Source organism: Pogona vitticeps, chromosome 4, assembly GCF_051106095.1.
Source record: "Pogona vitticeps strain Pit_001003342236 chromosome 4, PviZW2.1, whole genome shotgun sequence".
Classification (NCBI taxonomy): domain Eukaryota; kingdom Metazoa; phylum Chordata; class Lepidosauria; order Squamata; family Agamidae; genus Pogona; species Pogona vitticeps.
Window position 1 is genome coordinate 205,872,139 of NC_135786.1, and position 909,188 is coordinate 206,781,326.

At 40.4% G+C, this 909,188-nt stretch overlaps 8 protein-coding genes and 8 long non-coding RNA genes across 24 annotated transcripts in view; 10 read left to right on the forward strand and 6 right to left on the reverse strand.

The window, feature by feature from the left end:
• Positions 1–14,678, reverse strand: part of LOC140706401 (uncharacterized) — a 100,704-nt gene extending 86,026 nt beyond the window's left edge. Inside the window, exon 1 of the long non-coding RNA XR_013544740.1 lies at positions 8,170–14,678. This is a non-coding gene — a long non-coding RNA (uncharacterized LOC140706401). The remainder of the gene's footprint in view (positions 1–8,169) is intronic.
• A 72,967-nt stretch (positions 14,679–87,645) lies between these two features.
• Positions 87,646–102,862, forward strand: LOC140706402 (uncharacterized). The gene is made up of 4 exons (XR_012086043.2): positions 87,646–87,707; positions 87,886–91,509; positions 91,666–91,756; positions 92,365–102,862. It is a non-coding gene; the product is annotated as an uncharacterized LOC140706402 (long non-coding RNA).
• Positions 102,863–124,525: 21,663 nt separating this feature from the next.
• LOC144589258 (uncharacterized) lies at positions 124,526–128,503 on the forward strand. Its single transcript, XR_013545292.1, has 2 exons — positions 124,526–125,825; positions 128,304–128,503. It is a non-coding gene; the product is annotated as an uncharacterized LOC144589258 (long non-coding RNA).
• Positions 128,504–296,813: 168,310 nt separating this feature from the next.
• On the forward strand, positions 296,814–356,732 carry PKIA (cAMP-dependent protein kinase inhibitor alpha). Its single transcript, XM_020787567.3, has 4 exons — positions 296,814–296,954; positions 297,532–297,682; positions 352,842–353,019; positions 355,226–356,732. The coding sequence occupies exons 3-4, from the start codon at positions 352,869–352,871 to the stop codon at positions 355,303–355,305; spliced, it is 231 nt and encodes a 76-aa protein (XP_020643226.1). The 5' UTR covers positions 296,814–296,954; positions 297,532–297,682; positions 352,842–352,868; the 3' UTR covers positions 355,306–356,732.
• Positions 356,733–366,062: 9,330 nt separating this feature from the next.
• Positions 366,063–852,292, reverse strand: LOC144589259 (uncharacterized). Its single transcript, XM_078393548.1, has 2 exons — positions 846,848–852,292; positions 366,063–371,362 (listed from the first exon to the last, which is right to left on the reverse strand). The coding sequence occupies exon 2, from the start codon at positions 370,401–370,403 to the stop codon at positions 366,852–366,854; it is 3,552 nt and encodes a 1,183-aa protein (XP_078249674.1). The 5' UTR covers positions 370,404–371,362; positions 846,848–852,292; the 3' UTR covers positions 366,063–366,851.
• ZC2HC1A (zinc finger C2HC-type containing 1A) lies at positions 382,970–420,615 on the forward strand. The gene is made up of 9 exons (XM_072999059.2): positions 382,970–383,133; positions 399,772–399,848; positions 400,269–400,385; positions 402,186–402,327; positions 404,676–404,824; positions 405,646–405,721; positions 407,079–407,184; positions 415,614–415,724; positions 417,463–420,615. Exons 1-9 carry the CDS (start codon positions 383,118–383,120, stop codon positions 417,635–417,637), a joined length of 969 nt encoding a protein of 322 aa, XP_072855160.2. The 5' UTR covers positions 382,970–383,117; the 3' UTR covers positions 417,638–420,615.
• On the reverse strand, positions 419,148–460,744 carry LOC144589260 (uncharacterized). Of its 2 annotated transcripts, XM_078393549.1 has the most exons (6): positions 454,460–460,744; positions 440,333–440,460; positions 433,298–433,339; positions 426,832–426,888; positions 424,375–424,500; positions 419,148–423,396 (listed from the first exon to the last, which is right to left on the reverse strand). In XM_078393549.1, the coding sequence occupies exons 1-6, from the start codon at positions 455,142–455,144 to the stop codon at positions 423,250–423,252; spliced, it is 1,185 nt and encodes a 394-aa protein (XP_078249675.1). In that variant the 5' UTR covers positions 455,145–460,744; the 3' UTR covers positions 419,148–423,249. The 2 variants fall into 2 exon arrangements, with proteins under 2 accessions (XP_078249675.1, XP_078249676.1); XM_078393550.1 differs by lacking the exon at positions 433,298–433,339.
• Positions 452,357–556,655, forward strand: LOC110075902 (uncharacterized). Of its 2 annotated transcripts, none has more exons than XR_012086932.2 (4): positions 452,357–454,345; positions 544,473–544,604; positions 546,414–546,512; positions 547,792–556,655. It is a non-coding gene; the product is annotated as an uncharacterized LOC110075902 (long non-coding RNA). The 2 variants fall into 2 exon arrangements; XR_012086931.2 differs by lacking the exon at positions 452,357–454,345 and adding an exon at positions 494,148–495,477.
• On the forward strand, positions 581,760–587,904 carry LOC144589261 (uncharacterized). The gene is made up of 2 exons (XR_013545293.1): positions 581,760–581,913; positions 587,601–587,904. It is a non-coding gene; the product is annotated as an uncharacterized LOC144589261 (long non-coding RNA).
• On the forward strand, positions 636,605–683,920 carry STMN2 (stathmin 2). Its single transcript, XM_020787578.3, has 5 exons — positions 636,605–655,575; positions 678,660–678,755; positions 679,730–679,902; positions 681,561–681,752; positions 682,380–683,920. Exons 1-5 carry the CDS (start codon positions 655,557–655,559, stop codon positions 682,437–682,439), a joined length of 540 nt encoding a protein of 179 aa, XP_020643237.1. The 5' UTR covers positions 636,605–655,556; the 3' UTR covers positions 682,440–683,920.
• Positions 701,131–708,439, reverse strand: HEY1 (hes related family bHLH transcription factor with YRPW motif 1). The gene is made up of 5 exons (XM_072999061.2): positions 708,007–708,439; positions 707,119–707,194; positions 706,953–707,036; positions 706,729–706,810; positions 701,131–704,758 (listed from the first exon to the last, which is right to left on the reverse strand). Exons 1-5 carry the CDS (start codon positions 708,366–708,368, stop codon positions 704,175–704,177), a joined length of 1,188 nt encoding a protein of 395 aa, XP_072855162.2. The 5' UTR covers positions 708,369–708,439; the 3' UTR covers positions 701,131–704,174.
• LOC140706960 (uncharacterized) lies at positions 708,588–719,611 on the forward strand. The gene is made up of 3 exons (XR_012086935.2): positions 708,588–709,032; positions 715,940–715,990; positions 717,440–719,611. It is a non-coding gene; the product is annotated as an uncharacterized LOC140706960 (long non-coding RNA).
• MRPS28 (mitochondrial ribosomal protein S28) lies at positions 766,661–809,524 on the reverse strand. Of its 2 annotated transcripts, none has more exons than XM_020787558.3 (3): positions 806,400–809,524; positions 799,655–799,824; positions 766,661–767,610 (listed from the first exon to the last, which is right to left on the reverse strand). In XM_020787558.3, the coding sequence occupies exons 1-3, from the start codon at positions 806,541–806,543 to the stop codon at positions 767,460–767,462; spliced, it is 465 nt and encodes a 154-aa protein (XP_020643217.3). In that variant the 5' UTR covers positions 806,544–809,524; the 3' UTR covers positions 766,661–767,459. The 2 variants fall into 2 exon arrangements, with proteins under 2 accessions (XP_020643217.3, XP_072855166.2); XM_072999065.2 differs by lacking the exon at positions 766,661–767,610 and adding an exon at positions 788,811–794,567.
• LOC140706961 (uncharacterized) lies at positions 806,448–835,948 on the forward strand. The gene is made up of 3 exons (XR_012086936.2): positions 806,448–806,585; positions 831,024–831,749; positions 832,413–835,948. It is a non-coding gene; the product is annotated as an uncharacterized LOC140706961 (long non-coding RNA).
• Positions 810,775–853,518, reverse strand: TPD52 (tumor protein D52). Of its 6 annotated transcripts, none has more exons than XM_020787553.3 (8): positions 853,241–853,518; positions 853,062–853,126; positions 824,856–824,971; positions 821,570–821,718; positions 820,135–820,236; positions 815,421–815,462; positions 814,056–814,104; positions 810,775–812,168 (listed from the first exon to the last, which is right to left on the reverse strand). In XM_020787553.3, exons 2-8 carry the CDS (start codon positions 853,093–853,095, stop codon positions 812,052–812,054), a joined length of 609 nt encoding a protein of 202 aa, XP_020643212.1. In that variant the 5' UTR covers positions 853,096–853,126; positions 853,241–853,518; the 3' UTR covers positions 810,775–812,051. The 6 variants fall into 6 exon arrangements, with proteins under 6 accessions (XP_020643212.1, XP_072855163.1, XP_078249677.1 ...); XM_072999062.2 differs by having other exon boundaries at positions 853,062–853,133; positions 853,241–853,516; XM_078393551.1 differs by having other exon boundaries at positions 853,062–853,511.
• On the forward strand, positions 852,355–879,887 carry LOC140706962 (uncharacterized). Its single transcript, XR_012086937.2, has 4 exons — positions 852,355–852,477; positions 871,142–871,252; positions 878,073–878,161; positions 878,355–879,887. It is a non-coding gene; the product is annotated as an uncharacterized LOC140706962 (long non-coding RNA).
• Positions 879,888–909,188: the final 29,301 nt, after the last annotated feature.

The following is a 909,188-nucleotide window of genomic DNA, read 5'->3' on the forward strand; positions in this document are numbered from 1 at the left end:
CAGTTATGCCCATGCAAATCCACAATAGGATTCTAGCCATAGTGGTTTTAAAGCATTGTAAACTACCCTGAGTAGAAAAATTGACTTGTTGTTACATGTGGCATTCTTTTTTCAAAGACACAAAAACTTCATGCCACACTCTGTTAGAACATTTCCTCCAAGTTCTTCATCCTAGATGCAGAAAATCAGATTAAAAGCTTCTTACACTTCTCCCTTTAATGTTTTGTCTTTTTCTGCTCCTGCTCAGCACAGTGCTGCAGTTTAAAACAAAGAATTCTTTCTGACCTTCCAAAATTAGCAGTGGTTGGAATGGACTGCAGCTCATTTCTTCCCTTATTTGGTTTTGCTGGCCATCTACAAGAGCCAAAGGATGGATGCTGTTTCAGGACTGTTATTAAGAGGGTCATTAGGGGTGGTATGGTTGAGGAGCTTAAATCTGTTATGCAGCAATTTGTTGCTGTTGTTATTTTAAAGTAAAGACAGAAGTCAAAACTGTTTGTGTGCTTTTACAGGTTATCTGATTTCTAATTGTAAAAATCTAAACACTTCTGTTAAGATCACAGAGCTATGTAAAGTTTTGTTCCACTGTATCTGAAGACTTAGGTCTGGTTCAAGATGAGAAGGAAAGGGAGGATTAGATGCTTAAAGGGCAGATAAAAATAAGTTTGAAACAAGCTTACTGACAGAAAGGGAAACAAGTTTGTCATGACCTTGCCACAGGGAAAAGAAGCCATTTACCAAAGATTTCTAACAAAACAAAGACAAAGGACATTTTGTTTGTGATCCATCCATCTGCCCACTTTACCCTGACACATTTTCAAATGTATCGGCCATCACTAAAGTATTTAAAAAGGACCAACTTTGATTTCTTCCCTAAAAGTGCCAGTATTAAAACAAATACTGGCCTGATTTAATTTTTTTCATTGGTGTTATTTTTGTAGAATGGCATACTTAGCTTGAAAGCAACTGTGATCGCAAGGGTTCTGTGATGTATAGCCACAATAAAAAAGCAGGAAGTATCAATATTCTACATTGCTGCAGCACCAACCTTAAGAAAATAGCCAAGAAAAAAAAGAGAAAGGAGAAAACATCTCATTTATATTGTTATGTTGTTGGCTCAGGTTTCTGCTGACTTAGATTAATCAGCTGTGGTCATCATATAAAAGCCAAAATGGGAATAATCTTTCTAACTAGACTTCCCCACTCTTGATAGCCATGGTAGCTGTCTCAGTACAAACAGGATTACATAAGGATTTGGATTTTTCTCTCTTTTTATGGCGAGATAAGGAAAAGACATTGTCTCTCACACACATATATTGATTGTGAGCATTTCTTTTGCTATCTTACACTTCAGTTATGGTTAAATCTTTTAGAATTGTGGAATCATAGAACTATAGAGCTCAAAGGGATCCAAAGGATGGTCAAGTCAACCCCTGACAAAGTATGAAACCAACAGCAAAAGCAGCTGAAACAAGACCTGGGGCCCATCCTCTGTTAAAAAACTTCCCAACAAAAAGAGTCCATCACCTTCTGAGGTAGTCAATAGTCAAACAGCTCATGCTGCCCAAGAGTTCTTCCTAATGTTTAGTCAAAAATCTCGTCTTCATTGATTAATAACATTGTCATGCAGCCTTGCTTCTTTTGACTCTGTTTCATCCCAACCCCAACTTTAAACAGTTCACTTGAGCTGTCTTACAATAAAGTGTGACAAAAATATATGGGATAGAACACTTATGTCCCCCATGATATAGCACAAGTGCTGAGAATGGGGAGTTTTCTCTCTCATCCAGTAACATGTAGGATCAACTACTCCATGTTGTGACAGACTCATATTGGGTATCTTCATGCTTCTACCATTGACAAAAATGATGTAGAGTGGGAGTGAGACATCACAAAATGGGATTGTGCTTGTTAGAAGAGAAAAGAGAAGAGATTTGCATGTGATGACCTTTTCTTAGGGCATCCTTATAATAGCACATCGCTCTTTAAAGTGCTCCAAGCACATCTCAGGCAACCTGTGAACTAGACTTGGGCTATTCTTATTCGTATCCCTGGGGATATGAATACAAATATCAGTATCACGGTTGCCATGGAGATACAGCCCCCCCTTACTGGTTGCCACACAGCGCATGTGGCCATCATCTACGTCATTGCGCCAATTGCAGAAGCAGCTGAGTGGGGAGACTCTTCATCCCACCTCCTTGCTAGAGTGGTCACCTGCACAGGGAGGCAGGCAAGCACCATCCAGGCTGCTTCCATGATTGGCACAAAGACATGGATGATGGTCATGCACACCACATGATGACCGGTGAGTGGACCGTCTGGTTCAGGATGAAGGGCTGGATCTCCACGACACCTGTAGTGCCAATATTCATATTCGTATCCCCAGGGATACAAATATGAACAGCTCAAGTCTATTGTGAACCATGTAAATTATGACACCACTACTATTCTGTGCTCTGCACCATAGTTTTTTGAATGATGAGAACATTACTCATTGTTCTCTTTCCTTTAAATAAAGTTACTCGAGACTGAAATCCATTTTGGAAACCCTGCATTTATGTATGCACATAAGCATAGATGATGGAGCACAATTATGGCAAGAGATACCCCAAATGTCTCTAGTTTTCTAGGAGTATTTCTCAGAGACATGGCCAGCTTCAAGTGATGCCAGCTTTCAGAGTCTAAATCTTGGCCTGTCACTTGCTGTCTGAAGTTGCAATCAGAGCACACAAAGGAGCAGAATAATTAAAATTCCCAAGAAGTTGCCTTCTCCAAAGACTGGAAAAATTCCTTTTGGGGACTTCAGACTCCAACAGGCAGCAAAATCATGGAAAAAATTGATTACAAGAGTTACATTTTTAAAAAGTAACTTTGGCTATCTTTAGTCATCTTCCAGAACAGCCCATCCTTTGGGAGACATATTTTATAAAGCAAGGCACTTGACTGCTCTGGTAGAGCCACCAAAGCTATCTCCAGAAGCCCTACTGGTTCTATTCTGTCTCCTGGTGAAACCTTTGTCTTCCAAAACCCTTGTTCGGGATCCTTTAAAGGTTATTTAGACCAGCTCCACATCTTATCTCAATACACACTTTAGGCCCATATTAACTTAGCAAACAAGGATTGTTTCTTTACACAAAATCCTAGCATATTTAAAAGTGTAGGATCATACGTTTATGTCTGTAAAATGTTGTGAAGCAGATTCTCTTGCATAACTCAAGAGATGAAATAGAGATGGGGATGACACACCAAAATAGCACTTTGTCTTGGTTCGTGGCTCGTCAAACTTGACAACCCACAAATTGCCCCCCAGTGACCCAAAGAACAATGAGTCAATTCATCATTTGTTGGGTCACTGGGGGGCACTTCATGGTTCATTTTAGCACCATTGCAGCTGCGGGATTGCTTTGATTCCTTCCCCCCTCCTATTATTAAGCCCCGCAAGGCTTAGCAATAGGAGGGAAAGCAGGGATCAAAGTGCTGCAGGATCACTATGATCCCTGCTTTCCACAGGGCATAGCAAGAGGACAGAAAGCAAAAAAAGAAAAAGAAATTACCCAATGTATACAGAAAGCAAAAAAAGAAAAAGAAATTACCCAATGTATGACAGCTTGATTCATTGTTTGTCAGGTCACTGGGGGGGCAGTTCGTGGTTCATGGGTTGTCAAGTTTGTGGTTCGTAGGTCATCAAGCAGGGATCAAGGCAACCCTCCAAGAGTACTGGGGCATAGCAAGAGGAAGGAAAGCAGGGGTCAAGGTAATCATGCAGTGGCTGGGGTATCCTTTTGATACCTTATCCCCTCCTCTTGCTATGCCCCACGGGGCATAGCAAGAAGAGGGAGAGCAGGGATCAAAGTGATCCCACAGCAGCTGGGGGATCCCTTCGATCCCTCTTTCATCCCTTCCCTCCTCTTCTTATGCTTCACAGGCATAGGAAGAGGAGAAAAGGGGAACCAAGCCATCCCCCAGCCCCAGGGGTGGGATTTTCTTCGGGCAGGCCTTAGCAAACCACTGGAAGTGAAAACCCCTCTCTGCTTATGCTCCCAAGGAATAGCTGAACAGGGAATGAAGGGACAAATATAAAAGGGTTATATTCATTGCTTCATATTCATTGGGGTATCTGGAACCCAAGAACAAGAAACAATGAATATCTGATGAATCTGGGATATTTAACAAATATCCTGATTTGTTTTTATATTCGTCCCCATCTCTAATATGAAACCACAAAAAATAGGTTACATTTGCTATGGTCGTGGTAGATAATGCTATATATTTAACTTGCAATATCAGTAGAGGGATCTGATTACAATGATCATTCATCAGAGAAGCACTTTCTATGATGACAAATTTCCCCAACAATTCCACAGCCGTGTACTGAAAAAAAAAGAGCACCCCAAGCTAGCTCCTTGACTAGCAGATAGCCGAGTGGTAGATAGGCATCTTTATGCATGTTTGAGCTGATTACATTAGCGCGGTGCACCAGGACCTTGTAAACTGTCTGCTCGTACAGAGATGACAGTGAATTAATGCATTATTTAATAGTAACACATGACCCTCAAATCACATTCTTTGGATGTAATGTGCAAAAATAAACAAAACACAAGATAATTCCTTGTCAGTTTTCTGCCTTTCTTTCTGATCCCACACAAATCAAGGGTAATTTTTTATAATTTGAAGTAGAAGTTCCTAAATACATATATGGGCAACTGATGCTGAAATGCTGCAAGAGTTAAATATATTAATATCTAAAGAGTGTGATTTCTGAGAGTCCTTGACAGTAAATATGAGGTAGTATGGAACCAATCCTGAAAAGGTGCAGCGCTCACATACCAGTGCACCTTTGTGAGCATAAATTTGAGAACTCTGATTTTTTTTAAAAAGTAGTGAACTGACCATGCAATGCCAATGTGTATTTGGTTATTATATATGTATCTACCAAGAGAGATTTATATAGCTTGGAGGATTTGAATGGCTTACCATGAAGCCAGAGGGCTAGGAGTTAAAACCCATATTGTTCCTCCCAGGAGAGGGGCCAACTGAAATCACTCCGAATGTGTCTCACTGGAGGGGTGGTATACCTTCTCCCTGTGTTATCTTGGACAAGGTGTATGGTCTGATGTTGTTGCTGTTTAGTCATTAAGTCATGTCTGACTCTTGGTAACCCCATGGATCAGAGCACGCCAGGCCCTCCTGTCTTCCACTGCCTCCCGGAGTTTGGTCAAATTCATGTTGGTAACTTAGGTGACACTGTCCAACCATCTCATCTTCGGCCGTCCCCTTCTCCTCTTGCCTTCACACCTTCCCAACATCAGCGTCTTTTCCAGGGAGTCTTCTCTTCTCATGAGATGGCCAAAGTATTGGAGGTTTGTTCTCTTTGCAGTCCAGTGGACTCTAGAGAGCCTCCTCCAGGACCACAAAAGCATCAATTTCAAAAGCATCAATTCTTCGGCGGTCAGCCTTCTTTATGGTCCAGCTTTCACTTCCATACATCGCTACTCGAAAAACCATAGCTTTGATTATGCAGACCTTTATAGACAAGGTGATGTCCCTGCTTTTTAAGATGTTGTCTAGGTTTGTCATTGCTTTCCTCCCAAGAAGTTGTTGTCTTTTAATTTTGTGGCTGCTGTCACCATCTGCAGTGATCATGGAGCCCAAGAAAGTAAAATCTGTCACCGCCTCCATATCTTCCTCTTCTATTTGCCAGGAGGTGATGGGACCAGTGGCCATGATCTTAGTTTTTTTGATGTTGAACTTCAGACCATTCTTTGTGCTCTCCTCTTTCATCCTCATTAAGAGGTTCTTTAATTCTTCCTAACTTCCTGCCATCAGAGTGGTATCATCTGGATATCTGAGATTGTTGATACTTCTTCCAGCAATCTTAATTCCAGTTTGGGATTCATCCAGTCCTGCCTTTCGCATGATGTATTCTGCATATAAGTTAAATGAGCAGGGAGACAACATACAGACTTGTTGTACTCCTTTCCCAATTTTGAACCAATCAGTTGTTCCATGTCCAGTTCTTACTGTTGTTTCCTGTCCCACGTATAGGTTTCTCAGGAGACGGATAAGGTGGTCAGGCACTCCCATTTCTTTAAGAACCTGCCATAGTTTGCTGTGGTCCACACAGTCAAAGGCTTTTGCATAGTCAATGAAGCAGAAGTAGATGTTTTTCTGGAACTCTCTGGCTTTCTCCATAATCCTGCACATGTTAGCAATTTGGTCTCTAGTTCCTCTGCCCCTTTGAAATCCAGCTTGTACTTCTGGGAGTTCTCTGTCCCAGGATTTCAGGATTTTTGAGGTAGCAAGTACTCCAAAGTGGTTTACCACTCCCTTCTTCTGGGAGTATCCTGGGACTAGGTAGCTGGCCCAAGGTCACATAGGCTGGCTCTTCTCCCTGGAGGCACAGTGGCAATTGAACTTCCAATTTCTGGCTCTGCAGCCATACATGCTACATATAAAGAACAGTATTTCCCAACCTCAAAAAAAAAAACAAAAAAAACACACACATTCATATCAATCTACTCCTTGAAAGTTCTTATTAGGAAAGTTGGTAGATGCAATAGATGGTAGATGTCAAGTTCACTATGATTTGCGATCCTCCTAGGGATTTCTAGGCATACTCAGAAATGGTGAAATCCTTATGGGCCACCATAAGTCCTAATTGATTTGTTGGCACACAGTTCTTATTCTATTATGTATAGTATATGTAGCCATAAAATTGATTTTTTATGAAATTGTTGTGTACAAAACATCTATGGTGATGGTTGGTCAAGCTCCCCTCCTTATTTATTTATTTATTTATTTATTTATTTGTTTGTTTGTTTGTTTGTTTGTTTATTTATTTATTTATTTATTTATTTATTTATTTATTTATTTATATGCCTCCCATCTAGACATAGTCTACTCTGGGCGGCTCACAACATAAAAGATAAAAACAATTTAAAATATACACAGTTTTACATTAAAAAACAAAACAATATAAAATGTAATATCGTACATTTACAATTTTAACAATTAATTTAAAGCAAACAGTCCCAAGATGGCAAGCCACTCGGACACACTGCTCTTGCTCATCCTGTGGTGGGAGCACCCTGAGTAAGTCAGATGTGGAGAAGACTGTGGAACTTTGACTGGAACTCTCTCACACCCAACACATATTTATTCTCCCAGATTTCAAGGTGTTTCAGAGAGTGTAACACAAAAAAGAAATTCCCAAAGCTAGATACTGAGAACTAGTGCATCAGCTCTTTCCAGACCAGGTTTGAAAATCCATTGGTCCTAGCATTTCTATGTCTATGTGGTGGAAAAATAGAGAAACTGTGGGTACAGGCTGTAAGGAAGTCTCGGTCTTTTCTTGTGGATATTCCACTTTCTGGTTTTTTGGACAAGAGCAACAGTACAACCTCACCTCTTTACTAACACTAGGCCAATCAGAACACTAGACATTTTAGCCAGAATTCTCTTAACCCCCGGGGGTTCAGCAAAGGCACAGTCATGTGCTAGCCTCAGTACTTGCACCCTGTAAGTCTCTGGGTCAATCAACTGCTTCCAGGAGCCCTAAGCAGTTTGTCCACTTCTTGGCCAACTCACAATATAGCAGGCCATCTTCCCAGAAAAACCTTACACTTACTTTCTTAGGCAGTTCAGTTGGGACATTGTCTGCTCTGGCCAAAAACTCCAACAGAATGGGGTCGTTTCTCTGGCACCTCTTGATAGTATCTAGAATGTGAGTCTGTTATGCAAGAGTCTCCACTTTTTTACAGGTGACTTCGCAGAGACAACAGCTTCCTTTGCCCTCTGTTGAGCCTCTTCCTGCCCCACTCCCACTTGCTCTGGGGTAATGGGACTTCTCTAAGCTGACAGCAGCTTGGTTACACCTGCTGATCAAGACCCTGGAATACAAGCTATCTGTGCCAAGAAGGAACTTTGGCTTTTGTGGGCCAGAATGGAGGAGGACTCACTTCTTTCTCTGCCATCCCTCAATTTCAATGTCCAGCAATGCTTTCTGCACATATTCAATAATGGGTTTCTCCTTCACAATTTGCTCATCCCAGAGGAGGGACCTGTGCACACTATTTGTATCAGCTCTGTTATCATTACAAGCTTTAATTTCCAAACACCTATCTTCATAAAAAAATTACTGACTTACAGTTATCTTCCTGTACCCACCTGGCTTCTTCTGATGAGATGGGAGAAGCTCGGTCCATGATTTTAAAGTTCTCCCTAACTTCCAGCACTCATACTGCCATTTGTCATTTCTGTGTCTGCTCAGTCACCTTCCTGATACTGGTTTCAAATAATTTGCATAGTGTATTAGAACTGGAAAAGTAAGAGGGGGAAAGGTCAATTCAAAAATAGGAAGAACAGTTCCAAATATAAAAGCAGATGTGTGTGCAGGATTACAATATACAAAACAGAGACACATCAGAAAATGATAAACTTGCAAGCAACCTTGCAAGATAACTGCCACCACTCCCACACACAAACACTGCAAAAAATCCTGGTATCTGGTTGAGGAAATGACTAACTTTAGCTATTAACACTCTCAGTAAAATTCCAGACAGCCCTGTGAAAGGATGGTCTAGTATGACCAGATAGGCGGGATAGAAATAAAATAAATAAATAAATAAATAAATATTTTTGTAGTTTAGTAAAAAGAAAAAAATACAAAAAAGATAAAAGGGTACAAGAAGCAGGCTTTCAAAATACAGGAGCAAAGTGGAGACAGACTTTCATGAATTCAGGAAAAAAACACACCATAAAATAATAAAAGCTAATCTACTCTATTACTCATATTTTAGCAGAGAGATAGTGTAGTTCTTGGCACAGCTTCATCGGACAGCAAATGGGCCCAGGTTCTCCTTGTGAATGAGGCTGAGTCCCTGAGCAGCAGGGGAGTGAAGCATTGTTCTCCTCAGAGATAAACTAGGCTAACTCATTTTCCCTTACCCCCTTTTTTGAAAAAAAGTAAATGGGCCACTTGCACACTTGTTGCCAACCACATCTTAAGGTTCTTTCATGTTCCTTGAGAACAAAAGGCACCTTCCTGACCTGCTGCCATTGCCCCCATTAAATCTGCATAACTCTCTGTGGAGAAAGCAGGCTAACTTCAAGAGTTGCAAATAAGACATTGAGGTCCTTGTGGGGAATGCTTTGATAAGCCCTCTGATAAAGATGAACATGGAAGCATCTATCTCTTTACTTAGTCCTTCTTTTGAAGTGTTCAATAGCATGAGATGAGTTGAAGGTGTGAACTGTCCATTTCCACACTAATCTCTGCCTATGAGGTCAGCTTCCCAGGTTCACAGAATCATAGAAGAGTCCAGGAACTGAATTTCACATTTCATACTCCCATGTTTTCAGTCTTTTTCCATCTGTGTACACAGATACACACACACACACACACACACACACTCACACACTCACACACACACACAAAATTGCAATTAATTAAATGCCTTCAATAAATTGCTGTCATGAGAAGGATATTATAAGAACAATGCTCCATTCGTACATTCTTTGTACAGTAGGGACGTGGTGGCGCTGCGGGTTAAACCACAGAAGCCTCTGTGCTGCAAGTTCAGAAGACCTGCAGTCGTAAGATCGAATCCACACGATGGAGTGAGCCCCCATCGCTTGTCCCAGATCCAGCCAACCTAGTGGTTTGAAAGCATACAAAATGCAGAATGTGAATAGATAAATAGGTACCACCACGGTGGGAAGGTAACAGCGTTCCATGTCTAGTTGCGCTGGCCCCGTGACCATGGAAGATTGTCTTTGAACAAACGCTAGCTCTATGGGTTGGAAATGGAGATGAGCACTGCCCCCTAGAGTCAGACATGACTGGACAAATTGTCAAGGGGAACCTTTACCTTTACCTTATGTTTCATACCCACATCACACATCGATTTCTGAAAAGCTATAAACTTGGAACATATATCAACATATTAAATATATTGTCCTTGATGTTGTAAAAAAGGCTTGTCCATAGATACGTTTCTATTGACTTTTTTAAAAGAAAAAAAGCATACATTATGGGAAACAATAAGTATGACTGAAATCACTATATCTCATATGTCATCATCCAAGCAACAGACAATTACACTTCTTTGTCATCTACTGAACTCTTCCCCAAGTACAAGCATTCACAGGCTTATGAGAATATGTTGTAGAAAGGAAATAAGAAGAGCTTTTAACAGTATGCATAATTAACCTGTGGAACTCATCATGTCAAGGTATTATTAAGACCCAGAGCTTAATGGGTTTTTGTAAAAGGGATAAGACATTTATATAGGAACATCTGAAGGTATATTAAGTGGGATTTTTTTAAAAAAAAAACATGAACAGGGATAAAAACATAAGCCAGTCACTAACTACTGCCCTGACAATGAAATGTCTCCTATATGCCATATCTGTCTGCTTAGAATTTTTCAAACAATTCCTAATATCAGTTTTCTCCAGGAAAATAGATCAGTCACATGTCTCCTTGAGAAGCTTTTCTGAGATTTACTTTGGTAGCTTGTTGGCCTTATGAAAAATCCTGTATGTGCTGACCTCTGTTAAGGACTTTGACAAGCTAATTGTATGCATCCAGTGGCACAACAAGATTCAGCTCCAAGTTTGTATTGGCCGGAGCCAGCAAAACTATGGAAATGGTATGCAGCTACAGATATTAAATGTACTTGAGTGTGATTACATTGTTATCAGAAGTCTGATTTCTAGGGACAGAGGAGCAAGAGCTATGCTGTGTCAGACCACTGGTTTATCTAACTTAGCATTTCAATGCTGACTCACAGTTACACTTTATGATTTAAGCAAGAGGCTTTATGAGTCTAGGAGAATTTTCCAGATGGTTCAGTATTCCATTTGTTTCAAAAAAAATTGCAATAGCTTTTCAAAATCCACAAATTTCTGAATAGAAAGTGTTTGAGATTAAAATAAATTTGAAGTTAGAGAAACCAGTATGTAGATGACATCCGACTCTATCTCTCCTTGCCATCTATCTCTATCTCTCCTTGCCATCTAAATCCAAGGAAACTGTTTCATTTCTAGATCAGCATCTGGTGTCAATAATGGACTGGATGAGGGCAAATAAACTGAAACTTAATCCAGACGAGACAGAGATGTTCCTGGTCAGCCAAAAGGCAGATCAAAGAAAAGGGATTCAGACTGTGCTTGATGGTGCCTATGAAATTATTTATTTTTAAATTTAAAAAATTTATATGCCACTTTTCTCCTATGCAAGTAGATAAATAGGTACCATCTCAGTGGGAAGGTAAAACGGCGTTCCCTAGTCACACTGGCCACATGACAATGGAAACTGTCTTTGGACAAGCGCTGGCTCTACGGCTTGAAAAACAGGATGAACACTGCCCCCTAGAGTTGGACACGACTGGACTAAAAATGTCAAGGGGAACCTTTACCTTTTCTCCTGAAGAGTCCAAGGTGGCTTAAAGTATTTGAAGAAACAAAGTTAAAAACCAAATAACGACTTGCAATGTTAAAAATGCATAAAACAAATACCATATTAAAACTCATAACAAGAAAAGCATTAAAAGCACAAGTAAAACACAAAATAAAATGTTCCCTTTAAAAAAATCTCCTTTATCAACCAATCATTTAAAGGAAATCCTGCCTGATGAGAAAGGTCTTAGTCTGCTTGTAGAAAACAGGAAAGATGGGGCATGCCTAGTCTCCCATGGGAAGGAGTTTCAAAGCAAAATTGGTGGATTCACCCTTGTAAGGTTCTGAGCAAGGAGGAGTACTCAAGCCACAGGATTCGCTGTCAAGTCAGTTTTAAGTCACACTGGTGACTCAACTTGGAGTTGACTTGGTTTTTTTTTCCCCTAGTGACTCAGACTCAACTTGCTACTTGGAACCAACCCACATTCTTCCATTTTTTCTGGGGGAAAAAAAGGTTTGTTTTAATATTCTAGGTAAAAGCAAACTGGAAATAAAAAGTTTTTAAAAAGACAAAAATGTGGTGGCAACTTAAAGATGAACTTTTATGTTTTTAACGTAAGCTTTCATGGAAAATCCACTTCATCAGACATAAGAACTTGTTTTTAATAGGGACTCAGACTTGGGGCTTTAGACTTGGTACCAAAGACTCAGATTTGGACTTGGGATTCAGACTCAAAGTCTTGCTAACATCCCTGGTTCCCTTAGCTTGTCAAAGTCTAGTTTTCAATCCCTGGTAATTTGACCATATTTGCAGTTCTGAATTTGGTCCACCTCCTGTTCTGACCAATGACTTGTTTTTAACAGCTACGTAGAAGGCAGATATCACAGGATCCTTGCCACACTGGGGAAAACTGCATGCATTGAATGTGACCGATGTAGCTATGGTTAAAAGGTTAGCAGCACCCAATTCCTTTGGGATTCCAAGCCAAAACATGAGACCAAAAATGGCCTCTTGTGATGTCATGGAATACCTATGGATTAGGAAGGCATCAAGCACAACACACATATAAATACTTTCTTCCTGAGCCATCTGGGAATGAGTGGAGAAAAGGCTTTAAAGTCAAAGGCAACTTTAAAAACAACTCTCCCTCTCTCACACACACACACACACACACACACATACACACGCACATGCATGCACACACACACACACTTTATCTTCCTCTGTCATCACTTGGTCTGAGATCTGACTGTCCCCAGGAGAGTCAGAGAAGCTTTGGTATTTTGAAAGCTTACAGTCAGAATCCTAAAACCTGGCAACCCTAGGTAGGGATGATAGATTATTTCATTCCATTTCAAATTTCCCAAATCCACAGATTCTTCTTTTTTAAAAAATCAAATACATTTTTGACGAAACATGAAAGAAAGTGAAACTAGTGGATTATGATCCATCTTTATTTGGTAAAGTCAGGGATTGAAGCTTCCATGTTCAAAGCATGTGAGCTACCATTGAGCTATGATCATTCTCTGTCAACATGAAGTCAGAACTAGGGGATGTATTCCTTGGGGTTATTCCCCTCCCCCAAAATACCCACTGATGGGCACCCTGTGCTCCTTAACTGATATCGTTTTAAAGAAACAAATGACCACCACAAAATATTATGGGCAGAATTATGCCGAGTAAACCTGGAAGTAATATCCTGGGGCATAGTCCTCCATGCAATTTCTAGTTTGCAGTTGTATAAATCAGATATTGCAGCAAATATCCCCTTGCACACATGAATTAAAAAAACAATTCCCATGACCGGAATACAGAAACTGAAGGATATAAATTGTTCAAAAAGAACAGAAAGAATATAAAGGGAGGTGGAGTTACACTATAGGTCAAAAATACACACTCTTGAACAGAAATATAGGAGGAGACTGGCTGTCCCATTGAGAGCAACTGGATCAATGTAGTTGGGGTGAAAAACAGAAGGAACATGGTAGTTAGGGTCTACTACCAACCACCCAATCAAGAAGATGTTGATAAAACATTTGAAAAACAAACTGCAAGGGTTTCAAAGAGACACAAGGTAGTAGTGATGAGAGATTTAATTATCCTGATATTTGTTGGGAGGCAAATTTTGCAAAATATGGCCCTTCCAAGAAATTTCTGGCTTGTGTGGCTGGTAATTTTCTTCTACAAAAAGTGAAGAAAGAAACTAGAGGACTAGCTGTCCTTGAATTGATTCTAACCAATAGATGTGACTTGGTGGAGGAAGTGGCAGGAAGGGGAACTCTGGGTGAGAGTCACCATGTTCTATTAGAATGCTTTATTTCAAAGGAAACCAAAGCAGTATGTAGCCACACATATATGCTGGATTTTTAAAAAGCCAATTTTAATAGACTCAGAAAAAGGATAAGTAAGGTCCCATGGCAGGAGATCCTAAGAAGAAAAGACGTCCAAGAAGAGTGGGAGTTTCTAAAGAAAGAAATTAGAAAGGCACAAATTACAAACAATTCCAACAAGGGGGGAAAAAAGACAAGAAACAGCAAAAAAAAGGCCAAGGTGGCTTCACAAAAAGCTCAGACAGGACATGAAAACAAAAAATGACATGTATAGGAAGTGGAAGGAAGGCCAGGCCACAAAGGAAGGCAAGTAGCAAGGAATGGCATTAGGAAGGCAAAAGCTGAGAATGAGCAAAGCTTAGTTAGAGACACTAAAAGCAAAAAAAAGAGAGCATTCTTTACATATGTGCATAGCAAAAGACAAATAAAAGATACAGTGGCTCAGCTATTCAATGGAGATGGAAAAAGGAAAACAAAGAAAAGAAAAGGCAGAAGTGCTCAATGTCTATTTCAGCTCAGTCTTTTCCCAAAGAACAGATTATGACCCTCCAGAAAAAGGTGAAGTGCAAGTGGATTGTATGCTTCTATGAAAGATTAAAGCTGGAGATTGAAAAACAAATAGTCAAGGAATACCTTACTACCTTGAACAAGTTCAAATCTCCAGGGCAGGATGAACTGCACCCAAAGGTATGGAAGGAACTAGCTGAAGAACTCTCAGAACCACTGTCCATTATTTTCTTGAAATCGTGGTAATTGTTGAGGTTCCAGATCACTGGAAGAGGGCTAATGTTATCCCTATCTTCAAAAAGATCAAAAAGGAAGAACCTGGGAAGTACAGACCAGTCAGCCAGACATCAATCCCAGGGAAAATGCTGGAACATATTATAAAGTGGTCACCTAGAAAACAATGCACTGATAACTAGAAGCCAACATAGATTTATCAAGAGCAAATTCTGCCAGACTAATCTGATCTCATTTTTTGATTGGGCAACCTCCCTGAGAGAGGAAATGTTGTAGACATCATATATCTTGACTTCAACAAAGTTTTTGACAAAGTGCCTCATGATACAGTGGTGCCTCGCTTAACGAGCGCACCGTACAATGACGAAATCGCATAGCGATCCCTTTTTTGGGATCGCTAATGTGATTGCTCAACATTTTTTTGATAGGGCAAAATTCGCTTTGCGAAGATCGGTAAGCGTTTCGCTTACCGATCTTCGCAAAACGAAGCCCGATGATCAGCTGTTCAGCGGCCAAAATGGCCGCCGGAAGCCCGGAAATGGCCCAAAATGGCCACACGCAGCGTTTTCGCGTCCTCGTTAAGCGAGGGGAGGGCGCGAAAATGGCTGCCGGCCATTGAGAAGCATCGCTGAACAGTGAGTATTCGGCCCATTTGGAACGCATTAAACCATGTTTAATGCGTTCCAATGGAATTCCCTGCCCCGTTCAACGATGCTTCAGCATAGCGAAGGTTAATCCGGAACAAATTAACCTCGCTATGCGAGGCACCACTGTATTCTGATTAGCAAGCTAACCAGGTGTGGGCTGGATAGGACAACTGTCAGATAGACACCCCAGGGCTCAGAGATCTTCAAAAAAATTTATTAATGACCTGGATGAAGGAATGGAGGGAGCACTAATCAGATTTGCAGATGACACAAAATTGGGTGGAATAGCTAATACCCTGGAAGCCAGAGACAAAATTCAAAATGATCTAGATAGGATGGAGCACTGGGCTGAAAACAACAGAATTAAATCTAACATGGATAAATACAAAGTACTGTGTCTAGGAAAAAGAAACCAAACACAAAGTTACAAGATGGGAGATACCTGGCTCAGCAATACTACGAGTAAGAAGGATTTCAGAGTTGTTGTAGATCACAAGCTGAATATGAGCCAAAAGTGTGATGTCGCCACAAAAAAGACAAATGCTATTTTAGACTGTATAGTCTTCAAATCCCATGAAGTACTCGTTCCCCTCTATTTGACACTAGTTAGGCCTCATTTTGAGTATTGCACTTCAAGAAGGATGCTGACAAATTGGAACAAGTTCAGAAGAGGGCAACAAGGATGATTAGGGGACTGGAAACCAAGCCCTATGAGGAAAGACTGAAATAACTGGGCATGTTTAGTCTTGAGAAAAGAAGACTGAGGGGAGATATGATGGCACTTGTCAAATATTTGAAAGGCTATCATACAGAAGAAAGGCAGGATTTGTTCTCAATCATCCCAGAGTGCAGGACATGCAGCAATGGGCTCAAATTACAGGAAGCCATTTTTGGTTGAATATCAGGAAAAATCTAACTGTTAGAGCAGTATGGCAATGGAATTAATTACAGTACTCAAGAAGTGGTGAGTGATCCAACACTGGAGGAATTCAAGAAAAATTTAAGCAGCCACCTGGCAGATATCCTATGATTTATATTCTTGCATTGAGGAAGGGGTTGGACTTATAGGCCCCTTCAAACTTCATGATTGTATGCTTCTATGAAATGGTTCATTGCCTCTCAGTTCAAACAAAAAAGATTTTTAGTCTATATCACATTCTTCTATCTTAGATGTACGTATATTTCAATGAACCACCATTATTTCACTGAGGAGAAATATAATTTATAATATAATCATATCATTCATTTTGAAAAAACAATCTTTCTTGAATTCTGACTAGCCTTTTGCTTCACAAGATTGTGAATTGCCTCAAGTGAAGTATTTGCATTTGTGAGACTCTGCGCTGAATTCTTAATTTGTGGCTATGCACAACCAAGGTTTATGCCAATTGTGCTATGTCTACAAGTATAATGAAGACAAATTTGGCCATTGTTTCATTATTCTAATTATTTACAATCTGGCTTTATTTTGGTTTACATGTATGGCATCCAGACAGAAGCATCTTTCTCTTTATTTGTATACATTTAAAATGCAGAACACAGTTTTGGTGTCTGTAGTATTCCTCTGAAAGCCAGGTTTGGCATCAAGTTCAGTACATGTTTCAAAACTGTGGAGATAGAAGGACCTTTGGGAGCTGATGACTTGTACTGTCAACCTGTCTGCTTAGATCACTACAGATTTATAAGAATTGTGTTCCTTCCCCAACTCCAATAGCATAATTTATGGGCATAATTACTACCTTTCCATTTATATGCCAAAAAGGGGTCTGAATCAAGACTCCTTCACATAGTATCAGTGGGAAAGGGGCAATGTGTGACTCATGGAACGGCACTCCTATTGTGCATCCAAGGTGATCCGTGCAAGGTGGTTCTATTACTGCACATTCACAAATAAGCTCATCTGCAGCAAATAAATCTGTACAGTATATGCAAATAGAACAGATTATGCATAGACTTTCTTGCAGAGGCTTAGCAGAGTATCCTGATCATTTGAAAGCTGATGCACAAGCAGATGCTTCTTTGTAGCAGACAGATCACATTTGTGAGCAGGGACATGCACTTGTTTAGAACAGTGTCCACGTATGGCAATATGTTGGAGGAGAAGCCCAAGAAGCCCACACTGGTTGGTTAGACTGCCTCTACAAATCATTGAAGTGTTTTATGATATTTTGGGGTTAAAACTGTGAAATGTAAACAAAAATACTTGCTACTGTTGCCATAGGAAAAGAAGGAGGCATCAATGCAGACAGAGACTGATAGCTGAAGCCCCGCGGAAAACCAAAATTTCTCATGGAAACTCCTATCAATGTGTCCTCAGATTAATCTTCCTGAATTTTATTTATTTCTCATCCACCTGACCATGAAGTCGTTTTGTGTTGAGGCATGATAAAGAGCGGGCAGTCCATCACTTCTTAGACTGGCTGTGTCCTAAAAATCTATAGTTTTTGTTTTTAGGAAGCTACATTGAATCTTCATTGCACTGAGGATTGACTGTATGCACAAATATGGGATGGACAACTGACTATCTTGTATGAGCTTTGACTGGATAGGTCAAAGCAGTGCTAGAGACTGTCATTTTCAACTTTCTTTGTGTGTTTTTTTAATGCCTGCTGCTGGTATTTACTTGGAGAAAACTTTTTTTCTTTGTTGTGTCAATGTATTTTCAGAGTGGATTTAGTTTCAGTATATTTGCCCTCATCCAGTCCATTACTAACACCAGACTCTGATCAAGAGTTGAAACAGCTTCCTCAGATTCAGATGGAGAGCTAGAGTTGGTTGCCATCCACATACAGGTGACACTGAAGCTCAACACTTCAAATAATTTCTCCCAGCACTCTCATGTAGATGTTAAATAGCATAAGGGACAAAATGGAACCCTGAGAGACTCCCATAGGATGTCAAACAGAAATCCCCCAGCACCACCTTCTGAGTTTTCCCCTCCAGGAAAAAACAATACCTCCATGACTCGTTTTTTTCTTTGTATGAATTTCTTTATGGCTAATCACAAAGCAAAGCAAGTTAATTTACAAACCACAGCAGGTGTAAAAGCTCCTTCCATGACAATCAGACATTTTCAATGCTTCTCTCTTGTAATAATGGACTGCCTGTCTGCAATGTGAAGCTTGATCCAAAATCATATGGGAATATTCATTTTCCTAGTTTATTTTTATTAGGTATGGTTTTATCTTTCCTTTCCTCCCATGATCTTGAAGTAATGTATGTGACTTTCCTCTGTTCCACTTTTTCTTCAAAATCCTATCATGATGCAGCCAAGTAGAAAGACTATGGTTGGTCACCAGTGAGTTTTATGGCATAGTGAGGACTAGAAGCTGAGTCTCTTGGACTAGTCCAGTTCCATCAAATGCATGTATGTGAGGATATGGAGGATGGCAATTGTCCCTTCTACTTCTGCTGCTACCTTCAGTACATGCAGCCTGAACCAGCGTATTCACATACACTTTGTACAGTACTTATCTTCACTCTGCATATATGATTGAGAACCTATTTTTTTGTAGATGGCTTGATGCCATGGAGAAAACTTTTGTATGTACAATCAGGAGATTTTTCTCAGCAAAGAAGTAAAGTTGCCATTAAATTGCCTTCTGTAGCTTCTTAACATTACATTAGTAGAGTTGTGGCTTTATTACCTTGATATAAATTTATAACACACAATTGTCTTATATCTAATTGATCTATGATGGTGAGACACATTGCATGCATTGAAATAATGCATGGTAGAAATGAAGGTAGTCTAGGGAGCTGAATGGATTTGTCCATTGACATACAGCTCTAGATACAAATTGTATTGGTTGTCTTATATTAATCCAGTCACATTGTGCATAGTAAGGCTATATATTTGATATTATATGATGTTTGAAAATGTATACAGTGCTTAAGATTTAGCTACTTATTTTAAATCATCATATTTATTCTCCCTGATCTATTTTCCCCCCAAATGGGCCACAGTTCCTCTTCTCTCCAAACCATGGGTTAATATTTGCTTCAGTTTGTGTTTGTGCCTTTCCAGCATCTCATTTTCCATGGATCTGCTTCTAATGCTAAAGCATTCCTGTGCTACTCATGCCTTCCTAATCTTCAACCCATTGTGGGGTCCAACACAAACCACAACCTTATTATTTCTTTCAGATTTTTAGCATTTGGTTAATGTCCATAACTCCACAGCAATTAGGACTCCCTGTGAATTGAAACGCAACTCCCCAAGGCCCTCAGAGATTTCTGTGATAACAGACAGAAAGAACAAATGGTCTTATAGTTCTCAGACTTCCCAGGCTTCTGAATATTTGACCAATGGGCCTCAAAACCAGGTTTCTGGTTCCATGTGGACTGGTACATGTCTTTATACACCTTAAATTTCTGCCCCAAGTGACGAAAGACATGGACATGATGTACTCTATTGTTTCAGTAAATAAGCTGAGTAGTAGCTACCCATCCGGTGATGGGTGCTGATATTGGTGGGCCTTGTTTTAATGCTTTGTGTGAGCATGACAAAACACTCTTTATGCAAAAAGTGGTTCTGCAAGATGAAACAAGAATGAACTGTTGAATGCAATTGTGTCGATTGACCTACAGGAATATATTGAGTTTTGCAGAACTATGGAGTATTATGTAGATCAATAGTTCCTGATCTTGGTAACCCAGATGTTCTTGGACTAAAACTCCCAGAAGCTTTTACCACTAGCTGTGCCAGCAGGATTTCTGGGAGTTGTAATCCAAGTACATCTGGAGGCCCAAGACTGGTGACTACTGATGTAGACAGACTTGTACACCATTGTATATATAAAGAACACTTTCTGTGTGAATACTCTATAGCAGTGGTCCCCAGCCTTGGGCCTCCAGATGTTCTTGGACTTCAACTCCCAGAAATCCTGGCCAGCAGATGGTAGTGAAGGCTTCTGGGAGTTGTAGCCCAAGAACATCTGGAGGCCCAAGGTTGGGGACCACTGCTCTATAGAGTCAGATACTCATTTACGATTTGGCTGTTAAACTTAGGACACTTATGCATTAGAAGAATAGCTCATTCTTCATGCACATACGTGAAAACCACCCCACCCCTTTTTATAGCTATCTCACTCCTTTTTGGAAGTTTTATTTCCCTACTCTGCATCCTAGGAGAAGAGCCAGCCTGTGTGGCCTTTGGCAAGCTGCATAGTTCCAGAGTGCCCCAGAAGAAAGGAACAGTAAGCCTCTTCTGAGTATTCAGTACCTAGAATATCTTAATATCGGCTACCATACATCAAAATCGATGTGATGGTTGATGATGATGATGATGATTGGCAGGAGAGGATTCTTTTCTTTTCTTTCAGAATCCAAAGCATTCTTTCACCCTTCTAATGTCATGGTGGCTTGCCTTTGATTACTCCAATATGGACAAAGGTGGAGAATGAGTGCAGTAGAATCATACAACTGTAGAGCTGGAAGAGACCAAAGGTCAAATAGTCCAATCTCCCTGTTCAACAGAGGAAATCCACAACTAAAGAATCCTCAAATCAAATCAAAATTTTAAAAACCCTGAAGAAGGGCCGTCCACTACCTTCTGAGACAATCAGTTCTACCATTTAACAGCTTTTACCACCAGAAATTTCTTCCCAATGTTTAGCTGGAATCTCTTTCCTTATAATTTTAATCCACAGCTCTGGATTTTCCCTGCTGAAGTAACAGAAAACAAGCATATCCCATCTTCTCTGTGACAAACCTTCAAAATATCTGAAGATGGCTACTCATCACTTCTCAGTATTCTTTTCTCCAGATTGAATATGTCCAGCACTCTGAAACATTCAACACTCAACCACTCCTGATTTTATCAATTGTGTTATTTCAGTAGTCAGTGACACACTTCCATTTTACCAAAATAAAATGTAGAATGTCTTGTGCTGGATCATTAGAAGGCTTTGTAGGCCTTCAAATCTCCACATAAACCAGTAACACTAAATTCAACAGTTTTGGGGATAAGAATATCACCCAGTATACTCTGGGGTTAGTATATTTGTCTGTCTCTCTGTGTGTGCATGCACTATAGAGGTTGTGGACTTCCCTAGAAACCTTAATGCAGGCAACAGCTGACCGATTGGAAGAGCTTTTCAACAGGTACTTGACTTTCTGTGCTATTAATTTGCTACAGGTTCACTTTCAGTGTGACAAATCTAGCCTAGTTTTCCTGTCGCACTCGCTAAATCTAGGTCAGAAATAAAAGGTCTAAGTGACTCTGAAAGGGGGGGGGGGAAGCAGGTGGTGATTTTTCAAGCAGTTAATCGAAATCCAGTTAATTGTCTCTATTGTGCTCTCAGGGAAGGAGCTGGGTAAAATGAGAAGCAGACTACTTAATAGTACTAGTGTGTATAAAGCCATTTCCTTTCCTGTTTACCCTGACATCAGGAGTGGGGTGGGGTAGACCCTGTTACTGTTCGGAAGGCTACACTGGTTTCAGCCATTAGGCGATTCTCTGGATTGTAAAAATGTATGGAACTGAATTCAATCCACTAACTCTAATTGAGTTCTTTTGCATTATATCTATCTATTTAACTGGACTCAGAACTTGGTAGAATAACTTTGTACTATCCTTTTGCAATTCAAACTGTACCTTATTCATCATAGAGAGGAAGAATATCCTTCTATACTCCTTCCACAACATAATTGGGGGGAGCAGAGAAAAATACCTGAGATTTGTGACTGTATGAATTCAAAGCCTTTGCATGCTAAAGTTTCTTTTCTCATGACCTGAGAATTTATTTCAGTTATTTCATGACAAGATTCCCAGTACCATAACTATACATCATTCTTATGTCATCCACACCAACTAGTTCCATCTCCGCATTGAGGAGATCCAGGAAAAATCTATATAAAAACAGTATCTGCCTACTTTGCAGCCCTGGTACTGCTTGCTGAGGAGTGCAAATGAACAGGTATAAATGAAGGTCAATATTCTCTCTCTGTCTCTCTCTCTCTCTGTTTGTGTGTGTGTGTGTGTGTTTTGTGGGAGTAGTTTCAGACACCTGCTTTTATAGCCAAGTGTATGATTATGGTCATTCCACACAGCTCTATCAATATAATTCTACTGGTAGTAGGAGCTGAGAAGAATCAAACTGATATAACATTGTTCTCACTTTAAATGATTACTGGAAAGTAGTAGAGCATGACCATTATCATCAAGAATAAAATGATTTGGATAAATTACAAAAGTACCATCCTTTTCTTGCAGAACTTCATACATGTTGTGAGTATAATAGATATTTCTTGCATGAGACCTTAAAAACATTTCTGCTTGTATCCATGCCCCTGTATAAGGTAAAGGTAAAGGTTCCCCTTGACAATTGTCCAGTCCTGTCCGACTCTAGGGGGCGGTGCTCATCCCTGTTTCCAAGCTGTAGAGCCAGTGTTTGTTCATAAACAGTTTCCATGGTCACGTAGCTAGCGCAACTAGACACAGAACACCGTTACCTTCCCACCGTGGTGGTACATATTTATTTACTTGCATTTTTACATGCTTTCAAACTGCTAGGTTGGCGAGAGCTGAGACACACATTAAGTGATATGCTATTTGTAAGGCCTCGTTGGACAGCCACTTTGCTTTCTTGCATTTCCTTTTCTTTGGGATGGTTTTTGTTGCTTCCTCCTGTACAATGTTACGAGCCTCCATCCATAGTACTTCCGGCACTCTGTCCACCAAATCGAGTTCCTTAAATCTGTTCTTCACTTACACTGTGTATTCATAAGGGATTTGGTTTTGAGTATACCTGACTAGTCCAATGGTTTTTCCTCCTTTCTTCAGTTTAAGCTTGAATTTTGCTATAAGAAGCTGATGATCAGAGCCACAATCAGCTCCAGGTCTTATTTTTGCTGATTGTATAGAGCTTCTCCATCTTTGCCTGCAGAGAATATAATCAATCTGATTTCGGTATTGCCCATCTGGTGAGGTCCATGAAGTTTTCTTGGCAAAGATACTGGAGTGGCTTTGCCAGTTGCTGCTCCAGGTGGATCATGTTTAGTCAGAACTCTCCACTATGACCTGTCCATCTTGGGTGTCCCTGCATGGCATATCCCATAGCTTCTCTGAATTACTCAAGCCCCTTCGCCACGACAAGGCAGCAATCCATGAAGTGGTCCCCTGTATAGGTAATATCAAAAAGTTGTTCGGATTGTTGAACATTTTCAGTCTCACTAGATTTGTATAGTGAGCTGCTTCTTCAAACATGTTGGCTGAATTCCTGTTGCACATTTATGCCAGTGGCATAACTTTTGAACACAAATCACTATAAGTTGAAAAATCTTCATAGGCATTATCTGTTGCACATTGTATCATGAAACTCAGTATGCAATAGATAACATTTATGGAGATTTCTTAATTTATAGCAATTTGCTTCCAAAATTTGCATAACTGCACAAAAGGATTTAAGTTATTAAGTGTGGGAGAACATAACAAATCTTTCAAGGATCAGATATAATCTGATTATATTGACTGGGGTGGCTCAGGACTTCATGACCGCCATGAAAACCATGAGGCTCTCTCAATGTGTCATCGGCCCGACACATGAGAAGGGCCACACCTTGGACCTGGTTTTCTCAACGGGACTAGAAGGTGGTGGTTTGGAGGGGCTGGTCGTGACCCCATTGTCATGGTCAGACCACTTCCTGGTCAAGTTTAGTCTATTAGCTTCTTCTTCCCTCTACAAGGGTGGGGTATCTATTAAGATGATCCACCCCCAGAGACTAATGGATCCTGATGGTTTCCTGAATGCTCTGGGGGATTATCCATCTGATATGGTCTGCGCTCCTGTTGAAGCTCAGGTCACCCTATGGAATAGGGAGATGACCCGGGCAGTTGACAAAATTGCGCCTAAGCGCCCTATCCCTGCTCGCCGAGCCCAGACAGCTCCTTGGTATACTTCTGAACTGCGGGCGATGAAATGAGAGGGGATACGGCTGGAGTGCAGGTGGAGGAAGTCCCGCTGGGAGTCTGATTGAACACAACTTAGAGCCCATTATCGGGCCTATTTTGTGGCAATACGGCTGGCGAAACGGGAATATTTCTCCAGCTGTATTGCTTCCTCAGAATGTTGTCCAGCAGAGCTGTTTCGGGTGGTCCAGGATCTTCTTCAACCGGGAAATCCAGTGGAGGTCCTGGACTGCTCATCAGCTCACTGTGATGAGTTTGCTATTCATTTTGAGGGGGAAATCGCTCAGAATCGCAGTGGGCTGGACTCCACTGTTACTGCAAAATCGGAAGATGTGTCCAGTGTGCTGTGCTTAGGTCAAATATTAATGGATGAGTTTCAATTGTTGAGACCTGAGGATGTAGACAGGGTGCTTGGATCTGTCCGTTCTACCACCACTCCGCTCGACCCTTGCCCATCTTGGCTAATTGGAAGATCTGCCAGGGGGGTTCGTACTCGGGTCCAGGAGGCCGTGAATGCCTCTTTGAGAGAGGGAGTGGTCCCTACTGCCTTGAAAGAGACGGTAATTCGACCACTCCTTAAAAAGCCTAACCTGGACCCAAGGCTGGTGGCTAACTACCGACCAGTGGCGAACCTCCCTTATTTCAGCAAAGTGTTGGAGAGAGTTGTGGCCAGGCAACTCCAGGCGCTGCTGAATGAAACGGATTTTCTGGATCCATTTCAATCGGGTTTCAGGCCGGGTTTTGGAGACTGCCTTCGTCGCCCTGTATGATGACCTTTGCCGGGAGAGAGACAGGGGGAGTGTGACCCTGTTGATACTCCTGGACCTCTCAGCGGCTTTCGACACCATCGACCATGGTGTCCTTCTAGATAGGCTGGCTGGGTTGGGAGTTGGGGGCACTGTTTTACGGTGGTTCCGCTCCTTCCTGGCTGACCGTGTCCAGAGGGTGGTGCTGGGGGACAGTTGCTCTGCCCCATGGCATTCATGTCATGGGGTTCCTCAGGGCTCGATACTGTCCCCCATGCTGTTTAACATCTACAGGAAACCACTGGGAGACGTCATTAGGAGGTTTGGGCTGAGGAGTCAGCAATATGCTGACAACACTCAGCTCTACCTCTCGTCTTCCACCAATCCAGGTGAGGCGGTTTCTGTGCTGAACTCGTGTCTGGACCTGATAATGGACTGGATGAGGGTCAATAAATTGAAACTCAATCCAGACAAGACGGAAGTGCTGTTAATGGGTGCTTCGCTGGACAAGTTGGAGGGCCATTCCCTGCTCTGAATGGGGTTACACTCCCCCTAAGGGACAGGGTCCACAGCCTGGGGGTGCTCCTGGACCCCAGTCTAACTCTGGAAGCCCAGGTGGACTCGGTAGACAGGGGGGCCTTCCTTCAGCTGTGGAAATTGTACCAGCTACGGCCCTACCTGGATGAGCGGAGTCTCATGACAGTTACACACACACTGGTAACATCTCGTATAGATTATGCAATGTGCTCTACATGGGGCTGCCTTTGAAGACAGTCCAGTGACTGCAACTGGTCCAGAATCAAACTACGCGGCTGATGAGTGGTGGGGCTGCTCGGGGACATATCAAGCTGATTCTGTTTAAATTACATTGGCTACCAGTTGCTGCCCGGGCCCAATTCAAAGTGCTTGTTTTGACATATAAAGCCCTAAACGGCTTGGGCCCTGGATACCTGAAGGACCGCCTCCTTCCATATGAACCTACCCAGCAGTTAAGATCTAGCCAGGGGGCCCTTTTGAAAGAGCCATCCCTTAAGAAGGTAAGAGGGACGGCTTGTAGACAAAGGGCCTTTTCGGCAGCTGCCCCCAGACTATGGAATGCCCTCCCGACTGAAATTCGTCTGGCGCTGACGCTGATGTCATTTCGGTGCCAGGTAAAAACCTTCCTGTTCCAGAAGGCTTTTAATTGAAATAATATCAACTGTGGGTCCTGATGGCAATTTTTATTGTATTTTAATCATTTCATCTTTTATTGTATTTTAGTTGAATTTTAATTGTTGTAAGCCTCCCAGAGACCTTTGGGTAGAGTGGGTAGCGTATAAGTTAAATAAATAAATAAATAAATAAATAAATAAATAAATAAATAAATAAATAAATAAATAAATAGGCAGGCAGGCAGGCAGGCAGGCAGGCAGGCAGGCAGGCAGGCAGGCAGGCAGGCAGGCAGGCAGGCAGGCAGGCAGGCAGATAGATAGATAGATAGATAGATAGATAGATAGATAGATAGATAGATAGATAGATAGATAGATAGATAGATAGATAGATAGATAGATAGATAGATAGATAGATAGATAGATAGATAGATAGATAGATAGATAGATAGATAGATAGATAGATAGATAGATAGATAGAAGGCAGGCAGGCAGGCAGGCAGGCAGGCAGGCAGGCAGGCAGGCAGGCAGGCAGGCAGATAGATAGATGATAGATAGATAGATAGATAGATAGATAGATAGATAGATAGATAGATAGATAGATAGATAGATAGATAGATAGATAGATAGATAGATAGATAGATAGATAGATAGATAGATAGATAGATAGATAGATAGATAGATAGATAGATAATCTGACATTTGCAACAGCATTAATAGACTACTTTTGGTTCTAAATGTATAAAATTCATAGACATACATTTTAGGTTAAAATGCATACAGAATACTAAAAATTTATACTCGCCCCCCCCCAATTTTTTTATAAATAATTTCACTCTTCTTATTGCCAGGATCTTGGTTTATCAGTGAAAAGCAGAGGGGGAGTTCAGAAAAAAACATGTGATCGGTTTTACCTCTGATTGGCCACAAACTTCTATCTATACCTTTTGGACCACAACGTTCACTGTGCTCGTAGTCTGGTAAATTATGTTTAAGATTTCCTTCTTGAAGAGTAATACATTTAGATAGGTGATAAAAGAAATAGGAAAGGAAAGTTTTGAGAAAAAAAACTTTGAAAACAGATTATATTGTCTAGAAGTATGTTAGAATGTTCTTTAGCAATGAGTTCACTCTGCATGTAGACATAGAAACCCCGAACTCAAAATGTTCTGGACTGTTACATGGAATGGGGTAAGTTGATTGCTAAGAATAATTAGATATATGCATATCTATGACAATGAATATGTAATTATATATTTCACATAACATAGATATACGTTATACAGAGAGAGAGAGAGACAAAGAAGTAGAGATAAAATACAAAGTTAAGAATACAAATAAGTGAATATACTAAAAACAAATAATACAGAAAGAATATTAAATGTATAACAGTTCCTCAATAAACATGAAAATAGACCTATTGTATTGTAATAAATCTTAACTGTAAGTCCAAGCAAGCTGCATTATGATGTCTTTATTGACAAAATATTCAAACAATGTGTATGTCATTCAGCCTAAACTATTCAAAGCACTTGAAAGTCAGATATGTTTCTAAATTCAGTTTTGTTTCACCTTTGTTTCCAACATCTTACAATATAACATAGACATTCATTGTCCCTATTAACAAACCTTCTCTAGGATGCCTTTTTAAAGTCCATTTTAATCTGTCTAAGAGCTCAAGTTCTTTTTACCAATGTCTACATCGGTGGGGGGAGGACAGAATGTTAGAGTAGTATTTCAATAAAATCCTCATAGACCTTGTTATTTTACATATGTCAAAGCAGACTCTTATTTGACTGTCAGTCCACTTGTTATATTTAACAATTAGTTCAATATACAGGCTCCTTGAGGACAAAAGGCAGAGGGGCTGCCAATTTTCTGTATGGTTGGTAGATCATTCATAGCCTCAGGCTAATGAGTGGTCGTTTATTTCTTTGACCTCTTCCTGAAATGCCAGTAATAGTATTTGAAGTGAGGTTCTGGGGTAGCCATCATCCATCCCTGATTTCACATTTCTAATTAGGCCAAATGTATTCTAATATGAATGAAGGAAATGTGAAAACAGTCTAGTGAGGGAACAGTGGCCATAGCACCAGAGACCATGGTTATAAATAATATAAGCATAATAGTAATGATGATAACAATGAAAATGAAATCCTGCTCCTGAAGAGAATCCCAGCAGGCTACAACACCTGCTGTTCCTGAATGGAGGAGTATCTAATAAACTTGGGGTGTTCCATTGAAAAGGGGAGCCAAAAAGTGAGAAATAGTGCCTCATACAAAATAAAGAATATTTAGAATATGTGTTAAATGACACTGATTTTGCAGCGTGGCAGGTTTAGTGGAGCAAGGCTATTGTTAAAATGCTATCTAATGTTGCTTAGAAGCAGAGCTTGAGAAATATTTGTCACAGTAACAATAACAACTGTAACAAATTACTTTTGCTGGAAAAGTGGGTTGTACTATTGTGTTTATCAACAATGAAAAAGTTATTTGTAGCCTTCTCCCTCTCTGCTAGTAACAAATTTTATGTGCTGCCATTGAGGGTGGGAGACATGGGCATGCTTACAGTTTAAGGTAGCAGAGGTTGGACCAGGTCCGTAATTAGGTGACGAAAACCAGGGTTTTAGCCCAGGGTGCCAAATATAGGGGATGTGCACCTTCCTAGCTGTTTGTAGCAAAAAGCATATCAACCAGACTTCTTGGGTTGACTCAACAGCCCAGTCTACCACCATAGAAAAAGACTTTTGGTAGGCCATGCAGGTGAGTAGACCAGACCACTGTGGGGAGTGGGGGGGGGGGATTGTCAGTATATCAGGCCTCATTGAAGCAGGAGAATTCAGGCCTACCAAGCAGGGGAGGTCAGGTCTGGCCTGGATTTAGAGGAAGAAGGAGAGGAGGTAGTGGTGAGAAGGTATCCACACAAACAGTTAGTCTGCCAGAGTTGTGGAGAGTATGGAGGGCAAATCTGCTCAGAGCTCTGAAGACTATGTCTCTGGCTCAGATTTCGAGGAGAAGGAGATGTTGAGATGGATAGCTGGTCTCCTTATATCTTGGGCACAAGAGGCCTCCACCATACAGCTTATCAGTATATATATAGGTGTTGATTGCTGTGATATTTTCCTATATTAACTTCACATGCTGACTTACAAAAGTTGATTTGGAGGCATATTTTGTGCTGCATGTTCCAGGTGACAAAATAATTACATACAGTTCTAGGCTGAGCTTTTCGTTGCATTGTAAAACAATACCAGCGCAGGACTGTTTTTTTCTCTTTTTTCACCCTGCAAACATGGCTGCATCCTCCTCAAAAATGAGGCATCTGACCAGGCACATAATGTATTGGTTTGTGTTGAGTTATGTTTGAGGAAGATGTAGCTTCATTTGATCAATAAAAAGAGGAAGAACAAGATCCTGCATTACTTTTTCTCCTCAGGGAGCACGGACACTAGAGTTCAACTCTTTGGAAGCAACCATACTGCAGAAGGTTCATCTAGTAGGGTGTAGGATGTTTGGATTAAACCAGGGGTCAGGGAACTTTTTTACCTTTTACCCCCCCAAAAAAATTTATATACGCCAACATTGCCCTCTTGATTCGAAAGGAAGGAAATAATCCATTATTTGAATTAAAAAATATTATTGAATCTACACAGGCTGTGTACTGAACTAGCAGGATGCACCAAATTTGATAAAGATGTGCACTATTTTTGCTGGAACACATTGCACTCCAGTCATGGTGTGGTAGGGAGTAGTAAGGTGTCCAACGTGCCTAGCAAGTTGCATTAAATTTTTGCTAGCTTGCAGAGGATCATTAGTGGCTGCCAGAGTGGTGCTAGCAATGACATGCTTGCTAGAGACAGCCAAAGCAGAATTGGGGGGGGGGGGGGGACAAACCAGGCTAAAGGTCATGTCACCCAACCTGGTGCCACAGCCCAATATCAAAGGACCAGTGTGCTTTTTTTTATCATCATCATCAATGGAAAACTCAGCAGTGGCCAGTGGATTGGAAAAGATCAGTCTGCATCCCAATCCCAAAGAAGGGAAGTGCCAAAGAATGCTCCAACTACTATACAATTGCACTCATTAAGTGATACACATTTTCTGGCACCTTCTTTCTATAGCAGTCTAAAAAGTGTGTTTTCGTACACAGAGAATTAAGTTCTGCCAGCTGAAATTTAGGGAACTCTGAATACTATATGAGGGAGGAAAAGGAAACTGACATTGTGGTACTAGTGCCACATTGGACTGAGGCCTTAGTTGTACAGGCAATGTTACCAGATCCATCTTTCCTCTCTCCCCAGTATGTATCTCTGTAATAAAACTTTACGTTAAGTGAAGACAGATCTCTGTTGACCACCTGCGGGCTAATGGTACTGCACAGCACCCACCCATGAACAACGTCAGTGAATATTGCTGAAGTATATGCAGTTTTAAAAATAATAAATGGCAACAAACCACACAGGCTCTCTGAAGCACTCATATGTCACAGCGAATTTTAATTTTAATTGTTTAACATTTCTTTCTTGCCTCCCATGCAAATAGATACAGGTATCAAGAGGTAACAATACTTACAGCTTCCAATAAAATCTAAATAAATAACCTGTGAAAATATAGAAAATGGTGCATTAACATTGTTGCATTAAAATTAAGCCTGACAGCTAAATCAAGCTCAATTTATTTGTTTAAAGCTGAAGTGTCTTTTCAGGAAAACACGTTAAGCGGTATGTAATTAGTAGAAGACAGACACAGAATCCACATCCTGTAACAATAATTTCACTATATAACAGTCAAATACTGCATTACGGATTTTTATTTTTTTTTTTTGGGATGGGCTTTAACCAGGGCTACTGCAAACATAGGTGTTTTCTAAACAACCTCCTTGTTACCATTTTAAACCAAATAATCAGTTATTGTGTAATTTCAATCAGTGTTTGCATCCTTTCAACCTTGTTTAAACCAGCAACTGAAAGATCTTGTCAGAAAACACCATAGCAGTGAGGTTCAAATGACGGGGTGGGAGGGGTGGGAGAGGGTTTGGGGTTTTATTTTAATCATGTAAGAAAGGATATCTATGTGAAATTATTAAAATGAATACACAGCTAATGCTGGGAATAAGGATGAGTTACGTAGGAGGATGTCAACCAGCAACAATAAGAAAATGGGTTTAGCTTACAGTCCAGCTTTCTCATGGATGATACTGAGGCTACATTTATGGTTGTCAAATCTCAGAGCACCAAGTGAAGTCTCGCGGAACTGCTGTGCCTCTTCCACTCTCACATTTTGTGTGCATTTTTTAAGACAGTGGAACAGGAAGTTCATATTTGTCTCACCTTCTCATGCCCATGCCTATGCATATCATTTTGCAGGACTTACAAAAGATCCCATTCCTGTGGCATCACAAGGGCCTGCCCTATATTCTCGCATTTAGCCCTTAAATCTCAGGGAAAGGGAAGTTGATGAGCTGCCCCCCCCCCCATAACTGCAATCCTATATTTAGTCACCTGGAAGTAGGCCCCACAGACCTCTGTAAGCTTTGATATCAGGTCCAGGAGTCTTCACTCTTCAAGTCCTAATCAGGCCCACTGACCACTGCTAATGGAAAGTAAATGTAAGACTTGCTGACCAAAACTGGAGAGCTCAGTGGTTTAGGTCTCTGGCTGCAGAGCCATAGGTCTGGGAGTTTGATTGCCCATGTGCCTCCTTGACAGGGACTGGACTTGATGATCTATAGGGTCCCTTCCAACTCTGTAGTTCTAAGATGACAATAACAATATATGGTGTGAAAAGATGTGGCTGGAATTCTGTTAGTGTTTGCCTAAGGGCTGTGTAACTTGCTGCAGCTAATTACTGCTAATTGTTGTGCATATTGAATGAGGTGCTGGGGCACATCTCAATAGCATAACTAGACATGTGATATTGCCAATTAGCCACAATTAGCAGCAGCAACCTTTAATCAACCTTTAGAAGAACAAGAATGAGACTCTGGGCTGTGTTAATCAGAACTTCAACAAGTTACTTTTTTGGACTGCAAGTCTCAGAATTGCCCAGCCAGTATGGTCACAGATGGTCATTGGCTGCAGGACTCCAGAAACAGAAAAAATAATGTTTCCAAATTCCGTTTATTTCCACCCCAGCAACTTAGTAATTCTTGTAAACTAATTTCAGTCCAGCGGGAGACTAAGCTATGGCTTCCAGTTCAGCTCTGCATATTCTTAACTATTTCTGGATGAAGTACCATGCACAAGTGCTCTTCCATTTATTATCCTTAGACCAACTGGAGAATGCTTAAATCAGGTTTTAAAACTATTTGCAAGGGGCTGACCTCAAAAGAAAACCCTGGAAATAATTTGCTACACATATTTCTACAGAACCTCTAAGCAAGAGAGCAGGTCTGAAACCAGATGTGTTTGGCAAAACTTTTGTGTGGGAGATAACACAGAGAGAAAATTAAAGAGTGAAACCGGGTATTTTTTAAAGGTACAACTGATGTTTCCCCCAAGTATTAGAAGAATCTAGATAGTGCACAGATGTAGATGCAATAACATTGAACATTATTTAGATGTGCAGTGTGAGTTGTTACAGATGTTTTAGTTGATATAAGAATATAAGGAAACAAGAGACTTGTTGGAATAGACCAAAGGCCCCTGTAGTAGAGTATTCTACAGTGGCCAATCAGATGCCTCTTGCAAGCCCACAAGTACTGTAGACCTGAATGCAATAGATCTCATCTCTCCCACAGTTGATATTCAAAATCACTGTGCTTTTGAGGTGAATATTCTGGTTCCAGAACTTGGAAGAGTTGCATGTGAGCTGGTCATTGGTTGTGATGGCTGGGGGATTCTGGTACATGTAGTCCAAAACATCACTGTTCCACAAAAGTGCCTCTGCCCTGAGAAGTGCTTATTAAGTCATCCAAAAGAAGAACTGATTTTAACTCGCAAAAACACTCCTCTTCTCTCGCTCATCATTATTTTGTTTGATTATATTTTACATTTACACTTTTTAAGTGATCTGATCAGCCTATGGATATTTGTATAAATCACATGAAATTGATAAGCAAATACAGTGTGAATGAGTCATTAATACAACCACCCACAATGAAAATATTAATGGGAGGGGAAACACGTTTTCCATTCCAAACAAACATGCATCATTCCATAAAAACTCTACCTACCCTCTGGCAACATTCTGCAAGCAATAACAATATTTATTATAACAATCACCATATCTTATCACTCTAAACATTCCAATACAGTTCAATCACAGACTTTACCTTTTGATTCATACTTACGACATTTAATATTACAGTCCTACAGAGATATAACATAATCATGAAAATTTTACATAGATACTGTAATTAAACGGCTACTCCATAGTCCATTCAGGTTTATTCCCCCATTAGTCATTTGGCCTTCAAGGCAAGGTACCAGCACCCACACTCTGAGTCCCTCTCATGCTGTGGAATACAAAGTCCAAGTCTTGCGTGCTCCTGCTGTCATCTGCTTGGTACAGCACCTCTCCAAATCCAATACTCGATGTATCCGTGAGGATGGTGAACTCCCTGCTGTAGTCAGGTACACTGTGGAGTGGTTTGGTCCTTACCGCCTCCTTCAGCTGGTCACACAACAGCTGGCACTCAGGGGTCCCTCTGATGATCTCTGGCTCCTTCTTCCATGTTCTCTTCGGTCGACTAGCAGTCATCGGGCCCTCTGATGTCCACTGGATGTCCTCTGCTTGCTATTTTCCAGTGAAGCCTGCTTTCTTTCTGGCACAGGGATTCATTTTCTCAGCTGGGGAAAGAGTAGACAGTTCCCTCTCCTCCTCCCAAACATCTCTGGATGCGTCCTTCTTTAAGATGTCAGGACTTACGCCTTCCTCCTCACTCACAAATTCACCCACAGGTACTTTTATTGCAAAGTTTTCTGTATGTAGGGGACCACTATCACGGGTCATATCCAAACTCACAGGCAGGTTTCCTTTAAGTGCACTCTCAAGCACTTGGTTTATTTTAGATGCACAGAGGTTCTCCTCTGGTTCTGGTTCTTTATTCATTGATAAGCTAGGTAGGGGTTTGTCTTGCAAGGTTTTAGGGTCTATTTGAGCTGCAGAGCTACGAGACTTTCCCCTCTAGGGCTGGTGCAACACATCTATAGGTTCCGACCTTGCCAAAAGCAATTTACTCCCCTCTATAGATCACAGTTTCACTAGTTTGTCCTCAGGACAGAATGATCTTTCCTGGGTCTCATACAGCCTTTTTTCCTTTTCAGGAGTACTTCCCAAGCTTGGCTCTGCCACTTCTAAGGACTTCCCTTTATACAAAAGATCCTGGCAAAGTCTCTCAGGACACTCAGGAGTGGGGGTACTGGCCGCTTCAAAGCAACTATAGTGTTCCCCTTTATGATGTCAATGGTTCATGTTTGTTATGTTAATTGTTCATGCATATTCATGTTGCTGAGAGGTGGAGCCAAGAGGGATGTGATAAGAGGCGGAGTCTGAGAGAGAGAGAGAGAGAGAGAGAGAGAGAGAGAGAGAGAGAGAGAGAGAGAGAGAGAGAGAGAGAGAGAGAGAGAGAGAGAGAGAGAGAGAGAGAGAGAGAGAGAGAGAGAGGGAGAGAGAGAGAGAGAGAGAGAGAGGAGTATGCGTAGTGTGGGAGAGTGGAGAAGGAGTTAGAGTGTGGAGTTTGGGGAAATAGGGAGGTGATTAGTTAGGAATGTATTATCAAGTAGAAGATTGTTGTTAATAATAAATTTACCTATAGGAAATATTCATGAATCATATCAATTTCTATAATCAATAAACAAAAGTTATATTTAAAAGACTTTGAAGTGTGGAACTGAATCTTTGTCTTCCTGAAGTAATGGTGATTTAGTGATCACCTGGTGGCAGCAGTATAAAAGAGGGGATTGTTTGCCTTCGAGTGCTCTGAGTCTTGATGGTCAAGCAAGGGGGCACGAGGGTGAATGCCACCAAGCTAGTGTCCTCCTTCTGCTCCTGGGCAAAACAATTTTTATTAGGATTCTTTAAAAGTATGAGATCAGTTTCTGAACAGCTTTTAAGCTGACTATCCAAGAAACTTTCTCCTTCCAGTCATCCCTCTGCTACAGTATCCATTTCTGCTGCAGTGAGTAATTTCTGGCCCTCTTATGAGTAGTAAGTACAAAAGCACTCTTAACATGCTCTATCAAGTTTAAACCTCTCTATAGGTCAGGTCTTTATCAGTTATAGACCTCTCTAGGTGTTCAGGGGTCAGTGGAATGGGGTTCTCTCTAGCTTTTGTAATACAATCATTTAAAGTACTATCTTTCTTTTGTTCACCAATACAGGAAGTATCATTAGGGGTTTTCAATATAACCTCATCAGCCATTTCTGCTTCCTCGGGGTTCTTCTCTAACCTGGGGCATTTCAAGTTTGATTCAGAGGTTAGGGATTCCATTCTTCCCTCAGGGATTGTTAACTGCTCTCCCAGGGAACATGTTACTTCAAAAGCACTCTGCAAATGCTTAGTGAGATCTAGGCCAATTAAACAAGGTGCTGGAATTTGATCAGAAATTGCCATATCCCAAATTCCGATGTGTTCAATCTCTATAGTTCATCTTTACTTTAGGCATAGGTAAAGTCACTGGAGTAGAACTTATTCCCTTGATTGTAACAGTTTGGTTTGGAAGTATTTGTTCTCTAGGAACCACATCAGTATGACACAGGGTTATGTTGGCGCAGGTATCAACCACTCCCACATAAAACTTCTCATTAATAAGAATCCTCTTACCAGGTTTCTGTACTAAAATATATTCTGTGTTTACAAGATAACACTGAACAACCTCGGCTAGTGGCAGATCAGAATTTTCTGTGTGCTAGTTGCTATGGAGACAGAACCATTGTTACAACTTCCCTCAGTGACTTCCACCGTTTTTAAGCAGTATACTTTTTTAGTCTGTCCATCATCTTTTCCATTTTTATTCTTGTTTTTAGTACAATTTGACTGAATATGCCCAAACTCTCCACAGTTATAACACTGTCTAAAAGTCCTTCTCTCACTCTGAGGAGACCTATTAAACTTTTCTTCAGGGTTCACTCTCTTCAGCGGGCTAGGCCCTGACAACTCAGGTGAGGTGCTACTCTGGCCTTCCTTCCCTGATGTGTTTCTGGGGTAATTTTTATTGAAGGGTCTCTTATTGTTGCCCCAGTTTTGCCTGTTAAATTTCACCAACTGCTACCAGTGGATCTTTATCCACACTTTACCAATAATGTTGCATAGACACATGTTGTCAAATATAACTGATTATTTATTATTTTGTTGTGGAATCACACAAGTAGGTTCATAGATGTTTTATTAGGTTGCACTCATTAAACTTGGATATTAAACACATTTCTTTATTTGTATTACTTCACATCAAGCACTGGAATAAGATCTGATGACTGTGTATCTATTTTATTATACTTCTATCCTTTAACTATTCTTTAACACATCAATCAACTACACCAATGGTTGTTGTGGGTTTTTTGGGGCTCTTTGGCCGTGTTCTGAAGGTTGTTCTTCCTAACGTTTCACCAGTCACTGTGGCCGGCATCTTCAGAGGACAGCACAGAGTGCAGAGCACAGAGTGCTGTCACCAACCTTCCAATCTCTCTCAGTCTCCAACTGTCTGACTCCCCCTCCTGTCCCCTCATAGGCTCCAGCTCTAGAGCTCCACATGATGGACAGGTGGGACATGGGCATTCCGCCACACTACGCTTTCCCACAAAAGCTGTAGCAGGTCACCCACTTGTTTACCACAGACCTCTGACTAAAAGGAACCATTGACTCAAAAAATTTCAATTTCATCTCTGGCTTTACTGGATTCTTTCGTATCCCACCGCTGGGCACCAATTGTGATGTTTGCCCCTCATGGCCCCTGCTTGTCTCCCCAAACACAGAGCTCAAACAGGGAAACCAAAATACCACTTGACTCACTGTCACCAGATGATCTCCTTATCAATGTACTTTAAAAAGATGAAGGTTCATTCAGTACTGACTTTTTAAAATAAAACACATTTATTGATTACAGATGGTTTCTAGGATAATGCATAAGTATATTTTTTCAGTTTCACCAAGCATCAATATTAATCTTCTATATTAAATATCATAGGTTACTAATCACTCCTCAGACTAATCACTTCTCAGATCCCCAAACTATCGCTCTCTCTCTCTCTCTCTCTGATTCCAAACTCTGACTCAGACTCTCTTACTGACTCCTCCTCTCAGGCTCCACCTTTTTAACATCTCTCTTGGCTCCACCTCTCAACCACATTAGCATAGAACATGAATAATGAATGACATTACCTAACAAAGGGTGAACACTACATTGCCCATCAACAGTTAGCCCCTGGCCAGCAGACTCAGTAGGCACACAGGTCATGTGGTCAGAGTATTCCTTGGTCAAGTGAAATGAATTGTAATTCTGTATAAACTAGAAAAAATGATTTCTAATTTTGCACGAAGACATATAAATTAGCATATGCAGATCCAAGCAAATCAGCATCTTCTATTGCTGTCTTTTTCAGTGACGGAGGCCTTCATTTTTGGAGACAGAAACATAATGTCTCCACAGTCATACCCCACTGTCAGAGATAGGAACAGAGGGGTATGGGAATAGAGACCATGAGAAATAATCATAGAGCTCCCCTTGTTGCCTTACAACAGTTGCTGCCTGAGATGGTTGTTTTAACGTCTCTGTAGTGAACACCCTGCCTTCCCATAGATGTAATGGTATTATCCTGAACCAATGGGAATTGTTGGGAGGTGGAGCCGGAAGGGAGGGGTGAGTTGGAGTTAGACAGTTGGAGTCAGAGGCTTGAGAGTTAGAGAGTTAACTCTGAAGTGGGGAGTTATTAAGGAATAAGTTATTAAGAAGCCAAAAATGCCTTTAATGTCATTTAACAATGTATTCAAATCAACTGTAATCAATAAACCTGTTTTATGTTGGAAGTCACACAGTGTACGGACCTCAAAGTTGGTAAAGACCTCAAAGTTGGTAAGGAGATATGCTGGCTGTGCTCAAAGAAACATCACTGAAGGAGCACAAAGTTTTTTTCTCTCTCTCCAAACACCATATTGGGCACAAATGCAAAGGCTTAGTGGTTCCCTTCCCAGTTCCTTGCTTTTTTTAGTGCTGTGATTCTAGGCACATTGCACCATTTAGAGCAAGGTAGGGAGTGAAACACCAGCATTACAACTCTCACCTGTCCTATCTGTATGACATCATAAGTGCCTGATCTTCTGACATCACAAGGGTTGGCCACCAATCACGGGGAATGAGATGTGATATGGGAATATCTACACCTGCTCTCTTTGCCCTGTGTATTGACTTTTATGCTTGACATGTGATCAAGCAAGGGATCAATGTCTGCTTGAATAGATACCATATGGCATGCAGGTTTTGGAACAAGGAATGGATGAAATGTACACACACACACCCACACACACAGAGAGAGAGAGAGAGAGAGAGAGAGAGAGCGCTATGTTACTAAGACTGGGTTAGCCCAAGACATTTAACTGTGTCCATATCAAGCAAAGGGCAAAGGTGCTCTTCCCCCATGGTGTATAATAAAGCTGATTGAATTGCCAGTTCAGCACTGAGGATGAATTAGCACCCTCCTTCACACTTGAGGACTTCAGTCTGGTTTAGAGAAATTGGACAGGCTGCATGGCACAAATTGCCTTGTCCTCCAGAACAGTAAGGGAATAACCAAAGGAATGCCACTGCTATCCTCAGCACATGTCACGTAAAGTAGTTTCCACAACCTGCCTAATGGTAAGGTTGGCTCTGCCTTGATATTAACCACTAAGTATCTTCTGCTCTAGATGTTCAAGAGCTCTTTGACTTAAAAAAATTGTGTAACCAATGACCTGAAATGGATGCTTCTTTCCTTGAGATTTGCTTAGAGTGACAATCTACATTCTTTTCATGCTTGTAAACCACATCCTATGGCCAATTTCAGGGATATGATTTCATTTAACAGCCAACAATGGTTCAGGTTAGATTTCTTTGTTGTGCTTTGTGCTTTGATTGCAGGAACCATTTTAATAATCTAGTTTATACATTACAATTCCAGTTTTTCTTCCCTCCCTACCAGTGATACACAGTAAAATAGTCACCAGCTTCCCCTGGCTTTTTGAATTTGGCTTTGCAGCTACAGCTGGGTTCATAGGAACTGCCTGTGGAGTTGATAAGGAATCTGCTGATGAGCTACCTTTTCTCTGAGTGCAATTTTCCCTGTGAATGGCTGTTGATTGAGAGACATTTCCTTTCCTTTATCTTTTCAAGACAAAGGTCTTTTGCAACTTGTCTCCTTAGATCTATGTCCCAGGCAATGTGTATTTAGGAAGAAGGCACATTCCCCTCATAAGCACACTCCTTTGATATTCAAATAGAATTTTGCTTGCCCTCTCTAGTAACCCTTCTCCATATGAATGTTTCCTCTCGCCTCTCCCTTCCCAGCTCCCAGGACTCCTGTAGTAAGTTTGCTAATGTCTCATCCTCCATGCAGCAGTCATATGCACCCCCTAAAAACAGTAGAAGTGAGATGATGGGAAAATTTGAGAGGTGGGGAAGAAGTGCCTACAATTCCCTCTATCATCTGCAACTGCACTTCCATCTTCCGATCCAGTGGGAACCTTCCAGGAGGCAAAAAAAAGTATGAAAAAGCTTTTATTTTTACTACAACTCCCAGAATCCCCAATCCATCATGTGCAGTGTGGGGAATGAACTTTCAGGATGTGTGCATGCATATTGTTGCAGTGGGCAACTTTTTCCCTTTTCATTTGTCCAATATCTTTATTATCTATTATACATCATCTGTAGTATATTATATTTCTATGAAAATCTGTTATTCAATATTTTTATAGGAATAGTGTAGTATGGAAATTCTGGAATTCCAGAAAGTGAAATGAAAGTTGATCTGAAAGCACCAGGAACAAATAAATCACCAGAGGTTGATGAAATAGTGCTAGATCTATTTCAAGTCACAGAGACTGAATCTGTCAAAATCCTAACAAGAATACGCCAGCAAATATGGAAAACAAAACATTGACCCACAGACTGGCAACATTCAATATACATTCCAATCCCTAACAAGGGAGGTGCCAAGGAGTGCAGTAACTGTAGGTCTATTGTTCTGATTTCCCATTCAGGCAAAGTGATGCTCAAAATGTTGCAATAAACGCTTTTATCTTATATAAAGCAAGAAATGGCTGATGTTCAAGCTACATTCCAAAAAGAAAGAGGCATGTGCACGGAGAGGATATATGCAAATAGCTATAGCAGTTCTTTGTTTGAAGAGCTGACTGGAAAATTCCACCTTAATGTTACCAGGGGTGAAGTTTCAAACCACACCCCATAAGTGGTTTGCAGCCAAAATTTGAATGCATCTTAAGAAGCATACCTGGCAGGTGTCTACCATGATTTTCTGGAACTCTCATTTACAGTAATTTTTCTACAGTATTGGTGCATGTCCTGATGAAGTGGGTTTGAGCCACAAAAATGTACAAATTGATTTTTAGTGATCTAATAAAGATACCACCTCTCTTACATTTGTACTGTGCAAAAATGTGGGCAAAGACTTAAATCTTTGTTGTTACTATGTGGTATCAAGTCACCCCCAACTTACAGCATCCCTGTGGATGAATGATCTACAAAATGTCCTGTCCTCAACAGCCCTGCTCAGCTCCTGCAAACTCAAGGTTGTGTCTTCCTTTATGGAGTCAATACATATTACATTTGGTCTTACTCTTCCCTGCCTTCACATTTTCCCCTGCATTATTGCCTTTTCCAGTAAAGCTTATCTTCTTGTGACATGCCCAAATACAGCAACTTCAGTTTTGTTCATGTTGCCTCCAGAGACAGTTCAGGCTTGATTTGCTCTAGGACACACTTGTTTATCTTCCTGGTGGTGATGAAATTTAGGAATTAGGCTCTGTTAAGATCTTTTGGTGTGCATTTTATTTTTAGTTTTTCTTAACTGTATGGATCTCTATTTTATGTGCAGAAAATGTCCCATTAAAGTTATTGATGAGCTGAAAAGCTTCTCTTTTTCCAATAGCAATATGAGAAATGTTGACATTATGGATTTCATATAAATGTTCAGAGTTGGTGGCATCTCTACGTTGAAATTAATTTAGCAACTGATCCAATAAGGCTGAATATAATTGCAACCCACTCTGCTCCACTCCTTGATCTAAATACCTGGGAAGACCTGGATTTGCCTTTTATACTGATATAGATAAGGTGTCCTGCTTTATATATAATGCCTTGTGTGTTGTTATTCATTAGTGACTAATTATATATTAGTGAACTGAGGGCACTTATCAGAATGAAATATGTTGAAAACTTTCTTCCATATCTCTTCATGAGTTTTCTCATTCCACCCCTACCTGCCAATATATATGAGCAAATTTTTCAACAAACTGAATAACATTCCATTCCTATGGGTAGATATCAACAGGCAAGTTATTTATTTACTTGTTTATTTGGATTTTTTTAATCTTGCCTTTTCATTTTCAAGAAAACTACCTGCAAGGCGGTTTGCAAAGAGAAGTATGACATAAAATGTCACAATAACCGTAGTAAATCACTATACAAACTCAGTAAAAAATAGCAGATCAATAAAACCAGCAGAAAACAACAATTACTGTAAAATCATACTGTAGATAAAGTTCAGTAGCAGTAATAGATACAGTAAACAATTATTGAAAGCATCAGCATTTAAAATAATCCATATGAATGGATTTTAGCTTGGTGTATGAAACTAAGTGGAAGTGGCATCCAGCAAGGAAAACAGGGGATTTGGCATCAGAAAATGCCCTTAGTCCTCAATTGAACACAGAGCTTAGAAAAGTTACTTGTTTTAATCTAGGTTGGTGTACCACTTTCTGCCAGAGACCAAACCAAAGCATATTTGTAAGACAGCTGGATCAAAATGGATCAGATTTGGTTCCTGAGTGAAGTGAAATGTCCCAAAGGGATTCAACTGGGTGGCTAGGCAGTAGCTGGGAGGTTGATTGGGCAAGACTGGGAGCTCATCTGTGTTACATGCTTTTTCAGAACTGTATTCTGGATTTTTGAAGTTGGATAGTATACAACCCCCTTTTAAAAATAACTTTCTGAAATTTAGCAGGTGTACTCTTCTTCTGAGGGCTTATCATGTCTCTAAATGTCTTGTACATCAGTGTAAGAACAAAACAGTTATAGCCAAGTTGCTTTTCCTATGCAAGTCAATGGGAGGCTAAAGATCTGAATTTACAGACTGATTCAAACCATTCCATAGTTCTAGTTTTAGAAGAGGTAGCCATGTTAGTCTCTGCTAGCATATCAAGCAAAAAAAAAAAATCAAAAGAAAGATAGAAAATAAACATTTTTGTCTTCTTTATTTTTTTATTTTTCTTTTGTTTTTAACCTGATTCAGATCAGGGGCACGTATTGTATTAAACGTGATAAGGTTCCAAGAGTTTTAGCCTCAACTGAGTTTCACCCTGGAGTGACAAACTGAGGAGGGGAAGCTATGCATAGCTCTAGTTTGCATTATACTTCTCATAAACGCTAGTCAGCATGATTTCAGGGAATTTTAGTTTAAAAGGTAACTTATCTGAACCTATCATCCAAAGATAGGAACCCTTGAGGAAGCACTTTGAAAATTATCTTAAAAACTTTATAGGTATTAGTTTTCACCTGTGGCAAAATCTGTGGGGTTTAATCTATTTGTTTCACTCACAGATTTCCTTGATGGGGTTAACAGCCTATAGATGAAAGCTTATCTAGGCTCTATTATGGGAGGACCTGGTAGACTCAGTAAGGTCATTTCAAGCTGACCTGTCCTCTACCTTTGTGATAAAGTAACAGAATGGCTGTTTTGCTATAGAGCCAAGAGTGTGCATCTGGCAAATTCTTCTCAAAACCAAACTGAAACCAAGTTCTCTCACACCTCTACCGTAGAGCACCCTGTAGTCTGGATTCTGGAAACACTAAGTTCCAATCTTGAAATATTTCTGTCCAAGCTACTGCATAAGATGCCTGTCCTAAGGCTCTGTTAAAGCTTTAAGTTAAGTTTTGCTAGTAATTTTAGCCCTACCAAAATGTGAGTAGGATGTAACACCTCTGTCAAGCATTTATCTCAAATTCAATTTGGCCCTTAGGCTAAAAGAGGTTCTTCACCATACTTCTTCAAGTGGACAGTTGCACTATGGTTTATATCCAGGTGGCAACCGTCAGGTTATTATGGACTACATGGCTCCATCCCTGGCTCTTTGGAGGACTCTTCCCCAACTGCTAGCCCCATTCTCCTGCAAATTACTCAGAATGGGCACCTGCTGAAGGGCTCAGGACCACATCAGAACCATGGAATACGTGTTGGGCCAATGGCCAAACTGGCATTTTGTTCTCATCTCTAAAGTTGTCTGAAAAAGTAATGTTTCCAAATCCCTACTTGTTGAATGCTCCTACAATGAGCTCCATAAATGCGCTGCTAAAACAGACTAGCCAGCTTATGTATATGTGAGAAATATCCCCTAAGTTTAAAATCATGCCCTATGGTGAGCCAAAAGATTGGCTTGCTGTCATGAAGGAACAATTTTATATCTAATTGGAGATACTGGAAAAACAGAATCCGAAAACCAGGAAGAAATGGTCTACGGCTTATGAGAACGGAGCAGTGTTATTCTATTAATGTATTATGCCACAGTAACATGAGAAATTATGATAAATCACAAAACAACGATGGCCTTTGAACTCCAGAGGCTGGCTCTGACTTTTTATGGGTTGTGGGAAATCTTGGGATTGTGACTGGAATAACCACAGGGAGAAAAAAAACCACATGTGTCTCCCTCATTTACAACTGAAATGCAAATCTGTGCTTTCACTGCTGGCTGCGTAAAAATAGCATACAGATATTCCCTTATGTTCAGGACATAGTGTTCTTCATAACATTGGTTTTTCATGTAATGAAGCAAAAAGGATTGGTATAGGGTACCCTCTCTGTGTGCGCGCGCGTGTGTCTGTGCGTGCCGCATTTAAAAACTTGACTAGTGCTGCCAGTTTTAAAAAGCAGGAAAGAAAGGGAAGGGGTGAAGACAAAGGAATAGGAGACCAGGCTTTTGTATTTTCTTGAAAGCACACAGGGGCAAAGAAGAAAATCCAAATATCTGATAATTAATAGGTGAGAACTTTGGCTCCTGGTGTTTTTTTGTGATTTTTTTAATACATAAAAAGAGTGCTACCAATAACGGATGACAGGCTTTTGTCCAAACTGATATTATGTAGATAACTCTCATACTGAATGTCCAGCAGCAGTCAAGTGAAGTGGAGTGGGGGGTGGAGGGGAGACAAATGCAGTCATTTTGGCAGGCACTGTATATGCATAACCCTATTTCACAAGTATTTGCATGTAGACAGCCAAATACTGCACGCTGGTCTCATGACTTGCCTTAGAAAAATGTAAGAATTGGTTTACTATTTTCTGCACTGCATTCTCTGCGTTGTTTTTCTCTCTTCCCCACCCCCCCCTTTTTTTCTTTACAAGCCAGCTCATTTCTTCAGCACTGTGAAATACCTTAAAAGGTAACGTAGCATTCTGACTTGGGCAATAATTTATTACACCAGTTAATCTTGTAAAATTGCCCTCTGGATGTAATAATTTGTTATTCTTTTATTAGGCCTTCTTCTGCATACTGTGTTTATCATAAAGATGTCACCGTTGTGATGCCTGGCAACCAGTACAATTTTCTGGAGGTGTTTGCATACATTTTCCTGAGGGAGAGATCCGCTCCGTCCCTGCTTGGGAGAGCTGTCAGTGTATTCTGATGTATGAGGGATAAAAGGAGCCCCTACTGCAGACTCCAATAAGATGAAGTCACGGGCCTGAAAGCAGTGACTTTGGCATCACTATCCAGAGTTAGGAAATGTGTCAATTATCAGATGGACTGCCTAAGGGGATTGCCTGGGTCTAGGTCATAAAACCATCAGGATTGAGGGTTGCAGAGGGGGGTCGAGAGAATTGATGAGGAAGTAAGTTGAATTAATTGATAACAAGCAGGATTTCATGTGAAATATTCCATATAACCAGCAGCTCAACGTTCTCCTTGTCTCTGTCTCTCACTTGGAGGCTTTATTTCAGTTTGTATTATTTTTTTTAAAAAAATGATCCTATGGAAATTAATATTCTCTGTGTTATCATTTGCTTTCCCTAACCTCACACTCTGTTGCCGCATAAGATACGAACCATTCTTTGACACACTCTTTAGTCATTTCTTCAGAAAATGGTTGTAGGGCTAACTGGGCAAAGAGTTTGAGTGGAAATAAAATCATGCTAATATTTTAAAGCTATTTGCCTATTATTGCAGTTCTTAATATATGGTGCAACCAGCTATGGGTGTGTGCAAATGCAGCGGGGACCACTTAAGCATATAGCCCCAGGCGTGATTCATAAAAGCTTTATATGCCATTTATGTAGGTTACTGTGGGCTTGACTCAGAAAACAGAAAGAATGCATATCTTCGTTTTTAAGTCCACCCCTGTGTTTTCTTCATCACATACATACAGATTGTACTCTCTGCATAGCAGAAGTGGAAGAGCTCTTGGGGTAGCTTTGATTTGTACAATATGGATAATAATAGCAATAATACATTGTTGCAGTATAGGGAGAATTTATATTAAACTCTGTCATTGAACATTGGGTTACAATAATACTGTAATAATAAAAACTGTGCATTGTCAAGTCAGATCTGAGTTATGGTGAACCTTTTCAGGGTTTTCTAGGAATAGAGTATTCAGAATTGGTTGACCACTCCCTTCGTCTGGGGGCATCGTGGCACTGTGCAGCTTGCCCAAGGGCACATAGGCTGGCTGTTCTGGGATGCTCTGTGGAGAATTGACATTTTAACCTCTGGCTCCACAGCCAGATGCCTAACTCACTGAGAATAAAATATGCGTAACATGTGTCCGAATGTAAGTCCCATGCAACTCAATCCATGTTATATCTTAGAAGACATGCCTGGGAATGAACTGTAAAATATGTACAGTATCTGATATTTTTGATGTGCTTACAGATGTTATTATTCATAGGCCTCTAACGTGAATAACTGGTAGATTTTCATGAGTAAATTGTCCTCAATTTTTATGAAGGAAATATTAATCACTGTACAATTATTTCTAGATATCATTGATTAATAATTATATCACAAAAGTCCTGCACATTTCAAAATGTTGAGATTGCTAGACTATTCATCGGATCAGAATTTTCTATTATTTATTTATTGCATTTTTACCATGCTTTTCTTCCAAGCAGCTTTGAAGCACATGCGTGTTTTCCTCCTTCCATTTTGGCTTTACAATAATCCTTAGAGATACATTAGCCTACCAGACAAACAAGTGAGCCAAAGAAGATCCAAAAAGTCAAAAACCAAAGCAGGCCCAGACAGTGTTCAAAATCTTGTTGCTTAGTATAGTAAATCACACTAGAGTAGGCCCGTCAAATCAATGGGTATTTAGTGAGTCAACTCTTTCATAAATTTCATTGATTCAAATGGGTCTACTTTAACTATGACCTACTATGCTAAGCAACAGGATTTTGGCTAATGAGTCATATAGTTGATTGGTGAACTGGTCTCCTTAGTCTGTGATGGAATTATGATAATTGTGCTGCCACAGCATCTGTACATTCCACTAAGTTAGCTCCACAGCTGTAGGACATCAGTCAGTACACATGCCTCTCTTCTTTCCACGAATACATGTGAACCTATAATTTTGTCCATTTCTCATGCTACCTTTCCTCTGCCCCATGTCCAGTTAGCAGTTCATATGCACATTTAATAATAATACTTTATTACACACAATAGATCAGATGTGAATAACACAGAACAACCGCACAAGAATAAACAGAATCAATACAACTATAATATACATTATGTTCGGCAGACTCTTAGGGAAACAAATTCCATAAATAATTGTTAGGAGCATACCCCTACCCCCAGTTCATACATATTCATATATGCATACGTACATGTATACAGTATATCTACAGGATTAAGGCACCATTTCTCGCCTGCAGACTAGTGCTGCTGCACAGAAGCTGGCCACTTTAATCGTTACTGATGGACACTGGTCTGCCAGCAGATAACATGTATAGTACTCATCATCTCTACCGGGGATGCTTTGCAAAATTGGACGAATAAAAGTGTCACGGATACCAGTATAGAAGGAGCAATACAACAGAACATGGCCAACCGTCTCCACCACACCAGCCTCACAAGGACATAAGCACTCTTCATAGGGAATGTTCTTGTATCTACCTTCCAACAAGACTGAAGGAAGTACATTAAACTTTGCTAATGTAAAAGCTTTTCTATATTTTGGAAGGGTCAGAATATTCAAATAGCTAGCAGGTAAAAATACCTGACCATAATCTATGTAAGTATCCCTAGCCAGCTAAGGAATCACATGCACAAATATCTACTGTTTATCTGATTCTCTGGCATAAGTGATTCTCCTCCACCTTGTGACCTGAGACGTTGAAATGTGTTTATCCTTGCCAAGTCAGATCCTCTGTCTGGAAAGAGACTTTGCAAGGAAGAAGCAACCAAAGGGAGGAGGTGTGTCCAATCTTTCATCCATCTTCCATTTCCCCTCATAAGTGCATGTTCAGTTACAACACTGGATCATTTCTGGAATACTGGGGTGGAGGAGAAATCACAAATCATAGTCATTCCATTCAACCACCACCGTGGTTAATTCATGCAAAACAATGACTAGAACACTATTACACATTTACGCTGTGGCAACACCATTGGCATAAATTCCACCACTGAATTTCCAGTGGGTTTTTTTTTCCTGACCAGGTAACAAGTTATACAACTGCTTTATGCTGGGAAAAACAAATCCCACCAATTCACTGCTGAAATTTATGCCAATGAAATTAAGCGGGTGAAACTAACATGATTTAGGCCATTCCCTGTATGCAGATGTTGGGAGAGATTTTAGCTATGAAGGCCTTATGCTTGGAAAGTAACCAGCAGCAAAGTACAGCTGGCTTATGCTATATTGCCATATGAGACAGCAATCACTGCCACCATCACTCCTCATGCCTCCCACCACTGCCAGCTGCTACTTAATAGGGTACTGAAGTCTCATAGATCAGTGATCCCCAACCTTGGGCCTCCAGATGTTCTTGGACCCCAAGATTGGGGACCACTGTCATAGATGATCCTGTCCCAAAATTTGGAAGCTTAACTAAAGTCTCTTCATGAGACTGAGCTAAACACTGCAAGATGCCACTAAATACTGGAAGAGTTTACAATGTCTCATCAGATTTGGTGAAATCTCCTGAGACCGGGCAGTGTCACACAAAACATGATTGGGCAAAAACTCTCTCTCCATTTGGCTTCTTTTTTTTTTTTTTTTTTTTTTTTTTTTAGTCTCATGACTGTATTTTAAACAGGAGATTTAGTGACCCACTAGTAGCAAGGGTGCCTTGCTTCTGCTACCCTTAACCATCTGCTGCCTGAGATAAGATCTTCAGTGTGCCCCGTGGCAGTGCTAGCCCTGTAGAATATACAAACTTGCCTGGGAATGTTTCTAGAAAAATACTGGGTGCAGCTGAACTTTGAACAGGCATGCATAGGACAGAATGTGAAGGTGTGCCGAAGCCATGACCACTACCCTTTGGAACGTCATTCTTATCTGAATGTTGTATTCCAGTATGTATACATATTTAGTTTTTGCCCTCTGTAGTTTTTGAGACATTTTGAATCCTTGTCCTAAACAGGCCACAATTCAGATATAATTTAAATAACAAAAAGCATGCATTTCAAACTGAAGTTCAGTATCAGATTTAATGCTTTCACTGAAAATCTGAAGTGCCATTTTATCTTCTATCATTTCAGCTAGTACACCCATCCATACAATAAATGAGGACAGCAGGGAAGTGCAATTTTGAGACTGCCTAGTAGAAAATGCAACTAAAAATCTTTATGTTGTTCTTATAAAAAAGAAAGGTCAAATGGTAGGCTACTTTAATAAACAGTCCTTAATTCTTGCAGGCAGGAAGTAATAAAGATATGAGACAGACAGACTGACAAATATATAAGTCTCTCATGGGGGGGATAGCAAAAGAGTAATATTCAGTTTTAAAGAAAAGTCAGAAAACTGTCTTTTCTTACTTCTATAAGAAACTATGGTAGATTGTTTTAATGCTTAGCATTCGCAACTGGAACCTTATGGTCTTTTTGTCTAAATTGATGCAAGGATATAGCTGTCTAATTGAAAGGAAGCTAACACTGACATGAACCAATCTGGCCACAATTTGCTAAGACAATGTTTACGTTTCTTTATCCTTAAACAAAGAATTTGGTATAAATTGTCTAAGCCCTGGCTGCAATATAATATCGGGTAAATATGGTTGCTATTTTATAAAATATTGCTGTCATTTTCTTTGACTTAAAACTTACACAAATTCTTTGAATTTTCTATCAGGGACTAAATTTATAATGGGAAATGATGTTTGATGGTGTTTAAATGCAAAGTGTGTCACTTTATAAAGCATGGGACTCTTTTAAGTTTCCTTTTTTTTTAACTTCTTGACATGTGTCACAATTTGGAATTCTGCTCTCATGGGATAAATGCCAGATTACATGGTGTAGTATTTTTATCCTCTGTACTTTCACTGTAGAAGCATACAACATCAAAGAAGAGGCAGATCACTCACATCAGCAGAAAATGGAATGGGACTATAATATGCTTGCTTTGATCTTTCCTTCTAATAATTATCTTGGCTACATGCATACATTGGAAGTAAGATTTGAATTAATAAGGCCAAGAGACCCTAGCAAATGTAAGAAGGATCTTTGAATACTAACATGGACTATCTTTAATAAGATAAACTGCAATTGAGCTTACAAAGTTGTGGATTGTTCTTTTAAAAGCAATAATCCTGACATGTTCTTCCTCCACAAACTTGTTGGCACTTTGTTCAGTAAATGCGATCTATGCACAGAAGCCATTGTTGCTTCAAGTCCACCTGTAGTCTATAAGGGTACTCAAGTACAATTAATTTTAATTTAATTATGAGAACTCAATAGAAATTTCATGTCCAAAGGCAGTATATCTCTGAATAAGATGATGCTGAGCTTCACAGAAGCATCTGGATGGTCTCTGTGAGGAACAAGATAATGGATCAGAAGGGTTCTTTGTTGTGATCAAGCAGGCATCTTGTTAGACCTTTGCATATATTTTCAAGTACAATTCTTTGAAAATTACATCTTTTTTTTAAAAAAAGGAGGTTGTTTTCCACTACATCCTGATATTCAAACCTATTCTGATACAACCTAAAGAAATATATTGCTGTTGATATGAAAAGTAAACAAAATGATTCACATCTGTATAAGATTTACATGTAAGGAAAGAGTATATTGCATTCTGAGCTGATTTGTTTTTGGTTCATGGTTTGCGGTTTCTGTGGGACAGAGTGAAAGGGGGGGGGGTTTCTTGTTTTTGGCCTTTCATCACTTATTCCTGCATAGCATTGTTCTGCAAAACAAAGTCTTTATAACTTATGCATGTCAAAACTAAAATACAGGCAAGGTGAACATGCTTGAAAACATCCCAAGATCAATTTACAGTGCAATGTTGTTTTTGGTTTTTTAAAGGATAGTATGCTGGTTATGAACATGTATTATCCATTTGTTTTGTGCCTGATCATCATCTTTAGAAGCCAGCTGTACACAAAGATTGCTAGAAATCTGAACATTCTTCCTTGATAAACTGAAGACACTGTCATAATAACATGCCTCAGAATATGGTACATAAGAGAAATGTGTAATCCAGTGGCCAGGCTGACTTGGAAGACAGCATGAATTAAAGAAATGCCTCCTCTTAATACAATGAATGCAAGTCTCCAAAAATTGTTTGAACAGGCCCTCCCTATCATAACAGCAGAGGCTGCTGTTTTCCTTAGTATCCTAGCCAAAGGTTAAGAAAAGCTCTTTTAATAGGAGGTTACCAGGGCATGAATGTAACATACCAATATACCAAAAGAAAGAGCTTTGAAGGAACACTCTCCACATCGACAAAAAGCACACTGTCTTTAATCTTCTGAACCTACCTGTCAGTGGACAGGGAGTTGTGAGAGAGAAAGGTTTGAATCAGAGCAGATGGCTAGCAACCGCTTTGTTAAGTACTCTGCACTTGTAATTGAAGCAAAAGATAGAACTTAACCCTCCATGCATTCCAGTGTCTGACCAGACAGAGGAGCAAAAAGGGAGTATTTCTGAGCAGGTGTACTAGCAGCAGCTGAAATCCCCTAACAAAGAGCTCACGTTGTAGTAAAAGCCTGATATTTACAGAGACATAAAAAATGTGCCTTGGCGCTCCTAATTGGCCTTCTGCCCTGGGTCTCAAATACGCTCAGTAGCTCACAGTCTTGCCAACCCAAATTCAGAACTCTGGAGGGATTTTTCCCTCTTGACTAGCCAAGTTCCTTTTAGCCTTTAGTGAAGGAAAGCAAGGTCACAGGAGTTCAAAGTCAGTGGCTGGGAGATTTTTGTACATAAGCACAAAAATAATATATATAGTCAAAGCGTGCTGTTTAAGTCCTGATTTCTTTGCAGCTTCACTGACAATCGCTAAAAGAAATATAAGACAGTCAAACCGGTTGTGGAACAGGTAAAGTTTCCACTTGCTTTCAGGCAAATTTGTGTCATATAAAATAAATTTGGAATTATCCTGAGGATGTAAAACAAGTCTCTTCTTTACACATCGGCCTCCAAAAAATATAGTTCTGAATAGAACTGTTAGAGAGCAGTCAGAGGCACAAATTATTCTTATGTGATACTTATTTATTTTATTTGTAAACACACACACCCCAATCTGGTCCTACGACCACTCTAGGCGGCTAACTTTTGAAAGAAAGGTAGGTAACTTTTAAAAGAAAGAAAGTGATGGTAGAAAGTAAGGAGGAATTAAAGAAGCTCTTAATAAGGCTGAAAGAGGGGAGTGCAAAAAATGGTCTGAAGCTCAACATAAAAAAAAAACAAAGATCATGGCCACTGGTCCCATCACCTCCTGGCAAATAGAAGGGGAAGATATGGAGGCAGTGACAGATTTTATTTTTTTGGGCTCCATGATGGTGACAGCAGCCATGAAATTAAAAGGCGCCTGCTTCTTGGGAGGAAAGCGATGATAAAGCTAGACAGCATCTTAAAAAGCAGAGACATCACCTTGCCAACAAAGGTCTGCATAGTAAAAGTTATGGGTTTTCCAGTAGTGATTTATGGAAGTGACAGCTGGAGCATAAAGAAGGCTGACTGCCGAAGAATTGATGCTTTTGAATGGTGGTGCTGGAGGAGACTCTTCAGAGTCCTCTGGACTGCAAAGAGAACAAATCTATCCATTTTGAAGGAAATCAAGCCTGAGTGCTCACTGGAAGGACAGATCCTGAAGCTGAGGCTACAATACTTTGGCCATCTCATGAGAAGGGAAGACTCCCTGGAAAAGACCCTGATTTTGGGAAAGTGTGAGGGCAAGAGGAGAAGGGGACGACAGAGGACGAGATAGTTGGACAGTGTCGTTGAAGCTACCAACATGAATTGGACCCAATTCTGGGAGGCAGTGGAAGACAGGAGGGCCTGGCGTGCTCTGGTCTATGGGGTCACGAAGAGTAGGACATGACTTAACGACTAAACAACAACTTTTGAATATATTTCAGAGGTGGAAATGTATTAGGGCACAGTCCTAACTAGTTGAGACAGCTGAGGACTGGCTGAAATGACACTAAAGCAGGTCAAGCTGTCCTGAATCGAAAGTCTTTCAGCCTGGGGATTTTGGAAACTATTGACAACTGCACAGACCCGGCTGTATACTTGTGCCAGCTGAGAGTCTAGACTGAGAGGGGTTTGCATCTGATATAACTCCAATCCTTGTCTTCCCCACCTGCCCACCTCAGATCTGAGTTCAGCCCGTACCAGGGCAGTTATGCTGGCACAAGGGGCCTCTGCCCATTCCAAGCCCACTATAACTGGCATACATCTGAGTATAGGTTGCACTGCTAGTCTGCAGCAAAAATCATAATGAGTTTATTGGCACCTTAAAAACTAACAGGTTTTTATTTGACATAAGGTTTCATGGATTGCAATCTTTTTTAAAAAACAGGTATCGAAGTTGTGACAACCCCAGACCTACTGGAGTATGCCACACTATAACTAAGCTGCCACCAACCATTCCCTATAAGGAGTCACGCAGACCAGGAATGGATTTTTAACAAACACAAGAACAAGGTTTATTTAAATAACAATCAGGGTAAATAAAAAGATCAAGTAAATAAGATTCTGTAACGTGGCAAAGTCCCAAACATATACATATAACAGTTTGGTTCCCACAGAACCCTTTAAAGTAAAGCACAGACCCTGAACCTATCAGTTCTGGCTACCTATAAAGAAACCTGAACCTATCAGGTATGTACAAACTGACACACAGTTGTACTCAGTCTGACACACAGACTCCCACTCCAGCTTCTAAACTTCTCCACACAAGCTCCACATATATATACAGTACAGCACCTCCCCCCTGATGTCCCGCCTTCCACTCCCCATAGGATGGAACTTTCCCTCCAAACCCATGACAGACAGGTACCATCAGTGCTGTATGTAATACCTCCCCTCTTTATAAGTTGTTTTGTAGGGGAAAAGCTAAAGTGCTTGTCTCCAAAAAACAACCAGGATCAAAACACACAAAAACAGTTATACAATAACACAATACCATACTTACTCATACTTACACTCTAGGTTAAACATATCAATTAGGCATTTAAACATTAACATTTACAATACATTAAGTCACCTTTATTAATACAAACCAAGCCTGTTCAAAAAAAAAACAGGTACATTTAACTTTTGGTCACCAAAATATACATAGTCCATGGTTTCTTCGCCGTCTTCACTCTTCGGGTCTTCTTGACAAGGCGTCAGCAACACAGTTCATTGACCCTCTGACCACCTTCACTTCAAAGTCATAGTCTTGCAGGTTTAAAGCCCACCTCATAAGTTTACTATTATGGGTTTTCATTGTCTTTAACCACTGCAGTGGTGAGTGGTCAGTGCACAGAATAAAATGTCTTCCCCAGATGTAAGGTTTGGCCTTCTGAATCGCGTATACTATGGCCAGGCACTCCTTTTCCACAGTTGCTAAATGTCTCTCACCTTTCTGGAGTTTCCTACTTAGGTAGGACACTGGATGCTGGTCACCATTTTCATCCTCCTGGCAAAGAACTGCTCCTACCCCGCTGTTAGATGCATCGGTGTAGATGATGAACTCCCGGTCGAAGTCTGGAGCACGCAGCACTGGATAATTGATGAGCGCCTCCTTCAACCTCCGGAACGCCTCCTCACAGTCGCTGGTCCACGGGATGCGGTCATCAGTCTTCTTCCGCGTCAGATCGGTCAGCGGAGTCGCCCTCTCGCTAAACCTCGGGATGAACTTTCTGTAGTAGCCCACCAACCCAAGAAATGATTTGACTTTTTTCTTGGTGTTGGGTCTGGGCCAATCACGAACGGCTTCTATCTTGGCCTCTAGGGGTTTGATCACTCCTCCCCCTACTATGTGACCCAAGTATTTTATTTCTGGGCTACCCAGCTGCAGTTTGTTCTCTTTGCAGGGCCTAGGCCAAAGCACTTCCTCCCCTGGGTTAAAGTGCCTCTCCCTGGCTTTCTGATCATACCAGGTTTTCTGTCTGACCTTCTGAGCTTGCAGGTTTTCTGCTGCTAGCTCTAGGTTTCTCTTCAGGTCAGTCATTAAGGTGTCTATATATGTCACAACATCTTGTGGGTCATCCTGGGTGATCTGCTCCCAATTTTGTTTGATTAAATCAAGTGGCCCTTTCACCCTTCTCCCAAACAAAAGTTCAAACGGACTGAACCCGGTACTGGCTTGTGGCACTGATCGATAAGCAAACAAAAGGGATTGCAGCTTCTGGTCCCAATTGTTTGGATTCTCTGCCAAGTAAGCCCTAATCATGCGCATCAGAGTCCCATTGAACTTCTCCGTTAACCCATTACTTTCGGGGTGATAGGCAGTGGTTTCCTTGTGTTTAATTCCACAGATTTGCCATAACCGTTTCATGAGCTTCGATGTAAACGATGCGCCCAAATCTGTGATTATTTCTGAGGCAAATCCCATCCTGGACATATACCCCACCAAGGCATCTGCCACTGTGTTAGTTTCAATGTTAGTCAAGGGTATGGCTTCGGGGTACCTCGTGGCATGGTCCACAATGGTGAGAATGAACCTGTTCCCCCTCTTTGTGGCCTTGGGCAAAGGTCCCACAATATCCACGCCTATACATTTGAACGGGGTGTCAATCACAGGCAAAGGGCACAACTTCGCTTTGGTCCTGTCACGGTTATTCCCCTGCCTCTGACACACATCACATTGTTTACAGAACTCCTTGATCTGCTTCCCTATTTCAGGCCAGTAAAAATTTTGTGTGATTCTCTGCTGTGTTTTGTTCACCCCAAGTGCACAGCAAACATGTCAGAGTGCCCCCTTTGTAAGATCATGGGGCGATACTTTTCAGGTACCACTAGCTGACTTCTGATTCCCATCTCCCCCTTTTGAGATATTCATCAGGGTCTCTCTATATAAAATTCCCTTTTTCTCACGAAATCTCGCTGTGGTTTCAGGTGTTAGCTGGGTGTCTGTCACCTGTTCAAAACACTTTTGGAGAGTGGCGTCTGCCTTTTGCTCTTGGCCAAATTTGCTGTCTGTGGTTAAGGTTTCTACCACAGCTTCGGAACTCCCCTCATCTGCTTCCGTCTCGGGCTCTCCAGTACCCCCCTGAACTGTCCCCGTGGTGGCTTGTGAGCGTGTAATCACTAGCACCCGTTTCACATGTTCAGCCAGGTCATTTCCCACGAGCACGGCTGCTGGCAGAGTCGATGAAATCGCTAGCCGCCAAACTCCCCTCCAGCCTTGAAAGCTCACAGGTACCTCAGCTACTGGCAGTGAGATCACCTGTCCCTCAATCCCTGCCACCTTCATGCTCTCATTTGGGATTATATACTCCCTAGGAATAATGTCTGGATGGCACAGGGTCACCTGGGAACAAGTATCCCTTAGCCCCCTATACTGATGGTCAAGTATTCCTACGTCCACCCCTGCGGTCTCAAACAATTGCGAATCTGTCCTCACTAGTAAGCAGCGCTTGACCTCCACAAGAGGACCATTTTCCCCAGCCTGATCAGCAGATGTAACTGTTCCAGATTGAGTAGCCATGGTAACAGGCTCCCTCAGTGGCAAGGAGCTTTGCTCTTTCTGGACACAGAACACAGCTTTTGGCTTGGTTCCACTCATGAGGCAAATTTCCCTTTAGCTGCTTTAATTTCTCACACTCTGAGATTAGATGGCCCTTTCCTTGACAGAAATAATATTTTCTGCTGTATTTTGAGTCTTTCTCATCTGGTTTTGGTTTTCCCTCCAAAATCTGAGGTCTTTGTGGTTTCATGTCTGAGGGCTTCCCTTCAACATGGGCCCCTCCCCCTTGCTGGTTTTTCCCTGGTCCCTGAGAGTACTTGCTGTAGGTTTCTTTGGGTTTACCTACAGATTTCCCCTCAGCACCGAAGGGCTTTCTTATTTGGTAAATAAAATCTGCGATCTCGGCCGCTTCTGTCACAGATTTCGGTTTCCTCTCCCTCACCTGGAACTTCAGTTCCCCATGCAGGACTGAATAAAACTGTTCCAGCGCTATCAGGTCTTTGAGCTGCTGGAAGGTCTCTGTCCCCTCCTGAGACAGCCATTTCTCTAGCAACCTCACCAGTTGGGCCCCCACTTGGGTAAAAGTCTGCTCTGGTTTCTTTGTGAGTGACCTGAATCTTTGCCTCAGCTGTTCCGCATTTATCCCATGTCTGGCAAACACCAGTTTTTTAAACTCAGCGAAATCTTTCAGTAGTTCCACTGGCATCTCTGCATAGACTTCTGCCAGGCTGCCACTGATTAAAGATCGCATAATGGTCATCTTCTCAGTTTCCCTTACTGAGAAGTCCACAAACGCTCTTTCCACGAGGGAAAAGAACACCTCAGGGCAATCTCCCTTGTGGTACACAGGGAATTTCTTCAGGTCAGTTTTAGACAATTGGCCCACCTCAGAATCTCTATTGTTATTATTGTTCTGGTTCATCATTTCCAATTTTCTTAACTCAAACGCCATCCTTTCTTTTTCCAGAGCAATTTTCTCTCTCTCTAATTCAAATTGCCTTTGTTTCTCTCTTTCCCTTTCCTCCATTTCAAATTGCCTTTGTTTCTCTTCCCTTTCTATTTCCCTCATCCTCAGTTCATGCTGTTGGGCTAGGCGCATTCTACTGAGTTCTGAGGTCTGTTCTCCCGTGTTCTCATCCTGCACTGAGCCATATTCCTCCTCAGAACCTTGGTCTACCTGTGGATCTTTCACTTCACCCATTTCTGCCATTTGGCTTCGAGTCAAGGGCATAATCCCCCCCCCCCAGAACAGGCTGCCTTCAAAAGTTAAGCCTCAAAATAAAGCGACGACTTTTTTCCTTTTTGCCTCAGAAACAGCCTTCTATAGATTGCTGCTGTTCCTTCAGCACTAACTTGCAACTGTTGCCAGGCAGAATCCACCCCCTCTGCTAGGCCTCTCAGCAGACAGGCTAGATCACTGTTACTTCACACAGCTTGCCTCAGCCCTTTCCCGCCAAAACGGGTTGCCTCAGAGCTCCCTAATCTAGTCCCCAATCTGAGGTTACACGTTCTTCCACTAGCTTACCTCCCCGTGAGGTAAGCCTAGAAGATTACCTACACGCTCTCAGATTTTCCCTGACTAGACCCCCCTTGCTCTGGGCACACTTGCCAAGGCTTTGCTGGACCACTGGACAACTGGATCAGTCATATCCCACACGCTGGACACCAATCAATGTGACAACCCCAGACCTACTGGAGTATGCCACACTATAACTAAGCTGCCACCAACCATTCCCTATAAGGAGTCACGCAGACCAGGAATGGATTTTTAACAAACACAAGAACAAGGTTTATTTAAATAACAATCAGGGTAAATAAAAAGATCAAGTAAATAAGATTCTGTAACGTGGCAAAGTCCCAAACATATACATATAACAGTTTGGTTCCCACAGAACCCTTTAAAGTAAAGCACAGACCCTGAACCTATCAGTTCTGGCTACCTATAAAGAAACCTGAACCTATCAGGTATGTACAAACTGACACACAGTTGTACTCAGTCTGACACACAGACTCCCACTCCAGCTTCTAAACTTCTCCACACAAGCTCCACATATATATACAGTACAGCACCTCCCCCCTGATGTCCTGCCTTCCACTCCCCATAGGATGGAACTTTCCCTCCAAACCCATGACAGACAGGTACCATCAGTGCTGTATGTAACAGAAGTCTTGCCTTATTTGAAACAATTGCATACCTGCTGGCATAGAGGGGAAGGGAGAGAGAATTGGAACACAAAAAGTACAAATGGTGATTGATAAAGGAATGATTATTAAAGAGTTTTTATTGACTCTGGAAATAATAATTAGACCAGAAAGCATCAATAAGAAACTGGAGCAAACTCAAAACAAAACCCATAACATAATTAAAGCATAAATTACCCTTCTATAATTTGTTTCATGAAAGAAGAACATAAGAAGAACCATGCTGGTTGAGACCAAAGACACACCCATGCAAACATTACGTTTATAGAGTGGTGTGAGGCTGACGGTGAGAGCAAGGCCCCTCTCACGGGAGTGCCGTCCCTCCCGCTCTCTGCCGACACAGAGGTGCAAACATCACCCATTCCCCCTCCCGGGAAGATTAGACCACCTGAGCAAAGCCTGGGGAGCATGGAGGAGGAATTGAGAGGAATGTCCGTTGGAGAAGGTGGGAATATTTTGGCGGGAAAAGAACAACAGCCCCGGGTAGAAGTAGAGGCGGGGCTGGGGGATATAAAAAGGGGGAAGGACAACTTGCCTCATGGTTGGGAGTAGATATGGCTAGAGGACCCATGGACTGGGAAGGTGGAAAAGCTGAGGGTTCCAAGAGAAGAGGCAGATGCCTGGAGAAGAAGTGAGCTTACACCTAAGCCCATTTATTGAGGGGAGCGGGAGACGAAGGAGTGGAGGAAGAAGTTGAAGGAGGAAAAGGAGAGCCTTGAGAGGGAAAGGAGAGAGAGAATGGAATGGCTGATGATACAGCAGCAGCAGAGAGGTTATTTGGGAACTTTGGCCAGACAATGCCACCCCCCAGGACCCAATCTGGACAGATGACCGGGACGAAGACACTGTACCACTGTTGGAGGGGGAGAATGGACAATTATTCAATGCAGACTGTACCCTGGACTGGCTGGGTCCCTGGAATACCCAGGAGACTAATCCGTTCAAAGTTGAAGATTGGAAGCCCCCTCCTAACCCATTGTTAGGGGGGTGGCATTGTCTGGCCAAAGTTCCCAAAGTGGTTGGAATACGTTTGTAGATATAGGCTGTTTGTTAAATAATCCAATGTGACTCCTATTTCCAAACCAAGGAAGTCTGTCTATTTATTTGAAGAAAAAGTGGACTCGAACCCTCACAAGTGGCCAATCATTACTCTATGAAAGTCCACCAGGAGGACGTAAATGAAATAGCCCTGTCTACTCCTCAGAAGTTGGTACACAGAGGCATATTGCCTCTGTTATATTCTTTACAATCTGCAGACATCAATAGCCTAATTTGCCATGAATTTGTTTTTTCCTGTTATGTGCTGTCAAATCACTTCCAACTTATGTTGACCCTATGAATTAATGATCTACAAAAGGTCTTGTTGCTAAGAGTTCCATACAGTCTTGCAAACTCAAGGTTGTGGCTTCCTTTACTGACCCAGCCTGTATTACTTTTTGGTCTTTTTCCTGCTGCTTTCAACTTTTTCCATTATTGTCTTTTTCTAGGGAGTGTTGTCTTCTCCTAATGTTTTGAATTTGCCTGCTCCCTATTCAACATGGTCTAGGTTGCCAGCATTGGCTACATCCCGAGATATCACATTTCACTGTTAGACCATGGATTGTGTAAAGATGCATTTTCCATCTCCTCAGACTTTCAGCAAGAAAGCATCATCAGATTCACTCTACGTCTTTAAGATTCACATTGCTTACAGTACTTGCAAGCAGCCCGCCTGCATCTCAGAGACCCTGCCTTCTTCTGCAAGATGCTATATGTTCATTCCTCAAGGAATGGCTTCCTTCTAGGGGATCATTTTTACTCAGAGTGACACTTTCCTTCCCTGAACCTCTTCTTCTTCTTGACAGCAAAGGAGATGTCACCTTGAGTGTGAGATGCCACTGTCACCCTCTGGGGACTATGCACTTCAACACCTCAGTCTTTCTCAGGCTTTCTAAAGTAGTGATCTTGATCTCTTTGGCGCGGGGGGGGGAGATCTGGTTCCTGAGACTTAGGAACTCCTTCCACCAAGCATTATTCCTGCACAGTAGGCAGATCACAGAATAATAGAAGCACAGAGTTGACAGGGACCCTGGGATCACTCAATTAAAAAGATCCATAGTTACAGCATCTATGATGATCCAACTCTGGTTAAAACACTTGAGCGAAAAGGAGATAATCTGTTCCACAAACAGCTCTTCCCATCAGGAAATTGGAATCCACTTTCTTGTAATTTGAATTTCTTGACTTGCATTTCTCCTTTCTTATCATTCCAGATCCTGCCTCTGGAGCAGCAAAAAAAAAAAAAAAAACAAGGTTGCCCCATAGTAATAATGTGCACTACATGGGTTTGTCCTTCTTGCTATTGATAAAGTCATATGGATCTTTCATTTACCTGTCTGCTTAATGTGATGCTGCCTCACAGGCTGAGACAGTTGATGAACTCAGGCTGTCTCATAAGCTTATAGAACTGATACCATTTTAGGCACATCCTGCTGCTATAGCCTTGGCTAGCCTCTCTCAACTGTTGGTACAATTATATGAGGAGAGTCTCATTTGGGGGACAAAATAAACAAAAAACAGGCCATGTATGGCTTGAACGATTCATTGTACTGGAGTCCAGTAAGTAGAAATCTAGGTCAGTTGAGCCCCCTGGGAATGGGGCTTATTATCAAGAGAGAGGACAATGGGTGAGGATTAAGGCAAGGATGTAGTCAGAGCTGCCCTGGGAATACAAACTGATGATCGTCATCACATCACCCTATTCCTCAATTTGTTTTTCATCCACAGCCTCTACTCAGGGTAGCAGATGGCTGCTCTGTAAAATGCTTGTCCTCTTCTAGTTATGATCTCAATGATCTCTGTCCATATTCTTGCATTAACTGTTGATTTGGGTAACAGGATGCATTAGTCCTCTTCCTCCTAGCGCTGAATGCTGCCTTTTTAATTTGCCTTTCTAGCTGAAGGTATGTGACAAATGACATAGTAATTTCCCCATTTCTTCATGTTCATAAAACATTGATAATATGATTTTTACCTTCCCCTTTGTCTCAGTTAAACGAAATGTGCAGATACAATTAAGGTGCTCCTGCAGTTTAGTTTTTCTTTAGAGGTTTCTCTTGTCTCTGATTAACAGCATTTCCTACCTATTCAGAGGGACACACATATTCAAGACACACACACACACACAGAGAGAGAGAGAGAGAGAGAGACTGCCCGAACTCCAATTCAGAATGTTTCATTATGCCTGCCAGCTATAAATACAATTGTGAACCAATACCATTTTAATTGTTTCACTAATAACTTGTTTTAAATGATGCAACAGTCATCAGGAAAGATAAGTGCTCTTGTACCCTGCAGGCTTGTACGGATGATGGTATGAGGCAATGAAACAGAGTGCTGTATCAGAATAATGAAACGGTATGAGCAAGATAATGACCAAGCACTTATACTGCTGTAAAGATAAACGAAAACAGTAGATCCTTTTTTAAACTGTACTATAACGACCATGTCTATCTCCCATTCCAATTGTTAGGCCTTGAACATTAAAATACATGCACACTGTACGTCCCATCATCACGATAACATGATGCCCCTTTCTCTCCACAAAGATGGTGAATGATGGACTTAATGAGCTTTACAAATGCTCTTGTTAATTAACCAAAATTGTTACTTTCCTATTTGTGGGGGGAGGGATACACTTATAAATTAGACTTAATTATATCCGATAATTGCAAGTGATGGTTCGTGTACAACATGTTTGCGTTCTTTTGTTTTCTTCCTTTTTTTCCAATGGCAAATCAACAGTTGCAACCCTTGCTTATTTATGTAGACAAATTTAATAAGCAAACAGCCCTCTTATGTTAATGGCTTACTGGCATCCATGGGCTTGGCAGGAGAAATGTGCTGGGGGAGGGTTTGCTAATGGCAGCACATAATCACATTAATTAAAATATAACGGCCATTTAAAGATTTGTAGTGTGGAATTAGAGCATGTTAGGAACTGAGAAAATCAAGCTAGAGTGCATATTAGCACCATTACTTGGTGCTCCCTGTACAGTAGTCAATAACCTCATGTGTCATAAATGTAATTTATGAGTACTGTTTTCTTTGAAATATATGTTTTTAGCTCTCCCATTAGAATGTAGAGTTTTGCAATATCTGCTTCAGAAGGTTCAGAATAAATTTACTAAAAGCTGAGACTGGTGTTCTGGTTTTAACAAATTCCCCCAACAATGAATTTTTTATTACTTGTGTAATTTCTTACACTCAAAACCAAGTATCCCTTCCTTTTGAAAAGAAGCCCCATGCTTTATTGCAAATGGAAGTCACAAGTCTGCTATAAATTCTACCCTCTTAGCTGCTTCCATAATTCAGCATAATTTTTATTAGGTTTCTAATAAATACATGCCTTAATTTGATCACTTTAGTTCTAGAAATAGTGGTGAAAAAGTTAATGGCATTGGAGTCAGTTGCCTGGGTCCTTATCAGTCACTGCCAAATATGATATAATTATACCCCATTTCAAAGTATGAATTGAGCTTCTCATAGCTCTTATTCACAGTAGATAACCAATCTATTTGCTTAGGATTCATTAAATATCAGAAAGCTTTTCGAAGTCATTGACATTATAATCCAGTTCACATAATCCTTTTCTTTATTTTCTTTATCTTTTTTTTAAACTTTTACGACCTTACCACCAATGTCTCTTCAACTTCTCTCTGTCATCACAAAAACCCTGTATGGTAGGCCAGGCTGAGACACTGAAGTTGGTCCAAGGGTAGTGAATTTCATGGCTTTGTGAAGATTTGGACCCCTTGCTCCTAACTACTACACCACACCGGCTATCTTTTAATCATGTTCATGACTTCACATAAGCCACACATGACCTGCAGTCTTAAAGAGCACCGGTAGTGTGAACTGACGCATTGACACATGCAGCAATAGAAAGCAACTCTTCCATGTAGATAGCAGAACCTGCGGGAGAGGTGAAACACTGTGACCACACCAGGCAAAAATAGTTATCTTTCCATATCCATTGCGCACGTCTAAGAGTGTGTCTCCTTTATAGATCTTAGCTAAGGGAGGAAAATTATGTCTGACAGTAAACTAAGGGATGAGAAGAAACTTCCCATTCTTTTTGAGACAGGCTGTCTCAACAGGTCAGAGCAACATGCTGTCTGATTCCAGTGTGAAAATGAGACAAGCAGTATGTGTACTTGTTGTTGTTGAGGTTTCTGCATTTTACATACAAAGTCACAGTGCAATATTAGTGTCATTTCCCTTATTAAACAGAAACAGAAACCACAGGACTCAGAAAGGCACATGCAATGCTTCTTATTATTTTGATTTTTAAGAGTTTGCACAAGGTATTAATGTCGTCCAGTTACACAATTTGCACAAAAGTCATTCTCACAAATGCAAGGAAGGCAAGGCAATAAGAAAAACATTTGCAATTGCCCGTTCTCACTTCAAAGCACAAGACAGTTGAGGATGTACTATCTTACTTTAAACTGAAAAAAAACCCCACAAAAATATTGAGACTATCACAGAGATACAGTTGGAAATATTGCAGCATCAATGAATAATGCTCTTTAGCCAGGTGCCTTGGATAGTGTCCTACCCACAGTGGCTATTTCTTAGTTAGACCTTAAGGACAACATCAGATGTAGGAGTCTGGCCATACCCATCAGTGCCAGACACAGGGTAGAACTCAGTACCCCTATAGGCTACGCCTTTTGGCAACCAGGCTACACCACTAGGGAACCACCTCTTAGCAGCAAGAAAGGAAAATATATGGAGAAGTTAGTACATAAATATGTTTACTTCCCAAATTAGGAATTAGAGAAGAAAGACAAGTACAAGGAGGATAATAAAATGGTCACATAGGAACAGGCCAGAACATTTATAGGTAAGCTGACTTTCTATGCTTTTTATTTACATGGGAGTGATACTTTGGACGCAGCCATGGAGGGCCCTGTTGCTCGTGCATGCATGGACATGCATGGCCCCTCTGTGACAAAGCATTTAGGATGAGATGACAATCCACCCAACCAGCAGCTATGTTTGCAGTTCATGTCACTGGCCTTCACTTGATGAACATTATAATAGTGGACGCCTTGTGCAGCATGTAGGTCAGTCCAACATCCTGTGCATTCACAGGGCAGATGGTTCAACCTCACTTACTATGTTGGGAATTCAGTGCCTAGGGCTTGAGCAGCAAAAAGCCACGTAGTTTTAAGCATGAATGCTTCATCTGTGGTGGTCCACACTCCTTTACTGAGTGCCTCAAGGGGCAACCAAGTAAGAGAAGTGGTAAGGTTAGGCAGAAGGGTCAAAAAAAGCCCCCAGGGTGAGCTTTAATCCCCCAAAAGGAGCTCAGTACAAGTAGAGGTATGTAGAGTTAAATGTACAGATCCTGAGCAAGGAGAACAGTGTTAACAGAAGGGCCATTGAAAGTACAATGATTGCCAAATTAATTGCCTTGCTGCAGAGTGCAAGAAATGTATCTCACCTTATGGTTCAAAGCAAACAATTTCTGTTTTTGGACTACAATGCCCAGAATTCTGTAGGTATTTTTTACTTGTATTTCAAAGTATCCATGCTTCAATGCAACCACTGTGGCAACAATACCCTACAGCTGAAAGGATCCATACCGATAGGCCAGAAGGTCTCATTTTTAAAATGTCTGTGTATTCCCAAATCCCAACACGATATTAAAAGGGCCACCAGTGTTTCTAAAGGTGAACTGTAAAATTATCATTTGACTAAATGCCAGTGGCTAAGTCCTTAGCAACATCCGTGAACTTCCAGACTTTTACAGCTCTCACAAACTAACGTCTTCTCCAGTTTTTCAGCCTGCTCCCAAGCCTATTACATACTGGGAAAGGTCTTTAACAAAAACCATGAGTGGCAGCTAAAACCACAGTATAAATGTTTACAAATGAAGAAACAAGGAGTGCTTGCAGAGTAGACAGTCATTTGATTAAGGTCTGCTGGGAAGTAATTGAAGTTACTTCCCTGCAAAAACTTTAAAGAGCTGGGAGAAAAGACAGGCACTGTCGAGAGGTATTAGATCTAGGGCACTGGAGGCTGATGATTCCAATTTCACTGAGGTGGTGAATCTGCTCCAAGTTTAATCTGAACTTTACAGAACCTATTCAAAGTGCTTAACCTGACCCTCTCCCTAAAATAGGTTCAGCACCTTGGATACCTCCTGTGAAGTTCAGACTAAAGTCTATTTTGGATTAAATCCTGTCCCCAAGGAATCAAAGTCTTCACTGTCCGAGCCACTGCCCCACATTCACTGGTCTAGGGCAGCTAGTTTGGCAAGAGGCTTTTGAACCAAACTCCTAGGACACCACAGCAGACATGGGTGGCAAAAACTGGTTCAAAACAACAAGAACAACACCCTCAAATTTTTCCCATCTCTAAACAGTTATTGATTAGAAGAACAGTACAATCCAAATCCACTTTAAACAAAACCAAAGAAAATGAAAACATAGGAAAGCAGGGGCTTCAGAGGTACCAATTCACAATTAGAACCTGGACAAAAAAAATGAACAAAGCACGCACGCCTTCTGGTCACAGTCCTTCATTATGTGAAATCAGAGCATGGCTAGTTACTTTGTAAAAGTAATCAATTAGCAATTATATGCTGGAATCCCATTGGCGTAAGTTATGCCACAGAACTCTGGTGATGTCTTCAGCCACAGCCATGCTGCTGGCATTTGGAGCAGAATTAAAGCTTCCCATTAACATACACTCGAGGTTCCAGAAATCCCTAGAGATCCCCTTTGTCCTAGGAGCAGGGTAGAGAATGATTTAAAGCTGGAATGGCTTAAATTGAAACTGCCATTCCCGGCTGGGAGAGTGGGAAGCTTTTAATTCCACTGAAATGGCCATGGCATGGCTGCACCTGATGATGGCATCAGAATTCCATGACTTAACTTATGCCAACAAGGTTCTGGCCTGAATTAAATGCAGTTATAATTTTGAAAAGCAACTCAGTTTCCCCATTTCTCAGAAGTAACTGAAGTACTTTGAAAAGCTACCCATTTCAAACAAGGGACGTGGTGGCGCTGCGGGCTAAACCGCAGAAGCCTGTGCTGCAGGGTCAGAAGACCAAGAAGTCATAAGATCAAATCCACGCGACGGAGTGAGCTCCCGTCGCTTGTCCCAGCTCCCACCAACCTAGCAGTTCGAAAGCATGCAAATGCAAGTAGATAAATAGGGACCACCACGGTGGGAAGGTAACAGCGTTCCGTGTCTAAGTCGCACTGGCCACGTGACCACGGAAGACTGTCTTCGGACAAACGCTGGCTCTATGGCTTGGAAACGGGGATGAACACCACCCCCTAGAGTCGAACACGACTGGACAAAAATTGTCAAGGGGAGCCTTTACCTTTACCTTTTTCAATCAAATAAATTCGATTGCTACTCAGTGCTCCTCTGTGTCGCAAGGGGAATTCTTCTCCCATTCATGACACACTCCCCTCACCCACAAAGCATAGCAGGAACTGCAACTTGAAACCTGTGGTGTTCTTCTTCACTATTTAGTAAAACATACCTGCTTAACTATGAAAGTAATTAAAACTTATACCACCAAACAGCTGAAACCTTGTTGGGCAGGTTCTTTCTGCATAAATGGAGTGATATCATCAGGAATGGCATATTTCTGCTGATTAAAGGCTAGTTTCTGTAACTTTAAGATGAAAACAACTTTACTGCATTGTATACAAGCTGTGTGTATTCTGAAATTGTAAAAGGAAGACTTTTACCGGTGGCAATCTTCCACTGTCAGTGACATGATTCCCATTGGTAGGGAGGAACTACACAACAGGATTTCAGCTATAGAATGAAATTATCCTTTCAGCAAGTTACAATCATAACATTGCTCATTAGTGTTATTATTGTTGATATTGCTAGCAATTGTTTTAAATAATAATAATATTCACTGAAAGCTGTCAGTGAAATTAATTTAAGCCGTTAAGGTATCACAGTGATTTCATTTTTGTTTTTACTCTATGATGATAATGTAATATAGTTACACTCCTTTTACTGGAAAAAGAAGCCTAGTACAACTCAGTATTTTAATGGGTTACTTCGAATCTATTGGTTGCCACTGTCTGCTTCTATTAACTCCTCAGTGTATATATAATTATCCATCTTTTACCTCACAGACTGCTGGCATGAAACATCAAAATGCTACAGTAGCAACAGTACTATGAGTACTATGCTAAATTTTTCTAAAATGCTACAATGGTCCCTTTCTGTTATTTTACACAGTCCCTCTCCAGGAAGTTTTCCCCTCTGCTTTATTTTCCTGGGATTCTGCCTGTTTTACCAAGGGGCATGCGAGAGGATTTGAAGAAGTGTTAAAATGCTGGCACGTTGACTACAATGCTGCTGATTGAAATGAAAGATGCAAGTAAATTGTTTATTTCTGTGTAAAGGGCTAGAGAGAATAAATGGATAAATTCTTCTCCACAAATGCACATTTATACTGTTTCTGGACATACCACCACTGATTGAAATGAGATAATTTTTTTCCTGTTAAGAAACCAGCCCCACAATTAGCACAGTCTGCGTACTAATAGGAATTGGACAAAACACCCTTTTGAAATAAACCTGAGATCAAGCAGATGAAGAAGACATTAGGTGATCACATACTGTCTGTTGTAGAGGGCAGTCCTCTATTTGCAGGTCTGCTGAGAACAATCCTACACTTGAAAGTTTCTTCCTTTTCTTAAAATAAATTTTAATAAAAACAAGTCATTAATTTAGTAACTATTTTTTAAAAAACATACATAATATCATGTATTACAGTATCCAGTGTGTTTGCAAGTCTTGATAAAGTTTCTTCCATTTGGAAGGCTATCCAGTCCAAGATTAGGAACCATAAAAAGGGAGAGCACACGAGTCTTGAAATTGCCCACCCATAATTAGCACAGGGGCAGCAGACTCAGAAGGGACAGAGATCATCTGCTCACAGTTTTCATCACTTGGATGGAATGCTTTATAATTCCGTTAAAATTATTTATTTAAAAAAAATAGTTCTGATTTTGCATCTCTTCATGTAAATCAACATACTGTATACAATTTTGTTCAAACTAGTGGTCTTTCCTTTTTTATAAAATGAGAGGACTTGTGTCCTCTTTTTCTAATATTTGAAGTGGATATCTCATTATAGAAAGAGCAAAGAGGTCCAGCATCAGCATCTGGCTTGAAATAGATCCATTCATGCCTCTGTTCAGCGTGCTCTCCTTCCTTTCACCTCATTTTTTAAAAAAAACATTGTAAAGATAGTGAGTGGCTAGCCAGTCATATGTATGGGTTACAGACACTAATTGTATGCTCCCTCCACACACACACACCCCTTTAAAATGCATTGTTCTTTTCTGTTATACAACTATGTAAAGGTTATTAGCATCAAGGCAGCAAAAACATGTTTCATGTTTCTTTTCCCTTTTAAAATTTACATTAGTTGGAAATGCAAAGCTGAACAACCTCAGAATTTTGTTGCTGTTTCAGGTCAGGTAAACAAGTTTGCTTTATGTTCTGTTTTTGTCTAACTGACACATCATAAGAAGTCAAGAATGGTTGTGCTAGATGAGGCTGATGGTCTAGGGCAACATTCTCTTCACAACCAGTTGTTAACCAGATGCTTATGGGAAACCCAAACACAAGATACAACGAATGGCTCCCTTCTGTTCCCCAGTAACTGGTACTCAGAAGTATAGCACCATTATGACTGACAGCAATTGATACCCTTATCCAAAATGTTAAAATCTCCTTTTAAAATTGTCCTGAAGTCACTCTTGGAGAAAGCCCTTAAGAAAACTGTCTCACCTGTAGGCTCAGAGAAGGAGGCTGAGCCTAAGAGAGCGATTTGTGTTGGTAACAGAAGAGAAAAGCATGGGCAGCTTCTCACTGATGAAACATATGCTTAAGGGTCAAGAGACATATACCTTCTTTTTTGTAACTAGAGTTCCTCCAAAGTAAGAAGACTCTTAAAAAGTAACCTCTTCCAGCATAAAAAGTAACCTCTTCCAGCATAAAAACAATGCTGGTTTGGATGAGCTTCTGAAGGAACTGCTTCTTGTTTATCTCCTAGTGAAGACTGGACATCATCATAATGACTGTTTATTACAGGCCTTATCTCTTTGTAACAGGAATGCCTGGTGAGACCTCCTCCCTCTTGGCATGAAACTTCTAGTACTGTAGGTTCTGAGCTGACTGGTTTTCTTCGTCTACCTGCAGTGTGTAACCTTGGCTATGTTCTTCACTCTTGGCTATGTTCATGCTCAGAACCAGACTGCTTTTCTGGAATTAATCTCATGCTGATTGAATTTAGCAAGCCGCTCAGGGCTGCCCATAACCCCCAGACTGCAGCAGGACACATGGCAGAACCACTGCCAAACTGTGTCCAAGGAAAACAGCAGAAGCAAGACCTTCATTGCCAACAGCTGAAAACAAGGACTGTTGACTTCACAAACCATTAATGAATCTAGTTTCATGTCCTTATCCTTTATTAGCTGTAACTAGAAATAATAATTCAGTGAGTAAATAAGCATGCTTTCCTAGCTTTCAGCAAACATAAAAGCCATCAAGAGAATCGTTGCTCCGCATTTGCTCATAGACCATCCATTATCTCTGTTGCTGCAAATACCAATTATAAAGGATTTCAAGCAAATACTGTAACATTTTTTTGTATTTGACATTAATAAAAAACATTTAAAAATACTTAGAGCACAATTTCAATTATTTATATCTATACACTCTATAAGTAATTTCCCAATGCACCTGTTTACTGTTCACATTAATGCCACACACATACTCTTATCCTGTTGATCCACTGCAATTTGCTCACTTTTGTGTGTGTGTGTGTGTGTGTGTGTGTTTAAACATTCTCATATTTTCATATTTTTTTCTGGATGGCATGAGGGAAAACTTTTAAAAATATATGTTTGTTTATCAAGATAAAAAGCCATGCAAGAGGTGTAATAGTGCAAGGGCTTGGGAAAGGAAGAGTTGGCCTTAGTGCTTCAGAACATTAATCACCTCTCATCATTTAGATTAGTGTCACATGTTCTCTGTGTGGCTTCCTTTGAAAAGCATTTGCAAGCTACAACTAGCACTTTGAGAAATGTAGTGTGAACCATTCGCTGTTGTGTTGATGGTTAGACCTAGAGAGTTTGAAAACAGGTTTAGAGAATTCCATGTTTGGTAAATCTAATGATGGTTACTAATCATGATGGGCATAGGAAACAACCACACCCAGAAACAGCAGGGCACAGAATATTGTTTGCCTAGAAGCAAGCAATGTGGAGGGAGTATTCCTGTTTGTCCTACAGCTTATCAGCTTCACATAGGCATCTGGTGAGCTTCTCTGGTCCATAAAATGCCGGACTACATGGATGCTTGACTAAATCCATTAGAACTCTTATTTCCTTCAGATTTGGTGATTCGTACAAAACAAGGGGGGGGGACAGAAAGATCTAGAACAGGTTCATGGATGCAACTGCTGAATCCTATTTTCCATAGTTTTGACTTACTGTTCAGCAGTTCAGTCAATGGATCTATGCTACTTGGGATTACCAAGATGATTTAGGCTGTCATGTTTGTGCTGAATTCCCCCAATCAATAATTTATCACATTGTTCTTCATATCAATATAGTTATATTTCTTTGTTCTCCTTTCATATCTCTTCTCCTTGCATGGCTACTGAATTTCACCTGGTTTTCTTGGTTTTGCTTTGTTTCTCCTCTTTTCTTTCCTGGCTTCCATTGGCAAGTGAAAAAGTCACTTTTTTTTTCAGTGAACAACCTAGGTTTGTGAATATATATGGGTCTGCACAGCTTCAAATCTACAAAGCCAAGCCCATTCCACAAGTGTCCTGTCAGCTGCTTCGAGACAGGATGGGTGAGAATTACATTTTTAAAAATAAGTACTTTCCAAAATGTGCTTCCTCACCCCCTCAAATAAGACATAACTTGAGTTTTAAACTATTAAATGTGGGGGACAATGAAACTGAGAGGTTTATCCAACCAGCCAGAGGGCTTTGATTCTTCTGTTCTTAAACATGCAACTTTGCATACCTTTATATTCCACCTCTGATGCTGTGTTAAGTTGCTATTTCTTTTTCTGACTCACTATTCATCTTTAATATCTTAAAAAAAATTAAATTTGCCTTTGTTGTATACTTTATTATTTTTGTTGACTGGTCAATGACTAGAATTTGAAGGGGGGGGGAGAGAGAGAGAGCGAAAGAGAGACTCTGCTAAATGACTTCCCTGCAACCTCCTACTTATTACAGATTACTTCAGGATACCAAAATGAAAAGTAATGTATAAATGCTTTCAGTAAATAAATGGCTATTCTCTGCATTGGTCTAGTAGTGTAGGACACTGTGAATAAGAAGAGATGTCTATGCTGAGGCCCATTTTCCCTTCATCCTGTATTCCAGTACTTATTTCTTGTGTATGTGCTTTAACAGACAATGCTAAGTGCTGACACAGCATTTAGAGAAGCTACAACAATAAAACTAAATATCCTTGCCATTCATTTATCAAAGTGCTTGCTGTTCCTACTTTAAGGAAAGTAAAATGGTAATAAATAATAAGCAAAGGAGGTTAATTGGCATTCAGAGTGTTCCACGAAATAAACTTTTTAAAAAGGTAATAGCAAGATAAGCCTATTGAATCTAGTTTAATGGGATACAAAATTCAGAAGTGCTTTTTGCTTTTTTCATTACATTGGCCACCACACCAATCCAGCTTTTCTTCACAGGTACAAGATGTACTGCTGCTCATCCTTCTTCCCTAATGTAGCTAAAGTGTTATAAATAAAAAGTATCTGTTCAACCAGAGATATACTAGGGAGGAACTAGTAGTCATCTTCCATAACAGGAAATGGTAAACAGCCACAGCTTGATTCAGTGTGGGCCTATGGGATAGTTTGCCTAGTCAAAAGGTTACAGTAGGTGATCTCCAAAATTGTTGAGCAATTAAAAACGAAAATCATTCAGATTATGATAATCTCTGGGGAAAGTTTCACAATCATATCTATGGATGGTATCCAGCTGAGAGACATCCATCACCAGTGAGGAGAAGGAAGGATTTTTTAGAATACATTCTCCACACATATCTGTTCCAAAAAGTTTACCCAGGAAATGAGACCTAGATACCATCCTGAAACTCATGCTCTCTTCTCTTCTAAGTCTACAGCAGCAATGGGCAGCTATGGCCATCTCATTCCTTGGGGGCTCAATGTTGATCACATCCCTTACAGTTGGTTACGCTGCCTCACAGGAGTTGTAGGCCAAGCACGCCCAAAGGGTCACAGATGTCCAGTCCTGGTCTCAAGACACCATGTAGTAGCCATTTTTGTGTTTTCAGCTCTTACTGTACTTCCTACTTTAGACAAGGCCAAAATCAATCTGTCTAGAATATATGCCTGTATGGATAAATATATAAAAGCTGACAGGTAACCACATTTATAAGAAGACACAAGGTAGAAAATGAAAGTACAAACTTATTTAGCACTAAAAATTTCTACAGTTTAGCAACATGGCAGCATGCTTTGACTCCTTTGGGGTGAACAAATGGATATGAACTGAAATTTCTGAGCCACACTGTGCATAGGTTAACAGAACAGCTGTGACATTACACAGGTTTTATACTCTTGAGAACCTTTTCCAACAGCAGCATAACAGAAGAGTGTGCCCACAACACATGCCACATTAACCAACCCATTTTCCAGGATTTAAAAATGCCTTTTGTAATAGGATTTTGTCCTTCTTGGGTCTTCTAATTAACAGATCATATAAAAATATGAAGCCTTGAAATGACTAAATTCCAGGAGGCAGGCCTGTGGGGGGTGGGAAAGAGACAGGGAAACAATGATGGGAAACAGCAAGAATCCACACACTCACTAACTCACTCACACACACACAAGTACACACAGACACAGACACACACACACACACACACAGAGAGAGAGAGAGAGAGAGAGAGAGAAATGTGATATGTCTGAAAGAGGCCATTTCAAACAGTCTAGCTTGAGCTATAGAAATAATAATGGGAAAAACCTCTGACATTTCACAATAAACATCAAACAGAAGCATGGTTGACAATTTTCAGTACAAAGTAACAATGTTATTTTAATGTTCCCCACACTGGCTTTGCTTGTTTTTAGAACATAGGAACAGTAAGACCTTCATTCTAAGAAAATGCCATCTCTCATTGACTTCTGTAAAGTATGATATTTTGGAACAAAAAGGGCTAAAGTGGGAAATATCTTTAAAAATGAATGATTCTGGTTAGGATTTCTAGGAATTCTCAAAATATATTCCTGCAAGAATGCTAGCTTTCAGTGGGTGCTGTGAGTGGTAATGCCAACTCTAAAAAATTCTGTCCAGAGCTGAGAAGTCTCTAAATAGCAAAAATGGAATCCGGCAAAATCCAATGTAAATATAATGGCATCCGCCTAATAGAGACCCAACCCTTACAAGAGGTGGAAGAAGATTCCAACCGACAGAATGGGCGGTGGCTAACGTGGGGTCACCACCCATTCTGGATGGTTTTTAATTCTCCTCTAGCTGAACTACACTTGGGCTATACATTGTACACCCTCAAAGAGAGCTTAGAAATATATCTATTCCAGGCTGCCTTTCCTTAATTTTATGTTATTTTCTTCTTGTTTGTATCTCTATTTTTGCTGCTGCTACATTTCGCTTTTGACATTTTGGAACTTCTTAATTATACAGTGGGGTCTCTACTTAAGAACGTCTCTACTTAAGAACAATTCCACTTAAGAACAGCTCCATTTGCTAAATTTTGCTTCTACTTGAGAACAGAAATCCAAGATAAGAACAGGAAAAAAACCCTTTCCTGCTCTTTTTTTAACCTTAGGTCATCTTAGATTAAAAAAAAAAATCTCCCCCTAGTGGTAGAGTACGTATTAACCAGCTTCAATGTACGAACGCACCTCTACATAACAAAAAAACAGCCAGAACGGATTAATTGGTTTTCAGTCCATTCCTATGGGAAATTTTGCTTCAACTTAAGAATGTTTCAACTTAAGAACACCATTCCAAAACGGATTAAGTTCTTAAGTAGAGGTTCCACTGTATGTCTAAGCTTAAATTATTTAACCACTGGTATGTCAAGAAAAATAAAAAATTTGTGTCACTGTATTTTTTAATAATAATAATAATAATAATAATAATAATAATAATAATAATAATAATAATAATAATAATAATAATAATAATAATAATAATAATAATAATAATAATAATAATAATAATAATAATAATAATAAGGGCAAACATGCAAGCAAATCTACCAAAGTGGTAGATCACATTCGCCCCTCATTTATCACTGCAGCAAATGACGATGTGCCAGGCTATGCGACAGGCATTGAGAGAAAGGAGAAACCCACACATGTAATTTTCTCCAATAGGACTTTGGCCAAAGAAAAATGTGTGGCATATTAAAATCTAATGAGCTTCATTTTGCATAAAAGGCTGTGGATTGTAGCTCAGCTTATGTCATACACAACATGTTTGTGTTTAGTGCGCCACAAAACACTCTGTTATTTATGATTGTACATATGCAACTTCTGTTGAATGTATGCTGGAAGGAGCTCTCTTACGATCGATACTTACCAAGGAATTTAAAGAGGTTCAGATTTCCTGAATCTCACCAGGTAATTTTGATGGAATGGGACCACTCCCTAGCCATTGTGAAGTATATACGTTACATAGTTTATATGAAACAGAATAACTGCTAATTTGGATTGCTAAAGCATGGGTGTGTGTTCAGTTTAGTTAAATCCTAGCTTGGTCAACTGTAAGATAGCTGTGAGGCAGACGGGGGGGGGAGAGGGCACCCAGCTTATTACCTAGCCTTACAGCCCATGTGCAGTAGAGTCTAAGGCCATCACAGTTGGGTAAAATCTTTTTTAATGTTTGTGCTGCAGGCACTAATATGGTGAGGTGAGGCAGACTTGGAATTAGCACAAACCAAGAATCCCCAGTTACAGACTTCATTGTAAGGAAAGAGGGAATAGGGACAGCTTTAAGAAGGGGTTCTCTGATAGAGCAGGCCTCATGTTCTTCTCACAATAGGAATGCCAGGCCTACAAAGGAAAGTGTTCAACTGGTAATTAAGTGAGTAAACACTACCTAAGATTTTTGGACAAAGTGCCATTGGAGAGTAATTTTGTGCTTTAGTTAACTATGAGAAAAAGCATAGGAGTGGTATGAGTCCAGGAATTAAGTGAAAAATAATCCCAAAGTGAGTAATGGAGAAACTCATTACAAGCTACAACTGGAAGACATATGAGACAGAGCCCCTGGAAACAAAAGAGGTATGAAACTTGGAAGAGATATTCCGGAAAAGCACAATCAAGACGTATTCCTGTGTAAGAAACAATGAAGCACATACATAATTCCATCTGATTGCAAGGCAAGAAAGAGCAACATGTAATAATTCTCACATGTAGTCCATGCATGCAATAATTCTTGCATGTGATCCCTAGCTTTGTGTATACTTGGATACATGCAGATGGCCAAAATGGGGCCTTCAATATCATACCTGCCCAGGGCCCCATAAACTTTCTGGGTTGTTCAACAAAGCTGACTGTGGGGTATGTTTGTGTGCGTGCGCACGCACATGCGTGTGTGTATGTGTGTGAAAGCACTCCTCATTAAGGATGTCATTTATCTTACTCCCAATTAGACCACACTTGTGGTATCAATTGCTAAACTGTAAATCAACACATAATCACTACAGATGATGACAGCAGCCACAAAATTAAAATACCCCTGCTTCTTGGGAGGAAAGCAATGACAGACCTAGACAGCATCTTAAAAAGCAGAGACATCACCTTGCCAACAAAGGTCCACATAGTCAACGCTGTGGTTTTTCCAGTAGTGTTGTATGGAAGTGAGAGCCGGACCATAAAGAAGGTTGACTGCCAAAAAATTCATGCTTTTGAATTGTGGTGCTGGAGGAGACTCTTGAGAGTTCCCTGGACTGGAAGGAGATCAAACCTATGCAGTCTGAAGGAAATCAACCCTGAGTGCTCACTGGAAGAACAGATACTGAAGCTGAGGCTTCAATACTTTGGCCATCTCATGAGAAGAGAAATCACCCTGGAAAAGACCCTAATGTTGGGAAAGTGTGAAGGCAAGAGAAGAAGGGAACGACAGAGGACAAGATGGTTGGACAGTGTCATCAAAGCTACCAACATGAATTTGACCCAACTCTGGGAGGCAGTGGAAGACAGGAGGGCCTGGCGTGCTCTGGGCCATGGGGTCACAAAGAGTCGGACATGACTTAATGGCTAAACAAGAACAACATCAATACTAATGCAAATCATACTGATTAAATTGGTTTACTCATGTTGAGACTTCCTTCTACCCATTCTCTCTCTCTCTCTCTCTCTCTCTCTCTCTCTCTCTCTCTCTCTCTCTCTCTCTCTCTCTCTCTCTCTATCTATCTATCTATCTATCTATCTATCTATCTATATCTGTCTGTCTGTCTGTCTGTCTGTCTGTCTGTCTGTCTGTCTGTCTTGGAATTATTGCACTCTCATACTGTATGTTGCTGTAGCGAACAGCCCTGATCTCACCTGCCCGTCACCGTGGAACATTGATGCAGGAGCCAATGAAAGAGTGGAAGGGCGGAGTCAGGGGGGAAAGGAGCAAGATAAAAAGACCGGTGGAGAGAGTCTGAGAGAGACTGTGTGTGGCTTAAAAGAAATGAAGAGTGAGTTAGAGAACTATAAGAGTGTAGAGTGAAGCAGAGGGTTAAAAGAGTTCTGAAACAATATCCTAATCAATTCATATATAAGTGATTTGCAGCCTATAATTTACCCTATGAGTATTTATTGATTATTAACTTCCCTGGTTAAATAAAAGATTTATGTTTTGACATCACACGTGTCTCAACACTTAATTGATATTAAATCATTAATATCTGGTGGCAGCGAAGAGGAAAGGAGAGCAAGAACCTTGTGAAGGCCCGGGGAATAAGGACTTCAGAGATGATTGCAACAGTTGCCTTTTAGAGGTTTTGGCTGGGAGGGACCTTTTCTGGACTGGAGTGAATGTCAATCAAACCAGTAACAGCCAACTGTTCCCTTTCTGCATCAGAATTTTGAAAAGAGCCATGCCCCTCTACTCAAGTCTCCCCCAACCCGACCTTTTCTCATTCAGGAGTAGGAATTTAGTTAGTATCTGTGGTCAGTTAAAAGTTAGTCATATAGTTAATCATGAACCTTTTTATTCATGTAACGAAGCCTATTTTTCTATGATATGCTTTTAAAAAATCTATTCTGAAATGTGAATAAAATGCAACTCTTTTATTCTTTTCTCTTACTTTAGTCTTTGAGTGAATTATCGAGAAAGTAAGTGCCAGTTGAGGAAAATTAACCATAAGGGGTGGTTTACTGTAGGGAGACTTCAAGCTAATTCTGATCCCTGAACCTTTTCTGCTGTGCAGTTACAAGGCTTTTTTAAGCCATAACCTTCCACACTCTGCCCATATTTCTTTTAACCTCAAGGACAGAAATATTTCAATATCCTCTTATTATGCTGAACATTTTGTCTTATCTTGGCAGTCCATGTCATTTCAGTGCTGTACAAGCATACCTAGGTTGACGAATGCCTTGGTTAACGTGATTTTCAGTTTATGAACCAAAATCCGTTGACAACAATGCCTCAGTTTATGTTTTTCCCAGGATGCATTGTGCCTGGAGGTTTCTAGCACTGCCCCAGTTCCTTTGGCAATCGGTGTTTCGGTTTATGAAATTTCTGCATTACGTAATGTTCCAGAGAATGCATTAATTTCATAAACCGAGGTACTACTGTATTCTAATGATATAAGCAGGCAAGACATCACAATGAACATTTTAGGCCAAGGTGCTCTAAAACTGAAGCCTTCTGTTTATTATTATATTAAAAGCAACATAAACCTAACCAAAAACACTTCTATATTGCATTACATTAATTCATTTCTCTTAAACATATTACATCACCCATGCCATCTTCACCCTTGGGGCTAGGTTCTCCTCTTGATATTCTTGCACTGCTTTCTGCCCAATTTCTCTCCAGAAACACATTGATTCTCCTTCTGGTGTATTCCCCCTCCCATTCCAAAATACATATTCCAGAAATAAATTTCATTTTTTTTTTTAAAAAAAATGCTTTTTAATAAACCTCTTTGTAATTTCATTTCACAAATCAGTTTATCATTAATTGAACCAGGGCCTTCTATGGGGAAGGAATTGCAGAGGAAAAGCTTCATAATAATGGACCACATTCTTAGTCAGATTGCATTATTGATAATGTACCATGCGAAGGCCTGGGAGTTGCGCTGAACAGCAGACACAATCCCATCCTTCCAAATATCTGACCATATAAGGCTTGTTTCACAAGCCCATATTTTCTTCTTACATGCAACAATATTTTCATCACCCAATAGCTGTTGTCTTCTTCTTTTTAAAATCACCTTATTATGCTCCTTTCATACTGCGTAGGTTTGTAGCTGTGGTATTTACATTTTTATGGGCCTTTTGGCATTTCAGCTGATGGGCCTCTCTGATTACAGTTTTCACTCTTAACAACTCTTTATTTATATCTTCTCTGACTTCTAATGTCTTTCAGGCCTGACCTAAGTACATTTTACCACATGAGCACGGAATTTCATTTACTCTTGAGAGTCCTGATGACTCATTAGCCAAGATGGATCCCTAACTCTCATTAATGTACTTCTTACTGTAATTTGCAGACGATTAGATAAGTGTCTTTCCCCCTTTCTTCCAGAGCCCACGCAGTCCTATGATGAGTCTGGAATGATTATAACAGTTGGATGTTTTAAATAATCCGCTTCCTTCCACCCTTCTCATTTTTACATGCATGTCTCCTTTTTCCTTGCTCACCCCACCCTTTCAGAAGAAAAGGAACAAGAAAACTAATGTGGTTACTTTTTAAGTGGGTAATCATTTCTCACCATGGTGCCTCTTGCATATACAGAATGCTGACTCTAATTCCTTTAATACCCTGAGCCTCACAACTCATTTCAGGATTCACTAAACTTTCTGTGCAGGAGCCCATTTATAAGAGTAGCTTAGGAACAATGTATTTTCTGTTTGAGGAATCAAAATATGCATACTGCCTTACTATCCCTGATTTCTTTAGACCTGTTTTTGATTACTGATTGAAAAATCCCCTCTGTTCTTTGTTAAAAGACTGAGATTCTTTTAAAATGCTTATTTACGGTGGCAGTCTTGAGGGATTGGCTATGCATTTAACTGCCTACAGCCCCAAATTTCTTTCAGCATCAGACTTGGCCTCTCCCTCTCTCCCTCCTTTCTTCCTCCCTCCCTCTCCCTCTCCCTCTTTCTCTCTCTCTCAGGTCACGGTCACACCTGCAAAATGTTTCCTAGTTAGTCCTCATGAATTTAGAATTTGTTTGTTATGTTCAGATGACACACAGCCATTACCAAATCTTTTGCTCCTTCCCCCCGTGCTAGCTCCACATCAAATCCAGCCTGCTGGGAGGCATCTAGTATATTTGTCCCATGTTTCATTGTGTATTACAGCCAAAATTCCACCATGTATGCACTACTAAACCAATTCTTTCTCATGAAAGCTGGCATGTGGTCAACCCCTGCCTGGTTGTCGTTCAAGTCCCTTTATTTATTTATTTTTTCAAAAATTCAAACTGGAGAGCCAGCGCATTGGTATGCTTCTGCTAAAGATGGCTTTCGTACTCAAGGTGGGGGGGGGGAGTTGTATAAAGAATTGTGAATCCCAGAGGATTGAAAAGGAAGAGGAAGATTGATGGTGAAAATAGAAGGCTATCTGAGAAGTAAAAGGGACAGGGAGCATAGTAGGACACTCCCCCAAAGTCCTCCAGGAATACCTTAAAAGTAAGCATGTGGAGCATCATTTCCTCTATTATCTTTGGACTGCCACTACAGTGAGCTGTGAGTTCTCCACTATTGAGGGTAACACAAAACAGAAACAGTGAAAACCCCCCAGATCAGTACATGGCCAGCAAGGGCATTTTGTTGACATAGCAATACACCTGCACATTTTTTTAAAGGGGGGGGAAGGGGGCAGACACACAAAAAGAAGAAGGGGTATACCCTGCTACAGGTGTGTAAATGACTTAATTTACCTTAAAAATATGGAATGGTTAAAAAAAAGTATGAACCACTAATGTGGGATATATGTCATGTGATGGCAATGCACGACTCCACAGGGGACGGAAGACATGAGAAAACGGGGGGTTTCTCTAGTGTGACCAAGGCCTCAGTTAGTCATGGATTGAGCAATGGCCAAATTTTGGGCCCACCTATGATCTGTTATTTGACCAAACTTTGGAAGGCAGTGGAAGACAGGAGGGCCTGGTGTGCTCTAGTCCATGGGGTCACAAAGAGACAGACATGACTTAACAACTAAACAACAACTAATTATCTGTTAATTTCTAAACAATAATTAATGTCAAGGAGTATTTTATTTATTTATTTCTTCATTTGATTTATATACCACCCATCTGAAAGCCACGGCCACTCTGAGCGGTTTACAACAGATAAACAACAGAACAGCATAATACAACATCAATACAATTGGTTCATCTTGTGAGTGCACTTCTGGATTCAGCCCTGAAACTGGATTCCAAGGTTTGACAATGGCTGGAAGTCCATTTGAAAAGTTAGAGCTACTGTACCAACTGCACTCATTCATATAGATCTGATCTGGTCTTGGTGATGCATGCATTGGTCATTTCACCTTTGGGTTAATGTAATAAATTCCATGTGGTGCTGCCTTTGAAGAATGTTTAGAAACATCAGCTGATCTAAAATATGGCAGGCATATGGTTCACTCAGCCCAATTACAAGGACTCCATGATGACCCCCTTGTTACAACATATTCACTGACTACTGATCTGTTTCTAGGCACAATTCAAAATGCTGGTTATGATCTATAACATCTCCTACATCTGTGGTTCCCAACCTTGGATAACTCAGGCGTTCTTGGACTGCAACTGCAGCAGTTGGTGATGAAGGCTTCTGGAAATTGCAGTTCAAGAACACCTAGGTTACTCAAAGTTGAGAACCACTGCCCTACAGACACCTTGGGTCCCTGTTCTGAAGAGTCCTGCCATCTTCTGATGTATATTTGGTAGGGACAGAAAATAAAACTTTCTTGGTGTCTACCTTCAGGCTCTGGAACTGCCTGTGGAGGCAGACTGGGCCAGCACCTTCTCTGTTATAGGTCTGCTGGCAGGAATTATTATTATTATTCATGTGGGCCTTGGACAATGACTAAAAAGATTGTTAACTTGGTGGCTGCATCATATTCTTTTAGTGGTGTGTTTAATCATTGCCTACCCAGATGGGACATTTTGCTCCCCAAAGAGTTGTGTTTTGTTGTAGAACTAGCCTACAAAGATACACATTTTATTGCCATCTAAAGAAGTATAAATAATATTCCTGATTTTCATCTGTTTACACACGCAGTGTGTTTTTGTTATAGATTTTTTTAAAAAAAACAACTGGAACAAAAAATGTCTCTGTGGATTAATTGCTTTTTGCCACTGTCATGTTTTTTCATCCTGTCCACTGTAGCATATTTGGGGGGGGGGGATATCCCACAATTTCTTTTGGCAAACCATGATGCGTGAAGCAGAAATGAGGCACTCTAGTTGGTAGTAGGTCAAGAGGGAGACTGGAATTGTCAGTAGTTTGGGGAAATGCAAGTCATCTAAATGTAACTCCGTCCCTAACCCTACTGCTAGCCTAACTCCAACTGTAACCTTATGGCTAGCCCCAATGTATTAGAATTCACATGAGAGTCAGAAAATACCTGACAACTCACTCAGTTTCTGTTTTGTTTCTTTGTTGCTGTTTTTTTCTTTGTTTTTGGCATCCAAAAGAATAAGGGTTAAACTTTGTTTTAATGTTTAACGCTTTTATCCATTTCATATTTCAACTGTTTTTTCCCTCATTTAACTGTAAGCCAACTTGAGTCTCATTCTTGGGCAAAATGTGGAATATAAATAGAATAAATGAATAATAAACCATACTTCAGTAACACAAATGTGATTGCATAAACAGGAAATAAATGCCAGAGTTTTAAGAGCAAAACGTTCAAACCCCTTTAGTTGGATAAGCACAACAAACAGATCTGTTTTCTACCACTTTCCTACCATTAAATTTATGAAGAAATTTTGTATCAGACAAGGAACCAAACAAAATATCCATCCTATTTTTGTCAGTGCAGAAGAGTTAGGGAAGGAAACTCAGAGCAATTAAGTGCTGGGGGTGGGGAGATTTTTATTAAAAGCATCAGGACAGAGTATGCAAAGGAAACTGGTTGTAAGTGCTAGTTTTAGAATGGGACTACTTTTGTCAAATACAGTGGGATTTGTTCCACTTATAAAATGGGCGAAGGCAAAGTATTTTGACTGACCACGTGATGCAGAGGCTGATTCAAATTGGTTCAGCCTCCCCCCCCCCCCGAAGCCTTTTCTCTCTGCTCAGGCAGGGTGGGGCTTCTAATTTTTCAAGCCGGAACAATTTGAATGGGCTTTTCCCCATGTGGTTGGTTGTGGCACGGTTGTAAGTATGGACTTGTAGGTGGTGTTTTGGTGATGTAAGTAGTTCCGGTGTGATGTTCAAGCCTGGGGGGGGGAAGGCATGCAAAAGCAAAGCATTGTGATTTTAATGCGGAGGATAGTGTGCTAATCCTGAATCCTGTCAGATTGCTGAGAAAGCGCTTTTGTTGTGAAGCAAAAGCTTAATGCTTACTTAATTAACAGGTCTGAAAGTGTCATTAAAATCACCTTCCCCTTCCCATCTGTTACTCTTTTGCCTTACAGTACTTTTAAGTAACATATGTAGGAATTATCTCATTTCTGTTCACATGATTTTAAACTATTGGCATGCTAAACTGCAACCAGAGATGAGGTAATTCCTGCATGCATTACTTGAAAGTAAAGAGGGAAAATAATGGATGGGAAAGCGAAGATATAGATCTCTTCTTATGGAAACATCCTGATGTGTGAATTGCAATGTATTTTACAAAATTATTGTTGAAACTTTTGATTTTCTGGACTCTTAGTCTAAAGTATCTTTCCATATTATTTTTCTATAGAAAAGTTTTTGATAAATGGGTAGTCAGTAGCTCTCAATTAGAAAGCAGTTTCACAGTGAACCATAAAAGGTTGACAGAGGCAAGACCGCAGGAAGGAAGGATCAGCAGAGGTGGGACCAGAGGAAGGACGAAAAGAAGGGGAGCTGTAGACTGGAATGCAGCTCACATTGTATCCATCATAAAGAGTAAACTTTCAAATTAATCCATAGCCCCTGTATGAACACTGATTGCAATTTCAAATGTAATATGTGTTGTGAATCAAATTTCATCACAGCCAGTTTGGAACAACATGGCTTTCCAGTGTAGCTGTAAATGTAGGCAGGTAAAAGGACTGGAAACAAGGGTTCTTGATCAAGAGTGTAGCTTTGCTTCCTTTTGTTATCAAAGCAGCAACTGGGGAACCAGACCTCAAAGGAGCTTCTATTAGGATTATATGGCAATTTCATTGGCAGGGTAAAGCTGTTTAGTTGAGAGCTTCTAGCGACTGATGATGAGTAGTCACTCAAGAGATTGGTACTAAGAACAAAAGCAAATTTAACTTAATTTTTATTGGAAGTGCCTTTTGGGATTGTGTCAGAGGATAAAGATACTAATTAAACTGTAGAAGTCCCTAAGATACTAATTAAACTATAGAAGAGGCAATAAAGTGCTAAAAGTAGTGGTGAAACCCCTAGCACCACATCCTCATCACCTAAGCTTGATTCTGCATTGTTCCAGTCATTAGCTTTGTATGTAGCTCAGCAGCTTCTTGGCCAGATAGTTTAATGCCAGGTTCTGGTGGCACTCTGAGCAAAGATGTTGGGGAAGACCACAGTTAAAGAAATCATTAGAGGTGCTGGCCCCTTCCTTTCTTCCTTCTTTCCCTCCCTCCCTCCCTCTCTACTTTCCATGAGAGTTTCCATAGGGCAGCCATGGTGACAGAGGGGCACATTGGCACTTCTCTTTTTGTCTTGGGTGGTGGGAGAACTTGTGCTGGCCCCAGGTTTCCATAGGTGCAGGTCTGTCTAGGTAAGGTGGAGGAGCAGACATCAGAGAGAGAGAAGAAAGGAAGAAGTGGTATGGATACCCCGTGCAAAAGACAAGAGGGGAAAACACATCTGCCTACCTGCCTATTTTATCTCTGCCCACAAAGCAGGTCACTTGCTAAATACATTAGAACACTATTCCAACAGTCTCATAGGAGCCATCAGTGAGTTCCAAGATGGAGAAGGGCCAAAGAACTATTTCCCCATTTCTTTTGCTTGATAAATGCCTTTGTAAACCTAAACAAAAACGAGAACATCAGAAATGGCATGGCTCTAATGATGGGCATTTTGTTGAGACTCCATGAACAACAACACAGTCATTTGGCCATCGACAGGGGACTAAAAGGGTTTGATCTAGCTGTCTCAAGGTCATTGCCAACATCCCAGGGTCACCATGAATTGAAATGCAAGGAGTGAAAACAATAGCTCATTATTTTAGATGTGGAGCCTATGAAAGATTAATGGAAAAACAAATGCTGCAAAACACAATTATGTTAGTTAATTTTCCAGTTTTTAAAAATTACATAATTGAAGTTCAAGCCAAACAGGAGGGGCAAAAGAAATCTGAGTCCTATTCAAGACTATTATCGCTCTGATAAGGATTTACAGTTCAAGATGCAGTGCCCAACAATGCTTGAAGAATGAGGTCATTTCTTAATTATGTTAGTGTGTAGTGGATATACATCAATCCCACATCTTCATATATTCAGAATTTACTGTGCCCCTTCCATGACCCTGACTTTTTTTTCAGGCAACGGGGGGGGGGGAGAGAGAGAGAGAGAGAGAGAGAGAGAGGAGGAATATTCAAAGCAGATTTCTCTCTCTGATATTCACTGGCAACTCAGACACAGATGGCAGAGTTTGAGCTAAGTCTTATTTCTAGCTGTGCATCAAGTGCTGTAGTTGCTGTGGGATTTAGCCTGGAAGATGCTGATCTACTTCCAAGTCTGGGAATGAAAAGGGACTTATTCCACCTCATGCAAAATGGAAGTAAGAGCAACATAAAAGAAGCTGGCGGAAATAATGTATCTGTAGTATTCTGTCCTGCTAGTTCATTAGAGTTTACATGGAGTTTTCCCTCACTTCTGTTTAACTTCAAGAATAGTTTCAGATCCATTTATTACTAGTCATTATTTTCTTGTTACATCTACATGCTGCCTTTTCTCATATGAGCTGACACACAGGGTTTGTCTTCTCCCCTCTTTCTCCTCAGAACAATATCCATGTGAGTGAGGTCAAGCTAAGAGTGAGTGACTGGCCCAGTGAGTTTTCATGGCTAGGTGAGAAACTTTAAATAAAGAAGTGGTTTCACAGTCCTGCCTCTGCTGATAAAAGGATCAGCAGAGGCAGGACCAGAGGAAGGAAGGAAAGAAAAGTTGGCTGTGGAATCAGTGGTTGGAAGTTCAATTCCCACTGTGTTTCCCAAGAGAAGAGCTGGTCTTGGGCAAACTACTATAATCCCAGCGTGTTCCCAAAGAAGAGAACAGTAAATTCAAGTACATTGTACCTAGAAAACCCAGAGGACAATTGCTATGCTGGAGTTACAAATATTTTTGAAGCCATTATCTTCAACACTAGGAATTAGCAAGGTGAATATCTTCAGATATTACTGGATTGCAATTCCCATAATTCCTTACTAATGGCTACACTGGATAGTGCAGATGGGAGCTATAGTCCAATAACATTAGAATGCCTCATTTTCTCCCTATACCAATTGTTTTCATTGATAATCCATTCAATAAACTTAACCCCAAGATACAATCTGTTATTTTGAAGTGATTTATAGTCCATGTGCAGATTGTAGTAAGAGACAAGAAGGTTTTTGATGTGACTTTAGGGGTTTTATTACCATTCTGTTTCCTCAAGACCACTGAAATAGAAATATAAAGAGATTAAGCTTTAAATTGTGGGCACTATTGAAGGTAAAAGTCTGAAATCTCTCACAGAAGGTCCAGAAAAATAGACCAGAGCAATTCGATTTCTACCCCGCCCCTCTAGACAACGTCTACTCGGGGCAGCTTACATATCTTAAAATATATTAAAACAGCTTATAAAACGTATATAGTGCAATTATTATAATTAATAGTATCCAAGATTTCTCTTCCTCTTGGAGAAACTGAGGAAAATCATTCTTCCTATGTCTTTTACCACAAAGTGGTATGAATAATTTTGTGTGGCCTCTTTTGCATACCACTGAGAAAGACGGAAGTCTCTGGGCTCCAATCTTGAATGAATCTTGGTGAGCAGATTGGGATGGTAGGGATAGAAAAGGAAAAGAAAAAACCAGCCAGACCTTGGAAAAGTTACACTTTGGTATAAGAACTCTTGCCATGTTGCCTGACAAACCTTGAGAGCTATGCTTTGAAAATGTAGCATTTCCAAAGAAAAGTTAGGAGAAAATTTGCTCAGGATGCTTCCTGAGAAATGCAGTAGAGGACATTTGCCACAGAAATTTAAAACACCCTTGGTCTCTTGTTCTGGTTATTTTACACTTTGGGCTTGTTATGCATGAAGGCTTCCCCCACTTCAAGGTGGGAGAACAAAGAAATATTTCAGAATTGGGAGGTTCAAACTGCGGTCCTGTGGTCTCAAAAAACGGAGGCTTTCGATGGGTAAAGAAAAATGCTAAGTCCCCAGGGAGCCTTGACCTGGGTTCTTGTGCCAGCCAGCCTATCCAAGTAAGCAGTGGATGGCTGCTCTGCACAGCACAGCACACTCAAAGTATTTTTCTGTTCAACAAATTTCTGAGTCATTAATATGAGTATGAATGGTTTATTTGGGGTTGTTAACCCAATCTTTTCTGAGTCATGTGATGTCAGAACTTCTTCCTTGGACTTCCCTCTGCACCAGTCAATTTCTTAGCTTCTCCTAAAATACAAACATCAATTGAGGAAGTCTTAAAGTATGAATGAGAGTTACATGACAATAGAGTATCTTACTCCCCATTTGCTTTGTCTAGTGCAAAGTTGTTGTCTTCAAAATCACCTTTACTTCTAAAAACATTTTTAAATGAACCATTATCTAATTGTCAGCACTGAATCTGATTGATTGATTGATTGATTTGTTTCCATACAGAAAAAAATTCTGCAGACACCTTGAACATTGACCAATGGAAATGAAGTCCTGCTTTTCCTAAAGTACGTGCTATACCATGAGCTGTTCACTTTGATTTGTGTGCAATTAATGAACATAAAAAATACCAGATGTTGTCTCTAGCTTATAGGAAGGTACAAATCTGCACCCAAAAAGGTTACTTGCATATTTTTTCATGTATTCATGTTACTCTCATACTGTGTATTAATCTTTTTCCCCCAGATCAAACCAGATGGTTAACGCAAAGCATGCCATGATGCCAGATTCTATATAAATGACCACAGCTGTCTCTTTGCAGCAAATTTTGCTCCACCAGGTGTCCACATTTGGTCACAGAGACATTTCAAAAGCATGTGTGTATTGGGTGGGGATGGGGGAGAGGGATGAATAAAAATGTTCTCACTGTGACTTAATCTCTATTATTGTACTCCCCTAATTGATGTCATGCCACTAGAGGAATAGAGAGTAGCCAAACTCAAGTATTTTGAACTACCAACCATCAGTATTTGGTGGAGCAAGATATACCTCCTTTCTTGGAAAATAATCTACATTCAGTGAGATTTGTAACCTTCACTGTATGAGAGCAGCTCCTATAGTTGCAGTGTCTTGGCTAGGCATGGTGAAATCCTCCAACTGCATTTTCTTGGAGAATCTCATTTTTTCTAATATTTTCTGCTCACCCATTTGGATCACATAAAAACATTATTAGAGCACAGAGCCACATAACAAACCTTAAAAGCATTCCAATGCTATGTTGGTGCTAGAAATGTAATTTGGGTAGTCTCACATTAAAATGTGTATTGAGGAACATCTCCCTCATCTCTAATTTTGTTCTGAATATTCCATATGCCCTAAAATCAATACAATTTGGCTCAGGACTGTGAAATTTGATACTGGAAGTTTATTTCATAAGGGAAAGAATCTGTTTCAGATTTGCAAAAAAACAAACAAACCAGATGAAGTGTATCTGAGTTACAGCTCAAAAGATTTTACACTGAGGAGCATGTTTTCTTTACATTTATTTTAAACTGAGAACTTTCTCCTATTGCCATTTAAGATTAAATCGGCAGTTCTAGTGTACTACATAGTTCCTTGCTCTTGTTGGTGAAACTCTGTGATATATTCCTATCACCAATTTTCCAGAGCCAGAACATTGTGCAGTTTCTTCATTAGGCTCCAGCCTCTGAATATCCCCAACCACTGAGTATGGTGGCTGAGAAATTCTGGGAGTTGAAATTTGGAAACAAATGTTTTGATGCTCTAGAAATGTTTCTGTGTTTCAAAGCTTTAGGATGTACTGCAGTACCTACTAGGTAGGGGTTGTGAGAGAAAGAAAGAAGCATTGAAAATTGTCCATGTGTAATATTATGATTTGAGATTGTCTCTTCTGCAATGGAATTTGCTTTACTAAAAGAAAAGTGGCAATTAATAGATAAAAAGGGGTAATCAATTGGAATCTGTGAGATGGAGAGCTTTCTGCATTGATGTGTCTGTTTCTTTGTATTTATGCTTTTGTGTGAATCTATCTATTGAATCAACATTTATTTAATTTTAGAATGGGCTGTAACTTTTCAAACATGACTGGGTGGGGGGGGGATAAAGTGAAGTCCCACTGCTTTCTGCTGGGGAGCCCAGGTTTGATTTTATTCCTCTTTTCACTGTGAAAGCCATGGGGCTTTTAATTCTTAATTTTGTGTGGAAAGGCTTCAAAATGTAGTAATCCTTATACAAGGAAATCTATGAAAACTTTCCTTCAGCAACATCTGATACCAGCTGGTAAGTTCTCATCAAGATGGGCTACAAAATGTGCCTGATAGCAAGTCCACATGTTATTTTATATAGGAGATGTTCCCAATAACTGCTGCTTACCTCTAATGGTAAAAGAAGTAATTAATATATGTAAGCTGAACCTGCACAGAGACAAACTGAAACATTTTTATTCCAAGCAGTGGAACAACTGCTGCATTCTGAGACTAGAAGTAGTTCTTGCCAGTAGTCTGGAAGGATTTATTTCCACACAACTCTGCCATATGACACGTTTGGACGATGTTTAAACTTTCCCTCTGTGTATGTTCATTTTGTGTATTTTTATTGTTCTTTTAATTATCCACACATACATATTAATTCCAGAAAGTACAAACAGACGCTGCTGTTGCTCTTCTACCACACTTTATATTATAACATTGCTCATGAATGCTGGTTACAAGTTTCCAGGCAGACGTGTGGTTGATCTAAATTTGTGGGACAACAACGTTCAGATATCTGCTTTCAATTTGTGTGCATGTTTTCTCCTGTTATTTTCTTTTTATAGTGGTATTAATTGTTCCCAGACCTTCCTATGAAACCAAGCAGCAGGATACAGCACATCAGATATTGTTGTTTTGGCTGCAGATAGTTGGAAGCAACAAGCCTATATTAATAATCTTTCCTTGCATACCTGGAGAAATGCTAACTTTCTGGACTGGAGGTGGGAAATAATTTACTTTTTTTAACTACATCTCCCAGAATCCCTTGCCAGGATGGTTTGTGGGAGTCTGCAGGAGTTGTAGTCCAAAATACCAAACCAACACAAAGCATTTTGATCTATGAACTGGAACCCCGAAAGTATTTAGTGTGTCATTGCATTAGGGTACATGTCACATCCAATATGTTCATATGGCAACCACATATGCAATCTGTGCCTTCCAGTAAGATGAATTACACAGGAAATACATATACACCACTGAGCCACACACAGGTGTGACTTTTACTGTGCTCACAATCAGTCCCTTTCAGAATCAGGAACAGCATAAGTATCTCATCATTTCACACCTTTTTGGGGTCTTTTTTAAAAATTAGTTGATGGTTGAGTAAGGGTGGGGGGTTGTGCTGTCTGAGCATGGTTTTTTTTTCTTTCTTATATATGGTTGCTTGTTTTTGGAGTAGATTGATCATCTATTGCCTTGCCTCTCTGCTTTCTTTGAATAGCTTTTAAGGGCTCTATAGGGTTTTTGGACTGCCAGAAATTTTCTTTCATGAAAGGGGAATCCAAAATGAAAGAATCCAAAAGAGTTTTTTCTTTCACATAAAGCAAAAGAACTGGCACACACACGCACACACAAGACACTCACAAAAGAACCCCAAATGAAAGAAATATGAAAAAGCTTTATTTTGCGTATCCCTAATGGATAGTCAAGGTAAACAGCATTCTAATTGCACTTAACTGGAGATACAAGGAAAGTTTGGAGGCATCCCAAGACTGAAGATAGCTGTAGGATGCATCCTGTACCCATCTCAATTGGGGTGAAGTCTCTGTGAGGGACGAGGTGCAATAAATGCTCATTCATATCTCCAATCTGAGACTGAAGGGTAGCAGTGGGATTTTGCCTTGGGTTCTACACTGTGTCCTTGTCTTCTACTTTGGAACCCAAGAACAGTGGTGAAGGTGTACCTCTGTTATCTCTGATCTGAGATCAAAGATAGGAAGGGCATCCTCTTTGCTTTGTGGCACAGTGGTTAAACTTAAGGCTTTGCTCATGACTTGAGCAAGAAATAACACCAAAGAGAGCAGAGCTAGCTGATATCATATGAACTGGGTGGGTCTTACAGTAAGGCTCTACTTTCTAGCCTGCCAATCTTGCCCCCAGAACCAAACCTCTTGGGTTGAATACTTGTTCTGTTTAGGTGTACAACCACACTCTCAGATACTCCAATAACAAGCCTTTATGCGCAGAAACTTGACATAATCTGTCCCTCTGCCTTTTTTCACACTGATTTTGCAGTTGCATTGGCTCCATTTACATCGCCCAGCATCGACCAGTTAGATTGTGTGAGTCAGAAGATTAGAAGCAGCAAGTGGCTTGGGAGGTGAGCTCTGGGAGATGAGAAGACTTGATGGGAATCTCAAAAGGTCTATCAGTTTTCCATTCCCACATGTTCTGACGTTTGGTTCAAATATGTGATTTCCAATTTTTGGTAAATTCTCCATAAACGAGCTGAAAAAAGGTATTCTCCTTTGTTCAGTAGGCACAGCAGTCACAAGCACAGAGATGACTATTTCACAGCTGCCTGCCAGATACATGTTAACAACAAGGCACCCCTCAGAAAAAAAGAGGTAGGAAGCTGAATTCATCATTAAGTTGATTTACATGAGTTGAAATTTAATAGTAAGTTGCAACTAGAGTAGGTCCAACAAATCCCCGCAGATTCAATGGGCCTACATTTCACTAGAATTTCTTTAAATCTCAAATTCTTTTCATTGTGAATCTGAGAGAACTTGACATTTTTTTTATAAATTCTTATCAAAAATGGCTAGAAGTAAATTCGTTGCCATCCCTAGTCTTCTTTAAAACTGAGGAAGGACGCAACAAAAGCTGGGACAAGCTAGGGAAAATGATAGCTGGGTCAAGAACATTCAAAGTGTGCACCTCTCCTGGGCTGATTTCCAGCTCACTTCTGCTTCCATTTTTACTATTCATCTGCTGCTGGTAATAGAGGAACCTCTTGTGCCACTAGTAATGGAGCAACCCATGGTCTCTTCTTCATTGAAGGTTTTTAAACAATTTTTTAAGACAGGAGTTATGTGGCCACCTATCGATGTCCCTTGGGGTCCTTTCCAGATGTTCAATGCTATGACTCTCACCAGTAAAACAGTGGTGTTGAAAACAGAATTAAGAAAATGTTTCTGAGATTTCCCCCCCCCCCCTGTTTCTTTCTTCCCAGGGCACCATCTTCCCAACTGAGATAGCCCACATCATAAGGTACAATATATGAGTGGAGTACCTACTTTTTTACTGTGCAAGAAGAAAAACTAAATCTGCTAAGACTGTGATGCATGTGGTTTTTATTTATTAACTTAAGCGAAACAAAACAGCAGCTAACTGTTTAGTCCAAAGGTGGAGCTGTGTGTTTGCCAGCACTCATTGTGAACACTGTCCAAAATTTGAAAACACTTCCAAAATTCCTCCAGCGATTCCATTTTCTCCTCCACCAAACTAAGGATATAAATATTTGCTCATTTCGATCCTGTGGGCAGGAACAAGGAATTGCATTTTTTTCTCCTTGCCTACGGGATGAACAGTTACTTTCTGCCAGTATCAATGAGAGTCCTTCCAGCTCCAGGAATCTTTTTGAGGCAGCATGGAAATGATATAAATAGATAAACAAACATAAAAATGATTGCAATGCAAATTGCATAAGATACAACATCAATGTAGATTATGCACAGAACTAGGACTGCTCCCTTGTTTCATGATTTCTAAAAAAAATAGATGTATCATAATGCATGCTTGCATGCATTTGATCAGTTGCATGCACATGCTGATAGGTATGCACATACACAGAAACAGGCTGCTGTCTTAGCAGATGGTGGTGGCAGAGAAGGAAGAAGAGGAAGCAGCAGGACCAGGTAGAGAGGCAATGGGGGCAGTGAAAAGGAGGCAGGCAGGTAGCAGAGGGGGTGGGGGTGTTAGGTTCCCCTCCCCCCAGGCATGAACCAGAAAAATGAACTGTGAACCAGTTAATTTTTCTGGGGTTCAGGGTTGATTCATGGTTTGTGAATACCCATGAACCACAAACCAGCCCTATTTGTCATTCCACCATCTCTACTCATAACCTCTTGCTCTTAACAAAAACCGAGGTGGAAAAAAGTTACTTGTCTCTCCTTGCACTAAAAGTTCTTTGCCTGAGATCTCAGCTACTCACATGGAATTAGTGTGGGAAATCTCAAAGGATTTCATGGAAATTCCTTGGTCTTTTTTCTTATTTCAAAGGATTTCATGGAAGTTTATTGGTCTTTTTTCTATTTTCTGGAAGAAATGGCAAGCTGTGCAAGATTGCAATTCCTGTGTAGAACAGCTGCTTGCCTGCACAGGATTCATCTGGAAAGTGCAGAACCAATGCTTGTTGTGCGTTATTGTTACAAGTCATGCACAGAATGGCGTATTTCCTGTGCAGGATCGACCAGAAGGGGCACTGAGCACTGCAGAATTTGCCAGTTTCCTGTCAAAGCAACAGCTGAAAGATTAAAAGAAAAACAAGTACAGAGAGGAAAAGGAATCCAAGCTCTTGTTTTCTTGGGAAGCTGGGAAATCTTACTGATATAGGGGAAGCTCTTGGCAGAGAGTCTTCCCATGATGAGGCTCAGAAAATCAAGAATTTCTTCAACTGCTCATTACATGCCTAGACCCAACTGGCAATTGAAGCTCATTTCAACGAAAGCTACTTGAAAGTGGCTACCTCATCATGTTCAAGAGCCACAGGCTTGTATAAGGAATTCACAACTGGCCAAGTACCATATGAAGCTTTTTTTTTTCTTAAAAAGGTTAAAGGACTAGAGGTCTCGGGAGGAACAGCTGAGGAGTCGCTGTTGCTACTTCCCAGCATTTGTCACCTGAGGCCACTGCCTCTCACTCCCTAATAGTAGTGCCAGCTCTGATCTTCACCCAAATGCCAATTGCTTTCCCTTATCATAGTTTCTATTGAATGTTTTTCAAGATATACCTACCTGTGGTATGTTATGTTAACTTTAGGAAGGGCTGCACAGCCTCAATCACATAGATTATTTCAGCTGTTGTTTGTTTAGAACACTGTCCGTGTGCATTATTTATATAAATTTATATTTTCCCTTGTATATATATTTTTTCTAACGTGGGTGTGTGTCTGCATGTATCAGCCAATTTTTTCTGGCTATGCCTGGTTTAGGGCTGTGGCTCTAATGGGAAAGACAGAAAAATAGCTTGGATACACAAGAACCGTGTATACATTTTCCCCTAATGAAGTGCTGGAATGAAAAGTTTGGGCCAACACCAGAAAGGAATATAGATTATTATTATGTTACAGTTAACAGTTCATGCTGGGGAAAAATATTTTTAAAATAATCATTTTTCAATTAGAGCATCTAAAAAAAATTACTACATTATTTGAGACATTTCCCTCTCTAAATATAGGAAAGTGAACTAAAGCCACTGTAAAGTTAACACACTGCATTACAGTCTATGGAAAACCATTATTGTAGTTTCCACTTTGAATTGTTTCATCTCAAAATGAGGTGACAAAAATGGTGTAGTCTTTAAAATATACTAGATAACAAACGGTATAGCAAGAAACCCGCACCTGCTGAGTCAGGAATAATACTAGATAGCTACTATGTGATAGTGACAGCTTTAGCCTAGGCCGCCAAGGAGAAATGTCTTTTGTTTTTAAAATCTTAGAAAGAACTACAGTAAAGCAAACATAAACAGTGGAACTGGAGCCTGGAAGGTATGTGTATGTGGTGGTGGTGGTGGTGGGAATCATGAATATTAATCCAGGCAATCAACACAGTAGATGTACAACGCAAACTATTTACAAAAGAGGCAAGAAGCCACGAAGGTATCATGAAGACACTTGCAGAGCAAAGACAACAATGGCACAATTCAAAGATGCAAAAGAAAACACAGCAAAGAGGGCCTGTTAAAAATACGATCCTCTTGTAGTGCTTCCTGCAATCCCTCTGCTTCCTGCAATGTGCTATTTTAGAAAAGCTTAGATCACAGCAGATCTCTGAATGTAGATCAGGCTTTATCAAAGCCTCTTGCTTTGTCTGTATGTTGAACAGGCAGACATATTTTAACAAATGCAGAAATAATGAGCGTTTCAGATTTCCAGCATAAGCACAAAAAAGGTACAACCTGCTCTCATCTTTCAAAGCATTAGAGTTCACAACTTATCATGCACCGACACAGCACAGAATTCCCATATATCATTGCCAAGGTTTGTGAAAAGTAAAATTCTTCTTAGCTATCTCTTTCAGCCTCCCTTCATTTTCATTTTTAACATAGGAAAACTTTTTATTTAAAAAAAAAATCTTCAAATGATTTGGAGGACGACAAGAGGATGGATGGAGGATGACAAGAGAGAGAACACAACATTTTCCAACTTGCCTGTGGATAAATTTGCCTATTCCAAACTAAATTGAAGAATGTATACCAGATTTTATTTGGCGAAATAATCCATTATTAATCAACCTTTTTTTTTCTTGGTGCAATTATCAGAGTTTAAATCATAGTGGCTTTTCAGTTTATAGCAGTTAAAGAGATGCTTTTTGGTTACACACAGTGTTATAGCCAAGCAGAAAAAAAGGATGTGTCAACCTGATGTGTCCTCTACTGCCATACCATACCATGTTGTCAACAGTAAATGCATAATATAGGGCTGTATTGAAGAAGAACATATAGTTCAGGAAACCATGGCACTCCTTGAGTGTTGTTAAAACACTCAAGGCAGTATCTCTGGTGATGAGAATGATGGGAATAACCATTCCTCAATCAGCATTTGGCAGGCTGAAGGTTCCCTTAGAAGATACTTCTTCTTGATTTTGACATCACACCAGTGCATTTCCTGATATTGGTAAAGAAATCTCCCATGTGATGAGGAAGGAGGCTCTTTGGGGCTACACATGATGATGGTGGTGACAGAGATGAAACATCCTGAACAGATGTTTCAGCATAGCATCTGTCCTTTGTAAAGCAGTCCAGAGTTAGTAGCCCCCAATGATCATGTGAAATATTTTGCAATACCTGTGGTATAGACATTTGTGAATCAATCCCCAGTGTCTTGATATTGGGGGCAAATTAGTGAAGATGAAATAGTATGATCAGCAGCATGCATATTCTCTACCAAAAGATTGGCTTTCATGCTCTAAGGTTGTGGAGAAAGAAGGATGGTGGAAATTGAATTAATGATCTTCAAAAAGGATGGCTGAGATTAAAAAACTAAAATGTGACTGAAAGAGGAGGCTGATATATCTCCCCAAGGAGGTGGGGAAATGCATTATATGTACCCTTCACTATGAGGATACATGAGCCCTAGAAACACAACCAGAGTAAGTTCTAGTGAACTGAGAGTTTTTTTCCATGAGCAAGTGACCACAGAATTGCAGCCTCATCAGTAAGACAGAGACTTAGAAGCTTCAAATAGTTATATTCAGGATTGTACCTATGTGTGATCACCAATGATCTCATGCTGTGATCATTGCTAAGGTATCCGTAATTATTATGAGGTATTCTTAAAAGCAGCCACAGTGAAATTATACAGGGACATATTCCATACATTGTGGAACAAGGTGAGAAGCCCCTTATTATATTGAAATCGGTGGTACTAAATACATACATCGGATGTTTTAGTGTTGTTTTACAAGCAAGTGAAATTGCTAAAGACTTGCCTTTGAAGCAGCCTAGTTACTAACATCTTCTACAGGATAAGTCTCTTGAAGATTCTGCGACCTGAAGAGGCCCGTTTTATGTTCCAGATCAGGTGTACTCCTAAATATAAGCTGGCAGGGTTCAAATGAGAACAGCCATTCTTATTTATCTGGTAGGACTTCGGAGAACACTCTGAAGTCCTACTGGACAGCAAGGTGGTTCTAGCAAAGGCGATCTGAAAACAGCAGTCCAAAACAGGTTTCAAGCAGGCAGAATCCTTTAAAAAAAATCGAGTCAGACAAAGGCAAACCAGAGACAGAATTAGGTACAATTTAGGTACAAGGGGGAGTAGAGTCAAAAGAGCAACAGGAAAATGTCTGCTCTGCCAGGGCACTCTCCTGCCATGGTGGGGACGCTTTGCCCTCCTGTTTGGAAAGCAGCGTTGCACAGGTGATGCTGCCTTTTGAGTTTTCAAAAAGGCTCCATTTCCCTAGGTCAGCCTCTTTTGCAGGTTGAGCAGTGATCCCTCCCACTCACCCTTAGTTTAAGAGTGAGACTAGCTGGCTGCCTCTGGAGCCGGATGGGAATTTTTGACCCACATCCTAATTGGCCTAAGGTTGCAGGTGTGTTTTCACCCATCCCATTCTTAACTACAGGGTGTGGCATTATAAATATGCCTGTAAATAGAGTTCAGTTAATGTCATTTCCGGTCACAGCCTCGGCTAGTGCGAGGAAAAAAGTAGAGGTGAGGACAAAAATTAGGACATCTTGCTGGCAGATCAAGCCTATCGACTACCAGGTGAGAGGTGTCTTATATGGAAGGACCTCCCTGCCAGCTGCCCATTTAGGGTCTTGAGGCTCGATGGGAAGAGCTGGTTGGGAGGTACCATTTCATAGAGCAACTGAAGGTGTGCTGTCCAGAGGATAGCATGATTCAGTAATAGGAGCTCGCCCTGCTAGATCTAGGATTATCTGGACATAAAAGGAACTTGCACTATGGTAGGCCCCCTTGTATTTTGGGGGATACAATTTAAATAGTTAATAAAGTTGTGGCCCAAGTTTTAATCCAACAATCTGTGTCTCACCTCATTATTTCCAGGCTGGGAGGGCAAAGGAAGGGCTGACAAGTTTGAGTGATTTTCAGTGACATTCCCGGCTCTGGATTTAGGCTTGTAAATCTAAGGTCCCTGGGCCTCAGTATTCAGTGGTAGGTACTTGGACAAACATTTTCCCTAGAAAAAAGACTTACCTGATGAGAAGATTCCACCTTCCAAAGTAGTCTTTACTCTTGAATCCTCTTTTGTAGACAGGCAGTCTGTTGAGTAGGCAATAGTGTCACCTGTCAGAATAGAAGAGGTCCCTGACTGTGGACAAAACCTTCCCCATCTTGGTTTGTAGCATCCCATATGGCCAGCTGTTTGGCATTTCCTGCTCGTTGCCAAAGGATTCTTTTAACAGGGGAATGATGGCTTACTTGGTGGCCATGTCGGAGGAAACATCCCTTGGTGTTGCTCACAAACTGTGAATGTACCTCCTTTGGAATTATGACAGTCAGCCCTCACTTTCACTGTTTTTAGAAAAGAAGTCAAAACTACTCTTCTTAGTTGGACTTTTTGATAAGTTTTAGTGGGTTTACTGTAGTTTTGTGCTTTTATGTAGGTTGGTTTTGATGTTTCTAGAAAGGTTACTTTTTGGGGCTGCTATTTGTAAAGTACCACAGCCAACATGACCATGCAACGGAATATTCTGGGAATTAAAGTCATAAGAACGTAACATTTCCCATCTCTGTCCTTTTTCATGATTCTGTTCCTCTGGATATCACTTCGGTTGTTTTTAAGAAAGCCGATTTATAAATAAGTAACAGCCATTAGCCTTTTATTTGCATTCCTGTTCGAAAAGAGAGACATAGTCACCCAGTCCCCATGATTCTTCTTAAATTTAGGAATGGCACATCTCCTGGTTTGTGTTTCTAATTACAGTACACAGTTACAAACTTACATTTTATTAGTGCCCATGCTTCTTCCAATTGAGCATGACAATTACATAAGACAATCAAGAGCTTCCCTTCTTACCACTTGAAGTTTAACTTGGGAGCTACCTCCCACGATGCTGGCCTTGTTGTAATTCATTGCTATGCTCGACTCTTTTCCAGCAACAAAGGCAACAGCTGTGACCCAAGGCAGTCAAGTTTGGCAGTTGTAGGACCCAGATGACAACCTCTGGCAGGGTTCTGTTTGACAGCAGCAGCAGCATCTGGAACTCTCTGTAGCAGTTTTTCCCTTGGCCAGGAGCCCTCCAAACAGCTGTAGAACTGTCTCTGCTGCTATCCAGAGTCTTGGATGTGGTGAGAATGAGAGGCTTGCCTGTCCACCTCTTTTTCCTACTAGTGGTCTAACCAGTAGTCACTGACCTCAGTCACATTACATTTTGTCAACATAATCTTTCCAGTTGATTGTCTGTCTTCCCAGAATAATTTCTTCTTTTACCTTGCTGTTAGATGGGGCCACTGGTGAATCCACTCCTGCTTGATTACTGGGAAGACTTCAGTTGCCTCTGGTAGATAATTAAATACCTACTTATCATGTAGCCTGTGCCTTTAAAAAAAAAACCTTCAAAAAGGCTCAGGTACGTGTATATCAAATTTAAAATCCCAGAACATCCTAATATCTGACTGTTCTGACACAGAAGCAACCTGGACTATATAGAATTCTTGCAATCCCAAACAGAGAGATTGAAAGATGGAGATTATATTTTGTCTCTAATAGCATTACTTATTAAATACATGTGCCCATGATCAAGTTCTCATAGATGAAAAGGGGTACAATCGCGAAGGAGATCTAAGCTCTTGTACTAAATTCATGTCTGTTTGTTGCAACTAGTCGCAGCAAAATTTATGTGCATATTTAATATATATAGAAGAATCCACACTATATGGCCTGGAATTGTTTCCCCTGCACTTAGAAGAGATAAAGGCACAGGGTCATGATGACACAGTATTTCCAAGATGCTGATGTGGGGACAAGGATTGAGGATTTATATGCCATTCCTAACTCTGGCCTTTTTCATTCATGATTAGAGATCAACTGCTGGTTTGGCAGTTTGTGCTGGTCTGTTTATTGGCCGAACAGATGTTTGGTGCTTCAAAGCCCCAGTTCCTCTGGTGGGTGTCGACTTGAAGACAGCATCCTGGCTTCCCTGGCCCACCTCCGCTGGGCAGCTCCTCTATGGGGCTTTGAAGCACAGAACACCTGTCCAGCCAATAAATGAACCAGCATAATCTACTGGCAGTTTGCATCTATCTCTGTTCATGATTATTGTGCCCACCTATCTTGGAAGCCAATGCAAAGTTTACTGGTCACTTTGGGGTTGAGTAGGAATTTCTGGCCTGGTTCACCTGAATGGTATATTAACATCTGTGAACTTCTTTGCCTGTCTTACACTGATTTTTACAAGGCCTTCTGGAAAGAATTGGACATGGGTCACTTTAAACAGCAGTCACATGAGTTAACAAAACTGTGTACGGACAAGGTAGGGTTGACAACACCCACATGGTCACCAGGTGATGTGGGGCTCAACAGAATGGCATCTCTCATCATGGAATTCAGGGGCTGTATTGAGGGACAATCTCCGAGGCAAACCAGATCATGATCTCTTTTAAATGATGGGATCTGACAGGGAAATAAACCCAGTCTGTTCTCCCTGAATAAATAAAGACTGGCTGTGCTCAGGCAGTGCCTACTGCAAGACTTTGAGGCTGGAGCTTTATCCTTGAATTGCAAAGAAAGCAGCTGAAGAAGAATCTACAATAGCTTCTGTACTATGTTGGAAATTGTTGAAATTGTTCCCCTGCACAACTTTGCAAATCACTGGGAGTCCTTGTGACTCCCATGGTACAGCAGGGAACTTTTCTAATGACTCAAAAAAGCAGTGCAGAAAATGCATAGAGATGAGGGACAGAGGGAAGCTATTTTCCCTCTCATGCAATACCAGAACCAGAGAACATTCACTCAAATGGAGTGTTGGGAGAGTGAGAACAGACAAAAGAAAATACTTCTTTATGACAGAGTTGCGGTATTACCAGGATGCACCAGGTGGCACTAACCAAAAGAACTTCCCTGAGAGATGAAGACACCAAGTAATAAAGCAGTGTTGATAGCAGAATAATTGTATTATTTACAGTATATATACATACATATACAGCTTGGTCCTTGTTTCCAGTCCCAAAGTCATACACAGCTGTTTCCACAGAGTTCAATGCATATATCAGAGTCAAAGTCCTTATAAATTAGTTCAGCAGTCAAATACCATATGTTCAGTCCAGTAGTCAGAGTTCTTCTCCCCATATTCAGCACGAAGACACAGTTTCTTCCAGGATACTCCAGCACAGCAACACAACGACAGCAACCCATACCACCACAGAGTGTGTGTACTAGGTCTGCTAGCTTTATCCCAGGGTTAGCCAATCCTGGGATTGCTCTCTCAGCTGTTACAATTTAATCAGCTGGACAAATTCTAGCTTTGCTTGTTTCTTTAGTAATGATCCTTACAAATACTTATTGCATAGTACAAAACTGTGATGGTATTTGGCCTAGATCCCGTTAAAAGAGTATTGGACAGATTCCTGGAAGAAAAGTCCATTGCAGTTTACAAGCCATGATGGGGATGTATAATCTCCAGGCTTAAAAGGAAGGTACCTCAAAATGCCAGATGCAGGGGAGTGGTATCAGGAGACAGGTGTCTTGTGTACTCCCAGAGGCATCTGGTGGGGCCACTGTGAGATACAGGAAGCTGAACTAGATGGGCCCTTGACCTTATTCAACAGGGCTCTTAAATTCCTAACAAAAATCTCAACATTGATGGTAGCTGTCTGTGAGCAGTGATGCAAGTCTGCTTGAGGCTGCTGTCTTGAGCAGCTTTATACTCTAGTTGGAATTTTTACACACTGCTCTTAAGATCAAAAGAGCTGAGTCTTGTTAATTCTTGGATATGGTGACGGGGGGAGGTTGTAAGCAAATGCCATGGATTTCTAGCCAGGGCTGGGAAAGAATTTGGCCTGAGGTTCTGGAAAGCCCTTGTCAATGAGAGTCAACAATACTGAGCTAGTTTGGTCTGGTCTTTCTCAGGATAGGGCAGTGTGCCGATCACCCTACTTTGGCTCATGCATGCTATTTACATACACCAGTGAGAGCTCTTGGGAGGTGGAGCCAGAGAAACTAGAAGGGAGGGGTGAATCAGTTTTGTCAGTTAGTTTGAGTCAGAGATGAGAGTCTGAAGTGAAACTTTTGTCTGTGGAGTTAGAGAGTGTGGCAGAGTTAGGAGTTAAGGAAGGCAGTTAAGGGTGTGGAACTTATAGAGTGTTAAGAGAGTTAAGAGTGAAGCAAGTTATTATTAACTACTTTGAAGAACCTGTTTATGTGATCTGTAACTAATAAACCTGTTTTGTTTAACTCAGCATGGACCTCAATCTTTCCAATTAAGCATTGTTGATGGATCAACTGGTGGCAACATAAAGGAGGGAACATGTCGTAGGCCTCAGGCTAGTGAAATAATCTGGGGACATGTAGGGGACACATGTCACAGGCAGTTTCCTGTGCTTCCAGGAAATTATGCCAACAAATTTGGTTCAAAATACAGAGATTGTTGTGAGTTGGCCATTGTGCCAGTAATCTAGCACTCCATTCACATTACTATCAAGATGCTTTTTAAAGCAAGCATTGAAGACTTGGCTCTTCCATCAGGCCTTCCCAGAGCATTAAGATCTCGGCCTCCCTTTTACCATCCTTTCTGTCATCCTCTCCATCACCCTTTTTACTACCTTTATTGCCGTCTATTTTAATTTACCCTGTTTGGCTTGTATTAATTTTTATTTATTTTTATCATGTTTTAATATTGTTTTTTATACTATTGGTAGCCACCCAGAGTGGCCTGGTTGCCAGATGATGCAGGGTACAAATTCAATCCATCCATCCATCCATCCATCCATCCATCCATCCATCCATCCATCCATCCATCCATCAATTATTTAACAAACAAACAAACTCATGCTGCATTTGGGTGTGCCTCTGCAAAACAAAGCAGTAGATATTGGTGCATGGAACTTGGTTATTTAACTTCTTAGATCATTGAACATTAAGTCTTAACACATCCTATCTGTATTATGGGTTTTAGTCCCAATTCTTGACCTTTTCTGTGGAGGCTTTTTGGTTCAGGTTTCTCATTTCAACCTCTCCATGGACCTTGATGTCTTAGTTTAGTTTTGGTACCCAGTTGCTGAGAAGTGCTGCTAATCTTTGAATCACCTAGTGTTCCCAATCACATCTCTGAGATCTTTGACACTATCAGCATATGGATCTACTTGTTTTAAGAGGTGGAGTAGGAGCTAAAACTCAAGTTCTCGTCACCTTTCTCTTCCAAACACAGGAGGCAGTAGGAGGTTAACATTTTAAACAAGCAAATAGCTTCTATGGACTTTCTTACCATGGGTTGCACATCTGGGTTCTTGTTAAAAAAGTTAATTTCTTACTGCCTCCTCTGTTTAGAAGAGAAAGGGGAGAACTTGAGTGCTATTTTCTATGGACGTTCTTACCATATATTGTGTGTGTGTGTGTATGTGTTTGTGTATACGCCTGCGCATGTGCATGGGCACGAGCTAAGAATATGTGTTAAGAACTCACAATGTTCAACTAATCATTGCATTTTTTTTCTCCTGCTTCTATAAAATATATTTGGGCCATCTAGCTATTTGCTATTTGGGTCACAAAGAGTCGGACACGACTTAACGACTAAACAACAAGCTATTTGCCAGGGGAGAACAAAGAATTTATAAAACTCAATTCTGTGTTTGTTCAAATTCCATCTTTCTCTTTTAGTTTTTACATTAAAAAAACAATCAGGGAGATTCCAAGATTTCTAATTTCCATACATGCAAATGTCTTTTTCTGAAGCCAAACTCAGCTTTGAATTATCAGTTAGATCAACACTGTAATAGTTGTAAAAATGAATGAGGACAAAGTCAGAACACATATTTACTTAAAAGAAATAATTATTTGATTGTTTGTTCTCCAAAACCGGATAAATTTCCCCAGCTACCCACCCCACCCAAGTTAAACTTGAACTATATTGATTGGAACCTGCATTGCTATTAGCTGTCAAGCTGCATTTAATTGAAACAACCTCTTAGCCTTTGGCTAAACTACTGAGGTGTTATGGAACATTGCAAGAACCTTCTAATTGTCTGACAGTTTTTTTAAAAAAACTATCCATGTGCAAAATGAAGAGTATAAGTGTTCAATAATGGTTCACCAGATGTTTCTGGAATACAGGCTTCATGATCCCTCACCATTTGTTGTCCTGGTTAGTGGCTACCAGGAGATGCAGACCAATAACACTTGAAAGATCAGTGTTGCAAAATCCTGCTCCAGAGAGAGAACCCAATCAGATGTTATCCAGTGTAGTATCATCAATGCAGATAGATCTAGGGAAGATCTAGGCTTTTCTCTATGTGAGTGATGACACCTGAAAAAGAGAGGTTTTTGCTCATGAGAAGATTTTTCATACAAGCAGCACTCTCTCCTCTTCAGATTAATCACTTGTGTGGACAAAATGACAATGAAGGACACTGGGCTCAACTCTTCCCTCTAACTGTATCCATGAGGCTTGATTAGATAGTTCTGGATAGGGCTGGAGAGACAGGAAGAAGCCATCTGAATAGTATGAACAAGTGTGTTCTGTACTTAAGAGAGACTGGATAATGGACATGGACCATACTAGCAAACAAAATAAATCTTGACTATAAATATTTGTGGGTCTCTCCACAAACATAAAGGAAAGAGAAGGAACATGTGGTATTAATTATTATGATTTTTTACTGACAGTGATCACCCTGGGAATGGGGGGTGGGGTGGGGAAAGGATAGCAGACAGGAGTAATAAAAATGGAGCAAAAAAAACCCCTGAATATTGTTAAGAAATAATAGATAAGGAGAATTAAATGAATACGTTTTAATATAAAACAGAAGAAGGACAGAATTGGAGAGGTTTTTTAAATATAATACTTAATAAATTAGAAGATCTGACAGGTTGCATTAAAATCACACAGCATTTACTGAGTAGTGTATTATTGCTGTATATATGATACATAATGCACTGCCATTCTAATAATTTCTGTTTGAATAGGATTTAGATTTTCATTTAAACTTTAGCTGAGCCTGAAGTATAACAAAGCTTCTTGCATCAAGAATCAAGGTAAAGAATTCTTAAAACACAGCTGACTTTCCCAGAGTCAGTCAAGAAATAAATGATTTGAGCCTCCCTGTGTGGAAGCAAAGTAAAGCAAACTGAATTGTTTCGCATACCTATTTTTGTATGAAGTTTACTCCCCAAAAGAAGAGTGAGAGAAAGAAAAGCATCACAGGGGGTACTGGTGTCCTACAAAGACCACAGGGGATTTGATGAAAAGAAAAGAAAGCTTTTCAAAGTAGGAATCTGCTTATGTAAACAGGGAAAGCCAAAGAAAATCCAAGGTCAGATATCTAGTAGATCTTCGAGTATGTCTTTGTTGAATACAATCCTGGAGACACTGTACATCCCCTGGCTGGCTACAAGCCATTTCTGTGTAACCCTTTGCAATCCTAAAATGAGCTTTGGAACAATTTATGTGCATGAAATATGTTTCATATCAATTGGCCATTCACATGTCATCCATATTTATAGACAGGAACCATAAACAGTTGGGGTTTGCAAGACCAGCCATGAATGGTCTAAAAAACTGGTCCACTGCAACATGGAAAGTATAAATGCAACCATGGGAAGCAATGAGGGAAAATTCCCCAATGGACTTCAATCCCTAATCCAGAAGTAGCCCTAAATCATATAAGTTTCTTCTGCAGGTCAAGATGCAAAACTCATGATGGGTTTTGTTTCCCTTTTAGGACTATGTTTTGAAGTTCATCCATCTGTTTTCTTTTTCTTGGACAGCTTATTGCAGTTTAGCTCATTCGTCTTTAGGGGAGGAATGAAGTTTAGCACTCACTTGAGTGACCATTCCTTATCTTCCTCCAGTAACTATAATGAGCCTTATTTGGATTACAGCCCAGGACTGATCAAACCAGAAGTTTCAGTTCCAGAATATTTCCACAAGTGATTGCCTTTTCTGCTGAAAATGTTAACACTTGTAAATGTCATTAATGTGGTAAATTAAGTGGAAGAGAGCAATCTTAAAATGTAATGTACATTAGAGCTCATTGAGACTGGAAACTTTTAAAATGATTTAAGCATCAGTTGTGAATGTCCCTCAAGCATGCTGTGCTATACAAAGCTGCTTAGAGAGTCTGAACCCCCATGCGCTTGAATTCCACTACAAATGATCACAACCAAATAAGGCTCTGTGCTTTTCTCAAGCATGATGTTCTGAGGGCATGCATGTTCTCACAGTGGTGAATTCCCCAAGTAGAACAGAAAGGTAGCTGCATGGTCCATGGGCAAAACCATGAAAATGTAAGCTTTCAAGTCCTGCAGAATTTTGTCAGCCTGGGTATAGCACAGCTTTGAAAAGAGTAGGTTAGGAAAATGATCTTGACTTCAACATCTGGACAGGATTATTTTTAGAGTTTTCTGTTTCTCTATACTCACCTTAAGGCCTGTAAAGTCCAGTCTTATGAAGAGTCCTGAAGAACATTTCATGATATTTCAATTATCCAATAGCACCCCAACCCTGATTTTGTGTTTTATCGAAACAAGCGGGCACTATATATCCGGGGTTCTAACACCAGGATCCTTGAAAGAGGGGAAGAGGTGAGCACCTCCAGTAGTAACATTGGTTGTAGAAATCTCAACCACCAAATGTTGTGGCTACATGCAACCAGAGAGAATATCTTTCTTTCGGTGGTGCTCATCCTGCTCTCCCCTTCTAACTGAAGTCTAATAATCACTTGTAAAGGTAAAAGGTAAAGGTTCCCCTTGACAATTTTTGTCTAGTCGTGTTCGACTCTAGGGGGCGGTGCTCATCCCCGTTTCCAAGCCATAGAGCCAGCGTTTTGTCTGAAGACAATCTTCCGTGGTCACATGGCCAGTGCGACTAGACACGGAACGCTGTCACCTTCCCACCGAGGTGGTCCCTATTTATCTACTTGCATTTGCATGCTTTCGAACCGCTAGGTTGGTGGGAGCTGGGACAAGCGACGGGTGCTCACTCCGTCGCGTGGATTCGATCTTACGACTGCTGGTCTTCTGACCCTGCAGCACAGGCTTCTGCGGTTTAGCCCGCAGCACCACCACTTGTATTGCCAGTTAAATAATCACTTGTATTGCCAGTTAAATAAAAATCATGACAGCCAATGATAGGATTTGGACTGAGAAGACACTCTTCCCTTCCTCTATGTGCCTGGATTGTGAAAAAGAAGTGCTTGTCCTCAACATCACATTCAAATTACTATTCATGCATACACAGACTGCATAAATAGAAATCCACAAAATACAACATTGACAACAACATATTAAATAATCAGGTAGATTATATCTTAGCACTGAAACATAGTACAGTTGTATTAAAGCAGTATAAAGTGCATGAAAACTTATTCTAGCACTGACATAAATTCAAGTTAGAAAAATGCATTAGAAAAAACATAAAAATTAAACAGTTAGCTGATGCAACCATATACCTGTATACTGTTGTTACAAAAGGGATTCATAAAGATATTAATAAGATCCCACCCTCATATAATTCATAGATAAATTCTTGCTCTAAATTGACAGATGAATAGGAGATGTGATGAACAACAAACTAGGAGATGTGATGAACAACAAACCCCAAAAAAAGAAAAGTGAATGGGGAAAAAAGCACACAACAGAAGAAATATTAGAACTAATAGAAGAGAAACAAAATGGAAAACTAAGGCCTCAGTCATACAAGGCAAATGTTTCCTACTTCTAATGATACTTTCCATACCTCTGTTGTACTGAATCATGGTCACGTGGTATATATACCGGGATGAACGTTCCAATGTGTTTTAATTTTACCAATTCATTTTCTCTTATTTGAATTGTTATTTTCTGTCTTGTTTTCTGGGGCACTGCAGCCCCTTATTTTATTTTATTTTTATTTATTTTTTAATTCCAATACGTCAACTACCTCTGGGTAGTTTGGGCGGCATATAAATTGAATAAATAAATAAATAAATATGTTGAGAAGGGGTTCCTGTTCAGGAAATTTTCCTCTGTTGCACCAGTGCCTCTGGAAGTACTGCATTGCACTCAATGGATCTAGCACACCCATCCAGGGCTGTGTTGCTTTCCAGGCAGTAAAGGTAAAGGTAAAGGTTCCCCTTGGCAATTTGTCCAGTTGTCTCTGACTCTAGGGGGCGGTACTCATCTCCATTTCCAACCCATAGAGCTAGTATTTTGTCCGAAGACAATCTTCCGTGGTCACGTGGCCAGTGCAACTGGACACGGAACGTTGTTACCTTCCCACCGAGGTGGTACCTATTTATCTACTTGCATTTGCATGCTTTCGAATTGCTAGGTTGGCAGGAGCTGGGACAAGCGACGGGCACTCACTCCGTCATGTGGATTTGATATTACGAAATAAGTTTACCTATGCATTGACATACAGGCCATGAAAAAAAATAAAATATATGTAGCAGGGCAGTCATACAGCTGTAACGGTGGCCACTTTCCCCAGTGACTTGGCTTCGGAAAAGAATCAATAGGGTTGTGCACACATGTCATACCACTAAGGAATATATCAACATACCATCAGAGCAAAATAACTGAAGCCTATTGGAGAGGGGGAAATACACTGCAGTTGCATCCCTGGCCAGGTAAATTATGGAATGTCTTGTGTGACTGGAAACTTCTACAATGATTTAATCATGGTATAGCTAGGGAACATACGCCTTGTGTGATCATGCCTTAAGGATCACATCAAATACAGAGATTGACACATGAAAACAAAAAAGAAAACTGGGGAAGCCAAAGAAAAATGATTGACAGAACAATATATAGGAACAGAAAACCTGAAGAAGATCCACAGCTTGTTTAACATGCTTATAAATATCAAGGAGGTGGCAGGCATATTAGAAATATGCTTACTACTGATTGGCACTTCTCTGATACTTGATGTCCAGGGTAAAATCCTAGTGTGGATTAAGTACATTAAAGAGGTGCTTGACAGTAACAGGCCAACAGATTTTTATTTTTTTTTTATTTTATTTTTTAGACACTGATACAGCACCAGAAATTCAGACCTTCAGGCTTTGAAATGCAAATAGAGCTTTAAAAAATGGACTTTGTGATGTTTTCACAGAAGTATTAAAGGTAATAGAAAATGATGACTTAGATGGTTTAATGAATCTTTTTAACCCAATCTACAAAATACCTGTCATTCCTGAAATTCAGCTGAGATTACCTTTATTACCAAAAAGGGAAAAGCCAAAACTTGCACTGACTACAGGACAAGTTTAATCAACCATTTACTTAAGGTTTTCTTTAAAGGTTGCATGGCAGAATTTATGAAAAGTGAAAACAAGGCATGAGACCCACTACATTGATTAAGTAGAGGATTTACAACCAAGGAAGCACTATGGAATTGAAGAGCAGCCAGTGTGATATAATGAGTAGAGTGGCAGAACTGGATTTAGGAGACGTGGTTTCACATTCCTGCTTTGCCACAGAAATTCATAGATGGCAGGGAGAGAATAGTAACATCACTCCTCAAAATACCCCAAAAGCCCTACTGGGGTGGCTATAAGAAACCACTATTGCTTGAACAGCTTCCCAGCATCCTTTGCCTTTAGCTCCTGGGGCATACTGAAACTGCTGTAGAGTATACAGGCAGTTTAGTCCCCCAAGGCCTGGTTAAATTCCTATGCCTGAAGTCATTGGCTTGTCCAGTGGGTGTCCGTTACTTTAGACACATGGCACATGGTTATGTTACCCAATGTGCTGAACTGAGAGGCTGACTCTCTGAGCCCTGATTGTCAGTAGAGAGAATGTATCTTGCATATGAAGGTATGAGCATACACTTGCAATGGGCATCACTATCTTAAGCTTGGAAATAGAAAATAGATGCAAAAGCCTGTTTTCAAGCAAACTGTAGATAGTTGCTATTTGTCATCTTCTAGTGGTTGGTGACTTCAGTTTCTGAGATGCTGCGAATCCACCCACTTAAGTTTGCATTTTACAGGAGTTATCCAAGTTGCTAAATCTATTTTGAGGTTAGGGTTTGGCAGCATCCATAAAGTATAGGGTAAAACTTGAATTTGCGGCACTACTGAAACTGAAGTCACCAGCTGCCACTGCTTCCCATCACTCTACAGAAAGGCCTATCTGTGTATGCAGCACTCCCATTTTCAAGAATGCCTGACAAACCGAGTATTTGGAAAGGCTGCAAGGGTAAATTAGGCACACAACTGTTGAGTTATGCATAATGGTATAATAGGGATGGCTCATATTATGTGAGGCCAAAAAAGGGATGTTTTTCTCTCTTTCTCTCTTTTTGAATTTATGTCTCCTTCATTAGTTTTACCAAGTAGTAATTAGTTTCATATGGAATGCAGGGCTTATGAATCTTTGATTTATCTGCAGTTGCTTGTTAGCCAGGTACTCACGACACACGTGCGCCACACACACACACACACACACACACACACACACAATTTCACATATATTGATCAAAATTTCTTGGTTTCTCCCACATAGCAAGCAAGGTCAAAAAGTACAAAGTAAGCACTAAAATGTTGCTTTCTTTGTAATTATATTTCCTTTGTGGAAATGTTAATGCCCATAATCAAAACTAAACATAATTGCCAGTTAGTGCCTTAAGCACATTGATTTGTGTTTATTATATGGAGACACCAGTCCCTTTATAGTGTGGTTGCCCTTGGGAAAGTCCATAAATACCACATTTTTTAAAAAATCCAAAAACAAAAACACACTTTCCTGACTAGATGATCCACTTTCATAAAAATGTTACATTCTAGTGGGATTCTCATTTCCCCCCTCTCTAATTAAATGCTGCCTTTATACACAAGATCACTCATACATGCCGAAATTTTAGGGGGTTTGACCTGGGCTGTGACAGAACACAAAGGCTGTTATTAAGCCCTGTTGGGCTTTATATACTGCATATCTCTGGGCCAAAGGCAGGAAAGCCACTGTGTTCCAGTGAGGGGTGGTTTATCAATTATGCTAACTACACTAAAAACGAGCCAAGCTGGAGGGTGTTCTCCAGCAAAATTACCAAGCGCTATCCCATCTGTTTAAAAATGTTTCTTTAAATCTCCATGATACATATTACAGGGATCTCTTCATGTATCAAACAACAGAGATCTAATGCATATGGAGAGCCTCAGTGCATCTCAGTGGATCTCTACTTCAGCCAAAGAATAAAAAGAATAGTCAGCAAGCTATTCATTCTCATTGATTCAAACTGTCTCAGCATAAGACGTCTTAATAAGGAACTTTCAAGCTCCATAAGATTTCATGCCTCCAGAGTGAGAGTGAGATGAGTGATGCTTTCCCCTAGTTTGCACAGAATAGCTATGTTGGAGCTTTCATCTCCAAAGAATGTAGGGTTCCAACAGTAGTGGGATGGCTGAATGCTTACAGGCTTGCTTTCCATGTCCCCTCTCCACCTGGGAACACTGCAGACCATTATTCCTTTAGTGTTAAGGTCTGCGACAGTGCTATAGTATCATTCAGTTACTGTGCTAACAGAAAGTTAGTGCTTCACAGCCCTTCTGTATAAAGGATATTAATCACTAGGGAGGTACATGACAAAACATTCAAATTTTATTTCATTGTGTGGTCTTTCAGGGAAGTGTGCCTGTTTTGTTTTTGTGCTTTCCATTTATCAATTCTTTTATTAAAAATGAAACTGAAAACTTCATTTTGGTTCCTTAGCCCCCTCCATTTGACACTCATCCCAAAGCCCTACAAAAATTGTAAATGGTACTCCAAAAAACATATACAAGGCAACAGAGAATCAATCTACTTTAAAACCAGGCAACAATATAATCAATCACCACCACCACACGAAACAATACCATTCCAACCCCCCTCAAACCCACCATAATATACACTTTTTACAAAATGAATACACAGTAAATTAACCAAACAACAAAGATTAAAGAAATAAGAAAAGGGTTCAAAGGAAGAACCAGGCAGAAAGACAGCATAACGTAGAGGGCACTAGGAGCTTGCACAAGGAACAAGTGAAACAGAGAAAGAACACTCAGTTTGGTTACAATCAATCCAGGCCCTTTCACAGCTTCAAAATTTCCACTCACTCTTTCCTGAATGTTCTGATTATCTGCTAACAGCAGCCCTCATGACACTACTGGATGGAAAATTTCCCAGGTGATTTTACAGACAAGGTTTGAATGAAAGAGAGGAAATAAAAGAAAAAAAAACTTCCAAGTACTCCTCTTTCAGTAACTCAAATCATTCCTGTTTAAGAGGCTCTCTTTTAGGAATCAACAAAATAATGCAAAAACAAAAATAAGAGTTTCTTTAATTTTTTTAATTACTCATATTAACATGAAACTACCATACTGAATAATCATAGAAATGCTGGAAATTCACTCAGTTGAATGTCCTTAAAAATTCCACTACATGAACACATGAAGATCTATCTGACTTCTGGGTGAAGTGAGGACATGGAAGTGAAATTTATCTGTATTCCTACATCATCACCACACTTCAAGCCCATCTAATTCAGGCATAATACCTGAACAGGCCCAATATCTTTACACAAAACTAGGTGTCCTTTACATTTGAGAAACAAATATGCACACAAGAACAAGCACAAAATGACCGGCTAATTGTTCAAGAAGATACAAATGATTCCTGAGATATGTTTCCTCCCCTAAAAGTCCATGCAAACCAAGCCATAACCACTGTATGGTATCTTGGCCTAACACAGAAGAATGGCAAGCAAGAATTTGCATTTCTACCTCAGACCCACCACCGTACTTGTGTAAAGAGTAACAGAAGTGATCCTTGGTATCATTCCCCCCCCTTCTCTATATAATAATAATCATATGCCGTCAAATCAGTTCTGACTTATGGTGACCCTTTTTAGGGTTTTCCAGGTAGAGAATATTCAGAGGTGGCTTAGCATTCCCTTCTTTTGGGGGGGGGGGTGCTCTGGGGCTCTGCAGCTTGCCTAAGGCTACACAAGTTGGCTCTTGTTTTGGAAGACAGTGGGAATCAAACTCTCACCTAACTAATTGAGCTATCCAGCCATATTAGATGCTATATACATTTAAAAAATGACTCAATTGGGTTTTTGTCTGTAACCCTGAATATAAAGAATGCATCAATTCTGTTAAAGTGTCCTTTCCCTATTTCAAAGATCTGGCTATTACCAGGGTCAGGCATACAAAAAAGCACTGATAGTCATATGAAAATTTGCATCCCTTGATATGAACTGGCAGTTTTTGTTCCATGTTCTATCCATCTGTGCACATACAGTGGGGTCTTGACTTGAGAACTTAATCCGTATTGGAAGGCGATTCTCAAGTCAAAAAGTCTGTAAGTCAAGTCTCCATTGACCTACAGTGCATTGAAAACCAATTAATCCTGTAACAGGCTGTTTTTGTTCCATTTTGGTTTTTTTTCTGGTCTGTAAGTCAAATCTCAGTCTGCAAGTCAAACCTAAATTTTGCAGCCAGAGAAGTCTGTAACTCAAAAAGTCTGTAAGTCAAGCCGTCTGTAAGTCAAGGGTCCACTGTACACAGGAAAGCTTGGGGGGGGCTGGTGGTGCTTTGGTCTGGTTGTCTCTGCTTACTAAATTCCATCACTGAATGTTATCTGTTAAAACTTCACACTGTTGGGGGCTCAAGGTTTGCAGTGTTACACGAAAAAACTCAACTCATGTCACTGATCATTCGTGAACTCAAAAATCGACATATCTTTATGTCAATGCTGAATGAACACTGAATTAACCCATTGGGCCATTGTTGTGTTAATCAGTAATGCTGACGTTGAAACCATGGACTTGAAAGAGAAATTGGGATGTGCTGTTTGGGTGCATACTGTTCACTCAACCTCCCAACACCATTGATTGTTTGTCTGGGTTGGAAAACGTCAATAAGGAATGATGTGTTTATCCAGTTAGAGAACACTAATCCACTGTAACACTGAAGTGAAGTGATACATAGCTACAGAGATCACTTAGTGAATCAAGGGTGAGTAAATTCTTAATGAGAAAAATCTGTCTCTAAGCATAGGCAGAACATTTTATGCAGTACTGTATAACTGTGTCCTCTACATCCCACCCACTAAGAATCAAGAGGCATTGTCTAACATCCATTTTCAATGGGGGCTATATGGCTCCCTAAGGGTCCCTGGTACATTTGAACGGGACCACAGATTGGAAACAATTCTTCACACACCACCTTGTAACGTTCTTCATGCAATTTATAAATCCTGGTTTAGCCTCTATTTCTCCCATATTGTATTTTTGGTTGTGGCCAAAAAAAGGTTGAGAAGTGTTTTGTAGGAGTAAAACAAGAAATGCTAAGGTTATTCCCTGGGACCTCCAGTTTAAAAAATGATGGAATTCCATCAACCTTATCTTACTGCGTCTTTGCTCAAAATCTCTAAATGTTACACCCTATAGCTAATGAAATAAAGGGAAGCTGCCAGGTTTGCACTTACTCATTTGGTTATACACTTTGCACATAGCCCAATAAATCAATATACCATACTATTGAACATATCTTTAGGAAAGGTTTTCATAGCGTTGAAGGTGCTGCATTTTAACTCAGCAACAAACAGTCCAGTGTCCAGCAGATTTTACTCCAACACAGAGGTTTATTCATTTATTAGGGGATCTTTCTCACCCACTTTTTATTTAATGAGCTCAAAACAGTATACATGGTTCTCCTCCCCATTTTATCTTTACAGCAACAACCAATAGGTGAGATAAGTGAAGAGACAGATTGCAGTCCATGAGCTTTCCCAGTCACCCTGCATCCCCTCTAACATACAGTAGTTGTATACTGTGCCAAATCTACTGCTCTTCTAGCAAACAAGTCCCACACATGCTCATTGTTATAAGAAATCACTGTTTGAAATTGCATTCACAATTCCTTGTAAGCATGCTTCATTCTCGACAGACTATGGTATCGTGCTCTGTATGGGGGTTGTGGAACAGTGTCTAGTGTGGCTGAGAAGGCCAATTCGAGAGTGACAATCTCTTCCACACTGAAGACAAATACAATCTGTCCCCTGTCCAGCCCTGATTTTACTTTTTTCGGGACTGCCTCATTGCCTCAGCCTACTGTACAAGTGTCTCTTCAAATTGGGAGAGGCCATGATGCACCACCTGCCTCGAGGCTGAATGCACAAATGTTAATGTTTCCCTTCTGTTGAGATCATTCCTAAGGCCTTCAGATCCCGCTTGCAGATGTCCTTGTATCGCAGCTGTGGTCTCCCTCTGGGGCGATTTCCCTGCACTAATTCTCCATACAGGAGATCTTTTGGAATCCGATCATCAGCCACTCTCACGACATGCCCAAGCCAACGTAGATGGGGCTGTTCCTGTAATGTATACATGCTAAAAATTCCAGCTCATTCTAGGACTACTCTATTTGGAACTTTGTCCTGCCAGGTGATACCAAAAATACATTGGAGACAGCACATATGGAAGGTGTTCAGCTTCCTCTCCTGCCATGCACAAAGGCTCCAGGACTCACTGCAGTAAAGGAGTGTGCTCAGGACACAGGTTCTATAGACCTGGATTTTGGTGTATGCTGTCAGCTTCTTATTAAGCCATACTCTCTTTGTGAGTCTAGAGAACATGGTAGCTGCTTTCCCAATGTGTTTGTCCAGCTCAACATCTAGGGGGAGAGTGTCAGAGATCGTTGAGCCAAGCTCCATGAAGTCATGAACAACCTCCAGTTCTTGCATGGAGATAGTAATAGAGGGAGGTGAATCCACACCCTGGCCCATGACTTGTGTTTTCTTCAGGCTGATTGTTAGTCCAAAGTCTTGACAGGCCTTGATAAAATGATTCATGAGTTATTGGAGGTCTTCAGCAGAGTGGGCAACAATGGCTGCATCATTGGCAAAGAGGAAGTCCCGCATGCATTTCAGTTGGACTTTGGTCTTTGCTCTCCATCTAGAGAGATTAAAGAGCCTTCCATCTGATCTAGACTGGAGAGAGACACCTTCTGTTGCAGTTCCAAAGGTGTGCTTCAGCATAACAGCAAAAAAGATCCCAAACAGGGTCGGCGCGAGGACACAGCCTTGTTTTACTCCGCTTCAGATGTCAAAGGGATCTCACAATTATAAGCACCAATATTTCAGCCCCTACAGCCTGAATTCTTTCCAAATCTTTTTCAAGAGAGGAAATATTGGTCCTTTCAACTTATGTGAGCTATTTTAAATCTGGGGCAGCTGGGTGTTGCCTCATTCAGAATGGGAGCTAAATCAGTTCTACATTTTTTTAAAAAAATCATCTCGTAAACCCATTGTCCAAATTTCTCCAAATCTGGCACAGAGCAAGAGCAGATTTCCCACTACGTTATTAGTTATAACTTTTTTTGTTTGGCCTACCCTCATTTTTAGAATTGCCTTGTAGAATGTTGATTTGTTCTGTTGCACAGTATCATTACTGCACTCTCATGCAGTTATAATCCCTGCTCCCCAAAAGAAATCAAGCAACATACTTTGTCATGAAGTCAGATGGTTCTGCTTTCAATTTTGCATTACCCTTACACTGGAAAAAAGGAGTAGACAGAATATGACTACTACTGCATGGCTTATCAGAGCCAGACATACAGCTCTTGCTCTCTCTCTCTCTCTCTCTCCCCCCTTTGTTTACTTATCACATTATGGAAGACTAACTTTTGGCAACTCTCAAATTCTTTCCAGCCCTCTCTTATTGCAGTCCCAACATTCCTAACTTCTCACAGTGGATGTTGTAGTATTGGCAATCAGCAAGTGTGAATGTTATGTTCTCAAGACCAGTCCTTTTCCAAGTGTTAAGCAGTTGTCCACTGCTTAAGTATCACAGGTCAAGCTGCAAGTCAGATCAATAAGCCATTCACCTTGTCAAACAGGAAACAGGCAGAAGCATGGCTATGAATCAGTCCAGTTCTGAGAGAGGTCCAATGAATCAAAGCAGATAGAAATCACAGAAATAGCTCTGTTAGGACTGTTGTCTTTACTGTGACCGCAGATTTTATAGCTTTCAACATGCCACTCCCAAATGTTCAGCTATTTCCATTTAGTTATCAGTCGCCTATTTGACCTTGTAAGGTTGTCTGTGTTTGCCTTTGGGCAAAGTATCAGTATCCTTTCCAGGCTCCCTCTCTTCTGTGAGTCATCCTGGCAGGGCTGGCCTCCATTCTTCTCTCTTGAACCTCTGAGAGAGTGCTGCTAGCTGCATCATCAAACTCCCTTTCTGCCTTGGCTTCCTCTGCCTGAGACAGACTATCTTCCTCTTCAAAAGATGAATCAGATGGGTGAGGTGTGACATGTACATTCTTGTGCCTGCATTTGAAACTTACAAAAAAATCCCTGAAAAGGAAGAACAACTTCTTATCAATTCAGTTTGACGTACAATTTGTTGGAATTTATTCAGTGAGGGTGTGTTTGACTTCCCTGAGTCTGAGGATGGTGTAGAACCAACTCCTTGCAGACCATGTCCTTGAAGTTACAGGGGGCTACTCCCCAAATGGAGAAGCCAGGAAAAGGTACCTGATTCCAGTCTGTTAAACAGCACCAAATGGAGGCATGAGCTTAGCCTGAGGTTATTAGCTGAAATGCTCAGCTACAAGGGAGGATTCCTTGGACTTCCTGAAGAACAGAATGACTCCTCATGGCCACAGTCATCCTTCTAGTGAGACCAGCTGCTGCAAAACTCATTTGCTGAGCACAGGTAGCTCAGCAAAATAAACCTCAACCTTAGGAGAACAAGACTGCTAGAAACAACATATATAGTGGGCTTTAAGCATTTTAGCACTATCTCTCCTCCTTGGCTCTTACAGTGACTGATCTGATGATGGTCAGCCCTTGACCTATGTTTGACCTGTGGGGCAGCTTCTTTGGTTCAGACCTGAGAAAGCTGCCTGATTCCTGATTCCTGATCATCCTTATCTGGCATGGTAGGCCTCTGTTAGTTTTACACAGAATAAAAGTAAAATGTTGATTTTAACACACTAACCTAAGATTTATTAATTGTCCCTCACAACAAACCAAAAATATCATGAGTAAATGTAGTGTGGTAAAAGTAATGTTTAACCTACCAGTTCTGTATGTCCTTCTGGGGGTGGGAGGCTGAAATAATAATTTAAGTAATGAATTAATAATGTTCATTTGATGAGAAAAATGGTTTCACTTTTACACATTAACGGCAATGAATTAATTCTTTAATTTTTACCTTTTAGCCCTAGTAGACTCCGTTTTTTTCTTTTTCTTTTTTTTACCATTCACATTTCAAAACTCACATCTGTTCTAGACTATGGTTTGACCTCTATTCTGCCTTCTGACTCTTCTGGATTCCCATCCATGGTTTGTCTGCTCAGTGTGAGTAACTTTGCCTGCATTGACCTTGGACTTTGAAAACCTAATTACTAGGACACACATGCCCCAGAACCAGGATACAGTCCTTCTCTGTGCACTCCATGAAATAGTCACAGCCAGCAACATATTCATCTAGGCATACCATCCAGTGAGGCCAGTTTCAGCGGCAATGACCTCATGTGGAGTAATACTCTTTTTTCCCTTTCAAAATCTATCTTTTTGTTGTTTTCTTTTTCCATTACTCATTATACAAATGCCTGTATCTCATTAATAAAAGAACTAATTTTCTTTTTGACAAACATAGAATTACAGCATACCCTGTACTGGTGTTTACATATTTTGAATTTAAAATACATTTCTTATTTTTATATTATTCCAAGAGAGTAGTTCAATGAATTGAGCCCAACCGGAATGATTTTTGTCAGTCAGGTAGATTTCCTTTTTGTTCTGTTGCTTTGATTGACAACTATTTACTTACATGGATTAACTAAAGGGAATGCTTTTGAGAGCAGCATTAAACCTCCCGCCTGCCCTTGTTACTCCATCTACTGCTTTTGCATAGGTTTACCCTTTCATCTGTAGGCAGAGTTCCATCCTGCGTTCTGTTGGTCACACAAGTGTGTGACTAAATAGTGAGAAGTGATCCATCTATCTGCCTATCTCAGCAAATTCACTGCTTGGCTGTAATAAATTTTTAGTCTCAGTATTTTCTCTGCAAAATGGGAATAGGATTGTAAGGATAAATGAGTTAAGGTTTGCTAGAGCACGTTTATATGTTAAATAGGCATTGTAATATTGAAACAGATAGGGTGCAGATTTCTTAACGCTTCTCCCCAATTAAGAATATTTGAATGTACACCTTTTGCAAATCTAGAAAGACTATTTGAGTAAATATTGTTGTCATGTCAATGGAAACAAAATACAGGGTGAGAAATCCATTTGCAGTACAAAGGAATATTTATTTTCTGTCTCATAAAATTAGTCAAGTAACACGTTTGCTATGCTGCTTTTCTAGATGTACAACAGAATATTGAGCATTCAGGCCACCACAGATTAGCAAACCTTTATACACATACTGTATGTACATAAAACAAGAAGAGACATAAAAGATACAATTCATCCCTATTTACTGAGCATTTTTCTTTTTACCCTAAGAAAAGATGGAAGGAGTATATAATATGAACACATCAAATTTACAGTGTATACAGTTCTTATGCAGGGGTGTGTGTTGCAGTGAGTGCTTGTTTATCACTCCATACTAAAGGGGGAGCAAAAAATAACACTATCCTAGAGACACATTGTAGTAACCCTAAACCAAATGGCAAACAAGATTATAATGAGCATATATTAAACTGTCTTGTTTGACATTAACAAAGCAAGCACCATAAGCTTTTACTCTCATCATCAGTGTATAAAACGATTGTGGTTTTGTGAAATCAGGTGTTCCCTCCTCCAGTTTAAAACATACAGTCATGCATGTGACCTAAGTTGTATCAATGAGGCTGCCCGTGGCATGTCACAGTAGGACTCTTAATGATCTTCTACAAGGATTCTGTTTGTCTTTGTCTTGTGATGTGTAGATGTGAACTATGCTGAAAATAATATGAGGCTAATTACCAGGCTTGTCAATGGCAATTCTCATATAATGATAAACCATATTTCTTTTATTTTTAAATCTCCCAATGATAATGACACTCGAACTAAAGGAGATTTCAGCCCCCGTTGAATTTCTTTGTTCCCAACAGCAATTTCTCTCTCTCTCTCTCTCTCTCTCTCTCTTTCGCTCTCGCTCTCGCTCTCTCTCTCAATCTCTCCCCCCCCCCGGGGCATGTGTCAGTGTGGATGAAATTAAAATAAGGAAAAGTCAAAACCTAGTCATTAAAATAGACTTGATGGGGTCCAACTTTATGCACACCAAAAAATTCTTGGCAGAGAGTTGCCTTGCAATTTAGAGGCCAAAAGACACACTATTCTTTAATGCCCCTCCTTTCCTTTGGCTGCTTCTGTTTTGTTAAACAAAGAGGCCCCAATTCATGTGCCTTTTTCTAAGGAGAAAGGCGGGATAAAATATTTTAAATAAATAAATAGATCCAGTGCTGCTCCTGGGCAATTCGTTGCAATAAAAAGCTGGCATGCATTAAATTGATTGGATGTTTTGATGTGCCTGATTCTTCATATTCATAAGAAATATATCTTGTCAGTTTAATGTGCCCCACATGAGCACAGGAAGCTGCCCTACACATAGTCAAACTATTGGTCCCCTATCCCAGCATCTTCAACTCTAGCTCGCAGTGAGTTCAGAATTTTAGGTAGTATTCTTGCTTTGACTTCCATGGAGATCTCTGGTCTTTGTCCAAGTAATAACCGGACCCAATTCTGTTTAGCTTCCATTATCAGGTGAGAACCCTTCATGGATTGCTGCCTTATTGTGGCGAAGGGACTTGAGTAATTCAGAGAAGCTATGGGCTATGCCGTGCAAGGACATAGTGGAGAGTTCTGATGAAATGCGATCCACCTGGAGCAGGAACTGGCAAGCCATGGCAGTAAAAGACCCTGATGTTGGGAAAGTGTGAAGGCAAGAAGAGAAGGGAATGACAGAGGACGAGATGGTTGGACAGTGTCATCAAAGCTACCAACATGAATTTGACCCAACTCCGGGAGGCAGAGGAAGGCAGGAGGGCCCGGCGTGCTCTGGTCCATGGGGTCACAAAGACATGACTTAACAACTAAGCAACAACAAATCACATGAGACTGGTATGTTTCAGATGGTATGTTGGAAGCAACTTAAATATCACCCAGAGAGAAGGAGGGAGGGAAAACAAAGGGGACAGAGGTCCACGTAAAACTGCATGCATGAATTTACACAGACAGTGAATCAGAATAGACTTTTTTAAAAAGTTTAAACAGAAATACAAATTACAGAATCTCTCAGTCCAGCGGGGATGATAATGACCAGGTGACCTTTGTACCTGTTGAGTCAACTTTCCAGGTGTTTGCTGTGGATGGGCAACTTTTTTCTAAAGATGAAGAACTTATGGTTCTTCATCTTTATAAGAGCCTTGGGGTATGCATCCTTTCAAATGTAGGGCAACTTCAAAAGGAAGATTGTGCTCTAGCACCCCTTCAAACAAGGGCATGTGGCCTCCTTACTCTTAAAGAAAAAATGTACTCAAGCAACTACAGTATTCCCAGTTTCAAAGGACTGAAACCAGAAGTTAATATTGTTCCCGTGCTGCTGCCTATGTACTCTCCAACATACCTTATATTCATTTTCTTTTTTAAAAAATCAAGTTATTTCCATCCCAGGTTTGTGATTTGAGGCATTTTTAATCTACAATGAACTAATACCCATCCATTTCTATATTCTAAGACAAAATCTTTTTGTGTTGCACAGTCATATAAAAGCAATCACACAAGCAATTCTACCTATATTGCGTAAGCCATCAGTAGTGCACCTGGTAATTCCCCACCCCAGGAGCAACCAATTGTGCACCTGGCCACACAGCATGCAGCAAGCGAAAAGGAAAGAATTGCTTGCACAACTGAATTTGTGTGCAGTTTTTCTCAATAGGATTCCTTCCTGAGAGTCATTCCTTCAATTATGTATACAAATGGATTCCTTTTATTCAAATTATGTTCTCAAAATACAAGGCAGCTTCCAAGACACATACCATGATATATTGGGAGGGCCAGGAAAAGGACATACACTTATACCTGGAAGGGCTATAGCGATTGCACTGTCTTGGAAAATTGCTTTGGAAAATTGTTCATCCCATGAAGTACAAAAGAATATTGTGTCAATTGTTAAACCACTTTGTGTGCCATGGAATCCATTACACGCAAACGGCTGCATATTACAATATTACACGTATTAAAGAAAGAGCCTCCTTGATTGAATTAAAGCAGCTGCTTTTATAGTCAACACCCCCGTAGTATTGAGCTTAGTGACAAAACAAAAATGAAGGGTAGTGCAATTGAAGCAGATGTTCCATGAAACTCTTCCTATAAAGAATACAAGGGTTTGGCATACAGCTCATCAGTAAAACATGAGACTCTACTTGAGTAGAAAAATCAAAATCTGGTACCCACAGGCAATTGCCTGCATCTCATGTAAACTAATAAATTAAAGATGCAGCACCATTTTTCCTTGTCTTCCCTTTGTCAAATGCAATCACTTAAACAAGCATTTTCATGTGGCCAAAGTTACAAAATAAAAATGTACTGGTGTGCACCTCCTTTATATGCACAGCTTTCATCTCCTATTATCATTTTGTTTTTATTTGTGTGTGTGTGTGTTTAGACTTAGAATAATATTGTTTATTTTGTCCCAAGGGTTTTCACTGGAGAAAAGAGAGCAAGTTTCAAAGTCTGTCTTCTCCTAAGCTTCCTCACAAAAGATATTCTACTGTGTTTTTAAAAAAAGGGAGGTAAAAATCCTTTGTGGTCATTTTGTGAGAAGATGTTTGTTTTCTATCAGCTTTTATGAAACTCTCCTCAGATAATGTGTTAAATACATCCCTCCAGACATTAAATCTGAGCATACAGAGTCCAAGCGGAAAGAGAATATTATTATGCTGCATGTTCTCTGCAGCGTTTGGGAGGGCTAAAATAATCAAATAAAGAAAGCTGGTGATTCTTATATATTCTGGCATTCTAGAAATCAGTGTAATGTGAATATGTGAATATGACTGGTAAAAAGGCAATGCATTTAAAGGGTTTGATTGCACTGAGGCTGCAATCATGCAAACACTTACTTGCAAGGAAGGGTGACTGAACTCAATGAGACAGACTTTTATGTAGAAATGTATGTAATTCTACTGTAAACACAGGGCATCTTCCAAAAATCAGATGTCTTTAGGATCTGTCTGCCCCAACAGGTGAACTTTAACAAGCACAGAAAATGGGGGTGGGGAGGAGAGATAGCCTTAATGTCCTCTTTGTTGCAACTAACAGTTGTGTGCCAAAGAGAGGCAGACATTGTGTTTCTTTTTAACCAATGGATCATTTTTTATTGTTTTTCATCTGTCTTCTAATTTTTTACCCCCTGAATTTTAACTATCATGAAAGTGTTTTAATGAAAATTTAATAAACTTTCTTTCCTGGTGTAAGGCAATTTGATGCTAAGTGGGACAAAATGCAAACAGAGCACTTCCCAATAAAATTTTAATGCCACATCCCAATTTTCTAATGGAGGTATCAGAATTGCAAAACAGTGCAACTCCACTCAAACTAATAATAAATCAGGTGCTAAGAGCAGCACCTCCTGTGAAACAGTGGATTCCAGCCAAGCAGCAGGAGACTTGCAAGGACAATTGGTTCCTTTCATTTAAGAACAGAGCTATCTCCTCCCCCAAATAACTGGGTAATGGTTGGAATACAAGGTTTCCTTTCTGTCCCTTACATTTATGTATCACAGTTCATGGCAGGATTTGAATTAATGATTTACTAAAGTTAGAAGAAAAGATTGGAGTTGATAATGTTGTCTTAGTCAACACTCTCAGGCTTGTCCAGTGGAAATGACTTGCTTGAGAAATGTCATCTGATTTAGTGTGATATAATCCTAATCTGTTGGTTTAATATAATGCAACTCTTTCACAAAAAAACTAGAAGTGGAGGATTCAGGCCTCTGGAACTATTTTGGAGGAAGTGTTCAAGAAAAATACTGTGGGAAGGGAGATATCCCAGTTGATACTGGATTTTTTTTTTTTTTTTTTTGTCATGAGAGTGGATCTCCAGTCATTACTTTATGGGCTTTGCTGGAAATGTTACTGGAGGATGATATTGTAAGTCACTGGTTAGCTCATATGGGTATGACCTTGATTTATTAAATTAATATATTTATATCAATGCCAAATTGAATGCTTATGAGTAGCTTTTTGAAAATAGCTCTTAAAATATCCTACCCAACATGACCACAGGCCAGGGTACTGTGCAAATTGTCATCCAGAAAGGTAACTTTTCCTATCCTTGATCCAGAATTGAACAATACTTAAGGGAGGGACGTGGTAGTGCTGCCGCAGAAGCCTGTGCTGCAGGGTCAGAAGACCAGCAATCATAAGATCGAATCCACGTGACGGAGTGAGCTCCCGTCGCTTGTCCCAGCTCCTCGCCAACCTAGCAATTCGAAAGCATGTAAATGTGAGTAGATAAATAGGTACCATCTCAATGGGAAGGTAAAACGGTGTTCCCTAGTCATGCTAGCCACGTGACAATGGAAACTGTCTTTGGACAAGAGCTGGCTTTATGGCTTGAAAAACAGAATGAGCACCGCCCCCTAGAGTCGGACACGACTGGACTAAAAATGTCAAGGGGAACCTTTACCTTTAAGTTCCTTTCATTTCAGTGGATATGACTTGGCCTGGACCCATGATGATCCAATCAATTTAGTTTGTAGCAGCTTAGAGAACCACTATGTCGTGGTCAGTGTATTTGACTAGAATGCAGGAATCCTCATGCAGTCATGAAGACTGTTTGATGATCTTGCATGCCTCACTGACTTCACTCTACAAGGAAGATTAGGATAACAATAACAGCATGGTTTTAGCAATTCATAGATGATGCCTTATAATATGGGTATAATATATTGCAGCCATTCAAATATTCTTGTAAGTGTACACCTGCCACAGGCCCTCTTTTTACCCATTCCTTCTGTGGTCTTGTGGCAAGCAGGACTCTAGGGATATTGCAATGGAAGATGTGGCCAAGGAAGCAATGAATGGATCTGACTGCCTTGCTTCTGCTTTTGAGATAGCAATTTAGAGTGATGTACTCTACTCTTATATATTAATATACAGTATACTAATAAGAATATCTAACTAATGTTTTAACAAAACCTTTTTGGCTTCCAGTTTCTTCATTTGCGATGGTAAAAGTATGTAATTTGCCATTGATCACTCGATCTATCTGCCTGCCTGCCTGCCTGCCTGCCTGCCTGCCTGCCTGTTTACCTACCTACCTACCTACCTACCTACCTACCTACCTACCTACCTACCTACCTATCTACCTATCTATCTATCTATCTATCTATCTATCTATCTATCTATCTATCTATCTATCTATCTATCTATCTATCTATCTATCTATCTATCTATCTATCTATCTATCTATCTATCTATCTATCTATCTATCTATCGATATAGATACAGATATAGATATATCCGTTTGGTGTCCTGTTTTCAAGGTTATATTTCTATGCCATAACAACTGTCCTTTGGGATAGTTGCATTTCGTTCCCAAACTCACTTGTTCTTTTGGGGTTTGCAACAACTGCTGAAGGGAGTGAACTGAAAGCAGTGGTAAATTTTGTGAACATTTATGTCTCTTGCATTTAGGTTTTGGGGACCTTGGAATGTACCCGTGTCCTGCTGAAAATGCTCACTTGAGAACATTTCATGCAGTTCCATGTCTTTCTCCCATCCTATAGGTGGACCAGAGTGTGTCTAACACTACTTTGAGGGACCATTCATGAGAGGTAAAATATTTATCTTGAATCACAAGTCAAGCAAAATTGCCTGACCTTTCTAGAAATATTAGAAAAGGCCCATTGTCTCCAAGGATGTGCAGTTAATTTGTAACCTAGTAATAATTGCAAACCGAGTCCTTCTGTCTTGTGTTTGCTGTCAGACATCCATTTTTTTTCAACCTACCATCCAGTTAAAATGGGGTATCATCTTCTCTGAACACCCATAACCGACAGAAAAGAGGCATTGTAGGTCAGATCTGAGACATATTGGAAGAGATGAGCAAAGGAGCTGTCCTTCACTTTCATAAGCATTAAATTCACTCAAGATTTTTTAATAATAAAAAATTCAGGGTTGTCTGACAACATTCATATTTTTTTCATGAACCTGTCTTTTCAAATTCTCTAACTAATGCTACACATAGTGACAAAGTCAGTGTCATCCACGTTTACCTGCATTGCAACAATCTGAGCTGTCTGTCAGACAACTGCAGTCAACAAACTGTCCTTTTAAAAACAAATGTATATACAAGCATAAGGACAAACAGATATACATGCATACATATATACATGCATACATAGAGGGACAGCACAAGATCAGTGGGGACAGAGAGATCAAACATTTGGGATGTAAATCCTTGCTTGTCTCATCATTGTAGGGAAGGGTGAGGAACTGCTATATTCTTCTCCATGACAGTAAGAATGGTGAGGAGTTTCCTGCTGCTCCTAGCAGAATACTTGCATTGCTGAGAAAAATGTTTTGCACAAAATTCCCCTTGTTTTGTTTATAATTGCCCATTTTGATGGACAAAATTGCACAAATGGCCTCAAACTAGAACAACTACTACATTAAGAACCTGAAATACTAGAAATATGGTTTGCATCAGTGTGAACAATCATCTAGTTTTTCTGTGTTTGCTGCATTTGTGCAGAGACATCCTGTGCAAATTATATTTTTGGGACAGAGAAGACCTCAAATTCCCACTTTCTATCCATGGCAAGGAATCTCGAAGGTTTAAAATTCTGTACTGAGGTGCTTCATCCTATCAAGTCTTAATCAGTGAGCATAAAGAATTTAGTAGGTATTCTCTCTATCTTTATGAAACATCACAGTAATTTTAAAAAAAATGCATTTCAGCTCATTTTCCAAAGGGGGGGGGGTTGTTCATGACCAGACCTTTAGCAGAATACCATTGAAGCTTTGCCTGAAAGCTTAGTCTTCTTGTTAAAAAAATTAATGGGGGCATAGGGAAAAATGCAATACTGTAAGTGTACATTGTGCTGTAAAAGATGCGGTTTTAACTAAAAGTCACTGCAAAACAATCAACCAGCTCTCCAGTCAAGTCTGGAACAAAGGTCAATGTACAATAACATTGGCTTGCAAAAGAATTGTATTCAAGGTGACAGCTGAATATAAATAAATGATAAATAACAAAACAATTGAGGGGAAAAAACTTATTTCATGAGAAACATCTTCCCTCCTCCCTTCTTTCAACTGAAGCCATTTTATTAATTAACTCAGTTCCAAGGAGAGAGTTCAATCTATCCTTGAAGTTTCCTTTCTCATAGAGATAAGGCACAGGTTTTTGCAGCCTTTCAGTTACCAGTGGGCAGTCTCCCTACTCAGTCAGCTCATCCTAGCCATGAACTACAAAGCCCAATTTTCAAAAAGAGCAACATAAACCATGTTCCCTCATTTTCCCAGTCTCTTGATAACTATTTTAGACTGTTAAACTCTGCGGACTGGAGGAACGCTTCAAATCACTACGTGGGGAGGTTATCCGGACACAGAAATCATCTCTCTTTTTTGTGGGGAAAAAATGAAATGTTTAGCAGGACACAATGGTAATTTGATGGATCCAGGGCCTGAGAGGGCCTCAAGAACATTCAGCACCTCACTTTCCCCATTCTTGGTTTTAACTATGTTCCACTAGCTGATGCAGTGTTCTGCTTTCCTTTTTGAAATATTCAGATCTCATGAAATGTTCAGATCTTAACAACGGGAATAAAAGCATTTGAAGAAGCAAGAAGGTTTCATAAACATGCTATAATTATAATTCTTTAAGGCAGTATTATTTAAAATACGTTTTTGAGATGATTTAGTTTTTAGTGATCAATAGGGTGACTCTGCAGGGAACATATTTTACCGAAGAGAAAAAACACACCCATATTTAGAAATTAAGAATATACTCTTCTAAAAATAATAAATAACAGACAAAAATCAACACCCACAATTTGTTTGTAAGTTATCAGTTTCCAAAACAGCAGAATGTAATAATCAACGGTATGGTACAAAGTGTTCAAGAAGACAGTACTAAAAAATAAATGCCTCTAGTACCCTACAGTGTACAATTCTAGAAGATTTTACCAGAGTCAAAAACCACTGTGAAAACGTTGCTTTAGGAATCCATAATCAGAAAAATTGCAAGGCCTACAATTCTTTGTGATGCATAGTAACTACCACTATTTTTGATGCTGAATCTTTTACAGAGCTGACATTGAAGATGCTGGATGAAAACAGTCTGTGTTCAGATATATATAAGCTTATGACTGAAGCAAAACCTTTGACCTGCACCACAACTATCTGTGAATCCATGTTCAATTCTCAGCTGTATCAATTAGCTACAGAGGATTACAGTGAGTCCATTAATATTGGCGGCGGCGAGGAGGGGGAAATCTGAAAAACAAAAGACAGCTAATCTCAATCTTTACTTCAATTCAGAAAAAACCAAAAGCTAAAACTGTGCTGAAGTATGATTTTTCAATGTTATATAGTTGAGTTTTTCCTCCATTTATGTCTGAAAAATGCTTTTTTGCATGTTTGTCAGATAAGTTTTTAAAAGGAAGTCCATTAAGCTGTAAGTATTTTTCAAAGTTAAGGACTCTGCCTCATTAACTTCAACAGTAAAGTTACACTTTTTTTCAGCATCACACTAACTATACTTGAACATGGGTACACTCAAATACTGTCTTATTCTATGTCTAAACTTGTTTTAACCGATTGATGTTGTCATGAGGCAAGATTAAAAGTGAATTTTTGAGAAATACACTCCACACAAGTTTTCGACTTCTCATTTATATCATAAACTATTTTCTTTCTTCTATATCTTTCAATGTCCCATGGAGTAGATGTGGAATGAAAGGTCATGGCCTTCGTCTTCCCTGGCCTGGCACTCACATACCCCATCTAAAAAAGGAGTCTGGTCACAGCTTCTTTTCAGTAATGCACGAGTATTTTTATTTTCACAGAATGCATAGAAGATATCTCCTCCAGTCAGCTCAATTGGTTGGTGTTATGGCCTCTGTTAATTTGCTGCTTTAAATTTTAAACATTTTGCATTATGATCTATATTTTTCCTACATACTGTCCTAGAACACCAAGCTAGAATCAATGGACCAACAATGGTACAGTATTTATTTCCACAGGACAGAGGTTTATGAAATCTTTTTCCTCAAATGTTGCAACCTTATGAGGAAGCCAAGTCTGGTGTCAATAATAATAATAATAATAATAAACTATGATTCCTTCTCTGAAACAATCTCTTTTATCAGTCTTCTAGGAAACAGCAAATACTTTAAAGATAAGGGTTTTGAAGAATGTTGTGTGAAGCTGTTCGACATTCTGTAAAGGTCTACACATCGCTTGTGAGGGGTTTTGCCTTTTTGAGGACAAAGCGTCAGTAAGACACTTTACCTCCATCAGAAATAAACTGGAATAAAATAAAATAAAATATTGTGTGTGTTTTTATTCCCCCTCCCTCCCCCCACAGTCTCCACATTGGATTCTGCCTGTAAAGCTACCAATTTCACAAGTCTGATATCATCCCATTTCAACCAACAGGTTGCATTGCTTGACCATCATTTTCCTTTTTATAGCCTGCCAGCCTATAAGAGTGTTCATTAGAGTCTTTCTCCCTGTCAAAGAGTCACTCTGAAAGCTTATTAAGGTTAAAGCATGAGCACTTATATGGAGGCTATAATTGCATTCCCCATACCTTTGTATATATGGGCATATTCTTGCCATTCACCAATTAATCCCTCATAATTGGAAAAGACTGAAAGCGTTATTGGTAATGGGCCAATTATTATTTTACAGCCATGCCAAATTGTTTCCCTGTACTCAATTTTTTTCCAAGTATTCATTAACTCCTTTATTAATGGTCCTTCTTACACTCAGTCATATATTGACATGCATATCAGCATAATTTAAACTTTTACAGGTCATGGACACCAAACTAGGGATGCAACAAACCCAGATTGTTTTAGTTTGAACTTTAGTACCACAGGCTATCTGAATTCGTTCCTCTAGTGGTAAAGTTGAGTATCAAAGAGAGAAAAGGAGGAAGATTTCATCTGATTCATTAACAACTTTCCCACAAATTTATCCATAAATTCCACATAAAGAACTTGGGATAAATAAAAATTGAATGTTGGAGAAAGAGAAACAGACAGCTTCTCTTCCATCCTGTCAAAAATGCTCAGCACCTGATTTTTGACTCGGAATCTTTGTCTGTTCAATCATATTTGGAATATTGAATTAGGGTTACCAGCTCTTCTTTTTTGATAGGATCCTCATTATTAATAGTTATATGACATGGTGCTCTCCATTCTGGGAACAGCTGTGCCTATTGATTTGTCCAATGTGGATGGCTCAGAATTTTGTCCAGTTCTCTTTTTATTTTTTAGCCTTTAAGAAACTAAGAAATTCAATTTATGCCATACTGCCAATGGAAAGAACATGAATTTTTTTTAAAAGAATCGAATGAGAATATGTAAAATATGAATATGCAGCCATCCCTAAGCAAAAAGAGGTGTTTCATTCATAAGTGAATAGTTGTGTGCTGTGTTTCTCCAAACACCGTTTTTGTGTTTCCTGCTTCAGTAAAATGTTAGCCCTCCCCACCACCCAGCATTTTCTTTTGAAGGTAATATTTAAGAAGTTACTATTACTTCATCATTCATGAATTCTTATATTTATGAATTTTACATATTAAAACTGCCTCTTAGACTTATGTTTTCAGATGAACATATTTCAGATTTCAGTACGGCCAGCAAGATTCATCAAGGTCCAAAGGTCTCAAAATGGATATATTTGAAAAGAAAAAAAAGGAAAAAAAAAGAAATAACAGTACATTTTGCTCTGTTCTTTTATAATATTTAATAAGAAGTATAATAGTGTTAACAACTCATAAACAATTGTCATTTCTTTTTATAAGCAAACAAATATTTGCCTCTGTCATGCATATTTACTAGGTAGGTTCATTAAATGGTTGGGGGAAACAGTTGCCTAGTATCTCATACCAGTTATATGCCCTGAATCATAACCACATGTGGTTTGAAAAGTAAGTCCTGAGTTTTCTATTGAAAATGTTGAAATGTACTGGCTGGCTTACATAGCCAATTCAAAGTCCAAACAATTTATTTTATTTTATTATCATTTATTTAGATGTATACTCCACCCATTTAGCGAATAAGCCACTACAATCCAATGTCTAATTAATTCTGAATACATGGTATATTTCCACACGAATTTCAGAATATGTGTGTTTTGTGCTGTCAAGCCAGAAACAACTTATAGTGCATTTAATAGGGTTTTCAAAGTGAGATATTTACCAGTTCTACTTCCCCAGTGAGTTCCCATGGCTGAGTGGAGATTCGAACCCTACATGTTATATTTCCACATGTATCTCAACATATAGCAGCCTAGAAATAACAGCCAGGTTTGTATGGTGGGCTTCTGCTATCTCTTGCTGTTTCTGCCTTAATTGGATCTTGCTAATTCTTCTTTTCCCCCTAGCACCCGACTGTGCACCCTGAGAACCTTTCCCAGATACTACCTGGGAAACCCTCTAGCAGCACTGAAGGCTGCAGTAGGAGAAAGAGCGGAAGAAAGGCAAGTTAATCTTTCTGCTTAGGAGGAACACAGCTAAATTTCCAACTGTTTCTTCAGCTTTAGTGCCGCAACTGTGAAAAAAGTCAAGATGGAAGAAAGAATATTGATAAGAAAAGGAATCCTGTTGTGTGGTAAAATCCACTACTGGCATGGCTCCTGCTTGTGTGCAGGCCACGCAGTTTCTGCTGGACTTCTAATTGCTATGATTGATGGTTTGAATGGAAACAACCCCAGGGAACGATCAAGTCCCAAGTTCCATATGGATAGACAGGGTGACCTAACACCCTGGATGGTGGAGAATTTGCCAGGGGTCATCTGATCTCCAGCCAGGCCTCCTATATCGACAGCATCCTTCGGCTCGCCCAATGCCCTGGTGCTGGTACACCTGCCAGATTCCTTTTTATGGAATGATTAATTGGCAGACTTTACTTACAACCCACATACTGATCACCTTTCTCTGGGCATTATACAATCTGCGAACAGCATAAAATGCCACAACAAAACAAAGCATGCCAACAGCAGAATATAAAACCAATCTAAAACCACCAGCAGAGAACATACCAATGTAGCTTATTAAAAACAAGTTAAAACAGCAGGCAATAGTGCAAGGATATAATACTGTTCTTAAAATGCCTGGAAGGTGCCAAAAAGTCCATAACTAGGAGTGACGGTTTACCATCTGATCCAATTTATATCCAGATATTTTCCATACAAAGAGGACTCGACCCAAGGTAATTTGGTGATGGCCTGAAATGATTTGTTCCTGGGCTTCTGAAAATATTTGTTGGAATTTATATTTTTCTAGATTGTGAGGAAAAAAACCCTAAATACATGGAAAGTAAAGGTCTATGATGTGGGGGACCCTACACAGGGTGACCAAATTTTACAATGGGACTGACCTTTATTTCATAGACAAACTTGCCAAATCAATGTTTAGGCAAAGCTTGCTAGGTTCCCTCCTTCCTTCCCACCCAGGAGCCATTCTCAGGGAATATATATATGAAAAATATTGGGGGTCAGGAAGATGTCCCTTTAGTGTCCCCAGTCAGTGTCCTGGCTTATATCATCATCATCATCAGAACTGCAGAACTGGAATGGACCGTAGGGATCATTGAGTCCAGCCCCTGTCAAGGAGGCACAGTGAGGAATCAAACTCTCAGCTTCTGGCTCTGTAGCCAGATATTTAAACCACTGAGCAATCCATCTTGCTCATATGTGCTCATCCACTGCCTAGCAGAAACCAGAGTACTTCCTGTTTGGCTCCCACTCATTCTGGTACACACATCCTTAGCAAGAAAAAAGATGGTTCTGTAAATAAAAGCCACTTGGCAGGCATTCAGAAATAAAATAATGTTGAAAATGGCAATGGTGGGGGGGAAAAATAGTCCATAGTTATACAGTACCTACCCAGTCAAAGCCCATACAAGCGAGTCAGCGATCAATCTCACATTTATATGAACATCAAAACAGGCAGAAAACTAACTGGCAAATGAGTCAGGGAAGGCTGATAGCTACTCCATCCCTTCCCAATTAAGTGAAAGGGGAAGGAGAAGAAATCGTGAACATTGCCATTTGAGTGGAGTTTGAGCTGAAGTGGGTGTCAGTGAACACAGGGGGGATCACTGTGAGAAGCCTATTCTAGGCTTCCAGTATCCAGAGCTAGACCTGATGGAAGATAAGGAGCTATCAATCTGACTGAAGAGTAAAGAGTTAAAATACCAATTTAGGAAAACATAAACTATAATAATGTTGCCACATGTTTTTAAAAAATCAGTACAGGGCAATGAAGACTCATAAGGAGATCAGGCATTAGGAGGATGAGGAAGAAAAAGCATAATTTGAATTGTGGAGAAAAACACATATTCCACATATGGGTGTTCCTTGTTTCAGAGGTTATACAGGAAGCACAGGAGACATTAATATTGCTTCTTCCAATGCATTACATAATGTCTGTATCTGTAATCATCCTTTCGCAATACTTGAGTCTGCTAAAAGATCTCATCCCGTTCAAGACTGTGGGTGGGAGATAATCATATAATTTATTCTGGCCTTTCCAAAGGAAGAATGTGAGATTGCAAAACAACACTTCTGAAGACAAGACACATACACCTTTCTTGTGTCAAGAATCAAGGAGTCATGAGTAACAGCGGGTGAGAATTTTGGTTCACTTCATTTTTTTTTACCAAAATGTGCATTCCTCCCACCCCCACCCCCAAAATGCTGAAATAAATTATGAATGAATCCAATATAGGAATCCAAAACTGAAAAGGTTGGACCATCTAGGCACTAATGCTCTAAGTGCTTAACTCTTTGAAGTCTGGATTTCAGCCCCTTTATGTTCAACAACAATATTGCTGCAGTACAATTGCTACCCCCTTTTCCTAGCAAGCTGCTCATCATAAATTCTTATTTGACAGGCAGGTACAATGAGTCTTCTCTACTCTCAGAATGGCTGTGCCTATTGAATTAGGACAATGCACATAGGAGAAAATCCCTTACCCTCATTAAGATGTTTCAAAAATGATGAATATTAATTTTAAAACTGAAAGAAATTTAATTTAAAGCACTGAAAGTTTTTCATATCCCTGACCAACAGCTTCCATCTAAAGCAAAGAAGTGCTTTGGTAAGGAGGCAATCGTTCTTTGGGGGATAAAACCCAGGGATGGGGACTTGTGACTTGCTGTCAAGTCACACTTAAGTTGCGCCAGTGACTTGACTTGACTTAGGGTTTTCCCACAATGACTTACATTTGACTTGTGATTCAGAACCATTTTTCTAGGTCACTTGTCAAATCCCTCTACCTGCTCCTGTCAGTGCTACTGCACACACCTGTCCCCCAAAGCAAGCAGCAGGCTTGATTTCCCTTCCAGGAGCCAGACCCCCCATTTCTGAGCATGCTAACCTCTAACCCAGAAGCTGCAGGCCATTCTTCTGGAAGGGAAGCTGAGCTTACTGCTTGTTTTTCAGGACAGTGGTGTGCGGTGGCAGTGGCAGGAGCAGGTAGGCAGTGTAAGGTGGCAGGGCTGGCAGATAAGTGGCAGAGTCATGACAGTGGCAGGTAGGGAGTGGCAGTGGGGGTGGCAGGACATGAGCAAGTAGGCAGCAGGGAGACAGAGGACAGGCCCACTACTTCTGAGAATGTGCAGAGGTAAGGGCCTGCTCCAGGAAGGGAAGCTAGAACTGCTGCTTGCACAGGAACATGTTACCTCCTAACCTCCATCCAAAACTTCGGACTCAGATTTGGGACCAAAGACTCAGGGATTGACTTGAGTCATTACAAAAGACTTGGACTCAGACTTGGGACTCAGGTCCAAAAATTTACCAACATTCCTGGTAAAACCACGCCTCCAAGGGCACTTGCAAAAGCAGTTTCTACATTTTCAGGTTGCCACTCATGACTAGGTGACAGCTTATGCAACCAGAAGAAGACTGGGAATATGGCAGACAGCTGGAGAAAACCAACACTAGCCTGCATTGTTATGGATCATCATGATGGTCTAGAAAACTAAGGTCTCCTCCCTCATGGTGCCCATCAACAACATACATTCATTTTTCAAGACCAGAGGGGCAAGAGAAGCACCCTGCATTTCTCATGGTTCACTGAAAATAATGACAGAAAATAATGAACTATAATGAAAAGAGCTTCCAAGAAAGACAGGAAGACCTGATTTTCTCCCTGTCTGTCAACAAGTCTAGTTTTAATCAGTTTTTAACCTGTATGGGTGAATAGGGCTTGAAACATATGGGGATGCCCTATTCCCCCATCTTTCCCAGCTAGAAGTTAGACAGCCATTGTTAATGACATTTATATATGTTCCACTGATTTCAATGAGTCTACTCCAGTGGGAATGAACATTTGATTTAGCCTCACATGTATTGAACTGAGCAACTTTATCACACAAATGTGATAAAGGAACTACCATTTACTAAACTTGCAGACTGAACTGGGCTGCCTTCAGGTACATTAAATTGGGGTAGACAGACTGATGTTATCCAAACTTTGGTGCCATTAATGATTAGTAGTAGTAGTTGCAAGTAACGTCTAACTTATGGCAACATTTTCCAAGGTTTTCTACATACAGAGTACTCAGCGTACCATTCCCTTCCTCTGGGGATACTCTGGAACTGTAAGTCATCTAAGGCCAGACAGGCTGGTCCTTTTCTCTGGAGCCATGGTGGGAAATTGAACTCCCAACCTCTTGTCCTCAGCTAGATACGTAAGTCACAGAGCTAAAGAACTCTGTAGGCTTTGGTGCACACAAGCATCAGTGTGCTGTAAATATACATGACAATTTGTAACCCAGCCATCTCCCACATAAACAGTCCAATCTATTATCTGAAGACAAGGTGGTTTCTTTTTTGACACTAGGTTTTCCTGCCTTTTGTCCCCCCCCACCACCAACAAAAGATCTCTTTGTTTTCAGAAACTGTAACAAATCAGAGAATAAGTAATTTTTCCTGAAATATTTGAACCTGGTTCAAAGCTCATTTACTGAGAGGCTACTAATGAAATCATAAGGAAAATATGTTGGCGTGAAAGCAAAAATAAAGACAAATGACCGAGAAATTATTGTTTTCCGTAAGTTCTTTGCTCCATGTGCTAATTACAGGGCCTGAGAGTGATTCAAGTATCTCTTAATCTATCATCTCTTTCACTGCCAGGAATTTTACAAAGGGTGTGAAGATAGAAAGGACTGGGAGTAATTTCATTTATGATTGAAAGAAAATAATCAGAGTAGCCAGAATTTAATATTTGGAGCTGGATGATCCTATTTGCACGGCTTTGAAGGACAAATACATTATTATCAGAGATGTTAATGAAAGGGAAAATGGGATCTCAAGCAGATGTATTTATTTATATCTAGACACAAAATAATCTCATCAGGGGAAAACTGACAGAGGAAAGAAGCCCATCGGGATATGCCTTGAGGAGATGGCCATTCTGTTATAACTATCACAGTTTTTCAGAGGACAAAACTAGGACTTCATAGCCATTAAGTTTGGTCAGATATCTGATGCACAGAATGTGGAATACATGATGATGGTTTCCAAATGCAGCTAGCTCAATTTCCAGACTAATAATAATAATAATACTATAACAAGGAGATTTACCTTTGAAACAGTAGCTATTGGAAAGTGCAAAATGTCTCAAATTGGATTCTCAGCATCCTAATAGATAACAGAAATCTATTGAAGAGTCATGATTGAACCCCTTTGCACCTGGTTTTAGGATCTTAACTCTTGAAAAACAAGTCCTGGCTTTTTATAACCAGAAATTAGAAGCTAGAGACAAACCCTTTGTTGCAGGTATCCATGGGGCAAGAACTTGAAAACATTTTTTAAAATGTATACCACACTTTCTGGAATCCAAGAAGCCTATGGTCATATTAACTGGATGATCCCAGGATTTATAGTCCCACAAGTAACATGTCAAGACTCTAGGTAAGCTACACATGTACTGTATGTTGTGATAGCCAAGAAAATGGCATTACATTTTAAATGCTCTGGCCTGTGAAGACTGATGACATATTGCTGTGTGCTGGCAAGTCAGTGCTGACTTATGACAACTCTTTCCAGGGCTTTCTAAGTATAGACAAGTGGTTTACTATTCCCTTCTTCTGGAATACCCTGGGACTGTGTAGCTTACCCAAGGCTACACAGGATGGCTCTTCTCCTGTGAGGCATAGTACAGAATTGAACTCCCATCCCCTGACTCCACAGCCAGGTACGTCACTCAGACACTTGTTAACATACTAGCTGCTTAAGTTTACCAACATAAATTTACTAACATTCTACCACAGAATCTAATTTTGTGATGGTGCTTCTTGGTTAGGCTTCTGAATCAGTTTCTCTTAGCTCAGAGCCAGTATTCTCTGTTGTCTTAGCATTAGGTTTTCTTAGCACATCGTTCTTATACTTCAATTCCTGCCCTGAACACCCATTAAATCTAGTATTACATATGAAATTGCATTGCTGAGCTTCAAAGGAATGCTCCAGTTTAGTCCTGCTTAACTTGCAAGCCCACTACCTATCAATTTGCTTCATCGTTCCCTAAGGTCCTACCCTGCTGGTCTCCAGTCAGCCTCGTGTTTAAAAGTGAACGGCTTTTGCTCTCAGGCATTTCAATTTCCGTGCTCCTTAGTCTTGGACTTTTTTGTGACTAAAGGACCAGAAATCACTGCTCTTCTTATTTTCCTCCTTTCTGTTTGAAAACACACCTTCAACTCTTATCCTCTCTCTTTCTCTCCCAATCCCTTTTCTACATTTCACTAGGTGTGGTTAAAAAGAAATACTGTAAGATTTGCCTTCTCTGCTTTGAAATTGCAATTGCTAAGATTCATTTTTAAATGCAAAATAGTCATCTGGATGTTGGTGGAGGTGACATCTGAAGGATTCTTCCTTGCCTACCATCTTGGCATTGTTCCCGAGTCACTTTCAAAACTGTCCTGTTCATTCAAGGAGACAATCACCTCAGGAAGAGTAGGGGCTAACATAATCTGTGGTGGAACATTTTCTTTCCTTGTCAGTGTAATAAGGAACTGGGGAGGGGAAGGAGTGGCTGAGCTTTACATGCCAGAATAAAGAGGTGTAAAGAAGGAGAATTGGATACTACTGTTATTCCATCCCCCCCATGTGCACTGAATATATCTTAAGGAAAAAACATAGCTAGTATGGTCTATGGCCATGTATAGGCTTCAGAAAAAGCCTGAATTACTAACTAAATTGGTTTGATGGGTCTTTGTCGGGCAGTTTCTTGTGATATCTCTCATAGACAAGGCAGAAGAGAGAGGGAAGGAGGGAGAAGAGACTGGTTTTGGGTCAGTTGATTGTGCAAATAAGCAAAGGGGTCATTTATTTATTATTTCAGAAATTAAAGCAGATGGCAGTAAGATGGTGGAAAGGGTGATGAAGAGGATAGCAAAAAGAATCGTAAAAAGGGAGGGCTAGATCCTAATGCGCCAGGAAAGCTGGGCGGAAGAGCGAGGTCTTCAATGGTATTTTGAATCCATCCAGCAAGGGTATTGAGAATCTGGGTATGAATCTTTTGTTCATACTAAGAATCTTTTGTTGTTGTTTAGTCGTTAAGTCATGTCCAACTCTTCGTGAGCCCATGGAGCAGAGCACGCCAGGCCCTCCTGTCTTCCTCTGCCTCCTGGAGTTGGGTCAAATTCATGTTGGTAGCTTCGATGGCACTGTCCAACCATCTCATCCTCTGTTGTCCCCTTCTCCTCTTGCCTTCACACTTTCCCAGCATCAGGGGCTTTTCCAAGGAGTCGCCTCTTCTCATGAGATGGTCAAAGTATTGGAGCCTCAGCTTCAGGATCTGTCCTTCCAGTGAGCACTCAGGGTTGATTTCCTTTAGAATGGATAGGTCCAGGGGACTCTCAAAAGTCTCCTCCAGCACCACAATTCAAAAGCATCAATTCTTTGGTGGTCAGCCTTCTTTATGGCATAGCTCTCACTTCCATACATCGCTACTGGAAAAACCATAGCTTTGACTATGTGAACCTTTGTTGGCAAGGTGATGTCTCTGCTTTTTAAGATGCTGTCAACGTTTGTCATTGCTTTCCTCCCGAGAAGCAGGGATCTTTTAATTTCGGGGCTGCTGTCACCATCTGCAGTGATCATGGAGCGCAAGAAAGTAAAATTTGTCACTGCCTCCATCTCTTCCCCTTCTATTTGCCAGGAGGTGATGGGACCAGTGACCATGATCTTAGTTTTTTTGATGTTGAGCTTCAGACCATTTTTTGCACTCTCCTCTTTCACCCTCATTAAGAGGTTCTTTTATTTCTCCTCACTTTCTGCCATCAGAGTGGTATCATCTGCGTATCTGAAGTTGTTGATATTTCTTCCGGCAATCTTAATTCTGGCTCGGAATTCACCCAGTCCAGCCTTTCGCATGAAATATGAGTTAAATATGAGCATATGAGTTAAATAAGCAGGGGGACAATATACAGCTTTGACGTACTCCTTTCCCAATTTTGAACCATTCAGTTGTTCCATATCCAGTTCTAACTGTTGCTTCCTGTCCCACATATAGATTTCTCAGGAGATAGATAAGGTGGTCAGGCACTCCCATTTCTTTAAGGACTTCCCATAGTTTGCTGTGGTCCACACAATCAAAGTCTTTTGTGTAGTCAATGAAGCAGAAGTAGATGTTTTTCTAGAACTCTCTGGCTTTCTCCATAATCCAACGCATGTTAGCAATTTGGTCTCTAGTTCCTCTGCCCCTTTGAAATCCAGCTTGTACTTCTGGGAGTTCTCGGTCCACATACTGCTGAAGCCTACCTTGGAGGTTTTTGAGCATAACCTTGCTAGCGTGTGAAATGAGTGTAATTGTACGGTAGTTGGAGCATTCTTTGGCACTGACCTTTGGGATTGGGATGTAGACTGATCTTTTCCAATCCTCTGGCCACTGCAGAGTTTTCCAAACTTGCTGGCATATTGAGTGTAGCACCTTAACAGTGTCATCTTTTAAGATTTTAAATAGTTCCGCAGGAATGTTATCACCTCCACTGGCCTTGTTGTTAGCCATGCTTTCTAAGGCCCACTTGACTGCACTCTCCAGGATGTCTGGCTTAAGGTCAGAATCTTAGTTAAACCTAATAACCCAGGACAAATCAGAATTGGGTATGTGTGTATAACATTCTGTATTCCTGCCTGGAAATCTTTAAAAAAATCATTATAATTGTCTGAAAGTTCTGTTGGAGGCCTGGCAGCCCTAACTCTTACCTGCATTGGTAAGCAGGCATCAATGGCCTTTTATGCCCCTAGCATAGAAGGAGCTGGTCAATTCAGAAAGATCTGATTCATGATGTATTAATTTAAGGATGTCCTCTTACATTGTGGTTGTTGTTTTGACTGCAACCCCCAGACCTCTCCCAACAGCACCTTCCAGAATTGGACTGCAATTCCCAGAATTCTCTGGGCAGAATCCTGGAAGTTGCAATCCATTTCTGGCAAGTGATGTCTAAGGAATCAGGAGACTGCAGTAAAAAAAAAAACCCTATAAAAACCATGCCTAAGTTCTGTCCATGGCAGGTTCCATCAGTGGTCTTTCTAAAGCAGTTGACTTGTCTTCCTCCAGGTTGGAGTATTACGAGGAAATGTCCTCAATGATAAAGCATCTGATTCAGGACAATGTTCTTGCTGTTTTCTGTTTTAAATGTAAATATGCTGGCATTTTTTGTTTCTACCCTTTTGCCTTTGTTCCTGTCTGCTACTGGGACTTTACCCTGAGGAGAGCTCTCAAAATTATTTTGACCCTTGGGCTGAAAGAGGTTTCCTACCCTTGGTCTAAAACAAGATGTGTTGATGTTGGGGACTGCATTTAGAGCCCATTCTTGTTCTTAAGATGATGAATGACTTTATATGTTAGCCTAGGAACCTATCTTAAATCCAGTCTACCTCCACCTCTAATCTAAGACATTCACATCATGACGCCCTCCAGATATGCTCTCCCACATGGTTAAGATGGATAGGTATTGTATTCAAAAACATCTGGAGGACATCAAGGCAGGGTAGGCTGTTACAATCCGGCAGATTAATATTGGTCCATCTAGTTCACTTTTGTCTATGCATTTACTAGTAGTGGCTTTCCAAGGTTTTGGGCAGTGTTCTTTCCCACTCATAACTGGAAATGTCAACAACTGAGTCCAATAAATGTTTGTATGCAAACCAAGCACACTGCCATGAAGCGAGAGTCTTCCCCCTATGAATTATCAAAGGCCCAACTTTTTGCCCAAGCAGTAGACCTTTCTGTACACCTGGACTTCAGCAAAGGGCTTTATGTAATTGGCTATGCTTTACATCAGGCCTATAATCATATCTGTCAAGAACTGACCCAAGATATTTTACTGGTAGACATGAAGAACAAGATGATATCCACAATTCCACATATAGGAGCAAACAAGAGCAACAGCTGATTCTTCCTTCTACACAGTGACAGCAGGCTAATTTAGGAGTGCAGGACAGACCATGTGGCACACACATCTCTATGTTCCAGCAAAAGTGAATATATAAGGATTCACAAGGAATGTGTCGGTGTGTCGTCCAGCAGAGCTATTTCGAGTGGTCCGGGACCTTCTTCAACCTAATGGTTCGGTGGAGGTCCTGGACTCCTCAATGGCTCGCTGTAACGAATTTGTTACGCACTTTGAGGGAAAAATTGCTCAGATTCGCAAAGATTTGGACTCCACTGTTGATGCAGAGCCCATGGTTGTATCCAGTGCTCCGGACTTATGTCATAATTTATTGGATGAGTTTCAGTTGTTGCGACCTGAGGATGTGGACAGGGTGCTTGGATCGGTTCGTGCCACCACTACACAACTCGACCCTTGCCCATCATGGCTAATAAAGAAATCTGCCAGGGGAGTTTGCACCTGGATCCTGGAGGTCATCAACTCCTCGTTAAGAGAGGGAGTGGTTCCTGCCCCATTAAAGGAGGCAGTGATTCGCCCGCTCCTAAAAAAACCTAATCTGGATCCAGGTCTAGTGAACAACTATCGTCCAATAGCAAACCTCCCTTTTCTGGGCAAGGTGTTGGAACGTGTGGTGGCTGAGCAGCTCCAGGCTCTCCTGGATGAAACGGATTATCTAGATCCATTTCAATCGGGTTTCAGGCTGGGTTATGGGACGGAAACTGCCTTGGTCGCCCTGTATGACGACCTTTGCCGGGAGAAAGACAGGGGTAATGCATCCCTGTTGATTCTCCTGGACCTCTCAGCGGCTTTCGACACCATCGACCATGGTGTCCTTCTGGACAGACTGGCTGGGATGGGAATTGGAGGCACTGTTTTACAGTGGTTCCGTTCCTACCTGGCTGATCGAGTCCAGAAGGTGGTGCTGGGGGACAGTAGCTCTGACCCATGGCGGTTGCGTCATGGGGTTCCTCAGGGCTCTATACTGTCCCCCATGCTGTTCAACATCTACATGAAACCGCTGGGGGAGGTCGTTAGGAGGTTTGGGCTGAGGAGTCAGCAATATGCTGACGACACCCAGCTCTACCTCTCATTTTCTACCAATCCAGGTGTGGCAGTCACCGTTCTGAACTCGTGCCTGGACTCGATAATGGTCTGGATGAGGGTCAATAAACTGAGGCTCAATCCAGACAAGTCTGAAGTGCTGCTGGTAGGTGCCCCGCCAGATAGGTTAAAGGGCCATCTCCCTACCTTAGACGGGATCACACTCCCCCTAAAGGATAGGGTCCGCAGCTTGGGGGTGCTCCTTGACCCCAGTCTGACCTTGGAAGCCCAGGTGGACTCGGTGTCCAGGGGTGCCTTCTTACAGCTGCGGAGAATATATCAACTTCGCCCTTACCTGGATGAGCGGAGCCTGGCAGCAGTCACTCATGCACTGGTAACAACCAGACTGGATTACTGCAATGCGCTATACGTGGGGCAGCCTTTGAAGACGGTCCGACGACTGCAACTGGCACAGAACCGGGCTGCGCGGCTGGTAAGTGGTGCCGCCGCAAGGACTCATATCACGCCGGTTCTGAAAAATTTACACTGGCTGCCGGTTGCTGCTCGGGCCCAATTCAAAGTGCTTACTTTGACATATAAAGCCCTAAACGGCTTAGGACCTGGTTACCTAAAGGACCGCCTTCTTCCATATGTGCCTGCCCGTCCTCTAAGATCAGGCCAGGAGGCCCTTCTGAAGGTGCCATCCCTGAAAGAGGTGAAGGGGATGGCATGTCGGAATAGGGCCTTCTCGGTTGTTGCCCCCCAACTTTGGAACACCCTTCCTAGAGAGATCCGCCTGGCTCCGACACTCTTGGCCTTTCGGCGCCAGGCAAAGACCTTTCTGTTCACCCAGCATTTTAATTAATTACTTTTAATGTTTTAATTGTTTTAAGAAATATTTTAATATATGGTATTTTATACTGTTTCTTAAAATGTTTTTAATGTTTTTAGATTTTAATGTTGTACGCCGCCCAGAAGCCACTGGCAATGGTGCGGCTAAAAATATTGTAAATAAATAATAAATAAATAAATATCAGAAAGCCCGAAAAACCCACAACAACCATTAGATCCCGGCCGTGAAAGCCTTCGTGAATACAATATCAGAAAGCTCTTTCAGTCCTGGCCTTAGATAAAGGTAAAGGTTCCCCTTGACATTTAGTCCAGTCGTGTCCGACTCTTGGGGGCGGTGCTCATCCCCGTTTCCAAGAGCCAGCATTTGTCCGTAGACAGTTTCCATGATCACGTGACCAGCGTGACTAGACACGGAACGCCATTACCTTCCCACTGTGGTGGTACCTATTTATCTACTCGCATTTGCATGCTTTCAAACTGCTAGGTTGGCAGGAGCTGGGACAAGCGATGGGAGCTCACTCCGTTGCATGGATTCGATCTTACGATTGCTGGTCTTCTGACCTTGCAGCACAGATGCTTCCGCAGTTTAACCCGCAGCGTCACCACGTCCCTATGGCCTTAGGCATCTGTAACTTGAACCAGTTTCCTTGCTTGTCCTAATGGCAAGGCTGGGATTGTACTTGCTTCTCTTGTGCTGTGCTGTCATCTGCTTCCAAGCACAGCAAACTGCAAGTGAACACTAATAGTATATAAGCAAAAATGAGCTTCCATGTACACCAAAGCTTGTACTGGGGTTGACTTTAAGTTGACATCAGGCTAGGGATGTTAAGAAATCTTAGTGTTCCTGAAAGTTTAGGTGAAACTGACTAACTTGGCATGGTGAGACAGCACTTTAAAGATTCTCTGATCTCCTCAGAGATCTCAGCTGTGGCACTAAACTGAACGCACTCAAGATTTTGCTTGCTTGCTTGCTTGCTTGCTTGCTTGCTTGCTTGCTTGCTTGCTTGCTTGCTTGCTTGCTTGCTTGCTTGCTTTGGCAAATTTGCATGAAACTTCTCTTTCTGTACAAAGCAGTGTCCTTCACCTTTGAGAAGCCAAGCACATAAACATACACAAAGCAATCACAGGGAAAATGATCAGAAAGACCCAAACAATCCACCCAAAGCTATTCTTTTCAGTAGTTCATGCCATACAACAATAGTTAATGCATTTTCCAGTACTGCATGCCTAATGGGGGTGACGGGGATGGGAGAGGACAATAACTATAGCCAGAACTAGGCAAAATGTGCTCTGACCAGCCAAAAAAATGTCACTATCTCAGTTGAGCAGTCTTACAATTTACTGTGCAAGTACAAATCAAATTATGATTTATTTACATTGCTACTTAGAGCACACTTGTAGAAAAAAGGGGTGGTTTTTTTTTTGCCTTACATTGAACTGCATACCCTCAGAAAGAGCCAGAGAATCAGTAACTCACGTTGCAAAATACAAAGAATGTATATTAGCTGCTAGCTGTGTACTGTTCCCCGAATAGTCCAGAAATAAAGGTGGAGAAACTGCCTTGGCTAACACAATTCTACTGCTTCCTTCCACCTTAACAAAAAAAAGCGTTTATAAATAAATGCAAGTTTGTGTGGGTGGAGCTCATTTTCTATACATGTGATTCTTGATGGAAAACATCTGATTTATGCTGGCACATGTGGGAGAATGCTTTTAGAAAGCTCCCATTTTCATGTGGAAATTAAATATAGGCAATGGGAAAACACTTTCTGTATATACAAATCTTGGTCTGCATAGTTAACATCTGGAACGCATTCAGTTTTTGTAAACTACACATGCCTTCCTTTCTACCACATTCCAAAAGCAGCAAGCAGGAGAGATACATGGGGATATTAGTATGCGTTTAACTAGCTTCTTCCCATTTTAGACAAAGTACTATCTGCCGTATGCCAATAGTATGTCACTATGCATGATGTAACTCAGATCTCCCTTGGAAATCTGAAAGCCTTATTTTACTAGCAGTGAGGACTAGCAATTTAAAGGAAGTTAATTCTAAATCCTTTTTTTTTTTTTTTTTTTTTTTTTGGTGGATTGAATCAAGGTTGGGCAGACTTTAGGTTTATGAGATTTCTTCCATGCATATTAAAATGCAAAACCACACCAGGCAGAGCCAGGTAGAAAAGAATTGCCCAAGAAGGCAGCCAAGGGTTGCATCTGCATGGCATAATAATGCCATTTGAACTGTTATGGCTCTATGCTACAGGTTTCTGGGACCTGTCATTCAAGGAATTATCTGCTAGAGCATTCTTATGCACTCTACTAAACTACAGGACTCAACACTACAGCTCTCTAGCAGGGATTTCTAAATACCTTTTAAAAGTTAAAAAAAAATTCCCAGGATTCTATAGGACAAAGTCACAGCAGTTAGAGAAACTCTGGGTGTGATCAGACAGGTATTTGTCCTGCTGTTTAGTCCACTTCAGGGATGAACTGGTTCACTCTTTTTTCTGGCAAGCACACTGTATAATTACTAGAGCAAGCCAGCTCATTCCCAGAGCATTCCTGCCCACATCTTTCTGAGTCCCTGTCAAGGGTTTCAGTTTTTTTTTAATGTGGGTAGGATCACTCCATTTTGGTTCATTTCCAGCACACACAATTGCTAGAAACAAAACAAAGCAGATCACAAATTGCCTTCTGCTGCCTATTTGCCACTATTGTTAGGTGGCTTAAGAAGTGAGCTTAGCCGTCTCATCCTCTTGGGAAATTAAACAATTCATCTGCTCCATGTAAGGGGAGAAGAACTAAAAGGGTTTTTTTAAAACTCTGCTAGAACAGTGCTGATGCACTACATCACTTTGAAAAAATAAAAGAAAAATTGAAAACTTCTTTACAGAAATGGGAGGAAACAGAAGGGGACAAGGAGGAGGATTTTTTTAAGCTCCTGTAAAAATTGATCGAAGTAATAACACTATTCCATGAATATAGTTAATTGAAGGCTGTGAGAAACAGAGAAATATTATAGCAACATCACAACTAGATTCTTGATATGTTATGACCACACAAGACAACAGAATGAAAATTGTCTGTCCAAGATTATACCTTGACACAGGAACATACAGAGATAATACATGCCAAACAGAAAAATTAAAAGCTTCTATTATCTGCTAATCCAAAAAAGGATGAGCAGTTAATAGCAACAACAAAACAAAACATTTAGGACAGTGCTGATGCACTGTATCACTTTGAATTTATTTTAATGAAATCTTCCTCCCAGAAGCAGGAAGAGTCAAGAGAGTTCCGCCACTACCATTTTAAACCTTCTTAAAGGAACTGGACCAAATAGAGTTGCTTGAGGTGCATATTCAGTTTGGATGCAATTATTACACTAAATAGCAACCAGACCTCTACCTGACCCCCAAGCGACTCTATTTAGCCTGCCCTAGAACATTCCAAATTAGCCCATATAGGTAAGCCCTGTGTAGATTCACAAAACAAGGTGCTTCAGAGTAAATGCTTAGCCTAAGAATTTGTTTCATCTCCTGTCAAAGACAAATTTATTTTTGTTTCCTCACCCTGCCACATTCTTCATCTTCATATCCTAATAATAATAACAGTCTTATTTATTTATTTATTTATTTATTTATTTATTTATTTATTTATTTATTTATTTATTTATTTATTTATTTATTTATTTATTTATTTATTTATTTATTACATTTCTATCCCGCCCATCTAGTCATTTCAACTACTAATGGGTGCCTTGCTGATGTAATGCATATTGTTTGATTGTAAAAGTACCGTATTTTTTGCTCCATAAGCCTCTTTTTCTCCCCCAAAATGTGGGGGGGAGTCTATGCGTCTTATGGAACAAAGACAGCAATTTCATCCCCTCTGGCCCCATGGGGGGGGGGAGCGTCGCAAGGGTCCGGGTGAGCCTTCCAGGACCCTTGCGACACTCCCACCACCACCCACGGGGCCAGCGCAGGCGAAATCACCAGCTTCCAGGTGGGGGGAACGTCGCAAGGGTACGGGAAGGCTCACTCAGACCCTTGCGACACTCACCTCACCCCCGCTGGGGCCAGCGCTGGTGAAATCACCAGCTTCTGGGAGTCTTCTGAAGCTTCCCAAGCCTCAAAAGACTTCCAGAAGCTGGCGATTTCACCCCCCTGGCTCCATGGGGGTGTGGGGGGGGAGCGTCACAAGGGTCCGAGTGAGCTTCCAGGACCCTTGCGACACTCCCCCCATCCACGCATGGGACTCTTTTGAGGCTTGGGAAGCTTCAGAAGAGTCCCAGAAACGATTTTGCCCCCTCTGACCCCTGGGGGGGCAGGGTGAGTCTCTAAAGGGTTCTGGAACACACCCTAGGACCCTTTGGAGGCTCACCCTGCCCCCCGCCGGACCAGAGGGGGCAAAATCGCCACCTTCTGGGACTCTTTTGAGGCTTGGGAAGCTTCAGAAGAGTCCCAGAAGGTGGCGATTTTGCCCCCTCTGACCCCGGGGGGGGCAGGGTGAGCCTCCAAAGGGTCCTAGGGTGTGTTCCATAAGATGGACCTCTCCATAAGGCTCACCAATTTTTAGGAGAAGAAAACAGATTATTTTTTTCCTGTTTTCTTCTCCTAAAAATTTGGTGCGTCTTATGGAGAGGTGCGTCTTATGGAGCAAAAAATACGGGTATACTGTATGTAATGTGTTAAAAAAGAAATGTGAACAGATGCTGTCCTCTCATAGTACAGAAACAGTAGTGTAAATTCTACCACTTCAACCACCCAGAGTGGCCCTGGCTGCCAGATGGGTGGTATATAAATCAAATGAAATAAAACTAAGACTAAAACTAAAACTAAAACTAAAACTAAAACTACTACTACTACTACTACTACTACTACTACTACTACTACTACTGCTACTACAACAACAACAACAACAACAACAACAACAACAACAACAACAACAATAACAATAACAATAACAACAATAACAATAACAACAACAATAATAATAATAATAATAATAATAATAATAATAATAATAATAATAATAATAATAATAATAATAATAATAATAATAATAATAATAATACATTTTTCATCATATGTTATGACTAACTTCAGGAAACTATTCTCAGTTAACATGTCAATTGTTGTTGGTACCATATAATGATATCACAATCCACAACTAGAGATGGACGTGCACACACAAAGGTATGTTTTTAAGAGTTGTGCTTTGAATTGGTAACCTCAGCTCTATTGTAGTTTCTGTACCCATAGCATATATGATTCTGATTAGGTAAGAATTTCATTTTATCTGTAGGTAATAAAACGCATGTGAAACACACTTCTCAGGTCTGCTGAATATGTGGGGGCAGGTGAGCCATATGCATTAGTACATAGGGTACCACATTATGCTATATCATTCTGACAGGTACCTCCAGCATGCACGTACACACACACACATCACTGACAAAGGCAGTGACTGACAAGTTACCACAGGTTCATATGAGAACAGAACAGAGTAAACTTTGGAAGGCTTTTCCAGTGATCAGTATGCTTTGGATTGACAAGTTGATTAGGTTTGATTAGTAGGTTTTTGCTCTTCTTCAAACTTTTGTAAAATTGTAGTTGCTTGTCAATGTGCTTTCTTACTAAGATAGTTTCATCCGAATGCCCCTATTCTTATACCTAATGATTTTTCTAATCCCTGGATTTCATCATGCACCTTCTTCCAGTGTTAATTAAATTCTAGTCTTAGGAAACTGTACTTGATGCCCATGTTTTCCTTCTGTTTTATAAAAATCAGTCCTCTGTTTGAAGGTGTCCTCTGTCTGAGAGGATGTCCAGTCCAAGTCCCATTTTAAGTGAAAGAACCACAAGAGGAAAGGTCAGGACCTTTAAAGATGTCCATTGACAATTAGCAACTGAACAGCAGGCTGAGCTGGAAAATTCATAGTCTTCCCCACAGTTGTGAGTTACACTGTATTTCAATACAAATTATAGCAATTATTTCTAATTTTACATCTATACGCATAAATTACTTTGTGCGGCTTTTATGGTAATGTCTGATCTATTGTTTCCTTTTTAAGGTTATCTATAAGTGCCCACTTACGCAATCACTAAAACATGCAAAGCAGTTATGCCAATCTTCCTTGTTCCTGCTCCCCTCATCCTCATCCTGAAAACTAAGCTTAATACAGAGCTGTGTTACTTTGTTGTATAAATGGTTGACAGTGGGTACGATACAGAAAGAGGGGTGGTGCTGAGGCTAGGCACCATCCAAACACATCCACACAAAGCAACATTTTCTAGAAAATTCTCTGTATCTTAATGAAAGAAAGCATTTACCACAAGACACTGTGAGGCTCACACAACCATGAGGAATAAGCACAAAAAAAGTCACATATAAACATAACCTAAGTTGTCATGCCTACCCTTGCAGACAAGGAAGCTATTAAAGCACATTTGTAAACAGCAGATTCTAAATAGGTGACATATTAAAAGGATTCAAAATAAAACGTTTCAGTGTTGCCTTCTGCCGAGGTCGATTTTTGAACTAAGACCTTGTCTTTTGTCTAGGAAAACTAGGGTGGAGAAAGCATTAGAGAACTTTTTATTGCACAAAGCGAAGAAAGTAAAAGCTAGACGCAAGAAGGCTTCCTGAAACATGAGTAATTTGTAAGAATGCTGTAAACGTCTTCAGGAGGTATTATCTGGCTCACCACCATCACCACAAAATTAAGGCACTGCAGCTTGCTATGCCGAGGGAACTTGCTGAACTCTGAGGAGCTTCTCCAAAAGCAAACCACCTCTTTCTGAAGCAATCAACTCAAACTGAAAAAGCAACAAAGGTTTCTAAGCCACAAATGGAAGGGCCACAGTCTTCTGCAAAGCAACTCATAAAATTTACTTGAGGAAACTCAAGAGGTCATGTCGTGGTATGGAAATAATGGATAAGTTCTGCTATTTCTAAAGTAAGTCTGCACAATTTGTACAGTAGCTGGCTGACTGGAAGACAACTAGGCTAGTAGTTTTGGGTTGTCTGTCCATCATTTCCACAATGGAAGAAGGCTTCTGCTCCATCTAGGGTTCTTTCCCTTATCTTAAGTTTTAATTGTGTTTGCTTTTCTGTCTATGGTTTGCCAATGTAGGACCTATGCATCCACTCCTTGTGAAATTCAAATTGCTGTGCCATTTTCTGGTGGCCTAGGCCTCTCCACTGAGAGTGGAAATAAGAAACAGCTTTTCTAATTATAAGCTTTGAACACTTATGCTCTGCAGTTTCTGTATGTGGCTAGTCTTACTACTGGGAGGAGCAACTCAAGTGCCTCAAGAGGCAAATGTTGCTTCAGCATTCTAGGAGGACAGAGCCGGGTGTACAACATAACCTATCCTGCAGTCCCAGCACTAGCATGCTGCCCTCAGATATGATAGGGGAACCTATCCCACTGACAATGTTAAGGTAGTGTTCAAAAGTGAGTCCCATCAGCTTTTGTATATGGAATATCATCTGGTGTTACAGTATGCTTCGTACAACAAAATTCCTAAGGCCTGGTCTGTTGTCTGTGTGAGTGTTTGTAGCATTGTGGAAGAGAACTGTTACAGATATTATTATAAAATGCCTGTGTGTTTGTGCATGGGTACACATGTGTCAAATATTTAGTGGACAGCAAACTCATTGCAGGTGGGTGGGTGGGACATATCTGTCTGGCTACAGACACAGAAACAAAGTGAGATGCAGACTTCAGGAAGCAAATTGAGTTGGAAGACCATTCTTGGTCCCATAACCACCACGCACTATTCCTTACAAAATGGGTGGGTATAGACTGAATAAGCCCCCTTCTGCCTTCAAGTAGCCAAATAGGGTTGTGGGGTGTGAGGAGCCCCTTAAAATGTATCAGATGTGCTACTTGCACCCCATAGAGGACAGAAAGGGAATTTCTGAGTAAAAACATTTTTAATTGAGTTGAATTCCAGAAACAATAATCAGAAGTGAGAAAAGTTCACAAAACTTTATTTAAGAGTCAATGGAGTAGTCAAAGCCACAGTAGAAAAACCAGACAGAATGAGTAAGAAAGTGATACAATGACAGTAGCAATATGATACAAAACCATCATACAAAATAATTCAGTGAAGAATAGGACTAATGCAGCAACAGACAAGAAAAAATCTTTGTTCACAGATCCACAAGCCATTCCTGGCTTCTCCCAAGCAGGTGTATAGCACCAACCCAGGAATGGCCTATGGGTCTCTGAACAAAGACTTTGGGGTCCTTATATACCTTTATTTCTGTTGGCACCTGCACACCAGCTAGAACCACATTGCATTCTTTTTTTTTAATTGGCAAAATGATAACAGAAATGTCTTCAAAACATTGTATTTTGTTTATTTATTTATTTGATTTATATCCCGCCCATCTGGTAGATTCTACCACTCTGGGCGGCTTCCAACATAAAATATGAACATTAAATCAGTACAAACATTATAATATTTGACTAATTTGACTAATTAAATTTGACTAATGAGAAAATGTTACCTTATACAGTTCTGTACTTTCAGGTCCAGGCGATGTTAGGTTTTGGCCTAATCTAAACACAGTCTTCATACTGGACCTGATATAGCTGGGACAGATGCATGACTTTCCCAGACAAACTGTCAGGTGAGGTAGAGAAGCAGAGTGTGAAACAGAACTGGCTTCTCAAAGAGACTCCAATTAAAGATATTAGCAAATACATGTAGAGCTTAGAAAAGCCTGGGCACAGAAAAAAATTGGTCCATACCACTACACCTCTTTGTTATGAAAGGAGTCTTCCACAATGATACTACATCCCCTATAGGGACTGTATCTGAGGACCTGGAAGGCATATGTGGTCTGTGGCTTCACTGTATTTTCTGCATGAAGGGGAAGGAGGAGCATGTTCTATCAAGTCAATTCTGACTTATGGCAACACTTTTTAGGGTTTTCTTGGTAGCGATTACTGAGAAGTGGTTTGCCATTTCCTTCTTCTGGGGTTATCCTGGGTCTGTGTAGCTTACCTAAGCACACACAGGTTGGCTATTCCAGGATGCAAAATGGGAAATTGAACTCTCAACCTCAGGCTGCACAATCAGAAACCTAACTCACTGAGCTATCCAGCCAGTTGTCTACCAAGTATATGTAGTTCTTTTTACAAACAACACATTTGGCATCTGCACTGTGTTGGGTTGACATTCAGTAACTATAGAGACACTACAGGTGAACTGTATTTTCTGTACAAGCTTCCCATTTTTGTGTGTGTGTGTTTAGTCGTTTAGTCGTGTCCGACTCTTCGTGACCCCATGGACCAGAGCACGCCAGGCCCTCCTGTCTTCTACTGCCTCCCGGAGTTGTGTCAGGTTCATGTTGGTTGCTTCGCAGACACTGTCCAGCCATCTCATCCTCGGTCGTCCCCTTCTCCTCTTGCCATCACACTTTCCCAACATCAGGATCTTTTCCAGGGAGTCTTTTCTTCTCATTAGATGGCCAAAGTACTGGAGCCTCAGCTTCAGGATCTGTCCTTCCAGTGAGCACTCAGGGTTGATTTCCTTTAGAACTGATAGGTTTGTTCTCCTTGCAGTCCAGGGGATTCTCAAGAGCCTCCTCCAGCACCACAATTCAAAGGCATCAATTCTTCGGCGGTCTGCTTTCTTTATGGTCCAGCTCTCACTTCCATACATCACGACAGGAAAAACCATAGCTTTGACTATTCGGACTTTTGTTGGCAAGGTGATGTCTCTGCTTTTCAAGATGCTGTCCAGATTTGTCATCGCTTTCCTCCCAAGAAGAAGGCGCCTTTTAATTTCAGGGCTGCTGTCTCCATCTGCAGTGATCATGGAGCCCAGGAAGATAAAATTTGACACTGCCTCCATATCTTCCCCTTCTATTTCCCAGGAGGTGATGGGACCAGTGGCCATGATCTTAGTTTTTTTGATGTTGAGTTTCAGACCGTTTTTTGCACTCTCCTCTTTCACTCTCATTACAAGTTTCTTTAATTCCTCCTCACTTTCTGCCATCAGAGTGGTATCATCTGCATATCGGAGGTTGTTGATATTTCTTCCGGCAATCTTAATTCCGGCTTGGGTTTCTTCCAGTCCAGCCTTCCGCATGATGTATTCTGCATATAAGTTAAATAAGCTGGGGGACAATATACAGCCTTGCCGTACTCCTTTCCCAATTTTGAACCACTCAGTTGTTCCATGACCAGTTCTAACTGTTGCTTCCTGTCCCACATATAGGTTTCTCAGGAGACAGATAAAGTGGTCAGGCACTCCCATTTCTTTAAGAACTTGCCATAGTTTGCTGTGGTCCACACAGTCAAAGGCTTTCGCATAGTCAATGAAGCAGAAGTAGATATTTTTCTGGAACTCTCTGGCTTTCTCCATAATCCAGCGCAAGTTAGCAATTTGGTCTCGAGTTCCTCTGCCTCTTCGGAATCCAGCTTGTACTTCTGGGAGTTCTCGGTCCACATACTGCTGAAGCCTACCTTGGAGGATTTTGAGCATAACCTTGCTAGCGTGCGAAATGAGTGCAATTGTACGGTAGTTGGAGCATTCTTTGGCACTGCCTTTCTTTGGGATTGGGATGTAGACTGATCTTTTCCAATCCTCTGGCCACTGTTGAGTTTTCCAAACTTGCTGGCATATTGAATGTAGCACCTTAACAGCATCATCTTTCAAGATTTTAAATAGTTCAACTGGAATGCCATCACCTCCACTGGCCTTGTTGTTAGCCAGGCTTTCTAAGGCCCACTTGACTTCGCTCTCCAGGATGTCTGGCTCAAGGTCAGCAACTACATTGTCTGGGTTGTCCGGGATATCCACATCTTTCTGATATAATTCCTCTGTGTATTCTTGCCACCTCTTCTTGACGTCTTCTGCTTCTGTTAGGTCCCTCCCATTTTTGTCTTTTATCATGTTCATCTTTGCGCAAAATGTTCCTCTAATATGTCCAATTTTCCTGAACAGATCTCTGGTCTTTCCTTTTCTGTTATCTTCCTCTATTTCTTTGCATTGTTCATTTAAGAAGGCCCTCTTGTCTCTCCTTGCTATTCTTTGGAAGTCTGAATTCAAGTTTCTGTAACTTTCCCTATCTCCCTTGCATTTTGCTTCCCTTCTCCTCTCTGCTATTTCTAAGGCCTCGTTGGACAGCCACTTTGCTTTCTTGCATTTCCTTTTCTTTGGGATGGTTTTCGTTGCTGCCTCCTGGACAATGTTACGAGCCTCTATCCAAAGTTCTTCAGGCACTCTGTCCACCAAATCTAGTTCCTTAAATCTGTTCTTTACTTCCACTGTGTATTCATAAGGGATTTGGTTTAGATTATACCTGAGTGGCCCAGTGGTTTTTCCTAATCTCTTCAGTCTAAGCTTGAATTTTGCTATGAGAAGCTGATGATCAGAACCGCAGTCAGCTCCAGGTCTTGTTTTTGCTGACTGTATAGAGCTTCTCCATCTTTGGCTGCAGAGAATATAATCAATCTGATTTCGATATTGCCCATCTGGTGATTTCCATGTATAGAGTCGCCTCTTGTGTTGTTGGAAAAGAGTGTTTGTGATGACCAGCTTATTCTCTTGACAAAACTCTATTAGCCTTTGTCCTGCTTCGTTCTGAACTCCAAGGCCAAACTTCCCTGTTGTTCCTTTTATCTCTTGGCTCCCTACTTTAGCATTCCAGTCCCCTAGAATGAGAAGAACATCTTTCTTTGGTGTCAGTTCTAGAAGGTGTTGTAAATCTTCATAGAATTGTTCAATTTCAGTCTCCTCAGCAATGCTGGTTGGTGCATAAACTTGGATTATTGTGATGTTGAATGGTCTGCCTTGGATTCGTATTGACATCATTCTATCATTTTTGAGATTGTATCCCATTACAGCTTTTCCCACTCTTTTGTTGACTATGACGGCTACTCCATTCCTTCTACGGGATTCTTGTCCACAATAGTAGATATGATAATCATCTGAGCTGAATTCGCCCATTCCTGTCCATTTTAGTTCACTGATGCCCAGGATGTCGATGTTTATTCTTGCCATCTCCTGTTTGACCACCTCCAGCTTCCCAATGTTCATAGATCTTACATTCCAGGTTCCTATGCAGTATTTTTCTTTGCAGCATTGGATTTTCCTTTCACTTCCAGGCATGTCCACAGCTGAGCGTCCTTTCGGCTTTGGCCCAACCACTTCATTAGCTCTGGAGCTACTTGTACTTGTCCTCCGCTCTTCCTCAGTAGCATGTTGGACGCCTTCCGACCTGAGGGGCCCATCTTCCAGCGTCATATCTTTTAGCCTTTTGTTTCTGATCATGGGGCGTTCTTGGCAAAGATACTGGAGTGGCTTGCCATTTCCTACTCCAGGTGGATTGCGTTTAGTCGGAACTCTCCACTATGTCCTGTCCGTCTTGGGTGTCCCTGCACGGCATAGCCCATAGTTTCTCTGAGTTACTCAAGCCCCTTCGCCACGACAAGGCAGCAATCCATGAAGATCCATTTTTGTGAGTTACGCTCAGTTCTTGAACGCCGATACTCTATGTATTGTACTACTCTTTGCCCCATCAGCTCCAACACCTTGGCATCCCTTGAGTTTACTGAGTCTCTCAAGACCTTGAAAAACAATCATATGTAACTGATTAAACTGAACAAAACACGTTAAACACAAAAGGCAAACTGCCCCAGAATTAAAGAATAAGCCTATTACAAGCCACAAAATATGGCTGGAGGCCCAGTATGGAGGTGCAGGCCTAGTATGGAGGACTTGGTGGTGGAAAAGTTGCAGAAAGGTAATATATTAATTTTTCAAATGAGATTTTTTTTTTAAAAAAAATGTACCAGGTAGTAGCGTGAATAGCTAGCTTGATAGTCCAGTGGTTCCATGGTTATAGGTTGGGAGTTCAATTCCCCACTGTGTCTCCTCTGAAGTAGAGTCTGCCTGTGTGACCTTGGGCAAGCTGTACAGTCCAAGGGAAGAAGGGAATAGGAAACCACTTCTAAGAATTCTCTACTTGGAAAACCCTGAAAAAGAGCCACCACAAATCAGGATTGATCTGACGATACATGATTATTATTAGTAGGCTACAACTAAAGACTGAAAATCTGTGTTTTCGAATAGTCAAACAATTTTGAGCATCACTTCTCTGAATATGTATCTAGGGAAAGAGTATTGATTTTGTGGTGAATATATTTTTCTTCACAACAAATCACGTCTTGGACCACTTAGAACAGCAGGTTCTGATATTTCAGAACCCAACACAGTAGGCTGTGTTGTTGTTACCATGACTTTTGGTGGTCATGTATTCACTTCAATATGTCTGATTGTGATGTCGCCTAGTGAGTGACATCCAAGCTTGTAATGCATGTTGTTTGATTGTGAAAGTATATGTAATGTGTTAAAAAAGAAATGTGAACAGATGCTGCCCTCTCATAGTACAGAAACAGTAGTGTAAATTCTACCACTTCAATACATTTTCCATCATATGTCATGACTAACTTCAAGAAACTACTCACAACTAACATGTCAATTGTTGTTGGTACCATATAATGATCCACAACTAGAGATGGGCACGAATCACAGTTCAGTGGCCCATGCCAGTTTGGCCCACCAGCCTCACAGCTGTTCTGCAAGTGCCCTGGCTTCCCAGCCCTGCCTGCTCCAGTGGGCACCCACTCAGAGGCAGCAGCAGAATTTCATGTGGCCGCTGAGTGGGCACCTGCCAGAGGAGGCAGAGCTGTGAAGCCGCACCAATGCTTCTGAGTGGGTGCCTGCTGAAGGAGGCGGGGCTGGGAAGCCGGGGCACCCACAGAACACCTGTGCACCCAGAGGGCTGAACCAGCACCAACTGCCAAACTGACGGTTCACGCCCATCCCTGTCCATGACCATAAAAATTGTCATCTAAGCACTCTAAAATATATCACAGAGTAACACTTTAAACATGTAATAACATGATAATGTATTTAGATATAATCCATCACACATTTGAAAGGGACCAAAGACTGGAAACGAGTCTTCACTCACCACCTTGATAAGGTTCATTATGCAACTTATACATTCCTGATTCAGCCTATATTTCTTTCATATTGTGTTTATGGGTGTGGCCAAAAATGGCTGGCTTAGATGACTGGCTATGCGACTGAAATTTCAGCCCCGAATGAAACCAGTATTTCGCCTATGGTGCCAGTTGTGACAGACTTGGCACATATCATGTTCCAAAAAGGGTTTTTTTTGGTGCAGAAACCCAACTTCCATTTCCTCTACACTACAAAATACTGTATTGTAAATACTTATTATATTAATATCAGAAAATCCATAAGAGACGGCAACAATTGCAAATATGAAATTCAATATTTTCTTGCACAAAGCAGTTGAGTTAATGTGCATTTCAGAATTCAGTGAAAGGCCTCCATTTGTTGAAGGAAGTTCTACACTGCATTCTAAGTGCTCTCCAATCAACATAACAGATTAACACATACACATGATTTTTAAGACTGTATTTAACCATCCAGCAATCTCTTGTATTACTTTTTGCATCTAGCTTCCTTACTAGAATGATTTCAAGCAAGAGGTAATAAAATGCTAATCAAATTGTAATTGTCTGTGCAATCTTTAAATAAACATAACAACACAATTGCTGGATTTGGAGGATCTTAACACTTGGCTTCTAGATCTTGTTGCTTTGGCTGCTGAAGAGCCATAGGGCAAGTTTGAGATACAGGATTCTGTTCATATGCTGGTCTCAAGAAAGCCCTACTGCCAGAAGAGAATAAAATGGTCACTATTGCAATAATGCACACTTTAAATTGTGCAACGCTCAAACATACAAATAAAGAAATATCATTTTGGACACTTGACTTTCTCATCATTTGGCAGGGTGCAGAATATACAGTGGTGCAGGAAGATATAGAAGCAAATAAATGTGTGTGGCTTTAATCATTCATCTTTATGCATTTTTCAGTTTTGTTGATTTCAGTTGGAGAGTTGATTAAGCTAGAATAAATGCCTCATTCATGCAAGCAGACTTTCACTTTTGCAATGAGGTTTTTACTCCTCTCACCCTCAAGACACTTCAAAATCCCCCAGGCCTTCTGGACAATTTTTGAAGGTGCATGTGGATTTTAGGGTGGAACAGAAATTGCTCTCTTGAGTTTCTCAGCAAGACAAATTGCCTAGATATAACCTTCTATTGGTTCTGAAATCAATGAGGTGTGCAATGGAGTCCTGTATGTGTTACTTACAAATGAATTCCCCTGAATTTGAGAGGACTTCCTCTCAAGCTAGTATGCATAAGATGGCAGCAAGCTTGAAAGACTTCACTTCAGAAAGAACATGTCCTGTGTTCCTTGTGTTGTCTTGTATGTGAGCAGGTTGACTTGGTAGGATTTTATTACTTTCTTCTCATTTTCAAACTGCCCAATATGGTGAAATGAATAGCACTAAAATATGTTAACTTCTACCATACTAGAGGGGGATACATAAAACCAGTTTGCATTTTGAAGGATGAGGAGAAGAGAAAAATTCACCACATGTGGAATTCGGCCTCTTAAAAAGGAGATATGAACCACATCTAATGAAATCTACAGCTGTAAATGCTGAGCTCAGAGGCCACTAAAGAGAAAAACTGATAATCATTCAAAAAGGAGAACACGCCCAGCTCAAAAATGCAAGTGGTGTGAGTAGGTGTAAGTAAAAACACACGCTGCAATGTTAAAACAGTAATCAGTCATGAAGAAGGCAGTGTGTCTAGAAAAATACTATTGGAATGTTTTCTTTTACTTTGTTTACTGAACTGTTGAAGAGCCATTGTGTTATTTCCCATATGGTTTTAGTGTAATAGCAGTTTAAACTCTCATTTAAAACACTGATTCAATAATCTAATTTTAAAGGAAAAGCAGAATAGCATATCCTTCATGTTGCTCTTAACCTTCATACTGGGAAGCTATCCATATGTTCAAAGTGCCCTTGGTACATATTAAATTAACAAACAAACCCCTTTCTGTTTAACATGTTGTGTTAAGGGCTTTCCATGTTCACTAAAGCTCCAAAATGCCAGGAAAATGTACCTGTCAGGGGCCACACCCTGTATATAAATATTATTTAGGCTTGTGGTGCTTAGTATTATATGTAGCACTGACATGCTAGCAGTAACTTTGGACCTTCACTGCTTCTCTTAGTCTCCTATACTCCTTTGCCCTCCAAACCACAAGTAATTAAATAAAAGAATATAATCATATAAGGACTTTTGTTGCCTGAAGCAGAGTGCCAAAAGGTACCACCAACTGCCCAAGTAAAAAATGCATAGTATCCAAAACTAGCCAAGTTATTTTGGTGCAAGAGGTAGGAAATCTTGCAGGTAATTCTCCCCACTCCTAGCAGTAAAATGCAATCACGACAAATTGAATAATTAACCATTAATAATTCACGATCTGCTGATGGAGACAGGTGCCTCACTCTGCGTCATGGTCAGCCTAGTACTACCACATAAAATGGTAAGCGGCTCTTAACCTTCACATTGGCACTTGAGATATTTAGCTTCATGAAACTCAGTAGGTGACCTTAGGCCAGTTACTATCTTGCACCCTTCCACACAGGGCTGTTATTGTTGTGATGATCAAAGGCAGAGGATTAGACCTTTTATGCCATTCAGAGCATCTTTGGGGAAAGGCAGAGGTATAAATGTCATTGTGAGTTCTGCTGGCCTGTCTCAGAGACCCACCTTTTGCCCCCTGCCTGCTGTGGTATCACCCACCTCCCTCGGGTGTCTCTGCCCCAGTGTGCATATGCACATCCCCAGCCCTGCTGTCTTCCAGTACTGACTTATTTGTGAGCTCTGGAATTTCTTGGGTCCCTGAGTTTGGGCAGGGGGCAGATAGCTATTTAACAGCTGAACATAGAGTAGCTGACAACTGCTGGTTACAACTACCAGTTAGGATTGGATTGGCTTTTTATGTAGCATAATATCTAAACTTACTCTCCTGTTTTGCTGATATAAAGACTGCTATGTTGCTTCTCCTTTTTCTGGTCCAATCCAACAAATATGAAACTGAGGCTTTAATACTTGACCCATATCTTTATAATTCACTGGAAAATACAATAATTGTTAGAGTTATTTTCAAGCTTGTATACTGCATCTGGTGGATTTGGCTGGGAGGGACCTTTCTGGGTTTGGTTGAAAGTCCAGCAAAAACCAGTTGTGCCTTCCCGCTTCTCATTTTGAAGAAATCCACCCCTCTCTGTTTAAGTGTATTTTCCCTCCTATGTAGTCTATTGGCAGTTAGTTATACAGCTATGCAGTGAAAATGTAGTCTGCTAGAAACAGACAGCGAGTTTGTTGAGGCACACTATTATAAGCAGTCATTTTTTTACAGTTTGTTATTCTGATCTATTCACTATGAGTGAATGAAAACTTTTTATTATTTTTCTCTTACCAGTGTCTCAAAGTGAGTTGTTGACAATGTAGGCACTAGTTGATGAGAACAATGTTCTGCCCTGGGGAGAGATGAAGCTAATTCTGCTCTGTAAGTTCCCTCACTTCTACTGTGCACCTAGAGGAGGTTAACCCAAAATTCAAAGCTCTGCAACAATAATGGTAGGAAAAGCTGAAGGCAGCAGGAAAAGAATAAGACCAAAATATGAGATGGATTTACTCCATGAAGCCTCAAGTCCACAAGAGCTGAGTAGAGCTAGTCATGATATTTTGGAGACCAGTCATTCATAGGGCTGTCATAAATTTTACACATTACAGGAACAACAAGCCAACACAGCCGGCATGCCACACTGGAGGCAACTGACATATGGATTATAGGGATCTGGCCAGGCTTCTTTCTGGAGTGAGGTGAGAGACAGCAAATTGGTTCCTTGATGCCTTTGTTTTCTACTGAATTTGTAATCTCCATTTTGCAAGTCAATCTGTCTGCACATACAATAGCTATTACATCTGGACTTTTTGCTTTTGTAGTCTCCCAATTTTGTACCATTTGTGCAAGAAAATACATTATGGAGAATTCAAAAGCTCACCTGGTTTGTTATGCAAAATGCTGCTCCCAAACACAGTTCACAAAGCTACTCTTGTCTTGGAATACATCCCTTATCTTACATAACAAAACATTTTAGCTTGCAGTTTACTTCCTCCAGAGCAATCCCATTCACTTTGCTGTAGTTTTCAAGAGCAGGCATGCTAGCGGTTACAGTGCACTTTGGTAAACTGTAAGATGGTGGTGGGTGGGGGTAAAATGCTAACAAAATCGTTACAAATAAGATGCCCTTATAATTGTCCTCTTTTGGACCCTCGTACTGCCTTAAAAAACATATCTCAAAAATTAGCGTATAATTTTGCATTGTGGTCAGAACAAAACAGGGCATCTTTTCAGGGACACCTAATCTTAATAAAGCGGTTATTTCAAATGTCTCATTTTGTTTATGGAAACACATTGTTTAAAAATAAAAAGTGGCTTGAGGTTTTGATCTTCTGTTTCAAAGGAAAGGGAAAAAAAGAAATTCAATGGAATTAGTAACACTTGCAACATATCAGCCCACTCAGTTAAAGAAATGCAATTTAGCAAAATGAGTGTGGTTGGAAAAGCAAGCCAGAATAACAAACTACTTACTTCAGATCCACCCAAGACTTGTAAGGGGGCCATGGCAATTAACATAATAGTTGTGTTAGCTGGGATGTGAGGTCTTTGTGCTTGAGATGTTTCCCAATTAAAGAGCTGTGTTTGAAGTGGGAATTAATTTTAACATTTGCAATGTCAGACTATTTACTTCCCGAGACCATTCTTATTTCAAGTGATGCCAGCATAACATTTTCAGTTCTGCACTGTTATCACCAAGTTTTTCCGTGGCTTTTTTGTTTACTAAAAGAGAGTGACAGAAGAATGATACTATGCCAAAAAGAGAAGGGGGAAAAAGCCAAAATGATATAAGCTTCCAAAGACATAGATTGGATGCAGCCAACCAGCTGCTACCATTACTGAAAGACTTGCTTATGGAAGAAGTAGGGCTGTTTCAATAAGCCTTAAAACAGGGTGAGGAGGCACATATGATATAACTCTTCAGATCTCACTGAACTATAGATTTTACCAGCACAAGGAAGTCTAGCCATTGGTGAGGGATGATGAGTCTAAGAGAATGTGGAGAGCCAGGTATTCCCTGTACCTTGTTACAACCATTTCTGAATATGTCAATCCAATGTGTCAAGTGACCTAAATCCTACTGTGTAGCAATGCAGACAGCATAACATTTGGAGGCAAATTGGCCCAAGTTAAAAAATCACTGTAGACACTGTAACTGTTTTAAACTATAGAAACTGAGCCTTTTATATAAACTGATGTGTTAGGCTGCATAACAGTAGATACTTATCGGGAATCCTATTGGTACTGATGTAAAGTCTGCATAACCTGCCATAGCTAATTACAGTTAATTGATGAGGTGCCAGGATGTATCTTGGTTATGCAGTTAGGTGCATGACCAGCACATGACTGAGACATGCCCTAGCATAGTGGTCCCCAACCTTGGGCCTCCAGATGTTCTTGGACTTCAACTCCCAGAAGCCTTCACCACCACCTCTGCTGGCCAATATTTCTGGGAGTTGAAGTCCAAGAACATCTGGAGGCCCAGGTTGGAGACCACTGGCCTAGCACCTAGTCAATTAGCTATAACAATTTACACAAACCTGACAGTAACACTAATAGGATTCTGGCTGCTATTTTATTTATTATTTGCTCTGAGTTACTGGTATTTTGTTTTAAAAGAAGACATGGCACAAATTCAAAGAGGTCAAGTCAGTCTCTACCAACTGTTCTATTTAGCCCTTTAATATTTCTCTTTTGATATAAAGTCACAAATTAAAATGTTTGACTAGAGTAAGTCTTGCTCTTTACATGTTCCTGTCCTGCTCCTTCCTTCTTCAGAGTAGAATTCCTTAATTCTCAAGGGGCTTAAATTTAATTACGGTGGCGGGAATGGGTTCAAATCCTGGAAGATAATCTGGTTCAGGCCATAGTTTCTTATTTGTTTGTTTGTTTATTATACTTATACCCTGCCCATCTAGTCATAGACTACTCTGGGCAGCTAACAGCAAGTCACTCTTGCTCTGTCAATAATGGGATTTTTTTTTTTAAAAAAAGAATTAAATAATAGACACATTTCCATTTATTTATCATGCCACTTGAAACGTAGGCACTAACAGCAGAGACTGTAACAACTCAGAATTTTGGGGGTTGCATTGTCCATTATTGGCCTAATAGTTTGGAAATCATACTGCTTTTCTGTTGCCAACATCACAACCAATTGAACATACACACACTCCCTTCCTAGATGTGCTATGTTAGCCACTTAGCATGGACTGGTTGTTTCTTCAAGCACGGGATTTAACTTCTAAGAACAGAATTGCTGCATTTCCTCTTCCTGTAATTCCATGTCATTGAATTTTATTATTTTCCAAATGTTCAGAGGCACTTGTAATGGCATGTTGACATGCTGTCATCATACAGCCCTCACAGACCTCTTGATTCTAGAAACTTTTGTTATAGGAACTTTCACCCAGTTGTCTGGTGTAACTATGAGTTTTCTAATACTGAAGTAATGAACTTTAACTCAGACTGCAACTACACAGGCAAGTTCAATACTAAATGGACAGGTGGTAATATTTTAAAAACAGCATGACGTTCTATACAGAGCTAACAGGAGTTCTGGGAAACCAGATGATCAAACCTAACTGCACCTAGAACAGTGGTGTCCAACCTTGGCCCTCCAGATGTTCTTCTACTTCAACTCCCAGAAATCCTGGCCAGCAGAGGTGGTGGTGAAGGCTTCTGGGAGCAGTAGTCTAAGAACATCTGGAGGGCCAAGGCTGGACACCACTGACCTAGAAGATAGCATGACACAACTGTGCACATTCTGATAGAGATGAAAAATTTGTGAGAATTAATTGTTTAGTGAACCTAATGCTATTAAAAGCCACAAATAACATAGCTAGTTTGAGAAGATGGACGTGGCTAGATCACAGTGGTTTAGGTCTCTGTCAGTAGATCCAGAGGTTGGGAGTTTGATTCCCAAAATTTATATGCACATTGTTCAGAAATAACAGGTGAAAAATCTTAAAATGTTCACCATAACTTGGAGTTTCTTTGGATGGGCAACTTTAATGTGAGTTAGCATGATGATGGAACAGAGATCACAGCCCTGAGTTACAGCAACCTTATGAGCCATCTCCAGAACATCCTGTCTTCTCAAAAGCCCTGCTCAGCTCTTGCAAACTCAAACCTCCGCCATCCTTTAGGAAGTCAATCCATTATTTTGTCTTCTGTTTAGATACCTGAAAATCATCAACCTGTTTTTCTGCTTCATGCAATATAAGAGAAAGAGAAGCGGAAGGAGACATTATATTGTTTTTATTCTCCAAGGTGTCTAGAAAATAGAGGCCATAATGTTAAATATCCAGTAGTCCCCTTCGGGCATTATTAAACTAATGAACTTATTTAAATCCCTGTTTCACAAATAGGGATGCAGGACAGTTAGGGATCCTAATTGTGATGAGAATTCTAATATATTCTGCTCCATGCCCTTAGAACTGCCCCCCTCCCAGAACTTCTCATGTAATACAAACCATGGGTAGCAGAGATGGCATGGATTTCCCCCAGGCCCTTAAACATTGCTGGTCAGGCTGCCATATATCATACTGTTTTTCCTTGCAGTGCCACAAGTTAAGGATGCCTGAAGAAGGATGCCATGTACTGTATATACGAATAATTCCAGCACTGGAAAGGTAGTCACCGTGTTATAATGAGTGATAAATGAATATTTGTTTGACACAGTATTATGTGTAACAATGATTACCCTACTGCGACCCTGCCCAGCACTGTAATGAGACAAATATTTTTGAAAAGAACTTTACAAGCTCAGCTGTAATATTGCAAAGGATCAGATTTGTTGAGGAAAAGTTGGTCTGGCTTGAAAAGCCAACCCCTCACTTCTCCTTTTAGAAATGAGGAGGTACTTCTCCTTATTCCTTATGAAGTAGTCCAGGCTGATAGTCATTAACATTTGACTCTAAAGATGGTAGCAATTGCTTGGCTGGCAAGATGCAGTTGCCTTTTAACTAATGTAGGGTATGCACATGTTTTGCTAAAACTACATGCAGTGCACCCATTTCCACATGTGCTTCTTTGCCTGATGGGGAACACTGTGCAAAAGGATTGAATCATACACGCAAATTCATGCAGGGACTGAACCAACTGACAGGTTGTCTTAAGTGGAAAAGGAAAGCTAAATGCTGGGGGTGGGGGTGGCGAACCTTTAAAGAATCAACAGGAATGTGTCTGGCTTTTGAAAGGGAACAAAGAGAACTGTCAGACTGCCAAGCACTTCAGGGGACAAAAAAAAGGAGTCTTATGCTCTCAGGACAAACTCAACTTGATACTGCTTCAGTTAATGCAAAATTGTTAGGATATTTTTGGATGGTTGCTGATACCAACCATTTCAGAGCATGGGAAGATAATCAGTCTGGAATTTAATTAGGCCACATTTGAAACATCGTGGCATTTACATAGCATTAGGAGCAGGAGTTAAATATTCAGACTGTGCAATTGTATCTATTCAGTTTTTCCACCTGCTTTTGATGTTAGCGCTTAACAAAGAACTCTTCCTAAAAACTATATAGTTGAAGGTAAGAAGAAAGATAGCCAAAATAAATGGAGACATAGGACAGACTGATTTGCATAGGTGTCATACCTCATAACTAGGGTAAGATAAGAAAAGTAATGAAAGCCATGTGTAGGAGGAGGGGCATGTGTAGAAGCCCTGAGTCCATGATATTCTCACCTTGATACAGAAGATCGGAAGGGATTTTTTCTTTTTTCTTTTTGTCTTTATTTGTTTGTTTGAACATGGTTAGCAGTCTCCACATAAAGAACCACAAATGTCCCGTTGACCTCTAATGCATTTGTTACATTAATTGGGGTTTGCATCAGCTTTAGTTGAATTACAAATTAAGTCTGCCCATTTCAGCTTCAGTTAAATTACAAAGCAAGCCTAACCTATTTACAAGGTCCAGACCAAAGCAGAATGGCAAGAATCCGTTTCAGGGCAAAGCAAAAGGGGCTGAAGCACTTTGCACTGATCTGAAAATTTGGGCACCTAAAATGAGCAGTGGAAAGCGAGAGAGCTAGCGTGTCTTCAGCAAGGTGGTCTGATCATGAGGGAAGGTGGCTTTGCTCACTGACAGGTCTAACATGAGATCTGAGGCAAAAATCTCACCAGTACTCTCCAAACACCGAGTAGGGATTATCAGAGGTCACTAAAGTTATGCATTCAATTATCTCATGCAGCTTTTTTGTCAATTCTTTAGAGAGGTTCAGAAATGTTAGTAACGGCCAAATAGAAAGACCTCAAGAACACAGTTGGTTTGATTGCCGTCTAAGCTTAATTGGAATCATCTCCCTTCTTTTTGTTTGTTAATGTGATTCCAGTAGCCCTTTGCCTAATATTCCTTTTGACTATGTGTTTGAGGGATGACAACTATTTATTTTGTGTGAGTCTTTGTGTGTTCTAGGTAGTGGAACTTGTTCTGTCTCTCCTGTACTTTTCTGCCTAGCATCCAGTGCCCACTGTGTTGTGTTTCAATGCCGTGTGAGAACTCATCTCTCAACTTTTGGATTTCGCTTTGTTTTTTTGAATTGCCCCTTTGGGTGCAGTCCTCCAAGCATTAACCTGGGGATTTTCTAAGGGCTGTAGGAAGATGCTGCCAATACAAAACAGCATGAATGGTCAAGACTGAACACTTAACTGAGTGCTTTTCAGAATTGTGCTTAGTTTATATATATAAATAGCAAAGTTTGAAGATTTAAACTCCTGAAGTAGCTGTCTGACATTTGGAAGATTTACTCCCCTCTTTAGATCCTATGATAATTCCAAATGTCACATACATCAAGGAAGAAGATAAAAATGCCATTTCGGTTTTCCAGTGTAAGTCAGTGATTGAAATCAGCTCGTTATCTAAATTTCCAAATAGATCTGGATCCAGAGCCCAGACCAAATCAGATACGTTCCAGATCCCCCCAGACTGAATCATGATTCGAACTGACTTCCAAAGTGAATTGGGGCATCCATAAACAGCCCTAATTTTAAGGTACACAGGTAGACATACTAGCGGAAATCCTGATGCTTAGTGTAAGAAAAATAAAACATCCCTGCTCTTCAGAGGCATGCATACACCAAACCAGCTTGTGTGTGCACCCCCAAACATCTTTACCTGCCAGGAATGAACTGCAAGTTACAATTTTTCTTATGCTAAGTAACAGGATTTCAACCATAGTTTTATAGTTGCATGTTCTATACACACAGATTATGCTAACATACAGCTTCCGCTGCCTCTGGAAGAATCCCTGCAGTCACCCTTGCAGAGAATCTTGATAATGCAAAGTTCCTACAAAAGCTTCCATTTATGTGATTAAATATTACAATAAAGATAGAAATTACTGATTGAATTTTAGTAAATAGATCATTGTTTCATGAATGTGTCTGAAACAGAAATAGTCATGAACCTCCAAGCCTGCAGTTTGTGTCAGTTCGGTTTTTGACTGAACAAATGTTTGGCACTTTCCAGCCCTACATCCTCCAGTGTGCAACTCACTCAAAGATGGTGCCTGGCTTCCTTGCCATGCCTCCTCCAAGCACTGCCTCTGAGTGGGTGCCCACTGGAGTAGGTGGGGCTGGGAAGTACCAAACATTTGTTCAGCTGAAAAACAAACTGGCATAAACTGCAAATTTGGCAATTTGTGCCCATTTCCATTATGAAATAACAAATTTGATCTTCATAATATTTTATGACTGGAAAAATAGAAGCTTACATTTTTAAAAAGATAATGGAGTGCAAAAATACCATAATCCATTGAAAAGAAATCTAAACCAAAAATGTAAAAAAAGGAAAACTATGTAATAATCTAATTATTTGCTGGCCAGTTTGAAAAGCTGCAGGGATGCAGTGGTGCTGAGGGTTATACTGCAGAAGCCTCTGTGCTGCAAGGTCAGAAAACCAGCAGTTGTGAGATCAAATCCACGCAATGGAGGGAGCTCCCGTCGTTTGTCCCAGCTCCTGCCAACTTAGCAGTACGAAAGTATGCAAATGCAAGTAGATAAATAGGTACCACCACGGGGGGAAGGTAACGGCGTTCCATGTCTAGCCGTGCTGGCCACATGACCACAGAAACTGTCTACAGACAAATGCTGGTTCTACGGCTTGGAAACGGGGATGAGCACCGCCCCCTAGAGTCGGACACGACTGGACTAAATGTCAAGGGGAATCTTTACGCTTACCTTGAAAAGATGCACTGAGTTTTGAAAAAAAAACAAAAAAACACTGTCCACCCAACCTAGATTATTTGAAATCAATGGGTTTATGTACCCTCTACTTCTCTATCATATTGACCAATGCTATGTATGTCTCTTCTATACAGTTATAGTAGCCTCACATTATTTCAGTTGTCTCAGGTCCACTCTATAGAATCCTGACATACAGTATATAGTTTGGGGAAATAAGAATTTTCTGGTCCAGGACTAAGTTACAACACTAGAGCTGGGAATCAGAGAATTCTACAGTAAGTAGCTCAACAAAACTACACCTCCCAGAATTCCATAGGATAGAACCATGACAGTTAAAGTGATATCAGCCTGGTGTTAACTGTGCAGTGTAAACATATCCTTAGCCATATTGGGTCCCTTACAGAAAGGCATGAAGTAAGTTCCCACTGGAGTTGTCCTCTGCATATCAGCAAGAATAGGATTCAACAAATAATGTTGTCTTTGTGGGGCAGGGCCACTGTATTTCTGATGAAGGAAAACAGAAAGATACAGTGTCCGTGTATTAAAGCAAATACCTAAAATGGTGAATAGCACTCTCTCTTTCACCACCACCCCTTAATTTCTATTGCATTGTCGCAGCATGACAGTAGCTCCTTGAAGAAAACCCCTCAGACACTTTGGGGTGATTATAGTGGCACCTTGTGGTGGCAGCTCCACCAACTATGGGCTTCCCATTGCTTAGCTGAACTACTAACTTTCATTGTTACAGAAGGCGTGCCTTATTTCATCTCTTCTCATTATTCAGCACACAAGAAGGCTTGTAAGATTACTCTCTGAAGATGCAAGAATTGGTTAATTTTGCACCATTTCTCCCTGTCATTATAATCTTTGCCACAAGAATAGCTCCATTCTGTGAAATGTTCTGTTCTCAGTACTGCCTTTGTCATGTGAATGAGCTATCATTGAAGCCTAATGCCCGAGATGCTTTATTCTCACATTCATGACATTTGTATTTCAGTGACAAAGATGGGGGGGGGGAGAGGAAGGGGAATAGGACTGAAAGAAATTTAATCCAAGCTCTTGATCATTTTAAAATTCTAATTTTATGGTCTATTCTTTCCCTTGATGCAATAGCACTTTCCTTCATTTACTGTTTTTTAAAAAGAAAAAAATCTTTATTTAAAAGACAAATGAACACATGAAACTAAGCCTTGGGATGTTTGCATCCTAATGGTCTCCACATTACAGATGGAATATCAGTGCAAATTGCTAGTGGTGAGAGACTAAGAACCCTGGACATTCTAATTTTCACATATATGATGTGTGCTTTGTTTGAGCTGTAAAAGGAGCAGAGCTGTCAACGGTGAAATATATTATGATCCTGATGATACATACATGAATTTAATCTGGGTATGCAGTAGAGGTCTACATGCTTCAGAGTTCCTAGGGGAAGGATTCTTTAATATAGGACAAATGTTGAGCACCAGTGCATATTTTGGCATCCACATGGATCCAGTTGCAGTTTCTGACCTTTTATGGCAGGTGGGTGGGAAAACTCTTGGGTGACATCCTGGTGAGGTACTGCCAATTAGTGCAGTCAATACCAAGCTACATAGACCAATGGGATTACTCAGCATAAGGCAGCTGCCTATGTATTTTGTCTAAAACTTTTAGTTGCAAATTGCATCAAGGAAGGCATTTTGCTAACCCTCTTGTAGTTGGGAAAGAGCTCTAAAGATGTTTGGCTAAGTTATGACAATGAACCTCAAACAGGAGACTATTTATTGCTCCACCAATGGCCTGTCATTAAGTTGTATGCTTTTTGTGTGCAACAGTTCGTACAAAGATAGATGGACATATCTGTGTCTCTCTAGGTTAGGAATGTGCATTTATACCTGTTCATCTTTGCATATAAATTTTGGGGGTCCAAATTGTGCTGTTACACAGAACCACAACAACTTCTGCTTTTGTAGCATGGGCTTTTCAGAATCAGAAGTGGCATGCTTGCATCTATTAAGCAAGCAGTCATTCCACCTATTTTGCTTCCTAATGGGGACAAAGGTCCGCATAGTCAAAGCTATGGTTTTTCCAGTAGCAATGTATGGAAGTGAAAGCTGGACCATAAAGAAGGCTGACCGCCAAAGAATTGAAGCTTTTGAATTGTGGTGCCGGAGAATTCTGGACTGCAAGGAGAACAAACCTCTCCATTCTGAAGGAAATCAAACCTGAGTGCTCACTGGAAGGACAGATCCTGAAGCTGAGGCTACAATACTTTGGCCATCTAATAAGAAGAGAAGACTCCCTGGAAAATACCCTGATGTTGGGAAAGTGTGAAGGCAAGAGGAGAAGGGGATGACAGAGGACAAGATGGTTGGATAGTGTCATCGAAGCTACCAACATGAATTTGACCGAACTCCAGGAGACAGTGGAAGACAGGAGGCCCTGGTGTGCTCTGGTCCATGGGGTCACGAAGAGTGAGACATGACTTAATGACTAAGAAACAACAAAAATGGGGAGAAGACAGTAGTTTCACATTGGGAAATTTTTGGTAAATTGTGGAGTCACAGGTGAGAGGGTAGTGCTCCTTATCTTTGTCTCACACTGGAGGCAGGAAATATCATAAGGCTTGAAAATTCTATTACTAATTACCCACAACACAAACTTGTCCAGATAATAAGACTTCTTGCCAAAGGTCCTTCTCTAGGTTACTCATTTTCACAAGTAATCAAGGTAGTTACTAGAGAGAAAGGGCATTACGCTGGTATTTCTCATTTGCGGAATTTCCTGGCTAGGTCTACTCAGAAGTAATATCCACCTAATCTGTCAGCTGTGAATTCTGATGAAAGTTTTATTGAAATTTGAACAACAATGAAAGTGATTTCATTGCTAGTTTTTATACTACTTAATGAGGACCTTCATCTGTCATATACTGTTTTACAATTGTTCATTCCACTGGTGAGCTCTTCGGCAGAGTGGTCCACCATTATCCCATTCCTGGGATAACACGAGACAAGCTAGTCTCTCAAGAGCAGCTTGAGAGTACTGGGGGAGAGCATATTTAAAGAATAGCTCTTTCTTCTTGGCATTCAGAGAGGAAGGATGGAGCCTTGTGGTCAGGCAATTCTTGCTGCGCCACGCTGTTGCAGTCGCCATTTTGTTGCAGTCACCATTTTGTTGCAGTCACCATTTTGGATGGGGGATTGCATTGGCACCCCCACACACACACAGTTTGCGTCCGGCTTCGGCTCATACTTACTGTGCCAATTGCCAGATTGGGTTTTAATTAATTGAATCAATATATTTTTAAAAAGAGAGAGAAGACAAGGGAAGAGGTTTGGGGTAGCAGACAGGCATGCTGTGCAGCTGTTTGGCCGGCCCGTGGATCTACTTTCTTTATGGATCAATAAAGGAAAAAGTTTTAAGAGGATTTTAGTAAGGGCGGTTCAGTGATTTAAAAATATATATAGAAAAGAAAACAAACAAATCCCAGCTAGTTAGAGTGGGTGCCCTCCTGTCCAACGCACCCATTCTTAACCCCCCCATACCCTCTACTCTCCAGGTAGCAGATACTGTTCCCAAAGCTTAGTAATTACAGGGGATATTAAGAATTAATCATCATCCTTTAATTGGGTTGTATAATTTGGTAGAATTTTATTGGAGTGGGGGACCTTTATTGGGTTCTATAAATGGATAAGTGAATAAGTAAATTAATTAAATAAATAAAATAAAAATGTCAACTATAGAACATTAATTTTAGTTAGTTAAATAAATTGAAGGAGTGCCCAGTAGAGGGCTCCAGATATGCACATGCGCATGCACGCATGCACACACATGCGTGCACACACACATGCATGCGCATACACACACACAATATTAACAAATAAAAAATAAAAAAATTTAAATTAATTACATTTGTTATTCCTTTAAAAAGGTACATTTACTACAATCATAGCTACTGGTAGGTGATCCATAGTTAAGACTAGATTGAAAGGGGCTATAGGGCCTAGCTGCTTTCATGAGCAGTTGGCTGGAGTTTGTGAGTTCAAGAACAGAGATGGCTTCTAAAAAGGGGCAAGGGAATAAAAAGAGGAAACAGCCGGTGGGGAATCACATGACTCTCCATCTTTCCCCTCCTCAGTCATCTTCAGATGAAGAGGCATGGCCCATATGACAGTAGTTGCAAGAAAAATTTGCGGCACTGGAAGCCAAAAGGGCGACTTGTCAGGCTTTGCCAGTTAGTACACCAGAAAGATGTCATTCACCCAGGGAATATAGCCACAGGATCTTGCTGAGGATTTACTATCTTGCTTTTTTGCTTTAGAAGGGGATCACGAGGCTGTACATCAGTCCAGAAAGGTGGCGGAGTCTCTGGCAACTATGACACAGTGCAAGGGCAAGGAGGAAGAGCAAGGCTGGGCCCCATGCAAAAGGGACGGCCAGCAACTCTGAGGCAGAGCCGGCAGGATGAAGGGGACACAGCCATTTGCATAGAGGATGTTGAACCAACTACATTGGATGTAGCACATGTATTAGAGACCGCACCCAACACAGTCACTCCTTGCACAGCCTGGCCGTGGCCATGCAGTGGTCAGTTCAGTACACCATCACACACACCACATGGCACATTAGGAGCTGGGGTCATGGGTACACAGTGGCCCAGTAGCAGTACTCCAGTATGTAATTGGACATCTCCGTATACATCATCCCCCCTTGCCAATGTATTTAGGTTAAACAGCAGGTGTAGGTGTCTGGTTATACATGTCTGTCCCTAATATGGGATATAATACCATTCCTCTGAAGGCCTTGCCTTTTGGGGACCACACCATGCCTTTGGGTGACCATCTCACCCCAGCAATGAAGGAAAAGAATTTGAAAAGGAAATTATGTAGACCTTTTTGAGTTACTTAGTAGAAAAGTGGATAAGAAGGGCATTAACAAGGACGATGAGCAAGAGAAGGAGAGATGTAGAAGGCGCAGGTCAGACAGGACATAGGCTAATTGGTTAGTGGGCTTTCTGATCTATGTGGGAGTAATTGTGTGAGCTCAGCCTTGGAGAACTCAGGCTTTGTTCCAGTATCTGGATTTAATCTATAGGGCATACTTGGACTTTGCGGGGCAGGCCTATGATGAGTCATTCCATATAATAGCACGATTCATCCAAATATTCAGTGGGATGAGCCGCTACCAGGCCTGAGGTTGCAGGTTATGATGCCCGCCAGGCCCAGGCCCAGAGAGAGGTTTGATAGTGGTCAACTTATTCAGAAACCAGGCCTGAATTTGAGTTCCCGTACTGGCACACGGCAAGTGGTTCAACCCCGCTTGCTCTGTTGGGACTACAATGCTAGGGGCACATGCTCATGGAAAAGATGTCATTTCTGGCACGAGTGTTCAGTCTGGGGGGGCCAGCACCCCAGTACAGCCTGTTTCAGAGCACGGGCACAGAAAAATGGCAATAAGGATTCCGGAGGTCCCAAAAAGCCACCCGGGGTGGCGGTCCCCCTAGCAAAGGACCACAGCCCAATTAGATTGGAGGTATTGGACGACTGGTTAGCGGAATACCCGAGACCAGCAGATGCACAGTATTTATTAGAAGGTTTTCAGTTTGGTTTTAGAATACCGGCAGTGGGCAAGCATAAGGTGTTTTTTGCAACAACAAAAAATGAAGTCAGTAAGGGATATAGAACATATTGTGCAGGAAAAAATTAAAAAAGAAGTGTCCTGAGGTAGGGTTTTCAGGCCTTTCCAACATCCCCCTTTAGATAACCTTAGAGTATCACCCTTGGGTGTCGTACCCAAGAAGAATAGTGGTGAGTATAGGCTCATTCATCACCTGTCTTACCCAGAAGGGGATTCAGTGAATGAAGCCATCTTGCAGGAGCTCTGTACTGTACACTATACGTTTTTTGACGAGGCAGTGTATATGGTGCGTAGATGCGGAATTGGGGAGGAACTGGCAAAATGCGGCATTAAATCAGCATTTCGCATTCTTCCAGTCTACCCCTTAGACGTTGACCTCCTAGGTTTCTATTTTCAGGGTTCTTACTATATAGATCGGGCCCAGCCAATGGGTTGTTCTGTTTTCTGTGCTGCATTTGAGCAATTTATTTCATTTATGGAATGGAAGCTCAGATGTAGTGTAGGTTGCAGAAGCACCACCCATTATTTGGATGATGACCTTTTTTGTGGTGCCACTAATACGGGACAGAGTAAATTCATATTAGAGTCATTTCAGTCATTGGCCAGGGAATTAGGAGTGTTGCTAGCTGAAGAGAAAACAGAGGGTCCTACTACTTCACTTTCATTCTCAGGAATTGAATTGGACACTAGACAGCAGGCGTCTAGGTTGCCAGAGGACAAACTAGATACCTTTAGGGAACGAATTCGGCTCTTGTTATCATGCAATAAAGTGACTCTGAAAAAGCTCCAAGAAATTGTAGGTCTCTGAATTTCACATGTAGGGTTATTGCCCCAGATTGCGCATTTTTACGACGTTTGTGTGAGGCTATGAAGGGACTTCATCGCCCTTTTCATAGAACCAGAGTCACCAAAGGTATGAAGCAGGACTTGCAGGTGTGGAGCCAGTTTTTAGAGGAATTTAATGCTGTATCCTTTTGGGGGTCCAAACTGCAACTTAAGTCAGAATTTCAGGTTCAGACTGACGCAGCAGGTTTGTTAGGTTTTGGAATTTATTTTAAAGGGAGATGGTGCACCAGGCTTTGGCCCGAAGAATGGCACCAGCAAGGTATCACAAGGGATCTCACTTTTTAAGATTTTTTTCCCAATAGTAGGTGCCTTGTGGCTGTGGGCGCATGAATGGGCTAATTCTTCAGTACGCTTTTGGTGTGACAACCAGGCCTTGGTTCACATAGTGAATAACCTCAAGTCAGAATATGTTATGCCACTGGTGTGTGCATTTACACTGCGTGCCTTAAACTTTAATGTTCTAATCCAAGCAAAACACATTTCTGGTTTGGATAACAGCTTGGGTGATGCCCTATCATGCCAATAGATCACCCAATTCAGGGAATTAGACCCAGCAGCCAGTGAGTATCTAGAGAAGCTCACGGCAAAGGTTTGGCAAATTGGCACAATGACACGGAGAGAGCAATAGACTTGTCCTTGGCTCTGAGGATACCGAAGGCATACCAGGCAGTGAGTACAGAATTTCAGGAGTTCAGGAGAGCCATGGGACTGGACCTGATTTGGCCAGCTCCAGTCGAACAACTAAAAGACAAAAGCCTATCTCACAGCCATAAATACTCCACTCCCAAGCAAACTACACCAGAGCACAGAGTGTTGTCCTCTGAAGATTCCGGCTACAGAGACTGGCGAAATGTTAGGAAGAACAACCTTCAGAACATGGCCAAAGAGCCCGAAAAACCCACAGCAACCATATGCCAAGAGAACATTCACCTTTATAAATCAGTAATAACTCCTTGCCTCACCATAGCCTATTCTCACAAGGTGGAATAGCCAAAAATGAAATAAATACATACCATGCATATCTCATTGTAACTATACATAGGATTGTGTAATGAGGAGTAAGTTCCTTTTATACTTATATCATCAGGAAGTAGATATTTAGTTTTGCTGATAGCACATGATATCGTAAACCTCTTTGAACCAAGACAACACAGGCTTTAAAATGACTTCTGAACATCACATCTCACTTCTGACAGTCCAGTTTACATTTTGTCATTTTCCCCACCTGCTCTCACCTACCTTTCAAATGAAGCTCAAGCTTACCTTGCTGTTTTATGAGCCCTACAGTTTTTTCTTTAGCAGGTAATTTCACAGAGGAAGACAGAGTATTCAAGATACTTATCAAGGGGGCCTTTATTAAAGTATAGCAAGCAAAACATTCCTATTGGAGACATTTTATTTGCAGTGATTTCTTGTTCCTGACCATAGATACTAAGTAAATATATATATGATCTTTCTTATAATATAACAATAAAGAACTGAACTGTCAAAGTGATATCTGGAGAACTGACAGGGATCCACCGTGCCGTCACTTTGGGAGATTTTAATTGCATTCAAACTGCTTACCACAAGTCAAAAAGGCCATCCTCTACAGTCGAAATTCTTCCTGTAAAGTAACACGTGTGTGTGTCTGTGTCTGTCTGTCTGTCTGTCTGTCTGTCTGTCTGTGTGTGTGTGTGTGTGTGTGTGTGTGTGTGTGTGTGTGTGTGTGTGTGTGTGTGTGTGTGTGTGTGAGAGAGAGAGAGAGAGAGAGAGAGAGAGAGAGAGAGAGAGAGAGAATGATGGGATATATATATCATATATGTCTTCTACTTTCTTTCTGTCCCTCTTTAAATAAATGTTTGCAGATTCCACTTCTGATGCCCTGAACGGCAAGTCCTCATTATTTTCTGTTTCTAGAGGTTACGGAGTTTTAATGTCAAAATGAATCTTTGAGATAGTTTCATTTGCCTAGCCTAACCTCTTTGATCAAATGAGCACTTTTTTTTGCTTTTCAAAATACTACACTCTCAGGATCCATGCATTCTCTTAATCATTGCTCAATTTCTTTTATCTGTGCTCCTTTTTTCCCTGCACTCATAACAAGACTGCAGCTCAGACCTACGAGATCTGAACTCTAGTCCATATTTTTAATGTCGCAGTTCTATAGATAATGTATTTTTTGATTTTAGTTCACAGGTAACCTACTTAAAGATATCTAGATATGTATTTTAAAATTCTTAGATAAAATGTTCAAGTACTGTAGTTGATTTCCACTTGTGACAACAAAGACCTTTTTTTAAAAAAAAAGACAAGTATAAATCCATAGGGAGCATGCCTAATAAGTACAGGCCTTTGCTTTCCCCCCATATCACAGGATTTCATTTTAGATTTCCCTTATTTCCCTGTATTCACTTTTGCCTTCAATTTTCCTTTTGTTGCTTGCTTTTTAAATGCTACCAATTTTTTTAAAAAAATAGTCCACTAATAACTAGACAGATCACAGCTGTGGTATTAATTATCTTTTAAACTGGGACGGGTGTTCACAAGATGTAAGCAGTGAGGTAAGGGCAGAGAAGAGAAGATTTTTTTTTCTGTCACAAACACCACTAGTATAACTGGTGCTGCTATTATTATTATTACAAAAGGATCCTTTGCTTAGGTGATGTACGTATTCATTGTGCTGTACACAGACACACAGGCCCAACTGCCTGAAGTCTGTCAAGAGGACATATACCTTTATAGATCACAAGTTCTTTCTTGCCTCACCACAGCCTGCTTTGTGTCAACAGACATAAAGGAGGACAGACATTCTGTACCTTTCTTAGTCATATGCAGGAGGATATCTTTCTGTGCCCATCTTTCTTCATCAATGCAGATATGTGGTAAATATATATGCAGTGATTCACTGTATCTGGTCAATCTAACACCAGTTGTGGGACCATGGGACTTTTCATATTTACAACAGTCATCCATTTGAAATGCTGTAGGGATGTTCCTCTGTTTGAAGATATCCTCTGTCTGAAGGTCTGTCTGGCCTTGAGCTTACCCATCAGCATTTGTGGGTAAACAGGTGATAAGGTCACAGTCTTTCCCTTTCTATAGAGATGCACTACATTTCTATTTTAAACAGTGCCTGGAGAGGTGGATCGCGGTGGAGGGGGGAGGGCATGGCCATGATGGCGGCCTGGGCCAGGCTTAGCCTCCCGGCACCTGGACATCACCACTGCCCCATGCCCTGTCCCCATTCTCAGAGGAGCCCATTGGGCATAAGCAGCGCACACCCGGCTACACAGCTTTCTTCAGCGCAACCTCCACACCAGCTGGCCAGGCCTGGCAGAGCCTCTCGCCCCCCGTGCAGCAGCTGTCACGGAGGTTCGTCGGCAAGGCCCGCGGGAGCTCTGATGGTGAGGCCCACCATGGCCACCCTGGCGAGCAGCCACCGGTGCCAGAGCAGTAGGTGGCATTGGGCGCCCCGGCAGGTGAGCCACCTGCTGCTTTTCGACGGCTGCCCAGGAGCTGCCCACCAGCGGAGAAGAGGAGCCACCCCCGCGGGGCCAAGGACTGAGCACGCCCCCCCCCGGAGGAGGAGGAGCGGCTGCTGCCACCACCACACAGGCACAGGCAGTGAGGCTTCAGCGGCGGCACTCAACTGGCTGCGCATGACTGAGGTCCTTCCTTTCAAATCAAGGGGGTAATGTAGGTGTATATAAATATTTTTGGGGGGGAGGTAAAAAAGTTTCCTGACCCTTGATCTAGTGCAAATAACTTGGTCTTGGGCTGAGCGTATGAATCCCTCAGTTTCGGCCTGAAGATAGTCTAATTTAAGCAACAGGTTTAATTGTTGCTTATCAACATTATCATCCAGGAGGTAACTGGGGTGCTGTCTGTGCAATGGCTTTTCAAGCTACGCTATCCCTGCACTATGGTCCTTTCATTAATGTAGGTTGATTGGCAAGTTGTAATACTTTTAGCTCTTTCTTCTTTTCTCCTGAGGATGAGGGACCATGCTCCCACAGAAGTAGTTTCAAAGTCTGACTACTTGACTTACACAGAGATTCGTGACGTCAGCAGCAGGCCTGTGTCCACCCATTCTCCATGGCAAATAAAGTCACTCCACACATGCCTTTGGATGATGACACCATTAGTTTGACAGAAAGACTTAGGGTTATTTTCTATTTAAATCCTCCAGATCACTGTACTTCCAGACCACAATTCCAAAAGCATATATTAATACTGGGGTTGCCCACTTTATTAATAGTAGTACTAATTTTTCCTTTTACATAAAGGACTGTTTTGAATACTGCCTTCACCCTGTCAAAGTACTTGTTCCTGAATCATGACTTAAGTTCCTTGTGGTTTATATTGAGTGTTTTTTTTTTTTTTGGATGCCTAGATATTTATAGCATTTCTGCTCCTCAAAGCACTGAATAAACTGTTCATTTGCAGTTTGCAGTTAATGCCCTCTGAGAATTTGCCTCTTTTGATGTGCATAACAGCACATTTATCAACACCAAAATTTATTTTGATATCTGTACTGCAACACACCTTAATTTTGTCCACCAGTTTGTCATGGATTTAGATAGTAAAGTAATAATTTATTGCCAATTTTGTAAATCCTTAAAATCTCAAGGAGCTATGTGTGCTATAAGGTACAGAATCAAATACGTTTTGGTAATCAATAGAAGCAACTGATGAATTCCTGATGTTCCTTAGAGCTTGATTTAATATGAAGGGATCAACAGTGAACTATTATTTGCAACCATAGGATTTTATCATCATCATCATCATCATCATCATCATCATCATCATGTGTGCTAATTATAACACCTGTTTAGATTAGAGATATAAATCACAGGATTATTCACAAGGATTGGAAACTCTTACTATTATGATTTATTTGCAATATTTTTCAGCCATAAGAAGTCCAAGGCTATATGTTGTTGTTCTTATGTATCATTGTGACAGCCTCCTCTCACGTCACAAAGGAGCTGCCACGTCACTCTCACACCTTCACTTTATTCACGCTGCCACCAACCATTCCCTCATAAAATTCTTCAGACAAAAGTATGATTTTTAATATAAAAACTTATGTTTATTGATAATAACAAAAGGAAGGATAAATCACTATAATAATTAAAATAAAAGGCAATCAGTATAATAAAGTACCCACACACATACTCTCTCTCAGACCTTCACTCTATATATATAGCACAGTACTACACAACATGTACAAGCCCTAACTCCCTAAGTCCCTAACCAGACCCTATCAAGTCCCTATCTGACTCACACCTCATTCACTGCCCCTTAAACACCCTAGCTCCACCCTCTTATGTTCCACCTCCCGTCACGCTATTGGCGGATGACATACAGCCACAGCAATGACGGGCAGATGACATCACCGCTACTGTAACAATCATCAAGTCATTTCTGACTTATGCTGGCCCTATGAACAAGGGATCTCCAAAATGCATTGTCCTCGACTGCCCTGCTCAGTTCTTATAAACTCAAGGTTGTGGCTTCCTTTATGGAGTCAATCCATCTCATATTTGGTCTTCCTATTTCCCTGCTGCCTTCGGCCCAACGCTATATACATGGGGGGGGGGGGGTTAACTGCAAAAGGAAATGAACAACAATTCCCTCGCTCTAATATTATCCAGGTTAACTGGGCAACTGAACACATGTATTTAAAATGTTGTTGTCACTATTTTTGCCACAGTAGTATTATATTACTATGGCAGTTCATGGTAACATACAGTATTTGGCACTTTGCACACACCATTTTCTCTCTGTGGTGGTGAACACCATGAATGCAAAAAGAAAAATTATCACTAAGGAAATTTATATCTAATGGAGTCATTGTTAAATTAATAAAATGTTTAGGAAGAAATGAGAATACAGCTGAGAAAAGAAGGTGAATGACATGGGAAATTATTATAAATAGGTGAAATTATAACCAGTAGTGTCAATGAAATATAAATACATGGTAAAGGTAAAGGTTCTGCTTGACATTTAGTCCAGTCATGTCCAACTCTAGGGCGCAGTGCTCATCTCCGTCTCCAAGCTGTAGAGCCAGCATTTGTCCATAGACAGTTTCCATGGTCACATGGCCAGTGCAACTAGACACAGAACACATGGTGGTACCTATTTATCTACTCACATTTACATGCTTTCGAACTGCTAGGTTGGCAGGAGCTGGGACAAGCGACGGGAACTCACTCCGTCATGTGGATTCGATCTTACGATGACTGGTCTTCTGACCTTGCAGCACAGAGGTTCTGTGGTTTAACCCACTGGTTCTTAACCTTGGGTTACTCAGGAGTTTTGGACTGCAACTCCCAGAAGCCTTCACCACCAACTGTGCTGGCTGGGGTTTCTGGGAGTTGCAGTTCAAAAACATCCGAGTAACAAAGGTTAAGAACCACTGGTTTAACCCACAGTGCCACCATGTTTTCAGACCTATTATTACACTAGCAGCCTTTCTCTTACCTCTCTCATAAGCATTTAATACCTATCTTTTGATCACATCCAGGTGGCTCAAACAAAGAGAGTAGTTAGTGCCAGACATAGAACAATGTGAATGAATACAACCTCTTTTCATAAGCAACCACCTCTAACTTCTCTATCTTTGTTTAGAAAAGGAATAGATCCAAAACCTTTGAAAAATTGTGCTTGAAAATTTATAGCCATGTTGGCTTTCTAAAACAATGGGGTGACTATAATTCACTTTGGGACAGAATCAAAATGATCTGTACCTCTCTACTAATCACACTATTGACAACTGATGAGAAAACAGTATTTGCTTAACGTTGCAAAGAAATCTGCATTATTTTCTCACCAATCCAAGGTGGTCCAGTTAAAAGCATATTATGCCTCAGCTATTTCTATTCTTTGTTAATATCACACAGTGGTAGCAGTCACATCCTACAACATGCCAAAATAATGTGTTTACCTTTGCTCTTTTGGGGCTTTGAGTGCCTTTCTTTTGATTTGTTCTTCATTAGTTCCTGTTCAGTCCATTTTCTGCTTGCAAGCTGCACAAGCAAACAATAGAAATACAAATAGAAACGGTTGGTATCTGTTACAGACAAAGAAATGTCCTCATGAGCAGACACACACATAGGGAAGCATTTTAGTCTTCTGCAGGTAGGGGAGCTTTCTTGTGACATATCTGTTTGTGAATAAATGACATTTCAAACAAAAATAAATTTTCAGGAGGCTGGTCTTCGAAATGGCTTCTGAAGCTAATACCTGATAGGCCCAGGCTTCAATTATATTTTGAATGAAATTAATATCTCATAGAGTGTGTTCCTATTCACATGTCATATATTACTTATTCACACATTGCACATGAACATGGTAGTCTTGAGATCAGAAGGACTGAGCAACCTGAGGACTTTCAGAGCAGAGGTGAGCAATATTCATGTAGTCCTCAGTCCAAGTTCTTTGGTCATCCGTCCAATTAGGCCCTTGGCCTAATTTCAAAAACGGAGCTTGGAAGTAACATGGTACAAGTAACATTACCTGAAACACATTGCTTTGGGGGGTAATAACAGACATAACTGTTTTCCCTAGAAAATGACTAGTAAAATTGTTACTTTTTTGTGTGACTGATAATATTTATCCATTACACCCAACATCTTGTTTTGGGGAATTATTGGGGTGTGGGAAAACTTAAACATTATTTTAATGAAAAATAAATCAAAAAGTACATTAACACATTGTGTTAACAATTTGTTATATGTAAACTAACATACATGAATAACAAATTTATTATTATTAAATTGTTATTGTTATTTTGAAAAAGTGCTCTGGAATATTAACATTTAAAACAATGTTCCAAGCTGTATTCAAAAGCTGTTGGCAAGCAACCAGGCTTTCCCCTTGTGATGATCTGAAGGAGAGTGGGATTTGTAGTCAGAGAAATGGAGTCGGTCAAGTTCTGTCTAACATAATTTGGAAGGTATTGGAATGTGATAGGCCATGACACTGTTTTTCCACTTCACTATTTGCCTCGTACAGAGAGAATTCAGATAAGCATGCAAGGATGAGGAGGCCCAAGAAGACCAAACATACATAACATCCTAATTGGGAGAAGATAACAACACCTGCATCTCATGAGAATCGAGGTGGAGAGTCATGTTACGCCTCTTTGAAGTTAATTGGTTTACAGCTATGAAGTGTCAAGAAGGAAGAGGTCTTAGACATGTAGAAAAAGATGGAAGATGGGATGTGTTTATGCTTCTCTTAGCTACTCAAGTTTTTAGGAGTTTTCGGAATGGGATGTGCTGTGTGAGGAAATGCTTATAGAATGTAGCATAGAAAGGAGGAGGAGGAGTTGGGGATAGCCCACCTTGGCTTAGAATTTAGTATTTCTTATTTCTAATATTGATTAACATCTTGTGATTTACCTATATTATTTTATTAATCAAATAAACAAGTTTTAGTTTTGAAGCAACACTTGTCTCCTTAACTAATTGATACTGAACTGAAGTATTGGTGGCAGCAACTGAGTGGAAGAGTGAGCACCTCCTGGAGGCCTGATATAATAGAGGCTTCAGCGTGCTCGCTACATAAACTATTATTGCTTCCATTAAGAAGTCCTACCTTGCTGAGCTGTTGTGCATTCTGAGAATCACAAAGCCTAAGCTTAAGGACAGAGTAAAGTGTTCTTTAATGGTCAGGCTTCTCCATGGCACAGATGCTATGCACTGCTGAGGCTCAAGTGAAAAGTGGGAGATTTGTGGCCAGAGTGACTCCCTGTCCAGATCCCAGACACTCTTTAGGGAGAGCTGGGCATTACACCCCTAGAAGGCCAATGGATAAAGAAGAAGAGGAAGAGAAGGGGTTGCCGTAAGAGATAAGAGAGACAAAAATGGCAGGAAACACAGACTGGGAAAGTTTCCAGCCCTTGGCTTGGACTTGACCTACCACTAGCATGACATCCTAGACAATCTCCTCCAAGGGAATGAACCATCCACCACCCTATTCTTTAGGGTGCTACCAGAATTTAGTTGCAGCAAAGTAGCAGCTCTCCTTTTTTGCAACCATGAAAACAAATGGGCAAACCACCCTGGGTGATGAGAGACTTTGTGTCAAATTAACTAAAAGAGAGTCCAGCTAAATTTAATTAAATCATTGTACAACTACACTTCAAACTGCTATTTACAATAATACAACCTCTCTCGGGTACCAAGACTTGCTCCACGGAGCTGCCTTGAAATACCAAGGATAAAAGGTTTGATGCCTTAACAAAGTATGCTCAGTGACCTGCAGTGGTTAACTATGGTGGTAATACTATGTTTAAACAGTGGTATATATAAAAAATGGTAAATACTATAAACAGTATGTTCCGCTCCAAGAGTTATAACCTGAAAACTGCTTTCTTCTGCATAATTTGGGGATAAATTAGAAAGCTCCATATTCCTTTTTGTTGGAAATCTGAGCCACACTTGATTACAAAGAATTGTCCATATAAGGTGTTGCCAGCAGTGGGATGAAGTTCCACGAAAGTCCATCATAGGTATTTTTCTCTATCTAGGACAGCCTAATGGACAAAGGTGAAAGTCTAAAAGTTCAATGGCAAGCTGGGCATCAAAAGGAGCTCTGTTTCACATCAATAGATTCTCCAGTGATGCCAAGGAACTACCATGCAGAATGTACTATTGGTTCTGTTCTGAAAGTTGTATTCTGTGCCAGATGTTCTGGTGCCTTCAAAAAGTGTCTATCCAAAGCTCCATCCTCTGTAGTTCTAGGAAGGATTCCTGCCTAAAACCAAACAGCCACTCCCAGTCAGATTTGATACTATGGGATTAACCAGGCATATAGTCCAATTCATGACAAGACCTTCCTATGTTCTTACCATGGAATGAAAAACAGTTTCAGATGAAGATGACCTGATTTCTCTGAGTCTGTCAGAGTCACTCTTACTAGTTGAGGACACTGTCTCATTTTTTATCCTTTTGAGGCAGGCAGCTCTCTTAGTCAGCAGCAGAAAAAAACACAAAGAGTGTGATGGAATCCGGTGAATTTTATTTGGCATAATTTTTTGTGGCCTGTAACCCATTTACTCAGATGCCACTTAATGAAGGAAGTCTACAAAAATCAATGTCAAAATAAGAGGCTTCAAACAGCAGATTCAGGTTTCATTTTTTATTGTTTCTCCTTGCTGGGCATTCAGTTCAGTTGTCCTGCTGCCAAAGAGAAAGACAGTATGAAGTACAATTGTTGTGAAGCCTACCATCTAGTTAGCTTCTAATGAACCCAGGTTTCCACATACTGCTCATATGCCAGCAAGAGCATTCAAAGCCTTAATTAGCTTCTGGAACCAGGTTAAAATAATACAGGGTTCCTAATAGCATGGAAACAAATGTGCAAAACTGTGTATCTAAGATCCTCCCTCTTTACAAATATCCACACAGAGGATGGAGTGTTGGTGGAACACCAGAACATCAGGAAGTCTACTCTCCTTTATTATGTTAGGAGAAGTGCTAAGGAAAAGAAAGAAAATAATATATTAAAGCAAAAAAGAAAAGTTTTGTGGTATTAACAGGGACACACCACCTCCTGGTAAGTAAGTTTAGGACTCTTATTTAAAGGCAAAAATGAAGTAAGTACTCAGCCCAAAGGAATAGTTTCAAACCTGCATGCTTTTGAGTAGTGACCCCACCAAGACGAGTTCTTCCATTCTGGTGGATATTTATCAGATGAATCCCTCTGTTTTTGGCACAAGGAACAGGAGAAAATAATGTGGGGAATTAGGGTGGTAATGGGGACAGAAAGACACCAACAAACCGGATAAATATGGAGGTAATGAAAACAAACAAAGCAAGAAAGAGATCAGAACGAATGCGGGTACATTAGGAAAAAAGAGGAAAGATTCCAGAGTGCCAGAAGCCTGAGGGCTGCCTGGAGAAATAAAAACACAAGAAAGGAAAGAGGCAAGAAAAAGGAAATCTTGAAGACACTGAGAACAGCTGGGACAAATAAATAAGACCCAGAAACACACACTAATAAATAATAGTTTTCTACTAGCTGACACTCCCTGCAAATGGTATTTAATAAGTTATTTTCCATTTGCACCTTCCTGTCCAGCATTTGGGAAAGAGACAAGCATTCTACTCTAGCAATGAAATTGCTGTATTTTATTAGAAAACAAAATCAGTAGGAAATTAGAAAGTTGCTTTACACAAGGTCAAATTGTTGTATACAGCCCACCTTGTTGGTTGGCTCAATGCATTAGATATCTGGTTGCAGAGATAGAGGTTGGGGGTTCAGTTCCCCAACTGTGCCTTCTAAAAGACCCAGCCTGTGTGGCCTTGGGCAAGCTGCAAATGTGGCAATGACCATTTAATAATAATACAATAAAATAAAACCAAGTTTTGAGGAGCCCAGTTTAGAATAGAACCATGGTGCAGAGGCAGACAATGTGCCTCCTTCATCAAGCACTATGGCTCTGGATAAAATGTTGATGAGCCTAATCTAGGATGGGACCACACCAGACAACTGAAGGTTAAATCCATGCCTCCTCATTATGCACCTGGATTCTGGATAAAGTGCCTTCCACCACATCATAGGCACCCTTCAATCTCGAGAGACTATGGCAACCTGCTCTGTATGGAGGACTTGGAACAGCGTCTAGTGTTTTGATGCTGTACGCAAAGCTGGAGTGTCCTCTCCAGGGCACGAAGCCTGGGTAAAATAATATGGAAGATAGGCTGTTACCCAACCAGCAAATCCCCCCTCTCCACATCACTGAAATAGTCCAATGGAAAGGCAAGAGCCAATACAACTGGTTTCAGTGATGTCGCAGGAGTTGACAGAATGACATGAACTGCCTCCAGGGCTCCAGCTCCGGATTTTGCCTCGAGGTTAACTCCTGAAGCCTTTTCCATCAGTGGATATAGCCACAAGACAGTGGAGGTTTGAAGTCAGAGTTTTCCTTCTCCTAGATGGGCTGACGAGTCCCACCACAACCCCTGCTGTAAACTGCAAAGAAAGAAGATCCTGTTGCGAGCTATCCATTTTTTGTGGAAAGGGGATTTATCACTAACTTAGACCTGAGACACAATGCGTGTTTCTTTACTAGAAAGGTAAGGACAGAAACAAAGGGTTTTTTTTTAAAAGGCATACAATGTGATATGATGAGAACAGGAAGGTGTGAAGCTTTGATTCCCTTTGTCGCTATGCATAGAGTCTGCATTTCACTATTTCCAGCCTCAACATTAATTGGACAATTGCCATTATGCCTTTTTGCTCCCATTTTTCAAAGCCCAGCTGCTGCTGACTTGCGCCTTCCCCCAGTTCATTCAAGGATAGCTTTGAAAGGTGGTCCATGTTGACATGTACATCATTAGACAGGAGAAAGGAAGCAAGGTATCAATATCAGAAATGAGCAATAGCGGAAAGAGGCGCAAGGCACGAAAAGAAAACAATTAGAAACAGTTTAGTGTCCCGAAGAAGAATCATCCATGCCAAGTTGGGCTGACAGAATTCTCTCTGGGGGAAATGGGGAGGTGCATCAGCACATATACACCACTGGCTGCAACGCTTCTTCAAAGACATAAAAGAGAAGGATTTACCTTTTGTGCAAAGTCTAGCAATTTCAGGTGTGACTGCTAATGACCTCCTCTGCTTGCAGGCCAACTCTAAACCAGCCTGAGCACTTGAGCATTGCATTTGTAACTGTGAAGCCAAATTGAATTTTGTTCCGTGACTTGTACATCGGGATTGTGCTTGTTTCCATATTTCTTTGCATCAGCCAGATTGTTACACTGGCATGATTTTTTAGACTGACAAAGCTTGAGATCTGGTTTGGGGTTTTTTGTTTTTTTGTTTTAGAATTTACTTGACCCTCTTTGTGATCCACTGTGGAAAATTAAATTGCTTTGACCTTAGCTGCATGCATCATTTTTATTTAAAAGAAAGTGATCCAAATCCTAAATATTATCTTAAATAAACACTGACAGAAGAATATGTTGCAATTAATGTTAAGACCACAGTTCCAGACACACTTATGAGAGCAGAAGCACCATGGAATGCAGCTGGACTTCCTTCTGAGTAAACATGGGAAGGATTTCACTGCAAGAGTACATTTGTGGTGCCTGCTCGTGATAAAAGTTTTATCCTTCCGCCAACATCTTTTTAGGCAGGCTTTTAACAATCATAAATGAATACCTGAACATCTTCTTAGAGTTAAGATAGGTTTTAATGTTTACTTACTTTTAATTATTCAGTTGTATTTAATTAACATATAGTTTTACTGTTTTTTAATGTTTAACTTATTGTTTTAAATTCAGTTCCTTTTAATATTGTGAGCCACCTTGGATCTCCTTATGAGGAGAAAGGTGGCCCATAAATAAAATAAACCAATCAATCTCTGGGATCTTCACTTAAAGGATTTCAAGAGAGAAAAACTAAGAACAGGCTCCTATCAGAGATATTGGAAAACTGATATCAGCCAAAATATGAATTTGTAACTAGATGGACCAGTGGTTGATTCAGTATCTGGGTGGACTTAGTCAGACTAAAACTTGGAAAAAAAATTCTCTTTCAGACTTTAACTCCCAGAATCCCCCAGGCCACCTAACAAGTGGTTTTTCGGGAGACTAGACCCTTCACGGATTGCTGCCTTGTCGTGGCGAAGGGACTTGAGTAACTCAGGGAAGCTATGGGCTATGCCGTGCAGGGACACTCAAGATGGACAGGTCATAGTGGAGATTCGACTAAACGCAATCCACCTGGAGTGGGAATTGGCAATGGCACTCCAGTATCTTTGCCAAGAATGCCCCATGATCAGAAACAAAAGCCTAAAAAATATGATGCTGGAAGATGAACCCTCAGGTCGGAAGGCGTCCAAAATGCTACTGAGGAAGAGTGGAGGACAAGTACAAGTAGCTCCAGAGCGAATTAAGTGGTTGGGACAGAGCTGAAAGGATTATCAGCTGTGGACGCATCTGTCTGATGCTGCAAAGAAATAATACTGCATAGGAACCTGGAATATAAGATCTATGAACCTTGGGAAGCTGGAGGTGGTCAAACAGGAGATGGCAAGAATAAACATTGACATCCTGGGTGTCAGTGAACTAAAATGGACAGGAATGGGCGAATTCAATTCAGATGAATATCATATCTACTATTGTGGGCAAGAATCCCGTAGAAGGAATGAAGTAGCCCTCATCGTCAACAAAAGAGTGGGAAAAGCTGTAATGGGATATAATCTCAAAAATGATAGAATGATGTCAATACGAATCCAAGGCAGACCTTTCAACATCACAGTAATCCAAGTTTATGCACCAATGCCGAGGAGACTGAAAATGACCAGTTTTATGAAGATTTACAACACCTTCTAAAGTGACACCAAAGAAAGATGTTCTTCTCATTCTAGGGGATTGGAATGCTAAAGTCGGGAGTCAAGAGATAAAAGGAACAACAGGTAAGTTTGGCCTTGGAGTTCAAAACGAAGCAGGGCAACGGCTAATAGAGTTTTGTCAAGAGAACAAGCTGGTCATCACAAACCCTCTTTTCCAACAACACAAGAGGCGACTCTATACATAGAAATCACGAGGTGGGCAATACCAAAATCAGATTGATTATATTCTCTGCAGCCAAAGATGGAGAAGCTCTATACAGTCAGCACAAACAAGACCTGGAGCTGATTATGGCTCTGATCATCAGCTCCTCATAGCAAAATTCTAGCTTAAACTGAAGAGAGTAGGAAAAACCACTGGGCTAGTCCAAACCAAATCCCTTATGAATACACAGTGCAAGTGAAGAACAGATTTAAGGAACTAGATTTGGTGGACAGAATGCATGAACTTTGGATAGAGACATATAACATTGTCCAGGAGGCAGCAACAAAAACCATCCTAAAGAAAAGGAAATGCAAGAAAGCAGAATGGCTGTCCAATGAGGCCTTAGAAATAGCAGAGAGGAGAAGGGAAACAAAATGCAAGGGAGATAGGGAAAGTTACAGAAAACTGAATGCAGAATTCCAAAGAATAGCAAGGAGAGACAAGAGGGCCTTCTTAAATGAACAATGCAAAGAAATAGAGGGAAATCATAGAAAAAGAAAAACCAGAGATCCAGTCAGGAAAATTGGAGATATTAGAGAAACATATTGTGCAAAGATGGACATGATAAAGGACAAAAATGGTAGGGACCTCACAGAAGCAGAAGACATCAAGAAGAGGTGGCAAGAATACACAGAGGAATTATACCAGAAAGATTTGGATATCCTGGACAACCCAGATAATGTTGTTGCTGACCTTGAGCCAGACATCCTGAAGAGTGAAGTCAAGTGGGCCTTAGAAAGCTTGTCTAACAACAAGGCCAGTGGAGGTGATGGCATTCCAGTTGAACTATTTAAAATCTTAAAAGATGACACTGTTAAGGTGCTACATTCAATATGCCAGCAAGTTTGGAAAACTCAACAGTGGCCAGAGGACTGGAAAAGATCAGTTTACATCCCAATCCCTAAGAAGGGAAGTGCCAAAGAATGCTCCAACTACTGTACAATTGCACTCATTTCACACGCTAGCAAGTTTATGCTCAAAAATCCTCCAAGGTAGGCTTCAGCAGTATGTGGACCGAGAACTCCCAGAAGTACAAGCTGGATTTTGAAGGCACAGAGGAACTAGAGACCAAATTGTTAACATGAACTGGATTATAGAGAAAGCTAGAGAGTTCCAGAAAAACATCTACTTCTGCTTCATTGACACACTGAAAGAATGTGTAAGGGGGATTTCAGGGCCCTATGGCCTAGTTCCTTCTAAGTCCAAGCCCTGAGCCTTCCTTATACATGCATGCAGCACATGTGTGAAGGGGGTTTTCATGCACACTACTGGCACATGTTCAGATCTTACATACAGTAGGGGTGTTTTTTATTTGATAACTTGTGAAGAATTTCTTAGTATATGCGGTCATGTGAAAAAGAAAGTACATCCTTGTTGAAATCTATGTTTTATGTATCATGAAATAATAAAAACCATCTGGTCCTTAGCAGGTCTGAAAATTAGATAAACACAACCTCAGGTGAACAGCAACACATGACACATTACACTGTGTCATAATTTGTTTTGCAAAAATAAAGCCAAAATGGAGAAGCCATTTTTGAAAAACTAAGTACACCTTAAGATTCAATAGCTTGTAGAACCACCTTTAGCAGCAATACCTTGAAGTAATCATTTTTTTCTATGACTTTATCAGTCTCTCTTATCATTGTGGACGAATGTTGACTTACTCTTCTTTACAATGTTGCTTCAGTTCATTGAGGTTTGTGGGCATTTGTTTATTTATGCACAGCTCTCTGAAGGTCCTGCCACAGCATTTCAATCGGCTTGAGGTCTGGACTTTGACTAGGCCATTGCAACACCTTCATTCATTTCTTTCTCAGCCATTATGTTGTAGATTTGCTAGTGTGCTTAGAAATCTTTGTCCTTTTGCATGACCCAGTTTCAGGCAAGTTTTAGCTGTCAGATGTATAGCATCACATTTGACTCTAGAATAATTTGGAATACAGAGGATACAATGGCTGCAAGGTGCCCAGGTCCTGTGGCTGCAAAACAGGCCCAAATATCACCCCTCTACCACCATGCTTGACAGTTGGTGTGAAGTGTTTGCGCTTATATACTGTATTTAGCTTTCAGCAAATGTGACACTGTGTGCATTATTGCCTAACATCTCTACTTTGGTCTTATCTGTCCAAAGGACATTGTTCCATAAGACCTGTGGTTTATCCATATGGAACTTTGTAAATATAAGCCATGCTGCCATGTTCTTTTTAGAGAAAAGAGACTTTCTCCTGGCAACCCTTCCAAACAACCCCTACATGTTCAGTCATTTTCTAATTGTACTGTCATGAACTTTAACGTTTAACATGCTAACTGAGGGCTGAAGAGTTTGAGATGTAACTCTTGGGGGTTTTGCAGTTTCTCTGAGCATTGCACAGTCTCACCTTGGGTGAATTAGCTTGGACTTCCACTACTGCAAAGATTGACACCTGTCTTGAATGTTTTCCACTTGTAAATAATCTTTCCCACTGTAGAATGATGGACTTTAAATTATTTGGAAATGGCCTTATAACCCCAGATGGAAGGGCAGCAACAGTTGTTTCTCTATGATCATTGCTGATGTTTCACTCACCTGAATGCTCTAGACCAGCAAACTGCTAAAATGTTGGTTTTTATAGAGGTGGTCACAGTTTCTGATAATCAATTACTTGGTTAGCAGCACCTAGCTGCTGCTTAGTCTCTTAATTCCTATGGTCAAGTTCAAATGAAATTTGTAAATTCAGGTAAAATAATCAGAAATGGTTGGAAACAACATTGTTCTGTATCTGCCCTTCCCATATTCAATAGGTTCAGCTATTCTTGGCATGAACCAACTACACAGTGGTTGAATAATGAGGAAAATCTCACAAAAAGTGACATTCCAGATTCAGCACCAGTATAGCTAAATAGGCAGGGATTCAAACTCAAACTTTTAACTGTCATTGGAAGTCTTCATGGATGGATGGTGTATCCCATTTTCAGAAATCTTGTTTACTCTCAAATTCTTTGTGTTCCACATATGAAGAAATTTGCAAATGTTGGGAAATTGATACAAGAATGAACAGAAGCAAAATCCTTACCCCTAGTTTCAAGAGTTAAATATTAATCCTGTATTATACAGTACTAACCAATGTATTATACATTATACATTGTAAATATTACAGTTTTGGGCAGGCCAAGTCAATGTATTTGTAGCTACATTGATAAAGCCATTTGACAAATTGTAATGAGTTATCTCTCTTTTGTTCCATTTGCCTGAACATTTTAATGTTTGAGAATAGTGATGTAGAATTGCTCACATTCAAACTGCTACATAATCTGTACTTCTGATGAGAACATTCTGCTTGTAAAGAGGCCTTCTTGTTGACTTCAGAACTTTGCTACATAACTGTTTACTTGCACACCATTAACTAGAAAATATAACAAGGACTTGGATGTTTCTTGGAGCTATCTCAAAAAGGAGTTGCATCCTTATCAAGGTTTCATCTTAGAACTGCAGAGCTAGAAGGGACCCTATGGATCATCAAGACTAGCCCCTGTCAAGAAGGCACAGTGGGGAATCAAACTCCAGACCTCTGGCTCCGCTGCCAGATACCTAAACTACTGTGCTTTGTAGCACAGACCAGAGATTTCTGCTGTAAATGACAGCTTATATACCTCTAACACCATTTAGCTTTACAGTCTTTTGGGAACCATTGCTCAAAAAGCCTTTTGAACAAATTATCTGGTTGAAAATGTACTAGATATATAAACTGGATGCAATCCTGCTTGCACAAATCAATGACAAAATTAACATTAGCTGCAGTCAGATAAGTTCAGTAAAAGCAGATAAAGTGAATTAAAATATACAGGTTAATGAGTTGGTTCTAAAATTAACTTGCATGTCTCACGGAAGATGGAAATGTCACTCTAAGAACTAAATAGAGGTCAGTGTTTAAAGACCGCACTAATCACAGGAATTAGTGCATCCCGACATTGATTTATTTACAATGATTCTACAGGAATCAGAATGCTCCTGGTGCATCCTAGGCTAGCAGAATTCTTAGACCAAGATGGCTAACAGGCGGTCCTCAAGCTGCATTTGCGCACTTTGAACTCAAAAGTATGCCTCCTACCCATGTTAAAACCAACCCATATGGCAGAATATGACTCTTTCTGAGCATGTTTTACCAACAGGAATGGAAAAGAACTTTCCTGGATTCAACAGTCTTGCAAGTAGCCTTTCTGCATGTCCTGACTCACTGCAAATAATAGCACACTTCATACGTTTGTGAGGCTTATGTGGTCTTTCAGAGAATGGTTAAATTATGTACAGTTGAAAAACACAAACATGCTATGGTCAAGGGCAGATGCACACATTAGGATGAATATATAAATAAATGTTCACATGAGATAAATGTGGAAGAGTACAAATTTCAACTCAAGGAGCAAAAACAACCATATTTAAATACACCAGATTCAGACAAATCTTGAATTACTAACAGAATATCCCTACCTAGACAGGAAGTCCCTGCTAACACTAGTTCAGACATTGGTAATCTCGAGGATTGACTATTGTGATGCTTTATATGTGGGTCTGCCTTTGAAGGCAGTATGGGAGCTGCAGCAAGTACAAAATGTGGTGACCAGGCTAATTTCAGAAACTTCAAGATACTGTACAATCATATTTCCTCAGTCCTGACTCACCTGCATTGGCTGCTGGCCTGCTTTCATGCCAAATTCAAGGTACTGACATTGAAATGGACAGTAAACTCTTGTAGCTCTTTGCCAGCATAGCAGGGGCGATGTCACTTCAGAAGCAGATAGCCATTCACTGAGTCCCATTGTCAGGAGAAATTGCAGTAAGTAAGTAAATAAATAAAAATAAATAACTAAAGAGTGCTTTTCAGTCTAGGGTGCATGCAGCTCACATAGAATGAGGCTGTCACATGACCCTGTCATAGAAAAGGGAACTCTTTAATTTGCGCTGACCTTCAATTGACCCTCACAGTTAATTGTCAGCTACTTAATAGTTTTTCGCTATAGATTTGCTACATCAGTTCCTGCATAAGTTTGGAGCCTTACTGAATCCTCGAAAACAGTCAGATGAATTCAGTAGTGGTGGAAGATTTTACTGATGATGCTCAAGCTGAAAACCAGAGACAAGGAAGATAGAAAACAGAGCATTTGTCTGCAGTGCAAACAGTAACACATTTAGAAACACATGCCCATGAGCATGGAAGCCAAGATATTGATTATCAGATAGCATTTGACATCATTTACAGATAAGCATTTAGGCCAAAGTTGCTGGTTATCACATCTGTATCGCTATACGCTACTTCATTGCTAATAGTTGTGCTGAGACAGAGGAGAAAGAAAGAAAGAAAGAAAGAAAGAAAGAAAGAAAGAAAGAAAGAAAGAAAGAAAGAAAGAAAGAAAGAAAGAAAGAAAGAAAGATGTTTAATGTAGGAAACAGTCTTCTTTTGAAGACTTTCACATAAAGACATAAAACTCACCAAAACATCCTTCATGGAAAATCACTGAGTCCAAAATAATAAATGTCTCCTGGAATGAGTATTGTAGGTTGCTTCACTGCATATTCTGAGAAGCTGTTAATGATACCTTTGTTAAAGAATTTTAACCTGTCAGCAATATATGTCTTTTGTTCTTTAGTCCTTTAGGTTAATAAAATCAAGGCCAGAGATGGTTGAAGCTATTAGATATCAGTAAAATTTAATGTACCACAGGGAGTGTGTTAAAGGGAGGGGGGACTCCACTTAATTGAGTGTTCAGGGCCAGAGCCACCTATCCAGGCCCCCTCCCTTTGCTAGTGATTCTGGCTATTGAGATGTTATTATTGCAGGACTCCACCACAATGATGTTATAAATGCATTCTTCCTGAAAGAGTTTTCTGAATATGCAATTGAAAAGATGGCTATGAGCGGAAAAGCACAGTGCAGTGACTCTTTTGTATTTTTGTCATCTTCCAGGTCATTAGAAGTGAGATTATCTTTAAGAGGACTGCACAAATAACAGAATCAAAAGTAAAAGTCACACGCTGGGTGACATTTTTTTCAAAATGAGAGATGCCCTCCTTGATCTGGTGTGGAGGATTTATCTTGCGCATAAATAATTGTGCCTTTGTCTAAGATATTCACCTGATATTGTCAAAGTCAGTTTTGATCTCCTGTCTTTACGTTTCTAAGGGAGTGGAGAGGAATAAGCCTCTCTTTTCACGTATTTTCCTTTTCACTCGCTATCAACCATTATCTCCCTGGTGTTTCAAAGCAGTTATGTTGACAGAGGGTCTAAGGTGAAGGAGGCCAGTAAAGCCATTTTGCACTCTTTTGATATTAGCCAGGAGATAGAATCCAGTTGTTGTTATGTGCCATTGAGTCATCTCCGACTCATGGCGACCCTATGAATGAGCTCTTTCCAAAATGGCTGTCCTCAGCCACCCTTTTCAGCTTTTTCAGACTCAAGCCCATGGCAGCTTTTAGGGAGTCAGTCCACCTCATGTTTGGTATCCACTTGTGATACGGATTTCAGAGAATTCTGAGGCAGTGACGAGCCCCATGTCAGCTGACCTTTTTGGCAAAGGAAGGTACAATGGTTAAAAGCTATGATACTCACTGAGCACATGGGCAAAGCTTAGCTTAATCTTCACTCCAGGCTTCTACAGAGTTAAAATGAGCAAAGGGCATATTGTGAATATGAGCTGAGTTCTTCTTTGGGATTCAGTAGGGAAAAAATCCAAACAAAACAATCAATTGGAGGAAAAAAGTAAGAGTTTCCCAGTACATGAGCAGTTGGACAGTTTCTGAGCTTCTACAAGAGGTATCGAGCTCAGATGTTGCCTGACTGCTTGCACAGTGGAGCACTAAGTGACAGAAGGAATGATCTGGATTCTGCCCAGTTCCTGAGATTTAAGGAGAATTGTAATATATCTCACCTTAAGGGGGAAGACTGTTATCAAGGGACCTGTGTGGCTGTTCAGGATGCTGGCCAGGTACCAAACGCTGATGGACAAATTCAAGACCTTTGTCCTCCTTTCTTCAGAGTTTTCTGACTACAGCTCCCAGAATTCCCCAGACAGCATAAACACATTTGGGAAGGGCAGACTTTCCAAAAGAGAATGGCTAAATTCAAAGAGAGGACTCTTCCCTGCCAGTCCTCCAAACTGAAGATTGTCATCTGCAAAACAGAACATACAGACTCCCTATATAAATCTCTCCTCAAGCAATCTGAGAATTGTTAACATGTGGATTTGCTACTGGCTGGAGTGTTGCTGCTATTGTATTATTTGGGCATGTGTCCATCTGTTCCCAGGCATTTCAAGTAATTAGGACTATAGATTATCTGTGTACTAGATTGCAAATTCCTATTGATTGTAGAAATGCTGTACCTATTTTGATATTCCTATGGGTAGGTCACCAGGTCTCAGTACAATCTGATATACATTAAGCAGGAGTTAAGTCCCACTGATTACATTGGGACCTGCCCTCTAGACAGTGTCTAGATAGTCATACCCTTAGTGGGTCAGCGAATTCCAAATGAAGACTTTTCTTAATGCCTGAATGACACTGTTCAAAATGGAAACTTCCTTAGGTTGAACTCCACATACTCTTTGCAGAGGCTGGAAAAGTTGCTTCTTTGGACTACAGCTGCTGAAGAATTCCAAGGCTTGTGTCTCCAAAGTCATATTTCCAAGCTCAGCAAGTTTGGGATTTCAAGCCACCTTACCAAGTAACTAGAATGCTCCTGTGTACAATTTTTTTCCAATGCCTGGTGCAGCTGCTTCAAGAAATGCTAAGCAGACAACATGCATCCATGCTCATGTGTGCATGGAACATTGCATGCCATGTTGTTAAGACTACAGCAGAATTCGTAATACAACCAAGTATTCTACCAGCATTCCCGTATGCTTCCTGTAAATTAGTCAAGCACAGTACCTGTGTACCTTAGAACACCAGTCACAACATTAAGGTAATAGTGCTTCTATTCCTTCATGCTGATTTTGAGAAAAAGTTCATTAAGTTATGTGAAAAGCCTGAGACATTATGGTGATAAGCACAATAGGAAAAAAAAAGCCTATAAATAAGAGCCACTGAGAGAAGTGGTATTAGAATTCAAAATAAGGTATGTCAGAATGGGTAGGGGTCAGGACTGAAATAAATTTTGCTGGAGGCATTTCAATTTCAGGATAAGAGATGGCGAAGTGGTTAAGGGAAACTGATTAGATTAGTCATTTATATTCATTGGTAGAGAATGTTAGAATGGGTAAGGGGCATCTGCAAGGGGGATGCTGTTAACTCACATGTAACTATTAATAAAAGAAATGTCCATCATAACTGGGAAGTAAAAACACAAGACTACATCAAGTTCTCTCTTTTATTTTTGAGTTTCTGCAGTGCTTATCCATACTTTCCCCCCGCTCCGACTAGAGATGTAAAAACGTCACTGTCTCTAGGTCATGTCAGGTCAAGACATGTTGAAATTGTGCACATGTTTGCCCATTTAGGAAATGTGCACATTTATTTACACATTTTACTTAATGTACGTATTTCCCCCATTGACCAAAGTGTGCTTGTCTGTCTTCTCAGCTGGACAGGTTTTAAGATTTCACAGTTTATAAAAAATTATAATAATAATCTGAAAACTGCAGAGCTGGAAAGGACCCTATGGATCATTTAGTCCACCCCTTGTCCAGGAGGCACAGTGGGAAATTGAACTCCCAACCTCTTGTTCCATACTGTACCTAAATTGCTGCGCTATTATTTTCAATATCTGCACAGTTTTGTCCATAGTTATATCAGAAATCCAGATTGGAATGTTTATAAATTTCTGTAAGTCTCCTGGGGAGGCACCCGTATCAGGATCCAACAGTTCATTTCTCCTAAATCATGCACCAAACCTGCAAATATGCAGATTTTTGTGGTGAGGTGCATTACTTTTAACAACTCCCAGGAGGTACCAAAACACTTCTTTCTTTGAGACTGTCTAACACAATGAAATTCTTTTCCATCCCTATTTCAAGTTCTGTTCAGTTGCTAAGAGCTGAATTCTCTGAAGTATACTTATCTGAATGTAAGGTTCACTGAATTCAACACTCAAAATCCTGCTGAAGGAAACTACACAACTCAGAGTAACTGTGCAAGCAGTTTTCCCATTTTCCTCAGTGCTCAACTGGTGGACGTGGGGAAGCAGGACAGATGGATGACCTACAGACCAGGTAGACGGGCTAGTGTAAGAATGATGCTGCAGACTTTTTTCATAAAGCAACCAAACAGCCTCTTCAACAGCCAAATGCCGTTATCACTGCCAGCTGAAGGAGACCACAGTATCAAAATGCAACTGACATCATTATTGTTGAAGAGGCTTGATCTTTGGCTTTTTTATGCTTTTGGCGGTGGACTGATTGTTTTCTAAACATCAGCCTCTACAGACAATACTGGGACTTAGGCACTACGCTAGTGCTGCCTTTGAGAATTTTTTTTTTTGTTATAATAAAGGAAGTTATTGCACCCTTTGTGCATCTTATTCAAGCATTATTATAAAGAAAGTTATTGCACTTTGCTTTTAATAGCTCTATTTTTGTTCCACAAAATTTGTTTTGTTTCTATCCTGTATGTTTTTTCTTGTGTCCTCTGTATTATTTATCTTGCTTTTAGATCAGGATTAGAGATGGGCACAAACTGCCAGTTCGGCATTTCATGCCAATTCATGTATCACTCAAACAAGTGTTCGGCACTTCAAACCCCCTTCTCCTCTGTCAGGCACCCACTCAGAGGCAGCACGCAGGGAAGGCAGAGCAGGGAAGGCAGGCTGCTGCCTCTAAGTGGGCATCTGCCAGAAGAGGTGCCTAACGTCTGTTTGGTTGATACACAAACTTGCACGAACTGCTGAACCAGCAGTTCGTGACCATCTCCAATCAGGATTGATTGCTCCTTTTTGTTTGCACCTCCATGAATAAGGTACATACAACCTCTTCTCCTGCCTATCATTGGAGTCAACAGTAACTTCAGTCAAGCAATTTAGATCTGGAAAAGTGCATGCACGAATAAGATTTAGTTTTCTCCCAATGCTGCTGCTTAGATCAAATATGTGCCCATCAATTCGCCCTTGTCAATTATTTCACTGCAATTATCAAAATGGTGCAATCATAGAGTTTCTGTGTGATGTGCACTTTGGCTGTTTCTCATGAGAAGCATGCAGGAAGCATCAGATCAGAGCTTCAGAAATTTACTTTTTTATCCATGCTGGCTAGGTAATTCTGGGAGATGTACCCCAGGGCCTAGCTCCAGAGATATAAGCTTGCACAATCCCTGGATGTGTGTGCAATTGTGCCTTCTCAAAGTTTGTACAAGGAGGCAAGAGGGCATCCAGCACCAACTTGTTCAAGGAGTATTTCTTTTTCCCTGTTCTGTTCTCCAGCTCTACTCCTGTAATCCATGACAGTCACTGATCTGCACACAGGTGGCCAGGAAAACCCATCCATGTCATTGATCTCACCAAAATAGGTCAGCTCACCAAAACAGGTTTTCAAAAGACTTGGGACAAGATGGGGCACAGATGGTAAGAGAGAAAGCTTAAGTGCTGCTGATAGAATCTGGGTTGGGTACCTCCTTCCTCCTCCCTGAGCCTGAGATCCTCTGCAAGTACATCAGCGGGGCTTTTCTGTTATGTGAGTACCAGTATGACATAGTGGTCAGAATAATGGAGTGAAATTCAAGAGATCTGGATTCAAATCTCCAATCAACCATGAAACTTACTGAGTGGCCTTGGACTATCAATGTTTCTCAGAAGGTTCTTGCGAGGATCATGTTGGGGCCACACTGTCTGGAGTTCACCAGAAGAAACTTGGGATATAAATGCAACTAAGAAACAATGCACAGAATCATCATGACCCAACAGAGTAGCCCTTCTAAGCCGTGTTTCAGATTTCATCCCAGAGATCTCCAGGGAAAGCCAAGAAAACTCAATTTGTAACTTTAAAGAGCTGCTGCCAAACAAGATAAAACATGGGTTCTGCCCACCCAGGCATGTTCATGCCTCCCACAAGCTCTGTTGCCTACTGCTGCTGAAATTAGACATTTCTGCAAAAGAGTGTGTGTGTGACTTTTTCTCCCTCTGCTGAATTTTGGCAGCCAATTAGCAATGGCTACCAAATGTGATGGGGACAGTATGACCCCCAGTGGGTTGGATGGAACTATAGTGGTTCCTCCTACACTAGGAATTCACCTACCCATAAACGATGCTAAACTATATAAACAAGGGAGAGGAATTGCACCTCATGCCTCTATCTATTGCCAGCTCGGCAGACTCTGCCCCATGACGTACTCACATTTGGCACAACCATTAGAAAAAGACACCTGTTCAGGCATTAGCTGTCCACATTGCCTGTTGAGGCTCTATGATATTGTAACCTTCAGTTACAGAGGGAAATTCCAAATTGCACAAATTATGCTCACACAGTGCTATGGTAGATACCCTTTGCATATGTTGCACAGCAAGCATTTACTCCATGGAGTTAAGAAGGCATGTATTTGAAGGTCAATTCTGTCTGGAATTTGATAAATGCAGAAAAGCAAATTGGTTGCAAGGAAATGGCATAATTGTGCTGAAACAATGGTGACAAGTTGTGGAGTACCACATAACTGAATGTATACATCCATGTGATAGATGGTAAACAAATTACCTGAGCAGCATACAGAAATATTTGAAACAGCTTGATTTTTCTTCATCACTAATATAAATATTAAACTCAACTTCCGTATTAAAATATTTAAAGCCTTTTCTCTGCAATAATTTCCTTATACTGTGTAATATTTTTGTGGCTGCAATTGTATACAAACTCACATGGGACTAAATCCAATGGAATTCAATGGAACTTATTTCCAAATAGACATGCTCAGGACTATATTTTTCATCATCATAGATGTACTGACCATATCTCACTGGTTGTTTGTGGGGCTGGACATAATAAAAAGTATTGCAAACAACTTTGCCAATTTGCAGAGTGGGGTGGGGAGAAACCCCGTACAAAAAGTTGTATCCTGGTAAAGAAATGCTAACAGCTCCTGATAGAGTATTGGACTTAATGTCTATCATCAAGGCTGTTTCAGAACCTCTCATCCTATCATTGGTATTATCTAGTATTTTAAAATACAAATGAGCATATTTCTCAGGTACTGTACTACTTTTAGCTGACTTGGAAACTAAGGTGCTTAACTAGCTTCAACTCAGGCTTTAAAGCTTAGTAAAGCACACAAAACTTGCATCTAATTGTTAGTGTATGTATCTGTGTCCTACAGAATCAAGAAGGATTTTTTTTATTTTTAGTCTGCTTATGTGATAGTCGAGATATCAGCAAAGCTGTTGTGATCACTCCATTTTCTGATTGGTACAGGCATACGACAGCAGTACATTTCAAGTACAGAGGTGTTACAAGGGAATAGGCAGTAGGAATCTTTTTGAACAATGACTTTGTATGCATAATATACACAGCAGTCTCTACAAAGCCTCATCCCCCCTTGAATTCTAATGAGAAATTGTGGCCACATCCGATGAACAGTGTGGAGTAAAAATGAGACTGAAATAAGCTCATCTGAGGATGTGTGTGAGGGAGAAGTCACAGGTTAAATTTCCTCAGCTGCCTAACAAGTAATATGCATGTGTGTGCATCTGAAATAAAATGTTCCCAGGGCTAATTTTGTACCCAGCCATTTCCTGATTCTGCTAAACAGAAACTGAGGGAGTGTGCATTATTATCATCACTGTCATTATACTGACTGGTTTCAGCCAAAAGTAATTGTAAGAAGGCTGTGATACAGATAGGTGGACAAAAGGTTGTCTTTTGATAATTACAGGATAATTAGTCATGTCTAGTTGTTGCCCACTTCATACAGATGCTTTTCTTTTAAAACTTATACACATAAGGAGAAAGAAAGGTTGTTATCCAAACTAATACACTTTACATGCTTCTTTATACATTGTTAGTGGTGTATTTGCTTTTAAAGGTCATGACGGATGCTATTTTTGCTTAACCAATGTTGAATGAACCACAGGGGGTGGGGGAGAGAACTCATTTGTGATTTTTTTGCAAACAAGGAGCTAGGTTTATAATATAAACACACTGACATATTCCCAGTTTTGATTAAGTGATATTTGTTTGGAGAGAATGCAGAAGTAGTCATGTAGCGCCTAGGAGACAAACTGGTTTTTTTTTACTTTTCATAAGCTTTTGTGTATCTATTTCATTTCACTTGGTGACTATATGTGACACATGTGTGAATATATGTGGTAAAAATGAGGTACACAAAAGCATGCCCCAGTCATTGTCAGTGTTAAATAATATTTGGTAAAATTCCCACTTTATAACTGTCTGTGCTTGGATAGCCACCAGCCATGCTAGCTGGGGGATTCTGGGATCTGTGTTCCAAAAAAGGAATTTTTGAAGCTCTATAAATAGAGATGGCTACAGTGTCCTGTATCATACCTCTGTAGCCAAATAATGCAGTATAGAAACTGTATAGCTGTTCATACAAATTCCTTGTCATTTTATACATAATTCAACCTGGACAAGTAGGAGGTGCTGCTAATCAGAACAAGTCAGACTGTAGGACAAGGATTCCCTCCATTGTAGAGGAGTTGTGTTGAATTCCCAGGTGGCAGTGGTTACAATGAGTGTCTTAGCAAAGCCTCATTTAGTGCACTATCTGTGGCCTTGCCAGACCTGGCCTGACTTACCAACAGTCATCCATGTCTTTATGACATTGTGCCTTGATCACCGCAATTCATTCTGTGTGTGACTGCTCTTGAAGAGGGGTTTCAGCTGGTGCAATGTGCAGCAGCTGCACCACTAACTGGTATGTGGCATCAAGATAATTTGATTCTGATGCTGGTACACCTGCATGGATTGCCAGTTGCTTACTGGGCACAATTCAAGCTGTTGGTTTTATGCTTTGAAAACCAAAATGGCTCGGGGCCTAGCTATCTAAGGGTTAACTTGTCTCATTATGAATCTCTCCAATCATTAAGATATTCAAGAGAGGCCTGGGTGCCAGCAGTTACAGAGGCCCACTTGACAGTAGCACAGGAAAGGGCTTTTTCCTACATGTTTCCCCAATAATGGAATGCACCTCCTTCAGAACTGGGAACAGTTTCCACTCTCAGGTCTTTTAGGAAGGGTGTGGAGAGACATTTAGGGATATGCCTTTTCTGCTTTAATTAAAGGGAAAAAATGAAAGGGGCTCTTTTTTCGTGGTTGTGTTCTTTTGTTGAACTATAAACCATGAATGATTCCCATTAACAAAAAAAGGATATACAAAAGTTTCATGTCTTTTCATATTTCTTTATTTCATGCAACCTTTCTATCACTGTTCATCTGTCAAATTACCCAGGAAATTTTTCATCTGATAGTATCATAAAGGCTGCTGTCAGCAGCCAGTCAGAACTTCCAGAGAAGAAGCAGAAATTTTGGATCTATAAAAGGACCTAGATCAGTTGGAACCCATTGAGGAATGTACTCTGCTTCACTGTCCATCCTTTTTGGGTGGGATTACTGTGCACTGTTGAGGTCCTGGTTCTCTCCATCTTGAATTGTTTTTTGTGTCTCCCTGCATCTATGATCTCCTGGTTCATCAGCTGGAGTGGTAGACTGACAAAGCACTGGTGGTCCTGGGAGTCATAGGGTAATTGCCCATTAGATTCTGTAGAGGGTACCTTCTGAAGAACTTCAACTCCCTGAAGCGCCATGACAGGAAGGGGGTAGTTGTGAAAGAAAAAGAAGTTAGCATCAGAGGTCCATAACCCAAAAGCCCTTTTCCAAATGGGTCTATGGGGTGAAAGTTTCAGAATATTGCCTTGGGGATTTGTAGAGAACTCTGGGAGATGCAGTCATGAAAGTACTCACCCTTAATACTACAGCCATTCATGTTATCTGTGAATGATTGTCCTCGTTTTAAAAAAAGAGCCACTCATGAGGCAGTTTATTACAAACCATTAAACTTCCACTGTATCTAGTATTACATTGCATCCATACCCATATATTGTTGTGCTAACTTGACAATACTGTGAAGTAGCAGTGAGGACACAAAGCCTGTAACTGAGGTTCATGCCTGTTGTGGGTTAGAATATAAGTAACCCAAAACCTTCCAGCAAACTTTTGCTGACTTAACCAGATCTTTTTGTCTCCTTCTACTGTACAATATGATCTGCAGGTTACAGATGCTAGGCAGACCATCTACTTACCCCACTAAAATTTCATACTGTCCAAAGCCAGCCACATTATTTGGGGATGTGCAAGAGAAAAACCCACAAACCCTGCACCCCATCCTTTGAAGTAAACCAACTAAAGAAGTTAACAAAAATACCACCTTTTCATGACACCCCAATTATGCTGCCTGATATGGCTGCCTGTGTCTGGATCATGTTTAGATCCTTTCTAGTGTTGGATGTTCTTTCACCAGGCAGCAGAACTCATTTGGAGCTCTTGACTCGCATGTGAATGAATCTATATTCATTAGACAAAGGCATGATACATCAAGAATTGAGAATGACACAAGTGAATGTGTGCTGTGATTATGGTTTCATGACTTGAACCTGAGCACCCAAAGTTCCCGTCCACCATGCTGAATGATGATTGCACAGTCATTGCAAACTGGAGCCTAGGACCATTTGGACCAGATAGGCGGGATATAAATCAAATAAATAAATAAATAAATAGGACCTACTTTGCATCATTCCAGTAGAGGTATCCCCAGTGAAGATCTCCATCCTCAGTATTTACAGAGAAAGGGAACTCAACAGCTTATCCCAAGCTTTGGTAAAGATAAAAAACTTGGATTTAGTCAATTATTTATATTCCCCCCCACCCAGGCCAGGTGAGAATAATGGAATGATTCACAATGACTGAAATCATCAGTTTTATATATTTTCTTATCTGATTGCATTGCTATTGGAATCCACTGTTGTGGGTTAATCATATGAGGTGTGTATTCATAATCAGTAGGGTTGTTATATCTGTGAATGCTTTGATGAAAAGATTCCTAGTCTTCAACAGCAGAGCAGCAGTCAGTAATTAATTAACAGGTGGATAATTTGTTGCTGTGAGATTCAAAACTGTTCCCAAATGTTGGTAGTCCAGACCAACCAAGCTAACCAAGTGCTGACTTGGGTCTTTAGGGAATGACCTTATTTTCCTCCTACAATTTTGGTATGGAGTCAGCCTTTGGCTCTGCTCCTTATTATGAATGTCACAGCTTACTGAAGAGCAAGAAGGATGAGAAAGGTGTTAATCCATGGAGGAAAATGCAGCAAACAAATGAAAAGAAACAAACCCTCCACCATTTCAAAATACCCGTATACACAGCAAATACCCTCTCAGGCATTTGTTTAATGAAAGACACTTCACATTGGGAGATATAGGTTAGAAAACCAAGTTTAAGTGAAAATGTGTTTCAGCAAAGTTTGTTGTTTCATGTCAAATTATGCTATGTTGCTATGTTATCCTAAAACGATGTTATTTTGTTGGACCATGGGAATGTTATATAGCAGGGTATTATGAGTAAAGAGATACACAATTCAGTTTTTACTAACATTTTACATAATCTTTCTGAATAATCCATGTGTATTACACATGCAGAGAAGCAGTTACATTTATTGTATTCACAAAGGCTTTCATGGTCAGGATCTAATGGTTGTTGTGGGTTTTTAAGGCTCTTTGGCTGTGTTCTGAAGGTTGTTCTTCCTAATGTTTTGCCAGTCTCTGTGGCCAGCATCTTCAGCATCTGAAGTGCTGTCCTCTGAAGATGCCGGCCACAGAGACTGGCGAAACATTAGGAAGAACAACCTTCAGAACACGGCCAAAGAGCCCACAAAACCTACAACAACCAGTTACATTTATTATTGGGGAAAAGGAAATTGTGTAATAAGAAGTAATTCAGTGGTCTTGGTATGGAGGTAGGAGTGGCTTTAGGACACATGTTGTTGCCCACCACAATCTACCTCACAGTATCGTGAATTTTAATGAAGCTGGAGTTGTAAAACACTTTATTTACTGCAAATTTGAATGTTCACAACTATTGTGTAGGTGACAGAACAGTATCAGATCAGCAAGGGGAGCCAAAGTTTGAATTTAGGGACTTCAGAAAACCCATAAGGGTTTTGAAAAGACCTTGCAGAACAAACATGTCAAGCTCAGACTTTGCTAAGAGGAAGTGCTTGGTCTTAGTGGCAAATAGATAAAACACAGCATATGACAACACAGGTATCTTCAGGGCACATTGAACTGCACATAAAAATGACAATCTAAAACCAGGTCCTAGACCTGGCTTTGAGGAAGAAGCAAATGACAGTTTCTTTCTCTTGATCTGGTATACGTCTGTTGTTAGTGAAAACTGTAAAACAGTATTTACAAGATTCTGCACAGCATGAAACCATTCTTATGCAGCACAGAAGGAGGAGGAGGAGGAGGAGAAAGAGAAGATGGAGGAGTCTTGTTCTCTATACAACAGCACAACCTAGTGGATCCCAAAGGGGAATCTTTTTCTGAAAAACAGACAGCTGCCGTTTGCGACTTCGCTTGCATATTTCACTGGAAACAAGCACCTGTACAAATGAACTTCCCTCTTATTTATTTTTTTAAAATTTAATTCTCTCACTGGAATTTGCAGCATACCACACATGTATATTTGTATTAGCAGACAGACTTACAGAATTATAAGCATGCTGTAAGGAATTGTTAGCACTGATGGGTGCTTCCTTGAATTACTCCCCTCAAGCTTTTTTTCCTCAGGAGCCCAGTTCTTTTTAACTTACATGGGCTCGGTGAAATCAATAGGACTAACATGAACAAGAATTATTCTCTTGGACAGAGATTGTTATACCAGGGCCTCAACGTCTCTGACAAATAGTACTCTATTCCTTAGGTCTCTTCATCGCAACTATGGTTTGCAGAGTTGCAACAACTATACAGAAATATGGTTTCCAATGCTGGTGGGTCTGATCATGACAACAAAAAGGAAGTATCAATTTAGGAAATACATATTACAGAATATTGTGTCCACACAGAGCACCAAGACTTATTTCCCATATTAAATCTTTTATTTGCTTCCAATAGAGCCTCTAGCATCCCTCTGCCTCTCCTGCCCTTGCATCCGCATGCTGGACCATCAACTATCCCCCTCAGATAAGTGTGTGGGTGAGGTGTCTTCTACAAACTGATTGTCCATTAGAATGGAGATGAGAACAAAAAGCTCACTTAGTGTTGACACAATGTTTTCCAACTCAAACTAATAGAAAGAAGCAAGCCAGCTGTTTAGCCACATCATCTCAGTCATTTCGAAAGCATTTAGAATTCTCTTTAAGGGCAATTAGGACCCAGCTAAAAGCATCAGTGGTTCCTGTGGATGCCATCATCCTTTATTATCGTTGTTGCTATTAATTATTATTAACATGAAAATGGGATTTTGAAGGAGCAGGTTGCCTCTCTCTCTCTCTCTCTCTCTCTCTCTCTCTCTCTCTCTCTCTCTCTCTCTCTGTGTGTGTGTGTGTGTGTGTGTGTGTGTGTGTGTGTGTGTGTGATGCATGAGAGTAGGGAGACTGAGGGGAAAAATATAAATTTCTACTCAAAGCCGGCTGATAAATTTGAGTGATCAGAAGGATGCAGAGATGGTGAGTGGCACCACAGATCTATGTGTTACCTGTAGCCGTTTCTTCCCTTCGTTCCTTCATAGGAGTGCTCAGGGGAAGAAATCCTTCACTATTCTTGTTTATATGTGACACTGTAGTGAGAATTAAATGTAATTTACTGGGAGAATAAAATCCTCTCAAGTACTGAAATTCAGCACGCTGCCGTTGTGTTTCGGGTGGATTTGGAGATGATTAAATGAGTAAATCACACAGATCTGCAACATTTTCCCCCACCCGCCACCTCCTCCTCATATGGCATCTTGATCGTGCATGCACTGTGAACACCAGAAGCCTATAGGTCAGCCCTGAAATTATAGCTAAACCTCAGCTCCTAAGGTACATGGACTGTTTCTATCGATGAAAATTTATGATCTCTATACCCTAAATCCCTGGCCTCTCTTTTACATTGACTTCTTTACTATTTGCTGCTTTATTTTATGATGATCCCTTGCCCTCTATAAATACATCACAGTTATTTAACCCTAGATCTCAGCCTAGTTTTGCCTTATTTCAGGGAGGATCATTCATTACATATGCAGGGATTTGACAAAGCTCTGCTTTACATGCTGTTATTGTGCTGGAGTGGAAAACTTTTCCTTGTTTTTATCCTATTGTTTGCTATTTTGCCATGCAGCCAAGAACTAATTCTTTTCTCTGTCTTTCTCTCTCCCTCTGTCTAATGACGCATGTGTGTGTGTATACGTGCACGCGTGTGTGCATGCAGGCATGTGCACGCGTGCATGCACAAATACGCACAAAGAGACAGAGACATATATAATCTACATTTATAAAGGTTACCTGAAAGAATGTTTTTGCTTAACTTTTTGCAGTGATAGTTATTTTCTGTTAAATATTAATATTTTGAGAAACTTTGTTGTAACAGATAACAGTTTGGCAAACTTAATTGGCTGTTGTTATTTTTATTTATTTTAATGTTTTTAACGGTCCTCTGTATAAAAGTCTGGACTAACCCTGGAAATGTGCCACAGAGCGATTAACGTTTTTAGTGGAGACTGCCTGCAATAATTATCTCATTTTGACTGATATTTTTATTATTTTCAATCTTAAAAAAAAAAATAAAGCTGGGAAGAAGAGAAATATACATTTTCAAAACCTATTGTCTGATGTTAAAATTGTTCAGGGAAATATGAGGCAGTATTATGCAAATTCTGACCTAATCCAAGCAACATACCAGTAGGTAATTGTATTTTTCTTTAAAAGAGGACAGACCTTACAATAATTATGCCTTGTTAGTGTCCACATTGCTATGTTTTTGATTTATGCATTTTAGTGGGAGCTGACAGATAAGCAAGAAAAATTGACATATTATAAACTAATAAAAATAAATAATATTGGAATCTGCCTAGCACTGGTGCACATTGGGACACTATATCAATGCATTAATCACACAATTTTTTTCAGTAAAGGTTTTTTTTTTTGTTTGTTTGTTTTTGCTAAAGGAAAAAAACAACCCATACAAAACAAGAGCTAAATATTAAGCAAAAAAGAAAAATATCAAGTGGTCTTCTATGGGTCTTTTGCCTTGGGCACAAGTCATATACAAATTTAAGCAAGAATATTCTTTTCTATTTTGCAATGCTATCTTGTGGCTGACCCGGTTTTAGGAAATTTAATTGTAATGATGTCTTCCCTTGCCTTTAGTTTTGAGCTTATTTAGTAGGAAACCAAGACATAACATCTTTTCCTACAAAAAATGTTTTATCAAGGTTTATTTTTTTACCAAATATATATTTATATATTTTCTTAACACATTTATTTTATCACCCTTGTTCACTAAAATGTTCTTGCTTTTCTGTGTAATGGTATTGCCAGTTAAGTGAAGAATAAAAAAATATGCAATTTTCAGTATATAGTAACATCTAGTGCTGGGAGTTCTGCTCTAGTGCCCCAGTGCTGTGGACAAATTGACAATATAAATATTACAGAAATGAGCTTAGGGTTTGGTGGAATCTAGCAATTGATACTGTCTAACACAAATGGCAGAAACTGATGAACTGTGAACGCCGTGCTTTACTTCAAGCTTCTGCACATATAATCTCATTTTGGTGACATGCATGTGGATGTGCTGGCCCAATCCAGACCTAGTGGAAGTAGTCCTGATGCCACTAGTTAAAACATAGCTGAATATGTTCACATTTGTGTAGTCTGCATATATAGTCCTTGAAACAAATTCTTTTCAAACTGCTTTTGTCTTTGCTGCAATGTTTGAATTGCTGAAGAAATCCCCGGTTTTGAGGGTTTTACAACCTGACATAATATAGACTGAGCGGGTATGAAATGTGGATTGGGTTCAGACAACAGACAGAGACAACACTCGGATGCTTATTATTAATCTGAATGTACTGGTATATCACAATCACTGTCTGGGTTGTTTTTTAATAAAATATGTACTCCTTTAAAGTTTGGCAACATCAAAAACATAGGAAGAACCATGTGAATTAGAACAAAGGATATACAGGCCAACATTCCATACACACAGAGATCAACTAGATCAGAAGTTCAGAAGCAGGACACAGGTAGACCCCAATAATAATAATAATAATAATAATAATAATAATAATAATAATAATAATAATAATAATAATAATAATAATAATAATAATGTGCTGTCAAGTCTATTTTTATTTATGCTGACCCTTTTCAGGGTAGACAATGCTCAGAAGTAGTTTGTAATTTCCTCCTTCTTTGGATGCCCTGGGACTGACTGTACAGCTTGCTCATAGCTACATAGGCTGGCTCTACTTGCAGGAGGCACAGTGGGGAATCGAACTCTCAACCTCTGGCTATGCAGCCAGATACCTAAACCACACATCCCCACAAAACTGGTATTCAGAGACATGCTGCTTTAGCTATCATGACATGTAAGGTAAAGGTAAAGGTAAAGGTTCCCCTTGACAATTTTTGTCCAGTCGTGTTCGACTCTAGGGGGCGGTGCTCATCCCCGTTTCCAAGCCATAGAGCCAGCGTTTTGTCCGAAGACAATCTTCCGTGGCCACATGGCCAGTGCGACTTAGACACGGAACGCTGTTACCTTCCCACCTAAGTGGTCCCTATTTATCTACTTGCATTTATATGCTTTCGAACCGCTAGGTTGGCGGGAGCTGGGACAAGCGACCGGAGCTCACTCCGTCGCGTGGATTCGATCTTACGACTGCTTGGTCTTCTGACCCTGCAGCACAGGCTTCTGCGGTTTAGCCAACAGCGCCACCACGTCCCTATCATGACATATAGTTATCTATATATTTTCTTTCATATTTTTTTCTAATCAATATTTCTTCTCTTCAAGTTGATGGTCATCACTACATCTTTTGGGCAAATTCCTCATTCTAATGATGTGATACATGAAGAACTATTTTCTGAATTTATCACCATTCAACCTCATGGGATGAACCAAGGGTCCCGGTCTTAAGAGAAAAGAGGCAGAAACACTTCTTCCAGCCCATGCAAAACTTTCTATGCTTCTATCATGACTCCCCTTATTGATTCCTCTTTTTTTGCCCTGAGTTGAACAGCACCAAATGTAGAGTTGTTCCAGCTCCTCATCCACTTTGTGTAGCTTCTTCTGTACTCTTTCCAGTTACACCACAGGACAGTTATGACTGAAGCTTATGACCCTCCTGCAAAATTATGAGGTGAGAACTGCCTCCTAGGCCAAGGCTTTCCTATGAGCTTTATAGTATGAGCCTTTTTGAAATGGGGTGACTAGAACTATGCATAACATTCTATGTGCCCTTGCACCACAGATTTGGATGAGGGCAGTATGGTACTGGCATCTTTTCAATTATTTTCAATTCCTTTTTTAAAATTATGTCCAACAGGGAATTCTACTTTTACAGCACTGGCGAATGTTTTCAGTGAACTGTTCATTATAATTTGAAGACCTCTTTCTTTATCACTCATGATCAGCCAAGAGCTTATCAGTGATACCGCCTCAAGTATATCTGGGCTGGTCCTTCCTCTATTCAGCCCCATAAACTTACTGGGGCGGGGGGAGAGGCGGCCATGGTAAAAACACACTCATCTCACATATTTTGATAAACCTACTAAAGATGCCATGTCAGAAATAACTTGACAGTACATATCACTCTCTCTCTCTCTCTCTCTCTCTCTCTCTCTCTCTCTCTCTCTCTCTGTCTCACACACACACACACACACACACACACACACACACACACACACACACGGGGGTTGGACAAAATATAATTATGCATACCCTTTCAATAAGTTATCAAGGTAACTGAGAGCAGTATGAAGTTTTTCCACAAGTTTGGTTTCTTTGTTTTTTTTAAAAAAATTTAAACATTTGGGAAGAATCCCTTGGGGTCCCAGCCAACCACCTAAACTCTGAAGAGGAAAAACGTTTGCCACCCTCACACAGAGGGCACACTTTGCTTTCCAGCATTTCCTTTTCTTTGTTAGACTACAACTTTTGTTAGACTACAACACAAATCCCTAAACCAGCATGGTTATTTTCCAACCTCTCAGAAGATCATTAGAAATGAACTACCCAATGACCCAGTGAATGCATTGTGTCCCTGCCTATTGTGTAACTATTAAAGATGAGACATGTGTCCAAGGGAATTAGAAGAAAATATTAATTCAGACCTAAAAACATGGCTGAATATAGGAAATTTAAAGTCTACAGCATTAAACTGCACAAAGTCTTTTCTCTGCATGTGTGAATATATCAGCTCTTAAAAACCAACTTGCTCCATGTTGAGATAATATACTTCCGAGTACATGATTCAAATTTTTAATTTTGGCCCTGCTTTCACTACAAAATTTGAATTTTTCCTCACTCTTACCACTTCCTCTTCTACTGTCTTCAAGTAGATGGTGTTCAACATCTAAAATACTTTCACAAAAAGCACATTGTGGAGAATGGAAAGGTTTCTAGTTGTCCGTCGTAGTCCATTGTGCTATCCTGAATGTCACTCAAAAGAGTTCTCCACTACACACACACACACACACACACACACACACACACACACACACACACACACACACACACACACACACACACACACAAATCACAAATGACAGCCTAACTGCTCACATAGATACAAACAACCCATTCAATAATTCTGTTTTTTAATTGTTCATGTAACAAGGCAGCAGTTTTAAATTTGGCACATTTACAGAAATGTTGAGAGGTCAAGCAAAAATTATCTTGAAGACTGACAAAAGGGGGGGGGAATCACGTGGCAAGGAGAATTTTGGGGAGGTGAGGGCATGTTCTCATGTAACACATGAGGGTGAACTAGTTCACAATTTATACCTCTAGGACTTAGACTACTGAATTCTAAAACAGTAAGAACCTCTTCAATCTTTGTCATAGATCTGCTGCCCATCGGCTTCCCACAATTTATCCTTATAGAAACGATGGTAAAACTCTGGCCCTCAAAACGCTGAAGGATACTAGGTCCTGCCCCCATTGCTGAGTACACTGGCCAGGGCTAAACATACTACATTCATAGTATGTTTAGTGTAAAATTGTGTAAAAGCATATCACACTGTAACATTTTATGGCTGGGCTCACTTTTTCTACAAAATAACCATTTTCCCCATGGGTGACATAACATATTTTTTCTAAAACTTACTACATTCCGCCATCATTGAGTTGCTAGTGGCTCATGTTTGTCTAAGACTGTACTTTGATAATGGACATTTTGACAACAGCCGTGAGAAGCTTGGCCTTAGCATGTTAACAAATCATCTCCAGCTTTTATGAGCAATACAACGAACTGATTACACTCTACCACAATTGTCCTGGATGGAGCTTAAGCAGCAACTCAAGGGAGAAAGTGAATGAGGGAGAACACAAGCCCCTGTATCATTTTCCCAGCCCTTAATCCACCCAGTCCCCTGATGTATCATCATTTTAATTACAATTTTCAGCAAAGGGTGTGAGGTGGGAGCAAGTAAATTGCTTGGAATGATCTTTTCACTTTTAATAATCTAGCAACGGATGAAACAAATGACTTTGGAATATTATCAACATAGTGCAGCTAGATTTTATTTCCAAACATGATAGGGTCGTATACAACATCTGCAAAACATTGCTGAGAGTTCAAATTAGGAGGTAAAGGGGCTGTGAAATTACTCACACATCCAATTTAGGAATCTTCTCTCTGATTTTAATGTCCATTTAATATATTGTGAGATTAAAATCAGTACAAAGAGGAATGTCCTTCAGTGAAGAGGTATGGAGATAAACAAAAATGTTGAGTTAATGTTGCTAGCTAAACTCAAGGATTATGTAAAGAAAACCCACCAGCATTTGCAAATGTTTGACAGGTGAGGGGTAGTCTGTGTTTCATATTCCCTGTCATTTATTTGTTCACTGAAATATCTGTGTACCATACTGAAGCCAAACACTTACAAGAAAGCATTTCTTTGTGGCCTTTAAAGGAAAAGGTAAAGGTTCCCCTTGACATTTACTCCAGTCGTGTTCGACTCTAGGGGGCGGTGCTCATCCCCGTTTTCAAGCCATACAGCCACCGTTTGTCTGAAGACAGTTTCCATGGTCACGTGGCTAGCGCGACTAGACACGGAACGCTGTTACCTTCCCACCAAGGTGGTACCTATTTATCTACTCACATTTACATGTTTTTGAACTGCTAGGTTGGCAGGAGCTGGGACAAAGCAACGGGAGCTCATGCCGTCACATGGATTCGCTCTTACAACTGCTGGTCTTCTGACCCTGCAGCGTAGAGGCTTCTGTGGTTTAACCCACAGCACCACCATATCCCTAGGTTTGTGGCCTTTAAGTTTCCACAAATGCCTGTCTTAGGCCTGCTCATATCAGATAAATCACACCATCCCAAGAACAGTTAAGAGTTTTATTTACAACCTTGCATGCTATCTGTAGTTTGTGTGACTGGGAGGTACTTTTCTTGGCTGAGGAGATTGTCTATCTGTCCAGCACTAATCCAATCATTCCTTCCAGCCTTTGAATTCAAAGAAAGCCCCACCTCTCTGCTCAGTGCCCTTTCCCTCTTTTTCCTGAATTGGTGGCAGTAATTTTACACAGATCCTTCGTTAGTTATCAGTGCTGTATGTTTTTCAAGTCTCCTCCAATAATAACCTCTTGAAGAACAGGAAAAGCATTTGATATATGTACTTCATTCATGTACTTGTCTTTTCCCCAAGGGAACAATGTGTGCAGAGCAGTGTTTTTGTTCAGTAGGGATGGATAAATCTGGGATTTAATCTAATTGTGCTAACCCTTGAATGAACTAAAATGGTTCGATGTGCTCATCTTTAATTTCATTCTTCTGTTTCTTTGTTTGTTTGTTTTAAATCAGAGACATTAGGGGTGTCCATTTACTGTGTACTGATCAATTATTTGTGCACATAAATTCTGTAAGAATGTACATTGTCCATACTGTGTAGTTTGTACATTAGCAGCTATGTAGCCAGCTGGAAAGAGGTTGCCTTTTTAGGTGCACATGGATGTTGGCATAATACCATTTTATCTGACCAGGCTAGATCTATAAATCCAGATTTATCTATTCTTTCAATCTGATGAGTTATTATTGACTTGCAAATACCCTAACATTTACACTGTTGTAATGGGAAACACCCCTTCATGGATTGCTGCCTTGTTGTGGCGAAGGGGCTTGAGTAATTCAGAGAAACTATGGGCAATGCTGTGCAGGGACACCCATGATGGACAGGTCAAAGTGGAGAGTTCTGACTAAGTGTGATCCATATGGAGCAGGAGCTAGCAAGCCACTCCAGTATCTTTGCCAAGAAAACTCCATGGACAGAAACAAAAGCCTAAAAGATATGATGCTGGAAGATGAACCCTCAGGTTGGAAGGCATCCAAAATGCTACTGAGGAAGAGTGGAGGACAAGTACAAGTAGCTCCAGAGCTAATGAAGTGGTTGGGACAGAGCTGAAAGGATTCTCAGCTGTGAACGTGCCTGGAAGTGAAAGGAATGTCCGATGCTGCAAATAAAAGACCTTGGGAAGCTGGATGTGGTCAAACAGGAGATGGCAAAAATAAACATTGACATCCTGGTTGTCAGTGAACTCAAATGGATGGGAATGGGTAAATTCAATTCAGACGATTACCATATCTACTATTGTGGGCAAGAATCCCGTAGAAGAAATGGAGTAGCCCTCATAGTCAACAATCTCAAAAATGATAGAATGATGTCAATACGAATCCAAGACAGACCTTTCAACATCACAGTAATCAAGTTTATGCACCAACCACCGATGCTGAAGAGGCTGAAATTGACCAATTTTATGAAGACTTACAACACCTTCTAGAACTGACACAAAGAAAGATGTTCTTCTCATTATAGGGGACAGGAATGCTAAAGTGGAGAGTCAAGAGATAAAAGGAACAACAGGGAAGTTTGGCCTTGGAGTTCAAAACGAAGCAGGGCAAAGGCTAATAGAGTTTTGTCAAGAGAACAAGCTGATCATCACAAACGCTCTTTTCCCACGACACAAGAGGCGATTCTACACATGGACATCACCAGATGGGCAATACCGAAATCAGATTGATTATGTTTTCTGCAGCCAAAGGTGGAGAAGCTCTATACAGTCAACAAAAACAAGACCTGGAACTGATTGTGGCTCTGATCATCAGCTTCTTATAGCAAAACTCAAGCTTAAATTAAAGAAAATAGGAAAATTCAGTGGGCTAGTCAGGTATAATCTAAATCAAATCCCTTATGAATACAGCGTGGAAGTGAAGAACAGATTTAAGGAACTCGATTCGGTGGACAGAATGCCTGAGGAACTATGGATGGAGGCTCATAACATTGTACAGGAGGCAGCAACAAAAACCATCTGAAAGAAAAGGAAATGCAAGAAAGCAAAGTGGCTGTCCAATGAGGCCTTACAAATAACAGAGAAGAGAAGGGAAACAAAATGCGAGGGAGATAGGAAAAGTTACAGAAAACTGAATGCAGACTTCCAAAGAATAGCAAGGAGAGACAAGAGGGCCTTCTTAAAGAACAGTGCAAAGATATCGAGGAAAGTAAAAGAAAACGAAAAACCAGAGATCTGTTCAAGAAAATTGGAGATATTAAAGGAACATTTTGTGCAAAGATGGACATGGTAAAGGACAAAAATGGTAGGGACCTCACAGAAGCAGAAGACATCAAGAAGAGGTGGCAAGTATACACAGAGGAATTATACCAGTAAGATTTGGATATCCAGGACAACCCAGATAATGTGGTTGCTGACCTTGAGCCAGACATCCTGAAGAGCGAAGTCAAGTGGGCCTTAGAAAGCTTGTCTAACAACAAGGCCAGTGGAGGTGATGGCATTCCAGTGGAACTATTTAAAATCTTAAAAGATGACGCTGTTAAGGTGCTACACTCAATACGCTAGCAAGTTTGGAAGACTCAGGAGTGGCCAGAGGATTGGAAAAGATCGGTCTACATCCCAGTCCCAAAGAAGGGCAGTGCCAAAGAATGCTCCAACTACAGTACAATTGCACTCATTTCACACACTAGCAAGGTTATGCTCAAAATCCTACAAGGTAAGTTTCAGCAGTATGTGGATCATGGAGAAAGCCAGAGAGTTCCAGAAAAATATCTACTTCTACTTCATAGACTACACAAAAGCCTTTGACTTTGTGGACCACAGCAAACTATGGCAAATTCTTAAAGAAATGGGGGTGCCTGACCACCTTATCTGTCTCCTGAGAAATCTATATGTGGGACTGGAAGCAACAGTTAGAACTGGATATGGAATAAGTGATTGGTTCAAAACTGGGAAAGGAGTACGACAAGGCTGTATATTGTCTCCCTGCTTATTTAACTTATATACAGAATACATCATGCAAAAGGCTGGACTGGGTGAATCCCAACCCAGAATTAAGATTGCTGGAAGAAATATCAACAATCTCAGATATGCAGATGATACCACTCTGATGGCAGAAAGTGAGGAGGAATTAAAGAACTTCTTAATGAGGGTGAAAGAGGAGAGTGCCAAAATGGTCTGAAGCTCAACATCAAAAAAATTAAAATCATGGCCACTGGCCCTGTCATCTCCTGGCAAATAGAAGGAGAAGATATGGAGGCAGTGACAGATTTTGCCTTCTTGGGCTCCATGATTACTGCAGATGGTGACAGCAGCCACGAAGTTAAAAGACTCCTGCTTCTTGGGAGGAAAGCGATGACAAACCTAGACAGCATCTTAAAAAGCAGAGACAACACCTTGCCAACAAAGGTCCTCATAGGCAAAACTATGGTTTTTCCACTACTGATGTATGGAAGTGAGAGCTGGACCATAAAGAAGGCTGATCCCTGAAGAATTGATGCATTTGAGTTGTGGTGCTGGAGGAGACTTTTGAGAGTCCCCTGGACTGCAAGAAGAACAAACCTATCAATTCTAAAGGAAATCAACCCTGAGTGCTCACTGGAAGGACAGATGCTGAAGCTGAGGCTCCAATACTTTGGCAATCTCATGAGAAGAAAAGAGTCCTGGAAAAGCCCCTGATGTTGGCAAATGTGAAGGCAAAGGAGAAGGGGATGACAGAGGATGAGATGGTTGGACAGTGTCACCAAAGCTACCAACATGAATTTGACCCAACTCTGGGAGGTAGTGGAAGACAGGACTGGCGTGCTCTTGTCCATGGGTCATGAAGAGTCAGACACGACTTAACGACTAAACAACAACAATGGGAAACAGAATTTGAACCATTGATCACATATATCCTTATACTTCAGTCCTTTTCCTTTCTTTCTTTTTGCTCTTCCTTTCATGCATTATTAAAAGAAAAGAAGACAAAACACATCAGGATCTTAACATGTTCCCTTGGAAGAAAGTCCCTTTGAGTTTCAGCCTATGGCCATGTTTTTCTGTTTTAGTCTGGTCAAGAGCATAGGACATGGAAAAATAATATTTTTTTAAAAAGAAAACGCTCTACACATTGCAGAAAGTCACTTCTTGCAATTGCACAGAACATACTAGGCATGGAGAGTGGCAAATAAATTAAGAACACTGCCCTGGAATGTATTCACAAAGCAATAGATTTCAAAAGATCCATCTTTCCATTTGATATCCATGTTGTCTTCACAATTTGAAATCTCTTCCTATGCTGTATAACTCTACATAATATGACTCTACACACCATGTTGATTGGTGGATTCTTGGAGCTGTGGTCAAAAAAGTAATTTTTCCAATAATACATGGAGGAAAAAATTACAATATTTTATATTATTGCTGCAACCTCACAGTGTAGGTTGGGAATGTGTCATTGTTTTGTATTACAAACTCCAGAATTCTCTATTCTGGGTGTCCCACCTTTGTGGCCTAGTGGGGTTTAGCTTCATGTTCCAAAAGGAAGCTCCCAAAAGCACCAGGACAACTTCCTCTTTGAACAGGAAGCTAGTAGATTTAGGCTATGTAATGTCAGGAAGCCTTCGAGCTTAGGCCTTTTTCTCATGCGAGCCATGTTTAGGTGTCTGTGGGTCAGATGGGACTCACAGAACAAAGAATCTAAGTTTGTAGTCCAAAAAAACAGAAGAAGAAGAAGAAGAAAATGCTGAACTATATAGCCCACTTGGCTAGGTAGAGGATGGTAGGCAAAGGTAACAGTACTTATACCCGATGATAAAAGTGCAATGGCATTAATCTCAGTAACAAATGGCATCTAGTTAAGATGTTGGTAGTTGTATTTCCTGTTATGCACCAGTCGCATGACCTAGTGTGTGACAAGAAATGCAAAGGCTGCTGAAATTTACGATGTTAAATATCTGCTGGCATAAATATTCAATAGGATTCTGACCAGTTTTCTTTTGTTTTTAAGTGACACGATCCAGAATTCCACTGGCTCAGTCTGCGGTCTCGTTTTTGCATAACATGCAGAAACCAGTGTGCCACAGAGATTATATAACTTGCATTGGAAATTCTTCCATTGTCATGCACTTTTGATTTTTCATTCATTTAGAGGCAAAGGACAAGATGGCCCCAGACTCACCACCCTGTCACTCCACAAATGGAATAAAACAAGACAAGTAGTGCTTTTTAGGTGATTAGTTCTACTCTTTGAGAAAAATTCAGTTCTTAATTTTCTTTTTTTTAAAAACCTAACCATCTTAAAAAGTAAGAAAACAATCTAAACATTTTTGAAAATCACTGAAAATGGCCCCAAAAACATTTAAAACACCATTAAAGGGATAAGAAAAAGTAGCAAGTAACAAGTAACTGTTATTTATGTCATAGAAGATATAATGATGTTACCAGCTGTTCCATTATGTGTAGAAAGAATGCTGTTACACTTTCAATAACCCCCCAAAGTAAGGTGCAACATTTTTACATATAATGAATTGCTTCCATGCTCTGGTATTTCTATGAGATTCACCTGATGACAAGAAGGGTGGTGGGATGAATTTAGAACAGATAAAATGAATACACTTAGAAAACCCTTAGCCATTCTTATCAACCTATTTTGTGTAGCCTCTAGTTTTCTTGCAAATTTTCTTTTCTGCCGAGAATTATAGGCAAAAACAAAACCCACTCCTTGTCCATTCAGGAAAATAAGCATTACACCAAAATTTGTAATGTGTCGAAGCCATTACGCCAAAAACAACTATATCTTGAATGTTCCTTGTGGTTTATTGTAGGATTCTGTGATTCTGCAATTATTTTATATAGAGCTACCTATTCAATATGATGTATTTGTGAACTATTAGTGGATATTTTTTCCTAGATGTGCGGCTCCTCTAAAATGGAACAATAATTTAAATCCGATAATTGCTATCAAAATACTATTAGCTCAAGGTCAGAACTAAAAATATATGTTCTCACATAGAATGAGCATCCATATATATTAGGTTATATTACATCAGTGTACAAGATGACCCCCATATAAATATGATGATAACACAGAATAATGGTTACATTTCAAAGGGTAATACCCATTATCAAAGATCAGATACCAAGCATTGGGTTGGATAGAAAGTATATTTTGTGTGCTAGCTATTCATAAAAGAAGTAAGAGGGGTTATCCAGTAAATTAATATTATGGAATTATCTTTGATCAGAAGCTTTTTTCCCCCTCTGCCTGCAAGACCAGCATCATTTTTCTGAGAGCACATTTTAATTCCAAACATGATGCATTCTCACTGTATCTTTGTTTTCTCAATCCAGAGTGACAGGGGAGAGAAAAAAAAGAATATATATGAATGATGTGCCAGCTGGGACAGGACAAGTTGTTGTTTCTCAGCAGTGATGAGATAGATGTTTCATATGTGTCGTCTTCTAACTTCTGTCCTGGTTTCTTTACTGCTCCTTCTGTGACTGGTAGTAGATCATGAGCAACCTCAGTTTTGGGATGTAAAAAGGCATAGGAGAGATTTGGGGAAAGGAAGGACAAGCCATATAATGAGACAAAATCAACAGGCTTGAATGTCACGTAGGGTTAGCAACTTGTTTATTATTTATTAGTATAGCATTTTTAACTGCAATAAATGGAGGGATTTGTTTCTACTTCAGGTGCTAAAACTACTCCCCATAACCTCTACCATTGCCTTTTCCTCTTCTCTTTCTTACCCATGTTTTGTTTCCCACATAGCTATTTTCTGACTCCCAGACTGGAAGGCCCCTTAAAACCAAGCATCATTTTTTTTAGCTGGCTAGGGAAATTTCTTGAGCTGCCTCACTGCCGATCAAAACATGTCCAGCTTCCAGAGGCCCTGAGAGCTATGCAACACAGTGATCAGTGATCAAAGACAACAGTAGGGATTCCTCTGCACCTTTGGGTGAATGGAACCTGTTTAGTTCTGCATATGTTTATTACTAGTACTCCCCTCTTTGTGTTATAAGATTTGATGTGATGTTTTAAGGAAATGTCTCAAGAAGTATGTCATCCAGAGACAAATAAAAATCAAACCCATTTGTTAGCTGGTTAATCTTTGAAAACACATGTGTACTTTTCAGTGCTGGATATGTAACACAGAATGGTTGGCTGACACTAACTATTCTTGTAAAATATATAATTGTTTTGTAAAGCTTGCAAAAACCTTCTGAAAAAGCACAACTCTCCGCTGATGGAATTTGTATCTCTAGTACTGGCTTGAGGTTACAAAAGCGATAGATTAGACCATTTTGTATGGTCTGTATGATTTGGCATCATTATCATCCATCCAAACTGCTCTGTGAAGGCTAAGGCTCATTAGACAACACGTCATAAACACCATAACATTTTATGCTCTCAGGAAAACATTCTGTTTTAGGTATTTGTCTGTTATGTGCATTAAAATTTAAAACTTGACACAGTCTTATGCCCATCAGCAGCAAGCTCCCTGTGGATATTCAGCTGTGTTGGGATAGTGGGGAGGGGAGCTCCTATGGACTTGCATGTCATTTCCTGAATTTAAAGGGAGAAGAGCAATCATCAAGGTATGAGAGCATGATAACATCCATTTTATTATTCATGTCCTGTTCTTATCTATGTATTCGTTATATCTCATAGAATCACTTGTTAAAGAGAATGGGCCAAGTTCATCTGCAATACAGTTCTGCCATGTTCAGAGGAGTAATAGTTGAGGAGATGCACAAATACATCAAGTATTTTGTTTCCTGCCTTTAAATAACCTTAGAAATTTAATGTTCTCAGCTAGAGCTGTGCATTTGCTCCCCAATCAAAAATATGCTTAAATTTGGGCATAGTCTGATCCTTGCCTTCCGGGAGATCCTCTGATCGAATCCATGTGTGTATCAGTATTTGTGAGTTTCTGCATATCCAGGAAACTCTCCTCTCTTCGATCAACTAGAGAAATGCAAACAGCTATAACTTGGGATGGATGTGCCATGAATTTTAGGGACACCCTAGATCTTAAACAGAGGATTCAGCATTCCACATTGTACACATGGACACTCCCAGGGGGACCATCTCCCAAGTTTGCTTGGTTTCTTTTTTTTCTTTGTTTCCAGCTGCTGCTGTCGACCCTGAGACCTGCCAGTTCACAACAAGGTGTCTTTTTGCAATGGAGGTTAGATGGAAGGATGATACTATGTCCAGCTTCCATCTCCTTTCTTGTATTTTAATCTGAAGTAGTCTTCTTGTGATGCTTATGAGACAGTTGTGTTGCATATGAGGAACATTGGCAATGGTACACTGGTATCGCATTACCAAGAAAGACCTGAAAAGGCGGAAAAGACAATTATCTCATCTGATAAAATTGTCATTGAAAACCCATGCAACTATGGAAGCAAACCAAGCATACAAACACACACACACACACACACACACACACACACACACACATCTTATTTTCTTTTCTTTAACAGAGAATTTAAAATCACAATAGATAAAGCTAGGGTCTAGATATTATGTTGTTGACACTATATACTCTGCTGTCATTACTGTCCGTCATAGAGCAGTTATTGCTGAGTATTACAAAAAGCAGCCACAGAAGGACATATAGCCCAGTGACCTCAATAAAAGACCCTCCTCAGGCCTTGGAGACTGGAGAGGCCCTTAGACTTTTGGGGCTGGTAGTAGGCCACGTCTGCATCTTCCTTAGGAGGTATTGTTATTTTTCTTCCCTTTCCTAGTTTTTCATTGTATCACACTTAAAAAACAATTTTAATTTACGGATCTTGGATTTTACTGCAATGATTTCTGAGGCTGCTGATTTCTAAACCTGGGGCCTTTTGCTCTGATCTCTGGGGGAAAAAACTTTTCTGAGTAACTCCTATCTAATTGTTTGCTTATGCCTATTTCAACACAGTCACAAAGAATAAATGAGGAGAGGAAATAGATTTTGTAACAATATATCCTTAGATACCTCTGCTTCTAGTAAATTCTATATCCTTCCTAGATAAATCTTACAGAAAGTGACCACAATATCCAGTATCAGTAGTGATGATGACATGGGGATGGTGGAAAGAGTCAACCACGACCTGAGCTGTTGAGACTCATTATATCTCCTATATAGATAGTCATATCCTGTTTTACATTATCTACTAGATTTATCATAAGTAGCTGCAAAACCACAATAATTATATAGAAGGCATTCTGTCAGCCTTTATCTCTATCATACTTTACAGAAAAGAAAAGAAAAGAAAAGAAAAGAAAAGAAAAGAAAAGAAAAGAAAAGGGTTGAAACGTGACTGAATACTGAATGGTTTTTGAGAGTGTTAAGATATACTCCTGGCTGTGGTTAATTCTATTGTTTTAAATGCTAGCCATGTTGATTATAATTAAACAGAGACTTAGAAAAATAAACCTGAATGAATCTTTATGACTAGGATATTTTCCCCCTGTGATGTCTTTCTGTAAGAATCCAGCCTTATTTATCTTTACCTTTCTTTCCAGGTGAATTAGTTGGACAAGGTTTCCACAAATAGAACAATAGCAACTATGAGGTAGCAGGGTTAGAAACTGGCATTACAACTTATTTTACAGACACATAAGACTATGTTTTCTATGGGCAGACTGTTACATCTTGGAATATAAAGGATCTGACAAAATAGCCACTAGCCTAGGTCTTTCTGTTTTGCCTTTTCTTGCTACGAAAATTCATAAACACAATGTTATCAACCAAATCTTATACTGGATAAATATAAGCCCTATTCAACATTTTTCAAAAAAAGGTTAATCTGAATTTGTGACTAAGATGACTCCATTCTGTTACTCTCCACACATAGAAAACAGCCTGAAGAGAAAAGCTTTGGCTACATTTGGCTTGGGAATCTTAATTTTTCAGGATCCCCAACTACATGAAGAAGTAGGAGAGGCTTTCCTCTTCAGATTATCACTGTGGATGGGAAGGGGCAGAATTAAAACACTGTCACATTATGTGTCCCAATTACCCCTTTAAAGCTCCAGTTACTCTGTTGTCAGGATTAACCAACACCACCCATTCCAAGAGAACTGGCAAGGCATCTAAGATTCAGATTAATCCAGCTCCAGTTGCAATACAAAACAGTGAACTGTTTCTGTCTTCAGCCCATTGTTTTTTGATCCTTCTATTAAGGACAGAAAAGATTTTAATTACATTAAGATAAAACAAAAACAGCTTATTTCACTTATCTATATATTTACGGTAATTTCTATACCGACCATCTGGCAACCCAGGCCACTTTGGGCAGTTTACATAATACCATAAAACAAAGTATAAAAACAAACAAGACAAAAACGTACAATAAAATAAACTAATCAATACAATATTAACACATGAAAACAACAGAACATCAAAATAAAATAAAGCACGGCAGATGTTGAACATTAGCGAATTTTGGTTATTTTAGTGCTATTGTATCAGATGTTGTAGAGTCCCGGAAAGCCTGTCTAGATAGAAATGTTGTTAATAATTGCAATCATTTATTGAAATGACCACAAGTACCCACTCATCTGTCCCTTCATACCTAGTGGTAAGGAGAAATTTAAACCAAATCTGAAGCAGAGGTAGAATATATTCAACCGTACCCACAATCTTCCCTCAACCTTTTGCCAAAAAGGGCATCCCCACCCCACCCCAGAGAGAGCCACTGAGAGTGTATAAAAGCAAGCAATCATGAGGGCAAAACTGCTTCTATCTCTGGAAACATGAGGGAGAAAGTGTTGATTTCCCTCTTAGCAGCCCTTCCGGTACACCTCAAATCTTCCATGACCATTTTTTGGGTGGCAGCAAAGATTAGAGAGAGGAAGAACTTTGTGCCTCATGAGCAGCCAGACAATAGTACTGTACAACATTGAATTCAGGCCATAATTAGGATTAGGTGACACATCAGAGTGACACAGTCTGTGAAAGCCACCACAGCTGGAGTTTTAAAGATTTATTTTGCTGAGAGGCTATTCAGAAGGGCTTGATTTTTCCCCATTTATTAATAAACTCATTTATTGGGGTGCTGTTTTTTGTTTTTTTACACACTTCCTTCCATGTGTAATGAGGAACAAGAGCTAAGCATTTCTCAGTAATTCTAGCAGCAGCAGCTTTTCTCCATCTTGGCTGGCTTACAACACCTTTTATAATAAGGATCTTGTGGGCAGCAAAGCACCGGATATTCAAACTCTCCCAGAGGATCTATTCTGCTATTGCTGTGCGTGCATAATGGAGGATGAAGGATATGTTCCCTTGATCTTTAGCACAGTAAAAAGAAGAAATCAATTATTATGTCTGACTTTCTACCAATGTGCTGCTATTAATTACACTTAACAGTTACAGGACTCACACACACACGTCCCCAGAAAGGAATTTGTTTCCACCCCTTTTTCTTCTTTTCTTTTTTAAAGCTAAGACTGTGGGAGCCAACATAAAGCCTAAACATTACAGCAACATTGACAAGAAACCTTTCCTTAAATAGAAGTTAGCACTAATGAGGGTATGAAAAATATGCTTAATTGACAACAAAGCTTTATTACAACCCAACCCTCTCTCTTGGGGCTTAGAAAGGAAGTGGGTTCTTCTGTTAGGATTTTACAGTTTGTTTTCTCATTTTGCTAAGTAGTCATAGGCTAATATTAGACAGGATTTTCTAAATAGCTTAGGCTGATGAAGTGTTCATTTTCTCCATTGTTTGCTGGGAAGTCATTACAGTATCGTAATGCAAGTCATGGGCATTGGCTTCTAGTGCCTCGTAATTAAGCCCATTTCCAGAATTATTTTAAGCAACATCCCTGCTTAATTTGTTATTAATTTATATACCAAGTCCATTGGTTGTATCAATAATTATATCTAAGTCAGGGGTTTCTTTAAGTCTGTTAGACCTAACCTGTCCAAAGAAATTAAATCTCCCCATATGTTTTGAGGACAAAAAAAAAAGCAGGCAAAACTCTTTGTCTCTCAAGGTAGGCAATCCAAGATAAAGATGGTGCAAGAGCAAAGTTGCCTGAGCTAAACAGAACAAGATGTATAGGTGTAGAAAAAGGAGAGCTGAACTATGTAAATCAGCTGTAGCTCTTCCCTTCCTATGAGGAAAGCAAAAAAAAATTGGGAAGCTGAAGGCTGGGTAGGATTTTAAAAATTGTCAAATTATGCACAGTGCGAGGAAGACAGATGTAGAGGTTTTTGTTGTGTGTTTTTAAAAACCATCGCCCATAAAGCATTTTGGTTAGCCATTGACATTTACTAAGAGTGTGCAGATTTGTGGTTTTTGATGTTGGGGAGAGTTTTGTGTCCAAAAACACAAATCTAGACACCTCTAAGATCAAACAATGGTGGAACTATAACTCAAAGTTCCACTGGTTCCTGAGGGATAAGGAATGGGCAGAAGCCTCTTCTATAGTTAGATTTCTCCTTATGCTGACAGAACTGATTTATGTCTGGTTGCTGTCAAGGATCTGCTGGCAGAAGCATCTGCCAATAGAACTATACATCTGGATAAGGTCTGTCAACAGAAGAGTCAAAAGTAACATGGAGAAAATATGGAATGAGGGAGTTGCTGAGTTAAGTCATATCCAGACTTCCTCAAGCTGAAGGATACAACCACTAGCATTGGCACAAAGTTCATCTAGGGCAATGGTAGACCTAAGGGATTTCCAGCATCTCTTGGCTGGGAGGGGCTTGGATTCAGTCCAGTTGCGTCTCGTCTAGCCTTAGCTGAGCTAGCCCTCAGGCATCTTAGCTAGTTAGGATTGCAAACTATGAAGCAAAGGAGTGCCCTTTACAAATGGTGAAATTCAGCTTCTGCAGTTCATTGTCAGGAGATGTGATTGCCACTGAATGGAACACACAGTTTGAAAATCAACCTTGCTCCTATTTCTGTGACAGCAGCCCCACCCTGCTGTGAAATTTTACTGTGTATTGTGCACAGAGCCCTCAGGAGGCAGTGTGTCTTTGCTTCTCTTGGACTCTTTTGAACAAGTAGAGCATGCTGCCCTCCCACCCCCTTTTGATAGTAATGAACAAGTTAGCTACCAACTCAGACACTGGCCAAAGTTCTGTTGCCTAATGTTGCAAATAGCACTCGAGGGGCCCATTGAATCAATGGGGATTTAGTGAGTCAATACCTCTGTGAGTTCCATAGCAAACTTTACTATGATAAGGGAAGCTGCAATTAAAGTAGACCTGTTTGAATCAATGAAAATTATGGAGGAGTTCTCACTAAACCCCCATTGATTCAGCAAACCTATTCTAGTGCAACTTACTAAGAAAAGCAAAAATACAATCAAGCCCGCCCGCAACCAGAGCTACTAGAATATGTATTTCTCTCCCTGCAACAGTTTGTGCCTTCTTTTCTCTTCTTTGAGTACAGCAGGTGGCAGCAGACAGGACAGGCCCAGGAAGCAAAAAAGTAATCTAAGAAAGAAAAAAATGGGGGGGGGGGAGAACCTGACAAGAAAAACAGTCCCCCAAAAAAGAAAGAAAAAGTCGTAAAACAGGAAAGGATCCAAGATGGAGGCACAGAGACAGGCAGGCAAGCAAGCAGTACAATCCAAGATGAATGGCAGCAGGTGTTCAGCAGTACAGTAATCCCACTCACAAGGAATAATTGAAATAAAGAACCCTCCTCACTGGGTTACAACCAATCCAGCCCTAGAAACTCAACATTTCTCTACCCCGCCCCCCGTTCCTTTGTGGATGTTCCACCCTTACAATATTTAGGTGAAAAATTTCTGAAAAGACTTGACAAACACACATGAAAAAAGAAACACACAATAATCATGAAACATCCATGTAAACTGTTCCCTTTTGGCATCAACCAAACAACATGAATTGTATGAAAGATACCTTCTTTCATGTTTTGGGTCTTTCATTTAAACTTGAAAGGATACTTAGTGCATTCCTTCTTGATTAGTGGTAGGTCTCCTGTCACTGGTGCTAGATCCTGCCTTGCTGGCTATTCATGGTTTTCCATAATACAATAAAAGAATCAAATCTGTGTGGACCAAGCACAAAATCCAAAAACAACGTTGACTTTTCCTGGCCATGAAAATGCCATCAAAATATGAGATATCAAGTCCTACAGTTCATCTAAAATAAATTTGTTGTAACTTTGTGGAAGATAAGGGCAACATGAACACATTGTGTTGGATTTTATCAGTTTTACTCATGCTTAGAGAGGACTCATTAAGATTATACCCCATTCAATGGGGTCCCTCTAAACATGACTAGATGTGGATTCAACCCATTCTTTTTCCTTGCCTGCCCTTGCATTGCTATTCCCAAGCAGAGAGTAAATCACTCCACATAAAAGAACTCAGCTCATAGTTGGAAAGCTGATATTTCACAGCGTAAAATGTCTCTTCTGGAAAAAAAAATATGAATGTTCGTTTAGATAACCCCATGCTAGAATCAAAACTCTGCATGTAAATTTTCTGTCCTTAACTAAATATCTAGGGATGTTCAGGCAAGAATTAATTGGCACCAACCAAAAAGAAAAAAAGAAGTACATTCAGTGCCCCTGTGAATAATTTATAGCTGCTTCCCTTTCAACAAAAGAAAATGTTGAATGTTTTTGACAATAGCAGGTACATAATTGTTTTATGCTGGAGGCATTTACAGTAACTCATTCATTATGTCATCTTGCCAGTTTGTGTGGCATTTATTCATTCTCTTAGTGGGTGTATTTGAATGACAAGTAAGAGAAATACGCTTCTGTAAAGGGAACCTGGAAGGCAGCATTCAAAAGTGGACACTGAAGATGGGGCAAGCATGGGGGGGGAGGGGCAGCTAGGAAAGGAAACTCTCATCTCCTCTCTGTTTCCCTTGAGTGCATGCTATCTCTTGACTTCCTTTTACAGAAGAATATTTCATTTTACTTGCTATTTAAATAGGTGCACTACAGGGCTCTTCACACATTGGATAAGGGCCCAATACATTGTGAGGGAGTAATTGTGTTGTACAAGGAGATACCACAAAAACAAAAGGCTCAGTGGAGCTCCATTTCTCCTTTCCTACCTGCTTAAGTGTTCATGCATGGGAATGGATGCTAGTAGTGCAGTAGGCAGTGACAGATTTTACTTTCTTGGGCTCCATGATCACTGCAGATGGTGACAGCAGCCACAAAATTAAAAGACACCTGTTTCTGGGAAAGTGTGAAGGCAAGAGGAGAAGAAGATGACAAAGGATGAGATGGTTGGACAGTGTCATCGAAGCTACCAACATGAATTTGACCAAACCTCAGAAGGCAGTGGAAGACAGGAGGGCCTGGTGTGCTCTGGTCCATGGGGTAACGAAGAGTCGGACACGACTTAATGACTAAACAACAGCAAAGTGCAGTAGGTCTGTTCATGTATTGAGCATGGGTTATTTAATCTGAATGGCACTAAAGCCTAAAAAGGAATATGGAATTTGTGCCCAGCCAGAATCTTTTCTCCCTCTGACTCTCTCATAGTGCACTAAAGTGGTATAATACATAATTTACATTCATAGGTTGGATCTCGTGCCTTTCTAACCATAGCTGGAAAAGGGGTTTGTTGAGCCACTGCCAAACAATGCGGAAGACATTGGGCTAGATGGATCAGTGACTTGGTTCATTGCCCATCTCCACCCCTACCTAGATGAGGGTTCACTCAGACTGTTGGTACATGCACTAGTCATTTCCTGAATCAATTACTGCAGGGCTCTCTATGTAGGGCTTCCCTTCAGGCTGACCCAGAGACTAAAGCAGATCCAGAATGCAGCAACCAAACTGGTTCTGGCGTGAGCCAATTTGATCATATCACTCCAGTTCTGACGTGTCTCCACTGATTCACGCCATGATCAGCTTTGAGGTTTTTGACACTTACCTATAAAGCTCTCCGTGGTTTGGGACCACACTACTTCTTGGAGCATTTCTTCCCAATGTAATCTGCCCAACCCATCAGATACACCCAGATTATGCTCCTCTGGGTATCCTGAGAGGTTGGCCCTTCTTTGCAGTGGCACTGACATTGTCGTACCAGCTCCTGGTGGAGTTATGCCTGGCCTCCTCCCTGTCGATAATCAAAAGGCCATTTAAAACACTGCTTTTCAGGGAGGCTTTCCAAAGTGATCTTGTTTGATTTTACACCTCCTGTCCTGCTATCACATAGAGAATTTGCCTTTGGTGTCACTTGTTTTTGTCTTGTCAAATGTATTTAATTTTATTGTCTATTTAATGTTTTTTCATTATATGCTACATTTATTGTTGTAAACTGCTCAGAACAGTGCATTGCACTAATGGGGCACTATACAAATCAAATAAATAAATAAACATTCATTAGAAGGCAACTTCCTAGGCTCTGGCATTGTCTGTATACACACTAGTGAGCAAATTAAAACAGGGAAAGGGATTCTGCTGAACCATGTTAAAATCCATCCATATGTAGCCACTGTGCCCCCTCCCCTGAGAAGAACTGAACCCATTGTTATTTTTTTCAGAGTGTACCTATGATTTGAGAAACAGATGCCTAGAAGAAAATTTGAATCTGACAAAGAAGTTGTGCAAAATGCTTCACTTCAGCAGACTATTTGGAGATCAACTTCTTAACAGTTAGAGCAGTACAACAGTGGAACCAATGACTTTGGGAGGTGGTGAGCACTCCAACACTGGAGGCATTCAAGAGAAAATTAGACAATCATCCATCAAATCTGCTTTGAGTTTGATCCAGCATTAAGCAGGTGGTTGGACACAATGGATTTATAGGCCTCTTCCAACTCAATTATTCATTCTGTTATTGTGAGATTCATTGTTTAGCCATCAACAGTATACCTGAGTTTGATGCTGTGTATGAATGTGTAAAGCAGGAGTACTTTTCCGCCATCTTGAAATGCTATAATAGAACTGGCTAGATATATATAGCCAAAGATTGCAAACATAGCTGGGCCACTTTTTAATAACATGCAAGTCTTCCTCCATTAATCTCTGAATAAGAATGAGTTCTAAAATATCTTCATTTTATATAGACACAAGTTCTCTGTCCAGCAGTCCTGTCCCAAAACTTTGAGAGGCTTAAATGTGTCACTGTGGTCAAACTACACAACAAGTTTATTAGAACAAGAACTTTCTCTAGTGGTAAAAGGTGTCTGTCTATGATTTCCTCAACAATGTATTCTGTATTTATTTTGCTCTGTTTGAGAACTGGTTTTCTGGAAAGTACATGTAGATTTGATTTTTGGGTCTGATTGCTGAGGCATGGATCTTCTCTTACCTGGGAAATGGATTAATCTTGAGGAAGAAACATTCTCCTTAAAATGTATTTTGACTCAGACTTTTACTTAGCAATGTATAGGATTGTGCTCTGTAAATTAAGAGTATAAGCTTTCCAAATTTACAGAGCCCGCTCCTTTGATAGTTTAATTTCCTCCCCTTTTCTAAATGGAGATGCTTCTTATCTTAACAGTTTAACTCATTAGTTTTGGAGAGTTTTGTGGATGCTGATATTTGACGTTAAATTTCCTGTTTCGTTAATTGCTACCAGGTTTTTCAGATTTGGACATATATCAGGACAGATTCCAATTATCTCTCATTTATTTGAATCATAATGTCCTTGCACCTCGGCCCTTATGCAGGTTGTATTAATCTGATGCTTCTTCAAAGGTGCCATCTGTCAAACCAAGTATCTGTTGCGTGCCGTTCCTCAGATAATGAACTGTTCCCAAAAACAGCATAAATAAAAGAGAATTATCCTAATACCACTCCAGATATACATTCCATTTATCCCACAGAGCTCCTCCTCCCATATGTCATTTACCTCCCTTCCCCATTCATAAAGTATATATTTAGCATGAAGTTGCCTTATACTATTGTAAAGTTAGAGCACAGGGGTGAACAAAAGACAGATCAGGATCTAGTGATAGTTCTGTGGTAAATTTCCAGCAGATTAGAAAGGGTTGATAATTCACAATCTTTTAACCATAGGCATTTTTTAAAAATGCTAAAATTCTCTGCAGGCTTTAGCATCTAACCCCTTTCCCATCTACTGTGGCACTCTGTAGCTTCTTGTTTTCAGTGTTCTCTTGCACTTCCTGATCTACTCTTGGACAGTTCAAGCTGGGGTGGGGAGATATTTTGTGAACTAATGTGGCTATAAGAGTCTAAATGGTTCACCTAAGTCCCAGAACATTATATATCTCCAAATTCCACCTATTGTGCAAAAACAAAAAAGGGGGATAACCATTTCGGTTTTCCAGTGCAACTTAGTAACAGTCTGACAATCAAAATGTACAAATCAGATTAGATTGGGGGCACAAACTACAGCAATTCAGATGGAGCCAGAATTGTTTAAACCCATTTGGAATCCATCTCAAAGCACCAATTTGGGGTCTCTTGCACAGACATAATAGAAACTTTTCATAACACATGAATTAGCCACAGTTTTTGACTTAAATCCAATTGCTGGACCCAACTAGAGTAGATCCGCTGATCCAAAGAGCCTGAGTCAAATGTTTAAATCCCATTGATTGAATGGGTCATTCAAACAAATTGTTTCTCAAGTGTTCCAATTATTGCCTTATTTAGGACTACACATATCTAACATTTCTTAATACTTTCAAATTGAACTAACTCTTATTTCTGTGCATGTATCTGATGTAGTGTATTTACATCTTCTCTTTTTCCTCCTTTCTTACTGGATGTTGGATGTCATCATGGTTGTACTGATATTGGATGTGGCACCATTGAGCAATGATGCTGTGCTGTCTCCAACCAGTCTTCAAGGTTCATCAGACAATAAATTCTTCCTCCTCCTCCTCTTCTTTTCCCATTTATGTTATTTTCAATGATCAGCTATAACTATCTGTAGTTGTCATTTCACATTACATGACCAAACTGTTCTAGAGTCCTGTATTTGATGAATTCTGTTATTCTTTTTCATCTTTATTCATCTTACTACTTTTTCAGTGGTCATTCTCTTCACCCAATACACACTGTGACAAATCCACCCTTCAAATACTTCTGTCTTTCTTTTTATCATTCCCTGTGTTAAAAGACCATGATTCCATGACATGACAGTACAACCAAGAATAAACAGCACCCTACAGTGCACATTCTTCAAGATGATGTTGCAATTGTGTTGCATATCACATTCCCTAAAAGCTACATTGGGCCATCTGTGTTTTTCAGGATTTCTACTCAGCTCATTCTATACAGTTCATCATTCTAACCCATCGTTATACAGTTTTGGGCTTCCAGTCCAAACAGCTGACACTGAAATGTATAGTGTTTATCTAAGCAGGAAGTCAAGGTAGGCTGTTCAGCAATGATTACACCAACACATTCTCTGAAATGCAGGTTTTAACCCGAAATATTACTCAGAGGTTCACAGATTCAAAAGTAAACATACAACTGGCTAGACAGGGATTGTTGGCCTGTCATTATATTGCTGGCTGTTAATATCCACAATTAAGGAAGGCTACATATCAATGATTGTTTGTCTGGAACATGAACTTTCTAAAGCACGAAGGGAAGGGACACAGTCACTCATTTCTGTCTCCTATCTTCAGCTAATTAGTGCTGCTTTTAATGGCTTCATCTACCCAGGATCAATTACCTAATGGGCAATGGTACTCTGCCAGTTAATAAGGTGGGGAATTGTATAATGTGATTATGTCTGGCTCCAAAATTGTGCTTCAAATAACACTAAAACAATCATGTGGTGAAATAAGTAGATGGATGCTGCAGCAATGTTGGCTAATTCTGGAAAGGAAAAAATACACACAAACACACACTTGCACTTTAATATTGTTTTAACAGAAGTTGAAAATGTGCTTCATGGCCAGAATGATGAAGTACTTTGTTTAATTCAGACATGGAATAAAAGGGGTATAGGTCCAGCTTTAGTGGATGGAGAACTTCATTTTTATTTGATTCCCACAATCTGAACTCCATTTCCACAATCTTCCACAATCTTTAATACAGGAATGCACAGCATGCATTCCTAAAACCACAGGCCACCCAAAGGCTACAATTTCCCCAACCCTCTCTTTTCCTTTCTCTGAATCTTATGTGATTTTAGGATCTAAGCAGGGTTAATCCTGGTTTAGTACTTGGATGTTCCAAACAGAATGTGCTAAACGGGAGCAGGGATCTCCAGGGTGAGGCTAGGAAAAAGGTTGGTCTACCTCAGTAAATGGCAGGTTCCTGTGTTTCTGAAATAATTTGGTGCCTGAAGTAAATGGCATATCCATGCCATCAACCCAAATTAAAGTGTACAGTATCCAAAACCAGTCAAATTCTTTTGGCACATACTGTGAAGCAGAAAATCCCCATCCATCATAACTAGGAGTAACTAATGGCTTTGTCCCGTTTCACTTCACCCCAACTCTGGTGGCTATGGCAATGCCTCACTCTGCCTAATAATAGGACCGGCTGTTATGGAAGACCTGGAACCCTTACCTTCTGTGACTGGGATACCTCAAAAACAGTTTTATGATTTGTATTGTTTATTGCATTTATACCCCCACCTCCCTTCTTCTAAGATGGCTTATGATGATAAAATTTTTAAAAAGTCCAAACAGGTTCAGATGTGAAAACATTTTAAAAATCAAATAAAATAAACAAGGCTATTAAAAATGTTAAAATCAGTACATCTGTAAATTGTTAAAATTATCCTATTAGATTCAGCATTATCTTAGGCCAAGATGTGTTTTTGCACCCATTCCTAAATGCTGCAGAGTGAGGAATGTTCACAACTCTGAGGGGCATGCAGTTTGGGCTCCAGGGGCGCGATATGCTGTATGCTTCTTCTAATACAAGCGCTGTGATAGAATCTTCTCTTCCTTTGTATTTTCTGATTATTATTTCACTCTTCAACTTTCCAGCCAGACTGCGAAACTGGTATGGGTGGTGGTGGGGAAATGCAATCTGAATGTTCCTTGTAAGAGTTCACCTCTCTTGGTCTGTTTTCATAGTTTCATAGGAAAATACATGGTTACTTCAGCCACTACTGACTCTATGATCAAAGTAGGTGGGGGGCATTCATACATAGTGAAAAAAGGAGGACAAAAGAAGATACTGATTTATTGATTTATAATATTTTTAACCTGCCTTTCTCCTAAAAAAAGGATCCAAGGTGAATTATAACAATTGAAAGACAATATTCAAGCTAACAGCAGTGAGTATAGAAATACTAAAAGGATCAATGAATACAATAATTTAAAAAAACATAAGCAACACCAAAACACATTCAATGCATAAAGATACAAGAATCCATTTTTAAAACCTCACTCAGCAGCCATTCACGGAGGGAAAGCTTGCCTGAAGAGAAAGGTCTTTGCCTGTTTGCAGAAGGACAGTAAAGATGCGGCCAGCCTAGTCTTCTGTGGGAGGGAGTTCCAGAGTCTGAAAGCAGCAACAGAGAAGGCCCTTGCTCGTGTCCCAATACATCTGTGCAGGTGGTGGGGCTGAGAGAAAGACACTCGAGCAGGCTCAGAAAGGGATACATGGTACTTGAGATAGCTTGGGCCCAGGCCATTTAGGGCTTATAAGGTTAAAACTAGTACTTTGAATTGTGTCCGGAAACCGATTGGCAGCCAGTGGAGCTGCTGTAACATATGCAATGTAACAGAACAGTGCATAAGTTAATATATATGCTCAGGTGCAGAAATTTTTAATGGTTGGTCTAATTTTAATGGAGTAACAATTCATCTCATGGAGCGTAGAAAGCAGTGGCCAGGTAACTTCTCTGCCTGGTGAGTTTGCACTCCTGTTGCTCATTGTGGATTGGCCACATCAAAAGCTTGTTCCTTCCATCTGAAGCACAGTCTAGTCCAAGTCTGATTTAAAGACAGATTGTAGTTCAGATGGAAGAACCTTCAAGAGGATGGTTGTTCTTAGTTGGTCCTTCAAATAGAGGGCTGTCCGTAAATGCGGGAATGTGGCCATCCTAGTTGAGTACCAGAACACAAACTTTTACCCTCTTTGTTTCACCTCTGCACTCCTTTCACCTCCTTTGGTTTATTTTTGACATGGTCTATATTACTGGGTCTGTAACTGTATAATAAAGATCAATGTGGTCTATCAGAAACATGTCCTCATTGTTTCTCCAAATATGAATCAATGATTTTTATTGATTTTTTATTCATTGATTCAGTGAACTATAAAATGACCCCACAGACACCTAGAGACCCCAAAATTGCAGGGAAGCTTCCTCTGACGCTCCTCTACAGTTGCTCCAAATTTGGTCAAGAATGGCTTTCAGATGTCCAAGGTGGGTTTCAGATGATCCAGAAGAAGTTCTCCCCCAGGAAAGTTACACCCAGGCACCTAGAGACACAAAAACCCCAGGGAGGCTTGTATTGACTCTCCTCTACAATCCCTCTAAGTTTGGTGAAGATTGGGTTTCCCCAAGCCAGTAGCTAAAGGGTATTTCTTTGGGGAAATGTGTATATTTCAGATGTCTGAAATCTAATGTTCACCAACCTTGGAGGGATTGTAGAGGACAGTCAGGGAACGCTTCCCTGTGATTTAGGTGTTTCTAAATGCTTGGGGGGAATGTTTCATATGGCATTAAAGGCAAAAATGAACCAACAAATTTGTAAATTCATTCTTTGTAATTCATTGACCTTGATGAATCATGAATCAAAACAAATTCCCATTTTTCTGATTCATGCCCATCTCTACTTGCCACAAATTCATCAGTCATCCATGCAACTTTGAGTTACATAAGCATAGCTACTCAACAGGACTTGGGCCAGCATTTAAGGCTACCTCCTATGCCAATAAAGGTTACCGAATTGATTTAAGGCTACCTTCACAAAATTCCAGATTCTTTGCAAGCTTGTCAGGGACTCCTGAATGAAAAGAACAAAGTTTGAAAAAATTGAATTTTTCTGACCACATTTTTTAAATACAAGAGTTATCATTGCTGCAGTAGTTGTGAGATTCTGAGAACTCTAATCCATAGAAGAAACTTTTCCAGTCTCTGGTTGTGACACATTGCACACTTTCAAATTTTATGTGAGAAGTTCAGTCTGTGTGTGATTCTTCTTCTGTTTGTGTGAGGTGAACTGATAAAAATTACTGAAGAAAAATGAAAGCTTGGAGTATAGGAGTATATGCTAATTTCCAACATCATCTTATGGTTGATTTCATTGCTGTGTTCACCTGTCATCTACAATACTTCCACCATTATGGTTGATTAATTACATTTATTAGCTAATCTTCCATTTTTCACAATCTCTTTCTGTGGAAGTTCAGCAAAACAATGTATAAACATGTGCTAATCACACCTTCCCATACATTTCTCCTTTTGGTTAATTCTATACAATTTTGTTCCTTCCTCAAAGCCAAAACTACTCCAGGTTGTTACCTCAATTGTGAATTAACCAGAAGTGAAAAGTTGCAGGCCACTTTCTTTGGTGTATCTATTTTTAATAGACCCATGTCCAATCAATGACAGTGTAACTCCTTTTTAAACTGAGCAAAATAATGCCCCGTTTAGTATACCAAAAAATATTAACTCAGAGATATAGCTGACTAGCCAAGCTAACTAAACGTGACAAGATTTACATTTCTTATAAAGAGGGTGAGCATCCATGCTATAGAAAATGTAGTCCTTCAAAACATCACTCAGACTAAAAACAAGCATTTGAAGAACTACTTCCCACTCTTACAGCAGTGTTATCCTCCTTGTGTGAATGTGCCATCAGACATACCAAGGAACCCCATGTTTACAATTCAATGATCATTTGTGTGCATGCTGGTGAAGTCTCCTGTTATCCCAAGATTCAATTCTTCCTCTCCCTGTCTGTAACTCTCTCTAATGTTGTTATAAAAACCCTGTTATGTGCGGGGGGGGGGGGGGTTTGACAAAGTTTGTCCAAGAATATGTGAAGGACCTGGAGTTACCTGTCTTATTTCCCCAGCACTCTGCAAAACACACTGCTCTTCTTTCTGGACATCAATGGAAGAATATTTCCTTTTAGAAATGCAACAATGAATGCAAAGCATGGAGTGTTATATAGGTATACTGGTGTTTTCCAACTCTGTTATTTTTCTCTATGGCACAGAACTGATATTGGGTCTGGAAATTCAGCTGAAAAAAAACCCCCAGGGAAATACATAATGCATAGTTGTGAGAACTAATGTGCTTTAATAGTCAGATGTTCTGGAACATGAAGGAGGAGTGCTTTCTTGATGCAAGGTGAACATAACATGAAGTCCTTCCTAAAGAGGATGCTGTCATTACTAATTCAAGTAATATTTTGATCCAAGAAAGAAGTCAATGTGGTGGAGTAGTTAAGAGTGTTGAACTCAGAATTGGAAGATTCAGGTTCAAGTCCCTAAAAACATGAATTGTAATGGGGTGACCTTGGCACTGACTTGACATTCTCTCAGCCTGACTTACCTCAGAGCAGTTGATATGAGAGAAAGGAGAGAAGTGATGCACATTGCCTTCATCTTATTGGACAAAAGGCAGGAAATAAATGTAACTAATACATCCCAAAGATAAATATATGCAGAATATTGCACACACGATTGTCTGTGCAATTCCCCAACCAAATCCAAACATTATGTATACTTCGCTACCTCCAGATATAGCACTGATGCTTTGTTTTGGAATGAAGCAAGTCTGCTGTAACAGTGGGCAAAAATTTTGTTTCAGTTGCTCTTAATCTGAATTCATCAGAATTCACTCATTTCTTCATATTTGGAACAGAATTATTATTTTTACAAAAATAAATAGAGGAGAAACAAAAGCTGATAGGTTTGTTCATACAAGCTTAGGGCTTTAAGTGCTTACTTTTAAAGGGGTGGGTTTTATTCCTTTTTTTGTTTAACCATCTTGGTGCTGAATTGAGATTGCCCAACCAAGATCTTACGTTTTCTTTTTTCCCACCAGGCTTGTCATCCTTAACATTTGTATAGGAAGAAGGTACAACTTGGTTCTCTCTATTCTGGGAATACCTGTAGGTATTGAATTTGTTGGTGGAAATGAGGGATACATGTTTCCATGTGTTATTGAAGAATTCACCCACAGAGTTTTTTGACAGGGTTGTTTTGAAAGACTGGGACAAGAAGAATGGGATAAAAGCTTGTTCAAGATATATCCATAGGACCTGTGTCAATGACAGCCTTACAGCCTGACACTTACCACAATGGACCTGTAAGCTCTGGTATACTGAGCCCTTCCTTACCCCTTTGAAAGCCCTGCATGTATATGAACACACACACATATAAACATGATCATCAGCCCAGGGCCTATTTTGTCTAAATTATAATCTCATTACTCTTCATCAGCTCTCATTTTCTGCTATCTTTTTCCTATGAGACCTTTCAAATGTACTGTCTCTTGAAATGTACCTAGATGTACTGTTTATTTTACGTAAACATGGGAATATTATTTTCTGAGCAGAAGAATATGACATGCATGTAAATGCCATGAAGGAGATAATATACAAAGGGCAAATGAACAAAAGCCCACAAGCGTGATATTCAAATCAGAACAAAGTGAATGAACTTAACAAGGCTGGAACTTGGAACACAGACGCAAACTATAGCAAGCTGGTAAGGCTCTATGTGGTATCTTTGCTAAAAATCTTGATTTGGCAGATGATTCTTTCCTGAGGCAATAATTAATTCTGCTGCTAGGTTGCCTTGAATCACTCCATAGCAGAAACCTTCAGTTATGACAACTATCTCCCAAATTTATGATACCTTGACGACATAACAAAGCTTTACCCTGCCAAAATACACTCACACCTCAGGCACTTACTGAGAGAGGAAACAAGGAGATTGGATAGTAGTCTACATCTAACATGGGTATGGCCACTGGCGTTTGAGAAATACTCAAGCCTACCGGAATCATTATTGCAAGGCTTTCTGCCTTCAGGGTCACTGTGAGCCAAGTGAGGCTGGCAGGAAGATGTGGAGGCAAACTGTTTCTTTGTAGAATCTAGGAGTAAAGAAAACAGTTAAAATTTCTCCCTCAACGGACATTTTTAAACTTCATGTTCTTCCCATTTTGAATACGAAGTAAAATATGAGTGTTGTGGGTATGAGGGCAAATCTTGCCACTTCAATCCTGGTGTTAGACCTGGCCAGTTCTCTCACTGGTATATCCCATTGCCCACCTCTTGTATCCAGTTGAAGCACTTCACATAAAATATAGGGGAAGATATCATGTGGTAACATCCTTAATTTCAACCAGATTTTACTCAATTTAACATAGTGATTGTAACTATTCAACTGTACCCGGTTTGTACATAGCATACAACAATTGTTGTACTGCTAGATAGTTCTATGGTTTAGTATCTGGCTGTGAAGGCTGAGCTTGGGAGATTGATTCTTCACTGTATCTCCTTGCCAGTGATCCGTAGGGTCCACTCAAGCTCTGCAGTTCAATGATGGTGATGGTGATGATAGCTATATGATCTTGCAATTTCTTTATATTTACTTTCCAATACCTTATGAACTTCATGGAACTCTGTGAAGCCTTTGCACAACCCATGCCCTACTTTAGTCAACTCTCAAGTACCTGTAACTGAGTAACAGTACATTTTCTCCATTTCCTTCTGCTTTTGCTTTCCAGCCTCTATTGTCTTCCAGAAATCAAGTTTAATATCAGACCCCTTGGTTCAAGGATAACATTCTTGTGCTCCATAAGCACTATGCATTTTAATTCAATTTAATTTTGAAACCATTAATTAAAAGGACGAAATGTTTACTCATTGATTTCACAGATTTTGGTCTCTGATTGCCATTAGATCTAGCTGTACGTGTATGACTTCCATCGTTAACATTCTTTCCTTCTTTCTCTGTGGTGTTCAAAGAGCAATGAAAATCCACAAGAAATTCGTTATAGAAAAGATTCAGAAATAAAAAATAAAAAACACTGTAGAGTATCACAGGCTTAACACATTGTAGTACACAGAAGTCATTCCTTTCTAATTGGTTCCCAATCAAAAAGTACTTAGAGTTGAACAAAGTCATGGTTGCTTTCTGCGGCACAGCATGTTGTATAGGTTCGTCAACTTAGACTGTATGCTTGCTAAATTTCAGTAACCCATTATTGGCAAATGAGGTTTGTTTTATTTTCTCTACGCATGCTGGGGCCTTCATTAACAATCCTTTGGGGGGAAGAGTTTCACTAGGTTGCAGCGTCTGTCTAGAACATGGATTAATAATGGAAAGATTTAAAAAAAAAAAAAACAGCTTTTGGGGAGCCAAGGAGAATGAGGGGGGACCAAGTTCCCATAAAGTATGAACAATGCTATTTTTTAAAAGGAAGCATTAAAAAACCTTTGCATTCTCCAAGCACATTTCTGAGTGTGCCACTATGTCTTTAGAATGGCAGTTTAACATTGCCCAGTGGTCCCACAGGTGAGTCCCCAGCACCTCATGCTCAGCAACAACAAAGGCTGCAGATTTGCTCCGTTCAGATTCTTCCTCGTACTCTTTTTAACAAATATGCAGTGATACCTGAAGGAAGGTCTATCTGCATAATTTAGGTACAGATACACTTTCATACAGAGAATTCTTTAGATCATTCTAGCTTCAAAAACATCATGCCACTTTCTCTTGGGAAATGAACAAATTCTTTTCCTGCAAAAATTGTATGAAAAAGTGTAGTGCTTTGTTTGAGAGATGGTAGAACTGGTTGTTTGCAACTTATCTTATTTCTTTGATGGTGAAGTGATGCTTGCTGCCTCCTTTCGCACATTTTCTTCTTCAGTGTTACGAATTTCACTTCAATGCAGACAGCCTTACTTAACCTTTTGTCTTTATGTGTGTGTGTTTGTGTATTTGTGTGTGTGTCTGTGCGTGTGTACGTGTGCATGTAGACATATACACATGAATAAAACACCCCATTTAACCATAACTGGTGGAATTTCTTTCTTCGCCTTTGTAAGTGGTTTTTCTGGCTCTATAATACTGTTTTGGCTGCTTGTAATCTCATGAGTTATGAGTGTTATTTCCTTACAATTGCACATACTTTCCATATTTCACACAACCCAATTATTTATCACACACATATACATGTGTTTTGAATTACTTTTAAATTAGCTGCCTCTTATTCTATACATTTTTTAAAATTACACTCAGTATTTTTCAGCCTCAAAATAAATGATGCAGTCAGCACTTTATAATGGCTTTCCTATTTTTACAAGCTTGCTGCCTCTTTGTTTTCAAAGAACGCACAGAGTAGTTTTTAGCTGCTGTTGTGGGGGCTGCACTTTTCTGTGTACCTTTGGGGAACACATTATGAACCTTTGTTCCCATTTCTGTGCATTGCTGATCTTCTTTTCCTGTAAGGCCACCTTCTCTAGGGTGGTTCCTTACTGTTTCAAGACTGCTGCTCTTTTTATTCCCAAGCATACATACCAACATGCTTACAGTTCAGCTGAAGTTCTGGGAATATGAAATTACTCTCGTGGGCACTAGAGAGAAGTGTACCTCACTGACAAATAACCCAAAATTATAAATAAATAGAGGCCACCATACGAACAGACAATCTGAAAAAAAAATGTTCATGTCAAAACATACACGTGTGTGCACATACAGACACAAAATCTTGTGTTTGCTCCTAATATTAAAATAGTTGTTGCTATCAGCAGTAGAGTCGTTTGTAGGATGTTTAACACAAAACCAGGTACACTATTGGTAAACATTACCTCAATTATTGTAACAAGATTGTAGCAGATGGTCTCCATGACAGTAAACAATTATTGATTGGATAAATTTGTTTTCAACCTCAGAGGCAGTTATAGTCTTAAGGTCAAACTATACATTACAGATAATCTGCCATTAGAGCTCAAATCAGGTTAATGTTCAAGAGACGTGATGGAAGGATTATTTTGCTTCTGAGAAATCAAACCTATAAAGGAAAAATGTGCTTATGGCCAGAAGACCATTAACAAAACAGTGGCTGAAATCTTGTTGCTTAAAGTGGTAAGTCACATCTAAAATAGACCCATTTGAATCCATGGAATTTCTAGAGGAGTTTACTCAAAAAGTCCCCACTGACTCAATGGGCCTGTTCTAGATGCAACATACTATACTTAGCAATAGAACTTCAGCCAGTACAAAATTATTTTCAAATTACAGGAGGTGAGAAAATCTTCTGCTGTGACAATCACATGCAATTAGTCCTCAAGGAATTCACTATTCTAGTGACAAGTTACTTATAATGTATGCTTCACCTCACAATTGTGCACATTTCGAAGACTGATCTTTTCAAAACCAGATATTTTCCAAAGGCAGCAATCCTGAATTCCTGGAGAAGATCACTGAGGGGCTGTTGGAGAATATGGAGCTTCCTTGCCACTTAAGGAGAGTGATATCCACAGGCAGAGAAAGACTGGAGGCCTCTTCATTCCAGAAAGCTTCACTATGGATTCCCATTACTACCACCTGACCTCCGTAGGATTATTCTGTAAGAAAACAGACATAAAGAAAGCTGCATTGGATGATATGTCAATTATTTTCTCCCAGCACATGTAGATGGAATACCAAGGTCTGCATGGGAACACATAACGAACTCTCTTTGGGAATACAAGTAACCAACAGATTATAGTACAGACACAGTCTCATGTCTTCCAACACATTTGACTCCAGATTGAAATAGAACAGGTACAATTTTATTTCAGTTGATAGAAGAATGAACTAGGTCTGATGGGATTAAAATCTTCTGCCTGGGGCCAAGCTGGGAGCAATCATTCATAAATCAGAATCTGGACATACTCCTAGTAAAATGATTTTGTTTTGTTTGTAACTTTTGTCATTCAGTCAGTGTACAAGCATGTGTTTTGCTTTAGCAGATTCCAATCTCATCAATAAAAAGACTTTTAAAAGTTTCCATCACTGAGTAATTGCATTTTCCAAACATCCATGCTAGGATATGGAAAAGCTGCCCTGGAAACCTTTAGAAAAGGATGGCATAAATTCTATGATCTCAGATATTGTTAGACATTTGGTCCTATCATTCCTGCCCACTGGCCATGAAGCTGAAGCTGACAGGAAATGATCGCACAAACATGACAGGATATGCATATTCCCAAGCCCTACCTTCAACAAGGTTGTTACAGTGGGAAAACATAGCTTTCCCTTTGGAGTGCAGTTAATTTCTTGTGGTACTGATACATGAATTTTTGCCTGTGAGAATATCAGCCATATGGATATGAAGAATACTTCAAAAAATTCTCATTCTCAGTAATTGTCCAAATCTCAACATACTAATATTTCTTAGCCAGACCTCTCCTCCCACCAGTGAGATTATTTGAGTCCTTGTGAAAATGAGATCTTTGTCTCATCCTCCCTTTCATGCAGCTGAATGTCCATTCCAGGAAATTTCATTCAGGAAATATACCATTTTGCAAAGGACTTCCAATAATTCTATATGGATTGGTATTTATTTGAGGAAAAATGAGACATCTGAGAAGTCTTTGCACAGAGTAAACTTGCACAAAAAGGGGAGGGTTGTTCAGATAGGCATTTGCTCTGCTCTTTGGTACACTGTGGACAGATTGATTCACTCTTCTTTCTGGCGACCACACAATGTAATAGCTAGAACTGACCAATTTCCCCCTGCCTGAGCACCTTAACCTGCAATTTTTTGAACCAGTTGGAAGTTTCCACTTTTTGATGTGAATTGGTGCACTCTAGTTTCATCCATTCCCAGTGCAGACTAAAATTGAGCCTTACAACTGTCAGAGCTGCCAAGGCTCCTTCCAGGGTCAATATTCATTGTTGTGAAGTGGTTTAATAAGCAAACCACTTCAGAAGATCACCAAATTAAATACTTCTCCTGCTCCTCTGTGGAAGGGCAGCAGAAGTGATATTTTTTAAACTTTGCTAGACCATCACCATTTGTTTGTTTGTTTGTCTTATTTATCAGCCATCTTTCTCCCAAGGACTCTCTGATAAGCAGAATCACTCAGATTTAATTTAATTTTTTTCTTTGCTTTTTCTGGAATCTCAATTGAAACCATGGCTGTGGACAGTTTCTCAATCAGCACTATGCAGAAGACAAAGAAAACAAAATTAAATTTAACCTAAGTGATTCAATGCATCAGCAATCATCTAGCACAGACAAAAGTAATTATCTGTTCTTAAATGCCACATACGTATTTTCAGACAGGCAAGCTTCTGCTTTATTAGAACATTATTACACTTTAAAGTCTCCAGAAATGCCATGATAACAAGGGCCTTCCTTGAAACTCTTTGTCTGTGTGTGTGTGTGTGTGTGTGTGTGTGTGTGTGTGTGTGTGTGTGTGTGTGTGTGTGTGTGTGTGTGTGTGTGTAAAACACACGTTACCATTGTCACCATGACACAGATGACTCTCACATCTTCTTGGTGTCAACCTGTCTTTTCATTGACAATTAAAGAACTTCAACTCAGCTGATCTCAGAGAGAGCAGTTCATGTCATCCCAAAACACATGATTGGGCCATCATTCTCATACTTTACCCAGGAGGAGAAATCAATTGTATTGCAGAGAGCTCCTTTTTCACAAAATTTTCTTCCTCCTTTAGAACTTAAATCTGCAAAGTTGTTTACTACCTTGAGGGCAGGACTAGGTAAGGCCCTATTGTTAACATTCCTAATAATGCAGTCCCTCATGCTAACTATTTCTTCTTACCTAACCGGCCAAAGATTGAGTCTTTAGCATCTTCAGCAGTTTTAAGTAAGCCTTGCCCTACTCTAGCTTGGCTTGATATTCTTGTTAACAATACCAGGTGTTTTTTGGTTTCTTGAAAAGCAAATCAACTCTACATCTTCATTTCAATTCTCCTCACAAAATCATTATCTATTAGTTTATTGTAAGCTGCCAAGATTTAAAAGGGAAAAAAAAGGAAGGAGCTGAAAAAATGAATGGAATTCTTGAATAAGCACCATTTGAGATTTTAATTCTGTGAGGTTTTCCAGTTATACCAAAGACAGCTTTATAAATCTACACAATTTAGGGAAAGGGAGGCCACTGAGAATTTGCATTGTTAATATACAGGAAATGGCCAAGAATGTATAAATACAAGGAAGATTTGGCTTGATTTGATGTCTGAATTCCATTTCTCTGTGTATGTAAACTAAGCATGGCAGTAGAAAGGTATCAGATTTCAGGAGTGGTGCCTTGGAATTTAGCAAACACTAAAGAAGTGTATGTTTATATTTTTCATTTTTTGGTGCTGATAGTTGAAGTTGCCAAAAAAAGGTATTCACTTTTACTTTCTGTAGCTCTGTAATAAAAAGAAATATTAAAAGTGAAACACTGTGGAAAAGCCTTGTAAGCCCCAAGAGAAAATTTAAATTATGACTCAACTCACTGAAAGTTGAAATAAGCAGTCAAAGGAATATATTTAGTTGTTGTTGGATGTAGACCACACATGAGAAATCATAATGCCCTGTTCATAAGTAAAGCTGGAAATAAATAATTAAATAAATAAATAACAAATGCTATGAGGGATATATATAGTAATTTTTAATTTTGTGAGAGGGCTAATGAATGGCACAAGAAAGGGGCTTGTCTCCATTCATAGTCTGGCAGTTTTCGACATATACCACTTAATGCGCGCTGCTTATATATATCACACAGCCTGTCTCATTGAGAAACTGAGTTTATTTATTTTATTTATTTATTTGTTCAATTTATATCCCGCCCATCTGGTATATTCTATCACTCTGGGCGGCTTACAGAATATCAAAACAATATTTTGGGGGAGGTTCCTCTTTTTGCCTTGCAGAGAGATTTCTCTCTCTCTAGGTGTGGGCTGGTGCAGTCTAAATAGAGCTGCCTGACATTGTGGCAAGGAGCAATATGCCATTTTGTACAATTCTCACATTAAAATGGCATATTGGCCTCAAGCGATCCTCTGGCTCCTTCCACTATCTGTTGAATACTTCTCATGCTCCTCTGCAGGGGAAATGAGTGTGCAAAAGTCCAATATTGTAGTTTGTGGTACATAGTAGCATCAGAAAATTTATTTATTTATTTGAAATGCTTCATCAATTAACAGAACACCTTTGTTTTAGCAATGTTGACTAGTCTACCATGTAGATTCAGGGAAGCTTGCCAGGACCTAGAGTGTGTCTCAAGCCACACGAGACAAACAAGAACATATAGACATTAGAGCTTAAGTGAGTATTATAATTAAGAATTAGCACAGTTAAGACATTTACAAAATATCCTCCTGTATATTTTATAATATACAGAGGATCACTCTTTGTGCAATTAATCTCTAGTTCTTTTTTTGTGAGGGTTCATGTCAAGACACAAGCCAGGAGCATGCTCTTCACCTGTAGCCTGAAGGATGCTGGGCAGGAATGCATCATCACTCAGCTCTGTCCAGGGGAAGGAACTACAGTACAAGGACACCAGCTGAGGAAGCCTTGTACGCCAGTTGGCCAGACATTATGAAATATTCTGATCGAAAAATGCATGCTATTCTGAACACATAGGAGACCATCTTGCTGGTTGCAGGCCATCTTTAATTTCAGCTAGGTAAAGTTTGAGACAGAAACAGGGATTCAAACCCAGGTCCAGAATGCTGGGTATCTAATCCCACTAAACTAGCAAACATTTGTGTATCAGCCTATATTGTTCAGAGACTACTGTGTCAATGCACATTGCTTTAAAGGTATAGCTAGCCACTACATCTTTATCTTTTCCACTCACAGTCAACATGAGAGACAACTAGCACAGCCTGTTCGATTAGGTCTATGTAATGGGAGGTCACAATGAGTTGGACACGACTTAATGACTAAACAACAAAAAATGGGAGATCTACTCAGAAATTCTTTTCTTTATTATTTTTATACTGTACTTACCACACATAGAGGGGTGAACTCTATCCCTGCCCCGTCTGTCTGGAAAATTAGGGTCCTGACTCATATGGAGAGCCTCCCATGAAAAGCAAAGGAGACTCACTTCAGACCCATTATTGCCCACACATAAAAAAGCAATGAAACTGGAGCTAACAAGTTTGAGCTTGGAGTAGTCCCATTTATACATATAATACCGAGTTCTTAAAGAAATGGGAGTGCCTGACCACCTTATATATCTCCTGAGAAATCAATATGTGGGACAGGAAGCAACCATTAGAACTGGATATGGAACAACTGATTGGTTCAAAATTGGGAAAGGAGTACGACAGGGCTGTATATTGTCTTCCTGCTTATTTAACTTATACAGTGGTGCCTCAACTTACATACGTCCCTAGACAGCATTGTAAAAAGCAGAGACATCACCTTTTCGAGAAAGGTCTGCATAGTCAAAGCTATGGTTTTCCCAGTAGCCATGTATGGAAGCGAGAGCTGGCCATAAAGAAAGCTGACTGCCGAAGAATTGATGCTTTTGAATTGTGGTGCTGGAGGAGACTCTTGAAAGTCCCCTGGACTGCAAGGAGAACAAACCTATCAATTCTGAAGGAAATCAACCCTGAGTGCTCACTGAAAGGACAGATCCTGAAGCTGAGGCTCCAATACTTTGGTCATCTCATGAGAAGAGAAGACTCCCTGGAAAAGTCCCTGATGCTGGGAAAGTGTGAAGGCAGGAGGAGAAGGGGACAACAGAGGACGAGATGGTTGGACAGTGTCATCGAAGCTATCAGAATGAATTTGACACAATGCCGGGAAGCAGTGGAAAACAGGAGGGCCTGGCATGCTCTGGTCCATGGGGTCACAAAGAGTCGGATACGACTTAATGACTAAACAACAAAAATACCTGAATAGACTTGTTAATAAGGTGTGCCTAATATTGTTATAGATTCTTCCAGTTCTCTTTACACCTCTGTCTCCAAATCTGCAGTTGCTAAAATCTATCTTATATTTTGAGTAATGTTTCTGAGAGTGAATCTGGGAAGTGCATAATGCATGACACATGCCTTACATGCAGCAGACACAGTAAACCTCCATCATCATATTAATCTAAAATCCATAACAGCTGTATCTGGACAAAGCCAAGAAAACCTGTAATGCTTTCTCAGTCACTACTGAAAAGTAGCAAAGCTGGTGAAGGCTTTGGCTACTTTGATTAAATTTGAATGGGCTTGTCACTGGGCAACTAATGGTTAGAAAATCTAATGGAGGGACAGTCATAGTCTTTGGCAGCTAGAAATAGCTCTTTCTTGACATTGGAAGATGAGACACTTCAGCAAGTAAAAGGAACAGAGAAATGGTTTCCCCAAAGTTTTCAGTAAATATGTAAGTGCCACTGGGCTTCATAGTCTCACTTTGATGCCACACATGTGTATAGATGAATCTCTGGATGGAAGAAGCATACATACCCATATGTGTGCAGAGCCCTCCTTAGAAACCAAACCCTCATGCTATTGTGGTTCTGGCTCACCTGGAATACAGCAATACAAATGTGGGCTTCTTTCCTCCAGAAATGCACTCTGTGGATTTCAGGAGCAGAGCTATGCAACATGTTATCACTCATGTTATGTCATTTTGAGAATGCTTATCTGGTTTTGTACAGCATTCAAACTGGGTGTGAAATAGAAAGGAAGTAGCCTGAAATTAGGGAGGCGGGAAGAGTCCACACGGTAACCCTGGAAATCTGGTGCAGGATTGGTAGTTGTGCTGCCTCCTTTTTAAGAGTCTGCTCTCTTCCAGTAGGCTCTGTTTCTAATTTCTTTTAGAGATGGACATGAACTGGCAAACCAGTGGTTTGTGATCGTTCATGGTACATAGCTAACAATGAACCACCACAAACCTTCAGAAAAGTGAACTGGTTCACAGTTCATTTTTCCAGTTCATGCTGGGAAGGGCCTTATCTGCACTTGCCACTTTCACCTGCATCTCTGCCTCCGCCTCTGCCACTGCTACTATCCAATCAACTGCATGGTGGGCACATGCGCAGAGGCAGCAGCCATCTCCTGGCAGGGAACCTGGGCCTACTGCCTCAGAGCATGATGGTGTGGCGGTGTGGTGGCAGACAGCAGGTAGGCAGAGGCAACAGGGGCAGTGGGAAAGTGGTGGGCGGGCATCCCCTTTTGCCAAAACCTGTATGTGTATGACTCTGTTGATGGGAACTCTAGTTTTCCGGAATTCTAAATAGCCCAGCTAGGAAAGGTTTTTTGTTGCCTGGAACAGAGCAGCAAACTGCACCCCCATCTATCCTGGCATAGTACCCAAAGCCACACTAGTCATTATGCTATGTGCTATCAGTTCAGAACCAGCTAACGGCAACCCTAATAGGGCTTTCAAGATGAGATATTTAGGAGTGGTTTTACCAGTTCAACCCCACTGTGAATTTCTATGGCCAAAAGAGGATTTGAACCCTGGTCGTCTAAGTCCTAGTCCATCACACTGTCTACTATACCACACTGGGTATCCCAGAGCACCTCTCCCCATCTCTGGGAATATAAATTCCATGAGGGCAAATAAAATATCTAACAATGATACCCCTTTGTGTCACCTCCCCCTTCCCAGACTTTTCCATATGATAGTGTCTCACTCTGTCTAATGATCAGACTGGCCCTAATACAGAGTATATGAATATTTTTTGCAGACGCACAGGCTCTAGTCACAAATGAAGATCACAGGGTAAGTACAGCAGGTACAATCAAGAATGAAGAAGAGACAAGCAGTGATCCACTTCCAGTTAAGAACACATGAAAATAGCATCTATGCATGCCTGAAGAACAAAATCAAGATCCTACTAATAATAATAAAAAAAAGGATGTGCAGAATGGAGAAGCAAAACATTGCACAGCGCTACACAAAGTCACTGGGCCCAACTGTGGACTTCATACATGAGAGTGAAGATGCCTCCCCTGGCTTTAGTTGAGCCCAGAATTATCTTGCAAAAGCAGCTATATACATTTGCTGTTGATTGTATGGGGGCACATCTGGTCATTCTGTTTACTTCATAGGTGGATCAATAGCATAGTAATGAATAGTAAATGGTCACAAAATCAGCAATCAGCATTCATTTCTGATGTGGAAAATCTGAATTATCAATCGTAGGTGCTATAAAAGTCACTGTTACTATTACCTTCCAGAAAAGAGTGTTATTACTGACATGGACCCACTGAATGAATGTACAAATAGGAAATGAGGTACCCTTTATTGGGGTCACATCTATTGGCTGCATCAGACAAGCTTTCATGCTTCACATTATCTGGACAAGCACCCACAACACACAGCCTTACTACTGCTGCATAACAACCAGACTGGTAACTGTTGTGGATCTAGCAGCATATGTCACTGGACCAACACATTTCTCATACTCAATATACTCTGCACCCTGAACGATATCTGAAATGCACAAAAAACAGTATAGATTAGCCACTTTTATAAGAATCCTGTGACAGTCTGTACCTTTCATTTCTCTTATGGCCCACAAATCACTCTTCCAAAGAATTTGAGCCCCACCATAACAGAAGCAAAAGGCCACATGCCACCTTTTTTAAGGAGAACATGCTGCATGCCACATATATTCTGTTATTAAGCATCCCAGTGAAATGGTCACTGGTGGGTAGGAGAAAGAGGTGAATCAACAGAAACACTAAGTGTCTAGAATAATTGTTAAAATGCCAACATTTCCAAATAGATTATTTGTAGCAGGTATGGCAGGTGATACATCATACTTGGAATCACATAATAAAGGAGTTAGGAGGGGCCTATAAGGCCATCAAGTCCAACCCACTCCTCAATGGAGGAATCCAAGTTAAAATATATCTGACAGATGGCTGTCTAACTTTCTCTTGAATATCTCCAATGTTGGAGAGCTCACCACCTCCCAAGGCAATTGGTTCCATTGTTGTGAAACTTCCTATTAGAGCAGTATGACAACGGAACCAATTTCCTTGGGAGGTGGTGAGCTCTCCAACACTGAAGATATTCAAGAGAAAGTGCTGGTTTGAGGAAGTATGTTCTGGTCTCAAGTAGGTTAGGCTAAGAAATGGTGACTGCCTAAGGATCACCCCCTGAACTTCATGGGTGGAGTGAGATTTCACCTGAGTCTGCTGAGTCCTAGACCAATGCTGTAACCACTAGGGTACATTACACATATATATTAAAGAGAAAGGACTACACTGTTTTGCTGACTCTCAACTGTTGACATGTCACTATCTGACCAAATCACAAGTGTGCATGTTCTGATTGTAATTTAGAGCCTGTCCAGATGGGTAGCGTACTATTTGACTCCCTTTTGGTGTGGTTTGGTTCAAAATTAAATTATGGCATTCATATGTGTTTTGTTTTAGAGCACTCCATCCTGCCCCTTTTTAGAGGTGTCCAAGGTTCCTTTTTGACACAGCGCTAGGGCTTCTGTTTTGGAGGCACAATTCAGCATGTTCCTAATTATCCCATTATGTAGCCTGTACAAATGGTTAGTTTGCTCTCAGACGGAACTGTGGGTAATGTTATCTGAGGTGAAAAGTCTGTTAGATGGGTTGTGACATTTTAATGCATGATGGGAAACCTCTCTCCTTTATTTTCATTTTAGCTACTGTTTTATTTTTTTAAAAAAAATATTTCCCTATTGATGCTGTGCTATTCTAGACAAACAAGACACAGTGTCAGTATTATGTGTAACCTGCTAGGTAGATGCATTGTTGTTTCACTGTGTCACTTACTTTATTTAACGGGGGGGAAAAAGGAAAGTAACTGTGACTGACAACTGTGGGAAAAGACAGGGAAGAGGGCTATGCTGGCCCCTCAAATTCATCGATGACATAACCTCTCCCTCCTCCCACAATTATTTTTGGTTAGTGGTTGCTCATGGGGGAGGAGATGAATAGGAAGTAAACAAAAGCAACCACTGGGAAAACCAGCAGGAATGGAAACTGGCTCTTCTTGACACCCACAACACACACAACCCTGTGTGTTGACTCCACAGATGCACAAGACACACACCCTTGTGTGCCTGTTCAGACTCCACTCCCAAAAGGCAGCACAGTCCCAACAGAACTTCAGATGAGAAAAATGGTGGGAAGAGTTACCGCCCTTCCATCTCCGCAACCTTCATCCCACCATTTCCTCCTCTTGCTGCTGCTACTGCTGCTGTTGCTGCTGATCCTTACTCATGAATAAAACTGGGATTCAAAAGCTTCCCTTCTCACGGAAGAACAAACATCTCCAGTGTGAACGGAGGGATTGCTCAAGTGCAAGATAAAACAGATGACACAGAAGATAGGAACCTTTTAAGCATGAACTAGGCCACTCAAAATTCCCCCATCTGGAGCGGACCTTAGTTATTGGGGAAAGCGAATTAAAATAACTAGTTACTCGTAATTTGTTACTTCCAGACTGTGAAACCAATGTCCTGACCATAATGTCTGGATGCCTTCAGTCACTTTTTAATTTGTATTTCTATAGAATGGAACAGAGCAAGGCACTGCCCACCAATAGAGAATACACAACTATGTTTCCTCTCGCTGGAGCAATTTACACTGCGGAGAGAGCTCGCCTTCCCCGCATTGCCTAGCCACTTGCAGTGTTTGACATGTTGTTCATAACATGCACCACTTGAGGGCAGCGAAGCTTAATTAAACTTTAATAATGTAGAAGCTCAAAGGGACCAGGGATAATAGTATGGCAATAAAAAGAAGTTAGAATAATTTTAATAATGATGTTTTTGACTAATTAGGTCAGAAGTTATGTGTACAAAGCCGGGAGGTTTCATGAGACGTTTGGCAGCAAGCTCCCATGCTCAGGAGAGAGTTACCTGAGCTCTGGCAAGCCGTGCCGTTCCTAGCTTACAAATTAGGTCCTGCAGAATCCAATCACTGGTAAAATAAAATGTCGTAATGGTAGTTTTTTCATGATTCAGTGGACATGGAGCCCATTATCAGCCACAGAATTTATTCCTTCCTCCCCACTCTATGCTAAGTTGTAAAAAGCAGTACAAGCAGGAAAATAAGGAAACATCATATGAAAAATATTCTTCCCAAACCAAAGCCACAAGTCTCCGTGCTGTTGAATAGAGCTGTGGTTTCCCTTCATGCCCCAAAGAAAAGCGAAAAAAAAATACAAAACAAACACATTTAATAAATATGTTTAATAAATACGTGTCTGGCTCTGCATAAAATAAAAAGAACTCTTTTTTTAATTCATTCTGGACATAAATGATTCCCTTTGCTGTCTCAGTTTTATAGGCTGGGCTCTAACATCACCCACATTATAACTGCACACCCACGATATTATTCTGGCAGGATGTACTATATAAATAAAAGATTACCAGTCAGGAGAGAACAAAAGGGCAGCTGGTTTTTATAAGCCTGTTAAAATAATATTGTTTAAAATAATATTGCTATAATTCTCTACAAAAATACCACTTGAGAAAGGATATGTCAAAAAGGGAGGGGTTTTTTTTTTAAACTAAGAACTGCCTTTATGCAAATCAGTCTAAAAATGAGCTAAGACCTGGTGCTAGCCTAGCCTAGTCTATCCCAAAGGGAGAGGGGTTCCTCTGAAGGTATGACTACAACTCCCATCACGCAGCCATCACTCTCAATGGTTATTTTATGTAGAAAGGGTGGAGAACATAGCCCGGCATATCTGCAGGATACCGAGTTGCAGAAGTCCTCACTATGCTTAATGTACAAGAGAGAACGGCAACGTTATTCCAAGGGATTTGGATAGGCCACCAGGCTAGGTGTTGCTGGCTTTAAGAAGGTCTAAAAATATCTTTCATGACAAATTTATGGCTTAATTGTAAAGTTTATCAGTTTCATGTTTCAGTTATTTCTCAGAATTACAGCATATTTGCATGAGGAATGAATTGTGCTGCTTATACAGAAAGCTACTTTCATTAGAATCAGTAGGGAGCTAGGTCCTTGTATAATATGTGTGGAAAGACATCTTGAAGTAAGAGGTGTTGCTTACTCTCAGCAAATCCGGAACAGTTACCTTTTGTAGATGATATTACACCTCCAGGGAGCATGACAGTAAGTCCATGTATTGTGCAGGAAGCCAGCGTGGATCACCAGAGACCTAACTATTAACAGCTTGTCTTGCTGGGTGATGATGGCATGAAGCATTTTAGGGTAAGCTTTTTATTTGCATTCCACAAAGGGGTTAGTTACTACTGCATCATACTTGGTTTCAGGTGTTTGGTATTCTAGCAAATTTGGCACAGAAAGCTCTTCCAAACAGGCATGCCAATGGGCTGTTTCAGCATGTAGGTGAGTGAAAACTTGAAGGTGGACAAAGAGGACACAAGAGTGCTAGGAAGGGGATGGAGACACCAATCTGCCTGAGTGACAGGAGTGGAAAACCTCTGTGAAAAGAGGCACAGGAAAGGGATGATGGGTCTCTATTCTGCTATGCTATGAAGGTGTCATTACGGTCACTTGAGTGGGATGAAGAAGGAAATCCACTGCCACACACTGAAGAAGAAGAAGCTGCTGCCAGACAGCTTTGAGAGGCTTTGCAGAATCTGAAGAGAAGTGAAGAGCCTGCATTTTCCCATGTTGCATGGGAAACACTGGTTGTGCAGCGAGAACCATTCACAACACAGGTGTCAATCACAGTGACTGGGCCTCAAAAGAACCCTAGAAAAGGATGTAGTCAAGCAGACTCATGATCTGCTCCATAAGAACAGGAGGTGTCATGGACTTTCATTTATTCCCTACAGACCTTCTCTTGCTCAGTCACTTCACCTTATGGGTCATATTTCCAGGTGGCACACATCTGTATCTTCTGCATCCGTATTCCTTGCCAAAGGTCATCTCTCTCCAGCTCAGAACCACACAGGCCTCACCGTGGCTTTGTTTGCAGTGAATATAGGGACATCTGGAGAGACCACACCAAGGAAACTCAGGCTAGGAAACCACTTCAGAAAAGACATTACATTTGGATGGGCTGGTGAGGGCACAGGTCTCTCTAGCTGCGATCAATCTACCAGGTTTCTCAGAGACATGCTTTGCAGAGGATGCAGAAGTGTGTGTGGAGACAACTGAAGGAGATTCTTTGAGAAAACCTATAGCCTCATTGCAGCTGGAAACATGACAGAAATTAAATAAATGTACAATCAGCACCCCATCGTACCTCCTTCGTAGGCAACGGGGAAGAAAAGGACAGTAGCCCAGGCCACCAGCCTTTCACATCAATGCACAAACTCAACATTTCCCAGTGAGGTTCCATGTGAAAATTCCCTCCAGAATGTTGGCTGTTCTACCAACCCAGATCCTCATGGATCTCTCAGATACTTTCCTTGCAGAGGATGGAGGAAAGCATGAAGACACCACCTCAATGAGGCTGTTTGGTAAAACCCAGAACTGGATGGGGAATGCAGCACCACACTCTGAAAGTTAGCCCAGAACCTTGGCCTTTGCTTTGGAATAGGGGAGGACCTACAGAACTGGTGGAGCTTGGTCTGTCTAGGTGGAAACACTTGTCTGAGGAGGGGGAAAGAAACTAAAAATGTACACCTTCCTCTTGGGCAAGAAAAAAGAAAAGAATAATAACTTGGACCAGCAGCTTCTCACACCCATGCATGATGATCCAGTGCTGAAGAAGACATCTCTAACTATCCTTTCTTCTCCAAGCCTGTGGAGAGATGTTGTTCCTTTCACCAACTCAGACCTATACAGGCCTCTGAGCAGCTTTCATTGAAGAGAATGGAGGGACACAGGCAGAGACCACCCCAGCTAAGCTGTCAGACATTCCTTATGTCTGCCATCAGTGGCAAGAGTAGGACATCTATCAGGAATAAAAAAAACATGAGATGCAGATCCCTAAGTGAGATAGCAAGCCTTGGCATTTTTAAATTTAAGACCCTAGTGACAACAGCAAGCTGACTCGCTCAAGCAGCAGTAGGAGAGTGAAAAATGTCCAAAAAGAAAGAGAAAAAGAAGAAAAGATCTCAACAACAACATCTAAGAAACCATAGTTATTATCTATAACACTGCAAGAAAAATTCATTTCAGAGAATAATGTTTGGATTCTCCCTTGCAATGGAACAAGTGATTACACTAAATTGTTTCCTAATATCATAGTCTTTGTGTAAATGAAATTCAATGCTACAATGTCACCTCTCTGGGAAAAATGACTGTATGTTAGAGAAGCACTAAGGCTGAATCATATTTCTTGTCAGATACTCAAAAGCATTTTATGTCCTTATGGAATTATATTATACCCCAAAGAAAATAAATAGGCAATTTGTGCTGGAGAAAGATCTTGAACAACAAAAGAGAAGGGGGGAAAAGGCCCTGATGATGTTTGTATCTGCTTATGTGTTTCTTAGCTCCACCCCATTGCAATTGACTCCGTGTTGTCGTGGTGGCTTCCCATTCCAAGAAACTCTTAGTAGCAAGTGCTTAGAGGAGAAAACAAGAAAACAACACCATGCATAAACAAGAAGAGGCAACTGCCTCAGGGATATGGGCTGGGCACCATAACAACTTCCTCATCTATCTGATCTTCCTGTTGCCTTCACCATTTCCTTCTCTCAGATACTCATCAGCTGTTTTCTGTTGACTGTTATTATTATTACTTTTTTGCCTAGGCTAGCCATAGATACCGAGTCATCAATCCACAGGTATCTTCTTCAGACCTCAAAGTATTTGTAGGGAGGGGCATTGTGCTGCTCAGTGTTCACCATCTTTATTGCTACCCATTAAAGGTTTTCATGACGAGAAAGCTGCTACTCCTATCTCCTCCATGGTTTCCTCCAATTGCACTCTCTGTGTTTATAAGTATTATTTAAATTCATATCCTTCCCCCACTTCCTTTGAGGAACTCAGGTCAAGCTGCAGTGCTCTTTCCCAAGCTGTAAAGTAGCCTAACCTTCTCAGTCTCGGGCCATTTGCTGAAGTCTCAGGGAACTGATATGCTTCTTTGGGTTTCCTGGCAACCCCCACCTCAGGAGCATTGTCTGACATTTTGAAAGCCAAGCAGTCATGCCTGGTGCAGGTCTTTCAGAATCCAGTAATATGTTGGCAGTGTTAGACTTCATGACTAGGATGGATTGTTTTCTGTTTAGTTTTTTTAAAAAAAGCAATAGACAGAATTGCTTGTAAAGTCCTCAGAAGAGGACTGTCCCAGGGACAGGAAACATATGGCCATCCAGACATGGTTGGAATTCCAGTTTTTAACAGCTCTCCTGCCACGTATAATAACACAATTTGTCGTATAAAATTAAAATGGAAGAATCATGATAGTCAGGTGCACCTAGATTTCATGATGGAAAAAAGAGGCTGAAAAACAGAAGACGATCAGAGCAGATTCATCTCTTGCAGAAACTCCCCCTTTCCAAAGTGGGATTTCAAGCACATTTTCTGTTTTGCTTAAACCAGCAAGCAATAAAATAGAATTACTGAATTCACCAAAACAGATCAATGGCCTAACCCTATTACAGAAACTGTGTGAGCTTTTAAAGTCCCAAACATCTACTGTCGCTTACTTGCACAACTTGCACTCCTAAATGTTAACAATCCACCAGACCAATTGTTACAGATGATTTAGACATTATGAATAAACATGACTTTCCAGTCCACTTTGAGGCAATGAGATTAGAGTATGTTCAGACTCCTTTAGATCAGTATGAAATAGCTTTCCTATTTTAAACCTCAGGTTAAACAAAACATAATTTTAATTCCACCCCAAAGGGGAAGGTGCAAAGGAGTTCAGTTTTACAAAGTTACCACCATATCCGTACAACAGCAACACAATTTGGAAAAGTTGTGTTTTGGGTTACGACTCCCAGAATCTCCCAGCATTATGGCTGGTGGGTTCCTGGAACTGTAACCCAAATTCCCAGATTCTCTTGTTGTTATATGTATATGACTATAAAGCCAAGCGCTACCTTTATATACTATTCCTGTACTTTCCACATGCAAAACTTTCTTAGCCTGTATGAAAGCTGGCTTGCAAATTTATCAGTAAAGAAAAATACCTTTATCCAAGAACCATGTTCTATGGAGTGAGAGAAAGATAGGGTCTACTGTCACATGACAAAGAGATAATGAGTTGTACAGGAGAAAGTGATGTTAAGCCTGAGCACATTCGTCCACGGGTGGAGAAACAATAGAGCAGATAAAAGGAAAAGGAAACACATTAAGAAACTTGCACTTTTTACCTCTTTTGCACTACAGAACATTGTCACTTGTGAAAGCATGGTAGCACATTTTTCCACTTCCAACAAATTCTTCTGGGCACAGCTCTGCAGAGCAGGAGGGGGAATAAAAGGGGGAAACACAGTATATTCTTTGTATGTGTGAAGGCCACAAGCATAACTACTCCTGTATCACGATTGTTGAAGCAATAAAATTTGACATAATAAATCATGTCAAATATTTCATTCAGTGCTTCTTTTTAATATGATAATTGATGTAATTAATTTAATATCAAAATGGATTGCGTTTTTGCCTCCATCTGGTTTTGACTCATGCTGTAAACCACCTAGGGTCTCACATGAGGAGAAAGGCAGAGAACAAGCAAAATAAAACAAAATAAAGTAAGCAAGCATGATATGGCAAACCAAAGTGAAACCAGATTATCAGATATGTTGAGTTTGTGGATCTGCAGCACCGTAGTCACTATTACACCTTGATGTTGTTTAGTCATTAAGTCGTGTCTGACATTTTGTGACCCCATGGACCAGAGCACGCCAGGCCCTCCTGTCTTTCACTGCCTCCCGGAGTTGGGTCAAATTCATGTTGGTAGCTTCAGTGACACTGTCCAACCATCTCATCCTCTGTAGTCCCCTTCTCCTCTTGCCTTCACATTTGCCAACATCAGGGTATTTTCCAGGAAGTCTTCTCTTCTCATGAGATGGCCAAAATATTGGAGGCTCAGCTTCAGGATCTGTCCTTCCAGTGAGCACTCAGAGTTGATTTCTTTCAAAATTGATAGGTTTCTTCACTTTGCAGTCCAGGGGACTCTCAAGAGTCTCCTCCAGGACCACAATTCAAAACCATCAATTCTTTAGTAAATAGCCTTCTTTATGGTCCAGCTCTCATTTCCATACATCGCTACTGGAAAAACCATAGCTTTGACTATGTGGACCTTTGTCGGCAAGGTGATGTCTCTGCTTCTTATGATGCTGTCTAGGTTTGTCATCACTTTCCTCCCAAGAAGCAGGCGTCTTTTAATTTCCTGGCTGCTGTCACCATCTGCCATGATCATGGAGCCCAAGAAGGTAAAATCTGTCACTGACTCCATTTCTTCCCCTTCTATTTGCCAGGAGGTGATGGGACCAGTGGCCATGATCTTAGTTTTTGTTTTTTTTATGTTGAGCTTCAGACCATTTTTTTTTTTGCACTCTCCTCTTTCACCCTCGTTAAGAGGTTCTTTAATTCCTCCTCACTTTCTGCCATCGGAGTGATATCATCTGCATATCTGAGGTTGTTGATATTTCTTCTGGCAATCTTAAGTCTGGCTTGGGATTCATCCTGCCCTGCCTTTCGCATGATGTATTCTGCATATAAGTTAAATAAACTGGGGAACAATATACACCCTTGTTGTACTCCTTTCCCAATTTTGAACCAATCAGTTCTTCCATATCCAGTTCTAACTGTTGCTTCTCATCCCACATATAGATTTATCAGGAGGTAGATAAGGTGGTCAGGCACTCCCATTTCTTTAAGAACTTTCTATAGTTTGCTGTGGTCCACACAATCAAAGGCTTTTGTGTAGTCAATGAAGCCGAAGTAGATGTTTTTCTGGAACTCTCTGGCTTTCTCCATCATCCAGCACATGTTAGCAATTTGGTCTCTAGTTCCTCTGCCCCTTCAAAATCCAGCTTGTACTTCTGGGAGTTCTTGGTTACACCTTAAAACAGTATATAGACTATGTAAGTTTAACATGAAGTCTCCCCTGTCACATTCTTATTATAACATCAAGCCTGACGAACAGATCCTTGATCTCAAAAGTTTAACCATTTTCCTGTCTTTTTTTGGTTGGCCTTATTCCTTAGTGGGTTGGAGCACTTGACTGCAGAGTCAAAAGTCAGAAGTTCAGTTCCCCACTGTGTCTTCTGGGTGAAGAGACATCATGTGCAGGCTTGGGCAAGCTGCACAGTGCCAGAGTGCCACCAGAAGGAAAGAGAGAGATTATTTTATAGCTAGAAAACCTTGGGAAGGATTACCATAAGTCAGAATTGACTTGATGGCACATAAGTGTTACATTATAATAAGGTCTGGTATATACAGCTTAGATGTACCCAAGACAGAGTGAGGTTGGCTCTTCCCCAGATGACATTGTGGTTGGCTTCCTCAGTGTGGAAATGTGCAGCTAATTATGCATTTGGTTTTCACTTCTGAACATGGTCTTATTGTTCTCTATGTATTTATTTCCAAGTATCAAATTCTTTGAAAAAGAAAAGAAAGAGAGAAACCATTTCCCTAAAGAAATAAGACATAAAGAGCAGAGGCTTAGGTTTCATCTACAGGATTTTAAAAGCCCATATGTATAACAGCAGAAGCAACTTGCTGTTGTTATTTGTCACTACTCAGCATTTTTGCCTTTTTAAATGTTGACATCAGTCTCTCTCTCTCCTCCATTCTTTCATATACACCAATTTGTCCAGCTCCTAATGCCAATAGATATAAATGTGATGCCTTTTCATCCTGTATTTATTTTCAGATTTGGAGTGCTTCCCTCTGTGCCGGCATGGACCAGACAACCAAATCCAGGTACTTAGTGGCAGATGACTAGAAGCATTCATTGTTAGCCTTAAGGAATGTAGAAAGGCCTAACTCCATGTTACCTATGCATGGCTTGTAGCTATATCAGCGAATTCATTAATTTTACGTGAGGGACCTCCATGGAAATACTACCACATAAGAAACAGAGATTTAATTTTTCCCTCCCTAGTCACAAGACCAGCTCCATGCTATAATGAGTGGTTTTTCTTCTTGGAATCAATTAAGCATTCTATTTTTAACTTGTATGTCCAGGGAAAACTATTTTGGGGAAGATAGTTTATGGGTTCCCCTGGACTGCAAGGAGAACAAACCTATCCGTTCTGAAGGAAATCAACCCTGAGTGCTCACTGGAAGGACAGATCCTGAAGTTGAGGCTCCAATACTTTGGCCATCTCATGAGAAGAGAAGACTCCAGGAAAAGGACCTTGATGTTGGAAAAATGTGAAGGCAGGAGGAGAAGGGGACGACAGAGGATGAGATGGCTGGACAGTGTCACTGAAGCTACCAGCATGAATTTGACCCAACTCCGGGAGGCAGTGGAAGACAGGAAGGCCTGGCGTGCTCTGGTCCGTGGGATCACAAAGAGTCGGACATGACTTAACAACTAAACAACAATAACAAGTTCATGGGTAAGGAAATATTAAACTTCAATTTCCCTATTTATTGTTGTTTCCATGGAAATCCTTTTCATACATCTAAGATGTCATTACAAGCCATGCAACTTAAAAGAGGAACATGTTGTTAAGTCTCGAGCTCTTGACCCAATCTTGACTCTGGAACTAAAAGCAAAAGTATGGCTTTCCTTTAAGGATGGGCATTCCTAAGCTACTCTGTACCCAGATAAGGGTACAAAGATTGGTGCCTGATCAAGAGATATGCAGCAATATTAATCTCTCTGCCCTATGCTTAATAAGCTGCAAAATGGCTGACCGCTGAACACTGGCAAGAACATCTGCAGACCTTCTTGGACTAAAACTAACTTTGCTGGCCAGGACCTCTGGGAGCTGTAGTCCAAGAACATCTGAGGACCCAAGGTTGGGAACTACTGCATTAAAGGTTACTAGAGCTTAATGCTTAATGCTGGAAGTTGGCTAGTCTTTTCTCGCCAAATGACCAATTTGTTTATCCCAGATGTTCCTGGAGTGAGAAGTCTGAAAAGTGATAAAACATAAGCAGGTCAGACAATCCTAACAGATTTTATGCTTTGATGTGTGACACTGTCACTTTGTCATCTGTCGCTTGCTCATTAGTGAGATGCACTGTTATCATTTTGTCAATTAGTGAATTATAAACATCCAAGAAACTTGCCCATACAGAGATGTGTTCACAAACAGGAGCACTGCTCAAGAAGGTATCAAAAGGCTAGAAATGTTGGCCATTGCCCAGCTTCAGTGTAGACCATACTCTGGAGAGGTGCAGTGTAACAATAGACTTGCAGGGGTCACCACCTTTGTTCTTCAGGGCCTCCCAGAAAACAGAAGGGGCATGAAGTTTCTCTCTACTTAATTCTTTTACTCACTTAATGCTTTTTGCTTTACTTCCTCTTGACTCTTTAACAAGTTTTGTTTTTCCTTCATGGCTGCCCTCATTGTCTCTGAATCCTGGAAGAACCCTCCTTAGCCTTGACAAGAGAGTCTCTTTGTTCCAATCTGTGACCACTCTGGGAAAGTACAAAACAGAGATGTTTTTGCATTTTTATCTGAAGACAATACACTCCCCTAGCTTTGGTTATGCCCCTGTGATTATAAGGACTCTTTCAGGTCTTTACAGAAGAAGGGTTTCAAGGTACACAATAACTCTGGTGAAGCTAATCAGGTCTGCATCTAATCAGTGCTTAGATGGAAAACTGCCTGGAAACACCATGTGCTTTACCTTGAGGTCCCCAAGTGTCTGGGGGTGGGAGTGGGGAGTAGGGAGATGGGACATGAATGCAATCTGTAACCTTTGAAGTTCTTAACACTGCAACCTCTTTCCAGAGTCTGAATTTGATATGTATGAGTTCTGGCTAATATACATTATTTTTCTGTAGTTTAACAGATTTAACTGGGCATAAATACCCTTGATAAACAAAAATATGAACATATGTGCATTCAAGATTTGGTAACTGCAGCATCAAGTGTTGACCTCCACACATGAATAGCCATTGTACACTGCACACAGCATTTTCATATCTCTTATTTCATATTCTCCAGTTGTTCACATATTTAAAATAAAAACAAATGGGCAGATGACCCAATGTGAGGTATCCATTGTTGAGTCCTACTACTACACGTCAAACTGTTATTCTATTTTTTTTTATTAAAATTCTATGCTACAAAAAGTAGTGTTCAATGTGTTAAGGAACACAGATAAAAGAACATTGTCATCAGGATGTAATAACTCAAAACACTTTCAATAGAAACACAAAACATATCAACCAGAAAGGAATAATGCCACTCAGAAACCGAAGATTGTTTCAGTACCCAGCCAGCTAAAAAACAGATATATTGTTTCCTGCTAGTGGAAGGACAAGAGATAGAATTTGCCTGAAATTTAGTTGTGTGAAGAATGGATGGGACAAATCAATTTTAAAAATTAAATTTAATTATTAATTTATCACTCATTCCTGCTGAGAAAGCGCTCTCATGTTCCAACCCTATTTTGCCTCTGACAGTGGCAAGGTAGAAAGGAGAACCTTTTCCAGGGATCTCAAAAGCTGATCGGATTAATATGGGATTAGGTAGTCACTTAAATAACCTAACCTCATTTAATTTTGAATGACATTTACATATGCATGTTCATCATTTCATTCCAAAGATAGAATGTAATGTTTAAATTACAGGGTCTGAAATTCATCAGGTGGTACAGGCACTGTTTGGGGGATTTGGGGAATTGGGGTCCTAGGGATAGCTTGTCCAAGCTCCGATATGATTTCATAGAATCACAGAAAAGTGAACTTGGAAGGGGCCTACAAGGCCATCAAGTCCAACCCTGCTCAACACAGGAATACAATCAAAGCATATCTGCCAGGTAATTACCCAAGTTTTTCTTGAATGCCTCCAATACTTCGGGAGTTGGAGCACTCACCAACTCCCGAGGTAACTGATTCCACTGTCATACTGCTCTAACAATTAGGAAGTTTTTTCTGATATTCAGCTGAATTCTGGCTTCCATTAACTTGAGCCCATTGTTGCGTGTCCTGCACTCTGGGATGATCTAGAACAGATCCTGCCCCTCCTCTGTATGACAGCCTTTCAAATATTTGAAAAGTGCTTTCACATCACCCCTCGGCCTTCTTTTCTCAAGGCTAAACAGCCTTTCCTCATAAGGCTTGGTTTCCAGCCCTCTGATCATCCTTGTCACCCTCCTCTGAACATGTTCCAATTTGCTAGTGTCCTTCTTGAAGTGTGGTGTCCAGAACTGGACACAATACTCAAGGTGAAGCCTAACCAGTGCTGAATAGAGCGAGAGCTAGCACCTTGCGGGATTTGGAAACTACAGTGGTGCCTCGACTTACGAACATCCCTACTTAGGACCATTTCAAGTTACAATCAGCTCCAGCTGCAAAATTTTGCTTCTACTTGTGACCGGAGCTTCCACTTACAAACAGAAAAAGGCAGGGGGAAAAGATGGGAAATTCAAATTTCTAACTGTAGGTGGAGACGAGGCTGCTTCTTTGTAGCTCTTTCGCCCCGAGAGTTAGAGAGTGTGTGTTTGCAGGGAGGCTTCGGGCTGCCTGATAAGTTACGGTGCTGTTTTCTGCTTTTTAGAAACTGTTCTGGGTGTTTTTGCAGCATGGTTTTGAGCTGGGGGGGTTATGCTTCTGTGCTGTGATGGGTCCTGAGGGGGGTTGTTTGTTTTTTGGCTTCCCCTCATTTCCAATGGGTCTTGGGGGTGTTGGTTGCTTTTGTTTTTTCCCCCATTTCCAATGGGTTCTGCATGCTTCCCTTGCTTTTTCCTTTGTTTTCTTTGCATTTTCGACGTGCCCCCTTTGTTCTCTGTGCATTTCTGATCTGCTCCGTTTGTTTTCTGTACATTTCCAATGGGCCTTGCACACTTGATTGCACTGGCATTTCCAATGAGTCTTGCAGTGATTTTTGGGGGGCCGGGTGATTTTTTCCTTTGGCCAGAATGATAAATCGCATATCAATGCATTCCTATGGGAAATGGTGCTTCAAGTTACATCCATCTTCTGAAACAGATTATTAATGCAGCCTAAAATAGCATTCACCTTTTTTGTAACTACATCACACTGTTGGCTCATATTTAGCTTGTGATCTACAACAATTCCAAGATCCTTCTTGCTCATAGTTTTGCTGAGCCAGGTATCCCCCATCTTGTAACTATGCAATTGGTTTCTTTTTCTGAGGTACAGTAGTTTGCATGTGAAATTCACTGTTGAATTTCATTCTGTTGCTTTTGGCCCAGTGCTCCATCCTATCAAAGTCATTTTGAATTTTGTTTCTATCTTCTAGGGTATTAGCTATTCCACCCAATTTTGTATCATCTGCAAATTTGATAAGCATTTCCTGCACTCCCTCATCCAAGTCATTAATAAAAATATTGAAGAGCACCAGGCATTTCATACTCTTATTTAGAGTTCATGTGGTGGTTAACAGATGGACACACGAGGGGCATAACTTTTTCCATATCTTTGACCTCTGATGGCTTATTCTCTTTGCTCTGTGTGTGCATGTACCAGCCTTAAAATCACAAATCATCATAGAGTTGGAAGGGGCCTATAAGGCCATCGAGGCCAACTTCCGCTCAGTGCAGGAATCCAAGTCAAAGCAGATCTGAGAGACGGTTGTCCAATCAATGAGGAATAAGAACTCAAAACAATGGGAATACGTGGCATGAAGAAGTATTTAGATATTTTATTTTGTTTGGTCAGCTAGGACAAGAAAAACACCTAGTGAGCTCCCTGGATTATTGTTTTTATAATTTGCATTTCTATCCATTTACGTGACATTGAGACCCATGTAATTCAGCAGTAGTTACTCTAAATAAACATATTTGGAGACTGCCCTGTTAAAGTACTCAGGTAGAATTTTGTTGCATAGGTAATGTGGGTGTGTGTGCAAATAGGAGCCATAAGAGAAAAATCAGCATAGCTTCCTTTAAAAGATGAATTTTGTGGTTGGGTAACGCTGTTAGGGGCTTGCTGTAGTACTGAATCCCAAGAGATACCTTGATTGGTTTCTCTGACCCCCTTCTAACCATTGCTTAGAGGCAGGCATCCAGCTTTAGCAAAGGAAGTGAATCTAAGACAATAAAATACATACATTTTCCTTTGAACTGCAGGGTTAAAAACATTAGCGTAAATGGTGGCTGAAAATCTGAGATTAAAGCATGAATCTCATTCCAGTTCACTTGTGACTCTGAGTGGGGGTGGAAATGAATTGAAGTCTCTAGACCACACTGCCTTAATGCAATCATCCATACAGCAAATTACCTGGAATGATTAGATTGCTGAAGTGTACCCATGGGTCTCTGCCCATTATGTATTGGGGTGCTGGAATCTCCATTCTTTCAAAAGGAGAAGCTAAAATTAGATGAGATATTACCATTCTGAAACAACCACTAGAAAGGGTGATATATATTCCCACTATTGTTCTTCAGCTCCTTTCTTTTTCTCATCCAACCTCTCCCCTACCCCCCCCCCCCGAAAGCTTGTATCTGAAGCCATTTTACTCATTCCTTGCACAGGAGAGAAAGTAAACACAGCTGTAAGATTTTAATGGCCTGAAGATAAGTGTACATATTTTTCTTGGTTTCGGTATCGGAGGCTGTTGACTGAATTTCAAAGTGAGCAATAACAGCAAGAACGGTGAGCAATTGTTCCGATGCAGGGTGCATATTAATACCAAGAAATGGCATACCAACGGCGAAGCATTACAGTTGCCATCTTTCTGGGCAATAAAATTGCCACAAATCGCTAAATCGTCTAAGTGCTACACAGTTGTGGAGGGAGAGGGAGAGAGAAAGAGAGACAGAGGCAATTTCTAAGGTAACTGACCCACAATGCAATTATAACTGTAGCAGGCCTGAAGCCTGCATGGACTAATGCAGACAATGCAAACAGAAGGCTGAAATAACCAGGAACAACTCAAACAATGGTGTTTGGTATGCATGCATTCAAGAGAGAGAGAGAGAAAATTAATGGTTGCAATTTGTGTCAATTAGATCTTTTTCAAAGTCTTAGTTGATGTGACATTCATTTTCTTGGACAAGTAAATATAGGAGATTTTTGTCACAACTGCAACTGGAGAAGGAGAGGCATCTTTGTCATAATTAAAATCTTTTTTGCCGTACCTGTTATTCAGGTAAGGAAAAGAAATTGCCATGCTCCCTAACCATTTATTTAGCATCAGATATAGTTTTTCTGTTCTCAAGATGTTTTCCCACCCCCTTGGATTTTAGTTTTACTGTGAAAGAGATACCCAAACACTGCAGCTTATTGTGAGTTTAATGCCGTAAAGATAAAACCAAAATCCTTAGCATGGACCGAAGTCAAGGGATCTTTGGCTTTTCTTATGAGGGCCTCCACCTGCCGGCCAACAATGTAGTTGCAATGGCAGCAATGGATACTTTCGGGACACAAAGGTTTACTCTTCTCCCAGCAGACAAAGTAGGGAATCAAACCCCAATCTCTGGCTTTGCAGTCAGGAATCCAACTCACTAAGCCAGTGGTGGAGAACCTTTTTGGGCTTGCGTGCCCAAACTGGAAAAAAACACACAAAAAATGGGGTGGTATGCTGCCACCGCTGCGGCAGAACCGGAAGTGGTGGTGGTGGAACCAGAAGTGGCAGCAGAAGGGGGAATCCTGGGCACAGAAATGCCTTGAGACCCCACTCTGGATCCGCCGCCAGCACCAGCTGCTCCGGATCCTGACCCGCTGCCTGTCCGGGCACCAGCACCGCAGTTGCAGCCGCCTGCTCAGGTTTGGCTGTGGGGGGAGTAGCAATCCGGCGACTTATGGCTCACATGCCAGCAGAAAGGGCTCTGTGTGCCAGATGTGGCATGCATGCCATAGGGTCGCCATTGCTGCACTAAGCTGTCCAGCCAACTTAAAATGGCTGTTTTCTAGATTTGCCACCTATTGGTAGGGAAGAGGTATAGCTTGTCCATGAATCTGAAGAGTGGGTTGCAGTCCACAAATATGTGCGGCTTTCTCCCCACATAATTCTTCCTACAAGGCTTCACAGACTCTCAGAAATCCTCCCGAAAGCAAAGTTGGAGGCCTATTGAATGAAGTGGGGTAAAAGATTAGTACATGAAATCAGGCAGAGGCTTTTTGTGTACATATCCTTACTCTTCTAGGAGCATTTCTGAGAACTCTGGAATTCAGAGTTGGGTTTCTCTCAAACCAGCTGCTGAAGGGCACTTTCCCTGGTGGAGAGACCCACTTTGTGGTGTATCTTGAACATTCAAAACCCCAAGTTCACCAAACTTGCAGGGCTTGTAGAGGAGAGTCAGGGGAAACTTCTTTGGATTTTGGTGTCTTGAGGTGCCCGGGGTGCCATTTAATAGGATTTTAAAGTCAAGACACCAATTCATAAATTCATGGTGGCCATTTTTTTAAAAAAAAAATTGTGCCTGTCTTTAATCAATGCATATTCAACCATGGTTGTGAGGTTCCATCTGAAGTAGTGATGGGTACAAACTGCCTGGAGGTGAGCAAGTCCCTTGCTGCTGTCTTGGAAGTGGAAAAAAAAACCTCTTGGGCCTTAGCAACTTTTAACGGGCTTTTTTGGCATTCAAGACAACCTATCTCATTGGAAAAAGGCATATTTTTTACATATTTGTGACATCCCTATTCTGGTATTAGTTTGGCCTGGTTGGGGGGGGGAGTGCAGAAGAGGAAATTAATTTCAGCAGATATTTCCTGCATGACAAGCGACATCTGCTGAAATTAATTCTCTCTTCTACACAACTACAAAAAAAGTGCCCTCTTTTGCATGTGGCTACACTACGCATAGCCCAGACTTTAAAAAGTTATGTGTCTCTGGCTCCTTATTTTTGCCAGGAGAAAATTATGCTAATAGGAAGTTAGGGTTTGTTATATATTGGGATTTGCTGCCGCCTGCTGGATAGCTGAGGATGTTGTGAACTGTTGGCACCAGGCAGGAATAATATATATTCTGTCAGATACAATCTTTTCCCAGTGTGACCTCCTTGCTTTATTTTTTCTCAGTTGAGTTGGTGTAATTGCATGAAGGTTTTGATACGTGATGGCTTTGCACAAGCATCAACTAGAATTGTAGCAAATTATATCTTGCTAATCCTTACAAAGAAATTCCTTATAGAATATCTACCAATGTTGCAGTTGCCAGACAAGAAAGAAAGAAAGAAAGAAAGAAAGAAAGAAAGAAAGAAAGAAAGAAAGAAAGAAAGAAAGAAAGAAAGAAAGAAAGAAAGAAAGAAAGAAAGAAAGAAAGAAAGAAAGAAAGAAAGAAAGAACAGACTTTGATCTATTGTATTCCGCATCTGCTATGTATTGATATTACCCTTGCTTGTGATTATTTCACTTGTAATGCAGACTTATCTGGATCATAATATTCTGCTGAATTACAAAATGGTCACTATGTTATTGAAGCATCCACCCAACCAAGCCTAAGCACGTTTCTTCCCTGACAGTTTAAGTACTCAGTCAGCCTCTTAGTTGCCAGGTACACAGGGATGCCAGAGAATTGACATTTATATTAAGGACTCTGGCACCCTGAGAAAACTGCATTTCCCATATTCCCCAAGATACTGCCATACCGATCTCCAACAAGACCTAACGTTTGCTGCTTTCAGGCAGCTAGGAAGGAAAACTGCTGTTACAAGATATTTGGAAGAAGAAAAGTGATGGCGCCTTCTACCGTTCACTGAAGTCAAGGTGCACAGGACCCAAAGCAGCTGTCGAATGGCACTTGAGGCAGAAATCTTATGAACACTTTTCACTATTATAGACAGTTTAAAGAAACAGCAATAATAAAGTAAATAATAATATGTTGCCTTTTGCTGTAACTGGAAATCTATCTAAGCCAAATAGTATGGCTGGCCTTGAAAGGCCAGCCATACTATAGAACTGAGTTCTATTTATTTTTAGAACTGAGTTCTATTTATTTTGAATTTATTTTTAATGTCCTAGGGAGCATACGAGAATCTTTATAGAAGAGGCTCAGAGTGAGTAGGGAGACATTAACCTCCACCCAACCGCTGATATTGGAAATTATTCTTCGTCTGTAGAATCAAGTTAAGTTTGGGAGGATGAAGAGATCCAGAGATGAGAAAAAAAAATCTTTGGACTCTTAACTTCCAGAATCTCCAAGAAATAGCTTTTCTGAGTTTTGCTGGAAATCACCCACTATTATTTTTGTCATTCTCCCACCCCACTGCCATCATACATCTGAAGGGTTTTGCCTAAAATGCTAAATTTGCATTTCAGGTTGCATTTCACTAAGGTGGTAATTTGGAATTTAGAGTTCTATACATATCTGAGATGTATTTGATGTTGTTCTTTGTGGTATTGAATTATAGAGTGTGTGAAATATTTGGATCTTTCCTGCTACTGAGCTTTTCTAAATGTCCATTTCAACCCTTATCTTCCTTCAGTCATCAGGATCTACTTGATCTGCATGCATCTGTTGCTAGTGAGGAAGAATTCCTTTCCAAGATATCCCATTGTTTTTTATTTAGATTTTTGGGGGTTGAAAGCTCATGACTAGACACAAACAAAGCCTTTAGAAGGGTTGGAGTTTTGGCAGACAGCTTATGTTGGCTTCAGTCAACTCTTGATTCTGTATGCATTTCTTTCTTAGCTCAAGCTCATATTTCCAAATCAAAAGTTCACAGGGAAACTAATGATGGGTGTGCAACTGAATACTGTAGTTTCTTCTCAACTATTCCCTCCCCTTTGAGAAGGAAACTATCAGATTAGTGGGAATCTGATAATCGTAGGAATTCATTGAATCACAAGAATTTATTGAATTAGTTTGCTAAAATGCAATATTTAGTAATTCTAAAATTCCATAGATATATAGAATCTAATATTTTCCAGCTTCTTCACTGTTATGATAACTATGGATATTTGAACAAAATGAATGTCTTGCATTGATTTTAAATCAAATAACATTGGATCAGAAAGCTACAACACTGTAAACGATAAAATATCAATGGCTGTTCAGAGAAAGGTCAGGGTGTGTCTGTTTGTGAGCAAGCTCTTGCTCCAGGAAGGGGTGCCCTGCATTTTCAATATAAGGATCATATAACAGCTGATCTGAAGTCAGGGGCTACACAAACTTCTATATGCATGCACATATCCACATACATGAAGCTACTCTTCAAGGGATCCAAGCTATCTCAAGGACCACAACTTCCTTTATGAACCTGCCTGGATATTAAAACAATCAGGAGAGGCCTTTCTCTTGGCCCCATCACTTTCACTTGTGCATTTGGTAGGGACACTGGGAAGGGCCTTCTCTATTGCTGTACCCAGGCTCTGGAACTCCCTCCCACTGGGGGCCAGGTTGGCCCCATCTTTGCTGTTCTTCTGCAAGCAGACAATGACCTTTCTCTTCAGACAGTCTTTCCCAATTGGCTGTGTTATACCTTGTTGCTTTGAATCTGTTGTTAGTGTTGTTTTTGTTTACCATTTTTAGTGTGGTATTTGGTTTTCATATATCACCTTACTGTTTTTAGCTGTTAAAGGTGTGGTAAAACTATTTTAAATATACAACTAAAATTTTAAAAAAAAATGCTATTTTCTCTGCAACCAAGAACAAGCAAGTTGTGTGAGGATTGCTGTACAAGAGACTGCAGGATGAGAGAGATTTTGCGATGATGGGGAGTGTTATCATATCCCTGGCAGCCCTCCAACTAAGGCCTTGAGGAGCTCTAAGGAGATCTCTGCCCAACACAGTTTTCTTAGATCTGCTGCTCTGTATCTTGCAAATACGTGTGGCATCTTGCACTCAGAGTAACTGCTACCAAAGCAACCATCAGTCTAATTGTTTTGTTTCAATCTACATGTAAGGGAGAAGGTGATCCAGGCTTCTCTTAAACTGTGACATTCTGTTGTGTCTTTACTTACTCCTTCGTAGGCCCATTTATTTTCTTTTTGCCTCAGTTAGGTAGCAGAAACTGTGTAAAAGGTGAGGGAGCTATAACTAGGAAGCTTGGCTAGTATGGTTGCCTGAACAAAGATTGGAAGGGAAATGATCCTTCATGGCCCATATAGGTGGCCATGCTGATTAATCATTCATTACAGATCTTGCTGAAACCGGGGTTGCAGAGAAGAGGCTTATATGATAGCCTTTCCATGTCATTTTCTGGCAGCAAGATATTTGTCAGTTCTCTGTGTAGCTGCCTCATGTTGTGAGTTACCAGATCTCCAGTGCACTGGCAGTGAAGTATTCACTGAAACACCAGAAGATTAATTCACTGTTGTGAATTGTTGTGAATGGAAATGGAAAACATTGAATTAACTCATTAATGTGTTAACTAAATTGTTAATTCTAAAATAAACAATGGAGTTTACAAGGCTCCTCTTTTGACTCTTAATGGTGTGTTTGTTACTGGCTCCTTCAACAATATTCTTTTTGTCACTTTAAAATTGCCTTCTCTGATCTTGTGGTTTGTAATTAAGATGAACCACAAATCTCATCATACAATTGTTTGCTGAGGATGATGAGACCCCCAAATTTCTGAAAATGATGAGGCTGGAAAAAGCTATCTGCCTACCCATCAGGAATGAAATATCAACATTAGCTCTGTCTTGAGTCCCTACTCTCTTTCAAATGATCTTGTTTAGCGTAATAGTATCAAAGCTTCTCTTGAAAAGGATAGGCTTCTGAAGTAAGGTTCCTCCGCCCCCTTTTAGTTATTCTAATTCACAAGGAGACTAGGCTCATTGGAATCAATGAAAAGTATAGCAGAGCAGACTCACCAAATCCTCACTGTTCCAATGGGGCTATCTAGTGTAATTTACTACCCTAAAAAGCAGGATTTCAGCCTCTGGGTATGTGAACTGTGTACCTCCTTTCTCATGTTTGTATGGACATAGCCCAGGATTACAATAAACCATTAGTTTGAGTCATTGGACTACAACATGCATGGTTTGACACTTTTGCATGCAGTGAGTCATATAAGAGTGTAAGAGGAAGACTTTGTGCAAATGACAATTGCATAGTCTCAATGGTTATCATCACTTGTGCAACAGCAAGCAAAGGTGGCCTTACATTACTCTATACTGAGGCATTGTAGTGGATGAAGTGATAGACTAAGACTCAGGAGCCCTGGGTTTGAATCCATGTTTGGCTGCACATACTTTGAAAACCTTAAGGTCATTGTTAAGTCAAATCAGACTCGATGACATCTCTCTCCCTCCCTCCCTCCCGCTCTCTCTCTCTCCTCTCTCTCTCTCTCTCTCTCTCTCTCAAAAGACCATTGGTATCAATAAGAGAATACAATAAAACTTGGTGGCTTCTTGTACAAATGTCTCTAAAACTGCCTAAGAGTGCCTTCAAAAAGTAACTTAAGAAGTAAATTAGAAAATCCTGCTTGTTATGCAGCGGAATTACACTTTGCCCACTGTTTAGGTTACTCTGAAATGTGATTTCATTATACTGTACTCTTGTTACCTTGAAGAATAATCTGCTACAGGTAACTATGTTATCCGTGTGCTTATGTTTCTGTTCTTCATTTGAGTTGGGAAGCATTCTGGAATGTGGCCTCCACCACCAGCAGTAAATAGCCCCTCCTAGTGTCAGTAAGGATGCTAAATGAGATGCATATCTGGACTGACTCAAGAAACCTGTTCTTTATGTTCTTATAACTCCAGCCTACCACTGGGCTATGCCTTCCCTTTGAAATTCAGGATGTTTTGTGTCTTTGTATTTCATTACACACAAAATGTTCACTTTAGATTCACCTCCTTAGCAATTATGCAGGTTCAAGGACAGCATGTTCAGGTTTTGCATTCATAGTAACACAACTTCCTATGAATTTGGTTTTTGAAGAGTCAAGTACATTCAGTGTGTTCATATTCAGACACAAAGGAAGCAGCTGTTTCCTCTACAGCAAATCTGAATTTAGCATGTGAACATTTCTTCTCTTCCCATTCTCCTCTTCACAAAACCAATTATATTAATCTAGATGAAGTAATTTGCTGGAGGTAATTTTCACTGGAACCATTTGAGTCATCCTGCTTATTCAGAATGTGAACAGGTAACTAAAAATCAGTTCTGGTGAATTTTTATGGCTTTATTTTTTTAAAAAAGAGCATTCTAAATGGACTTATTATTGAACATTATAACAATTTGATTCAACCATGAGGGTGCACAATCTCTAGCTGGAGTTTTCCCTTACATAGCAGTTATCCAGCTTGAGGGACAAACCTAATAAAGGCAATTAAAGAAGAAACCAGCAGGGAACCTGAGCACACCAGTCTGGTGACAATAGCATTCCTGCTGCCTGGACAACAGGAACACAGCAAACAAGGAGCGGCTCTGTGAGGACAAGCAACCTGCAAAAATAATGAGTTTTAAATTATCATACAGTCTGACAACATCCCTTCTTTAAACAAAGCTCTCTTGCTCTCATTCTCTCACTTTCTCTTCCATATATGTATATGTGTGTGTATATATATATATATACAGTATATGAAGCATATAAATTCATCTATTAAAGATAGGGAAGGAGCATCTATAAACAAAGCAACAACCCCCTTCCAAAAGAGAAAAAAGGGGATAAAACCCACCCTGGAAAAGTTATTATAAAGGCTGTTTGCTTGCCTAGCTGTCAATGAAAATGTATTGCTGCTCCATTCCTACCAACCCCCCTTTGAAATTAAAATGCTCTGTCTGGGGACAGTTGTTGACTGATAAGGAGGGACTGCCTGAATTTCAGTGTGACATTATTTCCCCCGCAATTGCATGAAGAAATTAATTTGGATAAAGAAAAGGCACCAAGGCAAGATTGAAACAGAATGAATTAGCAGATGTTTTCTTCTCAAAGCAGGGTGAGATGGCTTTCTCCCCCCACCTTCCCTGTCCGTTCCGTCTTCATTGTATCTTGCGCAGAACAGAGACTGCAATCTGTGTTTTTCTAACCACTCCCTTCTGTTTTGGAATAACTGAGAAGAAATTATTGTGGGGGGCTCTATGTATGTTTTAACTGACTATCTCCGTTGAGTAAAGTACATGATTGTTATGCAATAGCCACACCCTTTGCTGTTATTTGCTTGTAACACCTAAGGATTTAATGGGATAGGATGCCTGCTGTATATTTTAAGATGTGCATTTTATAACATAATGAAATGGGACCTTTTTGGACACGCAGGATAAAAAAGTAAAGTATGAAGAAAATTTTTTCATTCTATTGCATATGATACAGGCCCTTATTAGATCCAGATTTGCTTTCTTCCATTTGCCCTAGCCAAAAGTATGATTTTGCCTTCATTGCATTACACAGAAGTATTCTAATTAATTATTGCCACAGCAATATTTTGGTGCTTGAATGTATTTCAATTAACTCACAGTCAAATATGAATTGCATGCTGGCTTGGAAAAAATGGATTAAAATTAATCTATTAATATTGCTATTACACTATACCACGACTATTAGTATGATTGTAGTAGTGTACTATTACAACATTCTATTCTGCAATTTTCACCAGTCCTCTAATCATCATCATCATCATCATCATCATCATCATCATCATCATCATCATCATCATCATCATCATCATCATCATGTGCTGTCAAGTCAATTCTGACATATAGCAAGACTTTTCAGGGTTTTCCAGGTAGAGAATACTTAGAAGGGCATGAACTGCTGGTTTGGCAGTTTGTGCCAGTTTGTTTATTGATGATCAGCATTTCAAAACCCTGCCTCCCCTGGCAGGTGCTCACATGGAGGCAGCAGCCTGGCTTCCCTGCCCTGCCTCCTCCTGGCACTGCCTCTGAGACAGCACCCACTGGAGGAAGCAGGGCTTTGAAGCACCAGATACCTGTTTGGCTGATAGACAAACTGGCAGAAATACTGAACCAGAGGTTCATGCCCATCTCTACTCAGAAGTATATATATATACACACACACCAAAAAAAGGGAAATGGCTGGTGTTTGGGTGAGAGCATTTTTGGAAAATAGGGTCTTTAGCAGTGTGAGTTCTACTGCCATTTTTAAGCACAGCAGCTTCCCCTGTCATGAAAATTAATAAAGAAATGTTTTGATTCATTTACATATGCAGCAAAATGTAGACTATTGTCTGTTAATCTTTCTCTTTTTTTAAAAATGAAAACAGAGAAAATATACAAAGAAAAAAATGGTTCACAATATTTTTGTGACTGGGCACACACCCCAGCAGCCATTTTGTGGTCTGTGAAAGATTTCATCTGATGTTAGGTAACTGTAAAATGTTAACCACACCTAGAGAGCACCAAAGGGCTCCTAACATTCTGAGTCACGTACATAATTTGTCACTCTGTGTAAATTTGTTAGGCCTTAATCCCAGAATTCTAAGCAAAAGTTTTCCCCGGGCTTTTTGTAGTGTAGGGTACTGAAACTAGTACACATATTGAAGCTGACTCCTATTGCAAAGTGTACAGATACACATTCCTAGCAATGTTTGCTCATAAGTAGGTGACAGTATTTCCTAAGTACGTATAGGATTGCAGCCAAATCAGGTTCATGTTTATATTTACATGGAATTTAACTGGGGCACAGTCTCAATTATGTATAGGAGACTGTCTTAGTTTCATAAGCAAAAAATCAATCAATTTAAATGTATGCCTTTGATTTCAGTAAGACAAAAATTTACTCATTGTTCTTCTGTGATGTGCCCGTATTGCAGTTTGCAAGCAGAAATGAAATCACTCTCAGTTAAAGAAGCACTTTATATACATAGCAGCTTCTATATCAATCATCTCACATGTCTCATGAATCAAATTCTTATATGGTAGAGAAGCAAAACCATTTTTGGCTTCTTGTACTTGGTTTGAACAGCATTTCCCTTCATTTGCTCCACCCAAAGCATAAGTTATCCCTGTCATGACTGTTTCTCTATAATAAAAACCAGGGCCAGTAAATTTACTGTGGTTAGGACATTCAGTTTGTTATAAAAGCTAAATCATCTCAAAACAAAACAAAAAATTCTGGAATAGTTTCATGTGTTGAAAGATAGGATTGGCAAAGTTATTCAGACCAGAGTAAGTTTCCTTTCCCTTTCTTTTTTTTATCTGGGCATTCAGTTTATGCTAAACAAAGCAAAAGCAAAGCAAAGTATGATGCTTATATACCACCCCTAGTGTCTAAAACACTCTTTGGGCAGTTTACAGTTTAATTATGCAGGCTACACATTGACCCTCTCCCAGCAAGCTGGGTATTGACCTCGGAAGGATGGAAGGTTGAGTCAATCTCGAGCCAGCTACCTGACGTGGGATTAAATTCAAGTTATGAGCAGATTCATCACCTCAGTACAGTACTGCAGTTGAACCACTGTGCCATGAGGCTCCTAAGCAAAAATCCTAAATAAAGTTACTTGGGAATAAGCCACATTGAGATGAGTAGGACCAAGTCCTGAGCAAATATGCCAGGACTGCACTGTAAGAAAACAGTATATCCACATTCAGTTGATCTCATACTTTAGTTCAAAACCACAGAACCAGTCATTAAACTAGATTTACCTTCGCAATACCATGGAACGATTTGTGTGTGAGATTTTTTGCCTTAAAGTCTATTTTCGAACCAGATTGATTTCAAGTCATTTAAACATATGGGTTTCTTTAATAAAATTAATTCACTTGAAATGTCTCTGTATCCTGAATAATTAGTTTATGATAAATATAAGACCCACTGCCATTTTAAGTATTTTTCTAAGGTCTTGGCCCCTTAAACTCCACTTTATTAGGGAGGTATAATAAGTAAAGTCTCAGTTACAAAGCATAAGAAAGCAACAACATGTGTATACGCTGTCCTCCATTAGTGTAGAATATGGGAGTACCATGAAGAAAAAACACCAGAAACTTGGGAGGGAGAAAACATTGGAAAGCTCACTGATAAAGATATCAAATTAAAGGTATGAATCTCTAGATAAAATGTGATACCGCTTTGCATTCTGTACGTTCTTGTATTAGTTATCCGTGGTGAGATGACACGTCATCCTACCTTTTCATATGATATGGGGGGATTCCTTCCCCAACCCAAGATTTAAAAGGAATTTCTTACAGTTAAAAGTTAGTCTGCCATCAGCCACTTTATCCTTGGAGTTTATTTACCACTTGCTGAGCAAGAAAATTCTGCCCCTTCTTATTTCTGATATATTAATTAATTCAGTTGCTTTGTTTGCTATTTCATTCATTCATTCATTCATTTCATTTTTATACTGCCTTTCTCTCAGTGAAGGACCCAAGACAGACATATATTTATATACCATCTTGGAAAATTAAGAGACAACCCAAGGTTTTGATTTGTCCAATGCTATGTGACGGTCTGGAGAACCTATGAGGATACCCTGAACATGCCTTACTCTCTCACTTCACCCTCTTCCAAAATTCATGCCTTGTGTAAGAACTGGTGTGCATACCTTTTCCAAAATTACAAGACCTTTTCATGGAATATAGTGCAATACAGTTTATGCTAAATAAAACTTTTAAGGTATCACAGGACTATGCTAAGTATACATAAACCAGCCGTCCTGTTACAGCTCGTTACTGCCTGTAACACAGGTATAACGTACTGCTTGGTGACATCAATTACCCCTCTGTAATGTGGGGATGGCAATACTAGGTAATTAACTTTTCTACTTGCAGAGGAAGCAGAGCAATTTTTTAAATGTGTAAACGTTTGCCTGTTTTAGCATATTAATATTGTATACAAATTCCTGGATTTCTTCACAGTTGTTTACAAGCTGTTGAAAACAACAACATATAAAAAATAACGAGAGAGATTGGACTGCAGACAAAGGAACTATCAGACTAATACTTCCTTGTGTCTGTCTCCTCACATGACACATACAGAATACTGGGTCCTAGAACTAGCAATATAACAGTGATTCCTAAGCCTACTGTGCCACCATGAGGCCAGACTGTAAAGTGTATGAAGCAAAGTTCAATGTTGTTTTCTTCCCTGCTTACCCATGAAATATCCCAACTCTTTTACACATCTGGAAATAGAGTAAAGAACGAAGCAGCCAAAAGAGGACATATGCAGAACAGATTTTAAGATCTGATGCCCAAATCAAATCCCTTGGGGATTCCAGCTAAGGATATCATGGCCAATGGTTTTAACAGCACTTTGCAACATACTGCAAAGTTGGACTATAAAACATATGTTTTGTATCCTCACAAAATGTCTGGGAAATGCTTTAGAGTTACATGAAGCCTAATGAATAAATGCCACTGTTAATTCTGTTATTTTGTTCCCATTGTTGATTCTGTTACTGCGGTTTGTTATTCTAATCCACGGTCTGAATGTTTAAAATCCATTGATTCCATGGGAATTTTTTTGTTTCTTATTGGTTTTCCCAAGAAATGAGAACCAATATGGAAGTGTGGCAAATAGAACTATTTTGAAATTCAGTTGAATGAACAGTGGGATCATAGCCACAAAATAAACATCAGAATAGAGATGGCCCAGAAAAGCTTCCTGGATATATAAGGAATATACTACGCAAAACCAAAACAAAAGAAGTAGCAAAGAATAACACACACACAGTTAGAATGGGTTTGGAGAATGCTCATTGTATAGTGTTCTGGATTCTCAGTTGTACTGTACAGCACAAAATCATGGACTTTTAAGACAGGTAAAAGAAGTATCTGGAATACAGATTTGGTACAGGACCTGTTTTTTTCCTCGAGGGAAAGGGTGGATCTTACCAAGAAATACCCGTGAATAAATAAAGAATGACTGAGAAACATAAAACAGGTAAAATAAAGGAAGCTGGAATAGCTGATCATGTATGTACACATATATGCACAAACACATATACTTAGCTTCAGAAAAAGAAAATGTGCTAGAAACGTTGTGTGCAGATCATGCAAGTTACCATTGGAGGGAAGGATGTGATATCTCGCTCATACACTGGAGGAGAGAACTCTCACAGTAGTTGGAGAATATTTGACAGATTGTCTTAGCATGATGAAACACTGTGTATTGATCTCTGCAGAAGTCACCAGCCGTTAGTCCTGAATGTTTGCCAGATCAGGACCAGATGAGCTGGGAGTGTGGACCTGAGACCAGGCCCCACACTAGTTGGGCAATTAAGTGGGAAATTAGAGGTGGTGGTCTGGAACCCCACCAGAGCTCATAGAATTCCTAGCAGGGTCTAGCCATGGGGTGTGTGTGTCTCTGATTGGCTTCTTTGGGCTGTAGCCTTTGGCATTACTTTACTATCACTGGTCTACTAGGAATCTTCACAAGAAGAAAAACAGGACCCTCCTGACTTTATTTCCCAACTTCATGGCTTCACTGATTGGATCCTGAACATATGGCTCTGAGGTTCATCCTCCTGTCCTTGGTTGTCCTCTGGACAAATGACTCCTTCTTGCTTCCTCCCCTGTTGTCAACCTCAGGGCAACCACAACTAGTATCTCTCAATGGAAGTGCTCCAGTCGCTTTGCACTTCCACAAATCCCCAGTAGTGCCATCTCACACTGTTTTTTATGACTACCAAGGTTCCTGCTAAGCTGGGCACGTGCATGCACATCTCTGCCTCCCTGCACACAGCTGTCTTCCTTCCCCATACAGCTATCGCATTAACCTTCGTTTGTGATGGAACCCAGCATGTGGGGAGGGCCGAGTTGCACGTGCACCCAGGGGTGACATCACGCAAGAGAGAGGCAGAGCCCTGCCCAGCTGGGCTGAAAACTCAGAGGGCACGTTGCTTCCTATTCCCACTTTTCTACCAGTCACTGCCTTGGCCATCCAGCAATTAAAAGGACTTGCATAAGACATCATCTGCAGGCATTGCCACAGCCAAGAATGCGCTCGCTCTTGTGTTCTTGAGCAACATTGGGGCCACCACCGTTCTGTAACTATAAAAAAGAGTTAGACATTGTGAGAATATTTCATTAACACTAATTGCTAGTGAGCACAGGGAAGTGGTTGCTACTGCATTTATATCCTGCTTCTTAACTTCCTATAGGCATTTGATGAAAAGAGTGCTGGACCAGATAGGTCCTTGGTCTTGGTCTGATCCAGGTTGGCTTTTCATATGTTCTTAGCCCCTACTGTTATCAAGGAGGTTCACTGTCAAGTAACATAGCTTAGACTATTAGTCATTCATTTGAATAAATCTTGGCACAGAAACATTGACAGAATGTAGGAGGTTGTTTGGCAAGAAATTATTAAAAATATTGAGGAAATAAAGATCTGAACATTAAAGCCTGTAAATTCCTGTAATTACAAAAATATTAGTATGCTTCCTAAATGAACATGTAGCAATAAAACAATGCAATGTTCCAGTAGGTATGTTAATCTGCACATTTGGTAGTTATTTCCCTTTCTAAGCAAATTTGGCATAAAATCATAGGCTAAAAATGACTTGCCTCAAAATAACCAGTGTGTTTCATGTGACCATTTTTGTATTTTATGTGCCATCAATTCAAACTCATGGCAACCCTAGTAGCATTTCCAAGGTATGTAAAATATCTAAGGAGTGGTTTTACTGTCACCTCTCCCATGGAGTTTCCATAGGTGACCAGGGATTTAACCTCTGTCTCCTGAGTCCAAAACTTTGCTCAGAAAACACTTTATTTCCTTCATATGGTCATGAAGGAACTTCAGAAACATTTCCCAAACCTCAACCACTTTTGTTTTTCCTCCTTATACTCATTATCTATGTTCTAAGATGATGATGATAATAAAATCACAGAATAATGAAGTTGGAAGGGGCCTATAAGGCCATCAAGTCCAACACCCTGCTCAGTGCAAGAATACAAATCAAAGAATGTCTAAATTTCTCTTGAATGTCCCCAGTGTTGGAGCACTCACCAACTCCCAAGGTAACTGGTTCTACTGTCGTACTGCTTTAACAGTAAGGAAGTTTTTCCTGACATTCATCCAAAATCTGGTTTCATGTAACTTAAGCCCATTGTTGCATATCCTGCAGTCTGGGATGATCAAGAAATCCTTCCTTTCCTCTGTATGACAGCCTTTCAAGTATTTGAAAAGTGTTACTATATCTCCCCTCACTCTTCTTTTTCTCAAGGCTAAACATGCCCAGTTCTTCCATTCCTTCCTCATACAGCTTGGTTTCTAGCCCCTGATCATCCTTGTTGCCCTCCTCTGAACTTGTTCCAATTTGTAAGCATCCTTCTTGAAGTGCAATGTCCAGAACTGGACACAATACTCAAGATGAAACTTAATCAGTGCAGAATGAAGGCAAACTAGTACCTCATAGGATTTGCAGAGTATACTTCTGTTAATGCATCCTATAATAGCATTAGCTTTTTTTGTAGCCACATCACACTATTGGCTCATATTCAGTTTGTGAGCTATGATGATTCCAAGGTCCTTCTCACTCATGGTATTGCTGAGCCAAGTCCCATCTTGTAACTGTGCGTTTCATTTCTTATTTCTAGGTGAAATACATTGCATTTATCCCTGTTGAATTTCATTCTGTATGTACAAATATACTAGAGCAGTCTCTTCAAACTTACCACCCTCCATATCTTTTGGTCAACCATTCCCAGCATCAGTAGCCAATAATTATAGCCCAACATACCTAAAGGACACTGTTGGAGAATGTGGTTCTTTAGCAGGGGTGGACAGGTTCAGGCTACGAATCCCAAATGCAGCACTTCAGAACTCCTGACTAGTTTTGCTTTGTGACTAGTCAAAGAAGAGGAGCTTGTAACTGGATCTGAGCAGCCTAGATTTTAATTCCAGTTTGGGCATGAATTGACAAGATTATTTCTGTTAAAGCTGCTCACCATAGCAAACTACCTCACAGAACTGCAGTCAATTTGGGAGGCATAACAACTTTGTACTTCTTTCTGAATGACCAAAGCAGAAGTGTGTGAGAGAGTGTTTAGATTTCTGCTACATTAACACACATTGTCATCATGTATGTCGCTACACATAAGTCATAAGGAAATTGTTGAGATTTATTCACATTATTAGTTTTATAGCATTACACTGTATTCAGTGCAGTGCCTGAAAAGCAGAGTGGAGGGGAGATTTCTACAGCAATGGGCTCAAGTTAAAGGAATCCAGATCTCGGCTGATTATCAGGAAAAACTTCCTAACTGTTAGAACAGTACAGCAATGGAACCAGTTACCTTGAGAGGTGGTGAGTGCTCCAACACTGCAGGCATTCAAGAAAAATTTAGACATCCACCTGGTAGATATCCGTTGGTTTGTATTCCTGCACTGAGCAGGGGGTTTGGACTTGATGGCCTTATAGGTCCCTTCATTAATCTATGGGTATACCTTTGCAATCTAAATTTCAGCTTGGGGACTGGCCAATAAAGAGAAGATATATTTCTGTGGACAAATGAAATTTCATATGCTTGGTTTTGGTTGATCAACAATTCTTCAAAGAAACACTGGATTTTGGTTTAAAGTTCCATCAATTTTGCTTTGATTTATTTGGGTGAAATTTCAGATAGTATATTTACGTATAATGTATACATGTATATAAGTATACTTGGATGTACATGAAGTATATGTGTGAAATGATACCAGTTTCCACAAATTTCAAATTTCAACAGCCCCCTCTTATGGACATTGTATGCAATGTATTTGAAAAGGAATGAATTTGGAGAGGTATAAGAAATGTTTCATTAAAGTAAAAGTCAATAATGCAAGCGTAACTTAATCAGGATTTAAAGCAAGATGGTTTAGCCATTGTCTCAGAGTTACAATAACATCTTTAAGAAGAATACTGTTCTGATTCAATTTAGAGGTTACACCTCCACTCATTGTGAGACAGAAATCATGTCCAAAGAATTAAATAAGGTTTCTGACCATCCCTGTCTTAAGACCCTAAGGATCAGAAACAGAAAAACATTGCTGCCAGACTTTTTCAAAGTGTCATATTAAGAGTCAGGTGACATTGATTTTTTTAGATGGATTGTTATGCATTACTGCTTTGACTAGGTTTTGTGTTTTCCATTTCTCAGAGTGGCATTTAGTATTTTCTTTTTTAATACTTGTATACTTATAGCTTTAGTATTGTCTTTTAATGATGTAAGCAGCTTCTTTATTATTCAGTGTATTTAGATATGTAAGCCACCTTGGGTCTTTTTCAAGGAGAAAGACAGGGTAAAAATATTTTAAATAAATAATAAATACATTTCAATTGGCTTCCAATGGTGGGGTGAAGGGACAGTATATTAATTAGGTGTCAAAATGTCATGGGTCAGCTGTGGTCTAGTATGAAGCAGAACTTGAAAAAAATTACTTTTTCATACAGCAGCTCTCTGAACGTTCCAGCCAGCATCCTTGCTAGGTGATTCTGGAAGTTGTTATCAGCCAGATTACCAATTATGTTAAATGTGTAACCATAAAATTCAACCTGTATTGTTTGTTTTCTTAAGCAAAAGATGCTGATGGCACCAACAGCATCCCTCCTGTAGCAAATAGCCTCTTCAACTGAAAAGGAATATTTTATTCAAATTGCTATTCTGGATACTGGCCATGACAAATCCTGGGGTCTTGACTAGGAATGAGAAGCTAGCCAGCATCATCTTCTGGGACAACGTCTGGGAATAGTTTGTACAAATGCAAAGATTTAGATATTTCTCTAATGAGGCAGCCAGATGCTGATCTGTAGCCTCCCACTTCTATAACAGAAAACTATTACGTAATGCATACATATCTATTGTCTAGATAGCATTTCCCCACATGAGGGCAGTCTCCAAATGTCTTTCAAACAGAACACACAGATTATTTCAAGACCTTTGGAACAGCTCAAATCAAATAGGGGAGCAACAGATTGTAAGATAACAAAGGGACAGTACTTTTGCCATTAAAATTCTTCTTTTTTCTTCAAAACAGCAACAGATAGATGTACTGGTCTGTGAGAATCCAAAATCCATAGCTGGCCAATATCTTAACAAGGAACAAATGAGACATTGACAAAAAATGTGCAAACTTTTTTTTTCAGAAGTCTTCATCAGCCTAGGTGGCACAAACATTCAGGATGGAGGAAAGAAACAAAACTAAAAAACATTGGAGGCAATGCTGTGGTCTAGGCCAGATTTGCACCTTAGTTTTGGCATCAATATGAGGACTGCAGGAGGAATGAGTTTGGTCACAGATGCTGTTACTATGTGCCTTCAAGTTGCTTCTGACATGTGGCAACCCCATGAACTAATGACCTCCAGAAGGTCCTGTCATTAACTGATCTGCTTGCTTTTTGCAAGCTAAATGCTCTGCCTTTCTTTATTGAGTCAAGCGACATTATTTTATATCTTCTTTTCTTACTACTAGAGATGGGCACGGACCAAACTGTGAGCCAAAAATACCAGTTTGTGACTCAGTTCAAGCATTCCATTTTGCCGAAGCGAAACAAAATGCTGAACTTCTTTCCCATTGGCGCTTTGTTTGCTTCAACAAATAAGGATGGCCCACCCGCCCCCTTCCTGCTGCCCAGGTCACCTGGCCTACTTGCTGCTGCCACCACACTGCCGCCTCCCCAGGTGCCATATTCTGAGGCAGGGACAGGACTCCTTTCAGGGAAGCCAGTCACTGTCTCTGAGCGTGTGTCCACATCCCAGCTGATCACAGCAATAGGCTGGGAGACGGGCTAATGCTCAAAGGTAGAGCCCCAGCTTCCTTTCAAGGAGCCCAGTCCTTGCCTCAGAATATGGCACCTGGTGGGGAGGAGGCAGCTGCACAACAGCAACAAGTAGGCCCTGCAACCAGGCATGAACCAAAAATTGAGTTGGGAACTGATTCAGTTTTCCGGTTGCTTTATGGTGGGTGGTGCTATAGTAACCAGAATGGACAGCTAAACCCTTAGACCTTGGTCTTAAATTGCTGTATTTGATGTTTTAGATACTTTACTTTCTGTATATCTGGTATGGCTCTTTACAGTGCATGCCAGTCTTTGAAGTTTTGCATTCAATTTTGTTTTATGTATGGCTTGATGCTGTAATAATAAAGTATGTATGTATGTATGTATGTATGTATGTATGTATGTATGTATGTATGTATGTATGTATGTATGTATGTATGTATGTATGTATGTATGTATGTATGTATGTATGTATGTATGTATGTATGTATGTATGTATGTATGGTGGGTTGTGTATGGGTCATGGCTAACCCCAAACCATCACAAACCACAATTTTTCAGGTCTATGTCCATCTCTACTTACTTCCTTCCATTCTTCCTAGCATTATTGTCTTTCACACTGCAGTAACTGATAGGGATAAATATATCTGTCAATTTGCCTTTCTTCTCCACTTGGTTCTTTCAGCTTCTTTCCATGCTGAACTTGGGTAAATTCTTATTTTTAAGATGTACTGCATTCTCAAGCATTTGCAAGGACCCAAGGCACAGCTTTTTCACTACAGTATTTGTAATTTTTAGCCAATTTTGTAATATTCATCAGTCTGTATGAAAGTAGTTTTAGAACAGCTAGCTGTTTTAGTCTGTGCAAGCATATCAGGCAAAAAAGAGAGAGAAATTAGAAATAATAAAAAATAACAAATAAAAAGGACCAAAATATAGTGGCATCTCTCTCTCTCTCTCTCTCTCTCTCTCTCTCTCTCTCTCTCTCTCTCACACACACACACACACACACACACACACACACACACACACACACAATTATGCTTTAGTTAATGGCTGTGTGTAAATTAGCTAATAGATGTAAATAGATGTATATTTTTAGGGAGAATGTGTAAATATGCAAATTGTAAAATGTGCAGAAAAATATACTTTTTTAGTGAGAGAAGCCAAAGCAAAGTAAAAAGGACATTAAAAATACAGGTGGGATTCAGAAAGCAAAATGAAATTAAGCTGAAGAGATTCTCACATTTCTACCTCACTCATTTTGAACATCTCTATGTCATGTTGGTTATAATTTCTTTTCTATCTGGGTAAGTAGACTATGACAGGATTTGGGGCACAATCCTAACTAGCCAAGAAGGCTGAGGGCTGGCTGAGCTGACACTAAGCCAGCTAAGCTGTGCTGAGACCAAACCTCCCAGTTTAGGGCTGCTGGAAATTATTTAGGATTACCCTTACCCTGGCCTCATTTTATGCCAGAATAGTTGCTGTTATGCTATTCTAACTGAGATCATAGGTGCAGAGAAGGGGAGGAGCATAGCTATACCAGATCCAAACCCCTCCTGGCCCAATGACCTGCAGTCCATTCAAGACAATACTTCCCTTTCCCAGGTGTTACCTACAGACACCCCTGCTTTGCCATAGTAAACAGCTAGTGATATTCAGAAGTCAACACATGGAGATGAAGACAGGAACAAGACACTATCACAAACCTGTATAGTTATTTCCCTCTTTTCAGGCAAGTATTCCCTTAGTGACTGACTACCTAAGTGGGATTTTAAAATGGATGTTTGTGTGTTACTGGTTTGAATATATTTTTGGTGTTCTTTCGTTTATCTTATTTTCTTGTGGCATTTGATTGATCCTTTTTAGTATTTGTATAGTTATTGTTGTTAGCTTTAAATATTGTCTTTTAATTATGTAAGCTGCCTTGGGACCTTTTTAAGGAGAAAGGTGGGATAAAAATTTTTTTAAAAAAAATCAACCAGATTCCAAGGTATTTATATTTCTCAACCTGTTTTCATTTTGGAACTTTAATTAGATTAAAATTTCAAGAATAAAAAACTATTTTGGATCTTGTTTGCCTTTACTATGAATCTGGTTTTCTTCATATTTATTTCTATATTATGTTCATTACTTTTCTTAATTACTGTAAAGTGGAAGTAATACTGTATTGTCTGCATATTGGATGCTTGTGCGACCATCCCAATTGACAATAATACTATTCTTTAAATCAGCAAGTGCCTCTCTAATGATGCTCCCAGCATACAAACTGAAAAGCAGCAGCCAGAGTACCCACCCATACTGCATCCCTTTCCATATCACTATCCACCCACTTTCACTGCAGCTTTTGTTGACAGGATGAGTTGCCAAATATACACTCTTTTAAATCAAGACCTTAGTTTATCAGAACCTCCATCAGTGTGCCATGTTTGACTTTTTCAAAGGTTTTCTCATAGTCCAGGTGTTCCCAACCATGGGTAACCCAAGTACACCTCGACTGCAACTTTCCAACACCCTGGCCAACACAGCTAGTCATGAAGACTTTTAGGAGCTGTAGTCCAAGAACACCTGGGTTATCCAAGATTGGGAACCACTGTCATAATCCTTAAATGATGCATATTTAGTCACATTCATGTCATGGGCCCTGTCTCCAAGTATATATACACAGAATGGAGCTTCCTTTGTCCACAATCCCCTTTTGAATCCAAGCTGCATATCTCTTGCCCTTTCTTTTTAATTTTTGTAAATTCTTCCATTTGTTATTTCTAAGAAATCTGTAAATGGCTCATTTAAGCTTATTATTCTGTTGCTACTACAAGCTTTGGCATAATAAAAATTGATCTCATTCAAATTTCAGGTATGTTTTAGATTTGACTCAAAATATTCACCAAAACATCTAAGTTATCATCTTCTATTAGTTTTAATACTTTTGCAAAGACGTCACTTAGTCTAATAGAAGCTTTACTGTTTTTTTGTTAGCCATACTGCATTCCAGTTTTCCTATATTTCCTGTACAATATTGACATGTAGTATAATACATTCACTTCTCCAAAATGTAGAAGAGTCTTATCTGTGTCACTGATACATTTACTAAGAGTACTTCTGCATAACATCTGTCCTTCAGGAGTGGGTTTGGAAGCTGTGCAAGCAGTCATTTGTATAGTTATAATTTTTACATGTGCCAAAGAAGCAATGAGAAATCTGAGAGTCTTTCCCCCACAATACATGAGAGCAAAGTGTGCTAGAGATTCCAATGCACACTTGCATTATGCAGCACAAGCATTTGGTCTAGAGCAACAAAACATCTTTGCCTAAGCCAAGTATTATAATATTAAATTCCTTCCTGAAACCATATGGTCAAATCTGCATGACACTAATGACCTTTGTGTCTGTGGTTTTATCTTCAAACATCATCCCTCAGTTTTAATGAAGTTTGCCACAATGAACCAGTAATGCAAAATATATATTCTGGCACAAATCATTTATAGTGGTACGCAGTGGAGCGACAAAGCTCTAGACAATACAGGGACTGTCTGGATATTCATTTTATTGTCAGTGTGCTAACAATAAACACATTGTGAGGCAAACAAGAGAGAAAAGAAATAGAGCTCTGACATCCATTTTAAAGGAAATGCCTGAGCAATATGATATGGTTTCTGCATGGCTTTGCTAGACACATGGGAGGCAGAGAAAAATATTAATTTGTTCTGAAAAGATAAAATATAGAAGAAAAACCAAGACCATGGATTTAAATAATTTGAACAGGTCTTTTGATACAAGTACTAATATCAGAAGCATTATTTATAAGGAATCATTTAGGAAGTATGAGGTGACAAGTTGATCCCTGCGGTTATGTTTTGACTCTCAAGTAGAGACTGGCAAGAATTAAAAAACTAATCACCAAATTCATTCAAGGGAGATGAAGTCCAACAATCCAAGGTCAGGAAGTACTGCTATAGAATCCTTTCGGTGCAAATCTATTCTTGTGTTTCACCAGCTGAGGGACTATTAGATCTTCATGGAAGCCCCACTACCAACAAACTTGACATGCAACCAGCAAAATTCCCTGGATCTGCCAGCGGAACCTTGTGCTACCAGAACTATTCTGTTGGTCAAGACATACTGGCAAAGTAGTTGAAATGGGGTAGAAGTATAGACCTTTTTTTGGAACAGCCTTCTATCAGATCCTAATTCCATGCACTCTAGGGCCACATTCCACTTCAGCATGACACCCCTTGTTAACATTTCTCTCCTATTGACTTCAGTGGGATGAGGAAAAGTACATTCACACAGTAATTTCAAATTTTTATATGTGCCAAAAGAAAGGCTAAGAGATATGTAACAAAAACCATTTTGACATGTCTTTACTCCTTCTCTCAGGATGATATCAATCAGACTCTTGTATTTCTGCTTTGATCAGTATATGGTTGCTTAATTTATCTTTAATAAAGCTGCTTAATTTTTTCACAGCAAGTTTCTTGGATTTTTTTGTAGCACGTACTCCAAACACGCAGCTTAAAAATCATAGAGGTAAAAGTCATTAAGGACATTATGATGAAACAGAAAATGTGGCTGTGTGAGCAATCTATACTTGTGCTTTTCATGCTGAGGTGTAAAATCTGAATAGGAAATTTATAAATCTCATTCAGTGGAGATAAAAATCAGTGAAACCAATTCATATGAATAGGCTGGCAGCACTTACAGATAATGTATAACAACTTGAAGTAGTACTGAAAATCTTAAGTAATGTATATTTTCTGTAATAAATGTATGCATAGTTCAGCACTATAGAGAACACAATCAACCCAAAGTTCTGTCAAGATGTAAGAGTCAAGTGATTTTCCACCCTTTTTGGATTTTACACACTACCAGAAAGCAGGGGTGCTGGTAAATCTTCAGGATTGAGTCCCAAATCCAAGTGCAAGTCTTCAGGACCAAGTCCGAAGTTTTGAGGGCTCATGTTCCAAGCCCCAGTTTTGAGTCTCTAATCTTCAGGCCTGCCCCTCAAGGCCTGGGACTCAAACTGCACATGTGCTGCCCAGCTGATAGACGGGCACATGCTAATGGGGGTTGTGTGTGTTAGTCTGTGTATATCTCCATGTGCCATACCATTTCAGGTTTCTTTAATACATATATAAAAATCTTCCATTTACATGTGCTGATAATTCATTTCTCTTTCTGTCCTGCTTTTCTATGCATGTCTATGCCACCTGCCAAGAATATTCCTCTCTTTCAAATGAGGTTGAACTGTGCTAATGTGATAATGTAGCAGGGGAAATCCTTAAACCATTTTTGGCAAGAGTGTCTATGTGTGTTGACACAGTCATACCATGAAATTCTAAAAATAGGCACCAAAATAGCAGGTTTGACTACTTGTGGTTCCTGAAATCTAAGTTGTTCACAAAATGGGATACAAGCCGTATACACACGAAAATAAAATATTGACAGCACAGTCGTTGGTTGTGTCTCTGTGCATAGCCACAAACAAACATGTGGGGTGGGGAGCTAGGTGTGAATAGAAATAAAAGGAAATTCATGGGAAATTTTACTGCAAATATAACAGACAGCCAATAGAAAGAGATGCCAAGATTGTTATAACTAGAATCTATGTGAAGAAGCTGCATTTTTTAATCCAGAGGAGCCACTTTAGTCTCTAAAGAATCTGCATGAATCAAATGAACTTTGAAAATAAGAGTGTTTAACTTGTACAGTAATGAAAGTATCACCACACAACCCCATCTGGAAGCCTTACTTCTGGATTTCAATGTCAAATATGTAAGTCTGTTCTGTGAGAAGGGAAAGTAACTCTGAGCATTCAGTAATGTGTCATATCTGTTCCTGACAACCTTTATGTCTTGGGCAATGGGGAACAGTTTCTTTGCTACTAGAAGCCAGCCTTCCACAAACTGGTGGCCTTCAGAGATGCTAAACAACTCCCATCATCCCCAACAGCAAAACCAGTGGCCTACTGGATGGGGATCTGATCAAACACATCTGGAAGCTACCACACTGCAAAAGTCTGCCTTATAATCTGTTGCATTTATTCAATATGCTTCTCATTCAAAATATGTTTGAAATGTGAATTTGACTAGTATTTATTCAGAAAGGCTGCCATTGAAGCAGGTAACTACTCCTGGGGTTGATAATGCATCTATGTTCACAGCTTGTGGCAGAGGGTCTAACAACTTTCTATTCATTTATTTGTTCATGCTTTTCTCCCAAAAAGGGACATAAAGCTTGCAAACCTTTTTTTCCAAAGCAATATTTTTTTTGTTACTCATACAGTGCTGAAACAATATTGCTCCTTACTTTCCGTTCCATTCTTTCATAATTTTGGGAAATAAGCTGGTGGTTGTTGTGTGTTTTTCTGTGCTCTGCTGTCCTCTGAAGATGCCGGCCACAGAGACTGGTGAAAGGTAGGAAGAACAATCTTCAGAATACGGCCAAAGAGTCCGAAAAATCCACACCAACCATTAGATCCCGGCTGTGAAAGCCTTTGTGAATACATTGTTTCTAAGCTCTTGTCTTTTACCATATCCATCTGGAATTCTAGCTGCATCTCTTCTTGAAAAGTCAGATCTAGCCTCGGTTGCTCATATTCTAATCACAGGGTGGATTACTGTGAATTTACTTCTGCAACTTCAATTTGAACAAGATGAAGAAACCAGAGTCTTGTCTCGAATTAGCAGATTCACAAACAGAAAAAGGAAGCTATAAAAGATTTCAGAAAAAGGACTCTTGCCCTTTTGAGGAGAACAGAACAAAAACACAAACTTTAGCAAAAGAAATTCAAGCAGACAAAAAAAAGATGCAGAATAAAAAAAAAGTGAGGAATATTAAGTGAGTCTTATCAATGTCCTGCTTTTCAATATACAGTACACTCAAAGTGGTTAAACCTCATAATATAGTTTAAATGTAGCAGAGGAATGCAACATTACAGAGATTGTTGTACTACAAGGAGCTAAAGTTTTGAAATGGAGGATAACACGATTGCAGAATGAATGCTTACACGTTCAAGAGAGAAAGATGCAGGGAGTCTTGATAACAGAGGCAAACAATGATAGCAAAAGACGATGCTCTAGACCTGAGGTGGGCAATTGCTGCTGATTTTTCCCAGTTTTGTCTTTTAAAGGCTCCACTCTCTGCTCCAACATGCTCTCACACATTACCCCTTTTGCCTCCTCCACTGGAAAGAGATGAGAGACCTCATTGGGAAACCTTAGAGAGCTGCATATGGCACAAACTTGCCTACACAGTCTACACCTTATTGATGAAGTAAAAATTAACAGGTCACTGGTTCCAAATAGCATTTGCACAATCACTCCTGCAGGTGAAACCAACGATGTATGTACAAATATCTGAGAACTGGGACTTAACAGGAGCTGACATTCAGTTGCACCTGGGGACCTGACTGCGGATACCACTTCCCACCAGCTGACACCTAGAAAGGAAATGGCAAGAGCAGTGATCCAGACATTTGGGACTACAAGTCCTGTAATCTCATACCACTGACTGTGCTGGCAATGGGTGATGGGAGCTGTGGGCCACCCGTGACCTAGACCCTAGAGGGGAAAAAAGAGGGTGGGGGGAGAAGGTGAGCAAGCAGGCAGTCACAGTTATATCATAAGCAAACTGAAATGCTCCCAGTGAGTAAAAGAGAAAAGACAGGAGACACAGTGGGGTGTTATGAATATAATGTCGGACTAGTACTAAGATCCAGGTTCAAATCAGAGTTCAGTCATGGAAATTAATGGGTGTGTGTGGCACCAGTAAGTTTTTATATATATCTCATATGCCTTGAAAACCCTATTACGGTTACTGTACTTTAAGTCACGTACGATTTGACAACATGAACCGTTGCTGCCTTCTCTTACCTATAAAAGAAGGAATAGGTGATTTCAGAGCAGTGTTAGGTGGTTTCTTCACAACATTGTTCCTCAGTCCCTGGTAGAGGGCAGGGAAATAGAAGAAGAATTGGCAATTTCCCGTTTTCCTAATACAGGTCATATACACCCACAGTTCTCAGTCACTGGTACCTTAAGCCTTACTAACCACTCTAAAAGAACCTTGGTCCCACTTTGATAAAAACAAAACCCCAAACCCTCATTTCCTAAGAAGGAAATTTCTACCATGTTTCCCTGAAAATAAGACAGTTTTGCTCCAAAAACGCATTAGGGCTTATTTTCAGGGGATGTTTTATTTTACAGTCATATCATCTTCTGGTTGCTGCACAATGCTGCACAATAGTGGAGGGCAGGGTTACAATTAACTAGGGCTTAGTTTTAGGACAGGGCTTGTATTATGAGCATCCTGAAAAACCATACTAGGGCTTATTTTCAGGTTATGTCTTCTTTTTGGGAAAACAGGGTATGTCTACAGACATTTGGTTCTTATAGGTCCCATTTATGGTAAGTTTGAAAGACACAACAATGGACTGAGGAAGTAGCAGAAACAAACACACACAGTAATTCCATTAGTACTTGAAAACTGTAACAGAAATACTGAATATAAATATTATTGCTGCAATTATTGTCAAAATACAGGTTAACAAAAAAAGAGCAGCAGTCCCATTTTAGGTACATTTGTTGCTGGTAACCTTTGGCTTTTTATCCTATTTTAGGGTTTGGGTTTCATTGTTGAGTCTAAAACACAAACAGAAGTGGTAATTCCCTGATATAAGCTCCATGAGCCACCTAGACACTCCATGTTCCACCAGTGGTCTGGGGACATCCCCCCCCCCCAGCTGAGAACCACTAGGGCAGAGTCAGGCCCTGAGCGGGAAGGGCCGGGCGGCCTTGGAGAGGGAGACGTTGTGACCCAGCGGAACAGCCCATTGAGCACCCAAAGCTGGGGTCGCAGCAAAAGGAGGTGTGGAATCTCCGAGCGCTGTGGCTTTCCGGAGAGGTTCTCTTTGGAAATGGGCAGCCTCGGGGGGGGGGCAATGTGGTGCTTCCCGCCCTTCCGCTCCGAAGCCTCGGGGAGGGAAGCATCCCCCAGCTCGCCCGGCATTTCGCGGGGCATGAACTCACCCTCTCCTCCTCCTCCACCGCCCCCACCTCCGCCCCCCCCCATGCGTAGGAGCTGAATGCGGTGATCCGGCGGGGGTGGTGGTGGAGGAGGAGCAGGAGCGGGATGACTTCATGCAGCCGGAGCGCTGTGAATTTGGGCTCAGCAGCTGCAACTGGACGCTGGCGAGGCGGCGGCTGCCAGCAGGAATCCTTGCCGCGCGCAAGCGCCCACCCCCGTGTGGGCTTCAACCCGTTGCTGGGGCCAAGGAGGAGGGGGGGCTAAAAAGGCAACGGGAGGGGGCGCCGCCACCACCGCTGTTGCTGCGCCTAGACGCAGGGCACTAACCGGCCGCGTTGGGAAAGGTGAGCGGATTCTCACGACACCTCCTCGGGGAGGAAACGTGAAGGCATTGGCGCTGAGGGCGAGCGGAGCGGGGGGGGCGGGACGCCCCACGTGCGGAACCGGGTGGGTGTGTGCCTCGTGGGTGAGTCCCTTGGAGGGAGAAGGCTGCGTGGGAGGGCTCGCAGGGACGGCCCTGGTCCACCGCGGAAAGCCCGAGAGCCTCCCGGTGGGACTTCGCGCGGCGCCTCCTCCGGCTCGCTGGCCAACCCCCCCCCCCGCGGGGCCCTCCGTGGCTCTCGCGGGTGGCGGCGGGGAGTCCTTCCCGCGGACGAGCGCGAGCCCCGGAGTGCGAAGCGCCCCCTCCCCTCGTGCCTCAAGGGGCAGCGCTTGTTTTCGCGGCTTCCTAAAAATAGCCCAGAGTCGAGGGGGGGGGGAGGGGGCTGCCTGTTCCGCCTGCCTTGCGAGCAGACAAGCCACGGATCAGGGAGGAGGAGACCTGGGGCTGTCTCTCTTATTTTTTATTTATTTGCTTTTATTTATTTATTATTATTATTATTATTGTCGTCTCAAACCACCACCACCCCACGCCTTCTGCAGGACACCTCGGGTAGTGGTGTGCTTCCAGCGATTCTATGGTACTCCCGTGTGATGGAATACAAGACAGGAATAAACTCGGGCACGATGGAATGAGGGCTGTCGGTGCTTAAAATATGGGACACGTGACTGCTCCGCTTTAGATTACTTAAAGGTAGGCTGAGGACAATGGCAGAGACTGGGTTCAGGTGGGAGACCGGTGGTGGTGGGGAGGAAACCGCTTGCCATGCTCGGATGCTGCACACAATGCTGTTGCTTTGCTCCCCCCCCATCCCTATCTTTCACCATTTCTATTGCCACCAACCTGCAAGTTGCTTTTAAATTGTAGTTGTCTCGTGTGCTCCCAGAGGCATCTGGTGGGGGCCACTGTGAGATACAGGAAGCTGGACTAGATGGGCTGTCGGCCTGATCCAGGAGGGCTCTTCTTATGTTCTTGTGTTTTTATGTTATTGTGCCACCATGTTTCCTGCCCCCAACAAGCAACCATTTTAATGTAATGCTCATATGTTCATGCTACTAGTTGCATTCATAGTACTCGTTACAAGGGTTATCCTAGCTTTTTAATAAACGTAGATGGCTTTTTCACCAAATGTTGGCTGTGTTCACCTCATGACCTTGATTTTGATCACCACCAAAATCACTGAAGTCGGAACCCTAAATGTCAAAATTAGAACACATTTTGGTAAAAGACCTACCAACCTATATTTGAAAAATGTCAATGATGTCAACAAAAACCTCAGTGAAGTAATTTTTTCCCCTATACGAATATGTATTCAAAATTTTGTTTTGGAAATGTATACAAGGATTTGTCCTGAAATGCTCTGGGGCTCGTGGGTCCTTTGAGGCTTTGGACTATGTAGTCTTATTGCAAGTGGTCACTTTTTAGATTGCAGAATGCACTTGTTCATTTAATAACTTCAAAATACGGTAAGTCATTCCTGTGTGGCATTTTGCTCCACTGGGCTTTGGAGCTTGGGCTACTATCCTAAAATCCTACCCTCCTGACATCTCTGCTCAAGGCAACCATTGGTTTGAACTGAGCCTATTTAGAACTAAGCAGAAGGCAAGCTTTCCAGCCCATTGTATTAGCAACCATTCACTGGCTTTTTAATCCAGGGTGTTCAATAACATAGGTTTCCCCACCACCTACTTTTTGGAAGATTTTTTTATGAATTGTAATGTGTGTTTTGCAACCATAGGGAAGATGCCAGGCAGAAGTTCCCATATGTCCTGTTGGGCGCCCTCAGTGATTAAAGCCTTTGGCTTAAAATCCACAGATTGGTAGCTGTCTAGTAATCTGTCACTTCGTTTTAGTAATGGAAAAAGCCTTCCTGCCCAAAACATGGGTTTTGTGCCAATAGCCTGCTGAACACAAAATAAGCTTCCTTTATATTTGTTAAAAGGAGATCACCAGGAATAAATAGTACACATTTGTGCTAGTCAGTCAACCTATAAAATAAAGAAGTGCTTACTGGAGGCTGTTCATAATTCTGTTCTCATCTTTTACTACTCCAGATGTTAAAGCTACACTAAAATCTTCTTGGTATCTTCATTCTCTTTTGATCAGTACCAATGGACTATCCTGTCAAGTCACCTCTCCTGTTTTGATTAAAATGGGAAATGATGTGTGGCAGAGTGGTCCTCAAGGTATCCTATTCACCTGTGTTCGGTACCACAGACTTCTGTTGCCTGAGACAGTATTTAATAAGATCTATGGCCTGTTTCAAGTCAAAATCTTACTTCAGGATAACATCTTGTCATTTTGTGTTTCTTTGGTGACACCGCCATTTTCTGAGTAACTGAGAATATGTTTCAAAATAGAAAGGCCTGGATGGTGAGAATTTACATTTGACAGGTGTGACTCTAGGTTTGTTGTCTGATTGTCCAGAGGTTCTTGAACAGCAGCTGAGACTCATTTAATAAATGTTTTAAATGCTAGTAGCATTATTTGCAGAATGAAAATATTATTGGCATCTGAATTCTCTATAGGGGAAGAAGATGGAGGAAAAGCATTTCAGATAACTGTGGCTAAGAAAGTGGGAGTTTTACTAAACTACAAAGATATATAGATAAAAATGGGAAGAGAGAATCAATATTGAGGATTGTACGTTTTTAGGACATGGCTGGTGTCCGGTGATATGTAGACATTTGACAGGCTCATCAACAAAGTTAGGTTATGCTTAAAATGTTTCTCTCTATCGTGAGAGAAAGTGGTGTATATTATGCACACATTTTTTTTAAAAAAATCAAATAGGTTTATATAAACAAGCACACACTTTTGCATTATAAACAGTTATAAGTTACAGCATCTGTTCCTAATTCATGTTGTGAACCATATTGGGTCTTGCATGGGATGAATATAGGATATAAATATGATATAATATGACAGGACAAATAAAATATTTCCTGCCTCCCTGATAAAATGTTTTGAGCGAGACCATTGCATGATAAAATCTGGAGGGATCCTATTGCACCCTCTCTCTTACAATACCAAAAAGCTTCAATTTGGTGACTATAGATACATAATCTTCCCCAGTCTCCCAGCTGCCACCATATGTGCTTCATTTCTCAAGCTGGGTGATTTGGATATGCAAACCATCAGTCTAAAAGTGGCTGAAATCTAATATGTTGCAACAAGAATAGGTTCATTGAATCAGTAGGGATTTGGTGACTCATAATTTCTGTACGCTTCACTGATGAAATGAGCCTACTCTAGTTCTGACTTAACTATTGGATTTTATCAATTGTATGTTTGGCACATTCTGAGATGAAATGCTATGTCATTTTTTACTAATGTGGTACATAAAATATCCTTTTTTCAGAGTCTAGTGGTAGTTCAGGAGCCTTACTTGTACGTGTCAAATTTCAGCTTTCTAAATGTTGTGGAGGTACCTTTGCCAACTGGGGTACAATTTGATGCTTTGACCTTTTATAGTAATCAAGATGCCTTGTGTAGTGGTGTCAACTCGATTTCGGTTTTTAGGTAGTCCAGCTTGAGGATGCACTTTAGAATCCTATATGCCTTATGTGTAGGAAGAAGGCTGCCTGTGAGTAATTGCTCCCAGTATCAAATATGCTGTCAGGCCTGCCAGGAGATGTCTGTGCATTAGTTCAGCTTTCCCCAACCTTCAGTTTGTGTGACTACACTTGCAGGCATCCCCAGTCATCGTGGTCAACGATGGAGAGAATATGAGTTATAGCCTGAAACACCTGGAAGTTGCCAGATAGAAAAAGGCCTTTGAGCCAACTACTGCTCATGTTTAGGCTTCTTCATGATCTGTATGAGCAGATGCTTTTTCGAGGCTTTGCCCATTGCAAACGGCCATGCAAATATGTGAATGTCTCTAGAAAGGGCCCATTGTGCATTCATTGCTGGGTTCAGATCCAAGAGACACAGCATAGTGATTAGTGTATTGGTTTAGGACTCAGGAAACCTGGGTTTAAATCCACTCAACCATGACCTACCCGACCAACACATTCTCTCAGACTGAGCTACTTCGCAGGCCTATTGTGAGGATAGGGAGAGGCAAAAGAGAACCTTACATGCCACTTTACATTGAAGAAAGAGCAGGATAGAAATTAAGAATGTTTCCTGTTTGCCCATTATTCTTAAAATGCCCCTTTCACATGAGCAACTCATGACTAACATTTTGATGTCCATCCCTTTTCTAGGAGAATTGAGATTGTCCCTGTTTCAGATTTCTCTGAATGTCTGTTGATCCTGGTGGCACGTATGTGGCAAATTTCAATTCTACAAGCCAGGTAGAGCTATTTAAGGAGTGGCTGAACTCCTAAGGAGTTCTTCAGATATTGTTAAACTTCAATACATGTGAATCCTAGCCAGCCTTTGTAGAAGCACTTCTTAAACATCCAGAGAGCCAAAGGTTCTCCATCATTAAGGTTATATTTTCAATGCCCTATTTGAAAGGAGAAGTGTATATAAATGTTGCATTTTCAGATATTTCTTAACACTGGCAGCATCTTGTGCTCAGCAGTTTTGTTTAAGACTTTCTTCTAGGCCCTAACTCGTGAGTAGAGGGTGTGTGACTCTCCAGGTACTCCAGGAGTGTAACTCCCCTCATCCTTTGCCAGTATAAGGAATGATGGAAATTGCAGTCAAATCACATCTGGAGGCCACATGATCCATGCCTCTGCTCTCATCAGAAAACATCTGGAAATTTTCAACGTCAAAGCCAATCTGAGATGAACAGGAATCTTATACTTTAAAAACACAACAGAAAATAAGCCAGGGTGATAAAAGAAATTTGAAGGTTGAAACTGAAAAAAGTACCATGAATGTAGTAACAACCAAATGAAACTGGTTCATTCTTGAAAATTATCTTTCTTTAGATTCCTTGAAATATGTTCAGTTTTATTAACCAACTCCAGTTCTTAGTATGTTCCTTCAAAATATCTAATTTTAAATAAATGTAGCTTAAAGGACTCAAGTGCAGTGAAGAAGCAAGTTTGTTTGTTTGTTAGACTTCTATACCACCGATCTGGCTGCCTTCATCTTTCTGTTTTGTTTTGTTTGATTGTTTTGAAAATAAAGATAACCTGTCTAGCATAAGTGAATTTTAGCTGATGGTTTATGAAGGCCATGGGCACATGGCTAAACCACTACCTGAACATCTTTCCAGAACAAAAGATGAGATGGCACTAATTTGAAGACATAGGATTTAATTCCATCGCCCTCATTTTGTAAAGTGACCCCATGGAATTGCTGAGTATCCATCTCATATTTAGTGGTTTTCCTTAAACAAAGCCTGGGCTCTTAAGGCCCCCTTCAGAGAATTTCAAGGTATGTGAGATAGTAGCTCAGTATTGCTCCCTCCCAGTGGGTTTCAGTTGCCAAGCAGGGATTTGATCTCAGGTCTCCTGTATCCTAGCCAAATGCACTGTCCCTTACACCACACTGGGCCTCTCTTCAGAATGAACCTTGCAGATACTAGGAGGACTTGTGCATAAACTCCTACCTTTACACTGTTAATTATATTCTGTTGGAGAGTTTGGAGCAAATGGTGTTCCAAAAGAATTTTATTGTAAGTAGTGACTTCTGTGGCAAGTTCTTTGTGGATATTGTTGATACCAGAATCATTTGACACTTTTGTGTAGTTCACCTTGTCAAAATATAATTTACTGGGTAAGGTTCAGATGAATGTTGAAAAGAAATCAACAACGTCGTGCCGAATTTGTCCTCTGTTTCTGTATTAATAGTTTACAAACTGCTTTGATTGATGGGTTGTAAGGGAGAACTAAAATGCAAATCAGAATGGTTAGGCTGAACATACAATGGCTAGTAGCTGTCTTAGAACCATTTCAAATGGAAATACCAGCAGAGGGAAGGTTATATGCTATTTTGTCAAAGGTGAAGAAAATTTGGGTGCTGAGCTAAACAGGGCCACTCATTGTGTGTATTTTGATCCTGAAGAAGAGTAAGTAGAGGTATTTCTAAAGCTGGAGCAGGAGAATCCATTCAGGTCATTGATTCTGAGTTCTCTTTTCTAGAAATGCTCCTGCGTCCTGGCGTGTCTTGTACAGTTTGTCTGTCTAAAGCAGATGTGATTGTGGGAGGCAATTACAGGAGATACGGAGAAGCTACTTCATACAGAAAGGAGGAGGAAAATAGAAAGGTGTTTGTGGGAGGACAAAGAGGGAAAGTCATCTTGTATAAAGAGAAAATGGCTTTAATTAGTGCACAGGGAGAGCTTCAGCTACCATTACATGTCTTGCTTATGTTAAGGCCTGAGATGAACAGGCAGCCTGGTTCAGTAATATATTCTCTGTAAAGGTTATACCCTTCATTGTCTGCTTTGCTACAGTATGTCGTCAATCATCTACCTACACTGCTTCCTTTCTCTCTCTTGCTCTGAGCAGCGAAATCCAGTCATGCATAAAGGGGTTTAATGAAAAGCATTTTCCCCTCTCCCTTTTTGAGTTGGGGGAAAGTAGACAGCGTTAGAGCAATGACGTAGATTTCTTACTGTCCTCTATGGCATTGAATGTTGAAGGGCTGATGTGAAACTTGGATATCAAAGCATGTTGATCTCATGTTGCAGGTTCCAGAGGTGCTTCTCTTTCCTGACTATTTAATGGATAAAAATGTTTGAAGGGCTACTAGATGGTAGTCTTCTGTTTGAAGATTTCCTCTTTTTGTCAGGTAGGGCAGTCAGGTGTTAAAGAGAAAGAACCCTTAGGAGGAAAAGCAAGCGCTTTGAAAATTTCCCATCTGCCTAGCTAGCAGACAGAGCATGGCAAAGATCAGAGTGTTCCTCACTGTAGTGAGGTATGTTGGGTAGGTTTGTTTCTTTGGTTCCTTGTTTTTGACAAAGCAGAAAAGCTCCAAAAAATTCCAATGTTTTGTGTTTTCATAAAGTTTAATAGTAGGAAGGAATCAATACCAATCAGTTAAAAATTCAAACCTGGCATTTTTAGTCATGATTAATGATTTTCTGGTGATTATTACTGCCAGGAACTGTATTATTCTGGCTTTGTTGCCTTTGTCAATGAATGTGTGTGTGTCTCCCAACAGCCTTGGTGAAAGCTAGATCCTACTGAATATCAGAGATGGTGAACCTTTGGCACTCCAGGTGTTTTCAACTTTTATCCAAATTTCAGCCTTTTATCACTGAAATACATACTAGTGATTCTGGGTGTTGTAATCCAAAACATCTAGCATGTCAAACTTTTGACACCCCTGGAAAATATAAGTGGTTGACAGCATATCATGCAGAGGACTTTGGGTTACTAAACATATTGTTGCAGTTTTCAAAGGTAGCTGTCTTAGTCTGTTTCAGTATTGTTCTTATGTGCTGTCAAGCCACTTCCAACTTCTGGCAACCCTATGACTGAGCAATTTCCAAAATATCCTGTCCTCAACAGCACTGTTCAGCTCTTGTGCCTTTCTTTAGGGGATCAGCCCATTCCATATTTGGTCTTCCTCTTTTCCTGCTGCTTTCCACCTTTCCCAGCATTATTGTCTTTTTCAGAGAATTCTGCCTTCTCATTATGTGCCTAAAGTAGGACAGCCTCAGCTTTAACATTTTTTCCCCTCCAGAAATAGTTCAGGTTTGATTTGATCTAGGACCCAGTTGTTTCTCTTTCTGGCCATCCAGGATATCCACTAAGCTCTCCTCCAGCAGCACATCTCAAACAAATCAATTATTTCAGAACAACCTAGTTTCTCAAGATCTACAATGTTACATGTTTCAGTGTGTATAATAAAAATATTGCACTGTGCAAGAGCAGCACGGTGGTCACTTATGCATGCCTGTCAGTTTTGCATAAAATGTACATATGCTAATAAACTCAAGAAATTGTCCTTTTCAGAAAATATTGCAGTTCAGACATTTCAAGACCAGGGGCTGTTTAAGGTGTAAGAATTATTTCTAGAGTTTACATATATATTAGCATATGTAAATTTCATGCAGATTTGACAAGCATGTGTAAATGGTCACCATTCTGTTCTTTCATACCACAATTATAGCAAAAGGTGTGAGCCATGAAGAAGCCACCTATGCAGTCTGGTCTCTGTCATGAGCTTGATAAGAAAACCATTCTTTTGCTTCTACTCTCACTATCTAAGATAGGTGTATAATACAGGTTTACCTTACAGGATTATACTGATGGTGTACAATACAATGTGCAGAGTACTTTATATGCTTGCAATGCATGGGATGAATCTTGCGGTAAAAGTGAACTCAATTGTGGTAATAGGAATAATAACAGGCTCTTTGTTTGTTTCATTATGTATCATTAAGATGACCAGTAATAGTAAGCTATGAGTGGAGTGGTGATTCCATCATGGCTTCCTCTGAATGTACTTAGCCTGAGAGTCTTATACACCTCCAAATGTGGGGGCTTCACTAAACTTACCCTTAAATCTTATTGTCGTGTATTGTAATGACCAATATCCTGTAACGAGTTGCAACTAGAGTAGGCCCACTGAATCAGTGGGGATTTATTGAATCAACTCCTCCATAATTTCCATTGATTCATACTCTAGTTGTGACTTACTACTGTATTACATAGTTCCTACTTTTAAATCATAATTTATTGAATTATAAGTACCAGGCAAATTATTTCTGTTGAATGTGAACCGATTCCTAATTTTTGGAGACTTGTTTTAAAATGAATCTGGAACGCCTCAAGTATTTGTTGCTCCAGTGCATGTCCCCAGTACTCCCCCCCCCCATTCTGACCTTGAATGTATAGTGAGCTTTTCATGTAAACATCTCTTATAGTTCAAGAGTTCTCATTTATCATTCTATTCTGGTCCACCATTATTATTGTTGTTCTTGTTATTTTGCTATATACCTTTAGATTTCCTCGATGGCCAAAAGGGATAGTTTGAATGCTTCCTCTCCCTCTACTGCTCCTCATAACTCTGTTGTCAACATATTTTCTGTATTTAGTTTTATTTTCTGCTGAGCAAAACACATTGCTGCAATACTCTTTCCCTTTCTCTTTGTTGTGTAGGACTCTCTAAGTAGGTACTAATGTTGATGCAGCGTTCATGTTATCAATGGAGCTGTTTGTCTTTGCTACAGAAAAGAAAGCAGTGTTTGACAAGGCTGGGGATAGGAAAGAGCAGGATCTGGACTACAGTGCAGTCTTATGCTTATGCATTCAAAAGTTCAGTGGGTTTTAGGCTTCGAATTTATTCCCCCATTAATGGACTCTATTGAGCTGAATTTCTACTCATGGGTAGAAAAGTTCACAAGGTTGCAGCAATAGCTTGAACATGTGAAGGTTTGGAGTAAGCAAAGGTGTAGTGAACAGATCGATGCATGACTGTGGCCTTGTGATTGTTATGTTCATCAGTGATTAAGTAGGAGACTGGTATGTGTTGGGGAGGCATGAAAGAGTCAGATTTAGACACAGATGAGAGACTTCAGCCTGATAAATCCACTGTAACCATTTACAGGGTATGTAATCTACAGCAGAGATTAGCACCTTGTGCCTCTCCAGATGTTATGGAATGGTAACATTCAGCAATGCTCACAGTTGTGTTTGCTACCTAAGGCTGGGAATTGCTCTCAACACCAGTTGGGGAGGGACACACATTGCCAGTCTCTGATTTACAGACAGGCACTAGGATACAAATCCAGATAGGCACCTGTATAATTCATTGTTCATATATACAGCTGTTGGGAAGTTATCATGGGATTGGGCTGCTGTTGACTTGTAGACTTACCAGAAGCATCTGATGGTCCACTGTGTGAAACAGGATTCTGGAATAGGTAGAGCACTGGCCTCATCTGGCAGGGTTTTTAATTTTGAGTTCTTACTACAGTGGTACCTTGATTTACAACCTTAATCCGTATTGGAATGGTGTTCATACGTCGAAAAGTTCGTACGTCGAGGCAAGATTTCCCATAGAAATGCATTGAAAACCATTTAATCCGTTCAGGCTGTTTTTCGTTCGTATGTCGAGGTGCTGTTAGTAAGCAGAGGCATTAGTTCCCATAGGAACTAACGCAAAGCCAGTTAATCTGTACTCTACCACTAGGGGGAGATATTTTTATTTTTTTCTTCTTTTGACCTAAGATGAACTTAGGTCAAAAAAAGAGCAGGAAATGTTTTTTTCATTTGTAAGTCAAGGCTCCGTTCACAAGTCGAAGCAACATTTTATGAATGGAGCCATTCGTAACTCGAAACGTTCACAAGTGGAGACGTTCGTAAGTCGAGGTACCATTGCACTTTGTTGTATTTTTGAAATACACGGCTACAGTGAATGCAGTAAATGCATAATTGAAAATTGAAAATAAGTGTATCGTGCAAGAGCACTCAACCAAGAGCAGACATTGGCTGTGGTTGCCCTGTGAGCATAAAGTTTCTTTTACTGCTCAGAAAGATGTGAAATAATCTTTGGTAGGAAAGCAGCATCACATTATGCTCTAGCCATGGTTCTGCATTGCAGGTTCCACTGTGTGTGTGTATTTGAGACAGAGAGACAGAGAGAAGCTACAGTTCTACTAGTTAGAATCAGGTTCAGCATAACAGCTTGGATGTGGAGTCACCTGAAATAGTGGTTCAGGGATGACATGCATATATTTCTGTATGAGTAACTAATAGCAAAGTGTCTTGTGGTACCTTTGAAATTAGGCAATATTATTTTAGCATGATTTTCTGTGAATTACAGTCCACCTCCTCAGGTGCACAGAGTGCCATTCAAATGTAACAGTACAGATGGTGGAAGTGAGATTGGAGTGAAACTGGATGTATAGACTGACAAGTGGTATTGTTATCACGGGTCATAAACTATTACTACAAACATCCTGGCAAGATATGTAGCCAGTAGTAGCAGATTATAGAAACTTTAGATATTTGAAAAGTGTTACCATTTCCCAAATTAACATCCACATATATTCATAGAATATGCATGTAGGCAATAATATTGTTGACTATACAAAAATATATTACGCTATAAAACCCAGGATATGTGTAAAACAAATCTCTAAATAAAATTGGAGATCATACAATCCTGGAATAATAAAGTTGGAAAACACCTATATGACCATGGAGTCCAACTCCTGATCAGTGCAGAAATCCAAGTCAAAGTAGATCTGACAGGTGATTGTCCAGTTTCCTCCTGAATGCCTCCAGCACTTACCACTTCCCAAAGTAATTGGTTCCATCATTGTACTGCTCTAATAGCTAGGATGTTTTTCCTGTTATTCAACTGAAATCTGGCTTCCTGTAACTTGAGTCCACTATTACATATCCTTCACTTTGAGATGATTGAGAACAGATTCTGCCCATAGCTTTCAAATATTTGAAAATTGCTATCTCGCCCCCCCCCCAAGGCAAAACATGCCCAGTTCTTTCAGTCTTGCCTCATAGGGCTTGGTTTCCAGTTTCCTGATCATCCTTGTTTGCCCTCCTCTGAATTTGTTCCAGTTTGTTGGCAGAACTGGACACAGTACTCACGATGAAGCCTAACTAGTGCCAGATAGAGGAGAACTAGGACTTTACAGGATTTGGAGACTCTACTTCTGTTAATGCAGCCAAAAATAGTATTTGCCTTTTTTGCAGCCACATCACACTGTTGGATCATATTCAGGTTATGATCAACACCAGTTTCAAGATCCTTCTTGCTCATAGTATTACTGAGCCAAGTATGTGTCTCACTGTGCATTTGTTGTTGTCCCCCCCCCCCGGTAGGACGTTGCACTTATTCCTGTTAAATTCCATTCTGTTGTTTTCAGCTCAGTGTTTGAGCCGATCAAAGATTGGTGTTCCGGTCTTCGTGACAAGGCATCTGCAAGATGGGAAAAATGCAACAATAAATCAAATAGAAAAAGAAGGGGAAAGGGTCAGGAATTGACTGGGGGGAAGGCCTGCCTAAACATCCACGTTTTTAATTGATTTTTAAAAGTGTCCAGTGAGGGTGTAGCGCGAATCTCCGGAGGCAGATTATTCCAGAGGCGAGGAGCCACCACTGAGAAGGCCCGGTTTCTTGTTCCTTCTGGGCCTCCCTTGGCGTCAGGCTCCTCAGCCTCACCTCCTGGCTCGCACGAGTGACACAGGTAGAACTAGGTGGGAGTAAGCGTTCCGCCAAGTATCGAGGCCCTAAACATAAGCATCAGGACTTTAAAGTCAATGCAGAACCGAATGGGCAGCCAATGCAGTGCAGCCAAAATAGGAGAAATATGGTCGAATTTTCTCACACCACTAAGGAGTCTGGCTGCTGCATTCTGCATCACTTGGAGTTTCCGCGTCAACTTCAAAGGTAGCCCCACGTAGAGCACATTGCAGTGGTCTAATCTCGAGATTATGAGCGCATGGACCAAGGTAGTGAGCGCCCCCACATCAAGGTAGGGGCACAGCCGGGGTATCTGCCAAAGATGGAAAAAGGCGGTGTGGACCACCGACGCCACCTGAGTCTCCATGGTGAGCGCCGGGTCCAGATGGATCCCCAGGCTGCGGACCCCACTCTTTGCGGCCAGGGTCACCCCCCCCAAACGAGAGGGAGTCACCCAAATCTCCGATGGTGGCGGCGCCCACCCTCAGAACCTCGGTCTTCTCCGGGTTCAGCCTCAGCCCATTTTCCTGCATCCATTGCAGTACAGCCCCCAGGCAGTGCTGGAGGGACAGAACGGCATCACCTGCAGTTGGTGGGAAGGAGATGTAGAGCTGTGTGTCATCAGCATACTGTTGACACGATGCCCCACATCCCCTGATGACCCCATCCAGCGGCCTCATATAGATATTAAATAGCATTGGGGAGATAATCGACCCCTGTGGAACCCCACAATTGAGACTCCACGGGGCCGAGACAATCTCCCCAAACTCTACTCTCTGGGGACGGTCCTCCAAGAAGGAACAGAGCTAGGCAAGCACCAGGCCACCAATTCCCAACTCGGAGAGCCTCCCCAGGAGGATACCATGGTCGATGGTATCAAAGGCTGCTGAGATGTCGAGAAGGACCAACAGGAATATTTTACCCCTGTCAGCCTCCCTCAACAGGTCATCATACAGGGCGACCAATGCCGTTTCTGTACCATGGCGCGGCCTGAAGCCCGAATGAAACAGATCCAGGGCATCTTTTTCATCCAAGAGAGCCTGAAGCTGGTCAGCCACCACCCTCTCCACCACTTTGCTAATGAAAGAAACATTGGTGACGGGCCTATAATTGCCAGTTTCATCTGCCGCCAAATTTAGTTTCTTTCTTATGGGCCTAATGAGTGTCTCCTTGAGGGCAGGAGGAACCCTGCCCTCAAGGAAAGACCCATTAATTATCACGGTGGCCCATTCTGTTGTTGTGGGCCTGGCTGCTTTGATTAGCCAGGCCGGGCAAGGGTCAAGGGAGGAGGTGGTGGCACAACAGCGATCAAGCACTTTGTCCACAGTACCCGGCGTCACGGGCTGAAAGTGATCAAGGATCACCGGGCAAGATGGAGCGCTGGACATCTCTGCTCGACTCACTGTGTTTAAAAAAGGAGAGAGTTCCCGGCGGATGGCCTCCACTTTAGATTTAAAAAATGCTGCAAATTGGTCTGGTGAAAAACTAGGGGGAGGTCCATCACTCAGACCAATTCCTGATAGGTTGCGAACTATATGGAATAACTCCGCCTGCTGGTTGGACGCTTCGCTTATCCGGGTAGCAAACTATGCTCGACTGGCAGCCTTTACCTTAGCCAGGTAAAGGTTAATCGTGACCCTAACAGCAATCCAATTGTGATCCTTCGGTTCTTCCTAAGTTCTGTTTAAATCTGAGTCTATTGTTGTTATTCTTATTGTTTTGGCTACATTTAATAGTTCAAGTTTTCCTTCTTTCTAGCCGTAAGATTCCAGGTGGTCATAGAGTTTAAACGCTGTATTTAAGATGTTTTTTTCCTTCTCTTGGGCTGGGTTGGGGGAGCTAATACTGAGAAGCTTTGAGAGTTTAGCAAACAGACCATCACTCCTTTCCCCTTCTCTGTTGATATAGCTGAAGCATGAAAAGGAATTTTTTTCTCTTTCTCAGGTTGGATGTGTGTGTGTGGGGGGGAGAGATTAGAACAAAAGGTTTTAAAAGTTTTAATTGACAGTCCTTTCCTCCCTCCCCCCCCCTTTGTTAAAAACTACAGCAGTCCTTGTTAGCAGTCAATTCTCCAGTTCTCCATGTCCATTAGTAATTTTCCCTCAGAGTTTTTCTCACCCCCTGGGAAGCTTTACTGTGAGATAAACTTTGTTTCCCTGCTTTACTTCTTTTTAAGAGGCGGCTGCATTTGCGTGAAAGTACTGTACAATAAAAGATATGGTTGTTCTCTTTTTTTAGTTTTTAAGTTATTTAGTTCTCTCTCTGTATACAGTCCTCCGGGGCTAATGTTCAATTCAGTTACTCACTTTCCTCCCTTGAGATAATGATGTTTCCTTCAAGGGTGTAATCTCCTGATCTGGGTGCGCTGTGCAGCTAAATCACCAGAACATGGTGCCAAGCTGGATCTTCTGTCTGGGGGAAAGAGAGTGGGTTGTGGCCCACTCCTCTTGAGATCTCTTGATCCCCTATGACACAGGGGGTGTTCTCCCACACCTCCCTGCCCTCAAAATTCTATGAGGAGGTCTTGGTCCTCTGTATGTAGCCAATCTTCCCCGGAGCCCCAAGGAGACCTGCTGCTTTGTTGCTTGCCCTGCCCCCTTGTCAAGACTTATCTTTCTCATCATGGCCTGTTCTTCTGTATTCTTTAAGATATTAAGTAAGGAGTGAAGTAAGATTCAGATGACTGTGGAGGTTTTCTGTTCTTATTTTCCTGTTTCCAGAGGTCTCTTGCTGCCCTTGCTGGATATGAAGGAAAAGATAAAGCCAGCCAAACAGAAACTAGAGCAAGACTCATTAAATCATAAAAGACTTGGGGCATGTGAAAATGTCAGTCTTCTTTTTAAAAAGTTTGTTTAAGAATGCACATGGAGAAAATGGAATAAATAGCAAGCTTATCCTCAGAATTTTAAGTAGCTTCCTTTTCTAATAATTTGTGCAATGTAAGTTAACTGCAGCAGAACTATATTGGTGGAAAGCACACTCTTCTAAAACCTACAGAATGGTTATGAAATTGTTTAGGTCTTACAGAACCTCTGATAAATTTACAAGAAGGGCACATAGAAACATATAGTAGTGTGGCAATTAATTGTTTTATTTTCTTGAATATTGGAATGTATGTTGTGGACTTTGTTTGGGGGCATGGAGTTACTTTAACACAGGCTGCTATAAAAACAATGGAAACATTCTAAATGTGAATTAATTACAGAATGCTAAGAGTGACAAACCAAGGAGGATGAAAATATAGTAAAACTTGTACCATTCCAAAATTAGAACCCTTTAGTCATGTAGCATGAAACAAGATTGTTACAGCTCATTATTCAAGGTAAAAAATGGGCAAAGAAAGGAAGAACTTAAATCAATAAACATTTTTAATAACTGGTTCAAATACAATACATCATCATTATTTAGACCTGCATCTGTAGCCAGAGTAGCCACAATGATAATCAGATACTGGTAGGAGAGGAAAAAGAATTTTGTGGGCTTAGGACTGGGTGCTGATATATTGTTGTCCGCAATATATAATTGTTTCTCATCATATTTATTGTAAATAATAATTAATAATAGTAATAATAATATATAACTTGAAGGACCGCCTCCTTCCATATGAGCCTACCCGGCAGTTAAGATCTAGCCAGGGGGCCCTTTTGAAAGAACCATCCCTCAAAGAGGTAAGAGGGATGGCTTGTAGACAAAGGGCCTTCTCGGCAGCTGCCCCCAGACTATGGAATGCCCTCCCAACTGAAATTCGTCTGTCGCCAACGTTGATGACATTTCGGCGCCAGGTTAAAACCTTCCTGTTCCAGAAGGCTTTTAATTGAAATAACAACTGTGGGTCCTGATGATGGCAATTTTAATTGTATTTTAATTGTATTTTAACTGTATTTTAATCATTTTATTTTATTGAATTTTAATTATTGTAAGCCGCCCAGAGACCTCTGGGTAGAGTGGGCGGCATATAAATAAAATAAAATAAATAAATAAATAATATATAACTATTTTCAGTGCACCTTGATCTCTACCACTTTGATACTTCATTTTTCAGAAAATAGACCAGTGCACTTCTGAATACTCTATACTCAGAAGACCCTGGGAATGCTCACCATAAGTCAAAATGGACTTGATGGCACATAATTATTATTTGCTGACTGGATAGCTCAATGAGTTGGGTAGCTGGCCAGAGGTTGAAGTCTGAGTCCTCACATGCCTCTTGGGAGAAGATCCAGACTGTGTTGACTCAGCCTTCATCCTTTCTAAGTGGGTAAACTGAGTGCCCAGTTCACGGGGGGAGGGGGGGAAGGGACACAGTTAAAGCCTGCATAAATAAATTGTAACCTCCCAGAAAGTGCTTTAATTACTGTAGTGCAGAATATAAGCAACACATTTTGCTTTAGCTTTAGACATTGTCTTAAGTCAAAAATTATCTGACAGCAACTTGTTGTTTCTTGTTGTCATTGTCATGAGTTGATAGCTCTAACTCCCACATCAGAAATCTGTAGATCCTTTTACTTGTTCATTCTTAAAGAGTTTTTTGGTTCCACCCACAGACACTTTACCCTCTTCAGCTGGATTTTCCAGAAGTCTGCAGTCACAAGGAGTAAGGCTAAAGAATCTAATCTTCATATTTTGTTTTATTTTTTTAAAAAAATGCATAACATGTCATGTACTGTAAAAGTTTCTACAGCAATTTTTGTAAACTGAAACATTGATTTAACTTTTAAAAGTTTTTTTTAATTGAAACTTACGAAGTCCCTCATATGCTCCATAGTAATAATTAAAAAAATTAAAACCAAAGCATATTTTGAGGCATGTGGCACCACAGGGGCTCTGTGGGCCCCTCAAAACATGGCTCCGAACATTCCCTAGAGCAGTGGTCGCCAATCATGGGCCTTCAGATGTTCTTGGATTACAACTCCCTGAAACCTTCACCACCACCTCTGCTGGCCAGGATTTCTGGGAGTTGAAGTCCAAGAACATCTGGAGGCCCAAGGTTGAGGACCACTGCCCTAGAGGACTCAAGGAGACTGTTTTGTCTTTTTAATCAAAATTTTAGGTTGTTGGGCTACTGAGAGACAGCATGCAGGGAGCTTCACGTTGCTCCCCATCTAGTATTACAACCACCACCACCCCTTTGAACTGCAGAGCTGGAAGGGACTCTGTGGATCATTGAGTATAGACCCTGTCAAAGAGGCAGAGTGGGGAACTGAACTCCCAACCTCTGGCTCCACAGCCAGAGACCTAAGCCATGGAGCTAGCAGTAAGTTCAGAAGACCATTTGGAGATTGAAGACCAGACAGTGTTTAGTGGTTGGATAAAATGATATTTGATTGGACTTGTATGCCGGGGACCTACAAAGCCTAGTGCAGAATACCTCAGTAAACCTGTTTTTCCTAGCTGCCTGACAATAGACAAGCAGGTTTGTGAAGTTCTGACATGGCCAATTAGATTTGGTCTGATTGTTTACAGGTTACGTAGTTCCAGCTTGTTTGATGAAAGTACAGGCCAGCCACAATCCTTTAGGTATCAACAGAATTACATTCCATATAATTCTGGCTTGTTGGGGCTGAAACACCTTGCTGCCCAATTTCTCTTGTTGCAAGCAAAAGTGGCTGAAGAACTTACAGACTTTCAGTTTGTGGTCTGCTGTATTGTCTGAATCTAGCCGTTTGATTTTTTTTTTCTCCCAAATAAATAATTCAGGTTTAAAGTGTGTTTGCTGCTTATATACCACCCCACAGCACTTAAAGCAGTCTCTGGTAGGTTTATGCAGGCTACAAATTGCCTCCCTCCTCAGTGATCTGGGTACTCAATCTACTGACCTCAGAAGGCTGAAAGGCTGAGCCTGTTGGAATCAATCTCAGGTCATGAGCAGAGTCTTGACTGCAATGTTGCAGTTTAACTATGGCTAACAAATTCAGTTGCTAGTTGAAACAAGTGTAATCCATGGAATGAGTGGCTGAAAAGGCAACATTTCTATAAATGCCGTTACTTCAGTGGTCATCTCTATTTTGGATAAGCAGCTGGTTTTAAAACTTTTGATTTATTCTTTCCATCTTTCTCTGGCATGTCGGAAGAGACAACCAGAGTTCTGGATGTAGATTTCAGAATAAACAAATCATAGACAAAAGGGGCTGTGGTTTGTTCAACTGTTCCCACTTGCACTGGAAGCAGTCGCCATGTATGTACCAGTAGACTGACTTATCCCCAAAACGTGTGTATGATTCTGGCTCATCACAGTTTGGAGACACACACACAATATTTAGAAATATTTTCTTTGGAGATCAAGAACCGATCATCCTGTTTACACATTGAAAAAAATTATTATCTCCATGTAACAACATTTTATCCTAGGAGATCCCAAAAGGATTTCAGTTGCAGTGTGTTTATTTCTGAGATGAAAGACTTCAGTGACGTACAGTGATTTTGTACCTATTATAATGTTCTTTTGAAATGGCAGAAAATTATTGTCTTTGATGTGCAACTGCAATCCCCAGCTGAGGGAATGAGGTTAGCTTCCAAAAATCAGTGACATCGTGTTGAACCATGTTGCTCTCCAAGCACAACTTCTCTCTGGCCTCAGTCCCACACACGTATTCACAAAGGTTACAGTTTTAACAAAATTCAGTGTCTGAAAAGTGGAGCAGCTGGAGGCATAAAATGAAGGGGGGAATCTGATCTCTTTTTACTATGTTACTAGCAGATACCCCGATTGACTTTTTGGATTCAATTATAATTGATTTGAAGTCTGCCTGGACTGGAGAGAGCCTTAGGCTTTGGGCTGCTCCATCCTTTTGCATCTAAATAAAATTGATGTGATAATGGGTAGTGGTTCCCTGATTAAAAGGTAATGTGGCTCCTGACAAAGTGCCCTCTATTTGGCTGTGGAGTTTCCTTCAATCTACATACATAGCCTCTTCTCAGAGGTTTATATTGTCAAGGCCCATCGATTCTCATAAGTCTTCTCTTTGAGTATGTATAGCCATCCTTTTTCCACCAGCGGTAATAAAATAATTGTCCTCCTCATTTGTTGGGTGTTGTAGGTGAGGGAGAAGGGAGCAAGTGTTACAGTGCAAGCATTTGCCAAGTTAATTTGTAGATTCAGCCTCTAAATTTGGGGATGGTTTGTAGAAACACAACTTTCCTTTAGAGAAGAAATCACATCCAATGTTTTTATTCTAACAATGTAAGAAAAACTAGTTTTTTTAGAGAAATACATTATGGTAAGAAAAGTAATAGGGATCCTTGTTTTAGCTAACAAAGGTGGAGATACAGGATGCCATGACTGCCCCCTCACACCTCAAGAACAAAGCCAAGACGTTTCCTTGGTCTAATCTCATAGAAGGTCAAGAATGAAATACAAGAAAGAAAGTGACATCAGCAATACTAAGAATATGTCTAGGTTGAACACGGCTAGCCAGCATATGTCAAAACAGATAGAGGACTTTCCAGGAAATCCAGGGATGTCCTTTTGTATTCTTCCCATGCAGATATATGCATTTTCATTAGTGTAAGCTGAGTTGCATGCAGTTGCCTCCAAGAGCAACATTCTCAAACTCAGTTTACTACGTAGTGTTAAGACCACCACCTGTGATAATTTGAGAGCTACTTGGTGTCCTTTGTAGAGACTCGATCAGATTGCAGTTGAGTGAAATGATCTGTTGCGAAAGTCTTGGAGCTGGCCCAGAGAATCAAATTTGCCCTGCATTTGTGTCTTCATCATGACCTGTAAAGTATGCTTTATGAGTTCCCCAGTGCCCATCCTACCTAGGATTTACAATCAACTGTTTTGCATTTTGTTTTTCAGAGTAGTATAGCAGTGGGGCCATCATGAGGCAGAACTTTCTTTGGTGGAACTCACTCTTGTAGGGGAGCTTCCATGTTTTTGCGTTTTAGGTGGAAGCCAAAAAATAATTCCCCTGATCATCCTTGTTGCCCTCCTCCCAACGTGTTCCAGTTTGTAGGCAACCGTCTTAAAGTGTGCTGTCCAGAACTGGACAAAGTACCCAAGATGAGGCCTAACCAGTGCTGAATAGAGGGGAACTAGTACTTCATGGGATTTGGAGAATGTACTTCCATTAATGCAGCCTAAAATAACATTCACCTTTTTTGCAGACACATTGCACTGGTGGCACATATTCAGGTGATCTACACCAATACCAAGATCCTTCTCACTCGTAGTATTACTGAGCCATGTATCCCCCATCTTATAACTATGCATTTGGGTTTTTTTCCTAGGTGTAGAACTTTGCACTTATCCTGGTTAAATTCATCCTGTTGTTTTCTACCCAATGCTCAAGTCTATCAAGATGTTCTTGAATTTTATTCCTATCTTCCAGGGTACTAACTGTTCCACTCAATTTTGTGTCAGCTGCAGATTTGATAAATATTCCCTCAACTCCCTCATCCATATCATTAATACAAATTGTAATAAATTTATGAAAGCCTGACAACCTTTTGGTACCAAGGCAAGTAAGGAGGAATATGCTATGGGAAATAATTTGGATTCTTTTTAGGAGAATAAAGGAAGTATGTTAGGATATGAAAATAGCAGGTGTAAAGATGATTATACTACTGCAGTAAAGTATTGTATAAGTAAAGTGATTGTATTGTATTATAACTCCAAGTTGTTTTGCTATGTCACAGTTGCCATGAGATACATGGATGATAAATAACATGAGAGGATAGTCAATAAAAATTATTAATTAAAAAAATTATACAAACTTTGAAGAGCACCAGACCCAGGACTGAGCCTTGTGCTACCCCACGTATTTCCTCCCACCAGTTTGAGAAGGAGCCGTTGATAAGCACTCTCTGAGTATGATTCTGTAACTAACTATATATCCTCCTGAGAGTTGTTCTATCCAGCCCACACCTAGTTAGCTTTCTAATCAGAATATTGTCAAGTACTTTGTCAGAGGCTTTGCTGAAGTCAGTATATATTACATCTACAGCATTCCCACCATCTCTACCAAGGAAGTTAACTGATGAAAAAAATGAGATAAGGTTAGTCTGTGCTGTATCTGCGAAGGCCGGGATCTAATGGTGGTTGTGGGTTTTTCAGGCTCTTTGGCTGTGTTCTGAAGGTTGTTCTTCCTAACGTTTTGCCAGTCTCTGTGGCCGGCATCTTCAGAGGACAGCCAGAGCACAGAGTGTTGAAAGAAGTGAAAGAAGTTGAAAGAAGAAGTGAGAAACACTTGATAGCCCTTGGTAATAAATTCGTGTAACACTTTGGAAAGCAAATCTCCTCTTCACCCTGCTTTTGATGCTGTAGTTGATACAAGTTCAGTGGGTGTTTGTTTGTTTGTTTATTAGATTTCTGCTCCGCCCCCCTAGACAGTATCTACTTGGAGCAGCTTACAAATATCATAAAATATAATAAAACTTCATAATCATTAAATTTGGTCCCTTCTTGTCCAATTATAATGAATACTTCTAAAGTTTTGACGGCTTAAGGGTGTGGTCAGAAGTCTGAGAGAGGTGATAACCTACTGCATCCCATACCTTTTCTGGTTTATAATAGCAGCCAAAAGGGGAGTGGTCAAGTGGCAAGATGTCGTTCCTAAAAGATATGGCGAGAACTAAGATTAGAAGAGAAGAATCTCCACTATGTTGAATAATTTCTTGCCAGTTTCTAGTATTCTGTGCATTGGCAAGATCTCAACTCCAAGGATTTCTGAATATTACCTAGATTCATTATATCTCTTGTTATGAAATAGAGGCTTTAATGAGCACCTTAGTGAATGATTTATGGTAGAAACTGGAAAGGGGAAATGTGCTCCTGGTGAGACTACTGGACCTGTTGATGATTTTCAGTACCATCAGTGAGAGTATCTTTCTGTGGCTTCTGTCTGGAGTGGGACTTGGAGGCATTGTTTTACAGTACATTTGGCCCTTTGCAGGGTGGGCATTTTGGAAGTGCTGCAGACGCCTGTTTGCTGTTTGCTCAGGGCTCCAGTTTTCCTTATGCCATTTAACATATATATAAATGCTGGGAGAAGTAGTCCATAATTTTAGTGCCACCACTGTGGTGACAGCATCCAGTTCTTGGATTTTAGTATTAAATACCTTTGACTTCCCCTTATTTTTTTTTAAAGGAGAAAGACAAGGTATATCTCACAAAAGTGTAATCCTATTTTTATATGGTTTACTAACCTGATTCTGTGTCACACAAAAAAAATTGCCATTCTGGATAAAGAGAGAAGAATCGTGTAGATCAGTATTAGTGACAGAAATGACTTACTTTAAAAAACAATAACCATATTGTGCAAGCAGTTTTGGATTTCACATTTAGCAACCATATTGTGGTGTGGACCACAACCATAGTCTCAGCTGATCTGCTTAGATATTTGATATATACATGATCAAGTTCATATATTACTCTAATGATTAATTTGCAGAGATGGTTTCTGCGTTTTCAGTGTCTTTGAGGTTGGCTGGACGATAAAAGACATATTAAAAATGTGTGTATACTGTATGACCTTTGGCTATGGAATTCATGCCAGCATGCTGTATTTCAGGAATACACAAGTGTAATCCACAGGTCATATGTTGCCTTCCATGGAGGACTCCTTGTGCCATCACTATTTACTCATGCACGTGCGTGCACACATCTCATCAGGGGCTGCCAGTTTCTAAAAAGCAATCTCTCCCCTCACCCTCTATGTAAAAAATCTTGGTCAGTTGCTTTTTTAAATTTGTGGTTCTCCCCGCAAAATATTTAGCCATTTTAAAGCTGTTTGTGGGCCTGGTGCCACCCATAGGGAATGCACTGAGCAGATATTTAGCCCCAGCCTCCACCCAGGTTGCCCACCCATTTTTCAGAGGCAAGTTGGAGGAGCAGGCATGATATAAAGGTTGAGAACTATTGCTGTTCTTTCAATGCTCCCCACATACCTAACTAGGAAGAAGATCTAGGAATCCTTTTGCTGCATCCATTTAATGTGAGAAGGGAAAGAATAGTGCAGACCTGGATCATTTTGTAATATATGTTTATTTACAAACTGAGTTTGGAGATTATAGTCCAATGCCCATTGTTAGTCACTAACTCACTCAGCAAAAGGTTAGAAGCTCTGAGTGTTCAGAGGTTTCTTCTCTCACCATCAGCTGCTGAACTCAGACCTTTTCTCTTTTTTTTTATAGATAAATTCTATGAGCCAAATATCCTGCAGCTTGTGATCGAGTGGTTTTTGGAAGATCTGTATTTTCCCTGGTTGCCAAAAGCAGTCTTCTCTTTTAAAGGAGAGTGATTGTTCTGACAACCTGAGAGGGACTATGTCTAGCCAGTATAGATTTTCCTGTGTGTCACTTTCAGTATTGCTCACCTATTTCATTGTCATTTTTGTACCAGGTGACTTCTCCCAAGCTCTTTTTTTCAAATCTTCTGCATGTCCTCTATATTGGATAGTTGTTCCAATTTTTTTTCTTCCTCCTTGGAAACATTTGTGTTAAAAATAGCTGTTTTATCACACTGGGTTTTCAAATTGTATCTTATGTTCTAAGCTGTCTAGAGAAATGGTATTATTAGACAGTGCTATAAAATATGGTAAAGTGTATTCCACGAGTTACTATTTAGCTGCAGGATCCTGAAGTCTAGGCAAAGAAGTATAGATTTTTCCCGTGTGGGAGTTGGAAAGTGAGCCCCGAGTGCATTAGAGAGTATTTCCAGTCTACGTTATCCATTGATTTCTACATTTTAAAAAGTGGTGAGATTTGTCATACTACTATTCCTCTAGATTCTCCCTGTTCTTCAGACATAGGCTAAAATCCTATTGTGTGAATCCTTATGCATAATAGTGATGATGTCAGCAGCTGCAGCTAAACATTGCTGATTAAAAGCTGCCTTTGACAGTTACAGTGTGCACTACTTTGGTGCATTATGTCTGAGTATCATGCAACCTCAGATCACTCTTTGCTATTAGCAATGATGTCATCCCCACTGCACATGCAGAGCTATATGCAACAGCCACTATGTAGTACATGTGATGTTGAATTACCATTCCACATAAAGTTTGATCTGAGCATACAGCTTTCAGCACAGCAGACATGGTGCTTATAATGCTTATAAGCATTACATCCCCTGTAAAGGAGCACAGTGGGGAATCTAACTCACAACCTCTGGCTCTACAGCCATATGCCTAAACCACTGATTGTACCATCAAGCAGCAATAAATTCACCAGAAGGACTCAATGCCTTTCAAACAGCTATATCTGTGTGGGCTTGTTTGTTTTATATTTTTCCTTTTCTGAATTAGTGCCACTTTAAACAAAGCTGGTTTTCAGATCATTCCATAGTGAGAAAGTAACATTCCTGTTTGTGTATTGAGGGAGGTTTTGTTCAGCTGTCATCATTTCCTGGAATCCAAGAGCTTTTCTGATGATTACATGTCTTCCCACCCCCATTTTGGTAGTGCCATAAGCTTGACTGCACACTGCCATGAGAGTGCAGCAGTGTTCATAACGGAAATCATTCCAGTGAAAATAAACGATCGATTTTCTACAGTTTTTGAACATTACAATTCTGATTGCCCTACAGTGGCTCAGCCATGAGTTTCAGCATAACAATACAAGAAACAAAGATGCTACTGTCTGTGAACTATAAAGACCATTTGTCCATCCAATTCAGTATCTGTTTATATCTAGGATAAGGACCATGTAGCCTCTCAGATGTTATTGAGCCGTAGCTTCCATAAATCATTACCAGCATAAGTAGTAGTGTGATCTAATGGAAGTTACAGTATGTACATGGAAGGCTGCACATATTCTGTTGTCCCTTGTGAATATCAATGGATGTGTTCCATATGTTTTATACTACAGCTCTCATAAGTCTTTATCAGGGTAGTCAGTGGTTGGAGATCATGGGCAATGTGGTCTAACACTTCTTTACAGCACCAGGTTGGGATAGTGGCTCTTAAGGGATTCAGGAAAGAGTTTTTCCTAGCCTTAGCTGTAGATCCACAGGGATTGAAGCTGGGCTTTTTTTCTAACAAAACATGTGCTCCACAACCAGAATGTGGGATGCTATCAGGGCCAGGTGGAAATATGCAAATTGTCTTCAAAATCAAGAGCAAGTAGGTTAGCTTCAACATAAACATTCCTCCACATACTTCTTTTTGCGTTTTGGTAAGCTAGTCAATGAAGGGCTGTTTTGGAATTGGACAGATATAGTTATGCCAGTCTTAAAATACATTAGTGTATCCCTAATAACCACTGTTTAAATCCTTAAGAAACTACCAGTTCCTCTTCCCTGCAACTGGTGGAACAAGCAGGTATAGATTGAAGCGATACAGTTTCAAATTCTTGTATTTAGGATTCAGTTCTCTCACAGACGGTAGGATCTCTGTCTGCCATCCTTTCTAAATCCTTTTGTGAACAATGGCTTTAAGTGACATACAAAACTTTTGAAGTATATGAACCAGGGGTGGAGAACCTGCAGCCTCTAGGATATTGTTGAACTACTAAAATGACGGTTGTAGGTTTTTCGGGCTATTTGGCCGTGTTCTGAAGGTTGTTCTTCCTAACGTTTCACCAGTCTCTGTGGCCAACATCTTCAGAGGACAGGAGTCAGAACTCTGTCTGTGCTCTGGTACAGTTTTGTGGGATAGTTGAGTATTTATAGCTGTGGGATCAGCTTTTGTCTGTTTCAGGAGATTGGGTGATTATGGTGATCAGCGTGTGTGTTTTTTTTTTTTTGCGGATGTATTGTTGTGATAAGAGGGGAGAGATGATCTGTCGCTGTGATTGATGGGTGTTGTTAACTGGTCTTTTATGTGCAGTGATCACCGGTCCTTGTGGCTGGGTAGAGTTAGTTGACCTTTTGCAGGCTGTTTTTTTCAGTGCTGGGAGACAGGCATTATTGACTTTTAGACTTTCTTCTTTTTTGTTGAAGCTCTGCTGGTGTTTGTGGATTTCAATGGCTTCCCTGTGCAGTCTAACATAATGATAGCAGGTGTTGTCCAGTACTTCTGTGTTTTGAAATAGAATTCCATGTCCAGCTTGTTTCAGGGCATGTTCAGCTACTGCTGATTTTTCCAATTGTTTTAGTCTGCGGTGTCTCTCATGTTCTTTGATTCTGGTGTGGATGCTGTGTTTTGTGGTTCAAATATATACCTGTCCACAACTGCAAGCTATCCTGTACACTCCTGCAGTGGTGAGGGGGTCCCTTTTGTCCTTTGCAGACCATAACATTTGTTGTATTTTTGTGGTGGGCTTGAATACTGTTTGTAGGTTGTGTTTTTTCAAAAGCTTCCCCGTGCGATCCGTGACCCCTTTGATGTATGGCAGAAATACTTTATTTGTGGGTGGCTGTTTTTCCTCTTCAATTTGGTGTTGTTTTCTTGATTTGATGGATCCTGTGATTTCATTCTTGGAATAGCCATTTGCCTGTAGGGCCCAATTCAGATGGTTGAGTTTGATGCTGAGAAATTGACCATACTAAAATGACCATTGGCCATGCTGGATGAAGCTAATGGGAATTGTAGTCCAAAATCATCTGGAAGCCATGTTGTCCCCAACTGTTCCTATCTATCTGCAACAGACACACTGAAAACTTGAGTTGTGAAAGGAAGTTGTCATAACAATCCCTCATTACCTATCTAAAAATTTCTGAGTTCTGAATATTCTTATTGTTCCAAACATGAACAATAGTTCTGAACTGAATAGCTGGTTGCAGGTGAGTCTGTATTGGATGTATACAGAGAAAATATCTGTGTTTGTGGAGTTAGTTTTTCATTTCTATGTCACAAGTCACAATTCATTATGGAAATCAGAAGCAATTCTTGTAATACTGACCCAGTTTGGGAAAATGTACCTAAATTTATTTCATCTTCATATTTTCACATATTTATGTACAGGATGAGCAAAGATGCTTGTCCTAGATTTATAATGATGCATCTGATATGTTTTCAAGACTTTGCAAATTATAGTCAAGAATATGATACTGCTCCATCCTGTGCCCAATGCTGCTGATTTCACTTTTGTGCCAGTTGAAGGGATGGGGAAGAAAAGGCCAAGTAATGGTGAAAAGAGAAGAGCCATGAAATACAGCAAGAATAGGAGGCTGGTTGCCTTGCATGAGGGAGATCAAATCCTTATTTATTGATTGTAATTAAGCCATTCATTACCTTTTCAAGAGATTCATAGTTATGGTTGAGACAGGGCCATATGTCTTCTTGAGCACCATGGAGGAAGAAGTGAACAACAACATAATACATAAAATAACAATGGACTAAAACTCAGCAGTCAGTTTTGTAGTGCTTGGGGCACATAGCTTCCCCAAGATCTACTCTCATGTCTGTAGTCCTTGGGATTGTGCTTCTAAGTGCCAGAGGAGGTGCAGCACTCCCCTCCTTCAGCTTCCCCATGGTTTCTTGCCACCACCAAATAACAACGGCTTGAAAAGAGAAGAATCAGGTTATTGAGGCTGAATATGTGGGAGAAATAATAGAGAAGAATTCTTTGACAGGTTATTGCTGAAGTCAGAGAAGACCCATAATACATGAATCATACAGATGAGTACTAGAAACCTCCTTTTCTTCATTTAGATTCATTTTTCTGAGTACAGAAATAAAGCTGAGCACCATTTTTGTATTTGTAATTATTTAATATTTATATCTGTCCAATAGTGCAGAGAAATTACGAACATAAAAATCTGTAATTGGGAGGCAGATTTTAGAACAACAATTAAACAATTTAACCAGGATTTTCTCATTTGAAATGAGCCAGAGTCCTCATGTTGTGCAACTTTGATTCGTGCATGCTGTTCTAGCAGGGAGTTGTAAATGAGAAAGCTAAAGTTATTGTGGTGATACAAAGCTGCACTCAACTGGATATCCAGCTGAGTGCATGCATATAAGTGGAAATCTACCTGTTTCCAGTAATCATGTTTCCAAGCCTAATTCAGAGGTCACTACCTACCTAAACACACACACACACACACACACACACACACACACACACACACACACACACACACACACACATAGATATAAAGATATAGATATAGATAGGTGTACAGGTTCCAGTTCCAGAAAAACATCTACTTCTGCTTCATTGATTATGCAAAAGCCTTTGACTGTGTGGACCACAGCAAACTATGGCAAGTCCTTAAAGAAATGGGCGTGCCTGACCACCTTATCCATCTCCTGAGAAACCTATATGTGGGACAGGAAGCAACAGTTAGAACTGAATATGGAACAACTGATTGGTTCAAAATTGGGAAAGGAGTACGACAAGGCTGTATATTGTCCCCCAGCTTATTCAACTTATATGCATAATACATCATGCGGAAGGCTGGACTGGAGGAATCCCCAGCCGGAATTAAGATTGCCGGAAGAAATATCAACAACCTCTGATATGCAGATGATACCACTCTGATGGCAGAAAGTGAGGAGGAATTAAAGAACCTTGTAATGAGAGTGAAAGAGGAGAGTGCAAAAAACGGTCTGAAACTCAACATCAAAAAAACTAAGATCATGGCCACTGGTCCCATCACCTCCTGGCAAATAGAAGGGGAAGACATGGAGCCAGTGATAGATTTTACTTTCTTGGGCTTGATGATCACTGCAGATGGAGACAGCAGCCACGAAATTAAAAGACGCCTGCTTCTTGGGAGGAAAGCAATGACAAACCTTGACGGCATCTTAAAAAGCAGAGATATCACCTTGCCAACAAAAGTCCGCATGGTCAAAGCTATGGTTTTTTCCTGTAGTAATGTATGGAAGTGAGAGCTGGACCATAAAGAAAGCTGACCGCCGAAGAATTGATGCCTTTGAATTGTGGTGCTGGAGGAGGCTCTTGAGAGTCCCCTGGACTGCAAGGAGAACAAACCTATCAATTCTAAAGGAAATCAACCCTGAGTGCTCACTGGAAGGACAGACCCTGAAGCTGAGGCTCCAATACTTTGGCCATCTCATGAGAAGAGAGGACTCCCTGGAAAAGACCTTAATGTTGGGAAAGTGTGAAGGCAAGAGGAGAAGGGGACGACAGAGGATGAGATGGTTGGACAGTGTCACCGAGGCAACCAACATGAATTCGGCCCAGCTCCGAGAGGCAGTGGAGGATAGGAGGGCCTGGTGTGCTCTGGTTCATGGGGTCACGAAGAATCGGACACGACTAAACGACTAAACGAATGAATGAGAGGTTCCAGTGTCACTAAATGGCAAAGAAATGCCAATGGTTAATCAAAGCAGCCAGGCCTGTAAAAACTGAATGGGCCACTGCAATAATTAATGGGTCTCTCCAGGAGGGCAAAGTTCCAAAGAGACACTCATTAGGCCCATTAGGAAGAAACCAAGTTTGGCGGCAGATGACATTGACAATTATCAGCCCATCGCCAATGTTCCCTTCCTTAGCAAAGTGGTAGAGAGGGTGGTGGCCCTTTTGGATGAAACCAACACCCTGCATCCATTCCAGTCGGGCTTCACGCCACGGCATGGAAACGGTATTGGTTTCCCTGTTTGATGACCTGATGAGGGAGGCCGACAGAGGCAAAACGTCTCTGTTGGTCCGCCTTGATATTTCAGCCGCCTTCGATACCATAAATCACGCTATCCTCCTGGGGAGGCTCTCTGAGCTGAGACTTGGTGGTCTGGTGCTTGCCTGGCTCTGCTCCTTCTTGGAGGACCATCCTCAGAGAGTACAGCTTGGGGAGAGTGTATCGTCCCCATGGAGTCTCAGTTGTGGGGTTCCGCAGGACTCTATTATCTCCCCAGTGCTGTTTAATGTCTACACGAGGCCGCTGGGTGGGGTCTTCAGGGGATGTGGGGCTTCGTGTCATCAGTATGCTGATTACACCCAGCTCTACAGCTTCTTTTTCCCAACAACAGCGGATGCCGTTTCATCCCTTTAGCACCTCCTGGAGGCAGTACTGCAGTGAATTCAGGAGAATGGACTGAGGTTGAGCCTGGATGAGACGGAGATTCTGTGGGTGGGTGGCCCCTTGCCTCTGGGATAGTCTGCCCACAGAGATCTGTTTGGCTCCCTCGCTGGGTGTTTTTAAGAGCAAACTTAAGACCTGATATATATATATATATAAAATAGAAGGAATACATGGTTTAAGACTTGGCTTGGGATTTGCTTCAGGGTGCTCTTTCCTGCTGTGTTGTGGGTAACTACAAAGATGGGCAGAAGAAGAATATATTTTATACTACATAGACCAGCAATGTGTAGCTTTATGAGTTTTTTTTTCAAAATGTAGGTATTTTGGTTACTTTAAAACCTTTCTTGAGTGGAGCCTAGCAACTATAACTATTTTTTAAATGTCTTAAAGTTTTGTTTCTAAAGTGTCTAAGGTCTGTTTCCAGTGTTGTTTATTTCTGCCTGTTTCAAATTTCTTGATTTTGCTGTGTAATTAGACCTATATAATTTACAGTTTTTTCATTTAGGTTCCTTATATATTGACTTGTAAGAACACTGAATAAATAAATAGTGGAAACAAATCACCTCTAAGATGAACAGTCTAAAAAAGTCTTGCAAGGAAACTGATCAATGCAGGGATAAGAAAAACCATATGTGGGAGGCATCCAATATCTATTTTATTCATTTTTATTTGAAATATTTTTAACCCTGCCTTTCTTCTGATAAGGACCCAAGCTTATGCATCATGATAGAGGTACTGTTCAGTGGGACTTCTAGATGCTGGCAGAAGTGCAACAATATTTAGAGATACAAGGGTGCTACTCCTGATAGTCCACATTAGCATTGTCACACAGTAAGGACCATGTTTCCTCACTGTTTCTCCAGCCCCATATTATGTTCCTGCTTATATAGAATATGGGATATTTTAATGCTTTTTGCATTTCCCACATCCTCACAAAATAACAATTCCCAGGATTCTTTGGGGACAGGGTATGTCTTTGTGTGAGTGTGTACATATGCCCAGGGGCATTACTTACACTGGCACAATATTAATGCAGCTTTGCAGTGTTTCAGGCTCCTTACTAGAAGATGGGGAAGACAAAATGTGGTCTGAAGAAAAAGCTGTCCTAACTGTTTCTATTTGTCAAGTTGTACATGTATATTTCCAGAATGGCAGAATACAGGGCTGTGTTAAGAATTGTAATGAATGACCCATACAGTACTGAACTCATGAAAGTATTCTGGCTAGAAACAGAGCTGAAATGACACAATCAGGACTTCCTGATGAAATAGTAATTGTTTTAACTAGGCTACATGGTTGCATAGCAACTGAAGCAAGAAGCCTTTGGTTTAATCATAGTTAACAAGGAGGACAGGCATAAATACAATAGAAAATGTCAAAAATATAAAGTCATCGCTTCCCCCTTGCCTAAAAACATGAATAAACAAGCGGTGCAGTTAAAACTCATAGATCCACAGGTTAAAGTGGATCTGTACTGGACAGAAGTTTTTGGGCCAACACTGTCACCCCTGTCTGGCACAACTCCCTTGTGCTGGCTGAGATCGGCTTTCAGAAGAACCAAAAAAGAGAGAAGGGCAGGATCTGAGTTACAACAGGTCTAAACCTCTCACAACCACTGTGCCTGCACAAAGTTAGGCCAACAGCCTTCGACTAGGAGGGGCTTGGATTCAGGAAAGCTTCAGCTGGCTTAGTGTCAGCTCAGCCAGCCTTCGGCCATCTTGCCTAGTTAGGATTGAGCCTTAAGTTAAAATGCATAGAATGTAGGACAAAAAGCTGTATAGCCTAATGATGAACTATAGTAAATAAATAAGTCTCTGTGTTTAGCATAGAGCCATAACCAGGGTGGCACAAATGGGATTTTGACTCAGGGCATCAGATGTTACCAGCCTCTGGAAAGGTGCCAATCTGCCGCTTCATACAGTAGATGCTATTGTAGAAGTATGAACCCACCTGCCATGAATGTATATGCTGCCTCTAGCTGCTTTTAGCCAGGCAGAAGGGGGAAAAAGTTGGACTCAGAGTGGAACCTGTATGGATATTGTATGCTCTGATCCAAATATTGCTCCATATTCTTTTGTTCTGTCCCCAGGTATGCCAGTCTCATGGAACCTGGCTTAACCAACAGGGGAGCAAATCCTTGGGTGCCAAAACTGATCGTTACTATTGCTAGTTGTACATGCCTTCCTTATTTCTTCTTTTGATCTGTATATATTCATAGGGTTTGGGCACTCCTTTATTGGAGTCCCTAGCAAGCTATCAAGAGATATCCTGTCCCTTAATACTGCGGCATTTGCCATGGCATATGGGTGGCAGCTAGCAGTGCACAGGATGGCATAGAGGAGGGCCCTTTCCAGCTCTGCAGTTAGAAGATGATGATGATCTTTTACATCTTTAGTGAATGCAGATCAGAGAACAGATAATAGGAAACTGCCTCTGCCAGATATCCTCCACTAACAAAGTAGACAATACAGTACTTACCTAGGGATGGGAAAATATTATTTTTTCATTTAGCATTCTTAAGAAAAGTAGACTTTTTGTATATCTTGTAGACTTATCACAAAAGAAGCACAGCTCCTCACAGATGTACACATTTGTGAGGGTTAAAGGGCATTTCAGAGAAATGAAGAGTACTCAGAGGAGTGGATACATTAATGGCTAAAATGTGTATAATTTGGAGGTAGGGGAAGTGCAACAACATGCTTTAGTTTGTGGTGAAAATTGCATAACTTAGATGTATAAATAGATGCACACCTTAGGAGAATGCGTGAGAAAAGTGCAGGCAAATTTTGGCACAGGAAGGAAACAGAAGTCTTACAAGCCAATATGAAATATGGATGAGAAAAAAATTAAGTTGCAATTTACACAGAGGAAAACTGAGAAATGTTCAAACCCCTGTACTTGCTAGATTGTCCTGTCTCATTTATGACTGCTGCCTATGAAATGAACTTATGGCTTTTCTCATTATCTCAGAATGCAGCTTCACTATGCCTGGGATTTTCTGTCTTCTTCCTTCTGCCATCAAATTTATATGACACCTGTACTGAAATGGTACATTTTACAATGATTGGGCAGACTTGTGGACTTTCAGATGACAGACTGCAACTCTCATTGTGCCTCACTAATTTCTGCACTAACTAAGGCTGATTGGAGTGATGCTTTAGCAACATCTGGAAGATTGACAGCTTGGATATTATTGAAATAAATAAATAAATAAATAAATAATGGATGCTAACAAGACATACAGCGATGCCTCACAAGACAAAAATAATTTGTTCCGCAAGTCGTTTTGTATTGCAAACATTTTATTCGTATCGCAAAATTTCATCTTGCGAAGCACGGTTTCCCATAAGATTTCATTGAAATTTAATTAATGTGTTCCTATTCATCTTGCAAAGCACGGGCATAGAAAAATTCGTCTTGTGAGTCACCAAAAAAACTCGCATAACTCTTTCTTCTTGCGAGTTTTTCATTGTGCGAGGCATTCTTCTTGCAAGGTATCACTGTAACCGTTCTTAACTCTTATCACATTCATCAGTGTCTTAGTGCAAATTTCCTAATTGCTTTCTCCAACAACATTATTTCCGGGGTGGTGGTGGTTAATGTAATTGCTCTCTACAGGTTGTGAAGGCAGCTCCTACTTTCCTGCTGGCTACAGACATCAACATCCTGATAGATAATGGTTTACATAAGCCCCAGGGCTTGCTTTAATCGAAGAGCTGAAGCCTTGCTCGGATAATAGTGCTTGGCTGGGACAAGAATGCCAAATACAGATTCGTATTGGTATGAAGTGAGATATGGGGAAGAGACATTACTCAGAAGTAGAAGGCATTCTTTACATTTCTGCATACATTTTCAGAGCCCTTTTCAGAAAATCCAGGATAGATTTTTTAAATTTTATTTTTATTATGGAAGAACTTCTAAACTTGATTCTAAGCTGGATTGTGATCACAAATTCTTGGTCCAAGCATGAGCTGGAAAGTACTGAATTTGCAACTGGCAAGGCTGCTGTAATTCTTTCTTTCTTTCTTTATTTTATTCATTTTCTATTGGGTCAGGGAATGGTCATAGGAAAGCGGATTTGGAATGAGGTACTGGGGTAAATAAAAATACAGAATGTGATAGAGAATAATATATATCATTATTACTTTTACTAGTATGTTTACTTACTAATCTTACTTTACAATAATCTTACCATTTTTAAAGCCTTTAATATCTACAATTATGTATTTTATCTTCTTTCTTATAATTTTAACCCATTCATATTCTCATCTCATTTGTACAAGGTTCCCATTTTTTCTAGCCTCGTCTATTTCTTTGTCTTTTAATATTTCAATTAAAATATCCATCTTTGCTGCTTCTAAATTTTTTTCTATTAACTTGTGGATTGTTGGAGTTTCCTCTTTTATCCAGTACTTGGAATATAAAATTCTTGCTGCTGTTGTTACATGTATGATCAAATATCTTTTTTCTTTTTCTGTTGAGTCTGGTATCATACTCAATAAAAACAGTTCAGGTTATAGAGGATAACATTTTTTGTAGAATTTCTGGCTGGGCTGTAATTCTCAAGGTAGTGGTAGAAAATACAGTAGATTTTGCAACACCTGCAACAGATAATCTTAGGCTAGACGTACAAGTGGACGAGACAGTCTCCTTGTGCCTGTAGGCTGTATCCAACTTAGCAGCAGGAGTATGAGTTATGTATATTTTCTCAAGAAATCAGAAGCAGCAAGTTGGATGTCTCTGCTGATCAACCACCAGATAGATGGTCTGCAGTAGACAATATTTTCTGAGACCAAGTTTATGCCATTCTGTCACAGTCTGTAATCGTTCTCTCCAATCATTTGTCTGGAGCTTCAACAAAAAGAAATATTGTTGACATGATTGCAGTACGAATGCTTTCCATTGCCCTGTATGTTTAGTTTCATTTTGTTATGTTTTATTTTTGCTATAGATAATCAAGCACAGAACTATTCTAGCAAAGAAGGCATGAAGTGCTGTGAAATTGCTTTGTTTTTGCATTGGAAAGGGCAAAAGAAAAATCTTGCACTGGCATCCAGTAGAAGTCAATTGCAGTTAATATGGTGCCTAGCATATAGGTTTTTGTCTGTCTGTCTGTCTGTCTGTCTGTCTGTCTGTCTGTCTGTCTGTCTGTCTGTCTGTCTATCTATCTATCTATCTATCTATCTATCTATCTATCTATCTATCTATCTATCTATCTATCTATCTATCTATCTATCTATCTATCTATCTATCTGGCATTTATGCTGCCCATCTAGATGAATCTACTCTGGGTGGTTTACAGTCCAAAAAAAAAAGTAATACAATTAAAAACATAAATAAAAAGACTAAAACAAGCATCTTTGCAGCCTTTTGTACTTCTGCTCTATGCAGATGCTTCTGAGGACTGGGGGGGGCTCTCTGTACTGGTAGTAGAGGGACTAGTCAAAACTGGTTTGGGGCAAAAGCAAGTGCTTTTTCCTAATTCAGGGAAGAGAACATATTGTCCTCCACACAGTGTTGGAAAGCACCACAGTGCTACAGACAACAGTGAGAAGTGATGGGAGCTGCAGAAATTTAGAAAATCCTTGTTCGGTCCTGTGAGAAATTGTATGATTAATTTGGATTTTAAGATTTTGTATTGAATCCAGTGATGGGTTTGCACTAACTAGTGCAGAGATGAGGAATGTGTGGCCTTCCAGATGTTTTTGAAATCCATGAAGGCAGACACATGTTTGACATCCCTACACTAGTGCAAATTCAGTAATGGGTACCACACCAAATCTTAAGATCTGAATCAGTGGTAGAATTCCTCATAGATTTCTAACGGCCCCTGTTTTATTATAACTGTTTCAAATAATTTGTTGAAGACTATTTTGAAAAATAAGACCAGGGAGCCCTGACTATACTTGTTCTTGTTTAAAGTGGAATGCAGGGGCATGAAATGGACTTGACTATTCTGTTTCATTTCTCTGTCGCTTTTCCTGGCATGTTCAGGCAATGACAAATAACAGTAATTTGCACAATACTGAAGGGCATTTGAAATCTTGGCAATCATTAGTTTGGTCATTCCAGGACCAAGCAAATAAAACGAATGCTACATCTTTGTTTGTCAGCAATTTCAAAATGTCTTTGGCAGGATTCTTCTCTGTAAGGTGCATTTATTGTTGTTAGGACCATGGCAGTTACCATAAAGTTCTTAGGAGGATTATTCATCCAGTCAGATAGCTCGTTTAGCTGAATACTTCTCTGCTTCAGACTGAAGAAGCTATGGTGTGCCAAGTCTCCCTCATCCTTTGGTAACGGTTAGACAATGATTTCTGAAACATTGTTTGGCAATAATAACATTTCTGCGTCTATGGCATCTGCATACATTCTCCATATTGATTGATTTAGTCTCTTATAAAAATTGTTTGCCATCTCTGTGTGTGCCTTTCTCTCCTTTTTCTCTCTTTCCTCCCACACAACATACAGAATTGCCTACTCAAATATATAGTTAAGGAACGTAGTTTGTCATTATCCTCCATATTCATGCAGCCTGTTGACAGCAAATTATTCGTGTGACCCAGAGTGTAGCTTCATATTTTGGTATTATTTTGAAAAACTAAGCACTGAGCTAAGGGTAAAGGAAGTAAATTTGAATTTACTTTGTTGTCTCATACTGAACCATACTGAATAGCCCTATCCTGTGTATCAGACTATTGATTCAGCTTCTTCCATATTGCCTATTCCTAATAAGAGCTCTTCTTGGCCTTAGCATTGAGTTACAGTCTTGTCACTCAGCACTGATACCAATACACTGCATCCTAGTAGAGTTGCTCCCAATTCACCAGTGGAGATTCTAAAAATGGCTAGAACAATGGAGGAAGATTCACAGTGAGTCTAACCAAATGTAGCTTTAAGCTCACTGCCAGGAGCATACACAATAAATACATTTGCACTTTTCCATGGTCATGAAGGGAGCAGTCTTATTTTTCTGCTGTTGTTCTAGCAAAGCATTACATTCCATGTACTATTCTTTGCGGAATCTTAATAAAAATGTTTTTCTAAATTGCCATCCACTGAATCTCTTCTGTGTGGTGTGCTTCTCTCTTCTGTGCAGGATTGCTTGGTAGCCTGCTGTGGCTTCTTTGTGACACATTTTTGTGACTTAAATTGCTGAGGTTTGCTTTGATATGTACAGTAATCTAGTTTTTCAGTGGAAGATACAAGGGATCTTGTTTGTCAAATTTGATTGGACACATTTCCTCTTGCTGGCCCTGAAGATTTGGGACAATATTTATAGAAAAGCGCAACAGCAAAGTTACGTTCTTATGCAGTCTGGCTGGTGAGGTGGTGAATTTAGGTCTGCACACTTGGCAAAGTTTCAGAAAATTACTATAGCTCTCACAATCCTTCAGTTAGCATGGCTGCTGACCATTGGCCGGGGGCTTTTGGGATCTGTATTTCACAAAAAGTAATTTTAAGAAGCTTTTTCTTTTGGTTTCTGAGGTAAAACATGCTTCTTAGATGATAATAATAATACTCTTATAACTGCAGAATTGGAAAGAACCCTATGGATCAAGCTTGGCCCCTGTCAAGGAGGCACAGTGGGGAACTGAACTCCCGACCTCTGGCTCTGTTTCCATATACTGTACCTAAACCACTCAGTTATTCAGAATTTTCTTATGCTTCAGTTGTATCACCTCTTCTGAAAATACTAATTTTGGATCCTTGTGATTTGAAGGATTACCTCCTTCCCAGTGTGACATTTCCTTTAGGAGGATGTGTGAGTGAGCACTGATGACACAGTTCCAAAGATATCTAGTTGAAACTGATTATCTCAACCTTCCATATCCCTTGTGTCCTCTAGATGTTTTGTGTTTCAACTTCCCTAGCCAGCACAGAAATAATAGTCCATGCAGATGGAGAGCACCAGCCTGAGGAAGGCTGGATAATCAAAGTACTTTCCAGCCTTGGCATTTGGCCTAATTTCAGAGCAACATTGGCTTGATTGCCTTAGTGAATGAGCTGAACCAGGAGATAGACAGCTGGTTCTCCTCTGAATGGGATTTGATACCATCGAATGACACTGGGCTCCGTCTCATTTACATCTGATCCTAGGAAAGTATTAGAAATACTGAGCTGCTGTTTTATCAGCTACGAATGACAGGATGGAGCAGAACAAACTGAAATGTAATCCAGATTAAACAGAAGTAGACAGAGAAGACAGTTTGATCTGAATGTGCATAGAGTTATAAAGTCCCTGGAAATTGTAAACCCATAGTGCAGGTAATGAGGTTCTTAATAATTTAACACAATTCATAAAGTTGTCATATACAGTATTGTTCTTTTTCGTGGCCTCTGTGAATCACACCTTTGGTGATCCACGCCTGCGCAGAGTCTCATAGGAAAGTGCTAGAGCTTCTGCGGTAGCAAAAAGACACATTAGAATAAGGCCCCTCCCCCTCATATAAGTACCTTGGAGCCAAGGTTCCCCTTTCAGTTTCTTTCAACCGCTGCGGTGAGAGCCTCATAGTTATGCTTCTGTGGGTAAAAGAGAAAGAGAGTTTATTCTTGTTTCCTTCCTGTTTATTTTTTTCCTTTTAACAATTAGAATACAGTGGTGCCTCGCTTAACGAGCACCCCGTTTAAGATGAATCCGCATAGCGATTGAGTTTTTGCGATCACAAAAGCGATCACATAACGATTTTTTAGATAGGTAAAAATCGCTTTGCGATGATCGCGGGGAAGCACTTCCCCAGGATCATCCCAAAGGCCCCGCCAATCAGCTGGGTTGCGAGGGGTGGAGAGAAAGAGCGCCGAAGCACAGCTGATCGGCGGGGGTTTGCAAAGATCATGGGGAAGCCATCATCGCAAACCCCGCAGGCGCAGAAGGTCTTTCTTGGCCAGGGTGGCGGCGTGGTGCCTCAGTCTCCCTGCCGAGGCTGGAGCTGCGAGGGGTGGAGAGAGAGAGAGCAGCGAAGCACAGCTGATTGGCGGGGGTTTGCAAAGATCCGCGGGGAAGCCGTCATAGCAAACCCCCGCCGATCAGCTGTGCTTCGGCTCGCTCGCTCTCGCTCTCTCCCCTCGCAGCTCCAGCCTCGGCAGGGAGACTGAGGCAGCCGTGCCACCCTGGCTGAGAAAGACCCTTCTGCATGCGCAGAAGGTCTTTCTCGGCCAGGGTGGCGGCACGGTGCCTCAGTCTCCCTGCCAAGGCTGGAGCTGCGAGGGGTGGAGAGAGAGAGAGCACCGAAGCACAGCTGATCGGTGGGGCCTTTGGGATGATCACGGGGAAGCGCTCCCCCGGGATCATCCCAAAGGCCCCATTTTCGCACAGCTGTGTGGCAGTTCCAAAATGGCCATCCGCTGTGTTGCCTCGCTTTAGAGGCACCGAAAATGGTCGCCCCAATGGAGGATTTTCGCATAAGGTGAGTTTTTAAGTCCATAGAAATGCATTAAACACATTTTAATGCGTTCCTATGGGCTTTTTTGTTCCGCATAGCGACGAATCCTTATAGCGACATTTTTTTCGGAACGGATTATCGTCGCTATGCGGGGCACCAGTGTAGATTTTTTTTAACCTTGCTCAGCCTCCAGCCAGAGCAAACCCCCCATCATCGTTTTCCCCCTCCAAATTATTTTTCTCCTATTCATGCCCCCTTTGGGCCTATTTAAACACTGTGTGGTCTGTGGTAACAAAATACCACTCTCTGACAGCCACACCAAGTGTCTTTTTTGCTTGGGAGAGGCACACCAAACGTCCTCCTGCCAACATTGTAAAAACTTCAAACACAGAGTTCTCCGTTCTCGCCTATTGAGGTTAAAACTCCGTCTTTGGGAACAATCCCTTCAACCAACCAAAATGGCCCAACCTCCTTGTAAGGCCACATCTCAGACCAAAGCGATAGAAAAGGCTCTTTCCGAAGCCTCAAAACAACATACATCAACCACACCATCCCACTCTGACGCTCCGTCCACTTCGTCTAAATCTTCCAAAACCCATGAATTGAAGCACTCGATACTGAAATATCAAAGCTCTCCATTAAACGCCAAATGTCCACCAAAGCCTGTTCGGTTCCAGAGCCTTCTCCATCTAAAAGACCTAACAACATAAATCTAAATCTGCAGTCATTTCTCAGCAGCCTCAACAAACATGCAAATCAATCTCTATTGGCTCACCTTCTGATGATGACGGAATCTCCTCTCATCAACCCTGCTCTCATTCACCGGAATGGGATGACAGAGTTGATCGATTAACATCTTCTCCTCCCAGTACCCAACATTCTGTTCTTTCGAGCAACCCTTCCATAGTTACTTCAACCGACATTCGACTCTGAACAACAACTAGAGACCATACCTTATTCTGTGACATCTGATCATCCACCATGACCTCAGAGACATCGGCCCCAACAGTCCCTGGAGCCATCTATTCTATCATGCATGGTTCAGACCCACGTTCAGCACTCTCACTGGCTTGCCATTTGCCCCAATCAGTGCTCGACCAGACAAATCGTAATCACTAATCGGCCAGTTCCTCTTTCCAGTTCAGTCGTACCTTCCCAAGGCAGGCCTCGATCTCGACAGCCAGTGGTGTTGAAATGGCCATAGGTTTTTAAAGCTCCAGCCTCCCGCTATTTTCCTGCTAATGCAGATGAGGGAAATCATTCCTCTCGCTCGGCATCTTCAGTGTCTGTATACTCCACTGCTTTGCCAATTCATCAACAACCTCCGTTTTGACACCACCGAGACACAGGCTCTGATATCGATGATCCTCAATATCCATCCTGGTCCATGGACACTCGTTCTGTCCCTCTGTCAATGCATGATTTCAGTTGCCCAATAGAACCAAGCCATCAAAGTCGACATCTCTATGACCCCGAGTTCGACACCAATGTTCAACCATATCAAACAACATCCATGGACACTCGGATGTCCATGACATCTCTTGATATTGAAAATCCTCAACACCGACAAATGCCCATGGACGTGCCACCTCCATCGAGTCACAAACGTCAATACTATGACGTTCAACCTGTCGACACCAACGTTGATCAACCATCCGTCGACTCCCAACATGACCCTGATTATTCTGATCAGGGATCCAGACCTCAAACGGCGTCAGTATTACTTACCTCACCAGAATCCTATCTTGTTGATGCTGACCCACCATCACCAGCAGAATACTTCCAAACTTATGCCCAACTTATGATCCATGTGGCTAAGTCTCTCGATCTCAAAATCCACCACCCTTCAACAGAACTGGCCAATCATCTACACGACCCAATCTCAAAAGATACAACTACTCCAGTGCACATCTCAATGCTTCCATCTCTACTTAGCACCGCTCAACAATCCTGGACAAAACCAGCCTCTTCCTATACCATGTCTAAATGAATTGATAACCCCTACAGAGTCCATGACATTATTTATTCAAAAACAGCCAGCTCCAAACTCTTATTTTTGTTGAAGCCTCACAATCCAGATCTCGACATCAACAGACCCTCATACCACCAAATAAAGACAGTAGAAGGATCAGCTCAATTGGAAGATGGCTTTATTCATCAGCAGCGTTCGCCATGTGTGTCACTAACTACCAGGGAGCCATGGGTGCATATCAGTGTTTCCTTTGGGACAATATGTCAACCTTTGTTGAATCTTTACCAGAATATAAAAAGGTACTCGCTCAAATCTTACAACAAGAAGGCCTTTCCGTTGCCAAGCAATGGATGCTTTCTGCTAGGCACAGGGTAAATGCTACTGCAAAGTCCATGGCCACTCCAGTAGCCTTGTGACGTTTCTCTTGGCTAAGGACAGCTGGCCTGGCTGAGAATGCCCGTGCATGTATTGAAGACCTTCCATTTGATGGGGCAGGTCTCTTTAATGCTGAAACTGATGATATTTTGGAAAACATACAAAAGAAAAGATCAGCAGCTAGGTGTTGGGCAGTTTATCCACCTTACCAACAACGTCCCAAACAAAATCAATGGAGACAACCATACAACTATCAAAAATTCCAATGTGATCCTCCAAAACAAACATCTTATACACTCTATTTCAGAAATCAAAGAAATAAATCTCATCAACAGCCCATTACTATGTGCAATGACTGCAAACCCAAACATCACGTTTGACACTCCCATGACCAAGATCACACACCACCCATCCTGCCCTCTGGAAACACCTACCTGTCTGGGAATCCATCACTACAGATGCCTGGGTACTGTCCATCATCTGAGATGGCTACCACATCAATTTTTTTCCAACTTCCTCTGGCAACACATGTCATCACTCTACCATCTCCAACCCTACAAGAGGAAATAAGAAATTTACTCCTCAGGGACACCATACAACCTGTCTCACAACACAACAAAGGCTTTTTCTCTTACTATTTCACTGTGCCCAAAAAGGACAGAGGTCTTCGCCCTATCTTAGACCTACGAGAGTTAAACAAATATATAATTACCACAAAATTCCATATGGTTACCCTCGAATCAGTTCTCCCTTTACTCTGCAATCACTGTCATAGAGCTCAAAGATGCATACTTCCATATTTCCATACACCCTTCACACAGGAAATTCCTTCAATTTCAACTAGGATCACAAGCCTACCAATTCAAAAGGCTTCCTTTCAGCCTTGCAACAGCTCCAAGAGTAGCCGCTTACCTCAGACTGCAAAAAATTATCATATTTCCATATATCGACAATTGGCTCCTCATAGCTCACTCCCGTCACAAGGCCCGACAAGACACTCACTTCACCCTTACCATCCTTCGTGATCTTGATCTTGCTGTCAACAAGCAAAAGTCAAATTTGTAACCTACAAAGATTATTAATGATATAGGCGCACACATAGACTCCACCACCTACTAAGGGTTGTCAGGTGACATCTCAAACTATATTTAGATGGGTCGCTTCAACCATTCACCTCGTGTATCAACTGGCACCCAAACCAGTCTCAAAGGTGATTCACCCTCACTCCACCAGAGCAGTGGCGACCTCTATAGCATTCCTACGCGGCATACCTCTTCCAGACGTCTGAGCCTCTGTCACCTGGGCACAGCCATCCACTTTCATCCGACATTAAAGACTTGATGTCTGGCAGAAGTCTGATGTGGCCTTTGGACGTGCTGTTCTATCCTCTACCTTGGCGTGACACCCTGCCTCTGGGTAAAACAACTTTTTAGTCACCCGGGGTGTGATTCACAGAGGCCGTGAAGAAGAACGACAGGTTGCCCACCTGTAATTGTAGTTCTTCGAGCGGACCTCTGTGATTCACACATCCCGCCCATCCTCCCCACTGTCACACCATTCTGCTTAATATAATGGCAGTTGACACAACTGAAAGGGGAGCCTTGCTGCCAAGGTACTTATATTCTAATGTGTTTTTTTGCTACCGCATAAGCTCTAGAACTTTCCGATGAGGCTCCACACAGGCGCAGATCACCCAGGGTGTGAATCACAGAGGTCCACTCGAAAAACTACAATTAAAGGTGGGTAACCTGTCAATATTCTAGTTGGTATATATTAAAAATTCAGATTATATTTATTTAAAACAGGCACATTTTAAGCTAAAACCCATTTCCAATTTGTTTGTATAAAACAATCTTATGTGTATTGACAAGAAAATAAGACCCATTTTCTTTAGTGTAGTTGTACTTTAGTTTTGAGTATGGTTTGGGCGCACAGGGGTTGCATGAGTGCTCCATATGCCCTGCCTCATGCTGGCACCGCGTCAGAAGAGGAGGCCAGGCAGGGAAATCCATGACACTGCTTCCAATTGGGTGCCTGCAGAAGGAGGCAGGGCGAGGCATTATCTGCTGATGAGATCATCTCTGGTGCACACATGGAGCTGCGCAGCAGGATATCAACAAATGCTGCTTCTTTAAAAAGATAGGAAGTGCTGCATTTTAGACATTCAAAAGCAACAGGTATGGCATTCTAGGTGTTATCCAATGGCATGCCTTTCTTTCCAGGTAGAGCCTGAAAGCCCTTTAATGCTGAGAACATAGAGGCAATAAGTGTTGCAAACACTTACTCAACATTTAATAGGAACCTAAATCTCAAAATACAGTAGATTGTTGGGCTCTAAATGGGAGGGAGGGGGGGAGAGTGGTGAAGGGGATCAGTAATTATTTCTCCTTTTCATCCCCCTTTCATGTGGTAGAGACTGGCTGACTGACTTCTGGCCAACTGCCTCTCAAGTCCTTATTAACATCCTCCTCCAATTTGATTTTCCTTTCCCCTTCCCTTTCATTGTTCACCAGGACATTCCTGTCCTTTCCCTTCCAATTCTATTCTTTCTTTCCTTTTGTTGGAAAATGTTCCCCAGGAAAAGTTTTTAAGAGGTATGAGATATTTACTTTTTAATTTGATACCCATTGAATTAGAGACCTGAAGCAAAATATTAATTTTATTTATTTATTTATTTATTTGATTTATTTGATTCATTTATTTATTTGATTTATACCCCGCCTATCTGGACCACCAGACCACACTAGGCGGCTTCCAATACAAAATAAAACAATGAAATACAAATATGTGCAAAATCATTCAATAACAATTATAATGAAATAAAATAAAATAGAAGAGAATTAGAAAGAAAAGTCAGTAATTAGCTGGAGGGAAGGCCTGGATGTACAACCAAGTTTTTAATTGGGTTTTAAAGATACCCAGCGTAGGGGCCACGCGAATCTCTGAAGGGAGAGGAGCCAATTAAAATGTTATATTTTTATTGCATTCCATAACTATAAATTATTTTCAGGGAGAAAAATGGAAGTGCTACTCAGGCTTGGCTTCCGCCCTCCCTTCTCCTCACCCCAAAGTATTGAATTGGGGAGCTGTGGCCAGAGGCTAGTAAGTCAAGGGGAGGTGCAAGTCAAAAATGGGGAATACTGGTTTAAATTGGTAAATAAATTAATTACACTTATTATTATTATTATTTATTTTATTTATATCCCGCCTATCTAGCCAACTCAGGACCACTCTTTCAGAATACATTGCCACCTTAGAGTAGAGAAAAAGACCCAAATGTTGTTATAACCTTAATAAGTCCTAGGATAGAGCAAGTATGCACTTAAACTTACTGCAGAGCTTTGATGCAGCATTTTAATTTTCTTTGTGCAGAAGTTGAATATAAAATATGGATAATGTGAATTTTATTCATGTGGACAATTAAAGTGATGCTAGTATTGTCACTGGAACATGTATTTTATTTGACAGCTACTTAGTTAACTGCTTGAATTTCTGGGGCAGTTGACTTGGGCTGTCAAACTTGAGGCAGCCAAATTATCATACACATTCCATAATTGGACGAAAATAGTATGGAAAGCCCAGTTTTCTGAAAATTAAGTGCAAAACCTATGCCATATTACAGAGTTTGATTGTCTTTCCATGTCCTCACTGGAGTCTGCTTATTGTTCTGCCCTTGGGAAATAATTCGAAAGCTGTTTCCTTAATTGTCCTGTTTTAAACTCTCACTCTTTCATGTTGATCTTTCCCTTTGAGCAAACTTGTACATTCTTTATTTCTGCTATGAAAGCTAGTCCTGTTATAAAAACATCTACCTGTGTAAAAGCATAAATGTCAGTAAATGCATCTGAATCCTTCTGCAGATACAGTAATAGTTCAACTGAGGCCAGTTAGGCCACATTTTTACTGTGTTCAGAAATCATTGCTACCCTTGATTCTCCTTAACTGTACAGCAGAGACCTTCTGGTATAATTTCAATAAAAAGCTCAATAATCTATTTCAATTGATTTCACCTGCTGTTTTAACATATTTGAGTAAGCATCACAGGACTAGATGTGCTGGAAGTGAGGCATGTAGTGGGAAGACAATCTTGTCATCCATTGAGTCTTCATTGGAAGGTCTGATCTTTCTTTCTTTCTTTCTTTCTTTCTTTCTTTCTTTCTTTCTTTCTTTCTTTCTTTCTTTCTTTCTTTCAATCAACTACAGTAAATTAACAATTGGCACCTCCACATATGCAGCAATGATGTCAGTAGCAAACAAATTGCTGCTGATTAAAGGTTGGGATGTCCCAAACAAAAAAATATATAGTTTTGGAACTGGACCACAGATCAGCACAAATTGCAGCAATCAATATGGTCTGTAGGATACCTTATTCTGCTCACTAGCATTAACACTTGTTGAAAACAGTCCTGACAATTGCTTTGTGTTTGGGTTAGAAATGATTAACTGATGAAAAAAGTCACCTTCTGAGATTTTCCCTTGAATGGTCTCACTTTGTGAATGGTAGTGAGCAGAAGAAAGTATTCTGTAGACCATCTTGACTGCTTCCATTGGTGTTGTCAACATTCAGGTTTTTCTTTGCTGTGTAAAGCTTGGAATCCTTTTTTCTGCTGGCAACGAGGGCACAATATTTTCCAGTAATACTGGGCCATTTTCTTGCATTGTGGGTACAGAAGCACAATATCCCATATTCATAAACTGGAGATTTGTGAAGAGTTGAATATAAATACACTCTACATGGAAAGACATGTTATGGTACTTCACTTATTATGTTACATCACAAGCATGCAATCACATTAGCATTTATGGATGGAGGTGCAGAAGTGTGTAATTTGCAGCTAGCATGAAAAAAACCCAAATATTTAATTGATGACTCTATAGTGATGTATTCATAGTTAGTTGCCTATAATAAGCACAGCAAAACGCTGTTTTCAGTAGGGCTTGGAAACAGGCCTTATGTTAAGCTTCCACATTACAAGATTGCTGTAAGGCAGCAACCTGACAGGGAATAATTAGTGTGTAATTCTGGATTGATGTTAGATTAGCATCAAGGGCCCAGTTATTCATTTTTAAGAGTAGCTCTTTACAGCTAGTCATTTGCCCAATTACCCAGTGACTTTGCACTTCATCTTAGAAATCAGATCTGGATAAAAAGGATCAGACAAACATGACTTCATCAATAGACAAATACGATATAGTAAAAGTTTACATGTAAGAGGTCAGAAATGAAGATTGGATGCAGGAGATCGTCTATCAGTTTGTTTTGACGTCATTGTTTTTACAGTGTCAGACATTTATTGTTTGTTATGTGTCCTGCTGCTTGACAAAACCATTCCCATTTAGGTGCAATCCATTTTAATAGGAGTAATCCAGTTACATTGAATTATACAAAAAGTATGTAATAGTGTAGTTAGAAATTATTAAATTCATAGAGATTGTTCAGTTGCTGTTGTGCCTGCTTGCTAGTGAAAGTTTTTATGCAACTCCTGAAAAATCTGCTCTTTCTCTACCCCCTCCATTTATTCCTACCTTTTGGGCATGTTGCACCTGTTATTTCCTTTCTCTGCCCAATTCTGTGCAAAAGATGTATGGCCTGTCACAAAGCTATTGTAGACAACAGGACCATGGCCTGGGCAGCTTAGGGATGCCACTCAACCTTATCCTCACAGCTGCTACTCAAAGCCTCTGTGGGACAGAGGGCACAGGAAGATCTTCTGTCCTTTTTTAAACAGAAGACAGTCCTCTGAAAGAATCCTACATTTGAAAGGATTTCCATTCCAAGTCTATTTAAAAATGCAGAACCATGCAAAGGGAGGGCAGCGGCCTTGAGTTGCTCATCAGCACTTAGCACCTGGCCGGCAGTCTCAGGCAACACACAGGTCAAATTCCCCCTCTGTTTTCAGATACTATATATTACTGTGTAAACTACTTATTTTCATATACGGATCTTTCACCATTGTTCTGTGTAGTATTTAGACATACAGCGAGAACTCCAACTGTGGAAATTACATTGGTGATCTGACAAGGTGTTGATTTTGTGTCTGCATCACATGCCTGATCGCATGATCCAGGGACTCAACTAGCAGTTCATCGTATTGCCATGGCATGTTCTTTGGTTGGAGCTCCATATGTTTAAAAATTGGATAGCTAACTATAAGTTATGTATAAATGAGCAAATACTGGCTTTACGAAAACCTGAGCGTTACTCTCTTTTCATAATGAATTTCTTCTTTTTGGTGAAGAGGGCACATTAATCTATTATTTATATTGAGGGACCTTGTGCATGAAAATACCCAAGCAAGTGACAACATGCTCTATCCTGTTTGTCCTGTTGTCTTGCTTCTTTGTTCAACCAAGAAGATACATAGCCTCCTAAATCCCAGTTTATGTGGCTGCCTATCACTGCGGGACGTGGTGGTGCTGCGGGTTAAACCGCAGAAGCCTCTGTGCTGCAAGGTCAGAAGACCTGCAGTTGTAAGATCGAATCCACGCGACGGAGTGAGCTCCCGTCACTTGTCCCAGCTCCTGCCATCCTAGCAGTTCGAAAGCATGCAAATGCAAGTAGGTAAATGGGTACCACCTTGGTGGGAAGGTAATGGCATTCCCTGTCTAGTTGCGCTGGCCACGTGACCATGGAAGATTATCTTTGGACAAACGCTACCTCTATGGGTTGGCAACAGGGATGTGCACCACGCCCTAGAGTCAGACACGACTGGAAAAATTGTCAAGGGGAACCTTTACCTTTACCTTTTTATCAGAGTGCTGCATGCCCGGAGTTCTACATAGTAAACCCCCAGTACCAGGAATTCACAGCCAGAACAGTTCAGTCCTTGTTTGTTTATTTTCCTCCATCTATCATTTTGGGTTTTTAATATTTTGATACTGATGTGTCTGATACCCACATGACCTTGGATGGATGGATATTGGCTTTCTCCTATGGAAAGGACAGCTTTCTCTTGAGTCAGAAAATACTGTAAAATGAAATTTTAAAGGAGCCAGGGTACTGCTTCATCATTTTCTCCTTGCAGCTAGTCAGCTTGCAAGCAATTAGGGACAGGATTTGCATAATCTAGGACTTCCAGTCCCAGAAGTCATGTAGAATTCCCCATGCAGACCTTTGGGATTTGGGAAGAAAAAAATAGAGGACAAAAGAGAGGTCTTTCTATGGTCATTGTCTGCTTCATTCCATGTGGTTTGACTGGAAAGAAAAAGGGAAGACCTCCTCAATCACACTGTTACCTGGGAGCTATAGCACTGCTGGTCCATGGGACAACAGTTCAGTGAGAAGCTATAGATCTGAATGGGTATCTAGACTACCATACTCATGACCAATGGTGTGATTCTTTGGAAGCAGTGCAATTTAGGAAGTATTCCTGTTTGCTTCCCAACTATGTGGAGACATGCAATGGAGGTACAAATACTTCTCTTTTGACTTCTGGTTTCTGCTCTTTGAATTCCAGAAGTCTACCTGGTGGAATTTAGGGGACTTCTGGGACTGGAAATCCTAGACTTACTAGAATTCCATTGCTACTAGCAAACTTGAAAAAGAATCGGTCATCCATGATAAGGAGAGGTGGCTCTTCCAAATGTTCCTATTAGACTAGTGTGCAGATCTGTAGCTGCCTGGGGAATTCTGGGAATTGCAGTCCAAAAATCTGACTCTTTATCATTTACCTTCCTATTATTGCACTCCAGCTCACTTCCTGCAAGAGGGATTTTTAGGGAGCCGGATTATACAAAGTATACTACCCAAGTGTTGTGTAATATATAGAGTGACAGATTCAGGAGAGCTGGTTTCATATCCTTACTCGGCCATGGAAACACATGTTGGTGGGTGCAGTGGCACAGGAAAAATCACTCCTTAAATATTTCACTTACCTTGAAAACCCTGTGAGGACCATTATTTATTTATTTATTTATTTATTTATTCATTCATTCATTCATTCATTCATTCATTCATTCATTCATTTACTTACTTACTTACTTACTTACTTACTTATTTATTTACACACACACACACACACACACACACACACACACACACACACACACACACACACACACACACACACACACACACACACACACACACATACATACATACATACATACATACATACACACACACCCCGGACCATCTGACAGCCAGGCCACTCTGGGCAGCTAACAACAAGACAGACAACACAATATTAAAACACAGTAAGAAATAATACAAACATTCAACAGATACAATAACTAGTAGGATAAATTAAAACAGAGGGCTATAGAGATGGTAGAAAGGCTGATGAAAGGTCGGCAGAAAGGATGTTAAAAGGGAAGCAGAGATATCAGCAACTTCATGCTCAGGGAAAGCCTGATGGAAGAGCCAAGTTTTCAATGCTCATTTAACCTATCCAAGGAGGGTGCCAGGTGTATCTCCATTGGCAGATTGTTCCACAGGCGGGGGGTGACCACCGAGAAGGCCCGGCTTCTTGTTCTTTCCTTTTGGGCCTCCTTCAAGGTCAAGGCCCTCAACCGCCTTGCCTGTGAAGAATGGATATTATGGACAGATCTGGCTGGAAGCAGGCGTTCTGATAGGTACCAAGGTCCTAAACTGTTCAGGGCTTTGAATGTTATCATCATAACCTTGAAGTTGATGTGGAAACGAACTGGTAGCCAATGAAGGGCGGTCAGAATGGGGGAGATGTGCTGAAATTTCTTCACTCCAGTTATTAATCGTGCTGCTGAATTCTGTACCAGTCATAGTCTCCACATCAATCTCAAGGGTAGCCTCACATAGAGAGCACTGCAGTAGTCTATTCTTGAGATTACAAGTACATGAATTAAAGTCAGGAGTGCCTCTTTGTCTAGATAGGGACGTAGCTGAGCAATCTTCTGAAGATGGAAAGGGGCTGGCCAGACCACAGATGTCACCTGTGTTTCCATGGTGAGATCCGGGTCCAGACAGATGCCCAAGCTGCAAACCTCATTCTTTGTGGGAAGAGTCACTCCCCCAAGGGAAAGTGGGGTTCCCAATGCACTGATGCCAGGACCGCCCACGCGCAAGATTTCCGTCTTGCCTGGATTCAACCTCAGTCCATTTGCCCTCATCCACCCAAGGGACGGAACAGCATCCACTGCAGTTGGATAAAAAGAGAGGTAGAGCTGGATGTCATCAGTGTACTGATGACACCAAGCCCCACAACTTTGGATGATCTCATCTAGCGGCCTCATATAGATATTAAAGAACATGCGAGATGATCGACCCCTGTGGAACCCCACAATTGAGGATCCACGGGGTGGAAGTCATCTCATCAAGCTGCACCCTCTGGGGATGGTCCCCCAAGAAGGAACAGAGCCATGTGAAAGTGAGGCCACTGAACCATTATGAGGTTCACAAATGCAATTAGATGACATATACCAGATTTTCCATGTATATGACCCCCCAATGTATAAAACAACCCCCTAATTTTGACACTTGATGGAGGTGGAGGAGCAGTTAATGGGCAACTTCTCCTCCACCTCCATCTCCTGCTGCTGCTGTCTCCGCTGCCCGCCCGATTGCCGGGGCTCACCTCCAGCTCACGTTGCCGCCTTGTCTCTGCCCTAAGGAGACGATCACTGGAAGAGGTGATCCCATGGCAGGGGCAGCAGGAAGAGGTGCCTGGGAATGCCAGAGTGCTCATTTGCCTCTGCCTCCTGCTGAGCCCTGTCCGTCCCACTGGAGGAGGTGATCAGGTGGGCAGGGGAGGCAGCAGCAAGAGGCACCCGAGCGTGTGCGACTGCTCCTTCACTGCTGCCTCTGCCACAGGAGGGAACAAGGCAGATGTGAGCTGGAGGTGAGCGCCATCAGTCCCACTGGTTTTATTGGGCGGGCAGGGGAGGCAGCAACAAGAGGCTCCCCAGCGTGTGTGACTGCTCCTTCCCCTCCATCTCCACCTCCTCCTCCTGCTGCGGCCGCCGGAGGGGACAAGCCGTGAGCTCTAGAAGAGGCAATTGGGCAGTGGCAGCAGCAAGAGGCACTCGAGCACACATGTGACTGCCTCCTTCCGTGTATAAAACGACCCTCAATTTTTCCTCTAATTATTTTAGGAAAAAGTGTCATTTTATACATGGAAAAATATGGTAACACAGAGACCATACAAAGCAGTATGTATGTATGAGGTAGGGATTTGATGTGGATTGCTGAAATTATTATTTGACAGTCTTCATGAAGTCACTGAGGTATCCAGCAGTTCTGGCAATGGAGGGTACAATAATCATGAAGCCACTGGAACACAGTAGGTTGCAGCGAAGAAGTAAAAGGGGTAAAAGTGCTGCTGCCCTATTTCTAAGGTTAGCCACTTCCAAAGATGGTGACCTTTGACCTTTAGTAGCACTGCAAAAAAAAAAAAGCTTGAAACAAGACTGCAAATTTTGGCTGCCATTTCATCTCAGCCATATACTGGGGTCTGGTGGCTATGTACTGTGTCTATAGCCTGACAGAGGTAATAGATAATTTGGTAGGGACATGAAGGGTAATCTTTTTCAAGGAAGGAAGGCTGAATAAACTCAGGAGCTCCATTTTAGATCCTGTTTTTAGCATTAAACACAAGTGTCAGTGTTTGGGCTGTTGGCCCTGTCACATGCCATTCCCAAAAAGTTCTGTCAGTCTAAACTAATGTGCAGATAAGTTGCTCAAGAGACATTCAATATGGTTATATTTAGCTGGTATAAAATGTTGTACCTAATCTCCTTCCGCCTGCTTCTCAAATAGCTGTTCAGTTGGCTCTGAGAAGGCTCGTATAACTATTTGTCTCTTGGCTGAGCTGAGTGCAAAGGAAAGCTCGCTTGGAGGTACACACAAGTCAGAAGGCTAAAAATAGACACACACTTGCCAACAGTAGGTTTATCTCAAGGGTGTGCTTCCATTTTGAGACTGTAGAGACATGAAGGCTGAAAGAATTATATGGTGATGGATCTGAACCGACTTTTCTGTTCTCTTCATTCTGCCAAGAATTTGGGATTGACTAAAAACTATTTGTGAGACTTCAAAAATAGTGTAGGAACTTCAGCTGGCACAAAACATTGTGACTGTCCATTGTTTGGGAATAGGTTAGCAAAAGCATATTGGGCAGGTGCTTCATTTGCTGCCTCTTTAATTTCAATTATGATTCAAAGTTCTAGTGACTTTGCAAGTCCTGTAGGGTTTGGCCCGAGCATATCTCAGAGAATGCTTCTTCCCAGAATGATACATAGAGGTGGGTGGATAGAAGAGGTGTCCACTTGGCAGGGTTTTTTTATTTATTTAAAATATTTTTAAATATTTAATGATATAAGGGCCCAAGGCAGCTTACATCATTAGAAACACAATGTTAAAAGCTAAAAACAGTAAATGATTCAAATATTTTAAAAATAACTAATAATATTATATTAAAAATGTTGAGTAAAAACATTACTAAAACAAAATATATACCATCCCGTTTATTGTCTCCTAAAGAGTCAGTCGCTACAGAAAAGCCTGCTTGAATATAACGGTATTGAGATAGCTTGGACCCAAGCCATTTAGGGCTTTCTAGAACCAGCACTTTCAGTTGTGTCCAGAAATGGATCAGCATTCAGTGGAGTTGCTGTAACTGGTGTGTATGTGATTCCTGTAACCAGTTCCCGTTAGCAATCTATCAGCTGTCTTTTGGACTCACTGAAGTTTCCAAAGGCAGCCCCAAGTAGAGAGTGCTTCAGTAATCCAGCCAGGATGTAACGAGGGCATGTAGCCAGATGAGACTTTTCCAGGAATAGATGCACATGGTGTATTGGTTCTCATTCATTCATTCATTCATTCATTCATTCATTCATTCATTCATTCATTCATTCATTCATTCAACTCCTATACCACCCATCTGGGTGGTTTACAACACAGTAAAAAAAAAATAACACTTAAAAAAAATATCAAACATAATACAAAATCAAAATAAAAAATGAAAATGAAAAATTACAGCATACAATCACAAATAGCAAAACAACATAAACATAAATGCCACTAATTTAAAAGACTGGATGGCAGAGCAGAAATAAGCCCTGAAAACTGCCACTGTGCTATGATGATGTAATCTCCGGAAAAGCCTGTCTTCAGGGATTGTTTGAAGGTTCCCAATGAAGGAGCCAGGCAGATTTTGGGTGGGAGATGGGGGATGACCGCCAAGAAGGCCCTGTTTCTAGTCTTCTCTTTCTGGACTTCTCTCAGGGTCATAATTTCAGCCACCCCACCTGGGAACATCGAATAGGTGAACTAGCATGGTGAGGGACCAGTGTCAAGGTAGGGACTTAGCTGGGCAATCTGCCTCAGGTGGAGAAAGGCCGCATGGACCACAGATGCTAACTGGGACTTCATCAATAGCGCTGGGTCAAAAAATACGGCCAGACTATGAACCACATCCTTCGCAGAGAGAGTAGCCCCACCAAATGAGAGGGAGACCCCTAACCTGCATACACTAGGAGTGCCCACTTACAGGATCTCTGTCTTGTCCTGGTTCAGCCTCAATTTCCTATGCAGCCTTGGGCACTGCTGAAACCTGGGCATCCAGGTTCAGAGATACTGTGCATCTGTGTTTTCAGAGAGAGTGTAACGTGATCCAGCACAGGTTGTATCCCTATTCCTTGATCTGCCTTTGACTGACCCCAGAGCACCTCTGTTTTGTCTGGATTAAGTTGTAATTTATTCACCCTCATCTAGCCCATTACTTGTTACCAGACACAGAAATAGCTTCCTTGGATTTTGATGGAAAGAAACAATCAAGTTGGGCTTTATCTGCATACTTGTGACAGCACACCCCAAAACTCCAGACAGCCAGTGGTTTCATGTAGATGTTATATGGCATAAGGGACAAAACAGAATCCCCTGAGGGACACCACGGGCCAGTGGCTCAGTTGAACTGAGCAGAGTTTTGCTGGGCACAAGCTAGCTTAAAATAATGTATATGCCTAGTACATGATCAGACCCTATGCATTTCACCTTTACCACATTTGCAATGAAGAAATAATATTTTAAAAACAGGATAGGTTGGTAGCACCTTACCAGTGGAACCTTCCCAATTAATTCTAGAGTATGAGCTTACATGAGATGAAAAAAACTGATAAAGTTGCCCTTATTTAAAAGGTGTTTTGGGAATGCAGTTGCTAGTTGTATAATTTGTCTCTCATGCTTTGATACTTCTGTTTAAAAATGTTATCTTCATTTTATGCTCTTCAATTATGCTTCTATTTTTATTTTTACCATGGTCTTTGGGCTTTGGTTTGAAGGATGGGCCAAATATAAGTTCCAAACATGAGAAAACAAGGTGAAAGCAAGGTTATTGTACCCTACACCAGTGGTTCCCAGTCTTGGGTAACCCAGGTGTTTTTGGACTGTAACTCAGAAGCCTTCACCACTTCCTGTGCTGGCTAGGGTTTTGGGAAGTTGCACAAGGTTGCATTGCATACGCTCCAGACCAGCCATCTCCAGCCAGATGCCTTCTGTCAGGGATGTTAGGCTACAGCTCTCATCATCCACCAACCAACACAACCAAAAATATTTCCATTCTAGGTTGAGGCAGTAACATGGCTTTTTGTCTTTTGAATATAATGTTATTTTCCTTCTATGCAATTTTATGTTGTATCTTTCTAAAATTACTTAATTCTTTGGATATGCAATAAGAGATATTGTGTACTATAGTTCAGTGGTTCTTAACCTTTGTTACTTGGATGCTTTTGAACTGCAACTCCCAGAAATCCCAGTCAGGACAGTTGGTGGTGAAGGCTTCTGGGAGTTGCAGTCCAAAACTCCTGAGTAACCCAAGGTTAAGAACCAGTGCTATAGTTAATATGTAGCAAGGCACTCAACCTTATTTAGTGCCACTGCCCTGTTCTCCTTTAGGTGAGACAATAAAGTTCTTATTTAGCTCCCTGACTGGTGGGTGCTCTAATCTTTCCCTCACATGTCATGTAAAATACCCTGCCAGTTGTTCATCGTGGGATATTTAAAGAATTTCCTATTTTTCTCCTTACTGCTGGGTGAGGAACATGTGTGCACCTGTTCATTTGGACTACAGTTCCCATTGGCCCAACCCAACATGACCAACAGTAACAAATTCTGGGAATGTCATTCTACACATCTAGATTCCCCAACCCTCCCTTACTGTGTGCCCTTTTAGTATCCAGCAAACAAATGTTCTTTGGTTTGTTTTTTCTCAGGTACTGCTATGTGGATACTTGTTAGCAATGACTGATGTGGAATCTACATATGCAGATTTCATTGCTTCTGGAAGAACTGGGAGAAGAAATGCCCTTCATGATATCCTTGTGTCCTCCACAAGTGGGAATTCTAGTGAGCTGTCCCTCAAGTTATCAGAACTTGATATAAATAAAACTGGTAAGTGCTCAGTTAAAAAAAAATAGAGAAAATCATTAGTATTTGCAAAGCAAGGTGGGATTGCCATGTCAGGTTGTTGCAATGAAATTCATTAAGTGATTTGGGCATCTTAAAGACCCACATGTATTTTTTTTTATTTTTGCAATAAATGATTTTGTGTTTTCTTTTGTTGTTGCTGTTGTCTGAAGAAGTGGACTGATGTCCTTGAAAGCCTGCACCAAATAAAGCCTGTTCATCTGTAAGGTGCAGCAATATTTTTGTTGTTCTTGTTTTCATTAATATTAAATACTATTAGTTGTGGGGGGGTGCTAGAAATTCTGTTGGGCTCTAATGCCTCCTCACATTTTTAAAAATCTAACTAGTTTATATTTTAAAAAATGTTTTCTTTCCTCATGAGCTGATGTCGTTCTGAGGGTCACAAAGCAGTGCCCCCTCCCCAAAAAACCTTCCCTGGAGCCCATCAAAATCCTTGACTCCTATATGTTTAAAAAAAGATTTCTAAACAACATCCAATGGCACACTGCAAACAGGAAGAACATGACAACTCTTCAACTCATGGCGGCTGCCAACCCAGTTGATTTGCCACTTCTTTGTCTTCATCACTTCTTCCCATCTCCTCCTACCATTATTATTTCTACAGTCCAATCACCACCTCATCTTCCCACTTTGTTTCCCTAGTTTTCAGAAGGCTCTGTGAGGGCCCCTTGAAGTCAGACACTGCTAGTGAACTTTCCTGGCTGCAGCACAGTGTTCCCCAGACAGCTCACAAAAATGCCCAACTTTGGAAGTCCTGTGAGCCAGCATTTGAAAATAGCCAGGTTTTGAGAGCTGCATATACGTAGCTCTCTGTGGAGTGCCATGTGCTGTGTGGAGAAGCAAAGTGACCACTTCTGGTGATCTGTCTTCAGAGACATCTCCCTCGATTTGAAAAATGGTAGGGCCAGCCCTGACAGACTCCTTGCCACAGGGGTCCAAGCCAGTTTCATCAGAAGAGCCTTGTGGCGCAGTGGTTAAACTGCTGTACTGCAGCCAAAACTGTGCTTACAACCCAGGGTTCAATCCCAGGTAGCGGCTCAAGGTTGACTCAGCCTTCTATCCTTCCAAGGTCGGTAAAATGAGTACCCAGCTCGCGGGGGGGTGGGTGGCAATGTGTAGCCTGCATAATTAACTTGTAAACTGCCCAGAGAGTGCTTGAAGCGGTATGGGGTGGTATATAAGCAGCAAGCTTTGTTTTTTGTAAACCTGCAACATTTCCCCAATGCTTCTTCCATCTTTCTTCTTACCAGAAAAGATCTGATAAGGAGGAAATGATGGAATAACTCCACCGTGCTCTTTGACTGGTAGTTCTGGAAGTCCTTTGTCTGGAAACTCCTTACATTGTTGCACTTTTTCCACCTCCACCCCTGCCTCCAGTGGTAAAAGGCTATCATATCTGTCATTGTGTTCAAAAAAAGTGTTTTGTCAATTACCACAACAGCATTGGAAGGACTGTCTCATGGCATCTTCCCAATGTGCTGCCAATAGCTTTTCTATAAGTTTCCTGTGAGATCAATGAAATCCAAATTGTACAGACGCTTGTCGTGGCATTTCTTAATTCCTTGCTCCCCAAAACATAAGTGGTCACAGTGAACTCTTGTTCTACCATTCATGATAGGATTTCCCTAACTGCATGAGGAAGAAGCGCAAAGTAACCCCGTCACTGCTCTAACAGGTGGAAAGCCTAAAACGAGAACATACCACTGTGCACGGAAATCATGAGGGAGAAGCTGCATGTATAGAGGGCTCTGTTCTCTTCACGGTACTGCTCTCCATGTGGAGAAAGTGGCAAGAGAGAGTAAAGGCCTACCTGCTCCCTTTCCTCACACATTCAGGGTAATCCTAGAGGCTGTGCATTTTTTTCTAAAAGACTTAGATGAATGGCTTGTAGTTGCAATTCTAAATGTCTGTAGAATAGCTAGGTAATTCTGAAAAAATCAGGACAAGGCCATATGGTTCCCAAAACAATACAAATTTAAGATAATGGTATCGCCTATTCCTGCACAGGTAATCTGATAAAAGTGAAGTCACTTGGGTAAGACTAAACTTTCTTTTGCACTCACCTTGTTCACTGGCCTTCAGTGGAGAAGAATTTACAAAGGTGACTTGTATTGGTTTGGGCATTTTTCACTCTAGCATCTTCACTTTTGTTTTTGTCTTTGTTTTGCAGAAGGGGAAGGAGATGCAGAGAGGAAACCCACTGAACCAACTGGGGAAACCCAGGGGGAAGCCACAAAACAAGAGAGTTGACATCCCACTTTGACCAACAGCAGCAACTGTGAGATGTTTTCCCACAAACGCCTGCTGGAAAAAGCTGGCACCTCCTGAGCAAGCCAATCAAACAACAACAGCCACAAAAATTAAGAATGGATGGGTCTTGCTATTGGTCCCTGCCTGACCCCCTACTAAAAAGGGGGAAGCAGGTCATAGTAGCAGACAGAACTTCCTTTAGTTTAGCTAGTGATGGTTGAGACTTTGTTGCTGATCCAGAGACTTTCTTGACAGATGGATCTTATTGCAAATGGCCACTTGACGAAATGCCCATAAGAGGTAAAGGAAACTAGATCTTACAGCAAATGGGCTTCAGTTCACTAGGGGCATGAAGGGCATTGTATGGCTACAGCTTCAGTGATCTTCAGAGGTTGGCTAGAGCATTCACCTATTAAAATCACTTGCAAAGGGAGCACAGGTTGTCTGTTTTGATTTTAAAGAACTCTGCTTCTGTATTTTCTGCTCTGATACTTACATTGTTTTTTATTGTACAATTTAGAAGCTCCATACTGTCCCTACTCAAAAGGATTCTGAAGGCAACTTCTATGACTGTGAATTTTTTTTACCATTTGTTTTGAAAGGGTTAGGATTTGTTTTTGTTTTGCATAGTGTGGTGGTGTGCACATGATAGATTATAAAGCCCACTGCTGAACTGATGAAATGGCTAACCTAAAGATTCATCAGCCTTCTTTCATATACAAGATGAACATACGATGTAACTAACGTATAGTCTGGTGTGTCTTGTGTTTTCTCGGTACAGTTAGGTCACCTTGCTTGTTGTTGGTTGGAAATTCAAGATTCAAGCAGAATCTTTTCTTTTATCCCACCTTTTAAGGGATTAAAAAAAAGAATGAAAATGCTTACTTTGTTAGTGCTAAAGTTTTAAGAATAAACTTGTCAGTACAACATAAATGGAGAAAAATTATGTTAGGAGCAGGTGAGAGATGGAGAAATCCCCCCAAACTTGGTAAATACTTGTTTCCCCAAAAGAAACATATATATAGATATATTTTCTCACCTGTCAAGTCACTGATTTTGGAGTGAAAAATGAATGTTGCTGTGGCAATCAAGTGGACACCAATCACAAGACTAGTTCTGTTTCCATCCCCAGCCCTGATGTGTTTCTTCTTACTAAGAAAGTGATGCCACATTTTCTGTTTCAGGTATTATGCACTTTTTAAATGTTTGTAAACTTTACTAAAGATTTAGTGTAATTTTGCTTTCTAGTAAATTGGAACGTTGGTTAATGAAACATTCGTTACTGTTGTGGCCATGGCTGTCGTTTCTACAGTATATACGTACTGTGGTTAGTTGTTCACCTAGAACTTTTCTTGGAATGAGATGTGTAAACTCTCTGATCAGTATTCAGCGCAGTAATTTAGTGTTAATAAATAACAAATCGGCAATATGTTTATGGTTCATCAACACACTTTGCTCCTTCTACATTCTTCAGTTGTGTAGAAGCACCATTGCTTTATAGCTCTACAAAGGATCAGACTGCTGTTTTGATTGAAGAATGGCTCCTCTTATGATCAAGGTTTTGACTTTGGATGTACACATCATAATTCACAGCAAGGCTTCCGTTATGAGAACCTTTCTCACCTTGTTTTCATATTAAGATACATATAATGCCTCCACCACCACATACATAAAAATAACTGAGCATCTTACCTAAATATGCTGCCATCCTATGCATGTCTACTCAGAAGGAAAGCTGTCTGAGCCCATTGACACTTGCTTACAGGTTAGTGCGTATACCAGAGGCTGGCAGTCTTCAGGAAACAAAGGGCTGGATACACCTATCCCTGGACCTTGGGTGGCTTCCACTCCCGTCATACCAACAATGTTTTCGGTTGAAAAAGTTTTAAGAAAAAAAATTGTGCCACCTGCTGGCCAAATATATACTTATAGCTCTAGTCTAGAACAACATCTAGATATAGATGGTTACAGTGGGTTGCAGAGTGCTAGGAGTCCTCAAAACATGGCAGAATTTCCCTCATGCATTGTAGAGGGTTGCAAAAGATTGTTTTTAAAGCTCCAATGTGCTTTTGAAAAAATATTTTGAAAGTTTTGGAGGGTGGGAGATGTACTGGGGATCCTAGTGTGGTGTAGTGGATCGAGTGACAGACTGGGACTCAGGAGGCCTGAATGCAAATCTCCACTTGGATAAGATAATCAGGGGAAGATTCCTTGTGAATTTGGTCTCTCTAGGTGCTTGGGGAGGGCATTTTATAGAGTATTAAAGTCAAAACCAGACTGATGAATCAATTCGTCAGATAAAATTGTAAATTCATAATTTGTGACTTGTTGACCTTGTCAAATCATGAATAAAAACAAATCACCATTTTTTCGATTCATGCCCATCCCTAGTTTTAAGTTTCCTAATTTTAGAAAACCTGTTTATATGAGATAAGAGATTCTGTCCATTGTGTTTCTTTCCCACACCATCAAAATCCAGATCTCAAGGAAAGGTATCTTCAACCCACATTTCAGGGATACCTGAAACTTCCCAAACCTGGTCCTCTCTAAATGTCTAGTAGATGATGGGGGTTGTATTTCTGCACAACATGAGTGCAACAAAAGGTTTATAGATAGGTTTTAATGTTGGTCAGTGATCTGTGGGTTGCTGTCCTGTTTAGTGTATGTCTCAGAAGCATAAGACACCCACAATGTCTTTGTCTCTTTTCAAGGCCACAAATGGTGAACAAAGAAAATGAGGAGGCCAATCCAGATGTAGAAGAATGATCTCCTATGCAACATTTTAGAGGGTCTAATCTTTCTCATCCTCCAGCTCCGAAAATAAGCAGTGACTTCTTAGGGAGGCAGAAAGCTGAACAGCTGATGTGATATAATTGAAAGCTCTGAACATAGCATACATGATCAAATTTGCAACTCTGCATTCTGGAAAATGTATGAAATCTGGGCTGACCACAAAGTACTTAGCAAACTTTATGGATGGATTATTATTTTAGACTGTGGATGCTTGCTGCAGGATCCATCCACCATTTGTTTTCAGATCCAAAACCTAAGTTAAAAAGGCAAGTGGAAACAGATGGAGCAGAAGAAAAAATGTTGTAATATATTTTCCATTTCTATTCCATAGATACTAATTGATCCTGCAAGGTAAGCAAACAAAAGTCAGACAAAAGCATATTTCCAAATTGGGCACTTTAGTTTTGTGAACTCTCATCTTTTATGGAGGGCTCAGTTTAGGCAACTTGCTGAAAAGCACTGCAATAGCTAGAATGTACAGGTTTACTCCGGAGCAATTTCTAAGGAGTTTAGTGGTACTTTCTTGGAGCAGATGATAGTTTCCACCAATACAATGCAAACTTCCACCTGTTTCAAAGGTGCTTATGGTTGGGTTGCTAATACTTTTAAATAATTAAATAACTTGCTCCCAAGTAATGGTGCACAAGATTTCTGACTAAGGATGCAAGATGCACACTTTGTCAGAAATCTTATGCACATACAGTACTGTATGTCCATTTACCAAACACACTTATATCCTGCTTTATCACCAGAAGGTTTCAAGGTAGTTCGGGGGGAAAAACAACTAAAATCCTACTGAGATTTTTATTCTAGTGGAACACAGTCAACATAAATCTCAGCAGTGAAGTATCCAGAGTTAAGAAGTAATTATAGCCTTTAGGGTTGTATGATCTTCTTACGTAACTAATATGATTTTAGCCAACGTTTTGAAAAAATTTAACAGGAGTAATAGACTGAAGCATCAACTGTAGTGGGATGACAATCAAATACAAGAAGTTCCAGGTTAGTTTGGGAATAATTTGGGAAGACACCTCACATATTTCCTTTCCCCTTTAGGGATGCAGAAGCATTGTGAGGGCTCTGTTAATGCATCAAGTTTGAATAATGACATGTAACAAGTACCAGCATCCCTGTAATCTGTTCATTTGCATTAAATCCCAATGTTTTTCATCATAAACAGTAGAAGATATAAGAAACCTGAACAAGGCCTTTACTTTCTCAAATGTTGTTTTCCCAGTAGACAGTACTAGAGATGGGGGCTTTGTAGTCATATACAAATACAAAGCCCGCTGGCACAGGGAGCTGTCTTGATGAACACCCACCGCCAGAGCCCACCAGGCTACATGGTGCATGTGGCTGGTGTCATCTGTGCCCCAATCACTGCAGTAGCTTGGCTGCCGCAGCCCCATCTCCCTGCTCGGCCAGCCACTCCACAGCTGAGCAGGGAGGCTTGTCCTCCTGCCCCCTTGCAAGAATGGCTGGGCAAGCAGGGAGGTGGAGCTGCGGCAGCCGAGCTACTGCCGTAATTGCGGCACAGAAGATGACATTGGCCATGCGGTCCAGCAGGGTCTGGCAGTGGGTGTTCATCAAGACAGCCACCTGTACCAGCAGGCTTCGTATTCATATACGAATGCAGAACTGTACAAAGGACAAAATCTTCTCTTGCATGTATCTTACAAAATGACACAAGGTTTTTCTCTTACATGAGTTCTGCCTTTTTATTTCATTATTATTTTGGTTTTAAATTATTAAGGTTATGACCAAAGGTAGTCTATAATCCAAGTAGTGTACATAATATGAAAACTCATAGGGTGAGTCCCTGATTTAAATGTGTTCAAGTGCAATCATGGGAATGGACCCCCTCTCCAATTCCTGTGCCAGGCAGATCACTGAAAATGCTACATGCCCTATTGATATATATGTATGCAGTATGCAGCCGGGAGGCAGTGGAAGACAGGAGGGCTTGGCGTGCTCTGATCCATGGGGTCGTGAAGAGTCGGACACAACAACTAAACAACAACTATGCAGTTGGGGAGAGAAGGATCATTAAAACTCAGAGGCAAAGAGAGTCATGTTTTTAACTGCTAACTGTTAGTGGTGGATTCTAGAACCCACCTGATCTTTCACAATCAGTTTTGCTTGTTACTTTTCTTTCTATCTATCCTAAGACTAGCTACTATAATGGAGTATACTATTTTATCTTCATGGGGAAATTTTTGCAGAGTTTTGAAATTTCTGTGGTTTAATTTTTCTCACCTGTGCAGCAGAAGTGCAAGGATTCACAGAGCATAATAATTACTAGTTCCTAAATAACCCACCCCCCTCTCATTAACTGGCATTTAGTCTCAGTGACATACTCTGAGAAATGTTCCATTTACTTACAAATGCAAATATATTAACAACAAACTAATGAACGGCATGACTGCTTTTAATGACTCTGCTTCTATATACATTTAACAGACATTTTTCCACCAAATGCCATCAACAGATATTAACAGACTCTCTGAATGAAAAAGACTCTTAGTAGAGAGGAAGTGCTCTCTTGGAATTCTAACAGGCAGTAGAGAACTATTGGTTAACAGATTGACAGTTACTCGCAGCCTATAAAGGTCCCTACCAGGCAAACAAGCTAGAAGGCCGCATGTGAGGTTGTAAACTCGAACATATACTTTTGCTACAGGTATTAAAGCAACACATGGAGTGGGAATGTGCATCTGTGGCTTCTGTCTTGGTAGAAATGGCACACTTATGTTCATACTCATGACTGGGGACTCTAGTGAAGCCATGTTTCTTGATCACACATGGTGGCCGTCCTGTCTAAAGGAAGTTTCCTGAGAAAGGTAACCTCTACTTCAAATGTATAAGAAGTCCATCTCTCCTACTGTGCACCAAAATGTCACACATGCCCCCATTTGCTGCCTCCAAATAGGAGGAAAAAGGAGGACCTATTTTGATCAGTCCTTTGCTATCTTCAATTTAGAAAATTAATTTATTTGTAGTCCTCACACAGGAAAACAAGTAATTAAAAAAGCAGCACACACATGCCCCCTGGTGGCCATATTGCCTATTTAAAAGGAGAATTTAATCTTTGAAACAATTTAACAAAGCAATGAAAACTTTACTTACCAGTCTTGTTAAGTCTTTGTCTATGTTTGACATCTTGTCAGCTTAAGGGAACCATTCAGGCCATTTTAAGAATTCAGATAGGTTTTTTTAATTAAGAAAGATTTGATCTTATAAGGTGTTGTCCAAACTATGACTATATCATCTTTCGTCTTCTGTAAACTTGTGTTTACACAAATCTTTTATCAAGCTAATTAGTCTTCCATTTTCCCTACTGTGGTGGTTGCTACTGGTTAGTGGGAAGGTAGGATAAGATAGGAAGAAAATACATTAGTTCCTAAAGTCAGAGCAAGTTACATTTTTATATGAGTTCCTTATAATCAATGTTCACTCCAACTATCCAAATCTTTCACCAAAACACAGTGCATTCTGTGATCAATGATAATGGCTGAATTTCCTCAAACACATTTTTCCCATTTTAGGTATGGGAAACATGGGGGGGGGTGAACTACAACTCCCAGAATTCCACAACAAGTTTGGCCAATGACCATACTGGCGGTAGAATTCTGAAAGTTTTAGTTGAAAAAGAAAAACAACAAGCCTCCTCCTCCTCTCTCCTACTAATATGGATGAACCTAGGAACAAGCAAAAGTGGCCCTCCAGATATTTTTTGACAGGAACACCAATAATTTCTCATCATTAGTTAATACTACATAGGGGCTGGTACAAGTTGTAGGCCCCAAACATCTGGAAGCCAGTTTCCTGCACTTGCATGGATCTATTGGTGGTTGCTTAGCCCAAAAAAGTCATAATGAAGTAGCTCTTAAGGGGTGGATTATTGCTTCCTTGAACATGTCCAGGATTTACCAGCTTACCTAACAGACAGTATTATGACAGAGATGGCATGAAAGAATTCAGATACAGAAGAGGGTGACTGGTTGCTCTGTTGTGCAAAAGACCAAGAGGTAGACAATCCTTCCTTCCTTCCTTCTTGGTGTAACATGGTAGGATTACAGTACCGAAAAATCTAATGGCCAACTTTTCTTGTCAGTTCAAGACCTTCTGCACTGTCATCAGTGCTGTCTTCCTAATGGTGCATACAGTCCGAAAGGGACACAAATGGATTCTTTATCATAGCACTATATCAGCATTTGGGGTCCAGGTTTCAGCTAAGTACTTTTCCAGTGGGCTACAATTTCACAGAGCTGACAACGTTGTTTCTTGTTTCTCTGACAGTGCATTGAGAGAACTTGGGGCTTGGCCTATGGAAACCAGAGCAGATAAAGCAAAAATGAGTTGTGGCACAGAGAAAATCTGTGTGTCTACTCATGAAAACTTGTGAATTTCTTCATAACAGGACAGTAAAAATCATTGGAGTTTTAAAAATCTGAATGTGAGAGAAAGTAAAGCTCATGGGGCTTTGAGTGCTCAGCTTTTCATAGCCAGGAAACGATTCACAGCATAGCCTGAAAATGGTGCACAGAGTTGCAGTTACAATAACGAAAGATACAAGTACAGCTATTACAAACCTCATTCCATACACAGACCAGGAGACGCTTATACAAGTAAAGGCAAAATGTTGTAGTTGTTCATGTCATACAGGTACATGATCCAAATACTGATAATGATAAGGAAAGCATAGAAAAATTGTATTGACTCAAAGCTGTTATATTAAAAAGCAACATCTAATTTTTATAAGTGGGGAAGGGCTAATGCTAAGAGAAGGAGCAGAGCATGGGGAAATTTTATTGAAAAACACGGACTAGGAACACAAATGGAACATGGAGAACAAGATATAATTTGAAGAAGAAAAAGAGCAACAACAGCAATTTACAATCACCAATTATCACGAAGGAAACTCCTGCAAGATTGCACTAATACCAAGCACGTCATGTACTGACAGTGTGAATCAAGGTACTGACAGTGTGAAATTGATGGAAACTCCTAACACTAACATGAATTCACATCATACACCTGTAATCATCATACAGTGGTGCCTCGCTTAACGTTTGCTTCGTTTAACGTTTTTTTCGCTTAACGTTTATTTTTTCAGAGGCAGATTGTGCTTCGTATAACGTTTTTCCCTATGGGCGATTTTCGCATAGCGTTTTTGGGACCATGCTTCGCTTAACGTTTTTGGTTTTAGGTCCCCTGCTTCGCTTAACGTTTTTTTTGTTTTCAATTTAAAAAGTGTCTTAGAAGGGTCCAAAACGGTTCTAAATGCTTGGATTCGTTAGAGGACCCCTTAAGTCATGTGCAAACCTGGTTTGGCTTTGATCTGACGTTTCGTTAATTTTTTGTGAATTTTTGTTTTTTGGCCCATAGGAACCAATGGACCTGTCAAAATCTGACAGCTCCATGCTTTCCTATGGGGGAGAAAACAATTTACAAAAAATTAACGAAAGTTCAGATCAAAGCCAAATCAGGTTTGCACACAACTTAGGGGGTCCTCTAACGAACCCAAGAATTTAGAACAGTTGCTGAGTCTTCATTAATTTTTTGTGAATTTTTTCTTCCCCCATAGGAAATAATGGAGCTGTCAGATTTTGACAGCTGTCAAAAGTTGGGGGAAAAAAATTCACCATTAATTAACGAAAAGTCAGATCAAAGCCAAATTAACTTTTGCATCCGTTTTAGAGGGTGCAGAAGCTAATCCAAGCATTTAAAACCATTTTTGACCCTTTTATGACACAATTTTGCAAAAATTGACTTCGCAAAGCCATTGAAACCTATTGAGTCAGCTACAATACATTCCAATGGAGGATACATTGTATCGTTTAACGATGTTTCCTATGGGTTTTTTCGCTTAAGGACGGCAATCCGTGCCTATTGGAACGGATTAACCGGTTTCCAATGCATCTCTATGGGAAATGGTGTTTCGCATAAAGTTTTTTTCGCATAAGGTTTTTTTTTTTTGGAACCAATTAAAAACGTTATGCGAGGCACCACTGTATTTTGCTACAGTAGTGCAACAGAAATGGCAAAATCATACGGGGTGATCTAGCTCAGGGGTCCCCAGCTGCCGGTCCGTAGCCTGGTACCAGACCGTGGCCAGAGCCAGACTCGGCCACGGAAACAGATCTCCCATCCCCCTGCACACATTCCCCCCGCACAGCCCCTTTGTGCATGTGCATGAGTGTGTGTGCACCCCCCACAAGTGCTCCCCGCACAGCCCCTTTGTGCATGAGCATGAGTGTCTGTGCACCCCCACAAGTGTCCTGCCCCTTTGTGCATACACACAAGCATGCAAGCTCCCAAGCAAAGGCCCTTGCCCTTTCGCGCATGCACATGAGCGCAAGGGGGTGCCCCGCCTTTTCCACACACAGACCCCATCCTCCCCCAACTGGTCCATGGTGTAAAAAAGGTTATGGACCACTGATCTAGCTTATATATTATTAAATAAGAGATTCATGAAGGCACTGGTAAAGTTACACATTCAAATGATCATATGGGAGGTGGGCACATGCTCTGAGACAGCATCCCCGGCTGCCCTGCAAGGAGCCCGGTTGCTGCCTCGGATCATGGCACCTGGGAAGAGGGCAGTGGAGGCAGTGTGGCAGCAGAGGCGGTAGCACAACATGAGTTAGCCCCCCCCCCACACACACACACAAGGCACAAACTAAAAAACAAACTACAAACCAGCTCAATTTTCTGGTTGGTTTGTGGTTAAGGCTAACCATGAACCATCACAAACCATATTTTTTCAAGTTTGTGCTGATCTCTAGTTCTGGCACTGTGGGCTAAACCGCAGAAGCCTCTGTGCTGCAGGGTCAGAAGACCAGCCGTCGTAAGATTGAATCCACATGACGGAGTGAGTTCCCGTCGCTTGTCCCAGCTCCTGCCAACCTAGCAGTTTGAAAGCATGTAAATTTGAGTAGATAAATAGGTATCACCTTGGTGGGAAGGAAACAGTGTTGCGTGTCTAGTCGTACTGGCCACGTGACCACAGAAACTGTCTACGGACAAACACTGGCTCTACAGCTTGGAAACAGGGATGAGCACCGCGCCCTAGAGTCGGACACGACTGGACTAAATGTCAAGGGGAAACTTTACCTTTACTTAGTTCTGGCAATTGCCAGTATTTCCCACTGGCAATTGCCGTAGGAAAGCTGTCCACAGCTCTATGTCAAACAGGAACCAGAAGTGAAGGTTGTGTGCCTGCCTGTCCTTGCCCCTGTGGAGGCAGTTGCCAGACAGCCTCATGAATTTCCTGCATCAGGACCTGGAAGGAGGTAGGCCCTCGGGGATATTTAGCGAGGGGGGGGAGGAGATGGGGTGGTTGGTAAAGGGTGTCAAGAGCCTGCCCTTGATGGCAGTGAGAGCCCTGGTGTCCCCTCCAAGCAAGGGGAGCTATGACCAGTGGTCAGCAAATCAAGGGAGCCACAAGTCCAAAATGTTTGGGAACCATTGCCCAACTCCTTTGGCCCGGCAGGGATGTCCACGTACACTTTTTCCGCACTGCTGCTGCTGCCGCCGCCACTACCTCTGACGCCTCCTGTGAGAAGATAGCACTGAAGCATTAAAGCATTTCCTTTTCTCGTGTGTTTTGTGCTGCACATTTTATTGTGCTTATGTTACTGACCTCCTGAATGGAAAGAATCGGCGTTGCATGGCAAGACCTCTCTGTGTTGATGTGACTCCCTCAGGTTGTGAGACCAACCAGAGCAAGTCGCAAAATAATAGCCCGGGAAAGGGAAATATACTCTTGGATTAAAGCAGGCCACCTCCAAGCACATGCTCAGCATAACATGTGTTTTCCGTAGCAGATTTGAGCACATTGTGCTGTCACACATAAAAATCCACTCCAGTTCCTTCTCACAAGAGTTCCTCGGTCCTAACAGCCTATCTAGGAAAGAGCGGGAAGGCTTTTGTTACTAGCATTGCAGCTGCTCTTTGTGACAATCCCAGACCTACTGGGATATGCCACAGTTTCACTAAGCTGCCACCAACCATTCCCTATAAGAAGTCACACAGACCAGGGATGGATTTTTAACAAATAAAAGAACAAGGTTTATTAAATAACACACAGGGAAAAATAAAAGGATCAAGTGAATAAGATACAGTAACGTGGCTTAGTCTGAATCATACATACACACAGTTTGGTTCACACAGAACACTTAACTTGAAGCACAGACCCTGAACCTATCAGTTCTGGCTAACCATACAGACACCTGAACCTATCAGGTTGGTACTGACTGACACACAGTAGTACCCTGTCTGACACACAGACTCCCACTCAAGCTTCTTCTCTCAGCTCTTCTCCAGCTTCTCCTCTCTTCTCCACACAGGCTTCACATATATATACAGTACAGCCCCTCCTCCTGATGTCCCGCCTTCCACTCCCCATAGGATGGAACTTTCCCTCCAAACCCATGACAGACAGGTAACATCAGTGCTGTATGTAACACCTCCCCTCTTTATAAGTTGTTTTGTAGGGGGAAAGCTAAGGTGCTTTTCTCCAAAAAACAACCTGGACCCAAAACATACAAAAACAGTTATATAATAACATACAATACCATACTTACTTATACTTACACTCTAAGTTAACCATATCAATTAGGCATTTAAACAATAACATTTACAATACATCAAGTTACCTTTATTCATACAAACCAACATGTTTAATAAACAGACACATTTAACCTTTGGTCATCAAAATATATACATAGTCCATGTTTCTTTCGCCATCTTCATTCTTCAGGTCTTCTTGACAAGGCATCAGCAACACAGTTCACTGACCCTCTGACCACCTTCACTTCAAAGTCATAGTCTTGCAGATTTAAAGCCCACCTCATAAGTTTACTATTGTGGGTTTTCATTGTCTTTAACCATTGCAGTGGTGAATGGTCAGTGCACAGAATAAAATGTCTTCCCCAGATGTAAGGCTTGGCCTTCTGGATCGCGTAGACTATGGCCAGGCACTCCTTTTCCACGGTTGCCAAATGTCTCTCACCTTTCTGGAGTTTCCTACTCAGGTAGGACACTGGATGCTGGTCACCATTTTCATCCTCCTGGCAAAGAACTGCTCCTACCCCGCTGTTAGACGCATCGGTGTAGATGATGAACTCCCGGTCGAAGTCTGGAGCACGCAGCACTGGATAGTTGATGAGCGCCTCCTTCAACCTCCGGAATGCCTCCTCACAGTCGCTGGTCCACGGGATGCGGTCATCAGCCTTCTTCCTCGTCAGATCGGTCAGCGGAGCCGCAATCTCGCCAAACCTCGGGACGAACTCTCTGCAGTAGCCCACCAACCCAAGAAATGACCTGACTTTTTTCTTGGTGTTGGGCCTGGGCCAATCACGAACTGCTTCTATCTTGGCCTCTAGGGGTTTGATCACTCCTCCCCCTACTATGTGACCCAAGTATTTTATTTCTGGGCTACCCAGCTGCAGTTTGTTCTCTTTGCAGAGCCTAGGCCAAAGCACTTCCTCCCCTGGATTAAAGCGCCTCTCCCTGCCTTCCTGGTCATCCCAAGCTTTCTTTCTGACCTTTTGAGCTTGCAGGGTCTCTGCTGCTAGCTCTAGGTTTCTCTTTAGGTCATTCCTTAAAGAGTCTATGTATGTCACAACGTCTTGTGGGTCATCCTGGGTGATCTGCTCCCAATTTTGTTTGATCAAATCGAGTGGCCCTTTCACCCTTCTCCCAAACAAAAGTTCAAACGGACTGAACCCGGTACTGGCTTGTGGCACTGATCGATAAGCAAACAAAAGGGATTGCAGCTTCTGGTCCCAATTGTTTGGATTCTCTGCCAAGTAAGCCCTAATCATGCGCATTAGAGTCCCATTGAACTTCTCCGTTAACCCATTACTTTCAGGGTGATAGGCAGTGGTTTCCTTGTGCTTAATTCCACAGATTTGCCATAACCGTTTCATGAGCTTCGATGTGAACGATGCACCCAAATCTGTGATTATTTCTGAGGCAAATCCCATCCTGGACATATACCCCACCAAGGCATCTGCCACTGTGTTAGTTTCAATGTTAGTCAAGGGAATGTCTTCAGGGTACCTCGTGGCATGGTCCACAATGGTGAGAATGAACCGGTTCCCCCTCTTTGTGGCCTTGGGCAAAGGTCCCACAATATCCACCCCTATGCATTTGAACGGAGTGTCAATCACAGGCAAAGGGCACAACTTTGCTTTGGTCCTGTCGCGGCTATTCCCCTGCCTTTGACACACATCACATTGTTTACAGAACTCCCTGATCTGCTTCCCTATGTCAGGCCAGTAAAAATTCTGTGTGATTCTCTGCTGTGTTTTGTTCACCCCTAAGTGCGCAGCAAACATGTCAGAGTGCCCCCTTTGTAAGATCATGGGGCGATACTTTTCAGGTACCACTAGCTGACTTCGGATCCCATCTCCCCCTTTTGAGATATTCCTCAGGGTCTCTCTATACAAAATCCCCTTTTTCTCTAGAAATCTCACTGGGGTTTCAGGTGTTAGCTGGGCGTCTGTCACCTGTTCAAAACACTTTTGGAGAGTGGCGTCTGCCTTTTGCTCTTGGCCAAATCTGCTGTCTGTGGTTAAGGTTTCCACCACAGCTTCGGCACTCCCCTCTGCTTCCGTCTCGGGCTCATCAGTACCCCCCTGAACTGTCCCTGTGGTGGCTTGTGAACGTGTAATCACTAGCACCCGTTTCACATGTTCAGCCAGGTCATTTCCCACGAGCACGGCTGCTGGCAGAGTCGATGAAATCGCTAGCTGCCAAACTCCCCTCCAGCCTTGAAAGTTCACAGGTACCTCCGCTACTGGCAGTGAGATCACCTGCCCCTCAATCCCTGCCACCTTCATGCTCTCATTTGGGATTATATATTCCCTAGGAATAATATCTGGATGGCACAGGGTCACCTGGGAACAAGTGTCCCTCAGCCCCCGATACTGATGGTCAAGTATTCCTACGTCCACCCCTGCTGTCTCAAACAACTGTGAATCTGTTCTCACGAGCAAGCAGCGCTTGACCTCCACAAGAGGACCATTTTCCTCAGCCTGATCAGCAGATGTAACTGTTCCAGATTGAGTAGCCATGGCAACAGGCTCCCTCAGTGACAAGGGGCTTTGCTCTTTCTGGACACAGAACACAGCTTTTGGCTTGGTTCCACTCGAATCCTGAGGCACAATTCCTTTTAGCTGCTTTAATTTCTCACACTCTGAGATTAGATGGCCCTTTCCCTGACAGAAATAACATTTTCTGCTATATTTTGAGTCTTTCTCATCTTGTTTTGGTTTTCCCTCCAAAATCTGAGGTCTTGGTTTCATGTCTGAGGGCTTCCCTTCACCATGGGCCCCTCCCACTTGCTGGCTTTTCCCTGGTCCCTGAGAGTACTTGCTGTAGGTTTCTTTAGGTTTCCCCATCGATTTCCCCTCACCCAAGGGCTTTCTTATTTGGGAAATAAAATCTGCGATCTCGGCTGCCTCTGCCACAGATTTCGGTTTCCTTTCCCTCACCTGGAATTTCAGTTCCCCATGCAGGACTGAATAGAACTGTTCCAGCGCTATCAAGTCTTTGAGCTGCTGAAAGGTCTCTGTCCCCTCCTGAGATAGCCATTTCTCTAGCAGCCTCACCAATTGGGCCCCCACTTGGGTAAAAGTCTGCTCTGGTTTCTTGGTGATTGACCTGAATCTTTGCCTCAGCTGTTCCGCATTTATCCCATGTCTGGCAAACACCAGTTTTTTAAACTCTGCAAAATCTTTCATCAGTTCCTCTGGCATCTCTGCATAGACTTCTGCAAGGCTGCCACTGATTAAAGATCGCATGATGGTCATCTTCTCAGTTTCCCTTACTGAGAAGTCCACAAACGCTCTTTCCACTAGGGAAAAGAACACTTCAGGACAATCTTCCTTGTGGTACACAGGGAATTTCTTCAGGTCAGCTTTAGACAATTGGCCTCCCTCAGAATCCCTATTGTTATTATTGTTCTGATTCATCAGTTCCAATTTTCTTAACTCAAACGCCATTTTCTCTCTCTGTAATTCCAATTCAAATTGTCTTTGTTTCTCTCTTTCCCTTTGCTCCATTTCAAATTGCCTTTCCCTTTCCTCCCTTCTTTCTCTCTCTAATCTTTCCTCCACTTCAAATTGCCTCATCCTCAGTTCATGCTGTTGGGCTATGAGCATTTTCCTGAGTTCTGGGTTCTGTTCTCCCGTGCTGTCACCCTGCACTGAGCCAAATTCATCCTCAGAACCTTGGTCTACCTGGAGGTCTTTCACCTCACCCATTTCTGCCATTTGGCTTCGAGTCAAGGGCATAATCCCGCCCCCCAGAACAGGCTGCTTTCAAAAGTCAAGCCTCAAAATAAAGCAACCACTTTTTTTTTCTCTTTTGCCTCAGAACCAGCTTTCTATAGATTACTGCTGTTCTTCAGCACTAACTTGCAACAGTTGCGAGCCAGAGTCTACCCCCCTCTGCTAGGCCTCTCAGCAGGCAGGCTAGATCACTGCTACTACACAGTTTTGCCTCAGCTTTTTTCCCGCCAAAACAGGTTGCCTCAGAGCTCCCTAATCTAGTCCCCAATCTGAGGTTACACGTTCTTCTACTAGCGCACCTCCCCGTGAGGTACACCTAGAAGATTACCTACGTGCTCTCAGATTGTCCCTGACTAGACCCCCCTTGCTCTGGGCACTCTTGCCAAGGCTTTGCTGTACCACTGGACAACTGGACCAGTCGTATCCCACACGCTGGACACCAATCAATGTGACAATCCCAGACCTACTGGGATATGCCACAGTTTCACTAAGCTGCCACCAACCATTCCCTATAAGAAGTCACACAGACCAGGGATGGATTTTTAACAAATAAAAGAACAAGGTTTATTAAATAACACACACAGGGAAAAATAAAAGGATCAAGTGAATAAGATACAGTAACGTGGCTTAGTCTCAATCATACATACACACAGTTTGGTTCACACAGAACACTTAACTTGAAGCACAGACCCTGAACCTATCAGTTCTGGCTAACCATACAGACACCTGAACCTATCAGGTTGGTACTGACTGACACACAGTAGTACCCTGTCTGACACACAGACTCCCACTCAAGCTTCTTCTCTCAGCTCTTCTCCAGCTTCTCCTCTCTTCTCCACACAGGCTTCACATATATATACAGTACAGCCCCTCCTCCTGATGTCCCGCCTTCCACTCCCCATAGGATGGAACTTTCCCTCCAAACCCATGACAGACAGGTAACATCAGTGCTGTATGTAACACTCTTAACCTGACAAAGAGTAAGAAATTCTTAGTTATTCAGTCCTCCAAAACAAACAAACAGAAAAACCCCCAAAACCTCTGGTTTATGAATGTGGGATATTGTGCCTCTGTCCCCACAATTTAAAAATCCAGGAAATGACCCAATATTGCTGCACAATATCATGCCCATGTTGCCAGCAGGAAAAAGGATGCCAAACTTTACATAGTAAAGGACAGCTTGAATGTTGACAGCACCAATGGGAGCAGTCAAGATGGTCTACAGGATTTCCTCTTCGGCTCACTACCATAAACACTTATTGAAAAACAGCCCTGACAATTGTTTTGGGCGAAAAGTGATTAAATGATGGGGAAAAAAAGGAGTCCGCTTTTGGGATTTTCCCTTGTGTGGTGTCACTTTGTGAATGGCAATGAGCAGAAGAGGGCATCCTGCAATTGGTGTCAACATTCAGGCTGCCATTTGCTTTGTAAAGTTTTGTGTCTTTTTTCCTGCTGGCAATGCAGTCACGTTATTGTGCAGCAATATGAGGCCATTTCTATGGTTTTTGCATCATGGATACAGAACTACAATATCCCATGTTCATGAACTAGAGATTTAAAGAAGAAGAAGAACAGAATACTGATCTGTATTTTGCCATTCCCAGATATATTTCAGCCAATCTGAAGGTGGAAGTGTCAAGAACACTGTAACCCAGATTCCTATGTGCACAAAGGGTATTTTGTGTGTACAAAAAAATACTGTATTCAGTCACATGAGTTTCTATCTCCAGTAGCACTGCCTTAAAATAGATTTACCATGTCTGCGAGTACTAGACCTCTGCCTCCTTTAACATTAATTTCGCTTCATGCAAAGTGCTCTGGGGATTCATACCAAGTACTCACAACCTATGCTGTATCTCTATAAAATATTCAGCTAGTTTTCCATGGTGCAACATTCTCTTGTCTTCAAAAAATACTCTGCCACATATTTGACTTGCTCAGAGAAGAGCTTCCTCCAACAATTGCTTATATTGTTCATTTACATGACTTTGAATTATCGCCTGTTTCTCTTTTTGGAAAGTATAGGCTCTGAAATACTGCTAAAATTCAAGTTATGTGCTTCAAAACATATATTCTCTCCATTCTAGCCGCCTAATTCCAAGCACATTTTCTGCACTAATCAAAACATTTTATGTAATACAGCTTTCCCTGTCCCGTTAAAACCTTGTTTTTCAGGATCTTGTGTGACCTGGGTTCAAACAGTGGAGGGGTAGGTGACAGGGAAGAGTGCCATACCCCAGAAAAAACAATTTCATATACTATTTGGTATTTAATTATTTGGCTTCTGCATTTCAAATCACTTTCAATTTTTGGGGGGAAAGTTACCTTTAAAAATGATCTTGTTATATAATTTGCTACAACCTTCAGGTAACTCGCTACTCTTAGTGTTGTGCATTTTACCACCTTGTTATGTTACTTCTTCTCTTACTCCTTATATTTACATAATTAGTTTCTCTTTTTAAAAGCAATTTTCCAAAAAGTAATAGAATGTCCCCAAATTTAAAAAAAAAAACTCAAAATGCCTCTAAAGAATTTTAAGCTTGCCAAACTAAGGAGGAATGAATAACAATTTCATTTTAAAAAATAATTTGTTTACATTATTTACATAAGGAATGTTGTTATGCCCTGCATCTCGCTCAAACGTAATGTTTCAGAAACAATCTCATGTAGAAGGTATTAGAATATTCTAGCTTTGATTTGAGCCCACTTCATTTTTTATCACCCAGAATTGCTCCAGCATCTGTTTAAGATTACAGATAAAGACAGGTCTTTCCCATTCTTAATGGCTTCCCTTTTAAATGCAGGTGCCAAGGGTTGAATTATGGAGATGAAGAATTTTCACAAAATTACATTTCCTCACTGAAACAGTGAGGCAACTGGTCAAGAAAACACTGACTCCTGCGAGATTTCCTACCGTTAGCATGTTTTTCCTAGGGTTCTGTCATCTACACAAAATGGTTCTGTGAAAAACTGGTTTCTTTTCCCTTTGTGAAGCAAATCATACACAGCAAATACAGAAAAAGAGGCTGATTGATCTAAAAGATGCAAACAACCAATCTCATGCCTCTCATTTGTAAATATATATTAAATAAGGCAGCAGTCTTCATAATTTTGCATAATTTGAGCAAAAACTATTCTCAAAAGTAGAGAACAGATTTTTTTAAAATATCAGAATAAAATTTTCTGCTATCTTTCAGGCAAGAATAAAATTTTGTGGTTTCTCACTCTTGTACACAGATAAAAATCATTGAACATACAAAGAAAATGAAAAGAGAAATCTCAGCCAGTGTGCTACAAAGAATCCTGAAGAACATACAGGAGTCAAACATTTCATTTAGCTCAGTATTTCCTTGGGTTCTTTTTAAGGAGAAAGGTGGGATATTAATTAATTAATTAATTAATTAATTACTTCTATGTCTAGCAGCATTTCTTCAGAGTTATTCCTACCCCTATTCATCTTGGCTGGATGTGCCAAACCTTCAAATTTAGATATCTGGCAGACAGTCGTATCTCCCATTAACTGAGCTATGGCCCGCTTGCAAAGGTATTGATCACATGTCCATATTGCAACATCACCCTAAAGCTAGCAGATATCCATAGCCAAAAGCCAGCTGAAACCAGCTGACAGGTTTATGATGGTGGTGCGAAGCCAACAGAATGCACATTTGGAAGCCAGAGCGTATCGCAAGAGGGAAACTGGCAGGTGTATATGATGTACTTGGAGACTTGCTTTCAGAAGCCACCTAATGGAAGCTTGGTAGATATCTCTGGATTGAAACTGGGACATGTCAGTGAAAGAGTTGCTGAAGTAAATGTGACTTGTAGACATTCTTGTAGATGTTGCCTCCGGTATGCCCATGCATATGAAGAACTAAAGAATGGGATTAAGATGGATATTTTACATATGTTATTCAGACACTTTAACAATTCGGAACATGCACAAACATAAATTGGTAGATACTGGTCTCCAAACACTGTGAGAATGAGACAAAAGAAAGGAAGTGAATGTTAACAGGTGGAAGCCCGGGGATGTTGTCACCAGACAGAAGTCATTAGATCACTAGACTGATGGTGGAGAAGGCACTGTCTCACTGACCATATACTGTATATCTTTGTTTTCCAAGGATGTTTGAAGGTCTTAGGAAACAAAAGCTTCTTCCCCAAAAAATGTAAAGGGGAAAGTATCTTTTGTTTTTCAAAAGCTTTTACTGTTTACTGGAAAAATACCAGACGGTTTTGAGTTATTTTTATCTTAAGAATCTGCAAAAATGTATCTGGTTTTAAGACAGAGAGCATCTGACATATTCTCTCCATTTGAACAGACCCTGCAGTAGGTGTTCTGCTGTCAGGTTAGTCTATTTTAAGCATAATGCTGGAAACCAAGCAATCTGGTCTTGAAAGACTTTTGAGCTGTCCATGGACAATTGGACTATTTTGTTTTCCCTTTATCATTCAGTTTGGAAATCTGCAGAATGACGTTGTGCCTTCCAAGAATACAAATGAGATACACCCACAGAAATGACGCAGCGTATGACCTTGATGCTATATGAAGTGAAATCCAAGCATAATCCCTTTCTCTGTGTGTAATCTCTTCTGCCACAGCAACGTTTGCATCCTTTTTCACCCAACACAGGGGATTTCCTGACAAGCCTACTCATTTCCCCCCGCAGGTCACAATATTTTAGGTCCTTTCCTAATACAGAAGATTTGCAACATGGAGGTTTTAAATTAATCAGTGCTACTGGATTTCATTTAAAGAACTGGGCAGGAGGATTTTTTCACATAAATAGGATGTCTGTCAACATTTTGCAGCCTTCTGGTACGAGTGGGCGTGGATGTATATGTATGTGAGAGGGAGGGAGGGAGAGGGAGAAAGAGAGGACACTACTCTGCATAAAATTACTTTTGCTAATATATGTGTATAAAAGCAAAATTAGAAGTGATGTACATAACTATTTTTAAAAATCACAGTGTAGCTCAGTTGAGTGGGTAAGATGTGATAATTGACTTTTGTGCCTGAGGAGTCTGCTGCACAGCTGCCAACTCTGGATGACCAAATGTCAAGATCTTGAAACTCTCTCTAAATGGTTCTTTACCTTTAAATCATACATAGGCTGGATAGGCCTTGTAATAATTCCTCCTCTTCTTCCTCCTCCTCATGTTTCTCCCAATTCTTTCCTTCCAGAGCATACCATACAGCTTTACTTCCACCTAAGCACCTACAATTCTGTGGAAGCTAAAAATGGAATTTGATTTTTGGGAAGCCCCATGATGTACATAATGCATTATCAGAGTCTACCGACATTCACTTTTTTTTTATTTTTTACTTCAGCTCCAGCTAGCATTCATCCCTATGTCTTCATGGCATTCTATTCTGTTTGCAAACAGCTCTGCAGTGAATTTAACTGTATGCAAAGCAGTCAGGACCAGACATTCCCACAACTTATTTATTTATTTATTTATTTATTTATTTATTTATTTATTTATTTGATTTTTACCCCGCCCATCTAGATCAATGGTTCTTAACCTTTTTGAAAGAAATGCCCCCTTGAATCATTGAGGAAGTTATCATAGCCCCCCCTCCCTGAGGTGATGATATCTTACCTACCTACCTACCTACCTACCTACCTACCTACCTACCTACCTACCTACCTACCTACCTACCTACCTACCTACCTACCTACCTTGTCTCCCTCCCCACCCGGGTGCGAGGCAGCGCTTCACGGGGCAAGGATGAGGACCCAAGAGACCCTTTCCTTCCCCCCGATCCACACTCAGTTCTCCCCTAAAGGAGAAAGGCGAGACGTGGCAGGTAGAAAGAGCTGGATCATCTGGCGGCGGCAGCAGCACTGGATCTACTGCCAGCACTGCAGCTGCAGTTGTCTTCACAGGTTTGGCTCACTCCAGCGCCCCCCTACTGCACCCTTCTGTTCTTTCGCCCCCACACCGCCCCTTTTTGTTCTACCGCCCCCCTGAAAAATGAAATCGCCCCCTGGGGGGCATTATTGCCCACGTTAAGAACCACTGGTCTAGACAACGTCTACTCGGGGCGGCTAGACACGGGCTTTACTCTTTGGCCAATTACACTTAAAGACTTGTTTCTCACAAAACAAGTGACCAAAACTGTTGACTACAGTATATGTTTTGCCTTATATCTGGCATTCTATGACAGCTCAAAACTTTTTTTAAAGTAGAAGTTCAAAATCACGGCCAGCCAAGCAAGTATACTGCAACCCTACATGTTACACTCTTGGAGTAAGGATGCTGGCTCCCTGATTACCTACAGGGTGGTTTAGATTTAGGAAGCTCATGTTCCACAGTTTTTCAGCTGCTGGAGTAATGGCCTGTATTAGGGCCTAGATCTGGTGTTCTTTTGGATAGGAGGTTTGGAGTTGTGGTCCTGATTCAGCTGGACCCAGCTAAACCTATATCTAAATCACTACTCATGGGACTGGATCAGAGACTGGAAAGGTTATTTGACTCAGGCATTTTATTACAAAGAACTTGTTAAACTCTGAACTGGATCATGATATTGCCGGTCACGCTTATTTTCATATTTATATATGTTAAAACTCTTATCAGGTAAATGTGTAAATATTAAATGGTTCACAAAATTCACAGTAGGTAGGTAGGTAGGTAGGCAGGCAGGCAGGCAGGCAGGCAGGCAGGCAGGCAGATAGATAGATAGATAGATAGATAGATAGATAGATAGATAGATAGATAGATAGATAGATAGATAGATAGATAGATAGATAGATAGATAGATAGATAGACAGACAGACAGACAGACAGACAGACAGACAGACAGACAGACAGACAGACAGACAGACAGACAGACAGACAGACAGATAGATAGATAGATAGATAGATAGATAGATATGTTGTTGTTTAGTCATTAAGTTGTGTCCGACTCTTCATGATCCCATGGACCAGAGCATGCCAGACCTTCCTGTCTTCCACTCCCTCCTGGAGTTTGGTCAAATTCATGTTGGTAGCTTCAGTAACACTGTCCAACCATCTCATCCTCTGTTGTCCCCTTCTTCTCTTGTCTTCACACTTTCCCAACATCATGGTCTTTTCCAGGGAATCTTCTCTTCTCATGAGATGGCCAAAATATTGGAGCCTCAGCTTCAGGATCTGTCCTTCCAGTGAGCACTCAGGGTTGATTTCCTTTACAATGGATAGGTTTGTTCTCTTTGCAGTCCAGGGGACTCTCAAGAGTCTCCTCCAGCACCACAATTCAAAAGCATCAATTCTTTATCTAAAACTATATCTAATGCTTATTCATCATCCTATAGCCAAAAGCTCTCAGAGTACTTGACAGCAAATCAGCATAAAAACAGAAGCAACAACAAGAAAAATATAACAAACCAATTGCAAAATACATTAGAAAGGTAAATGTGTGATACAAATGTTAATACCATATAAATTCTATTCATACTTTGAAATGCTAAAGGACCACTTAGAGCTAAGTACTTTGATTTCCCATCAGTTTCAAAAGGAGACACACCAGCAAGAGTTTAATACTCTGACCAGTACCAGAAAGACTTTAAAGGTCCTCAGTTTTGATAAATCCTCATGTCGTCTGATAACAGCACTTGTGTACAGTATATGTTTTCTAGAAGGCATTTAACACAAATGAAAACTTTGCTACTTGCTACAGTACTTGCAAGTGATACACACTTTTCATGGCCAGTAGAGGGAGTTCCAACTCTGTTTTTAATTGGTGCTCTGGTCCATGGGGTCACAAAGAGTCGGACACGACTAACCGACTAAAAAGCAACAGCATGAGTTTTATATTGGTTGCTTTTTTAAAAACCTATAACATGGTTTTGATTGCACACTTAAAAAAATAAAATAAAGGGCATGCGTTTGCTAAAAGTGTAGAATTTTTTCCCTCTGACCGTAGAATGGGTTCTAGCTAGAAACACGCTTCATTTTTCAAGACGAAAATTATACATAAGAAGAGCCCTGCTGGATCAGGCCAACAGCCCATCTAGTCCAGCTTCCTGTATCTTACAGTGGCCCCACCAGGTGCCTCTGGGAGCACAGGAGACAACTAGACAGCTGTCTCCTGATACCACTCCCCTGCATCTGGCATTTTGAAGTACCTTCCTTTTAAGCCTGGAGATTATACATCCCCATCATCACTTGTAACCTGCGATGGACTTTTCCTCCAGAAATCTGTCCAATCCCCTTTTAAACATCTAGGCCAGATGCCATCACCACATCCTGTGACAAGGAGTTCCACAAACAACACACTGGGTAAAGAAATACTTTCTTTTGTCTGTTCTCATTTTCCAAACACTCAATTGAAGTGGATGTCCCCTGGTTCTGGTATTGTGTGAGGGGAAACAAGCTTCCCTCTATCCACTTTATCCATCCCCTGCATAATTTTATACGTCTCAGTCATGTCCCCCCCAGGCATCTTTTTTCTAAAGAGCCCCAAACACTGTAGCTTTTCCTCATAAGGGAGGTGTCCCAGCCCAGTAATCATTTTAGTCACTCTCTTCTGCATCTTTTCCAGTTCCACTATGTCTTTTTTGAGGTGCGGCGACCAGAACTGTATGCAATACTCCAGGTGCGGCCTTACCAGCGTTTGTTCAATGGCATTATATGTTGGCTGTTTTATTTTCAATCCTCTTTTTAATGATACCTATCATGGAATTGGCCTTCTTCACTGCCGCTGCACACTTTCATTGAACTGTTCACCAGCATACCAAGATCTCTTTCCTGATCCATAACGGGCAGTTCAGAACTGATTTAGCTGATTAATAAAGTTTTGATTTTTTTTTTTGCCCCAATGTGCGTTACTTTACATTTTCTTATATTGAAACACATTTGCCATTTTGCTGCCCATTCTCCCAGTTTGGAGAGATCCTTCTGGATCTTGTCACAATCCCTTCTGGTCTTCACCACCCAGAAAAGTTTCATGCCATCTGCAAACTTGGCCACCTCACTGCTTATCCTTGTCCACAGGTCATTGACGAACAGGTTGATAAGCACCAGTCCCAAGATAGATCCCTGGGGCACACTGCTTTTCACCTCTCTCCATTGTGAAACTCGCCCACTGACACCTACTCTCTCTTTCCTGGTTCTCAACCAATTCTCAGTCCATAAGAGAACCTGCCCTCTTATCCCCTGACAGTGAAGTTTTCTCAGCAGCCTTTGGTGAGGGACCACGTCAAATGCCTTTGGAAAATCCAGATAGACAGTATCCACTGGTTCACCCACATCCACATGCCTATTGACCTTCTCAAAGAATTCTAAAAGGTTTGTGAGGCAAGACTTATCCTTACAGAAGCCATGCTGATTTTCTCTCAGCAAGGGTTGTTCTTCTATGTGCTTTAAGATTTTATCTTAGATGAGGCTTCCCACCATCTTCCTTGGGAAATTCATAACCTACTGTATTGTCATGAAATTATGATTCACAGAACCTTTTCCAGCTAGATGAGCCTTAATTGCACATTTATGATTCCTTCACCCTACTGTGCAAACTTGTCTCATGCAAATAGATGTACCAGCAAGATATGACTGTCAAAATATGGCGTGTGAGTCTTACTGGTAGAGCCACTGAGAAGCTGTGCTAGCTGGTGGCTCCCAGGGCCTTCTGGAGAAGAGTCTGTGAATATGTGTAACCATTACTTGTAGGGGCTGACCTTTAGAGATGTGTACATTCCTACCATAGCAGGAACCTGCCGTCAAGCACATGCTTTTGCAGAAGTTGCATTTAGATGTTCTCCTGCATGGCAAAGGGCAGCATTAGAGCAATAATTTGGATCAGAGGAAGGGGTGTCCCACAAGAACTCACAGTAGTGAGGCGGCTGGTGCTTAGCCAGAAGGCAGTGTTGTATATAAGCCAAATCTATATTGCTTAGTACATTCTTTCTCACCAAGTCTTTCCACATGACAAGACACGTTGCATCCACAGCCACATGTGGAAATTTATTTCCTACTCTGACACATGCAAGCATTTCAAAACTTCATCCCTAAAAAATGAACTGAACGAACAAAGTGAGAAAAAAAATGAGAGGGGACATAGTGTTAATCTGTTACAGGAAAAATAATGACATCCATCATCCAGTATGTAATACTAAACTATACAGGCAAGGGCTGACTTCTACTGTTAATGGCAACACAGCACAGCACACTTACTAATGCTAGAGAAAAAGGGAAAAGTTGAACCCTAGTGTGTGCCTAGTGGCTTTTTTGAATAAGGGAAAAATACATCACTTCATGTGGCTCATGCTTTGATGCACAACCAGATCTGTCAGAAAGAGACACCACAAAAGCAAAACCCATGCAATGCAACTGTCACTGTTTCTTTGTGCCAGTCATTTGCCCTCTCATTTGCAGTCTTTCCATGTACATCTATTTCTGCTGTCACACACAAATGTATCCTTGCCAAAAACTGCAAGCAAAAGTCTGGACCACACTAGGAAGGGGGGGGGGAAGAGGCAGAACAAAAGTGTGACTGCAATGAAAAGGGGAAAAAAAACAAATGTACTTTCAAGAATTAAACATTTAGCTTCCTTAGCTTTCAATGGGCCATATGCATAATGGATGTTCTCAAGCTTTTGGATACTTATACTGAATGAGATATAAAAGCTTTTGCTTCTCGTTCTCCCGGACTTTCACCTCTTTACCACAGATCTTGTCTTTTTTGGAGTGGGAGAGGAATACGTGTGTGCATGCGTGCATGCCATCCTAGCCTAGCTTGATGAAAAGGGTGAAATCTAAACACATGTTCAGAATAATGGGCAACTGGCTGCATCAGAACAGGAATTGAATGTGAACCTTTGCTTCCTCTCATACACATATTATTAGCACCCCACCCCAGTAAAGGTGCATAGTACACAAAGCCAGGCAGGTGACAAAAAAAATCTCATAAACATGATCTTGGCATTAAAAATACTATAGTGACAAACAACATTCCCTCTAATTTTCCACCACCACTGAGTGGAAACCCTGTTCTGTGCGCACAAAGTTCCAGCCATGACCAGCACCAAATGAGCAGCAGCACTAAGTGGGTGCACAGCACTAATATAGTACTGTGCAGTCACACACCCACACAGCTTAGAGAGAATATTGGTGACAAAGCAAATGATAAAACTGTCAATAGCTGATATTTACTGCCCTGTTATGACAACCAAAGCCTGCTGCCTGAGGCGGATGTTGCAATTTGGCTAATAGTAGGGCTGGTCCTCAGTTGTATTGTGCAATTTACAGTAAAATCACAGAGGCTATTTAGTTCCTTTGGTCAAATGGAAAGTCAGACAATCAGGGTTTCCCAATTTTCTCAGTGCAGGAAGAAGCAGGAGGGCCCACCTGGCATTGAACTGTGCCAGTGCTTCCTCCTGCCATCCTTCAACGGCAGCAGGAAGAAATGCAGCACATTCTCCTCATTGTTATATGCACCAGGCAGAGCATGGCTTTCCACGGCATGACCTGGCCCTTCCCTCTGTGTCCTGCTGTGTTGTGCTTCACGCTAGGGCAGGCCACACTATGGTCAGCAAGGAAGAAGGATAAAAGACAGACTGAAAGGAAGATGCAAGCTGGGGCTCCTGGACTCCTGTGGGAGACCTTCATCAACCTGGACACATTCTCCAGGTTGTCCTGGAATGCCTCCCTCTCTGTCCAATCTCCCATCCAAGACACAGAGGGCAAATTTTGCCAAAGAAATTTGTTATGGGAATTTGAATTTTGAATTCCCTTCAACTCCAGATTCTCAAAATTATGATGACTATATGTACATATGGAAATATAATGCCAAAGTGCCCTCCAAGAAATGTCACATTTTGCTAATGTCACATTTCTCAGAGAAGGGCAGATGGTTGAGAGGGGAAAATCCAGCCACAAAGGACGATTTTTCTCTTGACCAGCTCTGCGGAAAGAACAAGTGTTGTATTTCTGCCTTTCATTCTAACCACCACATAGTTGAGAGTATTCCCAGCCTTCTCGTGCCTTTACCAGTTTTGTGCCACATACTAACCCAAAAGGAATCACCTTTTCTCATCACCTGTTACTGGGCATACCAAGAAAATATTTTACATTTCTGTTTGTTACACCGCTGCTGCAAACAACACGGGGCTGTTATCATCATGAAGAACCTCGATAAATCTGTGACACTTAAGTAAAACTGCTCGTCTGCAAGGTGCCACATTTTTGTTATTTTTTAAATTTCGTTTTTATTATATATGCGGGAACAAACTAACACACGTACACCTCCTTGAGAATGAATCCGTGTGAATCATCTCCTCTCCATGTGGAAAGCTAGACTGTGATGGAAAAACGCTTGCCTACCAGAGAGGAAGGCAGTTGTCACCTGCCGTGTCTGCATATACGTACACGTGTCTGTGTTTGCAAAGGGGGAATCGTGAACCTAGATACGTAGAAAGGAGTATAAGAACCGGGGAGGCGTACATCCACACAATCTAGGGTCCCAGGCCGGCCTTGGGAAGACGAGCGCATCACCAAGAGATCCAGAAAGCGGCTCCATCCAGCCTCGCCCTGCCCATCCGCACTGCGTGCAGCACCGCCCCGCGCTCTCCCTCCGCTCCGGCCCGCCCTGTACTGTATTGGGAAGCCAATGGGCGCCGAGGATGTTAGGGGCAGGGTGGAGGCCGGGTTGCTACAGCAGCCGCCGCCACCGCTACCACCACCACCCTTGCGGCGGCCGCCGGGAAGAGGAGCCGGAGGGGCCGGCCGTGGCGCGCTATGGAAGGGCTGGAAGGTGAGGCGGCGGCGGCGGCGGCGGCAGGGACGCGGGAAGGCCCGGCTGTCTGGAAAGCCCCGCCCGCCTTGCCGGGGCGAGCGGGCGGGCGGACGGGCCCCGGGCCTTTGTGTTTATCCTGGTTTGTGGGAAAGGGAGACGCCTTCGCGTAGCGGGCAGGTCCTGCGGGGCGTGAGGTGACGGCGGTCGTGATGGGGACTGGGAGCCGTGCCGCGTCTCTCCCTGGTGCTCAGACCGGCTCCCCGCTCTTTTCCCGCCGGGGGAAGGGGGGCGTGGGGTGCGGGAGGAAGGGTGCTCGTCCTCGGCAGCAGCCCCAGGAGCGCGCCCTGCCCTCCCGCCCGGCCGGCCGGCCGGCCGGCCGCCTTCTGCGTTGGTTACAGCGGGGCGCCCGGCTCCCCCAGGGTTCCTTGGCAGACCCACCCTTCCCGGCCACTCCCGGTGAACCGCCTCCAGGGAGCTCGGCGGCGCGGAAGGTTCGGCTGTGGGGGGGGGGCGTGTGTGTGGCGGAGGGCGACTGGCCCAGAAACGTCAAGGCTGGAAGGAGGGAGGCGGGCGCAGGCTGAAGACAGGCAGGCCCTTCTGTCGGAGCGAAGGGTTTGCTTGATTTCCCCAGCCAGCCAGAGACACTTGAAAGAGAGGGGAACATACAGAAGGAGGCCTCTCAAGATATATACATATTAAATATGTGACCTATATGAGCATCCCTACTTCCAAGTTTTAAGGTTCAAGCTTTTCAAAGTAACTCTCATAGGTATGTGTATGTGACTGTATTTGGTTCAGCTGTTTCATAGCCGTTCGGACTACAAAGAGTGCATTTACAAGCAGCCTGTGAATGTTTTTAAATGGTTCCCCACCCCCAGCCCAGCCCCAGTGATGTTTTCAGGAGCCCTGCAGGGTTCTTTTTCCTCCTTTTGGTCTGGAATGCATTACATGGTGGATACTGGCAAAGAAATCCTGAGATAAATGCAAGCCTATAGTCTTGGCAGTGTAGGTTTTGCATTTCCATTACAGATGCAAAAAAAAAAAAAAAGTACCAGGAGGAAAATTAATTTCTGGGTTATTATGGGAAAAGGCCTAAACCTTTCTGGCTTGGAGTGAGGCCTTTTCTGGCCTCGGCAGTCTCTCCTTTGGTGGAGTAAGATTTGGCGGAGCTCTCTTGGCATTTCAGCGTTATCTCATTCCAAAGCAATGACCTTGTATGGCTAGTTTTGACTGTGCAGGACGAAGAGGGAGAATTTTCTGATCCTTCTAATACATATACCTATTAAAATATACAATGTTACACGTTATCGTGTGATGTTTCTCCATAGAGCATCTCTACTCTAGTTGACATTCTTGTCGACAGCTGACATTCTGAGGATGATGACAGCATTATTTAGACTAGAGTGCTTAGTCATCTTCTATTTTGTTCTTTGTCTTCAGCTGCATGTGTGTATTTTTCTCTGCCTTGCAATCACAACAGATAAATAATTTACTCATGTTTTAATGTTTGACAACTTGTGTGCAGTAGAAGAGGAAGCCATAATGCTGACTAGGTAAAACTGAAATAAAGTTGAACAGTTTGCCATGGGGGAGACATGAAAATTGGAGTAGAATCCTGTTCTTTGGGCTATTTAACTCTTACTAGAGTTAATACACACTGAAATATTTTCCCCCAAAACATTAAAAACAGCAAAAATCTGAAAAAGCAACAATATAGAAATAGTACTATGGTATTTATTTATTTATTTATTTATTTATTTATTTATTTATTTATTTATTTATTTATTTAAAATATTTTTTAGGCGCACCATTACCAGTGGCTTCTGGGCAGCGTACAACATTAAAACTTAAAGACATTAAAAACATAATAATAGATATAACATCTCTGTACGTTGCTGTGAAAGGCTTCCAACTAACTATCCGAATGGCCATCTACATGTTATATATTCATATGTTGATAGGATTATAACGTCCTCTGTAAATTGAATAACAGGAAGTTGTTATTCATAGGCAAATCATTTTCACATATTTTGGACTCCAGCTCCTAGAATTCACCAAGAATTTCTCCAGGCAGATTTCTGGGAGATGAAGCAAAAAATTCACAGGTTGAGTTTTCTCACCTATATTTGTGACTCTGTTGCCATCTTCCTCCTTTCAAAAAGAAGAGAACTGCCCTGGTGCTTCATGGGAGTCATGAAGCCTCATGGGGTTCAAAAGGCTTTCGTGGAAGAAGTCTTACTTCCCCTTAGGCTCTATAGAGAGCCTCCCAAAGAACTATCCCCCCATGAAACCTAGTGACTCCCATGAAGTACTGGGGCAATTTCATTCTTTTAGAATGTATGTAGTATCATGGTGATTGAGCGTGATTGGGTTCTGATACAAAGGTAAGCAGTTCCTCCCCTTTGACGGCATTAATCACAGGAGATGTAGTTTTGTTAATCAAACTTTTACTCTTAAACTGTGTAGGGGAATCAACAATAACTTCAGTGGGTCCAATGAGACTGGCTGCTTACTATATCCATTACATAGTAAGTCCATTGTTTATCTCACTATCCCACAACGTGGAGATGCTCCAAATCTCTCTCTGTCTGTTGGCTTTCTCATGGGACTGCTCCTCACTGCACAGATGGTCCCACAGCATGAGTGACACGCCCAGTCTCCCTCTTGAGGTGTCTGAGCCGCCGGAATTGGATCTGGTCTGATCACCTTCCCCAAGGACCTTTTCCCCGTGGATATACATATATGGTCCATTCCATTTCAGCCACAGTTGGGATGTATTTCTCATTAAACTTCATTACAGCTACAAACATATTTTAAATATATTTTAAACATATTTGTAACAAGAATGTTTGACCGGGAACAAATGGAAAAGAAGTAATGTAAATAATCAGCAATTCACAGCTGACAGTTTACACAGAGTAGGAGACTCTTGTCTTGGTGGCAGAGTGCCTACATTTAATACTTCTAAGTCTCTTACATCTCAGCTCTGTTGTTGGTCTTCATGTTCTCTCAGAGCATTCAGTTGGGCAGAGGAGAGACCAGACATAGTGTCATGAGTTCTGCTGAAGAAGATCTGGAATCTGAGGGGTTAATTACAGCTGGGGAGAATGCTGGGCAATCAGAATCACAGGCAGCTGAATCACTACCAGATTCTCCTCATCCAGTAGCCAGAGTGAGGGAGAAGCTTCAGCAAGGACTCATGACACGAAGATCCGAAGCCCACATGAATGCTTACTATAGGAACATCAGGTCGACCAGCCCTGAATATTAGCAGGATGAGGTGTTTAGTTGGCTGCTGTTGCTATAAAATCTGCACCCAGACACTTACAAGCTTGTGGAAGCAACAAGTCAAACACTTTGCCTCACATCCACCTTCCTGCTTATCCTGGACCCTATTCTCTGGACCCCTGGCTTTGGACTCTGACTGCTGACTATGGTTTGTGTTTTGACTTTGGTGTTTTGGTATCTGCTTTGCATCTTCTGGACTTCTGATATTGGACTGGCTTATTGGACTGTTGCCTGTTGAAACCCCCTGGGAATGTGACACATAGGGAAAATGTACTGTACAGTTCTATAACAGTAGTTCTCAAACATCGTTGGGAATCAGTCCCATTAAAATTAATGGGAGTTAGTAGCCTAAACTAGAAAAATAATGTTCTTTTCATAACTGTGGGTTATATGAATATGTGGGATTTGTATAATTTTAATTGATTTGATGCTGCAATCCTCTGTGTCTACCCAGGAGTAAGCCCCTGTTGAATTCTGTGCTCTTGGTTTGATGGCTCCTCTCATTTCATTCTTGGAATAGCCATTTGCCTGTAGGGCCCAATTCAGATGGTTGAGTTCGGTGCTAAGAAATTGAGCTACAATGATATATGCCTTAGTTACATCCCGTTTGGATTACTGTAATGTGCTCTGTGTGGGGCTGCCTTTGAAGATGGTTCAGAAACCGAAGATGGTGCAAAACTCTGCAGCCAGACTACTGACTGGGACCAGCTACAGGGGGACCCATCTCTCGGTCCCATTGCCAGGACAAGCACAGTTGATGGGGACATGGGAGAGGTCCTTCTCTGTGGCAGCTCCCAGCCTATGGAACATGGAACATTCTCCCTCAGGATGGTCCCTACCTTTTTATCCTTTCGAAAAAAGCTAAAGACCCATCTCTCCATGCAGACTTTTAACAATTACAACTGAATCACTGAACCCCATTTTAGCAGATAATTTTAATCTTTTTAATGTTCTCATGATTTAATCTTTTACAGTGGTGCCTCGCTAGACAGTTACCCCGCATGACAGTTTTTTCACTAGACATTGACTTTTTGCGATCTCTGTAGCAGTTTGCAAAACAGTGATTCCTATGGGGTAATTTCACTGGACAATGTTTGGTCCCTCCTTTGCAAACCGATTTTCGCTAGACAACGATTTTGACAGCTCCCTCCGCGCTTGCAAAACAGGTGTTTTTGGGACCTAAGCTTCGCAAGACAGTGATTTAAACAACTGATTGGTGGTTCGCAAAGCAGCTTTCCCATGGCCGATCAGCGCTAGATAACAACAATTCTTCCCCATTGGAACGCATTAAACAGGTTTCAATACATTCCAATGGGGAAAGGCTTTTCGCTAACCAATGATTTCGCTAAATAGCGGTTTCAGTGGAACGGATTATCATTGTCTAGCGAGGCACCACTGTAATTGTATTTTAAATCACATATTGTTTAATTTATCTTTTAATATTTAACTTATTTTGTTTTTAAATTGTGTGAATTTTAATGTTGTGAGCTGCTTTGGGTCCCTTGTTGGGAGAAAGGCAGCGAAAAAATAAAATTAATAATAATAACTCTTAGAAAAGTGTAAAATATTAGAAATGAAAGCTTATTGAATTACACAAAACAGTTCCCTATTCTTGGTATAGTGCTAGACATTTTAAAATATTGAAGTATTGCTTCAGTACTTACATTTATCTGTTAAAGAATTGACAGCTTGAACCATTGTTCTTACATTTTATTTTTAACTTGTAAACTGAACCTTTTTATTCCTTTGTTGTTGTTTTGATAAAACTTTTGATTTACAAATCCTGCTTATTATTTTATAGATAGCGTTATACCTGTGTATACTGCTGGTATACTGTGGTGTTACTAAAGCAAATCAAGCTATGTTTTAACAACATTCTTACTTTTTAAAAACGGGAGTGTGAAGTCAGCCTTAGCTGAAGCAATATCAAATTAACAGTGTAAAAGGGAGCACTGGCTGGATGATAGGAAGAAATCAAGGCAAGGTGTCCCTGTTCATAAATTTACAAGGCAGTTCCAAACTTCTTGCAGGATTTTGGGGGTTGTAATCACTTGGGCAAGATCACACAGAGGTCGAGAAAGTGTATGAGTAACTCGTTATTAATTTCTATAATTGAGTTTTTGGTCAGAGTGTGAAAGGCCTTGTTAAGGTGTGATCAGCTTCATTATTCAGCTTGGTAGTACTGGGTTTCAGTACCATAGTACAGGGGGTCCTTAACCCCCCCCGTCCATAGCCCACTGCCAGTCCGTGGCTTTCGCAGGACCAGGCCACAGAGACAGATCTCCCAGCCCCCCACATGCACTCACCCCACACGTCCACATACACACATGGCCTGTGTACCCGCACACACGGTGCCCCGCATGTGCACACGAGCATGGCATGCTCACCTGCAAGCGCCCCACACCCATCCATGTATGCACAAGTGCATCCCGCTCATCCGCACATACACGCCACGGCCACCTGCGAGTGCACCCCCACTGAGCGAACCACCCCACCTGCAAGCGGGGGTGCCCCCCACACATTGACCCCGTCCACCCACCATTCCGTGGTTTGGAAAAGGTTGGGGACCACTGCCATAGAAGAACTGATAGATTTGTGCATGCCTGTGTGCATGCACCTGCGCGAGTGCCCCTGCTGCTTTGCGCATACGTGTGAGTATTCACAAGTGCGCTCCCGCACCTTTGTACATGCATCCGAGTAGGGGGGGTGCCCCACCTTCCCCAACCAGTCCGTGGAGTTAAAAATGTTGGGGACCACTGTTAGAAGACACATTCTGTGCTATATAAGGAGAAAGAAAGCTGTTTACAGTGGTGCCCCACTTGATGACGATAATGCGTTCCAGCAAAATCGCTGTTAAGCAAAATCGTCATTGAGCGGAAAAAAATCCCCATTGGAATGCATTGAAAACCCGTCAGTGCGTTCCTATGGGGGAAATACCTCATAGTCCAGTGAAGATTGCCCGTGGAGAACCACCGATCAGCTGTTCTAATTCGCTGTAATGCGAAGTTTCTGTCTGGAAAGCAGCCATTTTGAGAAGGGAGGGAAGCCATTTTGCGGAGCCGGAAAAAAACATCGTTTTGCGAACAAACGGTTTGCGAAGCAGTTTCCTAATCAACGTAAAGCGAATTTTCCCCATTGGAACCATCGTTTTGCGATGTCATCATCAAGCAATTTCGACATATAAGGATACTCCTGCCATTCATAGTATTATAAGATTATGAAATCAGTACTTTTTTTAAAAAAAACCTCTTTTTATTCAAAGAAAACTTCTCAATCATTCAGAATATTTTATTTGATTAATTTAAGATTGGTAATATTGGCATAGAACAATTCTGGGAGATCGTATTGATTGTAAGCAAGCATGCCTGTGCCTGGTACCTGATAACTTTCGCCAGTGGGAGAAACTTCAGCATTCAGGGTCCCACTAACAAAAAATTAAAGCAAAGCAAAACAAATCTCAACATTATGCTCAAACTCAATTTTTGTGTTGTCAGTGGCAAACTAGTCAGGAATCCTGAGGTAATATCGAAACCTGGTTTCAGTCTTTGACTTGTTAGGTGAGTAGCAAAGTAGGAGCTCACCTCAGGGTGATATTAATTCTTTTCCTCTGGATGAATTTCTGGTTATTGAAGTTGCACTGATTAGTGAGGGAAATCAAGTACGAATGATTGGATTACCAGCACACTTGCTCATGAACACTTAGTGGGAATTATCATAAATTCTCACTTGCTCTTTTGTGTGAATACGGCTATTATACCTCTTTATTTCTCAATTTTCTTTCTTCGTGAAACTCAAGGCTGAGTGCATGTAGGTTTCACAAGTACAGTGGTACCTCAATTTATGAACTTAATCTGTCCTAGAAGATGTTCATAAATGGAAATGCTCGTAAGTCGAAGCACCATTTCCCATTGAAATGCATGGGAACGGGATTAATATGTTCCAGCATTTAAAAAAAATACTAAAATAAAAATAAACAGATCAAGTCCCACGCTGGGACTGCAAAAAAAAAAAAAAATCACCAAAAAACAAAACTGAGCCTCAAACCCCCCACCACCAGCAACAAAACAAAAGCCACCCACCCAAAACCTTTTAAAAAAGCAGCACGTTACCGGTCCTCAGCCTCCGAAGCCTCCCAAGCTTCCACTGCTGCTGTGACTGCCGTGACCAGGAGACTTGATTCTGGCCGGGGTGCTCCCTCCAGCTGCTCGCCTCCTGGCAGGCTCCAATGAGGCTTGGGGGTAGCGTTCCTCGCCGCCCTCCGCAGGCTGATACTGCCACTCCTCGCTGGGGCAGCTGCGTCAGTCCTCAGTGCTCCTCGCTGCCCTCTGCGGGCAGATGGTGGGAAATTCAAATGGAGGAGAGTGGCGAGGAGCGCCAAGGACCATCGCGGCCACCCCGGTAGGCAGTGGCGGCATCGGCCCGCGGAGGGTAGCGAGGAGCGCCAACTCTGGTCTTGTTGGAGCCCGCCGGGAGGCGAGCAGCCGGAGGGAGCACCCCGGCTAGACTCAAGCCTCCCAGCTCTTCGCCTCCAACAGTTAGTAAATTTAAATTTCCCGCCTTTCCCCCCTGCCTTTTTCTGTTCATAAGTGGAAACTCCGCTTGTAAGTTGAAGCAAAAATTTGCGAGCAGAGCTGCTCATAAGTAAAAATGTTCATAGGTAGGGGCGTTCGAAAGTCGAGGCACCACTGTAGTCCAAACACTCACAAACAGGAGGGGGTGCCAGATACATAATGGGGGCAGATGCAGCCTGCAGGCTACACTTTATCCACCCTTGACCTACAGTGTTGCAAAGAACTGGCTATAACCATTAGTTTCTATTGCCTTTTTCCAGAGATTGGTACCCATTAAGCACTTCTGGAGATGAACTATGTGGTAATGGACAGTAACACTGGATCAACAGAATATGAAGCACAAGATATTGTTTGAATCTCTAATGGCCTAATATGACTGTGATTGTCACTGTGGACTAATGGTCACTGAGACATGGATTTGTTTCATTTTGTTTGTTTTTGAATAGTATGTGCATTTCTTAATGATGGAACACTTTTATTAGTTTAACTAACTGAATATCTCTGCCAAGTATATAATGTTTAACTTGCACATTCAAGCAGAGACTCTTGTGAGGGCTTATAAAATGTGGAAGGCTCTGTCCACTAGAAATAACTTAAAATACAACTAATCTTAAAAAGTGGCTCAGCAGGAGACAATTTAATCCCATTTAAGAAACACAGATAATTGGACTAGTCCTGTGCCAAAAATCTCTTAAGCAGTGTTATAATGTTATAATGACTTACCTTGTTTTCATTTTCTCTTCAGAGACTTGCATTTTTATGTCCATCTGTTTTAAGAGACAGATGTAAAGCTTAACTAAAAATTAGCTTTACACAAATTATCAAATAGAAAGGCTAATAAAAATATTGTTTGATGTATTTAATATGTTATTTTTTTAAAAAAAAAAGTCAGTTCTTTCATATATGCTTACCATGTTTCCCCAAAAATAAGACAGGTTCTTATTTTAATTTTTGCTCCAAAACTGCATCATGGCTAATTTTCAGGTGATGTTTTATTTTTTTTTTCATGTACAACAGTCTACATTTATTCAAATACAGTCCTGTCATCTTCTTCTGGTTGCTGCACAATGGTGGAGGGTGGAATTTCACTTAACTGGGCCTTATTTTGGGGGTAGGGCTTATATTATGAGCATCCTGAAAAATCATACTAGGACTTATTTTCAGGTTAGATCTTATTTTGGGGGAAACAAGGTATGTAGAATGAAACAATGGGGGGAAACAATTTTCATTAGTTGTTCCTATTAGCATACCTATTATCTTTTTAGTTTCACATGTATTCACTGAAGTAAGAGGATTTTAAGTTAGTGACAGCGAACCTTTTTGGGCCCGAAAAAAGAAAAGAAAAACACCAGCGGGTGACGGTCCACGTTGGCAGAACCGGAAGTGGTGGCGGAAGGGGGAACCCCGGGCACACAGGTGCCTCGAGACCCCACTCTGGATCTAGCACCAGCTGCTTTGGATCCTGGCCCGCTGCCTGTTGAAGCACCAGCCCTGTGGCTGCAGCCGCCTCCTGAGGTTTGGCTGCAGGGGAGGAGTAGCGATCCAGCAACTTATGGCTCACGTGCCTGCAGAAAGGGCTCTGCGTGCCAGCTGTGGCATGTGTGCCATAGGTTTGCCATCACTGATTTAGGTATTTATTTATTTAATATGTATATCATTCCCATTTAGTGACACCCAGTACTCTGGGAGATTTACAAAACAGACCAGTGGAGTCCTTCCCACTCCAAACACCACCCATATACAAACTCGGAACAATATGGTGATGACCAACTCATTAAAATAATTTTTAAAAATCCTACATTTTAAAATTAAAAGTAGGATAGGTTCTTGAAGGCCACTTTATAAGGTTCTGTCTTTTATAATTTCCTAAAAGTCAAGAGGGACATAGCTTGGTGCACCTCAGTTAACTAGAAAGTATATAGTACAAGAAAATAATAGCATAGAACATTTTTGATACACAGTATGAAATATGCAATGTAAGGACAGCTCATATGTATCAGTCTAAAAAAATTATCTGCTCATTAATGAGCATGTGTCTTTAAGTTAGGGAGAGTAGAGGTTTTTTGTACACAAAACAGTATTTCTTAGTTCTAAGGACAATGTTAATGACTAAAGAGTTGGAATGCCATGGCTAGCTTATTTGTCATTACCTATGTCTATATCCCTCTGACATCTTAATCACCAGAATAATGGCCAAAATCCTGTTGACATAAATTTATGTGGTAGAAGCTAATGATGTCATCAGCTGGCACCAGAAATTTTTGTTTAAATTAATTATAAGGTTCCTATTCCCTCATTTTAGGTTCCTGTTTCTTTCACATTTAAAAGAGCAGGGCTCTTTTCTTTCAGTTCCAAGGAAATATTCAACTTTCTTATTAACTTCTTTTGCCCTAGACAAGCCTTTGGAAGCCTCAAGACCAGAGGAGGGAGCTGTTACCCCACGTTAACCCCAGATCACTGGCACCAGAATCAGGCCCACAGCTGGCAAATCTTCCCCTTGCCATTTCTAAGCTTCCAAAGGCTTCACCAGGGCAAAAGGGAGCCCTAGGGAGCTCCTAAACCTTAAAAAGGGGATACAAAACATTTAAGTAATTTAAAATATATTTTACTGGTGCCAGCTGATGAAAGCATCAGCTTCTACCGCATAAATTTACACCAACAGATTTCGCTCATTTATACCTAAATAAAAAGGGAATAAGAGGTACCAGGCCATTGCTTTTGAAGACAATGAACTCCTGAGATACTAGCTCCAATGTGTGTGAAATGTTTTTAGGATGGGTGATAAATAGTTAATAGATATTTTAATCACAATATTAATAATTACTGTGTGCTATTGCTCACCACATAAATCCAAAATAATTGTTGTTATTTAGTCTTTAAGTCATGCCTGACTCTTTGTGACCTCATGGACCAGAGCATGCCAGGCCCTCCTGTCTTCCACTGCCTCCTGGAGTTGGGTCAAATTCATGTTGGTAGCTTCGATGACACTGTCCAACCATCTCATCCTCTGTCGTCCCCTTCTCCTCTTGCCTTCACACTTTCCCAACATCAGGGTCTTTTCCAGGGAGTCTTCTCTTCTACTGAGATGGCCAAAGTATTGGAGCCTCAGCTTCAGTGAGCACTCAGGGTTGAGTTCTTCCTAAATGGATAGGTTTGTTCTCTTTGCAGTCCAGGGAACACTCAAGAGTCTCCTCCAGCACCACAATTCAAAAGCATCAATTCTTCAGTGGTCAGCCTTCTTTATGGTCCAGCTCTCACTTCCATACATTGCTACTGGAAAAACCATAGCTTTGACTATGCAGACCTTTGTCGGCAAGGTGGTGTCTCTGCTTTTTAAGATGCTGTCTAGGTTTGTTATCACTTTCCTCCTGCTGTCACCATCTGCAGTGATCATGGAGCCCAAGAAAGTAAAATCTGTCACTACCTCCATATCTTCCCCTTCTATTTGCCAGGAGGTGATGGGACCAGTGGCCATGATCATAGTGTTTTTTATGTTGAGCTTCAGACCATTTTTGCACTCTCCTCTTTCACCCTCATTAAGAGGTTCCTTCATGGATTGCTGCCTTGTCATGGCAAAGGGGCTTGAGTAATTCGGAGAAGCTATGGGCTATGCCATGCAGGGACACCCAAGATGGACAGGTCATAGTGGAGAGTTCTGACGAAACGCAATCCACCTGGAGGAGGAACTGGCAAGCCACTCCAGTATCTTTGCCAAGAAAACCCCATGAACAGGAACAAATCCAAAATAAAATGGGGTACTATTCAGCTCACGACCTGTTCAGCTATATTTATGGAAAGAGACTAGAGTTGGCTGCACATCACAGCACATCATTGCCAGATACAACAGCACACAATTGCTGAAGTGCTGTGAAGAGATCATCACCACTGCACTGTATGAAATCTTTTGTCTTTGCTGGAGTGAAGGTGGAGTACCACAGGACATGAAGGGTGCAAACATTGTCACATCGTATAAGAACAAAGGAGACAGGGGCGACTGCAATAACTACCGTGGCATCTCTCTTAGCATTGTAGGGAAGCTGCTTGCCCATGTTGTGCTGTAGAGGCTCCAGGTGCTTGCAGACAGAGTCTATCCAGAATCACAGTGTGGATTTCGAGCTAATAGATCCACCACTGACGTGGTATTTTCCCTCACACAGTTGCAGGAGAAATGTAGGGAACAACGGCAGCCACTCTTTGTGGCCTTCATAGATCTTACAAAGGCCTTTGATTTGGTTAGCAGGGATGGCTTTTATAAAATACTTCCCAAGATTGGATGTCCACCTTGACTCCTTAACATCATCAGGTCCTTTCATGAGGGAATGAAGGGCACTGTAGTTTTCAGTGGCTGAACATCAGATCCTTTTGACATATGAAGCAGAGCAAAACAGGGCTGTGTCCTTGCGCCGACCCTGTTTGGGATCTTTTTTACTGTCATGCTGAAGCACGCCTTTGGAACTGCAACAGAAGGTGTCTATCTCCGGTCTTGATCAGTTGGAAAGCTCTTTAATCTCTCTGGATTGAGAGTGAAGACCAAAGTCCATCTGAAATGCATGCGGGACTTTCTCTTCGCTGATGGTGCAGCCATGGTTGCCCACTTTGCTGAAGACCTCCAACAACTCATAAATCATTTTAGCAAGGCTTGCCAAGACTTTGGACTAACAATCAGCCTGAAGAAAACACAAGTCATGGACCAGGGCATGGACTCACCTTCCTCTATTACCATCTCCACACAAGAATTGGAAGTTGTTCTGTGTACTTTGCTCAGCGATCTCTGACACTCTCTCCCTAGATGTCGAGCTGGATAAACGCATTGGTAAAGCAGCTACCATGTTCTCTAGACTCACAAAGAAAGTATGGCTTAATAAGAAGCTGACGGCATATACCAAGATCCAAGTCTATAGAGCCTGTGTCCTGAGTACATTCCTGTACTGCAGTGAATCCTGGACCCTTTGTGCACAGCAGGAGAGGAAGCTGAACACATTCCATATGTGTTGTCTCCAACACAAAATTCCAAATAGAGTAGTCCTGGAATGAGCTGGAATTTTTAGCACGTATACATTACTGAAACAACGGCGTCTACGTTGGCTCGGGCATATCATGAGAATGGCTGATGGTCGGATTCCAAAAGATCTCCTGTATGAAGAATTAGTGCAGGGAAATCACCCCAGAGGGAGACCACAGCTGCGATACAAGAATATCTGCAAGTGGGATCTGAAGGCCTTAGGAATGGACCTAAGGAAGCAGTCCCAAAACTAGCCAAACTAGGGAGCTGGACAGGGGACAGATTGTATTTGTTTTCAGTATGGAAGGGATTATCACTCTTGAATTGGCTTCAGCCAAACTAGCGCTGAGAATATGCAGAGCACATTACCATAGTCTCTCGAGACTGAAGGATGCCTAATCTAATCATTGCCAGGCACAACTAGCAGTAGGAGGCCTTTTCTGTCACTGGGGCCCTCTGCTTCTATGTTACTTGATTTAATACCAATTTAAATACTGGCATTGATTTAATATTTAAAGGTTAATAATGTAAGAGTTCAAGTTACAATGTAATAATCTTAAGAGTTCAAGTTACAATGTAATAATGTAAGAGTTCAAGTTATAAAAAATTGGCTATTTTTAAGCAAACCTGGCTTAGTACTAGTAAATAAGCATCTGAGACATGCTGTCTGCCTTCCTTTCCCCACTTCCCAGCTATGTCCACATGGCAATTAGATATATAATTTGGTTTGTCAAGCCCAGGATGTTGCCTCCTTCTTTCTGCACCTTTGAGAAATTAAGGAACTAAGAAATTAAGCAGGCGGTCTCTCAATAGGACAAGCCTATTGAGTATATCAGTAGTCCAGAAGAAGCCTCCTCTCACTGCTACCACCACCACCAACAAAGCAGTTCTGATCCATTGTTAGTACGTAAGCAGCACCTGCAATGATTTTCCTTAACTGAAATGCTAAACCATAGTACTAAATGCAATTGTTAGTCAAGCCATTGAATCAACAGAATTTATAGAAAAGGGACTTAACAAGGGACTTAACAAGTCCCAGACATTCAATGGGTTGCCATAGTTGGGAATAATAATTAGATTTAACCCTTAAAGCACAGCACAGTGCAACAAAACATACAGGTTCTGGCACTGACAGGGTAACCTGCTTCAAAGAAAAACAGGCATTCTTTCTGTTTTGATAGTTCTACAGAAGACAAGTGTGACTTCTTATTTATGTATGTGGGAAGAATGCATTAGTGGGATGGCCTTTTGTATATACCTACAAAAGTTCATCCGTACCACCATCAAAGCAGTTTATGGAAGTTGTAGTTTTTATGGAAAGTGTTTTGGCTTTTAAAATGCAATCAGCTGGTAACAGGTTTCTCAGACTAAATTTTCATAATGATTTGAGTGAGACCAAAGTACAGCTAATTTAATCTGTATCCAACCGATTGTTAATGTGTAATTTGAAAGCTGATGTGGGCATTTGAGGGACTATATAAATTAAAACCAAAGACATGGAAAACTGCATTGTTCTTCTGTGCAATATAATGTTTTAAGTTAAGCAATCAGATTTTATTTGTACCTTGCTTGCATCTGTGTGCTTCCATAAGAAGGTTGCTGTAAGAGCCTGAAGTAGCCCTGATTGTGAGAAAGCATGATTTCCTTTTATGTCTATACTGTTTCAAAAAATAGTCATTTGTGTATGACCATAATGAAAAGAGTTAGACATTACTGTTTCTTATACGTTTAAAAGAGTAGGAAGTTTTTCTTTCTTTCTGTTGCTTGATAGACTTACAATGGAAATATTCAACTTTCCAATTAATTATTTTTGATAAATATTACTGCAGCCAGCTGGACATCTGCCAAGAGCAATGGTTGAAGGATAGGGACATTGGAAGGCAATATAGTATTCCTTTTGTTGGAACAATGGGGCATTAATCTTTGAGTATTGTGTAGTACTATCTGCTACCATTATTCCATAAAAACATACTGTACGTAATAAATGGCTAAGATCAGCTGAGAGTCATTACTATGTATTAAGTTTTTGAAAGGAGAGTTCTTATTTACATCAGTATCAGTATGTGAAGGATTAATTTATGGAAAATACTTGTTTCTGGGGAAAAATCTTGAATTAGTTAATTAGTCAAAACCAGCAATTCCATTTGCTGAGAAAGTCTGCTTTTTTCTTTGAATGCAAGGCTATTCATCGTCCAAGCTCTGAAAATTTAAAAGTGTGTATTCTGACTCTGAACAAGTAAGGTATAACTGATCTTCTAGTTTAAGGACTTAAGAGCCGTGCAGTATGATCAGTATCCACTCAGTTTTACTTTTCCCCCCGAGGATACCACCATAGTCTAGGTGGTCCACTACAAATTGTTCAGTAGCCCACTGCTGCTGACTTCACATTATTTGACAAGGCTCTGGTTCTTATTCTAATCCATTCCATGATGTTTTCCCTAGGTGCCTACATGCTATTCCATATAAACCTTTTGCAAATTATCCAGAACCATTTAATATACTTCTTATACATACTGGATTTACTATTTCATAATCTGTTGCTTTAGAAGTTTGATAGTGTGTGGTTCTGGTGATATTATGTACTGCATAATTTATATGAAAGATGGCCACTGATCCCAAAAAATAATAATCTGATAAATGGCCAAAATCCTTTTAGTTATGCCCTCCAGTGTAGTGCAATTCATGTAAATCTCATTGATGAACTGCCACAAATCAAGAAGCTATTGTAAGAATTAAGTCACACAACTCGGTATGCAACAGCAAGTGCCTCTGCTAACTTCTGAGCTTGCAGCAGTGCCTCTGCTAATTTCTTAAATTGCAGCAATTTGTCAACAAGATTTATGCCAATTGTGTTACACTAGTAGGTGTAACCAATGGACTTTGGCTATTGTTTTTTAATGAAGTGTGTCTGTCCATCTTGTTTTTCTATTCAGAGTGCACAGTGTATTTTACACAGCAGCACAGCCCTTCAGTTATAACAGTGGGACCAGAACATTGGAGGCTAAAGTTGTGCCATTTGGGATTTTTTTTGATCCCAACTCCTAGAATTCTCCAAGAATTCCCCAGTCAGAACTCAGGGAGTTCCAACCCACATATCTACACCTACATTTCACTCAAGAAGCTGCCCTGATCCTACCCGTGAGTCCTAGGGGTATCTCGGAAGTGAAGTCTCACTGTTAGAGATAGGGGCTTCATGCACAAAGTGCTGCTGTCCAGGTGTTTCTGATTCCTCTCCTCCCTCCCCAGCCACCCAGTCCACTTACCAGACTGCAAAGGCAGCCGGAGTCCTTCTGCATTGGCAGAACATCAATCAGCAAACTAATAAACACTGGAGCCCAATCAATACTGTTCCTACCTTCCCAGGCAGTCAACCACTCCTTGGCTGCATGAGGAGACTCTCCTTCCCATCTCCCCATTAGAGTGGTTGGCCTGGATTCTGCCTGGAGAATTCTAGGAGTTGGAGCCCCAAAAATTGAAATGACACATCCTGATCAGAGCCATCATCTTTATCAGTATTTAAATTCCTAAGGATTATAGATTGTAGGTTTGCTATATCGCTCCATGGAATAGAGAATTATTGTAATCTCTGGTGGAAAATGTGAAGCATTTCCACCTCTCTGTGTACACAATGGTTTGACTAAACTTCATGTGTATTCTTACTCAGATTTCAGTTCATTGTAATCTATGTTTTAAGTATATAAATGCAGCAGCCTAATTATTGCCACTTCCTGAGTGGTTGCAAGTAGATACACTATTGTATATTGTCATAATGTATGTGTATATGTTTCTTTTAAGATAACGAAATCGTGGGGAAAGCAGAAGATTTGTTACCATGCAAGATTTGTGGGAGGACTTTTTTCCCAAATGCATTAGTAAGTAAAAAATCAAGTAGCTTAAATTAAGAGTGAGAAGTGATTATGTTTGTTAAAATGAAGCAGTTTTGCACACCTTTTACCAGTTTGTCTTATTCTCTAGTGTTAATAAATCAAATTTAAATATTTGAATTCTGTGTGTGGATTATTTATCTAGTCAGATTTAGTTACTCTTTCCATAAAGCTGCTGACTAGCAAGTTCATTACATCTCTAAACACATGCAAGGAATATAACAGGAACTCCTGCGCTTGTTTATCTGTCTAGCAACCTGCCCAGTAGCTTTATCCTATATGAATACCGTATGAGCTTTATTCCCACCTCTCCTTCCCATTTTTCATAATAGGAATGTCTTGTAACTGGAGAGGAGAAAAACTCTGTCCAGATATAAGTGTTGCATTTATTTACTCTTCTGCTCACAGAGAAAACATGTCCCCATTTGCCAAAAATCTGCTAATAGAAAAAGGAAAACATTTGATTCCAGCAGACAAAGAGCTGAAGGGACTGATATTCCGACCGTAAAACCTCTGAAGCCACGGGTAAGTACATTAATGTTAAGATATCAATATTTTAAAAAGGGATCCCTTGTTCAGTGACTGGTTGTAAATATGCTGTTTACTTTGGGAACTTAGCAGTCAAAAAATATAATCACCCCAACAAGACTAAGGGGTGTATCTAATGTAATCCTCCAGTTTTCCACAGACATGAAATACACGTGTTTGTTAAGATAGATAGGGAGAGGATTTGTATGAGATGTCACACTTTCTCTGTAGCCTATACTTGAACCCACAAGCACATTTAAACATGTTTATGAATAACCTGCCTTTCTTATCAGATTACTCATAAACATGTCCAAAACCACTTATTATCAATGACATACTGGAATTGAAATATGGAATCTAAAATCATTGACCCTAAATCTAAGCTTGTTGAGTCATAAGTATATTTACTGAGTTCAATAACATGTACTTTCCTAATACTGGTACTATGTCGATTCTTATGTTACTGTGTTGAAGGTATGCTAGTCACCTATTATATGAGCCAATTCATATGTTCATACTTTTCCTTAGCTGGAAATACCTAATATTTCATACTAGCTAGTTGTTGTCAAGATCAATTGGATTAAGATTCCATCAGAATAGCCACACCACAGACTCCTGAAGTACAACAGGCAACTCTCCCTTACAGAAAGAAACCTTTTCCAGACCCTGGACCTTCATGGCCATATCCTTATATCTGGCTCTGATAATCTAGGAAAGGAGGAGGCCCTCCAGGAACAAAGTTGGACCCATGAGGGGAAGTCCCAGCTGTCCATATGGTTGGATTTGTTTCATGTCCTCATACTGCATCAACTGAAGGTGATTCCGAATAATTGAGCTAGATTTAGAATTAGACTTGTTGGTTGTACATGCCACAATAATAGTGTAAAGGTCACTGTAAATATGAATATTTTTGTCCTTAAAGTGCTTAAGGAAAAGGATGACAGCAGGTCTCCAAAGGAGCAACATCTTTATTGCAAGAGCAGGTATTAATAATAGTTCAGTAAGAACTCCACTCAGTGGTTACTTAAGCATACATTGAAGGCACTAAAATGAACATTTTTGTAGCCACGTAATAGGCACAGTTATATATTCACATGTGTATTTAGTTTCACACCAAGTCTTGTACCATTTTCACTGGATATCTTCCAGCCTTTTTCCTTGCTTGCATTTTCATGAAATACCAGGTTGCTGAACAGGTGTCACAGTCTAGAGAGGGTCTTTATTTATTTATTTATTTGTATCAGAACTTTGCACAATTTAAAATTATGGATGTATTTGAAATATAGGTAAAATGGAAAACAAAATAAAAAGTTATGATAATTAGACTGTTAGAAGTGTTGCACTGGAGAGGGTAATCAGGTGCAATTTTGTCCATATTCTTTGCACCTTACATTTTGTGACTAAGACCTCAACAGTATTGCCAGTTCTATCACTGGAAAATCTCCAGAGCACTCAGGAGTCCGATTCCATTAATCTAATGCAGGAACCAGTTATGTGTCAAACTATCAATAAAAACAGAAGGATGCAAACCTTTTATTTAGAAATCAAAAGCATGCCATAGAAATTTCTTAGGAAAAATTAAACATATTTTTTCTGTATTTGTTTACTAACTCTTCCCAACTTCCCTACCAAGGAGCTAAGTATAGATTTTATAGCTATACTTTTACCAAGAGACAATATGACTTTATGATGAAGGAAAGATTTATATTTAATGGTGTATTTATTATTGCATACAAGACTGGAGAAATCAGTTGGATTAGATTGTAAATAGGTATACTGTCTCTGTTGTCTCCATAGCCAGAGCCCGCAAAGAAGCCATCAAACTGGAGACGAAAGCATGAGGAGCTCCTAGCAGCTATACGAGCAGCCAAAGGAGTTGATCAGGTTCTTAAAGAAGGTGGAAAACTTCCTCCTCCACCACCACCTACATATGATCCTGGTATGTAAAGTGAAAGACTCACAATATGGGCAAATGGCAACATCTGTCCATGCAGCATGACTTCTGAGTGGCTAGAGAGGCACTTCCTGTGTTTCTTAAAAGCTTAAATGTTTGCGCTGATCACAAACAAATGCACCGTTGAAATCAGTATTCAGTCGTGCTTGTTGATGCAACATGAGAGTGCGTACTTCCTTCCTTCCATCCACACTTCTATTGTACTCTGTCTGTGGAGGTGATGGGTCTGAAGTAGAGATGGGCATGAACTGCAGTTTAGCCCGGTTCAGTCTTGAACCTTCACAAATATTTTGTGGGCTCTGCACACTTCCCTCCCCCGCCTCCTCTGGGCAATCACCCACTCACCACCAACAGCATACTTCCCTCCCCTGCTTCCTCCAGATGATTGCTCACTCACTGATAGCAGCATGCTTCCCTCCTCTGCCTCTTTCGGGTGATCTCCCACTCAGAGGCAGCACCACAGGCTTCCCTGCCTCACCTTCTCTTCTGATTGGGCGGCTGCTGGAGGGGGCAGAGAAGGGAAGCATGCTGCTGCCAGTGAGAAGGCGATCACCCAGAGGAGGCGAGGGAGGGAAGCCTGCTGTGCCCACAGAACACCTGTGCAGGTGCTGCATCAAACTGGACTGAACTGTGGTTCATGCCCATCTCTAGGAGGAGAAGAGCTTCTGCTGTCTATGAAAGCTTACCATGAGAATTAGTACCCTGGAAAATCATGGCTCTAATTCACATGGAGAATTTCCATGAATCGTGGAGTCTTCCTGGTTCAAAAGTACACTTTCCATGTATAGCAAAGCAGTGGAAATGATCAAGGAGGGGATGGGGTTATCATGCTTTTCCTCCTCCTATGTTCATTCAGTATGCTGGAAACATGGCTGAGTAGGACTTGGGGCTTAACAATATTTATCTATTTAAAATATTTTTACCCCGCCTTTCTCCTTAAAGGTCCCAAGGTGGCTAACAGCTGTATGATGTTAGCATGCTTGCTTGAGGTAACATATATCTGTGTGCATCTGAAATTTGTTTCTAAATTCGGAGAGTAAACTTGTCAGGAAGAATGGATGAAAAAATAGTTTAGAGTGGGTGCTACTATTGCTGCAACTCTTGTTTTCTTCCTTATTTGCAGAATTTTAATGCCTTTTTAATATGGACGTCACAGATGTGCATGGCTATGAACCTCCTTTGTTTTGTCATTTCTTCCATACTGAATCATATCTGTCTTCGAAATTCTGGAAAGAGTTGTATGTGTTTGCTTTTGAAGGGGAGAGAGAGATAAGCACTCAAAGCCACCTCCAGATTTCTTACCGCACAGTTTATCTGGACATTTTAAGACTTGAGATTGTCAAAATATGCCCATGGCGTTAAAAATGCAGAATTGAAAGAAGCCTGCAGTTGAACCAAAAGCCAAGGTTGATTTGCTATACATTTAATTAAGTTAAGTTGGGGGAAAACGTTGTCCTCTGGATGTTGTTAGACTGCCCTTCCATCAGCCTTAACAAACATAGGGAGTGGTGAAGGATGATCGGTATTGGAAAATCAACAACATACGGAAGATCATAGGTTTCCCATCACAGAGTTACATCTTCTTTTGTCTTGGAGTGAAGAGCGAGGATACAGAAAACTGGCATCAAGTTTGACAGAACACAGGCTCAGCGTCAGTTGAAGATGCAGACTTTACCCCTGTCTGATAGCAACTCCTCCCCTTTATTTATTAATATATATTTCTCACACTATATTGGTAGCACCATCTTTTTCAGGTAGTTAAGCATCTCTTCCAGTTGGGCTCTGAGCATGAACAGAAAGAACTTGTGTCTGTTATTATTTATTTGCTTTATATTTTGCAAATGATCCTCAAATCTCTTCCAGCTTCATTTCACATTGACTGTGGGGCCCTGTATTGGAAATGTAATTTAAACAGCATTTATGTTTATTTGACTAGGTTCCTGACCATGTTTTTTTTTAAAAAAAGCACAAATCTGTTACCTGCTTGCCTGATTCTTAACCAGCTTGGGTATCTGAAATTGTTAATGGATTGGATGAAGGTGAATAACCTTAAGTGCAAACTTACCTGAAACAAAAGAAAGGAGTTGGAAGTCTGGAAGCTCATATCTCTTGAAATAGCAGGTCGATAATATGGGGATTCTCCTTGACATGGGAGTATATCTGGATTCTGGATGTCATCTGTGAAGACAGTTGCCTTTTTCCAGTTTGGGGTAGTCTGTCATTTAGGCCCTCTTTCTTTATGTACTTTTAAAAATTATCTACCTCCCACTTAACTTTGTTTTTTATATCACCTGAATTGTTCTTGACTTGTCATATATTATTTTTGAATGTAGATTATATCCAGTGCCCTTATTGCCAGAGAAGATTTAATGAAAGTGCAGCTGATCGACACATCAGTTTCTGCAAGGAGCAAGCAGCACGTATTACTAATAAAGGAAAAGTAGTTACTGATATTAAAGGGAAGCTTCCTACTCGAACACAGGTAACATTAATTGTTCCTCCACATCAAATTTGATTGTTTAGCTGAATCAGTAACACTTTTCCCCATTGAGACCTTGCTTGAAGTTAGGTAATGCAACTTTACAGTTCTGATTCTTTCGGACAAATAAGAAACAAGAACAGGATTGACATGATCTAGGATGGGGAAAGACAAGCACCGGTAATATATGCAACACAATTACAGATCACTAGTTAAACCTTTTGAAGGAAAACAGAGAATCTTGAACTATCCATTATCTATTTTACAAGACTGAGGACCAAAGAATCTTAACAGGTTTCTGACTCATCAAGGATGTTAGCCCTTGTCTTTTGTATGCAAGTTTAATGCAGATTACAATCAGATTGCTCGTACATAATACCTATGCATAAAAGAAATACATTTCTGCATGTATTTATGAAGAAAAGAAGTTTTATGTCCAGCCATTAAAGTTTTGTGCTTTAGGGCTTTTCGAGCTTTTAAAAACAAAATGACATACTTTCAGTGTAAACAAGTGGACAGCCTCCCTGAAGCATGGGGATGAGATAAAGCCTAGGGACTGAGTCACCATATCAGTCATTGCTATGTATTGTCTTTTCCTTGCACATAAAGCTAGGCTTCCCTACTAGGGAGTTCAATAAATACAGATTTTTTTTGATCAAACGAAGAAAACAAGAACATGTTGGATATCACCCCCTCTGCATTTTAAGGTACATTGTAAACATCCTAACAATGAGGAGCTATCAATTTTTTCAGAAGATATAACTGTATTGCACTTAGTCTGATTACAGTATTAAATAATTGCTTTGGTTTTCATGTCATTTCAGTACAAGCTGCCAGCAGTAAAGAAGATGCCTTCCACTGGAATAACACCACCTGCCTCATCACGCTTACCCCAACCAAGTAATATGCTTTAAAAATGTTTCAGATATTGTATATCAGGGATACCTGAATAAATACTACTATTGGTCAATATCTAACAAGAGCAGCTATACTGAAAATGTAATCATAAGCAACTTGGAATAAGAACAGATAGATGCTTTTGCATTTGTAAAAGCTGAAATATGTGATCTTGAAAGGAACAGTACAGTTGTCATGGGTTTTGCTTTTCAGGCAAACATCTGTTATTTAAGGGCAAGGGTTGAGGAGCATGTGCACTGCAATTAATTCTTTTTTATTTCTCATTGTTGGCTATGCTCTCTGAGGCCACTGGAGTTGCAGTCCAGCAACACTAGAAGGGCTGCACATTTTTATTCTTGTCCTAGATGAGCGGGGGGTGGTGGTGGTGAAATCTGTTGTTTTGACTATACACGTGGTCACTCTTAATTCCATGTGCTGCCTATTATGGTGTCTTCTCCTGGTCAGATAAGACTGGTTTGAGCAAAGAACATTGTGGAGACTGGGTAGGAATGTGAATAGAAAATGAAGGCTTGCAGACTGTAAGGTGAACTGCTGATACATATTTACTTAGAACAGTGGTTCTTAACTTTGGGCAACTAAGGTGTTCTTGGACTGTAACTCCCAGAAACCCTGGCCCGCACTGCTGGCAGTGAAGCCCCAAGAATGGATTACCCATAGTTGGGAACCACTGGCTTAGAAGGCTAGTAATGACCTTCTAAATGAAGCAATCTAGAATAGGGAATCACATAGAGAATTTGACTTCAGTGCGAGAAAGTTGTTTGAAATTAACAAAGTTATGTGTCACCTTTAAGACTGGCAGATTAATTATAGCATGAGCTTTTTATGAGTACACAGCCAACTTCTTCAGTAGCATGGAGTCCATGCATCTGAGGGAACCATCTGCCTGGACTCCTATTTTCCTAACCAAAATACTCACTCTTAATTTCTTATGCTTTCGGAACCTTGGGTCGTATATGTTTTTTGGTTTTATTGTTTTTAAATTTGTAAACCACCCAGAGTAGACCTTTGGTCTATATGGGCAGGATAGAAATCCAGTAAATACATAAATAAATCTCCCAGGTTAGGGCAGTGGGAAAAGTGGACACAACTAAGGTATCTCCTTTTTATTTCTTCCAGTGAGGCTAATAATAACCTTAAATGTATCAGGAGTAGACAGAATTAAAGCCCTTCTCCAGCACTGCTCTTTCAACTCCCTTTATAAGGCTTTGTGTTTGCTTCTATTTATTTATTTAATTAGACTTCTGGATCTTCGCATCATGCATAGGTTGGCTCCATGAAGTGGGTATGGGGGATTTCTAGAGACAGAAATGATTGTGGTTTTTATTGTCTGTATTGAAAGGTACACCTGCAAATAAAATACCATCTCAAAGTGTGCCCGTGGGAAGCAAAATCCAGAGTTCCTCTCCAGCTCATAAAAATTTGGCAAGGAATAGCCCACAATCAGGGTAAGTGTATTGTGAGCACTGTGACATCACCATGCTAATGGAAAGGAGTTCCTTGAATTTAACATATCCACCTTCTCATTTCTTCAGTTACCCCTAGGGATCCCTGAAAATACTACACAGCAAGTTGGGATTTCCTGCTGAATGGGATCAGCTGTGGCCTGGGGAGGGAGACTGAAGGAAAAAGAATATTTGCATAAATAGAACCTCCACCAATTGGCTGGGGGGTGTATTTCCCATACCAAGCCTACCCCCCCTTCTTTGTAGTGGGCAGGGGGTGCTGCCAGGGGAAGGAAGGAGAGAGGAAGTTTCCTTCTAGAAACCCCTTTTTCACGAGTGTGTTACAAACTGCCGAGGAATTAGTAAACATTTAACATTTATTCCTTGTGATGTCAGCTTTGTGAAATATATGTCCTGACTTATTTGGATAAGAGTATTGTGACACCTTAAAGTATTATGTGACATAAATAAAATGGACTGCAGTCCAATTCATCAGATGGAAATGTACTGGAGATTTGCATCATGTACGTTAATAGTCCTGACACAAAACTTTTTTTTTGGCAATAGTCTAGCATTGCTATCCCCTAGGGAAAGTCTTGCGTATGAGAAACTATGTTTGGTAGAAACAGATCTGGGAAAAGAAGGGAAATGAAGGAGACAATGACTATGATACTGCAGAGCATCTTTTGCTGGGAAATGGAGCCCCCACCCTCTTAAGACTTAGAAGCAACGTGCCTCTGAGCATGTTCAGATATTATGGAGCAGCAGCAGCCAACATCTTCATTTGACAGTTAAAAATAAAGATCAGAGCTGACGGGTTGACTCTGTATCTTCCTTGTGGTCACTCCCATCAGCCAGCATACCTCCTTCCTGCGTACCTCCTTCCTGCCTTAACCTCTCCCATTTTTTCTTATTAGAAGCACACATTTATAACTAAGGAATGTTATGACCACAAGCACTTATGTTTTATTTCTAGAGGTAAACCCACCATTTTTTTACTCCATGCTAGGGATTTAAATGCTTCAAGGAACTGCAATGATCCCCCCCCCTTCATTCTGTGATTGGGAAATGTATATTCTTGAGCTGTCCATTTAAAAGTGTTGAATGTAAATTTTGTAGCTAGGACAATTAGTGTAAAATTACAATTGCTGATGCTTTGTTGCTTGGACTTTTAATGATCTGAAGCATCAGATGGGTTGTTTGTCTTTTTTAAAAAGCAGCTTGCCCTCTGGTGCTTGCTGTGTCTGTGTGTGATGTGATTCGCTTGTTGAAGGGAAAGAACACAAAGTTTACACAGACTGGCATAGAATATTATGCACAAATTCTATAAAGCTTGACAATGCAAAAAGTTCTCTTTGTCTCATTATTTCAGTGATGAATCTTGCAAAGGCTTGAAAATTTCTAATCCAGGGGTTTTGTCATGTCAAGGCACCCCTAATCAACAGGACAAATGTAGCCAGTGTTCTTCACATCCCTACTCCACGTGTAGTTCCACTCCTGCTGTCTAGTCAGTTTCCAAAAAGCAGGCCCTCCTGAGGTTTCTCAGAAAATAGGTCTGTCTGCAATGGGAATGAGTCAGCATTCAACAGGCAGTTACTGACTAGAAGGAACTTGGGGTTTCTTTTCAGGGTATGGACTGGAGGCAATAGCTGCAAAGTCTTTGCGACCAGTGCTTCTGAGTTCCAGGAAGAGACTGTCGCTGTGAGAAAGTTCAAAAAAAAGGCCATAGATTTGTATGTGGATAGGGAAGAGGCAGACAGACGTGGCACAACATTTAAAAAAGCGAGGCTACTGCTCTGTTCAGTAACAGAAATCCTTACAGGTACTATATGCTACAGAACACAGATTCCTTTTACCAGAATGCACTCCAGGTTTTACTAGGAGCACAATAAAATTAGAAGTATAATCTATGACTTCCCTCTGGACATGTGACTCTTGAGATTTCCTAATGATTGCTTTACTTTGCCTCTAGTATTGTTTGCTACTTCCATTATATGCTGTTCTTTCTAAAGGCACCCAGAATGGAGTACTACACAAAGACAATGCATATGCAGTACACTCAACAATAAAATGTTCTATATAAATGATAAAAAGCAAAAAAAAAAAAAAAAAAAATCTAGCCACAACCTAGATAATTTTATCTTATATACATTCCAGTACAGACATGCTTGCTACCTGAGTGCTGGAATAGCAGTTCCTAGCATCCAAAGCCTGCTAAAACAATTCTGCCTTATATCCCTTCCTGAATCACTGCAGGGAATATCCTATTTTGCAGGGACTCTGAGAGAGAATTCTAGAGCCTGTAGCATGTAAATGATTTTCTTTTGATTTATCATTTGGATTTCATTTTACTCTAGAGACAGCATTTCTCATTCTGTCATAGGTAGTGTTAATGTCTTTAAATTGCAGGTGCTTTCTGTTACAGCATTAGGTGAAATGATTCCAGGAGGCTCAATTGCTTGAGTCATCTGGCACCATCTGTTGTTTAGACACTCTGGGCATGTCTTATGAATGACTTCATCAGGGTTTATTGCAGCTCTCAGCATGTTGTAATATGGATTGTGTGGGTTAGTTTTAAAGGATTAATTCTGAAGGATTCTAATTCATTAAGGCAATGAGTTTGACCCGGTCACTTTACCTTTCTATCCTGTCCAGCTGGGCAGCCTCCACTGAAGAAGGAACTACAGTTTAGGCAGACCCCTGTGCCTTACCTTAAGTGGTTTAACAGCAGCAAAGGAAAATTGCTACATGTCTTACTTAGGCACTACTTCAGATTGTCACAAAAAGGTGACTACTAGATCTTTTGAATTTGAATTTACTTTATTGTCATTGTGTTTCCGTACAACAAAATTAAATGCCATCTCCAGTACACATAATAATAAAACACACAAGAACATAGTACAGTATCCATAACATGAAAACATGGCACATTACACATGGAACACATCCACATCCTTCACATTCAGTTTCCCATTGCACAACACATTAATATTGCACGATACAATGGAATTCAATATAGCTGCAGCTCTGGGATAGAAACTGTTTTTCAAACTATTTGTCTTTATTTTAATTATCCTATACTGCCTACCATATGGTAACAATTGAAAGAGGGGATGGCCCGGGTATGATGGATCTTTGAGAATATTTTGGGCTTTCTTAAGACAACGGGAATTATAGAGATTTTCGGCAGCCAATGATCCTCTGGGCCATTGTAATAATTCTCTGGAGCGTTTTCCTATCTGCATTGCACAGTTAGCAAACTATATACCAGAGCAATAGGTTAAAATACTCTCTATGATACAGTGGTAGAAGGTTACCAGCAGTTTTCCATTCAGTCGTTGTCTCCTGAGAAGTCTCAGGTAATATAGTCTCTACTGGGCCCTCTTAACCATTGCTGTAAATATGAGCACTCCAGGACGCTCTTTATCATCCTCCTTGATGAGAACGCCCAGAAACTTAAAACTGGTTACCCGTTCCACTTGCACTCCTTATAACCCAGGGCTGAATATCTGATTTATTTCTTCTATAGTCTACTATAAGCTCCTTGGTCTTCTTGATGTTAAGGGTCAAGTTGTTATCTTCACACCACATGAGCAGCCGATTCACCTCATCTTCATCCCAAGAAGAAGAATACCATATACCGTATTTTTCGCTCCATAAGACGCACCTTTCCATAAGACGCACCAATTTTTTAGAAGAAAACAGGAAAATATAATCTGTTTTCTTCACTCCATAAGACGCACAGACTTTCCACACACCCCGTTTTGTGGGGGAAAAGTGTGTCTTATGATGTGAAAAATACGGTATATTAAACAGCAAATGCCCTCACAAGACACATTAATAAATGCAAAATGAATATACTTTATTACCTATTGATTACAATTCTAATAAAAGGGGTCTCATACATTCACACCACATATATATTCACCAAAGAGAGAAGAATTTTTTATTTGCATTGTTCAAGTTCCAAAGAAAGTAGTTGGTTCTAAAAGCCTTTGGTTTCAGCAGATAAATTATACCTTCCTGGACCCCTCTTTTTATATTATTTTCAGGCAGGTTGCTAGCTGAGCATGTGCATTAGATGCTTCTTTGTTTTCCCCTAGATATATGGTCCTTATTACCTGTTGTGAAGTATGGAACTCTTTTAGATAGGTGTGGAATTTCCTTGCTCCAGAGGATCCTTGTACCAGGGTCTTCTTAATCCCTGAGTTTGCTCTACTCCCTCAATTAGCAGCAGATGGTTTTTGTCAATTTACTGAAAGCATAGTTCAAAAAGTTCACAGTTCAAGAGTTGAATTTCTCACAATGACGGCTTATAGCCAGAAATGTAAAGTCCCATAGTTCCTCTGGTCCTGCTGGTCTCCATCTTTTGTCCTTGCTCTCTCTCTCTCTGGTTCTTCACCTTATTCCAGGCCAAACATGCACACACCTTGCAAGATGGCCAACAGCAGTTTATTGTTGTTGTGTCCTGTCAAGTAATTTGTAATGTATAGCAACCCTATGAAGTAATGACCACCAAAAATCCTATTAACAGCCTGCTAAGTCCTGACAACTAAAGGGTATGGCATCATTTACTGCTCAAATCCTTCTCATGTTAACTCTTCCTCTTTTTATACTACATTCAGCTTTTCCCAGTATTTCTCTTCTTTCTCAGAGACCTGGTCTTCTCATGCTGTGCCCAAAGTACATTATCCTCAGTTTAATCTTTTTAGCTTGTAGATAGAGAGTTCAGCCTAGATTTGGTTCCCCATCATTGCAGATGCCATCTGGAGCTGATGATTTGTAAACTTCAATTTTGTCATCAAGCTCAGGTGTTTTGTTTCTTATCACCACTATCTATCTCAGTTCTTCAGACTTTACTTCCTGGAAAAGTCAGTTGAGGAACAGCTATCTGCCCTACATCTTCTGCACTGAGCATAGATATAAACATTTCATTAAGCTTTTATGCATATTTTTGTGTCTCCTTTAGTATACTTTTAAATCCCTTGTCATCTGATCCCTTCTGGCCTCTGAAGTATTTAAAGAGTTTTTTTTTTTTAAAAAATCTTAATCATATTGTTTTCAGCAATATGCTTTTCAAAATTCTTGTATCTATCTTGGATCCTTTATTGTCTTCTTCCATTACTTTTGCTAAAATGTATTTCTCTCCCCCTCTTCATTTGTATAGGACTCTATTTTCTGAAAGAGTCTTTTCTACTTATAGTACCTTCCTTGACTGATGTTTAACCATGCTAGTGGTTTGCTGGTACCCTGTCTTATCTGGGGCATATTTTGTTAGCTAGGCTTTTGCTATTGTGGTTTTGAACAACATCTGCACATTCTGAAAGTGTTTGAGCCTCTTGACATCAGTTTCAGATTCTTATTTTCAGTCCTTGCTGAGCCAGAGATTGGGAGTTCAGTTCCCCATTGAGCCTTCTGAGAGGACAGCCAGCCTGTACAGCTTTGAGCAGACTGCACAATCCCAGAGCAACTTCAGAAGAAAAGAAAATAAATCTCTTCTCGGTATTCTATACCTAGAGAAAACCCTGGAAAAGATTGACATAAGTCAGACTTGATTTGCTGGCAGCTGCAGGTGGTGATGGTGATGGTGGTGACAATGTTGTTGTTGTTGGGTGGTGTTGCTGTTGTGGCAGGGTTTTTTTAAGACAGATTTGACTGCAGGAGAAAAGAAGTTACGAGTGCTTATTTTGCTCTTTTCCTCTAGGTGGCAATATGTTTCCTCTGCATGAGAACTAGATAAATATATGAGCTGTAGTAGCTTTAAAAGTTTTTAAAAAAAAAAAAAAAACAGAGACATGACTGATATTTCCGACAAAGTATGAGAAGAACCAAAAGGCATTCCATGGTTGCTAGTAGAACATGTGGTGCTTGTATATTTTAAATTTAAGATAAAGTTTGTTTGTATGGGAAGGTGTTGCTTCTTTCCCAAAAGTACAGTGGTGCCTCGCTTAACGATTTTAATTGGTTCAAAAAAAATCATCGCTATGGGAAAACATCGCTAAGCGAAATGCGGTTTCCCATTGAAATGCATTGAAAACCGGATAATCCATTCCAATGGGAACGGATTGCCATCCTTAAGCGAAAATCACCATAGGAAACATCGCTAAGCGAAACACGGTTCCCCAATTGAAATGCATTGAAACCTATTCAATGCATCTCAATGGGGGGAAAATTACAACAAATTTAAAAAGTCGGAACAAAGTTGAATTAATTTAACAAAGGGTTTATTAAGTGCACTTATGATTTCAAGCATTCTAAACATTTTTAAACATATAAAAACAGCCAACATGAGGCTGTCAAAACCATCGTTAAGCGAAACAGGGGACTCAAAATTTAATCGCTATGCGAAGCATGGTTCCAAACATCGCTATGCGAAAATCGCCCATAGGGAACATCGTTAAACGGAGCGCAAGGTCGCTCCGAAAAAGTCATCGCTAAGCGAATTCATCGTTCAACAAAGAATTCATCGTTCAACAAAGCGCTCGTTAAGCGAGGCACCACTGTACAGTACTATATTACACTTTATTTGCTTTCCCATTTCTGTCGTCATTTGGATGTCCTTTGGGCGACCATGGGGAGCCTTAAATCTCATGATACAGGCAATCACATTATTGAATCTGGAACTGGTTTAAATAAATATGTTTGAGAAAAAATGTTAATTTATGTAAATATCAAAGTGGAGATTAGAGTTAATAATTGTTTGCCTGAACAGAAAACCTAGACCTTTTAACAGATCTTTCAAGCAGCTTGTGTACAAGAGATGCCCTGCTCACTTCTGTGGAAGGTATGTTCTGCTTCAAACAGGGTCATTAATTCTAAGAATTAATTTTAAGAACTGTTTCCTCCCCACTGAAGTCCATAGGAAAGATTGCTGAAATTCTTACTCCAAATACACATAGAATCATAGAAAAGTGAAGTTGGCCATCAAGTCCAACCCCCTGCTCAGTGCAGGAATACAATCAAAGTATATCCGCCAGGTGATTATCTAAGTTTTTCTTGAATGCCTCCAGTGTTGGAGCACTCACCAACTCCCAAGATAACTGGATCCACTATCGTACTGCTCTAACAGTTAGGAAATGTTTCTTGATATTCAACCAAAATCTGGCTTCCTTTAACTTGAGCACATCGTTGCGTGCCCTGCAGTCTGGGATGATCAAAAACAGAACCTGCCCCTCCTCTGTATGACAGCCTTTCAAATATTTGAAAAGTGTTATCACATCACCCCTCAGTCTTCTTTTCTCGAGGCTAAACATGCCCAGTTAATAGAGGCATCTAGAGCAGAATCAAAGGATTTAGGTATAGCAAAGCAAGTTGTATGTAAGTAGATGAGCCTGTGAATTTTTGTAATTTCTAACACAAAATCTAGTTGTCTTAGGGATTCCAGTCGTGTGCCCTCTGAAATTCTTCAGAGGGTTTTGCTCTCTTTCTCAAGATATGATCATTTCATGGTTCCCTAGCTTTTGTATATCTCCCTCTCCCATTCTAAACAGTGTAACTGCCTTGCTAAAGGCATAACTATTATCAGTATGTGTTCCAAGTAAAAAATTGCTAGTATTTTCAGTTCTGCCTTTTTGCTTCATTCACCTACTTAATAACTTATTTGAAATTAAATCTAGCCGTCTGACTGAAATAAGTTCTCTTTCTTTATGACTTGTAAAATTCAGTGTGTGTTCCTGGGTTTACCCCCTATTCAAAGGGGGGCTAGATGTCACCCATATATATTTCAGGGTGTTTTACAGTCACAAAAGAAAACTCTGCTGCTTCCCTGTTTGTGGCTTGAGAAGAGTTCGGACATGCACACTAACCTCACTAATTGACACATCCATGTCATAGTTGTGTGTCCACACAGTATGACTCTGAATGGAGGTGGGCAAACTGAATCCTACACTTTTATCTGCATCGGGTTGCTGCTTTATGTTCTGTTTCAATAGCTGTATGACTGATCTGTTCACAGATCATAGCATTGAAAGATAATATCAGCAATTAAGAAACATGTTTACGGTGAAGCAAAATAAAGAAGCATGTTCCGACTGGTTATCTATTTCACATCTTTGTCTGGAAAACCAAAACAGCCTTGATCTGGGGACTGATCAAGCCTTGCCACCTCTGTCATCATTTCCATCACACTGAATGTGTAGAGGATAATGAATGTGAACAGGAGAGCTGATTTTCCAGGGTTAAACTTGCTGTGAAGGGATTTACTTCCTCACTGTCAACTGGAAGTATTTTTACTGTAACAGTTTGGAAACATAAGCCATTCCTGTCCCCCATGTGATCTTGCCATTTGTGTTCATTGGCCTCTTCCAGACCAGTAGCAGCCCTCTCGTCATAGAACGTTGTATTTATGTTATTCATTAACAAGGAATTGAGCTCAAAGGGTTTTTCTGCTGTCAAATTCTGTCTAATCCAAACAATACTGTATTATCTTTTAGAGGGTCTCTGAAGTCACGGACAGTAGCACCTGGCAATGCGACACGGAATGCTACTATTGGTATGATGGCAAACAAGAGAAAAGCACACAGTTCTGAAAGCTACTTGAACAGGTAATTGACTTTTTTTTCAGAAATGTAAGGAAAAGAAGCCATTTTGGGAGTGTACAGTATCTTACAGATTCTGAATTGTGACTTCTGTGGGGTGCGAGTGGACAAAGGATGAGAATAGTTCAGAAACAAATGTGACATTTAGCTTAGTAAATGTTGGGGAATGATGACATCAGCAACAACTGATAGATACTGGCACTGGTCTTGGAGTAGGATCCTAAGAGGGATAGGAGACCTATTGAGATGGTTAAAAAAAGAATTAAGTTAAAAGTGTGAGCAAGCAGAGAGTTGTAGCCCCACCTGTCTCTGTCTCTACACAAAGAAGGAAAGGAGATTTTCTGCTATGTGTGGAGAGGCTCCCCATGTAACAGAAGTTTTTCTTCTTCTTCATAAAGCACTTGTCCCTGTAGAGACAATGATGGTCAGAAGCAGAATTGTCTCACTTTCCAATTAATCCATTCTTAAATGTCTGCGTAGGGGTAGAGTTGCAGAAACATATATGATTGCCAAATGAAAGAATAACAACTATATAAAAAGTGACTATATTTTAAATAAAACAGACATTTTCACCACTCTCTGTTAAAGCATGGGAAAAAGCAGATCATGATTCACATCCCCATGCCCAGTCCAACCACTTGCAGTTTGCAGCATTTGTTTCATTTCCCCAAGTTCCCTTGTTCACCAGTCCATGACTTGTCCAGAGGCATGGTGATCTTTTGAGTTGAGTAAAAGGCTTAGATAAAATCTAAAATTCCACCAGTAGCTTCTACCTTTGCTTTGGGAAATCAGCTAGTTGCAACTCCATGCCCTTCGTCCCTCGCCCCTTACATTTCATGTGTGCTGAAGTAAAAGTGGCACATGCCCCTTGTAGACAAACTGGAAGATCCGTGAGCAGACATAACTGGCGTTTGCCCTTATATCCTGCTTGTGCATATACCACAGACAGGTGCTTGGCCATTGGATTTGCCATGATCCAGTTTGTTTCTTCCTGTGCTCCCTCAGGGCGAATTCTAAGAAATGAAGTGTTTCTCAGGAAGAAATTTTTAAAGCTTCTTCCTTTGTTCTTTTCCACCCTACTTCTCACTTGAGAGGGTCAGATTCAACAAGCATTTTTTTGTATTCCCTTCTCCAAATCCAAGGAGCTAATGTGGGCTTTAGGGGGGGGGTCAATTTATATCAGGGAGAGGGTTAAACAGACTCGAAGTATCATATCACTGATCTTTAAAACAGCCTAGTGGATTTGCTGATTATCAAAAGAAGCAAAACAAAACAGGGCAGGTGATTCCAATCATGAAACTTCCATTTCAGATCCTTTTTGGACTCAGATTTCTCTCTTTGACATGAAGGTAGTGCCTGATAATTTTTGACTTTACCATTGAAAATACATAAAGGGTATCCTTGTTTGGTTCCTTGGTTAGCCAGTACATTCATAAATGTTTCACTTGCATTATGAAGTTGCTTTAGGATGTTTTAAAAAGTGCATGTATCAGAACCCTATTACTTGCGTACACTGATGTGAGCTAACCAGAATAAACTGCAACAGTAAATTGCCACGGCTAAGTTGAGGTGTGTTCTTGCATGCAGAGGTAGTGGGATTCTGGCCATTTAGAATTTCAAAGGTATTACATGGAAGAGGTTAGAATCAATACTTCATGAATTATGAATCATGTATGAACTATTAGTATTTATTTTACTAAATGTGGCAATGATTTTCATTTCAAATTTTCAATGCTTGCTGTAGAACTGGATATGACAGTGGAGACTGTTCATCTTCTGTCAACGGTGGAAGTTCAAAAAGCAGTGAGGGAAATTCACCTGCACAGTTACCAAAATTCTGCTATGAATGCGGCGCCAAATACCCAGTTGAGTCTGCAAAATTCTGCTGTGAATGTGGAGTTCGGCGAATGGTTTTGTGAATGCATTCTCTCCAGCAGGATAAAAGTTAGCCAGCTTCTCTGATTGCTGTGGCTGCATGGAAATCTGTGCTGCATCTTCCCACTGGTACTCGTGCTTAAACACCATAATAATTTTCCAAGAGCAATTCTTTTTGGTTGCAAAGTAATTTATATAGGTATATAAATGTAATGTATATAAGTGGTAGGTCCCTAAAACTGTGCCATTCAAGAAGGTTTTCTTGAGACACTGTTGGAAATACCTTTAATGGATCAAAATATTGACTCAAGAAGTAGAAATGATTTTGTAATCCTGTTTTGTATTATAGTTACATATTGTTCTCTTGCCATTCACCCATAATGTTTGCCCTGGATATTTTGGTCTAAAGAAACTGTTCTGATATATAATTCAGCTTAAACTGAGAACATTGACTGATGGTCTTGTAAGTCAGCTGACCACTAGTTGAGTTGGTCCTTACAAATTTTTATTAACAATTGAAATAGATTCAGTTCAGATTAGCTGATCCCTTTAACTGTATTATTCTAGCAGACTGGTTAGTGTTTTAGAACTGCATCTAGAACCATTACTATGACATTTGTATGCATATTTCGCTCTTGGTGCCGTGTAAGATTTCTTCTTGCCATTTTTCACATACCCTTTTAAAATCAAAGTTTAAATTAAACTCTTAGGATTCTAGCTTCTTATCTTCTCCTAACACAGCAAACATAAAACAAGTGGAAATGTATGTCTGGTGTGGCCTCCCTTCTTTGCCCTTTCATAGCAATATAAATAGTTTTTAATTGTGGTCACAGAAAAATAAATTTAATGCTAGGTCTTCAAATTCACTTTTTTGGGGGGCAGCATCTTTGTTGCTGAAGCCAACACAAAAGCACTTGTTTCAAACAAAGCATAGTACTAAAGCTCTTAACCTGCATCACTTTTGTATGTTTCCATTTTCACAGCCATTTTTTTCCTGTGAGTTATAGAGATGAGTTCTATAATATTTAATTGTGCCTTTCCCAAAAAGTAGCATGCTCTTTTAAAGTTTCAAACTGCTGTTTTAAGCCATTGTTGCTGCAAGTACAGTATTATTAATTACAGTTTCAACTCTCAACAAGATACTTGGCAACATTTGATCTCACAATCATTTTTACTTCATCGTAAAGCTTATGTTCAATGTTTTTAAAAAAGAACACACCATGTGACTAATGGCAAGCAGAAAAACCTTTGTGTGATCATGTTCCTCCCCCTACTGCCTAGTACACTTGATGATGGCAAATTGCAGCTCCTAAATAGTTGGAATTTAAAAGGTCATTGGTGTGGTCCTGTTTGTGGCTCCTGAATCTTTCTTAACCATTTTAAGTGTGGTGCCCCAATTTTTTTTCACCCAGTTTTAATTCTAGAGAATTGCCTGGTGCTCTGACTTTGTATAATGTCAGTGGATGTATCTGTAGTAGCTATATATAAGATAACTCAACCCATACTAGAAGCAAGTGGCCAAGATGTGTATAGGGCATGCACACATTTCCTATATTTCTTTTTTGATGCATTCTATCTGAATATATTTAAATCGTGGTATCATTTCAGTTTCTCTACCACTCATATTACAAAATTTGCATTCTATACACATACATAGCATTTATATTTCAATTGTAGGAGGATGGACAAAGTACAGAATTCTAGTGGCTGCACCTTTGAAGTTTGGATTTTTTTGTTAGTGGGCCAAACAGATTATATTGCTTCCTGATAAAAACTCTATGAGATGTATAGTAAGTCTAACATAGGAAGATTACTATATGAGTTGTTTTTGAATCTGAAGTTATCATTTTAAGATCATATTTGGGGTGATTCTTTTATATGGGCTTGAGTGTAGTAGAAATTTTTTTATGGATCCTAAACACTCATGAAAATTGACATTAGTGGAAGACTTCATCTCTTGTTCACCGTTTGGTTTCCAGAAAACTTTTCAGGCTTTTCATTGCCAAGGAAACCAGGTGAATCAACTTTATTCCTAGCATCTATCCACACCTAGGATGTAACTCAAATAATCAATGGGAGTTTTGCCATTAATTTCAGATAAAAGAGTGCACCCTTAATTCAGGACATCTGATAGTCCAGAGAGGGTATCACACCCATTCCCAAGCCGCCCATGCCGTTAATATTGTTTGTATATATGAAAGCTATTTAAAATACATGGTCTTTCTCATAATAATTATTGGCTAGAATCCTGTAGATGATTTATGCTTGCATAATTTTGTGATGAGAAATTGCTGCTCATTAATGCAGTGCTGCCATGATCTGGATTGCACAGTTGGGCACTCATTGTTAATGATAAGCAGTTTGCTGTCACATTCTACAGAGCTTCCCACATGGAAGTGTAAATTGGCAATAGAATTCCAGTTAATATCTAATTTGTTTCTCCTATTAAATATTTGAACATTATGTTTAGCAGGTTACTTTATATTATGCCAATAATAACCATCACAGAAAGACAAGTTCATTGCATTAAGATTTTGCTCAGGGTTGCTTCATGTCACAGGGATCAATTTCCATGTTTGAAAAATGTCTGCTTTCATAAAGAGAGTAGAGTGGTACAGTGATCATCAGTCTTTGCATATGAAAGGCTGATGTAAATTCATTGATGGAAATTGAGCTACATATGCTTTGTTTCAAATGTTAGGTAATTCATGGAGAGTTCACAAATATCTTCATTCACCAAAGACCCATTGTATTTGTTATATAAATGTTTTATTTCTATAGATGCTTTGTTATAGCCAACAAATTATTCTGAATTCTTATTGCAGCTGCTTGGAAACATCACTATATTATATCCTTGGTTTTAGTTTCATTCTTTTTACTAGCAATTCTAATTTTTGTTCAATAGTTAGTGGGTTTTTTTCTTTATTCTGAATGATCAGTTCATTTGCAAATGCAGTTTGTAAATGCTTGCTATATGTTATCTAGTGCTTTGTTAACAATAAAGCAAATGTTGCATACAGGATATTTACTGTGTGTTTAGGTGTTGTAAAGGATCTTTAACAGTTGGTGTTTCTGGCAGCAGCTATGTTACCAGAATAATCTTGGGTTTTAAGCCTTGCAATCCCATTTAGAATCACTGAGTTGGAAGGGATCTATAAGGCCATCCAGTCGAACACCCCACTCAATTTATTACTACCTAGGTGGCCTGTGGAGCAACTGAATATGAATGAAGTAGGATAATATATGTGACTTTGTACGTACAGTATTGAAAAGTTCTTCCTTCCCTGATCAAATAAATTCAGTCTTGACGTTACAGTAGAACCCCATGTCTGCATGGGATTGGTTCCATGATGTACTATGGATACCTGAAACTGTATATATGAGGGAGCCATATATACAACATACAAGTAGGTGGGACAAAGGCCAGAAGGGGGCACCTTGGGCTGTTCTGTATGACTGTGGCCAACCATGGGTAAGTGCATATATCAAAACTGAATGTTGATCCTACAGATACAGGGGTCTAACTGTATCTGAAATTTATTATCTTGATGTTATGTGAAATGCTATAATCGTGGAGTGCATAGAGGCTTATTCACCAAAGTATAAGCTTGTCATGTAAGCTTTCTACATACCTTCAGTGTTTAATGGGAACTGAGTTGTTTATCTTTATTATTTAGAATTACATTTAATTAAACAATATTTGTTTCTACATGGTCAGCTGATTTCACTTTTATCAATGGGACAGGTTTCTAGCCTTGTTTATGAAATTATTTCTTGGATTTCCACTTAAGTTTCCCAATGTTCAAATCCCTCTTCAGCTACAAAACTCACTAAGTGACCTTGGATACTGTCTCAGTCTGACCTACCTCAAATTGTTGCAGCAAGGATACAGTCTGGAGGCCAAGAGCCACATATGCCACCATGAACTCAATGGAAGAAGGGTCAAGTATTAATGTGAAAAATAAGATTAATTAGATGAGATCAGTGTTTATTGTCATAATGAAAAAGCTGTAGGGGAGAATGTTGTCTTAACTCAGTACCGGCAACTCTGCTACAAAACTAAATTTAATAACTTGAGACTAGGTACTTCAATGTAACAAATTATTAAAGTAATCGTAGTAGCAGTCGGCTGGTGCCCTTATTAATTGGATTTCTCCAAAGCTAAGGTCACACTAGTCAACAGACTTTCAAGTTTTGTGTACTTTTATTTAAACATGTATATACTTTTTTATATTAAATATACAAAATGGTTTACAGCAAAAAGTCAACCAACACAGTTTGAAAAAGCAGCACTAGTGAGGAAAGCAGCCTAAATCAGTTAAAGTTAACAAAACCCAAGAAAATCAACAGTCACTAAGGCCAGGATGCTATTGCTAGTCCCAACTACAGTAAAGCTACTGAATCAATTCTTGAATGTAACCCAACATTTAGGCAACTCTACTGAGTCAGTGGGTCGACTTAGTCGCGCATAGCAACAGGATGCTGGTCTGTCTAAAAAAGCTTGAAAATTTAATTTTTAACCCGATGTCTAAACAGCAAATACAGTCTTCTCCAATCTGGTGCTCTCCAGAGGTGGCTGATCAGAACTTCCATCATTCCAGAGCTTGTGGGAAATAACCTACTATTCTCAGAACCTATAAATTAACATGTATGTGGATTATGTAAAAAAAAAAGTAATTTCTAATTTCTGTTCCCCAGCCAGTAGCGATCCTGCTTCAAGGATCAGTTTGAGACACAAAGGGTTGCTCTCTTCGCTGCTAAAACAGCCACTCTTAGGAAGAATGTCTCTTTAGATGAGCCATGTAATGTTTTTATCTTTAGAAGTTTATTTTATTATGACTAATTGGCTGACTAAATTGTATATATAATTTTAGTATTATAATTTTAACCCTTGCTGGGCTTTTTGTTCTTAGTTTATGTTGTTGTATTTGAATTTTAAATGCTCTGAAGGCTTCTTCAATCAAGTATTTACCTACCTTCCCTACTTCAAAAAGACCCTGTTTCCCTCGTACCAGTTATCATCCCCTCTTCTTATCCCGTTCACTTGCCCCTTAACAGCAGTTACTACTGTCAGTTCATTCACAGACGGCTGATATGGCTACATGAATAAATCCCTATTTTTCATGATACATATAAAAGTGTTAGTTATATATGTCAGATTTGTACATATGCTTGCAAAAATCTGTTAGCAACTTCCAGCTTTTAGACAGATACTTCCCAGCCTCTAATATCTGCCCCAAGAGCATACTGCATCTGAACAGTCCTAAAAACTGAAATGCAGGATATATAAGAACCATTATGGATATATTAGATATATTAATTTAAAAAGACTGATAAATTGGTAAGTTGCCTTCTTGGTAGTTTTTAAAGTGCTGCTTTGCTCTTTAAAATAATGCAAAATCGGTAGTAAAAATGTATGCTAAAGACAGTCACCAATTCTAAGAAATACTGAAATGAAGACTGCCGTTCTCTGTCCCACATTTGCTTTCTGCTCCCATAGCAGCTGAGACCCTTTTTGAGACACTGATGGTCCGGCTTCTTCCAGTTCTCCCTCCATTTGCTTAGCAGTGCAGAGTTGTATGCAGGAAAACAGTTTACTCTGAAAAACCAGAGCACTGTGCAGTTTGTCAAGTTCCATTTGCAGCGTTCTTTCAAACTATAGGATAAAATGCCTCCAACAAGACATTAAGTCAAAAATTACTTTCTTTGTACAACATATGGGATCAAGCATTTTGCAGCAGCAGTCTGTGCATCGACAAGACTCTCTTTTTTGTGCTGTTGAAGCAGTGGTGTTGGTGTATTTCTGCATTAAAAACAATTGATGATTAAGCTGTGTACAATTCATATTTATGATTCAGCAGACAGTATTTCAAGCATATAAGCTAGATATCTGGAAAGCTTAGGTAGGCACATGTTACAATTATTGCAAAAACAACAAAAAAACTGTTCAATGAATTTTATTAATTCCTTTCTAAAAGAATTAATTGGCCAGTGCACACCAAGTTGTAACACTAGGAAAATAGACAGAACTGAAAAAATACTAGAGTTTATCCAAGATGTATATATGCCACTTTCTCTAACAACGTTAATGTCTAATTCAACTTCTCCAATAATTTAAAAATGTAGTATCAGGCCGGGTGTAAGTCAGAAAAAACCAGGTCTGGGATGAAGCCCCCTTCAGTCCCTTTTAAGAATTCTACTTTGGAAAGGGTCTCGAATGTAATGCAAAGAGCAGGCAAGGCGAAAGAGAAACACAAGAGAGGGCCTTCCCTGCTACTCCCAGGTTGTGGAATGTTTTAAATGGTTCTTTTAGTGGTTTTTAGATTACTGATTTTTACACTAGTGTGATTCTTTCTTTTAAATTAAATAATTTATTGTGCTTTTAATTTTACTTGTATTTTTAATTATTGTGACTTTCCTTGTGTCCCCCTTTGTGAGAGAAATATAGCATAGAAGTCATATATAGTAGATGAATAAATAATGGCAGAAGGTAGGGTTGGATCAAAAGTAACATCTGATCTGAGGATTGTATAGTATACTTCCAAGAAAAACTAAACATTCAGGAAAAATGCTAGATATCCAAATATGGGTGATATGGCAACAATTCTATAGGATTGTTTGTTATGGATCTGAATTTGGAGGTTTGAATGCTTTGATGAGCTCTGGATTTCTTAAAGGCATCATTCAGGTCAGTGTTTGTCACTGCACAGTATAAAGAGAACGGCAAGTAAAAATAGATGCAATAAAACAAACTCAACAAGGACTGTCTTGAAAAACCTACCTCCTGTAGCATCAGTGTAACGGTGGAAACGTATTCCATTCTTTGTTTTATCTCCTCCTTGGTGGAGATACATGATGTTTTGGACATTTTTTTAAGGTATTTTGCCATACACCGTAGGGCTCTCTCCTATTAGAAAAAATATCTTTATGAATTGAGATGCTGTGGGGTATTAATACAACATAGAATCCATGGACTGGTAAGCAGTAGGGTTGTCATACCATAATGCCCTTACCTTGGACCACATACCAAAAGATTAAAGAATCCTTGCAATTAAAAGACTTTTGGAATCTCTTTGAAACCTAGGTCTCAGAATACAGGTGAATCATCTCTGACCATCCAGATGTCAGATTATAACCACCACAGTCTTCGACCTCTGACAATGTCGGCTGGATCCTAAGAGAGTTGGGATCCAACGGTAACAAGAGGGCTACAGATTCCTTACATAAGCAGCACACTTCGCTTTTACTCAGGACTAAACTACATATCTGTACTTAACACCATTTTCCACTTTAGAATTTTGTCAATGTTTTATTATTTCAGTATCTTAATTCTCGTCAATCCTTCCAATTCATCTGACAATTGAGTCTGAGGATATAGTTAATAAATGTATTTCTAGTAAGGGAAACTTATTTATTTATCTTAGGTTTCACACTTAGCTGTCACATTTAACTACTTAAGGACCTACAAGAACTTAGCATGGCTTTAACACAGTTTCTGAGATGCAAGTGCAATATGCAATGATGCAGTGAGAGTTATTGTCTGAGGGCAAAAACAGATCACATTGTGTGCAATCAGAGCAGGCAGGACAGGCAACCCTGTACCCCTGCTGCTGGGGACTGGTCAGACAGCCGAAGAGGAGGAAGAGAGGAGCACCCTCTGACTGGTGAGTGGGTCATCGGCCAGGGAGGTGGGGGAAGGGAATGTGTGACACCTGTGGTGCTGCATGTACAAAACAGCATGAACTTCCAAACCAAGATTCATGCCCATCTATACTTGCCATCTATATATTAAAGATTAAAAAAGATACAGCAAACCTCAGTCAGTGCGTACATAGGGATTCAAGCCCAGACTTCTAAGAGTAAAGTATTCAAAACCCTGAACCTGGAAGGACCAATCTGTCTGTTTCATTCCCCACCATTTTTTGGAACTCTCAGATTATTTATATCATGAATGTGAAGAAATTTTTGAACATTCTGATAGAAAAATGAACAGAAATACATTTATCTCCCATTTTTGTTGCAAGCAAATACTTTCCATCCCAGGCCACTCCTAGACCCAAATAGTTATCCATGCCTGACTCAGAGCACAGCTGCTCCAGGCCTATTTATAGAAAGGAAGAACCAGACACAAAATGTCAACTTTTTGGCTAATAGTGGAGAGGAGGGGAGGGGACCTCATGTATCACAACTGCAATATCCTTTCCTGCTTGGGTTTACTTCACAGAAACCAGAGGAAGAAACAGCAACCACCACCACCACCATTAAGAGAGGTGCTAGCAAATGATGAATGAAATAAAGAAATACAGCACAAAACCCATTCACTTCATGGACACTTTATGGATTCACTTCACCCCCTAGACAACAGCTAAAATCAAGGAAATGTTTTCTTTGCACATCTCAGGCTGTAAACATTAAACAAGAAGCTAGGCTAAACCTATGAAAAACAAAAACAACACATCTTGCCAAATGGATTAATGCTGAAGAGCATCTAACACCAGGACAGGAATCTAGCTAGACCATATGGAAGTCGCTTAATAGACTTGGAAGCGATGTAGGAAGATCAGAAAATAATCAAGCAAAATGGGGCTACTTGGATACAGAACAAATCTGCTGTGATTGTGGAAACATTTAATCAAAGTGTATACAATTTATGCCCTACCATGTGTACAAAAGAAGATCTAGTAAATGGCTGAGATAACACTGTTGAAGTAGCCTGCCTCTGGTAAAAAGATAATCTAATTACAGTGACGCCTCGCAAGACTAAACTAATTCATTCCACGAGTAGCGCTGTCTTGCGAAAAAAGCATCTTGCGAAAAGCGGTTTCCCATAGGAATGCATTGTAATGCACTCCTTTGGGAACCTCGCAAGACGAAGAATTTTTTGTCTTGCGAGGCATCGGTCTCAAAAAAAAATCTTGCGAAACACGGCCATAGAAGAAGCCATAGCAATTGAAAAAACCATTCGTCTTGCGTTTTTTGTCCCATGAGGCCTTTGTCTTGTGAGGCACCACTGTACCTTAATATTTTAATTTGCTTTTCATTTTACCTATATTATATATAGGTCCATGATTATAAACCATGCAATGCTCTGATACAAATAAAGAAAGAAGATTAGAGAAGTAGCACTTGGAGGAGGGGAAAACAGGGTAATGTTTCTGAGTGGGCACCCGCTAGGGGAGGAAGAGCTATCAGCCATCAAACGCCATCCTTATCTCTAAAGAAGATAGATCATCATTACCTTATTTGATCTGCAACAGCACCTGTAGCTAGCAGCAATCTGTCCAGTCGAATTTTCCTGTAATAAATAATAAGCCACAATGCAATGTTTAAATGTTGGTTTTATTGATTTCTTGCCAGTGTAAATTGCTATTCAGAAATTCTTACTCATGCACAGACCAACATGTGAGTAGAGTGTCCCCAAAAACCTTTCCCCTTGGGGCCCTCGCATATGGCATGAACCTCTACAGCAATACAGCTTTCATACATACCCCTCCACAATGTATGTAAGAAAGCAGAAATAATTCTGCACAGTATGGAACCCTATGTTTTTGGGCTTCCACACAGCAGAGAAGCCTTTGTATATACAACTGCCCAAATGAAGACTACATCCCTACTAGCATTACAGGTGCCAAAGAAAAAAGCTAATTGGCACATTCCTGTTCACTTCTTGATCCATGAGTGAGTACTAATTTATGAAAGGAGCTAAACTCACTGTTATATTAGTAATCACTGACTTGAGTATATCATCATGGAAGTCTAAGAAATGATTCTGCAAGTATTCATGTACAATTGTCTGTCTAACACAGTTTCACTTAGGATTGTTCGGACTATTGGGGAGCTTTCCCAACAGCTAGCCTAGAGTTCTTCTGGGTAGAAAAGACCACAATGGATTCTTTAACTACAAGAAGCGAGGCAAGATAATAAAGCAGTAACACCACACAGCGAACTTGGCATATGGCTATTTCATTTACAACCATGCTTCATGTGCACATGGAGTAATCCATACATAAGTCGTTAAGCACATCACTAAAATTACAACTGGATTGTAGAGGTCAGTGGTCACCGAAGTGTGTAGACATTCTATTTCATACAGTTTTGTCCCCACTCTCAGGGATTTTTATATGTTAAGTCTCCTGGACCGTCTATTGCAGGGGTGTCCAACCTTTCACCTTCCCTGGGCCACATTAGAAGATGAAAGTTTGGTTTGGGCCACACATACATTTGGTTTGGGCCGCATGGGGGGGGTAGCCCTAGCCTTCCTCTGCAGCCCCGCTCCAAGAACACTTACTGGCAGCTGCGATCTCAGACAGCAGAGGCTGCCAGCTTTGACTCCGGTGGCACTGTGGGGTCTGGAGGGGGTCCACCTATTGACGGGGACAGCGCAATGCAGTCACACAGTCCCCCTCTCCCCTCCCCTCCCACTCCTTCCTTCCTTCCTTCCTTCCTTCCTTCCCTTCCCCCCCCCCCACCGTTGTGACGTGCCCCAGCCGCATTCTGGCCGCAAGTGCCGGCAGTGTAACTTGAAACTTTGGAATTTCTTTAAAAATAAAAAATTGCACTGGGCCGCATTTCGAGCCGACCTGGGCTGCATGCGGCCCTCGGGCCGCAGGTTGGACAAGACTGGTCTATTGTAAACAAGAATATCTGTGGTAAATGACATATTGGGGGAATTTACTGTGCACTGCTTCATGACTAGCATGACAAAACTAGCCAGTCTTAATCACAGAATGAACTGTAGAGTTCAAAAGGACCTTAAAGGTTAGAAACCAAAACGCTCCTCTTTCTTAGACTAAGTGAAGTGGGAAGAACTGCTAGATTGAGACAGCACATATCTATGATCTATGGCATCTTCTAGTATGAAAAGAGTTAGAGGTACCTTAAACACTTCTATCTACCTTTATCTAAACAACTTAGATGGCAATATTAACTTATTTTCAGTCTTATAATTGAAAAGGCCTAAGTGTCTTTGAACAAGCATTGTCAAATATTGTTTTAAGTTAACAATAATTAAATTAACTGTGTGCCACTCTGAATATTCAAAAAACCTCTGATGTGATATTGCTTTCGCATGACAATTGCTTTGTGTTTGGGGTGAGAGGTGGTTAACTGATGAAACAACTAGTCAATGTTCTGGGACTCTTCCTTGCTTGGTGTCACTTTGTGAATGGTAGTGAGCAAAAAAGGGCCACCTGTAAGCCACCTTGACTGCTGACATTCATGCCACTAACATTCAGGTTGGCTTTTGCTATATGAAACTTGGGTATCCTTCCTCATGCTGGCAACATGGGAACAATATTGGAAGGCAATATTGGCCTTTCCTGGCATTTTGGATTGTGGATACAAAAGCAATATTCCATATTCATGAAGCAGAGATTATTGGAAGAATTGAATTTCCTGGCTTTTTAAAAATGGAACTTGAAGTATACACACACTACACATACATTCCAAGCACCAATTTCCCTCACATAGAAGTAATAGTGCTACAGTCTCCCAAAATATTATCATCACATGATCTGTATTAAGATTGCTGGGGAGGGGGAAGGCAGAACTAGAAACCCAATCAGCTTGGATGTTGCTGCAGTCTCTGTGCGAAAATACTTTGAAGGAGTCTTTTGTACTTAATGAAATGGAGACACAAAGGCGTGATGAGATGCAGCATGTATAAGGGAGAAAACGTATACATCCTTTAAACTCTCAGGTATACTGTTTGTGCAGATATTTGCACAGCTGAGTCAGACAACATTCTGTAAAACAAAACTAAAATGGGGCAGCCCCAAAAGAAAAAGGTATACTTTTGAAACTAAGTTTCAGATCAGCTCCTCATTTATCACAGGAGTAGTACAGTACGTAGTCAGCCTGAAAACTCAGTGTGATGTAATAGACAGAGTAACGGACTAGGATTCTAGAGAACAGGGTTCAAATCCCTGTTTAGCCATGGAAAATCACTGGGGGAATGAAACTGGTAAAGCCACTCCTTAAATATCTCATTTACTTTGAAAGTCCTATTACGGTCACTATACGTCAGTTCTGACTTGAAACATAACAACAAAGTAGTCAGTCTGGTATTGCTCTGTGCCAAATTTGGGGCTGTTTGGGCAAACATTTTTACAGCTGTGATTTAAAAAAAAAAGAATTGCCCACACACACATCAATTGCAACCATTAAACGGCAGCAGGCAGCAAATTTCTAAAAGAAACTCAAAAAACCAGCCTTCCCTATATTGAAGCAGTAATCTTTCCACAACAATCTTTTAAAGACCAGCCATTGTCTTGCAATGTTCTTGAAGGGTAGGGGGCAAGTGAATGAAAAGCAAAAAAAGGGAGAAGGCAAGAAACAAGAGAGGAAAGGGAAAGGAGGGAGGTCTGCCTTTCCTCCCTTCTGATAATGGTGATTGTTCCCCATTTCCCAGTCTACTTTATAGCCTTTGGATACTCTCTGTCCCACAATAAGCTCTAGATCTGAAGGAGCTGTGTGGTCTCAGCAGTCCTTAATGCTATCTCGGCAAGGCAGACTGATTTTGTTTTTACCACGCTGCAAATGACTGGAGAGAACAACCACAAGTTGACAATTTTTCTGTTGAGTGTACGTAATCCTTCCTTCCCTCACTTGCTGCAACATCCACATGTCCTCAATGGAATTAAAACTCAGATAAAGGTGGTGAAACCAAAACAGAAGAGCAATCTTCATTTGCTAAACTACAGTTCTGCTAATAGCTGGAAGTGCCACAATAACTAAAGCTAGCCCCTCCCCCACAAACATGACAGAACACAGGGGTCTGACTGTCTGATCCTAGGCATAAGGGGAGAAACCTTCCCAAAACATGGTGGAGCCTAGACCTGGCTTGTTTTCACACACCATCAAGTCATTTTCAATTTATGGAGACCCTAACAGAGTTGTTGGTATTTACATGTGATCTTCAAGGAGAGTTTGCTCCTTGCTATCCTGCCCAGTAAGAAAGGTTTTGAACCCAGGTTTCCTGAGATCTAGCTCAACAGTCTATCCCCTACACCGCACTGGCTCTCATACTAGAGGTCCTGAGAGATATGAAAGATTCAGGTAGTGGCTTACCATTGTCGATCGAGCAGATTTCCAAGATGAAGCAGGGATTTGAACCAAGGTCTCCTGAGTCCGAGTACAACATTCCATCCATCTCTCTCTCTCTCTCTCTCTCTCTCTCTCATATTTCTCCATTTCCATCAACCTTCTTTTGCTGTAGTAAGGCAAAAGTTTGTATGCCATCTCACCTCAGTGAGACTCACTAGTTTCCTGAAATACTGTACTGGCAAGAGGTTTGGGCACTGGCTACAGAATATCTCAATAAGTACGTGCAGCCAAACTTTAAGAAAAATAATTCCTATGTAAAATAAGCACAATTATGGTTCTGTGTCTTCTAAACAAAAAACAGATCAAGTTCAAAGAAAGAAAAGCTTGTAGCAGGAATAATTTCACTTCAAGGACACCATGGTTGGCATTTGAAAAACAATGACCAAACATGCTACAAGCAAGCAAAAATAGAGCTTAAGTGTGAACAGGAGAATAGCAATGATTTTTAAAATCAGAAATCAAATCTCTAAAAGTACTTGTCCAACCTTCTCCAAATTTGGCACAGAGCACACCCATACTGTCTACAATCACTTTGTCAAATATGGTCCTGATTCAAGAACCTGCTTAGAAGTTGTAACATTTTGTTTGGATTACCCCTGCTATCAGAAATGCCTTACAGAATGTAGATTTGAGTGGTCACACAATAGCAGAGGTACACTCCCATGCACCTCTAACATGATCTGACTTAACTACCCCAATATTTCAGCCGTATAATGTACCTTGAGAACCACTGTGGTATAGTGAACAGGGTACTGAATTAGGACCCAGGAGACCAGGGCTCAAATCCCTACTCAGCCAAGAAAATCACTGGGTATATAGGAACAGTAATTCACTCCATGAACATCTCACATACCTCAAAAACCCTATCAGGGTTACAGTTCAGTCAGAAGCGATTTGATGGCACATTACAACAATGTGCCTTCCTGTTCAAGATTTCATGTACTTGGTACATAACCTGGACCATTCCACGGACAAAGACACCTGAACATCAAAGAAGATGCATTCTTATATTCTTTCATCATCATCTCAGGCCTGGTAACCTGTATTTAATATAACTAGTGTCCACTTCTGTAGTACTTTAAAATAATGCTCTAGTAAGTACATTTACTGACAGGCAGAAGTCAAAATGTCTCTCACAAATGTTCGTAAATCATGAGGTATAAATATGAGAGCAGCTGAAGTGTACTAGCCCTACTGTAATTTCTGTTACATTCTGCAGAGGATAATTTTCTGTCCTGCAAAGCCTTCACAGAACCTGTGCAAAGTTTATACACTCTATAGTGCTGAAAAATGAGAACTATAAAATGTATATACAGGCTCCATGAACAACAGAGTCTCTCTTTTTCACTCTCCCTGCATGCGGGGAACTAGAAATAATGACCAGGAGAAGAGCAGCAAATTCCCCCATCTTGTGTGCTTATTTATTTAAGAACACTTGAATATGTTTTACGCTTACACGCTTCCTTTCTTTTAAAAATATTAAAAACACCATAACAGGTTTGAAAAGCAGTATTTGTGCCTGAAATGATTAATTTGCAAGACATTTAAAATGCAGCCTAACACATGTGTTGGAAGATACCCACTGGCTTCAGTAAGACTAAAGCTGATGCTGTGTATAGGACTGCAGCCCAATGGGCTTTCTTAAATTGAGATAAAATCCCCACCCCTTCCCTGGCATCACCTTGAGCCAAATATGGGGCCATCTTGGATGCAGAGGGCAGCTTCTCCAAGATTAGTAGAGAACACATTGCAACTAACATCTTGCTGACATCGTGGATATAGCACTGCCAAGCCAAAGGGAAGAAAACCACGCCCTGCACTGGCATCCTTCTGCTCCACTGTATGTAGGCATCCTTCAGTCTCGAGAGACTATAGTAACGTGCTCTGAATAGGGGTCTTGGAACAATGTCTAGTGTGGCTGAGAAGGCCAATTCATGAGCGACAATCCCTTTCACATTGAGCACAAATACAATCTGTCCCCTGTCCAGATCCCTGATTTTGCTGGTTTTGGGACCGCCTCTTCACCTCAGCCTGCTGAAAAGTGTCTTTTCAAATTGGGAGAGGCCATGCTGCACCACCTGCCTCCAGGCAGAACACTCAGATGTCAAGGTTTCCCATCTGTTAGGTCCCTTCCTAAGACCTTCAGATCCCGCTTGCAGATATCCTTGCATCGCAGCTGTGGTCTCCCTCTAGGGCACTTTCCCTGCACTAATCCTCCATACAGGAGATCTTTTGGAATCCGACCATCAGCCGTCAACACAGACATTGCTGTTTCAGTAATGTATACATGCTAAACATTCCAGCTTGTTCTAGGACTACTCTATTTGGAACTTTGTCCTGCCAGATGATACTAAAAAAGCATCGGAGGCAATGCATATGGAAGTTGTTCAGCTTCCTCTCCTGCCGTGCACAAAGGGTCCAGGAATCACTGCAGTACAGGAGTGCACTCAGGACACAGGCTCTATAGACCTGGATCTTGGTATATGCCATCAGCTTCTTATTAAGCCATACTCTCATATTCAGTCATACCACTGAAACACTGATAAATGGAGGTGGGAGCAAAAAATAATCAAAACCAAAACAAAACCACGCAACTTTACCTTAGTTGAATTGCACGATGGGGTGTCCTGGATCAAATTGTTCTATAATAAATTAGAACACAAGCAGAAACATTTTAATTTAGGTGTTTTTGCATTTATCTTTTTCACATACTAATTGTACTTAAGCACTGCTCTATTGTAAAGCAGAAATTATAATCTGGGGTTGCTGTTGTCGTTTTTTGCCTTATATGAGATCTTCTAAATATGATACTATGTGACAACTGACAAGAAAATTCTCTTTCAGCTATGTCGGTTAACCAGAATGCCAGATTAAGGACTCTGGGATTGCTTTCTTAACTTTGCAGACCATTTCAAGTAACAAGCTATAACTTCATCATAGTTTTTCACTACCCATCCCAGTTGGAGATAGTCCCATGCACCTGCAGGTTTTTTTTTTTGTCTTTATTAATAACCATCCGGTGCCATCAAGTCAATTCTGACTTATGGTGACCCTTTTCAAGGTTTTCTTGGTACAGAGTAATCAGAAGCAGTTTACCATTCCAATCACTTAGGCCTGTGTAGCTTGCCCACTACTATACGAGATTGGCTCTTCTGGCATGCACAGTGGGGATTTGAACTCTCAGCCTCTGGCTCTGCTGCCAGATACCTAATTGACTGAGCTATCCAGCCAGGATTGCCTTTATTAAAGCAATTCCATATTAAAAGAAGGCAAACAAGTTGTGTGTGAGTCAGCTTCTGGGAGGTTCCTGGGAAAGTTAAGGGGCTCTCAGATAAAGCACACTTTATGTGTCTTGTTTTAATACAGAAGTGCACCATATAAAGGCAAAAACAGCAATAACAAAAAAGCCATGCAGAAATGGCAGCAGTAGTGAGGACCTGTGTGTATATCCATTTTCGCAAAAAACTAACCAAGAATATAATGTACAATTGAGATTCACAGTAACTGTTATTTGGAAGGCCTGCTGATTAGAAATCTGAATGATTAGAGGTGGAAAACAAGCAAGCTGGGTGAGTGGGAGGAATATAAATACTGTTTTAAAAGCCATCCATGTTTCTAGCTCACAAACTTTACAAAATGCATTAACAATGGATCTGGTGGGACTATCCTTCCTGCAGCTGGTAAAAGCTGGTATCATTTGCTTTCACTTTCCATTAATCCTGGCTTGCATATACATACCAATCAAAATGAATTTATCTTGTTTTGCTTTGAAACCAGTCTCCCTTCTTCACATGGAAAAACAAGCCAGCAACAGATATTGAAACTAAACTGACCCCTTCATCAGATCTATTAGAGGGGGGAGGGGAACTAAATCTGAAGAGGAATTTAGCAGTTTTAGAAAGGAAAATCTACCAACTCAACAAAGAACACATACAAACCCACACATTTCAACTGGATTTCACTGTATTAATACTATAATCCTCAGCACCTTTATCCAAAAGTCAATCTATGTCTGCAAACTCAACCATATATATGAGAAAGGAAGCATTACTGGATACAATGGAAGTTATTTCTAAGTAAATATGCATAGGAATATGCATATTTTCAAGGACCATTTCTAGCAAGGGAAGGATTCACCCCCAACCTAAATCAGTGAGGAATGGAAATTCAGCTAATATTATTTCCACAAGTCATACTTCCTCCTCCAATTCCCCCCCCCCAGCCAATACATGTACAGTAGGAATCATGCTGGGGGTGGGCCGAAACTATTGGTGCAAATAAATGTTTCTTTTCTAAACTTAATGGCAGAGAAAGTTTCTTCTAGAACAGGGGTGGGCAATTAATTTCTATAGGGGGGGGCACATGAAAAAATCTGAACTGTGTTCATGGGGGCCGAACCAACTTTACTTAAAAATAAAATGAAAGTGATATTATGATTGTTTTTATTTCAAACTTGTTAATCTTCACAAATATTAAAGAGGTTTTTTGCGGTATGTTAAAGATAAGCAACTGATCAACTTTAGACAAAAAGCTATAAATGGTTTTGATGTTCAAAACTGTCCACGGGCCGGACAGGAGTGGCTTGCGGGCCGTATGTGGCTCCTGGTCCACACTTTGCCCAGGTCTGTTCTAGAAGGAACAGTGAGAGAGTATAGTAGGAGAGGGAAAGAAGTGGGGAAGAGATTAGAAGATTAATAAAGGAAATCCTCATCCATCTCACAACCACTGTCAATGCATAAGTTCATAACATGCCGCAAAGCACAGATCAAAGAAAGAGCAACCTCCACGGATAAACAATTCACTAAACTGATCCATATTACTTAAGCAAACCATAAATTATGTTCCTTTTCTGTTTGCTTTGTCATTCTACTTTACAAAGGCAAGCTTAATAAAACACAGGTGACCACAAGATAGCAAACCTTGTTTCAAAAGCATTCAACAAAAGTCCAGTTTATCTTAAGATTCAGTTACAGTAGTTTCACTTTTCAAAATACATCACTTGTTCATTCATGCCTTGGCAGTTAAAATGAGTTTGTACATTTGAGTACACAGAGATACCAGTGTTTTTTATTTTAATAGGATTTAGTTGTTTTATTTGACTGTAATAATCTTTGAATATGTTCTTTATGCTAAAGCTTGAGCAATATAAACTGATTCTATGAAGCTCTATTTTACTAATAAAAAATTAATTATAAAAATCCTTACAAAGGACTGCTCTCTTAAACAGCAGGGTCTGGCTAAATCCAGGAGGTGGAAAGGGCCACAAACTAGCTATCATTGAGAGTCCTACCTAACTGAGCTGTTGTGAATTCTAAGGAATTACAAAGCCCATGTGTCTGTACTTGCGAAGTACTGGGTAAAAGTAAAGTGTTCTTTTAAGGGCAGACTTGTTCAAGGGGCTTACGCTACGCACTGCTGACGTCTTAGGACTTGCCTCAGTGCAAAGGTGGTAGGTAAGTGGCCCGTGGAACTCTCTGACCGAGTGCTAGGCACTCCTTAGGGAGGCTTGTGTACCACAGTGGACTGCAAATAAACTGGGGGAAACTCCATCTCTAAGGACAAAAACCAAAGGCATTAATTTCTATGCTGAAAACGATAGCTGCTATTTAATAAGCTGTTGTTGCTAGCAATGTGCTTCCTAGCCATATGCCAAAGACCATGACGCCTGAAAATAATTGGTGAAAAAGGTTGTGCTAAAACTGGAACAAGGACTTGAACACTTGCTCATCATTGATGACAAAGGGTGTGGTGAGACAATGTTGAAAAAACTGTCAGCTGTGAGATTTTTTCACTTTCACTTGAGAGCAAAAAGCTTTCTTTTTGTCAGTAGCTTGAGTTTTTTTTTTTTAAGTGGTTGTCCCAAGTTGTTGAATTTACTTCTGCGAAAGGCTAGGCTACCTGGATTCTCCCTGCTCAACTTCCATCAGTAGGTAAGTAATTTTCTTGTTAGGTAGAAAACAACTTGCTGGTAAGGAAAGATTTCAATGAGGAAAGCTTGTTGTTGTTTTTAAATCTTTTAAAATGTACTTCTAAATTACCTTAAATAGTTCCTATTCAGCAGGTTTAATTTGTAATATGTTTAAATTTTTGATATTGTATTTTTAGCTGTTAAAATATTTTTTTAAAAAAATGCTTTGAAAGCTGCAGTGAATCTTTTTGTAGGTGGAAAATAAGGTGTTAAATAAACACACAGAGGGAGAATTTGTGTGTATGCATGCACACAAAAATCCTTTCCTGCAAAGTTCATACCATGTATGCCAAAATGGGAAAAAAGCAGAGAAAAGCTTACAATCTCGGCAGGGGAGGCATGATTTGCACGATATCTGAAGAGATGCATCCCTATGCTATACAGTACAATGGTGCCTCGACTTACGAACGTCCCTACTTACGACCATTTCGAGTTATGACCAGCTCCGGCCGCATAATTTGCTTCTACTCGTGACCGGAGCTTCCACTTACAAACAGAAAAAGGCAGGGGAAAAAGGTGGGAAATTCAAATTTCTAACTATAGGTGGCAACGAGGCTGCTTCTTTGTAGCTCTTTTGCCCCAGCAGTTAGAGAGTGTGTGTCAGAGGAGGCTTGGAACTGCCTCACTTCTGCTTCTGAGTGTGTGTGTGTGTGTGTGTTTGAAGGGAGGCTTTGGGCTGCCTGGTAAGGCAAGGTGCTGTTTTCTGCTTTTTAAAAACTATTCTGGGTGTTTTTGCAGTGTGGTTTTGGGCTGGGGGGGTATGCTTCTGTGCTGTAATGGGTCTTGGGCGGTTTTATTGTTTTTTGGGTTCCCCCCCCATTTCCGATGGGTCTTGGGGGTTTTGTTGCTTTTTGGAGTCCCCCCCCCCATTTCCAGTGGGTCAGGGGGGTTGTTTGTCTGTTAGTTTTTTTCCGATTTCCGATGGGTCTTGGGGGTTTGTTTGTTGGCTTCCCCCCCCCATTTCCAATAGATCTTGGGGGGTTTGTTTGTTTTTTTGGGTTCCCCCCATTTCCAATGAGTCTTGGGGGGTTGTTTGTTTTTTGGGCTCTCCCCATTTCTGGGGGTTTGGTTGCTTTTGGGGGGTTCCCCATTTCTGATGGCTCCTGCTTACTTCACTTGCTTTTTCCTTTGTTTCCTTTGCATTTCTGACCTGTCCCCTTTGTTCTCTGTGCACTTCCAATCTGCTCCATTTGTTTTCTGTGCATTTCCAATGGGTTTTGTATGCTTGATTGCTTTTCTTCCCCCCCCCCCTTCTGCTGGAAGGGATTAATCACATTTCCAATGAGTCTTGCAGTAATTTTTTTGGTGATTTTTTTTCTTTGGCCAGAACGGTTTTGAGTTACAAATCAAGTCCAAGTCATGGGGGGGGGGAACACCTCAAGTCACCAATGTGAATTAAGTCAAACTTGACAGTGAGTCCCGCGACTCGGGTCCCCATCCCTGACTCCCTTACTCCCCAACCCCCATTTGCCAAATATCTCCTCTTGAAACAATGACAGTGCTTCTTTCTTTCTTTCAAAAGAAAGAAAACAATTATTGGCCAATTTATATTTAAACCGTGCATGGAAAAGTTACCTTTCTGGTCTACCAGTCCCAGATCCACTTAGCCAGCATGGACACATCCATGTGTCAGGGGGCCTCTGGAACCTGTAGTCCAAAAGGACATATTTCCAAGGTAGGGCACCCACTCTCCAAATCTTAGAATTCACTCACCATGAATAATACTGATTAGCACCCTCCACAACTTTCATGGAGTCTGAATCATGCCTCAAGAGGCGGATATCTCATCCACCCTTATTTTTGCATAATAATCATATAAATAGCAGCACTTGAATAGTCCACTGTTTTCTGTGGACTCATGGTTATCCGCAACATTCCATTATCACCAGACCATAGCTAAATGTATGAGTAATATAGGCAAACACTGGCAATAGCCATATGAAGAGTTGCAGCCAATTCAGAAGCTGAGACATTTTTCCTTCCTTGAAATAAGAGATTTCAAAGAAGTGCAAAGGAAATGGAAGAATGTTTCTTCCAAATTAACAATATTAATGTTCATTTCTATTACTCCACAGTGCTGATCTTATTATCCAAATACTTGGTTTCTAAGAGTTCTTGTCCATGAACATCTGGGGAACAAGGTTGGGAATCACTGCCCTTGAAAGTTCCCAGTGAATCCCCAAATTGCCTGCCCTGCTGAATCTCAAAATGGATAGCAATCAGAAATATTAGCTGCTAAGAACAAAGATTTTAACCCTTTTAAAAAATATATGCTTTACATTTTGAATAGGTATAGGAGAAAATGTACATTAATTTTTCCATAAATCCAGGGTTTGATGAATTTCCAGAAATTTGAAACAAAATAGAGTATGAAGAATCTATTAAGAAAAGAACAAATTATTAGGATAAAGGGTTGGCTGGAAAAGATGGGGAATAAAGAAAATAAAGTAAGTAATTTGAAAATACTGTAACTTGGTTTAATCTTATTCAATTAGAACAATGGACTAAAGATTGGGTAAAAAGGAATAGAAGTCAGAAGCAAGAGTAGCAGCAACTGCTGCAGGTCTTACAAATCTATGAATGTAAGTTTTCAAATAAACAATTGTCTTAATTCAGAACCAATTTATAGTGACACTAATAGGATTTTCAAGGTAAGTGAGATATTTAAGGAGTGGTTTACTAGTTCCACCCCCAGTGAATTTCCATGGCTGAGCAAGGATTTTAATCCTGTTTGCTAGAGTCCTATTCCATCACTCTATCCACTACACCACATTTGGAATCTCAAATTAAGGCACCTTATATAATCCTTAGTACTTAAAACTCTGTGAATAAAAAATGGAGTTAGATTAGAAACTGACAAGTAGAGGTTTCCTGTTCAAATGAACACAAGGGGGAAAATATTTCCAGTGAACCTTATTGAAGAAAACAGACAATGCAGAGATTGATGTCATATTTTGCATTATCAGATAAAAAATAACTGATATTATCATTTTTTCTTTTTTATATTGTCATCTGTTTGAAGGGTAATAGGTTACATGTCAAACACATAAGGGCATGAGATTGCATGTTACATAGATAAATGCATTTAAAGTAAATTCAAAATACTGCATTTATTTGAAGATATTGCATCCCCCCCAAAAAAATCTAATTTCCATTATGCAAGGCACTGAGGTTACCAGCATTAAAAAATAGAAATAAAACTGCCCACATAAATATATAATGTGGCCAAAATTCAACTGGAAACACTATGTCCATAAGGGAAATAGCACAGCAAATTTTATCCTCTGGTGGGCTGTCCTTGGCATGATTTGTCACATGTCACAATTTTAGAATAAGAATGAACCCAGTAAAGCAAAAGGAAGTATATCAATGCTGGGATGGGGAGAGAGACAGTCCTTCTGCAATCACAGCACTGAACAGCATTCTGGCTGCTAACTTCAATTCTCTTAAACATATCTATCTATCTATCTATCTATCTATCTATCTATCTATCTATCTATCTATCTATCTATCTATCTATCTATCTATCTAATCTATCTAATCTATCTAATCTATCTATCTATCTATCTATCTATCTATCTATCTATCTATGCATATATATGTGTATATGTATATATAATACAACAAATATAAATATGTATATGTATATATATAAAATGCTACCTACCAGGTAATTAATGAAGGGGAATAACACATTCTCATACTCTTCTTGGATTGCCTTCATGCAAAGGGATGGCGCATCTGGCACCAGAACTAGGTACAGGAGTAGAATCCGAAAGATATTCCTTAAAAGAGCTAGATTACAAAATTACACTGAATTAGTACCAACATGGTATGTGCTTAGTTTGCAGTCATGGCATTCCTTATAGGACATATGTAATGAATAACTGCTCAGCAAAATTATTCGGCCCCAGAAACAGGCACTGACGATGTAACTAGAGACTGTAACAAATAGCTATCTCGTATAGGGGGTGGAAAAATCTCCTGTTAAATTCTAGTGAAGGACAAAGAATTCACTTAACACATTTCTCTATGGATTCCACTTAATTGTTGAAAATACATTACCCATATAAAACTGGATTAATGACATTCTGTTGGTTCTGTTGTGACATAAAGTTAGATCAGCAAAAGCCTGCCAGGTATTACACCAGGACAGCAAGCATTGTGCAACTCAATTGCATAATCAATTGTGCTCCTGTTGTGACTCTTGATTGACACACATAGAAGTGCTTCATGAATAATATTTCCACCCTGCCCCATTTTTTGCTACTGTTGCCACAGTTTCACATTGTGCACACAGAGCAGCACAAGATTTCAACCACTGAATGATTTATTATTGAAGGTCTTAATTAAATTACACTTTGTGTGCCTTTATGCATTTATTTGTGTATACATTCTGTCCTTTACCTGAAATTTTCTGTCAAGACTGCCCTGAGTTCTTTTTTTGCCTTTGGGCATAAAGATATATGTTTCAAGAACTACAATACCCTTCATAAATGATGCTACCATAAGTGATTTACAGTGGGGTCTCTACTTAAGAACGTCCCTACTTAAGAACAATCCAACTTAAGAACAGCTCCATTTGCTGAATTTTTGCTTCTACTTGAGAACAGAAATCCAAGATAAGAACAGGAAAAAAAACTTTCCTGCTCTTTTTTTAACCTTAGGTCATCTTAGGTTAAAAAAAAAATTCTCCCCCTAGTGGTAGAGTACGTATTAACCAGATTTGCATTAGTTCCTATGGGAACTAATGCTTCAATGTACGAACGCACCTCTACATAGCAAAAAAACAGCCAGAACGGATTAATTGGTTTTCAGTCCATTCCTATGGGAAATTTTGCTTCAACTTAAGAACGCTTCAACTTAAGAACACCATTCCAAAACGGATTAAGTTCTTAAGTAGAGGTTCCACTGTAGTTTCTATGGACGGAAAAGAGCAGATACGGATTAAATGGTTTTCAATGCATTCCTACGGGAAATGCAGATTCAACATAAGAACTTTTCAACTTGAGAACCACCTTCCAATACGGATTAAGTTCTTAAGTAGAGACCCCACTGTATCTGTTAGAAAGCTGGCTTCAGATTTTAAAAAAAAAGCATGTAGACCAGAATCCTGTTAAAGCCATGGAGCAAAGAAGGGCAATCAAGGGAACAGTGTGGGCTACTGAGCAAGCAGTCCATTATAAGCCTGATCATGCCCTGGTACACGCCTGATCATAAAATCAGCTGCATACCCAGCTGCATGATGGAGAACCTACAAGACATGAAATTGCAATTATGTGCGCGGTAAACCCCAACAGGATTCTGGCCTGAGTCTGTTTATTTGTTTATTACTTTTATTTAGATACTGTCCCATTAGTGCCATGGCACAATTCTGAGTGGTTTACAGTTAAAACAAACTACACAAAGCTAAATATAACATAAATACCAAAGACATGATCCAAAAACTTAACAACCACTGGTGCCAACCAATTTTCAGAGTGAAGTAAGTCTGGAGGTGAGGCCTTCAACTGGGGTCAATGTGAAAGGCCTCCCTGGAAAGTACTGTTTTTAACTGCCGCCTAAATGAGTACATGGAATCAACTTCTAGAGGTGTAGCTCTTCTAGGAGTTTATTCCATAACATCAGTGCTGCCGTCAAAAAGGCCCTACCTCTAGTAAATGACTTTTGGGCCTCTCTCAGGGTAGCTACACAGAGCCAGGCCTGAGGTCTGATGAGTCGGACAAATGACATTGGGGAAAGATGCTCCAACTGGTAAGGTGGTCCCAAACTGTGAAGGGCTCTATATGTGACTGTCAGAACCTTGAACCTGAACCAAGGCACAATAGGTAGCCAGTGGAGGCTGGCCAGCATGGGGGTGATATGATCAAATTTTCTCACACCAGACATTAGTCTGGCTGCTGCATTCTGTACCACTAGAGTCTCCGGGTCAGTCTCAAGGTGAGCCCCACGTAGAGAGCATTGCAATAGTCGATCCAGAAGGTGACTAGCGTCTGCACCAACATCCTGAGGGAACCTCGTCTAGATTGGGCAGTAAGCCTAAACTGATTAAAAGCAGATCTGGACATGGCTGCAATATGGGAATCCCAAGAAGGAGCTGGGTCCAGAAGAACGCCCAAATTACAAACTTGATCCCTAACCAGGAGGCAATGCCATCCATTTTGGGAATGATCCCCCTCACACTTTTATTTATTTATTTATTTATTTATTTATTTATTTATTTATTTATTTATTTATTCATTCATTCATTCATTCATTCATTCATTCATTCATTCATTCATTCATTTATTTAATTTCTATGCCGCCCAATCTACCCAGAGGTCTCTTTCAGAGGGTCCTCCCAAGAACATAATCTCAGTCTTGTCTAGATTCATTTTGAGCCTCTCTGTTCTGGTCTATTCCAGTACCAAAGCCAGGCATCACTCTAGCATTTTGACAGCCTCCACTGAAGAGGTGGTAAAGGAGAGATAGAGTTACATGTCATCAGCATACTGATGACACCTTACTCTGAATCTCCTGATGATCTCCCCCAGTGGCTTAACATAGATATTAAACAGCTCTGGGGATATTGATGACCCCTGGGACACCCCACAATTGAGGGTCCAAGGAGCTGACAACTCATCTCCAAGCTGAACTCTCTGGACACAGTCCTTGAGGAAGGACTAGAGTCAACTTAATGCTTGGCCCCTGATCCCAATCTCTGAGAGCCTGTCCAGAAGGATACCATGGTCTTTGGTATCAGACGCTGCTGAAAATCAAGGAGAAGCAGCAGGGTAGAATGACCCCACTGGCCTCCCTTAAAAGGTCATTGTGCAGTGCAGCCATGGTTTTCTCAATACTTCACTGTGGCCTGAATGTGGACTGAAATTGGTCAAAGCAATCCTGCTCCTCCAGGTATGTCTAAGTTAAGTGACACTCAGTTTCTCATTATTGATGTCAGGGTGGAACTATCACTCACAACGTGGACAACAGATCATCCCAATTAGCTGCTAGGACTATTCCATCTGACTAAAACATGAACTTGCCTTTAGATAAATAAATTGCTTATTGGGTGATTATTTTCCTTGAATAGAATTCATATTATACTGAGATATTTCAACTATCCAAGAGAAACAGAAAGACTAACTCTAAATGGCAATACATACTACACCTGACATTTCTGCTCTTTAATCAGAAACACAGAAAGTCAGTAACAGAGGTATATAAATGTGTTCATCATCTAAGTCTGGCAGGGTACTATGCAACCTATATTTAGATCTACCAGTACTGTCAACTAGTGTGAATAGATATGAAACCACTGTTTCATCTAGGGTGCAAAACTAGCATGTGGGCATGAACTGAGAGATACATCATTGTCAAAGAGCACGTTATATATAGATTAGTGTTTACCAACCTGGGGGTCATGATGCCCAAGGGGGTCATGAAGTGTGTGTGGGGGTTGTGAGTCACCTTATATGTGTTGTAAGGTTAAAGGGTCCACTTGACATTTAGTCCAGTCGTGTCCAACTCTAGGGCGCGGTGCTCATCCCTGTCTCCAAGCCGTAGAGCCAGCGTTTGTCTGTAGACAGTTTCCATGGTCACGTGGCCAGTGTGACTAGACATGGAACGCCATTACCTTCCCACCATGGTGGTACCTATTTATCTATTTGCATTTTTATATGCTTTCAAACTGCTAGGTTGGCAGGAGATGGGACAAGCATCAGGAGCTTGCTCCATTGCATGGATTCGATCTTACGACTGCTGGTCTTCTGACCTTGCAAGCACAAAGGCTTCTGTGGTTTAACACACAGTACTACCACATCCTTATATGTGTTGTAGCCCTTCTTTAATAATTTCTTCCTTGACCTTTCAGAGTGGGATATTAAAATTAGCATGTATGTATATATATGAGAAACAGGCCCTTTGGGAGCTGGGGGAAAGAAGCTTTTACTTTCTGAGAAGGGATTATTTTACCCTATTAAAAATACCTTTTAATGCAAATATGAGGAGGGAGGTTTCATCACAGGTTACTTGGATATTATAAAAGGGAGTCATAACTCGAAAAGGTTGTAAAACACTGTTATAGACATATGATTTTTTTACAGTAGCTGTATATATATGCCTGCTTAGATAAACTACTTCACCAACTGTCAGTTCATCTATCTGTCAAGTCACAAGATAATCACTTTCAAAAAGGTTTGCATTATAAAATAGGATATTGTATTATAAAAATTGAATAAATGAAATCCTTAATAAATGTCCTGAGAAGTATAAAACATGTGATTTTGTTACAGTTTTAACATTTATTATTATTTGTTTGTTTATTTACAATTTTATCCCCTTTCTCCTTAAAAGGACCCAAGGCAGCTTACATCATTTAAAAAAAAAAAACAGTATTTAAAAGGTTTCACCAGCTCCTGCATTTGCATTGTTTCCAGATCAAGCGGCCTTTTCCTGATTTTATTTAAAAGCTGTTCATGAAGTTTGCAAGGTTACAACTAAGCAATATATTCCAAAATAGTGGGGTTACTACTTAAAAAGCTCAGTCAATTTCAATTTAACCAGTGAACACAAAGATCTTTGGATTTGTTGACTCCCCTCCCAGTTTAGCTTGCCCTTTTCATGTGGTTGGCCATTAGCAGGAAAATTTAGGTTTAATCTGCAAGTTTGATTGCTCAAGTATATAGCTCCAAGGGAATGCTGCTGCCTGCCTATGAGGGATTTACCAGTTAGGATAAATTTCATTTTTTGAGTAGTTAAATGAATGGCCAGGAAGCACGTGAAACCGGATTTTTCTTCACCAGATGGATGTTGTCACATTTGAACAGTAAATGTAACTGGACAGTCCTCCACAAAGAAATGAGGAAATAAATTTCTATGCAGAAAATTATTGCTGAGAGAGTATGCGTGGCACTCCTATAATGCTTTAAAACAGTCTAGTGCCAAGTCACAGACAAAAACATTATTCTTTCTGAACTGAACACACCTTTTTCAAATTCCAAGAATGAGAGAGGCATGAACATATTTGCAGTGGATAATGATTTACTACTGGAACTACTGTGGGAAAAGTAGTTTCACTTTAAGTCCACAGTGCAATCGTAGACATATCTACATGGAATTCAGAGTCATTTATTTCTAGAAAACTGTGCTTAGGATTGTAGCTGAAAGCTTTGCAGATGCCTTCTTACCTCTGGATATGTGCCACTGAACTCACTGGGGATGACTTCTGAGCAGACATAGGACTGTGCTACAAGCTACATAAATTCAGATATGCCACTGCGTTCGCATTGTAAACAGGTACATATCTAACTCAATTATAAAGACTGGGGTGGCTACACGAGGCAGAAGAAACGACTTGACAGCAGATAACAAAAATACCAATTATCTTATAGCAGTTGGAGAAAGTGCTGTGGAAAAGTGAAAAGGGCTAAGAAACCATCTCCATCAACTGTTTCTCTATTCTTGATCTCACCTTTTAAGGTAAAGTAAAAGTATATTATAGCCACTAGCAATTAAAACCATGAGCATATACATATACATTAAAGTGTACAATAAAACAAAATACATCTGATAAGCTCTATATCCTATACAGTGGCACCTCACTTTGTGATGTTAATTCGTTCCAAAAAAATCGCTGCTAAGCGATTTCATCACTAAGCAAAACGTGGTTTCCCATTGAAATGCATTGAAAACCAGATAATACGTTCCAATAGAAACAAATTGCCGTCCTTAAGCGAAAATCGCCATAGGAAACATCGCTAAGCAAAACGCGGTTCCCCAACTGAAATTCATTGAAACCTATTCAATGCATCTCAATGGGGGGAAAAAAACAACAAATTAAAAAAGAGTCAGAACAAAATCAAATTTGGTTAACAAAGGGTTTATTAAGTGCACTTTAGGATTTCAAACATTTTAAACAGTAAACTTTAACTTTATAAATAACAGAAAAACATTTAAAAAACAGCAAACATGAGGCTGTTTAAACCATCGTTAAGCGAAACAGGGACCCAAAATTTAATCGCTATGCGAAGCATGGTCCCAACCATCGCTAAGCGAAAATCGCCCATAGGGACCATCGCTAAACAAAGCGCAAAAACGCTCCGAAAAAGAGCACCCGTTAAGCGAGGCACCACTGTACCATGTCTCTACTATTTCCGATTCTATCCTTATTATTTAGCCAATTATCCCTTAGTTTTATCGCCAGCTGTCCAAATTTGGCCACTCTCTCTGTTACCTCTTTATTCTTATCCTCCAAAAGCTTTTGTAGGCACTCCTACCTATCTTTACCATCTAAGGAAGGTATACTAGGTTTAATGAGCCATTCCCAAATCTGCTCATAAATTTTACACTCTAAGATGAGATGACTCAGTGTCTCTATATTCCCCTCACCATATACACACAACCGACTCTTGTAGGGGGTATTGTTCTATCTTCCCAGCAGCATCAAAGATGGCAACAAGTCCATGCACAATGACATAAAGGCCCTTCTAGTTTCAGGTTATTCTAAATTGTTTAAGTATGGCATTGGTAACAATCTATTCAAGGGATTTATTTTAATAAATCCTTTGGCCTTATTTATATCATGTTGTCTTTCTATATCTAGGATCCTTTGCTTAATCAATTTTTTTGCCTGGATCATATTCATTGACAATAGGTTTGTTGTTGTTTAGTCGTTAAGCCATGTCCGACTCTTTGTGACCACATGGACCAGAGCACGCCAGGCCCTCCTGTCTTCCACTGCCTCCCAGAGTTGGGTCAAATTCGTCTTGGTAGCTTTGATGACACTGTCCAACCATCTCGTCCTCTATCATCCCCTTCTCCTCTTGACTTCACACTTTCAAAAACAGAAAAAGACCTTTCTACAACTGCAGAAACAGAAATCTGATGTAATTTGCATACAAGAAACCCATATGAAAAGAGCAGATCAGAAACTGCTGGAATGTTCAAGATTAGGGGAAAAATGTTTGCAGCTTCGGACATAAATAAAAAGAAGATGTGGCTATGTATATAAAGAAAGCAGTGGAACCAAAACTAATTTTTGCCTCAGACAATGGAAGGCTATTAATGGTGCAAACCCATTTCTGTTTGTTTCCGCATTGATTTCAAAGTGTTAATGATGATATACAGTGGTGCCTCGCTTAACGAGCGCACCGTACAACGACGAAATCGCATAGCGATCCATTTTTTGGGATCGCTAATGCAATCGCTCAACGACTTTTAGATAGGGCGAAACTCGCTTTGCGAAGATCAGTAAGCGTTTCGTTTACCGATCTTCGCAAAACGAAGCCCCGACGATCAGCTGTTTGGTGGACAAAATGGCCGCCGGAAGCCCCAAAATGGCCGCGCGCAGCGTTTTCGCGCCCTCCCCTCGCTTAACGAGGGCGCGAAAATGGCTGCCAGACATAGGAAACTTCGCTGAATGGTGAGTAAAGGAGCCTTTTGGAACTCATTAAACGATGTTTAATGCGTTCCAATGGCTTTCCCTGTCCCGTTCAGCGATGTTTCGCTATAGCGAAGGTTAATCCGGAACGGATTAGCCTCGCTATGCGAGGCACCACTGTATAAACTTGCAGTGGTGTCCAACCTTGGCCCTCCAGATGTTATTGGACTTCAACTCCCAGAAACCCTGGCCAGCAGAGGTGGTGGTGAAGGCTTCTGGGAGCTGTAGTCTAAGAACATCTGGAGGGCCAAGGTTCGACACCACGATCTACCTGTATCACTCGTTCTAGCCAGGAAGGGCAAATGAGGGGCCTAACGCCGAAGGAAGCCCAGAGGGAAAGAACAAGAAACTGGGCCTTCTTGGCAGTGGCCCCTCGCCTTTGGAACAGTCTGCCCCCAGAGATCTGTCTGGCTCCCTCACTGGGTGTTTTTAAGAGCAAATTTAAGACCTGGCTCTTTAGACAGGCTTTCCCTCCTGTCACCACTTGAATGTTTTTTTCCCAACTTCAACCATATTACTCTTGTTGTTTTTATTTTATTATATGTTTCTATTGTATCTATTATTGTTAGCCGCTCAAAGTAGACTTCGGTCTAGATGGGTGGCGTATAAATTTAATAAATAAATAAATTTTAAAAATCCAAAGAGAATCAAAGAAAATGCCAATTATTAATATTATGTTCTAATGGAAATCAAGATAATATCTTTAAACAATTACAACTAGAACTAACATACAAAGATTATGATCACTATTGTGGAGATTTTAATGCTGTTTTTGACAAAGAACTAGACAGAAAATCAAATATAATAACCAAAAAAAGAGAGAGAAGAAGGATCTCAAGATATTTTCTACAATTGGCAGAAGAAGTAAATATCTAGATGCCAGGAGGACATGTTACCGAAAGACTATACTTTTTACTCTGTTAGAGTAAATCATGGTCAAGAATTGATGCATATTGGATCTCAACAAGCCTAATGAAAGAATTGGTGCAAATAGATACATTACCTAACACATTTACCTAACACATTTGCAGACCACAGTCCCATTTCATTACAACTGGGTAGCAAATCAAGACAATTTAATTGGAAGCTCAATACTTCACATTTTAAAAATGAGTTTATCAAGCAAATAAAAGAAGACATGGGCATCTTCTTCAAACAGAACATGAGGCTAGAAACTCCAGTGACAATGATTTGGGAGGCAAGTAAGGCATTTTTAGAGGAGCAGCCATAAGATTCGCATCAAAACAAAAAAGAGAAAGACAGAAAAATATAAGATTTTGGAAAACAGATTAGCCTCAGATGAACTCTAGCTGAAACAAAATCCATCAAATACAGAACTGAAAGAGAAGATAAAGTTAGTACAACACCAGATAAATATACTGCTCACTGAGGAAACTGCAAAGAAGCTTCAATTTGCCAAGCAACATTTTTCTGAAAACGCAAATATGCCAGGGAGATGGTTATCATATAAATTAAGGAAAGAGAAGGAGAAAACAATAATACAAACACTGAAAGATGAAACAGGGACTGAGAAATTTAAACAAGAAGAAATAAAAAAGATTGTTCAGGACTTCTACAGAAATTTATACAATAATAAAAAGGAAGTAGACAAAGAATCTCAGAAAGAATATGTGCTGAAATACAATAAAATGAAACTGACTAAAGATCAAATTCAGTCTTTAAATGAGCCTTTAACATATGCAGAAATTATAGAAACCCTCAAAAAGCAAAAGGAAAAAGAAAAGAAAAAGGAAATCACCAGGCCCAGATGGTCTTCCAGCTGAATATTACAAAGAATTAGAAAATGTATTGCTTAAACCATATAATAAACTTTTGGAATTTGTTGAAGAAAAGGGAGAATTGCCAGCAACGCAGCAACATGGTCCAAAACGATAATCTCTCTCATACATAAGGAAAACACAGAGGGTAAAGAAATAAAAAACTACAGACTGATCTCATTACTAAATGTGGATTACAAAATATATGCAACCATGTTGGAAACTAGATTGAAAAGAATCTTAATACAGACAATACATCAAGACCAATCAGGCTTCCTTCCAAAAAGGCAAATGAAAAATAATATAAGGATAATCTTAAATACTTTGGAATACTATGAAGCTCACCCGGAAAAGCAAATGGCTATGATATTCTTGGATGCAGAGAAAACTTTTGATAAATCTGAATTGGAATTTTATGCTACACCAAATGGAAATGCTACAAATTGGAAAAAATATGTTTGAAATTAATTAAAGCAATCTATATCCAGCAAAAGGCAAATGTTTGAATCAATGGAGAGCTGACAAAAGAAATACAAATACAGAAAGGTACAAGACAGGGGTGCCCACTGTCCATTACTATTCATTCTTACTCTAGAAATATTAACTGAGGAAATGAGAGATAAAAAGGAAATAAAAGGACTGAAAGTAAAAGGTCATACTTTTCAGCTCCAAGCTTTTGCAGATGATCTAGCAAGCTTTTGCAGATGATCTAGTTATTATATTGGAGGATCCAATGGACTCAACTGAAGACCTGATGGAGATGCTGATGAATTTTGGTGATATGGCAGGAATGAAAATAAACCAAAAGAAAAGAAAAATACTTGTTAAAAATATGAGAGATCAAGAACAACAGAAATTAATAGAAAGGACTAACTTTCAAGAAGAAAAGACAGTCAGATACTTAGGGATCCAAATCACAAAGAAAACAAGTACATTATTCAAAGACAATTACAGTGGTGCCTCGCATAATGAGCGCACCGTTTAACGACGAATCCGCATAGCGATCTCTTTTTTTAGATCGCTAATGCGACCACATTGCGATGTTTTAATGGGCAAAACATCGCATTGCGATGATCAGTAAGCGTTTCACTTACCAATCTTCGCATTTTGATGTTTTTTAAACAGCTGATCAGCGGTTCCAAAATGGCCACCAGGTGCCCAAAATGGGCGCTGCAACCATTTTCACGCGGTTTCCTTGCTTACCGAGGGCGCAAAAATGGCAGCGCTATGGAGGATCTTCGCTGAACGGTGAGTTTGGGCCCCACAGGAACGCATTAAACGTTCCGTTTAACGATGTTTTCACATAGTGACGATAGTGATGATTATTCCGGAACGGATTAACGTCGCTATGCGGGGCACCACTGTATATGAATTTGACTAAAGAGATACAGATTAGCTTGGAGAGATGGGACAAATTAGAACTATCGTTGATGTAAAGAATAGCAACCATCAAAATGAATGTTCTACCTAAAATTTTATTTTTATTTCAGACAATTCCCATAATATTAAAACAGTCTTTTTTTTCAAGAACTTAACAAGATAATCATGAGATTTGTGTGGCAAGGTAAAAAACTAAGAATAAAATCAAAGTAATGCAAGATGCCAAACAAAGAGCAGGTTTTGGTCTCCAAGATTGCGTATTGTATTATACAGCCTGTGTATTAGTCTGGATAAAAGAACGGATAACTTTTCAGTGGTTCTTAACCTTGGGTTACTCAAGTGTTTTGGACTGCAACTCCCAGAAGCCTTCAGCACCAGCTGTGCTGGCTGGGGTTTCTGGGAGTTGCAGTTCAAAAACACCTGAGTAACCCAAGGTTAAAAACCACTGCTTTAGATAATGACAGACTACTCAATTTGGAAGGACATGATTTAAAGTTAGGTTGGCATGCTTTTCTATGGTATAAAAAAGATAAAGAGCAGAAAAGTTTCAATTCGCATATGATAAGAACAGCACTACTAGGGACACGGAAAAATATCATCCAGCAGATTTACCAAAAAACACCAGGCTGGGTATCACCCATAGAGGAGGGCTTTACACAATCTAACCTCATGACAGAAGCGAAACTTTTAAGATTTCAAGATCTATTAAAAATGATTGTGAGTTAAAGTCCAAAGAACAGTTAGAAATACAAAACATATATCTAGACTGGTGGTCCAGAGCACAAGTGGAATCTAGGTATAGAAAAGATAAAATAGAGGGCTTTTACACAGAACAAACAATATTTGATAAACTTCCGCTGGGCTCAAATGATAAAGTAATTAAGAAAATGTATTATTATTTGCTTGAAATTAAAATGCAAGATGAGATGGTAAAAGAATGTATGATTAGGTGGGCACAAAATATAGGACATAATATTAAACGAACGTGATTATGGTCCTATGCTCTTCCACACTGAACTTTTCTGGAGGTGCTGCCATGTTCACTTTGGACCTGAACATGAAAGATAAGTTAAAATCATAGGTAGTTGATTTTTTGCACCATTGAATCCAGACAAATTGGCCAATAAACCCTGCAATTTATAGCTTCCTAGCTCAATTTTTTCTGGGTAAGGTTCAATACTTGCCAGCACCCTCGTACTCTGTTACCAAAAATACTGCTTCGTAATGTTCCACTAACCCCATAATTGTTTTTACTGAGCATTATACCAGACAATGTAGATAAGACAAAGAACTACCTAGTTATATATATAGTCACTGCAGCCAGAATTCTTTATGCTAAGAATTTGAAGAAATCGGAGATACCAAAACAAGAGGACCTCATTGAGAAGATATGGGAAGCGGCAGAAATGGATGTTCTATCAGATGTGTTGAAAGACTGTCCAATACAAAAGGCAACTGAACGATAGGATTTATTATATAAATGGCTTGAGTCACCAGATAGTGCTTGAAAAACATAAAATTAAACTAAGATGTAACTGTAAGTTGAAACCTGGAGGGCAATAAAATTGTAGAAAGGCAAAAAGTCAACTTGATATTACAGCATGAACAGATCGGATGACAGTACATTTTGTGTTCTCCTTCCTCCTCTTTTTCCACCCATACCCCCCTCTACCTTTTGTACTCCTTACCTTATCCCTAGTTGTTAAAAAAAATAAAATAAAAATTAGACAACATTCAGAGGAAGAAGAAATGGAAGTACAGTACTTGCCTAGCAAGCGACCCTGTTGCTCCTATGAGCAACAGTCTGTACATAGCTGAAGATTGGAAGTGTTTATAGCACTGAATTCCTAACCCCCCAAAAATAAACAGTAGTAGATAATGTGCACACAGACAAGTGAGCAAGCAACAGGATTGGCAAGGAGATTCCTGGGAGGATTCCTTCATTGAATTTAAACCAGGGACACAGTTCAAACTGTGATGCTGTTTTCTGCTGGCAGCTTTTCTGTAGTTGTGAGCAAAGTCCACATGGGGTTTCTGAGAACTAGAAGCAAAGATCTGTGTCATTCAGTCTTTAGACCAAGAGACCATTATCAGGAATCCTGACAGCGGAAATACAATTTGCACAACAGCACTAGTACTACATCTTGGGTTGCTGCTTTTAAATTACCATAGGCTGGAATTTTGTGAATGGAGTGCCAATGAACTATCAAATGCAGCTGGAATGAGCTGTCTCAGAAGCAGGGTTAATTTTTATGCTCTTTTGGAACATCTTTATTTAGAAAAAGCTAATGTCAACTTGGTGTAGATGTTTGGAAGGACTGTTTACTATATAAAAATTGTGGCACATTACTTAAAAAGTTGTCTTCAGTAACACAGAAAAATCTATGGAAGTATTTTGATGTGAAACAACGCATATGTTCTTGGTGCTCTTTATATGTAAACGGAATAACTGCGTTTTGTCCAAAAGGTTTCTGGTAAATGGGAAGCAGCTAAAGGCACCTGCGGAAGGCAGGTTTGGACGCTTTGGGTGTCTTGCACCTTCAAAACGATGTGATAATTACTGGAAAGCTTCCCAGAAAGCTTTACTGGAAATTGCAGCCCTGATCAGCAAACAGGGGAAATGCCGGGAGTAAACAAACCATAACTTTTGGAAAACACGTCCCATCTTTTGCGAGCTGCAATTTAACCCGACGAACTCGGGAAGAGGGCGCGGAGGATCCTGCCGGGAGGCATTCCTTGTGGGCACAGGATATCCCCAGACTTGGGGGCAAGGGAGATCGCGCCGGCAGGGCAAAATGGTACCTGCCCCGGAGGCTTCTTGTTCCGACCCGCTCCAAAACACCTTTCTGCCCACCCGCTCCCCGGGCGTTCCCTTCTGCAGTATTCCGGGTAATACGGCCCAGTGTTTCTGGGAATAAGGCACTTCTACTTTCGTTCTGGAAAGGCCGGGAATTTCCCCGCGATACGCCGAGAGGATAAAAGGAAGCCACCAAGGAAGCCGGAGCTTTTTGCTCCGTTAGTGTGCTAAGCAGAGGGACGCCGCCGCCGCCGCGCCTGCCCGAAGAGGGCGCTTGGCTTGCCCGGGGCTGGAAAGAAGCGCCAGGTGGGTCGAAAAAAAAAAAGCGAAGCTGCCCGGCTCAAGGAAGGCGAAAGGCGGGAGGGTCCTCAGGCGGACGAGAAGCGCCTCTCCTCACGAGCGTCCACCCGGTCTCCTTACCATGGGACATGGTCCGCGCGGAGGCGTGCTGTCGCTCATGGTGGGGCTGCTGCCGTCGCGGTCGCGTCCATGGTGCTGTGGCCCCGGCGCCAAACCTCGGCAGCGGGCGGCCCGGCAGGCGTGGAAGCGGGAAATTAAAATGGCAAAAGGGGCCGCCGCCGCCGCCGCGCTCTCGTCTTCCGGAAGGGGCGAAGAGAAGCCCAAGCCGCGGCCGGAGCTCTTCCCTTGGCTTCGGCCGCGTTTTCCGTCCGGCAAACCGCCTCGGGTCCGGGTTAAAGTGATTTCGCTTTCCGATCGTGGTGGCCTGCAGCACGGTCACGCTCGGTCGGTTGCCGCCGCCGCCGCGGAGAGCCCTTCGCCACCTGTTGGGGGAAAGGTCGAAAGGCGTCCCGGTGTGGAGCGCGCCAGAAGGGCGCCGCCGAATTCTCTCCCCATAGGACGCAGCTGGGCTGCCGCGGCGTCTCTGTCGCCTCTGCGCGCGGGCGCTCTGGAGGAAAGCGCCTTTTGAGCGCTCCTCCGGGGTTCCCGGTCGAGAGGCGTGGACAGAGCAGCCGGGTGGGCTTTCTCCCTTTCCCGGCCAAAATGTCAAGGAGGTGGGATTAACTGGTGTCTCGCTCCCAGAGCCCTCTCGAGTGTTGGCAGGGGGGAGCCGAGGCTGCGCTCCTTGAGGGGTGGGAAGAACCATTCATGAAAAACCATTCCTGCAAGTGTCAGCTTGGGTGGGGTTTCCGCAAGGGAAACGAAGGGCGGGCGGGCAGGCGGGCGAAGGCTGAGTTTGCTCGCGAATTGACAAATATTAAACCACAGTGCTGGTTTGGTTTGGTTTGGTTTTCCCTTGCTGCGGATGTTAAGGCTCCTGCTCTCTGCGCTGTGCTTGGGAATCGAGAAAGAGTCTTCCGAAACTGCAGTGTTTCAAGGGAGGGAAGGAGTTGCCCCCTCACCACTGGTGGCTATGCCACACATTAATGCATCTGACATGTGTTAATGGTGCACGGTGGTCCTTTTCCTGTTCTGGGGCACCTCATTAGCTAGACACGTTTACCGAGGAAAGTTCCTGCCAAAAGGCAGGCAGGGGATCAGATATTTCCGTTTTACTACTGCCTTGTGCTATTGCCTCCAGTACAAGGAAATTATTACACCCCCGTATAAGCCCTCTTAGCTGGTGGGCTATAAATAGAAGGCTAAACTGTCGTGAGTGTTTGCAAGCGAGGCTTTTATTATGCAATCACCCCGCCTCATTCATGGAATTGTACTCGTGGTCGAAAAGACACTAGCCTTGTGCAAGCCTGACACTATGAATGGTGAAATCAGGAGTGGGATGTGGGGATGGACCCAAGCCCTTTGCCACCTATCTCTAGCCATCTGGAAGTAAAGCCGACCCGAGTGCAAAAGTTTTCAAACATACGGTGCTGCTGTATTTTCTTAATGGTTCGAACCTTGTAAGCACACATCTGGCTGAATGCATGTAAAAATGACTCAGCATTCTTCCATGCTCAACACTGGTTCTGGCTGGTGAGAAGAGGACTGAGGCTTGTATGTCTCCCAATACTACATCAGCTTTTCACACATTCAGGTATAACTCCTGAGTAGGGCCTAAGGGCTTTCCCTTTGAAAGTCTCTCATGTTTTCCCACTGTTCTTTCTGAGGGTTTTTCTTATCCTTAAGAAGCTTGCATTAAAGAAGAGCCAAAGATAGAGGAGCTGCACTGTAACTTTTGATTGATCACTCTTAATGTTAATACTACTGGAGGCAAACCCAGTGCGTGGAAGCTTCTTGTGTCCAGCAGACAATTTTGTCTCCAAAAACCTGCTGTGGGCCACATTCCCTGGAACACTAGACCACCACCCACACACCCATACTAAAACAAAGTCAGAGGCAAATTTCCACTCCTTTAAAGAGGGGTGACTCTCCTTTTGCAGCTAAAATAAAATAGATAGGCTGGTTGCTTCTAGGAGGGGCACAAAAGTTGCAAAATAGATTTACTAGCTTAATGCAATCTGTAGTCTGCTTTACTTTAAAGAGATAGCAAGTAATTATGCTTTTTTCTTTCTCTCTAAGTGCAAGAATATGGTTCTGCAGTTGGGATTTAGTAAAGTCATAATAACTTTAGATTTAATGGCATAAATTGGGTTAAATTGAATGGGATAGTAGTTTGTAACCCTTTTGATTTTGTTGGGGATCCAACTCGGACTGGGGCCTTTTTTTCTATAGTTATTAAAATGTGACATGATACTGTGATATGTACTGCATCATGTCAAAGGCTTGTCTTCAAGACCTGGAGCTTTAAGACAAGACCACAACTTGGGGGGGGGGAAGTGTAAAAATGGAGCACCGTGTTAAAATTTTAGTCTGTAATAGGGCTCAAATAGTAACAGCTATATCTCCACACCCCTTTCATTTTGTACAATCAAGAGTAAGAAAGACAAAACATATACCCCGATTCCCTGAAAATAAAACCTAACCTGAAAATAAGCCCTGGTATGATTTTTCAGGATGCCCTACCCCCAAAATAAGCCCTAGTTAACTGAAACCCCACCCTCCACCATTGCGTAGCAACCAGAAGATGACAGGACTCTATTTGAATAAATCTAGATTATTGTACATGAAAAAAAATCCCCTGAAAATAAGTCCTAATGTATTTTTGGAGCAAAAATTAATATAAGAACCTGTCTTATTTTTGGGAAAACGTGGTAGTTACTGGTGCAATTGCTAAGTAGGGTCACTGGTGAATTTCAGGTTAAGAAGTAAAAGTAGGCATTTGCTATCGCACATCAAGCTACATAATTGACTTACAACAGGGAATACTTATGCCAACTTCTTAACTTCATGTCAATTGAGTTCTGAAAGGCATAACTTGTAGGATTCCTGCCATTATTTTGTAACTGTTACACAAGGGACAACTTGGGATATCACCAGATTTCAGATTTTGGCACTGAAATATCAGGGAATCTGAAGCCACCTGGGCAACTCTAGCTATTAACTGCATTGTTAAAGTAGCATCTAATTTGGTTCTGTGGAAATGAATCAACTTAAGGGCAACAAGCAGTAAGAGACAAAAGATCATAATTCTTTATTTAAGATTAAGTACGTATAAGTTATTACAATAGTAAAATCCTGTTCCCCAGCTATGTGTGCATAATGTGGAACTGCAGAAGATTTAGAAAGGATCCTGGCAGGGCAGAAATAATGTACATGAAGCACTTCCACAGGCATATCATTCAACAGCCATAATTCCCTGCACAATCAAATTCTGTAATGCTAGTCATACTCCTGCAGATGGAAGTTTATATTATGCCAACTGGAACAACATTTCAGCCACTATGTGCTAAAGGACCAACCTTTTATTTCACGTTATCAGGAGCGTAGGTTCCACGTTTTAGTTGTTACAGGAGAACCCAGCACAGACATTGCATGGACTGGTAAAGGAAAAAAACTTTTGTTATTTTGTGCTATGACTCTCAAAGTTGCATGGGGAATTCTGGGAGTTGTAGTCCAAAAGATGTAACTTAGTTGAAATAATTGGAATTAATTGCTTAGTTGAAATTGTGAAGAAAATGCAAAGTGGCCTTGGCAGCCAGATGGGCTGTATAGAAATCAAATAAATAAAGTGATTTGTGAAGGAAAATGAAAATATGTTTTGAAATAAGGAAATATACTTATGGTGCTCCGCACTATTTTGAAACATTTGCAGTTGTCTAGAATATTTCAGTGTAAATATTTTAACTTAACTTGGCAAGGAAGGAAGGCTAAAGACATTTATGAATTAGTTATTATCACAATCTAGAAGCAATTATTTATATATTTAATTGCTTTTTTTGCAGTAGGCAAATCAAAATAATGAAGTAACATTATAATTTGGATGCAGCAAAGTACATGTTACTTCATTAGACCTGCAGAAATCTTGAATTAAGTATCCTGAGAAAAGCAGCTCACAGTTTGCCAGTAAATAACAGGGCCTGCAGCATTTGTTTTGTGGTGGTCTTCTTTCCAAAACACAAAACATATTTCAACTGAAAAATGAATGTTCATTCCAACATCAATCAATCATGAACTGCACCGAGGGACACCCAACCTGAACCTACCTTTTAAAACCGCCCCTTATAATTTCTGAGATATCCCCTTTACCCATGTTCTCCTTGTCTCCCGTATCTGTAATACGAAGTGCCTTTTAGCTGCCAGCTTCTTGTGGTGCCTGGCAAATACTAGTCAAAAGAAACAGCTTTGTGTGACTGAAGATCTCATTCTGCAGAAAAACACAGATTGTAAAGCTCACATTCTTCTCACATGGAGAAGAGTCTCTGGTTTTATAAGGTATACATTTTAATGACACACTTACAATAGAGGAAATACAGATTTAGTAGTGCAATATCCTTTCTGTACATTAATGATTAGGAGAGGAGATCCGTCTCAGGAGGGTCATCAGTTCTTTTATTTCTGGTTATGCTTATAGTAGCGTATTGATTAAAAAGTGACTCAACTGACTCAGCTTTAATAAATTGAAAAAAGACTTATCAGTATTAGTTAATTCATGAAAAACCAACAATTGGCATTGGCTTTACCTTTACCTTTTTTTTTTCCAGAAGTCTAGTTTTCAAAGCATGTTGGATTATGGTTTACAAGTGAGTTTGCAGATTATTTGGCATTTTTGTTGCCAGTGTAACAGAAACAAAGCCCTTCCCTTTTTTCTTTTCTTTTTTTGCGAAATCATCTTTCAATTTCTTTCCCTAAAGCTCAAAAGGAAGTATTTCAACATGTTCTTGACACGTAAGCACTTTTTTTCTTATTGTAGAATAGAAGGATTAAGTTCTATACAATACTGAAAATAACATTCACACTCTTATGACAAAGACTTTTGTTGTTGTTTAATCGTTAAGTCGTGTCCGACTCTTCGTGACCCCATGGACCAGAGCACACCAGGTCCTCCTGTCTTCCACTGCCTCCCGGAGTTTGATGACAAAGTCTAATCTTCTATTTAAAAAGTTTTCCTTTCTGTACACAGACATGCTTAAGAAATCTGTTAATGAGCTATACCGTGTGAGCTAAACCATTAAAAAGGTGTACAGTTAATACTTTTTTAACCTGGTCCCTTCTTTCTTGAAGTAGGTTATTGCTAACTTGAATGTAGGGCAGTTTGTAGCAATACAGTACTATAAAAGCTACTTAAGTGATATTTAAGAACATAAGAGATTATGTTGCAGTTTCATCTTGTTTATACCCTGCCCCAGTTCTTCAGTCGTCTTCTTTTTAAATAATGAGTCTCCATTTTGTAGGACACAAGAAACAACCATGAAATATTTAAGAAAAAAATAAGTTAATATTTTTCCCTTTCTTTTCTGAAGAAATTTCTAAAAGAATATGTAGGAATAGGAACTCTCTTTTTGTTATTATTAAAGATTAACGTATTAAACATTTGTTCTTCTTTATAATAATCTTTGAAATATATAGCACCATTTTGCTCTTTAAATAATAAGTTGAAGTGATCCCTTTTTTCTGATAATACTAGAAACAAGAATATTGAGATCGTTTTGGTTATTAATTCCTAAGTTGACACACCTATTTTGACTATAATTTTTCTGTAACACACATGCATACAATATTTACTTTTATGTTCATTGCTTTGCATATATTTTGTATATCTTTTTATAGCTAAATTCCATTTGGTATTCTTTAACACTTTTTAAATTGTTTAACATGTTTAATTTATATTTTTAAACTGTTCTTGAATGAATGGTATATAATATAATGCAGTAGGAATATGTATTATGCATAACTGAGTGTTCTTGTAAGAAAATAAAACTATTTATAGTATCTTTCCAATTTTTTTTCCTCATTCTTTGCTTGAAAATTGTTACTACCCTCTTTTGCTTTTTACACCTAGATCAACATAAAATAGAATAAATTCCAGCAAGACCTAATCTTTATACTGTTTTAAAATACTAGTACATAGTCAGCACTAGAGATGAGCATGAAACGAAAAAAAGCCCTGAATGGGGGCGGGGGAAAAGCCCTGATGAACAAGACTGGTTCAGTGTTTGTTTTGGGGTCCAGTTCAAGGATTGTGTTTAGCCAAAACAAAACAAAATGCTGAACTTTTTCCCCTTTGGTGTTTCATTTTGTGTCAGCAATCTGTATCACCCTTCCCCTGCCCCCCCCCACTGCTTCAGCCTACCTGCTACTGCCACTGCCACCTCCCAGGGTGCCCTGGTCTCCAGGTGCCATCCTCAGAGGCAGCAGCCTGGCTCCTAGGAAAGAATCTGGCTGCCGACTGTGAGGATGCACTTACTACCCAACTAATGAGGGTGATCAGCTTCCCTGGCAACCAGTTGGCTGGTGTGCGCATGGGCAGAGACTCCTCCGGCTGCCTTTTCCACCGCCACCGTCACATTTTCTGGCTGGTCTAGAAAAACCATAGTGGTAGTGGAGAAGCCAGCCAGAGGAACAGGGTAGCTGCCTCTGCACATGTGCCTGTTGGCCAGCTTGTTGCCAGGGAAGCCCAGAGCAAAGGCTTCCTTGGCAACCAGCTTGTCGACAGGCACATGCACAGATGATGTGACCAGGCTTCTCCAGCTGACTTTTCTGCTGCTGCCCTTGCCTTCCTGGGCCAGCCAGGGAGCCTGAGGCAATGGCAGCAACAGCAGAAAGTAGGCCAGTGGCAGGAGGCAGAGATAGGCCCGAACCACCTCTATTCATTTTCTGAGTGGTTCATGGTTGGCTACTGAGAGAAACAGACGAATCAGTGCTGCTTTTTCAAGTCCCTGTAAGGACAGGATGATTAAGTAAATGGTCATGGTAAAATAATCAGTGCATACTCTTTGTTAATTATAGCCAACACAAGGAATTTAAATAAGTCTGGAAAAATTATAAGATGAAAGTACTGTACAGATAACGGAGGTACCCTATTGTACTGACAAGAAGATTGAGCAAGTAGGCCTAGATAAGAATGAAGGAACTTAATGGGTCAGTTAGAATGACTGCAGGGAGCTTAGGAAAAGGGAACATATACCAAATAAGGATAGAAATAAATAAAGAGTCTGGGGTCTAGGTGGTTCTTAACCTTTGTTACTCGGATGCTTTTGAACTGCAACTCCCAGAAACTCCAGTCAGGACAGCTGGTGGTGAAGGCTTCTGGGAGTTGCAGTCCAAAACTCCTGAGTAACCCAAGGTTAAGAACCAGTGGTCTAGGTAAAGAGGGGAGTGGGAGATGTAAACAAAAGTGGGACTTCCTGTGATCGGTTTAGGTGCATCGGATAGGCTGTACACCTTGGAGTACCTAACCAATGGGGAAACGAGGGACCATGCGGCCGGGAATAGGGGATAAATATCGCGCTACCTGTATTGATATGTTTGCCTTCCCAGTTAGGATACCCGTTTTTGCAAAAGTGCTTTTTAATAAAGGAGAGCTGCTTGTATTCGTGGTTGTTTGGTTACTGCATTTAAGTAACAAGGTGTGAGCATTTTGCACAAACTGCCATTTTTCTAGTTTGCGATCACTTCGTCAGCACCTGAAGAATCACAACAGAGTCTTGAGAAGCAATAGCTTCTCTTAATTTAAAATTGTGGAAAATAATGATGGAAAATTTAAATAATTTTCTGTCGAATCCACAGTGTCACCAATCCACATTATCATATCTCTGTACATAAAGCATTCCTTACATCCTTTCTTTGTAACTAATTCTCTAAAAAAGACTCATATATATTCCCTTCTAAAAATGAAAAAAAAACATATTCTAGCAAGATTTTTGAAGGACAAACACAAGGAATTTTATTGCTGCTGCTATTTGTCTTATTGGTCTTTGTTGGTTTTATGTATTTACTTAATTCATTTTTGTTTTATTGAATGCAGCTTTTGCTCACAATATTGAGTGTTTTAATCTCTTTCCCATAAAGTGATAAATCTGCAACATATGAATAATCTAGGATCTAAAGATATTTAGACTGAATTAATTCCAAATGTCTATGTGCAAGGAAAAGCATGTCTGTTCATCCATGAGGAGGGTCAAGAGGGCAGCAGAAATGTGTTAGATGTAACCATATTAGCGGTAACCATTACAAATTCAACAAATAAATACAGTTAGATTAAATTTCAAACACAACTTACTTGATCTGCATTGTAATTTTTGTCATAAAGCTTCAGGATTGACAATATTAAATGTTCTAATGGCTTATTTTATGCAAGAGGAAAATTCCCCCTCAGAATTAATAATTTCAGAGAATGAAATTTAGTCCATCATATAGTTCTGTGATTTAAGTTTTTTATATGTAAAGTAGCCCCCAAGTACATGCAGAGTGCAACAAAAAGAACAAATCATGGACGTTTATCTGAAATGTTTAATAATCTTAGTTTGAATTGGTGGACTTCAAGAAGGTCTGATTTTCTTAAGAGTTTTCTACAGTACAGTAGTTGTGTGTGTGCAAATTAGATAAAAAGTAGTGTGCACACATGGAGGAGAGTTTTTTCATCCAGAGTGGCATCAAAAAGATGCAAGGTAGTTTTCACATCTCACACAAAAGCAGGATAAGGAAACTTCTTTTTGGGTTGTGTTTACCACATTTAGCACAAAAGGCTTTGTCCTAAGTGTTTGTTCACACACGTGCATACACACTAGAGATGGGCACAAATTTAAAAATGAATCACCCAATTTGTTCAAAAATCGCTAATTTGTCCATTTGTATTCATATGAATCAATGTCACAACGAATAGTGATTTTTGATTCATTGATTCGTTTGGTTATAAAGCAGCCACTTAGAGACACTAAAATTGCAGGAAAGCTTCCTCTGACTCTCCCCTACAATCCTTCCAAAGTTGGTGAAGATTGGGTTTCAGGTGTCTGAGTTATATACCCACAAATAGTTCCCCCGGGAAATTTTCCTCAGTTGTTCAAGTAACTCTGGAAGTTCTGGAAGAGAAGCCACTTCAGTGCTTGTCAATCTCGCTCTTCTCTGATCATACTGGCTAAGGGATCCTAAAGTAACTTTTCCAAATTGTGGCCTGGGGAAACATGGGGATAAAACATAAGGATTTGCTAGGGTTTAAAGGGGAGATGAGTTGTTCAAGCTTCAATTTTGATGCTGTAATGTCAAAGGTTTTACTTTACCACAATAGAGTGTCACACTTTCTCACATGATTTCCCCTCTGATTATTTTGCTCTCTTTCTGTTTCTCAAATATTAAAATTGTGAGACTATCTGTCTGTATCTCTCTTGATAAAAACCTGCTGATAAAATATTGCAAAAACTAAGAGGTTAAACATTTAAAAGTCTCATTATGTAATATGGTTTAACAATAGCATGATTTTGACTGGTTTGCAGTTACTGGAAGTTTCATCATAGACTTATCACAAAGTAAACATGTCTAAATGGGCATTAACCCTTATCTTAGCTGCTACAAAACAGACTTATGCTAAAAAGTCATACAAAATATGTGTCCATTGCACATTTCTTAAGTGAGAAGACATTTTATAAAATAGCATGAGCTTCAGTTCCATACAGATTAAAAAATATTTCCAGTACTATGCAGTACATTATGCGTTTGCTGTATGCACTGGAATATCTTCCTGTGTACAGCTTTCCTCCATTAGGTTTGCTTTAGGGACCAAAGTATATATTGAAGATAACTCACCATTAGAAAAGGGAATTCCTTAGGTTCTGATTGTCATATAAAGAGCTTTTAATGTGTCAAATAATTTGCAAATTTGATGGTTGTTGTGGGCTTTTCGGGCTCTTTGGCCGTGTTCTGCAGGTTTTTCTTCCTAATGTTTTGCCATTCTCTGCGGCTGGCATCTTCAGAGGACAGGAGCTAGAATTCTGTCTGTGTTCAGAACACAGCCAAACAGTCCGAAAAAAACACTGGATCCCGGCCATGAAAGCCTTCGAGAACACAATTTGCAAATTTATTTATTTAGTCTCATTTATAGGTCACCTTTGGACTGGTAAATGGACTCAAGATGGCACACAATGTTAAAACAAGTAATACTAAAAGAACAATAAATAAGTATTTAAAAACAATTAAATATCAGTAATAATTAAAAATCCATTAATTAACTGAACAGCATTTAGGTTTTTAAAAGTAAACTTGGAAAAAACAAAAGAAACCAGTATCCAGGGATGCAGTCACAGTTATTAAAAGCTTGCTTGGAGAGGTAGACTTTCAGCTGTAGGTGAAAGGATAAAAGGGAAGCATCCAACCTGCTCTCTTACGGGAGGGCTTTCCACAACCTGGGAGCAGCCACAGAGAAGGCCCTATTTCACATACCTGCTAAATGTGCCTGCAATGGAAATGGGACTGAGAGAAGGGCCTCCTGTGAAGAACTGGGAAGACTCACATGAGGAAATTCAAATTCACTTACTTTGTTTTGTGATTGTTCCTTGGGAGATAAACACAGGCTTTGTTTGCAAGCATGATTGCTCAGCCTGAAAAGTTTGCCTTAATCACATCTCTGGAGCAGTAAGGGATTTCCATTTCTAATGACAAGACTATTTGTGGTGTGTATTTGGACCCCTAAGAACTGCTTTGTATATGGTAGCTCTTGTAGTGCATTCAATGGGTGCAAATCAAAAGAAGTGGCTTAGCAGGAGCTGGATGAATACCACCAATGCATCTCTATACTTGTATCAGTAGCTGCCCTTCCTTTCTGTTGTGTGTATGGGGGATCAATCTACACATACGATTTCTACCTCATACTGCATACTACTACCAGTCCCCCAAATAAATAGTAGCTCATAAAAATTTTCCAACTTTAAAAAAAATTAAGTTGGACAACTGTGGCCCTCCAGATGTTATTGAACTGCAATTGTCCTCATAGACTTGGAAGTCTAGGTCTGGTGGTAATTGTATTCCAACAACATCTGAAAGGTTATCATTGATCTGCCAACAGTTGAAGACCCATCTTTTCAGGTAGGCTTTTAACAATCACAAGAGGTAGGCTGAATGCCTTTTTAAAATTAAGATAGTTTTTAAATGTTTACTCACTTTTAATTATTCAGTCATATTTAATTAGCACACAGTGTCATTGTTTTTAATGTTTAACTTATGTTTTTAATTCTATTCTTTTAATATTGTGAGTTGTCTTAGATCTCCTTATTGGGAGAAAGACAGCCTATAAATCACTGGTTCTTAACCTTGGGTTACTCAGGAGTTTTGGACTGCAACTCCCAGAAGCCTTCACCACCAGCTGTCCTGACTGGGGTTTCTGGGAGTTGCAGTTCAAAAGCATCCGAGTAACAAAGGTTAAGAACCACTGCTATAAATAAAGCAATAAAAATAAATAAATTGACCACCTCTCTCAGTTAATTACATCTGCATCCAATTGTCCTTTTTGGTGAGTTTTATATAATTCCTTGGCAATTTAATGAGCTTTTGAGATATTTCAGTGCTCCTTTATGCATATAACATGCAAGTTTAAGGAGAAGGCAGAGGGCACCTATACCTGACTATAAGTATTTAACGATTTATATAGTTTGTGAAATTGATGTGTGAAATTAGCAAGCGCTGAGAATTCATTGAAGCATTATTGTTTAAATAACCTCAGCACTGTCCACTGAGGTTTTCAGTGTGGTTTTCTTCTGTAATGGTTTTCCTGTGAACTTTATCAAGCTGTTCTATGAAATCATTTCTCAGTGGGAGCGTTGCGAAACATGGACGGGTTGTTCTGTGTTTTACAGTAGCTCTCATGAGAGGCCATATAATGTCCCTATAGATTTATATGTTTTCTTTTAAAACAGCAAAGTAAGATGTTCCTGCTAAATGACAGTAGATTTCCTTTTCTGAGTGCCTTTTTCTCTTTTCAAATGATACTTTAAGTCTGTCACAATATCTTCACCCTTTATGCGTTTCTGTTTTCCTTGAGTCATAACTCTTGGTATTTCTCCAGCCTAGCCTTAAAATTATGTGTAGTATTAATTCTCTTTTTTTTTCTTGCAGCTTGGAATGTTAAAGCCAGTTAGCTTGATTCTAGAAGGTGATGCACTGTCCAGTCACAACAACCATCATTAATCTACATATGAATATAAAGAATTGTTTTTGTCCTGCCTTTTGTCTTCTCTAAAAGAGCCTACAAGGCAGCTTACACAGTTAAAACTGTATAGTATAAGAACTAAAAAACTAGAGAATGACTGGGTCCTAGATCAAATCAAGCCTGAATGATCTCTGGAGGTAAAAATATTGAACCTGAGGTTGTTGTACTTTGGGGAACCTGAGAAGATAAGGAGGAAGGTCCCAAGTCAAGACACTTGTTTAGGATCATTTTACATATTAGTTTGGGGTAACTACTTGTGTAGCATTCTTAACATTCTAAATTATTGATAGTTCCATGTATGTACACTATGATATATAAGCTGGGCACAGAATATGGGGAGAAATTTCCAGAGACCTGGAGGCCACACAGTCCATTCCTTCAATCCTTGGAGGATGCTCCAGCCCTGAAAATATTTTTGTAAGCTTTTACTAAGTAAAAACGTCCCATCACATTTTGTAGTGGCTGCAGGAAACTGTTTTCCTGAGATCTTCTAAGTTTCTCCAATTTTTTGGAAAAAAGCCTCTTTGCCTAAAACATATTGGAGGGCACAGTATGGTGAAATCGCTTCATCTTGCCAAAAGGAAAGATGTGAAGGTTTTTTGAAGAAAAAGTTTTATTTTTCTTTTCTTTTTTCTTTCCTTTTTTTTTAAAAAAAATTATTTAACTATACCATAAACATAAAATACACAAACCAAAATACAATTTCACCGTGTTCCCCACCACCATAGATGGGACCTCTTGCAGTAATCTTCTTCCTCCATCTATATTCTTGTTCTTATTCTTTTATTTCCCTCTTCTCCAGAACTGCATTGATTCTTGATTTGGAGCTTCCCCTTTCTTCTTGCTAACACATATTCCAAAAATCAGCCCCATATATATTATTTTTCTTTCCTTGTGCTACTATCACTACTGAATGGTGGAGGAAGACTATCACATATTTCAAATGCTGATTTGGACTATACCTTCATTGGCTTGTGCTCCATTTTTGCCCTTGAGCTGACAACGAGGTGGATAGATGGGAGCAGATTGTGTTTGTTGATTGGTTTCATTGGAAATAACTGAATAATTTCCAATCCTGTATTTTTTATTGAAGACCAATTTTTTTTGCTTTAAGTCACAGAGTCTTGATAAAGAGAGGTTACTTACCTGTAACTCTGGTTCTTCGAGTGGTCATCTGAATTCACATCAATGGGTTTAGTCTGCGCTTGTGCAGAGGTTTCCGGGAGATTCTAGAGCTTTATAATGAGTTCACCAGGACTGCCCCCCTAGTACATGTGGTCCGCCCATCCTGGCGATTGCCTCAGTTCCCAAAAGCCCGCCGCTGAATCAAATGAAACAGACTTGGCGGACAGAGGGGAGGATGGGCAGGAAGTGTGAATTCACAGATGACCACTCAAAGAATCAGAGTTACAGGTAAGTAACCTCTCTTTCTTCTTTGTGGTCTCTGTGAATGTACACCAATGGGTGAGTAACAAGCTTACCTATCTGGAGGAGGGATGTCACAGAAGAACAGGTGACAGAACCTCTTGTCCGAAGGCTGCGTCCAACTTTGCCCTGAGGTCCAGACAGTAATGGGAGGCAAAAGTCAACTGAGTTGCCCAGGTGGCAGCCCTGCATATATCAGGAAGAGGGACACCTCTTAGGAAAGCTGTGGAGGCAGCAACAGCCCTTGTAGAATGAGCCTTAATGCCAGAGGGCAGAGGCTTGCGAGCAAGCTGGTATGTGAGGTGTATGGTTGCAGTTATTCATCGAAAGATGGTCTGAGAAGAGACATGATTTCCCCTGTGAGGTAGATGAGGGGAAATGAAGTCGTTTAGACTTGTGAAAAGAAGCAGTCCTGGAAACGTAAAAGGCCAGAGCCCACCTAACATCTAGAAAGTGGAAGGAATGTTCTAAGTCAGTAGATGGTGAGGGGAAGAAGGAAGGTAAAATGATGGGTTGCTTGAGATGTAACTCAGAAACTACCTTAGGAAGGGAGGAGACATCAGGATAAAGTGTAACTTTGTCAGGGTGAAATTGAAGAAATGGGGGATCAACTCGAAGAGCAGCAAGCTCAGAGGCTCTGCAGGCAGAGGTAATAGCAACCAGGAAAAGGGTCTTAAAGGAGAGAAAACGTTCAGATATGGTTGCAAGAGGCTCAATGGGAGGAATTATGAGCTGTTGTAGAACAGTGTGCACTGTGATGGAAGCAAGGGTCTATAAGGTCACATGTTGGAGACCCCTCTGAAGAATTGCTTCAGCGTTGGGAGGCAGAATAACATGGCAGTGTCAGAATCTTTTGGCTAATGTGCTATAATGGCAGAGGTATAGACCTTGAGAGTAGACAGAGAGAGATGCCAACTGAAAAGGTGGGACAGAAACTGAAGGAGTGCTTGAAGGTTTGTCAAAGCAATAAGACCACAGAGTCTTTGTGCCTGGTGTGCGGTGACTGTTGCGTGAGGGTGAAACAACTGAAGGATAAAGTGGAGCTTGGCTTCACCTTCTTGGGGAAGAAAGGCTTGTGCCTGATGTGAGTCCAGAACAGTGCCTATGTTGGTGACCTGCTGTGAGGGGGTAAGTATAGACTTGTCTCTGTTGACTTTTAGGCCCAAACTGTCAAGTAGGGAGAGTGTGAAGGCGACATTTCCTAGTGTTTGATCTCGAGAGGGGGCTACAAGCAGCAGTTGTCAATGTATGGGAAGACTGAAATCCTGTGAGTGCAGAGGTGAGCTATTATGGGTGCCATGCATTTAGTGAATACTTGTGAAGCTGTTGAAAGTCTGAACGGGAAGGCCTTGAATTCGCAGATAGTGTCTCCTAGAGAGAACCTTAGAAATTTCCGATGGTCTTGACGAGTTGTGATATGAAAGTAGGCATCACTCAGGTCAATCACAGCGAACTAGTCCTCTTGAAGGATGGGCAAAATGCGTTCTAGTGTTACCATGCAGAAACATTTTGTATGATGTAATAATTGAGGTCTCTGAGGTCAAGGATAGGGCACTTTTCCACTACAATTCCCATTTTACCTTTTAGCAAAAAAGCAATGATTTTGTAGCAGCAGAAATGTCCCAACTGGAAGGACAATTTGTTTACATATTACAGCGTAAGCACAGCTAGTTACAGAACTTCAACTTTAACTGTGGCATTTTAAAAGATATTAAGGTCTGTATTCACCAATTCTAATTTAAGATTTCACTATACTTAATTACACTCCATCTCAAAGGAGGGAATTCTATTAAAAGTCTGTCAGCAGAGGTGAATTATGACCCCGTCACTAACTTCCCTGAACTTACTTCTGAATTAGTAGAAGCTGGACAATTAACCTGTTAAGCAGATCATGCAGTTGTCATTATTTTTGCTTTTTTTTACATTTAAACCAGCACTCTGTGCTCCAGACTTCATCCAGAATCACAAGGAATTGGTCCACAATCAGCCAGTGTATCATGTGATGTTTTCGAGGTATATTTTAAAGATGTTTTGTATTTTAATCTGCAAATAAAAGCGTGCACTCCAGCTTTACATACTTCACCAGATACTCAGACCTCAGTACTATAAGCATTCACTTCCCTTACTTCTTGCAGACTATACTGACTGGAGTTGATGAAAAGTTACTATTCAGCAACATCAGGAGAACTATATATTCTTCATCCTTGATTTAAATAATAAGCATCACAGTAACTCCAGTCCAGAAAGGTCACTCTTAACAAAAAAACCTTCAAAAGGAAACATACAAAGGTTGCTAGTAATTCCAACATCAGTAATGCTTTGAAAGGGTCTTTCTTTCTTTCTTTCTTTTAGGGCAAAAGGAAATGAACCTGGTTTCAAACAAGAACTTCCATAAATGTGCAATAAATTAAATGTAACCTAAACAATCATGCATTTTCAAACCTTCATTTGAGGACAGGGAAAATGCAATGATCTGTGGCATCAGATGTGGGATCTAATTTTAGCTCTGAAGCCAGCTGGCCCTTGTCATATTTTGATAATATTTAAAAGGTGGGATTGGGAGTATAGATTTGCCAGAACTTCCAGTCTGGCCTTGCTCTGAGCCCTAGAGATTTCCAATGGAGACCAAGGTTTATGTGTAGGTCTGTCTCCCTTCTCCACATCTCACCCATTCCTCAAACTCAGATTTTGCCAAGTGCCATCCACCTGCAGTTGGCAGAATGATTAGGGAAGGTTCACCCACCCCATATCTTCTCCCATTGGGAGAACACAGCACAGGTGAAAGCCTAGAGGACATGATGTTGTGTGATCCTGTTTATTGTGTCAAGGGCAAAGTCATACACTGATGTGACCATGACCAACATTATTCCCCATCCCTGGATTAAATCATAATGGCATTTTGTCAAGCTTTAAGAATGACCACAAGTGTAGATAATCTTTTTTAAAGAGAGATAGATACTTGAAATATATCACAGCTGCCTCCTGAGACAAGGGATCTTCACCATTAATCTAAATGTGTCACTAAGAAAATTTAAATTCTGCAATTGGTATGATGAATTATGTTAATTAAAATATGTTCGTATTTTGTTCTACTTCTGGAGTATGTGCCTTGAGCCCCAACTAGCAAGAATATTACAGACAAGCTGCATTAGGCTATGGTTATTTTCAGCAAATCAACCTTCCTTTCAAATGGGAGGAGTAAGATACTCATGGTGGCATAGCATGGGTGGCCAGCACCAGGGGCAAGGCAAGTATTGCAGGACGTGCATCACATGTGGCACAACGCATGGATGGGGCCCGGTGCCCAAGCAGCTTGGACTCAGATTGCTGGGAGGGAGAAGAGGTGCAAGAGGAATGCGGCGAGCAGCTGCTGGAGTGCACCGGGTGGGATAGCCTGTACAACCCTAAGAATTTGGTGCCCAGGGTGGCCACCAGTGTAGCCCCCCCATGCTACGCCACTGGTTTGTGCCCCCTAAAAATGTGCATTCGGAACAACTGCTCCTGTAAGCCCCCCCCCCCCCCGCTATGCCATTGGCACAATCATGATCAGGAAAGCTAGAAACCATGGCATACAAAGAGGAAGGATTTTACCTTTTCCTTCTTCATCTCTCCCTCCCCCTCCTTCTGTCACACTCACACTCACTTTCTTTCTCACCAGCACATAATGTTGCTGTTATTTGGAACAAACAGCACCTTCCTTTCCAAGGCCAATAGCAATTTCCTGGGTGAATGGCAGGCCTCTTATCTGTTAGGATGAAAGGGTTGTTTTCAGTTACAGGCTTGCATTTGTCTATTTTATTGCTTTTTGTTTATTTATATTAAAATTCATGCTTTTTAATGTGTCTTCAGTAAATTTACTGCAATCTGCCTCGTGGTACATTGCACAAGATTTAAACACTTCAAATAAAATGTTATCAACCATAACTATTTTTAAGTAGATAAAGTTTACAAAACATAGCCAAAGTACTTTTAAGTCTCATGGCTTCTAAGGAGAGATATTCAAATACAACAGGACTTAATTTCTTTTAGTTTTAAAAAATGTTTAGACAGTTAATTAAATTTACTGGTTGTTGTAGGTTTTCCAGGCTGTTTGGCCATGTTCTGGAGGTTTTTCTTCCTAACATTTCACCAGTCTCTGTGGCCGGCACAGAGAGCCTTCAAGAATACAATTAAATTTATTGCTGTCTGAATTGTATGTTAAATAAAAGTATTCTGCACTTTTGTTTAAAGGGGATCACAGAGTGAATAAATTTCTAGTGCATTAGTAGTTCACACTCTGATGTGACACGTCAAGACTTGTTCTTGATCCTAGTGTTCTTTTTCTACAGTGTTCACCATGTGCTAAGGTTAAGAAGGGCCATAGAAAATTTCCCACTGTTGAATCACAGTACATCATGGGAGGGCAGTGGCTTTCCAAGGTTTCAAACAGGAGTCAACAAGAGATGTGGGAGATGGGACCTGAGAACTTCTATATGTCACTGAGCAATATGCAATATATACAGTGCTTGGAAACAGTTGTATTTTTGGATGACAGCTCAAAAATTCCTTCAGAATGGTTGGTGGACTCTGGGAACTATTGGTCGTAAGTCAGGACGTTCGTAAGTCTAGGCACCACTGTAATCGAAATACTGTATCTATAAAGGAGTATCCATGATAATACATGGAAGGTGAGTAGAAATTCTGTGTGAGGGGCAGGACTAGCGTACTCTTCTTCCTCACATATTTAACTCCCTGAATTGTACGCTGGGAGAAGGTGGGCAGCAGGATAGGGGAGAAGTAGAGAAAGAGAAGGTGTAGAGAGACTATAATAATAATGTTCCTATAATGAAGGGGAGGTATATACTGCGAAGCAACCAATGTACTGGCTTTGAATTGCAATTTGCCAGCTGCAGTACATGAGACAGAAATAACCATTGGGTGTTAAAAAACAAAACAAAATAAAACTGGGGCACAACGTTTATTAAAATGTCCTTAAAAGGGAAGACTGTCACAAATGAAACTATCCACCAGAGGGAGCCCAAACTATCTCTTGAATATTACCAGAATTTACTGTAAAGTGGGGTGTGGGTGAAAGACATTTCCCTCGACATCACAGAGTTCTAAAAACTGCAGATCAGAATCCATGAATTGTGTGGGGCAACTCATCAGCTGTGTTCAAAACATTTTTTTGGCTTGATCAAATTTCTATTCTGATTATGATGAGAAATAATAAACCTAATTTGCAAACATCTCTGTGAATGAAGATGGAGTTGTTAACAAGAATACAGACAGTACATGTCCAGTATTTTAATGGTCTTATTGGATAGCTCTTGATTTGTCATGGTAAACAGAAGCATATAGTTTTTGGTGAAATCATGTTTTGCATGCACAAACCTTAAATTGCCTTTGATCCGTTATTATTTTGCTATTTATGTGAACATCTGATCACCAAAAATGGGGGATAGAAAGCAAAGAAGAGTAAAAAGGGCATGAATAAGAATTCTAGTCTTGTTTTTTTTCCCCTTCTGGTTTTGCATTTATATCTAGAAACTGGTTTCAGTAAAGGCAGAATTAAGCTACAGTACCTGTTTTTAAAACACCTATAGAGACAGTCAGAGGAGAAATATACATATTTACAGCACAGTTGCCATCTTTTTTTAAAAAAAGAGGTAGAATATAATGTCAGAACAGCAGATTCTGGAAAGTATGTTAATAGGACTGTGTGGCACAAGCTCAAGATTCTGCAACTGACCAAAGTTTTCAGTTTTAAATGGTTTAAACCAGTGATATATTGTAGGATGGGTTTCTCAGTCCAGTTCATAGTGCTGTATTTGGCCTTTAAGGCCTTTCATAATTTGAGATGAAAGCAAGAATCCTCCTGCCCTGTTCCACGCAGGCAGTCCTCCATTGTACAAGTAATGGGGCTTTTTTCAGAGCTTGCACAAGGAAGTACATTTGAAATGGGATACTGCCTTCCTAGAAGATGGCCTTCTCAGTGAAATGCTTCACCCCGAAGAAATTTGCCTGAAATCTTTTGGCAAGAATAAAATGCATTTTTATTTCTTTGAGCCTTTTCATCTTCTGTAGGAATTGTTTAGTTTTCTTAGCTAAACTGTGTTTTTCTTCAATTTTATTGTCATAATCATTTTCATTCAAGTAGTATGTAAATTCCCATTACAGTGATGCCTCTCGCATGACGATGTTAATTTGTTCCGCGAAAATTGCTGTCAAACATAAACATTGTCATGCAATTTTAAAAAGCCCATAGAAACGCATTAAAACCCGATGAATGCGTTCCTAGGGGCCTGAAACTCACTGTCCAGCGAAGATCCTTCATAGCGCAGGCATTTTCGCTGCCCATGCAGTGAGGAATCCGTGTCAGAAAACAGTGGGCGGCCAATTTTTTTACCTGGCGGCCATTTTGAAACTGCCGATGAGCTGTGCGAAAATCATCGCTTTGCGATGATCGGTTACCGAAACTGGACCGATCATTGCAAAGCAAAATTCCCCCATAGGGAACATCGTTTTGTGATCGCAAAAACATCGATGTAAAGTGATTTCATCGTTAAACGGAGCACTCGTAATGCGAGGCACCACTGTATGTAAATATGAATGAAAATGTTATGCTCTTAAGGAATATTTATTGAAGACTGTGAAGGGTGCGCTGCTAATGCCAGCTGGCGAACTGTTTGCTCTCTCCCGTGCAGCTGTCAGACCCTTTGAGTCACCCCTGGATCTGAACAAGTACTAAGGTGGGTTAGCCAGCCTGGCAGGAAGAGGAGGCCATAGTAGATGAAAGGGACCTGGAGGAGGAGAAAGAGGGAGGCACAGCCTAACAGCTGGATGCCATAAAAGAGGTTTCAGAGGAAGCCAGGGGGGTGGTGGCGGTTCCAAGTGAAGGCAAGGGATACCTGTCAGTGGATACCAATAGGACTAAGAAGGAAGGGGCATGGGGAGATGCTTGCAAATAACCCAAAAGGTACTGAGGAGATGTAGGATTATACCTACGGGAGCATTAGTTTGGTCTCCAGCAGCCAGATTTGGTGCACCTTGGATGCCTTCCTTGCATGTGATTAAAGACTCATGGGCCTCGGTGGAATTAACTGGGACCCCAGACAGGGCTAAATTATGCCAAGGACAAATGCAGACAACTATGTCCTCTTGGAGGCTCCATGGAGTGGAGGGAACTTCTGGTCCAGATACAGGCCAGCTTGGATCTGTGGATGTAGGAATGGATGGCGGGTTTGTCCACCACCTCCACACTTGGTTGGGGTTCTGGGTCTGAGGGTCCCTAGGGCTTTCTTTTCTCCCGAGGAAGCATTTGGGAGCTTTGGGACTGTGGAGTGGAGACTTTAACAATCAAAAGTCACTACCAGTGGGATATCATCTGGTTTCCACCGCATAATATTATGCAAGAGGATTTTGCCCATAGTCCAAAAAGAAATAATGCACACAATATGGAGCTTTTTGCACAAAAAGCACTTCCATCAGATATTGCAAAAAAGAGAGGGGTGAATGTACCAAAAAAGTACAAAAAACTACTCTATACAATGGAGACAACTTTAAAAAACTTTCATTCTCATATGCAAGAATGAAAAACTTTCATTCTCATGAAATGTCTTCCCTGACAAAGCATTCTAATTTCTAGTGACCTTCTAGTAATATAGTGCAAAATTACACTATATTACTAGCAAACTGCATGTATATAACCTAAATGTATTATGAAAATCCGAAACAATGATGTAATGGGAACCTTGAACACACCAGTGGAACACTTTCTCTACACAAAATGAAGTGTTTTGACATTGATGTAAGACACATTTTAAAATTTTCTGGCCTGCTTTTTCTTAGATAGTCTCTCTCTCTCTCTCTCTCTCTCTCTCTCTCTCTCTCTCTCTCACACACACACACACACACACACACACACACACACACACACGAGAGAGAGAGAGAGAGAGAGAGAGAGAGAGAGAGAGAGAGAGAGAGATCTAAAAGTCAGGAGTCCCTCCAGAGCAGCACTTGAAGCAGTGTTGATTTAAACATGTACATTCCAGTCACTGCTGGTCTTTCATTCAATTTACAGGCTTCAGAAATGCAGAAGATTTTCGAAATGGACTAAGAGAATGGAGAATGGAAACTGCCAAAGTATCAATTAGTTTAAGCAACAGGCACTTTAGGGACAGAGGTTTGATTGTGTTAATTGACGGCATAAAATAGTTCTTCCATTTCAAGTACACGCCCATGAGGTTTTCTGCCATCCAAGATCACAGTATAATTCCATCAGGTTTTTTCTTTTGCCATTATACTCATGGATGGTGAACAAACAGATAGTGGGTCTAAGAACGGTGAGAATTCGTGTTTTTTTTAAAATGACAATATAGTATCCTAGTTAAATCAAGGTTAAAGAAAGCTGTCATGGTATTTAATAGCAACTGTGCTGGATAAATAGAGGATTCTTCAGAATAGCTTTCCTTTCTCAGAGAATTAGAATGACTCACTTTAGCTTGCTGTCTATATGTTATCTCTAAAACAATTCCTTTGGGAACAGTGAGTTACATTTGTAGAGTCCACTGAACAAGCTGCCAATGGAAACTTGCAGTTTGCCTCTGAAAATTCCCTTTGTCTCCTGCACACGTTCCGTCAGCTACTGTGTCTTCTGACCCTTTTTTTGTAGCTCAGTGCAAACAAGATTAGAAACTGCTGAGCAACCTCAGTAACAGAAAAGGAAGACAATTTTACTTTATCATCCTCGGTACAGGCTGGGATATAATGCTGAGAGTTGTACATCAAGGCATCTGTGCTGCTATCGATTCTTTGGGTGGCCTGTTTATATTGCTATCTGTTAAGCTCAGTCTCTTGCTTTCAAAAGGGAACAATAGCCATCCATCTCAGGTTCAGGCCACACACTGCCCACCCCACTCCTGACTGCCTCCTTACTAAAGGGGGAAAGTCTGGGGTGTGCTTTTATTTTCCTCTTGCTAGGCATATGTGTGAATGTTTGCTTGCCTATGTACTTATGTGTTTGTGTGTGTGTGTGTGTGTGTAGTCTTTCTAGCCCTTGGCTTTGCCTATTACCACTGTCCCTCCACACTGCCTTTTACCCCACCAATGACACCTGGAACCAGATGCCAGCTTTTGCAAGGATACCCAGATTTTTGAAGAAAACATGCTATAAAAGGGATGGAAGCATCCATCAGTTTTGGTTTTCTTCAGACTTAAATTCTTGGAATCTCAAATTCATTCCATGTGGAACACAAAGACCACAATCTAGGTGGCAGTCCAAGTGTTCTTAGCTTTAAATGTTGTCTTTTAATGATGTTAACCACTCTTGTATACTCACTGTTTTCAAATTTAAATATTGCCCTTGACTGTTCTAAGCGGCCTTTTCAAGGAGAAAGGCGGGGTAAGAAATATTTAAAATAAAATAAAATAAACAAATCTACTATATCTGCTGCTATTCCGTTCCTGAATGCTGAGCTGGCATTTCCATTGATATTACTGATTCAGTTATTCTATTCTAGCTGCAACTATCAACTTCATTCAGGTTTAAAAAAATTTGTTACTTTCAGTAGCTGTTTTAAAAAGCCATCAATCTGAAACTGAGATGTTCACCCTTTTCTATCATCCAGAACCACTAGGCATAGTAGATGTTTCCTGCATGGAAAGAATCTGTCTGCTATATAGATGTTAGAGACTTTTCAAAAAAGAAAAAGAAAGAAATGAAAAGAAAACAAGAAAAAAATATCTTAATTTAGCTTCACTTTGGTTGGATATACAGTTCTTCTGACACAGAATTTTGAAAGTTAAGCATTCAGAATCCTGGTCTTGAATGGATGAATATTCTAGCTTCACCTTCAACCACTTGAAATCAGAAGGAGCTCAAGTTCTTGTCATGCCAAATGTGGAGGGAAAAGTATATTTGGCTTAATTCTTCTAAAAAATAAACTGATCTGATCATTTCACCTATCTCAAGTAGCAGAGTATGAATAGCTAGGAGTCAACTATCATTCCTACTATGATATGTTAATGGTAATATTATACAGAATACTGAGATAATAGATTTCACCTGCCACTTCCAGAAAATATATTTGAGTGGCTCAGTGCCATTTCATGACACCTTTACATTTCAAAGTACCCAAGAGAGCAGAGCAAAGGGGTTAAATCCTGTTTCACAGAAGAACACACACAGTTTTCATTTTCTGCCTTGGGAATGTAGAAATATGAATGTGATGGCTATATGTGTCTCAGTCAATGAAAAATGGCCAACCTGTGATGAGCAAATAACATTGACAGAAGACACAAGAGCAGAGCAGACATATAATTCACAAGCCAGACAGCGAGAGATAAGATGCAGAATAAAAATAAGTGTGGGTGACTATACGTGTATAAGAATGAGTGGGTGGGGAACAGTCTGAATGCTGCAGAAGAGGAGAATGGCAGTGTTTTTTTTCCCTACAAGACATTGAAAATTGTCACTTTGTCTACTGGGGCAGCAGAAGTGTTTTAAGATCCTTCATCTAAATGACAGGTCCTGCTGTCAGGAAAAAAGAAATGCCAAGAGTACTGGTACAGAACACCAGCTTCTCAGCTGAGTATCTAGATTTTCGCTTTGTGTCACAGAATGTAAGAACTGTATTTTCTAAGCCACTGTCTTGCAGGAAAGGCACATCACCCTTCAATAACAATGCAAAACCAATATTTTTAAAACATAGAAAATGCCACCAGTTGTGACACATTAACCCAAGAGCCACTTTGGATCACAGTTCTGGGAGAAACACAGGAGATTAATCAAACAAATAAATAATACAGATAAGACCAAATCAATATTAAACATGTGGGGAGCTAGTTTGTACCAACACCAATGATTATTCTAAACACAAACTTCTACATTACTACACTGCATATGTCCCCTCTCCATTAGCAGCCTGCCACATATCTTCAGGATTGGCTTTTAAGAGGATGCATCATGAAAGACAGCTCCGAAAAGCCCTGTTGAATGGAACACTGATCATGTAGCATCTTGCTGAATCAAATCCAATGCTAATCAATGCTTGCACTATAGAAATAGTACAGAGGATGACAGGAGTACTTCTGAATTTCCCAAAGTTTATCAAATGATGAATAAAAAAGTTACAAAGCTATAATTCAAATACACCTGTTTCAAGTAGAGTGTCTGTATTTATCTGCTGCACCAAAAACAAGAAAGAGTTTTGGGTGCCTTAAACACTAACTAAATTTATTATGATATAAGCATTTATAGACCGGATCCTACTTTAGCAGATGTATGGAATATGGGAAGCTCCTTGCCCGTGTTGTGCTGAAGAGATTCCAGGTGCTTGCAGACAGAGTCTATCCAGAATCACAGTGTGGATTTTGAGCTAAAAGATCCACCACCAACATGGTATTCTCCCTCAGATAGTTGCAGGAGAAATGTAGGGAAGAACAACAGCCATTCTTTGTGGCCTTCAAAGATCTTTAAAAGGCCTTTGATTTGGTTAGCAGGGACAACCTTTTTAAAATACTTCCCAAGATTGGATGTCCACTTCAACTCCTTATTATCATCAGGTCCTTTCATGAGGAAATGAAGGGCACTATAGTTTTTGATGGCTCAACATCAGATGCCTTTGACATCTGAAGTAGAGTGAAACAGTGTTCTCACATCAACCCTGGGTTTTTTTGGTTTTGCTGTTATGCTGAAGCACACTTTTGGAACTGCAACAGAAGGTGTCTATCTCCAGACTAGATCAGATGAAAAGCTCTTTAATCTCTCTAGACTGAGAGTGAAGACCAAAGTCCATCTGAAATGCATGCGGGACTTCCTCTTCACCTATAATGCAGCTGTTGTTGCCTATTCTGCTGAAGAGCTCCAACAACTGATGAACCGTTTTAGTAAGGTCTGCCAAGATTTTGGATTAACAATCAGCCTGAAGAAAACACAAGTCATGAGCCAGGGCATGGACTCACCTCCCTCTATTACCATCTCTACACAAGAACTGGACTTTGTTCATGATTTTGTGTACCTTGGCTCAATGATCTCTGACACACTCTCTCTAGATGTGGAGCTGGATAAATGCATTGGCAAAGCAGCTACCATGTTCTCTAGACTTACAAAGAGAGTATGGCTTAATAAGAAGCTGACAGCATAAACCAAGATCCAGGTCTACAGACCCTGTGTCCTGAGTACACTCCTGTACTGCAGTGAGTCCTGGACCCTTTCTGCACAGCAGGAGAGGAAGCTGAACACATTCCATATGCACTGTCTTCAACACATTTTTGGTATCACCTGGCAGGACAAAGTTCCAACTAGAGTAGTCCTAGAATGAGCTGGAATTTTTAGCATGTATACATTACTGAAACAGTGATGTCTTCATTGGCTTGGGCATGTCATGAGAATGGCTGCTGGTCGGATTCCAAAAGATCTCCTGTATGAAGAATTGGTGCAGGGAAGGCTCTCCAAAGGGAGACCACAGCTGCTATACAAGGATATCTACAAGTGGGATCTGAAGGCCTTAGGAATGGACCTCAACAGATGGGAAACCTTGGCATCTGAGCACTCAGCCTGGAGGCAAGTGATACAGCATGGCCTCTCCCAATCTGAACAGACACTTGGTCAGCTGGCCAAGGCAAAGAGGCAGTCCCAACCAGCAAAATCAAGGAGCTGGGCAGGGATCAGATTGAATTTGTCTTCTGTGTGGAAGGGATTGTCACCGTCAAACAGCACATTACCATAGTCTCTCGAGACTGAAAGATGCCTACACATGGAGTATGATCCTGTGTTGCATGTGTGTGCATGCACGCACATGTGAATATTAGAGGTGGCATACAAAAAACAGTCTATGCAGCACAAATGTATGTAAGATGACACTTCACAGCAGCAGTAAAAGAAATACAGATATTGAGAGTAAATTAGCTCCTGTGCTATGACAAGATTTGTCACCATTTGGTCTTCCAGCTACAGTATTTTGAATTTCTACTTCCAGAATCCCTTACCACTAAACATGCAGACTGGGACTTCTTGGAGTTGAAGTCCAAAACAGCTGAAGGCTGTGAATGAGTGACTTCCAAAACTTCTAATTTTCAATAGCCTTGCTCAGTTCTTGGAAAATAAAGGCCTTTATGGAGTCAATATTCTGAAGGAAATCTCCATTCTGAAGGAGATCAACCCTGAGTGCTCACTGGAAGGACAGATCCCGAAGCTGACGCTCTAATACTATGGTCACCTCATGAGAGGAGAAAACTCCATGGAAAACACCCTGATGTTGGGAAAGTGTGAAGGCAAGAGGAGAAGGGAACGACAGAGGATGAGATGGATGGACAGTGTCATCGAAGCAACCAACATGAATTTGACCCAAATCCGGGAGGCAGTGGAAGACAGGAGGGCCTGGCATGCTCTGGTCCATGGGGTCACAAAGAGTCGGACACACCTTAACGATTAAACAACAACGGAGTCAATCCATCTCACAGCTGGTCTTCCTCTTTTCCTACTGCCTTCAACTTGTTCTAGTGCTATTGTCTTTTCCAGCAAACCCTTCTCATGATGTGCCTAAAGTAAGATAGCCTCAGTTTCATCACTTTTGCATTCAGAGAAAATTCAGGCTTGATTTGATCTAGGAGTCACTAATTCCTTATCTGAGCAGTTTACAGTATCTCCACAATGCTCTCCTCCATATTTCAAATGATATGTGTATTATAAAGTTCTGCCCTAAGTCAAGCATAGACTTGCTGGTAATTATATTGATAGTATCAACATGTACATTGATAAGCAGCAATGGCAATCAAAATACATCCACTCTCAATTTGCAACATGTTGCTTCAAGTTCTTTCAAGTGCAAAGTGGCAATGGCCCCCGTCAATGAATCTTCAGCAAGCTCACTGCAATGAAACAAGAACTGCAGGGATATCTTGGACCCTGGTTACTTACCCCTGGAGCTTCACATTTGACTATAAAATATGGAAATGGAGCTTAGCTTCATAAACATTGTAATTTTAGATTTAGTGCCTACCATAGTACATAAGTGCTCTTAGACATGTGTGGCCATAGAGGAAGTGAATTTGTATTGAATACTGTATTTGTATATTAGACTAAGTGTATTGCTCTGTCCTCGCAATACTGTATTTGATACGGAATCCCAATAGCTCCCAATAGTAGACTGAATAATTTATCATTTTATACCATAAAGTTTAATTGATGGGAGTGTTGCTTCTCTGGATGTTATTATTATTTAATGTTTTTGCAATATGCTGATATGATGCGGCTCAATTTCATAAGATAGCTTCCCTGGAATTAAATACAATTCCTGGAAATGAGACAGCCAAAAGCATTATCTACTGCACCAAATCTTCTTTTAGTGTTAAATAACTTTACTTTGGAAACCCAGCAAAAGGTAAAATGTAGATACAAGTCATCTTCTTCATGGATTGCTGCCTTGTCGTGGCGAAGGGGCTTCAGTAACTCAGAGAAACTATGGGCTATGCCGTGCAGGGACACCCAAGACGGACAGGACATAGTGGAGAGTTCCGACTAAACGCAATCCACCTGGAGTAGGAAATGGCAAGCCACTCCAGTATCTTTGCCAAGAACGCCCCATGATCAGAAACAAAAGGCTAAAAGATATGACGCTGGAAGATGGGCCCCTCAGGTCGGAAGGCGTCCAACATGCTACTGAGGAAGAGCGGAGGACAAGTACAAGTAGCTCCAGAGCTAATGAAGTGGTTGGGCCAAAGCCGAAAGGACGCTCAGCTGTGGACGTGCCTGGAAGTGAAAGGAAAATCCAATGCTGCAAAGAAAAATACTGCATAGGAACCTGGAATGTAAGATCTATGAACATTGGGAAGCTGGAGGTGGTCAAACAGGAGATGGCAAGAATAAACATCGACATCCTGGGCATCAGTGAACTAAAATGGACAGGAATGGGCGAATTCAGCTCAGATGATTATCATATCTACTATTGTGGGCAAGAATCCCGTAGAAGGAATGGAGTAGCCCTCATAGTCAACAAAAGAGTGGGAAAAGCTGTAATGGGATACAATCTCAAAAATGACAGAATGATGTCAATACGAATCCAAGGCAGACCATTCAACATCACAATAATCCAAGTTTATGCACCAACCAGCATTGCTGAGGAGACTGAAATTGAACAATTCTATGAAGATTTACAACATCTTCTAGAACTGACACCAAAGAAAGATGTTCTTCTCATTCTAGGGGACTGGAATGCTAAAGTAGGGAGCCAAGAGATAAAAGGAACAACAGGGAAGTTTGACCTTGGAGTTCAGAACGAAGCAGGACAAAGGCTAATAGAGTTTTGTCAAGAGAATAAGCTGGTCATCACAAACACTCTTCCAACAACACAAGAGGCGACTCTATACATGGAAATCACCAGATGGGCAATATCGAAATCAGATTGATTATATTCTCTGCAGCCAAAGATGGAGAAGCTCTATACAGTCAGCAAAAACAAGACCTGGAGCTGACTGCGGTTCTGATCATCAGCTTCTCATAGCAAAATTCAAGCTTAGACTGAAGAGATTAGGAAAAACCACTGGGCCACTCTGGTATAATCTAAACCAAATCCCTTATGAATACACAGTGGAAGTAAAGAACAGATTTAAGGAACTAGATTTGGTGGACAGAGTGCCTGAAGAACTTTGGATAGAGGCTCGTAACATTGTCCAGGAGGCAGCAACGAAAACCATCCCAAAGAAAAGGAAATGCAAGAAAGCAAAGTGGCTGTCCAACGAGGCCTTAGAAATAGCAGAGAGGAGAAGGGAAACAAAATGCAAGGGAGATAGGGAAAGTTACAGAAAATTGAATTCAGACTTCCAAAGAATAGCAAGGAGAGACAAAAGGGCCTTCTTAAATGAACAATGCAAAGAAATAGAGGAAGATAACAGAAAAGGAAAGACCAGAGATCTGTTCAGGAAAACTGGACATATTAGAGGAACATTTTGCGCAAAGATGAACATGATAAAAGACAAAAATGGGAGGGACCTAACAGAAGCAGAAGACGTCAAGAAGAGGTGGCAAGAATACACAGAGGAATTATATCAGAAAGATGTGGATATCCCGGACAACCCAGACAATGTAGTTGCTGACCTTGAGCCAGACATCCTGGAGAGCGAAGTCAAGTGGGCCTTAGAAAGCCTGGCTAACAACAAGGCCAGTGGAGGTGATGGCATTCCAGTTGAACTATTTAAAATCTTGAAAGATGATGCTGTTAAGGTGCTACATTCAATATGCCAGCAAGTTTGGAAAACTCAACAGTGGCCAGAGGATTGGAAAAGATCAGTCTACATCCCAATCCCAAAGAAAGGCAGTGCCAAAGAATGCTCCAACTACCGTACAATTGCACTCATTTCGCACGCTAGCAAGGTTATGCTCAAAATCCTACAAGGTAGGCTTCAGCAGTATGTGGACCGAGAACTCCCAGAAGTACAAGCTGGATTCCGAAGAGGCAGAGGAACTCGAGACCAAATTGCTAACTTGCGCTGGATTATGGAGAAAGCCAGAGAGTTCCAGAAAAATATCTACTTCTGCTTCATTGACTATGCGAAAGCCTTTGACTGTGTGGACCACAGCAAACTATGGCAAGTTCTTAAAGAAATGGGAGTGCCTGACCACTTTATCTGTCTCCTGAGAAACCTATATGTGGGACAGGAAGCAACAGTTAGAACTGGTCATGGAACAACTGAGTGGTTCAAAATTGGGAAAGGAGCACGGCAAGGCTGTATATTGTCCCCCAGCTTATTTAACTTATATGCAGAATACATCATGCGGAAGGCTGGACTGGAAGAAACCCAAGCCGGAATTAAGATTGCCGGAAGAAATATCAACAACCTCCGATATGCAGATGATACCACTCTGATGGCAGAAAGTGAGGAGGAATTAAAGAACCTTGTAATGAGAGTGAAAGAGGAGAGTGCAAAAAACGGTCTGAAACTCAACATCAAAAAAACTAAGATCATGGCCACTGGTCCCATCACCTCCTGGGAAATAGAAGGGGAAGATATGGAGGCAGTGTCAAATTTTATCTTCCTGGGCTCCATGATCACTGCAGATGGAGACAGCAGCCCTGAAATTAAAAGGCGCCTTCTTCTTGGGAGGAAAGCGATGACAAATCTGGACAGCATCTTGAAAAGCAGAGACATCACCTTGCCAACAAAAGTCCGAATAGTCAAAGCTATGGTTTTTCCTGTCGTGATGTATGGAAGTGAGAGCTGGACCATAAAGAAAGCAGACCGCCGAAGAATTGATGCCTTTGAATTGTGGTGCTGGAGGAGGCTCTTGAGAATCCCCTGGACTGCAAGGAGAACAAACCTATCAGTTCTAAAGGAAATCAACCCTGAGTGCTCACTGGAAGGACAGATCCTGAAGCTGAGGCTCCAGTACTTTGGCCATCTAATGAGAAGAAAAGACTCCCTGGAAAAGACCCTGATGTTGGGAAAGTGTGATGGCAAGAGGAGAAGGGGACGACCGAGGATGAGATGGCTGGACAGTGTCTGCGAAGCAACCAACATGAACCTGACACAACTCCGGGAGGCAGTAGAAGACAGGAGGGCCTGGCGTGCTCTGGTCCATGGGGTCACGAAGAGTCGGACACGACTAAACGACTAAACACACAGATACAAGTCATAAATGCATACAGGTAAATAAATACATTCACAAGCCTAACTTTCAAGCTTAGCATTAAAAAAAAACTTGACAAGACAATTGTATTCCTATCGTCTCAGAAATAAGTCTCATTCTATTTAATGGGCATTACTTCCCTGGCTTTAGCTGGCTTTATATCCACTTATGAATATATAAAGTTGAAACCAAAGTTAATTTTCTTCCTATCCAAGGTAATATTTTGTTGGAGAAATTAATAATCTTGCAAGCTTTGAAACACTGGATATCAGGAGGTTTTAAGATCTAAAATGGATTTTATCTTTTCCCACTAATTAGCAAAGTTATTTTCTTATGCCTCTGGCTTCCCCTCCCCTCTTCCTGTTTGTCCTGCTTGCTATTCCTTTCTCTTCATCAATCAGAGCAGATATGTAATTTTCTCCTCTGCCCCCCCCCCCGACAATTTGGCTGCATGGGAGGCTAAATCCTCATTTCCTTCTTTTATTCTTTTTGCTCTTCTGATTGTAACTGAAGATCAACCATATGTCAAAATGTTTTTCTGTTATACTTGTCACTTTATATCTGTATCTATATCTAAATCTATATCCATATGCAAAGGGCTTTTGTTTCACTGTGAAACAAAAGGACTGGGTGGAAGCTTGGATTTTTTTTATCTGTTCTTTCCTTCATGTTTTCCTTGTGTTGTAGCTGTTTGTTTTTTATATTATACTCTGCTAATTATAAGGGAATTACCAATTTTTTACAATATTGACGCTGTTCTGTGATGCATGAATTCTTTTCTTGGTGCTTTCGACAGGAAATTTAAGATACATTACGATTTCTCCTTTATGGACCTTATGGACGAGACAGATTATTCCCTTTTGTATAAGAGTATACCGGCAATAAATTTGTTAGGTGGGCGAGGGCAAAGTCCAGGTGGACAGACTGTGGTTATACACGAACGAAGGAATAATTAAGAAAATGTATACATATCTATTAGAATATGAGCTAGAGGATGAGAGGGTGAAAGAGACAATGATAAAATGGGCAAAAATTTTTGGGTACAATGTGGACCTTGATGACTGGACTAAAATGTGGAAAGAAAGCTATAAGATCTTTAAGCCAGTAAACTTAAGAGAAAATATACTCAAAATGTTTTATAGATGGCACTATACACCTGTAAGATTAGCAAAAATGTCAGAGGGTAATAGCAATACATGTTGGAAGTGTAAAAAAAAATGTAGGAGCTTACTATCATATGTGGTGGACATGTGAAAAGGTCAAAATCTTTTGGACACAGGTATGGGATCTAGCAAGAGAAATTACTCAGCAGAAGTTAGATATAAAACCTGAAATGGCATCACTGAATGTCATTTCAAGAGTAAATAATAATAAATTAAAGCATTGTCTCATGTATATACTCACAGCAGCTAGATTACTCTGGGTCAAAAAATGGAAAACGGAAGAGGTTCCGACGATAGAAGAGCTGTTAAAAAAGCTATGGGACATGGCAGAGTTGGACACTCTATCAGAAGCATTGCGGGAACAGCCAAGAGATTATGTAAAACAAAGCTGGGGACTAAAATACTCTTGGGCCCAGAAGAAGACAGGAGTGTAGGGCAAAATTTATGATATATGTATGATCATTTAGTATATATTGCAAATCGATATAGGGAGAGTAGAGGGGTCAACGAGGCTGGAATCTTTGACTCCAAAGGGGGGAGGGTTTACTTTAAATAGAGGGTTTAGCCAAGTTGTTTTTTTCCCCCCTCTTTTTTGATTACTTGGCTTAGTGTTTTTTTTTCTCTTGTCTTTTTCCTTTTTTAGTATGGTTTCTGTATGTTAGAAAATTAGTTTAAATAAATAAAATTTAAAAAAAAATTGTTAGGTGGGTAAGCAGCTTCCACTTCTCCAGACCAATACAAATTAAACTTTCAAAACTAAAATTGAGTTCCTTGACAACTCAGTTGGGTGGAATAGAATTGTTACACACAGATATATGTTGGAAACTCATAGGTCTATATCTCACAAACTATTTGTTATTCAAATAACTATTCATTAGGTATTGGGGAAATGAATTACAGTGGTGCCCCGCTAGACGATTACCTTGCAAAACAACGAATCCGCATGGTGATGAGTTTTTGTGATTGCTGTAGCGCATCACAAAACAGTGTTTCGTATGGGCAATTTTCACTATTCGATGTTTCGGACCATGCTTTGCAAGACTTTTTTTGGGGGGACCAATTTTCGCAAGACGACGATTTTGACAGCTAAATCCGTGACTCGCAAAACAGTTTTCAGGACTGATTTTCGCAAGACAGCAATTTTAACAGCTGATCCATGCTGATCCTATGGGCAATTTTAGCAAAACGACGACAATTTGTCCCCATTGGAACGCATTAAATGGATTCAATGCATTCCAATGGGGAATAATAGATAAAAAGATTAATGTCTATTAGGGCTAGGCTGAGGCAACATGGTGGGCAGGGAAGACAGGATTTTAACAATACCCTTTGCACCAGGCCTCCTCCTATGAAACACTCTTGAGACCTTTCCAGGGGTAGATAGATTGTCTTCCTGTCAATGGCCCCTAAAGAATCCAGACAACAATCAAGGAATATTTTTTTCCACTTCAAGAAAAATGGCACTTTACCAGCACTCCAACCACAAGATGGACTCAACTCACTAATCCAATTAGCATTTTTTTTTAATTCACAGTTAGCTTTCTCACTCATTTGGTATTATGAAGGCAAACCTGTAATACTAATGGACTGAGAAATGCAACACTTATCTACCACTGGATTGAAGCGGAGCCACAGCCACATGGGCTGAATGGTCACTGGATCTTAAGACCACCCAGTCTGAGAGCTGGGGAGAAGAAATAGAAACAGGAAGAATACCATATAAAAACTGACATTGTGTATTCAGTTCTCATGTGTATTTTAGACCACTGGCATGTGTGGTCATATCCTGGCCAAAAAGAGCTGCCACTACTTCTTAAAGGCTCTTACTGTAGCTGGTAGATCTTGAGTATAATAGTGATTTACTTAATATTGTTGCATATTTCAAAAGGAAAATAGCTCAATATTTGCTATACCAAACTATTTTTTTAAAAAATAAGACTACAATCTATCACATGTTTACAATTTTCAATTAATTGCTTAAACTATAACAACCACATTTTATTGAGTCTTCTGGGCTTAATGTTCAGCTCTATAAATCACTAGGACATCTCATAGATATACTGAATAAAAGAGATTATCTCAGTTTGATAAATGTGTTGAAAGCAGCCACCACATTTGAAACAATAAATAGGATAAAGAATTAACAGGCTTTGAAACATGCCCTGGAGCACTAGATTTTTATTCAAGTTTATCTCTACAGTTGCAGGAAGTAGAATTTAACTTTTTTAAAAAAATAGAAGTTGGTATTTTAACAACACGTTATATTGAGGGTACAGAAAAAGGACCATTGACAACTGATTCAGAATCTTCCAAGTTAACAAGGCCAGCCCTATCATTAGGCAGAGTGGGATGGACCCCTCTCAAATAGCAGTTGCTGGGGAACAGTGGTGGCAGGCTTCTGGCTCTTCATCAGGAATCTGTCTGCTGTTCCCTTGTGTTAAAGAACAGGCCACAGTAGCTGACACAAAACCTGTCTTCAGCCCCTTAAATTAAACTGGCCCATCTGATGTGGTGGAAGAAGCTATATTCTGTATGCAAACTGGGATGCTGCTATATCCCTTGCCACAGGCAACAAATGATGTCAGGTAGGCATTGCTATTAGCCTTGGAGGGCATGTAGTTGGACATAGGCCACAGTGCAGCAATTGAGAAGTCAAGATGACTAAGCTGAAGCAAGTTGCTGAAAGGCTAGAGAGATTCGCAGCTAAGCAGTGAAGAGATAGAGATCAATTCAGGAGAGAAGGGATGTGTTGTGAAGCCAAGAGAAATCAGACAGGCCCAAGGGAATAAAACTGGAGTTTTGATCCTGGTATCTTCTCTAGGAATAATGCATGAGGTGCCATGTTGCACATGGAGAGCTTACAGTCAGGATGAGATTATGAAAGAACTGCAGTGATTAAGGTAGCCAGATTTCAGGGCACTAGCTGAAGTCTCAGGAGACTGGTATGCTTCCCTAGGTCTCCAGATAGGGAAAGAAATCTCAGGGAAAAAAGGACTGGAGGAGAAAATGCTTCATTTTTCTTTCTGAGGTAGCTTTAAAGTTTGAGCACCTACCTTAAACTTAGTTATAAAAATTAATAAAGTAATTAAACTTAAATTATTAAACTTAGCTTAAGATGTATAGATGATATAATCCTACTAGCAGAAAGCAGCAATAACCTGAAATGACTTTTAGTGAAAGTGAAAGCAGGAAGTGACAAAGCAGAACTGCAGTTGAACATTAAAACAAAAATCATGACTACAAAAGACCTACAAAACTTTAATGCTGACAATGAAGAAATTGAAAGAGTGAAAGATGTTGTATACCTTGGTTCAATCATCAGTTCTAATGGAGACTGCAGCTAAGAAATCAGAAAGCCGAGACTTAGAAGGGCAGCTGTGAAGGAATTAGAAAGGCACATTAAGTGTAAGGATGTGTCACTGGAGACCAAGATTATCCATACTATTGTATTCCCCATCATTATGTTTGAAGAAAGCTCAATAGTGAAGAAGGCTGATAGGAAAAAAAATATTGATTCATTTGAAATGTGATGCTGGAGGAGAGCTTTCCAGATACCCAGAACCGCTGGAAGAATGAACAAGTGGGTCCTTCAGCAAATCAAGTATCGACTATCTCTGGAAGAAAAATTGACAAAACTGAGGCTATCCTACTTTGAGCACATCATGAGAAGGCAAGATTCTCTGAAAAAGGCAATAATGTTGGGAAAGGTTGAAGGCAGCAGGAAAGGAAAAAGACCAAATATGAGATTTATTGATTCAATAAAGAAAGGCAGAGCCTTTCATTTACAGACTGAGCACAGGTCATTAGGGAGATCTCTATTCATAGGGACGCCATACATCAGAGGCAATTTGATGGCACGTAACAACACCTATCTCCACCCATTCCCAGTTGTGCAGTGGTTCACTGGCTCAGCGCAACAGTGTTTCTTTGTGTGTTGTGCGAAACTGGTACACCAAAACGCCAGGATTGACAGGAGGAGACTGGGGACTGAACATGCACCCCAAGCCCTTTGGAGCAAGGCAAGGGAGTGCTAGCATCCTAACTCACAAGTTGTCTTCCTGCACACAATCGTGCAGCAGCAGCAGTGCATAACCTGGAAAAACAATTCTTGGAAAAGTAACTCACAAGTTCAGCCTGAAGAAACTTCCCACGTGCCATACAATTAAAACTATGCCAAATATGAACTGGAGTAGAAGTTTGCAGCAATCACTGAAACTATTGGGTAAATTTTGGCCCCTGTCATCAAGGAGGAAAACATCCTGAGGATCCCAAGTTGTTATATTACCTAGATAACTAGGTTTTATCTAAATTCTGGAGCCATTTTCTTAGACTCCTCTTGTGTGCATTTCTAAAATCACCTGGCCCAGAGAAGTTCTGCCCCCCCCTTCCCAACCTTTGCCTGACATACTTCTTTGACACTACAAGGGCTCACCTCTGAAAAGGGCTCACTAGGCCATTTGCAGGTATAATTAATGGAAATATTTATTTAAATGAAAGCAGATAAACAGAGAATAAGGTTTATTAAATGAAGGTGCAATATAAAAGAAATCAAAAGAAAATCAATGAATTTCTAACGCAATACCATGCAATGATGAAATGAAAAGTGCAAACCTGTATTAAATATCAGATGAAACTACAGTTATGCAAAACCAGCCAAAGTTCGCCCTTTGTAAAATGATACATTTGTCCCTAATCTTCCATAAGTCCTCTAGTCGAAACTCACTGTGTTCCAGCTGTTTGGCCTAAAGAAGGATGTATCTACCCCAAGCAACAGGTTTCTGAAGGTTCAGGAGAATGTGCGGAGAATCCAGATGGGAAAAACAAAAAGAAAAATGTAAAATAGGGTCATGAACTCACTGGGGGAGGGGGGGAGAGAGAGAGCAGAGCAGCCAAACTCTGCAAAAGAAAAAATTAGACAAGGAAAAGTGAACTGAGAAGCATCTGCATGTGAGTGTGAAAGAATGTGATGCTGAGTCTGAGTCCCAGGCAACAATTGTTTCTTGCTTCACTGATGCCGCTTGAGTTTTCTGCATTCTGGCTGGCTTCTTTACCTTCACCCCTAAAATTCAGTTCTGGGCTGGTGGGTGGCAAACTGGGGTGGGGGGGAATGCATTGCACCACTTTTTTTATTTCCAGAAAGTAAATCACTCCTTTATCCTACAGCACGTGATGTGACCATAGCATCTTATCAAGGTACACTCTGGGCCTGGAGCCACTGGAAGTATCCACTCTTGTAGCCTGTCCACATTGTTCCATTGTCTTCAAGCTTAGCCAGAGCCTTGTTGCCACACCAGTCATGCATCTGTCTTTTTCACTCATGCCATCATGCAAAAGTCCAGGCTGGAATGCATCCTCAGCCCTTCAAGCCAACAGGAAACAGGCAATTGTGCTGTGTATGAAACAAATAAAAAATTTCCTCAATACCATTCCAAAAGCAGGCCAGTCCTCAAGTCAGTAGTCCAGTCCATAGGCCATATAAAAAGGTAAAGTTTCCCCTTGACAATTTTTTGTCCAGTCGTGTTCGACTCTAGGGGGCGGTGCTCATCCCCATTTCTAAGCCATAGAGCCAGCGTTTTGTCCGAAGACAATCTTCCATGGTTACATGGCCAGTGCAACTTAGACACGGAATGCTGTTACCTTCCCACTGAGGTGGTCCCTATTTATCTACTTGCATTTGCATGCTTTCAAATCGCTAGGTTGGTGGGAGCTGGGACAAGCGACGGGCACTCACTCTGTCACGTGGATTCGATCTTACGACTGCTTGGTCTTCTGACCTTGTAGCACAGAGGCTTCTGCGGTTTAGCCCACAGCACCACCACATCCCAGGCGCCACCACGTCCCATAGGCCATATATCTGCAAGCAATTTCAGTCTATATGTCCACAGGCCTTTTATCCAGTGTTCCCTTGTACCATAAATGGAGGACCTAATTAACAATCTCAGCTCTGAAATCTGAGAGAATGAGATGCTGCTGACCTGGCAGTGGTTGCATCAAATCATACAAAAAAGAGTAGCAACAAGGTAACACAAATGAACTTTTCTTTAGGAGAGTGTGCACTTGGGTGTTAGGTACAGAAATCTTGCAGAAAGGTACGGCCTTGGTACCCCATCTGAGTGAGCATTCTCTTTGCTGCGTACTTTATCCTACCTTTCTAAGCTAATTAATGCAACAGGAAAGGCATAAGATTAAATGGAGAGGAATTCTCTGTTTATTCTGCATGCATGCAGGTGAAGACAAGTAAAACTAGGGAGGGGTCAGGAGGAAGGGGGCCAGTCTGGGCGAGGACTTTGGGAAGTGCCCAACTATGCAGACCCTGATACCAGTTGTGCTTAATAGTTCTATGGTGGCACATTGAACAGCTAGAGAACCTGGCAGGAGAATTCTGAGACAGTACAAATAACTTTATGAAGCTAGATGGCCTGTGGATTCTATTGTGGGGTAGAATCAGATATACAGCCTCCATTTTGGGGACACTGTTCATTCCTGCTCTTTTGCATCAACTCTTTTGCAACACTAAGGGAAAACACCGTCCAAAGGCATAACAAGGACTTGATATGTGGGATCCTTCATGCTGGAGTGACACCAATTCTTTCACATGTAGTATTTATTGTATGCATATTCTGACTTCACACACATATAAACACACACACACACACAGAGAGAGAGAGAGAGAGAGAGAGAGAGAGAGAGAGGCAGAAGCCATTTTTTATATTATGTGTCAAGCAGGGATATATTGAAAAAGCAGGAGTCACAAAACCTCATTTATTACACATCAGTGATTGAGGAAATGTGAATGCTAGCAAAAGTAACATTTCAAATTGAGGACAGAAAATATTCTGCTGTGGCTTATAATATTCTTACATGTCTTCATATTTACATGGTTTATGGTGCCAGCAGCTACTCAAGTTTAATTGGCTGTATGAGGAAGTGATGTTGTCATGAGCTGACTAGTTGATATTGCCTCTGGATAAAACTTATTTTGGCTACACTAAACTGCAAAAGATGTGGACATTACTCTGTTTTAACTACCTGTACAATTCAAAGAATTCCACACCCAGCATGGCTGCCAGTTAACTTTTCCCATCTGTGAAAACCACAGAGGAGAAAAATAAGGGCACATTTGTTTGCCACTCTATTTCTCATAGGTGAAAACCTGCCACACCTCTCCTGTCAAACATAAGATCATCTTGTTGACTTCTTTTTCCAGTACAAAAATTCTGGAAAAGCTTCTTTTAACTTCCTAGTAGATAAAATACCACTTTTGGAATTCCATTTATTCACCCCATTGCTTTCTGGACAAAAAAGTGCCATAATAGAGCCATAAGTGACAAATGCTGTATATATATTCAGTATTTTTATTTAAATTAAAAACAGAAACTACAGGGGAAGCCTTTATTTTCTTCCACTCCTAAGATTCTGTTTTGCTAAACTACTTTGCTATGTTTTCATCTTGTGTCACTAATTTGGGTAGGCGTTGCATGAAGTTTTAACGCACCCACTGTTCCCTCCTATCTGTGGAGTGAACAATATAATTGTAGTCTGAAGGTCCTATCAAGTACAGTTTCAATGAGGATCTTTTCTCATTCATGCCATAATGCTTATCAGGAGATGACATTAATGTGGTACTATTTCCTGTTCTCATGATATCCTTTGTTAGAGGGATGAAGTATGTGAATTTTAATTCTTCACAAGTTGTCAGAAATGGACTGATGTTCTATGCAAGTCTCATCTTTTCCATATTTCAAAGCTTGATTGAAATAATTCCATCATTCTTTTTGACAAGAAGTAAAAGAAGCAACCATGTTAATTCATTTGCTCTCACAGTCTTTCTTATTCAGTACATTTGTTATGCTAAGTATTTCTCAGTTATTGGACTAGTGCAAAGAGAAATATTTCATGCAGCTGATTCAGGAGATCCCAATTATGTTGTATACAGGCACTGTATAATGGAACGTTTTTGGCACATTTTGGAGCATGTGTGGCACTCCAGATGTTTTTGGTCAGTAATTTAGATCACCCTTCACTGTTCCCTAAGCAAGCTAAAGTGCATGAGAACTAAATGCTGGATGTGTTCTAAACTTGCAGTACTTCTAGGAAGGGAAGGGTTAAACCAGATAGCTAATGAGGCTTGTCTATCCGAGTTCAGGCACTCTGCGGAATGCAAGGCTTTGTCTTCTCCCTCAATCTCTCCCTATTTTGAACCTAGCAAGGCGCTTCCTAGGTCTTCTGTAGGCTGTTTCTTCAGCAGAGATTCCCAAGACAGTAAGAGGGTGACCACATTGATTAAAAATGTGGGAAATATTATGGGTTTGAGGCCAGCTGGGTCACATTCTTTCTGGTTGATTGCATGATGCAAAAGTAAAGGCTAATCAACCTGGGATCTCCCTACCAAATCTTTAAGTTTTCACCCTCCACAACTGGGGCTTCTACTTTTTCAAAATGGGATCCTTTCACATGAGTTCAGAAATGTGATCACTTGAGCTGATGCAGAAGGAGAGGATGACTCACACTTTTGAGGTTGAAATACTGGTAGAATGTCATGTCCTGATTGTTTTCTTTTAATATTTTAATATTTTCAGACCATGAATAAGTGAATCAGTGGATATTGATTCTACAAACAGAGGGATCCTACTGTATTACACTACTGTACTCTTCATCCCTCTTCAGCTCCGCTGGCTGCCCACATTTCCTGGTCTGAAAAGCTCTGCGGAAGGAATTACCTTCTGATATTCCCTAAGCTTTAACCCAATTCCCAAGAGATGATTGTACAATGAAAAACAAGGGATGCATGTGTAGCTTTCTCATAAGTAAGGTAAACACAAGAATTCTAAACTTCTCCCATGATCATGCCTCTGAGATTTCTCCTTTTCAAGTATTCTTTTTAGTCAGAATTTCTGTGCTCTCATGTTGATTGAGAATGTTTAAAATTCTCATGGGATAAGTTTTTGGCAAAGCCATTATCCTGAATAAGGCTTTTCTTTGCCAAGGATGCCTCCTCTGCTTGAAATATAGTGATGCATTTCTGTTTTAAATACTAGAAGGTCAAAATAAGCAAATACCTGTATTGTAAGACACAAATATCTATGAATGTGGAATATTGTGCTTCTGTATCTATGATTCAAAACATCAGGAAATGGTCTGATATTGCTACACACTATCATGCCCACATTACCAGCAGGAAAAAGGATGCCAAACTTTACATAGTGAAGGGCAGCCTGAGTGTTGATGACACCAAGGGCAGCAGTCAGGATAGTCTACTGTGCACCAGGCTTCATGGGACAAAAACACTCCAAGTTCACATAAATTCCTTGGGGATTGATAGCCCAATACCCTCCAGTTGCACAGACATGTACTTTAGCATACATAGTTAATCTGAAAGACACATTTCTTTTAGGTATTTTGCTTACTTTGTGGATCCAAGCAACAAATACCTAAATAACTTGTTGAAAAATAGCCCTGACCATTGCTTGCTCCTCTTGTTTTTAGAATTGCCTTGTAGAATGAGTTCCATGGGACCTGAGTTAATCATGAATTGAGAAGTTAATCATGAATTGAATCCCACTGATTTCACCCATAATTAAATGTAACTAATTTAATATAAATTCAATCTAAAACTATACAATAACTGCAGGCCCAATGCCTATTAATCTGTTTAACTGTCTTTACCTGCACAACTCAGACCTTGATGTTCTTTAGAAGGTAAATGACATTGTTTGCCTTTAAATCACAAGGTTTGTAATGTTACAAAGCCCAACTTCACATGGTTTTCTGTTAGATGAAATGATGAGCCCTTGGCAAGCAAGGAAGGCCTCCTTTGCACTCTGCAAAAAAACGGTCACTTTCATCCATCTGAAATTACATCAGTGCTTGCAGTGGTGATTCTACTACTTTTGTTTTGCTCTCTGGCTGCTAAGCTAGCACGGTAATTAGATAGCATGCAGTTTTGTGTTTGTTAGGTTTGTGTCAGGTTTGCTGTTTTCCTCTGTCTTCTATAAATGAACCTTTTCTTGACCCCATTCTTAGGTTTTACTTTTAACTTTGCAGATACACTTTGGACATTTTCAAAAGAGGTGATTTTTCAGGTGAAGAAAGGTGTCTGTTATAGCTCTTCACTTTTCTCAACTAGATGTGTCACATTCTAGCAAGCTTTGTTTGGAAGAGATGCACAGGCTTAATCTGCAAGATTGTCACAGCATGTATCTCTGAGGAGATCCCATTGTGGGAAAGAAAATGCATTAACTGAAGCAAATACTCTTTGCCTTTAATATGTGGTTTGATCCAGATTTTGCATTAAGTGAATGACAGGATGAAAAATGTGGGATGTTTCAGTATTCAGTAAAGAAAAGAACAGGCAGACATCACCTCAGTCCTATAAATACATTTTTTATTTATGAGGTGATACTACTACCTAAATTAAAAGAAACATGAGGAAGTCACAGAGCATCATGCCACCACGAAGGCTGCATATCCTACTTCGATTTGTGTGCATTCAGAGACAGTAGCGACAAGCCACTTGGCTGCCTGAGTGAGCCCCTAGACCACTAGACCACAAAGGTCGTCAGATTTTAACTGTCATTAAAACAGCTGCAGTTTGGCAAAAAAAAGAGAGGAAAAATGTCACCATTTTAAAACGATGCCATACACATTAAGAACATTGTTGTCTCATTATAGAAAAAATACTGCTAAGCATTTACATGAGAGGAAAAACCCCTTTCCTCTTGTATGCACAGCAAATACGGAGATGTAAATGGAGGTGTCGATATAGTGATCCATTGCTGCTCCTGTTCAGAAAACTGCCTGAGGTTAAGTGCCAGCACAATTTAGCCAGCTGCTCATTTTTGCTATAGAAATTGATCTGAGAACTGTTATCAGTAATGCTGTCAATAGGGAACTGATTCAACACCCTTGCAATCCAATCTAAACTAGAACAGGGGTTATAACAAAAATAGACAGATTTGGTTCAGGTGTCTAAATTAAAGGTATATAAATGAACCTTTAATGACCATGCTAATGATTATTATGGAAAGCTTAATAAAGCTATAAGCCAATTTAGATTTCCCCCCTTGCTCTTTTTCTTGTTCACTGCATACTGGGATGAATCATCAGTACAGATAATTCAGTGTTCATTATGCTGGATATTATACACAATTAGCAATTAACATTTTTATTAAGGTCAGGGACCCACACCAGCATAAAATGAATAACTTGCCATGTGTGTTACATGCATACAGCCCATTTTAAAGCAACTTTCTGTACCTGTATGTTTTTTCAAGTGCAATCCTAGGTGCATTGTGTCAAATTCTGTAAGACAACAATCACATGATTAACAATTACATGAAAGGCTTTAAAATAACTAGTAAATAACTCACCTAGCATGGTGTTGTCCTCCTCTGGCCTCCTCTGGATCACCAAGGAGGCTTGCCTACTATATGTTTGTTGTTTAGTCATTAAGTCATGTCTGAGTCTTCGTGAACCCACAGACCAGAGCACGCCAGGCCATCCTGTTTGCCTACTATTTGTACGACAAATAAAATTGCTATTCTTGACATTGGAAGCTTTTTCCCTCCAGTGCAAATGGCACCCTCACTGATGAAGGAGATTGAGGAGAGCAGTGCAAGGCAGAGTTAAAATCCCTCTTTTTATAAAGCTCTCCATGCATGTACTAATTGTGTGCATGTTATATTGATCAGCCCATCAGATTCCGCATCGACTTCAAAGTGTTGACGCTTACGTACAAAGCCCTAAACGGTTTAGGGCCTCGATACTTGGCGGAACGCCTTCTACCACCAAGATCTACCCGTGTCACTCGCGCGAGCCAGGAGGTGAGGCTGAGGAGCCTAACGCCGAGGGAGGTCCGGAAGGAAAAGACAAGAAATCGGGCCTTCTCGGCGGTGGCTCCTCGCCTCTGGAACAACCTTCCCCCTGATATTCGCGCGGCCCCCTCGCTGGGTATTTTCAAAAAGCAATTAAAAACATTGATGTTTCGGCAGGCCTTCCCTCTTAGTTAATTCCTGATCCCCCTCTCTTTTCTTTCCTAATGTTTTAACCCAATTGTTGAAAGATTCTATTATGTAATTCTGTTGTTTTTATAGTGCTATCCCATGTTGTAAGCCGCCTAGAGTGGTCTATCGACTAGATAGGCGGGATATAAATAAAATTAAAAAAAAAAAAGCTTGAAACCCCCAAGTAAATCTTGCTCATTTCAGTGGGATTTACTCCTACCTGAGTGTGCATAGAATTCCAGTCTTTGATCATTGTTGTGCTCTGATTAAACGGGCTGGATCATCAGGCTCTTCAACCTTCCCCTGGACCACGTGAAAAGAACCTGTAGCATTTCAGACATTGGACTTTCTCTCCCATCAGCTCTAGCAAGCATAGCCAGGGGTGAGGGGTAGTGGATGCTCAAATCCAACAACATCCAGGGTATCACCCTTTTTTCATACCTCTTCTACGCCTTTTGTTGGAGAAGGACCATGATTCAGTGGTAGGCCATTTGTTTGTTTGGAAAAGACTGGAGGGCTGTTATTATAGACAATAGTCATAGAGCAGTGGTGTGACTTATTACAGGCAGCTTTTCTGTTCTCTGCGTGCTGATAGATACAGTCACATGCATTTGTGCATAAATGCAATATATACTGGCAATAATTATATGGATTTAGTCATTTTAAAAACAGGTATAACAGAACCTGGAAATGTTAGTTGACTGGCCACGCTAGCGGGAAAATCCCTAAGAGTTTTGGTCAAGAAATTTAACTTTTTCAAGCCTTATTATATACAGGTTCCATTTGATCAGAGTTTGGAATTGCTACACTTTTGCACCACAACTCTCAGGATCTTCTAGCTAGCCATGTTTGGGGTATTTAAGGAGGTGTACAAAACATCTTTCAAACTCTTTGCTAATCAGCTCAATATGTCTTCCAGTTCTTGGCTACTTAAATACATGCAGCGTGCTTTCTTCTAATCTTATTGCCACAAACATTTGGATAACTCTTTCCAGCCCATTAAGTATGGAAGAATCAAGCAGATATAGATTAGCAACTGGGAAGTGCATTATTTCAGAATACTGAAGCAGGCTTAGTCCTGCTATTCGGCAGAGTTATCCTACTCATGCAACAGACTCTAGAAAGAAAAAATATTGGAAACGAGATGTGTCATAGAGATTGTACCCCCAAATAAGCTTGTGACCGTCAGATCTAGTTGTAGAACACCCTCACTTTGTTCTTGCTGAAGTCAAATGCTAAGCTAGTTGGCTTCTGTATGTGGAGTGAAGCCCCTCAGCTGTAATTCATCTTTTAGTCATGATGATGCTAAATTGTTAGTATTCTTTGGTTCTGTGGCAACCCACAGATGTGGTTGTCTTATTCGTCATTCTTAGCTTGATGCAATGGTAGGACAAAGGCTGTACCAGCAATGTTAGTGGGTGAAACTAGACATTAAGAATAATGTATATGTCCATAGTTAACCTTTTACTCTTTCTACAGTGGAACTTCCTCAGAGATTTGCATCCTGACAATCAAATTAAACCTATGTTGTTGTTTTTGAAAAAACAAAGTGTGCTGCTTATATACCGCCCCATAGTACTTAAAGCACTCTCTGGGAGGTTTACAAGGAAATTATGCAGTCTACACATTGCCTTCCCCCACGAGCTGGGTAATTGTTTTATCGACCTTGGAAAGATGGAAGGCTGAGTCAACCTTGAGCCAGCTACCTGGGATTGAACCTGGGTTGTGAGCACCATTTTGGCTGCAGTACAGCAATTTAAGCACTGTGCCAAAGACCAACCACAAAGCCTGCTACATGCAAGATGCATGACGGAAGGAAATCATGTGCTGTTCCTCTAAAAATATGCTGAGTACAATGGCTAACCTAACTCAGTGTTAGTGGACTCCAACAAGTAGGGATGCATGACTAATAGATGGATATAAAAAGAGAAGATAGGCAGAGTCAGCATCAACAATAATTTTCTTTCCAATCCAATGGGCAGGCTCGATCTATCTAACATAATACCTCATTATAATTCATTGTTTCAAGCTTATGAAGTGCAAAGGATAGAATCAAGACAATGGTCTGAAAATCCAAGCTACTGTATATTTTTCTTTGGGACACTAGCATATAGTAAAATACTGTGATTAGCTCCATGGAGAAAAATAAAATGCAAGAGATTCATGGGGATTAAAAACCCAGATATAACAGCCTCCTCTTTTTTGTTCTACTCTATAATGGTAACACTTGGTGAAATCAATTCATTTTAGAATCAATGGCATTTTAATGTGGCATATATATTAAATCAACATTGTTCATCAGTTAAGATCAAGAAGAAAACCATTACTGCTCACAAGGCAGAGAACAACACTCAATAATCATTGAAATGAAAGACTGCAGCTAATGAAATCATATTTCCCCTCTGAATTTATTGGGTTTTGGAAATGGGTACCAGTTTATAGGTAAATAGTCTGATGTGTTTTGTGAAGGGCCATATAAAAAAAGTAACCTACTTTAAAATTCAGTTTAGTAGCTGCTTTATGAATAATAACCATTTATTGATTTAAACAATCATCAGCCAATTTACTGTAAAATATTATTATAAATACTAGCAATGTATGGGCTGAAACCCTGCTGTGTAATATAAGCAAAGGGCTCATTCCACTGTCAAAAAGCCAGCTACTGGCTTATCCTTTTTTTAAAAATGATTTAAATGTTAACATCCACACGAGGTATGTGCACGCACAGAGCATTGTGTGCATTTTTCTGCTCCCCTGCCAGACATCTGTTTGTTCTGGGGCAGATGTGGAATCGATTCTGCATAGGTGAATGCCGCAAATATCTCTTTGTGATCTGTGCCTATTACTGGTGTAGCTGTCAAATTTGAAGTGCATTTATCATGACAGCTCCAACAAAGACACTTCCTAGGAAAGTTCTCAGATTCTCACATCTTTAATTTACCATTAGGTTCACATGGTGGCTTTTGGCCAGACACTTCATTAATGTGGCCTATCTCACAGGTTTATTATGAGCACAAATTATCTGAGTTAGGGAGGTTGAGTATGACACCATGAGGTCACTGGCGAAGGCTGAAAATTTAATATCAGAAATGTGAAGCTCTCCAAGTGTGCAGCCTGTAGTTTACAATGTTAATGAGGCATTTTGATTTGTTTATAGTGGACAATTTTCTATGGTCTAACATGTGTTTAATGTACACAACTGTACCTCCAATGCTCAACATTTCCATCTGTGTGAACAGCAGAATACTCATTGAGCAAACGGGTCTTAATCCTGATTTAAGGCCAAACCATCCCGAAATGCTTTGCGTAATGACAGGAACGGCTCACAATAATATATTCTCTACAGGAAAACCAATGTTTTGCCGGCCCCTGCCCCTCCAGCTACACTATGGATTGCTTGCAGTTTAGCTTAGAGGAAACCAGAAAAACTGGGCTGTGAGTAGATGGTATAAATCTCCTTGCAAAGGAAAGTCATGGTGTTTACACCAAGCCTTGACTCTGCTACAGTGTTGCTCTGAGAGCTTCCTTCTGTTTCAGTTCTTTGAGCAAGAGTCAACTGGACTAACAATTTATGATTACTCCTAGCAGTGTAGGATTTTTCCTCAGTGATGAGGTTGCCTAACTGCAGCAGTGCAAAAGATTAAGCCTAGAGATAGGTTCTGTAGAGCTGGGCTTAACGTAGTCATGAAGAAAATGAAATTTAATTCATTTGAACACTCTTTTCCAAAAACATAAGAGGCGACTCTACACATGGACATCACCAGATGGACAATACCGAAATCAGATTGATTATGTTCTCTGCAGCCAAAGATGGAGAAGCTCTGTACATTCAGCAACAACAAGACCTGGAGCTGATTGTGGCTCTGATCATCAGCTTCTTATAGCAAAGCTCAAACTTAAACTGAAGGAAGTAGGAAAAACCACTGGGCTAGTCAGGTATAATCTAAATCAAATCCCTTATGAGTACACAGTGGAAGTGAAGAACAGATTTAAGGAACTCGATTTGGTGGACAGAGTGCCTGAAGAACTATGGATGGAGGCTCGTAACATTGTACAGGAGGCAGCAACGAAAACCACCTCAAAGAAAAGGAAATACAAGAAAGCGAAGTGGCTGTCCAACGAGGCCTTACAAATAGCAGAGAAGACAAGGGAAACAAAATGCAAGAGAGATAGGGAAAGTTACAGAAAACTGAATGCAGACTTCCAAAGAATAGCAAGGAGAGACAAGAGGGCCTTCTTAAATGAACAATGCAAAGAAATAGAGGAAAATAATAGAAAGGGAAAAACCAGAGATCTGTTCAAGAAAATTGGAGATATGAAAGGAACATTTTGTGCAAAGTTGGACATGATAAAGGACAAAAATGGGAGGGACCTCACAGAAGCAGAAGATATCAAGAAGAGGTGGCAAGAATACACAGAGGAATTATACCAGAAAGATATAATAATAAGTCTGACTAAACCAGACTTAAAAACTTTTCAAGTACAGTTTTTAGGTAAGTACAGATTATTAATAACTTTAATAATCTGTGCTTTTCATTACATGACTGAAATATTCCAGCTTTCTGCATTTATGTATTATTTCTTAACCTTTATACATTCACTTTAGCACTTCTTTGTTGAGCACCTTCTTAATCAAAGACATTCTTAACATCCTGCAATAAATCCACTTTTCAAGCACTATTTCTTGTGAAAAGAGTCTGCAATTTCATGCCATACAGCAAAACTGGAAATATATAGGACCATACAACACAACTTCTCAAAGCCAAATGTAAGTTTGATCAGACCAGCCATGAATAAAATATCTGTTCGAATAACTGAAGCTATGGTTGTTTGTAAAGGCAGACTAATTTACCAAAAATGGGGTCAGGGAATAGTCATGTCATCCACAGCATTATTGAAGGAAGAAATATGGAAGTGGGAGGGAGTGCTATCTTGTACTCCACCTCAAGCAGCAAATGTTCTAAGTCAGTTCTGAGTCATAGCATTCCTTTCCTTATTTTCTGTGTATACTTAGACCATGCTTGTCCTATGTATTTCTTCTTTATTTCATGTATGAATAGACAGTTGTAATTCCAGATAGTTCTAGTTCTAGACTAAATGCTGAGATCAAACAATGATTTTTGCTTCACTTGTTTATTGTCACCACCTGTGTAGTCCGTTGAATCACTGGGACTCACTGAAGCAATTGGTTCAACGTTTCTGCTTTAGTTGCTACTAAGGCAGGAAAGAGAAACACAACCTAGAGTAAACACAAAACTACACCCAAAACCCAACAAAATTCTGTTTTTTGGCTTGAAAATTAATACAGTCTGATCAAGACAACTGAATCCTTCCCTAGGTGTGATAGCCTAAATAATTCAGTAACATAGTTCATCACTTGCAGCTTCAAGACCGGACATACAGTAGAGTTGATGCTTAAACAAGCATAGACCTTGGAAAAGTTAATTTTTTGATTACATTTCCCAGAACATGTTGTTCTGGCTATGGGCATCTGGGAGTCATAGTTCAAGCAGTCATTTTTCCAAGCTCTGGCCTTATAAGACTTAGTCTAGGTCTTTGAGGGCACAATGTGATGGATATATTGCAACCTACATAGGATACCTTTGAAAGGTGTTTGTTTGTTTGTTTGTTTGTTTGTTTGTTTGTTTGTTTGTTTATTAGCTAAGAGGGATTTTTCTGGACTGGAGTGAATATCAATCAATCCAGTAACAGCCAATAGTTTCCTCTCTACCTCAGATTCTTTTTCCCACCTTTTTTCCAGGCTGGGTTCTGTCAGGTTAGCAGTGGAGTCAGTGTTAGCAGAAGTGGACAATTAGACTGAAGAGTTCTGCCAGCTATGTAGCCAGTCAATAAATCAGTAATAAAGCTAGTTAAACAGTTAAGCCCAATGATGCAACAAGTTAACATTTTTGCACAATATGAAGTTTGGTTTTTTTTTAATCTATGAAGAACTGTACGTAAATGGAAACATTATATTATTTGTCATTACTGGAGTCATTGAATGAATGTATTGATACAGTAAGTGCCAGTTGAAGTAAACTATCAAATTATGGGGGGGGGGGGTCTGCTGAGGGAAACTTGTAGCTCAATCTGCTCTGTAGGTTTCTGACTGCCCCATTTTATCCACTGTGTAATAAGAGGAAGTTTATTTTATTTTATTTTAATTACAGCCACACTCAATTTCCTAACACAGTCTGCTCCCAAGACAATGCAATGCAGAGCTAAGCATGCTGACGATTACTGATTTCAATCTTCTGTGTTAGTTTGTGATCCACTTCATGCTTCTTTCAGAAAAAGCACTGATAGAGCTATCACACAGAGCATAAAAAGACTCTGAAGGCTGAACAAGTACATTTTCCAGTCCATATACCTAACAAATGGCTAGAAGTATCTAGAATAATGATCAAGTGAGTTAATGTACTTAGAAATACTCTGATTTATTGATATATCATGAGATGAATCAGTGTGAGGCAGTTCACCAGGAAGCCCATATGTGTCAAGAGATGGGAATGAATCCAAGATGAGTTACAAATAGTTACGAACAGACAGAAATTCAGAGGCTCCTCAGATTTGAAAATGTAACTGTTATTCCAAAGCTGAAAATTCGTTTTTCATCCCAGTTATTCTGTTTGTCCCAATATTGGTGTCATCCAATCAGCTAAGGGAAAGGTGCTGGAGTGCTCAGTGCTAGAGAGTCATGTGTGATCATTTTCACTGGGTTTTCAAACTGCACCATGAAAACACTACTTAGGTAGACACATATTCTGGAGATATGAAACTTCCAGAATGTCTGAAAGGAAAGGCACCAAGATAGATCTGTTGGTTTGTGTGATCAAATCTGTCTGTACACCTATTGGGGAATCATGATAGCCATAGATATGAAACACAGGTTTACTTTGTGTATGTGTGTGTGTGCTATACAAAAAAAGCAACATGGAGAAAAAGAAAGGAACTGAGACCTTACAGCAAAAATATCACACCCAAGCAGAAGTGAAATCACTGGGCTGTGCATGTTTTTTTTATTGTACACAGTCAATGAGCTTGCAATTTTCAAGAGAAGGCTCTTCTTCTTCTTCTTCTTCTTCTTCTTCTTCTTCTTCTTCTTCTTCTTCTTCTTCTTCTTCTTCTTCTTCTTCTTCTTCTTCTTCTTCTTCTTCTTCAGAGAATAATTAGGGTTTCTATCTTTTGCACTTGATAAGAGATGAAAGACAGGGGGCGGGCTACTGCTCCACTCTCATTATCTCTTGATTTGCAAACAGATAAATTGGGCTGTTGTAGCATTGGACCGGAAACTTCTATCCAGACTGATTCTGTACAATATCCAGGCTTGAGAGTCCACAAGGTTTCAACAAAGAAATGCATGCTTCCTCCCTACACTGTGGTTGCAATGAAATACACGGAGCATATCCTAATTTTCCTTGCATCCTCAGCAGCCTGGAACAATTACACTGAACTCTGGATCTGTGCAGTCCCATTTATTTCCTGCTCCTGAAGTTGAACAATTACATAAAGAACAAATTAGTGGTCAGATCCTTCCAAGAAGCATTATATTGCCATTATTCTAATATATGGGAAACATGGCTCTTATTCTCCATGACAACTGGGTATTGTCCAAACTAAAAGTGATAATAAAAATATTATGTGGGTGCTCAACTAGGTGGCTTTGGGGTTTATGGTGTCTGGAATAAATGGCAATGACTAATAAATTTTGTTTCCTCCTTCTTTCTCGCTTTACTATAACTGTCCTTGGGGCTACAGTCTGTGAAATATTCTTAGTGACAGTGATTTATGGGGATGATGTATTTATGTTATTAAATGTCCTTCACTGCTAGCTGTGTCGGTTCATGTTGCTTCATGGAATATAATCGTATTCTGCTAATGTTATTTTCCTTTTTTTCCCCCAGTTAGCCCTGCTGTTTCCATTCCCTGCGTTTAACCTTGCAAGCCTAAATAGATGAGTCTCTATTTGCTATAATTACACACATCTTCTTGATTCATTTTGGCTAAATATTTGTTGAAGGAAAGCTCTGGAGTGAGCAAAAATCTGGGTTCAGTGAACAATAATCAAGTCCTAGCTTATTGTGGCTTTGTTTCATTTGTAATTTGGCACAACCACATAATAAAGCACTGACAGCAAGATAATAAACTTTGCTGCTATGGAAATAGCCCTTGCATTATACTTTCTTCCGCGAAAGCAGTTGAGGGAAATGATATGGACAAAGTGCTGTTAGCAACAAAGAGAGATCATTTCAGATAACAATTCAGAGTGAATAGGATGGTGAGTGAATTTCAGAACTGTTTTGATTGCCTTGGTACCAGAGCATCTACATTGGGGTGGGTAGGTTTGGAGGCCCTCCATGCTAATTCCCCATGGCCATGCCCCACGCAAAAAACAAACAAAATAAAAAAACCTGGAAATGGCCACTATCTCACTTCCATTTTCACAATTGACCCTGGCACCACCAATGCTTGGGGGGGATAACTTTAATGTGTCACAAAATAGAAATTCTCCTCCTAGAGGTTTCCATGAGCAGCAGCTTTCCTTTTCTAAAAAAAATGAATCATATTTCAGGAGAGCAGGAGAGAGGCAGGCTAGGAAACACGGTTGGCCACAAAAACATTTGAGTGGAGGCATCTGTGATCTGGAAAGTTTGCCTGTTCTTGAACTGCCTTTTCAAGAAGCTCTGTTCCTAGTGCTCACACATACAATAACTACGCCCATGTAGTCCCTGCCTTCAAGATATATTGGGGGGAGGGGTTTGGGAGAATTTTTGTTTGTTTTCTTTTAGAAACATTTGTGTCACTTCTCCAAACAAACAGTTTTTCCCAAGACGGTTCAAGGAAAACATGTTTTAAAATATAAAAACAAAACATTAATATCTCATTAAAACAATGTGAAATGTCAAGGATGAAAGAGCAGCATCTGAGACATCATTGCAAAAGACAGCGTAGAATCATAATATCTATAGTTATTCTGCAAACAATAACAAGAGCAAGAATAAGTTCCATCAGTTATCCATATTCAAACAGTATCTATCTATCTATCTATCTATCTATCTATCTATCTATCTATCTATCTATCTATCTATCTATCTATCTATCTATCTATCTATCTATCTATCTATCTATCTATCTATCTATCTATCTATCTGTCTGTCTGTCTGTCTGTCTGTCTGTCTGTCTGTCATGCAAACATCTTTAAAACATATTAATTTTTTTCTTCAGCCTGAAAAAAAAAGAAAGAGAGAGAGCTTGCCCAAACCCAATGGACAAAATTCTCTTCTATAGTTATGCCAGTGTAATGCTAGAGTTTGGCCTTGAAATGTCAGGGAATCAGATGCTGCTGGTGCATGAGCCTTGTGGTGAAGTGATTAAACTGCAGTACTGCAGCCAGAACTTTGCTCACCACCCAGGTTCAATCCCAGCCTTTACTTGGCCTTCTGAAGTTGGTAAACTTATGTAGCCTGCATAATTAAATTGTAAACTGTCCAGACAGTGCTTCAAGCACCATGAGGCAGTGTATAAGCAGCACACTTGGCTTTTTTGCTTTGCTTTACAACTAAGCTGTGTCAGATACTCTAGTGGTTTTCACTTCACCTCAGTTCCCTACTAAAAAAGCACCTGAATGGTAATTTCAGCTATATTTGAAGTAGACTGGTACAGTTTATTATGAACTAGTGCATTTGCTGCATAGGGTCAGGTCTGTTTCTGTCTCTGTCTAGTGGCCATTGTTGTGCATCTGGCTTTCATCTGTGTCTCTTCCCACAACCCCCATTTCCTGCTGTGAGCCGTTTCCGACTAAAACCTCACAAGGCACTTGACAGCATTTGTAGTAGCCTGCTTTGCTCCATACTGAATGTGCAGCTGCTTCTGTGGCTTTGCTCGCTGCTTTGGGCATCTCATATGCTTCCGACAACTTTAAACCTTACCAGATGAAATCCTGAAGCTCATAATTCTCTATGGGTGTAAATCTACACTGTTTAAAAGATACCATCTTTAGTGTAGCATGAATGGAAGGCAAAATACTGTACTTCCAATTCTGTAAAATAACTGAAAATATATTCATACAGATTTTTTTTCTTCTTTTCTCCGGCAATGAATGGGCTTTTTAATCATTCCTGCTAGATAAACACAGTGAAGGGAGGCTGCACAGAATCTGAGGCTCTCTGATTTGGGGGTTCAGATTATTTAGTCTCATTTTCAAAATAGAACAGATGTCTTTGGAGTCCAATCAGTCCCTTTTTTATTTCAAAAAATAAAATTACTGGGAAAAATATTTTTGCTACAGCTCTCAGTCACAACACAGGTGACACATCTGTGACTGCAGCTATACTCTATAATAAGAGGTCACACACAGCTCATCAAATGGATGAAACATTGGCCACAACTTCATTGATTAAAGCTGAATAGCTGCTGTGTAATAGAGGAGGACCTGGTTGCCAGTCAATGCACCCACAGCTTGTTTACACCTACAGAAAGACTGTAGATGGGATGCTACTGGATGCCACTGAGTAGATGGTGGTAAAGGCCGGGAATGCCATGAACTAAGCAGACCCTTTTAACCCAAGATCCTGTATGGGGATCGTATCCTGAGAATATAGGTCTTTTCTGCAAAACTGTATCCAGCCCTGTGTCCAGTCCTCCACCCAAAGGCAAGATGTTTCAGTGTTAGCTATTTCCTGAAGCTACTGCAGCTGCAACCAAAACAATAGTCATTTTCATAAGTTTTGTAGCCACATCTTTTGCTCAGAGTTCAAAAGATGTACCCTAATTGGCTTAAACAAAATTCGTGGCTTAACAGAAAATGTCCTAGTGTCATATTCGAAGGCTTTCCACCACTGAAATGAGCTAGCCAACCAACTGTCGAGCTTCCTTCTGACAGCATCCCTTTTTCTAAGATGCCTGGGATCCCACCTTACTCATGTCTCCGGTAGCACTGACCAGATTAGCACTACTTTATGTAAGTAGGCCTGGATGACAAGACAGGTCAACTTCAGCTGCATAAGTAAGATCCATGTTTGAGTGATCTGGGACGTTGTTCTTTGCCAGCTGTATAATCATTATATCTGGCAGGCCAAACAAGTTGATACCGGAGACTCCCACTCTTCAGAAAATCCGGGTGACTTGATCCACTGCTTTTAAGTAAAATGAGAAAAACAAGAAACAAATGGAAAATGAAACAAAGCCAGCAAAATAAAAACTTGGGAATAAGTCCAAATGAAAGCAAAAAATTGTGCATAAATTGGGTTCTGCACCCACCTTAAAATAAATAAAAAGAAATTACAAACAATGTTTATCCCAATACCTCCCAAAGTCTGTCAACCAAATCTCAAACCTCTCATAACAATGACCATTAACCACAGTTGCAACATGGAAACCTAGATGTCACTGGATCAAACATATGTACAATAATAGGTTACCAACACTATTTGACAATTGCACATTGTTTTTGTTGTTTAGTTGTTAAGTCATGTCCGACTCTTCATGACCACCATGGACCAGAGCACGCCAGGCCCTCCTGTCTTCCACTGCCTCCCGGAGTTGGGTCAAATTCATGTTGGTCGCTTTGATGACACTGTCCAACCATCTCATCCTTTGTCATCCCCTTCTTCTCTTGCCATGTTTCAAAAGAATGCAAAACTCATGTCAACCTCTTGGTCTTTCTCGGTGGCTTGAAAAAAATTGTCAAATTTTGAGTATTTTTGTGGGTTTATTTTATTTTATTTTATTTTCAAGGCATAAGCAAAAGAGCTGTTCTATTCTGTGCATAGTTCGTGGAGGTAGTGGGGAGATAGTGCAGAAACAGCAGGAGTTAAAATTACAGAACTGGCAAAAGTTAGAATCATAGAATTACAGTGCTGGAAGGAACCCAAGGATAACTGAATCAAAAGCCTGCTGAAGCCAGAAATCTGCAGTTGAAGTATCTATGGCCATGTAACCTCTGTCTCCAATAAAGGAGAACCTATCATTGTTGAACAGCTCTTCTTCCAGGAAATTCTTCCTAAAGCGTAATCAGAATCTCCTTTTAGTGATCTGAAACCATTAGTTCAGGTCCTACCTTCTGGGGTCTCATGAAACAAGCCTGCTGCATGCTCCATGTGACTAGCCCTGCAAAGATTTGAAGAGAACTATCATATCATCTCCCAGTCTCCTCTTTCCCATGTTAAACAGATCCAGTTTGCACAATTCTGTCTCATAATGCTTCGTTTGTACCGCTTCTAGACAAGTTCAAACTTGTCAATATCCTTCTTAAAAGGTAGTGACCAAACAGAATGTAGTATTCCAGATCAGGTCTGATCCAAGAAAACTAGAACAGTACTATTTCTTCCTTGGCACTCTAGTTTTGTTGATGCCACTTCATATTGCAAAGGCTTTTTTCTGCTGACACATCAGGCTCATTTTTAGTTTGCAATTTATTAAGATGGCTAGATCTTTTACACATGTACTAATCAGTGCCAATCCAGATGTCACCTACTGTATGTTATATTTGTGCATCTCATTTTTTTTACTAAATTGAGAACTTTACTTTACTATCCCCAGAATGGATTTTGTTTGTTTGAGTCCAGTTCTGCAATCTGTGAAGCTCATCCCAAATTCTGGGCTTGTCTTCTAAAATATTAGGTCTACCACCTATTTGAGTACCATCTTCAAATTCAATGAGTATTTCCTCTACACCTTTATCCAGGTAATTAATGATGTTAACCACCGCGGTATACTCATTGTTTTCAACTTTAAATATTGTCTTCCATTGTTGTAAGCTGCCTTGGATCCTTTTCAAGGAGAAAGGTGGGGTAATAAATATTTTAAATAAATAAATAAATAAATAAATAAATAAATAATTTACAAAGATGTCAAACAGCACCAGACCACCAGGTGCATAATACTGTGGCACCTCACCTGCCTCTCCTCTCTGACAAAGGGCCACTGGTGAGCACTTTTAGCCCTCAAATCCACCTAATAGTGCCATCTTTTGCCCAGATTTTACCAGCTTGTCCACAAGGATATGATGGTTCGCCTCTCCTTCCCTTGTGTCTCGAGGCCTACTATCATATTTTTATTATTTATTTATTTATTCCTAAGAACATAGGAAGCTATGTTATACTAATTCAGACCCTTGGTCCATTTAATCCATTACTGCCAACTCTGACTCTCCAGATTTTCAGGTGGGATTGTTTCATAGCTCTTCCTGGAAAAAGCCATCACTGTCTGATGTTCTCCATCAAAGTCCTACCCAGGAGTGACCAAGCTTTGCTTCCAAAATAATGTAAGATCATTATTTTCATTATTCTCTCAAGATTAAAACAAGTACAAATTGTAACACACACATGCCCGTGCGTGCGTGCGTGCGTGCGTGTGTGTGTGTGCGCGTGCGCACACACGCACACACACACACACCAGAGAGAGAGAGAGAGAAAACAAAAGCAAAAAACGATCTCATCTATATTAAAGCAAGTACAAAAAGTCCAGCATGTTTCAAAAACAGGGTTTTTTGTTTAAAAAAAAAGCTAAAAGAAAACACATTAGTGTGTAATATACAGTAGTTCTGTAATTTCCTTACTAGAGAAATGAATTACAATAATTTTATGCCATCAAGTCAATTTTGATTTACGGCAACCCTTTGCAGGATTTTCTAGGTAAAGAATACTCAGAAGTGGTTTCCCATTCCCTTTTTCTAGGGGTGCCCTGAGGCTGTGCACCTTGCCCAGGGCTTACACAAGCCAGATCTACATCTGGGAGGCACAGCAGGGAATCAAGCTATCAACTAGCTCCACATCCAGATGCCTAATTCATTGAGCTATTCAGGCAGCTACAGGTAATGAATAGGAGATACACAATATACGGTAGGCACAATGTTTAGTTAGAATGAATTCTCCCACTCCACCATGCATCAGGGACACCAGAGGTCAAAGTCCTGTTCAAACCAGTTTGCAGCTTGCCTCTGGGATGCTCACAAGCAGAACATTCCCTGAGAGGATGGCAGCTGAAAACAGAATTTTCACAAGTTAAGCTAAACTATTAGGTTACTTTGATGGCCCTTTTTATTTTAATGTCACCTCTTTGTCAGAAACAAAGCCAAGCGATCCTCTCTAGTGCATGACTTGATGCTGAGTTTCTCATATACCACTACCAAACAAAAATCACAGAATGGTGTGGTTTCCATAGCAACTGTAATTTAATAATATGAAATTTCCGGTTTGATAGAGCTGAACAATTAATAATGTCAGCTTGCAATGTAGTTGAAACTAGGTGTTGGGAAAAACTGGCATAAAACATGAAGCTCCGACTGATCCATTACAGCATTCATCTTTATTGCCAGGATAATCTTTCAGAAGCCAATATTAGCATGATTTAAAATGCAATCTGATTTCCCTCCCTCCTATATAGTCTCAAGTAATATTGCATCAATGATCAAAATATGTTTATTGAAATCTTTCCATATTGTCTCAGGAATTATTCTGGGGCTTGGTTGTGCATCTAAGACTTTACAACAATTGTTCTGGCTAGGGCTAAAAAAAAATTGATTGCACTTTCCTCCTCATTTCCTGTCCATTTAGAAAAATCAGTTTTATTTGGTGTAGGTTTTGGGCAGCCCTACCAAGTTTTCCAACTGTTTTCAATGGCACTTTCTATAGGAGCACTGAGAATGCTTATTATAGGGTAGGTACCACTGCTTACTATAGAGTGAGTACAATTGCCACTCGAAGGCCAGTGGCTGCTGGGAGTTACTCATTAAAAACAAACAAATAAAAAGCACATAAGATGTATATAAAGCGAACACAGCTGAGGGTAGCATGAAAAAACAATATTGGGAAGAGGGAGTCATGGGACTATACTCAAAATTAAGCAAATTATGTAGAAAATGCAGGCGACGGATGGTGAAAGTGAGACAACATGAGACCTTGCAGTATTTAATAAAAATGCAAAGTACAGAATGAATCTCCCTCACTAAAATATAACTTTCACAGGTGAAAAAAATGAACATAACAAAAATTAAGTTAAGAATTTTTAATAAAAGCAAACTCAATTTGCACCTAGCAAATCGGTTATTTTTCACATTTTATGCATTTAAAGTAGAGAAAAGTATATGCACATATAAAATAAATACATTTGCAAGAAGGCTTTTTTCAAAACACACACACACACACACACACACACACACACACACACACACACCCTCTGCAGGTTAATTCAGAAATAGGATGACCACAAGGGACTTATAAATGAACATGTGCAAAACCAAGGGTGTGATTACATGGGGAGACAGATTGCATTTTGGACAGCTTGTGGAGCAGTCTGGTTTAATCTGTTTCCCAATGATCATATGACATACAGCAAAATGCCCTCCAGCATGATCCTGATGTGTAAGGATACTGGTTTTGGGGGCCACATTGGAGCAATTCCCCAGCAGATAGAAGGATTGCTTTAAGGAAGATTGCTCTGGTTAAAGCCACTCTTTCTGGTGTGACCAGCTACACACTTTTTCCAGCAATCTAATTGAACCATGAAACAGATTGAAAATAGACTGATCCTTTCCCTATTTATTGTGCTAACTACTGTATATGCAGATTTTACAGAAAACAAAGCCTTCCAAAAATGACAAAATATGAACAAGATTTCCCCATCCCCTCCTGATAACATGCAATTGTGCCTAACTTTGGAAGGTACGCAGGGCTGGGCCTGGTTAGTACTTGGATGGCAGACCAGCTCGGAATACCAGAGATCTCCAGTCGGGGCCATGAAAGGATGCTACTTGAAACACTTGAGCACTGCTGCCAAACACATATGATGATAGTGGGCAAAATGGACCAATTATCTGACTCAATCAAAGTCAGCGTCATATGTTTCTATATCATTTGCTGTAATTAACTTCATGCTGTAATTAACATGGACATATTGGGTTGCCTGCAAGTTGGATGGTGAAAATGATCCTCCCATGTCAGCCTCTCGAGTTCTCTGAAAATACAATAGAGGTTTCTCTGATAATAGAATGAATTTTGAAAAAATGGTCAGAGGGAGCTCATGAAAGACGAGACCTTCTGCTAGCAAAGGAAGAACCTAAACCCAACCCATTATGTTGTTTTCATTACGTGCTGTCAAGTCACTTCTGACCCTATGAATGAGCGATCTCCAAAATGCCATTCATTGAATCTAGATGGGCAGGGTAAAAGTCAATAAATAAATAAAATAAATATATAAAAATGCCCTGCTCAGGTCTTGTAAGCTTCAGCCTGTGGCTTCCTTTAAGAAGTCAGTCCATCTCCTATTTGGTCCTCCTCTTTTTTCTGCTGCCTTCTACCTTTCCCAGAATTATTGACTTTTCCAGCAAATCCTGCCTGCTCCAGATGTGTCCAAAGTATGTCAGCCTCGGTTTTGTCATTTTTGCCTCCAGAGGTATATTCACTGTGTATCACTATTCTTTCGTGTAAAAAACTGTCAAGATGGAGTGATGCCTGTCATCATATCAGTGCGTATGAAAAGGATGTGCTATTCAGGGTATTGCTAATCCGGAAAAAAAAATCCTAATGGGAATCTAAGTATTCCTTTTATATCACACTAGTTTGTCTGGAAAATAAGAAATCCATACATAAAATTCTCATTACACTGAAGGGAAGGGGAATTCCCCCCTCAACACCAGTTCTTCCTGTTAGTTTTTGGACACTAGGGTTTTTAGGGAACAGAACAGCTTCTAAAAGCAGCATGAACAAAATGTAAGGTAAAGGTAAAGGTTCCCCTTGACAATTTTTGTCCAGTTGTGTTCGACTCTAGGGGGCGGTGCTCATCCCTGTTTCCAAGCCATAGAGCCAGCGTTTTGTCCGAAGACAATCTTCCGTGGTCACATGGCCAGTGCGACTTAGACACGGAATGCTGTTACCTTCCCACCAAAGTGGTCCCTATTTATCTACTTGCATTTGCATGCTTTCGAACTGCTAGGTTGGCAGGAGCTGGGACAACTAACGGGAGCTCACTCTGTCGCGTGGATTCGATCTTACGACTGCTGGTCTTCTGACCCTGCAGCACAGGCTTCTGCGGTTTAGCCCGCAGCGCCACCATGTTCCTTTTGAATGAACAAAATGACTGTGCAATTAATAAATATATTAGGTAATTTTCGCTTAATAATGAGCAACACTTTTGAGCACCTAACATCAAGCCTTCCATGGAACATTTCAAAGGGTCCAGAATAAACTGACATAAAATGTTCCATGGAAGGCTATATGTTAGGTGCTCAAAAGTGTTGCCCGTTATTAAGCAAAAATTACCTAATGTGAAGATTCCAGTTCTTCTTCACACTCACAAAAGACATTTTCTCACATGTGTTTTGGTTCTGCCATAAACTATTATTTGGAATCCATGTAACCTAGTTCTCCATGTGGCCAAAGGTTAGACTTTCCTGGAGTTCCATCTATTTTAAGAGGTGAGTGGTTCTGTTTTTCCATTTTATATTCATGACACTCTCCACAGTTCCTTCCAGATTCATAGACATTCTGAAAAAAACTTATCCTTGATTTTAGTCTGTGAAGCCTGGCACAGTAGCTAAAGAGTGAAAACATACTTGATGTAGATGCTACCTGTCTCTGTATGTCACCAGGTGCAATGCCTGTGCCCCACTTTAAATGCAGCATTTGAATACACATTGCCCTCTAATGGCAAGACGCCCAAAGTACAAGCAACCTCAGTATTTCAGGCTGAGAAATTCTCTCAGAAGTAACACTACAATATGGGTGTACAAGTACTAGAGCTTTCTTGAGACCTCTGGATTGGTCACTGCAGAATATATCTCAGAATCAACCTAGTGTTCTAGTTAATAGTGCAATATCTTCTCCCATCAGTGTTGTTGAAGTCGATAATTATCTGGTTCAGAATGCAACTTTGTCCAATAGATTGAGGACAATTTACCCAAGCAGTTATTCTCAAGCTTAGAATGTTTACACAATAAACAAGATAATGCAAGAATGGTTCCCTTTGCTGCAATGCAATGATCTAATGGAGAAGTTCAATCTCTGAGGGACTTTGAACATTTTCAAGATTAGTTTTTGTGCATTTCTGCAAAATGCACAACATTTAAAACTGTAATAGCTCACCTTGTTGCATGGAGCAGTAAAAGTAGTAGCAGTTAATTACTTGTTTCTGTCTGTTTGATCAAGGAGTCAGCCCTTTTGTATCTGCTGCGGGTGTATGGGCTTGGCTTCACAAAGGAAAAAGGGTATCAGTCTGGGGTAGGAACATGTACAAACTGTAGAAAGCAGAACCGAAGTTTTGAGAGTTGGAAGACCTTGGCAGAAGTGAGATCTGTCCTGGGGCCTCGAGAATTCTTGAAAGACTGTCTCATAGTTTTCAGACAGCCTGTCCTGAACAAAATCAAAACAATGGTGGGAGTTTTGTTACATCTCTAACTTCAAATATGTCTGTGTACTGCTCTAGACTTGTCCTGACAGCTACCACTTTATTTGTTTTCCAATGTCCTAATTAAAGTAGATTCGAGTACGCCAATGTCTTTTTTTCATGTAGTTTCCTAGTTTGACTCATCCTTTTGGTATCTTGAGAGTACAGTCTCTAAATTTAATTAAAATATAATCAGTCCCATATGGAGGAAGATCATAATTACAAATGTTCTTGGATCAGTGAAGCCCCATTGATTTCAACTGGGCTCTGCCAGTGATCGTACATTTGCAATCACAATATTGTTATATTTCCACATGGTGCATTTAAGTAATGAAAGATAAAAACACGGCTAAGCATCAGGAACAAGGCATAAAGTATCCAAAGGGCAGTTCAAATAGGTGGCACTTCCACGTTGAACATAGGTTACTTGCTTGATGCTCATTGTGACAAATAGTGCTCAGGGGATCAGACACATCTGGCCAAAGGTAGAGGTTAATTTGGGAGATTATGCTATTGGAGGGATCAAAGTAAGTTTTAAATACTAAACCCATTTAAAAGATGTTAGTCCTGCTTCAAAAGAAAGAGAAGAAGCTCAGAAGCAGGGGATGCTCCAGTTTCTATGAGGAACAATTTCATAGAATCATAGAAAACTGAAGCTGGAAGGGTCCTACAAGGCCATCAAGTCCAACCCCCCTCTCAGTGCAGGAATACAATCAAAGCATATCTGCCAGGTGATTATCTAAGTTCTTCTTGAATTTCCTCTAGTGTTGGAGCACTCACCAACTCCTGAGGCAACTGGTTCCACTGTTGTACTGCTCTAACAGTTAGGAGGTTTTTATCTGATATTTATCCGAAATCTGGCTTCTTTTAACTTGAGCCCATAGTTGCGTGTCCTGCACTCTGGGATGACTGAGAACAGATCCTGCCCCTCCTCTATATGACAGTCTTTCAAATATTTGAAAAGTGCAATCATATCACCCCTCAGTCTTCTTTTCTCAAGGCTAATTGTGCCCAATTCTTTCAGCCTTTCCTCATAAGGCTTGGTTTCCAGCCCCCTGATCATCCTTGTCACCCTCCTCTGAAATTGTTGCAATTTGTTAGCATCCTTTTTGAAGTGTGGTGTCCAGAACTGGACACAATACTCAAGGTGAGGCTTAACCAGTGCTGAATAGAGAGGGACAAGCACCCCGCGGGATTTAGAAACGATACTTCTATTAATGCAGCCTAAAATAGCATTTGCCTTTTTTTGTAGCCACATCACACTGTTGGCCCGTATTTACTGTAGCTTGTAATTTATGACAATTCCAAAATCCTTCTCGCTCATAGTTTTGCTGAGCCAGGTATCCACCCATCCTGTAACTGTGCTGTTGTTTTCTTTTTCCGAGGCGCAGTACTTTGCACTTATCCCTGTTGAATTTCATTCTGTTGCTTTTGGCCCAGTGCTCCATCCTATCAAGGTCATTTTGAATTTTGTTTCTGTCTTCTAGGACATTTATTTTATTTATTTATTTATTTGTTATATTTATATCCTGTCCATCTAGGGCTGGGTACATCAGACAAAATAAACAATTAAAATAACATCGGTATCCAAGAATAAATAATCATTCAAGATGGAAAAAGAGAAAAAAGATCAAATAGTGCCTGGAGAGAAGGCCTGCCTGAATAGCCAGGTTTTTAATTGGCTTCTAAAATACCCAGCGAAGGGGCCATATGGATCCCTGAAGGTAGGCTATTCCATAACCAAGGAGCCACTGCTGAGAAGACCCGGTTTCTTGTTTTTTCCTTCCAGGCCTCTCTCGGCGTTAGGCTCCTCAGTCGCATCTCCTGACTAGATTGAGTGAAACAGGTAGATTTTGGTGGGAGAAGGCATTCCGTCAGATAGCGAGGTCCTAAACTTCCAGGATATCAGCTATTCTGCCCAATTTTGTATCATCTGCAAATCTGACAAGCATTCCCTGCATTCCCTCATCCAAGTCATTAATAAAAATAAAAATATTGAGGAGCACTGATCCCAGGACAGAGCCTTGGGGTATCCCATTTGTGACTTCCTCCCAGTTATAGAATGTCCCATTAATCATCACCCTCTGAGTACGATTCTGTAGCCAATTGTGTATCCACCTGGCACTTGATCTATTCAGCCCACACTTAGTTAGCTTGCTAATCAGGATATCATGGGGCACTTTGTCAAAAGCTTTGCTGAAGTCAAGATATACTACGTCTACAGCATTCCCTCTGTCTATCAGGGAGGCGACCTGATCAAATAAATGAGATCAAAATAGTTTGGCAGGATTTGTTTCTGACAAATCTGTGTTGGCTTCTAGTTATTACTTCATTGTTTTCTAGGTGCTTGCACAATGGCTGCTTTACGTTCTGTTCTAGAATTTTGTCTGGGATTGATGTCAGGCTGACTGGCCTATAGTTCCCAAGTTTCTCTTTTTTGTCCTTTTTGAAGATAAGGACAGCATTAGCCCTCCTCCAATCCTCTTGCACCTCACCGGTTTCCCATGATTCCACAAATAATGGATAGCTGTTCTGAGAGTTCTTCGACCAGTTCCTTCGGTACTCTCAGATGCAGTTCATTTGGCCCTGGAGATTTGAACTAGTTCATGGTGGTAAGGTATTCCTTGACTATTTGTTTATCACACACATTGTACCTTTATTGTTTTTGGCCATAGGCCTTTACAAGGGCAGACTTACATAAAAACGGTTAAAACAAAAGGATGCCCCAGGGTCAATAAACTCATTTGGGAATGGTGGCATAGTGTATCATACCAAAGTCACTGTATTCAACATTTATGTAATATTATGAACCTGAAAAAATCGAAGCCTCAACTTTTTAGCTGCCAGAGCAAATAGTGCAACAGAATACATAATATACAGCTGTGTATCAGCGAGTAGTCTTACTATTACTTCCATTGAAATACAGCTGAATAATGGGAGACAAAAATCTTTCTATGGGAATTCCATAGAGAGGACCAAGTAATAAGTAGTGAGTTAGGTCCTCAATCTGATTGCAGCCATAGACACATTTGTGCTCCTCCACTGGGATTCCTCTATACCTCCCTTCAAGATATGCTGTGGTATCTGCCCAGTTCTATGACTGCTCTGTGGATGTGAGGAAAAGTCAGTGACTCAAAGTAACTCGGTTTTGCATGATTCAACTGAGGTTGGGGGTACCAGATGGAAAAACAGAACCCAACAATAACAGCCCTGTCCTGATTGACATCAAAATCAAGAATCCAGTTTCTAAGGTCTTGGGGGCCTAGACTGAAGAATTTTTCCAGTGGGTGATTATAGACTTTTAGTTTTTGATAGCACTGTCATGCCCATCCACCAAACTATAGTTGTTCTAGCCAGCAGCACTTTGTCAAGGAGAGGTCCTCTAGGTTGTTCAATCTGTGCCAGAATCTAAAATAGGCCATGTCAGCTTTAGCGGCAATTGAGAAAAGGCCTAACTCAGCTCTGAGATGAGATGATTGAATTCCCAGAGGGAGCCCCAGTATTAGCCTCATGAATTTATTCTGCAAAATTTCCAGTTTTGGCTTAGCTGCTTCTCCTCATAATTCTGCCCCATAAAGCATTTGTGGTAAGATTTTGAGAGCGAACACCTTGAGTGCAGGATTTATCAGTTGGCTGCCTTTACTATAAAAAAATATTTTTAGTTGCCCTATCGATCTGGAGCTCAATAACATAGTGGCATTTAGATGTTGTTTCCAAGAGAGTTTCTCACAAAAGTGGACGCCCAAATATTTAAAGGACTATATCTGTTCAGTGACATGCCCATCCAATGACTAATTATGTTTAGGGGATCTCTTCCCATAGACCATGATCTGTGTCTTAGTGTAGTTGACTGCTAGCCGTTCCTCTTTACAGAGCTGCCCAAATTTAAATAGCATTCTTTTAAGGCCAATTTTGTTCAGGGATAGCAAAACCAGGTCATCGACATAAAGCAGCATTGAGATCTTTCTACAGGCAATGGTTGGGGAGAAAAAAGAGGGGGAAACCATTAGTGGGGTGAAGCTGTATATATAGAAATTAAAAAAGAAAGGGTGCTAAAATTCACCCTTGTTAACCCCATGGCTAATACAGATCTGCTGTGATAGAGCTCCTTGTAGACCAATACGCACCTGCATTGTATTTTCTGTCTGTAATTGCTGTATAAGCCACAAGAGTCTCCTATCAATGTTTGTTTTAGCCAGTTTACACCATAGTCCATCTCTATCTATCAGGTCAAAGGCTGATGAAAATCAATGTAGGCAGCATAAAATTTTTTGTAAGGTAGTTTGGTATATTTGCTTGTTACATGATGTAGGACAAAGGCTTCATCTATTGTACTCCTGCCTTTCCTGAAGCCTGCCTGTTCTTCAGACATGATCAAGTGTTTGCTGTCCCAATCTAGAAGCCTGTTCAAGAGATATCTAGCATAAAGCTTGGAGGCCACATTAAGAAGACTGATAGGTCTAAAGTTGCTGGGGTCAAGGGGTTAGCTTTCTTAAAAATTGGCACCACAATACTGTTTTGCCAGCCTGTAGGTAGATTTCCTGTGTTGTTAATGTAGGTGAATAGAGTGGCTAAAATAGGGGACCATCACACAGTGTCAATAGCAAAGACCTCAGCAGGGATCATGTTTTTACCGGGAGCCTTGCCTTTCTGAAAACTTAGGATCAAGTCCACAATTTGTACGGGGGAAACAGGTGGCCATTCAGGGAGATTAGAGGGAGTCATGTGTTTGAAAGAAAAAGTACTACTCCCAAATACATGATTAAAATGGGAGACCCATACTTCTAGTCTAATGGAGTTGGCAGTCTGAAAGGATTTCTGTGAGAAGCCTCTTTCTGTCTGTTTCCACAGTTTGGGCTCATTAGCCTCAATGAGGGCTTGGCCCAGAGATTTCCAATTATCAGCAAAATAAGCCTTCTTTTTCCCTCTAAGAAAAGCTTTATATTCCCTCCAAATATGTTGCAGGAGAATTGTGACTTCATCAGTGCCAATCCATTTCATCAATGTTGTTGCTCTGCTCAACTCTTTTTTCTTGGCCTTTTTTCGTTCGTTTAGTCGTTTAGTCGTGTCCGACTCTTCGTGACCCCATGGACCAGAGCACGCCAGGCCCTCCTATCTTCCACTGCCTCCCAGAGTTGGGTCAGATTCATGTTGGTTGCTTCGGTGACACTGTCCAACCATCTCATCCTCTGTCATCCCCTTCTCATCTTGCCTTCACACTTTCCCAACATCAAGGTCTTTTCCAGGGAGTCCTCATGAGATGGCCAAAGTATTGGAGCCTCAGCTTCAGGATCTGTCCTTCCAGTGAACACTCAGGGTTGATTTTCTTTAGAATTGATAGGTTTGTTCTCCTTGCAGTCCAGGGGATTCTCAAGAGCCTTCTCCAGCACCACAATTCAAAGGCATCAATTCTTTGGCGGTCAGCTTTCTTTATGGCCCAGCTCTCACTTCCATACATCACTACAGGAAAAACCATAGCTTTGACTTGTTGTCAAGGTGATATCTCTGCTTTTTAAGATGCTGTCAAGGTTTGTCATCACTTTCTTCCCAAGAAGCAGGCGTCTTTATATTCCCTATCAGAGCATAAAGGACACTCTGAGGGGGAAATGGCCACTTTCTGGGCTGTCATCAATTGTTAGAAAATCTACATATGGGAGCACGGAAGAGTAGCCTACAATGTAGTCTACCACACTGGCACCCATATCAGTTAAAATGTGTAATAGCCACTTGAGATATGGTATCTAGATAAGATCCATTTAGACTAGGCATGGGGACGAATATAAAAATGGATCAGCTTTTTCGACAAAAATAGCCAATTCATTAAATATTCATCCCTTCATATTCATGGGTTCCAGAGACCCTCAAGAATATAAGGGGATGGATATTTACCTGTTTTTATTCATCCTTCTTATTACCAAAAAAGCAACATTCTGCCTACTGGCCGCTGATCAGCTGATTGGCAGCAGATATGCAGCTACCCCACCACCACACAACCCCACAGCCTACCCCTGTTCCTTTCCCTACCTTAGCCCAACGACATGCTCTTCCTATTAAAAAAACAAAGCAAAACACCTGATCAGCTGATCGGCAGTCAGTAGGCAGAATGGTATTTTTTTTGTTTAATAGGAAGGGGGTGTCAGTGGGGGTGGGGAAGGGCTAAGGTAGGGAAAGGAAGGGGATGGGGGTAGTCTGGGGTTTTGGGTGGCTGGGGGTGGCAGCTGCCTATTGCCATCGATGAGCTGATCGGCAGCCGGTAGGCAGAATGGTGTTTTGGGGGTTTTTTTGTAATAGGAAGGGGGTGGCAATGTGTGTGTTGTTTAAATAACACCCCCACAAATCGATGAATAACTTCGTTATTTGTTGCTTCATGGGGGCAACTTCATGCTTCATGAGTCGTCAACTTTTGATGACTCACGAAGTGGGACAACTCGCCAAAATGGTGAGTCATCCCCATCTCTAATTTAGACTTTAAGATAAAATTTACAATTTAATGGAAAGAGGAAGTGGTCATACTTATTGATTACCTTGTCATGGGAAGTTCAGGAAATATTTCTATCTTCTCCAAGCTTTCCAACTGTGAGCAGCACACTTGTATGTACCATTTATGATGTGTGCTTTTTTTCCTACTGAAATTTGCCAGCACGATTTGCCATACAATTTGGCGGTCATAATTTTGGGATTGTGGGGAGGGGGCAAAATGGACTCGGAGGGAAGATCATAGGCCACACCTTGTCTATCCTCGGTTTACAGAGTCACTCTGCATTTCAGGACTTGGCACACTGGCTATTTCTCTACAGGAGTATTTAAAACAATTATTCATGAAAATCATGAAGAAACCAGAAGCTTGTGACAAGTGAAAATCAAAACACTTTCAAGTGATTCAGGGCTGTGACTTATGGGCAGCTCAAGAATACAGTGCTGGAAACTAAAACCTTTGAATCTTCCTTCTCAATTACAAGCTAGCTCTTGTTAAAATAAACCCAAATTGAGTGTTTTATCTTCTCAATTAACATAGGTTATTTCTTTTTAACAAGAAAAGGAAACTTTGCCATTCAGAGTACATAAGAAAATAGAAGGGCTTACACTGTAGGTCATGGAAACTTTTAAGCTCATATATTTGATATCTTAAGAAAAGTAATTTAAAAATTGACTGTTGTGCTGTGAAATTTTGAAGAAATATGAAGTATCATTGGTCTGCTGTTATTTCTCCAAGGTGCACAATTTATGAAAGAAAATTAACATGCAAATTGCTATACTATTGTTATTTTATGACACGTTGTCACATTTTTATAGCACAAGCTTCAATGAAAGACCTATATATCAAATATGGTATCACCATAATGTTAAACATGTGTTGACTTTCTTACCAACCAACCATGATCTCTGAATTTTGATATCTATATTTTGATGCCACGTATAAATATTTGCCATCTTAAATATCTTTGTCTTATATCTAAAGATGTGGACTTGTCCATGACAGTTCACATTAAAAAATACAAAAGTTAGTCTTTAAAGTGTCACCAAGTTTTTTAATTTTTAATTTTTTTATTTCTATTTTGCTTTTACTTATAATGTTTGCACAAACTAAGATGGCTACCCCTTCTACAAATACAGTTATTAAATATACAGGTTTTGGGTAAACCACAACGGAGTGATTTTGGACCATTCATATACTGCATCCACCCCATGTGGCTTGTTAAAGCCAGTATCATACATGTGGCTGAAATAAAAAATGGAAAGGGGAAAAAATAGCTTTACTCAGCCTTTGGCAAGATCAAAAAGTGGTTTAGTTTTTACATACATAGGTCACATACATAGAAATGCATTTTAGAGGAGTAGCTGTCTTAAGTCTGTGCATGCATATCAGGCAAAAACAAAAAAATTAAGAAAGACAAAAATCTTGTGGCATCTTAAATACTATTATATTTTAATGTAAACTTTTGTGGACATACGTGCATGTGCATATACCCACACATATATACTTTACAGAGTCTGCTTGTTGCCATTCACTGTTGACTAATGGCCCGCACTATACTTCCTTCAAAGAGACTACAAGCCAAGAGACTGCCATGATATGCTCAGTTACAGCATCTTTCTGTTCCACACACGCACCGTCATGCTGTGGAAAATCTCAAAGTACTAATGTCCCCCATGAAAATCTACACAGAGAGCCACCCAAGACTAGTCCAAAAGTGCAGGCTATATTTATCTGGATTAGGAACAAATATTTTACAAAGCCATGTGAAACACCAAGCTCCTCTCAAATGCTCAGGATTACATCAGAGATAGTTCATCACCATACACTGGTGACTGGAAGTCTACCTCCACTGCCCTCCCAGCTACTACTGTGAGGACGTCAAATAAAGAGAAGACAAATAAACCCAAGAGCAGAGGGAGATGATGTCTTTGTTGCTGCTAATCCAAGTGTCCCTGTGTTTCAACTCTGCAAAACCCAACTCCCATATATCCTTAATCCAAAATTAGCTGTTTATGCAAGAATAAAATAAAGACTGCTCTTCTGTCAAGTAGGAACCATCTTGGGTGGTCATTCCAAACCTTCCTTCCTTCTTTTATTCTCATTTGTCAGATGCAGGATTATGCCTATTAGATGCAGGAAACCATTATTAGTATTGCAAACAAAAATCTTGATATGCTGTGTTTCAAAATGAAAGATGATGTAAGATGCAGCCCAGGGAAGTCAATTCTGCAATTCTAAGCATGTTTACCCAGGCATTAGAAACTTAACAGTGTCTGCTTAACACTGCAGTAGTACTTGAGGAAAATAGAGCTGGGCTAAAAATCTAAGAATAGTATATAAAAATCAGATCCCATCAAGTCAATCCTGACTGATAATGATCCTTTTTAGGTTTTTCCAGGTAACAAATATACAGAAGTGATTTACCACTGTCTTCTTCTGGGGGCATCCCGGGACTGTGCAATTTGCCCAAGGCCACACAAACTGGCTCTTCTCTCAGGAAACACAGTGGAGAAATGAACTCCCAGCCTCTGAACCACTGAGCCCACTGAGCTACCCAGCCAGACTAAGGGCACAAATGCAAAAGAGAAAGAGATAGAGACTGAATCTATACATTGATATCAGACATGGGGGACATCTCCTGCGTATGCTGAAATGAAATGTACAGCCTTGCTGCTGAATTTCAGCTGCTTGTAAATGATGGCTTCAATGGAAGACTGAGTTGGCACTTGTACTTTTACTTTCAGCCAAGTTTTTGCATTCAAAAACTAAACTAAATGAAGCTGATGGATTCCCTGGAACACACTAGGACTGACAACAAAGCCTCCTGCAATATCAGCACTGTTTAGCAACATGATATTATAAATTCATTATAAACCACAGCAAGTAAACATTTCCCACAAATCTTGTGCAATCACACAGGAGAAAAGCAACTTTCATAATCAGTGTTACAATCAGTACAAACAAGCAGACAAATGCTTTTATAAAGTTATTGAGAACATTTAATATGCTCTAGGATTATAAATAAGCCCTGAGATCAGGGGCCCATAAGCAACAATGGCTGAAATCCTGCTGTAGTGAGTTGTACAAGAGTCGGCCCATTGAATTAGTGGGGATTTGCGAATGATCTCCTCTATAGGTTCCATTTATTGGGGCCTATTCTATTTAGGATTTCCCATGCTAAAATAAATCACAACTAGAATGTTGTTGTTTAGTTTTTAAGTCGTCTCCAACTCTTTGTGACCCCATGGACCAGAGCACGCCAGGCCCTCCTGTCTTCCACTGCCTCCTGGAGTTGGGTCAAATTCATGTTGGTAGCTTCAATGACACTGTCCAACCATCTCATCCTCTGTTGTCCCCTTCTCCTCTTGCCTTCACATTTTCCCAACATCAGGGGCTTCTCCAGGGAGTCTTCTCTTCTCATGAGATGGCCAAAGTATTTATTTATTTGTTTGTTTGTTTGTTTAATTTAATTTAATTTAAACCCCTCTAGGCGACCTCAGCTTCAGGATCTGTCCTTCCAGTGAGCACTCAGGGTTGATTTCTTTCAAAATGGATAGGTTTGTTTTCTTTGCAGTCCAGGGGATCTTCAAGAGTCTCCTCCAGCACCACAATTCAAAAGCATCAATTCTTCGGTGATCAGTCTTCTTCATGGTCCAACTTTCACTTCTATACATCACTACTGGAAAAACCATATTTTTGACTATGATTACCTTTGTCGGCAAGGTGATGTCTCTGCTTTTTAAGATGCTGTTGAGGTTTGTCAACACTTTCCTCCCAAAAAGCAGGCATCTTTTAATTTTGGGGCTGCTGTCACCATCTGCATGGAGCCCAAGAAAGTGAAATCTGTCACTGCCTCCATATCTTCCCCTTCTATTTCCCAGGGGGTGATGGGACCAGTGGCCGCAATTTTTTTTTTTTAAATGTTGAGCTTTGGACCATTTCTTTTGTTCTCCTCTTTCACCCTCATTAAGAGGTCATTTAATTCCTCCTCACTTTCTGCTATCAGAGTGGTACCATCTGCATATCGGAGGTTGTTGATATTTCTTCCAGCAATCTTAATTCCAGCTTGGGATTTCTCCCATCCTGCCTTTCACATGATGTATCCTGCATATAAGTTAAATAAGCAGAGAGACAATATACAGCCTTGTCGTACTCCTTTCCCAATTTTGAACCAATCAATTGTTCTATATCCAGTTCTAACTGTTGCTTCCTGTCTCACATATAGATTTCTCAGGAGATAGATAAGGTGGTGAGGCACTCCCATTTCTTGAAGGACTTGCCATAGTTTGCTGTGGTCGACACAGTCAAACGCTTTTGCATAGTCAATGAAGGAGAAGTAGATGTTTTTCTGGAACTCTCTGGCTTTCTCCAAAATCCAGTGCATGTTAGCAACTTGGTATCTAGTTCCTCTAGCAACAATAGAGTAGACTATTTGAACTGGTGGAACTAATGGAGGCACTGATTCACCAAATCCTCACTGATTCAATGTGCCTTCTCTAGTGTGACTTATTATGTAAGCAACAGGAGTTCAGCCAATGAAACTTTCTGCTTTAAGACTGCAGACATTGGATTCTCCCCCCCCCCGCCCACATCCCATCCTTTAGTTAGAGGGGAGATAGGGAAAGAATGTGGTACACAAAATGGAATGGAATAGGGAGGTTTGGATCCAAGGTCTGAAGCCCTTCCAGCCCATGACATGTCCTCCAACAGGTAGGAAATTACACCAGTCTTGGGAATGGTGTAGTTAATTTTGTTCCCCTTGTGAGCAATGGGAAGGGAATAATTGTAACAACAGAACAAAAAGCACAGTGAATGGAGGCTGGGAGTTTGGATGTCTCAGTCATTCCAACTTCAGAACACTCTAGCCAGTATCCCATTGAGCTTCTTACACTGAATTAACACAAGATTACACAACTTGTTTTTCTGCTTACAAAAAATTATTATCTTTGCAAATCGGGTTAATTCTGTTATTGGCAACTACATCTATGGTTGAAAAATACATCCCTCGGACACAAATGTTCAATAGCATTAAAATGTATTTTTGTAAATTTATTTGAACTGCAAGCAATAAATAAAAAGCAAGACGTCTGTAAGCATTGCCTAGCCTACTGGCTGATAATAAAGTCTAATCTGATAGGTGTTTACAGGTGGTTTATTGACTTGTCATGGGCACAAGAGATACAAGATACAATAGCTGTAGATAGCTTTAGGTCAGTAAAAACTCTGACCTCTTCAAAGGGAAACTGAGAGTCAGTGAAAGTTCTGAGAGAACTAAGAGTTCTGGTAACCATTTTCTGCTATGCAACAAATTGATGGGATAATATCTTGCAGGCATTGTCTCAGTGATGTGAGCATTTGTGTCTACCTCTCAGACCCTACTAAAGATCCAAAAATAGCTCATGTGCTCTCACCAATAACAGTTCAGCCAGACGATCATTTCTTGCAGGCAAAGACAATCTCTGACTCTCTAAATTGTATGTAGCTCATCAGCCATTCTATATTCGGTCACTGGAGATTCGATAAACAGCCATGTTTCAGTTCCTTGCTTAGTAGTACAAAATAGGTGAGACTGAAGTACTCCACAGGTCACAATCAAAACTTTGAAGAATTGTTTTGTTGTACTTCTGATCCCGGAAATCTGAAGCCAGCATAGCAAGTAAGCAAAAACTATACCTCTAATACTCCTGCAAATCGCCTGTATGCCCTTGGGTAAGCTGCACAGTCCCAGGACACCCCCCATAAGAAGGGAATAGTAAACTGCATCTGAGTATTCTCTATCCAGAAAACCCTGAAAAAAAGTTGCAATAAATCAGAATTTGATGGTAAATTATTATTATTTAATTCAGGGTTGGGCAACTTCTAGATGTTGCTCAGTTGTATCCCCCATGTCCCCATTGGACCAACTATTTACAGATTATTAAAGCAGTAATCTGAGGATATATAGGAGGCCACAAGGGGCCCAAGCCTTACATCGAAATTGACAGAAATACAGAGTCCACCAGTCTCCTCCATCTCAGAATGTGGCTACTTGTCTTTTGTCTTGTCAGACACTATATTCTGTGGAGAAAAGGAATATTTGTTAAGCAAAAGAACAGCAACTTTTCATTGCAAATTGGGAACTATTATTTCAGTCACCACCTGAAGTTCCACATTTAACCTGTCCTCTAGCTTGCCTAATATATTGCTTAAGCAAGCTATGCTAGTACCCCTTTCACTATAAGAAAAAATGACAGGTATGAATGACCATAACTGGGAAAGCTGAGGGATAATTGACTGGTTACATAACCTTTAAAAATGTGTACCTTAATGGCAATACGTACTTCTCAACTCATTGGATTGAAATAGAACCTGCTAATATAATATGAATATGTGAAGTTTTAATACTGAGTGAACTCTCTGAGATATTATTGGTTTCTCAGCTAGAAATATGAGTAGCCAGATACATCATGCATTTTCAGGAAAAGTAGTTGAAGGACGTTAATACATCAGAAGGAATATATGAACCTAATTAACTTCTGTGTAAGTTAATTACAATTCAACATGAGGTACATCATCTCGTTCAGTGGTTCTTAACCTTTGTTACTCGGATGCTTTTGAACTGCAACTCCCAGAAACCCCAGTCAGGACAGCTGGTGGTGAAGGCTTCTGGGAGTTGCAGTCCAAAACTCCTGAATAACCCAAGGTTAAGAACCAGTGATCTGGTTGATCAATCTGAGAAAAAAAATCAAACTGCCTTTTCTGTTTAGAGGAATAATAATAATAATAATAATAATAATAATAATAATAATAATAATAATAATAATAATAATAATAATAATAATAATAATAATAATAAAAGAAGAAGAAGAAGAAGAAGAAGAAGAAGAAGAAGAATAACAATAATAATAATAATAATAATAATAATAATAATAATAATAAATGTGCTGTCAAGTCAATTCTGACTTCTGGCAACCCTTTCCAGGGTTTTTTAGATGGAGAGTACTCAGAAGAGCTTTTCCATTCCCTTCTCCTGGGGGCTCCCTGGGTCTGTGCAGTTTACCCAAGGCCACAAAGGAAGCATGCACCTTCTTTTTAGAGACAAATTATGCTCCAGAAAGCTTCAATGAATCTTACAACATATGATTCACCAAACAACAATATTTCATCATGCCTTGTTTTGAAGCAAAAATACAGAAGTTTCCAGCAGCTGCTGCCTCCACCACCTTTGACATCACCATCACTGCTGCCATTGCTGCACCATCAGAATTTGTTTGTTTGTTTGTTTGTTTGTTTGTTTGTTTGTTCAATTTATATTCCGCCCATCTGGTATATTCTACCACTCTGGGCGGCTTACAGAAAATAAAAAACAATTAAAAAAAACATAAAAACATTAGCATACAACAATATCAAATAGTGCAGGAATAAATAAATAATAAATAGCAAAGCAAAGAAATCAGTAGTTGACAAGACATCCATGTTTTCAGTTGGCATTTGAAAGTACCCAGCATTGGGGCCTCGCAAATTTCTGGAGGAAGGTTGTTCCAAAGGCAAGGAGCCACCACCGAGAAGGCCTGGTTTCGTGTCTTTTCCCTCTGGGCCTCCCTCGGCGTCAGGCTCCTCAGCCTCACCTCCTGACTCATGCGGGTGATCTGAGTAGATCTTGATGGGAGCAGGCGCTCTGCCAAGTATCGAGGTCCTAAACCGTTCAGGGCCTTATAGGTAAGCATTAGAACTTTGAAGTCAATGCGGAAACGGATGGGCAGCCAGTGCAGTTTGGCCAGAACAAGAAATATGTTGGTGTTTTCTCACTCCAGTAAGGAGTCTGGCTGCTGCATTCTGCACCACCTGAAGTTTCCGCATCAGCCTCAAAGGTAGCCCCACGTAGAGCACATTACAGTGGTCTAGTCTTGAGATTATGAGCGCATGTACCAAGGTAGTGAGCGCCCCTGTGTCAAGCTGGGGTCACAGCTGGGCAATCTGCCAAAGGTGGAAAAAGGCGGTGCGAACTACCAACACCACTTGGGTTTCTATGGTGACCATTGGGTCCAGGTGTACCCCCAGGCTGCGAACCCCATTCTTAGCAGCCAGGGTCACCCCCCCCCCAAATGTGAGAAAGCCACCCAGGCCACCAACCCCAAGGGCGCCCACCCTCAGAACTTCCGTCTTGTCCGGGTTCAGCCTCAGCCCATTTTCCTGCATCCACTGCAGTACGGCCCCCAGGCAGCGCTGGAGGGACAGGACGGCATCACCTACAGTTGGTGAAAAGGAGATGTAAAGCTGGGTGTCATCAGCATACTGATGACACGAGGCTCCACACCCCCTAATGACCCCACCCAGCGGTCTTATATAGATGTTAAACAGCATGGGGGAGATAATCTACCCCTGTGGGCCCCCACAATTGAGATTCCATGGGGCCAAGACACTCTCCCCAAGCTGTACTCTCTGGGGTCGGTCCTCCAGGAAGGAACAGAGCCAGACTAACGCCAAGCCACCAATTCCCAACTCGGAGAACCTCCCCAGGAGGATACCGTGTCGAAGGTATCAAAGGCCTCCGAGATGTCGAGGAGGACCAACAGAGACACTTTGCCCCTGTCAGCCTCCCTCAACAGGTCATCGTACAGGGCGACCAATGCCGTTTCTGTACCCTGGCGCGGCCTGAAGCCCAACTGGAATGGGCCCAGGGCATCTGTCTCATCCAAGTGAGCCTGAAGCTGATCAGCGACCACCCTCTCGACCACTTTGCTCATGAAAGGAACATTGGTGACAGGCCTATGATTGCCAATCTCGTCCGCCGCCATATTAAGTTTCTTTCTAATGGGCCTAATGAGTGTCTCTTTGCCAGTGGTAAATTCTGCAAGGGGCAAAGGGTGTACCCCAGTGTTGGTAGTTTTGCAAATATGGCCCACTTACCAATCCTGGAAGCTAATCACTCCTGTCCTAAAATTAACATTGCAGAGGCTATATGTGTTGATCTCAAAATTGCTAACTGAATAAGAATTAGAGTTAATGGCCTACATTCAGAATTACAAATGGAATAAAAATAATAACCTTGACTTTTATCTAGCATATTAGTTAGCTAGGGCTCAGCTGTCTTTTTTTTTTTAAATCAGACTCAATACATGACAAAACCAGACATATCCAGCATTACTGCCTGCAGCTGTTAGGGTTCATTGAGGGCAGCAAGATGATTAAAGGAGCAGTGGAAGAAAATTAACTCTGACCCTGAGAAATACCTGTCTTTGGCTATTCTAACAGTTTTCTAAAGGAACAAAACTTGAAAGACTTTAATATAGTACAGCACACAAGATAAAGATCAGTTTACAGCTCTCCTTATGATTCACTGAACAACTTCCCTGCAGTTAAAATCTAAATGTCTAATATAAGTAAAGTTTGATGGCAACAGACAAAATAATAAGTAGGATGACCCACTCACACCAAATCTCGTAGACTACCTCTCTGTTACGCACCAACAATCCCACAGCACCGTGCCTTTTCAATTTTATTACTACAAGTAGAAAACTCATGTTTTAGAAGACACCATTACAATCTACTACAACAACATTCTGAGGAGGTACCTGGGTAAATCTGTTGCAATCAAATCAAGTCTTGCAGAACCTTTATAACTAATACAATTTACCTGGCATTTCTTCAGGTGCATAATACAGTGGTGCCTCGCTAGACAGTTACCCCACATGGCAGTTTTTTTGCTAGACATTGGCTTTTTGCAATCGCTATAGCGATTCGCAAAATAGTGATTCCTATGGGGGAATTTCACTGGACAATGTTTGGTCCCTGCTTCGCAAACCGATTTTCGCTAGACGACGATTTTGACAGCTCCCTCCGCGCTCGCAAACAGGTGTTTTTGGGACCTAAGCTTCACAAGACAGCGATTTAAACAGCTGATCGGTGGTTCGCAAAGTGGCTTTCCTATGGCCAATCTTCGCTAGACAATGACAATTCTTCCCCATTGGAACACATTAAACAGGTTTCAATACATTCCAATGGGGAAATGCTTTTCGCTAGACAATGATTTCGCTAAACAGCAATTTCAGTGGAACGGATTATCATCGTCTAGCGAGGCACCACTGTATAGTAATCAAAAGCCACATGCTTTTATACCCACAGATTTTTTTTATTTGTGTATTTATTTTATTTCTGTCTTGACTTTCTTCCAAAAAGGAACCCAAGACAGCTACTGTTGATACTTATATATTGATTTAAACCAATTGTAAATTTTAAAGGACTGGTGAACATAAACACCTTGGCAAGAGCAAGTCCAGTTATAAAATGACCCTCTGAGGTGTTAAAGCACTGAGTATGAGATATACCAGAACAACTGTTTGATGTCCCACAGAAGACAAAGAAAGGGTCTATATTGGTGATTGGCAAAGGTGGAGAATCTAATTCACTTTAATTAGTGTGAGATCTGAGTTTGGTATTTGCCAAACTAGATCTCAAGGGAGGGGACTGTTAATCAGGTCCTACAGTTATGGTACAAGGTACAGTGGACAAAAGGCCTGTGGACATATGGATATATGGCCTATGGACTGGACTAGTGACCTGTGGAATGGCATGCCTATGGAATGGCATTGAGGAAATCTTTAGTTTGCTTCATATACAGCACAACTGACTGTTTCCAGTTCGCAAAAAGGGCTGAGGATGCATTCCAGCCTGGACTTTTGCATGAAGAAATGAGCAAAGAAAGACTGATACATGGTTCCTGTGGCAATAAGGTTCTGGCTGAGCTGAAAGACAATGGAACTGTATGGACAGGCTATAAGGTTGAATACCAGACCCAGAGTATACCCTGATGTGATGCTATGGTCACATCATGTACAACAAGACAAAGGGATTATTTACTTTGTGGGAATAAAGAAGAGTGGTGAATGCACTTTTGCTCCCAGTTTGCCATCTACCAACACAGAACTGAATTGTAAGGGTGAAGGGGAAAAAGCCAGCCAGAAGGCAAGGGAATTAGGGGCATCAGTGGAGCAAGAAACAATTGTTGCTTGGGATTCTGCATCATAGTCTTTCATACTCACATGCAGATGCTTCTCAGTTCACTTTTCCTCATGCAGTTTTTACTTTTGCAGATCTCGACTGCTCTGGGGCCTTTAGGCCTTAGCTTGCATTGGTTTTGAGAGAAGCTTCAGTTTTAACAATGAGAGAGAGAGAGAGAGATTTCACTACTCTTTTTTACATTTTTCCTTCTGATTTTCCCATCTGGATTCCCCTGGATTAATTTTCCTGCATGTTCCCCTGAATATTCAGGTATTTGTTCCTTGGGATAGGTAGCTATACATCTTTTTTTCCCCTCAGTCTTTAGGCCAAACAACTGGAATATAGTGAGCTTCATCTAGAGGACCAGTGAAAGGTTAGGGGCAAATACAGTGCTTCATAAAGGGCTAACTGTGGCTGATTTTTCATAACTGTAATTTCATCTGACCTTTAATACAGATTGTTCTGCTTAGCACTCTTTATTTCACCATTGCATTATGCTGTGTTAGAAATTCATTGATTTTCCTTTTATTTCTTTTATAGTGTGTCTTCACTTCACAAATCTTATTCCCTGTTTATCTGTTGTGATTTAAACAAACCTTTCCATTAATTATACTGGGATAACAGAAACCTTATTTTCAGTGGTGCATTGGCCGGGAATACCTGTTTTATATGAAGCCATTTACGTGACAAAAAACCCCAAATGACCTGGTCGTATTGAAAAAGTCATTTGTGCTGCACACTGTTGGGTAATGATATATAGGCAAACTTACATGATTCAATTAATGTGTGACATGACATTTAAAGCTTTTGCCTTTGTTCAAGCCGAGAGAGATACAGATGATTCTCTTTCTTCTGTATCGTGTTACCTAGAAAGGTACCTTATTCTAAAACTAAACCATCTATTATTGCAGGACCAATTTATGTCTTCATTTTTATTTGTCAATTTCTAACTGACCTTTCCTCCAATGAGATTGAAATAGGACATTTAGCTCTCCTCCACTCTCTAGACTCAAAAATATCACGTGAACTAGATTGGGGGGGGGAACACATGTCTTCTTTCAGAGAGTTCTAAATTTAAAGGGCTGCCAGAAAACAATTTCCATTTGAAGGGCCATTCAAGTCTGATTTTAAGATAAAGGACTGCAAGAAAGGGAGATCAAGAATTACACAATTTATACTTCTGCATTTAGCATTTGGACAGCAGACCCAGCAGGCTCTTGTTCACTATGTGAGGTGAATTGTAACTCTGTTATAATCATACAAATCATTTCTAATGGTTGTTGTGGGTTTTTCGGGCTCTTTGGCCGTGTTCTGAAGGTTGTTCTTCCTAATGTTTCCCCAGTCTCTGTGGCCGGCATCTTCAGAGGACAGGAGTAGCACTCTGTGCTCTGGTGCAGTTTGTTTGGGAGTCAATGGTGGCACTTACACCAACAGAAGAGACCAAAGAATTTGACCTCTTTCATATCCAAATGTTACATACAAATACACAATTAGAAATGATTAGAAAATCATTTCTAATTTTGCATTTGTACATTTGGATATGAAATCTGTACATAACATTTGGATATGAAAGAGGTCAAATTCTTTGGTCTCTTCTGTTGGTGTAAGTGCCACCATAGTAACTAGCCCAAGATCAATGCCCAGCTGGGGATTTTAACCTTGGTCTCCTGAACCCAACACTCAAAGGCTCCAGGCCTTTGTTATCACCTGCTGATTTTAAAAATCGACTGAAACACAACTTTCCTTGGCTTCAGGTTGGCCATACTTAGCATCTTGCCAGCACTGGCCCACTAATGGTCTTTCTGGACAGAGAAAAATGGGATGGCCTCATATGCACTTACCTGAGCCCTGTGTAATGCTGGTGAGTGACACATGTGATGGATGACAGTAGACAGACAGACAGATCATTCAGCTGACAAACAAGGTGACAAACATCCGTATGATATTTATATGAAATACAGTATAATGTTTCATCTTTGTGGAAGTTCAATGTATTTTCATTCATCTCTGTGTCAGGATAGCTCTGCTTAAGTCATACACTAAGAACATTATGATATATGACTCGCTGGATGCACAAGGACATTTCTAGTAATTAAAACAGACCAGGGCATTCTACTTACACCATAAATCTGGAGATCAGAATTTTTTACTGGTTTTGAATAGTCACAGAAATATTTACTCTTTAATTTCTGAAGGAACCATATGATTAAATGGTTAAAACAGACATTATACATGCCGGTTATGACAGGATGACAACCCTGCCAGGGCTTGCTACATAATGTGGCTACATTTCTGTCCTGATTCCTGCTTATCTTTAGTGCTATGCTCAGCACATGGAGCATGCCTGGAATTAAAGAGTTTGACCTGCTGTGTGAACCTTAATTTGAAAAACAATTATATTTGCCAACCAGGTCTTTGTTTGTAAAAGAAAAGGGTCAGCTTTCAGGTCAAACCATTTAGCAGAAGTTCTCGCGGCACATATAATTTCCAGTTTTTGTAAGGCAAGGATGAAAGAGTGGGTCAATACTATGGGGCAAATATTTAAGGAAGCATGTTGCCATTAATTGTAAGTGAAAAATAGAAATATAGAGAAAAGAAAATGGATAGATTTGCTCATAATATCTATCCATTTTCTTTTTTCTTTTCTATTTTCATCTTTTCCCATCTTAAGTTTATTGCATTGTTCATTCTGTTGAAAAGGTAACATGAATCTACACTGTTGTTTTCTTGAAACTAACCTGGTCTGGATTTCCCGCTCCTTAGGGAACAGGGAATATGAAGAAATAATAACCAATAATTTGTATAAGCAGGATGCCTAAGGTGTGGTTTGGAAGAGTGATAAACCCTTGCTCCCTGGATACCAATGAAATAAAATGAAGGCATAAGAAAAATGAAGAACAAATTAAACTATATAGAGAGGTCACCTTTAGGTCCATGGCAGTAGCCATTAGGGAAAATACACTTCATTGGATGTATATAGCCTCTCCCACAGAGAGCAAATATTTCATATTAAACATTTTCATTATTTAGTGCTTTAAAATATCCATGGGAATAATCCACGATTGTGTCCCATTCGTACGCTTAAATGGTACAAAGGTAATAGAATGCAATGGAGATATACCGTATGTTGGTGATTCAAAAAATGAAGGCCCATAAAAATTAATGACCAGGAAATAATGAATAGTTGTAAATCAAGAACTGAATTATTAAAAGCAAGTGCAAACCCCTAACGTGTGAGGTATATCACAAAATAACAAGACAAAGAATCATGGCAACCCTTTAAGGCAGTTATAGTTTTACAATGTTGGCAATGGACATCATGTTTTCTGTACAGTGCTGGGTTATTTATTTTCATTTGTTAGCCTATGAGTTTTATTATATCAACTTAGTAGAAATAGTGCTGCATGGATAAATAGACCTGTATAGATAAAGCATATCATTTGATGATTTTAATACTAATAGAATCTGTGTTCTAAAATAATAATCATTTAAAGGAGTAACTGTTTCTTCAAGTTATTGATGGGATGTTGTTTTTCTTGGAAAGTTATCTTTTTGGAACATTCCGGTTAAAAGATTCTGGGACTTGTAGTTTTTTTAAAAAAAGGAATATTACCAATATCTGCTTAAATGAGTCCTTTGCAGTTAGAAGTAACAACTTTCTATTTTTACCTATTAAGATGAATCTCTAGTCTAAAATTGGACAACAAATACCAAACATATGGTAACCTACTGCATATTGTTAAATTGCTTCAAGATAAGTTATAATTTCTGTATAGTACAGTACCTTTCATATGCAAAGGATTATACATTTTTCATTTTCACAATAGTTTTATATGATGTAAGTAAATAAACAGATGAAGAACAGCACTGGTCTAATACTTTCTACTGGAGGAGATTGCAATCTGATGGAGGTACCTCTCAGTTGGACTCTGCTAGCAGGGAAGAGCTAAATAGCCTCAGAGACTTTTGCTAACCCTACAAAGAGCACTGCATATGCACAGTTACCACTACATTCACTGCCATCTTAGCTGTTAATAGAGGGGCCCAAAATGGGCCATTTCTGATGGCACAGCATGGATAAGTAAGCAGACCTGCATCTTCTGGATCTGAAGCCTGTTCTCTTAATGGTTTGTGCACCACTCTGGGCTCTTGCCTATGCTATCCAAGTGAAGAGAACAGAAAGACTATCCTACCAGAAGAAAGTGGAAGAAACCACCCCCAGTTTCCAACTTGGCTGGCTCATAAGACTGAAGTCTCAGGGTGCTGGTTAAGTTCTAGGGTTAGTCTTAGGGTTGCCATGTCTCTGCTAGCTGCCTGTGTTTCACCTAATCCCATTTATTCCATGTGCCCAAAAATGGTACAATCAATGGTGGCAAAAAGCAACTGTTATTCCAAAATTCATAGACTATAAATAATCAAAAACCAAATTAGTCTGGGGTAAGGCTCTGAAGGGCCAGGGTGAACAGACATATTTTGAGTTTTTCCCCCTGAAGACAAGGAGGGAAGGGGCCAGTTAGTGGCAGAGAATTCCATAAAAATGTGGCCACCACAGAGAAGGCCCAGTTTCACATTGTTGATTTCTGGGTTTCCCTCAGGGTGGCTACCCACAGTATCCATCCAGTATAGGAGGTGCAGATGGGATTAACAGTTGTTTTGAGGGAGAGGCACTCAGACAAGTAGCAAGGTCCTAAACCATTTAGGGCTTTAAATGTCAGCCTCAGTGCCTTGAACTTGGCCCAGAAGCATTCCAGCAGCCAGTGCAAACACACCAGGTCAGATGTTATATCATCGTATTTTGATGTTCCAGACATAATCGTTTTGCACTTTCTGAAGCTTCTGAACTGCCTTCAGAAGCAGCCCCATGTAGAGAGCACTGCCATAGTCTCTCTTAAAGATTACCATTGCATGGACCATAGTGGTGCTATAATGCGCCCTGCCTCAAGGATCACTTGAATCATGTATTAAGTGTTATGATTCTGCTGGATGAGTCTTCTGGTGAGGATGAACTGGAATCCTCTAGATCCAACATATATGAAAAATCCTGCAACCTTGGGTTTCCAGGAGCCAAAAGCCAGAAATGAGGGTGGGTCTGTGTCAGACTCAGAGGAGGGTTTGCTAAAGACAATGTGTCTTCTAGTTTTAGATCATACCTGTTTTGTATCCTGACCCTGCTGTTGACTTCCTGCCTCTATTTTGGACTGGCTTAAAGCTGTTTCTTGAACTCTCCCTGTTTGCTGTTTGTTCCTTCATTGACTGGCTTTTAGAGTATTACAGTGGTTCCTCGCTAGACGATGATAATCCGTTCCACTGAAATTGCTGTTTAGCGAAATCATTGTCTAGCGAAAAGCATTTCCCCATTGGAATGCATTGAAACCGGTTTAATGTGTTCCAATGGGGAAGAATTGTCGTTGTCTAGCGAAGATCGGCCATAGGAAAGCCGCTTTGCGAACTGCCGATCAGCTGTTTAAATCGCTGTCTTGCAAACTTAGGTCCAGAAAACATCTGTTTGCGAGCGCAGATGGAGCTGTCAAAATCATCTAGCAAAAATCGGTTTGCGATCCATTTGTCCAGCGAAATTCCCCCACAGGAATCACTGTTTTGCAAATCGCTATAGTGGTCGCAAAAAGCCAATGTCTAGCGAAAAAACTGTCATGCGGGGTGACTGTCTAGCAAGACACCACTGTATTTGGACTTTGGCCTAGTATATCCCACAGCTGGTTTACCTGACTGTCTAGTAGTTATCTGCTTCCTAGATTGCTGTTCACGTCTTGACCCTCATCTGAACTTGCTGAACTAGTCCATTACCATAGGTGTATCTGCCTGCCAAGACTTTTCACCTGGAGCCAGTCTTCCATGTCCAATGTTAGTACATTGTGATATCTTTAAGCAATAGGCACTGCAAGGCAATTCATTAAAAGATTCCATGGATTCATGTAAAAAAAAACAAACCCTTCCCTTTATTTTCTTGTTGTAACACAGAGCTTGATAATGTTATTTTTGGAGTACAACTTCCAGAATTTCAAGATTCCATGAAGCTGTACTTTTCCCAACCCCTAGTGTAACATGCACGCTGATGCGAAGCTAAGTATGAGTCTCCCAGGTTCTAGAACTCTAATCACTAGATTGCAGTGGAGAAATACGTGTTGTTTTAATTTATATATCTACTCCACTCCACTCTCTGGGCTTTATATACTGTAATTATGCAAACAGCACTTTGCCCCACAGCAAGTTGGGTACTCAGTTTACCAATTTATGGAAGACTGAGTCAAATAACATTGCATTATTGTCCCCTATTTAAAATTTTAAATTGTTAACGTATCCCTAATGTACCAGCAGGTAATAGTACCAATTTGCTGTAATAGGTTTATTTAGCCAACTTGAAAAAGGAAAAAAAAATTACTTGTGTAAGAATGCCAGTTTTACATCAACTGTAGTTACACATTCATTTCCCAGATCAATTTAATGTATTCATATGGTATGAACTTTGAAAGTCTTGAATGGTTTGAGACCAGCATCAGTAAAGGTGTTGTTATGTGCCATGAAGTCACTTCTGATCCTAATAAGGCTTTTGCAGTATCCAAGATGCCCAAGAAGTAGTTTGCTATATAGACACACACACACACACACACACACACACACACACACACACACACACACACACACAGAGAGAGAGAGAGAGAGAGAGACAGAGACAGAGACACACACACACACACACACACACACACACACACACAGAGGGAGGGAGGGAGGGAAGGAGAGAGAGAGATTCAAAAACTAAGCAGAGATTTGAATGCTGGTCTCTTAAATCCTAATCTGACACTCTGTTCTTAAATCACATCATCTCTCAGCGTCATCTGTATACTGTACAAAAATCTCCTTTTGAACCCTAAGACTATGTCCTGCTATAGAGCTCCCATTTGGTTGATTTTGCTGGGAAGTAGCAAGAAAAGGTTCCAATCATGATGGAATTTGCTCCACCTAAATTATGCTTGGCCTCTTCTTTGTGGAATTTTAGTGGGATTTAAAGTCTTATTTATTTCGCATATGTTCACTATTATGATTGCTGCCTGTGGCAATTCCTCTCTTTCATAAACCTCCAAGAGTATATGTCGTCAAGGAAATTGCAGAGTGTGTAGCTTCTCCAGGCTGTCCAAGTTCTCCAACGCTAGTGGAACAAAAACTCAGACAACATAGTTCCCATCACCAAAGTCTATTTACAAATAGACGAAGACAAATAGACAAACTGGCAGCATCCCTGCCTCTAAGTAAATGAGTTCTTGGAGCAGTTGAGTTCAGGATAGCATAGGCTCTCAAACTGAACCAAATTGTACATGTATCCATCCATACTTATACTCACTACAGCCAAGGGCAAATGACATTACACCAGCCTCTTAATTATGAATACATACATAAACACATGTATGTGAACAATTCTGAATGACTGTATGGTACATATACAGAGGCGGGGGGCTAGTGTGATTGGTATTTGAATGATTAAATGTGGTGGGTGTGATTGGAAGATAGTGTGGTGGAGTCTGGTCTGTGAACAGTTTTTTAGAGCAAAAAAAGAGATTCTGTTTTAGAAAACCTAAAATACATTTTTCAGAAAGTTAAAGTCTGTGAAGATGTTACCTTGACCTTGAATTAAAGAAAGAATATATTGCCTTTTACTGTTGTTTTCCCCTTCACCATTCATATATTCCCCTTTATACCTTTTCCCTTTATTACTCATGGTCGCTCAATAAAATTATTTTTGTTTGTTTAAATCAAACTTTCCTCTTTGTTTTATGTGTAAATGAGTTGAGCAAGCTACAAACAGAAAAAAAATACAATGTCATATAAAGTCATGTGTTATCATGAGAAAGAGAAGGTTATCTCAAGTAGAAAACACCTTCCACTAAACACCTGAATATAAAAAGACATCAACCTGAGGTGAAGAGACTCTGTCTGGGGCAAAATAGAAGGAACAACACTGAAATACTTGCCTTAGGTTTTGCGGGTGGTTGTCCTTTTAGACTAATTACTTTTCCTAATGGCACAAAGGAGTGGTGGCAATGTTTAAGGTGTGAAACAGTGCCGAGAAAATTCCTGTGGCTGCCTGAGGAGTGTGTAACCCACTAGTGTGAAGATTAGTGGAAAGGTTAACACTGCCTCAGGAAGTAAGATGGCTGCACTCCCAGTACAGTACCTGTATAGGATTATACTGGACTCTGTCTTCACTGTCATTTCTCAATTGTCTTGTTTTTCATGTTTTTATTTCAAGCCATAGCTTGCCCTAAAAAGTATAATTAAAAATGCATTATTTTTACAGTGAAATAATTTATAAGGAAATGGGTTATGGAGTAACAAAATAAATGTCTTGAAAATGAATACCCCCCCCCCAAATATGCTATTTAAAGATTTTTTAACAGTCTACTCAGCAGTCCTTCCACAGTTTTATGCATGAACTATGGTCTACTAAATCTATTTACCTAACTGCCAGATGTCTTAACAGAACTGAACGGTTAAAGGGCCTTTATTGAGCCCTCAAAGCTGTTTTCTTTGAAGTTCCTAATGCCATTTTCTGCTTGATTCTGTGCTACCTGGGATATTTGCCCTTATTTGAGAAGAACTGTTTCATATAACCTTGATGGTAGTCATGCAAGTGTTCAGTTGTAATTATGGGGCTAAGGCATGAAGGGATAAAAGAAAACTGTGATAATGGATATACAGTACTCAGAAAAGATGGAGGGTCACACGTCAGATTACATTGACTATGAGAAACTGTGCAGCACTGAGGGCAAAGTAATGATGATTACCATGGGAACCAATCATTCAGTGCTATAGTATGTCATACTATATATCAAAATACTCTCTATAAACAGAATAAATCTCTAGTAATGCACATATAATTTTAATATTGATTTTTTTGGAATAGCTTAGAATAGTCTTAAATTATTTTGATAAAGCCATTTTAAATATATGCCATTCAGAAGCAGAAATAGTCTTCTGTGCATTAATCTACCAATAAACATGATTGCTGATAATAACATAATGTAATAAGACAGCTTTCTTACACAGCCTTTCTTGCTTGATTTTAGGAAATTTATCTACTCCAAATTGATTTTAGGAAAATCAAGCAGTACCACCAAAAATTGCTGTCAATTAAGTATTGTACTTTATCATATGGTTAATTTCCTTCTCTGCCACCTACAACATGGACACAATATTGTGTAGCAATATCAGGCCATTTCCTGGCAATTTGAATCATGGATACAGAAGCACAATATCCCACCATTCGTAAATCAAAGGTATTTGGAAGGATTGAATTCACAATTGGCATATGTATATTCTATCCATTAGCACTGGTTATGAGAGCCAGTGTGGTGACAGACTAGGACTGAGGAGATGTAGGTTCAAATCTTTGCTCAGATATGGGAACTAATTGGGGGTGGCACTAGTAATACAAATTCAGAAGTACTGTATCTTATATACTTTGAAAAGCCTATGAGATTCACCATAAGTGAGATGTGACATGATGGTGTAGAACAAGAACAACAATACGGGTTATCTGAATAGCTCTGAATATGTTTCTAGATATGTAAAAACACATTAATTGTGGAGATATGTAAATCAAATTTTTGTAGCCTGTGCAATGCGACAGTATATAAATCTCAATGCATAAACAACAGCATAGATTTTTAAGAAATCACTCCCAGTGTGAGTTTAATTGCTTTTGAATAGCTATATGCAGAAATGCTTTTTGTAAGTAAGGTAAAGGTAAAGGTTCCCCTTGACATTTAGTCCAGTTGTGTTCGACTCTAGGGGGCGGTGCTCATCCCCGTTTCCAAGCCATAGAACCAGTGTTTGTCCGTAGACAGTTTCCATGGTCACGTGGCCAGCATGACTAGACACGGAAGACCATTACCTTCCCACCGTGGTGGTACCTATTTATCTACTCGCATTTACATGCTTTCGAACTGCTAGGTTGGCAGGAGCTGGGACAAGCGACAGGAACTCACTCGGTCATGTGGATTCGATCTTACGACTGCTGGTCTTCTGACCTTGCAGCACAGAGGCTTCTGCGGTTTAACCCACAGCACCACCATGTCCCTTTTTGTAAGTATAACTTGTCTTATCAAATGTACTCTTGTGGTTGGAAATTTTTCCAAATTGCTGGCCATTAGGGATGGGATTTTCAGAATTCAAGAACCCCCTGTCCCATAATTTGGCAGGAACTCTCCTACAGGCCAAATTATGGGAGATGGAGACCTCAAACTACAAGGAGGTAAAGCCTCTCTCTAACCTCCATGTCATTACTGCACTGCTTCTTTGAATCATTAGAAAACTGCCCCTCAACGCTGTGGGAGTTGTAATAATTGCCTGCAACTCTCAGAGGTGCATGGAGGAAAGAGTTCCACCCCACACTGATTCCCTATGAATTCATTGTACTGCTGACAATATTGTCCCTTTTCCTTTGGTAAACATGGTGCATGCTAGCCCCACTCCTTGTTTTAAAGAAAATCATGTTACTGGAGGCCTCCAGGAAGCACAGTTCTCCTTAAAAACTGTATATGCACATACACCTTGTGTACTTTGTTTATATATTTTAAAAACTAGTAAATTTGTTGCACATCTATGTAAGACAGTCATAGGAAAAAGCACTATATTTAAAAAGTGTAAACAAAGCATTATGGAGACCACAGTTTCTTTTCAAGGAAAAGCATGCTTCCTGAACGCCTCTGGGATGAACTCAAAAGGTTGTGCTTGAATTGGGGTGCCTCCACTATTGGATTCTGGGAAGTCCAGTGTGCCCCCTTAGTCCTGGAAGTTAACAATTTTTTTAAAGTCTGGAATCTTCATTTTAAAAATTACGTCATTTCCTGACTTATAGCAACCCCAAAATATGGTTTTAAATGAGATGTTTAAGGACATTTTACCAGTGCCACCTCCTCAAGGAGTTTTCATGGCTGAGCAGGGATTTGAACGCAGGTCTTCTGCGACTTAGTCCATCACTTTATCCACAACATCATATGGACTTCAAGATAAACACCTCTACTTTACTTTGCTTTGCTTCACTTTGCTTTGCTTCGTTTTATTTTAAACATTTTTAACTTTCTTTATATCGTGGGATTTCAGTACAAGTTAGCTTCAGCACCTGGTAAACAGTAAGCATGTCCCACAATCTTATACACTAGCCTCAATTCAAAGTTAGCATCCATGTTCCAACTGTCATCCTGTGCCAATGTTGTTGAGGAATGGAAGAGATCGATATTCAGAACACTTAGGAGAGACATAGATTAGATTAGAATTGGAGGAAAACTCAGTAAAGCTCAGACCTATGATTAGTTACTCATACTCTCCTCATCCTAGAGGGTTCTTGTGATGGATAAAATTGAATGGTGATGATCAAAATACACACCACTCTTAGAAGAACTGAGAGATATAATTGTGTGTAAATGCAGTAAATAGAATAAGAAAAATGCTTCTCCAGTCCTTGTGAAAGAAGATTTCTTCTTAACCTTGGAAATCAATTAGGAAAGTATAATATTGCTTGCGAAGGCTTTCATGGCCAGGATCTAATGGCTGTTGTGGGTTTTTCGGGCTCTTTGGCCATGTTCTGAAGGTTGTTCTTCCTAACGTTTCGCCAGTCTCTGTGGCCGGCATCTTCAGAGGACAGCAGAGCACAGAGTGCTGTCCTCTGAAGATGCCGGCCACAGAGACTGGTGAAACGTTAGGAAGAACAACCTAAAGAACATGGCCAAAGAGCCTGAAAAACCCATAAAAACCATTATAATATTGCTGTTTAAAATCTATGACCTCTCATTTTGAAATGAAATATGAATTATTGGCAGGGAAAAATCAAATTGGCTAAAGCACATTTATTTTTTTTTATCAACCATGCTGTTTGCTTTCTGCTGTTCTCAGGGAAGAAACAAATTAGAGAACAGTTCTTCACCTGACTTAGATTTATGGACATGAAATGATGGTGATGTGATCTCAAAATTTAACTGAACCAACTTTCTGGTAAGATTTATATTGATAGTTATTCAATCAGTAAAAGCTGGTAGAAATTGCAATTATTAGTTGGGTTTGCCCCATTTTTCACTTCCAAGCATCATACATAGCTACTGGGTTTTATTTATCTCACCTCTTGTTCTTTCTGTTGTCTCATTAGTTTGCTAATTACAGGTAATCAAGTGACTTATGTGACTGCAGCATAAAATGCAGCTATGTTAGTTTATCTAGAGAAATGTGTTGTCTGTGGATGTATGTGGTATTACTCCTGAATCATCTGCTCCCTTCCCAGTGTGGAACTTTGGCAGATGCGGACTGTGACTCACACTATCTCAGCCAGCATATCCAGTGGGTAGCTGAGGCTGATTGGAATTGTAATCCGGTAGATCAGGATTGCCCACCAGGATGGAAAAACTTGACTCATGTGCAGCCAGTTTCAACCCCTTCAATTCATGCCTATTTTTAACTTCGTTATTGAGCCAAATGACATCTGGTTTCAGAAACTGGCCAACAGTTGGCTAGTTTCCTCCAATGTTTCCTACATGGTACATGGTGCTTGTCACCCATTACAAATCTTGGATCAAAACAGACATGATCTTTGAGACTGCAGCATGCAAAGAAAGGTTATATTCTCTCGCCATGTATGTACTGATCTTACTAATTGTCACCTCTCAGTATGCTTCCCCCTCTCCCCGTTCATGGAATTTTCATTTTTAAAAATCCCAGTATGTTAGATGTAAGAACATGTCTGTGTTTCTGTCTCTCTGTCTCACAAAACAGAGAAGATATTTAGCAAAAATGAGAGACATGCGAGCCAGATCCAAACATCCTTCATGATTCCTGTAGGTCACGTGTCTGGGCCAGACAGAGTGGCTGTACTTCCACATGCAACTTTTATAAAGATGAATGAGTTCACCACTCCATCTTATGGCTAAAGCAGACCTGGTGTGGGAGACCCATGGAGAAATTGTCCCTTTGTGTTTTAAAGCCATGGGGTGGTTAGATCAGAGCTGATTCTGACAGGCCAGCCGCATCCGTTCTGTGATATTTCAGGGTCAAAATCTGAAACCTGGAGGTTGGGCAGGTAGACTTTGGGAGGGAGTGAACTGCTTCTAGGAGGCCAGTAAATTGTGGGAAACATTATAGGGGATAACTCAGATGAAACCTGGCCAATGAGGTAATATGGCAGCTCAGAACTGAGAGGTGAAATATATTTTCCCCACTCACAGCCAGGCATTTGAGAAAATCTGCCCAGCAACTGCACTAATTACCGTCATTGCTATTATAGCTTTTATCCTGCACAGGCTTTCCTACATGTCCTGCCATTGGTGGAGGTTTGCCACTCACTGAAGGAAAGGTGAACATAAATGTAACGAAGAAGAAGAAGAAGAAGAAGAAGAAGAAGAAGAAGAAGAAGAAGAAGAAGAAGAAGAAGAAGAAGAAGAAGAAGAAGAAGAAGAAGAAGAAGAAGAAGAAGAAGAAGAAGAAGAAGAAGAAGAAATTGCAGTGGCACTTCATTCTCTTCTTTCTTCCACATGGTTACCCAAACACATGGACTTACCAGTTCCTTCCCTAGTTCCTGGCTTTTTAGTCCACCAATGCTGGGTAAGCACAATACACTTAGACACTTTTGTACTGAGCCAGTGAGCCCTGATGACAGCTGGGGATAGGCAGAGAAGGGTGCTCAGACCACAGCAGTTCCTCCCAAGGTGGCAGTGGCAAGAACTAGCCTGTCCTGTGGTGTACCGAATTGCTTGAATGACTTTTAAGTTAAGGTGGAATTTTATTTGTTTTTTTTTTTAAAGAATGGCATTTACTGACATTATTTCTCACTTCACTGGGAACTAAGAGAGTATACTCATCCTTATTTGGATGTAACTCTTTTCTTGCAGAACAAAACTACTGATTAATGGCAGGGCTTCATGTGAAGAAATGCCTGGAATCATAATGGTCTTTAATAAACACTTGATGTGGGGAGATTGCACACTTTATTCTCCATTGTCAGTCAGTGATCTTCTCCCTTTTAGAACAGAACAGCAGGGTTCTTTACAGAATTACACATTTAACATTTTGAAGATGCTGTGAGATGGGGTGGGGGTGGGGGATTGGTCTTAATGTAGCAAAAGGGCTGAAAGATATCAATTTGCCTCACTTGCAGAGGTTGGGGGGAATTCTGCTGAATCCTTCAGGAACTTTATTTAGTGCAGAAGAATTCAGCCTTAACATTTATTTTAAATGTCTAAAAATAAACACATGGAGTTGTATTAAACATCCTTTGTGTCTTTTCTTCTGTCTTGCATTTTGTTATGTCTTGCAGTTCCAGTTTTAGATCGGAAAACAGAACAGATTAAATGGATATTTTCACGTCAGAGGATATTCTCTTTTATATTTACTACATCCCTTGACACATCAGACTTGTAATTTATTTTTCAAAGCAGTTCATTGATAGTTTATTTGTCATTTGAAACATGAACGGTCTGAAAGTAGATGTGGATCAGATGCTGGGGTGATTCGCAGTAGATCAGACCTTAGGAAAAAAGCAACCATGAGTGGATTTGGGTTGACAAAGCTTAGTATGTGCTGAAAAACAGAGGCTGTTCATTAATTTTAAGATTATTTTGCCCACCACTAAGCAAGTACACCCTTGCAAGCATGATGTCTGCCCACCACTCCATTACAGCTAAGGATGTAAAACATGTCTTGTCTTGTGATCAAAAACAGAGATGAATTGCAAATTGTTCTCTTTGCCCTTCAAGAGAGGAAGCCATTTTCTGATGCTATGGACCTAACAGTTATGCAGACTGTGTAACTTGTACAAAATGTCAAAATATGTGGCAGCTGTTGCTTTGTTTTATGGCTTCTAAAAATCTGAAGCATTTGTTGCAACTTTTTAACAAGGCGTTTCTTGCAGGACAAAAACAAGTGAAGGCGGGGGATGGAATAAAAACAAGATCACTAGTCTTGTTTTTTCAGGAAACAAAGAAGTCATGGTTTGATGAAGAGCCTTGTAATGACAAGACTTGTTAAATCTCTGAGGAAAACAAGATGTTTGAGCATTCTCGGCATTTCTATTGCCTATTCAGAAATAAACGGAAGCTGGTGCAACAGGGATTACTCTCTAATAAGTGCATATACTGTATGTAGAAATATAGCATTAATTGCATGAAAGATGAAAAGAAAAAAGTGTTCGACTACTAAGGTCAGAAACAGAATTTAGAGATTGCCCTTATTTAGATCTGGAGTTACTCTCATTATGAATAAGAAAACTAACTTGATTTGTGTGGTGGTGGGTCTTCAGAAGTAAAGCAAGGGCTTCCTCTGAAATCTGATTCTATAAGAACCCCATGACTGCCTCCGTTGTTACCGGCCAGTTTTGGGTTTCGGTTTTCCAGCAAGGAATCAGGCAGAGATGCAACCACTCTGAACCAAGGGTCTGATTTTATTTTTTAGAGCAAAAAGCAAGAAAGGTCAGCTGGGACTTCCCTTAAAAGCAGAGAAGATCCCAAACATACTGTATAGTGTACATACATTTTATAATGATACAGACAAAGAGCTATAAAAGACTAAGATTCTATTGGTCACAGTGTGGGGGTAGTAATGGCACATGTGCAAGTCCCACTCCCCACATACTCAGCTCCAATAAATACCTTGAGTACCATCCTTGTCACCTTAAGTGTCATGCTTTGATGGAAATGTGAATGTGAACACGTCAATTTAACATACCAGGCTATGGAAAAGTTACTTTTTAAACAGCAACTCCCAGCACCCTGCCAGTCAACATAGGCTCTTTTTTGAATATTTTTCCCCAAATTCTGATTCTTATATTTTGGTCTAAAGGAGAGTTGTGAGTTTGCTTGAATGATTACAGTACTTACTCTCTGTGTCGATGAAACCTGCCTTATTTATTGTTTCACTGATGTCCTGCCTCTCATCCAACAAGCTTAACACATATGGCTCTCATCATCCTCACAACAACTCTGTGAGACAGACCATTCCAATGAGTTTCATGGCTAGGTTGGGATTTGGACCCAGGTCTCCTGAGTCATTACCAACACTCTAAAGCCCATAACTAATTAGTTTACCAGGGTTCCTGATCACAAAGAGATTGGTATGCATATTCAGCTGACCCAAATGTTAAATGTTATTCCATGGACAGGAGACAAATACACTTTATTGCCATCCTCCTGCTCCCCTACATGCTTTTAGCTACTGCATACATGGGCAAATGCATACACAACACTGCTTTCTGTTCTATCTTCGTTCTCCTTCCCGGTAGTCCCAAATAAAGCACGCACTGCTACTGTGTGCAACTGTAATTCTTTAGCACGTTTAACCAAAACAAATCCCAGAGTGGTTTGCAAGGATCAGTAAGAAGACAGTGCCTGAGGCTTACAGACAAAAAAACAAGATTCACAAGGAAGCACAGATGAGAAGCAAGAGGCTAGCAGTTCCTAAAGGTTACAGTATAATGATTTAGCTGGTATGGAAACAGTTCAGGAGGTAGCATAATGGAACAGCAGCCATTATAGGTAGTGGTGTAGGTGTGGAGATGCCGCACCCCCATACTGGGAAGCATCACTCTTGCTCCAGTCACAAGCCCTGTATCTAAATAGGTGACCACTGAGGGGAATAAAAGCCGCTGGTCTCTCAGCAGAGGTAATAGAAAAGCCACAGTCTTTTTCTGTCCCTCTATTACATTATGTGAGGGAATGACACCCACTAGGGCAGTGATCTCCAACCTTGGGCCTCCAGAGGTTCTTGGACTACAACTACAAAAAGCCTTCACCACCTCTGCTGACCAGGATTTCTGGAAGCTGAAGTCCAAGAACATCTGGAGGCCCAAGGTTGGGGACCACTGCACTAGGGAACAAAAGTCAGCACTTTTGCCAAAGCATCTGCCATGACCAAGATCTCTTTCCTGGCAAGGGCCAAATGGCTTAGGTTTGTATCACTTTATGCTGACACTGAATCTCATCTGCCATTATGGTGCCCATTAAAATAAATTAAGAACTTGTTTCAGTGTTCTGAATGAGTCTGCTCTAACCATGGCCAAGCCTGGATCAAAGTCTATAGAGATAAGTTTTTAAGTGAAATTTTTCTAGATAACTCATGGATCAGATCCACATGAATATCAGATCACATAGCTAGGAGTAAGTAAATAATGATTATACTCATCCCCACAAGATTTGAAGAGTGGATGATTCTATCCCCTCTTTTCTGCATGGTGATTTGCTCCAAAAATTATTGAAGAAAATTTGTGCATTTCCTAGGTGATTTTCTTCTTTTTCATTCAGAAAAGTTTGCAGTATTGGAAAATTCAATAACTGTTGCATTATTGGCTGCATGAATAAATGCACTGGATATATTTTGTGCACTTTGAAATTGGGGTAGTGCTATAGTTCACCCCAACATTAATTTCTTAGGGAAAAAAACCTATTCTCATTTCCAGTTATTAAAGTTTTATTTCCACCAATCCACTGTGGGAAATCCAGCCTAAAACTTTGGCATCTTGATCTACCACTAGAACCAAGAGTTCTTAAATGTTGGCTGGTCTTGCTGTGCCATGACTGCCAGATTTGGAGGGGACAAATGGGAGAGAGGGAGACTCTTTCGCATCACTACATGTGGCCTCTGCATGCTGTTTTTTTTTCCCAAGTGGCACTTCCTGATTCTGTCCCATCCCCAGGCCACAATGAGAAAACACACTAGCAATTAAGCTCAATTAACTCCACAGACCATTCAAAGTAGTTACATTTAAGATGGGAGGTTTTATTCACTCAAATGAAGCATTATTTGAAACTAATTCCTACTGAAAATGAAAAGGAGAGAGACCGCCCAGATAAGGGATAAAACCATTAAGCAAATGTAACCTTTTGTTGAGCCTGATAAAATGCAGAAGTAAGTTTGTGGATCATTGAGAATTAAATTTAAAAATGCATCCATAAATTAGAAAGATAAAAATCAGGAATGATAATAAATGCATGCATTTTTAAAAGGTTATATTTTACATCACAGCTGAAAATTGTACACCTACATGAACACTGGCAATTTAACCTCTGCTCAAATCATTATGGCTTGTTAGAAAAAAAAAATTCCAACTCTGTATTCCATCTAACCTTAACAGTCACCTTGTAAAATGTGTTCCTTAAAAAGCTCCATTTTCACATACAGTAGATCGTTATACCCTTATAGTGAAATAATGGCAATCAGTACAAAGCTAACAGCCCAAGAAATGAAGTTAAAGATAAAAAATGCGAGTGTGAAGTATATTGACAAATATATGTGTAATGTGACTGATTGAGCAGTAGGATCATAGCCATACAATAACAGTCAGAATAAAGTTCACCAGAAACAGTTTCCTGAAGGTGAAAAATGTAATAAGCAATGAAAACTTAAAGGGACCAGACTCTGAACAAAGATATGCATTCTCAGTTCTACTGTATGGCATGGAATTGTGGACTTTAACATAGTTTCTTTTTTTTTAAAGTGCCATTTAAAATGTGTACTTATTCATTTGCAAGATATTAAGAATTTCTTGGAAAAAGAAAGTGACTAAAAAGAAGTACTGTACTAAGGAAAATGAAATCATAAAACACAGAATGCAGAAAGATGGAATAGTTTGGTGATCCAATTAGAAATAAAAATTACAGATTGTTACAGCTTATCATTCAAGGTAAATCAAATGAAGAATCTTGGACACTGGTTTGGATGGGAGACATTGTCACTGTTTAGAACTCCCACGTCCTAAGGCAGATGACATCCAAAACCCAGTGGAAGAGGAGAAAGAACTGAAATGTTAATCTTTAAAGGGAATAATTTCACTAGCAGCATATATTTACTTTATCTGCTTATCAATTAAATCTGTAAAACACACAGAGATGCACTATCCAATGCATCTCTCAGCTCAGGCTGACAGACTGGAAAGTCTCTGCTCAGGCTGACAGACTGGAAAGAGAGAAGATGCTGCTTTGATTAGTGGGTCAGATAAGGGGATGAATGGTCCCTGGGGACATAAGAACCCCAGGCATGCAGATCTGTTGCTAGGGAACCATATTGATCCTCTCCAGCATCTTCCAAGTCTCATCTGCTCTTGAACACCATCATTTATAGCAAGGCAGTAGTTAAAGATATGGTTTTAATATTTATGAAGTAAAATGTTTTTAACCGTTTGAGCTTAGATGTAGAATGTTCTTTTCTCTTTTGAGTAGTAAATGTGCTAAACTTCCTTGTTAGCTTCCTATTACCAGTTGATAAAAAAAACATGTGGAGTTTTTTTGGGAGGGGTTGCCTAAGCAAAGGCTACACTGTTTCATTGGAAGTGCAATCTGAGGATAGTGAAGGCAAATCCACATCCCTCTCTATCATATGGGCTGGTGCCAAATCCAATAATTCCTTCCCTCTCACCCTCTTTTGACACAGAGCCCGGGGCAGAATGAATTTCACCTGTAGGCTGTGTTTGGCACTGAGGTGGCTAGTTGCTGACAGCTCTCTGAAACTGCATACAGCAAAGAGATGGTTTTCCCAAATGCTTCAATTTTTCCTTCTCTCAGGTTTTTATACATAGACCCTTCATAATTTTCATTGATATTTCTTGCACATCTGTAGTCTAAATACATCCTGCATACCCTGGATTGTTTTTGTGGGCATTCTTTTCCACACTGTTGTTGAGAATGGCAAGGTTGTACCCTCCTTAATTGGCAGGTGCTGAATTATTTCCTTCAGTCTAGAGAGTTTTAACAACAGAAAAGTGCATAATGGACTGAGAACAGAAAGATGGTGTGTGTGAATGGATGCATTTGTCTGTGAATGTGAACTGCCGAGACATAGAAGCATAGGAGTCAGGAGAGATGTCTGTGGATAGCTACTGCATGCTTTTCTATGACTTTGAGATACTTTAACAGCCCAAATCATAATGAAATGTAATTCACATCTGGATTCTTAAACCTGACTTTTTGTTGTTGGCTGCTAGGTGCGGAAACAGCTCCTTGAGTACAAGTAAGAAGGATGAAACCATAAGAAAGAGTGAAAGTGTTAAAATGGATGTTGTTGACATGTTACTTAACAACTGTTAAAATTCCAGCTTCCAGGAAAGAGTTTGATCTTTTCCTTGGATTCCTGTCAACTACTACAAAATCTGGTATAAAACGGTCATACAGAAGAACTGTGCATTCTTTGAAAAAAATATGTTTAGCTGTCTTCTTTCAGTTTCACATAGTACTTCATACAGTTTTAACAAGTTTCTCTCTCTTTTTTTTTAAGGGTATCCAGGATATTTTATCCAGTTATTTCTACATTATATTTCTGGGTGCATTCTACAGATAACATAACAACAGATCTCTTTGTCCCTCAGACACCACCTCCAAGAGGAGAACTTCAGCCAGACAATATCCATATCCATATATTACATGAAAGCAATACAGTATTGGAAGAGTCCCTTAGACCTGGTTTAAATTATATGCCACCAAAGGCGCAAGGCTCCATAGATTCTCTATGATGCTTGATATTATATTTAAGAGAGGCTTATGCAGTGTCCCTACCCTTACAACTTGCAGTAGCTGCATGCTATCAATCTATGTTCTCACTGCACCTCACATTCGCTATTTGTACTGCAGCCCCTAATGCATATCTATTTGTATGTGCACATTATCCCTTCATGTGGTGCATGCATTACCACTGAGCCAGGACAAGATCTCTTGATCCCTTTTACAAACTGAAAGGATGTGTGAGAGGGCTGAAATGAAACCTGTGTTTAAGCACAGTCTGTCAACCCTGTGCACAGCATTTCTGATAATATTATTGGATAGTAATTAAACTGGTAGAGAATTGGGCCTTTTTGTATCAGAGAAATTACACAAAGCACTCTTGAGAATAATTGTGACTAAAGCAAACCTGTAGGAGCAGGCTGTTGGAATTTTCTTTATCTTTATTTATTGAAGGGAGATGGGACTTTTCTAAAATGCACATTTCAGTTTCTGACCTTTGCATTTATCTTTTCTGTTGTCATTTAATTGTTTCCTCAGCAAAGACTGCTAATTAAATATTACTCTAGGAGCTGCTACAAGATAAAAATATATAGCATTTCAGCAGCTTTGGAATATATACCATTACAACAAAAACTGCTTGAGGTTGTGACTGTGAATTTTCATGCCTATGAAAGGTAATAAGCAGATGATAGTCTGGGGACATAAAATGCTACTCTTCACATAAAAGGGGAGCCAATGAGTAAGACAAAGTGAAGTATATTCTTCATTCACAGCAGAAGAATGTGACTGTATGGTTTCAGAATAGATATGTTTATCAGCTTGGATCAAGATTAAAGTGCAACTACACAGCTCAATTATCCCAGCCTGGATAAGATAGATAGATAGATAGATAGATAGATAGATAGATAGATAGATAGATAGATAGATAGATAGATAGATAGATAGATAGATAGATAGACAGACAGACAGACAGACAGACAGACAGACAGACACACACACACACACACACACACACACACACACACACACACATACTGTACTTCATTGCTTTATTGCAGACTGTATGCAAGAGCATAAATTAAACGGGTCTTTAAAATAACATTTGAAATCTAATGATTGACCATATTGTATCTCAAGCAACCCTGTTATTTCTTCTTAAAGGAAAAAAACAAAAAAAAAACCAAATACGCCTCCTATCTTCTCCTCTGTGTTTGCCTAAGGTACTTAACAATCTTGAGAAGTGGAAAACATCCTTACCACTTGCCTGCAGAAGATAAGGATGAGGAAGTTTTCCATTTCTTCTTAACTGTTGTAAAGCAACATAGCACATTAGCAATGTATTGAAATGACTTTTAGAGATATGGCCTTTTAAAGTCTCTCTGATATCTTAGCGACAATTAAAAAGAAATAGAAAACTTCCTTTCTCTTCCTCTCCTCGGGGGAACAGCAAGGAAACTTTCCTTTACTCAAGATCATTGAGCAGTTTAAGCAAAGGCACAGCTTAAGCCACCCACTTTGGTTCAATCACTGTGATCACACATGGAGAGAAACAAAATTGAAATGGAGTTATCCTATTTCCGCCAGAAAACCAGTAGCTCCTGACTGGATCAGCCCATCACTCAGGGATGGGCTGATTCTTGATGACACATATGTTGTGAACCAGGCTGTCTCCAGCTTGGATCAAACCATAGGACAAATGTCCACCTAGTTGCTCCCCAAGTTAGTTGTATTTTGTGCCCACTAAAATCAATGGGACTAACTATTGAAGTCTATATTTCCATACTCTGGATTAGATTTTGCAGAATAACCCCAGGAAAGTGAAGATAGGAGTGCAACCCTAGTTAGCTATAGCTAACATTTCGCATTGATTTCCATGAGACTGAAATGAAGAGGTGATTCATGGATCTGAATGGGGGAGTGTCTTGCCCCAATATTTAAGGGGAGGTACCTCTCCTGCCCCAGTCAAAAGCCCCTCTCACTTGAGTGCAATTAACAAGTGCAGAGATTCAGCATATTGATTTCAATGGGGTTTTGTTGCCACTAACTAATACAGGGAGTAACAGTTTCGAATTATGGATCAAATCCATTATGCAGGCTGATATATTTGAACTAGCCTTTGAGTGTCTGTCATCACAACTAGGACAATGCTGGCTGGGAGATTTTGGGACTTGTAGTTCTTTTTTAAGGCATTGTTTCCAAGCTCTGGTTATTTTAACAGTGGCAACAGTGTCCCAATACTTTTTATTTCTGCTTCACGCAACATTAATGTCTTTGTAGAACCAGCACCTGTTAAATTGCTCCAGCACTCAGACCCACATTATCACAACTATACAGAGATGACATGATAATTTCATACCCACACCATTAAGTCCATTGGAAATAAATTGCAACCATCAGGCATGGTAAAACTGTCAGACACATTAACAGCATTCACAACCTCACAGAATGATGGCACTGTAAATGCACACAGCAACTTCAGTCACACAAAACATTTGTTATCCTGTTCACACGGCATGGCTTAATGCCTTCTCCTGAGTTAATGGTTTGTAGAGAAATAGCCCTGGACTATAACAGCAAGTGGAATTGTTTTTCCAAAGGATCTTGGAGCAAATACTGAGAGGTTAGACCAGATCTTCACACAACAGCCCACAGGAAAAAGGAGCTGAAATTCCAGGCCTCCACTACACAACACCAAACAAAATGGGGAGGCTGGTTGGTATGGTGCAGAGTTCCTTTTGGAGACTACAAGTCCCAAAGTATCTTGGCCAGCAATGACTGTACCATGTTGAGTGCAGGATTCAAAAAGCTATAGTCTGAAAAAGCAATTCTTTCCCCACCCCCATTTTTGATGCATGTGACTGCAGCCACCTAGTCCTAAATTGTGCAAAGTTTTTTGTTCCATTTTGGGCCAGCAAAAATTAAAAGACTAACAAGAAATCCAGAAATGCATTTATTTATTAGATGTGCCCCTCGGCTTTCTCCCTCCAAAACAGGGATGAAGGTGAAAAACTAGAAAACCTCATGTAATATTGTAAGTTTTGGTCTATTGTGTTTTTCAATTTATATTCGAACTGAAGAAACAAAGGAATGAATGTGTCCAATCTACAATTATTTTTAAAAAATTATAAGAGGAAGCATAACTATGTCATTAACATATGTCTGACTTCTAATGTAGGGCACATTACTAGGCCACTTTTCATCCTTATCAGCTACACATTAATGCTAATGAATGTAGATAATTCTCCTGGTAATTCTTATTACAACTGGATGAAAACTGAAAATAGGTATCTACATTGATAGATAGCTAGTTAGAAGGTACATAATAGAGGCATGGATAATAGATATTAGACGATAATGGATAATATGTGCCTATCTATAGATTCGTTCTCAGTGTGTGTTTCACTCACATTCATGTGTACACACACACTAGTAGATACACAATACTGTTCCAATCCAATTTCAATTCGTTCAAAGCACTCACAAACGTTGAAAAAAAAGTAGAGCATTTGGCACTGAAGAGTGGCCCCATTCTAGACACAGCCATGAGCTCTGCAAATCTGTGGGGAAATGGAAATGTATGTCAGAAAACGAGGACAGCAGGACTTAAGGAAAGTGAACCAAAGGCTATATATTAATGTTTTCTGTTTGCCTTACATACACACTTACTGTACTTAGTACCAAAGCTACCCTTCAAACCTATTCCTTCTTTCTACAATACAGATAGGCACCACAAGCCTCAGCGCCTGAGTTAGTCTTTAAGGTGCCACAACGCTTTTGTCTTCTTTATTTTTTATCTTTCTTTGGTTTTTGCCTTTTATTGTGGGAATGCATTTCCCTTTCAATACCTGGAAGACAAAAGCCTCAAGCCCTAAAGACTGGCTTTCTCAACTGGCATAATCTCTGATGCATGTGCAGGGGAGAAAAGGTGGCCGCAAGCCTGTAACCTGGAGAACAAGTACTTTTGTTTATATTGCCAAACAACAGCACAGATGAATCTGTTGCCATGACAAAGGTATGACTTCAGCAGCTTAATCTCAAACAGCAAAACCATAATAGTAATTTTTACATATCCAAATGGCTTAGAAAGCTTTATATGACTTCCCTCAGAGGCACACCAGCAGTTATCATCTCCATATTGCAGGTTCAGGTAAGAATGCGACTTGAACCAGGGAACATACCTCATATTTATAGCCACTGTGCTACACTCATTTTCCAGTATCCTAAAATAAAATCAGTATTAGATTGTCACTTGATGCAAGAACCTCTTTCCTAGTGGTGACTTACCCTTAATCTTCTGAACGTGTATGGATACTAGCCAATTTAAGTGCATTTGTTCTTCCAATATTGGGATTATGGAGGAACCTAGGATAGCATGTGGAAGGAAAGAACCATTGGAACAAAGAGTGCTTGTGGAAAAGGGTGGGCATCATAGATTTAACAATTGAAGTAGAAGCCAGACAGAATGTAAGGCATTCAAACTAATCTAGGGACCAGAGGCCCTATAAAAAAAAAGTCAGCAGATTCATGTCATTTATCCAAAAGCTTGAGAGAGCATCCAAATTTGACTGCTATTCAATTGTAAATTTGTGGAAGGGATCATTTTAAGTCTTGTCACAAATATCATTTTTGGCCAAGATATGGTTTCTCCAAGAACCATATCACCACTAGTTACAGAGACTGTTCCTAATCACTCAAAGTTACTCAGAGATGGCCAGCAAGGAACAATTGGTTGCCTAGTAGCCCACACTCTGAGCATGCGAGGACAGAGTTAACTAAGCCTGAAAGGTGTCAAAGACTGAAAGTTGCCCCGGTCTCACTCTGGCTCTTGAACAACTATTAGGGAGAGGCAGGATATTAAAACACTTGGGAAGTAGTTACCACATGCAGACTAGCTTCCACATGCTAACACAACTCTGCAGAGTAAGAAACAATTCTGGTGTCTCAATATCTCATGAACGCCTATGAAAAAGGAAGACTACGATAGCTAAAAAAGAAGGTGCAGTAGTAGAGAAAAGATGCACATGCATGTTGTATGGCTGTATTTCGCAGGTGAATGACACAGAAAAGATGAAGAGTTTACATTTTCATCCTGAAACTGAGTTTGATGCCTGCTTGCAATATTGTTCCCATGAGAAATTGTGTGCATATAAAACTAAAATGAAAAAGCTACCCATGAGTGCCATAAACTCAAGGCAAATAGCAAGTGAATGTTTACTGCTCTTATCTTGACTTTTGTTTTTTCCCCCTGTACAAATAAATAATGCATTGGAATGCCAATTGCTCTTTATATCTCTGTGCCACTGCACCCCCCCCCCCAAATGTATGCTTTTTGAAAATTTGATCAGGCCTTTACAAGCCTCGTGGTTCTAAAAAATATTTTAAAAATGTCAGCGTTCATTCCTGATCGAAGGATTTTATGGACCACTCTTGACTTGATTTTCAGAGATTGCCTAGAAGAAAACCCCTCATATTCAAACCCAAGAAAAAATCTTGGGGGCCTGATGCTCAGTGAAAACGCTAACCAAATGTCCTGATTGTTAAAAAGTATGTTATCCTTGTTGAACTTCCAACAATAGAAAATAAAACTGGTTCAACTGTAACACCTTTATGTCTATGGTTGTACTTGAACATCTTTATATCTATACATTTTGAATGTTATGTACTGTTGCCATATCTCAAAAAGAGTGGCGTGAAGTTGCAAAAGGCATGGAAAAGAAAACCAGAAATTACAGAGAGATGGAGCAACTCATCTGGGAGGAAAGATGAAAATATTTGAAACTTTTCAGTTTAAAAAAAGACAGCTTCTACATCTATATATAAATCATGCATGCTATGAAGAAAAACAGATAGAGGTTTTTCTCCCTCTTTCATAATACCAGAATGCAAGGCTAGCCAGTAAATCTGAAAGGCAAGGAGAAATGCAGGGTAGCAAAAAGGAAATAGTTTTTGCAGAGCACATATTGCTTCAACTTTGGATATTGAAGCGACAAGATGGCTAGTGATATAGTTGGCTTTGAAAGGGAATGTCATGCTGTATAAATCTGGCAAGGATCCTATGAGCTATCTTCCTTCCTTCCTTCCCCCCAAGAGTTGTTCTCAGGGAAATCATCTGTTGGGGTATGAAAAAATGTCCCCTTAGTGTCCCCAGACTGTAGCCTGATTTTGGTCTAGTGTGCCCACCTAGACCAAATCACAGTACTGTATATTTGAGACTCATCGACACTGGAATGTACACAGAAACAAATGTTTCTGCAAAAATGTCCAGCAACAGACATTAAAAATAAAGTAGAAAATTTGGAGTTCGGGAGAGGGGAGAAAGGTAGTCCAAAGCACTGCCTTAATTTATTCAGTCAAAAATTGCAGAAGAGATTCAATCACCTATCCCACACTCATGTGCACTCAGTCCTAACTGTAATGAAGTGTAGCTACCAAAAATTAAAAAAACAAGATTTTTTTTCAGAGTCAGTGTTTCACCCCCCTGGAGCCTGGATTCCTTCCAAATAAAAAAAAAAGTAACTGGGACTAAACATTTTCTTTCAATGAAGTAATTGGCAGTTTTGTGGTCATAACAAAATAAAATCCAAATGCAGAAATAGGTGATAACTTTATAGACCACATACAAGATTAGCAAGTTCGGGTTTTTCAATGTATTTCATGTGTTTTAAATCTGCAGACAAAAAAGGTTGCTGGTGTTTGTACAGGAGGGAAAGTGTTTTTCTTTTCAAAAGATCATAACTCAAAATCTGTTTCCTAAACTTCCCCAAATTTGGCATGGAGCAAAGGCAGACTGTCTGCTACATGTATGCCAAATTTGGTGTTAATCCAAAGTCCAATTTCAAAGTTATAATGTTTTGTTTGGGGTGCCCTTATTTTTAGAATTGCCTTGCGGAATGCTGATTTGCTCTGCTATAATACAGTACTCCCATGCATCAATAATCCCTGCAGCCTGCATCTAGTTCTTGGGCTGCCTGATCTACAGCAACAATTGTCTCCTCATGGGGCAGCCACGCACTGATTTATGTGTTAGGTTTATACGCTGTTTTTTCACAAGCATGTGTAATTATCATATAAATACCCCTAGTGTGTGCATACCATGAGTGAACCAAATGGCAACAATTGCTGGCTATGCCTGACATCCACTACTGTAGAAGTTGAGTTAGTATCTTCCTGATCACAGTGGTAGTTGACAGTCAGTACATATGACTCCATGTTACTTTGTTTCACTAGGCACTAGCAGAAGTTGTTCATAGGAAGGGGAAGAATAATAATAGTAGTCTAAACCAGCCTTCAGCATATCACAATACTGACCTTCAAGTGGAGAAGGTGCCAGTTAATCCTTGTTGGGGCCATTTCTAAAAGGGAGAAAAGATACATTAAGCATTATATCATAGCTCCCTAATCAATACTGTGATTTGGCCTTCATCATTTCTTATTTACTTAACTTAATGACTTTTGATACTGATCATTTTGTTTTTATTGAACAATAATGGAATCCTGCTAGCATTTTTGTGAGAATCAAAATCAGAATCAACATGAGCATTAACCCAATGTTATTTTGATCATTACTGTGTCGTTACTTTTGCAGTTTCACATCCTGCTCCACAAACTACAGAAGCTCTTTGAAAATTGCACATTCTGATTAATATGGATTAATTCATTCCAGTCAAAGTGGTTTCATTGGTCGACCTACTTAATGAAAAGGCAGTTTTGCATTTTAATCTCTTTATGTGATCTTTCTCGTGTAATCTCACTTAATTACAATGTTCTTTGGTGGGACCCAAGAGGAACTATACATGCTTGAGAATGGCATTTACCTAAGAATAAAGGTTAAACAAATCTACAGTAGAGGGACCCAATAAGTCATTCCCATAGGGATGTGGATATTTATTAGATCATCCTTAGCTGGATGAAGATTTGCACACATTGTTCCCTAGCACAATTTGCACTCAGCTGAGGCTTGTGTACATGGTCAAGGTTAGCACTTATTTGGGCCAGCTCAGCTGGGCTTAGTTGGCTTTACACTGTCCTCCCAACTATACAACTCAATTTGCCTATTTGCATGATCCTAGAACTAGTGGTGGCTAGTGACTTCAAGTTCCGAAGTCCAGGGAATCCACTGTGGGTTTTAATCTGCAGTTATTATCCAGGATGATTGGGGAGAGGTTTTAACATCTTGGACAAGTGTGGACTAAAATACAGGGTGGGTTTTTTGCACTTCCAAAACTGGAGTCACCACCAGCCACCATGTCCTAGAACGGTATCAAAATCGCAGCATTGACATTATTCAGGCTTATGATTAGAAAACCCACAATTCATTAGTGTCTGGGGAAAAACATATGGTCAAAAAGAAAAAGGAAAGGAAAAAAAACCTTTGTCCTTTAATCTAATAAAGACGATACTGAAAAAACATTTTGGTAGAAAAATAGATTTTTATCCCAAATCTACTACCAGGGACTCAGAAAAGGAAATGCTTCTAGCATGGTTTATGTATTGCTGGCAATATATGATGGATAAACTAATTAATTAATTCTCTCTTTGTATGATATTCATGTTTTTCTGCACAGGAACTAGAACTGGTTACACTTGTGGGTGTGCATCTCAATGTGTACATATGTGTAGCAGAGATGGGGGAAGGCGGGTTGGGAATTCTGGTGACTTGTTTTGCTTCCTTACAGCATATGGTTCACCAGATGCTTTATTACTATGGCAATCATGCTTATGAAAACATATTGCCATGTGAATAAAATTTTGATGGGCTGATTTAGACCTTTAGCTTAGTCTTGGGAGAAATAGATTCTATTATTCTCCTGGTAAAGTGTTTTCAAATTTGATTTACTGGATGTGCAAGATGTGTCCATGACTTTAAATGTTCTGAGTTACATGTGCATAAAGGCCAAGGCAGATTTTTAAGGGTTGCCATTAATTGACAGTTATGAAATGTACTAGAAAGCACTGTACTAGCAATAGTACACCTCATAATCAGGATCATAGCCAACCAAAATGTATGAACAAAAAGCAGCCTATCGTACAGCTATAATGAACTAAAATCCATAAAACTATGATGGATGTGGTATTTTAAAGGGACAAAACTTTCTCTAAAAATGAAAAATACGGTTTGCTGTGATGCTGTGCAAATGGGAGAAATGGAAAACATACAATTCTTTAAATGTCTTTTATGAAACTGGCCCCTCCTTGTTCTTTAATTTCTGCTTTAAACACAGTGAAAGAAAGATACTCCAAAGATCTGAAAGTCATTCTCCTCAAAGTCAATGACTGTTCTTAATGATTTAGAAAGAATGTCAAAATCCAGAACTATCAAAGTTAATCTACCAGAAATGGAAGTAAAACATGAAATCACTTCTTCTATGCAAGCAATTTGTAACTAATTGCTTAATTTGTCAAGGCATTTGTAATAAATAGTTAATAGCACCACCTCTTGAAAAGTCTTGCCAAGCAGCTTTGTTAAGAAATATGATCTACGCATAGCCTCAAGCAAGTACAATCTGATAATTCACTAAATAGTGCAAAAAGAGCGAGACACACAACATATGTCTAATGTTTCAGCTTCTGGTGCCTCAGGATGATCTGATCTTCACAGATAATTTTTTCTTCTATACCATCTATATTTTAATCTTTATGAATGGAACATAAAGAACAGGGCTCAATATTGGCAACTTCTTCATTACTGCTGGTTAACCTTTTAATATTTACATGAAAAAAGGAGGCATTTTCAGAGGTTCACAGTCGTTTGTTGTTGTTTTTCTTAAACTCCAATTTCAGATTTTTCCTGGGCAGAAGAGTATGAGTGCAATAGCCCAACAATTAACACTTCCAGCCTCTGTGCATTCTAATAATGCCAGGAAAAGTTGAAGGCAACAGGAAAAAGAAAAGAAAAGAAAAAGAAAGACTGAATAAGAGATCAAGTGATTCAATAAAGGAAGCCACAGCCTTCAGTTTGCAAGAGCTGAGCAGGGCTGCTGATGACAGGACCTTCTGGATATCATTAATTCATAGGGGTGCCATAAGCTGGAAGAAACTTTATGGCACATAACAACAACATGTCATTGACTCAGTCTGGCTCTGTCAAATTATAAATTAGTGCAGATATTTATAACTTCTCTGCCATTCCACTACTTGTACTTTCCATCCACATTCTTGCTCCTGTTGTCCCTCTTCTTCTCCATCAATCTCATTGTATTCACTGCTTCTTTCCACTTTTAAATCTCCCGCTCTGATGCTTCTGCCAATAACAGCATTGCTCTCAACCACGTTGCCTAGCAATTGCCTATTACTGTGGGTTGTGTCCATAACATAATTCTCACTATGCAGCGCTAATAAGGACAGAAGCCATGGTGACAGGCCTCAATAACTTCTCACATGATGATTCAGAGAGCAACACAATTTAGCAGTTTCTGACAACTAGTACAAAACATTTAAGGGTATGTCTTTCGAAGGAAGAAAGGAAGGAAGGAAGTCTTAAAAGACATACTTTCACGCTGAAACAGCAAACATATTAATTAATATCTTTGATCTCAGTGAACAGAAACTTAATTGAAAGTAACCCAGAACTAAGCCTTGGGTATGCAAGAGACCAAAAGATATTGAATATTTATTTGAAGTACTATAAGATAATTTCTTCAGGGGAAAATATTATGCTTCAAAAGATTTTCCCGCAGTGACAAACTGACTCTCTATTGAAATTTCAAACGAGTGAGGAATTAGTTCTGGGTGCAGATACTGAAATATTTATCACATAAGAGAGTTTAATGTTCACTGCAGCTTGATAGAGCTGAGCAACAAACACAGAGCTAAAATCTCTGTGACAGAGTCTACTAGTGCAATCCTTTACATCTTAACTCAGAGGTACCGCTGAATTCATCTCTTTATCCTACATAATCATTTGAGATGCTCCTCTTGAAGGATCAGGCCCAAGACAGTTTGCTGCCTGACTCAAAATAACAAGAAGGTGACTCACCACATTCTATGTGCACTAGCCAATTAAAACTGTCACCTGAATCTTCCACCCAAGGATTTCAGGCTTGTATCAAAGGAATAGAGCAGAATCTGTTGCACAGGGCAGATAGCCTGTGTTCTACCATCTTGTCATTACTTGGAGGAAGGAAGGAAGGAAGGAAGGAAGGAAGGAAGGAAGGAAGGAAGGAAGGAAGGAAGGAAGGAAGGAAGGAAGGAAGGAAGGAAGGAAGGAAGGAAGGAAGGAAGGAAGGAAGGAAGGCAGGCAGGCAGGCAGGCAGGCAGGCAGGCAGGCTCCCTGACACAGCATAATGGTTACTCCACCTAATGACAGAGCAGGCCCATCTCTTGCTTCCCTTTCTTAGATAAATCCTAGTTATTTTGTCCTATTTATCCCTCTATGTAAAATTGCAGAATGGAAATTTCACATGCTATTGAAGGATTCTGGTACTTCTGCCTCACATTTATTTACTACAACTTTGAATTTAAGTCCATTATTTCCTGCCCACAAAAAGAAAGAATATAGGATAGCACAGGGTTGTTACCTTGACTCTTGAGATACAGTGTCTGAAGTCCAGATACATCCTCAAACTTGGTTCCTGCCAAGTTATACTGTCCTTGTACCTGTGCCATCACATCATGTTAAGCAGTTCTAAATCATATATTTTTAATTTTTATTGATTTAGCCTTTGTACCACACATGGAGAACTCAGGAAGAACAAGGTAAATGCTAGATATTATTATTACCTATTGGGAAGTTGTGAAGTACATGGGTCAGTATGCCCCTTTTGTCAGTGTGTGAAGATTTTGATATAAAATTTCATCTGAGTCTGATGGCTGTGTTTGCATTAGATGACAGATACCAAGTGTGTCCTCAACAGCTCCACATCCTGCCTCTGGTGCAATGTGTCTCTGTGATGCATTTCTGAACATCATTATCATCACAGAGGTGCAGAGCTGGAAGAGACCCTATGGATCATCAAGCCCAACAGCTATATGGGAGGCACAGATGGGAACTGAACTCTCAACATCTGGTTCTCCTGCAGTGGTGAGGGGGTCCCTTCTGTCCTTTGCTGACCGTAACATTTGTTATATTTTTGTGGTGGGCTTGAATACTGTTTGTAGGCTGTGTTTTTCCAAGTTTCCCCATGTGGTCGGTGACCCCTTTGATGTATGGCAGAAATATTTTATTTGTTGGTAGCAGGAATAGACCAGATACCTTGCAGTTGTGTCCAGGTATATATTGGAACCACAAAATGAAGCATCCACACCAGAATCAAAGAACATGAGAGACACTGCAGACTAAAACAACTGGAAAAATTGACAGTAGCTGAACATGCCCTAAAACAAGCTGGACATGAAATTCTATTTAAAAACACTGAAATACTGAACAACACCAGCAATCATTATGTTAGACTGCACAGGGAAGCCATTGAAATCCACAAACACCAGCAAAGCTTCAACAAAAAAGAAGAAAGTTTAAAACTCAACAAAGCTTGGCTCCCAGCACTGAAAAATACAGCCTGCAAAAGGTCAACGAACTCTACCCAGCCACAAGGACCAGTGATCACTGCACACAAAAGACCAGCTAACGACACCCATCAATCACAGTGACAGAAAATCTCTCCTCCCTATCACAATAATACACCCACAACAAAAACACACTGATCACCCACCTCCTGATAAGGACCAAAGCTGATCCCATAGCTATAAATACTCAACTCCGAAACAAACTGCACCAGAGCACAGAGTGCTACTCCTGTCCTCTGAAGATGCTGACCACAGAGACTGGAAAAATGTTAGGAAGAACAACCTTCAGAACACAGCCAAAGAGTCCGAAAAACTCACAACAACCATTAAATCCCAGCCATGAAAGCCTTCGCAAATACATTGAACACATCTACGGGGAGGAAACAGTCAATTCAGATTGTCTAAAAAAGGATTAACCAAATATGGAGGCAGGGAAATCTGCTATCCCTGTCCCTTCCACCACCTTGTGTGAAATGAAGAGCCCCCTATATGATTGGAAACTCTCAATTTAACTCTGAATCATAATTTTCCAGGATTCTGGGTTGCCCAGAGGTGTTCATGTGTACAGGAGGCTCTCACTTTCAGACTGCATCCCTTCCACGTGATTAACTGGCTATGGAAGAGGCAGGGCCAGCATGCACATCATCTCATATTTTTGTTTCAGCCTTATTTAGGGTACACCTGTACATAGTTTATCTGAAGGAAGCAAATATGCCTTGAAATATGTGTCAAGCAAACACACTGTTCAGAGCTTCAGACTAAGTCAAAGAGGAATGTCAAAAGCAGTTGTGGAATATGCATTACACCTTCAACACTGTTAAAATCCCTCCCAACAGCTAATTGGAGAGCATGGAAAAGTTACCTTTTGAAATCCATCTCTTAGAATTCTCCAGCTAACTTGGCTAGAAGAAAACACACGCATAAAGTGTACTTAGAAGTTGCTTTGCTTTGCTTTGCTTTGCTTTGCTTTGCTTTTGAGCATCAGAGTTTAGAAAAGTAACATGCTGGTAGTGAGATTCCAGGAAATGTATTCAAAAGAAGGAGTATTTCTAAAGTCTTTAAAGAGCTAAGATCTAAGTTTAGCATCAAATTAAATTTTTAACTACGAATATGCTTTTGAGAACTGAAAGAACGTAAAGGATGGAGTCAGTAGCTATAAAACAAGCTTTTTCTGGACATATGGAATTTTGAGTTAAAGGATTTTGCGTTGTTTTTTCAAATATGAAAACTTTGGTTTTATATTCCAAAATAATCAACACCCCCACTTATCTCAGTCCCACAGCCTAAAAAGAAATCACTCTGTTTTCTGTAATTATACTGATCAATTGCATCATATTCACACAAAAATTATGGAAACAGACCTAAAAAGCAAATAGAAAGCTTGAACATCAGAACACAGTATATGGACAAAGATTATTTCAATGCAAACAGCTTCAGGAATAAACCTTGAGGCAAAATCTGGAACTGGAGTCCCGGAGGCAGCTCATGACGCTCTGGCAACTCCTGTGACATCGCTGGAACCAGTTGTATTGGCTCTTGCCTTTCCATTGGACTATTTCAGTGACATGGAGAGGGGAGATTTGCTGCTTGGGTAACAGTCTGCATATTATTTTACCCAGGCCTCATACTCTGGAGAGGACACTCCAGCTTCACATACGGCATCGAAATAACACAGGAAGTTGCAATTACCAGTTATATGTCTTTGCTCAATTAGCGTAGAGCGTGATGCCAGGGGCTACTTTCAACGGTGGGGGAGGTCATTGTACCTCACTAGGTAGCTAGTGCCTGCCTTGAGCTGGGCAGCCACCAGCCAGTAAGGTGCTACCTTGCCACGGTCTGTCTGTTAACCTCATGAGGTCCATGGTGTTTAGGGTGAAAGCCAACAAGCAGATCGATAACCCTGCACCACGTAACCATCATAAAAAACTACTGCCCTAAAGCTAGGCATCTGGAATGTTCGGACAATGACACCTGGCTTTTCTGACAACCTGCAAGAAATAGATGATCTGTGCAAGACAGCTATCATTGACATGGAATTGAGTAGGCTGCAGATGGACATTGTTGCCCTGCAAGAGACAAGATTGCCAGAATTGGGATCGGTCAAAGAAAAAAAATTCTCATTCTTCTGGCAGGGAGAACCATTGAATGAGACCAGGGAATATGGTTTTGGCTTTGTGGTTAGAAATACTCTGCTGAGATCCATTATTCCACCTACTGCAGGAAGTGAAAAAACCCTGTCTCTGCAGCTCCGCTGATCAACAGGACTGGTCACCCTTATTAATGCATACTCACCAACAATGTTGTCTACAGCAGAAGTCAAAGACAATTTCTACAACGATCTGGCAGCTACTGTCAAGAAAATCCCAGAGAAAGAGCCACTGTTCATTCTCGGAGATTTTAATGCTAGAGTTGGTGCTGATCACAGTTCTTGGCCCACTTGTCTAGGCTGGTATGGCATTGGGAAGATGAACGAAAATGGCCAACGCTTGCTGGAGTTTTGCTGTTATTATGGTCTTTGTGTCAGCAACATGTTCTTTAATACGAAGCCTCAACAAAGAGTCTCTTGGTGACATCCAAGATCGAAGCATTGGCGTCAGCTCGATCTGATCCTCACTAGATGTTCTAGCCTTCCTAGTATTATGATCGCATGCAGCTATCAGGGTGCTGATTGTGATACCGATCACTCCTTGGTGTATAGCAGAGTAAAACTGTGAATAAAGAGATTGTATCATATGAAAAGGGAAGGAAGACCACTTATTGACATCAGCAAGATTCACAATCAGAGAAAAGTGGAGGAATTTGCTCAAGCACTTTAGGAAACTCTTCCAGGCCTGGCTGGTGCAAATACACCTGAATGATAGGATCATTTCAAGAATGCTGTTTATAACACCACCTTGTCCACATTTGGCAAGAAGATCAAACAGACGGCAGATTGGTTTGAAGCCCATTCGTATGAGTTGATGCCAGCCATCGAGGAAAAGAGGAGAGCGCTAGCAGCATACAAAGCTTGTCCTAGTGAGTACAACTTGCAGGTTCTTTGAGCTGCTTGTAGCCAAGTCCAACTGGCTGACAGGAGATGTTCTAACAATTATTGGCTTCAGCTCTTCTCACAGATACAGACAGCAGTGGCCACAGGTAACATCAAGGGAATGTATGATGGTATCAAGAAGGCTTTAGGTACAATAGAGAAGAAATCTGCTCCTTTGAAGACTGCTACAGGTGTGATCATCCAGTACAGCATATGGAATGCTGGAAGCAACACTACTCTGAGCTAAATTCTATAGGGAACGTAGTAACCAAAGAAGCATTAAATAACACAGAGTGCCTGCCTGTCTTGGAAGAGTTGGACAGCAAACCAACTTTAGCAGAAATAAAAGTGGCCTTCAATTCCCTCGCCTCTGGCAAGGCACCTGGGAAGGATAACATCCCTGTTGAAGTGCTGAAGTACTGTAAAGAGATCATCACCACTGAGATGTATAACATCTTCTGTGTTTGCTGGAGGGAAGGTGGAGTACCACAGGACATGAAGGATGCAAACATCATCACATTGTATAAGAACAAAAGTGACAGGGGTAACTGCAATAACTACCATGGCATCTCTCTTCTCAGCATTGTAGGAAAGCTGCTTGCTAGTGCCGTGCTGAAGAGACTCGAGGTGCTTGCACACAGAATCTATCCAGAATCACAGTGTGGATTTCGAGCTAATAGATCCACCACCGATGTGGTATTTTCTTTGAGACAGTTGCAGGAGAAATGTAGGGAACAATGAGAGCCAGTCTTTGTGGCCTTCATAGATCTCAGAAAGGCCTTTGATTTGGTTAGCAGGGACAGCCTTTTTAAAATACTTCCCAAAAATGGGTGTCCACCTCGGCTCCTTAACATCAGATCATTTCATGAGGAAATGAAGGGCACTGTAGTTTTTGATGGCTCAACATCAGATCCCTTTGACATTTGAAGTGGAGTGAAACAGGGCTGTGTCCCCGTGCTGACTCTGGGATTTTTTTTGCTGTCATGCTGAAGCCCGCTTTTGGAACTGCAACAGAAGGTGTCTCTCTCCACACTGGATCAGATGGAAAGCTCTTTAATCTCTCTAGATTGAGAACAAAGATCAAAGTCCAACTGAAATGCATGTGGGACTTCTTCTTCGCTGACCATGCAACTGTTGTTGCCCATTCTGTCGAGGACCTCCAACAACTTATGAGCCGTTTTAGCAAGGACTGGCAAGATTTTGGATTAACAATGAGCCTGAAGAAAATACAAGTAATGGGCCAGAGTGTGGACTCATCTCCCTCTATTTCCACCTCTATGCAAGAATTGGAGCTTGTTCATGATTTTGTGTATCTTGACTCAGCAATCTTTTACACTCTCTCTCTAGATGTCAAGCTGGATAAACACATACGCAAAGCAGCTACCATGTTCTCTAGACTCACGAAGAGAGTAAGTCTTAACAAAAAGCTGACAACATATACCAAGATCCAGGTCTACAGAGCCTGTGTCCTGAGTACGTACGTTCCTGTACTGCAGTGAGTCCTGGACCCTTTGTGCACGGCAGGAGAGGAAGCTGAACATATTCCATATGCGTTGTCTCCGATGCATTTTTGGCATCACCTGGCAGGCCAATTTTCCAAATATAGTAGTCCTAGAATGAGCTGGAATTTTTAGCATGTATACATTACTGAAACAGCAATGTCTGCGTTGGTTTGGGCATGTCATGAGAACGGCTGGTGGTTGGATTTCAAAAGATCTCCTGTTTGGAGAATTAGTGCATGGAAAGCGCCCCAGAGGAAGACCACAGCTGTGATAGAAGGATATCTGCAAGCGGGATCTGAAGGCCTTAGGAATGGACCTCAGCAGATGGGAAACCTTGACATCTTAGCATGCAGTCTGGAGGCAGGTGGTGCAGCATGGCCTCTCCCAATTTGAAGAGACCCTTGTTCCGCAGGCTGAGGAAAAGAGGCGGTCCCAAAACCAGCAAACTCAGGGAGCTGGACAGGGGACAGATTTTTTTGTCTTCAGTGTGGAAGGGATTATCACTCTTGAATTGACCTTCTCTGCCACATTAGATGCTGTTCCAAGACCTCTATTCAGAGCACGTTATCATAGTCTCTTGAGACTGAAGGATGCCTACATCTATTTTAAATACATTATTGTAGCATTCACCCTGCTTATTAATATTTATGTTGTGATTTGCATGCACCAATAGGAATTGGGACAGAGTTAAGTGAGGTGAAGAGAAGGAGGGAGAGAGAGTTAGAGTAAGCAATTGAGAGTGAAAAGAGAAGGTTGTTTTAGTGGGGAGTTAATGATATTGACAGGACTGTTATCACTTGTAACAATAGACAATTTCTTAAATGATACGTCACCTGGACCTCTATCATTAATAGTAAATAAAGCTGATGTGATCAACTGGTGGCAGCTGAATGACAAGTTGCTTGTCCCTTTGTTTGGTGAAACAACCAAGGAACAGGCAGGAACATGACAAATTGGTGGCATAGAAGTTGGATAGAAAACAATCCAGTGTGAAACTGAATTTTCTTGAGACTGGAGGAAAAGGAGTTAGGATCTGTGGCATAAAGAAGTGGTTACCAGTTAGAGTCTTGTGGAAGACTTAGTTTCAGGGTTTCTGAACCCACGTCTGGGGAATCCCAAGAGGAGATCCTTTTGGCTCTCGTGTGGGAAAAAGGACCAGTCCAAGTTAATAAAAAATTGTATTGTTTACCCAAATGAAGTAAAAAGTTGATTGTGGAGGCACAGGTTGAGCTCCAGGGTTCTGAAGGAAATGGGAACCCTCAAATTCAAGGTGAAGAAAAAACTGAGGGACCAGTAATAATTGCCTCAGGAGGTGAATTATCCAAAGCTCCCAAGATTTGGAAAAATGGAAGGTAGAACAGGAATTCAAACTAAAGGAGTTAGCTATGAAAAACCAATTAGAATTGGAAAGAGAAAAAAATCAAAGAACTTGAAAGGAAAAGGGAATTCGAGCAAGAATTGGAAAGAGAAAAAATAAGAGAACTTGAAAGGTAAAGGCAATTTGAGCAAGAAACCAGGCAAAGAGAAATGCAGTTTCAAACTGAGATGAAGAAATTGGAAATAGCAGCCCAAAATAATTAATAATAATAATAATAATAATAATAATAATAATAATAATAATAATAATAATAATAATAATAATAATAATAATAATAATAATAATAATAATAATAATAATAATAATAATAATAATAATAATAATAATTCCAGTGTGAGAAATCCCTCAAATATCAATCTAAATAACTTTCCCCAATATAGGAAAGATTATCCTGAATCTTTCCTGATTTGCTTTGAGAGAGCTTGTTGGAACTTCGGGGTTAAAGAGGATGAGAGGATGATAATTTTAAGGTCACAGATAGGGGGAGTTTTATCTGAGATCTATTCACAGATGCCTAATTTGAAAACGATGGTTTGTCATGCTGCTGTGAAAGTTCACTTATTTAGTAACCCACATAGTCAGGAAGTTATGTGAAGGCTTGTAAGAGGAGTCTGCAGATTTTTTTTCTGTGAGAGTAGCACAATTTGGATTTATTATGATAATAAATACAGATATGATCACTAGTATAATCTTTTCTGTATATGATGACACTGGCCTCCTGCAGTTTGCAAAAGCAACTATTAAAATGACTCAATTTTAAAATAATTTGCCCTCTAGTTAATTAAGGGCATTACTTTTTTTTTTCATTGTTTAATCTCAGTTATGTGACACAGCCCTAATTATAATGAACTGGAAATGCATGTATGCATGTTTCCACATATACAGAGGGAGCAAAAATCTAATGATAAATCTCTTTGATTTGAGAAACAATTGAAAAAATAATTTTTACAACAAAACAAAATAATATTACTGCACATAACAATTGCAATTTTATTTTGGTCTATATTTTCAAGTAAGGGCTTGATCACACCTGGCAAAAGAAACCCAGTTATACCGATATGGCCATTTTTTTAGATGGTTTCATACATTTTCAAGCACACAATGCATGGCCAAGGTCAGCTCATTTTCCTGGCCAGCGATTTATTTCCACTTTATTTTTCACTCACCAGAAGTTTTATTTTGCATCAATGATGAATTGATTCATTCTTTATCATTTTAGCCTGTGTGAATGTTGCTGTCAATTTATTTCCTTTGCAAAGGGGCATCGTTTCTGGGTGTTGTAGCTACTTCATTACTTGTATCTTTTTTTATTATTATTCTTTTAAAGGTATATCGATAAATTGGCAGTAACAAATGCTGCTGCTAATAAAAACAACATGAATACATTGCTCAGAAGGAGGACGCTCAAAGGATACAGCCTCCCCCTTCTTGTGGGTGAAAAAGGAACAAACTTTATTTAAGCTCAATAAACCATCCAGAGCAGATCTACTATTTACAAGAAGCAAACTTACAACGTACATTTTCAGGGCTGCAACCTTTACACTCCCCTTAGCTCTCTACATATATAAAATGTCAAGCCTTGACATAATAAAACTAGATAGAAAACAAGAAGTCAAGACACAGAACCTTAGCTAACTGCTAAATATATGAAATAGTGCCACCTACTGGTTGGAGGTGTTGACTGTATAATTATGCAAGGTAAGGAACTTGAATCTGATATGACCATTAAACATGAGGAAATATAAAAGCAGATTCTGTATGAAATTAAATTGCTTATTTTACTGTAAACCATTTGCCGTGCTGATTCCATGTCAAAGACTTCTTTAAAATACATCTGATTTGATTTGGATTCCTGCATTGAACAGGGGATTGGACTCATTGTCCTTATAGGCCCCTTTCAACTCATTTATTCTATGATTCTATGAAAATACTAAATTGATTGAACATAGCTTTTTCTTCTGTGGCTTCACAAGAGTTTAGTTCCTCAGAGACTTGTGTTTCGAAAGGCAGGATGCTATTCATGAAAAGTTATATGACCTGGTGTATATAACTGAAACCTGGCTGCCATGGGCTTTTCCCAACATGCCACAGGGCCCAAACATGTTGCAGGTTATGTTCTTGATCTCATATTCATATCAGGACAGGGAAGGGAGGATCCGAAGGTGGTGAACTTTGAGTTCTACCCTTTGTCATAGTCAGATCATCTCCTGCTGAGATTTGGACTCCACAGAACTGAACCTCTGTGTGGGAGGAAGGACCTGTTATCACAATCTGCTGCCAAAGACTGATGTATCTGACAGGTTTCTAAAATGTCCCAACCTTTTTACTAGTGCGGATCGGGGGAGTCTCTGAGGGAGGTGGGGCGGCCCTTCACACTTGCCCTCTCTGATGCACGTGCAAAGTGGTTGGGGAGTGTGCACGCCATAGGCCCATGTGTGTTCCCTCACTGCTTCATGCATGTGCAGGAGTGCCTGCACACCTGTGCGCCCACCCCTCCCCTGCATGTAGGCGCATGGTTGAAGGGGTGATGGAGTGTGTGCTAGCAGCAGCGGCGGAAGCCTGTGAGTCTTTTTTTTTATTTTTATTTTATTTTACCCAGCTTTTGCCAACCCCCCACCCCCGTCGCCGCTGCTGCTGGGAGGAAGGCAGCTGGAGCACCTGGCTGTTGTCCTGCCTCCTGGCTCTTGCCAACCCCCCCCCACTCCCATTGCCACTGCTGGTGCTGCTGGGAGGAGAGCAGCCAGAGCAGCTGGCTTTTGCCCTGCCTCCCAGCTCTCCCCCACCCCAGTTGGTTGCCGCCGGGCCACAAAGACAGACCTCTCCCCACCCCCACGCACACATTCCCCTCCCCACAGCTGTTTTGCGTCCGTGGGGACCTGCAGGAAGGGGTGAGGGAGGACTCACGCCGGCTCCGGCATGCGCGTGCACAAAGCAGCTGTGGGGAGGGGAGTGCGTGTGGGAGGGTGGGGGAGGCCTGTCTTCGCAGCCCGGTTGGGTTCAAGCAACTGATGACCTCAACAACTATAGGCTGGTTGCCAACATTGGCGGCTACCCATCCCACTCACTCCTTGCAGTCCTTGATGTTTAAAATTGTGATACCTAGGAAGGTGCAGCAGGGTGATGTCAGGGAGTGGCGGCTAAGGTAGGGAGAGGAAGGGGGCAGGGGATAGGCTGCGGGGGTGGGTGGCTGCCAATTGGGCCACCAATCAGCTGATCAACAGGCTGGTGGGCACAATGGAAAAGCCATAGGAAGAGAGGGAAGGCTAGTCTTCCCTCTCTTCATATGGGTGTGTGTGTGAATAAAAATGGGGCAATATTAATCTCTTCGCATTCATCTTTGAAATTCACGAACATGAATGGAGGAATAATTAATGAATCAGTGATTTTTGACAAATATCATGATCCGTTTTTTATTCATCCCCATGTCTAATGATAACACTAATGGGGCAGTATAGAAGTGGAAATAATAAATCATTAAAAATATTCAGTACCAAAGAACTCTTCACTTTGTTCATATATATTTATTCATAGTGAAATATAATCCCTTCTCTCTTTTTTGGCTCACCGTCATTCCTTATCTAATGCAATTTTAAGTATATATTTATTTACAGAATTAGTACCTGGACATAATAAGTTTCCACTGGGACTGAAGAACTATTAATAATTGAAACATCTCTTCCTTCAATAGATACAATGCCTTCTCTCACACTTATTTTGCAGTTGTTCTATTGTCTCCGTTATATGGGAATTTAAGATTACCCAGGTGGAAGGTGCATTGTGAGGAAAGGAAATTTCTACTTTGCAGCACAGAGATAAATACCATCTTTTATTAAGCAATGTGAGGCAAGTGCTCTGACTGAATGGTTTAATCTCTCCACAAAATATTAAAAATGATTTTGTAGGAGCTAGGAGTAAATATTAAACCAGTGCAGTGGTTAATGTTCTTCCTGGGAGTTGTGGTTACAGTCCAAAGAAGAGAAAATGATGAATGATGTTGAGGGGAAAATATGAAAATGTAAGTACAAGTGGACCATCTGCACTACATTATCCCTCCTCAGAGAAGTAGCCATTGGCCTACATAGAATAACACATTGGAATTCACACACCAGAACATTTTCCTCTAATGGTTATTATATCAATGCAATACTAAGAGATTGTGCTTTTTACAGGAAACAATTAGACTTTAGCATTTCTTATGTGTCAAATTTCTCTTGTGTAAAATCATTGTTATATTACACTGGTTTAGGCTTCAGTACCAAACTACAGTGGTGCCTCGCTTAATGATTGCTTCATTTAACAAAGAATTCGCTTAGCGATGGCTTTTTCGGAGCGATCTTGCGCTCCATTTAACGATGTTCCCTGTGGAGGAGAAATGCCAGATCGGCTCCTGCCTTCTCCTCCACCAGGGACCTCCTCCGCTGCTGTAAGCACAATCGGGCAGCCCTTTGAGAGGAGCCGGGCTGTGGGGAATGAAGGCTGAAGCTGATCCAATCTTTCCCCCCCCCCACCGGGAGGCTTCTCCGAAAGTGCTGCACCCGATAGTAGGGGAGAAAACCGGATACTCCGTTCCTATTGGAACAGATTATCCGGTTTTCAGTGCATCTCTATGGGAAAACACGTTTCGCTTAGCGATGTTTTCCCATAGCGATGTGTGTTGTTGTTTTTTTTTTTGAACCAATTAAAATCATTAAGCGAGGTACCACTGTATGTGAAAGGCAGGACTGGATGAATCCCAAGCCAGAATTAAGATTGCCAGAAGAAATATAAAAAACCTCAGATTTGTTTGTTTGTTTGTTTGTTTGTTTGTTTGTTTGTTTGTTTGTTTGTTTGTTTGTTTATTTATTTATTTATTTATTTATTTATTTATTTATTTATTTATTTATTTATTTATTTATTTATTTATTAGCTTTTTATCCTGCCCTTCTAGACAATGTCTACTCGGGGCAGCAGATGATACCACTCTGATGGCAGAATGAGAAGGAATTAAAGAAACTCTTAATGAGGATGAAAGAGGAGAGTGCAAAAATGGTCTGATGATCAAAAAACGAAGATCATGGCCACTGGTCCCATCACTTCCTGGGAAATAGAAGGGGGAGATACGGAGACAGTGACAGATTTTACTTTCTTGGGCTCCATGATCACTGCAGATGGAGACAGCAGCCACGAAATTAAAAGACGCCTGCTTCTTGGGAGGAAAGCGATGACAAACCTTGACAGCATCCTAAAAAGCAGAGACATCACCTTGCCAACAAAAGTCCGAATAGTCAAAGCTATGGTTTTTCCTGTAGTGATGTATGGAAGTGAGAGCTGGACCATAAAGAAAGCTGACCGCCGAAGAATTGATGCCTTTGAATTGTGGTGTTGGAGGAGGCTCTTGAGAGTCCCCTGGACTGCAAGGAGAACAAACCTATCAATTCTAAAGGAAATCAACCCTGAGTGCTCACTGGAAGGACAGATCCTGAAGCTGAGGCTCCAATAATTTGGCCATCTCATGAGAAGAGAAGACTCCTTGGAAAAGACCTTGATGTTAGGAAAGTGTGAAGGCAAGAGGAGAAGGGGACGACAGAGGATGAGATGGTTGGACAGTGTCACTGAAGCTACCGGAATGAATTTTGACATCCAGGAGGCAGTGGAAGATAGGAGAGCCTGGCGTGCTCTTGTCCATGGGGTAACGAAGTGTCAGGCACAATTAAATGATTAAATGACTAAACAACAATTTCATGACAGTAGCTTGAATTCTCCTTTTACAAATTATTCCTCCTTATTTCATCAGTACATATTTGTCTTAATTTATTTTTTATTTTATTTATTTATTTATTTAATATATATGCCGCTCACTCTACCCAAAGGTCTCTGGGTGGCTTACAACAATTAAAATACAATAAAAATCCTTTCACATAGTTGCAGGCAGAGTGCTCTTTTATTTTCCTGTTTTAACTCAGTTGCCAAAGTAACTAATTACGTAAAAGGTAAACAATAATAACATTTGACCCAATAAGTTTTTGAGTGCCTCTTTCTTGTTTACATGGATTTCTGCAACGCGCCGATCCTTTTTCAAATGGATCCTTTCCTTTTACAAGGAAAGGAGCTGCAGCCTCCTTGGGATTATAAAAGTTGAATCAAATAAATGTGAAATAGTTTGCATTCAATTGAGGAATAATTTTTTATGAAAAGTTTGGACATTTTTCTTTCCTCTAGACTGTGAATAGTACAGCAATATGACTGCAGGCATGGATTTCAAGCGTCCCAGTGTACTGTATGAGTTCAAGCAAAAGCAATTGTGAATGTGGAAACCGCACAACTGCAATTAACCAGCTGTTTTTAGAAACCCATCCTGGTTGTGCCTGCAGAATTCTAAAAGGGTCATTAAGATGCTTATTATTGATAGCAGCAAAGCACTATGTTATTAAAACCAACCAATATTCCTTAAGCAGTAAAAAGAGCTTCCAGACAGCATACATCTACTCATGTTCTGATCTATTATTGATGTTGAGATTATTTTGACTAGTAATAATATTCTTTTCTTTAAAAAGTAATCAATAACTAATTCCAAACAATAAAATAAAGCAAAGACATTTCCCAGAAGACGCTGAACATCCTTATAACTACAAAAGAGAGGTTCTTCTATTATTTATTTATTTTTCTCTTCTTCCATTTTTAAAAGCAGAATCATTTCAGATAAAAAGGCTGAAGAAAAAGCTGTACCATAAGCATAGTGAAGAAACTGCAGGAAACCACAAAAAAATTAATATAATCTGTTTCAGCCGATTGAAATTTCAAAATATGTATTATAAGGTTTCCCTCTCCCCTCCGCACCCCCTGCCACCTGTTTTTCACAAATACCTTCCAGAGACGAGGGGTATAAATCAGCCTCAAAGGACAGAACAAATTCCTTCTTAGCCAGCAGGGAAGGGAGATGCCTTTTCTTCTATTCGTTTTATCTTGCCATACAAGATACATCCTTATCAACCATCCCAGATACTAAAATGTAGTGACCAACGCCAGTAATCTTTATCTACATTTAAACCAGAAATATGAAATTACCTGCTGAGGATTCCTTAGGCAAGAGGAAGCCACACAGAGGTGGTATTGTGTGAAGACTTCATGAATCTGGAGATGGTGTGCTTTTTAGACTGTTGCTTTTGATGCTCCCTGGCATGCCACTGCTGTGCTCTGCTCACAAGCATGGTTGCTTGCTCCATGGATTCTGCAGGCTGATAACTGAGCAACTTTCAAACAGAATTTTCCTGCAGCAGAGAAGATAATTAATCTGCAAACAAGAATTGCCTGCATTGCCAAATGTCCCATTCATAAGCGGGAAGATCAGCCCAAGTGTCCACATTTTGAACTCCGCTTGGAATAATTAATCTATCACCATCTCGTCTAGCAGCAGCTAGTGGGGAGGAGTTGCAGAGGTGCACTGGCCAGTTCTAAACTCTATTCTTTATTGGGGAATATCATAGTTTATACAACCATGTCCCCAAGGAGAGTCCAAAATGCAGGTAGCTGTGTTAATCTATATACAAACCAACTCCAGCACTTTATTCATAGCTACAAGAAGCAGGTTATTTAAAAATCAAAAGGGCACTAATTGCCTATATAAGGCCAAGCCATTCAAAAATCCTGCTTGGGCAAACTTCTCATACAAGACCGCAGGGTGAATTGCTGGAGTTTTACATAGCTTGCACAAAGAACTCTCCAGATTCTCCTTGCACAACTGTGACTCTGCTCTTCGTAATGGTCATCTACTCTTGCTGGTGCAAGTGAAAGGTTTCATGTTACTAAAGTAGCAGGGCTTTATGCCTGCAGGTGCCCAATAGAATTCCAGAAAAAAAAATGTCTGATTAATTTATGCCAAGCCCTGACTATTCATGGAGTTGCTCCCATCAAATCAGTACACACACATATATATATGAAACTCAAGTACATCCATTGATTAAAGTAGATCTATTGTTATTATATGGATACAATCAACCACTGAGTATTGATTCAATACAAACTAAGATGTAAATCCAGTGGTGTGCTAGCAAATGTCCACTGAAATCATGAGTTTTTCTTCTCCTCTCCTTCAACTTCCTGCTCTTTTTGAAAACCCACTCCAGGAGGTTTTCCAGCTCTCCAAAGCAGGTTTTCACAGCACATGTGATCTGAGTTGGTCTAAGACTAACTCAATATGAATACAATCCTATGATTTGAATCTTACAGACCAGAACATTCAGCCTGTCAACTATAGTCTGTAACATCAACTAAATTGTAGTCAATTGTGGGCAGCTGTGAATATTTCACTTTACATCATCCCTGAATCAAAGGCATCAGATGTGGATGGAAAATTTGCATTAGCAAAAAAGCAGGAGATACAGATGTTACATAACAGCACTGATGTTACCTGTCTGTCATGGGTTTGGAGGGAAAGTTCCATCCTATGGGGAGTGGAAGGCGGGACATCAGGAGGAGGGGCTGTACTGTATAAATATGTGAAGCGTGTGTGGAGAGTTTAGGAGATGCTGAGAGACACTGGGTTGTGACGAAGCAGCAGCTGGGAAGAAGAAGCTGTTGTGGGAGTCTGTGTGTCAGACAGGGTACTTCTGTGTGTCAGAGTACCAACCTGATAGGTTCAGGTGTCTGTTGGTTAGCCAGAACTGATAGGTTCAGGGTCTGTGCTTCAAGTTAAGGGTTCTGGGTGAACCAAACTGTATGCATGTATGAGTGAGAATAAGCCACGTTACTTTATGTTATTCACCTGATTGTTTATTTTTCCCTGTGTGTGTTTAAATAAACCTTATTCTTTTTATTGTTTAAAAATCCATCCCTGGTCTGTGTGACTTTTTATAGGGAATGGTTGGTGGCAGCTTAGTGTAACTGTGTGACATATCCCAGTAGGTCTGGGTTTGTCACATTGATTGGTGTCCAGCGTGTGGGATACGACTGGTCCAGTTGTCCAGTAGTCCAGCAAAGCCTTGGCAGGTGTGCCCAGAGCAAGGGGGGTCTAGTCAGGGACAGTCTGAGGCGCGTAGGTAATCTTCTAGGTGTACCTCACGGGGAGGTGCGCTAGTAGAAGAACGTGCCAACTGGGGAGACTTAGATTAAGGTGCTCTGAGGTAGCCTAGTTTTGGCGGGAAAAAGCTGAGGCAAAACTGCGTAGTAACAGTGAGCTAGCTTGCCAGCTGAGAGGCCCAGCAGAGGGGGGTAGGCTCTGACTCGATACTGTTGCAAGTCTAGTGCTGAAGAACAGCAGCAATCTCTAGGGAGAGCTGGTTCTGAGGCAAGAAGGAAAAAAGTGGTCGTTTTATTTTGAGGCTTGACTTTTAAAGCAGCCTGTTCTGAGGGGGGGTTATGCCCTTGACTCGAAGCCAAGTAGCAGAAATGAGTGAAGTGAAAGACCCCCAGATTGACCAAGGTTCTGAGGAGGAATTTGGCTCAGTGCAAGGTGACAGCACAGGAGAGCAAGACCCAGAACTCAGAAAAATACTCATAGCCCAACAGCATGAACTGAGGGTGAGGGAAATGGAGGAAAGATTAGAGAGAGAAAGAAGGCAATTTGAAGTAGAGAGATTGGAAAGAGAGGAAAGATTAGAGAGAGAGAAAATTGCTCTGGAAAAAGAAAGGATGGCGTATGAGTTAAGAAAATTGGAAATGATGAACCAGAACAATAATAATAATAGGGATTCTGAGGGAGGCCAACTGTCTAAGGCTGACCTGAAGAAATTCCCTGTGTACCACAAGGGAGATTGTCCTGAGGTGTTCTTTTCCTTAGTGGAAAGAGCGTTTGTGGACTTCTCAGTGAGGGAAACTGAGAAGATGACCATCATGCGATCTTTAATCAGTGGTAGCCTGGCTGAGGTCTATGCCGAGATGCCTGAGGAACTGATGAAAGATTTTGCAGAGTTTAAAAAACTGGTCTTTGCCAGACATGGGATAAATGCAGAGCAGCTGAGACAAAGATTCAGGTCCCTCACCAAAAAACCAGAACAGACTTTTACCCAAGTGGGGGCCCAATTGGTGAGGCTGCTTGAGAAATGGCTATCGCAGGAAGGGACAGAGACCTATGAGCAGCTTAAAGATTTGATAGCCCTGGAACAGTTCTATTCAGTCCTGCATGGGGAATTGAAATTCCAGGTGAGGGAAAGGAAACCGAAATCTGTGGCAGCAGCCGCAGAGATTGCAGATTTTATTTCCCAAATAAGAAAGCCCTTGGGTGAGGGGAAATCTGTAGGTAAACCCAAAGAAACCTACAGCAAGTACTCTCAGGGACCAGGGAAAAGCCAGCAAGGGGGAGGGGCCCATGGTGAAGGGAAGCCCTCAGACATGAAACAAAGACCTCAGATTTTGGAGGGAAAACCAAAACAAGATGAGAGAGAATCAAAATACACCAGAAAATGTTATTTCTGTCAGGGAAAGGGTCATCTAATCTCAGAGTGTGAGAAATTAAAGCAGCTAAAAGGAATGGTGCCTCAGAATTCTAGTGGGACCAAGCCAAAAGCTGTGTTCTGTGTCCAGAAAGAGCAAGGCTCAGGGTCACTGAGGGAGCCGGTTGCCATGGCTACTCAGTCTGGAACAGCTACCTCTGCTGATCAGGCTGGGGAAAATGGTCCTCTTGTGGAGGTAAAGCGCTGCTTGCTGGTAAAAACAGATTCTCAGTTGTTTGAGACAGCAGGGGTGGACGTAGGAATACTTGACCGTCAGTATAGGGGGCTGCGGGACACTTGTTCCCAGGTAACCCTATGCCATCCAGATATTATTCCTAGGGAGTTTATAATCCCAAATGAGAGCATGAAGGTGGCAGGGATTGAGGGGCAGGTAATCTCTCTGCCAGTAGCAGAGGTACCTGTCAACTTTCAAGGCTGGAGGGGAGTTTGGAGGCTAGCGATTTCATCGACTCTGCCAGCAGCCGTGCTCGTGGGAAATGACCTGGCTGAACATGTGAAACGGGTGCTAGTGATTACACGCTCACAAGCCACCACGGGGACAGTTCAGGGGGGTAATGATGAGCCAGAGACGGAAGCAGAGGGGAGTTCAGAAGCTGTGGTGGAAACCTTAACCACAGACAGCAGATTTGGACAGGAGCAAAAGGCAGACGCCACTCTCCAAAAGTGTTTTGAACAGGTGACTGACGCCCAGCTAACACCTGAAACCCCAGTGAGATTTCTGGAGAAAAAGGGGATTTTATATAGAGAAACCCTGAGGAATATCTCAAAAGGGGGAGATGGGATCAGAAGTCAGCTGGTGGTACCTGAAAAGTATCGCCCCATGATCTTACAAAGGGGTCACTCTGACATGTTTGCTGCGCACTTAGGAGTGAACAAAACACAGCAGAGAATCACACAGAATTTCTACTGGCCTGACATAGGGAAGCAGATCAGGGAGTTCTGTAAACAATGTGATGTGTGTCAAAGGCAGGGGAATAACCGCGACAGGACCAAAGCAAAGTTGTGCCCTTTGCCTGTGATTGACACTCCGTTCAAATGCATAGGGGTGGATATTGTGGGACCTTTGCCCAAGGCCACAAAGAGGGGGAACAGGTTCATTCTAACAATTGTGGACCATGCCACAAGGTATCCTGAAGCCATACCCTTGACTAACATTGAAACTAACACAGTGGCCGATGCTTTGGTAGGGTATATGTCCAGGATGGGATTTGCCTCGGAGATAATCACAGATTTGGGCGCATCGTTCACATCAAAGCTCATGAAACGCTTATGGCAAATCTGTGGAATTAAGCACAAGGAAACCACTGCCTATCATCCGGAAAGTAATGGGTTAACTGAGAAGTTCAATGGGACTCTAATGCGCATGATTAGGGCTTACTTGGCAGAGAATCCAAACAATTGGGACCAGAAGCTGCAATCCCTTTTGTTTGCTTATCGATCAGTGCCACAAGCCAGTACCGGGTTCAGTCCATTTGAACTTTTATTTGGGAGAAGGGTGAAAGGGCCCCTTGATTTGATCAAACAAAATTGGGAGCAGATCACCCAGGATGACCCACAAGACGTTGTGACATACATCGACACCTTGATGAATGACCTAAAGAGAAATCTAGAGCTGGCAGCAGAAAACCTGCAAGCTCAGAAGGTCAGACAGAAAACATGGTATGACCACAAAGCTAGAGAGAGGCACTTTGACCCAGGGGAGGAAGTGCTTTGGCTTAGGCCCTGCAGAGAGAATAAACTGCAGCTCAAATGGGCAGGACCATATAGGGTCATTTCCAAGATGTCAGACCTGAACTACCTAATAGAGCAGGAGGAGAACCAAGCAAGGAGGGTGGTTCATGTGAATGCCCTAAAACCCTACTACAGAGGGGAACAGAGGGTTTTATTCGCGATAAAAGCAGCTGAGAGTGAGGAAGCTGAATTACCCTTCTGGGAGGGTAGAGGGGAAGTAAAATACAACCCAGAGGAGGTAAAGATCAGTCCTGCACTCACCCAAGACCAGCAGCAAGAACTAAAAATGCTGCTTAGTAAATATCAACAGGTGTTTTCCAACAAGCCGGGGATAGTGAAGGGAGTGATGCATCGGATCCATACAGGGGATGCACCCCCGCAGGCAGTATCCCCATACCGAGTAACGGGACCCTATAGGGACAAGGTGCGGAAGGAGCTGGACGAGATGCTTAGGGAGAACATAATCGTCCCCTCTTCTAGTCCGTGGTCCTCTCCGATAGTCCTTGTGGATAAGCCTGATGGGAGCATTAGGTTTTGTGTCGATTACAGGAAATTAAACCGTGTAACCACTCCTGATGCCTACCCAATGCCCAGGCTAGACAACCTGATTGAAACCATAGGGGGTTGTCGGTTCATCTCATCATTGGACCTGGTAAAGGGATATTGGCAATTAAGAATTGATCCCAGGGATCAAGAAAAGACTGCCTTTTGCAGCCCTTTTGGTCTCTATGAGTTTCGAGTCCTGAGCTTTGGTCTCAGAAATGCACCAGCCACATTCCAAAGGCTGATGGACCAGACCTTGGCAGGGCTCAGTGACTTTACAGTGGCCTACATTGACGACATAGGGATCTTCAGTAATACCTGGGAAGATCACCTGATACACCTGGAGTTAGTGCTGCAGAGGTTAAGTGCAGCAGGGCTAACAGTAAAGGCCAGCAAGTGTCAGCTGGGTAGCCCAGAAATAAAATACTTGGGTCACATGGTAGGGGGAGGAGTGATAAAACCCCTGGAGGCCAAAATAGAAGCTGTTCGTGATTGGCCTAGACCCAACACCAAGAAAAAAGTCAAATCATTTCTTGGGTTGGTGGGCTACTACAGAAAGTTCATCCCGAGGTTTAGCGAGATTGCGGCTCCGCTGACCGATCTGACGAGGAAGAAGGCTGATGACCGCATCCCGTGGACCAGCGACTGTGAGGCGGCGTTCCAGAGGTTGAAGGAGGCGTTAATCAACTATCCTGTCCTGCGTGCTCCAGACTTCGACCGGGAGTTCATCATCTACACCGATGCGTCTAACAGCGGGGTAGGAGCAGTTCTGTGCCAGGAGGATGAGAATGGTGACCAACATCCAGTGTCCTACCTGAGTAGGAAACTTCAAAAAGGTGAGAGACATTTGGCAACCGTGGAGAAGGAGTGTTTGGCCATAGTCTACGCGATCCAGAAGGCCAAGCCTTACATCTGGGGAAGACATTTTATTCTGTGTGCTGACCATTCACCATTGCAATGGTTAAAGACAATGAAAACCCACAATAGCAAACTTATGAGGTGGGCTTTAAACCTACAGGACTATGACTTTGAAGTGAAGGTGGTCAGAGGGTCAGTGAACTGTGTTGCTGACGCCTTATCAAGAAGACCTGAAGAATGAAGACGGCGAAAGAACATGGACTATGTGTATATAATGATGACAAAAAGTTAATGTACCTGTTTTGAATTGGTTTGTATGAATAAAGGTAAATTGATGTAATGTATATGGTAGATGTTTAAATGCCTATTTGCTATGGTTAACTTAGAGTGTAAGTATGAGTAAGTATAATATGGTATGTATAACTGTTGTGGTGTATTTTATACAGGTTGTTTTTTGGTGAAAAGCACGTTAGCTTTCCCCCTACAAAACAACTTATAAAGAGGGGAGGTGTTACATAACAGCACTGATGTTACCTGTCTGTCATGGGTTTGGAGGGAAAGTTCCATCCTATGGGGAGTGGAAGGCGGGACATCAGGAGGAGGGGCTGTACTGTATAAATATGTGAAGCGTGTGTGGAGAGTTTAGGAGATGCTGAGAGACACTGGGTTGTGACGAAGCAGCAGCTGGGAAGAAGAAGCTGTTGTGGGAGTCTGTGTGTCAGACAGGGTACTTCTGTGTGTCAGAGTACCAACCTGATAGGTTCAGGTGTCTGTTGGTTAGCCAGAACTGATAGGTTCAGGGTCTGTGCTTCAAGTTAAGGGTTCTGGGTGAACCAAACTGTATGCATGTATGAGTGAGAATAAGCCACGTTACTTTATGTTATTCACCTGATTGTTTATTTTTCCCTGTGTGTGTTTAAATAAACCTTATTCTTTTTATTGTTTAAAAATCCATCCCTGGTCTGTGTGACTTCTTATAGGGAATGGTTGGTGGCAGCTTAGTGTAACTGTGTGACATATCCCAGTAGGTCTGGGTTTGTCACAACAGACAATGTCTTCAAAATAATTTTCCAATATTCTGATATTCAAAATATCAAAATATGCAGTTTGATAGTGAGAGCTAGTGCACAAAGTACCTCTTTTTTACTTTTCTACCTTGAGGATTAAGTACATTTTGGCAGTGATTTATTGGCATATTAGCATACAGTGGCATTTTGCTATTTAGTAAGCTTTCCTCCCATTCCTTTAATAGTTGTCATTATTTGGATCTGTGATGTCAAATCAACATCATTTATTAAACTTCCACATTTTAAGTACCTCCAGCACTGAAACATTATGTACAGAATTTGAGGTAACTGAAACCCAGATACAGTGCAATATTATTGCCCTACATCTGTTGAACAAAATCACAGTGAACTCTTTCCTTAAAAGTGCAACTACCTCAAGCTACAAACTTACTGCAATAGGGCACAATTTAGAAGGACATTTTTCTTTGGAATTCCTGGTAAAGATGGATTGTAACTTTCCCATATCAACATAACTTTAGAAACTGCTTGTAGAAGAGAAATCCATGTAGATTGTGGCCATAGGTATCATAACATCATACATTGGTTTGGAAGACAATTGGGTATCAGCTACATAACTACTTTGTGTGTACATATTTGTCAGGAGTGAATTCATACCACAAGCCTATGTAAATAATTTCCAACCATTTCAAATGAAATATACACATGAGTCATTCAGTAGAAGACTTTTTATGGCCCATATATTTCAGAGCAGTGGTCAAAAGACCAGGTTTCAGGATGTAAACAGATGTAAATATTCTTTATTCTGGTTTTAAAATGCTCAGTGAGTTTTGGCATATGGACTTCTTCAGGAGAAAAAAACGTGTTGAGCATTTTAAAATCAGAATAAAGATTATTTACATCTTTCTACATCCTGAGACCTGGTGTCTCATTTTGACTTCTGCTGTCATTGGCTGTACCAGTGCCTTCAGTTACTGCCATGTGTCTGAGAGCACAACTTGTGACTTGTTAGAAGAACGTGTCATCTGGGAACTCTCCAAGGTCCTGTAAAGCCTTTTCTAGGAAGACAAGAATACCTCAATTTGTCTGTTTGGTCAAATATGATTCACTTGGAGTGATAACTTTCTGTGGGACTTTTTTCTATCATCTACTGCCTGATCCTGGTGAAAGCTGGCATCCTCTATACAGAAACATTCAACAGGACCTTGAGAAACCCAATATCTAGTCTTCCACTATGCCATGAGACTCACTGAATGACCTTGGCCCACTTACTCTTTCTCCAACTAACCTTTCTCCAACTAACCTCAGAGTATTTTGTGGGGATAAAATGTGGAAGAGAAGATCCATGTGCATTATCTTGAGCTCAGTGGAGGAAAAGCAGCATGTCTGCTAATATAGAAAGTACATTAAACACATGACAGAGCAGTGTCTACCACAATTAAGCAGTAAGCTCCTCATATTTCTTGTCTAATAGCTCTTAGATAATCAGATTTCACAGTGGTGATAGTAGACTAGAGGTGATGTGATGGTGATTCTGCTGCTCCAAATTCATTCATCCTTTCATTTTCTATCTCTGCAGATCTCTGGCAACAAATATGGGAAAATGTATAATGTATTCTTTTTGAACAATAAATTATAAATTGTTATTAACTTATTTTCCTCTTGTTTTTGGCATTTTCATTTATCATATTTCAAGTGCTATTGACTTACATATTAAAAACGCAGGCAACATACAGTGTGATAAATGTGGTCTCTTCCACCCTACTAATAACATTTTGCTTCTGAGGCAAAATTTTAATTCATACTGACCTAAATTAAAATGAAATACATCAAGAATCAAAGACAGAATGACATTATTTCCCCAGCTGTTTTGTTTAGGGACTCTAACATTCCTTTCTGTTGATATTTTACACTGCTATGAAATAATCATTAAAATAGCTTTGTTTTATGGTAAAAATATGTGCTAAACTGAAACACTTGCAGATTAGGCATTGTATATCACATGCAAACTTAGTTCCTAATCTTCATAGTTGATACAGGAAAAAATTACACCGCTTAAAAAGCTTACCAAAGGTAGTGGGTTATAGTAATAGTATGACTAAAGATGCACATCCTTAGTATATTTCATTAACTAGTTATCTTTTTTCCATTGGCAAGCACTGTCACAGGTTAAAAATTAACTACTGGTCTAGCTGGAGGTCTATACATTTTGTCCACAGAGAAATAAATATGTAGAATAATTAAAATAGATTACAATTATGTTGGGTTATGAATACATTTGCTATCCAAGCATATATGTCTGAAGTAATTTCTATATATAAAAATAGCAGAAAGGAGCAATGCCCTGAAAGATCTTTTAGTGAAACTGAAAGCAGAAAGTTCCAAAGCAGGACTGCAGTTGAACATTATGAAGACCAAAATCATAAGTGCAGAAGAACTACAAAACTTTAATGTTGTCAATAAAGAAACTGAAACAGTGGAAGATTTTATATACTTTGGTTCAATCATCTATCCAAATGGAGACCACAGCCAAAAAATGAGAAAAATACTGAGATTCAGAAGGGCAGCAATGAATGAATTAGAAAAGATAATCAAGTGTAAGGATGTGTCACTGAGGACTAAGACCGTCCACACTCTTGTATAACTGATCACCATGTACAGCTGTGAAAGCTAGACAATTAAAAAAATCTGACAGAAAAAAAAGACATTTTGTAGATACCCTGGACTCCCAGAAAGACAAATAAGTGGGTCCTAGATCAAATCAAACCTAAACTATCTCTTGAGGCTAAAATGAAGCAGAAGCTGTCCTACTTGGTCATATCATATCCAGATTCTCTGGAAAAGACAGTAATGCTGGGAAAGGCTGAAGGCAGCAGGAAAAGAGGGAGACAACATATGGGATGAACTGAATCCCTAAAGGAATCACAGGCTTGAATTTACAAGGGCTGATCAATGTTAGACAGAACATTTTGGAGATCTCTCATCCGTAGGGTCACCATAGGTCAGCGGGGACTTGACCGTGCATAACAACAACAACAATTATATTGCCAATTATGTAAGTCAGACAGATAAAGTTACATATGCAAGGGTATACATAGAAAGTAAGAGAAGATATTAAGTATTTTATTGGCATAGTCAAAATTTGCCAAATTCATTGACATGTGTCTTGTCTCAGCAAGAAGCTGTCAAATCGTTAGACATTCAGTAGGGATGAGAGGGACTAGAGTCTACACCTTAACCTCTGATTAAAAGGTTCCCTTGACAATTTTTGTCCAGTCATGTTCGACTCTAGGTGGCGGTGCTCATCCCCATTTCCAAGCCATAGAGCCAGCGTTTTGTCCAAAGACAATATTCCGTGGTCACATGGCCAGTGTGACTTAGACACAGAACGCTGTTACCTTCCCACCGAGGTGGTACCTATTGATCTACTTGCATTTGCATGCTTTCGAACCGCTAGGTTGGCGGGAGCTGGGACAAAGCAACGGGAGTTCACTCCGTCGCGTGGATTCGATCTTACGACTGCTGGTCTTCTGACCCTGTAGCACAGGCTTCTGCGGTTTAGCCCACAGCACCACCACATCCCTTAACCTCTAATTAGCCACTGAATTTAGAGTGAAGGGTAATTTAATGTACATTTATCAAATATGTAGCAGCATACACTCAAATAAGACAGACTGGTGCTGCTTTAGTGTTCAGTTGTCATCTTTACACATCTGGAAAAGTTTGTATGCTTGACTAATAGTACTACAAGGGGAAATTACTCATGCAAAGATTGCCATATCCCTGCATCTTTTTCAAGAAAAGCTAAGCCTGATGGATTTTTGTCTGTCATGCAGGTCTTAATTAGATGAGGTCCATATTATTAAAAAGCAACAATACTATGCCCAGAAAATAGAATGGAAGATGCAGAGCAACAGAGGAAGGATCTAATCTTCCTTATACAATGATAATTATATTCCTCTCGCTTTCTGAACATTTTTTTCTACTCAAGGAAGAAGTGTTAGCTTCCCTGCTCTGAAACACATCAAAGCCTCATTAGGACATCTATTCTAAACAGCACAAGGATCTTATAGGCAACAATTGGTTGTCCTAATAGTGCCTGCTCCAGGAACACTCAAGCATCTTTTTTTTCTAGTGTAAAAGTTGTTGCTCTACAAGAAAAGATCAGTGTAAGGTTGAACAATTGCCATGGTCTCCTGTGATAATCAGTCTCCAGAAATGGATTTAAAGACTTCATGAGATCCTTTGTAAATGAAGACATCCACTGATCTAATTTCTAAAAGGATGTTTCACATAGCGTCTCTAGCACTTGAAGAACACTCCATGCTCACATTTCACTACAGTAGTAATGTGAAATGGACTTGGACATCAAATGTAAGTGTATCAACAAAGGATGAGATGGTTGGACAGTGTCATCAAAGCTGCCAACATGAATTTGACCCAACTCCGAGAGGCAGTGGAAGACAGGAGAGCCTGGCATGCTGTGGTCCATGGGGTCACGAAGAGTCAGACACGACTTAATGACTAAACAACAATTATTTTGAACATAACATAGTAATATTTTTGTACTCCGTTGCTTAACATGTTACACTCTGATTTAAGAGGAACATATCCATGTGACTTCCCACAGCCTATAGAACTCAGCCATGTGATACAAAGTTTAACACATCAAACATGATACAAGGTTTAATTAACTGGCTCCATTATGTAACACTTACAGTAAAGCTGTAAAGGAACACAGACAAATGAATTACCATTTATCATAAAGCAAATCTTCAGTTGCCTATAGCATGCAATATGTGAAAATGCGTATTTATATTTGATGCAGAGAAAGGACAAAAGAAAGCAATTAATTGTTATCACTTTCAGAAGATTTTTACCCATGGCTTATTAAGTTGTTTAAGCAAATGTGGGTGGAGAAATAACTACAAAGTCAAAATGAAACAGATTTATCATCTTTGATAAAATTCAGTTTGTGTAATCTACGCATGCAAATTCAAGACCAATGAATCTCCATATTAGAGTTCCATTGCTGCATTGCAGGCCTTAGGATCATAAATGCTGTCCCTTTTCTTCTGCTCAACAACTGCTGATTCCCACTGATGACAATGTCATAGACTGATCATATGATAATCAGGCTGCGGTCAATGACCATGGATGGTGTTACGCTTCTGGCGCAGAGTAAATGAAGACACTTTACCAGTTCTTCTTTGACGGTTATATTTACATATATGTACACTTATATACAGGCAGGTCTCTACAGCACATCTAGAAGTCTTCACACAGTCCGACAGCATGCGTGGCAGAAAATCACATCAGAAGGAGAGAACATTCTACAGACACAGTCCATATTTATACATAATCTTGTCTCTGTCCAGTCCAATCGGGTTCCAGGTGACCTCATCTCTGCACATGGGCTCTTTCTGGTTTCACCTCATTGCATCAGCTTAGGATGATTCAGCTTTTCTCTCATCTGCACATAATGGCAGCTCGTTAATGAAACATATATGGGTTCAGGCCTATAAAATTCTATACCCTGACAGATGGTTTGATACTTTTTGTATTCGCTGCACAACTATCTATGGTCAATAAAGGAAAATGTGATTATGTGTCTTTCCACTTTGTAATTTAGTTACTTCCCTGAAATTTGAGGTTCACTTGCTACAAGGGTAAAGAAATCCTTTCACCCAAAGAAAAGAAAATTCTAGATTGAATAGTGCATTGGTGGGCAGGTACAAAACAAAACAACAAAAAGGCCAAAAACGACCTGTTTGTTTTAATGTAAAGCTCTTCCTGCCAGATGGACCAGCTCTCTCAGTTGGTATGAGGCAGTTTTCTATGTTGCAGTGTTTCAGCAGACCCTAGTGACACAGTCCAGCTTGTGTGCCGAGATTGGAGGTGAGATCTATTTTGGTACACAAATCTCCCCAAAACACTCAGCTAGGATTTGAAGGAGGGGGCTGTTCTATTTAAGCAGCTTTCCAGAGGATTTTGAGGGGGCCTGGAGAGAGAAAAAGGTTGTCCAAACCTCTTTCCACCTGCTCGGCCTCCAACCTAACCATCTTTGTTTAAATGGCATACAATACGCCTCAGAAGGTTTTGATGTAAATGTTAGCTATTTACTCATACAGTGAGAGTACATGTTCAGCTGTGTGGTGTAAATAAAGATTTCTGTGGCCCCAAAATAGTATGGATCAAAATAAAAACAGCCAACAACTCAGCCACGAACATGTACAATAAGCACTCATCTGACATATTTTAGAGAAGCTAAAAAAAGAAAAGAAAATAGAATACATAGTTCCAAAAGTAAAGTCCTCGTATTTGATTTATAATGTAGAGACTGGGCTAACAAACAATAAAAATCCTACATGAATCTATGCAAGATATATAGATAGCTGCAGAACTAAAGAGTCCATATGCTTCTAAAAACATTTTACCTCCCTGTTTGCTCCTTGTGTTCTCTCCTATTCATGCCTTTGTTCAGGATTAATTTTGGACAATGCATTTCCTTGGACAGGAGCGTATCATATTGTGCTTCATTCTATTTCATCTAAAATTTTTACATCTTGCCTTCCAATCAAAATTGTATTTTGAAAAATGATGTGCTGCTTCACCTTTTCCCACTCCTCACACCTCTTTGCTTTCATATGCAGAAAGAGAAGAACAAAAGCCACCATGTATTTGCAGCATCCATTTGTTCCAAACAGATATTGAAGATGCTGATAGGTAGAGAGGCATCTCCTGTCCCTTTTAGAACCCTGTGGCTCCCTCCAAAAGCTTCCACTTTCTACACGCGCTTGTAGGCCTGCTATCTCTTCTCAAAAAGCAAAAGTGTGAAGATGTATTACTACTGGAAGGTGAGTGAATAGTTTCATACTGGACTGCAAGGCCGAAACAGGATTTGAAGTATTGCAAAAATTGTTCACCAGTTATGGGTACTTACCTGTACTGATAGCTGATACAGGCTCATGAATGCGTTTCTTGAAGACTGTTTGAACCAAGTCTCAATTATAACAAGAGGGCATCTGCTTGGTAAGGAGGTAAAGAATGCCTTCCGTTGCAAATGGGGATGACTACACTCATAGTAAGAACAAAGGGAGTTGGGTTTAAGCAAAGACTTTGCATGAGCAGCACACATAAGCTTCTATTGTGGTTGTGTGGATCCCCAGCCTGTTCACTTTGGAGGCAGCTCTCTCCCCCAGCTAAAAAACGCAAGGCAGTCTGAAATGTAAGCCCATTGAAATCTTTATTCAAAGGCCACCACACTCCCGAAATAGTTGGCACTGTGTAGTGTTCCCAACCCTAGCACATATTCCTTTGTTTTCTCATTCATTTTTTTTAATGCTGATCCAGAAAGGTACAAATAACCATATGAACTTGGGAACAAATTGTTCAGGTCATTGAAGAACTCAAAGGAGGTTAGACCTGAGACAAAATTACACTCTGTGGAAGAACCAGACTAAATCCCCTGTGACTCCTGTTGTAGCACACAGTGCCAAGCTGCACTACAGTTCAAAATGGTGGCCAACCCCAATCCTTTTCAGCTAGGCTGGCCCCATTTTTGCTGTCCTTCCGCAAGCAGGCAAAGACTTTTCAGGTATGTTTTTCCTTAGTGACTGGTAGCCTGAGAAATATTTTAAATGGATTGTTCTGCTCTCTTGTTTTTAAATGCATTTTTACTATTGATTTTATTTACTGTTTGTAATATACTTTTTAATTCCTATTTTAATATTTGTATATTTACTGTTTATAGCTTTTAAGCATTGTATTTTAACTGTTGTTAGTTGCCTTGGGTCCTTTTAAGGAGAAAGGCAGGGTAAAAATATTTTAAATAAAATAAATTTTCTGCTCTGGTTTTTACAGGTACACTACAGTTTTGGGTGAAACACACCTGTTTGCAGCTAACCTGCAGGAAATTCTTTTGTCCCAGTTCATTGCAGTGGTATCGCTCCAGCCCAGATCTTTGCAACAAATATCCACATACAGATTGGATTAGGAAGCACTCCAATACATGTATCACTCAGTGCCCTGTTGACCAAAGGACACTTGTGTCATTTTTCAGAGATGTCTATTGCCATTGTGCCCGTTGAAACACATGTAACTGAGAAAAAAAGAAAGGGGAAGTAAATCTAATGGTGTCTTTTTCCTATTGTTGATGGCCAACTGATAGATAGCAATTGGATATATTTGCATAAATTAGTATTTATGACTCTCTGTGCAAATTTCTTCTCCAGCTTTAGTTCCTCTCAGGAAATGCAGCCCACACAGATTGTATTTGGTGTTAAAGAAATCTGGTGTGGTCAGGAGAAATGATGCAACATGCTGCTGCTGGCAATGTTAGGAGTTTATTAACCAGAACTATGCTTATTTCGCAGGCTAGGCTATAGAATGGCTCTAGATGTAGGGCTTCTCTTGGTTCCAAGGAAGAGAAAGAAGGGAAGATTGAAGATTGGGAAGAAACAGGGCACACTGAACTCACAGTGACGACATGCACCACCGAATGGACTGCTGTTGCTAGGGCTGACAAGCTGGCAGTTTTCCTTGTGTACTGATTTCACTCAAAATTTATAGCTTGGATCTCTGAAGCAGCATTTTCTTTTACATTAAAAGTCTGCAGAGAAAGATAATTACAGTGTGCACAATTTCTGGTAGCTGGATTGTCAGTTATGCTTCCAGACAGATTGCTCAGAAATATTTACAGTAAAATAGATGGTTTGATTACCAGGCTTTTTGTTGGTTTACTAATCTTCAGCAAGCTCCTCAGGTTAGATACTGTGTTTCCCCAAAAATAAGACAGGGTCTTATATTAGTTTTTGCTCCTAAAAATGTATTAGGGCTTATTTTCAGGGCATGGTTTATTTTTTTCATGTACTACAATCTACATTTATTCAGATACAGTCATGTCATGTTCTTTTGATTGCTGCACAATGGTGGAGGGCGAGGTTTCACTTAACTGGGGCTTATTTTCAGGTTAGGTCTTATTTTCTGGGAATCAGGATAGATAGATAGATAGATAGATAGATAGATAGATAGATAGATAGATAGATAGATAGATAGATAGATAGATAGATAGATAGATAGATAGATAGATAGATAGATAGATAGATAGATAGACAGACAGACAGACAGACAGACAGACAGACAGACAGACAGACAGACAGAGTAATATAAATTAAATTCCTGAGCATGTATATACAGATGATGCAAATAAATCTTACTGTCGAGTGAAATATCGAACTCAAATATACGTATAGTCTTTCTCTGTTACTATAGATGATGGCAGGCAACTCCTTGTGACAAGACACTAAGCAAAAAAGTCAATGAATGAATTTTTTTTTTAAAATCTGGATAGATTATGGTTGCTATGTATACCAAAGTTGCTTGTCGCCCCCATAGTCCCTCTATGGAACCACAAGCCAAATTCATAAGCAGTCAAAACTATGCACACTGAACCACCAAGCACCCTTTAACATGTCAGTCTTTATTTTTCGTGAAAATGCAGTTGTGTAACCCAGTCTGTAATGTGGTCCCATTCTGGATTGAAGACTTGTGCATTTTTATTACCCAAAGCTGCTCCACTCTTTAGCTACATTCCAGAATTATGAATATAATTGAGATATTGTTATTATTTGTTGAACAACTATTACTTCACATTGTTCCTGCAAATGATCTAGTAATTGAAAGGATAATTGACTAATCTATCAGCCCAGTGCTCATAAATTTTGGGCCCCCTGGAACTACTTGGGTTTCCCGATCCAAAATCAAACAGCTAATAAATCAATAAAAGAACCCTCCCACGTTCATTGGGTCTAAAAGTCCCATTTCCAGGAAGGAACAGGAATATCGAAGACTTCCATATTTAATTAAGATTATTAAAACAAAGAATGGGCATTTTGTGCAAAAACAAAAGGATTAAGCTATCTGTTGACAAAGTAATTTCAGGTAATCCTACCTGAGAAGAAGTAGAGGAAGCAACCAATCTGACAAAATGCTGCCATAGAACTATATAAGTGAGAGGAGTTACAAATTCTGTTGTTGTTGGTTACCTCTGATATTGTCTATGGAGACAGGGAGGGAGGGAGGAATACCTGCCAAGACCACAAGGCTGGCAGGGCTCACAATAAAAAAACAGAAGCCATTGTAAGGAGTGACAATTCTCCATTGCCTTACATTATCTTTTCCACATTTTTTTCTGGAGGGGGGTTGGGGGCTACAGGCAGGCCATAATTTGCCCATCCCTGTTTTACAAGAAGGCACTGATATTCATTATAAGTGCTAGAGACGTGCTTCAACCTTGAACAGATAATAGGTCTTCAAAGAAATTCCAGATGAAAAGTGGGGGGGGGGGGAGGGGTATTAATAAAGCAAGACTCAGAGGTCTTTGAATACTCTTTTAAGAGAAATAACAGGGTCCCACTGTGTGTGGCTAAAAGCAGCACTCAGGCAGGTACAGATAATTTTCTGGATGACAGATGAAAAAGATAACGTAAAAGGCTTGTTTAAAAAATCTTGGAAGCATTCTGAGCATAGGTAAAATATGCAGTAAAAGAGAAAGGTGTCTTGTGCAGATGGATGCATTTATATCAAAACAGCACTGTGTTAGCAATGTTGCTTCTATGAAGATGTTTTCATTTTCATATGTATGGAATGACTATGAGAAAGAAATAGATTTGTAGATCATTATCTCATTTTGCATTATTGTTACCACATAACTTTGTTATATGGTAACAATATTTAAATACTTGTGTACTAAAGGGAAAAACAGAGTTGTATTATCTCATCTTATACTATTATTACCACATATGCTTGTATCCTTAAACATGTACAAATGTGAACATGAACACCATGTTGAGAGACAAGGAAGGAGCCTCCCTGAAAAATGTGAGGGAACACAAGTGTGAACACAACTGAGCATCCCTCAGGAATGAAAATGTGCCATCAGCGGATCCTTCCACTCTGGAAACACTGTAGGGTTGCTTCTGGCATGAATGAATGAAGAAGAGGAAGCACTGTCTTATGGAAAGAACTGAGGTGCACAACTGAGGCTAATAGAAATCCTCCCAATTCCAGAAATAGTTCTGGAATTAGGAGGATTTTAGGAGACCCATAGTGGCTGGATCTAGAGAAAGGAAAAGGTACTGTAACTTCTGACAGGGAGAGATTTTGCACCTAATGTCTACCTTCCAGCTGTGAGAAATGCTGTCAATGACAACAACATAATGAAGTCATCTCAGTGGAATGGATTCAGTCAGTATTTCTGCTAATTATCTGTAAATCGTCTGTTTATATTTATTTATATTTGTTTCCCTATGTGAGAGGCAGGAATATACATATTGGTTTTGCTTCCACTAGACCTTGGAGGGCTACACCCACCTCCACCTCTTATTTTTTCTTACAAAAAGCTCTTTTTTCCTTGTAAAAGGCTGCTTGTGTTCCTAGTGGGCATAAGGGGTGGGAGCCTCAGGGGTGCTGCCCCCTCAAAGTATAACAACACTGACTCCACCGCAACAGATGACATGAGGAGACCTTTCCAGCCACTTTTATAATTTTTTTTTTAAAAATATTTTTTTTATTATTTTTTTGCAGAAGGGGAGAGAGATGTGTGGATGGGTGCTGTGGGGCCCAGAGAAGGTGGAAGAAGCATTTATTGTTGTAGGTACTGCTACATTCTATATTACCATCAGTTTATTACAGTGTAAAGTTGGTTTGCAATCTCACTCTGCTGTTCTACAATTTTTAATATATATTTTGCTTTGGCACTTTACAACCTTGCAATTTGACTGGATTAATAAAATACTTAAAACAAGAACACTCTACTGAATTACCACTTTACTGCCTACCATTTGACAATTCTAGTCTAGCAGTTAAAAACCTTTGCTCAGGTGTGCTTTTCTCAACCAGTTGTGCCTCTGTGTCTGGCCAGAGAGGTCATCCAGGAGGCAGAGCAACATCCATCTCAGTAATCACAGGCAGAAGAGGTATAGCAGCAATAATCAGTTTATGGGGCTTAAATTAGTGTAACCTTACCCATGTTTACATGGAAGTCTCACTGAATACAGTGTGATGTATTTCTGATCAGAATTTTATTGTGACTCTCCCTCTAAGAGTTCACAGTGCTTCTTTCCAGATACATCACACTCATCGCATTATATTCTCACCAAATATTGCTCTTTTGTTCCTCAGCAGAAAAGAACGACCAAGCATTTTAGGACAGGGCTTGGAAAAGCTACTTTTCAGAGCTCTGAATAGTTCAGCCAGCACAGCCATAGCCCTGCTGGATGGAGGATCTTGAGAAGTGACATTCACAAGTTTTAGTCTAGGACAGTGGTTCCCAACCTTGGCTTCCCAGATGTTCTTGGACTAAAACTCCCAGATGTCTTCACCACTAAGTGTGTTGGTCAGGATTTCTGTGAGTTGTAGTCCAAGAACATCTGGGGACCCAAGGTTAGGAACTACTGATTGAGGAGAAACACAGCTTTACTGTTGTTAGCTTTGCTGTTTTGATGCCAAAACTCCTTCTCCAGAAAACATTTATTTCCTTAAGTTTCTTGTCAACGTAATTGTGACAGATCCAAAGCACTGAAACTGCATTATTCATTCTGAAAATAAAAGCTAGTGGCTCAGTATTTAATCTTAGACCCATTAAGGAGCTTTGAGTAGTGGGAAAGAAGCAGTGGCATAGCTGCTTCCTGTGTTCATCTCTCTCTCTCTCTCTCTCTCTCTCTCTCTCTCTCTCTCTCTCTCTCTCTCTCTCTCTGTTTGTGTGTGTGTGTGTGTGTGTGTGTCTTTCTTTCTTTCTTTCTTTCTTTCTTTTAACTCATGTAAACAAATCATGCTTCAGGTTGAGTGTGTAACATTTACCAGTAAGAACATATACCTGAGGCTGCTCTAATTTTTAATTAAAGCAGCTGTACATTTCTATCTATAAAATACTGAGTAAGTCTGTGTCAGAGTTTGGACAGCTGCTCAATAATGAGTCGTGGAATTCTAGAGTTTTGTAGACAGTTAGTCAATCTTTCCACCATTTTTCATGAGTATAGATATCCACATTTGTATATATAACAATGATAAACCAAACAAAGTATTCCATGTGAGTACTTTAAGAATTGTTGGAAGTAGTGAGGTTATACAGACTTCTAGAAGATGATGATCAGTACAAATCTATTCAATATGATTAAGTGTCAGCTGGGAATCTGGAAAAAGGAGGGTCCAGGATCACTATACATTTTACCAAAACTTTTATACATGGGGAGCATACTAGGTCTTGCACAGAGAATACGTGGAAGTTGTAGTGGTGTTAATGTCTCAATTGCATTTCTCCTTCTACATCAAGAAATCTCCTCTGAACTTCAGTCTTCTTATTAGAGAATCCCTTCTCCTTAAAAGTATGATCATGAAAATGGAAAACAGATTCTGCATCCAATTATTAATCCCAGCCAGAACAGAATGAATGGGATTATATGAGTGCAGATCTGCCAAACAGCAGTTGTTTCATTGAATCCACTCTAGTTGGGATTATCAGTTGCAATTAGGCTCAGAATGATTTTGCTGATCTTGAGTAAAAGGTAAAAGTTTGCCTTTCAAAATTTACTGTAATATCTGCAGTGTTCTCAACAACCCATTGCCCTTTTCTGACATATCTATAACATTATACTTTCTACTATATATTATGTTAGGAAAACACAACCCATATCTTTTTAGTTCTAGGCTTTTCAGGAATTATGGAAGGGATGTGGTGGCACTGTGGGCTAAACCGCAGAAGCCTGTGCTGCAGGGTCAGAAGACCAAGCACTCGTAAGATCGAATCCACGTGATGGAGTGAGCACCCATCACTTGTCCCAGCTCCCGCCAACCTAGCGGTTAGAAAGCATGCAAATACGAGTAGATTAATAGGGACCACCTTGGTGGGAAGGTAACAGTGTTCCGTATGTAAGTCGCACTGGCCATGTGACCACGGAAGTTTGTCTTCGGACAAAACGCTGGCTCTATGGCTTGGAAACAGGGATGAGCACCGCCCCCTAGAGTCGAACATGACTGGACAAAAATTGTCAAGGGGAACCTTTACCTTTTACCTTTTTCAGGCTGTTTGGCTGTATTCTGAAGGTTGTTCTTCCTAACGTTTCACCAGTCTCTGTGGCTGGCATCTTCAGAGGACAGGAGTTAAAACTCTGTCTGTGTTCTGGTGTAGTGTGTGGGGTAGTTGAGTATTCATAGCTGTGGAATCAGCTTTTTCAGGAGATTGGGTGATTATGGTGATCAGGGTGTTTTTTTTTTTTGTTATGGGTGTATTGTGATAAGGGGGAGATGATCTGTCACTGTGATTGATGGGTGTCATTAGCTAGTCTTTTCTGTGCAGTGATCACCTATCCTTGTGGCTTGGTAGAATTCATTTACCTTTTGCTGGCTGTATTTTCCAGTGCTGGGAACCAGGCCTTGCTGAGTTTTAGACTTTCTTCTTTTTTGTTGAAGCTGTGCTGGTATTTGTGGATATCAATGGCTTCCTTGTGTAGTCTAATAGAATGATTGCTGGTGTTGTCCAGTACTTCTGTGTTTTGAAATAGAATTTCATGTCCAGGTTGCTTTAGGGCATGTTCAGCTACTGTCGATTTTTTTCAGTTGTTTTAGTCTGCAGTGTCTCTCATGTTCTTTGATTCTGGTGTGGATGCTTCATTTTGTGGTTCCAATATATACCTGGCCACAACTGCAAAGTATCTGGTTTACTCCTGCAGTGGTGAGGGGTCCCTTTTGTCCTTTGCTGACCGTAACATTTGTTGTATTTTTGTGGTAGGCCTGAATACTATTTGTATGTTGTGTTTTTCCAGAAGTTTCCCCATGCAGTCCATGACCCTTTTGATGTATACTTTGTATACTTTATTTATGGGTGGCTGTTTTTCTTCTTCAGTTCAGTGTTGTTTTCTCGGTTTGATGGCTCTTGTGATTTCATTCTTGGAATAGCTATTTGCCTGTAGAGCCTTCAAAGATGCATATCTTTTTAACTCATACTTACTGAAAGTCCTGTAGATAGTGACCATATCAATTCTATATAGTGCCTAGCATATTGCTTGTGTCGAGCACAGACTGACATCCATCTAAATAATTACACTGCTTTAAGTCCATCAGCATAAACTTCAGCAACATATTTCCACTAGTTAAGAAGTCAATGTCTGAATTTCCTGTTTGTGTCAAACCCCTGAGTGCTGTGTGACATGAAATACAGTGCTTGACTTCTTTACTAGCAGTAATGCTAATGAAATTTATACCAATGGGTTTATGCTGGTAGGTGTAAGAGACAATATTCTGGGAACTCTAGTAGTAGTTGCAGTAGTGATGGTAGCAGTGGTTGGAACAGCACTGCCCAGACTACACATGGTGATGGTAGTAAATGTAAAGGTAAAGGTTCCCCTTGACATTTTTAGTCCAGTCGTGTCCGACTCTAGAGGGCGGTGCTCATCCCATTTTTCAAGCCGTAGAGCCAGTGCTTGTCTGAAGACAGTTTCCGTTGTCACGTGGCCAGCCTGACTAGGGAGCGCCATTTTACCTTCCCACCGAGGTGGTACCTATTTATCTACTTGCATATACATGCTTTTGAACTGCTACGTTGGCAAGGAGCTGGGACAAAGCAATGGGAGCTCACTCCATTTATTTATTTATTTATTTATTTATTTATTTATTTATTTATTTCATTTATACCCCGCCTATCTAGTCAATTGTGACCAATCTAGGCGGCTTACAACACATCACGTGGATTCGATCTTACAACTGCTGGTCTTCTGACCCTGCAGCACAGGATTCTGCTGTTTAGCCCACAGCACCACCACATCCCTTGGTGATAGTAGTACTATCATGTTAAGTAAACGTAATAGTCATGTAGTAGACATAGTGGTAGTGGTAGGAATAGGAACTGGAGAACAATTTATTCTAGAGGAAATAGTTCTTCAAACAGCAGCCCTTTCCTTTCCTTTCCTTGCTATGTTACTCTCACCTGTCTGCTCTAAGTTAATAAATACAAGGGGTTAGAATGCCCTCTGTAAGTCACAAGGATTACAGCCCTCCTTTTGTCTACAGAGAGTGGAAACACTGAAATGATACTTTCACATCTCTCCTCCTCTTTATGCAGGGTGAAATCTCCAGCATGCAACTCATGCTGGAGGAGTGGGCAGTATGAGTGGGTTGCACAGAATGCCAAAAATGGGAAAAACCCAAACAACCCAAAAGTAGCAGTGGTCAAGTGTCCACCTCTGGTTTAGAAGTATGGCTATTCTGGGATATTAAATGGTGAATCCTTTTAGAAAGATGAATTGTTCCAGGAAGCTTCCAAAAGCAATGCACACTTTTTGCTGGGTGAAAAAAGTATCCTGCCCATGGAGAGTGAGGTAGTGAGAAGGTTTCAAACATAGGAAGAGGAAGCTATATTTTATCCATCCTGGTTTCTAAGGATAACAGGCATTACATCTGGTCAGATTTTTGCATGATCTTTCATTTTATCATTTCTAAGCCAGAAGAAGAGTCCTGGATGTCTCAAAAGCTTGCCAGGTGAGGTTATCCAGCAAAGGTACTATTCAACCAGATATTTGTTTCGACTCAGGATTCATCTGGTTGTTTTAATTTTTTCTGATGAATTTCTGAGGGATTTTTGTTGTTGTTGCACCTGTGATTTCCATAAGTGCAGGCAAAGTTGGGTACAAAGAAGTCAGGCTTAGATATGCACTAAGATCATGTTTTTTCCCCTCTTATATTGCTACAACTGGGGGGGAGCCCACTTATTGACACGGAATGACTAAATTAACCAATACCAGTAAATAATGAATGAGCTGGAGGCAAGCCTTCTGAGTCAACAGTTCATAGAACTTGCCGAATCTACAAGATGCAGTTTCTTCTCAAGCTAAAGCTCTGTATTCCTGGAAGAGGAATCTCACCAAAATGACTTCACCAAAATGCCAGATGATGACACAATTTGACTCCAAGTGATTCTGCAATGAGTTCATGGAGGCTCGGAACAGTTCAGCACAAAATGGTCCTGAAGGCTGCTTTCAAGCTTTCCTCAGGGCGGATAAGGACAGAGAATGGCTCCTTATCAGGCAGAACATCAGTGTGCATGTTCAGAGTGCTCCTGTTGACAGATGGGTCATGCTAAAGGATCAACTGAAGTTGGACCACTACAATATCTAGCAGGCCACAAGTCCTCTCCCCCTGCAGAATGGAAATACACTGAATTTCATCTTAAGTAAAATAGTAGCAATGTAAAACACTGGCAAATGCTACTTGTAGAAGAATCACTGCCAATCTGCAGGAATGTCTCCGCTCCCCGACCCTGCACTGCTGCTGGCAAGGCTTGTGCAACAAGAGATCTTATGAGTTGTGATGCTGGTGCTTATCTTGTTCCAAATATCATGATGAGCCCAAGTATGTGCACCCATCAGTTTTTCCCTGATTCATTCCCCTTCCATCTCATTATTTGATGCACCAAAATTCAGTTAGAAAAAGACTAATAAAAAAGGATCCTCATGAACCAAAACCAACCTTCCTTTCTTAGTCTTAGATCTGAATTTCAATCTTAGAACCGCAGAGCTGTGCTACTCATATCTGGAGATCTGGGGAAGCATAGGAATTGTCTGAGACTTCAGTCTGTATCCTGCAAACTGAAGCCCTAAATAGTGGGATTACCTTCCTGGCCTGCTCACTTAGCCACTCATTGATGAAAAATAACACTGGGATTTTTAAATTGCTGTTTCTTTTCCAGTTGTGAAGCTTGGCAGGGCTGTAATGATATGGAGCTTTGGAGATGCAGGCTTTGACCCACAGGCTAGAGGTCCTCCTCTATGTTGTACACCTTTGACTACAACAGTAACATAGCAGAAACTTTGCCTGAGATGTATTCTCAAAGGCTTTTATGACCAGGATCCAATGGTTGTTGTGGGTTTTCTGGGCTGTTTGGCCATGTTCTTAAGGTTTTTCTTCCTACGGTTTTGCCAGTCTCTGTAGCTGGAATCTTCAGAGAACAGGAGTCAGAACTCTGTGCTCTGGTGCAGTTTGTTGGATAGTTGAGTATTTATAGTTGTGGGATCAGCGTTGTCCTTTTCAGGAGATTCGGTGATTATGGTGATCATTATGTTTTTTTTTGTTATGAGTGCATTGTTGTGATAAGGGGGGAGAGATTATATGTTACTGTGATTGATGGGTGCCGTTAGCTGGTCTTTTGTATACATTGATCACCAGTCCTTGTGGCTGGGTAGAGCTTGTTGACCTTTTGCAGGCTGTACAGTATTTTTAAGTGCTGGGAGCCAGGCTTTGTTGAGTTTTCTGTGTTTTGAAATAGAATTTCATGTCCAGCTTGTTTCAGGGCAAGTTCAGCTAGATTTTTCTGGTTGTTTTAGTCAGCAGTGTGTCTCATGTTCTTTGATTTTGGTGTGGATGCTGTGTTTTGTGGTACAAATTTATACCTGGCCACAACTGCAAGGTATCCGGTATACTCCTACAGTGGTGAGGAGCATCCACCCAAATATACAATTTGCCATGGAAAAAGAAATAGAGGGCCAACTCCCTTTCTTAGATGTCATGGTCATACACAAAACTGACCTCCTATTGGGACACAAGTTCTACAGAAAACCCACCCACACAGACTGGTACCTACACAAAAACTCCAACCACCACCCACAGCAAAAAAGAGGCATAATCAAAACACTGGTAGACTGTGCAAATCAGAACTGTGAACGCTCAATTTCTCAGCACTGAACTCAACTATTTGAATTGGGCCCTACAGGGAGAGAATGAAATCACAAGAGCCATCAAACCGAGAAAACAACACTAAACTGAAGAAGAAAAAACAGCCACCCCCAAATAAAGTATTTCTGCCATGCATCAAAGGGGTCACAGACCGCATGGGGAAACTTTTGAAAAAACACAACCTTAAGAAAAAGCTTAAGAACACGACCACAACAACCATTTGATGAGATGTCTGCCTGTTTTTATGCTGAAAGGAGGAAATGGCTAAGTATCTCAAAATGTGCTATAGTTGCCTCTGCTCCAAAACTTGGCACAATTCATGCAAAGGTTTGTTAAAGTGGGACATTTCTGTGACTTAATAATGTCCCATTAAATTATAATGACCATTTGCTGAAGCATGTCATGCAATTTCTGCTTGCCTTTATAAGCAGCTCTTCTCTGAAGGAAGAGCGTGGAATCATGCAGGAAACAATCTTCCCTGGAATTGATTGTGTTTCTGACAGAGTACTATTGTGCAGTATTCACAGAGAAGCACTGCAAGCCTTAATGGCTATATATTTCTCGTGGAGCTGCAACCTAGCCATTTGCCAAATTAAAGCAGAGACTACTGTTCAGATTCTGTAGCTGTAAAATCCCAACAGGCCAGTATCTTGAAAGAGAAACCTGAATTGCGCTGTCTGAAAAATACCTTTGCAAAAGGAAGGAGCACACACATCTGATATTATGTTATACGTGAATACCATGAGCCAGTCTTGTAGATCTGTAATTCACTTGCAGGATACAGTACTTGAAAATAGCAGGCAGGGAGCACATTCAACTAACATTGAATTTGGATATGAAGATAGATGAACGTGTTGTAACTGCTTGTCAAATGAGAGCATTAACAAGTGGGATTCATTAAATTCAGATGTGCAGTGAATTTTTCTGTCTCCAAGGGATACTATGTTCTCTGATCCAGGATCTTTCTCTAGAAACAATGATATATGTTATTTTGTTGGTCAAGCCATTTCTATTGTGTGCAGGTAATTAAAGCACTCTGTCAGATATTAATGGTTTTCCTTAACTTGACTGTTCTGGCATTTATTCCACGGTAATAAAAATGTATCTGAAAGTTTCAAATGTTCAATGTACTCAGAAAGTAGGCAACAGGTGTTCTATTTTTTAAAAAAAATAGCAGCACCCTAAAATGTTGTAAAATAGTATTTGCAAGGCTTCTTTTATCTATCAAATTTAGCTTTAAGCAGTAGATCACTTGAAATCTTATTTGATATTATCTGTCATCTCATCACAGCCTTTTATTTTAAAACCATGATTAGAGAATAACAAGAAGTTTTGCTTCTGGCCACTGGAACCTCACCTGTGCATAGAAGCGATCCAAAGAAAAAGCTTTAAGGGCTGACAAAATGCCTAGCACTGATACACAGAAGGAGATGTATCATGATTGCTTTGTTCTCAGAGCTGTCTTCCCTTTGTTGCTATGGGTGTGTGTTTGAAATTTCAGCCAGGAATCAAAAGACAATACCAAATACAAATTTGCATTGGACATCAATCATTCCCTTAATGGCATGGTTAAAAATCAATACTGCAAAACAATCATTAACACAGTACCCACATCATCCCATCCTAACCTCCACCCCCTCAAATATGCATAAATTAGGCACAGATGTTTTTCCTTCCAGTATGTTTGAAGCACTCTGACATAGGAGTTATGACAAAGGGTAAGTACATACTTGGTGGCCAAAATTGCTGGGGCTCAGAGTATCTGGCTTTGTTAGACCAAATCAGGCTCTTGATCTGCCTTGCCACTCCTGGAGACATCTCTTTGGAATAAGATGAGTATAAAAATTCGTGGGAGTTCAGAGCTATAGGCCAGGCTGAGAAAGATACAAACTCTCCTGGGCCCTCAGTTGAGAGTGTTGGGGATCCTTCTACTATTTGCGAAATGAGGAGCTCTGTTCTAATTGTCCAGTGGTATTATGCAGTTATGAGAGTGATAGCCCATGTCATCTAAAGCAGTGGCCCCCAACCTTGGGCCTCCAGATGTTCTTGGACTTCAACTCCCATAAATCCTGGCCAGCAAAGGTGGTGGTGAAGGCTTCTGGGAGTTGCAGTCCAAGAACATCTGGAGGCTCAAAGCTGGGGACCACTGGTCTAAAGGCACCAGTTTCCCCACCTCTGTGCTAGAGGGCACACAAGACATTCAGCCTGACATTAGAAACTGTTAGCCATTGGTTGTCTGGTGAATGGCATTCCTCAGAGCTAAATGGCTGTGCAGTCAAGACATGTAAACAAAGGCCATATTTACTTTGCATTAACTAACTATGAAAGATGTGCTACTGGAAACAAGAATGTCCATAGAATAATTCTTGTATATTTTCTGCTCATGATATCTATGGATGGTTTATTCCAGTTTTTACCTTTCTACATTTAAAGAAATACCAAGTTTAGTATTCTGGGGGTGGAGTATCTGGTGGCTGGAACAAGATGAGGATTATCCATACTGTGGCATTCCCAGTTATTGTGCATGTAGGATGATAGGAAAATCACAATTGATTCATTTGAAAAATTGTGTGGGAAGAGAGTCTTACTGATACCATGGACCACCAGAAAGAAAAATAAGTGAACTCCAGATAAAATCAAGCCTCAGTTCTCTCTAGAAAACTAAACTGTTACTATTGTATTTGTGGACACAATGAGAAAATAAGACACACTGGAAAAAGCTATAATGCTGAGAAGAGTTGGAGGTGAAGAGGAAGACCAAATATCAGGTGGATTGACTCAATAAAGGAAGCCATGGTACTGAGTTTGCAAGAACTGAGAAGGGCTGTTAATAACAGAACATTTTGGATATTGCCAATTCATAGGGTCACCATGTATCAGAAGTGATTTGATGGCACATAACAAGTGGCTGGCCTTTATGTCAATGGGTTTTCTGGGTGCTGATTTAGCATTCATGTACTGAAACATTCAAGGAAGCCCAACCATATAGGAAGAAGTTTATAACAGCTTTCAGGAATTACATGAAAGCAACAGAAGACATGAGGTCAAGTTTGCACCACTTTAGGTAAAGGTAAAGGTTCCCCTTGACATTTAGTCCAGTTGTGTCTGACTCTAGGGTCCAGTACTCATCCCTGTTTCCAAGCCATAGAGCCAGCGTTTGTCTGAAAACAATTTCTATGGTCACACAGCCAGCGCGACTAGACACAGAACGCCATTACCTTCCCAACAAGGTGGTACCTATTTATCTACTTACATTTTTACATGCTTTCAAACTGCTAGGTTGGCAGGAGCTGGGACAAGCAATGGGAGCTCACTCCGTCACTTGGATTTGATCTTACAGCTGCTGGTCTTCTGACCTTGTCAACAAACTCTAACCAGTTACAAGGACCGGTGATCACTGCACACAAAAGACCTGCTAAAGACACCCATCAATCACAGTGACAGATAATATCTCCCTCTTATCACAACAGTACACCCACAACAGAAACACACTGATCATCATAAACACCCAATCTCCCGAAAAGGACAAAAGCTGATCCCAGAGCTATAAATACTCGACTATCCAAACAAACTGCACCAGAGCACAGACAGAGTTCTGACTCCTGTCCTCTGAAGATGCCGGCCACAGAGACTGGTAAAACATTAGAAAGAACAACCTTCAGAATACGGCCCAAGAGCCCAAAAAACCCACAACAACCATTGGATCCCGGCCGTGAAAGCCTTCAGGAATACGTTAATTTTTCAAGTTGCTCAGATGCATTTTTATTGAATTTGCAATGCATTTGTTATTATATGATTTTGAATAATTTTCGGGGAACAGATATAGTGAATGTTGGACTTAACCATACTCTCAGCAGGGTTGTATTTATGTTGTTAGAAAGAGGTGAGTGCTGAGTTTGCTAACTCCCCCTTTTTTCTATATCATCCTGTACCTCCTAAAATCTGTTCTCTATTACAGGGGTTGAAGGACCTTCTGGGAAGCATGGCAGGTGGCCTTGGAAAAGGGGAGAGATGAAACTCATCACTGCTTTCCTCCAGTGGGGAACTTTTATTGGATCCAAGTGCATTCTGTGAATGGGAGGGGCTTATTCATGTATGGAGAAGCAATTCTCGACCCACATCAATGGATGTATACATCTGCATATGGAATAAAGATTATTTTGGTCCCTGCTTGTTACAGGGTTGTTTCAAAGTAGAGCAGGAAAAGGTTCCATTTGTCATTTGATATTTGTTCATTATTAATGTGCAATTTCACATGCCTCAAAGGTTTATTCTTCATTTATTTATTTATTTGATTTTTACTCCGCCCCTCTAGACAGTGTCTACTACTTCATTTATGTGGCAGCGGATGGGAATGAAATGGTTTGCAGTTTCACTGGAAATGTTCACAGGCAGCAACTGCAGGGAAAGTATTAGGACAAAGCCTTAAAAGGATTATCATGCCTGTTAGATTATGAAGTAAAATGCCGCATTTAGAAAATGATCAATATAGAGATTTATGGCTGAAATTAAAATCAGATCTTTGAAAGCTTTTGCATTTTTATCCACTTTCAAAAAGCTTTAGTTTAATTTAAATTACAGTAATGTTTCCAGTTTGTAAATAGAAATACCATAAAGATGACCAGAATATGTAGCTGTTGTTCTATACCAAAACATTTTATTTTCATAAAAACATTGTGTTGATATAGTTAAAAGAACATATAAACTGGAGGCATGATGGTTGATAGCAATAATCTGGAAGCAGTTTTACAAGATGGACATTAGGTTGGCTCCTAGCAGTTGTCATCACCATTCTTATCCTAATTATTTTTTTTATTTCTCATGATAACCACAAAAGACTTTTGTAACATTTGAGGTTATTATCTCCTCTTTCATATCACTGAGGTCACTTTCTTACCCTCCCATAGAATCTCAGCATTGCAGGGAACCTCAGAAGCCATTTCGTACATCCCCTTCAATCCAATACAGTATCACCAAAAGGCAGTATATCCAAGCCTCTGCTTAAACACTTTAAGTGAAGGGGCTTCAATGGCTGTCTACCAGTGACACCACAATGGATTTCTTGCAGATGTACAGGGTTTCACTAGATGGCTTCTGAGGTTCTGCAACCTGGAACTACATTCATCTTTTTAGCCACCATACTTTAGACTGCTGACACATGTTTAGCTTTGGCTTAACAAAATTGTTTGAGCCTCTTGAAATGTACTGCTGTCCTGTTTTACAGTTAGAAATAAATATAGAATAATTTATCTTTTGAAAAAAATTATAATGAAAAAGGCCCCCCAAATGGGCAGTGAAATTAAGAAATATATCATTCTTCCTTCAGAAACTGCCAGCTAGCTGTCCAAATTTGAATCACTTATATTCCCAACCTCAGGCTCAGATGTTGCCTGAGAAGAGCAACTCGGTATAATTCAGTGATTTGTAAATCGTCCAGCTGACATTATTGTGGTCAGTTAATAATCACATTTCTATAGAACTGTCCAGATTCCAAGGCCTTTATTAATTTTCTAAATGCCCTTTGATCTTGATCAGAAATGTATGATGCTCATCTCTTCCCCAGAGGCTCTTGTCTTGTTTTAGCTTCATTTTCTCTCTTTTGTAGACCTCGCCCCTTCTTCCATCACAACATGTTTCATAGCAGTATGAAAATACTGAACAAAGCCTATCAAAATAATGAACCTTATTCTGTGTGTCTGTGAGCCAGTAGGTGTCTTTGTCTGCTTCCTCCTCCTAAACCCTGTCTTTTGTGATCAAGCTCCCATGCAGATTTTTCTAGAACATTTTTTTTCATATTGGCAGATCCATTTCTGTTGTAAAAATCCCTGGCTTTTTGTTAATAAGCAAAGCTACTGATTCTTCCTAAATCTAGAATGATTTTTTTTCTGTCTCTTTGAGCAATGTTAATTATTGACTTCTTGCATGGAGTGGTAAATACATTGGATGGGCTGTGAAAGTCATGCACCCCACTTTTACAATAAAGATGGCCTGCTTTGGAATGCTTTGTTGAGTCCTTTCTTCTTTGCCTTTCGGCTATGCATTGCACGTAAGCACAAACTGACACAAATATTTGACAACATAATTTAGGATGGAGTCGATGGTTACAGCACAGTTGGTCCCTGGTGTCAAGATGGAGAGGGAAGGTCTGTGTGGGGTAGCTTGTGTTACCCTCTCAGGGCTCTTGTCACTCTGCCATATAGGTTTCTGTACATCCTGGAAACTGTCTCTCTCCCATTTTCTCTGTACACGTGTCTGAACGTTTTTGCTGGTTTTTGCAGATGCAAGTCCTTCTCCATGTTTGACAAGAAGTGTAGGTGTGGTTGTGCAAATGCAGATTGAGTGCCTGGAGTTGTAGGCTTGGGTTGGGCTCTCAACCTGATTTGCCAGGAGGTCAGGGACTTAACATGAACACTCGAGAGCACTTCTTTCATATATAACTCCACAGCAACCTAGAGGCCTATGATCTTTAAGCTGGACCAGTTTACCCCCTTCCCAGTCAACTGTATTTAGTACCATAAATGAAGGTATGTGACTACCTGGGCATGTTTTTAATTAGTCCTGACTTCCTTCTTTCTGTCCTCACTGCCCCACCTGAAAGATGGGAGAATACCTGATAATCTAGTGGACTGTTTAATGTATAGCTATTTTTCATATTTGCATTAGGAGGCGATTGTAGTTCATTCACCTTAAGATGCTGCTTATGTGGCTAACCACAGCCCCCCACTTTTTAGTGCAGTTTTTGAAGAATTAGTTGCAAAATCTGGAATGTAGGCTTAAAAAATAAATGTAGTGCAGCTGAAATTGCTGCAGAGCCTCTATTGCATTTAAAAGATCTGCTAAATGCATAGCTGTGCTCCTCACATTTACAATGTCTGCAGATCTTCCATGTGACACTGCCAGGAAATACTGCTGTATAAAACATGAAGATCAATCCCTTTTGTTGCAACTGAAGTGCATTTTTTAGACTAGAAAATGACGGATCAGAGTGCATCCAGAATGATCAGCTATTGATCCGTTAGCTTTTGATTATGTAATTTTGTCATGTAATTTAGTTCTTCTTGGTGTGTATGGCAGTGGTCTCTGGTTCAATCAGAAAACAAAAGGAAATATTTCATGATCTCATAGGTTAAGAGAGACTTCCAAATGAAATGCAAGAATTCTGATAGGAAGTACTGTAATTGGCAATAACCTAGACATGGTTGGCTTTTTTAAAAAAAGCCAAGTCAGTGTTCTTAGAATATTACTTTTCTGTAGCTGATAATGCTGACTGGAAGAACATCCCTTTAGTCTAGAGCAGGGTTGCTGAGTGGGTTTGGGGTACATCTGACATTCTGACACAGGGCCTAGAAATGTTCAAATGGGTTTTAATTTGTGGGTTTTTATTTAATGGTAGTTTTAGCTAATGACAAGGTTTATAGTATTTTATTGTAATTTTTGAATTTATTAATGGTGTTTTTATTGTATGATTTTATTCTATACTGTGAATTGCCCAGAGAGCGATATCACTAAGGAGCAGTATAGGAGTGGAATGGACGAACGGACGAACGGACGGACGGACGAACGAACGAACGAACGAACTAACTAACTAACTAACTAACTAACTAACTAACTAACTAACTAACTAACTAACTAACTAACTAACAAGCTAACTAACAAGCTAACTAGCTAATAGAAATGTAGGGTGTATAGGAGACATGAAGGCGTCCAAAGTGAAAACTGCCAACCATGAGCAGTGGTTCTTAACCTTTGTTACTCAGATGCTTTTGAACTGCAACTCCCAGAAACCCCAGTCAGCATAGCTGGTGGTGAAGGCTTCTGGGAGTTGCAGTCCAAAACTCCTGAGTAACCCAAGGTTAAGAACCAGTGTTTTAGAGGATGCACAGGTTTAGGCAGTAACAAGGATGGCAGTGGTCCCAAAAACAGGTGGCAGGCCCATCTGCCACTGCAAAAGGGCCCCAGTCCAATTAGATTGACAATATTCGCTGACTGGCTGCATTCATATTGTGATAGATCGGCAGCACAATATTTGCTGGATGGGTTCATGTTTGGTTTTAGGATCCCTGTTCAAGGTATTAGGTGTGCCACTTTGGCAACTAATTTAAAATCCATTCAGGATATGGAAGACATTGTTAGAGGGAACAGAAAAGAAGTTTCAGAGGGGCGGGTGGCAGGACCATTCACTGACCCACCAGTGCCTAGATTATGAGTTTGTCTCCTAGGAGTGGTTCCCAAAAAGGCCCCAGGTGAGCTTTGCCTCATTCATCAATTATCTTACCCAGTTGGGGAATCAGTTAATGACAAGATCCCTCAGGAGCTTTGCACGGTCCGTTATACGTCATTCAATGCTGCAATAAGGATGGTTAGATCCTGTGGCAATGGGGCAGAACTTAGCAAATCTGACATTAAATCAGCTTTATTGCCGGTGCACCCAGAGGATTTTGAGTAACTAAGTTTTCAATTTGAAGGTTTATATTATATAGGCAGCACAACGCCAATGGGCTACTCAATTTCTTGCGCTGCTTCTGAGCGTTTTAGTTCATTTTTTGAGTGGACCCTTAAGCGTGGGTGAGGCTTTCTCAGGTAGTTCATTATTTGGATGATTTTTTATTTTGCAGGAAGCCCAGTCCACCCAATATGCACACCTTCAAGTGGTGATGAAGGAATTGGGGTACCTTTAGCAGAAGAAAAAATTGTGGTCCCCTGTACAGTAATTACCTACTTAGGGATTGAATTGGACACTATTCAGCAATCAAGCAGATTGCCTGATTATAAGTTAGGATTTGAATTTGGTATCTGTTACCTGTGCCAAATTTACTCTGAGGGAGTTGCAGCAGGTAGTGGGTCACCTCAACTTTGCATGCAAAGTCATTGCCCCAGGAAGGGTGTTTCTTCAGAGGCTGTGTGAAGCTATGAGTGGTTTGACAAAAACACACCATAGGTGAAAAATTTAGCAGGGATGAAGGAGGAATTGTGTGTCTGATTACAGTTTTTAGATGGATTCAATGGAATTTCATTTTGGAGGTATGAGGTATGATTGGGAGCTGAATTCCAAGTTCAATCTGATGCTTCTGGGTCAACTGGATACGGCATTTATTTTAGAGGCCAATGGTGTGCCAGTCTGTGGACAATGAAGTGACATGACTCTAAAGTCACCCGGGACTTTAAATTCCTGGATTTTGGGAGCCCTATGGTTATGGGCCAATATCTGGGCCAATTCCGTGATCACATTTTGGTGTGACAATATGGCAGTGGTCCATGTGATGAATACCCTCACTTCAAAATTACAGAGGGTTATGAGATTGATGAGAGCTTTTACATTGCACTGTTTGGAATTTAATATTGTGTTCCAAACTTGTCATGTGCCTGGCATAAATAATGAGCTGGCTGACACCCTGTCCCGTCAACAGATCGATCGGTTCAGAGCGTTGGCCCTAGAAGCTCAGGCTCGTCCAGAGATATTGCCACAAGAGGTATGGAGCATTGAAAGAGTGAAGTCAATAGGGCAATCAATTTAGTGATCACTCCCAGTACTAGCAGCTATGCAGCTGCCTGTGAAGAATTTTTCAGTTTTTGCAGGGGAGAAGGCATGGGTCATCCATGACCTATGACAGTGGACCAGTTACAGCAGTATGGAGTCCATCTGCATCGGAAAGATTTGGCTTCCCATACCATTCGAGGGAGGATGTCTGCTTTGGCATTTCATGCTAAGGCCCATGGTTGTCCATCACCAGTGAGTGATTTTAGGGTCAGAAAAATGATTAAGGGTTGGAGCAAAGAAAGAGGCATGCAAGAAGATAGTTGCACCCCTATGTCCCCCAAAGTTTTGTTTCAGTTAGGTCAGGTTTGGGAGGAGATTTGCACTGACCAATATGAGGCCAAATTATTTAAAGCAACAACGCTATGTCCGTTTTTTGGGGCATTTAGAATTAGAGAGCTGGTCAGGGCGTCAAAAGGAGACAATGAAAAAATGGCATTACAGATGGATGACTTATTGGTCTCCAAAGACAGAGTCTTGTTCCGTCTCTGCTGATCTAAAATGGATCAATTAGGAAAAGGTCAGGTGGTAAGCCTAGGATGTTGTTCAGTTGAAGAACTTTGCCTATGTGGAGGCAAGGGGGACTTCAGCAGGGGATGTATTTCACCATAAGGATGGCTCTCACATCACAAGGTACCAGTTTCAGACTGTCACTTCCCAGGGGCTGTGCAAGGCTGGCATTGTGGGATGGAAATGTGGCACCCACTCATTTAGAATAGGTGCAGCATCCACAGCAGCAGCTCTTGGATACAGGGAAGATCAGATAAAGAAAGTAGGAAGGTGGTCTTCACACAGGTTCAAAACATATACGTTGTCTCTCTCAATAGATGCTAATGTTTGTTTTCTCTTTCAGGAATCTAGGCGGTCACCACCTGGCAGCTAGTTGTTTTGTGTGGCCACAGCTATATACACTGGCTGGCAGAGTATGCTTTGCAAACCAGTTGAGGCCACAATTTAGGCCTTGGTGCTCGGGCCGCATTGGAATGGAAGGGGAGAAGGGGCATGCTCTGGGACCAGCTGAAGGACCTGGTATCCCAGAGTATGAATGAGGCTCCTTCTGATTTATTGGTTGTTCAACTGGGAAGAAACGACCTAGAGCAGAGGACAGGCAAGTCATTGATATTACAGGTGATTGAGGATTTGCAGACCATAAAGGCTAAATTTCCAGCGATGCAACTGATATGGTCAAACCGAGAATGATTTGGAAGGCTGATTGCGATCCTAGAAGCATTGAACATTCACAGCATGATGTGAATCATGAAATAACCAGAGCCTTAAAGGCTGGATTGGGGTCAGTGATTAAGCATCCGGACATAAGAGTTCGCCAGCCAGATTTATACAGAAAGGATGGGGTTCACTTGTCTGATACAGGTTTGGGCTTTTTTCTGAGGGACTTACAAGGGGGCCTTTGTGCCGAAATTTTCAACAGTGATGGTTGGATTGGGGGCATATAAATAGCCCCATGCTGTGGCGGGTAGTGTGAAGCAAAGAGTCAGGGTCAGTTCATGGAAGACACAAGGTGCAAAATATACCATCTCCATGTCAGGTGGAGCCAACAGGGCTGTTGATGAGAGGTGGTTTCTCCATGGGGGGACCTCTTGGGCAGCAGTTCACCTAGGGTCATGAGGCTCAGTGGGCTGGGGCATATGGGGGGGTAACCCTATTACTGGGCACCTGAATACGTGCTGTACAGATGACAGCACGATTCAGAAATAAGAACTCACCTTGCTCTTGAATGAGCCAGATGTAAAGGCTACACCGGATTTAGAGATAATATCGCACTATGTTAGGCCCCTTTGTAGATTGGGGATTTAGTTTAAATACTGTAGTTAATAAAGTTGTGGACCAAATTTTAACCCAACAACCTGTGTCTGCCTCTTTATTCCAGGCTGGGGGGACAATATGGTGATTCTGAGTTTTCCAGAGCAGCACTACTTCTAAACCCCAATTCATGGCATGAAGTAAGTATTCATTTGGTTTTGTAAAATCAAAATATCTACAGCTAATTGGCCCATACTTTCAGTCCTGGAATGTTCTTTTAAGCAACTTAAGCATTCATACAGAACACATGATGCATTTAATTTGAGTCTGTATTTAGTTTCATAATGTCTACTCAGAGGTAAATCTCACTGAATTCAGTGATTTTACTCATAGGTGTAAGAGACCATGAGACAGTTCTGTAATGCTGAAATGCTTTTGAACTGGGACGTTCAACATTTGCATCTGTCCAGTTATTAGTGTAAATTCTGTTCCTACTTTTAGACCCATGTAATTTTAAATTTTATTTTATTTTATTTTGTGCCAGCTGACTTGTGAAATGAGATATCAAAAGAGAATGTAGGGAGCTGTTTAGAAAGTACCATAATTAAGAAATGAAAATCACACAGATGCTTTTGTAACGCAGCTAAAAAAATCACACGCCCAAGGCAATAGAGAATATAATCCATTTACTCATGGGATGTGCTGCTCCAGCCACATTGTGTGAATAGAAATGATTGTATGAATGGAAATGTGCCACAGAAGTGATAACCAATAAATGAAGTTTGTTTGTTTGCCCTCAAAGAGCTGCAAACAAATAGCTCTTGTAGCTAAAAAGAAATGACAACCTTTCGTGAAAGAGTGTGATTAACACATAGCCATGAAACAAACATTGTCAGCCATTGCCTCTCACTTGTGCTATCATCACAATATTCTATTTGTTCTTAGTGAAAGCCAATCAGAAATTAATCCATATAAAGAAAAGCAAAATTGCAAGCAGCATATTATGGAGGAAAGGTGAAAGGTTAAAAAGCTGTCTTCATTCACAGTTTACATTAGGGACAGCATCCAACATTTGTTCTCTGCTTCTGGGTATATTTAATTACCTGTTTGTAAGTCTCTAAATGCTGGGGCCCATTTCTTCAATGTTACCATGACAACATCTTTGCCTTGAGCACATTGTATGCTTCTGCCTCCATTCAGAGGTCACTTCGAAGCTTGAAACAATAAGACTGGAAACAGCAAAAAGGAGTATAGAAGAAGGTCATTTCTACTTCCCTTTATAATTTGTAGGCAATCTGCTGCTCTGGGCTTTGCTGTGAACTAAGCTGACTGACTGGAAACTTTGAACGATAAATTAACTTTTTCTCAGTATATGTGTGAGTGTGCGTGCAAATGTTAATGGTTGACTTGGCTGTCTTTCTGAAAGATGAAACAGTCAGCTCTATATGATTTGTTCTGTCTGTCAGGCTTGCAAATGAAATGTCACTTTCAGCAGCAATGTGGAGGAAAATAAACAGTAAGCTCATTAAGCACATTTGTCTCAATGTTACCCAGTAAGACTGCACAAACAGCAATTCAGGCTTCTTGGCTTATAAACTATGTTAATCCATCCAACTCATTGATTTTACATAAATGACATGAACTGAAATACAAGCTCACTTTGGCTCTCTATCTGCCACATGAATGTTTGAATAACAGAATCATAGACTTGTAGAGCTTGAAGGAGCCCCTAGAATAATCCAGTCTAATTTGCAGTTTCAAAAAATCCCCAGGTAAAGCACCCCCAAAAGGTGGTCATCTAAAAAGAAGAGTCCATTATCTTCCAAGGTAGTCTGTTCCATTCCTAAACAATTCTTACAGTTCAGGACGTTCTTCCTAAAGTTTAGCAGAATTCTCAGATTTCTCTCTTCTCCACAATAAACACGATCAACTCCTTCAATTGTTCATTATAGAGTTGGGTTTTCAAGATAATTACCATCTTTGTTGTCCTGTGCTAGATGTATTTCAGTCTGTTGATACCCCCTTAAATTACGGAGCCCAGAATTGGATAGAGAACTCGGGCTTGCAGTCCAATATAAAACTATCCACTTACCTTCCAGCAATAATACATCTTCACACTTTTGCTTTTTGAGAAGAGATAGCAGGCCTACAAGCACACATGGAAGGTGGAAGCTTTTGGAGGGAGTCACAAGGTTCTAAAAGGGACAGAAGACGCCTCTCTACCTATCAGCATCTTCAATATCTCTTTGGAACAAATGGATGCTGCAAATACATGGCGGCTTTTGTTCTTCTCTTTCTGCATATGAAAGCAAAGAAGTGAGGAGTGGGAAAAGGTGAAGCAGCACATCATTTTTCAAAATACAATTTTGATTGGAAGGCAGAATGTAAACATTTTAGATGAAATGAAATAAAACGAAGCACAGCATAATAGGCCCCTGTCCAAGGAAATGCATTGTCTGAAATTAATCGTAAACAAAGAAATGAATAGGAGAGAACGCATGGAGCAGGGAGGTAAAATGTTTTTAAAAGCATATGGACTCTCTAGTTCTGTAGCTATCTATATAACTTGTATGGATTCCAGTAGGATTTTTATTGTTTGTTAGTCCAGTTTCTATATTATAAATCAAACATGAGTACTTTACTTTTGGAACTATGTATTCTACTTTTCTTTTTTTAGCTTCTTTAAAATATGTCAAATGAGTGCTTATTGTACATGTTCATGGCTGAGTTGTTGGCTGTTTTTATTTTGATCCATACTATTTTGGGGCCACAGAAATCTTTATTTACACCAGACAGCTGAACATGTACTCTCACTGCACGAATAAATAGCTAACATTTACATCAAACCTTCTGAGGCATATTGTATGCCATTTAAACAAAGATGGTTAGGTTGGAGACTGAGCAGGTGGAAAGAAGTTTGGACAACCTTTTTCTCTCTCCAGGCCCCCTCAAAATCCTCTGGAAAGCTGCTTAAACAGAACAGCCCCCTCCTTCAAATCCTACCTGAGTGTTTTGGGGAGATTTGTATACCAAAATAGATCTCATTTCCATTGTCCTCCCAATTCTGGAATAAAGACACAAGACAAAAAACATGGGTTAAAACACAGGACACACTTTATTGATTGTAATTCAAATTTGCCATCCTTTGGCAAAGGGGGGGTGGGCTGCCGTAGTGCGGAAACAGTTAAATCACAGAGGTCTCCAATTACCCCATAACCAACAAATGGGCGAGTCCCCGGCCCCAGGTTCTCGCGGTCTTAAAGACAGCAAGAACCTGGCCGACTGCAATTTGACCACCCCCGGACCTCGAGCCATCTTTACTTGATGACTGTTCTTCTGGTAGTGGCCCAGTGCATCTTTCTCCCCAAGATCCGCAGAGCTGAGAAGTCCGATGGGCTGTTAGCTTACCGATGGGTTGTTGCAGTGGGACTCACCAGGAAAAAAAAACTTTTTTTCCACACTACCCGCCACAGCATAGGGACTAGCTTGGCCTTCTTTAAGGTCCAACTCTCACTTCCATACATCACTACCAGAAAAACCATAGCTTTGACTATGGAGACATTTGTCGGCAAGGTGATGTCTCTGCTTTTTAAGATGCTGTCTAGGTTTGTCATCACTTTCATCCCAAGAAGCAGGGGTCTTTTAATTTTGTGGCTGCTGTGACCATCATGGAGCCCAAAAAAGTAAAATCTGCCACTGCCTCCATATCTTATCTTAAGGGTTTTTTTTTTTATGTTGCGCGTCAGACCATTTTTGGTGCTCCCCTCTTTACTTTTATTAGACTTGTACCCTGCCCTCCTAGACAGAGTCTACTCTGGGCGGCTTTCACTCTCATTAAGAGGTTCTTTAATTCCTCCTCACTTTCTGCCATCAGAGTGGTATCATCTACATATCTGAGGTTGTTGATATTTCTTCTGGAAATCTTAATTCCGACTTGGGATTCCTCCAGTCCTGCCTTTCGCACAATGTATTCTGCATAGAAGTTGAATAAACAGGGGGACAATATACAGCCTTGTCGTACTCCTTTCCCAATTTTGAACCCATCAGTTGTTCTATATCCAGTTCTAACTGTTGCTTTCTGTCCCACATATAGATTTCTCAGGAGACAGATATGGTGGTCAGGCCCTCCCATTTCTTTAAGAACTTGCCATAGTTTTCTGTGGTCTACACATCAAAGGCTTTTGCGTAGTCAATGAAGCAGAAGTAGATGCTTTTCTGGAACTTTCTGGCTTTCTTCATAATCCACTGCATGTTTATTATTACTAATACATAAAAACATTACCAGAATTATTTTATTTTATTTATTTATTTAATTTATACCCCGCCTATCTGGTCCAAACGGACCACTCTAGGCGGCTAACAACCGTAAAAATAATATAAAACAACGAAAACAGACAATTCTAAAAAAAAAAAAGAAGGCACTACATTAAATCATATAATACACAAAACAAAAAACAAGAAAAAAAAAGGGGGGGTCAAGAGGAGTATGATGGAAAGGCCTGCCGGAACAACCATGTCTTCAATTGCTTCTTGAAGACACCCAGCGAGGGAGACCTGCGGATCACAGGAGGTAAGTTGTTCCAGAGGCGAGGAGCCACCGCCGAGAAGGCCCGATTTCTTGTCTTCTCCTTCCGGGCCTCCCTCGGCGTTAGGCTCCTCAACCTCACCTCCTGGCTCGCGCGGGTGACACGGGTAGATCTTGGCGGGAGAAGGCATTCCGCTAAGTATCGAGGCCCTAAACCGTTTAGGGCTTTATACGTGAGCATCAACACTTTGAAGTCGATGCGGAAATGGATGGGCAGCCAATGCAAGGCGGCCAGAGTGGGTGAAATATGTTGGTATTTTTTCACACCGCTGATTAATCTGGCCGCCGCATTCTGCACCACCTGTAGTTTCCGCAGCAACCCCAAAGGTAGCCCCACGTAGAGCGCATTAAAGTGGTCTAATCTGGAGATTACGAGCGCATGTACCAAGGTAGTGAGCGCCCCCACATCAAGGTAGGGTCGCAGCTGGGCTATCTGCCTAAGGTGAAAAAAGGCGGTACGGACCACTGACGCCACTTGGGACTCCATAGTGAGCGCCGGGTCCAGGTGGATCCCCAAGCTGCGGACCACATCCCTGACGGGCAGGGTCACCCCCCCAAAAGAGAGGGCTTTTAGGCTAGCTATTACTTGGTTATTGTGCACCTACAGACAAAACTGACATCCATGATGTTAGATCTTACCAGACTTTACTTTAAGCAAAACTGCTCTCATCTTCTTCCTCTTCTAAGCTGCTGAGGAGAACAGGCATAGATTCTCAGCAAAGACTGGACAATCCTAATTCCTGCTAACAGGATTGAACATTCCACCTCACTCAAATCTTGAACCAGAACTGGAATTATTTGCAGGCAACACTTAATGGTTGGCTTCCTGAATTTTCCCGCCAGAGTTGGAGAAAATGCTGTAGTGTTTGATTTTACGACTCAAACCTGCACTGTCACTGCATTCTTACAATGGCTTTGCCTGGAGAGAGAGAGGAAAAAAAATTTTAAGTGAGACTGCCAACTGTTAGTAGATTTTCAACTAGGAGGAGAATTATTTTACCAGCATTATTCTGCCATGGAAACAATAACCTTGCCAGTAAATTTTTATTTTCATTCCTATTCATGCCCTACCTGTTCTTTGAGAATAAAAGCTAAAGTGAAGAAATACATTAACTGAACGTCAACAGCCTAATAGCGTTCGCCTTATTAATTTTATTCAGATTTATTTTTATTTATAAAAAAAACACAGGAAACTGCCAACTAGATATATGCACTGTCCACCCCACAACCCAGTCCATGCACAAATAAGGGCATACAAAGTGTGCCCCACAAATGCTGGATTTAACTTGAGGGATCTATAGGGGATTCACCTCCATTCTGTGAATGCCTCTGGACTCTTTGCTCTGCCCCATGATTATCTCAGCAATGTATAAATACATCTGTGGGCTTGATCTGCCAAACTTCACTAAAGTGCTATTCATGTCCATCTCTACTTACTCCCTTCCCTGTGACAGATATACAAAGCTGCTGTGCTCACTGGTGAAATCAGGGCCTCCTCCAAGCAGCAGGAGAAAAGAAGGGAAAAACAAAACAAAGCATTCCAATTCCCTTCCTTCTGTCTTGCCTACACATCATGGACCTCTAGAACTTTGTGGCCATTTATTCAGTTTATGACCACGGCTAGCCATTTGAGTCCCCCCCCCCCTTTGCTTTCCCTGGAGACACAAAACCTTATACATTTGCTGGACGAGCAGGTATTCAGCCCATTGGAATGCATTGAACGGTTTTCAATGCATTTCAATGGGCTTTTTTATTTCACTTGATGACGTTTTCGCTATACAGCAATTTCGCTGGAACAAATTAACATCATCAAGCGAGGAACCACTATACAGTAAATATTTACATGACCCAGAAGTGAATCAGGTTGAGAGGTTTCCAAAAGGGACAAAACAGATTGGGCACGGAGTGGGTTCAGAGGGCAGTGCACTTCCCTAGAAACCAGGTTAATTGAGGAGAAAGACATTCCCCTCAGCATCTAGTTTGTTTAACATTGGGAGAGGAACTTATGGCCTTTGGCTTATTGTCAGCCAATGGCTCTCTGGGTGTTGAAAGTCCCCTGCAGAGCTCTTTTTCTTTTTCTTTCGGATGAAATTTCCAGAATCTGCCAGCCAGCCTACATCCACTGGAACATATACTCCAAAAATGTTTTAAAGCCATAGTCCATTTGTGTTCCCTGGAATTGTTCTACTGGGGTTTGTGTCCCCTTTTTGTGCTCTTTCTCACTAACTCTTAGTGCTCTGCCATAAGCATGCGCTATCCCTATGAAATATTGGCTCAGCCCAAAGGGACAGAATTCAGAAAGTGTCAGCTGTGAGTGACTTGAATCAGGAAGAGCAGGAGAGCTGAAGAGGCCAGAGTTGCTGTTGCACTTGGTCTAGGGTTTTGAAGACTTCATGTGGAACTGATTCTTTTATGTTATAGATACCCAACCCAGTTGAGGACAATACCTTGGATTTTTGCCTGGATTTAATTCAAAAGGACACTTGAACTTTGCAGTTCTACAAGCATCTTCTGTGTTGGTGATGTTGCCAAGGGCTTTGTGTGTGTGTGTGTGTGTGTGTGTGTGTGTGTGTGTGTGTGTGTGTGTGTGTGTGTGTGTGTGTGTGTGTGTGTGTGTGTGTGTGTGTGTGGTGTTTATAGATATATATATAAACTAATATATATATATAACTGTGAATAAGAAGGGACCAATTTTGTGGAACTGTGTTTGCAAGGTTCACCAATAGATATCTAATGAAAAAATTAGGCCCATAGAACTAAAAAGTGTTACACGCACTCAGCCAAGACATAGAGAGTGGCACTGAGAGAAAAAAACATGATGTCATCCTGCAGGTCTTCAACCCTCATCCCTTGTTGCTTCTGACTTTGCCCACCGCTAGACACAACCCCCACCTGACTTTCCACATGGATCAATGACCACACATAAGAGAAGAGGTTCCTCATGTCTGGTTTAAATGGAAAATGGCTCACCTTCTACCCTAATCCAGTTAGCTTTATCTAATCACTGAACCATGTCCTGGCTACCAAATTTATTTCTGTATAAACGCAGGCCTAAGCCAAGCACTAATTTAAATTTAAATTATGTAGCAAATAGAATGTCATCCCAAGAGCCCCAGCTGCAATTGGATGGGAGAGGCCACGGCTGTATCATCATTTGGATTTCCGTTCTGGGATTAGATTGATAAAGAAGAGGTTGAGGGAAGAAAAGGGAGGAAAAGGAACAGCAGTATAAAATATCTCTATAGTCTCTTGCAGTGATAGATACAGTCCATTTCATGTTGCACAGCATAGAGAAGTTGCTTTCTTGGACTACATATCCCAGAATCCCCTAACCAACATGTCTTTCTGTATAAGGTAAACCAAGTAAAACCCTGGGGAAAGGAGCAGAAAAGGAGAATCCAGGACAGGTATGTTAGAGTTGTGAATGATTCTGGCAATCTTCAAAGGTCTGAATATATTTTGAACAATACTTACTTTTCTGCGTGTATAACAAACATTCATAGCTTATTCTTGATAGTAATTACTAATCAGAACAATTAGACCTTGAAACTGATTTCATTGGAAGTCAGCTTTCCAGCTATGTAAAGAAGAAAGTTCTAAGGATAATCAAATATGGGTGTCAGTTTCTACTAACCTTACTGGTACCAAAGAAATCACTGCTAGCCACAGTCGATATATCTGAAGCCATCTTCCTCTCAAGATGTCTATGTGACATCTTCTGACATTCTTTGTTCACCATTTCTGTGCTTAACAAAAAGCCTGAGCAGTAGGACAATGATAGTATCCCTAAAACCAAAATAGTTTTCACAAACGATGGGAACGTGGTGCTTCCCATGAAGACTCCACAGCTGTGCTAGTCCCAGAATCAGTTGATCAGCTGACCCTATCAACGTGTTCAGAAATTTATTTTCAATCACGCTTATGCCTAGCCATGCTTAAGTAGTACAATTTTATATTAGCTTGCCATATTGGATATTAAGAAACTTATAAACATCAAGCCCTGGCCTTTATTCACATGAGAAGAGGAATGTAGTTTGTTTGTTTTTATTTTTTATTCATTTTCCATTGGGTAAGGGAAGATCATAGTGAAGGGGATTTGGATCAGGGTATTGGGGTTAATAAAAATACAAAATGTGATAGAGAATAAATAGTATATATCATTATTACATTTGTCAATATGTTTCTTACTAAACGTACTTCACACTTATCTTACAATTTTTTCTAAGCCTTTAAAGTCTAAAATTATATCTTATATTTCCTTTTTCATAATTTTAACCCTTTCATATTCTTATCTCTCATCCAATTATACAAAGGTTCCCACTTTTTTCTAGCCTCAGCAATGTCTTTGTTTTTTAATACTTCAGTTAAAATATCCATCTCTGCTACTTCAAGAATTTTTTTTTCTATTAACTCCTGGGTTGTTGGAGTCTCCTCTTTTTTCTAGTATTTGGCATATAAAATTCTTGCTGCTGTAGTTATATGTATGATCAAATATATTTTTTTCTTTTTCTATAGAATCTGATATTATATTGAAAAAAAAACAGTTCAGGTTCATATGGAATTATAGAGGATAACATTTTTGTAAAAACTCATGGACTAATTTCCAAAAGCACTTAGCTTCCCTACAAGACCACCACATATGATAAAAGCTACCTTCTTTTGAATTACATTTCCAGCATTGGTTAGAGGTGCTTTGATATATTTTCAATAATTTTTCAGGTGTCCTATACCATCTATAGAACATCTTATACATATTTTCTTTGTAGTTAATTGCTTTTGTTAACTTAATATTACCTTCCCATATTTGTGACCATAACTTTAACTTAATATTGTGGCCCACAGTTTGGGCCCATTTTATCATACATTCTTTAACTATTTCATCTAGTAATTCTAGTAGATAATTATACAACAATTATGCAATTCTACAACATTTGGATACTTCTCCAAAAAATTTATTTTTTCTGTTTATGTCCCTATTGAATTTATCAGATTCTCTAGAATAAAGACCATGTCATCTGCAAACACCTGTACTGTATACAGGTATACTGTATACGGATCTTCGGCTGAACTCATGACACTCCTTCAGAATAAAGAACAGGAGCTCCAGTATCCACTTATGGATTATTATTATTTTTAGTTCAATTAATATGAGCAATTTGTGGCCACTTTGCCATATGCAAGTGATCCCACCCCAATTAAAATGGTTGTCATGGTTGAGATTGTGTGAGTTTAAAGCATGTATGAAGAGGGTTTGTGTAGTTGTTAAGAAATGTAAAATGGATCCATACTGGTCCTGTATAAGAATGATTTTGTATGATGGGATTGTTGTTCCAGAGGGCTTTGGGAATGTTTTTCCTTTAGACCAGTACAAGCCAATACAAGATAAGAAGACCAAACACTTGTTATGGCGGAAAAGAGAATAAACGGAGGAAAACAACACCTGTTTCTCACGAGAAGAGAAGGAGGGGATTACTTCTATCACCTTACACCGTGATTGGATGACAGTGTGGGAGACGAAGAAGACAGGAGGAGTCTAGAAGATAGAAAAATGAACTTTTGCCATGTGCAGTGTTCCATCTTGTTCCTTTTTTTTCTTTGTTGGAACCAGAGATTTTTCTAGGTCTTTTTTCCTGCTGCCCTGTGCCAGGGAAAAGACTTGGGGAGATGTAGAGAGTTGAAGAAAGAGGAGGAGGGAGGCTTTATGCCTTTTACCTACCCTAAAGAAACTTTTAGAGATTTTTAGAGCTTTTATAATCAAAAGGGAATTCATTGCCTTAATTGTAATTGTAACAAACCTTGGAAATGTATTATTGCTATGCTTTTGCATCAAACTGACTTTATTCTGTAAATCTATATTTTTTCAATAAAAAAGTTCAATTATAAAATCTTTTGGTCTCTTGAACAGTAAAGCCTTCCAAAGCCATTCCCAGAGGGAGAGGCAAGGCCACAGTATGCTACTGAGTCATACCTAATTGAGCTTAGTAGATTTTAGGACTACAAAGCTCATATGCAACTTCTTGCTGAACTTAATTAAACGTAAGCAAGTATCTTTTTAGGGCAAACTTATAAGAAGGGGTTTGTTGTACACCCTGGCTGGGGTCACCAGGACTCTACCCAGCTGTTTAGGGGTACTCAAGCTCCCAATTACTCTTTGTCTGCCAACCAAGTTCTCCTTAACAGGAACCTGCGTCATGACAATGGTTTACATTACAATCCCCCACTATTACAGCCATTCCAGTCTTAACTAATGCCCCTCTCCCAGCATCCACTTGTATGAACACTATGATCAACTGTGTAAATTGACATGCTTACACCACCAAGTGCAACAGCAAGAAAGCAATAATGGCCAGGGGAAAGAAAAGAGAAGATGGAGGAAGTTAGAAATGAGCCAGCTAGCAAGCAACCAAGAGAGAGGTGTGAGGGAGAAGTGAGAGGACAGGAGAGTTTTCATGAATGGTATTTTTTAAAATCCTTTTCAGTATTTGTATACTCACTGTTGTTAGCTTTGATATTGTCTTTTAATGATGTAAGCCACCCTGGATCCTTTTAAAGAGAAAGGCAGGGTAAAACAAAAAAACATACAAACAAACAAACAGCCAAATGACCATGGAGGCACAGCCTTTTTACAATGGTCCCATTAAGCAGGCCATGCAGTGATTTCCAAATCCAGCTGGTAATGCAGGATTGTGCCATCCTAAATAGTGAAGTCATTCACATGGAATGTACAGCTAGGGTTTAAACTTTTTTCACATGCAATCTTTCCTTAGATATAAAGCAATCCAGACTCAAGACATAATCATTGTTTTTAACTATTTGTCTAGAGGCCATTATTCTATGCAAAATGCTTCCAAAGCTTCAATCGTTGGTTTAAAATAAGTTAAATTTTCCCCTTGACATTTAGTCCAGTCATGTCTCAAACAGGGTGCTCATTCCCGTTTCCAAGTGTTTGTCTGAAGACAGTTTCCGTGGTCACATGGCCAGTGTGACTAGATGCTGTTACCTTCCCACCGAGGTGGTACCTATTTATCTACTCACATTTTTACATACTTTCGAACTGCTAGATTGGCAGGAGCTGGGACAAGCGACAGGAGCTCAATCCATTGCATGGATTTGCTCTTACGACTGATGGTCTTCTGACACTGCAACACAGAGGCTTCTGTGGTTTAACCCACAGTGCCACCACACTCCTTTGGTTTAAAATAGGAGTAGGTAAAATTGGCAGTCGGGGAACCACGTTTCAACCCGCATGATCTTCCAGAGGCTGCACATGACCACTGAAAATGTCTCTGGCAAAATAATACAAATAAGACCTTGGCTTCATTGAATCATGCTCTTTTATCTACATAGTCTGTTTTTACACAAACTTCTAACAATTAGAAGCTTATTATCAAATTCATTGACATTATTATTCTCTACAGAGCATTTATACCACAACAAGCCTACGAAAGTCAGTAGTAAATGTAGGGTACATCCATCATATTTTACTATTACTTTTTACCCTCTTTTTTACAAGAAGTATTAAAACCAGAAAATGTACCCTTTGCTCATCTACACAGATGTACAAATCATCAACAATTTTTTCTTGGCTTAAACTTTGTGGTATCTACATCATAATCCAACTTTAACAATCGATTACATGTGTATCTCTCACTTGGTACACCACCATCCAGCAAAAGCAAAAGCAAAAAAATTAATCAAGGCAGTACCACAATATAAGATACTAGACAGTTTAAATATGTTTACTGCTGAAAAGGAGAGGAAGGAAATTAGTTATGTGTTTTCTTTAATTTTGCTTCGCTCAGTGGTGCGATCAGCTCCGCAATTATTTTGCAACATATTGAAGAGTTTAATGAAAACTATGTATTCAAGTGTTTATAATAATTGCAAACGTGTTCATTTATGTGGAATAGCATTATAAATGTTGAAAACAAAGGAGGGGTGGAAGAAGTTCTATGCAAATGAACTTAAATAAAAGGAGTCTATGATATCAACTTCAATGCTGAGAAACAAAAGGATATCCAGAGCTATAAAATGTTAACAGGGCCACTTGCTAGCCTTGGACCGTTTGTTACCATTTAACAAGCCAGATTGTCAGTGTTGGAGCAACATCATTTTATGGCTAATTAATCTATCAGTTTAACATGTACAACATTGCTTTAAAACAATGGTGCATGGCATGTGGCATCTGTCAATGACCAAACCCCACTGTGATGCAAAGGCGAGTAGCAGACAGTTGGTAATGATCATGCTCTTGGCTGAATCACCAGCCACTGACATTGACAGAATTATGTTATCACAATGCAAACTGCTCTCCAGTCCAAGTGGGAAGAATGGTTTCAGAAGCTAATGAGGGAAAACAAAAGGGAAGAGACAATTGTTCCAGAAATGGAGCATTGAGACGTTGTCCAGTTCAACCTATCATTTCATTCATGCAGCTGTGTGCAATTCTCCAGACGGTGACAGAGCTAACCCATCTGGACAGAGGAGTTATGCTATGCCTTGGGCATGGCTTTGTTTAAAAAGGTCTTGCTGCTAATCACGAGTGTTGCAAAACTTCACCTTTCTCTTCCCTGTGTGGCTCTGTATCTGAAAATGGTGTCACAGCTTTGCACAAGTGAATGTGTCCCTGACTGGTGTGGCCTCTTGATTCTGGGAAGTCCTATCTGCTCTTTTGAGATGGATGAGAACCAGAAATGCCTTTCATCTTTACCAACTATCCTACGTCACTGATTGTACCATCATACTTCTCAATATGTGCTTGTATCATCATACTCCTTGTGATGGTACTTGGTTGAGGCCTCCTTCTATAGCTACTCTGTCACACAACCCTTCTTGTCCTGGGGTGGGTAAGCGCAAAGAATAGCTAGCTGGACCAGAGACTATGACCCTTGACAGAAACTGTTTTATTCCCAAATAGTCCAATTTACTACATTCTGGCAGTGTATCCAAGGAGTTGAAAAATCCACAAGGGTAGGCACATAAGAGTTGCAGCCATTTTGCAAGGTAGAAAGCTGCCACTACACTCACTCACAAACACCAAGACCCTGCTAGCAAGACCTGCTTTTAGTACCACCAATCCTCTCAGCCAAAAATCCAAACAGCTGCGTTTTATTAAAAAGAAAATAGTTAAAAGACAAAAGTTCTAAACCTTCTTAATGGATATATGTGCATGTGGAAGCCTTGTAAGTTTCCAACTGAAGTTTCAGAGGCTGCCAAGCATCTCACTGCAGTAATTACCAACCAAAAAAGAGAGACATCAATTAGACAATACCTTTATTGGTTCACTAAAAAGTTACAAATAAGGCCTGTTCTATAGAACTCATTCTTGGGCAATGATGTAAAATCTGATGCCTAACCCAGAGATGTTGGCTGAAATGGAATTAGCCTGTCATTGATGTAGGCATCACTTTGGCCAAGAACATACAAGAAGAGAGTTTTGTGTTGCTGTTGTGCTGAGGTTCTCTTCACTCTGAGACTGGGAAAGTTACTTTTTTTGGACTTAAAAAGAGGGATGTTGGCAAGTCTATGGGTCCGAGTCCCACGTCCAAGTCTAAGTCTTTATTACCCCTGACTCCCAAGTCTTAGCCCCTATTAAAAATAAGTTTTTCCCCAGAAAAAAAGGGAGGAGTACATGGGTTCTGAGTTGTGACTTGAGTCTGAGTCATGGGGGGGGGGGAACCCAACTCAAGTCACCATTGCAATTTAAGTCTGACTTGACAACAAATACCATGACTCAAGTCTCCATCCCTCCTGAAAATTCTCAGAATCTTACAGCCATCCTGGCTGTGGCATTCTGGAAGTTATTGTGCAAAAAAATAACTTTTCCAAACACCACTCATAATAGAGGTTCAGCCTCTCTCCTTTACAGCTGGCTATTCGCTTTTTTAGTCCAATCATGTTCAGTGGAGTGATGGGCTATTTGTTCATTTCCTTTTGATTTTACTAAATCTAGGCAGCAGTCACTCCAAGGGCAATTAGAATCACTCACACACACTGTATAGCAATTTCTGGACTATTAGAGGCTTTTTCAGAGCTTCTGCTTAATTTCTGTTATTCTTACGTGAAACCTTACAGAAATCTATAATAATGCATATTTGTACCCATATATGCCTTGGGTCTTCTTATTCGGAGAAAGGTAGCCTATAAATAAAACAAATGAAATAAATAAAGAATAAATGGTTTTATGATGTATTGCTGAGCCAAAATTAGTAACTCTATACCACATAATCTTTTCTTTACAGCTGATTCCTTTTGTTATTGTAGCAATGTCTGTAATGAGCATAGTCATCACAAGATCAGCCCGATCTACAAGACTTTCAGAATCACATTGCAGCAAAAAGAGGTCACAGGGAGCAGCCTCCAAGAAAAAAAAAAGAAATAGGCTCAAAGCTATCATATAATCCTGAGTCAAAGAAAACCACTTGAAATTGCAGCAGGATTTTAAAAATGCAGGGCAGAAATCAGGGAGCCAAAGAGCAAGGAGTGGTGTGCTCTAGTGTGGTGGGTCCAGCCCTAGTCCCAGATGTTGGACTATGACTGAAGTCATTTCCAAATTCCAAACTAGCATGACTATGGGTCAGGGATAACGGATGTTGCAGTTCAGCAAAATCTGAGGACCCGTGCAGCTTCTGACACTTTTTGTGTGTCTTGGAAGATTCAAGATGAACCCTTGTTTTTTTTTTTTTTTAATTTACAGTCCATGCCATAGGAACCCATGGGAACCTACAAAGTTTGAACCCAACCTTTGTCTCCTATCGCTCCCCTGTGTCTTTATTGATAACAAGCTACCCCTTTCTAGGAATATGGTTCTGCTGGTCTATTGCAGAAAAATCTACCACAAGGCTTGTGATATCTCTGAGACAAACAGGATTTATTTCGTGGACTGCAGCCCATTTCCTTAGATGCAGTTTGTACGCATACAACCTTCCTAAGGCTCACACATACCTCATACTCAGATGACTATCAGTGTCTCCTCAGATCATTGTTTGCATTATTGTCTTTATCTTCCACTTAACTGGGCCTCCTGTATGTCTTCAGAGACTAGCTTAGATATGTAGAAATGTACATAGATTCAACTTAAGTTCAATGAGTCAGTTTATTGTCATATGGGAAGCTCTGCAATAGATTCAAAACAGGTGGCGAGATGACTAAGAGGAGGAGCCTTAGATGCCATAAATTGGCTGAAGTGGATAGACAGTCCCCCTTAGCTGTCTGGTTTAACCCTTCTCTTCTTGCAATTACTGCATGCAAGGTTACAACATGTCCAACATAAACAGGTAGACAAACCTCATGTTCACACGATGTGTGTTAACTCTTGCAATACAGTAACCTCAGGCTTTAGAGTTGATTAGATTTACAGGAATCCCAAACCTTCCCACCTGATGAGATACCCATGAGAGATGGTTTAGTATTAGGCAGAATGAAGCAACTGCCTCAGGCAACAGATGCTTGGAGGAAGAAGCTGCATTCCCCCAACATCCAACATCCTCTCTATACTGACCTACTGCCATCCAGAGTGGTGGAGGGCTTTATTCCATTGCCAGTGTTACAGTAGAGTTGAACTGTTAGTCTGATCAATGTCTGTGCAAGGAGCAGAGCTGCCTTATCTTTTACCTCAGGTAGCCAAATGTCTCATTCTGGCCTTGTCACCATGATTTTCCACACGTGTTTTATCTGGCTGAATACAGTTATCTGTCAAGTCCCAAGGAAGGTAATCTTTAAATAGAATAGACAGCAGAGGTATTTAGGAAATGAATCCAGTTAGTTAATGGATCACAGAGAAAAGCAGACAAGATTATCCTGTGAAGAGGATGCCTGTAAAGATGGATTATCTGTAATGAGATTACTCACGGCCGAATTCAGTTCCAAGAGCAGGCGAGGACTGCTCAGTCTATAATGAAATTTTGTATCTAAACCTTTTTTCAGATATATATAACACAATGTAAAACTAACAATCATATTCCTACTTCAGCTAATGATTTGAACATGGCCAACATGATAGAAATAATGTTATTGAAGTGATGTTTTGGTTTGAAGAGCATTTTACATTATTCACTGGAGTCTTTCATGTGAAATTGAGGTTGGTTCCAGTTGCATTATTACATTTTCCTGAGTGGTGAAAAGTTCAAGGCCAGTCTTTTCAAGCTCAGTTTCACACCATTTCTGAATTCTTTCTGATCAGAAATTCAATATCTTCTTAGGCCCAGCTTTGTCCTCCATGTCCTATTTCTTTGTAATAAATGCCCTGTTAACAATCTTCCAACACTTTTCTTCTCTGAATTCTATGAATGCTTTGTTGCTGTTGTTGTTGTGTGCCATCAAATTGCCTCTGACTTATGGTGATCCTATGAATGGGTGATCTCAAAATGCCCTGTCCTCAACAATCCCTAGAGTCAGACATGACTGGACTAAATGTCAAGGGGAACCTTTACCTATAAAGCATAAAGTGGTCTTTGGAAACTCTGTGGTGCACTCCAATAGCCAATGGATTTTTGCAATGTTATCTAGAGCAGTGGTTCTTAACGTGGGCTATAATGCCCCCCAGGGGGCGATTTCATTTTTCAGGTGGGCGGTAGAATGAAAAGGGGCGGTGTGGGGGCGAAAGAACAGAAGGGGGTGGTAGGGGGGCGCTGGAGCGAGCCAAACCTGTGAAGGCGACTGCAGCTGCAGTGCTGGCAGTAGATCCAGTGCTGCTGCTGCCGCCAGACGATCCAGCTCTTTCTACCTGCCACGTCTCACCTTTTTCTTTTAGGGGAGCACTGAGTGTGGATCGGGTGGAAGGAAAGGGTCTCTTGGGTCCTGATCTTTGCCCTGTGAAGCGCTGCCTCACACCCGGGTGGGGAGGTAGGTAGGTAGGTAGGTAGGTAGGTAGGTAGGTAGGTAGGTAGGTAGGTAGGTAGGTAGGTAGGTAGGTAGGTAGGTAGGTAGGTAGGTAGGTAGGTAGGTAAGATATCATCACCTCAGCGAGGGGGGCGATGATAACTTCCTCAATGGCTCAAGGGGGTGTTTCTTTCAAAAAGGTTAAGAACCACTGATCTAGAGTGTCTCTTCCTTTTTGAAATCCAGCTTGAACATCAGGCACTTCTCTGATGATCTAGAAGGCTCATATGGGGAGACATTCCTTCAGATAGCCTGGCCCCAAGCTGTGTAGGGCTTCATATGTGGTACCTAGCACTTTGAATTGGGCCTGGAAACAGATTATTTGCCAGAGCAGTTATTGTAACTGCAGGAGCCTTATATGCTCCTTATAACTGGTCTCACTCACCAGACTATGTGATGCATATTGAACCAGCTGAAGTGTCCAAATTGTCTTCAATGGCAGCCCCACGTAAAGTGTGTTACAGTAATCCAGGAGGGATACAACTAAGGTACAGTATGTGCTATTGTAGCCATGTACAACACAATTACCTACATTTGTACTGGTTGTATCTGAGGGATTGTGTAAAAAACTCTTTCCAATTTTTGTAAAAAAAGATAAGTGACTGTAAGACTACAATCCATTATTTTTTTCATTGTTAACATGCCTGTGAAGTGGAAGATCTAAAGTGGGGCTGTAGTGTGTTGTGTGTGGGGAATCACAGATAAAATTAAAGACCAGAATTCAACTGCATATCAAATGCAAAGCTGCTGCTTCTCTCTGTAGAAAATCTTTATAAATATAAACATGTACGCATGCAGGTTTGGTTTCTAACAATTTGTTATATCAGAGTTTCCCACTGCCATTTCCAGTTTGTGGCACTGGTCAAAATCCAGTCTTAACAGATTAGCCTGGTACAATACCTCACGTGCACAAATTTTCTGAACTTTTATTTAAGCAATATTTTACAATTCAAGATTTATGACTCCAGACCCAAATATATAAATAAATTAAATCAAGAGTTTAACAGGAGCCAGGAGAGGGAAATAAACTGGCAAAAGTATGGTCAAATCCTGGTTTAGCTGGACTAACCACACCACCATCATAATGGCCCTGCAAATGCCTAGGATTGGGTTAATACAGTGGTGCCTCGCACAACGGGCGCCTCGTAGAGCGATGAATTCGCTCTACGAGGCCGGTTTTGCAATCGCAAATGCGATCGCAAAACGGTGCCTGCATAGGGCGAAAATCGCAGAGCAAAGGTCGGTAAGCGGTTTGCTTACTGACCTTCACTTTGCGCCCCACCGATCAGCTGTTCGGCGGCTACAAAATGGCTGCCGGAAGCCCCAAAATGGCCACCTGCAGCATTTTCACGCCCTCGTTAAGTGAGGGGAGGGCGCGAAAATGGCTGCCGGTCATAGGGAAGCATCGCTGAACGGTGAGTATTCGGCCCAATTGCGTTCCAATGGCTTTTCCTGCCCCGTTCAACGATGCTTTCACACAGCGAGGGTTAATCCAGAATGGATTAACCTCGCTGTGCGAGGCACCTATTTGGAAAGTTAAGGGGGAAAGTTAGCATTGCATGCTGTGTCTGTTTAAGGGCAGCACTACTTGTTCCGCCCAACAGCAGAAAACACATACTTTTTTCTTTTCAGTCATCAAACAAGCATTATATAACCGTACAGTATTCGTTCAAGGAACATTTGGAGGAAAGAATGGTAGCCACTATCTGATAACTGCTAAGAACAGCACTGATGGTCATAAGACATCCCCCTTCACATATTTTTTTCGAGACCCCAAAAAATCAATACCTCTTGATTTTTATCACCAGTATGTGGGATGCTCAAACTGGAAGCACTTCAGATCAAGGTATAACACCAGCTGCCCCATGTCAGAGAACCAGGGGATGCAGGGAAGCTGAGGTGAAAGGAAGTTCTTTCCATATATAGACACTGGCTAGAGAGCAGTTTAAATGGGAATCAGATTGTCTTTGTCACCTCAGGTGACTGCTTCAGGTGGCACAGTACTGGGGACAGTGACCTGAGAGTCATCACCACCAATCACATCCCTCTGCCAGAGCCACTCACTACCAGAATTTGAGGGTCATTTGGCTGAGAGGATGAAGAGATGAATGACAGCTATTTGAAGAAAACAGACAATGACAAAGATGAAGGTGGTGGCAGCCATCACATGCTTAGAAGAAAAGAGAGCACAGCCACTGCTCCAGAGGGCTTTTACTGCTCTACTTCTCTATCCTGGTTGCATATGGCTAATTAGATCAAAAAAATGGCTGGCTCAGGAGTCTGGTCCTTGAGGCTAAGGCTGTACTGAAGCAGTCTTCAAAAATTCCCCTTTTCACAAAGCCTTAGTCCCAAAGGTCCTCTCCAGAGGCAGCAGTGTTTGAACTAATGAGCTGAGAAATGGCCAGTCCAGAATGGCAACTCAGAGTAGGAAGAGCCCCTCAGGATCATAGCTAGACAACTTTTTTTTTTCCTATGGCATGAAGTAAGTCTCATCTCTGTCATGTTCCCCTTGGTTGCTCTTTTCCCCCAAAGCAGCCACTACCTGCTTTTTCTTCCTCTCAACCAAGTGGTCTTTTCTGCCCTCTTGCTCTTGTGGTTGAGGGTTGAGGGAAGAGCAGCAGGTGGCATCCATTTGAGGTAGCTGCCCTTCCCTCTCCTCCTCAGGCAGCAGGAGAGCTTAGTCCAACTTTAGACCGTGTCACTTATTATATGTGAGGCAGGAGACTTGTTTAGGAGGCACAGGACAGGATATGTGTCATACATAGCCCAGTTTGCATGCCAACAGAAGCAAACAGCTGGGGAGTCCAGGAGGAACAATTTCACCTTTCCTCCCCCAGCACCTGTCACCTGAAATGATCGTCTCAATGATCAATTGTGCCCAGTGGCACAATTGTACCTTCAGGCAAGGCAGCAATCAAATACCTGCTCATGGTTTCAAGTGTCCCTTCTGCCTATCCTTTCCCACATATTCTGAGAAAGAGAACTGCTTACTTATTATGACTAGTTTTTGAGCTGAATTTTCTGTTTCGAGCTCGTGCTCCTCTCTCCCTTCTCCATCTCTTCATAGACATCTCTTCATAACACTTTTACAGTGTTAATTTCTAAGCCAAAGATTTTAATAGAATGGCTGTCTTTTATGACTGTTTGGTGAGCCTCTTTGGGGACTCAAAAAAGCAGGGTACAAATCTTTAAAAAGGGAAGAAAATATTAGATTTTCAACCAGGAACTAATGTAGGTGGCTAAGTAGATTTGAGCCAGGAACTTTCTGATTCAGTCTCACTTTAACTCACTAAAGGGCCTTAGGCTGTGCTTTGAACACTTGAAATGTGCAATGCAAATGACAAATATGACTAAATAAGTATGCTCATACATAGGAATGACATCACCATTGCAAAGCAGATCCATCAATCACACTATATCAAACAAAAACTGATTTATTGCTTTTTAATGGCCTTGATTTAAAGATGTGTAAAAGAAATTGCTGCAGGCCCCTCATTTGACTCAGTCCTAATTAGAGAGGGAAGAAAAAGAAGAGAATGGGAGCATTGATGCATATTTCCTCCTACTGCCAAATGGGTATTTCCTGTTTTCCCTCATGGTACACAGCTCATTCAAACTTCTGTCAGACCTACAAATGAAGCCTGTGTTTATGCTGCAATGACCAATCACTCACAAAACAAAAGCAAAGTAATTTACAACATGCAGAACAAGTTGCAGTTATGCTAGTTAGGACAGACCCAAGTAGTTTACCCTGCAAGAGATTTTGCACCTTAGTCTCAGTGGTTTAGATATCTGGCTGGAGAGCCAGAGATTGTAAATTCGATTCCTCAATGTGCCTTCTTGACAGGATCTGGGCTCGATGATCCTTAGGATCCCTTCCAGCTCTGCAACTTTAAGATGGTGATGATGGTGGTGGTGGTGGTGGTGGTGGTGATGTGTACATTTGTTTGATGTGTGCACTGCATTGTAAAGGAGTAAAGGAACTTAGTAAAGGAACTTAGGAACTTAGTCAAGCAACTCAGTATACAGGAGGAGAAGAAACTGAGAATTGAAGGAAGCATCTTGGGAAAGGAAGTGTGGGCATTCCCTTCAGCAAATAGGCAATGGCAAAAAATGCAAGGAAGGGCCACACACGGATCTTATGATAGCATCTTATCTGAGGACCCATAAAATGTAAGAGCCAGCACTCTATGGAAAGAAACATCTCCTTACTGCAGCTTGCTAAGAATGCAGATCTGGTTTGTAGTATGCTCAGAACTGAATAAAGTATCTCATCTGCAAGTTGAAGTCTATAAGTGCTTCGTGCTCATCACGTGTGATGCAGGACAACTTGTGTGTCACACTCCTGGGTACTAAATGTGAGAGCCCCTCTGGCCTGCAGCACATTTTGGGGGCAGAGAGCTGTTTCCAGCTACAGACTTGTGTAGGATTTGGTGCACCAAATAACATTCTAGAGGCAATGTTCTAAATAAGCCTAAGCTACACTGAGCCTTCATCTTTATTGAATCTTTGTTCATTTCTCCAGTAAGGCTTTACTTTGAAAATACTAGCTTTTCATCTTGCAGCAAATTGCATGAGAATCTGCAAAATGAAACCTGAAATTCAGTCTGGCCAGGATCCAAAGAGTTGCTTTAGATGTGTCCAAGGACTTGGGTATCATAGTGCAATTTTTACCCCTAACCCCTTTTGATCAGTTACAGACTTGAGGATAGATAGTGAGGGGGGAGTAAACAACATGTCTTCCTATGTGATGCCCACCAGTACCAGCAGCAGCACTTTTACAGCTTTCTGTTTTTATGTTCCTCACATGAATCAAACAGGCATGACAAAAGAGGACCTAGGTTTAACCAAAATCATCCCACACCTTCTTCCTCTGCTGCTGCTGTGTCTAGCTTTATAAGAATATTTGGTATTGATAAATCAGAGTGAATTTAAAAATTGAAAATGCATATTTATTGTTTCAGGAAATATGTGCAGGATAAAAGAAGCCTAAACTTGGTTACAGAAAACCTTAATGTTGACACTATATTTGCAGATTTGGATGCAGGGCTAAATTGTGAAAAACAGCTGGCCCTTTCAATATACTGATTCAATTTCTGTAAGTCATGTCTCCATAAAGCTTTTCTGTAGGTCCAGTTTCTATCAGTCTAAATCAGCCAAGAGGGCAGCTGTCCCACCAGTAAAATAAAAATAAAGCTAACAAGTAAATGTCAACATAAGGAAAATAAATCATTAAAATGCAAAGCTACTTAATCCGTCTATCACTATAGTAATTGTGCAAGTGCCTATTATTCAAATGTGATTTCACCATACAATTATCATTTTAAGTGGTACCTTCGGTTTTGACTTTTAATAAATGTATATGTCTCATTATGAGTGTTGCTTATCAAGTGTTAATTTGAAAATCCCAGGAATGCCATATTATAAAACAACCATTTTGAATGGAGATATTAATAAAGTTATTAATCTGTCCTGCAAGATTTGACTTTCCATATTAAATAGTCTTAATTCTAGCAATGTGTAATTAGAATGCATCATTTAATTTTTAGCTGATTGGTACTATGCTGAGTGGTTTATGGTTTGCCTTCCATATTTCCTATTTGAAAATTTTTTACAAATATTTTATACTTTCATCCATTTATGGTCATACAAAGACGAGCAGTTACACTTCTGTAAATATGTTGCTGAAAATAAGAAACAGTATAATTTTTGTGAATAAAATTATATTACAAAATCTGAACACTATATATATGGAGCTTGTTTTACAACCTGTTTAAAAGAGAATAAATCTTAAGCTTAAAGAAGATTCAGATCAATGCCATTGTAACCCCAAATAACAAAGGGGGGCAGGGTGGTAATGAAGAACAATTATAGATTTTGGTAGGAAGTACATTCCATAGCCTTGAACATAGCTTGGAATGTTTTTTTTAAAAGGAACTTGTTGCATAACTCATTACTTTGACTGAACTGGGATGCTGCTATTATTTCTCCTGCTAGCATTATTAACACCTTGCATTGTACAGTATTGAGTTCAGGTCAGAAAAATACAGGGAAGTGCTATCTGGTTCTCTCTAGTGACCAATTCTGACATTGCACCTTAGAAACATTTACAAAAAGTACATATTCATTTATTCATTTATTTGCTCATTCATATGCCAACTTTCACCCCATAGGGGACCCAAGGTAACTCACCACAGCTAAAAATATAAAACAATCAACAGTTTTAAAATACAGTGGTGCCCCACATAGCGATGATAATCTGTTCCAAAAAAATTGTCGCTATCCGGATTCATCACAATGCAGGGGGAAAAACCCATAGGAACGCATTAAAACACGTTTAATGCGTTCCTATGGGGAAAAAACTCACCACTATGCAGAAATCCTCCATCTGGCCGCCATTTTCACTGCCCGGTAAGCAAGGAAAGGGTGCGAAAACACTGCGGGTGGCCATTTTGTTTACCCAGTGGCCATTTTGGAGCTGCCAATCAGCTGTTTTTAAAACATCGTTATGCGATAATCAGTAAGCGAAACGCTTACCGATCATTGCAAAGCGATGTTTACCCATTGAAAACATCATTATGCAATCACTTTTGCAATTCGAAAAACCTCATCACTATGTGGATTCGTCATGAAACGGTGCGCTCGTTAAGTGAGGCACCACTGTAAGTACTTCCCTTACCCCTTTGAACTGATAAGAGAATGTAACAGAAATCTGAAAAATGCCTGTCAAAATTTTCTTAAAATACCCCCAAATAGCTTTTTAAAACAAAGCTTGAAAGGAACTAGAAAATGTATTCTCGAAGAATTTCACAGCTGGGATCTGATGGTTGTTGTGGTTTTTTCCGGCTCTTTGGCCATGTTCTGAAGGCTGTTCTTCCTAACGCATCTTCAGAGGACAGGAGCCTGAGAGCTCTGACCACAGATGCTGGCCATGGAGACTGGCGAAATGTTAGGAAGAACAACCACAACAACAAACTAGAAAATATTACTTATTTCACCTGAACACGAACTTGCTTTTACTGTGGCTATGTCATTACTCTGTACATTACTCCTAAATGGGCTCTAGCCTTGGGGCAATTAATGTAATTGCTATTACAAATTTTTACAGCCCTTGCTTCACATAGAAATGGAATTGAGCTTGAACAGAGAATGGTAAACAGGTAAATACTCTTTTTCGGAGATACATGGGCCTAAGGCCTGAAGCTATAAAACTCTTTATAGGTAATCACAAACACCTCAACATGGACCCCAGTAAGCATTTGTTTGATAAAGGCCTGTTAAAAGCCATGAGCTTTTTTTTATTTCAACAGACCTTTCATTATTAAGTTGGGTCCTGTGGAAAGGGCTTTTAACCATGTGGCTGCTATTCTTTGTTTTATTGATGTGTTCTCAACTGTGCTTTTCATCCATTTTATGTTTTAATTGCATTTGCTTTATCTGATTCTATCATAGTTAGATGCCTAGAGTGTCATTCCTTAGGGAAAAGGTGAGGAATAAATCAAATTTAAAAAAACAAAATTAGTTCAATATGAATTGGGTCATCTCAAATCCATAAAGAGGTGCGTAGCACAACTTTGGGCCAGCTGATGCTTCTGAGTTGTTATTGAACACTATAAAACCAAGAGCCAGGATGCTACAATATAATACAACTAATTTTAACTTGTTTTTACTGTTGCTTGCTTGTATCAAATTGTTGAAAACCAAAGCGAAAAGTTTGTTAAAACACATGACTATTTTAAAAATTAAACACGATTAGTGAAACAATGTACTCATTTGCAATACAGAGAAATATAGTCATATATGAATAGAGCTATAACTAAGTCAGCTGAGAAGGGTTTTCACCTAAGTTACTAAAGTTTAGAAGGCACAAAATCTGCTGGTTGAAATGCATCCAAAGCAAAGATAAAATGTACTCTGCCTTCAGCTCACAGGAAGAAAGTCTCTAGAGCAAATTAAAGGAAGTCTATAGACAGAGCAAATAAAATATATTCAGACAACTGATATGAAACATTTAGCTTTTACTTATAATTACAAACTGCCTTTCACCTAAATATTGCTGTTTAGTGGAGGTGTAACAGGATCTACTTTGCTTTTTACTATAAAAGCCCCCAAATTCCCCAAACAATACCAGATGCAAATGGTATTCACAGCAATGGAGGTAATCACTATGGGCCATGAACAAATACAAAATTGCATCTAGTTCTTACAGACTGAGATCTGTATCTAGTTATTACAGATTGTCCAACTGCTGAACATCACTATTGTTAAATAACTGGGAGGTTGCATACTGCAAATCACTTGATGCTCTAGCATGCCAAGCTGTTGCAAACATCCACTTAAACTAGCATAAAACTAGCATAAAACAGAAATCCCAACAACAGAAAGGAAATAATTGTAAAGCTTCTCCTTAGTTATCTTCTTCATTCCTTAACTTCCCTATGCTAATATTTCACAAACAATAGTAAAACTTAAAAGCCATTTTAATCTTCTCATTCACTTTTCGAAGCAAGGAAGATCCATTAATCACAGTGATGCTGAACAGATGGCATCACAACTCCTTATCTAAAGTCATTCTGGAGCTGCAAGCTTCTGTGTTCCAAATTAACTGCAATTGAACTTGGAATCAGAGCTTGGGAATATTTCTTATTATATAATTCTTTATTTATATATTCATTCATTCATGTCTTCTTTTTATTGTCTAGAATCCTTTGCCCAGTTTTGAAAAGTATGTATGGCTTGCTGCACCTAATTACAGCTAATTGTCAAAGTGCCAAGATACATCTCAGTTGCATCTGATTGCATAAGCATGATGTGCCCCAGCACTTTATCAATTAGCCACAATTAGCCTAGGCAAGTTACAGACTTTATACCAAGACCAATAGGATTCTATCTATCTATCTATCTATCTATCTATCTATCTATCTATCTATCTATCTATCTATCTATCTATCTATCTATCTATCTATCTATCTATCTATCTATCTATCTATCTATCTATCTATCTATCTATCTATCTATCTATCTTCATAGAACTCTCAGAGGCCCCAACCAACATGTCCAACGACCATATTGGTTGGGAGATTCGGGAGTTGTAGTGCAAAGAAGAAACTTTCCCAAGCTCAGGCAACTGACGACAAGAAGCCTCGGTTGTAATCACATTACAACTGGGCACCTAACAGTCCAATATTATCATCCAAGGCTCAAATGTAACAAGCCATGAATGAGAATGAAGTAAACCTCAGCTGTTAAGTTCTCCTTCAGCTAACAAGTTGGAAGGCAACTCTTGAGTTCTGTCACAGCAATAATGGAACTTGAGGGAATAAATAATTAAACAAGACAGCCTTTTAACATTCTTAATTTTCAACCTGAAATAAGAACCTTACCATGACTGCAATATAATTGTTTTGCATCATATAACCTCTGATGTTGGACAGCAGCAGTGAATTACTGTTTTAATTGGCTTATTCGAATTAATAACAGCTTGCAGTCTTTTCCAACTTTTTTCAGTTTAGTGTGTTCTCTTTTATTATGATTTGCAGCAGCAGTTTCATTACTCCTGGCCATGGTTATTACACTCAGCTTTAAGCTTTCAGAAGCCTACAGAGGCAATGGAAGAAACAATGTTCTGTGTAATAGATAGCTAATTAGGTGCTACCTTCCTTTAATTCTTTTCCATTCTTTTCACACAGGGTTATATAGAAGAGTATCATGATCGAGTCATTAAAGGACTTTTTTTTACCTTTGAATGTGTAATGGTTGAAGTGTTCAGCTTTCAATTTTCAAAAGGGAACCAAGTTTCTAGTTCTCATGGTTTTTGTTTTAATTTTTTAAATGTGCAAAGTGCATTTTCTATACATTGAGTTTTTTGTGCATAGTTCCACTCAAGCATGTGAAATATGGCACAACACCTGCAGGGTTACACTTCCTCCATCCCTGCTCTGGAAAGTTCAGTTCAACTGTTACTCCCACTGGGCATCACATGTGCTCACAGCAACTAAGGCATCAAATGCATCTCACTAGCTGCCCAAGGATCTAGAATGCCATTTTTCTGCCCAGATCCCAGCATTGGAGCTTAATAAATGTAACAGTCACACCACCCTTTACCTCAGTGCTTATCCTTTACTAAAATACACAATAGATTTCCATCTGTGCATTCCACCAGATATGTGGTGTAACGCATGAATTCAAGAAACACATGAAGAGGCTTTTAACAAAATTCTTTGAGCTTTTCATCAAAAATTGCTGAAGCATTTTAGGCAGGTAGGCATTAACAACATAACTGTGTTTTAAAGGTTATTTTCAGAATTTTGCATAGCTCTGAAGTGATATTGAGACTTAGAGAAGTAGGTTACTATTTCTGTTTGAAATACTCAGACTTTATGACAGAGACTTTGGCATAATAGAGGTGTTAAAGCTGAACTGAGATTAAAATACTTCAACTGTTTTTCTTCACCTTCCAGGCATGGAAAGGACAGCAAGGTGGAAGTGGAGGTTTTATACTTGAAGTGTCAATAGTATAAAGCAAAGAATGCATTGATAAGAATGTCAAATATATGTTCATTTTCTTGACAGTGATGATGACATTTTGAAGAAAGATCCTCAGTGCTCAATTTACATGAACCATGTGTAGCAATCCTATTGCTGTCTTAATATTATACTTGCTGAATTCCTATGGTACAGTTCCATATGCACAACAATGATGATGCCATAAGCAGTGGCAAAGTCTTCTTTTAGCAATGTATGCTAAATGATTTTATCACGTATGGGTCATGTGTGCCTTGAAATTGCTTTTAAACTACAGCCATTTACCTTTAATCACATTGCTGGTGATGATCACATTATCACTGTTGTGCATGCAGAGCTGCACAACAGGATTTTGGCCACTGAGTAATTGTAAAGCAGAAATGAAGGTCAAGCCTCTTTTACAAATTATTCATTCATTCAAAACATTTATATGCTGCCTTTCTCCTAATGGATCCAAAGCAGCTTACAGGATTAAAGAAAAAGGTAAAGGCTAAATAATAAATTCTTACAATATTAAAAAAGCATTAAACGGGTATCATATTTAAAACTCACAAATAAGAGTATTATTAAAAACACAAGAAAAACAACAGAATTAAAAAAACCTTTTAAAAATCCCCTTGGTCAACTAGTCATTTAAAGGAAAGCTTGCTTGAAGAGAAACATCTTTGTCTGCTTGTGGAAGGAAAACAAAGAATAGCCCAGACCTCCCCGACATGGTTCTCTCCATATCTGCCAGACTGCAATGGCCACCATTTCCAGCCATTAGTCATGCTAACTGGAGATGATAGTTGTCATTGATTGCATCTAGGAGGGCCCCAGCTTGGAGAAGGTAGGAGTAGCATATGCTGGGTCAAACCATGTCCCCATCTTGTCAGAAAAAATAGTAATCTTGTAAATGCAAATTCTGGGTATCAGTGGGAGGAGGCTTTTACAGCCCAATGTGATTATTCCTTGATAGGTAAAGTTCCACCCACCTCTGACAATTGGAGCAAGTGTCTTCCTAATGTTTTACCTGGAATTATATTGTCTTGTTGATAATCTCTTCTCTTTCTCTCTTGTTTCTCTGATCATTCTTCTGAGAAGCATCAAGTATGGTGGGACTCTGGCATGCTAGAGGCTCCATTTTAACCTTTCTTCCTTCTGACCATAACTATGAATGGTAACTGTAAATATATATATTTTTTCTAATAAAAATGCAGTGAGAGTGACATTCAATAGAGAAAGATTTAGATTTTGTGTGCAACTAGGAAGCAGGTGACAAGACTGGGATGATCTCTCAATGTTTCTGTGTTTTTCTGTCTCATACTCTGTTACTAAAGGAATGACCAAATTCCTAGAAACCTTTTGACTAAAAAAACCTCAACATATTTTGTCTAAAACATGGAAAACTTAATTTGGGAAACTGCAAGTGCAAGAATCCCCTAGCCAGCTGCAAGGGTTATTCCCAGCCAATGTCTATGAAAAACCAGGGAGAGCTTACTTCTGTATCACCTGGAATTAGTAGCTGTCACCAACTCTCCCTCCTTTGTCCATGCAAGAAGAAAGAAACTCTTGCTTATGAATCCTATACAGCAGGATTTCTGTTGTGATATCTGTTCCCTTCCCTGAATCTGAGAAGTACAAGAAACCCAAGGAAACCAGAAAGTATTCCAAGCTGAATAATTTGCCTTCCGTGTCCTTAACTGAGGCACTCTCTGGTACATCAACCAAGTAGAGAGGCGATTACATGTGAGAAGGAACTTAACTTCATTATATTTTAAAAGAAAAAAGTTACCACACATTCAAAGCAGAAAGGTTAATGCAAGCTAAAACAAAATCACAGACACACATTGCTGGGCACAAAATGTAGAAAAGACCAAAGTGGTACAAAAAAAAAACCACACAAGAAAGCAGATGCAGACATTGTTGGGTAACCAGCACAGGCAATAGAAACTAACATTCCTTTGCAAGATTAGGTATCCTTCAGTTTCGAGAGACTATGGTAACGTGCTCTGAATGGAGGACTTGGAACTTTCAAAACTGTATCAGAAGCTGGAGTGTCCTGTCCAGAGCACGAAGCCTGGATAAAATAATATGGAGGATAGGCTGTTACCCAAGCAACAAATCCCCCCTCTTTACGTTGCTGAAATGGTCCAATGGAAAGGCAAGAGCCAATACAACTGTTTCCAGCGACGTCGCAGGAATTGCCAGAATGACACAAACTGCCTCTGGGACTCCAGCTCTGGATTTTGCCTTGAGGTTAACTCCTGAAGCCTTTTCCATAAGTGGATATAGCCACAAGGCAGTGGAGGTTTGAAATCAGAGTTTTCCTTCTCCTAGATGGACTGCCTTCCAAGGCTGATGAGCCCCACCTACCCAGCCTGCTCCCTAATAGTACAGAGATTAGAAACACAGGCCTCCAGCTTCTGGACCTTGTCTTCCAAGAACAAACGTCTTCCTTTGCAAACTAGCTGACTAAAGCCCTGTTTCCACTCTCAGCCGTTTGGTTGCTTCTCACCTCCCATTGTTCTGGGATCAGCTCTCCCACATGGCCAGCAGATAAGAAGAATCATCAAGTGCCAGAAAGGAAGCTTTTGCTGGAAATTTAAAAAAATCTCTTAATGAATCTGATTGGCTGATACCTGTGAATCATCACTGGTATCACACTGACATCTCATCACACCTTTATCAGGGTGTTAACCTTTTCCAACCTTTCCAGGTATGTATCCTGCAAGCTGGTAACATGAAAATCAGAACTTTCCATACATATTACTGCATAATGACATCCACAATACCGGCATTATCAGTGGCCTATGTTGGCTGGGACAGTCTGAGAGTTGTGTCCCAAAATTTGGCCTCGAACAATAGGCAGCTAGCTGCTCTATATTTTCAAAGGTCAAGATTCCAGCTCTCCTTTAGTAAGCACACAGAGATAGAAAAAGTTACGTTCTTAAACAGCAACTCTCAGAATATTGCAGGGAATACAGTAAGTCCCCCATATCCAAGCCCTCTTGTGGATTCTGAAGCCTGAAGATTATAGAGAACACTATTATTATAGAAAACTCTATGGTCTGGTAACTTCATTGTTAGAAATATATATTTCTGGGACATTTTCTTTTAATATTTTTAAATATTTTCAGTCTGTAGATAAGTGAATCTGCAGATATTGATCCTTGCAGATACAGCGGTCCTATTGTATTCTGGAGATTGGCCAAAAATAACTTTTTCCCCATCTTTGGCAAGCAGAATTATGGAAATTGAACCGAGCACCCAACTGTGAAATGTAAGACAGCCAAATTTTCTGATCATTTAAATGGGATATATTATCTTTAACCTACTCCATGTTTTCACTCTCAAGAATTCCCACTTACCTCACTTGAGGACTCACAGAATCATCCAGAATATTGATTGAGCTGTGTCTGGACCCCATTTAAGAGGCTGCTGAAAACAGTGCTATTTAGAGTTGCATTTGACAGCAACATCATAGCATTACCCTTTGCCACTGCCCTACCATTCTTTTATGACGTGTATTCACCATCTTGCTTTCAGATTTGATGTGTTTATTTTACCCTCGTCTACTTTTATTGTATTTTTATTTACTGTCTGTCTGTTTATGTTCAGTTTTTATATTGCATTAAAGGGGCACTATAGAATGAAATAAATAATTAAAAATGAAAAATAATATATTTGCATCTGCAAGAGGTTTCTTAACTCTCTAAAATGCAATGTGCAAAACATAACAGTGCTTGGTGTCTTCAGTGCATTGACTAAAGTCATTGTATATGATCTCATTTCTGTTTGGAAGACACAACATTCACAGAATTCAGTCCAGATAGGTAGGTAGGTAGGTAGGTAGGTAGGCAGGCAGGCAGGCAGGCAGGCAGGCAGGTAGGTAGGTAGGCAGGCAGGTAGGTAGGTAGGTAGGTAGGTATTTTCCATTCAACTGTAAAATCATGTAGTTTCTCACAGCTGGAAATATCTGAAAAACATTGAAGGGAAAATTGTAAATGACACCATTGTAAAATCCAATTCTAAAGTTTAGTGCCCCCCTTGTTTTCCCTGTACAGTGCATGATTAACTCACTACAATAAAAACCGTGTAGACCCAAGTGCTCTATAGGTGGTTTGATAATGATTCTCTATAAATAACTGGAATGCCAAGGTGGTTGATATGATTTTGATTGTCATGTAATTTCTTGAGCCCAGTTTTTGGTGATGAAAATCTTTACAGCGCTCAGGCAACCTGCTCCCTGTTCCCTGGTAGCAGAGATAGCAGGAAGCTTTGTTATGTGCCTGACACATAACAAATAATAATAAGGGTGACTTGTTACTCTGCCACATTTTATTTTCAAATATGGAAATCTTGATATACACAGCAAGCCACCATGAGCAAAATTCCTCCTAATCCCCTTTTGGCTCAAGTTGCTTCTTCCATTTTTTCCATGGGTGTCCCACAGAACAAAGAAGCTGACTCTGGGGTGTTATGCATTCTTCCAAGATGGCACTTAAAATTTACAGATACAGTGCTCTTATAACATTCATCTGTCCATATTCAGATATTATTGCATATTTATTCTTAATAAGAATATACTTATTCTTAATATTTTTAATAAAGATTATCCTCAGTAAATTCAACAGAGGCACTCAAACATGCTTATTCATGAAATGCACAATTAACACAGATTTGTTTGTGATCTTAACATGGATGACCAGTACTGTAGGTGAACTTTCAAAAAATAAAAATGATTTGTGAATGCATGGATCTACCAATGGCAAATTGAAGCTGCCTTCTGTGATTAGAAATAGTATAACTGTCCCAGTTTTCTGGACCAAACAAGACATGGCAGTCTGCTAGCTTCCCATTGTGTATATAGCTGGATACAAAAGTACAAGATACTGAATCTCAAGATGTATAAAAATGTTGGCAATGCAGATTTTATTCTTATCTTAAAAGCTCAGGCTTTTTAGATAAGGGATAGTATTTGCATGTTGGATTAATGTTAGAGCTGGTACAGACCAAACTAGAAGCAAAAGTTCTAAAAGTTTGCCACCACTGAAATGCATCAAGCCTATACTTTTGCCACCAGTGGATGTACCAGTTCCCTCTGCTTTGTTGTATATAGTTGGCCACCACTATAGACAGAATGCTTGATTACATGGACCCTTGAGTACTTCTCAAGAGTTATCTTCCTGTGAATGCTTATATGTAAAGTGAGAAGCACTCCAATCTCCACACCCCTCCATTGCTGCTTCATATCAAAGCAATGTGTTTGAAGAGGTGAGCCGGTTGCATCTATACATGAGCCTGAACTCAACTTTTCCTACTTCCTGGCTTGAGTCTTGTGCTTCCACAGACACAGCTGGTTCTCCTTTTGAAATATGTCACTTGCAAATGAGGAAAAGGGACAATGGAGAGGAAGGGGTGAAAGACAGTAGAGCTTTGCAAGCAGTTATTAATTCTTGTACAGTTAATAGATTCTTTCATTCCAACTCCATTTCTTCGTATTTCAGTTTTAGCAGATGATGGTCACTCCAAACTCAACTCAACCAAATGGACAGGTTGGATTAACAACAAATTTCCATATTGAAGTATTGAATACAATATTTTCCTGGAACTTCCCTCCGCCCCTAGTAACTGGACAAATGGATTCCAAAGTTCTTGATTTCAGGAACCATGATGAGGAACTGAACAAGAAAGAACTACTATAAAGCAGTTGTTCCTTGTTATTGCTAACATTGGATTAGATGGAGGACATACTGTTCCATTCTCATTGTCAATCTGATGTCTTTGAGAAGTACAGTAACTGATATTCAGAAGCATATTACCTCTAATATAGAAGCTAATGTACAGCCCTTATGAATAAAACCCATTAATATCATTATTCTTCACGAATGTGCGTATTCTATATTTAGAGCTCTCTAAGTAGGCGACTACCCCTACATCTTACAGTAGCAAATTCCACAATTTAACTATGCACTTTCTAAGGACATATTTTCTCCCTCTTCCTAAGGAAAACACACCTGGATGCAGACACAGAAACACAGCCATATATAGGCACTTGTATTGGACAGTCTGTTTTCACTGGCCTGTTGTATGGAGCTTGGCTTCTCAGATATTTTGCCGGAAAATCTCCTTTTTAAAACCAAAGATTACCTTTCTGTCCATCTGAATAGAGGTGGAAAGGTGCCACGTGAGGATACTGGAGTCCATCCCCTCTACACCCAGTCTGTACCCCGTACAACCCATCCATTTGCTATTCCTCAGTCTGGGAAATAAATTAATCTTCCATGCTGTTTGGTCAGACCAACAGATGGCAGGGCTTTGAGCTCGCTAGCTTCACACATGCTCTGAAATGAGGCAAGGTGCTGAGAGAAGACAGCAAATTCTTATTTTGGGAAGCAGGATAAACAATAGAAGGGAAACACCCACACATGCAATTTCTTCCTCAGCCAAAATCTGATTCGCCAATGTCTTCCCGATTTCAGTCACTACTGAGGTGAGGCAAGCTGTCGGATGACCGGAACAATTCAGTTAAGTGGTTCGAGCTGCAGCGTAATGGCTTGCAAGTCAGCAGAGCATTTCAGGACCAAGGATAGCAACATAGCTCCAGCTTGCGGAGCATCTAAGTCCAGGACAGAGACCACGTGTAATGTGCAAACTAATAGCTATGACTCTGTTCTGTATCTGCACTGTAACTTGATTTCTATTTAAATATTTCCTGAGGTAGGATTTTGATGAGCGTCCAACAGAATTACAGTGTTTAAGGTTCTTACCCTCCTTTTTCAGTCACTGACGCATGAGCCTCTCCCGCCACACACACACCACCAGTAACGCAAATACCAAGTCATTTCAACCTGTGTCCCCACCCCAGGATTTTGCATCTCACCAGCAACCTTTGTCTCTATCGATCCCAAAATTCAGCCATTGGCCCTATCCAAACCTGCAGTATCTCATATATTAATTCCTGATCCATACGATTAGGGATCCTATTTAGGCTTTATGCATAAGTTAGTGAAATTGCATAACTTGCAACAGTGAATTGCTGCTTATTAGCAAGGTGATAGTTGTTTACCTAGTTGTGCAATGGGCAAGTGACCAGAATGAAACCAGAACCTAGTTAATTAGTGACAATTTGCCTCTTACATGATTTGACTTACATATTATAAATCTTCAATAGTATTTTGGTGATAATATTTAGATATAAGGAACCTAGAGTGGCCCTGTCAGAATGGTAACAGTTCATCACTAGGGTGAAAGCTGTCTCCTTCATCATGGCCCAAGAGTCTATCCATTGCAATAGATGTATCTTCTTCTGATCCCCGATGCTTGAACTAAAGAGAAGACTCTTCTTCTTCCAATTCATTTCTATCCTCTTTAAATTAAAAGGAATTTCCCCAGACAAAAGTATCTATAATCTATGTCTGGTTTTATTCCAGAAGCATCCCCAGAATTGCCAATCCCAGGTTCAATGTGGTTGGGGTAAAGAACTGCCCCTATCATTAGGAAGAATGAGGCAGCCACACTGGGGGCTGGAAGACAGAGCAAATGATAATATGTGGCCTTTGTCATAATCCCAAAATGCAATAAAAGATGCTGTCTAATTGTCATCATGGTAGTTGTTCCAACTCACAGTCCAGCTGGTTTCAATGTACAAATTGAAGTGATGCTGTCATCTTATCCTGGTAAGTAGGTATTATCCCCATATTGCTAAAAAAAAAACCTGATCAGAACTTGCTGAATTGATGGTACTTAAAGACACTCTGTAACTCTAGACATGAAAGATCTAACTAACTTGTATAATGTTCTTCCTTTATACCAATGGCAACAAGCACAAGCTTATACAGTACACAGAAACTAGTAGGATGAGTTGGATCATGCAGCTTTTGAGTGTAGGTTTTTATGTCCTCCAAGAAGAACTTAGCTGGCTTGTCATAAACTCCTGCCTTCTATAACAAGATGTGAATGACCAATCTTCATGTCTATGCAAAGATGACCCAGTACTGTTAAAATCATCATCATCTGAATCACAATCTAGATTGTAAACTGCTTTGTGAAGGCCTTTTGCCTTGAATAGTGGGACATAAATACCTGAAGCAATAACATCTGAAGTGCACAAAAGTTTACACCAATTAAAATGTGTTAAATAATACTTTCCACAAGACAATATTGTATTTGCTGCAACAGACTAACACAACAAACTCATCCTCGTTGAAACTGATGCACTGATGACACCCAGTTAAGTTCAGACTTTCATTTCCATCTCCAAGTAATGCGTGGAAGCTCTCAATCAATGCTTAAGTCAATGTAGGATTTAGATGTAAAAACACCACCCATCATTCCAGACAATATGAGGATTAACATGAGGGTTAATATGTAGTTAAGAAAACAGACATGGTGTTTGGTAGGAAAGTTGGTCTAAGGTTAAGATGTTTTCTTCCTTGCACTTTAAGAGGTCTCCTAGATACACCATTGCTCTTAGATAGTCTTCTGCATTAAATTTGGGATATGCTAATTCAAGACAATGTTAATCTTTCCATCCATGGATTTGCATCACAACAAAGGTGGGTTTTTTTTCCCTTTCATTTTTATTGTTCTGCACAAAAGGATTTTAAAAATGTCTGTCTCATATTGACCCATGCTGAGTATTCAAGAGATTTTCTCTATTCTTTGTTAAATTTCAGATACTGTACATACATAAGTGAAACCACAGAGATTACCCTTAGTGGGATTGTTCATATTTCCTTAGTCTATGATTTGTTTTTCAAAAAAACAACAACAACAGGCCCCTTCCTAGTTTAAGAGATAGTCTGTGATGATCCCCCGTCTCTGTTTTCTACAGTGTTAATCCACCTGCCATTTTTTATGACATGGCCCTTACTGGAGATGAGTTTGAGAAAGAGAACAAAAGAGCAGTAAATTGCTGTGTCCATACACAAAATGCAACCCCATACGTCTTTACACAAAAGTAAGTCCCACTGTGTTCCACAGGCCTTGAACACAGCTAAGCATAGATCTGCAGCCACAAATATATAAGCTCCATGCATGGATGCAAAATCAGTTGTGATTTGAAGTCGATTTAAAAAGAAAAGAAAAGAGAAAAACATTTTGCGTTTTCTCCCCTGCCTTGTCCTATTACTGCCACAAAATAGGCTGAACTGCATGTTTTACAGATAGCAACAGCCACAGAATTCAAGACCAATAGGCTGTTCCTGTAAGACATTAAGCCTTTGACATGGAATATACTACTCGGAGGAAAAGAAAAGGGGGGGACCGACAGCCAAGGGCCGGTTTCCGTGTCAAACTGCATTCTGGCACCTTGTCCTCCCGCACCATTGGCAGCTCAATATTTAATGCCCGGAGCTTCTAGCTCGGCAGGAGACATGTCAGGGGACCTCTCGAGCCAATCTGCTTGGACTGAGGAGTGATCATTATTCATGGGCTCCTGCCTCTGGCTCCTTCTTTTGCACAGCCCCACTCTGCTGACTCAGTGCCTTAGTCGTCTCTCGCTCGCGCTCTCTCATTCCCCTTCTCCACTGCTGTGGCTGGACCTCTTTGCCTTCGCAACCTCCGCGCATCTGTGTCCTCTCCACCATGGCTAAAACTGCAATGGGTAAGAGAAACTTGTCTTTTTTTTCTTTTTCCTTCTGGATCGCAAGCCCGGCTTTCCCAGGCGTTGTCCTTGATGCTGCATTCGCCTTTGTAGAACCAAAAAGAGACGCCTGAGGATGATCAGGATCACGATTAAGACTCTCAGCATCCTTAATGTTGCTAATGTTACCTGTACTGGGAGGCGAGGGCTCCTTAGAAGGTGTAGGAATGGGATATAGGCTTCAGATTTTTCTCTCGGGTACTTTCGAGTCCGATCCCCCAGTTTTTCAGTTTAGACCGAATAATTTAACCCGATTAAAATTTTGTAGTCTAGTGTTTCTCCTAAACGGATCGCCTACACCCAAGCTTCCTATTCTGGAAGACCGCTGTGTGAGAGAGAGGTCGGCGTGTGCCAAAAAAAAAAAAAAAAATTAGGCGATTCGAGGGTTTGTTTATGCCGAGGGTTTGTTTTCCTCTGCCATTTCACATCTTGCTGATCACTGGGGGGGGGGGGCGCGGAGGGGGGCTTTCGTTTTTTGGGGCGGTCAGAATCCGTTCGGCAGATGGGGACGAAAGCATAGTCAGAGGGCATCCGGGGAAATCGACCTAGCCAGCACGTGAATTAAATGGAGACAACTATTAAATCTCAAAGATCGTTGTTGCGGGGGGGGGGGAGAAAGAAAAGAGGGAAGAAGGCGTGGGCGGGGTGGGTCGGCGATCTGAATCCGGCCGCGCTGCCACCTGACAGTTTCTTTGTGTTAAAGATTGGTGGGGGGTGATTGACCACCCCCCCACACACACACACCCCTCACCCCCTCCCCCTTTATAGGGTGGGGACTTAAGCGTTGCGGTCGATGGTGGCTTTCTTTGTGTGTCAGGCTCTCCGGGCGACGGGCAGGCGGGCGTTCCCGGGGAAAGCGCACCTGCAGAGAGCGCGACGCCTCGCCCCCCCCCCCGCCCCGCACCGCCCCTCCAGCGGCAGGAGCGGCAGGCAGACGCCCTGCACAATGCAGACCGGCCCCACCCCGGCCGTCGCCGCCGCCGCACACGGGCAGTGGGGAATCTTGTGTCCGCCCTCTTTCCACCCACCCACCCACCCACCTACCCACCCGGCAGCTGAGTCCAGAAGAGGCACGAAAGGCGCTCTCTGCTGGGGCATCCCCGAGAACGCCGCCCCCCTGCTCTCAAAACGAGTACAAATCCTGCGGCTCTGATGGTGGGGCTGCTGGGAGAGCCGCTGCAGCCCCTTTTCTCCTCCCCTGGATTTTTTTTTTCTGAGCTGCAGCCCCAATGGACCCAAAAGTAGGTCACTGGATCCTACACCTTCTCTTCTCTCTTCCCCCCCTCCCTCCGCTGCCTTCCTCTTCCCACCGCCATCATGGCCCCACCCGTTTTCTCCAGCCGCTCTTTCATGCTTAGAGAGACGTTGTTTTTATTTTGTCTCGCTAGAGGAAAAAAAAAAAAAAAAAGCCTCCTCGGCCTCTCTCCCCAGCCACCCGCAGACTGAACACCGACCCCCACCCCCACAGCGGCGCGCGGCCACACCCCTGGGTGCTGCGTTCCCCCTCCCTCTCTCCTTCCCTCTCTCCTCCTGCATCTAAGGAGAGGTTCATTGCGGTGCTGGGAAGTGCGCCCAGGCAGTCTAGACTGCAGGTCAGGGCGGGGAAAGGAAGCTGCTTTTGGACTCCGATCAAGACGTTCCTTTCCCCCCTTTTCTCAAGTTCCTCTGTTCCGTAATTTATTACTTGTTCTGTACAAGGGCTGGCATCTCCTTTCACCTATCCTTTCGCTTATTTTCTTTTTCATTGCCTCACTCCCCCCCTCCAATTCTATACTACATCATCATCATCATCATCATCATCATCATCATCATCATCATCTGTCTTCCTGGTAGAGAAAACTGATCTTGCAGTAAAGGGCGCGGTGAGAAGCATGGAAGAGGAATGGACAAATGGCCAGGCTAGGGGTGTCACATAACCTTGCAGGGGCTTTTTAAAAGAAAAAATATATATTTTCTCTTTTTGCAAAAAAAAAAAAAAAAGGAAAATAGAATATTCAAAGAGGGAGAGACAAGTTTTCAAAAGACTGCCTTGTTAAACATACCCATACCCATTAAAAGTGTTAATAAATGCATGATTTGGGGAGGTATCATATTTTTTTTCCACCAGGAAACAAAAGCTTTATCGTTTATCTTGCTAGACATTTCTGCTCATTGTCTAGAATTAATATTAAACACTGCTTTCTTTGCATTCAAGGGATGTTTGGCACCACAGGAAGCCATTCCAACCTGGTGGCACAGAGACAGCTTTGTTATTCCTGAGGGGAGGGCATGAGACAGCTGTGTATGCAAATCCAGTCAGACAGGAGCTATAGGAGTCTATCCAACCCTGCAGAGCTGGGCTTGGCCCCTTTCTTTCCCTTCCACTCCCCATTGCAGCAATCAGGAATCAGTATTGATCGTTTGTCATCAGCTGGAGACTGATAGTTGCAGAAGGCTGCCTTTCATTCAGAATTCTGCTCCCATGGCTCACAAAGGCTCCCCAAGGTTTGATTAAAGAGGAGCACATTAGCCTATTGCTGGCAAAGTAGTGGCAGTCCTTAGATGCACCCATACAGTTAATATGTCCCCCTTACTCCATGATCCATTTTTTCCTGCTGAGATTCTCACTTGCTAGTATGCAGAAAGGACTAAATCCAGTTGTTATTACCAGCCAGAATAAAGCCATGGAATCAATGGGACTTTGATAAAATATCTGCAAGTCCTGCTGAGCCATTGGGTCTACTCCAGATAAATCTAACCATTCAGTCTGGTCCGAATGCTGTTCCTTGTCTTGAAAGCATCCTCAAGAGGATTAAGCACCTCACAAGACACACAGAAGCTTCCTCCTCCTGTCTTTCTTTATACACAGCTGCCATGGGACGAATGGGGGCAGACTGGTTCCTCAAAAATAATTCTCAAAATTTTAGCTGAATTGGGAAATATCGAGCAATTAAGCATATAGCACCAACTGCATCCAAGTGTTTTGTCCTCTAATGGCTGTAGCTGCCCTATTATTGCGTTCCGTGCCTTCTCTTGGGGAACAATACAGAAAAGATCTTTGTCTACTGAATTCTTCTCAGCTGAAGGAAACAAAAGTGAAATTGGAGGGCCAGTCATGGCACAGCACTAGCATCATCATTTTACTAGAGCTGGACACAGCAGTGTGCTTATTCATACCTACTATAAGGCTTCCATGTAGGGCTATATGCTATAAGTATATATAGCACACATAAATCTGTTTACAGTGATACTCCCAAAATGTATCATTTTGAAGGCTTGGGGAAGAAAATAATCAAGTGGTTCCCAATTTAGGGTTTTTGGACTAGAGTCACAGAAATCCTGGGCAGTACAACTAGTGGTGAAAGCTGCTGGGAATTATAGTCCAAGAACATCTGGGGACACAAGACTGGAAACCACTGGACTACAACATGAAACATGACAAAAACTGAACCACAGTTTCTCTGAAGCCCTTTTTCCCCCTAAAAAATATTCTGGTTTCCCAAGAAACAGAAGACAGAATTGTTTACAGAATTTGCAGAATTCTTTCTATAATTTCTCTACCATGTTTTTGGTAGCTGCTTTGCCACTCCCACTGCCTCCACAATTCCTAGAGTGATGCTAGGTAGGGGCTGTTGTGAAAGAAATAAAATTCACTTTGAAAATCCCAAAAGGCCATTTGTAAACAGCTTTATAGTCATTTTTATTATGCATCACGTTTATATTTTCATGTATTAAAGAACCTGTTGCAAGATGCCTTGATTTTACGGGGAAAAAAGAGGGGGGAATAAACATTATTTACTAGGTAAATTCATGGTTTTTGAGGAATATTGCCCATATGATAAATATTCTTAAGTTCTAGTTCTTTTTGTCCTGTGATTTTGCTAATATTTGGGAGTTTTCTAGGGCTGTCCAATATTTTTGGCATAACCAGTTGTACTTGCACATTATTTCTTTCTAAGCCATTTCTTTCTTACCCTTTGATCTAAAGATATCAGATAACCAGTACCAGAGTTTGGAAACTTATTTTTATAATGACATGCTGAAGTGACCCATGACTGAGCAATAGGAGCAGAATACTCTGGGTCTCGCCATTTCACCCTACCATGGTTCACTGCTGAATGGCTTCAGCATATCATTGTATTCATTCATTGTGAAGGTAGCTTTCCAGACTCTACAACTGAACCAATGAGCTCTTTTGAAATCCTACTGATTTTAAGAGAGGTGAGCATTTAAAAGAAAGATGTGTGAGCATGGACTAAACTCTCCTCTCAAAAAACAAAACCAAACCAAACAAAAAAACACCTAAAACTGGCTGGAGGACATTCAACATTTTTCATATACTGTATTAAAAAGTCAATAGCAGAGGCCAGAAACATACTTTTCAGTGGATGGGGCCCAGTCCCAAGTAAATTGGTTTAGGTATGCAGCCTAGGCCAAGCACATTTAAGTGCTTAGAACAGGAGTGTCCATCCATCTACGCAATTTAATGCAATTTCCAAAAGCCCCTTTCAAGTGACCAGTTCAGAACTCGGAAGGAAGGAAGGAAGGAAGGAAGGAAGGAAGGAAGGAAGGAAGGAAGGAAGGAAGGAAGGAAGGAAGGAAGGAAGGAAGGAAGGAAGGAAGGGAGGGAGGGAGGGAGGGAGGGAGGGAGGAAGGAAGGAAGGAAGGAAGGAAGGAAGGAAGGAAGGAAGGAAGGAAGGAAGGAAGGAAGGAAGGAAGGAAGGAAGGAAGGAAAGGGGAGCAAAAAGGTGGCCCCGCCCACTTCTGTGTGTTACCTCTCACTCCTAGACCACCACTTGCTACCAGGAGGCATGTGGCCCTCAAGTCTTGGCTCATTATCTCCATTTTTTTTCCATGGGCCTCTATTTTTCTTTTCTTTTATTAAAAATCCCCATATTTTGCTTATGCAGACAAAGGGTAATGGATCATGTCTTATCTACTGAATGCATTACCATCAATTTATGAAATTATTAGCCTTAATGTGAGAAAACCTTTTAGGCCATAAATCGCATATAATATTCTCCACCTTTCATTTTGATAACAGCTGATTTTACAACCAATTCTGCAGAAATGTATCAATACTTTTAACCATATCATTCACACAAAACAGTAAGACAGTGTTAGGCTTAAACGGATCTAGAGCATTCCACCACCCTCTGTATGTCTTCAGTGTTTATTTATAGTTTAACTTTATTCTTCCAAAAAGTTCAGTGACCTTCTGTTGCTCAATTTATAGGACTTCGCTGTCTTGATGCATAGACATATCCAAACCCAGTAAAGTAGCCCCAAATTTGGGAGAGAGTTCTACCATCCCCCAACCATGATCCAGGCAAAGATTCCCCTGCAGAAAATGCTTCTAAAAATAGTGGTCCCTTATTTGCCTCTTATCATATGGAAAATCAAGAATCAGAAATAAAATTTGTATACATAGTTTCTCTACTGGCCTATGCTTTTCTCTGAAATCTAGCAGTTATATTATATCCTATGGCAAGAAATGTCAAAAGGCTAGTTGTCAGGATTCCTTTAAAACACAAAGGTTTTTTTATTATTGCCTCCTAAACTATTTCCATTCAAGTTACAAGGTAGCATACATGAGCTTTCAGATATGCCTCCCCATTTCACAACTATTGTTATATATACCATCAAATTTTTTACATTTTGATTCTGTGCTTTCTCCAAGGCACTCAGGAAAGGCTTAAAAATCCACTCATCCACCATTATTCTCATTTTGAGGTAGGATTGGCTAAGACAGAATTCCAGATTTGACACAACAGTGGCAGATAATGTTTACCTTAAACCTAAGTTTACGAAGAGTCCAGAATGAACAACAAAAGAAGTATCCTTTTCAGGAGATACCAAAAGCTTGCCTTTACACCATGATATTTTAGCATGGTGATCCCCACAGCCATGCCCCCAACAGCCCCCAAAAGTAGATAGTTGTATTTGTCCTGATCAACAGATTATTTCTATTCCTTTTCATCTCTGCAAAGAGCATGTTGTCAAGTTAATGGGTCTTGATTATGCCTTGAAGGACAATCCATCTCAAAATGTTGTACTACGATGGAAATAAGTCACAACAACATATTACTTGGAAAGTCCATCCTCTCTCACATCTCCAGTTTCTGCGGATAATGAATCTAAATGAAGACAAAGCAGGGAAGCTTAAGAATAGATACAAATGAGTTTGACCCTGTGAATTAATAAATCCCAACATTTCAACCCAACTCCATTATGTTTCCCCATACTTTTTTTCCTCAGCTGATCTTAGTTATGATCTTAGTTATTAGAAATGGGCTTGGCTGAGATAAAATCAAATGGAGAAAGAGATTGAAAGAAGTTGACTGGTAGGCAAGAGAGCTCCGTATTATGCATGAACCACGTTGCTGTTAAAATCAGACACAGGTAGTTATATTATCTTCCTGTGTAACTGGGGCATGGGTCGCCTACTTTAAACTTTAGATTGACTACCAAAGGTCAACAAATACATTTAGTGACAAGATAGGGAATTCCGCTAGGTATCTGCAGCTTAAGACATATACACCACAGTAGTTCTCCTTCCTAAAATAAATTCTACCCAAAAGACAAATAATTTTATCAGTGCTGATAAAAGAGGTGAAGGCAGTTGGATATCCAAGCAATTGGATTTAATATCCAATTGATTGGATATTAAATCCAAACAATTACCCATCAAAGAACATCTGTGTTCATCATATGATGGCCATAAACCAGAGAATTTTGTGCCAAGTACAGATAAGTCTTCTATAAGCCTTATTTCTACTTTGTTTCAGAAGTCAAGCCTCCTCGCTCTTCAGTATATAAAATCCCATCTACCAACTGTTTTTAAAGGAATGGAAATTATTGTTCAACTATTGTTTGATAGTTTAAGGTTGTCCATAATCCATCACAACACCTCACAACAAATATTCTTGAGCTGTAAGTGCAGGCAACTCATGAGCAGGGCAGAGAGATAGAAACTACATCCTCTGCCCCTATCTTCTGAGGTGAGCACAGGGGGGAAAATAAATAATAAAATAAAAATAAACCCAGACACAATACTTCTCCCCCCAAAAAAACAAGAAAAAATAAAGGCAAAAAAATAGAAATCCGCACAATCAACCAAAGCTACTAGAATATGGGAAGATTTCTCTCTTCCTGCCACTTTATTACTTCTTTTCTGAGTCCAACAGAAGGGAGCAAAAATAATCCAAGAAAGGAAAGCACCAATACAGACATACACAAGCATGGATATAGTAGCATAGGTGGGTTGCCTGGCAGCAACAAAAAAGTTATTCAAAGAAATGAGGGGTGAGAATCACCCCCCCAAAAATCAAGGCACAAAAGGAAAAGAAGATCCAGGATGGAGGTGCAAGCAGGCAGGCAGGTTATTTGCAGTGGAGGGCACCAGGCACTCAAAGGAACAACAACCAAATCAAAGAGACTCCTCTTCACTGGGTTCAAGGCCCTTGTACAGATTCAGAATTCCCACTCATATTCCGATTGGCGGCTGCTGACAGCCCTTGCAATGCTATTGGTTGAAAAATTTCTTGGTCTGCTTGACTTATAAAGGGCACTGAAAAGTTATATGAAAGACAAAACATAAAGAAAGACAAAACCTGTTATTAGAAAATGGGGTGAACCACCAATTTGGTGGTTTTTTCTCAGTTCATTCATGGCTGGAACAGATGTTCAGCAATTCAGTGTCCTGTCCCCTCTAACAGGCACCCATTCAAAAGCAGCATCCTGGCATCCCCGCCCCACCTCCTCCTGGCACTACTTCTGAGTGGCACCCACCAGAATGGGCAGAGCACCGAACTGCCAAATACCTGTTGCGGCAGTAAATGAACCAATGAAATGTGCACATCTCTAGACTCATCTTTCATAAAGACAAATAATGCATGTTTTTAGAGGCTGTCTTTTGGCAACCAACCAAAGAACACAGATTACACAAAGGATAGCCTCTTTCATATTTTGGGTTTGTTCAAAAGTCCTTAAGAGAAAGATTCCCCCCCCCCTGCATAAAAGGGTACGTACCCATGTCCAGCGCAGAACTACAGTTCAGGGTTTTTATTCAGAAGAGCGACAATAGTTAAACTACTTCAAGTGTACATTGCGGATGTGCAGTAATTTAATAATGAAAAACATAAAGATAAATATTTAATTAATGCAATATTTTGTAATATAACTAATAATTGTTACAAATCTGTCTACCAATTTGTTCAGACTATTCTGCGCTCAGTGTACTTCTTCACGTTGAAAGTAGCTATCAATGAAATAAGGCATTATTGTTTATAAAAACAAACATGTCCACAGCTATCATCACAACAATCTTTGATACATTGTTATTATTAATAATAAATAACACAGTATCCCTCCAAAGCATTGCTAAAAGAAAAATGGGTTAAACTAGATTGACTTGCCACAGGCTTGAGTGGGATTTGAAACTGGATCCCCAGTTACACATCAGATATTTTGTTCATTTGATCACAGTGACAAAAAGATGAAACTAAGCTCTGTAACTGATGTAGTTCTCTATTTCTAAATTATACATAAATTGGTCCCAGTTTTTGAGACATCCTATGAATAATAATTTTGAGACATTATCCATCCTATGAATCACACAACAGAACAGTCTCATTTAAAGAGTAATTTCAAAGCATAAAGCCGATCTGAACTACTTTCACAAAAGAAGATGTTTGGGGAAAAAAACAAATGTTGTATATCTGGGTTTTTTAAACAAAATGTAAGCCAGCATTTGAAGGGAGTTTGCAACACATGAGCAAGGATCTTAACAATAAAATCTTCTGGAGATTATAAATTTGTAAGGCTTCCATACAGTGGAAGTAACTTGACAGCCTATACTCTCATAAGATTCTACTAACATAGCAAGTTCTTTATCTTTCAATTTATGCTTGCTGCATTCATTTTTTGTTGACTATATCTGTTTCTTAAACTTGAATGTTGCAACAGTCCTTTAAATTAACAAACCAAAAACATACTTTAACTTCTTGGTATTAATGCCACTAAATGTGTGATAAGTTCCTAATCATGATGAAAACATTGCATTGCATTGTTACAGTCTAAAAATGAGTTTCAAAGATTATTGCAGATTGCCACCAGTAATTACTTAATCATTTTTGTGCCAATTTTGGTTTATGTTTGAGCAGATGAGGGTCTATGGAATAAAACATATATATAAAATGTGGTTTAGATCCTTCCATAAACTAAATTTCACTCAAAAATGATTAAGGTAATTTCTTTGGAAACAGTAATATATTCTAGACCAAGCAGAGGAGGCACCACACTCTAAAATTGTGGGGAAGGTGGTCTTAGACATGGTCCGTGAGCTGCCTGCACTCATAGGAACATGTTTTATACTATTGGTCCACATAGCAGCTCTTCACCTGTGTGCTTTCACTGAGCTGTGGCTCTTCCCCATCTCCTTTCAGTGACTATGCTACCCATATTTTGGTAGCATCATAATATAATATGTAGCATTACATTATCATTATCATTTTTTTACTCAAACTTATACAAGAAAGGGCTTCCAAAGAGTTTTCCAGGAAGTCATCAAAGCTGGCCTTCCCATTAGGCAGTGTGAAGCACTTGTTTCAGCTAGCTGAGTACAGTGATGCCTTGCAAGATGAAAATAATTTGTTCCGCGAGTCGTTTTGTATTGCGAAAGTTTCATCTTGCGAAGTGCGATTTCCCATAGGAATGCATTGAAATTTAGTTAATGTGTTCCTATTTGTCTTAAGAAGCACGGCCATAGAAAAAAATTGTCTTGCAAGTCACAAAAAATCGCAAAATGCTTTCATCTTGTGAGTTTTTCATTGCGCAAGGCATTTGTCTTGCGAGGCATCACTGGACAAGTGACAAGTTGTGTGTGCATTGACTCTGCTGGGACAGCTGGCACTACTGTTCTCAAGACCTCCTTGGTCACTCTGTACTGTGAGGAGGGGGGCAGTCCAGCTCTAAACAGCAAGCATGGGTCTCCTCAGAGCAAACCAGGCCCCAGTGCCCTGAAGGGCCTGGTGTTGGGGCAACAGAGGCAATCTCCCAGTGTGTCCTGCCCATGTTTTCCCAGCTCGTAAGTCTGTGAAACCTGGCCAACCACATTCACTTCATGCCATCAACACTACTTATCATAGAACATATCTGCTGTCTGTCTTACTCTCAGACTGACATGAGGGGGTGGCAGGGATGATAGAGGATGGCGACACCTGCTCCCAAGCAGTGAGAGAGCTTGGGATACCACCAGGAGATATATGCAGAACTGCTGAAGTATTGTGGATGATAACTCCCAGACATGATAGTCCAAAAAAGTACTGTTTCTGGTCTCTGGAGATAAAGTAGAGCTATAGGCTTTTTTAAAAATGTCCCATTGTTATAGGCTGTGAAAGGAGTTCTGTAGGTTTATGAAACTGCTTCCAGAATCAGAAGGGAAGGGAAGGGAAGGTATCCATCCAATGCACTCATTTTCTTTCTTTCTGCATCTGTAAAAATCTACAATATTTAGCAAGACAGTACTTCTCAAATAATGTGTTGGTGTCTATAAAATATGCAAAACCTGTGAAAATTTATGGCCTAAATAGAGAAACAGATATCATTGGGTACTGAAGTAAATGCTGGGTCTCTTTCCATGTTTGTTTCAGCCAGTAATGACTGGGCGACTCCATTTTAAGGGCAGCTGTGAATCCACTCTAGGTTTTAGCGTGTTCTTGACAAATGTTATCCAAGATAACTCTGAACCTATTTGAGGAATAGGGCTCCCATAAAGGACAGGCTAAGACCTGGAGAGGATTCATAGCACCCTGGAAATTGGAATCATCACCAGTCACCACTGATTTCACCTTTATTTATTTATTTATTTATTTATTTATTTATTTATTTATTTATTTATTTATTTATTTATTTATTTATTTATTTATTTATTTATTTATTTATTTATTTATTTATTTATTGGACTTATATACCGCCCCATAGTGCTACAAGCACTCTCCGGGCGGTTTACAATTTTTAATTATACAGGCTACTTGCTCCCAGGCACTACCATCTCTGCATGGATTCAAACTTGCATCATATTTTCCATTGACACTTCCTTAAATTAAAATATTCTGCTTCAAAATCTTATGGACGTAACGCATTGCTCATCCATTTGCATGGTTTGTGCATCGCTACCGCAGGCTGAACTAGGAACCTGTCTGAACAAGAACCCTTATTTTGGTATCATGTAGTTATAATGATAATCTTTTACATCCTGTTTGCATATGAAAGCCGGGGGCCTGTACCTTGCTTTTTAAGCCAGCCATTTTGAGTGCTGATAAGAAATGTTTCACTAGGATGTCCTAGAGCAGTCCAAAAACAAATCCAGGATTTCTTTTAATCTCACCTTGTGCTGCCTCCTACGTTTGATACTTCATGTGCAGTTGTGTCAGGGTATAATAGCATTTGCAAGGCAGAAGAGTCTCTTTTGTAATAACTATTTTGAGTTCCGGATTAATATTTTCAGGCAAGATGCTGAAAATGACACTTACAGAGATTATGCCATATTGTGAGGATTATTTTCATAAAATTAGTTCTTTCAGAACAATCAGAGCTTTAAATAACATTGTAAAATGTGAGCATTTTTAGTTGATTTGTCTAGGCTTGTCTAGGCTAGTGAGCCATTATTTGTTTTATTCCTATCTGCTATCACTAAAGTATTTTTTTAATGTTATAATGGCAGGAACAAAAAGCAAGAATGTTGAACTGTATAAAATTACTAATGAAGTATTAAAGTTGTCAGCATGACTCAGCAGTGAAAACCATACAGAGTAAGACCTTTGGTCTAGATGGGCGGTATAGAAATCCAATCAATCAATCAATCAATCAATCAGTCAGTCAATCAATCAGTCAATCAGTCAATCAATCAATCAACCAACCAATCAACCAATCGATCAATCAATCAATCAATCAATCAGTCAATCAATCAATCAATCAATCAATCAATCAATCAATCAATCAATCAATCAATCAATCAATCAAATGATAGAACTGTCCTTGCTATACATAGATTTTTTTCAACCAATCTTACAATTACTTAGCTGACTGCACTCATATGCTTCCCAGCTTCATGAGAATACAAAGGCTGGATAGCTCAGTGACTTGGCTACAGAGCCAGAGTCAGGAATTATATTCCTCCCTGTGCCTTCCAGGAGAAAAGTCAGCCTGTGGAGCCTTAGGCAGGTTGCGCAATCCTAGAGTATTTGCTGAAAAACGACAATGGCAAGCCACTCCTAAGCACTTTGAAGCTAGGAAATTCTGGTGAGGGTTACCATACATTGGTATGGGTTTGATGGCACATAATTATACACATATCAGGTGGGGAAGCTTATGAATATAGTCAGCTAAAAAGAATCTGATAATTATTTATTTGGAGGAATAGAGAAAAGAAAAGTCTACTGTATTCCTATATTATAAGGGGGCAGAGGGAGCCTATTTGGTTTACATGTAAAAGATTCATATATTTAGTATGATATATTTTATCTCTCACTTGAGCGATCCTTCCATTTACACCGATGGATGTTTTTCCTTCCATGAGAAGGGTCCAGACAGATTGGATTGTTCCAGTTTGCACCCAGCCCGCGCCCTTCTCCAACTGTTCCCACAGCCATCATTCAGCAGGTCATGCTAACTTTCTCCTTTTTTTATTAAATAAAGTAAGTTACATAGCAAAACAGCAATGTATCTAACTCACATGGTTGTTGGTTGGTTGGTTGGTTGGTTGGTTGGTTGGTTGGTTGGTTGGTTGGTTGGTTGGTTGGTTGGTTGGTTGGTTGGTTGGTTGGTTGGTTGGTTGTTTGGTTGGTTGGTTGGTTGGTTGGTTGGTTGGTTGGTTGGTTGGCTGGCTGGTTGGTTGGTTGGTTGGTTGGTTGGTTGGTTGGTTGGTCACTGCTCTAGTTGTTACATGATGTTGCTGTGCATCAACAAGTTGCTTCTATCATATACTGGCTCTGATAGAGTATTCGACTGTGTGAGATGTTCAAGGAGTGATTTTTTTTTCCCATGGACAAGCAGGGATTTAAATGGAGATGTCCTGGATCTTAATCCAACATTCTATTCAGTGCACCATACTGGATCAATTGTCACACAAAGTAGTACAAAAACCCATGTACAACTCATTACAGTTTCATTAGGCTAGGTGTTATGTGTACTAGGTGTACTATTTATTCTTCTAGTATTTGCAGAAGTGTCAATAGAACAATCCCACTTGTACTTTTTTTTCTATTGTAATGTTGGATGTTACATAAAGTCTTTTCATTCTTGTTCCATTTCCCCTTCCGCCAGTATTTCCTTCGTCTGTTCCTCCCACTAGTTTGCTCATCATAGTGCTCAGTCAGTGGTACTTATGCCAGGCACACCTGTGAAATGTTTATATATGTCTGAAAAACTTTAGGATCCTAAAACATGGTGCCCGGTGTCATCTAGGGTCACCAGGCCTCAGAACACTGGCTGAAGTTTCAGGGACCTGGCTGACATCTTAACAAACTGCTATGTTTCCTGAAGCCTCCAGGCAGGGAGAGAAATCTCAGGACAAGCACCACTGATCTGGAGGAGAAAATTAGATTTGATTTGTGTATGTGAGGTGGCTTTAAAGCCTAATCAGCCTTCTCCTCCCACTCCTAGCTTGCACAAAATTCAGTTGAAAAAAATATTTTATGTTTGTTTTACTGGCTCAGTAGAAACCCAGGGGGAAGAGAACAGAACTGTTAAGAGAACTAGAGGGTGCAATGTGCCTTTGGAGCAAGACAGGGATCAGGACTTGTGAATCTTCTTTTTCCACAACCACTGGCAAGAACCCTGCAAACCCTATGGGAAGTCCTCCCCAGAGGCTGGCAGTGAGATTTTCACCAAATCCCAGCAACAATGTAGGACCTGCAACAACCCTGTGTAACATTGTGTGCTGTAGGTAAGATCATGAGGGATCTTAGCCCTAACAGGAAGGGCTGCAACCACTGCAGCTGCTGGAAACATTTGATTGCCTCCCCAGCAGCCCCCCCCCCAAAAGACAACTCCTTATTTTAAGGAGGCATGGTAACTGGTGAGTCAAGTTCTACCTGAGTTCTGGGCTCAGTTACCCAAATTCTGAATGCCCATTTTAGTGATCAGCTGGTCCAAAGCTGGTTCTCAATCTGGTCCGAAGCCTTGCTGGTCCCATCTCTATACAGTATGTCCAATCTTTTTCTCAGAAAATTGAATATTGCTGACCTAGCAAATCAGCATTGTGATTTGTTTTGATTCATGATTTATCAAGGTTGATGAATCACGAATAACAAATTTATGATTTTTTCTGATGAATCAATTTGTCAATACATTTTTTTAATTTAAAACCCTATAAAACTATTCAAATTGATTCATTGGACTATCAAATACCCCCCTCAGCACTTAGAGACATCAAAATCACAGAAGCTTCCCCTGACTCTCCTCTACAAGCCCTGCAAGTTTGATAAAAGTTTGGGGTTTGTACTTCTGAGTTATACACCCACAAAGAGTGACCCCTGGAAAGATTTTTTTTTTCCCCAGACACCTAGAGACAACAAAATCACAGAGAAGCTTCCCCCTCTACAATCCCTCCAAGTTTGGTGAAGATTGGGTGTCAGACATCCAAGTAATATATCCACAATGTGGCCCCACCCCCAGGAAAGTGCCCTTTAGTAACTGGCTTGGGGAAACTCAAGTCTTCACCAAGCTGGGATATACTGAGGAGAGGAGGGTCATGGGAAGTTTCTCTGTGATTTTGGTGTCTTTAGGTGCCTGGAGGGAATTTTTTTGGGGGGGACCTCTTTGTGGGTGCATAACTTGGGACATCCAAAACCCAGACTTCACCAAACGTAGAGAAATTGTAGAGCATAGTCAGAGGAAGCATCTCTGCTATTTTGGTGTCTCTCGGTGCCGGGGGGGGGAACATTTTATAGTCCAATGAATCAAAATATTTTAGAAATTTTTGATTCATATTTGTCAGGGGCATTTATTTGTATGAATACAAATTAATGCATTAGTAATTTTTGATTAATTTTGTCATTTGTTTTTCAATTTGTGACCATCTTTAATAAGGTGTCATTGCAACCTTAAACCTACTGCTAGCCTAATATACAGTGGAAGCCCAAGGGGATCACAATATATCCTGGAACTAACTCAATTTCAGTTTTTATCCACCTGGATGAATGTTTAAAAAGTAGATGAAATGAAAGTCTCCTGGGTATCTGCCGTCAGTGCTTAATGGCTGCTTTGTCCGATTTTTGAAGGAATAACCTACCAGCCTTACTGATTTAAAGACAAATTTTGTCCAGTTGAGAGTAAAATCATTCCATTGCTTTGGGTTGTTTTCAGTACGGTTGACTGAAATATAAATAATTCAATGATAAGAGATAATTGAGTACACTTTTTGTTCTTTTAATTTGTCCTCTTTTAAAAACAATACAGAGCTGAAATAACTCAGCTGAAACATTTTACTTAGGCAGAATGGAAGTAGCACAAGAGGCTCTGCTTTCCACTGGTGGAAAATAAAAGTCACAAATAAAATGTCATTTTAACATTCACTCTACAAAATTACCCCATTAACTTGATGTCAGAAGTGACCATAACCCTTATGAGTCCATAAAAGGATTCTTGGTAGCTTGTTCAAACACAAGGGTATAATTGAAAATGCTGTAAACTAACTATTTCAGGCTTTCCTGTTGCCCTTTTAGCATGAGAAAGCCAAATGAACAAACAATGCCTTTTGTTTCTGAGCTTCTAGCTTAAGAAAAATATAATGTAATGTCAGTATCAACAATTCAACTTAATAGCGGTCCAATTGAAAGCACAGTGGATGAATAGGTTAGTCAAATCTCTGCCTAACGGCCAGGATCCTGTTGGAAACACTGTGCATATAAAGGAAATTATGCAAATGTTTGTCACCATTTTCTGACTGACGCTCATGCATTGGACACACGACCAAGTGATCCAGGTATGTCCAAGTGCTCAACATAGAGCAGCTTGCCCAAGGCTACACAGGCTGACTTTCCTCCTAGGATACACAGGGGTAATTCAATTCCCAACTCCTAACTCTCTGAACATTCCAGTCAACAAACAGACATATACTTTTGTGAATGTTTTGTGGGGGTTTATATGTAGCATACATCCCATTTCTTCATAATCCATGGTTAAGCATCCAGCCAATTTGCAATAGTTTATTTGACCACCATTTTTTCAAATGGAAGATCATAAAATGTTGTACATACAAAATTGAGTCAATCTATAAGTGTGTATAAGTTCCGGAGAGTATCTGGAAATCAGAGACATATTTAGGATGGTCAGCTGACTGGGAAGTAATCAGTCAGGCACAGAACCATTGCTGTAAGCTGATGGGGTTCAAGTCAGAATTTTTGAGTAGCAGACATTGCACCAGGATCACAACTGGAAAGGTTAATTTCTGGGATTACAGCTCCCAGAATCATTCAGCCAGTTGTGGCCTTTGGCTGTGTTGACTGGCAGATTCTGGAGTCATAGTCCAGTGAGCATTACAGATTCTGGCATGGTTCAGGTTATGCCATCTTGAGTACATCCAGTCTCTTCTAATTTCAGAAGGTGAGCACAGTCATACCTCATGTGTACTTGGATAGGAGACCAGACAATACAGAGTGTACAGACAAGCTGGACCAAGGATCTAACTCAGGATAAGGCAGCTCCCTGTGTCCATGGAAGTAGACTCTTAGCCCCTTCTAAATAGGACAGATTGGCTTCTCATTTTTTCACTTAATATATTTATTTCCCAGCCAGGCTCCAGAAGAGAACTAAAAATACTTAAATACTTAAAGTAGAAGCAGTCCATTCTGGAAGAATGTCCTTCAGAGGCATTGGAAGGTTGTCTCCTATATCTGTTGGCCTCCTGGTACTGGATTGGGGAGTTTGGACAAAAGAGAAGAGCTGGTGTTAGGACCAAAGAAAGGAGTGGTAGAAGTGCAGAAATGGGAGGAACAACATCTGCAGTGCACGTATTATACCTTATTTCAAATAAAACCTTCATCAGAGCACTGTCAAAAGAAAGAAGCTATAGTCTCTGTATGCTCTCCTACAAAGCAGTTTCGCATCCTAAATGTTGGAAGATGTTTCTGGGATGGAATGACTATTCAACACAGATGATGATCTGTGGTCCATTGCAAGCTCTCTGAGAATTCAGATGAGTCTGGGCCATTTCAAACTCTGAGGACCTCTCCTTGTTTGGGAAAAGGGGTAAAAATACTTTAATGTAAAGAATGGCATGTAAAAAATTAATTCATAGAATGCATGATTGCCATGTATCCTTGGCAGAGGTGGGATTTCTCCCCTCCCTTGTGAGATGAGGGCTGGGGCAAATACCCTGCTGCCTCTGCCTTGGTTCTGATACACAGACTGCATGCAGTCCTCTCTACCTTGAACAGGAGCACCCAGCTCCCTCCCAATTCTTCCCAAATTACCCTAGCTTGGAATGGAGGTTAGAAAGATGAAGAAAGTTACATATTTATAAGTGAAAGCTCTTTATTCCTTTTAGCTGGGCACATTGCTAAATGGAAACTGCTACTCTCCTTTCCATTTGCAGTGGTCCCAATCCACTACACTGATGGTCACTCATTTTCTTCTAAGTAGAGCTTACAGTGTTACTATTAGAAAGGAATCAGTCATCATTCTAATTCCAAGTGTTGTTTCTCAAGAGTAACTGAGTTGTGTGGTTTTTTTTTAAAAAAAAATCAAACTGAAGCACCCCACATCATGGATGAGTGACCACTGAGCATGTTGGTATATCATTTACCAAGGCCATAGTCCGAAGTATAAATAAGTCTTAAAAGTTAAGCTAAATTGCAAAAGGACTAAATTTATCCCTTCTTAACTTACAATCACAGTGACAGGAATCCAAGTGGATATTTATACATGCACAAGAGGAACCCTTTTGATAAGGTTCCAGTTGTCATGCCTTATTACACATGTGGCACATACCTGACATGCACTGAGCTCCTTGTCAGTTAGCCACCATTAGCCAGAGCAATTTCAACAGTTCTCTTGTGCATCCATAAATATGCAATAGGATTTGGGCAAATGTATTTTAGTTATGTGATGTGCTGTCAAATTCTAACTGATCAGAACCCAACAAATGAGGTACTGTATTTAAAGAGTAGTTTTTGCCAGTGCCATCACTATCCTAGTGAGTTTCAGTGGCTGAGTGGCACTTCAGCCCAGGTCTCCTGAGCCCTAGTCAATCACTCAGATGGTGTAGGACATACCACCACACTGGCCATTTAGTTATACTTTTCATTTAAACAAAAAAAAAAACCCGTTGTTACATGCAACTAGTTATTTCCAAGCTCTGTGTTCAAGCAAGAACAAATAATCAAGAGGACAGCTGTACCCAATGTACTGTAGTTCACATAATGGCTGCAATTCCCTTGCACAGTTAGGCAAAAGGTATAACTTTTGGAAGCAAATTGCTGTAAGTTATTAAATGTCTGTAGATATTACCTGTTGCACGCTGAGTCACAAAACTCAGCGTGCAATGATGTCTAGAGACATTTCTTAAATTACAGCAATTCACTTCCAAACATTACACCTTTTGTGTAACTGCACAATAAAATTTTGGCCTAGGTGCAGCCTGATACTGAAAAAATGGCAGCATCTGTCGGGCAGCATGTTTAATACAAATCTGAAAGTACCCTTATAACCACATGGCTTAACCTTCAGACTTCAAGGAACTGCTTTCATCAATGGGATCATCGAAAGATCAATGTCAATACAGTTCCAGTACTCTAAAAGAAATGTGACCCATGAGTGGTTTGCATTTCATGCTCTATCTGATTTTACTCTCTTTCCTTTTTCTCTTGTGGCATCTCTCCCGAAGCATAAAATTAAATTGGATTTGGGGCCAGGAACTCAAACTTGAGAGCTTGCTTTAAAACAACAACAACAACAAAAATCTCTACAAAAGATTCAGAAGAGGGATGGGGCCATGTTGTGCTCCTGACTCTTTGTCCCTGCAGCCAACAAAAGAAAATTTGGTACATGTTGGGAATCCTGTCATAATGAGGCCAGTGAAGTAACTGGTTTTATGTGATGCCAAAGCCTAGTGATTGGAAAGTTACTTTTCAAAAAGAACGGTTTCCTATATCTCATGACCATTGCTCATTGCTCTGTGACATATTACTTTTTAGTTTTTTTAAAAGTTCATCTTGAAAGAGAAAGAAAGAGAATGACTTACTACAGAAAACTTCAAAATAGCCCCAGACTAAGTTAAGAAGAAGTGGCAAGTGCATCCTACGCATCATTGTGTTTGTTTATTAAAGGAGCGTGACTACACTCTCATTTTCTCAAAGTAGTGTGTTACAGGTAGAGATAGGCACAAACGAACCACAAACCAGAAAAAACAACCAACTGGGTTGGTTCGGGGATCTCATTTTGCCAAAACAAAGCACCAAACTTTTTCCCTTCAGCACTTCATTTTGTTCGGCAAAAGGATACAAAATAAGGGACTGAGAAGCACCTTAATAGTGATCCATGGTTAGGTTATGATTTACAGGCCTCAGACAGTATGAGTAAATGTGTTTGGCATCTGGTCTCTAAAATATATAGAAGAACTGACACTAGATTCCAGGGGAAGAAAGAGTGTCTGAAGAGATTCTACCATCAAAATCCAACAGCTGCTATATCTAACTATAGCTACAATTCAGGCAGCCAAAAATGTAAGGAACATGGGATACGGCAACAAAAATAATACTCATCAAAGTTAGGGGTAGAATTTTCAAAGCAGGTGAAATCTTTTCTGGTCAGTTTTTCCAAACATAGAATGTATCATTGGAAACATTGATAGAACCTATGTGGCAAATTTGTATTAGGCCCAGAGACATTATGATCAGTGTCCTCCAGATAAGCTCAACCAGAATTAGGCACGTGTTGCTGAAATTCAGCAGCGCAGTAGCAATATGAAGTACTGTACCCTGTTTCCCCAAAAATAAGACCTAACCTGAAAATAAACCCCAGTATGATTTTTCAGGATGCTCATAATATAAGCCCTACCCCCAAAATAAGGCCCAGTTAAGTGAAACCCTGCCCTCCACCCTTGTGCAGCAACCAGAAGAAGATGACATGACTGTATTGGAATAAATGTAGATTGTTCTACATGAAAAAAATAAAACATCCCCTGAAAATAACCCCTAATGTTCTTGGAGCAAAAATTAATATAAGACCCTGTCTTATTTTGGGGGAAACATGGTACTGTATGTGCTTTCCACTTAAAATTTTGAAGACATTGTGTTTTTTAGATTAAAATGGACTTTGTGTATGTTTGTATGCCATCAAGTGGATTCTGATTTATTGCGACCATTTTCAGGATCTTCTAGGTAAAGAATACAGAAGTTGTTTACCCTTCCCTTCTTCTAGGGGGGTCCTGGGACTGCACAGCTTGCCCGTGACTATCAGCCTGTGTAGACACAGTGGAGAATCAAACTCTTTGCCTCTACCTAAACCACTGAGCTATGCAAATCACTGTAATTAAGTAGGTTGTTTATAAATACTAGGGGACAGACGATGCAACAGGAACTTAGATATGTAGGTTCACTTTATTGAGTAAAAGAAAACCTTTGATAAACTCCAGCATGGCAGGAGAATAGAATTGTCTAAAGCTGATGGATTAGTTAGTAAATAAAACTATTTATTCAAGATATATTCATATTGGAAACTTGTACTGAAAACAATAAGGTACAAGGAAAGGTGAAGAAAGATGAAAGAGGACATGAACAGGTCTACAATAAAGATTTGTACTTTCACCACTATTTTTCAATTTGTATTCTGCAAACTATCTTGATAAGCACTTCCTGATTCAAAAGACAGTATTATTGTCAATTGTGAGGTTGCCATTAACATCCAATACGGAAATACCACAGCTTTACTAGCTGACAGTTTTGATAGTCTGCAAAGGTAACTCAATAAAACCAACAAGTGTGACATCAAAATATTCCAAAAATGAATATTGAGAAAACCATGTTTGCGGTAATCAACAAAAAGCAAGCAACCCAAGAAATGATGTGAAAGATAAAAGAGGAAAGTGTTGAGTACGTTGGCAAACATAAGTACCTTGGAATTTGGTTGGATGAGCACTGAGGTTATAACCAATAATTACAAACAAATACCTCAGGACATGGAACAATGCACAAATCTTCCTCTCCATCGCCTGCAGAGAAAGAGAGACAGGGAGGGTTTTTTAATTATGAAAAAATGTACAAGTCTCCCTCAAGTAAATCATAAAGTCATATAGTAAAACATAAAATAAAATAAAATACACACCATCATAGAGCTAATTTGCATGTCTTTGACCTGATATTTCTTGTTGTGAAACTTTGGAAGAGTTGAGTATGTTCAACTTGGAAAAGAAAAGGCTGAGAGGTGATAGCTATCTTTAAATATTTGAAGGGGTTGTGTGTAGAAGACAGAACAAGCTTGTTTTCTGCACTCCAGAATTTATGATCCAAAGCAATATATTCAAATCATGAGAAAGGAGATTTTGTTTGAGCATTATGAAGAACGTCCTGACATCAAGAGCTGTTCAGTGATGAAATACCTCAGCAATACCTCAGCAGGTATTGGAGATTTTTAAACATTGGTCAAATGTCCATCTGTCAGGAATGGTTTAGCTGTAGGTTTCCTGCTTCTTTGGGGGTTTGGACATGGTAACTCATCTGGTTCCTTCCAGCTTTACAATTATGATTCTGGGAAATTCTTATCATTATAATAATAATCTTAGAGTTGAGAGAGACCTATGGGCTCAGTGGGGAATTGAACTCCCAACCTCTGGCTCCACAGCCAGATACCTAAACCAATGAGCATCCAGCAGAACCTTCTTAGCAAGGTAGCTACCATATGTTAGCCAGTTGCAGCAAGTGCAACAAGAATTATAAGTACCATGAGGAATGGTAAGGGAGTAGTAGGGCCTGTGGGCATAATACAGTGCAGCTGAAAGCCTTTCCTCCAAAACTCTTACAAAATGTTAACTAGACTATATAGGTTGCATACCACCATGTGAACTACAGTTTTCTTTATGTAACCTGCAATCCCTGTCACAATAAGTCATATGTAATGCAAAGCATATTTTCCTGCATTAAAACTGAGCATATCTTACATTATGTTGCTCTATGCATGTAGAAGGAAAATATCACGGACACATAGAAAAAGTTATATCTCAAAATTGTAAGTCCCAACAATCATGCTCACTGAGTTATTCTGAGAGTTGCATTTCTATTACTGGATTTTAATTTTGGTGTGGGAGCTTCAGAAACAGACGGCAATGGTGATGGTGGAATAACAGTCTGCCACAGTTAAAAGTTCATGCCTAAAGACAATATTTGAAGTTGAGTCAAAGTATGTCATAGTACCAGTCTTGCCAGCCTGCAGGCATGTGAAATGTTGACATACAGCTTGTACTTCAACACAGACATTTAAGCTAGAAGCAACCTCTTATCTTGGCCATTTTAGTAGGACAGTGGGAGAATTAGTGTTCATACAAACTATCCTTTTGTGGGGAGGTGGAGTCCATTCATGTGCTGGATCTTGCCTTCATCATTCCATCTGCACATGCATTGTACATTCCAGTTTTCTTCCCATCTCTCCAGTGAAAGACAGTTATACCCATAAGAAAGACCTCATTGGGAATCCTAGTGGTGGGGCAACTGATGGTTCAACATGGAAGGGTCAACTCTCCCTCTGGATTTGGAGTGGAATCCTCTTCCTGCTTGGGCTATAGGTTGCTTTGACTTGACTTTTGACCTTTACTTCTAATAAATGAGGAGATTCAAAGTGTCCATGTGTGTAAGAGAAAGAGGAAGAGAGAACAATCAGATGTTTAGATGCATAGAAATAGATCAAAAGCAACTATTTAGGTGAAACCTTTCACCTTGACAGATATTTCCGCAAAGTAGCAATTAATTTTATGGAACTACCAGTAATACTGATTATCATCTAAATTAAATATTCTGTGTTGCAGAAAACTAGAAAGGTGAACAATAGTAATATAATCGTTTTCATTTCAGCCTACAAGGAAAAGATGAAGGAGCTGTCCATGCTGTCTTTGATCTGCTCCTGTTTTTATCCTGAGCCTCGCAATATTAATATATATACATATGATGGTAAGTAACTTTCAGTGAAAATTGTCTTGCTTAGCAAGGGGTTGTTTGGCCATTCCTGGAAAATGGTGCATATCGCTCTCAGAAGTTCAACCTGTTGTCTTGTTGGTGATCTCATGATTGTTTCTGCCCAGTAGATCTCACTTGCCCTACAACTGATCACAATGAATCACCTTGCCATTCAGATAGATACATGCTAGTTAACAACAAATATTAACTGAAATATTTGAATACTTTTTAAAAGTATATAAATCACAGTCAGGTTATACAACCAGAAATGGCCAAAATAGGCAGTTCATGATCTAAAGAAGAAGATGCCTCACCCCACAGTGTCAGGGTAAATTATCAGTTGGGTCACACCTAGTTATGCTGGCCATGTTGGAAACTGGATTATGGGAGCTGTAACAGAAAAAAACAACTATCTTTTGGTTGTGATACAAGTCTAGACTAGGCTCAGCAGCTCTCAGAATTAATAGGTCGGCTTTCAAGTGAGTATTTCATTGTGCTACAAAAACTCCAGTACACCAATTTTAGCTTATTGCTTCATTATACTTCTACATCTAGTACAACATAAACTCAGTATCCTACCCTTATTGATCTTCCTTTGTTCTGTATACATCTTTCTCTAAATTTCATGAATTTCATATACAAATGTAGTCCTGAAACACTATAAACAGGATCCAACGAATGACTGTAGGCCTCATAGTAGGCTTGATTTTCCTCAATTCTGTAATAAAAATATCTTCTTCATTTATTAAAAGATGCCACTTAGTTAATTGGAAGTATCATCCCACTATACAACCCAGGAAGTAATGCTTATTGCTTCTTGACTAAGGCTGGCTCGTGGTTGAAGGAGGAATGTGCTTCACCTCAAAATTTCAGCCTCACGTGTCTGAGCCACACATCACCCCTTATTTTCATCAACACCAGTTATTGGCCTGATGTCCGACTTAGATACTGTACCTTTACCTTCACAGATATGGAAATTAAACATATCAACAAACGTGCCTCTGGCCAAGCTTTTGAACTGATCTTAAAGCCACCTTCTCCAGTTTCGGAAGCACCACGAACTTTAGCCTCTCCAAAGAAGAAGGATTTGTCCCTTGAGGAGATCCAGAAGAAACTGGAAGCTGCAGAGGAGAGGAGAAAGGTAACCAACCTCTTACTTTAGAAGCCAAAACAACAGACGTGTACACAAACAAGATCCACTCGAGTCATATCCTACTAATCAACATTACTAGCACCAAAATTTTAATGTACTACTTACAAGCTCTACACTAACTGTCCTTGCTGAGTGATGATAAATAAAAATGTGATTCTTTATCCATTCTTCCTGAATTTGCAACTTTATGAAAGAGAGCTTCTTCCAACGTGGTTTCATTTCTTAATAATTACATAGCATCAAGTCTGATTCCAACTTATGCCAACACTTCCAAGGGTTTTCTAAGTACCAAGGACAAACCATACAAAACTAACAGTATATATAAGACTCTTATAAAATAGAGAAGAACTCTATTTTTATACAGTGGACCCATGACTTACAGAATTAATCCGTATTGGAACGGTGGCTGCAGGTCAAAAAGTCTGTAGGTCAAGTCTCCATTGACCTACAGTGCATTGAAAACTGATTAATCCCGTAACAGGCGGTTTTTGTTCCATTTTGGTTTTTTTCTGGTCTGTAAGTCAATTCTCAGGCTGCAAGTCAAACCTAAATTTTGCGTCCAGAGAAGTCTGTAACTCAAAAAGTCTGTAAGTCAAGCCATCTGTAAGTCAAGGGTCCACTGTACTGTCATCCTTTAGTGTCCTGAGGGGCCTTTGCTAGCATAAATGGCCTTAGTCACCATATGCTACTCAATGAGGCTGTTATCCATTTGATTAATCCGAACTTACCTTAGCTTGATGGCTAGCCAGCCAAATTTGGCCACATAGTAAGTTGTAACCTTAGTTCTGTCTTCTAGCAAGGTCTAGCACAATGTGTCACCTTTTCCAGAAAACAAAATTCCCCTCCTGTCTACTCCTCTGAGCTTTACTTAAGCTGCTTAATGATCTTGAGAAAGGGAAAACATCTTTCCCACTCTTCTGTGGAGGGGAAGGGACAAAAAGTTTTCCATTTCTTTTTAATTATTGCTGACACAGCATAAAAGCCTTTTCAGAGCACCACTGATATATTAGTAGCAATTGAAAGAAATTGAAAAATTCCCCTCACTTCCCCTCCATAGGGGAGTAGGAAGAAAGCTTTCCATTTCTCAAGATTGTTAAGGGGCTAAGCAAAGTGACAGCTAGCCACTGTATAGAACCAAACCAAAAAAGAGCAATCCTACCCACGCCAATAAAACAGTACCCCCTGACAGTGACCTAGAAAAGGTGCAAGTAGGCAACAATCAGGGACAGGCTGGTTTGTGATGGCACGTATGTCCTGTGGTCACCAGGAAAAGGAGCAAACCAAAACAGGATCCCCAAAACAGGATATTTGGGAGTGGTGTCATCAGTAACAATCTTATTCAGAGATCCATATTTCTCAGCTATCCTCATAACATTTAAAGTTTTCCATGTAGGCATGTCACTCCTGGTGTACAAATGCAAGAAAATCTTTATTGCTGGAATAGAAACCAGCTTTGTGTCTAGTAAATCCCCTGGAAACATTATGTTTCATCTAGTTTCTCCTGTTGCATATCCTTTGCCTCCAGCCACTTGAGACAAAATAGAAAGTCCTTCAAATGATGTACTGAAATGTTTTTGTAATTGATGTGATTTTGAAATCTGGATCCATTGTATTGCTCTTTTTTTCCCCTATCCCGTAAATCTTAGTCCCAGGAGGCCCAGGTGTTGAAACAACTGGCAGAAAAGAGAGAACATGAACGAGAAGTCCTTCAGAAGGCTTTGGAGGAGAACAATAACTTCAGCAAAATGGCAGAGGAAAAACTGATACTGAAAATGGAACAGATCAAAGAAAACCGTGAAGCTAACCTAGCTGCTCTTATTGAACGCCTCCAGGAGAAGGTAAGCATGGCGGGACTGTGGGGTTTGGGGAAAGCAAAGGTGGGCATGTCCAAATAAAAAACAATCTGCCAAAGATACTTCATCAAGCCTGGGGAAATTATTCTCAACCCAGCCAGTGTTTTCCTGCCTCCCTGCACAGCTGACCACTCAACAGCTGAGCAGGGAGACTCATTATCCTGTCTCCTTGCCAGAATGGTCGGCTGCTCGGGGAGGCAGGGAAGCACCAGCCAGGCTGCTTCCCAGATTGGCTCAACGAGAATGACACCAGCCTTGCGAATGTCATGCAGCAAGCAGAAAGTGGACCTGCCAGTTTGGGGAGAAGGTCCAGTTTTCCCAAGCACCTGTGGTGCCGATAGTCATATTTATATCCCCAGGGTTATGAATACAAATATCCCATGTCTACTGTGATTCCGCATACCATCTTTTCACCAATCTCTGGTCATTCTTCTCTATAGATGTAAAGAAGGAAGCATTGGGGACGGTAGAGAAAATGGGTTATGTTTGCCTAAATAAAAATGTTTGTTATATTGCTGCCTATCCTAAATGCATGAAAGCAAACGTGGTTGTCACATCAAAGAAAGGCCACAAGACTGACACCAAACACCTTCTCGGCTTTTTCCCCTCCAGGAGAGGCATGCTGCAGAGGTCCGCAGAAACAAGGAGCTCCAGGTGGAACTGTCTGGCTGAGCCCAGCAGCGGAAAGGGTGGGATGAGGCCCCGTTGCTCTCCCCAACTCCCTTGCCTATATTATTACAGATCATGAGATATTAGTATGGGAAGTGTATGACATGGTTTAAAAAAAAGAAATCAAGAACTCAATAAAAACAAAACAAAAACATTACAACAATGCAGTCTTTGCAGAATGATTTGCTTGATGTTTAAAAAATAAAACTTGGATCTTATTTTGTAAATACTTACATTTTTGTTAAAAAATACAAGTATTGCATTATGCAAGTTATTTCATAATCTTTACATGTCCTGTAACAGGCTTTTGATGTTGTCTACTTCCATTCAGTTGAATTTGTTAGAACTTTGCTATGAAGTTCCCTGCAGCAAAATCTATGCCGAACTATACTCATTCCAACTGAACAACTGAGTCGGTAGAAGGTCTATGGTGCTAGACTCCAGTCATTGCCTAATTACCTAAAAGCTTTGTAATCAATACACTTCCTTAAGGTAATAAGCAAATTTCAGGCTCAACAGCAGTCCTGAAAATATAGCCTTAGAATATTAAACAGTTGCACGACAACTTTGGTTGTATACCAAAAATTGGATTGCATTACACATAGAATATATGACTATGTGAAGTAAACTTCCCTGAGTTCAACAGAACATAATCCCAAGTAAATATGTATAAAGTCGCAAGTTCAAGACAGCAGACCAAATATACTTACAAGGGAATATGTCCTGTTGAATGCAAAAGGACTTACTTCTGAGTAAACATGTCTCTCTTTGCACTGTAAATTGGCTTTCATGGCAAGCATTTTCACCCACCTTCAAAAGAAAAATTGCTTCTCCACATTGAGGAGGCAAATAGAAGCAATTTTGCACTTTAGCTAGCTATTAGATGCAGCTGAGAATTATCAATTATATCGGGGCCAAATTGCTTTTTTCTTTTGTTGTTAAGGATGGATTCCAAAATGAATCCAAGTTGCCAACTTCCAAGTCACTGTTAGAGAAATGCATTAATTGGAGTCAAGGGGCTTGTAGGTATAGATGCTGTGACTGACTTGTTCTATTTATTTTAGGCCATAGTTCTGTCCATGGTTGCTGAAATCAGTGGGGGCCAAGAGGTGGATCTTTGCGGGCAGGATTCCAGCCTTAAGCTACTCTGTTTCATTATAATACAAGATGCTCTGTATGATATTTTTCATCTGGACTTAGTGAGCTGAGTGTGATCCTGCTGACCTCAGCTCTGTGGCATTAGTCTGTCCTGCCTAGGTTGTAAAAAGATAGGTGAAGTAACAAGGGCTGAAGCAGCAGGGGGGGGGGGGATTGGTCAGGGAGCTTGTGCCAAGTCCAGTCTTACCAGATCAACACTTCACATTCTTCCCAAAAAGATGTTCTGAAATTGCTGCCTGCATATTCTACATTAGTGCTACTTTTCCTGTATGTCATTGTGAGCAAGCTGTGATTAATAAAGAATTGGGGTTCTGTGAACTGAAAAAGGACTAGTCTGTTGTCTCACTCAACCCCTTCTGTGCTACGTTACAGGTGTCGAGACGTATACTTGGCTTTCAGCCTTCTGTATCCTACAGCCCATCAGGCATTCTCTCAATAAATCATGTTCCCATCATGTTTGAAACAAAAGGCCCACTTTTTCTTGGAACTGCATATATATGCATAATAACTGCACAATTTGCTGCCTCTAATTAGGCATTTTGCCTAATTTTGCATACTCTAATTAGTATGTCTTGATTTTGTCCCTGGTTGGTTACGCAACTGAAATGCGCCCCAACACTTCGACAATTAGCTGCAATTAGACACAGCAAATTATGCAAACTGTACATGTGCACATGGAGTTTGGCCGTTCTCTTATATTTCACACTTAGCGTAAGTTAGGATATGAGATTCATATCACTAATGTTGAGAGTACATGCAGGTGTCCAGAGTTTCTACAAGCATGGTAAATAGTCATAGATGGATAATTTATGGTAGACTTCATAGAAGACACTTTACACCTGCAGGAAGACATGGGAATTGTGAAAAATGAATTCTTACTAATTTGTTCCACCAAAACAATTTCAGCATTCCACTGGTGGTACATGCCTCACTGGTTGAGAATCACTGATTTGCATGACCTAGAGGTTTATGGTGAGGGTGGGGTTGTTTCATTTTCCCCTTGCTAACATTAGGTTTCAATTGTCTTTCATCTGAACAGGACTAATCAATCAGCTTAACTGGTTCTTCCATTGATTTCAATGAAAGACCCAGACATTTTTATGCTGCCTATACCTGTGATCAGGCTGGATGGATAGCTCATTGATTTAGGTATCTGGCTGCAGAGCAAGAGATTGGGGGTTCAGTTCCCCACTGGGAGTAGAGCCACCCTGTGTGGCCTTGGACAAGCTGTACAGTCCCAGGGCACCCCCCAGAAGAAGGGAATAATAAATCAAAAGTCAGAATTGATTTGACGGCACATGATTATTAAACCTTTGATCTAAATCACATTACACTGTTCAGTTACTCTGTAGGTTTCCTTGCCACAGGACTTCAGACATGTCCAATTTGACAAAATGTTCCTGTTCTATAGAAAATGTAATAGACTGTGCATTTTATAACCTTCCTGTTCCTATCCATGGAAGACCAAAGTACATTTCATTTATTTCTGTTACTGATTCCGTTTGCAGGAAATGTTCAGGCAATCTACCACTTCCATCCACCTACCCTGACAACAGATCTGCCCATGTTAATGTGGGAAGGAGACAATGTTTCCTTTTTCTGATTAAGTAGGCACACAGGCACAGCCTACTAAATGACACAGAGTTTTCTGCTGTGCATGTCACTGCCCTTTTTCTCTTCTCCCTGCAACATTTTTGTAAATTTGCCTAGAATTCCAACCTTTTCCTCTACACTACCTGTAAAAACACAACACAGCTCAAAAAAACCTAATAGATATCCTGTTTCCCCCAAAATAAGACCTAACCTGAAAGTAAGCCCTAGTATGATTTTTAGGATGCTTGTAATATAAGCCCTACCCCAAAATAAGCCCCAGTTAAATGAAACCCCACCCTCCACCATTGCGCAGCAACCAGAAGAAGATGACATGACTGTATTTGAATAAATGTAAATTGTTGTACATGAAAAAAAATCCCCTGAAAATAAGCCCTAATGCGCTTTTGGAGCAAAAATTAATATGAGATCCTGTCTTATTTTCAGGGAAACATGGTGGATGAGTGAATGATGACATTTCTATTTTCTTTTTATCCAGTCAAATTCCCATTAAGTCAAGTCAATGTTTATCATGGTCATTTGACCTATTCAAATCAAAATAATAAAACCCAAACCATATGGAGAAGCTAGAAAGCCTAAGGAAGGAAAGGAAAGGAAAAAGATGGGAAAAGAAAAATCAAATTTAGTGATTTCAATCCATTTGTAATTGGGCTTAAACAGTCAAACATTGATTAGTGACCACTAATATGAATGCATATTTTCACTAGTATGAAAAGATTGGGCTTTATAGCATTGGCTGCAGGGGAAAGACAGAGAAAATTCATTAAAATCATCTTGGTCAGAAGCTGAAGCCAAGTTATTATGCGTAATTTATGTATGAAGTTGGGAGAGCTGAGCAATCATAATGCTGATATCATCAGTCACTAATCTTTAATTTAAAGTTTCCTACCCTACCCTCAAGTTCCAAAGATCCCTTTTGACTTGGGAAAGTCTTTAGGAGACTCAAGACTTTCAGGGGTACAGAGGATTCTTAAATACGTATTTGAAAATGGCCATTGGCAGTCCTAATCCCTAGGGTGAGACTGCCTATAGTGATTTTCAGATATTAAAATCTCCTCTCATCCTAAGGCTTCCAACATCTTCCCAAGGTTGAAAAGGATCCCAAGGGAGCCTTGAAACTTGACTGGGGGGATAGGAAATTTTAAATTAAACCTTAACGTCCATGGGTGATCACTGATGGCCATCAGCCTTTATGACCATGGAGTTGTGCAACAGGATTGAAGCCTGTATGTATTGAATCATAGAATAATTGAGTTGGAAGGGGCCTATAAGCCCATTGAGTCCAACCCCCTACTCAATGCAGGAATCCAAATCAATGCAGATCTGACAGATGGTGGTCCAGTTTTCTCTTGAATACATTCTCTTGAATATAATAGAGGCTTTGATTGGTAAATGTGTCTAATCAGCCCTCCCTCATTTTTTAAAAGAAAATAGTAATAAGGGGGGTGTCATTTTATAAGAAAAGAAACAAACTATACACACTGATATAACTACTGATGAATGCCAGGAAGGATATGGCACAGCATGTCAATTCTGTATGAATTTCAGATGTGAGACCAATCTCAGGACTGGATATTTTGAAAGCACTATTCAGACTATTCTTCTGAAATAACTGACTGTTGTCTGGCTAGATAATTCAATAAAACTACAGTGCCCTCTCTTGTTTATTTGTTTGATTTAATCCCCTCTTTCTCTAAGTTCTGTGCTCCCAAAAGGAGCTATATGATGAGCTATAGTGTGCTCCTACTTAAATCATAGTAATAATGCCCAACATAATATTTGCATATAGTAACTTAAATTAACATGTGCAAGTTTAATGCATAAGTGCCTTCCTGTTTAGTGTTTATCACCCATGTCCTCCTTTTGGTGACAGAGCAGTGGACATCCTAGTCTGGACACCAGCTGAAGTCTCAAGGAATTACAATACTTGCCCAGGTATATCAGTGAAGTCATGTATCTCTGGGCAAGCAGCACTTGAGGAGGGGATAATCTGAGCTCTTTCTTTCTCTTTCTCTTTTTTCCTTTTTATTTATTTATTTATTTATTTATTTATTTTCTTTTAAGTGTGAGGTGGACTTTAAAAGGATAGACATCCATATCCAGACATTCCCAGCTGCTGTAAGGCTCGGCATGGTGGTGGTTCTATGTGTATTGCACTTGCACAACACTGGTGCAACCAAAGCCATGGAGAAGGACATGGGGAGAGAGGTGGTGGGTATATGCACCTAGGACTGTTGTGCTATTTGGAACAAGGGGAGAGGTCCATGAGTATCATGACTCATGAGCCTTCTTCTTACAGAAGTCCTAGCAGCAGTAGTGCAAGCCCTGGGGTGGCAAAATCATCTGAATGGCAGTTAGCTCTCTAACCCCTGTTCAAAGCCCACATGGATAGACTCTTCATATGTCATGTATGCTGTCGCTAAGGCTGTGTGCATTGTTTGGGAATGGCAACTGTGGTAGTTCCTGGGTGCCAGACGTGTTGGACTACCACTCCTATAACCCCACAAAATAATGTAACATTGTTGGCTGGGGGACTATAGGAGTAGTCATCCAACATACCTGGCAGACAGCAAGTTTGGAAAGTTGGTCTGGACCAGTGGTTCCCACCCTTGGGTCCCCAGATGTTCTTGAACTAAACTCCCAGAAGCCTTCACCACTAGCTGTGCTGGCCAGGATTTCTGGGAGTTGTAGTCCAAGAACATCTGCAGACCCAAGGTTGGGAACCACTGGCCTGGATACTCATCACTTTATGAATCACATGATATTCCAGAAAAGCTGTAAGAAGCAAATCATACATTGCATTTACCAATAAAAATTCTTACATATCATTTTATGTGCATTAATTGTTGCCCTGAAACACACACTTACAATCTCAGTGTATCTAATCTGATTTCACATTGGATATTTTTAGAAGAAAAATCTGTAAAATCCTGTCTCATCGCCAGAGGGCAACACTGGATCATTAATACTGTATATGGAAAGTGCCTAGAAAGAAAATAAGACAGCGAAAACTGGGCTGAAACTGAATCATTCTTGCCAATAATTCTCATTTTCAGCTCATCAAATCAAGCTTAGCAGTTGCATTATCTGCTTGCAGAAGCATATTTGTCTGTGTGATGCTCAGCTTACTTATGCCTTTATAAGGGACTGAATCAAATACAAAAAGTCACCTTAAGTGTTATTTTACTAACTAGTGAAAACTGAATCCAGTTGAGAATAACATCATAGTGAACATCAGATGAGTCCTACTGAATGAGACCAGGGACTTATCTTGTCACAGAATCAAAAAACAGAATCATAGACTCCAAAGGCTACTCAGTCCAACCTCCCGTTATGTGCCATCAAATCAAAATGATTTATAGTGATCCTAATAGGGCTTTCAAGAGAAGTGGGATATTTAAAGAATGGTTTTACTAGTTCCACTCTGCCCCCAGTGAATTTCTGTAGCCAAAAAGAGAATTGAACTCAAGTCTCCCAAGTCTTAGTCCTTCACTCCCTCCACTACACTACACGGTACCCACCCTATACCAATGCATTTTTAACATGGAACTGGAGGGAAACTTCATTTTGTCCCTTGTCTTCAGAAAGAAAATGTATTTTATCAGTCCTGGCAAGAAAGCAGGACAAAAACACAAAAGGAATATTGACCCTAAGGATAATTTCTGCTGGAAGCATTCACAAATCTTTGCGAGTAAATATCTGCTTTGGAAATATCTTACAAATCTTTCTGAAAAATTTCATTGTGAAATGTTGCAATTTGTGGGCAAATCGTCAGCTGTGCAAACTCAGGCACATCTGCTCCAGTGTAGCCATGTCAAGGTAAAGACTGCAAGCCAAGAGTATGACCTGCCCCCATGTAAATGAGGTTTACAAAGTGGAAAGCAGAATACGACTAATCTTCAGGGAGGTGTCTAGTTCTACAGATTTTAAAATTTATTATTCACTACAGGGCACAAATAGTTAAAATAACAAAGTATTTTGTGAACTTCTAGGAGAAATGTAACTCTGAGAGATGATCAATCATTTCTTAATGAAAAAAGATGGAAAAATTAACCTTTAATATGAAGTGGTGTGTTTATAACCTGATTGCAACCACACTGGCTCATTAAAATGTAGAACAAAAACAAACCAAAAGCCAAATTAGAGCCAACTAGAAAGTTTAATTACATGCCTCAAGTCAATTCCAGCTTATAGCTGTCATGGAAATTAATGACTTTTTTCATGTTTTCTAGGTACAGAGATGGTTTATCAGCCCCTTCTTCTGGGAGCGCTCTGACACTATTCAGTTGCTCAAGGCTACATAGGATGGCTTTTCTCCGAGCGGGTACAGCAAGGAATCAAAATCCCTACCTCTAGCTCTACTGCACACATTTCCTCACACAGGGTACCCAACTCGTTCAGCTACCCAGCTAGGAACAGAAAAGTTACATAATTCTTATTTATGTATTTTATTTGCATAGAACGTCTGTAGCCTTGCCTTTTCTGTGGAGAGCTCAAAGTAATTAAGAAAAAGGATTAAAATATGTATGTATAATAAGAGGCAACAAACTTTGCTCTTCAAGTCAGGTATTTCATTAAATTTAAAAATGCAAAAAAAGGAGGTGAGTTATGTTGCTGAGTTTTACATTTTGGTTAAATTCACCTACCGACACAGCAGAAATGCAAGGATTCATTAACAGGGCCCTCTTAATCTATTCTTCCTTTCCCCCTCCTACCAGCAGGTTCAAAAGGAGGCATGCCATTCTGTACCTTCTAAATTACTGTGTTGCTCGTGCAGTTTGGCATAAATCTGTAAGTATCCAAATAAAAGGCCTGTGGAGAGCAAAATAAACCTGTCATTCATAGACCTCCTCAGAAACTCAGACTACCAGTACTCTAGCTCATTAAACCCTGCCTGTGCCAAGTGCTGTTCAGCTGGCTTACCTGGAGGAAGAATGCTATGACATTCTGCTGCAGCATACCCCACCGGGGGGGGGGGGAATCTTCCTCAGGCAATGTAGTTTGAGACATGAGAACTGTGAGCTGAAATAGGAGTGTTTATTAAAAGTCAACTGGCTGGATAGCTCAGTGGTTTAAGTATCTGGCTGAGGAGCCAGAGGTTGGGAGTTTGACTTCCCATTGTGAAGTCCTGGGTGAAGACTCTATCCCGTATGGCCTTGGGCAAGCTGCACAGTCCCAGGGCACTTCAAGAAGAAGAGAATGGTCAACCACTCCTGAGTACTCTCTATCTGGAAAACCCTGAAAAAGAGTTGCCATAAGTCAGAATTGACTTGACAGCACATCATCATCATCATCATCATCATCATCATCATCATCATCATCATCATCATCATCATCATCATCATCATCATTATTATTATTATTATTATTATTATTATTATTATTATTATTATTATTATTATTATTATTACAACAAATCATGTATGTCTGACATGCATCATCTCCACAAAGTCAACCAGACACCTTTTTGCAACAGTGGTTTCCTTGTTTAAATTTCATGTCAAGGTGAGTTAGATCCCATAGACTGGAAACATTTTGCCATATGTTTTCTAACGTATTTCCTCCACAAAACAGTACAGTAGTACAGTATGTAAATTCTTCTCTTTCTGAACTGATCATTTTGCTGTCTTACTCAAAAATGTGCCATTAGAAAGATCTTTCCTTTGACCTTTTAAAATCGTTACAACCTCAAATTCAGAATGCTCAAAGCAAAGCAAATCTGTTTTCCTTCCATAGTATATCTTTAACTAAACATTAATAGTTGACAAAGGAGTTCTTTATTCTTGCCATTGGGCACCAATAAGCTTATGGAGAATTACCATTAAGCCCAAATCCATTTTAACATGTATTGAACAGACAAAACTGTAAAAATCATAAATGTTTATACCTTTCAAAACAGTGAAAACACAATATTTTGCAGTAAAAATAATTGTAAAAATGTCTAAAATATAGCAAATGAAGTGGTTATAATGTAAGTCTTAAAAGGCAATGTAAAATAATATATGAGATACAAAAAATAATTATATTAACTAAGCAAAGCACAATGGGATATTAAAGTACTGTATTAGTATTAAACAGTCCAGTCCAGCAAATGAATGCATTTTAAATTCCCATCTACAGAAGACATGTATTTGTACAACTCCATTAGCGATTTCAAGAATCTTAGCTTAATAAAAGTTTTTAAAAGCTCAGGCAAATTTCAAAAGATTCTCTGACCAAAATCCTATTGTGTATGTTATGCCTGTGGAAGGGTGATGTTATCACTGACAGGGAATGATTTTCAGTAATTAAAGACCTCCTTCTTCTGTCCCATGGCTTGTCCAACTTCTAACCTGTTTCATTGTACAGAAGCAGTGTGAACCAGCTTCAGCTGCATGCCTGGTCACAATCCTGTTTGTGTGTCAAGCACACACCCAGCACTTCTGTCAGTTGCCCCCTATCTGCTAAGGCAAGTTATACACATAATAGGATTAAGGCTATTGGCTCTAATATCTCCTATTTTAAAAACTCATTTACTTATTAGTGTATTTATATCCTGCTTTTAAAAACAAAGCTGTTTCCAGGATAGTTTAAAGGTAGAACAGCAGAGTAATTTATTTCAAGTATACAAGGATAAAAACCAATATAGGATTATTCATTTTTTTTAATTGTGGAACAAAAAATAAATAAATTCTGAGGAAGCAAAGGAGAGAAGGGTTTGATGGAACCTTCTCATAGTGAGAATTCCACAACTGGGGAGTGGCTCCAAACAGGATATATCCTGGTGTCTACCAGCATGTTTCTTCACCAATGGTGGGCCAGAGAACATGGCCTCTAGCTCGTAGCTTGATAATAGTTCAAGATTCACTGCATCTAGTTGATGGCAGATCTTTTAAGAGATTTTGTGCAGAGCAAGCATCAGTTGAGTTCATCCTAAACACTGTTAGGAACAAGAAAGTTCAGAATGAAACCAAATGGTAAAGCTAGGATATTCATGCCTCATCCCGTGGGCAGCTACAACTTGAGAATCCTCACACAAATCACATACTTGAGAATGCACAAGGTAACATATAAAATCATTACACCAATCACAATTACCCATTGTACAAAAGCTGTGTTTATTATGATAGATAAGGCCCCATGAACTTGTTAACAGAAGCATGATAGCATTTATTTACATGTACTTGAATGTTATGGAAGTCTTCAGCCTTTCAGACAGGGTTTTTCTTTCTGAAATTCTCCTGGGACAAGATGGTCTTAATGGTCGCTAGAGAAAAAACAAAGAAGAAATGCAAGGGGTGCCCATAATATACATCTTTTACTCTGTGTTTGTATTTAGCCATCACTGTTATTGTCATTCAGTGCCTAAGAATTCAAGTAGGTCTGCTTCAGCACAGAAACATATAAGCCTTTGGGAATAACATGTGGGCATAAAGTAACATAAATAAGAAAGTAACACTTCATTTTAACTGCTCAGGGATTTTTAAAGCTTAAAGTACTCCTTAACAACCACATGGTGCTTGCAGCTAAAACCTGTTTAAGTCACACACAAAAAACTGAACAGAAGCCAATCCTTGTGAAATTGAATTCAAATGTTCTGTGTTACTTTCTGGGTCAAAACCAAAAAAATCCTATGTTACTGAAAAATGGAACTGTAGAATCACTTAAAGGTGTCTTGGGGGTGGTGGAAATGAACAATTCTTGATTTCACCGCTGTTGCTTTTCCAAGCTGAGCTATTGTTCTTAAAACCTGACAGAGAATATATCTAATCATTGAGAAACAACCTTAAGACTCTGCTTAGATTTACAGAGTTTCTCTGAGTCAGTTCAAAAACTAAAATAGTATGGCAAGTTTGTGACCAGAGTAGACCTGAACTGAAGTAATGAAGTGATGGTAAGATTGCCTCACACTGCAAGTACTTAGTAATTTAACCCACAATATCCAGCAAGCAGTCAATGTTCTATTGAGGAGGCAGTGTGGGCTATGTTGCAAGTTGGACCTTTGGTGAAACAGACCTCCAAAGGTTTTCACTAGACCAGTGGCTTGAGTTCCCAGACTGGAGTTCCCCATTTTCCGTGGACTAGAGTGCCCAGAAATTCTGATCAGCACAACTAGTGGTGAAGACTTCTGAGAGTGTTAGTCCAAGAACATCTGGGGAACACAGCACTAGAGAACTAGGAAATGCTCTGAGGCCAGTTTTTGGATGATGGCACGGTCACTTGTACAGTGGGGGTGGATAATTTGTGCAACTGTGCCAGTATGACAATGGTTTTAGGCTTATGCATGTATGCCTTAATTGTGGTCATAGTAGTTTAATGTTCCTAATTCATGTTCTATAGTCAAGTATTCTTGGTAACATGTTGTTCTTGGGAACCTGTGTATAAAAGAACATAATAATTATGATGAGATTAAATAAATGTCTTTGAATGCTCCAAAGAGCTCCAGCTTCCTCTTCTTTTTCCTTAGTCCCTTCTTGTCAGGCAGAGGCCAACTGGAGAAAAATGATTTCCACTTTAAATGACTCTCCTGCCTTTGATACACAATAACTTACGTAGTCCCCCTGAATAAAGTCCACCTATCCCCTTGTTTTGGTACTTCATCTGTTTCATGGAGTGTGTTGCTGATTACGTATACTTCCCACCAGAAGGAAGTACATTTTGAATAAGGACCATTCAGTTCTAGTACGGGATTTCCTCTTGTTGTTGATAGCTTCCTTTGAAAAGATGAGGCAATAATGGCCAAAGAAAATTCAAAGGGAGAATCTATGTGATACAAAAGATAGATTGTTCAACTTAACTGATGTTTTCCTTATAAGTAATCCAGAGAAGAGCTATTTTTAACATGGCACAAGAATGCTGCATGTTCTGTGGTCATGAACTAATACAAAAACCTAATGGCCCTGTTGATAGAGCCAAGCTACACACAGGCTTAAATGTGTCTGCATCAGATATGCAAAGCAGGGAGTTCAATGCAAATGGTTTCATGGCCCCTTGTAATTAATTGCATCCAATTAGCCTGAAGGGAATTTACCCCCTCTCTTCCTACTGAGAATTATCACTTCTTTGAATGTAGTATCTCCTCTGAGAAGAAATCCCCAATTTGTACCAATACTGGTTGCCAGTTTGTTTCCATGTTTTTTTCCTGGGATCAAGAACTTTTCTGTAGTGGCTCTCAGTTTGTGGAATGGTCTCATGACAGCTCACATAGAGGTTTGGCTAAAATAAGATCATTCCAGAAGACTTTTAATGAATTGCAAAATGGCAATAAAAACATTTAATCCAGAAAGTGGTGGCTGCTACATTACAAAGTGATTGATAAACTATGTGGCCATCAGGTTTTCATATTAATCCACCATTCTAGTCATCTTCCTTCAAAACTTGGAGATATTGCTGATGTTTTCTACCATGGAATAGGATGGGGTGCTGTATTAGATCCACACCACTCCTTAGAAACCAATCAAGATTCATCTGTGGCCACTAATTTTGTTGCTGCCACTACAGCTATAGGCATGTGCTAGTAACTATGGAAGTTCCTGATGGGACAGGAGGATTCCAGCACATCTTCCTGAACCATGGAACCTTACCAGTGTGCAGGTCAAAATCTTTCCTTTCCTTCCAGAAGTGAAGCAGGTGGGTGACTGGAATTGTGTGGCTGGATTGGGTTACCTCCCAGAAGCCGTAGCACCTCTCCTCCTTTTACAGTATAGTCTGATAGCAGCAGCAGCAAATAGAGACACTGGGATCTGAAAACTGGACAGATGATGATCACATTTAAAAGCATGAGCTGTGTACTGCCCACTTCCCCAGTTATATTCACTTGTAAGTAAGGCCCATCATATCAGACAGAGCTAATCCCAGGTTAACTTGTACAGATAACTACAGGCTGGCAGTGTTGCTCTTTAGTTAACAGTAAGCAGCTAGATTATTGCACTGAGACCCTTTTTATCAAGTAAAAATATGTTCCTAATTAAGGGAGGATTTTTTTTAAAGGAGGGGGTCTTTTCTTTTTTGTTATGGGTGCCTGCATCTATTCAAGAGTGAGTGTCATTTGGGCAAGCCACTTATAGCATAGCAAAGCATACTGCGTATATACTGCCCCATAGTGCTTAAAGCACTCTCTGAGTGGCTTACAATTTAATTATGGAGACTAAACATTCCCCCTCCCCTGAAGGTTAGGTTCCCAGTTTACTGACCTTGAAACGATGGAAGGCTGAGTCAACCTTGAGCTGGCTACCTGGAATTGAATCTGGGTTGTGAGCAGCTTTGGCTACAGTGCAGCACTTTAATGACTGCACCACAAGGCTCCTATAGCACAAGAAATGCATTATTGTTGGCTGTAAAACAGTCCCTGGAAAAGTCCCTGATGTTGGGAAAGTGTGAAGGCAAGAGGAGAAGGGGACGACAAAGGACGAGATGTTTGGACAGTGTCATCGAAGCTGGAAGGCAGTGGAGGACAGGAAGGCCTGGCGTGCTCTGATCCATGGGGTGACGAAGAGTCGGACACGACTTAACGACTAAACAACAAAGCAGACATCTTTCACAGTGCCATGATACTATTCCACAATTGTCCATGGGCCAAAGTAGAAGGGATGCAAGAGATCCCAAAGGAGGTGCAAGGGTGAAGAATAGAAATCTGTCTAAATACCTAGTCTACATTTTGAGGGCATGCTCACTGGCATTCATCCCACAAAACTGCGCTAGTCAGTGCTCTTGATACCCCTTGCACCTAATCTGTTATAACAGCCATGTCAAGATTCCAACAAATGCAAGATTTTTATTCTCAACGTGTTCTCAACATACCTTGCAAAAAAAGCCCCAAACACATACTGTACGTTGCAGTTGGCCACCTTCCATAACCACCTTTGGGCTCCTGGTGATCCATGAAAACACTGTAGTAGCCCATGGGAAACAGCACTGATTTGTCAGCAAGACCCTTTTGTGTGTGTGTGTGTGTGTGTGTGTGTGTGTGTGTGTGTGTGTGTGTGTGTGTGTGTGCGTGCGTGCGTGCGTGCGTGCGTGCATGCGCGTGCGCGCGTGTGTGCAACTGAGGAACCGTTTGCAGATATAGGAGCATACCATTGGATAGGAAGCATAACTATCCTTCATGAATGTTACTTCCCTTGACAAAAGGAAATGATAATTAGCCCAGGGCAGGACATTTTGTTACACTATAAACATCAGTGTTCAATCTTTGAGGGCACTCCAGTCCCACAGCATGGTCATTTAAGAACAATGGGATCAGAGGCAGAGGTATAAAAAGCAATGTGGTTCATTATTCTTTTCAGGCTTTCTAAACTGTACATCCATTCCCTAATTAGCACTTGTGCAGCCTCTTATGTAGAGCATGAATTTTTTTCTCCCCTCAGAATATTGGTTGTGTATGGAAGAAATAGAGAGTTTGGGGGGAAAAGTAAAGTTTAATTACCTGGCTTAAGATCCAGGGCCCCGATCCTGCAAGCTTCAGGACAAATCTTATTACCTTAATGAAGACCAGTTGCACTTGGGCCAGAACAATTATCCTTTCATCCCAGTCTCCTGCTATGGCCAGATCTGTGCTTTTTCAACAGTATCGGGTATTAATGAAGTGTTCTATTGTCATACACACCCCACACCTATGCACTTCATTGTTAGTTCACCATAAAGCAGCTGCCTAGAGTATCCTATTCTGTTACCACTAACAATCCCTCTTGTATGAATTTGTCTGGTTGCTTTCTTGAACCTAATTATGCCTTAACCGATATGGATGTGAATGATATGGCAGACAGCTTCACAGTTCATGAGGGTTTAAATTATAAGCAAACATCTGGATCTGAAACGTAATCTATTCCATGTAGACTAAGGCCAGAACCTGAAAGAAATGCCCTTCTCTGCAGTTAGGGTGGCCACTTGTCTACCAAAAAGAAAAGGAGGAAGGAAAAGACAGGTTTTGTATAATCTTTCTGTTTGCAACTACATAGTGCCTGACCGCTTACTTTTTAACACTGCTTTCATATAAATGCTATTGGGAACCACCTGGAGCACGGAACAACATATACCAAGAATCGCAGCCCTGGCCCTATGCTCTTTTGCAGGTGAATACACAAGCCCATTGTGGTAAATTTCTGTCCATTTCAAGTAGGTAGATGGAGTGCTCAATGAAAGCTGTAGAATCTTTACTGGTGACCTAAAGCCAACCTCTATGGAAAAAATCAGTAATCTAGCAGCCATTGCACCACTCAGTGACATACACAAAGAGGCAGCAACTAAGAGTGAAAGACTCAAAACACATGCATCAAATGTGCATCCATTCTCTGGCTACCATTCCAGATTAAAACCAAGGTAAAGTTGTTGCTTTTTAAATAACATCTGCAAATCTTGAAGGAACAACAGAAAATGCCATAACGATAATGTGGAAAGAAAAAAATAATCCACTTCTTAAAATGGATGGAACACCAGCCACATGGAGTTACTTGAGAGTCACTTAATAGAAAGAAAATGGGACTTTTGTACTGGCACATTTCTTTGTGAGTGCAAAGAAGAACAAGCAACTTCACAACTATGTCAGCGTACTCTATGCTCCTGAAGATGTACCATGGAAGATGTGATGCTAGCTGCCCCCCAAAAATGCTATTGATGTTGCCTGTTAATGGGTGAAAATGTATCAGTTGCATTGCATTGACACAAAGAAAAAAAAAGAAACATTTGTTAACATTAGGGTTACCAAACAATTTCAGTTGAATATTGCTAATAACTTTGTTATGGTAGTTTGTTCTTTTTTAAAAATAGCCTCAAGATCCATATGAGAATGGCAAAAAAAAAGCTCAAAAATTCTATAAAATACCTAACATGGCTTAAACTGTAATTAAAGAATAAATGCATTACTTACTCTGCTTCAAAAGATTTAGAACAATAGTTTGAATTCCTTACCCCTCTTCTAAAATCTAGCTTTGTTGCAACCCTCATTCCCACATTCCCTTCAGAGTAACAAGTTGGAGGTAATTACAGTATACTATTTGTAACTTGTTTCTTCCAAATCTTATAATAGAAATAATGCATATTTAGAAATACTGCATGCAATTTAAATGAAAATTTGTGTTGCCATAGTGAGGGAAAGCATGACAAAATTTTCTGCTCAGCTTTCTCTCCACACGCTCGTGGATAGGTAGCCTAAGCCAGCCATTCTCAACAGAGGGAACATATGGATCCCAAGAACACAATTAAGTCCTTCTGGTCAGATATCCCTACCTGGTCATGGGGCCACGTAAACATATACCAATCATATAATTTCACTCTTATATCCGATGAAGTAGACTTGATCTACAAAAGCTCACATTAAAATATAATAGTTGGTCTTCAAAGTGCCAAAATATTTTATCATTTGGTTTTGCTTTGTTTTTTGTTTTTGTTCTGCTTTTTAAAATTGGGTCTGATGTGCTTGCACAGGCTAACACAGCTATTCTTTCGAAACCTAATCCTTCTGTATTCAAGGATTTATTCATCACATCTTGGGGGTTGACAATGTTTTTTTCTCCAAGCTCTATGTACAAAAGAAGGTCACTACATTCCAGTTCCCACCACCCACAATCTCAAGCCATTCATTTTTCAGGAGAAACCAAGACAACTGTTAGGGCCACCCCCAGGTTACTGCTTAATACTTGGCCAGCTTTCCACTGTTAAGCACTCAGCTGTCAGAAGTGGGAAAGTTCACTTTTGCACCTTTTGGACTCCTGAAGCCAAATACAAAACAAGGTCCTAAGTGCACCTTCTGCTTTTCATTTCTGGTAGAAGAACCACCTCTGAAGCTTTAGAACCCAAGATCATTCAATGAGAGATGCTGTCTTATGGCCCATATCTCAGCCCATTTGTAGATGGAAGTCCTCCACAGAGATAAATTCATGAGAGAAAATGAAGTGGCAAAGGAGGCTGCACCCATCAGAAGCTATGCATTCACTTCTTCAGAAATGACTAGCAGCTGGACCACGTCCTCAAGCACAAGATAGCAAAACCTACCTATCAATGTCAATAGGTAAAAGGTAGTTGGTTGAAATTACTGACCTTTTAATCACAGTAAACAGTTTATGAAGTCTGTGCCCCAGCTCTTTGGATCTTTCAGATGGCTCCTATCACAGGTTCTTCATTTGCCTGGATGACAGGGATTGCTACAATGTGCTACTACTTTACTTTCATTCTTGTTCCTTGTTCTCCATTTGTAATGTTCTGCCACAGCTATGGAACATATTTATTTTGTGATTTTTATTTTATTTTATTTTTGCAAGTCTTCATCAACAGATGCCCTAGAAATACTGGGGCAGATTTAAGTTGCATGGATGGAAGTTCATTCCCCACTCTCCAGAACACCTTTCTGAAGTAGTCGCAAGGGGATGAAGGAATCACATCAGTCACCTCCCCCAACTTTTGATTGCAAGTGGAACCCCACTGAACACTACCCTAGACCTAACTCATCCGCTATTTTGTTGGGTTTTGTTTTCAGTTTATATCAATAAACACAACCATCACAAAAGAGGAGCAAAAGAATAAAAACATTGGTAGGAGAGTGCAAGGCAACATCCCTCAGTTTTGCCCTATCATGAAGTTTCAAAATGTGAATAATGAAAAATAAAACAGCCTTTCGCATCTGGGGTTTAAAAAAAAGTCTCCTTGACACTTGACTTTTTTTGTGTGCACACTAAGCAAACATCCCCAGGTGGGATCACGTGTTCTGTTCTTCCTTTTGTCTGCTGTACCTTTTATGAGTAGGAATGAGGTACATTTGACCCTCCAGATCTTGCTGGACAGCAAGAGCAGGCAACGTAGAGTTTCAACTTAGAAACACGCTGCTTCCAAATGCCCGCTCAGCTACAAAACTCACTGACTTAGGGCCAGACACTCTCTGTTTGACCTACCTCACACGGCTGTTGTGAGATTAAACTGGAGACAAGAAAAGCCACGTATGTCACCTTGAGTTCTCTTGAGGAAAAGTGGCATGCAAATGCAATGACCAGATGGCACTGGGACAATAGCTGAAATTCAACTGTAGGAGATCCCTCTCAGTCACTGATACAACTGACCTCTTGAGTCAATGGTACTTACACAACTGTTAACTTACCAATTTCCCATTGATTCAGTGGCAGAAATCCTGTTGTGCAGATCCATGTTCACAATTGTGATCATGTCATCAAGTGAAGCAAATTGTCACTGACTAAAGGCTTCCTTTGGCAGAGTGTATGCTACTTTGTTGCATTGAGTGTGAGTTGTACACACCCCAAAAGTGCCGATAACCAGCAGCTATTTATCTTCAATCAGTGGCAATTTGCCACGGATGAATACATCCTCACTATACAGAGTTGTGCAGCAGTATTTCAGTCAAGGTATCTATTCTAGTTGAGACTGGAAAACAGGTTTAGGCCCATGAAAATGGTTCTTATATGCAAAGCACAAGCATATTTAACCAAACACATGAAACTGATTATTTTTCTATTGCAGATATGGGACTATCAAATAATTTTAAAGAGGTTTCCTAATGCTCACCTTGCAAATAAGTGGTGCCTCGCAAGACGATTGCCTTGCGGGACGAAAAACCCGCAAGACGATTAGTTTTTGCAATTGCTATGGTGCCTCGCAAGATGGTTTCTTCTATGACCATGCTTTGCAAGACGGGTTTTCTTTTTCCCAAGACCAATGCCTCACAAGACGAATACATTTCATTTGTCTTGCAAGGTTCCCATAGGGAACCTCACAAGACGATTTTTTCGCAAGACAGTGATTCTCGCAGAACGAATTACATTCGTCTTGCGGGGCACCACTGTATTGTGAAAGTTGACTTCATAGGACAATTAGAAGATAACAGTGAAATAGAAACATACATTATTTACTGAACATTACATTTAGAGCAATACAAAAGATGACATCTTCACCATAACCTGTTGAAAACTGTTTTTTCCTTTTGTGTAGCTAGAGAAAGCTGCCATTCAACTTTATCTTCTTATTTTATTTAAAGACAAATACAAAAAAAGAGAGAAAGATCAAACTGAATTTGGTGGAACTCTCTTTAGAGTTTCTGTTTAAAGGGCAAACCTGTTCAGGGAGATTTTATATATTCAAACCAGTATACAAGAGGTTTCCCCAAAATGTGGGGTCCTTTTCTCATTACCCTCCAAGGTTAAGTCCAGAGCCCAAAAAACCCCTCCCCCATGTATTACAGTGATCTTGATGATGTTCATCTATTCTATGTTTTGAGCCACCGGAATACTGCACTGTAAAATCCAAAGTTCTGTGACATGAAAACTAACGGAAGAAAGGAATGACACAGATTGCAGCAAATATTGGCCAGAATCCTATTACACATTTACACTGGGAAAAATCAACTGATAAGAATTTCAGTGGCAAATATTTGCAAGTTGAGAAATCAGCCTATACATTTCCTGTTATGAAGCACACATCTATGCTGACCTCTTAACATGCACCAATTTGCCACTAAGAATTATGCAATTACACTAAAGTTGTAAATAACAGGATTCTAAACTAAATTATCTTCATTTCTATTGTATTGTTAAAAGCAGAATTAGCACATTTTCTTCTTCTAGCTAGTCCCACCCACCCCCATGGGACAGAAGATCAATGGCATATGTGACAGTACAATTGGCCCCACCTTTAAGTGGAGTGATGAGGTTGCCTCTGGCAGATTACTTCAAATGTTATGAAAGGGTAACAAACTGCAAATATGTTGTAATTACATGTTTATTTCACTTTCTGCCTCTGGTGCCAAGCAATGTCACTAATTTAGGATATTGTGCCCATTGGCTTTGGGGAGGAAGAGCTCTATTTGCTATTATGCCTCAGATAGCAATATGTCTTGGGCCAGCCCACTGCAGTGTGATGGAGCAATAGAAAAACTTCCTGTTAGAGCAGAACAATAGAACCAACCATCTCAGGAGATGATGTGTGCTCCAACACTGGAAGCATTCAAGACAAAGTCTGATACTCCTCTATCAAATATAATGAGAGGGTTGGACTCAATGGCTTTATAGGTCCTTTCCAACTCCATAGTTCTATGACAGTTCAATAAACATTAGCTAAGAGCACCAGGAAAAGTCCTGGAATTGCTGTCATTTTCTCCGTTTCTCAGCTACTGGAAGACCACATGAAGCCTTTTTCATATATAAGCATTAGGTGTAACATGTTATGCTTTCCACAGCTGTTCTACAGCAGTGGAACCTCCAATTTGGAAAAAATAAATCTTAGCAGCTCAAGTTTCCTCAGGTACCACCATATTCTCTCATGTTCTGCCATCACAATAGGTGATATTCTGCTGTGTCCAGGTGTGAAAATAACAGGCAATGGGTTTTATTTCATAGGTTATGTACTTCTGTCACCAAATAAGAACTTTCTGCACCCCATGGTTCCCTTTGTCATCCTAAATCTTTTTCAGTACTGTTTGGGAATTCTCTGCAACAGATGGGGAATAATATATCTGAAGGAAAGAGGAAGAAGAAATCTAATCTTTCTTATGACACGCCAAGAAAGCAAAATACCAAGTAGCTGTCCACCGAATTATCTGTTCCCTTGAAGATACTCATTTCCAAGTCCAGTCAAGAGGTTATGGTTAAAAGGGGTTTTAAGGAGAGCAACCCAAGGAGAGAACCAGAAATACCTCAGACCTCACTTTAATCAGCACCAAATTTAAAAGTGAACCTCAGTTGAAACAAGATTAATCACACTTATGTTCTTTTGTTATCAGCTTAAAAAGTTTGTGTTCATTGACATAAGTTCTATGTATTTCACTGAGACTAACAATCATTAACTAGGCCTGGATCTCAGCCCATGTTCTCTGGCTGAAACTGGACAACCTTTCTTAGAGTGACTTAAAGTGATGACTTACCTAAATTCAGACAAGAAAAAAGGACGGAAGTGAGATAATGGGTGACATCCTGTTGCTTAGCATAGCAAGTTGCAACTAGAATAGGAACCTACAGAGGACTTGACTCACCAAATCCCCACTTATTCAATGGGCCTGCACTAGATTGACTTTCTACACTAAGCACTAGGGTTTCAGCTAATTGGTTGGATCCCAACGAAGGCAGCTGAAGATAATTTAGTTGAAATTAGTGGGGTAAGAGGGTGATTGACTGACACTGCACTCAAAAAAATGCATGCTAACTTGGGCTGCAGTTCTGTACATGATTACTTGGGAGGATTTGATTGAACTCTACAACTTACTCTGTAGTAGACACAAGACTTGTGCTGCCTGGCTTCGGTGCAACCTTGTATATCAAAAGCTGAAGTAAATAAGGAAAAGCTCCTAGCATAAGTGATACTTGTAGATGTTGGCTTCATGGGAAGGGGGGGGAAGAAATATAATCTGACACATGAAACTGAGCAAGGGTTCTAAAATGGAAATCAAGATGTATTAGAATCTGCAAGCTAGACTGAACCACTGATCTAGTAACAAAAGTTATATTCTTCTTCTCAGATAAATCAGGTCCATCTGGTTTGTCAATGCTTTTGCTCAGAAATACAGAAGTTAGAATATAGTTAACACAAGATTGTCTCCTTTGAAAAACATCTCAGTTTCACCAAAAGAAAGAGAGAGAGAGAGAGAGAAAAGACAAAAACAGAACAAAATGTGTGTTAAGGCTCTTTTGTTCTAAGCAAAAAGATATTCTACTCTTTAAAAAAAAGACCCAGCGTTCTCAGACAAACAGGATCATTCAAGAAATTCCACTAATTGACTAACATAATAAGATAGTCAGCACAAGTCTATTTTTAAAAATAACATCTACTGTGGTTTAAAGATTTGGATAAATATTGGGCAATCCCCCCCCCAACTGCTAACACATTATGGGGAAGGAAGAAGAGGAACACTCTTTTTTTGTACAAACTCTGTTAAAAGCAAAATTGTACCTTTTACATAAAAACTGTTAAAGAGAATTTAGAACTGAAGTTGGAAAGGCCCCAGCTCAGCTGGATATTTACACACACATACCACATGCACACAGCCCCCTCTCTACCCCCTTAGAATGCACCAATCTCAGTCCCCCATGGTCTGTAAGGCTTGCCCAGGCTGGCAGATTGTGCTGGCGTGGATGGACTGAGAGTGTTAGGGGACAACAGATGGAACGAACCAAAAGGAAAAGGAAACGCAGAAAGGGAAGCCATGGAGGACAGCAAAGGGGGAGAGAGTTTAGAAGCAGAAGTGACTACAGGAAGCACTGGTCCAATGCCACCCGTAGGGGGCAGTCTCAATGACGATGATTCAGCATGAGGAGCCGCATTTCTGCTTGGATGATGGCCTTCTGCAGAAGAGATGGTGCCATTTGTAGACGTATGCCCATTCTGAGACAGCAGCAATTGGTGGGAGATGTGGGGGTGATGTCCAAAAGCATTGCCCCATGGAATCTGTCCAAGCCCTGCATGAGAGCTGCTTGCTGCTTCCCGTTGAGAGGCATAATTATTCAGGTGAGACACGAGGCGGACACGAAGAGGATCGGAAGTGTCTAGGCCCTCAATGATGCTCAGATAACGGGCAACTTCAGCCAAACATTCTCGAAAACCTAGACTCCTGTAGTCCATAGCAAGTGCATGAGCATCAAAATAACCTGGAAGAAAAACAAAAAAGGGGTATGTTCAGAATAGACGTCTCTTTCCATTTATTATCTCTTGACCAATGATCTCTATGGTTCCTACATGTTCTTGGACTTCAGCTCCCAAAATGCCTCAGTCTGCATGGTCAAGGCTTCTGGGAACTGTAGTTTGACAAGATCTAGAGACCCAAGATTTGAAGTATGAAATCTATACCAGGCAGCCTTAATTCTCCCTAAAGAATTCTCCCTAACATCCCAAAAGAATCAGAATAAAATATGAATACAACTGCAGAAACTTCCTGGCCAGATCCTGTGAAAATGAAAGGCACAAGATGGCAAAGAGGCGTTTCAACTCCACATTCATTTTAAACAATTTCTGCCCATTAGCACAGCAGGTTCTAGCCATTAGCGATATAGTACAATCTGACTGACATGTTAGGTGACCAAACAGCAAGCACACTCAGCTCTGAGCTGAAGCTGCCCAAGACTATTACCAAAATCCGCACATGAGGGAAATTTCCTTATTCCCAGGTCTTTCCTCCACAGATTCATTCACAACAAAAAGATAAATGTCATGCAGTAGCAAAATGCTAGTTAATGTGCAGTTGACCTGTGCTAAGTTAGTTCGCAGTAAATTATTCTCTTTGGTGGCCTACAACTCTGGAAGCTCCCAGCCATCCAGCATAGCTATTAAGATACTATTAATTGGAGGGACCTTTTGCCATGTAGCTACAGGCACTGCCATATACATGTCTCCACTCTGCAGCTTCTCCTTTTCTCTCTCCTAGGAACATAAGCTGTTTAATGCAGAACCACCATTGGTCTATTCAGGCCAGTAATGTCAACTCATGGTGGCTCTCTCTAGAGTTCAGGATTTGCTTCTAGTCCTACTAGCAACACAGTGGATTGAACCTGATACAGTCTATAAACAACATGTGTCTGTTAATTCTAAACCTCCTTAGTCACAACCCAAAACCTAGATATTCTGGAGCAGTAATTCTGATTTTAATAGGAGTTATTAATAGGTTGTAAATTGCAGCTATTGTACATCAATAAAAAGCTTATTACTAACAGGTTATTTGTAAACAACACTGCACTTTCTCACACCTTCTTTTAGGGCATACAATTAACTGTTTATTATGTTTGTATAGTGAGTTTTGGTCCATGAGACAGCTCACAAGCTAAAATGCTAAAAAACAGAAACACTATAAAATTCTTAAAATATAACCACAATTAAAAGAACAAAGGAAAAGATAAACTATGCACAGCCCAACCCTAAAGTTACCTAGACGTGCATTCTATTGCTTTCAGTAGAACATCATTCCCTTCCCTCTAAAGAAAGTAAATGTGTAAAAAGGGTAAAAAATGTCTCCATCCTTCCACCCCATTTATTCCAGAGTAGGCCAAGGTATCAGGCAAAAACAAATGAAAAGTAAAAAATATAGAAGATAAAGATGTTGTGGCACCTTAATGACTAACTACTATATTAATGTAAAATATGGCAGTTAATCTTTAAAATGCTACAATGGCTTTATCTTCTTTATTTTTTATTTTGTTTTTGCCTGACATGCTAGCACAGACTAACACAGTTACCTCTTCTAAATCTGCCCAAGAGTATGCAGTCTGTGGATTTGTACTGACAGTCAACATGCCAAAGAGAAAGTATCTGCATTCTGAATAAATCTTCACTATGACGCACTACGGTGTCACAGTTGAGACCTGCAACTCAATTGTTGCAGCCTAGGGGGGCCCTGTTCCACGTTACAGCCAACCAGCCACATCCTCTTCCAGAATACTTCATTCCATTTCCTTTCACTGGCATGTTTCCATGCAAGATTTTTTTCCCCTGAAGCTATTTTATGCTTCTGCAAAACTCAGGGTTCCCATAAACTCATACAGGATTCCTTCTTGTGCCTGAGTTTTGCCATTTTGGCTAGATAAGGAATCAGACCCAGAGTATGGGTCTGCTAGGCAAGAAACCTCACCTTTCCCTCCTGCTGTGTGCAACATTTTCAGATGATCCACAGTCATCTGCAAGATTTCGGCTTTTTCCAGTTTGGCCGATCCCTTTAAAAAAAACAACATGACAAGTCATCAGCATAAAGGCAGATGGATTCAAGCCAAGCAAAGAGGGCAAGAGAGCAGAAACTCAATGAAAACAGAGGGAGCCCAAAAGCACCAACATCACTCCCAGCTACCTAAAAATTACCTGCTTTTCAAAGGCACTCGGCACCAGCCTCCTTAGCTCAGACAGGCTATTGTTAATCCGATCCCTGCGACGCTTCTCAATGATCTGCAAGGAAAGAGGCATTTTTGTTGCAAGGGCAGTAATGGGAATTGAGGGGGGGCATTTAGCACAGCAGCAAGAGACTTACTCCTCGGCGTCTTTTCCTAGCCAAGATCTGGGAAGTGGTGGTTGGAGACATGGAACCCGGAGCAGAGCTCAAGTTTCTGAAACCAGCAAAAAGAAAGAAAAGGTCAGTGCAGATCCAGAAAAAAAAAGCTGACAAGGTTGGAGAGATTTCTATCAGATTACAGCACAAAACTGTAAGTACAGTACAGGAATAGACTCAGGTGAGAAACGTTGACTTCTGACTAATCCCAGGTAACCACCATCTTAACAAACGCAGGGTGCAAATAGCAAGGGTGGGAGCATATTTTAATCATCGGCAAACCCCCCCCCCAGCCCCATTCCATGTGTTCCTGCTTCCAGTGTCAAAATTTGCAATCTAGCCAGCAGGTCTTTGGAAAGGTGAGAAGTGACGAGGCATAAAAGAGACTGCCTAGAACAGGTACAGAGTGCCTTCTCTTCGCCACCACCATAACCACAGAGTCTGTGATCAATGGGCAGCAGCTGCCTTCTCCTTCCCGCTTCCTTGTCCCTCCGCCTTTGCTTTTAGGCATGTTGAACAAACGGAATCGGAAGAAAACACCGAATTTAGTAAAGGAGCAACGAGGTGCGGTCCCACCAAAGCGGGAGGGGGGGGGAGGCGGGAAGGCGCCTTTATTCGAAGTTGCGTCGCATTTAGTGAGGCTAAATCCCAAGAAGTCAACATAGAGTGGGCACCCCTTGCCTTATTATTGCCGCTAGAGAGAAGCGGCAGGGGGACCGCTCACGACCCTCCCCCTGAGATACGGGCCGAGGAAAGGACTGGCAACGTCCCCGGAGACCCTCGCCCGGTGCTTCCCCATCCACCCACCGACCCACCAGGCCAGCCGGTCACCGCCGGCCCCCCCCCCCCAGGACTGCTGCCGCGCCTCACCCATTCTCGTCCGCGCTCTCTTTTTCCACCTCGATGGGCTCGTCCAACTCCTCGCTGTCGGAAGAGCTGTAGTCCGGGTGAGCCCGCTTCATGCTCCCTGGCTTCTGGGCTACCAGCCGGAACACCGCTGGAAGGCTGCCGCGGCGAGCGAGCGGGTGGGTGGCGGCGATCCCCCGGCGCCAGCTCAACAGCGCGCTCTCCGCTCCCCACGCCGCCGCCGCCGCCGCCGCTGGCCGCCCTCTCCCTCTCCCTCTGCCCGCGTCTCCCCCATCCCGTTCCCACGCTTCGCCTCTTACCCGAGGGAGGGGCGGGCGGGGAGGAGCGCCAGGCGCTCCCGGCCACAGAGGACTCTGTGTAGCCATCTGCGAGCCCGACTCTCTTGGTTGGCTAAGGCTCGGAGGCAGCTAGCCAATAGGTGCTGACCTAAAGACCAAGCCGGGACACGCCCTTCTCTTTACACCCCCCCCGCTGCTTCCGATTGGCTGAGGCGTCCCCTCCGAGGGGATCCGCGGCCAAGTTCGCCGCCGCCGCCGCTCGCCCCCCCCTTCCCTTTTCCCGCCGCTCCCGCTTGTGGCCATTGGCCGGGCGCCGGGCCAGGTGGGAGCTGGTAAAAGCCACACGCGTGGCCGAGCAGCCGTGGGAAAGTTGCTCTGTCCCCGGCTGGCAGCCAAGCGGGGCCGGCGGCGACGGCGCTGGCGCTGAGCGGGGCGTGCAGGAGCGGCGGCTGCCGCGTGTGAACCTCCCCTGGGCGCGGGGTGGAGCGGCGATGGCGCTGGGGCCGGCGGCTGGTGTTGCCCAGCGCGCTCGGCCGCCGGCGTCACAAAGGGCCGCCGCCGCTGCCGCCGGGAGCCTCGCGGGGAACGGGGGATTGCTTGGGAGCCCCGGCGCCCCCTCTCACACCCCCCCTCCTCCGACCAGCCCCGTTGTAGTTCGGAGCCCAAGAGAAGCTCCTCGCTTTCCAGTCCTGGCAGGCAGAGCTAAGCAGGTCCAAGTCGTACCGGCTTCTCCCGTGGGGTAATTTCCGAGGTGGGTTTCCTTGAATTTTCAACGGCACTTTGCCGTCTGAGGCCTGCCCGGCAACATTTGGGGAAATCGCGGGGAGATAAAAAAAGATCCCAAGGCTCCTTTAGCTCAAGCTCCTGATCGTATTATCTATGGTCTGTAACTATATCTATGGCAACTTCCTCGGGTTTTTTCCCCCTTAAGGAACACGCGGGTGTTTATTGCTTCCTGACACTAGTGAAGTCTTTTCTTTTTTTTAAGCGTGTGAATGGGACATCGCAGACAGAAGTTCAATGGGGTCACTTCACAAATACAGGGGCAAATGACCTGCTGTACAACAATAACATGAGGCACGGGTTAAATATGTTGTTAGGGATTTTATCTACATTTGTACTCTGCCTTTCCAAGGAGCTCATTAGGTCTTCCTGTTTTTATCCTCTCAACATCCCTGTGAGGTAGGTTAGAAAGTGTGACTGACCCGGGTCACCTGCTGAGCTTCCTGTATGAGAATAGGAACCCAAGTATTCTGAATCCTAGGCCAATTAATTGCTGCACGATCTTCCCAAGTGGGCCATATTTATAAACTGTAGTTCATTTCTTTTAATTTATTGTCTCCCTTTCCCCTATACAGAATCCAATATAAAAGGGTTGTGCGGGTACCTATTCAGCTTTAAGGCTGTGGGAGTGTTGACAGTCTTCTCAGCAAGCTGATTGTGATCTGAGTTACCCGAAACCAGTCAAAATAGCAGAAATGGACCCTAATCATAGCTGACCATTTGTGAAGATGACCTATTTAGGTGCTAGCCAATATCTGAAAGATCATTTAGAACTATGTTTTTCACTTTCTATCAGGAAGAAAAGTAAAATAAATAAGGGGGGTGGGCACCCCAAACCTAGCCATCCATGCAGCCCAAGCTCCTGTGTCTTGTAATATATTCCATGTACACACGTCTTATAGTCTTATTTCAATGAGAAGATGCTATACTCCTAGAAATGTTCATGTACCTGTGTGCTGAATTGTTTCACTGTGTATATAGCAGCCCTGTGGCCATCCAGATGTTGTTGGACTGATTTGTATCAGCGCCAACCAACCTGGCCATCGGTACAGGTCAGGAGAAGAGGAGGCAATTCACACCTGGAAGCCCTGATACACACAGGGAGTCTGAACAGAACAATTTTACAATGTACACATCTGCTTTTGATGCTCAGTGCTGACCTAAGAGACCTCTGGGATTCTTTTAGCCTCTTTCTAGCCACTTCAAAAGAAATTTATGGGGGCAGCTAACATCCAGGCATGCCTGGGTAAGTACTTGCAGATGAATCAGATGGGATGCTAAAGGGACTAATTACCTGCAACCTACAGGCTGTCTGGTCAGATGACGGGACAGGCAGGAAGCTGCCTTTCACTGAGTCAGGCAAGGTTGTCTAGGCCAGGATTTGTTGACACTCCTTGGTAGGGTTTTAGGCAAGGGTTTTTCTAACCCTACCTGGAGTTGTTGGGGATCATTCCCGGACTCTGATGTCTAGTTGTAGTTTGGAGGTAAACCATTTACAGATAGCTAACAACTTCTAATCAATTCCTTTGAACAATAAAAAGGCATATATTATGTTATTGCTATAACTTAACAAGAGATAGCATTTCAGCCTCCTGTAAGAACTTTCCAGTTACATTTATAGTTATGTGCCATAGCTACACTCAGTGTTAGAGGAGGACTAATGGATTGATCACACTGCTGCCTAATGTTCTACTGTGGGTCCTGAAGCAATAATAAAGTAAATGGGAGGAGGGGGTTTTGTGCCTTGCAACATTCAGATAGGTTTTTAGTAATTCCAAAGGAATTAATTTTCAGAAACAGGGAAGTAGCAGATACATTTTTAAAATTGTAGTTATAATGGTAACTGACTACAGGGGAATGCCATGGTTAAAGGGTAATTAATTAATTATTTAAAGCAACAAGCTCTGCCTATATTTTTTCTACTTATTTTTCTCTCCTGCTTACTATACCAGAGTTCTGCATGATGGCAAGCAGGAGGAGAAAACAGTTCTGCTACTGCTTTTCTGTCTGCAGACTCTTAAATGTTTAATTTACCTTTGAACTGGCCTTAGGATTCCTTGTGTTCACCCTGGGGATTGAAGCAAGACAAGATGTCCAAGGATTTATTTTCATATGTTATAGCCCTAAACGGATTTTCAGCAGCCAAGAACTGTCTGAACAGAGAAGTGTTGAAATCATGCTTTCTTCTCTTTTCTGGAGATGTGGATCACTAAGTCTTTCAGAGGAAGAGCTGACTGCTGTCCAGCAAACCACAGATCAGTCCTGGTGGGTGGGGGAGTCTAACCATTTCTTTGTACCACGCCAGCGTCTGGGGAGTGGGGGAGGTCAGTGTTTATTTCTGGATGCATTTCCTGTCCTTTCCTGTTTCCTTCTCCTGTAGGGCAGTTGCATGAATCTAGTCAAAATAACAACAAAAGGACAGGGGTTGCTGGTTTAAGGCACCCTAAACAGGAAACCAGCTGCTGTTGACCTTTGTTGTAGTAGGTCTGCTAAATTAACTCTAAAACTTTTCTCTTTGGACCTTTTTTTCCCTTGAAGGAGAAACAACAGAAGAGTGATTGTTTCAAATTAATATACCAAATCCTGAAAATTCATGATTGATTACTTTCCCCAGATCAGCTAATGGTTCTAGCATCCCTTCCAGATCAGCTAATGGGTTCTAGCATCCCTACCTCAGCCAATACAAAGATCTAATGCCCCCAAAGTACAGTATTGAATTTGAACTGCTTCATTATAGAGTTTTAATGGTAAGAAAAGTTAGCTGGGGTTTACCATTGCCACCCACTGCACAGCACTGACAAAAGTTAGTTTGAGTGTCATTGCCCTTGTCGCTTCTGCCCGTGTCTCTTTCAGCTACTGTGGGTGCCCAGTAACTGCCCTGCAGAGGGTGGATGCATCTTCGTCTGGTGCCCCCCGCTGTCACCCTTTCTGCCTTGGGTGACCTTGTTAGGAGCCCAGGCTTGCAATGGAGTCTAGCCTCCTGACAGTGTTGCTCTCAGCCTCACTGACACACTCAAACCCTTTCACCATGTGTAGTGGATACCCTGGACTGACAGAATAAGGAGATCCAAGAACAAATCAAGCCTGAATGATCTCTGGAGGCAAAAATGTTGAAACTGAGACTGTCCTACTTGGGGCACATCAGGAGAAGGCAAGATTCTTTGGAAAAGACAATGTTGTCGGGAAAGCTTGAAAGCAGCAGGAAAAGAGGGAGACCAAATATTGAGATTGAGTCTGTGAAGTAACCCCAGACTTGATTTTACAAGAGCTGAGCAGATGATTCATTATTGAATCTATTAAAAACCCATTACAGAGTATGGACAATATTAAAAAGCACTTAGAAAAATTTGGGGAAATAACAGGATTAATTATTAATTGGCAAAAAACACAAATAATGATGTTTAATCACAATAAACAGGAACAAGAAATGTTTATGAATAAATATAGTTTTAAAATGTGTAATCTTAAATATTTAGGTATAAATATTGTTAAAATGACTCAAGAATTAAAGGAGAAAAAATTAATAAACTAAAAAGTGATATCAAAGATAAATTGCAAGAGTACTCTAAATTGAAATTATCATGGTTTGGGAGAATCACTATGATTAAAATGAAAATATTATCAAAAATTACCTTTTATTTAGGATGCTCCCGATACAATTAGAAGAAGAAGATTTCAAGTATTGGCAGCAATTAGTTAATGGATTTTGCAATCAAGGTAAAAAATCTAGAATAAATAAAAGATATTGGTAGAAGACCCAAAAAAAGGAGGTTTAGGTATGCGTAATGTAAAAAATTATTATATAGCAAATCAATTAAGAATTATTAGAGAGATTATATACAATAAAGAAAAATTAATTTGGTGGGATATGGAATCCTCAGAAAGAAATGGGAATGTTGAAAAATACTTGTTTAATGTAGTAAAAAGAAATACAATAAATCAGACAAAAAGCCCCTTTTTAAGAAATATGTTAAATATATGGAATAGATATAGAGAGAAGCTATGTCCCTCAACTTCACCATTAAAATTAGTGACTGAAATAGAAAAATTTCCTACAAACCTAAAGGGTTTAGTAGATTTGTTTAAGGATAAAAGTGTTGCAAGATTTAAGGATTGGATGAATAAAATGGGATCGAAGGAGTTTATTAGAGTTAAACTTCAAACTAATAAACTATCATGGTATATTTATATTCAGTTAGACACAAATGATAGGTTGAAAACTAATGGTAAATGTAGAGAATGCACTAAGTACGAACAATTTCTATCATCACATGAAGATATGTTGAAAGATGATTTGATGAAGGGAGTAATAAGTAGAATATATAATATAATTTTGGAACAAGAGGAAAAAGGGGAATAGAAGGTTTGAAATTAATTTGGGAAAATGATTTAAAGACAGAAACTAAAATAGAGGATTGGATAAAAATGTGGAGGATGGGAGTTTTAAGGTCAATATCGATAAGAATAAAGGGAAAAAAATTTAATCTGTTTAATGTGGTATTTGACTCCTGTGAAAATGAATATAATACATGGTTGTGGGTTTTTCGGGCTCTTTGGCCGTGTTCTGAAGGTTGTTCTTCCTAACTTTTCGCCAGTCTCTGTGGCCAGCATCTTCAGAGGACAGCACTCTGTGCTCTGCATGGCCAAAGAGCCCGAAAAACCCACAACAACCATTAGATCCTGGCCGTGAAAGCCTTCGCAAATACATGATAAATTCAGATTACTCTAAAGCTTGTTGGAAATGTGATGAAGAAATTGGCACATATTATCATATGGTGGGATTGTAAATTGGTTAAGAAATTTTGAAACTGCTTTTTAAGGAAATATGTGATATATTTGTTAAAGATATTGAATTTAATTCTAAAATTGCTTTGTTAATTTTTGATAAGATAGATCTTGATTATTATTCGAAGGAATTGATTTCTACTTTATGACAAGTGCTAGAATATTAATAGCTAGGTTTGGGAAAGACAAAAATGATATTAAATTAGAAGACTGGTATGGTGAAGTCTGGGACATTGCATTAAATGATAAATTGACTATTGAACGCAACATAAAAAGAGGGGAAATAAGTTCCAATATTTTTTGTGCTATTTGGGGTGGATTTGTTGAATTTGTATTAGTGAAAGAAATGGGGAAAGCCTCTAAACAATCTATACAGTTTTGGAAATGAAGTTTGTAATAAAAATATTGTTCAATGGGGTCCCGTGAGTATGGGGTCCACAGTAGAATTTAATGTATAGTAAGCACTGTTTTTTTGTATTTATTTTCTGTTTTAAAAATAATAAAAATATAAACTAAAAAAACAAGAGCTGAGCAGAGTTGTTGAGAAAAAGACATTTTGGATATCACTCATTCATAGGATCACCATAAGTCAGAGGCTACTTGATGGCATATAACAGCAACACAGTGTTGTAGGCCCCAGGGCTTAATAGCATGTCCAATCTGAAACGGAATACCCATTTGTAATGATCCAATAAAAAGTATCACCTACTCTTGCATTTGAAAAAAAAATTGTTGTTCAACTGTGGTACAGTCTTTAGTGTGAAGGACTGTGACTGATTGAATCACTCCGTGAGCTTTATTATGGATCTGAATAATATCTTTGCAGTCTTCTTTCAAGACTACAGGCAGTGTGCCACACAAGTTATCTTGACAACTTTAGGTGAGTAGCAACAATTCTGAATAGGACAAATTTGTCTGCATCCCTTAAAAGGGTTGACGCTGAGCAGCCTCAGCAGACCCAATGAACAATGGAAACATATTTTAGACTATTTATGTAAAATTAATTTTTAACATAGCACAAGGTTTCAGTCCCAGCTGTATAACCACAGATACACCTAACATATCTTCCCAACACACACACACACACACATATCCTATCACAGGACACACAGTCAGTCTGATTCACATATGAATGTACACTGCTCAGCGTATCATACAGTGGTTCACAGTTGGAGGTGTGAACTGTCTTTGTTGAATATGGTTTTAATGTTAAGATGCTATTCGATGACGTAGTGGTTCTTTTGCACCATTCAATTGGCTGATTCACTAAAAAAACACTAGGTTATGGTGACACAGAACGCATTTCAAGCACAACCAAAAATAAGAAAGAATAATTGGGAGAAGAGTCTTGAGGTACCTTTAATGCTGGCAGATTTATGTTGGCATGAGCATTTGAAGTTTACAACCCACTTCCTCAGATGCAGGAGATGGGTTGTAAATGTAAAAGTACCACAAATCATTTATTTTCACTTTTTGCTGTGCTGGCAATGCTCTAATTCAACCACTAGCAGTTGAAGAGTGTGTTCATATGAATATGCTCATGTATTGATGGGATGCAGAACTGAACCCAACAGCCACACACACCTGTAGCCAACATATGCAAAGGCCACTTCCCGTGTCCATCAACCATCCCCTAGTGTCACCTTGTGATACGATGCTATGCACACAGGTAAGTACCACATAGATCCCAGTTGGGTTTAGTGGTGGTGGGGACATGTATATCAGCCAAAGAAGGCAAAGGCAGGAGCCGCAGCATGGCTGCCAGGCAAGACCCTCTGTACCTGGTAACACCTGAAGGATGTTCACAGAAATATCTCTATTAAAAAGTATGATTTAGGTCTGCAGTACAAACGCATGTCATATAGACCTCACAAACTATTTCATAATATTGGAATAATAGCAATCAAACAAGTTCACAGACAATTTGCAAGTTATCCTAACACTAAATGTCTGGAAGAGATAAGTAGAGAAGAGGGTCTGGGTGGGGCGGGAGATGATAGCAAAGCAAATATAATCCTGAAAAAAAATTTAAATGGCCTCACCAGTCCTGTTTCTCCCCAAAGTAATCTGGCATTTGTTGTTCTTGTTAGGAGCCTTCAAGTTGGATCTGACTTAATATTGACCCTAACAGGGCTTTCAAGGTAAGTGACATATTTAAGGAATGGGTTTACCAGTTTACCCCCAGTAAGTTTCCATGGTAGAATGGGAATTTGAACCCAAACCTCCTGAGTCCTTGTCCATTACTCTATCCACTTCACATTGGGGATTCCTCACAATATTACCTTACTTAAAATTCCTTGGAAAAGAAGAGGTAAAGGAGACTTGCAGATAAATCAATTTACAGTAAATTTGATAGTGCAGATTCCCCTTTTATGAAACCACCCTAGGAATTTCATAGTGAAAGGCAGTGTAGATTTTTCTAAGGAAGTAAATAGAGAAATACTTTTGAAGATTTAAGCATCCAAATCCATAAAGAGTCTCTGTTTTAACTTATTTCTGTAGAATGTAGTAATGTAGAATTGCACCTTCAAACAATAAATCCAATGTGCTCAGAAAGCACCGTGATGAGTTTTACAGAAATGCAGTAGATTGTTATGATGAATAATATTTCCCCAAGGGCTAGCCACGGCTGTTACACATCACAGAGCAACAGCACCATAGCCAATGTGGTTAATCTGTCAAGGGTCTTCTCTAAGAGTTTTCAAGATGGTATGAGCAACCGAGGGAAGTTGGGATCTCTCCTCAGCCATTGTACGTAGAACTACAACAGTCAGAACAACTGGCTGTATTTTAGGAGGAGGATAACTACCTTCATTGTCTCAACTTTCCTCACAAATGAAGTGACAAATGCAGTTCCTAGTTGTCGGTCTTTTCAACAGTAGTAGTAGTCATAGTCATTTAGTAGTAGTAAGAGCTAAGATTTGGAGATCTGTGATGAATTCTCCAATGAACCATGAAGCTCACTGGATGTCCAGTCACTACAGTATCTGTCAGTGTGCCTGATCTCATAAGATGGTATTGAGGAAAAAGAATAGTGTATGCAATTTTGAGCAGTAGATACCTCTGTGGCTTAAGTATCTGGCTGTGGAGCCAGAGGTTGGGAGTTTGATTCCAGCAAGTAAGCCAACCTGTGTAGCTTTGGGCAAGCTGCAGACTCTGATGACGCCCTCAAAAGAAGGGAATGGTAAACCACTTCTATGTTATTTTCTACCTGAAAACCTCTGAAAAGGGTCATCATTCAGTTGTAATTGACTTAACGGCACATGAATATTATTATACCATTTTGAGCTTGCTGGTGGAAGGGCAGAATATAAACAAACTGTGGGTGGAAGTAACTACAGTAGTTGCAATTCATGTGGGTGCCTATAACTAACTGTTTTTGGGTAATGAGTAATTAGAAAGTCAAAGTAATGTAGCAAATAGTTACACAAGACATTTTGATATAATGAGTAATGTTATCTACTTATTTTTAAAAGTTGCAATTTGTTTGCAAGTTTTGGAGACATTTTGACAGGAATTTTTCAGATTTCCTATCATTATTTAAGTGGCAAAGAAATTATTCAGTTTTGTCTTTTTGAAAATATTTGCAGGGTGCAAAATCAGAAGACTAAGGTGAATGAAAGGGTGCTTCCCAGTGTTTTTCTGGCCTGATGATTGCAGAAGGGGAACCAAGGTAATGACTTGGAGGACTTGAAAGCAAAAGAAGCAATGAATAATGGAAGGAGGCCCTTTAAAAATGTTTGATTATCAGAATGTAACTAAAAAATTACAAACAATTGCTATACTATAGTCAGTGAAGAGCTTGGTATGAGCTATGCATGCGTACCTTAGCTTGACTATCTGTGGGTTACAATCTTTTCAGTCTAAGTTTAAATCTGCAAACCAATATCACTAGACCAGAGATGGAGGAAAATATCTGGCTTTCCATAAGTTGTTGGACTACAACTCTCATAATGCCACATCATTAATTGTACTGGTCAGGGATGAGGAGAGTCGCAGGCCAACAACATCTGGAAGGCAACACATTCCCTGCCGCCACCCACCCACCCCCTTTGGCTCCAGCAGTTGTCCAGTCCCAGCCTGGGAGACGATTTCCCAATGACTGGCTTGTGAGTTGCAGTCTTTGTTTGATTTTTCTTTTTTTTTTAAAGCAGGGGTGTAATTGAGGTTTACACTGCATTCCCATGCTACCATTGTTTGGGCTGTTGTTTCCTATTCTCATCACGTGTGCTAATTAGCTGGAGCCACTGCCATGCTGGGAGTCGTGTGGCTGGAGCAACTGCAGGAAGATCAGTTCCTGGAGGATTCCAGCAAAGCCAGACAATCTCCTTGCTTCCCCCTTTCCCCCCCCCCACACACATGAAACCATTTTTCAGAATTAATAACAAGAACGTTACTGAAACCAATAAAATCAGAGTAGAGCAGAGTAGAGTAGTATTGCAAAACAATACTATTTTTAAAAAATCATCTTGATTGATACTAGCTGACAAATATTCAGAATGAAAAAAGAGAAAGAGACCATACAGCTAAAACATTTAAAGAGACACATACATGCATGCATGCATGCATGCAGACAGACAGACAGACATATAGCTATGTGGGCTATTTCTCTTTTCTGAGATATCTATATATCATCTATGTCTCTGTGTTGTATATTATACACACACACACACACACACACACACACATACACACACACACACACACACACACACACACACACACACACACATGGATGCAGTGTGTGTACACACACACACACATACTCCACCCACCCTTGGTTTATTTTAGCAAAGGGGGCATTTTCAAAGACTTCCTGCTAGTGCTGGAGATAAAAGCCTTCTACTCCGATTGCATAAGAAAAGAAGGAAAGGAACAACAACCATAACAAGGTGGCCTCCTGCTGGGGCTGAAGTTAGTCTGGCTAGCAAAGAGAAGAGAAAGAGAAAGATTGGGCAGTCTAGAGTTCTCTTGTCTTGGTAAAGTTCCTTTTTCTGGATTACAGCTCCTAGAATTCCTAGCCAATGGCCATCCTGGCTGAGTGGTCATGGAAGTGATAGTCTCAAAAAGGAAAATTTCCAAGCAATACTAATTTGCAGGTTGTGGCCTAGTTTGGGATATGGCAGGATGATGAATGAGTAGATAGCTTTTAGTAGAGAGCAGCCTCCAGTCATCTAATTCTTGGCTGTGGTCTGAAGCTAGCCCGTCGAGGCACAGGTCCATATGTGATCTGCTGCTCATGTAGGTTACCTATGAGTCAGTCCTCTTTTATCTACTGTCACTATCAATCAGGGCTAGCCTAAGACATTTTGCTACTTGTAGCTGAAGAACAAGAAGGCCTTCCCTCCCCGCCACTCTTCCACATACAGATGCCAACCAGACTTTGACCAGAATCTTGCTTAAACAGTGGCGGTAATGAGACACCTTCTCCTACCATATCTGAGGGCAACAAGTTAGATCAGGGAGCACAGGGAAGCCCTGTGGCACACTTAACTGTGTTCACCAAGCACCTCTGTCATTTATTTATTTATTTATTTATTTATTTATTTATTTATTTATTTATTTATTTATTTATTTATTTACCAACCACCCATCTGGTGGCCAAGGCCACTCTTGGAGGTTTACAACAAGTAATATATAAAACAACAAAGAAGCAAAATAGCAAATAACAACATCAATACATTAGGGGTGCAAATCAAAGTCATAAAGTGCAATGAGGATAAAATTACAATACAATAAATATAATTAAAAGCATAGAAAAATATCCTGCTCTCAGCTCCTCAGCCTATGTCAGTAGTTGGAGCCACTTTATTTTGCCTAGTGGGAGAGGTGGCCCTGCAGGCAAGAGTTGTCCAAAGTCTTTTGAAGCCCTGCTCCACTTGATATTTTAATATAGGGCAACATGTAAGCCCTCTAGATGTTGTTGGGTTGCATTCCTATCACCCTAGCCCAAACCGCCAATGTTGGTGGACATCTGTCACATATACTTTGATTTGGGTTCCTGCATTGAACATGGAGCTGGACTTGATGGCCTTATATGGCCCCTTCCAACTCCATTGTTCTATGGTGTGAGCTGGAGTTCAGCAACATCTAGATACCCACATTGCCCAGTTTGTGCCTCCAAGTGTTCTTGAAATCCACTCCCATTATTCCCAGACAGCATATTCAATTATCACCAGTGATGGAAGCTGTAATCCAGTAAACTTTTAAAAGGTCTGAGGTAGAGCACCTCTGTTTTAATGCGAGATGCCAGAAATGGGCAAAGCTCTGGTCTCCAGGCACAACTGTTCTTGCTTGTTTGCTTGCTTTCTTCCCAATGAGAAATACTATATTGACTATTGGGAATATACAATACAGTACAATGAAAATTTTAACATTTACTGATCCAATGCATGTTTACTTGGAAGTAAATCTTTTTACCATAAATCCGCTGATTTACTATTTAGCAAGTCTGTTTGGGATAGCAACTATATGCTGTAATTGAGTACCTAACTGTGAATAAATCTCACTGAAACCAGAGGGACTTACTTCTGAGTAGACATGTCGAGATAGCCTAGATATATGGGGCTGTGGAAAATCTAAAAATACATCTTAGGTTCTAAAATAGCAAGAATATATATCCAAATACCAGGGAAATCAATTAAAAACAAGTGTTTCTTGCAGATGGGTTGATAAATAACCAGGCATCTCCTAAAGCATGTTAAAACACATTTTATAAAGATTTAAACCTGGTGATGAAAAAGAGATGAAACAAAGGCCAGGATGAAAGGAATTGTAAGTTTTGTCCAAATAACCATGGCTAAGGTTATTGGCATGTCTGAGAGGTACTAATTTTACTACTTAAAAGGAAGAACAGAAGCTGAGCCACAAACTGGGACAGAGTATAGTATTAACTACAAACTGCACAAGCAATATGTGATATTTAAGAAAACAATCACATGCCAAGCAATTTATGGTAAAGATGCCTCTCTAACGAAAGCAGGATCTGAACTAACATGAAACTGTGCCGATTCCTGAACACAAAAGCTTATACCCCGTTAATGCAAGGGAATGGAGCCAAGTCAGGGCACGCATGTGAAAACTGGATTGCCCATTCTTGCTATACTTGAGTTGAAAAAAGAAGACATACTAAGAAACTCTAGCCCCAGGTATTTGATGGTTTATGAAATTATAAATGAGGACATAAAAGGAAAACTTTCTCCCACCCTCCTCTACTGCAACAGCCGATGGATCATGGAAATTATTTAAAGAGGGATTCTCAGATTATTATTTTGTCATGTTCCTGAATCCCAACATTTTTCCATTTCCTTTGGATATATGGTCTTTGGGGTTTAAGCTGATTTCCTTCCACCGCTGCTCATGAGCCTTTCCATTCCCAAGCTTGTTAGAGATCTGGCTATTTTGGAAATAGTTACAATTTGTGTGGTCTAACAAGTAGCCCTGAAGTGCATTAAATACAAAAAGCAAGCCCTAAGAAATCTAGGAGGAACAAAACAAAGCATTAACCCCAGGCTAAAACCATTAGCAAGTGGCATAAACATTTCCAAGTCATGCAGAGAAGCAGCTGTCACCACAGGCTAACATGAACCTGGTATGGTTGCATTTCTTATGAAGGATAGTGTTATTTCATTTCAGATGAGCTAGATCATTGGTAATTACTAACACATCTTCCTAGTTAAGGTGTCACAGGACAGGGCAAGGGTGTACACACATCCCTCTGTTCTCCAACATTTCGCTGCTGATCCCTTTCCCCAGCATTCACTCCCTGAAACAGTTGGCTCACTCTGCCTAATATTAGGGCCAGCCCTACTATTTTGGAACATAGTGAGTTAGAATCAAGGCCAAATGACTATTCCATTATGGGTTTCATATATGAGAGTGGGCCTCATACATGGAGGGGTACAGGGCGCTGAAAGAAGAAGGTTGCAGGGAGAGATTATCAAAGGAGAAATCTGCTTTGGGATCCCTGCTTAATAGGGATGCAGATGTTGTTTGTGTTCACTTATGCTTTATCTCTATATTTTTAATTAAAGTAAATATTACCAAAATGCCATTTCTTCCTCTAAGGAAAATCAAATCTGGGTGGTTCTTAAGAGTGAACAACTGAACTCTTTGGATTATTGTATGGGAACAGATTAAGACATGGCTAGACACTCAGCTATTCCAAATTTAAGAAGCCCACAGCATTAATGAAACAAAAGATACAGACACAGACTGTGCATTACTCTAACAGTCATATAAGATTCTAAATTATATTTTAAGATCATATTTAGAGTTCCTTCCAACTCACATAATTTGTGTACTAATCTGACAGTGATCCTGCATGGTAGTGCAGACAAGGAGATTTCCACAGCTATCATACGCTGTACAACACAAACCAATATTATGGAACAGATAAAGTCTGTTCTCTTCTGTTTCTGGCCATCCTACCTGATACCCTTTTAGAGTGGAAAGGAGAGAAAAGGAAGTGAGAACAGGCATTCAACGTAAGAACTTCTGCATGCTACATGTGTTTTTCACCTCTTTTCCAGATGACCTCATGCAGCAATTTCTGTTATTTTACAAACAGATTGTTTTTCACAGATTATTTGTTTTTGCATAGGTTTTAATCTCTGTCCATTTTCACTTAAAAACTAATCTATCAATGGCAAGATCCAGCAGAAATTTACCATATTTAATTCCCAGTGGTTTCAGTGGAGGGAAAGTTATCCATGTGCTTAACTTTCTCCAGTGAAATCATTACCACTCCCAGCAGCCATCACTGCTAGCCATGATGGTTGGTTTTGTAGTGCAAAACATCTGGAGTGTACCAGGAGAAGGCAGGACACATGAGACTGATCTTGGTTTTGTATAGATTGTCATAAGGATAACAGTATCAATATATTTCTCAGTAATTACTTTCTTAATTCCCTACTCGACACATGCTTGCAGCCTGGATACATACATAATTGTAAAACATTTCATTAGCTCAAATTAGAGCTGCATGCTTCATATGTAGTTTCACTTCTCTGGACCATTGTGAGTCCAACTACAGTAGACCTGCTTAATGACTAGAACTTGTTGAGTCAACATATGTGTAAGTCCCATTGATTCCATGAGTCAACTCTTGTTAGGACTAATAATTGAATTCAGCCCTGTCTTTAACAGCTGCACGACAAACTGAAATTTGACAGCTGAAGTTTTCCCAGCATGCATATGTCGTGAAAAGAACCCCCTTAACTGCCTTCCTGTTTGTCACAGCAGAATTCAAGATAAAGGAATCTGTGACGGGCAGGGCTGGAGGGTAGGAGATGATGCCTTCTGGTCAGACAGGTAGGAATGAATAGTTCTCAACCTCCCAAAAAACTACATCCACCAAATAAGGAAGAGGGTACCATGAATTGTCACACTGCTGCGTGTGCAATAAAATTAATTAATGGCTCACCTTTGACTGCCTCACCTCCACACATTTCACTAATCCATTCCATCTGGATCCGCTTCTAACATTCCAAACTTCTGAGCTGCTTCCAACAGCTGTCACCGTTTGTTCTTTAGCAACCTGCTGCAGAATGAGATTTGTTTCTCTTCTGAAAAGTTGTCCTCCCCTCTCCCAGATTATGCTGCTTTGAAAACCAGCCTCAAGATAATGTCTGTGAACATAAGAAGCCATTTTTCCTCACACCTTTGGACTTAATAAGATATCACTGTATATTTATGTTATGGTATGCTTTGAAAGCCAGTTCTGTGTGGGGCAGGCAATGAACCTAGTGTAAGGCAGCAGTTTTCATGGTTTCTATCTCTAGAGAACCATATTCACAGTAACTAGTATGCTGAGCCATCCTTGCAAATGGCAGAGGAGTCTGGGAAGCCTTCAAGGATATAAGTTTGGCCTATAGGTGGCTCAGGCCAGGACTATCAGGTCCAGACACTGCAAACATTAGCAGAAGCGTTGAAGTATTTGTGTTAACTATTCATTTTAATAAACCGTTTGCTAATTAAATCATTATCTAACTCTTTATAGTATTTTTGAATAATTTAAAAATACAAAATGTGGGCTTCAGAGTTGGTCAATTCCAGCCTCTTCAGCATCGGTGGTTGGTGCATAAACTTGGATTATTGTGATGTTGAAAGGTCTGCCTTGGATTCGTATTGAAATCATTCTATCATTTTTGAGATTGTATTCCAGTGCAGCTTTTCCCACTCTTTTGTTGACTATGAGGGCTACTCTATTTCTTCTATGGGATTCTTGCCCACAATGGTAGATATGATAATCGTCTGAATTGAATTCGCCCATTCACATCCATTTTAGTTCACTGACACCCAGGATGTCAATGTTTATTCTTGCCATCTCCTGTTTGACTACATCCAGCTTACCAAGGTTCATAGCTCTCACATTCCAGGTTCCTATGCAGTATTTTTCTTTGCAGCATCGGACTTTCCTTTCACTTACACGCATGTCCGCAGCTGAGCATCCTTTCGGCTTTGGCCCAACCACTTCATTAGCTCTGAAGCTACTTGTACGTGTCTGCTGCTCTTCCTCAGTAGCATGTTGGACGCCTTCCGACCTGAGGGGCTCATCTTCTGACCTTCATATCTTTTAGCCTTTTGTTTCTGTCCATGGAGTTTTCTTGACAAAGATACCGGAGTGGCTTGCCAGTTCCTGCTCCAGGTGGATCGCACTTAGTCAGAACTCTCCATTATGACCTGTCCATCTTGGGTGTCCCTGCACCACATAGTCCATACCTTTTCTGAATTACTCAAGCCCCTTCACCACAACAAGGCAGCAATCTATGAAGGGGAACTAGCTCTGTGGAAGTGATTTCTAACCTTAACCAGATGTTTTTGGACTAGAGCTTTTTAGACTTTCTGGAGTGTGATAAGCTATTTTGTACAACCAGTGGAAGTATAAATGGATAGAAGCAAGTTGTTGCATAAGAAAGACTAGCCTCAGTATAACTGGATAGGTCCAGTAGACCTGAACCCTCCAATGGCCTACACACACACATCCAAAACATGATTTTGCATCTTTCTGCTGGTGCTTTCAGAAAGTCATTTAAAGAGGTTCTTAACACAGAGTCTTCTCTTCTGCCTATTTTTGACACCTAGTACGGGTTTTCTAAAGGAGATATATGATCTGAAGCAGGCCAAGCAGTTGGAAGAGACTCATATAAGAACATAAGAAGAGCCCTGCTGGATCAGACCAAGAGCCCATCTAGTCCAGCTCCCTGTATCTCATAATGGCCCCACCAGTTGCCTCTGGGAGCACACAAGACAACTAGATACCTGGCTCCTGATACCCCTCCTCTGCATCTGGCATTTGGAGGTCCCTTCTAAGACTGGAGAGTATACATCCCCATCACGACTTGTAACCTGTGATGGATCAGAAATCTGATATTTTCCCGATGTCATCAGCCTGCGAGCCTCACCAAGCAAGTGTGCATCAACTCCTATGTTTCATTACTAACTAAACACAAGGTTCTATATCTGGAGTATAATTTTCAGCCAGGAAAGGAAACAAGAAACTGACTTTGCAGCTGTATAATATGTGCTGGATAAACTCTCTCACACACGTGCCCTGTTTCAATGCCTCAGTCCAAACCCATATCAAAGGTCTGAATTCCATCTGTGGTTTATGTATGGCTAAATCAACTAAGCTCTGGGTCACAGTATATCCTTTTGAACATGTGTGTGTGTGTGTGTGTGTGTGTGTGTGTGTGTGTGTGTGTGTGTGTGTGTGTGTGTGTGTGTGTGTGTGTGTGTTGTGTGAAGAACAGATATATGTACATTCTGATCCCTATGTAAATGTGAAAATTTGGTTAGTTGTACTTTCCTGTAAAGAGTATTCTACACCATTTGGCCACAATGTGTGTATTTTTTGAGTGCTGTAGCAGAATGGTCCCCCACATTGGCCCTCCGGATGTTCTTGGACTACAACTCTCAGAAGCCTTCATCACCAACTCTGCTGACCAGGATTTCTGGGAACTGAAGTTGAAGAACATCTGGAGGCCCAAGGTTGGGGATCACTGCTCTAGCAGAAGACATCTGCCTGAGAATTTCTGCAACAGCCTTATTTAATCAAGGCTCTTCTGCATGTTTTGGACTAAAACTCCCATAAGCTCCAGTCATAGTAGCTAAAGTTAGATGATGTGACTTGTACTCTACATTTGGAAGAGTCTGTATTAGGGAAAGGCTATTTTACCTTCCCTCAACCCAGTTGGAATGGATAGCACTGAGTACAGGGCAGCATGAAGGGCTATTATTATAAAATGTTGTTGCTGTTATGTGCCATCAAATCAGAACTGACTTATAGGAACCCAAATAAGTCTTTCAAAGTAAGTGAGACATTTAAGGAATAGTTTTACCAGTTACTGAAACGGTGACATCTAGGTTGGCTCGGGCATGTTGTGAGAATGGCTGATGGTCAGATTCCGAAAGATCTTCTGTATGGAGAATTAGTGCAGGGAAAGCACCCCAGCGGGAGACCACAGCTGCGATACAAGGATATTTGCAAGCGGGATCTGAGGGCCTTAAGAATGGACTTCAACAGATGGGAAACTTTGACATCTGAGCATTCAGCCTGGAGGCAGGCAGTGCATCACAGCCTCTCCCAATTTGAAGAGACCCTTGTCCAGCAGGCCGAGGCAAAGAGGCCATCCCAAAACCAGCAAAATCAGAGAGCTGGACAGGGGACAGATCGTATTTGTCCTCAGTGTGGAAGGGATTGTCACTCTCAAATTGGCCTTCTCAGCTACACTAGTTGTTGTTCCAAGACCTCTATTCAGAGCACATTACCATAGTCTCTCAAGACTGAAAGATGCCTACAATAGAAGGTTTTACCAGTTCCACACCCCCAGTGAGTTTCCATGGCTAAGCAGAGATTTGAACCCAGGCTCCCTACTCCATCACTACATTGCACTGGGTATCTAAATGAAATGAAAGATAGGGTGAAATCAGTCAGGGTTGGGCAAATCAACCAACTGGAGCAAAAAAGAAGAATAGTTGCATAGGAAATAGGTATACATGGGCAGTCAGTGTGGTATGGTAGCTATGATGTTGGACTATATATCAAGAGAGCTGGGTTCAAATCTCTACTCAGCCATTGTACCATTTATATTATATTATATTATATTATATTATATTATATTATATTATATTATATTATATTATATTATATTATATTATATTATATTATTACTAAACTCACAGGTTGACCTTAAGCTAGTCTTAGTCACTCAGCCAAACCTATCCTACTGGGTTATGTAAGGCTACAGTGGGAGGAGTAAAGCCACGTACACCATCTTCAGCTCACCAGAGGAAAGGAAGGGTAGAAAAGCAGCTAAGGAAGAAATAGAGTATCTCTTAACACAAGCTCAGTTGGGAAATTAGTCTTCTGTCCAAAAATCAGGCTTCCAGTACTTTCAAACAAAAGCCTGCTCTGCTTTCTACTCACACATTATACATGTTAGTGGCCTAATATGGTGCAAGGGAACCTTTTTACAATTGTAGCTGTAGCTGAAAAATTAGGGGCAGAAGCCATGGGTAATTGACTATGAATTACCAAAAGATACACCAGCAAATCTGATTTACCTCCTGTACAGCCCTAACATAGACTGTGTTACCTAGATATTGTCCCCAGACAAAACATGTACAAAGATAAGATCTAGAATGTTCCAGTACTGATTTACATAGCATGACCTGAGATCAACAAAAGAGTCTTATTGCAGTTTAAAGACCAAAAGGCTGGCATAACTTTTCATGGTCTAGGGTCCGTTTCATGAGACATCATAGGTTTCCCATTCACCATTCTTTGAGAATTATGGGAACATCATCCGTAGGGCCAGGAACTGCCTGCTGAAAGACTTGATGTACTGTTTCCCTTCAGTGTCAGTGCATCTGTTGAATGCCTTCCTGGGCTACTGAAAGCACAAAAGCCCCAGTTGAATCAAGAACTGTCAACTCTGGCAAATACTTGTAATTTAGGATTGTAGTTTACCAAGGGGGAGATAACAAAGGATGTGTCAAAGGAATGCCAAGAAACAAAAATGACAGCAGTGCATAAAGCATACATATACATTCTTCTTCAAAACTGAACAGTCATATTAACCAGCAAAGTGAAAGCATCCACAACAAATAAGAGAGCAAATATAAAGCAACAGAACAAATTTAGACCAGGACGGTTGTAATTTAAAAATGAAGCTAGGCTTACGAAATGGCTCAGCTATTGAAGATCACACCTGATTAGCAGTTGCTTAATCTACTGTACAAGTGAGTCTTTAAACTGATAATAAGAGAGAGAGAATGCTTTTGCCAGGCTTAGGCAACTGGAAATCAAATAGAGAGGATTGTCCTGAAAGTGGGTTGCATAATAATAATAATAATAATAATAATAATAATAATAATAATAATAATAATAATAATAATAATAATAATAATAATAATAATAATAATAATAATAATAATAATAATAATAATAATAAAACAACCCCAAGTATTCTGTTAGCAAGGGTTTAGAGCTCAGGTTCTCATCCCTGCCCACAAAGACATGGGCAAACCCGGGAGATTAAAAGCAGGGTGAAATAAGCAGGAGGGAGGCTGTTTCCATCCTTCCCTGGCGCATTTCTCCTCCCCCTTCCCCAACTCCTTGCAGAGTGACACTAAAAGAGAGAGACGTATTTTTAAGGCGCCGAGGTGCAGTTGCACCAGAGAATGCCATGCATTGTGCTCTTCATCACAAGCCAGCATTTCAGTGCCAGCCGAGGAAACAAATGCTGCCCCGCTGTCTCCTGGAAATCCCACTCTCATCCCTGCTGGGTGAACTCATTTCAACGCCAAGTGACTTTTTGCCCTGTCTTTAATAGAGCTTAAAAGGTTCCAGCTTTCTTCCGTCCTCCTCTCCTGACTTCCTCACCTCCCACCCATCACCCTTTACACGACATGCTGTGATCCCAACCATGAGACACATGTGTGTAATCTGGGTTTGCAATGTGTCATTTGGGAACAAGATGAGGAGAGTTGAGGGTGTTGTGTTGAGGGTGGGGTAAGTAGGTTGGAATTCCTAGAGGATTAAAAAAAGGAGGGCACTTTTCATCTTCCCTGAGGAGGGAGGAAACCGTTTTTTGTGTTAAGACCTCCTCCCTCCCACAGCAATCTGAGCATAAATGCAATAAAACATCTGATCTTAAAAGGTAGCAGTGGAAGCCACCCAAATCCTCTTTGGAGTCTGACCTTTACAGCTGTGAAGCTGAAAGGCCTGTGCAGATCTTTCCCATACGGTTTGTAATGATGTTTTCGCTATTTTTGAGGCTGCTTCCCTGCCTCCTCCCCCTCTCTCTCTCCCCCTCTTGGAAACAAAGGTTTTGTATGAAGTGTGGCCTGCCCTGTCTTTGGCCTGCCATCCTGGAGCCTTTCAAGCTGAAAGAGCTGAAGTCTCCAAAGGCTGGCAAGCATGCTGCAGAGAGGTCTCCAGTAATTAAGTTAGCTCCTAGCTTCTGTGAGCTGCTTTTAGTCCTTCACCCCAGCTGCCCGCCTCCATCTCTCCCCCCACAACACTCCCAGCCTCTGCCAGCCCTCCTCCCTCCCCCAACCCCCACACTTCCTCCTTCCCTCACCCCCCTCCCCAGACTGTGTGTGTTTAGGAGGTGATGTTTCCCACAGCTCTGATCTAATTCAACTGTAATTCAATCTCCGTGTGACCAACACTCAGCCAGCGCTCTCCCACCCGCCGGCAGACTCCTCTCTCACAGGGCTGTGGGTGTTACACATTTGCACTGTCAATCTGACATACTCCCCTCAAACAACCTCTCTGTATAGATTTACAGTGTCAGGCAGGCAGGGTTGGGGGGCCTGTCTGCAGCAATAATTCTTAAGAGGAAGCCTCTTCTCCTTCCGACCCCCACCCCACCTGCATCCCACACTATCTTCCTTTTCTCTGTTGTTTCCCTCTTCTATGCACTATAGATACCCAATACTTGGCACTCAGAAACTTGCAAAGAAAGTCAGTTTAGCGGGTTTTGTGAGGAACCACAAAGACAAAAAGGCTAACAAAACAAGATAAGGCTGAGAATTCGAAACAGATGGAAAGGAGCTCGGACCACACCCTTTCCTGATTTGCTCGTGCAAGGATGTTCTTGTTAAAAATAAAAGAATAAATCTATAACCCTTTTTCATCCATGCATAAATAAATTGGGCAAGACATGTTCCATATGGCTAGTATAAAAGTCACCACTTATTTAGAAAATGAACTAGTTGCAAGACCTTATCAGGGTTGGCCCCAAAGTTAAGCAGAGTGAGGGATTGCTTCAGGCAACAAATCCGGGGTATCATGACAAGGTAGAAATGGTTTAGTTGTTCGCTTTGTGATTACTGTTATTTTTACTACGAGAGGAAAGATGTTTGTGAAATTTTCTGCTTCATGTGCAGAAATATAGTGTGGTTGGCTTTGAGTACCATGTAGCTTTTAGTGGAGTTTGCTGGAGGTCCCATATGCTGCTTCACCTCAGTGGCATAATGCCTTGGGTTTTTCTTAATTCTTATCATTCAAGAGTTTACAGTTGAGGTATGCTATCACTTTTTAGCTTGAATTATCTTAACATTGCTTCACATTGCATCTCTACTGAAATATCCACGAATTCCAGGTTAGCTTCTGGAGGTTGTTCTGGGTTTTTTGGGCTCTTTGGCCATGTTCTGAAGGTTGTTCTTCCTAACGTTTCGCCAGTCTCTGTGGCCGGCATCTTCAGAGGACAGCAACCTGTGCTCTGGTGTAGTTGGCTTGGGAGTGCATTATTTATGGCTGTGAGATAGGCTTATGTCTTTTTCTGTAGATGGGTGATGAGTGTGTATTGTTCTGGTGTATTGTTGTGCTAAGGAGAAGAGATTATCTGTTCCTGTGGTTGATCGGTGTCATTAGCTGGTCTTTTGTGTGTAGTGATCCCCTGTCCTTGTGGCTGGGTAGAGTTCGTTGACTTTTTGCACATTGTATTTTTGAGAGCTGGGAGCCAAGTTTTGTTGAGCTTCATACTTTCCTCTTTTTTGTTGAAACTGTGCTGGTGCTTGTGGATTTCACAAGCTTCTGGACTTTAGAGTGATTCCAGAAGAGGCAACCCCTCATCTGGAAATGCCTTTATTAATCCAAATATGACTGACTATGGATCAGCTGAAAGGTTATATGACTAATGAAGAATTATAATTACAGAGGACAGCAAATTATTCCCCAAACAAGATTGTTCATAGAATTTCTCTGTGCAAGTATCTTCCAGATTGCACTCATGGGAAACCAATTCTGGCAGAAACTTCAGCTGTTTCAAAAATCTCTCAAAAGAATTGTACAAATCTTATCCCCAAACAAATGTTGATTCTATCTCATTTAGAGAGCAGGTATTCTAAAAATACATAGATATTAGTCCTGCCAACTGCTCAAAATAAAAACAACCAGTTTAAATGTGCTTTTGAAAAGTGTGACTAATTTAATATATGTATCTGTGAAGATTCTCAGTAAACCAGGTGAGCTTATCAGTTGCCATGATTCAACTTCCAGATAATTTAGTATATGGTTTAGTCCTGAGCTAGAGTCCTGAAGGCAGTTCGTTTCATTGTGGCAACTCCTGCAACGTTGCTGGAACCAGTTGTATTGGCTCTTGCCTTTCCATTGGACCATTTCAGCAATGTGGAGAGGGGGGATTTGCTGCTTGGGTAACAGCCTATCGTCCATAATACTTTACCCAGGCTTCATGCTCTGGAGAGGACACTTCTCGATACAGAGCATGTTACCATAGTCTCTCGAGACTGAAGGATGCCTATGACAAGATTTAGTCCCTTCATGACATTATAATACTTGGTAATAAACTATTAATCATGTGCCATAAAGTCAATTCTTAATTATGGCAACCCTTTTCAGATTTTTCCAGGTAGAGAATACTCAGAAGTGTTTCACCAGTCCATTCTTCTAAGGGCATCGTGGGACTGTGCAGCTTACCCAAGGCCACACAGGCACAGTGGGGAATAGAACCCCCAACTCTGGCTCCACAACCAGATGCTTAAATCGTTGAACTGTCCAGCCAGTTTGTTTGTTTATTTATTTAATACCCCGCCTATCTGGTCATTGCGACCACTCTAGGTGGCTTCCAGACCAATAAAGAATAGCACATACAGTACATATACCAAAATAAAAATTATAAAAGAACAAACAATAAACAGATTCTTCAAGATGGAAAGATAGCAAAAGATAAGTGAAGAAAAGAAGAAATTAAGTATTAACTGGAGGGAAGGCCTGCTTAAACATCCAAGTTTTTAGCTGGGTCTTAAAAATACCCAGCGACGGGGCCGCACAAATCTCTGGAGGGAGGTTGTTCCGGAGGCGAGGGAGGTTGTTCCAGTTCATACTTGCTATTAGTTATTATTTAATCAATTTATATATCACTTCCTCTATCTAAAAAAAAAAACCTAGTGATATGCCATATATAGTTATATGACAAAATATAACATGCAAAAACAAACCACATTTGTTTTTAAAAGTGAATAAAAGCAGCTATGTAAATACACTTGTAAAAGTCTTTCACCTAGAGCCAAAATCAGTGCAGGCAACCCAATGAAGATTTGTGAGAAAGAAATTTTGTAACTATGGTGCTACCACACAGAAGGTGGGTGTTGTTGTTGTTGTTTTCTTTTTTTGGTTGCCACACTGTTGTTCTTATTACAGCAAGGAAACTCAAAGAAGGGCACCCCACCATCTGTAACCTGAAGTGTCATAGCCCACAAAGCCATAACTTGAACCTGCTCTTTTTCTGCTATGTGTTTAACCAGACTTCAGTTACACTAGATTGGATCCGGATTTAGTCATGGCTATATTAGGCCCTTTGAAATCAATACAACAAGCTAGTCACAAGTGGAGCTTGGTAGTAACTAGTTACTTTAGGGTCACCAGCAATATAACTACTTACAAGTTACTTTTAAAGTAAACTGGTAACATATCAATTACTTTTGGGAGATGAGTAACACTATTACTTTCAATATTTATTTTTAAAAGACATTTTTAAAGGCAGTTTTACAGAATCTTTTTCAGATTTCACACTATTTACTAAAGCAGAAAGGGAAGTTTCTTTGGTTTCGTCTTTCGTCTTTTACAAATATTTTCAAGATACAGTATGAGAATTGGCTCCTGGAGGGAACTAGACAGTATTTCCAGTGTACTTTCTATTGGTGATGTCAATGCAGTGCATTGATAATGCACAGTGCAAAAAAAAAAAAAAAACTTCTGCAGTTGAAACAGTGGTAACAATTGGATGGAGAAAACTAAACTGAACTAAATTAAACAGTAAGAAGCTAGCAGTCAGGTTTTGAAGAACAAGGTTCAGAGGAGTTGGGCCTTGTTTTAAGGTACAAAATCCATTTCGGGCCTCCCCTTCTCCCAATGGTGAAGTGAGGGTCTAGGAGGAGTCAGATTAATAATAAAAATCTCAGGAAGGGGACACAAAGCTTACAGGTTGCATTTTGCTCATTTCTTATGTAGCACATAGCATGGTGGGGCGCAATGGTCAAGGCATTTTGCAATTCTTGCAACAGTGTAGTGCTATGAATACTGTAGAGTGTCAGAATTTGGGACATGATAGATAAAATTTAGATGAAACCTTAGGTCACTTATTCTCTTTCAGCCCAATCTCTTCCTTAGCAGGTGAAAGAAGAGAAAACATTGCTTTTTACAGTCATAGCCACCCTGCGTGATTTTGTGCCTCATGTCCCACCTGTTACTGGGATAATATGTCTCTTGGTGTTACAGTATCTGTTTTCTTTCTATAATTGTTTATTTACCTTTCATGTTGTTTTACTTTATTATATTCTAAACTTCCCAGAATAGTGCATTGTACAATTAAATTAAATTAAATACACAAACATACATACATACAGTGCCTTGAGCTCATAGAAGTAAAGTTAGGGTATACCTGTAAGAAATAAACAAAATAAATATGCCTATACAGTAATAACTTTATCTTCAATCCAGAATAAAGTGCAGCGTAGTTCTATTTAGGAACACAGGAAAACATAAAAACACCTGGGAGACCCACCATCTTTTTAAAGATATGTGGTGCTCATTAAGATTAGCCTTTTTTTTCCTTGATGAAATGTCTCCACGCTTTCAGTCCCTGTTTGAGAGATCTTGGTCTTTGAAGGGTCATAGAGAGGAATGAGGTTGTTTGCGGATTATGTGAATAGCTTTTATTTCCGCCCAGAATGGTAAAGGAAGTGCAACAGATGCCCCTGGGCAGATAAGCTGATCCACAAAATAGTGCTCAAGTGCTTTTGTTAAGCTAGAGGATCATTGTCAACAATGCAAAAAAGAAAACTCAGCCCCATTTTATTTGGCCCTCCGCAATCAAGTTTTAAAACATGAAACAATGCAAATGTCAGTGGTCATGCTGCAGGGAAAGAACCTGCAGTCTTAATGTGTACTTCCCCTTTGAAGTGACTTCAAAGTGATTACTCCTATAAGCAGACAGTGTGGTGCCCGGCCTTTAGCTGGATAATGGGTGTTGGAGCTCTTTTTTAATAGCCTTCTTTATAGCTATATGTATAATGACATTTATATCCAAACATCTATCTCTGTCTCTATCTCTGTCAATATAGATATTGATATCTACACATACATGCATACATACATATAAAACATATCAGTGTACACCTAGTGAAGGATGCTGTTGCTGCTAGTGTTGTTACCTTGAGTCATGCTAGGGTGCTAGTTTTCAAGACTCTTTTTGGTGGTGTTAAAAGACAGGTCTGAGGCTATTTATAGTATAAATGATAGTATAAATCAGGAATGGGAAACATGTGGTCCTCCAGATGCTGGATTTGAACTGCCATCATTCCTCACCATTGGCTATGGGCTAGTGGGAACTATTAATCACCTACATCTGGAAGGTCTTTCCTCTTACACATTTTATAGATTATTACAGAATGAGAGGCAGATTAATCTGGTAGAATTCTAGACAGGACCACTGAGGGTCAAGTTTTAAAACAAATGAACAAAAGACCGCATGTGTAGTTAAACTAGAACCTCAGAGGCAGATTTTCAGTGTGTTGACCCTGCACCAAGGACACCATATTACACCCAGGAAATACCTCATGGAAATCACAGCCACATTATGTATGGTGAACACTAGTTTAGCCATTTTCCAAGGAGATTATATGAATTCATGAAGAAAAAAATCTGTTACTGACTTATTACTTGAGATGGCTGTATTTAAGGTCTTGGGCAACACATACTACATTTATGCCTCTGCTTTTGTTCTTTCTAAAGACAACCACAAGATGCCACCCTGAACACACCCAGCCTTTTCTGATTTCAGATGCTAAGCAGGGTTGATCCTGGTTAGTTCTCACATGGGAGGTCACCAGGGCTATGGAAGAATTCTGCCCAAAATCCAGAACAGCTGTTGCCAGTCAGAGTTTACAATATTAGGCTAAATGGACCAATTATCTGATTCAGCATAAGGCAGCTTCCTGTGTTACTACAGCTGGCACAGCTGCTGCACTCTAGATATGGAAGTGAACTGGACTGTCAGCTGACCTATACTGTGACATTGGTAAGCAGACAGCATTGTTTAGTGTACCCAAGGGCAACAAAATAAGAGAACAGAACAGGCTGCATAGCTAACACAGCTCTTTCTCCCCAAGCATTTGTTGGCTGATCTCAGTGCTTCCCTCTAAGCAGGGCCAACCCTGTATTAGGCAGAGTGATGAAACTGGCTGGCGACTGTGGAAGATGCTGGATCCCAGATGGATCCTTTGGAACATTGCAGGGCTGTCCTCGCATTAAGTAGCTTCATCAACTGAAATACTTTTCCAGTGGCTGCAGAAATCCAGTTCTATAGTTTTTATAACTTGTATTGCTCTTGTACTAATTCTTGTACTGGCGTAAACTGGGTTGGTCTGCAATATCAAAACCAACAATGAGTCTTGTGGCACCTTAAGGACTGAAAGGTTTTATTTGGCACAATCTTTCATGGAGTGCAATTGACTTCTTCAGATTCCATTGTGTGCAGCTGGAGAAACAGGCTACCAGTCCATGAAACCTCATGCCAAATAAAACTTTCTAGTCTTCAAGGTGCCACAAGATTGAGCTGTTTTTACCCCTCTACTGATCTTTTTCCACTTGTGAATTGAGGGGCATCTCTGAAGCCTGAACCATCTTCACATCTGGTCTGCAGAGATCAAAGACACTAGGCTTCTGGGAACCGTAGAATTCAGGAGCTTTCTCTAAGATTTCCCCAGCATGGATAACAACTGAGGAGATAAAGCAATTCTTAACGGCAAGATAAAACAGCTTAATTGCAGGATCTTCATTTAGATGAGAACTACGTGTAGCATGGGGTGAAGGACATATGGTGGTCCAGCACTCTGAGTGGGATGACTCACATTGGGTATTGCATTGCTATTAAGACAGCAGCTGTCTGAGGACTGTTCCTCTTCTGTAGGCACAGGTGGACAAAGCCCAGACTCTGGCACCCTGAATACACAGCTGAGACAGACAAATGGGGACTGGGAGGGTGAAATTGTACAGTCAAGAGCAAGGTTATTGCAGCTCAGACCAAAGCCTGCAAACATTCATTTTTGTTTATCTGTGCTAAGGCTGTCCTGGCTGGGGGATTCTGGGAACTGTAGCAAAAAAAAATAAAAAAAATAACTTCTCCAAGCTCTGCTAGATGGTAACAATATCAGATTTTTTGCTCCAACTCCTCCCCCCAACAAAAAGCCTAATTGCTATAATCTTGTCACTCACTTATGATATATATATCACACAGAGTCTAGAAAGTAACTTTTAAAAGTAATTATTGCTGCTCCCATTAGTCGTTACAATGTTATTTATTTATTTATTTATTTATTTATTTATTTATTTATTTATTTATTTATTTATTTCCATTTGTATACCACTCCAAAATGCACGCACACACTGGGCAGTTTGCAACAGGTTAAAAATACATATAAATACAACAAATGCCCAACAATAAAATTAAACAAATTAAAACATTCAAGTTTCTCAGGTAGTTCATAAAAGGCAGCTTTGAATAATACAGTTTTTCCTAATTTCCTTTAAAAGGAGAGGGAAGGTGCCTGGTGAGTTCCTAGTGTCTTTTTCGGTCTCCTTAGGTGTCCCAATTTTTAGCACCATGGACTACAAGGAGCAGGTGGGATGGGTAGCTGTTTTGTGCGAGAGAGACTTTGACAAATATTGAGGTCCTAAACTATTAAGGGCTTTTTAGGTATAAACCAGTACCTTGAGTTCGGCACAGAAACTAACAGCAAGCCAATAAAGGCACACCAAGACTGGAGATACGTTTTCGTATCTGTTATCAATCTGGCCACAGCAGTTCGAACCTGCTGAGGTTTCAGTACTCACTTCAAGGGCAGCCCTATGTAGAGAGTTATAGTAGTCTATTTTCGAGATTACCAAAGCATGAACCACTGTTATGTATTATCTCCTAGATAATACATAACAGTGTATTATCCTGGAGTATACACTCCTTCATTAGCAATTACACGTACTTGTAACTGTTAATGGTAAGAAATTACTCCATGATAAGAGGTGTATACAGGGGTATTTGGCTAGTACTTCTCAAATAGACATAATCAACAACTTTATTATCATATGGGAAAGCAAATTTAAAAAATGGAGGAGCAAAAATATGTATAAAAACAAGACTGTGAAACTCTTCTTTGACCAACAATGCAAGCTAAATTTTAGGCAGTGGTGCAACCAGGCGAGGGCTCAGAGAATGGATGATTTTTTTTAATTAGCTGGGGTAATTATATTACCACTGTTGTCACAAGGCTTGCCTGTTTCCTCTGAGGTTCGCTGCAATCCTCTCAGTAGCAAGTGTGTGGATATTTCCAGCAAGTATATATGGCTGTGAGCACTCTCCTCACCCCGACCCCCAAATGGAATACAGGGATCTGGAATAAACAACTGAGATCTGTCTCTAAAATTTCTGGATGTTTAAGAATTCAAAACTATTGCTGTTTTTTTGTTTTAAAACACCCACCAGAACATTTTAAATATGTAATTTTAAGGGCCTCTTCTCTCCCAACTCATGAATCAGCAGTAAATATGGGCATGAAGCAATGATTTGGTGGTTTGTGCCAGTTCGTTTTTCATCCAAATAGGTCTTTGGTGCTTTCCAGCCCCACCTCCTCTGATAGGCACTCACTCAGAGGCAGCCCCCCCCATCTTCCCACCTTCCCAGCCCCACCTCCTCTGGGCATTGCCTCTGAGTGGGTGTCCATTAGAGAAGGCATGGCTGGGAAGACCTGTTCGGACCAAAAAACGGACCATCAAACCAGCAAGTTGTGCCCATCTCTAGTCAGCAGTTATTCTGACAATACTCAGTTTTGCTGGGCTTGAGAAAGTTCCTCCATTCCAGGGATGTTTTTCCATTTTGGAAGGGTTGTTGTGAGAGAAATAGGGTGTGTGTGAGAGAGAGTCATGTCTGTTAATAGACCTCACTGGAGGAAAAATGAGATAGAAATACAGCTAATAAATAAATAACCCTTTATGAATGCGAACCTTTCTCCTCCAACAGAGCACAGCTTGATTCTAGGCATATATATTCAGGAGTAATTCCTAGTACAACCATCTTCCAGCCTGCAAAGCACAGCAAGATCCATACAGCAACATCTTTGTCTGCAAAGCACCGTCCAGGTCCTTCCAATGGAATTGTCTAATGCTTCCCGGGCTCCAATGCATGGTTACTAAAGGGTCACTTTATGAGAGCACACTTCCCAGCTATTATTACTCTAGGAGATAATCCTCAATGGTTTGTTCTCCACCACTGAGAGGATCCCCATTCCCCCCCCCCATCAACCAATACAACAAATATTAACAGCATCTCTTTGACCTGCATATGTTAGTTTGTCCATTGTTGCCAATGAAGCAACAGCAGCGCTAAGAACAATAGGGACTCTTCTGAAAAGAATTCCCAACCATATAGGGAGGGTGGCCCCTTTTCAGCAAAGTACCTTTCAGCGACTGATCAGGAAGTTCACATTTAAGCTGTACAATTTCTCATTCTCAGAATTGTTTCCCTCAGCCTGCAGACAGTCCATTGTTTCCTTAGCATTATCCTGGAATAATTCATGTCCTTGAGAAAACATATCCTTTTAAGCCACTCAATTGTTGTTGCCTTATCCCGCCCCTCCCTCCTAGATCAAATTTTCTGGACTCACAGAAGCCAGAACTGATGGTTTGCGGTTCATGATGAAACTTTCTTAAAAAGGAAAGATGGATTCGAGTCAGGACGGCCACCCTTCTAAAAAGGAAGACAGATATCACCAAAAAGGTTGGGCATGGAGGACAAGGAACACCAAAAAGAAGGACATTCTTCACAAAAAAGGAGGGGTTTTTTTGCCTTAAATGTGCATATGCATTTAAGTGTAAATACACAGCTGCTCACCATATTACATAAGACTGTGGTTAGATAACCACCTTGGGACACTGCATTGAGATAAAGAAGAAACACTAATCAATCAATAAGATATAGTATTTAATAATTTTTTTAAAATGTCCCACCCATTGTATTTTCTGCAGCTTACTGAAAATAGATATAAGAAAATAATCAGAAGTCACAGTAGTTTTGTCGTACTATCTAGCTAGGCAACTATTTCAGAGGAATGGTCTGAAAAGTGCTTTCAGAAGGTCCTATCCTAAGACAGAGGGTATGATAACACATGCATACAGTTCACATTCTGGATCCTTTGTGGTGCATTTGGGTGCAAGCTATTTCTCAGCGATCACATGGTATACAGGAAATAGCGCTCTAGCTTGATCACCATCCAAAGTCTTATAGAAGTAAAATGAAATATCACCATGGGATGGGGGGGGTCAAACTTGTCCTTCACAGAAGTGAATGGTGTTCTTGATACTCTGTATAGAAAAGGATAAATACAAAATATGCCCAAAGTTCAAAAGTAATAAATAACATACTTGTTATCTGCAACAAATTACTTTTCTTGTATTCCTTGTCATGCAGCAGTTGTGTGACTCGATACACAATGAGGAACACAAACATTGATATCTTAACTAGTCATAGTTCACCACTGCAGTTTACACCACTTGCCATATACTGTACTGACTTATGTCAGTAATAAGATTTTGATCAATGAGGGAAACAACAGTATTAATTTTGTGTGTATGATGACTAGCATTTTCTAGTTACTTTTAAATTGCATTTTTAGCCATTTTTGTGGTAGCTTGAGTAATTTCATTTTGATTTTTTGCTCTTTTATCAATTGTAAAGTAGTGATTTATGGAACAAAAACACAACAGGGAATGTAATAACCAAGGTCACAAGTTACTATTTTCCTCAGAAAAAGAAAAAAGGCTGTGGTACTTGTGCATACTCTGAAGACAAGGGTGAGTGATACTTTATTAAATTGTTTGATTAGGCATCCTTCAGACTCAAGAGACTATGGTAGCGTGCTCTGTATGGAGGACTTGTAACAGTGTCTAGTGTGGCTGAGAAGACCAATTCAAGAGTGACAATCCCTTCCACAATGAAGACAAATACAATCTGTCCCCTGTCCAGCTCCCTGATTTGGCTGGTTTCGGGACTGCCTCTTCACCTCGGCCTGCAGGACAAGGGTCTCTTCAAAATGGGAGAGGCCATGATGCACCGCCTGCCTCCAGGCTGAACACTCAAATGTCAAGGTTTCCCATCTGTTGAGGTCCATTCCTAGGGCCTTCAGATCCCGCTTGCAGATATCCTTGTATCGCAGCTGTGGTCTCCCTCTGAGGCGCTTTTCCTGCACTAATTCTCCATACAGGAAACCTTTTGGAATCCAACACTCAGCCATTCTCACTACATGCCCATTAAATATTAAATTATACTATTAGATCATAATAAATCTATTAAATCATACTATTAGATCATAATAAAGGTTTTCCTGCAGTGAATGTTAAGAGCAACAAATTTCATTTTTTACATACATATTTTTTAAAAGAAGCTGTGAATATGCCATGTTTCTCTTAGCATTAGCTGCTGCAGGGGGTGGGTTGATCTTTTTTTAGGAGCAGATAATGTGAATTCAAGGTGTGTGACATAGTACTTGCTCTGAAGCAGGTCTGGGCCTGACCATGTTCGCTACCCTCAGCTCCAGGACAAAAGATGAAACAGGAGTGTGACAAATGTGTCTAACAGGTTTAAATGCACTCTATTCCATGGGAATAATAGGGGGACTTCCTTTCTTTCGTGTTGTGTTTTTTCACTGCACAGTTGTTGAAGCACTGTGCAAGATGATTAAATCTGAGTATATTTATGATATTGTTGAAAATGAAAGAAATGAAGTTGAGATCCTGTGTAGTGCAGCTGTTTGTGTTGAAGTGGCACTTGGGGGGGATGAAATTTAGAGCACAGTCACACACGGGGAAAACCTGTATTTGAATCAAGTTTAACACATTTGAAATCAATATTTTCAGACGTGACTACATGCCGTGTATAGAAGCACAGAATTTTTGCCTGGGATATGTGTTTTTTTTTGTTTGGGAAGCAAAATATTTTACTTGGCTGCCAGACAGTTGTTTATTTTAACTCCCTTGTGAAATCAATTTATTTTGAATTATTTTTGGCATATGTGAACACCTCTGTTGGTGTAAACTGCATCTGTGTGGTTTCTCACTCACTGGTGTGCCTCACTAGCTCCAGCTGACAGTTCTGTGCTCCCTCTCCTCTTCTTCTCCACCCTGGATTGTGTGAATGTGTTTATGTGTGTGTGCATATCTTCTGCCTCTCTGCCTCTCTGTGTTTGCCAGGCTTCATGGAAACCTCTCTTTTACTCTCTCATACTGAGCTAGTGTTATACCAGATTGCAAGAAATATTTTTTTAAAAATTATTTAAAACAACACCACAGCAACAGCAGCAACTAGTGGCTATGAAAGGCAGCAAGTGTGACAGCAGTGTGAGATCAGGACAAGGCCTCAAATGCACCTATTCTAAAAGCCCATGTAGCCCCCTCAATTAATATGCAACACTGTTTAAAAATGGATTAAAAGTTCTCCCAAGGGGGTGCACATACCAACCCCCAAACACATGACTAACAAGTGACTTTACACAGACTTCCAGCCCCCAGTCCCTCTCCAGATTCATTTTCATAGTGGAACCATGCCTTCAGTTGGTTACCTCTAGCCAGTTCCACTTTCTGAACCTGAACTACCTTGCAGGATTGTTGTAGGGATAAAACAGAAAGAGCTATGTATGCCCCATTCAGCTCACTGGAGGAAAGGCATGATGTAAAGTCAAGTAATAATAAATAACGATGAATAATTGCTACATTATAGCCATGTAAATCTGTGTATAAATAAATCACATTGATACTATAGAATTAAAAGAAGTACACAGTGGCCGTGGTGATCCACTATGCCATTATATTCAAAAGACATTAACAATCATTTCTTCCAAACATCGTAACTCAGTGTCTGTGGAATCTTAGATTTCTGTACTGGTATCTCTTTGTCCACCAAGACTGCGAAGGACAATTAAATTTGCATTGCCTGGAGTGAAGCCTGAAAGCTTCTACTTCAAGCTGATTCTTTGAGCTTGCAGACTCCATTTTGGAACTTACCCAAACTGAGAGAGTCTGGCCCCTACACTGGGCTGTGACTTTGGGGACCTATCCACAGCTTTTGCACCCCTACCAGTTCTGTAATGCCCAGCCTGATGAAGAGACCTGAAGAACTCAAAAGCTAGCATCTGTTTGTGAAATGTCACTCATCTAATGAAGGTACCATAGTATACTAGGGATGTTAGCAAGTCTTTGGTACCAAGTCCTGAGTCCCAAGGCCCAAGTCCAAGTCGTGATTAAAAACAAGCTCTTTTCCCCAGAAAAAAGGGAAGGGTGGGTGGGTTCTGAGCCACAAGTCGAATCCGAGTCATTGGAAAAAAAAATCCGGTGTCAAGTCCCAGTTGAGTCACTGGTGCAACTTAAGTCCGATTTGACAGAGAGTCCTATGACTTGAGTCCTCATCCCGGCCATGTACCTATTTTCAGATTCTACAAGGACCACAAAAATCATGACTGCTGATGGACTAGATAGCTTTAATCCTGACAATGAAAATATTGAAAATGTTAAGGATTTTGTACACCTTGATCCAGTTATCAATCCACATTGAGACTGCAGCCAAGAAATCAGAAGAACGGTGAGACCTGAAGGGGCAGCAATAACTAGAAGAGATCATCACTGGAGACCAGAGCCATGATAATCCAATCTATTGTATTCCCGATTACCCTATGGAAATACAATATTATGGAATTCTCTAAGTCTAAAATGAGAACAGACTCAGAGATGTCTCATCCCAACAGAAGGGAAGGACAGAGGAGTCTAACAAGAGGAAACTAGTTAAGCAGAGAGCTCCTGCTTGCCAGTTGCATTTATGAAAATTACTGCTAGATCAGTGGTTCTTAACGTGGGCAATAATGCCCCCCAGGGGGCGATTTCATTTTTTCAGGGGGGCAGTAGAACGAAAAGGGGCGGTGTAGGGGCGCTGGAGCAAGTCAAACCTGCATTGTGGTTTGTTTTTAAGCCCTTTTAATATTTCTTTTTGCATCTTAAAATTCACTTGCAACTAAATCATTAAATGTTACTGTTTTTTTTTGGGCATTTCATTTTCTTGCAATTGAATTTTATTTTCAGGGGTCATTGGATTTAAGTGTCTTGAATAAACAAACAAACAAACAAATAAATAAATAAAATATCACCGTGGGGGTGGCCAATGATAACTTCCTTGATGGCTCAAGGGGGCATTTCTTTCAAAAAGGTTAAGAACCACTGTGCTAGATTACCATGTCTTAGCAAAAGAACTATGTGGATTTCAGACATGCCAGCAGCATTATTGGACAAGTCCTTAAGGTATTCTTAAAAGAAAAGAAAAGAACAACCCTTAATTAAACTGAGAGCCAATGTGGTATAGTGGAGAGACTGATGGCCTATGATTTCGGGGTCTGGGTTCAAATTCAAGGTAGGCCATGAACATTTGCAAGGAGGTGGCACCATTAAAGCTTTTCCTTAAATTACTTACCTTGAAAACTGTATTAGGGTTGTTGTAATTTGGATGCAATTTGACAACATACAACAAAAATAAGTCAATCGGTTTTAAGAACATGAAGACTGAAAAAAAGGCTGCCATCATGTTCATATTATTAAGGACAGTCAAAGTAGACGTTGTCTAGAGGGGCGGGGTAAAAATCGAATAAACAAACAAACAAACAAACACATAGAAGAAAAATATGAAATAATGAAGCAAGATAGTAATTTCACCATGCATTCATACTAGAAACTTCTTTGACATTTAGAGCCTTAGCACTCAAGGCAGTTGCACAAATATATGGCGAATGGTGCAATGACAGGTGTCCAAAACAAACCTATAGTTAAAAACATGAACTTTGAAATGTACTTTGGGGGCTATAATTGCCTGAGTCCCTTACACTGTATGGTGGTATTGGCTTGCAATTATAAAAGTTATAATGCAAAAGGTGACATCCTTAAGTTCTTTTTTTTAAAAAAAGCCATATACTTCTAAAATGAACTTTCTGTCAATTGCATATGTTTCCTTTGGAAATGGGAACTGTCCTTTGCAAAGAAACAACTCTTGATCTGACAGCATTCAGGTTTGGTTGGTACTATTAGGAAATTGCTTCACAAATTAAGTTTAAAAAATAAAACAAAAAGTTTACAGCATGATTTCTGGTCAGTACAACACTATCACTAATATTACATTCATCTGTGCTGGGGCGGGCATATGTGTTCTGTTGATCTCAAACAGTGCTTATTAACCTGTATCTTCGGTGCAGGGCTGCAGCTTAGATGTTCTTGGGAAGGTGTACTTCTGAAATAAAATATTTTTCAGATTAAAAAAAATACATTATACATAGGCCGTGTGAAAGAGCATCACGTTGCATAATCGATCAGAGCACCAACAAGTGAACCAAATAGGAAAGGCAGCCTTGCAGAAGAAAATGTTGCCTTAAAGGGTCTGTAAAAACAACTCACACATGTACCCTATTAAAGAGAACTGCCCAAGATAAATGCAGGGTTTCTCTGCTGACACATTTTATTTTCCAGCTCACGCCGGTGAATAACTCTTGTGAACCTTCCTGGGTGCAGGCGGAATGAAAACAGAGGTAGCGTGCCCTAAGCCCTCTGCCAAGAACCTCTTTTCATAATTTATCGTCTGTCCCTGGTTTTATCACAGAGAACTGTCCCTCGTTTTCTCTCCTCCCCCTCCCCTGCTCATTCCGACAGCTCGTTTCCCACTGGACAGTCCGTGCCAGCTGTCTAGGCAGCAGGAACGTCCTTTTTTTTCCCAAGGCCCGACCTGTGGGAAAATCTTCATTGGCCAGTAATTGATTCCACCCTGCCAGCTCCATTACTTTAGTCTACAGTCAAACTGCCAGCAATCTGGAGACAGGCCGCCTCAGCCCTCCCTTGCTCTGCCTATTGAAGTCTGCTTCTACCAGGGCTGTGAGCTACTGGCTCTCCCAGTTGATGTTGTCAGCCCTCCCTGCAATTAGCACTAATCTGAAAATTGGCCTCTGCTTGCAAAGCCAAGCACCTGACAGCTAATTGTTCATGTCAGATTGATGTGCATTTAATATGGAAAGGTTATTTATCAAAGGGTATTCTCTTCTCCCCTTTCCTCTTCCCCCTCCCTTCTTTGGCTTAGCTGAGAGTAGGAAAGATATTTGCCACAGGCCTTGAGAGTTGACAACCCAACAGAACTCTGTGTCATTTACCCTAAGGAGCCAGCTAAATAAATACCCACTCTAAAGCCTACACGGCTGCATGAATGCTGGCTAATCTGCTTACATTGCTCATCTAGCAATAATAGCTATTGCTCTTTAAAAAAAAACAATGCCATAGTGTATAATGGAGAGGAGGGAGAACTTGCCTGCAACAAAAAATTATCAACAAATTACTTTTCAGATAATTTTCAGTGTTGATTGTATCCCACCCCCAAAAATTCAGGCACATGATAAGATAGAGTTTGTTTGTTTGTTTGTTTGTTTTCCACTTTCTTCTTGAACAGGTGCTCAAGGCTGCCTGCAACAGGATAAATATACATGGGTTAAAAAAAAAGAGTCAGTTGCTGAAATCCTGTTTGCTATTAGTTAAGAAATCTTGGTGGGCATTATCTGTCATATGATTCACTGCAAAACAGATATTGTCTAGAGAGATTTACAGTATTAGCTTATGGCAAGTCAGTCGAAAAGTTACATAGTTCAGAGAACTGTGCTGTGCAACAGGATATCAGCCAGTAAGTGATGACTTTTTTTAAAAAAAAATCAAATATGTTGCAATATAAAACAGCTCTGAATTAAAACAGCTTAAAATTCATTGGTTAAAATGATATTAAGTAAACTTAATATAATGAGTCGTACCCTTCAGCACCTACCTGTTAGCAGTCCTGCCCTTCCTATCTACCTGTCTATCTGTCTTTCCATCTATCTATGGCTGATTTTCATGTGAAAGGCCGGACTGGAGGAATCCCAAGCTGGAATTAAGATTGCCGGAAGATATATCAACAACCTCCGATATGCAGATGATACCACTCTGATGGAAGAAAGTGAGGAGGAATTAAGGAACCGTGTAATGGGGGTGAAAGAGGAGAGTGCAAAAAACGGTCTGAAGTTCAACATAAAAAAAACTAAGGTCATGGCCACTGGTCCCATCACCTCCTGGCAAATAGAAGGGGAAGATATGTATGTAGTGACATATTATACTTTCTTGGGCTCCATGATCACTGCAGATGGTGACAGCAGTCATGAAATTAAAAGACTCCTGCTTCTTGGGAGGAAAGCGATGACAAACCTCGACAGCATCTTTAAAAGCAGAAACATCACCTTGCCAACAAAAGTCCAAATAGTCAAAGCTATGGTTTTTCCTGTAGTGATGTACGGAAGTGAGAGCTGGACCATAAAGAAAGCTGACTGCCAGAGAATTGATGCTTTTGAATTGTGGTGCTGGAGGAGACTCTTGAGAGTCTCCTGGACTGCAAGGAGAACAAACCTATCAATTCTAAAGGAAATCAACCCTGAGTGCTCACTGGAAGGACAGATCCTGAAGCTGAGGCTCCAATACTTTGGCCATCTCATGAGAAGATGAGGTGGAAAAGACCCTGATGTTTGGAAAGTGTGAAGGCAAGAGAAGGGGACAACAGAGGATGAGATGGTTGGACAGTGTCATCGAAGCTACCAAGATGAATTTGACCAAACTCCGGCAGGCAGTGGAAGACAGGAGGGCCTGGCGTGCTCTGGTCCATGGGGTCACGAAGAGGACTAAACGACTAAACAACAACATGGCTGATTTATGGAGAATAGAGCAATCAGTGATTGCTAGTCGGGATGAAAAACAGAAGATGGATGACCTGCTGAAGGAGGCCGATGGGGGCAATATGTCCTTGTTGGTCCTCCTTGACATCTCGGCGGCCTTTGATACCATCGACCACAGTATCCTCCTGGGGAGGCTCTCTGAGTTGGGAATTGGTGGCCTGTCACTTGCCTGGCTCTGTTCCTTCTTGGAGGACCGACCCCAGAGAGTTCAGCTTGGGGAGAGTGTCTCGGCCCCGTTGAGCCTCAACTGTGGGGTTCCACAGGGGTTGATCATCTGTCCAATGCTGTTTAACATCTATATGGGACCTCAATATTTGGCAGATCGTCTTCTCCCACCCTCGGCTGTGGAACACCCTCCCTACCGAAATTCGGCTGGCACCCTCGCTGGGCATTTTGAAAAGCTAGCTGAAAACTTGGCTATTAAAGCAGGCCTTCCCTTCAGTCAATTAAGTCATTCTTATTTCTTATTTCTCTTCTTTTGATTTTTGCCATCTTAGGACTGTTTGCCTTAAATTAATTTGTTAAAATTGTAAATCTACGATATTATATTTTATATCATTTTGTTTTTATCTATGTAAACTGTGTATATTTTAAATTGTTCTTATCTTATATGTTATGAGCCGCCCAGAGTAGACTATGTCTAGATAGGCGGCATATAAATAAATAAATAAATAAATAAATAAATAAATAAATAAAGAAAGAAAGAAAGAAAGAAAGAAAGAAAGAAAGAAAGAAAGAAAGAAAGAAAGAAAGAAAGAAAGAAAGAAGATGGTGGGTGCAGTCACACTCATGCCCTGCCATTGGCCTTTCCATAGGAAACTGGTTAAACACACTGTGAACAGCATGTTGGACTAGATAGCCCTTTGATGTGAGTCATTATGGCTTTTCTTATGCTGTCTGCAAATCTGTGGTGGTGGTGGTGAACCTTTTTCTTTCCTTGCTGATACATAAAATACTTTTCTCCTGGATCCTATTGCTGGATAAAATAGCGGACAGAAAATACCTCTCTCCTTTTGATGTTATTTTCAGTAACATGTTGCCAGTACAACTGGAGGGCACAGTTTCACATTTTACCTTCAAAAAGGAGCTTGATGCATTACTGTGGCCATGGTAGTGTTTACTGTAGCTTTAAACAATAACGGACCTTCCTCACCCTGGAGGTTCCGGCCTTCACTCATTTCAACCTATTAAGAGGGAATAAAGAGGCTGATTTGCCTCAAGAGTACAGTTCAAGAGACAGAAAAAGCAAAGACAGGGAGTGAAGTGGAGAAGAAATCCCAAAACCTGACAGGCCTAGGAAAGGTCCCTTGTGCCTACTATCTGTATGCTCATCACTCACTGTACGATGTGAAATTTACAAAGAGAGGCAGTACAAAATAGACCACCTTGTGATTCTTTTTCCTTCACCCTCTCACCATTCCAAGCTAAACTCACCCCAGCTCACACCCAAGCACCCTGCCTGTTCCTCATCCACTAAAAATAGTGAATTACAGCTATTCCTGCAATAGGCAAAAAGTACTGTATTTTTGCATGTATAAGATGCCCCCCGTATAAGATGCCCCCCACTTTCTAACCCAAAATTTCTTTCTTTGCAAAAAGTTGCTTTCCTCCTCGCAAAAAGTGGAGGGGGAAAGCAGCTTTTTGCAAGGAAAGATGAAATTCTTTCCTTGTCCATTTTCTTTGTAAAAAGCTGCTTTCCACTTCCATTTTTTGCAAAGAAAGTGGAGGGGATGCTTTCCCCCTCCACTTTCTTTGCAAAAAGCGGAGGTGGAAAGCAGGGACCAAAGCGCTTTGATCCTTCCGCCCTCCTTACATCTGTGTATAAAACGACCCTCAATTATTCCTCTAATTATTTTAGGAAAGATAGTAGTTTTATACACGGATAAATACAGTGGTTTTGTTCCAACTCGTTACTGCAGAATATAACTCTCTACAAAAATAACCTATTAGGAATGCAAGTTACTTCCACATTGTAGGATTGGGCCTGCATAGTTTCAGGATCCAGGCAAAATACAGACAGATTCACTTAATATGGAGAACCAGTGGGGGTTAATGGGTCATAGTGGCTACAATACAACACTTCTGTTGTGGAGACATAATTAAAGTTTTTTACCAATAAATTCATTGGGCTGCATTTCTGAAGAAATTTTTTTTGTACAAATATTGAGATACTGTACCTTGCTTGGGTCTGCTGAAGCAGAAATATTTTTTTTCAAAATTAACAACACAGATGGTCCATTAACATTTTGTGTTGCCCTCATTTTTCAGTTCATCTATATTTATGTGTTCACACTATTGATACACTAGTATATGATTCAGTACAAACAGTGGACAGATTGATTGATTGATTGATTGATTGATTGATTGATTGATTGATTGATTGATTGATTGATTGATTGATTGATTGATTTATTTATTTATTTATTTATTTATTTATTTATTTATTTAATATCCCACCTATCTGGTCATTGCGACCACTCTAGGTGGCTTCCAGACAATATAAAGGATAACATATACATATACCAAAATAAGAAAAATAAAACAATATAAAACAGTAAACAATAAACAAACAGATTTGAAATTCTTTGTGAATACACTTGTGAATTACATATTTTTCTGATGGGGAAAAGGGGGGATTTGAGAAGCAAAGACAGTAGGAACTCCAGAATGTGTGGACTCTGGGAGCAGATTTGGTTTGAGTGAGCAAACAAATTGGAATCTAATTTATTCAACACAACAGTATATTTGATGGAATGATGTACTAATCAAGACAGAGACATACATTTTATTTTATTTAAGGTTCCATGCTCCCCTTGAGGAATTAACCATGCAATCCAGAAGCTTCCTGGAGTTGCTTGTTGCTTCCAGCTACCCAAGTGGCATAAGAACATAAGAAGAGCCCTGCTGGATCAGGCCAAGGACCTATCTAGTCCAGCTTCCTGTATCTCACAGTGGCCCCACCAGATGCCTCTGGGAGCATACAAGACAACTAGATAGCTGTCTCCTGATACTACTTTTGTGCATCTGGCATTTGGAGGCACCTTCCTTCTAAGCCTGGAGATTGTAATCCCCATCATGGCTTGTAACCTGTGATGGACTTTTCCTACAAGGATCTGTCCAATCCCCTTTTAAAGGCATCTAGGACAGATGCCATCACCACATCCTGTGGCAAGGAGTTCCACAGACTAACAACATTTTGTCTTTAGCTCTCTTCACCATCTGCAACACTGCCTGGAAAAAGCAGGAAAGCAAATAAAGTATGTGCATAAACACAGGTTGTAGACAGAGCCTGGGAAAGTTACTTTTTTGCATGATAACTCACAATATTCCCTGGCCATGATGGCATGAGTTATTTGGGGAATTGCATTCCAAAAATTAACTTTTCCAAACTCCTGGCTGATGATCGTAGCAATATTTAGAAAAATATGTCAGCAAAGGCAAGGCACAATGACGGAACAGAGAAAAGAACAGTGAACTCAACACATTGAATAGCTTACCGGTATGTTAGGTGGGAATAGACAAATCCACTGCCCTGCATTCTTGTTTTGATTTCCAGGTATGGAGCAGCCATGTGAGTTTCTTGCAGCAAACCAATAAATGGTCTTGTGCTAGCTTACAGACGAACACGTTACTCTACCTAAGATATTGTGCACCTTCTTGGATGCACACCTTAACATGGTGAGGAGGTTTGAGTGTGTCAGACAAGCCAAGAGCAAGGCCGTCAGAAGGCCAGATGTCCATTACAAGCCTGGACTCCTAGCAGGCGCACCCAAGGTGGAATGTTCATAGTTGAGGCACTAGACTAAGGAAGCAGGAATAATGGCTACATCAGCTGAAGGGAACGGATGGTACTGAGAATGATGAGGACACTGAATGTCTGGGCAGCAGCAGTAGCTGAAGGTGCAAGTGGCAGAGGACCCTTCACAGGCAATGACAGGGACACTCAAGGTCATTTTTATTAGGACTGTGCCAAAGAAGGCAATAGTAAACCACTACTGAAATATTCTTGCCTTGAAAACCCTATGATGAGACAGTTCAAAGTGAAACAAGAGATAACTGAAAGTGAGTCATGGCAACTGGACTTCTTTCTTGTTAGGTTGAAATGTTTCACTACTCATCAAAGTAGCTTCCGCAGTCTGATGAGCAGGGAAACGTTTCAACCTAACAAGAAAGAAGTCCAGTTGTCATGACTCAACATCCAGATAATGACACCTGGATGACTGAGAATCTTCGCAGAAACAAGAGATAGTGCTAGGTGCCCCTCAGGTCAGAAAGCATTCAATCAGCTACTAGACAAGTATGAATTGTGCTATTGCTAATGACACTAGATTAACACTGAATAGATGTCCAGTGGTTGAGGTGCACATAGGTGAAAGGAAAGTCTGATGCTGCACAACACACACAATTGGAACATGGAATGTGAGAAGTATGAATCAAGTTAAACTGAAAACCATATGGCAAGAAATGGAACATTTAAACATTGCAGTGCTTGGTGTCAGTGAACTAAAGTAGACTGGAATGGTACATTTTCATTCAAACAACTACAAAGTGTTTTACTCTGGAAATGACAAACTCAGAAGAAACAGAGTGGCTATAATACTGAAGCAAGATGTAATGCAAGCAGTTAGGGGCTATAATGCAAAGTCTGACCAAATTACAGCTATCAAACTTCTAGGAAGTTCAGTATCTGCTTGATAGTCCACAGCACAGTACGTCATGAGAAGCTATGGATTGTTCTGAAAAAAGTGGATGTGCCTCAGTACTTGACTGTCCTGATGCTTAACCTATATTGTGGGCAAGAAGCTACTGTTACGACAGAATATATATAGAGAGAATGGTTTCCTATAAGCAAAGGGGTCAGAGAAAGGTGCATTTTATCTATCTGTTCAGTCTATACACACAAGCATATCATGTGGAAAGCCAGGCTAGATCCAGATGAGGGAGAAATGACATTTGGTGGAAGAAACATTAATAATTTAAGATATGCAGATGACACCATCTTATTGACAGTAGGCAGGAATGACTTGAAACAACTTCTTATAGAAGTGAAGGAAGAAAGTGACAAAGCAGGACTGCACCCAAACATGAAGGAGACAAAAATCATAACTACAGAAGAAACTTCAACATTGACAAAGAAATTGAAATAAAGATTTTATATAACTTGGTTTAGTCATTGATCCAAATGGAGTCTGCAGCAAAAAAATTAGAAGAAGAATGAGACTAGGAAGGGCAGCAATGAAGGAATTAGAAAAGATCATAAAGAGTAAGGATGTGTCACTGGAGATCAAGATCATCCACACTCTTGTATTTCTAGTCACCATATTTGGGTGTGAAAGCTGGACAATAAAGAAAGCTGAGAGGTAAAAAAAAATTGATCTGTTTGGAAGGTGGTGCTGGAGGAGAGCTTTGTGGATACCTTGGATTGCCAGAAAGATAGACAAGTGGGTCCTATAGCAAATCAATCAAACTATCCTTGGAGGTCAAAAATGTTGAAACTGAGGCTGTCATATTTTAGGCATATCATAAGATCATGAGAAGGCAAATTTCAATGGAAAAAAATAATTATAGGAAAAGTTGAGGACTGCAGGAAAAGAGGAAGACCAAATATGAGATGGATCGATTCCTTAAAGGAAACCACAACCTTGAATTTACAAGAGCTGAGCAGAGCTGTTGAGGGCAGAACATTTTGGAGACCTCGAAGTCATGGGGTCACCATAAATCAGAGGTGACGTAATGGCACATAAAAACAGCAAGCTTTTATGAACTCCTGCAGCAAACACAAAATCTTGAAAAAGTACAGCTAGTGTCTATAAAAATATTAAGCAAAATAAAACATGCTAGTCTATAAGATGTCACAAGGCTCCTTGTTGGTTTTGCTGTTTTGTCTGTTGTCGTCCTTTGGTTTATCTCAAATCTTAAAAAGAAAAAAGGAACATGCATACATTTCTTTTTTTTTTTTTAAGGTAAAATAGGCATTGTCATGCTTATGGAAGAAAACAATCATCCGCAGGATGAAAGCTTAAGATGCCTCATGTAAATAGATCACAGACATCTTTAAGGGAGGAGATGGGAGAATGGAAGGGAAACAAACATTGTGCATTGTATTCCACAGCAATGGTTATCTCTTGGTATGAAATGTTTATTTCCCCATCTAAGTTTTTCCGATAATGTACTCCCATTTGCTCCAAGGACAGACTGTACCAAAGCATTGGAAACCCCTTGTGGTGGGAGATTATGCAAAATAGTAAATCAATGTGACACTCTTTTCCTCTGCACCAAAGTCACTTTACTTTGTGTTTGCTCTTTCTTTCATAAAACTCCAATGTAAGGGAGGCTGGGGAAAAGTATGAGTAATAAACAAAAGTGAATTATGTAAGGATTGTAGTTTTGTTTATTTTCCATCTAATACCTAACATGGTATCAAACATCTGTTAGCGTGTATATTACATGCTTCCCTCAAACAATTAAGTTGGATGAAGATATACTGTATATGTGATTGTCTTACTTTTGGGGGTGGGGGAGAGAGAGAGAGACCAGTAATAAAATAGATGCAGTCAAATTCTCCTTAACTACTTCTCCTTAGTTGCACACGTTACATGTACAAATCAATGGCCTATAAAACCCCAACTGCATGCCAAAATTATTGCTTGTAGGTTCAAAAAAAAGGGTAGATAATCCTTTGTGCTATGTGCTATTAAGTTGACTCTGACTTATGGCAACCCTAGTAGGGTTTTGAAGATGCAAGAGATATTTAAGGAATAGTTTTCCTCATGGCTACATCTCTGCATGTTTCCATGCCCAAGCAAGGATTTGAACCCAGGTCTCTTGACTCCTAGTCTGATATTCCATCCATTCCACTCCACTGGTTGCCAGTAAAACATTTACTGGACCACAAATATGGTAAAAACAGGTGGATTTTCGCCTCCAGCAGAATGCTTAGTCCTACTGGGCGTTGGGAGTAGAATAGAAAGAGAAACCCCCCACTCCATCAAGTTCTGCAATACCTGTCCTGTTAAAGCTAAAAACAATGAGTATACAAAGGCAGCTTATATCATTAAAAGACAATATTTAAAGCTAAAAATAATAAGCGTACAAATATTATGAATAAATGGTAAACAAAAGCAACTCTAAAAACACATTCAAAGCAGTAATGCATAACAATAAATTTAAAAATCCTACTCAGGCATCCAGTCACTGAAGGACAGCTTGCCTGAAAAGAAAGGTCTTTGCCTGCTTGTGGAAGGACAGCAAAGATGGGGCCAGTCTGGCCTCTTGTGGGAGTGAGTTCCAAAGTCTGTGAGCAGTAACAGAAAAGGCTTTCTCCTGCATCCCTATCAAATGCACCTGTGAAGGTGGTGGGACTACAAAAAAGGCCTCTCTTGATTATCTTAGCATCCAAACAGGTTCATAAAGCAATGTATAATGACTATATTGCTGAGCCGTATGCTTGATATTGCCATTCCTATCATCTATGACCAATGGCTGTGTTGGCTTGGGTTGATGGGAGTACAAAAGATCAAGAGGAACTCCCGTTGGATATTCTTGCATAAAAAGGAGGCTACAGACAGTCAATCCTTCACTATCCCAAAACAGTGCCAATGCTGGAACACTGGAGAAATTTAGGAAGGATTCAAGATTATTATTCAAGATTCACTCCAAAAATGTAGCATGTCTGCAAAAGACATGAAGTGTTGCAATACACAAATGGGAGCATTTTGACCATCCAAATACTCTCCCATCCCATCCAGATCATGACTGCAGTAGAAGGCAAAGGTCTCACTCTCTCCCAGTCTAGGGTTCTAGAATGCCAATCTGAAACAACCTCCCTGTTGTTGTTAAATGGATGCCTTTCAGCATTTTTCCCCTCATAGCTTGTAAAAAATTGTGTTCTCGAAGGCTTTCATGGCCAGGATCTGATGGTTGTTGGGAGTTTTTTGGGGTGTTTGGCCATGTTCTGGAGGTTTTTCTTCCTAACATTTCACCAGATCACAAAAACCTGATCTCACAGCTACAAATACTCAACAATCCCATACACTACACCAGACCACAGAGTTCTAGCTCCTGTCCTTTGAAAATGCTGGCCACAGAGACTGGCAAAATGTTAGGAAGAAAAACCTCTAGAACACGGCCGAACACCCCAAAAAACCCACAACAAACTTGCAAAACATTACATTTCCAGACCCCTTAAACACACCCCTTAAATTCCCTCAACTAGCAAGGCCCTTTTTCCAAGTCCTCCCACTCTCTCACCTTGCGTTGGCAGTTCTTCAGTCTGATGGTTCTTCTGCAGATTCTTTCCTCCCTGACCCTACTCTACTCTCATTTGACTTCCTCTCCTGATAGGAAAGTGGATATCCCACCTAACCACAACCACCCACAAGACAGACCTATCCTACACATATAAAACATTGAGCTAATTGCACTCACAGTGAGAAATGTAAATGCAAAGAAAAAGGCAATTTAGTCCACTAAATTGTCTCCATATTATTTACTGCCACCATATTGATCAATATCATAACACAACTGTAAAACTCCTAGCCATGTGTGCTCCATATATGCAGTATAATTCCCTAGTCGGTATGACTAGATGGGCGGCCATTAAATGTAACAAACAAACAGTCATACCTTTTGAAACATGTTTCATCAAATGTGTTCATTTACATACATACAGAGCAGATTACTCTATTTGGTTTTAATTTACAGGATTACTCCATTTTTACAGCTCCAAATAGATAACAATAATGAAGTGTGTGTTCATATTGCTCAAATATTCCTGCATCAAGCTGCTTCTTTGCCTTCATTAAGTGCTGCTTTTCTACTCTACAAGAAGTTAAAATGCATCAGCATCTCCAAGTCCTATACATGTTTATTTCAATGATAATAACACTTTCCTGTCTGGAAGCTGAAATGAATATAACCACTATGTACACTAGAGTCTGACTAAGCTGGCAACACTCAGGATCATTGTATTGAGTAACTGCTTGAATTACCAGGAAGGGCAAGGTGTGGCTAGAATACTTCTAGCTAGCAGGTAGAAGCAAGATGTGTGGGTAAGGGAACTATGAAGACAAGCAAAACCAGGGTGACAGAAGGGTCACAGCCATGCTGTCAGTGATGGCTTCGTGAGAATAAAGATCCATGAGAGCTTCCACCAACATGATGCACGTGTTTGTCTATAACCCTCATTATTCCTAGACAGTACTGTCAAGGTAGTCAAATTCATGTGGAAGACACCAGTGTGGAGAAAATCCAATCGATGAAAACAGAATTAATGAATATTTTTTGTTATGAAACAGAAGCTTATGGCTGTCCAGATGCTGTTGGACTCAGGTTCCTATTTTCCCCACACAGCTAAGCCAATAGTGAGGGTTGATGGGAATAGCTGTTCACTGACCAAAACTTGGAAAACTCACTATTTGAGCTACAAATTCCAGCATGCTCCTGCCAGCGTAGATGATGTCCGTGTCGACTGTAGAATTCTAGGAGTACTAGTTCGAAATAACTAACTTCCCTGAGCTCTGTTCAACTCCCTGTTGAACAGAGTTTCAATATAAGCAATTTATGGGCGCAAAACTATCTCATGGAATCATCTACTCCTACTCTAGTGTTATCTCAGTTTGGCAACACTACCAAGAACGGAGGGACGTGGTGGCGCTGTGGGCTAAACCGCAGAAGCCTGTGCTGCAGGGTCAGAAGACCAAGCAGTCGTAAGATCGAATCCACGTGACGGAGTGAGCGCCCGTCGCCTGTCCCAGCTCCCGCCAACCTAGTGGTTCGAAAGCATGCAAATGCGAGTAGATAAATAGGTACCATCTCGGTGGGAAGGTAAACAGCGTTCTGTGTCTAAATCACACTGGCCATGTGACCACGGAAAGATTGTCTTCGGACAAACGCTGGCTCTATGGCTTGAAGAGCGGGATGAGCGCCGCCCCCTAGAGTTGGACACGACTGGACAAAAAATTGTCAAGGGGAACCTTTACCTTTACCTTTACCAAGAACGGAGCAGTTATCTGTTCTAGTTAGCCGCCTGCTGCACCTCATTTTCAAAACTGCCTGATCACTAATTAAGCCACACACAAGATGAATTGAACTTACGTTGTTAAATATATGGCTGATCTGCATGGGACATATGGAAGCTTCCTGGTTCAACTGTCTTGTTCAATTAAAGAGAGAAACAGGGAGAACATCTTTGAGGGGGAGGAAGGGGGTGGAGTAGACACTCCCTACAGCTCCCTAATCACTTGCTGCAGGACTGTCTGTCCTGCTGCTGTCAACCCAAACTAGCAATTACAGGCAAATATCCTGTGGCAATTGGATCCTGGTCCGAATGTGGAAGGCAGGTCTCACCATTTGCATGCAATAAATTATTCAGGCTTGTCAGCTGTTCAGATGGGAATTGGTAGGCCTGTGGTTAAACGCTCACCACATGTCTAATTTAAGGTGCACTCAATGGGCCTCCTGCCCCTGGTGAAATGAACTCAGCATTGGGTGCAGCCAGTCCCCCATCTGCACCACAAGCTCATGTAATTTGGGGAAAGTAGGGCAGCTTTAGAGGTACAAGTTCCATTGTTGCACCCATTTCCATCTTCCATCAAAGGTCTTCTTAAAAAGGGAGGGAAAGTTGTACATCTTACTGGGAATACAGTGGTTCTTTTAAAAGCAACACATCAGCAGACCCAGTTGCACCCTAAGACGTGCTTCGCAAATGCTTCATTTGTATGAAAAAATTATAAGTTTACATTGAGATGGCATATCTGTTATATATTTTTCAAACAACAATCCTATATTAAGCAAGCAATAGCAGGAATCCTAAGGCCACCGTTGTTGACAATAAGGATCATTATTCCTTGGCTGGACAGGGGTCTTTGCGGAAAATGGATCACAATATTCCCCTCATCTTTGTACAGATATGCAGAGCTGGAAAAGTTAACTTATTTGGATCACAATTTGTGAAATCCCTAGAAACTAGCACGAACAGTGGCCATAATGGCTGGGTGGTGAAATCTGGGGGTTATTGCCCCTCTCCAAAACAAAACAAAACCTTTTTTGCCCTGATCTCCACATGGCAAGCAATAAGTTTCTCTGTCTGGAAGACTTGAATGAGCAAGCCAAGGCAGGAAGGGAGGGAGGAGCCATTAGTAAGGGTATGTACACCATTCCCTACACAGAAACCTTCACCTGTTTTGGAAGTCTTCCAGTTCTGAGGTAATCTGTGGTTCCTCTGAGCTTGAAAGAAGAAAACAAAAGCAGAGTCAGTGTCAGTGGGTTCCAGTCTGGCTACAGTGGCCGTTCCTTTCACTACTAAAGCAAGATTTACACACTGAAGGCACATTTGGGCAATTGGCAGATCTCAGGGCCAAGCCATTCATTATGTGAACATTAGGTGAACTCAGAGAGCACATGCTAGAGGGGGCAGCAATGCTTCAGAGGAGTAAGGACTATGTCACATAGCCAGGCAGCATCACTTAGCCTAGTTTGTTCCCTCAATGAGTAATAGAAACTACTTTCCCAAACTTAGTGTTGAAGAAAGATTCAATTGTATGTCCAGTTGACTTCTGTACATGGAATGGGAAAGGGGTGCTCTTCACCCCAGGCTTCTTGGCCAATTGTCCTAATTGCAGTGATAGCCAAACTTCACCCAAACAAGAGTATCAAGAATATTTTTCTGTCAGGCGTTGTGGATCAAGAAGGCCCATGAGTTGGCTGGGTGGTGCCCTGCTCCTGTCTTGCTCCAAGTGGCACAATGGGCCATAGCACATGCCTGCAATGGCCCTTTCCCAGTTGTCTCTTGTCACTACTGACTTCTGCAGGCACTAGTGTTGCATTATCATAACACACATAAAAACTTTGTTGGTTTGAACCAGTGATGTCACCAGCTGATAATAATTTCTAAGTTCTAAAGCCACTCACAGATGAATACTGTATCAGACTTCCTGCTCCTTCACTGCCACTCACTCTGCCGTTTCTCTCCATGCCTAGCAGTTCCTTTCTCTGAATTTTCCAGCATTGCTATTTTCTGAAGGTTGAACTAGCACACTGATATCTGGCAACCCTAGGCTTGATCTCACCAGGCTTTAACTGGACTTAATTTAACACAAAGCTTTAGAAGTTACTCTTTGCAACTATAGCTTCCAGATCCCTGACCTAGCTGGGCAACTTTAGTTGTCTTTAAAAATACATTTTCTTCCTATCTATTTCACTGTTACCCCAGTAGCCACAACAAAAATGCCTGGCAGCGTGCAACACATAGCATGAACAACTCTTGAATCATCTGATATGCCACTACCACCATTTGTAAACCCACATCCCCATAACTATAACAGTAACTAAAAGATCACAATTACACTGCAAAAGGAATAAAACTACCCCTTGTCAAGTTACAGTTGTAATGTAACTTGATTTATGTCTCTGTTATTAGAAAAAAGAATTAATTTCTTAACTGCAGCCACTTGTGTTGGGTTTAATCTTCCCTTACCAAACTCTATAATCTTGATGAAAATGTTCCCTTACGTCACATTAATAAACAACAAAAGTGATGCGGTTCCTAATGATGCATGCATTTTTGTCCCGAGATGAAGATGGAGTAAGAAACTTGCACAAATTCTGTCTTATTGATCTGCATCTTCTAAAGGAAGAGCAAGTTATGGTTACTAATCTGTTAATGTATATTAACCAGATAGAGACTACAGAGTAGACTTTGGTCTAGATGGGCGGGTATAAATTGAATAAATAAATAAATAAAAATACACAGAAGTGCTTTAGCATTCCCTTCTTCTGCAGGAGCCCTGGGAGTGTGCAGCTTGCCCAAGACTACACAGGCTGGCTCCACTCGCAAGAGGCACAGTGGCAAATCAAACTCCCAGCCTCTGTTTCTGCAACCAGATACTGAACCCACTGAGCTATCTGGCCAGCTCCCCCTCATTGCAGGGGAGTAAATATATGAATGGCTAGAAAGGTCAGTAAGTTGGAGCACTTTGCTCTTGATCCCGGAAGTAGGGAATTTGAATCCCTACTGTGCCTTCCAGAAGAAGAGCCAGCTTGTACTAGGTGTGTGGCCCAGCATGTGGTTCCAGAGTGCCACAACAATAGGGGGCTTCTGAATACCTTACACCTAGAAAACTCTGGGAAGGGCTGACATAGGTCAGACTCAACTTTGTAGCATATTATATCATTATTATTTAAACAAAAGAACTGACTACCACTTACGCATATCTAGGACTAAGTCATGTTATGCTCCATGGGACCTGCTTTTGAGTAGGCAGTAATATAATTATGCTATAAAGCTAAAATCATATGTATGTGTGTGCAGTAGTTAGCCCCCCCTAAACACACTAACAGTGGAATTTAGTTCCGAGTAAACATGTATTTTGTGCTGTAAAAATGCATGGTTTTTAAACAGGTTTCATTTATATCAGGAGCATTTATCTCAGGTGCACACAGCTTTGGGGATGTTGGTGTCAAGGGCCCTATTGCATTGGTAGTAATCTGCCAGGGGTCATGTGGAGGTACTACATGAGACTGAAGCCAACAGTGAGCATGGCAAGACCCCAAAATAGGCAAACCCATCGCCGCCACCATCCTCTTCTCTCTCAATGCTGTCTCCTCCTCTCTTGTCTCTTGTTCCACCCCAGCTATAGGATTGCTGTGGAAGGGACAGAGCACTCTGGCAAAGGCCTGAATTGAATACAGAGGGTTTTTAAGATTAGGTTAAGGGGTTGAGAGGGGCTAAGATCAGGCTTCAGGCCATCTGTAAATAGTGTACTTCAAATTGTGTTGTTTCAAATACCAATGTGGTGAAAGCCAACTTTACAAGTAGCTCTCCTGTTGTTTACAGTCTATGTATCTTATGCAAAGCTAACATCAAAGCTTGGAGTATACAATACTGTTATTCATGTGTATCCTGTTGGAATGTCCACAGCTCTTACCTAATTACAGTAATTATATATTTATTGTTCACTTCATTGATCTTATGATGGGCACTTCCCCTGCCTCCAGGTGGTGCTAGACGGATTTAGATGATCTTTACATTTTATATAAAATTAAAATGAAGCACAAGTTCCTGATACAGATGTAGCATCCATCAACTTCCCAATATCCTCAGGCCTCTAGATGTATATGGAGGAAGGGTCCCAAAATGGTAGCAACAGAAGTGTTTTTCAGTGTGGTGTAAAGTTCCACAAACTTCCATTATGGATCTATAAGGGCAACAGGATGTCTCAGTTTGTTACCAACAGCTGTGGGTCCTTGATCAAGAAGTCCTAAGGGTAAATGGCTGAGAACAGGTGTGGGGTTAAGCCAGAAGCCTTTGTAAGGGATTCTGCTGTTGGAGATGATGAGTGGGATGGTGGTGGGGATAGGAGGGCCCCACAGATTACCCCAAGGCCCCCTGTAGGGTGTACTGACTATTGAAAGCTTAATGACCCAGTGATAATTTTAGGCATTTCTTTTCCGAGAAGGGTCTACTACCATGATCATAGAAAACATTTTAAATATGTATTTCCAGATCGCAAGCTTGAAAAATCCCACAGTCTTTTCAAGTTTATTTTTACAGGTGCATCAGACAGAGTGGTCTTAATCGACTAGATAGGCGGGATATAAATAAATAAATAAAATAAAATAAAATAAAATAAAATAAAATAATAAATAAATAAATAAATAAATAAATAAATAAATAAAGAAAGAAAGAAAGAAAGAAAGAAAGAAAGAAGGGGTAGGAGTTGCATTGTTTTATTAAAGTGTGGTTAGAAAGAAGACTGCTTTTTGGAAACCACGCTTCTATTCTTCAACATCATCATCCAGAAGATATAATATTCCATCTATTTTCTTTTAAAAACAACAAATATATCAAGCTCATGTTCCCTTTTCCTCTGAACATCCTAGAAGTACTGCCTTTTAAACAATCACGACAAAAACAAAAGTGCACAGAAATCATATGCTGAGAACCAAGTAAGGCTTATTATCTAAAAAATAATAAAGGAACGAACCAGGGACGAAAGCCCTAAACGTCTGTTCTTCTCTTTTGTAGCAGAGTCTCTGCTGTGCCCAACAATGAATATGTTCTTAGAGATAAGACAAAAACCAAAAGGAAAATAAAAGGCCTCTGAGAAATTATTGGCACTTGAACTTTCAGGGCTCTAAATGAAAAGCACGACTAATTTTCCAATTAAGCCGTTTGATAGGCAAGATGACATGTGCAAAAGAGGAGGGCAGGCTTGAAGCTGCATTTTTTTAAATCAAAATTTCTCATGACTGCAGCGGCCGCTTTCCTCACTAACAGCTGAGGAGTACACTTTCCCATGCCGTCAGGGGTGAGAAGGTTACAACTTAAGTATTGTGGCAGTTGTTTTTCACACAAGAATCCAGCTCGCTTGAAAGAATCCAGCCCCTTGAAAGAGATGCAAGCCTCCCACCCCACACACATCCACCCGCTCTTTCTTCTCCTTTTATTGCACGCTACGCCCCCCACTCAAGTGGGCAGCTCAGTTTAACCCACCATTGATCTGGACAACTTGCAACACTAATTGGGAACAGGGGCTGTTTTTTTCAAAGTCGCTCAGTCGGTAAATGAAACTTCAGCTCCCCTGTGCTCCAGCGTGTGCAAGGAAGCTGCAGCCCGAAGGCCAAAGGGCGCAGCAAAATGGGATTCCAGGCAGCCGCTGCTCTTTCACAGCTCACGCTTGCTTTGCCCCAAAAGCCAGGCGGCCCGCTTTGTTTGCCAGAACTGGGGGGCACACAGATCTTGATCTTTTAACACTGTTCCCGCCCCAAAGTTCATAGGGCTGGAATAGGCACAAACCAGTCTTTGCCCCCAGTAGTCCTACTACTATAAAGCATATCCATACAAGTGTACACATATGTCTGTCACACACAGACATAACGCGTGTGCATGTTTTTGTGTATCAATAAACATTTTGCTTTATACAGGGGCTAAACTCCAAGGTTCAAAGTGTAGATCAAACTGAATGTGGAACTGAGTCTGAGAAATAACAACTTTGTAATTTGTACAAAGCAGAAGATAAATGGAACAAATGATAAATTTTCCATTTGAAATAAGAATTTGTTTGTTCTCTGATAAAATATAAGGCAAGGCTGATACTTAGAAACAACAACTATGATGCATGTTTTATGTGGTTGCTTGGAAGCGGCAAACTTAATAAAAGAAGGAAATATAACACAGATGTGAGCACTGTTTACTTGTTTTAGGAAGTCAAGGCTTAAGTAAGGAGTAAGAATTTCAAAAAGAAAGGATATCAGAAAAAATCATAACCCCTAATTTTGCTTAGACAGCATTTTGTTATTTTGTTTATAATTGCACCAGTTGCTGGGTAGGTGGTTATCATTGCACTCAAAATAGGAAACATAGGAAGCTATACTTCACCCCTGCATCCTCTTGTACAAGAGATAAACTTCTTAGTATATTTTAAAAGGTGTCCAAATTGTATTTCAGATTCAACTACCGTAATTGTCAAGAGAATGCTGAGTAGAGAATACTTTATAGATGATTTCAGATGAATGTCAGAAGGTAGTGGACTTCCTTTAAATGACAGCATGCCTAACTGTAACTGAGCCAGGAAGCATGATCACATCAGAGCAATTACAACATACATTTGATGTTATTTTATAGCACTTATGCCAGGTATAAATATTCAGAAGCTATGTACCGTTCATTCTGAATCCAAAACAGAGATTGCAGTCAAGGAATCAGGAACAAATTGAGACTTGTACAGGCAGGGCAGTTATGAAGAAACAAGGAAAAGAATCCTTAAGTGCAAATATGTGTCACTAGAGACTGGCTATGGTATTCTCGATTACTATGTACAGATGTGAAAGCTGGACAATGAAGAAAGCTCACGGGGGTGGGAGGATTAAATTAATTCAAAATGTGACTTTGAAGGAGAGCTTTCAGATAGGATGGACTAAGAGACAAATAAGTGGTTTCAGGTCAGATCAAACCAGACCTCTCACTAGAAGCTAAACTAAATAAACCGAGCCTTTGTATTTTGGCCATATAAAGAGAAGAGTCACTAGAAAAGACAGTAATTCTAGGTCAATAGGAAAGCAGTACAAAAAGAAGACCTAACATAAGATGGATTGACCTTGTAGAGGAACTAACAGCCTTTAGACTGCAAGGTCTGTTGGTGATAGAAATTTTTGAAGTTTATGAATTCATATATTCACTGTTAAATCAAAAATGATTTGACAGCATGCATAGCAAACATTCCAGGTATAATATTTAGTCAGGCTCAAGCCCAGATAACAAAGACAACAGCATACATGGACTGTTTAATGATGTTGTTTTCATCCACCAACTGAGGCTCTAGATGTGAGCAGGTATGGATCAATGTTAGTTTCAGTTTCTTCCCTATTTAATTTATTTTCAAATGCTCAAATTCTTTGTAATGTTAAAAAAAGTAACTTTGAGTAACTTCTTATGAAACATGATGCAAAGGGAAATCCTGAGGATTCTCACTGGCTGCATGGTTAAAACAAATATTTTAATGTAGCTTTTAAAAACCTATAATCAAATATCTTCCACTAATTCCTAAAGAGAAAAGTAAAGCACTTAGGGATGTTTATAAGAGCATTAGGTGGTTATTATTATTATTATTATTATTATTATTATTATTATTATTATTATTATTATTATTATTATTATTATTATTATTATTATTATTATTATTATTATTATTATTATTATTATTATTATTTATTGTATAAGTACATATAAATGCCCTCCAAAAATGCCCTATGTTGCTTCATGGATAAGGCTCTCAAACACTGTGGCAGCCAAAGACAAGCTCAGGCAAGTTATTTGAAACCACTCAGGATATGAGCATGGTCCCAGTAGCAAAGTACATGCCTGGACCAGCCGAGCTATGTACAGAGAGGTTTGTCATCACAAGGGTTGCCATCCAAGTGATGAATTGGCCACAGCCACTTAAAAAAACAACAGTGATGTCAAATAGCTGTCATCTCTATCAATGCAGAGACTACTTGCACCAATAAAATAACCAAACTTCAAAGTATTTGCAAGATCTTGTCCCAAACTGGAAACATGTCTGAGCTAAGATAAAACAATCACAACAAAAATCACATCACACCAAGACAAGTTGTTATTTATTTATTTATTTATTTAATAAACCTTACTAACAAGCCCAAAGTGTTTTTAAGGCAATGACAAATTATCTGCATCTAAAATAATTCTTGCATTGATGTTGACAAATAGTCTGTTACATTTCTGAATTACTGATATATTCTGTTCACATTCAGACACCCCACAAATGCCCACAGAACAGCCAGTTTCCCCCCTAATATCAGTCATATTTATTGGTTCCTCAAAATTTAAGTACTGTACTGTACCAGTTTCAGTGGCCATACAGGATTTTTAATAGAGACTAACATTCTGAGAAATGCATGTTCAAATTCTACTAATAAATAACAATGAAATGAGAGCTCAGTTGAAAGCAAACAGAAAAGCTCTAAGGTTTTATCTCTTTTATTTTATTTGGTCTCTGGCTGGAAGCATTTCTGACAACACACCTCTTATTATTGCTTGGCAGACAGAATATGCTAAAACATGTCCCCTTTCCAAACACGTTATTTTTAAAGGCATCTTATTAAACAACATATTGTGAGAAATATTTTAGGCTGGTAAGGTTTGTTTTAAGACTCAGAATTACCTTTGTAAGTGGCTGGTCTAACATTTTGCAATTTTGGTTAAATCTACTTTACTCTTCTCTTGCCACTAATGTAAGTGAAGTGAAGGTTTTACAGTTGGTACAGAGTACTTTTCGATGGTCTCAACATTCAGATAAAAGAAGTAACTGGTGCTCAACTATGCTTACAACAGAGATTTATCAGCCTCATATGTAACTCCTGAAAGGATAAATGCAATTATGATACAAGGCAGAGGATGCCATCCAGCATGAACTATGTGGGTACATGACACTGAAATGAACAGCGGTGACTGGGTATGGGATTATTCATTTCAAAAGGGAACATACATAAAAAATAACTCCTAAGAGAATCAAACTGTTTCATTTTACATATAACTAGAAAAGCTAAAACTGACTTTTATTCTCATGGAAAAATAGTTCTGAGGCTCCAATCTGGAACATCCTCTAGTACAGTGGTCCCCAACCTTGGGCCTCCAGATGTTCTTGGACTTCAACTCCCAGAAATCCTGGCCAGCAGAGATGGTGGTGAAGGCTTCTGGGAGTTGTAGTCCAAGAACATCTGGAGGCCCAAGGTTGGGGACCGCTGCTCTAGTATTCACAGTGCAGTGGATGTTCTAGATCTTTAAGCCCTGAAAATTCCTTCTATCTATTGCTATGTGTCTTGGATATTGTAATTTACCACGAACAGTACCTTTGGGTCAACAGCAGTCCAGGAGGAGGTATTTTTTCCTGTAGAAAGCTGGTCAGAGCCCAGGGAAGTATGTTCCTGACATGAGGGCTACGAAAAGGAAGTGCCAACTAAGATTTTTCTTTATTTTATTTTTTTAAAGACTGGAAATAATATAATGGGTACTTTGGTGTTCAGTGTGTAGTAGGTGTGACTCTGAGGCATCTCCCTGGAAGTGCCAGTGTTGAACCTGCTCACCCTCTTCCACATCTTTATAAGAAACTAATGGCAGCTGCAATACAACAGTCTATTATTATGTACAGTTTATCACTATAGACTGCATCAATCAATATACAGTGATCAAAATCCAATCAGAGAAAATACAAACAAATAAGGGCAATCTCTTAGGGGTCTTTCCCTTCTTCTGGCTCCCCTTCATACAATCAATCATGCTGTCAATATTCAAGATGCAACCAGCTACACAGCTGATTCTGCAGCTAGTGTGTGGCTGAGGCTGCCAACGTGAGCCTGCAGGAGGTGCTGGAGATGATCAACCTTACACAGTCACATAAATAGACAGGATTCTAGCCACTATCACATTTCAACTGCCCATACCTTGTGTCTGCCACATAAACACATTTTTCAAGAAGTATCAAGTTTCCAAATACTGTATAAAACAGAAATAATTAACAGTATTGGACTGAAATCAACAGGGAAATGTAGATTACAGAACCAAATTTGCAAAAGTAATTTTTACATTTACATTTACCTCATCAAGGAAAATGTTTTTTTTTAAAATCACATGTTTTAAATTCAAAGTGAGTGTGTTTACAAATCAAATAAGCTAATTAGACTGCTCAATGTAGCCAGAAATGAATATATACAGGGCTAATATTTTGGTATATTTATAATTAATAGATTTACTCAGTCTGTGTGTTTTCTTCGGCTGCCGTAAAGTCCTATGAGCACTGCATCAGCTTCCAGTAAAGTTGTATCTATTTTGCCTCCCAAGAATCTAGCCGTGAGTTCAAGGTCAAGAAGTCTCAGGAGGACTTGGGTCCCTTTCTGATATTTGCTGGTAAGAAAGAAAACAAAACAAAATGTTAGGCACTGTGTGCAGTTAAATTATCTAAAAATGGCATTTTCAAGTCTGGCAAAGGAAGTCTATGTTCCATTCTTCTAACCACTCCAGAGCTTCACTGTAATCTTCAATAGGTCATTTTAAACAAGAAGCTAAATTACATTATAAATTACATTTAGGGTGCTTTACAGTTGTTTTGCCAAAGCGCAACTTCTTCAGATGAATGGCTCCTCACATACTACAACAACAGAAAGCAGTTTACAGCACTCACTCACAGTGACTCTTGCTTTCCAGAAGTGGCTGTGTATAGCGTTCTTGTTTTAGTCTCATGAACTCCTTTGGGGTTTCTAGTAGGTTCATGTCAAAGAATGGGAGGGCAGTGTTAAAGGTCTATTTAATATAATGCAGCCAGATCCAAAGGACCAAGATAGGGCGTGGTGCTCATCCCCGTCTCCAAGCCGCAGAGACAGCATTTGTCTGAAGACAGTTTCCGAGGTCACGTGGCCAGCATGACTAGACACGGAACGCCATTACCTTCCCACCGTGATGGTACCTATTTATCTACTCGCATTTGCATGCTTTTGAACTGCTAGGTTGGCAGGAGCTGGGACAAGCAACGGGAGCTCCTTCCATGGATTCGATCTTATGACAGCTGGTCTTCCGACCTTGCAGCACAGAGGCTTCCACTGCGCCAACACGTCCCCCAAGTGGACAGGTACCAGACAGAATGAATGGGGATGTCAAAGAACAGGATGTATCTGTCCTTACCAGCATATGACACCTGTGAGAATATGGCCTTCTAAAGGTTAAAAGTAAAGCTAAAACTGGAGAACAAAAATGAAACACTTGCTGATGGATGAATGTTGACCAGGACAAGACTCTAGCTGGACCATCTCGAAGCTACTTAATAGAATTCAGAGTGAAGTAGGAAGATCAAAGAATAATCAAGCAAAATGGGGCTACTTGGATACAGGACAAATTTTCTATGACTGTAGAGAAATTCAATCCATGCAGCACTTATGTGCATGCAATTTATGTCCCTCCATGTGTACAAAAGAAGATCTAGTCAATGGCCAAGGTAACACTACTGAAGTAGCCCACTTCTGGTCAAAAATAATCTAATGATCTTAAAACATTTTTTTTTAATTTTACAATCAGTATATTTCATATAGATCCATAATTTTAATTGTGCAGTGCTCTGATACAAATAAAGAGGAAAGAGGGGAAAGGTTCTGTGCTTCATGATTAGTTTATTCTAACATATCCCCCAATGATAAATAGCGAACTACTCTTGAAATTAAAGTGCAGTTTCAAAGATGAATTATGGTATCATGCTATTTGTGGGCAATCTATAGCCCTCCAGATTTAGTTGAATAACAGCTCTCATTACTTCTGATTACTAGCCATGCTGACTGGGAATGATGGGATTTTAAACCCACAATATATGGAGGCCTACTAACTCTCCTGGTTGGACATGTCTGAGCTGTTCAAACAACCAATGAAAAACTCTACTCAACTTGAGCTAGGACAAGCTAATCCCAAATGTTCTTCATATGCATCTAATCTAATTTTCTTTTGTCATCTTGTCATATTAAAAGACAAAATTACATGTTAGTTTTCCAGGTCCTAGAGTTGGGCTGAGGAATCTTTGGCCTTCCAGATATTTTTGGATTTCACGACAAGGAAGTCACTTGCCCCCACAGTACCCACTTCATTTGCCAGCAGTAATGCCCTTTGCTGACCCTTCAGCATGCTGAGCATGCTAGTATTGCAGACATGGCCCAAGTCCTGCCTAGACTTGAGCATCTTCTTGCTGTGTATTCATCAGCCATGCGAGCATCCATTGCATAGTGTTCAAAATGCCTCCAGACTACTGACTTCTTGGGAGCTCCAGTTTTTGATCACAGGTTCCTAACAAGGATTGCTAACTTTCTATCACTACTAGTTCCAACAACTGGTGAGGCATGTGCTGTTGGGAGGGGCAGAGGCAATTTCAATGCCACATGCTTCTGAAACAGTGCCCACCTGAATCCTCTCCGTTTCCTTTTCCCCCATGGCAGATGTATAAGTATTTGAAAGGATGTTCCCAACAACTAGAATGCTGCTTCGCACAAGATAGATTTGCTGGGAATGGAGGCTGGGAAATGGAGGTTGGGAATGGAGGGTCTTTCTTGAATGATGGAGCTGCATAGTATGGGTATGGAAGGCAATGTCTGGTGCTCTTCATAAATCTCTCTCCCAATCACAAAAGTAGTGGCACTGCTGCTGTCCAAGACAGTGTCAGTCTCAGTGCTGATGCTATACTGTAGTTATCTTTCTCTGACAAATCAGCTCTTTGGGAGAAAAGTCCTTTCTTCACCATCTTTCTTTTGCCCGTTCCCTGGTTGGATTGCACAAAGGTGTCACTGGAACATGTCTGAGGTTCACTCATATGTCTCACTTTGAATCAGAGGTTTCTTTGCCAATTCACTGGCAGAGGCACACATACACTGCATTGCTTTCATAGTGTCAGTGCTGAACAAGACAGCTGGGTGACAGATTTTGCTTGTGGGGCTCATAAGAGCAGTTGCAGGTTGTCTTTTTCTTCTCTCTCTCCTACACCTCTCAGTTGAAGCAGCTGAAGAGCATGCAGGTGACATTCCAGAATTTTTTTTTCAAGTGCCTACTTCTTCTACCACACCCACATTTCATACAACCTGCAGACACTACGCAAAGAACAACAGTACCTGATTCTGCAGCAGCAGAGCACAAACCCTTCCAGTGAAATCACAAACACACACACATTTATTAACTTAATGTATGTCTCTATATAACAAAATCTTATCCTGATGCCTGATTTACCCAAAAGAGGCCTAAATCTATTTTCCTGTTGATTTATATTAGTCTATGAAGCTATTAATCCTAAATTTTATTTCTAACTATATTAAATAAACAATATACAATGGCATGTAGAGAATGTAAAAGTAAATTGAGAGTTCAGGAAAGGACACAAGACAAAACTGCTACAGTGCAGGCTTGCACCAAATCATATCCAAACAATAAATGCTCAGAGGATTTATAAGCAGCAATGCCTACCTTTCAATTGGAAAAAACAATGTGAAAAAATACTTTCTGGTGTCTGAGCCTGCTTCTAGATTTCACTGGTGCAGAGAGGACATCACTTGCTCTTACTCCAGCCCCCTTTCCTTGAAAGCCAATGTTAATTCTAATCATGAGATACTGTACTGAGTTCTCTGCTCCACTACTCCTGGTGTCAAGAGTGTCTTTAAGTTTAATTTCTCAAGAAATCACTCCAGTATTCTTAAGAAATATGTTTCACTTTCACTTCTTCCTCTAGCAAATAGAAACCTAGCCTTTTACTTTCTAATATACAGGAGCCAAGATTCTTTCTAAGGTGCATTCCTGCGCATTCCTCTGCCCACACATTGATAGGAGATAATGGGATTCCTGAATATTAGTAGTTATTATTACAGATATCCAGTGGAACTATCAAATTTGGATTCAAATATATCTGGAACTATCTGAATATGGAATTATTTGGTGAATTTCAAATATTTATGAATCCAAATGCACATCCCTAGTGAAAACTGAAAAACTGATTATGCAGCCTTAATAACTGTCTTTTCATTTGGACCCTCAAAGACTTAAGGAACATTTAATGGATACAACATCCATTTTTTAAAACAGAAGGTGACCCATTTAAACGCCTAGTCTTTGACTTACAAACAGGGATGAGCACTGGCTTCTAGAATCAGACATGACTGGACTTAATCGTTAAGGAGAACCTTTACCTTTTAAGTGTCAAAACATCAATACAAGTGAATTTTAATATAAGGATGGAACAAAACAGTTTACTAAAAGAAGGAAGTCACTGTTAACGCTTTATTTCATTCTGCAATAAAACTAATAGAACACAGCCCTTAGAATATGAAAAAGAAGTTGAGCCTTAAGCTTCTCTGCCTCATCAATTAAAATGGATCATACTGGTCCAGCAACTAAACCTTCAGTTGGATGCATTGAAACTGTTCAATCAATCAAACCTTGCTGCCAGGTATTTTGTTTTTCCAAAGGATGAGAGTCAGCCAGTATAATTAGCTGTATGGGAAGTTACTATAGTGCTAGTAGTAATGATTCCTATTTTATCTGATTTATATCCTGCCTTTTTCCTTTATTGTACAAAATCATACATATAAATAGAGATTATTTTTTAAAAGTAAGTATTAAGAAAATATGATTGCTTTATAGAAGACACAATGATTTTTGAGCAAGAGACAGACCAGTGTTTTTGCCCGCATGTGGAAGCACGACTTCCTGCAGATGGCTCCAGGCCATCCAGAGTGTTTGTTAGTGTGTTTTTTTAAAGCTAGCCTCATTTTTTTGTTTTTTTTAATGATTTGAGGAATATTCTCCTCCCTTTGCGACATACATACATTCCCTTTCAAATCAAAGATGAAATCTGTAACCTTTTCATTATGGCACAACGCAAGAAAATTTGACAATTGAAATTCAGAAAAGGTAACACCTGTCATCAAGAAACTTGTATCACATACTGTTATGTCATAATATAACAGTTTATGCCAGTCACTTATCAAGGCAGTAGTATAATATTTATCACCTAATTTGAGATAAAGCGTCATCTTCAAAAGGACAGTGACAGGAGATACTGGTTCTTTCCTCCAGATTGTCTGAAGAACAAACACATCTATGCATAACATCAAAATAATTCTTCCTTGCTCACATGGGCCATAATTTTCAGCACCGTAAATTCTCCATAGTCTGGGAAGCTTTTTAAAGCTTTGAAGTATTTAAAGCAGAGAGAAAGGCAGACAGTAAAGAACACATTAAGAGCATCTTGATGCCATAACAGGGACTTAATGTTAGCACATTCTTTGGCATCAAATATTAGATTTTGGTACAGTGGTGCCTTGACTTACGACCACAATCAGTTCCAGAAGATGGACATAACTCGAAATGGTCATAAGTTGAAGTACCATTTCCCATAGGAATGCATTGAAATGCAATTAATCAATTCCGGCCAAAGGAAAAAAATCACACACAAAAAAATCACTGCAAGACTCATTGGAAACCCAATTAATCCCTTCTAGCCGAAGGGGGGGGGGGAGAAAAGCAATCAAGTATGCAAGACCCATTGGAAATGCACAGAAAACAAACGCAGCAGATCGGAAATGCACAGAGAACAAAGGGGGCAGGTCAGAAATGCAAAGAAAACAAAGGAAAAAGCAAAGGAAGCATGCAGGACCCATCGGAAATGGGGGAAACCCCCCAAAAAGCAACCAAACCCCCCAAGACCCATTAGCAATGGGGGAAAGCCAAAAAACAAACAACCCCCCAAGACCCATCGGAAATGGGGAACCCCCCCAAAAAAGCAACCAAACCTCCCAAGACCCATCGTAAATGGAGAGGAAAGCCAAAAAGCAACCAAACCCTCCAAAACCCATCAGAAATGGGGGGGGGGACAAAAAAACCTCCAAGACCCATCACAACACAGAAACATAACCCCCCCAGCTCAAAACCACACTGCAAAAACACCCAGAACAGTTTTTAAAAAGCAGAAAACAGCACCTTACTTTACCAGCCTCCGGGCAAACACATACACACGCACGCACGCACGCACGCACGCACACACACACAACACACAGAAGCAGAAGGAGGCAGTCCCAAGCCTCCTCTGACACACTCTCTCTAACTGCTGGGGTGAAAGAGCTACAAAGAAGCAGCCTCGTCGCCACCTACAGTTAGAAATTTGAATTTCCCAACTTTTTCTGTTCGTAAGTGGAAGCTCCAGTCACAAGAAGAAGCAAAATTTTGTGGCCGGAGCTGGTCATAACTCGAAATGGTCATAAATAGCATTCCTAAGTCGAGGCACCACTGTATTGGAGATCACTGCTAAAATGATACACCAGCTGTTGCTTCCCCACTGCAGTCAGCAGACACACTGCAACAATGTGTACTCTGCAATAAGTATAAATTCTGTGACATCAAAATATTGCACTATATCCATCAGCAGAGTAGCAAGTAGCTCTTTATGTTGTTGAACCCACAACTACCACCAGCCCCCATGGCCATAGCCAATGATCAGGGGGAGAGATGCTGAAATCTAAGAGGTGCAGGTGTGTAGGTTGCCCACCCCTGTCCAACAGCATTAATTAATTAAACCTCTCAGTGCTTGATAGCATCTAATCTATTTAATACAAATGCCATAAAAGAAATCTACCTATTTGTTCATGATCTATGAATTTATGGCTTGAATATTATTAAGTATGCCAGTGCAAGTGAAGTGGTATAATTTGTTGCACCAAATCATTAGTAGTTAAAAAGTTGAGGCTTATATTCCTCATCATCAAACACCATCTGTGGAATGTGGAGTGCAATGAGAAATATAAGCACTAACATCTTAACCAGGAGCAATTTCCTGCAATACAGTGGGGTCTCGACTTACGAACTTAATCCGTATTGGAAGGCAGTTCTCAGGTCGAAAAGTTCTTAAGTCGAATCTGCATTTCCCATAGGAATGCATTGAAAACCATTTAATCCGTATCTGCTCTTTTCGTCCACAGAAACTAATGGGAAGCTGCTATTCTGCCTTCTGCCACTAGAGGGGGATATTTTTTTCTTTTTTCCTTTTAACCTAAGATGACTTAGCTTTAAAAAAAAAGGGAAAAAAGAGTTCGTAACTCGAATCTAAGTTCGTAAGTCGAGTCCATATATTCCTATGAGAGCGGTTCGTAAGTCGAAACGTTCGTATATCGAGCAGTTCGTAAGTCGAGACCCCACTGTACTTTATGCTGTCTGGCCAATGATCTAACAAATATCCTATCATTAACAGTCCTGTTCTGTTCTTGTAAATTAAAAGCTGTAGTTCCTTTACTGAGTCAATCCATCTTGCTACATGTTTTCCTCTTTTGCTACTGTGTTCCACTTTCCCTGAGAACACTGCCTCTTCTAAGTGTTCCTTCTTGTGATGTATCCAAGTTGCAACAGCCTTCAGTACTGTATACAGTGGTGCCTTGCTTGATGAGGATAATTTGTTCCGTTCAAATCGCTGTTAAGCGACTTCTTCGTCAAGCGAAATGAAAAAGCCCATTGAAATGCCTTGAAAACCGGTTCAATGTGTTCCAATGGGCGAAATACCTCAACGTCCAGCGAAGATCCTCCATAGGGCGGCCATTTTCCGGTGCCTGTAATGCGAGAAATCCATCCTAAAGCACAGTGGGTAGCCATTTCGCACAGCGGGCAGCCATTCTGAAACCCGACAATCAGCTGTTTTTGATCGTCGTTAAGCAAAAAATCGGTTCCCGAAGCAGGGAACCGATCAACATTAAGCGAAAAAAGCCCATTCAGTCATCCTTTAGCGATCGCAAAAAACTAATCATCAAGCGATTTCCTCGTCTAACAAGGTAATCGTCAAGCGAGGCACCACTGTAGTTATTTTAGTTTCGAACAAGAGTTCAGGCTTGATTTAATCTAGAATTCACTTATTTTTCTTCCATTCACATTTTTAACACAACTAATATGGAACAAAGCACAACTGCTGTGATTAGAAGAGACTTATGACACCTTCTACACACATTTTCATGGACAAATGTGACTAGATGTTTAAATAACTAGTTTTAATGGCTTGGCTGTTAATGAAAGTCTAATTTTGAGGGAGCTTCAAAAATACCGAAGTGGCTGGCATCCTGAAATGAAAGGTGTGCTATCTGAGATACAGAATTGACAAGTCTGTATTGTGCAATGTGCTTTAAGGCTGAAATTTCACAAAATGAATGGATTTGTTCCTAAGCATCCCTTACGCCTGACTTTCACCTGAATCAAGTCTCACACAAGGGAGTAGTGATGAGAGGGGTTCCCGTCAATGATATGGCTCAGCTTCCTTTGGTTGTACAAGCTTAATGCCATATTGGTGCTCCACAGCTCCCAGGGGCTCAGGTTGCAACAAAAGATTGGCAACCTTTCTTGAAACAGAAACTGGGCGACTGCAACAGCTTTCCAGAATTTCTAATAGCTTCCTCTTTCCTTCCTCACTTGCATCATGAAGCTATTTTTGACCCATGCTGCCCAGAAAAAGCAAAGATTGGCACCCACTCTCTTGGCATTTTGAACAGGAGTTAAGCCATCTGGCCTTTTAAATTGTGAATAAAATGTGTTTTTTTAATGCTACTTTAATATGAATTTATCATTTTGATATTGTTAGTGCTTTTATCTGAATTGTTGCACACTTTTGTTGCCACCAAAGTAGGGGCCTCTTCAATGATGGGGCATCAGGTGGGGATTATCCTCCTAAAAGGAGCTTGTTTGACACACACACCCCTCGCAAAACTGTGGTCTTTTCAGAACCAGATGTAAACCTGTTTATTCTCCCACACATTCTAAGAGTTTGTAAAGATAATTTTAAAAAACCTCATTATTCATTAATTAAAACATGTAGATACTGTTTTAATTTTATCTTCATAGTTTGTGGTGTGGTGCTGTTTTGATCGGGTTCTTCATGTTTTGGTGATGGTTCCCTCTTTTTGGCGGGAATAAGGGACGGAGGCAATTTCAAAAATTCAACTGATTGACTTTATTAACTTCAGCATCTAGAGTAACTAAATCGAACAGATCTAAACAACTTAATTCTGGCAAAGTCTTATAACTCAAAACCTTGGTCCCAGGAGTTAATATTTCACTCCTTACATTGGGGCAGGACCAAAGCATTCATGATCCTTCATTCTTCTCGGTGGGATACTCCTGACCGCGCAGACCGTTCCACAACAGGGGTGTCTCGCCCAGTCCCGTTCTAGAGGTGGAATGTCGTAGGAGGGACTGGGACGAATCACCATCCCCCCCACCTTGGTTGCGGGGGTATACTACCACAGTCCATTCTAAAAGATCTGTTCCTTTCTTCTACATCTTGGGTGATACTGGATCTGGTAGCAGTCCTTTGCCAGTCTTCAAATTAGGAAAGTCTTTTATCAGGTTATAGACCTTATCTGTTGCTCCTTCTTCTCCCTCGGTCTGCACCACGCAATTCCTTGTCTTTCTCTCTCTTTGATCCGTTTTAATTCTGAATTCTTGCGCGTCTCTCCCTTCTTTTATTACCTCCTCCCATATTATTAAATCTTGATTCTCTCCTTTCTCCTCCCCTTGATCTTCTGATAAGCACACCTCTATAGCCTTCTTTTCTGTCATCCCGTCTTCTTCTATATTTAGAAGTATCCCTTCTACGCATGCACAAACTTCCTCCTGCACATTTTGGATGGAGGACAGCTCACTAACTCTCTCACACAGCTGCTTTTAATCTATTTGATGAAGAAATACTAGTGTTCAATCATTTTAAATTTTATGAACCACCCAGAGGAGTATTTATTTTATTTTTTTAACTTATATGCCGCCCACTCTACCCAAAGGTCTCTGGACTATATGAGTGGATGGTATATAAATGTTGATTTAAATACATATGATTTCTAATTTTGAGAATATGCATCCCAATCTTCTGGAAGAATGTCACCTACAGCATTTAAATATGTACTGATCATTTCTTTTTACTTTTTCAAATAAAGGTTCAGGTCCATCTTTATAGTCAAATCACCTTTAACTCCAATAGTTAAATCTTGAACTTACAAAAGCAGCTTTGAAGCTTAGAATTAAAACACAACACATGACTGCCCAGACTATGTGAAGCATATCTCATAATAAGAGTATAAACTAGAAGAGTATGTTATTAGCCAGGCTTGGCTGAAACAATCCACTGCCCACAAAGTTACTTTAAATGTACCGTCGCCATTGGGGCAGGGGGACTAGAAAAGTAAAACAATACATTATGCTACATTCCCATCATTACAGCAGTTCCCACAACAGGCAATACTTTATCTTTAACAAAGACACTCATATTTTGTGTCTGCAAAAATCCCTGTAGTGACTATTACTGTACAAATGCCAAAAGGAACATCTGTGTAGTCAGAACCATACAAACCTAGCCTTTAAAAAAGCAAAACAAAAAATTCTCCCACACAATGGTTCATGGACTGCTTGATAAGGAAGTAGCCTTTCATTCATTTCTCATATCTTAAATGCCCTTTTAAAAACTGTTATTCACAGCAACTAACCAGATGTTAACATTTCTCTTTATTCCATGAGTTTGATACAGATTAATTTTTATTTCCAACGCTAATCAAAGTTTGCTATTATACTGACCAGAATTTAGCAAAGCTTACCACTGAACAGCAGTATTTCCAGGGATAAAGTTTAATCACAGAATGCAACTGATATGAGGAGCTTATTCTAAATCCCAATGACAGAATAAAGTGCACTGTAGACACTGACCAACACCATTTAAAGAAATTTAAAGTAGAAAATGTTGGAATTCTGCACATGTGAAAGCTGTCATGATTTTAATGGGAGTTGAATAACACACACATGCACAAAGCTGCTGATTCGGACCTAGACATCATGCTAGGGATCAACAACTCACACAAACCTTTATTCTTTAGTCTTCTCCCTTTCCCCCCAAAAGCCATCCAAGCCATGTGAAACTGCCATAAAACATTTTCCCTACCAGCCCTTTAGATGTTGGCTTATAAGAATAAACTACCAACATGTATTGTTTGTATGCTTTGTTATGCTTTACGTTTACACATAATGGGAATAAATGAAGAATTCAAGTGTTAACACCTCAGATTTTGGGCATCAACAGCACTGAACAGAATTTAGGAAACCACTGGTCCAAATCATCTTGCATAGTTATGCTCATGTAATGCAAGTGGCATAACTTCTCAAGGCACATTGCCTCAAGTTAAGAAATTACCATAGACGTAATCTGTTGCATGATGAATCACACAGCTCAGTACACAACAGATAATATCTATGGTGATTTCTAAAGACAAGACGATTCATCTCCAAATGTTTTAATGTTTGCATTATGCTGGCATAATCACATAAGATCAATTTGGCCATTTAGTTAAAAAAAATTAAAAGAGCGTATCAGACACCAAGATAAAGACTGTTGTTTTAATGCTTCCCTTTATTTAAATAAATTCAAATAGCATATTGCAGTATGAATCATAGAAACAACCTATTGTCTAAAATGAACATATTTGTTGTGTTGCCTTTTAAACAGGACACTGGTGTTTCACATTTAAACGACCGCCCATAATTTTACTCATGCCATATAAAATCGTGTCGGAGGGGGTGGGTCTTCCTTTTTTGTTAACTATCATGATATTAGGCTAGATATACAAATAGTGACTGAAATAGTTTTCCAGTATCTTATGTACTCCCTTTTAAAAAATCTGAATAACTTTACTTGACAACTGCCAGAAACTACAAGCAATTTTCTACCACCGTCTCCAATAAATGATTTAGCAGACTGTTTCATCTCACCATGTCAGAGGTAAAGGTTCACAAACACTCAATGTGAAATCTTTCAAGTATATAATCTTCCTGTTCAGGAACAGAAGGATATGTAGTTGTATTATGCAGCCTACCATTTATTTATTTGATCACAGGAACCCAGGGCAGTTAACCATCTTTTATGCAACGAAAGTTGTATGTCACCTTTCAATCTGAAACTTGCAGGTTCGCAGCATCATTAAATTGCAACAACAACACAAAAAATAATTAGTGGTAATATTAGAAATAGCCAATGAAAATAAAAAGAAGCACCCATATAAAAAGTCTGGAAAGTGAAAAAAATATCTGTACCTAAAAGATAACAACAGCGCTACTAAGTGAACCACCCTGGAAGATAATTCCATAAGTACGGCACCATAGTTGAGAAAACTCTATCCATCCCCATCTACCTTCCCTAGTGGCAGCATGCAGAGGAGGAACCTCAGACACTACATAGTTGATGGGAAAGATTATGCTTCTTGCATTTTTATGGATTACATGTATTTCTTTGTTTTGAAGTAAAGGTGGAATATAAATCTTTTTTAAAAAATCTAATCAAGTGTTGAGAATAGTAGGAAGGACTTTTTTTTAAAAAAAAATCAAGCTTTGGATTCATTCAAAACACAAGTGATGACAAATGCAGGGGAAGCCACGATAGCCATTAGACAAATTCCAAAATCCATGTTACAACAATACCTTCTAAAGCTAACTAAAAAACCACAAAATTCTCTGTGCAAGCCTTCACAATAAGGCATAGCTTTGTCAGACAGGATGCTACAAAAAAGCATAGATGGGAAGGAGCTGATGTTGAATCAATTCCTTTGTAAGCTCCATTGATTTAAATGGGCCTACTCTAAACTTTGACTTACTATGCTAAAGTAAGTGTTGGAATTAGGTCCATTTGAATCAAAAGAATGTACTGGACAAGTTGACATCTGTTGTGCAATGCTGAACATGGAGTCTTCAGGTGGATAGAGACAAACATGGCTCCTTTAACATCAGAACCACTCGCTAACAGCTGTTATAGCTCTGAATTCTATCAACAGGAGACAAGCCATGAAAAATTAAGTATTAGGCAAACTTTAAAGCCTAGCTTTTTTCCATGTCATCTTGCTTTCTGTATTGAGGGCATTCGTGATACAGAGGAATAAGTGTTGTATCTGCAAACTTTGTTGGTACAGCCAGGCATAAGTTTGTCACCTCAGCAAAAACTAGGCTCAGTTCAGACATCTTTCCTAAACAGCAAACAGACACTTGAGACTACTTCGGGTAGAGTAGATTAGGGGACAGCTTCACGAATTAAAAATATGATGAAAGGAAGTCTTTTCAAACAACCTGTTCTTTCTCCAGAGGTGATACTATACTCTTGATTGCTGAAACTGCTAAGAGTGGTACTGCCAAGAAGTAGGGACTTCACTGACATTTCTTCTGCTGGTTAAGCATTATCAACCATTTTACAGCTGAGTATATTACAATATACTATGCATCAACAACAAAATCCTATACCCAAGTGTGAGCAATATTAATTGAGCCTTCGTATCTCTCTTTTGTCACCTCAGAAGGTGCTTGTAACTTTCCCACAATATCAAATTGCATATGTGTTTCTCTCTCTCTCTCTCTCTCTCTCTCTCTCTCTCTGTGTGTGTGTGTGTGTGTGTGTACACACCAAACACCTAAGAGATCATTCATTTCACCCTGAATTACTTTTTCAGACAAACTTTTCTAAACAAAAGCGTTTATCTACATTTAAGTGGCAGATGAAATTCTAGTGCACTTCTCAATAAAAAGAACAAAAAGGCTTTGCTAGTCAACAAAAGGTTTGAAGAAAGTATTGGCAGTACCAACAATCTAGAAATACCCTTGGGGTAGAGAATTATTCAGAAAGCTTTCTCACACTTGGACAAAAGAGGGAAAGAACAGCACATCAAGTGATTTTGTCCACTGGTGTATTAGGGCCATCCAACCCATGCTTAACACCTCCAGATTCCTATATAATGTGAACAATTAGCTCTCTGATATGGAAGATGCCTGAACTGGAAACTCAAACTGGAACACAGCTGTTAACTATTGATGGTGTCACTGGTTATGTTTTAAACATTTACTGTGTATTAAAGTCACAATTTTAAACAGCAGTCAGATGCAAAGCGTGCTGCTTATATACCACCCCATAGTGTTTCAAGCACTCTCTGGGTGGTTTACAAGTTAATTATGCAGGCTACACATTGCCCCCCCAGCAAGCTGGGTACTTGTGAATACTTAAAAATTACTATAAATACATGGAAATAAAGAAGAGCAACAAATAGTGTAAAGAATTATAGAAGTCAATAACTGGCTTCCAATGGCATTTCATCTGATAGTTCATTAAATTTTTTTAAAAATCCTCTCACATTTGTCATCTTTAATCATCCTGCTCTCTTTTGTTTACCTTCTGTTGTTATTATGTGCTGTCATGTTGCATCTGACTCATGGCACATTAACAGAGTTTTTAAGCCTCCAGTGAGTTTCCATGGCCAAATGGCGATTTCAACTCTTGTTGCAAGAATGCTAGCCTGACACTGTCCACTACACCACTGTAGCTCTCCTGCTTACCTTCTAATAGCAAAAAGAGGTTTGGTGAGTCTTAGTAAGCTGTGGTTTCTAGGTTTGCATGGCCCAAATCAGTGTTGTAGCAATCAGTGGGCACACCAAAGCCAATATTATCAGTATGCAATTCTTTGTGATCACATTATGATTTGTCCACTGACTGTGCTTCACCAACTCCACCACAGTAGCTTGTTTCTTTGAATCCTGCTTTGCTTGATAATAAGAACCCAGCCAATTAAAAAAACTATCTAAACAGACTGAGCCTCATATATGAAAGGTTACTTTGAAAATAATTTAGGTTAGAAAAACAAAGCAACTTGATTTTTATTCAGTTCTTTTATACATCAAAATATATTTCTTCAGGCTTGTTTGAAAGGACTTTTAATAAGTGTAAGCCAACACATAAAACTGATATAAAATTGTAAACAGAAATGTTTACAGCTTAAAGTAAGCATTACACTTAAAAGTGGGGACAGACAATGGAGCAGAAGAACACACATCATCTAATATCCATTTCAAAGCCCCTCTGGCTGTACAAAAGAAAAATCCAATACATTTATATAAAAATGTTTGCTTAAGATACTAGAGATGCTTTATGAGGTGAGGCTTCCCTCTTCCATACGAAAGGACATGTTGCTCAATACCAAGCTCCCCTAATACTTTACTATTTACTTCTCACACACTCTGTTCTAGAAAGGTTTGCATTAAAATCTACAAGAGGCTTGAAAGTATAATGTGCTGTGTCACTGAAGCCTGTCTGTACAATGGCTGGTATTATCACATGGAAACAACTAGTACAATAGAATGTGAAATATCCTGTTGTGTTCTTGGCTTCTCTCCGCATTTGCCCTTTTATAGGAAAACCATGCTGTTCTTTGCATTACATTTTGACAGAAATGCTGAATGAAGAAACCATGTCTGAAGTGGCTTAGTTATACACTTTGGTCATTTACTGCTGAAAGCATGGCTTTATGTTACACATAGTATTTTTAGGCTCTTCACTAATCCCTCTTCTTTTTCACTCTTTTTCACTCAAAATCTTGTTATTTGAGAATTTGACAGGAAGTTTCCTATGGACAAGGCCTTCCACATATTGGCACTGATGACCAGATCAAGCATACCAGAACAACACTTTCATCCAACAAAGACTAAGCAAACAGATTCACACAAAAAAGGGGCAGAAAAGCATCTTTCAAGTTCAATGAGTTTGATCCTTGAACCCCATAGACTCAATGAAGTCAGGACTGCTACTCAGGCATGACAGAGTAAAGAAGTGACACAATAAAAAATATGGTTCATTTTGCTAGTCACTGGGCAAAGTCTTACAGGAATTCAGGCCCCGGATCTCACCATGTCTCATTAATAAATGTTTTTCAATGGGGCACTGAAATGGATTACAAAAATCAAATTTATTAAATTAAAATCAAATTTAACATAATTACAATTATAACAAAATCAAAATATAACAAATACAAGCAAAATACTAAGAAATTTATTTTAGTGTGTGCTTTTGTGAATTACAATCCACTTCATCAAGCACATGAAGCATAATGACCAGGCCACAGATTTCTATACAGCAAAGATATAGTAGAGGGGACAGAACCACAGGGAATAGGAAAAAGGTGACAATTACCTTTGTAATGGGCTTTGAAAATGACAATTAACTGCACTGTTAACACCATTAATGATCTGTCAAAGTGCTGATTATATAGACATCCTGTTATCAGTAATCAGATGGTATAAATGTGCTGAGGTTAGTCATGCGAATGAAAATAACTTTCTAGTTATTGCTATGTCCCAGACTGTGAATGTATTCAGAGAATTAACACACACAGTGAGTGCACGCTGTAGCATTAGAACCTGGAACCATGCAAAGAAGATGAATGTTGGAAAATGTATGCACTTCTTCACAAAGCACACAGTTAAAGTGTGGAATTTACTACCACAAGATGCAGTAATGCCCATGAACACAGATGGCTTTGAACAGGAATTGGGCAAACTCATGGAAAATAAGGCTATCACTGGCAACTAGTCCTGATATTTATTTCATTTCCATACCGCCCCATTACTGTTACCAGTCTCTAAGCAGTTTCCAATAGCAGTAAATACATAACATAAATTAATAACTACAAAAATATAATTAGAGACAATTGAAATCATGTCACTAGCTGAAACTACTTTTAAATAAAAATACACAAATTAAAGCTCACTTGAACATTTCAGAACAAATTCACATTAGCAGAAGGCAGCTTTGTATAGTTCGGCCTTATTTAGCTTCCTAAAAACAGAGAGGATAGCTTGTTCCAGAGGAAAGGGGCCACAACAGAGAAAGCTCACTTCCTCATATTGGCTTTTTTTCTTTATTTTTGGCCTCCATAGATGTTTCAATTCCTATCCTCAAGGACTGTGAGGAATGTGTGGGGTGAGTAGCTATTTTTTAAGAGAAACATTCTTTCAAATATTGAGGATCAAACCATTAATAGCTTTATAGGTGATGACAGGCAGCTTGAACTGGCACAGAAAATGACAGGGAAGATATGCTACAACTGGGGATATGTGTTCATATCTGGTGGTATCTGTTATCAGTCTGGCTGCCACATTTTGGACCTGCTGACATGGCAGCCCTATGTAGAGAGTATTACAGTAGCTTGTTTTGGAAATTACCAACACATGGACCACTGTTGTTAGGCATTTCCTATCCAAGTAGGGGCACAGCTGGGCAATCAATTGAAGATGTTAAAAGGCACACTTGGCCATAGTAGATATTTGTGCCTCCACACAGAGAGCTATGTCCAAGAGTACCCCCAGGCTGAGAACCCAATCCTTTGGGGCAATGTAGCCTCATCGGTGTGAGGCAACCCTCTAATCCAATGGTTCTCAACCTTTGGTCCCCATATGTTTTTGGACTAAATCTCCCAGAAGCCTTCACCATTAGCTGGCCTCGTCAGGATTTTGGGGAGTTCTAGTCCAAGAACATCTGGGGACAAAAGACTGGCAACCACTGCTCTAATTGGTCCAATCATCCTTCCACCAGTAGAATCTCCATCTTATATGGATTCAGTTTCAGTTCATTGGCCCTTGTCCAGTAAATTACTGATGCCAGGCAGCACTCAAAGATGCACCCAGCATCACCTTAATTAATACATGAGAAATACAGCTATGTGTCATCCACATATTGATGACAAGGAACTCCAGATATCCATATGACTTCTCCCAGCTGCTTCATATAGATATTAAAAAGCACTGCAGGACCCCATAATGGGGACCCCAAGAAGTGGACAACAGTTCCCCAAGCTGCACCAGCTAGGATCAGCCCTTGAGGAAGAACTGTAACCAACAAAGAACAGAGGCACCAAATCCCAAACTCAATAGTCAACTCAGAAGGATACCACAGTCGGACTATCAAGGTTACACTCCCCTTGTCTGCTTCCTTCAGGAGGTCATCTTGCAGGATAGTCAATGTTGTTTCAGTCCCATGGTGTGGCCAGAATCCTGACTGAAATGGTTCTAGACTAACCATTTCTTCCAAGAATGCATGCCACTATGTATTATCTCTGGTGTTATAGACAGTCTGCCTCACAATATTAGTAACTGAAACATGAACTAAAGGATGCTATTGGAGCCACATCCGGCATTTGGACTTCCCAGAAGCACCTAGTTGGCCACTTATGAACAGAATACTGGACTTAATGAGTCTTCAGCTGCAGCAGAACAGCCCTGTCAGCACTGCTTATCTTAAGTTCCATTCTTATTGCCACTAGCTCTATTACCAGCTGAGAACCCTAACAGTACTTGGTCATACATAAATGTGTAAAGAACAAGCATCTATAACTGAGACAAACTGTTACAGGAAAACCATCTAATTAATAATGAATTATGGTGAGTATAAATTCCTACTACTTATTTTTTTTAATATCACTGGTATTCTGTTGATTTTTTTTTAAATTTAACTATAATATAAACATAAAATACATAAACCAAAACTAGTGTAGCAAAGTGGACAGAATGATGGACTAGGGCTCTGAAGATCTTAGTGTGAACCCTTGCTTGGCCATGGAAAGTCAGCCACGGGGTTGGCAGTGACAAAACCACTCCTTAAATATCTAACATACTGTGGAAATCCCATTAGGGCTGCCATTGGTTGGATGCAGCCTGACAGAACATAACAGAACAAAATTGTATTTCACTAGCTTGGCATATCTATCTCATCTGATTTTAATAGGTCTGACTTTCGGCTAGATAGATTTTTGAATGTGCACATATCAAAGCCGCAGAGCTGACGTCAGAGACCATGCTGAAGGAACAGTGCAGCTGTCAGTATAGGCAAATGGGTTCCTGTCCTAATCCTGCTCTGACCTCAGACTGGAGCCTGAGAACCTGTCAAAAAGGTACTCTCATAGCACAAGACATCAAGCAACAGCTGCATGAGTTAAGTAAAGTGCAGCAGTGGGCTTCTTTTTCTTTTAATGGACAAACACTGCATGTCCCCACACTGCTGTTGAAAGGGAAGATACCAGAAACCTAACAATTATGCTTGTTTATATTTATGGGGAAATTGAATTCCATCTCTCTTGTGCTTATAATAAAACACATAGGTCAGAATCCTGTGGAGTTATACTTATATGACTTATGCAAATATCATCAGTTATTTTCAAAGTACAAATTCTTATTTTGAATTTGTTTTGAAACTGCATGGCATTAAGAAATGTACCAAACAAAAAGATATCCCAATCTCATTCTGACAGATTATTAATTGGATTTGATTGGGTTCTCCCTGACACCCCCACCCACCTGTTGCTATATTATCTGCTACTTTATCTTTTTTTTAAACTTAAGATGTTTTAATGCTTTTGATCTGAAAGCATTTAATGCGGTAAAAAGGTGTTGCTAAAAACATCACTCAAAAATACTGTACATTAAACAGGCGCAGCAAAAGACAGAAAAGAGATTACGCCAAAGAGGCATCTTTTCTATCTTACGTACAGAAAAATACAAAGCTTAAACCCTTTGGGAACTAGGTTTGGGTGAAAAAAGAGGTGGGTTCTCCACATCTCTAGCTGTACATGGATGGGATGTACCAAAAAGCCAGGCAGTGGAGCTTGATTCCTTTCAGCCCTTGAAGTATGAAGGTCTCAGGCTGTGCAAGGCTTTAAAAGACTAAAATCTGCACCAGGAATTGAGCATGGAAGAAAACTGGCAATTAATGTCAAGGTGGTGCAAAAAGTTGCCACAGATGTGCATGCCCGGGTATCTGCAAGTAACCATGCAGCAGCATTCAGCACCATGTAAGTTTCCCAACAGCCTCCAAGGGTAGTGTGACACAGAATATCAATCCAGTCAAAGGTTAAAATTCAACACCAGGATAGCCAACTTTACCTTATATTATTTTTTTCTGCTTTTTTTTCTGCTTCCTTCCAAGCTCTTTAGATATTTTGTCAGATAAGGAATATACTTTGAATTTAACCCTCCCTGTCTGTACATTTTGGCTTTAATGAAGGAAGCTCCTTAAATGAAAGAAACTTGCAGTCCCCTCTTGCTGCTGCTCTGATTCCTTCTACATATTACCTAACATGTATGCATGAGGGTAAGAACCTGTCACACAACAGTATGCGGAACCTGCTTTCCTTCACCTTTCCATGCCACTCACATATGAAATAGGGGCAGAGTAGAGGGTTTTTCTACAGGAAGGAGGAGAAATATTAAACCATCCTCCCACTCTACAACACAGTCTTGTTGCCAGAAGTCACGTACGCACGTCATTTTCCTTCCCTTTTAGTCTTTGATATCAGAAGCAAGACAGAACTCAAGAAAAGTTCCTGGAATGAAAGACTGGGGAAAGGAAGATGTATGTGTGGCCTCATGAGTATAAGTGTACACTACCTCATTCTTGTCTACTCTTTGTACACATACCTGTACATCAAGAGAAAGCACGGGGAGAGGAATGCTGTTTCACCACTATATGTGCCCTGAGAATTGGAAAAACTGTGGACACTGTCTTCTCATATTAAAGATGTTTTCTAAGAAATTGCTTCTTTTGTCACACAGAATGATGTTAGAAAAATCAGAAGATATAACAAAGTTCAAAGGATCCCACCCAAATAGCCAGTGTTTTAACTCTTGACATTTTCCAGTATTTTACATGTATATGACATCATGAAAGTACAGTTCAGCTGAAATTGCTGTCATATCTCCTACTGTTAATACTAGTAGGGAAAAACAAGATTCCTAAATAAGCACTTTCTAAAGCAGAGATTACCAAATGTTATAGCATCTCACACTTGCAACACCACCAACATTCAGGCCACACTGAAACCGCTTCTGCATTCAGTGACAGGAAGTGTGCCATCCTGACCTGTCTCACAGCTTCTTCACATACTAAATACACACCTATTCACCTCTCTTGTCTACCATCTCTATGTTTCCTGTCTTCCATCTCTATATGGTAACTGTTTTGTCAGTCCTGTGTACCTCCAGAGAGGCTTGTGACATTATAGGAAAGCCATGTATTTTCTTTTAACTGCCTTTCTTCTCATACTCCCTACTCCCTTTCTAAAACTTCCCACACACCCTCTTTCAGGAATAACTCAGCATTAGAGAGATGACCCCGTGAAGCCACTGCCTATTGAAAACTGGACAAAAAATAAGGGGCATTTGTTCGTCCAGCTGAGTTCCTTGGGTGACTGCCAAGGCTGGGCTGTCGGCAGCAATCCAGAGCAATTGAGGAGCCAGAAACTGGAAGTCGAGACTGAGTAACAATTAGAGTCAGAGGACATCCCAGAAAGCAGGATCAAAGAGTAAGATCAGAAACCCTAGAGCTCATGTAGATGCAACTGCCCAAGAGGCATTCCAGTGAGAACGGAAACCTTTCTTATACTGTCAGCCTGGGTGCACCCATCATGGAAGATGACTCACTAAGATTTTGTAGTGATCCTGTTTGCCATGTGGGGCTATGATCAGCAGTTCCTAATGCTTACACTGCAGTAACTTCTAAGTCTGTCATATGCACTTGCACAATTTTACTTTCTTGCCCCCTTCCCTGTTGAGACTAGACTTGAGGTGGGCTGCTTCCCTTCTCCTAATTACAGAGACAGGATCACTTTTTTAGGTATTAACATTCAGTTACTGTTCTAACACCAATAAAAGCTACGATAAATGATGTGCTTTTTTCACCTCTGCATGCTCACTGAGCATTTGCTGCTGTCAGATTTGACTTATTTTAATTTTCTTTCTTTTATTTTAATGAAAACAGGAGTTCATAAACAATTCTTGCATTTCAAAAATGCCTGACATCTGTATATATGACTTACACTCTACATTTTATACTAAACATACTATTCTGTGCTTCAAATTAATATTTTGAAATTTATGCTCTGCTCTTCCTAAGACTAATTTAAAATTTCAAAGCACACTGTACTTTATGGTGGTGCTATTGCTTCTTTGCATTCAAGAGCCCCTTATCTGCCTCTGACCCTAAGACCTCTTGTTTGCTCAAACATGATTTCATGGTATTCATTACATGGAATAAGCAGATCATCTGTACTCAAATTTCAGATGCTGTGGGAAGCAGTTAAAGGAGGAATGAGCTCAAAACAGAGGCAATGATCTGAAAAACAGTTTTTTCTCTCTTTTACATTATAAAAAAGAGGATATTTTTCATAGATTCAGCTAGTCCATCCTCCTATAATACTAGGTCAGATTTGCTCATATTTACTGGTCTTTTCCAAAGCTTTTAAAAATGTATTAGTCGAAATGGGAAAAATCTACATCTGCTTTGTTTTAGGCATGGCTAGTATGTTGCTTTCTCACATGAGATAAACACAAACTGTGAATGGCTGTAAGATAATGAGACCTTGCCAAACATATGTTCCATTGCTTCTGATATTCATCTTAGGAAACTTCCATTTTCTGTTGGTCATAACTTTCACTCCAGATACCTAATTAAGACAATAAAACAGAGAACCCTGTGTCTTTGCTCATGGGGTATTATCAATACTTCAGATAAGTTCTAACAGAAATGCAAGGAATTTGGAGCCCACACAGTCTTGCATCCATCCTACCGGTACTCAGAAGAGGAACACAAAGCAAAAAGAAAAACTCTGAATGAACAACTGGCTACGACGATGGTGCCAACATAAGGAATTTGGGTTTGGGGACTATGGGCTAAACTTCCTGGAAGACGGACTGTTGGCAAATGATGGGTTGCATCTGAAAAGGACTGGGAAGAATCTTTAAGAACTTCATCAGGAGGGCTTTAAACTAAATTGAAATTGGGAGGGAGCTGCAAGCTCAGAGGTTAAGATAGACAAAGGTTTATACATAAGAAGAAGAACAGACTGAGCAGCTCTAATGAGGCTCAATAATAATTTCCATAAAAATGTATAAAAGAAAGCAGGCTATAAATCACCCAATATCTGGTGTCTATATAAGAAGGCCAAGAGTATTGGAAACAAACAAAAAGAACTGGAAATCTTAGTTCAGGAGGGTAAATATGACTTGATACGGATTACTGAAATTACTGAGATGACTCCCATGGCTGGAATTGAGGGATATAAATTGTTCAGAACAGACACAATATAAAGAGAGGTGGAGTTACACGATATGTCAAAAATACATATTCCTGCACAGAAATATAGGAGGATGAGCTTGGTTGTCCCATCAAGAGCATATGAATTAATATAATTGAGGCAACAAAAATAAAAGTTGACGTCTACTACCAATCACCCAATCAAAAAGAAGTTACAGATGAAGTTTTGAAAAACAAATTACAGAGACATGATGTAGTAGTAATGGGAGATATCAATTATCCTGATATCTTTTGAGAGGAAATCCTGTCAGATATGCCCCTTCCAAGAAATACCTAGCTTGTATTGTTGATCATTTTCTCCTATTAAAAGTGGAGAAAGTAATTATAAGACTAGCTCTCCTTGATTCTAAACAGTAGAAATAATTTGGTGGAAGAAGTGGCAGTAAGGGGAATTCTGGGGGAAAGTGACCATGTTCTACTTGAGTTAGCCACACATGTATGCTAGATTTTAGGAAAGCCAATTTTAATAAACTCATAACAATGATAAATTCCCATGTCATGGATTCTAACAAAAAGAGAAGTCCAAGATAGGTGGGAATTTCAAAAAAAGGAAATTCTAAGGCAGAACTACAAAGAATTCCAACAAAAAAAAAGGTGTGAGGCAGCAAAAAAAAAAAAAAAAGTAGCTATTTAATGTGGTTGGAAAAATGACAACAACCAACAAAAAAAGGCAGAAATTCTCATTTGCAACTTTAGCTCAGTCAATTTCCCAAATACAATCTATGACCCTTTAGGTTCCCAAACTTTTTTGCCCCGTAGACCACTTGCCAACTTATTTGTTTTCCGTAGACCCCCTGCCCCCTGCAAAGCTTTGATACAAGTCTAAACTTGCACCCTCAATTTTTTTCTCTCTGACATGGACCCCCTTCAAGTCGAAATCGACCCCTGGGAGTCCATATAGACCACTTTGAGAACCTATGCCGGGGTAGGCAAATGTGAATTAAAAGTGGAGGAGGTAGGATTGTAGCTTGAGATAGATAAACAAATAATCAATAAGTACCATATTACTTGAATGAGTTGAACTCTTCAGGGCCTACTGAAGTGCATCTAAGAGTATTTAAGGAACTGTCTGAAGAAATATCACAACCACTGTATATTATTTTCTTGAAATAATATAGCATGGGTAAAATGCCAGATGATTAGACATTGTCCCTATCTTCAAAAAGGAACTTCAGACCAGCTTGACATAAATTCCAAGGAAAATTCTAGAATGGATTATAAAGCAGTCACTGAAAAAACCTTTAAAACAATACACTAATAACAGAAGCCAACACAGATTTGTCAAGAACAAATTCTGCCTGACTAATTTTATCTCATTCTTTTGATTGGCCAACCTCCACGGTAGATGGTGGGAATGCTATGGGTGCAGTATATCTTGACTTCAGCAAAGCTTTTTACAAAGTGCCCTGTGATATCCTGATCAGCAAACTCAGAGCAGGCTGGGTAGAATAACTACCTGGTAGATACACAGTTGGTTACAGAACTGTACTTGGAGAATGGTTATCAATGGCTCCTTCTCCAACTGGGAGGAGGTAACAAGTGGGGTACCACAAAGCTCAGTCCTGGAGCTGGTATTCTCCAAGATTTTTATTAATGACTTGGATGAGTGGGTGCAGGGAACACTTATCAAATTTACCAATGACACAGACTGGGTGAAATAGCTAATATCGAGGAAGACACCAAAAAAATTGAAAATATCTTGCTAAGATCCAGTACGGGGCTGAAAACAACAGAATGAAATTTGACAAGTGCAAAGGTCTACACCTACAGGAAAAACAAACAACACACAGTTACAAGATGGTAGATACGTGGCTTGGTAATACTTCTCTTCTTCTGAGAAGAATCTTGGAATTGTTGTAGATTGAAAGCAGAATATGAGCCAACATTGTGATGTGGCTACAAAAAAGCAAATGCTATCTTAGGCTGCATTAACAGAAATATAGATCCTGTGAAGGACTAGTTCCCCTCTATTCTGAACTGGTTAGGTTTTCTCTTGAGTACTGTGCCCAGTTCTATACACCACAGTTTAAGAATGATGCTAACAAACTGAACAACTTCAGAGGGCAATAATAATTATCAGGGGACCAGAAACCAACCTTATGAGGAAAGACTGAAAGAACTGAGCATGCTTAGCCCTGAGAAAAGAAGTGTGAGTGGAGAAATGATAGCATTCTTCAAATACTTGAAATAGAGGGGCAAAATCTGTTCTTGATCATCCCACAGTGCAGGAAACCTCATAATGTGATCAAGTTAAAGGAAGCCAGATTTCAGCTGAATATCAGGAAAAACATCCTAACTGTTGGAGCAGTAAGATAATGGAACCAATTGGCTGATTGCCAATTACCAATTATCAGGAGGTGGTGAGTGTTCCAAAACTGGAGGCATTCAAAAGAAAATTAGACCACCATATCTCAGATATACTTTGATTTGGATTCCTGCATTAAGCAGGGAGTTACATTTGATGACTTTATAGGCTCTTTACATCTGAACTATGAATGATAGAGATGGCCATCTAGATTTACATCCCAGCACCTGTCTTTAGACCAGAGGTGAGCAAAGTGTGTCACTTCCAAAAGTGAGGCCATAGCAAATATATAAGAAATAAAATTTGCAAAGACAACATATTCAAACCTGGAGCAATAAGAAAGTTCTTGGAAAAGGTAAGTTTACAGTAATGGTCATGGCTATTTTTTCCCTTACATGTATAAAAATTTACCTTGTTGACCTGTCAGTCTCACTAATCTGTCTTCCGTTTAATATCACCGAAGTCAAGCTTTCAAGGACCTAGACGCAGCACAGAAAACCACATATTCCCCCCCTTAGGGCGGCAACCAGATGTCAATAGCTGCAGCTGTGACTACATAATTACCTGTTTGCATTAACATAGACCACAGTTTAGATTTAATAGGTCGGATGACAATGCAGCAAAATGCATTTACCCTATGATTACCCCTTTTCAAACATTCTCTCACTCGCAACTTCGACCCTGGGAACATTGCAGGCACAGACTTGGGTCAATAAGAAACATTGGCCGGCACAATAGGCCTTGCCTCAAACAGCGCTGTTGACAGACACCAGCACAAAGGAAGTGAATAGAGTCCCCCTCAGTTCTCACACAGAGCGAAGAATGAGTCAGTGTACTGCTGCTTTGGTGCTCTGTTTGTACAGTGTATACAGCTTTTGTCCTCAGCCACTGTTCCTAGCTCAATGGGGGCTAAAGAGCCTAGGAAGTGAAGGAGGAAGAATGGCTCTCTGCTCCCTCCCGCAGCCAACAGAATATCCATGTGCACATGACAAGGTCAAATGAGAAGCCGAAAGTCACCAGTTGAGTCTCTCCCACCTTAATTGCTCCCACAGCACCTCTGTTCTTCTAGACCTCCAGCTGTAAGGACCTGGAACATCTTCCATCCCTTGGCTATCAACCTGAGAGCCAGTTTTGTGTGAAATTATCTTTTCCCTGTTATTCTAAGCACCTCATTACCACACTGTCAGCTACTTGGGAATTGCAACCTCTAAATGCAAGAAATGTATTGGAGCATCATGTATATACTGAAGGAGAATTAAGGCAATAGACAAGAAGAAAAATTACACCAGCAGTCTACAAAAGACTTGCAATATGAAATGCACCCACTAGAATAAGTTCTAAAAAGGTGATGGAGGGGGAGGGAATAGCTAAGAACAGAATGGTGTGTTGCAAAGCAGTACTTCTCAGACTACGGGATTTTAGGACAAAGACGACCAGATAGATATTTTCACTATACCTAGTTATAAGCTTTCTATAGAGACAGCACTGACTATGGTTAGAAATTAAATAATAGAGTTGAAAAGACATTCAGCCTAATCTAGCAAAATAATTCTTATGTTCTTCAGTCTGTTGAACAAAAATCTGACATTATGCTAAAAAATTATGTACCATGTTTCCCATCCTCAAAATATACTTAAATGAGCTGAAGTAAGTGTGTTGAGTTGGAGCTTTGAAGTATGATTATCTATATACTACTAAGCTTCAGCACAAGCACAAAGTGATAAAATGTGTTACTAAGTGTGCCCTCTGGACATGTATAGAAACCCATATACACTCTGAAAAAAATGTTCAGAGGATTTCTGAATGTTGGTAGTGAAATATTTATTGGTTCCAATGAGTCAGACTATCTCTCAGAAGGAGATATGCTGAATACATAAAAAGCAAAATATGCACAATACTTGAACTGAGAAACGGGAAAATGTAACTTGTAGAGCTTCAAAACAGGAAACAATTTCTTCATAGAAACAAATAGTACAAAGCATATTATTAAGCAAATAGATAATTAGTAGTTAAAATACATATGTACAGTAGGACCTCTGCATCTGTGGAATCAGTGTCCATTGATTCACTTATCCATGGTCTGAAAATCTGAAAAGAAAAAATCCTACACTAAATTTCATTAGTCACAACCAGCACACTTGCATTTTGGGATGATGTGGTTGTAGACTGCACCAAGAGGTCCTGCCTTGTAGCTACAGAACTAGCAAATATACTACATCTTCATGGTCTTAACTGGCTGGACAGTTCAATAGTTTAGCTATCTGGCTGCAGATGAAATCAAAACCCTTGCACCTGTTTACAGCAGTCTGATCACATACAGCCTTACATGGGAGCATTCACCAGAAGATTTAGCTGACAGGACAGAAGTGGCAATGATTGCTGGAGGGGTTGATGTTCATATGGTTGTACAGGAAAGCAAACTATTTGTTGCAATAGAAATTGCTGTTAATCCTTTACAGCACACAACCATTATTATTATTTTTTTGCCATAGAAAGATTTGTCTTGTACATTAGATTCAAGGCAACAAGCAGATGGGTATGTCAGTCCATCTCCAACACCTTGAGCTCTGCCATGGCTGCTTCTCAGCAGCTGTATGGGAAATAGCCTTTACCCAGTGGACGTTACCCCTTCAAGACTGTCTCCTCTCCATTAGAAGACATGGAGAGGAAAGACAAGAAGCTTATTCGTAGCACTCTTGGAAATCTCAAGATTCCCTCTCAAACATGATGATGCCAATAATTTTTTATTTCTTCAGTGGCTCTGATTTAGCACCATTCCTATCAATACTTATTACTTGAGTTTGCTATTAGAGGAAATTATTCAGCTCACAACACAGAATTAGCGTGCTCACTCTTCTTTTCGGTGTTTGACAACACAAACATTCTCCCTCATGGGCTGATACATATTTGGTTCAGTTTTAGCAATGCATAGGTATCTGGTCATTTGCAGTTTTGCGGTGAACTATTTGGGGTCAACTAAGTTGTGTGCCAAATATAATAAAATATTCTGGATTCTAATTTGCATGTGGACTCCAATATGTGACTTTCGTTCACTAATGTTATTTTTAATGCTGCTTGCCGCTTTTCATTCCTCCAAAAATGCTGACAAATTTATGCCCTTGCTAGTTTGGTCAATATGGTTTTTGCTGAAAAGTTAACCACAAAAAGTAGCACCTCAATTTGTGGCTGAAAATAACTTCTATAAAACAACAAAGTGGGTGGCAAACAAAAGCAACACTGTAAGGCATCTAAGCAAATAATGCAATGTTCACAATAGATAAAGAGCTGTAATTTTCAAAGTATACATTACTATAAATATATTTGGGAGTTTGGTGCTGGAAATGCATATATTCAGCCTGCAATCACGCAGCTACTATGTGTATGCTGTGAAAAATGGCTATCTACTGTTTGACAGTAGACATGGTGGCACCACACGTATTGTTTGGCTTAAGAGCTATGGTGAATAGCTCTGTGTAAAAGCTGCATTAAAAATACTATCTCCTTGGGTTTAACCTCCTGTAAATATAAATAGCAACTATTTTTTCTTTACATTATTATCATATACACAAATGGGAACAAAAGACCAGTCTTGCTCAAGGTTTCTTTCTGGGATTTCAGCAATTTGTGGTGAGAAATTAAATAAGGCACAGTTTATCTGCTCAAAACCAACCATGAAGCAACCATTTCAAGTCACTGAAAGAGAAACCAACATTTTTCTTTCCAGCAGAGGGAGTGCCATTTCTTCTGAAAACAAAGTTAAGGAAAACTTTAAATAACATTTCTTCACCAGTTCACACAAACAGATGAGCAAAGTAGAACTAAAACACTGCACGCAGGTGCAAGGAACTCATACCTATCTTGACATTACATTTTGACTATATGAATCAGGCTATTGTCAATAATTATTACTAACTATACAGAAGAGTGAAACTAGCAAGAATGTAGGAAAGCTGAGAGGCATAATGTAGTGTGACATCAGTCTATCCTATTGAAAAAAGAAGCTAAGAGCCAGTTGCCGCTATAAACCAACATGACATTCGTAGAAAGATTTCTTCGGAAGCAATATATTGTGTTAAATATAGCATAATTGTCTGTTGTCAAGTCAATTCTGAGGGTTTCCCAGGTAAAGAATACTCATGAGCGGTCAACCATTACCTTCTTCTGGTGGCACCCTGGGACTGTGCAGTTTGGCCAAGGGCACACAGGCTGGCTCTTCTGGGATGCACGGTGGGGAACTGAACTCCCAGCCTCTGACTCTAACTCACTATCTAGCCAACCACATACATTGTGTTCATTTTGGTTTTTAAAAAACTAGAGATTCTTATAGCCATGCATAAAATGAAACAATGTGTTGTTTAGCAATAAATTCAAATTTATATGACATTTCACCAAGCATGTATGCATAAAATATCATGAACAAATTTAATATAGCTGGTTCCAGAAAAGATTCATGTTTATTTACTTGAGCTAATGTAGTTGCAGCACCTGGCCGTGGAGGCAGGGGTTGGCAGTCAGGGCCAGTTGAGATCCCCTGGACCGTGCATGCCTGATGATGTCACATGCCCTGACATCTGTGAAGTCTTGGGCAAGCTGCTTGTTCACAGAATGCCAACAGAAGGGAGAACTGGTAAACCACTTCTGAGTACATCATACTTATAAAAATCTGGAAGGGTTCCACATGTTAGAATCAACTTGACGGTGCACAATAATAATAATTTGTTTATTCTGTTTAATTCAATATTATTTTGACCAGAGTGCTTCAGATTAAAAACAGAACTGAACATTTCAAAACATTATCATCTTGCATATTTAAGTTTCTAAAGTCTCAGGACACTGGGAGAACACAGGCATAATAAGAAAGGAGACAGCTGTAGAACCAACATTTTAGATTTACTAATAAACTCATGAAAATGTAAACATTTGCATGTGAGCAAGCCAACACCTCTCTTTAATTATTTTAAAAAGATTTAGAGTTCCATCTAACAGCAGAAGCAAATTACATCCGCTTTGTATTACACACACCTATTTTTGAAAAAGGAAGTTTTGATTTTAATATCTTATCTTCTGGCCCAGGAATTTATCTGAATCCATTCATTAAAATATTTCAGGTATGTTTTTATTCAACTTGTATCTTAATGACCTCTCTAACAGTTGTTTAGCACCTGAATATCACTCCCCGAAACTGACTAAAATCAATGTACCCCTGCTACTATACGCAGACGATACAGTTCTCATGTCACTCTCAGAAATTGGCCTTAAACTAATCATACATGCCTGTTTGAGCTATTGCAGGAAAAACACACTAATCAATTTTGACAAAACCAAAATAATGGTCTTCTTCAGACACAGTAAAACCAAAGATTGAGTTATTGAGGGCCAACAGATAGAACAGGTTAAAAAATTCAAATACCTGGGAATTACTTTTTCACACTTCCTCTCCTAGTCCTACCACAGACAATCAGCAGTACAGGTGACCAGTAACACCAGTAAACTACTTAGACGATTTCACTATGTCCAGGGTGCGGAGCTGATTCCTGTGACCCTAGACAGTCAAGCATAAAATCCTTGCACAGTTGTTGTATGGTATTGCTGTTTGGATTACATGTTTTAACCCCTCCATTGAAAGTGTTTTATTAAATACGTTGTGATCGTTGTTTGCCATGCCAAGATGTGCATCTTTAGTCAGTCTGCGGCTCGAAGTTGATATGCACTCAGTAGAATGTCAAGCGTGGCTACATGCATTTCATTATTGGTTAAAAGTGGTCTATGCCCCAATAACCTGTGGCTACCTATACTATGTGCAGAAATATTTCTTTGCCAGCTTTACAGAAAAACTACATCTCTTAGGCTTCTCTATGGACTTCCTACTGAGCCAATACTTATTCAACGTATTAAAGATATAGACCTTCAGTACTTTCTAGCTTGTTCAGACAAGACTAGTTCACCACTGTGTTTTGGCCTAAATTTTAACTTCCCCAAGCCAGTTAACTACTTATAACAATTACAGCACCGAGATATCACTTTGCCTTTTCAAGGGCTAGGTTTAACTGCTTTCTCTCAGCCCTTTTTAAATGGCATTTTAATAACACCCCATACAGTGAAAGGATTTGTCCCTGCGGGAAAGAAATTATTGAGACCTTGGCAGACATCATTTTAGAATGTAGCTTATATAGGATTGAACGTACAGTATTCGATACCTTGCTTCAATCATGTACTAAATGTACTGTTCTACCTCCCACAGGCTATCTGAAGTTTCTGTTGTCTGGAGAGGCCAAATAATAACATAGTTTTATATTCAGCTATGTGAACTCGCAAAATGCTATAGCAAGATTTTATACTATACTATGTATTTATTTTATGTATTTTATCTTTGTATAATCGGGTCTGTGACCGCATAATAAAACTTTAGACTTTAGTTTTTGTTTCCTTCCAGCAAACTAGGTAACATTGAATAGGTATGTTGGGAAATTTTAGAGAAAGGGCTCCAGACTTTTTGCCTTTCATTTATTCATCTCTTGACCTTACCATAGCTACCATATCTACCACTACCAGACACTTCCTTCAACATCTACAGCAGTTTTGATAATGGCTATAAAAAAAGAAATTTTTAAGCCAATTTTTCATCTTCTCTTTCATCATTGTGGGCAGAGTTCTGCTTTGGCTAGTGGTCCATAACTCACAATAGCAGTAACTACAGGTCACCTGAAACCAACTATATTGCCTCCAGTGGGAGGTATTCATTCAGCTTGGAAATAGCAGCCAAAGCCTTGTTGCTTAACACAGTAAATTCCACAAAAGTAGGCCTACTGAATGAATGGATTTAGTGATTCAACTCCTCCATAGGCTCCACTGATTCAAATGGCCCTGTTCTAACTGTGACTTACTCTGCTGAAATAGAGTGTACATCTATCCATATTTCAATCATTTAAGTACTAGAGATGCCACCCTCTGACATGAAACTTACAAAACAGTTCATTGCTTACTTCCCTTGGCAGCTGAAAGGAAAAGAAACAAGTAATGTTTTATCCAATGTCTCTACCCTAAAGTATTTTTATGACATTTCAAGATGTGAGAGATAATTATTCAACAGTTAAGAGTTATACAGAGAATTCAGTAAAACACACAAATAGTTTCTATCACACATGTAGGACATCCGTTATAAAAGCTTTACTTACTTTCCATCTACTTCTGGCCGTTTGCATACACAGTAAAATTTGCCACCAAAATCTATGTAGAGGTCATCTTCTACAACATGGAAAATTTGTCCAAGGACAATTTTGTCTTTGGCAGGTCCCATCTGAATGAAAGGAGAACGTCTCAACATGGAGGCAAAAGATTCTACATTCTTGAAAAAGAAAACAGAAAAAATGTTTACATACGCAGCTGATGCCTATTTATTATTTCAAATACAAATTACCAAATATTTAGAATTTCATTTATTTAGTTGACTTATCTTATTAAGCTGTTCATTCCCTTCCACAAAAAAAAGTAAAATGTACTAGGCAACAGGCTGCATAAAAGGATCCTTCTACAGATACCAGAACACTGGCTAAGACCACATTATGACCTCTTACGAAAAGAGAAAAATTGTTCTCACTGAACCACTGGACAGGGCTATTAACAGTACAAATGCTCTGTAATACTAACATTTATATTCCACTAAATCAATGGGACACATTCATTTAAATAATGATACATAATGATTAGAGATGGGCACAAATCTGAAAAATTGTGATTCATTTTGATTCATCAAGGTCAATAAATCACAAATGTATGATTTTTTCTGTGTTTGACTTTAAAACCCTTTAAAATACCTCCCCAAACAGCACACCATATTCACAGGGAAGCTATCCATGAAATCTGTACAAGCCTTGGGAGTTTTGTGAGGTTTGGTTTTCGGACATCCAAATTATACACCCAGAAGGAGGGCTACCCAGGAAAGTTCCACCCAGACATCTTGAGACACTAAAATCACAGAGAAGTGTCTATTGACTCTCCTCTACAATTCCTCCAAGTTAGTGAAGATTGGGTTTCAGACATCTAAGTTACACACCCACAAAGTGGGTCTTCTCAGGAAAGTGTCTTTTAGCAGCTGGCTTGGGAAAACCTAATTTTAACCAACCCTGGAGGGATTAAAGAGAAGGGTCAGAGGAAGCCTCCCTGCAATTTTGGTATCTCTAGGTGCCTGGAGGGGCTGTTTTATAGCCCAACAAATCAAAATTTGCTAAAAATTTGTGAATTCATATTCATTTGGGGCATTGATTCGTACGAATATGGATCAATGAATTTGAGGGTTTTTTTGAATGAATTTGTTAATTCATTTTTTATCCATGCACATCTCTGATAATTATATTATTGTATTTATATCCCTTTTATTCAGGAATCATAGAATCACAGAATAACAGAGTTGAAAGGAGCCTATAAGGCCATCAAACCCAATCCCCTGCTCAATATAGGAAAGTCTAAAAAAATCATAATATATCTGACAGATGGTGGTCTAATTTTCTCTTGAATGCCTCCAGCACAGGAGTATTTACCATCTCCTGAGGCAATTGGTTCCATTTTCATACTGGTCTAACATTTAGGAGGTTTTTCCTAATATTCAACTGAAATTTGGCTTCCTGTAACTTCAGCCCATTATTGCACATCCTCCACCCTGAGATGTATGAGGACATATTTTCCCACTCCTCTATACAACCTCTGAAGTATTTGAAAAGTGCTACCATGTCTCTCATCACTCTTCTTTTCTCAAGGCTAAATGTGATTTTTTTTAATGGCACAGAAACACTGGCTGTAAGAACAGAGGGCCTAGTGAACGCTTCTGGAGTTAAAGTACCACAGTTGGGACTTATTATGCAGCAGGAATAGGCTCAATAGTTGCTTCCAAATGATGATGAAGTTGCTTTCCTTGCCATAAGCCAATATGACTGGAACGAACACCCAATCTGAATTTTAACATCAGCAATTTTATGTGTATGCACTGTAATACATATGTAACTAATACAAATATTAATATAAAAGAGGTCATAGCTTGAATGGCAAGGTTATGCAATAAGCTAAAAAAAAGTCCCACACAACCAAATATTAGCAGCACCCTGTTTTACACTATCCAGGATGCAATCTCTCTCAGCTCAAGCACTGACATGAATAACTGGATAAATTACCAGGCAGGAAAGGCCAAACAGTGATGGTGTTAGCATGTATCCCAAAATAGAAACTAGCTTTCATCTTAGAAACTACTTAGTTTATCTCAGAAAAGCTTTTGTAGCCTGAAAGTCTGTGAAGACAGTAGTGTACGTTAATGCATATGTATATTTACATATACAGTTTGAGAGCAAACAAAGTTAATAAGGTGAGAACAGAAAGTAATGAGAATACAAATACATCTCCACTTTTAGAGCACAAATACAATGTGCAATCGGAACATTTGTTGAAGCATGAAACCCAAAGTATCACACCACTAGTGAAATGCTAGACCTAAATAAAACACAGCCCAGAACCACTCCTAATCTTTGTTAGTATTGCTTCATAAATAGTAGCCTGATGACTTAGAAGTGCTGACAGAAAAAACAAACAGGAACTAAAAGTTGATAAATTGTACTGGATCAACACTTCACCTAACTTGGAACCAACTGACTCTCATCCAAAATATGAACCTCTTGCATAAGTCATTGTAAAAGAGCCAATTTGCTAGCAATAAAGGAATATCTGTACATATTAACTCATGTTTGTAGCTCATTATATGCAGAGGAAAAATGTAGCAATACATGCTTATTGTAACATTAAACCATTTTCTCCATTTGTTGCCACTAAAGGTCTTGTTCACTTATTATTTCTTGCAAAAGTGACAAAAATATTAGTTTTCGTGCAATTTTTTCTCTTTTTTAAATCTCTTTCCTGTTTCTAATTCTTCACCTTACATTTTTTGGTATGTAAGATTTCTTTTCTCTCCTCTCTTCACATATCACACATTTTAGCCAGTTTGTTTCAACAAAACTGGATTTAGTTTTCAGATCAGCCAAGATTTCAGATTTTCTCCACCTAGTTTTGGTTTATTACACCCTTGCCTCTTTTGTGAATATGCTAAGAACAGTGAGCGGAAAGGACAAACATGACTGTTAAGCACTCAGTCTCTTACACTATCATAGAAAACTCCCAGTACTAATTTTTACTAATTTTATTAGTACCTGGTAACATCAACACCATCACTGTGATCCCTGTTTTAGACAGGAATCAAAATATTGAAAGAATGCACCGGACACTATACTGAGCATGTGATACAGTCCTCCTCTTATTGAAAACTCCAATTTGATATTGGAACTTCTAATTGGAAGCTGCCCTTGAGCTGGCTTACTAACTGCAACTCTGCCTGCAGATAGCAGCACTAGTTTCACATTATACATGTATTGGCTGGATCTAGGTTAGACTAAAGGTAATGTTCTATAGGTAGACTTGCCCTTATAAATAGTCCAGAAAACTCAGCTGGTACAATACTGCTCTACCAGAATGTTTGTGAGCACGAGGCAGTTTCATTGCATCACATCATTCCAGATTCAACCTAAACTTCTAGTTTAAACATGTAAAACCTTGTACTGTTTTTTGTTTTTCTGGACGACTGCTTACAATAGGGATGAGCAGCTAGGTCCTTCAGGTGGTTTTTGGATACAACTCTATGAGCTCTAGCCAGCATAGTAGATCATGAGACATTACGGAAGCTGCAGCACAAAATCCTTGGAAGGGCCAAAGTCATACACCCCTATCCCTATACAACATATGAATCTGTCAAGGGCCCAATGCTGAGCTCAGCTGACCAGTCTGACTGGTACCTTGGATAGCACACTTTTAACATTTCCACAAAAACCATATTTGTTCCCCAACTTATGGTCTTTAAGCAGACCTCAATTACTTTAAAAATAAACAAAAACAAATGATTTTAATCAACTTTTTTGTTAAATTCTGTATGTACTTTTATCTGACACTATTTACATTATATTATTTATCAACCATTTTGTTTTTTTGCATTTTTATTGCATTCTGCATCGTGAAGACTTTCTCTAAAACTGGACCATAAATATATTAAATAAAAACATAGCTTAATAACATGTTCAAGACAATTGATTGAATAATTCTTGTCCTTGGATAGCAATTGATCCAACAGTTACCACACGATGATTCCACAATTTTACAGTTGTTAGCTGTCATAGTTTTGAGTTACGTTGCCTTGACTTTATCGGAGGGAAGGCAAGATTAATAAATCACCACTTGTTCTCCTTAGAATCCACCAGTTGTGTAAGGTGACACATAATGAAAGATACAAGGGTCAATTCTTTAATTTGCTGTTGTGTTTTCTCCCATTGAACATACGCTGGCATAACTAACCAACTAAAGTCTAGCAATAATTTGGAGAACCTACATTCATGCGAAAAAGAAAGTACACCCTCTGAATTCTATGGTTTTACGTATCAGGACACAATAAAAATCATCTGGTCCTTAGCAGGTCTGAAAATTAGGTAAATACAACTCAGATGAACAACACATGACATATTACTCGTCATGATTTCTTTTACAAAAATTAAGCCAAAATGGAGAAAAACTAAGTATACCTTATGATTTAATAGCTTGTGTAGAACAACCTTTAACAGCAATAACTTGAAGTAATTGTTTTCTGTATGGCTTTACCAGTCTCTCACACCGTTATGGAGGGATTTTGGTCCACTCTTCTTTACAACATTGCTTCAGTTCATTGAAATTTGTGAACATTTGTGTATGTACAGCTCTGAAGGTCCCAAACACAGCATTTCAATCAGGTTGACATCTGGACTTTGACTGGGCCATTGCAATACCTAGATTTTTTTCTTTTTCAGCCATTCTGTTGTAGATGTGCTGGTGTACTTGGTACATTGTCCTGTTGCATGACCCAATTTCGGCCAAGCTTTAACTTTCAGTCACATGGCCTCGCATTTGACTCTAGAATACTTTGGTATACAGAGGAGTTCATAGTTGACGTAATTACTATAAGGCACCCAGGTTCTGTGACTGCAAAACAAGCCCAAATGATCAACCTTCCACCACCGTGCTTGACAGTTGGTATGAGGTGTTTGTTCTTATATCCTGGTTTTGGTTTTCAACAAACATAGTACTGTGCATTATAGCAAAACATCTCCACTTTGGTCTCCTCTGTCCAAAGGATATTGTTCCAGAAGTCTTGTGGTTTGTCCAGATGCAACTTTGCAAACCTAAGCCATGTTCTTTTCAGAGAGAAGAGGCTTTCTCCTGGTAACCCTTCCAAACAAACCATACTTGTTCAGTCATTTTGTAATTGTACTGTCATGAACTTTAACATTTAACATGCTAACTGAGGCCTGTAGAGTCGGAGATGTAACTCTTGGGAGTTTTGCAATTTGTCTGAGCATTGAACAGTCTGAATTTGGGGTGAACTGGCTTGGACAGCCATTCCTGAGAAGATTGGCAACTGTCTTGAATGTTTTCCACTTGTGTAACCTTCCTCACTGTAGAATGATGGACTTTAAATTGTTTGGAAATGGCCTTATAACCCTTTTCAGATGAATGGCTAGCAACAATTGCTTCTCTGCAACCATTGCTGATGTGTTTCCTCCTTGGCATTGTGTTAACACACACCTGAATACTCCAGACCAGCAAACTCCTAAAATTCAGCTTTTATAGAGGTGCTGATGCTGATGTCTTCATCTGAGATTATATTTACCTAATTTTCAGACTTGCTAAGGACCAGGTGATTTTTATTATGTTACATAAAACCAGAGAATTCAAAGAGGGTGTGCTTTCTTTTTCACATGATTGTAGTTTGTGTCTGTTGAGACAAAGTTGTCTTGGATTAATACTGGGGAACATGCATCCCCCCAAATACTGTTGCAGTGGAACTCCCATCTGCTATAGCTAACATTACCAATGCTGAGGCATGATGGGAGTTGTACTCCAACATCATTTGGCGGGCCACACATTTCTTTAGTCCTGTCCACTGTTCAAGTAAGGTAGGAAGTAAAAACCTAAACTAGTACCTTCTTAAGGATTTTTTTTCATAAATACTATGGATGCTGCCAGGTGACATATGAAACAAAAGATTACCACCACTGTGACGGTATTCAATTAATCACTTAATGATTTGTGAGCTGCCCTGGATCCTGTAGTTCAGAGAAAATAAACCTAAAATAAATACAAACTAATTTAAAATATATATAAGCCCACCCCTCACATGGTGAATGAAAACATCATCATAGATTTAGCTGATATAAATTCTTTTCCAATGAAATAACTCAGCTTTATGGAGCTCTCTAGCAATTAAGAAGTAAAATGTATGTCTTACTATGGTAACAGAACAAAATCCATAGTCACCACTATTGTGGAGGTATTAGTCTATCATTCACGATGTCTCCTAATAAGAATGGCAAGACAATAAAACCCCCATGATAAACCAGAAGAAAGGATATGAACCTATAGACACTGGGGCACCTTACTCTTCCAGCTGAAGCTATAGCTCTATAAGCGTTTGTCAGTGAAAAGCCCATCAAAAACTGTGCAGCTTATTTCCAGGTCAACGTGCATTCCCTGGGGCTCCCGATTTTAGAAACCAAGTCCCACTGCCTTCATTAAGCTGAAGGGTAGATAAGCGATCCTGCGTGCATGTGTAAGGAATGATCGCGGCCACACTGAACTCCGTGGGGCTAACATTCAAGAAAGCACGCACAGGAAAATTGATAAGATGAGGATCTAGCCCAGCCTCATACGCAGCCAAAGGGAAGTATTCAAGAATTAAAAAGAAAGGGTTTCCCCAGAAGGGAGCCCCCAGCCCGTTTCCCTGCCGCGTCCCACCAGGAGAGGCCAAGTCACCCCTGAGAGGAAGCAAAGCGGAGGCGGAGAGGAGATGCACGCGCACAACCGCACCTCGCTTCCGCTGCCTCCTCGCTCTCCCGAGAAGACCGGGCGCCGCCAGCCGAGCGTCGTTCCGCAGAGGACAGGCGTCCTTCCCAAACGGAATCTCCGCTGCAAACACCGCCTCGCCGCGACTCCCAGAGCAGCAGCTGCCATCGCAACACCTCGAAGGCCACCTCCGCCGGAAGCTATCGCCCCGTAAGCCCACCCTAAAACAATAGAAGGGGACCTCTTGTGGGGATGTTCCTAGACTACCCCGACTACCCGGCAAACGGTTGTCTCTATGATACACGGCGGAAGCGCCGCGGGGTGTTTCGGTCTAGAAGGTTCGGCCGGTACAGAAGGCGCCTCGCTTTCGTTCCGTTGAGCGCTCTGCCGTCAGGTTTGCGGAGAATGTCGGCTTTCCTCTTTGGCGCTGATGGTTAACCTCTCCCGCCTAATGTGACTCCCGTCTGGTTTGTGGTGCCAGGAAAGACCCGGTTGGGATTGGCGGGCTGGGCGACAGTTTTGGTGCCGGCGAAAGATTTGTCTCCAAAACGGCCGGGGCCAAATGCGAGCAAGCAGGAGGTTGGGAAGGGAACCCTAACGTTTGTGAGAATGCAAGAGCAGCACCTAGTGGTGAGGTTGAAAGGACAGCCTTTCAGTCGGAGAGAGGGGTAGAGACTCTACTGGTTCCTGTTTAGGGACAGAGGAAAATGGGTATTTTATTTATTTATGGAAAATATTTGTACCCCACCTTTCTCTTTAAAAGGATCCAAGGTGGGCTTATCTCATTAAAAAGACAGTATTTAAAAGCTAAAACAGTAAGTATGCAAATATTTAAAAATAATTAAATAAGTATTACATTAAAATAAATACTTAAAACACACATAGAATGGAGTATTTGATAAAAGGACATGGCTGAGTGGCTCCTTGAGTAGGAGTATCCTTGAACCCAACAAGAGATGAACCTAATGTTGAACTTGATAGACCTTTGGTCTGATGCAACATAGATCTTGTGCTTTTGATTTACAGATTTGATTTCTTGGAGATCAAAATATATATTTTTAACACTTTCAACCAAGCAGCTGCATTTCAATCAAAAGGCCTTGCACCAACCCTGCAGGGCAGGGAAGAGCTGATTGGTACAGCAGTCTGCACTGTTGCCTTTGCCTCTACCATGACCTTGCTTTTACACCTTGTAAGGAATAGATTGGAGGCATAGCTGTGCAAATTCTTTTTCCCTTCTACCACCAACAGTTTCCAAAGGTTTTTTGAGACACAATATTTCTTAACATTCATGAATTCCTCAACTCGAAGACGCTACACAGTTCCTTCGCCCTGTGGAATTGAGAGAGGTTAACAGGAAAGTATATGCATACAGATTTGTGCTTTAGCAGCTGCAAATATTAAGATTTTACATTAATTAAAACAAAACAGACAAATCCATATTTATAGCTCTGAGATGCAAAAATCAATGTGACTTAGGAACCCCAGTTCTAAAATGAAATCGGGAGGGCAAGAATGCAGCGTTTCCAGACACAATGTCTACCTACTGCCAAAATAGCAGACTCAGAATTTACCAGGAATAGGGACCTGAGTTGTGGGACTTGCTGTCAAGTCAGACTTAAGTAACACCGGGGACTCGACTTGGATTCCCCCCCCCCTTACTTGGACTCAACAACTACCCACCTGCTTCCTTTTTTTCCTTTCTTTTTTTGAAAGGGAATTGGACTTGGTACCAAAGACTAAAACCTGGGACTCGATTCCAAAGACATGCCAACATCTCAGAAATTTACAAAGGCAAAAGAAGGATGCAGCTATTGTTGTGTTTCATCAGTAGTTGCTGGAGAATTTAGTTTGGTGGTTTCAAAAGAACTGGCCTTATCTGTCAGATTAATTCCTTAGCATCATTTCTTCATCTCCTCCATTTTGCGATGCAATTGGTTCAAATTGCATATAAAATGTTTTTATGAGGAAAATTTGCATAAAATGTATTAGGAAAAAATTGCACATAAAATGTAGAAACTGGAGATAATGAATGTAATTGGAACAGTAAAACGAGTATTAACTAAATATATATACTGATTTGTATGTCATTAATTTCAAAGGAGAGTAATGTAATGCAATTTGTATCCTATGCACAGTATTTTAATGGTATTCTATTAAATGGGCCTGTTTCCAAGAAACAGAAGTGCAGGCTTCCAGTCCAACAGCTGAATAGAGTACAAGACTGCAGAAACTAGTAAAATTGAGTATATATATTGGAACAGCTGGATTTAACACAGTCCCCCTGCCCAGGGAAAGCATTTTGGCAGCTTTTATCCCTATTCAGAAAATTAGAAGTGACTACGAGGTTTGCCTCTAAGTCCTTCCAGAGGTATAGAAAAGAAACACCCTCTGCTGTTTGGGGAAGGAACCAAATTCTCATCGAGCATATCCTGGTCAACTGCTTCCACCTTGTGGCTATTGTGTGGACAGTCTCTTTAGCTATGCATGTTAAGTTTCTTGTGCCCAGAATAATAATGCATTTGACTTGGAACAAAAAGATAGCCAGGACGTTGGACTATATGCCACCAGTAGTGGCATGCAGCAACTCTGAGAATTTCCAAACCGTTTTTCAAAATTTGATAAAAATCTATCTCCTAATCAGATCATATAATATCAATATTTGCTGGTGTGTCTTACTAGTTATGTCTGTGTAAGTAGATGGCAATTCACAAAAGCCTGCTATGAAAAATCTGTCTTTGAAGGACCACAATACTTTTGTTTCTGTTGTAAATGTTTCCCTGGTATTTGAACATCCCTGGCTACTGGATAGGACAGCCAATTGGAGGGAGGAAAAGAACTGAGACCAAACAGATGACCAGCAGGTACACAAAGCTGTGAATGTTCTATCAGATGTGCCTGGATTTGTCTCAGACTTAAATACATGTGTTCTTAATATTTCTAGTATTTCTCAAGAGAAAGCTGCAGAGGGTATGCAGAATATTTTGTAATAGGCCCAAACAATGTTCGCTCTAATTTTCCAGAGCACGGGACAGCGTGTGGGGTCCCAGCCGAACTGGAAGCAAATGGACAGCAACAGTGGCTCAGCTGCATGCCCCCAATGCAGCGCTGTGTGGCTGCACATTCACCAGGCTTAGAGGGAATGTTGATCCCAAATATGTATTACTACAGTGCTCAGTATTCCCAAACACTCTTAAGTCTAGCAAAGCATTTATGCGCATTCTTACATTATAGCACCTTCATTTTTGGTAACATTGTGTTGGAAGTGCCTCATGTGCAAAATTGCCAGGGATTCAAAAATTTCAGGTTTTTGGACAGAACTAGCATATGTGCAGCCTTTATTTTCCACACCCTAGTGGAAATGAAGGATGATTCAGAACTGGTAGCATCAAGATGTAAGAAATATTACACTTCTCTCAGTCCCCACATCACTGTTGCATCAGTGCATTCAAAAAGAACCTGGAACATGTGCAGGACATGATAGGGAGAGTACCTACAGCAGGGATGGAGATAGTGTGGCTGATTTTGAATTACAACAGCAATATAGTGTAATGGTTAGTATTAGAGAAAGGCTTGTAAGATTCAAGCTGTAGTCCTGAATGGGCAGTGAAATTCACTATGTGCCCTTCGACCAGTCACTCTCAGCCTGACTTACAGGACAGGATTTTTGCAGGGACAAGCCAGGGAAAGAATTGTATCTGCTGGCTTCAGTTCAGTGCCAGAATTTATTTATTTATTTATTTATTTATTTTATATCCCGCCTATCTAGTCGGTTAAGACCACTCTAGACCATTCTATTGAATCAACCTGGATTCCAGGCTATTCCAGATTGAAAATAAATTTACCATAGAAGACAGTATTACTGTAATGTATATATTTACACAAGCCAGGCGCTACCACTTGATGAAAAACTGTCAACACTGCTTAGATAGGGAAGTAATGAACACACACCCTGCTTCAAGCTTGGTTCCTTAGCATGATAAAGAGGGAACAGATACCTCATCGTAAGCTTAGTTCAGACTGTTTTTAAGATGCTTGATTTTTTTGAAAAGAGGGAAGTGATTCAACATACTAGACATCAAGAGTCCTATGGAGCTCATCACTCTGTTCACTATACCACATTGGTTATCCATAGTTCTCCTGCCAAGAAAATATGTACACCTTTTTGTTCAGGTATGTGTTTCAATGGGTATATGGACAGTTATTGTGTCAATACAGCAAGCAAGACTACTTCCATTGCTAAAATACATTCATTTGCTGAAATTCAAATGGCATCATGATCCCAATGAACTTCTGCTATTAATGCCAAAGCTTCACAGTCATGCTGTGCACAACTCCAGTCTGAATGAAACACAGACCCTTTTTATGACATTGTATAAACACATAATTCTTGCTAATCTTTTACATTTGAGAATAGAATGCTTTTATTTTTTCAGGTATTTGGCCTAAATTTGAAATGCTACAGACAGCTGTCCAATACAGTATGTGTTCTTTTTACAGACATGATTCATGGCAATTTTGGTGGAACTAGAAAGTTAAAGCTGAAATTACAATGCACCTTTTAAGAATGTGTTCTACTTCATTCCAGGCTTTGTGATTAAAAGTGGCATAAACATCTGAATTCAATCTTAAGAGTGTGCCAGAAAGTTATCTAGTGCCAGCACGCAAGGTATAAAGGGGATGCATTCAGCTTCTAGAAAATCAAGTCTTTTTACAGGATCACTAACAGGTTTCAGTTCAAGAATATTTTGAAATGGAAGTTGACCTATGAGTACATTTCAGTATATTTTCAGGTTTCAGTGTGGGACTACCATCTTAAAAGGCTCTTCCTCTCCTGCAGGTCTTTTTCTTTTCAGCATTTTAATATGTATCACCTGCCAAGAGGGAACAGTGTGTACAAGTCAGCAGATCATTTAAAAGGCTGTGCTGAGGAAATGGCATATTCTCTGGTTATTCCTTTCTAAGTTGCGAGTGTGTTAAATGCATTTTTTTAAACATGGTATTTCTAAAGCATTCGTATTTTCAGTCAACATATTTTGCATTAACAGTCCACTTCATTATTTTATGAGCCCAGCTTACCCCTGGCATAACCAAAGCCAAGAGAAAAAACTGAATTAAGACAACTTGCAATATCTTAAAGAAAATCACAAAACCCTTTTAGGGAAAATGAATTAAGCAACAGTGAACATTAAGGGAACCTGTACTATTTTAGTGAATACAGAGTGCAACACGTATGCAGTCAAGTTTAACAGTGTATTTTGCCAATGGCAATTCTTTTTTTAAAAAAAATCAATAGTGTGAATTCACTTAATCACTAAGGTTTTTAGGTTTTTGGCAGTGAAATAAGTGGGTACAAACTTAACATGAAGCAAATATTATTCATCATAGTATCCAACACATACACTGTTGAACCTCCCACAGAAACTTTTGTAATGTAATATATTAGTGATTAGAACAGAAACAAAGTTCATAAATATTCAAAATGCATAAAAATCCTGATCCCACAGATAACACAGGTAATTTCAGCTTCTGAACCTACAGAAATTATTTCTATTAAACAGCTCATAAAGCTAAGTGCTAAACAGAAAGACATCTTGGAAGTCAACAGCAGAGGTGTTGTGCTTCAACATTTGCTTGCAGCATCTGGCAGTGGCTTGCAGAAGGAAGGCAGGACAATCATTGAGCCTCCTCTTCTGTCTGCTTTGTAGTAGCTTCTGTGGCACTGGCATTGGCAGCAGAATTTAAGACTTCTCCAAAGTCACCTCCCGCGGGCTTGCTTCCTCCAACCTTATACTGAAGAGATATTTAGAAATATCAGATAAACCTCCAAACCAAATCTGCATGCAGTTGTAAGTTTCATTATACTTATACAATTTAACATATGCTAAATTTAGAAAAGAGAAAACAAAGGAATGTTTTCTGTAGCTCCTCCATAATTCTGCAACTTTTTCCTCTCAAGTTCCAAAGTACAAGCCTAAATATTTTCTGGAAGGGCTCTAGCCTCTCCTCTAAAAGCCACCATTCAAATATTTTGGGCCAACAGTTTGGCTAGGTATTTCTATGTGTTCCATTTCCAGCTCATCGGATTCACTGTCAGGGAAGCAGCTTGATTACAACTGAATTGTTTCAGCATCGAAAATACAGATCATGTTTAACTCATGCAAGAACAGAGGATACTTTCCACAAAGATATTTGACAGGGAGAAAAGATAATGGGGATTGCAGTATTTAAAGCAGCAATTAATATGTTAGAACATATCTTAGTGCCTTGCAGGTCAGGAAAGCAACAATACTGATCTCTACTTGAGTCTTGTTGTACAAACTGCTGCACCTAGATGCACTCCTCTAGAATTTGGGCTGGGACAATCTCTGTCATTTAGACAATAAATCCGATCAGGGGTGGGCCACTGTGGTCCTCCAGAAGTCCAATCAACCCTAATCGGCATAACGAATAGTATGGAACTTCAGGAGTTTAAGTATAAAAACATCAGAAGGATCATAGTTGCTCACTCCCGGCTTAGATGCTACTCACCAAAGCTTACTTTCTATGCAATCGTGGCTCCTTTGAAAAGGCTTGGGATAATGATGATACTGTGAACAGCCAAGATTTATCAAGATCAAATCGTTTGGTGGCATGCCTTAAAATATACATTTTAGGGGCAAACACTCAACATTGTTTTGGATACAAGTTAATATATAAATCCAGTATAAGCTGAAATTCCCAAGAATCTCAGGTAACTGTCCACATAGCTAGAATGGAGGGTGGGGTGGGACGATGAAAGGGTATAGGGGATGAAAGATTAGAACTTTAGCTTCTATGAAAACCTAAAATGTCTTGGACCAGAAGATTTGTTCCCTGCATAATTCTTTGTCCCTTTATGATATCTGCAATTTCACATCTAGCTAAACTGTGCAAAGTGTTGTTTGGGGCAAAATGTCATGCTGGCATTCTGGAGAATCCTAGTTTTGTGTTTGTGCATGCTGCCTGACTGCTCTCACCCTGGTACTTTTTGTCAGCAGGAGCAGAATAAAAAACCTGGAAACCATGATTGGTACAATTGTTTTCACTGTTTTGTATCATTAGATTTTTTTTTTAAAGATTTGTATGTTTTTGTTCTATGTTTTTTTTTAAAAAAATCTTTAAAATTCTGGGAACCTCCAGTTATCATTTGTTAGCTTTATAACTGAGTAGCGGAATCTGGCTTCTCAGTCTGAACAAGCCAAAATTTGTAATCTTAAATAAGTATCAAATCTGTAGAGATGTCCATGAGAAAACAAAATTAATCTTAATTCTACACAAACCATGACAACATCTTTCTGGCTCCCCCCCACACACACACTTCTGCTTACTGGAGGAGCAAAGGCAGCAGTTGGGCACACTGTTCATGGGTATTCAGGAATTATGTGGAGAACAAGCTGAAAAGTATGAAGTACTGCAAATCTTCGGAAGTAGAATCAAAGCACTACCCTATCACTAAACTTCTCAGGCCAGTTCTATCAAACCATTTCATCCCACTTGCCTTAAGAAGCGAGCTGCCCAATATTTCCTCTTACAATTGCATCCAAGCTAAGTATAAGCCTTACTGCGTAAACCCATATGTGTAACAGAAGAGTTAAACTAGCTTAGGAAATATTAACTAGATTCTTTGTATTTCACTAGATTTGTGCTCAAAAGTTATACCTTGAGGTTTTCCACTTTCTCTTCAAACGACTTGAATGTTGGTGAATTTCTAGTGGGGAAAGAAACAATAGATTATTTTTACAGTAGAACTTTACATGCAATGGCAGACAAATTAATGCAGGAAAGTTCTGCAGAGAAAAGCACTACCTAAGACTCAACCTGTGATGTTATAACTTCAGTAGCACACCGCATCTGCATTATAGATAGCACCTTTGGGTTGTATCCAGTGGTGCCATATCATTACTGCAAATCCACAGTTTTTCATTCCTGCAGAAGTATTAAATCCATAGTCTGATTCCATGTACACAAGCTGTTCGGCTTGTTATGACTGTTGTGCTAGCTATTCTAGTGGAACTTGCATATCCTCTAGCAAGACAGTATAATCTCTTGTACATTTTCTGCTCACCTACTGGTGGATAAAACCCTTAGTATTTAACAGCTAGAAAGACTACTATGTGTACTATCAGATAGAAAGAAAGGTGTATGTTTGATTACACCAGACAGGATTGCTTTCCCAGGGGAGATCTCCCTTAAGACAACCCTTCTGTCTATCAGGGAATCACTCCAGCCTGGCCGCCAAAGGTAGCCGCCCTACTGCTGAACCAAAATGTTCCAGCTTGGGCATGGACTGAAGTCAGGATGGAGTGCTGCTATTCCTTGTATGTCATACCATCACCAGGATATAGCTTGCACCAGATCACACCACAAGCAGTCCCAAAATGTGAGCTATATGTGTATCTGATTGTACCTTTATTTTCACCCTCATTTTGTATTTGCTTTTTGAGAAGCCCGGCAGCCTAATAGAATATATTTCCTAGTGTCCATAGTCTATAACAGTGATGGCTAACCTTTTTGAGCCCGAGTGCCCAAACTGGGGGGGGGGGGGGGACACACCCTTGCGGGTGGCAGGCCACAGCGGAAGAGGGAATTTCAGGCATGGAGGTGCCTTCAGACCCCACTCCGGATCCGCCTCCAGTTGGGCCCCGCCAGTGCTTGCTGCTCCAGATCCTGGCCCACCGGGGCGCTAGCACTACAGCTGCAGCCGCCTCAGGTTTGGCTGCTGGGGGTAGCAATCCGGCGACTTGTGGCTCGCGTGCCCGCAGAGAGGGCTCTGCGTGCCAGGTGTGGCACATGTGCCACAGGTTCGCCATCGCTGGTCTATAACATTACAGATGCATTTCTTTCCTCATCCCCTAAGAGGAAAACCCTTAGACGGCACACTCAGGATGTATCATACCGAGAATAATTTGAGTAAGTCTAATATACCTTCTGCTGTAAACTAGGCATAACTGTACCAACCAAAATTATCCTTTCTGTTCAGATTAGGATAATTTGTGGGCAATTAGTAGACTATGCATACGTTACCTCATGGCAGGCATGCTAATTGAATGCTGTAGACAACGTATACTAAAATGCCAGCATTAAGAGAAAGGAAAATCTGATTACAGAGAGTAGTAAAAATATCCTTGCCAAAATCATACATATATCAACACACTTTTCCAGTGCACCCAAGGAAAGCATGCATATTAGCATCACGCAAAGCTAAAAAGTGAGCAGCAGCAGTAACATTTAACACATGCTATCTTTAAGAATCACCCCCTGCAGTTTGTTTTCCAGAGCAACTTATCACTTTTAGCACAATGTGACAGATTATAAATTACGTAAATGAGGCCAATATGTTCTAAAATATTTACTTACAGCAAGTATAGCTAGTCAACTACACAGCATTTTCTTTTTTGCCCTAATTAGCTCCCCCCAAACACACAAAAGTGCTCCTCTTTTATGTAAAACATTATTTTATGCAAACATTCCATAGTATGTTCATCCTTGCACTATCCTGGAAAATAACAAATGCCTTTTTAGGTATAAAACCTGAGAACGTTTCCCTGGGACAAATTACACTAGATTACAATAGCTTTTGAAGATGCTTGTTCCTTCAACCAAACAGAAGTAGCTAATGCAACATGAATTAGAAAATCGCTGATTAGTTTCAGTGACCTGATTGCCAGTAAGTGCAGCTCAGATTCAATTAAATGGTTATTAATTAACCAGTTGTAATCATACGTAACATATATGATCAGGAAGCATGTTTCCCCTTAAGCTACAAAAGACAATAGTCATACTCCATGAAAGCTTTCAGAAAGAAAGAAAGTACTGTACAAGTAAAACCAATTCAATTTAGAAACATAATAGGATTCTAGTAGTTTGCAGATACTACTTTATTCATTGCTCTTCCTTAGGTTGATGACACTGGATCCTACTTTGTGTTCAAATACAACTTTCTGGCGCTTCCAAGAAGAGCTAATAATCTTTCTGGAATATGTGTAAGAAGAACCACCTACTTGATTTATGCTCCTCAGAACATATAACACCATGTTTTTACCAAGTCAGGCCACTGGTCTATTTAGCTTAGTTTTGTTATTTCTAACTAGAAGCAGTTGTCCATAGTTTCAAACAAAATTCCTTCCTAGCCCTAGCTGAAGACCTCTGTTATTCCCTGATGGCCTCCTATCCAAGCACTAACTAGGTCCAACTCTGCTCAGCTTTCAAAATGAGATGAAATTGGGTGTTTGAGCATTTGAGGAGGGATTTGAGAAGCTTCTGCTCTGACTTAAGTGCAGTGTCCTGTACCATCAATAACTATTAATTGCAAGCACCTATCTTCAAAAACTGTTTTCTAACATAATCTCAAACTTGACAGGTTTGAAATTAGTGGTCCGAAACCACTACAAAATATTTCTCACATTTTCAGATGTGAAAAACAGTTAAGTGAGAGAAAACAACCCAGACACCTCTAGGTGACCATGGAGGAGGCTAGAATAATATGTGAGTCTGAAGCTAACTGCAATTCAAATCATTTCATGCTTTCAAAAAGAGACCACCATGGGTTTTTCCCCAAATGAATGTACAAACTTCTCACAGTAGGAAAGATTAGATTTCTCTTTTCAAATGTTTGTCCCCTTCACTTTCTCCTTCAGAAACAGAAAATACCTGAATTTTAAAATGATCAACAAGGAAAACTAGTAAAAGATCATGATCACATTTCTATCGTAGAAATTCAGAAAGGCTATAGTAAGGTAACATTCCAGTAAAGCTTTTGGAAGGGAGCAAATATTTGTTTCAGTCCTTCAGTATAGCATACAGTGCCAATCTTGAAGACGTTGACAAACTGCAAATGTGTCCAGATGATAATGACAAAGATAGCGATGGGTCTGGAGACCATGTGCTATGAGGAAGAGTTGAAGGAGCTGGATGGGTAACTTGAGCAGACATCAATTGACAATATGGTAGCCATCTTCAAATATTTGAGGAATGGTCTGATAGATGGAGCGTGCTTGTTTCCTGTTGTTCCAGAAAACAACACTGAGTTCAGTGAACTCAAGTGACAAGAAAAAAAGAGTTGGACAAAACAGCAGGAAATTCTCGAAAATGATGCAAGCAATTCAAGAGTGGAATAGACTGCCTCAGAAGGCAGCAGACTCATTCATTGAAGATTTTAAAACATAAGCTGACTGGCACCATGTTGGGGATGCTATAATAGAAGATATCCTGCACTGGAAAGGAAATGGACTAGATGGCCTTTGTGGTTCATTCCAATTATATTATTTCATTATGGGTGGGGGCAGTCTGTAGCAATCATCTGTTAAATTGGTTTAAGTGCTCATTCTGGAAAAAGCCTTATGTTAAAACATTTAACTAATTACTGCAGTCTGCAGCCCATCATATTATCTCAAGATTCTTAGGTATTAGCGACCACAAGGAACTAAACTTGCCAGCTCTGGTACAGTTACTCATGCTTTGTTTGAAGTTTAATGCTAGCATGATTTCTGCTGTAAAGATACTGAAGGGAAAAGCTACTTCCCTGACAAAGTCACTAACACACATACATGTACAAGGATGTCAAGTGTTTCAGAACACACAACTGTAGTAAGAATTCTGCAGTTTCCTTACATTATGTTTATTTCCAAAAAATATTGCTAGCTCCTCTTCTAAATGTTTCCCCTTCCTGAAGCAAGGAATGTTTAATTGAACATTTCAGAATTACCTAAACTTAAATCCCACCAACTAATTTAGCTCTCTACAAGTTAACTACATATTATGCTGTCAGCTATGAGAGAAAGCCAACTTGCATACTCTACACCTTTAAACCATCTTACCCAAATGAATGTTTAAATGCCTGCACTCTGTTTCAGCATAAACATAGGTATTTTCACAGTATGAGCTATAAGCACATAATTATACTTGATTTTAAAATATAACTGACAGATTAAGTTTATTTTGAGCAATGGAATCTAACTATCATGTTAAGCTGTTCAGAATACTGTGCATTACTTATATAAGAGATTTTTACTTTTGAAGGAGGGAAGACATCATTCAATTTGTAGTTCCCAGGGCTGTGCAGCAGCAAAAAACAAAATGCTGTGAACAATGTAATTTTGTTTTTATTCATTTTGTGTGTCTTAGTTCATTAAGCTTCAATGCTTTTTTCCAACTTCGGTATCCAAAAGAAAATTGCAAATGACAAAATGTTTAGTAATTTTCTTTTTTAAAAGTTCAGCACATTTCTGAGGAACTGCATTGAGATTTTATCCTTCAGTGAGGTGCCAGCTGCACATTGGTTACACGTCAGCTGTGTCTGTCATGCACCTAACACCTTAACAATTAGCCACATAAACCTCTACAGTTCTTCTTGCATTCACCTTGGTTTCCAATGAGATTTTGACCATTATGTTTTGTTATGTTTCTGTATTTTGTTATGTTTCTGTATTTTATTATATTATTATTTTATTATTTAAAAGCTTTTTTTCCTCCACCATGCCATAGAGTTTTGACTACTGAGTGGTACAGAAATGTAACTGGCCAAATCTCTGCTGAGATTTTGTGCATGCACAAGATAAATCATGCTGCAACTAACTGATGAAGTGGCTTCGTGCTGCTGTGTACGTGACAAAGAACACAACTGACTGGGCTTGTCATGTCTTCAGTTAGCCATGGCAATTTATTAGATGATTCCTCTTCCATGTACATTAAATCCCAAGAAAATGTTGGTGGTTTTGTTTCCTTGGATATTACATGATTTAAAAATAAAATAAGAGAAAGTATTGAAAATAATTCAAAGGCACCATAAACATAACATTCTGTTGGCCAAACTGCCAAAATACGTTGCATCAGAACATTTTTTAAAGAATTTATCTGAAAAAAATTCTATCTGAATCACTCACAAATTCATTCCAAATTCTGGGAGGGGCCAATTTCACAAAATGCAGGTGGTTCAGAAATCTACAGGCCGTGATTCGTGCAACTTGCTGTTTATTTAAAACACCTTCCTTCTTTCCAGATGAGCCAATAGCAAATGCAGAAGGTCCTTGTCCTGTAGGCTGTTATTCCTAGCCCAAACAGAACAATATTCTCCACAGCCCTCAAACATGGTAGCATCATGCAAGGTACATCCAGAAAAAAAAATCTCCTAGTAGCCAAGTCAGTGGAGAACCACCTTGCATATTAAGCAGGATGAGAAGGTGGTTTGTGAGGCATCACGAGAGAGCCACAGAATGCATATCTATGTCTATTACCAATGATGTGTTGCATGTTATCCTCTGTCTTAGGCAGCTAAGAGTTTAAAGCACACTAAGTCAAAACATGCATGCTGTTTCCAAACCACGCCTGGACAATGCAAGTCTATGTGGATCACTGCTACTCCAGACAGTGGAGGGACATCTCTTCCTATATAAAATACTGCCCCCCTCCCTTCAGTGGCAAAAAGTGTCACCATCCAATTGCCTTGTACAGATGAAATGCTATATTGACTAAAAGGAATGTGGGCATTTAAAAGCAAAGCAACATTTATATGACCATTTTTTGTTAACTAGATGTGTTTTATATGTCACTGACTAGAATTTGTTGGCTAGAGGCAGTAGTTTCTGCTCCAGAACATCAAAATACTCTGTTAATAAAATCAAGATGCAATTCTACCAATAATCCACACAGACTCTCCACCACTGGATGCATTATCCATTTCAGTCTACCAAACTTAAACTCCGGTACAGAGTAAATAGGCAGGGAAAGACTAAAGCCATACTTCACATCTTCCAGTTTCTTCGTGATTGCAGAACCAACCGTTGAGAAAGCAGCAGAAGCCTTCTGCCCAGCCTGAGACAATGTTTCCGATGTCTTCTTATATCTGCATTTGAAAAATGATGCAACCTGTTATTTTAATTCATGTGCATCTTGGTCTAGGAAAAGATATTCCTATTATCTCACACTTGAAATTCAGGAGTCGTTTATTCAAAGTTATGTACATTACAGCAGCCAATTATTCATTTTATTCATTTAAAATATTTTTACCTCACCTTTCTCCAATGACATTTCCACTGAACTTGAACTTCAGTACAGATTCATCTAGAAAGGAAGATTTGGGGCAGAATCCCACTGCACACTTACACCTATAGAAAGCTAATGGTGAAACTCACAGGAGCTTCTTATTAGCTGTTAACAAACCTCTGCCTGAATCTTCAGCTGTGCACCAACTCACCAGGAGTTGTACAAACCCGAGAAAACCAAGCAAGAATTATTTAACTAGCGACAAGTCCCAGTGAGTTATGTGATTTGCCTTCTGCAGATGTAGCTAAACATCAGGATTTTGTCTTTATATCCTTCTTCCTCACCAAATGACTATTCTGCAACAAGCTGCCACTTCTTCCAACACAAGCTAACAATTTCTTGAGGCAGCACTTGAAATTATGTCTGGATCAGAAGAATTAGACTTTCCAAGACATAGGACTTTCACTACCGATACACAATTGCTGTTTTAAAAAAAGAAATTGTGAAGTTCTGCCATTTGACCAGACAGAGTTCTAGAAACAGCAAGAGAACACAGGTGGTTCATGCTTATGCTATGACAGTAAAAATTAATTTTTAGCCTACTTTTCAAACCTACAGTATTGGTTTAGGATAGTTTTCCTCAATGTGTCACTCTATAGATGCTGCTGGACTCCAACTCCTGCCAAGGCCAGGGTGGTCAACAGTCAAGGATGATGTAAGCTATAATCCAAAATTTGTCAAGGGAACCGTATCAGGAAGAGTAATGCTAAAGGAATGGACATTCGTACATGTTCACATATATGCTTATACAGATAGAACACCAAATCCTATCCACAACTTCTGCTTCTGCTTTGATTAATTATATTTCCAAGACATTAGGAGCTAGTCTACATAACATACAGAATCATATGACACATCTTTTTCAGTGACAGTACTTCAGGGAACCTCTACAGAGTAGAAGGGGTTACTTGTTTCATAATTCTCCCCCATATGGGAGAGCTCCAACAAATGGAAAGCTAGTATTTCAGGAAAAAAAAGGAAGTATTCAGTCATTAGGCAGAGGATTTTAAGGACCATCCAAACATACATCCTGTCCCCTTTGGACCACAAAATGTAGACTTCTGTGAACAGTGTGCAGAGCACTTCACTCAGTATCCCTTGATTTGAAACTATGCTAAAGAAAGGAAACATACGCATTTGTTGATGTTACATCTTGCCATCCTTTAGAAAGGTTCTGCTTCAGCTCCTGCAATGAACTGATTCCTAGTTTCCTCTTTATTTCTGCTAGATGCTTCTCTTTAGCTGCTAGCACTTGTGACAGAGTTTGAATTTCTTCTTCTACCTGCAAAGCAGAAACCATTAAGCAGTTGCAGAACATAAAATATGAAAACAAAACAACATACATAAATACAAATAGATAAGATCCTATCAAGCCTCATCTTTCTTCCACTCATTTTTTTTAACTAAACTATTACATTAAGCAGAGACACTTTAGCTCCACAAGCATAAAGTCTTAATAAGAAGTTTCCTTTCAGAGGAAATGAATGGATTATATTAAGCAGAAATATTTGTCCCCATGATCATAAAATAACTCTTAATAAGCAGTTTCCTTCAGAGGAAAATGACAACAAATGAATGGCTTTGGCTAGACAGCTTCACTAGTATATAGAGATTTCTCACAGCATGGTGCCTGATGTGGGAGGAACAGTTACAACCAGTATAGATAATCTTCCAGCAGGATTCTCCCATGATACAATCACAAAAGATAGACAGCATACTTATCCTGAACATTTAGATCCATCCAAAATACATACAAGAACTTGTAATACTGAGCCCCATGACACAGGGATTAAACTGCAGTACTGCAGTCAAGACTCTCCTCGTGACCTCAGTTCAACCCCAGAATTTCACATTGATTGGTCCATACTATGATGAAAGGAACATCTTCTTGATTGTTTTCCTCATCTCTATACTCCACAAGAAATTCTGTTATCCACCCTGTCACAGTCAGAAAAGCAGCAGCTTCTATGGGCAACCGAGTAATCCACCAGGACATATTCAGTGCCCTGTTATAGTAATTCATGTCATCTGTCTCTAGTGGTAGAAGCTAGGTAGTGTGCAGCCCAATCCTATTCATATTCTCGAAAAGAAAAGCATGTTTAATTACAGTTGGACCTCTGTATCCATGGGGAATCAGTTCCAAGGCCACTCCCCACAGTTGCTGAAAAACACTGAACACTGTACAGTACATAACATGGTCCCTGGGTCCATCTAGCAGCCAGTTCTGGTAACTTCATCATTTTATTTGTATACAATATATAATATTTGGGGGATATATATTTTCTTTTAATATTTTTAATATTTTCAGACAGTGGATAAGTAAATCAACAGATACTGATCACACAAAAAAGGGGTCTCTACTATAGTAGCATTTACTTTCAGCTACACATGCATAAGCTTGCAACCTAAAGAGCACACACATTTTTGTCTCTTAACTTCATTTCATGCTGGCATTTTGGGATGTGTGTTTGGTTTTTTTGGATTCCACTTTTCAGACTTCTCCAAAAACTGACCATTCAGAAGTCTGGGAATTGCAGTCCATAAACACTTACCTTTTGCTCATCTGGACCAAGTTTTCTCCAAATTGCATGCCTGCCAGAGGCCTTGCTTCCTGCGGTTAGGAAGCTTCTATAGTGCTTCCTGGGAGCTGTAGTTCTTGAAGAGGCACCCTTTATAGAGCCTTAAAAGTAGTAAGATTATAAATCCCAGGAAGCACTGTGACAGCTTCCTTTTTCATACATTAATAACAGGAAGCAAAGCCTCAGACAGGAATGTAACCTTGGAGATAGGCTCTGGTCCAAGTGAGCAGAAAACGTCTGTAAGGTAACAAATGGGAACAAGTTCAGAGGAGGGCGACAAGGATGATCAGCAGGCAGGAAACCAAGCCTTATGAGGAAAGGCTGAAAGAATTGGGCATGTTTAGCCTTGAGAAAAGAAGGCTGAGGGGTGATATGATAACATTTTTCAAATATTTGAAAGACTGTCATACAGAGGAGAGGCAAGATCTGTTCTCGATCATCTCAGAGTGCAGGCCATGGAACAATGGGCTCAAGTTAAAGGAAGCCAGATTTTGGTTGAATATCAGGAAAAACTTCCTAACTGTTAGAGCAGTACGACAGTGGAACCAGTTACCTTGGGAGTTGGTGAGTGCTCCAACACTGGAGGCATTCAAGAAAAACTTAGATAAACACCTGGCAGATATGCTTTGATTGTATACCTGCATTGAGCAGGAGATTGCACTTGATGGCCTTGTAGGCCCCTTCCGACGTCACTTTTCTATGGTTATATGGAAGAAAGCAAGGAAACACGAAAGCAAGGAATTAAAGAATCTTTTCCTTCCTGAATGTCATGCACTTCCAATTTCCCTAAGAACTTGTTTTTCTACCATTTGCTTACATTATTACACTTAAGAGATTCCAAAAGAGAAATGTGTATCAATGATTAAAAGGCACCTAGATGCAGTGATGGCTGGTGCTCACTGTGGTTGGTAGGATAAAAAGACTAACACCCATATGCAAAGGTGGGCATTAATTCACACACCCAACCACACACAAGAATTCCCTCTTTTTCTCTCACTTACTCGAACACTGGCCTTATGCCTCTGACAAGGAGGCTGGCAAGACTAGGGATAACATGTGGGGAACCATCCCACAAGAGTACCATCTTTCATATATTCACTACTAAGTACAAAGCCTGCAGTGCTGGGCCTACCTGAACTACCAAGAGGCTGAAAGAACAAATAAACTGGTTAATAAAAAAATCCACGCAACCCTAGACTCGTCAGTAGGGCTCACAGAAGAAGAAGGAGCAAGAGGAGATGGTGGGATCTTTCTTTAAGGAAACCTAGGAAGCAGTTTTGCTTGTGAATTATATAATGGGCAACTTAGTTGGAATGTTTGTGCCCATCAAGGCAGACTGTCATACAATATCAAGGTTGTTAACCAATGTTGGTTATACACATCTAACTTTTCTTCAAAAAGACAAAGAGCTGCATAGATAAGTCTCCACATAAAGGACAATAAATGCTTAGCATTAAACATACAGCAGCATCCTGATTTTTCTCATTGCAAACTTAGAGAAGCAGCACTTTTAAAACTATATTAAATACTTATGTGTGGATATAGCTTTATTATTGTTATTGCTAGAATATTTATAGCTTGCTTTTCTGAGTAAAATATATTTGCTCATAAAGCAGATTTTTTAAAAATTAAAATACATCTCATTAAATCTGAGAAGCATTATTTAACACATATATGTGTATTGCAAAAAAAGCAGCAGCTGATAAAATGTTAAAATAAAACTGCAACCCCCCAAAATCTGGAGAAGAGCATATAAAGATGTCAGGGCCCCATAACAGAAGCCCTACATGTGTGTTAAATTAGTTACAGTATGTGTACCATGCAGAAAAGGTTGAGTTACCTTTGCAAGCTCTCTTCTAAGTTCATCCTGTTCTTCTTCAGATAATCCTTCTGTAACATTAACTGATGCAGCAGCATCTTCTCCAACTTCAGGAATAGCTTCATGTTTTAGAAGACCTTTGGAAAAGCAGTACAGAATTGTTAATTAGGATTGCACTATTTAAAACATTGCACAATTCTATTTTATTAAACCAACATTAATGAAATGTCAGTTCGCAGATGTCTGCCATCTGCTAGGGAGGAGGGCAAAGGAGGCACTCGCCATCCTGTGGACCTCTGTGTTTAGAATATGTTGAAAATGAAGCTGTCCTACTTTGGGCACATTATGAGACTTTGGGCACATCGTAAGAAGATAGGATTCTCCGGAAAAGCCAATAATGCTAGGAAAGGTGGAAGGCAGCAGGAAAAGAGGAAGACCAAATACGAGATGAGTTGACTCCAAAAAGGAAGCTACACGCTTGGGTTTGCAAGAGCTGATCAGGGCAATTCAGGACATGACATTTTGGAGATCACTCATTCATGAAGTTGCCATAAGTCGGGAGGGCGACTTAACAGCACATAACAGCAATACTTATTTTTTAAAGACACACACACAAATCAGCAAAATGATATGTAATACTACTTGTTTGCTTGCTTTGTTTCAAATATTAGTATAACACGAAAATACAATAAAAAATATACTGTACGACCTATTGCAGTCTCATCATCCTAAGTAGTGTGCCATATAAAGTATAATGTGGCCAATACACACCATTACTAAACATCTGCCATTGCTTTAATCAGTGCAAGGAGGGAGCAGCGACACTTCATTGTTCCCATACAAAACTTCACCACTGTTCAGTTATACTGTATCAGATTTCTTATCCAAGTGTAAGAGCACAACATAAAATTCTCTGGACCTCCTTTGAAACTGTTGCAATATAGGCTGGAGGAACATGACGTCCCTGGGGACTCCGGTCACCTCCCTAGAGCAAGTATTAATTAAAACCATTCCTTGGAATATTGCAGGCTGGGCCTCCAAAATAGTGTCTATCTCCTTTAAAGAGTATATCGAGAATTTTGACATTTTATTGTTTCAAGAGACTTGGTCCCAGCAAGAATTGATATTGGATGGCTAGGTATCATTTGTTCTTAAGGCGACTCCTAGTGGAAAAGGGGTAAGGGACGGCTGTGTGCGATGATATCTAACAAGCTACAGGCCTGTGCAATCCATACAGATTCTATTTCTAATATTGCCACTGCTGTAATTCTGAAATTTAATTTCCGTGTTTTACTGTTAATTGAGATTTATATTCCATCCGAGACTGCTTGTATTAAGGATCAAGCTTACAGACAGGGACTTTCTGCACTGTTATGGAGAAGAGACTCCTTGGGCCATCAGGCAGCTCAAACTCATTCTGCTTGTTCTGACCCAGGGTTGCTATTTCTTCAAATTCTATAAGACTTCAACACCCTAGAAATACAGTAACAACACACTGCTTCTGAGAGCCTCCAAACCTCCCTTAATTTAATTTTTTTTGCACTATTACAATCTAGAAATATTGGAGACACCCTATAGTATGTTCACAACTATATTGTTGAATTCTTTATCATAGCAGCCAAGCATCTCTGCTAAGGGAGGCAAGAGGCAGTTACCTCCCACCCCCAGATAAGTAAGATTTTCCAGTTCCCTTTTTCTCTTGAAAGCAACTCCAACCTTTACAGACATCATCACACCCTAGGCAATGAATTAACCTACAGTCATGAATGACCAACAGACTTTATGGAGAAGGAATTTCCTGATGCATTTTAAAGCCATTGTTGCAGTCCTCCCAGGTATAATGCTATCGTCACCTTCAAAAAGAAATCAGAAATCCAGGAATTTAATGTAGCTGTGATGGCTGGTGGTGTATTTCTCCCTCACCACCATGACAGTGGCAAAGGTGGAAGCACATTATCCTTCTGACTCACATCTTATTCAAAAATTTATTTTTGAGCAAACATTAAAAGTACTGTATTAACTTTAACATTACCAAGTCATGCAAATAAATATTCATTTTTATTATGTCCAAACTGCCAGACACAGGCAGAGAGACTGTAGGTTATATCAGCTCTGACAAGCATTATTGTACCCATTTTGTTGTCTGCGGTTACAGTTTTATTGCAACACCACAGAGCAGTAAATCTAGTACAGAATTCTTAGAGGTCAGGCCCACTTATCATGATTGGTAGATGTCCAGGCAATGAAATCTACCAGAAATGGTGCATTTGTTATCTAAAACTATCAGTGCTTCTTTCATATGTAAAATGTACAATTTTGAAAGGACATTTGTTCGCTTCAAAATTAATGCAAATGTTGTTATGTAAGTGGATTTTAAAATCATCTGACAACTGGAAAAACAGAACAAACAGTCCAGGCTCCTCTGTAACCCTCATCAGGCATTGCTATTTCACCTTCCTCTGTCACACCGGTTCCTAACTTTGGAAAACCCAGGTGTTCTTGCACTGCAACTCCCAGAAACCTCAGTCAATATAGCAGGTGGTGAAGGCCTCTGGGAACCACAGTCCAAGAACACTCTAACAGAATAGGGCAATAGGTAGTTTCTCTCCCACATGCAGGCTTTCTACTTAGATGTATAGGGAAATGGGATAGTTGCCAGTGATGATCAAGTCTGAACCCTCTGCCCCTCCAGTATACTGTATGTGGTTGTATACATTTATCTATTTAGAATTCTGGTTGTTCAAGGTTCATTTCATACATTCTTGCACACATTTACAGGAAGTTGAACATATAAAAAGGTACTTCAAGTATACATATTGTAAAAAATTTCTATAGTCATGACAGGAATTCACTGTCATCAGACGTCCATGCTATTCAAACTGCTATCTACAATCCATCTCTCTACAGAAAGATCTGTCCTGCAGTACGATGAACCTATTTTTATCTTTAAAAAATATCAGTTTACTTTGATTTAACCTCTGGAATCCAAGTTTTATAGCCTTGCCTGTATCAAATTTAAGAAAACTGTTAGAACAGCAGGAAGCACCTGCCTTTATTCCCCTAAACCAACTAAATTAGTTTTGCATTCAGAGTTCTGCCAACTCATTTTCTCTCCATCTCTACTAGCTGGACAGAGGTTACCGCTTGTGTCTTAATGGTACTTAGTGTATGGTATTTGCAACTTAGAAATTGAAATGTTAATTAATGGCTAGGATTAGTTCAAGACATTTTCCTCTCTGAAGACAGCAATGGACACTTGTGGTGCAATTTTCCCATTCCACATAGAAAAGCCAACTACAGTAGTTGAATCTACTTCCAACACTCATGATGGCACAAGGTCCCTCCCCCAAAAACTGAGGCTGGGGTTTTGCTTAGAATATCAGAGTTGACAGTAAGGCAGCACAGTGGCTTTGTCCAATATTGTGCTATTGCACATGAGCCACACTCTACTTAATAGTGTGGCCAGCCCCGTAAATGAACACATATCTCTGTATCTACCTTGTATCTGTTTCACATTACTGTATTCAGTGCTGAATCCATTTCATCCAATTTCTTCCACTTTTGTTTCAAAAACTGTGCTACAATTTAACTTTTGTATATTATTCCCATGCTGTACATTTACAGGAGGAGAAAGAAGAGAACCACCTACCTAAGGTTAACTACTCAACTTATAGTGAAAGCAACTGGCAAGGCAGTGACTACCTGGTTCATAGCTACATGTTAGCCTCTAGAAAGACACCAGACTTACAGCAAGAGAAATGATGAAATCAAGTGAGGAATCAATTCAGTCTCAGGAACTGTCTGCTTTAGGATACCACCCTATATCAATCAATGTTTAAATTAATCATCAAGTGCATCTTGCACAAATAAAGCAATTGGATGGGCACTCCAAGGTGGATTTAATTTACACCATGATTTAAATTTTTAAAATTGGATTTTTTGATGATTTAAAACAAGAAATCCATTTTTAAAATTTAAATCAAGATTTAAATAGTGATTTACATCAATTTGATTTTTTAAAAATCACTGATTTTCATCCACCCTGATGGACACTCAGAAAAAACCCCTTGCCCCCAAAATACAAGAGTCGCAGATTGAAACATGATGTGGACCAAGGTCCAGTAGAACTGGGCAACTAGTTATTTGTAACTTGGATTCTGTTCCACATTTTGTGAACTAATGCCTCTGATACCATTTGGCAAGTTGTATTGATCTCTAAATTTTCTTCTAAAAATCAAAAACATATACAGTATTTGGAACAATAATTATTAGACCATTTCTTCAATACATTCAAAACAGTGTTTTGCTCATAATATAGAGAGGTTATGGTTTTCCGCATTTCTGGAACAGTATTTTTATCTTAAAGTGCTTCAGGAGAAATGGCTTTGTTCATATTGTGTGGGCTGCAAAGGAGACACAGAAAGCCCTTCTGCTTAAGTTCTTCTGAATAGTACAGGGAAAGAGGCTGGGTGGGATTTTATAACAGAATATGAACCCTTTATTATCCATTCTTTCAACCATTCTTTGTGCTGGAGGGGGTCTAAATCAATGCAGATTCATAGGCTGTGGAGCAGTAACAACATCCGAGATACACATATACTACATTACAAAGCAAGCTTTCAGCTGATGGAGTGTTATTAGTAGCAACCCTGATTCTTTGCTCATTAAAACTATAGTACAGAAGATGATCTGTGCTCCCCAAGAGCTCTCTAATAGCTGCTTTCAACTCCAGGGGGACCGCTCAGGGTGTATTACCACAAATGCGAAGCTGCAGTTTCCAGAAGTCTACCTTTGCAGTACACCTTTTTCTAAGAGCATTGTAGATACAAAAACATTTTAAAAGCATTACCAGGGTTCTTCAGGATAGGAGATCCAGGTGGAGAGAAAGTCATTCTGGGCGACAGGTAGAGATAATTTCTATTAACTCCAGTATCAAAATCAAAGGGAGATTTGTAATCCTCGTATAGGTCCGTATCTAGCCAGTCCACTACAGAGATCTCAGAATGCATGACCACTCGAAAGCTTTCCTGCAGCCTGTGAAGCATCCATCCTTTGCACAAGACAGTTAACTTGCTAAATATCAAGCCGTAAGTCTAAAGGCAGCAGGCACTCACATTGTGCCATATTTCTTTTAGAGAACTGATATGATTTTGATATTTAGGATACTGTACTAGTTTAATAATTGACTCCCAAAGCACTCTTTAACCACAATATTTTGTGCAATCCATGGCTGAATCTATGACTCTTCCATTAAGCAAAGCAATCTCCACATATAGCAGAGCATACGCAGAACTCAGAATGCCTAGAGTTCCGGAAAGCTTAGCTCCATGCAGGATTACACCAGCAAGAGTTCCCTGTCATTTTTAAAGTGTCAGCTGACTGCACTTGCAGCAGCATATCCTTAATCTTCTAGGACACAAAGGATTAGTAGCCATAATCTATCCTATAAGCCATCTGTGTAGGACTTCATGCCTGATTAATGGAATAGATTTTTCCTCCCCAGAGTGTAGCTTTCAACCTTGTTTGTCTCTTTGCAAAATAATAATAATAATTTTAGCTGTTTCACATGACACTACATGTTTACCGCTGCACAGTAACAGCAAAGAGCTACAGTCAGTTTCTTCTTAAATACCGGGGTAGGGGGAGGATCACATATGTTGCCTGCACACAATAGGACTGGGCTGCTATTTATGAACTGTGATATACCACTTGGTCAAACTGCAAAAAAAAAACTTTTCCTTCTCTTACTTATACAGTTGCTTCGACTATTAATTAACAAGAAGCTGTGTGCATTTTAAGCCTCAAATGAAAAGACTGCTAGTTAGGAAATTGACTGTACAGTGGTGCCTCGCTTAGCGATTGCCTTGTTTAACAATGTATTCGCTTAGCGATGAGGTTTTTGGAGCGATTTTGCGCTCCGTTTAGCGATGTTCCCTATGGGGAAATTTCGCATAGCGATGTTCGGGACCTTGCCTCGCTTAGCGATGACAGTTTTAGGTCCCCTGTTTCGCTTAGCGATGTTCCGTTTTTGCTATTTTTAAAGTGTCTTAAAATGTTCAAAAATGGTTTCAAATGCATGGGATCGTTAGTGCACCTTGCAAAACCTTTGCAAACTTAATTTGGATTTGTTCTGACTCTTCGTTAATTTTTGGTGAATTTTTCCCCCCATTGAAATGCATTGAACTGCAGGTTTGACAGCAAGTTCCTACTCCAGTCCTCTGAAGATGCCGGCCAGAGACTGGCGAAATGTCAGGAAGAACAACCCACAGAACATGGCCAAAGAGCCCGAAAAACCTACAACAACAATCTACAGTTTGCTTGCTGCAGTAACATGTTGTTCCAGACAGAGAGAAGCAGGAAGCACTCATCTAAATATATGCATGGAACATGTTGCCTGATAGAATCCAACAATCTTCTCTCTACATAAGAAAAGTTCATACAATACTTTCAGGGAAATAGTACAACAAAATATATTTACAAAGGTCACCTGAATATGCAACAATGGAACAAACTTTTTCATATGATGCTGACCCAGGCTGTCATGTACAGTATTACCTCTCAGAGTCCACTCCCCCTCCCCCCTCAAATGCTAAGCCACAGCTTGAGTATGAACCGTCCACAGTTAATGAGGCTGCCTAGTGAGAGCAAGCACATTTGCCCGAGAAAGATTCAGATCATCCCAAGCACATGTGATCTTGAATCCTCAGGAGAAACCCTTTAGATAATGATTCCTGGAATACTAATTAACGAAAGAACTTGGAAAGGCTGTGTAAGAAGGTCCAGAAGAGCTTTTGGGAAAGGTCTTTCTGTCTGTCTGTCTGACTTACTTACTGTCTTACTTACTCCCCATAAGGACCCAAGGTCTTAAAAACAATTGTGAGGAAAACTGTGGAAAAGGCCTTGAGAGACAAAGTGGTAAGTGCAGCAAACAAATCTAATTGAGAGTAAACAAGACCTATGTTTTGTTAATGATGTGAATTGTCCACAGGGTCAGTCACAATAGTCAGCTGCTGTTGGCCTTCCCTCTGGGCACTATGTAACTTTCTCTTTTTCTCTAACTTTAGCTACTTTGTTCTGTGTAAATGCTGTAAATTGTTATTTGATATTGTTTTTATTCTGCGTTTTGTGAGCCGCCCAGAGTAGACTAATGGGCGGCATATAAGCTCAATAAATAAATAAATATATAAATAAATATTTAACATGAATGAATTTTATTGTGGAATACGAATTCAAACAGCCCAGTTCATTAGATGCATAGAATGTGGTTCTCAAGCTGTAAGGCATAGAGACACATGTAGAAGAAAAAAAAAAACCTCAAGTGTTGAGAAGTGAGCATAAAATGAGAGGTTCTCTCTCTCATCACCTCAATGTCTCTTCACATACCCTCCTTGCTTCCACTGGGCAAATTAAGACCAAACTTTTCTCATCAAATATGTAGATACAATAATACTAGAAAGCATGCAGATGTAAAAAGCTCAGTGTAACTTAAGTGTCTTGGATTTAGCATTATTTAAAGCTGAAAGGCAGAACAGAAGAGGAAGAAAACATTCTAACCATTGCCTTAAAAATTTATTTCAGGAGACAGTCATGTTCCAAGAAACCAGTTTTATTACTGTAGCTGCAAGAGAGAAAAAGCTTCAGATGAAAGAGAGGGAAGATTCAGCAGTTTCTCCAGACCAACACACAAGATTGCAGAGCAAAAGTTGCATTTGCCACTTTGAAATGACAAAAGCCAGCCTTTTCAGGACATCCTAAAATTACCTTCACATTCCAGGCACTTTAAACATTCTGCTATGTTGTTCCACACCTCAATCTACACACTCCCATGCCATCTCCTCTTACACAGAAGGGAATGTGGTCTACTAAATTCATAAATGGGGAACATGTGGCCTCCAGATGTTGCTGCACCACCTTCATTCCTCATTCTGGCTATGTTAAAGCTTGCACTTCAACCACATCTGGAAGGCTACAAACTGCCCATCTTCTGCCTAGCACTTCAACATACTGCTTTCATGTTACAACACAATTGGATGCAAAAGTGTAGATGCTTTTATCACATTCAAATGAAAGAATAAGTTAAATAGACTGGTCAGCAGTTGTGAAAGTTCTGATTCTGGTTACAGGCATTAAGGACAATTAAATGTCAGAAGAGATTTCTACTTTTTGTACAACTGCTGCTAAAAAGGGCAATACTATAACCTTTCAGCCTGTATTTCACAGAGGTAAGAGTCTTTTGTATGCCTAGGAAAACCTCTGTGTCCAACTGGCAGTCAGCCATGAATCTAGAAAGAGCCTTCTTATATAAACTTATAGCGCTGACGTCTCTGTTCCAATTTCAGAACTGGGGTAGTGACCTCTCAGCTATGGGGTATGTGTAGATAAAAAATTAAGAGGATTTTATCTAGTAAAGGATTATCTTGTATAAAGAGGTTCAAAGTTTATTCTGAAATGCTGCTTTCAAATAGTTAGAGATGCATATACTTAAAGAAAATGATTTTTAAAAAAAGTTTTAAAATGTTAATTAACACTGGTAATGAAATTAGATCATGAATGACCTCAGTTTTTGGCACACTGTTTTCTTAAACAAATTCACTGATGATCTGTGTAAAACAATTGCTACCTTTTAAAAACCACACACAAGCAGTCCTAGAAATTGCACCTGGATTCCTGTATACACATCCTTTTACGTGGAACTTCCACAATTGCCACAGGGTATATAACAAAAGAAACTGGAGAAACCTAGCTCGGATGTTTCCACCATCAGTTTTTCATGATCCACTGTAAAGCCCTATATATTTTCCACAGAGAAAGATTTTTAGTCAGTTGTTGCTAATCAGAAACAGGATAGACACACACACACAAGGTAATAATACTATTGTCATATGTTGTCAGTCACTTCAAAAGTATGGCAGTCTAATAGGCTTTTTCAGGTTAGTGAGATATTCAAGTAGTGGTTTACCATTGCCACTCCCCCAGTTAGTTGCCATGGCTCAGCAAAGATCTGGACCCACCTCTCCAGAGTCCAAGTCTCTCTCCACTACACCATACTGGTTCTCACAAAGTAACAATATCTGAAGATAAATTATTATTCAAAAATTTTTATTTTCCTCAATTGTGTTTCCAGTATTGCTACTGAGCTTCCCTCTCATCTCTATCAGAGAAACAGCAGAACTAGGCTTAAGAATCCTGTACTTTTTTCTAAATAAGCAAAACTATTTACCTGTTCTACTCACAGTACAGACAGTTCAGAAATATTGATTAAAATGTCTGTGCAAACAAACCTGGGTCATGAATTACCTGCAATGAGAAAGAAAACAGATTGCCTAAACAAAATCATTCACCATTACACATACACCTCATGTTATACACAGTACATATACAGTATAGGATATTTCAGCACATGTATATAAAGTAAAAGAGCTCCACCTACTGGAATATTTTCATTTTATATTCTTTCGCTCATTCAACAACAAACAGAGGATGTTTGTACAGAAAGCACAATGCCTACAAGAAACTATGGATCAGAATACAAAGACATATATAAAGGACACTGAATGGTAAGTGTTCAATACAAAGTGGGCCTAGTGCTTTGTTGTTATATGCCTTCAAGTCAGAACTGACTTGTGGTGACCCTAACAGAACTTTCAAAATGAGTGAGATATTTAACGAGTGGTTCACCAGTTCCACACTCCCAGTGAGTTTCCATAGTAGAGTGGGGATTTGAACCCAGGCCACCTGAGTCCTAGTCTTTCACTCTATCCACTAAACCACACTGGGCCTAGTGCTACCAGTCAAAACAGACAGAAGCTGTGGTTGAGAAACACAGGAAGGTTACAAGTAAAGGATGACATAATATGAACTCCCTGCCAAACTTCAGCAATGAAGCAGGTTGACTACTTGATAAAAGTTTTGTTTGAAAGTACTCCAATCTTTTCTCTACTTATCCTTCATATATATAGTTTACAAGAACATGCTTAATGTAAGAAATGCTTCTGGAATTAAGAGCAACAATAAAGCACACACTATGCCTGTTTTAAGACCTGGCTTCCCATAATGGCCAACAAGTTGCCTACAGAAACCCCAAAAATCATTAAAACAGTCAGCTGTCTTGGGCTGTTGCTTCTAGCATTCTGGCATTCAGTAGCATAGCATCCATTTTCATTCCAAACATAAACTCAAATGTGTCAACTTCTCTACATTATTTTTACAATTCATTCAGGAAGCATAAAAAAATAAACACATTTATGCTCCTGGTGAGATCCAGGCCTCTCACCACTTCCAAAAGACATTCCAAAAGCATCTATAACAAATTCAGTTCCCACTGATTTATGAAAAATACAGTTCTCCTGCATACCCCCATAACCCATTATAAAAACTTCAGAAAGTACATGTAGATTGAACGTAAAAGTAAACTATTTCCATGCTTCTGAAACCTTCATTTTAAAGTACACCAGCTTTTGTTAGGTGTGCTATTTCGCATTCACTAGAATATCATTATGCAACTCAGTGTAGTGCAACACTGATGGAATTCCATTGTTCCCAACTATTGATCAAAATGGAAACAAAAACACAAGGGGAAAATCAACACAGATATTGTTCTTAATGACAACCTTTCATTACTTATAAACATATGTGGCCCAAATTAAAAACAAGATGGATATGATACAGCCAATTAAAGAACTACTGTGTATGAAAGCTTATGTCAAATAAAAAAAACCTCTTAGTTTTTAAGGCGTTATAAGACCCATTTGTTGGTTTTGTTGCAACCAGCACAGCTATCCATCTGGAAATGGTACCTTGCATGAGAATTCGGGGTATACATTTGAAGAGACAAGCAGCAGGAAATAAGCAATCAAGCTTTTTCAAAACTGTGAACTTCTAAAGCTGCTTTATAGGAAAAGCAAAACTGCAGAAAGAGATAAACCACGGTGCTACATCTATTTTTTGCATTTGCTGATGGAGTTAAAGGGTGTTGAACTTCTTTCCAAATAAAGCTGAAAGAGCTCTAACTTTACTGTTCATTACTTTGATATCATCATGGCTATATCACATGTTCCATAAAAGAATAATTAATATTTCAGCTAAAGTTTACATGGAGTATATGTAGCACGGGGAGGTGGTGGTGCTGCGGGCTAAACCGCAGAAGCCTGTGCTGCAGGGTCAGAAGACCAGGAGTCATAAGATCGAATCCACGTGACGGAGTGAGCGCCTGTCGCTTGTCCCAGCTCCCAAAAGCATGCAAATGCAAGTAGATAAATAGGGACCACCTTGGTGGGAAGGTAACAGCATTCCGTGTCTAAGTCGCACTGGCCATGTGACCACGGAAGGTTGTCTTCAGACAAAACGCTAGCTCTATGGCTTGGAAACAGGGATGAGCACGCCCCCTAGAGCTGAGCATGACTGGACAAAAATTGTCAAGGGAAACCTTTACCTTTACCTTATATGTAGCACAATTCATGTATTAAATAATGTAATTGTCATATTGGCCCTAAAACAAATTCTAAAATCCATGTTGAACCAATACCATTGTTAGTCCAATCAAAGGTGCACAAAAATCTGTACAACCTTTCAAGACTTCCCTTCTTGAACTTTACCCTTCCTCAGGCAAAGCTGTTTCAAAAAGCAGGCAGGGAAATGGGGCAAGGGGATCTGGCTTGATGCAGAAGTCAGTGAAGTTGCATCACATACAGGTCAACTGAGATGTCATTGGAAGAAATAACTTCAGGCTCTCTAACAGGCTTGCTGGGAACAAGAAAGGCAAAAAGATGCAAGAAATGTTTGAATCTCTAGTTTGAAAACAGAAACAACTCCCTAAAAACCTGGAACTGTATGAAACCTAATAACTGAGGAGGCCCACTTGAAAGTCTGTAATTTCTTCCTTCCATAATATCTCAATGGACATGTAAGAGTTCACTGTCTCTGACATAAAAGCACTCCCTGCCCCACTTTTTGGAATATCTTTTTCTGATTAAGGAGCTTGCAAGTCTTGAAAGCTTGCACACAATTTTTGTGCTTTTTGAAAGGTAAAACCACAGCATGGATTTAAAAATTCAAGTTTCAAGCACTTCTGCATATCTGATTTGTTATTGTATCACTGGCCTTCTGTGCAGTAATCTTTAAATAATAACTTCATTGGTATACTTTCATTTTATTCACAACCTTGAGTGGGTTTTGAGAGGGTCTTTGTATGATTCATAAGAATACTTGCTTATAAATAAGCATTTAACTGGAGCTACACGCACCAGTGAAGTCCCACAGTATTACAAATGTAGCCCCATATACTGTAACAAACATGTACAACTTCCCTACTGATGATAGATGCATGCAGATCATGATATGATCCAAATCATTCCAGTTGAGTCTATTGTTCTGGTTCATATCATGACCAAGTCATTATAGAATGTCTAAGTCTTTATAGTTCCTGTTATTTATATTTTGAAAATTAATTTGAACCCCACAGTACAATTATTCAATAAAATCAAGCGAGACAGTCATAAGATTTCAATCACTGCTACTAAAAGCTAGTTTTGTTTCTTTCACCATGTATCATGAGTATGAAGTTATAGCCCCCAAACGGAATTAGAATTTTATGCAGTGAATTGCTTAAGAACTTTGTAAAAATTGCAGTACTACAAAATCATTTAAGTTTATTTGCCATTTAATATCACCAATACACATGCCATTTCCCATGAGGCACATTTTTCCCTGACTTCCATCAGAAGGATTCTAGGGAATTATTTAGTATAGGCAAATAAATGTAATATAAATAAACGCAAATAAAATGCTATAACCAATTAAGCAGAATGAACAAAAACAAAAACAAGGTTCATTTATTTTTCTAAAACTTGAGGAAACAGGACGTTTCGACCCTAGTGCTCAGAAGACTGGAGCATTACCATCATTGAGGGTGAGAATTGCTAGCTTGAGACATACTAACACAAAGGACCTCTCTCTGTAAACACACAACACTTTCCTGCTAAAAAGAGTACATGTAAAAAGACTCTATAGATCTTGGTGTATGGGCAAACCGGGGAAGATACTCAAATTGCAATCAGATGGCACTGTGTTTCAAACTACTGTAGGAACAGGCTGATTATTTACATTTTCTGGCAACCACACATGACATAGACAATAACAAAGTAGATCAACAGTTATCCATGCCTATCTGCACCTTTTGGGTCCCTTGCAGTGGCTTGTTTGTTTGTTTTAGCATGAGTACAATCACTCCGTTTTTGTTCAGTTTCCGACGTGTGGTCACTGGTATTGAACTGAAGCAGCACCAGTGACTGTTTCCCCCAACAATCAGTGCTATATCACTTTGGTGGCAAGTCAATGAAGTGATATATCACTTACCAATCAATTAGTCAATCAATCAATCAATCACTAATACAGCTTTCCTTGCTCCCCAGGAGGACAGCGAGAAAACACATTCCAACTACACTTTTTTTGCAGAATCTAAACAATACCATAAAGCTCCCTTACCAAATTTCATCAGGATGAACAAAAAAAGAGCTCTCCTAAGTGAAATGGGAGGCCCATCTATTCAATATTCTGTTCATACAGTTATTAGATCATTACCAAAGTCAGGGTGGATAAAAACCAATAATTGCTTTCTTTAAAACATAAATTTAAATAAAAAGATTTTTATCTGAATCATCAAAAAAGCAGATTTTCAAAATTTAAATCATGAATTAAATTGTGATATATCCTTTTTATTCAAAGTAAATCCATAATGTTACCAATAAAAAGCTCACAGGCAAAAATGACCAACAGTATAAATCTTGAGTACATACCGGTATATTCTACTACTTACATATAACGCCTGCTCTGATACAAATTTGTTGATGAAATTACGCAAGAAGCAAAAATAAAATAAAATACAGAAAAAAATTGCTGCTTATATACCACCCCATAGTACTTAAAGCACTCTCTAGTTTGCAATTTAATTATGCGGGCTACACACTGCCCCCCCAGAAAGTAGGGTGTTCATTTTGTCGACCTCAGAAGGATGGAAGACTGAGTGAACATCAAGCAAAGCAACTCAGATTGAACCCAGGTTGTGAGCAGAGTTTTGGCTGCAGTACTGAAGTTTAAACACTGTGCTATGAGACTCCACTTTACTGCATTACTATTGCCACAACATAAACAGGCTTGGTGCCCAAATAAGTGCATCAATATGTATTCACAATTATTATTTTTAATTTTATTTTATTTATACCCTGCCCATCTAGACCAAAGTCTACACTGAGTGTCTAACAGCAATCCAAATAATAACAATATGAAATAGCAGCATTAATACAATTGAAGGCGGCAATAAATAAATCAGATATTGACAGGAGGGAAGGCCTGCCTAAAGAGCCAGGTCACTTAGCACAGGAACAGCCACTCCATCCTTCTCCGTGAAGGCTTTCACTTCTGCTCTCAACTCAAAAAGTCTCTTACGTTTCCCCTGTTGAGCCAATGTACCTCGGTAAAGTAGAGCACATCCCCATATTCTGACTCCATTTCCTCTAAAAAAAGCACGGATCTGATTTGGTTGATGCATTTCACAACAACAGACATCACATTGTCAAACTTCAGGCATTTGCTGCAAAGGGCCTGCTGGTGGATGATGCAGTGCAGAACAATGGCTTCATCTACACCCTCCTCTTCCAGTTTTTTTAACAAGTGCCACCAGTCCATTTTTCCTCCCTGTTACTGATGGCGCTCCATCGGTTGTTATTCTAACAAACCTCTTCCATGGCAAACCCGCATTCTCAATGGCATCACACAGCTGGTGAAATATCTCCTGAGCGGTGGCCTGGCCATGCATTGGAATTACTGTGAGTAACTCCTCCATCACTTCAAAATTGTCATCAACACCATAGACATATACTGCGAGCTGGGCAGTGTCGGTGATGTCTGTGGTCTCATCAAGAGCAACTGAGTATACATGGAAACATTTGGCTTTCTCACACGGTCATAAATGTTACTTGATAGGTCAGAAATGCGCTCTGCCACGGTGTTGGCAGAAAAGCTGATGTTGCTAAACTGACCTTTATTTTCCAGACAGAGTATACTTATACTTGCAGCCTGTAATATGCACTTTTTGACAAATTCACCTTCTGTGAATGGCTTTACTGTTTTAGCAATCATCTCACTAACCACGTAGCTAGCTTCAACTGTTGCATTATTCTCTTTGGTTGCTTTCTTGAAGAAATCTTGTTGCCTCAGTAGACATGTTTTAAGATTGGCAACCCAGTTGGCTCTCTCATCTCCTTGGTATCTAGTTGTGTAATGATGTTTCAAATTGTACTCCTTGTGCACCACAACTTCTCTGGGCAAATAAGACACATCGGGCTGCCCCTGTGCTCAACAAAGAAATATTGCATTTCCCACTTTTCCTGAAATTGTCTGTGCTCATTACCAACCTTTCGCTTCACTGCAGGCTTTGAAAAATACACATATAATGTCCCGCTGGCCAGCAACTTAAATTTTTTTTTTGAAGTGTTGTGAACACAGGACGCTGGGACAAATGTCCGCGTGTGCCCAATAGAAACGAGGCAGCCAGGAAGGCATGGAAGAAAGCACTCCATGGCAACGCTGCTATAACTTTCACTCATTGAGAAATACATCTCTGCTTGCATCAAGTCCAGCCAATGTCCCACCCCCAAGAACCATATACAGTGGTGCCCCACATAGCGACGTTAATCCGTTCCAGGATTAACGTCGCTATACGAAAACATCGCTAAACGGAAAGAAAACCCCCATAGGAACAAATTAAACCCTGTTTAATTCGTTCCTATGGGGCAAAAACTCACCGTTCAGCGAGGATCCTCCATAGGGGCGGCCATTTTCCTCGCCTCGGTAAGCGAGGACTCCGTCCAGAAAACAGGGGGCGCCATTTTGGAACCGCCGATCAGCTGGCATTCCCCCCCCCCAGGAAAAGGAGGAAGAGGAGAAGGTGAAGCGGGAGACGGGGAGTCAGGCGCCCGGCCCTTTCCCTTCCCCTGCCGCCGCCGCCGCCCTGGGAGGAACAAGCCGGCCGGGTGCCGGCTTGAAGAAGAACCGGAGCAGGTGAAGGGGGAGGTGGAGCCAGGCACCCGGCTGGCTTGTGGCTTGTTCTTTCCCGGGGCTGTGCAGGGGAAAGAAGGAAGCCTCTTCCCCCTGCACGAACCCGGGAAGAAACAAGCCACAAGCCGGCCGGGTGCCGGCTTGAAGAAGGGGAGGTGGAGCCAGGCGCCCGGTCGCGCCGGGGCTTGTTCTTTCCCAGGGCCGTGCAGGGGGAAGAGGCTTCCCTCTTCCCCCTGCACGGCCCCGGGAACGAACAAGCCACAAGCCGGCCGGGTGCCGGCTTGAAGAGAGGAGGAGGTGAAGGGGAGGCGGAGCCGGAGCGAGGCGCCCGGTCGCGCCGGGGCTTGTTCTTTCCCAGGGCCGTGCAGGGGGAAGAGGCTTCCCTCTTCCCCCTGCACGGCCCCGGGAACGAACAAGCCACAAGCCGGCCGGGTGCCGGCTTGAAGAGAGGAGGAGGTGAAGGGGAGGCGGAGCCAGGCGCCCAGCCCAGGGCTCTTTCTCTTCCCTCTTCCCCCTGCATGGCCCGGGAGGAGCGAGCCGGCCGAAGCGCCGCTCGCCGCCGGCCTTCGGATGAGCGGCCGCCACCTCCTCAGAGGAAGAGGGCTCCCCCGCGGTCTTTCTTAAGCTCCCACCTGCATTTTCCCCCAGCTGACCGGCGGGAGCTTGAGAAGGACGGTGGGAGAGCCCTCCCCAGGGGTCCTTCCGATGCCCCCGCCGGTCAGCTGGGGGAATATGGGGCCTATGGGGAAAAATCGCAAAGCGATTTTTCCCCATAGGCAACATCGCAATGCGATCGCTTTTGCGATCGCAAAATCCGCATCGGTATGCGGATTTGTCGTTAAACGGGGCGCCCGTTAAGCGAGGCACCACTGTACTCCACCGTGACTGGTAGGTTCGTTCAGCTCCGCACACAGCACTGTAAAGTGCCATACATATCAAACTCACAGGCCACACTAATATTAAACTTTCATATTAAGGCCAGGGCCACAATCTATCATCCTGAGGGCCACAATCAGCCTGCGGGCCGCAAGTTTGAGACCGCTGCTCTAAAGCTTTCTGGACCACAGTTATAATTGCCCCTCACCACTGGCTGGACAAGCAAGGGTAGTTGGGAGTTATAGGCTAAAACAATGGCATAGCCATTAGCTGTTCTGAAACATCCCTTCTTTCCTCTCTAGAAATTATATAACATTATTCTAAGTTATTAGTTGAGATATTTAAGAATCCATTGTATGAGCATCTTTTTTGTTATTTTTAATAATAGTATTATTGCAAGTTTTAGTCATCTACTGTACGGATGTCTTGGATTTAACTACTTGCTTGGTCATCACTGACAAACACAATTACATTAAGAAAAATGAGAGAAACCTCTCCCGGCAAGTGAGCAGCCTGGCATATCAAGGACAGAACAATTTGTCCTTCCTTTGCCAATTTCTCCACTCCTTTTATGCTCGTTATGGATCCCAGCTGAGGAAAACCAGGACTCCTATCCATCTGCTCCCAACTGTTGCCTTTCTGTCAAACACAGTACAGTACTGCCTTAGTGCAAACAATTTCTCATCTCTGTTGCAGTTTGGTTTCTTCCTCAAAACAAGCAATCATTTCTTGAAATATTTTAATGCACAGTAATTGACCAAGTCCCTCCATTGAATATCCACCAGCAGAAGTTGAAAACTGCACAGCTTCCCACAAATGCAATAAAAACAGAGTAAAACAAAGGAGGAACAGAGAAGACAGAACAATTTATTAACTCTACTGAGAAGCCAGGCTTCTTACTCTATCACTTGTCATCAAGCAGCAGCTATTCCATCAACCTACAGCAGAAGAATGAGAAAGAAAGCAGGATCACACCATCAATGTAGCTGAGACAGTTTGTTCCTATTCTTTTCCATTCTAATCATAAAAACCTTGTAATGAAGGACAGATACCAAAGTTCTCTGTACACCCTCTTTCCCAATCTTCTTTCCTTCTCCGTTATGTCCTTTTTATAAACCTGAGGGTGTGAAAAATCCATTTTTACTGAGCTGTAAGCTCTTTCAGGAGCCTTTTTTTTAAAACTAAGAACTGAATAAGCAATAAAAAATAACTTTTCAGTGACACAAACAATTAGCTACCCAGTCAATCCCCCTGAAGGAGAAACATTCAAAGACACAGACCTCACAAGTCTGGGGCATAGAAACATAACAAATGCATGCTTGTCCAGTGTCACAGTTGTCATATACTTTATGTTAAAGAGTGCATGCTAATATGTATCTCTAGAAAACACATATGGGGAGGGGGAACATATCCAACATCTGAACCTAGAAAAGAGAGGTACTGGGAGCCGCAACCAGGTTAGAGGCTAACGAAAGATGGGTCATTCCCCATCCACTGATTATGCCCCTCCCTTCCACTCTAATAGCTGTGACATTTTGAAACATCCAGTGACCCATTTGCCAAGTGACAATTTAGCCCTTGAATTCAATTGCCAAAATTAAACACTCAATGCTAAAACAGATGTCTATTAACATTCTGCTAAAAATGCTATTAGCAATAAGACTATCAGTAGTCCATATTAAATAACTTTTATGCAGGCACTTCTTCTGGCAGTTACTGCAAACGCATGTTTCAAATCTAGGAAGAGAGAGAGAGCGCAAAAACTGTGAGGAGGGAACACGGGCAGGCAATGTTCCCCCTTATACTATTCTTGAGATCTGAAACATTTCTCTGGAACAGGTTCTTTTCTGAAGTCTAACAAAGACTGTATTCTCAAAGGCTTTCACGGACAGGATCCAATGGTTGTTGTAGGTTTTTCAAGCTGTTTGGCCGTATTCTGGAGGTTTTTCTTCCTAATGTTTCCCCAGTCTCTGTGGCAAGCATCTTCAGAGGACAGGAGTTAGAACTCTTGCTAGCTGAACCAAGGTTTGCTCTAACCCCACTGCTATAAAAACTTCCTATGTTTCCAGAAATGTCTTCTGTAAAGACTACAGTGGTGCCTCACACAACGATGTTAATTGGTTCCAAAAAAATCAACATTGTGTGAAACATCGTTCTGTGAAACACCATTTCCCATAGGAATGCATTGAAAACCGGTTAATCCGTTCCAATTGGAACAGATTGCCATTGCTGAGTGAAAATCCCCATAGGAGACATCGCTGTGTGAAACAATGTTTCCTTCATTGGAATGTATTGAAGCCGACTCAATACATTTCAATGGCTTTGCGAAGTCCTTTTTCACTCCTGTAAAAGTGTCTTACAATGTTTGGAAGCTATTTTAAATGATTGCAATGGTTAGCCCACCTCCTGAAACCTACGCAAACTGATTTTGGTGTTGTTCTGACACTTCGTTAATTTATGATGATTTTTTTGTTTTCTCCATTGGAAACCATTAGACAGACCATCCAATGGTTTCCAATGGAGAAAATTCAAAAAATCATCATAAATTAACCAAGTGTCAGAACAACACCAAAATCAGTTTGCATAGGTTTCAGGAGGTGGGCTAACCATCGCAAGCATTTAAAACGGCTTCCAAACATTGTAAGACACTTTTACAGGAGCGAAAAGGGAGATCGTTGTGTGAAAATCCCCCATAGGAAACATCGCTGTGTGAGGCGGCAAATTTAACAGAAAAAGGCATTGTTGTGTGAATTCATCGTTGTGTGAGGCACCCGTTGTGCGAGGCACCACTGTATCTTTATTCTACTAGAACTTAATGCCTCACATTTACTAATTTTATTCCACTGTTGCTATCTGTTTTCTTTGAACTAGATTCCCAGCACAAAGAATCTAGCAAAAATGCAACACATTATGATTCCAGCTTGTACAGAACATGAAAAGGACTTGATACTCTGGTTAGATGTACTGTATTCATAATGAAAGTCACTGCCAACTGTTTATACAGAGATGGGAAACCTGTGACCTTCTAGATAACATTGGATTGCAGTTTCCATAGTCCTTTACCACAGGCTATGATGACAAGTGCTAATAGGAGCTGCTCTCCAACCACATGTGGAATACTACATTTTCTTAATCCCTTCCTCATACTCCTGTCTTTTCCAGTTCTATGGGAAGAAAACCAATATTGAATAGAGGAATTGACATAGTAGTTACGTAATCTAATACTGAGCACAATTTTTAACATTTAAAGCAATAGCAGGAACAGACCTGAAGGGTCACTGAGTCCAACAATTTGACAAATCAGACAATCCACAGTGAATGCACCCCTTACAGATGTCCATCCAAACTCTGTTTAAAAATCTCCAATGAAGGAAAGCTACTGCCTTCCAAAGAAGTTTATTCATTGTCAAACAACTCTTTCTCTCAGGAAATTCTTCCCAATATTTAGTCCAAAGGCCCTATCTTGAAATCTGAATCACTGCTTCATATCCTATCCTCTGAAATGGCAGAAAACGATTTATTCCATCTTTCCCGTGACAGCATTTTGAACATTTAAAGATGGCAAATCTCCACCTCCTCTTTTTCAGGGCAAATATACACAAGTTCCTCAACCATTCTTCACCAGGCTTGGTTTCCAAGCCTTTTACCATCTTGCTCACCCTCCACTTGAGTGCTGAGGGAGGAGACAAACTGAGCTTTATTGCTCTTGCTAGTGGTGCTAGTAGAGTACAGAGAAGGCTTTTCTCCTCCATTTTGCAAGAGAACTAGCAAATCAGAACCATCATAAGAAAAAGATTAATGTTAAAAGTTTTTTGTTTGCTTTTTTTACAGCTTATTTTGCACTAATTAGGAAATAACTTGTTACATAATCTTCCCTATTTAAAATTACCAAAAGCTCCAAGGGATAAGAGTTTATTTTTCTCTTGGATGAGAGTATAAAGGAGACTTAAATCTGTTCAGAGATTTATCACACGTAGAGTTAAATACGTAGAATGGCATGAGACTACATCACCTGCTTGCCAGCCACATATTGTGCATGGATGCCTTGCTTGCACACCTACACACACACAGCTGAATCAGGCAAGGTTCTCTCAATAACTGGAAGCTTCCACCACACAAGTCTGAGTCACACAGACCACCTACACAGATTTAGCTGGATGCAAATTAGTGCCCCAATAAAGACATCTGTATTCAACATGGCTATTTGACCTACAGCTAAGCAGCCCAGTCTCCATAACCCCTGTGCATTTACACCAATGTGTGGAGGACAGTTTTTTTTTTTTAAAAAAAATAAGGCTTTAGTGTCACCACTGATATTTCTAACAGCTATAAGCAGAGACTACCAAGAGCAAACTCTAAAAAAAACAGAGATGCTAACCATGCATCAAATTCCCAGACTGCTCAAGGCACTTTCTGCCCTACAAACTTTGGGCTCAAATTAATTCTAAATAGTTTCTAGCAACCTCTTGCCTTCCCCTAGGATTGTGATACATATGCCCAAATCTAGAGTCAACAAAGAACAATAAGCTATTGACCCCTGATTGGTGAAACCCCAGGGACAGACTCATTCGTGGTAATCAGGACAGCCTAATTCATTAACAATACTAAGCAAATGCTTACAGACAGAAAATCACCTTAAGCCTGGAAGCTATCAACAATATTTAAAATATTTAAAATACCTGCCCAAGCTAGTTCCCTTCTCAAGGAGAGGAAATGTAGCCAAGTACTGTACAGAAGGTATATGAATAAACAGCCATGGAAATAGAATTTTATAAATTATGTTGATTAAAATTAGCAGATGTTCTATTTTCTACAATCTGCACTACATTAGTCAAGTTTAGGCTTATATAGCAAGAGGATACAGTAGAAGTTTTCCTAGCAAAACAAAACGTTACAACATTCATAGGAAATACAGCAACATCTAGCAAGCTACACCACAGGGACCTTTTATAATAAACTAACAGAGCAAAAATGCAGTCAAATGTGCACATGATTCTACTACCTAGTTTACTAGCATACCTATGTGATACTCTCAAATGCATCCAATTATGTCTGGCATGCACTGCTAATAAAAATCAGGTGACACAGGTATGCCATTAAGGACTGAAACTCACTACTAGAAACAACTTTCTCTCGTATGGCAGATACACTGCTTTTTAGTCAGAGTTATCACAGAAACTAAATCTTATCTTAGAACTGCAGAGTTGGAATGGCCCCTATGGATACAGATAAGAACATTCCACTCACATGAACAATGTCATTGTCTTCACTGGTTGTAAAGCTATAACACAGATGTAATCATATTTCGTGTGATTTAACCATTCTAACAGAGCAAGCCTGTTACTTATTGCACTTTATTAGCATGCTAGCCAGACAAAAGGTGTCCTTATAAGGTATTACTACTCATGTGATATTTTATACCGTACTATTGTTATTTCAATTCCGGCCAACCACAATATAAATAAAACAAACAAAGCAAACTTCCTGTCAATTGCCTTAAGTGCCTTTAGCTCTTTGTTTTACTATGGATGGAATATAGCAATACTTTTGTTTACAGAAACACTGTCCTTAGGATTATATTAGTACTATTACATGGTAACTAGCTTGAGGACAGATCCACTTCCAGAGGTAACTAGCAACAGAGAATTCTTTTACATATTCAGTTTCCAAAGGAAAAGGCAATATAAGAAAATGAATTATAGGATTTACAGGTGTAAAAACAAAATAACTTTAGACAGGACGTTTTCGGGGGGGGGGGTCGTGATAGTTTAAATTAGAACTTATTTACAAGATGACAAAGCAATAAGGTAAATGCAAAACCAGAGTTAAGTGGCAATATGAGCAGCCTGGGTAAACACACAGGTCTTTATGTGTCAATAAAAGCACCCAACATTCTCGACTGAGAAATCATTCCACATCATGGGCACCACAACAGACACCACAACCAAGAGAACCTTATTAGGCCACATACAGTAATCAGTGTTTGACACATTTAATCCAAAAAAAAACTCTAGAGTGTATGCTATTTATGTACTATATAAGTATGACAATTTTTTTTCCCAAAACATCAATGTAACCAAATCTATATCTCATCAGAAAAAAAAAATCAATAAAGCACATTTAGTATAGCTGGCACACTTTAAATATATTCACCACTTGTCTATATATAGATAGATAGTGTATATATGTATACATTATATATTTCTTTGAGTTGTTTTTATTTGACTGCTCATTTTGTTACTTTTATACACTCATATTGTTACTTATTAGGTATGTGAAACAACACACATCTAAAAACTCTTCCCATACCAAATAAAGGAGTGGAAATTTTTCTGAAATGGAAATTTTTGCAGGAAATGCTCTTTGGTGGAAGATTTTCCACACACACTGCTAGTCAACATACCTACCATCACCCATATACCACCTTCCCATACACTGTTGATTTCTTCTCCATTTCCCTCTCTATCAGAGGCAAAAAGTTTCAACTGTTCCATGTAACTCAGACTGCAACAGAAAGAATAATAAAAATGGCACATAATCTTCACACACAAAAATATATTGCTTCAAAACAACGGAAGAACATAACTGATGCCCATCAAGAAGACAACATTTAGCCAGCAAACTTTGATGGCAAAACTAGAAGAAAGAGGCATACATGTTGAAGATAAGCAACTGAAATGTGAACTTTAAAGCCAATCTTCATAATGCTATGAAAATACATAAATCTTTGCACGCCAGTGATTTTTTTTTTATTTTTGATTATTTTTGATAGAATAATAAGGCATAACACCAGCCATTCAAATGCATGAAAATTCTGATTGTCTGAATCATTCCAATGCAAGAAAAAACAAACAGGGGACCCACAGGCTTTCTGAAGTATTAATAGCAATCCAGGAGGTCTTATTTTTACTCTGACCATGCACTGTGAAGAAAGGGGTTCCTTCCAATACCATTTTCCCCACTCTGAAGGGGGTGCCCTAAAACTGTGTAGACATTAATACAATCAGTGCAGTATTTGCCTCAGTAGACAAATAGTTTGGGGATGTAATGGGTATTTCAACCAGCAAAAATAGAATCTTCACTGTGCCATAGTCACAATCCACTATCCCCTCCTCTGCTCCAACTGTTACTGCTGTTTTAGCAAAAACATGATATAAGGCAAGGCAGTACTACTACTAGATACTAAAAAAAATCACAAACAAATGCTAGCATTTGGCTTCATCAGGCTGGGCACCACTTATCTATCGACTGTGCAAAAAGAAAAGAATTCTAAAAATCGTGGCTTATATAAGTTATTTTCAAAATGGGGGCTGGAAAGTCAAGCTAGGGGTGCTGGCTTTAAATCCCACCTCTGCTAATGTTGATGGAGTTGTCCTAAACTCACCAGAAAGAAGGCTGCTGGCCAGTCTTCATTCCCACCCATCCCCCACTGCCTTCTATTGAAACAAAAGTTCATTTTCTTTGGCTGGTAACTCAGGTGACACAGAAATGCTACAAACCTCTTATCAGAGAAGTCGGGATAAAATTCAGTTTGCAGTCTTGGAGACATCAGCTTCCACAATTGGTCACACTGTTATTTGACTAATGAAATTAAGGGTTATTTGTACAACAAAAGAAAAGCAGACCCAATTCCACTTGTTTAATTTTACATCATCACCATCATAACTTAAATGGTATTTGTGTTAACCACATTACGGCTGCCCAATTTTATTCTCTGGATCTTTTGGCAGGCCATAGGGCTATTTAGGTCAAGCGCTGTCATTTACGTGTTACAACAGGTAAGTAGCCTAAAGCCACATGGTCGCTTTTTAAATGCTTTTAGTGTAACCCTTTTTGTCATAATTGCTCAGCTTTGCCCACTGCAGCCTACATAAAACAGATGCAAAAACCAAATGCTCAGCAAGTCTCAAAGGAAAGCCAAATACTGAAATCCCTGATCCCTAAAAAGGGGAGCATTGCCACCAACTTCATTAAACACACCACTGCATGCTACATCACTTAAATATGTCATTTATTTCCACTCATCTTCCTATAAATACAAAAGCAGGTTACCAATGTTAAAAACAAAGGGAGCAGATACTCTGAGTGAACTACAAGCTGGCAAAACTGAATTTAAAATGAAGCAAAGCCCTGCAAAACTTTGAAGTGTTTTTTTCCTCAGTGAATGTTTCTTCTAAAGCAGGAGTATGGGAGGGGTTTCATACAATTTTGGGCTGTGCTTGATAGCCAGCTAAGTACCAAGGACATGAACAAATGATGGCATTGGTCAAGTTTCAGGAAAAAAAAAACTCTGGGGCCTCCCTGAAGCAGTAAAAACAAAGAGTCTTGTGACAACTTAAAATCTAACAAAACAGTCTTTACATGCTGCGTTTCTCCCAGGCCTGGGGGACAGGTAGCATATAAATAAATAAACGAACAGATATTTGCTTATTTCATTCTTGCAGATGACAATGAAATGTTTCACATTTTCTCCCTGCAAAGTGAAATAAAAAGATCTCACATTTTGTGCACACACAACTCCTCTTGCATTTTGCTAATTCTTTTTCTCATTTTCCTGTTCAAGGTAGAGAAAATGAAAAATGCAGAGTCTGTCTCTTACTAAACACCCCATCTGTTTCCCTCATATATTATGACTTTCTGCTGGGCAACCAGCACTGATAAATCCCTGCCCCCATTTAAGATAAGAACAAAAGCCCTGCCCCCCCACCCCATTAAGTACAGCAGCACTCAGGCATGGAGGAGGAAGCGGCAGCAAGTGGCAGCAGTGAGGTAAATGCACCCACCACAGGTCACCAAGGAGGATGAAGAGCAGGCAGAATAGCTGATGGCTGAGAAGAGATATGGGTGCTATGTACCTTCACAGCTTCCTTGCTTCACAACAATATTTCAATAATGCCTGGCTCTGACAATAACCTCAGAGCCCAGTCAGATGGAATACGTGGCTGAAAATAAAGGTCTGGTGCCACACGAAGCAGGTAGGCTGTGAAGGCAGTACAAAGCAAGTGCACTCCAATTCCAGCACACTTCTCCCTTCAGTAACACCAGGTTAGGGATGCTGCACCCCCGTGTAATCCGGGCATAACTCTTATGCCCCCCAAAAGGTAACTAGAAAGCATAAAGAGTTGATGAGCACAGAGAGAAAGACAGAGATATGCACAGAAAAAGAACAGTTCTCTCTAGTGGGGCTCTCTTCCATAGTGTCGAGAATCCTTTCCACACAATACTGTCTGTAATGAGCCTTAAAGATCCCTTATGAACTGCTGATCTAGAGACTGAATTAGAGATGTTGTGTTTGGGGGCAAGTTGACCACTTTGATGCCTTCACTGTTGAACTCATAAGGCCTTGGGTGGACAGGGTCATAGTATTTATTGAATACTCGTTTATTGCATATTTATTTACACATTGGAATATTTGTTGTTTATTTATTTATTTATACACTTATATATAAGTGTATAACCAAAACTGTGCTGTTCAGACCCATGCAATTCAAGGGGGAAGCGTGCTCTTCACCTCCAGTGGCAGACAAGTGAGTAGTGAATTAGCTGCAACTACTCCTAGCACCACACCACCTGAGATGCCCATGCGGGCAGGGCTGCCATAAGATCCATGGTCACCATAACATTTGGAGTGGCTGCTGACAATTGACAACTGCTGTAAATGTGTCACATGCTGTAACCTCACCCATGGTCCACAAGTCCAGCCAAGGGAAGACAAGTGAAGATTTCAAGAGGGCTTTAAAAATTATACTGATTGTTTTTGCATCTGGTAAACAAAATGTAACAAGATGAATATATCCAAGACGTCTGCCTCTGTTCTAACCACAAACCACACCCTAGGTTACTTTCTGAAATGCAGGGGAATCAAGACCAACAGATTCCACAATGTTATCCTCAGGTACAGTACTTTCAAATGGGCACACTATACATGAAGCAACAAAACAAAGGCTGTTTTAAGAGTACAATGCAAGAGTTGTGCTTGATCAGGCTAGAAGTTGGTCTGATCCAATGTATCTAATTACACTTCAGTGGGGGGGGCACTTGTATCACTCCGCACTTCTGAGCAACCCAACAAACGGGCTGAAACACACCTTTTTACCTCAAGGCCTTCCAGATGTTATTGGCTTGCAACCCCCATCATCGCTGGTTAGGGCAGCTGAGCTTTGGGGGAGTTGTAGTCTCATAACATCTGGAAGGCTCCAAGATGTCCACCCGGGTCTTGAACAGCCCTACTTCACCACAGAGGGAAAGGGAGGTCGACCTAAAGTTCTACTTGATAACGAGGCATTGTTTGATCCTATTAACACCGGTCTGACCCTCGCCAGGGGCCAGGCCCTGTGATTTTTGCAAGGCGATTGATTTCTCCTCGCTCCAAGGACTTCCAGGCTGCCATCTCGGCGTCCAGCAGCCGCCGGAAGGGAGATGACGAGCCACGCCTCGACGCGCAATCTGATGAGCAGGAAAGGCACCGCTGTGGAGCCCCCTTCGCTCTTGTACACACACAAGGCCGGCGGCGGCAGCAGCAGCAGCAGCAGCAGCAGCAGCAGCAGCATGGCCAGATTGAGCGCGTGAACTGCATCCACAGGCGGCGTCCCCGACGGCCACATCCGCCTTTCTAACATTTGCCGAGGAAACCAGGCAGTGCCTGCCTCCCGGATGCAACAAGCCTCGAGTGAGGAGAAGAAGGAGGAAGCCACCGGGGCCAGGAAAACACAAGGTGGGCGTGGGTGGACGGGCCAAGCGACCGCCCTACGTCGGTGGGGTTGCCAGTTCGCACACATAAACACACCCCGGAGGTGCCGCGCGAAGCCCCGCGGCGCCGGGAGGTCCCTCCAGCTCCTCTGAGAGGCGCGCAGCCCCCCCCCCTCCGCCAGCCACGCTGCCGCGGGAGTTCCCCGGGCGGCCTCAACTCCCCTTCGGCGTCAACTGGGGGCGCGTGCCCTTCCCCAGCCGGGGCGAGGAGGGAGAGCGCAGGGCGGAGCCCCGACCGACCGCCTTCCCTCTTTCGAAACACACTTTTCGGTGGGGCTCGAAGGTGGTGGCGGCGGCTCCCCGGGAGCGGCAATAAGGGGAGGGGAGCCAGGGGTACCGCCCCCCCCAGCCCCGAACTCAGCGCGGACAAGCGCCGTTGCACCGCCCGCCAGGGCGACCCACCCTCGGCTGAAGTCACGCTGAGGCAGCCGCGGACGCAAGGCCCGAGAAGGGGGGGCGGCGGCGGCGGCCAACAATGCCCGTGTCTCTCGGGGGCATTGCTTCACACCCCCGCCAGCCGGTGGGAACCAGCGCGCCCGCGTTGCTTACCTTGTTGGCTGCCGGGGTCCATTTCTGCAGCCATCTCCTTCAGGGCTCCTTCCTGGCGGTCCCGCCTTCGGGTTGTGCGGAGAAAGAAAGTCGCGCGGGGGGGGGGGGAGAGAGTGAGAAAGAAGCGCTGAGGGACCGTCCTCCGCAGCGCAACCAGTTCGCCGCCCGCCCCGTCCTACCTCCGCCCCTTCAGGCGCCTGCTTGCTTCTTTTCTTCCTACAAACACGCACTCACTCACTCTTTTTTCTTTCTTTCTTTTTTTAATTTTCGCTCAGCCGCACTCGGCCGCCCGCGCTTGATATAGGGCGGGTTCCCGGGAGCGTCCACGTCAGCCAGCGAAGGAGGCGGGGAGCCACCTGACCACACGCTGACCCGGGGCGGCGAGGCGAGGTGGGCCCCAGGGGCGGCGAGGTGCCGGGGGTCGGAGCCTTCGTCCAGGGCTAGGTGTTCTGGGGGGGGGGGCAGCAGGTGCACAGGAGGGACAAGGCCGGCCTTGAGTTATCCTTTTGGTTTGCTGAGAAGTTGAAGACCACACTCTTGTACAATGGACCCTTGACTTACAGACGGCTTGACTTACAGACTTTTTGAGTTACAGACTTCTCTGGCCGCAAAATTTAGGTTTGACTTGCAGCCTGAGAATTGATTTACAGACCAGAAAAAAACCGAAATGGAACAAAAACGGCCTGTTACGGGATTAATCGGTTTTCAATGCACTGTAGGTCAATGGAGACTTGACCTACAGACTTTTTGACTTGAGAACCGCCTTCCAATACAGATTAAGTTCTCAAGTCAAGACCCCACTGTAAGTGGTTCTTGGGCCCTCTGGCAACCCCAGCGAAAAGCGCCGACTGGAATGGTGCGATTCAGCCCCGAACACTTGCCTAATACTATATTCCTGGAAACGTGCAGAGTGCCTTCAGCACTTAATAATAATAATAAATAAAAAAACTCAGTCAAACGACTGAGAGTTCGACTTCCCGCTGTGCATCCTAGAAGAGGAAGTATGTGTGGCCTTGGATAAGTCGCACTGTCCCAGAATGCCATCAGAAGAAAGGGAATGGTAAACCACTTCTGAGTATTCTCTCTAGAAAACCTTGAGAAGGGTCACCATAACTCAGATTTGACTTGACAACATCCACTTAATATTAGTTACCGTCCACATGCCTGGGATTAGGAGGGAGGCCTCCAAGATTGTATTAAAATCCAACATACGATTTCTCAGAAACCACTTCCTGAGCATTAGTTAAAATTAATAGCAATGCTAGAGATTCATCTAGAAAATTGCCAGGAATCAATCAATATGCTATAGTGAGAGAGAGATCTCGCTTTTTAGGGTTTTCTTTATGGTTTGCTTAATACACAGCATCTTTTTTGATATTAAAAAAAATTACATATATTTTTCTTGAACTGAACTATTCTGTCATTTCACAACAGTTTCCATTTTTATTCACCTGGGCAACTTCATTAGGACAGCTTTAGACTGCACTTATAGTTAAGAGTGAACACTAAGTTCACCATTTATCATGGTGCTGCTACCTGTTGCTCGTGCAAATACATGTCTCAAGTGCATATGTTCTCTTTTAATAGCAATGATAATATTAAGCAATATTGCAACAAAGTTTTGTGGGACTTTAAAGGCTGACTATTTTTATTATAACTAAAGTTTTGTGGACCAGATATTTTTCATTAGAGGCAGTTGACAATGTGGCCTCTATTCCGTGAAATCTTGTGCCAAAATAAAATGTGCTATTTGTCAAAGAACCCCAGTGTGATTCCCAACCATGGGTCCCCAGTTATTGGACTATAACTTCCAGAAATCCTGGCCAGCACAGCAAGTGGTGAAGGCTTCTAGGAGTTTTAATCCAAGAACATCTGGAGACCCAAGGTTGAGAACCACTGAGATAGAGGATAGAGCAATGTAATACTCAAGAGACCTGGTTTCAATTCCTAGGCTCTGCTGTGGAAGCTTATTGGGGGAATGGAACGTGAAACCACTTCTTAAATACCTCACTTGCCTTGAAAACCCTATTAAGGTTTTTGTCTGTCAATTCTGACTTGACAGCATATAACAATAAGTCCTTAAACAAGGCATAAGATTCTGGTGGTTTTACTGTGACAGATCAGCACTGCTACATCATTAAAAACAGTTGTAAAGTATAGAAATACATAGTGAGAAAGACACATTTTGAACATGGTCGATACTATCATAAGTAGCACCATAAGTTGTTGTTGTTTAGTTGTTAAGTTGTGTCCGACTCTTCGTGACCCCATGGACCAGAGCATGCCAGGCCCTCCTGTCTTCCACTGCCTCCCGGAGTTGGGTCAAATTCATTCTGGTAGCTTCAGTGACACTGTCCAGCCATCTCGTCCTCTGTCATTCCCTTCTCCTCTTGCCTTCACACTTTCCCAGCATCAGGGTCTTTTCCAGGGAGTCTTCTCATGAGATGACCAAAGTATTGGAGCCTCAGCTTCAGGATCTGTCCTTCCAGTGAGCACTCAGGGTTGATTTCCTTCAGCACCATAAGTAAGGAGTCCCAAAGGCACTCTTAATTAGCTTTATAGGATCACCAATTTGAGGCTCGGGATAGGTGTGATGTGGAGGAGCTGTGCTGCTGTGCCCTACAAAGATTTGTATACACCTGCACAAAGCTGGGAGCCACATGGAAGAATTATTGCATGCACAATCTGCACTTGAGCATTCTCAGCTGCAGATCCTCCTTGTCGTGGAGTCAAGCAGAATACCTGGGCTGTGAGCCTTGCTAATAACCAAGCCCCTCTATCACTCAAGGGTGCATTTTACAGGCAGGTAGCCTTTGACCAAAAGAATAAAAATAATTCATTTAATCTGTTCTTTAAACAGTCACTTAATATTCACATTGTTATTTGTTTTACTTCATGCACAGCTATTTAATACATTTACTTCATCATCATCATCATCTCAGAACTGCAGAACTGGAAGGGATCCTCTGGATCATTGAGTCCAGCCCCTGTCACAGAGGTGCAGTGGGGAACCAGCCTCCCTGCTTAGCAGCCAGATCCCTAAACCACTGAGTTAACGAGCAGTTCTGGGAAGAGACACCATTATATCACAAATGCATGTTGCAGTTCGATGTCATACTATTCCAACATTTAATCTCTTTTTAACAGAATACTGTACCAGAAATTCCTGTCTGTAATGTGGCAGGGCCAGGAAGGGCCTAATATAATGCTGTGTGTCCCAGTTGCCCATGCACTTCGTAGTCTTGCAACTTTGTAGTGGTACCAGGTAGTATGATCTGTACAGGATTGCAAAGGATGGCAGTATAACAGGGCCTGCAGCTCCCAGGCTTTCTCCTCTGAAAGATTTACAGCAAACTCTCTCTTATATGCTGCTATGCTTTCACTGTAGCTGTGACAGATTTCTTGCCATGATGCTTTTATTATTTTATTTGCCACAACATATAGGACTGATGGTGTAGGGACTTGGCCTATCAACGGATGACAACCAGTTTTGTTATAAATGCTTTGCTTTTTGCCATCCTACCTCACAGCAGCCAGCACACTAGAAAGACATTACCACCACAACTTGGTGCCCCCTCCGCTACCCAAAGTGCTCACCTCCAAACACAGCCCTGAGTTGGGAATACCACAATAAACCCTATATAGCAAATATATCAGCATACGGCCATGCAATTTGTGGGTGGTATAGGTCAAATTACTTGAAATTTAGTTAGGCATCCTTCAGTCTCGAAAGACTATGGTAGCGTGCTCTGTGTGGAGGACTTGGAACAGCGTCTAGTGTGGCTGAGGAGGCCAATTCGAGAGTGACAATCCCTTCCACACTGAAGACAAATCCAATCTGTCCCCTGTCCAGCTCCCTGGTTTTGCTGCTTTTGTGATTTCCTCTTTGCCTCGGCCTGCTGGGCAAGGGTCGCTTCAAATTGGGAGAGGCCACGATGCAGTGCCTGCCTCCAGGCTGAACGCTCAGATGTCAGGGTTTCCCATCTGTTGAGGTCTATTCCTAAGGCCTTCAGATCTCGCTTGCAGACGTCCTTGTATCGCAGCTGTGGTCTCCCTCTGGGGCGATTTCCCTGCACTAATTCTCCATACAGGAGGTCCTTTGGAATCCGACCATCAGCCATTCTCACGACGTGCCCAAGCCAACGTAGACGTCGCTGTTTCAGCAATGTATTCATGCTGAAAATTCCAGCTCGTTCTAGGACTACTCTGTTTGGGACTTTGTCCTGCCAGGTGATGCCAAAAATCCGTCGGAGGCAACGCATATGGAACGTGTTCAGCTTCCTTTCCTGCCGTGCACAAAGGGTCCAGGACTCGCTGCAGTACAGGAGTGTGCTTAGGACACAGGCTCTATAGACTTGGATCTTTGTATGTGTCGTCAGCTTCTTATTGAGCCATACTCTCTTTGTGAGTCTAGAGAACATGGTGGCTGCTTTGCCAATGCGTTTATCCAGCTCGACATCCAGAGAGAGGGTGTCAGAGATGGTTGAGCCAAGGTACACAAAGTCATGAACAACCTCCAATTCTTGTGTAGAGATGGTAATGGAAGGAGGTGAGTCCACGCCCTGGCCCATGACTTGTGTTTTCTTCAGGCTGATTGTTAGTCCAAAGTCTTGGCAGGCCTTGCTGAAACGATTCATGAGTTGTTGGAGGTCTTCAGCAGAGTGGGCAACGATGGCTGCATCATCTGCGAAGAGGAAGTCCCGCATGCATTTCAGTTGGACTTTGGTCTTCGCTCTCAATCTGGAGAGATTAAAGAGCTTTCCGTCTGATCTAGTCCGGAGATAGACACCCTCGGTTGCAGTTCCAAAGGCATGCTTCAGCATGACAGCAAAAAAGATCCCAAAAAGTGTTGGTGCGAGGACACAGCCCTGTTTCACTCCGCTTCGGATGTCAAAGGGGTCTGATGTTGAGCCGTCAAAAACTACAGTGCCTTTCATTCCCTCATGGAAAGATCTGATGATGTTAAGGAGACGAGGTGGACATCCAATCTTGGGAAGTATTTTAAAAAGGCCATCCCTGCTAACCAGATCAAATGCTTTTGTAAGGTCTATGAAGGCCACTAAGAGCGGCTGTTGTTGTTCCCTGCATTTCTCCTGCAGCTGTCGGAGGGAGAATACCATGTCAGTGGTGGATCTATTAGCTCGAAATCCGCACTGTGATTCTGGATAGACTCTGTCTGCAAGCACCTGGAGCCTCTTCAGAACAACACGGGCAAGCAGCTTCCCTACAACGCTAAGAAGAGAGATGCCACGGTAGTTATTGCAGTCACCCCTGTCTCCTTTGTTCTTGTACAATGTGACAATGTTTGCATCCTTCATGTCCTGTGGTACTCCACCTTCCCTCCAGCAGAGACAAAAGATTTCGTACAGTTCAGTGGTGATGATCTCCTTACAGCATTTCAGCACTTCAGCAGGGATGTTATCCTTTCCAGGTGCCTTGCCGGAGGCGAGGGAGTCCAAGGCCGCTTTTATTTCTGCTAGGGTTGGTTCGCTGTCCAGCTCTTCCAAGACAGGTAGGCACTCAATGTTATTTAATGCTTCTTCGGTTACTACATTCTCTCTGGAATATAGCTCAGAGTAGTGCTGTACCCAGCGTTCCATCTGCTGTGCTCGGTCCTGGATGAGCACACCTGTAGCAGACTTCAAGGGAGCAGATTTCTTCTGTATTGGACCTAAGGCCTGCTTGATACCGTCATACATTCCTTTGATGTTACCTGTGTCCGCTGCTAACTGTATATGAGAGCTGAGCTGGAGCCAATAGTCGTTGGAGCATCTCCTGGCAGCCTGTTGGACTTGGCTGCGAGCAGCTCGAAGAGCTTGCAAGTTGTACTCGCTAGGACAGGCTTTGTATGCTGCTAGTGCTCTTCTCTTAACCTCGATGGCTGGCATTAGCTCCTCTGAATGGGCTTCGAACCAGTCAGCCACCTTTTGGGTCTTCTTGCCAAAGGTGGACAAGGCGGTGTTATAGACAGTGTTCTTGAAGTGTTCCCATCGTTCAGGTGCATTTGCAGTAGCCGGACCTGGAAGGGCTTCCTCAAGTGCTTGGGCAAATTCTTTCACTTTTCTTTGATCGTGAGTCTTGCTGATGTCAATACGTGGTCTTCCTTCCTTTTTCGTGTGATATACTCTCTTTGTTCGCAGTTTTACTCTACTACACACCAGGGAGTGATCAGTATCACAATCAGCACTCTGGTAACTGCGTGTGATCGTAATACTAGGAAGGCTGGAACGTCTAGTGAGGATTAGATCGAGCTGATGCCAATGCTTGAATCTTGGATGTCTCCAGGAAACTCTGTGTTGCAGCTTCGTGTTAAAGAATGTGTTGCTGACGCAAAGACCATAATGGCAGCAAAGCTCCAGCAAGCGCTGGCCATTTTCATTCATCTTTCCAATGCCAAAGCGACCTAGACAAGTGGGCCAAGAATTATGATCAGCACCAACTCTAGCGTTAAAGTCTCCAAGAATGAACAGTGCCTCTCTTTCAGGGACTTTTTTGATAGCAGCTGCCAGATCGTCATAGAATTTGTCTTTCACTTCTGGAGTGGATGACAGTGTTGGTGCATATGCACTAATGAGGGTTACTGGTCCTGCTGATGAGTGGAGCTGCAGAGACAGGATTCTTTCATTCCCCACAGTAGGTGGAACAATGCATCTCAGGAGAGTATTTCTGACTGCAAAGCCAACACCATATTCCCTGGTCTCATTCGATGGTTTTCCCTGCCAGAAGAATGAGAAGTTTTTTTCCTTGACAGATCCCGAGTCTGGCAATCTTGTCTCTTGCAGGGCAACAATGTCCATCTGCAGTCTACTCAGTTCCATGTCAATGACAGCTGTCTTGCGCACATCGTCTATTTCTTGCAGGTCATTAGGAAAGCCGTAGTCAGGAAAGCCAGGGGTCATTGTCCGTACATTCCAGGTGCCCAGCTTTAGGGCAGGCGTTTTCTTACGATTGTTGCATGGTGCACAGTTATCGATCTGCTTGTCGGGTTTGACCCTAAACCCCACGCACCCCGTGAAGTTAACAGACCGTGGCGAGGTAGCACCTTACTGGCTGGGGGCTGCCCAGCTTAAGGCGGGCGGTATCTACCTGGTGAGGTGTAATGACCTCTCCCACCGTCAGAAGTAGCCCCTGGCGTCATGCTCTACGCCAATTGAGCAAGGACTTATAACCGGTAACTGCTACTTCCCGTGTTGTTTCGACGCTGTATGCGAAGCTGGAGTGTCCTCTCCAGAGCACGAAGCCTGGGTAAAATAGTATGGAGGATAGGCTGTTACCCAAGCAGCAAATCCCCCCTCTCCACGTCACTGAAATTGTCCAGTGGAAAGGCAAGAGCCAGTACAATTGGTTCCAGTGACGTCGCAGGAGTTGGCGGAATGATATAAACTGCCTCCGGGACTCCGGCTCCAGATTTTGCCTCGAGGTTATCTCCTGAAGCCCTTTCCATAAGTGGATATAGCCACAAGGCAGTGGAGGTTTGAAGTCGGAGTTTTCCTTCTCCTAGATGGGCTGCCTTCCAGGGCTGACGAGCCCCACCTACCCGGCCTCCTCTCTAATAGTGTGGAAGTGTTCTATGTTTGTTGTCATTCCAATGTATCAAATTTCGGTAAAGATAGGATTTGAAGATTTAGCACGCCATTTGACACGCTCTCCTGCTCAGCCTCCTTCAAAGCTAAAACTCCACCTTCCCACAGGCCATGCATATCTACCATGTTAAGGACGGAGGTGGGATCGTAGATAGAATAGGAGTATTTGACAGTCCTGGGAAGTCCCAATTTAACCATGCGGTGGGGGGTGGGGACAGAGAGAATAAGCCAGAAAAGCCCATAAAGCCAGTACCTCTGCTTCCTTCCTAGACAAAACTTCCTGAGGAAATGGAGGGAGCTCTCCTGGGAAGTCCCAATTTAACCATGCGGTGGGGGGTGGGGACAGAGAGAATAAGCCAGAAAAGCCCATAAAGCCAGTACCTCTGCTTCCTTCCTAGACAAAACTTCCTGAGGAAATGGAGGGAGCTCTCCTGGGAAGTCCCAATTTAACCATGCGGTGGGGGGTGGGGACAGAGAGAATAAGCCAGAAAAGCCCATAAAGCCAGTACCTCTGCTTCCTTCCTAGACAAAACTTCCTGAGGAAATGGAGGGAGCTCTCCTGGGAAGTCCCAATTTAACCATGCGGTGGGGGGTGGGGACAGAGAGAATAAGCCAGAAAAGCCCATAAAGCCAGTACCTCTGCTTCCTTCCTAGACAAAACTTCCTGAGGAAATGGAGGGAGCTCTCCTGGGAAGTCCCAATTTAACCATGCGGTGGGGGGTGGGGACAGAGAGAATAAGCCAGAAAAGCCCATAAAGCCAGTACCTCTGCTTCCTTCCTAGACAAAACTTCCTGAGGAAATGGAGGGAGCTCTCCTGGGAAGTCCCAATTTAACCATGCGGTGGGGGGTGGGGACAGAGAGAATAAGCCAGAAAAGCCCATAAAGCCAGTACCTCTGCTTCCTTCCTAGACAAAACTTCCTGAGGAAATGGAGGGAGCTCTCCTGGGAAGTCCCAATTTAACCATGCGGTGGGGGGTGGGGACAGAGAGAATAAGCCAGAAAAGCCCATAAAGCCAGTACCTCTGCTTCCTTCCTAGACAAAACTTCCTGAGGAAATGGAGGGAGCTCTCCTGGGAAGTCCCAATTTAACCATGCGGTGGGGGGTGGGGACAGAGAGAATAAGCCAGAAAAGCCCATAAAGCCAGTACCTCTGCTTCCTTCCTAGACAAAACTTCCTGAGGAAATGGAGGGAGCTCTCCTGGGAAGTCCCAATTTAACCATGCGGTGGGGGGTGGGGACAGAGAGAATAAGCCAGAAAAGCCCATAAAGCCAGTACCTCTGCTTCCTTCCTAGACAAAACTTCCTGAGGAAATGGAGGGAGCTCTCCTGGGAAGTCCCAATTTAACCATGCGGTGGGGGGTGGGGACAGAGAGAATAAGCCAGAAAAGCCCATAAAGCCAGTACCTCTGCTTCCTTCCTAGACAAAACTTCCTGAGGAAATGGAGGGAGCTCTCCTGGGAAGTCCCAATTTAACCATGCGGTGGGGGGTGGGGACAGAGAGAATAAGCCAGAAAAGCCCATAAAGCCAGTACCTCTGCTTCCTTCCTAGACAAAACTTCCTGAGGAAATGGAGGGAGCTCTCCTGGGAAGTCCCAATTTAACCATGCGGTGGGGGGTGGGGACAGAGAGAATAAGCCAGAAAAGCCCATAAAGCCAGTACCTCTGCTTCCTTCCTAGACAAAACTTCCTGAGGAAATGGAGGGAGCTCTCCTGGGAAGTCCCAATTTAACCATGCGGTGGGGGGTGGGGACAGAGAGAATAAGCCAGAAAAGCCCATAAAGCCAGTACCTCTGCTTCCTTCCTAGACAAAACTTCCTGAGGAAATGGAGGGAGCTCTCCTGGGAAGTCCCAATTTAACCATGCGGTGGGGGGTGGGGACAGAGAGAATAAGCCAGAAAAGCCCATAAAGCCAGTACCTCTGCTTCCTTCCTAGACAAAACTTCCTGAGGAAATGGAGGGAGCTCTCCTGGGAAGTCCCAATTTAACCATGCGGTGGGGGGTGGGGACAGAGAGAATAAGCCAGAAAAGCCCATAAAGCCAGTACCTCTGCTTCCTTCCTAGACAAAACTTCCTGAGGAAATGGAGGGAGCTCTCCTGGGAAGTCCCAATTTAACCATGCGGTGGGGGGTGGGGACAGAGAGAATAAGCCAGAAAAGCCCATAAAGCCAGTACCTCTGCTTCCTTCCTAGACAAAACTTCCTGAGGAAATGGAGGGAGCTCTCCTGGGAAGTCCCAATTTAACCATGCGGTGGGGGGTGGGGACAGAGAGAATAAGCCAGAAAAGCCCATAAAGCCAGTACCTCTGCTTCCTTCCTAGACAAAACTTCCTGAGGAAATGGAGGGAGCTCTCCTGGGAAGTCCCAATTTAACCATGCGGTGGGGGGTGGGGACAGAGAGAATAAGCCAGAAAAGCCCATAAAGCCAGTACCTCTGCTTCCTTCCTAGACAAAACTTCCTGAGGAAATGGAGGGAGCTCTCCTGGGAAGTCCCAATTTAACCATGCGGTGGGGGGTGGGGACAGAGAGAATAAGCCAGAAAAGCCCATAAAGCCAGAAAAGCCCATAAAGCCCATAAAGCCTACTTGAAATAACTTTTAGTGAAATTGAAAGAGGAAAGCACCAAAACAGGACTGTGGCTGAATGTGAAGAAGACTAAAATGATCACAGAACTACACAACTTCAATGTTGACAATGAGGAAATAATTAGAGGTTTTCTACACCTTAGTTCAGTCATCCATCCAAATAGAGACTGCAACCAAGGAATCAGAAGACTGAGACTCAGAAGGGCAGCAGTAGAAAAGTTTAAGGCTGTGTCACTGGAGATAAAGACCAACATCGTCCACACTGTCATATTTCAAATCATTATGTATGGGTTTGAACGCTGGACAGTAAAGAAGACTGACAGAAAGAAAATGTATTTGTTCAGGGTGTGTTGCTAGAGAAGATCTTTGTGGATACCTGGGACTGCGTGAAAGACAAGTGGGCCCTAGATCAAATCAAGTCTAAACTGTCTCTGGCGTAAAAAATGTTGAAACTGGCTGACCTACTTTGGACATGTTACGAGAAGACAAGATTCTCTGGAAGATACAATAATGCTGGGAAAGGTTGAGGCCTTCAGGGAAAAAGGAAGATCAAATACGAGATGAATTGACTTTTAGTGGCCTTCCTTGACCCACAGAATCTGTACTGTTAAATTTCTTTCTTCTGTATTTCTTTAAACCTTCACTTTATAGTCAACGGACTGAAGTCTTAGTTTCACAAAGAGGAATTTTAGAGTTTAGCCATAACTTTAAAATGTGAATTTCCCCCACCACCTCAATCTGTATGCCTTCATTGTAATCTAGAAACAATCTCAATTCTTCCTTGTCTTTCTTCCAAATGAAAAGGCAAGTTTCACCATTTTTTCCAGTCCATGTTTCCACTTTTATGTTAACCTCTTGCATAAGTTAGCAACCTCACTTTGCACAGGTCAGAATATCCTTTGATACAACAAAGCTTGCAAGTGAATTTGTGCGGCTGTAAAAGCTGCATCCATCAGGTTTGGCCCATCAGAGTTAAGCCATCCTGCTGTGATCCTTAAATATATTCATTTCATGGTTTGCCCCTGCAGTCACCAGAATGAAGAGCATGTACACTCCAGGCTCTTTAGAGGAAACTAGCTATCTCTTATGGTGGATCGTGCCAGTCAAGACTGATACAGCAACCAAACTGAACAGTAGGCAAGGCTGAACAATCCTGGCTGTGTACCCTTTGTCATTCTTTGTAATGACATGGCAGTAAAACCAAATAACATTTAACATTAGCTGGCAAACAGTTCGGAAGGGCTTCTAGCAAGGGTGGTCGACCAGACCAGATGGGCGGGATATAAATCAATCAAATAAATAAATAAATGCCCCACATGTCCTGTTAGGCCAGTTTCTGCTGGCAGCGTCTCAGTAGGGGAAAGACACAGCCTTACAACTCCGTCCCTTTAATTAGTCTAACCTGGCTTCAAAGTATATTGACTGCACACCTTGACTGCTGCCGTTTTCATGTCCCCTTGTTTCTAAGCACCTTATGGTTTGGGCTCACTAATATTCATTTATAGCCATTGCCACACATTTATAGTAATGAAACAGTGTAATTCTATGCATGCCTATTTGGAAGTAAGCCTTAATGGCATTAAATGAAACTTTTTCTTCAGTGTGTTTAGCACTCGAAGCTTAGTTCCTGTTCTTTGGCCCTGAAATCTGGTCTAAGTTTATCCAGGCATTAGAAGCCTTACATGGTAGCTGCTCCTCCCTCCCCGATGCCAGTCAGCTGCCCCGTTCTATTGGCTCTCTCATCCCATGCTTAGCAAATGCCAGCAGGAATCCTGGGACCTGTTGTTGACAGAGCATGCCACAGAAAGAAAACATTCTCAACTAAATTTTCTGAAACAAGCCATTTCTTTTCCTTTTTTTTTCTTTCCCTTTACAGAGGATGGCTGGGGCTTGGAGCTTGTTGTTTTAAAGGCAAGGATAGGTTATATTTTTCACAGCTCACTGAAATTTCACAAACAAAACCTAGTGTTCAGCTCCTGCAAGTCAGGCTGAAAATTGCAGAAATAATGGCCAGAAGTGTGGGCCAGGTTCCTTTGTTTAAGAGAAGTTCCAAGATGAGGACTGAAGAGTAGGTCCAGAGTGGCAGATTACAGATTTCTCTTCTGGCAAATGTAGATTAGGTGAAATCTGAAACCTGCCACCTCACAGCTAACTCTTCAGTCTCTGATTTGGAAGTTGCCTTAAAGAAAGGATTCTGGTCCTTGCATTTGGCCATGGTTTTTAAATGCAACTTTGTTGAATCGCTCCCTGCTCTGTAATGCCCGGCTTGCAACAATTGAAAGCTGACTTCAATTTTGTGAGATTATATTGGACGTAAGAGACCACCCATTCTTTTCATTTTAGATGGTATATGAAGATCACACGGCTTTTTTGTTTGCTTTATTTTCAAAATGCTGCTTATTCTGTTCTGGCACTGCTTTTATTTTGCTCTAGCAAATCATATAAATCACCCTTGTCTAGCTAAAGGAAAGATCTACAATTCACTGCAGTCTGGTGCATATTGTGACCAGTGGGATTGAAGGCACAAGAGCCAGTGGTAGGTCTAGCTGCGAGAGACAGGCAGAGAATGAAGGAAAAGTTGATTGGGTGATTGACCTTTCCACTAAAATGTAGTGCTCAAGGTGGGTTATACATTTTTAAAAGAATAAAAACACTTTTAGCTAAGAGATTAATAAAATTGCGTGAACCAGCCTTACTGTAAAGCCACTGAAATCAAACAAAATACTTTAAAAACCATTAAAACCAATATTCAATATACATACACATTCAGGCAAGTCAGCAAGCAAGCATTCACATATCCAAACAAAAAGAGGCAGCAGGCCAAAGCAATCATACATCCAGGCAGTGCCTCAATCCCTACCCCCATCTCTTTCGTTAATTCCATGACTCAGCAGAGGAGCATTAAAATACACTTTGCCCTGAATTTGGAAAAGTTCCTACCTGCTGTTTCTTTCCTCTATGCTTGGCTTCAAAGATGGGCCATTGACATCTTGTCTCCTCTTCTCTCCATTGTATCCTTTCTAAATGGACAGTGTCCTGACCTCTGTCTCCGGTGGGTAGACTAGCCAGATGTAGCTAAATCTAATTGTGGAGGGCATGCCCCCCGTTTGCCCTAATTAGCCTTAGCATTTCCTTGTGCAACCTGGTTGGAGAGTTGTAGATCTCAAGCCATTTTTCCTTGCTATTCTTAGACTCTGAACCTCAATAATTCCAGCAAGTCAAGTCCAGAAGTATAAAACTACCAATCATTTTAATTCTTAATCACATTTTCTGAAACCATTTCTTTGGGGCATGTTCTCCATTTCTTATTTAACTCCAAGGAGAAATTTCTACCTTTTAACATGACAGAGTAATAGATTTCTATTTCCTCTCAAAGATATTTCTCCACACACCCCAGGCAAGGGTTACTTTTGTATTTCTGTAACCTGAAAGATGTTGCTTCTGTTTCATTAATGCTCATTTTGCACATATTGTGCCTTGCAGTGAATATCCTCTATCATCATAAAAACATTGGTTTTATTATATATGTATTTTGTGAAAAGCAACTTCAATTTAAATTCTGTCCTACATTTTTGTGTCTATTTTTTCAAATTGCAATACCACAAATCAATACATGTCTCAGTGGTTAAGGGCTACAAAGCAGAAATAATTTAAAGTACATCTAAAAAGAAATTGAACCTCTTGCATTTAGTTAAGTTACTGGTAAGTATGATGTAATATATTTCTAGGTGTCCTAGGTATCCTGCATACTATAGGACAGTATGTTCAAAAATACAATACTTTATCTTTCTTTCTCAATGTGAAACAACACATCAGAATTTGAGTTAAGTCATTTTAGTTACTAGAATAGTAGCCCATTGTTTTAGGGATCTTCACAAGCAGTGAACTTTTGTGACTGCTGTGTAGTCACATTTACTGTATATCAGTAATGATTGTTATACTTTTTTAGTTAGTTAATTAGTTATATAGTCCTTTGGTCAGATGGGCCGTATCATACATACATGTACATACATACATACATACATACATACATACAGACAGACAGACAGACAGACAGACAGACAGACAGACAGAGGGCCATGAAAAATATACTGTTTAGGATGGATTTTTATATTCTTTGCTGCTTCACCAAAGGAATATGTAGCCAGTGCTCCTGCAAGGGTGGAAGCCAACTGTGTAAGATACATAATAAGGCTGGCAATATTTCTGCTTATAGATCAGTGACCATAATTACCGTATTTTTCCGTGTATAAAACGAGACTTTTTCCTAAAATAATTAGAGGAGAAATTGAGGGTCATTTTATACATGGAAGACAGCAGCAGGAGGTGGAGACTGAGGCAAAGAAGCAGCCCGGCTCGGCCGCCTCTCGCTGCTGCCCATTGACTGCTGCCGCCACTGCCGGATCGCCCCCTCCAGCAATCATCTCCTTGTGACTGGGCAGCAGCATCAGTCAATGGGCAGCAGTAAAAAGTGGCTGAGCCCGGCTGCTTCTTTGCCTCAGTCTCCACCACCTCCTGTTGCTGCCTCCACTGCTGGTTGTGGGCTCACTGATCATGCAGCCCTTTGACCACTGCTTTTCCCTTCCTTTTGCTAAGCCCCAGATTTAGGAAATTTTCTAATTTGGGGTTAGAAAAGGGGGAGGGTCATCTTATAAAGTTGTTCTTCAGATCAGATATGTTAACACTAGAAATTTCTTAATATGTAATAGAACATCAGATTTCAATGGTTTCCTTCGCTCAGTTGCATATTTTAATCACACCAGCTGTTCTCAAAAATTAAAATGGGAATGGGAAAATAAATAAATAAACATATGGATGATAGTCATACTCTTATGTGCTTGATTTGATTGGCTGGCTGTTCAGACAGTTGTTGCCATAGTTATTGCTGCATCACACAGCAATTGCTCTGTTTAATTTAAAGGGCAGATTGTGAAAGAATTAACCTGGAGACTTAGTTCTAACTTGACTTTAATACATTTCTGAGATATAAGTCAGGAAATCCCATTCGACATGGTTGCTCTTGTGATAGCTAACAAAATTAGACACCAAATTCCTCAGAAATCTATTTTATATGGATTTTGAACATAGCTCAGAGGACTCTGGGGAAGTCTGTGTTATCTTAAGAACAATGCAACCAATGTTTATCTTTAAAGGATCCCCATCTATTTAGGCTTAGGAAAATATATGTATAACATCTCCATGTTGCAGAAGCATCGGGGCTTTAAACACAAAAATTAAATACAATGGAGATCACATCTGAACATGAATAATTTCTCATGACTAATCTGGCATTCATGGTAGATGATTTATTTCCCTTTTCTAAAAGTTTTGAAGAGAGACTACTTTTCTTGGTGTGTAGTCACTTACGGTAAACAGATTTCATAGGAGGTTTTTTCCCAATCTTAAAAGCCACCAAATTTGCATAAATACAATTTTGAAAGCAGGTTCAATTCAAAGTCACTTTCCTTTCTGTAAAATTCTAATGTATGTGTCTCTGCATGTGTGTTACTTTGTGCACATCACTCTTCTGCACGCAGTGACCCCCGAAGCAATTATTTACATACACCTCTGTACTAGTGTTTGCTTGAAGTATGGCTAAGATAAAGAACAAAGTCCAAAACAACTATAGTTTAATGGATAATAATTTATTGACATGTTTGAAAAGTGGAGTCGTAGGTAAATGTTTATTTAGATTATCTTTGTCACTATGATATGATGCCATGGCAAAAGGAAGCATATCTGATAACAAGCTTGCTACTTTTCTCCCAGCTTTCTTTATTTTTTTTCTTGTATAACTCTTCCCTTGTATTTGTTTATTTCTGGTACTTTGCAATTGATTATTTTTGGAATTTCTGGTTATTCACATCAGACTTACAATGTCACACTCCCCCCAGAGATCAATACACATAGTGTTTTCCTCCCTGTCCCTCAATTTTACATCAGCCATGCAAAACAGATAAAATGCTGCTGTGAAGCTAGCTACTGTATGTCCCCCAGCATTGATGTAATGTATGCTGGCCCCCCATTTTTTCCTTCTATGAAAGCTAAGTGTCAACATATATGATCCTGGTAGATGCAAGGCATGTGACTGTACTGAAGATTCCAAGGTCCCCAAATCTGCCCCCTCCCCGCCACAAAAAACACACAGCAACAACAGAGAAACATCCCAACTTTTCAAGGACTAGAACACACAGTCACCTCTGTGCTTTGATCTTAAGACAAATGAGCAATTATTACTTTTCCAGCTGAGGGCAAATTTTGCTTGAATGTCCTAAGAAAAATTAATCATGCCTTCAATACTGTCCAGATTTCAAGTTTGGTTTTATTTTAGATGGAAGGATCGCATCTGTTCATAAGTGTAACTAACCTCTTCAGAAACATTTAAGCACAGATGTCAAGGACTCCAGCAACACAGGCAGTCTGGGGTCCAAGCAGAGGGTGCCTTCCTCTGAAATGTTGGGATGAGGCAACACACTTCCATCACAAGCTACCCTTGCCTATATCTGAACAAAAGGCTCTCTGTGGGTCCTTTCTTCTGAAACAGGTAAGAAGGCAGCAAAGAATTTGCCAAAACAGATCGTAAAACATAGGAAATGGATGGTTCACTTGTTCTAAGTGCTGCAGCAGAATACTGGGGTGCAGGCTGATCACATTGATGCCAGTTTACATCAGATGAAGAATTGGATTTATCTCACATACCCAGATATGTGTTGCCTTTAATGTAGGTCTTATTCCTGTATTCGGCTGAAATCGATAAGGCAGATGGTCTAATGGGTCAATAGGAAAAATTCTTCTAAATCCTAAGATGCTTTCGAATAAGACAAAACAAGGAAGAGTCACATCAGAATCGTAAGAAACCTTGAACTCCCCTGCTTTCATATCCTTAAATGGCAATGCGATTGAGGAGAAAGAGCACTATCTTCTTAGCATGGATTAAAAGCTTTTATCTGCCTAAGTAATTCAACAATTAGCTTATACAATTTAATTATGCGCACTAACAAAATTTCACTTTCATTATAGGAACACATTTAAGTGATTTAAAAAAGGGAAACAGTTGTAACCAGTTTCTTAAAAACTTTTAATAATTAAAAAGGTGGGTTTCAGAGGCCTCACAAACCCCAAAAGATCACTGTGCTTTGAAAATACTTTTCACAACCCTTCAGCTGAAAACATGTGTTTCCTCAAAGTGGAAGTTTTCATGAAACCAGCACCCCAGTTCACTTTCTTTTCCTTGATACTCTGATCTCTTTTGTGGCCCTGGTGAGGGACAATCAACCATGGCTCAAGACCTCCCTCTCTTTTTTTCTCAGTTTCCAAAGCTATTGTTTTCTTTCTCTTTTACTTTGCTGTGAGACAGATAATCATATCCTCATTCTGAGTTCTGTGCAGATGCCGTGAAACCAAATACAGGGATATTTTAAAATCTTCTCCCAAAACACTAAGGCAGGGGTGGGCAATTAATTTCTATAGGGGAGCCACATGAAAAATCTGAACTGTGTTCAGGGGTTCAACCAACTTTACTCAAAAATAAAATGAAACAGTGATGTTATGATTGTTTTTATTTTAAACTTGTTAATCTTCACAAATAAGAGGGTTTTTTGTGGTATGTTAAAGATAAGCATCTGCTCAACTTTAGACAAAAAGCTATAAATGGTTTTGACATTGAAAACTGTCCGCGGGCCGGACAGGGGTGGCTCGCGGGCCGTATGTGGCCCTCGGGCCGCACTTTGCCCAGGTCTGCACTAAGCCTTTCCTTAAACTTTCCTGGGCTAGAGTTCACTTTCTCAGCTGTGTAACATTATGTTAACACTGGCTAAATCCTCTGTGTAGGACTCGGTGTAGCAAATGCTGTCAAATAATTTGCCCACAATACCTTTCTCTGGGTGTAGTTAACTTGTTTTTGATGTACTTCCAGGGGCTGTAATTTCCTATGCCTGCTTGATACGCTGCATTCACATTCTGAGCTTATGAGATTGATTGATTTAACCACTACAAAACAAAACAAAAATGTTGCGGCATCTTAAAGGTTTGTTATATTTTAATGTGAGTTTTCATGTACAGCACTTTTTCAGACTTATAACTAAGAAGTGGATGTATCCACGAAAGCTTATTTGGTTTATTTTTGTTTTTTTATTGTTATTGTTTTTAGATAGGGTTGCAGAAACTAACTTGGCTACTTCTTTTATTGAAGATACAAACGTCTTTAGCTGGAGTGCAATTGAATCTACCCTAGTTTTAGTCAGCATTATCCATACAGCAGAATGCAACTTTTTCCTTTTAAGAGTACAGTGTGAAGGGAGTGTGCGTCCTTAAGAAGTCCCATTTTACTCAGTGAAGAAAAAGACAGTCTGTTTTAAATGTGTCTACTCAGAAGCAAATCATGTTAAGTTTAGTGGAGTATATTCAAGTGTACTTACAATTATAGTCTAAAGCTGCACTAAATTGGTTTAGAGAAAATAACTCTGACCTAAACAGTTTATCCATCCAAGTAATAGTAACTTCAGTGAAAAGGGAAATAAGACACTAAGGATATTGAATCCCCAACATGGATATATAAATTTGAGTGTTGAACAATGACTTGGGATATCAGGGTTCAGATCCCGATTTAGCCATGAAATTCAATTGGTGGAAAGAAATATTTATTCTCTCTCTGTGTGTGTATGTGTGTATAATTTCAGCTTGTATACCACTCCGTAATGTAAATACTTGGCATTTGTATAGTACATGATATTTGAAAATCAGTGTGAGGTGGTTTGAAAACCAGTGTGAGGTGAGCTGTGTCTTGAGAGTTCTAGGCTGTAGTGTAGAGCCTACTGGGTCATTAAACTCCATGCATGACCTTGCACCAGTCACAGTCATTTAGTGTGAGCTACCTCATAGGATTGTTGTAAAGATGACATAAGGAGTTGGAGAGCAGTATTCTCCACCTTCAGCTTGTTAGAGGGAAGATGAGATATAATTGTACAACAATAGTAATCCTAGAAGAAGGAACCAGCAAGGGTACTGCAAATAATTGCAAACGGCTTCTTGCATACCAGCATTTTGTCCAGACGTGATTCACAGCTTGGCAGGCTCCACAAAGAACCACTCTTTTTCTCTCCATCTCAATAGGCATTGGAAGGGGGATGATGGGAGGAGGCTTTCCCTTTTGGTGCAGACGTGATCATACCAACTGTGTACCCTTATCCCACCACTGGAATCCTTTTCCTGCCTAATTAATTTAAGTCTTGCACTGAAAAAGACTGTTATTAAAATAAAGCATCCGTTTCCCCCAGTCCCTTTTTGGAGTATAAAAGGTAACAGGGATGCCTTGTTTTATTGAGGCCACTGTTCTGCAGAGCTTATATACATTTGAATTCATTGTTTTATGTTGTACACATGACTGTTTGCAGCATGGCCATGAATGTTGTCTTGCACAATAAGGCTGCCAGCTTTCATCTCATCATTTCTTGCTCACATGAATATGGGATCTTCTAAGATATGCAGGAAAGAAGAAACCTTGCTGTGCTATTAATTATTAAGGTGCTGCTCTCAGCTGGGCTTCCTTCCTGCTCTCTTGCCAAGGCAATATTTCTCCCAATCTCCAACCAGAGCAGCCATCTGGTCATTTTTCACTAGGGCTGCCAGGTCAACAGCACCCCTTTCTATGAAATGTTGATGCTCAAGAGCTGGAGCAAGCCCTTGGGATGTTATAGAGGTTGGGCAGGCAAGGTTGAAAAGAAGGGAAGGTTTTTTTTTTTACACACACATACCCAGGTTTTGTTCTGCTGCTGCCTGGGCTTGTGCAACAGTAAGGCTCACGAACCACTGGTTCTCCACTCTCCACCTTCTCCAAATGCCACATAGGGTCTAACATTTGCATTCCCAAAAGCCAGTGAAGGGACTGTGTACACAAAAGCACAACATGAAACACACAAGAACACACCTTTAATAAAAATGAAAAAGGATCAGATCACACAGAATACAGTTTGGAAAGATAAAACACAGCCAGCTATACATATATATGTACATGCTTTTCATTCCCTCAAAGAGTCTCTGCTGGGTTTTGACTCTCTTCTCCCAGGCCAATACCAGGACCAACCTTATGGGAATTGAACTCTGGAACCTGGACAGTCACTGCACAATACCTTTTTCCTATACAAGCATTTATTTCCTTTTCACCGTGGAAGTCTCCTTTTCATCAACCTTGTAACCTCTTTGCACAATAATAAATTGCTTTCCTGTCAGAACAATACAACAATGTAAATATGTATTTCCATAATTGTTGGCTATAGGAGTGTTGTACAATTCTATCCCTTCTGTGATCCCCACTCCAATAAAGTTTGGATTCCTTTGTAATCCCATCCCTTCTGCTAATAGGTCATTAACCATCCATTTCCACCCATTTCTCCTCCCATCTCCTTGTACCATGAACCACCCATTTCTCCTCCCATTCCCCTATGATACCAATGTTATAAAAGTCCTGGTCTTCCTGTGCATGGCACAGTTTTCTTGCCTACAGTTGGAGGCATGACTTCCATCTGCCTTTTATTTAGCTAAATAAAACAGCAACAATTTGAACTCTCTCTCTCTCTCGTGTCAAGGTCATTGGTGTTCAAACTTTGACTCGCTATTCTGGAGACTAGCTCCTGGTTTCAACACCAGGAAGAAGGGGAGAATGCTGGGGAGAGAGCCAGTGAGTGTGTGTTTTGACACCATTCAGAGCAGCACACACAAAAGCACCTTAAAGCTGAGGCACTGAGCACTGGAACCAGCTGAGAATGGGTGGAGGAAGGTAGAGAGGTACACACAAATCACACTCTTTATACCTCTCTGCTATTTGCCCTGAGGTTTCTTTCCTCGCCTGGAAAAGCAGAGAATCACTGCATGTCCCTGCAATTTCAACTGGCATCCGGAGATCCTATCAGGAGAATGTAGGGTAAACATGCAGCTCTGTAGCACAACAGCAGAAGACTGTCACGTTCCCAGGGGGTTTTCAACAGGCAAAAGTCAAATAAGCCAGTCCAATACTGTATCAGAAGTCCAAAAGATGCAGAGCAGATACCAAAATGCCAAAGCCAAAACACAAACCATAGCTAGAAGTCAGAGTCCAAAGCCAAGAGTCCAGAGAACAAGATCCAGAATAAGTAGGAGCATGGATGCAAGCCAGAGTGTTGACTTGTTGCTTTCACAAGCTTCCAAGCCTTCTAGGTGCAGATTATATAGCAAAAACAGTCATCAAACACCTAGAAGCCTTCCATTCTGTTAAAACTCAGGACTGGTTGACCTGATGTTCCTGTGGGAAGCATTCATGCAATCCTCTGACCTTCGTGTAATGAGTCTTTGCTGAAGCTTAGCCCTCACTCTGGCTACTGGGGGAGGAGAATCTGGTGGTGATTCAGCTGCCTGTGCTTCTAATTGCACAACATTTTCCTCAGCTGTAATTAACCCCTCAGATTCCAGATCTTCTTTGGCTGAACTCATGACAAAGACTACCTTTTCAGGCATCTTCACTGCTTTTCTGGAATTGCAACTTCTAGAGTTTCTTGATAGACATGTAAAATACAGTAGAGACCTGAAATCTAGTCCTGCCCTTGGATAATATCAGACTGAATACTTCCGCCTGACAAAGCAATTCACAATTAAAATCAAAATTAATAGCATTAGAAAATATTATAGAAATTAATTCAGAAGTTAGTTACAGTTTAATATTGATGCCGTGATGCCTCTGCTCTTTTCAAAGTCAATATCTTAAATCTGAAATTAACCTTGGTCTCTGAAAACAGTACGTTGAAATATAAATAACAATAATCATAATAATGCATTCAAGTTTTAAAATAGAATACACAAAACACCTTCCGCTTGTGACAGGACATGGAACATAGCCACATAGCTCAGCATACAATAGCAAACACTTGGGACCAAATGTAATGGTACATTTTTACAAATATATACATCTAAAGGCATTATTACTTCCTTATTATTTCAAATATTAGGCTATGTAACTTTATTCTTTCCCTTTCTACCTAATAGGTAACTATTAACCTTCTAAGGCCCGACATGCCTCTTTACATATGCACAACATATATATAGGCACAACTGGAATTTGTGAAAAACTGCAATTTCCAGAATTCCCCAAACAGCAGAGGTACTGGAGGATTCTGGGAGCTATAGAGCAAAAAAGCCAATCTTTTTGCCAATCTTTGGGCAGAACTAATCAAGCCATCAGTCAATGTAACCTTTGCCACCCTCTTTGGAACTGGAAGGGTCTCCTCAACTATAGGCTCTATGGACTCCACAAGCCTTGATAAGTTTCAACTAGACTTTATTGTGGCAGGAAGGTAGGGTACATTCCCCATGTCAGTCTACATGGGGGCTCAGCCACATCCTCTTGTCTACAGTTGGGGCTTAGTTCCCCACACTAGCCCTCCTGCTGTCCAATGTCTGTGGCTGGGCTTTAGGCACTAGTCCCCCTCTATCCAAAGTTCAGGGCTGTGGCTGAACTGGAGGGCTGGCGGGGCTGCCCTGATGGGGATCATCCTACTGGAGCTGTTTTTTTGTCTATCAGACCAACTGAATAAACTGCTAGTGCTGTTGCCACCATCTCCATCACCCTCTCTTCTGGGTTGGTGTGGGTTTTCACCATAGAGGCTTTGCTGCATGATTTGGGTGCCATTGCAAGGGGCCTGGTGGGGAAAAGATGGGAGTTTCCCTGCTGTGGGCTATCTTGGGAGCAGAGCTGATCCAGTCTCCTGTCCAGGGTCTTGGAGGAACAGGCACTGGTTCTCCCTGAGGATGCAAAAGACTAGGGACAGCTCATCTCATATCTCTGGATCACCCTTTTGATCCCGATGTCATCAACCACCGCACCTCTGGCTTCTCCCTCTAGCTGGGGTATTTCCTCCTCCTAACTTCTGCATGGGCATCCTGCCCCACCATCTATGCCCTGGGGCTGCTCTGCTGCAAGGGTCTCCAAGTCGTCCTCCAGGGGACACGGGGGGAGGGGGGTGGCAGAGGCATCCTCCTTACAGTAAGTGACAGACATCCCTCTACATATCCTTTTTCAATGTTAAGTAGTTCAGTCACTGCAAGCAGCATCGCAGTCATTTCCTGAAACGATTACAGTTTGTCTTTATACATTATTCACACTTGTTATCTCAGCAGCCAGACCTGATTTGGTTTCCTAACTTGAGTTAATGTGACTATGATGGAAACCTGCTTTTTCTTCTTCAGCCAAAAACAACACAATTTCCTGTGGTACCAAATAAACACTAAATTCTTCAGCTTCAAGTGACTGTGCAAAGATTACCAAATTTTGCATTGATGGGCCAGAAATCCCGCACAATGTTCTGATTGTTTTAACTCCCACTGATTTTTGATGGGGTGTGAGCAGCTGTAGGATTACTGTCATTGTCTACATAGTGTTTAGTTAGCGAATAAAAACCAACTCTACAGTATATCACAGAAGTGAGTACACCCCCTTACATTTCATAAATATTTTAGTATATCTTTTCATGTGACACCACTGAAGAAATGACATTTGGCTACAATATAAAGCAGTGAGTATACAGCTTATATAACAGTGTAAATGTGCTGTCCCCTCAAAATAACGCAACACACAGCCATTAATGTCTAAACTGGTGGCAACAAAAGTCAGTACACCCCTAAGTGACAATGTCCAAATTGGGCCCAAGTAGCCATTCTCCCTCCCTGGTGTCATGAGACCCGTTAGTGTTACAAGTTTCAGGTGTGAAGGGGGAGCAGGTGTTATCACTCTCACTCTCTCAGACTGGTCACTGGAAGTTCCACATGGCACCTCATGGTAATGAACTATCTGAGGATCTGAAAAAACGAATTGTTGCTTTACATAAAGATGGCCTAGGCTATAAGAAGATTGCCAAACCCCTGAAACTGAGCTGCAGCACGGTGGCCAAGACCATACACCGTACAGAGGTTGAAGGGGTGGGAGGTCAGCCTGTCAGTGCTCAGACCATGCCCAAGAGGGTAAGGCAGTGCTGGAAAATAATGGTGGTCACACAAAATATTGACACTTTCTGCCCAGTTTGGACAATGCCACTTAGGAGTGTACTGACTTTTGTTGCCAGCAGTTTAGACATTAATGGCTGTGTTGTGTTATTTTGAGGGGACAGCACATTTACACTGTTATAAAAACTGTATATTGACTGTTTTACATTGTGCCATTTCTTTAGTGTTGTCACATGAAAAGATATACTAAAATATTTTTGAAATGTAAGGGGGTGTACTCCTGTGATATACTTTAGGTTAATTTTACTGTGCAGTTTACCACAGTTTTAATTACTTAAGTGGCATACCCACAACACAGATGGACTTCAGGTTTCTGGGATTATTTTAAAAATTAAAATCCCGAGTTTAGCCATCTGGATTCAGTGCACAGTACTGACTGTAAAAGTGTATGTGTGTGTGTGTGTGTGTGATGTACACGCATGCCATATTTTCACACAAAATTTGGTATACAGCACCATACTGTATGCAGAAAAGCAAACTCCCAGATGCGTTTTTTGTCTGCTTATCCATTTAAGAAATAAAAATAATAGAAACATTTTAAATACTGCATAAAACATATCACTATAAATATAATGTCCCACATTGTAATAATAAATAAGATTTTTAAAGTAATCTTTTCCAGTAGACATGCAATTTTCCCTATGATCTCTCCACTTACTCTTATAAGATTAAATTGTTGTCAAGGAGTGTGTATAGATTTATCATGGAGATGTGCACTGCCTTCAGACAAATGTGTAAAAATGAACCAGATCAGGGGTATTTGTGTGATTTCAGGCAACTACAGGAGCAAAGAACTGAGATATCCCATTTGGCATTCATAGGTTAAAGTGATGGTCAGAAATTTGAATGGAGGAAAAGGGAAATAAAAAAATCAAGACAGTAAACTGAGATGCTGGCATCGAGAGAAAAGGTGAGTGACAGCTGAACACCACACACCAGGTCCAATATGTCTCCGGGACACTCCAACTACTGGGCTCAGACTGGGGTACCTCAGTTTACGAATGCCTCGGTTAATGTAATTTTCAGTTTATGAACTGAATTCTATTGAAAACAATGCCTTGGCTTATGTTTTTTTTTTCCTGTGTTTTTTTCTGTTCGTGAAGAAAGCTTCCCTGGGATGCATTGTGCCTGGAGATTTGTAGCACCACCTCCATTCCTGTGGCAATCAGCATTTCGGTTAACGAAAGCTCCGATTACATAATGTTCCGGAGAATGCTTTAATTTTGTAAACTGAGGTACTACTGTATATCTGTTCCCTTGCAATCACTCCAGTTGCCAATTTGAGAAGCCATATGGAAAACGAAAGCTTGCATTGCTGCTTCTTACATTCTGGGACATTTTTATTTTTATTTTTCACTCAGTGTAGTTTCCTCAACTTTACTGAAACATTACAGCATTAGAATTTATTGTGTGTGTGATTGTGGAAGAATGATTGTTGTATGAGCTTTGAGTGGATAGCTCATACATTTTGGATGCTGTGTAGCCTCCCTGGCAATAGGAAACAGCCAAATGAGCAGCCATTAAACATCAGGTCCATATCTGCTTTCAGTTTGATAATATAAATGGCAATTGTGCTTGTACTCATACATTAATAAACAAATGCATTGGTAAACGTATATTGAATCTCGTTGCAATTTTTTTCTAGATCTATGATGTTCAGAAAGGTGCCAACTCATTATCTGAAAGCCATATCTGGCCCTAAAGTAATTTTTATTTAATAAGCTCCCTGTGGCCCTGTAAAAATTTACAGTAAGCAAGGTACAATGATACAATGTTTGTAAGTGGTTTCTCCCAGAAGGGATATATCTGTGTTTTCAAGCTGTAAAAACAGAGGTATGTATAATACTTTAGGAAAAATAATAAACAGTCTTGTGGTGCTCCAGAGATTTAATACATTTATGTCCATGTATTGTTATGAAGTTTACATTCCACTTACATGTCTCTTTCAGATCTTGCTTGTAATTTGTATGTTTGAAATATCATTACACAGTACTGTACTAATAGTTTTAGCCCTATTTTAAAAACATGCAGTTGGAATAACATACATTAAATAACAAAAAATTTAAATCACTACCTTAATCCTTATATGAAATCATAAACCAAAATAAAACAATACTATGGAGAGCAATGTTATAGCCAAGAACCTGTTGCCGGTGAGTTTTGCCCATGCTTCCTCCCTGACCGTCTGACTACAGCTTGCACAAGGGGAAAATTTCAACAACACTGCAGTACAACTCTGACCATTAATTTCCCCCTTATGTTGGATCAGTAGGCTTCTGCACTGTTCTACTTGATTCTTCATTACAGTTCTCTGAAATAGTATAACCTCTACTATCTCTTCTAGCTAACACAAGGGGGGGGGAAGAGGGGGGCAGTGCTGTTGATGCCCCAGTGAATCATCACCACTGAAAGTTAAAGAAAATGCTAAAGTGCTATTAAAGGAATTCTTCTCAACTGCTAACTGGACTGGACATGAGCTTTGCACACACGTGATGCTGCAAGCAAGAACATAATGTCTCAGCATCCTCCTTTATCCAGAAGAGGAAATAATAATGAACCAGCTCACAGATCCAGCATACAAATCACGTATGTTGGACTTGGACCTTTTTATGTGTAGCCATTTAACAAAAAGAAAAGAATTGAAGGAGCTTCAAAGCTAATTGCTGGAGCCAAGAAAATCCTTTCTGAGCTCCAGTTTATTTACACACGGGTAACACTCAAAGAACATGACGGGGAAACCTTGCAGTGTCAGAACAGCTCACACTGCAGTGGGTTTTATTTGCATCTCCAGTTTTCAAAGAAAGTCATTTATAGCTCCCTCTGCTGGAGTAATATAATTCCAACCTCCACTACGGACACCACTGTAGTGCAATGAAAGATGAGACGTGCCTCCATTTGTATACAGTGGACCCTCGACTTACAGAATTAATCCGTATTGGAACAGTGGCTGCAGGTCGAAAAGTTTGTAGGTCGAGGCTCCATTGACCTACAATGCATTGAAAACCAATTAATCCGTAACTGGCCATTTTTGTTCCATTTTGGGATTTTTTTCTGGTCTGTAGGTCGATTCTTCGGCTGCAAGTCAAACCTAAATTTTGCAGCAAGAGAAGTCTGTAACTCGAAAAGTCTGTAAGTGGAGCTGTCTGTAAGTCGAGGGTCCACTGTACAGTATGTACCATTTGATTGACTTCCCAGGGAAGTTTTCTGCTTGTGTATCCTAATGAGTCTAGTGGTAAATGAGAGAAGCAAAAATAAACTGCTTTATATAGAGAGATGGATCAAAAATGCCATCAGGAACAACATTCCTGAAATGCAGGGTTGTTGAGTTTTGTGGCGTCACCCTCACCTGCTGTTCTTTGTGGTCTCTGTGTTGGGCTCATCTTCAGCTCCTGTTGCTAAGCTCATGAGTGGCCCTACTATCTGGCAGAGTGACTTTGCCACTTCAAGCAGAATTTTTTTGGTATTAAGAAAGAGTAGCAAACTTTTAATTGCTTCATTGGTTATAGCTGAATGTAAATCTCCTGTTTGAATTACTGCAGTATGTTATGTGTGGGGCTGCCTGCATTTGAAAATGGTCTTGGAATTTCAGCTAGGCAATAAAAGAGGAGCTTGATTCTTATAATAGTCTGATCAATGAGTCAAATGATGTCAGTGTTCTTCTTGCTTCTCTGGTTGCCAGTCCATGTAAAGACTCAGTTCAATGTGCAGCCAAATGTGGTCATCCCAAATTTATCTCCCTGGATCAAAAGGTCAATATCTGAGTCCATTCTCTAGGTGCCCCGCCTAAACTATGTGAGAGTTACAAGGTGGAAGGTCTTTTCAATGGTGGCTCCCCTATATTATGTTGCTTTTACCACCAGGCAAAGACCTTTTTACATTTTCCTAGACTTTTTAGGAGCTTCTTATTAGTATTCTGAGATAGTCATACTACTTTATGTCTACTACTATTTTTACTTTCATTATCTGTTAGTACTGTGCTTATCTTGGTTTTTGTGTGATTTATTTTATTTTTATTTGATCTCATTTTTATCTGACTTGTTTTGATGCTTTATTTTTAAAAACATTTTATGTTTTTTATTTACACACTATTCAGTGAACTTTGGTTACCAGGTAATTAAAAAGTGAAATACATACATACAAACCTAGACACAAGCGCTGTTGCAGTTTGCCATGAATTATCTGTTCTGGCAACAGATAATTTTAATTGCTAGTCTTATAAGAATACCATGGGATTTTCGTTAACAAGTGTCAATAAAATGTGTTGTTTTTTAAAAGTCATTTCATCAACATGGCCATTTGGCAAATGTGCTGGTGAATGAAACCAAAAGCCAGAAAAATCCCCAAACCTCAACTACACTATCAAAGGTGTCATCATCCACCCATTTTCTTATGGAGCATATAAATAATTTTTCTTTGCTTGTTTACTAAAACTGAGTTGACCATAACACAGATTGTTGTGGGTTTTCAGGCTCTTTGGCCGTGTTCTGAAGGATGTTGTTCTTAACGTTTCGCCAGTCTCTATGGCTGGCATCTTCAGAGGACAGGAGTAGCAGTCTGTGCTCTGGTGCAGTTTGTTTGGGAGTTGAGTATTTATAGCTGTGGGATCAGCTTTTGTTCTTTTCAGGAGATGGATGATTATGGTGATCAGTGTGTTTTTGTTGTGGATGTATTGTTGTGATAAGGAGGGGAGATTATCTGTCACTGTGATTGATGGGTGTCACTAGCTGGTCTTTTGTGTCTAGGGATCACTGGTCCTTGTGGCTAGGTAGGGTTGACCTTTTGCAGGCTGTATTTTTCAGTGCTGGGAGCCAAGCTTTGTTGAGTTTTAAACTTTCTTCTTTTTTGTTGAAGTTATGCTGGTGTTTGTGGATTTAAATGGCTTTCCTCTGCAGTCTAATGTAATGATTGCTGGTGTTGTCCAGTATTTCAGTATTTTGAAACAGAATTTCATGTCCAGCTTGGTTTAGGGCATTTTCAGCTACTGCTGATTTTTCCAGCTGTTTTAGTCTGTAGTGTCTGTCATGTTCTTTGATTCTGGTGCGGATGCTTCATTTTGTGGTTCCAATATATACCTGGTCACAACTGCAAGGTATCCCGTATACTCCTGCAGTGGTGAGGGGGTCCCTTCTGTCCTTTGCTGACCATAAAAATTGTTGTATTTTTGTGGTGGGTGTGAATACTGTTTGTAGGTTGTGTTTTTTCAAAAGTTTTCCCATGCGGAAACTGTGGTTCCAAATTGCGAAGGTGTCATCCACATATCGGAACCAGACTGTGGGTGTGAAGGGCACTGAAGCCAGGGCCTGTTTTTCGAAATGTTCCATGTAGAAGTTTGCTATAACCGGGCTGAGGGGGCTCCCCATGGCCACTTCATCTGTCTGTTCATAGAATTCATTATCCCACCTAAAATAGCTGGTCTTTAAGCAGTGTTGGAAAAGGGCCTTGATGTCTTCTGGAAAGATCTGCTGGATGAGTGTCAGAGTGTCCTTTATTGGTACCTTAGTGAATAGGGATACTACATCAAAGCTGATCAGTCTGTCCACAGGGTTGAGTTTTAGGGTGCTGATCTTGCTTATGAAATATCCTGAGTCTTTGATGTAGGATGAGGTTTGTCCAATGTGGATCTGTAGGAGGGTGGCTAGATATTTAGCTAATTCATATGTCGGGGAGCCGATGGCATTTACAATGGGCCTGAGTGGGATTGAGTCCTTGTGGATTTTGGGGAGTCCGTATAGTCTTGGTGGGAGAGCTTCTGTCTTGCAGGTTCGTTGAAGGACATTGGGATGCTGGGAGGAACTCCTGATCAACATGTTTGTTTGTTTTGTGATTTCTTTGGTTGGGTCCCGTTTCAGTTTTCTGTAGGTGGTAGGGTCTAGAGACAGAGACTGGTGAAACGTTAGGAAGAACAACCTTCAGAATACAGCCAAAGAGGCCAAAAAATCCACAACAACAACCATTAGATCCCAGCTGTGAAATCCTTCTCAAATAACACAGATTCTTTGTTGAAGAAACAAATGTAACAGCCACAGTGTAAAATGGTAACCGCTGATTAAAAACTAATAAAGCTTGTATTTCATAGAAAAAGGCTTTCAGTGAATCATATGAATTATCATTGAAAAGAAGATATTTTGTAAAAGCATATGTTCTAAAAAGATACAACATAAAGAGGGAAACAAATGAGAAGGCAAGAGGAAGCAAGGAAATTCAGACACCTTTTTCTGAGTAGTATTTTATTTAAAGAATAAATTATTTATTTTTATTTATTTTATTTATATCCCGCCTATCTAGTCACTTAAGAACACTCTAGGCAATTAAGTTTGTCAATTAAGACAAACTTAATTGAAAACAGCAAAATAGTTTTAAGTAAAACACAATAGGCACGAAAACCTTCACATAAAAGAATAAGAAAGGTATCTTAGCTGAAGCTAAAAACTGAGAGACCTGATAGAATAACATAGAAAGGTTTCTGAGTTAGTGCAGAATACCTTTCATACCAACACATGTATTAGTGATATTTATCATACCTGGGGGCAGTGGAAATAGTTCAGGATGATGGGGAGCTGGAGAGAACTCATACTTGTGCAGAGCAATGGGAGTGGCTTAATCTCTTCTCTCTAGGTGGCAGTGGGCTGCATTGCTGTCTCTGGCACTGCATGGGATCCTGACCTCATTTTGTAACAACCTCCCTACTTCCTTCTGCCTGGGAGTTTGTGACTCTTCAAGTTTGTGACACAGGGCTCTTATTATGCAATGTACTAATATCACAATTCGGGATTCTTTCAGTGCTAATCTAACGACTCATTTTTAGGAGCCACCCAGAAATATTTGTTCTTAGAAGGGTTAGTAACCCTAGGGCAGCATGATTAACTATTTCTACTTGGAAAATGAAAGCCAGTGTGATGCAGTGACTAAGACTCAGAAGACCTGGGTTCAAATGCCATGGAAACTTACCGGGGGGGGGGGGAGTTTGCTGATAAAACCGCTCCTTAAATATCTCACATAACTTGAAAACCCTATTGGGGTCATTATAATTTGGATTCAACTTGAACAAAACAAAAATAACTGGGAAATAAGTTATAAAGATAAAGAATTATCTGAAGCAAACAATCATCCCTCTGGTAGATTGAATTGTATTCCTCGTTCCTATACAATTATTGTTGGGAGAATAAGCATGCAGTAGTTACAGGAACAATTTTAACTTGTAAATTCATCCCTTTGAAACTCAGAATGATTACCTAAGCACACTTCCCACTGTGTAAAGGAATCACAACTGTAAATATGAAAATATGAAATATGAAAGCCTGTGTCTATTAGAGAATTATATTTGTAATAGGAGAGGTAACAGATATCCTCATTCTGGCTGGAGAGGTCAGGAGCCAAGGTCACCCTTTATTCTCTAGAGATCAAAAGCAAGATGTCTGCTCCTTGGAGGGACAAGAGAGAGGCGTGAGATGGAAAGACGTGACACTAGCAAACCTAAGAATAACAATCTACGATTTGACATCCAACACAGGTCAGAGCACGTAAAGCACAGCTTAGGAAACCTAAGCAGGTCCTTTTCTCTCGCTTATGCAGAAACATGAATCTCTTGAGAGTAAGCTGAATTGCATCCAGTCACTTCAATTGTAATATACATTTAATAATAATAATAATAATAATAATAATAATAATAATAATAATAATAATAATTTATTTATTAGTTTTATTTATATCTAACCTTTTCTCTAATGAGATCAAGGTGGTGTATATGGCAGTTCTTCCTACTTTATCCACAGTAGAATCCTATGAGGTACATCAGGCTGAGAAAGAGCATAGGCGGGCCCAAGACGATGCCGTAAGTTTCATGGCAAAGCAGAAACATGAGCCTCGATCTTCCAGTGTTTATGCTGGCTGGGGATTCTGGAAATCTTAAGCCACTTCACAATCTTGGCAAATTAGAGGAAGCCTTGCTTTTGACCTGTTTCCAGAAATATCACACACTGGAAATGGACTAAACCAGAGCAATGCCATCTGCACTAGAAAAGTAGAAGCCCCTAACAGGGGCCAAACATTTGCAGGAAGGAATGCTCTGGGAACCATTGGTTAATTCCAGTGATCATGTAATTGCTTTCAAAAAGGGTAAACTGACCCATCCCTGCAGTGGTCCAAACAGCAGGCTAAATGCCCTTCTAATCAAACTCTAATTTGTTTTAATTTTTATAACTACATAAAAGATTTATGAAAAATAAAAACAAGTTAGTCTTTAGGTGCTACATGATTTCCGTTTTTCTCTTTTGCTACAACAGACTAACAGAGCTACTTGCTGGATTTTATAGACCAAGAAAGAAAGAAAAAGTCCAGGCTCTATGAGAATATCCTATATCTTGCATTGCTGTGGTATTGTTGGGGAGAAGTGGCAGCCAGCACAAAAAAACCCCAGTAGATTTCACTTGTTCCCCACCTCCCCATGGACTCATGTCATACTCGTAGCTGTCAAAAAAGAAACATTTTTCAGGACATCTGAGAAAACAGCAGCTGCTAGATGGGAGCAACTTAACAGGAGACAGGTAAACCCCTAGTACAGGCAAAATGAGTACAGTATCTTGTTTCATATGTCTTCATATTTCTTGTGGAACAGTTAACCGTTGAACAGAATGAGGTTCCTCTGAAGTGAATTTTTTATTGAAAGGAGCCTCATTCAGTTCAGTTTTTAGTTGTTTCAAGGGAATGTATTTTGCATTGAATGCACAGTTGGTCTAAGGACAAGGCTGTAAGGTTTGTTTTTCTACTCTGACCTGGAAGTCTCATAACAAATTCTTATGCAGCTTTTCCAACAACATTCACCTATCTCATTTCCCTTCCTTGCATTCATGTTATTTCAGTAAGTGGGCATGGCCCATTCATCCCCGCTGTTTTTCTCTTCCTTGCAAAAACAAGGGGAGGACATCATATGAAGTACTATATGCATTTTATCTTATAGCTATATTCTATACCATAATCAAATATTTCATTTCTTGAATCCTAAACTGTTCACCAAAGAGACTGTAGGTGAATTTGTTTCATAGGTTTTTAATTTCACTACTGATGAATCAAAGCTATTTGCTGCCACTTACTGGATGACTGTGTAATTCATTTCACTACATACCAGCTACGGGGAAATTCACAGTCTTCTCAATCTGCCAAATCAAATGTCACAATCAAAAGATCTGACAACTCATATCACCTTGAGAGCAAGATTTCTGTTGATATAATTAAGAATGTGCCATCAAATAGATCCTGACTTATGGCAACTCTTTCCAGGGTTTTCTAGGTATGGAGTAGTCAGAACTACTCAGAAGTGGTTATGTTACTAGGACTCTTCTAAAACACTAAAAACTTGACAATACTCTTCTTCTTTTCCCTCCTTTTTACAAGAAATGTCTTACATCTGTTCTAAGTTTCCATTATTCACTTCGTAAACTGTCAGAAGGTTGGCCCAAGACATTTGGCTGCCCAAAGCAGAGTAATGGATGGGACTGCCGAGCCCCCACCCATCCAAGTTAAGGGACAATGTCTCCAAAGTCAATAAAATTATTTTGGCACAGAAGACAGAAAATCCTCTATGTAAAAATACAAGATTAAGAAATTCAGCAACAATTTGCTGTTCTTCTACAGCATTCCAAATCAACCACCAATCTGCTGCAAACTCTCTCTCTCTCTCCCTCCCTCTCTCTCTCTCTCTCTCTCACACACACACACACACACACACACACACACACACACACACACACACACACGTCTGAGAATATCTTCAAAGTCATGACATATTCTTTAAAGAAATACATGTAGAATTTATGCTCCCAAAAGGATTTTGTGATATCTTTATCATTTTTTTAACCTTTCAAAAATTTAATATTCACAACAATAATAAACTCGGATCCAACAATAAGAAACTCCAAATAATTTATACCCCAATAACCCCGCTGCAGGGAAGCAATAGGAAAAATTTTTTTAAGCAATGTTAATTTTCTAGTCTACAGTTCCTAGAATAGGTAGCATACATAGCTAGTGAGTCTGGTAGTTGTAGTCAAATTAACTTTTTTTTTAACGTTGTCTCTTCTGATGTTCTTAAGTATTGCTTGCATCCAGCACTCCTTTATAAAATCCCCACTTGGCCATGGAAACTCACTTGGAATGTGGAGCTGGTAAAGCCACTCCTTAAATATCTCACTTATCTTGAAAGCCCTATTAGGGTTGCTGTAAGTTGGTTTTGACTTGACAGCACAGAACACACACACTACAGAAGTTGGATTGTTCCACCCTAAGAACTCAGTTTAGCTCTGAAAGTCAGCATAACCTGTTCAAAAAAACAACAACAAAACACTGTGGTCATCATGCTCAGAAAGCATTCTGAGAGTATGAGCTAAGAAAGCATAGATAACACTACTGTTCACTGTGTTGACAGGCCTCACGTGACTGGCAAGATGAACAATAACAGATACAAAGGTAATGCACATTTCAATTAGCTCTGTTGCGTTTTTCTACAGTCTTAATTAGGGATGTGCATTGGCATACTACATGGTCATATTGAGGCGCTGTATTGGGGTCAAGGGTCCCCAGAGATGCTGGACTGCTCATAAAGTTATCCTGGAAAGCTATATATGGCCTGCGGGTGGCCGTTTTTCCATCAGTGGTCTAGTTAGGGTCTGTCCAGATGAGTACATAGATTGCTGTTTCGATCGCTGTTGGTACAGTTTGCTTCAAACCAAATGACGGCATCCACACATGTTTCTACTTGGCTTGATCCATCCTGCTGCTTTAAGAGCTGTTCCCATTCCTTCCTGGCACAGTGCTAGGCATTTCTGGGTTTTTGGTACCATCCAGCACACTCCTAATTATCCTGTTGTATAATTATTTCATACCCAAATGGAACTGTGGGTGGCATTATCCAAGCTGACAACCCAGGGATGTAATATGTTGTGCCATTAAAAGGGAGGATGGAGAAATCCCCTCCCCTAATTTGTCTTTTTTGGGGGGGGGAAACATTTCCCTAGCCGATGCAGCATATGAAGTGGATGCATTGCTGCTCAATGTGCCACTTACTTTATTTACAACAACAGAAAAGGAAAGTCACTGCAGCCCACTGAGTGATGGTTGTGAGAAAAGGAGGGGAAGGGGGCTATCCTGACTCCATGGGCTCCATCCCGACAAGGCAGTGCAGCCTCAGCAGGGACCCAGCCGAGAAGAAAGGTTGGAAAAAGGGGGTGGGGATTATCTGCCTTCCATCACCCCAAGGATTTCCCTTCGTGCCACCACTGTTCTCAACAGTTGCTGCTGCCTCTTTGCTCATGAGTAAACTGGGTAAACCTTGCTCATGAGTAAGCTGGCAATCCAAAGATCTTTGTGGACCCTTCCCATGGGGGAATAAACATTTCTGGTATAATGAAAGGATTGCTCAAGTGAGAGATAAAATAGATCACCCGGAAGATAAGAACCTTTTAAGCATGAGCCAGACCACTCCTAATTCCCTCGTCTGGTCAGGCCTTTTCCTCAGCAAATCAGGATCTGAAGCCACAGATTAATTCTCACTCGTATGAACTAAGTAAACTTTAAGCAAACCACCCTTGAACCCAATGATGGGAAACTACTTTGTTTTCAGAGCTTGTAAAAGTTACTTCCAGAATACTGTGCCATACTGTTTTGGGGATTATGGGAATTGTAACTCAAAGAAATATTTTCTTCCAAACAGAAGCAGATGCTTCTAATCTCCTCCTGGCATGCTGGAAGTCCACAGTGTTTCTAACAAAATCTTTGGGTGGGTGACATTATACACAAGTCCAAAACATTTAGTATATATTGCCTGACTTATGCTCCTTCATGCAGGTTCAATTGGATTATGTTTCTTGCAAGCCCTCCCCCCACCCTTATATGCATTCAGACTGCTGTCTCCTTTCATGCAATTTCACTGCATTTCTGTGAAGTCTGGTCCAGTCTCTATATACCCATTTCAAATGGTTAAAAGAATGCTGAACCATTCAAGAATAAGGTAATACTTGGAAGTGTGAGATAGCAATGCAATTACTTTTATAATGCAGAGTCCAGCCCTTTGATGCCTATCGGAGTTGTAAGGTCAGGTGAAACATTGCCAAAGAGTTAACAATTACACCACAGAAAACAGCATTGCTTTTCGGGTTTTGAATGCATTACTAAAACCTGTTTGGCTACTTAGAATTTCAACTCAAGCTCTGAGGTCATAGAGCTTTCTAAGGCTCTTTTAGCTCTGGACGTTAACTCTTCAGTGCCCACAAAGCAAATGATTATAGCAGCAATGGAAAGAAAACATGTACTGTATACACTTTTCTTCTATACTCCATTCTAGTGACTTATATCTACTGCATGGTATTCTAAAATAAGGAGACATCATCATTTTCATGATTATTATTTATTTACTAAAGAATAACTGTCCTCCAGGCAGATAACAAACAATATTAAAACAGACTAAAAACCAAGCTGAAGGAAAATTGAATAATAAAATATCTGAAAAATCACAATAATCAATGCAATTAAAATTCATTCATTCATTCATTCATTCATTCATTCATTCATTCATTCATTCATTCATTTATTTATTTATTTATTTATTTATTTATTTATTTATTTATTTATTTATTTATTTATTTATTTATTTGTATTGCCCTATTCGTACAAAAGCATTATTCTGGGTGGTTTAACAGATAAAATTCAAAGACAGTTAAAACACACAGAGAGCAAAAAACCTGATGGTGCAAAAACACTTATAATGTAGCAGGGCAAGAAATTGAGAAAAAAATAAAAATAGCAAAAATAAAAATAAGGGGGGGGGAATCTAAAAGACAAAATCCATGCAGATCAGTATGGAAGTCCTCCCTAAAAATAAAGTTCATAAGTATATTTCTGACTGTCAAAAGGGAGGGAGCTCAGGCATAACTTCTCCAGAAAAATCACCAAGTGATAGACCTTGATTAGTTTACACAGATTTGATGACAACCAGCATCATGCCTTGTACACATGGATGGACTATCGCATAATGGACTCCATGTCCACCAGTAAAGGAAACATTTCTTTACCAAGTGTAGTAGCAGAAATAGAACCATACTGCCTCCTCCAGTGGTCCAGCAGAGCCAGTGCTTGCCCCATGAGGCTTCTTTAGTAGCAGCGACTATGACCTTGATTTCCTTGTTGTATCTGGTTTTAGCTGCAATCTTTAGAGTAGATGGGAAAGACGTGGATTTTTACAGAAATAGTATATTGTTGCAAACTATCCCTGTTGGATCACAAAGAATTTGAGAATGATTTGGTCTTGAATTGACAATTCAAAGCCACTGACAGTCTGAAAGCCCTGTTCCTCATTTGTTGATATGCACCAGTCTCTACACTTCTCCTTTCAACAATGCTGGTGATAGAGGCACTAGACCCCCCATGTAGTTGAACATCTGTGTATAACTCTTATGGCCTCAAAACATAACTACAAATAAAAAACAGTTGATTAGCACAAACATACACACACATACATGCCTCCCCTGTCCCACATCAGCCTCCTGACATGCCCCAGCATCCGCCCTGGCCACTGCGTAGAGCCACTGTACCAGGAGAGGGGGCCCAGCTGGGCCTGCATCATCAGATGGGGGGGGCTTATGCACCACAAGGTGTTTTTCTTTGTGCAAGTAGGGTCACTCCATTTTGGTTTGGTTCAAGTATGTGTGATGGCTGGGATCAAACCAAAGCAGGTGACTTAAGCAGTCCCTTTGCTTAAGCTGCTTCAAGATCTCGGGGAAACTGAAAGCTTCCTCCTTTCTGTGGAGGTGAAGAAACAGGAAGCAAAAGTCTTTTTAAAAAAACACTTTGTGAGTTGTGAGGCAGCCCTGATGCACTATGCCACTTAGAAATAATTTTTTAAAAAACAATTGAATGCTTTCTCCTATCCACCCACAGAGAAGGAGACAAAAGGAGGCAAAAAGGATAATATTTTGTGTTATTTTTCCTTTTCCTTTTTTTTTTTTGGTTTTTTTGTTTACCTGCAAGGAGAGGAAGGGCCAAACAGGTTTTTTTGGTCTATCAATGGCTCTGAATTGCCAACTGAAGAAAATCATTTTCCAATTCTTAAAAAAAATATATTATGTACTGGTCCCCTTCCTTCAAACTACTATCGTATTAATTATTCACTCAGATAAGCTGTGTGGAGATCAAAATAAATGTCTGCATAGAAAAAAAAATCCAGACAAACCAAACGTCTTAATAGGATGGTGTAGTTTCCTTTTCATAGCTTGATACAACTAACCACAGCAAAGAGGGAGGTGAAAGTTGTCTTTTCATCTACCCCCCATCAACATAATCCAGTGTGTCAAAAGTATCTTTGTTATACCTCTATGTGGCTCCTCTGATATTGCCTACTGACTTGACATTTCTTAATCTGAGCTTGTTTTCCAGGTCACCAGTTTGCTTTCCCAAGTCTTTACATCCTCAGCCGCACTAGGGTGAAGTCATAATCAATCATTATCATCCTGTCTCCAACTTACATGCTGAGATACTGGATTGGCGAGACACATATAAAGCTTTCAGAGTTGTTAACGAAAGCAGCGTGCAGAGACTGATCATGGTTAATATCAAGACTTCATATCATTTGTTCATTAATGTAACCTGGCTTTTTTTTTACATCAAGTGAGACTGTGTCAAACAGAGACACACCCACGAGAACAGGGAATATCATCACACAGACTTCCCAAGGAAGGAAAGGAAAAAGAAGGCAGCTCATAACAGTTTTCCAGAAAAGCAAATAAACAAAACAAGACAAGGGAGATTTCTAAGACTATATGAGGAAACATAACCAACAAGTAACTATTTCAAAACTCATTTGGTTGTATTCTGATTTGTAGAAATATTTCCTTGTCCATGCCTCTGTCTCTGGTGGTTCAGAAGGGGTGGAGGGGGTGTGTGTGATTTGATTTTATTGTTTACAGGAAACAAGGCTGGTCCAACCATTAGGCAGAGTGAGGTGGCCATATGAGACAGCAGATTTTGAGTGTGTCATGGAGGGGCAATGAATTTTAGTCATGTTATTATAATTGTATTTTTATTTCCAGAACCGGGAAGAAGCACTTGTGAGATTTCCTGTCTCTTGGTGCCCAAGTAAATTGACTGGACTAGAGTACCTGACTTTGGGAGTGATTAGCTTACAATGCTTGTTTTACATAGAGAGATATTTGTGATAGAGCCCTGTTAATGATCTTAGAAATGCAAATGAATGCCAATTAGGAAAAGAAGTATTCCCAGGGAAGGTATAGTGACAGGCAACTGAAACAGCAATGGTATAATTGATCAAAGGGAGCTGTGGGAAATGAAGGGTGACATGTTAGAAAACAAAAATGAAGAAAATGGCTATGCTTTGTGGTTAAGCAACATACAGAGAGGATGGTGGTCTGTGGGCTGCACATTAAAAGCTTCAGGAGTTTAAGCTGTTAAGCAATTTGTGGAATGGGGGGGAAGTATTTATGGTAACTTCCATCAGGCCCAAGAACCCCTGTTTCAAATGTAGAACCTTTGCTGGAACAAATTAGCAATACCCTTTAAAAAGTCAGTATCATTGAACGCATACAGCCTGCCTTTCCCTTATCAGTCCTTAGGACTGATGTTAGGAAGAGCAACTATAGGGAGAATACAATGTAACCTTGCCACATTGGACCTTCAGTTCATCTCTTCCTGGGAACTCAGCTACTGGTGACCCTTGGGCAGGCATCTTGCGCAACCACTTCTAGGCATGGTTCTCCACCCTAACCCCACCCCATCTGGCCTTTAGGCTGCTAAAGCCAGATCCAGTGGTGCTAGCTGATAGCTCAGAGAACTGCTCTACTTTTCCATGTCTCCAGGCAGGGAAACAAATCGGAAAGCATGCAGCACCAGGGAAGGGGCAAATATGATTTTACATGATGTGCTAGCTTTAATGCCTAGGCATTAACCTCTCCCCTACCCAACTGGTGCCAAGCCTCACTAGTCGAGCACAAATGTGCTTATATCTGTGTTCGCACATAATTGTTCAATCCCAGCATGTATGTGATCTATACAGAATTGAAAGGGAGGTAGGCTAGGATGGGGATAATAGATTTCCTTAATGATCTGTTCAGAACACTTGTATGCAAGGGGAAAAACAGACTCAAAGGCAGTCCTTTGAACATGGGTGCTGCAACATGGAGTCTGCATTGTGCTCATATTTCTTAACATTACTGTTATTTTTGCCTTAAGTATAATACCAAGCATGAAAAGGGTCCTTTTTTGGTATTATAACTCTCAGGATCCCCCAGCCAACATTATTGGAGCTGGCATGGCCATTTGCCTCCAGAAGTAATGTGTCTAAGTTTCCTATGTGTATCAGGAAGTTACTTCATGTATTATCTTCTTAGGTTGGTTTCTGCTTCTAGAAAATAAGGGATGAAACTACTGCTGTCAGGCGTACAGAATAAGAGAAGTAGAGAAAAGTCTAAACAAATGGCACCGGACAGACCAAGGTTGCAAACCTATAAAAATTAGTTGGGTGTAACCCATGCTGAGTTTGGAAGGGCTTAATTGTAAGTAAACATGAAAAGGATCAGGCTGTTAAGAGCCAATTTAGAAATTCCTTAATCCATGCACAGCGATGGAAAGAGCCTAACATGTGAAAGCTCCTTAGCAGAGGTGGAGCCCCCTGCACATGCTATGTCTGCCTGCTAACACCATTGCCACCAAGGACACCCAGCACTGTGGCCGGCCAGCAGTATGCATGCCCTAAGGGCCACATAGAACAGCATGAACATTTTCAATGTTCATGCAGCATCTTTAATGCCCTGGCACAAATAAGTGAATAGATAAATAAATAATGCACCATCAACACAAATAAGGCTTTCCTGCAGGGTAAAAACAATTCATTCCTAAACAGGCTAACAGGTACAGGACAACATGAGGCATTTTACGCAGCTGATGATGAAAGTAATTGCCTCCATGGAAGCTCAGAACATAATAAACTGTAGAAGTAGCCCCCACAAGCTATTCCAATCAGTAATTCCTTAAGATTTCTCAAGATGTAATAATAGAAATCAGGAATTAAAACAGAAGCAAAAGTTTGAGAAACATACTACCTCTCTGAGCAAGCAAAAGTAACAGACAATAAGGAGGGTTCTAAGAATTACATTGTGCCCCTATTACAGTCATGAACTTCTGTAGAATCACTGAGTTCTATTCTGTATTTAGTTACAAAATATGTAGGAAAACTCAGAAACAAGACAGAAGAAATTAAAAGCAGAAAACGGGGAGGAGGATGGGGACCAAACTTTGTAGAGCTTTGGAAAGTTATTTTCATGGACTATAACTACCAATATCTTTGGGAATTCTGAGAACTGTAGTTGAAAACAGTGATTTTTCCAAGACCTTTATTTTTGTGATAGCTAGTTGATTGTTAACAATTATTATTTCAGATAAATCTTCTAGAAAATGTAGCAGAGGATGGATGTCCTCTCGGCTATTCTGACATTGGATGCATCAGCTGTAAATAAGATCATTACATTGTATCAAATCCAGTTTCTAAGGTGTTTCAACCAAAATCTTCTTTAACCTTCCTACATCTCTTTCTCAATTTATTTTGGTTTGAATGTTCAGGGCTTAATATGTACTTTCCACTCATCATTCTGTGGTCAAAGTACTCTTGCCTTCTGTGTTTTGTGTGTTTTTATTATTGGTTTTTATCCCTTCACCTTTCTAATCCTTTATTGGTTGCTCTCTCCAAGGAATACACATTTTTCCTGATGGCACATAATTATTTATTTGTGCTTGTTTTAACCAATTCTCATGACTAGGTCACTAAACACAGATTCAATCCAAAGAGAATTTTCACAAATTGACAAAAGTGGCTGTGTGAGTTAGTGCTTCAAGATGGGGTGGGCATTTTTGCTACAAACTAGTGCACGAAGCTACCAACATGACTTTGACCCAACTGCGGGAGGCAGTGGAAGACAGGAGGGCCTGGCGTGCTCTGGGCCATGGGGTTACGAAGAGTCAGACACAACTAAACGACTCAACAACAACAACAAAAGTGCATCTTTTGATTTGATTACCAATTCTATTTTGTGACAAAGGCAAATTGCTAAACAACCATTGATCATCATAGAAGTTTAGCAAATCAATAATATTACATGGGAAAATCTGATCTTAATCTTTTTTAGCTTTTTCAAATACATCATTGTACTTTTTTTCTCCTTGTATTGATTGCAGATTTAATCATACTTGAACCACACTTTAAATCCTTTGAAGTCAGCGGGTCTATTCCAACCATGAGTAAATCAGGAACCAACTCTATTGTCAATTGTAGTTGCACCTTTAAACTGAAGAGATGTCTGTATAGAAATGCAGTCTGAAAGTCAGTTAAATATTTAAGCCATCTCAGATAGACTTTGCAAATGTTGCTAGATAACGTAAACTAATTTACATTATACTGTGATAAACCAGACAAGAGGGTAGAAGCTCTCATTGGAGTGTCATCCTCAGGTAGAACCTCCAGAGAGCTACAAACTGCCCCACCGCCATCGCCCCCCAAAAGAGTACACCGGGGACTGACACCCAAGAACTGGAAACAAGTTTGCAGGGTCTGACAGTGGCCACCCAGATGGAAGAAGAATTGGCAGGAGAAAGAGAAATGGGGAGGTCCATGGCAGAGGCGGGAATGGGTATTATAAATAGGGAGGACGATCAAATCCCGGGTGGCTGGCAGCTAATTTGGGTTGAAGACCTGTGGACCGGCAAATGGGAGCAGGTAAAGGTTCCTCAGGAGGAGGCTGATTATCAAAGGAGGAAATGACTTCCTCAGCACCCCTCATACTGAGGAGAATCCTAGATGAAAGAATGGAGGAGACGGCTGAGAGAGGAGAGAGAAGCGGTGGCGCGAGAAGCAGAGGAGCGAAGAGCATGGCGGGCAGAGGAAGCGAGGAGGAGGATGTGCTACCCGGGCCATGGGAACAGTTCATGGGCAAGAGAGACCTGATATGGCAAGGCGAAGATGACAACGAGACCTCCCCGCTACTAAGAGATGAAGGAGCCAAACCAGAAGGGGTAGACGAACCCGTGTTAGCTGGACCTTGGGACTTAAAGTCTTTGAACCAGTTTGACACTGAGTTATGGACACCCCTGCACACCCCGTTGGCATCGCAGGAGAAGTTGAAGCAAACATCGTTTAAAGAAGTTTTACCTTTGATTAAAGAAAATAAAGACAATTGAGAGTTTGAACTAAAACCGTCTTCCAGTTTATTTGGGTATACAGGAGGGAGGGAAACAGAACCTTCACATATACTTAGATGTTTAACACAAACACTGTAAGGCAATCCCCACCGATAACTCAACAATTTAAGTCCCATGAGTTAACTTTGGCTGAATGCTGGATGACATCTTCAGTGTCCTGACATCTGCCTGAAAGATGATTTAAAGCTCTTTGCTGAAGTTATACTTGAGTCTTATTCTTGAATCAAAGAAGGATGTTCATGATGTTCTTTAAGCTATTTTTCAATGTAATTTGAAAGTCATGTGCTCAAGGCAAGAAACAGGAAGCTGTTTTTATAAATGAAAAAAATTCTCTTTTAGAATCATATTTAAATTGGAAGAAGGAAAATTATCTGTGGTATTATCAAGCGGAATTAAACAAAATACTAAAAGTGGTGCTCTACATGGCATTCATCTCTTTGAGTGACTCACTACTGTTGCTTTTGTTACTAGTATGCACTGCAGCTTTAACTACTCCATCAGAGGCTCTCAGGGAATGGAAAGTGCATAGGTGTTGCCATCCATAGGATAAACTGTGTTTTATCTTATGGGCCATGGGATTTTGTTTCCGCTGAGATCAAAAGCAGCAATATCAACTCTTTGTCTACAATAAAAGCACTAAAATGGAAAACAGGTGGAGGGAGAAGGAGAGCAGAGGTCATATCTGCCCCATTTGCCAAGTCTGGAATGCTGCTCTGCAAATTCTTGCATAAATTCTTGAAGTTACTCATCCTAAATTGAAACCTAGCTTTGAATTTAAGCTTTAGAAGATAATGAATTGCATTTCCAGTTCTTATTAGCAGTCTTTAATAGTATAGAAACACTTATTGGTTCAAAATTGGGAAAGGAGTATGGCAAGGCTATATATTGTTCTCCTGCTTATTTATATGCAGAATACATCATGCGGAAGGCTGGACTGGAGGAATCTGAAGCCGGAATTAAGATTGCTGGAAGAAATATCAACAACCTCAGATATGCAGATGATACCACTCTGATGGCAGAAAGTGAGGAGGAATTAAGGAACCTTGTAATGAGGGTGAAAGAGGAGAGTGCAAAATATGGTCTGAAACTCAACATCAAAAAACCTAAGATCATAGCCACTGGTCCCATCACCTCCTGGCAAATAGAAGGGGAAGATATGGAGGTAGTGACAGATTTTACTTTCTTGGGCTCCATGATCACTGCAGATGGTGACAGCAGCCCTGAAATTAAAAGACGCCTGCTTCTTGGGAGGAAAGCGATGACAAACCTAGACAGCATCTTAACAAGCAGATACATCACCTTGCCAACCAAAGTCCGAATAGTCAAAGCTATGGTTTTTCCTGTAGTGATGTACGGAAGTAAGACCATAAAGAAAGCTGACCGCCGAAGAATGGATGCTTTTGAATTCTGGTGCTGGAGGAGGCTCTTGAGAATCCCCTGGACTGCCATGGAACAAAGTCAAGATGAAGTTTGAAATCCAGCCACTGCATATTAAAACTTGTCCTTTTAGAAGCCATCTTCAAAATGTGGTTTCACATACAGCCATACACAGAACCACTGCCTGACAGCAAGATGATAGCAGATTTGTTTTCTGGCAAGTAGGAACTTTCCAAAGCTGGGAAAGGTTCACTTTCACTTTCTGGAACCAGTAATTAGCAAAACAGCAGCAAGAAAGGAGTTGGGAGTTTAAATGCTTACAGATAATTTCTGCAATCTAGTGAAAGCTGACCGCCGAAGAATTGATGCTTTTGAATTGTGTTGTTGGAGGAGGCTCTTGAGAGTCCCCTGGACTGCAAGGAGAACAAACCTATCCATTGTAAAGGAAATCAGGCCTGAGTGCTCACTGGAAGAACAGATCCTGAAGCTGAAGCTCCAATACTTTGGCCATCTCATGAGAAAAGAAGACTCCCTGGAAAAGACCCTGATGTTAGGAAAGTGTGAAGGCAGGAGGAGAAGGGGACGATAGAGGATGAGATGGTTGAACAGTGTCATCGAAGCTACCAACATGAATATGACCCAACTCCGGGAGGCAGTGGAAGACAGGAGGGCCTGGTGTGCTCTGGTCCATGGGGTCACGAAGAGTCGGACACGACTAAACGATTAAACAACAACAACAAAAATAGTACAGAAGAGCGCTAGTGTAGTATAATGATTAGAGTATTGGACTAGGATTCATAAGTGGTTGATTCAAATTCCTGGTGGGCCATAGAAGGTCAGGTGGGAGAGGCATTCCTCGGACATCTCACACACTTCAAAAACCCTACTAGGGTCAATGTAAGTCAGAAGCACCACATAAAAAGAACAAAGTACAGAAAGTTATTAAAATGAATTCTAGTTTTTCTGCAGAAAATATTATTGTGAATCTACCATCTTTATATTTGATTTCTCCTACTCTTCCAAAATACTAGGGGTGTAAGGAAGTCCCCTGAACCAGAAACTGACTCCTTTTTTCTTCAGTTAACCACTTCTCATCGAAACACAAAGTAATTGCCACAGTTGTATCAGCTTTGGAACACTCTTGCTGGTAAGCCTATGGAACAAAGTCACTGTTTTTCCTTTTTGAAATGCCTTTTTTTAGTATCAGTATTTCAGCCCCTGCAGACAGGATTAGAGAAGGGCATGAACCTCAATTCAGAGGTTTGTGCTGGTTCATCGGCACTGCACCTTAGGTGCCACATGTTATCTTCTTGCAGTCCCCCCGCTGGCCAGCTGTTCCATCCACCAGCTGACACAGGCTGCTCTTCCCCTCTTCCCTCTTCTGGCAGCCACTCAATGGCAGCACTGCAGGAATCCCTGCCCCACCTCCTCATCTAGGTGGGTGGCTGCCAGAGGAGGCAGAGGAGGGAGGTCCATGCTCCTGCAGGGACTGGACAATCACGTGAAGAGGAGGGAAAGAGCAGTGTGCACCTACTGGTGCACAGTGTGCACCAGTAGGAGAGCTGGATGGGGGAATGGAATGTGCAGCGCCTTTGGTGCTGCAGCAATGAACTAGCATGAACCTCCAAACTGAAGTTCATGCCCATCTCTAGCCAGGATTCTTTCCAAATAAAAGTGGGGTGGGTGGGGCCAACCATTCTCTTTCAAAATAAGACTGGTTCTTTTCAATTTATTTGATCTGTTTTAAATCTAAAGACATTTAGGGTTGCTGCCTAGGGTGGGAATAGTTTTACTTTTTTAAAAAAACCCATACATTGAAGACCATTTGCCCAATCATCCCCAAATTTGGCACAGAGCATGAACAGAGTATCTGCTACATTTGTGTAAAATTTGGTGCTAATCCAAATTCCAGTTTTAAAGTTATAATTCTGGCATCATTTTAAAAATCACCTTGTAAAAGTTAGATTTGCTGAGCTGCACAATAATATCACTACAATCTCACGCAATGATAATTACACAGAGAAAGAGAATAATATGAGTATTGCTGGAATGGGACTAGAAAAGCAGCAGCATAGCACAAAGGAGGAAATCTTTTTTTTTCAGATTACAAGGCTATACTCAGTTTCCTGGGAGTAAATTCCATTAGCTCAATGGGAAATCAACATAGACATGTAACAAGATTACACTGTTAATCCTCTACCCATTGTTTTGCTCTGTTGTGTTCTGTCAGTGTGTCTGCTTAATTATATCTAGCCAGCCACTCCCTACTATACTAGAACCCAGCCTATCCTGGAAAACTAGTTGAAATCCCTTTTTTACTGCAGCAAACCAGACTACCCTTGTCAGTATTGTGAAAGGACTTAGACTGCAGTCTCATATGTATCTACTGTATTCGGAATGATGTCCTGTCAAGTAAGTTTTATACAGGATTTCAGTTTTAGTCTACCACTTACTGTTGGCACATACCACAGACAAAGAGTAGGGAAAATGGTGAGCAAAATATAAGTGAGAATGCAGATCTGGTAGCAGCAGCAGCAGAAACAGCAGCAATAACACAAGTAAAACATGAGAGCTGAGTTTAATGATCCATTCCAACATAGTATATGATGGCTTCTTTTGCAAATGGATGCATTTTTAGGCTTTCTCCTACCCTCAAAAAGTGAAATACTGTATACTCTTGCCCAATGTTTGCTTTTTGTTTGTTTGTTTATTGTTGTTTAATGATGCCCAAGACTGTACATCATTCTACAAGATTAAGAAAGGCCCTTTGCTGTATACAGTGTGGCACATGACAAAGCTAGAATAATCCTTTCCCAGAAGCTATCATTTTATTCTTCTCTATTCGGAAACTACACAGTTTCAAACAAAGACCTGCTTCATGACATTTTAACTATCTGAAAGCAGTTCCCGTTTATCTCAAGTTAATTGTTGAACCATCCCTTTAACTTTAAACTTGATTTGGATAAAGAAGCAATAGAAGAGTGTGATAAAATGTGGGATAAAAGAATTATGAAAAATATGTCTGTAAGGATAAAGGAAAATTGCTAGAAGGTAATATGGAGGTGGTATTTAACCACCTCCATATTGAACACAATACTGTAAATAAAAATTTATCATCACAATGTTGGAGGTGTAAAAAAGAAAAGGGGACGTATTTACATATGTGGTGGTTATGTGAAGTAAGAAAGAAAGAACGGGAGCAAAAATTTAATGAAATAAAGGAAACAACTGGATTAAATATTTAAATGTCCCTGTTGATGGCCTTATTGAATATGGTCAAGGAGGATCAATTGCTGAAAGAAAATAATGATTTAATTGTAATAATGCTTACAGCAGCAAGGTTAATATTTACAAAAAAAGTGGAAAATGATAGTCAAATTAATTTAGAAGAATGGTATAGGGCATTATGGGATATGGCAATTAATGATAAACTGACATGTGATATGAAAATAAGTGGTTTATTTAAAAATAATGATTTTAAGAAAATATGGAATGTATTCCTGGAATATGTATTTTGCAGAGGGAAGGGGTATATGCTGAGGGAAGAAACAATGAATTTTGGAGAGAAAATGGATTGAATGAAATTTAAAAATATTATTAATACTGAGGGTGAGTGGCACTGGTGTATTATGTAATTGTATTTTATTGTGGTGTTAGGGTTATGCTGTCTATGTTTGATGTTCATTTAATAAAAGTAAAATTTTAAAAAACTTTCAACTTGTGATAGTTATGAAAAAGTATAAAGTCTTTCAGTTTAATGAGAACTCCGCCTGAAATATTTCATTGTGGGAGGACTTGTCTACAATTTAAACTGAAAAAAGGTCCTGGACGGTGTAGAAAGCATATGAAATAAAAAAAGAGGATTAAGAAGAAAGATTTTAAAGTCAGAATTATTGGCAGAATTGTTTGCCTTGAATCTTGTATTTTGCACAAGAATTGACTGTGTAGTGAAAATATTCCATAGTGTTTACATGAAAATATAGCAGTTAGTCTTTTTTTTTTAATTTTGTTTCAGGCTTCTTGTTGAGATGCTTGCACAGACTAACAAGGCTTTAACTCCAAAAATTATTCTACAGTGGACTTGTATAGCAGGTGCTCTGAAGTTATTCTATGCTTAAATGCCAATGTAAACAGTCCTTCAATATAGATCATTCTGCTTTACCTTGCCAAGTTTACAGCAAGTCTTTTCTGTCCCTGGTAGCATATGCACAGGAGAGGGACCTAAACAGTTTTCAAGGATTCAGAGCTTTCAGGGAGTTAAAAGAAGAAATCTGTCCCACAAGGAGATCTAAAACCTACCCTAAAGACAAATGAATTAATAAAACTGTTAACATGGGATAATATCCATCACTAATTAGCCCTGCATTAAAAGGTGTATATTAACATAATAGCAACTGTTCATCAGATAGGAATGCTTGGCAAAAGAACATCAACATGATCCCATTAAATTCAACAGCTAATGGAATTCATCTAATGTACCTAATATACTTCTGCATTGAAAGGTTTGATGTAGACATTAAACTCATGCATTCCTCAAGACAAAGGCAAATGGAGCTAAAAGGCTAATTCACTGTAGAACACTTTCAGACCAGAAGATTTCAATGTGCATGCTCACTGCTGCAGGTTGAAATATCTGTGTGCCAACAAAACTGTGATAATCAGGAACATCATGATTCTAGAATACATAATCACAAAAAGATAACTTTTACAAACTCTTGTTTCACATCATCTGCTTTCTGATCCATAGAGGTGAGAGGAATGAAACCTTTGCACGCAAATCACATGCACCAGCATTGAAATAATGATCTCTGTCTAATTAAATTATAAAAAAATCCATGCTTATACCATTTCAGATTTCAGTTTTATGATAGCAGGTTCAATTTTTCCACCATCATTATAGGAAGAAAAGACAAAGTATGGAAACATACAAAGAAGATGAATCCCACTATTTACCCTCCTAGAGAAGGGGAAGACAATAAAAATCTTTGTATAGGGTGTCCCTTCCCCTAATTTTGGAACATGCAAATGAATACAACCTGCAGGCTGAATGATGCAGTCAGAAAATATACTGTACATCACTATTTGTTTCTATGAATTCTGTAAATGGCCTTAACTAATAAGGTGGAAACCTTGAGAGGGAGTGGGGGGAATGATGGGAGAGGAAGGACTGTATGTACTTCCTCAAGCAGAAAGCTGTGGCATTTTGCTTTTAATTGACCAAAACCTAACTGTGGATTTGATGGAATTAGGAATGCTTGTGAAATTGGGAATTTCACTACTAACCTTCCTGCTACATCTCAGCATGACCCAGTAACCTGATTCAGAACCCTCCTAAGGTAGGAGCAGGAGGGATTGCCAGTACAGTACTGGGGAAAATAACTGGATCCAACCACGGGATCTTCTTGTTTCAAATAAATGATTGTTGTTTCAAATTGTTTTTAATTGTTAGCTACACAGGAAACATTATTAGAGCTGCAAAGCAGGATGGAGAAATAGTAAGTAAAAAACAACAACAAGGAATTAATAAAGATTTCCCCCTCCTTATAATTCTGAGATCACAGCACAGGAAGCTGTAAAACATACACTAGTACATTAAATCAGATTTACTTTTCTTTAAAAAGAGTATTGAGAAGTCCATTGCAAAGAAGCAAGAGGTTTAATAGTTTCTGTGAATCTGCATAGAAAACGGAGGAAATATTCTTCCATGAGAGAATGCTAGTTACTGGGCTCCCTTACTGGATTAGATTTGCATAATTAGATTTGAAGAGGAGGGATTTCACTTTTTGTTGATGGAGTTTGGGGAGAGTGGGTCGCTTACACTGGGGCCATACTGAAGATATATCATGAGTCATGGGACAATTAATTAGCATATTACAGTAATTACTTGTTATCCACACTTTGATTACCACAACCAATTACCATTAACAGATGCATTCCATTTATTCTACTTACAAATGCCTTACACTATAAAACGGGAGGGGAAGAGGACCCTGATAACAGTGTTTCATGTTTGTAATTTTCGCATGTAATTTGTGATGCATATGTGCGCACACACTAATAGGTTAGGAGGAAATGATGGAATAGCTGGAATAACTACATTGTACTCTGAATCAGTGATGGCTGGTATTCAATGTGACTGGTGGGGTGGAAGTCAGCACAGCCACTGGTGATGGGAAGAACTAGAGAAAGAGTGAGTAATCTCCGAATGGGTCCAAATGATTAGTATAATCTAGGAATGCCTAGGAAGGCCTGAGTTGCATAGCTACCACAATCTCAACCATCTTGGCCAAAAAAGGTAGAATTAAGGCTGGCCTACAGTTAATCAAAACTTCAGGGTCAAGGGTGGAATTTTAAAAGAGAGATTCTTTTTTTAAAAAAACATTTTTATTATAGTTTGTTTTAGTGAAGAAAGGGTAGGATTCTTTATGTAAGGGATCTTCCCTTAACCATAGTCCCACCTAAGCAGTTTTGACTACCCAGGAGGTAGTAGCCCTCACCAATCCAAGCCCTCTGTCAACATCCTCAAGCTCTGCAAACTGGAAGGAATGCCATCTAAAAGGACAAGCAGTTGCCCCAGTCACATCAACAAGACCTAATACGTATAATATCAGAGTCCAAGTCAAGGTAAATTTAATGAAACTTGTCTACTAAACACAGAGCACATTGCTCATAGCAAGTATCTGGTTGTTCTGGCACTCCTTCTGCAGTGCCCTGGTGAAGGAGGCCTTGCACAGTTTGGAAAAGCATCACTGTTCTGCTACGAGTATGCACAGATGCACCTATGGCAGAGACATAGGTTCTCTTAGCGGCATTCACTTCTGCAGTGTACCTTTTCAAATGGACAACAGCAAGTTTACAATGAGACTCGTCCCGAGCTGTCCTACAGTAGTGCTTGAGTTTAACTTCAAGATTCTAACAAAATTTACATATGGGTTGAACTGAATGCATATTCATACAATTTGTCCTATCAACTATTTGTCCTCATACACAGATTGTTCTTCCTCTGAAACCACCATAAATATTTGCACTAAGAGAAGGGAGATATCACTGTGTGTTCTAATGTTCCTCCTCCATGACTAAAAACAAAAAAGAATTTCCTTGTGGTTTTCAGCATAATTTAACTGCTGTCAAAATCAGTTTTACAGAGGAATCCCTCACTTCCTGAAATTCTAAAGCAGAGGTTGACCTTGTGGAGTGGAGTGGTTGCAGCTTTGAACTGCAAATCGGGAAGCTCTTTGTTAAGTTTTTTCTTCTGTGACAAACACATAAAGTGTATTCTTTCTCATCTTCAGTCCCTTGATCTGCATTATGAGGCATAAAAGGCCAACTTACTGTTTGCTATCTTCTACATTTCAGTTTCTCTCTCCCCATGGATTACATCTCCAGTCATCTCCTTCACAACATGTGTATAATAATATGTCAGCTCAAGCAAGTGTAAACTTATCTATTGAATTCTCAAACGCCTATGCCAAATGAAATGTCTACCTTTAAGATGCTACTAGTAGGGTCGGGTGGCACATAAGACTGGGATCCTGAATTTTAATTATAGTGAAGAAGATATTTCAGCAGGTAAAATTAGTTACACAAACTACATGTGCTAAAATATATATTTCTGCACAACAGTTAAAGTACAGGAGCCCAGTTCTCCTGATGGGGCCACCCTAACAAGTTGTTTTCACCTTGTAGAGACATTTCATTTGTTAGTCACTTTTATACTACTTGCCCAGTGAACTTACAGTAGCATACACATAAATAGTTTTTATTCTCCCTGCTTTATCCTTACCAGAACCCTGTGAGGTAGGTCAGGCTGAGACACTGTGACTGGCCAAAGGTCACCGAGTGAGTTTCACAGTCCACAGTCTCAATGCAGAACTATAACTGTTATACGTACTACACTTCTTAAGGGTAACAACTAGATAAGGCACACATTTTGGATGCTTGAAAGTGCTATACAAATGCCAAGTATAATTAAACTAAAAAATAGGTACGTATTTTCTTTCTTCCTTTAAAACTTGAGCTGTCCTACATTCAAACTGAAGTACTGTGTACAGTACCATTAATAATGGTATTCCTAAACAGTTGAACATAAACAATGGTGAACAATGCTTGGCTTACTAACCATGCAATCCTATATGTAAAGTATAGTCATCAGGTTCTATGGGGCATATTCAGTGAGCAAACTGGAATTTTAGAAGGAAATTAAAATCCAGCAGATACTTCTGCCATCTGAGAAAACATGGGTGAGAATGTGGAATAAGTGCATAAGACGGAGATTTCTGCTGACAATTACTGCTAAAGGAATAAGAATGTTTACATTTGAGTGGCCATGGTGGAGGAGGCAAAACATTGCATTAAAATTAATGGGCCAGCTGTTCTTCCCCAGGCTACAGATAAGAGCACAGAAGATCAGCTGACTTTAGACCATTTGCTGATGTTTGCAGCTGAAACTGCCAACCTGGCAACTTACAGTAGACGTTTGTCGGTGTTCATGAACTGGTTGTAGAATACTACTATGTATCACAGCACAAACCCTAGGTTAGCGGTTTCCAATCTTGAGTCCCCAGATGTTATTGGACTAAAACTCGCCAAAGCCTTCACTAAAAGCTGTGCTTACCAGGATTTCTGGGAGTTGTAGTTAAATAACCTCTGAGGACCCAAGGTTGGGATCACTGCCCTAGGTGTTTATATGAAAACATGGAACATTGTGCAAAATGCTAACAGATACTGTAATTACAATGTCTAATATAATCAGCTAGCTGGAGAGCTCAGTGGGAGGTTGGAACTCCATTTCCCACTCTTGACACTCAGAAGGACAACCAGCTTGTGTAACCTTTAGCAAGCTGCACAGTCTGAGACTGCACCCTGAAGAAACAAGTGGTAAGCCACTTCTGAGAACTCAAATACTGTACCAGGAAAGGGTTGCCATAAGTCAGAAGGGACTTGACAGCATGCAGTCATTATTTTTAATATAATAAGATAATTAGGTGGAAATATTAGGTATCTTGAATAGTATAGTTCTGTTGGTTGGTTGGTTGGTTGGTTGGTTGGTTGGTTGGTTGGTTAATCTTAAATACCGCCCATTGGTACGGTATGCACTCTCTGGACTGTTAACAGCTAACACATAAAAACACAAATAATACAGTACAATTATAAATATTGACAGTAAACAATACAATATGATAAACCCACCTAGCTGATTGAAACTGACTGGAATAAACATATTTAAACCATAGGACATCAAGTAACAAATGCTCAGTTTCTGGTGGTGACTTTCTTGACCTCCTTCATACAATAATGAAGCAGATTTACAAATAAGTAATTCAGACCTGTTTTCATTCTGTACGCTAAAATCCATATTGCTAGTTAACCATGATTTCTTTGATTGATTTGCCTTGAATTTGGAGTGTGGGATATCGCAACAAATTATATTTAATGAAATAGATTTTTCTTTCTTTGTGCTCATGCTGCCTGAACCAGTTACAGCAAATAGATACTTTGGTTTAAAAACATCCCATCAACAGTGGGTGTTTCAACTCTTGCATATATATCCTGTTGGTCTCCATTTGTTCTTAACCATTCCTTTCCAACTCTGTATAGAGTGTAGCATGCATGGCAGGAGTTCTAGTATGAGACTATAAAATTTTCATTTTCTTAGAATTTTTCTATTTATGCACTTCACACTTGTTCGGCACAAAAGTTATAAACTGGAGCTACAGGAATCACCTTGTGAATGTGCTCTTAATATGTTTTTAGAAAATAATTACTGATGCACATCTGGGAGTGACTTTGACCAAGCAGAAATAAATTTGCATTGGACTGAATTGCATGACTGTGTGGGAGTAACCCCATTCAACTAAGCTGAACTTATTTCCCAATAAACATGGATAGGAGCTAGCTGTGAAAATGTGACCCGTTTATAATGGGATGTGTCACAGTAAGAAAGGCATATAGTCCAGAAAGGATAAGGATGCATTTGATTAGATAAATTGCTTAAACATTTTTTCCTACCAATTAGTTGCCCTACATTAATGAAGCAATATTTGTTATTATTATAGTTTAACTGAAAGTAGTTTCAGAAACTGTAAGTAGGAGGTAATATTGGAAGAGACAGTCCTTCAATGAAGAAGACAATGCATGTCTTCTCTTAAATAGTGCGGAATCTAGTCCAGGGAAACATTTTTACATGCCTGTGTTCAAGGTGGGACAAAGCTTGTCTTTGTAGTTAGTAGTTTGGTATAAAGAAGTGTGGCATAAAGTAGTTTGGTATAAAGTAGTTCAGGCTATGCTCTCATTCTGGAAATACCCTACTATTCTTATCAAGATAGGTTTCTATGAATATTTATTGTTACCTAATCATAAGAGAGAGTCAAATAAGCAGTTACAAGCAATTATCGTTAATTAATAATTCTGATACTAAAATTAGAAATACTTTAATTTCTCAGATGTATTTTACCTACACTAATAATTTTAGATACCATTACATTTATGTTTCAGAAACAACAGGGTATTAAGGAACTTATTAGTCATTAAAGAATCAGAAGACTCTATGGGGTTTTCTTGTTTTTTTTTTCTTTTTTTCTTTTTTCTTTGGCTACAAAAGACGAACAGGCTAATCCAGCCTCTCTTTTGGCAATGTATATTTCATTCACTACTTTGTTCAGAGAAGAACTACGCAGAAGGTCCTCTCAGAATTAACAGTAGGACAAGTAAGTTACCCAAAGCTTATTACATGGCAGGAGGAGGAGGCTTGTAGAAACAAACGCTGAAGAGTTATGTTAACTTTCTCAGGGCGCTGGCGTTGCTTATTGCGGCCCTACCAGTACAGAATCAGATACACCTAAAGTTACTGCTTCCACACTTCTTTTTTAAAATTTAATTTAACTGGAGCGATGTGTTCAACGAGTTTTTGCAGCGCTCGCAACTTTGGGCGAGATGCGAGCTTCGGACTTTTCCCGGAGCGATCTTCGCTCTCCCCGCAACTTGTTTAGCAACCTCCGGGTAGCCTTTTTTTTTTTTTTTTTTAAGGTCCCCGGAGAATAAACTTCGGTTCAGAAAGCTACGCAAGTAGCGACATGCCCGACGCCGGACTGTTAGCTGCTAATGAGGCAACTGCCGTGTGTCAACAGAACAAGCCTGTTCGGCGCAGCAGCAGCAGCAGCACGTGCGTGACCTCTATATTTAAATTCCCCATTTCACAATCGGAGTAATAAAAGCACTCGGGGCAGTACATTTTCCCTGTAATTACTGGGGCCTGGCACGGCGCGGCTCATAAGCGGAGGCGGGCAGCGCTTCGCCCCCGTAGCCCCCAGGCA

Excerpts from the sequence above, each read along its gene's own strand:
- PKIA (XM_020787567.3), top strand. The coding sequence starts at position 352,869 with ATGACTGATGTGGAATCTACATATGCAGATTTCATTGCTTCTGGAAGA. Across the intron at positions 353,020-355,225 it reads ACTTGATATAAATAAAACTG|AAGGGGAAGGAGATGCAGAG; the intron begins GTAAGTGCTCAG and ends TTTGTTTTGCAG.
- LOC144589259 (XM_078393548.1), bottom strand. The coding sequence starts at position 370,403 with ATGCCCTTGACTCGAAGCCAAATGGCAGAAATGGGTGAGGTGAAAGAC.
- ZC2HC1A (XM_072999059.2), top strand. Across the intron at positions 399,849-400,268 it reads CTTTTTTCCCAAATGCATTA|AGAAAACATGTCCCCATTTG; the intron begins GTAAGTAAAAAA and ends TTCTGCTCACAG. Across the intron at positions 400,386-402,185 it reads TAAAACCTCTGAAGCCACGG|CCAGAGCCCGCAAAGAAGCC; the intron begins GTAAGTACATTA and ends TTGTCTCCATAG.
- LOC144589260 (XM_078393549.1), bottom strand. The coding sequence starts at position 455,144 with ATGGTTCTTCCCACCCCTCAAGGAGCGCAGCCTCGGCTCCCCCCTGCC. Across the intron at positions 424,501-426,831 it reads GCTGTTGCAGATCAAATAAG|GAGAGAGCCCTACGGTGTAT; the intron begins GTAATGATGATC and ends TTTTTCTAATAG. Across the intron at positions 423,397-424,374 it reads TTACACTGATGCTACAGGAG|AAATACACCAACACCACTGC; the intron begins GTAGGTTTTTCA and ends TTTTTAATGCAG.
- STMN2 (XM_020787578.3), top strand. Across the intron at positions 678,756-679,729 it reads TAATATATATACATATGATG|ATATGGAAATTAAACATATC; the intron begins GTAAGTAACTTT and ends TTACCTTCACAG. Across the intron at positions 681,753-682,379 it reads TTGAACGCCTCCAGGAGAAG|GAGAGGCATGCTGCAGAGGT; the intron begins GTAAGCATGGCG and ends TTTCCCCTCCAG.
- HEY1 (XM_072999061.2), bottom strand. The coding sequence starts at position 708,368 with ATGGCTACACAGAGTCCTCTGTGGCCGGGAGCGCCTGGCGCTCCTCCC. Across the intron at positions 707,195-708,006 it reads GAGAGCGCGGACGAGAATGG|AAACTTGAGCTCTGCTCCGG; the intron begins GTGAGGCGCGGC and ends TGCTGGTTTCAG. Across the intron at positions 704,759-706,728 it reads GCACACAGCAGGAGGGAAAG|GTTATTTTGATGCTCATGCA; the intron begins GTGAGGTTTCTT and ends TTTTTCTTCCAG.
- MRPS28 (XM_020787558.3), bottom strand. The coding sequence starts at position 806,543 with ATGGCAGCTGCTGCTCTGGGAGTCGCGGCGAGGCGGTGTTTGCAGCGG. Across the intron at positions 799,825-806,399 it reads GAGGAGGCAGCGGAAGCGAG|AATGTAGAATCTTTTGCCTC; the intron begins GTGCGGTTGTGC and ends TTCTTTTTCAAG. Across the intron at positions 767,611-799,654 it reads CGGCCAGAAGTAGATGGAAA|CAAATATCAGAAAGGGACCC; the intron begins GTAAGTAAAGCT and ends CTTTCTTACCAG.
- TPD52 (XM_072999063.2), bottom strand. The coding sequence starts at position 829,879 with ATGCTTCACAGGCTGCAGGAAAGCTTTCGAGTGGTCATGCATTCTGAG. Across the intron at positions 824,972-829,683 it reads TCCTATCCTGAAGAACCCTG|GTCTTCTAAAACATGAAGCT; the intron begins GTAATGCTTTTA and ends GCTTTTCCAAAG. Across the intron at positions 820,237-821,569 it reads GATGTAACATCAACAAATGC|ATATAAGAAGACATCGGAAA; the intron begins GTATGTTTCCTT and ends TTTCAAATGCAG.